Source organism: Podarcis filfolensis (assembly GCF_964270895.1).
Source record: "Podarcis filfolensis genome assembly, chromosome: 1".
NCBI lineage: Eukaryota > Metazoa > Chordata > Lepidosauria > Squamata > Lacertidae > Podarcis > Podarcis filfolensis.
The window spans coordinates 24822879-25705219 of record NC_139604.1 but is presented as its reverse complement, the minus strand read 5'-3'; the positions used below and the strand labels follow the sequence as shown (position 1 = coordinate 25705219).

The 882341-nt window shown below is 42.9% G+C and overlaps 7 protein-coding genes and 1 long non-coding RNA gene across 23 annotated transcripts; 4 read left to right on the top strand and 4 right to left on the bottom strand.

The window, feature by feature from the left end:
- The first annotated feature begins 1344 nt into the window (after window positions 1-1344).
- On the top strand, window positions 1345-604736 carry LOC310743828. Its single transcript, XR_014539256.1, has 3 exons — window positions 1345-1379; window positions 416180-416273; window positions 604669-604736. It is a non-coding gene; the product is annotated as an uncharacterized lncRNA (long non-coding RNA).
- NUP35 (nucleoporin 35) lies at window positions 458824-467164 on the bottom strand. 2 transcript variants are annotated; one of them, XM_083572100.1, is made up of 9 exons: window positions 467007-467164; window positions 465234-465404; window positions 463597-463724; window positions 462688-462748; window positions 461640-461781; window positions 460821-460890; window positions 460588-460716; window positions 459534-459698; window positions 458824-459423 (listed from the first exon to the last, which is right to left on the bottom strand). In XM_083572100.1, the coding sequence occupies exons 1-9, from the start codon at window positions 467038-467040 to the stop codon at window positions 459346-459348; spliced, it is 978 nt and encodes a 325-aa protein (XP_083428226.1). In that variant the 5' UTR covers window positions 467041-467164; the 3' UTR covers window positions 458824-459345. The 2 variants fall into 2 exon arrangements, with proteins under 2 accessions (XP_083428226.1, XP_083428225.1); XM_083572099.1 differs by lacking the exon at window positions 467007-467164 and adding an exon at window positions 466601-466783.
- DUSP19 (dual specificity phosphatase 19) lies at window positions 470232-483616 on the bottom strand. 2 transcript variants are annotated; one of them, XM_083573259.1, is made up of 5 exons: window positions 483517-483616; window positions 474186-474373; window positions 473869-473915; window positions 473015-473167; window positions 470232-470700 (listed from the first exon to the last, which is right to left on the bottom strand). In XM_083573259.1, the coding sequence occupies exons 2-5, from the start codon at window positions 474292-474294 to the stop codon at window positions 470494-470496; spliced, it is 516 nt and encodes a 171-aa protein (XP_083429385.1). In that variant the 5' UTR covers window positions 474295-474373; window positions 483517-483616; the 3' UTR covers window positions 470232-470493. The 2 variants fall into 2 exon arrangements, with proteins under 2 accessions (XP_083429385.1, XP_083429384.1); XM_083573258.1 differs by lacking the exon at window positions 483517-483616 and having other exon boundaries at window positions 474186-474663.
- Window positions 483498-531231, top strand: NCKAP1 (NCK associated protein 1). 4 transcript variants are annotated; one of them, XM_083627205.1, is made up of 32 exons: window positions 483498-483729; window positions 483900-484098; window positions 493675-493785; window positions 502125-502211; window positions 502473-502529; window positions 503180-503322; window positions 503418-503508; window positions 504717-504854; window positions 506179-506227; window positions 508309-508465; window positions 508978-509034; window positions 510314-510410; window positions 510542-510648; window positions 512497-512629; window positions 513940-514021; window positions 514693-514751; window positions 516292-516437; window positions 517212-517344; window positions 517963-518082; window positions 518542-518681; window positions 519556-519687; window positions 521253-521471; window positions 521957-522087; window positions 522432-522529; window positions 523979-524072; window positions 524995-525077; window positions 525962-526042; window positions 526784-526877; window positions 528049-528165; window positions 529355-529464; window positions 529913-530002; window positions 530290-531231. In XM_083627205.1, exons 2-32 carry the CDS (start codon window positions 483991-483993, stop codon window positions 530404-530406), a joined length of 3381 nt encoding a protein of 1126 aa, XP_083483331.1. In that variant the 5' UTR covers window positions 483498-483729; window positions 483900-483990; the 3' UTR covers window positions 530407-531231. The 4 variants fall into 4 exon arrangements, with proteins under 4 accessions (XP_083483331.1, XP_083483330.1, XP_083483329.1 ...); XM_083627204.1 differs by having other exon boundaries at window positions 483607-483729; window positions 502119-502211; XM_083627203.1 differs by lacking the exon at window positions 483498-483729 and adding an exon at window positions 492220-492237 and having other exon boundaries at window positions 483974-484098.
- Window positions 544680-578537, top strand: FRZB (frizzled related protein). Of its 2 annotated transcripts, XM_083572513.1 has the most exons (6): window positions 544680-545925; window positions 558077-558124; window positions 566066-566131; window positions 568414-568618; window positions 569472-569535; window positions 576639-578537. In XM_083572513.1, the coding sequence occupies exons 1-6, from the start codon at window positions 545457-545459 to the stop codon at window positions 576747-576749; spliced, it is 963 nt and encodes a 320-aa protein (XP_083428639.1). In that variant the 5' UTR covers window positions 544680-545456; the 3' UTR covers window positions 576750-578537. The 2 variants fall into 2 exon arrangements, with proteins under 2 accessions (XP_083428639.1, XP_083428640.1); XM_083572514.1 differs by lacking the exon at window positions 558077-558124 and having other exon boundaries at window positions 544681-545925.
- On the bottom strand, window positions 587300-618302 carry DNAJC10 (DnaJ heat shock protein family (Hsp40) member C10). 2 transcript variants are annotated; one of them, XM_083628581.1, is made up of 23 exons: window positions 617863-618302; window positions 614053-614411; window positions 613754-613919; window positions 611461-611511; window positions 608977-609059; window positions 608101-608232; window positions 607516-607609; window positions 607152-607229; window positions 605687-605730; window positions 605238-605375; window positions 603016-603105; window positions 601894-602007; window positions 601331-601445; window positions 599777-599904; window positions 597703-597819; window positions 596481-596582; window positions 595368-595523; window positions 595011-595144; window positions 593525-593578; window positions 592969-593116; window positions 592235-592354; window positions 591897-592010; window positions 587300-590440 (listed from the first exon to the last, which is right to left on the bottom strand). In XM_083628581.1, exons 2-23 carry the CDS (start codon window positions 614257-614259, stop codon window positions 590429-590431), a joined length of 2397 nt encoding a protein of 798 aa, XP_083484707.1. In that variant the 5' UTR covers window positions 614260-614411; window positions 617863-618302; the 3' UTR covers window positions 587300-590428. The 2 variants fall into 2 exon arrangements, with proteins under 2 accessions (XP_083484707.1, XP_083484708.1); XM_083628582.1 differs by lacking the exon at window positions 617863-618302 and adding an exon at window positions 615931-616009.
- A 55021-nt stretch (window positions 618303-673323) lies between these two features.
- PDE1A (phosphodiesterase 1A) lies at window positions 673324-818539 on the top strand. 8 transcript variants are annotated; one of them, XM_083629373.1, is made up of 16 exons: window positions 673324-674154; window positions 772000-772113; window positions 781020-781202; window positions 782226-782292; window positions 784441-784557; window positions 786303-786443; window positions 787805-787905; window positions 790072-790197; window positions 791749-791850; window positions 791975-792095; window positions 793141-793222; window positions 797238-797361; window positions 799213-799394; window positions 810687-810980; window positions 816770-816884; window positions 818378-818539. In XM_083629373.1, exons 1-15 carry the CDS (start codon window positions 674045-674047, stop codon window positions 816838-816840), a joined length of 1935 nt encoding a protein of 644 aa, XP_083485499.1. In that variant the 5' UTR covers window positions 673324-674044; the 3' UTR covers window positions 816841-816884; window positions 818378-818539. The 8 variants fall into 8 exon arrangements, with proteins under 8 accessions (XP_083485499.1, XP_083485503.1, XP_083485501.1 ...); XM_083629375.1 differs by lacking the exon at window positions 673324-674154 and adding an exon at window positions 716801-717502; XM_083629374.1 differs by lacking the exon at window positions 673324-674154 and adding an exon at window positions 758739-758863.
- A 15613-nt stretch (window positions 818540-834152) lies between these two features.
- PPP1R1C (protein phosphatase 1 regulatory inhibitor subunit 1C) lies at window positions 834153-873758 on the bottom strand. Of its 2 annotated transcripts, none has more exons than XM_083573456.1 (5): window positions 873241-873758; window positions 870025-870082; window positions 855322-855362; window positions 852349-852420; window positions 834153-835385 (listed from the first exon to the last, which is right to left on the bottom strand). In XM_083573456.1, the coding sequence occupies exons 1-5, from the start codon at window positions 873319-873321 to the stop codon at window positions 835371-835373; spliced, it is 267 nt and encodes an 88-aa protein (XP_083429582.1). In that variant the 5' UTR covers window positions 873322-873758; the 3' UTR covers window positions 834153-835370. The 2 variants fall into 2 exon arrangements, with proteins under 2 accessions (XP_083429582.1, XP_083429581.1); XM_083573455.1 differs by having other exon boundaries at window positions 852360-852420; window positions 873241-873749.
- Window positions 873759-882341: the final 8583 nt, after the last annotated feature.

Here is an 882341-nt window from a genome sequence, read left to right as displayed (position 1 = left end):
CTAGTTGAGACCAATCTAACCACCTTGCGACTTAGGACCTCCAAAATGTTGTCATTTGTGGACCTTAAGGTCCTCCGTGGAGCATACCAGGAGAGGCGGTCCCGTAGGTACATGGGTCCTAGGCCTCATAGGGCTTTAAAGGTCAAAACCAGAAGCTTAAACTTGACCCTGTACTCCACCGGGAGCCAGTGCAGCTGGTAAAGCACTGGATGAATGTGATCCCGCGGCAAGGACCCCATAAGGAGCCTCGCTGCAGCATTCTGCACCCGCTGGAGTTTCTGGGTCAGCTTCAAGGGCAGCCCTGCGTAGAGCGAGTTACTGTAATCAAGCCTGGAGGTGACCGTCTCTCTCTAGTTGTAAAAGCACAAAGTAAATCCATGGATACATACATAAACAATAATTTCCCGCCCTTTCATGACACTCAAAATAGGTGGCCTGAGGTGGCAGGCGCACATTACCTAAAGGTAGGGATGGACACTCCACCAGATTCAAGAGTAAACAAGGCAAAGGGAGGTTGCAGAGGCAAATAACTTTTCTGTAGAAGAAATGAGAAGGGTTTATATATTGCAAGAGAGAGAGAGAAAGCATGAGGACAGGCTGAAACATGAAGTAGTACCATCCAGAAGCATCTTCCCACATACAGAAGTTGGAATGATCAGGGTTTCTCAACAGTTAGAAATCCATATTTATAATTATTATATTGCCACCTGCCAGGAGTTTTAGACCCATTTAACCCCACTGTTAAATGTGCCTGGGAAGTACTAGTAGATATGCAAATAATAATTAAAGGTCCAAAGTCAATTGGTTTCTATCACAATTAATGGTTGTTTACGTTTCTGTTAAAAGCATTGCTTAGCTAAAAGCATTGTTAAAAGCCCTCTGCAATTTGCCAAGGAGACTCCATTAATACACTTGGTTTCTCGGCACACTCCCCAAGGCTTGCTTACCTTATATCACAACTTCTGACTCAGCGATACACCGCTCATCAGCCATATATGGTGGCCCAGCAAAGGGCAGATAAATATCTTCTTTTGTTTTTTCTGTCTGCCTTTGAGGACTGCAAGAGAGATGTTGTCAAGCAGCTAGAAGGTATATATTGCATTGACTAAGCACACCAATGTTCTGCTATATTGGTTTATAGCATAACCATAGCCAAGCATCTAATTCATGGGTAAGCAAGCTAAGGCCTTCTCAATCTGGCCTGCGGACGGTCCGGGAATCAGCGTGTTTTTACATGAGTAGAATGTGCCCTTTTATTAAAAATGCATCTCTGGGTTATTTGTGGGGCATAGGAATTCGTTCAGCCCCCCCCCAAAAAAAAATTTAGTCCAGCCCCCTACAAGGTCTGAGGGACAGTGGACTGGCCCCCTGCTGAAAAAGTTTGCTGACCCCTGATCTAATTAGACCTGATACACTTACCATACAACCAGTCATCTGAATTTAGGAGCTGCTGCTGTGGGTTAAACCACAGAGCCTAGGACTTGCCGATCAGAAGGTCGGCGGTTCTAATCCCCGCAACGGGGTGAGCTCCCATTGCTTGGTCCCTGCTCCTGCCAACCTAGCAGTTCAAAAGCACGTCAAAGTGCAAGTAGATAAATAGGTACCACTCTGGCGGGAAGGTAAACGGCGTTTCCATGCGCTGCTCTGGTTCGCCAGAAGTGGCTTAGTTATGCTGGCCACATGACCCGGAAGCTGTACGGCAGCTCCCTCGGCCAATAAAGCAAGATGAGCACCGCAACCCCAGAGTCGGTCATGACTGGACCTAATGGTCAGGGGTCCCTTTATTACCTTTAAGTCAGAACATTGGTCCATCTGCCTGCACTGATTGGAAGCAGCAATCCAGGATTTCAGGCAGGCGTTTCTCCCATCCCTACATAGAGATGCTGGAGACTGAACCTAAGACCTTCTCAATGAAAGGCAGATGTTCTACCCTGATCTAAAGCCCTTCTTCAGATACAAAACAGGTGAAAAGGGCATTCTCTGGGAAATATCCCCCACACCTTTGATGGCAAAGAATTCCATGGATTGGACTTCCTCAGGGAATACCTGCTTATCAGAATACATTGAATGGAAAAGAGTGGCACCTGCCCACATCAAAGAAAATCTCCAGCCCAGTAGTGGCCATAATGGACTCCAACTCTCATCAGCCCCAGCCAGCAGAGTCAAAGTTGTACCCCATTAAAACTCAGAGGGCCACAGATTCCTCATCATTGCTGTCTCTCAATGTATCGGTGGCAGACCTTAGGGTCTCAAATGTCTGTGGTGCCCTGTGTGACACCAAATTTTGGTGCCCCCACCTCTCACGCTCCACTCCAAATCATAGTTGTGGCATCCCCTACGTTCCCCCTGAGGCTCTGCACCCAGTGTGACCGAACCAATCGCGCTCCCCTAAATCTGTCTCTGAATCACGGGCCTCATCTCCAGGGGGCCCTGGGTACCCACAAAAATTGTGTTGTGGATGCCCAGCCTCCACCCCCTGCCGCTTCCCCCCTGCCACCACTGCCTGTCACTATCTGGCCTTCGCCTCCCCTCTGACCCCACTGCCTTACCTCTGGCGTTCAGGCCCCGCAGTAGTGACAGGGCCAGGGCCTGCGCTTCCTCCCTGGGGCCTCTTTTGGGGCCCACTGGGGCTGCAGACAGAGGCCCTGCGGTGGAGACACAGTCCCCTGTCCAGGTGCTACCAGAGCATCATGATGTCGCACTGTGATGCATGAGCACTGGGCGTGCACAATGTGGGGCCCAATTCAGTGCTATTGGTCTGAACCATGCCTAGGCTTTGTGGGAATGTTGAGGGTGGCAGGAGAGGATATATTGATTTTTAATATCCTTCCTAACTTGTGCTAGCAAGTTTCTTCACTTAGCAGAGTTCATTCCCCCTTTACACAGCAGAAAGCTGGTTGTAAACTCGTATGAGCCTCCTAAGACAATAAACAATTCAGTCTGGCTTGCCCAGATTGAGATATGTGCTATTATTCCTGGTAAGACCCATTTGATCCCTGGAGGAGACTCTTGAGGGTCCCATGGACTGCAAGAAGATCAAACCTATCCATTCTTAAGGAAATCAGCCCTGAGTGCTCACTGGAAGGACAGATCATGAAGCTGAGACTCCAATACTTTGGCCACCTCATGAGAAGAGAAGACTCCCTGGAAAAGACCCTGATGTTGGGAAAGATGGAGGGCACAAGGAGAAGGGGACGACAGAGGACGAGATGGTTGGACAGTGTTCTCAAAGCTACCAGCATGAGTTTGACCAAACTGCGGGAGGCAGTGGCAGACAGGAGTGCCTGGCGTGCTCTGATCCATGGGGTCACAAAGAGTCAGACATGACTAAACAACTAAACAACAAAAGAATAATGACACCACAGTCTTATTCATAGGTAACAAAAAGTAGTTTTACTTAGTGTGATCCCTGAAGGCAGGCTTTAGGCTTAAAGCTACAAATATGAACAAACAGGTTTACCCCATATGGAAGATAACCTGGGGGACTGCTTGGCTGGCAGGAATCAGGAAGTTTGCAGGACGAAAAAGAAGATTGAAGAGAGAGAGGTGGCTGCATGACTTGGCCTTTTACCAGGTCTGGAAAGGTCACGCCCACCTACTGGTCACATGCAAGGAAGGATGCTCCAGCCAGGTGTAACAGGAAGTTCGACTGGCTGGACCAACATCCCCTGCATGACCACTCTAGCAAAACAGGTGATGTTGTACTTGACTGCTCTAGTGGTTTACATCCCACAGGCTTCAGTCCTCTATCAAACCTTTCGATACAGCAGGTTTTCTTAGCTGCTTAAACTCAGGTAGGCATTGTCTCCTGCCTCTTTTAGAACCTAATAATATGTCTCCTTTATGCACATGCCATTCTCAAATGGATTCAAAAGCAGACAAAGATACTGCCTTCACCTACCAATCTGATAAAGCCTAAAAACCGAGCAGCTTGGATGTAGCCGGGATTCTTGCTTATGAGCTATTACAAAGATCTCTAACAATTTAATTTAGATGGCAAAAAAGTGGGGAAATGGCACGATTCTTGAAATGAAACCATCTTGCCCTGAAGGGCCACACAGCTTCTTAGCAGAGTTATAAATCATGAACATGGGGAGACAGCTATCGTTAAAGGATAAATACCAGGATTATGTTGTAATTTAAGTGTCTATTTCCCAAACCAATATCGGCAAGAATGAGACTGCTTCATAACTTCAGGAATAAAGAAGCAATTCACAGAAGGGAAGGACGTATTATTTCGTTTAATCATTATGCAGAGCAATACTTCACCCACCTTTCGTGAACCAACAGCTTTGCAGGGCACAAAACTCAATTAATATCTTCATCATCCCATTTTTTAAAAATAGATACATTCTTATACATTGGCTAGGATTACCATCTCTCCAGAGGCTGGAGTGTGGGGTGGGCAGGGGGAGAGACATGGCTATTTGCATATGTTACATGGACAGAAAGTTAAAATTATCTGGCCTTTTTTGTTTTTTAACACTTACATGCTATCTTTCTTTATTAGAGAAAAATCCAAAGCAATCCACATCAGCATTAAAAAAAAATTACAGTTCAGAGATCAGCATCCTCCACATACAGACTGAAAATAACAGAACATCTCCCAACATTTCCTATATTCAGGGCCAAACAAAATGTGATAGCAAGGTAGGCAAATATAGATATCTCCCCTGCAATTTAGGAATGGGGGAGAGATTGATGCAAATGTACCGGTTTTGCACTTTCTGAAACAATGCACAAACCAAATCACCATGATGCTTAGGAATCGTGCTTCTACAAACTTTATAATGTACTTGTCCAAATGAATAATGTGTACAAAAATGTGTTGGTTAGGGGAAAATGTGCATAAAAATGCACACATGAGTGAATGTGACATACAAAAAAGCATTATATTAGGAGAAACTGCTTGCAAATATGTGTATATTGAGTGAAATTTGAACTAAAACGCTGATGCAATTTCATAAGCATATTTTATATTATTACAAATGACACATAATTGTGGAGAGCCAAAGAGTGGAAGAAAACGCAAATGGAGCAAAACCAAATAGACAGTTTCGTACGTCCCTAGCTGTAATCAGGTAGAGCAGGGGTGCCAACTTGAATCAAATATTGTGGGGGCCCAGGTAAGCCTTGCCCTGCATAATCAATCACAAGGCACAGCACACGCACACCATTTGAATGACAATGCCTACCAACTCTAAGGGGGGCAGCCCCCTCAAATATTTTATTTGGGACAAGAGCGAAGGGACCTCAGCCCCTAGGAGTTGGCTCCTATGAGGTAGTGTCTAATTTTAGGAGCAAATGGGGTATTTGAGAAGAGCAGAACCTTTCCCACCCGTGGCTTCAGAGTGTCCTCTGATGTCATTTTTTTCTAGCTGGAAAATACCAGGTGTGAGCTCAGCTGGATTAAAGCCACTTGGGGAGAGGAGCTGCATGGAGGTAGTGGGAGATGAGAGAGGGTTCTATACTCCTCACCCACATACCTGTTTTGCTATTAAAACTGAACCAGCCACCCATCTATGCTTCTACAAGATTGGAAAAGAAACTGGTTTGAACGCATGACACTACTGCTGGCCCCCAGTCAACTTTGAAGCTTCAGAAAACCCATCCTCAAAAGTTCTAACTTCAGCATTGTGTGTGTGTGTGTGTGTCAGTGTGTGTACACATAGACTAGCTAATCCAGCCTTCTCCAGCCTTTGGTCCCTAGATATTGTTACTAGGACTACAACTCCCACCATTACCTACTATTGGTCATGTTGGTTGGGGATGATGGGAGTTTTATCTGGGGACTCAGTGTTGGGGAAGGCAAATGATGTAGTAAAATCAGTTCAGTGAAGCTTCCCTCTTCCTTCTTCCAGAAGGCAGAAAGCCCCTTTATAGCTCCAAGACTTTCTCATGATTGGAGAGTGGTGAGTGCGTCTGTCTGTTTGTAGTAGGAAGTTGACTGGGGGAGCTTCCCTCCTTTCAGTAGAGATTAACCCAGAGGTCAACTCAAATTAAAACCAGATAGGAGACAAAAGAGCCAAGCGGAGCTGGTTTCAAACTGGCCTATCCTTGGCTTGGGCGGGTAAGTTCTATTGAAGGAACTTAAATTATTAATTAACACTTATTGGCTTGCTGTTTGTTCTGGTTAATGAATGCTTTTCGGCACAGGCGTTTTTCATTTTCCTTTCTGCACTGTTTTCCGATGAAAGGCCGCTGATTACATTTCAATGCTTACACACACAAAGCCTGGGGGACCATGTGGAGAAATACATTGCGACAACCCAGGTGGGTCCGATGCTGCTTGCTGTGTGACTCTTTTCAAGCATGCAGATGGAGTCCTGGTAGCTGCTTGAACCATATATTGGAGACAGCTCCATAAAGCAAACTGCTTGTATCACACGAACTCACAAAGGTTGGGGGTTCTGTCTCTTAAGAAAAGAAGGGCTGAGCTGGCCTGGGAGCAGAGGACAGGGGTGCAGGCAGAACTCCCCAAATGACAGACACTGGCACCTTCGCACAAATGATCTGCAAGAGGGAGGTTACTTCTGTTTGGTTGCATGATGCTTCAGTTTCCACTAGCACTGCCAGGCCAGGAGCACCCCTGGCTCTGAGATTTCAGGGCCGAAACTTGAGACCTAGGGCTGGGCCCCTGGTGACATCACAGGAAGCAGGCCCTGGTGATGTCATTAAGTATGATATATTAATTATCAACCACAGCCACTGTGGGCATGTCATTCCAAAGACGAACATGAAGTCCAACAAATGTGCAAATATTTCGCTGGTGATATAGGTCCAGCTGAATTGAGGTGATCATGCCTTCCTACCTGTTTAGAGAGCTAGGTTAGGGAACATTTAATCTAGCCCACTTGCTTCAGTCCAGAAGCATTTGAGCACCCTCAGGCCACGCCAGGAGTTGCCATGGGTGGTTGAGGCAGCAGGGTTCATCTCCTGCAGCTTATCTTCATGTGCTCTGCTTGCATCTGCAACTCATCATCTCATGCCAGGCATCCCTGCGCACTCATAACCCCTTCCTTCTCTTGAGCTCAGCCCTATTCATTTTCTTCCTTTGCCACCACTGAGAAGAAGAAGAGGTGCTCAGTTACTTCAAATCAGGTTCCACACTGTTTCTCTAGCAGGGGAGGTGAACCTGTGGTCCCTTCAGATATTGTTGGACTCCCATAATCTCTAGTGAGCATTGTCAATGATCAGGGCTCATGGGAATTGTAGTCCAGAGGGCCACAACCTCCTCCCCTCTCCCAACTTTTGCTTGGCTGAAGCTTGCAAGTTGTGTTCACAGTCTTATAAATAATAATAAGAAAATTAAAGGGGCCATCCTCTGCCATCGTAAAGCAGAAAAGGTAGACCTGGACACTTCACACACATGGAAGGGACTCCTAAAATTGTTTGGTTACTCTAAAATCCTCTGTGTGGATGTATCCATGTGCAGGAAATAAAATCTCACCTGACATAACTTTGCACAGCAGCCTTTTCAAGGGTATTTTGCACAGGGAAGAGCAGCCTACAGAGACCAACAGATGGAACTGAACGGCCTGGTTATTTCCATTCAGCTGGAAACTGTGAAGTCATCCCCCTCCCCATCTGCTGATTCATTCCAGTTGTCAATTAAAGTAAGCTGAGAATCAAATATACAGAAGTTTCATATCTTTTCAGTGTTTCCCATAACTTTGTGCTGAATCCAAAGGGCTGTGCCTTGATGAAACCTGTGATGAGCAGATTGCTATAATAAGACCTCCTGAAGAACCACCTCTCCAGTGAATCTGTACAGAAACTCTGCTCCAGAGGCCTTCCTAAATTGCTGTATAAGGGAATGATAGTAGTAGCACTCAGGCTGTGGAAACAGCATATATAGTAGTAGTAGTAATAATAATAATAATAATAATAATAATAATAATAATAATAATTTATTTATACCCCGCCCATCTGGCTGGGCCTCCCCAGCCACTCTGGGTGGCTTCCAAAAGAATATTAAAGTACTGTGATACATCAATATACATATATAGGGACATACGTTTGCATTTGGCAGGTGGTGATGAGCTCTAGTGAGCTTTCTTCTCACTTTGGCCCCTTTGATATTCTTGACTGCTGGTTTTTACTGTGTTTTATTGCTCATTTCCATTTAAATTTATTTGGTATGGTATGGTATGTAGTTGTTTTGTTGTAGGCCTTCCTGAGCACACTTCAGTGTCGAAATGAACAAAACAATCTGTCATCCATCTCAAAGGCATGAGAATGCGCTTTCACACAGAGCAATTGATGGAGGGGTATTCACACCAATCGCATAATTCGTGCAATTCACAGAAAGCAAGTTTGGAGACATTCCCTCAAAAGTAAGGCATGCAACAAATTGCCAGTCTTGGACTTTCTCTTCATCCTTCATGGTGCTCAGTTACTTCAAATCAGGTTCCACACTGTTTCTCTAACAGGGGAGATGAACCTGTGGCCCCATCAGATGTTGTTGGACTCAAACTCCCATAATCTCCAGTGAGAATTGTCAATGATCAGGGCTCATGGGAATTGTAGTCCAATAAGGTCCAGAGGGCCACAAGTCACCACTCCTCCTTTCTGTGGGTTTTCAGCTTGGCGGCACATGCAATATGATGCTCCCAATTAGTGTTAGACCCTCATGAAGTCTTGCCATCTACTGAGGATGTTCTTATTGAGGCCGCATTTATGAAAATGATTTGAGATGGCAGTAGGGGGTTGCCCCACTGAATATTTCTCTGCACTATCCTGTGTCTGTGATCTGCCACTCCATGCCTCCTTGATGTCAGGATGCTGTCAGCAGCTCCCAACTGGTTGCCCAGTAAAGTATAAAGACAAGGAGAATTTTCTTGCAGTCCTTTTTTATTTACAGAGAGAGGCTATAGAACCCAGCCTCTTGGATAATGGCATTGTCCCAAGTGAATCTCCCACTTCCTAATTCGTCATCATCATCACCTCCTCTATAGATGCCACTAAGTGCCCTCTGTCTTTGAGCTCTTTGCTCTCCTACTTTTAAGGCTCGCCAGGTTCTGGGAGATGGAGGCTCTGGAATGCTTTCGAATGACAACATGTCAGCCAGCTGCTCTGGCTCTCCCATGATTTCCCAGCTTTCCTCACTCATCTGCCTCTGAGCTGCAACCTCCCTCAAACCCCTGTTGTAAATCTATACTGTCTTCCTCTTCCTCCTCCCTGGAAGGGTCAGGATGCGGAGGCGGCCTTCACCATTCCTCCTCTGCCCAGTCCCTGACACATGACCCATTACAGAACAATCCTGTTGAAACACTGCACAGGTTCCATCCTATGTAAAAGAACACCATCAGCAAAATTTGCCCCTCCTTCTGTTCCTTTCCATGCTCTGTTTTTCTTGGGACCAAATCAGTGAGGTCCAGAGGGAGGCCTTGTTGTCTGGGCAGCCAGAGACCTCCGTACACACTGCCAAGGCTTGCATCCCAGGGAGGTCACTTTGGTGCTGCCAACACAGCGGTTTGAATCCACCTCCAAATGCACACTCCATTGTCTCTCGAGACAAACAGATGCCAACAACTGTCACACACACCCATCTTCAGTTGAGAACAGCACTCCTAGAGCTTCTTAGAAATATCAGGAATAAGATTGTCCCTGCCTTTAGGCTTACAGTTTTAAAAACACAAAACTAAAGGGAGGAGGAAAAAAAGAAACTCGGGTATTAGAAAAAAAAGAAACTTGGGTACATAGTTCTTATAATGAAGAAGTTCAAGGGGAGGAGAAAGCCAAAATTGCTGGTCTCTCTGCTGAGCCAACAAAGAGTCCCTGTGTTGTAGTCTGGTGAGATGGCTACAGCTAGATGACAGGTTATTGTCGTTTTGCTATTTCTGTAATATATATATATATATATATATAAAGGAAGCTTGCATCTGTTTTTCCCCTCCACTTTGGGCAAAGTCTAAAATTAGAGAGTTGTATATGCTTCAAATGAATTTCTAAAAATGTCCTAGGGAGAACATTTTTTAAAAAATAATAATGGTGGGAGCACAGGATTTCCCACATCCTACCTCCTGTTTTTTTGCATTAATTTGTTGCATAAATCTGTAAAGCTGCTATGCATCTCATTCACGTACTGCCAAATCTATTTATGAATCTAGGGCTAAGGAAGCTCCGAGTGAAAATTTGCAGTCCCCCCTCCCTTCTGTGCTTTTCAAATACGTCATAACATGAAGCATGGGTTGTTGTTTTGCTTAAAATCTAATCTCTCCCCCCCCCCGAAATTGTGTGGGTCTGTGTAGTATACACACATATATCTCTACACACATATACCAGTACATCTTCTATACATTTCAAAATAGCAATAAAAAAGGTCTCATTGTAGCCCCCTCCTCCCAGTGTATTATTCTCCAGTGTTTCCTTTACGAACATAAAACAGTCGTCCATATAACAAAATGAATAAGCAAGCAGATTCATTTTTATAAGTGTCACCCAAAGCAAAATTCTTAGTCTAATTTAAATTAAATAATATTACATCCCAACAGGCATAATCTAAATGTTTGGAATAGGATATTTAGATAAAAGGAGTATCATTAAATTTTAATTTAATGGTTTTTCACCCCCTAAGAAGAAAATGTGCTGTGGCAGACTATCCCTTAGTACTCAGTACAGCTTCATGGACACAGCCCCCACCCCCCGGTGACTGAATTCCATAAGGTGTGTGGGAGGCTTTTAAAAATCCACATATTTTTTTCCTCATATCCCCCTCCTCACCCTCCCATGTTAAATTAATATCATCTGATGGGGTGGAAATTAAACCACTCTGAATGTGTTAAAAATCTCACTCTTCTTGACTCTCATTACCAAGTGCCAGCTATTGCTAAAATCATTCATTTTTGGAACAAGAACAACCTTGGTAGCATCAGACATGGGACAACACAAAAATAGAACATTGGCAAAATCTGTGAATTGATTTTGTGGTATTTTGGAACATGGCATAAGGCTTTCCTTTCGCAGATGCAATTCTCAACGTGCTTAAAGTCTCTTGCTGGCTATTGTTCTACTACGACTAGTGCTGTAGCTTTCCTTTGTTTCTGAACCACCTTGGTATTTATTCTTGAAATGAAAAGTGGTAAATAAGTGCTTTCCAGTCATCATCATCATCATCATCATCATCATCATGGCACTGGAATTCAGCACTAGAGGAGAGGGGTTAAGAAATTACTTCCCCCACTTGGAAGCCCTGCTTACACGAGAAACTCAAGCACCCTCTGCAGACTGGAGGTGGGCAAATGTTATCCCCATCTTCAAAAAAAAAGGGGGGGGGAGAAACTATTGACTGGTACCTTGACATCAATACCAGGATAGGTCCTAGAACAGATAAGTAAACAGTCATTCTGTGAGCAATTAGAAGAGGATGCTGTGATTACTAAGGCTCAGAATGGGTTTCTCAAAAACAAGTCATGTCTGACAAATCTTTTTTTCCTTTCTTTCTTTCTTTCATTCATTACAAGCTTGATGGATCACGGGAATGCTGTGGATGTGGTGTTTATTGATTTCAGTAAGGCTTTTGCCAAAGCCCCCCCCTCTTTGTGCTGTAGGGCATGGCAGTGTCACAGTTGGTTTCTCAGGAATAAGGATCCATGGGAGATGTAGTTCTCACTCCCTGGATCATCACCTCGTTGTGGTGAGTCAACTTCATTGGACTGGTCATGTTGTGCGGATGCCTGATTATCATCTTCCAAAGCAACTTCTCTATTCCAAACTTAAAAATGGAAAGTGCAATGCTGGTGGTCAACAAAAGAGGTTTAAAGATTGTCTCAAGGCAAATCCAAAAAAATGTAGTATAAACACCAACAATTGGGAAACACTTGCATGCAAGGGCTTCAATTGGAGAACAGCCTTTACCAGGGGTGTCACGGGCTTTGAAGGCAAGGGAGGAAAGTGCTAAGAGGAAGGCACGCTTGGCAAACCCTCACCATGATCAACTTCCGCCCGGAAACCAATGTCCCCACTGTGGAAGGACGTGTGGATCCAGAATTGGCCTCCTCAGTCACTTACGGGCTCATTGTTAAAACTGTGTTTATGGAACACAATCTTACTCGGCTATGAGTGATCGCCAAAGAAAGAAAGAAAGAAAGAAGAGTTCCAGAGGATTGATTACATAGTAGGGTGATCATGATCTATGGAAATTACATCTCCAATAAATTCCTTCTACCAGGAATGCCACTGAACTGCTAAGGGTCTGCTAGAAGCCTTGGTGGTGAAGCCTTCCCTGCCACCACTGCTAGGTATGTTTGGGGAAAATAAGAGAGAAATAGGGGGCTGGAGCAAACGGAACAATGCTGAAACCTAGGCAGATGCCTTCTACTGAGTCAAACTGTTGGCCCACCCAGTTCAATATTATCTACAGCAGGCACCCCCAAACTCGGCCCTCCAGATGTTTTGGGACTACAATTCCCATCATCCCTGACTACCGGTCCTGTTAGCTAGGGATGATGGGAGTTGTAGTCCCAAAACATCTGGAGGGCCGAGTTTGGGGATGCCTGATCTACAGTGACTGGCAATGACTCTCCAGGATTTCAGACAAGAGTCTTTTACCACCCTGCCCTAATAGGCAGTCTTTAAAAAATACCTTTAAATAAATAAAAAAGGGAAGGACAAAGAGAGGAGAGGAGGAGGGACCTGTTTTCTCCAAAACACTCAAGAACGAAGATCTGTGTTTCATTGGCAGTATCTTCATAGCTTCTTCTTGGGAAAATGTTCTCATTGTTTGTTCCTTTGCTGATAGCAGCTGCTAATGGGCCAAACCTATGCATGCCTATGTGCTTAATTTTAATTCAATAACTGAATGCAATTCAGTTTACTTGGAATTAAGCTTAATGGGGTTTATTCCCAGGTGAGTGGGTTGAGAGCTGCAGTCTAAATTACCGGTTTGGTTGCTGTCTCGTGATGCTACCATTTTCCTCTAATGGTCCACAGCATTACATGTGTATGCACACACCCAAGTGTGTGTGTGTGTGTGAAAAGCAAACATGCTACAAAAGATAAGAGGATTTGAAATGTTAAAAGTGACTCTGGGTCGATAGAAATTCTCAGATTTTTTCTTTATTAAAAAAAACACCCAATAGCCAGGTCTTGAATGTCAGAAAAAATCACAGAACAGGTCATAAATATCTGAGAGCCGTATAATTTTATACACCTTGTTCAGTTTGTAATCCTCTTATGATAACAGCAGTTTCCCGGGAGATCATTAGCTTCCTGTGTGACTAAGTGAAGCAAGCTACAGTTAAGCTATGGTAAATATGTCTCATTTTCCCAAAGGATGGTCAGCCGAAAGTGCTTAAAAGTTCAAGTGGCTGCTAAGTAAATAAGTAATAATAAGTTCATTTTCCCTCTTCATTTTGTACAACCTCTCATGAGACCTTTAAGAGCTATGATGCTATAGTGCTAGTATTCTTAGATCCATGACTAAGAATGACATAGCTCTGAGTATCCATTCTCAACCGTGGGTCCCCAGATATTGTTGGACTACAACTCCCATAACCCCTGACCAGTGGTCCTGCTATCTAGGGATAATGGGAGTTGTAGTCCAACAACATCTGGGGACCCAAGGCTGGCTTAGAGCAGGCATAGGCAAACTCAGCCCTCCAGATGTTTTGGGACTACAACTCCCACCATCCCTGACCACTGGTCCTGTTAGCTAGGGATGATGGGAGTTGTAGTCCCAAAACATCTGGAGGGCCGAGTTTGCCTATGCCTGGCTTAGAGCAGGGATAGTTGACTCACAGCCCAAGTGCCAAAAGTGGTTCAGATCATAGGGGTCAGTAACCCTCTTTGAACAAACATGAGGCCTATGAAGTCGTCTATCTTAGAGTTGCTGCAATGGATTCGTTGAACAGGACCTTGTTGCAGAGCAGAAACAAAAATGTTCTCCACCACAAGAATGAGTTTCAAAATGTTTGACTACAAAACTGTTTTCAACTAGTTACAAAATAAAACATTGCAAAAATACAAAGTAATCTCTTTAACAAACTAGCAATGGACTCCCTTATCTATATATACAGTGGTACCTCGGGTTAAGTACTTAATTCATTCCGGAGGTCTGTACTTAACCTGAAACTGTTCTTAACCTGAAGCACCACTTTAGCTAATGGGGCTTCCTGCTGCTGCTGCGCCGCCGGAGCACGATTTCTGTTCTCATCCTGAAGCAAAGTTCTTAACCTGAAGCACTATTTCTGGGTTAGCGGAGTCTGTAACCTGAAGCGTATGTAACCTGAAGCGTATGTAACCCGAGGTACCACTGTATATTTAGTCGTTAGGATTCAGTACAGGAAACTTCTTCTCTCTGGTCCCAGAGATAGATCCTAAGCATCTTGCTTGTTCATCATCGCAGACCTCAGCCACTACTGCCACTGCTAAGGACTCCATCACTGACAAAAATACCTGACTTCTTAGATTTCACTTCCCTGCTGTGCGAGCTCTGCAGCTCAGGTTTCTGGGATGAGCCATCAATTACCCTAAAGACTGAAAGAGAAACAGCCAGCCTTTTCTGCCACATTTGCCAGAGTGAAGCCTCCTGTGCCTAATGCCAACCTCGCAGCATAGCATTTTAAATACAGGGCATCCAAACCTTGCATTTTATGCATATTACACTTGTATCTTTAACAGGCTATATCTTTAACAGGGGTCAGCAAATTTTTTCAGCAGGGGGCCGCTCCACTGTCCCTCAGACCTTGTGAGGGGCCAGACTATACAGTGGTACCTCAGGTTCCATACGCTTCAGGTTCCATACGCTTCAGGTTACACACTCCGCTAACCCAGAAATAGTGCTTCAGGTTAAGAACTTTACTTCAGGATAAGAACAGAAATCGGGTTCCGGCAGTGCAGCGGCAGCAGGAGGCCCCATTAGCTAAAGTGGTGCTTCAGGTTAAGAACAGTTTCAGGTTAAGAACGGACCTCCGGAACGAATTAAGTACTTAACCCGAGGTACCACTGTATTTTGAAAAAGAAAATAATGAACCAATTCCTATGGCCCACAAATAACCCAGAGATGCATTTTAAATAAAAGCACACATTCTACTCATGTAAAAACACGCTGATTCCTAGACCATCCGCAGGCCGGATTTAGAAGGTGATTGGGCCAGATCCAGCCCCTGGGCCTTAGTTTGCCTACCCATAGGCTATACCATACAGCAGAGATGGGGCACCTGTGGATCTCTGGAAGTGTTTGGAATCCAACTCCCATTGCCCCTGTCTGTTGCCCATGCTGAGTGGAACCATTGAGGATGGTGTCTCACAACATATAAAGAGCCATAGGTTTCCTATTCCTGCCACGCAGTCAAGTCACAAATCTCTTTTGCAGATTGTAGGCAGAAGTGGATGCCATATTCCCAAAAGTGATAATCTGGACAAAGTTGAGCTTCTTTTTTTGAGGGGGGAGGGGTCAAAGTTGTTGGGCTTTTTTTTTTTTTTAAGGGCTCTGGGGCCTTTTCATATATTTATTTATTTTAGTTTTACAGTGGTACCTCGGGTTAAGAACTTAATTTCTTCTGGAGATCCGTTCTTAACCTGAAACTGTTCTTAACCTGAAGCACCACTTTAGCTAATGGGGCTTCCTGCTGCCAGGGCGCCGCTGCTGCGCAATTTCTGTTCTGAAGCAAAGTTCTTAACCCAAGGTACTATTTCTGGGTTAGCGGAGTCTGTAACCTGAAGTGTCTGTAACCCGAGGTACCACTGTACATGGGTTCTTTTTGCCATGTGTCCAGGTTTTCTCAGACATTTTTTTACCAATTTACCCAAAACCCACCTGAATGCCATTTCCTGCCCAATCGCCCACCCAATTTCCCAGACTTGCCCAGGAAAACCCGTACATATGGCAGCCCTAGGCAGATGGCATTATGCCGCCTGAGGCAACAAATAAAATGGCACGTTCTGCATTCAGAAACTGGACTGGCAGATGAATTTCACTTCAGTACCAGTAGTCTCCACTGTCACATCTGAGGCCAACAGGATAGTTATGGGGCCCTGGACAAGTGGCATGGCACGCACCCTTCTGCCCTCAAAAGAAGGGTGCAACCAGGGGACACAGAAGGGACAGGTGTAGAGTTGTCATCACTGCCTCCCCATCACCTGTCACTCCAGTTCAGGGATGTCCAACAAGTAGATCGCGATCTACTGGTAGATCATGGGGGGTCCATGGTAGATTCCTGGTAGAAGAAATTTACAGTCATACCTTGGGTTACAGACGCTTCAGGTTGCGTTTTTTCGGGTTAAGGATGCACCGAAACCCGGAAGTACCGGAATGGGTTACTTCCAGGTTTCAGCGGTCACGCATGCGCCAAAGTGCTATATTGCACTTTGCGCATGCGCAGAAGTGCCAAATCGCAACCCTCGTGTGTGCAGGCGTGGTGCTGTGGGTTGCGAATGCTGTGGGTTGCGAACTTGCCTCCCGCATGGATCGCGTTCGCAACCTGAGTGTCTACTGTATTGGAGATGTAATTTCCATAGATCATGATCACCCTACTAGGTAATCAATCCTCTGGAAGCTCAACAACTTTGGCTCTCCCCAAAAAGCTAAACAACTTTGGTAGATCACTGCCACTTATATATATATATATATATATATATATATATATATATACACACACACACACACACACACACACACACACATATACAGTGGTACCTCGGGTTAAGCACTTAATTCGTTCCGGAGGTCTGTACTTAACCTGAAACTGTTCTTAACCTGAAGCACCACTTTAGCTAATGGGCCTCCCACTGCCACCATGCCACCAGAGCATGATTTCTGTTCTCAACCTGAAGCAAAGTTCTTAACCTGAAGCACTATTTTTGGGTTAGCAACGTCTGTAACCTGAAGCGTATGTAACCTGAAGCCTATGTAACCTGAAGCGTATGTAACCTGAGGTACCATTGTATAGTGGGAGTAAATCTCAGTCTCTTGAAAGTTGGACATGCCTGCTCTAGGTGATTGCTTTACTTTGCTCCAAAAGTCCTCTTCCTCTTGGCTGCAAGCCTCATATTGCATTCAGTGAAATGTATGGGCAGGCCCATACATTTTTCTCCCCCATATTTGCCCCCCACCATTTCAGGGACCATCTACACCTTTGTTTGTCCCCCATGATTTTCATCAGGGGTGTGAGAGCTTTTAATTTTGTCCCACCGCATTGCTTGGGGAAACTTGCTGTTTACAGCTGAATTGGACCAAATGACAACCAGGGTTTTTTTTGTGGATTGACATTTGCTCCAGTTCAGCAGTAAAGAGTGAGTTTTCCCAGGGCAAGTGTTGGGACCATAAAGAGAGAACACTTCTTGGACCCATGACTTGAAATCACAGGGCAAATTAAAGAGCTGAAAGGCTGCTGTGCCTGTACTAGCTATGCATAGTACAAGAAGGAAGTTCAAGAAGTGTGACTTTTTTCCCCGGGGAAAGTTTTTCTAGTCATGTCACAAGCAGTGTCTCTGTTGAGGCAATCTCAGCTGATGGTAGGCTGCATTGTCACGACAGATACAGAGCACAGCCTCTCACTCTCCTCCGCAGCCTGCCTACATTTATTAGAACAATCAGGCTATTGCACAGCATCTATGCAATGTGCTAGTTACCACACTTGATGCAAGACTCATCCACTCTTTTAGAGCTTGAAAATTTCAGCCTCTTCTACTGTATATGATCCAAATTGCTAATTTTCACCAAAAAAGGCAGCTTGCATTGCTGCTGGCAACTGGAAACTCTGATATATTTTGAGTGCATTTTTCTCATAAATAGTATTTTAAATTGCTTTTTTTTTTCAAAAGCAAATTGAAGACATATAGTCATAACATTTTTTTTAAAAAAAATGCTCTTATCAAAATGAGAATCCAAGAAAAAAGAGGTTTTCCTAATATGGAAAAATCTACTTGCCAAATGGAGAAAGACTTAAGTGTTCCAAATATTTGGAAGAAAAGGAATCAAGCTGGGCATAAAATAGCTGGACATTTGGGATACACAAGTTTCCATTGTAGACAGGTGTTTTCAGTAGCCAAAATGTGCCATATTAATGGCAGACAATATGGGTCACATCCTTAATAAGAACACCAGTGGAAAAGATTTATAGCTTGTCATATCAGTATTTTCTCAGGTGGAAATAAGATGTATTGAATCAAGACAAATCCTACTGAAGAAACAACATTTCTATGCCATCCTGATTATAGTAAACTTTCCCTGTAAACTATATGATTTCAGATTTCCCTGTTAATTGTCAAGTTAGATCTTGATAATTAACTGGGGGGACGACGACTTTGTTGAGGCATCAAACAGTTTCATGCCCCTTCTCTGGTAGCACCCCATTAATAAAATTCACTGGGCAAACCTAAGCGAGTTGATTTTTTGACAGAAAACAGGCAGGCAGACATACAGAGCAAGGCAGGTAACGTGAAGGAAGGAATAGTCTGAGGAATGACAAATTAGTGGAAGCTGACCACAGACACAGAAGAGCATGACAATAAGTGAAGCTGCAGTATCCAGGCCTGGGAGACAATTAGAGGATTCCCCAAGTCACCTGACCCTAACTTAAAAACCGTCACTTGATACCCATGAAATGTTAGGTTCACTTTCAATGCTTTTCAACATTCACTCCCCTCCATGCCACAACTGTACCTTTTGTAATGCTGTCTCAGTTAAACAAGACTAGGTTGGCCCCTACCTCTCACTAAGGGACATGAGTGGCACTGAGGGTTAAACCACAGAGCCTAGGGCTTGCCGATCAGAAGGTTGGCGGTTCGAATCCCCACAACGGGGTGAACTTCAGTTGCTCGGTCCCTGCTCCTGCCAACCTAGCAGTTCGAAAGCACGTCAAAGTGCAAGTAGATAAATAGGTACCGCTCCGGCGGGAAGGTAAACGGTGTTTCCGTGCGCTGCTCTGGTTCGCCAGAAGTGGCTTAGTCATGCCAGCCACATGACCCAGAAGCTGTATGCTGGCTCCCTTGGCCAATAAAGTGAGATGAGCGCTGCAACCCCAGAGTCGGTCACGACTGGACCTAATGGTCAGGGGTCCCTTTACCTTTACCTTACCTCTCACTATCCAAACTGCTTTTTATTTGTCCTGATCAAAACTTCCAAGAGACACAACCACTCAACTGATTCCATCTCAGGTCTTCTACTGGGTTAGTAGGATGGTGGTAGGATCTACAACTCTTACACCGGGCACTAGTCCTGATGGGAGACCCTTGTTTCTCTTCCCAGCCTTGTCATCTGTGCATCTCCAGCTGTACCACATAAGGGACTGAATGTGTAGAAGCAGCCACAAATACCTTTTGTCTCTCACTGCATTGGGAGAGGAAAAGGTCTCCATTTGATGTAAGGACAAAGCTACATCCTTCATTAAAGGTAAAGGTAAAGGGATCCCTGACCATTAGGTCCAGTCATGACCGACTCTGGTGTTGCGGCGCTCATCTCGCTTTATTGGCCGAGGGAGCCGGCGTATAGCTTCCGGGTAATGTGGCCAGCATGACTAAGCCGCTTCTGGCGAGCCAGAGCAGCACACGGAAACACCGTTTACCTTCCCGCCGGAGCAGTACCTATTTATCTACTTGCACTTTGACATGCTTTCGAACTGCTAGGTTGGCAGGAGCAGGGACCGAGCAACGGGAGCTCACCCCGTTGCGGGGATTCGAACCGCCAACCTTCTGATCGGCAAGTTCTAGGCTCTGTGGTTTAACCCACAGCGCCACCTGCGTCTCTTACACCCTTACATCCTTACTGATGCTTTAAAAGGGTGGGGGGACACACACACTTAAGCCAACCACTTTTGTTTGGAAGAAAATGCAACTCTGGATCCCAAATGGGATCTGTGCCAGTTTCTTGGCAAATATTTCCCCAGCTTCTCTATGTCCCTGAAAGGTGTTGTTTGCAGAAAATGGCACCTTTGTTTGCACACAGTAGAGAGAGGGAGGGATTTCCAGCAGGAAACTAACTGGCACGGGGTCCAATGTAGAACCAAAGCAACTTTTGAAAAGTCAGTACCTTTCCATCAGAATAAAAATAGCCAGTTTAAGAACCCTTTTTAAACAGTGTGGGTAGCATAACAAGTAGCTTAGCCCTGTGAGCTATCTATCTTAAAAGAGAAAGCACTAAACGCAAGTGTATGCGGTAATGGAGCCAAGGATACTAAAACTGCAATCCTAAGCACACTTACCCATAGCTGTCAACGTTTCCCTTTTTAAAAGGGAAATTCCCTTATTCCGAGTAGGATTCCTCACAAGAAAAGGGAAAAGTTGACAGCTATGCACTTACCTGGGAACAACAGTTGTCTCCAACTCAATTTTTATCATAGTAGACACACTGAAATCAGCAGCATGAAGATAGCCATGTCCTTTTGTTTCAGTGGGTCTACTCTAAGTGGAACTAATATTGGCAACAGCCCTCTGCCTCAGTTAACCCAGTGGAACTCACTTCTGAGATATCACACCTTAGCTCTTTCTTCCCGAAAGCTTCAGTCCTTAGAGTATCTTATTTTGTGAGGGTACTGATGCAATCTGTTTTGCTTAATTCTGCAGCGTGGGGTTTTCTGTTTCCAACAAACGAGAGAGTCAGGTCTTAGAAACAATAGAAAGTGCATGAGAGGAGGCTAGAATGTGGATAATTCTGATTTCTAGCATGATCCGGTTTTGATTAAATAGGCCTGTATTGCTGTCACTCAGAGCACAACGTGGCCCCACAGTGTTCTCTCCAGTGGATTAAGCATTGTATGTTTCTTTTGTATTAAATGGTTTGGACATAATGGAGAAAATAGTTGATGAAATGTTATCCCAGTGGGCTGTTACCAACACATGCTTCACTCTGGTTTTCCAGTTGTTGCCGCAATTACAGGATTACCAATTTGTTTACAAATGAGCATTTCCCCCCACAAGGCATGTTTGTGATAAAAGATACTATTGGGGTAATATAGCATAAAAATGAGCTGATAAAAAATGCAAACCAATTTTTTTCACATAACAAAACAGTCATGGTTGATGGAATCAGGTCTAATGCAGATGCAGCATCACAACATTTCCCCTTTTTATATTACATTCTGTTAACATAATGCCTCTCTCAGAATATTCTAATAGAGAAACAAATGTTCTACTTGGGGTTTAATGAGTCTTATGTTTCTCAAGCCTTGCACGGGCCTGCCTGGTGCAAAAGATGGAACTGGCAAAAGATGGAATAAGGAGCTGAATGATTCTGAGTCTCCAGAATAGTACCATTCTGTTCTGCCCTGGTCACACCACAACTGGAATACTGTGTACAATTCTGGGCACCACAATTTATGAAGGATGTTGACAAGCTGGAACGTGTGCAGAGGAGGGCAACCAACATGATGAAGGGTCTGGAAACTAAGCCTTATGAGGGAGCTGGGGATGTTTAGCCTGGGAAAGAGGAGACTGAGAGGAGATATGATAGCAATGTTCAAATATTTCAAGGACCGTCACATGGAAGATGGAGGAAGCTTGTATTCTTCTGCTCCAGAGGGCAGGGCTGGGCTGGGCTTCAAGTTACAAGAAAGGAGATGCCAACAGGAAGAAAAGCTTTCTGACAATGAGAGCTGATCACAAGTGGAATGGTCTGCCTTGGGAGGTTGTGGACTCTCATTCTTTGGAGGTTTTTAAGCAGAGCTTGCATGGCTCTCTGTCATGGATGCTTTAACTAAGATTCCTGCATTGCAGGCGGTTGGATTAGATGACCCTTGGGGTCCCTTCAAACTCTACAATTCTATGATTCTAATATTATGCCATAGATCAGTGCTGGGAAACCGATGGCCCTCCAGATGTTGTTGGATTTCTGCACCCATTAACCCCAGCCAGCTTGGCCAGTCACCCAGTCACCAGTTTGTTTTAAATTTTATTTTTAAATAGTAGCAGCAACACTGCTGCAAGGCACACACTACACACCAGCCCAACAGCATCCCTCTTGTGCAGGGAAAGCTTCAGGTAGAAGTAAATACTATAAACACACACACACACAAACACACACACAAAAAATGCTTATATTGTGTGTGTGTGTGTGTGTGTGTGTGTGTGTGTGTCTATCTATCTAGCTTTTGGGGGGGGGGTCACTGCTGCCAATCGCTCTACAGGCTGCCCACCAGTACAAATCTCACGCATCGCCGCAGCCACCAATTGTCTGCATGCTAGCCACTAAAATACCCCCAGAACGCTTGAACCAACTACAGCTGATTGCACGCATGCCTTGCCAATGACGTAAAAAGCCTGCCCAATAGCCGCAGCCGCAGCCAATCGTCAGCAGGCCTTAACACGGCAACCAATCACACACCCTATCACTGCTGCCAATCTCCTGCTGGCTGCTGCCACCAATTGCCCGACCCCTCTCTGCTAACTGTGTATAAGACGACCCCCAATTTTGGCATATTATTTCTAGGGGGAAAATATTGTCTTATACACAGAAAAATATGGTATCTATCTATCTATCTATCTATCTATCTATCTATCTATCATCTATCTATCTATCTATCTATCTATCTATCTATCTATCTATCTATCATCTATCATCTATCTATCTATCAGCTATCTAAAAGCCAAAGCTAAATTTCAAAGCGAGACAGCATCCTTTGAATTTTAAATTTGGTACTTATCCTTTTCAATTGATACTGCTTCTAAATTGTCCCCCTCGCACCAGTTTCTTACTACTGGTGATTCATTTGAGATTAGCTTTTGTTTTTTAAGAGGAGCTATGCCTACTGTTCTAACTGCAGTGCCATTTATCCACTACAAAGTCTGATTCCAGGAATATAATTGCTCAGCAAGTGTGATAGCTGGATGTAGTTACTTCAACTTCTTAAGCTCTGGCTAGTCTTGCAGGAGAGACCATCTCAATCCAAGCACTTAAAACACATCAATTCCATGGTATGGGGAAGATTGTCATGTGCTTTCAGCATGTGTTAAATCTGTTGCATGGATGTAGCCACAGTCACTAGATCCAGCCTACGTTTGAAGAGGCTGTTGGCCACTAGAGGACACTTTCTCTTCTACCTTGACAGGCTCTCACTGCAGACAATGGTGGCACTCTAATAGATGGTGGACAGCTGGCAGCCATTTTAATTTCCCACAGTTCCCACACCTTTGCATCACTCTGGGATGCATTGGGGAATTTAAATGGTGGCTCCAAGGTTCTGTTAAAGGTGGGAGAGGGCACTCTGCTTGACAGCTGCCTAATGGTGCCATATGCTGATACCAGACCTGATGGCCAGCATTTCATATATCAATCCCAAGGCCTAACAAAGCTAATCTCTGAGCATGTACCTTTACAATATCTGACTGCTCATGGATAATTGGCGGTGACTACAACCTCCCTTGGGCATGCCGGAGATATTCTAATCCACAACTGGACAGGAGACAATAATTTATGTACATTAATAAATATCAATCATAGAATTCTAGCGTTGGAAGGAATCCTAGGGGTGATTCCCCCACAATGAAGGAATCACAATTATATGAATCTGATCTGTGATTGGTCTCAGGGCCGTTTTACCCATAGGTGCTAGGGGCGCCGGGCACCTGGGCGCCGGGCTCTCAGGTGCACCAGGCTGAGAGTCCGGGGCGCAAGAGTTGAGTCTGGCGAAGAGCCTGCCCATTGGTTGGAGCGCCGTGACGGACTCTCCTGCTGTGGGCGGCTCTGCGCCGCGAATTCAGGGGCGACCAAGCCAGTGAGATGCTGAAGCGGTTGGCCGGCTCCACCTTCCTGCGCGCCTGGGACTGGGCAACCTGGGGGGGGGGCGCTGGGTGGATCTTTGCACCCTGACGCCACATATGCTTAAGACAGCCCTGATTGGTCTCCTAAGAAACTGCAAAACCACAACATCCAATAAGACCAGAATCAACCAGCATTACAAATATTGGTTTGTTTATTAGCACAATAAATGCCTGTACCTGTATTTTATTGGGGGCAATTAATGCTCAGTGAATTTCTGCATTGTACACAACTATTTCTTAAGACAGGTGTCCAAGCGGGGGGGGGGGGGGGGAGAGAATGTTTCTGCTGTTATTCATTATTATAACTTTATAAAAGGAATTGTCAATATGGTGCCCTCCAGATGTTGGAGAACAGCTCCCATCAAAAAATGGGATGATGGAATCCAATAAGCCAATTGTGCAGATCTGAACAACCCATTTGTGATATAAAACCCCAGTATTCCACAAGAAACCCGTCATTCCTAAGGTGACCAGATGCAAAAGAGGACAAGGCTTCCGTATCATGGCTAGTTTTGGCAAAGAAGATATTTCTGTTTACAAGATGCAGGTTTTCTTGCCTCAGCTTCCGGTTGTCAAAATTAACCTTTCTACACATTTATTCAAGGTGCAAGGGGTCTTTCTGTTCCGTAAGAACATAAGGACATAGGAAGAGCCTGCTGGATCAGACCAATGGCCCATTTAGTCCAACATTTTGATTTCACAGTTGCCATCCAGATATACAAGTGTGTTATATGCAGAGTAGACCCATTGAAATTAATGGACCTGAGTTAATAGCTATCCTTTTCAACGGGTCTACTCTGAGTACAGCTAACTCAGATACAGCCCCCTGTCCTCTTTTTTGGCATTGACCAGCCTCCCATCAGAGGTGGGTCTTTCAGTTGCATTGTCATCAGCCCTTCCTCTTTACAATGTAAGGCAATAATTATATTTTGACTACTTTCTACCATATAGGAGATGAGATTTCAGTAGCTGAGGTGTGAGGAGGGAAAAAATACATGGACAAAATAGTTAGGAGGTGCAAAAAGAGCACCATTACTACTGCCGTTGAAAATAAGCACAGCATCTTTTTAAGAACACTTTGTAGTTTCCCCTAGAAAATAAGCTGCTATTTTTGGTAGTGATTCATAGCAGCTCGACTCACTGTATTTTATTTGTATCGAAACAACATGTGCTGCAAATCAACTGAGGGAATAAAGATTTTCTTCTGCTGCTCAGTGAGTAGGTCACAGCAAATCAGCTGTAAACCTTTACAGCCGGCAGTTCCCTCTAACTGAGCTGTGGCTTTGCGCTGTTAAAATATGGCCCGCCGTTGCCTGCTGTTGCCCACGTGGATTCCGCCCCCCCTCCCCAGTATGGAAACAATGACTTTCCTAAGGCAATAGAAGAAAGGTTGGGCAAATAGCTAGTCACCTGTGGTGAATAAGTATCACTTCCAGACAACCAGGAATAGAAGCCCTTGTAAAAACGGGAATTTTTACATAGTCATCTATGGCTACAGGGGAAAGCAGGTGAGCCAGTAAAAAGAAAAGAAATTGGCAAAACATTTGAGAAGTTTTGGGCTAAGGATTCAACTAGGACTGCAGAATTAAAGGGAAGTTCACTCTGGTCTCTGCCACCAGCCAGGGCACCAAAGGCCACTGGGAGACTGCTCTCCTGCCTCTCAAGAACATCATAGTGAGAAGAAGACCAGCCTGGCCCCATCCAACAGCTAGTGAAGCAGTAGCTCCTCCAATGCTTTCTTTCCTCAGTGAAGTAGGACTGGAGTCTGCTGGACCTAACTTAAGGTGATGGTGATGCAAGACACAGTGGATAGGTTACAAGGGTAGTCAACATGTCACCCTCTAGATATTGCTGGACTGCAATTCTCAATATCCTGCACCATGTTGGTTGGAGTGCGGTTATGATGATTATAGTCCAACAACATCTGGAGGGCACTGTTGGGTAATTTAGAAAAATGCATCAAATTGTACCAGGCCATGTCTTGAGCAGCCCATCACCCATGTCTGGATTCTGCTTAGAGAAAGACTCGGCTGCACTGGGTGGCTTAGAAATGGTCCAAGGCTAAAGACGTAAAGTGTAACTCATCCAGCTTCCTTTTCTCTAAGGAATGTATGTAGGTGCACTGGTGGGTATAAAGCCAAGGCTGGATTCAGCAGCTGTTTGCATGAATATGAGGCATTGACAGGAGTGTGAGGTCTTCACTGTGAGTGAGGTATTTGCTCAATGCAAGGTATCCGTGCTGAAGCTCAAAGTGGCATGCTATATGGTAAAGTCAAGCATGGTGAGCTAGAATGGTAAAGTGCTAGTGGGTCTCTCTGTAAATGTGTATCTTTGCAAGGTTTATTTCTTGGACCAAAGAACTGTATTATAGTAGAATAGTTCATGATGTACCAGTATCTCTAAAAGTTTGTGTAGCTAGTGTGTTTGTGCTTGTCTTGTGTCCTGAGGCAATAAGCACCTTATACTTTGAACTAAACTGAATGGGAAAGGTATTTCCCATGCCCTCCAATATTTCTCCGATGAAATTAGGGAGGTCCTATTCCATAATAGTAATAATTTTACTACTTATACCCCACCCGTCTGACTGGGTTGCTCCAGCCACTCTGAGCGGCTTCCGCCAGGTATAAAAACATAATAAAACATTAAACGTTCAAAAACATCCCTATACAGGGCTGCCTTCAGATAGCCTGGGGGTTGGGTAACTCCATACCCTCCAACATTTCTCTGATGAATATAGAGATGCCTGTACCCTCCAACAGTTCTTCACTGAAGATAGGGACATTCTAAGGAAAAGCGGAACATCAAATCAGAAACCGGGATGACTGTCCCTGGAAAATAAGGATGCTTGGAGGGTCTGCATTTTCTTACCGGGACCTTTGGAAAAGGCTGCCTGCTGGAAAGCAGGAAAATGCTGGTGTTCTGCTGGAAGATTCTGCTGGAACTGTGCATACTCTGCTGGTCAAAGTGTGATGTAGTATCAACAACAGATGGTAGGCCCAAATTTACAGGTTCTGGGCCAACTGACTTCTACAAGTATTGACTGCCCTGATATGGACAGTATTTCTTTCTTCTTGATTTATTTTGACAAATAGTTTTCACTTGATATACAAAGAGGGGACAGGGGCAGAAAAACCCAGAGACATTTATTTAATTTTAACATTCATTTCTGTTTGGTTCTAAATCAAATTACTAAGAGTCCTAAGAGACCTCGGAGTTTCCCAAATAGATGTGCATGTTGTACAATTGTGAGGGGTTTTTTGTGGGTTGGAGGCTTTTCTTCCTCTCTGCTCTGTGAATTCAATGAAACTATTCAATGTCCAAGTTCCCATGCCCAAAACCAAGCACAATTTAGCACTTCATACCACACTCTACTGCTACAGCAAGGCCATACCAAGAATAGATGTGGAGGAGAGAATAGCCAGTGTGGTGTAGTGGTTAAGAGCGGTAGATTCGTAATCTGAGGAACCGGGTTCATGTCCCCGCTCCTCCACATGCAGCTGCTGGGTGACCTTGGGCCAGTCACACTTCTCTGAAGTCCCTCAGCCTCACGCACCTCACAGAGTGTTTGTTGTGGGGGAGGAAGGGAAAGGAGAATGTTAGCCGCTTTGAGACTCCTTCAGGTAGTGAGAAAGCGGGATATCAAATCCAAACTCTTCTTCTTCTATTCGTTGCAATAACGCTCTTCCACGGCTGATAAATTGGTGCTCTACGTTGTCAGGTTCTTCTCAGCCAGAATTGTTTTCTACAAAGCCCTGTCTTGAAATACATTGCTCCAGTTTTAAATAATGCTTTCGCAGACTTTTCCCTTTGGCAATCAAAGTTAATGTCCTCCTCCTCATGGCTGGGATTCAAAAGAACCTATGCAAAGTGGAAGAAACACAAGCCCAGGCAGCAAGATCTTTCATGGTTTGAGTTGCAAGGGAAGAGGTGGTTGGTCTCACAAAATAAAAATGATTTTACTGATTTATTTTTTTAATACTCGACATAATAAATCAGTTTTATTACTGTATGAACCACTTTGTTATTTCTTCTGTAATTAAAAAAGGCACATAAATATTTTAATAATAAGTAGTCAAGCAAGCAAGCAAACAAACAAACAAACAAACAAACAAACAAACAAACTAGAAGTTGAAGCTTTCCCTCTTCTCTTGTCACACTTAGAGGAGAGGAGAGTGTGAAATCTGATGGCTCTTGGCTTCTTCACCTGAACCAGCCCACAATGTCTCTTACAACTTCCGCTACAATGCAGCAAAGCGCTGTCCATCTTAAAAGCCTGAATGCAGTGTTGTGGAAAAAGTTTCTTAGGAACAATGAGGCATCATCTGGAAGTTAATTTTAGAAATGAGCGATAGATCTGGAGGTAAAGGGTTGGGAGTACTGTGCCTCTGTATATCTCAGATTATATCAGTGGATGACTCACATGGAGGCAGAACTGTAGTTGCGTTCTGATGACTCAGATGATGGGTTGTGTGGAGTCTGGGCTTGTTATGCAGTTCTTGACCTCTGAACTCTAAATCATATTTTTGTTATGAAATTTAGTTCACATTACAGGGCACAAAGTTATCTGAAACTAAAATTAATTGGGAAAGGGGGTTAGGAAAAAATGCCTCCCTTATTAAACATGATAAATGACGCATGAATTACACAGTTCTCTCTTTTAATAAAGTACCCCAGAAGGTCAGCAGATATAAGCTGAAGTGATTCAGTCAGAATCACACAAATAATGAGAAATATTTATTGTCAAAATATGCAGCATGTTATATCAACTGCTGATTTTCTGAGGTATGGTGTGATCCAAGCACAGTGAAGTACTTTTAAATACATATTTAACTCTGTTATTGAAATAATTAGCAGCTGCAATTCTGGACACACTTTCCTGGGAGTAAACTCCAGAAAACTCAGTGAGACTTACTTCAGCATAAAAATGCATAGGACCATGGTATTCAAATCCTTTGACTAAGATTTGGCCCTAAACCCATTCATCCACAATTCCCTGCTTTGATACATAGTGTTGAAACTGAACTGTGGGTTGCTTTGCCTGCATATGGTATATCAAAAGTGCATTATTTCATTTTAGTAGACATGCTCTCATTTTGCAGACAAGAACATGTGTTGTGAGGCCTATTTCTGGTAACAAGACTGCCACCATCACTATTGACAAGAACAAAAAGTTGCAGGGATATTTTTGAGTGACATATGTCATTATTGTTATCCCCAGAATTAAAAACACACCATTTATCTCAGGGGAAAAAAACATGCATATGAAATAAGTGGAAGATCAGCCCAAATGATCTACTTCTAATTGACAGCCAGTGAAACAAATGAAATTCCTAGTTTAAATTTGTTTATGGTCCTATGAACCGCTTGATTGACCCCTTGTTAAGATGTCCAAAGCATGTATTCCACATGTTCCTTGTCCTATAAACCCCCGTGAAAGAGGGCACTTTGGTTCCTTTGTCTCTGTACTTGTATCTTGAGATGGAGGTGAAGATTGCTTCAGTTTGCATTCTAATGTATGCCTACCTAATTCCCAAAGGGTGTACAACATGTTTCTATTAATGAAAATACACTTAAAAACACATATGTGAATAACAAATAGCACCAAAAATGCAGTTAATATATGGGAAATTGCTTGCAAGAATGTGTATTTGAAGCAAAATTATATGCATATATGCATATATATATATATATATATATATATATATATATATATATATGGAGAAATGCACACTAAAAATTCTGGAAAGTTTTACTGAGAATTTTAAAAAAAGATATCTTGGGAGGAATTCAGTGTAGCGCTATGGCAATCGTTCCACTTGGACAAGAATTTCAGCTGGCTAGTCAAACCCCCTGTATCCTGGGGGTTCTCCTGACCTTCCAGAGATTAATTTTTGCTATTGATTTCAATAGGACAATAGGACCTGAAGTCAACTAACTAACTGAGGATGTTGTTTCTTTAGTTTTCCTACCCACCATTTCACTACAAAACCCTAGGGCAGGTTACAACAACATAATCCTAACCGTATCTGCTGCCTTGTGGTATACCATGGAGAAGTAGGGCCACTACTGCATCAACCAGGGCCTTTTTTCAGCTGGAACTTGCCAGAACTCGGTTCCGGCACCTCTCAGGTGGGCGCCATTGCCATTCTAAGAGAATGAGGGAGGTGTTCATGTTGCGTTCCAGCACCTCTTTTTCTAGAAACATACACTGGCATCAACAGACCTATTGTCCGTGCCAGGTGGGGCAGAATGTGGTGGGATAGGCAAATAGATGTGCCGGCCCAGAACTGGAACAGTGATAAGGCTCAGATCAGACCCAGCTGCTGTCACATGAGAGAGATAGGGGTGACTCAGAATCTATGGAACCCCAGCTAGCTCAGCCCATCCCTGCTCTCGGAGCAGTCCACTTCAGAGCTATTTCCTGACTGGCACTGATGGAGAGCCCAATTACAGACCTTCTACCTTCCCACACATTTGGTTGGTAGAATGGGGAGCTGTGTGCTGGTGGAAGCTGGGAGAGGCCCACAGACCTGGGCAGAGCGACGCTTCCACCTAATCCAATTTACCCAACCCAGCCCCACCCAGTTTGGTACAAAGGGAGCTTGGATTGCATATGAAGTCTGGCTGAAACCCAATGTGTGCCATCATTTCCCATGCCCACCAACATATCTCCAAAGAAAATTTGTATGTCCTCTTCTATAACAATGATGATGGTGATGATGGTGATGATTTTATTATTTATATCTGACTGGGTTCCCCAGCGACTCTGGGTAGCTTCCAACATATATAAAACACAATAAAACATTTTAAAACTTCCTTATTCAGGGCTGTCTTCAGATGTCTTCTAAAGGTTATATAACTATATCTCCTTGGTTTGAGGGTCATATAACTCCATACCCTCCAACATTTCTCTGGTGAAAATAGGGATTTCTAATGATCAAATCAGAAATTGGGATGGCTTCTGTAATCTGGGACCATCCCTGGAAAACAGGGACAGTTGGAGCATCTGTACTTTCTAATCTGTGCACTGTTGGTTACCGAGCATCTCTTTAATTAAAGAGAATTATTTAAGTTTAACAGAAGCAGTGGAAAGTTGGAAACATGTATAGAAAGTTGAACACTGCAGAAAAAAAATCAGGCTGTGAAGTGTGGTTTGTGGTGGTTGGGTGAGACTGACCAGGGTGTTTGTGGTCATGTTAGGGTTGTGTGTGTGTGTTTTTTTAAAAAAATAATACATACAGGCATGAAATTGTAAAAGTCTTTATCAAAGTAACGATGGGAAAGGAACAGAAAACTGTGATCCAGATTGCAATGGTGGCCTAGACAGTCATGAGCAACCTAAACAAACACTTGCCGTAAGGCAGCTCAGAAGCTGCCAGCACAAATGCTTAGAGAGTCAGGAAGAGGACAGATGCTGTCATTTTATTAATATTTTCACTAAACAATTCTTGCTATTCAAATGTAGGAAGGAAAACAAGGATTAATACAATATGAGAAATGTCATGGCTTTAAAACAATCATCTGGCAAAAATGAAAAGAGCCATCATATAAATTAGAAAAAAAGACCAAACTATGTTTGTTCATATATTGTTGGAGAATGTTGTGGAGAAGATAAGGTATAGAATAACTACAATATGCAGCAATTTTAGAAAATGTGGGGGGAACCATGGAGGGCTAGATGAATGTGAAATGAGGAAGTATGTATCACTAAAAGAATTACAACCATACTTTAAATCCATGTGATCCTTCTGCTCTTAAAATCATATTCCCACATCCAGCATCATGTAGTGGTTCGACCTGCAAGACCAGGGTTAAAATCCCTACTCAGCCATCTAACTCACTGCGTGACTTGGACCAGCCACTGTCTTTCAGCATGACCCACCTCACAGGGATATTGTGAGGATGAAATGGGCAGGGGGAGAACTATACAATCACCCTTAGCTCCTGTCATTAGGGAAGGAAGGGTTGTGATGAGACACACACAAACCTCCCCATCATATCAAGTTTGTCATGAGTAAAATATAAATCTCTATGACTCAAAGATAATTACAGAATGCTCATTCGTGTAGAATAGTGTAGGGAAAAAATATAAATACATCGGAATTTCTACATATGTATGTAGGATGGAGTAGGCAGTATGGAAAGGTTATAGAATTGTTTAGAACAAATTGATAGGTGTAAGGATTCAAGAATCATAGAAATATAATTAGAAAAGAGGAACTTAATGGTACACAGTAAAAAAAAAAATACTGTATACTGTTTTATGTTTCTATTTCTGCTTCTGCTTTCTTTTGTACTGTTTGTGGTTTGCCATCCAGCTCCTTTGGGAGGAAGGACAGGATATTGATTTAAAATAACAAAAACAGCAGCAGCAGCAGCAACTCTGAATGAGATTACCACTACTGATGTCTTCAATGTCAATATGTGGAAGTATGGACTGATAAAGCAGCATCTCAAGTTGCAATGGAGGATTCTATCAGTGTTCAAGTGAACATAAGCAGAAGCCCACTGAAGATCTTCCCTGCACAGGGAAGCTCAGGGCACTGAGTAGTGGAGGCATGGATAAGAACATTACAGTACAAGCAGAGCTCATATGGACACCCCTGCTCCCATCCACACTTTGGCATTCATGTGCTGCCTTAAAAAACAGGGAAGCTGTGGCCCTCCAGATGTTGCAGGACTCCTGTCCCACTAGCCTCATCATACATGGCCAGTGGTCAAGGATGATGAAAGCTTTTGTCCAATACTACTTTCCAAGGACTGCAGAGACGTACATCACAAACATCACAAACTAACTCTGTATGTGTCAGGCGGCTGCCAGCAACTCCCATGGCTGGTTGCCCAGGAAAGTACAAAGACAAGGAATGTTTCTTACCATACGCTTTTTATTCAATATTCACAGAGAGAGTCTTTGGAACACAGCCTCTTTGTTAATGGCGTTGTCCTGCTTGAATCTCCACCCCCTCCGTCTCTCCCACTCCCTCATGTGTCATCCCTACAGGTGCTGACAAGTACCCTCTGCCTTTGAGCTCTTTACTTTCCTACTTTCAAGGCTCTACAGGTTCTGGGAGAGGGGTGGGGTCTGGAATGCTTTCTAAAGACACTGTATCCATCAGCTGTCACTCCTCTGGTGCTGTTTCTTCTTCCTCCTCTCCCATTATTTCCCAACTTCCCCCCTCATCTGCCTCTGAGCTGTGACCTCCCTCAAACCCCTGTTGTAATTCTGAACTGTCTTCCTCTTCTCTGGAAGGGTCAGGCTGGAGAGGCAGTCTCCACCATTCCTCCTCTGCCCAGTCCCTGACAGTATGTGGTTTACAAAAAATCATTGACAGTAAAGTACAAAAGAAAGTTAACACCTTCTAATACTTAGAATCTTAAATGATATTTACAATGCCAAAATAATAATGGTGCACACAACTCAATATCTCAAATACAAACAGACCAAATATTCTTTCAATAAGCCTGAAAGAATAACTCTCCATGTGTTATTGATGTCAACCTCCAAAATGTATTTTGTATAGTTCAGTTTTTACCTCTATCTTCAGTACATTTTATTTTATTTTATTTTATTGCTAGTGGTTGATGCAAATCAAGATTCTTCTGATTCTAACTCTCTCTTTTTAAAAAAATAATTTTTATTAACTGGCCAATCACATCAAATTAAATCACATCACATAAATTCCAAATTACAAAGCCAAATTTTTAAATTTTGTTGGGGGAACCCATACTTCAAGATCCAAAGGGGGATTCAAATCATCTTCTTATTACTGCGTTAGTGTCCAAATCAGTCCCAATCAGTCCAGACAAAGTTCATAATTCTATCCAGTCTTATCTTGGTGTTTCCACATCATATCTTGTTCATATAATTTCTCTTTTTCTTTTACGATCTCTTCTGTTAGTCTCCTTAAGCCGATAAGCAAATATAATAATCCTGTGTGAATTTCCCGTTCTTCCAATCTAAGTCCAGATGGTTTCCATATATCTCCTTCATAAATAACATCGCTCTTTCCATCATAAATCAGGCATTTGTCGCTCTTAAGTCCCACAGAGGAGTTAATCCACGATATGTAAACAGCTCTATTTCTCTCTTTCTCCTCCCAGACCCAAGAGCTCCAACAATGCCTCCCAAGATGGCGACGGCATTTTTAACTGCGTCATTCCAAAACTCTTAACTTTCCAGCTTCGTCTTGAAACATTGCTTTGGTTCGAAAGTTTATCTCCACACAGCCTTAAATCCACAGCTTAAGTCCTTAAAGTGACATTCCTGACTCATTAGGGGAGGGGATTCTTGTTTAATCACATAAAAAAGGAAAGGGAGGTTTTTCCCTCCCTCCCCCCTCAGTCATTTGCTGTACCGTATCTTGACGTATCTTCTCATATTTTATTCTTGCCTTGTTATCAGAGATCTCTTCTGTCAGCAGTCTTTACTCCCCCTTTTTCCTTGAAGTATGTGCAGTTTATCTCGTCCAAATTGTTTCTTTTGAAGATTCTTGCAACTAGAGGCGCGGATCAGAGACAGCATCAAGGAGTGCCGGAATCCCACAGGAGGGCTTTGTGCCTAGTGCCCCCACCCCCACAAATTCGGGGGTGGTATAGGGCACAGCAGGCAAGGGCCGTCCCCCCCATAATCCTGGGGGGGTTAAGGAGGCTAATCACCCCCATCATAGCCTCCAAATTACCTCGTGTGGGTCGGAGAGATGTTATTGTCAGCCATCTTCTGATGCGCCACCTAGTGGCCCCCCCTTCTGATTCTAACTCTCCATGTGCATACTTGTTGCTGGTGCAATCCCAATGGAACTCCAACAACAAGATGACTGGACTTCAATCTCTGATTCATGAATCTTCTTCTGGTTGGTCCGAAAAGGAACTAGCAATGGCAATTCAGTGCTCAACAAAATAGGTCCGTTCCAACCTTCAAAAGGCACGTTGCTCTTTTCAAAAAGGCTGACTTGAAAAGGCATTGTAAATATCATTTAAGACTCTAAGTATTAGAGGGAGTTTTTGTCCAGCAATATCTGGGTGTCCATATGGATGCTAGCCCTTATCTTAAAGCAAGACTTGAGCACAGTCTGGACTTTGACAAAATAAAGTTGATGAGTTGTATCCAACAGAGTGCAAGTAGGAAGCATCTTAATTGGCAGAACACAAGATTCCTCCATCCAGTTTTGGCCGACTTCCTCCTCTTGTGGTTGCCTGCAGTGGTACAAGCCCACAATGTTTAGTACATTCCCCGAGCCTCTGGAGATGATTTTATTGGGGGGAATACAGAGTTCTGGAAGAGGATGGAGGTAGGGAACAATTCACTGTGCAAGCTTGCCTTTTATGCTCACACAGCATTGGATGCACTCACTATTTTTCAATGGTCCAGCATGGCCAGGGGATTTTTATTTATGGGAACTAATTGCTAGAAGGTGATTTCTCTGATACAGAGACCTCCCTGGATTGTCTAGAATGGGAAAGCCATCAGAGTTTGGAGAAGGTGGCACATCTATATGACAGCTGCCAGTTAGGGGGAGGTCAGTGATCTCTTGATCTCTCTCAATTTCTCTAGCAGCAGTTTTGGAAGGGAGGTAGAAACCGCAGGAGGAGATCTGTTAGTTATAAGGACCAAAGTACTTTCACCAGACTCTCTGGGAGTCTGATGTGAGGCTATGGATTTGCGGCAACCAGAATTGTTTCTGCTGGTTGCCTCCATTTATGCTCTAATTGTATAATTGCAATAATAAGCCGAATACAGGTCTTCTGTAGCCAATCCCAGGTCGCTAGAATGTCTCACTACTCTAGAAAGTGAAGAGCAGGTAACAATGTAATTCATTATGAATTATGCAGTTCATACTCCATTCACCATTCATACTGCATTCACCAAGACCCAGCAACTTGAAGTCCCTAGCTCCTCCCTCCCATTTGCTAACCTAGTGGCTTGAGCTTTGATTACAACAACGGCATTTTCTGGCAAACCACTTGCAAAGTGAATCCTAGACTCACTAATCCCTCCCCAAGATCCCCCTTTAAATTAGTCATCCAACAAAACTAATCTATGCAAGTTAAGTTTATCATTTATTTCATATATCTTGAGCTTTTGAAGTCATATGTGAATCAGAATTTTTAGCGAGCTTACTTGCTTATCTATCTACATTATGAAATCCTAGTAGCACACAGGATCACAATGAGATTTCTCATATTATAATGTTGTAATTTTAATTTTTATTTATTTATTTATTTGGCATGCAGAATTCTTTTCCTCTTTAACTTCATTGTAGTAAACCCTATCCAGATAACCCCATGGCTTTTTCTTCTCCTTCCTAAAAGACTTAAAGAGAGTCTCTTGATCTGCTGTGATAATCAAGTTAATGTTCACTTTTCTACATTACTATAAATCTATTTTCCCTGAAGACTCAAACACAATTACCTCATACTATAAACTCAAGACATTTCAACAACAAAATCATTAAATCAGACAATTGTCTGGGGAAGAATTCCTCTATCTACTCCAAAAACGTCTTTATCTCTTAGCAAATACCATTTCTGGTTAGATCGTTAAAATTATGACATCCCTTTTCTGTATTTTACAGTCTTGATGTGGCCCTGGACTTTTAAATAGGGATGGGGATCTATAGCCCATTGCCTCTGACCACCAAACTATATATGGTGGACCACAAGTTCCAAATTTCTGGCTTAAAACAACCAGAAGCAGAAGGAGAAAAATCACAGCTGGACCTAGAGCCTGGGTTTTGTACAACAATGCTTGCCCAGCCTGAGGCCATGGCTAAGGAGGCAGCTGCAAATCTGCATTGGCAGAACAAGGTGGTGCTACAGCCAGGGCCGGCTCAAGACATTTTGGCACCTGAGGCAAACCACAAAATTCCACCCCCTACTTCTTGACAGGGTGGAAGGGGTGAATGAAGATCTACATCAGGAACAAAGGGGGAAATAAAAATCTACATTGGGATCTGCTGTCCCTGTGCAATCTGCCACCTGAGGTGATCGCATCACTTTGCCTCATAGGTGGGCTGGCTCTGGCTGCAGCACATGTCTCACATAAAAGGGGCGTCACATGCTGTTTTCTATTAATCCACCTACTTCAGTTTTATCTGCAGTGACAGGCAGGCAGCTTTACAAAATTTCAGGTAGGTGCCTTTTCCAGCCCTGTGCTAGGGACCAACCCTGAACCTTCTGCATTCAAAGCATGTATTCTGTCACTGAATGGGAAGGACCCTGCATGCTGAAGGTCCCAGGTTCAATCCGTAGCTTCTCCAGTTTGGGTGGGGAGAGAACCCTGCCTGAAATCTTGAAGAGCCAGTGCCAGGAGGTGTAGATCGAATTGAGCTAAGTAGACCAATGGTCTGACGCAATACAAGGCAGCTTCCAATGTTCCTTATGGCACCTCATGATGCATAACTCCACAGGGCCATCACCTCTTGCTCATTCACCTGCTTGGGGTGAAAGGTCACCCTCTGTCTTGGCTAATCAAGAAGTCACTGAGCAGAAAGCCCTCCAGAATACATAATTGCTTAGTTATGGATAGCAAAAATTATGTTGTTGGACTATCTCCTATCAGATCCAACCAACACAGCCAATGGTTAGTGATGATGGTCCAACAACATCTAGCAGGTGCCTCTAGCTTTAGGCTACTTTCAAACCCACACCCACCAAAATGAATGCAGCCTCAATCCTTATATAAGGTGATCCGCAAAAAGCTCAATAGATCTCCCGTTGTCATTTTTGGGGTTGCAAAAGCAAGGGGGATTATGAAGCACTCAGCAGTTCACAATCCATGTCCGGTGGGTTTGTCTTTATTGGTGACTCGTTGCGAAAGCCTTTTTTTAACCTGGGTCTGTTTCATTGAAGATAACAAGGGGCTTTTAATCAGTCTATGGATTGGTCAAAGACGTAATGCAGGCAGTGTTCTTTTATGGAAACACAGTCTGAGTTTTATGGTCCAGATCCCCAGCTGTGGCAAATCCCTGTTGCTCTTTTGAAGACAATTATGCCAATTTACATACTGCCTTTGTAAATGGAAGACATAATTCTTTCCAAATTCAGCTGTAATTGCAACGGATGCTGCTTGTTGAGTTGTATCAAATACTCCCAACAGTTTCTGATACAAACTTAAGACAGTGCTTTTCTTTACTGCAGGTACAATGAAAACAGTAGGTGACTGGCTTAATTATGTTATTTCTTTAGGATGCTCTGTTAAAAGACTTTTTTCCCTTTGAACTGAAAAAATATATATAAAGAAGAATCGTGATTACCTTTGCAATGTTAGGTGTTGTTTTTTTAACTGTAAAGTCTTAAGTAGGTCAAATTAGTATCAAAGTATATTATTTGTAGCTCTGCCTTTACTAACAACTTCCAATGATTGCTTTAATCACTCTGACAGCCCAGTTTTTGTCATCACACTTTTTGCATTTATATGTATTAGTCTGGTTTTGCACATAAATAGAGCCCTACAATTTGACGGCTGCAGCTGTACCAATGCCTGGAGATATTTCATTATCTCTACTGTAAAATAAACATTTAAAATTACTGCCATTGCTTCTGATCGCATTATATCATTTAAACCCATTTAAAAAGTAAGACCTTTCTGCTTAGCTAGTAAAAGCTTGCATCAGGGATATTTACGGAATAAACCAGAGATTCTCAAACTGTGGTTCCTGAGTTTGTTCAATTGGTCAATGGAAAGGTATCTGAACTCTGCGTTTTACTGATTCCACCCCCCCCCCCAATGATGGAGATTGAGGATGTCTTGACCAGGGTTGCATTATCAAACAAGCTACTAAGACCCTGGTCTAGGGACCATGATGTTTATAATATGGTGCTAGTGGAGCCTAATATTTTCCCCATAAAAATTAAAGGCCCCTTCTCAGTAGCCTGGCCTAACACCCATGATTTTCATAATATTGCATCAGTTTTGAAGATATCTGGTGCATGTTTCCTTCCCCCACCCCCAATAACACCATAAAAACAAGTTATGAGTATATTTATGAGTATATTAAAAATATGTATTAAGAGTTCCTTTGAGAATCCCGCAAGGGACCCAGCATAACAAACCAAAATGAAAATGTATGCAGTAAAAATAGGTGAGGGCAATGGTAAAGACATTTCTTTACTAAACCAGGCAAATATTCAGTAAGATTGAATTATTCACAAGTGGTCCATCCTGGTGAATATTATAGGATTTGAAAAATCAGCAGTGATGTTGAACAATAGCAAAAATAAAAGTTTTCCCTTCCTAAATTAAATCTGCTTTGTGCCTTGATATTCATTCATCCAAGCAAAAGCTCATCACACTGTGTAGCCTGCCTCCAACAGTGATCAGTACCAAGCTGATTTTTAATGACTTTCTGATGAGTAGGAGAAGGCCATTTGTTTGTGTATGCATTTTTTACAATGGTCTGCTCTTAGAGACAGGAGAGAAATTTGATTCAGTTTGCATATAAAGGCAAACTTCCACTTTCCGAAACAACATGCAAACCCAAACACAGCCATCCTTTGAGATGTGCAATTATTCACATTTTGCAGTGAGGTTTTCAAGCCAGGTGACACATACAAGAATGCATACATTAAAGTGTCCATACCAATGCATAGATTAGTGAAAATAGCATACAATAATGCATGCTATCTGGGGAAAATGCATATAAAAATTGGCATAAATTTGCACAAAAATGTGGACAAATTTTCACAAGAACCCGTAAAACATTATATATATCACAGCCTGGTGCAGAAATGTGGAGAAGTGAAGGCTGGCCAAATGAGAAGCCAAAAATTGGCACATTTGTCCACCATGGGTGCACATGGTCATATAAGCAAGCCACATTATCTGTCAGCTCCATTTCTCTATGAGAGCTGAATAACCAACAGGGTCAGAAACAGAGAGAGAGAGAGAATGTTATGCCTTTCTGGCCTTCTTCCACAAACTATTAATGGCAAAGGAGTTAGAACATCTTGGTATTTGAAGCCACCCTTGCAGTTATTCAATGTTGATTATTAAGCACCCTTTTGTGTGCTTTTTGATAGGTATTATTCATGACATAATATTATTATGCTAAGTATTAGAGTGGTACCATCAGATACGGTGAGAAGACCTGTAGTTTAGTGGTAGATGATCTGAGATCAGAATTATCTGCACCTTGAAATATTTTGATCTCAGTAACTCATATTGACAATTTAAATGAGGAAAAACGCATGCTTAAAATGATGTGATGGACCCAAACCAGTAAAAAAATGTTAAAAATCTGGATGTGTGTGTGTGTGTATATATATATATATATGTATGTATATATGCAACTCTCCTGTAGCTCTTCAGAAAATAATATGACAGGAGAATTAAAGAGTTTCCTTCTTCTGAAATGCATCACTGGATTTTAATTTTGGCAGCTAAAAATGTTTGATAGTGTTGGGGCTATTCTTTCACAGTCAATGAATAGAATGGTAATTCTAACACTTTCTAACTTCAGCAGTGAGTCAGTGAGTTGGAACTCTTCCTTGAGACTTTAAACAGCCTTTTTGCATTTGGTTCTAAAAATAGGCCGTGCTCCTAAGAGGAATGGAGGTGGAGGTGACATTTTTACCAATATGATAAATCTATTGTTACTCAGATTTCCACTGTATGTAGAAGTACAAGCAAAGGGAGGAGGGAATGCCCATGGAACTGACTACGCAAGTCATTTCACACTCACAAAGAAGGACCATGACTCATTGGTGAAGCGTCTGTTTTGCATGTGGAAGTTCAATCACTGGCAATTCCAGGTATAGCCAAGAGAAGTCCAGTCCTGGAGAGCTGCACCCAATCAATGTAGACAATACTCAGCTAGGAGGACCAATGGTCAGACTTGAGGCAGATTCCTATGTTCCAAAATGCCTAGCTAGTCTGTCAGCTCTATGAGTGAAAACCTCACCTCATAAGATAAAGCAGCTCTTCAGAGACCTTCCTCATAAATGATACCATTACCAAACTCTGTCCATCTGAGACAGGAGTAACCGACTTGATGCCCCTCTAGATACTGCTGAATCACAGTTGTTATCATCGCTGACCACTGATCATGTGGGCTGGGACTGATGAGAAGTGTCGTTCAGTAACATCTGAAGGGCACCATGTTGAACTCGTAAGAGATCTTGATAAAGATTCTCAGGCACCAGGGATAACGAAGAAGACATCATTTTGTACACAGATCACACACAAATTTTTCCACGCAATAATGTTGACATCTAAATTACTATGATCAAGGATTCAGTCCAGCAAAGCTGTGACTCTGAAAGTATGCAAACAATATTTTCATGTCCCTGTAAGAACTTTTTGGCTGAGACAGGTAGCTGGCATGGTTCTATGCCCACCTCACAGAAATTTTATTATTGTGGTTTCTGATAAAATCTTAAACAACATCCTAAAGCCAGCTGTGATGCTATAATTTAACTCATTTAATTTGGAAAAAAATAATAATATCCATTTTTCTCCAACTGATTGTTATAAATCCCAGTATTACTTCTTTAATGACAGAGCACTTTATTTATAGGATCGACTCATAACTGGGGTTTTGAACTGGGGGAGAGTCTCAATATTGTCAATGGGGCTTTCATATTAATTCAAGCAACAAGTGCTTGGGAAGTCATATTGTAAATAAACGGATCCCAACTTGAGTTTCATGCAAAAGCTTCTGCTGAAAGATCAAATCTCCCTATGCATACACTAAAATGATGGACGGAGCCTTCAAGTGATACTCAGTCCTTCCTGCACAGACGGTGCTGGAGTCAATTTGTTCAAAAGCAGTTAGTGTGTCACCTTTATCTGTGTGCTGCTTTGCTCTTTCAGCTTGACTTGCATCCTGACTATTATGTACAAGAGACATGAATTGACGTGCACCGGATATGAATATGCTAACATGAAAGATTAACTTTTCCACCACAACATTTTTATCCAGGGCAATAATCTGTCTGAAGACAGATACAACAAGGAGTATTTACTCTGCCAAGACCATATGGTTGGCTTTAGGGGACTAACAGCTTTGCGCCTTTCAGATTTGAAATACTGCCACAAAATTGTTTAGTGAAATTACATGGAACCAGGAGGGAGGTGGCTTGGGGGGGGGGAGAGAGAAAATCTGTACTCTTTTTGGAGTGGAAAAAGAGCTTGCTGTATTAGAACTTCTGCCAGTAAATGAAAACTAAAAGCTAGAATATTGCCCTTTCTTTTGAAGTTCTGTATTCATTCCTTTAATATATACAATGTAACAAACAAACAAACAAACAAATGGGATTACATCTGTTTACGTATGAAGCGCATGCTAGTCTAACAAGCCAGTGTTTTGTGTGTGTGCATTGCTAAAATGCTAAAATGAGGAGGGAGCAATTTCCATAAACACATTTGTCCATATTAACAAAGCTTTATATAAGGCAACACAAGTAAACCTCATCCTACATAATCAATCACAAGTCATGGCGCGTACACACTATTTGAATGGAAATGCCCAGTAACTTGGGGGGGGTGGCTCCTCACATATTTTATTGGGGGGTCAAAAAGATCTTGACCCCTAGGAGTTTGCTCCTATGACACATACAAATATTTTTAAACCAGAGAAAATTATATGAAAGAACAATGACTAAGCAAAATATATAATAAAATGGTCATCAATGAATAAGTTAATTTTGTGACCCACCCCACAAAAAGATGAGTATCACCATAAAGGGCAACATTAATTAACTGCAGGTCTGCCTTAGCCTGGCAACTGAAACTGATTGAGATGACACCAGGCATGTATCCTCAAGGAGAGCACTTGAAAGATGTGGGGACACCAATGAAAAGTTAGCCACCTCTCAATGTTAATTATTAAAGTGAGAGCCAATCCCCACTGAACATTTCAACCAAATTCACCTGCCTGTCTCCACTTTTTGTGGCTGATTTCTTTTCACCCCTTCATAAATGGTTTGGGTGGGACAAGGCCTAGTTTGGTTATTTTCTAGTTCAAAAACTGAGCCACAACTCAGCCACGTTGGAAAACTAAAAAGGATGAGTAAGGAGGACTGTGCTTGAATGACTGCCATGCAGATGTCGGTGCTTGAACAATGAATATCTTAAATCACCTAACCGGTCAGATTCATTTTAGTGCCTCTTTTATACTCTATTAGAGGGCCCTCAAATGCCCTTGTTACCACATGGCTGCAATCCGAAGCACTTGCAAGTAAGGACCATTGATTTTAGCGATACCTCCACATGATGAAGTGCATTTGTGACGGGAGTCAATGTCATTGCCATTTCACATGTCACCTTTGTTTGCTACTGATCCATTTGACTGAATCGGTCATGGTGATTGGAGACTAGTGGCTGAGGTTTCATAGAGGGTGTGATTGTCAGTTATAGGCTTTTCAGCAGTGCCATTTTTCTAGAAAAAGAGGTGCTGGAACTCATCATAAACACCTTCCTCTTTCTTTTAGAGCCTTCCTCTTTCTTTTAGAACCTCCTTTTCAGAGCCATTTACAAATTCCAAAGGGAAAAAAAGGGATAGATTCTTTGCCATTGGTTGTGTCATCTGGAAATAATGAAGTGATGCATGTGTGTAATTAGATGGTGCACCTAGATTTAAAGGGTAAAGGACCCCTGGACGGTTAAGTCCAGTCAAAAGCGACTATGGGGTTGCGGTGCTCATCTCGCTTTCAGACCAAGGGAGCTGGCATTTGTCTACAGACAGTTTTCCGGGTCATGTGGCCAGCATGACAAAACTGCTTCTGGCACAACGGAACACCATGATGGAAACCAGAGAGCATGGAAATGCCATTTATCTTCCCGCTGCAGTGGTACCTATTTATCTACTTGCACTGGCATGCTTTCGAACTGCTAAGTTGGCAGGAGCTGGGACAGAGTCACAGAGGCTCACCTCATCACAGGGATTCGAACCGCCAACCTTCCAATCAGCAAGCCCAAGAGGCTCAGTGGTTTAGACCACAGCACCACCTGCATCCTCTATACCTAGATGTACAGAATGAGGCATTACCCAAAACATAGGACACGGGCAAAAACAGGGAACTTTGTGCCTAGTAGTTTTCTCCACTTCAGTTTTAACTTTTAGCAATGAAATCTGTAAAGTAAGATTCTCACATAGGAGAATAGGTGGCTGAATTCTATCATGTCAGACTGCTGGTACATCTACCTCAGTGTTGCTTACACGGGCTGGTGGTGGCTCTCCAGACTTTCAGGCAAGAATCTCTCCCAGTCTTACTTGGAAATGTTTGGGAATGAACCTGGGCCCCTCAACCTGCAAACAGATGCTGTGCCCCTGAAGCTATGGCCCATATCCTGTTTCCCCTTCACTCACAACAGCCAGCGACATGGAGCAAATGTGGAAAAACACATAAAACACACCACAAGTTTCATTGCCGTTCATTACTTCCCGGCATTCCTAATTATGCTGCTCCTTTTATTTGGCTTCTCATATGATAGGCTGCAAAACCAATGCTGGAAAATATATATTGATGTGGCCTTCTGGTTGTTGGGGGGGGGGGGAGAGAGAGAGAGAGAGAGAGACTTCTTTCTCTCCCTGAGGAAGATGGATCAGCTCATGCAAAAGAGAAGCCATTTCAGATGCTATCACACCTACAGTAAAAAAATAAATAAAGCTATTTATGGGAACTTTTCGCTGAACCAGTAGTACATTTCTGGTAACAAAAGGCCAGGTGCAAGGCAGAAAATAAGAGATTATTCATGTGAAGATATCAAGGCCAGGACGAGGATGACCATCAGCCAACTGGAAGAAAACAGGCTTTATTTTGTCAGGTAAAGGTTGCAGTGTGTGAAAGCATGCAGCTGCGTAGGTAACCAACCCAAAAAACCTGGCCTGTGAACCACTTAGGAGGAACTCCAGATTCAAACGACTTGACCTGATATTTAAAGTACTGAATCCTTAATTTGCAACTTTGTTCCAGAGGTGAGCACATGGAGTTCAATCAACAGCTGTGCATTGGTAACTATAGCAATCCCACCCAAGTTGATGTAAACTTACAGCTTATTAATAGAATTTATATAAATCCAAATGTTGTTTTTCTTATAGGTTACATCTATCAATAACCTTAGACAAATATATCTTGGTTATTTCATTTATCAGGGGTTTTCTTCTTTCTTTAAAATGTTACTCACCCATACTTTGTCATATTTAATGCCTCTCCTTATTTTATAGACGTGTTCTCCTCCTACTTATTTTGAATGTTACTTAAAAGAGTCGCGGCATAAGATTTCATGGTCAGAAGCAGGGCATCTCCTCATTTTATTTGCAATCAATCATTTCAAACCGAGCACAAATCGAGCTTTGTGATCTGCTCATTTAGAAATAGTAAAGCATTTCAATGCTGGAGGAGACACTTGAGAGTCCCATGGGCTGCAAGAAGATCAAACCTATCCATTCTTAAAGAAATCAGCCCTGAGTGCTCACTGGAAGGACAGATCCTGAAGCTGAGGCTCCAATACTTTGGCCACCTCATGAGAAGAGAAGACTCCCTGGAAAAGACCCTGATGTTGGGAAAGATGGAGGGCACAAGGAGAAGGGGACGACAGAGGACGAGATGGTTGGACAGTGTTCTCAAAGCTACCAGCATGAGCTTGACCAAACTGCGGGAGGCAGTGGAAGACAGGAGTGCCTGGCATACTCTGGTCCAGGGGTTCACGAAGAGTCGGACATGACTAAACGACTAAACAACAACAACAAAGCATTTCAAAACTTTCAGTGCTTTGTGACTTGGATGCATATGTCGAGAACTATTGATACACTCTGACATCCAGGGACACTCAGAAGCAACATCATCCCCTAACTCCCTGCACTGTGGATGTTTGGGGCTACAAAACATCAGCACCAGCCAGTATGGCCAGTGATCAAGGATGAGGGGACCTGTGGTCAAAAACCTCTGAACAGGATCAGGTTGGAGATGGCCAGTGCATGCAGAATATTCATAGATCATCTCCAAGCAAGATGGCAACTTGGCCCAATCTAGGCCTCCAATAAATGAAGGAGTTCTATGATGTGATCACTAGGCATGGCAGAGGGTTAACCCATGTGATCCAATCTACCCATATGAATTCTTTCAGTGTGTGAACTCACCTTGTGTTTTCTGCAGCAAACCATTTGGTACAATGTATTGTTCCATTCTCTGTGAGGTTTAGTAAACACACACAGAGAGACGACAACAACTGGATATTTACTAGCACCATTTTATTACTTGCCATTAGACTAAATGAGGCTTCAGGAGAAGCTGCACACAAGCACACACACACACACAGCGGAAGGATTCAGACATAGGAATTAACTGTGATACTTTTCCTGATTATAATGCTAGTTCTTCTCTCCTGTTTTCCTAATGTTCCTTTCACACAGCAGTATGCATTGTGTTATAAAATTAGCTATGAAACATGCCTTGCTAAATTACATTCAGACCAGTGGGTGTGGTATAATATAGAAGCATAGAATCATGGAATTGTAGTGTTGGAAGGCTATGTTAGTGGCTATTTATTAGTAGGAATTTATTTGACTAAGCATTTTATTTAAATGCCAAGCACATAGTATTTTGTTCCCATTTCTAAAGCTCTACTCATAATAGGCAGAAAAGGTATTATGGACAGACAGTTCACCTGCTTGTTTTATCATACATTATTTCTCATAAGCAAAATCCTTATGGATAACCTTAAAGAACTCACAAATGATAAATCTGCAAACTGTCATTGTGTGAGAAGGTGCAATAAATCATCCTTCCCCAACAGCAGGGCTGGCTGAGGATGATGAGGTCTGTGGTCCAAAACATCTCAAGGGAACCAAGTTGTGACAAACACACATACCAGGGACACCTTTAGTTTTTAAAGAGGGCTACTTCATATGAGGAATTTAAGTTTTGACTATATGAGCATATATTCAAACGCAGGCCTCCTCGACTGGCAAAAAACAAGTCATGGTCACATTCACTGAGTTAAGCTGTCAAAATTCTCTACTAATCTATTCAATTCTAAAAATGGGAAGTCTCTATGTATGAGCATTCCTTATGTTGCAAAAGCATCAATGCCAGTGTGATCCATCAGCTGATATTACTTTAGAATAATCCTCTTCTGACATTTTCAGAAACTATCCAACTTTATAAAAACGTCAAGTGAAAGATAATTTTTTTCTTTACGGCAGATACAGATTGCTAGGAGTGTAAAATATCATTTACATCTCATCCAGTGTTGGGCATACTTTTAGCCTAGTAAGTGTTTTGCTTTCTCTCTCTCAAGAAACCTTAAAAAAAAGAAGAAGGATAAAACCTCACACATAACTATTAATGGAACTTTAAGATTATTTAAATCTTTTTAAGCCGTATCATCAAAAAATGCTGAAGTAACTTTTGCTGAGTGCCCTCAAAAGTCCTTCCTTTTGTCTTCATGTAAAATAGTCTGCTAGGAAAATTATTGTGCCACTTTAGTTTGCCCAACAAAACACTTTAACCTCTTAGTCCTCTTCAGGCATTCAAAGGAGCATGTGAAGCTGAAACTGGGTAAGGCGCATGGGCACTAGCCCAACCTTCCTGCAACATCCCTGAGCATGCTGGCACTGTTGTGTGTGGATTCTGGCTGCATTTAGTTGAAACCACTTGGGATCCTTCCTGTGGTCAGGAATCCTGTGCAATCTGGAGGAAGAAGAAGCAGGTTTAATGCAAAGGTGGATTCACCAATGTACTGGCCACATTGATCCATGCAACGGTCATCTCCAGGCTAGACTACTGTAATTTGCTCTACGCGGGGCTGCCCTTGAAGCTGTCCCAGAAACTCCAGAGGGTGCAGAATGGTGCAGCGAGGCTCCTCACGGGGTCTCTGCCATGGGAGCATATTCACCCAGTGCTTTTCAAGCTGCACTGGCTCCCGGTAGAGTACAGGGTCAGATTTAAGGTGCTGCTTTTGACCTTTAAAGCCCTTCACGGCCTAGGACCCTCGTACCTACGGGACCGCCTCTCCCGGTATGCCCCACGGAGAGCCTCAAGGTCCATAAATAGCAACACCCTAGTGGTCCCGGGCCCTAAGGAAGTTAGATTGGCTTCAACCAGAGCCAGGGCCTTTTCAACTCTGGCTCCGGCCTGGTGGAACGCTCTGCCTCATGAGACCAGGGCCCTGCAGGATCTGATTTCTTTCTGCAGGGCCTGTAAGACAGAGTTGTTCCGCCTGGCCTTTGGCTTGGAGCCAATTTGATTCTCTCCCTCTCTTTCTTTTTCCTTTCCTTCTCCTCCTGCGATGAGGCTACATTTTTATATTTTAATGTTTCAATATTTTAATGTTGTATTTTAATTTTGTTTTTAAGTTGTAATCATTCAACTTGTTTTTATTATTGCTTGTAAGCCGCTCTGAGCGCGGCCTTGGCTGGGGGGGCGGGGTATAAATAAAAATTATTATTATTATTATTATTATTATTATTATTATTACTGTAACTGGTGAGTGGGGGAGCATTTTGCAGGTTGTAGAACTGATCTTGTCTAAACCTCATTATATTTATCACAGTGAGAAAGATTACCTAGAATTTTGGGAAAGGATGTGGAACTGTGTGATGGAGGGTTGGGAACCTAGACTCATCTCTCTTTCCTAAATATCTTCGCAGAAGCTTACGAAAAGCATGGCCTATCACTCAACATTCAAAAAACCAAAGTGCTGCACCAACAAGCGCAAAACAACCCCTCTGCAGTGCCACAAATCCAACTCAGTGGTGTAACATTGGAAAATCTTGGTTATCTTTCCACAAGGGCAGACATTGATGCCAAAATCTATCATTGCCTGAGCTTTGCGATTGCAGTTTTCTCCCGACTGAAGGCAGAGTGTTTGAGGACTGAGAGATTCGCTGGGGAACCAAAATGTTTGTTTACAAAACTATTGTACTACCAACCTTACTGTATGCTTGTGAAATGTGGACCACTTATAAACGCCATCTCCAACTCCTTGAAAGATTCCATAAACGGTGTCTCCAAAATTTTTTACATATCACCTGGGAAGACAGGTAAACTAATACCAGTGTATTGGAAGAAGCAGAGAGCACCAGTGTCGAAGCAATGATTCTTCAACATCAACTTTGTTGGACTGGTCATGTTGTGCAGATGCTGATGATCATCTTCTAAAGCAACTACTCTATTCCAAATTTAAAAATAGTAAGCGTAATGCTGGTGGTCAACAAAAGAGGTTCAAAGACTCTTTCAAGGCAAATCTAAAAAAATGTAGTATAAACACCGACAACTGGGAAACAACGGCCTGCGAGTGCTCCAGTTGGAGAACAGTCTTTACCAAATGTGTCATAGGTTTTGAAGACACTCGAACTCAGAACAAAAGGGAGAAATGCGCTAAGAGGAAGGCACGCTTGGCAAACCCTCACCATGATCACCTCCTGCCCAGAAACCTATGTCCCCACTGTGGAAGGACGTGTGGATCCAGAATTGGCCTCCACAGTCACTTACAGACTCACTTTTAAAAATGTGTTTATGAAAGACAATCTTACTTGGCTACATGTGATCACCAAAGAAGATGAAGTAGCAGTAGTAGTAGTAGTAGTAATAGTAGTAGTAGCAGTAGAAGAAGAAGAATAGGATGTCCCTATTTTCATCAGATAAATGTTGGAGAGTATGTATAGGATTACCATTCATTTTATATATCCATCTACCACTTTAATTGGAAGGAATCACAAAGCAGTTTTACTTCAACAAGTTAAGAGACCCCACCTCTAGTCTAGTCCCGAACCTGCAGTCTGTCCTCAATCAAAACAATGGAAAGGTGTGAGAACTTTGCCAGTCAAACCTGCTCCTCCAATCTGATGTGCAGCAATCCACAGCAAGCACCATTTATAGCCTCTGAGAGACCATCCTCTCCCCCTCATTTGTGGAGTGGTAATATTTGCACTGATGGAACATTTGCATTCTTACCACTCACCCCCTGTTCGAACTCCACAGCTAGGTACTGTGCACCAAGCACCAACCATTTTTTTCCTTTAAAAAACCTCTTGACCTTTATTACTGCTTCAGGGAGCAGCTGGGCCAGATGGGATGATAAAGGTCAGTAAAATAGACTATTATGTATTTCTATTGCTTTCCAAAGCAACAGGGGAAGTAACAACAATCAGGTTTTAAGATTAATTTTGAATGAAATGCTTACAGGCAAACAGATATAATTGCATTACAAGATAGCTGGACATGTACTGTATGTCTTTGATGAGAATGGCTGGAGGAGAAAGAGCAATGCCGTTTATATTTAAATCAATTTGCGAAGTATAGACTGAATTCTTCTGGGCAGAATTATTGCTCCACATGCAAAGACAACTGGCAAACAATTAATGATTGTTTATAGCAGGTCAATCTGTATTTCAATTTTAAGTGAGAATGCATATATATATGCTGTCTATTGGATTCAGCCAGGGCCTGAGACAAAATGGGTCTATGTATCAGTCTATGTATTGAACAAATTGGGTCTTTGGGGTATCGGTCAAGGTGGATTAAGGTAGTCATGGATTGCTGCAGGTTGGGTTTGATGGTCCAGGCTAGGGGGTGCCAGGGACTGGGGCCATAAAGAAGGAATCAGGCTGAAAACCCTCTAAAATGGCTGAGACCCACCTCACTTCTGGGTTGTCCTTCCAGGAGAAGGTAGGAGCCTGATGCCACCTGACTCTCCTTCCCACCATATGCCTTCCCCAGCACTGCTATCCTACAGGAGTGCTGCCTCCATTCAGGAATCCAGGTTTTCAAGCCGGGAGTGTTTCTCAGTCTACCTAGACAAACCAGAGACTGAAACTGGGTTGTTTTGCATACAAAGCTTGTGCTCTACCACTGATCTGTGGTCCTTCCTTATAAGTCTCTTTTCTGAGTAACAGTGGATAGGATTGGATTGCCCCTTTAAATAGAAAATCAATATTCTTAAGAAATAACAAAAAATGCAAAGGGGGGAAAAATCTGTACAAAAATCTGCTACTAATCAATATATAAAGTACAGTGATACATACGCTTCAGGTTACATACGCTTCAGGTTACAGACTCCGCTAACCCAGAAATATTACCTTGGGTTAAGAAATTTGCTACAGGATGAGAACAGAAATCGTGCAGCGGTGGCGCAGCAGCAGGAGGCCCCATTAGCTAAAGTGGTGCTTCAGGTTAAGAACAGTTTCAGGTTAAGAACAGACCTCCAGAACGAATTAAGTTCTTAACCCAAGGTACCACTGTACTAAGCTATATACACATGGTCTGATGCAGCAAAGGGCAACTTTCTATGCAAGATAGCTTCCTGCTATTGTCTTCCTAACCACCATGCTGCTGTCTCTTCTCAGCAAGAGCAACCTGTATTCAAGGGTTTGCCTAGACACAGGTAGCTGCATGACTTACTGAGCTATGAGGCAAGGGGAGGCTTTCACTGCTGTAAATAATCTTTTTGGATGCATCATCTTTCCTATTAACCAATAGTATTAGAGTCAGGTTTGTGTAGCACTCCATTTTGGCATTTATCTACATCCAATTAACGGCTCCTGTTTATAAACTCTGCCTATGAATTTATAGTCCAGTCAGAGGATTTGCTGTGCCAGCAAATAAGTGCTTAGGCTGTCTATGTCAATGCCTTTGCCAGTGCAATGTCACACGTAAAAATGTTATTGCAGTCTTGCTCGGTCATTACTCTGCTGCTGCATGCAGATAACACTGGCAAAAGTACTGAAGACCAGCCGAGAGGTAGAAGATCAGAGAAGAAAAGAAGAATGTGTCTGTTATGCAGCAACATGTGCCGTATTTTTTGCCCTATAGGAATGAAGGGGAAATCTGTGTGCGTCCTATGGGGCGAATACAGGCTTTTGCTGTGCACCGACCCCTCTCGCTCTCCAGGCTTCAGGAAGCTATCAGCAAGCCTGGGGAGCCCGCAGGAGTTCCCGCAAGGCTCCCTAGGCTGTGGATAGCAGCCTGCCACCCGGCGCGCGGTGCGCCCTGAAGCAGAGCGCCCCGCGCGCCGGGCAGACATCCGCAGCCTGGGGAGCCCTGCAGGAGTTCCCGCAGGGCTCTCTAGGCTGCGGATAGCAGCCTGCTGTCCGGTGCGCAGGCGCCCTGAAGCAGAGTGCCCCTCGCACCGGGCAGACATCGGCCAGCCCCACAAGCTCGGGTGACAGCGGGGAGGCGCAGCGCCACCATCCCGCTATTCCCCGACCTGGTTTTTTTGGGGGGGAAATAAAGGGGAAAAAAATCCTTTATTTCCCCCCAAAAAAACTAGGTGCGTCCTATGGGATGGAGCGTCCTGTGGGACGAAAAATACGGTATTTCATCTTAATAAACATGGAAATCCTTTTGAGCCACAAGATACCTTTTACAACCACTCTAAAGTTGTGCTTCTGTATGAAGATGGTTGGGTTCTTGCTTGCTTGAAAATTGGCTAGAGTTCATGTACAATAATTTTTCCATAGTTTTATCTAATATGCTCATCCATGTTAATTTGACAGTTCATGCTGCTGGTTGATAAACTGTCATTGCTTTTTGGGAACTGCTACAAACCAAGTTAACAATCCATAGTAAAGCTATTTTATTTACGACTTTGTATGATACTTGCCATAAGATTCTGAATGTTAATCACACATCTATTATGGGGTCTATTGAGAGAGTTTGGAGCTTATCTCTTCTGTAACTGGAGGAGAAACACTTTCACAAAACAAAGTTTAGATCATCATTATTTCAACAAAATTATGACTGTTATACTTATTGGGAATAACAAGCTATGTAATTTATTTTGTATACCTACCCACCCCCAATTTTTCCTAACAGCTTTTCTAACTTGTATTGAAGGCTCTGCATTATTTAAGTGTTTATTTAAAAATCAATAAAGAAATGAACTTTATGGTGAACAATAAACTTTAAATGTGCTGATAACAGCTTTTAATATGGCACATAGTCAGGGTCATGTAGCACCCCCAAAACATGTGCTGAGTCATCAGACTTTATCACAGTGTTAGAGGGGGGATGATTAAGGACACTAAGATTACAATTTGATTTATGCAGATCTGCACACATTGCTATTCTCCTGGGCACATGCACATTAATAAAGAAACATAATTTATACCAAACAGAACAAACAGACTGCCAACAATTGGGAGCTTCATCAAATCAATTTATCAACTCCCCCAATACTATCATAAAAGAACAAAGATAGTGGTTTTCCTGTGCCAACTTTCCCCAAATCATTCTTTAATTACTTTCTACAGTCAACAATTTTGATGGACTCGGTGTACTTCACATTCTGAATGAAGGTCACAGAATGAATCATGATGAGCAATGAAGGTTACCAAATTTGCAGAAGTTTCTATACCAAAAATTTGCTTCAGCTGGGAACTTAGGGTTCATCTAAATCCAAGGTACACCCTTGCTGTAAACGTGATTTTTCAACCAAACAAAATTAACCATTTAACCCAACTTTAATCAATTCATTTAATATCTCATACAGAAACACTGGTTTCTCCCTTTTTTGGCGGGGAAGAGTGTCCTGCAAATAAAGAAATGGCTACATCCTTCCAACAACTACATCCTCTTAATCTCTGGTAGAATCAGTGGATTGCATTGACGTAATTAAGGACCCAATTTCATCCAATGGTCTTAATCTGGATAGAGCATGCTACATCTGTTCGTCTTTCCCAGGACACCATTTCTGTTGTGCAGAAAAAACACTGATTGCATCTTTCAGCAAATTTCAGAGGGCAGACGTGGTTTTGGTAGCGAGGAGACATTTCCTCTAATTCTTTTGTAAACCTAACCAGTTAAGGTCAATGCAGCTCACAACTATTTTTTTTAATGAAACACTAACTTTATTTTTCATTGAAGATTGCATGGCATTCCAAGAAAGAGTACTGTAGGCACTAGAGGAACTGAAGCAGAGCCAAATGGCTATATGCATCTCTTTTTGTGAGCTCTCTCAGTGGGATGGACAAGTGAGACATCAGTCTAAGATGGTGTGTTTCTGGTACATTGCCAGGCATCATTCCCTGTGTCTTCTCCCATGTGGCTGGGTTGACACAGAACAACAGCACCTGGCAGCAATTCTCAAGATGCAGCATGGGCACACAGGACAAAGGGACTATTTTAGAAATTATAGTTAGGGCAGATTTGAACCCCCCTCATTGCTGGCCTCTCATTCATTCAAAAAATTGCCAGGCAAACTATGGTCTCTTTGAAAGAGACAGGAAAATATTATGTTGAACCTAAAAACTACTTTCTTAACCATTGAGAGTATTCCCCCCCCCCATTTATGTTTGATTTCCAAAGGGGAAATATACATGGGACTCATTTTTTCACTGTGTCCTGTTACTAGCTACAATCTGCTAAGGTATGTATTTATCGGACTGTTTTTCAGTTCCTTGACCTAATGCTTATTTGAATCAGCATTCTACCTAAATACAATCACTTGCTATTACTGTGAATGCCAATATACATATTCATCAAGTGGTCACTAATCTCTGCATACCCTGAACACAATATTGGCAGACTCTTAAACAATGATTTCCCAGTTTGCACTTCTGAGCCTGGCATTATCCGTCACACAAGTTAGTTGGTAACATTAACTAATTAGTTAAATGGATGAATAAATCTCGAAAGCTGAAGCCAAATTATCTCATCCATTCCTAACTCACTGATTCAGCATCACCAAGCCAGAATAACATTTTTCTTTCTGACTTAAATAAATAAATAAATGTTCCAATTCATAAATTGGGATAATTAAAATTAACATTTGTGGTCATTTTTGATCCTGTTGAACAAATTGTACAGAAACAGCAGTTTGTGACTTACTGGTTTGTGGCATCTGTTTCTCGAGAAATGGAGCAATTGGTTATTCTAAATATCACACAGTGGAAACTCCAGGTTTATTATCAAGTGTACATGCAAAAAGAGAACTATGGCCAATTGCAACTTTCCTACTGGTGTCTCTATATGACACACTTTTGATGGCATACACACATTTATAATTTTATGTGTTTCATTTTGTAAGTGTACACTGAAGTGACCATGAGACTGCCTGCTCTGATTAACGTGGCATTAAAAACACTCATTAATAAGATGGAAGGAAGATAAAGTACCTATCAGAGAAGAATGGCTAACAAAAATGATGGACTATGCTGAAATGACGAAAATGACCGGGAAGATCAGACACCAGGAAGATAACAAATTTAATAAAAAATGGGGGAAATTTATAAGTTTCTTAAAAGAACACTGTAAACAATTAAAAACATTGGCAGAATTTTAAAAACATTTGCAATGTGACAGGAACTATGGTAAAAATTGATTTTTCAGGAAATATGGAGAACATTATATGATGCAGTCGGCAAAGAATAACTACGGAACCCATGGAGGGAGTCTGGGGATTCAGAGAATCCTATTGTATATGATTATGATTTACGCAAATGTCAAATGGAAAAATGAATAAAAAATATTCAAAAAAAAATAAACACTCATTAATGCTGAGGAGCAGTAGGTTTTGAATGTGGTGCTCTCCAGGGGTTGTTGGACTACAATGCCCATCATCCCTGATCATTGGCTATGTTGGATGGGAGCTGATGGAAGTTATAGTCTAACAACATCAGGAGGACGCTACAACCTCTGCTATAGAAGCAGCTCATTGTCAGTCCTTGCCATCAGCTTTCCCATAGCTTAATCGAGAAATCAATTTTTTGCATAAAGTGGCTAAGATGTATAGGGGAAGGGAATTGGGAATGAGATGGAAACAACTATCACAGCACCAATATTTGACCATGGGCTGTTAGTAGAAGAGACCTCAGGTACAGCTTTGTTGCATTTGAGGGTGGCCTGAGGCAAAAACCATCTGAAAGCACAGGTTAAGACAAGTTTTCATCTGACTTTTCTGAGGAACTTTTAGATCATGTTGCATAGTTTCTCACATATGTAGGTGCATGTATGTATGATTTTGAAGTACACTGATGTAAATGTTTATTCATTTTTTTATATGCATCTTTTGTGAACTGCTTAGAGGTCAGTTAAATTAAGTGGTGCTTTAGCTATATAGATAATAAATAAATAAATAAATAACTCATATATTGCCAGCCACCATGACCAGAATTCTTAATTGCTTAGAGTAGTGAACAAAACTTGCTCAGAAGAATTCAAAGGCCCAAGAAGCATTAAACTGGCATGTTCTGGCCTATTGGGATCAGGAGGCTTCCTTTGTGGCTAGTCTTCCTTGAACCCAAACAAGGTGATGATACCACAGCTGATTTCTCATTGGACTTAACTCAGGGCAATAGCTCAAAATCAGCTTCATGGTCAAGTCCTGACATGGAACTAAGTGTTCCTGTGCTGTAAATTGCTGTCTCTGCACCATGGCTAAGAGCCAAACTCTACACAGTCTTTTCACATAATATGTTGCTGAAACAAACCTAACATGGTGGGACAAAGGTCTGAGCCTCAGCTTCCCCCCTGACATTCTAGGTTTGAAAGTACTGCATTTTTAAAGGGGCATTCAAATATGAAGTAGTATAGTCCAGCAACAAGCAACAGACACATCTCATGAGGGTGTTGACCATGCATTATAACATCAGCCTACCAAGATGCATATCATGTTCTGTATAAGGTTGCCATGAAAATACAAATGAAGGCCGGCATAAAACGTAACTTCCATCTGAAGAGGAATGCATCAGTTTGTTCAGCAGTCTCTAGCCTTCCTCTGCTCCAACAGCCTTAGGAACATAAGAGGATATAGTTTTAAAGTCTTCCCTGCCTCCTCTACTTTCCATTCTGAGCACTTGTAGGTTGACCTATAAGACATTATTTTTGTACAGTAGCCAACTCTGTGAACTATTCACTTGGCATCAGGCTAGTCTACTTTTGTTAATTCACTATTGATCCAGATCTGTGGATTTTTTTAAGTGCTATGGATATATAGTTTATAACTTAGAAGTGGATTAACATGCCACTGGAATATTTGCTAGGTATTTTGTAATTTCAATTTACTGTCTAGAGCATCTTAGATAAAATGCTACTTAATTATTGCTTTTTTTGGTGGGGGGTATGGCTATGGCAGTTTAGTTTGGTAAGTATCCAAAAAAATCATGAGAACATGCATAAGAAGCTTTAAAAGCAAACAAAAACAAAACTTACCAATATTAAACCCAATCCCCAAATTCTATCATACACTCTAGTACTGGGTACCCAATGTGGTACAATCCAAATGTTGTTTGACTTTTATTCCAAAAGCTAGTTTTATGACAGAGCAATTGCTTTCATTAAGATGCTGCAGAAGGAAATCAACCCTGAGTGCTCACTGGAAGGACAGATCGTGAAGCTGAGGCTCCAATACTTTGGCTACCTCATGAGAAGAGAAGACTCCCTGGAAAAGACCTGGATGTTGGGAAAGATGGAGGGCACATGGAGAAGGGGACAATAGAGGACGAGATGGCTAGACAGTGTTCTCGAAGCTACCAGCATGAGTTTGACCAAACTTCAGGAGGCAGTGGAAGACAGGAGTGCCTGGCATGCTCTGGTCCATGGGGTCACGAAGAGTCAGAAACGACTAAACAACTAAACAACAACAAAGGTGGGAATGCTCTGTGCCAAACACTCCGTTGAAGAAACTTGGAGAAGGCAGTTGTGTCTGCCCTGGTTCAATAATCCCAGTCACTATTTGGGGGGTTAAGAATGGTTTGCCAGAGTGACTTTAGGTCAAAACATTACTTCCTCCATATGCCCATGGCCATGGACCAAGAAAACACTCTCTAGTTAGCACCCCCTAGGTTGGCAGAAAGATCATTTTTCTTTTACTCCTAAATTATGAGTAAAGTCTCTTTTTTGCCAGTAAAGCCAATTTTGGTACCTTAAGAGTTCTGATTCCCCACCAAAAGTTTGGTGCTACACAATATATTTAGCTTCCTCCTCCTTACCTTTCCTGCCCTGACCTGGCCACAGTGATCCATGAGACAGTCATCTCCAGGCTTGACTACTGTAATTCGCTCTACGCGGGACTGCCCTTGAAGCTGTCCCAAAAACTCCAGCGGGTGCAGAATGCTGCAGCGAGGCTCCTCACGGGGTCTCTGCCATGGGAGCATATTCACCCAGTGCTTTTCAAGCTGCACTAGCTCTCGGTGGAGTACAGGGTCAGATTTAAGGTGCTGCTTTTGACCTTTAAAGCCCTTCACGGCCTAGGACCCTCGTACCTACGGAACCGCCTCTCCCGGTATGCTCCACGGAGAGCCTCAAGGTCCATAAATAGCAACACCCTAGTGGTCCCGGGCCCTAAGGAAGTTAGATTAGCCTCAACCAGAGCCAGGGCCTTTTCAACTCTGGCTCCGGCCTGGTGGAACGCTCTGCGTCATGAGACCAGGGTCTTGCAGGATCTGATTTCTTTCCGCAGGGCCTGTAAGACAGAGTTGTTCCGCCTGGCCTTTGGCTTGGAGCCAATTTGATTCCCTCCCTCTCTTTATTTTTTCTTTTCCTTCTCCTGCGATGAGGCTACATTTTAATATTTTAATGTTTCAATATTTTAATGTTGTATTTTAATTTTGTTTTTAAGCTGTAATCATTCAACTTGTTTTTATTATTGCTTGTAAACCGCTCTGAGCCCGGCCTTCGCTGGGGAGGGTGGGATATAAATAAAAATTACTATTATTATTATTATTATTATTATTATTATTATTATTATTACTGTATAATTCTTTTGGGGGGGTTCATGTCATTTAAAAGAGCCCCATGCAGGCACTTCTGCATTCTTTTTTTCTGTGTTGCTTGATTCGCTGTTGTGGTTCCAAGTGATGTCTTTTAAATCCTACTAGCACTCTCATACTCCAGGAAACTTTGTCTACTAACTATCCAAGGAGGGGATGTTAAAAATAATAATAATAGAGAACATTTTCACAAACTGAATGCTGCCTTTTCCCTATGATCTCTCTCTCCCTCCCTTCCTTTATATGATTCTACCATCAATGTTCTGCTGTTTCAGTTGCAATTGTAAAAGTCATCCAACATATTCTGCACTGCACTTTCAAAACCAGTGGATTTCTCCCTCCATTGTCAGTTGAGGGATGCCTCTAAATAACAGTTGCTGAGAATCATAAGTGAGGAGAAGTTTGGTAGACATAGCTGTGGATAATGGCACTTTGGTGGGAAGGGGAGAGAGCTGTCTCTGCAATGCAGCAGGGTGAAGCAATCTCCTTCATATAGTCCCCCTTCTGCCTTAGTGGCAGAAATAGATAGTGGCAGGACCTGAACCTGAATGGATTGGCAAGAATTTTAAAAGGTCTGTTCCTAGAAGGTGGGGCACCATATGTATTATACCAGAACAGCGCATGGAAACCTTCCCACCAGAGCGGTACCTATTTATCTACTTGCACTTTGACATGCTTTTGAACTGCTAGGTTGGCAAGAGCTGGGACCCAACAATGGGAGCTCACACCATCACCGGGATTGGGGGAGATCTATTGCACTTCTGTCTTGCTTATGGATGTGAGTGCTACTTGGAACTGTCCAAGGTTCTGACAGTTCTGAACTGATGCTGAAACCCCTGTTTAAGCTTGAACCAGCAGTGTCTGGAAAAGGACCTGAGTAAAGAAACATATACTGGTTGTCCCCCTTCCCCATTTCTCCAAGTCTTTGTATCTACTGCACCATATCTATTCTGCTCTGGAGTTCCTCCTCCCACTTCAATACTCGGTGGAAGCTTGCAACAGCAAGGGATCCAGAAGTACTGCCAAGCTACATACTGTTAGAATTCCTGCTCTGTGATTGCAGTCATGGGAATGGTGTCTTTCACATGACGGTATATGTTTTGACTCCACAGAGTGGGAAGTGACAGAGACAGGTTGTTTGTGTTACTGTGTTCCGTGAAGTGGGACTGTTGTCCTTTGTTCTCTCTCTTTGCTGTCTGATGCTAGAGAGAGAGGGAGCCATGTTGCAGTGCTCCATGTGTATTTATATGTAAATAAAGTAAATTAGCCAAAATGCTGAGTTGCTGGGGTTCTGTTACACAAACTGTGAACACTCTGTAGGTCCCTAAGCATGCTGATGTCTGTTGGCATCGGTTGCTGTGATGTTCGGGCAGAAGAAAGCTTTTGAAGCTCCCAAACGATCGACCAGGAGGGAGGGAACATGCCAGTCAGGCATGTGTCTCTACCAGGGTCCTACCCGAGTGTAGGACGAGCTCCTGACACATACCAACTCCTTCAGAGGGAGTGTAGCTCCTTCAAGAGCAGGCAATCTCCTATCCCTCCGCTAACAGCACCTCAGTCTTATCTGGATTGATCTTCAGTTTGCTGTCATCACATGGGTAGCTCAGTTGTTAGAACATGAGATTCTTAATCTCAAAGCCGTGGGTTCAAGCCCTACATTGGACGAAAGATTCCTGCATTGCAGAGGGTTGGATTAGATGACCCTTGGGGTCCTTTCCAACTCTACAATTCTACAGTTCTAACATCCAATTATTACTGAGGCAAGACAGCAGTTCAGCACATCCACTGCCGCACCTGCAGATGTAAAGGAGAAATAGAGATGTGTCATCAGCATATTGCTGACAATGTACTCCAAAACTCCGGATGACCTCACTCAGCAGTTTCATGTAGATGTTGAACAGTATATGGGATAAAATCAAACCCTGAGGAATCCCACATTTAACGCTCCATGGGGCCAAAGGGGAATCCTCAAGCATCACCCTCTGGAAATGATAATCCAAATAGGATTGGAACCACCACAAAGCAGTGTCACCCACCCCAAACTCGGGCAGCTGTTCCAGAAGGATACCATGGTCAATGGTATAGAAAGCTGCTGAGAGGTTGAAGAAAATTAACAGGGACACCTTTCCCTTGTCTCTCACCCAACAGAGAAGCACATTCATTTGGGAATGAATTTAAGTGGACTTACTCCCAAGTATGTTTTCATGGTATTACAGCAATGCAGTTTGTTTTGCTGTTCCCCACCTGCCCATGAACAGAAACAGATACCCATAGGATTCCCTCCTTCCCCACATCACACCTTCAGCCTGCCACAGGACATGATGTTCCAAAAAAAAAATAAAAAAAAAATTCAGAATTTCTGTTCAGCAGCAGCCATGGCTGGTGTGCCCCTATATGAAAATGAATAAAGCAGTCATCAGATGTTATGCATCAAGTTAAATTTGAAAAAGTGAGCACATTTATATGCTTTTCTTGTGGAGATCCTGGGTTGAATACCAGCCATTTGTAGTTCAAAAAGATCAAAGGGAAATAACTTCGAAAATGTTAGAAATATGTATTCCAATGGAACCTAAGATATTTCTGCTTGGCTGTACAAATAATGTTATGGTGGATAGTGATTTAGGAGGTGGTAATCAGTTTGATCACTGCAGCAAATATAATTATTGCAAAAAAAAATTGGGAAAAGTTAATCACACCTGCCACCACTGAATGAATTGGGGGGGGGAAATAGACTACGGTGATAATGATTAAACTAACCCACTATAGGTGAAGACAAGTAAACCAGCCCAACAAATTTGTGGGGAAATGGGTGGTGGTGGTATACTGGAATAGTAAATACCAGGACAATTTACAGCCAGATGTTGTTTTCAGATAATTGCAGAATTAATTTGTCACTTGCCATTTATTGTATTGCAATTTTGAAATACTGTAAAATGTTAAATGAAATAAAATAGCAAAAATAACAATAACAGTAATAATAATGACCAGGTAGCATGTGATGTGAAAAAGACCTTGGAAAGCCATTGCCAGTCAAAGGAAACAATACTGGGCTAGAAAGCCAAAAAAAGAATACATTTCACCTCAGTCAAAGCTGATACCTAGGCAAGACCTCATACTGATAAAATCAAGCTACACCCACTGCAACTAGCTGTTCAGTCTTGGCTCTAGATATGTACGCAGGAAAATAGAATGCATAGAGACTATTGTTTCCAGCTTCCAACACTTGTCTAAAAAGGGTAATAAAAGAGTGTTATTTATAGTCACACAGCAAAGTGATTTACCAAGACAGGATGCCATTTCACAAGCACTTCATCATCCTTTAGTCTCTCAAAAGAGGAACCATATTCAGCTTCCATTATCGTTTGCAAACACTCCGATTGTAATAAAAACTATTTAAACTCTGTTCACTCAAAAAGCCAAATATAACATGTGGCATTTAAAGCCTTAATAAGCATGACATTTTGCCTTCACATTGGCCGTGCTATGCACAAGGGAACCAGCTTTGGTTGAACTCTACTGCTTAGGCTTTCATTTTTTAATTAACATTTTGTTTTTCATTTTCACTTCACTTTTCCCAGTCTTTGGGAGAGGCTTTCTATGGCTAATTTACTTCCACCTATGAATTCTCATGGTCAGTAAATTAAAAAAGAAAACAGAAACCCACTGTAGCAAGGTTTATTAATTCTTGTCAGTAGATTGAAAAAAAATATTGGAATTTTTTTATCCCATTAAGATTATGCTTTCATTCAAGTTCCTCTGCTAATGCTATTATGGATTAATTTATATTGATGTGCTTATCTACAGCAAACACACATATGAGAGCAAAATCTGATCAGGTGTATTAATAAATAGGAAATGCATGTAATGAAGAACAATCAGACATGACTGTTCTGTGTATGAAACATGGCTCTCCACTGGAGACACCAAGGATAATGAAAGCATCATCTGCTAATCATCCATCTTTTTTTCCTTGTTGATAACAGGAAGTCAACTTGATCACTACCTGTGCAGTTAACTGAATATTAATATAGGAATAAACAGAGAATTTCACTGTAGTTTGAGGGCTAATTTCTAATCACCAGTGCTTTGTCTGTACACTACACAGCATCCTGCAATGAGCTGAGCATTGATAATATTGGTTTCTTTTCAGGGACAGATTCAGGAGTAAGTGCCTGGGGTCATGGGCTTGGGGTTATGGACTGGAAGACAACATGTCAGGAGTGCATGCAGGAGCCAGGCCCTGTGACTGGTAGGGCCTCGCAGGACTAGGGCCTTCCTGAGTTTGGCCTGGAAGGGCAAGGCAAGGCCACACAGGTGAGGCTTGACAAAAGACTTGTAGCACCTGGTGGCAAGGGCCAGGAGGGGTATATAAGACCAGCATTTCCCTCTGGCTCTTTGCCACAGCAACACGCTACCCACCTAGCTGTGCTTTGGCTTCCTGACTCCTGATTTCCTGACTCTTGGACCCTTGGCTTCCTGACTCCTGGTTTCCTGACTCTTGGACCCTTGGCTTCCTGACTCCTGGTTTCCTGACCCTTGGACCCTTGGCCTCCTGACTCCTGGTTTCCTGACCCTCGGACTCTTGGCTTCCTGACCCCTGGAATGCTGACCCTGGACTGATGATTCCTGCTTCCTGACCTCTACTCTGGTCCCGACGTACTGAGCCGGGACTCCAACTGCCGGACCGTGACACAACACAGTTTGTGATCCCCTGAGAAACTGGCAACATTGACCAGCATGGTCACCATTGCATGAACAATTTTGTTTGTGTTTTTTAATTTGAAGGGAATTATACACCATGAGTTCACATTCAGCAGAGGCTGTAGGTCTCCCTAGGTGTTCCTTGAAATGGGCAAGAATGGTGAAAGGGGTCAGAACTGTGGGGTTGCTCCTACCCCAACCTTTGTGACATTGGGGCATTACTTATGAAGGAGACTCCCCCACACAGTTCAGATTTAAGCACTTTATCTAATTCATTGCTCTCCATGGGACTGTACTGTGCCTAAATTCTCTGGATTACATCCCTAAACTCCTGTTCTTTATTGTCTCAATATTAGAACCTCAGGGCAGTGTTATTTCATTATACTCTCACAACAATTATGTGAGGAGGATTATCCCAAGAGTTAGTGACTGATTGGCTGATTGACTTTGTGGCTGATCAGGAATCTGGATTCATGTCTCTCTGGTTCATGTCAAACACACTTTCTACATTCTATTGCAGGGACAGGTAATGTGGGGGCAGGTACTGTTGGACTGTAACTCCTATTATTCCTAACCATTGGCTGTAATAGCTGGGGCTGGTGGGACAACCAAACATGTCTGGAGGGCGCCATGCATTATTGGTTCTTTGGAGAGGGGGAAAAGATTTGCAATTCACTATTTCTTTCAAAGTATATAACAAACATTCAACAGAGCTTATTCCCAAGCAGCGCAAATGTGGGAACATTTGATATTTTTGTGCTGTTGTTGCTGCTGTTTAGTCGTTTAGTCATGTCCAACTCTTCATGACCCCATGGACCAGAGCAAGCCGGGCACTTCTGTCTGCCACTGCCTCCCACAGTTTGGTCAAACTCATGATGGTAGCTTCGAGAACATTATCCAACCATCTCGTCCTCTGTCGTCCCCTTCTCCTTGTGCCCTCCATCTTTCCCAACATCAGGGTCTTTTCCAGGGAGTCTTCTCTTCTCATGAGGTGGCCAAAGTATTGGAGCCTCAGCTTCAGGATCTGTCCTTCCAGTGAGCACTCAGGGCTGATTTCCTTAAGTATGGACAGGTTTGATCTCCTTCAGTCCATGGGTCTCTCAAGAGTCTCCTCCACAGCACCATAATTCAAAAGCATCAATTCTTCGGCGATCAGCCTTCTTTATGGTCTAGCTCTCACTTCCATACATCACTACTAAGTGTGTTCAATTTTGGAATCCAGAAATAGCCATCAAACCCTGCTGGATCAGGCCAAAGTCCAGCATCCTGTTCTCACAGTGACCAATCGGATGACCGTGGGAACCCGCCAAGCAGAACCTGAGTGCAACAGTACTCTCCCAACTTGTGGTTCCCAGCAACTGCGATTCAGAGACATAGTATCCCCCCAAATGGAAGGAAACTGTTTCAGCGAACAAAAATTGCATGGAAGTAGGGGGTTTTTATAATAAAATGTGAACTCAACAACTGAGGCAAATATCATTAAATCATAGGCAGCTAATTCTGCAAAATATTGATGCCAAATACACATACACACACAAACATATATATATATATATATATATATATATATATATATATATATATATATATGCATATGGTTCATTAGTCAAGAGATATTTTCGTTAGTGTACACTAATCAAGCATATATAAAATAATTGAGTGAATATTTCTAATTACAAGCGCTACTTTAAATACATCAATTATAGAATTGTGAAAGTTTCATGATCATTTATCATGAAAAATGCTGTTTTCATTCCCAGGTACCTGATATTAATTTGACCATGCACATTGCATTCCTATGCACATTTAATTACAAATAAATCCAATTTGAGTTCAATGGGGCTCAGTTTAGGGCTGTGCCCTGGATTTGGCTCAGGCCCATTTGGAGGAACTGGGGTGTCAGCCAAGTTGGGCTAAGACTGCCACAGATCTCTGTGGGTCTGGTTGGATGGCTCATAGCAATCTGGAACTGTTAGAGGGTGGGGCATTAGATAGGAAGGAGAGGTTGGCATAGTGCATGAAAACCCTGTAATCACCAGCAGCATCTATCCAGGAGAATGTAGGAGCCTGACATCACTTGACTCTCCTTCCTGCTTAGAACCCGATTCATGAAGCAGGACCTCAAAGGATCTATGCCTCCAGGCAACAGCTGTTCAGTGGACGTATCAATCCTGCATAGTGAAGGATACTCCTTTACAAGGGGCTTCTCTGAATGAAGGCTACTTGTGAAGCAACACCCTACAGGATGAATACTACTACTACTAATTTGCTGCCCATCTAACTAGGTTGCCCCAGCCACTCTGGGTGGCTTCCAGCAAATTAAATCATCAACATTAAAACATCAAACATTAAAATTTTCCCTATGCCTCTGTGAAACAGCTGTGGGGTATAGAGTGCTCATTTTCAAGTGGCTTCCCTGTAGAGAAGTCACTTCTTAATAATAATAAAATAATAATAATAATAATAATAATAATAATAATAATAATAATAATAATTTATTTATACCCCGCCCATCTGGCTGGCATTCCCCAGCCACTCTGGGTGGCTTCCAAATGAATATTAAAAACAATACAGTGTCAGACATTAAAAAATTCCCTAAACAGGGCTGCCTTCAGTTGTCTTTTAAAAGTAAAATAGTTGTTTATTGCCTTGACATCTGCTGGGAGGGCGTTCCACAGGGCAGGCGCCACTACCAAGAAGGCCCTCTGCCTGGTTCCCTGTAACCTCACTTCTCACAGTGATGGAACCGCCAGAAGGTCCTCAGTGTCCGGGCTGGATGATGGGGGTGGAGACGCTCCTTCAGGTATACAGGACCGAGGCCGTTTAGGGCTTTAAAGGTCAGCACCAACACTTTGAATTGGGCTCGGAAACATACTGGGAGACAATGAAGATCTTTCAAGACCGGTGTTATATGGTCTCGGCGGCCACTCCCAGCCACCAGTCTAGCTGCTGCATTCTGGATTAATTGCAGTTTCCGAGTCACCTTCAAAGGTAGCCCCACGTAGAGTGCATTGCAGTAGTCCAAGCGGGAGATAACTAGAGCATGCACCACTCTGGCAAGAAGTCCTCTTGTTCTTGGTTGGGGCAGGAGAAGATGCAATGTCTCCTTCCCATGCCCTGTTACTGACTGTGTATTTAAGTAGTTGTTGTTGGGTGTGTTTTTTTACCAATTAAACATTAGCTCCTCCCTGGAAATAATTCAGGACTAGATCCAGGATGGAGCAGGTGGTCCCTGGATTGACCCTGGATGGGTTGGCCAAATTAGTTTCCCTGGGATCAGGGCCATGAGGTGAAATCAGCTGGGGCCTAGTTCCATTTAAATTGTATAGCTTATACCCTTATTGCTTCATTTGCAGTAGAACCTGTGGCCCTCTAGGTTTCATTGGACTTCAACGAGTTACAGTTCCCAGGATTCTTTTTCGACAATGGCGAGGCATCTTTCATGGTACAGTACACCACTCTACAGTGCAGCCACTGGGACAGCAGTGCAGAAGAATGTCTGTGGATATGCCATCCTAGGCATGCAGAATACTGCATATGGGAGGGCGAGGTGAGTGCCATTGTCTGGATATTAACATCAACTGCCTCTATTAACTCTGATGCAGGGTTTAATAATTTTTGTTGTTTCACTGTATATAGTTAGTTCACATTATTGTTGTTATTGTTACTATTAAAGGTAAAGGGACCCCTGACCATTAGGTTCAGTCGTGGCCGACTCTGGGGTTGCGGCGCTCATCTTGCTTTATTGGCCGAGGGAGCCGGCGTACAGCTTCCGAGTCATGTGGCCAGCATGACTAAGCCGCTTCTGGCGAACCAGAGCAGCACACAGATATGCCTTTTACCGTCCTGCCAGAGCGGTACCTATTTATCTACTTGCACTTTGACGTGCTTTCGAACTGCTAGGTTGGCAGGAGCAGGGACCGAGCAACGGGAGCTCACCCCATCTCAGGGATTTGAACCGCTGACCTTCTGATCGGCAAGTCCTAGGCTCTGTGGTTTAACCCACAGCGCCACCCGTGTCCCTGTCGTTACTATTATTTATCTCCATATTACCATCAAAACAACCTTGTTAGGTAGGCTACGTTGGGGGCTGGTGACTGGCCCAAGACTGTGAGCTTCATGGGCTGAGTGGGGCTTTGAACTCTGGTCTCCCTGGCTATAGGTGGGTTACAAAAAAATTAAATTGAAGTTTCTTTGAAAGGTGCTTCAGGTTTATAACATATTTCAACAGTAATGGACATGACAACATTCAACCGTATCATTTATTGGGGACTTTGCAAAGGCTTATTAGGAATCTTTTCTATTTTTTGTTCTCTCTCTCTCTTTCATTTTTCTGATTTTGTTTTCATAACAATAAAAGCATTAAAAAGTTTCAAAGTAAGAAATAAAAACTCCTACCTCCAAATACATACGCGCGGACACACAATCTCTAAATGTTTATAATCTAAACAATACTGGGGTTTGGTCCAATCCATATATCCTGGTAGAAGCATCATTTTATTGCTGTTTCTGTCTCTTCCCATCAAGAAACCTCACATTTATTTCCCTACAGGCTACATCTCAGAAGTTAGCTCTTCCCAAGCTCTAACTCAATATTTACCATGATTCTTTCAAACACTATGGTCCATTGACCCCACACCATGCTTGACTTAACAGCTTCCAACCCCCAGTCTTCATTACTGTAGGGGCTAAAGAAGGGAAGAGGGGAAATGAAGCTCGCTAGAGGGCTTTATCCTCTAGCTGCTGCCTCCAGTCTGCCGGCTGTTCCCAGACTGCATGATTGGGAACACCAGTGTGCTGTGAACTGTTAGCAGAACAGGAGAAATAATTAACCAGTCAAAAGCTTCTATGAATTGTCTACAGAGAAGGCTCTCACTGTGTCTCTGTTTGGTTAGGAATAGTGGCAGTGGCTCCTACCAAACAGCAGGTGAAATAACTTACACATTTTAAAACAGATCACCACCACCTTTATCATCAACACCATCAGAAAGCTGCACAAAAGGTTGTCCATAAAACAGAGATATGATTAATATAGAATTCTAACACTGAACAAGTCCAATAAATATTACAATAATTTGTATCTTCCAAGAAATAACTGCAAACATCTGCAACGAATCCCCCCCCCCTTTTCTATCCAAATCTAATACAAATCATATTTCATCAATATTTTTTATTCAAGAACTGCAACTCAGAATTCAGGAAAGTGTAAAATCCAGAGGATGACTGCATTCCAGTCCACAAATTAGTCCAGGAGGTAGAGATCAGGTCAGCTCATATTGGAATTCACAAAAAAATGAGCTCCTCAGGCATAGCTACTAGGCTGGCTTCCTCCTAATCAAAAGCCAGAGGTAGATCAGTACCTCATGCCAAAAGATTGAGGGCAGGTAATGTTTCTATCTACCTAGCCTAAGAGTAATCCTTTTTGAGGCAGGGGCAGTATGACTGACGCACACCTCAATTTTTAATACAGAAGATTTTAATTCAGGATATAGCATCTATAGCATTTGGCTATGGCATTGCAGAATGTTATTTAAAGCATCACCTAGGAAAACAGACTGGTGTACAGGCAGGAAGGGAAATTAAATATACCTTACCTACCAAACTCACCCTTTCTGCTGGACGTCAACACCTTTGGCTACTTGAAGAAAATGTATTTTTCATTTATAACTCAATCACAAGCTGCAAATCAAAAATAAAACTGCAAATCTAAGTGTGCTTACTTGAAATTTAACTCTTGTCAAAATCAGCAGAAATTACTTGAGGGTTTCTTTTTAAAAAAATGGGAAAGATGGGGAAAAGACAATTGCCAGTTGTCTAATAAATTCTGAATGATTGATTGATTGACTGACTGACTGATTGATTGATTAAAATACCATTGTTTCTCTTTCACTATTTCACTCAGCAATGTCATTTTCCAATATGCTTCATTTTATTTCCCCTCCCACCCTTTTCTTCTTCACTTAGTATTTAATGGCTGCTGAGAATGTTCAGTTGTCATTGGGCTGTTTGGGGGGCGTTTCCCCTGTAAAAGAATGAGATTTTAAGCTATTTTGTGCTTAGTTTTGAGTTGTAAGGCTATAAAAAAAGTTGAATTTGGGGTATGGTTAGAGGCTGCTCTGCACAGAAGGGGCAAAAGTTCACAGGGAGGTTAAAAGTACATAGGGGGGAGTTCTGCACAGGAGGATCAACAGTCTAATCTTGGATTCTGATTATTAAGGAGAAACTGAAACTCAGCGAGGAATCTACTCTCCTTCTGAATGACTAAGGATGGGAGCAGGATAGGAAATATTGCATATGAGTAAAGCTGGGTCGTTAGAGATTTGAAGAGGTATGCAAAAGGGCTGAAACACGTCAAAAGAGCTGAAACAGTGGGAAGTGTTGCAGAGCATCTTTGGGGCACCAAAGCAGAAAGGAGTGAGGAGCTGGCCACAAAGAGACAAAGAAGCTGAACTAAGAAAATCAGACTGATAAGAATTGGCTTGGTTAGAAAAAGACTCCATAAATAAGCAGTGGGATGTGTTTGCTTATTTTTACTTGCTCTTTTGAGTGACTACTCAAGCTTCAATATTAGGACTCTCCCTCCTAAAATCAATTTCTCAACAACTGTTCAACTCTGGCTTACTGACGCTCTAAAGAAATATGTAGCTTGGGAGAAACTTTAACTACCATTTTGATGCCCCATATCTAAGTGACATACCACTAGACCCAATGTAGGAAGGAGGTTGGACCATTTAGTCAAGAAGGTTAAAGGGCTGTTTAGCGGAGAGAGCCAGAAGAAGAAAATATATCCACTTGGTGGCAGTCATGAGAAGAAGCAGAGGTTTCTCTGTTTTACTTGCCTCCTTCTCATAGTGCAGGCTGCAGACAGTACAGTCACACATCCCTCTCAGCATTTTTCTCCTCTTCTGCTTCTGCAAACCTCTGCTCAGCTAGCCTTTATCTCCCTCTTGCATGTGGGTGGTCCCATTTGGGCTATATAAGCATTGATACTCATGTCCAAACATTGGGAATAGAAGGGAAAATAAAACACCCCATGTGGAGGCCAACAAAACAAGCTATTGTTGAAAAATATGGTGTAGAAGGAGCTGGAAAGTATGTTTTAAACATGGAGTCCAGATGCAGCTTGTAATGATTACTTTAACCTTTTAATTGTCAGTTGACTACATGTTTTAAATTCCAAATTGCTCCAGCTGACAATCTGTTCATTCTTACAATGCAGGTAAAACATTTCTTGCTATTCCGAGCGCCCACATACCTACTAGATTCTCCCTGGCTTTGCCTCCTCTGTTAGGCTGCACCCATGATCCACCCGATTCTGTCAAGCTGATTACTCCTGCTGGCCCACCCAGATGTCTTACTTGATTCCACCTTGTGGGAGGTAAGTATTTGAAAAGGGAAGAACTCTGCTTTTAAAAAGATAGAAGGAAAGGCACAAGCAAGTATCAGAAGACCAGAAAAGAGAAGGAAAGGAAACAAAAAATTGAGGTTGGCAGGAAAGAAACAACAGCAGCAAGGCATCCAGTATAATTGTTCAAACTCAGGACAAAAGGGAGAAACATGCCAAGAGGAAGGCATGCTTGGCAAACCCTCACCATGATCAACTCCTGCCTGGAAACCCGTGTCCTCACTGTGGAAGGACGTGTGGATCCAGAATTGGCCTCCACAGTCCCTTATGGACTCACTGTTAAGACCATGTTCATGGAAGACAATCTTACTCGGCTACGAGTGATTGCCAAAGAAGAAGAAGATAATCCTCATGGTCATCTCTTTCTAGCTGCTTCATGTATGCCCTTACATACCCCATAACATCCAGTAAAGGTGGGCGTCTTACTGTGCCAGGCAACTGGAATGCAAAGGAATATATCTCCATGAGATTAGATAGATGATAGATACAGCAACTCCTGAGTTTAGCTATGAGCAGTCATCTTCTGGAGTCCTCCTAAGGTCTGCAGTTCAAGACCAGCAGGGCTTCAGGCTTGTTTTGGTTAGCCTACATTGGGGTTGGCAAGGTTTACCTCACCTGGGCCGGTTCACTCCAGCAGAGATCCCTCTGTGAGCCAGATTGCGTGTGCGCTCACACCCACATGTGCACGATTTCTGGCGTCTCCGTTTGCGCAGATGTGATTTTCGGTGTCTGCGTCTGCACAGACACAATTTCTGGCGCCATGGAAGTGAGTCCCTGTGCCGCACTGCGCCAGTTTAGCACAGCGCATGGGGACTCGCTGAGTGGGCAGCACAGTTTGGGGGCAGTTTGGGGGCCAGCTAAACGGCCCCTGTGGGCCGTTTGTGGCCCACGGGCCCTAGGTTGCCTACCCCGGCTTACATCATCTACAGCAACTTTTCCCAACCTTGGGTTCCCAGATGATGTTGGACTACCATTTCCATCATTCCTGACTGCTGTCCCCTGCTGGCAATGGATGATAGGAGTTGTAGTCCCAAAACATGTAGGGATCCAAGGTTGGGAAAGGCTGGTGTACAGGATCATGAATTGCTGGTTTTGATCCTTTTGATATCAGAATCTTTGTTCCTGAAAAATGAAAGAAGGGGGGGGGGGAGAGAAACACAGCTTGACTCTCAGATCCCATGTTGAGTTTGCAATTCCAACTGCTTGAAAAATCATCTATTGACTTGTCAACTGAGCAAATTTGATCTGGAAGTCAGTGAAAAGGAGAGAGAAAGAAAGGGAGAGGGAAAAAATATGGAACCCCACAATGGCATTTTTACAGAGTCACTTTCCCTACTCTAAGCATGCTTTAATTTGTCAGTCAGAGTTTCAGTCATACATGGATATGGTTTCCCTGGAGACCAATCTTTCAAGCTGCAGTTCAAAACACCAACCAGACTAGAAGTGAAATTCAATTAAACAGCAAAAAAGAAAAAGAAAAAAAGATTGCTTTTTTAGCCTTATTCCGGTAAAGCCTTTGGGTACATAGATTTTTCTGGCTTCCTTCTTCCTTTCCTTAACTGCGAATTTCTTAATTTCCTGCTGCTTTCCTCATTTTTTGGTGTCCATGGCTGTGTGCAGGTTTTTCTCCCAGAAAACTAGAGGTTGTCAGATTGGGTGTTCATCATTTCCCCACAGAATCACCAATTATATTGCTTGCAATTTTCTTCAGTCCAGATGGAACTCTTAAGAATTAAAAATGGAAAGACTTTTTCACTGGTGAATTCAGAAGGAGAGCTTAGATTGTCAAAAGTGGGAAAGAGGTAAAAGATAGCTGAGGGGGGGGGAAATGATAGTATAATCTTCTACCACATGACTTCATCACTATTCTGTGCTGGCATTTATTTGTTAAACTTCTACCTCACCTTTCCATATATAATACCTTTCTATATAAAATCCCTAGAAACAACAAATTTTATTTTATTATTAATATTATTTATTAAATTTGTATACTACCCTTTATTCAAAGATCACAGGGCAGTTCTTGGCATAAACATACAATATGAAAACACAAAATACATAATAAAAACAAAAACAAACCAGTAACTTCCCTCCCACAAATACGTTTAAAAGAACATACCCTCCAATATTTCTCTGGTGAAAATAGGGACGTCCAATTCCATAATGATAATTTTACCATTTATACACCACACATCTTCCTGGGTTGACCCAGCCATTCTTGACAGCTTCCAACATATATAAAAGCATAATAAAACCTTAAACATTTTAAAACTTTCCTATACAGGATTCTCTTCAGACGGCTTGGGGGTTGGATAACTCCATACCCTCCAACGTTTCTCCAATGAAAATAGGGACATCCTAAGGAAAAGTGGGACATTCTGGGATCAAATCAGAAACCGGGATGACTTCTCTAAATAGGGATGTCCCTGGAAAATAGGGACACGTGGAGGGTCTGAAAGAACATAGAATGTCAGCCAGCCAAAAGCCTGTTTAAAGAGAAACGTTTTCACCTGGAATCTAAAGCTAAGTAATGAAGGTGTCAGGTAAGCCTGCCTGGAGGGTGCATTCAACAAATGGGCAGCCACCACAAAAAAAGGCCCAGTCTTATATTGCCACCCTCCGGATTCTCTCATGGAGAAAGCACCTCAGATGATAGCACAGTCATGCAACAGCAGCCAGTTAAAAACATGCTGAGATTAAGGCTATACACACACTGTGTATTTAAAGCATGTTTAAAGCACATAGCTCCCTCCCAAAAAATAATAATCATGGGAACTGTAGTTTGTTAATGGTGCTTGCTATTGTAGCCTTGTAGACAATAGTTCCAAGAACGCTTTGGGGCAGAGGTCGACAGCCTAAGGCCCATGGGCTGGAAGTGGCCCATGAGGGTCGCTTAACTGGCCCATGAGCCACCCCCAAACCGAGCCGCCCACTTGGTGAGTCCCCACACGCTGCACTAAACCTGTGCAGTGCGGCACAGGACTCTCTTCTGCAGCTCCAGAAATTGCTTCTGCACATGCCCAGATGCCGGAAATCGCTTCTGTGCAGGCATGGTTTTTGGCATCTGGACATGCGCAGAAGTGATTTCCGGCACCGTGAACATGTGCAGACGTGATTTCTGGCGTAGTGCTGCTCTGGCCCGGCCCACGGAAGATCTCCCCGGGAGTGATCCGGCCCATGCCCGGTAAGTCTTGCTGCCCCCTGCTTTGGGGAAAGCCGTTTGCTGTCAATGTATGGTGTGTGCATAGCCTTAGTTGCAGATTTTTTTAAAAAGGTCAAATGCAACTTTACAATCTTTCTTACCTGCTATTGCTTTTTATTCTCTTTGCCTGCAAAATCCATATTCTTAAGGCCATACCACACAAGTGTCACACTGTTTAGGTACCATCTGAGATGTCATCACTGAGACAGGGGTCTCCAAGTTGTCTCAGAAATGCAGTTTTTCCACATCTTCATGGGGTGTGGGTGGGGCTTTCAACACAGTCCTTTAGCACAAAACTTGAAGGATAGGAGAAAGACACTAGAAAATGAGACATGTTCTGCAGCACAGAGCTATGTGTTGATATCACGTTGTGAGTTGAGAAGACATGACATCGTCTTATGTATTAAGATAGTCTGTGATAGTCTGCTCTGGTTGATGGTGGCTGTCCATGGTCCTGTACGGACAATCATGCCAATATTGACCTTACAATTGTCATCATGTGTGGAGATCAGTGACGAACTGGAATTGGATAAGCTCAAGACGGGCTTGCTTTGAAGGGATCATGTGCTACTTCCTGCCTTTCTCTTACTACACGATAGATTTAGAATCTTTCACCACCCATCTTTGTAGCTTGACCTCCTCTTATACTCGCATTAGAAACTCCTGGGAGAGGGCTTTCTTTGTGGTTGCCCCTAACTTCTGGAACTCCCTCCCCACAGAAGCTTGCCTAGCATCTTCATTGTACAGGTTTTGCCATATGCTAAAGACACAACTCTTTAATCTGTGATAATTAAGGTACTTTCTTTTGTGAGAACCACAATTTATACTGCTTTGAATTTTTACTGCTCTGCTCTATTTTTGATAGCTTTACTTCTCTTATAATTATAATTGTTTTATCTAAATTTTATAACTGTATCCTGTTGTAACATTCCCTGGGACCTTATGGTGAAGGACAAGTAAGAAATTTATAGACTTTTCAGTAAATTTGTCTCTCAGTTAACATTCCCCATTTCTTGTGGGCTCCTCATCAGCCCTCATCCTTGCACAAGGTGATTTTTTCTCTCCACATATCGTTCTTTCATATTTCTTTTCTTTTTATATTTTTCATTAAAAAAAAATATTTCACAACACCTAAGACACTTTAGGTCCTTTGAGAACCATTTAATGATTATTATAATCAGGCACTTAATGGTTCACATTCATCCAGGGCTGAATCAAAACTACTCACATAATTTTGTGTGGGAGGAAGGTGTTAGAGTGCCGCCTCTTTTCAGGTTTTTTGAACATATTTGGTACTAATGTTTTTCAAGTATTAAGGAATGGTTTTAAAAGGTTAGGGTTGGGGGGGGGGTTATCAGAGTCTACCAAGCTCTGTTCTTTTAATCCCTGAATGGAATGGAAAGGAACAATGGCGAAGAAATTCAGCTACATTAATTTGCATTGCCTGAAACAGTCTGCAAACCAAAAGAGACCTATCTTTCAAAATGTACACTTTTCCAAACGTTGCAATTTGGGGAAAAAGATGATTCTCCAGACAGAACATGTATAGAAAGATGCATTTATTGGGAGAAAGTGTATGGAAAAACGTGTGTGTGTGCATGCGTGTGTGTGTGTGTGAAAACAATGTAGAAAATGTGTTATATTAACTGCCTACAAAATGTTCATATGAGAAGAAAATTCACAAAAACAACAATTTTTTGTGAGAACTTTTTTAAATAAATAAATACATAAATAATCCCAAACAAATATGGAAAGTTGGCAAAATAACTTGAGGTTGGTAAAATGAGAAATGAGAGGCACCACCACTGACAGATCTGTCCATGCCGTGTAATTCTACTCAATATTGATCCAGAGCAGAACTCCAATGTGTAGTTAGCAGAGTAAAAACTTAAACACGTTGCAGGATTCCCCCAAAATAGACCAGAGGTAATTATATTTCATCCAGCAGCACTTTACTGCTACTGAAGGCAAATGAGCAAAATGGTCACAAATCAAATACATTCAGGATTGGCACTGTCCATAAGAAGTCCAGTTGTGCATCGAAGTCCCCAAGACACCCCCCCAAAGAAAAACACAATTGACACTTAATTTTTGTTTAAAGTTTTTGGCATAATTTTGGCCACAACTTTATTCAAATTACAGCAATGTGAGTGGTTGCTTAGGCATTGGTAGCACTAACTGACCCCGCATGGGGACAGCTCTGACATTCGCCCACCCCGCAAAGTCAGCAAGGGTAAGTCACCTGGGGAGAGAGACGGGACTGGGAACCATGCCTCACCTCTCCCCAGAATACTCCCAGGGGCTTGCGTGGCCCTAGCCCCTTGCCAGGGGGTTTCGGACAAAAGCATGGGGAGCCCCTGGGTTCCTTTAACGGAAAACCCTTGAAGCAGCAGCAGCAGCATTTTGGAGGGGCAGGCACAGCCGAATCCACACCCCTCCACCAGCAGCAGCATTTTGGAGGGGCAGGCACAGCCGAATCCATACCCCTCCACCAACCAATTCCAAGACCAATGCCTAACCACAAACCTTACAAGTTGTGACGATTTGCTACGCAGTAGGCAAAAAACCAAGTGGCACACACTAATCAGCCAAATGGACAAAATTCCTACTGGGCCCCTGCCCCAAAGCAGACGACCCCATGACAGGCATAGCAAGGTCAAGCAAACAGCCTAAAATTAGGGAAGGGAGGGCGGGTGATCCAAAGTAAGCAGCAAAAGAGGAAGCTCGTCGCTGCGAGCTTTGTATTTAACAAATAGGGCTGTCAATCAACAAATGGCAACATCTAGATTTCCCCAGTAACAGCCCGCCCCTGCTTAAAGGATGGCCAAACCATTTGCCTGGTAACAGTGAGGTGTCTTGTCAGCCCCGCCCGCAACCCGTGCTCTCCATGAGGGAGAGCACACTTTGCAGCAGACTTAACTTAAATTTACAATAAGGTATAATAAAACTAAAGCTTAACACTAAGCTATCTGAAGAAGTGTGCATGCACACGAAAGCTCACACCAATAACAAACTTAGTTGGTCTCTAAGGTGCTACTGGAAGGAATTTCTTTATTTCCTTAACACTAAGCATACTATGTACAGAACACCACATCAGAAGGAAGAGAGAGAAACCTAGGCTCCTTCTGGCTTCACTATTATAGTCAGCATGACCTTGACCAGAAGAGATAACAGGACCAGTTTAAACCAGCTGTACTCAGCTTCTCTGAACGAATAACCCAAATATCATGAACCTTCTGCTTGTGTCTTTCACACAAAGAAGCTTCCAGAACCCTCTTGAATTAATTAGAATAGGAAAGCTCTCTACGCATCAGAGCAATACTTTCTGTACCAAGAAATGCAAACTGACAGTTCATCCCTGCAGAAGTAGTGCCCCGGTGAAATTTTGTTCCTTCCCTGTATTGGGTGAGACACATTTGCCACACCCTCCTCCACTGCAAGAAGAGGAGAGATGGGGAGGGGGCAGGGGAGAAGTGGGGATCAGGCTATTTAAGCCAACTCCACATTGCACTCTCCCCTCTTTTCACTGAGACACCAACAGTCCCACTTCCCCTCCAGTGTGGGCTCTGTGGGTTGCCTTCTTTGAGGGGACTGAGTAGGAATTCTTTGGGGAAAGGCTAATTGGCCCATGTCACATCTTTTTCACCCACTTCATAGTTGGGTGTCATCTGTGTGACTAGAGTAGTACAGTGGTACCTCAGGTTACATACGCTTCAGGTTACAGACTCCGCTAACCCAGAAATAGTGCTTCAGGTTAAGAGCTTTGCTTCAGGATGAGAACAGAAATCATGCTCCGGCAGCGCGGCAGCAGCAGGAGGCCCCATTAGCTTAAGTGGTGCTTCAGGTTAAGAACAGTTTCAGGTTAAGAACAGACCTCCGGAACAAATTAAGTACTTAACCCGAGGTACCACTGTATTTGGTTCAAATGTGGTTAATTGGCATTTGGTCTAGGCAGATGAGTGGATTTTGGAAAAAGTCTGACTAATATTGGAGCCAGAGTGGTGTTTGGGCACATCTGGCACATTGGGGTGACTGGGCCATGGTGCACATATCAGGTGCATATACCCAAAGAGCACACAGTGAGGGGGTAAGGATTTCCTAAGGCCTTGCTGTGTGATCACACTGTGCTGCTGGCAGCTGGCTTAGCAGACGCGAGAGTTGAAATCCTCCCATCACTCTTCTCTCACAACCTGGACCGCATAGGTTTAGATTAATTTGGTTGAATTATGTCATAAGACAAAGGTTCTTAAGAGCAGAAGCAATAAGGCAGTGAGGCCTACAAGGCCTACTCAATCATTTCAAGCCTGCTAGCTGTAACTCTTAGCAGTAAACTGCCAAGTCACTGTGACTCGTGACTCATCTTGGGTTCCCCATAAAAAGTAGCCATTTTCTCTCAGGGCCTCAGTCTGTAATACAGTCATACCTCGGGTTGAATGTGCTTCAGATTGAGTGTTTTCAAGTTATGCTCTGCAGCAACCCAGAAGTAACAGAGCACGTTACTTCCGGGTTTTGCCACTCGTGCATGTGCAGACGTTCAAAATGACGTCACACGCATGCGTGGAAGCGACAAAACATGACCTGCGCACACGCAGACGTGCAGTCACATCTTACGTTCTATTCAGGATGCGAACGGGGCTCCGGAACAGATGCCGTTCGCATCCAGAGGTACCACTGTATAGAACCTCTCTCTGTGCAGTCAGTGTCTGTGTGTCTCAGCCAGTGTGTGTATCTGTATTGTTGTTGCTATGTAAATCTATTGCAGACAGAGTGACTCCAGGACTCCAGTTAATCAGTAACCAAGATCTGTGCCTCTCTGAAGAATCAGATAGCTGCTATGAGCACTCTGTGTAGGCTCTTTAACTGTGCTGCTTCTGAACAGGTTTATTTTCTTCAGTAAACTTTTACTCTGTTTATGAAGAAGACTCTGCTTGATTAATTTACCACGACACGACAAATTATTCTCATTGCAGATTCTGTAGTTGTTATATTTTAATAAATATTACCTGTTACCCAACTTTCTTGTCTCAAGTCTTCTTGGATGTGTCGGAAATGGTTTCTTAACTTTTAAAAGGATGTTACAGTACTTTTAAAAATCCCACCTATGCTAACCTGGATTCTAAATAGGCTATGGAGGATTTTGATTCCACATTTTACTATGTTATGGTTCATTTTTTAAAAAAAATATATATTCAAAAAACCAAACGAAACAGGGATTTACCTTTTTCATGATTCATATTACATTTGAGCTGAGGGTAAAATGGGTGATATAATGAAGCAATTATCACTGCATCTTTTCTAATTGGGTCCCTTGACTTTGCATTAGTGGAGAATCAGGCTTTGTAGCAGAGAGCTCTGTGTGGATTAGTGTGCAGAAAGAGCATGTTTAGAATGTGATGCCCTATCTTTAAGGAAACGCAGGCCTGCACCGTAAATTGACAAGCCAAATTTGGTAGAAGGATGTTTGAAATCTGTATTCATTTCAAGAACCCAGGTATTAGAGGATGTCAAAACCCTAGCAGGAAGCCCTAAGCAAGACCAGATGATCAATACCAGAGAGGATGGGAGAGCGAGAGAGAACAAGAGCGACTTTTTTTGAAAGCACTGAAATATCTTTTTGGAACATCTTTTGTAGAACTGTTATACTTTTATAGGGAGAAAGAAGCAGAAGATCCAATGTGATCCAAACAAGGGATCCAGAGTCTTCCATACTCATAAAAGTGGGGTTTTCAGGTCTTCCTTCTGGCAGCAACATCCCTTCCTCTAAAGAGTTGTGTGTCATCTGTAACAGTACCCTATAAATTGTACTTTGTGATTCTCGAATGAAGGGAAGTATACAAATTTAATTATCATAAATTTAAAAGTGATGAGTGATAACCAGGGCTGTTAGCTGTGTTGGGATTCTGCAAAAGGAGACTCAGAACCCTACAGAAGCCTTTCTAATTGGGCTGTGGATATGAAATTGTGACCTGTGTTCTTGACGATCAATAAAGACTACTCATTCGTTCCATGTATGGCACTATGTCTGAATTGAAATAATAATGAAAGAGGATCCAATCATGTGCTGGGTGACAGTACCCTTCATGAGCTATATGCAAGAAGAAGTCTTCATCTTATTACTGAAGAGTAGAACTGCACTCATGGCTGAGCCCTTGCTATTACATGGTTTCTCCTGGACCATGTGCATGTATTAGTTGTGGACATTGGGAGACAAAAGCCTATGCACATGGATTTCTATGTGTATAGACTTCCCAGGGAATTGGAATGAGGAGCTGATCAGACAAGGTTCCAGCTCCCAGGAAAGGTCTCCCTCTCATCTGCTGCAGATGAGAGGGAGACCTTTGACTTGGTTTGCATTTTAATTCACACTTCTTGAACAAATACATAAGCTGCTGTACAACTATCCGTCATTCTGTGCACTTCTCCAAATTTGCTACATTCTCCAACTGAAAAAGTATACTAAAATGGGGAAAATGTGCATAAAAATGCATGTATTTGTGAAAATAACTTTAAAAATGCATTATATTAGTGGAAACAGCTTGCAGAGCTCTACCTTAGGAAAAATTCCATACAAAAAAAATTATATCTATTAGGAGAAATGTGCACTGAAATACTGGCATTTTTTTGTGATCTGTGTGTTCATGTGTGTTTAAATACACACTGGCATGGAAATGTGGAGAATGGAACTTATGACTGGAAAAATGTGAAACAGAGTCATCCAAAAGTGGCAGATTCACCCATCACTGCTATGTGTATAGGCTCCCGCCCCTACCTGCAAACATCCACATCCAACTTGTGAATATCAGAAGTGGGGCTGGGAGAAGGCACACCACCTTGGGGGGTGGACTCCTTTTGCAGAAATTACAAAATGGATGTGCATAAAGCACAAACATTGCTCCTGCAAATTAGTCCTTGGTGGAAAGAACTAAATTTTGTATTCATGTTATTCAAATATTAAACAACAGAAAGAACGAAATTCCTGCAGTGCACTAAATAATGCTTTGTACTTTTAATGGGCAACTTACTGAACGGGAACCAACTGCCAAAGGTAATGTTTGTTAACATACATACAGTACACACTCGACATATTCAGAAACACTTTCAGGACTGGCTTGGGACTTTTGTGAGGCCCTCTGGAAAGAGACTTGAGTGGCCCAAAAAAGGAAGAAAATACATCATTTTCCTTCTTCACTGACAGCGCTCACCTCTTGCATGTCTATGACCACTGTTTTCCCGTGCTAGCAAGGCTTTACCCTCAATGTAGTGGTTGCCATATTGGTCTCATAGAGTTGTAGGGTGGAAGGAATGTTTGGTCTCAGGGTGAAAGCAGGGTCCTTGTTTACTGAGATATGCTCAGGGCTTGCTTGAAGACTTCCACATGGCATCTGGTTAGCCAACATGGGAACAGGACGTAGAGGCAGTTTTAGGGTAGTGTGACCAGTCTGGCCACACTGCAGGTGACTGTAACAGTGCTGTCAAACAGAGTGTGAGCGGTAGGGCGTTGCTGAAATTTGAGAGCCCAAAGTGCAGGAAGCTGGACAATACAGATCTTTGGATTGATCCATCAGGCAGATTCCACTTTTGTTGTAATAATAATAATAATAATAATAATAATAATAATAATAATAAATTATTTACACCCTACCCATCTAGCTGGGTTTTCCTAGCCACTCTGGGCGGCTCCCAACAGAATATAAAAAACACGATAAAACATCAAACATTAAAAACTTTCCTAAAGAGGGTTGCCTTCAGATGCCTTCTAAAAGCCAGATAGTTGTTTATTTCCTTGACATCTGATGGGAGGGCGCTACACAGAGCGGGCACCACAACCGAGAAGGTCCTCTGCCTTCTTGCCTATGTTCTTATCTCACAGCTCTCTTGTTCCCAAGACCTGGGGGTGTGGTCAGGGACTTCATAGTTTCCTAGAGTCTTACAAATAACCTCCTAGAGCATTTGCACACCTATCTCCTAGTGGTGCTTGATGCACATCAAGGACATGGAAGAAAGGAAGAAAGGAAGAAAGACTTTCTTTAAGCAATTTTGTGTCATTTGCATACCTAGTTGACAAAAGATTTTTCCCTCTTCTTGAAAATGCAAATTTTGTCATGAAACGCAAACATCAGAAAGAAAAAACCCAGCTCAGCTCTTGAAGAGACACAAAATACATATTTAGGGTCATTAAACCACTCTGTATCACTTTGCTACTCAGTGCATTATTGCAAGGAGAGAGAAGGGGGAAAACATGTTATGCTACAATCAATCAGAAGTGACTACAATATTTGCATTCATAAACATTGTTTTGTAGATAGAGGTATGAGCAGCTATCTTTATATCTTGTCTGATTAAGAATCCCAAGCCTTGTGTACTCCGACGCAGAATGTAAGGATGCTCATTACAAGATCTCAATTTAGAATTTTGTATCAGTTTGGAAACAGGTAAAAGATAATTAGCTGAGGTAATAGTTTATTGTTGGATCTATCTTAACAACATTGGCCACAATACAGCACCAGCCTATTTAAAACACATTTATTTCAGTGAGATTTTGACCACAATCCTATACTCACTTACACGAGAGTAATTCACGCTGATGGAACTTACTTCTGCATAGACATGCATAGGGGTCTCAGTGAGCCTAAGAGAGGATGAGTGCATTAGATTGTGAACACTATATGTATTAGCATCTACTATGTTTCGATTATCTCCAACAGATACTGAGGAACAATCTCTCCCCACCAACTTTCACCCTTAAGCTACATCCAGGATGGACAAAGTTGATATGTGATATGCATTAATGGCTAAATAAATCCAATGGCATCTATTAGCAAGTGAGGGAATTAAAAACCTAATAAGCTGGCCATTCTACAAGAAGAATAGGGCTTATTAATCTTGTAGTGTGTAGCAGATAATGGTAATAACTTTGTCTGACTCTGACTCTTATTGTAAATTATGAAGGCTGCAGCCAAGTGAGGCTCAGTAATTTATCCTCAGTCACTCTCAGACTGGCCCCACCATCAGTGTCATGAGCAGAATCAATCTTGCCCAGGTCTATCTAAAACAGAGAAATCACTTCCATCTTCTGAGCCCTTCCTTCTCATCACTCCCTTCATAGCAAATGTAACCCTTCCTCAACAGCAAAGATGTCTCGGAAGATTTGCCCTCATAAAAGCCATAAGATGGTGACAAAAAGCCTGGAGATTAGGAGATGAAACACAGATGAAATTGGCAAGGGATATGGAAGAAATTCAACTCAGGTTGCATTTAAAGGTGAATCTACCTAATTCGTAAATTGTTTAAAAACCATATTGTCAGGAAAGCACTGTTTAATGTGTGGATAAGATATAAAGATTTGCTTGAGAACAAAACCCCAAGGTGGTTGTCACCAATGGAAGCTAAGGCTCTGAAAAAACTCAATATGGAGGCAAATTGGCCGAAGTATTGGGAAATTCTGGAACAAGAAGGAGATAGATTAAAACTGCAGAGCTTTGATAAATTAAAAAACAAAGTACGAGACTGGCTTCACTATTATCAAATAAGGGAGATATATAATTTGGACAAAAAATTTGGTTTCCAGGTGGAAAAATCAAAATTGGAAACAGAATTGTTAGAACCTAAAACTAAGAACCTGTCAAGAATGTATAACTTGCTGTTGAAATGGAATACACAGGATGAAACGGTTAAATCTGTTATGATTAAATGGGCACAGAATGTTGGACATAACATTATGTTTGCTGACTGGGAACAGTTATGGACCACAGGTATGAAGTTTACAGCATGTACTGCCTTAAGAGAGAATATTATGAAAATGATTTACAGGTGGTACATGACTCCAGTCAAGCTTGCAAAAAATTATCACCTGCCCGATAATAAATGTTGGAAATGTAAAGAATGTGAAGGTACCTTTTTTCACCTTTGGTGGACATGCCCAAAGATTAAGACCTTCTGGGAGATGATTTATAATGAAATGAAAAAGGTATTTAAATATACCTTCCAGAAGAAACCAGAGGCCTTTCTCTTGGGCATGGTCGGCCAGCTGGTGTTAAAGGAGGATAGAACTTTCTTTATGTATGCTACGACAGCAGCAAGAATACTTATCGCAAAGTACTGGAAAACACAAGATCTACCCACCCAGGAAGAATGGCAGATGAAGGTGATGGACTACATGGAACTGGCTGAGATGACTGGCAGAATCCGAGACCAAGGAGAAGAGTCGGTGGAAGAAGAGTGGAAGAAATTTAAAGTCTATCTACAGAAATATTGTAAAATTAAGGAATGTTAGAAAGATGTTGGAATTAAACTATGTGGTTTTAGCAGAAAAGATATAAAGGATTCAGTAAAGAGGAATTGATAATAGGTGAAAATGTAAAATTACAATATATTAAGATAAAATATTAAGATAAAAGCAAAAAGGGTAAGGATTTGCTGAAACAACTACTGAACTAGAATACAAAAAAGGGAGGTGAGAGGAGGTCAGGGAAATAAGTAAATGAAAGATAAGAGATGGAAAGACTGATTTGTTTTTAACTGTTTTTATTTTTCTGTATTTTGTATTTTTTGTTCTTTTTCTTATTTTTTTCTTTTCTTTTTTCTATTTTTGTAATTTCTTTGAAACTTTAATAAATATTCAAAAAAAGAGAGAAAAGAATCTACCTAATTCATGTAGTTAAAGCTATGGTTTTCCCAGTAGTGATGTATGGAAGTGAGAGCTGGACCATAAAGAAGGCTGATCGCCGAAGAATTGAAGCTTTTGAATTATGGCGCTGGAGGAGACTCTTGAGAGTCCCATGGACTGCAAGAAGATCAAACCTCTCCATTCTTAAGGAAATCAGCCCTGAGTGCTCACTGGAAGGACAGATCCTGAAGCTGAGGCTCCAATACCTTGGCCACCTCATGAGAAGAGAAGATTCCCTGGAAAAGACCCTGATGTTGGGAAAGATGGAGGGCACAAGGAGAAGGGGATGACAGAGGACAAGATGGTTGGACAGTGTTCTCGAAGCTACCAGCATGAGTTTGACCAAACTGCGGGAGGCAGTGGAAGACAGGAGTGCCTGGTGTGCTCTGGTCCATGGGGTCACAAAGAGTCAGACACGACTAAACAACTAAACAACAACAACATTCTTATGTTTTAATGTTCAGTGTATACAAACAAAAACACATCCATTCTTCAAAATGTGCACTTTTCTGAAATTGCCAGTGCAGTCCTCCAAACTAGTAAATCAAGTGATGTGTACAACAGTATATTTATTGGGGTGAAAATAACTTATAAAATAACTTCTAAAAATGAATTATATTAAGGAAAATTGTGTGTGTTTATTAGGCAAAACTGCATACAAAAAAGTTGCACAGGAGAAATTTCTACTAAAATGCTCACGATTTTCACGAGGATTTGTCTGTCTGTCTGTCTGTTTGTTTTTTAAACGGAGAACTGAAATCAAATGCGAGAAAATGAGAAACAGAGAGACTCTAAAGTTGGCAGATCTGCCCATTCCTATAGAAGCAGGTTCTACAGTATCAAACAGCAAATGTGGTCCGATCCACTTTGTTGCAGGCCTGTGAATATTTCTGCAGTACCATCATAGAAAGTAAAGGAAAAGCAGCTGCTGTGATAAATCTAAATAGAAATTTATAGATATTCTGCATTGACCTCAGTCAGCTGTCAAGAAAGACTGAGTACCAGTAGCTTCTAAAAAGTCAACAATATGCTGACTGTTTTTGATCTCCCAAGTATTTATTTTCTGATCCTGTTTCCTATCGCATTCAGGGTAGATTCATGCAGATTTTATTTTATTTTAAAGTAAGATCTCGTAGGATTGTCCAGAACCGGAATGACAAAATACCATCTTCATAATGGAACAATAACTAAACAATTGTAGCCAAAGCCGAAATAAAGCCAACAGATTGAGCCAGATAGCATTTTACCATGTGATATGTTGGTGGTGTGAAATGGCCACCAGACCTATGTGACAGAGTTTTGATACATTCAGTGCTGTGCAGAGGTAAGCACTCATAAGCCAATTAAAACCAATGGGCTCAAGCACAGGGCTGCCATATTTCCAGGACACCCCAAAGTTGTTGAGCTTTCTTTTTAGGAAACCACTGAAATAGTTGAGCCCCCAAAGGTGTTGAACTTTTTTTTTACAAAAATGCCAAGAAAATCACAGTTTTTCGGTTTACTTGCCAAAGTTCCAGGACAAACCCCCGCCTTCTGGAAATTCTCCCTTGGATGTCACTTCCACCTTTGAAATCCCATTAATGTCCAGACATATGGCAGCCCTACTCAAGCGCGCCTTAACTCTGTATAGAATGGTGCTGCTTAACCCATCAGTTTGGCTGCTGCTGGTAGAAACAAAATTATCAAGTGAGAAGCATATTATAGGGGTCAACACCTCCAGTTGATTTTGAATTTGCACCAAACCAAAAACTTACCTCCACTGTCACCTTGCTCTCTACTCCCCCTTCTCAGCTTCTCTGCTACCAGATCTATGACCGATAGGCCTGACATTTCTAAATAAATAAATAATCCTGCCTCTCCATCACCTCACTGATGCCCCAAGATCAAAGGCATTCTGAAATGAACTGCTAAATTCTGTAAGCAGCTGGACAGGCTCCAGATGTACCTAAGGCAGTGCAGGATTACAGGAAAGCTTTATGCAGGGGGTGGAATATAATGGACCATATTGTGCCATGTTCTGGAAATGCACAAGCATCAGGCTTCCTAGAAACTATGGCCTCATGATAGCATATCTAGATGTAGATATAGATAAAATCCCCCTTTCTAGAGGAGGGGCAGCTATTTAAGCACTTTTGCTTTAGACACAAATTTTAAAAGATTTGGCTTTTTTTCCCTAAGCTGACAAGAACATCAAGAGAGACGTCAAATACCTGGGCAAGCATCCCATTTATGGATTCACAAGCGGAATCTTGAAATCAGTGCACAAATCCCCAGTAGAAAAGCCCAACAGGGGGACGAAAATAATGGCCTTGGGTCTCCGAAGAACTGTAGCATGCTTTACAATATTTATGGAATGGGGTTGCATTGTTTTCAGCGTGCAAGCCAGAGAAATAATGTTGGGAATAATATTCCCATCTGAGAATAAAATGAAGACTGAAGTTTCTCCAGTTTGCATGGGGACTAAAGTTTCAAGATAGATAAATGGATAGATACATCAGAGGGTCAGTGTGGAAATGTAAAGAAATAAATCTCATTAGATTTATGCATGCTTCTCCCACTACTCTCCCCCCCCCCCCTTAATGTCTAGCTCAGGGAGCAACATGACGATGCGTAATGAGTTAGTGTGAGACGTGCATAAATAAATGTACTGTCAATTTGGAAGGTTGTTTATTTTACAGCTCCCTGTGTATTCCACACAGAGTGGTACATCCTGATGGAGAGACAGAAAAGGGAAAGGTGGTTAGGGAAAGAAATATAATCCCTTTTTACTTGTTTCCCCTCTATTTTTCTGTGCCTCTTCTTCCCTTTATCCCATTACCTCAGAATATATACAAAGGCAATGAAACATAAAACAGCATGGAGGCTTGTCTGGAAAGGGAAGAGGGTTGAGATGTTAATGTGTATGTTGATACTTGCACCTCCAGCACATCCAAACCGAGCTTGATCACTTTACACCATTCTCAGGATGCACAGAACGATGAGTGAGGCTAGTCCCATCCGATTGGTTCCATTCTCAATTTGGTAGCCTTCCTGGGTGCAAATGCTTCGGTCAAAGCCCAAGGGAAGCCACCATGAGGTAACTCTTCCAATAGCCTTTTTTTTCTAATCAGGAAATGCAGAGAGGCAAGGAGGCTGCACTGTTGGTTTCCTTGTAATGTCATATAGTGCATATTCATTATGTAAAATTAAAATAATAAAAATAAAAAGGGGAAAATAGGAGATATAAAATAACATCAACGACAAACAACAACACCCTTCCCTACAAAGGTTTATGCCCATTTCCCTCTGTAAATACACTTGTGCTTAAGGACATGAAGAGCGCAGACACTTCTCATAGTCCTACAAGCCCCTCTTCTTGACAAGAACAATGCTATTTTCCAGTTGATTTGCAGAGGCTTTTAATAAGCCTGTTCTGCTCTTATTCTTCTCCACACTCATGCACTACTGAAGAAAATCTGCCCCGTTAATTCTTTTTGAAACCACATATCGACCCAGATGGCATTTACTATGTTAGATGCGAATGCACATTTTTATCCCAGCGTATGGCTTTATACATGATGCTAAATATTCTTAATTGTCACATAAACATAGTGACATTTTGAATATGGAGCATGCAGATTGCTCAGGGAAGTCATGGGCTTTCATTGGCAAACCTAGAAGGGAAATGAATACCCAGCTCCTAACTGTGTAGCACGTTCCTAATTAGAAAACAGCTACCAGTTCAAGAAAGGCACCCGGACGTTGTTGAGATGAGCAGAGAGCCAGTAGAACCACAATACTTTTTCACGTACCACATTAATTATAAGAAAGGGTCCACAAATGCAAATATGAGGCTGCCAATTAGTAAGCTTGTCTTACTTTTTAAAAAGAGGTACAGCGGTACCTTGGGTTACATACGCTTCAGGTTGCAGATGCTTCAGGTTACAGACTCCGCTAACCCAGAAATAGTACCTCGGGTTAAGAACTTTGCTTCAGGATGAGAACAGAAATCATGCTCCGGTGGCACGGCAGCAGCGGGAGGCCCCATTAGCTAAAGTGGTGCTTCAGGTTAAGAACAGTTTTAGGTTAAGAACGGACCTCCAGAACGAATTAAGTACTTAACCCAAGGTACCACTGTACCAGAAATACAGGGATACGAACAGTGTCCCTTACAAAATGGTGCCATGCTAAATCTTGCACCAGGATATAGCATTGTAGTCATGTGATTAACAAGAGGAATTGTTGAGAGAGGGGTCATATTCACATGACTTATCTCAAAGAATTCTGGGAACTATAGTTTATTAAGTGTCTTGGGAATCACAGTTCTGTGGGGGGTAGCTTTTGGAGCAGGAAACTACGGTTCCCAGGGTTCTTTGGGGGGGAGCCATGTGCTTTAAACTTGCTTTTAGTGTATGGTGTGGCTGTGACCAGAGAGAGGACCTGTCTCTCCTCCCCTATAAAAACCCTCTCACCAGGGTAGAAGAGACAACTTAGTTTTGCAGAGACAGAAATAAGAAGCCAATCTTAGTGGTCTATTAGAAACAAGATTCATGCTATAAATTCTGTGCTGCTTGTTTGTGTACACAAGAATTAACATGACTGGAAATATGCTATCTATCCCATAACTGCTGCTAGTTTGCTGTTGTTTATTTTTATGCCCAAGAGCAGCCTTGAGTTCTCAAATGTTGTTTGACTTCGGCTCCAGTGAGCCCTAGCCAGCATGCTCAGTGAGAGCTGTGAGCAGGAGTCCAACAGCATACGAAGCTCCATGAATGGTAAATGATGCTGGAATCACCTTCTGTATCTGGTTGGGCTTATCACATGTATATTGGTATACAGTCATTCTAAATAGTTCCAGGTAGTCCAATTAAGTGCAAGGTAGTTGCACAATGGAACTCTCCTCTCTTCTCCCCATATGCCCCTTGCATTGCCTAGAGGGTTGGAGGAACCCCAAGAACATATTTAGGCATCTTAGAAAGGAGAAGAGAAGGCTGGGAAGTTTATTGGGTTGTTTCGCTTTATTTTTAATATGTATTTTGTGCTTTTATATTGTGCTTTTATGTTGTAACAGCCCTGAGACCTGTGGGTACAGGGTGGTATACAAATTTAATCATACCGCTAAAAGTCCCTGCATTAGTGGAACTATTTAGTTTGATGCCACCCTTTGAGTGCATGCAAAGTTAGTCCTACTCAAAGTAAACCCACTGAACTTAATGGGCATGACTAATTTTGCTCCATTGTTTTCAGTGTGTCTCCTCTATCTTCTTCAAATACAGTCCCCCATAAGCAAATGTAAAAGGACATTTTTAATTTTATTTTTTTGAAATACAGGCAGTTCCTGTTCCCACTAATTCATTAGCAAGTGTAGTTTTTAGGTGATGGAATGATTCACAGATTATCGCAGTCATCAACCAAAAGCAAACATCAGTTTCCTCTTCGTAAATAAACAGTTCTGCTTTGATTTGCTCTTTATCCCTAATTTTAATAAATCCTACCTCTGCCTATATTCATTTTCTGAGGAGGTGAAGACCATTACCCTGTGTCAGTATTCAGTCCTATTGACATTGTTATCCTTCCTGCTTTCTTTTGCTTTTCGCCTCTTGACTTCTTCTCTGTTTCCATGTTTGGACTGGGTCTTTTATCAAAGGATGCTGGAAATTACCAGTGTCTCAATTTTGTTTTTCATCTGATTCATGAAGCACTTCTCGTAATGTGAAAAGCAGTTCATGAATTGCTCGAGAGCTGGCAAAAGAATAGTTGTGTGCCCATTTCCATATAAATGGCCTCATTACTATGCAGGCCAGTGATAATTTATGAGGCTGGATTCTCATTTGCAAACAGGGGTCCTGCTGGCATTGTCCTTCTGTTTACAAGCAAGGAAAATATGATTTCAAAACTATTTAAGTAATATAGTTAGTTTTCGTGTTGTTTTACCAGTAAAGGTCCACCTAACTGAGACTCACAACAAAATGCTGATTAGATGTGGGAGTTTTCAGAAAATAACCACAAGCACACTGTTTCCTATCTTTTTAAAAAACAAACAAACCGTAAGCTCATGCTGTAGAGCACTTTTAGATAAAACAATGACAACTACCTAAAGGTCTCCACTAAATAGGTGATGTCTGGGAGAGGAAAGAATCAAAATTCAGGGTCCTGATTCAGCTCTGGTTGAAGGCCACTTGCAATTCATAAGCATCAGGCCAGCTCTACCATTAGGTGGTGGATGCTAGAAGACTGGGGAGCAGTGGTGATATGTCAAAGAACAGCATGTATGTCATGCTCTTTAACATCTACATGAAGCCATTGGGAATGGTCTTTGGGAGTTCTGGAGCATGATGATACTCCACTCTGTTTTTCTGTAACATCTGAATCAGGAATGGCTAAAGGGACCCTGGACCGGTGTCTGGATGCAGTGGTAGGGCTACTTAACTGAATCCTGGCAAGATGGAGGCTCTGGGGATGAGTCGTTCCCAGGTCTGTGAAGGCAGTAAACTGCCTGCCCTGGATGGGGTCACACTTTCCCTGAAGGAGCAGATACATCATTTATGGATGCTCCTGGATCCCACTCTGTAACTGGAGGTGACAGTGTCCTCAGTGGCTAGGAGTGCCTTTTATCAACTATGGTTGGTAAGACAGCTGTGGCTGTTCCTGGATTGGGTTAGCTTGGTCACAATTGCCCTCACGGTTGGAACACTGCAAAGCACTCTATGTGGGACTACCCTTGGGGTTGATCTGGAAGCTGGTACCGGTGCAGAACGTGGTAGCTAGCATGCTTATGGGATTTGCCCTGGCTGCCAGTTTGTTACTGGGCCAAGTTCAAGGTGTTAATACTAAAATATAATTTCCTATACAGTTTAAGGCCAGGATACTTGAGAGACTGCATTACCCCTTATGTATCCAGTAGTTCATGGCTGCAGTTTCTCCTTCGGGTTCCAAAAAAACCTCAGAAGCCCACTTCATAGTATCTGTGGTTACCCTTGTTCTGTGGAATATTATTCCCATCAAGAAACAATGAAAGAGATTTAGGCTGGAGAAATGCACCTTTAGCATGTCTATATACTTCTTAAGGTTTAAGTCTTGTTTTAAATGCATTGGTTATGTTTGAGTTGTTAACTGTAACCTTATGTATAAATAGCTTTGAGACTGTTGTTTATAACGTAATTATTAAATCAATAATAATAATAATAATAGTAATAGTAATAATAATTCCCGCATTGCAGGAGGTTGTGCTAGTTGACCCTCAACATCTCTTCCAACTCTACAATTCCATGAATCTGTTATTCTATCATACATCCTGCTATCATACAACCTGACCTCATATGTGGTAGAGGTTGTTGTCCCAATACCAATGATAAAGTAAGATTCAGCTGCTAGCCAGCTTGGGTTCTCTATGAGAATTTGGGGTGCAGTTCAGAGAACTTATCCTTAACAGCTTTCAGTTGGTGGTAGATTTGGTCCACCCAACCGAGGAAGGAATTTGCATTTCTTTCCTCTCCAGGGTAGGCAACAGCTCTCCATCATGCGGCTTGCAGTGGCTGTTGGGCTCGAGGTAAGAGCTTGCCTATAAAAGACTGCCCCCCCCCAAGTCTTTCTCCTCCTCCATTGTGGCATCCTGCCCTCTCTTTCAGCAGTATGGGCTTTGCCAGTAGCCAATTCAGGGCGGAATAGGACTTGTTCAGGGTGCACTACAACCAGCCTTCAGGGACACCTATTCTCACCTGCTTCATCATGCTCTTCATTTGATTGTCTTGTGGTTGTTCTGAGCTTGATATGGCTTTGGGATTTGTTTGACATTTTAGTGGAACCAGATAAGAGGCTTAGATAATGATCAGCACCCTGAGGCATGTCATGGGGACGGTACTCCACTAACCCAAAGGGAAGCGGGTGGTGCTGTGGTCTAAACCACTTGGGTTTGCCAATTGGAAGGTCGATGGTTTGAATCCATGCAATGGGGTGAACTCCTGTTGGTCTGTCCCAGCTTCTGCCAACCTTGCAGTTCAAAAGCATGTCAGTGCAAGAAGATAACTAGGTACTGCTGCAGCGGGAAGGTAAACAGCATTTTTGGGTGCTCTTGTTTCTGTCATGATGTTCTGTTGCACCAGAAGCAGCTTAGTCATCCTGGCCACACAACATGGAAAGTTGTCTGTGGACAAATGTTGGCTCCCTCGACCTGAAAGCAAGATGAGTGCTGTAACCCCATAGTCGCCTTTGACTGCACTTAACCACCCAGGGGTCCTTTACCTTTTTTTAAACCTTACTCTACTAACCACCCCCTGTTGCTGACCAGCTTGGGGAACTGCTTGGTGCAGTGTTGTTGGGAAGTTTTGTTTTTGTTTTTTCCTTCCATTTAAGCCAGCTTGGGTGAAGGAATTGCCCTGAGGTGGTTTGTCTCTCAGCAGCAGGCAGGAGACTTTCTGCCTGCCAGTACAGTGGTACCTCGGGTTAAGAAGTGAATTCATTCTGGAGGTCTGTTCTTACCCTGAAACTGTTCTTAACCTGAAGCACCACTTTAGCTAATGGGTCTTCCTGCTGCCACCGCGCCGGTACTGCACGACTTCCGTTCTCATCCTGAAGCAAATTTCTTAACCCGAGGTACTATTTCTGGGTAAGCAGAGTCTGTAACCTGAAGCGTATGTAACCTGAAGCGTATGTAACTCGGGGGACCACTGTACAGGTTATGCCAACATGCCCTTGTGATTTTGGATTGACACAAGTTCTCTGCGATATTTTAATAAATACAGGCATACCATGCTTTATTGAGCTTTGCAGATATTGATCCTCACAAGGAAGTGGGTGCAGCTACAGTCAGCCTGGTCACTTCCAGGGGAAGGAAATTCCCCGGCCCCGGGCCCCATCTTCTGGCCATGGGAGTGGAGCTGGTTGGGGCTGGAGCCAGGCTTTTCTCCTCCTGCCTCTACAGCCAGGGAGGCCTGGCTTAATAGACTACAGTCTAGTGCAAACATAACTTTTATATACACAGGGAAACAAAAAAAGTTTGTTTGACTCACTTCATTGCAATATTCAGTTGATCACAGTGGCCTGGAACTGAACCCACAATATGTCTGAGGTATGTCTGTATAATTTATTTTTTTTAGCAATATCTGTTGTCAAGTCTTCATACTGGATGTAAGGCAATGTCCTTTGTCTCAGGCAGAACATATCCTTAGGACAGTCCTGCACGAACAATGAATGTGCTGCCATCACATCCAGTTGCATTCAGTTAGTTCACAAGCATCATGCTGTAGATATAGACAGCAGGCACATCTGCAACTGTATCAGTTATTTTAAACACTTTCTGGATCAGGACTTCTAGAACATCTTAGGCAGTTACTTACCTTGGAGTAAATCTAACTGAATTCAATGAGGCCTCCTTCTGAGTAGACATGCATAGGCTTACACTGCAGGAGAAACTCAACTGTTTTTAAGTTTACAGAATGATGTCTTAATGAACAGGGCTAGTCAAAGACAACATTATGAGTCATCTGTCTCAAAGGCAGAACACTACATTTTTAATCCCAATTCTCTTTACAACACTTCTTTCATGTCTAACACATTGCTTTGTGTTATCTTGATGACACTGCAAAAAATAGCAAGAGAGACTTCTGCTAAAGTTTCTTGACAACTTTTCTCCCCACTTTAAACTACATCGTTTAGATGGAAAGATGCAATTCCTCCCATCTTCTTAGCTGTGCCAGTCCAATTAAATTCACCCTCTGCTGATGGATTCCTGTTTGCCTGCTCTAATTAAGTTGTTAGAAATGTTATGATAAGCATTTTTTTCCCTACACAGACTTTTGATGCCCTTCAGTGAAACGCCCCTCTCCACTTTTCAGGAGCTCAGTGGTTCATCTGATGCTATTGAAGTTTGCTTCATATCAATACCTTGTTGTGCTTAAAACAACAGGGAATGAGCTTGTGGGAAATGCTCTTGGTTAAGGATTCCTTTACCAAGACCAACCACTGTGCTGATACTCCTTTTTTTCTTTTTTTGAGGACCCCCCTCACAAATCATGGTGAGGGTGAAGGAAAAGGCCTCCTGGGAACGGATGGCTAATTTCAGCAGAAGTTTCACTGACTTTTCTTTTGAGGGAGTCAACCTTACAGTGGTAAGAAATGTCTTTTCCTTTCCCCTCTTATTTTTGGGCCCCTATTCAAGTGACACCAGTAGCACTCCTATGCATCCTTGTCTTCTGTAATGATGCCCCAGGAAGAAATCTGCAGGTCAGTGGAGGATTGTATATCCTCCACTCCCAGCAACATTCCTGGAATTATGCTATGTCATAGTGCAGTAGCATCACTCCAGGACAATTGTTGGTGGGGAAGGGTAGATGGTGAACAATTATATATATATAATATAGCGAGAAAAGTCATTCCTGCTAATTCTCCCTGCCCCCTGAAAATAAGTGAGAATTATCTCTCTTTCCTGGAGATATCACCATCTAGAAGCCCAACATTCTATGGATTGGGTTATGAAAGTGGGAGGACTTCCTTTGCCCAGACCTTTGATATAGTTTTGTTGCTCATCCATCCGGAGGCTCATCAGTGATCTATTAGACCAAGAGTAGACAACATGGTGTATTCCAGATGTTGCTGGACTGCAGTTCCCATCATCCCTGACTGCTGGCAATGCTGGCTGGGGCTAATGAGTTTTGGGGTCCAACACTACCATGTTGGCTATTTCTGTATTAGAGAAAGGGAAGCTGGTGGTGCTGTGGTCTAAACCACTGAGCCTCTTGGGCTTGCTGATCAGAAGGTCGGCAGTTCGAATCTGTGCAATGGGGTAAGTTCCTGTTGCTCTTTCCCAGCTTCTGCCAACCTAGCAGTTCAAAAGCATGCCATTGCAAGTAGATAAACAGGTACCGCTGTGGCGGGAAGGTAAATGGCATTTCCATGCTCTCTGGTTTCCATCACAGTGTTACGTTGCACTAGGAGCGGTTTAGTCATGCTGGCCACATATTCTGGAAAGCTGTCTGTGCACAAAAGCCAGCTCCCTTGGTCTGAAAGTGAGATAAGCACTACACCCCATAGTCGCCTTTGACTGGACTTAACTATCCAGAGGTCTTTACTTTTACCTTTTTACCTGTATGAGAGGGATGAACAATACACCACTAATAACAGTATGCAGATATACACCCCTGCACAAAGGGGGCATTGGTTACTTACTATATTTCCTCCCATAAATATAATTTAGGTTGGCAGAATCTACATTACTCCAAGTAATATATATAGTCGTACCTCTCGTTGCGAATGTGATCCGTGTGGGAGGTACGTTCTCAACCCGCAGCATTCGCAGCCTGAAGTGCCGCATCTGCGCATGTGCGTGATGTGATTCAGTGCTTCTGCGCATGCATGTGATGTCATTTTGTGCTTCTGCGCATGCGCGAGCACCGAAACCCCGAAGTAACCCATTCAAGTACTTCCGGGTTCGGCACGGTCTGCAACCCGAAAACACGCAACCCGCAGCATTCGTAACCCGGGGTATGACTGTATATTGTTACAAAAAGGGCAAAAGTGAAATAAGAAAGCTCTGGGCATGTACAATGGGCTGCATGAAACCTCCTCCTCCTCCTCCTCCTCCTCCTCCTCCAAACCCTGTAATTGTTTACAAAATGAAAATAAACACTCAGATAATTGCCTTTCGAATCATGCATTCCTTTCATGTCACATAAAATGTAACAAAAAGATCCCATTTACATACAGCACATATTAGGTTTTATGGGCTCTCATCAGCATAAAAAACCCACAATACTCGACCATGTGGAGATCTAGTGAACCCGATCAGCAGCAGGTGTGAGAGGCTCGAAGATGGACAAGTGGCTTACCAGAAACACCCTTGCAATAAAAGCACGTCAGAGTGGTGTGAGGAACAGAAGCAAGAGACGCAAGGAAAGTTCAAGCAGAGGTTTCTCTCCTCTGTCTTCCTTTGGTATTACTCTTCGGCTACTGCCTTCCAAGAAACAGTACCTCCTACTGAGGACCTCAGAGGGAAAAGAACAGAACTGAGCAGTCAGACCTCACTCATTTCTTAATGGAGGCTACATCCTGCATGCTCTCATGGATGGTCACAATGGGTGCTCAGGTCTTGCTTGTGGGCTTCCCTAAGTATCTGGTTAGCCACTGTGAGAACCAGATGCTAAATTAGATGGGCCTTTGACCTGATCAAGTAGGGATCTTCTTGTGCTTTTAAGAAAACAGGATGTTTATTCCTAGTCAAGCCAATTTGCTTTGCTTTATTCACATGCAATCTGTGTGACTTGCTAGCCTTGTGTATAAGGTTCAGCAGAGTGGCATTCTTAGACCTTCCCCCAACAACATCTACCCTACTGGTCCTTGACACCCGTGTACTGAGTGTGGGCATCTGTAAAGGGCTATATTCCAATCTGTGTCACTTGGTGGCCACTTCTATGTGGTCCAATTCAGCTCAGGAACCTCTGAAATGATAATCCTGTGAGTTGGGTGGGGGACCTTTCTGTCAACAAGGGGGGAAAGCTCATAGGTTCTGAGCAAGTCTCTCTCTGTGTGTTTTTTTTTGTGTTTGTGTGAGATCCACGGTTTGTCCAACATATCAAACTTTTTATTCAGAATATGAACTGAACTAAGATTGCGGAAAACTTCCATGATGGATTGGACTTCCAACAGAATAATTGCATTGTTCTAACAAGCTAAGTTGCAAGATATTTTACTGTTCAATTTTTTCTTTTAGTAATTAAACTTCTTTTTGGCAGGCTGAGAAAATTATGTTTATATTATCAATACTGTAATCAATCATCATAAATAACAGCACATTATTAGATTGGTATTTATTTCTGAATCTACAGTTAATTAGAAGCTAAAGCTATTACTGTTCTTCGGATTCAGTGGAATTCACTCCCTGTATTGGATGGTGTGGGAGGAGGGAGTGAATGGAAACACGCTATCAGAAAGAACATCTAGAGATGTGATCATGGAAAGAGCCTTAAATGCAAATATCCCATCATTCATTTCAAATGAAGGGTCATAATTCTATCGCCATTCATTTTGTTAAACCAAATGTAGTCATCTGCTTGTTGGTTTTAACTTTTCTTTTGTGTCAGTTCAGAACTATTGCATTCTTTTCACTCACGTTTTTGTCTATTGCAATCGTGTAAGTCTTTTTTTTTTAATATTCAGGAGGAAAATAATACATCATTAGCTCTAAGCACTCCTGCCATGTGAGTTCTGCAACTGGGAGTATTCTCTGAGAAAATATGAGTCAGAAATTTGATAAATAAATTAATTGGTGTGGATCCAAACTATACCTTATGTGGATGGAAATGTTTCTTCTATCCATGGGGAAGTTTTGATCCAACATAGTGATCCTGCTGGGGGTGGGTGGAGAGGGAGGAGAGGACAAGTGAGGTGAGGGGAGTTTCTCTCATCCCCACGGGTGGGGGAAACATCTAGATGCAACCCATTAAAAATAATAAGAAACAACTGCAAATCTCATTATATTCAATTTATAAGTAGACTACCTACCCACTGGGTTTATTTATTTTTTAATGCTGGTACAAAAGAAATTAAAAATGAATGCCAGTCTTGTATTTCCCATGTCTCCTCTGTAAAAAAAAAGAAAGGAAGGAAGGAAGGAAAGGAAAAGGAAAGGAAAGAATGAATGTTAGATAATGCTGTGTCCCAAAGTGGTGCCATAATGTGTAATAGGCAATAAAATTGTCCAGGCCTTTTGAAAACCAGTATAAATCTAACAGGCCAAAATAACAGCTTTTAAACATGTTATTTGTTACTCATAAATTTCTCACAAGCAGTTGGCCTCGAATCCCAAAGATTCATTTAGAAAGCATGTCAAAGGCTGAAGTCCTATGAAACACTATTTAATCCATACCCCTACTGCTGACAAAAAGGAATAATGTAGGTATTTTATCTACACTAGGACACAGTGATAAATAAGCACTAAAGAATTAGAACAAACAATATACTTGACAGGAGTTTAAGTCTACAAGTGGAAATGGAGAAAACCCTTCCAAAGCTTGGATTAGTGTGTGGACCAAAGACTAACTGGAATTTTACTAGCAGGAAAAGCACAGATCACCAAGGACAGAGTTCCTAAATCCAAATAAGTTTAGAGACTTCTCAAACGTCATAGGAGAGATGTACATTTTATGTCGGTATTAATCCATCAATTCTGTTTATTTATCCTGCAAAATACACACACACACACACATGGAGCAACAACCCTCACTGTGCTTTAGATTCTTGACATGACACTAAATAAAAATAAAGGCTAACTTCTGAAGGATAGCTGCTTTTGCAAAGAACCTTGACAGAATGGAATCAAAAGTGTCCTGGCCAGTCAAATATTGCACAGATGGGCAAATACCTGGAGGATACAGTGACAATAGGGTCTTAAAATTCCCACATCGCTACCTTTCTTTTTTGAGTGTGAATGTCTCTAAGGAATGGAAAATGTTCCAGCACATGGACAGTAAAAGCTAGAGGGTGTGCGTGGTGCCCAAGATATTGTTAGCCTTGTTACTATGCAGTTTTTTTAAAACTGTTCGGTGTTGCACTGGGCTCTCTCCCTTTTTATCTGTAATTTGGGTTCTGATCCACTCTGTATTAAATTAAGTGTTTATTGTCTCCAGACACAGGACAAAGCTAAACATGACTATCTGTTGGAACCGTGGGATGGAAAGCCAGCTGGCTTGGCCCCAGCCAGAGCGTCTAGTTAGCAGGAGCCAGTGGCGTAGCGTGGGGGGTGCAGGGGGGGCGGGCCGCACCGGGCGCAACATCTGGGGTTAGGGCAAATCCATGGGTTAGGGGGCGCAAATCCACGGGTTAGGGGGCGCAAATCTACGGGTTAGGGGGCGCAAATTACTTGCCTTGCCCCGGGTGCTGACAACCCACGCTACACCACTGGCAGGAGCACACCTTTCCTCAGCAGTGTAAACTACACAACAGATCAGGCTCAAGGCATGGATACTGTATTAAACTACGCATTTATTATACATAAATCAGGACAAAGAAAAACATGGCCTCTCTCCTTGTCGTTCGTCTAGGAGAGAGAAAAACAAAGGTAATACAGAGTGGATGTTCTGCTCACGGGACTCCAGTAATCTGTGCTGGAATGTAAACAGACATGTGACATGTAACAATCCCACATATCTGCAGCGTAATCCCAACACTATCTACTAAATACAGTTCTTCTGGCTTCTGAAGTCAAGATGCATAGGTACAGAAAAATCTACTAACACTCTCCCCATGGTAGCTAACACTGCTGTGTAAAACCCACAGCCTCTTTCCCTGACTCTCACAGATTCAGAGTCACACCCTGACAGGAAATAAGAGAGGGCACAAAATCAGCACACGACATAATGAAAGCAATGCCCTAGAGGCTATTATACCCATTTCTACATAGGTATATTTTTTTATCCAATGGGAGGGTGTATGACTCAGCAAGTCATACACTCAGCCTTGCTGGTGTTGCTATGGTAACTCAATGCACCTGGCACCCTTAACACAGAACATCCAGACTTGGGGTTTGGTGCTCCTCAAGACATAACCCAAGAACTGTATAATTACACAAGAGGGAAGCATTAGCAAGCTTAGGACAACCCTAAGGTTTGCAGAAGTGGAGGGGAAAAGCTTTCCAAAAGACCCAGAGCTCCCACCTCCCTAAAGAAAACGGTCCAATGAGAACGGAGATGTTCAGTGATCATTAAATGCTGACTGGATTGGAAAGAGAATGGAATGGAGTGTCCTAGAGAAGGGCATGTCTGGCTATTTAGAACACTACAGCAATGCCACACTACAATTTTTCGCTGCGGGTCCCATGTGTAATGCACTCATTGCCTTACTTTGCAGGATCAAGAGGCTCTTTCTCACCTGAGGTTTGCTTGCTGAGCCCAAGCCTACATGTGTATGTCACCAGTTCTCTTATGCACTGGGGGCCATTCACCAAGCAATCAAAAAGCTAGCATTCATTTCGCCGTGGCTTACAGCTACGCTCTGCACAGAGAATGTAAGATTACAATTGCGTCCAGTTTTTTTCTTTTTCCTTTTCTTTTTCAGGGGTGGGAATGCTCACCTAATCTCTGGCAAACAGCTTGCTGAATCTGTGCTCAGTACAGTGTGTGGAAACTAATTTTACTGTTGATTAGGTAGGTACATCTCTGAACTGATGATTTCCACCTCTTAGGCTAACAGAAGGTGAGTGGCTAGAAATCTTTGCTGTGTACCAACAATTCTCCTGCTGTAATCAAGGATATTTTTATGTAGGCAAAAAATGACACCCCATCATCATTATAGACTGCAGTATTAGAACCACTGCACCTAGGGAGAAGAGACTAGTAGCAGTCATCTGCAAATGAATGCTCACTTTAAAGAAACTAAAGTGCTGATAAATCACACTTCATAAAAAAAGAAGTTCTTTGAGGCAATAATGATCTGCTTCATGCCAGCTGCTTAAATATTTATTGCATTTGTAATACACTGACTATAGTGTGTGTGTGTGTGTGTGTGTGTGTGTTAGCAACATACCTTTTAATTTGCTCTCACGATTACAGCCTTTGAATTGAGGGTCGTCAACTGGTGTAGTGCTTTTACAGCATAATTGGAAAATAAGAGTGGATAATATATGAACTCTTAATGTGAGATAGGGAAAACAACCAGTACATCATAAAGAATCATAGAATCGGAAGGGTGATCTAGTACAACCCCATGCAATGAAGAATCCTATGGGATGTATAAGGACATTGTGTTTTGACTCAAGAAGCTGGGAAAGCAGTGGTGTAGCATGGGGGTGCCACAGGGGCAGTTTCTCCGGGAGCAAAATTATTAGGGGGCGCAAATGTTCAATACCCAGTGCTGTCTCAATACAGCTGTGTGCTTCCGTTGCTGGTCTCCACTGAAAACGGCTTTTCCATGCGAACCAGGAAATGACCGCTCCAGACAATGGAACAATTTTTCTTTTCTTATATCTGCAGCTGCAATTTCCTGGGTCATGCCGTTAGGCATTAAATGTGCATGCGTACTCCATCTGTTTCCCTCCCTCACATCTCTTCTCTGCATGGCCCCAGATGCTGGCAACCCATGATACACCCCTGGGGGGGAACACCCTCCCCCAAATCGATCTGGTTCATTTCCTTACTTTTCTTACACACTGATATGCCTGCTCAGATGGAATATTTGTAATAACACAAAGTTGAATTCCATCTTCTTTGTTCAGAATAACTTATCATTAAAAAAAACACTGAAATCACAACAGCAAACATTCAGAAAAACAAATGCCTTCTCTTGGAGGTCTTAAAAAAAAAAAGTCAGTGCCCCAAAGCAAATCCAAACAAACCAACAGCTCTAGTCAGCAAGCCTTGCCTTAACTACCAACCACTTTACTCAAAAGAGAGTAATCCAATTTACAGATTACTACAAGCAAAAGGTGGTTTCTGTCCCCTAAAGTGTACAACTTAGACAGTGAGGTCAGTGAAAAAGTAGTGGGGAAAGGTGTCAAAGAAACCGGGGATGAAGGTGAGGAAATCCAGTTGCTTGTACTTGACCTTGGTTTCAGTTGCAGATGAGGGCTAAGAGGCTAGTCCTTTTCTTCAGAAGAGCAGAATGCTAATTGTTGATGAGCAGCATCTGAAGTAAGATAGGAAATCTTAAATGTTCTCTAATCTGACAGACAGCATGAAGATGGGCTTATCTCCCAGCTACACAACCTTACAAATGGAATTACTGTACTGTAGTGTGTACAATAGATGGATTTATCCTGATGTTTGGCAGTGGGGGAGGGAGGGGAGGATTAATTCCATGACAACAAGTAATGGCACATCTCCTTAAATTACACAGTAGAGCGATTAGCTCTAAAATGGATCAATAAATCCAATAATCTAGGCTCCAGGATAAATGAAATCTGATGCTGGCAATATTGCTGTTAAAAACTTGGATAAGAAAGGAAACATCCAAGGTTGTACATTTTCATCATGGCAGAAGTTCGGCTTTGTGGCAGAGCAGAATTAAACTTGAAAGTTCTTAAAGTGAAGGGAATGGGACAATTGCAACCAGGGCCATCCCAATACCAAAATGGCACTGCCCCTTCTCTCCATGGAAGAAGCAGTGTAGGAGGATCTACTTCAAGAACAACTGGGGAAGAAAGATTGACATTGGGATCTGCTGCCTGAGGCAGTCACCTCACTTTGTCTCATGGGTGTGCTGGCCCAAATTACAATAAAATAGCAGCGAGCCATTTTTGCACTGATAAACATAGGGTATGTTTTGTGTAGATGTTTTGTGTACATTCCAACTGAAACCTCACTCCCAAAATGCCACTCTTTGGAAACTGAACTCAGCTACACTTTTAAATCTGGACTCTAATGCTGCATTTCAATACTGACTAATATTGCAAAAAGCAGATGAACTGAAAAGACGTTGCAAAATTCCAAGCAATAGGACCAGCTGCAATGTTCATCCCTTCCCATGGCTATGTAGAATTGCTGTTTGAATCCTAGTTTTGCATTGAGGATAGTCTCTTATTTTAAAAATACATTTTGACATGGGAAACCTATGCTGTGTATAACATAATGTCTTTCCATCTGATAATATCTAGGCATCTGATAATACTGTCACAAAAAGTGATTTGGCCTCTAGAGAGCTAAACAAACAAACAAACAAAAACTTGGTACCATTATAATAGGAGTGGAGAAGAGGAGGTTAAGGGGTGATATGATAGCCATGTTCAAATATATAAAAGGATGTCACATAGAGGAGGGAGAAAGGTTGTTTTCTGCTGCTCCAGAGAAGCGGACATGGAGCAATGGATCCAAACTACAAGAAAGAAGATTCCACCTAAACATTAGGAAGAACTTCCTGACAGTAAGAGCTGTTCGACAGTGGAATTTGCTGCCAAGGAGTGTGGTGGAGTCTCCTTCTTTGGAGGTCTTTAAGCAGAGGCTTGACAACCATATGTCAGGAGTGCTCTGATGGTGTTTCCTGCTTGGCAGGGGGTTGGACTCAATGGCCCTTGTGGTCTCTTCCAACTCTATGATTCTATGATTCTATGAATAGGCATCAGAAATTTAGAAGGGCAAACTGATGGGGTGTGGCTCAAAGACAAAAAGTGTAAGTGGATCTAAGATTGTACAAATCTGCAGAGGGGGCAAAAAACACAGAGAAATCCAGCTGCAAGGACTGATGACTTCCCTAATGTGTTTTGAAACTACCTTTATCACTGCCAAAGAAGAGTTGCTTTTCAAGGAACATGTCCGAAAGCTTACTGAGCACATGGAACTAGTTGGGAAGAGGGGTTTTTTGTATTCTAGGGCAAGCAGTACTCTATCGCACACTCTGACTGTCTATACTTTGTGGGCTTTGTTCAACTGAGGCCAATCGAATGAAGCCAGAATTTAGCACATACAACACTTAGCAGTTTAGGAAAGTCAACTTCCCTTACTCACTTACTTAATTTCTCTTTCAGTCTACCTCCCAAAGGAGACATTTAAAACAAACAAACAAACAAACCAAAACCCAGTCACATACCCTCACAGCCAATAATTTCAACGTTCCCAGGAAGAGTAGCTTTCAGCTACCGAAAACCTGGGTAAACAGGAATGTTTGTTAAAGTTAATAATGAGGGAGATAGATGCACCTCAGCAGAGAGGCATTCCACAGTTGGGAAACCACTATGGAGAAAACCATATTATATGGTAATAATTTCCACTTCTACTACAGTTAGTTGCCTATAGTCGACTAGCATGTCTCATTCCACAGCACTGTGGCTCCACAGCACTTGTAGGCTTTACCTTTCGTGTCTGCTTACTCCAGTGAAGTGGGAAATGATATGTGAGCCTCCCTTGCACCAAATCACTATCACCCTTGACACAAACCGTCAAGCCACTGAATGCAAGGGGAACCTCCTAAGAGTAAGGAGCAGTTGTCCCTTCAAGGGATAGCTGCCTTGGAAGACTACATGTTGTGCCCTGCATCTTTTTCTTGCCAACATTTGATATTTTGCAATATTGCACTTACCTTAAACAGAGGTACCTTCTAAGCCACTGTCTCTTCATGCCCCTCTCCATAAAAGCATCTCATGAAAACGGGGGACAGGATACATTTCACTCCAAAAATTGAATGACTTTATAAACACAATGCTAGTGATTCATCTTCTGGTAATTAAAAGTCCTGTCATCTTTGAGAGAAGCATTTTCTTTATGAGATTTACACCATGTTGGTTATACCCTCCTGTGAATCATGTTGTGGCACCTGTAGCAAAAAAGACATTAAAAGGGTTCTGTAAAGGAAACTCTACTTTTCTTCCATCCTTTCTATATTGCTTCAGATAATGTTGCTTTTGTGGCTTCCTCATACAACTTAAGAGACTAAATTTAAAAGAAAGGGCAACTTTTTTTTTAATTACAATTTAGATTTTTTAAAAAGCCTGGGAATTAAGGTTCTTATTGCCAGAAAAGTCAATAAGAAGCTATTATCATAGGGTTACTGTAGGTGGAACAGAAGGTTCTGCTGCACAGTGAGTACAAAGCACACACTTGCCCACACCTCTGTGACATTCCACATGACCAAATCTGAAGAATTAGGACTCTAAGCCATTTTGTGTTTGGTTTTGAGTTGTAAAATTGTTACCGTTCTGTACAGGAGGGACAAAAGTGCACAGGAAGGTTTAAAGTACAAAAAGAGAAGTTCTGCATAAGAGGGTCAAAAGTGTAAAGAGGGGTCAATGATTCAGCCCAGGAACATGGCAATTAAGCCAAAATAGTAACTCTACTGTCTTCTCTTCCGATTTGCTAAAACGTTAGAAGAAGTGAAAATATAGTATGTAGGTCAAAGTGGACAATAGGATAGCGATAAGTTAAGACTCGTACAGCTACAAGAGAGAGAAAGGTCTGGAACAGTTTAAGAGAGCTTGAAGACTGGAAAGTTTTAGAGAGAATGCTTGGGGCCCTGTAGCAGAAAGGAGCAAAGAGAAGTCCACAAAGGGCAGAATCCCTCCCTCCTGCCTTCAGGGCAAGGAAACTTTTTCAGAGGAGGTTCATTGAAAGATGTGGCCTGGGATAGTGGTGTGAGCTAAGTAGAGTCCTGGGAGCCATATAGAGAAGCCTAGAGGTTGTATCTGGTGCCTGGGTCTCAGGTTCCCTACCCATGCCTTACAGGAACCCTGCAAATTAAATTGCCCCCATGTTGCTGGTGGCCCTTGTGGCCCTTGTGGTCTCTTCCAACTCTATGATTCTATGATTCTATGATTCAAGGCAGAGACAATATTTCAGCCAAGGATCTAGCTACTGGTAGTTCAATATATGGAAAAGAAAGATGTATTTGCCACTTTTTTATTTCATTGGGCATATGACTAAGAAGCTACTATTCCTGTTGTGGGAGTCAACGTGGGTGAAACTATTCTGAGTCCCTTAGTTTTGACTCAGTGTTACAAATCAGTTGGGTTTTTTTAATGTACAGCATCTGCCTAATGTCCTCTCAAGAGATTGTTCTTTTTTTTTTTACAGAGTTTATACTTAGAAGCTGGAATTTTGAAAGGATTCTCTACCATGACATCCCTGTCCTAGGATGCCATAAATGCAGACTTCCTGCCTGCCTGTCCTCAAATTTTCCAGATGTGGTATTCCCCCGCATCCAGTATACGCCCAAAGACAAGGTCACCAAACATTTTTGGGGCCATGGTCACTTCTGAAAACTGGAGAAATGGTCATGGGCACCACAACCACATTGCAACTGGGCACACTCCATGACTGGAATGCCTTCCCATCAGATGTTAAAGAGATGAGTAATTATATAATATTTAGGAAACATCTGAGGGCAGTCCTGTATAAGGAAGCTTTTTAAGGTTTAATTTTAATTATGTCTTTATGCTGGAAGCCACCCAGAGTGGCTGGGGCAACCCACTCAGATGGGTGGGGTACAAATAAATTACTACTACTACTACTATTACTTCTACCATCATCTATTTAGTCCAACAATTTGTACAATTTGTATAAGAAGCTCAATATAATAAGACTAAAAATGAGTTAAAATTATAAAATCAGAGCTCAATTAAGTCTTCAGTAAGTGCCATCAGGGGGCCTTTCCAATCTGAACCAAAAGGGCATACCACAAAATTTGGCCCACAATAGTGAACACGTGTCTTTTTTGGGGGTATGAAATGTGCATCTGACTCATGGAGGATGACTAACAGTGGCTCCCCGAAAGACCTCAGTGATTGACCAGAGATATAAGGGAAATAAGGGACGCGGGTGGCACTGTGGGTTAAACCACAGAGCCTAGGACTTGCCGATCAGAAGGTCGGCGGTTCGAATCCCCGTGACGGGGGCTCCTGCCAACCTAGCAGTTCGAAAGAACATCAAAGTGCAAGTAGATAAATAGGTACCGCTCCGGCGGGAAGGTAAACGGTGTTTTCGTGCACTGCTCTGGTTCGGCCCCATGACCCGGAAGCTGTACTCCGGCTCCCTTGACCAATAAAGCAAGATGAGCACCGCAACCCCAGAGTCGTCCGCGACTGCACCTAATGGTCAGGGGGTCCCTTTACCTTTTTATAAGGGAAATAAGCAGTGGAAAAACAAAGAGCTTATTGGTTACAAGCTTCCAGTTGGTGACAAAATACAAGTGAAGAAAAAGACAGTGTGACTGTCTTCCATTGGGAGGGATTTCCAAAGGTCCCCTCCCATGTTGTCACCAGCTGCACTTATAAGGTGATGGCACACACAAGAAGGCCCCCATCAGACAGCATTAGCGGGTAAACTGGCTCAGAAGTTCCACACCACAAATTGAGGGCAGAGGTGGGCAGATGTATGAACTTGGTGAAAAAGACATATGATTAGAATTAAATAATTCTGAGTGCAATTCAGTGTAGTGCTAAGTGGGGTATAGGTGCAGGGAATGAGGTCTGCTTGCTCAGTGATACATTTCTATCCTCTCCTATCCCCCTCCACATGCCCTCTAAACATGTTCTGGGGTTTCCTCAACCCTCCAAAGCAGATTATGGGGGTATGCATGTTCAAAAGGAGGAGCAGAGGGGAAAGTCCCATTGCATGAGCAGACCTGAATCCCACCCTCTGAGGCCAGAAACTTGATCTAAGCACAAGAACAAAACTGAATTCACAGTTCTACAAAAAAATAACTCATGAGTTTTCCCAGCTTTATTCATTTCAAGAGTGTTTTATTAATTTACTTATTTGCACCTTGAGGGAGAGAGCTATTTTGTTGCTGTCAGTGCTTTCCCCCCCTAAAAAAATGTTTAGGGGTACTCTCATTTTCCTACTCATATTGAAATACTGCCCCTCAATGAGGCCAAACTTAGATTCACAAACTGTTTAGGGGTATGTGTACCCCTGTGTACCCCCAGAAAAAAAGCGCTGGTTGTTGTCATTGTTGAACAGTTGAGACTTAGCGATCCATGCTGATTTACTTCAAATCAATGGCAGATATTCCAATAGATCCTGAATTGTCTTCTGCCCACCCCTTACTAAGGCTTTAACCAGCACCTTTAATTGTGTTCAGAAATGAGATGCCAGTCAGTGCAGGTGATGTAACAAGGGAGTAAAATAATTGCTAAATTTAAGATTTTAGGAGTGGTAATCTGGGCTAAGTAAAGTTTCTGAACAGACTTAAAGAGCACCCCCAAACAAAGCACATTAAGTAATCCAACCTATGTGTAACAATGCATGTGACTTACAAGGCTGAGCACAGTTGGCACTCAAATCAAGCTGGCAAATCCTAGCTATAGCTGTCACTATGACCTCTAGGAGCAAAGCTGGGTTTAAGAGCACCACCCAGTTGTGAGCCTTATCTCTCAAGGGGGGTGGAGTGCATCTAAACTATGCTGACTTTCTATCTCTGGGCCAGGAGGCCTTTGACCAGGAGCACTCCTGTCATGTCCAGAATTTATTTGTCCAGTTTGTTTACCCACATCCAGTGACTACCATTGACCTCAAACACTGATGAAGGACTTCCTCAATCTCCTCAGACTCAGATGGTTAGGAGACACAGATCTGCATGCAATCTGCATATTGATATGCATACCCCCCGGTGAACTCCATGCCCTGCAGTGACCTCTCCTAGAGTTTCATGTAAATGTAGAAATGCATCTGCTTCTGTATTTAAAGATGTTTTAAAATATTGTGCTGACAATCACTGGTGTCAGAGGGACTCTGCCTCCGACCTTCACTATATTAACAATATCTCCCTCTACTTATAAAATCATTAAATTGGAAATAGAGCAACTAAATATAGCCATTAATGCCATTTTGTTTTTATTTTCCAAATTGCTAGGTTCTCAAGAATTGCTTAAAGAATCTTCCCCTAGAGAAACAAAAATGCAAAGCAGTTTTGATTTCTTGTGAATCTGGGACACTTCCTAATTACAGATATACATAACATCCTGCAAGGCTTGATTCAGGCACATCCAAATCATGGGGAAAATAATCTATGACAATCAATAAACCATCTTGTTGAAAAGCACATCTTGATTCTCCTCCCATTCACAGACACACACATATGGACAAAATAATGCTTCCAACAGCAAAACCCAATTTCTTTTACTCTTCTTTGTAGTTCCATGTACTTGCTCCATAAATCAATATAGATGCGAACATTCAAAGGGGACAGAAGTGTTTCTTACAAGAACACACCAGGGAGCCGATATAATTTCTTATTAGAATACTAAGTGGAATTTTGGGGAATATTAACTACTTGTCCTTAGTAGGTGTTTTGCTTCATTGAAATTAATTATTTCCTCCCATAACCAAACCTCACAGTGAATTTCTGCTGGGCAATGTTGTCCAGATCGTAACTGCTTTTGACAGCAGAGTATATTATAAATGTTGCTCACAAAAGGGGATTGTTCTTTCCGGTAGTGACTTCCTTTGGAAACAAAAAAAGGGTAAGTCGGAGCTGGATATCGGTAGAAGTATAGGGGATTTGTCCCATCCCACTCCTAAAGCAATAATGCTACAGCACTCAGAATCATGGCCAGAGCAGTCATTTCTAAATTGCCAGGGCTAGGCATGAAGAGGGTTGTGTCAAATCCCTCCTGTATAAGGCTAATTTCTAGGCTGTGTCTTTAGGGGGTTTTTTTTGGTCCATGAGCAGGAGCTGTAATCCTAGTTGCTCCTTGTACAACTCATTGCTAGAACTCTGCCCACAAGATGCATAGACTAGCTGGAGAGTTCATTTCCTACTTGCAAATCTAGGTGGATTTCCAGAAAAGATAGATTTGCATGAATTTTGCATATACTAGTTTATGTGTATAGATGCAAATTTCAAAACAATTACTATACTTTAAACAAAAATCAAAATACAACAACTCACCACAATGGGGAAGACTACAACCACATGATCTATTGGCCTTCTCTGTTTGGTCTTCTACTGGTGTGAGCTATTGACAGGCAACTTCAAGGCTCCTTTACTGTTAAACTGGACTTGGACTAGACAGACCTTCAACTGGAGGATGCCTTCAAATGGAAGGCTGTCCTCTGTAACATAGGACACATGGACATATAGAAGAAAAGGCCTCTCCTCCTTCCGGAGGGGAGGTGTTGTGGGCGGGAGTCGACTCCCGCATCACGCAGGGGACGTTACACCCCCTGCCCCATCCACATGGCTGGCGCCACGCCTCCCGGTTGGGCACCCAATCGGGCTGCTTGGTGGGGGCATGGTTTGCTGCTCAAGACGCAGCTGCGCCAGCCATTCAGCCCATTTGCTCACCTTCTCGTCGCGAGTCACCCACCCACCACTCCCTTAGGGTTTAGGGCTTAGCTTTTCTCTTGACCTTGCTATGGACCTATGGTTGGTCGCCCAGGTTGCCCAGGGGGCCTGGTAGGAATTTTTCCAACTGGCATTAGGCCTTTTGGTTTTTTCGCCTACCTTGTAGCAATCATCACAACTTTCTTGGTATTGGGCGGTTAGGCATTGGAATGTGTTGTTGGTGTGTGGAAGGGCAAGGTGTGGCCATCGCCTACCCTTCATTTTTGGGTATTCCGTTAAAGGAATCCGGCAGTCGTGAATCCTGTCCGATGCCTGTGTGGTGGGGGGCCATGGCACGACCCTTGGTGACATCAGGGGAGAGCTTATAGTTGTATTAGCATCAACAGGCTCCCCCTACTGGTGGTTAACCCCCTCTTCAGACTCACCCCTCTTCGAGTGGGTGGAGTAAAATTTTCCGTGGTCCAATGCCTAAGCCAATACCTTCTCACTTGCTGTAATCAATAAAGTTGTGGCCTTTTCTTGCCCATTAACCTTACATTCTGTGTCAACGTCTCTTTATTCCACCAAGCGGGGGTCTGGTCCTCGAACCACAACAGTCATTTCTATGCAACAGCCTAAGGATTTTTCTTTTTCTAGGACAAGAATTTGCAGATTTTCCAACAGAAGGAATAGTACTTCAACTCATCTTTTGATTTTTTTTGTAACTGTTTTTGTAGCTGTTTTATTGTATTTTGTACATCACCTTGATACATGTGTGCAAAAAGTGAAAACACAACAACAGCAATACAAAAACACTGAAATTAATATTGTAATGGAAACCATAAGTTTCCTTAACATTGACTTTCAAGAAGTTGTTCCTATTAAACTTCCCCATTTTGTTACATGTGGAAAGCTACTGTACTGAACAGCACACCATGTGAAAAGGGTTTTTAAAGCAGAAAGAGGCATAGAAAGCATGAAACATTTTCAGATGGAAGTCAAATTTTAGGCATAGGGAGCTGTATAAAAATCTAAATAGAGACCTGTGAAATGAAAACATTACCTTTAGTTTTTAATCCCGGAGTGCAAGAAATCATGGTTTCTTGACACAATGCACTAATGCACTCTGCATTAGAGCAAACTGTGGGACTTCTAAGCTTGCCAGCTTCAAATTCTTTATTCTTGACAGCAGGTGGCTCCAGGCATTACCATGTCCTCTCTTTTCCTAATTGGTGCATAAGAACTGAAGATTTTATTCACCTGAATGTTTCCCCCCATTGCCCATACACCCCCATTTTCTCTCCGGGTTGGTGCTCTCACTATGTGACTTTTCAAGAAAAAAAGCACACCATTTTGTCCATGCAGCTAACGCTGCAGCAGACAGGAAAGTGTTCTGTAGACAGCTGCCTTGGAAATTACAGAGTGGGTGGAAGAGAATCAGAGGTGGGGACAATTTTATGGCAGTCACTGAGAGCCCCTGCCATCACAGTCTCTTTGGTCTGCCTCCACTGTTCTTGTCCAGCTTTTTACAACTGAACTAGAAGGATCCCAAAGCATAGCTAGGGGCTCTGCATGCCAAACCTTCTACAATTCTGGAAGGCCCATAGCTTGGTGGTAGAACATCTGCCTTGCATGGAGAAGGTCCCAGGTTCAATCCTTGGCATCTCCCTGGAGAACCACTACCAGTCACTGTAGGAGACACTACTGTGAGCTAGATGGACTAATTGTCTGGCTCAGTATAAGGCAGCTTCCTATGTTCCTAGCTGATCAGCAGTGGTTGACCTATCACTGATCCATCACCACAGCAAACCATAATACAGTGGTACCTCGGGTTACATACGCTTCAGGTTACATACGCTTCAGGTTACAGACTCTGCTAACCCAGAAATAGTGCTTCAGGTTAAGAACTTTGATTCAGGATAAGAACAGAAATCATGCTCCGGCGGCGCATCAGCAGCAGGAGGCCTGATTAGCTAAAGTGGTGCTTCAGGTTAAGAACAGTTTCAGGTTAAGAACGGACCTCTGGAACGAATTAAGTACTTAACCCAAGGTACCACTGTATGTCTCTTTCTGATCCAAAGACAAAGGACCCTTAAGTGTTGTAATGCTCAAACCAGTTGAGTTGCATCTGGAGCTGTTTATGGGATTGGACTGGTTGCAATGACTAGGAGATATCTCCAGTGCTTTTTTTCAAGAAAAATAGGTGCTGGAATTCACCCATTCATGGAACTCACCATGAAGTTCTTACAATAAATCATTGGGTGACTCGGGCAGCTCTGAATAGATGCCACTTTGACAACAGCCATGTTCACTGCCCGCCCGTGGAGGTACTAGAAACTATGGCATGCTGTCTCCCAAGCTGCTGGGGAGATTGCCCCTGGTTCTGGTGCAGGTCAATCAAATGCACCCCAACCTCCTTCGTTCTCTTAGATTCAGGCAGGTGTCTAGGGCAGCTCAGAAGGGCCCTGATGCAAACATGTCTGTGTGCAACAGTAGAGGCCTAGCTGGAAAGCTTAAAGCCCACCACCGCTACAAGGGAGATGAAGAAAGGGAAATATGAGTTGGCCCTGTCCTGCAGCTTGACCAATCACGGCTACAAGCAGCTAGGAGCTAGGTGGAGTCATAGACCTTTTAAAAAGTGTAGACTTGTACACGCTAGCTTCTGTTTTGACTTGAGATGTTTGTTTTGGGCTTCTCAGAAGTACATAAAGGCAAGAAGCGGGCGGGAGAAGCACTGGCCCACAATGGCACCTGCCTGAGAGGTGCTGGAACTGTGCTCTGGCACACTCCTGCTGAAAAAAAAGCATTGGTCACCTCTGATCAGCTCTAAGGAAGGGAGGCCAGGAAGCAGTGGCGTAGCGTGGGGGGTGCAGGGGGGGCCGGCCGCACCGGGCACAACATCTGGGGGTTAGGGTTAGGGGGCGCAAATCCACAGGTTAGGAGGCGCAAATCCACGGGTTAGGGGGCGCAAATTACTTGCCTTGCCCCGGGTGCTGACAACCCACGCTACGCCACTGCCAGGAAGACTGCAATGGCGTTGTGATTAGGACCAGACTTTGGTTACCTTCAATTCTTGGCAAAGAAGGCAAGAGATGGTGACAGAATTTGAGGAAGACGGGGCTCAGCAGCAGAACGTTTGCTTTGCATGCACCTTCAGTTAAAAAGATCAGATAGTAAGTGGTGTCTGCAACCTGGGAGAGCCGCTGAAAATGAGAATGAACCATACCAAGCTGGGATGCACCAATGACTCGGTATAAGGCAGCTTTATGTGGGCATTGATCTGACCAAGACTGTGAGAATGCACTGGGTCTCAAATGAAAAGGGACATATATCTAAGGATTGCTGGAGAACTTGTTACATTGCATGTGCATGGCTATTATGACTACTCCAAACAGTTTCTCGCTAATAAATAATAATTTTGTTTAATTCGGTCTCGATGCTGCTGTCATTGCAATTATGATCCAGTGGCTTCTGTGAAGAATGATGGAGTCTCATCCTGTGAAAAAAAAAATCTAAGGAACATTATTTCATATAACCAATTTTCGGGGAGGAGAGAGAGTGGACTTTTTGCTGCTTCAAATTGTTTGCCAATTAAACATTGTTTATAAAGAGTATCAAGCATATAGTATTAACACTGTTGGAGTAGGGAACAGTTGGGATTGGAATATGAGGGCATCTTTCCAGTCTCCAAATAAACTACTGCACAAAGTCTCAATTTGAGTTGTTATGGTAACTTTCATTCTTGGTATATGCACAAATTATTGACACATGCACTGAATCCTGGAGTTCTAGGCCTCATGGACTTCATGGATTCCACAACGTACTGAAGGTTAGCCAATAGAAACAGGTGGGTTTTATGAAAATAGGTCTAGTACAAACTGGAGATGTAGCACGAGGTCTACTGGGATCTTTAATGGTTATTTCTTCAGTTCCAGTCTATAGAAAGAGACTGAGAACCAAACTAGATGGGACCCACAAGGAATGTCTCCTGTGGTTTTTGTTTGTTTGTTTTAAAGAGATATTAATAGTAGCTGCAGAGGTGATCCTTAAAGGGGGTGCAGTACATGTATCCTTCCCTCTTTACCAGTCAGTGCAGTCCCTGAACTGAAACTGGCTCTGGCCGTTGGCCACACTGGACTGATGGGAGTTGTAGTTCACAACAATGCTGGCTACCCTAGCTCTGTGCTGTTTTCCCAATTCACCCTCCTGCAGCTGCTATTTGCAAAACATGCAGGTATGGGTACTGTAAATTTTGCCTTGAGAGCCACATAACACCTGCTGTTAAATGCACTCACAAAACACTTGCAGAGTGATATCCTAGTTAACCACGTCAAGTCTACCTGTCATGCCATCCTCACAGACACCCATCTGAGGAAATGAATAAAAGAGATTTACAGCATTCCAAAGAAGCTGCAGTTTGATTCAGAAGCCAGTGATTGGCCTCACATAAATAAGAGCTGGGTAAAATATGTTCCAGTAAAATGGTGGTAGTCAGCTGTTGCTGCTAGTTTGCTTTGGGTTTCCCATTGTTGGGGGCCTAATATATATTTTCCTGCTGTCTTCAGAAATTTAGTAAACTTAACCATTCAGCAAAATAACTCATAGACAATCATATGTCCCTGAATGCATCGGCCACCTCTTCTACTCATTGAAACTACCTGAAGCCTGGAGACATAGGAAGATCATAGAGGAGGCTGGTCCCTTAGAGTGAATGGGGCACTGCCATACCACACTCAGCTTGCCCCCACCTATCCTTTTACTTATATCCAGTCTAGGGAGGTACTGCCTGGAGTGAGAAGTTAAAGGCTTACTTGGGGAAACCTAGATTCCTCTCTGAACTGGCTGCATCTTCTTAATTGCCTAACAGCTCACATTATTTGACCTTTAAAAACCCGCACCAGCTCTTCGTTTCAGCTGGCAGAGCAAAAGTGCTCGTTTGACTCCATCATTATACTGTAATATGGAGTAGAATGGAGTAGCATTCTTTCAATGCATATGGGAACGAGACATGGTTCTGTGTATGAGCACGTGCAAAGGAATGGCTAAGTCACTCAACTTTGGAGGCCTTGCTGATATCACTCTCCCCCCACCCCATCTCATGAGGCCCACCTGGCATCTGCAGTTGTGTTTATTGTGGTACAGCCTATGGTACTTACTGATAAAATGCTTATTAAGAAAGAAGCAGCATGGAGAAATACGAGGCATTAGGCAGACAACATATATCTTGCCAGATTAAGTTTGGCTGTAAGCCTGGCTTGTCTGGAACAAAACAATCCAAAGGAATCATGAGAGAAGAACTTCCTTATTGTGACTGCAGACCGCTCCCAGTTGTCTGGATAAATGTTTTGCGCATGGGTACCGAGTCCTTCCTCAAAGGTTCCCCACCCCCCAAAGCACATTTTCAAATTACTACTGAGATCATGCAGCAAAATGAAATTTGAACAAGGAGTAAAATTGAAAACAACAACAACCAACCCCCTCCCGGAACCAGCAAGCAATGTTCCCCAAAAAGAAATACACCATCTCTGTTGCAACAGAAGATGTGAAATGATTTGCCCTTCATTCTACAAATAAATTTTATTTGCTTCTTGCATGACACAAAAACCTCTCCTTTAATCCCTGCTTTCCCATCAAACATGAAGAAAGGATTGCTAGGGATGCTAACTCATGCTTTTTCATTATGGTTTTTCTAAAACACAAGATGCCTCGTCTTCAGTTTATATCAACTTACAGCACAATTCCATGCATGTCTACACAGAAGTAAATCTGACTATGTTCGAGGGGAGGTATAAGGATCAGATACCCAACCTATCTACACAGCTTTACAGCCTGTGGAGCCAAGTATGTTTCTAGCCTTGGTCCAAAACTTCACACACACAAAAATTCAGTTACATTTTTGGAGGTGACCCCACACCCCCGCTCTTAAAAAAAAAGTTCCTCTTGATCTATCGGTGAATTCAGTTCCCTCCCCACCTCAGAAAACCTTCACCAATATGACTTTCCCAATTTTGACACTCATGAACAGGGTGGAGAATATCAGGCACTACTGTTGATCCAACTTTAATTATCATTTAATATTATTCTAGTGTTTTTGAAGGAAGCAATGGCACGTGTGACAACCTTATCCTTCACCCACTGGTATAAACTACCAATATAGTTCAATTCAGTATTAAATGAACCAAACTTATCAGAAATTTTCTGAGAATTTCTGTTTGCAGAAATGGAAGGGCGCGTGTCAAAAAAATTCTGCCCCTCGCTGGACATAATTTGGCTAATGACCTCTCAATTTTCACCACCTGTGAATAGAAGAAAGAATTTAGGGAAGCTGTTTTTACTCAGCCCATTGGGGCATTATGCTACATTTGTTCATTTGCCCTGCCTTCCATTCCAGCAGTGCTCCCTTTCTCATCTTTTCCTTCCATTTTTTCACTTTTACCTCAGAAAGCTTTGTCAACAGGACAAAAATCAACAAACCATTTTATTCCCTGTCCTCCCACCCTCTTTCAGTTTACATGGGACTGAGATTGAGCCAAAGATACATGGTGGCATACATTATGCAGAAAGTTGGATTGATGAGCCTTGTCATTACACTAACTCTTAATGTCGTTTCAAGTCCCCTTTGAGAATTGCTGGAAAATGCTGTGGGAAGGAAGAGCCCCGCTTTGGCACCGCGCCACTTTCTGTGTACCACAGGAGTGCTATTTACTTTATGGCATTGTGTGCATTGCAGGGAGGGGAAATGACTAAAGGGGCATTAACTGTTAAAGTACCCAGGGAATAATCAACAGCCATTTAATAAAACATGAAACAACAGTGATGCACAATTTCACTTTGTGCCAAAAGCAGGACAAAAAAAAAGTGTTATTGGAAGCCTGCTATAGGGATACTCTTCATCTGGAACAGGCATTCGTTCAGTTCCTGTGGTTTTAATTCACACCTTCAAAAACTGTTTTCTTACTAGAGACGTGCTGCCAAATACCTGAGAAAATATGTGTGCGACACCAAACTCCTTCCCCCACACCAGCACTGCACTGCTGCTTCTTTCACTTCTGTTCCTCACAGTTCCTCAGCTTCCACAGCTCCTTTGGGTACACATTTCAGTCCCTCCTGTCCTTAAACTGTGTGGGTTTCCCTCCATCCCACTTTCATCTAATTCTCATTACTTGTGTCTTCCTTTATATAATGGCATCTGTCCCATTTCATTTCTTCAGCTCCATACTTCTTCCATCCCTCCGTTCCTCAGGTCCCTACTCTTCAGGGCTCCTTTTTACTACCTTCTGAATCCTTCAGCTACTCTGATTCCATTCAGGCACCTTTTCCTATTACATAGGAACACAAGAAGCAGACCACTGGTCCATGTACCTCAGTATTGTTGACAAAAACTGGCAGTGGCTCTCTGGGATTTCAGACAGGAAATAGTCCCAGTTCTCCTTGGAGATGCCATGGAGTGAACCTGGGACCTTCAGCATGCAAATACTAAGGTATTAACACAAGCAACCCATAATCCTCCCCATTTGACCAACATTTTTCATCGTCAACATTATACGCCTTCTGTGAGGCTTTCCCCATTCAACATTCTCATAATTCTCTCTTCATAAACTTCCTATCTCATCAGTTCCTTCTTTCCCAGTGGCTCCTTTCTCGCTCCATGGCCTACTCTTTCCTTCATCCATCCAGCCTCCAGATTCCCTGCCACTTTGTATTCCTGTAACAGTACTCTCTTCCCACTGTTTTCAGCCCTAGGGCTATGTGATTCTACCTCCTCCCCATGCCCGCAGCAGACACAAACTGTCCCATTGCTTCCATCAGAAACGGTGAATTATTTGCTCCCAGTCTGACTGGGTCTATGCATGCAGAAGTGTGAGCTGGGAAAGTGGTGCTAGATCCTAATTATATTTCCGACGTCATGCGGTTTGCCCATGTAGTTTAATTCAGTATTTTCTGATCGTGGTTCCCCAAATGTTGGATTATAACTCCCATCATATCCAGCCAACTTAACCAATGGTCAGGGATGACGGAGTTGTACCCCAACATCTGGAGGCCAAAGGTTGAAGAACCCTGGTCTAGCTGATTTGACCTGATACTCCTGTCCTAGCTGTTCATTTGACCAAGCAGTGCATCTGGGCAACTCTTATCCTAGAACATAAGAAGAGCGGGATTAGGCCATCCAGACTGGCATCCTGGTCTCACAGTGGCCAGACAGAGGCCTGTGGGAAACCTGCAAGCAGGATATGAGCACAAAGTCTTTTTTTCTGCTGCTTTTTCAGCAAATGGTGCAACATGTGTATTGGGGTCTAGGGGGCTTCACTTTATTCCTTCTTCACTATTACGTCTTTCTCATTTGCGTCTCCCTTCCTTAATAGTTTTGCAAGAGAATTACTAGTTTATGCAGTGGAGGGGATGGGGGGGAATCAATTTATTATTTAGATTCATAATATTCCATCCTAATAATAATCCATGCTGCTGTTGTGGCAGAAAGCATATCCAGTGCTTATTACTTAAAGCTGTACAAAACAGGCTTCCAAACTGGGTTAGGATTTACTCTTGAGACATTCCACAACTTGAAAAAAACACACGACGGTATAAATATATTGCCTCTTTTGTCTTTTTCCATATGGACATCGAATACTTTCCCACTTTCTTTGAGTTGCACATTGTATTTTCAAAAGAAATCCATTGCATATTCTAAGGGAGTCGAGTCCCCCCCCCTTCCCTGGCACTGTTTCTTGTACATCTGCAAATACATTTTCAGAAACAATTCCGCACGGCCAGTTTTTAATCATTTACAGATCCCAACACAGAATATTCTTATACTTTATATAATTGGCTTCACACAAGATGCCTGTGGGCAGCACATTCTTTAACACAGAGAGTAATACCCAAGTGGTGCTCGTGAGGCTTGTCAGCCAGGTATCTGTGGGGAACATTTTTTTTTAAGCAGACAGAATTATTGTTTATTTTATCCTCCTCTGCATTTCTAAAGGGGAGGGAGTGTTACATGAAAGTGGTTATTATTAATGTCTTATTGCGAGCACAGAGACTGCAATCTGCACCATGGAATATGACCAGATGACACCCAGGCTGTTTCCGAAGGACAACAACAAAGAATCAGAACGTGGGTAGGTGAGAGGATTGCTTGTATGTTTGCTTTTACTCATTGACTTGGGTCAATGTTATCCCATTATGTATTGTACACGGACACTTCAAAAGGCCTAAATGTGACAAGCATATGTTCCCAAGCACATATACTGTAACAAGTATGCTTGCCAGGGCAACCATGATTGATTGCAGTTCTTCTGCTTTTTTGGAGAAGGGACTTAGCTCAGTGGAACAGTATCTGCCTTGCATGCATATTATCCCAGGTTCAACATTTCTCTGATGGAAATAGGGATGTCCTATTCATCATCATCAAAATAGTAGTAGTAGTAGTAGTAGTAGTAGTAGTAGTAGTAGTAGTATTCCAGCCACTCTGGGCGGCTTCCAACATATACAGTATAAAAACATAATAAAACATTAAACGTTTAAAAACTTCCCTTTACAGGGCTGCCTTCAGATGTCCTCTAAAGGGGTTGCATGACTCCATACCCTCCAACATTTATCTGATGTAAATAGGGATGCCCTACCACACCCTCCAACATTTATTTGAGGAAAATAGGGACGTCCTAAGGGAGAATGGGAGAATCCGAGATCAAATCAGAAACCGGGATGACTTCTGTAAATCTGGAACTGTCCCTGGAAAATAGGGACACTTTCGGTGGGCGGGGGTCTGCAGTTCCTGACATCTCCAAGTAAGGCTGGGAATGTCTGTTGCATGAGTTCACACAACTAGAACAGAGCAATGGGAACAACCAACAATGATGCAACAATTTAGCTAACATGTTGCAAATGAAGTGTGTTTAATAGAAGCAGATTTCTACATCTCGGTCACATTCTGTCACACACAACGGAGAACAAGTAAAACTTGACCATTAAAGAAATTTTACATGATAAGCACAAAGGTGATTTCCCCTCTCTACCTTTTAATGAAGTTTGCCCTGAGCAGGCTCACGGAGAATGTGAATTTTGGCCAGAACAAACAAGTGAAGATTTCAGCAGCAGATCTCATCTAATCCATATTTTAATTGTTTTCTATTGTAAATCCATTCACTTTCATACCAGCCTTGTGGTATGCCTAGGCAGCTTACCATTATCATAATTTCAGCAAAAAACAGAAAGAAAGTGAGAATACAGAAAGAATTCTCCAGGGAGAGAGATAGCCGAGGCAGAACTGGAAGTAGCAGGAAAGTCTTTGAAAAGAAGCAGAAAGAAACAGATGAAGCAGAAGGGACAATCAACTCCTGCTATCCAAAAAAAAAAGTTGCAGCAAAATCACCAGATTGTCTGAACAGAAGGCTGGAGAGTCCCAAAAAGTGACACATATTTCATGTGAAATGCATCTTCACTTTCCAATACTTGTACCCAGCTGATTGGACGATAGCTGAAAGACAGCATCTCCATCCTTTTCGAAGTAAATAAATAAATGAAGATGGCCTGATTTCTGGTTTATTTATTGGGAAAGTTATGGTAACCTCTAGCAAGAAGGATTTCTCTGGGTGCTTATGCCACAATGAGATGGTAATGAACTGGCAACAGTGACAATCATGTTGGCTGCTCTCCCTTTAAAGAAAAAACCCAGCAACAGTTCATGTGGTTGTGCAAATAACACATCTCCTGAGGCCTTAAAGCACAAGGGAGGAACTTGCAGTTCTCTAGATATTGTTGGACTCCAAATCTCATCAGCCGCATCCAGCATGGCCAACAGTTATATGGGTGTTGTAGTCCGGCAGCATTTGGAAGGCCACGGGTTCCCTGCCCCCCCAGCCCTAAAATCTAAATAGGATGTGAATGCAGAAAAAAGGTAGATAAGGGAATAGACAAGGGAAGAGACTATTTTATTGGGTGAACCTCGGTGAGCTTTCTTGTTCTTGAGAACTACTGTATTCACCTACCTGGGAGTTAGCCCAAGTGAACATAGTATAAGATAGATTTCTTCTGCCTGGCTGCAGTCCTCTACACAGTTATTGAAGCTCTGTTGAACTCATTGGAGCTTAGAATGAGTCACCGTCTGAAAGAAGCCTAAAATTGCAGGCCATTATGTCATATAACTGGAACTAAAATATGAAGAAAATCGACCCACCCAGTTTGTAAAACGCCGCTCCCCTAGCAATACCATAGCCTCCAACATTTCTGCAATGAAAATAGGGACATCCCAACATTTCTCTGATGAAAATAGGGACGTCCTAAGGAAATGAAGCACATTCCAAGATCAAATCAGAAACTGGGATGGCTTCTGTAAATCCGGGACTGTCCCTGGAAAATAGGGACACTATTAGGGTCTGCAGTACACTGGGGATGGTATAGCTCCTGCCATGCCTGAGGACAAAATGTCTTTTAAAAGCTGGCCCTGAAGCTCAATTGCCTCTTTGCCATCAGTGTGGCTAACCATTCTGTGGTGCTATATTGCCGGTGATGGCTGGTCACCCTTTAGGGGAACAAGTATGATTTCTTTTTCAATGAGTTTTTGTTTATACTTCTCACTTTTATCTACCTAGAAGCTTTTTTGTTGCTTTGGCTGATTAACTGCAAATTATTGGTCACCTTACAGCAGGCAGAATGAGCACCAGGGAAGGGCTGAAGCTCAGGGTTAGAGCATCTGCCTTGCATGCCAAAGGTACCAGGCCCTTGACATCTCCTGGTAGGGCTTGGAGAACCTTGGAGAGCCACTGACAGTCTAAGCTGGATGGACCAATGGGCCTGACGCTGTTTAAACCAGTTTCCTATATGCCAGTGTATTCCCACAACTTAAATTTGCTTCTGATTTTACCATAAAGTCATACATAGAGATATCAAGCAATGGCAAATAAAACATTTTTTTTTATACATGCAGTGGGTTTAGCATTTAACAGAAGGTTTGATTCAAGTTCAAATTATTTTGTTTATTATGTCTGTCAGGTGCTGATGTGGTTGCTCGAGAGCAAACAGGCAAGACTGACCTGTGTTTTCCAGGCTTTATTATTAGTGCAAACTATTTACCGTGCAGAGAGTCGCAAGTTCATGTCTGGCTCAGTCGCTAGCAGAATCTGGGAGTGGGCAGTCCTTGTACCTCCCCCAGCATAACAGTCATGTGACCCCCAACCTTCTCCTCCCCTCCTTGCGCCGAAACCTACTGCGCAGAATGGGTGCTGGCAAAGGGGTACTTCCCTCCTCTCCAGTTTGCTCAGGCTCGGTGTTGAGGCTCTCCCTAGCATCCCCTGGTCCCACCACCTCCTCTCCACTGGAGGCGGGGTTTTCCTCCTCGCCGGAGGAGAAGCTGCTTCGCAAGATCTTCGGAGGTTCCCTATAATACAACTGCCCTTCCCCCTCTCGCCTCTGACCTGGTTGCAGTTCCCTGACAATGCCCTTTCTTAAAAAAAGAAAAGAGAAAGCCAAACAACTGTAGTTCAAGCTGAAGTCAAAATCAAAATAAATTGCACAGCAGACATGTACCAGAGGCAGCAAAGGTACCCCAGTCTCTGTTAACTACTTCCTCCAGTTAACAGTGAAACTCTATGAACAAATGCAGATACCTAGCTAACAAAGCATCAAAGTAACCATTAGGTTAGGCAGTTGTAGACCTTCCAAGTATTCCTGTTTTCCAGGCACAGTCCCGATTTACAGAAGCCATCCCGGTTTGTTTTGATCCCAGAATTTCCTGCTTTTCCTTAGGACGTCCCTATTTTCAACAGAAAATGTTGGAGGGTATGGAAGGATGCCTCAATTTTCATTGGAGAAATGTTGGAGGGTATTGAGTTATCCAATGCCCGAACCAAGGAGATATGCAAACCCATTAGAAGACATCTGAAAGCAGTCCTATATAGGGAAGTTTTAAAATGCTTAATGTTTTATTATGTTTTTACATACCGTATTTTTTGCCCTATAGGACGCACTTTTTCCCTTCCAAAAATGAAGGGGAAATGTGTGTGCGTCCTATGGGGCGAATGCAGGCTTTCGCTGAAGCCTGGAGAGCGAGAGGGGTTGGTGCACACTGACCCCTCTCGCTCTCCCGGCTTCAGGAAGCTATCCGCAAGCCTGGGGAGCCCGCGGGAGTTCCCACCGGGCTCCCACGGCTTGTGCAGAGCTGCCTCTATTCTGAAGCCGGGGCGCGCTGAACAGTCGTGCCCAGGCTTCGGGTAGCTCTGCGTAAGCCATGGGAGCCCTCCCACGGCTTGCACATAGCTGCCTCTATCCCGAAGCTTGGGCGCGCTGAGCAGTCATGCCTGAGCCTGAGGGCTCCCACAGCTTGCGGAGAGCAGCCTGTTCTGGGGGCTGGGGTCAGGGAAGCTCAGGCTTCCCCTGCCCCAGCCCTGCACCTGGGGGGGAAATAATTTTTTCCCCTTTATTTCCCCCCCCAAAAAAAACTAGGTGCGCCCTATGGGCTGGTGCGCCCTATGGGGCGAAAAATACGGTATGTTGGAAGCCGCCTAGAGTAGCTGGGACAAGCCAGTCAGATGGGTGAGTTATAATAACAACAACAACCCTATTTTCATCAGAGACATATTGGAGGGTATGCAGCTGTATGAGGAGGGGATAAGTACCACTTCTTTATTTCTTTGTCAAAGCATGTTAGTAAGCCTCAGCTCAAGTTTAATGTTTCAGTTTTAGGCTCATTTTTAAAAACAGTTAAAAACTAGATCACTTAGGTAGAGGAGTTAGAGGCTGAGCCCTTCAAGGACATGACAGAAGCATCAGGCAACAGCTTATTTGCTGTTGTGGAGGAGGAGAATGCCAGAGAAGGAAATGATTCGTTTACAAAGGGCCCCTGTGGAACAAACAGATATCCTCTCACACTGAGGATACTCCTCTGAGAGCAGGTAGTTGGCAATTGATAATTAGAGTCATAGATAGCTGGGTTTGTGATGGGTCTGCAGATTGCACAGTGATTTGCCTGCCTGGTGCATCATCTTAGACAGCCTGGACAGACAGGGGTAGGGAGGAGTCAGTGGTTGTCGTGCAAATAGAGTGCTCAGCATTGCAATAGATGTAGAGCCAAGGATATCTTAGAAAGATAAAGATTCAGAGAGCCAATGTGACATAATGGCTGCCATGTTGGATAGCCAGAGGAAACAATGCCATGAAGATCTCCAAATGACCAAAGTCTCTCTCTCTCTCTGCCTAACCCACCTCACCAGGTCATTTGACTCTAGGATATTGCTTGAGCTCCTTGGAAGAAGCTTGAGATATAAATATGATTTTATAAAAATCAGCACAGTATTTAGAAGTGACTTGCAAATCATAGTAACATGACAAAGTGATACATCAAGAGGCATCAACGGTGTATATATTTATCACACAAGAGCATATGTTGTGCTGCGCAACAATCTTACTGAGATTTCATAATGTTTACTATGGATGAAAAGTTGCAGTGCTGAATCATTTCTAACAAAGTAGGCAGCATACAATCACTGAACAAGGTGATGGTCTTTTTGTTTTTGAGAATGGACTTGCTCCACTACAGAGAGATTTAAGAATGGAAAATGTGCGATGTTTGTCTTAGAATCATAGAATCATAGAGTTGGAAGAGACCACAAGGGCCATCGAGTCCAACCCCCTGCCAAGCAGGAAACACCATCAGAGCACTCCTGACATATGGTTGTCAAGCCTCTGCTTAAAGACCTCCAAAGAAGGAGACTCCACCACACTCCTTGGCAGCAAATTCCACTGTCGAACAGCTCTTACTGTCAGGAAGTTCTTCCTAATGTTTAGGTGGAATCTTCTTTCTTGTAGTTTGGATCCATTGCTCCGTGTCCGCTTCTCTGGAGCAGCAGAAAACAACCTTTCTCCCTCCTCTATGTGACATCCTTTTATATATTTGAACATGGCTATCATATCACCCCTTAACCTCCTCTTCTCCAGGCTAAACATGCCCAGCTCCCTTAGCCGTTCCTCATAAGGCATCGTTTCCAGGCCTTTGATCATTTTGGTTGCCCTCCTCTGGACACATTCCAGTTTGTCAGTGTCCTTCTTGAACTGCGGTGCCCAGAACTGGACACAGTACTCCAGGTGAGGTCTGACCAGAGCAGAATACAGTGGCACTATTACTTCCCTTGATCTAGATGCTATACTCCTATTGATGCAGCCCAGAATTGCATTACACATCTTCCTGCCTAAGAATGTGTGACACTACACGATACAATTCAGCCAAGGTGAGAACGTGAAGTCTGTGATCCCACACATATTTATTTCATATTCTGATCCACATATAAGATCAGGAATGGTGAATTAGGTTGCTTCACTTTAAAATGTGGGCTGAACAAATTTCTCCTCCATTCCTCTATCAAAGTTATTTTCATTTCCCATAAAATCCCAACAGATGTTTCAGGCAAGCAGAACCCTCAAAATTCCTCTCCCATTTCAAATGGGTGAAACTTGAGAGCAATTCTATGTCAAACAATATGTCAACAATGAAAGCCAACCAGCATGAAGAAGAACTTGCAATCTGTGTGTACAGGTGGCCATTGTTAATCAAAGTTCTGCTAAAAATATTTCAGAGAGTGGCTTTCATTTATATATTATTCTGGGAGGAGTGGTAGTGGAAGAATCATATCTGCTCTTCAGAATTGCTTAGTGTGAGATCCCTCCCTAAAACTTCTATGGCTAGAAAATAACATACTATAGAAACGAGATCAGAATCTGTTAGAAAATCTCACCCAAAGAGTGCAAGTCAAGCTTTTTAATGTAAAGACTGGTCCTGGGTGATTCATCAACACCTCCCTTTGACCAACATGAGATATGGCTGCTTAGAGTGGGAGGGGGCTGGAGTGAGTTAGTACTCTGTGCTATGACATCTGTCACAGCGGGTCACCAGACTGATACATCTACATTTAAGCTTCTTTTAAGGTACTGTAATAATGGGGAAATTGTTGCCCTGAATGAAGTAAGTACCAGAATAATCATCCATCAAGAAGCTGTACATCAATTTTGTGTATAGCCTCATGTGTCAGTGAGCATTTCATCCCCAATTAAAAACACCACTGGCGCAGAGCAAGTGAGACATGCAGAGAAAAGGGGTCATGAGCACTTAACCTTCCACATAGTAACCCGTGTCTTAGCCATTGACAATTTCATTAGACACAATGTCTCTGGCAGGGGTAGAGTTACTTATATGTGTAATTAAAACTTGGCATGTCCTCTTTCAAAGAACTCTAAACCTCTACATTTTCCGGTAGCAATCTGGAGTGCTTGTAGCAAGCAAGTGCTAGGGAATGTGAGACAGGGAGAGGAGAGGGAGAGATTTATTCATCCCATCTGAGGTTAACCTCCACATTCATCTCTCTGGTCATTCGGACAAATGGCACACATATTTCATCTGGCCAGTGCCACTTCAGCCAATCATCCTCAAAGGCAGGGAGCTGGATTTCTGGATATCCAGATGTTGTTGGACTACAGCTTTCATCACCCCTGACCATTGTGGAGCCAGTGTGGTGTAGTGGTTAAGAGCGGTAGACTCGCAATCTGGTGAACCGGGTTCACGTCTCCACTCCTCCACCTGCAGCTGCTGGGTGACCTTGGGCTAGTCACACTTCTTTGAAGTCTCTCAGCCCCACTCACCCCACAGAGTGTTTGTTGTGGGGGAGGAAGGGAAAGGAGAATGTTAGCCGCTTTGAGACTCCTTCGGGTAGTGATAAAGCTCCTTAGGGTAGTGATAAAGCGGGATATCAAATCCAAACTCCATTGGTCATGCATGCTGAGGCTGATGGGAGTTGTAGTATAACAGCAGGCTTCTCACCCTGCCGAAAGGCAACAGCCCAAGATTCCTCTGCACGCCCACAAAACAAGATCTGAATCAAAGCAAGCTTTATTATCACCATTTCACAAACTGTTGGAGAATTACACAAACACGCACAACTTTTTAAAATATTCAGTGAATTTCACTGCCCCTAAGTAGTGTGGAGAATTACCAATACAAACTACAAACATGTGACACTATTACTAGGTAAGGGGACATATTAGATGTTCCTGTTGACTGCTTCCCAAAAAGTTGTAGTAGAAATGGAGAAATCTTCTAGCAAAGTCAGGGGTGGGGTGGGTGGGGAGTGCAGAAATTTTGCAATGCTTGTCAAAATGTCAGAGTCACTAATGGGGGCAGCCATCTTTTTAAAAATAAAATGTCCACGTATTGGGGAGAGGTGGGGGGAGGCGGCTGAACAATTTCCATACAATGGAAAGATACTGCATATCACTTGTCACGGTGTCCCGTTGCACCAGAAGCGATTTAGTCATGCTGGCCACATGACCCGGAGAGCTGTCTGTGGACAAACTCCAGCTCCCTTGGCCTGAAGCAAGATGAACACTACATCCCATAGTCACCTTTGACTGGACTTAACCATCCAAGGGTCATTCACCATTTAATGGAGATTATTTAGTGCACAGCTTAAAATATTTACACATTTAAAAGAGGCAACCACCTCATAACTTATTTTTCATCATCATCATCACCATCAAAACGGGCAGATATTTCAGGAATTTAAGGATTTTTCTTCAGCAAATCCACTGATAAGTGAAGCAATATTGAGCTGGTTTCGGGGGTAAATGAATCCATCTCAGGATGGAAATACAGTGGTACCTCGGTTTACAAACTTAATCCATTCTGGAAGTCTGTTCTTAAACTGAAACTGTTCTTAAACCGAGGCGCGCTTTCCCTAATGAGGCCTCCCACCTCCGATGCCCTTCCACCATTCAGATTCCGTTCTTAGACCAAGGTAAAGTTCTCAAACCAGGACACTACTTTCAGTTTTGCGGAGTTCATAAACCGAATACAGTGGTACCTCTGGTTATGAAATTAATTCGTTCTGGAGGTCCGTTCTTAACCTGAAACTGTTCTTAACCTGAGGTACCACTTTAGCTAATGGGGCCTCCAGCTGCCGCTGTGCCGCTGCCATGCAATTTCTGTTCTCATCCTGAGGTAAAGTTCTTAACCCAAGGTACTACTTCCAGGTTAGCAGAGTCTGTAACTGAAGTGTTTGTAACACGAGCTACCACTGTAGTTCGTAAACAGGGCTGTTCTTAAACTGAGGTACCACTGTAACCATCTATCCCTAGTCATAGGCCAATGAACAAACATGGTACAGGCATTGCTGGCATGCCCTGTCATCACCCAATTTTGAATCTTGCTGGGACTATTTCTTTTTCCCTCCAGGGCTTCTGCTGCATAAAGAAAATCTGCCATTGCTTTCTGTGTTCTGCCTCTACTTCAGTGTTCTTTTAAAGGATGACTTAAGAAATGGCATTTAGTATCAAAAGTCATTAGAAGAATCTTCTGAGCGTGCTGTCAATAAAACGACTTAGCAAAATGAAAGATGAAATCACGCTACTGATCCCAAACAACACAACAGCTAGTTATGGCTCTAATCATTATGTCACTGCCTGAGACATAATCACCCAGGAGGAGAAAAACTAAAGAGTAATCGGCAAAGAAAATCCAGATAATACCAGCAAAGCTGAAACAAATGAGGCTTTTCAAATCCCCAAATCAATATATGACAGACACACCTCTGGGCCACAAAGTAAGTTTTGGACAGAGAAGATATTTAAACTCTTCCCAGCTGAAATGCAACACCAATCCAGGTCAGACTATGTAGCATGAACTCTGCTGATGGACACATGGTTGAGGAGTTTGTGGTGGGAGTTTTTTCTTTGTCCCCTTGGGCGGATTTCAGCAGAACATAAAAAAAATGAGGTGCACATGAAACAATCCAGATTTAGTCAGTGGGCATTCCATTCTCTGTGGATCAATCCTTTTCTTGACAGCCTGATTTATTGAATGTGACCTCTGTGACCAAATGGACCATGACATTGTCAACTGATATTTTCAATGCTATCAAACCCACTTCTTCATACCAGTTTAGTGCACACAACAAATATTATTTATTTATTTATACATACCCCGCCTATCTGCCTGGGTTTCCCCAGCCACTCTGGGCGGCTCCCAATAGAATATTAAAAACACGATAAAACATCAAACATTAAAAACTTCCCTAAACAGGGTTGCCTTCAGATGTCTTCTAAAAGTCAGAGTTTTATCCAGCAAATCAAATGCGATTTCCCCTTCCTCTTCCCTCTCCGCACATCCCAAAAATCTGGGTCCTCCAACTATCTGGAGATTTTCAGGGTGCGTAGGAAGTTGCAGGGGAGCAGGGGAATGTTCCATGGCACCAATGGAAGTCTGTTGCACAAGCAGGCCAGCAGTATATTCTGTTCTTTTCTATTTTGGCTCCTCCTAAATCTAAGTGACAGAGGAGGTGCCTCTTCTTTCTGAGAGGTAGCTGGGACCAGTAGAACATCTGCCTCTGGAAAGGCAGAGCTACTCCCAGTATCTGATGGTACAGAAGTGGGTGGTGCAACAGACATTGTGGAAGTGACACAGAGAGGTTCTGAGAGCTGAGGAGAGAGAGGTGGGTCCCATTGCAGAGATGGATGAGATGAAAGAGCAGGTTGAGGGAATTCCCACACCTGGATCCTATCAGGATGCCTCCATCCCAGCAGAGGTCCCTACATCCTATGTCCTCAGCAAACCCCCTATCTGAATCATTCAGACTTGGGCTGTAGGCCCTCCAGATGTTTGAATCCGTCTCCCATCTGCCACTGCCAACATGACCAAAGGTCAGGGTGGGAGGGAGTTGTAGTCCAACCATACCTTGAGGTCCATTATTGACATAAACAATCCTAATTTGCATGTCTATTCAACCTCAGTGAACAGACTGCAGCAACCACTGTGTTTCTGTTTGCATTTGGTTGTTGCTTCATTGGCCATAGGCTTTTCTGTTTTTTTCAGAGCTCACCATTCTTCCCTTGCTGAAACATCACTATTAACAAGTTCCCCATTTCAGTTGTTGCAGCAGGATGAAAATAAGCATATTTTTGTCCGTATTTCATTAAGTTATGCTGCAACCAATATGCAATGCCTTGATGCGGTTTGAAAGGTGAACAGATGGGGTTTTATTTTTAGCTCCCATTAGCACAACCCATCAAACACTCATTTGCCTGATGTACAATCATATTATAACTTACTACTTAGGTTTTTAAACATGGCTTTCCCTGGTCTGGGGGTTCTGAAATGGCAGGCGAGAAGCAAGTGATTACAATCACAATGGTCAGTTTATCACTGAAAACTGATTATTGTAAGCAACTGAAAGATCTTTGGTGTGATCAAGTGCACTACAAGGGTATTCTCTAGTGAGGTGATTAATTTTCAGGTCAAGTTCTTTATTTATTTTTAAGTATTTTAAGATATCATATGCCTTATGAGATCATTGGGTTGGGAAAGGTTGTTTGTTTGCTTGTTTGTGGTGGCTGAGGGGAAGAAATCTGTTTTGAGATCAAAATGTGACAGCAGATAGCCCAATAACAAATGTTGGAAATGTAAGGAAACTGAAGGTACCTTTTACCACCTTTGGTGGACGTGCCCTAGGATTAAGGTCTTCTGGGAAATGATTTATAATGAAATGAAAAAGGTGCTTAAATGCACATTTGTGAAGAAACCAGAGGCCTTTCTCCTGGGCATGGTGGGCCAATTGGTGTCAAAGAAAGATAGGACGTTCTTTATGTATGCTACAACAGCAGCAAGAGTTCTTTTAGCAAAGTACTGGAAGACACAAGAACTACCCACGCTGGAAGAATGGCAGACAAAGGTGATAGACTACATGGGACTGGCTGAGATGACGGGCAGAATCCGCGACCAAGGGAAAGAGACGGTGGAAGAAGATTGGAAGAAATTTAAAGTTTATCTTAAGAACTGTTGCAAAATTAACAAGTGTTAAAATGTCATGGGTAAGGCAAAATAGAATTGCAGGGACAAACAATTGGATATGAGAAAAAGGATATAAAGAAAGTGCTATAAGAAATTGAAATTAGGGGTTGCTGGAAAGATTTAAAACAGGGATGCAGAAAATGGAGGTATGGGGAAGTCGCTGAAAGAAGGTTTAAAGAAAAAAAGGTTAAGAAATTATACGTGTTTATATGTTTATATGTTTGTTTGTTCATGTATTGTTTTGTATTGTCCTTTAATATGTGTTGAAAAACCAATAAAAATCTATATAAAAAAACAACAACAAAATGTGACAGCAGATATATTACAGAGAATAATCATCAATTAAAATTTACCCCTAGAATTGTTTGCCTTGAGGAAGCTGCTTTTCTTCCTCTCTTTCCCTCAGGCCCATGTGGCAGAATTTGGAGGAAGGAGGAGCCATCACTCAGGAAGTCCATCATTCAAAAACGCTCACAAACTATGTTACTGGTCATGCTGATTGGAGCTGATGGGAGTTAGAGTCCAACAATATCTGGAAGGCTACAGGTTTCCTACTTTTTTAACACGATGATATTATGAATGCTTCTCTGTAAAGGGATGGAGAGAAGATATTTATCAAAGTATCAAAGTAAGGTTCCACCAGTTTCTAAAGAGTATGCACACGAAAGCTTATACCAAGAACAAACTTAGTTGGTATCTATGGTGCTACTGGACAATTTTTATTTTTATTTTATATATATTTTGAGTACAAAGAAGGACATGCAAACTTCTAATACCTAATTGATATATCCTTCAGTTCTCACAGCATTCCTCATACTTATCGAACTATATCTCCACATGCATCACCTTACAGTTTTTTCTTCATTATTAAGAAGCATATTTCCAGAGTGACTTTCTGACAAGGTAACAGAGCAAATCAATGAACCTGGAGTGTGCACAATTCTTAACAGTATTGCTTGTGAGCTTATTCCATTGAAATAAATGCAAGCAGACCCTCCAAGTGTCGCTAATTTCCAGGGACAGTCCCAGATTTGCAGAAGCCGTCCCAGTTTCTGATTTGATCCTAGAATGTCCCACTTTTCCTTCCCTATTTTCATCTGAGAAATATTGGAGAGTATGGAGCCAAGGAGATAAGTAACTACAGTGGTACCTCAGGTTAAGTACTTAATTCGTTCCGGAGGTCTGTACTTAACCTGAAACTGTTCTTAACCTGAAGCACCACTTTAGCTAATGGGGCCTCCTGCTGCTGCCATGCCGCCGGAGCCCGATTTCTGTTCTCATCCTGAAGCAAAGTTCTTAACCTGAAGCACTATTTCTGGGTTAGGGGAGTCTGTAACCTGAAGCGTATGTAACCTGAAGCGTATGTAACCCGAGGTACCACTGTATATAACCTTTAGAAGAAATCTGAAGGCAGCGCTGTATAGAGAAGTTCTTTTTTTATGTTTAATGTTTATTATGTTTTTATATATGTTGGAAGTAGCTCAGAGTGACTGGGGCAACCCAGTTAGATGGGTGGGGTATAAACAATAAAAAAAATATTCTTACTACTACCTCTACTACTACTATGGTATAAAGGTAAAGGGACCCCTGACCATTAGGTCCAGTTGTGGCCGACTCTGGGGTTGCAGCGCTCATCTCGCTTTATTGGACGAGGGAGCCGGTGTACAGCTTCCGGGTCATGTGGCCAGCATGACTAAGCTGCTTCTGGCGAATCAGAGCAGTGCACGGAAACGCCGTTTACCTTCCCGCTGGAGCGGTACCTATTTATCTACTTGCACTTTGACGTGCTTTTGAACTGCTAGGTTGGCAGGAGCAGGGACCGAACAACGGGAACTCACCCCGTCGCGGGGATTCGAACCGCCAACCTTCTGATTGGCAAGTCTTAGGCTCTGTGGTTTAACCCACAGCACCACCCGCGTCCCTTGTGGTTAACGCTTACCTGGAATGAAATATTCAATGCAGCAATAGAGAAATTAAAATAATAATTTATTTGTCAGACAAATAAATGATAGGCACAGTGGTATATGGTTACCAAAGCTCTGCCCACTCTGATGGCCAGCACTTATATTTCCTCAGCCCAGCCCCCTTGCTCCTCCTTTGGATGCCTCTGTCCAATCAGCCTGGTTGAAATTCCTATTGGCTGTTTGCTAGAACCAATCATAAAAGATACACCCATTTCCTATTACCTTTTATGGGAGACAAAGAGCTATATTTCCTTCTATCCATAAATGGCAGACAAGTAGCCATATATCTTGCATTTGCCTCGACAAGGCACCTTAATTACCAGATCACCTTTTGCCCCTGTTGCCCCTGCATTCCAAAACAAATAGCTAAAACAAATGGCTCATGGTATTAAATTCTATCTAAACAGAGATCTTGGGTTCACATTCTCACACACCATCAATGAAATAAGAATCTAACATAAGAATCTAACATTTCTTACTTTCTAAATCCTTTGCATAATTACATTAAGCCAACAAATCTCATACATAACATAGATAGCTTTTTAGAAGAAAAGGCCTTTGCAAAGTAAAAAAGGAACTCAGTAAAAACAGCTTCAAAAGAAGCCTCTTCAGTTTACACCCCCCTTTCCCAGCCAGCTGCTTTCCCCATTAGCTCTTCCCAAAATTTATTGCCCTTTAACTCTCTCAGTATACCTTAAACCTTAGGAAAATATGGCTAGAGTCTGATGGGAGGCACATGGTATTATTTTCTGTTAAACAATAAATCTTACTATTTACCAACTCTTAATTAGTGTTTTTGCAGCTTGATTGTATTCTGTAATATGTAGGGTCAGTGTAACATTTGCTCCCAGCCTGTAATTCCCTTTTACAACTTTGAGAAACTTGTCTCCTGCTACTGCTATAAATCAGGGGGGCCCTTGTTCAGGAGAGCAGGAAGATAAACAACTGCCAAAGTACTTAGCCAGCTGGTTTCTGCCTGGCATGAAACATACAAACATTTGCAAATATATCTTTAAGCTCATTTTAAAATACAGGCCTTGATCAGATGCCTCACTATGGTATAGGATGTCCCTATTTTCATCAGAGAAATGTTGGAAGGTATGTGTGAGCAGTGTTTGAGCATTGCTCTGTGCATAACATCCAGGCTAGGTACAGGGCTCTTTTCCTTTGTTCAGTGCACTGTGCAGACCACATTCTGGAGCCCTTCTCCCCACAAACAGCCAGGTCAAAACCTGTCATTTCTCACCTGTTCGTCTGCCAGGCCCTGGTCTCAGTTCCACTGCTGCAGGTGAATTGCCCATCCAGGAAACTGTCACAGCTATTGAGAAATACCAACATTCTTTTGTCAAAACTCCCTTTGGCTTTCCTGCAAGGGCAGCTGTTAAATTTTCAGGGCAAGGAAAAATGGAATAACTTAATTTCCCATGGTGTTTTGTGTGTCAGTCAATCTCACAATTCTGCATTTGAACAAAGAAGAATACTCAGCTGTGCTTTGACCCAAACTTTTCATTTAAATTAAATATTCACTCTGGGACAGCTTTCCCGATTCTGGTGCCCTCTACTCATTTTGGACTTCAACTCCCATCAGTCTTGTCAGTAGAACTATGCTAGCTGGGGCTGATGGGAACCGTAGTCCAAAACACATAGAGGGCACCAGGTTAGGAAAGGCTGCTCTAGGATAATGACTGTATATTGAATACACTCCTCACACCATAGCAAAAAATAGTTTTTGCCAGCTAACATTTTGGAAACATTTAATGCAAGCACACTTGCATGACACAAAGTTACAGGCAGCCTATGCTGCAACATCAAAATGCTGTTATGAGAAGCCCTGAAATGCAGCAGCCTTTGAAAGGACAAATATGGTAGGGAAACAAAATTTAATTTTAATGATCCACGCTTGTTTCTCAGCTGGGACAGCCTGCCATCAATTGATATCGTGCTTTCTTAACTGACACAATGTGATGAATTGGTGTGGCAGGAATGTGATAAGTGTGTGTTATTCATGGGCTTGTGGTTTGGCAGGATTAAATACTGGTATCTAAATTGGCAGAAAATTGAATCTTGAGGTAATAAAACTTATAGCTGGAATATATTTTCTCAACATGTTACATCAGCCATGGTTCGTCCTCACACTGTGCTGCTTTTTTTTTATTAATTGATTTAAAGTGCTGTTAATGGGTTTCGGTGTGCAACTGTAGCTACAAAGAATTAACATGTTCAACCGCAACAAATAATGAGAAAAAAGCAAAATATTATTCTATAAGGGAAAATTTTAAATCCTTGATGAGAATTGTCAAGCAATGTGAAGGAAATTGAAAATCATTACTACAAAGTTCATAACATAAAGAAAGAGCAAAAGAATGAACATGCCTGCAATGTTCCATTTCTCATTTCAAAATGGATCCACGGTGTGTTTAATACTCAAGTTTGATTTTCTTCTTCTTCTTCTTCTTCTTCCTCCAGTGTTTCAAGGTATATCCTTTGCACTTAACTGAAGGCCGGAGCTAATATCTTAAACTGAGGCACATTTGGCTTCAGCTGGAAGTGTGATTCCAGCTTGCCTGATTCAATAACCAAACAGTCAAACTGTGTGTTATATTAAAGGCAAGCTTTATCATAGAATCAGAGAACTGTGGCATTGGAAGGGACTCTAAGGGTCATCTAGTCCAACCCCCTGCAATGCAGGAATCACAGCTAAAGAATCTCTACAGATAGCCATCCAACTTCTGTTTACAAACTTTTGATGAAGAAAAGCCCCCGCCTTCTATTAGTCCATTAAGGCACTGACTTACAACTACCCATTCTCTTTCCTTCGCAGAAAGCTGCTGGGGGCGGGGGCGGGTGCAGGGTGTCCCAATCCAGATTGGGAAAATGCTGTTGGGGGCAGAGATTAACCCTCTCTCCTGTGACATTTCCCCACTGAAAATCATGATTGGTATTCGTATCCCGCTTCTGTAGATTCCTATTTGAAGCAAATGGGCACATGAGTAGTTTGACTTTAAGAAGTAATTAATAAGGCCTCCTGCTTGGATCTTCAAACTCACTGGGTAATTTGGAATGGATTATTGCCTCCCAGCTTGCGTTCCTTACTAAGCTTGGTAAAATAAAATATAAAGAGAACAACTCACCTGTTGTCTTCCCCTAAAATCTCTACAACTGGTCTTCAGCCACGTTCCTCAAGGTATTAGATTCACCTGGAAGCCAAAATTAGGATAAATGCACTAGCCATCATGGCTCAGCTTTTAGATAAAAGAATTCAGGAATGTTGTGCTGTCGGTTTCTTACTCCCCTCACCTTAATATACCTCATTAGTTTCCTGAACCCACCAGCCTCATGAATGAGGGAGGCATAGGATATTCATGCAACAAACTTGCTCTGAGTGGCCATTAGGTCCTTCAGCTCTCAGGCTCTATGAAGCCAAGTGCCAGAACAGGACCAGCACAGGATATTATGTTGTCTGGAGTGAGTTGCTCCACCATTGCTTCCTCACTCTCCTCATTCACTGGGGAGGGGGCTGTTCACCTCTCCCTCCCTCTGCATCTTCTCCTCTCCCTGCCATACCCTGAGGAATGGGTCCTTCCTCAGAGTGTGCCAAGGCAGCTGACATGCAGCACAGTTTGCAGAGCAGAGAGAGACAAGGCAACACCAACGAACTTGCAGTTAGTCATTTCATTAAGGAATCAGAACAGAAAACATGCGGAGACTCCTGAGCAGTGGCGAAGCTGCATGCTCCGGCACCGGGGGCGGAGAGCAGGCGTGACGTGGCTGGCGTGTGTCCCAGGGGCATGGCACATGTCCGGGGGGCATGGTACATGTCCGGGGGGCATGGCACACTGCCCGCAGGGCACGGCATTCATCCTGGGGGTGTGGCACATGTCCAGGGGCGTGGCACATGTCCCAGGGTGTGGTGCGCCACCCGTTGGAGCATGGCACCTGGTGTGGTGGGGGGTGCATGTCGGGGGTGGCCACGATGGTACCCCCCTCCCCGATGGTGCCGGGGGTGGTGTGCTCCCCCCTGTCCCCCGTTCTTCCGCCAGTGCTCCTGAGATAAGCTCCACCTCCCACTTCACTCTTCCCTCTGCCCCAAGAGACCCTCTCTGATCCTACTTGACTCTATTATGTGTAGCAAATGCCATGTTCTGGGAATGGGAGAAGCTGGCAGGCTGTCAGCAGAAACACTGTTAGGGGGCTCTGTGGTGAAGCTGCCAAGTCTGACTCCTGTCTTTGCTCCATGCTGTGGCACTTGCTTGTTTCCCCTTTTCCTCATCCTCCGACCTCCCAGTCTCTAGTACATCCCAGCTCTTCCCCTCCTCTAGGGTGTGTCCAGGAGCCTGGCTCCAAATCCTCTTCCTCTGTGCTTTCCCTGGGGGGCTCTTGGTGAGGCAGTTTCCACCAGTCCTCCTCATCTAGCAAGTCCCTGACAGAGTGAGGCATTGTAGGTGAGGTGGCCCAGGAGAATACCTGTATCATAGTCACTTTACCACAGCAGCTAGAAATTCTACAAAATTTTTGCTAACAATTCAAAGCAAGAAAACATAAAGTTAGTTTAAAGTGATATTACACATGTTGCAGCTAATTTCCAGCCTTTGCCACAGTGGCACAGGTGATCTCCCAGGCCACCTCACCCACAATACATTGTTCTTAGGAAGGTCCTCTTCCTCTGAGTAAGTAATGAGGTGGGCATTTCAGAGAGCCCTGAAGGTGCATCACCGAGATTGGCAAGTGGCCAATCAGATAGCAGGAGGAGGTTTGGAGGGACTCATATTGCCTCATTCAAGTGGTGATCTCCAACAGAAGAAAGTGAATCATAGAATCATAGAATCATAGAGTTGGAAGAGACCACAAGGGCCATCAAGTCCAACCCCCTGCCAAGCAGGAAACACCATCAGAGCACTCCTGACATATGGTTGTCAAGCCTCTGCTTAAAGACCTCCAAAGAAGGAGACTCCACCACACTCCTTGGCAGCAAATTCCACTGTCGAACAGCTCTTACTGTCAGGAAGTTCTTCCTAATGTTTAGGTGGAATCTTCTTTCTTGTAGTTTGGATCCATTGCTCTGTGTCCGCTTCTCTGGAGCAGCAGAAAACAACCTTTCTCCCTCCTCTATGTGACATCCTTTTATATATTTGAACATGGCTATCATATCACCCCTTAACCTCCTCTTCTCCAGGCTAAACATGCCCAGCTCCCTTAGCCGTTCCTCATAAGGCATCGTTTCCAGGCCTTTGACCATTTTGGTTGCCCTCCTCTGGACACGTTCCAGTTTGTCAGTGTCCTTCTTGAACTGTGGTGCCCAGAACTGGACACAGTACTCCAGGTGAGGTCTGACCAGAGCAGAATATAGTGGCACTATTACTTCCCTTGATCTAGATGCTATACTCCTATTGATGCAGCCCAGAATTGCATTGGCTTTTTTAGCTGCCGTGTCATACTGTTGGCTCATGTCAAGTTTGTGGTCCACCAAGACTCCTAGATCCTTTTCACATGTACTGCTCTCAAGCCAGGTGTCACCCATCTTGTATTTGTGCCTCTCATTTTTTTTTGCCCAAGTGCAATACTTTACATTTCTCCCTGTTAAAATTCATCCTGTTTGTTTTGGCCCAGTTCTCTAATCTGTCAAGGTCGTTTTGAAGTGTGATCCTGTCCTCTGGGGTGTTAGTCACCCCTCCCAGTTTGGTGTCATCTGCAAATTTGATCAGGATGCCCTTGAGTCCATCATCCAAGTCGTTGATAAAGATGTTGAATAAGACCAGGCCCAAGACAGAACCCTGTGGCACCGCACTAGTCACTCTTCTCCAGGATGAAGAGGAACCATTGATGAGCACCCTTTGGGTTCGGTCAGTCAGCCAGTTACAAATCCACTGAGTGGTAGCATAGTCAAGACCGCATTTTACCAGCTTCTTTACAAGAATATCATGGGGCACCTTGTCAAATGCCTTGCTGAAATCAAGGCAGGCTACATCCACTGCGTTCCCTTCATCTACCAGGCTTGTAATTCTGTCAAAAAACGAGATCAGGTTAGTCTGACATGACTTATTTTTCAGAAATCCATGCTGACTATTGGTGATCACAGCATTCCTTTCTAGGTGCTCACAGACTGTGGTGATCTCCAACAGAAGGACATAAAAACCACTGTCATAAAACCACACATTCAGCCTTCTAAGGCTGAATGGTCTTACAATAAGAGTTTTGGCTCCCCTTCCGAAGCCATAGGGAAATGTGTTCAGCTGCATGCAGTTCTGTGAATACTCTCTTAGACAATGCTCTTGAATAATGCCAGCTTTAAAATTGGCAAATGCCAATTAAAAATGCTAACAGGCATTGCTTTGCTATATTTAAGACAATTAGATCCTGCAGATTTGCATTTTATAGTTGGTTTCGTTGTAATGAAATAAGTATATATTGCTGTCTGGAGCAGGTTCTCTGCCATAGCCGGTATTAATTTATAGATAAAGCAAGTAATCTAGTTGTTTCATTAACTATATTACATTCCAATACATTACTATATGTGTTTATTAACTCATTAGTCATTGTTTTCTTCCATGCTGGAATGCTCCTTTTGTGCTCCAGAGACACGGCATTTCGGTAATTAGCAGGAAGTGAATTTCTTTTTTTTTAAAAAAAAGGTTCCACACAGTGCTTTATCTAGCACTTCTCCATGGCAAAGACCACCTACACAAGATCTCGGTTCCAGGGGACCGTGCACATAGGTAAAATGGTGCAAAGTCAGGAACCCCTGGAGCTGTCTTCCCTAGGCTCTGGCAAAGAGGCATGAGAGATCTGAGAACATCTGAGGGCCCTGCCTTGGCCCAGTAGGGCTTTAAAATCTCTTTACATGTCAGAAAAACCCTCTGGGTGCCTGGGTGGAGGAAAAACAAATAAATGGAGTAGTTATTTGTTGTCCCTCACCCACATAAGGTTGCAATTGCTTAAGTAACATGAGCATAAGTTGCAGGCCCACTGTATATTTACTCACAGCAAGTCCTGTTCAGCAAAGATCTTTCCTAACATAAAAGAAAATTTGCCTTTATAAGGAAATATAAGTATTTTATATCTTACTGATAATCATGGATGAATTGCCTCTTAACTGCCTCTTGAAAGTTGTCTCTTAATTGCCCCATTGTCGATTTTGTCTCCCGGAAAGGGAGCGGGGAATCTTTAAACAGATTTTTTTTAAGTATAGCAAAATCATCCTATTTCAATAGGAAAATAGACAATGAGAGCAAAATGGCAATTAAAGTCTCCATTTCCACCTTCTCCCCCATAAGAACAGAAAGTGACATTAGAGCAATTAAGAGGCGGCTCTTCACTAATCCCCTTCACTAATCCCATGATAAGACAGGGCATTCTGGTTGCAGGGAGATTTCTAAGTGTGTTCAACCCAAAGCGTGTAGAACTCACCTGCATACCTTAGTGCTAAATGCACAAAGGTCTAAATAGGAGCCTGCACACCTAAGCATGCTAGCAGTGTGCCAAAATCCCATCCCCAATCCCGGAATCATTCTCCACCAACTCATGAGAAAATAAATTGCATTCCCAAATTACCAACAGGGAGAGAAAATTGTGGTGACATATGAAGGAGGGGAGGTCTTTGCTTTCAAGGTACCAGGTGAGCTTGTGACTGTTCCTTCTTTCCTTCAATTTATCACCTCTCTGGTGGTCTGAATTCTGAAGACTCCATGACATCCTCAGCTGTACTTTCTTGTAAGCTTGGGAACAAGGGGGGACTGACAGATGTTTGCCATTTTTATTTTAAAAAAGTGAAGTCTTTTTACCTTTAAATAAATATCTGAAATGTAATATATATAAAAGGGAAGATTTGCCTGAAAAACAAAATCGTCACCAATCCCAGGCAATCAATATCCAACTTCCCTGGCTTCTTGTGTTTCAGTTAGAGCTCAGAGGCAGACATCAGGATGTAACTTTTTACATGGAGTAATTTAAAATCAGAAAGCTCAGGCAGCCAAGAAGGCTGCAATGTGCTGGAGAATTTTTATGGGAAGTGTGTGCATGCACACACAGCTAACAACATAATGATATCATAAACTCAATCCAGCACTCAGGAGAATTCTTCAGTGCCTGAGAAAGAGTCAGAAAAACAAAAGCCTCTTTTGCAGGTGAAGGAAAGAATGCAGTACTAGTGCACAACTGAAAAGTGCTGTTAAGACCCTACAAATTGCATGTTCAAATTGCCTATCTTTAATACTGTAGGTATGCTTAGTTGCTTTCCAAAATTAGCAATGTTCTATGTTGCTGTTGGAGTGCTGCAGAACAGCAAAGCCATAACAAAAATTAATGGTGGCAAGCCCAAAACAAACACAAGATCTTTGCCCACAAATCTAGGAAAAGATTAGGTCTTAACTCAAGATAAAGTAATAAATCAGGACCAAGTAGACTTAAATTAAACTCAACCCTTTGACTTGCTTTGTTGCCTCCATCCTTACACGTTATCTGAACAATGAGCGTAGACCTATTTTTACAAAAGAACAAGAGAATCACTTCAGTAGTTTCCACCTAAACTTTCCCTTATAAAAAGTTTAAAACCAGAGATAGAAATCTTTTACAATTCAACATAGCCTAGTTTTTTTTAAAAGTTTGCTGACATTAATCCAATGTGTGTTCCAAAAGGATTGTCACTGTGTTGATTTTAAAAAGGGCAACATTCAGATCCAATGCCTTGTGCTTTTTCGGCATTGACAATGTAGTGCTCTCCACATGTTGTCAGACTACAGCTTCCACCACCACTGACCCTTGACCACACTGACTGGGACTGATGGGAGTTGTAGTCCAATAACATACAGAGGGCACCATGTTGACACTCTGTTATCTACCTACAGAACTGAGAAGTGCAGAAATGACTTGAAACTGAACTAGTGATGGGTTGAAGAATACATATAGCCATTTGCCAGTGGATAATTTAGCAGACTAGGTGTGTAATAAGCTAGGATTTGGAAGAATGTCATTCATGTATTGAGGGTGGAGTGTGGTTGCACCCAGGAGCCACAACCTCTGCCACTGAGTGTAGATCTCCTCCATTTGAGAAAGATTCTGGCCTTCACAAGTCCCTCCCAAAATGCTGTGTTGCCCTATGCTTTGTAAGTGCTTTGCAGGGACCGCTGATCAGCTGCAAACATGAGTTGAGCCCTGCCCTTACCTGCCCTATAGCTGATGCCATACATTATGTCTAGTATAGGTGTGGCATGGTTCAAATGGCCCCATGGGACAAATGGGAAGGTCTGGTGGGTCTGGTTAAGCCCTGGAGATTCCCAAGCCTTGGCATCGACCCACTATTCTTCCTTATATTGATTACGCACCGTAATATTAAGAACATTTCATGACATATTGGCAAATAGTTATCACACCCCGTACTAAATACTGTATTTTCTGGCGTATAAGACTACTTTTTAACCCAGGGAAATCTTCTCAAAAGTCGGGGGTCGTCTTATACGCCGGCTACAGCAGCAGCTCCTGCAGCAACTCCCCACCAGAGGACAAAACGACAGCAAATTAAATCAGAGGATACCAAGCTCTCTAGATGAAGCAGAAATACGCTTGAAAATTGGCCCCAGAAGCCCCCCAATCACCAGCAACAGAATGACCCTAACCGCTCCCCATAGTAGACCACGTGGTCCAAAATGGCGGCCTCGCGTTGCCCCAGCAACTAGACATGTGACCGCTGCCTCAGGCCAAGCAGCCCCTGCAGTAAAAGAAAAAGAAAGGCTCACAACAAAGGCAGGGAACCAACAACAGCATTAAGCGCACCCCCGGCCACTGGGAAGTGGAGCGGATTTCCGAGCCGGACTGGAGACTGGTTTATTATTATTATTTGGTGTGTGTTGGAAGAGGGGTAGTCTTATACGGCAAATATATCCCAAACTCTATATTTTAACTGGAAAAGTTGGAGGTCGTCTTATATGCCCAGTCATCTTATACGCCGGAAAATACGGTACTTGTTTGTTGGCCTGACAAAACTTTAGATCAGGAAAGTTACAAATGAGGTGGCAATAATCGCAAATCTTGCCTTTTATCCTGAATCTGATACTCATCTCATCAGTCCATTTTTCATTTAAAGCACACCATGCTTGGCTAATTAAAATTGTCCTGTAATATGGTGATTGGTGTCATTACAGATGCTGAGGTCATGGGTTTCTGCATTGTGGATGGTACCGATTATCAAGTTCTCATAACCTTGGAGAGTTCTGGTAATAAGAGAACAATTCTGAAATGGCAGAACATTAGTGTGAAGCAAAATGACCGCTCTGAACAGCATCTCCAAAAGTCTGTATTAAATGCAGAAACGCTGAACAGAAAATTCCCCCAGCAATGACTAGAAATTAAACTGTAAATGAACTGCATTTCTGTCATTAACACAATGAGTTCAGACTGCAAACTTTACTCGTGGGGTGGGGGTGGGGGAGTATAACAACTGCTTGGTAGCGCTCCAGCAGCTAATAATGATTTTCAAAAATTAAACAATTAAAGAAGCTATAAGATAGCAGTTAACAGCCACAGTTGCAATCTTTGCCGTAAATGGATGGAACAAGCAATATTCAAAGAGGGATGGTTCCTTTTCAAGATGCACATATACCATCCCGTGTTTCATTTTGGCTTTTGCTTCATGTACCTCTCAGTGCACAATTATATGTAATTATAAGTACAAAGACATATAACACACATTGGCTGAACTCAGAGTGAAATAAGGACAGCACAATGGCCAATTTGACCGGACCCAACTCTGGTCTTCTCTAGTTGTATAATTTACCAATGAAGTTTACATAGGCATTTATGATATGAGATGGCTGAACAAAACAGATGTAAGTCTGCAGTGCTAAACATATTCAGTAATAGGGAGTAGACATGCACAGGTATGCACATCAGCTGTGTTTTCTGGCCTGCGAGGTGAGTAGCAATCACCACCATAACTAGAGTCGTAGGATGGGGTTGCACCCTAGAGTAGGAGATGGGTATGTACTGCAATACGTGGCTGGTGAGTCACAACTTGTGCAAACTTGGTTTTTTGTCAGCAGCACAGTGCTGCAAGTTTCTGGAACAGCCATTTTTGCATGACAGGGAAATCTGCCTCCAGTCATGGCTTCTTTCCTAAGTCCACTTCAGTCCTTTTCCATTTAAAAATTTGTGGGGTTTTTGCTTTAATCTAAATGAAAATTCACATAAAAATATGTTATCAGATGGTCCAAATGCTGCCTTCAAATGTTTCCATTCTTAAAAACAACAACCATGCAACAGATACTTCCAAGTGACTAGAAGCCCTGGTTGCTGGTGTGGCTGTTACTATGAAGAACCAACCCTTGGTGGGTTCAGATAACTGCCAAATCAAGGTCCAGAGTAGGCATATCATTATTTTAGGAAGTGAGGATCGCATTGGTTTACATCAGAATGCAAATTCCTCAAGCATTCCTTCTATACTTTGTTGTCATTGAAATGACAAGACCATCTGATTGAGAAAATATTTATGTGTGTAGATTATTGACTCTGATGACAGATCAGGCAACAGCAGCATAAATAATAGATTCTGCACCAATATATGTTTTCAGGTTTATGGTTCCCTTTCATGCAAAGACTATATTGGTGAGTGTGGGGAATCTAATCAAAGAAATTAGGGTAATGCATAAACTTCCCAATGCACATGTTACAAAGCATACTGCTTCCCTGATAATAATTTTTCTGTTAAAAAACAACCAACGTATGAAATGTCATCCAAACAAATGGCGGACCTCGCATGTAGTGCAATATGCTTTCATAATATGAACACTGTCCCTCCTGTTTCATCTCCGCTCCCCAAGTATGTAATAGTGAAACATTCAGCAACCTGGTACCCTCTAGACTTTGTTGGACTCTGGTTCCCATGAGCCCCAGCTACACAGCCACTAGGAGCTGCCGGCGAGACCACATAACACTGGTCTTGAAAGTCCTGCATTGGCTCCCTGTACGTTTCTGAGCACAATTCAAAGTGTTGGTGCTGACCTTTAAAGCCCTAAATGGCCTCATTCCAGTATATCTGAAGGAGCCTCTCCACCCCCATCATCCAGCCCAGACACTGAGGTCCTGCGCCGAGGGCCTTCTGGCGGTTCCCTCACTGTGAGAAGCCAAGCTACAGGGAACCAGGCAGAGGGCCTTCTTGGTAGTGGCACCCGCCCTGTGGAACGCCCTCCCCCCAGATGTCAAAGAGAAAAACAACTACCAGACTTTTAGAAGACATCTGAAGGCAGCCCTGTTTGGGGATGCTTTTAAAGTTTGATGCATTACTGTATTTTAATATTTTGTTGGAAGCCGCCCAGAGTGGCTGGGGAAACCTAGCCAGATGGGTGGGGTATAAATAAATTATTATTATTATTATTATTATTATTATTATTATTATTATTATTATTATTGACGTGCACCAGCAGCTGGATGCCATCAATTTGGTGCACCATCAAATAATGGAACTACACATAAGGCCAAACATAGAGCTACCACTGAATATGATATCCTTTGTTTCCACCTACCCACCCCCCATGGATAGGGTCTCTTGGCTCATTTGTGATGATGTCATCACATTGTGCTTTTCTCCAGCCCTGCTCCACATAATTGGTTGTTGCTGTTGTGATGGGGGGAAAGGCACACTGATGTCATTACAGGAGAGAGGAGGGAAGCAAGGCTTGAGGGATGCTATTTTGTGCATTAGCCCAGGACTTACATGAAATTCTACACAAAATAGAACAGTAAACACCCATATCCCCCCCCCCAATTTCCTCCTAGTAACTGAGAAATAGGCCAGGTGATTTCCTACCCAAGGATTTGTACATGTGCATAGTACAGTCTCCCAATTTGAAGATCAATATGCCAATATGAAACACCACTCGCTCTGCTGAAAGTGCAGCAATGTCCTTGTGCCAAACAGCATAATGCTATAGCTTTAATCAAGGTAAGCCCTTGTTCAAACACTTATCAAATATCACAGTTAATTTTTTCAGTCAGGCCACAAACATACAAAACACACAATGATAAGATAATACAACTCATTTTGACATATCAAGAGAAAACACTGCTTGCTGCTTACTTCAAATGCCACAGAATCCCCTTAAGGCTACATTAATGTTCCAAGGCCTGAGGACTGATGATGTAGCCACTTTATGGATGCCACGCAAGGCAACCCCATGACAGCCACCTTGAGGTCCATGCATTGGATTCATATGCTTAACTCCTTTCCATTGACATCAATGGGCTATTATGCCCTGCTTCAACCGGCATGCTCTGACTTGCAAGTTTAGGAATTTCTCAAATGCGCAAACTCATAGCAAGCTGTTGACGATTACAATCTTACAGTACAGTCAAGCTGAAGATAAGCACTTCAGAGCACACACTTTCCTCTCCCCCATTGGAGTCAATGGGTTGGATCCAGACTCAGTTATGCTTAGAGTTAGATCCATTGAAATCTACCCATAGGATGCCTAAGTCTTGATCCATCACCTTGGGATGGTAAAAAAAAAAAGTTACTTTGGGTTTGATAATTTTGCTTCTATTTTATTTTAGTGGTGTAGAAAAGCTGTTGGAAACAAATGACTCCAAAGCAAAGAGACGTCAAGAGACAAATAAATATACATTCAATTTAACTGAGAGTGCTATTTTATTTTATTTTATTTTATGCTCATTCATTATTTTCAAACAGGCGCTATTTTCTGACACTGGACTTAAAACGCGCCCTACCCACTCCATCTGATTAAATATTTTAAACCCCCACATGCAGCTTTCCCAGTCTATCTGCATTTAATAAACTTTCTTATTTGTCACAGTTTGATGTATGCTTCTTATAAAAGGTACATTTAACCTTTCTTCTCTGAGCATGAAATTGCAGAAACGATACAAGGTTGAAACTGCAACTGCTGTGCTCTGAGTGAGCACCAGATGCCTAGAGCAGTGCTCTACAATGCAAACCATTAAAAGCTTGAATTTGTGGTCCTTTAAAGGTCAGAAAAGGAGGAGGAAGAATGACACGCATTCCTTCAAAGCCTCACATATGCTCGTTGGGGGAGCATTTCCCTGCTTTGTTTGGTGCCTGTTTAAAAGCAAATAGGCTGGTTGATGTTCATGACTACTTACTTAAAAGTCCAATGGGGCAGATGTGCAAACAGGATTATCCCACATTTTAATGAGCCTTGGAGTTCGCAACGCTTCTCTTCTGTAACTTTTAGCACAGCTACCCAAAACGAGAAATGGACCACTGCTGCAAACATGGAGGTGGGAACATGATGCAGAGTTTCACATGCAATGGCTTCCGAATCCTGAGCTATCCCTGCCATGCAGCATGGATATGTGTGTGGGAGACATGGCAGAGCCAGTGTGGTGCAGTGGTTTGAGGGTCAGACTAGGACCTGGGAAAGCAGTATTCGAGTCCCCACTTAGCCATGAAGCTCACTGGGTGACCTTGAGCCAGTCATTGCCTCTCAGCCTAAGCTATTTTACAGGCTTATTGTGGAGATTAAATGAGGAAGGGGAGGACCATATTTACCACCTTGAGTTCCTTGGAGGGTGTCAGGGAGTCTGGATAATGAAAGCGGTGGAGTTAATTTAAAGGAAGTTTTAATGCAAAAACTACAAAGTCCATCGGAACAGCAAGCACAGCCGTCTGTCCATAAATAAAAGATGTCCCTTCTGAGGCGGGTGTGGCTGGTGAGACCAGAAACAGCCAAACTTCCTCTTGCTATGTATTCTGTCTTGAAGACCCCCCATACGCCTAGACCTTGTGGAGATGGGGTCAGCTCCCACCTCTTCCTCATTCTCTGAGAGTTTACTTCCCTGGACCTTCCCCCTTTGTAAGTTGGTTTCATTTCTAACTCCTCTATTTTGCTCTTCACTAGCATGCTGGCAAGCTGCTGGCTGGCTCTCTAATACATTGCTATTAGTTGGCATTCCTATGGGCGGGGGAGTTGACTCACGGCTATAATCCTCTTGTCTTGTAGTTAACCCTCTCTCCTCCTGGCTCCTGCCTTCACTGGGAGCTAGCTGCAAACTTCTCTTGGGATCTGCCTCATTCATGACAGAGGGAAAGGTTGGATAGAAATGCAATCAATCAACCAACAAATCAATCAATCAATCAATCATTCAATCAAGGGATGTTTGTCTGGGCTTCAAGTGATATAGGGTTCTACATCAGGCAGAATAATGTCTTGGGGTGGCAGTTTCCAAGGTGTTCCCCTAGACTATTTCTAACCAGTCCTATTGATTCTTAGTAGGAGTCTGAATGTGTCTCAGGGCCAGCCCTACCTTTAGACACAGTGAGGTGACTGCCTCAGGCAGCAAATGCTGAGGGTCCACAGTGAGACTTTGGAGGAGAGAGCTCTGAAAGTGAGCCAAATGTCCTTGGGTGTGGTGGAGAAGGATGCCCCAGCCCCATCATTTTTTTTTGTACAGGGGATGAGTGCCTGCCCTTTATCACCTCAGACTACAACATGTTTTGAATCAGCACTGAAATTTCCCTATCCAGATCTGGATCTGGAGTGGATGATCTCCAGCTCAGATTAATTGCCCAGGACTGGAAGTTGTATACCTGGACAAATCACAAAATATTGGGTGCATTCAATAGAAGACCAGCACAATTGTCTTCCATTAGCAAGAGCTTTTCATTTATTTATTTTTCATATAAATGTATAACCCACCTTTCAACTTGTGCCAGACAAACAAGGCAATTCACAAAAATAAATAAATGATAATACAGTGTTTTCAATACTTAAAACAATTGGACACGATACGTAGCCAGATAATACATAACATTTGCCCAGGGGACATACTTTCCTGAGAACTTCACCTCTTACTTGTCAGCAGAGAAGCAAAAGGCCTCAGAATAGAAGGCCAATTGGCAAAACTGGCTGAAGCCTAAAACCAGTAGTTAGTGTTAGAATTCCTCCCAGCCCACAGAGAGTTTTCACATTCCCATTTTATATGTCCTGGTTCCCACCCCCCACCTAAGTATATCCATGTGATGCTTCTGCAGGTCCACTGACCTGACTGAGTTGTATCACACTCCAGTAGGTCAGCTATCCCATGTGATTTCACCACATCTGTCAAGTCTGTAAATTTATACTTCTGATAACCTGTACAGCTGGGAGGGAAATACATTAAAATCTAGGGTTGTCACACCCAGCAAAAATAAAAAGAACTGAGGTCTGACCTTCCTACAAGTTTTGGGTGGCAGGAGAATAGTATGATCTTAGGCTCATTTAGAATGGGCACCTGAGAAGGTTGGAGGCAGACTCAAGAGGCACTTAACCTTGAGTCCAGTACTTCCAAGTACTCAAAACAGAATGAAAGATTGTGCCACCCCGAATGAACTCTGGAGTGTGTAATATTGCTAAGGCAAGACACTGTCTGACCTAAATAAAGCATCATCAAACAGATGTCACCTGGGACACTGAAAGAAAGTTGTCACCTGACCTCTTCGGTGATATTTCAAACACCATGGAGAGTGGATGAGAATTGATGCCCAAATGATGACTGTAAGGTATCTGTATCCTTTGGTGATCAACAAACCCCACCTGTGCTTACTGGTGAAAGATGTTCAGCTTCTTATACACCTTGGACTTTGGTGAATTTATATTTATATTTAAAATGTCCCTAAATACTAATACTAATACTACTACTAATAAAAGTAATAATAATAATTATTATTTATTTATACCCCACCCATCTTGCTGGGTTTCCCCAGCCACTCTGGGCAGCTTCCAACAGAATATTAAAATACAATAACCTATTAAACATTAAAAGCTTATCTAAACAGGGAATATAAGCACAAACAATAATGCATGCCACTCTGTGACAAATAGGAAAATAATCTAAAGGGTGATGTTTTGTGGATCCATTCTCTGTTAGACAAATAGAGGTATGAGTGACGCACATCCTGATTGTCTCCAGGCACTGCAAGGCATTCCCACATGGCGGGCTTAATGTTGCCAGCCTTCATATCACGTTTGCAGACATCTTTGTAACACAGAGTCGGTTTGCCAATGGGCCTCATGCTTGAAGCCGGCTCCCCGTAGAGCACGCCCTTGGGGATCCTGCCATCTTCTGATTGGGTCTGAGAAATCCCACAAAATTTTCAGTGCCCTGCTGTGAGCATATTTCTGCCAGGCAGGAAGAAATGGTCAAGTAAGGCTGATGCAGTCAAACCAACCAACAAAAAAGAGAGAAATGTAATACCCAACTTCCAAAAAGTTTTATTTTATTATAACTGCAACTATAAGAAAATAAACTACAGGCAACTATGAGCAAAATGTGCTTCACTGCCTGATTAAAATTACCTTGGGTCACTGAAACCTGATCTTTGGGCTGCAAGTTGATTATCCCCTGGTATATACTAAATTCCTACAGCCAAATGATTATTTTTTATTAACAAAGGAGTAATAGGATATGTCCATTCAAGTAGAAATTTAAATAACTTCTAACAAAACCCCCACAACGAATTTGATTGAGCATGAAACATACTGTCTTTTAAAACAGTTTTACTCTTCAGTTTTGCCCTCTGCTTTGATCACTAGCTGGCTTCAACAGAGATCACAATTCTAGAGTGCATCATTTTCCCATCAGAGATCTTCTTGACATTTGGAGAAAAGGAGTCTGATCCTTTGTTTAAGCATTGTACATCTTCAAAGTGCATCCTTTACATGAAATACAATGACTGGCAATGGTGAAAAGATATTTTTCTACACATTGTAGACTCTATTAAGCCAAACCCTGTATCCATTTCAAAAGAAATGTAAGTTGCAATCTTCACATTACAAACCTTTCTAAATAAGATGTAATGTTGGAACATAACTAATTACTCTCAGTTGCAACTTAACCCTCTAAATTTTTTATTAATTAAAGGGATTTGGTTTTTCCTCACTATATTAAATCCAATAAATTTTGGAGGAGACACATGAGAGACATATTGGACCAGGTTCAACTAGTGAATCCTGATAGCAGAAACCTGTGCAAGGACTTCCACTAGTGCACTTGTTGTTGTTTAGTTGTTTAGTCGTGTCCTACTCTTCGTGATCCCATGGACCAGAGCACGCCAGGCACTCCTGTCTTCCACTGCCTCCCACAGTTTGGTCAAACTGCTTCCCCTGCCCACCCCAAATTGTCTCTGGGGGTCAGAAGAACCCTTGGAACAGTACACAGGGTGAGTAGAGGGGAGATCTTTCCATTAGACAAGTAGAAGTGTTTGCGATGATGGAGTGGTCACCTTAAAGTTACAAAGTTCATTAATTTCAATTAACAGTACAACTAATATTTGACATCATCCACAGGCATTAACGATTAACCAGATATGGGTAGGATAAATGTGAGAGGCAACAAATAAATTTTAAAAACGCAATAGATGGGGGCCATGAAACCAGTTTAAAATACCTGTAAAGCTGAAAATGCTTTGACCTGCCACCAGAAAGATTATCATATCATTGCCTGTCAAACATCCTCGTGTTAAGTTGCAGCTGAGAGTGCTTTATTATTATTGTCCAATGTGGAGATTTTCCTCATAACTGATCCAGCAAATGTAATAAACAGGGTGAAGCACTGTCATCTCCACATGGTTTGGGATGAGTGGTGTTCACTTGAAAGCAAGGATGAAAGCAAGAACAAAATGTAGCTCAGATTCTGGCTCCATTCATTCATTCATTCATTCATTTATAAACCCTGCTATGTGGTCTGAGTGCTTTCCAGGTGGCTCAAAGGCTATCTCTATGTCTCTTTCATGGTTGCCTTTAACAAGCCACTACCACAAATTCTAACTGACTAGCTAGTGCATGTGATACCTGTCACAGCCTCTGTGTATTTTCAATATGTTGTTCTATGGGGGGGGAAACATGGCTGCCCCCTTGGAGGAAGCCCTGTGGGTTTTTTCCCATACCCTGCCCTCGTCCACACACAGAACGACACCATTTCCAGATGCTCCTCAGGAGTGTCACTACTAAGTCATTTTGACTGTGGCCAGTGGCAGAAGGACCACATGCTAGCTAGCCATTTGTAGGCAGTTGCAATTGCCTTTTTAAAGCAACCAAGGAAACAGAGTAAGTGAGCCTTGCATGAAAATCTGCGTGTCAGCGAGTGGAGGAATCCATCAATGTGTAGATTAGACCTTTCCCATGATCCGGGAAGTTTTAATCAGTAGCAACCGCTTCAGAGTCCCAGCTCACCAGATCCATCTTCCACCCCTACTTGAAAATGTAATTATTTTTATTCATTTATTAAAATTAATATGTCATTTGCTTGTTGAAAAACGAAGCCCTCGGGTATGAAGTTGCAGTCTGCATGTCATTTCCTTCCTGTTTTTCCTGTTGTTGTATTTAAAACTGCACTGTAAAAAAAATCCAAGGGTGAAATGGCAAGGCAGGAACAAAGTTCACTCAAGTCATAAAATCATTATGTGCTACAATACAGCCACAGCTGTGTACACACCATACATTTAAAGCATACTCCCACCTACCAAAGAATCCTGGGAACTGTGTTTTGTTAAGTGTGCTGGAAATTATAGCTCTTTGAGGCTCTTTGAACTATAATTCCTTGGGATTTGGGATATGTGAGTGCGTGTACTTAAAATGTATGATAAGTACACAGCTCATGCCTACTCAGAAGCACATCCTATTGAATTCAATGGGGCTTACTCCCATGTAAGTGAGGTTAAGTAACTTCAATTGAAAGCGACTGGAAATATTTGAGTTTTATCCTTTCACTCCAACAGAATCACCCCTGGTGCAGCAATAGCAGAGTCACTGTTCTTTTTAAAACACCACTAAGTTGCCGTATCTGTGTGTAGGAATACGTGTGCAGAAGAGGCACAGATGATTCATCCTAGATAAAGATACTTTGGTCTCCCACAACCCCATCAAAGTCTGGCGTTATTGCTGTTTGCAGCATATAATGAATGTACACTGAATGATGTCTCGGTGATTAATAGGAATCATGAGCCCTAACAACAATAAATGAATTGCCTCCCAGATATGAATTTTTTTTTTTAATCCTCCTGAAAATTCTTCAGCACTTTTATTTGAGTTTCTACTAATATACACATTTCTGTGCAGTTTTAGCAAATGAACACATTTTTGTGAGCAATTTCTTCTAATTTGTGTCTATGTTATTTTCACCATCTTGATTTTCATGCATACGTTCACCCCAAACATGCATTTTAGAAAACTGCACTGCAAATTTCACACAAGTGTGAATTTCGAAGGATGCCTGTGTCTCAGAAAGTGTGATATTGATAAGACTTGTCTTTAAATGTGAATCAAATTTCTCCTCCATCCCTAGTTCAATGTGAATGTAACAGAAAGAAGAGAAGCAGAACACAATTGGGGGACGACGACCCAGAGAGAGTAGGTGAAGTGATACCTTTCATTAAACCAAATGTTGAAGAAATAGAAGGCAAATGTTCAAGCATTGTTAGACTCTTTCTCTTTCTCTTAAAGCTCAAAACGAGGGGCAAGCACTGTGAACTAGAGGAGTTCAGCTTTATGCCAATGCAGGTCAGAAATAATATAACGATTACAGTCATTTCATGTTGAGAATATCTTAACAACAGGTGTTTAGCACTTCAAAGAAGTACCAGCAGTGGTCTAAACGGAAAGAAATCTCATTACACAGAGAAGCGGCAAAGAAGCCAAGGACATCTTTCAATGCTGTTTTTGTATCCTATAGTATCTAGGACTTCAGCAAAAATTCTGGATTCACTGAGAGTGTTTGCCTAGGACCCTCGTACCTAGAGAACCGCCTCTCCTGGTATGCCCTGTGGAGGACCTTAAGGTCCATAAATAGCAACACTCTAGAGGTCCCGGGCCCTAAGGAAGTCAGATTAGCCTCAACCAGGGCCAGGGCCTTTTCAGCACTGGCTCCGGCCTGGTGGAACGCTCTGTCTCATGAGACCAGGGCCCTGTGAGATCTGATTTCTTTCTGCAGGGCCTGTAAGACAGAGTTGTTCTGCCTGGCCTTTGGCTTGGAATCAGCCTGATCCCCTCCCCCTCTTTCCTTTTCCTACTGTGATGGAACCCCTATTTGGGGACTTCCCTGGCTTTTTTCTGGCCCACGTAGGACCAGTCTGGATAGTTGGCCTTGGTGAAGATTTGATGTTTTCTCCCCCCAAAACAGTTTTTGATCTGGGCTTCCACTGAAAGGAGGCTGCATTTTAAGTTGTATTTTAATCCTGTTTTTAAGATGTATTTTAATCAATTGTTTTTATACTTGATGTTAGCTGCCCTGAGCCCGGTCTCAGCCAGGGAAGGTGGGATACACACACACACACACACACACACACACACACACACACACACATATATATAACATTGCCATTCATTTGGCATTAGACTGTCACGAGACTTTTCAAACCATAGTTTGATTCATGGTTTAAGCATGACACAGGTGATTTGGTAAATGATGGGACAGATTAGGGTTGCCTGATGTCAGGGATTGGAGGGTGGGAGAGAGGAGGTGGAACGGTGGAGATCACACACCCCCCTTCTCCTGACACTGCGGGAGAAGAGGAATGCAGCTTTGATTTACAGCAGGAGTTTGAGGAGCCTCAGGGAAGTCCCAGCTTCCAGATAGGTGAACAAAGGAGTTGGGCAGTGTTAGAAGAAAAGGGGGATGGGGAAACTATGGCAGGGCAGCCAGCCAGCTGCCACGTTGTCACTGGAAAGTATTTCTGACACACACACCCTTTCCCCAGAATGCGACGTTCGTTAAGAGTACAGGAACAAAAGACTCAAAGGCATTTGACCACAAGGTGCCACCATAACAGAAGGGAAGAGGGAGGAGGAGACCAGTTTGGAGCAATGCCATGTTGAGGCTTGTTGCATTCTTTTGTCTCTCACTATTAAGATTGAATAAAACTCATTTAAAAAAGACTCTCCTTGTTTTCTCTGCTATTGCTGCAACTGGGGGAAAGACTAGCTTTCCCGAAACCTTGGCAGAGCCTTGACACCATACATCTGGAATTCCCCAAACATTGCCAGGATTCGGCCATCAGAAACAGTGTCCAGGTGAAAACCACTTAAATGTCTAGGAAAATCTGGATGTATGGCAACCCATGTCAGAAGTGTAGATTTTGGCAAATTCCCTTAAAAATAACTCAAAAACTTCTTTTTTCTTTTTTTTGAGATCTTGCCAAAAAAAAAAAAAAAAGCTGAACAACTTTGGCCCTGGATTTTCACTTTTTGAAATATGGCAGCCCTAGGACAGATTTTAGGCAGAAGAGCAAGGCAAAATGAGAATGGCAGAATCCTGAGATAATAGAACGAACATGACCACTTCAAACTGCAGAGAGGAAATCCCACTTCTGAATGTTCCTCTGCATTAGACAAAGCTCCCTATAATAAGAAAACCAGCTCATCGGGGAGACAGGTGGGTTAAAATCTTTCCCCCTGATGTGGTGATCTTCTGCTAGCAGGGATTCCTTACATGGAACAGCAAAAGCAGCAGCCTGAAGTGGTGCCATCAGTTTTGCCAGCTAAGCATTCTGCCATCTCATTCTATTAAAGGAGGCCCAAATAAGCATTTTAAGCTCAACAAGCATTGGATGTTGAACTACATGGTGCCAGACTGTGAGACATCAAGATGCATAGCTGACACTTCACAGATGTAGCAGTGTCTGGCAATAGCAGCTCTTGTGATGGAATGGAGCTGTTAGTCTGGCACCTCTACTGATGCATCCATAAGCCCCCACCTTGCTGCTGCCCTGCCTCAACGTTGTCCAGGAGAGCAGCAGAGCAGAGTGGCTTCATTCCACCTAAAATCTGCTATTGGCAGGCCAGTGGTCAGAACCCACTGCAATGTGTTTCCTCTTCCCACCTAATATCCACCCACCCACCTTCTTCCATCCTCCTCCTGCCTTGGGACTCTCTGCAGCCTGAGCCATTCCTTTTTCAATCCTGCTGTGGTCCACTTCCCCAGCATATTCCCTGCAGGTAACACTCTGATGATGCAGAGGCCTGCCGCAATTGAGTGGTGAATTCAGTTCTGCTCACTTTGACAGGCACACACAGTCAACGTGCAGTGTTTGAGAGCACTCTTGAAGAGGCTTACTCACCTTCTTCCTCTTTGTACCCCAACCCTGAGAGCCCAAGATTGCCACAGGTGACCACCATCCAGGGGGTTGTCATGACCCGATGCAATTGAAGCCCAAATTAGCCTGATTTTGGTTGGGCTTCAGCTGAATCTGGCACACAGCCCTATTAGTTTCATAACAAATTTGGTTAAAGTAATTGCAGCTTTGAAAGGTTCAGTCCACCATCTTGATTCAAGATGGCAACTGGTAGTATCCAAATAGAGACCAAAACCCAAGGCTTCATTTCAGGGACTATTGTGCTAAATTGGGTGGCATTTCCTGAAGAGGAATCTAAATTGGTGTAGTTTAGAAGGGTTAAACTGGCCATCTTGGTTTAAAACCGCATACGAAATTACACAAACACAAACCAAAACCCACTCACTGTTGGGAATGGTTTCACCAAATTGGGTGATGATATTTTCAGGTCTGTCAACACTGGTGCACTTTGGAGTCATTTCACCCAAGCGGTTGACATCACACCAAATTGGGTAACAATATCTTCAGAGGCATCCAAACTAGCACAATTTGGAATGGTTCAGTCCACCTTCTTGATGCAAGACAGCATCTGACAGAATCCAATAATAGACCAAAATCCACTCATTGAGCAATCATATCTTCAGAGGCATCAAAATCCGGCAGTGTGGAAAAGTTTGGTCTAACATCTGGTGCTGTTTGGAACCATCATGCCAAACTGGCCAAAGTCACATTTGGGTCTACCATCTTGATTCAGTCTTTCATCTGGCATTGAAACATAAATGAAGATGGCGTCAACCATTTCAGAAATCCTCATACCAAATTAAGTGAAATTATCTCAAGAGGCATCCAAACCCTCATACAGCAGGCAAACCCTCATACTTGCCAAAATATATAGAAGAAGATAACGGCAGATCCCACCGTTCAATGAAAGGAGAGAGAGACAAAATCCATCACTTTTTGGAATATCCCATCAACCTTTGTGCCATTTTGTCAGCTATTATCTTTTGCTTACAAGGTAATGATAGCCTGCCACTGTTTGTGCCATCACTGCATCTTGCTTCGTGTTTCATGAACTCTTTATTTATTTCTTCACCAGAAAACTAGGAGGTTTTTGTGTGAGAGGGTGTGTTTTAAAAAAGAACATCCAAAAATGTCTTCAGCAGTGGCTCGCATGGAGCTATCTGCTGACCTTGTGAAACTCAGCTCTCACAAAAGATGTAAAACATATGTTAAAACCAAACTTATCGAGAAATCAGCAAGCTGCTATCACATTTCCTGAAAGACCCGCTCAAGCAAATTGTTTATCACTGTTATTAAAGGTGAGCTAAAGACTGACTCAATGTATAAACAGATTTTAAAAGAAGACTGCGCAGAAAGCACTGGGGTATGAGCACTGCACAATTCTCTTTTAACAACAACCTTCCTGGTTTTGCAAACCCAGGCAACTATCAAAAGGATGAGGCTGGATCGGCCTTGCAGAAGTGGGGTTCAGCTTCATGGGTCAGGCCTAATCTACAGTAGCCAAAGGGATCGTTTTAAACCCCTTTGTTTCCTGGGACCTGTTGTACATTGAAATTTACTATTATATATTAACGTATTTTAAATGAGGAAAGAGATTATAACCCATTTTGACAGCTGCTGTTATGCGTCTTGACCTTATCTGGAGGCACTGTGCTGTACAGTCTTGTGAGAATATCATAACAAAAGGAAGGCTGGGCTGACAAATAAACACCACACTCCTGTAATAGCTGCCTGGGGTCCCACATGCACCAATCATTTAGAGCACACTTGAACAGTTATGGCTTCGCCAAAGCATCCTGAGAAATGCAATTTGTTGAAGGTGCTGAGAGCAGTTCAGAGACCTCATCCCCGCTTCAAAGATCTGTAATTCCTAGAGCTCTCTAGAAGGAGGGGTTGATTGTTGAACTACTCAGGGAATTATAGTATGTATGTATGTAAATATGTGTTTCTTCTCAATGCATGTATTTCTAAATCCTACTGTACACAATTTCAACACATTTTTAGTGTTTATTTAGATTGAGAATTGTATCATAAGATTCAGAGTAGTGAGTAATCCAAAGGATTTCTCCAAATTCCATTCTGTGTGTGTCTTCATTCACAAATTAAGCTTGCTTTACTTAAAAATGCAGAGGCAAGAAATGTCTGCACCAAACCTTGCTCCTATTTTGAGGACTCTAGTTGGTTGCAGAGACAACTCAAACAAAGACAGTGAGGGCCCTTTTCCTTGTATTGCAAGACCTGGGTAGTTTCCTTAAACATCTTTAATGCCCCAGAGTCAATCATCTCCAGAAAGCAGTGCATCTGCTGGACAGGATACAATAGCCAGAGGAAGAAGTTACTTGCTAACACAAGAATGATAACAATTTGAGGGGGACAATAGCTACGACAGGGAGAGAAAGAAAAGGAAAGAGCAGAGCATAAAAACTTGAGTGGGAGTTTTTTTGCAAGGTGTTGCGGCAGAATTTTTCCTGACAACTTGCAGATTAATAGCATTTATATGTGATTGCTACATTACAGCCCTCAGCCAAGAAAATGTCATAAAATAGCAATGACATTTCTGAAATCATGGCAGCTTTCACGAGGAGAACGTTTTTAACACAGCAGCATGCCAAGGTTAGCAGGAAATAAGTTGAATTTCCTCCTCTCTTAGGGTAGTGGTTTAAAAATGTGTTCAGTCACTTCAAGGAAGCCTGAAGTGCCTCATTGAAAAGGTAGTCAATGGACCTCTGTGAAACACACTTTGCCCACCACAACCCATGCTCCTGTCCTGACAAAGCAGAGACCTTGGGTGAATTGAAGGGTACAAATCTGGAAAAAAATAGTCTGGATTGGATGAAGAGGACAGGCAAAGTTTCGCCAAGTTTAGCAGCAGTTGTTTCAGGACCCTGGACAGAACACAGGTTTCTAAGAAGAGCTCTTGTTATTAAATATATGAGCTTGAGTTTGTAATCTCTGTTAGAGTTTGTAATCTCTATTTGAGTTTGTAATCCTTGTCAGAATACATACTTTTGAATGGATCAGTTTTTGTTAACATTGATTATTTATTTGTGAGTAGGGACTACTCCCACTCTTGAAACTTACATTGGCCTGAGTTCTTGGTGTGCTTTTTTCTAAGAAGAGCTGCCTACATGAAGAGTCCAGAGCCTTAAAGGAGCAGCTCTTTGGGCCAATATTAGGACTCTCTTATCCCTCCATAAACTCATGTCGGGCCCACTGGCCCACTGGTTCCATGAAGGAAGCTGCAGGAAGCAAGTTGGCTATACTTTTGCTTGACCTGGGCTCAGGGGCTTCATACATTGGTTTTGGACATCTTGGTCCCTGGGGTTTCTAGTTCACTGGTAAGGTTCCGACCCAGGGCTTCTCTGTCAACATTACTGGCCCCTCAGCCTCTATGTCACTGATGAACTCTGGAGTCGTTGCACACATCTTCCCTTGCAATATGTTGCTGAAGAGGAGTGTTGGGTCTGATCTAGTTTCAGTTCCCATGGCTATAGGGTCCCATGTGTGAAGAAAGTGCACACACAGTCTAGAGTACAATGTTTCCCAACCTTGGGTCTCCAGCTGAATTTGGACTACTGGTCTTGTTAGCTAGGGATGATGGGAGTTGTCCAAAAACAGCTGGAGGTCCAAGATTGGGAAACATGGTTCTAGAATATACTCCATAATCTTCCTCAGAGTTCTATCCGGCAAGCTTGCTGGGGGACCTTAGCAGATAATTCAGAAACAAAAACAGTAGCACAATGCAATGATTTCTCCATTTCCCTGACCAGTTTCCATTTCAATTTATGAGGAAAGAAATTGCATACAAACAAACAAAAAAGATCAAAGGGGAGAGAAAATTAGTGGTGCTGTGGTCTAAACCACAGAGCCTAGGGCTTGCTGATCAGAAGGTCAGTGGTTCAAATCCCCGTGACGGGGTGAGCACCCATTGTTCGGTCCCAGCTCCTGCCCACCTAGCAGTTCGAAAGCATGTTAAAGTGCAAGTAGATAAATAGGTACTGCTCCGACAGGAAGGTAAACAGTGTTTCCGTGCACTGCTCTGGTTCGCCAGAAGCGGCTTAGTCATGCTGGCCACATGACCTGGAAGCTGTCTGCGCACAAATGCCGGCTCCCTCGGCCTATAGAGTAAGATGAGCATGCAATCCAGTCGTCCACGACTGGACCTAATGGTCAGGGGTACCTTTACCTAAGTTATTTACTTCCTGCCCTGTTTTGTTAAGAAATATAGTAGGTAGTTCAGTCAATGTGGAGGTAGGCATACATTCAGAATGCTAAGATTTCCATAGGTATGTTTTGATTATTTATGTTTAAATCCAGAAATTATAATTTTTTGAATGTATCCTAAACTTATGTGGCATTTCACTTTTGCAAGTGGGCAATTTCTTTCCTTTCCTTTTTAAAAGATGTTCTGTCATCTTCTGTACGGATATGCAGAAATAGCCTGGGTGTGTTTTTTTAAAGGATTTATGATGCATTAATAATTCCCTTAGAGTTAAAATAAGAAGACTGAGGCAGGCAAGGATGAAACCATCCCTCTGAAGTCACCTAAGAAGGCTTTATTCTTGAGACGTAAGTGATGGCATTGCCATATCAGATACATACTCAGAGGTGGAATAATCTGTAGGTGTCAGCAATCTGGACACTGACTCCAAAGGAACATTTGAATGCCTCTGTTTTCAAAGTTGGAAAGCTGAAGAGGAACAAGAGGCTGCAAGTTTACATATGGCAATGGACAACAGGGGGGCTAAAGGGAGGAGGAAGTTACCATGGTAACTAGGAGGGTGTGGGAGTTAAGATGCCACCCAAGGAGACTTAAAAACATTACTTCTTGTTCTGCACCCATGGCCACTACCATCTACACTGAAAAATTAAAATTTTTGGAATAACTTGAAAAGTAGCAGATGTTATTTGGATAATACACTGGCTTGATGTACCGGATTGCAATGGTTTATCCAAGAATCCCGAGTACTATGTGTTTTTGAATAGTTGGCACTGCCTGTAGTTGCAACAACAACAGCAACTAAATCTTATATAGGGATCAATGTATGTTATCTAATTGTAAACTATACTTTAAAGCAAGCTAGGGTTTTCCTGTAAGAATGAGAAGTCAGGAAGACTGCCTGCAATAGCAATGGGGCACCTCCAGCTCATGGGCATAAATAGGCATAATGAGTAGGGGGTCTTAATCTGTCCCACAAGTCATTGGTCAGGGAGAACTTGCCCTCTTGCCCCCCTGCCCCACATGCTGGATAAAGATCTGAGATGTGAGCAAAGACCTTCTATTCTATAGCCTAACAGCAAACTCATTCTCCAACGGTAGATCCTTCAGTAACCAAAATAGCCACATCCATGAATATGAAGACATTTTTACTGAGACAAATCCAAAGTTTGTGAAAGGAGGGGGGGAGCTAAAGGGGGGGCAAAAATAGCTCAAAAAGGAGTGTGCATGCTCAGTGGTTATGGGGTCCTGACTCTTGGTGGGGGTGGAGAGACAGAAAACCAAAGAGAGGGTGTCCCTTGAACAGGAACACTAAATAGTTTCAACATGTTTTTTCAGGGTTTACTTTCACACATACCTGTGTGCCAGTGACATGCAGTGAAATTTTTCATAGGGAAACAAATAAAGCCGGAGGCTTTCAAAGGGTGATGGGGGGGGCGATGTTGTGCATGTGACGTTGTGCTGTCCCGTGCACATTTGAGCATTGTGCCTGCCTCCCTAAGCCTGACAGAAGCCTCTTACAGGATGCTGGAGCGCCTCCTTCCCAAAGTCGGGCAGGCTTTGGGGAGGTGGTGGGAGGGCTCTTGGACCCTGTCAGCCATGCACCTCCCTCCTTAAGCCAGACAGAAGCTTACCAGGCTTTGAGAAGGAGATGTCAGCAGGGCCATCTTAACCATAGGTGCCAGGGGTGCGGAGCACAAGGGCACAGGCCTCTCAGGGACACCAGGCCGAAAGTCTGGGGCCTGAGAAGAGCCTGCCCATTAGTCAGAGCATTGCGGTGGGCGGCTCTGAGCCATGAGTTCGGGGGTGAGTGAGTTAGCGAGGTGCTGAGGCGGCCGGCTGGCTCCGCCCTCCTGCGTGCCTGGGATTGGTGTAGGGCCATCAAGAGGCCCACCCAGCGCACACTGCTTACACCACCAGGCACCCGGCTTTGTTCAGTTGCCGATGCCGACACCTCGGGCTCCTTATGTTTCCCATTTTCTTTTCCTGAGCAGAGATAAGTATGGTGTCAACTCCCTAAAACTTTGGGGTTTCCTCCTAAAAAAGGTCAACAACTCCAGGCGGATCTTTGCACCCCAGCACCGCATATGCTTAAGACGGCCCTGGATGTCAGGTTTTAATACTCTAATTTACCGGGAACATTTAGGGAACTTAGCTTAGTTGTCACCTTAGTCCACTGACTGCATGTCACTGCTGTGTGCACATGTTGACAGAAAGAGGAAAGGACAGGGCTCTGATAAGCCTAAGGGAGTCCTCCATACATGCTCATGAAAGGACTGGATTGTGCCCCAGCATGTTTTCAACTGTGTTACCTGCTTCAAGAGCTTCTTGACTGAACAGCAAGTGGATGAACCCTTTTCTAAAATAAATAAATAAAGCTGAAAGGGGAAAAAAAATAAGTTTTCAAAAACAGGGCATCTGAGTTAATGCATTTTCTATTACAGCTTTCAAAGCCTGTCCAATTAGCGATGGCCTAAACATGCTTAGATGAAGGAGTGTTTGAACAGCATCAGCTTTAAATAAAGTATCCTCATGCTCATCAAGCAGACTTATTAAACTATGGAATGCAGTTAAATTGCACAATTTGTTCCAAAAGAGATGCAGATGGAAGTTGCATAAGTGATCTCAAATGTCTGCATTTCTTTCATTTATCGCAGTGTTTATATACAGATCTTCAGTCACCACAAAGAAGCTCCCACATCAGCTTAAACCACACCAGAAAAACGCTTTAGAACATGAAGGATTTATAAATACAACACACACAGACACACACAGAAAGATCAGTAGCAGTAGCAGCAGCAGCAAAATCTTCCAAGCAAGAAACTAGAGAACATGAAGAGGACTGTTTTCAATGGCTTACTGAAGATAAATGATGGACTTTCTAGGAAACAGAATACTAGAGTTAAGGTGCCATCCCCAATAAGTCCTTACCTCAGGTTACTACCAATAACCTCAGAGGATGATGGGGCAAAGGTGAGAGTCTCCACTGATGATCTCACCAGGTAGGCAGAATAATGAATAAGCTAGAAGTTCTCAGCCAAAAAAATTGGGGCTCAGAATCGGAGGGAGAGAATGAAAGAATAGCAGACTTGCTCCCATCTAACGACATTTGGAGAGTGGAAACAAAATAATGGACATTTTCTGTCATACTCCCCTCCATTATGGACTGCTCTTCCCAGGGAACCTCACCTAGCACTGACATCAATATCTTTATGGTTCCTGACAAAGAGATTTTGATTCTCCCATCCTTGGTCTTGGATGTTGGTGAGCATTTTATGTCACTAGCAGATATTTCTTCTCTTTTCTTTTGGATGAACATTTTTAACATTTCTCTTTTTTTTTTTAAATGAATATTTATTAGATTTTCCAATTTTATATAAACACAAAAAAGAGAAAAAGAAAAATATTAAAAACAATTCAGTTTCAATAACAGTTTTTCAATCACATATCTTTGACTTCCTCATACCTCCCCTTCTTGTTCTCTAGTTCACCTTATTAATTCAGCAAATCCTAATCTCTTGACATTCCTTTTAAAATAAAACCTTATTTTCCATTCAGCTTTTTTTAAAAAATTTAATAACATAAACCATTATAATCCCCATTATCTTTATCATAACAGCTAGTCCCCACCAAAGTTCAAACCAACATCTTTTCAAAATTCATTAATTTTATAATATTTCTGTAGATAGTCCTTAAATTTCTTCCAATCTTCTTCTGCTGACTTTTCTCCCTGGTCGCGGATTCTGCCGGTCATTTCTGCCATTCCCATACAGTCGATCAACTTCATCTGCCATTCTTCCAGAGTGGGTAGATCCTGAGTCTTCCAGTGCTTTGCTATAAGTATTCTTGCTGCCGTTGTAGCGTACATAAAGAAAATTCTGTCTTTCTTTGGCACCAAATGGCCGACTATGCCCAAGAGAAAAGCCTCTGGTTTTTTCAGGAAGGTATACTTAAGTATCTTTTTCATTTCATTATAAATCATTTCCCAGAAGGCCTTAATCTTTGGGCACGTCCACCATAGGTGAAAGAACGTACCTTCAACTTCTTTACATTTCCAGCATTTATTATCGGGCAAGTGATATATTTTTGCAAGCTTGACTGGGGTTATGTACCACCTGTATATCATTTTCATAATATTCTCTCTTAAGGCATTACATGCCGTGAATTTCATACCTGTGGTCCATAACTGTTCCCAATCAGCAAACATGATGTTATGTCCAAGATCTTGTGCCCATTTAATCATAGCTGACTTAACCGTTTCATCCTGTGTATTCCATTTCAGCAGCAAGTTATACATTTTTGACATGATTTTAGTTTTAGGTTCTAGCACTTCTGTTTCTAATTTAGATTTTTCCACCTGGAAGCCAATTTTGCTGTCCAAATTGTATGCCTCCCTTATCTGAAAATAATGTAACCAGTCTCGGACTTTGTTTTTTAATTTCTCAAAACTCTGCAATTTCAGTCTATCTCCTTCTTGCTCCAAAATTTCCCAATATTTTGGCCAACTGGCCTCCATATTGAGTTTTTTCTGAGCTTTCGCTTCCATTGGTGACAACCACCTTGGGGTTTTGTTTTCCAGTAAATCCTTATATCTAGTCCAAACATTAAACAAAGATCTCCTAACAATGTGATTTTTAAACGCTTTGTGAGCTTTAACCTTGTCATACCACAAATATGCATGCCATCCAAAAACATTGTTAAAACCTTCTAAGTCCAAAATGTCTGTGTTTTCAAGAAGCAGCCAGTCTTTCAACCAGCAGAATGCTGCTGACTCATAATAGAGTCTGAAGTCTGGCAGGGCGAAGCCACCCCTTTCTTTTGCATCAGTTAAAATCTTATATTTTATCCTAGGCTTCTTGCCCTGCCAGACAAATTTAGAAATATCTTTCTGCCACTTCTTAAAACATTCCATCTTGTCCACAATTTGTAATGTTTGAAACAAAAACAACATTTTAGGCAATACATTCATCTTTATAGCTGCTATTCGACCCATCAAGGAAAGCTTCAAATTTGACCATATTTCGAGATCTTTTTTCACTTCTGACCAGCATTTCTCATAATTATTTTTAAATAAGTTCCCATTTTTAGATGTCATGTTAATCCCCAGATATTTCACCTTCCTCACCACAGACAGACCTGTTTCATTCTGAAATTTCTCTTTTTCAAACAATGTCATATTTTTCTCTAAAACCTTAGTTTTGGTCTTATTCAATTTAAATCCTGCCACCTGACCAAATTCTTGAATTAGTTCTAAAACTCTTTTAGTACTAGATTCTGGCTCCTGTAACATCAAAACTAGATCATCTGCAAATGCTCTCAATTTATACTGTTTAACTCCGACCTGTATACCTTTAACCAACCGGTCCCTTCTAATCATATTCAGCAAAACCTCCAGGACCGATATAAAAAGTAAAGGGGAAATTGGGCATCCTTGTCGTGTCCCTTTTTCAATCTTAAATTGTTCCGTAACCACATTATTTACAATTAATTTGGCCTTTTGTTCAGAGTATATTGCACCTATACCATTTTCAAAACCTTTGCCTACCCCCATACCCTGTAGATTCTTTTTCATAAAACTCCAAGAAATGTTGTCGAAGGCTTTCTCCGCGTCCACAAATATCAAAACAGCTTTAGTATTTATATCCACATCTAGCTTTTCCAAAATGTCGATTACATTCCTCAAATTGTCAGATATATGTCTTCCCGGCAGAAAGCCCGCTTGGTCCTTATGTATCTCTTCAATCAATACTCTTTTCAATCTCTTGGCTAAAATGTCAGCAAAAATTTTGTAATCCACATTTAATAAGGATATGGGACGGTAGTTTTTAAGTTGGGTCTTTTCAGTCTCTGTTTTCGGTATAAGTGTAATGTAGGCCTCTTTCCACGATTCTGGTGCCTTTTTCCCTTCCAAAATCTCATTGCAGACTTCCTTCAGAGGTTGTACTATCCAATCCTTCAAGGATCTATAGTATCTGGAAGTCAGTCCGTCCGGTCCCGGGGATTTGCCCAATTGCATATTTAAGATGGCACCTTCTATCTCCTGATCTGTTATTTTACAGTTCAACAATGCTTTACTTTCCTGTGAGATTTTTTGTAATCCATTTGTTTTCAAAAATCCATCGATGTCCCTTTCATTCTGTGGCCCTTGTGCGTATAATTGCTTAAAATACTTCTGGAAACAATTTCTTATCTCATTTGGATTATTTATGTCTTTTCCTTCTACTTCCAGGTTTGTAATTGTATTCAGTTTTTGTCTTTTCTTCAATTGCCATGCCAGTAATTTCCCACATTTATCCGCCGATTCAAATGTCTTCTGTCTCATTTGTTTAATTTTCCATTCTATTTCCTGATTCATCAATTCCATATATTGTGTTTGGTATATCTTTATTTCTCTCAGAATCTCTTGTGACTTCGGCTTGGCTCTCAATTTTTTCTCACCTTCTTTAATTTTCTCCAAAATTTTATCTTTTTTCTCATTTTGCCTTCTCTTTTTTAATGCATTCTGTTGTATCAAAAACCCTCTCATCACAGCTTTACTTGCGTCCCAGATTACTCTTTTCTCCACATTTGTTGGCAAATTTAATTCAAAATAGTCTTTTAAAGTCTTTTGGGCCTTGTTGTATACTTCTTCATCTCTAAATAGGGTGTCATTCATCCTCCATCTAAAGGTACCGGTTGTTGTTGACTTCATCTCCATCTTTACAGCGTTATGGTCGGAGCATGTTTTGGGGCAGATTTCCACTTTTTTTATCTTTGGAGCCATTCCTCTAGTAGTCCAGATTTGGTCAATTCTGGTCCATGTCATCTTGGCTTCAGAGAAGAATGTTCCTTCTCTCTCCAAGGGGTTCTTAGTTCTCCAAACATCGATCAAGTCCATGTTATCAGTCATTTCAAAAAAAGTTTTTGGTAGTCTACCATCTTTGGTAACTACCTGTTTTTGGGCCTTGTCCATATTGGTTGATACAACTCCATTCATGTCCCCCATCAAAATTATATTGTAGTCCATCAAGTCCATCAAAGTCTCATGCAGTTTCTTGAAAAATTCCGACTTCCCCTCATTTGGTGCATACACACCTACTATCAAAAATTTCTCCCCTTGAAACTGAATTTCAATGGCCAAATATCTTCCTTGCTCATCTTTGAGGATAAATTTCGGTGAGAGTTTCTCCTTAGCATAAATCACCACTCCTCTTTTTTTAACTTTGGCAGACGAAATAAATTCTTGCCCTAATCTTTTATTAACCAATATTTTCCTGTGTAGCCTCGTGACATGAGTCTCTTGTAAACAAATCAGGTCCAGATGTTCTTTCTTTAATATATGAAATATCTCTTTTCTCTTTCTAGGGGAGTTCAATCCATTACAATTCCAGCTTAAAAGTTGCAGAGACATGATTGATTAGTTAGTTTTCCCTCCTACTGCACCAAGTTGTTGTTCTTCTTCTGTCGGTGGCTTGTCTCTCCTTGGGCCGGAGCGTCCAGATATCAAATTTGCAATCTCCAAGAGTCCTTGTCCTGGCATCAATACGTCCTCAGCAGAGTCCACTTCCTTCTGCAGGTCCTCTTCGTGGTCTTTCAAAAACTTGTCCTTGTCGTTCACTGTCCTTATTCTTATTTTCTTTCCTCTATATTTAAAAGATAGGCCTTGGGGGAATTCCCACCTGAAAATTATTCTGTTTTTCCTCAGCAAGGCAACCAAGTCTCTGTAATGGGCCCTTACCTCCAAGATATGTTTGGGTATATCTTTGAAGATTTCCACATAGGTGTCCCCAATTTCCAGGGTTCTTTGGTAATGTAAGTTCAGTATCTTGTCTCTTTCTTCCTTAGTTTTCAAAATTATCAGACAGTCTCTTGCTTTGTTCTTTCCTTGTCTTCTGCCAAGTCTGAAAGCACTCACAATAGTGAATTCTTCCTCCCCCAGGTCCTTTTGCCAAAATTGTGTAAATTCTTTTGTAAGAAATTCTACCAGATTATCTTTTTCACTTTCTGGCACGCCTCTTATTCTTAAGTTTCTCGCTTTTCTTTCAAGATCTATCATCGACAACGTCAAGTCATACTCTTCAAATTTCTTATGTACCGGTGGAATCTGTTCCTGGGCAGCAGTTGCAATTTCCTTGGCTTCTTCAGCCAATTTTCTAGTTGACGCCGATTCTTCCAATAATTTTTCAATAGACTGCGTATTAGAGTTCACCTTTTTCCCTAGTTCATTTATACTTGAGGTATTCAAATTAATGCTTGCAGTGTTCGCTTCAATTTTTGCACAGGCCTCTGCTACTTGTTTATTTGTCTCTTCAACTCTGTTTGCCAGTTTCTCCAAAGATGCATCAATTTTACCCAGTGCTTGGGCTAACAGTTCATCAGTTGACATAACCTTTAATTTTGCCTGTGGGGCAACAGCTCCTGCTGTGCCCACTACACCCCCCGTTGAGGGCCTTCTAGTGGTATCTACTTTGTATTGTTTTCCGGATCTGGTAGTTTTCTCCTGTGTCAACTCTGCTTTGTCTGCCATAACACTCACATACACTCCCAAGGTCAGTCACACACTTGAGGAATTTGTTTTGATAGAATAGGGATTTTCCCACAGCAAAACTTGCAGTCTAAAGTGTCTTTGCAACGTAGTTACCACTAGGGGTCTCAAACCAACTTCTTGTTGCAACTTTATAACCAATAATGTTCAAAAAGTCCCCGTTTCTTAGTATCAAATTTTTAGTCCCAAAATGTTGCTTTCCTTTCCCAGCTACTGTATCCTTTGCAGAGCTAAATCAAACTTTAAACTCCATTCTCCATTTGACAGTTCCCTCTGATCGGCTTCTCTGTCATAGGCAGTCCGTTCCCAAGTTTTAAAGTCAGCAGATGTATTTTAAAAATTCTTTCCTTGCAGGTCTAAGATCTTTCAAATATCTCTCCACTGTTCCTGCTAACAGTGGAGTAGGTTTTCTCTTCAGATATTGGGTTTTAATCCTCCCGAAAACCCCTCTTTCCAAGTCCCAGCTTTGAAGTCTCTTCTTTGATCTGTTAACAGTCCGGGAAGGCAGACTTCCTGTTTTTACCTTCCCCCGTTTCGGCCGAATTCTTGATAATTTCTTCCCAATATATGTCAAATTCCTACTCACGGGTAGTTGTTTTTGAGTCCAGTTAACCAGAAAAGAAATCAGCGCTCTCCGACCCTGGCTGTGCGGCTTCACTTCGTGGAGACGGGTAGACAGCTCTCAGCTCCGCACCCCTCACCCCCGGTCCATTCCGGAGCCTTTAAAAAGGCTCCTTTGCAGCGAGGGGGGGCACAAATGGAGCCCGCCGAGCCTTCAGTTCACAGGCTTCCCCACCTGTGATTTTTTTCGGGTCCCCGCTTCGCCGTAGCGGTAGAACCCCAGCTCCACAAAGCCGATTTCCTCCGGTGTTCAGAGGAAATCCGCCATTACGGTCGCCGGCGCTGACCGGAAGTCAACATTTCTCTTTTTTTTCTTGGAAACCACTTTGAGACTCCTTTTGGGTGTGTATATAAATGTGATATATACGTAAATATATTAAACTCATTAAACTTGCGGGGGGGGGATCTTCTATTACATTCTTCATAAAAATCCCTGAGTGGCGAGCAAACATCAAAGAAAGCTAATAACAGTAATAATAAGAGACCATGCCAATTTAACATATGTGCATTCATAAGTCAGTTCCACCCCATTTCTGCATTTTTCTGGGGTGGCTTTTTGTATTAAATAATTGTACCAAAGTTGTATTTAAATACGCAGTTAAATGTGCAATTTATTAGAAAATGCCTATTTAAAAGAATATTTTATCTCAGCATGTGCAATAAATGCAGCGCAAATTTTGGGGAAATTTGAAATCTGAAATGTCAGTTTAGGGTCAGCTGGCTTTAAAATACTGACCATAGGAAATGGTTACCTGCTGAGGTAAAAGAAATATGAAATACAAGGTTTCAAACAAACCAGACAAGCTGAGTAAGTACACTGTTTGATTCAGGCAGTAATCCTATGCCCATTTGCCATGGGGTAATATCTACTGAATATAATCATGCTTACATCTGTGAAGACATATATAGAATTGTATTTTTAGCTGAATAAGGATGTACATTATGAACTTTAGAGGATCTAAGAAGTGGAATGGGTTCTATGAAACAGTGGCAATAAGAAAAAAATAAGGCTGTTTTTATGCAATAGTTAAGCAATGCTATTTTTTATCTTACAGACAGCATTTACTAGTTTACCATACTTCTTCCCCAGAACTGATCATTTATTGCTATGGAAAATTACTAATAAATGTTCTATTTTGTAATTAGGTTATAGATTGCTGACTAGTGGACACTTAAAACAGTCATCATGAAGCCATACCGTTAAAATATAATAGCAGAATACATTATTAACAATTATTACTTGGCCTGTAAAAGCACATATGTATGTGCATAATTGATTATCATGTGATACAAGAGAATGGATGAACACAAAGCAGTTTTCTTTCAGTACATCATGCCATTAATACACTTGAATAGCTATAATTTTAGCAGTACATGAGCTGCAGAAAGGTCTGAAATAGCTTGGTATGGAAGATAGCCTGACACTTTGTAGAGCATCTTGGCAAAATGCTAACTTGTGGATGAATCCTCATTTTCCTCTGCCAAAACTTTATATCCTTATCAGGAGCAATACTCATTCAGTAGTCATAAATAAAACACACACACACTCAAGCTGATGGAACGTGTATATGGCAGCCTGGTCTTTGTAGGGTTTCATTGGATTCTGGCTCCAGGCACTGATTTAGCATGTTCTGCACTGATTTAAATGTGATGGGCTACTACAAGATGAGAAGACCATCGTTTCAAAGCCAGGGGTTTTGAAAACCAAACAGCAGCCAAAAAATCAAGGTTGCCAGAAATAAACATTCCCTGTGTCCTAGGAGATCTCCATGCAAGGAGAGGACAGGGAGCATTTTCTAGATCACCAGACCTCAACTACACACACACGAGCTCATATATACAGAGACCATGGTATGGCAGTCCAAGTCTACAAAAGGCTTAAAGGATTTAATTACTAGGCACCCTTAAGTTGGCTCCGGGCCCAATTAGTGGTCCTGATCTAGTCCAGATTCAACCTGGACTGATCCAGCCTCCAAACTGAAACAGGGCAGATGCACAGTCCTGATGTTTAGTTAAGGTTTTAAACCCCCCAGGGATTATCTTTTACCTATAAAGGGGGAAAGTTCAAAATCAGATCAGTGGAAGACAAGGAAAAATTTTTGAGAGACCACGAAGAAGACCTACAAAAAGAAGCACTAGAAGAGTTAAGAGCCCTGAGATCAAGAGTTCTAGACACAGCACTACTACCTTCGGGACCGGACAAACCAAAAAAAGGGATACCACCGTCAGAACAAGAAGAGCTTTTGGGAGCAGTTGGAGGAAAATAGAATAAACACATCATGTCTCTGCAATTACTAAGTTGGAACATTCATGGTTTTAACTCCCCGGAGAAGAGGAAGAAAGTATTCCATTTACTGAAAAAAGAACAATTGGACTTAATTTGTTTACAGGAAACTCATGTGATAAGGCTCCATAGGAAAGTTCTAATTAATAAAAGACTGGGTCAAGAATTTATCTCATCGGACAAAGTTAAAAAGAGAGGAGTCGTTATCTATGCTAAAGAGAGTCTATCACCGAAATTTGTCTTTAAAGATGAACAAGGAAGAATTGTTGCAATCGAGATTCAATCACAAGGAGAAAAATTTTTGATTGTAGGAGTTTATGCACCAAATGAGGGGAAGTCTGAATTTTTTAAGAAATTGCATGAGACATTGTTGGACTATATGGACTATAACATCATTATGATGGGAGATATGAATGGAGTGGTATCCACAAATATGGATAAGTCGCAGAGACAGGTGGTAACTAAAGATGGCAGACTACCAAAAACCTTTTTTGAACTGACTGACAATATGGACTTGATTGACATTTGGAGAAATAAGAACCCCCTTGGAAGAGAGGGAACATTCTTCTCTGAAGCTAATATGACTTGGACAAGAATTGACCAAATATGGATAACTAGAGGACTGGCACCTAAGACTTGAAAAGTGGAAATTTGCCCAAAAACTTGCTCCGACCATAACGCGGTGAAGATGGAGATGAAATCAACACCAACTGGTTCCTTCAGATGGAGGATGAATGACACCTTATTCAGAGATCTAATTAAACGTGTGGTTGGCAATGAGGAGGGCAGGGGAGAAGGAGATATGCAGGCAGAGATTCTTGCCTTCATCATCTCCTCCCCACCTGCTCCTTGCTGTTCAACCCCCACCCTTTTGATAGCCCTAGATTGCTCTGGGAGAACGGGGGGGGGGGGAGAGAGACAAGTCAGAGATGGGGTGAGGAACTGAAATTGAAAAAGGCAACACACCATTCTTAACCATGGAAACTGGTAGAAGATCTGTACCAGAGTTACAAGATGACTAGTAAAGATTTTATGTAGAAGCAATCTCCTCCCTAATGTGTCTAAAAGATTAACTACAGGCTCTGTTTAAAAAACAACAACACTATGTGTGGCAGAGCAGCTATGGTTACTGAAGGAAAAAAATGAACTCTGTACATGCTCACATTTCTTTATTATTTTCACATGCTTCAGTGCTGATTTATTGCACCGAAAACAGATTTTCAGGCTCATGCTCTCACTGAAATGAAGTATATATTTTACTTCCTTTCTATCCAGTTGATTTTCCAATTATTTTTTTTTTTTCAAATAAGTAAAAAGGTTCCTTAAAGGACAATTCTTTATTCATTGAAATATTGCACCTGTCATTCAGAGTCTTTAAAAACACATTTTTGTATGATGAAAATAGGTCTTTATTCGTTCAGCATGCTCGGAGTGGGGTGTACAGTATGTTCAAAAAGTCCAATTAATTTTCCAATGGCTTGATTACAATTTTCCAACATGTACTTTTCATTTGGTTATATATGAACATACTGATTTTTAACAGGGCATCATTCTACAGCCATGCTGGCTGCAAACTTCTTCTTTTTACTGGTGCACCAAGCCATATGAACACATGAAATTGTCTTATACTCTTCACCTCATCATAATATTTGCTGTCTGCTGCTCCAGATGGCAGGAGTAATGAGTTTAAGTTACAGAAGGACTAATCTGAGTTGAGCACTGGGAGAAACATCTTAATAGTGAAGGTAGATCAACAATATAAGCCAACTTAGAGGGGTGGTAAATTTCCCTTTGTGAGAGGTCTTTAAACAACTCTTGAGGATTTGGTACCTGTGGGTTTTCTGCATCAGACAGGCATGTAAGATCATTTGGAATACTCACCTCACCTCCAAAGTAAGAAGTGATATGGTAGAAGTTTATAAATTTAGGTGGAGGGATATTTTAAAAATCATTTGTTCAAGCCTTTCTCTTGGGTATAATAGATGTAAGTGTATTGAAAGATCAGAAATCTATTTTCATGTACAGTGGTACCTCGGTTTAAGAACAGCCCTGTTTACGAACTATTCGGTTTACGAACTCCACAAAACCGGAAGTAGTGTCCTGGTTTGCAAACTTTACCTCAGTCTAAGAACGGAAGCCGAATGGTGGAAGGGCACCAGTAGCGGGAGGCCTCATTAGGGAAAGCGTGCCTCGGTTTAAGAACGGTTTCGGTTTAAGAACGGACTTTCAGAACAGATTAAGTTCGTAAACTGAAGTACCACTGTATGCAATTACAGCAGCTCGAATGGTATATGCCCTGTCAGGCGTGTAGAGTCCTCCTCCCCCTTCAGTAACTTCACAGATAAGAATTAATGAGCAGTTGAAGTATTTATAGTCCTTTTTTACAGCATCATGTTGCAAGCACAAATATACAGCTCTCCGCAAGGAGGGCAGTTGTCTACTCTAAATCCTCCTTCTGCAGCAGTTAAGGAGCTAATGGGAATTTCCTCCCTCCCCTTCTGCCTCCTTTGCTCTTTGGTATATTTGGACCTCCAAGTCCATGGTGAGGGGGGGTCCCCCACTCTCTCAAGTGATGTCTCAACTAGCTGCCCCCTCCCTTCTGTCTCCCTTGGCATTATCTTGTAACTGGGTAACTCCTCCCTAAGCTGTTCAGCTTCTGTCTCTCTCTGCTTCTGAACATGCTGTGGATGGGGGGGGGACTCTTCCCCCCCCCAGCTCTCCATCAGAGAGAAGCTGGTCTGCCATAGAATGCATTCCCCAGTCCTCATCTTCAGACCATTCCCTGACATGCCCCGAGGTGGAAAGAGGGTATAATACACACAAAGTTAGAATGGCAGGTGTAACTGATAGAATATGTAGAAATTGCAAGATTGACAAACAGAATAAGAGACCAAGATGAAAAAAAATATTGAAAGAAGATTGGAAATGTTTTGTGGAATATTTGGAAAATTATTGCAAGTCTATTAAAAATTTAACAGTAACAGAGTAAATTCGGCAGTCACAACTACTGAGATATAAAAATGAGAAAATGAAAAGATGGGGATTAATCAGAATACGTAGTGGGAAAGAAAATAATGAAGTGAACCATGAAAGGGGGGGAGTCAAAATTAAATGTGCATTTGATATTTGGACTATTATCTATTGCTGTAATTGTAAAATGAAAATGATAAATAAAAATGATTAAGAAATATAAAAAATTTCGCATGGTATGGAGGAAGCGGGAAGAGAAAAGTTTTCTCCCTTTTCATAACACTAAAATTCATGGCCCTCCAATGAAGCTGAATGCTGAAAGATTCGGGCAGATAAAACAAAGTACTCCTTTCACAGGGTGCATAAATAAACCATAGAACTTGATTGCATAAGAGGCAGTGAACACCACCAACTTGGATGACTTTAAAAGAGAATTAGATAGATTCATGGAGGAGCTACTAGGAATGATGTCTATGCTCTGCTGCATAGAATCCAACTCCCAGGGCCTTCGTTCCCCACAATAAATTATTTGAGGGGGCTGGGCCCCCACAAATGGCAACTGGTCCCATCACCTTCTGGCAAATAGAAGGGGAAGAAATGGAGGCAGTGAGAGATTTTACTTTCTTGGGCTCCATGATCACTACAGATGGTGACAGCAGCCACGAAATTAAAAGACGCCTGCTTCTTGGGAGGAAAGCAATGACAAATGACAGCATCTTAAAAAGTAGAGACATCACCTTGCCAGCAAAGGTCTGTATAGTAAAAGCTATGGTTTTCCCAGTAGTGATGTATGGAAGTGAAAGCTGGACCATAAAGAAGGCTGATCGCCAAAGAATTGATGCCTTTGAATTATGGTGCTGGAGGAGACTCTTGAGAGTCCCATGGACTGCAAGAAGATCAAACCTATCCATTCTTAAGGAAATCAGCCCTGAGTGCTCACTGGAAGGACAGATCCTGAAGCTGAGGCTCCAATACTCTGGCCACCTCATGAGAAGAGAAGACTCCCTGGAAAAGACCCTGATGTTGGGAAAGATGGAGAGCACAAGGAAAAGGGGATGACAGAGGATGAGATGGTTGGATAGTGTTCTCGAAGCTACCAGCATGAGTTTGACCAAACTGCAGGAGGCAGTGGAAGACAGAAGTGCCTGGCATGCTCTGGTCCATGGGGTCACAAAGAGTCCGACACGACTAAACGACTAAACAACAACAGGCTCTTCTTGTGTTATTATATTAAAATGCTGCATATATCATTTCCTACTTAGATCCTTGAGAGGGCTAGCACTGGTATTAAAAGAGTTACTGGGTGTAGAATGGACCTAAGGCTATAAACTGATTTCCTGTTCAGCTTGTCAAAACCCCAAACATTCCCATACTGTATGCCTTTGTTTTTTGTTTTTGTTTTTTTGCTCTGATCATCAGCTTTAGAAACATTGATTTTCTCGCCCTTTGTACACTGCCCAGTTCAAAGGACAAGTAAAGCAATGCCATGTGTTTCCACTCAACTATTTGTTAGATGCCCCAATGGGAAAAAGGTCACTCTCTCAACTGATGTAATAGGCATTCATCTTTATATTCTGCACACTTCGTTAATCATCAACTGAACAACACTCTGTCTGGAGCCAACCAATGGGAGTTTTAACCTGATTAAATGTCCCAGTATGCCTTAATACCTTTAAATGGAATTTTTATGGCCTCTTCTGCTCACATATTATTAATACAGCACCATCAAGAAAACCACAAGATACGAATAATAGCTCATCAATTGGTTGCTAAGCTCTTTTGACCTTGGAAAATCAGCTGTCTTTCAGATTAATAAAGCTACATTTCAGACAGAATAAGAAAGAAGCCGTAAAATTATCATGCTTATTTTTGTCACATGTAAGCACCAAAGTTCAAAATAAAGGCCACGTCATGGGCTTTTTCTACATAATGCTGTCAACCTTTGACATCTGAATTGGAATCTTCATGACCGATTTCTAATAAAAATCCACTTAACTATTTAAATTTCATCTCATGGAGACGGGACGTTGCACTGATAGGGAAGAAAATTGTATTGTGTGCCGGTTCCATGTGCTATTCAGATAAATATCCCAGTTCCCATTACCCAAGAAGGCTTTGAAGTACTTAAAAAAAAAACACTTTCCTACTAAGAAGGACTATGATGATATCCACTTACAGCAATCACCACAATCAATGTCGGGATAAAAAGTGATAGCCACATAGCAGCACAGAGGCAGGCATGGCTGAACTCAAAGCCTTAAGTTCATCTAACTCTGTGATGGAGTGTAGCCAAACAATGAAGCAAAGAATTGCTGGGAGGACGGCAAAAAATAAATATACTTTTCTCCATCCATCCATCCTAAGGTTCAAACCACAATTATTCAGTGCTGCTGAACAGATGACAAACAAAAGCAAGTATTCCTTCACACAGCACATAGTTAAACCATGAAATTCATTACCAGAGGATGTAGTCATGACCTTTGGTATCATCCAGTGGGTTTTATGAAATATCCAGCTTTTTCTATGGTAGCCAGCACTGAGAAGAAGGTTCAATTTTTCTCTCTCCAGAGAGAACTCAGGAGAGACTACATTACAGGAAACCAAGGGAGGATGTTCAAGCAAACTGAGTGGCAACAACACCTGGTAAATTCATTGCTGTGAATCACTGCCGTTCCTCCCTTATCACTTGTAAATTTAAAGTGAACAAAAGAGCACCAGCCTCCTAGAAGTGTCAAACCAAGATGTGATCATCTGCAGGTCACTCCTTCCTCTTCCTCCATCCCCTCACAATTCCCAATCAAGTAGTTCTCAGTGTCCTGAAGATCTTTCCAGAAGTGCCCAAAATATATGTTAATCTCCTTTCCTCATCTCACCTGGGCAGCAGAATAAGATGCATTCCTTGAAGGCACTTTACAAACTCTTCCTGGCTGACACCATTTTTAAACTTTCAACACCCATTCACTGTCAGGAAGACAGGATTTGCAGCCTTTGCGTTTACTTTTCAAATCCATTTGTACATAAGAGGAAATGCCTTTCACTTCAGTGATTAGGGATCCTTGGTCAACCTGACATGGCTCCAGGCCTCAAACTGAATCAGGATGCTTTGCACTGTGTTTGTCATGGATGCTTTAGCTGAGATTCCTGCATTACAGGGAGTTGGACTTGATGACCCTTGGGTCCCTTCCAGCTCTACAACTGTATGATTCTATGAATTATGGCTTTAAACCTCAATTAAACATGTAGTTGGAGTGAAGGAGACTCAGGCGGTGTTATGTACTGAGCTGAATTCTGGAACAATAGGATCCAGAATGCAGCAGTCTGATTGGTCTGCAAGGAGCCACCCAATACAGCTCCAGGTGGAAGTGAATCAGCGACCTGATTGGCCTGCAGGAGCAGCCAATCAGGCTCCTGGATGAAGTGAATCAGCGACCTGATTGGCCTGCAGGCACAGCCAATCAGGCTTATGGATGAAGTGAATCCACAACCTGTTTGGCCTGCAGGAGCAGCCCGGAATTAGCCAATCACACGGGGCCCATTGTGTAAATAATATATGTATAGCTAGACATTTGGGGAAAAGTTTCATTCATTGCTACTACAAGCTGAATAAAGAGCATGAAATTCACACTTGACTCTGAGTATATTTCAGACAGGCTTCCTGCATCTTCTCTCCCCCATCCCAGTGTTCCATGCTGCCTTACTGCCCTGTGTTTTGACAGCCTCCAATTGACCCAGGTGGGCCCATTTCAACCCAGAGTGTGATCTGGGACTGCCTCAACATGCTCCAGCTGAATCTCAGGCCAAACCAAATTGTCCTGATGTGGCTCAGGACAGAGGCAGATTTAGGGCAACACAACCAGTTCTGCTGCACTGGGCGCCGAGCCTAGGGGGTTCAATATGACATAGTGAAATGAGCAGCACTGAAGGCTAGAGGTGTAGGGATGCCAAATTCTGGCCTCACACATACCACTGAAATTTGAAAGACCAAATTCCATCCCTGTTCGGGATCTAGGATTCAGCCAGTCCTAGTATTCTTGACTGAATTTCCATGCTATTTTCATTTTATATTACTTTCATCCATCTGTTGTATGCACTCCACTTTTATTGTATATTTCTCTGTTAACATGCATTAATTCTGTTCACTGCTTTGACAGCCTTTCTGCCAAAAGCAGCATATAATAAATACACAGGGGGAAACTCAGTGTCATGGTCTTCCGATTGTTCCATCAGTGCAAGCACTTCAGCTTCCCAGATGGAACGATTCCCCACTCTCCGCCCCTCACATGCTCTTCTGGGGGAGCTTCTGATCCCCCAGAGTACATTTTGGGGAGGCGCAGGGGACACACAGGGAGAGAAGGGGAGAAAATCTCATTACACTAGTGGGAGCCTGTGCACTGGCTTCTACCAGGGGTCTGTTGACTATACTATACTACACTATACTAGAATTATTTTGTTTGACACCCCACTAATATGCTCCTTTGAGCCCAGTTCTCGTTAGGTACCTGGATGCTATATGGCAGTCTCAGGTAGAATGCATTACTGGGATACATTATCTAAAGCAAGCATTAAATCTGGGGTGGTATAGCAGGCATGTCCAAGACATCAATTACAATCGACTCAGAGATCCTGGGACTGATATTGGTCGATCACAGGCTCTTCCTCCTCCTCCTCCCTCCTTCCACAGCCAGCTTGCCTTTTGGGGGGTTAGAGCTCTGGTGGTGGGCTGAGGGGAATGTGGGGGGGGGGGAGGCAGGAAACGAAAATCTGTGCGCCTGCTTGCCCGCTAGTTCAAATGCAATTAAAGGAATAAAAAAGGACACACACCCCTAAACAGCGAGGAAGGCAAAGAACAAAACACAAAGGAGAAAGCCCCCTTAGCACTCCATCCGTTTAAGCAGGGAAAGGCTTTAACGCAACAGTAGGGGAAAGAGAGGGAGGAAGGGAGTAGGGATGCTGACACGAAGTCAGCTGTGATTTCAAGCAACAGTAGGGGAAAGACGGGACACGGGTGGCGCTGTGGGTTAAACCACAGAGCCTAGGACTTGCCGATCCGAAGGTCGGCGGTTCGAATCCCCGTGAAGGGGTGAGCTCCTGTTGCTCGGTCCCTGCTCCTGCCAACCTAGCAGTTCGAAAGCACCTCAAAGTGCAAGTAGATGAATAGGTACCGCTCCAGCGGGAAGGCAAACGGCGTTTTCATGCGCTGCTCGGGTTTGCCAGAAGCGGCTTAGTCCTGCTGGCCACATGACCCGGAAGCTGTACGCCGGCTCCCTCAGCCAATAAAGCGAGATGAGCACCGCAACCCCAGAGTCGGCCACAACTGGACCTAATGGTCAGCCCTTTACCTTTACCTTTAGGGGAAAGACGGAGAAGCCTGGAGCCCTCTGTCTGGCTCCTCAGATCTGTGTAAATTAATACAAAAATATAGTTTGACTTTTCTCCTCACTTGTTTAGTTACTTGTCCATCTAACAGCTATTTGGATCTCTCATGATGATATCCAAGCATAACTACTGTATCTATGAAATAAAGATCCATCCATTCATTCATTATTTATTTAGATGACTTCAGAGGGTCATAGATCACTGCCAGCTTTTTGATATTGGATTGTAGATCACACCCTAATCAAAGTTGGATGTGCCTGGCATAGCACATGAAGATCCCACTAACTCTGCCTTTGAAAATGGGAATGGATGCAAAAAACTTCCTTTTAAAAAGGAGTCGTGAGCATTCCAACCCCCCCCCCTCCCGTGATTAAAAAGCAAGCAAATACCTGTCCCCTAAACGCAGCAGATGAAACCTACACCCCCCACCACAGAACATATGGGTCATTCCCATTAAAGAGGAAAAGAACAAATAGTGATACACATGTATGTAGGAAAAAACACATTTCTCATGCAGGTATGCTCACTGGGCAATGTAACAGGTGAAGCTGGGGGAAGCTTTTTAAAACGTATCTCAACTTATCGAGCCATTTCCAATTTTCTTAAAACACACAGGAAAAAACATGGCGTTTTCCTTATCTTTTCCATTGATTTTTCTTGGGCTTTGCTGTTCTACCTTCACCCCTTATACCGCTGAGCCCAAACGATGGCCAGAATTTTGACTTTCAAAGCCTAGCAACCCAATGACATCGGAAGGCCCTGCCATGTGAAAACACCTCACCTCTTGAGTCCCACCAGGAGCTCTTTGTGGTAATTTGCAAATGATCAGGGAAAGGCACTACACCCCTACCCAGAAGGCACTCCCTTCTGCTGTGAATAACAACCTCTGAACATTAGGGGTTGTGTGCGTTAAAATTTCTTCTGTAGATGAAGGTGTTTTGGGAGGGGCAGCTTTCCTCAGCCTTCCTGAGAAGGTTCCCCTGTCAAAGCATTGTGCTTCTTTGCTTTGGGGGCACCCCACAGAGAGTAGAAAGAGGAAAATAAAACATAGGGTAGACTTTAAAAACAAAGTCCTATGTTAAAGATAGGTGGACCCTGAATCTGTAAAGCTTAAAGACTTGCCGGTCCAGTAAACCCCAGACCAAATTAAGACTTCAGCACATTCTTAACTCCCAGAGACTAATTTCCATTTTCCACCTAACAACTGGATACAATCTGGGGTTTAGCATTTCTTGAAGGTTTACATTCCCTGGCGTACCTGGAGAAGGATTAAATATTAAATCAGTTTTAGGGCATAATCCTACATGCATATATTGGGGGTGGGGAGAGAGCTTCATAGAAGTCACTGGGAGTAAACATGCATCAGTGCAATCCAGCTGCTAGTTTATAGGTAGAGAGAAATGCCCTGATGTGCCAATTCAGCTGCTTCAAACAGCTGCCTTGGACATTTCATGAATCCTTTGGCAAATTATAATGAGAACTTTGTACTGAGAATGCAGTTCTTGAATACAGAGAGTACATCTGTGACCCTTATTCATGTCACTGAAGGATCAGAACTTGGCTGAAATTAATTCACCTCTTCTGATTTCCAATATTACATGGAAGAAACTTTTTTAATTTGACAGGAATATAGTTATTATTTTTTAAAAGGAACACTTGTAACACTGCTTTAATATGATCCCATTATGCAATACTTCAGCATGTATGTCTTTCCCTATCTAATTCACACCTCTCTTGATTGCTGGATTTAATTTGGCTACAGCCATTTCTTGAAAATACACATACACCAGGCACAAAATGGAATTAATTATCATTCCTCTGTTCTTCCTGTTGTGAAAAGTTGTCCATGTTGAATCCAGTTTTGTCGCATCAGCTGTATAAACAGATCAGCCTCCCTGTGTTTGTGTTGTGGTGGCAGATCATAGTCTATTTGGCTCGGCACAAGGCTATACATTTTTAGCAGTTTTTATTTATTTTAAGGCAACCTTTTACACATTAATAAACTGTTATGTGGGTGGAAGCCTGAACAGGCACTGCAAATTGTTGTGGCTGGATGTGGAAAGCCAGTAGTCTGATGAATAATTATCTTAAAACAAATGTACATAGCTCTGTCTTGATGCAGGTAGCAAATTAAAAAAGGTGGGGTCTGGATTGCACATTTAGATAGATCTCCCATTTTTTTGCATCCCTGACCCAAAGATCCTCTCTTGGCACCATTGAGTTTTCAGATGCACTGCTGTAAGCAGCGATCAGTGCAGGTATAAGGAATAAACAGATAGCCATGTGGTCAACTTTTATTTCATTAATTTGGAGGGACAGACCTGCTTCATCCACCGAAGCCACCAGTTTCAGTAATAGGAGCCTAGTTCAGATTGCCTGCCCTTAATGGTCTGTTCTATGTATGTTTCTTTCCAAATACATTTATTATGGCTTGACTTCAACAGAGTCTAAGTAACCATTCTATCAGCCCCCAAAATTATGCGTGCATAAGGATGGCTTTCCCTGCTTTCCCACCCCTCACATGCCCTAAATCTGCTCCACAGGGTTGGGGGAAAACCCAGAACAGATTTTCAGGTGGGAGTGCAGTGGGAGGAGTGGTGGAAGCATAAAATCCTTGTGTTGATGGGATGGTGACTTAGTGATGCATTGCATACAGATAGAGCCGAAACTAACAAAATTCATTTCAGTAAGGACAAATGTAAGGTTCTGCACATAGGCAGGAAGAACCAGCTACACACATGTAACATGGGGGACACCTGGCTTGCTAGTAGTACAAATGAAAAGGAACTAGGGATCCTAGTAGACCACAAGCTTAACAGTGTGATCTAGCAGTCAAAAAAAGTGAATGTTATTCTAGGCTTTGTCGGCAGAAGTGTAGTGCCGTGTTGAAGGGAAGTTATAGTACCCCTCTATTCTGCCTTGGTAAGACCACACCTGTGTCTTGTACCGTGCCCAGTTCTAGGCACCACAATTTAAGCAGGGTATTGACAAGCTGGAATGTGTGCAGAAGACGGCGACCAAGGTGATCAAGGGTTTGGAGACCAAGCCTTATGAGGAACAGTTGAGGTAATTGGGTATGTTTAGCCTGGAGAAGAGGAAACTGATAGGAGATTTGGTAGGCATATTCAAATATCTTAAGGGGTGTCACATAGAAGACGGAGCAAGCTTGTTTTCTCCTGCTCCAGAGAGTGGGAACCAAACCAAGGAATTCAAGTTACAAGAAAGGAGATTCAGACTAAACATCAGGAAGAACTTTCTGATGGTAATAGCTGTTCAACAGTGGAATGGACTTCCTCAGAACCTGATGGGCTCTTTTCCTTGGAGATTTTAAAGCAGAGGTTGGGTGTCCATGTTGCATGGATACTTTAGTTGAGATTCCTGCAATGCAGGGGGTGTTGGACTAGATGACTTGCAGATCCCTTCCAACTCTACAATTCTATGATCCTATAAGAGGTATACAAATTGTTCAAACAAACGAAAACAAACTTTGCAGCTCCTGTGCAGTCATGGAAGTCTTGCTACTATTATTGAACTATTGAACCTTAACCTTTGTTCTCAGACCAGACTTATTGCTAACAAGATCAGAATTAACAATGTATATTCAATAAAAACCTGTAAACGTAATAAATATATTATTCCCAGCAGTGCATGTGGTTGAATAGTTCATTGTATCTTGTTATACATCACAAAATCACTCAATTTTTAAAAAGCAAATCTAACTTCAGTCTTCCAGTCAGCAGTGCCATATGAACCAGTTCCCATATCTATATTGTTCAGTCTTCTGATGCAGGATCCCCCCCCAATTATGACATATTGCTATATGAGCAGCTGTCAACAAATGTGTTGGCATTTCCATGTCTAATAATAAACCAGAATTATTAGCGATTCTGTTGGGAGTTTGCACCCTGTTGTAAGCTTTTTATTCTTTCTTAGTCTTGTTAATGACTTGTTACACAAAGGTCTCAGAGTGACTCGCAGCATATTTAAAACATAAATAAAAATACGTTATAACATCAACACATCCACACAACAGCAGATGTAATTAATCTAAAAATGCACACACAAAGCAACCCTTCACACATGAATATCAGTAGCGGAAAACTTTGGCAGTGCACAAACAGAAAAATAACAAACTCATAGTCCATTGCACTGAGAAGAGTGTTCCACAAATAGGGTGATACCACTGAAAAGGCCCTCTCACATGCCATCATCCTCCCTTGAAGAAGGTGCCCAGAGGAGGGCCTCAGACAAACATTTAAGGGTGCAAGCAGGTTTACAGAGAAATTTTCAGGAGATATTGGGGTTCTGAGTTGTAAAGAGCTTTATGGGTTCAAATCAGCACTTTCAATTGGGCCCAGACGCGTATAGGTAACCAGCGTAGCTATAACAGAATTTGTGTTATACTATCTGTTTGCCTTGAACCTGTCCACAGTTGGGTAGTTGCATATGGCACTTCTGAACTATTTTCAAAGATAGCCCCACATAAAGTGCATGACTGCTGACCAATCTTGAGGTTGCCAGAACACAAATTACCATAGCCATGCTCCAATAGGGTCATCCATGGTACTCTGCACCACTGAGGTGGTGCACCACTGAGGTCTGCACCACTATACTTCAAATCACAGCAACAGATGCACTATTAGGTTTATTTGAGGAAACAGAAGAGCATCTTAACTGATCATCCATTTACTTACAGCAACTAGAGCTCGACAGCACACTTCTGAAGAGACCTTGCCAGTGCTAATCTTACATACTGGCATTCTACAGTCTGAGAAATGGCACTTCTAGAAAAACATAAGCTAAGGGTCCTGAGGGGTTTAATTAAAAGAGATTCCTTGCTCTCTGGTACCATTTTATTATGCTGACAATGAGGAACATGGTCAATTGCCACCGATAGCTTTCTGAGGGTTTTGATTAACATAATAATTATTTGTTTCTTTGTCTCTCTCCCCTGAACATGCATACTCATATTGTATTATTTACATGTTGAAACATACACATACACACACTGTTATTAGGCCCATGCCTTTTGTACATCTATTGTTTTTAAGTCTCTGGATTGATCAACTTCACATTTTCATGTTTGTTTATTGTTTTCTAGACCCTCCATAGTCGGAGGTCTTGTCTGATATTCTGTATTGTACTATGCTATACCAGTGTAATATTTTTATTTTTGTCTGTCTTGCTCAAAATCAATATTTTATTTTATTTTATTTTATTTTTAAAAAGCAATGGATCCAGGAGAATCCCCCAGCTATGAACACACTCTTGCAAAGGGAGCATGAGGCCATCAACATAGATCAGGTTGCATGCCACTCAACAAGACAGAGCATTTCCCTATATCTTGTGTGAATTACATTCCAAGATATCTTACTGGAATGCTTCTGAAAGGAATTTAATATTATTGAGGAGATTATCTTTCATGGTCTTATCAATATTGAAACCCAACTGTTCGGAGTTTGGAAGACTCACTTTCTAACCTGATACTGCACTAAATTCCTTGATTGGGATTAGAGGTTTCCCACAAGCTTTTAGTGGATCACATGTATAAATACTACAATGCTATCTGCATACAACCAGGTCTACACATTTCTAACAATTCCAGAAATGGCAGGGTTGTTTGGTCTTACAGTGGATTACAGAACATAAACAAAAGGACAAAACAAAAATGTAGTCTCTGCCCAAGGGCACTTATCCTCTCCTAATTTTCCAAAACTTAATTGTCAGAGTTTCCTGCAGCTACTTGTATAGATACATAATTTGAGTTCCATCTGTGATAATCTCAGTTTCTTGTGGTTAGTTGCCTGTAAGAGGATATTAGTGCTATGCTAAGTAATTAAGATTCTCCTCTGAAACTTTATTGCTATTGGATCACAAAGACTATGGATTCAAAAACCAGCAGAGAAACAATAATAACTAACAGAAGAGATTTATGAGAGTTAATATGACTTGAATAAGAATTAATGAAGTGTTGCATTCAAAGGCCTACGTTGGAGATGCTTTTCTTCCAATTCTGCCAGTTTAAGCATCTTGGATTTGTGACTCAGGAACTTGCTTCCATCTGTCTTCCCTGAAAGTTCTCAGCCAGAGGCTCAGTGTGCAAACACTGTTTTGGAATAGTTGGTGGTATTCAAATAAGATATGCCATAATTTACAGTGAATTATATTTTATGGCTCTAGTTCTTCCAGATGTCTGAGAACTCCTGAAAAGACTCAACACCTAATCTAATATGGATTTGATTTAAAAGGTGTTCTGCTTTTGGCTATTCGATTGTCTATAGGTGCCCCCTGCCCAGTTCATCTGTTCTCCTAGATGTTTATATCTTTTTTATTTACACTGGCAAACCACTCTCAGAACCTTATTATTATTATTATCAAATAATCCTTGAGCGATCAGACTTGGAGGGAGTGAGGCTCTTCCAGATAATGCTTTCGTCCCACCCTGGTTAAAGGGATATAGGCCAATGTGGAGCTGCCTTAAATAGGGAAACCAGCTAAGAAAGAGGCCGGGACTCATACACCTTTAATAAATGTGTAGAAGAGGGAGTTTCCTCAGGTGTAGCTTGTACAAGGAGCTACACCTGCAGAAATCCTTCTTCTGCACAACTACTAAAGGTTCGGGAGACCTGCTTTCTTGTTCACCTGGCCACACTAGCCTTAAACCATTGGTTTCTGTGAGGAACATAGAATGCATGAGGGATGTTGTCAAGTTCAACAGGAAAACGATCCACTTCTTACTCCTCTGCTTCTAATAGTGGCAACTAATATTATGCAGCTAACATTCCTTCTCTTACACGCTGCCTTATGTAAACCCTACACAAATCCGAAGCGGAGTCCCTAAGATGGTAGGATAGCATCTTGTACACCTCCTTCCAGCAACTAAGCTGGTGCCAGATGTTTCGGTGCTCTGTTTTCCTTTGAACCACATCAGCAAGGCCGGGCAGGCGGGTCTTGTTGTCTGGGCAGCCCAGGACCTCCATACACACTTCCCAGGCTTGTGCCCCAGAGGGGTCACTTTGGTGCTACTAGAGTTACCGGTCTCTGCAGTTCAGCAAGTACTGTGATTCTCCAGTGGTTTGACTTCACCCTCAGAGGCCCATGCCAACGAATACATTCCTTCTCCTCCTCATTTAGACTGCACTATTTTAAAATATGTAGCGAAACTGTAGCCCCTGGCACCATTGATCAGAATAATCTATAGATAAATGACATTTTCACAATAAATCCAGCGTCGACTATTTCTGCAAAAGCATCCTTTGATGTTGCAGGCATCAAACTGCAAGCATGCAGCTGTAAACAAGCACTAAGCAGCAATGTTGGGTACCTCTTCCCTTCAGCAGCCTAAGCCACCGATTCATTCCCAGCCTGCACTCCAAAGCAGCCTTCAAAAGTTGCCTGCCAAAGGATTAATTTCTGGGAAATCTTCCTGCAGCATGACGTTCTGCTGAAAGAGAACCAACACAAATTTTGCTGAGGAGAGGGAAAGATTGCCATCTTGTTAATCAGCGAAAGGTGCTATAATTAAGAGCCTGGCACAATTTTCAGCTTGTTTGGTGATTGGGGAATACCACTGAAACTCCCCCCCCAAAAAAAAAAGATAAAAAGTGCTTGGCAAGCTTGGTAAATAATCCATGTCTTGCATACCAGCTGTGCCAGCAGTAGAAATATTTCATTGGTCAAGCTCCCCACCCCCCATCCCGTTATCCTTGGATATCATTTTAATCAACATTCTGGTCATTTAGGGAAATGCCTGAAATGTTCAGAGAAGAGCTATAGAAAACAATAGGAATGTTCTGGAATGTTCATGGTCTACTAAAGAACAGATTGAGTGAGCTTCACCGCCAACATCTAACGTGCATTTACCTGACAATTCACATCTTGGTGATCCCTTCCCAAACTATCTCCATTAAAAAGTGTGGCATCAAGTGATACAGGGCTGCATTGATTATTCTTGGATGTCAGGAAAGGAATCACTTAGTGCTACAGTCTCTGCCCACACACCCTTCTTTCCTAATACTCAAGATGCATAATGAAATTCTCTTATCACATTTTCTCTCTCCACACAAACTTTTAAAGTAGGCCATCACTATTCCCATTTCCTAGATGGAAAACCAAGGCTGCAAAACACACACCTTAGCACCTACTCTGTTTTCAACCAAGGGGGGAGTTGAACTGACACCTTCCACTACAGCCAAGTTGGGTTTTTACTATTGCTATCAAAACCACCAATATTGTCCATGATTCTCTACGATCACACTCCATTCAGTCAACCATTCTAGAATACAACATAGCTGCCAACACTCAAGAATGAACAGGTCACCATGTTTCCTGGCTGTTACCACATCTCTTGTTTACCCACACCTTTTTTATAGTTTGTCTCATTCTCCAATTCTATGGGCAGCCAGCTAACCCAATATAGGAGAACCCTGGCAAAGACATTCTGAGACTTTAGCACTCCATGTATTTTGAAACAGTACTGGGGGAAATAGATACACGCCCTTGAAAGCAGAGTGTGCACATAATCCATCATGTTCCTCACAGTGCTGCAATGAAGATGCACTGTGTTATTTTGTCACACGACACCACACAACTACTCCTCTGTTGTAGAGGAAGCCACAGAAATGCTACTGTATTCCTTTGAAACAGTTTTATTGTACAATATTGCATACCCTCCCCGCCCTATTCATCTGCATTGGCACAGAAATTGAAACAGTCTCTCCAGTAAAGTTCTGTGTAGTTCTGAGAGTTATAAAATATGCCTTTTCTGATTTCCACAATGCCAAGAAATTCTTGGATTTGAAACTGGCAGCTTCCCAGGAACAGGAAGCAGGTGATTTATGGAAGGAGGCAGCTATAAAAAGCTCTTATTTGCTTGAGTTTTAATTAACTGTCGTGGTATTGGCCTCCTCCGTGGAGGTACAGAAGGGGGTAGCTTTTCTTTTCATGACTGCAGATTAATAAGTTTAATGTATTTATTTTAACACTTTCCTCCTACGTAGCAATCTTGAGGATAGAGATTACACAAATATGGAAACAGGGTACTTATGCTTCCATTTAGCCATTCTTCCAGTAAGTGGGACTTTCTGCTGGAACAAAAAGTATTATTAAATATAGAAATATGGGGCCTTCCCAACTGATGGAGGAAGGGCTAGATTTCATATCCTTGCAGTGCCTTCTGTACATGTCTATTCAAAGTGGGTCTCACTGAGTTCAGTGGAAGACACTCCCAGATAAATGAATATAGGCTGGATCCAGTAGCAGCGTATCATATCCCTACACAGCAGAAGGGAAATTATTCACTGTAGAACAGATGTTGAGGGGGAGAGGGAAGGCTGGGTTCTACATTGTTTCGCTGCAAATCGATCACTGTAAATGTGCATTCAAGCTAGCATGCAATCTAGAACTAAAGAAAGAAATGGTTTGCAAAAACAGCACTATGGGAGAAGTGGGTGGTTTTGCTGGCGGTAGCTGAGATTTTGCTTTCCCCCCCCCCCCCTCAAACTTTGGAAGGCACGCCTGATGGGGAGTTAAAGGGATCCAGACTCATCTTTAGAAGTAAAAGAAAAAACAGAACTACTCTTCTTTTGGCAAGAGCATTGTTCACCTGTCCTGCCGTAGTCGTGAGCATCAGATTCAAATTGAGCAAAGAATAACTGGTGAATATTGAGGTGTGAACATATGGGCTCACTGCTTAGATAAATAGGAATCCTTCAACCTAACCAACCTCACTAGGCTGTTCCAAGGACAAAACAGGCTACCATATTAGGAGCGGAGAAGAAATTGGTGAAGTCTGCATTCTAAAATGAACTTACCTAGACATATAAAGCCTGTATAGTTAGGACAGCCCCTGTATAAGCTGTGCTTATCCCCCTCTGAAATCAGGAGGAAGGGACTCAACAAGACCCCTCTGACAAACAAAAGAAATAGGATTGGGACTCTGAGAACCCTCTTAGGCTCTGGCTGCTCAGCTAGGTAAACGTAAAGGACCCCTTACAGTTAAGTCCAGTCACGAATGACTCTGGGGTTGTGGCGCTCATCTCGCTTTACTGGCTGAGGGAGCCGACGTTTGTCTGCAGATGGTTTTTCCGGGTCATGTGGCCAGCATGGCTAAGCCACTTCTGGCGAAACCAGAGCAGCACATGGAAACACCATTTACCTTCCCACCGCAGCGGTACCTATTTATCTACTTGCACTTTGATGTGCTTTCGAACTGCTAGGTTAGCAGGAGCTGCGATCGAGCAACGGGAGCTCACCCCGTTGTGGGGATTCGAACCACCAACCTTCCAATTGGCAAGCCCTAGGCTCAGTGGTTTAGAGCACAGCGTCACCCGCGCCCCAGGCTGCTCAGCTATTGACAGGTAAACATTGGTGGGATGTTACAAAGGGATGGAACAGACTGCTATCTTCCAATCCCATCTTATCTTCTATCTTATTGTTTTATCTTGCATATTCCAGCAGTTACTGTAAACCACCATGAGCATTTTTAATGGAAACTCAGGGTATCAATCTTTGAAAGAAATAGATTGCATAAAGATGTTCTATCAAAACCCCAAGCTGACGAAGACACCAGCATTCTCTTCTTGGTGTCCCCAGTGTTGCATGCAGTTTTCTCGGCAACAGGGGTTGAAAAGGTTAATTTAATTTTTTTTTAATTAATCCAGAAATTTGCATCCACAAAAAAGATGCTAAAAACCAGTATTATAAAGAAACCAGCATTTAGAGTGCAGTTAACCGTGGGTAATAATATCAAAAGAAAAGTGAAATGAGATTTTGACCTGTTCTTCATAAATGATCAACCCACCTCAAGAGATGTACTTTTAAGGAAAACTTTTGACAGCTTTTTCCTATTTCAGTCTTGGATTCTTTCTGAGTTATATTCATTGAGCCTTGTTTACTTCTATGAATATAAAAAAAAGAGGGAGAGAGAGAGGATCAATGCAGTAATAATACAGCTCAGCCTTCTATTCATATAGCATCTGATGAAGGCATCCTACAGTTCTGAAATACAGACAGTAGCAGGGACAATATTTCATATCCTTTGAAGGACAAAAGCAGAATTGTTACAGGAACATCAGCAATAAAATAACATTTGAAGCAAACATGAAAGCATAAAGGGGGGAAAGGAGACATTACTGAGGCTAAGGTAACTTTCAGGCACTGTAAGATATGCTAACATGAGTTGGTTCCTTGCAAGAGAGGATCCTGGGCCATTTCAAGTGATGTCTCAAAGAATTTGCTATAGGTTGAAGTGGAGCATCTCAAAAGAGCAGTCCATGAGCAGCTAACCTGGATATTTTTCTCTATGCAGGTTCTTATCAGTGTGATGTAATCTGGTTGTTCTCGGTCCATAAATCTCATCCCAGTCTAATAATAAAGGGTCTGCACAACAGAACCAGCAGAACGCCACTCTCTCAGCCCAATCCTAATTTGCTTAGAAGAAAGTCACACTGAGTCCAAAGGGATTTACTTCCTACTCTTTACTTATTACTCTTGTAATATGTGTAAAAAGGGCTCATGTGGATGATACAATACATCATTCCTTCACACAACCATGTTGCTTCACTCTTGGGGAACAGGGAATACCAGTAGTGGAAGGAAGCACATAATTCAATAACAGGATTGCCAGATCGTTGGCATCCCCAAACCTGAAGCTTATGGGAATCATGAGTTGGAGTTTGATGGGGCTCCAAACTCCTTAAAAAAGGGGGGGGGGAGAAACCTAAGCAGGTATGAGGTCTGAGGCTTAGTGGTAACTATTAGAGATGTGAAGGGTCGGGAAAATGAAACAGGTAGCTGGGGGGGCAGTATACATGAAGGAGCGTCTTCACACACATTGTTCAGCCCGAACACTGAGGCCCAGCTCCAAGGGCCTTCTGGCAGTTCACTACCTGCAAAAAGTGAGGTTACAGGGAACCAGGCAGCGGGCCTTCTCAGTAGTGGCTTTTGCCCTGTGGAACGCCCTCCCATCAGATGCCAAGGAAATAAACAACTATCTGACTTTTAGAAGACATCTGAAGTCAGCCCTGTTTAGGGGAGTTTTTAATATCTGACATTTTATTGCTTTTTTATTATTATCATCATTAATTCTGCTGGGAGCCACCCAGAGAGGCTGGATGGGGATATAAAAATTATTATTATTATTATTATTATTATTATTATTATTATTATTAGAATTCCCTTGGCGTTTTTGGTTTAGTTTAGTTTACAGGATCACTGGGGAAATACACATATGATTTTTCTCTCTGTGTGTTCAGAATGATAAGTGATTTCTTTTAAAGTTGTGTTTTAAAATAATAATGCAGAAAAGCTCCTAGATCCATGATTCAAAGGTATTGATTTGAGACTAGCCGATAGCTGACCTGAGAATGGACCACAAAACTCTGAGTCTTAGTTGCTCTCAGAATGCCATTGGATCCAGCCACAGAAAAGGAGCAACTGTTGAGTTCTGGTAAAGGCCCCTCAGTACAGCAGTGGTAACAGATACTGTAATTGTTTACACACTTCACTACAATGAACTAGGAAATAATCCCAAATCACCTTCTTGTGTTGAGAAAATGCCCGGCAGTTGAGCCTTGCCGTGCTGCAAGCCTGCACAATTCATAGTTCACTGACTCAAATGCAACCCACAAGTCATGAATTCCAGCACTTGTCAAATGCCTGATTTATTTATTTATTTCTTCATCCTGCCCAGGGCAACCCAAAGTGATTTATAACCAAACAGACAGACAATAAACCAAACACAGATACATTAAAACGAAGAGGGGAGAAAAATACATTTAAAAACCATCCCATTCACAGACAGTTAAAGGCTAAAAGCCTGGTTCTAAAGGAAATTTTTGGCTGGCACCTGAAGATTTATAATGATGGCACCAGGCGAGCTTCCCTGGGGAGAGAATTCCACAAACGGGGAATGATCATACACCCCATCCTGCTTTTTCAACCCCAGGCAGCTGCAGGACTAGAGGTTGCAAGTGGCACCTGCAACAAAACGTTGCAGTGTGGAGGGTTGCAGCCAGCCATTCCTTCTTCCAGCATATGCCATTCCATCTCTTCACCCCAGTTTTCCAACTCTCCCCACAACAGACACATAGCATGTTCATTCTTCATTGAGTTTGGGGAGGGAGGCTTTCCCTCTGAAGTTTTGTTCTAGTTCTGCAAACACTGGGGTCCCCTCAAGCATCTCTCTCTATCTGGGTTACAGATTTGTCATAACTCAGCACCTAAGTTCATTATTAGTGTATATGATTTATTCCCCCAATGGGTCGCTGTCCATGGCTGGTGGAGTCACAAGTCATTCAAACCTGGCCTAGAAGATTACAATTACAATTTATAGAGTTGGAATGGACCACGAAGGAACTCTAGTCCAGCCCCCTGCAATGCAGGAATCTTTTGCCCAATAATGGGGTTCAAACCCACGACTCTGAGATTGGGTGTCTCACGCTCTGCCGACTGAGCTATCCCTCTGTATGCTCCTAATGTTGCCATTCACCAACCTGACTTCACTGCCTTGAAAACACAAACACATTTTCCCATTCAAATAATGCAAACACATAATGCAATTGGCAGAATGCACCCAGGATATATTGCTAGCAGCAATGCAGAAACTTTTCGACGTTAACATACATTAATAAGATAGCAGGAAACAGTGAGATGAAATACAGCGGTGCTTGGCTTCCTGGCTTTCTAATGTAAAATCTGTAATGCTAGCACATAAATACGGGGAACGGGAGCAGCGCTGTGTTGTGCATTATGAATCCTACCAAGTGCAAAAGCAGAAATAAAATGGATATAATGAAATATCTGTTATACTGCGATATAGATTCCCCCCCCCAATAAAAAACAGAACTTATAAATAAACACAAGGCTTATCCCTGTTCTTCCACATACCTAAATGTCCTCTGAAAATATAAATACCTGCTCACATATTCCCCCAGATGGTTTTAGGATTAGAAATAGTGATAAAGGTTGCTAAATTGTTTCAAATCATAGCATCAGGAGAAGTGGCAGAAAAATCTGACATGGATGATTAGAGATATTCTCCCACCTAGGAGGAGAATTAAGTTTTCTTTCCTGTACAGTGACTGAAACTCTCTTTGTTCATATTTCCAAAAGGCCAGGAAGGAACATCTAAACAGGAGAGCTGGGCTATTTCCATATTATCTCTGAACTGCCCACAGTTTTCAAGTTTCACATGTTTGTTACAGTGGCAACTGCAGCTAGGGGAAATTTCTGTTCCATATTTCTTCTACTACTGGGTGTTAATATGTTTCAAAAGAAAGACCGCCAGCAATGAAACTCAGCGCTCGCAGGAAAAGAAATATTTCATTGCCATGGGCCTCTCACCTGCAGCTGTTAATAATGGCACATGAAAATGGATGAAGAACCCAACAGGAAGTTCTACATACATCCCAAATTCAGACAACTGGTCCCAAAGCTACCTTTGAGGAAAGGTATATGCTGTTTGGGGATTCATCCTCAGTGGAGCTCCTCTTCAACTGGCTTCATTGCTCCTTTTTTATTGCTACAAATTCACAACAGCAATCTTTTTGCCCTTGCTTTTCTCCCTGGAGACACTGGTTTTCGTTAGAATGTCTGTAGAGAAGCAGCTTCTGAGGAGTTATTACCCTTGGATAGCTTGTGTGAGAGAGATTGAGGTTGAATCCTGACAAGACAGAAGTACTGTTTTGGGGGGACTGGAGGCAGGAAGGTGTGGAGGACTCCCTGGTCCTGAATGGGGTAACTGTGCCCCTGAAAGACCAGGTGTGCAGCCTGGGAGTCATTCTGGACGCACAGCTGTCCATGGAGGCGCAGGTAAATTCTGTGTCCAGGGCGCTGTTTACCAGCTCCATCTGGTATGTAGGCTGAGACCCTATCTGCCCACAGACTGTCTCACCAGAGTGGTGCACACTTCATCTCTCGCTTGGACTACTGCAATGCGCTCTATGTGGAGCTACCTTTGAAGGTCACCTCAAAACTACAACTAATCCAGAATGTGGCAGCTAGACTGGTGACTGGGAGCGGCCACCAAGACCACATAACACCAGTCTTGAAAGACCTACATTGGCTCCCAGTACATTTCCGAGCACAATTCAGAGTGTTGGTGCTGACCTTTAAAGCCCTAAACAGCCTTGGTCCAGTATACCTGAAGTAGAGTCTCCACCCCCAGCGTTCTGCCGGGACACTGAGGTCCAGTGCCGAGGGCCTTCTGGCAGTTCCCTCGCTGTGAGAAGCCAAATTACAGGGAACCAGGCAGAGGGCCTTCTCGGTAGTGGCACCCACCCCATGGAATGCCCTCCCACTAGATGTCAAAGAGAAAAACAACTACCAGACTTTTAGAAGACATCTGAAGGCAGCCCTATTTAGGGAAGCTTTTAATGTTTAATAGATTGTTGTATTTTAATATTCTGTTGGAAGCCACCCAGAGTGGCTGGGGAAACCCAAACAGATGGGCAGGGTATAAATAACAAATTATTATTATTATTATTATTATTATTATTATTATTATTATTATTATTATTATAAACTGGCCTTGCAACCCATGTGTGGGCTCAGATTGGGGATGGGTAAGAAATCAGTTTGATGTGAATCAATCCCATTCACATTTCTGAAATTATAAGGCAAACTGAAATGCAGTTGTCCTTTGAAATGGTCGCTTCTCTTATTTTTGTGATGCAGTTCTCACATCCCCACCCAGGAAAAAAGAGCATACAAGTCGCTGTCCTCAATAGATCTCTTGGGAGGATCAGTATGTGATCTCAATGTACGTCCCTGTTCCTGAGCCCAATAGTATTCCTGCTTAGGGTGTATGGAACCATAACCGACAGAAAGCCAAGCACCAGCCTGTTATGAATCACACTTTCTACCTGGGGTATATTTTTCTCCTCTCAGGCACTTACATCCCAACAGCCAGCTGGACCTCAGTAGGCAACTAATTGAAGCATCAAATTTTCTTCCCATGAATACTGCAGAAAGCTGACATTTGGAATAACAGAATTAATTTCAGTGGCATTTTCATTCCCCCTTCTGTAATAAAATAGTCCCCCAATGCATGGAAGGTATTTGAAACAATGAATATTTGGGTCTTATAAAAACAATATGATATGCATGCTGTTGCAGTGACAAGGTGCCAGAGAATTACAGTGGAAGTAATTTTTTTACTGCTCTGTTCAGTGTGTGTGGAAATCTCTATTGCAACCTCCAGCTGCTGTGCAAACTGATATTAATCCAGGCATGGAAATGAAAGATCGGGAGAGCAGCAGGCATCAACCACTGAGTGGCTTCGGCTTCAACCCTCAGGAGACCCAAGAACATTGAACATTGGAAACAGTGGTGGGCACAATAAGCCTGTCTAATTAATTGTTGAACCTTTGAATCATGACACTGTGAGGTTGAAGGACATTTTCAGACGTCAGTTGCCATGCACGGCATCCAGACTATGGGCAAATGAGTTTTGATCACACATTGCACCTCTACTGTGCCCAGTATGTGATACAATTCTCCTGGATGGGATGACAGAAACCCTTTGCGGGAGTTTGGTGTGAATGTGTGCAGGCTAAATGTGAGGAGGTCCATTGGGGTTGGTCCATTAGGAACATGGGCCAATACCCCACTGTCATAGTCTTGTTGCTGAGCCACAATGTGCAGAGCTCAGTGGAGTGGGAGACCAGCCAACCAGAAGAGTCTTTGATGTGTACTTACCTGAAGGCAGAGTCAATATCTGGAGTCAGGTCCAGTCCTAGAGTCAGGCAAACATATGGTCAGATGGTCCAGGGGTCAGGGAATCTGAAATATACTCGGAGTCGAGAGTGGATTTCATGCTCTTTATTCAGCTCATAGTGGTAAGGAGGAATGAAAGTTCCCCCAAAGTATCTGCTTTATATACATTATTTACACAATGGGCTGCACTTCAATGGCTAATTCCGGAATTCTCTTGTAGGCCAATCAGGTTGTGGATTCACTTCCATCTGGAGCTGGATTGGGTGGTTCCTGCCGACCAATCATACTGCTGCATTGTTCTAGGACCAATCAGACTGCTGCATTTTGGATCCTATTGTTCTGGGACCAATCAGACTGCTGCATTTTGGATCCTATTGTTCTAGGACCAATCAGACTGCTGCATTTTGGATCCTATTCAACTCAGTACATCCAATGAACAAAGGTCAAAACAAGCAAGAAGCAGCAAGGCAGAGTCAGGAACCACAAGCATTTTTCTAGCATCTGCTAGAAAGCTCTTCTTAAGAAGGCTAAAGCCAGCTGGTTCTCATCAGCACCTTCTCTGTGTCCTTGAAGACTGATCAGCTGCAGGTGGAGTCAGTCCACCTTCTCCCTCTTCAGGCTGCTGTTCAGCAGGAGAAGCTGACTCCTGGCCCATGACACCCACCAATCTCAATCTTCCCAAAGCCAGCCCCCGCCTGCCCGCCTTCTTGCATACCACCAGTCCATGCAGCGGACAGCTTCCTCCTCATTAGTCTCATTGTTACCCTTGTGTTGCTTCAATGTTAGGCTTGCCACATGTCCTCTTTTTCCAGGACACGTCCTCTTTTTAGGGGTAAAATTTCTCTCCTGGTGGATTTTTAAAATTTGCCAAAATGCCTCTGGCTATTCTTTCTGGATGAGACATAGACCTAACTGGTGGCTGAAGACTGGCTTTCCTCTTCTCTTCTCCTGCTCCCCTCAGCAATATATCACAGCTTCTAGAGTCTACATATACAGTAGCAGGGGTACTGAAAATGAGAGTCGTCATAGCATCCTCTTTTTTGCTCTTCAAAATATGGCGACCCAATTGTTGTCCAACATGCAGGAGGATGAGGACAAGCCTAGAATCAGTAGCTTCCACCTGTCATTGGCTCAGGCTTCACCTGCCATAGGCTTCTCCATGGAAACAGCCAGCAATGGACCCAATTTTCTAATCTCCATGACACCCTTACCGCCATTCATTTTAAAGCTTAGTGGTATTTATTTAGTACGTATAGTGGAACCTCGGAAGCCAAACACCTTTGAACTCAAATGTTTTGGCTCCTGAACAGTAAAAAAACAAAAATGACGGCTTCTGATTGGCTGCTAATTGGAAGCTGCGCCTTGGTTTTTTGAAGTGTTCTGGGAGTCAAACGAACTCCCGGAACGGATTACATTCGAAAACCAAGGTACGGCTATATACTATTTGAAATTCAAAAGGGAGGGACATCCCCCAGTTCTGCTTGGCTTGCTGTTGTTTATTATATTTATATATGAGAAAAGGCTTAAAATATACATATTTTGCTCTCTCTGCTTATTAACGTTTGAAAGGGTACCTGCAGAACATTTGCAAAACAATGATGTTTTACCCAATTTGTTATGTCTGATATATCACCGCCGTGTCAAAAACTACTAATTTCTGAATGAAATACCTATTCGGAATTGAAAACACAATCTTCCACATGCAAGGCAGAAAGTTACTTTGCATAGCATTAAAGTTAATCGCAGTATCTCTTGCTCAACTCACCCAAGAGGCAGACTGATAGGGTGACTTAGGCAGAACCAAATGTTAAGACTTAAGGAGTCTCATTTCCTATAGTCAGACGGAAATGGATAAGTTTGCACATATTTCTTTTACACACAGCCAGAACACTTCAAAAGTAGGAGCTATGCTTTGCTTCACATTTAAATGTTGGGAATGTCAGCACTTCTAGAACAGATTGCATGTTAAAACCCTAGGATCTCTAGTTGATACAAGAAGCACAGTTAAAGTCAAAGATGGGAAACATGTGAAACTTCATGTGCCATTGGAATGCTACCTTCCTTTATCCCCAGCCCAAGTGGCCCATGTCAGGGATCATGGGAAATATAAGTTGTGCTCACAATGCCAGCTTAAAAAACAACTATGTCATTCTTTTTCTCCATTTGGATCAAAGCTCATTGGGGGGCAGGGAGCAAAACACCATATTTCATCAGCAACATGATGTAAGATAGCTATGGACTGTGTGTACACTGATTCTTAAACCAGCAGTGGGAGCTTGCTGGATGAGGAGTACAGTGGTACCTCGGGTTAAGAACTTAATTCATTCTGGAGGTCCATTCTTAACCTGAAACTGTTCTTAACTTGAGGTACCCCTTTAGCAAATGGGGCCTCCCGCTGCCGCTGCGCAATTTCGGTTCTCATCCTGAAGCAAAGTTCTTAACCCAAGGCACTATTTCTGGGTTAGTGGAGTCTGTAACCTGAAGCATCTGTAACCTGAAGCATCTGTAAAACGCTGTACCACTGTAAATGGGTGTGTGTACACAGCTTTAGTTGCACAATACTGGAGTGGTGCTGTGCTGAACCCTTGCCTAATTTTGAGTGTGTGCAAAAACCTTCATTCTCTGTAAAATAAGTGTTCTTTCTTCCTACAGAACTATGTGACTCTTTTCATTTTCATGTTGTATTTTAATGCTGTGAACGACCCTGAGATCTACAGATGAAGGGTGGTATACAAATGTAATAAATGAAAATAATTAACTTTCAACATTTTTAAAAGGCTTATTCCTAGTGGCAGGTGGCTCTTTGAAGAGAATATTCCAACCCAGCAGAGCTTCTTGGAGGAGTAATAATAATAATAATAATAATAATAATAATAATAATAATAACAATAATAATAATAATTTATTATTTATACTCTGCCCATCTGACTGGGTTTCCACAGCCACTCTGGGCGGTTCCCAACAGAATATTAAAAACATGATAAAACAGCAAACATTAAAAACTTCCTTAAACACGGCTGCCTTCAGTTGTCTTCTAAAAGTCAGATAGTTGTTTATTTACTTGACATCTGATGGGAGGGTGTTCCTCAGGGAGGGTGCCACCACCGAGGGTGCCACCACCGAGAAGGCCCTCTGCCTGGTTCCCTGTAGCTTCACTTCTCGCAGTGAGGGAACCGCCATAAGGCCCTCAGAGCTGGACCTCAGTCTCTGGGCTGAATGATGGGGGGTGGAGAATATTGTGTGGTCCAAAAAATTTTTTTTAAGTAATAACATTTAAATGACATGTTTTTAAAGGGGTGGTAGTCTTGAAGGATCACAAAAAGACCACTAGAGGCCTGGTGACCACAGGTTAGCCACCCAGTCTCTAGACCACAGCACATTTTTATCATGCTTCGTCTGCGGTCCTTCAGAGGCCTTTTGGGACAAAATGCTCCACTCTCCCCAAAACATGACACTCCCCTACATTCTCCAATTCTACATTTCAACTTGGATTTATTTTATTCTTTCAGAATTCAGAAGTGTCAGTCGCAGTTGCCAGCTAGCACAGCAATCCCAATTCCTCGCTGCCACCTCCAAGGCCTTGTGGAGCAGCCCAGCAACCACTCATCCGCAAGCCAGTTGTTCATGGGAGAAGAAGCAGCAGGAGAAGGAGCTGAAGGGGGCTGGCAGATGAGAGCCGATTCCTGCATCAGCTCTGGGCTTAGCACAGCAGCCAGGCCTGGATCAGCCAGTTGTGAGACAGGCACCTAACAGATTCCAGGTCAGCTTAATCCATTTGCTGAAGACTTCATTTGGGGGCTCTCCATCGGGCTCTGTTGATAAGAACAGATCTCCCACCTGCATGTTTGGTGACCAGTCCAGATAGGAGAAGCAAGTGGATGGATACCTTCCTAAATCCAAACCCCCTACAAAAGGGGTTTTCAACTGCAGTGTAAAACATTGAAAGAGAAAAATAAAATACAGTGGTACCTCAGGTTACATACACTTCAGGTTAAATACAGTTCAGGTTACACACTCCGCTAACCCAGAAATAGTGCTTCAGGTTAAGAACTTTGCTTCAGGATGAGAACAGAAATCATGCTCCGGCAGCACGGCGGCAGCGGGAGGCCCCATTAGCTAAAGTGGTGCTTCAGGTTAAGAACAGTTTCAGGTTAAGAACGGACCTCCGGAACGAATTAAGTACTTAACCCAAGGTACCACTGTAATGATAAGATGAAGATATAAGATAAGATATAAGATATTACTTGGTGATCAAATGTATTCACTCTTGTTCCTGGTTGTACCTTGAAATAAAATCACTACACACACACACACACACACTTATTATAATATAATCAGCTACGGATATTTAAAGCTCTTTGGAAATGTTCCCTATAACAGCCCATAAGACAGCAGATGCTGTATATACGTTTAGCAGATGTGCAATATTGCCGTAATTATATTGCTATGGTCTAATGATCAATAAACATTCGTTCACGTATTTGTTGGAAGCCCACACTCCACATGTTACTTTTACACAGCCAGTATATAGGGCAAATAATATACGTGAGAGATTTGCTGAAAGGAAAACAGACTATCACCTGCTCTTTATAAGTTGGCAAAGCGGACTCGGAAAAACTCCCCCCTCTCAGAGACTCATAATCTGTTTTCTCACCAAGTTATCTGAATATAGATGCCCTTTGTCAAACACATTCCCAAACTTCCTCAGAAGCGTCAAATGTATTTTAATGTAATGGTTTTAATTTGAGAAATGAAATAAAGCATCTTTAAAAGCCCAGGTGAAGGAAAACGGGTTTGTCTGGTGCTGAAATGTACTGTCACTAGTAGGGCTCTCAGTGTTGGCCCCAGTGGTATGCCAATACTCGAAGGATTCCCATGAAACAGCATGAGTATTGAAATCTGCAGCATGACCCCAGCTGCCACTGAAAGCACTGAATATTCAAATATTGCTGCTGATGCCACAATAACCTTTTCTCATCCGTATTAAAATGGCCTTTTCCTTTTTGCTGTTCTTAAAGTTAGTCTAGATGTGATTATGAGAGAGCTAATAGATCTCCCGTGGTTCCCTGCCCCTCACTATTTATTTATTTATTTATTTATTTATTTATTTATTTATTTATTTGAAGCAAGCAAACATTTGTATCATGCAAATGATGGAGCACCCATTGACAACATATTCCTGCTTCACACACTTGGGACCCAGCTAAATTGGCAAAGAAAAAAGCACTTTATATGCATTGTTTATGCATTCTAATACTGTGACTCCAGATGGCGCTGCGGAGTTCCATCTTTGCCAACCCGATTTGCAACGCATTTAACTGAAACTCTTCTTTGATGTATCTAGACCCAGCCTTGGTTATAAGCTGGGGGTTTTCCTCTGAGTAATAACTAGAGACTGGCCAATTTTGGTTTCTCTCAGTTTTCCATGTTTCCGATCTTAATGTCAGTTCTCTACATAAGTTTCTGATATTTTCAAAACGTCCTCATGAAAATTCACCAGCATTTTTGTGCTAACGACAACAATCGTTATACCTTGCCCATCTGAATGGGTTGCCCCAGACATTCTTGGCAGCTTCCAACCTATATAAAAACATATGATAACATCAAATGTCAAAAACTTCCCGATACAGGGCTGCCTTCAGATGTCTCCCAGTATGTGCATTTTTGTATGCATTCTTTTTGTAATGTATATTTTTTTATTTATTTTTTTGCAAAGCAATTCCACACAAAGAATTTTAATGCTATTTTCCCTAACAGGTATGCCGGGTTCCAGCCAACATTGTGTGCCATCATGCATGTGTGACATCACACACAGCTCATGACATCACGTGTCACTGCTGCAGTTGGCGTGCCCGACAGAGTGCCCCTCCACAGAGGGAGGGGTGCATTTTATGCACACTTTATCCTAGCATATACATTTATGTACCCATTACATGGCTGGACGACTGCATGCCAAAACTCATCAAAGTGCAAATTAGGTAGGTATTCGGGTCATGGGTGGCGCTGTGGTCTAAACCACAGAGCCTAGGGCTTGCCAGTCAGAAGGTCAGCGGTTTGAATCCCCGCGACGGTGTGTGCTCCCATTGCTCGGTCCCTGCTCCTGCCAACCTAGCAGTTCAAAAGCACAAAGTGCAAGTAGATAAATAGGTATCGCTCTGGCGGGAAGGTAAACAGCGTTTCTGTGTGCTGCTCTGGTTCACCAGAAGCAGCTTAGTTATGCTGGCCACATGACCCGGAAGCTGTACGCCGGCTCCCTCGGCCAGTAAAGTGAGATGAGCGCCACAACCCCAGAGTTGTCTGCGACTGGACCTAACGGTCAGGGGTCCTTTTACCTTTAAATGGGGATAGAAATGCATTTCTCCTCCATCACTGGTGATGAGTGAAATGGACCTCAGCCATGGTTGGATAGCAGCGCTGGCACTTTTTCAAGTCTTCTGCTGTGATGCCAAAAGCACATGCATCTGTTGGTTAGAACATGGTGCTGATATTGCCAAGGTTGCAAGTTCAATCCCTTTATGGGACAGCTGCATATTCTGTTAGAATTCCTGCTCCATGATTGCAGTCATGGGATTTTTGTCTATCACATGACGGTGTGTGTTTTGACTCCACAGAGTGGAAAGGGACGGAGACATGATGTTTGTGTTACTGTGTTCCGTGAAGTGGGACTATTGTCCTTTGTTCTTTTTTTCTTTGCAGTCTGATGCTAGAGAGAGAGGGAGCCATGTTGCAGTGCTCCGTGTGTGTTTATATGTAAATAAAGTAGATTAGCCAAAATGCTGAGTTGCTGAGGTCTGTTACGCAAGCTGCGGAGACTCTGCAGATCCCTAAGTGTGCCGATGTCTGTTGGCATTGGTCGCTGTGATGTTCGGGCAGAACAAAGCTTTTGAGGCTCCCGAACGATGAACCAGGAGGGGGAGAACATGCCAGTTGGGCATGTGTCTCTGCCAGGGTCCTACTTGAGTGTAGGGTGAGCTCCTGACATTCCTGCATCGCAGGGGTTTGGACTAGATAATCCTCAGGGTCCAATTCTATTCTATTCTATTCATTCCAGAATGTGTCCTCTAAAAATAAAAATCAATTGGCCACGCACTTTTACACTATGTCCACACCTACCTTTACTGTTTGCCCCCTCTTCTATTATGTCTGCTTTTGATCTGAAATCTTAACAGCTGTCTCTTCTGAGTGCTCTCAGATTTCTTGGATTATTATTTTTATAACACACACACCCCTTTCAATAATTTCAGATTGAGTATTGGCATCTTGCTGCAGACAGCTATCATGCCTGCTGTGCAACGTAGCTGATTTATTTTCCCAATCCCTTATGATCGTATATTCAATTGCTGTCAAAATATACTTCACTCTGCCTCTTGGAACTTCATTGGAAATTTCGCAAACATGTATATTGATTTAAGCACAATATGGGGCTTTTTACTTAAAATGGAAGTGTGTCAATATTTATAGGATATTTTAAAATATATTGACCAGCATTAGAAATGCTACCTTAAATTTGAAAGGTGTGAGGTTAAAAACAAAAAAATGTACCTGATCTGCCACTTGCCTATTACACATACACGTGTGCACACGCACAAGATTATCATTGTTGCATAATGTAAATCGTTCTAACAGCTCGTGCTTTTATATTTGTGTTATTGTGCCTACTATTGCTCAGTCAGATTTATCTTTTCTTTCGAGATCTGTCAGGAATCTGTGACAGCAACCATCAATGTCTCTTTGCAAATCTGTAAACAACTTGTGACTTTGATCAGCCATTATTTCATTCTGCACTTGAGATCAAAATGCAAAAGCATGAATGGAGCCTAGAAACATTCCATTCATTTCTTCTTAACGATGCTAGAGACGCATCTTAACTTATACATATTAGAAAGCCTCTTTTAATGCATCAAGAATGGAAGACTGAATAATTGTGGTTCTTTCTCCTCATGCTCCCAATTGGAAAGTGACAAAACACACTTTCCCAATGCAAATAATGTCCTATTCTCCAGGGCAAAGACACAATGTGAATCTCCCTGTTTATATCATATTTTTGTCATATCCGTAATCTGAAAAATAGAGGTATGTGCCAGAAAAACACTGTTGTATATGATGGAATGAACTTGGAACAAGTTCTACCAAAAGATATGGTGTAGGGGTTTTTTGTTGTTGGGGGGGGGGTTGGGAAGAAAAACCTTCCAGGTACAGACAGAAATAGTTAGATCAAGAAAAAGAAAAGGAAACGTTTAAGAAAATGGTAGGTCCATTTCCTTTTTTTCTTTTGCATTCCACTTGGGTAAACGACTTACATCTACTTTCTAATTATCTTTTAAAGTTGAGAAGTCAGACATACTAATGAAATTTGAGATCCGGAAGGTAATTTGATCAATGCAGCAAGCAGCATGCATAATACCAGACCTCCTCAATTTAAGGTATCTCTTCTCTCTTTCTTTGCTATATCTTACTTTAAGGAGCAAGTTGGAAGCAGAGTATGATCTCGCAGGAATAGATGAATTAGTATCCAGAAATAAATTGCCAGACATCGTCTCTGATGAGAAAATTATTTGACCAAGAAAAGAAAGCTTCACTGCTTCATAGTACATGCTAAAGGGATGCTGCACTGATTTATTTTCAGTGTGCTTTTTTCCTCTGGGATTTGTCCCAACCCCGAAGTACACCAGAAATGCAGTGAAGACCTTGCCCCCAAATGTCAGTTATGTGTTTTATAATGCAGCAAGAGATTATCCATAATTCTGTGGATTTAAACGGTGCTGTCTTAAGTTACCAATATTTCATTTTTCCATTTAGTGGCACATTCAGAATCTAAGGATAGCTCAACAGCTTTGGTCGGCCTTCACGCATGTTAACTTCATCAAATCTGGCCCTCTTGGGAAAAAGTTTGGGCACCCCTGACCTACTGCATCCCATCAGTGCAAGGATTTCTGCTTCTGAAGAAGAACTTTCCCTCTCTCTTCCCTCCATATGCACATCCTTTGCTCCCCAGAATCTGCTCCAGAGGGTGGTGGGAAACTCCAAAGCAGATTTAGGGGAAACATGGCAGGGAGGAGAGGACAAGAATGTTCAGCTGTGAAAGCAGAAAACCTGGTGCCAATGATGAGGGTGGCGCTGTGGTCTAAACCACTGAGCCTCTTGGGCTTGCCAGTCAGAAGGTCAGCAGTTCAAATCCCCATGATGGGGTGAGCTCCTGTAGCTCTGTCCCAGCTCCTGCCAAGCTTGCAGCTCAAAAGCACACCAGTGCAAGTAGAAAAATAGGTACCACTGTGGCAGGAAAGTGGACAACGTTTCCATGCACTCTGGTTTCTGTCACAGTGTCAGAAGCAGTTTAGTCATGCTGGCCATATGGCCCAGAAAGTTTTCTGTGGGCAAATGCTGGCTCCCTCAGTCTGAAAGCGAGATGAGCACCGCAACCCCATAGTCGCCTTTGACTAGAATTAACCATCTAGGGGTCCTTTGCCTTTTTCTTTTTTTTACCTTCTCTTAGCAGTATGTTGGCTTTTACCCTCCCACACTGGAACTTGGGCTTTGGCATAAGAATTGGGACTTCAGATTGAGCATATACCCTCTGTTTATCTGTCTAGCATAAGAATCCCCCCATCTACATTTTAGAGTTTAGGAACATGGGAAGCTGCCTTACACTGGTCAGTTTAGCTCAGTATTATCAATAATGACTGGCAGTGGCTCTCTAGGTTTTCAAATATGGTTCTCTCCCAATTCTACCTGGAAATGCTTGGGATTGAGCCTGGAACATTCTCAGCAGATGCTGAGCATGTAAACACTACAGTGGTACTTTGGGTTAAATACTTAATTCGTTCTGGAGGTCCGTTCTTAACCTGAAACTATTCTTAACCTGAAGAACCACTTTAGCTAATGGGGCCTCCCGCTGCTGCCACGCCACCGGAGCATGATTTCTGTTCTCATCCTGAAGCAAAGTTCTTAACCCGAGGTAATATTTCTGGGTTAGCGGAGTCTGTAACCTGAAGCGTATGTAACATGAGGTACCACTGTATAAGACTGCAACTCTAAACATACTTACTAGGGAGTAAGTCCCATTGAACATCTGGGGAGTCCCCCCCCCCGATTAAGGAGTATGCATCTTATTGTGCAGCAGTGCCTGTTAAAATGACCCAAATACAGCCCTAAACTCAGGCTTGTCTCACACATGTGTCTTCATCACTCCATATGCCACCCAGGGATGACTTGCATGTGTGAATGGGCTGTGATATACCATCCCTGATTTATTTGCAGCATCACTGTGTTTCCCCTCAGCTGATGAAAGGTTCATATCACCTGAGACACTGCCTGGTCAATGATGTCAGTTCACACATGCAAGTTGTCGATGGCACAATCCTCACTGATAAATTAGCTGCTATGGAAGCTGTTTTGTTTCTTGTGTTAGAAAGTGGTGTCGAAATTACATGAACAAACAAACAAACAAAACAGATGGATGGACAAAAATATATGAAGCAGCCTTCACCTCCCAAACTCTGGTACCAGCTTCATAATGACAGAACGATGGCCTAAAACTGCTGCTATAGCACCCAGATAAGGGGAAATGGTTGTTCTCTTTTACCATAGGTTTCCATTCTTCCACAATCTTGAGGACTCAGCAAGTGAGATCTTAAATTTAATGTGGTCATATGGAGTGTCCTGATCAGGACCACTTACCTCAGGGCTCTGTGGGGGTGATTGTTTGCTGCCCGTTGCAAATTATGGCGCAGTAATAGCCGAGCTCAGGAGCCATCTTTCCTGTGTGGCCAGGGCAAGATGTGAAAACCTACCCTTCCAGTTGTACTTTTTGTTAGGAACTGAGCCCTTGAACGGGCCAATCAAGAAGAAGCAGGAGGGTCGGACCACAACCAGGTTGGACCCGGCCTCAACCAGGTCCACTTGTTCCCTTTAAATAAGAGGTGTGGCTGGGTCCTGGCCTGCTCCAATGCTGTGGGATTTCCTGCCCTCCTGCCCTGTAACTGGTCTCACCCGAAGCTGAGCACGCTGAGGACTTTGCTATCAAATATTCAGTCACCAAATTTGGGGAGAATATGACCTGTCTGCCTACCCTGTGGCAAACGTCATAACTTTGGCGGATAAGGCATTGAGTTGGACCCTTATAAATCAGATATCCCATTAAAAGGTTCTGGGAAGAGGTAACATTGTATGGGAGTCCACATGGGGGCTGGTGGGCCATAGCACCCTTCCAAGAGGCACCCCTGGAAAGAGTGTCACACATGATACATATCAAGGGGCAACCCAATTCATTGATCAACAAGCAGGCAGGCTGGTTGATCCTGGCTGCATTCCCCATGCCTTCACCTAAACCTACTTACATCTGTAATGAATAAAATTGTGGCCTATTGCATCCCAATATTCCGTGTCTTATTTAATGATAATTGATCCCTGTGCACTGTGGTGCATGTGCCATGAGCCTGGGCACGCAACTCAGACAGTGAGCTATACTTGCCTACATTCCCCCTTCCAGCTGGTACCCAGCTGTTATATTGTTTTGGTTTCTCCCCAAATAGAAAAATACATGTTTCTTTCTACTTCGGGGTCCCCTGGGTCTGTGATGCCAGCAAAATGCAGCTGTGTGGAGTGCTATTGTTGAGAGTTATTTCAGCATCCTCTGCTCCATCTCTCCCCCTCCAACACTCATTCAGCATCCCATGTCCACTAGGCATGCTCGGCTTGCATTGAGCTAAGGGGTCTTTCAACTGAATATATTTTGCATTTCTGCAAACCTTGATTGAGACTACTTTCTTATATAGATGGCAGTGGTGGAGGGAAAATTCAATTTCCTTTGCCTTTTAATGTGAAACTCCCAAGTCTGCACTCCTCAAACAAATACACAAACCAAATGCTGCTTTGTGTTTAGCTTTGAGGCAGTGGAAGCAAACTCCATTTTACTCTTGTAGTCGGGATGGCGCTATCATTAACGGGAGCTTAAATTGCAAAACTGCACACGCTCAGAATATTCATTTTGTTATCAGTTGGCAAACTGTTTTGGTTGCTTTGCTTTGCTCTAACATCTCAGGAATGTAGAAACAGTTGTAAAGTACGTGGCAGCAGAGAGAAACATCATTTGCATGCTTCACAACTGAAGCAGTATGTATGGAGGTCTAAAGGGTTGGGTCTCTTAAAACCATCAAGCCCAGGGTCTAAAATGAGGCAGTGTTCCTCTCAGCAGCCCTGTTCCATGTCATTGTTTGCATGGCTGGAATGTAGCCTGCTGTACAAAGGTAACAGTAACATCTCTTGCTCAGTGGCAGACCTAAAATTTGGTGGCCCTGAAGCTTGAACTGTCATGGGGGCCCTTTCACAACCAACGAGGTCTGGGAAACCACTGTTATCTTCTCCAATGGGGTTGTTCCATGACAGATCACCAAACCATTACATCTGTCCTACTGGCCCTCAAATGTTGGGATTGCTGAAATATATATACAGGCAAAAAAATAATCAGTTGGACTCAAATCAATGTGACTCAAATTGGGTCTACATTTTTAAGCCATGTGGATGAAAGTTGCTTCTGGGGCCTCCCTGGGATTAAGAGCACTGAAGCTGAAGCTTCATTAGTTTCATAGTCCCTGCTCACCCATTTTTTGCTTGTGGTCCTACCAACCATTCGCCTGTGGCATCACAAAGGTTGCCTGTTGGGGAGTGCATCCCACAAGCTGAAAATGGTTCCCCACCCCTACTCTAAAGTATTAGGGTGTGTGCAGAACCTGCAACTTTTATTTCTTCTGGTGTTTTCTGCTCTTCTTCCCCATGCATAGGCATAGAGTCTCTGGAAAAATTCTGCACACAGGCGTACTTTTCCCTCCTGAAATTGCTGGGTGCACACCTCGGTTTGTGCATCTAGCTGCCAGTACTGGGAAATTCAGTGCTAATAGCACATGTAATGCCCCTGCTGATAGCCATTTGGCTCCACCATGTGTATATTTCATAAACATTTTGTTGCATTGCTATCTTGCGTTTATTCCAGAAAGGCAAAGGACCATTGCCAATATGCCTCTTTGAGGGGTTCTTTTGGGAAGCACATTGATTCCTCAGCATTTAGAGAAATAAATAGCAGGCATAACAAGAGTGCATGCTCTCTGTGTCTTAAAAGCCCCTACCTATAGAAAGCACCAGCTTTATTGCAGAGCCTGGTTGTACATAATGAGGAGTTAGATTATGCAGGGAAAAGGGATGGGTGAGTGAATCAATCTACTTCCAGTCCACACCACTTTAACATGTGTTCACTCATAAGTCCATTCCTCCCATTTCTGCATGAATCTGTGATTTATTTCTCTATTTCTTTATTTAAAATCCAGGTGAAAGTTCACCTTTTGGAAAAACTGGTGGCTAATAGTTGGAGAAAATTCTTCAAAGGGGTCTTTTTCTTTCAAGGAGCAGAAAAAGGGGAAATCTCAGAAATTTTCTCAGAAAATGTCATCTGGGATGTTTCGGCTCAGCTGTAATTTAAATACCAGTTAACGCCTTTTCCTCAAAATAGGAACTTTAAAGGGATTCCCCCCCCTCCAAATACATACTTTAAGTTATTCTTTTTCCTCTTTTTTCCCTTTTTGAGTCCAGAATTGCATTGCTAGCCACCGTTTGAACTGTTTTCTAAATATTATATTTTTAAATGGTTGTAAACCACCCTGGGATCTCACAGTGAATAGTAGTAGTAGTAGTAATAATAATAATAATAATAATAATAATAATAGTTAAAGCTGGTGGACAACTATGTTCCAATCTACATGCTCATTCAGGAGGTATGGATTAGGCCACTTTGTTTCAGAATTCTCAAAAACTGTCTTCCTCAGGCCTTCCCTAGGCCACTGTCTGAAGACTAGAGCAGCCTTCAAGGATACAGTAGTTGACTTTCCCTGCCCTAGATAATTTCCTTTGCTTCACCTTCATCTTTGCAGTGGCAAATAAGTAGGCACCAGAAAATTAGCTTTTTGATAGCCCCTGACACCTTCTACTGATGTGATGAAGACAAATGGTCCTGTGGTGTCATGATTTATTTGCAGAATTATCATAAGAGCTTACATTAGTTATGTTGCATGAAAATGGGTCTTTAAAAAGGCATGATGGACTGACACATTAAGGTTTACCAAAAGGAGGGGGGAAGCCCTCAATGTCATTAGTTAATTTATACACCAAAATATGACTTTCCTCTGGACTTTTAAAATCCGGTTGGAATAATAGCCTCCACACTTGAAAGTAGGCCCAGTTACAATCTTCTCGAGTCCTCAGAATCATCAAATTGAACAGGACAGTTCTTACCCACTAATGAGTACCTTTGGCAGCTCTTGGTGCAGAAGAGTCTTTTTCTCCATGAGAAAATAGGTGCAGCTTCCCTTCTTGCTACTATGTACAGATGGAAAAGTGCTTCAGGGAGACATGGAAGGGAAGAGAAATAAAAGATCTGGCAACTGAGAGTCTGATTTAGGGCCAAACTGAAACAAATGTTTGTTTTGTGCCTGTCAATCAACATGGCTCATAAAAAAGTCCTGCCATTTCAATGCTGTTCTCCTCAGCAAACGTTCCTCTAGTTTTGATGCTGTTTGATACTCTTTTGTCCCCCTAGCTGATGCTTCTTTTGGAGACATTTTCTATGTCCTTGTTTCACTTCACAGTCCTCAGCTGCACTTGCCTACACTTACAAGTCATCCTATTTATTGCCTATGGGGAACCTTTTACAGATCGAGGGCCACATTCCATTCTGGGCAGCCTTCTGGGGGCCACATGTTGGTGGTGGGTGGAGCCAGAAACAAAAGTGGGTGGAGCAATGAAAATAAATATTGCATTTGCACAGTAGACTAGCTTTCCCCAGAGTGGCTGGGGAAACCCAGCCAGATGGACAGGGTATAAATAATAAAACTATTATAATTATTATTATGATTATAGCTCCTACTACATACACTCACACACCCCTCTCTGCAGGCAGACAAGAAGCATTACCAGAGTTGGTTTACCAAACCACCATGCTAATTCATATTTTCCCATATAATCCCCACTTCTTAAATTGCTGCACCTGGATGAAGCAGAGAGACAGAAGTAATAAGAATAAGAAAAATGAACAAGGGTTCAGAAAGAGCACCAGGTTCAAGATCTTATGCAGAGCCAAAGTGGGGTCAGACCTATCCCATCCCTACTAGACCATTACAGTGGTACCTCGGGTTACATACTTAATTCATTCCAGAGGTCTGTTTTTAACCTGAAACTGTTCTTAACCTGAAGCACCACTTTAGCTAATGGGACACCCACTGCTGCCGCTAGGCGATTTCTGTTCTCATCCTGAAGCAAAGTTCTTAACCAGAGGTGCTATTTCTGGGTTAGCGGAGTCTGTGGTAGGTGGCATTGCAGCCAGGCATCTAGGCCCTTGCGGTGACTCAGCTTGGGGGGGCGGGGGATTGACTCCCACCTCGCACCAGCCGCATCACCCCTGCCCAGCCAATCTATGCCGGCAGGGGGCGTGGCTGCAGGTGTTTTTAAACCACGGTGCAGCTGGTAGCTTCCCTCTCTCACCTTCTCACCAGATATCCCAACCCACCCACCTTCTTTTTAAGCTTTGTTATGGCACGACCTTGCTATGGACAAGTGTTGGCCGCCTTACTGTTGGGGCCGGGTAGGATTTTTTCCACTTGGCGAACTGGCACCTGACAATTGGTTTTTGCCTACCTTGTAGCAATCGGCACAACTTTGTAAGGTTAGGCACTGGGTAAGCCTTGGTTTAATGGAGGGGAGGTTGTAGCCTCTGCCTGCCCCTCCTCAGTAAGAGTATCCTGTTAAAGGGATCTGGGGATGTGGATCCTGTCTGAAGCCCAAACATGGGCTAGGGCCATGCCACTACCTCAATGGGGACCCCTCAGGGTGCCCCATTTGATGTAAGTCATAGGGCTCCCCTTCTGGTGGTTTACTCTTAGTTCAGCTCCCTGCAGACAGGCAGGAGTCAAGTTATAGCCTGGTTATACCTAATGCCTAAGCCAAACTGCTCATATCTGTAACCATAAAGTTGTGGTCTGTTTTAGCCCATAATCCTAAATACTTGTTTCTGTGTGTTTATTAATCAATGGGGAACTGCAGGGCATGGGGCCTTGGCAGGATGTGCATGCAAAATAAAAAATAAAAAATGTACAAAGCTGCCAAAAGTACCAATCAATCTGTCTCCTAAGAAAGTCAGTGGGGCTTACTCTCAGGTAAGTACTTACAGGGTTGCAACCTTAGTGAATCTATGCCTACAGAGAACTTTGATCAAGTCTTTCCCCCTAGCATCATCTCAAACAATTTGCACATTATGTTGTATCAGCTGGCTCAGTCAGCACTAGGTTTTATTGTAGCTGATTTATTTCCAGCAAAACAAGATATGAATGATGTTTTACAACTTCATCCTAGCTGTGTTAATTGTGTTAAATGGTGGGGGGATATACACTTGTAAATACTGAAACAATAAAATAAGATATTGCTTTATGCTGGTTTCTGTTTAAGATGTTCAACTAAAGCCCACCAGATGGCGTAAGAAAAGCCAAGGAAAAGCTATGGCTGTACAATTTGCTTACTGCGGTGAATTTGGTGAAGGCTGTGTTCCCGTTTTCCCTCTCCCTCTCTGATACACCAAGGTGCCATCACAGCACTAATTAAGGCTCAATCAATCACTATATTTACTATTATTTTTGCGTGCTGTGTCACTGATGTTATTAACTGTAGCTTGCTTCTTCTCTAGAAAGGAAGGAAGGAAGGAAGGAAGGAAGGAAGGAAGGAAGGAAGGAAGGAAGGACTGTTTAAACTTCTTGCAGTGTGCAGAAATGAGAACATACATTGGTACAAAGTTTGAGAGGATATTAAGCATAATTCTGCCATTTCTACTCAGCCACAAGTTCAGATTCCCGGGTGGCGCTGTGGTCTAAACCACTGAGCCTCTTGGGCTTGCCGATCAGGTCGGTGGTTCGAATCCCCACAACGGAGTGAGCTCCCATTGCTCTGTCCCAGCTCTTGCCAACCTAGCAGTTCAAAAGCACGCCAGTACAAGTAGATAAATAGGTACCGCTATGGCAGGAAGGTAAATGGTGTTTCAGTGCGCTCTGGTTTTCGTCACAGTGTTCCATTGTGCCAGAAGCAGTTTAGTCATGCTGGCCACATGACCCGGAAAGCTGTCTGTGAACAAACACCAGCTCCCTCGGCCTGGAAGCGAGATCAGTGTCGCAACCCAATAGTCACCTTTGACTGGACTTATCGTCCAGGGGTCCTTTACCTTTTACCCTTCAGATTCCCACACATCTGTTCAGATTGCCATGAGCAAAAGAGACATGGAGAAAGTGCTCTCAGAACTTGCTGATCAGGAATGATTCTATGTGACCTTCCAAGAAGCAGTAGCTGCAATGCTTACCTGACCTCCCAACAGCTGAGTTACTCTTACTCTTACTCCCAGTAGGGGTAGGAGGAATGGAGAGGCAACAGAGAGGTTGGCGCAGTGCAAACACACCTGCGGAGCCAAACTAGCACTCTTGTCAAATCAACCTCCGCACCACCATGATACTCCCACACCTGGTAAGCCACAGTAACTTAGCTGTTGGGAGGTCAGGTACAGTAAGTGCCACTGCCCCGCATTGCCTCTGCTGTTCTGAGGGAAATTATATGCTGACCAGGAGTGCACTGAAAGAAGAGCATTGTCTCCCCTGTTTTATGAAAAGAAAATCATGTATATGTTTTAAAGGCCATTTCTGGCTTTACAGAAGAAGAAGAGGAAAATGTCCACATTTGTATCGCTATTTGGGAATGCTCACTGAAGGTGAATCAATATATTCAATGGCAGCAGTTAGAGCAATAAACAGGGAATGAAAATGTCATTCTGTAATACTCAGGAAAAATACGTTTGTGTTTGCTATAATAGGAGCCTTGAAACTCTAAAATCAAATTGAAAATATTTGCTTAGCATTTTTAGGATGGGTACTTCACTTATTGCAGAAATGTTTGTAGACGGAAGGGGAGAAGGGGAGGTTTACAGACTTAATGAGTCTCTGGGGATATCTACAATTCAACTTAAGTAACAGTAAGACAGACGCGTTTGGTTTTCTCCCAGTAGATTCGCTGCAAAAGCTAGAAGCATCTGCATGCCATAAGTAGGCTGAAAGCTTTCAAAGACAAGACTGCAAAGAAGCGTTCTTTCCTCTTCATTAGCCATTTAAATGCATCTACAATCAATATTAAAATGTTTTTTAAAGTGTTCATTGCAACTGGCAAGCAAAGCATCTAAAGAACATCTTGCTCACGTTCTAGATCTAACTGAAGCAAGATGCAAAGTTGCCGGCGATGAAAACAAAACAAATAGCAAGAAAGCCAGGTTGTACTGAAAACCTCATTATCTAAGAGTAATATACAACCTAATGAAGAACTGAACAAATAAAGCCCTCACTAACTTCATTCCAGGTGTACAAAACCAGGTGTATCATAGTGGCCAAGATTGCGTGCTGTGAAGTCAAATCACCTTGTCAGTAGTCCCATTAGGGCCTTTTCCATTTGGTGCCTGCTTGTGGAATGCCCTCTCTTCTGTGATCCACCTGGGGCAAACTTGGCTTTCATTTCAGCACCAGGCATTTGAGAATTGTTAGTCTTACAGCTTAATATTGTAGTGACAAGCGTGAGTGTTTGGGGATTGTTTATTCTCCTGATCTGTGTCTGGAACTGTTGTTTTAATGACTTGTGTATCCCAACCTGACATCATCTGCAAGAAGATGAATTGTAGATATTTTAACAAAATAATAAGAATAAATAAAATAGGTGATACATGAAATGTGTGGTTGCATTCAACAACTTTGGTTTTGTGGGGAAAGTGAATAAATTTTAACCACTGAAAATACAATTAGGATCAGGACCATAGCACATGGGAATAGGATGTCATCCTTTCCTTCTAAACTTCATTCCTTTTTAAAAAAAAAAAAATATTAATCTAGATTTTCAAGATAGCCTGCAAAAGAGAACCATGAAACAAATATAAAACAGATAAAAACATCAGAAATGAAAGCAATTATTGTAGCAACAGTAAAAATACAAAAAGCAGTAGATATAAAATCAGTTAAAATCCTGGGCAATCTTTTGTTGTTGTTGTGGTTTAAAATGTCTAAAATGTGGCTCTCATGACAACTCAGTCACGTGGTGACTTATAAATGATAGTAATTGTTATTAAGAAAGCCTACAGAGCGGCAGGGTTATTTAGAGAAGGACCTCTGGTGCCTGACTTAACAAACAGGTAGGTTCATTTTTTAAGAAAAGTCGGAAGTAACATTTTCAATGAATATATCCCCTCTACATTTTCAATGAATATATCCCCTCTGTGGTGATGACGTTAAAATATCCTGTTCCTCTTCAATAAAAGAGAAAAAAGGAGAACAGATTGTATCAAAGGTATCTTTTCTGGAGATGCCCTTGATTCGTCGCCAGTGTGAGGTGTTGTGACAGAGCAATACAGTGGTACCTCAGGTTACAAACACTTTGGGTTACAGACTCTGCTAACCCAGAAATAGTACCTCAGGTTAAGAACTTTACCTCAGGATGAGAACAGAAATCTCGTGGCGGTGGCGCAAGGCCCCATTAGCTAAAGTGGTACCTCAGGTTAAGAACAGTTTCAGGTTAAGAACGGACCTCCAGAATGAATTAAGTTCTTAACCTGAGGTACCACTGTATCAGCAAGCTTGGAGAAACCCCAGTGCTTTGGCGGGGGGGGGGGGGGGACGGACTCCTCTCTGAAACTGGAAAACATCCAAGTAACTGAATGAGGATTGAGCATGCTTAGTGGTATCCTGACTCTTTTGAGGGCAAATGGAAACCGGGAGCAAGGGGCGGTAAATGAATGAAATAGGATGAGAAACGCCGCACAAAGAGCTTCCCCACCAACTGCAACATTTTGTTGCAGGCCTCGCTTTTTATAATGAGAAACCAACTGCAAAATGGTTAGCGCATAAGTGGTGTAGACCCTGAGTCGAATCTTACTGAGCAAGTCTTCGAGCCCTCTTAAAGGACTGTGCTCTGTGGTAGAGATGCCAGAGAAGTAATTGTTCTTTTCAGGGCACTGCTTCATTCATTTTTGTCCTGGGGAGATTTTCTGAGTGGAAAAGGGATTTCTGCAGCTTTGTTCCTTTCCCAGTGAGAAAGGTTCTTCACTTGCCAGGAGTGAGCATTTTGCTTAGCTCTTCACAATTGATTGGATCTGATCAGATTTGCAGCACAGCACTATGTATGTTTCCTTGGAAGTAACTCCACTGTGTTTGACGGGGTTTACTCCCAGGAAAGGTTGCATACGATGATAATCTAAGACCTAGCCTTTGATATTGGCTTCAGAGATGGGACACAATTATGAAATCTCTGTCCTGGAGATTTGCTGAGTTCCCCTCTTCACTGTTTTTCACCAACAGGTGAAAATGTTTCTTAAAAGCTGGCTTTTAAGATACAATCTTTGCTTTGTTGGAGGTTTATTCCACTTTCCCCCCCTTTCCCCAACTCATTTTAATTGAGTATGATTGGTATTTTGAAATGTTTTAAATTGACTTTGTGATTTTATTCTGTGAACTTCCCTGAGATCCTACGAAGAAGGGTGGTATATAAATTTAATATATTTTTTAAAAAAAATATATTTTGTATATCACAATTTCATACAAAAGAACAAAGAGGTTTACAACAATAAACATAGGAACAATACAAAAAATAAAACATATCATGAGCTGACTGTTAGGAAATACAATGGTACCTTGGGTTACAAACGCGTCAGGTTACATACGCTTCAGGTTACAGACTCCGCTAACCCAGAAATAGTACCTCGGGTTAAGAACTTTACTTCAGGATGAGAACAGAAATCGGTGGCAGCAGCAGGAGGCCCCATTAGCTAAAGTGGTACCTCAGGTTAAGAACAATTTCAGGTTAAGAACGGACCTCCAGAACAAATTAACTTCTTAACCAGAGGTACCACAGTACGTTTTTTTTTAATTATCAGCATAAGGCCAGGAGTAAGGAAAAGTCTTCAGCAAAAACTTGGAAGTCAACATTAGATTAGATTTGGAAAAATGTGTATATTAGGAAGAACTGCATACAAAAATTGCATCTTTTTGGAGAAATTTGCACTAAAACACTGACCAATGTTCATGAGTTTCTTTTTTAAAATGTAAACCGGTGTGGAATACTGAGAATTGAATTCAAGATTGGGAAAATATGAAACTTGGCATATTCAACCACCTCTAGATCCATGCCACTATGTATCTTCTATGGTATACTGCTATGGGAAGCGAGCCTGAAAATCGGCTAACAAAGGTCAACAAATAATCATTTCATCCCTCTGAAAAAGCCGCTACTTGTTACCAGTTGCTAGGACTGTTCCACTCTTGGTGTTTCACAATTACCCATAACCCACTTTGATTATCACTCATCCAGTACTTCTGTTCACATTAGAGGGATTTATAGTTCTTTCACATATGTTGTTTGACGGGAGAGAACGATATGAGTTGTCACAATTTCGTTTTCAGTCCCGTTTTATCTAATATTGTCTAGGCTTTCCCATGGCCCGATTCTCCATTTTCATTTGTGCTGTACAGTGCAGGTGGAAGGCAAAAGTTAAAAACTCCCCGCTAATCTTGTTTAGTGCTCCTCTGGAGACTTCCCAAACCCAAACAACACACTGACTGATGGTTTTTGTTTTGTTTTGTTTTGTTGAGTGTTTGAAGCTTGCCGATTCCAGTCCTATAATGGTATTTGAGGTGGCTTATTTATTTTATTGAGTTTCTGGGTTTATTCTGTTATTGGCTGGGAAATGTGTTTACTGTCATGGGCTGCGCCTGTTGGGAAGCTACAGAGGGAATGTACATTTTGTAAGATTACCTTCAAACTATCATGAGCTATTGGAAGATTGTAAATGTTTCTCCGGTGTGACTCACACAGCTTCAGTAGTGAGACATTTAACCCGCCTTCATGTCTGGGAAGTGGTAGTGGGTTATTAATTGGTTTATGGCTATAACAAAGTAAAGTATTCGAACACAAACGTATTTCTCTATATGTTCTCCTGATGGAACTAAATCTAATACTAAATTATGGCAAAAGCCTGTTCTATAACTCTGACTGAATGCACTGCCTCAGTAGTTTTTCCCTTCTGTTTTTAAACAAGCTCTGCTGATTCTGTTGCTGCTTAACTGATGGAAATGCTCTTTAGCCTGTGTGTGCTTTTCCTGCTCTGCTTGATTTAATAATATGTGTTTTAATGGTTGGATTATTGTCAATGTTTTTTCCCCTCCTCATTTGCTTTTCATTTGCTATGAGCAACTCCTCTTGTGGAGGGGAAAAGTGGGATAAAGGTTTTGTAAAACTGCAAAATAATCATGATTAAAATAAAATCTACCACCTATCTGTATTAGCTACAGATATGAAGACATTCCAAGAGCTGGTTCATATACCCAGTCCTTCCTTCCTTCCTTCCTTCCTTCCTTCCTTCCTTCCTTCCTTCCTTCCTTTCTGGTGCCAGTACTCACCATGAAGTTGTTACAGTAAGTGCCACACTTCTAACATTTTTGGGGGGAGAGGGGTTTGAGGTGTTGGTACTTCATATCCTTGACTACCCCCAGAAAAAAGGACTGCATATACCTGAGCTGAAGATGGCTTATGTGGTGGTGCAGCGAGTTGGGTGGGCCCTTCTTTCTGCTATGTAGACACTGTTGTCTGTCAACTAGGAGCTCCACACAATTGACTGTTCACACAAAGGTTGCACTTGTATAATTCCTTTGACTCAATATTTACTTACTTACTTGTGCAAGGCAACTCGAAATCACTTACAACCAACCAAGCAGACAATAAAACTATACCCCCCCAGTGTCTCAATTTGACTGGGAACTCCTGGAATTACAGAAGCCATCCCAGCTTCTGATTGAATGTTGCCACCCGCCAGACCTCTCATGGAGGAGGCACATGAAGAAGGGCCTCAAATGATGATCTCGGGGTCTGGGTAGGCTCATATGGGTAGAGGCAGTCCTTGAGGTATTGAGGTCCTGGGCCATTTAAGGCTTTATATGACAGGGCAGCAACTCTCTCTCTCTCTCTCTCTCTCTCTCTCTCTCTCTCTCTCTCTCTCTCTGTGTGTGTGTGTGTGTGTGTGATGAAATTGTGATGCCCAGTATTGACCCAGAATATTCGAATTGGGAATTGCCGGTAGTTGAATCACAAAGATGTTATCAACAACATATTGCTGCAGATGCCCCATTGAACCACCTCCTTCCTTCCCCCGTTTTCATGTGCCTACACACCCTTTGAGTGCCTTTCTGACTCTCAGTCATTGTTGTCAAAGCTGAACTTTTTGGACCAGTGGATTGATAAATATAGATTCCTATATTCCTTTTAGGCAAACTGAGTTGGCTGCCTCGGGTAGATACAGAGCAGAGCTGAAGTGATGGAGCCAAGCATTCTGCCCTGTATCCCCTAAGTTAGTCAGCTACCCTCAGTGGTAGAAGATACCATCCCATTACCAGCGCTGAAGTAAGATTCTACTCAAGCAGTCAGCCCCATGCATATGCATGCTTTTCTTTTGCATTTTTTAAACTGTGTGTGCACATGTGTGCATGCATGTGTGTATTATCTTAGTGTTGGGATGGATAGGTTGCTTTTGGAACAACTCAGCCTATCACTGCCTGCTTTCAGTGGCAACAAATCCAAGCCCAATAAAAATCAGCTGGAGGTGACTTTGACATTCTCTGCTGGGAAACAAATCTTGTCCTGATCCCTTAAGCACACAGGGATCTCTTTTCTTTTATTGTGATTCATACCTTTTTGATCAGCACTCACCTCTGAGTTTCAGAAATAGTAGGAATGATAGCATGAATGGATTATGAACAAGACCAAAGATCAAGACCCAAAAAATAAAATACTTAAGGAGAGAATTAGAATACATTATATTTTGAGAGAACAATGATGTTCTTCATCAGAAGGAAAAATTTATATGCTGATGAAATCCATGGAAACTTATGCCATAATAGAACGTGTTAAGTCTTGAAGATGCCACAAGACTCTTTGCTGTATTAAAGTGCCATCAGTACACCTAACATTTCCATGAAGCTAGATATTCATTACTGGAGGTTAAAAGTCATGGTTCTTTTCTAAGGTACACTATTGCTGTGTGCAGTTCAACTAAAGCTGGTTGCATGAAAGGACTGTGAACCTGCAGCAGAATCAAAAGAAAACCCAGTGGCGTAGCGTGGGGGGTGCAGGGGGGGCCGGCCGCACCGGGCGCAACATCTGGGGTTAGGGCAAATCCACGGGTTAGGGGGCGCAAATCCACGGGTTAGGGGGCGCAAATTACTTGCCTTGCCCCGGGTGCTGACAACCCACACTACGCCACTGAGAAAACCATTGACTTCTTGACATTAAGGTTAAGTCCCATGTAACTGATGGATGTTTCTGGGACAGACAGGATGGGAGCAGGATCCCAATGAGAACAGAATATATGCTAGATGTATCCTGTTTGTTCATCCATCATTAATTTTCACTGCCAGTGGGCTGATGGATTTTCTGGGAGATGTCCCAATTAAGTGCCATATGGTTTGTTATGGAATGGTCTTCTTCAGCACATTAATTGTCTGTGGCTTCAATTGTTTGGGGGAAAGAATAATGCAAAAGCCTTCTCGCCTTCATTTATTTCATTACTTTTCTTTATTTAATGAATGTTTTTGCTCAAGACTATTTTTAGATAATCTATCAAGTGAGGACATTGACTTTCCTGTGTACTTTCCTATTCACCATATTTTGCATCTTTGAGAGGAGTCTGAAAAATAATCAAAATGACTCAGGGCTATTTTTAATTTTCTGTATGGGGTTTGGAGTGAATCTTTAATCTTCCCTTGTTTCTATATGTCATACTGCTTCTGCAAACTGATGATTGCTCATATTAAACTATTAATATATAGAAATGCTCACTTTTTAGTCTATACATGCTGCGGCAAAGCTAGCCCAGTATAGTTGCTAAAGTTGCAGTTCTGTTCACTCTTACCTAAGAATTGGTTCCATGAAACTTTGGCCAGATTTTTTAAAAAGATGCCTTCCCCAGCGCTTCTAATACAGTGGTACCTCAGGTTAAGAACTTAATTCATTCTGGAGGTCCGTTCTCAACCTGAAACTGTTCTTAACCTGAGGTACCACTTTAGCTAATGGGGCCTCCCACTGCCGCTGCACAATTTCTGTTCTCATTCTGAAGCAAAGTTCTTAACCCGAGGTAATATTTCTGGGTTAGCGGAGTCTGTAACCTGAAGCGTCTGTAACCTGAGGTACCACTGTACTTCCCTCCTGTGCATGGATGATGCCTTTTTAAAGTTACATAAAGGAACTGCACTTGGAGAATCAATTTGCTAACAATTATATAGGGGTTTCCCCCCCCCCACACACACACCATGTTTTGTGTGGCTTTGATGAAACCAATTCTGCAATGGCAAAAGACCTTTAGATTGTGTTAGTGTTGCATATGTCATTTCCCCTATCACACCACAATCTCCTGTCTTTGCTCCGAATTGCCCTGCTGAATCATAACGAGGAATTATTTCCTCTCACTTCGGTAGTCAGAATACGAAATTTACGAGGCTTATCCAAAATCTTCTTCTTGACGTGGTGAGACTGTAGCTGCGGCTGATCTACAGTTATGGGGGCAATGACAAGTTACATAACATGCTAAATTCACAGCCCCAGCAATTCATCAATGCGACAAATGAATGACCATGGAGGAAAATATGTCAGTTATATGATTCTGTGGTGTTCTTTATGGCCCTATTTCCACTCTGTACGTGCAGAGATACAATTCCACTAATACAAGCTTCTTGATAGCTGGTCAAAATCTCCAACAGCCCCATCAGCCTTAACAACAGTTCCATGTCACATCAGTACTAAAGTTAACCATGGTTAACGTGAATGCAGTTCCCTCATAACTACAGAAGCAGTCTCAAATCCAAATATTAAATCTTACATAGGAGGGAACCTTGCTTAGAGCTGGCAGGAGAAATATGAGCCAAAGGGGAAAGGAAGTATATGGTCCAGTGAACCACTCCCAGCCTTTGATTCTGTGATCTGCTGCTTTAAAAACCCATTTGTTTTTAACTGTCATTTGTTTTGTTTTTAGGTAGATGTCTGATTTCATTGGAGACTGAATTCCACAGCTGTGGGGCTAACACAAAGAAGGCCCTATTCTTCATACTCACCAGCCTAATTGTGTTTGTAGGTGGGCACCTAAGCAAGGCCTCTGAGGTGGATCTTAAGGCATGGGGAGGTTCATAAATGAGGAAAGGTGGTCCTTAAGTCACCCTGTCTCAAACTATTCAGCACTTTCAAGGTCATCAACAGCACTTTAAACTGACGGATTAATATAATATGCGCTTTAAGTGTACCGCTGAAGCTTTCTGCTGTTGGGGAGGTGGAGTTGGTTTGTGTGTGTGTGTGTGTGTGTAAAATTGGGCCTGGAAACACAATGGTAGACAATGTAAGTGTTAAAACAGAAGTCTATCAACCCCTATATTAAGAGAACTACAATTCCCATCCTGGTTTAACAATCAATCTGTCTTCCCAGGAAACTCTGGGAGCTGTAGGTCTTTGAAGAGAATAGGCGTCTCCAAACAATTCCCAGCACTCATAGGTGGAATATGCACACATATGAAAAACATTCTGAAAATGCTTTTTAAAAAGTGTTTTAAAAAAATACATTGAATTTTCCATAAGGCTCGCCATCGCCATCTAATGTCGCATTGTATATTGCACTTAAAACACACTTAAAACATTTTATTTGCAGCTGTATAGCTGAGTCCTTAATAAACTACAGTTCCCAGGATTTGGGGGAGGAGCCACGACTGTTAAAATGGTGCGCTACTGCTTTGGAAGTATAGTGTAGATGTGGCTTTGCTAACTACATTTCTGTGTAATTTATGTGACACTGGCCTTTCCAACACCCTTGCAACACTTTCTTATAAATTGGCAAAAATTATTTATTAGCATTAAAAATCAGAAACACAACAATATGGGCTTCAAACCTGTCCGTTTCATACCTCTCTATTAATTTTAGATTTGATTTGCCTCCTCTTGTTTAACATTGATTTTTTTTTTAATCAAAGTTGGAGAAAAGATACTCTCAGTTGTTTGCTCTTGAATAGAATATAGGCTGCAAGATTCATCACGAAAAGAAGCACCTCAAAAGCTAGATAGAGGAGCGTGAGATACTTTATTGTGCTGATCTGTTGTGTGCAACTCTCAATAAGTGGTCTTTTAGATCTCTTTGCCAAGCATGCAGAGAATAAAGGGAAGGAGAAATGTCATCCTAGAAGACCTTGAGGAAAATATATAATTTAGATTTGTGCTTTCTGAATAAGAAACTCCAGATTGCGAGCACATTGTAAGCAATAAACTCACTTGGGGGAGAGAGGGGGGCCGAAATTGGCAGAAAGGTGTGAGCAAGCTATTCGAAAATACCACATTGATGGAAACGAGAAGAAGGATGAAGAGAGACATTAAAAAGAGACAGATCTCATCACACACTAGCTGGCTAAGACAATTCTGAAAATCACTCAGGAATAAGGAGGAGACACACATCAGCAGATTCAAGGTACTCTGGGGGTGGAGGGAAGAAAAAAGAAACATCAAGTTTTACAAGGATGTGAAGTGTGATGGGATAACAATAGTCATCCTGCATCAAGGAAGACGAGACAACAGTAATTAATGGCATGAATGCCATTTAGGGGAAATGCTACATTTGGCAGCACTTTTAAGAGGACACTTCACCAGCCACAAGAAGTGTCAGCGTGAAGGGAAGAGCAAATGAGTTTCCCCATTTACTGAAAGCTGCATCAGTGCAAACAGGTCTTGTGACAACCGTATCCAAAAATGAAGAAAAAACAAAGCTGTTGTGTGGAAGTAAAGCAAGAATGCTGTCTTGTGATATGTATGCCACAGCTCTTCTCTGTTCTGAAATAATTTAGAATTTAAGTTGGATTGAAATCGGGGGGCGGACGAGGGCAGAGTTGATGTAATATTAGGGGTTGCCAAGCTTTGGGGGCCTATGGGCCCATTTGGGATTTTGAGATAGTGTTGTGGGTGATGGTCACAAAATGGCTGTCATGGGGTCTGTGGCACAATGCAAAATGGCTGTCACGGCAATGTAGGTAAAGGTAAAGGGACCCCTGACCATTAGGTCCAGTCGTGGCTGACTCTGGGGCTGCGGCGCTCATCTCGCTTTATTGGCCGAGGAAGCCAGCATACAGCTTCCGGGTCATGTGGCCAGCATGACTAAGCCACTTCTGGCGAACCAGAGTGGCACACGGAAACGCCATTTACCTTCCCGCCGGAGCGGTACCTATTTATCTACTTGCACTTTGACGTGCTTTCAAACTGCTAGGTTGGCAGGAGCACGGACCGAGCAACAGGAGCTCACCCCATCACGGGGATTCGAACCGCCAACCTTCTGATCAGCAAGCCCTAGGCTCTGTGGTTTAACCCACAGCGCCACCTGGTCACAGCGATGTAGCACGACACAAAATGTCTATAACATCCGAAAGAGCAGAAAAAGAGACAGAGACACAAAATCTTTCCCGTCAGCCACCCCCGTCAATGGAGGAAAAGGCAGCTTCTTCAGCTGCCACCGCACTCACTCACAGAGAGAAACTCTTTGCACCTCTCCTCTGTTCAGAATATAAGGGAGGTGTATGCCCAATCTGGGGACGCGGGTGGCGCTGTGGGTTAAACCACAGAGCCTAGGACTTGCGCTGTACATAGCGGTGCCACTCCAGTGCCGTATGGACGGTGCCAGGATCCTTCCGTCGCCACTACAGCCGCAAACGGAGGATCGTCCGTTCGCAGCTACAGCCACAAGCAGAGGGTCCTGGCACCATCTATATGGGGCTGGAGCGCCGCCGCCGCCAAACCACTATGTACAGCGCATGTGCGGCATCGCTATGTACGGCGCATGCGTCGTACATAATGGCGCTGCACATGCGCCCTACATAGCGACACCCCATCCCGGGTGTCACAACGCCTTCGTTTGCCCCTGCAGGTGCGCACCCTGCTGCCCACAGGCACCTCGCTGGTGGCTCCTATGTCATATCATGCAATACGGAGAGGATCACATGCTTCATTTCAGAAAAGCCATTTTTGCCCATGGCATGTGCGTTATTTGTAATCCTCAATTCACAAAGTTCTCAGAATCAATGGATATTTGCTTCTTTAACTGAAAGACCCATATGGGACTCATAGCTACATAACAAGGGTGGAAAACCTATTCCAGCCTGGGAGCCACATGCCAATGGTGGGAGGGGCCAATGAGAAAAGTGGGTGGAGCAATGGATGTAAATCTTAACATTGTTCATGCAAAAGTCTGAGGTAAACCACAAAAGCACACATTGCTCCATCCTGGTAACACAAGAGGCATTGTTGCAGTTCAAGGCCATATTGTAGTCAAGAGAGTGTGGATTAGGACTGGTGACAGGTGTGGCTGGGGAGCTGAAATGCTTGGAGAGAGACCCATAGGTAGGTGTGTGTGTGTGTGTGTGTGTGCGTGCGTGTGTGTGTAAAACACTTTGTAGAACAAAAAGTCCCATCAAGAGCTGGAGATTCCAGTCTTATTAAAGCCTGTTCTGCACACACAGCAAAACAAAAATGGAAGAATCCTGGTGTGGTAGAATGAAGGGGTTCATTCCAAGCTGCAGATCAAGAGATCTCGTTTCTGAAATGCTCCTATTATTTGTTATTTTTTTAAATGCTTTAAATTTAACACAGAAAAGAGAGCAAACAGTGCAGGATAGAAGGAAACTTTTCCCTTTATGTGCTAGTGGTTCTATTTGCAGGAAGCTTCACTAATGTGAGAGCAATAAAATACAGTGGTATTTCTAGTTACGAACTTAATTCATTCCAGAGGTCCGTTCTTAACCTGGAACTGTTCTTAACTAGAGGTGTGCTTTCGCTAATGGAGCCTCTTGCTGCCACTGCGCTGCCGGCACACGATTTCCGTTCCCATCCTGGTAACTCGTCCAGGTTAGCGGAGTTTGTAACCTGAAGCGTTTGTAACCTGAGGCGTTTGTAACTCGAGGTACCACTGTATGGCAAAACACTACCTGCACTCGCAGGATTTTACTACCTTGCTCTATGGTATAAACAAGCTAGGTCTTAGACCAGGGTAGGCAACCTAAGGCCCGCCTGGAGGCCGGATGCGGCCCAATCACCTTCTCAATCCAGCCCACAGATGGTCTGGGAATCAGCGTGTTTTTACATGAGTAGAATGTGTGCTTTTATTTAAAATGCATCTCTGGGTTATTTGTGGGGCATAGGAATTCATTCATTATTTTTTTTCCAAAATATAGTCCAGCCCACCACATGGTCTGAGGGACGGTGGACCGGCCCACAGCTGAAAAAGGTTGCTGACCCCTGAAAAAGGTTGCTGACCCCTGCCTTAAACTGCCCAAAATGGTCAAGAATGCCTTGTTTATTTAGCTCCATCTGAGATGTTGTTGAACCAGAGATGCTTGGTTTTGAGAATGTCCTGAAAGTAATCAAAGGCCATTGAAACATCTAGGGCAAGCCGGGTCACGCTTTGCACCCCTTATCTCTCCAGACAGCTGTTACTAACTAGGGTGATCAAGGCAGTCTCAGTGTCATGTCTGGGCCTGAAGCCAGACTAAAATGGATCCACTTCACAGACCATTGGCCAATCATCATCATCATTTATTATTTATACCCCGTCCAACCAGCTGGGTTTCCCCAGCCACTCTGGGTGGCTCCCAACAGATTGAAAACAGAATAAAACATCAAATATTAAAAACATCAAATATTAAAAACAGGGCTTGCCTTCAGATGTCTCCTAAAAGTCTGATAGTTGTTTATTTCCATGACATCTGATGAGAGGGCATTCCACAGGACGGGTGCCACCACCGAGAAGGCCCTCTGCCTGGTTCCCTGTAACCTCACATCTCACATCTATCAGCTGCATAGATGCTGCAATATGGCTACTGTGGGATTGGAACTGGGTGGGCTTCTTTTCACTGTAGCTACTTTATTTGAATTCCCTGCTTTATTGTGCATGTGTTGTTGCAAACTGTCCTGGAGTCCTATTGATGAAGAAGGGAAGGCGGGCAGAGAAATATTTCAAATAAAAAATAGAAAGAACAGAAAAGAGTCTACTTAGCACATTGCTTTGCCATTTTACATAGGTTATAAATGAAAAGTGGTCGCTGAGCTTGTCCTACAGTGAATTGGGATAAAGAGTTGCTATTTATTGTTTCTGCTGACAACACAATGCATAGCACCATCATTACATTTCTGCGAGGACTGCATTTCTTGCGTGGCTCGCTGGTTTGTTTGGGGGGTTTTTTTGCAAGAGAATTAAGGGTCTTGTCAAGTTAATCCTCCAGAAATCATTGGAACAACAACCGTGCAACACCACAACCTTAAGTTGTCATTACTTACCTTGCTGACACCTCATTATGTAATAACAGGGACCTGTGCTTATATAAAATACCTCTGTCTTGCTTGCCTGTCGCTCATGGGGGGGGGGAGAATAGCATTATTCCCCTCAGCATCATTTGACAATGTTTTTATTTTGGCTGTCCTCTCTAAACACTCTGTCAGCGCTGATGAGCTAAACGAGTGTGAGCTGAAATGGTTCCTACCTTTTCCAATAGCAAGCGATGACCTCGGAAATCTGTTTTATTTATTTATCTTATTATTACTTTCTTATTATTTATTATCACTACGCTTGGATTTTCGCCACATGCAATTACCATACCTCAACCTGGCTGCAATGAAATGCTGCTGTCGCCTCAGCTTTAATATGGAGTGCCAGTCAATATGCATCTTAATAACTTTTCTCCCTCCCTTCTGGATTTCAAGCACTATAAATTGGCAACATATACAGCCTTTTCAATGGCCTCCTTTGAGGGAGAAGGTGATGAAAGTTAAGAAACGCCACTGCCTGTTTTTTGTCCTGAGTTTGTAACATTGGGCAGCTTTATGTTTGCCACTGATTAACAAAACTAATCTGTCCAGACATCAGAAATGTCAATAGGTTGAACTGCTTTTGCCTCAAGACAGCCAAAGCATCTCAAATATGCATCCTTTTTGGATAGGGTGTGTGGCGATCACACAGGGCCCCCGGATGTTTGACGGTCTATTGACCCTGTGCCACCACTGCGATTGCTTTTTCCGCTGCCACCATCCCATATCTCACGGGGACACACGGAGTCCAGTCAGTTGTTAACATTAACAAATAATCAAGTTTATTTTTAAATGCAGGAACAAGCTTACGGTTACAGTTAATTTTTCTTGGCAGTTTCTTAATCTTAGTTCCTAACAACTTCAAACTGATTATTCCCAACTATCCATCTGACTCCACCTAACAATTCCTCTCACTCTCTCACAATACAACTCTACCAACCCACACCTAATCCTCCCTTTTCCTTCTTCAACTCCCAAACCTCAACTAACTTTCAAAACCTCCCACTCTAACTTTTACTCCTCCCTTGCATTCCCACTGGCCAATCACATCACACTCATTTAACCCTTTCCTTATGACCCATCCTAGGAGGCAAACACCACAGGGTGTTATATAAAAACCTCATACATCTTCAATATGATTGCCATAGGCCAGTCTTAGTGGCCTGTAGGAAATCACTGGGGTTTCTGGCTCGATACCATATCTTTGAGATCTGATGGAGACTACACCTTTCAAGGTTACTTTGTGGGTGAAGAATGGTGGCAAGGAGCCCACCACTGTAGTTCCATTTCTGAAGCCAAAAAAGCCGTTCTATAGGAATAACAAGATAGTGACTTCCATACCTTTGGCAGATGCTTATTTCTTCTCACATGGTCACCAGGAGCATCCATTTGAATCATGGGAAAGGTATAAACTTTATTTATTGAACAACTAATGCGCCCGCACAAAAAATTATGTCTGCACAGTAGAACTGCCGTCCCTCCACTCCATATAAAAACCGTTTTTCCATAGTGTAAAATGCACTGACGATTTGAAATATGTGACCCTATCTATAGGGTTGAAACATGCAAATTGGTCATAACTCAGTGATGAAATGATCTTTATACAAATGACTATTGGGCTCCATATTTTATTAGTACACTCAACTGCATTTGAAGTTTCCTGTAATACCAACAGTTTGACTATTAAGAGCCATTCTCATTTTGAAGGCATCTCCCTGCTTTTCCAATGATGAGCATAAACCAGTCTGGTAACTACAGTGGTACCACGGGTTGCATACGGTTCAGGTTACATACGCTTCAGGTTACAGACTCTGCTAACCCAGAAATATTACCTCGGGTTAAGAACTTTGCTTCAGGATGAGAACAGAAATCGTGCTCTGGTAGCGCGGCAGCAGCAGGAGGCCCCATTAGCTAAAGTGGTGCTTCAGGTTAAGAACAGTTTCAGGTTAAGAACAGACCTCCAGAATGAATTAAGTTCTTAACCTGAGGTACCACTGTACTAATGTAGCCAACATGGTGCCATCCAGTGCTTGTTGGACTACAACTCCCATCACCCCAATCATTGGCTATGCTGGCTGAGGCTGATGGGAGTTGTAGTCTAACAACACATCGGCAGGATAGCATGGTAGCTGCCCTGCAACAGAATGTTTACTACTACCTAGTTTTTCTTTCTGGGGACTAAACCTGGTTTATTAAAAAAGAGGAGTTGAGTTAAAAAGTCCTATGTTGTTTGATAGCCATAATATAAAGGCCAGTTTACTAAGCAGGAGGGCCGCTACCCAATATTTTACAATTTTACTTTTTTATTCTACTGTTTGTTTTGTTCATCACTTTGGGGGCCTTTGGGCCCAAAAGACAAAAATCTGTATCACCTAAAAGGGGGGAGGATTCAGTTCAGGGCTCAGCTACGTTAATAAAGAAACAGTGATTTGAATGTGCTTTAAACATGTAACACCAGATTGTGCCAGAGAGTAGGAAAATTTAAAATGCGCTTTTCCATAGAGATTTTTTTCAATCTAATTTCTGTCTTATTTACAGCATTCCCCCCCCCCCCCCCCCGTGTTTAGAGCCACCCTCACTTTGCATTTAAAGTCGAACCTACTTTATCCACACTTTCTGAAACAATATGTGAACCAAAGCACAGACATTCATCAATGTTTCTCTTAATTTCTCAGTGCAATTTCTCTAGCAATGTGTACAGAAAATACGTATAGTAAGGTGAAGTGTGCATAAAAATCCATGCAATATTGAAAGTAACATTAAAATGCATTCAGTTAGGGGATGTCACTTCCAAAATTGTGTACTGTATATTGGGCAAAATTGCATATGAACCTGTATATTTGTTTTCTGAAAATTCTTCAGTGATTTTTTCCAGTCACAAAATGATGTGAAACTGAACTTAAGAAAAATGAGAAACCAGAATTGACAGAATCATTCATCACTAGCCCTAACATAACCTAATTTAATAAGGCACTCAACCTTTACCATTCATGGCAAAAAATTGGGGGGGGGGGGAGAGAATCACACCACATTTCCATTGATACAGATAACCTAAAAAAACTGTGGTTGAAAACAGTAAGTCTGAGCCTGTCCTCTACACTGAAGGATTTTCCTTGATCTTAAATGGGCCAGTCATCTGAACTGGCCCATTTAAGATCAAGGAAAACCCTTCAATGTTTAGCATAAAGGTTGCCAGTGGTTCCCTACTTCTTGAGGACCACAGCAAGCTAACTGAAGTGTAGGTGGGTTCCCACGAGGCAAGACACAGTGATAACAGCAAGAACAGTTATTGAACTAGCAGAACTTGACAACAGGGGCAAAGCAACTGCTTATATACATTTCTGAAGGCCTGGGCCACTCCCACCCCCAACATGATTGGCTGTCTAAACTTCCAAGCTGCGAATCATGACTCAGAGTTTAAGAGCCAATGGCAGAGCAACAATTCCTGAAAAGTTCTGTGATTGGATATCATGTATTGAATCAGAATGCAGGGCTCAGAATCCTTAGTCCAGACTCAAGCTTAGGCAAACACAGAATACTGAATACATAACCCCGACTATTCCCGTAAAAGGCATGAAGACTATTAGCCTGCATGTGGATTCTCTGAAGAGAAGCAGGACCTCTGTATGATTGCTGTCTTTTTCAGTTTTTGCAATAAACATGAAGAAAGGAAGAAAGTTCCTTTTTATATGGATATATGCAGCTGTATTTTTCCCCCAAAAGCAACAGCAAAAGACATCATATTTGCTGATGTTCCTTCTATCACTGAACTTTGTCACAAACAAACTCATGCCAATGCCTTAGAAACCATCTTGAAATAATGAGCTGGTGTTATCTGAGGACTTGTTAAAATACTTGCTTCAGTACTAGTGCTTCTTTGCGACATCCCATCTAGGCTGGATTTGTTCCTAAATTAGTGTGAACTAAAATGGCTTTTACTCATTTTAACTAATCGTTTAGAATGCTTCAGGGATATATGCAAATCAATTTGCTACTCGGGACTTAAAGTACTGCACTGTGTAAAACCATGAAATAATTGCCTGGCAAATAGTTATAACATTTGTTTATGTCTGATAATACATTTTACAAGGGAGAGAGAGAGAGCAAGGAGTAGGAAGAGACTTTACAACAGTATACTAAGAGGATTTACAAAAGATACTGTAAATCGTTTGGTGTGAAATAATCAAACCATGCTAAATTGTGTATGGAAGGATTTCTTATAAAATTGTGTGCTGGAAAAAGTCTCTTTTTGCTGTATTGATGTAAAACACCACTGGCATGTAGCAGCCCTCTGGAGATTTTTTTTTATGGAGTCAAGAGTTCATAGATATAGAAGTGCTAGAATTATCTCATGATCTTATAGAACATTTTCCTCTAGGGACTTTGAAGTAAGGTGTGGGGTTGTTGCATAACGACAGTATATGTGTGCATCTGTATATGTATGTCGATTGTAGGGTTTTTAATTTCAGTCACAAATGCATCCCTTTCCAGGAAAGGGATCGCTCAGGCTCCAGGGACTCGGCTCCCGCTCCCCCCCCCCCTTTGGCTGTAGATAAGCAGGATAAAGCAAAAAGAGTCCCTTACCATTTAAAAAGTCTTTAATGATCACAGCAAAAGAACAAAGCATCCATTCTTGGAATAAAGGTGTTCCCAATTAAGGATTCCACCCACTTCCCCCATAGTCACTTCCATCTTGCAACCTGATCTCGCATCCAACCTGATTTTTGTGTAGCTACCTTATCTGCTCTACGTGACCTTGGACTGATAGGCTGAATACTTTCCAGCGAGAGAGTCTGTTAGTTTTCTCTCGTCCTGTTCTTCTTCACTTTGCTATTCACCCCCCCAGTTCTTCCCAACTGTTGTTGTCAGAACTATGCCCCTCTGCAAACCACTGTTCCAAATCTATACTGCTCCACTGCTCCTGGTCAGCTTCAGGGTCCTGGTCGAGAGCAGGGGGAGGGAGGAGCTCCCACCATTCCTCATCAGAGCAGCATTCATCAGCCTGGTCTCTGGTAGGATCTCATGTTCAGGACTGAATATGAACCTCCAGGCCTTTACATGTGGCCCTCAGGACTTGTCTTAAGGCTCCTCCCCAAGCCACACCTGCTCACTGGCCCTGCTCTTGTACCCTCAGTGACTGCTTTTACCTCTTTGGGTTATCTCCTTGAACTCATGCCTGTGTGGATGGAGAGGTGTGTGAGCCCATGTATGTATAAATTTCTGACTTTTGAACAGCTTGAATGTAGCCCATCGTACAGAAGTAAGAGTGCCAATTTTTGCCTCTAGCTCTGCCCACCACTGCTATGTAGCCACTTGGGAGGTTGCTAACAAAGGAAAAGGTTCCCTAACCCTGCAATAACCATGGACAATCCCTTTTTATCATTTTATTTTTCATTTTATCATTTTACAAACTTCCAACAATATAAATTTACACATCCAAGTTAAGATACCAAATATTAATATCAAACCCCCTCCTCCCTTTCTGCAGTTTCTTGTGTCATATCTTTTATCACCGCATATCCAATTTAAATCTCTTTGTTATTAGTCCTTTATACTCAATTTAAATTATTTTACTGCTAGCTTTTAATACAACTCTGCTTGTGTTTTAAGCTGTTTACAATAAGTCTCTCTTCTTGATTTCTTATTCTTATTGTAAGTTTCGCAATCCCTGCATACCCCCAACAAACCACAGGCAATCCTACAGCAACCACATTTTGCTTTCAATATGTTTCATTTCCTTGTTGTGTTCTGATGCACCCATTTGATGCAAAGTACTTTGGGGTTTGTAAAACAAAAAACAAAAAAAGCTCAGCAATTTCCAGGTTTTCCTTTAAAAAAAGCTCAACAATTGTTGGGGTTGTCATAAAAAACAACAACACCAATACCCTGTGTATGTCCAGGTGTCCTGTTTTTTATTTTTTGAAATATGGCAACCCTACCCTGATCTCCATGCACTGGGTGGCTCTTCTGCACAGAGCCATGACATGTAGAAGCTGTAGGTGCCCTCTGCAGAATCTGTACCCTGCGTTATTTAAGAGTACAGAGTGCATGGATGGAGCCTCTGCCAATCACAATAGATACTATGGGGTTAGCTGAACAAATTGGCTGTCTTGGTACAAGGGAACTTCTTATTTTTGCACTTGGCCCATTGAAAGTTCAGGTGGGGTTAGCTTGAGGAAACTGTGCAGCAAGAAATAGCTTTTGAAAAACAACAACACCCTCCTCCCAGTGCTAGTGTTGTGGTAAAAGCTGCACCTGTTTTAAAGGTAACCACTACAACACGACAACCATAAGGAGATCTGGTCACAAGTCTCCTATATCATATGTCGTAACCCAACCTGGGACCTGCTGGTGAAGAACGGGTAATAAATTTGATGGTGGTTTGGCCGCCAAGAACAGCTTGGTAGAGGATCTGCAGACAGGGTGAACTAGCATGAACTCAAGTGGAAGTAAGAGCAGGCAGAATATCAGGGAGAAAACAAACAATTCAGGAAGCAAATGTTTGCCAGGTACTTTCCAATGATGCAGCAAAAAAGATTTGTTACTTAAAGCACTCTGAATTTTCCCATTCATCCAACATTTTGACACATCAGCTGCTGTGATAGCTTTCTTTTGGCCTTCACAAAAGCATTCAGGAGAACAGATATTTGATCCAATGAAAGAAAATCCATTCTGAAGAACAGAAAAAGTCACTTCTGAGAAAGTTTTAGAACTACTGAAAAGCAAAAGAGGAAGAATCAGAAGACAAAAGATTTACGTTAACAAGGTTTGAAAGGGGGGAGGAGACAGATTCCACTCTCCTTGAACACTTCATTGACGGATTTAGCATCCTTGTCAAAACCATCAAATGAAGGCAAAGTGGTATGATCAATAGCCTAAAGAATCTTCAGAGAACCTGAAGTCGATATTTCTGTTGCTTCCAAAAATCACAATACCCTGGAAAGACTTGATTAAGAAGTTCATGTTAATAAGTTGCTTAAACCAAGTTAAAGGGAGAAAACAACAACAACACTGTGGTTATTGTTAATGTGAGTAATTAAGTGGGAGTCCTGAGATACTTTATTCCTCAAGCTCTCAGCCAGAGATGTTTTCTTCCACATCATAAGGAGAGAGAGAGATGTGACCTAGCATCTGTATGTTCCATTGCGCATGTGGTCTTCCCTTCAAATGAAGAATAATGTGGCTTCCTCCATGTGCAAATGCTTTGTACATGCACTGCAGCATCTGCATCCCTAGCAAATCACTGGATTACTACATTTTGTCCGCAGATGTTCTCCAAACTGCTACCTCGACAGTGTTAACTGTGAATTGTTAGTTATATCCAAACAGGGTTTAAATGAGCTCTCCGATTCAAACCCTTGAAAGGAGAGCACTTTATATTCTACATCTGTCCTTAGTATTCATCATTGGGAAGAGGAATTTTGCTCTGACAATGCAATTAAGTAGGGACACTTCCATCTTAACATTAGATCAACACTTCTGCTTTGTTGTTCCAACATTAGCAGAGATACAAGATTTTGGCCTCTGGGAAATTGTGCAAAGTGAGCGCATCAGCTCACCCCAACCACGATTCTCTTCCTATGGCAGCCACAACAGGTTTTCTACCTGCTGCAGTAGCTGTCTAGGCACCCCAGGAAAACCATATTGAATGTCTGGTGTGATCATGTACAGAATTGATAATTTGCATGCTAAAAGTGCTAGATAAGGGACTCGGTTAATTGGTTGCATGTGCTTTCGGCCTGTCCACCAGCTGGCAGGTACAAATGCTTCCACTGCAGACAATAAATGAGGCTAGTGAGAGGAGCTGGAACTAGAGGACACTCAAGGAGAAAGCTAGGTTTGGTTCACAGCTGTGACTTCTCCAATTTTCAGACATACTGACACTAAGGTTAATTGCCATTTCTTACATGATTACATCCTCCCTTCCCCCTCGCCCCACAAACATCTCAAACACAAGCCGGGGAAGTTTTAGAAACTTTTAGCGGAGCAAAGTTTTTTAAACAACGGTGATCTCATGTTTTTATGAGCAGCGAGCCAAAATACTGGTGAGCAAATGATAAAATTGTCACAACCCATTATTGTCATGGACAGCTGGTAAGCAACCACAACAAAAACAAGACATAAAACATGGGCTCCACCGATTTGGAGTCAGGCTTCAGGGTGTCCACTGCCAGAAGAATCAACCAAATTCTTCTCTGAGTGCTTGGTGCACAGTCATTAAATGTCACATCATCTCACATAATTACTACCTTAATAATTCTCCCCTTGGGAGAGTCTTCACAGCCATGCCTCTAGAATGGGTTTGGACAGATTTTATTCCCCTAATAATTTTTTAATGCATTTTTAGTCTGTTGTTGTTTTTGTTTTAACTGTAACTATGGATCCGGGCCTGACCATGGCCATTTGTGCAGGCAGACTTTTACCGTTTCTTACATAAATTTTAAAAAAGTATCTAACTTTTCTCTATTTTCTTCCAGAATTGGATGCAAATTGTAGGCACCGTCACTTCTGCTGAGGGGATGAACAGCCTGCCAAATTTCAAAAAGGGGAGAAGTCACACTCCCTCCCCTAGTTTCTTTGTGAGAAATCAGTTTGGGTAAGAAATCAGGGGAGCACCCCGGGTAAGAAACCAGACAAAGTTCGGACAAATAGGTTTGGGGGCTATCATGCTAGGTGTTTTTACCTTTATTTTTAAAATTGAGAAAGTCACTCCCCCCCTCCGCACATCCACTTTCATCACCTTTTGTGATGAAAAAAGAGAATGCAGGCTCCTTTGTTTGTCATGAAGGAGAAGAACTGGGAAAGAAGCAGGCTACCTCAATAGTCTAAGCTCCACTGCTTATACCCACAACAAAAACATGTAAGAGAAGGAGAACCCATGTTTTTACTTAAACATATTTTCCCCAAATCACTGTGCCTGGGGAAAATAGTTTACTGTGACTGAGAGCTAGACTTAAAGATTCCCTTCAGATCTCCAACCGCTCGCCTCTCCAGTCCAATCTCTTCTCTCAAGCTCTGGACATTTCTCCAGCCAGCTTGGCTTTCGTTTCTCAGAAAAGAAAATGAGGAATGGCTTTATATTTCAATTTATGGAAAAACCGAGGTAACAGATCTCCTCAGAAGGTTGGGCCCTCCCTTATCTGCCTCAGCATGCTTTATTCATTATCATTTCTATCCCACTTTTCCCCCTAGGAGCTCGAGGTGGGGTACATGGTTCTTCTTCCCCGTTTTATCCTCACAACAACTTCTGAGGTAGGTTAGGCTGAGAGACTCTGGCTGCCCCAAGGTCACCCAGTGAGCTTCATGCCTGAGTGAGGATTTGAGCCCTGATCCTCCAGAACCTAGTCCAACACTCCAATGTGATTTGACTTGGTAAAGCAAAAGACTATCCTGAATCACCCCAATTTACCTCACACCTCACGTCACACACAGAGCCAATGCACACCTCTTGTTCTCTTGCTCTTAATCAGGGAGTGGGGATGAGAGAGATTTTTCTTAAGACCATGAACAAATTCAAGGGTGTGTGTTTTTTTGGGGGGGGCATCTAGTTCCAACAAGAGTGTCTGTATTATAATCTTCTCAAGTTGCCAGCTAGAATATATGAATATTTTTTGTCAGTCTGTGACAGGTTCCTTCTCATAAATGCACAGCGAGCAACAATTGTTGGATTGAAGGGCAGTTTGTAAAATCCACTGGAAGAAAGGCTTTGCTATAAATGTCCCACTGTTGGGTAGGCAGAGCTTGCGATTCCTTTGCCTTATTTCTTCGCCACCCACCTCTGTGCCTGCATGCATTTAAGCAAGCACAGACAAAGAACAGAACTGGGGAGGGAGAGAGCAATACAGTCAATGAGAAAAACTTATGAGTGCTATCAGCATGTTACAAAAGGTAGAACTAACAAAATAATTTCTGCCGTTGAACCATTTTGCAACTGGGATTTCAGTTTTGTGTGTGCACGCTTTCGCCTGGATTTTCTACAGTGAATCTTACACTGTAGAGTAAGGGCTGCAGCTTAGTGGTAGGGCATCCACTTTGCATACAGATGGTCTCAGGTGAAATCGCCAGCATCTCCAGATTAGGTAAGAGCAACCCCTGCAGTGCCGGATTTACGTATAAGATAAACTAGCTATAGCTTAGGGCCCTACTCTCTTGCCCCCCCCCCAAAAAAAGAAAAGAAAAAAACTGGATTTACATTTCCAAAATATAAGATAAAAAACACTATTAATACACTTCTTCTTAATTGTATTTCACTATTAATATACTTCTTATTTGTATTTCAGTTCAACAATTACTTTGCTAAAATACATATTTTGTTATGCGCAAATGGCTTCAGATACCTATTAGGTCCACAAATTACCATATAGCACATATTCAACACAAAAAACATCGACAGTTTGTTGTTGACAAAGGACAGGTGGACATAGAAAGGGCCCCATTACCTTCAGTAGGTTAGGGCCTCACCAAACTGAAATCTGGCCCTGAACCCCTGCATGAAATCCACGAGAGCCATGGCTGGTCAAGGTAGAAAATGCTAAGCTGGATGGACCAAGGAAGTCAGCTTCCTATGTTCCTTACTAAGCTCACTCCACACCTGTAGTGAAGATGCCATTTTAAGGCACTGCCCAATCCCTCTTTCATAGCTTGTCACACACAAGAAAGGAATGTTTGGTAGGATTTGAAATTAAGCAGAACTCTGTTTTTCCCATAAAATGCCTTGTATGCTGCTGGTACTCCATAAATGGTAAGCTCTCACAGAACCAGGTTTTTTTATTAGTCTTCTTTGGGTCTCTTCACAACAAGTGCCATTTTTCTAGAAAAAGAGGTGCCAGAACTCACCACGAACACCTCTCTTGTTCTTTTATAATAGCAATGGTGCCCACCTGAGAGGTGCTAGAACTGAGTCCCGGTGAATTCTGGCTGAAAAGAAGAAGCAGGGTGGACAAATCTGTTAATTTCAGCTCCTCACAGTTTCACATTTTTCCATGCTTAAGTTCTTCCCATTTTCACATCAGTTCATGAATTTTTCTTTTTAAAAATCCTCATGAAAATTCACCAGCAATTAAGTGCAAATTCCTTGAAATATACAGGGGGTTCTTGGTATACAATTTCCCCCTAATGCACATATTTTTGCAAGTAATCCCCCCCCAATATAGTGCACTTTGTATGCTCTTTTCACTAGTAGATGCATTTCTATGTATTTCTAAATGCACTTTTGTGCATATCACTTGGCTGGAGAACTGCACTGAAAATTCAGAGAACTGCGAATTTCAAAGGCTGGCTGAGTTTTGGTTTGCATATTGTTTCAGAAAGTGTGGGTTAGGTAGATTTTCCTTTAATTCTTACCCCCTCCCCCATTCCTAATGGCATCCTAACTCCACTTTATGAAAGGGGAGGGTGGTCTGCTTTATTTTATTGATCCCCCCCCCCATCTAGAAACTTTTGCCAGCAATACCGCAGCATGTGCATCACAGTGAATGCATCAAAAAGGTAGGAGCTGACACTAATCCTACAGGGATATTGGCAATCCCAAATACATTAGGTGAACGTCTGACCATCTTTTCACACACTGCACAGCAACCCACCCACTGAGTATATCTTCAGTCAACAGGGAATCAGGGAGAATCCCAGCTCTCATATATGAGGATAAAGGAGTTTTCAATAACACCTGCTTTTTACATTTATTTAGGTGTCCCCTTAAGAAATGTAAATGCACAGAGAGGAGCTGAAATGAAAGTTACTGAAGTGAAGGTTGAGAATGGCCAGAGACTGTGTGTCATTTCTACATTTTTAAGATATGTTGTGTGTTGGATTGCTGGAGATTTCTTTTCCTGAGTGCAAGCCACCATGAATGTCTCTTCTGAAGAAGACAGAAGGATGCATGGAAGAGGTATGGAAGCTCACCTGCGCACCTGTGCTGCATGTGTACATTTTCATTGTACTTGTGGAAGACGAGCTCACCATGGACTATGGTCCATTATTCTCCAAGAGAACAGTTCTGGGTAACAGACTAAGGAATGTAGAGATCAATTTAGGCTTCATTCCTATGCACACACACTATGATATCACTTTAAACAGCCATACCTCCCCCCTAAGAATGTAGCTTGTTAAGGGTGCTGAGCGCTGCTATTTTACTAGAAAAAGAGGTGCTGGAGCTCATCATGAATGCCTCCCTTCTTCTCCTATAATGGCAATGGCACCCACCTGAGAGAGGCATTAGTAAAGGTAAAAGGTAAGTCCTATATAACTCAATAGGACTTCCATCTAATAAAAATTATTATTAAAAAACATAGGACTTCCTTCTGAACAAATATGCGTGGAACTGCACTATTAGTAAGCATTTATATTTCTGCATTTTTGGAAGCGCTCTTCCGATACTTTGACTAGTTAGACCTTTCCTTTAAATCCAGTTAGTTTCCCAGAACACTTGTGGCAATCACACCTCCATTTTTCCTGTTGTTTTCTTTGAAGTTGCCCATTGCAACAAATAATAATAATAATAATAATAATAATAATAATAATAATAATAATGGAAATATAAGGAAGTGAATATGAGCTTGAATCTCTTTTACATTTAGCACCTGTCTCTTATAATAAGTGCCAATTGCATGGTTTGCTTTCATCTGTAACCCATGCTACTGACTCTGTGGCATAAATGAGTTTATTTTCTCTCTCTCTTTCTTTTTAAGGTATACAATGAGGCAAATATAATGAACAAGGAGTTAATAGAAAACTGGTTTCTATAGCAACCCCTGAGAAAGCTAAGAATACTTCTCTGCACAGGTCACAACTTACAAAGAAGTTATGTTCTATAAATATGGGTCTGAATAGAAACAATGGTTTTCTGTACCACTACAGGTGTTAATTTGCTCAATAATGCAGACTGCATTGCGAGCAACCATGGCTTTTTTGAAGGCTCACAGTGCTTATTTTACATATATTTAGGCTCAAATTGAATTGTCACAAGCTGAACTTCTTACACTTCACTGCCATTTCCATTTAACATTGAATTCTACATTTCCCCCCTTTACATCCATTTACCTGCCAACTGAGGATTACATTCGTGTAAATTCAGCTTGGTGGGACTGCTAGAAGCAGGATCCTTTGGCATGCTTAATTTTTTGAAGATGTAAAGGCTAACGTCTAATACTAATATGAAGGTCTGCCAGGCTTGCGTGTTGAGCACGCTGCTTTATGGAAGAGAGTCCTGGGCAATATACAATCTTTAGCCTCAGTGTCTTTCACATATGCGGCATCATTAAGATTTTGGGTGTCACATGGGACGGCAGAGATTGGTGGGTAAATGCATATCTGAAGCGATACTTGCATGACATATTAATAATATTAATTACTAAATTTATATACCGCCCTTCATCCATAGATCTCAGGGTGATTCACAACATAAAATAACAATATAAAAACCACAAAATACCTAATAAAACTAAGAAGAAGAACAAACCAATAACGCCCTCTCCCACAACACATTTAAAATGGCATCAGATGTCAATCAGCCGAAGACCAGGTTGAAGAGGAACATTTTCATCTAACGACTAAAGGTGTATAATGAAGTGCGATCCCATGTACAGTGGTACCTTGGTTCTCGAACAGAATGCATTCCAGGAGTCCGTTCAACTCCCAGAACCATTCAGAAACCAAGGCATGGCTTCCAATTAGCTGCAGGAGCGCCCTGCAGCCAATCAGAAGCCATGAGGGATGTTCCGCTTCCAAAAATTATTCGAAAACCAGAACACTCACTTCCAGGTTTCGATCGCTCGGGAGCCGATTTGTTCAGGAGCCAAGGCCTCATTTGAGGTCCAAGGTACGGCTGTACACTTACTCAGAGTCAAGTTCCACTCAGTTCACAGTTAAAGACATTGCATAGTGAAACTTCAGCTATTCCACCCTCCCCTGGAAAAGAGGCCATTTTATGGAAAAATATTGTCCATTTACTTATACAAATCAGTTTTAAAATATTTCACATTTATCTATGAGAACTTGGCAGGTTCTCATGGCATTCATGATTAGAGATGCAGGACTTCCTGCTGGTGCACAAAGGAAGGAGGGATACTTTTCTCTGTGATAGCACCATAATAATGCTTGCTGTCTTTCTGCACTTTAGGAGTTCCCAAATCACTCTGTTTCTGGAGGGTGTATTTGAGAATAACAGCAGCAAACCCCATGCTGTCTCCCCATGGTGCTCCAAATGGAAGCATGGCACCCAATTAGTCAATGGTTACTCACAGTGAAAATTAACTCACAGCTTTAAATGCCAAAGTGTCATTCTTTCATTTTAAATAGAACTATCTAATTAGATTAAAGCACTGAACATGCACCACTCAGTTCTAAAAGCTCAGACTATGGCAAAGTGTATGGATTAGTAAGGAATACTTTAATTTATGGTCATTAACTTCTGTTAAATTGGAGCGCCCAGTCGACTTAAATTGGCCAAGTGTGACAAGTGAGTAAGACTGCAGTTGTGTGTAAGTTTACCTGGGAGTAAGCCTCACTGAGTACAGCAGGCCTTACTTCTCTGTACAGATGCATCAGATTATTGTTCTGTAAAATCACTTTTTGAAACGTGTTTCCAACTTGGTGCTAGAGGCTCACAATGAGGGAGCGTTCATTTGCTCCCACTGGTCTCCTAAAGGATATATGTTTTGCCATAAGGAGGAAATATGAGCACCTGTGTGTCTTACACAGTGAGGGATCAGAGTTCAGCTGAGGGAGAATCCCACTAAAGCCACCATATTCTTTTTATCTGCTCAGAAGTCTAAACAGATTTTTAGTTTTCACTAAGGGGACAGCGTGAACAAGACCTTTATTCCCCCTTTCCTTCAAGTGCTCACACATACCAATGCAATATCAGCATTTCAATGTGTGGAAGGAACAGGCCGCCAACCTGTGTGGCACCTATGCCACACATATTGCAAAGGCAGCTAGAGTTTGCCATACTGATTGAAAGCCCACATTGTGAACAACCATTAATATCTACGTCTACTCAGAAACAAGTTCCACTGAATAAACAAGGGGAATATAGGACCATCTTGGCTGTGAGTCCAGGAAGACCTGCTCCTTGACTTGCATGCTTTTTTCCACCTGGTCTTGGAGATTGGAGCCCTGGCTGACTCCAGCTACAAAAGCTGAGGTTGCTGAACAAACTCTAAGGTTGGGGGATGGTTTAGGGAGTTTTGCTGCTGTGGTTGATATTAATTTTGGGAAATGCTTTTTTTGGGGGGGACACAGGGGTATGCATGCCCCTAAACATTTTGTGAATCTAAGTTGGGCCTCAATGAGGGGCAGTATTTCAATATGAGTAGGAAAATGAGAGAACCCCTAAACATTTTTTAAGAAAAAAGCACTGATTTTGGGTATCTTTATTTTTAGGCCTTACTATGATGTATGTATGTGGATATTGTTCTGTTTGGTTGTGTGCTTTTGATGTATTTTATTTATTGTTTATGACTATCTTTGTTACGTTAGCATTTACGTGAATTTTGTATGCTACAAGCTGTGTTGATCATCGTTTTAACTGTGGAAAGGTGGCGTACAAACAAGATGATGATGATGATGATGATGGGCAAAAGACACATAATTGGCTAAGGCATTGAGTTTTGCAGACAAACCATTCTGTGCCACTTCTTGTAATCCCGCAGCTCATTATACAAGCAGTAAACACACCCCAGGGAACACAAGACCCTCACCAAACATCCTCCCAACATCCACTGGCTCCACTTCAGACTTTCTAAGCTCAAGAGGGAAGTTTTGATGTGGAATTCTAAGTTCGCTTGGGTGAAAGAACTTCAAATCCCCTCAGGATCAGGAACGCCAATAAGGCAAGGTTTCCAGTCACAAGGAGGATTCTAAATACACTCAGCTGAATTCTCTTAGAATGTCCCTTCATACCAGTGGTTGTTGTTGCCCATTGTGACTGGTAGGGGGGAAGGCAGGAGGGAAACAGTAGGCAGAACCAGAGCCAGTGACAGACTGAGCCAACCAATGCCAGTTTTGCCCCATCTTCTCTTCTGCTGGGTTCTGAAAGGGGCAGCAATGAGAGCTCATCCACACTCCTGCTTGTTTCATGCCTAGAAAGAACGGGACTGAGAGGTTTACTGCTTGCCCCGTGCTTTCTAGGCATGAGTCCGAGTGGTTTTTCATTTGTCCCGCCACATTCCTCAGGAAAACCCACTGTTTACTGTGGAATCGAAACAAACGTCAGTCCACAGAAAGACCAATTGGCTTTTGTTTTGATTCGGTGGTAAACAGTGGGTTTTCTCAGCGGAAAATGGCGGGGCAAGTGGAAGTGTGGATGAGTCCTGAGACTGAGGAAGAGAAAAGCTGACAGGATGTAATTTTTGTAAGCAGGCAGGCAGGGACTGACTGAGGGCAGACTGAGGTATGTGGGGCAGTGCCCCATTTGCCCTAGGAGGTCAACCTCCACTGCTTCAGAATCTCCCTCTCAGTGTTATACATGGGGACATTGGGAGCAAACCTTTGTATATCCCTTGCACCCTCCTCACTTTAACCATAAATACACTCACACTCACGCACCAATGAACTCAAAAGGACTTCATGCACATAGGATTGCACTGCACATCCACCATCAAACTATTTTGAAGTGTTTGGCTCCCTTTTCAGATGTCTCCCTTGGGAAATGGATTGGCCTTTCAACTTCTGGTACTTTCATTGTATGCTTCATGTGTTCATACATACCTCTGGGGAAGAGAGATGCTTGTCAGTTAATCTCATTTCGAACTGATCTAGCAATGGGAAGCCAACAATCCCAATGCAGAGTTTTGAACTCTCATAATCAACTGTAATTGATTGTGCATTTTACACACACACACCCAGCTCACCCCAGGCAGTCCACTGAGGGGTGTTCATTAAAATGTGGAATTGATCTCCCATGTCAAACAATCAAGGCAAATATACTCTCCTAGATCAATGGCACCCACTGTGACGGAGGGGAATACAAACCAGCTATACAGCTTTATATAAATATATAATTTTTTTAAGCATAATACAATAAGGAGATGTGGCTTTTTCAGCAGATGCGTTGTATCAGATTTCCTTTAAAGAGTACTGTTTCCTATTGGGACAGCATTCAGAGAGAAAAGACCACTCTGGGAATCGTTCCTATTCTGTGAGTAGTGTCGTAAGCTGAACATAGGTGGCATGCTCAAAATAAATCTCCATTTATATCAAACAGTTAGTTTTGCAAGATCAGGATGTTGATGTCATAGTTTTGCAAGGGTAGCTTATTTAAATAAGTCATTACACATAGGAAACCCCATTAATGCAATAGACATAATTCAATATATTTTCCATGCAATCGCTTGCGCACCTCCCTAATATCTATACCCCAGACTCCAAGCAGGGTGAGAGTCCAGGGGTTCCAGGCACTTACCAGTTTCAAATGAGATTGTGGTGTCTTTATGATATATGGCTTATTTACACATATACATAATCTGAGCCTGTATTGGAGGGGCTCACAGCATCAACACCCCAAAAGAGGTTCAAAGAGAAATCAAACATTGCTCTCTGACCCTTTGCTTGCTGCTTTTCCCCCTCCAGCTTCTAGCTCACATAACAGCAAACTCTGCTCCCAAGCTCAGGTTTTGTTCTTTTAACTATCAGAGAGCTGGAGGAGGGACCGCCCACCCATTTGTCGTCAGGCACAGAGCCCACTTTCCCACTTTCCTTTGATCTTTTAATGACCCACCACCCAGTGTCAGACGGCAGAGGATCCAACCTCCACGGCAGGTTGCCAGGAACGGATAAGGCAAGGAAAAGCCCTTACCAACTGCTTTTTATTCAATATTCACAGAGAGAGGCTTGGGAATGCAGCCTCCTGGAATAATGGCATTGCCCCGAGTGAGTCTCCACCCCCTCCCTCTCTTCCTTCATGCGTCATCACTACAGGTGCTGAGAAGTGCCCTCTGCCTTTGAGCTTTTTGCTCTCCTATTTTCAATGCTTGCCAGGTTCTGAGAGGGGGGTCTGGAATGCTTTCTAAAGACAATGTGTCCATCAGCTGTCACCCCCCTGGTGCTTCTTCTTCCTCCTCTCCCATTATTTCCCAGCTTTCCCCCTCATCTGCCTCTGAGCTGTGATCTCCCTCAAACCACTGTTATAATTCTGAACTGTCTCCTTCTTCTCTGGAAGGCTCAGACTGGGGAGGCAGTCTCTACCATTCCTCCCTCTGCCCAGTCCCTGACACCCAGGCAGTTACCTCATCAGGAAGCTAGCCTGGCTTGATCTGCTTTGAACACTTGCTAGAATTATAAGGTCTCGTGCTCACAAACTCATAACAATATTTTTCTGGACATGGACCAACTGCATTAAAATGTGTGTGTGTGTGTAGCCTCCGGCACCTCTCAAAATGTAAATAATATAAACACAAAGCCTATGATTTGCATCCCCTACCATTTCAAAATGCTATAATGAAATGCATTTAAAGCTGGGGGAAAGAGCATTTTGTTTTGATTCAGCAATTTAAATTAAGTATCCTGTCTGGAAAGCAGAAGGGGAGAGATTTGTCTTTTAAACAAATTGCACTCCATCTCATTAAGAGAACTCTTGCTCCCAGTGCCCTGCACATCTCTTTTGCATGTGGAGCACAGTCGGATTTGTTATTAACAAGTTCTAAAACAAAAATAAATTGGAGTGTAGCATCCCACCCAACACATTTCATTTATCAAAAATTAAGAAAAAGAAATGTTGCATTGGCTTGTTACGAGCATAAATCAGGCGCTTCAAACCCAATCGGAAACTGTTCCTTAGTATGCCGCTCAGAGCTTGCTATGTACTCAGTAGTCACTTCTTCTTCTAAATCAGAGAACGGGGTTCCTCCAGGATCTGTGTCTGGTCTGTTAGGCTCTCTTCAGGCCATATCTCTCTCTCCAAACCACACACCCCTCCCTGGGTGTCTTTGTTTGTTAGGACCAGTGCTATTTTTTCTAGAAAAAGAGTTTTCACATGCTGGCCTCTGAAAAGGTGATCCTGATCTTCTCAGAAGTAGCTCCCTGATTAAGTTTGTGATTTTGCATTATTAATTTTGAAAAGTTCAAGCTTTGTAACAAAAGAGATAGACCTGGTATAAAAAAATACTGAAACAAAACACTGCTCTTTCATAAGCGAGAATACTCCACTAGCATGGTAAAAATTCATTTTCATCTTCTTTGACCTAATTATTGGAGCCAGCACATTATTAGTTCTAAAGGTTAATGCAGTAATGAAAGATGGCAATCTTTTCTAAGTGATTACAAAATGTCCAAACAGGTATTCCCAAATTAAATTAAAGACCCTCCATATAGCCTACGGAGACCGATTTCACCAAGCTGCCTATGTGTTAGTGGAACCTTGGCTGCCTTCAGCTATCACATGCAGGCCTCATGCCCTGTGAATAGTTGAATGTTCTCCAGAATCTCTGAGGAGTTGCCTTGATTCTAAGTGGCTCCCATTATTTTGTTTCTGTGTTGAATTTTAACCACCATCACCATCTCTCATTATATTCTGAACAGCCAACAGTGGTAAGTTAGGCTGAGAGGTGGTGGCCAACCCAAGGCCACCCAGGAAGCTTCATGACCAAATGGGGGACTTGAAAATTGGTTCTTCAAAATTCCCAATTGAGAGTCTAGCCACTGCACTGAATTCACCCCTGGGCATGTTCACTCCCTTGGTTAAGGATTGTCAAGAATGCGTTTTCTGACAATAGTCTTCAACAGACAAGACTGTCAAGTAGCAAACAAAATATTACCACACCAAAATAATATTCAGCTCCAATTCCAGTGTCAGCAGGCAGCTTCTGAGGGCTAACTGCTGCTTATCCTCCTTTCCTGGCACCCCAATGATGAGCACATAAACAGCTCCCCTGGGAACTGCATTACATCCAATTATAAAGAGACGTCAGCATCCTTCTCCTCCTTTGATGGAAGACCATAGCTCACTGGTAGAACCAAACGTTTTACATGCAGAAGAACTTAGGTCCCTGACATCTCCAATTAAATAACAGATCAGTGGTGGAGAAGACTTCAGCCTGAAGACCAGGAAACACATTTCTGATGAGAGGAGGCAATAATGGACTAGATGGAGAAATAGCCTGACCTGGTATAGGGGAATCTCCTTTCTTCCTCCTCCAGAAGTAAGCAGGTAGAATAAATTGGAGGAGAATGAGAGGGGATACATGCTGCTTGCCAGCATGTGAGGAACCCAGGAACAAAAGAGGATGCGTCTCAAGATGCTGGTGAGGGAAATTGGTTTGATTTTCAAAGCAGCCCAGTGCATTTCAGCAAATTTATATTTAAAGGCCTTCTTCGGGGGTTAAATTCAAAAACAGCCTGCAGAAATCCAAGCTGGATATATCTCCCAATAATGTTAACTTGTGATCTCTTCATTTGATCTTGTGTTGCTTTTGGATGCTCTCTGGTTTTTGCTATTCTTCTCCAGCAGAGGAGGGTGGCAACACGCAAGGTCACTCGAAAGTTCACACCGAAGGTATCTTCAAACTTGGAGCTAACCCTGGCCAACAGCATTCCTAGGAACATTCCTCACCTTCTCAAACAAACAAAAAACCCTAAAGAGTCATTATTCACTGGAATCACTAGAAGGAAAATTAAAGTCCTGCATCTGGACCACCATTACAGTGGTGACAAAACCTAACAATGGGTGGCACCCAATTGCACTCTATGCTCTTCCAGGTTCCATACAATGTACAGACTTTCTTTTCCTGCCTCATCCATTACAGTTTGCTACAAGAACTGAGAAACCATGTCATAAAATAGCACTGTCATGTGAAACCACAAAGGGATGCATTTGGGAGAAGGCGGAATTTCAGCAAGTGTAGCTTTACCAAGAGAAACAGTAGGAGCTCATGAAATTTTCCTTTCTATGAAGCTCATAATAGAAGTGGACCTTCTTAGAAGTCTGAACCTTTAACCCTATCCCACACCCACACCTAACAAGTGGCATTATTGTTTCTTGATAAACATTATGACCAGGTTTACACAATTTAAAAGATATCAGGTTCAACAATAGGCCATTGGAAGAAGAGTTTGGATTTGATATCCCGCTTTATCACTACCCAAAGGAGTCTCAAAGTGGCTAACATTCTCCTTTCCCTTCCTCCCCCACAACAAATACTCTGTGAGGTGGGTGGGGCTGAGAGACTTCAAAGAAGTGTGACTAGCCCAAGGTCACCCAGCAGCTGCATGTGGAGGAGCGGAGACGCGAACCCGGTTCCCCAGATTTTGAATCTACTGGTCTTAACCACTACACCACACTGGAATAGGCTGGGGAACCTGTGGGTCTCCAGATGTTCTTGGATGCCAAATTCCATCAGCCCCAACAAGCATGAATGATCACGGATTATGGGAGCTGTAGTCCATAAATATCTGGAGGGCCATGGATTCCCCACCCCAGGATTAGATTTTTCAAAAATAGTGCTGTACCCAAACCTGTCTTCCAATTTCTCCAGTTTTCTTCCTCTGTGAAAGAGGCTTCCATAATTCAGTCTCATTCACAGGGCACTTAAGAATTACTTCAGAACTTGAGCCAGTGAACTTATCATTTCATTGCAACGTGGCCAAGGGTGGCCTATATGTTTTCCAGTAAACATTTCTGCAGCCTCCCTAGCTGCCCACACTTCCTAATCTGAAGAAAGGCCCTATGAGGGGAGTTACCTCACAATGTCTTCCACGGGGTTTAAATTGAAGTGTGGGCACCTGGGAAGGCTGTAGTGTGCAGACCATTGAGGTGGTAGCTTGCAGGCTGAAATAAAGGATGCTCACAAACACCACTCAGTAGGTAAGGTAAGCATGACAAAAGTCTTGTACCCCTCCACCCACATTTTCTCTCCCCTCTGATAATTTTCAAATGCAATTTCTTTTCTTACTAACTGATGGAGAATGGCAGCAGGTGTGTGTGTGTGTGGCAGAAATGTTCTGCACACCACTAAAAAAAAATACAATTTTGCCTAGTCTGATAGACTCAAAAGTCTTCTGGAGGAGGAAAGTGTTGACCTTCTCATCAGGAGCTCTCAAGAGACCCCCTTTTCTAGCTTGTATTCCTTGTCATTAGGACCTGCAACTGAATGTGGTCTGGGGATACAGCCATGACTATTCTCAGCAGATGCCAATTAATCCATTAGAATGCCGGCACAGTGGGCGTGAAAGTGTCACATTCCTCGTCACTGACCTTGACCTTGCAGTAAATAGGCACAAAAGGCACTTGTTTTGTTTTTTCTAAAACCAATAGATTTGCGATACAAGTGAAAGTGTCTTTTCCAGACACGTTGTTTTTTTTTTAATAAGACGAAAAAGAGAAGGGAAAAAATTTTAATTTTGAAAGAAAAGAAGCCTTTCGTCTTGATTTAACACCAGCTTGAAACAACCTGTTTCCTTCATTCCATATACAGTCGTACCTTGGAAGTCGAACGGAATTCATTCTGGAAGTCCATTCAACTTCCAAAACATTCAGAAACCAAAGCACAGCTTCTGATTGGCTGCAGGAAGCTCCTGCAGCCAACTGGAAGCCACGGAAGCCCCGTCAGATGTTCGGGTTCCAAAGAACATTCGCAAACCGGAACACTCACTTCCAGCTTTGCGGTGTTTGGGAGCCAAAATATCCGAGTACCAAGACATTCGGGATCCAAGGTACGACTATTTTCGGTTTCTTTTGCTTAACAGTGATAGGAATTGACACTTGCATTTATTTGGATAGAAATGAGTGGATGGAATTGGGTTTGTGACCCAGTACTGGGAAGTAAATTTTTTTGGTTGCTCTCCTGGATGACTTGATCCTTGATCTGGTGCTACTTGACCATGTGGCACTGTTGATGAGGAGCTCTTTTACATGTAAACCAGATATGGGGCTTTTTTTCCATTCAGAAGTTGGACTGGCCATGATTATGACACTCCTACACTTATATGGGGGTGAATTTGCTACACTCCACCCCCCCCAAAAAAAAGATTTGATGGTTGATCCCAAGGGAAGAGTTTGAGATTGCCCACATACCTAGATGGGTCAATTGACAGAGGGAGATGAGTGGACTTTATAAACCAGCTCTCCACAAAACAAACAAACAACAGTACATTTTTTCTTTTTGTAGTGCTCTCCCTCCCTATTCAATTTTGACTTTTGCTAGTTGTCATTTTAGGAGATGCGTAGGAATTTTGGGGGAGCACCTAATTGGCTTTGGGAATCCCCCTTTCATTCGGTTCATTAACATGTACATTTTGGTGTGCTTTTCCTGGTTGGAGACCTGCCCTGCCGAATTTGGTGAAGTCTGGATTTTGAAGGATGTCATACATTTGTAGTTTGGTTCAGGAAATTTGAACTAGATAGATCTGCATTAAAATGTGAAATGAATTAATCTCACCCCCACCCCCAATCTCTATATGTAGTTAATTTAGACAAACATACAATCTTGTATCCTCCCCCCGCCCAACAGTCCATAAAAAAATTAAATTATTATTGCATGAAATCTGTCACTATTACAAACGGTTGGAAACTGATCTTGGCAACCACATGCCACAGCAACAAGAACATACTGTCTCCTTTACACCAGTCGTGGCAAGCTCTGCAGGGTGTTGCAAGCTGCACAAATATTGTAGATCTAAGTTCTCAGCAAACTAATTTTTCCCACTGCATCCAGGGACAGCAAGACCTCTCCTGATTACAGTGGCGTAGCGTGGGGGTGCAGGGGGGGCTGGCCGCACCGGGCGCAACATCTGGGGGGGCATGCGCTTGCACTCGCAGCTCTCTGCCCCCTGCTGAAATCCACGGGTTAGGGGGCGCAAATTACTTGCCTTGCCCCGGGTGCTGACAACCCACGCTACGCCACTGCCTGATTACAGTATAAGGGCTAAGGTGCAGTATTAGTTCCTAAGATATCAAAGATTTTTTGAGAGAAAAGTGATATGGTTTCGGGACCATTAAAAATACTAAAAGCATTAACAGTATAGGTGCAAGGTTTTAAGAGCACATAAGGTGCAAAGATGAAATGAAGAAAATGACTTCTCAATTAATAAAATGGCAGAATTATTAGGAATGTTTGAATCATTAGGAGTATTAAAAAGATGGCACAATGGTTAACAACACTCATAACAGCTACAACTTTTTGTTGGAGAGGAACTGGGTGCTGAACCTCTCTTGAAGGACAGGGAGGGGACACACCCAGCTCAGGCCATTGTCTCCTGCCCTGCCCACTAACAGACTAGCACTATGTCAACATTTTCCCCAGAAACAAACAAAAAAAGAAAAAGAAAAATGAGTCAGAGGGGCAGAGAGAGAAATAAAGCGCTTAGCTAATTAATTATTTTTGCACTTTTGAGTTCCTTACAGTTTTGCGAAGCTTATCGGCCTGATATTAATTAGCTCAACCTGAGTTATGTTAATTATGTTATGCTAATGAATCTACAGGCAAATTGAGTGCTTGCCTTAGGTGACTCAGGGACAGCCCCCAAGCTCCCTTTCCAGTCACTAAAGGAGGGCAACGCTGTTTTTCTTCTAAAAAGGGGTCACTGAACATCCAGGCCTCAGGGCCACATGTCACTCTGCACAAGATTTGGCAGCTAAAGTTCCTTTTTTTAAAAAAAAAAAGCAGCGGTAGTGCAAAGTGCTGACTGCCCCTATTTGTGAACTTATTTGATCAAAGCATTTGCCTGCAGCTCTTGAATGGATCTTCTAAATGTGAAGATTGAAAGCTCTGGCTCCATTCCAGAGGTATTCACACGAAAATGACTGATTTGTTGGTGGTTTTGTCAATGTTTTATATAGGCGAGCTTCTGATAAGTTAAATAATTTGAAAGCATTGCCAGTTGTGTGCAACTTTTAACGTTCATAATGTGCTTTTACCTTGTCTTTTCTTATTGCTTTATTTTTAATCATTTTATGCTGCTATATCGCTGAAACACTGCTCATATGTCCCTATGTTGTGTTTTGCCTTTTTTTTTACTGCATTCAAATTCTGCTGCCCGCCCCCCCTCCAGTGATATTTAAAGGGCAGTTAATAAAGGACACTGAGGGAGGGAGGAAGAATTAAAATGTAACACCAGAGGGCAGAGCAGAGCACCAAGCAACCAGCACCAAGGAGAGAAACAGTGGCTTTGAAAATGATATGGGTGGGTATAACTTTCATTTGTTGGGGGGGAAAACCAGGTAAAAAAATGTTTTAATTTACAAGTATACCCTGTGATGTTTTAGAATGACAGGTCTGATATCGTTCTAATAGGGGGAAATAACATTAAACAGGTCAGGGTAGATGCAGACCAGGAAGTCATTCAAAGAGAGGACTATTCTCTGTAACACAAGACAAGACATCCTAAATGGCCTCGGCCCAATATATCTGAAGGAGCGTCTCCACCCCCATCGTTCTGCCCGGACTGTGAGGTCCAGCTCCGAGGGCCTTCTGGCGCTTCCCTCGCTGCGAGAAACCAAGTTACAGGGAACCAGGCAGAGGGCCTTCTCAGTAGTGGCGCCCTCTCTGTGGAACGCCCTCCCATCAGATGTCAACGAGAACCACTACCAGACTTTTAGAAGACATCTGAAGGCAGCCCTGTTTAGGGAAGCTTTTAATGTTTGATGCATTACTGTATTTTGATATTTTGCTGGAAGCCACCCAGAGTGGCTGAGGAGGCCCGGCTAGATGGATGGGGTATAAATAATAAATTATTATTATTATTATTATTATTATAGCTTACATTGACTTTTAGATGCTATCCAAGCAGATTGCTGCCCCCCCCCCCCCCATCCTAAACCTGCTCTTGCTCCTAGGCAATGCCAATCCAAACTGAGACTGAACTTCCTGGCAAGTGAGTCACTCTTGCTTACCAGAAGTGCAAGGTACGAGGTGGGGGCTATAACTGATGGTTGGTCTCCTGTATCAGACCTGCTTTGCTCCTCAGCAGCACAATCCTATACATGTTTACTCAGATAAGTCCCTTCTTGTTTTCAACGGGGCTTAACCTCTGCAAACATATAGTACTGGAGCCCAAACCCTTTCCCTACAATTTAGGAAGGAAGGAAGCAACTGCTATAGAGAATTTATTGTAAAATGTACAATGCAGCACTGTGTGTATGTGTGTGTGTTCGTGTGTGCTTAAGGCATTTGATGGATTGTGATTGAAAGCAAGGTACTGAGTAGTTTCCATGCTAAAAATAATTAGAAAACTCAGCTCTGCTGGCCAAATTGGAGAGGATAACCCAATATTAAGGAATGGAAATAGGTTTAAGGGTTGCATTGTTCCCATTTAAATGAGCTGGTGCTGACATATTAATTAACTTGCACCTCCGAATTCTAAACACAATGATCCAGAAATAGAAACTAGGAATGAGGCTGGAAAGATTGAAATATGCTGCTGAACTCTTAAACCTCCCACTAGAATGAATGTATTAATAGACAACCAAGTTAAGAAAGAGATTGTATCATGGGACTAGGGGTGGGGGATGGAATGATGCCATGAATATCTATTCAGTGTCAGATCAATCTATGACCTGCCTCTACCTTGACATCTCACTGTGTCTGCTTAATAGGTACAGCACATTATGTATTAGTGTTTCTTCCAATTGTGTGTGTGTGTGTGTGTGTGTGTGTGTGTCTGTGTGAAACCTCTAGAACAGCTGCAATTCTTTTTTTTTTTTAAGTTCTTTTTATTAAGTTTCAGTTACAACATAAAAAACAAAAAAAAACAAAAAACATAAAGCACAAAAGACAAGACAACAATTTCAAAACGAAACAAGGAGAACAAGAAGACAAGAAAAAAAAAGTATTCGGATCTAACACCAAAAAGCAACAATCTCTGTTACAGTTCTATCTCTTATTCATTAAGATTTTATATAATTAGATATTTATATCTTTCTTCTACTCCCCTATTGACCTCCTTCCCTCCCGATTTCGGGCTTCTTGATGAAGTTTTCCATTTTCTGCAGCTAGTATTTGTTAACAATTTGCACATCATAAGTTTTATAACAGACCTGCTATAGTTTTTAGGTTTCTATGGTTTCCTTCAATGTATGCCATAAATTTATTCCAATCACTAATAAACTTTGTATTTTTTTGGTTTCTAATTTTTTGCGTCATTTTTGCTAATTCAACATATTCGAATAATCTTGTTTGCCATTCTCTAACCGTTGGTATATTTGTACTTTTCCAATTCTGTGCAATTAATATTCTGGCCGCTGTTGTCGAATACTGGAATAAAATCCTATCTTCCCTTTTAATTTCATCCCCAATTATACCTAATAAAAAGGCCTCCGGTCTCTTAGGAAAAGTATATTTAAATATTTTTTTTAACTCATTATAAATCAAGTCCCAGAACTTCTTCATTTCCTCGCAAGTCCACCACATATGGTAGAAATTGCCTTCTTTGATTTTACACTTCCAGCAGGCCTTATTTCCTGTTTTATACATTTTTCCTAATTTTGCTGGTGTGATATACCACCTATATATCATCTTCTCCAGATTTTCTCTAAGGGTAACACTTGCCGTAAATTTTATTCCATTATTCCACAATCTCGACCATTTTTCATAATCTATATTGTATCCCAAGTCCATTGACCATTTTGTCATAACCTCCTTTATTTCTTCGTCTTTGGTGTCCCATTCCAATAGTATATCATACATTCTAGATAATAATTTGGTTTTACCTTCAATTATTTCTATCTGAAATTTGGATTTTTTCTCACTTATCCCTACTTTTTAATCTTCTATCCACATTGCGTTTATTTGATGATATTGTAGCCAGCCTGTTAATTTTTCTTTCAGATCCTCATATGTTTTTAATTTCCAGCCGCTTTCTGATCTTATTACTAGGTCTTCGTACGTTAATCTTTTTCCTTCCGTATTTGTTTTCTTAATTATTAAAATGTCCAATGGCGACAACCACCAAGGTGTTTTCCATTCTAGGAGTTTTTTATTTTTCTCCCAAACTTCATATAGTGGTCCTCTAATGATGTGGCTTGAAAACCCCTTATGTACCTTTTCTTTATTTGACCATAAGTAGGCATGCCAGCCGAACCTATTGTTGAATCCTTCTAGGTCTAATAGGTCAGTATTTTCCAAAGTTATCCACTCTTTGATCCAACAAAGGCAGGCGGCCTCGAAATATAATTTCAAATTTGGGACCGAGAATCCCCCCCTTTCTTTTCGATCTGTAAGCAATTTAAATCTAATTCTCGGTCTTTTCCCTTGCCATATAAACTTCGAAAGGGTTTTCTGCCAATCCTTGAACATTTTGGAGCCTTTAATCACTGGTATACTTTGGAACAAGAACAACATTTTTGGAAGTACATTCATTTTTATTGCCGCCATCCTTCCCATCCACGAAAGCTTAACTCTATTCCATATATCTAGATCTTTTTTAATTTCCTTCCATGTTGTCAAATAGTTATCTTGAATTAAATTTATATTTTTTGTGGTTAGCCAGATTCCCAGATATTTTATTTTCTTAACCACCTTGATTCCATTTTGTTTCTCTAATTTTTCTCTTTCGTCCTTTCCCAGATTCTTAGTCATCATTTTTGTCTTTAGTTTATTCAATTTGAAACCGGATAGTTTACCGTATTCTTCTAATATTTCCAGCGCCTTGCTAACACTTTTTTGCGGCTCTTCTACGGATAGCATCAAATCGCCTGCGTAAGCTTTTAATTTATATTCTTTCGTTCCTACTTTAATCCCTCGAATCTCTGGTATTGCTCTTATTTTACTCGCGATGACCTCTAATACTATAATAAACAAAAGCGGGGAAAGAGGGCAACCCTGTCTTGTTCCTTTTTCTATTCTAAATGGATTTGTTAAGTTGTTATTTATAATCACTTTGGCAAACTGACTCGAATATACTGCCTTTATTCCTTTCATGAATTCGCCCTCTATCCCTGCTTTTTCCATACTTTTTATTAGGAACGACCATGAGACATTATCGAATGCCTTCTCCGCATCAATAAAAATCAGCGCCGCAGGTATCTCGTTCTTACACTCCAAATATTCAATAATGTTTATAGTATGCCTTACATTATCTTTAAGAAACCTGTTTGGGAGGAATCCTGCTTGATCTTTGTGAATTAGATTTACTAAACACTTTTTAAGTCTGTTTGCCATTACCTCTGCAAAAATTTTGTAGTCATTATTTAATAATGATATAGGCCTATAATTTTTGATGTTTAATTTATCTGTGTCCGGTTTGGGAATCATCGTGATATGGGCCTCTTTCCATGACTCTGGTATCTTTCCTCCCCCTAATATTTTATTCATAGTATCACATAGCACTGGCGTTAGTTGATCTTCTAATACTTTATAGTATTTTGCAGACAGTCCATCCGGTCCCGGGGCCTTCCCTAATTTCATTTTTCTTATCGCATTCTGGATCTCTTCTATTTTTATAGGTTTGTTTAATTGTAGTCTTTCTTCCTCTGTAATAATTTTCCCACTGCAGTCTTCTAGATATTTTTCTATTTGTTTTGAATCTTCATCTTCTTTTTTGTACAATTTCTCATAGAATTTGAGGAAATTTTCCTTTATTTCCTTTGGATCTTCTATCAATTGCTCCCCTATTTTTATCTTATTTATCACATTTTGTTTTTGCCTTCTTCGCAATTGCCAAGCTAGTAATTTACCTGTTTTATTAGCTGATTCGAAATATTTTTGCTTCATTAACTTAATTTTCCATTCGATTTCTTGGTTTGTCAGCATTGAGTATTGTGTTTGTAATATTTTTATTATTTGTATGTTTTGTTCATCTTTTGGGTTTATTGTTAGTTTTTTCTCACATTCTCTTAGTTGATTGAGAATTTCTTCTTTCTTTTGTTCCCTTATTTTCCTCTTGTAACTATTTTGCTGGATAAAGAAACCTCTTAAGACTGCCTTGCTAGCATCCCAGACTACCTCTATACTTGATTCTGTATTAAGGTTCAAATCAAAATATTCTTTTAAAGTGGCTTTAGCCTTTTCAATAATTTCCTCACTCTCCAATAAATATTCATTCATTCTCCATCTGAACCCCCCCTGTGATACACCTTTTACTTCCAACATTATCGAATTATGATCAGAGAGGGTTCTCGGTTGGATTTCACATTTTGAGGTTCTTAAGGTGAGTTCTCTTGAGATCCAGATTTGATCAATTCTACCCCAGCTTTTGTGCACTTCTGAAAAAAAGGTATATTGCTTCTCTATTGGGTGTTTGTGTCTCCAAATGTCTATTAAGTCTAAATTTTCTTCTAAGTTATTAAATGATCTTGGCAGCTTCCCTTGATTACGCTTTTTCTTTTCTGTTTGTCTGTCAATTTCTGGTACCGGTACTCCGTTGAAGTCTCCCAATAATATCGTCTTGTTATCCTCTAACTCTAATAATACTTGCTCCAATTTCTTAAAGAATTCCAATTTATCCGAATTCGGTGCATATATGTTTATCACATTAAGTTTTTCACCCTGGAAATTAATTTGCACCCCTAATATCCTTCCTTCATCGTCTTTGTATATCAGTTTAGGTTCCCATTTTTCGTTAACATATGTTACTACTCCTCTTTTTTTTCTGCAATGGAGTTTATGAATTCAACTCCCAATTTTTTATTTATCAAGATATGTTTATGCTTTTTGGTCACATGTGTCTCCTGCATACAGATTAAATCAAGGTTCTTTCTTTTCAAAACATTCACTATTTTATTCCTCTTGGTTTTCTCATTCACACCGTTCACATTCCATGACAGAATTTTCAGATTCATTGTTATTTTTACCTGCCGATATCCAAATACTTAACTTATATCCGAGTGGTTTTGTTTTCTATTCCCTCTTCCTCTTTTTCCACTTCCTCTTCCTCTACTCCTTCTTCCCCTCCTCCTCCTCTCCTCCTCCTTCCCCTCCCCTTTCCTCCTGTTCTCCCCCCTTCTCTCTTCTTCTACTTCTCTCTTGTAGATCACCATTTCTCCCTCCAAATCTCTCCTCCACTTTCCCAAGGTCTTTTTCATATCTGCGTAGAAATTTATCCACTTCCTGGCTTTCAGTAATCTTAAATCTTTTATCTTTATAGAAAAAGGAAATCCCTTCAGGGAATTCCCATCTGTGTTGTATCCCGTTCTTTTTTAGAACGCTTGTTAGCTGTTTGTACCCCTCTCTTTTGCGTAGGAGTCTGGTTGGTATTTCTTTAAAGATAATAATTGGTCTGCCTTCAATTATTAGTTTCTTTTGGTAGCTTTCTCTTAGGATTAAATTTCTCATCTCTATCGAATTAAATATAACTAAACAGTCTCCCAGTGTTTTTTTAGATTTTATTTGTTTAGACCTTATTTTTATTCTGAAAGCATTTTCTATCGTATATGCAATCTCTTCTTCCTTCAATTCTAACCACTTCGCTAATTCTTTAATCAGTTTCTCTTTAATATTCTCATTAGATTCTTCTCCTACTCCTCTAAACTTTAAATTTAGCTGTTTTTGTTTCATTTCCATCATCGCTAAATTGTCCAAAACTTGGTCTTGATTCCTGTTCAGTTCTCGAAGTTCCTCTTTTATCCTATCTATCTCCTTCCTTTGTTCCTTTATCTCTTTCTGTGCTTTTTTATTCGATTCTTCTAAAATCTTTGATCGAACCGTTAAGTCTTTTACTTTACTTGACAGTTCCCCTACTGCATCTTCTATCTTCTTATCAATCAACTCATGTATCTCTCCTAGCTTTTTCTCCATGTGAGTTTCATTCTGTTTAAATTCCTCCTTTATTTTTAACCAAAGAATGTCTAAATCTTTAATTTCTTCTTGTCGAGATGTTTTCCTGTCTGATGGGGTCCCTCCTATCTTTTTTCCATTTTTCCCGGACATTTTCTCCGTTTCCACTCTTTTTCCTTCCCCTCCCCTCTTCAAAGTATATATGTAAATATATATATACTATGAATTTCTTGTAATGTTTATTCTCTCCCCTAGAGGGCGCACAGTCTTAACAAGTTTTAGTTAGTATCAAGAAAAAATAATTACAACAACGTTCCCTTAAGCAATCTAATTCCAATTTTTACCAATTGCAATCAGGCAGAGAAAAATGGGGTAGTTCTTTAAACTTAGCCAATCAAGTTTTCCCCTGACCCTTTAATTTTCTCCTAATGCATCAAAATATTATTTATAATTTATATTTCTGGATTTTCCAAATCGAGATCTGTAATTCCAAGTATTCTCAAATCCTGTGTCTATTCAATTCATTTACCGTCCATATATTTCGTACCCTCTAAATGTGGATAAGTTCGAACTAAACTCCTAATCAAACAGTTTTGTCTGAGACTTATCAACTATGTAAGGATAAAGGCCCTCTAATAAGGCCCTTAAAGAAATATTAACCTTAAAGGGGACCTTTATGATAGGTGTACAAAGACAGAAGAAACGAAAGTTTAGCCTGTAACCAACTTTTGTTTTAAATGGGAGCAGTTTGTTCTTTCCTTTGTTCGGTCTTCAGCCACTTGGTTGGCTTAATCCAAATCAAAGGAGGGTAAGCAGTATTTGGGAAGCTGTCTCTATAGAGTCCCTTCTATATCAAAAGAAAAAAGGATAAAATAAAAAAAAGAGAAAAAGGAAAAAAAGAAAAAAGGCGGTCGAGGGTTCCAGCACTCCAAAGCAATCCTAAAACCTGCCGTGAAGGAAAGTGGGTTCTAAGTTCAAGGCTTTACATCCACTTGCTGGGTTATTCCAACATAGAACTGTGATTGGGAACAGATCCAGGAGACCAACAGTCCATTAAGTAGAAAGGGGGGGTGTGCCTTTTAGCTCACCCCTCTTTATCTCAGTTCACAAGTAATTCAAATCCAGGGAAGGAATTCCAAGTCTTTAAATATTCGAAATGTTCCAAAAATTAATCAGGAAAAAACAAACCAAAAAAAAGTAAAGAAAGTAAGTGTCCTACTGGGGATATATATATAAGACCCTATAAGCTCAGTTCGTATGAAATCCCCAACCATTCAACAAGAGGTGGTAAGGGGGAAATCCAAAAAACCAAGTTCTTTTAAGAGGGGGGAAGGTAAAGTCCAGAGTTAAAGGTTTGAGGGGGGAAAAACAAAAAAAGGGAATATTTACTTGCCCGGAGTATAATATAAGAAATCCAAAGTTTGAGGCAGACAAAGTAATAAATGGAGCGCCTTAGTCTCTTTAAAGCCTTTGAGTTTATTCCGTCTTTTCCTCCTCTCCCTTCTCCTTTAAAGTTCCGCCTTAAAGTTTAAGTCTTCAACATGTTCTTTTTCTTTATCACCACTCTGTTTAGTTCTTCCCTTTATTCTTTCGTACTTTCCCCAAAAGAAATACAAAGTCTCTAAGTGTCTTTTCTTTCTGCTACTTTCATTTTATTTTGTTTCCTTTGCCTCGCTTAGTTGCTGCTGAGGACTTTCACTTTTCTGGTTCTACAGTGGGTGCCTGGTCATTTCCTTTTTTCACTCTTATGACTTTATATCCTGCGCCATTTTGACTCCGAAAAAGCAGGTCGGGCTCCTCATTTAAATTCTTTTACATTCCGAGCTCACTTAGTGCATAGTCCATCTTTTTAGCCCAAGATTGTTCCCAAAACACTAAGGTTCCGCTCTTAAAGTTACGGAGGTTTGTCGCCTTTCCAGTGAGAGCTAGAGGCATTGCCACACGGGGTCCGCAGAGCTTACCATTCGTGTTTCTCAGTCCCGTCGTTCCCGAGTCTCTCAGAAAAAAACCCGAAAAAACTACGGAGCTACTCCAACGCTGCTGGTTAGCTTTTCCCTCAGGGGTACCCCTCCTGAGATTTTTGGGGGTCGCAGTGCCTTTGCGTTGCCCCCAAGCCCCCGTATGGCTCGGAAAAGCCCTTCAGCGGCTTTTCCGCGCTCCCTGCTGCTTGCGATCCAAACCGGAAGTCTGGGACATCGAACAGCTGCAATTCTTACTTTTTTTTGGACTTTATGGGTAAATGTCCACAAGAGTATTGTTCTCTATGCATAAATGCAAGTGCCTAACATAAAAAGCAGAGACATCATCTGGCCAACAAAGGTCCGTATAGTTAAAGCTATGGTTTTCCCAGTAGCGATGCATGGAAGTGAGAGCTGGACCATAAAGAAGGCTGATCGCCAAAGAATTGATGCTTTTGAATTATGGTGCTGGAGGAGACTCTTGAGAGTCCCATGGACTGCAAGAAGATCAAACCTATCCATTCTGAAGGAAATCAGCCCTGAGTGCTCACTGGAAGGACAGATCCTGAAGCTGAGGCTCCAATACTTTGGCCACCTCATGAGAAGAGAAGACTCCCTGGAAAAGACCCTGATGTTGGGAAAGATGGAGGGCACAAGGAGAAGGGGACGACAGAGGATGGTTGGACAGTGTTCTCGAAGCTACCAGCATGAGTTTGACCAAACTGCGGGAGGCAGTGGAAGACAGGAGTGCCTGGTGTGCTCTGGTCCATGGGGTCACGAAGAGTCGGACACGACTAAACGACTAAACAACAGCAACAAACAACATTGTGTAGCCAACATAGGTGCACTAAGGTCACATGAGACTGTAGAGTGCTTGGTGGGTGCTGTTGAACATAATGGAGTCAAAGGACCATTTGGACCAACTAGATGCTCGTAGCAAGCCTGCATACTACCACCTGAGTACAGCCACACTCTCCCCACTTGTGGTTCCAAGCAACTGGTATTCAGAGGCAGGCTCCCTCTGAAAGTGGAGGCAGAACAGAGACATCTTCCATGTGCAAAATCCCATGCAAGTCACATGACCCATGCGAGATCACAGACCCAAAACAGCACTTGGGGGGGGGCGAGATTTTGGCCTGAAATCCCGTGAGAGCAAGGTGCCCACAAATGGCTGTCTTGGGGGGGGAATGGGATGTCCCAGTTTTTCTGGGGCAGTTGACATGTATGCAGGTGTCAAAGGCTAGGATCAAGAACACAAACACACTAAAAGGCTGCAATCCTCGCCTCATTTACCTGGGAGCAAGCACTGTTGTATTCAAGAGGACTTACCGCTTCTGAGCAGACCTGGTTAGAAATCTTTTTTATTCTCAACCATCTCTAAGAATGTTCAGGGTGGGGAAACAGATCTATGTAGATGAACATCATTTTGCATTGGGAAAATGTCCCGGTGTAGATATTTTCGCCAGCCCTAGCATTTTCTTTCTGCATAGGCAAACTGCTATAAAAGCAAATTGCAGCCTGTGTTGAGTATCTGCCAGTGTGTGCTCCGGGTTGCATTTTAATCCACAGAATATTTCTAAGTGCACCTTGTTCATTTTTGTGTGGTTACGAGCTTTCTAATGACAACTATTACAGGGCCAAACTGCACAGCAGGAAGCATGAAACTCAAGAAAATTATGGATCATTTGAAGTTACCGAGGCAGGCTTGAGGGAGGGAAGGAAAATTAATCCAATATTCCTTGCTATGTGAAAGAAAGAAAAAATGCTAGCAAACAAAATATTTTGGTAATTTGGTAAAGCTAAAAGATTAGTACTCCAAAAGCCATTCCCCCCCCAAAGCAAAAGCAATGCTGAAGCCGAGTTCTTGAGCGCAAATATGTGCAGGATAAATGGAATCTTTCTCATATTTTGCCCACTCTGAAAATACACTTGCAAACTGTCAAAATAACACATTTGCTGTGAAATATTTTCCAGAAAATATTGCCGGAGGTCCTTTTCCTTGCTGGTTTGTGCATCAGATTGTAATAAAACAAGTACTCTGATGTCCCATGTATATGCTAAGCAGCTGCAAAATATCTGGTGCCTGTTAACTATTCACACTCAAAGCTCTCTTACTTCTTCTTCCTGCTCCTTGTTGCTCTCTGCGGATTGGTATGCTTAGCACTGTGAACTCACCACTGAAGTTGTTTGGATGGGATTTTTACATTCAAACTGAAGATACTTGTTGCTGCTGGTTTTTCTCCCCATCTTCAGAAAGCACCAGTGATGGACACTTCTGCACACTGACATCAATCTCGCTTGGATCATTTGATTACTGTGGTTGGCTGCTTGGTCACTGGGTGCCTCCTTCTATTCCTTTCCTCAGTATAATTTGTAGGGGGAAAGAATAGATGAGGATGCAGGTTCTCCAAGAGCAGACAAATAGTACCTTATCATACCTCATTTCCCAAGTGTGATTTTGCTAAGGGAGATCAAATCTCTCTTTACCAACTCATTGATATCAGTGATCTCAAACCAAGCCTAAATTCAAATGTTTATTTGGACTACTGAAATGCGCTCTGTGTTGGGCTTGGACTACTGCAATGCACTCTACATGGGACTACCTTTGAAGGTGACTTGGAAACTACAACTAATCCAGAATGCAGCAGCTAGATTGATGACTGGGAGTGCCACCGGGAGCATGTAACACAGGTCCTGAAAGACCTACACTGGCTCCCATCTCTTTTGGTTAGATGTGTTTCTCGAGTCAATGCTATATAGTTTGTTTGGGCAATCTTTTGGGTGCCATGAGACAGAACAGAGCACAATGTGGAGAGCTGCAAAGGTTTTCTAAAATGTTTCTGTGCTTGAAACAACAACAAAGCTGCAGGCATCAAGGCTACCAAGAAAGGTTCGAAACTGAGCACAGATTTGATTCTGGGATTCTGATGAAGAAGTCTAATCCTGTAGCCGCCATCCATTGATGGCGCTTTTAGTACAACTGACAAGGGTGATTAAAAATTCAGTATTCCAACTAGTACAGAACTGTGTATCTATTAAAAGAGTTTGTTGCCTTAGAAGTCTTTTAAAAGCTGTTGACATCACTATTTAGATTTACAATGAGCAGACTGTGAGCATATGTAGGGCTGGATTAATCAAAGGGAGAGCACAAGTGAATGCTTTTTGATGTTAATAAACAACTGAAGTTCTTATTTGTTATATGCTGGGCACACAATACTTTTCAAGTTTAAATATCTATTTCCAGAGGGAATTATCAGTGCAAGTGTTGGGTTTTTATAAAGTGGGAAATATTGGTAATTATCAACCAAAATCATTCCCGCAGAGAATTTTGAAAACTGAGGCTTTGCGTTTATCAAAGTTTCATTAGTAATATGCAGATTCAGATTCACCCTCCTCCTGCAAGTCATTATAAGACAGTAGCAAAGCAATGTGCTCCCTTTAAAATTTCGGTGAGAAATATAGTGCAAATGTAAGGTCTTGCACCATCATGGAGAGTGAATATTAGTTGCCGTAATGCTGCAAAATTAATGTATTGATTGAAAAGCCCATCTCAAGTGAGGAGACTATTGTGGTGAATACGTCAGGCCTTTTGACAGATGAGGGAAACAGCATGACCAGTTCTGTGTGGTGTTTCTCATCCATCGTATCACATATAGATATGTGGCCATTTAGTGTGTGATTTGAGTGCACAATCTTCTAAAAGACTTCTATTGATCCAAAATGAAGCAGCCAGATCTCTGGCTGAAGTTCTATTTAGATTTCTTATAGTCCTCATTTTTAAAACAGCTGCACAGGTTGCCAGTTTGTTTCTGGGGCCAGTTCAAGTTGCTCACATTTAGCGCTTAAAGCCCTAAATGGCTTAGGTCTCAAATATCTGAAAGACTGTTTCCTTCTCTACAGACCCACTTGAGTACTAAGATCAGCCAAGGGAGCCCTCTTGTTTGTACCTCCACCCTCAGAAGCTCAGTGGTGGTGGTGGTCTTGGAGAGGACATCCTCTGAAAGCCATAAGTTGTAGAACTGGCCCCCATCCTGAGAGGTATTTCTGGCATCTTCAGTGTTTAGTTTCTGGCAAATGCTGAAGATGCAAGTCCTTATCCTGTCTTTTGACACTTGAGATGCATACCCTCCAACATTTCTCCAATGAAAATAGGGACGTCCTATTCCATGCCCTCCAACATTTCTCCGATGAAAATAGGAACATCCTATTCCATGCCCTCCAACATTTCTCCGATGAAAATGTTGTCGTTTAGTTGTGTCCGACTCTTCGTGACCCCATGGACCAAAGCACACCAGGCACTCCTGTCTTCCACTGCCTCCTGCAGTTTGGTCAAACTCATGCTGGTAGCTTCAATAACACTGTCCAACCATCTCGTCCTCTGTCGTCCCCTTCTCCTTGTGCCCTCAATCTTTCCCAACATCAGGGTCTTTTCCGATGATAATAGGGACATCCTAAGGAAATGTGGGACATTCCGGGATCAAATCAGAAACCAGGACAGTTTTTATAAATCCGGGACTGTCCCTGGAAAATAGGGACATGTGGAGGGTCTGAAGATGTATATTGTTTAGGTCCCATCTTATTTTTGTGATTGTGTTAAGGGTGAAGGGCAGATAATTAATAATATCAATGACTCCTTCCTCAACCTGGTGCCTTCCAGATGTTTTGGATTGCAACTTCCATGATGGCCAATGGGCAGGGATAATGGGAATTATAGCCCGCAACATCTGCAGGATAAGAGGTTTAGGGAGGCTATGATTGCCCCAATCTAGAAATCATGGTGATTCTTCCAAATGCCACCCCCATAAATTATATGGGGCCCAGTTATTCAAGGGATAGCTGCTAGCACAACTACACCAGGTATCTTGTCCCATGACTAATTCAAGGGCATGAATCACCTTTTAAGCTGCTAGCTCAGCTGAACATCTCATTGGCGGAGATAAGCTTATTACTTTCCCCACACTGAACATTCCCCAACACCAGTGACTCAGAATCTTGCAACTGTGTGCATTGAACAAGTCCAGCCTTTCTTTCCCCCATTCTCTCTGAGAAATCTTGCTTTCTAACACGGAAGAGTTTTCTTTTTCATTCCTTTTGGCTTGAAATCCACTGTAATTAATTTTCCCTCTCCATCCCAACTCATTTATATCAATAATTTCTTCTGACAGGGTTTAAGAGTTCTCCCGCAATGTCTGACAAAGACAACACACAGTTTGGAAAGTTAATGGTGCTCACCAAGGCAGGAGGCAAATGAGCAATAACAGATTCATTTACAGGTCATTAAACAGGAAACAAGCAGGCAGAAGGTTTTCCTTGTAGAGAGGGCTATTGAAAAGTTATTAGCAATGCTGAGGTGGTTTATATGTCCCAATGAGATCCAGTGGCAATCCCTCAGAGGACAAAGCGGTTAAGCTCAGAATGGTCCAGATATTTTCAACCCTAGGCCAAGTATAATTAGAAACAAAATGGATACTTTGCTGATTTAGAGCCCATGCAGGCCTATCAATTTTTGCCCATATGGCTTTAAAAGCTTTATGGAGCAATGCAACCATAGCATCTGACAGCCTCTAATATTCTTGACTTGCTTTCAGCTCTGGAGAGAAACTTGAACCTACTCTAAAGGAAAATGAGGGGGAAGATGGCTTCTTTTCCAAGCTTTTCCCCCAACAACTGACTCACACTGTGCTGGAGTTGTTTCTGCTTTGGACTAAAGGCTTATTCACACTTAATTCTTTTGCCCAGCTCTTTCTAGGCACAACTTAAAAGCTCTGTATCCAAGAATTCTTCCACCACCACACCCACAAAACACTGCCACAAAACCAACACTCTCTTTAATTCTCAATTCAGGTTTGAAGCAGATTGCTGTTTTCCGATGGAGCTTTAATGGGGAAAACTCCAGAGCAAAAAAGGGGGCACTCGGACACGGAGCTTTAAAGCATGGAAAGAGTGGAGGAAAGGAAAGTGTGGATTAGGCCTAAGACCAGGGACATTAGGGTTTGAATCCCCACTCAGCCACAAAGCTCGCTGGGTGACCTTGGGTCACTTACACACTTTCAGTCGAACCTACCTCACAGTGTTGTTGTGCAGATAAAATGGGGAGTAGGAGAGCTAGGTATGCCATTTTGAGCTCCTTGGAGGAAAGGCGGGTTATAGATGTAATGAAATAAATAATAAATTTGAAGTTATCAAAAATGAAAGGAGGAATTATATGAAATAGGCAAGGGCCATGAAAAGATTCTCCTAATTACAGACACACACAACCCAATTATCCAGGGACAGTCCCGGATTTACAGAAGCCATCCCAGTTTCTGATTTGATCCTGGAATATCCCTCTTTTTCTTAGGATGCCGCTGTTTCCATCAGAGAAATGTTGGAGGGTATGGAGTTATCCGGCCGGCAAGCCATCTAAAGGCAGCCCTGTATAGGGTTTTGGGTTTTTTTAAAAAAAAAAGTTTAATGTTTTATTATATTTTTATATATGTTGGAAGCTGTCCAGAGTGACTGGGGCAACCCAGTCAGATGGGTGGGGTATAAATTGTAAAATTATTATTATGGAATAAAGGTAAAGGTAAAGGGACCCCTGACCATTAGGTCCAGTCGTGGCCGACTCTGAAGTTGCAGCGCTCAGCTCGCTTTATTGGCCAAAGGAGCCGGCGTACAGCTTCCGGGTCATGTGGCCAGCATGACTAAGCCGCTTCTGACAAACCAGAGCAGTGCACGGAAATGCTGTTTACCTTCCCGCCAGAGCGGTATCTATTTATCTACTTGCACTTTTGACGTGCTTTCGAACTGCTAGGTTGGCAGGAGCAGGGACCAAGCAACAGAAGCTCACCCCGTCGCGGGGATTCGAACTGCCGACCTTCTGATCGGCAATCCCTAGGCTCTGTGGTTTAACCCACAGTGCCACCCGCATCCCTTGTTATGGAATAGGATATCCCTATTTTCATTGGAGAAATGTTGGAGGGTATGTAATGAAGAATACCCACTTTTTAACAAACATGAGTGGTTCCATTTTTCAATCAGTTAGTTTGGCCTTGTTCAAAAGAGGAGTATTGAATTCCTGTCTGGGGCTGTCACTGTTCCCACCCCACAAACACCAGTCATAGAGAGAGCAATATTGCTTGAACATTTGACTTCTCCTTCTGAAAACCACTACAGGCAAAAGTCTACTGAGAGTCTCCTGATTCTGCTGCAGCTTCTGGTTTCCTATGCCTGTCCTCTCCAAGCAAAGGAGCAGTGACAGAAGCAAGGAAATGAAACAGCAGCCTCTCCACTCACCTTGCTCTCTCCTTCTGGGCGGTGGTGCAGACCAGGCCCAGGAGGAGCAGGCAAGCAAATGAGCAGCAGCAGCAGTGAAGAGGAGCTGGGGCTTGTTGCTTAAGTGTCCGACCCTCCCAGAAAGAAAGAAAAAACTTGACACCGATGCTGCCTCAAATGTTACGGAACTGGCAGCCTTAAATCTCCCTGCATATAAATATATTAACATATGAAAATCCACACAGTTAATGGTTTATTCCCTGGGGGGGAAAGAGGCCAGCCTGTTTGTCTCAAACAATTAATCCCTAAAAGGTTTAGCTTCTACCTTGCAAGCCAGGAGAATTATTATTGCGCCTTTTCAGCTGCACATTTTCGGGAGAATGGATTTACTTATTATTTTTGATGCCCAGGTGTCAGTTTGTGTTAATATGACTTTCTATAGCAAGCATATTCTCCTCTCCGCAGTGATGCCACCTGTATTTTAACGTGACATCTGAGTCCTTAGCTGCTGCTAAAGTTAGCTGAATTAAATCTCTTCAAATACAAATTGCAAGCTACTCTGCATGCACATCACTGACATTCAGGCAGGCTTTCATTCATGAGAGAATATTGACTTTAAAGGTTTGGGTTTCATTTAAAGAAACGATATCTCTCCTATAAACTAGGGCCCCCTTTCCTCAGCAAATATTAAATATTTTAGTATTTTGAAACTGAGATTATCATAATATCAAATGGATAAAGTCTTGTTTGCTTTTCCAACATTGGCTTTTGCCACAGGTTTGCGGAGAAATGTTTGATGTATGCACTATGTCAGGAAAGTGGTCATTGTCAATGAAGCATGGCTTTGACTAATTTGCAGCACAATCTCAGATATTTTGACTCATAAGTAAGAGTCATTTAGTTCAATAGTGACCTCTCCCAGGTACGGATGGGTGAGGGTTTTGTTTGGTCTGCATTTTAAAGCAAACCAAATTAATCCACATTTTGCGGATTTATACATGGATCCAGACAAAGTTATCAATCAGATTTTACATTTCTCTAAATTTAGCAATGTTGTTTCGTTTTTGTTTCAAAGATACCAAAAAACCCCCACAAAAAACATATACAGTATATAATCTCCGTGAGTGTGTATTGTAGGGGAAAGTGCATATAAAAATACAATCTGAATGCAAATACTGTGTACATTTTTTAAATCCACACAAATAGGAAAAGAACTGAAAAATGAATGCAAGACTAACATGCATTTGCTTCTTCAGAAAGGAGTAAAGGCCATCATTTGCTACCCAGCTGCTACACAAAAATGAAAATTACAATGTATTCAGTCCCTAGATACAATATCAACCAGAGTATTAACCAATGCTCCATGTGTGCTAGGTTATGTTTACAACTGATTTTTCCACAGTGAGACCCAGTGAAGTGAAATCATAAATCAGCCAGCTGAGCATAATTCTGCATTATCTCACAGTATGGGCAAAAACTGTATTGCCATATGAAGAAAGAACCTTGTGATATGAGGCACTGGGGAGGGGAAAACACAGAGCCAAAACTGGGTATTGCGAGGGTGGAGCAGACCCACATATGGGTCAGGTCACCACTGAATCCATATTCTGTATAGCGGACAGTAGTAGGGATTGAAAACCTTACTCTTACTACACTGTTCCTCTCAGAGCTACAAGTGAGAATGCCAAGATCTCAAGTAACACCAACACTGGTAGAAAAATAAGTGAGGGAAGTAGCTTCAGAAAGGAAACCAAAGAAGGAGGAGGAGCTTCAACTGCCCCTTCCTACCTGTGCATGTTGTGTTTATATGCTCCACTCAGTCCACTTCCTATGAATCCATCATGGCCTGAGCTGAGTTGTTTTATAGACTCATAGAATTGTAGAGTTGGAAAAGACCACAAGGGTCTTGAACCCATGAGACCATGAGAGTCTCATTGTCTGCCTATTGAGCTATCACAGCAGTTGATCAGGTCTTCTCCAATAGCACCATTCTATCACACTCTACTGGTGACAAAAGTGACTGATTCGGATCCAAAGGCACCAGTCAACTTTAGAATTCACTGGCGTTTGAAGCTGAATTTTGCAAGTCTCGTTTGCTTGTATTCATTTCAAGTGGTGCTGCTGATGGATTTCCTTACATGGCAAAAGCTAAACTACATTATTTCATTAATTACTTCCTACAATGAAACTCTGCTCACAAGGATAAATCATTCCTGCTACGACCTAAAACATGCAAGCAAAGAATTGGCCCTTGAACAAGCCATCAAATTCAATAGAAGTACAGAAGAATTTCCAGTGTATGTAATGTCAATTCAAGTGGTTTTTAAAATATATTTTAAATACATGTTTCTGAGTTGTATTATCCTTCTCTTTGCTGTCAGCAGAAGAGCAATCCCCGTATTGATCTAAAATTTCAATTGATTTTTGGGATAAACGGCCTTTTGTTATTATTGTTTAAAACTATCAACCAAAAGGCAGGGAGACGGAGGTTATGCATATCCTTAGGGCGATCTTCTGAAAAGTCAAAGCAAACTGCAGAGGAGATATCTAAATATATTTTTTATTTTTGCTGTGCTGTGGGCAAAATAGTACAAGCTGACTTTCAACAGATCAATGCAAGGCAAAATAAAATGAACAAGTTGTCTGACATGACAAAACCGAGCTTGAGCACCAGGCCTTCAGGACCAGAGAGCTGGCAAAGCTAATAACAGAATTTAATCTGCCATGGCCAATTTGTTGTGGCACTACAGAGATGGCCCTTTTTAAAAAAGAGAAAGCGAGGGAGACTGCTTAAACCATTTTTAGAAGAAATGCTCCATACCACTTTTGAGTCCCTAATACTGTTACTCCTGCAGCTGCTCCATTCTCTGTTTACCAAATGCACTCCTAGTCAAGGACTTACCTAAACTATATACGTGGTTTTTAAGTTACAGCCATAATAGGAAAGGAGATCTCAGAAATTAATATTCTACAGCCTTTTGCATGTGTCTGTGGGAAGGGCGGGCATTGTTTTGCTGTTTCGTTTTACTTGTTTACTTTTTTTTATCCTGTGAACTGCCCTGACATCTAAGGATGAAGCTCGGTATATAAACCTAATGAATAAATAAAAATAAATGCCAACCTATAGTGTTTATTATTATTTCAGCAATTTATATACCATTTAATTACTATAATCTCTAAGCAATGTACCTCGGGTTAAGAACTTAATTCGTTCTGGAGGTCCGTTCTTAATGTGAAACTGTTCTTAACCTGAGGTACCACTTTAGCTAATGGGGCCTCCTGCTGCCACTGTGCGATTTCTGTTCTCATCCTGAAGCAAAGTTCTTAACCCGAGGTACTATTTCTGGGTTAGCGGAGTCTGTAACCTGAAGCGTCTGTAACCTGGGGTGTCTGTAACCCGAGGTACCACTGTATGTGGTTTGCAACTGGCAAAAGATATTGAAGGAAGTGGCAGTTAACGAAACACTGTCGGCGAGACTAATTTAAAATGTTCATTGGTGACAGACCTCCGGTGCCCAAACATTGGGATGTGGATGAAGATGAGACACTCATATACTTCCACTTCATTTTCTAAACAAGAAGTGCTGTAATCACGGAATGGAAAGACAATTGGCAAACTTAATCTCAATCTCTCTCCCTCTCTCTCTCTCTCTCTCTCTCTCTCTCTCTCTCTCACACACACACACACACACACACACAGATCCCTCATTACTCTCAGTTCTTCCAAATTGAATGTGAGAGGCAAGCTCTTTGAAACTAATTCAGATGCTTGCCTATTGCTAATCCATCTTCCCGTAACTGAAGTCAAAGTTAGTTAATGGGCTGGCACGTTTCTAAGAGACAGCGGGCATGTTTTCTAGACACCTTTTTGTAGTGAATTTTGTCCACTGTCCCCCTAGAAGGTCAAAAACCATTTTGGGATTCAGGAACGGTGTCCTCAGATATAGTTAGGAGACAGTTTGCTAAGATCCTTGCAAGAATTTTGCTGGCTGCAGCTAATAAAGAGATGTATTGATAATTTCCGCAACCCGTTCTATCCCCTTTTTAAAGAAAGATTGATAATTTTGGCATCCCTAAAGTCTGCTGGGATCTCTTCTCTCTCCCAGATTTTTTCAATGAGCTTGTGAAGTTGTGTAAATTCAATTCTGCCCAGTTTGAAGACTTCGGCAGGTATCCCATCACGTCCGCTGACTTTGCTGTTTTTCATTTGGTTAAGAGCTGTGCACAACTCTCCCAGATTTGGAGATACTGCAAGCTCATCTCTAATTTGTTTTTGCAGGATTTGTGAGAGGACCTCGGCAGCTACGGGGGAGTTTCTGTTAAGGAGATGCTGGCAATGTTCTTTCCAGTGCAATGCAATAAATTCTAATAAAATAGAATAATAATTCTAATTGACTCATTAATCTGGGAGGTGTAGATCAGGTCACTATATATTTGAAACTGCAATGACTTCATCCCTCCAGAATCCTGAACTTCCACACCAATTCCTAAGGAAGCCTGCTAACCTTCTGCAAAGTTTATGAGGCAGCCAATTCTCTGCCAACAGCAGCTGCCATGCACAAATTCAATCTCCACTGAGTCTCTTCCACCACAGTGATGCCGCACCCAGTGATTTGTGGGGAAGTCTTCCCAAATGGACTGTTAAAGGCATAAAGAAGCACGCAAAGGTAAGGTGCCAAGTCAGAGGGTCAGGATAGAGAAATACCAGGCTTTCATAGCATCAGCAAGCAGAGTCACACTTCTAAATGTCATGCTGTCTCTTCTGTCATCCCGTATACAGTATTTTCCTGTCACTTGAGAGCTGAAGAAGTCAATACTGTTTTTGAAGGCATGCATGCCGACTCAGAAGTGAGTTTTATTATATTCAGTGGAACTGACTTCCAGGTAAATATTCATAGGACACATCTGTATTTAATGGCTGGTGACTTTATAGTCCTGTGCAAAGCAAATAAGCAGTAAGGACAATTCACTGAAAATGGGGTAGCGGGTTGATTTCTCACAAAAAATGGGGGGGGGGTTAAGAAGAAGAGTGCCTGTACATTTTGCCTCTTATCTCAGGGTCTACATATTAGAGCTGTGTATAGATCCCCTGATCCAGTTGGCGGGGCCTGATCTAGCACTTTGGAGTGGCTCCAATCTGTCCCAGGACCAATCCATACCCAGCGTGTAAACCAATCTGGAGACTTGCACAGTTATGTGGTCTGGAGAAGGAGACATCTGTCTCTTTTTCTTTCCCATCCACCCTTAATATATGTTTAATCAGGGTTTTGAACTTTAATTAAACACATGGTTGTGGGGGGAGAAGGAGACACATGTTTTAAACCCTGATTAAGCATGCAGTCAGGAGGAGGAGGAAAGAAGGAGCAAACATAGGCTGCTTGCCTCAAGTCTCTGACTTTTGACAGCCTCAGTTTGGCCACAATCCAAACTGGAACAGTCTGGAACTGCTTCAATCCCATCTAGGCAAATCCCAGTCATCCTGATTTGTCTCAGTTCAGTTCAGGATACAGGATCCAGCTGGCTCCAGTGCACAGCCCTACTTCAAATGCTATAAACTCAGGACTTCCGGGTTGGTGCCACTGTTTAATGGCGGATTCCCTCCGAGCTCCGGAGGGAATCGGCTCCATAGCGTCTGGGTCTGGCCGCTGCGGCGAAGCGGGGACCCTTAAAATCACAGGCGCGGATGCCTGTGAACACAGAGACTCGGCGGGCACCATTTGCGCCCCCCCAATCCGCGACGGAGCCTTTTTAAAGGCTTCGGAACGGAGGCAGGGTAAGGCGTGGTGCTGAGAGTACTCCCTCGTCTACGGAGTGAAGCCGCAAGCCATTGACAGAGAGCGCCAACTTCTTCTAAGAGTGATTGGATCCTAAAACATCAACCCGTGAGTAATACGGAGATTGGAACTTTAAAAAATTTCTTATCTTGGATTTGGAACGAGCGGGAAGGGGCTAAAAAGGAAGTCCACCCCCCCCCCTCTTTGTAAACAACTTAAAGCAAAGGACTGGGCAGCTAAGGTCGAGAGAATCTGTTTCTTGCTTTTTTTTTAAACTAAAGATCCTGACCTCACGGTTTGGACATTATAAGAGGATATTCTGGAGGATAAAAAGAATTTTGGGAGCTGAAACTACACCCCCCCTAGACCCGGGAACGTCCGATGAGAAAGCCTGTTACATGGAAGATTTTGACAGCTGTCAAGTGAGCTGCTAGTCAGCTAGTTGTCAGCTGGAAAAAGAGAACATTGTTTCTGCTGTTTTTGCTGGTTTATTCGGGATAACTTGTTGAAAATAAGGTTGATACAAAATAACTGGACTTTTGGTTTTTGAGCTGAAAGGAAGATCAAGGAATTAAATCCCCCTAGAGGGGTAACAAGGATACTACATTACAAAAATGGCTGGAGTGTCTAAATTCCAAGCAGAATTGGACAGAGCACTGGTTCTCTTGGGAAACTTACAAGATGAGTACGATGCTTTGTCTACAGAGGTAGCGCTATTACACTGGACAGTAAACAACAGCTTGGAGTCTGATAAGGATTTGAAACAGGAAGCCTATTCAACTGAACAAATAAATGAAACCGAAAGCGTAGACACGATGGAGCAATATGTTCTTTTTGAAGAAAACGAAGGAGGAGATGGAGGTTTGCAGGAGTCAAAGGAGAGCTACAATATGAGGCCTGACATGATGACAAAAAAGGACAATAAAAACTGGATGCGGAAAGCCTGGTTTGATTGGGAATTTGGAAAATGGAGAGATCCTCTTTTGAGGAGATCTGAAGACCTGAGGATTATAAATTTGTTGAAGGTGGAAGCTGGAGCTGTGGGGACATTTGGATTTGAAAGAAATTTGAAACAAGAGTTGGAATACCCCATAGGCTTTGCTTTTGCTTTTAAGTATGGAGGACTGGCTAGAAGCAACACCGATTCTGTTGGGCCAGAGCCCCTCCGAGACCTGGGGCTTAACATCAAGGTCTATCAAAGAGACCGGCAGAAAGGAACTGAGAGAGACATAAGGGCCTCGGACCTGAGATCTCCAGGCTAAATAAATAATATAAAGACTGATGGATATTGGTTGGGGACTGGAACCGGGAGAAGGGTGGGTGGAGGTTGGGAATCCAAAGGGTACATAAGGATAATTTGCATTGCTTTGTTTGTTTTATATTTTGTTAGTGGTAAGGAAATTGGGTAAACCGTGGAAGGGAAATTTTGGTCGACCTTAGGAAAAAGGTTCAAGAGTAAATTAATGAGGTATAAGTATTGATGTGTAATTTTAATAAGGTGAAATTGGTTTTTTTTTTCTTTTTTTTTTAACTAAGTGAGAATAAGGCTGTTAAAAAATAAATGGAGGAAATGGAAAAAAGAAGTAAAGTAAAATAACAGTATGTTAGAATAAATGTTTAAGTTAAGGTGAAGAAATAAGTTAAGGACTTGCTGAATTGACAATTTAAATTGGAATACAAGAAGGGGAGGTGTGAGGAGGTCTGAGAAATAAGGTTGAGGAAAATAAGTATCAGAAACTGTATGTGTTTTTTCTATTTTTTTTGTTTAGTTTCGAATATTTTGTTTATTTTTTTTGTTTTTGTTTGTTGTGTGTTTTCTGAAAATACCAATAAATATTTAGTTGAAAAAAAAAAAACAAATGCTATAAACTCTTTAAAAAAAAAAGCAAGTTGGGAATCTGAGGATTACATATCCTCCAACATTTCTCCAATGAAAATAGGGCCTTCCTATTCTGTAATAATACAGGGATGCAGGTGGCGCTGTGGGTTAAACCACTGTGCCATTTGGGCTTGCCAGTTGAAAGGTCAGCAGTTTGAATCCCCGTGACGGGGTGAGCTCCTGTTGTTCGGCCCCATTTCCTGCCCACCTAGCAGTTCAAAAGCACATCAAAGTGCAAGTAGATAAATAGATACCGCTCCAGCGGGAAGGTAAATGGCGTTTCTGTGCACTGCTCTGGTTTCGCCAGAAGCGGCTTAGTCATGCTGGCCACATGACCTGGAAGAACTGTCTGCGGAAGCAGACAAACACCGGCTCCCTCGGCCTTTGAAGCAATCTGGTACTGTACTTGGAAAATAGGGACACTTGGAGGGTCTGGGATTATGGTTCATTTATGGGGGATTGGCAACTGCCTCTACCTACCCCCCCCCCCGGATACCTATGGGCACACCTATATAAGGCCATACTGCCCTCCCATGACCTGTCCAGTTCAGCACAGAAGTCCACACACCCTTTCAGTCAGTGTGGGGTCTGTCAGTCATTCATTGGAGAGAAGAGTAGGAATGTTTTGAGTTCACATCAAAATTGGTCTTGGGGGTCATCTTTTTTCCAGTAGGACTTACTACTGAGTAAACATGGCTAGGATCGCTCTGATAGCCTTGACCTCAGTCTCAAAATGGAGGCTGAAGGTTTGATTGATTAGTCTGTCCTCAGTGCTTCAGGTCTCAGGTTACACCTCCAATTCTGAGACAAAGAATCAGTGGCAACCCCCATTTTCGGAAATATGAAGGCCATCAGTTCTGCAGATCTGTCTCCACAGTGGTATAATCATAAAAAAATATAACTCAGGCAGTGTCTGCAAGGGGATTTAAGGCCACTAAGAAAATTCATAGAAATGCAGGATTTTGCAAATCAAAGCTTTTTGCTTAAGCGGCACAGAGTGTGCCAGGAATAGAAGAAATGTGCCAAAACCTTAATAACAGGGCATGGTGACATTGGACCAGACGTTCTTCCAAAGAGACTGAACCTAGTAAACAAGTTAATCAATCATTTTAATGAGTGAAGATAGGAAAGGAAGTCAACCAAAACAGCTATTTCTTAAGACTAGCAAGAAATAAAATCCAATGAGTGTGTGGTTGCCAGATTCTAGCTTGCTAATAAATACTGTTGATTATTTCTGCATTGTTAAGCCTAAAATATTACAAACCCATGGTTAGTTTTGAAAAGTAGCAATGCTTGATGAGTCCAACATGCATCCACCCTCTGGTGTAAGCAAGCACACAGAATATCAATTTGTACAACCCCATTAATATTTATTGTATGCCACTTTGAACAGTGGACAGTGGAAAAGAATATGTTCTACAGTGTCTGGCACATTCTAATGACATCCTCAATGTCTATCATTCCTAAGGATGCTTAAATATCTGCCCTTAACAAAAGCTGAGGGGGAAACGTTCAGTCGGGCTATCATAAATGCGTTGGGCTGGAATTATTAACTTTGAGATATAAGTGGTCCTGTTATCGGTTGTATTTAAACCATAGAACTTGAGGGAGTAGATTTTATTTACAGCTGACTCAGTGTTTTGTTTTTCAATATCCCTTAATCTAATTTGGATATTGTGATAAATATATTGCTCAGTAGAATTATGCAATAATTCCAAGTCAATACCAATAGATCTAATTTTGCTGTATATGAGTTGGAGCAACCTGGATCTATAGGAGTCCTTAAGTAAATCAGAAAGCAGACTCAAAGGTTGGGAGCAAAAATGGCAATGCAGCCAGTATATTATAGTGCTAGTCCACGCCCAATATTCCATTATGTGTATACAGTGGTACCTCGGGTTACATACGCTTCAGGCTGCATACACTTCAGGTTACACACTCCCAGAAACAGTGCTTCAGGTTAAGAACTTTGCTTCAGGATAAGAACAGAAATCGGGCTCCGGCGGCGCGGCGGCAGCAGGAGGCCCCATTAGCTAAAGTGGTGCTTCAGGTTAAGAACCATTTCAGGTTAAGAACGGACCTCTGGAACAAATTAAGGACTTAACCCGAGGTACCACTGTACCTAATTCTGCACACGTCATCTCATATTTGATTGAATTGGGGAGCCTGAGGATACGTCTCAGGAAACATGAGTATATCTTATCTAAACCACTCTTATATCTTTGTATCCATATTGAGATCCCAAAAAGTAGCAAAGATGACAATGTAACTTGAAAAATCTGAATGGCAGCTGGTATAAATTGGTTATCTTTCTGAAAATAAAAGCGAGCTACTGCTGAGGAGGTACACTTTGCCTGATTTATAGCACTTGGGTGGTGGTTTGACCAACCTGAGTTGCTCTAGAATAAAATTCAGAGATATCTATGCATCTTTACTTGCTGGATTTCTTGTCCTCTTATTTTTCATTTCTCTAGTTTCTGAGAATTAGAGAAGACTAGAATCTTTGTCTTCTCATAATTAATAGAGAGTTTGTCTAATTTCGCAGCAAGAAACTGTGGAGAGTAAAAGACAGTTCAAACCTATCCTCATCAGTGATAATAACGTTGCATCATTTGCATACAGTAAAGGTGGGACCAGGCTTTGGTTGATTTGGGGGGCATGTGACTCTATTTTTTGGCTGTACTCTGGAAGATCTGATAAAAATAAATTAAAGAGAAAACGGAGCAAGAATACATCCTTGTTTTACACCTTTCGTGTTAGAGATATTAGAGGAGAGCTGACCTTTGATATTGAGTTTGATTTGGCAGGATGTTAAAAGATTATAAATTCTGTATTAAGATCAGCAAACATCAATCAATTCCTAACTCTGCAACCTTCTTCCACAATATCACACGATCAGCTTCTTTTTCAAGCATGCGAGGCATCACTCGTATTGTTTTCCCAAAACAAAGTATTTTGGGGGGTTTCTTCCATTGTATTTTTCAGGGTACCACATTCATATTCCCACAAAGGCTGTGAAACTCTTGACAGGTAGAATCAAACATGGGAAGATACTGTACGTTAAGAATGCCATAATTATATATTAAAAGCATCCAAGGTAAGCTTGCATTGGTCTGACATTCATTTTAACTTCGGACATTTCTGGTCTTGTTTTGTAAGAAAGCTATCAGAATCTTGCCCTCCTGGTGGGCATTTCTGAACAACATGGCCCCTTTTATCAGTCACAACCAACTTGAAGGCGAGTGGATTATCGTATTTTTTGCTCTATAAGACGCACCAGACCATAAGACGCACCTCATTTTTGGAGGAGGAAAACAAGGAAAAAAATATTCTGAATCTCAGAAGCCAGAACAACAAGAGGGATCACTGTGCAGCAAAAGCAGCAATCCCTCTTGCTGTTCTGGTTTCTCGGATAGCTGTGCAGCCTGCATTCGCTCCATAAGACGCACACACATTTCCCCTTACTTTTTAGGAGGGAAAAAGTGAGTCTTATAGAGCAAAAAATATGGTACCTAATATTCATTAGCAATCTTTGAAACAATACAGATTTGCAAGGGATTGATTCTTGTGCATTTTCTGCATAAGTTTGGAGAGACATTGAAAGGTGTGATCTGGGTTGTTTTGTTGTTGTTGTTGTTGTTTTAACATGGCAAAGGAAAGGAATGTGGGTTTTTTGGTGGTTTTTTTGGTCTACAATTAGCAGAGCTATGTTGAAGGAGAACTGAAACCAAGTCATTTTCGGTTTAGCTGCTGGTACAAAACAGCACTAAATCAATAGCAGTTGTTTTCAACTACAGACAGATTCCACTATCTGAATACAATACAATACAATAGCAATTGCAGCGTGACTATATACAGGATATTTTGGTAATTTAATGAAGGCAAGTGGTTCCTCGCAAAAGGCAACCTGATCCATAATACCAGCTTCAGATGAAATGACTTGCATCCATGATGTAGGGACATGATCTAACTCAAATAGCAGCAATATTGACTGCCACTGAGAGAGTTTAGCAGATTTTTTTCCAGGAATATGGAACTGCAAGAGAAAAATGGGGGGGGGAGCACAGGTGCAGAAGGTGACCAAGTTTTGAATCATATCCACTGCTATCACGGCGTGGGTTTTTACAAAAACAGAATAGTCAAATTGTGCTGAAGTTTTCCATTAGTTTCAGCGATGTCATGATTTTGTTTTTAAGAGGAATATCTGTCTGCAGCTTTAAACAGAGTTGATGGCTACACCAGTTGTGGTGGATTTGTAATATTCCTCAGCTCCAGAAGCCAAATATTATGATATTGCTTTCCCGAAAGACACTCTAGGGCAAGAGTACAGTTAATCAATTTTTTAAAAATTAATGTGGGTTTTTTTGTGTCACAGTACCCATGATTACTGATTGCTTATTCATTTTGTGTGATGGTAATAAACAGCTAGATACTAACATCTTAATTGTGCCAACTCCTGAGAGATTTCAGTGGGGATATAAAATGTGTTGGTACTATGCCAGAAATGTACTAATTTCTATTACCTTTAAAGGCACTGCTGAATAATCATAGGACACAATTCACAGTAAATTTTAGTGGTTCTTATTTTTTTAATCTGTAAGCTACCTCAAGTCCCATCAGAGAAAAAGGTGTGGAATAAATAAATAAATAAATTACATCTGAAGCGCTTTGAAACCACTTTCAACAGTCATAGCTTCTCTCAGAGAATCCTGGGAGCTGCAGTCTCTTAATTCAAGATACACTACATCCACAGCATTCCCCTGATCCAGCAAGCTTGTAACTCTATCCAAAAAAAAAAAAAGAAAGAAAAGAAATGAAATTCATCTCGCATAACTCCCCTCAGGATTCATTTTAAAGCTCTCCTGGACAGCTACTGTGAGGTGCAACCCATCTCTAGCCAGAAGTCCTTCATCAAGAAAGTGGAGACCATGATCCAAGAAACTACAGTGGTACCTCAGATTACATACGCTTCAGGTTACATAAGCTTCAGGTTACAGACACCGCTAACCCAGAAATAGTGCTTCAGGTTAAGAACTTTGCTTCAGGATGAGAACAGAAATTGTGCAGCGGCGGTGCGGCAGCAGCAGGAGGCCCCATTAGCTAAAGTGGTGCTTCAGGTTAAGAACAGTTTCAGGTTAAGAACGGACCCCCGTAACGAATTAAGTACTTAACCTGAGGTACCACTGTAAACCTTTTCTGACAACGCCACCAATGCAGCCCGTGGTTTACTTCCAGTATTTTCCTCTCTTTTCCTGGGCCATAACCTTCAACAGGAAGGAGGGATGAAAAAACCACCTGTGCCCCAAGGCCCTTCAACTTCCTGCCCTGACTCTCATAGTCCCTTGCTACATGCCAAAGGCTGTGTGTGGCAGTATTGCTTGTACCCACCTGAATCAGAAGGAAAGGGTTGTGGTCATTGGGCTTTATAAGTATTGGCTTTTTCAGTCATATTGTAAATCTTTGCACCTGGAAGACAGCACACCTCCTGGGACTTCCTGTTACCTCTGACCACTGCTACCTCTGAACACCGGTGCCGGGTATAGGGGGCACTAGGGGCTCCAGCTCCCTCAATTTTTTGAATCAGGGAGCCAAGCCCCCCCCCTGCCAATATTGAGGTGGGCAATATCTCCCACCACTGCCGAGAGCCCTCTGTGTGCCCTGGCCCCCATCCGGGAGCCAGGAGCGGTCTGGGATGCGTAAAGGAGAAGATCACCCTCTGCACATCTCATTCCCGCTGGGCGCATGCCACGGGGACAAGTGTGGGGCCACCCTCGGCCTCATTCTCCCCAGGCAGCATCAGGCAGGGAGGAGGAGGCGGCAGGGGTGGAGGAAGGGGGCTGTGGGGGCGGGCCGCCCCAGGTGTCACCACTGAGGGAGGTGACAAAATGGCGGCCGGCACTTATCATGGGGCCTGCAGCACACCCGAGCCACGCATTTCTCCTGGGAGTGACGCGGTGGCTTGGGTACCCACAGGCTCCACGCTGCCCCAAATGGTCCGCCCGCCGCCTCCCCTTCAGCTGTAGGGCAGCTGAGTGGGAGGAGGCAGGCAGACTCCTCGGAGGCCCTGCAGAGCATCCTGCCCCAGCTCGCCCTGCCCCATGGGCAGCTGGCCCCGCCCCATGGCACAGGGCACATGACCACCCCAGGCGCCCAATCGGCTTGCTCCGCCGCTGGGAACACGGCACTAGGCTCTGCGCTCAGCCTCCTTCTCCCTGTGTCATGTGACATCACGTGGGGGACAAGTTGGCGCCTCAGCCTCCAACCCACTGAGTAGGAAGTCGCCTACAACCACCACACATCTGGGGTATGGCAGGAATTGTTCTGCACACTATAGATTCCACAGCCATCTCCATGGGTTTTGGGGTCTGCAACTGCTATCCTTTCTCCTTTGGCCTCAAATCGGTGTCCAAGTTGGAGGCATGGAATCGATTTTGCAGCTCCAGTGACACGGCATGGCTCTTGACAGTCCTGCTTTTGCGGGTTATGTTCCTCCAGGGGTTCATCTCCTGCAATTGACCCCCTCCCCGTCTCTAGGGGGCACCTTGCCTATGTTGCTGTTTCAGGACAATCATTCTGCTCTATCGAGAAATAAGAAATAATAACAATTTTTTATTTATACCCCGCCCTTCCCAGTTCCGAAAACCGGGCTCAGGGTGGCTAACAACAAATTTAAAACACTTAATTGATGCAACAAAAAACAGCATAAAATACAGTCTAAAACGTGAATAACAATAAATTCAGAATTCAAAAATCAATTTAGGGGGGAAATCCATCCAATAAACATTAGATGATCACCAGGGCTAGCTGGCTAAATTAGTCCTATTTGGGCCAGCAAGGAGACCAGGGGAGAGTTAGCTGTGGGATCCCAGAGCGGGTAATCTTCATAAAAAGGGGAGAGGGAGGGAAGGAAGGGGAATAAAAGATCAGGCTAAGTTCAAATTGAAAGCCAGGCGGAATAGCTTAAATCCTGCAGGGCCCTGGTCTCATGGGACAGAGCATTCCACCAGGTCGGAGCCATCACTGAGAAGGCCCTGACCCTGGTGGAGGATAATCTGACTTCCTTAGGGCCCAGGACCTCTAAACTATGATTATTCATGGACCTTAAGGTCCTCTGCGGGGCATACCAGGAGAGACAGTCCCGTAAATGCCTCATCTTGCCCAGTAGCTCAATGTGTGGATAGGTGGGCCTCAAGTTGCTGTACCTTCTCTTCCAGCAAGGCAGCCAGCTTACACTGGCTGCAGGTTTAGTTTTGCACATTCTCAGGCAGGAAGACAAACATGGCACAGGTGTTGCAGGTCACCGCAACAGCTCCCTTGCCACCCATGTCTCTTGGGCCTACATACACCGTGAGGCAGCACTCTGGGCCTCCCCCTCCAAACACCCTCGGAAAAGCCCCTGTTTACAAGCCCTGGTAGAAGCCCAGAGGCTGCTACCCGCTAACTCCTCCCTCAACTCTCTTCCTTGTTCAGCATGACTCATTTCTGTCCCAAGCACTCCAGCAGACTAACTCGAAAAATGGGGGTCACGATAAGAATCACTCAAAGCCTAAGTTCACCTGGAATGGTAATAAGCTCCGATTCAGCACCTGGCTTTCTGTCGAGGTCTGCTTTTTAACTTTAAACCAATTTTTTTCTGGATTGACTGATCTACTCAAAGGTCAGATAACTTGCTGGAGGCCAATGGGTGGCCAAGCTCCCAATCTTCTTCCCAAATGGTTGGTCTCCAGTCCTTTCCAATCTTGTATGCCCGAGCATGTGTGTCTAATACTAAGAGAACTGAGGTGTGCTAATAATCTATCCAGGCTGTCTTTAAATCCCTTCGTTTAAGAGTTGACTACTGGAAAGGGTGGGGAGGGGAGAAGGAATTAAATAGTGAACCACTCCACTTCCAAAGCAGCTCCAGGCCATCGCACAAGGGGATAACAATTCCTGACCCCGCCACTACAATTTGTCAGTTGTCCATGGTATTCATTACCTTTCGTGCCCATGGGGGACAATCCTAAAGATGCTTCATAATGTTCTATAGAGTGGCAACATCAATCTGTCAATTACCGATTATAATGGACCTGAGAGCATTTCATACAAGATTACAGCTGAGGCAATGGGGGGGGGAGACAACATTCTTTTAAAACGGCATCTGGATCAGGACAGGAGGCTGTTTATAACTGAAGCTAAAAAGCCTACAGGGTTGCTGCTAAACCTGTGGAACAATTATGCGTCAAACAGGGTGGGAGGGGAGAGAAAGTGAGAAAGAAGACTTATTAACACTGCATCAACCTGGGCAGAAGTCTTGAGGAAAAAGTACCCTCCCATTCCAATCCCTACAATTCAAGGATATCTGTTTTAATCACTACATTTTGAACAGTTGTTACTATTTATTTCATTTTTTTTTAGTTGCTTTCTTAATTGCTAGAGACAGACCTCACACGGAAATGGTGCTGCAATCTCACGCGCAGTGTTGAACTCCACACTGCCAGTGTGGCTCTGCATTAGGTTGTTGGTGGCAAAAGCAGTTCTCTCTGGTCTCAAGTGAGACCATCAACTGATGAATTTTCACAGCATGCAACCTTTTTTCACTAAGCATACCTGACACTAAGGTACTCTGTGGCTTACAAGTCCAGATTTCCCTCTTCTGAGGTTGTTCCTCTTGGTTGTGAACTAGCAAGCAAGAAAGTGAGGGATGTGCCTGTGTTTGTGCCATGCCTGTTCAAGGGATATGTGGTCAAGCTCTCTAACTCTGAACTGGAAACAAGTGTTGTGGAAGATTAACACTTATGATGTGAGCCTTAAATAGCAGATTGCAAATAGATCAATCTTTATTTAGCTCTACATGTTTGATGCTTTGCTATGTTTTTATATATGCTGTATGCTGCCCAGAGTGGCTGGGGAAGCCCAGCCAGATAGGCGGGGTATTATTATTATTAGTAGTAGTATTTCTCTGAAGCATCTCAAAGCAATTTAACAACACAATAAAAACACATGAAAAACACATGCAGAACAATTGCACACACACACAGACACACACACACACACACCATAACATATATATATAAACACAGTTTCAAATCCAATACACTTATTAACTGAGATAGTTTACAAAATGTTCTTTTTATATAAAAATGCAAGCAACCATGTTGGCTCATTACAAGAAAATACTTCCCAATAGCATTGTAAGATCTTTATTCGGATCAGCTAAAAAAAATAAACAAAACACAAAACAGGGCACTTTTGAGTTCCATTTAAAATTTGTTTTAGGCTGACTTCCTGGGTCAAATACTCTCAAGGCACCTCTCAACTTGCAAATACACAACATTTCCAAACCAAGTTTAACCCTAAGCCACCATACAACAACACAATCAATAATACAATTCCAATAAAGCACCAATATCACTAGCAAAGACAGCACTTTCCTTCAGCTTAACAACAGTAAAGCCAAACAGGAGCACTAAAAACTATTTCAGCGTAATATCAAACAACAGAGCTTGGTTTGTTTTTCTTCCAGTCTGAGGAGAAACCCCATTGGAAAGCACCTCAGGACATCCTAAAATGACCCATTTCCTTTCTCTGCCTTTAATGCTACACTTTGGGACTTCATTAGAGAAAAATCAAGTAATCAGTGACATGATAGAGGTGTAGAAAATTATGCATGAAACTGGATTGAGAAACTAGAACTTGGGGACATCCAATGAATCAGAATGTTGGAAGATGCAGGACAAAATAAAGTATTTCATCATGCGGCGAATGATTAAACTAAGGTAATGGGCACCAACTCGGATGGCTTTAAAACAGGATTAAACAAATCCATGAAGAAGGAGGCTACCAATGACTTTATGGCTATGCTCTACCTCCACAGTTGGAGCTAGTATGCTTCTGAATACCAGTCACAGCAAACTGCAGGAGTGTTTTGCATATCAATACGTCCTGCACCGTGTCAGTTTTCATTTCTTAGTACAGAAAGTATTGATCTGATGTGTACCTATTCTAATTAATTCAAGAGTGTTCTGGAAGCTTCTCTGTGTGAAAGAAACAAGCAGAAGGTTCATGATGTTTGGGTTATTCCTTCAGAGAAGCTGAGTACAGCTGGCTTAAACTGGTCCTGTTATCTCTTCTTCAAGGTCATGCTTAAGAGACCAGAAGGAGCCTGGGTTTCACTTTCTCTTTCTTTCTTCCCACACTAGGTGTTCTGTATATAGTGTTAAGGTTTAGTCTTATTATAAGTTATTGTAAATTTAAGTTAAGTCTGCTGCAATCAGATTTCTTATGGACAGTGCCAATCCTGAATGTATTGGATTTGTGACCATTCTGCCTTCAGAAGCAGTAAAGCTCTGCTGGATGAAATACAATTGCCTCTGGTCTATTTTTTTGGGATCCTGCAATGTGTTTAAATTTTTACTCTGCTAACTATACGTCGGAGTTCTGCTCTGGATCAATATTGAGTAGGATTCCATGACAGGGAGAGTACTGTTGCACTCAGATGCTGCTTAGGGGCTGCCCCCAGGCATCTTGTTGGCCACTGTGAGAACAGGACGCTGGACTAGTTAGGCCACTGACTTGATCCAGTAGGGTCTTCTTATGTTCTTATTTTATTCCTGTTGCCCAGTCACAGCTACATTAAAGTCCTGGATTACTGTGTTGTACTGAACATAGCTCAGCTGTCAGCTCCATCCAAGGGGAAGTGGGAAGGGATGTAGAAGTTCCACCTACAGACCATGGAGTGAATCTCATATTTGTGTTGCTAAGGACACAGAGGCCCGGGCTAAAAAACAAAAGCACCTACAGTTCCCAGGGATCTTTGTGCTTCATTAATCACAAAGCTGGCTTTATAGTCTTCAGGAAGTCACAGTCCTTAGTTGTGATGATAAAATAAAATCAGAACAACAAACCACTTTTATATATTGGAAAATTGGTATTGACATTTAAAATGATGGGCCAAAGTCCAGTCAAAGTCCAACACATTTAAGTCTCATTCTTTTCACTGGGAGAACTAAACACACAATTGAAATCAATTGGGCCAGATCATGCCCAGTAATGATGATGATAAAACTTCTATTAATTCCCACAAAGATTATTGAGGAACAGCCTTTAGTGGATTTAGATAATGAGGCACCATAATTGCAGGAATATTTTGTTACCTGCAACCGTAGCTCAATAATAATAGTAATAATAATAAAGCAACGTTCAGAAGATTTTCATTTTTGCTGAGATGCCTTTTCAAACTCCTTTCCTATTGAAGTCAGCACAAAAACTTCAATTTCGATAATTAGGAGGAGCTGCAGACAGATCTTTCTTACTTTTATATACTAGTACAAAGGCAATTTAATAAATCCATTCCCTTTTTATTTTCTCTCAATTCTTTTACTTGAATATCATGGGCACAATCCTTCCCTGCTGGGTTTGTACATGGAACAATCTCTGTTCCTCCCCTACTCCAGAGCTTAGGTAACTTGGGAGTAAGGATGATATCTTTATTGAGATGGAGAAGAGATGCAGTCTCGGGATAGGCACTGACTCCCAGGGGCTGAGGCACTTTGGGGCCCCCAGTGTTTTCATGAGGAGGCCAGGTCTTCCCACAGTTCAGGGGGTGAACATGGAGCCGGGCACAGCCTGGCTCAGTGGTTGGTAGATTCTGCTGCTGCTGCCTTCACCACTGGTTTGTGGCAGCTTCCCCCTACCTTTCCCTTGCACTGCAGGGGGAGGAGGAAGAGGAGGCACCAGTCACTGGGACCATTCTGCTGCTGTGTTTTGCTCTGTGCGCACACACAACATGGGGACATTGTGCAACATTGTGCGCATGATGTCAGGGCATCACATTGGGCTCCTGCAATGTTTTTGAGAAGTTGGCACCTCTGAGTCTCAGCCACAGGTAATGAGTCACAGCAGCCGGAAAGCTGAGGCTAGCTGGGTTGGAGGCAGTAGTCCAAGTTTAAGGAGTCCAAGATCAGGCAAGGAGGTCAGACCTGCACAGAAGAAAAAGAGTTGACCCAATGAGGTGGCATGCCCACCTGCCCAGCTTTCAAGACAGGGCAAAACATGTTTGCGCTCAAGACTCTGCCAAGCATGCAGATGCTCACTGTGATGGAGATGATGCATCTGTTCTCAGTGGCAGGAGCACCATCAGGCAATCAGGCTATGCCCTCCCCTTCTAACTCCACTTCCTCTGCCCCTAGTAGCTGATGCCCTCCCTGGATTCCTCCCTGTGCTCCTTTCCCTGTTAGGGAAGAAAGGAGTTAAGAATCTTGTTTCCCCAGCTGGGATAGCTAGATCTAAGGAGGAGAGTAACCATGTCTTCCAGCCTCTGGCACATAGAGAATGGAGAGGAGAGGGATAGGAAGTTCTGTTGCATGAACGGAACTTGTTCTGCTAATGCAAGGACTTAGTTGAATAAAACCTCATCTCCCCAACCTATGAACTGCTATGTCAGCAAGAATTGGATCATGAATCTCTGTGGTCGGCTTTCAAAATTTTCAACTTGACTGTCTTCCTATTATTTACCAAGCTTACAACCATGCAGAGAAGCTTCCAGGGGTTGTAAAACGACTTTTGAAAGTGGTTTCCAGTTTGTTCAATGTGCAACAACAAACAATAGTCTAAGATAATATTCCAGTGCTGTAAAATGAAGAAAACCATCATGTGACAGCTCTTTGGAGTTCAGTAATGATCTTCTCTACCCCATCCAGTAATTATGATGTATCACCCGCAATGGAATTGCTGACAGTCCAGTGAATCTTTCTCCTAAATATCCTTCACAGGAGTATGACAGTAAAAGCGAAACAAACATTATTAATTTTGCTTTATTGGAGGGATGGAATAAACTGTAATAGATGAGATGATTAGATGCGCCAACCACTTGTACCTGACATTTATCTGAAAGGTAGCAAGTTCTCAGCTGAAGGAGCTTATTGCTCTTTGTTTGAGCAGATTCTTTGTTTATAGGAAGGCTCTCTTGAGCCTTGAACATCTGTTTGGAAGAAAAGAATCACATCAGCAAGGAAAAATAGGAGACTTTTCACATGAATATTGACAACAATGTTCCCCTCCTTTCAGTGATTCATTGCCATTATTTACATATGATTTTGTTTTTTCTTGTACAGTAATACCTCTGTGAATGTCCACCTCGTCTAGCGTCCATTCAGAATGGGTTACTTCCAGGTTTGCCGCTCGCGCATGTGCAGAAGTGCTAAATCACGCTTCGTGCATGCGCAGAAGCACAAACTGCTCCCTGCGTGTGTGCAGACGCGGCACTTTGCCCTGTGTCCTTTTTTGCTAGTGGCTGGGGCTCTGGAACGGATCCCGGCCACAAAACAAGGTACGACTGTATTTATTACAGTTATATCTGATCATTTCTCCAAGGAGCTCAAGATGGAATACATGGTTCTCCTATCCCCGTCCTGACCTACCATTTGTACCAATCCTGAGAGGTAGGTTAAGTCAATAGACAGAGTTTAGGCCCATGGTCACCTGGTGAGCTAGACAGCTGAGCTGGGATTTGGACCTGGGTCTGTCAAGTCATAGCCGGACGTTCTAACTCAGGCACAAGCTTTTTAAAAAGATGTCTTTTGCAAACTATATGTCGAGGAGCTGTCAGGCGAGCACAGGTCATACACAGGGCAGGAAAGAAGGTGAGGCACAAAATGCAATTAGCTTTTATTCACAACACAGCAGAGTTACTCAGCTCGAATCATTCAGCTTGAGACGTTGCTGAAACTGACTAGTGGCCCCACCTCCCCCCTCTAGCTTCTCACTCTGGATCCCTCCCAAGCAGACAGAGACTGTGACAAGGATGGTGGCCTCCCGCTCTGAGCCTGCCTGGACCGTTGCTCAGCAACGTTCAGGACTCTCCTTGAGGTGGGTGGCAGAGTCTGTCCTGCTACTGGGTAGCAAAGGTGACCCCTCTCTGCTTGAGTATGCACTGACACTGTGACTCTCAACCTCTAGCCTTGTCCTGGAAGGGCCTCTTTCTTCTGACCCTGCTTAATCACTCAAGCCTTCTGCTTCAAGAACCTCCCAGCTCGTCCCTTCGCCAGACTGCTCCCCAGTGTCCCACCACCACAATCCAGGGTTTAAGTCATATTCTGTGTCATCTTTGGCACCCACCACTCTTCCTCATCCAGCCAGTCCCTGACCACTATAAAGTCATACCCCTTTGATTATTTTTGAACATTTTCTCATTCAGAAGGGCGGGGGAGAAGAGAGAAGGAAGGAATTCCCAGGATGGCACTAATTGCTCTTTGGTCTGAAAGAACTAAGAGATAGCATCTTCTCTGTACAACAAGGGGCAGATGTGTGGTAAGGTGGCTGGAGTGTGGTGTGTGTGTGTGTGTGTGTGTGTGTGTGTGTGTGTGTGTGTTTGGCTGTTTACAAGCCATAATGCAAGTCAAGAGGAATTATCCAGCGTGATAATACAAAGCCAGTGGGAAACCTCCTCACTTCATTAAATAGCCCCACCAGAAATCTCCAAGCCATACAGAAAGCAAATTGGTTTACTGTAATCTGTACTATTTACTGTAGCTTCTGGTCTCCCATTTCTCACTGAAAGCCCTAAAACATGATGATAAAGCAGATACCATCCCTCCCCACCCTGTAAACGTTTAGCTGTATTTCCAAGCCTCCTTTTATCTGCCATTAGCAGGATTAAGGTTTATTACCATGGTTTTGACAAAACGTTGGGCCACTTTTCTTCCGAATGCCCCCTAATGTCTTGTGTTATTTATCTCGGTCTGGGACTGTCGAACACGGCATACGCACTGACAGCACAAATCACCTAGTAATCTGAAAGGTCAAGTTTTCTTCATAACCTGGTTCTTTCACACCAGTTACCCGTTGCAAAGCATCAGCAAATGCCATAACACTTAATATCAAACCAGTCTGTTCTCCCCTGGGGCTTGAAGCATCGAGGATTGAAGACAATGTGCAGAGGAAAAGGAAGGGGGAGCGGACACAACACGCTTGCATTTCTCTTCTCTTCTCTTTCTTTTTGAAGGAGATGAAAATGCTCTGCTACAAGACGTGTGCCAAGAATATCAAAACAGAAACTTATCAGATGTTTTAAGCAAAATTCTATTTAAAATAATTGCTAATCTGCAACTTTTTTTGGATAGTTCTCTGCAGCAGGAATAACTGACAGGAACTCTTTTCATGATTTGAACAGAACATACTGTTTTGTTCAGTGTCTTTATTTCCAGCTTCACGTCTTTGCAGATCCAATGCAGCATTACCTTAACTCAGTGGCGGCTGGTGCCCATTGGGAGTGGTAGGGTGGAAGAACAGGGAGCCCAACAGTAGGTGGCGCCAAATTGGGCGGCAGGCAGAGCCAATTAATTCTGGTTTTGTTCCTCCCTGAGTTCTACAAAAGCAACACTGAGACAAAAGGGGAGGAAGCTAACAGGCAGTGTTCACTTCTTCAACTGGTTGCAGGTAAGACGGCAGGCAGGCTGGGTCTGTCTAAAGTATGGTTACCAGACGTCCCCATTTCCCAGGGACAGTCCCCAGATTTACAAATCTGTCCTGGGACAAAATCCGTCCCCGGAATGTCCCTGGATTTCATTTACTGTCACCAAATTTATATTTTAAGTGTTGTAGATTTATTAGTAGGGAATGAATGTTGTGTGATTGGTTCAACGGCACAAGACACATCATATGGGGACTTCTGGCAAGGCAAAATGGCGGGTGCCACGGCAGCAGGCAGCTCCTGAAGCCAGCCAGAGCCAACCACTACCAGGCTGGCTACGGGCTGCTGATACTGCTGCTGCCACTGCTGAGGGGGAACCACTGACCCCAGCGCGTCAACTGGGGGAACCCAAATTGAGCCAGGGGTGAGAGCGCCAGGCCACCTGGCTGACTGCCCAGCGCGCTCTGGGGTCAGGAAAACCATGGAGCTGACGCAGGGAGAAGGAGGAGAGGAGAAGGAGAAAGAAGAGAGAGAAAGACGAAGGAGAAAAAAGAGGGGAGCCCCAACCTTGCCGCGCCACTGCCTCTGCCACCGCTGAGAAGGAGAGGTAGGAGAACACAGGGAGGGCAAGGACACGTGGCCGAGCCCAGGCCCAACCCGAGCCTACTCCATGGTGGCTAGTGCTCCAAGAGAGCAGGCCAGGGCCCAGAAGAAGGCCATGCAACAGAGGAGACCACAGAAGAGAAGGTATTACTTTTTTTCAAAAACTTTTTTTCTCTTTAAAAAAAAAAGTGTCCCTGGATTCTTTGAAAAAAAATCTGGTAACCTAAGTCTAAAGGCAGACTGAGTTTAGCAGGCTCTGCCCCATTCTCTTTAATGGAGCCATCTCCACTGCCTAAATTTCTGATAGCTGAGGACTAAGCTTCATGTGATATGTGAGAGTCACAACTGGTACTCACAGTTAGGAACGGGGGAGAATTCTCAAAATTATGCAAACTGAAACACAATTATCCTTTGCTATTTGCTCTTCCCTGAAGTTGGCAGTACAGTTCCCCAGGCAAACAAATAATAATAATAATAAATTGTACAGAAAATGTATGCATTAGAGGAATGCTTGCATACAAATGACATAGAAAAATGCACTACTTGAGGAGGGCATGCAAAAATGTGTATGTTAATCAAAACTGCACATCCACTAAAAATCTGGTGAATTCTGTTTTTTCATATTTAAAAAAAAAACCTCACAACTAAACACCTACAAATTTCTGCAGAAATGTGAATTGAAGTTAAACTTGGAACAATATGAAACTGAGACCAAGCAAAAATGGCAAATTTACCTATTCTTAGGACTCAGCTAGACTGGTAAAGAAAAGCATTTTATATCCGTTTTATATGACAGCTCACCAGTCCTGACGTGGATGGCTTTTGCAACCGGGGGCAGCTTCCCTGGCCCACAAGGTCATGCCTGCCCGCTGCTCCAACCCCTGGGCCATCCACTAGCCTGCAGGTCACCCATGTGACCTGCACCACCAGCCAATCAGCTGCGGTCCCAGGGTAGAGCGGGAGCCAGGTTTGCAGTATTCGGGAGCCAAAACGTCCGAGTACCAAGTCATTTGAGACCAAGGTACAACTGTAATAATGCTGATGGTGACGATGATGATGATGATGATAATGATAATGGAATTGTTGTTGTTTAGTCGTTTAGTCATGTCCGACTCTCCGTGACCCCATGGACCAGAGCACACCAGGCACTCCTGTCTTCCACTGCCTCCCGCAGTTTGGTCAAACTCATACTGATAGCTTCGCGAACACTATCCAACCATCTCGTCCTCTGTCGTCCCCTTCTCCTTGTGCCCTCCATCTTTCCCAACATCAGGGTCTTTTCCAGGGAGTTTTCTCTTCTCATGAGGTGGCCAAAGTATTGGAGCCTCAGCTTCAGGATCTGTTCTTCCAGTGAGCACTCAGGGCTGATTTCCTTCAGAATGGATAGGTTTGATCTTCTTCCAGTCCATGGGACTCTCAAGAGTCTCTTCCAGCACCATAATTCAAAAGCATCAATTCTTTGGCGATCAGCCTTCTTTATGGTCCAGCTTTCACTTCCATACATCACTGGAAATGTTGGAGGGCATGACAGAAAAGACTTATCCCTGAAACCCTGGAGATTGGCTGCCAGTCAGTGGAGACAATATGGAGCTACATTTGCCAAATGGTCTGACTTGGTTTGCTGCAGCTTCCTATGTTCCCCTTGGGAAATTTCCTTTGATGAGTCTGCCCTTGAGTCTCTTATCTTACCACAGAATGATCTATGGGCAATTGCACATGATTGTCAGGCGGTGCATTGCGAGGTAGTGTGTGTGGAGAAAAGGAGATGTGAATCAGGCTATAAACACAGCGAAACGGCAGCCATCTTTGCAACAATGGCTTCCCCTCAGACAGGAGCACAGAAATGCCTGCTGGGCCTGCTGGCTTTTCTCCCTGCAGTCACACACCTGTACACAATCATGGGGGGGCAGCAATGTTAGCAGTGTGAACGGGTCTCCTCCTGCCCCAGAAATTGTCCAGGCAAAGGGCAGATTAAAAGGAATTTAGGGACAAAAGCCATTGAGAAATGCCATTGCTTTTGCATTCATCATCATCAAGGACATCATCATTGTCATGATTAATCTGTCTCCTTACATTACGGCCACTTTATCGCAGTTAATGACCCATTCCCCCTGCTACCTTGCTTTAAATCTACGTCTTATTTTATTAAACATATACTAAGCAAAGAGAGATCGTTGCTGCCCCCACTGATTCTTTTGCCACGGCTCTTTGAAAGCCTTTATTTCAGCACTCGGGAGGAGCATTTGAATTTCTCCAGTGAACGAGGGAAGGTTATTTGTCTTCATGCCACATTATTTGATTGTGCAGGCACCCTGTCAAAAGTGAGGAGTGAATTGTCACACTTTTGCTCTTTAGAGGGGAGGCCTCACTTGGCCGTCACAACCAGAAAGGGAAAGAGTCAAAGATTAGCTTTTCTCTCCATTTCAAGAGAAGCAAGACAAGTTTCTTTTGTTGGCTGGTTTGAAATATGCAGGTATGTCAAAATCAGTGCTATTTTTCTAGAAAAAGAGGTGCCAAAACACACCACAAACACCTCCCTTGTTTCCTTAGAATGACAATGGTGCCCACCTAAAAGGTGCCGGGACTGAGTTCCAAAGAGTTCCAGCCGGGAAAAGTCCTGGATTACAGAAGAGAGAGATTCTTTGCACTTATAGAAAAATATGGGGTTCAAATGCCCTTGTGCCTCTTCCACCACCACCACCCCAAAAAAAGAAAAACCCTGATACAGTGGTACCTTGGGTTACAGACACTTCATGTTACAGATGCTTCAGGTTACAGACTCCGCTAACCCAGAAATAGTACCTTGAGTTAAGAACTTTGCTTCAGCATGAGAACAGAAATCGAGTGGCGGCAGCGGAACGCCCCATTAGCTAAAGTGGTGCTTCAGGTTAAGAACAGTTTCAGGTTAAGAACGGACCTCCAGAACGAATTAAGTTCTTAACCCAAGGTACCACTATACTACCCATAGGGTATATAAACATGGGCTGTAATCATACATCCCGGTCAGCAGAGGGTACTACACATGACCAACCCTGAGCCACATTCGGACGGAAATGTGTGTTGCTGAAGGGACCACCCTTCTTGGTCAGCTGACTTACTGATAGCAGAATCAGCTCTTGCCTCTGAAAGAGACAAAGTGAGTCCGTGGCCACTTAAACAGTTGTGAGGAGTGGGGAAATGGCATCTTCTATTCCATTAAATTACGCATGTTTGTGTATCCCAATCTGTACATTTCTGTTTCACTCTGAACTTGTCCACACTTAACTTTCCTCCTCTCTTTCCAGGCACAGTCTGTGCTATGAGACTCTGTGTCTATGCACCTCTCTCTCTCTCTCTCTCTTTCTCGCTTTTCCTGCAAAAATCAGCTCTTTAAAGCTCCATAGAACAAATGGCAATCAGTGGAAAGCCCAAATTGAAATTTGCTCCAGTTGAATGCTAAAGAGTGGATTTGCATGGGGAAAGTTCCAGAACAAAAAACAAAACAAAACAATGCACAGACATGGAGTTTTTAAGCACACAGACCTGTGCCTGGAAACAGCGGGGCAAATTCTAAGTGTGGATAAAGCCTTGAGCATTATTGTTAATGTGCTGCACTCTAAAAAATGCACAAAACAAATGTCTGCATACCTTCAGTAGCGAGTGGCTTGAGCAAGTAAAATGTTACTCTAGTGGATATCTGAAAAAGAAACAGGACATCTAGGATTGATGTATGGAGTCTGAAAAGCCAGGCAGTATAACATCCACCTGTTAAAACATTCACACAGCCTCACTCAGTTTCTTTGAGACTTCCTACGGTGATGTGATTTGTTATTTGACGCTGCTTCTCCAAGCCAAGTCATCAATCAAGCTGTTTAAAGTTTAGAAACATCGCTTGTGCATGGAGAAAAATTAATTCTGAAACTAAAGTCAAGAATACGCTAGCTCACCATATTCAGTGCATAAATGTAACCTTTAGATGAGAGATGTGACAAAGTTCATTAATAATATTGTTTATATGTTTTTAAAAAATAGGGCCGGTAATGAAGTTCACTTCACTCAACTGGTTGCGGCCTAGAGGCAATCAACTGGCGAATGACATCATTCATGGCAATAATTCATTCTCGGTTTGTTCACTTAAGTGTTCTTGTTCAACTTCAATATACATAATGATCGAAAGCTTCAAGTTCCAGTATGCTTTAAAGAAACAAAACCCCACCTTCCCCCAAACACTCTACAGAATTAATTACAGAACCACAATCACACTTCAAATTCCCATACTTTAAAAAGTACAATGGAGTGATCAAGGCACAAAGCAATGCGAAGTGCAGTCATTTCTCCAGAATGTCTCTGGACCTAGAACATGGCTGAAGAACATGGGCCAGGAGGCCTTCTCAGTGGTTCCTGATACCAAGAATGACTGCAAGTGTGTTCAGCTGAACTTTCTTAAAATGCCTCTCCAAACTCTACCAGTCAACATGAGAAGGTACAGCTGGAGCAGAAGGGCAAGGTCACCACATGTGGCTCTGTGGCCCCTACAGGAATAGTTTTAAGAGTACTAAAAGAGGGTTCATGTTTCCCTGTTTAAACCTCAATGGACGTCAGCCTGCTTGATTATGGAAGGCTGCAGCATAAGCTCATCTTCTGGCAGGACCCTGCCTCAAGAAGATGGGGGTGTTCATGGTATTGCCACACTTAGTAGGGGTGCTTGAGGGATTCCATCTTTCTGAATTCCAGTAGGAGTTGATTTGACCGGATCAACATCTCCTGGTCTGATGTGTGGTTCTGACCCTAATTATTCAATGGTTTTCACACAGCTCTAATATTTTAAATCTGGGGAAAGTATCAAACCATCATACTTCTACTGGGGGCAACTGCCTTGGAAGAAACTGAGCAATATCATTATAATTAGTAATATAAACAGAACCAGGGAGAATGTCACCCATCACTAATCTAGGTCTCCTTGGTTGAATCCATTACACTAGTGATGATGAGGCTGCAGCCCTCAATACGGTGGTACCTCGGGTTACATACGCGTCAGGTTACAGACTCCGCTAACCCAGAAATAGTACCTCGAGTTAAGAACGTTGCTTCAGGATGAGAACAGAAATCGTGCTCTGGCGGTGCTGTGGCAGCAGGAGGCACCATTAGCTAAAGTGGTGCTTCAGGTTAATAACAGTTTCAGGTTAAGAATGGACCTCTGGAACGAATTAAGTACTTAACCCGAGGTACCACTGTATGTTGTTGGACCACAACTCCCATCACCCATAATTATTGACCATGCTGGCTGGAGCTGATGGGAGTTGGACTCTAGCAACATCTGGGCGTCACAAGTTTCCCATCCCTACATTACACCACACTACATTTTTCCATTGCCATTGGTTTCAAGGATAGAAGATGCTTAAGCCTTCATATATCATCAGGCTCATTTTGCTCCATTGTCTGACAAATGAGGGATGGCCCTGGCATTTACTTGGAAAACAAATTTCCCTAACTGTGTCTTGACTGCCCACCTACAAATGTGTGTTCATAATGGATAATAATGCCATGGCTGAAGGCATGATTATGCAAAGAAACTCTTAACAGCTGGAAAATTATGCTAGCTACATCAAAACATTTTTAGCTGAGATAAAGAAGAAGAAGACTGAGCAGGAATGTGATAGGACTGTGCAAATTTATCAGAACTGATAACAAGTTAGAAGGGGAACGCTATTTAGGATAAAGACAGCTGTGGGTAAAAGAACTAATGACTACAAATTGGGCATTAACGAATTTGAACTGGGAATCAGGAGAAAATATCAGAGGAACAAAATTAAAGGAAAGGTAGGTCCTGGCATGGTGTTCAAAGAAGAATTGGATAAACCTAGCAAAGAATCTCTTGCAATTTTCTGCATTGATACTTGAGTTGTGGACCTTAAGTTACAGGATGTTTAACTCTCCTTCACATCATTTTGAAGCTGTTCCTTCTATATCAGTGATGGCCACTATTGGAGACACAGCACTGGACATGGTGGAATTTCCCAAAGACAATGCGTTGCCATAAGACCACCAGAGTACTAGATAAAGACCCAGCTGGGGAAACCCCAGCACCTCACAAACCAGTGGCAAATTCACTGATCAGATAACTGAACCCATTTCAATCTGTCCCCATGCGTTTAAAAAAAAAAAGCAATGAAGGCCCTTCTTATTTTTCCCACCACTTATTCAGGGCTTCCCAAACTTGGATCTCCAGCTGTTGCTGGACTACAACTCCCATCATCCCTTGCTTCCAGACTAGTGGGTGGACCGTTTGGGCAGCGTGGAGCCTGCGCACACCCAAGGCACCGCGTCTCTCCCAGGAGGCACGCATGGCGCGGGCACACTGCAGGCCCCGCAGTAAGTACCACCCAGCATTTTGTCGTCCCTCTCAGTGGTGACACCCGGGGCTGCCTGCCCCCACCACACACCCCTTCCTCCGCCCCTGAGCTTGGCAGGAGAGAAAGCTATATATTGAAATTGAGAGAGAGAGAGAGAGAGAGAGAGAGAATTTTCTGTGGTGGCCCTATGGCTCTGTAACGCATTGACAGCTGACCTCTGGAAGGCTACCACACTCCAGTCCTTTTGAAAGGCCTTGAAGAATTAACTTCACATGCTAGATATGGAGACTGAGGGGTGTTTCTCTTAATTTCTATGCTATGGAATTATGCTTTTCTGCACTGAGGTCTACTAATATTTTTTTTTTTTTTTTTTTTTTTTAAATATTTTTTATTGCTTTTTTTCCAGAATCTGAATCCATCATCAATAACACAACAAAAGCAGTTTTACAGGAAAAAAAGAGATTAAACAAGAAAAAATTCATCTTTCAACATCTTTTTCCATCATCCACTGGACTTCCCCATCCCCTCCATCCCTGCATTCTTTATAATAAATGTAAACAGCAAATTAGTACCTTGTTTCCTGTGTTTTTGTATTTTCGTCTAGTTATTCACTCTGAAATTAAAACTTTCTCAATCATTAACTTTGTTTCTATCGTCTCCGAATTTCAATACTGAAGCCTATTTACCTCAAACCTTAGCAAATTTTTAACATTCATATATCTTATAATGTTTTTGTAAATAGTCCTTAAATTTTTTCCAGTCCTCTTCCACAGCCTCTTCTCCCAGGTCTCGGATTCTGCCAGTCATTTCGGCTAGTTGCATATAGTCCATCAGTTGTGTGTGCCATTCTTCCAGTGTGGGTAGCTCCTGTGCCTTCCAGTATTTAGCTATGAGAATTCTTGCTGCGGTCGTTGCATATAAAAAGAAGGTTCTGTCTTTCTTGGGTATCCTCTGGCCCACAATGCCCAAGAGGAAGGCCTCTGGTTTCTTATGAAAGGTATACTTAAATACCTTTTTCAACTCGTTATAAATCAATTCCCAGAAGGCCTTCACCCTCGGGCATGTCCACCAGAGGTGGTAAAAGGTTCCTTCAGCCTCCTTACATTTCCAACATTTATTATCAGACAAATGATATATCTTTGCAAGTTTGACTGGGGTCATGTACCACCTGTACATCATTTTCATAATATTTTCCTTTAAGGCACTACATGCCGTAAATTTCAAACCGGTGGTCCATAACCTTTCCCAGTCCTCAAACATAATGTTGTATCCAATATCTTGAGCCCATTTTATCATGGCTGATTTGACTGTCTCATCTTGAGTATTCCATTTAAGCAACAAGTTGTACATTCTTGAAAGCACTTTCGTCTTAGGTTCAAGCAATTCTAGTTCTAATTTTGATTTTTCCACCTGGAAACCAATTTTTTTATCTTTTTTAAAAATCTCTAAAATTTGGGCATAATGAAACCAGTCTCGCACCTTCCCTTTCAATTTTTCGAAGCTCTGCAACTTCCAAGTGTCACCCACTCTTTCTATTATTTCACAGTATTTTGCCCAGCCACCCCCCATATTAAGTATTTTTATGGCTTTAGCCTCCATCGGTGATAACCACCTCGGAGTCTTATTTTCGAATAAGTCTTTGTATTTAGTCCAGACAGAAAACAGAGATTTCCTTACAATATGGTTTTTAAACAACTTATGAGACTTTACCTTGTCGTACCACAAATATGCATGCCACCCAAAAGCATTATTGAACCCTTCCAGATCTAGGACATCAGTGTTTTCTAGCAAAAACCAATCTTTCAGCCAGCAGAGGGATGCAGCTTCATAGTACAACCTTAAGTCCGGCAGGGCAAAACCCCCTCTTTCCTTTGCATCTGTTAATATTTTAAATTTTATTCGGGGCTTTTTGCCCTGCCAGACAAACTTCATAATGTCCCTCTGCCACTTTCCAAAACATTCCACTCTGTCCACGATCTGTAGGGTCTGAAACAGAAACAGCATTTTTGGCAATACATTCATCTTTACTGCTGCAATTCTTCCCAACAAGGAAAGTTTCAATCTTGACCAGATTTCTAGATCCTTTTTGATTTCAGACCAACATTTTTCATAGTTGTCTTTAAACAGATTCAAATTTTTCCCAGTCAAGTTAACCCCCAGGTATTTCACTTTATTAACAACATTTAGTTCTGTTTCCCTCTGAAACCCATCTATTTCTAAAGATGTCAAGTTTTTTGCCAAGACCTTAGTTTTTTGTTTGTTTAACTTAAATCCCGCCACCCGACCAAACTCAGAAATTAGTTCCAATACTCTTTTTGTACTGGACACCGGCTCCTGTAATGTCAAAACCAAGTCATCTGCAAAGGCCTTCAGTTTATATTGTTTTCCTCCGACCTGTATTCCTTCCACCCGCTGATCCTTCCTAATCAAATTTAGCAAAACCTCCAGGACAGAAATAAATAGCAAGGGTGATAGGGGGCACCCCTGTCGTGTTCCCTTTTCAATTTTAAACTCTTCTGTCACCACATTGTTTACTATCAATTTAGCCTTTTGTTCTGAATATATTGTATCTATACCATTTTGAAACGCCCTTCCCACTCCCATCCCTTCCAAATTCTTCTTCATAAATTTCCAAGATATATTGTCAAAGGCCTTCTCCGCGTCCACAAATATCAATACTGCTTTCGTATTCAAATTTGTCTGTAGAAGTTCCAGAACATCGACGATGTTCCTAGTATTGTCTGACAGATGCCTACCAGGGAGAAAGCCTGCTTGGTCTTTATGAATAACTCCATTTAAAACTTTTTTCAATCTATTTGCCAAAATGTCAGCAAAAATCTTGTAATCCACATTTAGGAGTGAGATGGGACGGTAATTCTTAAGTTGAGTCTTTTCAGACTCCAGTTTTGGTATCAAAGTGATGAATGTCTCTTTCCACGATTCTGGTGCCCCCTTCCCTTCCATGATTTGGTTGCATACCTCCATCAATGGCTGGGTCAGGTATTCCTTTAATGTCTTATAGTATTTGGAGGTAAGTCCATCTGGGCCCGGAGATTTGCCTAGTTGCATGTGCTGAATGGCATTTTCGATTTCCTGTTGGGTTATTTTATAATTCAGGTCAGTTTGTTTATCTTGTGTTAATTTTTGTAGGCCATAGCTTTTTAAAAAATTATTTATTTCAGTCTCCACTTGGGGTCCTTGGGAAAACAATTTTTTAAAATATCTCTGGAAACACTTTCTAATTTCCTCTGGTTTCTGAATACATTCTCCTTCAACCTCTAGATTGGTAACAAAGTTCAGTTTTTGTCTCTTTTTCAGCTGCCATGAAAGCAGCTTCCCACATTTATTTGCGGATTCAAATGATCTTTGTTTCATCTGTTTAATTTTCCATTCAACTTCTTGGTTTATCAATTTAGCATATTGTGCTTGATGGAATTTTATTTCTCTCAAAACTTCTTTTGATTTTGGATTTAGTCTCAACTTTTTCTCTCCGTCTTTTATCCTTTCCAAAATCTTGTCCTTTTTACCATTCCAGAGTTTTTTCTTAATAGAATTCTGCTGTATCAGAAACCCTCTCATGACAGCTTTACTTGCGTCCCAGATTGTTTTTTTTTCCACCGACGTGTTCATATTCAATTCGAAGTAGTCTTTCATCGTCTTTTGGGCCTTCTTCACTATCTCCTGGTCTCTAAACAATGCGTCATTCATTCTCCATCTGAAGGATCCAGCTGGTGTAAGTCTCAAGTCCATTTTCAAGGGGTTATGGTCGGAGCAAGTTTTAGGGCAGATCTCTACTTTTTTGGTCTTAGGTGCCAGTCCTCCAGATATCCAGATTTGGTCGATTCTTGTCCAGGATAGGTGGGCTTCAGAAAAGAATGTTCCCTCTCTACCTAAGGGGTTCTTTGTCCTCCAAATGTCAATCAAATCCATATTGTCTGTGAGTTCAAAAAAGGTCTTTGGTAGTCTGCCATCTTTAGTCACATTTTGGTTTTGTGACTTATCCATGTGTGTGGAGACAACCCCATTCATATCTCCCATCAGAATGATGTTGTTATAGTCCATGTGGTCCAGCATTGTCTCATGCAGCTTCCCATAAAATTCAGATTTCCCCTCATTTGGTGCATAAATTCCAATTATCAAAAATTTTTGTCCTTGTGATTGTATCTCAATCGCCAAAATTCTTCCTTGTTCATCTTTAAACACAAATTTTGGTGCTAGGCTCTCCTTTGCATATATCACGACTCCCCTTTTCTTTTCTTTAGCTGATGAAATAAATTCTTGGCCTAGTCGCTTGTTTATTAGCACTCTTCTGTGGAGCCTAGTCACGTGGGTTTCCTGGAGACAAATGACGTCTAGTTGTTCTTTCCTCAAAATATGGAAAATCCTTTTCCTTTTTTCAGGGGAATTTGCACCATGAATATTCCAACTAAAAAGCTGCAGAGACATCCTGGATCCACTTGTTAGCCAGTGGGATTGTCTCCCTTATCGTCTATGTCTGGAGGTGGATCTTTTGTGTCTGGCGTGGGGGGTGGCCAGGTACCTGCTGTCCCTTTTCGAAGGTCCTCCCCGTAGTCGTTTAGGAATTTTTCTTGCTCTTCTGCTGTTCTGATTCTCACCTTCTTCCCTTTCAAATTAAAAGATAGTCCTTGGGGAAATTCCCACCTGTAGGGGATTGTGTTGTTTCTTAATAATCTTGCCAGGTCCTTATATATAGTTCTTAAATCCAACAGTTGTTTTGGTATGTCTCTGAAGATTTCTGCTGTCTTCCCCTGTATCACCAATGGGTTTTTAAAATGTAGGCCAAGTATGTTATCTTTTTCTTGCTTGTATCTCAATATGATCAAGCAATCCCTTGGTTTGTCTTTCTTGGCCACTCTTCCCAATCTAAAAGCGGTGACGATTTTGAAGTCTTTCTCTTCTGCCAGACCCCAGAACTTGGATATTTCTGCTGTCAAAAAACCGGCCAAATCTTCCTTTTCTAGTTCTGGGATGTTTCTGATCCTAAGATTACTCTCCCGGTTTTTCAGCTCCGCCATAGACAGATAGGCCTGTTGTTCAGTAACCTGTCTGCTCAGTGGTCTTACTTCCCCTCTTAATTCCTCAATCCTTTTTTTATTTTGGTCTGCTTTCGTATTTGCGTCTTCAGCTAATTTTCGATTCTCTGATATAGTCTTTTCGAAATTTCCTATCGCCTGTGTATTTTGAGCAACTTGGTCTGTCAACTTATTAATTGTTGCTGTAACCTGGTCAAATTTAGCCGCTTGTTCGTCGGCTTTCTTATTTAATGCTGCCAGTTGTTCCAAAATTTCTTTAGAAATAGGGTCTAACCCTCCTGCAGCCATATCCTCCAAAGCTGGCTGTTTAAATTGTCCTTCTGGCAGATCTATCACTGTTGGAACAGATGATCTACGTGGCTGCACAGGCAAAGTTGATTGCAATAGCTCAGTTTGTTTTGCTTTCTTGGCAGCCCTTGTTTTTCCTGCCACACTCATTCCACAGCTGTCTAGGTTTCAAGGTCAAATTGTAAATCCCATGGGAAAAGTAATCATCCAGGCAAAAGAATTTCCAAAACAACCAGCAGTTCTCAGAGATTTATATTCCACAATCCAGCAGGGGGAGCTCCCCAAAAGTTAGGAAGAAGGATAGAAAATTTTCCACCATTTAAATCCCATATATAGTAAATTCCAAAATAGGGGGGGTGGAACCCTCTAAGATCACTTTACACTGCAGATAATGAAAGTTCTTTGCGAAGGTGTAAACAACAGTTCCTTTTTAGTGGCTGTAAAGTAGCCCAAGTAACTTTATGTCTCTATACACAATTGCCACAGTCTGATGTTACTTTGTATCCAGGCAGCCCGTGTGCTGGGGCTCATAACTTTGTAATCCACAAAATAAGGAGAGGTATAGCACAGTCTCAGTCCATTTATAATACAGTTTTGACTTTCCCTTTATTTTTAATCAGTCAAATTCAAACTTGCAGGGTAAATTCCAACTTCTTTTAAACTCTTTTCAACGCTTCCGCTTTAAAAGAAAACTTTGCTCAGTACTTTAAACAGGGACGGAAGACTGACTTCCTTTTTAGCGTCTCCCGTTTTCAGCCGAAATTCATCAATTTAGAGTCCAAATAAAGCCTCAAATTTCTTACTCACGAGTTTGTTGTTTCCGATCAAATGTTCAAAGAAGAAAGGTCAGCGCTCATCAGCAGCAGCCGCGCGGCTTCACTTCCGCGGAAAGAGCGATGGATTCACAGCACCGCTACCCCCTCCACGTTCCGGAGCCCCTTACGGGGTCCCTTCTGCGTTTCCGAGGTCGCTCCTGGTGCCCGCCGAATCCCACGGCCACGGGCTCACTCTACCCGTGGTTTTCCTGAACGGGTCGTCGCTGTGCCGCAGCGCACGACCCTTTTCCGCGGAGCCCCTCTTCAACAACTGAAGAGGACCGCCATTGCTGTTTCGCGCCGCCTCCGGAAGTCTGCACTGAGGTCTACTAATAGACCACAATCCTTGGCAGATTGAAAGAGAATTCTGAATAGCAGAGGTTTTTACACCACTCTGTTGTTTAACAACCTTTCTCCATATTGGCCCCTCATATTTTGAATGCTACAAGTTCACTAAGGGCTTTACGTTGTGTCAAAACACATTCTGCCCCTCCTCTGTGTTGTACTGTTAGATGTTAAAATTGTCTGATGTCTTTTTCACCACAGAGCTTTTAGACATTCCTGCTAAGGATCTGGGCTTGTGTTGCATGCGAACTGACAAGTTGTCATATTTGATACTTTTAAATGCCCTTTTCCTTATTCGATAAAGGCAGTTCCTCTCTAGGCCTCCCATTATCGCTTACAAATAAGGTGAAAAGGGCAGTCGCCAAGGGAGTCATATTTGGAAGTTTTATGACAAGCTTATGACAAAATGGGGCACTCCACTGTGCAAATATTTCTCACGTCAACTGTGGTTCAAAGTCACAGTCGGTACAATGAGCTCAGCAAAATATCTTTTACATCATCTACTACAAAATCTGCTTAGCCAACAATGGGTGCATAATTGAATGCATGGTTCAACTGTAGCCTTTGGGTGGAAATTAAGACACTCACTGGGTTCTTCTGGAACAATCGTTCTATAAAGTGCTGACTAAGACTCATTCAATTTCAGCAGTCAAGTGTTTGTTTTTTTAAAGGATTTATTTATTTTATTTAACAAGATTAATCAAGAAATCTTTAAGCAGTTTACAAAAAATACTATTAAAAAAAACACCATAAGAAAATAGTGATAAAATCAACAGGCTTTAATGAATGCATGCTGACATAATAAAACTATTTTTAAAAAAACCAGTATGCATAGGCTCATCTAAACAGAAATGGCATTAAAAGCAGTCCAGTGAATTGATTTGCCTAATATTAATTTCCTAACATTAAATGCCTAAAATTATACACTGTGGTAAGAAATTACTTACAATACTCCAACTGAAAGTTAATTTCAAACTCCCTTCTTCTAACAATGGCTAGAGGCAGCAGTGATCTTTATTTAGATCCAGTAGGGTAAATAAGTTTGGAATAGGGCAATATCTGGCTGAGCCTGGACTCAGGTGGGTATATATCAGCTGAAGCCCTTCACCTCAGCTCAGCCAGAGACACACGGGATGTGAGTGGTGCTGTTTTCTAAACCACTGAGCCTCTTGGGCTTGCCGATCAGAAGATCAGCGGTTCGAATCCACGCAATGGGGTGAGCTCCCGTCACTCTGTCCCAGCTCCTGTCAACCTACAGTTTGAAGCACACCAGTGCATGTAGGTAAATAGTTACTGCTGTGGCAGGAAGGTAAATGGCATTTCCACGTGCTCTGATTTCCGTCACAGTGTTCTGTTGTGCCAGAAGCAGTTTACTCATGCTGGCCACATGACCCGGAAAGCTGTCTGTGGACAAACACAGGCTCCCTCAGCCTGAAAGCGAGATGAATGCCGCAACCCCATATTCGACTTTGACTGGACTTAACCATCCAGGGGTCCTTTACCTTTTTGTTTTTTACACTGGTGTAAGTCCTCTGTCCCAGCTCAGCCATGGAGATTGAAGGCAGGCATCAATCCTGAAAAGGGGAAGTGGTGAAACGTGGACATGGGGGGACTTGCTTCCTTTCAAACTCTGTTCAGATCAAACCTATGACCTAGAAACCCAGTGGAACCAGGGATGGCTCACTCATGAGGTCAGATGTAGCTTATGTAAAGGTGAAGGACCCCTGGGCAGTTAAGTCCAGTCAAAGGCAACTATGGGGTGTGGCGCTCATCTCGCTTTCAGGCCAAGGGAGCCGGCGTTTGTCCGCAGACAGCTTTCCGGGTCACGTGGCCAGCATGACTGAACCATTTCTGGCACAACGGGACACTATGATGGAAGCCAGAGCGCACAGAAACGCCATTTACCATCCCATCACACCGGTGTCTATTTATCTACTTGCACTGGTGTGCTTTTTCACTTGTCCTTTATTCCTTGGTTGGGGGAATGCCATTTTCTGCTTCACCTCAAGTGCCAAAATGAATTGGACCAGCCCTGAGTGGAACTTTCATTAGCCAAAAGGGCGATGCAATTCAAACTGTATTTTAAAGGTCTGTTTTCCCTCTGCCAGAAGCAGATTGACTCAACACTTGAGCAGAATTTGGAATAAGGGTAATTTACTCCAGTTGAACATAAACCAATATAAGTTCTGCCAGCTACCCATAGTTGCTGTCTTAGTGTGTAAATTGGCTCTTATTCACACAGAGAAGTTTGCATCAACAAAGCTCAGGGCTATTTCACAAATGTGTGTTGACCACATGGTGACTATAATAGCAGCTGTTGACAGGCATGTGCCCATCAGCCATCACTACAGATATTTCATGTCTCCTTTTGAAACTTCAAATGCAATATTTTTCATTAAAGTCAGTTCACAAATTCAAGTATAGGAAAAGCATTTCTGTGTGTGTCTATGTGCAAACCAGGTCTCAGACATATATAAAAGCAAAACCATATAGAATCATCATCAGATGGTTAGTAAATCTATATTTCGTACTTAATAAAGTTGTGCTGAAAACAGTTCTCCGGCAAAAAAAAAGGGTTGTCTACCTGGAACTGGTAGGTCCCAGGGTATAGGTCACATTCACACCATACATTTAAAATCCATGGCTTCCACTGCAGTATTCTGGGAACTCCAGCCTATCCCATAACATAGCAATGATTCCCAGGAAGCTTAACAACCTAAAGTTCCAAAGTTTCTTTGGGGGAAGCAATATGATTTACATGTGCTTGAAGGCATGTGATGTCAGTGCCTTGCGGATGCTGAGCAGGTCTGGGTCTGATCAGTGTTAGGATGGGAGACCCTACATGGTTTTCATGATGGAAGGTTGGCTATAAATGTGATACTAAAAATATGTCAAAATGGGCATGGGTGGGTTGTTACGCACTCTCTGTAAGCCACAATTTGTGACTCCTAAGCTGTACTCAGCTTGGTGGATCACAAGCTGGGCAGACTTTTTTGAGTGCCATTTCCTTAATAACCTTTATGTCAACACTTGTTTTCCAACTGGGACAAAGACAATTCATTCTGAAATAATGCATTATAATCCAAACAATGGCTTTTAAAAACTGGTACTTAATTGATTTATATATTATTGGGGGGCACCTCCCCTCCAAGATGGCTACAAAAAAAAATAGTCACCTCTGCAGAGAATGTTCTCATTCACGCTACAAGTTAAAAATAAATAAAAGGTGACCCTAGATAAGAAGAAAAGTGAAAGATATGCATTTCCACCTGCCAAATCAATTGACTTCCTAGGTGGGATGATTTTTTTTTTTTTTTACAAAGTGGCTGTTGATGAAGAGATTTTTTTATTTAAAAAGAAAGAAAGAAAAGAAATCAAGCTTCAGTTTATCTTGTAATGATTGGAAATGCTGAAGTCTCTACATGCTGTTGTTGTGTAGAGAGCAGCTCAGAGACTTTTAAGAAGTGCTGAAGTATTGGATCAGCAAGCTGAGATAATGCAAGGCTATTTCCAAATGATGGTGCAGTCATCAAAACATTAGAGGGTGATTACTTCACTAGCACTTCTGCTGTGTGGGGCGGGGAAAGAAAAGCTGAATTGTCTATAAGAGGAGTGCCTTCTCCTTCAAAAACAACTGCTGATTCTACAACAGTCAGAGCCTACAGAATAACACGGCTGACAAAGACAAATAAAAGAGTTCTCTTTTCCAGCAACAGCTCATAACCTTCCCAACTGGAGATGGCAAAGACAATGTGGCCTCGTGGCAAGGGAGAAAGATCCTTCACAACAATCCCTGTGCCTAGATAGATGTGTGTTGTGTAAATGGTTCATTTACCTAATATCCCTCTTGACCAGGCTTTCCCAAACTCAGCCCTCACCTCCCGATTTTTTTGGCCTACAACTCCCATGGTCCCTAGCTAGGAGGACCAGTGGTCAGGGATGATGGGAATTGTAGGCCAAAAACATCTGGAGGGCCGAGTTTGAGGAAGCCTGTTCTTGACAATCCCATGTGATTGCATGGATGTATCTCTCACTGTTGACCATCCTATACAGTGGTACCTCGGGTTAAGTACTTAATTTGTTCCGGAGGTCCATTCTTAACCTGAAACTGTTCTTAACCTGAAGCACCACTTTAGCTAATGGGGCCTCCTGCTGCCACCATTCTGCCGGAGCACAATTTCTGTTCTCATCCTGAAGCAAAGTTCTTAACCCGAGGTACTATTTCTGGGTTAGCGGAGTCTGTAACCTGAAGCATATGTAACTCGAGGTACCACTGTAACAACAATTACACTTCTGTTTCAAAATGAGTTAGTTGCAATATATTGTTCTGCTCAAAAGCCAGTAGGTAGTTCAAGGCAGCTTATTGTTTCTTAACATCTTCTCACCAGAACTAGCCCAGCCCCTGCTCCTCAGAGGAAGAATCCACTTTTGATCCCAACACATACAGGGATCAATGGGAGTAAACAAACCTTGATAAATGCACTGATATTGCCTTTCCAGAAGTTGCCCCCACTCAAGGAGATTTAAGGGTCTGGTCCCACCCTTAAATCACTTCCCCACAAACCCCAGGAGCAGAGAATGCTATGAGCTAAACCAGGCAGCCAGATCAGAAGGCATTGTCTACATTGGGTATCTTCAGGCTTTCCAGTAAGCCCTACTCAAGAAGAGAAAGTAGGAATGTCAGAAGTGAAATGGGTGCCCTCGTTCAGAGCTCTGAATACCAGTTGCTGGAAACCAATGTAGGGGAGAGTGTGTGCTCGAATCCTGCTTGCTGCTTTGCCGTAGGCATCTGGTTGGCCACTGAGAGAACAGGGGGTTTATGGTCTTAAAGGGTAGCTTTGAAAACTGCTCAGTTGGTGCTAAGGCGCTACTGGTGCAAAACCTTGTTCTATGCAGCTTGTGGTGGGACAGCTCCCAGAGATCACTCCAAAAGGACCCCTACAAACTGAGTGAATGGGTGGTAAAATGGGAAATGCAGTTCAGTATAAACAAGTGTAAAGTGATGCATGTCGGGGCAAAATAAATCTCAATTTCACATATACTCTCGTGTGAGCTGAACTGGTGGTGAGAACAAGGACAAGACCTTGGGGTTATAATAGCTCGATGAAGATCTCTACTCAGTGTGCGGTGGCCATGAAAAAAAACAAATTCCATGCTAGGGATCATTAGGAAAGGAACTGAAAAGAAAACTGCTGACCTCATAATGCCATTATACAAATCTATGGTGAGGTTGCATTTGGAATACTGTGTACAGTTCTGGTTCCTTCACCTCAAAAAGGATTCTGCAGAGTTGGAAGAGGTTCGGGAAAGGGCAAGCAAAATGATCAAGGAGATGGAGCAACTCCCTTACAAATAAAAGTTACAGCATTTTCAGTTAGCAGAAAAGGCGAGGAAGAGGAGATACGATAGAAATTTATAAAATTATGCATGGCATGGAGAAAGTGGATAGAGAAAAGGTTCTCTCCCTCTGTTACATAGAAGACAACTCCTAGGGGCCACAGTCCCTTCAGCCACCCAATAAAATATTTGAGGGGGCTTGGGGGGGGAGCCAAAGTTGATAGGCATCACCATTCAAATGGTGTGTGCACTGCATCTTGTGATCAGTTATGTGATGTGAGGCTTACCTGAGCCCCCCCCCCCCATATTTTATTATTGCTCTCTTATAACACTAGAACACATGGACATTTGATGAAACGGAGTGTTGGAAGATTCGGGACACATAAAAGAAAGTACTTCTTCACTCGGTGCATAGTTGAACTATGGAACTCACTCCAAGTCAGATGGCTTTAAGAGAGGATTAGGCAAATTCATGGAGGACAAGTCTATTAAAGGTGGGAAGCAATGATGTTCTGTCTCCACTATCAGAGGCATTATGCTGGGAATCGCAGGTGGGCAGAGTGCTGTTTCCCACTGTGGCGTTCGTCTGGAGCCCCCAGTCGTTTCATGGACTGTTGACTCGTACACCACTAATCCATTGCCACCAACCAGGTTCTCCCCGGTAAAACACTTAGTCTCAGTCGGGTTCTCAAGTTAACAATGAAGATTGTAGTTTATTGCAAACACAAGTAAACTTTAAATGCATTCGAAACGCTGTTACCCTTTACCCTCTTAGTCTTATTTTATCCTGTCTCTAACTCTCCTACCTCCCCTCACACAAGAACCAACTGCACTAACTGTCTCTCTGTTTCCATCTATCTTCCATCTGCTTTTTCCCAACTGTCTAAACCTCTGGCTAAGCCTTTTAAAAACAGGTAGGCTCCGCCTCTGAGCTTTTCTATTGGTCTACCCTTTCTATCCCCCTGTACAGACATTTCCAAATGAACGGACAAACGCCACACCCACCAACATCTGGTTGGCCACTGTGAGGAGAAGATGCTGGACTAGATGGGCCACGGGCCTGATCCAGCAGGGCCCTTCTTATGTTCTTATGACCAGTGATCCCATTTGTCTAGTAAACTGCTAAATTACCAGATCCATCCACAAGGAAGAAATGAGATGTTTCCAAAAGCTACTCAACTTGCTTCTAAACTTTCAGAACAGCATTGTGTTCTGCCCAAGTGTTCCCTAATTGTGATCTATTGGGAAGAACTGGAGGTTTAATGGACCTGAAAACATACACATTCACCTACATGGTTCTGTATTTCTGTTAGCACAGAATGAAACAGTGTGAGAATATTAGCTGCCTAAAGATCTGTAAAGGCATTATTCTTTATGACATTGTGTTGTACTTTTGTATTGTTTTATTGTTGTTAGCCGCCCTGAGCCCAGCTTCGGCTGGGGAGGGCGGGATATAAATAAAATTTATTATTTATTATTATTATTATCTGTGCTCGTGTTACCTCACTTTCATTGGACATATTTCTAGTGACTAATCATGTTGGCAAACAGAAACAAATGTTTTATTAAAATGGGTATCAACAATCTTAAGAATTTTTTTTAAAAAATCATGAAAGAGCTTTATTTATGGATAGAAAGGAATGCAAACAAATTTTTAAAGTAGTTTTTAAAATAGATTTTATTAAAGTTTGGAAAAGGATACAAAAGTCAATATCAAATATCTTTTTATCAAAGGTAAAAAAAACCTAATCTAAACAAAACGCAAACCAAAAAGAAAGAAAGAAAGAAAGAAAGAAAGAAGAGACCTTCTGATTATTTGTCAGCTATATATAGAAAATTGCTCATAGTATCCACTCCAAGTTAACATCCAACAGTTACACTTGCTATAAACTAATATTAGCTTCAATCCTCAAACCCAGATATAAGTCCATTTTTTTTTCGTACGAAAAGTCTATAAGGAATTTCCAATCTTTAGTAAATGCTGACAATGATTTTTCTCTGATTAAACACATCAACTTCACCACCTTAGCTAAGTCCAATAATTTTAGCAATCATTCTTCCATGGTAGGTATGGATGAATCTTTCCATCTTTTTGCATATAAAATTAGGAAGATTAAGGTTTTTTTATGCATGTAAATCTGCTTTTTCTTCTTTCTTTTTTCTGTATTTTCTTCTTTTTTTTTTCTTAATTCTTTTTTCTTTAATTTTCTTTTTGTAGTCTGAGATTGCAAATTCTTTGTATATGTGTGTAATTTAAATTAATAAAGATTATTAGAAAAAGAGAAAAAGAAATAAAGTTCCATAGTCAACATTTAAAAGTAGTTTTGATATCAATATGATGCAATATCTATATGATGCAATTGTACAAATTATACAGACTGGCCATTTTTTATAATGAGCAGGACAAGAATATTGGAAGCTGGTTTATAGTGAGCCAGACCATTAGTTCCATTTTACTCTACCTTTGCATTCTCTCCACTGATTGGTAGAAGAGATCCAGTATCTCAGATAGGGGTGATTTATTTATTTTTTACAGTCCCCTGGGGATGCCAGGGTATGGTGTTGAGCTTATTTTATCATTTCAAGATGACTGTGTGTGGCGTGTGTTTTTCCAATAAGTATTTTCCCAGCACACTGCAGCCTCTCTAGCTGCTTGATCTTCCTGATCCAATATAACACAATGGGCACAGTTACCTCATGATGTCTTCCCCTGAGCTTTAACTGAAGCACAAGAAGTCACCGAGGTGGTGAGATCAGTGCTGTCACTGAGTTTGTTTTCAAGGAAAGTCCTTCCTTTACCGGGGGGGGTGGACTTTTCATACTGGTTTATTTAAAAGTCAAAAAGGCGTCATATGAAATAAAAACAGCAGAACACCTGTCAACTGCACAGTAGACAGCCTTCCAGTCAGCGCATGGATATGGGAAAACACTGCAAACGCCACAATCAGGAAATTCAGGAAGGAAAGGTGCAGACCACTGAAAAGACAATTTGTAGAATGGAAAAAAAGGCCCTTGCCAATAAGTTAAGTGCATCAAAATCTCTCCTCACCATCCACAAGAATTTCACCAAATCTTTCTCTCCCCTTTCATAATTTGCAATTTCTTTTCTCAGAGAATGATTGAGAATGAGGTTTTTTTTTTAATAAATAAGCAAGCAGAGGAGAAATTTTCAGTGTAGTACCACTTTGGATTGCTCTCTTTATTTGTGCTGAGTGATTATCTCACTGCTCATCCAAGGGCTCAAACATCAGACATAAGCACACCTATTATTAGTTCTAGAACCCATAAGAATAATGAACAGTTACCACTTTGGAGATATATATGTAGCCACACACCACACACACACACACACACACTTCTCAGCTAGTGATTAGGAACCATTCTGCTCGTGTCGGTCTTCCTTCTCCATTCTTCAGCCATTATGCCTTGGTAAATACTTACCATGGTAAGTATTAATAACTCTTCTGCTATCTTCCTGAATACTTGCTGATCAGATTCTTGCTCTTGCAAGTTTCTATTTCAATCTGTAATTACCGTTCCGTAATTGCGCCAAAGCAGCAACATCTGCTGTGGCTCATTACCATTTCTTCTCATTGCCTTAAAGCTTTTTTTATGCACTTTAAAAGAATCTTGGATTATGTTATCATTATGGGGTTTTTTTTCTGATGCCTTCAGCAAAAGCGAGGCAAAGGATGTCAAAAATAATTCAGAAAGCCCTGGTTTGTCAAGGAGTTTAGGAGAACAGTGGATAAAAATGTGCACACTTATTCCCATGGCATATAAAGGTTTCTATTTTCTATTTTATTTTATTTTATTAATTTCATACCACCCTTCATCCAAAGACCACAGGGCGGTTTACAGTATAAAACATAAAAGGCATAACATAACACCAACAGGAAACAATACCCCCTTCTAGTCTTTTAGTCTAAAATAGACATCATTCACTCACACAATTTATATAGCAAATCATGACAATGTCATTGCCATCCTGTTGCATTGAAATGTTTTCATATGTAAAAAATAATGATAATCTAACTTGTGATTATTTCTTTTCTTTTCTATTTTTGGGGGGTCCTTTTGTTTAAAATTGAATTGCAGTGCCCATGTACCCAATGAGGTAACAAACTATTCAGGCATTTCAATGTTAATGTCTCTTTAAATAATCGTTTCTTCCTTGTCCTACTTTAAAAAGAAAGAAAGAAAAGAAAAGTTTCTTCCTGTACAATTGCCATGGCTATCTCATTCCTGAATTGCCATTTGCTATCAGTTCTGTTTCATGTGCGTGGAAGCTCTAAGGACTGGTTTCTCTTTTATGGCCAGATTTAGGTCAGGGGTCAGCAAACTTTTTCAGTCCACTGTCCCTCAGACTTTGTGGGGGGCCGGACTATAGTTTGGGGAAAAAAATGAACAAATTCCTGTGCCCCACAAATAACCCAGAGATGCATTTTAAATAAAAACAGACATTCTACTAACATAAAAACACCAGGCAGGCCCCACAAATAACCCAGAGATGCATTTTAAATCAAAGCACACATTCTACTCATGTAAAAACACGCTGATTCCTGGACAGTCTATGGGCTAGATTTAGAAGGCGATTGGGCCGGATCCGGCCCCCGGGCCTTAGTTTGCCTACCCATGATTTAGGTGATCCCCCCAATGTTCTGAGCTTATTCTTTTTAATATAAAAACTGTGGGAGAGCTTTTCAAAGATCTCCGACGTCATGTCTGTCCTGTAATGATGGCAGTACAATAAAAAGTGGGTGTGATCCGACAAGAGGCATGGTTAGAAGTCCCCCACAGTTGCTTTGTTCATGGGACTCCTAAATAATGTCTTTGTAGGTTCTTCTGTAGGTCTGCCATGTCTTTCAACGGTGATGGGTCTAGAAGCATTGGATCCTATAGCACTGGTGAAGCCAATAGCAGATGGAGGAGGAGGATGTGTGGACAATCTATCGGGAAGATAATTGTATATAGAGGAGTCATGGTCATGGTTGCCCTCTTACTGCCTCTGTTCCTTACCCTTCTCCTTGTCTCTTAAGTTCTTAAGCCTATAATGTCCTAATCAGTTAGGAGGAAGAGATAGTGCTGAGTACCTTCTTTGATGCTGGGCATTGTTTTGAGAAAGTGAGGCATTAGGAGGGGGTGGCTAATGAATAATCTGCATGTAGCCAGTAATGAATGATCTGCACATAGTCAGTTGGGCAAGCCACACAGGCTAGCTATCTAGCTATCTATAAATTGGATGGTGTGGGCCAGAATTAGGAGAAGCTTGTGCATGGACTGATCAGCTGCGGGGCCATGCAAACTGAAGCTACCTGGGGGAGTCACTTCATCGCTTCTTGAGGGCTTCCAAGCGGCAGATTGAGGTGCTTGCTTGGTATGTACATATTGCTTGCTGTTTAGAATAAAATCTTCAATCTTCTCACTCATTTGTGTTTTGTATTGCTTCTGAATCTCATTTTAAAAGAACCACCTTGCATTGGGCAAGACAGAGGAAGAGGGGGAACAATCAGGAAACCTATTGATTTATATATTTACATTTATATGCTGCCAAGGAGCTCAAGGTGGTTCTCAGCCACATTTTACCATTGCAGCCACCCTGTGAGGAAGGTTAGGCTAAGAGATAGTAAATGCCCCAAGGTGACCAGTGAGCTTCATGGCTGAGTGAGGATTTGAACCCTGGTCTCCTAGTCTGGCTCTCTAGCCACCACACCATAGTGATGAACCAGCAGTTAGAATAATAGGTTTTGCCTCCATATGCTGGAGGTCTTTGGCTTTCTGACAGCTCAATGAAGCCAATTACTTTTGTACAATGTTTAATAATGCATTTCTATTTAAATCTGTAATCTGTTTTATACAGAGCCTAAAAACACATTCCAGGTTAATATTTGTTAGTAACATGAGCATTAGTTTTTGCCAGTGAATCAATATTTAATAATGAAACAGAAGCTTCTTTTTTTTTTTTTAACCACGGAGGTGTGTGTGTGGAGGATATCTAATGGAAATTATTCGTGATGATCTTTTTAGAGGAACAATTGCTGTCTTTCTTATCGCTTGCAATGATAAGGCTAACTTCAGCTTTCTTAGCAAATAACTCATCTCTTAAGCTGCACAGTCTTCTTTGAATGTGCTCCTAATTAAAGCATGATATGCAGCTCACAGTTTTCTCCTTGTCACAAAATTAGAAGGGTTATCATTAGATTTAACCCATCAACACTAATACAGATATTATCTTTGAAAACAGAGTGGCGTAAAAGAAGCAGTATGGTAGTGATCAGAGTGCAGAAAAGAGGTACTCTCATTTTGACTCAAGAAAATCACCATTTTATAGTTCGAATCAGGGAAACTAAATACAGTAAATGGACAAAAGTACAAAGAACATGGATTACACTGGGAAAGGAAATGAAGCCGCCATCAGAGGTGGTAACAACGAAACTGACCAATCACCATGCTAGATTCAAACTGCTACTTCACACATTAAACGCTCGTTTCCGTCTGAGACTTGGGAAACACTGTGACAGGAAATGAGGCCGCCATCAGGGGTAGCAACAGAACTGATGAGTAACTGTGCTAGAGAAGAAACTAAAAATGTTAATATTTTTAGTTTCTTCTCCCGTTCGATTCAAAAAATGTTTAGGGGTGTGCGTACTGGTTAAGTCTATGTCTTCTTTCATTTGGGGCATGGCCCATGCAATGTAAAAAACATCGTGTGACAGGAGTGGGGAGAAGCACAATTAATTGGGGGTCTTTTAGGTATCCATCACAGACATATTTGACTTTTACAACAGGGATGGGGGAACCCGATTTTGTTGGACTAACTCCCATCGTCCCTAATCATAGAATCATAGAATCATAGAGTTGGAAGAGACCACAAGGGCCATCGAGTCCAACCCCCTGCCAAGCAGGAAACACCATCAGAGCACTCCTGACATATGGTTGTCAAGCCTCTGCTTAAAGACCTCCAAAGAAGGAGACTCCACCACACTCCTTGGCAGCAAATTCCACTGTCGAACAGCTCTTACTGTCAGGAAGTTCTTCCTAATGTTTAGGTGGAATCTTCTTTCTTGTAGTTTGGATCCATTGCTCCGTGTCCGCTTCTCTGGAGCAGCAGAAAACAACCTTTCTCCCTCCTCTATGTGACATCCTTTTATATATTTGAACATGGCTATCATATCACCCCTTAACCTCCTCTTCTCCAGGCTAAACATGCCCAGCTCCCTTAGCCGTTCCTCATAAGGCATTGTTTCCAGGCCTTTGACCATTTTGGTTGCCCTCCTCTGGACACGTTCCAGTTTGTCAGTGTCCTTCTTGAACTGTGGTGCCCAGAACTGGACACAGTACTCCAGGTGAGGTCTGACCAGAGCATTGGCTGTACTAGCTTGGTTTATGGGAACTGAAATCCAACAAATTCCAGGGGGCCTCAGGTTCCTCACTCTTGCACTATAAGTTTTGCTTTTGAATTATTGTATTGAAGTGTGTTCTTTATATGTATTACTAGCAGCCTTGTACCAGCTGTTGCTTGGGAGTTCTAAGAAATGGTTCAGTGCAAGTTTGAAGGATGCAGTCCACCATTATGATTAAAAATATTGTCCAACTTTATCCAAATGTAGACAAAAAAATCTACTCCCTGATCTCAGGAAACATCATGCAAAATTTGGTTAAAATTTGTACAGGCTTCAAAGATTCAGTCTGCAATGTTGATTCAAAATGGCTTCCAAATGGAATAAAAACAGATCCTTCATCTCCAGAACTATATTGTGAAATTTGGTTGCCTAGAGAAAAGACAGGCAGACAAGCAACTTTCCAAAATATGGATACAGATTTAATTTGAATGTGAGCTACTTTGGAACATTTCTGTTAAATGATAGTATAGAAATGTAGTAAAACAACATATTGGGGGGGGGAGGTTCAGGCTCCTGGGTGCTGTTTTAAGCTTTGTTTTTGAAGATTAGGTCACTAACAGGGCATTTGGAAGACAGCGGAAATGGTTGTTTACAATATATAATTGTGAATTAAAAGGTGTGGCACAAAGAGAGTCATAGCATCCGAAAGGTCAGACCATGACCTACTCAAAAATCATTTCCGAAGTCATAATAAAAGTTCTCAAATAGGTACCACGGCAACTTCATTATGGCAATTCAGGCCCAATTATTCTGAATCTGGCTCTGTAACAGAAAAACACCTCTGGCCCAACAACTGAAGAAAGAAGTAGAATCTTGATTCTTGAGGGTAGGACTATCTCCATCAGCCCAGGCAATTACTGTGGGATGATGAGAAATGAAGAAAGGATGCACAGGGCTGGATCAACTTTAATACACTTCAGGGGGCAAAGGGTGAAAAGGGATGCATAGCTTTCTACATAGAAAAATGGGCTTCAAATAATGAACACTCAAATAAGGCAAACTTACTTCTGTAGAGAGACATAGGAAACTTCTTCCAAAGCTGCAGAAAGAGGGTGGAAATCCCCAGACCTGAAACCCCACACTGGGTTAAGCAGGTTGCTTAATGGTGGGAATGACTGGGATTTAAAAAGAGGCAACATACAACTGCAGCATCAGTTTCCTTTCACACCCATTTGTGCCTGAGGGTAGTGCTAGGGATCCAAAGGACTGCAAAGGACAGCAAGAACAAAACAGGTCTGCGCTCCAAGGCTTCTGAGCCACAAAGTCCAGCCACAGTCTGCTGAGAGAAGGGAAAGTGGGCCATTCCATTGGCTCTGCTGAGATGACAACAACAACAATAGCAGCAGCAGCAACAACAACAACCCTGCCCATCTGACTGGTTGCCCCAGCCACTCTGGGTGGCTTTGGGCTCCTTGGACGACAACTTTGGACTCTTCCACTCCTTGAACTGTTTCCGATCCAGCTGATCATTATAAGAAGTAGGAGCAATGGCATACCGGCCACCATTTTGGGAGGGACATAGCCACCCTCCACAATCCTGCTCCCACTTTGCTCACCTGCTCACACCCATCAAATGCCTTACAGCTGTCATATTTGCCCCACTTCTTTTCTTCAGGCATTGTCACCTTCCCCTACCCTCTGTTCCAAGCTTGTCATGTGTCATAGGATGGCGATGTTCAGAACTGGCTGCTTAGCTCTTTGCATTGTGAATCAGGTCCAGAAGCAGGAGTGCCAACTTGGCCCCGTGACCATGGGTGCCCGGGGGCTGTGGGTGCCATGCAGTGTGCATGGCCCTGGCACCCAGATTTGTGGGTGACAGGACCCTTCATGGGGAATTTTTGTGGGATGTATTACATCAGTACAGTCAATTACAACATGCTTTACTTCCTAGAGTGGACAGAGACAGGGGGATATGTAGTTTCCTGTTCCTCTTGTAAATGACTCAGCAGGTGAGTGGGACTTTATAAAAAGCAGAGTCACACAGCCATTTTGCCTTCTGTTCGATTTCACCTCTGTTTGATTCAGTTCAGTTAAGTTGCTGGCTCACAGCCAGCAGCACTTAGGCCCATCCTCACAAAGGATGTGAGCCTCTCAACAAATGAAACTGATCTGTAAAAAATGTTACTTGGAAAAAGAGAGAGAGAGAGAGAGACATTGCACATACTTTTGTAAACCAAGAAAATCTTTAATAAAAATACATTTTAAAAACAAACAAAGGATGTGAACCTTGTTACATCTTTGAAACCTGGAGCTTAAAGCCTGCCTTCTAGGATGTGCACTGTGAACAACTTGTGAGTAAACTTATTGTTACACTTTTAAAAACAGACTCGTGAGTCTTTATTGTATTTTAAGAGGGAGAAAAGGGGACACCAGGAGTAATCCACCTGGGCAAGCCAGATTGGATTAGTCATCCTGTAAAGATTCAAACAAATCTAATCAACTAGCTGCCCTGAATATAGAGGGGATTTGCTCTGCTACACTCACTAGAGTGAGTGAAGGAAGGATAACACTTAACAAATATTTCTTTGCCTATTATCCTAAACATCCCCACAATTTAGTGGGTGCTCAAGCACCCAGGGCCCCAGAGAGTTGGCACCTATTTTCAGAAGTGTCCTTGTCAGGTGTAAGTAAGCTTCCTAGCAGTTGGGTTGCTGGTTCTTAATGGTTGCCGACTCCCCCTTCCCCACCCCAAGCCATTTTTTGGGGGTAGGGAAAGGGGGAAATTCCCGTTGCACTAGTGGAAGTCATTGCACAGGCTTCCACTAGTGAGACTGGTCGACGCCTGCGACAGGAGCGCTTGAATGCCTGAGACAGGAGTGCTTCATGTGCCCCTCCTGGTTTGTCCGCTCTCTTGTGCCTCTGCTGGCAGAGGACGCTCTGGGTGCCACAGAGAATGGATGCCCTGGCTTCGTTCAGCTGGCCTGAGTGTTTATTCCAGGGTGCCACCAGGAGGACTAGGCACTTTGAGTGAAAACGCACAAGTAACGCAAGAGTCACAAAACCTTGGAACCGAGAATCATACGTACCAAGGAGGATGCAAACTATTCAGACTAGTCAGTTGAATCCCACCCTATAACTCAGTTTTCTGACTACATTTTACTGCTACTTTTTCTCATTGAAAGTTTGCTATCTGCAATAAGATACACAAATTTGAGGCAGTTTCCAGACATGGGGAAAAGAGTAAACTTTTGCATATTTAAAAGACCGAGTTCTGGAGCGCACAACAGTGTGCACATGAGGAATACCTTGCCTAAGCCACCCCCGTTCTCCCATTACCAACAGTATTCACAGAAGCCCCGCCATCCCTTCTATCCCTGAACAAACATATTGATATATCTTGCCTGACAATTTTACAGCCCCGGCAAGACTGTGGGATAATCGCGAGCTACACCAGCCCGATATATTTTGCTAAGGAGTAGGAATGTCATCTTGCTCTGAAATTATTTTTCTGCGAAAGGCAAGCGCAGGGTAACCAGTTTGATTTGCAGTGCTAAGGATCAAATGGGTTTTTGAGAAAAGCTGGCATTTGGCTACAAGCCACACTCTGGGTCATAAATTACACAGGCAGCTTGATCACGAGAAGCAAATCTGTTTGTTTTATGCCTTTGCTCCTGGTGATTGGGTTACATTTTTTTGCTTTGTATTATACCTAAGTGCCACTGTTCTTTCCATTCAGCCTTCAGAAAGATTCTGGTTTGTACATGCCTCTGCAGGGCCAGCCCAAGACATTTTGCTGCTTGAGAAGAAGGAAAAGACTGTGTGCACCCAACTGTATTGACAGTTGGATCTTTCTTCAGAACTGGGGCACATCATCCACAGCACTTGAGGGCAACAAAGAGTTCAGGGCAGGGTGCAGGTCACACGGCATTTGGGATTCTGTCCTTCAGCACCTCAGCATTGCTCTCCGCTGAAGGACTGAAGTTTACCTCACAACCTCCTTTTTCTGGAGGCCTCTGGTTGGGCTGAATGATTATAAGTTAATTACCAATCAATTGTCAATATCCTGTAAACAAAGGCTCCACCCTGGAATGAGGCTCTAGATCTTGTGAAAAGGTGATGATTGCTTTGCGCCTCAGGGAATCCCAGTCCACACAACAACGAAGGGTTTAAGACAGCTAAATCTGTGGTAGAAAAGAGAAGCTATAGCATGTTCATACTCACTCCATTTGAGAAATTGGAAATTGACAGAAAGGAAAAATGACTGGCTTGCCCATTCCTACCTGCGGGGGGGAGGGGGAGGAAGAACTGGGAGAAATCACATCCTCTCTTCCATTTGCAATAACTGAGAGGAACCCCATTTTGCGAGTGGAACTCCACTCACAGATCTCAGGATCCAACCCTTCACCAGCGCCACCTGTGTGCACTGGCATACAGTGTGCTGCAGGAAATCTACTTGACATTAACACACTTCCTAATAGCTTTGGTTTAACTGCTCAATTCGTATGGTTTGCCTACTCTTCTCATCTTCAATGATCCAATGAGCTCCTAATACACACTAGGCCTTTTGAGGAAATTGACAAATTCCCCAGTGACATTGTGGTTTAATGTTGCATTTCATCATTTCCTGTAAAACACACCACAGGAATAACTTGCCTTCAGCAGAAGAACAGAACGTTAGAGGGATCACACTAGCTACCCTGGTGTGCTATCATTCCCCCAGGATGCCTAACCATATATAGTTTTTTGCTAGGTTTCTCCCAGAGCTCCCTTCTGAATAAAAACTGAAGAAATGCATTTGCAGATGCCTTTTCTTCCACACTTGTGTAAACAATGGCAGGGCTACCAAATAAAGATGGTTTTCACAAACCAGTAAACAAACACAAAAATAAACACTGTTGCCTGTGAAGGCTTTAAGAACATAAGAAGAGCCCAACATCCTGTTCCAAGGGGAAGCCGTCAAGCAGAAACTCTCTTTACTGAGAGAGAGACATCCTCTGGGGGCAGTGAGGGGACTTTGGTGGTTTCGTACAGGCTATTTCTAATGTTACAACCATCATGTGATAGTCACTGGAACTCATTTCTGAAATGTAATGGAGCCTGACTGAAAAGACCCGATTCCTGTGCTTCACTGTGCAGTGTGGGAATCTGCAGTCAAAATAACTTTGTATGTTTTGCTAAATGTGGATATGAAGTGGCTATGACGCACAGAGTTCCTGATTGCTAGAGAGGGCACTGTGTGACATCATTTCCCTTGAGTTCTATGGCAGGAAGAAGACAAAAGGGTTTAATCCTTTCTACTTCCCTTGCCTCAGAACTCAACCCCTTTTTTCTGCCATGCTTATGAGGCAGACAGATGTCTAGTCTCCACTTCAAGCAGAGACTTCATCTTGAATTTGTAATCTAGAAGTAGAATCTGCCTGCCTTGTGTTTGTTACTATCACTACTGGAATCAAGTGCAAGACTTTATGTAAGTAAATGCTATTTCTATGCTTAATTTACAGTCTGTTGTGTGATTCTTGTAATTAAGAGGGAGAAGGGGGAAATCCAATCTGTTACCACAGCTTAGATAAATTGCAAAAAGGCTACACAACCTAGTCTCAAAGTTTCTTCTTTAAAGCCAACTGAACTGGCAGCTGCATCTTACGTCAATACTGGTACAGTGGTACCTCGGGTTAAGAACTTAATTCGTTCTGGAGGTCCGTTTTTAACCTGAAACTGTTCTTAACCTGAGGTACCACTTTAGCTAATGGGGCCTCCCACTGCTGCCGCTGCGCAATTTCTGTTCTCATCCTGAAGCAAAGTTCTTAACCCAAGGTACTATTTCTGGGTTAGCTGAGTCTGTAACCTGAAGCGTCTGTAACCCGAGGTACCACTGTAATGGTATGAAATCATCCACTGCACCAGAGGGCAGCAGACTTGTTTAGGGGACGTAAGACATGTCCTCTCTTTAAACAGTAAAGAATGACCCAGGAGGCTCAGGAACAACAACCAGAAGGTGGCCACTGCTGCCTTTCCCTGAGGCTACCACCCCACTCCACCTAACAGTAGGGGCGGTCCTGCCTCTAAACCATAAACAGTAGGACCAAAAGGAGGTATGACCAGCAGTAACTGCTCACATACCATTTTAAGAGCTTTGTAGAACAGCCCTACCTTCCCTGCATGGTCAAAAATGTAAACAGGGCATTTTGAAGATCGGTGGATCAGATGTTCTTTTTCCACCTTCTCTTATCAAAAGTTAACCCAAGGTGGGTAACTTTATACAATCATTAGAGCAAAGTAGCAATGAATCAAGCTTAAAGCGGGCAGGGAATTCAGGTACAGCACCTTAAAAGATCAAAGCTACCCTCCCCCCCAAAAAAAAATACCAAAGTATATGCATCAAAGACAGGATGCTCCTGTTAAATATAACCACCAGCCTTTCACAGCATATGACCACATAAATTGCTCTTAGTCATTGTTGAATCAAGGATGAAGAACAGTAAATCAAGGATGGAGATTTGTGGCCCCAGCCATGTTAACTGGAGCTGATGTGAGTTTGAGTCCTAACTACACCCAGAAGCCACAGGACCCCCCCCCATCCCTGTTTTAAATGGTGATGGAAAGAGACAGTCTGAGTTACAGGGGTGATTTCTACATATGCTCATTAAATCCCCCACTTGCAGACACACTTCTTCTGACAGTTGTTAATATTAAGCTTTTTTCATTCTTCATCCTTTTCCTACTTGACCATATTAAAAAAAAAATATGACTCAGCTTCTCTTTACTTATGATCACAACAGACGGTCTTCAAAAGATTAGTGTCTTTTAAAATTCCATGATGGCTGGGTTGTTTTTAAAGACTGCACTCTTGCAGAGTCTAATTGACTAGATCAAAGACAGAGCCACTGTGGGTTACAATTTTCATGTCTAACCTTCCTTAAATGTGCCAAAATCAACCCATGCCATGCAGCTCAGTTGGAATAATGTCACTCAATATTTACTCCCTATCTTAATTCTTAAGATGTTGTCAAAATAAGAGAGAGGGAGAAGGGGGGGGGAGAGGAAATATCCCTTGGCTTTTAACAAATGCATGACTGAGAAATGCATACTGAATGGGTCTGATACCAGCCTCAATAAAGAGCCAATTGTATTGGGTTGGATTCAGACTTAGGTATGCTTAGAGTAGACCCACTAAAATGAGTTTGTCATGAAGAGATTAGTTATTTCAATGTGAACTGAAACATGATGGGTAGAGCAATCCAAACTCGAGAGAGAGGGAGCATAACTGATACGGTGGTAAATTATGCAGTGAAATTTGCCCCATTCCAAACTCCATTCAAGAATGAGGTTACTGCCAGCCAAGCCTGAACCTGGCAGAGGGGAAACAAGCCTTCAAAACTGCATTTGACTTCCACCACCCTTTTCGTCAGTGTAATTTGCATTGGGTGGAAGTTCATGGGACTGAGCCGAACAGATTTTGTCTTGTTCAGATGCCACTGGATGCCATTTTTAATCAAGACAATGGATTGAAATGCTCCAAGCCACAGCGATGGGACACGTTTGGAGACATCGGCGCCCAATTTGGCATGACATTTCCTAAGATGGAGGAGTGAGTTTTGGTTTATGTTTTGACAGTTTCAGGTGCCATTTGGAATCAAGACGGTGGGCCATCTTCTCACATATCTCAAGATTTCTTTGTCCAATCTGGCATGCCAATTCCCAAGATCGAAGAGCAGACTTTGGTGTACATTTGGACACCACTGGATGCCATTTTGAATCAAGATGGCAAACCAAAGCATTCCAAGCTGCACCAATTTGGAGACCTTTTCCGATATCATGCACAATTTAATACAATGGTTCACAAGATGGAGAGGCCAGTTTTGTCTATGTTTGAATACTGTGCACCTTGATTAGGAGCACGGCATATCTGCTGTTCTACTTCAGGCAGCAAAATGTCTTGGGCCAGCCCAATTTGGGATCATTTCATTTTCATCATTTCCTCAGAGAAAGTTGCAAACACACACACACACGACACAAACACATCACAAGAGCTGGGCATTGGATACCATATTACCTAATCTAGATACTAAAGAAAATCTGAAAATCATACGACACTCTTCATCAAATACTTTAGGCTTAAAGCCATCCAAAGCATTTGCTCCCATGACTTTGTAACAAGAATGTCTGGAATATTGTTGCTTGTGTGCCAAGACCCCATGACCTGCAGTTCCCTAGTGATTAATAAACACACAGACACCAGTATTCAGGTTTATGGGTTCAAATAGGTTGCAACTTTATTGGTTACAGATGTGAGCGGTTTGGCTTAGACATTGGGTGAAGCCAGGCTATATCTCGACTCCTGCCCATCTGCAGGGAGTCCATCTAAGGGTAAACCACCAATAGGGGGACCCTATGACTTACATCAAATAAGGGCACCCCAAGGGGTCAGCAGACTTGTCCTCAGTGAATCCGCAATTGTCCTACATCTTATTTCAGACATCTTTAAGTATTTCAGCAATTACCATATTGCCCTTTAATCTTCCACTCCTCAAGCCATGACGTTGCAGCTGGTAGAGATAAAACATGCAATAAGTAAACATAGCCTTAGAATTATTTTTATATTATTATGATTATGATTATTATGATTATGATTATTATTTAATCCCTAACTGCAGGAAACCATGAATTATGGTAGGAATGTTTCTATATCAATGGGGAATATTACGGGAGCAGATCTAGATGTGCAGTTATATGCAATCTGAAACAGGGGTTGGGAATCTATGGCCCTTCAATTGTTTCTAACCTACAGGTCCCATCATCCTGGACCAATGGCCGTACCAGCTGAGGCAGAGTGACACTGGAATCTGACAGTATCTTCAGGGTACCAAGCCACCTCATGCTGCATCAATCCTCAGGGACATGTAAATGCTCTACAGCCAATGGTGTGTGTGCATATGTGTGAGCACATGTATACAGGTTGTGCATGGCAAATAACGTTTGTGGCTGACAAGCTGCAATGTATGCTAGAGATGCATTGGTGGGATATATAGCCTATAGTAGATGGTTGCAAAAATAGTCTTCATTCCCCAATGCAAGGATGCTTTTAATTTGGAGTCTCAGAACTTTGTTCAGCCTCAGGCAAGCCGTTGTTCCAGTTCCTCATCTCTATGTTTGCCATCTCCCTTAAATGACAGCTTCACTTTTCACTCCAGCAGCAAAAGAAACATAAGCCACGCTGCTCCAACTACTAAGGCAATTCTTGCACGTTACAAGGTAAGCATCCATTTGAAACAACTGCAGCCGCACTTCCTTTGTTTTAAGGGCTGCCCATTTCATTATGAATGGTTTGGAGAACTCTGCTAAATCATACTTAATGAAATGCAGTTGAGGTCTTAAATCCAAGGCAAAGGATCAGTGGTGGTATGTTTTGTTCCCCCTCTCTTCATAACTGTGATGTAATAAATAGAATATGACTTCAATATTATTTTATCCAATGTGCCTATCAATATGTTATATCTTTATAACTTATTAAAGCTAACACCTAATGGAAATATCTACAGGAGTCCCAAAAAGTATAATGAACAATACATTTCTAATACTTTGCTTTATCGCCATTGACGGAGAGAGCAAGGGAAAGGCTTATGTAGTATTCATATGCACAGCTTCAGAGAAGACAGCAGAGTTATAACTATAATTGTAAGGAACCACAATTCTTTGGCAGCATACATAAAATATGGATTTCCTCAATCTGGCCAGTAAATAATGGTGCTAATGAAAGCAGAGAATAGGAAGCACCCTAGGAAACTTTCAAATATACACTCCATTACATCCCTATTTTCATTGGAGAAATGTTAGAGGTTGTGGAGTTATCCAACCCCCCAAACAGTCTGAAGGCAATCCTGTATAGGGAAGTTTTTAAATGTTTAATGTTTTATTATGTTTTTATATATGTTGGAAGCTGCCCAGAGTGGCTGTGGCAACCCAATCAGATGGGCAGAGTATAAATAGTAAAAATAATGTTGTTGTTGTTGTCGTCGTCATTATCGTTATTTAATAGGATATCCCTATTTTCGTTGGAGAGATGTTGGAATGTATGCAATCTAGTATGTAGTTAGATGCTACAATTCACTGAGCTCCTTGGGAACAGGGATTGATTGTTAAAGTACTCTGGAAACTGTAGGCCTGTAAGGAGAATAAGGGTCTCCTAGCAACTCTCAGAAGCCTTATCAAACTATAGTTCTTAGGATTCTTTTGGGAAAACCATGGCTAGTTTCCATGTATGGTGTGGGTGTGGATCCTATCTATTTCCATGTAGGCCTCACAGTATACAACTTATTCAGTTTTAAGGATCCAACTTATTTTTTTTTCCAAAAGAGAGCCAAAATGTATTCTCCCAGCAAGAATGTCATGCTATTGAGTTTGAATGGAAATATGCAGGGTGACTATATAAATCATGGATGTGGAATCCATGGCCATCCTGATGCTGTTGGACTACAACTCCCATAATCCCTGACCATCATCCATGTTGCCTGGGGCCATTGAGAGTTGTAGTCCAACCACATCTGAAGGGCCAAGTTTCCTCATTCCCAGTAAAGGCTAAAATGGTATTGGGGCACTCATTCACCAACCATAACTCTTACTTATTGGAATAGGAAGGTGATTCAGACATACCAGTACCCCGGAAACATCATCATAGCTATTCTGCTCTTACAGTATGGGGATAATAATTAAACAGTGCCATGTTTTGCAAGGAAGGGCACAAGATAGGGTTAACTGGATTAGATTCTTAGTCATCCTCTTGTCTGTTAGATAATTGCAAAAGAAGAGGATTAACTCAGGAAGAGAATTAATTACCGTGTTTTGGTTACAGTGAATAGCTGAGGTCATTATGTGGTTTTTAATTAAACTGTTGATTGATTTTTCTTTAATTATTTTTGAATATGTTATATAGCTGCAATCCTTTATTGTTATTGTTGAGTATGTATGTGTCTTTTAAAAAAAAATGATTATGTGAAGAGCCCTTGTGGATTCTGACCCCAAAATGAATCATAACACCCATTTAATGACACTTTAAAACCAAGGTAGGTTTTAAACTCTGAAACAGACATGTCTCTTCATGGGTTTTTCTTAAGAGATCAGTTTACTAATGGGGCATATGCTGAAGATGTAGGTATATAGGAAACTGTCGTATAGTGTGTAAGACCATCAGATTCATCTAGTTTAGCAGTTTAGTTTAGCTTATCATCTAGACTTCCAGTGGCTCTCTAGGGTTTCAGACAGGGAAATCACATGGTAAATCACACAGTTCAATGCTGGAGTTAATGCTTTATTAGCAAAATAAAGTCTTCACAGACTTAGCTGAGTGTGAGACCTATTGTGCACAGCAGCTCATCCCCAGTAGGTCCCGTATGGCCCCCTGAATCAGCTGCCAAGACTGAAAGTCCCCGCCACCCAACAGCCGTCTAAGTCCTCTTCTCTCCTCTTCCAAGCAATCAGAGACTACACCTGCATGCAGCCCACCACTGCTCCACTCATTTCAGCTCTCTTCTGGTCTGGGAGACAAGCAGTGAAGTTGGGATGTCAGAATTAAAGCCTGGGCATACACTATGCACATAAAGCACAATGCAACACCCATATTAAGGTGGGTGGCGGCAAAACAATGTGCTTCACTGATATACTGGCCCTCCTCCCTCCAGTTACATTTCCAGACCGGGACCCATTGTGTCCCCCTCCCCCAAGCTAGGTCAAGTGCTTATATAATAGGAGTGTTGAGCTTTTTTTCATCCCAAGGGCCCAACTCCTTCTGGGGGAGCACATCCCACAAGAGGTGAGGATCAGAGGCAAAAGTGGGCTCAACCAGAAGCAACAGCAAGCAAAACAATGGACCTTTGAACCACAGGCAGCACATCAAAGACAAAAGTCTCTCTACACACACACACACACGCCTCCATCCTGCACATAGGCAAACATGCTGCATCATCACAATTCAGTAGAACAGCCAAACAAAAGCACTCTGAGGGATGCAGTTCAAGGCTATTAGGGATATGACTTAGGGAGGTGTGTGACCTGGTGGAAATCCTGAGGGCTAGATAGAAAAGCAACAAGGACTGAGGTTCCCAACCTTAAATACCCTGGAAATTGACTTTAAGAGACCATCTTGAAGTAACACCATGCTTCTCAACAATTTCTTTGTTGTCCCTTCAGGACCTGGTCAAGATGTGTGTGTATGGGTGTGAGAGAGAAATCCTTTGCCCTGATGCCTGTAAAATATTATTCGTCATTCAGGAGAGCAGTTCCATTTTGAAATCAAGTAAAGATGAAGTGAGTCTGATAGTGGAAGGTTTCATTTTTCCCCCCATTCTAAGAGATAAAACCCTGCGCTTTGTCCTCCCCTTTCTTACATCAGCTGTGATTTATGTAGTGTTTGAATTAACAGTAATGGGCAAATGGCAACAGCCCAGTAGCTCTTTGTACCCAACCACAAACATAAAGTAAGCAGTTGTGTGCCCCTGTCTTCGGGGCCTGATTGCAGAGCTTAACCTGATGTGCTCATTATGCCGCAGAGACAAGTCAAGCTTTAGGATAAATGCGAGCATCCCATCATCATCATCATAAATAACAATCATCTCACTGAGCAATGAAGTTAAGTGGGAGTTTATTTCCCATGGATTTCCACCCTCTTTAACTGCCCACACTTGCCAAGGAAACAGTGTATTTACAAGAATTTTTAAATGTCATGAATTAAGAATTGATGGCTCAGTGGGAAGTCTTCGATGCACCAGGTTCAGCAGACTACAATTAATTTTCAAGTTTATCTGTTGCTGTGATCTGCAGGGATGCCTCCACACGGAAGCAACTTGGAACTACAGCCACTCAGCTGCTTTTTCATACAGTACTTCTTTGGTTCATGATACAGATTGGGTCTGAGCTAAGTTGCAGGTGTATTTGATGGCAATATGAAATCTTGGGATGTGGCTGACATTCTCTGTTCTTGGGATTGGAAGCAACTTCAGGAGCCCATAAAAGCTCTCCTCAAAGGAGACATGAGATTTACATGCCCCAAAATTCTTCTCTGGCTTGGATCAGAATTTGAGGCTAAGAAGAATTTCTGGCTGACTCCATTCCCATCTCAGAAAGCCTTTTCCCCATCAACCCACCCAAGAAATTGCACACACCCCCTTTTCTCCACTTACCTTACAAAACTGGAACATAATAAGCTACCTTTATGAAGACAGATCATTGGTCCATCCAGCAATAAGGTATTGCCCTGAACCTGATATTTTCTGCCCCTGGATTTATTCTCCCTTTCTCTGGTTCTTTCTCCTCTTCTAGGGAAAGACATACCTTGGATGTCTTAGGATGCTCTGTGTAAAAGGAACACACATTTCCTTGGCTTTGGTTTGCCCCCTAATTACCCAAATATTTCCCCACGTTTATCTCCATACTGTTAGCTTCCCAGCATTTTAAAGCCCTGCAATACAATTGCAGTTTATAAGGGAAATAATGTGAGAAATTAGCTTCCTTCTTCTTGGCTCTATGAATGCCAACACTTTTACTTACTTGCTCCTCTTTAGCAACATAAAATGCACATCTGCATTAACCCTTACCTTAATAATCCAGGCCTTTTGTGTTTTAAGCTTTCATGAACATGAAAAGTACAATTAACACCTGACCTCCATAGCATATCTGCTGAGTTCTGCAGAAGAAAACCTGATAAGAAATACAATTGTGTTTATAATAGTAAAATTGTTCTTAGTTTTTTTCCCCTTCCCAAGTAATAGCATCTTGAATTTTCTAACAGATGAAAATTACTGTATTCTGTTTTAAAGTTTTAGCAAGTGTCACTCTGTTACCACACTTTTCAGCTATCTGTGTCTACTACCCATAGCACCACAGTTGTCTTGGGTGCACCAAACCTTTAACATGCATGAATTACAGTTTTATGAATGTTACCAAATTCAAAAAGAAGCCAGTGTGGTGTAGTGGTTAAGAGCGATAGACTCGTAATCTGGGGAACTGGGTTCGCATCTCTGCTCCTCCACATGCAGCTGCTGGGTGACCTTGGGACAGTCACACTTCTTTGAAGTCTCTCAGCCCCACTCACCTCACAGAGTGTTTGTTGTGGGGGAGGAAGGAAAAGGAGAATGTTAGTCGCTTTGAGACTCCTTTGGGTAGTGATAAAGCGGGATATCAAATCCAAACTCCTCTTCTGTGTACCAAAGGAAAGGTTACTGGATGCAAATAGTACATCACATCTAGAATCCACAGTTGGAGGGTCCTAGTACAGGGATGGTGAACCTGTGACCCTCCAGATAGTCTTGGACTCCAACTCCCATCAACCCCAGCCAGCATGGACAATAGTCAGTGATGATGGGAGTTGTAGTCCAGCAACCTCTCCCCATCCTGGAATGCCTTAGACATTTGAGGTTGCCGTGGTCCAGAAACAAATTTACAACAGAGATAAAGGATATTATGTTGTGTTGAAGTCTTCAGGTTTGGCCACATTTCTTGACAGCTTGGATTTATGAGTCAATTTGTACAGTAGAGATACATATCATCCAGAAGTGTACAAGATCTTAGGAGTCCTAGCGTTTTGCAACTTCTAAGTGAAGTGCAGCCATCAAGGAGATTATCAGGTCTTAACAAAGAGGTAAACCTGTATACCCAGTCTCTTCTGAAAGCTTACGAGCTAATCTCTTAATGGATGCAATGGGGCCACTCTTCGGGTGCCTTCAGCTCTGCAGTTCTCTGATCTCTTGTGAAATATAACTTTGCTTTTAGCATTTTGATTCTCATAGATTTTTCTAAGGATATCAACTTTGTTTCCAATTTAAAGAATGTGCAACATGCAGCATTGAGCATGCGGATATTTGGGCTCTTACATTTTTATTGTTTACCATAAAGAAGCACTTAGGAAAATTGGAACGCATTATGCTCATGTATTTACACTGCATGGAAAGCACTATTAGAAATGTCACTGTTTTTACATTGATGAAAAATAAGATTAACAACTTAAAGGAAGCACAGTGCACAAGGTCTGCTGTTCAAGATTTGTCATTGGGATTTTTATTCTGTTTAATTTTGCTGGGGGGGGGCGTTTCGGTGTCATTTGAACATTTTTAATTCTTTATTTATTTCCAATTAATCAAATAACCTTTATATATTTCCAAATAATCACAATCATACTCAAACCATATCAATTTCAATGAGAGAGTTAATGTTGAGTAAACCTTCCTAGGAACGTACTATGGACTCAGCTACATTAGTAAAGAAAAAGCATTTAAAAAGCGTTATAACACTGATACGCCAGATGGCACTGTGGAATTCCATCTTTTGGCAACGTGATTTCCCATTATGAGGTTTACAACACATTTTCCTTATTATGATTTTTTAATGTGCCTAAATCCAGCCTATATCTCAAGCCCTGTTCAGGTTTTGTACCCCACTCAATCACCATTCTCACAAGACTCCACATGAACTTGTGCAACAGGGAGTCTTTTCCATTCAAAGCATTTTTATATGACTTTAAAAGCCATGGTTTCTCTTCCGCCTTGAAGAATCCCAGGATCTGGTGAAGGGTGCTGAGAGCTATCATTAGGAGAACCTTATTCCCCTCACAAAGCTACAGTTTCCAGAGTTTCCTGAGAAGAGGGGTTGACTTTTAAACCATGTTGTGAATTGTAGCTCTGTGAGGGGAATAGGGGCCCACTAACAACTCCCAGCACTTTAAGCAAACTGGATTCTTTCAGATAGGGAACCACGACTGGTAAAGTGCTGAGATGAGAAGTCTGGAGATGATCCTCCAGACTTCTGAATTGTGTGAAGAGCCTTGCATGCCGCTATGTTTTACTCAGAGTAGAGCCACTGAAATTGATGACCCCGAGTTAGCCATGCCTGTTAATTGCAGTGGGTCTACTCTGAGTTGGACTTGCACTGAATGCAACTCTAAATGAGAGGTGCAAGCTCCCTGCTGCAGAAGAGCAACCCTCTCAGCATGTGGAGGGTGCAAAAGCAGTGGTGGTGGTGATAATAATAATAATAATAATAATAATAATAATAATTATTATTATTATTATTAATCATTTATACCCCACCCATCTGGCTGGGTTTCCCCAGCCACTCTGGGCGGCTCCCATTATTAAATATTAAAAACACGATAAAACATCAACATTTAAAAGCTTCCCTAAACAGGGCTGCCTTCAGATGTCTTCTCAAAGTCAGATAGTTGTATATTTCCTTGACATCTGATGGGAGGGCGTTCCACAGGGCGGGTACCACTACTGAGAAGGCCCTCTGCCTGGTTCCCTGTAACCTCGCAGGAAGGGAACCACCAGAAGGCCCTTGGAGCTGGACCTCAGTGTCTGGGCTGAATGATGGGGGTGGAGATGCTCCTTCAGATATACCGGGCCGAGGCTGCTGCTGATGCAGCACAGGGGTCTGGGCCAAATATCCCTCTCCCTCTCTCCCCCTATCTGATCGCAATGGTGCAGGGTGAAAAATAGGGTTTTTCTGACCGGAATCAATGGAAGTGGAAAGTGTTTATCTGCAGCTATATTGTGCACTATATTTTCTGATTAGCTTCATGTTGTGGTTTTTCTTTATTCATCAGGGGCTCATAATTCATAGGGAACTGCAACTGTAAATGCTATTTAGTTGAATGCAACTTGAACACCGAAACAATTTTAAAAGTGAAGTGCAAGACACAGTTCTGGGTAGACCCACGCCAGCACATTCAGCGCACATTTAAAGAACATGACTTCTCACAGTTAATGTGAGTTAAGGGTGCTGGGAATCACAGTTTTGTGGTGGGAAACTACACTTCCCAAGATTCTTTCGAGGAAGTCATGTGCTTTAAATGTTGGTTGGTTGTGCTTTAGATGTATGGTGTGGTTGGAGGCAGCAGAAGTTAATCTCACCTCCAGAACAGCACACATGGGAGGGAAGAAAGTGGTAAAACAGTAGATCAGGAGTAGCCAACAGGGTGTTCTCCATATACTGTTAGACTACAACTCCCATCAGCCCTTGTCAGCATGGCCAATGGTCATGGATGATGGGAACTAGAGTCCAACAACATCCAAAGGACACCACATTGGCTACCTCTGGACTAGCTTATCCACACAATTGGTCAGCGATGCTGTGGCATCCTTTTGGACAAAAGCTAATTAGAATTAGTATAATGGAGAAAATGGGGGGAAAGAGGCCAGAAGCTGCTTTGATATTTCCAATAATATCGCTTGGGGAAACTGAGATGAGAAGACAACAATTCAAATGTGATTAACACTGAGGGACATGGTGATGCAATATGAAGGAACATGCAGAGAGGATAGAGATTCGAAATATGAATCTAACTGGGAAGAAAGTCTTGCATTTCAATCTCAGAGTAGAGATGGACAGATCAATCAGTTTCCAGTCCATGACACTTTCACATGGCCCCATTCCTAATTCACAAGTCTTCTCTAAATTTATAAGTCCCTTGATGATTTGGGCCCAGGATCAGTGAGATCTTTGGGGGAGACTCTGTTAGTGGTCCTCCGTGGCTCAGATGCATAGCTCACAACCACCAGGAGCCATGCATTGAATACTGTGGGCCCAATCCTGTGGATAGGCCTCCACCCTCTTGAACTTCTGGCACTTGGTGAAGACCATTCTTATTTCACCAGGCATATTAAATAAGTTTTTTTTCTGATTGTGTGAGTTAATTTTAACTGCTCTGTCTTTATTGTATGTTTTGTTATTGTACATCCCTTAGAGGCTGTAGTGTTAAGTGATATATAAATTGCCAAAAATAATAACATTAACAATAAGAAATCCATTCCATCCCATTATGACATCAATTTGCCATTTTAAAAAAATATTCATGAGACTAGTCATTATTTAAACATGTATTTTTCCAAATATGCATTGTTGACTCGTGTATCTTATCATAAAGCATGCATTTCGAGTGTATCTTTTGAGCCAAAATCTGAAGAAATGTGGATTTTGTAGGATTAGTGCTTATTAGTGCAAAATCCTGAGGATAACTATGTTTCAATCCACACATTAGCCTGGGAGGTGTAGATTAAATCAGTTTGTATCAGAATTTGCAAAGTCCTCAAGCATCCCTATCTCAGAGTAACATGTTTTACAGATGCAAGACTGGCCCTGGAGAGTCTATGCATATTGTGTTGATAGAACATTGATAGAAGTTTTGTGTTAACACTGCTACATTCCACTTAAGATTTTTTCAATAAATAGTACCAGCACAGCTACTGCACATATAATCAAACAGAGACTGTCTTCATACTTATTTGGTGGTAGTATAAATATGCAGGATTCTTCTGGAAAGATATTTCTGGGAAATGTAAAAGAGATAATTGGATATGAAATCCCATTAAGACCCGCAGTAATTCACTGGGTATCTCTACCATTAGAATACTGTGGGGGAAATGCACAGGAATCTAGTTGGGGGTTAATTAAGTGCTGCCCAAAGCTTGCTCACAAAATACTGGAAGCAGAGAAAACTATCTGCCTTCAATGAAGGTATTGATTAAGAAACTGTTGCATAGCACAGTAGCATTTACACATTTTGAAGGCATCTGGGAAAGCTAAATTTACTCTGGTGAGTTCCTCTTGATTGTTCTAAGTCCTAATATTTATATGAATTTTGCCCTGCTTTCTACTGCATATGCATGACTCATGGTGGCTCACAAAAAAAAAAAAAAAACCAGATGGCAAATTTATAATAAAACCCCAATATCAAAACAAAATACAGTCAATTCAAAAAAATACACCAGAGTACCATAGTACAGCATAGAATAGAATACACATTAGAATACATACAAATAAGTGGAGAAAATCTGAGGAGGGATTGACAGTTGCCTTGGAGCCATGTTTTCTAGCTTTCATAGAGTCAGTGTGGAAATAGTTATACAGTATCAGGGACCTCTAGCGAGGGACAAAGGTAAATGGCATAAATTATTGAGTGTTTGTTCTTCTGAATAGCTTTTTTGCATACCGCCCCCTCCCCCTTGATTTTCCATGCCTTTCACTCTTCCCTCTTGGGCTGCTTTTGTTTTAATTTTGATTATGTATTTTGTATTTTTATATTGCAATTTTATCCTGTGAACTTCCCTGAGACCTGTGGGTATAGGGTGGTCTACAAATTTAAATAATAATAAGAATAATAGATGCAGGGCTGGAAGATAGCACTAGACAGACAATCAGTACTCACTATGATATGTGTGCTTCTGTGGTCGCTCAAGATTGCTTGCATTATTCTAATTACATATTAAAAAATCAATAAAGGTTAAATATTAAGATGTTGATTAATCTGAAGAAATAAGATTAGCTTCAGTTTACTAATCTGGTTTTAAGGATGACTGTTTAAGGGTGTGATCCTGTGCTAAAGATAAGCCGGCTGAGGATTCAGTTGAAGTCCTGCTGTACCAATGGAAAAGTAGCTATGCTGCTGCAGTGACTGAGATGCCAAAGAAACATGGTGCTGGTAAAGCCATTCTGCCAATCACTGGCGGAATGAATGAAATCGGGTGGAATCCTAGGCAGAACTTGGGTCCTGTGTGATTTATTGTAAACCACAATATTTTAAAATCTCTAAGTAGCAAAGAACAACAACCTACAGTAAAAGACATATAGATAGATAGATAGATAGATAGATAGATAGATAGATAGATAGATAGATGATAGATAGAGATATAGATATATTTGTCGGAATTCAAGCCTTAGTCAGAGGGAACTGGCCACTCTCCAGGTGCCCGGCTTGGATTCCTTGTTGATCTCCCCCGTCAGCAGCTCCCGGCAAGACAAGGCGAGATCTCGGCGATCCTCCTCAAACGTGAGAAGAACACACCATCCCTCCTCCCCACCCCATTCCCAGGGAGGGGAGAGAGACAGACAGAAATATATTTACATGCCTTTATTTCTGTCCTTCCAGCAGTACAGAGAAAACGTGTCTGCACTCTCTTTACATCAACAGCAGAGAGAGAATAACTCCACCCATGTACTTCCAGTACAGGGTCATGTGACACTCTGAGCTAACATCCGGTGCTCAGTGCACAGAATAGACTGTCCCTTGTTCCCACGGTACAGTCCCAAAACATCAACATCCTGTTTGGCTTTCCAGCCATCTGGAGCACTCAGCTGCAGCATTGCTCCTTTTTCGTAACAATATAGATATAATGAGAGAGAGAATTCGGTAATAACAGGGTGTAGTCCTATGTACAGAGTAAACCTGAACAAAAAATTATGTCCACAAGCAAATGATAGATGATGCTTCATGTACGGGAGTTGGAAGGGACAATTAAAAATTCCTGTTCCCAGGCCATCCACTACAGTTTAGGATGAGACAGTCGTTCATTGGCTGCTTATGTTTCCCTGGTCAGGTGTGTCAATTAGTGCCTGGTGGCTGTCCACTTCTTTCACACAAGGAATTTGGTCAAAACAGCAGAATGTGTGGAAAGTAACACAGCTAAGTAATAAGTAGGTGAGTGTTCTTGATGGTGATGGGGGAATCCTGAGGCTTGCCAATCAGAGGTGTGCAACACAGGGAATGGGATACATAACCCCTTTGAGACCAACTTGTCTCTCCCACCAAGAGTTATGGAAGAGAGAGAGACTCAGGAGGTCCTCACTCAACCCCTGAACAGGCATGTTCAGAAGGAAGGAAGCGTTTGAGAAGTAAATAACTACAAGATGGCTCCTGCGTAGTAAGTACCTCACACAGTGGGTGAGGAATGAGTTCCAATCAGCAGACCCCACACTAGGAATTCTACTTATGCAATGGGGCTTCCCCCCTCTCCTCCCCCCATGGACATGCCCTGAAATTGGATTGGGGGGGTGGAAGAACCCCCCCCAAAAAAAACAGCACATGGGTGGAGAGGGAAGGGCAATTCCATCTGACAAGCTGAAAAGCTTGCATTGATGGAACAATGGCCATAGACGTTCCTCCCAGCTTCAGGATTGTTGCTGATCCTGTAAAGTGAAATGCAGGTTTTTCCCTAGTTAAACCAATGGCATATATCATGTCTTGTCCTTCTGGTTGTGATCACAATCGTATAGTTCTGTCCTTCCATTGTTTAGGACTGCTGGAGAACCAGAAGACAAATAATCTTTGGATATCATTCATTAGTATCCACCATATCTCTTTCTACAGACAGTTGGCATTGAACTGGCACCCTGGGTTCACCTTGCTGAGTACTTTGCTCTTGGAAAGACTGTTCCAATTAATATGCATTGATATTGCTCCCACCCCCCCAAGCATTGTATTGGGCCTTAAAATGAAAGATAATGCAATTTTCCGTTACTTAATGTGACCCCTTTTGGGATGCATTGAAGATCTGATGGCAATTTTTCATTTTACTGCTCAAGTATAAGATGGCCATTCACATTTAATCATATCAACAGATTACCTCAATGAATACAAATGCGTTATATAATCTTTAAATAAATGAATATCAATATGTTCTAGAGTAACCAAGGTAATTGCATATTGATAACAGTTATTATCATATGTCATGGTTGCCAGCAGAAAATGCACTTGTATTTTTTTAATAAGGTGCAATAAGATGGTCTATTTTGAGCTGATAGAAAAGCTATTTCCCATACATAATATGGCATCATTTTAATATAGCCGCCAGACCCAGAGCATAGATAAAATGCAAAATGTAAACTTGTGAATTGCAAGATTTTATAGTCTTTTGAAACTGGGCTGGATATTACGAAGGCCTTAGCATAGCTAATATGTAGAGGAGTCATTATCTGAAGGAGGCTGCAGAAGTTTCCATTCCGCTCACCCACCATAGCTGATAACAGGAACAAGCCCATTACTATGAATTTATACAACAAGATATAGATCAGATTTGGTGTTGTACTTTATTACAGTTTGCAAAGTAATCTGAAAGACACTAGAGAAAGAAGAAGAAAATTCTACTCAAATATTCTCTCTCTCTCTCTCTCTCTCTCTCTCTCTCTCTCTCTCACACACACACACACACACACAAACACACAAACACCTACACATGTGTCTTATCCGTAACAATGAGCCACGAGTTCCATTCTGCAACAACACTTTCATGCTCTCTCTTCCTGCTGCAGCCCCTTGTGCCTTCCAAAAAGCCATTTTTAAGGATTAGGGACCTGCAACATGATGTGTGATGAAGGAAATTTGGTGGCATTGGGATTTGAATGAGCAGAAATTGAAGAGCTCTGCCTGCTTGCGCTTCTTCGTTTGATTGTGGAGGCTCTTTGGATACAAGCCAATGTGTTTGGCAATATCAAGTCCTAAAGCATAAAAGCTCTCCCAAAAGTGGGCCAGAATTCCTCTTTGATGCACACAAGAATCTCTGTGCAGGCAGCATGCCACATTCAATGAAAGCATACTGTGCCGTGTACGATTAGGCCCCTATCCACCACATGTTCATCCAACCTATTGAACACAACCTATGTACTTTGTTCAGAAGGTTGGGTGCAAGAACAGAGGTTCATTGAGAGGTCTGTGGCTGTGCTCCTCACATTCCGCATGTTCCTCTTTGCAACAAATCTCTCTCTTGTAATTATATATGAGTACAGCACATAAAACGGACACTGTACTTCATTTTCCTCTCCTTACCATTAATGGACAATTTGGCACTTTTTTCTTTTGCTTTAAAAAAAGCCCCTATAACACTTGTTATTCCTGCAACAAGATGTGAGGGCATGCTCACAGGCCAAATGTTGACAGCATAAATGCTGCACACATTTCTGATGCGGCAAAGGCAACATGAGATTCTTTCATCTCATTAGTTTTATACATTTGTCTTAAGCCTGATAGAGGTAAAACTCAGCAGGTTTCCTCCAGCCGCTGTCCTTGGTGAGATGAATGTACAGTAACTCCCCTGCCCAGCTAGGAATCTAGACACCTAGCCTTGGTTAGATTAACTTAGAGGAGTTGGAGAGCTGGGGAAAAATTCACATCTGGTAACCAATGCTCCCCTTGGGTTTCAGACAGTAAGTGGGTACATGAGTCTACAAAGCCTGCAATGGAAATTTTCATGGCCCTCTAGGGGCCATGGTGGCTAATGTAATGTATTTAGTCTTAACTCTGGACATGTATACTTGATTCTGACCAAACTAAGCCTCCTAGAGGCCATTGATGGTACTAGCCGGGGCTGATGGGAGTTGGAGCCCAATATTTGACTTGGCAGCACATTGACTATCCCTGATCTAAGACGGCTTTATAAATCTGTTTTTGGCACAGCATTATAAAGAAGAAATGAAAAAGAGGCATAGTGGAGCAAAATACCATGTATCGGAACAATGGTTCACCCACAATTCAGATCACACACTGAATAACTAGTATCAACTATGTAAGCAGTTCGATAAATACATTTTGGTTCACCCACAATTCATATCACACACTGGATAGCTAGTATCAGCTAGTTTATCAGTTTGATAAATACATTTTCCCAATAATTTCTCAATATGAGGCCTGTCCAAAACTCTATTTCAGTAAAACAACTTAATCAGGAACACTAGTGATATGAGAATGGGATGTGGGAATTTTCCTATTTCACAATGAAATGCAAGTGTATATTCTGAAAAATGGTGCCCTTATTATACAACATGATCGCAAGCATGTTTCTCCCGATGAAAATACCGCTGCGTTCAACTACCTATGTGTAAATGAGTGTAAGATGGAAACCATGGAGATATGTACATCTGTACTTTAAAAAAAATCATCCTAAACCCATTTTTAAAGTGTTCTGCTCTAATAATTTATTTTTAGTTTCTTTTTGTTGTTGTTGTTGGTAAATAACCCTCCATGCCTTATTTCACAGAGATGAAAAAGTCATTGATTAGCAACTACTTCTTGCAGTGATTCATATCAAATAATGTATGAATTTGAGTGCATGCAACTTTCAGCCTAGCCCTATAGACCGACTTCTGACAGGGCTGGGTGGGGCTCTTGTGCAATAAAAACTGGATCATGCTAAAGTCTGGCATGAAAATTTATTTATCTCCATGTGCTCAGCTGAGAAACACTGTTGACCTTAAACAGTGCAATCCTTTACATGTCTGCTGAAAAGATAGCTGAGTCCGTGGACGATTGTTCCCAGGTAAATGTTCATATGTGTGTGTGTAGGATTGTAGTCAAACAGTGCAAACGTAGGCATGTCTACTCAAAAGCAAACTTCACTAAATTAATTGGAACTTACTCCTAGTCAGTATGTGTAGAATTCTAGTAACTTGTGCATATGCATGCTTGCTCAAAATTAAGCCACACAATATTGAATAGGCTTTACTCCCAGGTAAATATGCACAAGACTACAACCCTAGGATTCAAGAAGATCCAACAATTCTGATCAACAAAATCCCCCACTCCCCCCCCCCGCAAGGCTTTTCCATTTGTTTCACTAGCATAAGAAAAGGATTTGTCATAATAACCTTCAAATGTTCACTCTTTCCATCTTTTACTAGTTTGTGCTGTCAGCACTCTCAAAATGCCTTTTCCCAACAAACCTTCCCATCCTTCACTTCTAATAAATCGGTATCTATCCTAATAATTAGCTGTTCAGGATTTTTCTGTGTTTTATGGTAGTGTCACTTTTCTGCATGAATGCTCTTGTCCAAATTGCGCCTGATGTTTGCATATATTCCAGCTTGATATGTTTTTCAGTATCTGTGTTTCTAACATCAGCTTATGCAATTGTGTAGCAAATAAATAGATGTATGTAGAATGAATTTGGAGGCTGTGTGGAATCAGTTATGAATTAATGAGATCAGGGATGATCTGGATTCGTATTAATAACTTCAGGATCAACACAAAGGGTGTGTGAAAACAAAACATAACAATGACATATGGATTTGGGGACTGAAGATAATGTTGGTTTATAGAAAGTGGGTTTTTGGGGTGTTATCTCGGAGTGGATGAAGCGACTATTGTTTATATATCGCAGACAGATGAAGAATCAGAAGTTCTTTAATTTCTGTATTTTATCTTTTCTATTTTCTCTTTCAAATTCTTTCTTCTTATCGTTTTCTCTCGGCGGGTTTCCTCTCTTCTTTTCTTTTCTCCTCCTTTCCTTTTCCTTTTCCTCTTTCCCTCTTATGTTTTTATTTTATTTAGATTAATGTTGGATAAAAAAGATAGCTGATAGTAAGTTTTGTATCTCTCTTTACAAGCGCTAATAAAATTTATTCAAAGAAAAAAAGGAGGATTGACACCATCTAGGTTCATTTCCCGACCAGCCAGTTTTATGCATATTTTTGGAGCGCTTCTATATTTACCTAGCAGATTACAGAACCAGTTAATAGTGATACTTTCCAATTTTTGGAGCACTTCTATATTCCACTAGCAGATTACAGAACCAGTTGATAGTGATACTTTCCAACTTGGATGGCTTTAAAAGAAGATTAGACAAGATACTAGTCACGATGACTTACAGTATGTACGACCTCCAGCATCAGAGCTGCCATGTGCATCTGATACCAGTTGTTGTGGTACCAAAGCGTTGCACTCAGGTCTTGCTTGTGAACTCCCCACAGGCATCTGCTTGGCTGTTGTGAGAACGGTATACTGGACAACTAGACTGGCCGTTGACCTGATCCAGAAGGGCTCTTCTTATATTCTCTATTAAATGAAGTGCACTCAGTTCAATCAAGGTGAGTGAAAAACAACTCAGACTGCAGGCATCCCATCAGCTGCAATTAAGCCTGCCTTTCAGAGACTGTGACCAAAAAAATGTGGGGGGGAATTAAACACAGCTATTTATATCCAGCTTACAATGGTAGCCTGGAGTAGAGATGTGAGGATCATCTTTTCTTCCCTTTGATAAATTTTGCTAGCATTACCAACTCTCAGTATGCTTCCATCAGAACTCCTCTGATGTTTATACCAAGTAGGCCCTTCCGAATTCATCTCTAGATTTCACGTTCAGTCAAAATTCCGCTACCAGAATTTATTCTATGTTCATTCTGTTAATAATAATAATAATAATAATAATAATAATAATAATAATAATAATTTATACCCTGCCCATCTGGGCAGCTCCCAACAGAATATTAAAAATATGATAAAACAAATAAACATTGAAAACTTCCCTAAACAGGGCTGCTTTCAGATATCTTCTAAAAGTCGGATAGTTGTTTGTTTCCTTGACATCTGATGGGAGGGCGTTCCACAGGGCGGGTGCCACTACCCAGAAGGCCCTCTGCCTCATTCCCTGTAACTTGGCTTCTCGCAATGAGGGAACCACCAGAAGGCACTTAGAGCTGGACCTTAGTGTCCAGGCCGAATGATGGGGGTGGAGATGCTCCTTCAGGTATACTGTTTGTTCAGAATGTATTCAATTTTCTACAAAATAGCACTAAAGCAATAGCTTAGGCCTCAAAATGGAGAGAAGACTAATCTCTTCCTCTTTAATACTTAAAAAAAAGAGAGTTATGGTTTATCTAAGTAATGATTTAAATGTGGAGCTAAAAAAAACCTCAGGAGCTCTTCATGTAGTGTGTGGATATATAACAGTCTGAATATATCCATACATAATTAGACAGGTGTATAAAGACAGGCAGGAGGCTTCATCCCATGATTAACAAGAAATGAGCTGTGATTATTTTATTTTACTTTTTTTAAAAAAGAAAAGTAAAGTAAAATGCCTTAAACATGAGAATTTATTTGCAGTCATTTAAGTCACCTAGTTCTAAATCCAAGACCTTTGATCATATTTAATCCTGTCGAAAGGCTGAATTGTAATCAGACCAAGATCCATTATATTGTGGGGCTGTAGTACCGGTGCATGACAGAATGCTATTTTCCATTAGTTCATTGTTGCAGGTAATACAAATGTTGGATGTGCTTAATAGCTCCCCCACCTCCTTCTATTGCATTTTAGGACTGGTCACTAATGTGAATTTTTGCTTGTTCTTAAATAAATTAATTAAAGTGCTCAGGTCCATCTCTTTTTAAAAAAAACATGAAAAAGCTTGACACTCATTTGCAGCATCAGCAAAATTCAACATTCAGGACATCATTCCAAATTACAACTTCTTAGTAACAGCAACCGCATGTCCTCTCTGTCTGATGAAAATGGATGTTTACAGGGTCTTTTGACTTGGGATTGATTTCCTTAATAGTTTTTATTGAGCTATGAAGAATTTCTCTCCGGCACCAGGATGCCTGTAAGAGTTTTACGAAAGGAGACTTAGAAGTTTTCTTTCGAAGGCCTCACTCGTGGAAAGCAGTTTTGCATGGCACCTAAGGTCAGCTCTCCAAATGGCATATTTATTTATTTATCTATTTGTCTATAAATGTATTTATAGGCTGCCTTTATGAGCACACCCTAATCCCATTGGCTTGATGCACTTTACTGAATATTATATCAGCAGCTTGGTGGAATAAGGGAGGGGCGTTGCTTAGAAAATTGCACTGGGACTGGACAGAATGGGTTCATATCTACTGTAGTGGCTGCATGGTGTAGCCTGAGGAAAATCACTATCTCTGAGCCTCAGTTTCCAATTTATAAAACGGAAGTAAGAGTGACCTCCTTCCATCGTAGGGTGATTCTTAGAAGAAGACGCAATAGAGATGGGAAAGTGATTTGCAGATTTCAAATGCCTGTGCAAATGCTAAGTGATAACACCAATATGCATAAGATTTGTTCTCATAATACATGAGATTTGTTCTTATAATACATGAATCCTCAGACATTGGGACTGAGGGCCATTCTTCAGGTCACATCTTGTCAGGATTTACCATCTCCCTCTCACACCAAGAGATGGGAGGCTGATGGTTTTATTACAGTCAGATTTATTAGTGTTTACACTTAGTTTCAGTCTGAGCACACAGCTCAATCTTCCGCACCCGATGAGTCAGTTGAGCCCACTGAAAGGCGGGCTTTCCACCAACAGGATATCCTCCATTGGCTGCCCCTCCTCCTGTAGGACTGACGCCAAGCCTGGACTCTACTCCTACTACTACTACGAGGAGATTCGGGAGCAGCTTGCCCAGTTTGTCCCTACTCCCCTGAGAACGTGTCTGAGAGCTGTGGCCCCCCTGTCTGCCTTATGCTGTCTTGGGTATTTACGACATGCATACCAGAACAGGAGGGCCTCTTTTAACTGTCCATATGGGAAGAAAGCAAGCCTCTGTCTCTTTCTACCTGCCACCCCCCCACCCCCGTCTTTGGAGCCCTCACTGTCACCCTGGGAAGGAACCTTCCTGACACATCTGATCTGTCTTTCAGCAAATCAAGACATAGAGTTCACACAGTAACTGAACCAAGGTAACCCAAGGGAACTTGCTCCCATGCACTGGGTGGTAAAGCATGCACGTTTTGAGTAAGCTAGAGGGGACAGAAAACAAGAGAGAAGGCTGCTGTATCCAATAGAGAAGACTGCTGCATGCAAATGACAACCCAAATTCATGCCAGGTAGCTTAGTCATCTGTAGCATCCTTCTGTATAGAGCGGCTTTCCACAATGCTGTCTGGAGCTGATGGTTTCTGTAGAATTTTACAGAATGTTAATTTTTTCTGTAGATTTTACCACATCTAAATAGGTTCACACAAATCTTAAACTATGGTCCTATAAACACTGATTTGGAAATAAATGTCTCTGAACTCTTTGACGCTTACTACTGGGTAATCATGAACTTTGAGCTGCCAACTTCTGTGAGCTGTGAATTTATGTGAACTGTGAACTTTTTGAGTTGCACACTTTTGCGCACTGTGAACCTTCGCAAACTTTGAGCTGCAATATTCTGGAAACTGAATTTTTGTGAAGAAGCCATGAACTCGTATGACCTACGGACATTTGCAAGTTGTGAACGTTTGTAAATTGTGAACTTTTGTGAACTCTTGAAAATATTGAGATGCAAGATTCTGGGAGCTTCGGGAATCTGTGAACTTTTGCAAACTTTGAGCTGCAAACTCTAAGAATTGCAAATTTATTTTAGTTGCGAACTTGAGAACCTTGTGCTGTGAAATTCTGGGAAATTTGGGAAGCTGCGTACTGTTTTGCACTGTGAACTTTAGTGAACTTTGGGGTCTGATATTCCGGAAACTGAACTTTTTGCGAACGTCTACTAGTTGCGAACTTCTGTGAGATGCGAATTTTGGTGATCTTTTGATAACCTTAAACTGTGAACTTCTGTGAGTTGCAAACTTCTGTGGGTTGTGAACTTTTGTGAGTTGAGAACTTTTGAGAACCCTGAACTGTGACATTCTAGGAGCTTCAGGGAACTGCAACCTTTTGTGAACCTTTGCGTACTGCAAACTTTTGCGGACTTTGAGGTGCACTATTCTGTATGTTATGAACTTTTGCAAGTTGTGAACTCCGAACTTTTGAGAACCTTGAACTGCAAAATTATGGGAACTTTGAGGAACGGAACTGCTACCTGCCACAGGTTCCTCCTGCTCACTAAACCCTGTTGTCCCTTCAGTATCCCACACCTCCTCCCAAACTTCCCCCTCTGACCTGTCCTCAGTGTCCCACCAACAATCCCCAGGCTCTAAGTCCTCCTCCTCTGGGATTTCCCTTGGAGATTCCCTGGCTGGCACCACTGCTCTTCACCCAGCCAGTCACTGACACCTTCCCCCACGTCATGCTTTCCTTATTTATTTTAAATGCAAAATTTGGTTTGGGGGGCAGATTACAACCAGTTTTGCCTGTTTGTACTTGTAGCATCTGTACATACAGCTTTCCTCCTCGCTTCCAGTCTCTGAGACCAGCTTAAGTAAATAGGAATCCTTGGGGTCTTCCAGGCTGTTGCTATTTAGGGGTGGGATTCAATTATATCCTCTCAAATTCTGGTTGTTCGGTGATGGTTGGTTGAGAGGTCTTGCACAGCAAACCTACTTCGACAAAATAATGGACTTCTTGTGTTAAGGAAAGCACTGCAAAATGTGGAATTACCCATGATGCAACACCATCTAGCCTCCCACAAACAAATTAGGATGAATGCTCACTAAACAGCCAACCTCATCAAACCTCAACTGTGTACATCCCATACATTTAAACACATGGCTTCCCCAAAGAATCTTGGGGACTGTAGTCCCCCCCCCCCACAGCTACAATTTCAAGAACCATTAACAAACTACATTTCCCAGGATTCTTTGGGGGATGTTTGTGCTCTAAATGTGCTTTAAATGTACAGTGTGTTTGCTGTTCTCTGTGGGAACAAATCACGATGAATAATCAATAAGTAGGTAACCTTTCTAATATCATGTGCATAGGGAAAATGAGATACACATCCACCCCACAGTGAGATGTCTACGAGAACCACATACATATAGAGCTGGCTACAGGAAAGATAGAAGACTCCCCCGCTGTCCTTTTTCATGTTACCCAGGAAGCAAGAATGTACTTTGTGTTATGAATAACTTAAGCTTCTCTCACATAAACTAGACTTGGCTCCTTCCCTGGACTTAGAGAGAAACAAGATTTCCTGCTGCAGAACTTTTCTTTCCTGCTTCAGTTGCAATTTTAAATAAGGACCAAAGTGTACATTTTGCACAGAAATGTGTAATGAAAAAGCCACTGACAAGTCCCCCCCCCATGGAAAACAAATCTGAGTGAAAGCAATTTAGAACAAAGAAGCTAGAGGATGTGTGTTTTATCTTTTCCCTCCCTGCCCTTCTATGGCTTAAATTGCCCCCCGAGCCTCAGTTTCCAACCATGTGTGCTCCACATGAAACACTCACACTATGCTGAATTTATAAACAATACAGAATATGTTCCTCAGGTGCCAAACTCTATTCTTGTACCTTATTTGAAAAGCAAGGGAAAGCACATGTGACTTGGATTTTAAACAAGTTCACTGGTTGCCAATTGTTTTCCAGGCCCAATTCAAGGCACTTATGCTGATGTGCCCAAATATCAAGGAGAACACCAACTGCCCATAGCTTAAGGGCAACAGACGACACCTGACTTGTGGTTTCTACTGAGGATGAAGTCTGTAGTACAGGGGCCTGTGGAAGTGCCTTTTCAGTGGTGGCTCCACATTTGTGAAATGCCAAGCCGCATCATTTGTTTATTTATTTATTTATTTATCATTGAGGAAATACGTGATGAGGCATGGATCTTTCAGTCGACTTTTTGTGGCTGAAGGCAGAGGGCCTTTTCAGTAGTGGTGCCCTCCCTCTGGTAGTGGCGACATCCCTCAGATGTCAAGGAAATAAACAGCTATCCGACTTTTAGAAAACATCTGAAGGCAGCCCTGTTTAGGGAAGTTTTTAAGGATTGATGTTTTCATTATCTTTTTAGATATGTTGTAAGCTGCCCAGAGCGGCTAGGGAAATCCAGCCAGATGGGTGGGGTATAAATAAAATTAATAGTAGTAGTAGTAGTAAAAATAATACAGTGGTACCTTGGTTTATAAACTTAATCCGTTCCGGAAGTCTGTTCTTAAACCAAAGCATTCTTAAACCAAGGTATATACATGTCTAAATAAACAAATAAATACAAAAGATGTTGCCCTAGTCTAGTTGCTAGTCATGTTATATCCTGACCATAAGTAAGAGTCCATGGTGTATGGCGGCTGACTGTTGGTATCTCAGGCAAGCAGGTAGAGTATGAAAACATGTGCACTAATTTTTACAGCTTTGATGCACATGAACACAACAGAAATTCATGTCAAATGTAATATCTGCATGGGCCCAGACCTATGGAAAGAAAGCAATGAGTTGCAGATTCAAGAGTTCTCATGTTGAATGGGGGGAAATGCAAATTAAGTTTTTAAAAGTTGCATCAAACTGAATTTTAAAGAAACAGCTAATCAACACTGATAATTATGCCCTTTCTTCCTGTTTCTATCATCATAAAGCCAATTGGGTTGCTCCTTTGTTCAGAGTGCATTCTCCAGTTTCCCACAACTCTATCTGGAAATGCAGATGAAAATGCCTGTTATCTACTGTGTGCCGAAATAATATCACTGCCATAATGGAATAATCTCTTCAGCTTTCCGCCATCGTATTTATAAGATAAATGTAAGTGCTGAGAGAGGGAGTTCTGTTGTTCCGATGTGGAAAATCAGCACAGCTACAGTGAAGGAAAAGAGAGAAGCTGGGTGAAAATGCGACACAGAGGGGTCAAGGGCAGGAGGAAGAATGTAGCCCAGAGGAGATGGAGAAGGTAGGGTGAACTGAAATGGGAGGCTGCTGAGGGTGAGGGAGCCAAGAAGCCATCCTGTTCTGTGTTACTCCAGAAGGCAAGGTGAGAAGCAGAGTATGGAAATTGCAGGGAAACAGAGTTTGGTTAAATATAAAGGTGAAACCACTGAATGGTGAGGCCTGTTACAGTCCAGAAGTAGCCAAAACCATGCCTTCTACATGTTGCTCAATTCCAGCTTTCATTGATCCTATCCATCATAGTCAATGATCAGGGTTGATAAGAGTTGGAATCCAGCAACATCTAGGGTGCTCCATGTTGGCTGCCCTTGTGTTAAGATGGTGGGACAGACTCCCTAGAGTGTTGGTGGACTATCCTTTGCTAGGAAGAGAATTAGAAAGAACAGTTTCCAATGCTATAATTCTAGGAGTACAAGAAAAATAGAGAAGGAAGGAAATATCATAGTAAGGCCTAGGTAAGGAGGTGTGTGTGGTGCTAGGATCAGAGAAGGAAATTTCCAAAGCACTTTCTGACCTGCCATTGGTGTGTGTGTGTGTGTGTGTGTGTGTGTGTGTGTGTGTGTGCGTGTGATCTGGGTGTGTGATCTATTCAATGGGAAAGGTCAAAATAATCTCATTCACCCAGCACAATACCTTTGCATGAGCCTAAGTAGTTTTTTGTTTGGGTTTTTTAAAACCCAGTCTGAGAAAATAACAGAAGCCAATGCTACTTGGCCAAAGAATACTTTGCAATTTCTTTCATTTACAAGGAAGGCATTTGAAAACTCAGGTGGTGAGGTCTGCTCTGATGACATCATTACGAAGCAAGGTCTTGTTAACATATGAAGCCATGTGATATTCCATTCATGCTACATCAGCTCAGAATGGCAATTATGAAGACCATCAAAATAATGGTGGTGGAGGTGGAGAAGCATCAGGAGGAGGGAAAGGGTCTAATTAAAATACTTAAAATCCTGAAGAAGAATTTATTGACCAAGGTCAATAAGATTTGTCATTTTCAGCCCAGCAAAAGTGATAGGGCAAGAGAGCATTTCATGTTAATTAAACAACAACCAAGAAGGAAAGGGGGGAAAACCACCAAATCTAGAGCAGATGTCGCTAAGCACTTTTTCATGCAGAGAATTATAATTATAAGGGCATAAAACAGCTTTACTAAATGAGGTTGCAGAGGTTAAAAGAAGTGCTGGATCAGCAAATGAAGGAAACAATGTAGGCTAGCCATAGATCATGAAAATGGGCAAGAGGGGAATTGCAGAGACGTATAATAAGAGACCTAATAGAAAGACCCATCAAGAGTTCTGGTCAATGTTTTATTGTGGTGAGGACTCAGTGGGCTTTGTGTATGCCCTGTGGTTAGAAAACAGTTGTTATCAAAGTGAACTTTTTACAGTGGGGGCCGGGAGGTTGGAGGCAGGGCAAATAGAATCAGGTTAGCATTTGGCTTTATCGGGAACTCAGCCAGAGTGGAATCTAGATGGTACAGAGTGGCAAGATCTAAGAGCTTTGGAATAGAGCCTTAAGAGCTTGGGTGTAACCTTCAACGACGCCCTTTCCATGGAGGCGCAGGTTTGCAGCCACAGGCAAAGGTGGCACTTTTCCATCTCCGCTGTATTAAGCAGTTGGTCCCTTACCTTTCTCGCCCTGATCTGAGCACAGTGATCCATGTGACGGTCACCTCCAGGCTTGATTATTGTAACTCACTCTACACGGGGCTGCCCTTGAAGCTGACCCAGAAACTCCAGCGGGTGCAGAATGCTGCAGCGAGGCTCCTTACAGGGTCCTTGCTGTGGGATCACATTCATCCAGTGCTTTACCAACTGCACTGGCTCCCGGTGGAGTACAGGGTCAGGTTTAAGGTGCTGGTTTTAACCTTTAAAGCCCTATGTGGCCTAGGACCCACGTACCTACGGGACCGCCTCTCCTGGCATGTGCCGCGGAGGACCTTAAGGTCCACAAATGACAACACTTTGGAGGTCCCAAGCTGCAAGGTGGTTAGATAGGTCTCAACTAGGGTCAGGGCCTTTTCAGTACTGGTCCCGACTTGGTGAAACGTTCTGTCACAAGAGACTAGGGCCCTGCGGGACTTGACATCTTTCCGCAGGGCCTGCAGGACAGAGCTGTTCCGCCTGGCCTTTGGTTTGGACTCAGTCTGACCCTTATGTTTCCCTCCCCTTATGGTTTTGATCTATGGGCTACTTTTAGAATGAGGCTGCATTTTAAATTGTATTTTAACCTGTATTTTAAATTGGTTTTTTTTCCTTTCTCCTATTATGTTTTTATTGTAATTTTACTGGTGTTAGCCACCCTGAGCCTGGGAGCTCCTCCTCTGGCCGGGGAGGGCGGGGTATAAATAAAATTTATCATTATTATTATCATTATTATGGCAGAATCTGGACTTTAAAAGCTTTTCACACCCCAGTACTACTTACTTGACAGAGCATTAAAAAATACCACAACTGGTTGGCAACACTTCAGTGGTGTTTCCATACCTGCCTCAGTGTTTTTGCAGTTTCCTGCACTGATCACAGCATGTATGAGGGGCTACTCTCAAGGTCTGTCGTGTCCCATCACCTCCATGTCTGGACTAGCTCAGAACCAGACAAAAACATATTAGAGGAGGAAGAGCCCAGCATTGATTGCAGCATCTCGTTCCACCCAGCTCCTGGTTGTTGTGTGAGCTCTGATCCTTTTGTTGTACAGCTCCTTAGCTGTGGGCATCTGCTAGACAGCTCCATACAATGTAGAAAGGCAAAGAAACATGAAGAGGAGCTAAGCTCCTTTTTCATCTGAAATAAATGTGAGCTATGATCCAGTCCTGGTGGATCAAGAAGGAACTTGCTCACTACAAAGGCAAGATGACAAGATCTTGCCACACATAATATCACCAAGACGCAAAATGTAGATGGTATTGTGGAGTCCATTCCAAGGTAAGTTCCAAGGATATTTGTCCAGCTTTCCCAGAATTATCCAGATAGGGTAGTTGTCTGTCCCAGGTAAGATCCCAGAGTATGAGCTAAGGGTAGATGATATAACAATTGTACTGAAGTGATGCAATTCTGGATCTTGTCAATGCCTGGATGGGGGGACCAGGTGGCAATTTCCTGTATGTTGCTTTGAGTTTCATGATGAAAGAAAAGTAAAATATGCATATAATTTTAAAAAATGCAAAACACATAGATTCTAAAGTGTTTTACATTAGTGTTTTTTCCTCAATTCTTTTTGATATTAATAATAAGGGGGAAATCATAATTAGCTAAGTATCGAGGACCCCCTGTTTTTCAAAAGCCAAGCCATGGACCTACTACTTTTGAAAAAATTTGATAACTCTATGGTGGTTTTTGTTGTGGGTCTGCGGACCACCGGTTGTGAACCACTGCTCTGTGGAAATCTTTCCTTCTATTTACTACTGCTTTAAAGATAAAGAAAATATAAAATATCTTGTCCATTTCCCCATAACACATAGGCCCTAGGTAGGTTCCAAACTAATAAAATAAAGCCTCCCCCAATGAAACTATAATGCTGATAATAAAATATAATGGACTGTATCCAAATTAAACCATACTCATTGAAATGGGTCTACTCTGAAGATGTTTTAGAATGTTGTTTTGCACGTTTTGCTTTCTAACTTTCTTTATTGACATCTAATTGGTTTACTTTTTTTTTAAGCAAAGCAGAGTCCAGCCTTTCTGCTATTGGTTGGGTGGGGAGGGGAGTTAAAACATGTGAAGATAAACAAGAAATCATTCAAAGTTCTACCCCACAATGAACATAAGTCACATATAGTTCACCCAGACGTTATGGGAACTACTTTTAGAGATATTTTGTTGAACGTCATTGAATTGACGTTCATTTTGTTGAACGTCATTTTGTTGAACGTTCATTTTGTTGAACGCTATTTTGTTGAACGTTCATTTTGTTGAACGTCATTTTGTTGAACGTCATTGAATTGAACCAGTCTATTCCAAGCATGAAGACAGAAGTGCCTGGCGTGCTCTGGTCCATGGGGTCACGAAAGTCGGACACGACTAAACGACTAAACAACAACAACATTCCAAAAACAACATTCCAAGCACTGCTCTGAACAAGGACATGTTTTCTTTTTCATATCATTCTGTAATGCATTGTGGACAAAGATTGTACTATATAACTAAACTATCGTGATAGAAAAGCCAATGAACCAAAGAGTCTAGGCAGAGTGGCTTTCATTTGCTCTTCGCTTCCCTGGGTTGTGTTTTTGCATCAATGCAAGGATAACAAAAGAGGTGAGTGATTATTATTTTTACTATCAGTGATGTAAAGCATAAAAGTGCACGACCAAAACCGCATCGTGAACAACCTTTCAGCTTCCCCCCTTCACATCCTTTCAACCCTAACTGCATTCTGGCTCTGGACCCTAGCTGAGCTTCACAAGTGTCCTTCGTTTCAGCAACAACTCAGCCAATCTCACACTTGTGTGAAATTGTTATCGACAAAGTGAGATGTCGCGCAGAATAACTGACTGGGGCTGACACCTTTTATTAGGAATGTAAAAGATGGTACATCAGCAAAAACTAAAATATAGATTATTATAGATTCACAGACAGAAAAGGAAATCCACCTTTCTTTCTGTCCAGAACATCACAGAATAACTGATGAATATATAGTAAAAGGAGTGAAAGAAAGCAATTACTGGTGCCATCTATTGGTGAAGTAATGAACTAAATCACTAGTGTAAGCATATAGAAAGCTTTAAAAAATAGGTCTCCTTAGATATTGTTGAACACAACCCCAGTCTGTGAGCAGTGCAGGATTCCAGGGGTTCCAGGCACTTATCAAGTGTTCAAGGTTTTTTTTGAATGCAGTACAGCAGAAACTGTGGTGCCTTTATGATTTTTTGTTTATTTACACATATATGCAACCTGAGTCTATGATGGAGGGGTTCATAAACACCCCCAAAAGGCCAATTCACACTTCTCTGAATTTTGCAAAATGCAGCTATCCAGTCAAGTAATATGTAAAAAAAATTTTTTTTAATGCATTTGCCAGGCTAGTGTTTGTGTGTGTGCAAATGCATATATTAATGAAAATAACGTATGAAAATTGATTACATTTGAGTCAATTGCTTTGCAAAACTGTACAATAGGCAAATTTGCAAAAAAAAATGTTATATTTGGAGAAATTTGCACTACATGCTGATGAATTTTCACATGGACTTCTTTTTCAAAAGACAATTGCAGAACGATGTGGAGGTGTGCTTTTGGAAAGACATCGGTGGCTTCCAGAAGTGCGGCTGCAGAAGCTCAGAGAGGTCATGTGAGCCAGGAATATGGTGTTTCTTCCTCTTTCTCCTGATACGAAGAGGAAGCAGTCCGCAGCCCATGGTAGTGCAAGGAGGAGGAGCCACAGACCATGGAAGCTGAGCTGCCACACAACACCTGGACATTGCATGCAATGTCAGTCCCCCCTAATCTCTAGCAGAGCCTAGCCAGACTCCCAATGCCTGAAGTTCCCAATCCCACCATTTCTGTATATCAACAAATGAGCAATTTAATTGATTTTGACAAATAGTAGAGATGCAATTTCAAAATCTAAAAACAATTAGTGAAATATGATACAGAGCCAGAAGAGGTTAAATGTTATGCAGTCATACCTCTTGCTGCGTTTGCTTCACATTGCAGCTTTTCAGGTTGCGAACACGGCAAACCTGGAAGTGTATACTTCTGGGTTTTGCCACGTTCTGCACACTTCACACATGTGCAGAAGCGTTCTGTGCGCTTTGCACATGCACAAAAGCGCTCTGTTGCACTCCACGCTTGTGCAGAAGTCCCGCCCTAGTTGCGGACTTTTCGGGTGCGAACAGCACCCCAGAACGGATTGTGTCCGCAACTAGAGGTACCACTGTGCGGTCAAATCGGTTCGGGGTGTAGGTGAAAACAGGATATAGGTATCTGAGGGGAAATGTGGAATAGTGCACATAAATTCTACTTGTAATAAAGAAAATAAACAAAAGTTACCCATTCACATGTTGCAAATGCCCCCCTCAAAAAAAAGAAGAAGAGGTGATCTTTGCCACATTGTGGGGATGTGAAGGGGAGAGAGAGAAATAATTCAAAATTGAATAATTCGTATTTTAATGAAACAATGGCATTCTACTATGTCTGGGATTTTCTCATGATTTAAGTGTAAGATCCAACAAGACAAGAGCTCCCAAGCTTTCTCTGTGTGTGAATATACACACAATTTCCTTTTCATACCAGCTTTGGAGACAAGTATGCTATAATCCTACCAGGGGCTGGGAGTGGGTCCCATCGAAGTCAATGAGACTAATTTTTGAGTGAATATGCTTTGGAATGTACTGTGAAGCTGCAGAATTATACTGGCAATTGTGGTCCTGTATTTCACAGGGTTGTGGTCCTTGAATTGTCCCTGGGGAAGGAGGGAGGAACACATCCAGGATTGGCGCTGAACTATGTATGAACACACAATGAATTTGATTATAATTTTATCCTTCTGATCAGGGCCTATTTTGAAAGATACAACTGAAATGCAAAAGCTCCAGGGTTGATGTATTACATTAGCATTTCATTCTTCATTCTAGGGAACTCAGAGCAGCTGGCATGATGGCTGGCACAGACCAGCACATTTCCATTCCATGATTGTTCTAGGATTCCAGCATCTGGTTGGTACTACCTCACTCTAATTACAGTGAGAAATCTGGATTTTGGAACCTAGGAGAATGAATTCTCTGCATGGGGCCTTTCCTTAAAACCAGAAAATTAGCTTCTTATTATTTTATTTCTATGTAATCGTTGCATTTTTATTTTCTAAAAGAAATACATTTTCACAATTGCAAAGTTCTTGTGATAGCTCTGCTGAAATTAATTGGGAAATAGAAAATGCCTAGTTGTAATGGGCAAGAGAGAGAAAAAACTGTCAGTGGTGGTACATCTCCATGTAGCATTTCTCTGATGGGGACATTCATGGAAGAAATGGTGATCACCAGTTTGCAGTTACTGGGAGGAGCTCTGGTGGTGGCGATGAGTTTCAGCCTACCTTTGAATTCCCATCCATTCCCCAAAAAAATCAATGAACTGACTGCTCCCCATGTTGCTACCCATGGATGAAACACCAAGGGAGGAGTGCTTTCTGAGAGCCAGCGTGGTGTAGTAGTTAAGAGCAGTAGACTCGTAATCTGGTGAACCGGGTTCGCGTCTCCGCTCCTCCACATGCAGCTGCTGGGTGACCTTGGGCTAGTCACACTTCTCTGAAGTCTCTCAGCCCCACTCACCTCACAGAGTGTTTGTTGTGGGGGAGGAAGGGAAAGGAGATTGTTAGCCGCTTTGAGACTCCTTTGGGTAGTGATACAGTGACATATCAAATCCAAACTCTTCTTCTTCTTCTGACGGGTGTTAATAGTCAGTGCAAGAGCTAGGCTTTCAAAGTCAAAACCCCCAGCCCTGTGAACTGAACCCAGAAACTAATTGGCAGCCAATGTGGTCATGTCAGAACTGGTGTTATATGTTCAGACCACCCTGCCCAGCCAACAATCTGGACTCCAAATTCTGTACTGGATACAGTTTCTGAACCATCTTCCAAGTCATCTGCACATGTAATGCATTGCATTATTCCAAGCTAGACCAAAGTACAGACAACAAAGGTTAGGCTGTCCCTTTCCAGAAAGTAGCTCAGGTAGGCTACCAGTCAAAGTTGATGGATGGTACTCCAAACCACTGAGACCACTTGAGCCTCAAGCTACAGTAACAGAGCCAGAAGCACTCCCACGTAAGGAATTTACTCCTGCATGGAGAGTGTAACCCCATCCAGTGTAGGCCACATCCCATCCATCCAGTCTAGAGAATGATCCACTAACAGCTAATCGATGAGAGTTATTTCTTCACTATTCTCATGAAACTCCTCTGCATCCAGAAAACTTTGGGTAGGTTTTCACAAGTAATCTATCCAAGAGCAAAATAGCACAGTTCTTAACTCATACAAACTTTAAATCAAAAGGTTAGAAAAGTGGCTATGAACTAGAAATGACCAGCCCTCAACAAGAAGGCCCAAGAACATGGTCGTTTCAAGAGGAGCAGAAACACTCAGAGATATGAAAGAGGCTTTCATTTCAGCAATTACACCGGAAAGAAAATTACTCTAGTTTGCTTTGGCCATGTAGGGGTTTGCAAATACCACAGCAATTGGGAAGATGATGATAGTGAAATATTTCCTTTGCATGATATCCTTATTTCATTTCACTTTTTATAGAGAAAATATTCACCTGGTTGAATTGCTGAGATGTGAGCAATACTGAGTATAGTTCTAACGTTCTCCCACCCAGATGTATCCATTACCATTTGTACTCTGTCATCATAGCAATCTTCATTCAAAGGAGGGAACTGGATGTATAAATGTCAATAAATGAAAATGATGGGGTTTGAATTCTAACGTGGTTTCAGATGTGCTGGCAAATAATCTGATTGAAGTTCACGAAGTTTTTTTTGCAGTATGAACTACTCTCCCCCCCAAAAAAAAAAATGTTTTGGCATTGGGCAATGTACCAGCTGAAATTCTCTGGGGGAAATGCTATTAATTCAAATGTGAGTAGAATCCTCTAACCTCTTGTTCCCCTGTAGGTAGACAGGCCTACACTTGCAGAATCTGTTTGAGGACTGAATGCCTCCTTAATGGCCTTTTAATAGAATCTTACATGTTGCTGCTACATTCTTTATTGACAGCTTAATAGAATCTTGATGAATCAGAAATTAAATTTATTCATAAAGTCTAGGTCCATCTCATGTAGCTAATAAACTAATTAATACTGAAGCCAGGACAGGCAGGAATCCTACAGCACGGGCAAAAAAAAAATCTCAGTTGTCAAATATCAAACACTGTAACCTGAGGGTTTAACCTGAAGGTGACAAGCTTCCAAATGACACCATTATAACAATTCAATTAAAACCTGCTACAAAGTGAAAGACTTCCAATTTTATTTACTGACCAAAGGGAGGAGTAGAAAAAACCCTAGCATGAATAGCCTCCCAAATGCCAGTGATTGGCAGCTAATTTGGCCAGAGGCCCAATCCTGAACAGGAACAAGGCATCAAGTTCCTTTCTCACTCTCTTCATGCTCACTTTTAATCACAGGAACTGGGACTGAAAGCTTCAAACCTGCCCTCGGCCTGTGTTTGAATATGGGGAAGGGGGGAATCACTAGAAATATTTGCCCACTAAAAGCCCCAATTCCTGAAGCCAGCTCAAAGAATACCATTCTCCAATGCCTCCTCACTCACTGAGCAGGTTAGATCCATTAGTCTGTGGTTTCATTCCCATAGGGACATTACATTCATTATTATTATTATTATTATTATTATTATTATTATTATTATTCCCCACTCATCTGACTGGGCTGCCCCAGCCACTTTGGGTGACTTCCAATATATATAAAAACATATATAAAAACCCAATAAAACATTAAACATTGAAAAACTTCTCTATACAGGGCTGCCTTCAGATGTCTTCTAAAGGTTATATAGTTACTTAACTCCTTGGCTCAGGGGTTGCATAACTCCATACCCTCCAACACTTCTCCAATGAAAATAGGGACACCCTAAGAAAAAAAGGGGCATTCCAGGATCAAATCAGAAACTGGGACGGCTTCTGAAAATCCAGGACTGTCCTTGGAAAATAGGGACACTTGAAGGGTCAAAATTTCACCATCTGGAAACTACTAAGCTCCTGCTTGTGGGTTTTCCACGGGCTTCTGGTTGACCACTGTGAGACCAAGATGTTAGACTGGATGGGCCACTGGCCTGATCCAACAGAGCTCTTGTTAGCTTCTTATTGTCTCTTCGTAGACAAGAGAGCCAGTGTGGTATAGTGGTTAAGAGTGGTGGACTCGTAATCTGGTGAACCGGGTTCGCATCTCCGCTCCTCCACATGCAGCTGCTGGGTGACCTTGGGCTAGTCATACTTCTTTGAAGTCTCTCAGCCTCACTCACCTCACAGAGTGTTTGTTGTGGGTGGAGGAAAGGAAAGGAGAATGTTAGCCGCTTTGAGGCTCCTTTGGGTAGTGATAAAGCGGGATATCAAATCCAAACTCTTCTTCTTCTCTTCTTCGTAGACAATAAGTCTCCCTGACCCTGGGCCACAAGTTTTCAGCAAGCGTTTTCTCCACTTGTTGTCATTGTTGTTGTCAGAGAACACTGAAAGGTTTCCTGTTTCTCATTTTGTCTGTGTTTCTTCTTTGGTTAAGCTGCTACTTTTTAATTGATCGATCCCTTTACTCTGGCAAATCCCCATCTTCTCTTCTTTCTCTGCCTTTTCTCTTTTGTCACGTCTGCCCTGTCAGTACTTTCCTGCTACTTTCCTAAAAGACTTGTTGAAAAAGGAAGGTATAATAGGCACCAAAAAGGCAGTAAAGGTGGGAGGATGTTCCAAAGGGCAGATTCCACCACACTAAAAGCCCGAGTCCTACATCGTATAGAGTGGACCGCCTGATGAGACGGCATTTGCACAAAGCTCTCTCTCCTCAGAGTGCGGTGATCAGTTGAGTACATAATGGGTGAGTTGAGGTGTTATTTTCTCCATTTCCATATGTTTACTATATAGCAACCAGCTGCTGAGGCACTTTATAGAATAATAACATATTATTTGCATTATTAGAACTCAAACTTATTTTGTACCCTATCAGTTTCTACCTCAATAGAAATGCCGCTGATTATCATGCAGCACCTGAGAGCAGGCTAAATGGACAAAATTTAGTGCATAATATAAAGTTGATGGGCCACAACACTGAGCTACACAAACAATTTTATCCATAAGCAACATCTTTTTTTAAAAAGAGCTTTTTCACACACTGTACATATTCTGCAACATTAACAAGAAGAGTCAAGGAAGCTGTTAGATACAAGGAGACTTCTTTTGGGGAAATGAAAGTCTTCCTCAAATAAGGAGGACAAAAAAAGAACACAAACTTTGGCAAAAGGAATGCAAGCAGATAATAAGGGATACAAAAGAGAGAGAAAGGGGTTAGAGGAACATGTCGATAAAAGCATTAAGATCAAGAATAAAAATATCCCTCGCCGAAGATTCCTGCGTAAGCTTAGCATTCATAGGATAGGAGGGCTGGATGAATAGCTGGTTAAAGAACAAGAAACAAGAGTCAGAATAAATGGACAATTCTCAAAACTGAATGGTTTAAGAAATGGATTCTGAAGGAACTGTATTAGGTATTGGGCTTTTTTCACTTGTTTATAAATGATCCTAACTTTGTCATAAATGAGATAGGGGTGAGCACTTAAGTGCAGGGTGACACAGAACATCATGAATCTGTGGGATTTGCTACCCAATGAGTTAGTGATGGCCGCCAACTTGGATGGCTTTAAAAGAGTATGTGACAAGTTCGTGGAGGGTAAGGCTATCAATGACCACTAGACGTGGTGGCTGTGTGCTACCTCCAATATCCAAGGCTGTATGTCTTTCTGAATACCAATTGCTGGGGTCTGAGCAGAGAACTGGTGTGTTCATGTCCCCCTTAGAGGTTTCCCATATGGATCTGGTAGATCTTTAATCTGATCTAGTTGAACCAGTACTGAAACTGTATTCTTTTGCATTAGATATCAGTTCCACTGAGAACTTTTGAACCCAAGTTACTTCAGCTGACAGGAATAATGTGAGTTAATACAATCATTGCTCTTCTTCTCTCAATATTTGAGTGTGTGGCCATGCCGGAGCCTAACATTTGTCATTTCCAGCAGCTTACAAACAGTGCAAATGTTTACCGCCATGTGTGGTGAATTAAAATGCAAATCCCTTTAGTACAAAATTGGAGCTGTGCATCTAATCCACTGCACGCCAAGCTGAAAATCTGCCCCGGTTTACAAAATAAGATAGCAAAGAGTTGCTCTCTCTCAGACATCTGACTAATATTCTAGTTCCGTCCTGATGTTGCCAAAGATATGAATTATTTCAAAATGATTTGGGTAGCCAACGCTATGAGGAAAGGGAAAAAATGCTCCTGGGAATTTACATTTTGCTAGCATATACATGATATACAACAACAGTGTGATTTTCAGGTATTTCTTTCTTTCTTTCTTTTGCACTGAAATTTGTAGCTCTTCTCCTTTGCTATTTCAATAACTCATCAAAGTTTCAGGAAAATAAAAACATCAAAAAACTCTATTGGTTCAGCCCAGAGATGTCCCTAGTATTGGCCAGGTAACTGTCCTCAAAATATAAGGCATGCTGCATAGGCCTAGCATCTGATACTCTAAGGCAGCGCTATTTTTCTTGCAAAATAGGTGTTGGAACTCACCATGACCACCTCCCTAGTTCTCTTAGAATGGAATAGCATTCACCTGAAAGTTGCCAGAACTGAGTTTCGGCTGGGGGGGGGCAGCCCTGGTCCAAGGTATCTTAGCTCTGAACCGTATATGGAGCTCTTGTGGCAAAAAGATACTGGCAAGAGGAACCAACAACATTTTGAGGAGAACCTCAGCAAAATGCTGGAGAGGGTGCACCCCCACAGGCACATACCTTCACATGGATTACATTTGGCCTAGAGGTCACAAGTAATGTTTAAAATAGCCTTGAACAACACAGTTTCCAAACTTGGAGATCTTTAAAAAAAAAAAGGAAAAAAGAGAGAGGCAAAATGGCAGGTCTCAAAAATACAGGCATTGTCAGCACCTGTGAACACTGGTATTGAATTAAAGGCGATGCTTTGCTCATAAAGTATCCCTACATAGCAGACATCCTGCAAGAGTCTTCCGTAAGTCAAAGAGAGTTATTTCATTCATGGCTGGGAATTCTGATGGGACTCGCCTTACAGGACGTGGTAGAGCTAATCCCCGTCCACTTCAAGTCATAAATCTTAGATTTCTAGCTCTCTTTTTTCCACACTTCTATTTTACTGCGGGAAAAGTGTGTTTGGGGGCAGTTGGGGAACACCAACACAATGCTACAAAGGCATCAATCTGCCAGCAGCTTTCTGCAGACTAAGCTTTGACACAATCTTTTTCAAGCCAACAGGGTTACTTTGAAGTAAAGGGCTCACAGGCTGCAATCAAAGACTTGCACAATAAAACACAACTACAGTGTACCTTGGCTTCAGGTTACAGACTCCGCTAACCCAGAAATAGTACCTCGGGTTAAGAACTTTGCTTCAGGATGAGAACGGAAATCGTGTGGTGGCGGCACGGCAGCAGCGGGAGGCCTCATTAGTTAAAGTTGTACCTCAGGTGAAGAACAGTTTCAGGCTAAGAACAGACCTCTGGAACGAATTAAGTTCTTAACCCGAGGTACCACTGTACCTTTAAAGAAGCCAGACACCTCCTTCATCCTTCTTTCCTATCACATATACCGTATTTTTTGCCCCATAGGACGCACCGCCCCATAGGACACACCTAGATTTTTGGGGGCGAAATAAAGGGAAAAAAATTATTTCCCCCCCCCCCAGGCGCGGGGCTGGTGCGGGGGAAGCCCGAGCTTCCCCCGACCCCAGCCCCCAGAACAGGCTGCTGCCTACAAGCCTTGCGAGCCCAGCAGGACCTCCCGCCAGGCGCGCAAGCCTTGCCGACATCTGCCCGAAGCACGGGGCGTGCTCCGCAGCGCGCCCCGTGCTCTGGGCTGCAGGCTGCCACCCCAAGCCTTGCGCGCCTGGCGGGACCTCCCGCCGGGGGCGCAAGGCTTGCGGATAGCTTCCTGAAGCCTGGAGAACGAGAGGGGTCAGTGCGCACCGACGCCTCTTGCTCTCCAGGCTTCAGCGAAAGCCTGCATTCGCCCCATAAGATGCACACACATTTCCCCTTCATTTTTGGAGGGGAAAAAGTGCGTCCTATAGGGCGAAAAATACGGTACTTTTTCACCAACGTAAGAAACACTCAACACCTATGAGGGTTCTCTTAGTCCATCTGCTGAAAAGAAGTGGGATCACATCCCACTTCAATCATTGAGAGGGACCTACCTCAGTGATGTTCAACACAAATGATGGGTTTATCCTTCCAAATAGGCTCCTTGAGTCGGGAGCTGGAAGCGCTGTGTTTTACTTGTTCCTTTTACACTTGCTGTTCAGCTGATGAGCTCTTTGACAGGCATGAAACCCCTCAACTATGGCAGCTTCACCATTTTCTGGCGCAATGATGGGGTTGATGAACTGCAACTCCCACCATCCCTAACCAGTGGTCCTGCGGGCTGATGGGAGTTGCAGTCCAATAATACCTGGAAGAAATTGCCTACGTCTAAACATGGCTCAAAAGATAACTCTGCCTTCTGATTTAATGCATCTATAAATAGGAATGGATATTTAAAATGTTTTTCTCCACCTCCACCAAAAACACATTTTATCCAAGATCCCTTGGCAATCTTATCTCCAGATAGTTTTAATGCTGACTTTTCATGTACAGTTGTAAAAAGTTATGGTGATTTAGGCAGTATTATCACTAAAGTATTTCTCCCCCATTGCACATTGTTTCCAGAAACAATTATATACGTAGGATTTCCTCTGATTATATCAAGATAACTTCCTACTGCTTTATTTTCCATGAAATCCTGATAAGACTTGACTTTTCAAGTAGGGCAGCAAGTCATGCATCGAAAACTAATCTTTTTTTTTACTAGCTTCTATATAGAGCTCTTCTCCCTTCTGCCTTAATTTGTAAGAGCAAATATTTGTTTCCAACTGTGTGACTGTGGAAGAGTCTGGAAAATATATAGAAATGAATTAATAATGTTTGACAAATTCTCATACTTTGTTTCCGATTTGATAAAAGTCACATCAACACCATACATTTAAAGCAGTTTTAAAGTGTATGGCTCCGCCCATTAGAATGCCAGGAACTACCATTTAACCCTTACAGAGCTACAATCAGCAGCACCCTTAAGAAACTACAGATTTCATTACTCTTTGGGGGAAGTCATGTGCTTTAAGCATGCTTTAAATGTATGGCATGGATATAAGCAAAACTGATGATAAAACTTGAAATATTACAATTTTTCCTCCATTTTTTATTTATTTTTGTTGATAAATTACCATGAGTGCATCTTTCATCATATTCGTTTCTTATACCTTGTGAAATAAATTAAATTTCTGATAAGTAGACAGTGGGTTGAACATAAAGAAAAAGGTGGAGCCTTGACGGATCAGACCAAAGACTCATCCAGTACAGTGTTCTGTTCCTACAGAGGCCAATCACAGATGTCAATAGGAAGACCATAAGCACAAAATAAGGACAATGGAACTGTTCCACTCACAATCTCATGCAACTGGTACTGAGATACATACTGAATGCAATCTATAGACCTCTTAACTAGTAGCTGCTGATAACCTTATGCTCCTCTCAGCTATGGAAGAAGTCTTCTACTCATAGAAGGTGTCTGTCCATTGCCTACTTCTTTTTTTTAAATGAGAATTGTCAGATTCAGGTCTGTTAGACAATTACACACTCTGTTCTGGAAGCCCTTGACCCTAGTGCCAGATTTGCATAGGCTGATCTATGTTTTCATTCGTATGGCAGGTTTTCTTGCTCTTTGACCATATAATTCATCACACAGTGAATTTTACAGCACACAAGGGGCAGGATTCACACAGCACAGTCCACTGACCAATATAGCTGAGGCACAGGACGGTTGCCACAGAGATACTTAAACGACGCTACACTCCGTTTCTACGATTCAGTGAAATATGGTTGTTCCTGCTTAAGTACTCATAAAAATAAAGGACTTCTAGCATAAATCTCAGCACATTAAACAGCAATAAATGTTACAAGTTAGAGACGAGGAAAATTATAGATTTATTCAGGGTTTCTCCACATTTCTGCTTGCCCCTTGCTGAGAAAGCATGGCTCTGAATGCTTTTCTGCTTAAACCATGCTTTCTCAGTGTGGGACCAAACAATTTTATCCTTGCCCCACCCCTTTCCCAAGGAAAACCCACTTGCAGCAAACGCCAATCCATGGTAGATTGTAAGAATCAGATTACTGAAGTCCCAAACCTAATAATAATAATAATAATAATAATAATAATAATAATAATAAATTTTTATTGATACCCCACCATTCCCAGTTCAAAACCAGCCTCAGGGCAGCTAACAACAAATTTAAAACACTTTAAAACACTTAATTATAAAAGCAGCATAAAATACGGTATAAAAACATGAATAACAATAAAATTCAAAAATCATTTTGATAATCCCCAGGGCTAGCTGGCTGAATTGGTCCTACTTGGGCCAGCGAGGAGGCCAGGGGAGAATCAGCTGGGGGGTCTCAGAGCGGGTGATCTTCATAAAAGGGGAGGGGGAGGGAAAAGAAGGGAAATAAAAGATCAGGCTGAATTCAAATTAAAGGCCAGGGAGAATAGCTCTGTCTTACAGGCCCGACGAAAGGAGGTTAAATCCTGAAGGGCCCTGGTCTCACGGGACAGAGCATTCCACCAGGTCGGAGCCATCACTGAAAAGGCCCTGGCCCTGGTGGAGGATAGTCTGACTTCCCTAGGGCCCGGGATCTCTAAACTATGGTTATTCATGGACCTTAAGGTCCTCTGTGGGGCATACTAGGAGAGGCAGTTCCATAGATACGAGGGTCCTAAGCCACAAAGGGCTTTAAAGGTCAAGACCAGCACCTTGAACCTGACCCTATACTCCACTGGGAGCCAGTGCAGCTGGTAAAGCACTGGGTGAATATTCTATATTCATCTGCTATTCCACCCAACAGATAACAGCAATTTCAACTCTATCTGTTCCACTGCCCAAGGGGCAAAAGGTAAAAAGGTAAAGGACCCCTGGACAGTTAGGTCCAGACTATGGGGCTGTGGCACTCCTCACATTTTCAGACCGAGGGAGCCAGTGTTTGTCCACAGACAGCTTTCCGGGTCACGTGGCCAGCATGACTAAACTGCTTCTGATGCAATGGAACACCATGATGGAAACCAGAGCGCATAGAAATGCTGTTTACCTTCCCGTCACAGTGGTACCTATTTATCTACTTGCGTTGGTATGTTTTTGAACTGCTAGCTTGGCAGGAGCAGGGACAGAGCAACAGGAGCTTACCCTGTCATGGGGATTCAAACCGCCAACCTTCTGATCGGCAAGCCCAAGAGGCTCAGTGGTTTAGACCACAGCGCCACCTGTGTCCCATTGCATTCTGCTCTTCTCCAACAAACAATGATCCCTGGAAGACTGTTCCTGCCAGCATTCCACACCCTTGGGCAGTAAATCTAAAACAATATGCAGCATCCTAATAGCCTTCATAACTAGAAATTACATAACTAGAAATTACATAACTTCCCATCTAATCATGCTGCCTCCTAAGGCCGATCTTATCTATCTGTGTGTCCTGGGCAGAAGTTCAGGTCTGAACTCCCATCCCAAATCCACCATCCCACACACTGATTGCATAGAGTATTCTAAGCAATCCACATTCTATTTATGAACCAGAAAGTTGCTGCTAGGAAGATGAAGCACAGCCTCATATGATATGAAGTTTAGAGAGGAGCCAAGAAGATGAAATTGCAGCACTCACTAGAGGCCCAGAAACATGGTCTTCAAGTTTCTATCTTGCCAAATAAGACAGTGTGGCAACACATAATTTGGGTTCCATTTATAAGAAAAATAAGATAGGGCCCCTGAAGCACAATTCCTTCATTTGCATGTTTGGTACTGGGAATCATGGACAAAAGATTGTGTCTTTTTCTTTCCTTTTAGAGTACTGTGAAGCTACCTGAAGTGTAAAAGTATAATTTAAACACCCCTTTGCTTCTTCTTCCCTACAAGAAAAAAACAACAACCTCCTGCAAGATACAAGCTCTTATTTGAAAGCTTTCCAACTTTAAATTCCACCGGCTCATGATACTATGTCTTCCGACTGTAGAATTGCAAAGCTCAAAGAGTTCAGTGGGAAATATATAGTCACACATCACTGAGTCGTGTGTCCCCCCCCCCCAAAAAAAGATCAAATATATTATAACTCATATAGAGGAACAACTTTCTGCTATATTATGATGAAAGCAGGGAAAATTTACACCAACATCAATGGAATTGCAAATGCTTGTGCCAAAAGATACTGGTAATACATTACAAACAAACACACACACAAAAAGTTCAAGGAGCTAATTCCCTTCCCAGTTAATCAACACAAAGGGTGGGATCCAGTTAGTTCTCTTGGAGTTAGAGAAGGGCCTTAGAGCCAGTGGAGGTGTCTAAAGTGGGCCTGTCCATACTTTTCACTTGACCTGTATTTTTCTTGGCTTGTGTGCTGCTTAATCCCCCCACGTCTGAGAGCTCTTTACACTGCTCTGCTTTTGTGCCATTGGTTTCTTGTGAAAATCTGATATTGCCAGATGTGTGGCGACTCCTGGTATCTTGTGGTTCCCTCTAGTGTCTGGTGGCTCCCTCATTCTGAGAGGTGAAGTTACAGGAAACCAGGCAAAGGGCCTTTTCGGTAGTTGCACCCGCCCTAGAGATCTGCAGGCAGAGGCAGTCGCCTCCCACCTCCTTGCTTTTCTTCCATGCTTCTCCACTCTTACTTACCATCCCAGGCCGCCCATCTGAGGCTACATTGTTCTTTCTTTTATCAGATCAAAATGCTCAGACAATAGCAAAGGTTGCTAGGTTTATTGAAGGTGCAATGAGATTAAGGGCCAATATCTGAACGATAAACTTGGCCATTTGATTGCCCTTTTTACCCATTGCTGTCTTTTTTATTTGTACATATTTTATTTGTATATATTGCTTGTTTTATGTTGCTATGGCCGTTGGCTAATGTGAATAAAGTTTATCTTATCTTCTCCAAATGATCAGCTTTCATTAGAGTTTCTGACCGGTGAACAGCACACATCCAATTCTTGCCTGACTGGAAACCAGGATTCCCTGTCATTTTCCAAATGACCCTATTACCCTCCCCTCCCCATGCTCAAAGCACTATTCTGATTGTGTCACATCACTGCATAATCATACAACCTTCCTTTTAAAAAAAAAAGGACCCGGCGTCTCCAGAGAATGGAGGAAGGAGGGACAGGGAGGAGGGAGGAGCAGCAACGCCTGGAAGACCAGAGAGTCCATAGCAGCTTCTCTTAACAACAGATAGGGAGAAGGTAAGGTAAAGGTAAAAGGACCCCTGACCATTAGGTCCAGTTGTGTCCGACTCTGGGGTTGCGGCGCTCATCTCGCTTTATTGGCCGAGGGAGCCAGCATACAGCTTCTGGGTCATGTGGCCAGCATGACTAAGCCGCTTCTGGCGAACCAGAGCAGCACATGGAAACACAGTTTACCTTCCCACCGGAGCAGTACCTATTTATCTGCTTGCCCTATGACGTGCTTTCGAACTGCTAGGTTGGCAGGAGCAGGGACCGAGGCAAGTCCTAGGCTCTGTGGTTTAACCCACAGCGCCACCCGTGTCCCTAGGGAGAAGATAGTCAACAACAAATCCAGGAAACCCAGTGTGTCCTTAGCAACCCATCTTACTAACAACAAATGCCCTGAGCTCCAGCAAACACGGAGGAAGATACACCCAGAAAAATCAGACTAAGATCAACTGAAGAGTGGACAAAGAAACACATGTTTTCTGGAGAGGGTTCCAGGGGGGAAATAGAAAGTGCATGAGTATGGACCCACAAATGGCAAAACAATGAAAGTCTGGCATTACCATCCCTAACAGAAAAGGAGGGGGGACATTTTTGCAAATTCTCCCTGCCATACCCAGCACTTCCAAAAAATAAATAAATCATCAGCTCTAGAGAATTGGGGGACCCTCCAGAACCAGGTGGAAGTTATCATAAGGGAATGCAGGAGAAATGAGAAATTGGCCCAATTTTTAAAAGAATCCTCTCCATCCCTCTTCCATTAGCAACTGCCTCAGCTCCACCCATCCCCTTGTTCTGCTCTTCTTCCCATTGGGCTCCACTTTCCCATCAGCCAGAATGCTCTTTCCCTGCCTCTTGACCATAGGAAAGCACACAACCTCCAAATCGATATGCATTAAAAAAATAAATAAGAAAAACCTTTCTCCTGTTGAAGAGTTTCTTCAAAGCATGAAATCCATTGAATATCGATTTCCCCGTATGAAAAAAGTAATTTCTGCATTATTTTTGGTTCATGGTCCCACTTTTCTACATTGGTTATTCCTGTATTTATTTGTTTATTATTACAATGCAGATGTCGATATGGATTTGTCCGATGCTTCTAATTCTGATGCATCACTCAAGACAGCTTCCAACAAATAAGATAACCATGTCAGATAGAATACAGGGCATTGGAGGGAGGAATGGGGGTTATTTAAAACAACAACACCACCCAACAACAACAGTTATTCAGATAAAAGCAATTACCTGCCTAGCAAGGCAAGAGCCTGCCAGAATAATAATAAAAAAAGCTCTTTACAGCTGCCCCACTTGCTGATCATATTCAGGGTCGACCAGAAGGTAGCATGAGTCTGACAATTACGCTGAATCAACTAAATCAGGCATTCATATGTATGAAAGCATATTTATTTATCTTTCTCTCTTGCATACACTGAATAGGAGGACTGATTGAGACAATCCATTTAAGGGTGTGTTGTTGTTGTTTTTTAAAAAAACAACCAGATACAGTCCGCAGTGTGCCATTTGCCAACTGAATCTTTGGAAACATTTATGTAACTTGAAGCCTTGTTTGCAGAAGGAGCAACATGAGATGGTGGATTCCTGAAGTGATAGAAAAGGCTGCACCACTTCAGACTGCCATTGAGGGAAAGACCATTTCTGAATGCTCCCCTGTGTTGTGTGTGTGTGTGTGTGTGTGTGTGTGTGTGTGTGTGTATTCACTGCATGTCGAAAAGTAGCACATCAAGATTCTAGTCCAGCCTGCTCCTTGCTACACTAGGTTTCTAATTGCGAGGGGCTTTTCTACATACAGGAGCATTTAAGTTTGTAATACACAACCTGAAGCGATACCATCTGTCATGCCTTCTCTGGATTCTATTGCCTTATTGTCCTGCGCATATACAGACCAGGATTTAACCACTGCTCACTATGCATTTATTGTCCCATGGTAAGCCTTAAAAATTTGCTCTTTTAAATGTCTACTCAGAAGTAAGCCTTGCAGAGTGATACCCAGGCATCGGCGCTGGCTTGCACCCATGATTGAGAGGGGTGACGTCGTATGGCGCGTGTTGTGACGTCACCGCTGGTGATGCAGATCTTCCCACGCCACCCCCCAAAAAATTGTGTACAGCAATACATAAATAGGGGAAAGTGCACCAAAAATGCATAAATGTCAGGGCATAACTCTCTCTCTCTCTCTCTCTCTCTCTCTCTCTCTCTCTCTCTCCCCCCCCCCCCACCTTTCTTGACAAAAAATCAAGGCTGGCAATGAACTGAAAGGTTGCTTTGAAGGACTTGCTTTGCTAGCCAGCAACAATTTCTTATGTTTATGGAGCATTCCCTTGGAACTATTTGTGGCACCTTGGTAGGAACTACAGTACTACCTTGCCAGAGATTATTATAGGAACATGTTTTAAGGAGGAGACTTTTTACTTTTTTTAAAAAAAATCTCTTTCAGAAGTCCCTTTACTTGTTAGAGCTATTGGGGGACTCGCCGAAAGAAAGACTGTGACAAACTGTTGTTATGTACTTTTTCCTTTTCTGCCGTTGAAAAAATAAGAATCACATACATTACCTCAGCAATCCTTACGACCACCTGGTGAGGTAGGGAAGTTGTCAGTACAGTCGGTCTCAAGAGACAATGGAGTGCGCCTCCGGGGGTCAAATTAAACCACTGCATTAGCAGCACTGAAGCGACTTTTCTGAGACGCAAGCCTAGGCAGTGTGCATGGAGGGCCTGAGCTGCCCAGGCGACAAGACCCCCCCCCCTCAGCCTTACTGATCTGGCCCAAAGTAAAGCAGAGAATAGGTTTGGCACGGGTTTGGCTGCAGGAGTTGCTGGAAGGAGGCGTACAAGGCACCATCCAACTGTCTTAGGGACTCCACTCCGGATTTGTGCAGGGTTGACTCCTTGGCCTTATCTTCTTCAGAAGATATCCCTCGAGGCAGCGTAGATTGAAGATCAGGGTTTTCCTTCTCCTTCCACCCACCATTGGTCTTGTTTGCTCAATCTGCCAGAGCCTGTCTTTACATGCAGGGGAAATCCAGATGTAGGGCAGTACAGTATAATTAACCTTGTATTGGAGTGTACGTGTGTGTGCCAGGGTTGATGCCGATGGCGGCTTAATAGAAAGTCCACCTAGTGTGTGAGTCATGTGATTCAGGCAAAACCTCAACCAGGAAATTTAATTAAGTGGCATGGGAGTCAACCATCATCATCATCAACATCATTTATTATTTACACCCCACCCATCTAGCTGGGTTTCCCCGGCTCCTCTGAGTATTACAGAATATTAATAATAATAAAAAGTGATAAAACATCAAACATTAAAAGCTTCCCTAAACAGGGCTGCCTTCAGATGTTTTCTAAAAGTCAGATATTTGTTTATTTCCTTGACATCTGATGGGAGGGGGTTCCACAGGGCAGGCACCACTACCGAGAAGACCCTCTGCCTGGTTCCCTGTAACCTCATTTCTCACAGTGAGGGAACTGCCAGAAGGCCCTCGGAGCTGGACCTCAGTGTCCAGGCTGAATGATGGGGGTGGAGACACTCCTTCAGATATACTGGGCCGAGGCCCTTTAGGGCTTTAAATTATCCTAAACTTTTACATTTTGGTTTTAAGAAATTAGAGCATGATTTTCATCTTTATGGAGTTGTATTTAATATCACACTTTTCTAATCATTCCGCTTTACAGGATGGAATGATGCCCCCTATACTTCCACCATGTGGTGACCTAAGAGTTTTCCTGGCCTGCTCCCATAAGCCAATTTAAGGTGAGCATGCGGGGGAAGGAGATGGGGGAAATCCCGTTGCACAAGCAGAAGTCTTTTCAAAGGTATTCTGCTGACAGAGCTGGTTAGGTGACTCCCACACTATGTCTCAGTTCATTCTGGGAGGAGCCCAACATATTCTGTTATTTTAGGAAATATTGGTATTCACTGCAAAGCCTTATTTTCTATGTGCTGAGCTGATTCTCACAAGGAGAAGCCAATCTGCTCTTGGAGCTGTTCTTACCTATTATATATTACGGAGAGTGTTCAAAAAGAAAAGTTGCCTGCATTACACAGTACTTGCCAATAATATTAATTTAGCCAGTATATTAGCACTGTTTGTACCAGTGAACAAGAAGTGTCAGCATCGGATAAAACACTTAAGAGATTACTGTAGAGGACAATCTTCCACACTTACTGCAAGTATATGGAGCCAATGACCCAAGATGTCCTTTTCAACCCTGTCAGCTGTGATTCTATGAGCATTATCTAATGTTCTGCTTTGTCTCCTGCATTAATTTCCTGTCACGAAGTCTACAGTGCAAAAACTGAGGGCATTAGTAATGGCTGAAGCTTATTTTGTGGGTGTACACTGGTGACTTAAGAACACCCACAAACCCACACACAGATGTGTCCTTTTCTGTGAATCATGGCAGTTCAGAATTACTGTGTATTAAAAAAGAATGTGAGTGCCAACTTGGCCCCACGGCCGTGTGTGTCCGGGGTCATGGGTGCCATGCAGTGTGCATGGCCCTGGCACTGAAATTTGTGGGTGCCCGGCTCTTTCATGTGAAATTTTGTGGGTGCTCAGGCACCCAGGGCCCCAGGGAGTTGGCACTTACGTGTATACACGTATATCTCAAACAAATTGAGGACCCACAATCCAGAAGGGCAGAGGTCAGTGTTGGGCCAGTGTTGAGACCTGGTTCCATACTGAAACACATTAACTTGAGGCTTGTTCACATGTTACACTGAACACAACTGCAATCCGCTTGTACACGTGTTTGTGTGAAAAGGAGTACGCATGTTGATTCGCACAGCTCAACTACTATATACACAAGTACACAGACTATGTGCTTGTTAAACATGTGCTGTGAACAACTGTACAACAATTTGTGTACACAGGTGCAGACTGTACACTCGTTGAATGTGACATGTGAACACCCCTGACTTCTTTTGGGCACAACTGCTACCCTTCAATCATGTTCAGATAGCCTGAAATCTGGGTTTGAGCAGATTTCAATTAATAACTCTATCAATTACCTTGATGCAGGGCTGTAGATGCAGGAGACATTGCTGAGGTCCTGACCTCCACAGCAATATTCCAGGAATTTTTCCTGATGGTTCCGCTTTCATTTCTAAAAAGTAAGTCTGCCACCACTTCTGGAACTAAAATAGAAAGTGTGGACACAACGTTCTCCCCAGTTGGTCAGTAAGCAGCAGACCTGCTCCGGAGCTCCAGTTTCCTGGCCACTGAGAACAAATAAGAGAGAAGCAGGGTCCAACATTTTGGGTCCAACATCAGGAGTTAGCAGCTGCCCAGACCTCTCTAAAGGGCTCGTTGCTAACCACTCACCCCACAAGCATCCTGGTCTTTAAATTCCTCCTTCCTGACCCTCATCCAACCTTTCTCCTCTGCCATGTAAGAAGCAATAAGACTGGTGGAAATGGAGCAGTCCACTCACCTTCCACTCTTAGAGAAGTCCTGGGGAAGCAGGAGGCTTATGAAAGCCCTTTCTGGCTGCCTCATACGTCAAGTGGGCTGAATCAGCTCAACAGGTCACAAGCAGAGCAACTCTGGATGTAACACTTTGTCCTTTGCTCTTAAATAGAACAGCACGGGGCAGGAAACAGAAGGGGAGAGAGAGAGAGAGAGAGAGAGAGAGAGAGAGAGAGAGAGAGAAGCACAATAATCATATACTTTTACAGGTGCCAGATTGAAAGCCCCAGCAAGGCAGCCAAGATCTTCGTGGGATGCCAGGATATTAAATTTAATACCATTTATTGCTCTTTTAAAGTTCTGTGCTTAAAGTTTTGCATTGACTACCTGATTAGTTCCAAGAGCACTGACGAGTCTGCTGATTTGTTATCGCAGCACCATTCAACCTTGAAGGGCTGGAAAGACACTTCATCATCAGATGGCATTTCGGAGAGCTACTGAAAGAATCACCTGACTTGGCATAATCGTAAAAATCTTGGCCAAGTTACAGAGGTCACTCAGCTTCAGCCTCCCCCACCCCCACCCCACACACACGCACACAAAAAAATGCTCATTTTGGGTTTGATGTTATGTTTTAGACACAAAAAGGGCTTATTCAAGAAATGCAAATGGATGGATCAAAATGTGAAAACTTCCAGAGGTTTAGGGTGGTCTGATCTCTGGGGAGCCAATGATGGGGTTACCATGGCTCTTCGAATGTTGTTGTAAAACAACTCCCATCATCCCTCACAGTTGCCAGTACTGGCTGAGTTTGATGGGATATAGTTTCCAACATTATCCAAAGGGACACAGGTTGCCTAATCCTGGTTTAAGGATTTGGCCCTGTTGTAGACCCAATCAGGTTCCCTAGGCCTGCAATAGAAGGAATGTTTCCACTAAGGCTGCATTCAGACAGCACATGACTCTGCTTTCTCAACATTTCCTTACCTGACAATTTCTGCATTTGGTTTAATCTTTCACAAGACGTGAAAGCCACTTCCAGAAATCTACTGGACAATAGTGGAAGTTTAGCATTCATTTCCATGTTAACAGCATCCAAAAAAGAAGAAGAAATCCATTTGCAACCCCAATAACCCAGAAAATTGTGGGGGTGAAGTGACAAAATTTGGAGTGTCCTGTCTATTCCTGCTGTTTTCATGGGAGAATCATTGGGGAATGGAAGTCCACGTTCATTGGAAGGGTGAGGAAGCAGTGACATGTCCAATCACACTTTTTGTTGCATCGCTCCACATCCATGAACTTTAGCACAACAAGGTGGTCTGTGGGTCAAAAAGCCGCTGTTTCAGAACACAACAGCTACTGCAGTGTGAGAGGAACATTAGAAATTAGGACAGAAGCACTGCCATTATAATCAGTAAAACTAACACCACTAACCCCATAGCTGAATGCAGCCACTAATATTTTATATATTCATTCATTTCTGCAGTTTGGGTCAATTTTCAGCAAAGCCCCAAAGCAGCAATCAGTAAAACAGTAATAAAACAGTATCACTGCCTTATGCCAGGTCAGACTGTTCATTCATCTAGCCCAGCACTGACAGTGGCTCTAAATGGTCACAGGCAGAGGTTTCCCCAAGCACCAAATATGTGGTCCTTTTAATTAGAGATGCCTGGGATTTAACCTCTACTGGGGCTTTCTGCCTCATGCCTGTAACATCAAATGAAATGAAATTTAAGACATTAGTAAATTCTGCAGGCAGCACACCTAACGCCCAGATTTAGGACATAGTGATCATCGATTAATATGGACTCCTATTTGAAAACTACCAAGCAAGCACTAAATTACTAAAAAAAAAAGACCCTGTACCAATTTTCATTTCAAAACTTCATAACCTTAATGATGGATATCTGTGGCCTTCTTCTGAAGGTCCAAAGGAAAGCTGCACGACAATACTTACTATTATTTGTGTTGCAGGTTTAAGGTTACCAGTGCTTAAATCATGGCAAAGTAACTGTTCCCTTCTTCCCTCTGTGAAAGCAACCACACAGCTCTTGCACAAACCCATACGTACACATGGATTAATTACTCAGAAAACTTCCTACTCTGTCTTCAGGAATTCAATAAAAGTCTAATCTGCTAGTGAATGGTCTGTAGACAGTTCTAATTTAGGGGACTAATTGGCTAATGCCCGTTCCATCTGCAAATGAAGATTGTGTGCAGGGTTGCAATTTAGAAAGGTGATTTTCCCCTTCATGCAACAGGTGTTATTGTCTTCTATAACAGGAAGATAAATGCAGTGACAAAACAGATCTCACTCGTGCACAAAATTCCCATGATTATAAAAGAAAACGGGTGATCGTCCTTATCACACATGCTGGGGACTCGAGATCAATGTGATGCAGTCAGATAATGTCATGACTTGTTGCATTGGCTTGGGATTGCACATGGATGGCTCTGTTCTACCTCTGAATACTAACTGCTGGGAATCACAGGAGAGTGTTGTTGCGCCCAGGTCCTGTTTGCCAACTTCCCACAGGCATCTGGTTGGCCACTGTGAGAACAGGATGCTGGACTAGATGGGCCATTGACCAGACCCAGTGGGCTTCTCCTGTGTTTCTCATGTTCTTATGCATAATTGCTGGAGAAAACTGGCAGGCCAGCCTTGCTAAACCAGAAACAACTGCTATAAATGGCTGAGTTGCTGTGACACCCCGGAAATCTATTCATCACAAATGTAGGTAAATGGAAGTAGAGTCTGCTGTGACTGGCTGAAATGTATTCAGGTCGCCACTTAGCCACTTAAGCACATTTACACAATTAGATGTGTTGCAACTGTCAAATCAATCCCAGCCATTAGGTAAGGGTGGATTTGCTCTACCCCAGTGAGAGGGACGTCTTGAGTGACTTTCTTCTAAGGCAGTGGGGGACTCTCACCTTCTCACCCTTAAGCAGTGTGGGCTTAGTCAATTACCAAACTGGGGCTGGATTTTAGGGGAGCACTCTGATTTGGGGGGGCTGTTCCTTTTTTAATCTACTTCAAACTGCTCTGAATCTGATTGGCTTGTGGGGGACCAGGGCTTAATTTGGCTTCTTTTACTTCAGTTGGTGGGCAGGTAAGAGATTTAGATAATGGCCAGCACCCTAAGGCAGGTTGGGATGAGGGCATTCCACTAACCACTCTCTAGTGTTGACCAGCTTGGGGATAGGGGCTGCTCAGTGTAGTGCTCTTGGGGCCTGGCAGGTCCCACCAACTGCATGCTCAGCAGTGGGGGTGGTTGCATCTGTTAGGCCACACACCTATTTGCTTCCCTCCATGACAGCTTGGGCGAAGGAGTTGCTCTGGGGTGGTTTGGTGGTTACCATCAGGCAGGAGATCTTCTGCCAGCCAGTGCAGGTTATTCCCGCCCAGACCTTGGTTTGGTTTGGCTCAACCAGGGGTCAGCAAACTTTTTCAGCAGGGGGCCGGTCCACTGTCCCTCAGACCTTGGGGGGGCGGACTATATTTTGGAAAAAAGCAGAACGAATTCCTATGCCCCACAAATAACCCAGAGGTGCATTTTAAATAAAAGCACACATTCTACTCATGTAAAAACATGCTGATTCCCGGACCGTCCATGGGCTGGATTGAGAAGGCAATTGGGCCGGATCCAGCCCCCAGGCCTTAGTTTGCCTACCCATGGCTCAAACCTTGCTTGTGATATTTCCATAAACATAACCCTGTCTCAAGTCTCTATTCCGAGTGTGGGGCAATGGGATTAGTATCAGGAGACCGCAGTTCCATTCCCTCCTTAAGCAATTGCAGTGAAGCTGCACCCATCTGTTGACATTCACTAGCACATGCATGTTTCACATCGGGGGGCATCTCTGTTGATTATTCATTAAGGCTTCCTTTGAAGGAGAGGAACAGAACTAGTCCTGTCGGGCAGTGGGGTGGGCAGATCCCCACATTTTGGATGCTCTCATCTAAGTGTGGACAAGCAGAGCTATTTCTTGGGGAGGGGAATAATTGGAACACTAGCATGCCTGCAGCCTCTGCTTTATTTGGTCCTGAATACAGGAAACTATATTCAGATCTTCCAATAATAGGCCCTACTGTGCACTCTCATCATAAGACCATCTCCAATACAAGATGCCTGTACCTTGAGCTTCGGTTCTATTAAAGTTTATAATAAACAACCCTGTATAACATCCCCTCTCACGGTGGGAAGAAAATTGCTAGGCTCCAAAGAACAGTTTTTCAGAGACGGTGTGCGTACTTAAACTGGCAGCGTTGAGCAGAATGCCTAATAAGTTTGATGTTCGTGGCCATTTCAAGGGTACTCCACAGGCTGCAGATGATCTTTCCCTACAATACATGGACAAAAGGAGAGATTTGTGTTTGCATCCCTTCCTCCTTCCCAGCTGGCATCAGAAAAACGAAGTGTCTGTATCACAGCCCTTCAGTTTTAACCCCCATCAGGTTCAACATAGCACGATACGCACCTCTAGTGCTGTAAAGTTTGATTGTGGTTATTCTTGAACGTGTATCACTTTTCTTCCTTTTCTTTCTAATATTAGCGAGACTACAAAAAGATGAAAATAATATTGGCAGGGGGGCAGATTTCAAGCAGGAAAAAAAATCTATAGCAGTCACAGAGCAGAAACAACACTCGTCTAAATGCAGTGATTTCCTTTTCAATAAACTCTCCTTAGGGATCACCTTAACCTTGTTTTTTATATATAAAAACCCAGCTATTCGGGGTCCAATTTTAATTCTATCAGGCTTTATGTGCTGGCCACCCAAATAGATTTTGTGCAGATCATCAATGGCATCAACATGGCAGAAGGAGGAAAGAGCTACGACAAAGAACAATGGCCATCACTGAGCTGACTAGACGTAAACACAGGGTAGTCAGGGTCGGCATCAGGCATCAGCTACAAGATGGTGATTAGACTCTCTTCTTCTTGCATAGTGCAAAAAAAGGGGGGGGGGAGAATGGATGGGGAGGACTAGCCCAGCTCAGAAGAGGCATAAGCTACATGTTTATCTGTACAGTGAAAAGGCAACCTCAAAGAGCAACAGGAACCAAAGGATGGCTGGTAGGGTTTTTTTTTTAAAGGGAGGACGAGGAAACCTGGAACTTTACTTGATATCTGGAGTGAACTCCCTGGATTGTTGAGGATAGGGCATATACAGAGTATTGAGTTACAGAGGAGAGATATGTAGATGTGTTGTACAAGCATGCAAGCAAACCCTAGGATGAAAGGAATCCTGAACTTCCTAGTGCAGGAAGTAGGGACACCATTCTGTTAATGTCAGTTAGGGCCTTGGTCCTCTGAAGGTCCTCTGGGCTAGGTGATGAGTGTGGAAAGGTAAAATAGGCTGGAACTTTGCAAACATGCTGGCCCAACCTCCTCTGACACTATCAGCATCCTCCTCCCATTTCTTCTCATCTAACACAACGCAGCCCAAATCTGGAATTCAATCTTCTGAGTCCTCATTCTTACACAAGTCACATGAGCCACGAGAGATTGCGGTCTCCCTCCCCCCCCAAAAAAGGTGATTTTTCAGACACAGTGCCCCCAAACATACAGCACCCCAAAACATGTGTTTTTGGGTGCAGCCCAAATTCACATGAGATCGTGGTGGCCGTTTTGGCCACTGTCCTCTCATGAGAAAAAACAGAATGTCCCGTTCATTCTGGAGGAGCTCACAGATATGCCCTCCATGAATTGGAGGGTGGTCGACTGCAGCAGGGGACCTGCTCAGCTCCTGTAGACTGTGCACAGGAAAAGCAGTGGGAGATGGGTAGGAGCAGTGTTATGGGATAAGCATATCAAGTGACCCGCTGACAATTATACGGATGGAGGTGGAATGGGGTCAGAGTGAACGCGTTCATTTCTAATTCATTTCTAATTCTTTCTCCCCCCCAATATCATTCACATGGTGAGGCAAGTGCCTGAAGAGGGATAAAGAAGACTAACCTGTAGCTACAAAGAAACTCCTACCCTGGGATGATCGCATCCCCCTGAAACCCTCCACATCACACACCACTCCAGCCACTTCCACATTAGCCCAAGGGAAAAGCTTCAAGAAAGGAAGCAGGGTTTGGTGTTGGTGCCAAGGAAGAGGCACCCATTTAGCTTATGCCAAGGCCAGTGCCCCTGGCAAAGGCAGATCTATGAGTGCTGCTGCTACATCCTGCATATGTCACTTTATGTGTGCATATTTTCATATTGCTACTGCTGCTGAGGATATGTTAGGTACAATACTGTTTTTATTATTAGTCAATCATTGTCTTGTATTTGTTGTATTCTTACTGTTCTACTGTTAGTTGATTGGGGGATGTTGTGATGTTTTATTTGTTTATTCATTCATTCATTTCTCTAACACAATGGAGTAGTTTAATTTACAGTGGTACCTCGGGTTACATACGCTTCAGGTTACATATGCTTCAGGTTACAGACTCCGCTAACCCAGAAATAGTACCTCAGGTTAAGAACTTTGCTTCAGGATCAGAACAGAAATTGTGCGGCAGCAGTGCGGCAGCAGCGGGAGGCCCCATTAGCTAAAGTGGTGCTTCAAGTTAAGAACAGTTTCAGGTTAAGAATGGACCTCCGGAACGAATTAAGTACTTAACCCGAGGTACCACTGTATATCTATTGGTCTCTGTCTGTCTCAGGAGACAATAGAAGCGTGTGCCTTTGGGAATTAAGTCAAACCTTTGGAGAGTTAGACTGAGGGAAGTAGAGAAGGAATGCTTTCATGAGGAAGCTGTAGATATTTTTATGCTCGCCAGGCATTTGTGTAATAGGATTGTATTAATCGATTTGTTGTTGCTGTTATTACTTTAAATAATGTGTTATTCTGCATAATAGCTTATCTGGTGGTTCTTAGCAGCCTTGAGCACCAGACTGAAGGGAAGGAGGGAGGGATATAAGACTCTTGAATAAGGAAATAAAATAAACATAGCAGCTACGGGTGTGAGTGGTCCCAACCTGTCACAGTTGGGTGGGGGGCAGTTAGTGACTAAGCCGGATTGAATTCCTTGCACACCAGCTGATACACAAGGAGTTCAATCCTGATTTCTTCAGCAATCAGCTGTGTGAGCAACCAATGCAGCCACATCTTTACCTAGCCCACACATGCTGTCACATGCAACATCAGGCGTTGGCATGGTTTGGGGGAAATGGCCTTGCAGGCCAACAGTGGAGGTATGGTGGGCCAAATTTGGCCCATGAGCTGGAGGTCCCCCAACTGGGTTCTAGCAGAAGCTATTCTCCCGTAAGCAGACAAATGGCAAAGTACAATCTCACCCTGCTGGTTATGAGCAACTGGGGGCACTGGGAAGCAAGGAAGAGAGTCCCTTCAATATCCCAGAGTAAGCAAGAAGCCACAGCTGGATAGGACCAGGCCTATGAAAGATGGGTGGCGTTAATGCCTCAAGGTTTTTAAAACCCTCGCATTTTGAGACAGAGAAAATGAAGATATTGCCTGTGCAGCAATCTCTTGGCTTATTTCTGTTGTTTATTATTATTTTTAAGCTCCCAACTCCAGATAGGGAATTAGGCTTGATACTGAAAATAGAAACATTGATATTCTCATGCCATTTACAGTTTGAGCTCGGCATTTATTAGCTCTAGATAGCATTACAAGAGTTGTCATGTTTCTGCTAATTTGCTGGAGTGACAAGAATTAAATGGTATTAGTTTCTACTCCACTCGATTCCGGAGACTAAAGACGATAGCGACAATAATGCTGGTGGTTGATCACTGCTGGCTTCTAATTATACAGCAACAGAAAATGACATGCATTGCTTTGGATGCACTTTCTCTTCAAAGAAGGCTGAAATTAAAGTCTTCTCTGTATCAGGCTCCTGTTTGTGTTCATTAAAAAGAACTCTTTGGGCCAGACTAGATGCAATGTGAAACAAATTCATTAAGTCATCTAGTGTGTATGTTTTTCCCCCTTCTAAAAACCAGTAGTGTTGAAGCAGGAAGATCAGGACCATGGCACCAGGAAAAGGGAGTGGCTGACCCTTCCCCCAACTCTGCAATCTTGCCCAGTGCATTTTGCACCCTGAAATATACTCGGAGTCAAGTGTGAATTTCATGCTCTTTATTCAGCTCGTAGTAGCAATGAATGAAACTTTCCCCAAAACGTCTAGCTAGATATACATTATTTATACAATGGGCCCCGTGTGATTAGCTAATTCCTGGCTGCTCCTGTAGGCCAATCAGGTTGCAGATTCACTTCCTCCAGAAGCCTGACTGGCTGCTCCTGCAGGCCAATCAGGTCGCTGATTCACTTCCACCTGGAGCTGGATTGGGTGGCTCCTGCAAACCAATCAATCAGACTGCTGCATTCGGGATCCTATTGTTCTAGGATTCAGGTCCGTACATAACACACCCCTTCCTGGAAGTTCACCTCCTGAAGCTGAAAGGAGCATCACAAGACCATGCTGTAGATGGAGGATTACACCTCCCCTCCCTTTGAGCCAAAATCCTGACCTAATCAGACCTTTCCCCACAACAGTTGTTTAGGGCTAAAAACCGCTAGACACATTAAGCGCATTACACCATGATTGAGTGTGTGGAAGCTGCAACCCTGTGACACACCTTTTTGCAAGCAGAGGGTGCCGTGTAGCAGTGTTGCTGAATGTTGAAACTTACTTGAGAAGCAAGGTCTGCCTGAGCTCCGTTGTGCCTTGGGTTTCTCATGGGGATCGATCTCCAGTCAAACTGTGTTTATAAAACATGCATATATCAGGAGAATGTGTGCATTAAACAGATCTGTTAGTGAAAAGAACATGCAAAAATGTGAAATTAGATGAAATTGCTTGCAAAAAAAAAATCAGTACATTGGTGAAATCTGCATACCAAAAATGTGTATATTGGGAGAATTTCATGCTAAAATGCTGATGAATTTTCATAATGGTATGATAATGATAATCTCATATTGCTGCAGATATATGTATGACTGAATTTAAGGTTGGGGAAAAATAAGAAACCAAGAGAACCAGAATAAGAAACTAAGAGAGCCTCTTCCCTAGTTTCTGGTCATGCTCTTTGGTCCTCATTTCTAGTCCTGCATTTTTGGTTCCTTTTTTACTGGCAACTGACTCCTAGCTCTTGACTCCTGATTCACTCCAGACAGCTGCCCTCAGCCCAGCCCTGACAGCCACAATTCAGCTTCAGGCCACAGACAAAATATGCAAAGATCAGTCCTTCTTATGCCCTTTGGACCCATTCATTATAGAAAACCCCCTACAGTGGTACCTCAGGTTAAGAACTTAATTCGTTCTGGAGGTCCGTTCTTAATCTGAAACTGTTCTTAACCTGAGGAACCACTTTAGCTAATGGAGCCTCCTGCTGCCACTGCACGATTTCTGTTCTCATTCTGAAGCAAAGTTCTTAACCCGAGGTACTATTTCTGGGTTAGTGGAGTCTGTAACGTGAAGCGTCTGTAACCCGAGGTACCACTGTATTTTGATTCCATGAGGAACTGACAAATTTTCATTGACAAAAGACGATGGGCCTGTGTATAACACAAAGGTAATCTCCCTTTACCATTTCAGCTTTAAGTAGGCTGTAATAATAAATGTAGATTTTAAGGTGCATACATACATGAGGATGAGGGATACACTGGGGAACAAACCAAACTAACAAGAGAATAACACCACTGTCAAATACAACTTAAACTAAGGTTGCTTCCCAATGACCTGTTTATAGAACACCCATCCTGTTGCACAAAGTTTTCAGCGAGGCTACACAATGCCAGCTGTTTGTTGTGTGTTAGGGTTCCAAGGGATTGCTCAAGAGCAAGCAGGCAAATGCCTCCCTGCTCGGCTGTGAAGCCTTGCTTTTGATGCCAAAATAAACTTTATCTGTCCAGAGCGCCACTCTCCCATGGCTGGCTCATACACTGGCAGAGTCCGTGAGTGGACGGTCCTTAAACCTTCCCCAGCAGAGTAGTTTCTTGACGCCCAGTCTGCGTCTCCCCTCTCGGTGCAAAAGCTTACTGCGCAAGGAGGGCATGGGTAACGGAGGACCTCTCTCCTCCCCGCCTTGCCCAGGCAAGGTGTCCTGGCACCGCCTCGCCTCCTCTGAGCCCTGAAGCTCCTCTCCACTGGAGGCGTGGTTACTCTCCTCCACTGAGGAGGAGTTGCTTCCCACGATCTTTGGGGGCTCTCTGTAATCCATCCGACTTTTCCCCTCTCCCCCCTGAGCCGATGGCAGTTCCCTGACATTGGGCATTTATTCCACTTTGCTCGCAGAGCGGTTAAACAGCATCACGTTAAGGAATTGCTATCCCACATTTTCCAGTGAACTTCCCCATCACTTTCCTTTTCCCCACAAAAGTTTAGAAGTTCATTGGGCAAGAGCACTAAATCCATGTTAATCGTGCAACCTGAATTTGCTAGCATGCCATTGAATCACACCTGTGGAACAGTGATGGTGTGGTCTAAGAGGTTTCCAAAGAAAACCTTATATTTATGTCCATCAGCAACAACAAAAATACTCCCAAATTGTTCTTCTTCTCATAGGTTAGACGAGCTGAAATTATGGCAGGAATCTAGCAAACAATACAAGAACTTAGCCATTTGGTGCCACAATAGAATAAATAGCATGTCTCATAAACATATAATTTCTATCTGTTCTTAGTGTAAGTGCCATTTTGAGGCACTTACACAAACTCAGAAATGCTTGGTGTGCATTGTTTGAAATCTGTTTATATTTTGGAGGGTGGAACAATACCAGGGCAGAGGCAGCAAATAAATACCTACCCCTAAATGCAACCACCTTGTATACTGAGGTAAGCACTGACTTTGAAAGGATGCACATGCTATCACAAATATGCAACCTTTCTTAATCCATATTATAAAAAAAAAATGGGACATTTACACTCAGTGGAAGCTGGTAGGACAGAAGGCAGGAAGACTGACAATAGGTTGAACCAGAGCCAACGTTAGATGGAAACAGAGTCAATGGTAGGCAAAGCCAACAGCTAATTCTGGATTTGTCTCCATCATCCTTCCAACTGAATTCCACAGAGGCAACACGGAGACTAAGGAGGAGGAAGCTAACAGGCCTCGGACTCGTAAGTAAGGAGGTGGGTTGAGGGTAGATTCAAGTTGGTGGGGCATTTGTCCTAATGGACCACAGTTTACGGTGGAAGCCTAAATCCTGTTTAGTCAGAAGTTCAGTTCCATTGGTGTCCTTTTCAGGCATTATCACCTAAAGATGTGTGTTTAGCGTTTAATATTTGTGAGGCGCCAGGTGCATTTTTCACCTTGTTATTGGACACTTGTGACGAAGTGAAGATGCCTGGGTTCCAGGATGGTGCCTGATGTCTCCACTATCAGGAGGTGCATGCCTGGGGATCCTTGGATCTTGACTAGCATCCTGTAGAATTCTATCCATTAAATTTTATCTGCACAATCGTAGTGAGTTTCAGGAACCAAAAGGTCATATTGAAAAATACGACTTTTGAGCCATCTGGCACAAAAATGACAACTGGGCATGCCATTTTGGTAACTGTAACCCTGGTTTAAGAAGCCATTTGGCCCCTAGCTTATATATCTGAGTTTCTAATACTGCTCCTGTAGCCCCTTTGCAAGTCTTCCAGAGCATTTTTGTAGAGGGGAGCTTTATGTATCAGCATCCTTGCTCACACAGAGAGCTTCCACAGATACACAAGGGGGGGCCCGCACTGCCAAGGTTGTGTAGTCATGTGGATCCAAGGGATGGGACTAAACATGCAGCCACACTTCACCTCTGTTTCCCCTTCTGAATAACACCTGAAGAGGGTTAACCCGAGATGTATTTCCTGATCAGTGTGCTAAAGATAGCAACCATGTAGTCCTTGCCTGTGCATGGATACGAGAAGTCCCGCTGAGGGGGGAAAAATGCTGCCCTGATTTTCCAAAAGGCTTCCTTGCTTTTTATGAGCAAAAAAGAAAAAAAAGAAAAATCTTGACCTCCTAAGACAGTGAAACTTTTTAGACTGTCTGCAATACTTTGTATTGAATTTGCTAAATCCACTTTCTCTCAACTGATTGGCTCGGCTGTTTCCCATCCATCCTGTGGGCTGTTGAAAATGATTTCCGATACTCTCAAAATAACAGGGCCTCTAGACCACAATCAAGGAGAAGGGCTGCAGTTTAACTCAATAACTGAGTTCCACTTGTGTGGTGCTTTTCTCCTGCCCCTGAGATGTTGGATTATCAATTAGGTTCAGCAATTGAGTTCTTTAAAGAAAAGAAATGGAAATAAGATGAATCTCTGTAGTTTAACATGGGGGCATGGGAAGTAGCAGTCACAACCGAAAGCAGATTTGGAGAAATGGAACAGGAGATAATTAACTCCCACTTCCAACCTGCCCTCACCCCCTTAAATCTAGCTGTGCCCTGTTGGGATCTTATAAATAGGCCTTATTTAAATTGTGCGATCACAGTAAGTTTCAAGATAAAACAAATATTTTCTTTGCTACGTTAGAACGAAGGCTACATTCACACTATACGTTTAAAACACTGTGTCACTTTACACAGTCATGTAAATTATTTCCCCCAATAATTCTGGGAGTTGTAGTTTATTAGGAGACCCCTATTCTCCTCATAGAGCTACCGCTTACAGAATGATATAACAATGAATCCCCCTCTTCAAGGAACTCTGGGAATGGTAGCTCTCTGTGAGGGGAACAGGGGGTCTCCTAGCAACTCCCAGCTACAGCTACAGCTCCCATAGTTCTTTGGAGAAAGACATGAGTGTTTAAAGTGGTATCATAGTACTTCAAATGTATTGTGTGAATGTGGTTCAAGGGTCTATAGTAACTTAGGGAGAAATCCTAACCAGGGCCAGATTTAGGTTTGATTGAGGCCCTAAGCTACTGAAGGTAATGGGGCCCTTTATATGTCCAGCTTTGTCACTGTTTTTTTCTGTTGAATATATGCTATATGGTAATTTATGGACCTAATAGGTATCTAAAGTGATTTTATTTGTTTTTTAACTTATATTTTGGAAATGTACACCCAGGTGTTTTTTCCTTTAAATTTTTTTGGGGGGCCCAAGAGAGTGGGGCCCTAAGCTATAGCTTATACATAAATCCGGCACTGATCCTAACCTCCAGTTTGCTATGCAGGGGGAGGTATAGTTGTAGAATTCAGCAGAAGTGTCTCTCTGTAGGGCTCTGGGATTGTTTGTTTGCTTGCTTGCTTGCTTGCTTATTAGTACTATATCCCATTCTGCCTCACATCATTTTTTAGGTTTTTGTAAAAATACAAAATTCACCTAACTGAAGTGATAATTGATTGAGTGTACAGGCAGTGACACCACCCTCAAAACACTGACAAAAACCACTATTGTCTCTCCCCATTCATTACGACTCTACTTTCCCTATATACAGTGTCAACTGACAGCACAGTCGTACCCATTTCAACTCAGAAGTAGGTCCTATTGAATTCAGTGGGGCTTACTCCCAAGTAAGTGGGTTGAAGATTGCAGTCTTACTCTACAAATATATTGTTCTATTATGCATCAGATTTGATTTCAAGCAGCCTATGCATGATGAGAGGAGCTTCCAGAGGAACTCAGAAAGGCAACGCTACGTAGAAGTCAGTCATGAAGAAAATGTAATATAGCATTTGCTGGAGCTGCAGGAAATGGTTTGCCAGTGGTGGGATTGCTAATAAAGCACAGCACATCAGGGAGTCAAGATTAAGAAGAAACATGAAAGAGAAACAATAGTCCATAAGTGGGAAGGGATAGAATTATGACAGGTCAGGAGAGTAAACAGCAAACTAGGAAATTAATTGAAGTGCAGCTGAACAAACTGGTTAACTGTGATGTATGGAGGAGTTTAATAAGGTAAGTCCCTCCTGTGTATCGATTCAAGAAAAGGACGTGCCAATCAAACAGAACAGCTAAGCAACCAAATAAGACAAATGAGCAAACTGTTCAGATTGCATTGCCTGACATAGCGTCATGTGGTTAGGTCAGGAGGTGTTATGTGATATCAACAGGGAACCAGCAACAAAGAGTCACAGACAGCACACACCACTCTATGCAGAGATGTGAATGAGCATACTTCAAAAAATGATTTTCCTATTTCAATCCATTCCGGTGATAGGAATGGCAAGCTGCTTCAAGGACTGGCAGAAGGCTATATCAAGATATATTTGGAATAGGAAAAAAACAACCCAGAATCAAACACAAATTGTTGATCGATATAAAAGAAAGAGGAGGATTTGCATTACCCGCCTTGAAATTATACTATGAAGCAGCTTGCCTTTCCTGGATATGAGAATGGATGACATTAAATAACACCAACCTGCTAGACTTGGAAGGGTTTGACAATAGATACGGTTGGCATGCCTATCTAGGTTATGAGAAGGCTAAGGTACACAAAGGTTTCCTAAACCACGTGATCAGGAGATCGTTATATAAAGTGTGGTCCAAATATAAGACTTTATCAGAGCCCCAAACACCGTGGTGGCTGTCCCCGACTGAAGCATTCTCAGTTAAAAAGAATACAAATATTTGCTGGAAGAAAAAGATGACAAGTTAAAAAAAATTAAAATTGAAGAAATTAGGTACCGTTTGACTGATTGGATGCAATATTTTCAATTGAATAAGACCCTCCAAAAAGACCAAAAAAAAAAAAAGGCTTTTCCACAGAACCTTCAAGACTCGATAAAGATCTGATTCAAAATAAATATAAACCACTCTCTAAAATGTATAGGTTACTCCTTGACTGGGAGGTCAAGGATGAAGAAGTCAAATCCGTAATAGTGCAGTGGGCTAAGGATTTTGGCTATAACATTCACATCGAATCTTGGGAGGGACTCTGGAGGGAAGACATTAAATTTACGGCGTGCTAGAACCTAAAAGAAAACTCTATGAAAATACTTTACAGCTGTCACCTAGCACCTGTTAAATTGGCTAAAATGTTTAGATCTAGGACAAGTATTTGTTGGAAATGCAGGGAGGCAGAAGGCACATGGATTGACATGTAGTGCAACTGTAAAAAGATCAGACGGTTTTGGGAAATGATTTATAATGAATTCAAGAAAATGTTTAAATGCTCTTTCCCTAAAAAGCCTGAAGCCTTCCTGCTAGGAATTATGGGTAACGTAATCTCAAAAAAGTTCAGGAGAGTCTTTATGTATGATACAGTAGCTATTAGAATTCTAATCGTAAAAGGTTGGAAGGGAGAAGTTATCCTATCCAAATCAGACTCGCAAAATAAACTAAGAGTTTGCTGAACTAGCGAGACTATCAGCAAGGCTACGAGACGTTACAGATGAAAAATTTACCAGAGAGTGGGACATTTACAGAGTTTATGTAAAAGAATACTGTCAAAATATTAATCCGTTGGCAGGTTTTGATTGAGTTTCTGTGTGTAATAGGAGAAGTAAGCATGGACCAATGGTACCAAATAGTATGGGAAACAGCCCTACTAGAAAAATTAACTAATAAACTGAAACTGACACGGGGGCAAACAGAAGAAGACGCCTTCACCCTGGTATGGCTCCCCTTTATCACATACACAGCCCAACAAGACAATGACAATAATCCACCAACAGCATACAAATCAATATGGCTAACCTGATCCAAAACACACACACACCCCACTCACACACAAAAACAAAGATCACCACAGCCAATCACAAACAAACAATCGCACCCTAGGCCAACCCCAACCTCTCTCACCACCAAAGGAACACAAGTGAACAACACAAGCAACGCTGACACCAAACTCTACATACATTAAGCATAATAGAAACATCGCCACCCGACCCCACCCCCATCCATCTTCCCTCCCTCCACCCCCCCTTTCTTTTTTCTTTCTTTCTTTTTTTCTTCTCCCCCTAATGCCTCAACAAATGAAACGGATTTCTAAAAATGTTACATGGGGGGGGGGGGGAAATACCAGGCATTACACTTACTTCTGTAAAACAAGAAAATCCTTAATAAAATATTTTTAAAAAATAAATAAATAAATTTAAATTAATTAGAACAACATGGAGAAAATAAAGTTAAGGAATCCAATTCGGGAGCATAATGGGAAGATCGGAGGTCATCCTAAATTCATTCACAAAATGATGTACAAAACAAGCATCAATTAAGGAATGAACATTTATTTATTTTTATTTTGTCGTTAACATCCGTGGATTATTTCTGTTATACAGCTTTTAAACCAATAAAGCATTTTTTTAAAAAAGAAGAATGTGTGTGTTCTTTTATGCAAGGTAATTCTTCCAGCCGTAATTTAGAATAATATTATCCAAAATAATGTGATGAGCCCCACAGCTCTGTCAGGACTGGGATGAGGTTGATAGAAGAAACCAAGGGAGCCTGATTGATGGGAAACAGAGTCGAACAAGGAGGGCTCTCCCTAGTGTATCTCGACTTCAACCACTCCTGGCAGAGCAGAGTCTCAGTAGAGGCTGGGAGGCCTGTGGGCAGCTGAGGGGGGAAGCGATTCAGGAGTCTGAATGGGAGGGTATGGCATTGGCACCTCCATGTTTGAGAGCCCCACCCCACCCCCAACGAGTGCTCATTTGCAATCCTGACATTCTTGCAAACGGGTCTCAAGAATGAGCCTCATCTTTGAAAGCTTGTTAAGTAGGGGTATGGAAGCTACTGGGACATCTCTATCCAGTCCTGAATGTCTTGCCTGCTTCTGAATCATGACTCCTGAACTCTTTTTCCACTGCCAAGATGGAACCATTACTTGTCTGAATAAAGATATCTTTGTTACTTACACATAAGAGACTCCGCGTATGTTGGGCGTGAGATCTGCTTCAAAGTGCAAAAGAAACACATGGAGAGCATGGCTGTGACCAGATAACTGGCAGATAGCTGAAGTTTCATCACAGATTAGGGAGCATGCATGACCCTTTAGCAATTCTCACAGAACCGCCTTTCCCTCTACAAAGAATGTTCTGTATTGCTTTCACACAAGTTTTCTGTGGAATGGGGATAATTTGGTCATGCTTGTTATAATCAATCCAGACAAAGTTGTTACCAAATAGTTGTTTTCAGTTTTTCTCCCTTTTTTCAGCTCTAATGTTTGGTTATGTTTGTCTTATAACACAATCACAGCACTAGGCTTTCCAGTGTGTATTGTTGTTGTTGTTTAGTCGTTTAGTCGTGTCCGACTCTTCGTGACCCCATGGACCAGAGCACACCAGGCACTCCTGTCTTCCACTGCCTCCCGCAGATTGGTCAAACTCATGCTGGTAGCTTCGAGAACACTATCCAACCATCTCGCCCTCTGTCGTCGCCTTCTCCTTGTGCCCTCCATCTTTCCCAACATCAGGGTCTTTTCCAGGGAGTCTTCTCTTCTCAATGAGGTGGCCAAAGTATTGGAGCCTCAGCTTCAGGATCTGTCCTTCCAGTGAGCACTCAGGGCTGATTTCCTTCAGAATGGATAGGTTTGATCTTCTTGCAGTCCATGGGACTCTCAAGAGTCTCCTCCAGCACCATAATTCAAAAGCATCAAATCAGCCTTCTTTATGGTGTGTATTAGGCAAGTGCTATTGAGGCTTTTCAGGGATACTGTCCTTTGAGTTAGTTGCTGCCTCCTCACTCCTGATAATTTGCACTCAGCTTCCGGGTCATGTGGCCAGCATGACTAAGCCACTTCTGGCGAACCAGAGCAGTGCACGGAAATGCCGTTTACCTTCCCGCCAGAGCAGTACCTATTTACCTACTTGCACTCTGATGTGCTTTCAAACTGCTAGATTGGCAGGAGCAGGGACCGAGCAACGGGAGCTCACCCCGTTGCGGGGATTCGAACCGCCGACCTTCTAATCGGCAAGTCCTAGGCTCTGTGGTTTAACCCACAGTACCACCAGCGTCCCTATTTTACAGTTACAAAGTCATAAGCAAGCAAAAAAGAAATGATAAGTTTTCAATTCTCAAATAAATATAATCTCAAAATATCATAAATACAATTTTCATAACAAGCAGGGCAAGGTACCATATTTTTCTCTCCATAAGACACACTTTTTTCCTCCTAAGGGGAAATGTCTGGCCGTCTTATGGAGCGAATGTTTGGTCCCTGGAGCCGTGCTCTTTTTTTTTTTAGAAAGAGGGAAGAGGGTGTTGAAACAAAGCCGCTGAGCAGCTGAGGAGTTAGGTGGCATGTCCCTTTCCCTTTAACATCCCCAGTTTGAGGTCTGCTGGATTCTTGTGTTTCACACACCTGGCGAGAGTTTCTTGGGTTCTTCTGTGTTGCAAGTGCTGGCAGGATGCCGCCTGCAGGTAGTGGGAGACTCTCAGCTGCTCTGTATTAATCATGAGCAATGCCAGGTGCACTTGATTACATCAAGGCAGGCTATAAAAGCCATAGGTGGGAGGGGCCCGGGTGAGCTTCTGCCCAGATCAAAGAACCTGATGCTGGGAGGCTGACGGTTGGTGTCTTCCTTCTGCTGCTCTACCTGGGGCTCCGGGCAGCTGAAGGGGAGATTGGGTAGCCCCTGTTGGGTATGTTTTATGTTATGCTTTGTATGTCTGTTGTTTATTTGTTAATAAAACTGTTTTGGCTCCCCTTCCACCTCCTCATTCCTTTTGTCCTGATATCCATGGAAAGAACCGCTGTATTTGGCAGCACAGAAGAACTCCCAAACGTGGTTAAATACATGAAGTTTGACGTCCTTTGATCCATCCTTGGGTTTTCCTCATTTGGGCTCTCATTTCTACACGCTTTCACTGCAGCTAGGCAACAATATAGGCACTCAAGCTTTGGGCTAAAACTCAGAGCAAAAGTAATTTTTAAAATTCATTTTGCAGGGCTGTTAAAAGGCTCGCTCACTTCCAAAACACAAAACGTTAGATGAATTGATTTTTGCTGGCAGATCTGACAGCCTTTCCATCTTAGCTAGAATTGGGGGAACAGAAATAAATCACATCTGGGGCCTACTCTGCAAGAACAGTTTTAAGTGAATATGTGGTAGATCAGAGAATTGGGTTACAGCAGAGTATGTCAGGTACGATTTTGTATTGTTTCATATTGTTTTGTGCTTTCCTCCCCCATTCATTGTTATTAAATCTGTTTTTGTTGTATGCTGTCACAACTGGGTTCTTTCACCCTGAGATTTCTGTCTCTGGCAATAAGAAGAAAAACAGATTAGGACGACATGTCTGGTTGCGATCCACAAGTCACTTAAGTCAGTGTACTTGCACTTCAGCTCTTTGGATCTCACAAATGTTCCAGATTAACTGGCATACACATACAGAACATGATTTAGTGGGCCTTTTCAAACTGCCTCTGCTGGATGTTGTGTCTCAGGTGTTTCCTCACTCAGATTTCTTCTCAATGAATCCACTGGGTTAAATCAAAACTTAGGTTTAGAGTAAACCCACTGAAATCAGTAGGTCTCAGATCAACTTATGTCCTGCTGATTTCAATGCGTCTATTTTAAGCACAACTCCATCTGAATCCAACTCATAGCTCTATGTTCAGAAAAAGGCTAGAGGTTAGGGAAACCCTAAAGTGTGGTCTATGCCATTGGGCCATCCTTTCCCAACTTGGCTCCCTTCATTCAAGATGGCCAATAGGCAGTGATGGTAGGAGTTCTAACCCAACATGATCTGAAGGACACCAGCTCACTTTGGTCAGTAGCCCTACAGATGGTCAAACAAGCACTGTCATGCAAGAACATAAGGAGATCTCTGCTGAATCAGACTGTGAGTGCACCAAATCCAGCATTCTGGTCTCACAGTGGCTAACTGGTGCCTATGGGAAACCCACAAGCAGAATCTGAGAGCAATAGTACTACTGAATTTGTCACAATGAATGGGCTCATTTGCTTCACACCTTTACTCCACACAATAATAATTATTCCGACAGTAGTGAAATTGTGATTTATACTGGCAGAGAAATAAAATTTGAAGTAACTCCACCCAAATCAGTGAAATCACAAATCAACAAAAACAAAGACAATTCACAGCAGCGTTTGCAATGTCACACGCAGCTGTTAAAAAAAAATCCCTAAAGGAAGACAATTTGAGCATAAACACAACAAATGAGATGTAAAATTTTAATATACAACGTGTCAATATATTTTAAAATCTTCGAAGAAGCTTAAAAGTACAGAGTTTAAATAACAGCATCTGGAAAGCTAACCGAGAGCACTTCATGCAGGTAATCATCAATATATGGTCACTGGAGCAAAACGGTAGAAATAATCTTAGAAAACAATTAGACAATACCGGGAGGGACAATGCAGAGGGGGTTTTCAATTTAAAAAATGAAAGATGCCATTGTGCCTGATATAATCAATGCTTCTCAGCAGGAAGGATTTCAGTGGAAGAGTTAAAAATGTGCTTGACTTTTTCCACATTAAATTTACCCTGGAATGTGATTGTGAGCGACATGACATTTCTGCCACTCCATGCCCCTTTGCTTTCTCCTCCTTTTGATGTAATGCAAAACAAAGTGTGATGCAGCATGCTCCGAGAGAGAGAGAGAGAGAGAGAGAGAGAGAGAGAGAGAGAGAGCACACAGAAAAAGGGATATGAAACAGAAACATCATGTCTCATATGGTATTTGGTTCTACTTAATCTTGGCTGAATTAAGCCTAGTTCTGTTTAGCTCCTTTTTAATTGTCTTCAAAGAAATACTTTTGAAAATCGGATCAGGAAATGAACTATTTTTTTTAAAATCTGTTTATGCCAATATCTGTGGACACTATGCATCCAGAATGGGAAACCTATAGTCCAGCTTCTGGTGGAATGCATCTCTCACTATCTCCAGCCTTTGGTCATTTTGGCTGGGGGTGATGGAAGTTGCCGTCAGATGTCATAGACCAGGCACGTCCAACCTAAAGTTGGCTGCAATCTACCAACAAGTATCAAAAACTAGCAGTGACCTACCACCTTCTTGAAGTCATTTGCAAATAAATAAATAAATAAATAAATGGATCTTTATTTCACAGATACAGTAGTTATGTTTGGATATCATTATGACAGAGCCAAATAGTTACTAGATGGACAAGTAACTAGAGAGCCAGTGTGGTGTAGTGGTTAAGAGCGATAGACTCGTAATCTGGGGAACTGGGTTCGCTTACCCGCTCCTCCACATGCAGCTGCTGGGTGACCTTGGGCCAGTCACACTTCTTTGAAGTCTCTCAGCCCCACTCACCTCACAGAGTGTTTGTTGTGGGGGAGGAAGGGAAAGGAGAATGTTAGCCGCTTTGAGAATCCCTCGGGTAGTGATAAAGCGGGATATCAAATCCAAACTCTTCTTCTTCTAACTAAACAAGTGAGAAAAGTCAAACTATATTTTTATATTAGTTTGCACAGATCTGAGGAGCCAGCTTCTCTCTCTCTCTCTCTCTCTCTCTCTCTCTCTCTCTCTCTCTCTCAACGCTTTACCTTCCAAGTTGCTTCCTTCCTTGCTCCGTGATTCTCCTTCCCTCCTTCTCTCTCTCTCTCCTGTCAAAGGAAGCCTTTCCACGCAGCTCCTCCTCGCACCTCCCTCCATCTCCAGCCACCCCCTTCCCCATTTGAGAAAGCCATGCTAAGCCTGCCTCCCCTCTTCCAGCAGCATCACGCAGACCTCTCCCCAGCTCCCTCGCGCCTCATGCTCGCTGCTCAGAGAAAGGCCCTGCGATCGACCAGAAACAACCCCGAGGTCCACCAGGTCCAAAGGCTCGCGATCGACGTGTTGTACATGGCTGTCATAGACCACTGTAAGCTTCCCATCCCTTCTTTGTGCCATACAACCAGAGAAAAAGGTTCGGATCTTCTGAGGGTTCTTGGGCACAAAGAACACTGGGTGAAAGACTTACATATAAATGTACAAATAATTCACTCTAAATTTATGCTTCACTGCATACATTATATTGTAAAGAGGGGTGCAGCAAAAGTGTTCGATCCTTCAGAGCAAGGGAAATCATGGAGCTTTGCTCTCACTCTCAACTGACTTTGTCTGATTCTCTACATGGCCTTGTAAGATCATCATGCTCACTATGTGATCTTCCGTTGGTCAATATTATATTCTAGGAAAACAAAACTGGAACTGGAACAGCAAGTAATCAAGGAATTGGATTGGATGGCAAGAAAAGTAAACAGGATAGGGGGAATACGGATAATCCTTCTTCCCTCAGTAAAAAATGACAACAACTCTTTTTGGCACCACCCCAGAAAAAATGGTCCTTCATCATCTGCCGAAGAAATCTAGTTGCCTACTCTTTCCCTACATCATTATATGAATTTGGTGAAGCATTTTCTCAATCTGCTAAACTTGCCTTAATACATTCTTTTAATTGGTCAAGAACTCTAATTTTTAACAGATTTCTAAAAAATGATGGTTGCATATGTCAGTCACTTTTCAGGCAGCATATTGACAACTTTCATGAAGCCAGAGAGAAGATGGTTTTAATCCTCGGAAAACTGCTTTTACCATATGACAAGACTCCAGCTGATTGTTATAGCCTAGTCATCTTCATGTTGATAGAATTGGCATCTCATTTGACAAGGGGGAAATCAAGTAGCATAAAGAAGATGTAGTTTTGCCTCAAGGCCATCCAAATTTACAATATTAGCTTTTGGTCTGCTCTAATTTCCAGAGAAAAGCAGAATAATAGATCCCTTTCCTTCTCATGATATTCATGAAATTATACTAAACAGATACACTTCACTTTCAACATTTCACTGTAATTCATACCTTCTCTTTGCACTTGTGTTTTGTATGCATTGTATACATTTGCAGATGGGAGTTTGGGCATTTTCTGTTACGGTAATTGAAATGTAGATCCACATCCTGCATTGTAAACTAGTTTTCAAAGTCTGCTCATCTTTGGAATTAGTTTGCTATGGGACAAACAAAACAAGATGCAATTGTGTTGATGATATTCGTCAAGTAAATAGCATATATGTATGAATGACACCAGTACAGACAACACATAGCCTCCATCCCCACCAAAGGTTTATTCAACTTAAGTAATTTTCCAAGAAGGAAGTTTGTTTTGAAACTGCGCCGTCAGTTATGATTAGGCCCCATTTATCTCCATCCTTACAGGTAAAGCAAATTAACACTCCACTCTTCTGCAACTATGTCCCTTCTCCAGATGTTTCAAATTAGATTTTAATTTTTGATGCAAAGAAATGCCTCCATACTTCAGTAATTCTCCTGCAAAGCCATGTATCCCAGGTGCTTTATTGTTCTTTTGAGTCATTATACTTTGCACAATTTCCTAGGATGTAGGTTCTGGTGTGTTTGGTTTCAGCTCTGTTTCTGACACCCAGCACACCCCATTATTCTGGATGCTGACATTTTAATGCTTTACTAAAACTATTTCAGCCTCTCTACAACTTATTTTCATTCCAACCAAGATGATCGCTTTCATGCTCAAATCCCGGTAGCGCTGCTTAGTAACCAGTCTTAACCATTCATATTTTTTATACCCTCATAAAATTCTTTTAGATTTCTCTTATAATTACATCTCATCTGCTCTGGTTGATGATCCATATATTTCTTGCCATATCACCACTGTGACTTTTCTTAATTTTCCTTCTTTGTCTCATTAACCATGCAAGGTAACGCAACTGTTTCTTCTTATTGTTCCTTGCCTGCTCCTCCATTTCACAGTCCTTTATTAAAACACTTACTTTTCTAATTGTGGACTTTGCCAATCACTTTCTTACACAGGACAGAGAAAATTGTTGAGCTAAACATTAATTTATTTGTACCGTTTAATTCTCCTGCCTTTCCTCCATCAGTGAATTCAAGGTAACATATATGAGGTGCCTTCACAGACTCCCATTCAGACATTTAACAGACCGAACCTGCTTAGCTTCAACTAGGGATGAATCTACACTCATGGCTTTTAATGTCAAGGAAGGGTTAAAGAAGGGTTTTGATAATGTATATGGACACATGATGTCCTACTTTTAATGTTCTTGATGTGTTATTAAAATGTGACACCAGAGGGCACTGCAGAGCATCCCACAACCACCAGCAGGGAGACAGCATTATGACAAAAATAAACCCAAGGTAAAAAAACACTTTAATTAACAAGTATGCCCTGTGATGTTTTAGAACAATATACAGTCGTACCTTGGATATCTAATGCCTTGGCTCCCAAACAAATCGGCTCCCGAACAATCGAAACCCGGAAGTGAGAGTTCCGGTTTTCAAACGTTCTTTTGGAAGCGGAATGTCCGCGGCTTCCACGGCTTCCGATTGGCTGCAGGAGCTTCCTGCAGCCAATCAGAAGCTGCGCTTTGGTTTTAAAACATTTTTGAAGTCGAACAGACTTCTGGAACAGATTCCGTTTGACTTTCAAGGTACAACTGTCTCTAATATCATTCTAATAACGTTAAACAGGTCATTGTAGATCCAGTCCTAGATGGCTGCATCAGGAAGCTTCAATCCATGCTGTGGATGAAACACCATTGTCTCAAGGTGTGAACACTTATCCCACTCTTGCCACAGATAAACAGGTTTTGCAGCATTTCTCCCATGCTTCAAAATACTGCAAAGCATAGTTGATCAATGCCTACAGTAGAGCCAAAAAATGACTGTGCATACCCTGGGTATGCCATATCATCGTTATTAAATCAACTCTTTTGAAAGACTTTTGTTCATATCCAATTCTCGCTGCCTCTTCAACATATTCAATACGATTCTTCCACTCCGTAAGTAATATATGGCAATCATAGGAATTAGCTAGGTAAAAAGTCAAAGAAATTACTAATTTAAACACCTATCAGGGATTTATGCCAATGAGATTTTGTAATTTAAAAAAAAAAAAAACCTCTTTCCGAATTCTAGGCATTTTTAGAGAGTGGTGTTTTCCCCCCTGAAACAATAATTTCATATTAAAAGACATGCATTACAAAATGTCTCTTCCTTGAAATGCAGCTATGTTTTTAAAATGTGTGTTAAAACTGCTTCTTTGCACGGCATGAGTTTCCTTTTGAGATGACCCTACCCCTAGTGGAAACATACCCTTAAAATGCCTCCGAGGGACTGTGGCCCACAACAGGAGAGGGGGCAATTTTCCAGCCCTGCCTTATCAGATTGGAACGCAAGTGGAGAATCAGGACCCCTGTCTGCCCTTTAGGAAAAGTGTCATAAGGAAAAAATGCCAAGGCACAGCCTAAGCCTTCTTTCACCCCATTCAAGCCACATACTTTTTGAATGCACACAAGGCCCGTTAAAAACCTATGTAATGTATTGCTGGATCCAATCAAAAACCCATCTAATTCAGCATCCTGTTCTCACAGTTGCCCATGGGAAGCCCAACAGCAGGACCAGAGTACAACAGGCCTTCCCCAGTTGTGATTCTCAGCTACTGGAAGAGGCACAACATTTGGGGGGCTCAGCATAGCTTCACACATGTGATGTCATGCGTGTGATGCCGGGAGGAGGCTGAGTGCCCAGCCCAGCGCAACGAGCCTGGCAGCGGACCAGGCGAGCCTCCTGCCAGCCGGGCTGCAGCATGGCTGCAGCTGGCACAAGCAGGGTGGAAGCTGTGGCTGCATCCGCCACAGCAGCCATGGTTGGTGGTAGTGGCAGGGGAAACAGTGGCAGCTCACATTATAGGGAAGAAGGCACAGTTCTTCTCCGTGCCCCATACCAAGACTCTGGAGAAACTGGGCCTAGCCAAGTACCTAACTTCACTCATTCCTCAACCTCACAGCTGTCAACCGTCCCTTATTTGGCGGAAAACTCCCTTATCCCAGCGCCATGTCCCGCTGCTGTCCCTTATTGATGATGTCCCTTAAATTTCCCGGGTTTCAAGGAAGCAGCTCCTCTCCCTCCCTCCCTGCCGGCCACGGAGGAAGGAGGCTCCAACTGTGTTGCTTGGCTGCCCGGCCCGCCCCCCTCCGGCCTCCTCTCACCAGCCTCAGCCCCCGGGAGCCCCTCCCCACCGGGACTGGTGGGAGTCTCGGGCCCTTCCACTGCCATCCTCCTCGTGGCCGCTGAACTTAGCGTCTCTGCCTGGGGCCTCTCCTCTGCCCATCGCCGCCGCCGCCGCCTGTCACACTAGGCCGTAGTTCAGCTGCACCGCCGAAGGACCCAGATGAGATGGGCAGCCTGGCGCAGCCTATGAATTGCTGAGGAGCCTTGAGAGGAGAGCGAGGGCAACCATAGAGAAAGCAGATCGGGGGGGGGAGGAGGCAGAGGCGGAGGCGTGGGCAGGTGTTCCAAGGGCTAACCATAGAGGGAGAAAGCAGAGGAAGGAATGGAAGCGCTTCTCCCATAGATTTGTAGTGGTAGACTAGCATAGATGGTCTGATCCGCGGGTTTACTTTGGGCGCTATTTTCCCCCCCCCTTCCTCCCACCCCGCCTGATGGAACTGAGAGCTTTAGATGGATCACGAGAGAAAAGATACAGAACTGCAGCAGCATCTTCGTAGCTTGGACTTCGTTTTGTGCAAAAAGTGGTTGCTGCTTGGAGCTATTTAATTGCAGTGTTTCATCAGCTGGTGTCTTGAGCAGCAACCTCTGGAAACAAAGGGCTAGAAACCAGTGCTGCTCTTCCAAATTATCTGGTCCCTTTTAACTTTGTATTTCAGTTGGTTGACTAAAATCCCTGATTTTGGCTACTGGTCCCTTATTTTCGAGGCTGCTGGTCCCTTATTTTCAAATCTGTAAGTTGACAGCTATGCTCAACCTCCTCCCCCACTCAATATTGCAGGGGACTGAGCCCTCTGCTAAACAATCTTGAGGGGGCTGAATACATCTCAGCCTTAAGGAGATGGCACCTATGGCAACTGGCATTCAGAGGTGTGCTGTCTCTGACAGCAGAGATCCAGCCATCATGGCTAGTAGCTTTTGATAGCCCAGATGCAGTGCCAGGCATTTCCAGTTAAGAAGGTTGTCAGGGCTGTCAGGGGTGGGGAAGATGTGGTCTTAGACCACATTTGCATGCCAACCGTTAAGTAATTATGTCTTGGCACAAATATGATGGCTTTCTCGCATAAAAAGAATATATGTAATATTGCAGCTGGGATAATAAAAAAAGAAGTAACAATTAGCAAGCTCTCATTTTCCCTTTCATGTATTCCTTTTTAATTTGAGCAGCGTGATTCATTGCAAGTCGCTCCTTGGGTTACCTAATTGACAGGGCAATTCAATACATGCCTACTCAAAGGAAAGGCCAATTACATTCAATGGGATTTTACTCCCAGGTAAAGGGTTGCAGGTGATAGGTTTGCAGCCTTAAGTCTCTATCGTTTCCATTTTTCAAAAGGAAAGGTATTAGATTCTCGGTGGCTGGGGATGAATTGCCTAAAATTAGACTGGCTTTCTTGTTCTTGGACCTGTTCCAATGCTAATATGTCCTTTCGTAAATCCAGGGACCAAAATCGTACACGCCAGTACAAAGGAGGCCTAACAAGAGCCTTCTGTAATGCAATCAGTAATCAATAGCTCCTTTCCTTGTGACTGATTCCTGGGCTTATGTAGGCTGACACCCTTGTTCTCCACAGAAGGATCACCGCCTTGCAGTTATTGTACCAGGTTTTCAGCTTATATAAATTTCAGCACTGCAAAAGTCAATAGGAGCTGGTCCTCTTTACACCAAGGGAGCATGCCAAACCATTATTTAAAGAGAACAGACCTCCTACAATGCAGGGGTAGATGGTGACCTCAATTGCTTGAACCTGTTTCATCATCTTATTCCTTTGACTTCTTTCCTAAATCACCAAAGGGATGGAGAGACTTGTGACTTTCTAGATGTTGTCGGACTACCATAATCTCTGACCATTGGCCATTCTTGCTGGAGCTGATGGGAGCTGAAGTCCTACAACATCTAGAAAGTTACAGTTCCTGCTATATAGTCTTTAGGGCAATAGTCCTCAAATAATTACCTCCAAATTGCCTGATGTCCTTTTCATATTAACTCTTTCAGCATAGTTTGCCTGACAATGAGCCTCTATAAACAGGAGGCCTGATGGTTCATTCTTTCAAAGAATCATAGAATCGTAGAGTTGGGAGGGACCCCAGGAGTCACCCAGTCCAATCCCCGGCAATTTAAATGGCAATCACACGACCCTGGGAAGTAAGTGTTACTGTTCCTTTTCTAGATAGGAGGGAGAGAGGATGGAAGTGTATGACCCAAACTACCTCAGCAAATTCCTCAACAGAAGCTGGAGTCCAATTAAAGGTATTTAGGTTTGTGCCTGGACCCTCTGCTAAGAACAATCTCAGTCCTCTTTTAAAATTTTGTGAATCACTAACTGCCTCCTAGGAAGGCCTTCATGACAAGGGAGAACCAACACATCCATCAGCCAGAGAAGAAACATCTGCTCCAGTGCTTGTTTCCCTCTTTCCTCCACATTCCTATTTTCCTTTTGTATCATGTCTATTAGATTGTGAGCTTGCAGGAAGGATCTGCCTCTTTGGCTGGAGGCAATATGCCTCTTAATACCAGTTGCCAAGAATTGCAGGCAGAGAGGTTGCTGTGATGCTCAGGTCCTGCTTGTGGACTTCTTATAAGCATCTGGTTGGCCACTGTTGTGGGATGTGAAACACAAGAGCAGTCAAGTACAACATTCCTAGAGTGAACATGTTTACACATGGGGAGGAATGTTTGTCCAGCCAGCAGGTAAACTTCCTGTTTCCTTCTGGGCTGGGACAGACTGCCTCTGCATGTGACTAGAGGTGGGCATGGCCTCACTTGTGCAGGTAATGACAAAAGCACAGGGCAGGGCAGCTATCTCTCCCTTCTTTGACTACATGCATCGAAGAATCAACATCTGCTTAGCCAAAGATGCCCTCTTGGATTCCAGCCAAGAGAGGACAAAGGGACTGTCTTCTTATGAGATAGTTTCCAGGTATATGTTACTTTTCTAAGCTAAGTCTGCCTTCTGGGATCCTATTGTGAACAGAATGATGTGTGAGTAAACCTTTTTATACTTTTATAGAAGACTCTGTCGTGTCTTATCTTTTATGAGGGAAAAAGGGGGAAATACCAGAACAGTTATTATAGAGGCTTTAGCGAGCCTGAGCAAATGCATCCGCTGCAAGTTTAAAAAGGGGAATGTTACTCTGCTAAATTGTGAACTTGTTAACACAAGTTGGAAAGGCTATTATCAGACAATATATCCTCTCCTGCATCCCTGAACATTCCCACAACTGTGAAAACAGGATTATGGATTATGGACTAGATGAGTCTTTGGCCTCATACAGTGCTTAGAAAAATGATGTCAGGGAGCCGACAAGGAGAGCAGGTTGTTCACAGGTCAGAGAAAGAGAGCAAAACACTTGGCTAACTTACAGCTAGCTTCTTTATTAAGGAAAGAGGGACAAAGAATACACAGAGACTTCTAAAGGTTGCTCCTGTCTTCAGGAAGTAGTTGTCCAGACTAGCTTGTAGCTCCTCCTTCATTCCCTATCCCTCTGTGTCAGGCCGCTTCCCTCTGTCTACGGTGAGCTCCAAGGGATCCTCTCTGTGTCTGCCTGACTTTCTGCTCAGCAAAATGCAATAAACACCTCATTCTGGGAGTAGTGGGGCCTGCAAGCTGTCAGCAGAGAAGCTGTCAGTGCGGCTCTGCGGGAGAACTGCCAAGTCTGACTCCTAGCCCTGCCCTGTTTGGGGGTACCTGCCTGTTTCTGCCTCTTCACTATCCCTCAGGCTCCCAGCCTCCAGCACTTCCCAGCTTTACCTTTCCTCTGGCCAGTTTCCCACCACCAGAAGCCAGGGTCCAAATCCTCTCCCTCTGTGCTTTCCCTGGGGGGCTCTTGGTCAGGCAGTTTCCACCACTCCTCCTCATCCAGCCAGTCCCTGACATCTTGTTAAATACGGTAATAAGAAGAAGAACAAAGTAGGTATAACTGTGCTCTTATTTATGTGAAACATAATTGACCCAAAACCCAGCTTTCAGAATGCATCATTTCCCATGAGCACATTGGCAATTTTTTTGGAGTGGGGTAAGGGACTTCCTGTTAGAGCTAGCTGTACCATTCAAAACCAATCCTCTTATCAGAATACTGAGATTTCTTCCATTACACAGTCTCAAGAAACTTTCCTTGGTGGCCTGTTATGCTTAGCAGGATAAATGTCATATGTTCCATGAACACTGGGGTAGCCGGATCAATTCAATTAAAGAATAATAGGATTGTGCACAGACCTCCCATTCCACGAGTCTTTGCAGCTCCAATGCTATTTCATAAAGCTCTGATTGTACGCATCAAGCAGGTAAAGAGTTTGCCTAATTATAATTATGAAGACTATAGCAGTGGCATTCATGTGAGAGATTAAAAGGAAGCTGGCTATTAATTTGAGATCTTTCGATTGCTATGTAAAGCAATCGCTAAGCAGCTCAGCTTGCGAAAACTCTGACTTGTTATTATCTTCCTAGCCAACCCAGCCCAAGCACACGCTGTGCCTTCTAGACATTTTCTCCATCGCGCATAAAAAGGGGCAGTTTATCTTGTCTCACTTCACTATGTGTGGAAACTAACACAGCATGAATAACAGAGGAGGCCGTAGACCTTCCGCTTTGCTGTGACGGCTGGGCCCACTCTGAATGTCTTGAGGAGCAACAAAGACCATGAATCCCAACAGGGTGGTGGTGTGAAAGTAGGGGTGGAGAGACTGGCTAAATTTTGTCCTGTTTCAGTTTTTCTGGTACTAGCTCATAGGTCCTTCCATCCCAGTTTGCATGTTTGTTTGTTTTTTAAAAAGGGACTCTTAACAGTCTGCATTTCAGTTGTGCATACGACCATACACAATCATAGTAGTATCTATTATACTTGTTCATATCAATTTTCGCATTCAGAAGAGTGCTCCAGGATGACTTTGAGCATAGAAAACAGCAACAGCAGCAGTGTTTTTTTCCTAGAAAAGGAGGTGCTGGAACTCATCATGAACACCTCCCTTCTTCTCTTATAAAAAGGTAAAAAAGATAAAGGACCCCGGACGGTTAAGTCCAGTCAAAGGTAACTATGAGGTTACAATGCTCATCTCACTTTTCAGGCCCAGGGAGCCAGTGTTTGTCCACAGACAGCTTTCTGGGTCATGTGGCCAGCATGACTAAACTGATTCTAGCACAACAGGACACCGTGACAGAAACCAGAGAAAACGAAAATGCTGTTTACCTTCCCACCGCAATGGTACCTCTTTATCTACTTGCACTGGTGTGCTTCCGAACTGCTAGGTTGGCAGAAGCTGGGACAGAGCAACGGGAGCTCATCCTGTCATGGGGATTCGAACCACCGACCTTCTGATCAGCAAGCCCAAGAGGTTCAGTAGTTTAGACCACAGCACCACCCGTGTCCTTTGTTCTCTTATAGTGGCAATGGGGCCCACCTCACCAGAAAGGTGCTGGAACTGAGGTCCGGTGAGTTCCAGCTAAGAAAAAGCCCTGAGCACAACCCAAGCCTGATATCTACTGGGTTGAGCATGTTTGGAATAGGCAGATATTGGACTGTCTTGGACCACACCAGTATAACTCTCTCATCCCTACTGAACTGGAGTTACACTGTCTCAGAAGAGGCTCAGCTTGTGGAGCTTAAGCCAGCAGAACTTACACCAGTGTAAGTCCCCCACACACACCCACACACACAAAAGGGGCATGGCAGGGGCAGAAGAGGGTAAGAAGGGAATTGCACCTATTCCAAACCCCTTCCAGCTCAGTCACATAACCTGGCAACCCAGTGGAACTTGCACCATCACCAGCAAAAAGGCTGGAGTAAGTCAAACTCTGTTTTAGATGCTTACTTTGTCAAACTCAGGCCAGCTCAGGCTACAATAGCCCTTATCTCAAATAGGGTTTGGAATATGGGCCGTGTACACCAGCTTCCTGTAAAACTCTGTTAGAAAACATTCATAAAACACGATGCCTCAAGCTGCTCATCCAAAAATATTGATAAAAGGACCAAGCCTACCCAGAGCAAGAAGCATAATTCACTAGCCTCCCAATTAACGATGACTGTACACAATTCTTATAGAATATCCATGCATTTTCATGTACACTTCTCATGCACAACATTGCAAAATCTGGAGATGTGTTTTGAGCCATAAGCCAGTTCAGGACAGTCCTGTTGAGTTGGTCCACTGCCAAAAGCAGACCGAATGAATTCCTCTTCCATGTCTAAGTGAAGGTCCAGGAGTAGGAACCTCGATAAAGAAAGAGAACAAGCTTCCCACCTCGCCTGCCCGCACAGCCGAGTTCCCTTCCATTAGGTTTCTATCGAGTTGGCAATGCTAGTAGCAAGGAAGCCGTTAGGAAGGAAATGGTTTCCTTTGGCCCTGCAGGAATAATTGTCTATACGTGACTCATGACAGCCAGTCCTTGTTTCCTTATTGTTAGAGACATTCGGATCAGCAATTTCCCATTCCTTTCTTTACTCACTTCCATTCTTAAGCCCTAGAGGGGGGGCGGGTAGGAACCAAACTCTGCAACAAATAGAATCCAGTTCTGAAGCTTCTTATGAAAAGCATCATGTCCTCTTAAGATAAAGCATGAAGCATACACTTCATCCCTTGGCCTCTCTCATTAAGGTGATGTCCTGCCAGGTACTGATGACTTGCTTATTTAATTCCCACTAAAGCCTATATTGGGGAAGGAGGAAATACAAGCATCTGCAGCTCTTTAGCAAGAAAGCAGCATTACCCAGACCCGGCATTTCTTTGTAACTTCAGATGCTGCTCAAAACTGCCCAGACACCATCACTCATCCTCCTCAAAAAGGCGTAATTTTACCACTTTCAAAATGGAAAAAAAGAGAAAACAAGACTGATCTAATTATCACAGCACCTTTCTCTTTTGTCCACCTAGGTACAATATTTACCTCTCCTTTTTTTCCTTTGTCGCAGGCTGCCGGTGCTTTGGGAAGCAATAGAAAACCACAATAGCTGTATTTACTCCCAGCTGTGCCACAATAAAGGCAAATCTTCGGGTTTGCTGTCTCAGTGAGCAAACATATGAATTCAGTTGCCTTGTATGCATTACACTTCTGGATATCAAGGTGATGCTCAGCTCTGTGGAGAGAGAATTGCTTTGACCGATCTCCTAATCTTCAGCTGTTCTTTGTGGAACTGTCTGAAGTCCAAACAGTGGTCACTTATGGTCTGACTTGTATATCTCACCGGGCAAGCAATACATTTTATGCAGTGCTGGTGTTCCATGCAGATGCTGCTACAAGTACGTACCTGGACTCACATGTGTACAGCCAATACTCAAGTATGTTTATACACACTGCTGAGAGGTTTGGGATCTTTTGCTGGAGTTATGACATGCATTTGTTATGGATGTTATGGATGTGTTACAGTAACTCTCCATCTTATGTCTTCAAGCAACTCTCACCCAAAGAAATAGAGACAGCTTGGTTTCTTATATAACACAAGAGTGGCAGAATATATGAAAATGCTGCTTTAGACAGCAAAGTTACAATCTAAGCAGGTAACAAATGACAATATATAGATCGTTTGATTAAAGAGTAAAAAAATTTCTAACCATTCTAAAGGCCTACAGAAACATGGGCATGACAATTTTGTCAAAAGCCCACACTAGAAGGTGGGGGGAGGGGTGTATACCTGTCCTTAAAGCGAACCTGTGTGAAGGAGCGTCTCCACCCCCATTGTTCAGCCCGGACACTGAGGTCGAGCTCCGAGGGCCTTCTGGCGGTTCCCTCACTGTGAGAAGTGAGGATACAGGGAAACAGGCAGAGGGTCTTCTCGGTAGTGGTGCCTGCCCTGTGGAACGCCCTCCCATCAGATGTCAAGGAGATGAATAACTATCTGACTTTTAGAAGAGGTCTGTAGGCATCTCTGTATGGGAAAGCTTTTGATGTTTGATGTTTTTAATATTCTGTTGGGAGCTGCCCAGAGTGGCTGGGGAAACCCAGCCAGATGGGTGGGGTATAATTTGTTGTTGTTGTCAGTATCACCGGGTTAAGCGCTGTCCTGTTGGAGCTGTGAGAGCCAACTAACCTTTGCACCTAATGGTTTTTTAATACCCTTTTTGCCAAGGCATGGCAGTGGAGAGGGGAAGGGGTCGTGAAATGAGTGGTTTCTATAATTTCCATAGTTATTTCTGGAATTTCCTGCCTAGTTCTCACCTTTGGTCATCCTGTTCCTGTCTGTTTAACAAAAAGGTGAAAGACTTGTGATAGTAAGCAATTACCTGAGCCTAGGCATCACTGTCTACAAGCTGCCTTTAAATCACCTTACCATTGTGTGGATGGATCTCACTGGGGAGCCCTGTACTTAGCAACTAAATTTGCATGTTTGGATCTTTTAGGTCAGATGTGGGTGAACTCAGGATATGCCTGGACACCTTTCAGCAGGGGGCTGGGATCTGGCTGGTTCCATAGTCACCAAAGCTCATCTTATTAGTTATGTCAATCTTATACTTATGTCCTGATCTACAGAGATAAACCATATCATAAATGCAGACTCCTTACAATGCCTGCTGACATGTACTCAGTTGGGTATGCGGGGTGTTGTTGTTTAGTCGTTTAGTCGTGCCCGACTCTTTGTGACCCCATGGACCAGAGCACGCCAGGCACTCTTGTCTTCCACTGCCTCCTGCAGTTTGGTCAAACTCATGCTGGTAGCTTCGAGAACACTGTCCAACCATCTCCTCCTCTGTCGTCCCCTTCTCCTTGTGCCCTCCATCTTTCCCAACATCAGGGTCTTTTCCAGGGAGTCTTCTCTTCTCATGAGGTGGCCAAAGTATTGGAGCCTCAGCTTCAGGATCTGTCCTTCCAGTGAGCACTCAGGGCTGATTTCCTTAAGAATAGATAGGTTTGATCTTCTTGCAGTCCATGGGACTCTCAAGAGTCTCCTCCAGCACCATAATTCAAAAGCATCAATTCTTCGGTGATCAGCCTTCTTTATGGTCCAGCTCTCACTTCTATACATCACTACTGGGAAAACCATAGCTTTAACTATACGGACCTTTGTTGGCAAGGTGATGTCTCTATGCGGGGTAGTGATGGAGATTTCATGGTGCACAAGGGAAAGAAGGGGCATGCTAATTCCCGTTTCATTCAAAGACTCTTTGTCGGTAGCCAAGAGAAGTTGCCCATCCACAACTTGAGTGAACTGTGCAATGCCGGAGGGGAAGTACTCACAAAAGATCACAGCGGCTACTTTAGTGCAAGGCTCACTGAGAACTAAAAGTCCCTTTTCATGGAAGAAGTTACCATGGACAGCCTTATCTTCTAAGAAATTGTCCGACCCTCTTTTAAAGCATCCAAGTTGATAGCCATCATTGTCTCTCGTGGGAGTGAATTCTGTAGTTCTGCAAGAAAAATTGCTTCCTTTTGTCTGTCCTGGATGGCACAACAGCCGTCATCCAATGCCATGAGTTAAGGCCTCCATCATTACAACGGTTTTTTCAGAGACTTAAGAAAAAGAAAAAGGAAAAAGAGGCAAGAGAACCCTCACTGCCTTTGGGTACATTTAACCATTTCTTTTCTGTCTATCATCTCTTTTCGAATTGGATGTGCGGGTTATGGGAAGTGCTTCAAGGACAAGTTTTCAGCTGCCCTGGCAGCATGGTCTCTCTTCATGAGGCTCTGCCATCCCACCTGTTATGTACTGAGTTGAATAGGATCCAAACTGCAGCAGTCTGATTGGTCCTAGAACAATAGGATCCAAAAGGCAGCAGTCTGATTGGTCCTAGAACAATAGGATTCAGAATGCAGCAGTCTGACTGGTCCTAGAACAATGCAGCAATATGATTGGTTGGCAGGAACCACCCAATCATGCTCCAGATAGAAGTGAATCCACAACCTGATTGGCTTACAGTAGAATTCCGGAATTAGCCAATCATGTGCAGCCCATTGTGTAAATAATGTATATAAAGCAGATACCTTGAGGGGACTTTCATTCATTCCTCCTCACCACTATGAGCTGAATAAAGAGCATGAAATCACTTTGCGACTCTGAGTATATTTCACTGGCGACGAAGGTGGGATCCCGCTGAGCTGACTGCCACACACAGCACCGCAGCACCGCCACCTGCCGCACCGCTGCCTCGCACCGTGTATCCAGGCTTCAGCTCCGGGACACAAGGAACTCAGAATGGCAACCGACAGCAGCTTCTCGCCGTTCAACCCAGCATCTGGAGACTGGGAAGCGTACGCCTCCCGTTTCACCTTCCTCCTAGAAGCCAAAGGGGTCACCGATGAAGAAGACGCCAAGAAGAGGGCAATATTCTTCAGCATCTGCGGAGAGGAGACGTTTGAAATTGCCCGGGCTCTCCTTGCACCCGAAGACGTCGCTACTGTTCCATACAAAACAATAATGGAACAGCTGAAGGGGCACTTTTCGCCACAGCCCTCTGTGGTGGCTCGTCGAAATGCCTTCTATGCAAAGCGGCAAGCCCCTGGGGAAACCATAACTGGGTTTGTGACCTCTCTCCGCCAAGCTGCCCGGTTCTGCAACTTCTCAGAGCTGGAGAACATGCTTCGTGACCGCCTCGTCGGTGGCCTGAAGGATGAGAAGCTGCAACGACGCCTCTACGCTAAGAAGGACCTAACGTTCCAGGTCGCTCTGGAGGAGGCCCTGGCAACGGAAGCTGCCGAGAGGTCGACGCAAGAGGCACGGCCGAGCCAGCCGTCCCAACCGAGGGTCCACCACGAAGACCTCACAGACGACTCAGGATCCAACAGGGAGGAGGTGCACCAAGTACAGCAGCGCACTCAAGCAGCCCACATACCACAGCTGCCTCGACGAGAAGCAGGGAACTGCGCAAGCTGTGGAGACAGTCACGAGAGGAGGACCTGCCGTTTCCGCAACGCAGAGTGCAGGCAGTGCAGAAAATTGGGACACATCGCCCGGGTGTGTCGAGCTCGGCCCACCCGACGCCAGGCATCAGATGACCAATCCAAGAGCCCCAGGTCCCGGGGCCCAACACACCAAGGCAACTCGACGGAGCTCACGGACTTCCAGGTATACCAGTTGCCCCACCCCAACGTAGAGAAAATTTATGTAGAGGTACAGATAGAGGGGGCCCCATGCCGCATGGAGCTTGACACGGGTTCAACTCTATCCATAATCTCGGCAAGGACCTTAAGGAAACTGTGTCCTACTGGGGGTCCCAAACTCAGGCCGGCCCCATTCACCCTCCGGGACTTCCAGAAACGTAAGGTCCCCACAATGGGGGTGGGGACCTTCAGGGTGCAATACCGAGGGCGGACGCGGCAACTGGACTTGCTTGTGGTCAAGGGCCCCTACATTAGCTTACTGGGATTGGCATGGTTTGGACCACTGGGGCTAGCCGTCACCGGGGTGAACCACACTACCTTACAAGTGGACGTGGACGCCATATGCAAGGAATTTCCGGGGGTTTTTGATGGGAAATTGGGACAGTATACGGGCCCCCCCATTGCTCTACAGCTTGACCCCGCAGTACGACCAGTCAGGCTCAAGGCCCGCCGGGTCCCGTTCGCCCTGAAACCCCGTATAGACGAGGAATTGGACCGACTCGTGGAGCAAGGAGTGCTGGAGCCGGTGCCTAATGCCCCCTGGGAAACCCCAATCGTCACACCCGTCAAGCCGAATGGTTCGGTCCGCATCTGCGCAGACTACAAATGTACCATAAACAAGGCCCTCACGGCCCATGCATACCCAGTGCCAGTGGTCAGCCATGTCCTTGCCACCCTGGCTGGGTCGAAAATTTTTGGCAAGCTGGACTTGGCCCAAGCATATCAACAACTGCCAGTAGATGAGGCCACAGCAGAGGCACAGACGATTGTGACGCACAGAGGAGCGTTCAGGGTAAAGCGGCTGCAATTCGGTGTCAGCGTGGCACCAGGCATATTCCAGAATCTAATGGACTCTCTCCTTAAAGGGATTCCTGGCGTCACCCCCTTCTTCGATGATGTGTTGATTGCCGGGCCCACACCAGAGGAGTTTGAGGACCGCCTCCGCACCGTTCTGCACCGTTTCCAGACGGCGGGTCTCAAGGTGAAGCGGGAAAAATGTCTACTAGGAGTGCCTCAGGTGGACTTTCTGGGATTTATGGTGGACGCAGAAGGGGTCCACCCGACTGGGGACAAGGTACGGGCCATTTGTGATGCCCCAGCGCCCAAGAACAAGACTGAACTTCAGGCCTTCTTGGGACTATTGAACTTTTACCATTCCTTCCTTCCCCACAAGGCGGCGGTAGCGGAGCCCCTACACAGACTCCTGGACAAGCGGGCCCCTTGGGTGTGGGGCCAGCGCCAGGAGGCCGCATTCCAGGCAGTCAAGGACTTGCTTGTCTCAAACTCGGTCTTGGCACACTTCGACGAGAGGCTGCCGGTGGTGCTAGCATGCGACGCCTCACCCTATGGCATTGGCGCTGTCCTGGGACACCAACTCCCGGATGGAAGAGAGGTACCGGTGGCATACTTTTCCCAGACACTCAACGCAACCGAGCGGAACTACTCGCAAATCGACAAGGAGGGTCTGGCAATCGTGAAGGGAGTAAAAAAATTCCATGATTTCTTGTACGGGCGGCCCTTCACCGTGGTGACTGACCACAAGCCCTTGCTTGGCTTGTTTGCCTCCGAAAAGCAGACCCCCCAAGTGCTGTCTCCTCGTGTCCTCAGGTGGTCAATTTTCCTTGCCAGCTACCAGTATGCACTGATTCACCGCCCTGGGAAGGCGATGGGCCATGCGGACGCCCTCAGCAGGCTACCACTACCGGAAACAGGCCCTGACCCAGCACCTGCACAAGAGGTTATGAGCCTGGAGCTGCTTCCCGACCGCCCCATTCAGGCACAAGAAGTTGCACACCATTCCAAGAAAGATAGGGTCATCTCCCGGGTCCTGGACTGGGTGTGGAGGGGATGGCCCAGCAGCAGCCCCGGGCCAGAATTCGCTGGCTACACAACCCGCAAACATGAACTGTCGGCCCACAAGGGGTGCCTGTTATGGGGAAGCAGGGTCGTTGTTCCCCAGCCCCTCCGCAAAAGGGTCCTCACAGCCCTACACGAGACACACCCAGGGGTAGTAAGAATGAAGGCCCTTGCCAGGAGTTATGTGTGGTGGCCGGGGATCGACGGAGAGATAGAGGCCTGGGTCAAACACTGCCAGGCCTGCCAAGAATCCCGCCCAGATCCCCCAAGGGCCCCAGTCCAGTCCTGGGAGTCCGCCCGAGCACCATGGTCACGCCTGCATGTGGACTTCGCTGGCCCCTTTCAGGGGAAAACATTCTTCATAGTGGTGGACTCCTACACCAAATGGCTGGAAGTCGCACTGGTACCGTCCACTTCTACGTCCGCAGCCATCCGGGTACTACGCAGGCTGTTTGCAACCCACGGGCTCCCTGACACTCTCGTCTCAGACAACGGGACTGCATTTACGTCAGGAGAATTCCAAACCTTCACAGCGCAGAACGCCATCCGCCACATCCGTTCGGCGCCATTCCACCCTGCCACCAATGGCCAAGCAGAACGCATGGTGCGGACCACCAAGGACACCCTTCGCCGCATGACGCAAGGGGATTGGGAGTACCGCCTTGCCACATTCCTCCTAGCACAACACAGCACCCCCAGCTCAACGACTGGCCGGAGCCCCGCTGAACTACTAATGGGTCGGCGCCTTGCAATCAGATTGGACCGCCTTCACCCCGATAGAGCTCAGGATGAGGTAGTGGTGGGGGAAGGCAGGAACCCCCGGACCTTCGAGGCCCAGGACCCAGTGTACGCAAAGAATTTTGGGGCAGGCCCAGCATGGGTACCCGCCACAGTCACCAGGGTCACTGGTCCCGTGTCGTACGAGGTGCTAACGGATGGGGGGCAATGCTGGCGCCGCCACTGCGACCAGATACGGCGACGATTCCCAGGAGAAAACCAGGAAAGGTCAGAGGAGTCCCAAGGGAACAGAGGGGCAGTGAGGCCCATAGAGCAGGAGGGGCCAGCAGGAGAGGCAGAATCAGTAAATACAGAGAGGACCCGTGAGGCCGAAAGGACACCGGAACCAGAACCACGACTGAGCGAGCCGGTTGCACCAGACCAAACAGGCCCATCACAGCCAGCATCCTTGGAACATGAGCCAGAACCTGAACCCCGGACTAGGGAACACCCCAGGCCGCAACGCACACGTAGGCCACCGGCGTACCTCAAGGACTATGAATGCGACCTCCCGGGCAGGACTGGAACTTAGAGGGGAGGGGTGTTATGTACTGAGTTGAATAGGATCCAAACTGCAGCAGTCTGATTGGTCCTAGAACAATAGGATCCAAAAGGCAGCAGTCTGATTGGTCCTAGAACAATAGGATTCAGAATGCAGCAGTCTGACTGGTCCTAGAACAATGCAGCAATATGATTGGTTGGCAGGAACCACCCAATCATGCTCCAGATAGAAGTGAATCCACAACCTGATTGGCTTACAGTAGAATTCCGGAATTAGCCAATCATGTGCAGCCCATTGTGTAAATAATGTATATAAAGCAGATACCTTGAGGGGACTTTCATTCATTCCTCCTCACCACTATGAGCTGAATAAAGAGCATGAAATCACTTTGCGACTCTGAGTATATTTCACTGGCGACGAAGGTGGGATCCCGCTGAGCTGACTGCCACACACAGCACCACCCCAACCAGCCTTATTATGAGTGAGTTCATTTAAAATGTGTGACTTGGTGACTCAATGCGGTTTACACAGCGCACACAATTAAAAGGAGCACAAGCTTCCTCAAGGCCTAGCTTGAGTCACACGCCACTCAATATTATTTGGGAGGGATATGCAACCCCCTACCCTCCCTCCCTCTCCTCCCCACCTCTGAAAAAATGGTCTGCCTCAAGCAAAAAAAAAAAAAAAACACCACCCCACAGACAACAACCAATATTTTCTGCCCCAAGGGTTGTGCACCTTCCTTTGCAATATCATGAAGCTACCGTTTCAACTTGGAACTTGAACATCTCTCCATTTTCAAAGGGGACGGGGAAGCGGAAACAAATCCGTGTGCAATGTAGCTCTGAAAATCAGCGGGGACAAGAGAGCACTGTGGGTATTAAACAGAGTCTGATTGCATTTCCTGATCTTCCCAGAAACACTTTGCCCACGTTAATGCTGCAGTCAGGAACCCACAGAGGAGAGAATTTGGAAAGAACAACAGTTTAAAAGGATTTAATAAAATATTTATAAACCGTGCATCCAGTCTTTCAGAGAGGAAAAGACTGCCCTTTGGATTGCAAAACAGATTCGGCTGCCCATTTGCTTGGTTCTAGTTTTTTTTATAAAATGTCATCAAGGGATTGGGTTATCTAATGGACCGTTTAAAAGCTGTGGCTCAGAGTCTGAGGTGAAATCGACAACATCTAGAAAGGGCATAAATTATATCGGCGTAGTTTTTCTTCCCCCACCCCTTTCCCCCTCTCTTTTGCCTGTGAAATGGGGCTTTATCAACAGAAAATGGCTAGAGGAGAACATGGCTTTGCTGCTGTGTCTTCTGATTTAGAGTTCTGTGTATCAACAGTGACCACGCAGATGCTTCATGGGAATTACCCATCCTTAGTGGTTAAATCCCCAGGGTACCAGCAGTCAAAAATAAGTCCTAGAAACCAAAGGTAGCATTTTTTTGTTTGTTTGTTTTCAAAACTATACCTATTAAGCAAATTCTGCTCAAAAGCCACCTAGGCAAACAACGACCACATTATTCTGGACTTACTGAGTGAACAGGGTATATTGATTGTGTGTTCTCAATCAGGCATTGATTATTTAGCTGGGGTAGCTCTGTCAGTAGAGCAGGAGACTCTGAATCTCAGGGTAGTGGGTTTGAGCCCCATGTTGGGCAGAAAATTCCTGCATTGCAGGGGGTTGGACTAGATGACCCTTGTGACCCCTTCCAACTCTACGATCCTATGATTCGATGATGGCACATTTTGCAAAAAGGCTCCTAGTTCCTTTCTGGTGCTGGTGCCTTACCTTGGGAGCTCTGTACAGCTTGGGATCAGCTACTTGAGGGATCTCATCTGCCTCCAAATCAGCCTGTCCATGAGTCAAGAGAGTGGTAGGAAAACCTTCTCCACCTGAGAAGCATATTCCCTTTTGGACAACCTGCAGGAGGTGATGTACCAGTGGTGGGCAGGACAAGAGTCAAAAGTGGATCGAACAATGGATGTGAATTCATTGGAATCTACACAGACCACTCTCTATCCTCCAGGCAAACACTAAATAGATACTGTGACTCTTCCTCAGACCCCTATGCTAGCACTTGGGTTCCTTTGGTTCAAACACCAGACAGTTCAGCTGTACACTCTTTGAAAATGGGCACAGGGGTCAAGCTGGAATCCAGATCTAAAGCTAAAATTGTGCCCCCAATGCACATACCAGATTTCATTCCAATGTTCAGTGGAGATACCTTGTTATGGCAGGAGGGACCAGACAGAACCCGAAATGGGGGAGTCGAAAGCTTCATATTTCTCAGCAATAAAACCCCTTTTTGCTCTTTCTAGTTACTAAAAGGAATCAGATTTGTTCAAATTGCTTAACTCCCCAGTCTATAGAATTGTACAGTTCAGAATTGTTGCAGGGGATGGCTTTTTGTCAAAAGTATCGCTTCTGAAACTTGCCACAACTTTCCAAGGGGAATAAAGTGGTACCTCGTGTTACATACACTTCAGGTTACATACGCTTCATGTTACAGACTCCACTAACCCATAAATAATACCTCGGGTTAAGAACTTTGCTTCAGGATGAGAACAGAAATCACACGGTGGCGGTGCGACATCAGTGGGAGGCCCCATTAGCTAAAGTGGTGCTTCAGGTTAAGAACAGTTTCAGGTTAAGAACGGACCTCCGGAACGAATTAAGTAGGTAACCAGAGGTACCACTGTATATGCTTTGAACATCCAATCTCATGCTTATATCTTACCACACATTCCTAGGCATTGTGACTTATAAATAAGTATTTTTATGGCTACATACACACTTTTCTTTCTGTAAACAGTGGATAGTTAGTAGTACTCGTTTTTTCTACATAGTCCACATACAACCTATTGCATATTTTCCACCCCTGAAAGGCGCTTTTTGAGAAACTAGAATCATTCAAAAAATGAAAGTTCATTGTACACTGATTCTGCCTTGCCCCACAGCGTGTCCATTAGAAAACAGATGCAGGTGGCTCTGCCAATGCAGGGGCCATATCCGCATCTGTCCAATGGTGTTGTGGATGGGTGTGTATCAAGATCGTGATCACCGCTTCATTTTTCATTCATCTGGGGCATGTGCAAGGAGAAAAATGTATGAATCAATGGGAGGGTTTTCAGACATGTCTCAAGTAACCACACATACCCTTGTAGACAGCAAGATCTAGAATCAATCTAGACCTGAATCCAGTGAGATGGGCATCATCATTGTCGTCATCATCATCATCATCATCATCATCATCACAACAACAGCGGCATGTTGAGGACAAGCATGAACCATTTCCGACTGACAAAAACTACTTTTTTGTCCTACAATCGGGTTAGTGCGTATGCAGCCTAAATCCAGTGTGGCTTACTCCATGGTACATTTAGGATTGCAGATTAAAAGCACAATTCTATATGTGTCTCCTCAGAAGTAAGCAGTGCTGGGGGGAAAGGGTCTTTCTCACAGGTGATTGACTGTGGGATCACAACCTGTGAATGGTTGGATACTCTACTGTGCATTTATTTAAAACACTTGTGCTGAATTATTAACAGACACCGAAAGGATCCGATTGTTACGGCAGAGAAATGTTAGCTTGTGGGGAAACTGAAACAAACCACTGCTGTTGTTCCATTATGCATACTTTGGGAATGGTCTTGCTCTGTGAAGAAATATTTAGGTGAAGATGGATAAAGAAAAGCAAATTGCACCATCTGCTGGCCAATTCTCATTCGACAGAGAGGAAATAAACGGAAAGTGCCAGAGGCCAAAAGGAAAAGGGGGGAAACCCTGGTGATGGTTTCTACATGGGTGATTCTGATTTTGGGCCAGACTCCTAGCTAAGGCTGCCTTTCTGCCAGTGCTGTAGATGCAAGCATAGAGAAAGCTTTCTGAGCAGATCAGACGTACCTTGATTTCAGGATGCAATACTTTCAAGACCACAACTTGAAATCGCGGGAGACAAACGATTGCTTTTACAGAGGCATTGGTTGCTGATATTTGAGCAAGGCAAAAATGCTTCACTCTGTTAACTGCTTTACTGCACATTGTGACTACTTAATACTGTGTGTGTGTGTGTGTGTACATACATACACGCAGGGCACGGGTGGCGCTGTGGGTTAAACCACAGAGCCTAGGGCTTGCCAATCAGAAGGTCGGCGGTTTGAATCCCTGTAACGGGGTGAGCTCCCGTTGCTCGGTCCCTGCTCCTGTCAACCTAGCAGTTCGAAAGCACGTCAAAGTGCAAGTAGATAAATAGGTACCGCCCTGGCGGGAAGGTGAATGGTGTTTCCGTGTGCTGCTCTGGTTCACCAGAAGCGGCTTAGTCATGCTGGCCACATGACCTGGAAGCTGTATGCCGGCTCCCTCGGCCAATAAAATGAGATGAGTGCCGCAACCTCAGAATTGGTCACGACTGGACCTGATGGTTGGGGTCCCTTTACCTTTACATACATACACACACACAGAGAGAGAGAGAGAGGGGGGGGGGTTCATTTATTTACACCAACTACAACTAGTTAAATGAAATCAGACAGAAAGCTAGATAGCCATGTGAGCCCATTCAAAACAATTTGGAAAAGGAACAGTAGGGTAACGTAGACCAACTAAACAGCTGACAGTGGGCAAACTGTCTAGCTCATCAATACTCTTTATCAGGCTAATTGTTTATGTGCTTCATCAAATCCACATTTTTTAAAATTCAATGCATTGTCAGAATATTATGAGGCGATGGGCTTTTGATTACATTCCAGTGATTGCCTGTATGATGACAACACTCCCATTTGTTGTATCAACTGTGCAACATATTTATTTACCAAATAATATTTTTTATATAAAAAAATGAGGAAACCTCCTAAATAAAGGAGAGGATCAGAAAATTTAATCATGCACTAGACATACTGACTTCATTAAAGAAAAGCTTAAAATTTATAAAGTGCTTGACTGAAAAAAATAAAACCAAAAAGACCTCAAAGTTGTTTACTAAGAGACTTCAACAATTCCTGCCACAGTGCCTTCTTCCAGTTACTTGTTCAGTAATCAGAATAATATTGCATGCCTGTCTTAGCTTACAAATCATTAGAGGCTTTTGTGCCTAGTTAAGAGAAAATAAACTAATTTATCAAAACAATCTCAACTTGGACATAACCTCTGACATACTGCAGACAGTGATAAAGTGCAAGGGACAATTGAGAACAAATGCATTTGTCAATTTATGCTGCCTAAAGATGTTTCATCTTCCAAGAGCTGGAACACTTTGAAGAGCTTTCTAATCCACAGGATGACTTTCTGACACTGGTGTTTCCACTGGTTACTTCTGACAACACGGATGTTCTGTTTTCTCTTCTATTGTGGGGTCTTTCCCAGACATCTTTTAAACAGACCGGCATGGAGAAAAATCCAGACCACCGTCAATTAAATGTGCAGGTGGCAACCGAGGACATCTATGTAACTATCTCCTTATATTTAAACATTCTGACCGCATTCACGGAGTCCCCATCTTCTGCAATGTGTTACCTTTCTGTAATCAGTTTCTAACTCTCAGCATTTTAACAGAAACATCCTGAATAAACACTGATAGGAGCTTCCCAGTGGAGTCGATCAATTGCTAATGCAAACACAAAACCTGGCAGCCTTCCCGCACACTTATGAATATTAGATTGAGGTCCTCCTCAGAAATGTTGAGCTTCTAATCTTCCAGCACAGCACTGCATCACCAAACATGAAGCAGAGGAGCTCCAGGAGATACACTCTTCACAAGAGCTGTTCCTCTTTGATGGTCCTTCCCCATTTGTGGGACGTTTTGTACACAGGACGTATTAACAGATATGCAGCTTAGCCACAGAGTAGTTGAGGGGAAGGGAGGCACAAATTTCTTGCTGTACAGTAAGATTTCATAATGGTATCTCCTGTGAGGATGCAGCTCTCTTTGGAATGCTAAAGCTGTGTGACAGAGGGCAGGCTCTGGGTTTTCCAGTCACTTTGTTCCCTAAAGCATATTTGTTAGTTTCTAAATTCTACATTCAGCAGATAAATACATCATCTTCCGACTGCATCTTACCTTTTCTCAACATATTCTGCAGCAGTTGGGTATCACATATTTGAATACTGCCCCCTCCATAAAAAGTCACCTTTCTGTGTTGCATTGTCAGGAAGAAAGTTATATTAGAACCTGTTCTGCCCGACTCGCTATCCTTTCTACAAGTTTTTAATGTTGGGAAGAAATTCTGCATGAGATCTCCACACTTGCCTCATGAAATGCACTTTCTTAATTGGTGGGTTGGTCCTTAGTAGTTACTGCAGTGTGAAATATGCATGGTGTTTGAAATCACATTAACTATTAAGAAGATATTCAAGTGCAACCGAGCATCATCTTCTAAATGCTTGCATTGTAATGGGAGTTTGAGAAGGAGCTGTTATGGGCTCACAGTTTGTGAGCTAATTTTCATCCCTTGAAATGAATACTAGGTAGCTTTACTATGAAAATGAGATTCTAAAAGGCAATGATACTGTAACCCCAGAGAAGAATGGCAGCAGATGGGGCTGACCAGTCCTTGTGGGCTATCATTCTGGGTGCTGTTCCTTAGCAATGGTACCCAGGGTGCTAATTTAAAAACTGCTCAACCTAAACAAGTTGTGTGGACCTACCATTAGCATACATCAATTACCGTATTTTTTGCTCTATAAGACTCACTTTTTCCCTCCCAAAAAGTAAGGGGAAATGTGTGTGCGTCTTATGGAGCGAATGCAGGCTGCACAGCTATCACAGAAGCCAGAACAGCAAGAGGGATTGCTGCTTTCACTGCGCAGCAATCCCTCTTGCTGTTCTGGCTTCTGAGATTCAGAATTTTTTTTTTCTTGTTTTCCTCCTCCAAAAACTAGGTGCGTCTTGTGGTCTGGTGCGTCTTATAGAGCGAAAAATACGGTGCCTTGTTCTGGTCACAGAGAGTGGGGGCAAGGTGGGTTAGGTGTTTCAGCACCAAGGAGAGCTCCTAGTGAGCAACTTGCTCCAACTAGAGATGCAAGTGAACTGAGACCATTTAGTCTCTGTCTTCAGGCCACCTCTCCTATGTTCCACTCCCTTTGTTGGAGTGCTGGAGTCTCTTAAAGGGCCAATCCCGCTGTCCTAAAAACTGGCACTTCTCCTACACTCTGTGTTCTCTACACTGTTTGACTGGCAAGGCACTCTGTTCTTTAGGCCTGTGGGAAGGAGTTCCTGAGGGTCCATCTGCCTCTGGCTCTGGTTTTACATGCCCCTGTGCTGTGAGACTCAGTTCAACAGTCCCCTTCTTTCCAGCCCCATGTTTATGGGGGTCCCTGATCACCAGTTGAACCAGGAACACTGTCTGATTCCTCACATGGTGTCATTGTAGCCTCTAACTCTGTGTCCTGGTCCCTGCTGGACTCCAGGGTCATTGAACCATAAGCAGTTAGAGGTGTATGATTTCTTGTTATAATTTCTTCTGATCTTCCAAATAACCAGTACCTCCAGTAATATAAACCCTTGCTATTTGGTCTGAGCTGTTGAAATAAAGTGATTTGCACTTTTCTTCCATCAGGCATCTGAGATATTCCCTACTATGCAGAAAATAAGCTTCACTTACATCCACCTGTGTATAATCAGATCAGCTCCACAACCACAGAAAGAAGTGGTTTTAAAAATCACAGCTTAGTTAGATGATCCAGAAGGCAAATCGGTGCAAACGTTCCTGGTAACTCCTCCCTGCTGTTCTCAAGGCCACAGTGACTTTAAAATATATACCATATGTATGATATACTGCTCCTCTTCTCCAATCTTTTGATCATTTTACCCAGCTGATGAGGATTTATGTCTCCATGCTCATATTTGACAACAGCCACCAAAATGCTAGTCTTCATTTGCATGAACATTTGCAAACTTTGGGCTGTACCCAATGTAGCGGTAACTTAAAGTCACTCTACAGTATGTTGGTTCTGCTGGCAAAATCACAGAATCATAGAATTGTGGAGTTGGAAGGGTCATGAGGGTCATCTAGTCCAAACCCCTGCAATGCAGAAATCTTTTGCCCAACATGGGGCTCAAACCCATGTCCCTGGGATTAACGGTCTCATGATTTACCAGTTGAGCTATCCCAGCCTTAATGTTTTATGCCAGTGGAATATTGTGGTGCGAGAGACTGCAAAGCAGGTTGCTGGGGACTTTGCTGCACATCAGAACAGCCAAGAAAGGTGTAAACTTACAACACAGCCTGCAAAGCCTCAGTGCCATTACAGACACTGCACTGGTCAGACACTGCAGCAGGGAGAGATTGTCATGGCTTGTCCAGAAAGTGGTAGTATGTTAAGCATTCCTTATACACGAAACAGAGTACGTCAGTTTGTTCAGAACCTCCTCTCAGACTACCTGACCAGTGAAGGCAGAGGTGGCAGACATTCAAACCTTACAGATAGCTCCCTTCTTTAGGCCAAGAGCCCAGCATCAAAGCCCACAGATAAGCATAACACCAAAGCAAGCCACGTAGACTGTACCAAAGGAAGTGCATAAACATTTGTGAGCTCATTGCTGCAGCAACTATCCCTTAGTCTTGGGGTTATCTTGACTACCAAGGTGGTGTCTGCAGGCCTTCCAGAACATTGGCACCATTTGGCTCTACACAGTAACCCATTCTGGGACCTTATAGTGAAAGACAGGTGAGAAATATAATTAAATAAATAAAACAATAACTTGTTTAAAATTGTCATCAAAGGTGCTCCCAGGCTGTTGCTATTCTGGGGTGGCAAATTCAGACTACATGATTATAGTTGATTGGGATGTCTCGTGCAACAAACTGCTTCCCCCAAAATATCAGACTTTTTGCAATACGGATTTGGGAATGCACCGGAAAGTGGGGGATAGCATTTGCTTGATGCAGTGTCATCTAACCTCCCCACAAACAAGGGGGGATGCTGTTCAGATAGACTTATTTTCCCTTCCAACAAATCAAGATGAAAGCTCGATAGACAGGTTGGTTGGAAGTATGCACTAAAATCCTGTCCCACCCCTCTAATCTCCAGAACTTCGAAAACATGTTATGAATGAACGCTTGTGTGTTTTCTTTCTTTAAAGGCAAATAATCTGCCTGAAGAATGGGGAGAAAGGAATGCCTGGTTGCCGAGCTAATGTTCAATATGCTGGCATGCACATGCTCCATTTCATCTGCAAAGCAACAATTTCAAATGGCTGTGCTTGGATCAGAGCCTTAACCTACAATCTTAAACATACCTAGAATCATACAATTGTAGAGCTCAAAGGGACCGCAAGTCAACCCTTTGCAATGCAGGAATCTTTTTGTTCAATGTGGGGTTTGAACCCACAATCCTGAGTTTTAAAATTTCGTACTCTACCCATTGAGCTATCCCTGATTTTTTACTGGGGAGTAAGCCACACTGAACGAATGGTGGTGATCTGTTAATTTCAGTTTCTCTCAGTGACTCATTTTCCAAATCTTAAAATTCACTTCTCCCCATTTGCACATCGGTTTGCAATTATTATGAGTCCTTGTGAATATTCAGCCACATTTTTCATGTGAATTTCTCCTAATGTACACATTTTTGCATTCAGTTTCCCCTTATGTACACATTCTCCCACCCCCTAATATAGTGCATGTTTGCAAGTTACTTTTTCCTAATATATGCATTTTATCCACACTTTACCTTGGAATGTGCATTTTTGTACACATTAGTATATTGCTAAATTTGGAAAAGTGCAAATTTCAGTAAGGACAGTTCATAGATGGTTCCAGAAAGTGTGGGGTAAGTTAAGATTTAGCCACACTTACATTTCCTCCACTTTTTCCAGAAACTGTCTGTGCTTTAAAGCTCCATGTCTGAGCACACACACCCTGAACTTTCCGCAAGAAAACTCACTCTCTAAATCTCAATCAGAGCAAACAACAATCCATGGAAGACTTGAATTGCTGTTTGCTCTGACTGAGTGCTAAAGAGCAGATTTTTCACAGGGAAGCTCCAGGGCAGAAAAACAAACAAACAAATGCTTGGATGCAGAGCTTTTAAGCATGCATCTGCACCTGGAAAGTGGAGAAGAAGGGGGGGAAATGTGGAAAAGCCCACCTTTAAATGCAAAGTGAATTTAATTTCTTCCCTATCTTTACACTGAACACAGTAGAACTTAATTCCAAATAAACATGCATCATTAGTTTGGACACAGAGCGTGGGGAGGAAACTTTCTTATACTTTAAAAACAAATGGATAACAAGCACACATTACCCAAGGAAGATACAGAATCTGTTTCCACGTAGGTGTTTTAAAGGGAGACCGCAGGGGGGAGATCCAGAACCATTAAACACCAATGGGAAGCTTATTGTTTACTTTGAGGAACACACATTGCATGTCTAGTTGAGCAGATAATGTGGGATGCAGTTTAAATGCCAGAATCACTGCTATTGCAAGTGGAAGAGCATATAAACTCCCTGATAATGCTATTGTGTTATGCTAAACGGGAAGCTGTTGAGATAAAACTGCGCTTCAGTTCTACTAAGGCAACACTGTGTTGTTCCTCACAGTAGCACTGTGACCTGCTGTTGGGAAACAGCTTCAAGAAAGCAATGGCAAGGAGCTGTTTCCACATTGCCTTGCAGTACAATCCCACTGTGAACCACACATCAACTGACAGAATGGACAATAGCAGCGATACTTACATGCAAGGTGTTGCACTGCTATTTTCCTGGCTGCTCCATTCTAGGCTGCCTGGCAGCAACTCATTTGGAAGCAAATGCAGCTGGGCTGTAACATAGGAAGCTGCTGAGTCAAGCTGTAGGTCCATTGAGGTGGGTATGGTCTACACCAGGGTTTCCCAAACGTAGGTCTCCAGCTTTTTTGGACTACAACTCCCATCATCCCTAGCTAGCAGGACCCAGTGGTCAGGTATGATGGGAATTGTGTGTTTTTTAGCTTTCTTTAAAATTAAAAATAAATAAATAAATTTTTCAAATTTTACAGAAATATATCAGACCTAAATCATAAAAACAAGATTCCAAGGAATCTCCTGAATTTCCATCCTCCCATTTGTGGGTCCTATTATTAATCATTTCCTCCAGCATCTTTTCTAATAATCCAAATCTTCTACATCTCCATTGTGTCCAGAATTGACCCTTCAACTACAAGTGATATTCCAATCCTACTGAGGATTTTAACGGTTTACAATGGTCTTTAAGATATGTCATAAATTTCCCCCATTCCTTATTAATATTTTGGTCTTCCTGATTTCTGATTCTTCCGACCATTTTAGCCATTTCAGCATAGTCCATCAACTTCATCCGCCATTCTTCTCTGGTAGGAACGTTATCTTCTTTCCATCTCTAGGGCAATAACATCCATGCAGCCATGGTCACATACATAAATAGTCTTTTCTGCTCCCTTGGAATTTCGGCACCTAGAATTCCTAAAAGGAAGGCTTCAGGTTTTTTTAGCAAAGTTTTTTCAACTCGTCATATATCATTTCCCAAAGTCCTTTTACTACCTTACAATTCCACCACGTATGATAAAAGGTACCTTCTTTTTCCTTACATTTCCAGCATACATTTGAGCATGTAGGTATGATGGGAATTGTACTCAGCTTGAGACCCAAGTTTGGGAAACCCTGGTCTACATTGACTGGTAGCTGCTCTCCAGGATTTCAGCTGTCTACCAGCCCAACAGAGATGGTGGGAATTGAACTTGTGACCTTCTGCATGCAAACCAGATGCTCTTCCACTGAGATACAGCCATGGTACAGCGACACAAGGACAGGCAGATTAACACCCTCCGCCAAGACTGCTCAGAGGCATCCTGGTGTAGAACATCTGGAATGGGCCAAGCCACTAGTGGTAAGGTGAACCCCTGGTGCTGCTGTGAACTGAGTACACAGGCCTTCAGCAACAGGAGCAGATGGTGAGCAAGATTAGTGCCCTCTAAGGCAGGGGGTTGGGGGATGAGTTAGGGTCAGAGTCACCGAGTTGCGCCCAACACTGGGGAGCCATAATGCATGTGTGATGTCACATGCATGGTGCACAATGTGCGTGCCACCACCCCCTAACCCACCCAGGACAACTCGGTCTACCTTCTCCCACCCACTGCCCGCCACCTTACCTTTGTTTGCTGCTGCTGCTGCCAGGCTGAGGTCACCTTGGCAAGACCCTGGTGATCGTCAAAGGGACAAGCCAGGATGAAGGACCCCTCAATGTTGAGGTGGCTGGGTCCGCTGCCAACAGATATTGAGGGGACCGAAGACACCTTGCCCCCTGGAGTTGGTCACCTGGTTAGGGCCCCCATATCAGCCAGACCTATAATTTCCCAGTCTGAAATTATTCTTGTCCTACATTTTTTCAACAAAAAACCAACTAAGGAAGAAAGCTGAATGAGAGATAAAGACTGAACAAGTGTCCCAAAAGTTATACTGTACCATAATTATCAAGGTGACCCAGTTTACACTGAGAAGACCTACAGGTTACCTGGAGGTGGAAATAAAAATAGGTATGCTGCATGCATATTTCCAGATACTCGCATAATTTAAGGACAAGGGCAGTTCAAATGAAAGAACAAGCAAGCAACGTATCACTACATCGTTGACATTCTCTCGCGCGCACAAACAGGACAACAAAGTTTGAGAGTTGCCTCACAAACATGGCAGCTCACGGAAGTGGGGGTTGGGGTCTCAGTATGGGCACCAGGGTAACACTGATACTGCTGCACCAGTGCTTTCCCCCTTCTCTTGCCCTAAAATAGCTTGCACTCAAAACTGCAGCTATGTGAGTTTATTTGGTGGGGTACAGAGTTCTTTGCCGCTCCTCTGATCTCTGGGCCTCTCATTCCTGGCTTATTTCACTCGTGCCTTCAGCTGTAGCTCATCCCACTAAAGGGCCTGTAAAAGCTTCACACTAAGGACCAGATCTAACAGTGACAGTGTGTTTAAAAATCACCTCACAATTCTTGTTATCAAAGCCACATGAACAAGTATGGAAGTTACATGGGTTTGGGGGAGAAGGCAGGGGAGAACATTAGCCTTTCCCTTGCACTTTTGGGTGTTTGTACACGTGGGTGTTTTTTGAGGGTGTGCATGAGAGAAAGGGGTGGCCTCACCACTTTTTGAATTATCCCCACCTACCACTGACAGGCACCCCTTCGAAGGTTAGTCATGAGGGGAATACAGTCCTTGGGTTGAGGAAGGTCCTCCACCTGCTGCTCTACAGTTCCAGTTAGAGAAATATTACTATAACAGGTTAGGAAATAGTCACTTCTGGTTTTTTATGTCTTTCTCCTTTCTCCTTTTGGGATTCCATTCTTAGGGTTCTGACTGACTGAACCTGAGACCTTTTACGTGCTCAGACCCTCCAAGTGTCCCTGTTTTCCAAAGATGGTCCGGTATATACAAGAAGCCGTCCCGCTTTCTGATTTGATCCCAGAATGCTCCTGTTTTCCTTAGGACATCCCTATTTTTATTGGAGGAATGTTGGAGGGTATGGAGTTACGTGACTCCCGAGCCAAGGAGATAAGTAACTATACAACGTTTACAGTAGAAGATCTGAAGGCAGCCCTATATAGAAGGTTTTTTTAATGTTTAATGTTTTATTATGTTTTTCTATATGTTGGAAGCAATCCAGTCAGATGGGTAGGGTAGTAATAATAATAATAATAATAATAATAATAATAATAATAATAATGGAATAGGATGTCCCTATTTTCATCAGATAAATGTTGGAAGGCATGCAGGCTGCATCGCTAACTCAGGGCTTTTCCTCTTAAGTGTTGAGGCACAAGATTGATCCTTCCACAACACTACAGGATGTACACAAAGTAAAACAGAATAAACAGACCTGCACGGATCTCATTTATTTATTTATATTTCACATCCAGAGCTAGTTAGTTCTCCCTACAAAGTGAAGAGGCCAAGTCGCAGGTGGCAGACTTCGGGGACCATTACAGGGCAGCAAATTGTCCATTGTTTATCTATTTACTCTCTACCTTGGGAGTACCATTTGGGATTTTTCTGCCTCGGGCATCAAAATGTCTTGGGCCACCTGCCTTATAATTGGAATTTATTCCCCACTCGGAAGGAACTCACATGACAATAGAGAGCAGCCACTTGTCTCTGCAATAAATAGGCTCTGACCAAAACAATAGCTTTATTATGTATCTTTCTCCTTAAATACACTCAGACAGGATAATAAATGGCCCCCTTGGCCAGTAATTGTCCTCTCTCCTAAAGAACTCTCAGCAAGTACTATGTCACATTCGAGAGAACGAGACAGAAGCTGCAGGCCCCTCTCCCATCAAACAACAAAAAACGATCCCAGTTGCTGTTGTTTCCCCGGGATTCAGCTACCAGGCTAACAAGACTTTCTCCATTTATGTCTCCTCATTGTAAGCACTCTTGAAAGTAAATCGTTGGCTACTGATTATCTCTACTAGCTGAGGAAGAGAGGGAGGTGTTTATGTAGTATTTCCCCCCCAACTTAAAAAAAAAGAAAACACTCTATCCCAAGATCTTCTTTAAACAAAAAAGAAATGGTGTGAAAATGCCCCCGTTTGCCCAAAAGGGCCCTTCTCTGGAAAGCTCCCTTCTCTTTGTTTTAACAGACTATACAGGCCACAGAGGCCTGTCGGCAAGAAGTGTCTCTCTCTCTTTCCGTCTTTGCCACGCGTTTCTAATAATTATTACACATGCTGTGTGAGAGGGTGACCTTCTGCTTCATACCCACTCCGACTTTAAGTATTTTTCATGCTAATTCGCATTGCTTCGAGTAGATATTTTCAAACGCCTGCTTTCAGTCTCTCTGCTGCCGCCGCCTCCCCACCCTCCACCTCTGAAGGAGCTCAGACGTTGCTGCTGGAAAATAATTATTCTTGCCAGAACACCTCATACTGCTCCAGGGTGCTCCTCTCTCTGTCTCTCTCTAATTTGACAGAGGCCTCAGGCTACAGGATGGCTGCCCCATAATAAATCCACAGCTCTCGGAACATTTTCCAAAGCTCTCTTTATTTGTCCAGATCACCGCAAGTATAATAAGTGCTATGAATAATCACTCTTTGAAACGTTGGCCTGGATCCACAGAGCTGCTTACACAAAGGCCTTCAGATAGTCCAACGGCATTCTCTCTCTCTCACACACACACACACACATAAACACACACACACAACTTCCTCCCGCTTTGAACATCTGGTTCCTTTGAACATCTGATCCCCATCCCCATATCACAAATTGCTTCTGAAACTTCTCATACCACCACCCCTCCAGCTTCAAGCACAGGTTGCAATGCAACATGGGGGTCAAGGACTGAGGAAAACAAGTGCAGGGCCCTGCTTGGGCTCACAGAACTCAATTCATAGATGAATTAGACCAATTCATGGAGGAGATGGCTATCAATGGTGATTGGCTATGATGGCTATGTTCTACCGCCACAGTTGGAGGCAGTAATACTTATGATGGTGGAAACCCCAGGAGGGGAGAGTGCTCTTATGCTCGAATCCTGCTTGCTGGTGTTATAAGAATCATAAGGTCGTAGACATGTAACAAATGTTTATAAATGTACCAAGCAAACACATACATAAATATATAAACCACATGTCTGGAACAGCACAGGAATACAACCCTGAAACCATTTTGACTCCCAAACTGACCAAATGTTTTCTCTGCAAGGAGGGAGGGGGTGAGGGAATCTTCCCATTGACTCTGGAATTGGGTAATCACCATTTCAAAGGAATGGGCAGACTACCAGGAAAGGCAATCAGATAAGGCATTATCAGATAACCTGGCAGACAGGAAAAACAACAACATTCAAATTTCTGTTGTCGACCATCTTTTCTGTGGTGTAGGTATGATGTTTGTGGGGGGTGGTCTTGGGTTATACCCCTTCTGTGATGTATGTATGATGTATGGAGGGGTGGTCTTGAGCTCCAGGGAAGGCAATTTAAAATGTCTATATAAGGGCAGGCACACCTTGGTTCTGGGTCCTCCTCCGTCCTCCTGCGTGTGAGGGGAGCACCCTGTTGCAACAGCTTTAATAAAGATCAGGCTTACTAGCTGCTTTGCTTCTCAATATTCTCTGGTTGGCCTGTGTTATTTTCTCCTACCAATAGGGAACCCACGTAAGGACTCTATGCAGGCTCTTGGATACCCCATAAGGGAAGAAGGTCAGATTTTGTTTACAACACTCGTTTCCCACAAGCATCTGGTTGGTAACTGGGCTAGATGGGCCATTGGCCTGATCCAGCAGGTTCTTCTTATGTTCACAGTTCTTTGGATCCTGGCCATTGTGTTGAAAACAACATACGGACTTATGGTTCTCCAAGGATTTAAAGTCCAAAAACAAAACCACACTTGGAGCTGAAAAGGTCAACTTTTGCCTCACACTCCTGTGTGTGTGTGTGTGTGTGTGTGTGTGATGAAGACCACTTCCCATGCCTTGTTGTTACTTTCCTATGTGGGACCATAATGGCTACACCTGCCATGACATTTAATCATAAATAGTCCTGTCCAGGAATTCACTTCCCCCAAAAAAGATTAGAACTATGTGAGGGAGAGGCAGGAGGCACTCAATAACTCTGCCCACTTTGCTGCATCCCATTGCCTGGGCCTGCCACCCTCCATGTGTCAGAGGGCAAATGTTTGCCCGGAGAGCTTCCTTGATTGTGCAGGGTTCCAAACTGGACCACAATAGCTGAACTACGTAAACAACAAGGATGTCACCCTTTCACGCAGACAGTTGCACATGTGTAGAGACAGCATGTACCTGTGTTTTGTGTATAGACTTATAGCGATCAGGACACTAAGAAGGGGAGCACAAGCGGGGGGGGCTTTGGAATTTTAAATTTCAGGAGTGCCCTGTGCAATGCCAAAATTTGGTGCTCCCCCCTTCCCCATTTCTCGCTTTCCATTCTAAGCCATTGTTGTGGGGGCCCATTGTCGGCTTGGTGCCCAGTGTGGGCAGACTGGTTGTGCTCCCCTAAATCCACCTCTGGTCCAAGGCCAGTTCTAAGATAGGGTTTGGGGAGCCTTTGGCCCTCCAGAAGTTGCGGAACTACAACTTCCATCACCCCCAGCAAGACTGACGGAGGGCCCAGGGGTGATGGGAGTTGTAGTACAGCAATATCTGGAGGACCAAAAGTACCCCCACACTTGATTTATATCCTTTTTCTACACCACTCTGAAGGTATAGGGAGCCCATCCTCCTTTTGCATCTGGGGATCCTAATAATGACTAGATGGCTTTGTGTGACCTGAAAGTCTCTTCCATACAAGACTGCTCTCAAGTCCAGCAGTTCTGGAGACATATTTTATACATCTAACAAGTGGAACCTGCAAAGGAAGAAACCTCATATTTCAGTTTAGAAAACCCAAGCCAGGTATGCCTTTGAAAGATGGTGCCCATGAAGCTAGTTGTTGGGGAACAGTTGAAACTCAGTGGCAGAGCTCATGTTTTGCATGCAAAAGGTCCCAGGTTCATGTCAGGAGCTCGTCCTACTCTCAAGTAGCACCCTGGCAGAAACACATGCCTGACTGGCATGCTCCCTTCCTCCTGGCCAATCATTTGGGAGCTTCAAAAGCTTTCTTCTGCCTGAACATCACAGCGACCGATGCCAACAGACATCAGCACACTTAGGGATCCGCAGAGTGTTCACAGTTTCCGTAACAGAACCCCAGCAACTCAGCATTTTGGCTAATCTACTTTATTGACATATAAATACACACAGAGCACTGCAACATGGCTCCTTCTCTCTCTAGTATCAGACAGCAAAGAGAAAGAGCAAAGGACAATAGTCCCACTTCACGGAACACAGTAACACAAACATCCTGTCTCCGTCACTTCCCACTTTGTGGAGTCAAAACGTACACCGTCATGTGATAGACAACAATCCCATGACTGCAATCATGGAGCAGGAATTCTAACAGTTCATTCCCTGGCATATCCAGGAAGATTGTGGAAGGACCCCTGCCTGAAATCCTGGGGGGCGTGATCTTGCACGAGTCACCTAGCTCCCGCAAGAGCATGGCCCCAAAAGACACGCATCCTGATTTCCCTCTGCAGCATGTTGGAAAGTGTTTTAGTATGAGGCATCTTTATATGTTATTGCCATATGCATTACCAGGTCTTTTTTTTCCAGCAGAACTCAGTTCCGGCACCTCTTGAGTAGGTGCCATTGCCATTCTAAGAGAACAAGGGAGGTTTTCGTGGTTAGTTCTGGCACCCCTTTTTCTAGAAAAATAGCACTGTGCATGACTTTGAGGCAAGGCCATTGGCCTGGAAAACTTTGCATGTTTCCTGTCATCTGGAATCAGTAAAGGAAGCCATCTATTATTATTTTATCCTAAGGACAGGACAAGGTAGGGGTGATGAGATTGAGATGGTACGGATGATCGCTCTGGAAGAAATGGCTTAACTTTGCATTTCCTGCCTTTGAAATGTTCTGTTGCAGGAGAACTTTTGCCTTAACTTTGCATTTATGACATTAAATGTCTCTCTGGGCTGCTGATAGAACTGAAGAGTTGGAATGGGGGAGGAATCCTCTCTCACTTATATCCATCAGATATCATAATTCTAGTTCCAAGCAATCTGACCCTTAAATCTTTATAATGCCTAACAACACAGCCGATGTCCCTTTTGTGTGTAGCAATTTTATCTTCCCTTCATTGTGCCAACAGCAAGCGTCTCTTTTTGCATGCTGGCACTATTCTTTCCTGCTCAAATGGCAAATTGGATTTTCTTGGCCAAAATATTCATATTTTTTTTGTACTTTAGCTCAGTTTCTTGTCCTTGAAATGGTCCTGTCTTCTTTGTCACTTTACACTGTAGATTAAAGATCTTTCTTTCTTTCCACAGGAAATCTGAAACGCTTAGGAAATGTGTTGCCAATTCAGTCTATTGCTAAAATGGTTCACAGTACTGACACACACCCTCAGCTTGAAATTGGCACTCATGCGTTTCCCCCCCCCCCCAAAAAAAAGGAGGGAGAAATTATCTTATGAACTAATATGCTGTAAAAATTCAGCTCACAATGTGACAAAAAAATGAAATTGGCATGGACATTTGCTTCTCCTCATCCCACAAAAATCACGTTAGTTTCAAGCCACAGTCAAAAGTATAATAAGATCGTTGCGCAGAAGTACTCACTGCAATAATTCAGCATTTTTGTGCCATCATTAGAGGTTCATAGTCACAAAGGCATGAATATTTTATTCTGCTGAGGATCTGTAGACAATATGAGTGAAAGCCATATGTGAGAAGAAAAACCCAATTACTCTGTTTAATTTTTAGTATATTGTTCAATTAGGTTTTAACTGTGACACCAAGAGAATGAAAAAGTTGGATTTTTATAAAGTTAACCAAAATAAATAAATAAACTGAATACTAAAAGTATACTGCTCTTCAGCAGAAAGTGCATCAAAATAGTTGTAACTATTCTGGTGCATGCAAACACATTTTATGCCCCAAACTGTTCATGTGCAATGGCTGGTATCAGACCTGTACATCAGGGATGGGGAACCTTTTTCAGTCTGTGGGCCACATTTCCTTCTGGGAAACTTTTTGGGGGCCACATGCTGATAATAGGCAGGTCCAGATGCAAAACTGGGCAGAGCAATGTATGTAGATTTTACCTTTGTACTATCATTAGCACAAATAGCTAATTTATTATTATCCATGTAAGAGATGGAGAACCCATAAACAGCAGAAGAGGAGCTAGCTGTCTGCGGTTGCCTGCTTGCTATTGGGACTCTTCGACTGCTCCTTGCAGGACTGAAGCCCTAACTGAGCAGAAACCAGCAATGCCTGCTGCTCCACCCCCAGCTGAACTGGGTCATCTAGCTAGCTGTGGAAGGGAATGACACTAAAGGCATTTGCCACATTCAAGTTGTTATGTATTCAGTAGTCTGTGTTTGCCTGAGCTTGAGTCTGGACTAAGGATTCTGAGCCCCTGTGTTCTGACCCAATACATGATATCCAAACACAGAACATTTCAGGACTTGGGCCACTGCCATTGGCCCTTAAACTCTGAGTTATGATTTGCAGCTTGGAAGTTTAGACAGCCAATCACGTTAGGAGTGGGAGTGGCCCAGGACTTCATAAGCGTATATAAGCAGTTGCTTTGTCCCTGTTGTCCAGTTCTGCTACTTCAATAAAGGTTATCGCTGTTATTACTGTGTCTTGCTTTGTGGGAACCCACCTACACTTCACAAGTGACATAAGTGGAAGGGCCTGTCCCCATGCTCAAGAGAACGGAGGAGAACTACCTGCACCTGGGATCAAATCTGCACTTAATTTTTCCTGCTACTGGTGAAGGTAGGTGAGATGTGTCTCCAAAGGAGGGGAGGGGATGTTGAGACCCTGGGAGCAGCCATCAGAGTTGTAGAGGACAGGGGGAGACAGTTTCATTATCATCAAAAGGGACACCACAGCAGATCCCTGGTTGTCCCCATACTCTCCCACTATTCAAACAGCCTAGATCATCTTGGAATTATTATGGCCAATATTTGTCACCAAAAGACCTATCATTCATGAAGCAACCTAATCCCAATTTTTGGACATCTAAAATTGTGGCCATCACCACAGCATGCAAGAAGCAAATTCCATGGGTTAATAGTTCTTGGTACCAAGAAATCCTTCTCTTGAATATACTGAATCTTTGGCCAATCAAGTCAACTGGGCGATTTCAAAAGGGGAAAGCTTTGAGGCTTGAGCACACAGAGACTCCGGTATCTCATTAGGCTGTGTTCCAGCTTACGGCTGTGAGGCTCTTGAGTCGAATGATGGGTGTCTCTGACACTGAATTAAATGTTCGCTCCAGACCATTTATTTCATCGTTCAGGTGTAGGAGAGCAACTATATGTCATGACTTGAGTCAGCAGCTTCTTCTTTTTCTGTTTGCTTTCTGCTTGAGGATCTCATCCAAAGAAGCATCCAAACATTTACACCCCGTGTTTTAAAGATTAGTCAGTCAGGAAAGACTTATTGTCTCATCTTAGCATTACTTCTTGGTTGGGGGGCAGTGGGAGTAACTGAGACAGCTACTAAACTTTGATCCACAGGCAAAAAGGCATGCTTTTAAATTATAGATTTCTTTTCTAAATGGTGCCTTCAACTTCATAGATGTCTGTTCAGATACATGCTCAGAGGCTCAGCTTTCATTATTACTTTGCATGTATACGGGGTGATGGGTGACAGTACTACATAAATACTATATAAGCCAGGCATAGGCAAACTCGGCCCTACAGATGTTTTGAGACTACAATTCCCATCATCCCTGACCACTGGTCCTGTTAGCTAGGGATGATGGGAGTTGTAGTCCCAAAGTATCTGGAGGGCCGAGTTTGCCTATGCCTAATATAAGCACTATATAAATAACTAGCAGAAAGGGGAGGTTTTTTATTTTACAAAAACGCAGCACAACTCACGTCATTAAGGCTCAGAATTTTCAGATTAAGGAAGAAGGATAAATTCATTTTGGGTTCACATTTTAATATGAACCTAGCTAATTTGTTCTTTCCCAAACAATACACAAACAAAAAATGCAGATAGCCTTCAAAATTCACACTTCTCTGAATTTTGCAGTAGAGTTCTCAAGCCTAGAAATGCCTACCAAAATGTGCATTGTTACAAAAGCTGGGTGCCTCCCCCTCTCTCTGCTGAGCGGTGGCAAAAGCCCATTGGGTTCTAAGCGCTCACCCAGGGTCTGTGGTCCTTTGGAAAATTGAGACATGGTGGAGACTGTCATAGCTTTAAGAAATACAGTTTATTCACCTATGTACACCTTCAATCTGCATAGAGGGAGTCCAGGTCTTACAGCATGATCATTTCAAGAGGGATTTGTCCTCCACAGCATTGCAGCCAGCCTGTAGCCAGCCTGCCCAAAATGGACCCCATCTCTTATTTTTCCTTCTCCTTCCCAGAACCTCTTGCAACCAGGAGGGAAGGACAGTTCTATTGCATTGCCAATGGCCCTCAATGGTCCTGTATTGTTTCTGAATGGCCTTAGCTTAGCCAGGTTGCATTACCATCGGCCAAGATATAGATAGCAGATTAATCAGCACTGTGGTGTGTTTAAAACCACTTAAATCAAGCAGATTAAGCATCCCTAACTCTGTGCTGGATATTAATGATGAGAATCATTGCTTGTTTTTATTTTTTAACTCCCCCCCCAAAAAAAAAAAAAATATCCACTTGTTTTAGAGATCTGCCTTTTCATTTTGTTGTTCTGGATTTTTTTCCAAAACAGAAATCAACAAACTTGTGTGGGGCAGGACAAAAAGTTTATTCCCCTACCCCTGTGTCCATCTTGAATTATATTAGAGAAAAACACATCAGTTGATGTTTTGAGAAGAATAACTTGCAAGATTTAGCTATATTACTCATAAATTAATCTGTGAAGTTTAAAGGAAGGGGAAGGAGGAGGCATTTTTCAATGGCTAAGTGGAAGAAAACCTCTGTGTTATATTCTATACTGGCCTGTTACATAATACAATTTATTCTTTGAATGGTTTTCAACCTTTCACCTACCACACATTAGAGATATTACTCCATATTTTTAAAAGGCTTTTCCTTGAAGATCAGTTTTCATTATGGCATCGTAAAAGAAGCCTGCCACTTTCCTAAGTGGCCAATTGTTGACAAGAACCATTTAAGCTGTCTTACGTTCTAATAAATAGCTATTCAGTCCGCAGGCTCACAGAAAATAGCAAGGAGAAGGGGAGGGGAGGCAGGGAGATTTATATTTTTTAAAAGCCTTTTAAGATATAGAAGAACCTGAGGTACCTTACCAGGTGTAGCTTTGGGGAAGCAGCGGGACAGATGTTCTAAATTAGAACACCAGCCCAGAAACACAGCAGCAGTGACAGGAGCAGCAACCATCGCAAAGTGCAGGGGTTGACCAGGAGTTCTGAACCAGCAACGGCGCTGCACTGCTACACCCATGCGCTGGCAGGCCTTGGGCATTGAAGCTGAGCAGTTTATATCAGTCTCTTAGTGGCCCATGTTGTGATAGATCCTCGCTCCATATATCTTTTCTGGAACGTTTGCCCATGTATAAAGCTCCCCACAAGTACAAAATTAACCTACTAAGGAGTCTACCCAGTCTCTCACACTCTCTAGATTTTTAAAAAATAATAATAAAATCTCCTTAAATGTCACCAAAAAAAAAAATTTACGTTGAAGAAAAAGGCTAATTTTGTACTCTCAGGTTGCTCTTAAAACAGTCAAGCATTCAAAAAAAGTTATGTGTAAAGTGGTACAGTCTTGATGGGGGGAAATAGCTGTCACTTTCTCACATGTATAGCCTGGTTCGCTCCATTCTTTCTCTGAATTGGCTGGTGCCCGCATCCCTGAAACCGTGAAGAAATTTAGCACTATGAACCAGCTCTGGCTCCCATTGAACCCACTCAGACTGTTTCGGTTTCATATATTTCAATAGGGTTTATGCACCGTTTCTTCTGAGGTAGATTCTCCCCACTGCCCCAGGTAATTCTTGTCTTTCCCTAGCATATATTGGAAACAGTCTAAAATTGATCCTTGGTATATTCTTATTCAATTCACCAGAGCTACCTTTCATCTATTCGTTATGCTGAATAGACGCCATTGACAAAAAAAACCCCCAATGGCAGTATTCTGGACTGCACCAGCTGAGAGTGCAGAGTGGGAGGGGATATTTGATTTTCCCCTCTCCACACAAAACCTCACTGCATGTTAAAATCTAGCACATTAGGGAGAAGAGATTGCTCATAACCTTTGGCACACTTGTTCCATAATTGCATGGAGCTTCTGTCATGGTCAAGCATTCAAAAAAGAAAAGAAAAAGGCAGGCCTACAGGTGAGATGAGAAGTGGTTCAGCCTAGATTTCTGTCCCTTTGGGCAAGCACCACCACTCCATTCTGTGCAAGTGTCAAAAGGCTCTCGGATTTACAGCTGCCTAGAGATGCCTTTGTCCATGGAGTTTTCTTGGCAGGGATACTGGAGTGGCTTGCTGGTTCCTGATCCAGGTGGATCACGTTTGGTCAAAACTCTCCACTATGACCTGTCCATCTTGGCCCTGCACGGCATAGCTCATAGCTCTATTGCATCTGCAGAAAACAGCAGCAGGAGACTTTTTCAGGTGGTTCACAATTTAGCGGAACCACCTGCGACATCGGGGCCCAGTACGGGCCACATGATCTCCTGCAATGATTTTGCAAAGTTTTTTGCAGATAAAATCGCTCAGATTCGGAAAGAAGTAGACTCCACCATGGGACTCCAGGGCGGGAGAGTGCTAGAGTCCTGTCTAGTCAAGTTGTGTGGGATCAATTCCAATCTGTTACCTCCGAGGGTGTGGACAGGCTGCTTGGACGAGTGAAGCCAACCACCTGTCTCCTGGATCCTTGCCCATCCTGGCTTATAAAAGCTAGCCGGGAAGGACTGGGCGATGGGCTTCGTGGGGTGGTGAATGCTTCCCTCCATGAGGGAGCCTTCCCAGACCCGCTGAAAGAGGCGGTTATTAAACCGCTTCTTTAAAAACCATCTTTAGATGCGGCCACGATGGCCAATTATCGCCCAGTCTCAAATCTTCCATTCTTGGGCAAGGTGATTGAGCGAGTGGTTGCTGAACAACTCCAGGCACGCCTGGAAGAAGCGGACCATTTGGATCCCTTCCAGTCGGGATTCAGGCCTCATCATGGGACTGGTGACTGGGAATGGCCGCCAAGACCATATAACACCGGTCTTGAAAGACCTACATTGGCTCCCAGTACGTTTCCGAGCACAATTCAAAGTGTTGGTGCTGACCTTTAAAGCCCTAAACGGCCTCGGTCCAGTATATCTGAAGGAGCGTCTCCTCCCCCATCGTTCTGCCCGGACACTGAGGTCCAGCTCCGAGGGCCTTCTGGCGGTTCCCTCACTGCGAGAGGCCAAGTTACAGGGAACCAGGCAGAGGGCCTTCTCGGTAGTGGCGCCCGCCCTGTAGAACGCCCTCCCATCAGATGTCAAAGTGATAAACAACTACCTGACATTCAGAAGACATCTGAAGGCAGCCCTGTTCAGAGAAGTTTTTAATATGTGACATTTTAGTGTATTTTTCATTTTTGTTGGAAGCCGCCCAGAGTGGCTGGGGAAACCCAGCCAGATGGGCGGGGTACAAATAATTTATTATTATTATTATTATTATTATTATTATTATTATCATAGCTTCTCAGAGTTATTCAAGCCCCTTCGCCACAGCAAGGCAGTGCTTCTTGGGAGAAAAGCAATGACAAACCTAAACAGGATCTTAAAAAGCAGAGACATCACCTTGCCAACAAAGGTCCGTATACTTAAAGCTATGGTTTTCCCAGTGGTGATGTATGGAAGTGAGAGCTGGACAATAAAGAATGCTGATCGCCGAAGAATTGATGCTTTTGAATTATGGTGCTGGAGGTGACTCTTGAGAGTCCCATGGACTGCAAGAAGATCAAACCTATCCATTCTTAAGGAAATCAGCCCTGAGTGCTCACTGGAAGGACAGATCCTGAAGCTGAGGCTCCAATACTTTGGCCACCTCATGAGAAGAGAAGACTCCTTGGAAAAGACCCTGATGTTGGGAAAGATTGAGGGCACAAGGAGAAGGGGACGACAGAGGACGAGATGGTTGGACAGTGTTCTTGAAGCTACCAACATGAGTTTGACCAAACTGTGGAAAGCAGTGGAAGACAGGAGTGCCTGGCGTGCTCTGGTCCATGGAGTCATGAAGAGTCAGACATGACTAAACGACTAAACAACAACAAAGAGATGCCTAGGGACGTGGGTGGCGCTGTGGTCTAAACCACAGAGCCTAGGGCTTGCCGATCAGAAGGTCGGCGGTTCGAATCCCCGCAACGGGGTGAGCTCCCATTGCTCGGACCCTGCTCCTGCCAACCTAGCAGTTCGAAAGCACATCAAAGTGCAAGTAAATAAATAGGTACCGCTCCGGCAGGAAGGTAAACGGCATTTCCATGCGCTGCTCTGGTTTTCCAGAAGCGGCTTAGTCATGCTGGCCACATGACCCGGAAGCTGTCTGCGGACAAACTCCGGCTCCCTCAGCCAGTAAACCAAGATGAGCGCCGCAACCCCAGAGTCATCCTTAACTGGACTTAACGGTCAGGGGTCCCTTTACCTTTAGTAGAGAATTATTATTATTATTATTATTATTATTATTATTATTATTTGTACTCCGCCCATCTCACTGGGTTGCCCCAGCCATTCTGGGCAGCTTCCAGCATATATAAAAACACAGTAAAACATTAAACCTTTAAAAGCTTCCCTATACAGGGCTGCCTTCAAATGTTTCCTTAACATCATATAATTATAATGATGTTCATCCCCTCTTTGTACAGCAACTGAGAAAGAGAGCATAACATGGGCACAGGAGGCATTCCAAGTCTGCATTTCTCTCTCAAGGACAGCCCGAACTCTGCTGACAAGAACTTTCTTTGCTCCGAAGCTTATTCTGCAAAACTGACCTGCTCAGGTTCTTTGGACAACTTTTAGTTACCGAAAACTTCCACTTGCTTTTATTGTTCGCTGCCTGCCAAGCCATGCATCAGCTCCAAATAAAACTGTCACGCACAACGGCGTCCTTCAGCTTACGTTTTCCCAACTTACCTGACGAGACAAGTAACGAGCAGCCTTCCCTGTCGTTGGCAAGGATTTCAATTTAAAGGGTTTTTTTATTATTATTTCAAAAATTCTGAAGTAAGGTTAAAGGTATATATATAAAAAAGACACTCTTCTTTATTTGGGGGCTTTTATGTTTGCTTAACCTCAAAACGCTTCTGAATGAGGAAGACAGCGATGGCTTTCATTTTCAATACCAACATTAGTTTTTGCTGCACCATTGGGTGAAATCCAAGGATTTAGTCAGGGTTGTTTCCCTTGCTGCCTGGCTTAGCACATGTAATGAAAAGTATGCCTTCCTCATCCATGCCAAGTGGAATACATTAGTTGCAAGAATAACAGAGTCAGCATTATATCAGGACAGACAGCACTGCAGAAAATCTGCTAATGCATTCGTATGCAGGTGGCATTCAACTTCCAAACGTTAGAACTGATGAACTACGATAAGCTAGAACAGGGAGCCTCAGATATGATGAGAGAGATATGATTTTTAAAAGAAGAAGAATAACAAACCCAAAACCTGCTCCACATCTTCCTAAAAATTATAAGGGTTAAGGTAGAGCAGATTATCTGTAGTGGTTACAGTGTCAGAGTGCATCCTAGAAGACATAGCTGTCAACTTACAGATTTGAAAATAAGGGACCAGCAGCCTCGAAAATAAGGGATCAGCAGCCAAAATAAGGGATTTTAGTCAACCAACTGAAATACAAAGTTAAAAGGGACCAGATAATTTGGGAGAGCAGTGCCGGTTTTTAGCCCTTTGTTTCCAGAGGTTGCTGCTCAAGACACCAGCTGCTGAAACACTGCAATTAAATAACTACAAGCAGCAACCACTTTTCATGCAAAACGAAGTCCAAGCTACGAAGATGCTGCTGCAGTTCTGTATCTTTTCTCTCATGCTCCATCTGCAGCTCTCAGTTCCATCAGACAGGGCGGGAGGAAGAGAGGGGGGGGAATAGCGCCCAAAGTAAACCCGCAGATCAGACCATCTATGCTAGTCTACCACTACAAATCTATGGGAGAAGCGCTTGGGGTCCTTCCTCCGCTTTCCCCCTCTATGGTTAGCCCTTGGAACACCTGCCCACGCCTCCACCTCTGCCTCCTCCTCCTCCTCTCTCTGAACTGCTTTCTCTATGGTTGCCCTCGCTCTCCTCTCAAGGCTCCTCAGTCCCGGCGGGGAGGGGCTCCTGGGGGCCGAGGCTGGTGAGAGGAGGCCGGAGGGGGCAGGCCGGGCAGCCAGGCAACACAGTTGGAGCCTCCTTCCTCCGTGGCCGGCAGGGAGGGAGGGAGAGGAGCTGCTTCCTTTGAAACCTGGGAAATTTAAGGGACATCATCAATAAGGGACAGCAGCGGGACACAGCGCTAGGGTAAGGGAGTTTCCCGCCAAATAAGTGACGGTTGACAGCTTTGCCTAGTAGAGTAGGGTTCAAATTTCCCCTCAGCCATGGTGGTCTTGGGCCACTGACTACCTCTCAACCTGACCTACCTCACAGGATTGTTGTGGGGATTAAGTGAGCAAGGGGAGAACCATGCACACCATGAGCTCCTTGGAGAAAAGGTGAAATATAAAGGCAATGCAACTAATTAAGCCCAGATGCAAAGGGAAACAAAGGAAACAGAAAGAAAGCTATGTTCAGGTAACTCCCTCTCATTCTCATATATCTATATTTTTTTTAATAAATATTTATTAAATTTTCCAATTTTATGCAAACACAAAAGAAAAAAGAAAAAGAAAAATATTAAAAACAAATCAATTTCAACCACAGTTTTTCAATAACATGTTTCTTTGACTTCCTCATACCTCCCCTTCTTGTTCTCTAGTTCAATTTGTTAATCCAGCAAATCCTAATCTCTTAACATTCCTTTTAACTAACACCTTATTTTCCAATCAACTTTTTAAGTTTTATGACTTAAACAATTTTAATCCCAATTATTTTTATCATAACAGCTAGAGACCACATAAGTTCGATCCAGCATCTTTCAAAGTTCGTTAATTTTATAGTATTTCTGTAAATAGTCCTTGAATTTCTTCCAATCTTCTTCTGCCGACTCTTCTCCCTGGTCGCGGATTCTGCCAGTCATTTCTGCCAGTCCCATACAGTCAATCAACTTCATCTGCCATTCTTCCAGAGTGGGTAGATCTTGCGTCTTCCAGTGCTTTGCTATGAGCTTTCTCATATATCTATACAATTTTTATTAGATTTTCTGTTTTACAATTTTGGATACTCATTTAAACATCCTTAAAATATCAGCGACTTCCCTTCTTCTCTTTCCATGGTTCATTTTGCATATCACAAATCCCTACATATTTTACATAAACTAAACCATTCAGTATTCCATTATTACATCCATCACAACTTATTTACACTGTTGAATTTATCTGAATGCTGCCAGTGTTTTCAAGTGTACATAATTCCCCCCCCCATATATTCAATAAACATTTTCCAATCTTCTCTAAACATATGTGCTTCTTGTTCTCTCATTCTATGTGTCAGGTCCGCAAGCTGTGCATATTCCATCAGCTTAAGCTGCCATTCTTCTTTAGTTGGGACCTCACTCGTTTTCCATTTTGGGGCTAACAAAACACGGGCCGCAGTAGTGGCATACCTAGATAACCTCTTTTGGGGTTGGGAATTTCCGTCTGAATTATCCCCAACAAAAAGGACTCTGGGTTTTTTTTGGAAAGGAACTTTTAAACATTTTTTTTTCAATTCATTATGTATCATTTCCCAATACTCTTTTACCCTTTTACAAGTCCACTCAAGAATTTAGGTCCCTGAGAGAGGCAACCTGCAGACCAAAAAGGCAATTGTGTGACCAATTGGGTTTTCATAATTGTCAAAAAGGCTTATTCCGCTGATGTTGTCTCTGCACATGTAGAAGTGCTTGTGTGAAAGAGTGTGCACTTGCTGATTTCCTGCGTTGCAGACCTAGATGACCTCTTCCAGCTCTGCAGTTCTATGATTTGTGCAGCTCAGCTACTGTGTACACAGATATACAGACTGTACACTCAGTGTAACTGGCTTGACTATTTGTATACACCACAAGGGAGGTTGTACATTCATTGAATGTAAATATGTGAACCGCCCCTCCCAATGACACACTTTAGTGGGGCAACATAGTCCACAGAACAGCACTGATCAGGTGGTGAAAAGAATGCGTCAGCTCCCTTCTTCTTGACACCTCTCTGCGGAAGTGGCTTTTTCCTTTTGTCTCATTGTGGCATGAACTGTGACGGGATATCAAACTGTCATTTGGATAAAAAGGTGATCTAAGGATCTCACACCCTTCCATTCAGCTGGGACCAGAAGTCCAGGCATGGGCTTGAGAGGTGAAAGAGAAGCAAAGAGAAATTGGAGTTGTTTTTTGTTTGTTTTGGAGCAAGCTGGCAAAAAGCCGTCCCAGGAGACTGCAAAGGCATACACTTGCTTAGGGGGACTGACACTCATGACCTTCCCATTTGCAGTAGTCACTTGAAGGCTCAATTTACTCTAATGTTTGCTCAATAGCCAAGAGAGCTCTCTGCACAGCTTCCAAACATTCAGGCCATGAGCTCATGCAATCCCCTGTGCCAGACATGCGGAATAGAAGTCTCCTTCTGGACATAAGGAGCTCTCCTTGGGGGAAGACAGAATGCAAAAAGTAACTTCTCCTTTCAGCAGATATGTCTTGTTTAAAACTTGAGTGGAAGGGAGAATGCAGAAGTCAATTAATTGTGGGGGACTGTTGGTAGACTAAATAGAGACTAGTACCTAGCATACCACTATGCTGTTTTTTCCAAGAGTGGGGGGTTGTCTGTCATTTCCATTATAAGTAAAAATGGATTGGTCAGATATATTGACTGAATCTATAATAGGGTGGGATCTAGAAACATATAAAAAACGTTGTGAAAATGCTTTTTTTAAAAAAAAAGTTTTGAAAAATATATTGAATTTGCCATACCTCACCATCGCCACCTAGTGTCACATTTGTATAATGCACTTTACAACACACTTAAAACTGAGTCCCAGGTCTCATAATTTCCTCTCTTCCTCAAGGGCAGGGTGTTGGGCTGGAAGGAGAGCTACTGCGTTGGGCTTATCTTCTCCCAGAAAGATGCAACTGCTGGTCAGGACCTTTCCCCAGTTTTCCTGCCCTGCCTGCCTCTCCTTTCTGACTGATGCCCCACCCCTGACCATCAGTCCATCCAACCCAATTTGCAAGGATATGTGGCTGTGGGTATCTTATTAGTCCGAGGTCCAAGACCTCCCGAATATGCCCTATTGGGATCGGTATTCAGGCCTCGGCAGTCTCTGTTGCACAGCCTTAGTAAGAAGGCGCTGATTTCTGTTTCACCCCGTATTAAATGCAAGCAGTGCTGCTTCCCTTCTACTGCAGTTCGGCTTCTGACAAAAACTTCACTGTTTGTCTCACTACCTGCTACGGAGACATTCTACGAAATGAATCACGTTATCCCACGCCATTCACTTCAAGGCAAAGGAAACGCAATAACAATGGAGGGGGAAGGACCTGTCATCAATCAATCACATATCGTTATGTGCCATTTGCAGACCGAAAACAGCAACAACAGCTCATGCCAATCACATCTGCTGGATTGATTTCAGTTCTGGAGATGTGAAGAATAAGTGAGCCTCACCCGTTTCTGCTCTTGTTTCTGTTTCTGTCAGAATTCTCTGACATCTCTAATTCTAGGAAGCCTGGAAAGAAGGGAAATGACAGCTTCACAAGGTTGCTTCACTGATACTATCTTGAGTGGGAGAAGCCACAAGAGCAAAATAACATGGGAAATCACCTTATACCAGGTCATTTCATCGGTCCACCTACCTCAGTACAGTGGTACCTCAGGTTACATACGCTTCAGGTTACATACACTTCAGGTTACAGACTCCGCTAACCCAGAAATAGTACCTTGAGTTAAGTACTTTGTTTCAGGATGAGAACAGAAATCGTGCTCCGGCGGTGCAGCGGCAGCGGGAGGCCCCATTAGCTAAAGTGGTGCTTCAGGTTAAGAACAGTTTCAGGTTAAGAACGGACCTCCGGAACGAATTAAGTACTTAACCTGAGGTACCACTGTAGTGTCAATACTGTCTGGCAGCAGCTATCCACAGTCTCAGGCAGAAATAGTTTCCTAGCCATACCTAGAATTGCCAGGGATCAAACCTGGGACCTTCCCCATGTGCTCCATCACTGATCTATAGCCCCTCACCATACACTATGTCTGAAGGCATATCTAGAGGGGAGCTGGTGTGGCAAGATGGCTAAGAGTGTGAACAGAAACCCAGGAAGCCCCTGGTTCAACTCTTAACTCTTAGAGAAGGCACCATTTTTGCAGCCTCAGAACCTGTCTACAATATGGCATAATGACTGTCCAACCCTACAGGGTTGTTGTGCGTATTAAGGTCATTTATGTGAAACAAAATGCTACAGTTAAACCTCGGCTGTCAAACGTAATCCGTTCCGGAAGACCGTTCGACTTCCAAAATGTTTGACAACCAAAAACTGAAAGCTGAAGCCTCAATACAATAGGGAAACTCAAAATGGAAGCCGCGTAGCACGTTCTGCTTCCAAAAATCGTTCGATAACCGGAACAGTTACTTCCGGGTTTTTGGCGTTCGGGAGCTGAAACATTCGAAAACAGAGCCATTTGAGAACCGAGGTTTGACTGTAGTACTATTATGCACCATGCCCCTGTCTCCCTGAAAAGAAATGGCATTCTAAGAAAGCCAAATTCCCACTTTCCTCACGTTGGCCAAACACAGCTGCCACATTGTTTTCAGCATTGCAGAGAATCTAGGCAGTGGCATAGTGTGTGGGGTGCCAGGGGGTCCGTTGCCTTGGGCACATAATTGGGGGAGAACCAGGCAGATATCTCCGCCGTTCCCACCCTGCCTAGCTCCAGCAGCGAGGGCTCAGGAACGCAGAGGGTAAAGAGTGCACTTGTCCCAGGCACTGGCAAATGTTGCTGTGCCCCTGAATCTATGCCATGATTCTTTCTAAATAAGCGGTTTTAGGGGGAGGGGTCAGTTTTGGTTTTAGTTTTGAATAGGGCTGCCATACGTCCGGGATTCATCCATTGAAAACAGCGTCTGGGTGGAATTTCCGAAAATACAGTTGTACCTCGGGTTAAGTACTTAATTCGTTCCGGAGGTCCGTTCTTAACCTGAAACTGTTCTTAACCTGAAGCACCACTTTAGCTAATGGGGCCTCCTGCTGCCGCTGCACCACCGGAGCACGATTTCTGTTCTCATCCTGAAGCAAAGTTCTTAACCTGAGGTACTATTTCTGGGTTAGCAGAGTCTGTAACCTGAAGCGTATGTAACCTGAAGCGTATGTAACCCGAGGTACCACTGTATGTCCTTGAAAACCCGGGTGTATGGCAACCTATGTTGGAAGGGTTGGTTTTAGCTCAAGAACGTCAAATCTTTGGGAGATTTTGCAGAAAAAAAGCTCCACAACTTTGCCCCACCCCCCAAAAGCTCTACAACTTTTGAAATATGGCAACCCTAGTTTTGAAGATCATACAGCTTCCGCCAGTGCCTGACCAGATATTGATCCCATCACTTACAAATGGCCCGTTCTTTATCGGGCAATGCTTAGCAGCACAGTGTGGACAGTTCACAATTGTAAGTGTTATGTACTGAAGTTCTCACCCTGGGCCAGCAGGGGGATACTGTAGATAGTTTTCACTCAGGTCCACATATGCAAATAAGGGATCGAAAGTGACGTTCAGTGATTGGATTGGAAAGTTGTTACAATTACATTGTTCTGGAGCTCTATATAAGCAGGCTGGCTGAACCCTTCAGTTCAGTTCTGTTCTGGCCTGTGAATAAACAAGAGCTGTTTGAAGAATCGCTGTGTCGTCTGATATGTTCACCCACAACTTAACAGTAAGCATAAGGAATGATCCCTCTGCATCTGCCGACACGTCACCCTTTTCTGCTCCACCAAGGTCAGCCAAACAGCGAAGTTTCTGCAAACACCCTGGCACGAGACAAAGGGGGAAAGTCTACAGGCACTTTGAAACAGCCTTGACAAAGGCCACGGAAAGGGCAGCCGCCGCCTCTGCGGGCGAATCTGATTCCAATGTGCAATTCAAAATCCTACCCTGAACGTTTTTATTCCAGCCCAGTGTGCATTTCGGCGTATCAATTTGTGGAAGGGCACCAAGGAAACCAGCCAGGGAAAATGCTGAGGGGTTAGTGAAGCAATTGCTTTGAACATCTTAGGGCTTGCCGCCTGCGCACTCAGAGAGCCTCGGAGCTTCGCTTCTTTCAAAGGAGCCTCGCTCCATTTCTACCTTTGCGATGCTAAACTGCCTCGGAGGGAAAGAGTTTGAGGGGAGCTTGAAAGGAGCATTTGGGAACTCGCTCATGGTTTCAAACGAGAGCTGCTGCTTTGGTTGGCCTGAGCCATTTTGCTACCTGAGGCGAAGGACAAGATGCCACTGCTATTCCTTGCCCTACCCCACCCCAAAAGATGACAGAGCTGAGAACTGATTTTTGCTACAATTCTGGCTATGAGATGATATCTTCTTTCTCCACGCCATGACGTGCAAAGTTTGGTCCTTTGACACTTTGCTGCTGCATTCCCACTCCCAGCATTGTAGTCATATAGGGCAGTTGCCTCATTGTGCCTAATGGTAGGGCCGGTGCTCCTAGAGCACAAATCCAACAAAGTCAACCCATTTGTGCAAGGGCTTTGGCCTGCACAATGCAACATCCCCTCCCTCTCCTCCCACCAGTCCAGCCCAGTTTTATTCTGGGATTTCCCCAACCCTCAGGAGCTCATTTCAGCCATCACAGAGAAAGGAAACAGCGCACAAGTGTGATTGCACAAGTGGAAGTCCTTGCATAAGCAGGGTGGCCTCACTGGGTGCAACCTGTAGACTTACATATATATAACGCAATGCCAGTATAACATTGCTGTAAACTGGGGTAACGACTCAGGACCGCAATACCTCAAAGACTGCCTCTTTCCATATGAACCCACCTGGAGCCTGAGATCATCTTCTGAGGCTCTTCTTGGTGTGCCTCCTCCTTGAGATGTCAGGAGAGTGGCAACATAAGAACGGGCCTTCACTGCAGTGGCTCCCCGTCTGTGGAATATTCTCCCCAGGGAAGTTCGCCAGGCGCCTTCATTGTACACCTTTAGGCACCAGGCAAAAATGTTCCTTTTTAACCAGGACTTTGGTTGATCTGATTTACATCCTATGCCCTTTCAAAATGTGTTTTTTGGGGGGACGATTGGGGTGTTGTTTTTATTTTTATTATGTATTTTGTGGTTTTATATCTTGATTTTATTCTGTGAACTGCCCTGAGACCCCCTGGTATAGGGCAGTTTATTAGCAACAACCACAACAACAACAACCAATGTGGTTCTACCCAAATTTTTATATTTGCACTGTTCCTGAGAGCTTGTACAACCCACGTTATCTGAACAAATCAAGACAATTTGCAAACTCTGCAATGTTGAACTACACGTTATGCAGGAGCCATGAACAGGGTCATCTCCAAGCGACCTGTTTCTTGAACATTCATCCTGCTTTGTTTGCAGAATTTGGCAGGGTGGTTAGACGGCTTCAATTGTTTACCAAGCATTCGTTCTGATTTGTTTGCAGGGAGGTTATATATTGTTGTGAAAAGGAAAGAGCACACTTTCGAGAGCATTTTCCTGTGACGTTTCCTATTGCAAAAAAAATCTGGGTTGCTGTTTTTTTTTGGGGGGTGCAGTTTTTATGTGCAAAAGTGCCAAATCAACTTTAGTTGTGCAACCCAAATTTGCAAGGATGTGATTGAATCCCATTCAAATATAGTGACCTAGATCATGACCTAGATCTTCCAGTTTGTTTATTTTCACATAAAAGCAGGCATTTTTAGAGTTTTCCTTTGCTTAGATCTCACATCAACCACAAACTCCTTTGGGGGTCCTTAAGCAACCCCCCCACCTATTTCTCAGAGATTTCCTTGGTTGCCATCGCCTACCTAAATGATTTTAATAGACTTTCACCCTATCATAATTCTGCATGATTTTGAGGAGACAGATAAATAAATACGATAAAGTTTCTATGACCAACCTTGGCATCAGTTTTAGAAGAATGCTGCAGGCTTGTTTTGTTTTGCTTTTTATTGCAATGAATTCACCTTCTGTGAGGGAAAGAAAAAAGAAATGGGTGGTGGGGGAATCAGGCCTCAGAGGTTGATGTTTCCTTAATCTAAATGAAAACAGCATTAGGAAAAGGCAGTAAAATCTGCAAGAAACATAAATGTGTACACAAGAATATCATAATGCTGAATTGGTTGTTCAAATAATTGTCAGACATCTAATTTAGGATGGGGAAGTGAAATCATACATCCTTTAAAATGCACACAAATTCTTTTTTTCTTTTTCTTTTTAATAATAGTCATTCATTCAGAAAACAATAGGAAAATTAATGTTTATTTCACTGTTCTCTGGTACTCATCGTAAATCTGACCCCACATGCTGCTTTCCCTTTATCGTCTCCATCCAGCAAATGAACACGTTATTATGTTTATGTGCGCAATTCAATTACAAAGAAATAGAAAATGGTACCTAGAATCAATAGCCTATTACAGTACTGCAATGATAGGTCATTTCAGCTCTATTTAGTCTATTGAAATATAAGCCTGCACTGTGTGGGCTTGGAAGTTCCAAAGTACCAAAGGAAAATTCCTGTTGACTTCACCGTTAGGCTTTCTAACGCCAAAGTCTGCGAAATGCTAAATTTTGGGGGCCTACAGGAAGAACTACAGGAAGAATGTATGGTCTGAAGCTCAACATCAAAAAAACGAAGATCATGGCCACTGGTCCCATCACCTCCTAGCAAATAGAGGGTGAAGAAATGGAGGCAGTGAGAGATTTTACTTTCTTGGGTTCCATGATTACTGCAGATGGTGACAGCAGCCATGAAATTAAAAGACGCCTGCTTCTTGGAAGAAAAGCAATGACAAACCTAGACAGCATCTTAAAAAGTAGAGACATCACCTTGCCAACAAAGGTCCGTATAGTAAAAGCTAAGGTTTTCCCAGTAGTGATGTATGGAAGTGAAAGCTGGACCATAAAGAAGGCTGATCGCCGAAGAATTGATGCTTTTGAATTATGGTGCTGGAGGAGACTCTTGAGAGTCCCATGGACTGCAAGAAGAACAAACCTCTCCGTTCTTAATGAAATCAGCCCAGAGTGCTCACTGGAAGGACAGATCGTGAAGCTGAGGCTCCAATACTTTGGCCACCTCATGAGAAGAGAAGACTCCCTGGAAAAGACCCTGATGTTGGGAAAGATGGAGGGCACAAGGAGAAGGGGACGACAGAGGACGAGATGGTTGGATAGTGTTCTCGAAGCTACTAGCATGAGTTTGACCAAACTGCGGGAGGCAGTGGAAGACAGAAGTGCCTGCCGTGCTTTGGTCCATGGGGTCACGAATAGTCGGACACGACTAAACGACTAAACAACAACAACACTGGAAGAACTGGGAAAACTCAGCTCACTGCTGGAACCAACAAGGCTAGCCAAACTCCAGCTCACAAGGCTTATGTGCTTTCCAAGAAATTCAGAAACAATAATGTTTATCCCTTTATCAGATAACCTATAGGCTGTGGGAAATCTTTTCTGCGTCGTGTGACCACGCTATCAACTTTAAACTGGTTAGGGAAACACTCACAGATGTAAGACCACACTAGGAATGGACGGAGCAGTCTGTTTCCGGTCTGGGTCAACGGGTTCATTCATAAATCTGATCACTGAAATACATCTGGGAATTAGAAAATAGAAATCCGCACAAAGGCTTGTCCAAAGTAGGACTTCATGAATGTCTTGTCCGTACAAAGATTCTGGCTTGCACAGTTGAGTGAATGTAAATTCTTACCATGAATTTCTATTACAAGATACTCTGGGAAGACACCCTTTATGCTGAGCTTGGCTTCTCCCACTGACTAGACAGGCAGGGTCACATGAACATCCTTGCTGGGGTAGGAGCCATCCCACAGTCCCCAGACCAGCCCTGCCTTTCAAGCTGGGCAGATGGGGTCCTTGTCACTGTAAAGTCCAGCGCCGCTCCACATGTTTTTAAACCTACTTTTCCTTGGATTTTAAGATTATTTTTCCTTGCTGTGGATTCCCTCTATTTCCCTGCCCTCCTCAATTCTTTTACCTTTAGTGGATTAGTGGATCCCTTTTCCTTGCTGCTTCCTGGTTCCTTCCTCAGTCAGCAATGGCAAGAAACCCCTTTGGAGCCTCAAATGTCCTTTGGAGATTCCCTTCCCTCTGGACCAGCTTCCAAATAGAGCGGTGGCCTGGATAAGGACCCACGTGCTGAGTCTGAATCCTGGCCTTGTGGCTAAGTATCCTTGTGTCTCAAAATAGAGGCCAATTATCTGTTCTGGATGGGATCGCACTTCTTCTGAAGGAGCAGCTATAGAGCTTGGGGGTACCCCAAGATACCTCTTTGTCATTAGCGGACCAAGTGACTTTTGTGCCTAGGAGGTGCCCATTTGAATAGCCTGATGACTGAAGCCCATGCATTGGTAAGCTTGAGACTTACCAACAATGTGCCCTATATCGAAGCTCCAGCAGAATGCAATGGTTAGACTCCTGGGCACTGACAGAGGAATGGGGGGAAGTGCACCGCCCCCTGCACCATCAGGGTACCATCGCGGCCGCCCCCCTGGACACGTGCCACACACACCCCGCACCACGCGCTTCGCCCCCTTGGGCACCATGCCCCCGGGACACGCACCAGCCACACCCCTACCTGCTCTCCGCCCCCGGTGCCAGAGCATGCAGCTTCGCCACTGCTCCTGGGTTCAACAGAGAGGCAGAAGGCTGTCCCTTTGCCAGGCTGCAGCCACTTAGAATTCCATGTACCCATTGACTAGTGCTTAAAAAGTGGTCCCTCGGGTTACAGACGCTTCAGGTTACGGACGCTTCAGGTTACAGACTCCGCTAACCCAGAAATAGTACCTCCGGTTAAGAACTTTGCTTCAGGATGAGAACAGAAATCGCGCGGCAGCAGCCGCAGGAGGCCCCATTAGCTAAAGTGGTACCTCAGGTTAAGAACAGACCTCCAGAACGAATTAAGTTCTTAACCCAAGGTACCACTGCACAAGGCTGCTACAGATTTTTAAACAGCAACGTCGATTTATTTGAGCTGCCACCGTAGGTCTTCCAAGGCTTCCGTTTACTTGCAAAGGATGTGCTCTATAGGGAGCGGGCACCAGGCCTGTTGGCAGACCAGCTCTGCGTTACAAAGATGTCTGCAGACGGGAGATGAAAGCTGGCAACGTTCACCCCACCATGTGGGAATCCCTTGCAAGACGACCGCGGTGCCTGGAGACAGACAGTCAGGTCGTGCATCCACAGCAGTAACGAGGAAGAATGACTGCTGGGAGGAACGCAAAGAGAAGGAATGCCATGGTGCACCTGCATCACAACGCCATGGGCACCTTCACCTGTTGCAGCTGCAGCAAACATGTCTCTCCTGTATCTTAAAAAGTAGAGACATCACCTTGCCAACAAAGGTCCGTATAGTAGTGATGTATGGAAGTGAAAGCTGGACCATAAAGAAGGCTGATCACCGAAGAATTGATGCTTTTGAATTATGGTGCTGGAGGAGACTCTTGAGAGTCCCATGGACTGCAAGAAGAACAAACCTCTCCGCTCTTAAGGAAATCAGCCCAGAGTGCTCACTGGAAGGACAGATCGTGAAGCTGAGGCTCCAATACTTTGGCCACCTCATGAGAAGAGAAGACTCCCTGGAAAAGACCCTGATGTTGGGAAAGATGGAGGGCACAAGGAGAAGGGGACGACAGAGGACGAGATGGTTGGATAGTGTTCTCGAAGCTACTAGCATGAGTTTGACCAAACTGCGGGAGGCAGTGGAAGACAGAAGTGCCTGGCGTGCTTTGGTCCATGGGGTCACGAAGAGTCGGACACGACTAAACGACTAAACAACAACAACACTGGAAGAACTGGGAAAACTCAGCTCACTGCTGGAACCAACAAGGCTAGCCAAACTCCAGCTCACAAGGCTTATGTGCTTTCCAAGAAATTCAGAAACAATAATGTTTATCCCTTTATCAGATAACCTATAGGCTGTGGGAAATCTTTTCTGCGTCGTGTGACCACGCTATCAACTTTAAACTGGTTAGGGAAACACTCACAGATGTAAGACCACACTAGGAATGGACGGAGCAGTCTGTTTCCGGTCTGGGTCAACGGGTTCATTCATAAATCTGATCACTGAAATACATCTGGGAATTAGAAAATAGAAATCCGCACAAAGGCTTGTCCAAAGTAGGACTTCATGAATGTCTTGTCCGTACAAAGATTCTGGCTTGCACAGTTGAGTGAATGTAAATTCTTACCATGAATTTCTATTACAAGATACTCTGGGAAGACACCCTTTATGCTGAGCTTGGCTTCTCCCACTGACTAGACAGGCAGGGTCACATGAACATCCTTGCTGGGGTAGGAGCCATCCCACAGTCCCCAGACCAGCCCTGCCTTTCAAGCTGGGCAGATGGGGTCCTTGTCACTGTAAAGTCCAGCGCCGCTCCACATGTTTTTAAACCTACTTTTCCTTGGATTTTAAGATTATTTTTCCTTGCTGTGGATTCCCTCTATTTCCCTGCCCTCCTCAATTCTTTTACCTTTAGTGGATTAGTGGATCCCTTTTCCTTGCTGCTTCCTGGTTCCTTCCTCAGTCAGCAATGGCAAGAAACCCCTTTGGAGCCTCAAATGTCCTTTGGAGATTCCCTTCCCTCTGGACCAGCTTCCAAATAGAGCGGTGGCCTGGATAAGGACCCACGTGCTGAGTCTGAATCCTGGCCTTGTGGCTAAGTATCCTTGTGTCTCAAAATAGAGGCCAATTATCTGTTCTGGATGGGATCGCACTTCTTCTGAAGGAGCAGCTATAGAGCTTGGGGGTACCCCAAGATACCTCTTTGTCATTAGCGGACCAAGTGACTTTTGTGCCTAGGAGGTGCCCATTTGAATAGCCTGATGACTGAAGCCCATGCATTGGTAAGCTTGAGACTTACCAACAATGTGCCCTATATCGAAGCTCCAGCAGAATGCAATGGTTAGACTCCTGGGCACTGACAGAGGAATGGGGGGAAGTGCACCGCCCCCTGCACCATCAGGGTACCATCGCGGCCGCCCCCCTGGACACGTGCCACACACACCCCGCACCACGCGCTTCGCCCCCTTGGGCACCATGCCCCCGGGACACGCACCAGCCACACCCCTACCTGCTCTCCGCCCCCGGTGCCAGAGCATGCAGCTTCGCCACTGCTCCTGGGTTCAACAGAGAGGCAGAAGGCTGTCCCTTTGCCAGGCTGCAGCCACTTAGAATTCCATGTACCCATTGACTAGTGCTTAAAAAGTGGTCCCTCGGGTTACAGACGCTTCAGGTTACGGACGCTTCAGGTTACAGACTCCGCTAACCCAGAAATAGTACCTCCGGTTAAGAACTTTGCTTCAGGATGAGAACAGAAATCGCGCGGCAGCAGCCGCAGGAGGCCCCATTAGCTAAAGTGGTACCTCAGGTTAAGAACAGACCTCCAGAACGAATTAAGTTCTTAACCCAAGGTACCACTGCACAAGGCTGCTACAGATTTTTAAACAGCAACGTCGATTTATTTGAGCTGCCACCGTAGGTCTTCCAAGGCTTCCGTTTACTTGCAAAGGATGTGCTCTATAGGGAGCGGGCACCAGGCCTGTTGGCAGACCAGCTCTGCGTTACAAAGATGTCTGCAGACGGGAGATGAAAGCTGGCAACGTTCACCCCACCATGTGGGAATCCCTTGCAAGACGACCGCGGTGCCTGGAGACAGACAGTCAGGTCGTGCATCCACAGCAGTAACGAGGAAGAATGACTGCTGGGAGGAACGCAAAGAGAAGGAATGCCATGGTGCACCTGCATCACAACGCCATGGGCACCTTCACCTGTTGCAGCTGCAGCAAACATGTCTCTCCTGTATTGGTCCCTACAGTCAAAGCAGAAGCTGCAACTTTCCAATGGTTTCAATTCACCTCTGAAGGCGCACTCTTCAATTGTCTCCCGAGACAGACGGATGCCAACCAGTTTACTTGCATAGCAGAACAGCTTCAGTTAGACACCACAAGGTGGCAGTCATCTATAAGTCAAATGTATGTGAAGAACCGATTTTCAGATATATATTTTTTTTAAAGTGTTTATTAAAGATTTTCTTTGAACCGTGTTTTTATCTCCCGCTCCTCCTGTGTCTACAAAAGGTTCAGAGGCACTTTCTGTCAAAATAGGATTTACAGCGCTTGAAACATTTACATCGCCTGCACAGGGAGCCTGGAATAGTGAGAGGGGTAGAATGGGATGCACAAATTAAAATGGCAGCTGTATAGGAAAAGAACTAAGCCATAAAAGGAATGAGTGAACGCAGAAAAGTACACATGCTTACTTTTCACAACATTGAACAGATGAGCACTACTAACTGTATGCTATTGTACTGGACAGGATTACTGAGCTGGCCTCTGAGGTGGTACCAAGGATGCCCAGGCTGACTGGCCCTGGAAGCAAGGCTGTAAAGCAAAGAGAATTTAACAGATGCAATTTATTTCATTGGAATATCTGTGCAATACCAAGTATCATCAATAATATTACATTTATCTGCCATTTTTCCAAGCTCATTTGTCTGAAATGCACTTCTAAGTTATCACTGTAGTATTGCATGTTATTTTCATGAAAACCTTGTTGTTTAGTCGTTTAGTCGTGTCCGACTCTTCGTGACCCCATGGACCAGAGCACGCCAGGCACTTCTGTCTTCCACTGCCTCCCGCAGTTTGGTCAAACTCATGCTGGTAGCTTCGAGAACACTGTCCAACCATCTCGTCCTCTGCCGTCCCCTTCTTCTTGTGCCCTCAATCTTTCCCAACATCAGGGTCTTTTCCAGGGAGTCTTCTCTTCTCATGAGGTGGCCAAAGTATTGGAGCCTCAGCTTCACGATCTGTCCTTCCAGTGAGCCATGAAAACCTACAGGTACTAGATCTCTGTGCTTTTTTCTGGGGGTACACATACCCCTAAACATTTTGTGAATCTTTGTACTTTTGTCCATTTGCTGAAATTCCCCCCCCCCAATTGAACTATAAAATGGTGATATTTTTGAGTCAAACTTTTTTTTAGAAAAAAAGCACTGCTAAAACTTAAGTGGAAAAAGTCAGATGAAGCCTCTGTGCAAAGCTGGTATATTTTTACATGCTTTCTTATTACTAATGAATCAGTATTTCTGCAATCATCTTAAGTTTCAGTTCAAGAATACAAGGCTTTACAGGTGTCTTAACCCAAAGCTATCTTAGGCCTGCATGTTACACGCAGCTTTGACAAAAATGAGTTGAACAGAAGATCTAGTACATGTAATTATTGCGACTCTGTGGATCCGTGCAATTTATTCTGAAGTGAAAGGGTTTTTAAACAGCATGCTAACACTCTGGAAAGGCTGCCAGTAAATGGGCAGATGAGACACAACTCAACAAAATGGTTCATTAACAATGCAGAGTGTTACTATTACATTTTATGAAAGCTTTAAATATTGATGATTTTTCTTCAAGTGAAGTGCTTATCTGATGCCTTTCAGTCGGCACACAGGTTCCTAAGTCTACATAGATAAAATGCGACATACATTTTCACTGTTCTCAAGAACTAGAGATGTCAAGTAGCAATTACAGAGCTATGTGACTCCACCTTCACTCCCACATCATCCATCTTAAAACGCCAAGATACCAGAGGATTAATAATTCCAGAGGGGTACCTGTATGCCAGCTGGGAGCACCCATGAAGTAGAGAAGCCAAATAAAAAAGGAAATCTTGTTGCACTTCAAAGATGAATAAACTCCTTTTAGGTGTTCATGGACTGATCTGTGTTCACGCTATTGCATAGAGAATAACCTCTTTGCCCCAGTAGCTAGCTCATGTTAAGAACTCCATATAATGTAGTTTTAGGTATCTGCCATGATAGAAAAGTGAGAAAATAAAGTCTACTTCATTTGCACAATTTTCCAATTGCAGGGCTGCAGGCAGATAAATTAATGAAGCAGCAGCATTTAAGCCATATTGTCACAGTGTCTGGAGGGGGAATTTGTTGTCAGGACTAAATTCTAGGCACCCCTGCTGGTTGGCACATTCCTGCAAAGTATTAGACAAGGTTGCTTTGTATTCTTGCCGTTATTCATTTCGTTGTACACCGCTCAAAAATATGTATGTGATTTAGCGAGCAAACCTTTATTCCCTGACAAGGGTAAGAGAGAAAGATCTATCCTGGGCCCTGCAATTATACTGCTGCCAAGACAGGAGAGAAGCAGCATCAACCTTTTCCCCTCTTATTGACTGCAATGTGAGGGAATTTACATTCATAGCCCGAGGGCTGCTATAGCGTTAATGGGCATGGCCAGGGGAACAGAGGCACTCTGGATACAGTGGCATGGCATCCTACCAGTCCTCCCTCTCAGCTGGCATTTAGCCAGCTTAAGTCTCTAGGTGAACCTAGGATTGCTCCCCAAGTTACCTAGAAGGTTTTGTAGTGACATTTGTACAGATCTGATGTTTATTTGAATTGAATGACTTATATAAACCAGAGGCAGCTCACAAATCAATAGCACCACAATTTTTTTTATTAAGAAAGATAAAAAAAGGTTTGACACTTGCAGATTAAGAAACAACCTGTCCAATCAAGTTTATATAAACACGATTGTGTTTGGAACAACATTCAAATTAAAGTATTTGGTTTAAAACTAGCAAAATCTATGCCAGCATTTTATGCAGCAACCTCTAGAGAGTTTATACCACATTTCCAGGCGAGAAATAAAACCATGAGAAATTACAAACAGTGTTACCACGTCCTGAAACCAAGACTTGCTTGTCAGGTAAAAGTTCATTTTTACTTGAACCATGCGTTCACTATAGAAGGTAAGACTATTAAACACTGGTTTCAACAGTTTAACATCTTAAGAATAAAGTGTAAATCCAGCTGCCGGTTAAAGTGCAAATTACATGTGTGCCGAGTTCTTTTTCAGAAGGCAGAGGTGATGTTGAAATGCTGCCATTAATGGTTATACAACTAACCAGAGGCACTGACAGCCTATTACAAGCTCCAGCTAAGTTTAGTTCCTTTTGCTACCAGCCAAACATGTATTCCAGAGCTTTGGAGACAATGCTTTCATCTTTCCTTGGAGTCTGTCTGTCAGAAACCACCTAAAAAAGAAACACACACAAAGTAGCAGATTCGTATATTCTAAATGAACAAATACTAATTCCTTTAATCCAGCACTAAAGGTGACTTTTTCACAGTATTCCCTAAATACCTGGTAGTCACTGGTTGATGCTTTATAAGCTGTAGCAAGAGGTCTCATAGTAGAGATTCTTTGAGCGCTTGAAGGCTGCACTGGTGTGCCCAGTGTTTTCATTGGTGGCGTAAAGGCTGAAGATGGGGACGATACAGTGCATCTGTCTGTGCTTTCCATCACATTCTGCAAACAGAGATCAAGTAGTCCATTCAGACAAAGTAGTTATCAGAGTCCAAGCATTTTTGGAAGCCTAAGAAAGTAAGGTTTCATCACTAGAACTAGTCGGAGACTCTCCCTTCTCACTGAAGAGACAGTACAGAAGAGTTCACTTACTGGAACTTGTCTGATTACCAAACTGTGCTAGTATATGTCAACAGTGATTTAACAAGACATGAAGGCATGATACCAAACACAGACATGGCTGAGGAATACAGGATCATTAGAAGCTAGAATTCTAATGATCCTTTTGATGTAGGCTGACATGCTAAAGGTTAGAGTTTGCGTTCTTGAAATATGATATATATTGACATTGAAAAGCTAGCTGTGCTGCTGGCTCCATCTGTTTTACTCCAAAAATTATGTTTGGCACTCAATCTATAAAGAAGATTTTCCTTTAATATAGCGGCCTCCAGATATGGAATATGACTATTAGTTAACCACTCTTATCATTCTGGAATGGAAGCAAAATACTAAATACAGTACCCAAAACATTGTAGTCAGCTTATCTACCCAATTCTCCACATTGTTATTCCTATAATGTCCTGTATTGGTAGTTCCTCATGTTATCACATCAGGCCAAACTTCAAATTCAGATCATTGAGGGGCTCTGCTAAAGTGCACTGAGGCGCTCGGCTAAAGTGTATTGACATACAGAAATTGCCAATCTGTGCAAGACAAAAATGGTGGTCACGGGATTAAGAGTCATCCACACTTTGTGACAAAGTCCAGAATTTTTATACAGGCATCTTATGCTTCTTTAACTTACACAATCACAACTTTGCACAGGCGGTGGTGAGTAAATAAATAAGTAAGCAAGCAAGTAAGTAAATGAATGAATATTAAATGAACTTACTTTATCTATACAAGGCTTCACTCCAATCATGATGGATTCACCAAAAATTCTTCCGTCCTTGCTCAAGGCTTTCCGGGCTTGCAATTTCGACTGATAGTGAATATGCATCCAGTTTCCTGTGTTAGACATCTGTAAAGTTTAGTAGGAAGCAGTAAGGTTTAGACAGTAAGCTAAGCATAATGGCTGAGCTTCATATTTATATATATAAAAAAGAGGTACTAATCTAGACTTACAACATGCTTTAAAATGTTTCCATACTGTGCAAACTGTAGTAGGATGTACGAAGCAGATGCCTGAGGAAACCTGAAATATTGACAGGAAAGAGTTGCATCACCAATTAAAAAACAGAAATAAAATTTAACCACTCAAAATTCAGTCAACATTAAACCACTGGCAGTGTATCCAGAAAGGCAGATCAGTGTCACCTGTATCTCCAAACACTGCCAAACCTGCTACCTATTTCCCATCCCTACATTTTAGTTTGTCTCATGGAGTAAGATGGGAAAAGGGGGGAGAGAGGGAGGGGGTAGAGAGGGGGAGAGGGAGAGGGAGAGGGAGAGGGAGAGGGAGGGGGGGGGAGAGAGAGATAGAGGGGTCAAAACAAGCACAGTTTAACCCAAGTATAGTACTAGAATATTGAAGTCCAAATACTTCTGTTTAGCATTGATTGTAGACCAGGATGTGTTTCAGTGTACAAATAGTAGAGTAAAGATGAAGAATTAAGATGTTTAGAATGTTTCAATTGTCCTATTTTATAAACTTTACTATGTTAATAAACAATGAATCTCCTAAATTAATAAAACATGAATAGCCAAGACCAAACACCAAATATAAGAGGAATCTGAACACACATCATCCAAGTTGTATGATCTGCAGAAATCCTCATGCCTCATCTCTTATATTTTTTATCATCATCCTATGCCCCAACATAACTTGAATCCCAGACCCTGAAAAGCTTAGGCAAGCCTGTTAAGACCCATGTTTAAATGAGTACATGCTCATCCCTGGCAACATAACCACCTCTCAGTCTTACAGAATTGCAGCTCACTTACCCAAACACTGTTACCCAAGTGTCATCTAGATGATCATCTGATGTTAGGGCATCACCTTGAGTATAGAATGGATCTAGTTGAGCTGGAGACATTGTGCTCTTCCTGGGTTGTGCAAGAGTCGCTGGACTGAACACACTGGCACCTGTCAAATTGTGGTAAGATGCACCTCAACTATCACTATAGTTAAAACTGAACTAGGCATTTTAATTTGAAACAAAGAGCAAACACCATGCATTAACACTAGAACTCAAGTAACAAGAATCATACTGTTGTTAACATGTTAGAATAGTAGGAAAAAGTTGCTAGTGTTGACAATGGCATCTCAAAAAGCCAGTAAAATAGCTCAACCTCCCTCTATAACTAACGTTCTATACAAGAACGGTTCTAGGAGCAAGCTATCCCATCTGCCATTAAGCAGATCATATATACTCTGGATCCTGTTCGCATCCAGAGGTACCACTGTAGCAGAATCTCAGACCAATATTTTCACTTCTGAAGACAAACTGTATCTGGCATCATGACAACAACTTTGCTACTATCTCTCTGCCTACTTCATAACAGAAGCCAAGGCTCAGTTAATGTGCACCAGGCTGTCAGGCCTACAGGAACATTTTACACTGCAAACCTATACATATTCTCTCATAAGTACCGTATTTTTTGCTCTATAAGACTCACTTTTTCCCTCCTAAAAAGTAAGGGGAAATGTGTGCGCGTCTTATGGAGCGAATTCAGGCTGCAGTTATCCCAGAAGCCAGAACAGCAAGAGGGTTCGCTGCGCAGCGATCCCTCTTGTTGTTCTGGCTTCTGAGATTCAGAATTTTTTTTTCTTGTTTTCCTCCTCCAAAAACTAGGTGCATCTTATGGTCTGGTGCGTCTTATAGAGCGGAAAATACGGTGAGTCTTACTGATTTTAATGAGGTTTACTACCAGGAAAATTGGTATAGGATTGCAGCCTTTGTCAGTGCCACATGCAGATGTCTGGTTTGCCTATAGAAAAAGCATATGATTAGCATGCTAGACCACTATATGAAGCAGTATGATGTCCTACCTGTTCCAGGAGTCACTGGCATAGATCCAACAAGTGGACTCTGCGTCACCGAAAAGCTGACCTGCATTAAAGTGCAGAACTTGGTTTGAAGCTGTTTTGAAAGTCAGAAAATTAACTATTCTGCACCACTTAGATAACACTTCCACAGTAAAAATCAGACAATATTAGAGATTAAAAACTTGAACAGGCATGCATGTATCTACTGAACTGCTGTGAAAGGGGTATCTTCTATGTCCTTTTTAGAACTAACAAAACTGAATTGACTACTAAAAGTATAAAGTTAAATGGTACATGGTATTGGGACGTCTTTTACACACGTCCTCCAAATCCCCATTTTGCATCCTGGCTACCATATTTAGCCCCAGTTGATATACTACTCTTCCGCAGTACTGAGATGCAGACAAGGTTCATCATCAGCCACAGAGGATAAAGTTAGGCAAAACTAATAGATGGAAATTTCAGCCTACATCTTTTCCAGCAACATAGCAATTATAGTGTGAACTCATCTCTCTACATCTCAGCTACCAGGCTGACCCTAGTAACAAGCTGACAGTACCATTCCAAATGCCATATATACGTATACATGTACGCACGCACACGCACGCACACACACACACACACACACACACAGAGACAGAGAGAGAGCAATTGCTTGTGCACCTTTATTTGCCTTTAGAACTGATGTATAGCCCACTAAAAATTAACATAATTATGAAAGCAACTTTTAAAATATTTTCCACACTGAACACACAAGATGACACATAATCTAAACTGGAAGCACTTAGTTACTAGTTTTTCCCACCCACAGCAAATGTCTCCAACAGCTGAAATGTCTATCAAGCTAGAGAAGAATGAGAATTAGTTACCACAAACAGGTTTAACTTTGCAACGTTATTAATGGTCACTTACGGGCCTTCTTGAAGTCAGGGGTGTTGATCCAAGACCTGGGCTGGCTACTTCATCGTATATACTTCTAACTGGTGGAGCACCACCTTTATCTTTGTGTGTTGGAACTACTGGCTGTGGAGGAGATCCACCTATATGAAATACAGCACAACATTACAAGCTGCTGGTGTGTCCTCCTTTCTGATCCTAAACATCTTGTTACACCCAAACCAGGTATACAATTCTTCCAAATCTAGGCTTTATTAGGAACGGACATGCATTATGATTTAAATGAATGAAACCTTGGTAATGTAATCAACTGCTGGCATAGTATTAAAGTAATTCCTGCCATTTATTGGGAATTAAAACACAAATCCATTTTGTTTATATCAGGGGTGTCCAACAGGTCGATTGCAATCTACCAGTCAATTGTGGGGTTTCCCTGGTCGATCCTAACAATCACGGGACCCCGGTTCCCCCCCCTAATAATTCCTCCATCTTTGCTCAAGGCTTTCTGGGCTTGCAATTTTGACTGACAGTGAATATGCATCCATTTTCCTGTGTTAAGACATCTGTAAAGTTTAGTGGGAAGCAGTGGTCCCTCAAAAAGCTCAACTTCGAAGGGTAGATCACTGCCAGTTTTTTTTATAGTGGGAGTAGATCGCAGTCTCTTGGAAGTTGGATACCCCTGGTTTATATGATGCAACATCTCCAGCAGCACCATCAGATTACCTGAGGAGGAGCACTTTGAGAAGGGAGGGAAATTCTCTCTCTCTCTTTCACACACACACAGAGAGAGAGAGAGAGAGCAAGGGGAAAAACATGGCTGGCACTTGCAAATAGGAAAGCCCTAGTTTTCAATGCCTCAATTTTTAAAAATTAAAATTCTAACAATGAGGAAGAATTCTTCTGTCTGAAAAATATTCACAAGTATTCCAATAAAATTCCAATGAAATAATTTCCAATTACAGTTTGAAATTAAGGTCAGGGCATTTTACTGTGCGTCGTCCCCATCCCCCCATCAAGTAGTTCACTTTGGATTATTGGGGGAATGCAATATTTATACGGCGTATGAAATTAATGTGACATACTTCTAAGGCTTTACTTATGAAATGCAAGTAAAACACAATGAATCTAATCCAAATACAGTGGAACTTCGTGTTACGTACCATCCTCTTTGTGAACACGTTGGGTTACGAGCTTCGCTAACCTGGAAGTAGATGCTCCGCTAACTCGGAACTTTGCCCCGGGATGCGAGCGGAAGCCGTACGCCGGCAGACGCCATTAGTGAAAGCGCGCCTCATGTTACGAGTGGTTTCGGCTTAAGAGCGAACCTCCAGAACAAACTAAGTTTGTAACCGGAGGTACCACTATACATGGACTCTTGATAAGGCAGGAGTACATCCAAATAATGAATGGGATCTAATTGGTTTTGACAGCAGCCTCCCTTCTTTGCAAGTGCTTTTTGGGTCTGCCAGCAAATAAAGGAGGTGTCAATCGCTGTGCTTAAAACATGCAGCAATGGCACTATATTTAGCCTCTGATCCTTGGAGCTAAGGCAAGAGGTACCGGTATATTTGAACTGTAGCACACCAAAATGGATAGGCACACTCTTCCCCTACCACCCCAATACTAGAGGTTTCAGTTCAGAACCAACTTACCAGCATGCAATGGTGACCTCACTTCCATCACACCAACGGAAGGGCCACTGAAGGATCGAGGCTGTGGTGTCACAGGAGTTGGTAAATCCCCCATCAAAAATCCAGGCAGGAATTGAGCACCAGCACCAGGCTTGGGAGAGGTAGGGGAACCCAGTGTCATTGGCTCAGTACCTGCATTGGGAAAGGGTGTGCATAAGAATGGCTTACTAAGTCTCCACAGACTGAATGATCTAGTTATCCCCAAACACAACTTTAGAGAAACACTGTAAAAGGTGATCCAAAACAGTTAGCTAACCTACTCATTTAAATGTCTAGTCATTTAAAGAAGTCAACACATAAAGAAAAACAAGGAGCAGGCAATACCTTTAACAAAATACAAAATGGCAGTATCAATGTAGCTGCCCCATTTTATCTAACAATGCTCTGAGGGTAATTGACAGAACAGTGAACTAGCCTGAAGATCTTATTTTAACTTTTCAGAAGTTTCAAGATTACTGTGGCTAGTTTTTCTTAACGATAATTATATTGCTTTTTATTGCTTTGAGAGTTTGTTTCTAGTAAAAGCAAGCAATGCTTAATTTTCATGAAATAAACACAGGTGACTCCTCATTTACGCAGGGGTTACATTCCAAACCCCCATGCGTGCCATTGTACCTTCAGGTCAAGAGGAGACCCTCCCTGAGCCCGAAGATGTTGCCCCCTTCAACCTCTGGGGTCTCCTCACAAGCTAGAGGTGCAGCAGGGGTTTGCTGAGGCTCATCAAGCCTCTCTCTCCCCCCCCCCACTTATTGATTTCCAGAGCCGCTCATATGCACGGTTTCACGTGAATTGAACATGTGTAAATGGGGGAAATGGGGGACGCAGGTGGCACTATGGGTTAAACCACAGAGCCTAGGGCTTGCCGATCAGAAGGTCGGCGGTTTGAATCCCTGCGACAGGGTGAGCTCCCGTTGCTCGGTCCCTGCTCCTGCCAACCTAGCAGTTCAAAAGCATGTCAAACTGCAAGTAGATAAATAGGTACCGCTCTGGGGGGAAGGTAAAATGCATTTCCGTGCGCTGCTCTGGTTCGCCAGAAGCGGCTTAGTCCTGCTGGCCACATGACCCGGAAACTGCTCCCTCGGCCAATAAAGCGAGATGAGTGCCACAACCCCAGAGTCGGCCACGACTGGACCTAATAGTCAGGGGTCCCATTTACCATTTAAATGGGGGAATCCCTTCAAACAACATCACTCATGTGCTTCACAAGGAAACAGGAATTATTATTATTATTATTAAATTTGTATGCCACCCTTTAACTACAGATCTCAGGGCAGTTCACAAGATAAAAATCCACAGGGTCCAAATATTACTTCCCCTGCAGGACGCACCTGAGCCAACAGGCCTAAAGGTCAACGTAACTTCCCGACCAGGGGCCAAGGTAGTCGTCTGAACGCGCATGAAGACATCTTGGGGTTTCATGGCTCCCGGCGATGGGCTGGAGAACAGGGCGCTTATCTCCCCCCGCCACCCACTCGCCCCAAAGAAGTCAAGGAATCCCGCGTTCCGACGCCAAAGTGACGTCACAGCCACCGGTCGCCAGGAAGAGGCCCCGCCCCTCCCCACCCGAGGCAGAACTGAGCCACGCCCCCTCCCACGCCACGCCCCCGCGCCGAGGCTTCAGGGCTGCCGTTAAACGGCCACAAACTTCTCAGGCGGGGAGAGGAGCGGCAGGAGCCGGGAAGCGAACCCGCCGAGAGACACACCCTCAAGGCTCGGCCCAGAGGCTAAACTCACCCACGGAAGAGGAGGAAGGCAGAGACAGCTCCATGGCGAAAGCAGCCGCGCGACCCACTACACACACCCGACTCCTGCCCTCAGCTTGCCGCTTTCAAATGCAGCGCAAGCGCAGCGGCGTGGTCGGGAAAACGTCACTTCCCTTCCGAGAGCGAGCGAGCGCCTTCACTTCCGCCATAGAGAGTGGAGCGACAAGGTCTTTTCTACGCATTTGTTCTCTATGGTCCATCCGTGTCTCTCTGTCTCTCTGTCTCTCTGTCTCTCTCTCTCTCTCCCCCCCCCCCCAACCTTCCGAAACACACATTCTCACTGCGATGTCAATACACTTCCCATTTTAAGGCTTAGCAAGGGGGTGCTAATAGGAGGACAAGAAGGATTTTTTAACGAGGATGCGAACTGTGTGTGTTCTTCTGCCCCACAAGAGGAAGAAAAGAGAACTCAGGATGCAGCTCTGCACCCCCTCACTTGGAAGGAAGCCTTACTGAAACCAGTTTAGACATTTGCTAAATTGCCTTGCCGTGTTCTTTCAAACTCAGGTCTTTAAACATGTTCAGTTTAAGTTCTTGAATGCTTTCTGCCCTAATGATGGTGTAATTAAATTGTTGTCGCCCTCCTATTGCAAATGCAATATGAGTTGGGTTGAGGAAAGGGAGGCTGATGCTGAGAAACAGGAGCATTACTCACAAGTAAAAGTGCCTGAACTGGCGGTGACTGACCAGGGACAAGACCTTGGTTTGGGGTCCAAGTGGACGGCTCAATCAAGATTTCAGTGTGTGTGTGAAAAAGACAGATTCAATGCTAGGGGTCTTTGGTGAAGGAACTGAAAATAAAACTTCCAACATCGTGCTGTTATACAAATCAATGGTGTTACTGCGTTCGGAATGATGTGTTCCAGTGGTCTCAGCTCAAAAAAGGCAACCAAAATGATTGAGGAGATGGAGCAGTTCTTGTATGCAAAGCTGCAAAGGTTAGATAGGTTTGTTTGTAAAACAACCAGTGGAGAGACCATTCAAAAAGAGGGAAATGACACTTTTGGATTCCCATTCTTCACAGCCAGAAGGAAATAAAATGCATAGGTTTCAGACTGGCATCCAGCTCCAGACCTGAGACTTCTAGCACTTTTCCTCCCCAGCCTTTTCCCGAAAGACCTGAATGCAACTCCCACTTCGAAGCTGTTTTGAACCAGAGCATTTATGTAGAATGGAAACACACTGCAGCATTTTGTTGCAAGTCTCACTCATAATGTCTTATCGAACAGTTTGTCTCTAGAACATCCCTCATGTCTTCTTTCTAGCTTACGTAGAAGCAAAGGCCAGGTTGCCAGGGCAACCCACGAATTCACTGAACAAATCCTGTGATGTGGATGTTTAAAAATAAAGATCATTTTGTTGAATCCGGTCAAATCTGACTGCTGATTGTGTGGGGATCTGCTGTTAGTGCACAAGGGGTTAGCTAGTGTATAATAGAACATGAACAACAGAGGTTATAGGAGCCAACTCCTAGGGGCCAAGGTCCCTTCGCCCTCTCCCATAAAATATTTAACAGAGCCAGGCCCCGCCCAAAGTTGATGGGCATTGCCATTCAAATGGGGAGGGGGGAGTGTCATGTCATATCATGAGATCGACTATGTGAGCGTGTCATGTCGTGATCAGTTGCCTCCCTCCTGCCCCATATTTTATTCAAGTGGGCAGCCCTGAGAGAGGTTCTGTGGAAGGCCAAGGAAAGATGCTAAGCAGGACAAATCATGATGCGGATACATCATTCACTGGATTGTCGTCATTTTAAGATGTACTAATAGCAAACCTATGTGCTGAGTTATACCCATGCAGCTAAAGCAACAATACTGAAAAACAGATATTGGGGGTTTTTTAGAGCTATTGGACCCTGCTCTTCAGCCAAAAAGGCTCCTTGACCGGTTTACAATCCAAACAGGACAGTCCCTACCTGTAGACTTACAATATAGTTGAATCTTGGATACCGAAAGCCCTGGAACTCGGACATTTTGGCTGCCAAATGCTGCAAACCCAGAAGTGATTGTTCTGGTTTGCGAATGTTCTTTTGGAACCTGAACGTCTGATGAGGCTTCCGCGGCTTCTGATTGGCTGCAGGAGCTTTCTGCAACCAATCAGAAGCCGTGATTTGGTTTTGGAAGTCGAACAGACTTCCAGAACGGATTCTGTTCAACTTCCGAGGTACGACTGTAAAATAAAATGATGCACAAGGGAAAAGCAATAGGGAGGGAAGAGCAAAATCAAAACTCACTCATCCCTTTCTAAACAGTTGTGCCTATAATGACCAGCTGGTACAGCTTATGGGCAGGATGTGCCTGATGGGAGCTTGGCCTCCAGCAAAGCTGATGAAATAAGCCCCGATTCCTACCTCTCCCACTGAGGCCCCTGCTTTTGACTATGCAATTGCTGCTGGTCCCGCAAATCCTTATTTGCCTGCTCTGGAATCTGGTCACTGCCTGTTTTGAACCACAGGTCCATCTCTACCTTACTCTGACTGACTGCCAGACTCACCTTGGGTTCTGGAGCCCAACAATCTACTGCCTGATCCCACTGAGTTCTAACACACCCACATTCTGATAAGAATTGGCTCTTGAGATAAAACTGGTCCTGAACAGAATGCCTTACTAAGGAGGCTGAATTATTTTATAAACAGGTATTACAGGTGAAATGGGCTGGGAACAGGTCACATGAAAAATTGACTCCTATCTATGCCTACCTGAGCTATAAGAGTCTTTTTGGAGGCCCTGATCCAGGTGCTCCCAGAAAAGTGAAGTGAGGCTGGTGGCTACAAAAGAGAAGGCCTTTTTGGTAGTGGCACGTTGGCAATGGTGTAGCCTCCCAGAGGGGCTTCTCTTGGTATCTCCTCTATGGCACCAGGTGAAGGCCTGTTTACTCACCCAAGCTTTTAATTGGGTTTTAAACATAGGCTTCTTTCTTTTATTGTTTTTATTGTTTTAAATGATTTTTGCATTGTTTTGCTAATAGCCTGCCCCAAAAATAATTATTGCTGGTCAGCTATAATATTATAATACAAATACTAATGTGAAAGCTTTAATTCTGTTATCCTAAGCAAACTTTTATCAGTAGAAAAACATTACAAGTAATGTAACCTTGCTGGTGCTTTTGTTACTGTTCTATATTACTTGTAGATTTCCGTGGTTCTAATTAAACAAATACTTTTTAAAAAGGGATGAAACAACCACCAAACCAATGAGGCTTTGCAAATCCATTTTGATTCTTTATTGCTCTATCCCCTTTTTTTGAAAATTAAAAAAAAACACAGAATATTTATTTTGAAGTGCTGTGAACTTAAAATTATACACGAATAGAGTGAAGCTAACTTTATAACAACAGTTTTAGAGGTGTAATTCAGGGCATCTCATTACAACGCAGTAAAAAAAGAAAAACCAACAGCTTCTCTCAGTACAGTGCAAGCACAAAGGCTATTTTTTCCTCTTTCATAATTATATATTGTTTTAGGTTTCCATGCTTTTATTATTGCACTGATGGTATTTGTGGAGTTGCTCCATGAAGCCAGGATTTGGACAGATAGCAGGTCTTGCATTTTTCACCAAAGTAAAGGCCCTGGAAAAATTGAGTCCTTCTGAGTGCATTAGGAAGCCTATGATGATAGCTGCTGCGCGAGAGACTCCTGCATTACAGTGAACTAGTACCACACCATCCTCCAAAAGAAACAAAGAAAGAGAGAGAGAGCACATTTAGAAAACAACTATCAATAACAACTGATTTCATGCCATTTTCTCTACTGGTAAAGCATTCTAAAAGCCAATCCAATAGCAACCCAAATATATATATAATAGCATCATCAAATGTAGATCTTACAATATTACACACGTTTGCCTTCTGTTTCATATACTGATCTTGAATTTCTAGTAAGCGGCATGCACTCAAAGATCCTTCCACTGAATAGATAAGTGAGTACTATCAGTCTTGCCTGTACTGATCACTTGCTAGGAGAAGTTGGTTAAAGGGAGGATCAATTCCAGTCATCCTATCTCCCAAATAGGTGCCTGATATCTAATCAGCTTTTGCTGATTGTATAGAAACTAACAGGATAATTTCCCGTTCTGCCATCTGTGTTAAATTAAGTATCCACTTCCAAGTTTAAACTAACTACCGTTTGTCATTATGTCCAAACTGGAAACTGTGGTTAGTTTCAACTGTGATTCATTGGAACAAGTCAAGACCAGAAAGCATGGTTTCTGTATCAATAAATCATAGTTTAAACTAACCACAGTTTGCCCTTTTGCAAAGTATCCACAAAACTGCAGTTGGTTTTAACCAACTTCCTCTGATCTCTTCCTCAGATACACACCAAAGGATGAGAAGGGAGAGCCTGTCTCTGAGACCAGAGTGGACTTGTTCACAATCTAATGCTTTATTAATTTGTCCTGCTTTATTTGGTGGAGAGTTTTAATCAGAAGTGAATAAATTATGTTATTTTTCCTACGGTAACAAAAGCATCTTGTATTATGAAGCATTAGTATCGTTAGAAAAGATTTTATGGGTATTCTTGAGTATAAAGGACTAATCAAACAATTAAACCTCCGAGGTAGAACAGTGACACTAAGCTACTTTGAATGGCAAATCTAATTTAGAAGGGAAGTGGAAACCGTAACTTGAAACCTCAAGGAGGGCATGAAATGAACACACGTTTCAGGTAACTTGTAAACAATATGCTGTGTTCCTTCCTTCTAAAATAACACAAAGCTTGATGGAGCAGTATTATCTTCCTCAATTCCAGACTATGTAAATAATGAAAATCTCACGGAATCACCTGGAGTTAGATTTGAAAAGCCAAGATATTGTCAGCTTTTAGCATCAAACATGCTGATTATGGGAAATGGATCAAGCTTTGTTTTCCTTGAACAAGTGGTTATGTACAAGAAGTGCCTTTCAAAAATAATTATTCTAATACAGTGGTACCTCGGGTTAAGAACTTAATTCGTTCTGGAGGCCCATTCTTAACCTGAAACTGTTCTTAACTTGAGGTACCACTTTAGCTAATGGGGCCTTCTCACTGCCGCTGCGCCACTGCCATGCGATTTCTGTTCTCATCTTGAAGCAAAGTTCTTATCCCAAGGTACTATTTCTGGGTTAGCGGATTCTGTAACCTGAAGCGTCTGTAACCTGAAGCGTCTGTAATCTGAGGTACCAGAATTCTGAGGTATCTGAGGTTCAGAATTCTACCTTTCCTTATCAAAACGTATGTGGGGGAAATTATATTTCTGTTTGCACACCAAAACTTCCTCTCTCTCTCCTCTCTCCACCTGCCCTCTCCAAATCTGCTTCAAAGGGTTGCAGAAAAACTTAAAACAGATTATGGGGAGTTGTGGTGGTGGACAGGGAGATGAGAAAGAAGGGCATTTCTACTGCGTGGCCAGAAGTCTTTGTGCTAACGAAACTACCTCACAGGTGTTGGCATCTCTAGTAATGATTGTTATGTCCAACACAGTGTGGTCAGATTTATCAATAAATGCTATGGAGATGTCAGCAGATCCAACAACATCAGCAAAAAGGGGAAACTTCTGGATTTACATGCTGGATTTCAGTCTGGAGGAGAGCATCACTTAGCTTCAGCGACTGAAGGCTTTCTGAGCCTTCCATCCTCAAAGTTCTGTAACGGCATCATTTCATTTTGATGGACCAGCTAGTTCCATCTAGTTCCATTTGGAGTTCCATCCAGCTAATTCCATCCAGCTAGTTCCATTTGGAGAATCCAAAACATTTTGCAATATAAATTTAAAATACCCTGTTTTGTTAATCACAGTATTCATTTAGTGATTAACAAGTCCTTAAAGGGATCCGGAGCGAGCTTGTGTGAAGTACAATTTGATGTTTCTATAACAGTATTTAAGAGTGGAAGGTCAAAGAATTTTAATTTATCTTAAGAATGCGTGCAGTGTAAAATATGTACATTTGCTCACACACACCCTGCCTCCAAGCACTCATTAATGACTCACAGCAACAATTTACCTTTAATTTGACTTGCTCAATGAATTCAAAACATTCAGGGAAATAGGAGGCAATGTCAGTCTCTGGCAGGTCAAGAATAGGAATGGTCTTATATATGTAGTCATTGGGGAAGGCATTTGCAACTCCATAGGCTACGTTGAGAACGTGGGTAACCTAAAATACAAAAGAGAAATCAAGACAGAGGCAGCTTTGCAACCTCTACATTCTGGCATGGCTGAGGACCTCAGTCAACAACAGCTGAGCAATCTTTCACAAAGGCTATCTGCTATACACAAATATTAAACCAGGCCCTACAAAGCTTAATGAATGTGACCTAATGGAGCTGAAGAATAATGTAAGACTAAGAGAAGCCCACTTTAACCCGCACTTGCAGACACAGTCACCTCAATGCTAAACATATTAGTTGAAGACTATAGGGGCAATTAAAGCATCGGAACTAAATCCCAGTGAGTTCAGTACTGCCTACTTTAGAGTGTAACTATGCATAGGATTGCAGTTTAACATTTAAGTAGAACTTACTGCCATCTAAGTGTGCGTAGGATCCATTTCAGTTATCTCCCGTCTTGTATAAGGAGTCATATAGTCTTAGATTTTGCAATTCCTTCAAATGCTGAGCAGCGTAAGTTTCAAAGAAACTAAAAACAACAACACCCTACTGCCAGATATCCAACATTCACCCCCCACAAGGCCATTGAAATCAATGGGTGTAAGTCACTTAAGTCCATTTATTCCAAGGGCTCTACTCCAAGTATGACTTAGCTGACGATGCCCCTTTGAAAAGTTCGATCTCTTTAACACGAAACAGCTTTTTAATAATGGTGATTACGTTTTAAAAACCCACATAGCTTCATTACCCTGTATTTTTGCATTGTCTCCAGGTCATGGGCAGCATCTTGTGACCCTGTGAGGAGAGAACAACATTTTATTCGGTAACCTGGGCAAGGAGTAAGATACAGAGCGCAAGACCACCCAGCCTATTTCGGATGAAGCCACGGGCTTGTTTCAAATAACACTAAAAGGTGAGTGGCAGAGGCCATAACATTTTACAAGAGCTAGGAAAGATGAAACCCTTAAATGTCTTGCAAGTCTATTAAAGCAGGCAGATCAATATATAAATACAAGCTACCTAATAATACCCATATGCATCCGTTTCTTGGCTCCACCTACGTACCAAGCAACAGCCAGGGCTTCACCACACCAACTTGAAGATCCAGACTCAGGTCTTGCACATAACCACAGCCATCCCCATCGTTACCATCCGCTACTTCCACCACGTGCATCCGAGCATCCTTCCAGGTCTCTATGATTCTCTTCCCACTTAGAGTAGTCACTCTGGTGCATTGTTTCTTCAGATTAGTCCTGGAGAAAGATTTGATTTCCTGGGTGAGCGAGTGCATTACATGGGCAAAGAAGCCTTCAAGCTAGTAGTAGCAAAGGAGGAGAAAACAGGGGGTGTGTGGGGAAAGAAAGCCTCTTTGCCTACGGCTCTTTCTTTCCGTGGTGGTGCGTAGATCTTTTCCAGCCTTTCACACAGTGTGTGCCCTGAACGCAGTGGCACCCTGCCTAGGAGAGTCAGTCTGCTAGAAGCAGGCTGGCAGGCAAAGAGAAAGAAAGCTTGTGTACTCTATTCAGCTTCCTTTTTCTAAGACCTTTGTGTAAGGCGGCTTCCGATTGGCCACAGGGAAGTGCTTATGGATTGGTTCAGAGCCCTTTTGTGCCGAAGCAGAGAGAAATCTCTCCCGGCTGCCGGATGAAATAACACACAGCCAGCCGCGCACACTGAGATCTGCTCACACTTCTTCTAGTTTTCCATATCCCTTTATGGCTGGCAAACCACAGTGTACAGACACCTTTCAAAATGCAAAGTTGAAACGTGCGCTGAAATATTGGAGAGAGGGCATGTTCCTCTTTCTTATCTGTTTACTGGATTTACAAACGGCCCTTCATCGCAAGATCTCAGGGTGGTTCGCATAATATAATACAAAATAAAAACAAGTCAATAAGTAAAACAAAACAGCAAAACAATACCCCCCCCTTTCCCACAGACACATTTAAAAGGCTGTAGGATAATAAACAAGAAATGGAGGCAGTGAGAGATTTTACTTTCTTGGGCTCCATGACCACTGCAGATGGTGACAGCAGTCATGAAATTAAAAGACGCCTGCTTCTTGGGAGAACAGTGATGACAAACCTAGACAGCACCTTAAAAAGCAGAGACATCACCTTGCCAGCAAAGGTCCTTATATTGAAAGCTATGGTTTTCCCAGTACTGATGTATGGAAGTGAGAGCTAGACCATAAAGAAGGCTGATCGCCGAAGAATTGATGCTTTTGAATTATGGTGCTGGAGGAGACTCTTGAGAGTCCTGTGGACTGCAAGAAGATCAAACCTCTCCATTCTGAAGGAAATCAGCCCTGAGTGCTCACTGGAAGGACAGATTCTGAAGCTGAGGCTCCAATACTTTGGCCACCTCATGAGAAGAGAAGACTCCCTGGAAAAGACCCTGGTGTTGGGAAAGATGGAGGGCACAAGGAGAAGAGGACGACAGAGGACGAGATGGTTGGACAGTGTTCTCGAAGCTACCAGCATGAATTTGACCAAACTGCGGGAGGCAGTGGAAGACAGGAGTGCCTGGCGTGCTCTGGTCCATGGGGTCACAAAGAGTCGGAGACGACTAAACAACAACAGGATAATAATCAGTCAAAGGCCTGGTTGAAGAGGAACGCTTTTGCCTGGCGCCTAAAAGTATATAATGAAGGCAGCAGGCAATCCTCCCTGGGGAGAGCATTCCACAAACTGGGAGCCACTACAGAAAATACCCCGTTCTTGTGTTGTCACCCTTTTGATCTCACGCAGAGGAGGCACACAAAGAAGGGCCTCAGAACGCAGAGTCTGGGACGGTTTATATGGGAAGAAGCAGTCCTTGAGGTATTGCAGCCCTGACACATAAGGGAAAGAGAAAGGGGAGGGGAGCATTGTGGATGGAATTCCCACTGAACAAAATGTTTACTGAATGTTTAGAAAGGTTAGGTGGTGGTCGTGGCTACTCTGAGGAGCCTGATGCTACTGGGGAATAAGAGTTGGGTTGTAGCGTAGCAGCGCTGAAGAGAAGAAGAAGAAGAAGAAGAAGAAGAAGAAGAAGAAGAAGAGGAAGAAGACCATCTTGAGCCCAGAGGAAAAGTGTGTGCAGTGGTGGCTGGTGCCCATTGGGACTGATAGAGCAGAAGGCGGGGAGCTGAACAGTAGGTGGAGCCAGAGAAAACTGATACTAGTTTTGTCCCCATCCTCCTCCCTCCTGAGTTCTACAAGGGCAACATTGAGACTAAGGAGGAGAAAGCTGGCAGGCAGTGACAGATGAACTGGTTGCAAGCAGGAAGGTAGGCAAATGGCTGATGGAGGGCAGGATGATGTTGGTGGGCCAATGTCCCATTCATCCTAATGGACCAGCCTCCATTTATTTGTATTTATAGTTCTACCAGTGGATTCCAGTGATTGATGCCCTTGGGAAGTGCTTATGAGTTATTGAACACCAGTCGCTTTAATTTGTGACAACTTTAATTTGAGACAACCTTAATTAGTGACAAAAAATTATTTTTATATTGTTGTAATCTTCCCCCTCCAATTCCCCGGTGTGCTCTGAGCTATAATAATAATAATAATAATAATAATAATAATAATAATAAATCATCCCACACATATGCCTGTATGGCTTCTGATCGAATGAGATTTTGCTGCTTAAGTGGACTAAATTCTTACTCATCGGCTGATCTTTCTTTTGCACTTACAGCCCATCTTTCACCCAATGGTCTTAGGGTGGGTTACAAAAACATCAAAATTAAAACAAGTGCAAATTGAGGGAGCAAGGGGGTGGGGGTGTCCCAAACAAGGAGACTAGTGCCTCTATGTTTTCTCCTCCATCGCTAATAGGAGCTCCGGAGGGTTGAGGAAATTTCCTTTGGGGCAGTGGCATAGCGTGGGTTGTCAGCACCCGGGGCAAGGCAAGTAATTTGCGCCCCCTAATCCGTGGATTTGCGCCCCCTAACCCGTGGATTTGCGCCCCCTAACCCATGGATTTGCCCTAACCCCAGATGTTGCACCCGGTGCGGCCGGCCCCCCCTGCACCCCCCACGCTACGCCACTGCTTTGGGGAATCACTGTGGGGGGGGCCCAATCCAAATCATGTCCCTCCATGATTGCTTTTAGGAGATCTGCAGTCAGATTGTTTACATTTTTATTTTAAAGTAATTTCCATTGACCTCAGTGTGCTTACTCCAAAGTAAGTGGTGCATAACATTGCAGTCTCTGTTGTGAATCTCTCATGTAACTTTTGTTTGGCCCTGAGGAAGTTTTATTCCTTGAAAAAAAGAAACCTTTGCATGCTATTTAAGCATACTACTCAGAGATCCATTACTAAAGAATTAAAACATAACTGAAAAATGAAAAATCAGGGCAAATGTTTCTCCTGTGAAGCATAATGTAAACTGATTTGGAAAAGCCCTTAAGCATATACTTGACTTCAAACACATTAGCAGTTTGCTTTGACTATAGCATAAGAGACTACTCACATTATTAATTTTTGGTGCTTTATTACATCAAGTTTTAGCAATGATGCCTTGGTGGGAGTATATCAAGTCCTATGTGAGAACTATCTATGTATGTAAGAGAAGAAATCTGTTCTGTGTTAGATTCCCCTCCCCATGGTATTTTTCAGGATCCTATATTTGCTTAATTAAAAAACAAATTATTATAAATACCATCTGTTGTTATCACCTGCAGCCATTTTTCATTAACCAACAAACATTTATTCATTTTTAATTTTATGTGAAAAGCAAATGAAAAATAAATAAATAAAAAGCTCACAGGTGTAGATTTTCCTCAAAGTGTTAAATCTTGACATAAGTGCTGTTTCCACTGTAATACTAATAATAACCACAACGTAACCGTAATTATAACAACCCTAACACATACCTGGCAACATCAAAGAAAATACCGTTCTATATTTGCATACATTTATACATGACTACAACATTATAATATAATGATAGGGGTTTTCTATGAAATGATATATGGTAGAGTTATGGAAACCAGCAAACCATTGCATAAATCAGAAGATTTAAGACCAGAAAAATTTAAAGAAATGTTGGAATGAAATCCTATGATTATGAGACCTTCTCTTCTGACTTTAGGAGAGTTATTATAAAAGTGTGTTCCAGATTTTGCATGTGACTGGTAGCTGACTGCAATAATTTATTAAAAACCAGCCGTCAAGATGCATACAGCTCTAGCCTTCATTTATATTTATGACTATGGCTTTAGATTTAGGTTTTCAAATCTAGTTAGCATGCGACGTATGTGTTCTTATTATCTTACTGTAGGGGACAAGAGGAGATAACTTACAAAAAATTAAAATTATAAGCTGTAGTATGCAACAGCACTGCAGGGGCTGGCTTTCATTATCCCCCAAGACACTCAAGCTTATTTAACTAGGGACATGTGTTTTATTTGTTTATCCATTTCTCAGTCACCTTTCCAACATAACTTATGCAGATTGCTTTTGTGCATTTCCTGCCTTTGTAGGCTGAATTCAATACCAAAACTGCCTTATTTTCTGTATTAGAAGCACTTGTAGGCGACATATTCCAAAGCTAGGGAGCTATGCATCAGCTGATGCAGCAAAAGCGCCCCCTATGCTGCTGCAACACCTGATATGTTGCATAATTCATGGGGTATGCCAATGGACTCCTCCATGGCCACAATGCTCGTGCCAGTGAAAATATGCCAAAATGGCTAAAATCGGATAGTTTCCTGAGTGGGATGGGGACAGCACAGGGGGACACATACCATATTCCATATTCGGGCTACAACCTGAGTTGTTCCTGTCAGTGGTGCAACTTAACACAGACTAGCATCATTGTATTTAAGAGTTGGAGGGGACCCCAGGGGTCATCTAGTCTAACTCCCTGCAATGCAGGAATCTCAGCTAAAGCATCCATGACAGATGTGCATACAACCTCTGCTTAAAATCCTCCAAGGAAGGAGAGTCCACCATCTCTCGTGGGAGTCTGTTCCACTGCTGAACAGCTCTTACTGTCAGAAAGCTTTTTTCTGAATGTTTAGTCGGAATCTCCTTTCTTGTAACTTGGAGCCACTGCCTCGAGTCCTACCCTCAAGAGCAGGTGTGCCCCATCTTATACTGGTGCAGCTAGTTATTCCTGCATAAGTGTAGAACCTGACATTTGCCCCTATTTAAATTCATTTTGTTCGTTTAGGCCAGGCATGTCCAAAGTCCGTTTCGTGAGTCTAATCCGGCTGGTTCAATCCAGCCCCTGTGGCAGTTTAATTCCTGGGATAAAATCCCCCCAAAAGTTCAACAACTTCAATTCTCAAAAAAAGCTCAACAACTTTGGTTGGCCCTCACGCATGTTCATTTCATGAAATCTGGCCCTCTTTGAAAAACGTTTGGGCCCCCCTGGTTTAGGCCCTGCTCTCCAATCCGTTAAGGTCACATTGAATCCCAATTCTGTCTTCTGCGGCATAGGCTACCCCTCCCAGTTTGGTGTCACCTGAAAATTTGATAAATTTGCCTAACAAAGAAACTGACTCAACCAGTTCAGCAGGTTCCCTCTATTACAAACTCCAATCTTGCAGATACCAAATTACACGTTTGGTTAGATCCATGAGCATCATCCAAACTAACCCCCACCCCCATCCTAAACAATAATGTTATAAGTATAAGAAAGGTGTGCTGGAGAGGATGAGGACAAAGGCCAGTCCTCCATGAGCTTCTGGGCAAGGCCCCAGCTCCATACAGGAGACCTGAGCAGTGTGTGGACCCAAACTCGTTATCTAACCATCTGCACCCATGCTATCCTACCCATATCTTAAGATCTGCTCTCCTGTTCTGCCCATCCCCATGACTGGTAAATTGGGCGCTCATATATTAAACCCTGCTAGTGTGTTTATGGAGGTCATAATTGCAATGTTCAAGTTTGCAGTAAAATCGCCCCCTGCTATCATGGGCACGGCCATGAAATTCAGACAGTTGTTTGAAAGCAGGTGTGTGGGTTATGATTGACAGTAAGCAGGTGGAAATGAATGTCAAGAGTGTCTGTCGAGGGATGACAATTGAGAGTGGAGAGCATGGCTGCGACCAGCAGAAAGACTGAGGGGGAAATGAGATGAGGGAGATACTGAAGTAGCTTTAAAAAAAGTTAGGGTGGCTATTATGAAACTTAAAATGGTTCTTTTAGGAAACGAAATAACTGAGAGAAATTTAATTTGACAGATTCGCCCATCCCTGCTCAGAAGTTTGATGACCATAACGTACACAAGTGAGGCCCTCTGACTTTAATGGGATTTACTCTCAAGAAATATGCATGCACAGGATCACAACTTCAAAGTGTTAGGAAGAGGGTCTCTGGGAGTAGAACGCAATCTGCAAGTTCTATCGTATGAAAACAGGGCAAGTAATAAGGACACTTTAAAACTTCCAAACCCAGACCAGTTAATGCTATATGACTGGAATGCTATCTTTTACCGGCTTAAATTTACGACACAGCCAGATTATGTGCAAATGAAAAGTATGCAACAACTTCTCAAAGATACACAACCTGTCCCAAACCTAAGATCTCATGTGGAAGTCCTCCTCTGGCTGCTCTGGCTTACGAAAGCGAGATGGGTAATGACTGGGATGAGAGCCTTTTCAGTGGTGGACCCAGTTATGGAATACCCTACCCAGGCAGGTTCAGAAAGGGCCAACTCTTTTATCATTTAAATGGCAAATTAAGACTTTTTATTTCTCCAAGGTTTCTCATAGATGATCTATGGCAGCTGTTTTTGTTGTTGTTTGATTTTATCATGATCACAGACTGCTTTTCCTTGCCGCGGCTTCAATTGTTTTGTTTTTTAAATGAAGGGTTTCTTGCAAACGGCTTTGATGCTTGGATGGTGTAGCCCATGTAAGATTTTAAATACTACTTGCTTCCTCAGTGACACTGGTTTGAATTTTGTTCTGCCTTTTGTGTTTTGATTTCACCACTCCTATGGAAGTTATTTTGATACTGCCTGGTCTTGTATTTCCACTCTTTCTATGTAAATTGCTAGACTCATCTACACAGTTTCATTGCCCAGCTACACCCAGAGGAGAAGAACAGAAGCAAGCAGGAGCAACATTCCTGGCACCTTCTCAGATTTTTCTTAAGTCAATTTCCTGATCCTCAGCCATATCCCCCCAAGCAAAAGGTGGTACTTAAACAGATAGCATTTGCTTTTTCAGAAATTTTAATTATTTTTATTTGTTCTTCCAGTAGCCTTTCATGCAATCTTAGATTACTCCACCCGCACCCTCCGCTACTCCCCCCCCCATTCTGAGCACGTACACAGGTATTAAAAAAAAACCACCCAGGGATTACTGGAAGTGCGGATCTTCTCACTACCGCTTTATTCCACTTTTAAACTTTTATCCAGTTCCATATTTTCTTATAATGCAGGTAGGGATGCCAGTGGCACTGTGGTCTAAACCACTGAGCCCCTTGGGCTTGCCAATCGGAAGGTTGGCGGTTTGAATCCCCGAGACGGAGTGAGCTCCCATTGCTCTGTCCCAGCTCCTGCCAACTTAGCAGTTCGAAAGCAGACCAGTGCAAGTAGATAAATAGGTACCGCTGTGGCGGGAAAGTAAACTGTGTTTCCGTACGCTCTGGCTTTCGTCACAGTGTCCCGCTGCACCAGAAGCAGTTTAGTCATGCTGGCCACATGACCCAGAAAGCTGTCTGTGGACAAACACCGGCTCCCTTGACATGAAAGCGAGATGAGTGCCACAACTCCATAGTCGCCTTTGACCGGACTTAACCATCCAGGGGTCCTTTACCTTTACCTTTTTATAATGCTGGTTCTGTTTTCTTTCTCTGTGGCATTCCAAGGGTAACTAGGAATGCAACCAAACTTACAGCTACAGAATCTCCATCATCCTACAACTTTTGCCAATTTATTACAAGTCTTCAAGCAACTGCAGAAGCAGAACGACCAGTCCAGATACCAACCATATTAAAGAATCTCCAAAGTGATCTGACTTGAAAACATAGATGCTTCAGATTCCCAAGCTAGGCAGGATGATGGATATTTCTATAGCCAAAGTAATTTACTGAATGGCCTATCATAGTTCAGTTGGTTAGAGTGTGGTGCTGATAATGCTAAGGTTGTAGGTTCAAACTCTACAATTCTGTGATTCTGTGAACAGAACGCATATCCTCTAAGCGTCCCTATTTTCCAGGCACAGTTCCAGATTTACAGAAGCTGTCCCAGTTTCTGATTTGATCCCAGAATGCCCACCGTTTCCTTAGGACGTCCCTATTTTCATCGGAGAAATGTTGGAGGGTAGGGAGTTACTATTGGACCCCTGAGCCATCGGAAGGCAGCCCTTTATAGGGAAGTTTTAAAATATTTTTTTTTCTGTTTATACCAGCCACTCTGGGCGGCTTCTGACATATATAAAAACATAACAAAGCATTAAACATTCATGATTCAATGATGTTGTATAGGGTTTATACTGTGTGTGTGTGTGTGCATACACTTTTTTTGTTTTTACCATTTATTTATTTTTTACTATTTTTTGTTTTCACTTTTTTTGGTTTTTATATATTTGTTTTATATATCAGCCACTCTGGGCAGCATCTAACATACATAAAAACACATTAAAACGTTCATGATTTAGTGACACTGTATTGGGTTTTTACTAGTGTGTGTGTTCATACACACACACACACACACATATAATGTGTATGTATATATATATAATTTTTACCATTTTTTGTTTTTACCATTTTTTTACAACTGTTTCTATACAGTATATTTGATTTAATGTTGTTGTATTGGGTTTTTATATTTTTAATTTATAAAATTTAAAATATAAAAACCCAATACGTCATTAAATCAAATATACTGTATGTATATATATATATATATATATGCCAGAAGTCGCCCAGAGTGTCTAGAGCATGGGTAGGCAAACTAAAGCTCGGGGGCCAGATGCGGCCCAATCGCCTTCTCAATCCGGCCAGCAGGCGGTCCGGGAATCAGTGTGTTTTCCCATGAGTAGAATGTCTCATTTTATTTAAAATGCATCTCTGGGTTATTTGTGGGGCATAGGAATTTGTTCACACCCCCCCCCAAATAGTCCGGCCCCCCACAAGGTCTGAGGGACAGTGGACCAGCCCCCTGCTGAAAAAGTTTGCTGACCCCTGGTCTAGAGTCTAGAAGACCAACCTGGTCAGATAGGTGGGGTATAGAAAAAACCATAACAAGAACGATGATGATGGAATAGGACATCCCTATTTTCACCAGAGAAATGTCGGGAGGGCGTGCAACATGCCGGATTCCCCAAAAACCGAAAGGAACACGAGGGAGATCTTCCCCTGCTGCGCGCGTCCCTCCGCACCTGGGCCCCGGCTGCCTTCCACAGCCCCCGCCACTTCCCCGTTTCCCACGTGACAGCGAGAGCGCCTCACCTTGGAGGGGCAGCAGAGAGGCGCCCGGTCACGTGGGGCGCCGGAGCCCAGCCTCTCTGTGGGCAGCGGCCGGGTGGAGGAGGAGAGGGAGGGGGCGAGAGAGAGAGAGAGAGAGAGAGAGAGAGAGAGAGAGAGCGCCTCCGCTGCTGCCTCCGCCGCCACGCCTAGCGAAGCCCGAGATTGGCGGTGGCTGAGAGGAGGGCGACGACGAAGGTGGCGGCGGCGACGGCTGGCCAAGCCGGGCCGCGGCTGCTGCGGCGGCGCTGTGAGCGCGGCTGAGGGGGCCGGGCGGGCGGGGGAGGCGCGTCGGCTTGGCGGAGGCGAGTGCGCAAGCGAGGAGCAGCCGTCTTCCCCTCAGCCGCCGCCGCCGCCGCCGCCTTCAGCGCGAGCGACGCGGCCCAGCGTCCGCTCGCTCTTCCTCGGCTGCCGCCGTAGCCGCGCGCGCAGAAAGAGCCTAACCGCCCTCGCGTCAGGATGTCGCGCTCGGTGCTGCAGCCCAGCCAGCAGAAGCTGGCCGAGAAGCTGACCATCCTCAACGACCGCGGCGTCGGCATGCTCACCCGCCTCTACAACATCAAGAAGGTGCGCGGGCCCGGCTGCGGGGCTGGGGAGGAAATGGCCGGGGGATGCGGGGCGGCTGAGGGGAGGCCTAAACTGCCTCTCTCGCGCCTTTCCCCGAGAGCGAGGGGAAGGAAAAAAGGAGGCCGCCGCCGCCGTCGTAGTAGTGGCATCTTAGTCAGCGAGGCCTTCTGGGTGTGGGGACTTGTTCGGCTCCGGGGCGGAGGCGCTTTCCTTTGCGCCAAGGCCCTGTGGGGAGGAAGGAGGGGTGGAAAATGTGGGATCGGGCCGCCGGATGCACCATCTGGTTTGATCCATCTGGTCTTCCTCTCTCCCTTCCCCACATACCCCATGGAAAAGGAGGATGTATCGGGAAGGGGGAGGTGGTTTTTTTGGGGGGAAGGACCTCCTCTGCCCTCCCCCCCCCAAAAAAAATCTCGGCCAGGTCAATTTTTTTCAGTACCAACCTCTCTCTCTCCCCCCCCCGCGCGCCTTTTCAGAAAATGGGTTCAGAGGAGGGTCGCCGCCACAATTCCCTGTCGAGTACTGTATGTGATTTAAAATGACTTGGGCGCACAAATCGAGGGAAGGTAGTAGATGGAGCCTGCACTGTGTGTGTGAGTCATGCAACGGGGGGGGGGGCAGGATTAACCTCTTCTTATACTGGAGGTCCAAATAATGACAAAGCGGGTAGGGTGGGGGAAATACGATTTGGACCCTTTCTCATTGGCAGCGAAACTGGATTTGGAACATTCAGGTGGTTCCAGTGAACCTTAGTGCGGAAGGTTTAAATAGCAGGTGCTTGCTTTGGTTGGTTGGATTAGCCAAAAAGAAAAGGTACATTTTGGAAAGTTAAGATATTGCTGACAGGCTATGCTTCTGGTAGTTTTGGCACGCTCTGTAAGCAACCCACAGTATTGATGTCCTGCACAAAATCAATGCACTGTTCTCCCCCTGCCCCTCACAGAGTGCTTTAACAATCGTGCAGTGTTGTGAGAGTTGTCAGTTGCAAAATATTAAGACAGAATGTTCAAAAATAACAATTGGTTGTTTTTCTGGTCATGATTTCATCTGCTGCAACTGTACAGTACAATGAAAATTATAAAATATTTCTAAAATACTCATTTTTCTTAAGTGAGGTTAAAAATTCCACCCCTGATATATTAAGCAGGTCAAAGTTAGGCAGATTATTGAAAATTAAGCCCTATTGAGTTTAATATGAATGTTCCTAGGGTCACTACAAGGTTTGATTTAAAAAAAGAGAGAATTCACTGTCAATTTTCTTGACACTGCATAGTGTTATTTTTATATATTATGTATTGCCAGGGTCTTTAAATTTTCAAGCTGCATAAATCTGATTGATTTAAAGACTTCAACTCTACAGAAAGAGGGGTAGACAGAGATGGTGTTCTTTTTTCATGGGCAGCAAAAAACTTTTTGCGTATTACATACTGCCTGTTGACTGCTGGAATTGTTGCAAGCAATTGGGATTGGTGAACTTTATATTCTGCAAGTTACATATATTCTGAAGTACATAGGATTACTTAACACAGGTTATAGAATCCTAGAAACATATATTTGCAAAGTTGGAAGGCATCCCTGAGGGCCATCTAGTCCAACCCCCTGCAATGCAGAAATTTCAGCTAAAGCATCCATGACAGATGGTCATCCAACTCTGCTTAAAAACCTTCAAGGAAGGGGACTGCACCACCTTCCGAAAGAGTCCATTCCAATCAGCAAACAGCTCTTACCAACAGAAAGTTCTTCTTGATGTTTAGTCAGAATGTACTTTCTTGTAATTTGAAGCTTTTGGTTTAGGTCCTACCCTCTGGAGCAGGAGGAAAAAAACTTGCTCCATCTTCAAAGTGACAGCCTTTAGATATTTGAAGATGACTATTGTAATGGCTATCGGATTACCATATTTTTCGCACCATAGGACGCACCGGATAATAGGACTCACCTTGTTTTAGAGGGGGGAGAACAAGAAAAAAAAATCTCCCCCTCTCTGCCCAGTGCCCCTTCAGCGAAGCGGCAGAAGGCGCTGCGCAGAGAGGGGAAGAATTTTCCCCCTCTTGTTTTCCCCCTCTAAAACAAGGTGCCATTTAAGGTGCGTTCAGTCGCCTTCAGGCGGCTACCTTGGAAGCCTGGGGAGCGAGAGGGGTCGGTGCGCACCGACCCCTCTCGCTCTCCAGGCTTCAGGTTCCTTTCAACCTGCTCTCAACCTGGTGGGTGGAAGCCCACCGCCAGCCCCAAAGAGCAGGTCGAGGAGCAGCGGAAAGGCACGCAGCGGAGAGGCTGCTGCCATAGTCACACGTCACCTCTCCAGCTGGGAGAGGGTCACGGGGCTATGGCTTCTTTAGCCCCGCATGCGCTCTCCTAGCTGGAGAGGTGGCGCGCGGCTAAAGAGGCTCTTGCCATAGCCACGCGTCACCTCTCCAGCCAGGAGAGGGTCGCGGGGCTATGGCGTCTTCGCTCCATAGGACGCACACACATTTCCCCTTCATTTTTGAAGGGGAAAAAGTGCGTCCTATAGAGCGAAAAATACGGTAATTGATCAGAGGGACTCTAGTTTTTAAAAAGAAGACAGGATGTACAAGACTGAAGTCAGTTCATTCCGGATTTTTAAAAAGTTATATGGCGTTTAGTGTGCTTTTAACAAAAGTTAAAGGTGCCTTAATGAAAAAGTTTCTGCTAATGATACTTGGTTAGCATGGAAATGTTGCTCTGTAGGCTTGTAAATAATAGCAACATGACAGGTCATCTGGCAAGTGAGAATGCAGGAGACTAAGCATGTAAACACTGCAAAATATTCTCTCACTTTTTGCCTTCAACATACTCCATATCAAAGTCTCATTAAGCACAGTGGTGCTTACTTCTGAGTAGAGATTTATTGGATTGGATTTAGTAACTCTTGTAAGCTTATTTGTAAGGGAGTATCAGAGGGAGTGAACTTTTTTTTTTTAAAAAAGCCTAATATCAAAGCAGCTTGTATAGTATGTACTCAAAGCTCATATGTTTTTGTTCTAAATCATGTGTGTGTTGTTGAAATTTTGTACTATCTTATCTTTCTTCCTGTAGTGTAGACTCAAAGCCTGAATATTTTCTTTTTTTGAAAAATGAAAAAGGATACATGACTTAAAGGTGTCAACCCTGGTAGCATAGCATGACTTTGAATGTCTCTCCTTTTCAACTTCCAGCTATAGTTAGTTAATAACTTAATTATAACATTCACCAGAATTACAGGTCCCTCATCTCACCCCACTGTCACAAAGTGTTGAGTAGAAAATAAAGCCCATCATAAACAGCTGGGCTTGAAACAGTTATTTTTATAGCAGATCAGAAATTCGTTTTGTACTTAATGTGGATTGCATTTTTGTATCTGAATTTTTATGAAATTGCTGTGGTAATGAAGGGTCAGTGTTTAAAGCAGTGGCTTTTCAGGTGTCTTGCTAATGTGGTCTAGTAGTAGATGGAGCAAAAAGAATGGCATTCATGGGATTCTTAATAGTGCAGTCTTGTTATTTCTCATGCTGTTGCAAAGCCCTTTTTTAGTTTTTCTTTATTTGCTATATAGATATAGATATAGATATAGATATAGATATACAGTGATGCTTACACAGCTGATTGTTTTGTTTACAACCCCCCCCCAAGCACTGAATGTCTATTTAATTATATTTAGCTTAAAAGTCATTTCAGATTTTAAGCAAAAGTGTCATCCCATAAATCTACATGTGTTCTTGGAGGCCTAGAACCATGTTGCATATGTAATATAACTATGCCAGGTTGATGGAAAAGTAGTGATTTTCTTGTCTGTTCAACTCTCTTGGGCATGGGTTGTCACTCAGTTTGTCCATTAATATTACATTCTAGAGTAGTGAGATCCAGATCTCAAACAAGCTTGCACTAGAGTCTTCCACTACCTTGCAAAAGCCCTCTAAAAGCAAGGAGAGAACTTTTCTAAGTATCCTTTCTGCTTGCCACGCAGCTAGTTTACTGCAGGAGGGAAGGACGTATCTCCACTACCACTGAGTATTTTTGTTTTGTAGGGGTTTTTTTAACAAGAAAGGTTTACTACGCAATATGTGGTATTGCGGTTAGATAAATTGGTTAAGATTTTTTTCTTCATTTAGAAAAGAGGAAGTAATTGCTGCTGAGAGTTGGCCTGTTCTGGCCAAAGTTAAGTTTTGAAACCCCATTGATTTTCAGTTTTTCTGCTCCCTATTGTATAATTTAAAAAACCTGACTGGATTGTTGTTTTTTAATTCACACCTAATTTATATGTGTATATTATTACCTCTCCTGACTTCAAATGAAACTGTTCCCCACCCAGCCCATTCAATTCCTGCCTCAAGTTGTTAATTTTATTCTAACTAGAGCAGTAGGGTTTGGGAATGTGCTAGCTGCAATAGCTCAGGCTCACAGTCTTTTTGTTTAATGTAATCTCTTTAGCCAAGAAGAGTTAATTTATCTGTATTTTCGGGGTAATATAAAGTACAGTGTTGATGAAATAAAACCACCTATTTTATGTTAACACTTTTCACTTAAAAAACAGCAGCAGCAAGAATACTCATGAAAACCCTCTAGTGCACTGACTTGTGATAGCTTGTAAATCAACCTTTTTGAGAAGAGGGAGATGCTATGGCTGTCTCTGGATTATCATCCAGGGCTTTATAAACCATGGTTATTCAAGCTGTGGCTGTGCACTTCTCCCTTGCTTCTCCTTTTCCACTGTTGCACACCAGCCAAGTTCATTATTTCTTCTGAAACAGAACTCTTGGCTAATGTCAGTTAACAAGCTAGGTGAATGAAACAGGGTCACATACTGGTTTATTAACAGATATGAACAGAGCAATCCTAACAGGCAGCTATGTCATCGAACAGATAAGATAGCATAATTAAACTGCATTCTAACTGTTTTTTACCAGAATGGCAGGAATTCTTTTTTGGGGAAGAGCAGTGTAAACCAGAGGTCAGTGAACTTTTCGGTCCACTGTCCCTCAGACCTTGGGGGGGCAGACTATATTTTAGGGGGGAAATGAACGAATTCCTATGCCCCACAAATAACCCAGAGATGCATTTTAAATAAAAGGACATATTTTACTCATGTAAAAACAGGCTGATTCCCAGAACGTCCGCGGGCCAGATTGAGAAGGCGATTGGGCTGGATCCAGCCCCCAGGCCTTAGTTTGCCTACCTCTGTGTAAACCCTTATTTTCTTCCTGTCCATTGGCTTGTAGAGGGTAAATTTAGTTGCACCACCAAAAATGCAGGTGTAAGTTTAACCAAGCTTTGCGAGCAGGACCAGTGAATGAAGGGAGTTAATAACATGCAGTATGACTTTGTTTTATATTTCTCCCTCCCTCTGCTACGAACATTCCCACTCTTGACAATGTCTTTCCCCCCTCGCCACACTGGCACAACTTATGCCAGCAGAGCTTTGCCTCGGATACACCCAGCTGAGTTATTTTGGTGTTTTAAAGCTAGCTCAACCAGGGCATGGGGAAATATGCAGTATTCTAACTTCCCCAGTCATATCAAGGTGTTAGGTTTGCATCTGGCTCAGACAAAATGAGAAACTGGCTTTTTTCAGCCTGCTGAAAAGGGTTCTTCACCACTGCTCTAAGCAGTGATTTGGGGTGATTTTTTTCTCAACACTTTTTTCCCCTTTGGAGAATTTTCCATTTCATAATTTCATTACTAGCAAAGAATAGGTACCAATTGCAAATATTAAACAAGCATGGCAGTTCTAAAAAAGACAAGTAGAATGAATGTTAAATTAGGGAGTTAGAAAGTTTTCTGATGCAAACTGAAAATTTTTGCAGTGCAGATTACGCTTATTTGTATAAGAAACTTTTCAGGAAAATCCACATCGCTGGCTAATGGAAGAGCTAATTGTTAGTATAGAAGAAGGAAATATATTTACTTGGAAATACCAAGACATTCATAGTTTACTAGTGAATGCATTTTTTCTTCATAGCACAATGCACAAATTATTTTTCAAAGTAATATTCTGATTTTCCAGATGAAGTCTTTCTCCATGCCTATTTTCTCATGGGAATAAATTGTTTCTAAGCCACAGCTCTTGTTGTTCTTCATTGGATATACTGTGGCAGTTGTAATCATCTTCTCAAACTTGGGCCTTTAAAAAAAAATAGTAGCCTTTGTCATCAACCTCAGCCTACCAGGATCTGCTTTAGGTGTAGCTAGAGGAATGAATGTGTTAGTCTTCTGTTTTTTGATTTTTAAGAAAAAAGCTGCAGTATCCATGTTACTAACCTCAAATTTATTTTGAAATTCCCCTGAATTTAATTAGTTGTTGGCTACATGATGTGTGGGCTTTGTAGCGAGTTGAAAATACCAATGGAGATGTAAAGTCAGGTGTTTGCTTATCTGGATTGTCGACATAGTTCAAAGGCAACTAGTTTAAGAGCAAATGTTGCTCTTTTATATAAACTAAGGATTGTAATGAATCATTGTATACTCTAAGGTTACCAGATGTCCCTATTTCCTGGGGACAGTCCCTGGATTTACAAATCAGTCCCTTGACAAATCCACTGAATTCAACTGAAGTTGAAAAGTGTCCCCGGATTCATTGAAAAAAAATCTGGTAACCCTAGTATACTCCTCTTTCAAAGTTTTCATGCTGCAGCCCCCCCTACAATTACTAGCCCCCTCATACACTTTTTTTTACCAGTGTGCCTGAATGTATTGTAGATAAGGGCCCAACTCTGTTCTTAGTTACAAAAGCTTCTCTGGTTACTGTTGAGATCTGTCGACTGACTGACCTCTTTTTATGACAGTTGGAATTGTTGGTATTGGGAAGTTGCTGACTAAAGAATTCTTCTGCGTTTACAACAAAACTAGTGTGTGCTATAATATGGCCTTGCTGCTGTTGTACCCAAACACTTCAATCTACCTCCTACTTGGCTACAATTCTAATTCATCACAGGCAGCTACTTGAATATCTGACAACTGAAGCCATTAGTTCAGGGGTGGCCCTCTACATGTTGTTGGATTTGAACTCCCATCTGTCTTAGCCAGCTTGACCAATATTAGAAATTAGAGAAGCCAAGCAAATGGTGCTCCATCTCACTTTTGAGGGACACTGTAGACCAGGCATAGGCAAACTCGGCCCTCCAGATGTTTTAGGACTACAACTCCCATCATCCCTAGCTAACAGGACCAGTGGTCAGGGACGATGGGAATTGTAGTCTCAAAACATCTGGAGGGCCGAGTTTGCCTATGCCTGCTATAGACTAAACATTAGCCAAACTGAAATATTAAACTACATATAAAATCATAGTTTTTGATTTTATTTTATGGTTCTCTGTATGGCATACCAGTGCACATGACATTGTTGTAATTTCAGGTTTTAAAAAAATATGTAAATATATTACTTGGTTGGTTTAAGAATGGTAGCCAGTGTGTTTTTTCTGTACTGTATAGGAAACAGGCATGTTAACTAACTCATTTGAAAACCATCCTATGTAAATGTCAGACATATTTTTGAAGATCATAGCTGTACAGTATTTCGTATAAAGGTAGCATTAGGATTCCACTATAATGACTGTTTGTTTTTTCATTCTTGGCTACCGTTTCTATTTCAGGTATGTAATATTTCACTGATAGTTGCTCTCCTAAAAATTGCATGTGCTGTTTGCTCTAAACTTTGTTTCTTTCCAACCTATCCCTCTTGCTCAGAACAAATATATTGGAAGCTGATGTGATACAACATTTTGTGCACTGGAAATTGTTGTACACACATTTTGAGCACCAAATATGTAATAGAAATAGTGCCTTTTAGAATGCTGCCTGTAAGTAGAAATATTTAATTATGCCAGCACTTGACTTTAACTTTGTTGAATAGAAGTACCGTATTTACTCGAGTCTAATACGCCATTGAATCTAATGCACACCTCAATTTTCAGAACCTTGAAACCAAAAAAAGTATTTTCTGGTGAATGTAAATGTGCCATTGAATCTAATGCACATCTTAATTTTTGCAACATAATTTGGCCAAAAAAGGTGAGCATTTGAATTGGGTAATTATGGTAGTTTGCTTTTCTGGACATGATGCTTGTGGGAATCCAAGAAATTTTTTGTTTATGTGTAATCTTCTCTCTTTTCATTGCAATGCTTCCCCAGCAAGGACAAGTATGGAAGGTTTGCAAAGCTTTTTCACCTTCCCTCTGCCCGCTTTCAGATCAGTCTCATACTTCATGACTTCTGTTTCAATAATTCACAACACAACTGTAGAAAAGTTAATAAGTGGCCATCTTGGCATTTCACTATGTTGTGTAAAAATGCATAGCATGTTATAATTTGCATGAGCCACAAATTCTCTATTAAATTAGAATTTTGTATCTAGGAAGGGATTTTGGAACAGAAACGGGATTGCTGCACAGCGTTCTTCCTGAGTATGTAACAGTGGTGTGTTAATTACACAGTTCAACTGTTCACCATTTTCTGTCCCAGCTTGTCTTAACTATATGTTAGAATGTAGCACTTTTTAAAAGAGTTCTACTTTAGAATGTAGCACTTTTTAAAAAAGAGTTCTACTGTTAAAAGGGATCACAAATTTATTATGTAAACAGCTAGCCAGCTGTGTAGGAACAGAATTGTGTGACAGGTGATTTAGAGAGTAATGTCTTTTTTGAGATCACTGAAAGAGTAGATAAAATTTAAAATGTCCAAATTAATGTACAGATGGAGTCACCATTCAGTCTGGGGTGCAATCTGTTTTATACATGCACATTAGTTACAGTCTACCAGCAGTCGAATTACAGTCCTTCAGCAAATATATGCAGCCACTCTATACAAATTAAATTCATGCCCTAGGAAGCAAGCTGATAAGAAAATAACATGTGGCAATGAAACTTGCCTGCTGTTTGTGCCATTAATAGTCAACTTTTTTCTTGCCACACACCTCACTAACAGTAGACTTCAGTGGGGAATGACAATACCAAATCCACATAAATACTTGCTTTTTGTGATGGAAGTAACTCTTTGTGGGGCTGTGGCATGTTTGTAGGCCTAAATATAGTGAATGTGGCTCTAGGTTCAGAAGCTGTGCCTAATGATAAGCTTGTTAAAATAGTTCTACTCCATTTGAACTACTCCAAGTTGTTTAGCGTATTAGAGAGAAATCGCAGGTGAACTACTGTTAACTACATATTGCTTGGTTCTTTATTTCAGATAAATTATACTAATAATGCAATAAGCGCAGCACTGCCCTGTATAGGTGGTGACAGCTAGAGTTTTCTACCAGTTGATTAGCATCACTAAATACATGGTGAACCTACCTCATGCTTTACTTCTAGCCAAAGTTTCCATTTCTTCTTTTAAGACTGAACTTCCCCTTCACTGCTGTTCTGCACTAACTGCTTTGAATTTTCATGCATTTTTTCCAGTAGAAGAGCATCTCTGTACTGTGTCACATTACATAGTCCAGCTGTGAGAATCCCCACTCATTTTTTTCACCTGCTCACTAAAAAGCTAAAGAAGTCTATCTAGTTTCTAATTGGAGATCAGCTAAAAGTATATAGTATTTAGTGAAAAGAATATATGTTTAGGTTTTTTTCTTCTCATTTTCTTCCATAGGCATGTGGAGACCCAAAAGCAAAACCATCATATCTTATTGACAAAAATCTTGAATCGGCCGTCAAATTCATTGTCAGAAAATTTCCAGCTGTCGAAACACGCAACAACAATGTAAGTAATGATACAACATTGTAAATATTTGGATTTGCTTGATAATTATTACCTGGCAGTTCTTCTAATGGCATTGCCCATTGGGTGGGATGAGGGAAGCACCGAATGATATTGACACTGGTTAAATCGCAGTGGTGTTGATAATATGCCAAAAGAACCAGTACTGTATAAAAGGCAGATGTTCCACAGCTCCAGCTTTTTCTGTTGACGGAATTATGGGGAAAGAGTCCTGGATTGAGTTTTAAGATTTACAGTTCTTATAAAGGGACAGAAGCCTTGTGAAATTTGGAATATACTAATCCTAGACAGTGCAGGGCAGTTTTTCTGTAATCAGAATTGCAGTATGAGTATTTGTAAGATGATGAATTGATGGCAGAAATTCATATAAGGCTTTCAGTTGCATGCTACATTCCTTGGAGTGAGTGCTGTCAGTTTATTCTACGGACAGTGCATTGAAAGTCTACGTGTATACAGCTCAGTATATTAACAAACACATCGTGGAATAAAGCTCTGAGGTTTTTCTTAAGAATGTAAAGTGCTGCGTATCTTCACAGAAGATGGAAATGGCTTACTACTGGAAAACAGTTGACCAGGAGGCTTCCAGTTTAGGTAATCCTCCAAACTGAAATAGTTCCAGTTCTTGTGGAGTCAGTCTTAGAACTAGATGACTCTGCATGTCTCAGGAAAGTTGGAACAAGGGCATTACTTGACTTAAAGCAATCCATAACCTGTGGCCTTCCATAAGTTGCTGTACTCCAGCTTGCATCATTCTTTACTACTGGCCATGCTGGTTGGGGCTGATAGGAGTTGGAATCCAACAACTTTTTGGAGGTCTACAGGTTTCTCATCCCTGCCTTGTTCAGTTTCCTTGCTTGTCCCCAGATAATTTGGTTTTGCTGTTGCCGTGTTGTTCCTTTTATATTGACTTTCATGTCTTGAATTAAAATGGGATCAAAGCAATTTAAGACTGTTTACAACATTAATTGAATTATGGTTGTAATGCAGTAAACTCTTCATAAACTAACTGTGATTTCTTTATAATGAGAATTGAGAGGAAGATATTTTTACATGTTTGTTTTCTTCTCAGAGGTGGAAAGGGGAGGCAAGTAATGGGTTTGCATGTTCTCTGCATGCAATAGTTTGCATGAGTGCTTGAGAATTCAAGTTTCCAATACAGTTACTAAGCACTGGTAATTTTAAGTGTTCTTCCCTCTCTTATGGTCATTTATTAGGTAATGTTAAAATACATCTAGTACTTTTTATTTCAGTGATACTGATTGCCAAATGTCAAACAGTGCCAGTTACTAAGCAGAGATATTTTGCCAACCCACAATTTCATATGTAACATCATATATTTAAACATAATGGCTTAGATCCAAAAGTGTTCTGCTAGCAGAGAGTATTATGTGCTCATGGAAGGGTTGTTTCTGATTTAGTGGAAGAATAATGTGAGAAAAGTGAGCTCCAATCCAGAGAAGTCCTTCCTTTTTGTGTAAGTTCTTATGTAAGACTTTACACAAGCACTTTCAATACTTTTTTTATAACCCACTGGAGCCTGTATCTTCCTCATTCACCTTGTTTCTCATACAGTAATGCAATGCAACTGTGATACTGTTCTATGAGAAGTCTTGCACAAGAGTTCACAGAATAGCAATAATACATTTCCTCTTTTTGCTCGGAGTTCTTTGGATCAGAAGGATGCAGTGGGTGGTATCCAATGAAGTCTGTTGGCACAAGGACTTCTGTCTGCACAACATAATTCCCCCTCCCTCCCTGTCCTCTTCTGCCCCTGCCCAGTCTTTCTGGGGTTTACGTCAACCCTCCAGAGCAGACTTGAGCAGGTGTGGGAGGTATTGCAGAAAGAGGAGAGGGAGGGAAAATGCTGTTGCACAAACTGAAATCCTTCCGCTAACAGAACTACTTTGTTGGATACCTCTCAGTATAAATATATATTTGACAGTTGAAGTTCTACTGATTTGTGTAGCAATTTTCTGTTCCACACATGGATCTTTAGTTGTTGTTTTTTTAGCAATGGGCATTATTAACTTAGTTTCCAGTTTGCATAAAAAATATTTACTTGTAACAAAAACATGAAAAATGGATATCTAAAGAAAGTATTCAACTAGGGTAAATTTAAAGAAAGTGGCTGTATCCTTTAGAACAGAGCTAATAATGCTTATTTTAGGACTATGTTAGACAAGTTGTACCTGTTTAATATTGTGTATCAGACACGAATGCTATGAAGATTGTTAACAAGATTAACAAGAATTAACAAGAAAAGCATCATTTTCAAAGGTGGAAGAGCTTGAGTTAGCGCAGGCATCACCAACCTGCGGCCCTCCAGATGTTTTGGCCTACAACTCCCATGATCCCTAGCTAACAGGACCAGTGGTCAGGAATGATGGGAATTGTAATCCAAAACATCTGGAGGGCTGAAGGTTGGGGATGCCTGAGTTAACGCCTCCTAAGTATTCAAAACTTTGTTTTGAAGTGTGAGAAATTGAGTGAAAGTGTCTTTTCCTTTGGAAATTTGTGGGGAAACGTGTTGGTAGATGCTGTCAGTTCCCCTTTTGTGTGTGTCAGGATCTTCCTGTAGTTCTTAAAATACTGACTTTCTCCCATGAGGTATAGAACTCCCATAGTTGAATATCAGGATCTAGAGTACAATTAAAACCAAAAAAGGTATTTGCTGGCGAATGTAAATGTGCCATCAAATCTAATGCGCACCTTAATGTAGCTTGATTGTAGGTGAATTAAAGTTTTTTCTTTGGATAGAAATAATAGAAAGTTGAAACTTTCTAAAGGAAAATGAGAAATAGGGTTTGGACTGTGAAACTGTTTTTTGAGTTATGGTACCAACTGCAGAAAGGAATTTGCAGTAGTTATTGTTATTATTTATTACCCACACTTCACCCCAAGTTCCGAGGGTGGGTTACAGCAATTAGAACATTGCCTAATGAGATAAGAATAATTTGGAGAGTGGGGTAAAGGGAAGAAATGTTAAAGGACAGGTATTTAAGGACTCTTAGTAGTATGGGAATAAGCAGTTCATCCAGAGTTCATCCCAAGGTATGGTTCTGGCCTCATGTTCACCTTTGGCCAGTCTCTGTCGGGCCACCAAGGCATCCTCTTCCCAGGCCCCTGAGGAGACAGCTCTCTCTGGGGCAGGTGGTTCAGAGACTGGGGGCAGTGGCAACAGCTGCTTGAAGCACTCCCAAGGAGTGGGGATAGGAGAGGAGGCTGAGGGAACACTCCACAAGGAAGGGTGTTTGCAAAGGAGTGAGGGGCTGCCAGCTCTGCAGGCAAGGGGTGACATAACTGGGTTCCAGAGCCCCACAGGGATGCTGCAGAAAGAATGTAGGTGATCAACGGAGCCGTGGACTCAAAGGGGTTGAAAAGCTCTGCTCTAGGATATCCTGGAATCAAACTGTAGTAAATGTGCCATTGTAATATTTACATTGGGTGGTATGCATATTTCTGGTATGCCATCTGTCTTATCTATAAGAAGACAATTGAAAGGCTAAAACCCGTGGTGCTGTAAAGAGTTGAGGTACACTTCCCCCTGTTCTGATTTTCTCAGGTTTTTTTATTGAGCTATTTTGGGTTCCTGATACTTTCTGTACTCCAGCTCTTTTAAAAGCAAAACCTCTGAAATCTTCCCCTTTTTGAACTCTCTCTTGAAGGATTGTGTTAAATAAGTTTAAACAATCAGTTGCTTTTTAACTAGGAGCAAGCTGGGATGGTACTTTAATAGGGTTTATATCTGTATTTAAAGAGAAGCCCTCAGGCTAAGCATGCAAATGAGCCATTCTGGAATACTTTCTGTAACACTAAAGATCCAAGCTTTATTTTAATATTAGATTGAAATCCTGTAGACAAGATCTTGAATGAATAATTTAAAACATTTGCATTTTTTCTGGCAGTGTAACTTGCAGAACAATACTGATATTATTTGATGGAATATTGGACAACTAGCCTACTTAGGCAATTTTTAGAAATCTATCTGAAATCCCACATGTAGAATAACTAATCCGCCTTGACCCTCAACCCCCCCCCCCAATCTCGGTGCTGAGACCAAAAAGATGTGTTGAATCACAAGGCCCAGTGGAATTTTAGATAGGGATAGAAAATAACCAAACAACCCATTGAATATTGTCCACTTTTTGACTTGGCTTGCTTCTTTAAAGCAATTTTGCCCTGTTCTTTAACTGGAAAAGCTCTCTGAGGGGCTTACAAAGATTAGTAGTAAGAGAATCCCTGCGCTCAGGCTTACAATATGAAAGATATAACACTCAGTGAAAAAGGGATGGGGAAGGAGGAGGAAAAAAACAAACTCGGGCAACAGTTTTTAAAGTTTTAGTCAGCTGTATTGTAGAACCAGCTAAAATGGAAATAGTTCAGGTAGCCCGAGAGAATGGCTACCACCAGGGGACAGTGGACCAAAAGCAGCTGGTTCTCAGCAATGGTAACAGAATAGTACAGTGGTGCCTCGCAAGACAAAATTAATTCGTTCCGCGAGTCTTTTCGTCTTGCGCGGTTTTTCGTCTTGCGAAGCACGGTCGGTCGCAACTGCACCTCTTCAAGCGGTTTTAAGAAAAAAGGAAACAAACTTGCAAGACGTTTTCGTCTTGCGAAGCAAGCCCATAGGGAAAATCGTCTTGCGAAGCAACTCAAAAAACGAAAAACTCTTTCGTCTTGCGAGTTTTTCGTCTTCCGAGGCATTCGTCTTGCGAGGTACCACTGTAGTCAGATATCTGATTCTATTAGAACTGTAAAAAAAGAACAGGGTTAATTATACTAATTACAATAATTTGTATTAACCTTTGTTCTTGAGGACTTGTGACTTGTGCTGTTCACATACAGTCCTAGGTTATAGGTTATATCTACAGTAGGTCGAGTCCACTGTACATATAACGTTCACACGCTCACTCATTTCTGGTATGCTATCTGTCTGATATATAAGGCCAGGGACAGATCCCAGCCCTGCTTTAAACTTGCAGTTGGAAAAGTGGGAGGGGAGATGCTGGTGGGGTGCTCCAGGCTCTGTAGCAGTTCAGCAGCCAACCAGTTGCAAGTTTTTCTCCTAATGTTGGGGAAAAGGTGGTCATCATTCAACTCCCAAGTGATCACACACCTCTGCAGCTCTAACATTGGTGGGATGACTCATACCTGTCATCACACATGTTGTGGTAAGTGAAATTCCTGTTGCACTGGAATTTCCAGCTAATTCCCACCTCCCCCCCCCCAAACTACTATTGAAGTCCTCCTCCCTTTCAAAAGCAGTGTGTCATGCAGTGTTTGGGAGGCCAGAGAGGTTAAAAAGAAAAAGGGTGTGTGTGAGTCTAAAGCTCTCTTGGGATCACAGGACTGGTTTTGTGGTTCTTTGAATCTTGGCATATGTTTCAGGTGGGCTGGCATAGTTTATAGATCTAATTGGACAAAATTTCCTGGAAAAAATCATTACAAGTAGTCTGAGATGGGGTTTAATATTTTCATCAGCCCCCTATCTGAAGGCATGTAATGACTAGCATCAGTAACATTAATTTGGGAAAGGTATAAGTAAATACTGTTTAAAGTTGAATTAATTACCAGTCTTGCTTTTTGACTACAGAAAACATAAAAAGCATAAAACATTTAAAACTGTGGTAAAAGCCTAAATGGTTAGATAGCTTTGGTGAAATAAATATTTTTTCACTAAGTGATAAATATTTTCAGAAAACAACCTTAATTTTTGATACTTTTCTGTATAAATATTCTACTATAATATATAAGGATATAGCCATAAGATTGAATAATGTACAGTGGTGCCCCGTAAAACGAATGCCTCGCAAAACGAAAAACGCGCAAGACGAAAGGGTTTTTCGGTTTTTGCGTTGCTTCGCTAGACGAAAACATCTTGCGAGTTTGTTCGCTTTTTTCTTAAAGCCGCTTGAAGAGACGCAGTTGCGACGGACCGTGCTTCGCAAGACGAAAAACATCGCAAGACGAAAAGACTCGCGGAACGAATTAATTTCGTCTTGCGAGGCACCACTGTACATTGATACACTTAACTGCTCTTTGTTTCATTACCAGTCTAAAAGTGTGTACATTTTAATGTGGTTACGCTACTGTCTTATGCTGTATAATGCTCAGCGTGGTCTTTCAGAGTCTTTTTCTTGACACCCCCCCCCCCCGGTTCTTATTTATGCCTAGCCAGTACGATGTCGTATGATGTTATCCAATTGCAGAATGTGTGTGTATGATTGAGATATAAGTAATGTATATATGTCAAGGGAGAGTTATTTAGCTAGATGCATATGAAAGAAGGTGACTGTGGAAAGGCCCTTAATCATATTAGACTTTTTATGTGTTCATGAGTTGGAGAGCCATACAGACCCTCCTGAATTTGGGCCCACAGTATTTACCTTTCATTTTTCTCAAAAGATAAACTTTTATCAAGATTCTGTTGCTGATGCCACCCTCTTTTAATATTTTGATTATTCTATGGTATCAGAGTAGTTGAACTGGTCTTTCATTTCTTCCTTACATAGACCCAGATACGAGCAATGACAGCATTTCCTGTACAAAATACACAAGTCTAATTGGCTCTACATACTATTTAAACATAGATTATGCTGAATGTACTTTTACATGCAAAATATGTAAATTTTATTTTACATAATTATGCTGCCTGCAGGCTCCATTAGACTTCAGTCTATTTTGTACTGGAAATGTTCTTATTGCTTTTTGACTTTGATATATGATGTCTATGTAAAGACAAAGTAGAAATGGATGGCCACAGTGACCTAGATACACAAAAAACTAGAGTGGGCAGGATTTTCAATATTGCAGTGGCCAGGAGTCATGAGATGCCAACCTTCAATTTCATAGTTCTGTTGACTGTGAGAACCAGCTTTTTTATGAAACAGGGAATGCTTTCCATTTTTGTGATCCATATGTGTATAATGAAAATTGAATTTGGGTAAAAGTTTTCCCCCCTCTATTAATGTCAAATGGAAGAATGTAATTTTAAAGTGTGATATTTATCAATGAAAATAAGTGAAAATCCCTGTGCAACTTTGTGGAAGACATTGTCTATCTAGTTTATGCTTACAACTGTGTGGCATAGATGTGTGTTTTTAAATGCTCTCTATACATTTGAAGGGCATGAAATTATTTTTTAAAAAATTAATATAGGAAGCTGAAAGAAGATGTTCTAATTCCTCGCTAGTCTTTTGTGTAACTTTATTCTTTCCCTTTCTACTGATTAGTTTGTATCCTGCAGGAATAACACATTTGATCACTGCTGAAAAATACTGTGTGAAAATCTACTTTTACAACTACTGAATATCCTTGTATTCATAGTCTCTCTTCCATTTCCTCACCAGTGTCTAACACGCTATCCTCTTGCTTCTTTTTCATCTTTGTTTCTTTTGTTGCTTGTGTTTTAATGTATATTGTGTTATATGGGACTGCTTAAAGAACCGTGACTGTATTTTATGTTTGTATCTACATTTTATTTTGCATGCTTAACGTGGCTTTGCCTGGATATTCTTTTTGGTAAGTTCTGAATTTAAAGCGTATTGTTTTCTCCGTAGTAAAATCTGTAAACTCTGCTGTCACCTCTTTTCCCACCTCAAGAAATCTGTCCTTATTTTCTTTCATGCTGATTTGTGCTCATTAATGGTTTTGCTTTGGCTAATTACTCGTATAACCAATTCCTTTTTAACACTCTCTAATCTCTAGTAGTTATAGTTAATAATTTTGGTACTAATGTGTACTAATTAGCTGGTAGTTGGCGCTTATTAGAAGAAGCATTTAGTTGCAGAATGTGGGCACCATCACTTTCTTAACATGCTTGGAAGGATTGCATATAGCCCAAAGGTGTATCCTTGCTTCTACATTCTGCCCCTTGGCCCATGTGGATAGGGAGGTTTGCATGTGCAGCAGTGTGCTGCCAGTTCCTGGAATGGGAAGCTAGCTTGTTTGCTACTTGCCCATCTAGCCCTCCCTCTCCAGGTCAGAGTCTGGCTTGGACAGAGGTCAGGAAGGGGAAGCAGTCACTGGCTTCCTGTTTTCTTGACAATTGCCAGCAGAATGGTAGATGCTTACATCAATGGGAGGGAGAGTGACTTATTGAGCTTAAGGCAGGAGGAATTGTGCCCCTTAGTTTGTTCATATATTAAAATCACAACCATGAAGACCTTGCTATTGGAGAAATGCACTAAACATTTAATCCCTGTAAAAAATTGTGTACCTGCTTCTTGCAAGTATGATTCCTTGGCTTTCTTAAAATTATGCATTTGTTTCCAAGAACTGTTTAGTTTATATGTGTGTGTGTGTTTGATTTGTAGCAACAGCTTGCTCAGCTGCAGAAAGAGAAATCAGAGATTCTGAAGAATCTGGCTTTATATTACTTCACGTTTGTTGATGTTATGGAATTTAAGGTAAGGCACCTGAAGTACAGTTCAGCTGCTCTTGCAGGTCTTGATAGAATTTCACATCCATCGAGTGCAGATAAAATAATTTATTATGAATTGCTTTTTTAAAATGCTTTCTATGTTAAAGTAATGGATATTTTAAAAATAGTTTTTTAAAAAACGTATTGCTGTTATTGGCTGAGGGTGTGTTTTTGGTTTTTTTTCCAAAGTCAGGAAAAAATGTCCAGTAATAATTTCAGATTTTTCCTTTCTCTTTTTGTTTTCAAGGACCATGTCTGTGAATTGCTGAACACTATTGATGTTTGCCAAGTCTTCTTTGATATTGTAAGTCCACGAAAGTTTTTAAAAATTCAATTGAACTGCAATTCTTAATACATTTACTAGGGAGCGAGCACAAGTGAACACATTGGGAAATTACTTCCAAGTAAACATGCATAGGATTACACTGCGCAGCTGAGATAAAAATGACCTGAGTCCTAAATAGTTTAGGCCTTTAAATCAATACAAATAATACGAAATTGTGCCTGGAAATGGACTGGGAGTTGAAGTGGCTGTTCAAACATTGGTCTTGACCTATTCCTCTAATTGCAGTAAAGGTGGAAAATGGTCAAATGATGCTGTAGCTCACTTCCAATGTATTAGTTTTGTCTGGGAGTTTTGGTCCTTTATGTATGCACTGCTTTCTAACATAGTTCTTGGAAATATCTGAAAAGGCCATTCAGCCTGGAGTCCTCTAAGAGTGAGTCCATTGAGTTGTGCTAACCTATTACACATTTTAGTGTTTAGCATGTGCTACAGTAAATAAAGATAATATATTTAAGGTGCTTCTCTATGTTTAATAGGTGCTAATAGGTGCTAATTTTAAGTTGTGTGAGACGTTTCAAATGCATATGAAATGTATGAAGGATTAGAACTTGAAGATGATATGAGTAATCTGTTACAATACAAAACCTTTTTTTGTATTTCATTTCTAGACTGTAAATTTTGATTTAACAAAGAACTACCTAGATTTAATCATAACCTACACAACACTAATGATATTGCTGTCTCGGATTGAAGAGCGGAAGGCCATCATAGGGTTGTACAACTATGCTCATGAGATGACACATGGAGCAAGGTAAAAATGCATAGCACACTGAATGTCTTTTTTGTGATGATTGGGAGCATGTTATACAATGCATTTTCCTTAATCTCGTTTGTTGCTTTTTTTAGTGATAGGGAATACCCACGTCTTGGCCAGATGATTGTGGATTATGAGAACCCTTTGAAGAAGATGATGGAGGAATTTGTACCACATAGTAAAGTATGTATAAGCCTTTTTTCTCTTTCTGACCATTCGTCTGACTGTCTCTCCCCTCTTTTTTCTGAAAATAAATGTGTATAGGTTTTTTTAAAAAATAGAAAATTGAGGATAAGCAGTTTTTAATAAAATTGACAAGCTTTCCCCTCTTTCTGTGTGCATTTAAAAGAATTAAATAGTTCATTTAGCACTATAATGGAAAAGTCTTCAGGATATTTCCATATAGGGTCCTTTTTACAACCCAAACCCATGATAGTTTGTGAGGTTAATGGCAGTTCTGAAGATGTCTACTTAGAAGAGGAAAGTTCCATTGAATCCATTGGGGCTTATTCCCAGGAAAGTGAGCATAGGATTGCAGGCTTAAGTGTGGGAATAAGGTACCAGCACACCGAACCACCTCTTCAGACACAAGTGTGGGCCTGAAAAGGTCAAGTTGGGGGTGTGCATGCACAATCCCTGCTGCAGTGTTTCCCTGCACACCGATACTACTTCAAACCTTCCCATATTTAGAAAGAAGGTCTGAAGGGGGATTCTAAGCACATTCAGGTGAATGCACTTAGAATTCCCCTTCAGACCCTCTCAAAATTAGAACACCTGAAAAGGGGACCGTGCATATAAACTTTCCACTTTTAGCCCATGTACATTCTCCGCAAAATCCTGAGGTCTGTTATTTTCACTTCTTTCCAGTGTTGCTCCTTTCTGTCCTACTCTGCTGTGGCTATTCCCATCCTTGCAAAAAAAGCAGAGTAGGAAATAAATATGCCGTGCCCATGACAGTTTGAAGCAAGCTTCGAGTCTTTGAGAAATGATCAAATTGGTTCTTCATTTACGTATATTTAGCTAAAGGGGGGTTTTCTGTCTGATAGATACATTGGTTCAGCTTAGAAATTGACTGTAGGGATAACATGCTTATACTGTATCCAAATTCTCTAATATCAACCTAGTTATTTAAGAACTTACAATTTGCACTTTAAAATAATATTTTAAATTTTAAAATCCTTTGGCAAAGGTTGCAAGTATGTGAGGCAAGGAAAAAATATATCAAGCCCCAGCATTTGTCTCATACAGCTTTGGATAGACATGAAATACATGACCATTAGATGCTTGAGAGTACTGTAATAATGGAATAGATTAGAAAAATGTTAAATTGTATTTATTGCACTTAACTGCTAATCGTTCAAAACAATATGTTTGTATTTACTCTGTTCTAGGCTCTTTCAGATGCCCTAATCTCACTCCAGATGGTCTATCCTCGACGAAACCTCTCAGCTGACCAATGGAGAAACGCACAACTCTTGAGCCTCATCAGCGCTCCCAGCACAATGCTTAATCCTGCACAGTCAGACACAGTACGATACTTTACTTTGATTCAATTCTGTAGAACTTAAAGTTTGTGAGGTTTGCTTTTGAAAATTCCCAGCTGAGGTTATTCTCTCTCTCTCTCTCTCTCTCTCTCTCTCTCTCTCTCTCTCTCTGTGTGTGTGTGTGTGTGTGTGTGTGTGTAATGAGGTTAGACTCCCCCCGAAGGAACAAGTGTGCATTTTGGGGGTACTTATGGATATACTGTTACTCAAGGCACAAGTGGCCTCAATGGCACACAGTGCCTTCCATCAGCATCAGCTGGTGGCCCAGATATGACCCTAACTTTTGCTGTTTGCACTCTAGTAACCTTTAGATTAATTACTGCCATGCGTGTTATATGTGGGGCAGCTGATGAAGATGGTTTAGAAACTGCAGCTAGTACAGAATTTGGCAGACAGATTTCTGACTCTGATCTGAGTGTGTAGCACTAATTCTGTCACAACTGTGCCAGTTACAATTATTTTCCAAACTCAATTCAGAGTTATGTTTTTGATATATAAAACCTTATGCAGCTCAGGACCCCAATACCCCAGGGGTTACCTCTGCTCATATGAACCTACCTGAACTTCATTCACCATCAGAGACCCTTCTCCATTTGCCTTCTCTGAGGGACGTGTGGAAGGTGACAGGACAAGATGTGGAGTCATAAGTCATAATGGATATGGGCAACTTTGTCCTCAAAGTGTCTTACAAATGTGTTGCAGCATTATACCAAAAGGTTCTGTTGCATCTGCCCCTGGCAGATTTCCAAAGCTCTGCTGAATGACACCGAGAAGATGCAGAAGGATAGTTTCTTCACCACAGAGTAGGCCCAGTAATAGTCTCTTGCTAGTGTTTGAATAACCTTCCCATGAGTTTTACTCTACCTGTCCTCCAGCTGTCTTCCCACTGCCTCAAAGCCGGAGTGAGTAACAAGTGGATCTCAGATCATTTAAGATAATTTTGATCTGTGTGCCTCATCAGGCTGCTAGGTCATAGCATAGATTGTCCATTTGTTCCTGGAACCAAAAAGATGTACCATAAGCTCCTAGAGTTAGAACTGTGCCCAGCATATGGACCGTGCCTTTCCAGGGTGTGCCCACACAAAGGATCAGGAAGAGTTGGTTTAGAGCAAACATGGAGAAGCCCTGAAAGTGTATTTTAAACCCTTTAGGGAACCATTTAGGGAAGCAGCCCTTCCCTAAATAAATGATTTCACTTAGAGAGCTGTGATTATTTCATCAGCCTTGTTTAAAGTATTGTACCCAGAGCTCATGTATTAACTAGATTGCAATGTGTCATTTTCTGATGACAGCTTGTTTTTACAAACAGATGCCATGCGAATACCTGTCTCTGGATACAATGGAGAAGTGGATCATATGTAAGTTTGAAGTGCTTCCTGTTTCTTTACAGCTGTTTTCATGTATAATGGAGCCACGAGGTCAGTTCAGATGTAACAGTGCCCACCTCTTAGCCATGGTTAAGGGAGCAGGAGCATTCATTCTGTCTCCCAAGGCCCAGTCTTCATATGTGCAAAATGCACTCGTAGCTTAAACCATTGCTAACCAACATAATTGTAACCAAGTTTTGGTCTTTATCAGGATTCTTTAACAATTTTCAAAATTTTCAAATTTTAAAACAAACTGTGCTTAGCAATGGCTAGCATTGGTATTGACTTAGCTATTAGCTTAGTGAAGACACTGGGCGGGAGTGTGCAGGGAGCTCATATACGGGAGCTAGGCTGAGGCTATTCTGATCTCATCATCCCATTAATAAAAGGCAATGTTACAATTGTGTAACCTCTAAGTTCTGAGGTATTGGAATTTTGTAAGCATGTTCCAGAGCTAAGCACTTCTAATTCCATTGGTATCAACGGGGAAGTAATAGAACTTTAAACTGCTTAACTTTGGCTGGGTTGTGTCCTATGGGTGAGATCAAACATCACATCAGCAGGTGCAATTGGACTTGTCCCTTCTCTTTTCCCACCCATCAGATATGTTCTGACAAGTTCTCCTAAATCTCCAGAGGAGTTTTTGAAGGGTGGGAGCAGGAGCTGCAGGGTGGAGAAGAGAAAGACTCCTTTGCATGTGATAAAGTTCTTTGTGCAAGTTGACACCATTGGCTGTTTTGTTACTGTATTTGGCCTGTTCAAGAGTACTTATACATGCTGTAGAATTTCATTTTGCAGCATGAATAAATGCAGATGATATGCTAGAAAAAAGATATACTATTTATGGGTAAAATGCACAAACATTGTTTTGCTATCGTATCCAGTAGGGCTGGACCTGAGCCTCTCTTTCAAAAATTGCTTCCCATGTTGATGTTGCAAATTTATAATCAGATTTATCAGCATTTCTTTCTACTGTGCATTTTCTATATTAAGCCTTTATTCCTAAATTGATTATTGTGAGCTTTGGACTTACGTTAGGATACTTGGGCAGCATCCAAACATTTCCACTGGCACAAGCACTTTTGGCCACACAATGGAGCTTCCTTTACTCATACATCCCTCATGTGTCCCCTTCCTAATATGTTCTGGGTTCCCTCACCCCCCACCCTCTGGAGCAGATTCAGATAGTGGGGAAAGGAGAGGGCAGGGAAATTCCGCTGCACAGCCAAAAGCTCTTGTTTTAATGGAACTGTTTAGCTGACTACAGTCCATTGACTGTTAATGACAAATAGGTTGAGGATTTACCTGTTAGTTGCAGTAAAATAAATCTATGGGGAAGACCACACATGTGACAGAGCAATCTCACTTGCATGCAGAAGCTCCTTTCTGTCTCCTGCCAGTCACCTTGTTGGGCTAGATGGACCAATGGTTTAACTCATTATAAGCTTCCCATGTTCCTATAAAACGGTGGTTCCCAAACCTTCCCCCCCCCATGGACCCCTTGAAAATTGCTGAGGATCTTAGTGGAGCACTTAATGATTTTTCAGCTTGTTATAGCAATTGTAATGCACTGTGCTAGATGCTGTATGATTTTTAATTGTGTTTTTAGTGCTGCTTAATTCTTCTTACATTAGATTTTATTGCATTCCATGGAATTGTAGTACAGGGGAATCCCCACTTACATGGGGGTTCCATTTTGGGCCAGCCATGTGCATCACCAGGATGTGCGAAAGTGAGGATTACCCTGTTTCACTTCTGGCCCTGTTCCACCCCCTTTTTGAACCTTTTTTCGTGTGTGTCAGCTGGAACACACATGCTGATTGCATTCAAGTGGGGAGACACCTATACAGTTAAATGCAATATAAGAAATAGGACAAAGAATTAAAATACCATTAAAAATCAATATGAATATTTAATACAATGGATGTGTCATCTCCTATCTTCAACTACAAATCCACTGAATGCTGCAGACCACCTTAATGAAGCTTGTGGACCACTGGTGGTACAGACAACAGTTTGAATTTGTCACCATGACTTTTACATAATGCTGATTTTTCTTTCTCTTTTCAAAGTTGGGTTTATTTTGTGCCATGGAGTCCTGAACAGTGATGCAACTGCTTTGACCCTTTGGAAGCTTGCTCTTCAAAGCAGTTCTTGCTTGGCTTTGTTTCGGGATGAAGTTTTCCATATTCACAAAGCTGCAGAAGACTTGTTTGTAAACATAAGAGGGTACGGTTTTTAAAATATAGATATAGATTAGATTTTATTGCATTTGCTATATATGTGCATATAGTAGCAAATGAGAGATAGATGAACAAGAGAAGTCTTGTGGAATTCAGTGATATCTAGGATTGAGATTGAGAAAGCAGCAGCATCTTGCATATGCTCTCCCTCCTTTTACTTTCCTCCACATAAAATACCCCACTTTCCTTTACCCAGGTTCTTCATTGTGCTTGAATTGGGGGTTTTTACACCTAATTCTTGGAGTTGCTTTAAATGTAAACTTTGCTTTTGGTTGCATGCCTTTTAACTTTGGTCAGAAATTGAAGCCTAGCTCCACGTTCACTTATTCCTAAGTCTGAGATGGCATTTGATCTAAATACAGGACCTTAACTGACCCGTTGGGAAGCCTTTTTCCAGGAACTGGTTAGTTAAAGGCAAGTTGCTCTTTCTGATGCAATTGTAGAGAGACGGGAAGTCTTTATCACCAATATGTTTATACATTTTGTTTACACTTGCAGCTATAACAAACGTATTAACGACATAAGAGAGTGCAAGGAAGCAGCTGTATCACATGCGTAAGTGTACTGTAAAATGTGTTTTTATAAAATACTACTAATTACGTGTTTCAGTATTTAGCCAAATTATACAACTGTATCAGCAATGCTGAAAGATAGTTGCTTAAAAGTACCTCATGGCAAACAGAAGAATCTCCTGCTTGTTTTGGGTAGAGAGTTGCCAGTTTCTCTTTCCTCATCTGCTGCTCCTACATATTTGGAAGGTCCATCTCTCTGTAGCTGGTTTTGCTTCCTGTTCACCAGCTGGATCTTTCAATCCAAGCCTATATTTTATATGATGAATTCCACTCTGTGTTCCCTTACATTGGGAATGGAGACCTTCAGGGCCAGGGGCCAAATGTGTCTCTCCAGACCCCTATCTGGCCCTTTGGTCTCTCTCAAGGTCACCCCCCCCACAGGCCACATCCCTTATAGCTCTGCTTTGCACTCTTCTTGCCTGACTGGAACATGTCCTTGAACTCTGATAATGCTGCTTGGATGGAGGGCAGAGTGGTTGCTGTGTGTAGCCTACTGTACGATGGTAAAATTCATATTAAGTACTCTGCCCGCTTTGACCTCTGGCCCCATCCACTATGGGCATGTGGCTCATGGAAGATTGCCCAGAAAAGAATTCAACCCTGGGATGAAAATCATTTCCTACCTTTGCCTTACATAGAGTTGTAGAGCTGGAAGGGACGCTAAGGATCATCAAGTCCAACCCACCGCAATGCAGGAATATTCAGTTGTCCCATACAGGGATCGAACCTGCAAGCTTGGTGTTATCAGCACCACCTTCTAACCAACTGAGCTCTCCAGGCATGGCTGGTCTGATCTTGGATATTATTATTTAGTACAGGGGTGGCAAATATGTGACCATCCAGGTACTACTGGACTACAACTCCCATTATCCATGACTGTGGGTCATGCTGTCTGGGGCTGCTAAGAGCTGGAGTCCCCCAAAAATCTGGAGAGCCACATGCTTCCTACCTCTTTTCTCAGACCAGTTTCCTGCATACTTTACATAAAAGTCAGAGGCAGTGTTCCAGCCAATATAAAAAAACTGTCAAAAACAGATTTTACATAACTGTTTTCTTTAAATCTTTATTTCCACTGGTAACATGAAAACGTAATGGCCTCACAAATGTATTAAAACTTGATCTTAAGGAGCAATATGAGAGGTGGTTTTTAAACACCATTTTTAATTGAGAATGCACTGCCATGGACTCTAAGCACAACTTGAAATGATTTTTGAAGTACAGTATATTGGTGATTAATTGCAGTATTTGTATTCTGAAAACAGTGGTTCAATGCACAGAGAAAGACGCAAATTTTTACGGTCTGCACTGAAAGAACTAGCTACTGTCCTGTCAGATCAGCCAGGACTGTTGGGTCCCAAGGTAAGTAAGCTTAGTAAATAGGAGGGAAATTATTTACGGGCGCAATCCACAGAGTTCATTTCCATTTGCTGTACATTCACTTATAATATCTGCAAAGGAAAACATTTTAATGTGTGTTTGGTTTTTTCCAGGCACTTTTCGTCTTTATGGCATTATCGTTTGCTCGTGATGAAATTATTTGGCTTCTACGACATGCAGATAACATGCCAAAGAAGAGTGCAGATGATTTCATAGATAAGTACGTTTCATATCTGGTATATTTTAAAATTCAGATTTCTTGCATGATATGGAACCCACTGTTGCCAAAGCACTTTGGTATAGTGTACTACTACTTGTTTTTCTTCTTATTCTTCAGGCATATTGTGGTCTTGATTGCATTGATATATGGAGGTTTTTTCCTTGACTTGGTTGATCACCGTTATTCCTAGATATGTTAAAATAATGTTTCCCTTCGCTACTGTGGGGTGTGAAAACATACGATACATTTGTGAGTGTAATGAATGCAAAGCCATTCAGTTCAGAATAATGTGCTGGAATTCATATAGCAAAGGTCTCGTGTCTATCTAGCCATGTCCCCAAACTCAGCTCCTTTAAATAGTCAGCATGCATTGGGCAGGGTAGTGGTGAAAAATGCCACATTGGCCTTAATCCAGAGAGTTTATGTAGAAGCTTCCCTAAAAAGATTTCAAACATTTTCTTTGATTCTTCACACACCTGCTGCTACACTGTAGTCCTGCCTTGAAATGACATTAAAAGTGCAATCCTATACATGTCTACTTAAAAGTAAGCCCCATTTAATTCAGTGGTATTTACTCTCAGAAATGTGTGTATGAGTGCAGGCTAAGTCTTAAAAGCAGCTTATCATTCCTGTGTGTTTGTGTTTGCAGATTACAAACAAAAGCTGCGCTGAGCTTGCAACAGTTAGTTGCATAACTCTCTAGTCTAGATTGTAACCATTTCCAAAGGGATAACTCTTAGTCTGTTTCAGCAAAAGCAGCAGAGTCTTGTGACTCCCCAAAGTACATCCAATAATTGGGGGATAGTTTCCTGGTGTAAATATGAAGCCCTATATAGCAAGTTGTACAGTCACTTTTTCTAAATAAATTAAAAAATTGTCCAGTAGCACATTAGAGACCAACTAAGTTTGTTCTGGGTGTAAGCTTTCGTATGCATGCACACTTCTTCAGATACTTACCTGAATCTAGATTCATTTTTTCTGTCTTTGCAAATTGTGTCTGTATTGAAACTTCACTTTTATGTATAAACAAATAGTTGAATGCCTTTTTTCCCAATCGGCATGTGGTTCTTCACATACATAAAGTTCCATAACTGATTTACGTTTACAAAATGTAGAAAATCCTGATATCACAACAAAATAAACGAGTAGTGGCAGGCCTTTAATAGTTGTCCAAGCTTGGTCTGCTAAGATAATACCTTCAGGATCAGTTTGGCGATAGTAGTCCAGGATCCTGGAGGAATGTTGCCTTCTCTTGTGGCTGTTCAGCACCCAGCAATCTGCTCCCCAAAACAACACATACTTTTCTAATCAGAGCAATGTAAGAGGATGTGTGCCATGCACTTTTATTGATTGTCAGTTCTAGAGGATCAACAGGAACATTTGTCCCATAGGTTGTTTTCAGAAGTGTTTCTTTTGAACTTCAAAGCATGTTGTGACCCAGCCCTTAACATTTTCTGCAAGTAGCTTCCCACTGGGCTTGGAAACAAGAGTGGTGATGTCAGCAAAACCATCCCTCTTTGTTTTCTTAATTCCACCGCTTCGCCCCCCCTCTTCCAAATATATCTTTTAATAGCTGTTTTCTTTAATTATGTGGGCTCACTGGGGCAAAGCTAGAGAGCTTTTTCAGTAATAAAGCAAATGTGTTTATTTACTTAATTATGGCTTTCCACATGTAGTTTCCCTGCTAGCGTTCTCTCTATCTCACTGAAAACTTGGATATACTTAAGTAGCAAATAACCATGATTTAAGGACCAATAAATAGCCTGAAAATGAGAATTTCACACCACTTGACATTTTTCACACATGCTTACATTAGTCAATATTCTTTGTTTCTCTTTCGTTCCTAAGGCACATAGCAGAGCTGATTTTCTACATGGAAGAGCTCAGGGCACATGTACGAAAATATGGCCCAGTTATGCAAAGATACTATGTGCAGTACCTATCGGGCTTTGATGCAGTTGTCTTAAATGAACTTGTGCAGGTAAGTGGTGAGGATATTGCTATAAAAAGATTACAAGTACTGAATTAAGTACTGACTTGTTGATTTTCATCCTGAGTGAAGAAATGCTAAGAAGTTAAAATACCCTTTAAAGTATCCTGTAAGGTGTGAACTTCTATTAGGCAACCCAAAGACTAAAACAGGATATACAGGTTCCATAGAAACTACATATTTTGTACAGACACCAGTCAATCACAGATACATAGTTACTATCAATCACTGAAAAATGACTATTTTACTTTTTCATTGCCCACTAGATGGAGCTCAGATTTTATACTACACAACACATCCGCGTAGATGTTCAGCATTTAAACTAGTAGTCATCCTGTAGAGATAAAGCTGCTTGTATTGGGGAGGAAATAATCTTTTTGTTAATTTTCAATAGCATGTAGTTAAGATGACATTGTAATGAGGGAAGGCTGTTTGAAAACAAAATGGAGTCAATCAGCAACCAGTGTCTCTTCTCTGTAGTTCTCAGCCCCTTTAATTGTGTACATTATAGCATTTGTTTATTACATCTGAATGGGCAGGGGAGCTCTTTAAAATGGTCTTGCTTTCACAAATAAATATTCAGGATCCTATTATACAGCGCTCATAACTTCCATTATTTTGGACTACTGCTAAAAATGTGCCAGATTCTTGATTCCCTATATTGAGAAACAAATTACAAGCATCATAGACTTGGTGGATTAAGTGACATTAGGTGGATTAAGTGACATTGGCACCCGTGAAATAATACTAACCCCACTTCGCAACCCTATGTCAGAAAAACAGTTTCCATACTTTAATTGCCCAAGTGGAAGTCTGAAAGTTTGTGGGGTGATTTTGAGGTGGTGCAGGGAGAAGAAGCAGGCTCTCTGTATACAGCTGCCCTTCTTCTCATGTACTTCACACACAGTCCTTCACACACAGTCCTCTCTCATACATAAACTATGTGCACCTTAGTCCTACATGTGCTCCACTGGCACCACTCACTATTTATCCCGCTACTTTTAAAATTTATGTCCTTATATTTATATCCCACGCTTCTTTCATTGTGGAGCCTGTGTGCTATTCAGGCAGCGATAAGGCCCAGACCTACTTAAGTGGTGGCCTCACATGCCTTCATACCATAACCTGTGATCTCATACAAAGACAAGCACCAGGCTGAGGTCCAGATGGAGCTGCACAGGAGTTTCCTGCCAGCCACATATCCGTTGATGTGTTCTCCGCTTTATTGTGATGCAGTGATAATTGTGTAGCTGGAAAAATAACTGCTATAACACAGTAGTGTCCTGGTTTCTGATTTTTAGAATCTTTCGGTATGCCCTGAAGATGAGTCCATCATTATGTCCTCTTTTGTAAACACCATGACCTCCTTAAGTGTGAAGCAAGGTAAGTTATGTATATGTAAGCCATGAACTTAAACTATGTCTGCCATAGCAAAAGTGGAAATAGTGTGTCTTAAGTGGGTAACATGAGGTCCTGCAGATTTTGTTGGGTCGACTCTCAGCACCTCCCTAGAGCTTGGGCAATAGCAGGGAAGGTGGAACTTACAGTCCAAGACAATCTGCTGCCTTAGAGAGTACTAATTCCTGTACATATTGTGGATAGATATGTAACATTCAGATCCTCTGTGCATTTCTACATATAGAGGACACTGCCATGTTCATGAGAGGAGCATACAAGCCTTGTGAATTGCTGCCTTCTTCTGATGACCTTTGGAAACCCTACATTTGCTATCCATTGGCTTGTGAAAAACTAAGGTTGCAATCCTATATATACTTGCATGGGAGTTAATCCCATTAAGTTCAGAATGGACTGGACTGTAAGGCATGTATACTTTTGAGACCGTAATCCTACACATGCTTACCTTGGGAATAAATTATACTAAAAAGCGTGGGTATTTCTTCTGAGTAAATACACATAAGACTGCTCTGTAAATAAGATACACATGCCAGCTCTCCCCACCCCTCCATTTTTTGTTGACTTTAAATATGTGTATTAAGTGGGTGAAACATTTGTCCAAATGGTTTTTTCATATTTTATTTTTCCACATGATGCAGTTGAAGATGGGGAGGTATTTGACTTCAGAGGAATGAGGCTCGATTGGTTTAGATTACAGGTAAGAATTACTTTTGTGCACTCTTCAAAGCAATATTGCTTTCCCTGTGTTAAAGAGTAGATCAGTTTTAAATCAAAGTGATTTAAAATAATTGATTTAAATATTTGAGTTCACATTTTGAAATTCATGTATTTCCCAAACAGGCATTCAGGAAGGGAATGGTTCACAGTATGAGCAGGGTGTTTTTCACAAACAAACAAACAAACAAACAAAACAGCTAAAAGGAGGATAAAGCCAAGATCGTGGTGGAGAAAAATATGTAGGCTGACTAGTTTTGAGTAAATTCAGTAGTAGACTACCACTGCTTTTGCTGCTGCCCATAATATGAACGATGCAAAATTGTAAAGAAAGATAGATTAATTCATATGTGTTGTTCAGAAAAGGCAGGCATTGTGAAAAGGAGATGAAATATTAAAAAAAAGCTGTGCTGCATTTACTTTTTAAAGTAGAATGGCACATGAAATACCTGAAGTAGCATATATCAATGTACAAATTTAATCTGAATTGAAAACTTTTTCATAGGATAAACTTCAGCAGACGTTTTCACACACACACCCATTGTTCAAAGCAGGAGCACAGAATTACATCAAACAGTTTCAGGAAGCGTGAAATAGAGTGATAAGGATAGAAGAGAAGTCTGTAATAACAAAGCTGTACGGCCAAATCAGAGTTGAGAAGGTTAGGTCCTGTTCTTCAACACTTTATTACACATACTCAAAGAGAACCTTTGTAGAAAGGTCACATTGCCAGACACTAAGCCAGTCATTTTTCTTAGAAGTTGGTTAGGAGATAATGTAAAAGGCCTGGTTTTCCTCAGTTGTTCAAAGAAGTTGTAAAGGCAAACAAGAGTTGGAAGAACATACATTCCTTTTTATGCAATGCTGAATTTAGGTTTGTTTTTAAAACAAAAAACAAAAAAACCCACCTTCCAAAAATAAGACAATATGGTATATGCTTCAAGTGCTGTTTTTTTGAAATTGGGCCCAGTAAATCTTTGGCTACAAACTAAGAGGAATTTTTGAACAGCCAGCCCTTTTCAAGTAACATCTGCAGCAGTAGCAAAATAGTATGGCATTACTATGCCCTGATATTGTTTTGATCCTAGTAGGGTGCCACTATGAAAATATTTACCTTTTCTTCAACAAATATTATAAGCAGGTTTTGTCTATAAATATGAATTTGACTCTTAAGTATAAGTAAAGCAACTGAAAAATAAGGCTTGCTTAGTGAATCCTCAAATAACCTCTTTTGTGGATCTGTACATTTTTTAAAGTCCCAGTTTCAAGAACGAGCAAACCCTCAGCATGTTCCAAAAGTAGATATGGAGGAGTAAGGCAGCTTAGAATGGGTTGTATTATAAACTTGACTTGCCCCAAGCAAATTAGAGCAAGCTACAGTGCTACCGTGTGTGTGTGTGTGTGTAGATTTTGCTCATTTTTTTAAAAAACTGATGCTTGCATTCAAATGAAGGCAGATTTTTAGATGAGATGAGAATTAGAACCTGGATAATGTGAATTGTTACTTTTTTATGTGCCAACAGGCCTATACTAGTGTATCTAAAGCTTCACTTGGCCTCGCAGACCACAGAGAACTTGGAAAGATGATGAACACAATCATTTTCCATACAAAAATGGTAGATTCCTTGGTGGAGATGTTGGTGGAAACATCTGATCTTTCTATATTTTGGTATGTTGTTTAATTTCATTATAAAGCTTTCTCGTGGTTGTGATTTTTGTTTTGTTTTGCTCTTGGGGAAGAGCCAATGTGCTGTCAGCTGGAGACTGTCTTGTTTTCTCGGGTCTCCTTCTACAGCAGCAGCAAGATAACATATTCTGTACAAAAGAAAATTACAAATACCTGTCTCTAGGATTTCTGTGAAGGGAAGGTGCAAATTATGAAGTGCTGTGAATGTTTAAAATGCAGTGGGAGTAAGCTTAATGGAACTCAGTTGGGACTTCTGAGTAGATGTGTTTAGGATTGCCTGGTTAGTAAGTTCTACATGCTGTAGAGGGTGGAAGTGAGTAATCCTAACCTATGCTGGGTCTTTACTAGTCCTTTTGGAAATTTTAGAAGCAGCTTATACTACCTCTAAGGGTAACTTGGGGGTAGCATAATCCAACACCTTGCACCCCCCCATTAATTTCACCGCCCCCCATCAAGTCATTGCTTTTGCTGTGCTACAGTACGTGTAGTGGGAGGTTTAAATAATACATTCTTTCCCCCCTGCTTTCAGTTCCCTTGGTAATGTAAAGTACCATGAGTGCAACTCTTTTATTATTAGGATCTGGTACAAGTGCATGTAATTGCTCAAGTTCAGTGATTGTGTGGACATGGGATAAAATGGCTGGCATTTGAAATTTTTCATATGCTTAGTTGCATCTGTTAAATGGTTTTTTGTTTTGTTTTTTTGTAATTACTTTCTCCCAGTGGAATGAAAACTTAACCTGTGTTTCTGAACAGTTTCTATAGCCGTGCTTTTGAGAAGATGTTTCAGCAGTGTTTGGAACTGCCCTCTCAGTCCAGATACTCCATTGCATTCCCACTGCTTTGCACTCACTTTATGAGCTGCACCCACGAGCTGTGCCCAGAAGAGGTAAAGAACCCATAATCTTCTCTTTGATATTGGTTTTCACAAGAAGAGAGTAAGGTAGAGAAACATAAGTAAATTGGGAACATGGGATAGAGAAGTGTGGCAAGTAAGTTGAAATTTACACCTACAAAAACTTGTTTCTTAACTCTGGTTTTTTAGGGAGCCACATTTGATTAAGTGGACATTTTAAGTTGTATACACAATGAACAGTATCCAGTGCTCCTGTTCTGCTAGTGCAAGGGATGTGCAGATACAGAAGTGAAAGTTTCCCTTTCACCTTTCCCCTGCAGCCCCCTGTGCACCTTCAAAATCAGCTCCAGAAGGACCTTCCAGAAAAAGGGGCACAGGGGGAGAAGAAGAAACTGAAGTCCTGTGGTGCCATCAAAGCTCTGCTAAAGCAGCTTTGGATACATTTATTTTTTTTAAAGCAAGCTTTTTGGATCTTCAGCAAATAGATTTAGATAACTTCTGGTTGTGAGGCTTGATTTATTGCTGTTCCATGGTTCATTGTTTAAATGAACTTAGTGCAAGCATGTTTCACTGATAATGATTTTTTTAAAATGTTTTTAAGCACTATGGCAACAATTTGGAAAAACAAGGTTTCTGTTTTTATCTTGATAGAGACATCACATTGGGGACCGTAGTCTTTCCCTTTGTAACATGTTCCTGGATGAAATGGCTAAGCAGGCTCGGAACCTTATCACAGATATTTGCACTGAGCAATGTACTCTAAGTGACCAGGTGAGAATTTTATTTTAGTCCCATTACCCTGCTGTGGCAAAGCTTCTGTATGAGTTACTGAAATAATGCACATTCTTTGTTTAGTCCCTGCTTCCATTTCCCTCCCTTTTTTATTTTCCTTGGGTTTATTTTTAGTTTGCAAGCCCCTTGGTGTAGAGTCATCACATAAATGTGCCATCTCCTTTGTTCTTAAAATATGATAAAGTTTTCCGTAAGGTTCTAATAAAGTTTTGCTTATAATATTTGTAATAGAAGGTTGTTCTTCTCCTGTTCTTAACTAGAAGGAATAGTAACTACATTGAAATCACTTGAGTTGGTATCGAGTAGTTTGCAAGTATTTGGTATATTGGAAACAAAACGAACAGTTTAAAATCGAAATGCGAAGTTTGATCTATTTAATGGTGATTGGTTTTTGTGAACTGCAGCTCTATTTTGAAACTAACTGCATTTTTTTTTAAGTTGCTGCCAAAGCATTGTGCCAAAACCATCAGTCAAGCAGTGAATAAAAAGTCAAAAAAACAGACGGGTAAGAAAGGAGAACCAGAAAGAGAAAAACCAGGAGTAGAAAGCATGAGAAAAAACAGGCTGGTGGTGACCAAGTGAGTCTTTTTCATCCTTATCTTCTCTTTTAAATGTTGCTTAACAGGCAGTCTAACTTCTTGAACCAATTCACTGGCATTTTGTAGATGTATTTAAAAAAATGCTCTTGTGGGTCATATCCAGTTGATGTCATCTGCTGACAAGAAGGCATCAGGCAGTGGAACAGTAAGAGAGGAGGTTTCCATCAATGGCTTCCTCTGAATCTGCTGCAGACTGGGAATTCCTAGAAAATATATCCCTCCCAATTTCACTGACTGGTACCTTCTATCAGTAGAGAAACACCAATGGATGCCATCCTATGTGTTTATATAAAAATATGTCATGCATTCCTATCCTGCAAAACAGACTTACCTTTATGAACAGTAATCTTTTTCTGCATTCCCATTCAGCATGCTAAAAAAAAAAAAGAGGGGGGTGAGGTATAATAATCCTGTCTTGTACAGTGGTACCTCGGGTTAAGTACTTAATTTGTTCCAGAGGTCCGTTCTTAAGCTGAAACTGTTCTTAACCTGAAGCACCACTTTAGCTAATGGGCCCTCCTGCTGCTGCCGCGCCGCCAGAGCCCGATTTCTGTTCTTATCCTGAAGCAAAGTTCTTAACCTGAAGCACTATTTCTGGGTTAGCGGAGTGTGTAACCTGAAGTGTATGTAACCTGAAGCATATGTAACCTGAGGTACCACTGTACGTATATGACCTATGCCATTGTTTTTAGCACAGGCAAGGGTACTATATGGCTCTGCTTTAAAATAGCTTATATATCCTTGCCCATCTTTAATGTTTTTTGGGTTGAGGTGGAAGGGGGCTGTAATAGTTACGGCTTTGCTTATGTGGCTTACATGTTTGTGTGCATATTTTTTGTTTTGTCTTTTGCAGTCTAGACAAACTGCACACGGCACTTTCTGAGCTCTGCTTCTCAATCAATTACGTTCCAAACATGATTGTGTGGGAACACACCTTTACCCCAAGGGAATACTTAACATCACACCTGGAAATCCGTTTTACCAAGTAAGTGGCACCAACTTGCACATTTGATACTTAGTTGTCTTGAGTACTTTTAAGAATACTTTAACCTGCTTTTCATCATATAATCCTATTAACACAAAATTTCCCCAGTGATAGAGGAGGTGGAACAATGTAGCCCTAAAATCAGTTAAAAACCTCATGAAGTCACCCAGAGCTCCTCATTGCAGCTGCAAACTTAAAATGAATGTCTGGTCTGAGCAAAGTTATATATTGTACTAATATCAAACTCCACAGTCTCTGTGTGTCGTCTGATAGTTATCAACCACACAACAAAAGGTTTATTCTGGCACTTCCTTTGTACCATGGCAGATGCTTTTTTAGTGTTCCTCCTTCCACAGTGTCAAGATCATATGAGGGACTACCATGTTATGGCCTAGTGCTTGTGATGTTGCTCAAATGGTGTGGGAGCAGATGCCACACTGCAAAGGGAGCTCTGTGCGATTCAAGTATTTAAAAAGCAATTGTGCACTAAAGAGTCAGCAGTGCTGGATTCCCAAAAACAGACCATTCTGCCATTAAAAATATGGTTAGTTTAGTAGCCCATATAAACATGTCTTTGCTATTTATATCATGACTATTTCTCAGTGTGGGTGGGTTGGTTGCTGCTGTGCCATTTTTATTTTTGTTATGTGACAGTTTCTGATAGAAATCTCTGAAAGCATGCTTGTGTCAGGGGCAAGCTTGTAAAAATAACTAGCAATGTTCTTTCAGCATTGAGACTTATTTGCTAGAACTTAATAAAAGCATTCATTTTAAAAAATTTATTCTCGTCCAACATAACCAAATAATTAATCTTGAGCTGACATTGCCCTTCTTTTTCTTTTGCTCCAACTTCCATCCAGCCTAGTGGTTGCCCATACATAACAGTTTCAACCTGCTAGTTTCAAAATCCCCAAAATTGAAGGAATCAATCCTATTTTACAAAAAGAAAAATTGTGCGTGCAGAATTCAAATTATGTACATGCAAAGTTGGTGAGTGGGAGATGGAAAATGAAAGATTCATATCCTGCTTGTATGTGGGAGCTTTTCATATATTGCCCTTGCCATTATCTGATTTAATAAGCAAATAGTAGACTTGCATCTCAAGAAGAGGAACAGATAGGAAATAAGAATTTTAAAATTTCTCACAGCTGTAACTGTTAGGACTAAATTGGTACAAATTTCAAACAGCAAATCTGACTTTTATACAGGGGTCAAATAGATAGCAATACTGTAGTTCAATATAAGGTTTCTGAATTTCCCTCCATACATCTTTCTGTACTATGGCTGTGGGGAGTAGCTTTCTTCAGCTCCAGTTTGCAGCTTTCTAACACCCTGCTGCAGTGTGCTTTCACTCTATGTTGGCAATATTCAGCAAAGTCAGAGTAGACAACAGGTAATGTCAGAAAAGTACAGGTGCCTCTTGGTGCAAATTTATCCCAAATTTATCCCAAATGGTCAGTTAACACTACATGCCAGTGGAGTGATGGCTCACCTTGATATTAGGCAGGACATAGCGCTCATGGTTCACTTCAGTAGCATGCTAATAACTTTCTTTCTTTTCGAAGGTCAATTGTTGGCATGACTATGTATAATCAAGCAACACAAGAGATCGCAAAACCTTCTGAGTTGTTAACAAGTGTGAGAGCCTACATGACAGTACTCCAATCAATAGAAAATTATGTACAGATTGACATCACAAGAGTGTTTAATAACGTCCTCCTTCAACAAACCCAGCACTTAGATAGTCATGGGGAGCCAACCATTACCAGTCTGTACACAAATTGGTAAGAATCTGAGATTTCATCCTATACCCCTTTTGCTTTGTGAGATAAAAGTTTTCATGCAGAAAAGAAAAAAATCTGGGAGGAGGAGAGTGCCAAGGTGAAAGTGAGGCAAATTGCAGCTTTTAATCTGAGCTGTGCCCCGCTTCCCCATGCAACTTGAAATTGAGATAATGTCCAAAAAAAACCTGAATCGCATGCCACTTGAACAATGGATGCCAATAAGTAACAGCGTTTAGCTTTCTATTGCAAACTAAAAGCAAACTACACTTTTATTTAAAATGAAGTCGCTGACTATTCAAGGGAAACATCATTGAGGACAATGCAATTCTTAATACATGTGTGTCGATGTGGCTTTATGTGGACTTTCAAGATCAACTCTCAGTGACAAATTCAGTGTCAGTGCAGCTTTCATCAAAGTTAAGGTGGTAAATGAAATTAACAGTAAGGAATGTTTGTAGTCTACTGTAATTGTTTCTTTCGTGAAGGTATCTGGAAACCTTGCTGAGGCAAGTCAGTAATGGCCACATAGCCTATTTCCCAGCGATGAAAGCATTTGTGAACTTGCCTACTGAAAACGAACTGACATTTAATGCAGAAGAATATTCAGACATATCAGGTGAGTTTTCCCAAGGCTCAGGGTGGGTGGAAAAGCCAAGTCTCATTTTTATACCAAACTTTGGAGACAGTAAGCAGCACTACAAGTCCCCCTTGCTGCTTCTGACCCTCACTAATATCTAGGGAGAACTAAGGCTCTTATCAGGCCTCTTGACCTCTGGTAGTACAGGCTAAGCTAGTTAAGATGGAGGGTTTGCATCCTGAGCATTTGAAATAGGATGCTGGAAATTTAAAATGTGTGAAATGCTATAGCCCTTATAGAATGAATGAATAAAATATAATGTGTTCATTAAATTAAGACAATATAATTGGTTTGCAGCAGAATAAATGCTTTTTCTTCCTCAGAAATGAGAGCCCTGTCAGAACTCCTTGGTCCATATGGCATGAAGTTCTTGAGTGAAAGCCTTATGTGGCACATTTCCTCACAGGTTGCTGAACTCAAGGTAACTTCCATTGCTTCTCTTTGGTCATTGCTTTTATAATTAAAAGCAGAAGTCGCTTTATAGCAAGAAGACATGGCCTGAATCCAAAGAACTACTTTAGACTAGTCCAAGCATTTGTACTTGCTCATCAGAGTTTTGACCCTTTCCCTTTGAATGAGGAACACTCACGCCATACTGCAAACAGGCGTTTCAATTCTCACACAAAAAAGTCTTTTGTTATGATGTGCCATTGGTTGGAGTGACTTTTTAAACAATATATATGTCTAAACACTGCACAGAAATACTGGGGAAGATCTTTGGATCTGCTCATATGCATTCTATTTCTTTGACCTTTTTTTTTAATGTGCATGAGCCTCATAGCAGCACATAGTTTGTTCCTTGCTGTCCTGGTGCAAAACTTCAGTCATTACTTGTGTTCCTGCATGCTGCTTCTCCAGAAGAGATGACCTTGGTTTGGGGGTCTCTGAATTAGCTTATAGTTTAGCTTCTACTAACAGAAAGTATCAGGAAATGGGGAAGTGTCTCTAGCTTTGGTCAGCAGGGATAATAAACATGTGCTCCCTGGCCTAATTTTATGTGGTATGGGGAGTCCAGCAAAAAGGATAGGGAGTTGGGGGAAGGATAGGGGAAGAAGCCAAAACAAATGGAGTGAGTAGGGAGAGGAATGCACTTGGCAAGTGATTAATTCAGGTATTCAGCCAGAGCAAGCTGTCCATCCTCCATGAGCCTGTTGGACAAGGAGGGAGAGATACAGAGAAGAGGGTAGTAGAATGGGAGGGAGAAAGAAGGGGTGACCCACCTATCACCAGCTTGCAGCTCTTGAAAGGGAAGAGAAATCCCTTTGGGATGGGCCAGACTGAAAAACTCCTAAATGCTGCATTGAACTCAGGGGCTTTCAGTTGTCTCCCCTTAGTTTACAGTGAATAAATGTAAACTCGCTCGGGGTGGAGGGAGAGAAGGTTTTAATTATAGAGTTGAGACAATGATTAGGAGATTGGTCTAGACCAGTCACAGAAAGTGTGTGCCCCTTCTTTACCTTGTGAGAGATAATCATCCACATGAAAACATATGGAAGGGAAATCCTAAAGAGGAACTAAGAATGGCAAATCGTATGCAAATTGTGTCTCACCCCCATGTTGTTTTCATTGCACATTGTGCAAAAGACATTCAAACTGTAATAATTCCATTATTCTACAGCAGCCCTGCTCAAGTTTAATGAGTTGACTGGAGCTATAAGTGCTTTGTGGAACAGAAGAGAGCCTTTATTATCACACTGTATGCTTTTTGTTTGGTGCATAGCTGGGCCTTACTTAGTATAACTAGTCAGATAATGGGAACATCTGGATTTCATGAGCTCTGCTTCCTGCTTGCCACGCTGAAATGTCCTAAAGCACCCGCTTGTTACTATACTCAGATCTATGCCTGACCTGAGATCTTGCTTCGTCTTAGAAACTTGTGGTAGAGAACGTTGAAGTGCTAACGCAAATGAGGACCAGTTTTGATAAACCAGATCAGATGGCAGCACTCTTCAAAAGATTGTCGTGTAAGTAACTAGCAAGTAGTGCTGTTTTAGTTTATGCTCCTAACTGGGAATCTGCATATAGCTTGAAGCACTGGAATTGATGCGGGAGCATCTGCTACAGCCCCCAAAAGTGCATGCTGTCTTTTGTATAAATGTCTCCATTTTAAGGCTGTAACGTACATACATGACACAAACCTACAGATGCATATATATAAAAATGCATATATATAAAGCTACCCACATACATATACATCCCCACTCGTGTATGCATGCATATATATATATATATATATATATATATATATATATATATATATTGGTAGTCACATTAGTAGCCTTTTTCATCTATTTATGCCTTATAATGTACGGTCTGCCTCAGAGAACCTTTTGATTTTGGAAAGATAACCTAAATGTTTTAAAACTGATACGTTGCCTACTGAGGAGCTCCTTTCGGCTGGTCGCCACATTCTCCCAGATTCTCATAATGCTCAGCCAGCAAGGAGTGAATTGGTGGATGAACAAACTATTCAATAGCTTTTGGAGCACTTTTGTAAAGGAATTAAAACTGCCTTTTGGTGCCACATGAGAAACATTATTGTGAGTCTGGTGTGCCTTTGGTACTTAACGATGCTCTCTCTCTCCCCCCCCCCCTTATGATGAGTAATGTGCCAAAAAAGTTGCTTCATCAGCAGTGGTCACTTTAATTTGCTGTTAATATTAGTCTGTCTGTGGCAGATGCCATGACTGGGTGATGCCGTGACTCAGGCAGAGACACACACACACACAGAGAGAGAGAGAGAGAGAGAGAGAGAGAGAGAGAGAGAGAGAGACTGAAGCTGGTGGAGAGGCAACTATGCATGGCCTCAATCTCCCACAGACATCAAACAGGGAGGGGCAGGGAGAAAGCATTCTTGTTCCTGACATTTTCTCCTCCCCCCCCCAGCTGTTGATAGTGTTTTGAAGAGGATGACCATTATCGGTGTTATCTTATCTTTCCGGTCATTGGCACAAGAAGCTCTTAGAGATGTAAGTATTGCACTTGGCATTATAACTTTTGTGTTACACATTTAAGCACATGTAAGCCTAAGAATAGATAAGTAAAAGTAAAAAGTGATTAAATCGCTAAATACTAGCACATTCCAAGGCATTTAAGATTCTGTATCTGTGGGGTAGGTAGAAGCTCTTCCCCATTACATACTCCATTCTCAGATCTATCAAAACCCCAGAATTTTTGGAACAGATGTTGGCACCGCTACAGATACAGAACCCCAAAGTGAAAATACGTTGGCTGTTACCTGACTGCAACCCACTTGTCCCATATAAAACAGCTTTATTTGCAAAAGCCGCTAAAAGTATTCATGCTAGCCACATAAAAGACAACGCTGTAGATTGTGCAGGGGATTCATTAATTTAATTTATTGTAAATGGTTGCTTACTTTGGATCTTTCTTAATTAGGTTTTATTAGATTTGCTGGTTTTGTAAATGTATTTGTAATGGCTTTTAGTCAGATACAATAAATGATCAATTGATTGAATAAAACACAGATTGCTTGTGCTGTGGTGAAAGGATTGCAACACTAAATACGAATAATCAAATCTTAATTGAAATTAAGTGTGTTGCATATGTATGCTGAAAGAATCAAACCTTTACCATTTCACTTTTTATTTTTTTAAAAATTAAAGGAAATTGACGTACAGCTGTTTTAGACCCAAAGCAATACAGTATTCAAAACTCTTGTTAGCCGGTGTTTTTCCACTCCTGCTGCAAGATTCTGGCATGATGCTTCCAGGCTTCTTAATGCATAAACTGAGGGGAGAGGGTAGAATAAATGCAACAAAGTCATAACATGCTGTCTTAGGAGATACAATAGCCAAAAGTAACAATTTTGTTGCATGCCTCTTTGTCTTAGGTCTTATCATATCACATTCCTTTCCTTGTAAGTTCAATTGAAGACTTTAAGGATCACATTCCAAGAGAGACAGATATGAAGGTAATTGCTTGTGAGAATAATGGGGTTTGTTTGTTTTTAGTTCTTTCTAAAATTGTATATTATGCCAAAAGCAGGAATGTATAGACAGATGTAGCACTTGTATATATTTCTGTAAACCTCATTAAAATGAAATTAATACAGTTTCATACTTCTGTGGTTAGTTATGATTCCAGTATTTCTCTTTTGCAAACTGCTGGGAGTCACTGGTTTATACTAAAGGAGCAAGTCATAAAATAAAAAGGACACAGCATTTCAGAGGGGGTGATTCAAAAAGTGTTTCTAACAATTTAGTTTTTGAGTTGATCAGCATCCATTCTCCTAATGGATTATGAAACCCTTTTGCACTTTAGGCCTCAGAACCTAGTCTTGGTAGACACGGTATGGCAGCATTAATTTAATGCATTATATGCTTTGGCTTAACATAGTTTTCTGTTTGTCCAGTTTGAGAACTTGTTGGAATCTTAAAAAGTTGCTGTTGAATATGGTTTCGGAGAGTATACAAGTTTTTGGCAGAAGGGCATGTGAGAGAGATGACAGCCAGCTAGCAAAAGTGACATTAATGGGGCTTTTCCCTATAAGCTAGGTGTATTCCTGCCACCAAAGGTGCTTCTGTTCTTCCATGGTTCCATTCTCACGTGTAACTTAATGTGGACACTGAAAAGATTTTACAATGTCTGCTCTGACAAATTCCACAAAATTATTCTGGCCTTTTTCACTCTGCAGTACCTTTCTCTCTCTCAGGTTGCAATGAATGTATATGAGCTCTCATCAGCTGCGGGACTGCCTTGTGAGATAGATCCTGCTCTGGTTGTAGCACTTTCTTCCCAAAAATCAGGTATGCTGCTGCATAACGTTTTTGGATATTGGCTGTGTTTGCATGTAATGCTAAGCCATGATATCGTTTTAAATTGAGAAACCTGAAGGATGTCAAAGAAACTATACTTGCGCACATTGAGTACCAAATATGCATGTATTCTGCAGAACACTTGGATCACTTCACATAATTTAACCAAGATGCCAAAACTGAGGGTTTGTCAGCTTAAATATATGACAGTTACATTTGTATTTGACTGAACATTCAGTATTTGACTGAATGTTGCAGCTCTGATCTCTAGTTACATTTCCTTAGTATATATAATAGTGATAATACTACATTGAAATCGCTGCAAATGCTTTTGTTATTGATGAGTGACTTTTTATGGCTCCTAGGGGCCGAGGTCCCTTTGCCCCCCCAAAAAAATACCAGTGGTATGCATGTGCCATGTCATGTGATCAGTTATGTGGGGTGGGGCTTAAACCCCCCCCCCCAATATTTTATTCAAGTTGGCCCAGGAATGTGAAATAAAATTTATTATTATTATTATTATTAATATTAAATACTGGTATAGAAACTACTTTAGAGGAGTAGCACTCATTTATGAATAGCTCTCAGTTGGTGGCCATGCTGAGCTAGTTCCTATGTGCAGACATTCTGAGCATCTTTCAAAAGGAAGCCTGAAATAACCTTGCTGACCACTGGAGTTAAGAGGAAAGAAATCTCTTGCAATTGCAATTTGTCATTAGGTTACTTTTGATTGAGCTATAAAATCTTTGAATAGCTGTTAGATAAATTTTCTTCTAGGAATTAAAAAAATGCATCCTATTTTTCTTAAGTTACGTTTTCCTTCCCTGAAAATGTGTTGGGGTATGCTACCAAGATACTCTTGGTTTATACAAAGTGATAGCTGTCACAGAAGAGTATTGGTTATGCCACACTTGGTGGAATTGGATAATAATAATAATAATAATAATAATAATAATAATAATAATAATAAAAAATTTCTACCCTGCCCATCAGGCTGGGTTTCCCCAGCTACTCTAAAGTACTGGTCTTTGTTAGCTCAAACCAATTAACACAGAATTTGGCTCAGAAACATTACCAATGCTGTGAATGGATGAAGTATTAGTTTAGGAGTTTTGAACCCACCCAGTTATAATGGATCTCCTAAATTTGTATTTATTTTCAGAAAACATTAGTCCAGAGGAAGAATATAAAATTGCCTGCCTTCTGATGGTCTTTGTGGCTGTCTCCTTACCAACTTTGGCCAGTAATGTGATGTCTCAATACAGTCCTGCCATTGAAGGTAATATTCAGACAAACTGGTGTGAAAATTTGTTCTGGGGGGAGGGGGAAAATTATATTAATGTTTATTTGCTTTCATTTTATGATATTGGTGTTTGGTCCTTTTTGGTGTTGAATAGTACATCAATTTTATATCTCACAATGGTTGCTTTGAAAGAGGAAATAAAAATCTCTCACCTCAAGTCATACTTTGGTTCTAGGGATCCTTACCAAGAATGTGTTCTACCCGTTGCACATAAATGTCCTATTGATTAGGAAATGTTAAAACTTGACTGGAGGCTTTTGGGGGCACAGGAACAATGCTGAGTACTATTTGGAAGACGTATTGAAACTAGTTTTCATACTAGATATTTGCATTAGAAGCATTCATAATTCTCATATTCCTGTGCTAGTTACCATGTTGCCCCGTCTTTACTCGAATACACACACCATTCTATTTGCACCTGGCAGGATTCAGGTCTTCAGAACAGAACTTTGGAACTGATAAATTAAGAAGAAAACCAGAAATCAGTCTTTGAAACAGATTTTGGAATAAATGTAGCCCCGCTTTATGAGTTCCCTGGAAATTGTTTGTTATGCAATTGTTGGTATAATGATTCCACGATTCCCATTGTTTCCTATGGAAACATTTCTAATACAAGATTAGTCCCCTCTGTTTCCTCCCCCTCTCCATGGTTTCTTCTTGAAACGGCTGCAGCCAATCAGCAAAAGAGAGGCATGGGGGGGGGAATGATTTGCCCAATCTCTCCTGTCCCTGATATGTTTCATTTTTCCTGCTTTCTGAGTCATCTGATCTCACTCCCTCCGTGTTTCCGTGGTTTCTGCCTAAAGATGGCTGCCACCAATAAAAACACACAAAAAGGAAGTAAGAAAGTTGGCTGTTCGAATAAGTGCATCTGTGGAGCATATAGTGAGGTTTGGGCATAATTCTTTCAAGTTTGGATAAGTGAATTTTTGGATGTTGAGCATGCAGATAGCAGGACCTGTGTGTAATGTCTTTTACTGTATTCAAAAGGTTCTTAGAGATCTTTACTTCCTCCTTGTTAAATGAAGATTATCCATATTATATTTGAAAGTTAATCCCTTGCTAAACTTAACTCTGCTCCTATTCAAACGACACGTTCTATTCAGCTAAAATGTTCAGAGTGTGAGTGAAGCAAAAGTAATATCACAAATGTGTTTTTGTTTAGGTCACTGCAACAATATCCATTGCCTGGCCAAAGCAATCAACCAGATTGCTGCAGCTTTATTTACCATTCACAAGGGAAGCATTGAAGACCGTCTCAAAGAATTCTTGGCTGTATGTACAGTTTTTATTTTGGGCTGACCTGCTCCAGAAATCATTCATTTCCACCAAGGCTTTCAGCTGTACTGCGATTAACATTTACAACCTTAAGTTTTGATTTCAAGCCAACAACATTATGGTGGCTTTTCCTATATGGTAGTGATTGCAACAATGACTGTAAAGGATTTGAGTCAATATTGCAAGCATGTGTGAACTTTGTCTTGTAGAATAACTGGTCTGATCAGGGATTCCAGTACACAAATTGAGCTATACAATTGGTCTGTCCTGTTAATTTCATTGTTGTGGAATGCTCCACATCCATAACCCCATTGCATTATCTAACATTACAGATCACGTCATGTTAAATCTTATATCTGAAATTGCATGTGTCGTGAAATTAAAATGATTTTTAAAGTGGCTTTAGATGAGTAGAAAACTTACTTGCTATTTGTGATTTTTTTAGCTTGCATCCTCTAGTCTACTGAAAATCGGTCAGGAGACAGACAAAACCACTACAAGGAACAGAGAATCTGTTTACCTACTGCTAGACATGGTAAGCTCTCATTCCAGTGATTGTTCCAAAAGTTTTATCCTAGGTAAAAGAGACTTTGACAAGCACTCTGTGTGGAATTCAACAAATGGTCAAAATACTGTTGGCCAGCATAGCAGAAAAATTACTTTAAAAAACAAAAATCATGAAACGCTTTTGAACCCTACTCCTTTGAGCCTCTCTGCATTTCCTTCTCCTCCCCCGTTCCTTGCTGGTAGCTTGTCATTTTAGCAGCATCGGGATTTCCACTCCTTACCAGGTTTCTGAAGTGATCTCTCCTCTCACTTTAGATCGTCCAGGAGTCTCCATTCCTGACCATGGATCTTCTGGAGTCTTGCTTTCCATATGTCTTGCTCCGAAATGCATACCATGCTGTGTACAAACAAAGTGTCACATCATCTGCCTGAATATATGCTTTAACTGGAGACAACCTAAGCACGCATCTATGTTGCCTCAGTTTTACTTGTGTAAACTGTGGAGCTGTTTTACTTTATGGCCTGGCAAAGAGTTTTGTGGATTATAAACTTTTTCCCAATGCAGTTGTATTTCTGACCAGTGGTTTCTTAATATGGTTGTACTACAATATAAGCTTGGCTGATTTTAGGTTGCACATTTTGCTGATTTGTTTCCCTTTTTATTTTAGAATAATCATAATTATGTTTAAAAAGAGAAATACTATTTCAACTATGTTTTTTTTCATATCCAATCGTGCAGGAATCATAATGGCTTGTTTATTTCCAGGAAGAACTCTATTTAGTGATTATTTTAGTGTTCCTAGCTTTCATCTGTGTGTAAATTATTTCATATAGGGAGAGTTACAATCTGTACCTATTGTTCTTATCAGAAACAAGACTTGGATGTGCATTTCTGTGAATGACAATTTCTACTTTTTTTTTTCTTTTTGAAACACTCACCCAAATTAATGACTGATGCTATCTAATATTAAAAATTGTTGTAAGACTGCTTAGACAGCAGTCTCCTCCATACAATCTTAAACAGCAGCAAGTGGTTTTGTTTGTATAAAGCTTACATAGTGGAATTTTTTAAAGACTAATTTCCATGGTGCCCCGTTGGCATTAACACTACATTGTACCCTGCTGTATAATAAACGTTCTTAATGCATTTATCAAATGTTGATAAAATGTTAGCCCTTTAACCACTTTTTATATGTTTTAAATTTTTGAAATTCAAGTGTACCTTCCATTACATACAATAAACACTACACTGTATTATGTGCTGGTGACTTTCCTTGGGTTTTTTGCTAAGTTGACTGTTGAAAATTCAGTGTTCTAAGCATCAAGCAACGTGTGTTGACTTAGTCTACAGATTGTTAAATGTGCGTGTTTGACCAATTTTTGGATCTTCATCAGTACTGTCTAACCACATTAAAATTTGCTTTACCTTAATGGCCGTCACCTAACCGACTTAAAAATCAATAGGCTTATAAACATCTCATTACTGGCTTGTTATCTATGTCTTTCCATAGTTTTTCAACTTAGTGATGGAGGGCTGAGACATCACTTTGACATGACTTCGCCCATTTTTTGGCATAGGTTCATCCAGCTATTGTCACCAAACTTGGCATGAGGGTTCCTGAGGGTGTCTGGTGTATCAGGTGCAAACTCACAAATTACACTATCGATTTAAAAAACACAATATATTTTTTGGCTTCTGAAGATTCCTGGGCAGTGCTAGGCACTCTCTGCTAACATGTTATTAAAGGGAAAGGCATACCTTCTGACTCCTGCAGAATGTAATGATACTGTAGTGTCTAAATCCACTCAGATTAACTCACTTTACTGCATATTACAGAAACTGAGAGCATACAAACATGATCTGTGAATAAAGGTGAAATGACTCACTGGAAAAAAAAATCAGGTCAACATTCCTTAGGAACTAGTAGTTTGGTGGTTGTGGTTAACACACTGTCCCATAATATCTATTCCGTTCCTTCTGCCTATTCATGGTCTCACACCATCTTACCTCTCACCCCCTTTTCCAATTTGCCACCACCCCAGTTCTTGTGGGGGCAAAAAAGAAAAGAAAAAAAGTTTGACGGGTAGATAGGAATTCAGGTTTAGATTATATTTGAGAGACTAATGGTTTACCCAAGCAGAAATGTTAGCAATGCAGTTGGAGATGTTAGACCATGTGGAATGGGAAGTGGAAACTGTAGAATTTGTATTGAAAGATGTAACAGTTTGAGATTTTCCTGGGGAAGAGTTCAAAGACAATAGAAAATAACATCCTGTTTCCAAAAAAAAAAAAATATTCTGTATCCAACTCACTCTATAGTTCTTCTAGAACATTGCCTGGTCAGGATGACCCACTCAGTAGATGCAGTGTCAGTGGATAAATTTATAAACTGACATTAATAGTGAAATGGCAGGATATGAAAAGGGATTTGGAACTGCTGCTGAAGAACTGGCTCTGATTATGGTCATAAATTAAGAATTGTGCTCCCAAGTGAAGCCCATCTCAGCCTTTTCCTTGTGGTGATTCAGTAAATATGTGAGCTGTTTTGTATTTCATTGAGAATGGATGTTGCCAACGTCGTTGAATCAGTGGTATGTTTGTTAAGATTCCAGTTTTATTATGGTGGTGGCTTCAATGTATTTTGTAAATCATCATGGGTGTAGAGACAAGGAGTTTCTCTCTTTCAAAAATGCAATGGATATTCTCCCTCAGTAGGGATTATCTATTCAGAACATGTGAGATTCAGGTCCAGAGGGTAGCGAGGTTCTTAAAATTTATGCTCTCCTCACACACACTTCATTCCAGCCACTGTTAAGGTGCTTTAAACATCAACACCAACTTGAGTGCAGCATTGACTCTTTTTCTAGGGGACTCATTTAGGGCAAGATGGAACAAGAACTGACCCAAATAAGAACGGACACTGCCATTCCACATAGGAATTTTAAGTGCCCAAGCAATTCTTGATAAATCCTGGAGAATCCTTCTAAAAGGAATTTCTAAATCTTAACGGTTATGGAGAAAGCCTGTCCTGAAACCTCAGAAATGTGCTCCAGATGGTTTCCTGAAAATGAGGGACTGCAAACAGGCTCAGTGGCTTACACAACATCACTGAAGTATTGTACATTTACCATCACTGACCTGGCGTATTGCCTGTTATTAATTACCTGCCCTTCACCCTCAAGTCCCCAGGCAGGTTGCAACAATTAAAACAAATTCTCATGCAATTTTTTTTTAAAGTAAAAACCCTATCCATTCACAAATGTTGCAGATCTACTCATTTAAAAGCTATAATCTATATATTGTGATATAATCTTTTTCTGGACTGCAATTTAACACACACTAACCATGACACTGATGATGGTTTGTATGTTCTCTTCTCCCCAGTTGATGTGATGTCATTCTCCTCTGTCTCTGTCATTGGTTATGACTTGAGTATTGACACAAAGGGGTTCAGTTAAGTTTGAATTAATAACGAAGGCATTATTCGCTTCCTCTGAAGGAGAGTGGAGTTGGACTTACTGTGATAGCTACTGGCCATGATGGCTACAAACATCTTTTGCGTTCAGAGGCAGTAGGTCTCAATTAGCAGAGGGGTGGGAATGGGAAGAAGTCATTTGCCTTCACGTCTTGTGGGCTTCCTGTAGGCATTTTGTTGGCCACTCTGGAAAATCCTGCAAGGCCTCTCTTTATGTTCTTCATTTTGATGAGAGTTATGAGGTGCAAGTCTGGGGTGTAGGGTAGCCATGGAACAAGTGGAGAACAATGGAGAAGATTTGGGGACATCAGATGAGCTAGTCGGCACCCTATTCTCCATACAACTTGCAGATAATTTAACATCCCTCAAGTTTTTCCACACGTTGCACAGCCCCCTTAACTTACTTGCACCAGTCCAATAATAATAATAATAATAATAAAATTTTATTTATATCCCACCCTCCCCAGCCGAAGCCGGGCTCAGAGCGGCAAACAGCAGTAAAGTAATACAACATTCTAAAATCATTTCATTATAAAATCATTTCAAATCAAATTAATGGCAACCATTGGGCTAGAGTTCTGTGAGGATTGCCAAAGGAGCGGGTCAGGCTGTGCCCTGGCCAAAGGCCTGGTGGAACAGCTCTGTCTTGCAGCCCCTGCGGAAAGATGTCAAGTCCCGCAGGGCCCTAGTCTCTTGTGACAGAGCGTTCCACCAGATTGGAGCCACAGCCGAAAAAGCCCTGGCTCTGGTTGAGGCCAGCCTAACTTCCCTGTGGCCCGGGACCTCCAAGATTTTTGTTTGAAGACCGTAAGGTCCTCCGTGGGACATACCAGGAGAGGCGGTCCCGTAGGTACGAGGGTCCTAGGCCGTATAGGGCTTTAAAGGTTAAAACCAGCACCTTAAACCTGATCCTGTACTCCACCGGGAGCCAGTGCAGCTGGTATAGCACTGGGTGAATGTGATCCCACAGCAAGGAGCCCGTAAGGAGTCTCGCATTTGCACCCGCTGGAGTTTCTGGGTCAGTCTCAAGGGCAGCCCCACATAGAGTGAGTTACAATAATCCAGTCTGGAGGTGACGGTCGCGTGGATCACAGTGGCTAGGTCAGGGCGAGAGAGATGTCCCATGCTGTTTCCTATCATAACTGAAATCCTTAGTGGCACAGAGAAGTTACATAGCTTCTCCATGCCACTAAGCTTGGCTGGGGACTTGAAAGCTTCTAATCTATTGTGTTGAAGCACCTGGTGTCCCAAGATGACATCAGATGACACGGTAGGGCACTCCCAGTCCTGGCACATGGCAGCAACCAGGTGACAGCAACCATCACATAACAGACCCTCCCAAGTGTCCCTATTTTCCAGGGATGGTCCTGGGTTTACAGAAGCCAGCCCAGTTTCTGACCTGATCCCGGAACCATCCCGCTTTTCCTTAGGACATCCCTATTTCCATTGGAGAAATGTTGGAGGGTATGCATAAATAAAGGGACGCGGGTGGCGCTGTGGGTTAAACCACAGAGCCTAGGACTTGCCGACCAGAAGGTGGCGGTTCGAATCCCTACGATGGGATGAGCTCCCGTTGCTCGGTCCCTGCTCCTGCCAACCTAGCAGTTTGAAAGCACGTCAAAGTGCAAGTAGATAAATAGATACCATTCTGGCGGGAAGGTAAACGGCGTTTCCATGCGCTGCTCTGGTTCGCCAGAAGCGGCTTAGTCATGCTGGCCACATGACCCGGAAGCTGTACGCCGGCTCCCTCGGCCAATAAAGCGAGCTGAGCACCGCAACCCCAGAGTCGGCCATGACTGGACCTAATGGTCAGAGGTCCCTTTACCTTTACCTATGCATAAATAACACAGAAACTTAAAGCTCACTTGCAGAAGGCCCCAGGTTCCATTAAGAACATTTCAAAGTAGGGCTAGGAATGTCCCCTGGCCAAAACAATGGAGAGCCTCTGCCAGTTAGTAAGCAATACTCAGCTAGATGAACCAATGGAGTCTAACTTTTATTAGTCAGCTTTGTGTCATGACATGGCATTGATGTCAGACACAGCTATTCAAAGGGGGGTGGGAGGGAGAAGAAACCTTTTAAATTCCACATGGAAGCCAAGAGGAGAAGCTGACAAAAACCACAGAAGGCAACTGGAGAAATGCAGTAATAAAAAAAGAGAACTCTGCGGAGTCAGGATTTATAGCGAAGGAGAAAACGTTTTTCCCCAAGGTCTGTATATGTAATAATTCTTGTAGATCTTTAATTGACAGCATTGTGAGTGGAGAAACACTGGGGCTGATTTTGTTTTTATTTTGATAATTATGTCAAACATCATAACAAGTACCAAGACAGCCAATTTCCACCTGGCAAATGTTTTTAGTAGGTGGTGGGAGTTCTGGCAGGGAGGAAGGGTGGTTAAAAGGGGGCAGGGTGTTCTTCCTCGTTTACTGAACAAAAAATCTGGTTTATTTTAAAAATACGTACACAGAGATGATTACTACCCCCAAAATTACAAGCCAAAAATCACTTGTCCGAGGAACGAATCAAGTGGTCCTCTAATGAAAACTCCAGGGAAGAATTATCATCATCATTTTATTTTATTACCCCAGCTTTTTCCCTGATGGAACTCAAGGTAGCTTACAGATAGAAACAAGAATTGCTAAAAACATTAAACATTAAAATGCGATCAAACAATGATAGAATTAAAACTATATACATACAGTATATGAAACCTACTTAAAACATGAAAATAATTACAATAAAAAACAGCATGGCACCAGCCATTTCATTAAATGCAGTTAATTTCCAAAATTAACAAGAAGGTCTTCACCTGCCAGCAGAGCAACAAGGAGAGAGCCAGTCTAGCCTCTCCAGGAAGGCAGGTCCAGAGTCTTATATGTAACACACATACACACACATAATCAATGCACTTATTTAAAAGGATTTGTGGACTGTGGAAGCCTACAATCATATTTTTCTCGATTTAAGTCAGTAAGTGCTGACACACACACCCTGCCCCTGCTCATGTGTCTAAGAGTCTGAGTTCATGACCTGTTCCAGGTCTGCCTATATCACTGGCCTACACGACAAAGTTGAACTTTTAAATATAAACTTTCACTTTTATTCTGAATTCATATTAACTGGCGGAGATGACTGGCAGAATCCGAGACCAAGGTGAAGAGTTGGTGGAAGAAGATGGGAGAAAATTTAAAGTTTATCTACAGAAACATTGTAAAATCAGGAATGTTAGAAGGATGTTGGAATGAAGTAATGTGGTATTAGCAGAAATGATACAAAAGATTAGGTAAAAATTGATTTTTTAACTGTTGAAAGACAAGAATGTAAAATTATACTACATTAGGATAAACTATTAGGATATAAACCAAGCTGGAAAGGATTTGCTGGAATATTTAATTGAACTAGAATACAAAAAAGGGAGGTGTGAGGAGGTCAGGGAAATAAGTAAATGAGAGATAAGACATGGAAAGAGGGAAATGTTTTTAATTGCTTTTATTTTTCTGTATTTTGTATTCTTTGTTTTTTTTCTTTTCTTTTTTTTCATTTTTTCTTTCTCATTTTTGTAACTTTTTTGAAACTTTAATAAATATTATTAAAAAAAATTTCATATTAAAAGTACACATGCCATTGTACAAACACATACTAGAGGTAAAACCAGGGCGAGGCAGCATAGTAGTTGGGATGAGAAGGCATAGTGATGAAAATTGGAAAAAAAGTCCTAAAATAAGATTTCAAATTGGTTGGCATTGGTCATTGACACTCTTTGTTTGTCGGTTTTCAAGCAGGTGCGGGGCTTATTGAATGCCATCCCCTCCACATTATATTTTTAAAAGTATTATGGTCTGGACTTAACCTTCTAAAAGTCACATTTGATGTGTCAGGTTCCCCCCACGCCCGTAACTACAATAATCATTAAAGGAAAAGAAATATGGCAGTTGCTAAATATTTCTCCCCATCACCAGGAGGATTATGACCAGAGTTTAGCAGTCTCTCTTAGAATTTGCAACAAGGGATGCTTGTTCACAATGGCTGGATGCTCTCTCTTCACTTCTGTCTGCGAAACACAGAAAGCAGCTGCCTGTATGGATTTGTCAAAAACATTATGCCAGATCAAATTTATAGCCTTGTTTGCATATGTTATTACTTGAATGTATGCAGGATACAATAAATGTGTAGCCAGATGTTAGACTTTAACTGTTTAACTAGCAGAGAGAGTATGGTCCAGGATGGGGAATCTGTGATTCCCCCAGATGTGGCTGGATGACAGCTCTCAAAAATCCGTAAGCACTGGCCATGCCGATTGGGGTGGATGGGAGCTGGAGTCCCAACAGCATCTGGAAGGCCCCTGATCTAGCGTTCAGAGCAGTAAGCGTAGACCTGGGAGTTAAAATTCCCACTTTGACTTTGGACTCAGCTACATTAGTCAAAAAACAGTGTTTTTAATGCATTATAAACACGCAACACCAGAGGGTGCTGGAGAGCAAACATTTGCGATTTTCCAGAGGTTTTTTTTTCTTTTGTTATAACGATTTAATTTCTGACTTATTTATAGTGTTTTTTCCTGTGTGCAGCTCTACCCCTGATGTGCATTGCGCACACTCTCTGTCTAACCTATGTTCACAGAGTTGTTGGGTTTAAGGAAGACAACAGCAGCAAGAAGCATGCCATCTTCAGTCCCTTGGAGGGAATGATAATACCTCCAGGATTCTCCAATGGTTTGCTTAGGGCTGGGGAAACTGTGGTTCTCCAAATGTTGAACTACATCATTCCTGGCCATCAATCATTCTGGCTGGAGTTTATGGTAATTGGAGTCCAATAACTTCACTGAGGCGGAGGGGCGACAAGATGGGGAAGGCTGGTGTGTGTTCACTGTAACTTTCCTATCTTTCATGGCACAAACCTATCAGGAACAAGGTTTGCCCCTTAAGAAGGAATTATTATTTCAGATATTCTGTTGTAAATGTAAGTGTTAAGGGGATTGTGCTATCTTCTTCTGAATTTGCAACCTACAACTGCCTATGTCCTGTTCTCAAGGTCTGATTGTCTCAATTACGTAATGAAAGTTGAATGCATTATTGTTGCCTCTTTTTGTTTCAGAAAATTTGAAGAAGGAAAGAATTTGAAATCGGTGTCTGTTAAGTTAAATGTAGTTTTAAGGCACCAGAGGCTATTCTGCGGGAATAACAGAAAGGAGGGCACTATGGAAGCGTTGTGTGGATGCAAATGAAAACCATTGCAGGGAAAGTAGTTTCTGGGAAATGACTGCTGTCTAGACTCTCAAGTGTGTGGTGTCTGTGAATATTTTCCTTGGTTACCGGAGACAAGAGTGATAACATAAAGCAATCAGACTTTCAGATGACGCAAGTTGGAATTTACTTCAGAAACATTGGAAACACTGAAAAGGCCCAGATGTAACTTGAGAGAAAAGCACAGAGATCTATATAGTGCCCCCCCCCCCCAGATATCAGGGCATGGTCTAAAGCAGGGGCTGCCAGCATGGTCCACTGAGGCTTTTTCTGGCATCCACAGTGTCCTGTCTCTGACCCCTTGGAAGAAGAATCCTGATGCAACCAATAGAACAGGTTGTGGTATGTGCTTGGTTGCATTGTGTGAGTTTGTTTAGTGGCCAGTACAGTTTCCTCTGGCTTGCAAATGTTACCTGTGGACCCAGAAAGGTTGTCCAAGGTCAAATGATGCTGCCACCTAGTGGAAACAAAGCAGGTCTCAGGGCTTGAGTCAGGCGTACGTCAGCAACAAAAGCAGGGGTCAGCAAGGTTTATCCATAGGTCAGATCACACACGTGTGTGAGCGAGCGAGCATGCGATTTTCAGCGCACGCGCCAGTTTAGTGCAACGTGAGCAGGCGGCACAGTTCGGGGGCGGGGCGGGGGCTGGTCAAATGACCTCCACGGGCTGCTTCCGGCCCATGGGCCTTAGGTTGCTGACCGCTGATCACCCGAGGCTAGTGAAATTAAATCAGTGGCCTAGCGTGGGTTGCCAGCACATGGGGCAAGGCAAGTATTGTGCCTCCTTAACCCATGGACTGTTAGCACAGGTGCCAAGAGGTTGTGCCACGGAACAAACGCCATGGAGACAGCTCTACATGTGTGCTTGCTGTTTTCCCCCTGAGAGAGGTGTTCACAAATGCCAACACAATTGCTTAAAAACACGGAAACAAAACTAGATATGTCATACCTTCCAACATTTCCCTGATGAAAACAGGGACATCACGTTCCATGGTAATAATTTTGCCATTTATACTCCACACATCTTGCTGGGTTGCCCCAGCCACTCTGGGCAGCTTCCAACATATATAAAAACATAATAAAACATTAAACTTAAAAAAAACCCCTTCCCTATGCAAGATTGCCTTCAGACGGCTTTGGGGGGTCGGATAATTCCACACCCTCCAACATTATTCCAATGAAAATAGGGACATCCTAAGGAAAAGTGCGACATTCCAGGATCAAATCAGAAACCAGAACAGCTCCCCTAAATCAGGGATGTCCCTAGAAAATAGGGACACTTGGAGGGTCTGCATATGTATTTAAATACAGTTATTCTGGGCCTTAGGTCGGTGACTGTGAAGAGCCTACATATTACAGTGGTACCTCGGGTTACATACGCTTCAGGTTACATACACTTCAGGTTACAGACTCCGCTAACCCAGAAATATTACTTTGGGTTCAGAACTTTGCTTCAGGATGAGAACAGAAATCGTGCAGCGGCAGCAGGAGGCCCCATTAGCTAAAGTGGTACCTCAGGTTAAGAACAGTTTCGGGTTAAGAACAGACCTCCAGAACGAATTAAGTTCTTAACCCGAGGTACCACTGTACTGGAAATGGAGAAATGCAATTCTACAAATAGACATACTGCAAAATTTTGCTCAGTTCTCACTTTGGGTTGAATTATTGACAAATTGAGAAAAGGGATTTTTACTGCTGTATCAGGGCAGACAGATAACCATCTGGTGAAGTCGAATTAATTATCCTGCTGTACTAGCCACAGATAATTAAGGTGAGCTGAAGTTTGTTTAGAAACTGCTGAGGTGTTAGCCAGAGTACAAATTGACACTGTCCCTAAGCTGTGTTGACTCGGCCCTGCTAGTAGAAAGCACTTACTGTGGGGCTAAGGTAAACAGATTGGTTAAGTATACACAAGGAGCTGATCTACATGGTGAAAAGAGCCATTTAACCACAATTTAGAAGCCAATATACTTTCTTCTTTTTTTTTGTAAGGCTGAGGAATTTCATCTGGTGTAGGTGCAACTCCAGAGTAAGTTTTAAGGACATAACCATATACCAGGAATGGAGAACATTTTCCAGCCAACATTCTCCCATGGGCAATGCTTCAAGGGCCAAATGCAATTTTGTGGTGTGGGGCCACAGGCAAAAGTTGGGGAAACAAGGGATCTAAGTCTTACCTTTATACAGTAGGCCACACATTCCAGACATGCAAAGTTTGGAAGTTTGCAAACACACTCACTTGCACCTACCTCTGTCTCCACCTTGTTGGGGCATGCACACACCTAACTGAGGTGTCCATGCATGGTGGTGGAAGGATGTGGAAGGCAGGGCCTAATCACTGATGGTGGTTGTAGATCAGACACAACAACAACAACAACAACAACAACAACATATTATTTATACCCCACCCATCTGGCTGGGTTTCCCCAGCCACTCTGGGTGGCTCCCAACAGAATATTAAAAACAATGCAACATCAAACTTTAAAAACTTCCCTAAAGAGGGCTGTCTTCAGATGTCTTCTCAAAGTCAGGTAGTTGTATATTTCCTTGACATCTGATGGGAGGGCGTTCCACAGGGCGGGTGCCACTACCGAGAAGGCCCTCTGCCTGGTTCCTTGTAACCTCACTTCTCACAGTGAGAGAACCACCGGAAGGCTCTCGGAACTGGACCTTAGTGTCCAGGCTGAACAATGGGGGTGGAGACGCTCCTTCAGGTATACTGGGCTGCAGCCGTTAGGGCTTTAAAGGTCAGCACCAACACTTAATTGTGCTCAGAAACATCCTGGGAGCCAATGTAGGTCTTTCAGGACCAGTGTTATATGGGCTCGGCAGCCACTCCCAGTCACCAGTCTAGTTGCCACATTCTGGATTAATTGTAGTTTCTGGGTCACCTTCAAAGGTAGCCCCACAAAGAGCGCATCGCAGTAGTCCAAGTGGGAGATAACTAGGTATCTCACATCTGCTCTATGGCCATTCCCTTCATATTCAAATATGTAAAAACACTTTGTAAATATGGCAACACTGTTACTGCACTGCAAAGCAGAAAAGCTTTACTAGCTAACATCCAGAGCCTGATAAAAATCCTGGAGCAACCATGAACTTGATGGCAGTGAACTTGCATCTCCTCAAAAACAACCTTGGATAAAATCAAACTATAATATGCCCATCTGATTTGCTGTTGATGTGGGATGGGATGGCTGTTTGGTTTTCGCACACGCACACACACAAAATCAACAGATGTTTGTGGAAGTTGAATCCCAGTAAAACATTCTCTTCGGGGCTGTGATTTAAACATTCCTGCCAAGTGTCAGCCTGGGATGAGTTTTTACAACCATTGTATTAGCAGATCTGTAATGGATTCGCAGACAGATTTCTTGCAGTCCTGTCTTCCTCCTACTTGCCGTAAGTTCTCTGCAAAACACACGGTAAGTCTCTAATTGGAAACCAGGTTTGCAGTTTGAGTCTGGGCAGATAGAGAGGTGGAATACAGAAAGCAACACAGAAAGCTTGTGAAGGGAAGATGAAGCCAACCTCATCCCTTCAAAACAAGACTGAAAAATACCAGATCCATGCCCATAATAAGCATGCCACCACCTGGGTCCCACTACTGACACTTGCTCAAAGATATTCCCACAATGCACTGGTGTGACACCACTTGGGGGCATTATGGAAAATTTAAATAGCAGCTTCCAGACCCTGCTGTCCTGTGCTGTTCAGAGCACCGGTGTTGTCTGCTACCTCTAAGAAATCTGACAAAGACTCACCTGCAAAAGGGGGAAGGGGAACACACGCCAAAGCTTATTTTACCAAGGGTCTCTGCAAACTGAAAGCTAGCCATGATTAGATCAACTAGGTCCATTTAAAGCAATATAATAACTCCCTCAACGTAAAGCATCTTTAAGGCTCCTGATATCTGTGGGCTTGAATGCTGCTTCACTCTCTGATTTATATAAAATGGTTTCAGAATGTGTAAATGATAGGGCTGGTGCTTTTTTTAGTTGATTAAGAGGTGAAATCACTCAAGAAAGCATTCTGATCAGCTAAAGAAGTGCTTTGGATTAATTGGGACATACATTTTAAAAACAGTTATTATTAATATTTTAAAAAAATATTAGCACATAGTAAAAACTATGGATTGCAAGAGGCTCCTTGTCTCTCACACAGGAGATTGTCGGTATGCTTCTTCAAAGATGGTTCTTGACGCAGTGCCTACCTGAGTCTTCTCTTAAAAAACAACAGCATGCCTTAAACAACAACAAAAACCTTGTCTTATTTGTGCCCAAATTTATGCAATTTAATATATCAATAGCACAGTAATTTAATTCAATATATTAAAGGCCACATCTGCCCAAACTTTTAAAGCACTATTGTGCTACTTTAACACCCATGTCATGGGAATTGTAGGAGAGCCCTATTCCCGTTAACAGAGCTACAGTTTTTGGAATGGCTTAAAACTCAGTCTTGTGAACTCTGGGAATTGTAGCTCTGACACGGGAAGAGGGGATCTCCTAACTGTACTCTTTAACAAGCTACAGTCCCCTTGATGCTTTGGGGGAAGCCATGACTGTTAAAGTGGTGTAACAGAGCTTTCAATGTAGGGTGCAGCTTAATGTTCCTTGTCCCTGTTAATGATCTTCCCCACCAGCAGTCATGGGCGTAGCCAGGATTTATTTTAGGGGGGTGGCTGGTTTTATGTTGGGGGACAGAACTGAGTTACCTGCAATGCAAATAGACAGTTTGTTAAGTATTTTTATTTATTCCAGTTCCAGTTCATCAATATCAGGCCTGGAACTGGAAGAAGAAAGAAATGATCTCCTTGAATCAGTGGATGGATAATATGATAACATAATAAAGAATGTATGGGTTAGGATATTTTTTATATATAGTCATATATATTTTTCCCCCTTTACACACTCTTTGTATCACTTTATAATTGAAAATTTCTCAATAAAATATCAATAACAAAACGCATTTTTATTTATTTACTTGATTTAGGGGGGCAGCTGCCCGCCCCCGCTATGCCTATGCCAGCAGCTAGGAACTCCTCTTGCACATCTCAAGGGAAGCAGAACTATCTACATTTTTCTATCTATCCATCCTTCCATCCCCTTCTAACTTTTTCCTGCAAGTCAAATCAATGAGCACTGTGTATTATCGTGGGCGCTTTGGGAAAGACGCAGCAGAGGGAGAGCAGAGGGTATCAGTTTCCTCTGGGCCGGATCAGCTGGGAGAGAAAGAACCGGCAGAAAACAAAGGCATATTTTAAGGGGAGAGAGAGCAAAGGTGATTTCCTGTTATGTTGTCTCTCCCGGAGAGTTCTGCCGCCCTCCGATGAATAGTTTCAAACTGCTCCCCCAACCGCTCCGCCTCGGTGTGTGTGTGTGTGTGTGTGTATCTCTGCCATGGAGCGGGACACTGGTGCCCCCCTAGGTCATTGCATACTCTGCCATGCCCTGAAAAGGAGATTAGCTGGAAGCTGGAAAGAAGGGTGGGGGGTGGGCTGGGGTGAATTGCTGCTGGTGAGCGAAGATCTGCTTTCTATTTTCTCCCCTAGATTAAATGCATCTGGATCCACGTGGAAAGAGCTTCCTTTGGCCACTGCGGAGCAAGTTTTCCCAGAGATATTTATGGGGGTGGGGGTGGAGAAGCGGGGATACAGCCAGGACAATGAAAAGCCTCTTTTCTTGCAGAGAAGGCAGCTGCGGCAGACTTAAGCCAGAGAAAGAGAGAGAGAGAGAGCTCCCTTTATTTCAGTTGCTGGAGAAAGAAAACAGAAAGTTCAAACAGGATTGTTTAAGCAGAGATGGAGATCAACACCTCGCCGTCGTTATTTTTCATTAGGGATATTTATGGGGAAAGGAAAGCGCGCGCGAGCACGCGCTGCTGCTTTTTAAAGTAAAAAAAATGTTTTTTGGAAATCCAGCCTGTTCTCTGCCCCCTGCCTTTTAGATTTATGCTCCTTCGACGGTGTGGGTGTCCCGTCCGCCACCTCGGAGAGCCAATCCCTTCACAAGGATCACCTTTATTTTATTTTCTGGCAGCCGGAGGCAGAAACGAGAAAGCAACAGATGGAGAGGAGCGCGCGCCTGCAACTTTCCAAGGGGATAAGCTGAAGAGCCAGGGGTGGGAGACGACAAACAGTGACTTATAACTGATGGGAGTGGATGCGAGCCTCAGGTCATGCAGTTTCTCGCTCCTTCTCGTCTTCCACCCCCCCAGCAACCTCTTCCCTCCCTTGCAAAGGAACAGAGAGGCGGCGGAGAGGGGTGGGACCAGGAGCGCGCGGCGCAGAAAGAGGAGGAGCCGGGGCTCCTTGGCTAGGAGGTGGAAAGTGAAAAGGGGGCTGATTCCACCAGCCGCACACAAGCGAAGCCGGTCTCGCCTGTGCAGCCAGCAGCCCGAGCCGAGATCGACAAGCAGCGCGATTTCTCTCTCCTCCAAAACTTTTTCTTTGGCGACGTCTCCAAGTCCCTCGGCGCGCCTCTCCAAAGTCGCCTTCCTTCCCGATGTAGAGAAGAGGAGCGCCCACCCCCTGTACCAGCCAGTTCCCTCCGATTTCCACAGCCCCCCTTTCCTCAACCCGGACTTTTGCAAGAGGGGTCGACCTGGTCCCCGAGGGAGAGAAGGGGGCGGACCCCGGAGGAGTCCCTCCGCCGCGCGGGGTCAGGAAGGAGAGCTCTCTCGGCGGCGCGAGGGTCTTGCCCCGGAGGGGGGCGCCGCCGCGGACGTCTCCGCCGTCGGGCTCCTCCTCGGCGAGGGCGATGGTGGCGCTGCTGCTGCCGGCGCCCGCCTTGCTGGCCGCTCTGGGCGGGCTGTTGGCGAGCTGGGCGCCGCCGCCGGCCGCGGGCGCGTCGTGCGAGCCGGTGCGCATCCCGCTGTGCAAGTCGTTGCCCTGGAACATGACCAAGATGCCCAACCACCTGCACCACAGCACGCAGGCCAACGCCATCCTGGCCATGGAGCAGTTCGAGGGCTTGCTGGGCATCCACTGCAGCGCCGACCTGCTCTTCTTCCTGTGCGCCATGTACGCGCCCATCTGCACCATCGACTTCCAGCACGAGCCCATCAAGCCCTGCAAATCCGTGTGCGAGAGGGCCCGCGCCGGCTGCGAGCCCGTGCTCGTCAAGTACGGCCACGCGTGGCCCGAGAGCCTGGCCTGCGAAGAGCTCCCCGTCTACGACCGAGGCGTCTGCATCTCCCCGGAGGCCATCGTCACGGCCGAGGGATCCGGTGAGTGACGCGCCCGACGCCACTGCCATTTCCGCCCCGCCGGCCTGACCTCCCCCCCCACATCCACCCCACCTCCCATAACACACACTTCCAAGACGCCCCCATGATCTCTGCCCCCTACCCTAACCTTAAACCTTCTGGCACTCCCCTCCCCAGCAACTCCCATCAGAGGCGCCCTCCAAAATTGTGCACTCCAACTCCTATCAGCCCCAACCAGCGTGGCCAGTGGTCCAGGAGGATGGGAGTTGGCATTCCAGCACGAATCTGGAAGAGAAACAGGATCCCTTGTGCTGCATGATCCTGCAGCAGATCTTGAAGTTTCTGAAGCCCACTAATCTTCTCCTAGGATCATCTAATCAATACCACCTTGAGTATTGTAAGACAGAAAGGCAGTATACAAATTAAAAGTGATGATGATGATACGCTCTGGGTCCACCAATGGGCAGAAGCTTGTCTTACTGCATCCTTCCAGCATCCACTATTCACATATTTCCCCCTCTCCACTTAGCCATCACTCTCCTTCATTCAAAGTAAGCCGGGCCAATCCTTCCAGTTTCCATGTCCACTTACCCAAAATTTAAACAGCTTGTTGCGCAATTCCAGCAACAAAAAATCTCAGTGAGGCCTGCTAACCATGCCCATTTCAGATTCTCCCCCCCCTTCAGTAATCCAATTTGATCCCCGAAAACTCAAGACAAAAGCACTGTGGAATCAACCATCTTTCCTCACCTGCTCCCCCAGTCAGTGGCGTAGCGTGGGGGGTGCAGGGGGGGCCGGCCGCACCGGGCGCAACATCTGGGGTTAGGGCAAATCCATGGGTTAGGGGGCGCAAATCCACGGGTTAGGGGGCGCAAATCCACGGGTTAGGGGGCGCAAATTACTTGCCTTGCCCCGGGTGCTGACAACCCACGCTACGCCACTGCCCCCAGTGCTCTTGCTCTTCTTCTGGTCCCCTGGAATGTGTAGCTTCCTGTTCTTAGATGGCTGCATCATAGATGTCCACCTCCTGCTTATAACCATTGCTGCTCACCTTACCTGATTTTGGCAAACCACAGCTCTCAATATTTCTGAAACCCTCCAGCTTTCATCACCTGAGACAGTCCTCGCTCATACCGTTCCATACTCATTCCCCCTCTGCAGTGGAGGCTGGTCCATCTGTGCTGGTGGGGCACTGCCCCACCAACTTCTCAGCCTGCCTCACCCAGCCTGCACCTTCCTGCTGGCAGGGTAGTGGCCCTGGTTGTCAGATTCCCTTCCTCCCTAATCTCAGTGTTGCCCTTGTAGAACTCAGCAGGGAGGAGGATGGGGACAGTTGACTCTGGCGCCACCTACTGTTAGGTTCCCAGCCTTTTGACCTACCACTCCCAATGGGCACTAGCCAACAATGCAGCCTCTGTGGTTTCAAATGATTAAGAAGTCAGCCAGCCTCCTTTAGTTCCTCAGGTTCTCTCCTTCCATCTGTGTTATCACCGAAGGTTGTTATTCACGAGTGTCACTTATTCATTCTAAAGATTGAAAGCTTGCTTCTTTAAGCGGTTGATTTGTTCAGTTTTGAAAGAGGTGGTTTACAAAAGGTGATTAAAAACAACACGTCCAGCAAAAGCCATTTAAAACCTCAGCTGTTGCTTTAAAACAGTATTGCAACCATCATGCCAATACAGTTCACCTGTTCCTAAAACATATCAGCCTCTCCCCAAAGCCTTGAGTGAAAAGAAGTGTCTGAAGATGCTGCTGGAAACTGAGTTAGGGCTGGCAACAACCACGCCTCCAGGGGGAGGGAATTTCACAGGTAGAAGGAAACGGGGCCATCACAAAGAAGGCCCTGCCCTTGTGTCACCATGCAATGGGCTTCTGCTGTTGGTGGGGCCAGGAGCAGGCCTCCCCAGTGAATCTCAAATCCTGGGCCAGCAGGGGCAAATCTTTTCAGGTGTGGGGTTTCCATTATATTCTGTGGAAATAACTTTTGGGGTTAGATCAAGGGGCCATATAGCACAGCATCCTGTTTTCAACAGTGGCCAGCCTGCTGTTTTGCCCTCCAAAACCAGCATTTAAGGGAATACTTCTGAATCTGAAGGATGCGTTTCACTATCCTGGTTAATATGCCTTTATATGATATGATTAGACAAATGTCTAATCCAAAGTTAAAACCATCTAAGCCTGTGGCCATCACCTCCTCTTGTTGCAGAGAATTCATAGACCAATTATTTCTTGGGCGAGGAACTAAGTACAGTCGTACCTTGGAAGTCGAACGCCTTGCGAGACGAATTTTTTGACTCCCGAACGCCGCAAACCTGGAAGTGATTGTTCCAGTTTGTGAATGTTCTTTGGAACCCAAACATCCATGGCGGCTTCTGATTGGCTGCAGGAGCTTCCTGCAGCCAATCGGAAGCCACACCTTGGTTCCCAAATGTTTTGAAAGTCGAACAGACTTCTGGAACGGATTCCATTCGACTTCTGAGGTACGACTGTATGTTAGTCTGCCCTTACTCTCCTGCTAGTCAGTTTCATTGGATAAACCCAGATTTTTAGTATTATGAGACTGGAGGGTAGCGGGGTGGGGTGGCAACACCTTTCTAATTTTCTCCATGCTCTCAGTCATGAGCTAAATTTCTCTTATAAAAGCCCTTCTGCATAGGGAATATGCTCTAACTAACCCCTTGATCATTTTCACTACCCTTTCCTGCATGTTTTCCAGCTCTAAATGTCCTGTCTAATACTATATAGCCAGACAATGGATGTTCCTTAGAATAAAGAACACCTAGCAATCTTCATCGCTTGTAGTCAATGTTCAGTCTCATTCCTTTTGATGGCCATACATTCCTTGTACTTTCTCGCTAGGATCGAGTTGACAGAAATCACATGGCAAAATTGTTCTTAGACTGACTCACTTCAGGCCACATCACGGGGATCATATAACTGAATGCCCTCTCATAGCGAAGAGCAAACAATTTCCCTTCGTATATAATACTAGATGCCAAGGGGAGAAAGTGCTAGACTTTTCATTGTGCAGCTTTTTCTATGTGTGGGTTTGTTTGTATGTTCTACGTCAGGTATAGGAAATTGGATCTGGCTGGTGGGCCAGATCCTGACACGTCCCCCCATCTTTGGGCCACTTTTGACATATGGGCCGGGCTGTCAGTCACCTGGCTTTAGCATGACATTAGATCAGGCATAGGCAAACTCAGCCCTCCAGATGTTTTGAGACTACAATTCCCATCATCCCTGACCATTGGTCCTGTTAGCTAGAGATGATGGGAGTTGTAGTCCCAAAACATCTGGAGGGCCGAGTTTGCCTATGCCTGCATTAGATTAAGACAGAGGGTTTCAACCTTTTTGAGCCCATGGCGCTTTGACCAACTACTTTCTTTCTCTGGCAGCCCTGTGGGGCTCAGGAGCCCAGTTACGTCAGCTCTTGCCTGCAGAACCAGCAGCTCCTCACCCCTTTGAACACCCTCCCTTGCGGAGCATTCCCTCAGGCTCCTCTCCTCTCCTTAAGAGTCCTCTGGGCAGCTGCTACCACTGTCCCTGGTCTCTGAGCTGCAGCCTCACCCCAAAGAGAGGTGCCTCCTCATGCCAAGGGGCCTGGGAAGATGATGCCCCCCAGCCTTAGTGGCCTGATGGAAAAAGAAGCATGAGAGGGCATCAGAGGAGGGAGGGAAGGAAAGAAAGAGGGACAGAGGCCAGTGTTCCTCACAGCACCCCTGACCATCACTCAAGGCACCCCAGGGTGCCATGGCACACTGGTTGAAAACCACTGGATTAAGTGTTTCTTTTTGCAGCCCACCTTGAATGCAAGACCCACTACAGAGGAAGATCCCTGTAGCTGGACCCAGCAGCTGCTGGTCAGCTGATGACAACGCCTGCTTTTCACAGCGACCAGTTCCACTTGGGCCAAACCAGTCCCAGTGGGACTTGCATTTAGCACCAAGTTTAAAAGGTGCCAAAGGAAAAGTTTGGAGCACACTCTGAATCTCCCGGTTGCTTCTTTGCAGCCATTGCCTTTTACCTGCCCCACACCTGACATCACACGTTATTTGGGGGGGAAACAGACTCCTGGGCCAAATTAGATGTTCCCTTACCTTTGCTTTACATTGTGGGGGATCCTTAACAAATGTGACTCTCTAGCCCTCTTCAGGAGTTTTTATTTCTGATCAGGGAATTCCTCGTGTTGTCTTGGTGGGGTCCTTGCTGTCCTCCAGGAGTTTGAGACATGCGAAGCCTCCTCTGCTCCTGGAGGTGTCGCAAGTGCTGCAGAACTTGCAGAAATCAGGGTTTTGCACCATGTGGTGAGTCTACATGGGTAGAAGCAGACTCCTCACTTCTAATGGTGGACCTTCAACTCACAGTGGTGGCAGAGCTGGGGGTTGGAGCTGATGGGCTCATTCCTGCACCAGCCCCACCACACATGTCTAAAATTCCCAGATTACAAGAATTCCCAAAGACTGCTTCTGTTTGCAGGTTGAAGTGGTTGCACCCAAGAAGTCACAGCACTTCCATATTTTGTCACGTTCCATTCCCAGCTCGCCCCTTCCTGCTGTTTTCTCTAGTCTCAAATCCTTTCCTAAACTCAGGAAATCATTGAGGATCTAAGCTCACAGACTGTTAAGGTAAAGGTAAAGGTACCCCTGCCCGTACGGGCCAGTCTTGCCAGACTCTAGGGTTGTGCGCTCATCTCACTCTATAGGCCGAGAGCCAGCGCTGTCCGCAGACACTTCCAGGTCACGTGGCCAGTGTGACAAGCTGCATCTGGCGAGCCAGCGCAGCACATGGAACGCCGTTTACCTTCCCGCTGGTAAGCGGTACCTATTTATCTACTTGCACTTGGGGGTGCTTTTGAACTGGTGGGTTGGCAGGCGCTGGGACCGAACGACGGGAGCGCACCCCGCCGCGGGGATTCGAACCGCCGACCATGCGATCGGCAAGTCCTAGGCGCTGAGGTTTTACCCACAGCGCCACCCGCGTCCCTCACAGACTGTTAGATAGACTCAAAACAGAATGTCTATGGAATCCAAAGGTGGCTTTTCACCACCAATTATTAACCTACTGCTTAGAGGGCTGAAATGGATGTTAACTATAAATACATATAATGCTCCCCAGAAGCCTTTTCGAACCCCGCCAGGGGCAAAACAAACAAACAAAAAACAGTTTGGGGAGGGGTAATTTGAAACAGAAATATGGTGAGGGTGTGCAGGAAGGGGTTAAGTACTCTCCCTCCCCCCTTGTGATTTCTCTGCTTCTCACCATTCCAAGCAGGGCTGATTGTAAAGAAAAAGAAAAGGTGGCTGGGGTTGAATTGTGCAAGTTCCATGCAACATCTTGTTTGACCCTTGAGCTAATGGTGGCAAAATCCTAGAATAGTTTATTTTTGTTAGCGTCTCACTGGCATGAAACCCCATCCCCTTTTTATACATTGTGGGGAGAGACCTGTAGCCTTACTTCAGGGGGAAATTATTATTATTATTATTATTATTATTATTATTAATTTTATTAAAGACCAGTGCTGGAAATGGGGAAGTAATTTGCAGAATTAAGCAAAGAAACAAAACAGGGGAAATGGTGTTGTTTTAAAGAGGTCAAACATTGCTATAGGGGAGAGGAGTAAGTGCTATTTTGTGGAACAAAGAGTTGCGCTGCATATAAGAAATTGCGCTATGAGTACTATCAAACAAGTAGGCATCAAATAAACCTATGCAACCTCCCCTGCTGAGAGCCAGTATGGTGAAATGGTTAGAGTGTCAGATTAGGACTGCTCAACCACGTGGTGTCCATGGACCAATCACTATCTTTCAGCTATCTTCTTACAGGGTTGTTGTGATTCTAAAAGGGGCACTGTGCTGAGCTCCTTGGAAAAATAGCTTGATAGGAATTCAACAATTAAGTAAAGTAAAATCTAGTATTGCCATTGATGTGCTAGCTGAGAGGGAAGTCCTGTTGGATTTCTAGGGGAAATCACGTAAATTTCCTGTAACCAAAGTGCTAAACTCAAGGATGTATCTGCGCAGTTAATTTGGGGAGCAAATCACCTGGGAAGGTTCTAATCTCCATCCTCCCACAACTGCTGCGTAAATCGAGATGCCTTTATTTCCCACTAGCACTATGTGGCTCAGGGCAGAAGCCCTGTGGGTTGCACTGTGAAGACCCAGAGACAGGATTGTCCCAAAGGAAGGAAACCTCTTCTTCATGCAACCCAGTCTCACTTTTCTGTATAACTTCCTGCACTTGGTGGCTGTGATATTGATGCCGCAAGAGCAGACATTGACAGGCATGACCGTTGCATTACTATGGCAGGAACAGTAGCAATGGGATGGGCAAGAATTCTCGGTTCCCTCTGATCTCTTGCAGAATTCTCACTTCTCTCACACAGAATTCTCGGTTCCCTCTGATCTCTTGCAGAATTCTCACTTCTCTCACACAGAATTCTCGGTTCCCTCTGGTCTCTTGCAGAATGCTCACTTCTCTCATGCAGAATTCTCACTTCCCTCTGATCTCTTGCAGAATGCTCACTTCTCTCATGCAGAATTCTCACTTCCCTCTGATCTCTTGCAGAATTCTCACTTCTCTCACACAGAATTCTCGCTTCCCTCTGATCTCCTGCAGAATGCTCACTTCTCTCATGCAGAATTCTCGCTTCCCTCTGATCTCTTGCAGAATGCTCACTTCTCTCACACAGAATTCTCGGTTCCCTCTGATCTCCTGCAGAATGCTCACTTCTCTCATGCAGAATTCTCACTTCCCTCTGATCTCTTGCAGAATGCTCACTTCTCTCATGCAGAATTCTCACTTCCCTCTGATCTCTTGCAGAATGCTCACTTCTCTCACACAGAATTCTCGCTTCCCTCTGATCTCCTGCAGAATGCTCACTTCTCTCACACAGAATTCTCGCTTCCCTCTGATCTCTTGCAGAATGCTCACTTCTCTCACACAGAATTCTCGCTTCCCTCTGATCTCTTGCAGAATGCTCACTTCTCTCATGCAGAATTCTCGCTTCCCTCTGATCTCTCACAGCAGAGCAGTCTCCTAAGATCTTGCCATCAGATGCAATTCAATCGGATTAACCATCTTGATGTCCCTCTCTATCAAAGGAATGGCATCTACCCTCTGCTTCCTTGTCTTTTGGTGGTGGCAGCATTGGCATCCTTTGATTTCACTGGCTCTTCCAGCAAACAGGTTCTCCCTAGATGGTGGAAGGATGGCACCGGAAAAAAAAGCACTGGGATTAAATTACAAAAGTGGGCAATAAAAATTTATGGGGTTGAAGACATGCAGATTAATTTGACCAAGCTTTGTTGTGGTGGAAAGATTATCAACCTTTTTAATTGCCAAAGCAATAATGGGATTGTATATTTATGATGGTGATTGTCACTGCAAGGCTTTGATAAATCTGCTCAGTTTTGCAGGCTCAGTCCAGTGTATCTGGCCTTTTTCATAGCTAGTAAAGAAGGCTGTTAACTATTTTGGGCCCACCTTCAGATATTCAGCTTTTCCATTTTCCAAACCTGTACATGGTGTTTTGTTTTTGTTTTTTTAAACAGGCTTCTTAATTCAACAGGGATGAGGGATCTTCTGAATCAAGGGGGGGGGGGAGGACCTTCCAGATTGCATGCAGATCTTGCAAATACGGGGCTCTGAAAGGCCCCAGGGACATGTGGAATAGACACATGAAGGTATATGGGATGAGCACATATAATGCGGGCATTCATATGGTCAGGTGATGAAAAGGAGCAGCACAGATGGGAAGAGTCAAAAAAAGCAGAAGTTGTGGATGAGAGTTGTCCTTTTACAGCTGGTCCTTTTACAGCTCATGCCTTCATTGTGATAGTTCGTTCTCTGACCTCTCAAAGTGCAAAACGCCTGTTGGATCCACGCTAGTTTGCTCTTGCATAGCTTATATCAGGGATAACCAGCTAGGTGTCCTCTGGATGTTGTTCAACACCAATTCATAGCTGTCAACTTTTTCCTTTTCTTGTGAGGAATCCTATTTGGAATAAGGGAATTTTCCTTAATAAAAGGGAAATGTTGACAGCTATGCACCAATTTCCCTGAGCCCCAGCCAACCTGTCTATTGGTTAAAGATGATTTTATGTATTTATTTTAAACTCATTTATAAACCTCAAAATCACCAAGTAGTGTGCATGAATACAAACATGGAAATAATAGAACAGAGCCATAAAAACAGCAACAGTCAGAGGGCCACCATGTTTGCTACCCCTGATATCCTGCAGTATTGGATTCAGACCCATTTAAAACATCAGTCATTGCTGATTTGTCAAAACGTCCACCGGTTCTCTGCCTTTGGCTCAGCAGAGCAGCTTTACTTGGTCCCCATCTCCCTCCTCAGTCCAATTCCAACTCCTCCTCCTCTCTTTGCCTTGTACTTTGACATCTGCTCTTCAAGCTCCAGCCATTCTAAACCTAACTCCCTGGGTCTGTCTGTAGACAGAGTACAGACTGTTGTTGCAGCTGTCTTGGGCTGATACCTGCTGGGAAGTTTTCAGCGCAAGTGGTTTTGAGTGCCCAAGCAAGGAAGGAGCTAGTGAATGTCTCATATTGAGGTTTTTGCAAACATCTTCCTCCCGTCATGTGGAGATGCTTCCCAGCGCTCCTGAAAAACAAGGATCTGCACTGAAACCAGCCTTGGCAGAGCCTGCAGCCATTTAAGAGCAGTCGCATTCAAAAGCGCAGAGAAGTCTTTTTCTGTCAAATTGCCCCAAAGTTACCTATTACGAAGGACCAGAAGGAGCACAATAGTTTCATTGAATGATTCCAGCCTGAAATCCATGAAGACTTTCTTTCACTGAATGGGAACATGATGACATTCTAAATTCTGATTAAAAAAATTAAACAAACACGCCAGCCACTATGTAGAAGTCATCTCTCTCTCTGTCTCCCACTCCACCCACTTCCCCCCAAGGAATATAATTCTGCCTTCTAAAAGTAGAATAAAACATTTCTATTCTAGTTAGTTGCTAATTTGGATCTGGTTTCTGGAGTTGAGAATGTTGTCTGCACAGAGTAACCAGGGGTGTCAAGGTGAAAGGTAAAGGTATAGGACCCCTGGATGGTTACGTCCAGTCAAAGGGGACTATGGGGTGCGGTGCTCATTTCGCTTTCAGACTAAGGGAGCTGGCGTTTGTCCACAGACAGCTTTCTGGGTCATGTGGCCAGCATGACTAAACTGCTTCTGGTGCAACAGGACACCGTGACAGAAACCAGAGTGCACGGAAACGCCGTTTACCTTCCCGTCGCAGCAGTACCTAATTATCTACTTGCACTGGCGTGCTTTCGAACTGCTAGGTTGGCAGGAGCTGGGACAAAGCAATGGGAGCTCACTCCATCATGGGGATTCGAACCGCCGACCTTCTGATCGGCAAGCCCAAGAGGCTCAATGGTTTAGACCACAGTGACACCCGCATTCCACTTGAGATGTAGGCTGAAGTGCCTAGAGGAAGGAGATCAGTGTATAAGCATTTTTGGCCACAAATCCTGGTCAGCCTGATGGGCACATCCGATGTATCATTCAGCATTGGCAGAATCTGGGGGAGCAGTGTGTGATGCCAGATGAGGCCACCGTCCCAGGGGCTCATTACATGAGTCTGGCATTTACTGCTACATTATGAGGTAAAGGACTGGAGGAAGAAAAATAATAATCATACAGCTTACATTGGTTAGGGGCCACCATATCGTTGGTTCATGAGTTTCCTGAGGAGGGCACAGCTCAGCATCATGGCGCATGTTTTGTGTGCAAAAAGGTCCTTGGTTCAAACCCTGCCAGCCCCAGGTGGGGCTGGGCAAGACCTGAAACCCTTGAGCAGGGGCATAGCGTGAGGAGGGCCAGGGGGGCCATAGCCTTGGGTGCTCAATTTTTAGGGGGCACAAGCTAGGTGCCCCTATGCAGGGATCTCTGTTCCACCCTGCCTGTTCCAAGTCACTGGGCCCCAGAGCCTGGCCTAGCCTCACCGCCCTGTCTCCAGCTCCCTCGCTGAATGACTGCCCATTGGGGATGGGGGGGGGATTCACCTACCAAGAGCCACATTGGCCAGCTGCACTCCTCCCTGTGTGGGTGGGTGGGCCAGCAGGCTGTGCAGCACAGTCCCACTTGGCTCCAGTGGGTGAGGGCTGGGCTGGAGCACAGGCTCCCTGAGGACTCAGCACCCCACATGAGTGCACCCGGCAGTGTTGACGGCGAGGACTGGGCTAGCAGACGCTCGAAAAGGATGCAGTGCCGCTGCCCTTGAGAACCACTTGAGACTTCTGAATCCGGTGATGCTTTTGTTTTTCTCTCTACTTTTTTCTTTTCTCATGCTCAGTCTTTACTAATGTAGCAGTTAATGCTCTGGCTGCTGATTCCGAGTTTTAGGCAAAGTGCAATATACACGCATACACATGTTCAACCAGCCTCATTGCTTGGGAATTCTACGAAAAATCAGTGCATTTTTGAAAAGTCAGGGGCAGATTTAAGGGAGTATGACCCGTTCGGTCACGCTGGGTGCAGAGCTTCGGGGGCACCACAACTATGATGTGGAATGGAAGGCGGGAGGCAAGGGGGCATCACTTAAATTTGAGACCCCAAGGTCCGCCACTGGAAAAGTTCAGTCAATTCTTTTCTTTCAATTGTATCCAAGCTTAGATGGAAACTTGCTCCTTGATCTCAGGAACCAGTGTACACATTTGGGTGATGAGCTCTTTAGGTGTCCAAATGCATAGTGAACAAACAAGTTTCCAAAACATCTAGGGCAAAATTCAACTAACAAGTCCGTCAGCCGAAGTCCTGTGCAAGGACCTCTGCTTGCGCAATTGGGTTTCCCCCCTCTCAACCCTTTGTGCCCCCACAAATGGCTTGGGGGAGTTCAGGAGAACCCCTAGAATAGTGCATGGGGGAGAGTAGGAGAGGGGTTGTTCTTGCTGGCAATTTGAAATTCTTGTCCTGATAGACTGATCGCCATTGCACAATACTGAATTCCTCCCTTAGTAGATATAATAGTAAAAATATATATCTATATCTCACATGCTGAAACACTGTAAACAGTGGCTGCATTGTAAATGTGGAATACATTAAGTAGCATACTTTTTCCTAAGCAGAATACTTCCTGAAATACTTTAGGGAAAAAATTGAAATGTGGCATTGTGTCTTCTACCCATTTATATCAGATAATCTGCAACAAGTTAACACATTTGTTACGTGCGGCTTCAACATTTAATTCACTGACCAACAGACAGTGCAATAAAAGCTTTATTTGATTAACTGGTGTGCAATTTTAATCGTAAATGAACATTTCAACTAATAGGGTATCAAAGTTTGTTTTTTGGTCTATTTTGGTTCTGATGTACTGTTGTCATAGGGAAGGAAACTGAAAATATCAAGAATGGTCCTTTCTTCTAGCAATGAGAGGAAACCTTTGCCTAATTGTGCTGCACACGGCAACTTAGACTTCAGGATCTCAAAGAAGACGCTTGTATTTTTGTGATATGCAGATATATTTAAACTTACTTGATGGGTTGATTTACCATTTAAATGAAAGTTGATTAATGAACATGTTTTAGCTGGCTGATAGCCCTAGGTTGGTTGGTTTTGAATACTGTTTTGTGATTTTTTTGTCACTGGTGTTGAGAGCCAAAGCTCACCTGTGTAAATTCCGAAATAAACAGGCCCTGGTCACCTGCTTCCAAAAAGGAGTAGACAGACTGCTGGAACTGACCTTACCTACATAAGCATTTCTCCATGTGTGTGGTGGGAGATAGAGGGCATGCTCACCGCTGCCATAAGTCATGGATACGTGTTTAAAAACAAATAGGTTTGCTTCAGCTTTTTAACACCTCATCTTTTTCTTGCTTCTGTTAAAAAGAATGGCTCTGATCCAGCTCTGCACACAAGCTAGGCTGCCCAGTTGTCAATAGCAGCACTCAAAAGTGCTCTGAGTGTGCAGCCAACTCCATTGGCCACCAGGAGACCTGGGATCATATGCTTGGTCCCTGATTTTAAGCCATTGTCTACATATAGGGAGCCCCCTCCATCCCCCCCCACATTAATATAGTCTTCGTTATTTTCTAATATTTAGTGTATTAAAATTGGAGCGTTTTGATGTGGCTGTGTTGACATAATCCAATATTAAAAATACTAACATTTCTTTACATATTTAACAATTCATGCCAGATTTCCCTATGGAGTCTAATAATGGCAACTGTAGAGGCGCCGGCAATGGTGAGTACATTTTATCTAATCATTTCTTCTTTTTCTTATAGAATCATAGAATGGTAGAGTTGGGAGCCGGTGTGGTGTAGTGGTTAAGAGTGGTAGACTCGTAATCTGGTGAACCGGGTTCGATTCCCCGCTCCTCCACATGCAGCTGCTGGGTGACCTTGGGCTAGTCACACTTCTCTGAAGTCTCTCAGCCCCACTCACCTCACAGAATGTTTGTTGTGGGGGAGGAAGGGAAAGGAGATTGGTAGCCACTTTGAGACTCCTTAAAGGGAGTGAAAAGCGGGATATCAAATCCAAACTCCTCCTCCTCCTCCTTGGAAGGCGTCGCAAGGGTCCAACCCCCTACAATGCAGGAATCTTTCACCCAATGTGGCACTCGAACCCACAACCCTGAGATTAAGGGGTCTCATGCTCAACCAATTGAGCTATCTGTCTTGAGAGCAGATCTTAACAATGCAGTGATGCAATAGCGTCTTGATGTGTCACGACAGTGACGTGTTAATGCCATGATGTGTCGTGATCATGTCATGACAGCAACATGATGGCTGGAAGGGTGGGGATGGTCCTTTGATTGTTTCTGCCCACAGAGCCAGACAGGCAACAGGAAAGAAATCTGGAGATTTAAGAAAACAGGAAAACTTTAGAGGCACTGAATGCAAGTGAACTCTATCCTTCATGTGTCATAGACCCAGTGCATTAATGAAATGCAGCTGCTGAATGGAGGTTTATGGGTAGTTCTTGCTTTATCAGGGTCCTGCAAATCTACTGTCCACACGGCTAATCTCCATGTCTCTCCCGACACAAAATCCCTTTCCCCATCAACTTGAGAGCACTCTTGGGGAGTGAGGGTTATTTGTACAGATGTGCAGAAGGACAACTTCCACTTCTGTTCAGTGTAATGTGTGAAAAAGCCTCAATGTGACGTTGAAATGTGGGAGGGAAGACATGGGTGGTGTCTACAAATCATGGCTCTCTGTTCAGTTGAGCCTACATGTGTGCTGTGATACTTTCCCTGGGTGGGACAGTGGAAGTGCTTGATACTGAGTCCATCTTAATCAGTATCTTCTACACCTCTGGAGGCTTGGAGGGCAATAGATGGCAGAGGACTTGCATGGATACAAACAGGCCCCATGGCAATTGATGCACAGATAGTTATTTCTTGCCTGGGATGATGAGCAGTTCCATTATTCCTCACAGAAGTTACACCTGTGCATCGTTTGCAGATGAAAGCCCTGTGGGACCTCTTAGAGGACCATGGAAGTCCCCTCACCCTGCAGGCCAAGGTGGAGGTCGAATGCAAGTATGAGTTAAAGTTGGGTTCTGCTCAACTTTGGGCTAGGGGTTGCTGTATTACGTACACTATCCTTTACTGAAATGGCATCAGGACTCCCTTGAAAGTTGTATTTTATGCTATGTGCCTTGCCCCGTCTAAGAGTAAAATTATACAAATTGCTTTCTGTGACGGAAGTGATGTAAAGAAGCTTCTAAAACCTTGTAGTTGAAGTGTTTTTCCTGAGGTTCATTTTTTAGAAATTAGGTTCTTTCTTGGACAAAGCTGGGTTTTAGCCTGTCTGTGGATCTATTGTAAAGGAGAGTAGTGATAGTATCCAGTATGGGATTCCCTAAAGCTAATCTCCATCGGCAAGTTCATCTTGAAATATCAGTGTCTCAAGTTTTTGAAGCCATTCTCTCTCCAGCACCTACCAGCGCTCACCCTCAATTTCCCTGCCAGTAAATCCTCCTCTTATCTTCCTTGTTCCATCATGCCTGAGTGGCTGTGGGCCAAAGTCCAGTGCCCCTTCCCCAAACCAGGATATATTCTACTGTCCTGATTGTATAAAAAACATACAACATTGGAAAATATGGAAACAACGAGGAGAAGTAGGACTGAGATGTGGAGATCCAGACCATGGGGAGCATCAAAAAATCAATAATTATAATTTGGACTATAATTTGGTCTTTTTTATTTTAGTTTTTTAATTTAAATTGGAGTATTATGGTTGGGTATATTAACTGGATGTTTTTTATTGGAAAATCAATAAAAATGATTAAAAAAACAACAACAACCATGTTTTATAAAGGTTTTATAAAGTTGGTAGTCCTGTGGCTCTTTGGGGCTGCAACTCAAGCACTGTGTTTATTCAGTAGTGTGTGACGGAATGCCCCTCTGCAAAGTGGATGGCCGCCTTCCTTTTTGCACCCGCTATTTAATTGCTTCTTTTTTTGCCTAGCTTACTTTTCTGGCAGCCTGCCCCTTTTTGCAGTGATTTTGGACACGGTATCCCCCCACATCAAGAGCACTGCAGGGAGAAATGTATAAATTTGCCTTTTACTTAGTTTAGTGGCAGCGCAGGTGCTTGGTGTGCAAAATGTTCCCAGTTCAATCCCTGGCACCTCCAGGTAAATGAATCACAGAATTGTAGAGTTGGAAGGGACCCCAAGGGCCATCTAGTCCAACCCCCTGCAGTGCAGAAATCACTGGCCTGGATTCAGCGTTGTCTTATCACCAGCGTAAGGGCCATTGTGCTAGCGTAAGGGTAAGAATGGGACACGGGTGGCGCTGTGGGTTAAACCACTGACTCTAGGACTTGCCAATCAGAAGGTTGGCGGCTCGAATCCCCACGACGGGGTGAGCTCCCGTTGCTCGGTCCCTGCTCCTGCCAACCTAGCAGTTCGAAAGCACGTCAAAGTGCAAATAGATAAATAGGTACCACTCAGGCGAGATGCTAAACGGTGTTTCTGTGCGCTGCTCTGGTTCACCAGAAGCAGCTTAGTCATGCTGGCCACATGACCCGGAAGCTGTACGCCGGCTCCCTCGGCCAATAAAGTGAGATGAGCGCCGCAACCCCAGAGTCAGCCACGGCTGGACCTAATGGTCAGGGCTCCCTTTACCTAAGGGTAAGAATAATGGTTGTGCAGTGTGAAATCTGATGCAACCATTGCACTAGCAGAAGCTTGTTGTGCAACAGGAAGTACTAGGATTACAGTAATCTGTTGCACACTGGCCATGAGCACCATGCTAGTTTCCTGCCCTTCTTTTGCACAATAGAACACAATTAGAAAACTGCATTTTAAAAAGCACATGGTAAAGTCTTGGTTTATTTAATTCCTTGTTTATTTGCAGTTGCGGGGCGCGTTACTTCACGACTTCCCCTCGTGGTGAAGTTGTGAAGTAACACATCCTGCACCTGCAAATAAACAAGGAATCAAACAAGCCAAGACTTTACCATGTGTGTATGTATTTAATGCAGTTTTGAATTGTGTTCTATAGTGAATACTGCATTTAACTTCTTCCACACAAGCTCAGCTAGTGCCCTGCTCATGTACTTTTACTTAGCGTGACATTGAATGCCTTGGCAGGGCTGGGAAGGGTCTCTGCCGGAGTCATATAACTGTTAATAGTATACAGTAGTGGACCTTCAAGATGGGGGAAGCAGTTCATTTCTTGTTTGTGTTACTTTCTTATATGTTCACCCACAAATCAGTACAGTCAGGTTACATACGCTTCAGGTTATAGACTCCGCTAACCCAGAAATAGTGCTTCAGGTTCAGAACTTTGCTTCAGGATGAGAACAGAAATCGTGCTCCGGCGGTGCGGCGGCAGCGGGAGGCCTCATTAGCTAAAGTGGTGCTTCAGGTTAAGAACAGTTTCAGGTTAAGAATGGACCTCCGGAACGAATTAAGTACTTAACCCGAGGTACCATTGTACTGTCCTGTTCCTATGTTAATCTGTCAATTAAAAAAAATCTGCATACAAATTCAAAAACATATTTCTAATGCATCTTCTCTCAAACTGTGAAGTGTATTTCAATGCTTTTTTAAAAATCTGAGAACTGTATTCAGAACAGTTGGGAAGGGCAAATTCTGGTGGAGAATCAAGTTCTGACCCACACATTAGGATGGGGCCCATTTGTATAGGAACTTACAGAAGTTGGAATTCCTCAAGCAACACTCATGGTCAGCACAGTCGTACCTTGGAAGTCGAACGGAATCTGTTCCGGGAGTCGGTTTGACTTCCAAAACATTCGAAAATCAAATCACGGCTTCTGATTGGCTGCAGAAAGCTCCTGCAGCCAATCAGAAGCCTCGCAACCCGTCAGACATCCGGGTTCCAAAAGAACACTTGCAAATTGGAACAATCACTTCTGGGTCTGCGGCGTTCGGGAGCCAAAACGTTTGAGTACCAAGGCATTCGGGATCCAAGGTACGACTCTACTGGGTTAGAGAGATCAATAGCCTGACAGCTTATTTTTATCTGATTTGGAAGTGAATAAAGATATGCAAGGACACTTGAGGTTAGGGTCAAAGGATGCTGCTGCCTTTTACCGAATCAGACCACTGGTCCACCCAGCTCATTATCATCTGCACCAGGAACAGGAAACCTGTGGCCCTCCAGTTGTTATTGCACGGCAACTCCCATCATCCTTGACATTGAACCATGCTGGCGGAGGCTGATAGCATCGGAATCCAACAATATCTGGATGACCACAGGTTCCCCAGAACTGAAATTCGCCTGCCATGCAGGGTTTTCATAAGGCACAGATGGGGTACCTGGTGTCCTCCAGACGTTCTTGGGACTCCAGCTCCCGTCAGCCCCAGACAGCATGGCCAGTGGTGAGGAAGGATGAGAGTTGTAGTCCAACCGCATCTTGAAGGCCCCAGATTCCCCATCCTGGGGATATAAGAATTAACAATAAGAAAAATGTATGTGCAGCACTTTGAGCTATTCTAAGAAGTGCTGTAGGAACACAAGAGTATTATTACTTCTGCGTTTTAAGCACTGCCCTCCAGTGAGGATTAAAGAAAAAAACCCTGGGCTGAGCATTTCAAAAGAAAGTTGGAGGTTCTCTTTGGTGTGTTATTTTCGCTGGTGAATAATGTCTCTGTGCAAAATCTAATCAAGTCAAGTCTCATCCCTGGCAACGTCAGCTGGCAAAACCTTATGTATAAATATTACCCCTCTTCCTTTGGCTAGGAAATGACATTTTTGTCTGTTTCATAAGCCTTTCTTTTTTTAAAAAAAGTTGCTTAAAAGATTCTCCAGATTTCTGTTTTTTAAAAATAATATTTTAGATGGGTGTAAATACTTCCATCGCCCGAGTTTTATGCAGCCAAAGAGCTATTATATTCTTAGGAGTATTTATAGTGATCTTTTCCATTCCTTCTCTGCCACTCAGAGGTCCCCTGCTCTCTCACGTGACTCTACCGATCATTCCTTGCTGTACCTTACGCCTAGAGACACTCCCCCCCCCGTCCCAAGCACCCCCATGATGGGGCCTAGCCCCAAACCCATCTTTTCAGTGAAGTTTGGGGCTGACCTTTCAGCTGGTGGTTAAATGGAAGGGCAGTCAGAAAGGGTGGAATGCAGCTGCCCCCTTGCCTCTTTCGATTTGAGATACAAATTTTTGAAGATTCATGCGAAAAACACAGTGGGCATTCTTATCCTCTCACTAGTTACAATATTCCCTGATACTCGCTTCCAGTTGGCCATTCTCCCCCCGCCACATTCCTGCAAATGTATGTGTGTTTGTTGTGCTTGCTTTTCACATTTAAAAAAATGCATGTATTTCCCACCTTTTCTGAGGCCCTTTGCTTCCTCTCTTCTTCCTTACTTTGACCCATTGTCCCCATTTTCTGCCTTAACACATAGCCCAACTCCTCCTGCCTCTTGGGGACGTCTCCCTCCCTCAGCAATCCTGCTTGCTCCATAGTTTATTCTTTCTTCTCTGCTAGACTTGCTCCTGCCTCCAGCCTTCAGCCACTCTCTACTTCCTCAGGGTCCTTCCTCTTCCCTCTCTTCCCTGCTATTTTCTGGTATAGACCACCAGTTGGCTGACCGGGGGGAGATTTGCCTGCTGGGCAGCCTTACCAGCAACCATTTGATAGTTGAAAGTGAAAATTTCTAAGCAGCTAGAGGGAGGCTTTTGGTCCGATGGCTGCCTATGTTACAGAGCCAATCAATCCTTGGTTTCACTTTTCTCCACCGTTGGTATTTGGTCGGAGGCAGTGGCGGACTTTGGGCTTTCAAATTTCAGCGGTGCCCTGTGCGGTGCCAAAATTTGGTGCCCCCTGCCCCTTGCCTTCCATTCTACATCATTGTTTTGGCACCCCAGCAACACCCTCTTGGCTCAGCCTCCAATACGGGTCAACTGGTCACACTCTTCTAAATCTGCTAAATCAGTTTGGGGGTGGGGGTGGGAGTAGATATTAGGTGATCACCAGTGTAGGTTTTCCCTATCTGCATGTTTCCTTTCCCTAAACTAGGGATTATAGAATTGTAGAGTCACTCCAACTCCCTGAAATGCAGGAATATTTATTTATTTGTTATTTGTTTATTATTAAGTTTACATACTGCCCTATACTGGTTCACAGGTATAAAATCACAGTATAAAAAACACAAAATACACAAACGAAATAAAAACAGGAACAACCCAATAGCCCCTTGCAAAAGATAAAACAGAATTTAAAACACACACATGCAATATTTGTAATAAAACATGTAAAAATAAGCACCCACCAGGTATCACCAAAGAGTAGATTAAAAGATCAATTTAACTGTCTTTCAAATCAAAACATTTTAGCCATCTCCCCCAATTGTAACCATTCATAGAAGCTCTTTGATCTATTAATATGCAGCTGTCCCATAAGGGAATCGAACTTGCAACCTTGGCATCATCAGCACCACACTCTAACCAACTGAGCTATCCAACCCCTTTCTTGTGCCAGTGGTGGGCAGGGCCTGCGGCAAATGTAGGCCCAGAAACCAATGTGCCCCATTCCTTTGTAGCAGGCTATGTCAACCCCTCTCATTCCTCCATCCAGGAAAACAAGAAGCATTATCAGAATTCAAGAACACCCTCCAGCCAGGCAAAAAGCCCTAAAGGATGTGTGTGTTTAGCAGGGGCAGTGAGGAATGTGGCCTGGGGGTTGGGTAGCCCAGAGGGCCAGCTACAAAGTGTCTCCATACCTGTATCCTAACCTGCCAGCTGTTTGATGACACCCCTCTTCCCCTACACTGGTCAAGTGCTCCAGAAATAAAAGGTGGGACAGATACAAGGCACCTGTAGCGTTATGTAGATTGATGCCCAGCTTTTTCAACTTTCAAATTCCCAAAGTGACAGGTGCTAAAAAGTTATAGCATGACCTGGGAATTCAAAATATATTTTGGTTAAATTAACATAATTTAGTGAAATGTGTGTAAAATCGAAAAATTGCATAGCAATCATTAAGAACGATTGTCAACCATTTGCAGGTATATTTATATACTCATATTATGTTTACTAATTATTATGTAGGAAGCGGGAGGAGTTGTCTTGTTGTTTTGGTTTAAATATTTACTTTTGTTTAATCCTGTATTTTATTTTGTGAGATCTTTTGATGAAGGGTGTTATATACGTTTAATATATACATAATAAAATAAATAAACCATTGTCGTTTAGCATTACCTGACATTTCCAGAAGGTAAAATTGAGATTCTGTGGTTTTCCAGTTTATGTGTACTTTCATCAAGCATAGACTTACCAAGCTAAATGTTGTCCAGTCACAAAAATAATAGCAGATTCCAGTTCCTCACACCCAAAAACATATTTTTAAGACTCCCCAGTGAACAAAATTTGCAAAAATTAAGTTTCACTCTCTAAAATGACATGCCCCAGCCTGCTTTGGTTTTATTAACTTCAGGCTCAGGAATAAATTGGCTTTTTGTTTGTACTTTTTTTTGGGGGGGGATACTGAACCTTTAATAGTTTTCTCGAAGAGGGAATGTTAGCTGTTGTTGCTGGCACTCACACAATCCAACAGGGCCTGGGCTTCCACTACAACTGACTTGCTACCATTTCAGCATATATGAATAAGTTCTGGAAAGATTGAATAGTGCGGCTTACAGCTTTTGAGTGTTTATTTCCTCTGATGCAAGGAATTTCTGTTGTGTTTCTCCCCCAGAGCGCTGCAAATGCAAGCCAATAAAAGCAACCCAGAAGACTTATCTTCGGAACAATTACAACTACGGTAAGCACAGCAGCCTTCAGCTACCTTTGAAGTAGGGCAGAAGGTTCAGTGGAAGCAGGAAACGGTTGATAGAAGCGGTTTCCTTGGCATTTGCCCTTGCCACTCCACACCCTCACGAGGCAAGTGATCTCAGCCAGAGCTGCTGGGGAAAATGAATTAATTTTAAGTGCCTGTCAAATGGCTCCTCTTCCCCACACCCTTCCATTTCCATGCATAGAATAGAACAGGGGTAGGCAAACTAAGGCCCGGGGGCCAGATGTGGCCCAATCGCCTTCTCAGTCTGGCCCACGGATGGTCCGGGAATCAGCGTGCTTTTACTTGAGTAGAATGTGTCCTTTTATTTTAAAATGCATCTCTGGGTTATTTGTGGGGGGCTGCCTGGTGTTTTTACATGAGTAGAATGTGTGCTTTTATTTAAAATGCATCTCTGGATTATTTGTGGGGCATAGGAATTTGTTCATTTCCCCCCCCAAATATAGTCCGGCCCACCACATGGTCTGAGGGACAGTGGACTGTCCCTCTGCTAAAAAAGTTTGCTGACGCTTGGAATAGAATGTGAAGATTAGATTATTGTTTTAACTAGTAGATTCTTTCTTTCTTTCTTTCTTTCTTTCTTTCTTTCTTTCTTTCTTTCTCTCTCTCTCTCTCTCTCTCTCTCTCTCTCTCTCTCATTATATCATACCTTTCTTCTCCAAGCAGCTTAAGGTGGCAAATGTGGTTCTCCAAGCACAACAACCCTGTGAGGTAGGTTAGGCTGAGAGGCAGTGACTGGTATGAGGTCACCCAGTGACTGGCTTCATGGCCGAATGAGGATTTGAGCCCTGTTCTCCTAGGACCTTAGGTAAAGGTAAAGGGACCCCTGACCATTAGGTCCAGTCGTGACCGACTCTGGGGTTGCGGCGCTCATCTCGCTTTATTCTAATCGCTACACTACATTGCCTATAGGATTATAAAGATGGTTCTTGATGGAAATATGGGAGAGATGCATTCCCACCCTCTCCTAGCTGCTGTGTTAGCTCAAGGCATTTCAGAGGCAGCAACAGGGAAGGTTGATGGAGAGCTGACTTTCTTAGCTTCTGCCTCTCCTATTGGGGCGTCATAGCTTTTGTTTAATAGTAGAAGCCGTGATGGAAGGCTGGGGACTTTGCCCCGGACTTTGTGCTTTCCTTCAAAGAAAGCCCTTCTGGAAAGAAAGTTAGGAAGCATAAAGTGTGGTCCTAACTAACCCCACTCAGAGAGTCCAAACACACAGGGACAGTCCCTCTCCCTCACTGAGTCACATCCCCACCTGACCATTCAACTCTCAGTTTCCAGCTTAAACTCCACACTCTCCTGATGGACCGAGCATCTCTCACTGGTTGCTGGCTTGATCTCTGAGTCAGAGGAGGGCAGCGGGATGTCTTAGGCCAGAAACACTACGGGTTTTGCTTGTGGAAATGCTTCCAGTTGATTGGATGCTTCTGGGCCTGAGTGCTATTCCCTCAGTCCTGTTCTAGACCCCTGGCCTCATCCTTTGAAGAAGGGGAGTCTGACCCCAGGCCATGACAGGATTGGGCACAAGTGCATCCATTCCTCCAAAATGGAGGGCAGAAACCCCTAAAGGACTAACAAGGATGGATTACTAGGCACAGAATGGGGAGAGGAGGAGAGAAACTGGTGAAAGCAAGCATGGAATAGAGTGGTTAGAACATTGCCACATGTTCTCGTTGCAACGGGGGGGCGGGTGGTTTTTCCACAGGTAGCACTGGGGTTATTGGCATGCACGTCCTGCTGAAACACGAGAAGCTCCACTTGTATTGCCGATCCACCAGCTTTTGGAGACATTCCCTCGATCTCTCAACCTCTTTTTTTAATGGTGTTTTCATTTTAATGAGGCTGATTTATTGTGTGTTTTGATTATGGGTGTTTATCCATTTCAGCGTTTCAATTGGTTTGTTTGATAGTGTAACTACGGATGGTTATATTTTGTGTAACCGGTTGTTGTTTTTAGACTTCATAAAAGTATACAAAGTAGAAGCTGCCATAGAAGCCAATTTGGACATGAAGAAGTATATAGACAAACAAACAAGCCGCTGTGTTGCAGGGCCCCCGCGTGGAATAATAATTAGCACGATAACAAAATAAATAGCACCATAACATGACGATAAGACTTCCATTTAAAACGAACAAGCAGACACGATATTGGGCTCAGGAGGAGAAGCATATAAATATTCAAAAAGCTTTAGGCTGATGCAGCTCTGGCTGCCGTAACCTTAACCCCTCTTTCTGTTATTTTTCTCCAGTCATTCGAGCTAAAGTGAAGGAGGTGAAGACCAAATGTCACGATGTCACTGCAGTAGTGGAAGTGAAGGAGATACTAAAATCTTCCTTGGTGAACATTCCTAGGGACACTGTAAACCTGTACACAAACTCTGGCTGCCTCTGCCCACCTCTCAGTGCTAACGAAGAATACATCATCATGGGTTACGAAGACGAAGAGCGCTCGAGGTAACTGTTCTTTCTCCCCCACTTCCTATGGGGGGACTTCCTGAAGAGGGATGCTACATCGGTTTGTACCACTACATAAAAGGTCCCATTGCACATTGGGAACTAGCCTTCCAAAGGTCTTTTAAGTATGCTGCACAAGGCCTCATCTGAAGATGTATCAGTAATCAGGCTGATGCATATGGAAGAAGATGCACCCTGACGCATTGGTCCACACTGCGCAAGGCTTTAAAGTGTGGGAATGAAAGTAACATAAGTACCTTCCCCTCAGCGAGTAATGGAGCTGCCAGAAAACATTTCTAGGGATGTAGCGGTATGGGGTAAGGGTGGGGGTGGCAATTACCAGGGAAGAAGAGTTTGAAGAAGAAGAAGAGTTTGGATTTGATATCCCGCTTTATCACTACATTAAGGAGTCTCAAAGCAGCTAACAATCTCCTTTCCCTTCCTCCCCCACAACAAACACTCTGTGAGGTGAGTGAGGTTGAGAGACTTCAGAGAAGTGTGACTAGCCCAAGGTCACCCAGCAGCTGCATGTGGAGGAGCGAGGAATCGAACCCAGTTTACCAGATTACGAGACTACCGCTCTTAACCACTACACCAGAAGTTGAGTGGTAGTCCATAGTTGGCCACAACTGCTATCATTCCTTACCATTGGTCATGCTGGCAGGGATAGATGGGAAGGCATCATATTGGTGACCTCTGTCTTCATAGGTTGCTTTTTCCCCTTCTTGAACATGAAGCATTCCCTTTCTCCCTTGTGTGTGTGTGTATCACATCACATCACATCACGTCATCATATCATATCATATCATATATTACGATGCATTGTTGACATTGTTTTCCTGTAAATGTGTAGGTTGCTCTTGGTAGAAGGCTCCATAGCTGAGAAATGGAAGGATCGACTTGGTAAAAAAGTCAAGGTAAGACAAAAGTTTCATGACTTGTTTGATCATGTTTGACCTAAGCTTGCAGAGGGATCCAGCCTTTGGTGTCGCTCATCAACACACGGGGAAGACTTCCAGAGCAAATGAAGTTCTCCTTCTCAGTGATCCCAAATCTCATACCATACTCTTTATTCTGAAAAGTATAAATGAACATGTAAACATTCCCAAGATTGCTGTAAAGAGATTCCACCCCCAAATATATTAATATTTAGTCATGTGCCATAAAACGAAATATGACTTAAGACTAAACTGAGGCCCAAAAGCCATGTCAACATTCAAAATAAATGTGAAAATCATCAAATTAGTACCAGTGTTTTGTGATTACACCTGCTATGATGATGATAAAAAAATGCACATTACTACTTGTTTATATAATAAAGCAGTTTGAATATAAGCCTGACAATCGCCTTTAAACTCTAAATGGCTTAGAAATAGGATGCTTAAAAGACAACACACACCCCTCCTACCCCAAAACAACTCTGCCCATCCCCTGAGGTCAGCCGGAGAAGTCTCTGTTTGCTTGGGAACTAGACAAATAAAAGATTTCACAAGGCAAAAGGATCCTGGAGCAAATATATCCTTTTGCCGGCATCGGAATGCCATCAAGATAACAGACAGGCACTTTTGCAGCCTGGAATCTGCAACAGAAAACATTCGCCTTCCAACAGCACCTTGGAAGGTAGCAGGGTGCACAAATATCTCTCTGATCATAATCCAGCCTTTATTTATTTAAAGCTTTTAAAACTTTTTATACCACCCTTTTATTGCTGGGTGGTTTACAAGATTTAAATATGACACTCCCCCAAAAAACACACCACTAATGCATTTTTATATATAAAAAGAGAGCGAGAGAGAAAAAGAGAGATATGAGGTCAGCAGATAAAGGTTTAGTCAATGAAACTTAAAAGAATGTGAAAAGCATTTTATAAGCCCAGACACATAAATAGCTGTTTGCCTGGTGCTTAAAAGAAAAACAATATTAGTGCCAGGCAAGGCCCCCTCACCCGGAAGGGCATACATTCCATAACCAGGGTGTCACAGCTGAAAAAGCCCACGCCTTATGCTTCGCTTTGGAAGTGAAGGTGTCCAGGGGAAGGGCTTCTGCAGATGATGTTAGAATATGGTTAAGTTGATATTGAAGAATCAGCTTGACACCCAGTCATTTAGGGCTTTAGAAGTAAAACACCAGCACTCAGAACTGGGCCAGGAAGCAGCCAGGTGACCAGAGAAGCTCTTTTGAAAGTAACGAAATGATGCCTGTGATGCTGTATCCAGTGCAAGTTCCGTGCACACAATATTGGAACTTCCTGTCCCCTCCAGTCCCCTCCATGCTCTCAGCTCTGTGGGAGACTTTGTATGCTTCTTTGCATGCAAGAAAGCCTCTGGACCCTTCAAATAGCCAATTGGGTCTAATATCCAATGCAGCAGCTCGACTGGTGATTGGGAGTGGCCATTGAGACCATATAACACCGGTCCTGAAAGACCTACATTGGCTTCCAGTACGTTTCTGAGCAGAATTCAAAGTGTTGGTGCTGACCTTTAAAGCCCTAAACGGCCTTGGCCCAGTATACCTGAAGGAGCGTCTCCATCCCCATCGTTCAGCCCGGACACTGAGGTCCAGCTCTGAGGGCCTTCTGGCGGTTCCCTCACTGCGAGAAGCCAAGTTACAGGGAACCAGTCAGAGGGCCTTTTCGGTGGTGGCGCCTGCCCTGTGGAATGCCCTCCCATCAGATGTCAAGGAAATAATCAACTATCTGACTTTCAGAAGACATCTGAAGGCAGCCCTGTTTAGGGAAGTTTTTAATGTTTTATCGTGTTTTTAATATTCTATTGGGAGCTCCCCAGAGTGGCTGGGGAGACTCAGCCAGATGGGTGGGGTATAAGTAATAAATTGTTATTATTATTACAAATTTCTTTAAAGAGGACAAGTCTCTGGTTACTGTCAGCAGTAAACCCACTGCTGCTTTTGGCCAGGTGGATTAATAGCCAATACCACCCCAGTTAACTCCATTTGAAAGTGGATACAACACCAGTGAACAGGTTACCAGTGGTTTCTATCCATTGCTGCTAGTTATATCTGACCATGTAGAGATCCTTTTGCTGCCTCCATTCAAGTTGTCACTGTTCTTTAACCCCCATATCGGTTTCTCTCAATTGTGTTTGCTCTTCTGTTTCTTTTGCCGCTGCCAAGAATATGAAACAATAGTTCATTGAGTTTACTCAGTTTGTCCCTTCAGTGGTTTGGAGAGCATTAAGTCGGGAACTTCAAGTCCCCGTTTTTTGAATGACTTAGCAACATGAATAAAATGATATGAGCTCTGTAGCTCAAACTTTGTGTGTTAAAGCACATCCAAAGTACCTCAAGGTTCATTCACCACAAACAGAATATATACATTGCACAACCCTGCTTTGACACTTTTCTTTTAAAATGCATTAGTGTCTGCACCCATTGCTTCTCTAAAGCCAAACTGATCTGGAACCTTGAAAATATTATTCAAACTTACTGGCTTTTCATATGCATTTTGTATTTAATGTCATATTCTCCAAATCCTCGCTCTGAAGCCAACTGTTCAGCATCCTGACCCCAGCATGTGGGATTAGCAAATTCTTAAAACAAACAATCTCAGCTATGAATCTGTAGTGTTGCATTTGCCTTTTAGCGAGGGCCAACAGATTCAAAAAAAGGTTTCTGGAATGATGAGCTTACAGGGAGGCAACCAGCACTAGGTGAAAAACAATGAGTCTCGACTGCTCTCCTGACAACTAGCAAATGTATAGATTAGAAGATATAGGTCCAAAGAGGAGAGGATAATGTTGTTGTTTGTTGTTCTCCCCCCCCCCCCGCAAATGAGGCCCAAAGGTCAATGAGTGCAAAAGGCTACTGTCTGCGTGTCAAAGAGATATGTGGACCACAAGGGAATACAGAGTCCAGTCCAATAAAATAAGAGTCCTGTCAGCCTGGGTGTGGCCTTCTCCTGACTAGCAGCTGGAGATGGAGTGCAAATAAACTTTTAATGACAGTCCTGTCATTTTCATCAGGTAGATTCTCAGGAGGTGGAGAAACTGGAATTTGCAATAAAATATACTTTAAAGTTTGCTCAGCAGCGGAGACTGATAGCACCCTCCATTTGGGCTGACAGGATTACACCATCATCACTTAGTTTCTTCATCCATTGTTGACCACTCTGCCTGACAGATATAGCTGGAATCTCCCCCCCCCTTTTTTGACACCTGTGCTGTCAACTGATAAATATATAAATAAAGGAGCTACTCACATGACTCTGACACAAAAACCCTGCGCAAACACTAAATCATCCCTCACAGATGGCCATCCAGCCTCTGCTTATAAACCTCTAAGGAAGGAGAGTCCACACCTTCCCAGGGAGACCACTCCACTGTCGAATAATAATAATAATAATAATAATAATAATAATAATAATAATGATAATAATGTTTTATTATTTATACCCCGCCCATCTGGTGGCTCCCAACAGAATATTAAAAACATGATAAAACATCAAACATGAAATTAAACTTCCCTAAACAGGGCTGCCTTCAGATGTCTTCTAAAAGTCAGATAGTTGTTTATTTCCTTGACATCTGATGGGACAGCGTTCCACAGGGCGGGCGCCACTACCGAGAAGACCCTCTGCCTGGTTCCCTGTAACCTCATTTCTCACAGTGAGGGAATTGCCAGAAGGCCCTCGGAACTGGAGCTCAGTGTCTGGGCTGAACGATGGGGGTGGAGACACTCCTTCAGGTATACTGGGCAGAAAGATTTTCCGAATGTTTAGTCTGAATCTCCTTTCTTGTAACTTGAATCCATTGGTTTGGGTCCTGCCTTCCAGAGCAGGAGAAAACAAGCTCATGGTGAAGGATAGAATATATATATATATATATATATATATATATATATATGGGGGGAGAGATTAAAATTTGAAGGAATCCAGGAAGACAGAAAATGCATGAAGAGAAACCCACAGTGACAGTTACTGGAAGGGCAAGTGTGAACATGAGATGGGTCAAAACATATAGTCTTGGCCCCCAGCCCTAGAAGCCACAAGTTGTGGTTTGTCCCTCATACTATGGTCGCTGTCTTGCCCGGCTGTTGCACTCACATCACTTGACGGCTTTCTCTGCTCTTTTTTCTCAAATGGTTCCACAGGTGGCTTCACTTAGGCTTCATTTTTTTTTTAAATAAATAAAACTAAAGGCCCTTTTCTGGCTGAGTCATCACGTTGGTGTTGGCCAGTTCATTTGCACAGTTAATACGATCGCTAAGGTGGCCTGGGATTGCTTGATTAAAAGCATGCTGGAGGGGGAGAGGGCAATGTTTAAGAATCGTGTGTCTATGCACCGTTCGTTCATATAGATGTATCCTATTTCTTGTTTTCTTGTGTTTCTAATAACACCCCTGGGGCTAATCTTACAAACATTCTTGTGTGTACAAATCATGCAACGACCTCAGTCCGAGCTGGACCACTTGCTGTGGTTTAAATAGGCTGGTGCATATAACGAAAACTGAATTGCTACCTCTTCCACCACCCCCTACCCCTGAAATAGATTTGGAGCAGGGTTTGGGGTTTAAACACAGTAGTTAGCCAAACAAAGAGGTAATACTCAAAGGTGTCGTTGTGTTAGGCTGTTGCATCGAAAAGAACAAGGAGCCTTGTAGCACCCTAATGACAGACATTTATTTATTTATTTAGATTATAGTTTAGTAATTATGCATTGTAATTGTTAAGAGTGAATTTCTATTTCATCATTATTTGCTGATATTTAATTTTATTGTATTCTAATGGATTGGGTCTTTTTTTAAATACTACTTTAATTGATATAAGTTGTTTATTTTAAAGTTACATTTTTATTATGACTCGTCTTGTATTGGGTCAGATTGTGATAAGGTGCGTGGTCTTCACTGCACATTTTGTTGCTTCTTCTTCGTCAGATGCAGACTGAAGCATACAGTACAAAATACTGCCTCTGTTTTTGCATCTCAAACTGTCATCCTCTTCAATTATTAGAAGCCACCTTTGGTTCAAAATAGTGGGAACCAACTTGATGCAGTTAATTAAAACTGCAGCTGTTGCTGTTGTTTTGCATTACATCAGAGGCGGGAACGGACTCCAGCTCCTCTATCCCTGTGCTAGCTAGGGGCTGATGGAAGCTGGAGTCCACTCACATCTGGAGGCCATGGAGAGCATGGCCAAACCAAGTGAAGATGAGTTCCAATTTAGAGTGAAAATAAAACAAAAGGCTGAATGTATATCTATCTATCTATAATATCTATAATATCTATATCTATTACATATCTATAATATTGTCACTTTGGCATGTTTTATGGTGCATTTGACTGCAGCTGCATTTAAATTATTTTGTTGCTAATTTTATGGTTATCTCTTGAATACATTGCTGTTTTTATTATGTAAGCCACCTTATACTGAATAGGTAATGGACACATATTTCAAATACAGTGGTACCTCAGGTTACATACGCTTCAGGTTAAAGACTCCGCTAACCCAGAAATAGTGCTTCAGGTTAAGAACTTTGCTTCAGGATGAGAACAGAAATCGTGCTCCGGCGGCGCAGCAGCAGCAGGAGGCCCCATTAGCTAAAGTGGTGCTTCAGGTTAATAACAGTTTCAGGTTAAGTACAGACCTCCGGAACAAATTAAGTATTTAACCTGAGGTACCACTGTAACTCAAACAACTGCCCTTTCAGCCTGACAGTATCCCACCTCAAAGGATGTTTATACTATAAAAAAATCCAGGGGCAGTTTTAGCACAAACTTTTTCCAAACTAAGATTCCAACAAAACATTACACTCACCATGGTGATAAATATCTTCATGGTGTTTCCTCACCCACTCAGTATAACAAGGCACAGTTCTCAGTGCATGATTTGTCCCAGAAACTGCAACACAAGGCAAACCCTGGCTCATTTCTCCCCAGTTTGTTTTGTTTTTCAGGGGCTCTTGCCTCATTCCTTTGCAGTTGTGGAGAGCATCTGAGGTGAGGTTTTCAACAATGATTAAGGAAGGGTGCTATGTTCACCCAGAACACCAAGCCATAGTTGAAGTAAACCGAGGTTTATAAAGTCAACAACAAATCATGATTTCAGATTGTGGCTTCTTGGTAGCAAATAAAGCATAGTGAAACATACTAAGCCAGTTTAACAAAGCATAGCTTAATAACTTATGGTTTAGTGTTATGTGCAAACCCAGAACATTATGTGATGGTCGCTAATTACCGTAACCAATTGCTTGGTGGAGAATCATTCTGGGCAGATTTTCAGCAAAAGATGAATGTGACGCCCACCCATCTGCAACTATAAAAATATACACTCTTATTATGTTTATATAAGCAAAAGTATAGGTGAGATCTATTCGCAGTTTTTAAAACAGTTGTTTCAGTACTAAGAACCCACAGGGCTGCTCTTCCACTTTTACAATGTGGATCCAGAACTTCATGTGCTAGACCAGAAATGTCAGGAGCTTGTCCTACTCGAGAGTAGGAATTCTAACAAGAAATGGAGGAGAGACACTAGATAGACATATTCTCACTGAGATGTCCCTTTTAATAAAAAATGAAATATGAAAGCAGTTCACCTTCACACAGAGATATAAAAGGTTTTTTGTTAGCATTTAAGCATAGTCTGAATTGTTTTTATTCAAAAGATGAGAAGCAGCACATATTTTTTTGAGAGGAGAGGGCAAATGCAGCTACAGTTGTTTTGGCAAGGAATTATTCCTCTTTTGTTTTACTATAGAATTTTGATTTTAAAGGGAAAGTCGGACATTATTTGGTAGAACTAGTATTGACGTAAATGCTGACATAGCAATACATGGAGGCGGCCAACATTTCTAAAAATAGGCATGTATGTTTCCTTGGAGATCAAAATATTAATAGGAATGATACGCCATTGTAAAGGATACAGCAATAAAACAGAGTTTATTGAAAAAGAGGGAGGGGTCAAGCTCGAGCAAACTCTTAGAAGGAGGCGAAACCTGCATCAGGACCTCCTCCATGAGCTTTGTAGCGATGTTTTTAAAATAGATGTTTGTTTGTTATTATTTTTCAGCGCTGGGATCAGAAACTCCGCCATCCTGGGAAGGGCAGAAACGAACCTGGACAAAGCGATTCTGCTCAAAAATCCAGCAGAAGCACCAACCCGCGGCAAAGGCACAACTAGATGCAAAAATGTCACGTGTCAGGAAAAAAATAATAACAGTCCATGGACTTCTATAAATTAAAAGACTTGCCTTGTTGGAGCAGCAAAGAAGAAATTGCACTATTGCACGTTGTATTCTATTGTTTACTATGAGATCATGTTGTAGTCCAGATTAGTTTTATCTTCTTCTTGTGTTTTCTGGCCCCTTGTATTTGTAGGATTATAGACACGCAGAATTTTTTATTTTATTTTTTGATATATTATCCTCACAAATATCTGTGGACCATTTCTATGAGAGTGGTGTTTTTTTTCTTTTTTGAAAAAAAAGGCAAATGTGACACGGTTAGCAGGTGCCAGAGCCACCGTTTGTCCATAGTCAACTGAATCTGTTTATGTGCTCTGAACCCATGCAATATTCAAGTTGCCCCATTCTTTTCAGCAGAGGGACTTGATGCGTTCATGCATTGTCTTCTATGCGTAAACCAAGGGTAGGTCACCGCAGAGGTCTGGAATGGAAACAGTGACACAGGGTTGGGTCAGACTACCTTCTCTGTAGTGCAGTAAAGGAGTGAGATTGTGCCTTATATGCCCTCTCACCAGGCACACTGGTGAGATGCCCCAGCTTGCTGCAAATTATTTACATAGGGCTTATGCATCTGAATTTCAGCATGTGCAGGCCCCAAGTGTATATCATTCCAGGCTGGGGAGAAACTGTGTGATTCAGTCCTTTGTGCCACTGAGATCTGGGCCGTAGGGTGCATTTTAGTTCCCCTACTGCGCTCGGCACCTATATTTGGGAGTCGGCGAAATCATCTGAACTGGGTCACAGTCACACAGACACGCAGATCCTGAAATTTCCTGGGTTTGAAAAACAAAAGGGCCAAATGTATACATGACTTGGGAACTGTGAGGGTTAACAGTCAAAATTTCAAAAGGGAAGACAAGATGATTTGCAAGTTTAGCCAAGTGGGCAAAAGAACGTTGGACCAAACATGGCATAACAATGTAATTAATCTGAGCAAGGGGGAGGTTCTCTTACCCATTAAGAGTTCACCCTCCCACCCCCTCAGCCTGTTAAAACCCTTGTTGGCAGTATGGAAAAGAAGGATTATACAAAGAGATTATACCAAGAGCTACCCGTACCTATTGGAGTAGGCCTGATAAATGTCGATTCCTCTTCAATAAACCACTCACATTAAGTCTAGCTTTAAAACGTTAACCATGACAAATGCCGCACAGAGGACTCGTTTCTGAATGTCTTAATCCTTGTGGGAAAGGTTTATAGAATTGTGAAGTCTTGCCAGAAGTTATGTTAAGCTTGCTCCCCCTGCCCCTTCTTTTGTTGTGAAGCCACAGGAGTAGACTATCTTCACCAGGCCTCCTTTTGGGCAGAAACCTGCACTGTGTCAATTCCACATTGTAGTTCTGATTGTGTTTCAGTGGCTCCATTCAACAGCAGCGTTCGATGGTCAGCACTGGAGATGCATAACTGAATAACGGCTGCTGCTATGAAAATTACGGCCAAGCACCATGCCACGTTTCTCAGTGAACAGAGACTTTATCCTGACTTTCGTTCCCTACCCACTTGCAGGAAACATACATTTTAATAGCTTTTTGACATATTTCAGTTCCGATCGTCGCATCCTTTAAGCTTTCCGTAATGGTGCCAATAGCTGGGGAAAAAGTAATTCTGCCTCTTCCTATTATTATTATTATTATTTTTATATTAAAGTACAGAAATATCAGTAGAATACTGAACTAAAACAAAACAAATATTTTAGCAGAAAATAAAAACATTTATGTTACAAACTGTCAGCCTTCTCACTAATAGCGACGGTGCCTTCTGCTGGAAATGAATTTCCTGAAGCGTACTTGAAGTGGCATAGGAACCCCCACCGATGCCTGGTGCGGACCAAAGTTGAGCTTTATTTAGAGGAGCTGCCAAAATTCTGTAGCTGGCTTTTTGAGAGGTGGGCAGTGGCTCCACCTCCTGCAATGACCAACATGCCCAGCGCTGACCTCCAGCTTCCCTGCTGCTTGAAAGCCCACCCCACAATGCCCAGCAGTCACAGTGCTGCCTAACAGCCCGCCAAGCACCCAGTGTGTCCCACCCCCCAGCTAGCTACGCTAGTTGTGCTGCTTTGTTGCAGCAAGAAACAAGCCAACCCCAAGGAGCCTTGTGGCATCACAGGCCTCTCTGCCCCTCGAGACTCTTCTGAGGCCACACCCACTTCTCATGGGCCACGCCCCTCACCAGCATTGCTTTGTGCTCTCCTTGAATGTTTACGCCTGGCTGGAACATGTCCACAAAGTCTTCATAATTCGTTTCGCTTGCCAGGACTCATTATTTGCCAGTGGAATAACAGCAGGCGATAGACCCTGGAAAGGCCACATCCAAGATCTAGCCATTCAGAACAGACCCAACTCGGTTAGGGCTCTTCAGGTGGTGGTGGGTGGGGGAGAATGAGCATGTTCAAGCATCTTTGGGATGCTACTGAAACAGAAATGAGAGGAGAGGAAACTCTTCTTCTCTAGTCCTGTTATCTGTCTTTTACTTGCTGCCAAACCCTTCTGGGGACCATCACACCACAGCTGATGAAGGAGGACAGTGGATAATGGCACTCTATAGAGCAGTGGTTCTCAACCTGTGGGTCCCCAGATGTTGGACTACAACTCCCATCATCCCTGAGCTCTGGCCTTGCTAGCTAGGGGTGATAGCAGTTGTAGTTCAACAACATCTGGGGACACACAGGTTGAGAACCACAGCTGCTTTCCCATCAGACTTTGAAAGAGTAATAAGTTAGGTGTCCCGGACAAGAAGATTTATTGCCTTACATGTCTAACCCAATTTTCTCCCATCATGGAACCCAAATGATGGTTCCTCGAGGGCTGCTGATACTCCGTGGCACATTGCCTCTAACATGGAGCTTGCACATAATACACCTGCCGGATCAGGTGATGTCTCCACCTAGCAAGGCTCATGCAGGCCTCAATACTGAGAAGACTCGCTGAGGATTTTTCAGAACATATGCTACTGTCCTATTCTATGGCTTTCAGTTCAGGGCTTCTTTCAGACATGGGTTCCTTTTCTCTATAAAACAGGTCTGGGAGCACATTGTTCATATGTGGACACCCCCAGCCCCCGATATATCTTAAAACTCGTGTGGCTGGAAAAAAAAAAAATGTTACGACAAATGCAGATGGGCTGAAATCAGCTGATAAAAATGCATGTGACAGCCAACTTGGACCATACGTCAGTGAACTGTGGAAACAGTGATATTTTGTCATATAGCACAGACACAGAGACATGGGTGTGATTGGGTCCAGGGGGACACAGAAGATGCCTGATTAAAACCACAACCTTTCCCCACATCTGGTTACGATTACTTCAGGGAGCAAATATGCAACGAGAGTCTCTGCGGATAACGAGCAGGATGCTGCTTTTGCATAAACGATAAATTCCTATTACCGTCTATCCCTTCGGGTAAAATAGCACGAGGACTAAGCCCTTTACGGTTGACATCCCAAATCATGGCCTTATTATTGGGTTTGCAACATCCAGAGAGACTGCCCTGCAGCTTGCCCATCTCGGAGTCCCATATGCCTAGACCACCCATTTGTATTCAGACCTCCTGTGCTTGGGTGAGTGGGAACAGCAGCATATGTTTCAAAGGTTGTGCATACACCATACTTTTAAAAGCCATTCTCCACCCTTGAAAGAATCTTGGGAGCTGTAGCCACCTCCTCACAAAGCAGTGTGCCAAACAGATTCTGGGCACTGGGCTTTATAAAGGAAAAACGCGGAGACTACAGATGTTGCATTCTTAAGGAAATCAGCCCTGAGTGCTCACTGGAAGGACAGATTGTGAAGCTGAGACTCCAATACTTTGGCCACCTCATGAGAAGAGAAGACTCCCTGGAAAAGACCCTGATCTTGGGAAAGATGGAGGGCACAAGGAGAAGGGGACGACAGAGGACGAGATGGTTGGACAGTGTTCTCAAAGCTACCAGCATGAGTTTGACTAAACTGCGGAAGGCAGTGGAAGACAGGAGTGCCTGGAGTGCTCTGGTCCATGGGGTCACGAAGAGTTGGACACGACTAAACGACTAAACAACAACAACAAGTTCAGCAACATCTGGAAGGCTGGAGGTTTCCCACACACAGCATAATGACTTTGGCCATGGTCTTCCCTTCCTCATACAGAATTCTCACTTTTTTTCAGTTTAGCACAAGATGGCTGTTTTCATTTCACAGGGAGATTTTTATGTTGTTCCAAATGCAGATCTCTTCATTGTAGTGCTCTTTGTTTTCCAGCAAGCGAAAACCCCGATCCCAAGGAGATTGGACTCTTTCCTGCAGTCTGCTAGTGTTTTTTGTCCCCCCCCATTTTTTTTTGTAATTCAGGGATATATCCTTTGAAATGCCTGGTGGAAACAGTCTCTATCGTGAAGCAGCCAATTAGTCCCAAATGCCTTCAAGTTGCACTTTTGGAACCCCATGATCAGGGCGGGAAATGACTCCTAATAATGAGGATTACTCCAAGATTGAAAGTTTATACATACCACTCTCATCAAGCCACAGCATCTGGATTTTAACTATGTTTGGAGCATGCCTTAAACGTTTAGAGAGCCGTCTATTTTTAAAACAATGTTCCTATTGTTGGCTTGGGCAGGCATAAGTTAGGCTGCCATTTCTGCAAGCCTGTAAAAAGGGAAATGGATAAGGGAATGATGACATGGCTGGGGCTGCTCCTATATAGGCCTTTATGCCTATATAGCTAATTTATGCCATGAAATGGGGAACTTGTGTCTCTTCAGAAGTTGTTGGACACCAGCTCTTATCAGCCCCAATGACCAGGGATGATGGGGTTTTGTAATCTATCATCTGGATGACTATTTATGTCAAAAAGTGTAGGGGCTAGTATGCAGCCTTGTTTCACACCTTTTGATGTCTTGAACGCTTCCAACAGGCATCCTCTCGCACCCGCTCTAACTCTTGCTTCAGTGCCACGATATACTTCCCGAATTAATAATAATCGTCTATATTGGCATTTGAGAGTTTCTCCCACAATCTGTTGTGGTTAATTGAGTCGAAAGCTGCTGATAGGTCAAGGAAGGCAGCAAAAAGTGTGCATTTCTTTTGACTGGTATATTTGTTCATAATGTGAGGCAACATAAAGCATTGGTCAGTGCTGCTATATCCAGCTCTAAACTATTGGATGCGAAAAGACTTTGACCATTCAAAAAAGCACTATACAAATGTTTTCCTCACTTTATAATATCCCACCTGTCCTCCGAGGTCCTCAGGTTGGCATACGTGGATGGATAGAACCCATCCCATTGTATCATCCCAATGACCTGAGGTGAAAAAGAGAACAAGAGGGGGGGGTGGTTTAAGGTCACCCAGTGTCAAGGCTGTCAAGGCTTCGGGAAAGCTTATCCTGCTCTGGCTGCAGCAAAAGCAGAGAAAACAAGGTAGAGTCCTTTTTAATGAGTTTTATTCAATCCTAATAAGCGAGAGACAAAAGAACGCAACAAGCCTTAACAATGGCGTTGCTCCAATCTGGGCTCCTCCTGCCTCCCTAGCAACAGCATCTTCCCTTACCGTGGCCACTCCTGGTCAAATGTCTTTGAGTCCTTCATTCCTGAATTCTTAACAAACGTCACATTCTGGGAGAAGGGGGATCAGAAATACTTTCCAGTGACAACATGTCATGTGGCTGCCCAACCACAGTTCTCCCCCCTTTCTTCTAACACTTCTCAACTTTTCTGTTCATCTCTCTCTCTGAGAGAGCTCTCTGAGCTGTGACTTTCCTCAACCCTCCCGAAGCCCTGCTGTCAATCAAGGCTGTCTCCCTCTTCTCCTGCAGCGCCAGGAGAAGTGTGTGGGTGATCTCCACCATTCCTCCTCCTCCATCTCGCCCTCTTGAACCCAATCCCTGACACTCAGTGACTGTCGTGGTCCAATCAAGGATTTGAACTGGGGTCTCTACAGTCTGTGGCTGGTCCTCCAACCATTATGTCACACTTGCTCTGCAGTAAATACTAAATGTTGTTATATGCCAAATTTGTTACTAAAATTGCACCTAGCCCCTTCCAAGTCCTATTACCTCTAAGTTTCTTGGAACCACAGGATCTGTTTAACTTTACAAAGCTAATGGGTTACTCCCATCAATAACCATATTCAGAAGAGACTTACTGATTTCAGTAGGTCTACTCTTAGTATAGCTTAGCTATTGCTAAGAGACTCACTGATTTCAGTAGGTCTACTCTAAGTATGACTTAGCTATTGCTAAGAGACTCACTGATTTCAGTAGGTCTACTCTAAGTATGACTTAGCTATTGCCTTATGAAAATGTACTGTGCTCTGGTACCCAAGTCTCTTCCTCTGGATCACAACGGGAACTGCAGTCTCAAAGCCCAAAAACATTCAAGAGGAGAGCAAGGGGGAAACGGTCAGCAGCGGAAAACTGCACCTAAAACCTCGCTGCTAATTAAGGTTCTTGTCCAAGGCTGAACAAGCAAAGCAGCTGCTGGAGTTCAGGTTGCCTGCCATTAAGTGCTACCAGCTGAGACTAATTATGAGGCCTCCCAAAGGTAAGTTAAAACCACATAGAAATCATGTTAATTTGGGTAAAATTTATCTAAAGTGGCAGGAGCAGAATTTACTGACTGCAACAGCACTGACGATATCAGTTTACATTATAATGGTAGGTCCGTACTGATGAAGTTCAGTGTGCTCAGAGCTTTCTGTTATGCTTGGAGTACAATTTAAGAGTCTCTAATCTCAGGTCTGTAAAAAGTAAGAATTTGTCTAAATTGCAAACATTTCCTCAGTGCTGTGTCATGCTAAATGCCAAATGTTGTATTTTAATAAGCCTTCAGGAATTGGTTGACTCTTATGTAATCTCTTTTTTATTCTATACAGCAAAGAGGTTTATCCTCGTAGCCCTGTTTAGCTTCCAGCTATACCTATCTGCAAATGTTTTCGATATCTGCAAATGACTCACTCTGGAGCCGTGCCATGAGCTTCTATGGAACTTCAGGAAAGCTATTCTGTACGTAGTAAATGCTTGAAGATTACATCCGTAGATGGCAAGGGCTTGTCTGTCTTTTAGATATACTGTGTGTGTGTGTGTCTGTGTGTGTGTGTGTGTGTGTGTGTGTGTGTGTGTGTGTGTATTGCTCTCCAGATATAAGGATTTATTATTCCCTGTCACAGCAGCAATAATAGAGCTTGCAAAGATAAAAATATAGAAATCTCATTATGCAATCCCTGGTTGTACAAAATGTGGGTTCTCTGTGTTATGGAGACACATTTCCATCAGATCAAAGAAACCACGGGCCTTGCTTATCCTGAAGACTTCCTTCCAAATGGGAAAACTAGATAATAATGATTATTTATTCAATTTATATGTCCCGGATGGCATCCGTCTTCCCAGCTGGTCTGTCATGGTAATTAAACTTTAGTTGTTTCCATGCAGGAAACCCATCAGAACACTTGCTTAGCAAATCAACCATGGTTAGTAAACTAAGGACAAACCTTGGCTACAGATTGTATGTGTGGGGGTTTGAAGTGGAAAAAGCCATGATCTCTGCTTCAGGTGTAATGCTAAGGCAAGAATTGTGTTGCCTCTGTTGGGAGGGGCAATGAAGGCAGGTGTGCCAAGTGGTGGGGGCTGAGGGGTCTTCAGCCCCCCAAACTTTTTCAAGAAAGGGGCTGGGTTCCCCCAAAATCCTGTGGCTCCACTCCGCCTTCTCCTCCCAGCCTGATGTCCCCATTCCCCACCTGGTGCATGAGCACCGGCATCATGGCAGTGGGACGCCCGCACATCCCAGTCCAGCACACAAGAGACACATGGGGGTGGGACGCATAACAAGACATCTAATGTGATGCATCATGTGATGTGCCCCTGCAGTATGGGGGGCAGGTCAGTGCCCTTGAATGCAGGTACGCACAGATCTTACACAGCAAACTGTGGTTTGTAGCTTACTGTGATATGCAGACATAGCCAATATAGTAAATGCATGATCACTTTTCCATATCTCAGAGCTCAGTCTCTTCTACACTGAACATGCTCACATTTATTTGGTGCCAGGACTGGAAACCTACCCTTCCCTCTGCTTTAAACAGAGGAGAGGGGCAAACAGTTCTCCATAACCAAGCTTGGCAGTGGCTGATGTTGGTGCTTCCCTAGGACTGCTGAAAGGTGGTGCTGGATATTAGGCAAGTCCTGGTTTTAACTTTTTGAAATATGGCAACCTTATTTGCCATAAGTGGCGCTGTGGGTAAAACCTCAGTGCCTAGGACTTGCCGATCGCATGGTCGGTGGTTCGAATCCCTGCGGCAGGGTGAGATCCCGTCTTTCGGTCCCAGCTCCTGCCCACCTAGCAGTTCGAAAGCACCCCTAAGTGCAAGTAGATAAATAGGTACCGCTTTATAGCGGGAAGGTAAACGGCGTTTCCGTGTGCTGCGCTGGTGCTGGCTCGCCAGAGCAGCTTTGTCACACTGGCCATGTGACCCGGAAGTGTCTCCGGCAGCGCTGGCCCCCGGCCTCTTAAGTGAGATGGGCACACAACCCTAGAGTCGGACACAACTGGCCTCTATGGGCAGGGGTACATTTACCTTTTATGCTTCCCCCTCACCTTGGTGGGACAATTGATAGAGGGGGCATGCCCACACAGCCTTGTCGCCCTGCCTCATATTCTGCTTTTCGAGATGTGGCAGCCATTTTGTGTTACACCACACCCTGAAGCAGCCATTTTGAGACGGTGCTCACGGCGCTTCCTTAAAATTTCAAATATCTTTGCCGGTCCCGAAAGGTTGGCTATGCACTGTAGGTGCAGTCATAACGGCAAGAAGTAAAAAAAACACAATTTGTAACACATTCAAAATGGGGGGGGGGGGGAGTCTCACAGTCGTCTTGCTCCGTTAATGCGCCATGTGGTTTGGTGAATGCTTATGTAGCAAAAGGAGGGTTTTAACACACCTGACCCAGGGCAGCAAATGAAAACCTTTGAGCCAGCCTATGTCACATACAGTGATATAGCAATTTCTGTCCATGCTGCGTCTTTCTCCTTCAAAGTGTTGGTGCACTTACAAGCCAGGATTCAAAAAGCCTGACTTCTATGCCCTCAAAGTATCACAAGATGAGCTTTCTAATTCGGGTGACCACAGATACATCGCCAAGAAATAGGACAAAGATTTGCATGAAATTTGCATATCCTAATTTACATGTATAGATGTCCATTTAGAAAAGATTATTGTTCTGGAAACAAAAGTACATCTTACCCTAGTGGAGAAGAAAGGGAGGAGACCTGTGTGCCTGCTCAGGTATTAACACCAAGGCCCCTAACTCACCGGACTTTGACCAGACAACCCTTCTGTAAGGTAGGACACCCTAGTTTTATTTGCACTAGCAAGTTATGCTGGCATACTAATTTCATTAATTGCGGGTGACTAAAGGGTTTTAAATAAGGAATTAAAACCTGATTTTGGTGAAGAAGGTCAACACAACTTAGAATAGAATTATTTGGTGAAGAAAGTCAACACAACTGTGCTATTTAAAGCTTCAGTGGTCCACATGATGCTGGCAAACCATTTCAAAACCAGCCTTTGCACTGCATTGTTGCAACCAAGGCAAAACGTGATGAACAAATGTAATAAAAACTGTCCTCCTGTACCTGTTTTTGTTGGAAATGCATCAGATGCCTGACTTCAGCAGCACATCTGACTAGAACATCTGCCCCAGGAGTTTGGCTTTGGAGAGCATTTGTCCTTGCACAGAAGGAAGCCTTGGATTTCTTTGGCTGGGAAGCCTGTTGGAGAGGATTGCATTCATTCCTGGATTTCTGCACAGTCTTTGCCTTGAAACGAGCTTCTAAGACAACAGCAATTGCAATGTTTTGGTTGGTTATCTTAACTCTAGAGGAAGGATCAAACACCTCAGTCAGTTCTTTTTAAAGAACATTTTGCTTCTGCTTCCTTAGCAGAATATTTGTGTTTATTTTCATGTTTCCGCTGCCACAGGGATCTGTTTTGGATCTGGATAACTTATGATTCTCTCTCTCTGTGATATGGGAGCAATGGCATTCAGGTTTGCTGGTGTGTTTAATCTGCACCCCCCCCCATGCTTAACCCATATGCTTGTAAATAGACTCAAATATGACAAAATGCCAAAGTCCTGCAGTAACCACCTTTTGAAGGAAACCCAACCGAGATAATTGTTATCTTATCTGGAGAAGTTGGCTGAGCATAACAGTACAGCATTTATTATTATTTCTCCTTCTTGCACATTCCCATGTTGACTATAGGAGCTATTATAAACGAATATAGTTCTGGTCCAGTTCCCAAGAGACGACTGCTCCATTTGAAAGTGACTTGTCTCTTCAGCTAGGGAAACTAAAAAGAAAATATTGAATGGAAATCTAATGTAGACATCATTTAACATTGGTTTGCTTTTTTTTTGGATGCTAGTTGCTTGTTTACAGTTTGTTTAGAGGTTCGGAAAACGGAATTTAAAGGTCTTGAACCCAGAACCACAACATGAAAGCTGAAGAGGAGGACAATGTACTGGATGAAACCATTTATTACCGTAGTATAAAAGTTCAAGACGTAATTAGACTGCAGTTGAAACTGACACAGCAGCATCTACAGCTGTGATATTTTCAAAAGGAATACTATGTTCCGATCCTATCCACTCCAGTGTTCTTGCATCTGCTAACGGGAAGAACCAGAAGGTTTAGTAACTCCCTGTGTTACTAAATTGTAATTCTGATGTTCTTAACTTTAGGGGGGGGGGGAAACAGCTGGTGATTCAGTAACAGAAATGTATTCATAGCTGAGCTAATTACTCTGGGCACTTGAACATGCAGGCTTCACCAAATAATTGTGGTTTATGGAAGTGTCTTTCTGCTGAAAAATAAAACCTGTTCTCCGCAGGTGCAGAATAATTCTTACATAAACACACAGGAAAAAACTGTAGCCACTCATAAAAGTGAGCGGTTGCAAAGAATATCCACCTTAAAAAAACCCCAAAACAATATTCTAGATGCCCAGTCTTTAGGGAGAGGAAGGTTATTATTCCAAATTCCCAGCATGAGATTTTCCAATAAAAATTGGGGGCAGTACAGTACAGATACAGGGTGAGTCCTGATGCCCCGTGGATACAGAGTACACATGTTCTGAAAAGACTCACCCTTTACTAATACAGAAAAACAATATAAGACATTGGCAAGCGCCAACATTGGTGGGCGTGTGTGTGTGTTACATTAGGTTGACTCCTAGAGATGATATATAATGAAGGCATACTCAGGAGTAGACCCATTGAAATCAATGAAATAGGAGCGAATGTCTGCTCAGAAGTGCTCCCTTATTTTTTCCAGAATCTGCCGTATCTCGCCCTAGCCCATCCTTGGTTTGCACTGGAGGGTTGGCACAGTCCCTGGAACTGCATGGCTCTCTGTCCTTTCTGCAAACAGAAAGGTAATTCTAGATCCACTCCAATGTATTTGTTACTTATTAAGGTGACTGCCTCAAGGCCCCCCCCCACGCCAACCTCATATGGACAATCTAGTGAGAAAACTTAGAAGACTAGCATGTTTTTCATGGCGCAAACTTTTCACAGGCACAGTCATTAAATGCACTGTGAAAACTTCTGCCAGTCTTTAATTTGCTTTGGCGCTTTCATCACTGAGCAGAACAATGTTCAGAAGGCACTTGGAATACTGAAAATAGAAAAGAAAAAAGAAGAAGAAAGCCAGTAGTTACGTTTTACAACTCTGTTCAAAGGGCTGGGAGCAGGCTGGCATCCAAAGAGATGAAGCCGGTTGCTCAAAACTGCAGGAGCATCATCTGGTTGGCCACTGTGAGAAGAGGATGCTAAACCAGCTGGGCTCTCTGACTGCATCCAGCAGTTTCTCCTTACGTTTATGCCTCCAACAGTGACTCAAGTGCCCTGCTTTAAAATCAAACAACATTTCCTGTGACTCAAATAAAAATAAAAATTGTACTTTTAATTCTGTGGAAAATCGCGATGGTGCAACTCAGCGTCTTATCTGCTTGGATGTGGGAGAAGGTTCGCCTGCATTTTACAATCATGTTTACTAGGAAGTGAGTCCGACTGAAATCAACTTAGGTAGTGGGGTAGAAAAGCTGGAGGGGAAAAAAAAAGCTCATTTACCAGAAGTAAAGTATTGAGCGTCAACTCTGGGAGTGCAGATTTGATTCTGTCCAAACTAAGCCCATTAGAACAAAATATACATCAGGAAGTTTAGTTTGGTCAGAATCAAGAGCACACTTCCAGAGTTAACGCTAAATACCGTACTTTTCCGTGTATAACACGCCCCCTATTTTGGGGGACTCAAAATTAAGAAAATGGGGGGGGGGAGAGATTCCCCAAAATTATTGAGCTTTATTGGGGGAGGATTGCCAAAAGTTGTTGAGCTTTTTTTGGGGGGGGCAGAGTTTTTGAGCTTTTTTTAATTACCGGAAAAAGCAGCAAATCACCCGCCCAATTGCCACAGCAACAGCCAATCAACAACAGCCCTTGCAGCAGCCACCAATAACGATCTTCAACTCACGGCAGCAACCAATCCCATTGCCCCACAATGCACTACCCATGTATAAGACAACCCCTAATTCTGAACGTTATTTTTTAATTTAAAAAACCCCATAGTCTTAAACACCGAAAAGTGTGGTACGTCAATTCTCATAAATAAGCCGCCATAGCTGCTAGAGGGCCATGAAAATTTGTGTCTCGGGCTTTTGAGACTCATCTGCCCACGTACTATCTGAAACCAAAGGGCATTGGTTGCCAGGTGTGACATATATTGGAGTTATTTTCAGCTCTCCTACCCCACTAAGGTGGCTAGTGAAGAAAGTCTTCCTTGGGTCGGCTCTCAGCTGCTGCAGTCCATAGCAAGCAATCTTGTGCAAGCACTGCCACCTTCTGGTTACAGTTACCTGTACTTCACAAAATACAAACAGCAGCGCATTGCTCTTCTGAGCATTTGCAGGGTGTTTCCAAAGTCAAAACATGCGCATGACAGCTTAGCACACGCAACTGGCGGACCGCAAGTGGGGAGCCAACGCAGACACGGCCCATTCCATCCTTTGACTGCCAAACACTGAAGCGATCGTGCTTGCTCACGACCATTTGAGCGCTCTTCAAAAGTGGCTTAGAAACCGGGACGTAATGCGGAACATTCTAGAATGTAGGTGGGCTATGTTAACACCCAGTGAATTCTGGATAAAGCTCACTAACTACAATAACCAGAAGTAAAATAGTTCTTCAGACCACAATTTTTCTTCTGTGCTGCTGAGTAGTCTATATACCTTCAGTTCCACAGGTGGAAATTATAGTGTTCTTTTTCAGCGCAAGAAAAGACTGTTTTGTAGACAAAGGTTGGGAGGATTGAATGGGAGAAGGGGTAGGGGGGAAACCTACAGTTCCTCCACTACTGATCAAGTCTCAAATCCAAAACCAGAAAAGAAAAGCTCCCAGTGAACATGTCACTCATGAAACAAGCGTCTCTTCCCCTGTTCCAAATGAGCACTTGGGAAGCTTCGTAACATTCTTGCAGCATTCGAGGAGATAAAAGCTGTGTCCACAAAGTCTGATGTTCTCCTTTTCCCTCTTCAAGGAGGCATTATCTAATACTTCCATTGTCACTGCTTCAGTTTGAATTCATTCTGCGGCTCAGAGTTCATCCTGATTGTTGGGAAGGAGCAAAGAGAGGGAGGAAAATAGATAAAAATGACGCAGTAAACCACGAAGAAATCTTCCTTTTATGTTTGTGCGAAGCAGCTTTTGCCAACCCAAGAGTCTTGGACTACAATTCCTATCATCCCTGACCACCAGCTGTGCAGGATGAGAGTCATAGCCCAACAAAATCTAGACAGCACCAGCTTGGGAGAAGCTGTCATAAAGGATGGTCTTCGGAATATTAGAATAATTTGCCTCCACTGCCATGCAGTGCCAGATAAGCAAGATATTTAATATATTTTCTTGAAGAAGGTCTGAACTTTTTACAGTGGTACCTCGTGTTGCGTAACCTCCAGGTTATGGAATCTTCGGGTTATGGCTGCGGCAAACCCGGAAGTGTATACGTCCAGGTTTCGCTGCTCGTGCATGCGCAGAAGCGCTCTATCGTGCCGCACATGTGTGCAGAAGCGGTGCTTTTAGTTACGGATTTTTTGGGGTGCGCATGGCACCTCAAAACAAATTAAATCCGTAACAAGAGGTACCACTGTACACCCATAAAGTAAAAGAACCCACCAGTACGGGTATCTCCAAATTCATTTTACTCCTTTGGATCCAATACCATGACATTGATTCCACCTTTCCTCAAGATGTTGCGGGTGATACTATACTACCAACCATGGAAGGGAGGAGTCAGCTACCAAATACAGTCGTACCTCAGAATTCGAACGCCTTGCGAGACAAACGTTTTGGCTCCGGAACACTGCAAACCCGGAAGTGAGTGTTCCGGTTTGCAAACATTCTTTGGAACTCGAACATCCGTTGTGGCTTCTGTGGCTTCCGATTGGCTGCAGGAGCTTCCTGGAGCCAATCGGAAGCTGCGCCTTGGTACCCAAATGTTTTGGAAGTTGAATGGACTTCCGGAATGGATTCCGTTTGACTTCAGAGTTACGACTGTACCGATATTGCAATTTAGCTACTTGGCTACCGCAGCACATTGTCATTTGGCATCAAAACATCTCTTGTCAATTGCAGTGGATCCTTAGAAGCATTTGAAATGCTTCTGTCCCAGCAAACACAAATGCAAGAGAAGGGGTGGTATAGCTGCTGCACACCGAATTTCAGGGGTTGTCTCTGACAGTAGCTTTGTATTTTCATTCTGATAAGGCAGAGGCAACTGACAGTCACTGATTCCCCCTCCCAACCTATTGCCCCCTTCATCCCATATCCCACATACTGTTCCAGATAGTCTCCTTAGTTCTCAGGATCATCTTTTGGGGAGGTGGCACAGAGGGTCACAGTGGGTAGGAGACTTTTTTTTTTAATCAGGTGCCCCTGCGTAGCATGATCAGATCCAATCGCAACAAATCCACTGTTGGGTGCAACCCACGAACACAAATAGCCAGAGGAGAAAGATATTAAAATATCTGTGTCAAATTCAACTGTGGGTTGGGGGGGGAATTACCTTGTTTCTGGAAGATTTTTTCCTCTTTTTCTTAATATCCTCTACTTTCTCCATCAGGAGTTCGGCTATGGCTTTTGCATCATGGCTGTCTATGTGCTCCCCAAATGCATTTTTCTTAAAATGAAACAAAAACAAACACAGAGGTAAGGTCTCAGCCGGTGTACCAGATCGAGCTGGTAGACAGTCGCCCAGGACACAAAATTGACCTGCACCTCCATGGACAGCTGTGAGTCCAAAATGACTCCCCAAATACACCCCTTCTTGCGTGCATAGCATGTGCTCCATGACAGAACTACACCCCTCCCCGCCTCACACGATGGAGATTTCTGTGCCTTTACCTTTGCTCCTTGGTAAGGATAAAACTTCACTGTTGGATAGGCTCTGATGCCAGCAGATTGACACGTCTGCGCGTAAGCCTGGCAGTCAACTTTCCCAGCTTTCACTTTCCCTTTAACAGCCTTAAAAATTGAGGAGGAGGAGGAGACAGGAGTTAAAACTTATTGCTAAAAAAAAAAGGAGGTCCCCACTGACATCTGCTTCCACAATTGGCAACTAGTTTTACTAGTGAGATGCTCTGAATAAGTGGATGTGAAATCCACAAGGCAGGGGCTGTCAAGGTTTTGGGGCCCATGAACCCGTGCACAAACTGGAGACAATGACCCGGGCACCAAAGGCCGCAACCAAGCACACACAACTTCTTCTATGGGCTACAGTAGAATGTTCCTCACAAGGCTTAATTTCAGTGGAGGGAGAAAACCCTTCAGGTGACACAGAAGGCCTCACTGGGCATGTGTAGGGCTGGCATACAACCGAGTTTTCCCAGATACATCCAGGAATCAGGCAGCCATTTTGTGTCTGGGCAGATTTTTGGCGAATCATTCAGAAAATGCTAATCCAAGAGGAAGAAAAAAGCTCAACAACTTTGCCCAGATTTTCACTTTGGGGAATAGGGCAACCCTAGGCATGTATGCAGGGGCCACCATGGCTGCAATGCATCGAAAATAGCTTGGGAGGAAAAGGAGAGCACTGAACCGACAGTGACTTGCCATTGCAGGGAGATCAGGCTGTTTACCTTAGCTAGGATCTCAAATTCCGGAGCAAAATTTTGGCAAGGGCCGCACCAGGGAGCATAAAAGTCGACGACCCAATGCTCTTTCCCGTTCAAAACTTTGTCGGTGAAGCTCTGAGGTGTCAGATCCAGAGACACCCGAGGTAAATACCTTTGAAAAGGGAAAAAGAAAACAAGGAACTTGGGATTGCAGAGTCACACAAACTACTCCTCCCAAAACTAGCGGCCTGTCACCAGGAAAGGTCCTGTTTGTGCCTTCTATTCACTTGTTGGCATCAACACCTGAGTGGAGGAAGACCTATTGAATAGGTTCTCCCCTGGTGTCCAAAAATAGGACTGCAAAGGTCTGAAGAGCATTTTTTGGGAGGGCTTCATGCATACAGCCTTCAACACAATCGGAAAGTGAGGCAGTCAGTACAACAGCATAGATGGTGGGGATGGCGATGGTGGGGCTCACCTTCATGGCCCTACAGCCCCCTCCATTGATTATTCTATGTGAGTCAGTCCCACCCCCCTGGAAAAAGTACGCTGTGAATAATGTTTTGAGGCAAGCACTCACCCTAGCGCCCATCTTCTCAGCGAATGTGCATCTCTGTTCCAGCCGTTGTAACTACTGTTAAAAACAGAAGCATAAAATCAAAAAATAAATAAAAAAATCAAAATGGGCAGAAAGAGGCAACACCTCTGTAGCACACTTTCTGTTCACTGGGTTCACACAGTGCCCACCCAAAGATCATGATATTTAGCTGGGCACTGGATTCTCTATTTCAGCCAACAGATTTTCCCCACACAGGGCAGGATTCATCTCATGGGAACTGCCAGGGGAAGCCCCACGCAAGGACTTCCACTTGCACGATGCCATTTCCCACCCCACGTAACACCCCCCCCCAAATAGACTCTGGGTCTGGCGTCTGGGGAACCCCCAGGACAGTGCATAGGCGGAGGAGGAAGAGGAGAGGAGACTATCTGGCAAGGTGAAATGCTTGCTCAGGTGGAACACCCAAAACCCTGCTGGGTGACACACCAATATTAGAAGAAATAAAGATAATAGGATATCAATTATCAAATGAGCCCATTGACTATACAGTCGCACCTTGGATCCCGAACGCCTTGGTATTCAGACGTTTTGGCTCCCGAACGCCGCAAACCCGGAATTGATTGTTCCGGTTTGCGAACGTTCTTTGGAACCTGAACATGCAACGGGGCTTCCGTGGCTTCCAATTGGCTGTAGGAGCTTCCTGCAGCCAATCAGAAGCCACACTTTGGTTTCTAAACATTTTGGAAGTCGAACGGACTTCCGGAACAGTTTCTGTTTGACTTCCAAGGTATGACTGTATAGAGAACTACGGTTAATAAGTGGTGGTTCTAAATACTCCTAAACACATATATTATTTGGGTAAACTGAAGACGCAATTGCCCCAGGAGATCAAGAAATGGTTACCCATCTTTTAACTGTAGCCTACACATGATTATAGCGTGGAAATGGAAATACTTGGAAACATCTACGTTAAAAAATGGGTTCTAAGAATTGGGATATTGCTTTACGGGTCAGATGAACAAGTATCCTTAGCATCAGGCAAGCTAGAAAGGGTGGCAATACTTCTGTTGCTTATTGTAATAACTGGAATGCAAGACAATATTAATTCATACATGCTTTTGGAAGAAATCTAACATTTGTATCGATAACGCTCTCGGGTAAAATGTAATGGCAAATTATTAAATGTAATTGAAAATCTAACAATTCTGGCTATAAATAAAAAAATATAAAATCAGGTGAGTAAAAGGACAATTTTAAATAAATAAGTAAAGAACACCTTATGATAATAAAAAACACACCTCTCTAGGTTATAACTTGTACTTTCTAATAGATTAAACCTTAAAAAGGGGAGGGGGGAGAATGATATTTAATTGTCAGATTGTGGCACCAAGGGAACTCCTGATTTAGTCTAGTCTGATTATCAGATCTATAGCACTAGTAAGTCACATAATACGCATGGTTTTCAGTAAGTATTTAAGAACAAATCTAAGCAACTTGCATTACTCACTAGTACTGATAAGATGACGCTGATTTTTGCGGGAAAAGTCTTATTTCAGGATAACCTTGAATGTTTTCTTGATGACAAAGGGAGAAATATTTTTGGCAGTCCACACTACCAACTGAAACCAGTCCATTCAGCAACTGAAACAGAGAAACAATTATTCATTTAAATCTGCAAAACTTGGTGAAATATAAGACCCCTCCACTTTTAAAATAAACATCCTGTACTGATCATTGGTATGCATGCTAGGGGTATGTGTGTCTCAATATCTCAAAATGAAAATGAACAAGGAACTAAGCATTTAGTGATCAGATGAGCATGATTGACACTGGGCACTGAAAAGAACTGATTGCTTGGTTTTACCCTGGCCATCCTCTTCCATTCAGGCATTAAGGCTTGGCAAGGACCACACCACGGAGCATAGAAATCAACCATCCAGATTTCGTTAGCCTTCTTTTTCTTCACCAACTCACTGAAGGTCTCGGGTGTGAGAGAAACTACTGACGGGTTCATGAGATCCTAAGGCACAGAAAGGAGGAAGGCTCACTTCGTCTGCTCTCAGAATTTATAGAAGGAACAGCTCAAGTTGTGTAAAGTCATTTGCAATTTGTTTATAGTACGCGCGCGCGCGCGCACACACACACACACACACGATTGCCGTATTTCTGTAACTGCCATCTGTTTTAACTGAGTTGAGAATTTTAAATTGTTGAAACCCAGCGTTCGACCTGCTGATGAAGAACTCCACTTTTGGCTTCAGCTCCAACTACTTTTTGACCCTGTCCATCACCGGCATGTACCCTCCCCAAAGCTCTTGGACAGGGGAAAAAAGGTTCCCCACCCCTGGCTGAAGGCAAGCACTGGGAAAACAAATCACATACCAAGAATGGCTTACAAAATCATGGGATATGAACAAGTTGACTGAGGTTACGTGACCCAGCTTCTGGAAAGAACCTTTTTCAACTCTACACTATCCTTTCTGAAGTGAGGCGGCCAGAACTTTTCACAGTATTCCAATGTTTTCTTTCCAATTCCTTTCCTGATGTTCCCTAGCATGTAATTTGAAGAAGAAGAAGAGGAGGAGTTTGGATTTGATATCCCGCTTTATCACAACCCGAAGGAGTCTCAAAGCGGCTAACATTCTCCTTTCCCTTCCTCCCCCACAACAAACACTCTGTGAGGTGAGTGGGGCTGAGAGACTTCAGAGAAGTATGACTAGCCCAAGGTCAGCCAGCAGCTGCATATGGAGGAGTGGAGATGCGAACCTGGTTCACCAGATTATGAGTCTACCGCTCTTAACCACTACACCACACTGGCTCTCTTTTTCACAGCTACCACATACAGGGTTGAAACCTTCTTCGAGCTATCCGCTATGGTCAGTATGGTAGGTTTCCTTCAACCTTCCATTCAGGAACTCAAACACCAAACAACAACTTTTAGTGAAGCAACAGAAAATTCACAAAATTCAACAATTACCTCAATAAACTCCAGGATCTGCTCAGAAGAGTGATGCCCCTCGTATTCGTGAGTGTGAGACTGGTTGAATACCACCGTTGTTGGGTAAGCTCTAATGTTGTGCTGCGAAAGATCAAGATGAAAACATCTTCAGAAATCATAGGGAGAGATCCCCTTTTAAGCCTCAACTGATTTCTGCCTTTTCATTCAGTACCTGGGCAGGTGAAGTTCTCAGGGCTGAAACCTGAGGGCAGATCCATAGCCCACATACAAAGCACATCCAAGGCACATTTCAGGTTTTCATGACTTCCCACCCGCTGGAAAGAATTTTGAGAACCATAGCTCCAATACACAGCTCCCTTAACAAACTACAGTTCACAGGATTTTTTGATGGAAGCCATGTGTGTTCAATGCGCTTTAAATGTATTGTGTGGATCTGCCCTTCAAAGGAAACCTCCGTTACTCCAATAATTGCAAAAAACCCCACAAACCTCTGCGGTATAGAGAAGGCCTGTGCAGCATAACAATGAGAGGGATGTTGGCTAGTGTTTTTAAGTTAAAAGTTGTACAGATTTCTGTTTCCTGTAATACAGTGATAATGGGCTGTATCTAATGTTAGTCATACTCAGAGTAGGTCCACTGAAATTAATAGGCAGGACTAATTTTAGGCCCATTAATTTCAATTATTCTGATCCGAGCAAAACTTAGTTGGATAGCATCCTATAGTTTTTAATTCTTCTAAAGTGCCTTGCACTCATTTTTTTATAGGTATAAAGAGGTGAAATATAATATCATGCAAGGAAGGAATCTTCTCAGCTTTTTAGATCTCAAAACTCAGGCCTTTACTTTAAAAATAAGTCAGGTTTCTGGTAGGCTTTCCATACAATGGTGTCTGAAAATCTAGTTCTTTTTGTGTCTCTTTAAATAGTGTCTTGCCAGTCTTCTAAGTCAGCTCAAATTCCATGCCTTCTTCCTATTCTATGAACTTTTATTTGCAAGACTCCCAAGTTCATGGAGTTTCATGTCTGTGAGAGCTGAAAAGTATGCAGGAGTTAAAGAGGCTTACAAAAAAAGTTAGCGTGACTTACAGGTGCCATAAGCCGGCGCACACAGTGGGGATTTTGTATGAATTGCGGTCCAATTAATTTTCATCACTTTGACTGCAAAACAATTGGGCTATCACTTTTCAAAACTGGAACAAAGCTATGTTTATGTGGGGGAAATATTTAAATTTGCAGTTTACCATGTTGCAAATCCCTTCATGAACTGTACAGTCTAGTGTGCCAAATTTCAGTTGACCATAGAGTTGCTTTGATGCTTTCCTCAGTTCCGGCAGCAAAGCTCGACAAGGGGGGCACCACTGAAGAGAGAGAGAGGAAAAACAACAACCACCAAATATAAATTTCTCACCAAATACAGTAAATTATTTCTTACTCTCAGATATTAGACACTGATAGAACATTTCCTATGGTTCCCAGAAGGGTGTCCTGGGATCTCCCTCTTCATCCCCAGAGAAGGAAGCACCAAAAGAGGTTTGCCCTTGCTAATTTCCCCCACTGTGGGGGCAGACACCTCCAATCCCTTGCCACTCAGCTGGTGATCTGACAGTGGTATTGTCAAAAGGGGTGTGTGCTAGGGGCTGGATCCAAAAACAGGGGTAAGGGGAAGTATACCAGCCCTGGAGATGACATAGTGATTTCCCTTCCTACTGGGACCAATAGGAGGAAAAGTTTGGGTGGGAAACACATCAGCCCACAAAAGAAGATGAAAAGCCCACAGATGTGAGCCTAGCAGATTGAGGGGGGGGGCTGGGTGGTTCCTGCACTTCCAAGATTCTCCCCACAATCCTGGTAGGAGAGCTATATATTATCTTCTCCCCAAAACAAATGATAAACCATTTTCTGACTAAAATGATATGACGAATGACAACTGTTCACAAGCTTATGCTGCAGACAGATGTAGGGTAAATGCCAACGTGGCCTTCCTAATTACGTGAGCAGTTTGGAATTTCCCGAAGAGGCTGTGAGCTCTTTCCATTGAGTTTTTCTAAAGAGATGGAACAGGTGGCTCTTGGGGATGCCTTAGATACAGGACACATGGTCTTGAGGCAAGGCGCTGATGATATTCAAATATTTAAAGGGCTTTCAAGAGGGAGAGGGCTTGCTTTCTCTTGTCCGGACTGGAGGAGCCAAATCAATTGCTTCAAGTTACAAGAAAGGAGATTCCAACTAAAGATTAGGAAGAACTTTCTGATGGCAAGAGCTGTTCCAACAGGGGAACAGACTCCACTGTCTGTTGTGGACTCTCCTTCCTTGGAGTTTTTTAAGCAGAGGTTGGATGGCCATGCATCATGGATGCTTTAGTTGAGAGTCCTGCAATACAGGTGGGGTTTTTTGGACTAGATGACCCTCACTCCAACTCTACAATTCTATGGTTCTATGGTTGGTGATGTCTTCCATTGTATCCCTTCCTCCTCCAATTCTAAGTGCCCTCTGCTAACCAGGTTAAAGCCGAAAACACTGCTGTTGCAAAAAACTGTGGAATGAAATTTCTACATGCCAGCCTAGAATTGGACTGGTCATGTTGTCCAGATGCCTGATTATCGTCTACCAAAGCAACTACTCTATTCCAAACTTAGAAGTGGAAAGCATAATGTTGGTGGTCAACAAGAGAGGTTTAAAGACTCTCTCAAGGCAAATCTTTAAAAAATGTAGTATAAACACAGACAACTGGGAAACACTGGCCTGCAGGCACTCCAATTGGAGAGCAGCCTTTACCAAAGGCGTCATGGACTTTGAAGATGCTCAAACTCAGGACGCAAGGGAGAAATGTGCTAAGAGGAAGGCATGCTTGGCAAACCCTCACCATTATCAACTCCCTCCCGGAAACCTATGTCCCCACTGTGGAAGGACGTGTGGATCTAGAATTGGCCTCCACAGTCACTTACAGACTCACTGTTAAGGCCATGTTCATGGAAGACAATCTCACTCGGCTACGAGTGATCGCCAAAGAAAAAGAAGCTTTGAAAATTCTTTCACGGTTATAATAACACAGTGGGAGGAACCACTACATTGTGAGGATGGACTTCCACTCAAGCAACAGGACTTCTCCGTCTCTCTCCCCTCAGCCCATTCTCTCCCCCCCAATCTGCTCCAGAACGTCCCCCAACCCTTTGGAACAAATTCTGAAGGTGCACTGGAGATTGCAAGGCAAGGAAAGAAGGAAGGTGAAGTCCTTTTGTTCCATTCACTGCCAAATAGTTTTGGATGCAACACAGCCTACATCTCTATGGGAGAACGAGGTGCTGCAATAGTTACAGGTGCAAAGAAGTCAACAAGCCATGGTTCCTTCTCCTTGCCAGGAAAATTCTGAGGCCCAAGAGTGACGACATGGGAATTCACGCTTTCCTTGGCAAAAGCCACTATGTCGTACAGAATCTTCTTTCCTTCAAAAGAAAAAGAAAACAAAGCATTCGCGAGGATTAGCTCCCTATTATTTGCTAAAGTAGAATGGAAAATAAGGGGAGGGAAAGAACCAAAAAATGTATTTATTTTTCAGTCCAGTTTAATAGGCAATAGGGTTGTTGCATCCAACTAAGTCATCCTTGGACTTAGACCCATTGAACTCACCACAGATTTCAGTAGGATGACTTTGCTGGGATTCAACCCAAAGGGCTGACTGAGTTTTACAAGATCCTTCCCCTCCCAAATGAGGCTTGGTATGTTTAAGTGGCAGTCAGCCATGTCAGATATTAATCACTCATACTTCAGAAATTCACAAGGATGATCACAATAGAAATCAGCGCTCTTTGTGAAAGGCAGAGGAGGATTTATTTTTTTACGAATTCATGAGCCACTCTGCATTTAAAGAACACCCAAGCAGTGTATAAAAACAGACTGCAAATCACAAAGCAATGTTAAAAACGTGAAGCCAGCAAGTATCAAAATTCTAGCAGCAAAGGAGGGAGGAAAATAGAGGGAATATTGGGGGCAGGAAGTCAGCTTTGAAATTTATATAACATTTGTATTAATTTGTATCAATTTGGTCATAATTTGTTTTTTAACTATGGAAAATCAATAAAAATAACTGGCCAAAACCCCCACCAAAATTCTGGCTCTGGAAAAATTAAAGAGCCAAACTCCCAACAGCATAACACAGGGCAAAGCGAGGTAATTTCTTAGAAATTGATCAGAGTTGTACAGTGGTACCTCGGTTCTCAAACAAAATCCTTTCCGGAAGTCCGTTCACCTTCCAAAATGTTCAAAAACTGAGGTACAGCTTCCCATTGGTTGCAAGAGCTTCTTGCACTCAGCAGAAGCCGCTTCACACGTTCGGGTTCCGAAAAATGTTCGAAAACGGAAGCATTTACTTCTGGGTTTTCGGCGTTCAGGAGCTAAACTCTACAATAACGGAGGCGTTCGGGAACTGAGGTTCCACTGTGTAAGCAAGCATCCTTCAGACTAAAAGTGTATCTAAGGGGCAGACATTACATGGGGATGTTTGTAACAAACTCTCCATTCCTAAAATAAAATAAATAAAATAAATAAAATAAAGGGAGGCTTGGGAAGCTAGGATTTTGAGTGGTTTCTCTGCCTCAAAATGTAACTTTCCAAGCTGTTTTGGTGGGAGGGAAGGGTTGGGAAGAAGGAGTGCTTGGGGGTTTAAAAATGACTGGTGTGTGTGTGTGGGGGTGGTCAGCCCTTCCGCTCCCATTCCTCTGTTGACACAGCCACTTGGCGCTGCTTTTCATGTATGTGTGTGCGACTTAGATGCAGATGTTTGAAACTTGTAGCAACTCCGTAAGGAAGATGCATTTACAGACACTAGAAGATTGTTACAATCTGTAACTTTTCTACGCAAGAGTCGCTTACCGTGGTGAATTTCATAGTCATTTATTCCCCTTCCTTTAAAGACTACGACGCACGGCTGATAAACGTACAAATCATTACAAACGTTTGGGGCAGAAAGGCAGTCAAACTTGCCAACCTGTGAAATGAAAAGCCATTTGTTTGTTATGACCCTAGGATAATTTATCCATTAAATATCACAAATACACACTTCTCGCATTGCATTTAAGGGGTTCATGAATGCTATTAAGTCTGTCTATTTTCCCCCATTGAAACAAAAATATAGCAACGTGGGTTAGGTCAGTGATGTGATACTTGTGGCCCTCCAGAGGTTGCTGGACTCCAGACTCCCATCAGCACCATCCAGCACTGCTGTATTCCAGCATCTGCATTCCAACATCTGTAATGCCACAAGTGTCCCAACAATGGCCTAGCCAGAAGGATGAGGTCTCAAGTGAAAGGAGACTACGTAACTCTGCAGGTTGGGGGAGGGGGAGAGATATTGAGCCTAATAATATTCTTTTGAGGCAAGTTCCCAGCTCCACCCCACCCATATCCATCGATTTCACAGGTTCTCCTTATCTCACCTGAATATTTTCTGCTTTAAGGAGGTAACTTAGTTTTTTAAGGCCATGGTCATCTGACTTGCCAGTCTCACCAAACTGAAAGAAGATCAGCCATCGGTGATGGGCAAGGTGATCCTTAAAAAGGGAGGAGAAAAAGAAATTAAGAGGTAAAGACAAATCCATTCATCTGTTAGAAGAATAAGAAACTGGCTTGCTCAAAGCTCTATAGAACTGCAGATTTTAGTCAAAATCAAGCAAGAAAAGAGAGAGGGGTCAAATGGATTCTTTGATTTTGCCCCAATTCAAGTTGCTGAACTTCAGAATACAGTTGTACCTCGGAACGGAATCCGTTCCAGAAGTCAAACAGACTTCCAAAATGTCCAGGAACCAAGCCATGGCTTCCGATTGGCTGCAGAAGCTTCCTGTAGCCAATCAGAAGCTGTGGAAGCCGCAACGGATGTTCGGGTTCCAAAGAACGTTTACAAACTGGGACAATCACTTCTGGGTTTGCAGCGTTCGGGAGCCAAAACGTTCGCCTCACAAGGCGTTCCGACTTACGAGGTACGACTGTACTTGGGATGGCACAAAGCAACACTGACGTTTTGCTAAAGAATTCTGTGTTATATCCCAGAAGACACTCATGGCAAGATTGTGGTGAAATCAGAAACTAAAATGTAATATATATGTATACACACACACACACACACACACACACACACACACACTGTGCCTTGTGGGACATAAGAAAAGGCTGAGGAGTAAACCCTACACAAATCCAGAGTGGAGTCCCTAATATGATTGGATGGCACCTTGCACACTTCCTTCTGGTAGCTCCTGCAGCCAAGCTGGTGCCAAATGTATTGCTCTGCTTTCTTTTGGACCACATCAGTGAGGCCAGGGTGTGTGTGTGTGTGTGTGTTTTGTACTCTGGACAGCCCAGCACCTCCACACCCACTGCCCACGCTTATGCCCCGGAGAGGTCACTTTGGTGCTGCTAATGCAGCCAAAACAATGTGGGAGGCAGCAGTTGCGAGTTACCAGTCTTTTGCAGCTATATTTGGAGGACTATGGTTTCCCTTCTCCTGTTCTGAACCAAGGTTCAGCATGACACCCAAATGCAGTCAAGATGAGAACACTCTTTACCTGTAATGAAGATGCTGAGATCATTTGAAAATCTGGAAGGTGCTGCATGACTTCCAAATATATCTCTCTTGTGTCCAAAGTGTTCAGGAACTAGAGGGACAGGGAAATTGCCTTGTGAGTTTTATCCTTTCTTGTGTTGTATTTATAATACACTGCTTTATCACCTACATACCCAACAGATCAGCGCATTCTGTAGGAGATGGAATCCTGCAGAGACCATCTTACCAGGAGCTCTGTTTTGCCTGATGTTAGAATCAGGCCTTTAGTGCAGTGGCACATACCCTTTGGAACTGCCTCCCACTGCACATCAAACAAGCGTCTTCGCTTTCATCTTTTTAGTGCCTGCGAAAGAGATTCCTCTTTCCACAAGCCTTCTGAAATCTTTCCCCCAATTGGATCTGGGATTTGAACCGATTCCATTCACGTCGGCACTGTTTGTTGCTCTAAACTGTTTCTCTATTTCTGATTGTTTTGCAAATGAATGTTTTATCTGTGCAGTTGTTTTAGCTGTATATAAACTGCTTCATATATGCCGTTATATTGTACATCACTTCGGGTTGCTTCAAGGGGAAGTGATCAATAAATGAAATAAATAACATAATTCCAGAAGCTTATCTCTGGGCTACCGTGGATGGCTTTGGAGGACGGCTTAAAAAGACGGAAGGAGTGCACAGACAAGGAGCAGGAGGATTATATCCCCATCTAACCCAGTCTATTTCCGTCACTCTCCTATCCCTAAAGCATCTCGTGCACTGCCTGAAATGACCCTGGGTAGGAGGGAAGTCTAGAAACAGCAGAACTGCTGCCAGCCACATGTTCCTCCTCATCTGCACCTTCAAAAGGTTTCAGTACTAGACAGGCAGAACAACCAGCACCGCTCAAGATCTCCCCTGGAAGATGCCTGTTGCTGGCTCCTAGAAGAGGAAGGTGTCTTTTCCCATTCGCTTTATGAGTTAACTTGGGTTATTCAGAGCCTTCTTGCTTATTCAGAGCTCCTTTTGGTGACCTGGAGCAGTCCGGAGTTGGCCAACTTTGAACCCAAAAGGCAGAACAAGACTCCCTCTACGGCTGTGAGCCTCCAAGCATCTTAAACTCAAAAGCACCATACTGACAGTCCTGAAAATGTACCACTGCAGAAACTACGCCTAGTGTTTGTAACAGGTCTACTACTCTCGAAGAAGCATTAATTTATGATGGAGTTCGCACCTAACCCTTAAATATACGGCTTCCTCAGTTTGCTTTGGGATGTTTGGAATATTTAACAAAGCATGCTTTTAAGGACATCGTGTAATATTCTTTCCCTGTAAAGAACCAAGTGGTTGTTTGCTTTGGGCACGACCCAGTCAGTGCTTAATTCTGACTGGTTCCGATCGGATTTCAGAATTGGTTTGCCCTTCTTTTTTTAGGTTCGCTTTAAATAAAAATACAAGCATGAGAAGAAGCCCGGTTTCGTGTACCAATCAAGATCGCAGCACACTCCTGCACAAGAAAAAGAGTCTTGCCTTATAACAAGAGACACCAATACAACTTGTATTGTAGGCAACAGCAGTAACCTTAGCTGGTGCTCTATATGGCAGATAGCTATGGCTCAGGGGATGCTCTGAAGACACACAAGGCCATGACTTTTCTGAAACCAAGCAGGTCTGGGTCTAGTCCAGCCTTTCTCAACCTGTGGGTCCCCAGATGTTGTTGAACTACAACTCCCATCACCCCTAGCTAGCAAGGCCAGAGCTCAGGGATGATGGGAGTTGTAGTCCAACAACATCTGGGGACCCACAGGTTGAGAACCACTGGAGTCGGTGCCTGGATGGGTGGCCTCCTGGGAACCAGCTTGGGTTCCACGAAGGAAGAAGGTGGCACATAAATTAAGGAAATAAATGAACAAACTGCCCTGTCCAGTATCAGCAGCTGTCTATATTAAGTATAAACGTGTAAGCATGCAGGTGCGTAGGGTGAATTCTGGTGCTTTCAGGACAGCATCAAAATGTTTCGGTGATAAGAGAACACAGAGAAAGTACAATTAAGCATCTAGAGATACAGATAAAGCGTGGATGTTTTCTAAGACGCATAATTCAATTTCTCTTCTGGGGGCCAGCAACATATGAGGAATTAAAATATAAATCAACTTCTTTTTTTGGGGGGGGGGGCGCGACACTTTTCCCTTCACCACCGCCGCCACCTCACCGCACAGATATGCAAACCAATCGTAAAGCGACTCATACCAAAACACCTCCTCTCTCTTTATTAGTTAAAGTGGCTCCGGGTGGAAAGAATGCGGTAGTGCTAGTTGAGATATCCAAATTATCACAAAGCTCACCCTGGGTGGCACAGTCCATCCAGCCTACATTAACAAGGCCTTCCTGTAGCAAGACAAGCGAGACAACACGAGATCAGATAGATGGAGGCAGGTTAGCTTTCTTTGCACAGGCACCCAGAGGGCATCAAAGAACAACAGACATCCCACCATTCAGTTCACGCTTTGCATTTTTTGTTTTGTGAATCCCAGCCTAATTAAAACAAAAAAACGGCACGTCCCAATGTTAAGCACTTTCAACGTTTGGTGGAATAATTATTATGCCTCTCCACTGGAAGTCAATGAGACTCAGCAGCATTGAACTTCGCCTGACTCACGCGCGCCATTTGAGAATTCTTGAAATCTAACGCCGCTTACCAACATGCCAGCCAGTTTGAGGCGTGTTCGGGAAGTCAGACAATCTAGAAAATAATAATAATAGATGTCTGAGAAACAAGATTTTTCATCAGGTTCATGTTTATCTACGTATATGCAACTATGCACAAACAAATAGAGGCTTTTGGTAAAAAACAACAACTCTGGTGCTTCCAAAGACTTTTTACTTAAGGGCAAAGCTGGGATAGCTCAGTTGGTAGAGAATGAGACTCTTAATCTCAAGGTTTTGGGTTTGAGCCCCACGTTGGGCAACAGGTTCCTGCAATGCAGGGGTTTGGACTAGATGACTCTCATGGTCTACAATACTGTGATTCTATAAAGAGGTTAAATTTGGCACATGCTGTCACAGAGAAGCTGCCTTAGGTGCAGAATTCTGCCCCCCCCGGAGAGTTTTACTGATCTCCTCCCTCCCCCCCCCACTCTCCAAAAATCTGCACTGGAGAGTTTGGGGACTGGGGGCTGTGAGAGAATTGGAAAAAGCTGCCTCCTTTTCCATTAGGGAGAATCAAACGCCATCCGTAGATGGAAAAAAATAACCTTCCATTTGCAGAGGGCATAGTCTGGATCTAACCCAGAAAAATCTGGAGAGTACAGTGGTACCTCAGGTTAAGAACTTAATTCGTTCTGGAGGTCCGTTCTTAACCTGAAACTGTTCTTAACCTGAGGTACCACTTTAGCTAATGCGGCCTCCAGCTGCCGCCGCGCGATTTCTGTTCTCATCTTGAAGCAAAGTTCTTAACCTGAGGTACTATTTCTGGGTTAGCGGAGTCTGTAACATGAAGCATCTGTAACCCAAGGTGCCACTGTATTTGTATGTCACTTCCTCTGTCTTTCTCTTGAAACAAGGAACATGAACTTTAACTCTTAAGACATCAACACACACACACCTCTGCCCGTTAGGGGAGTTTCATTTCCCCTTCACATCTGCAGAGAGGGGCAGAGTAGAATTTTGCACTGGAGGTCTGAAAACGGCACAGGCATTTGCTTAAAAAACAAACTTCAGAGCCTGTTGAATACATTTTGCTGCCTGAGGCAAATGACAAGATGACGGCTCCCTAATTACACCAGCCAAACAGACAGACAGATGACTCTCACTTTGAGCCTGACAAAGGGGCAGCATCCTGCATGGCACCTGAGGGCACCAAGATAGGTGAGCTGTAAGGCATAGACACCTCCCTCCCCAACACTTTGTTGCTACCCCTGCCTTGCAACATCTGCTGCTTGCTCGAGTCTGCCTAATGGTAGGGCAGGTCCTGATGAGACTTAGGGAACCTCCAGAGGCAGCCAAGAACATATCTATGCTTCTGAAAGATAAGCTCTATCAACTAGCATAGAGAAAAGAGGATGTGTTTTAACAATCTCAGTAGGAAATGGGGCCCAGCAGGCTAGCAACCAAGCATAAATTTAGGTATTAATAGTTGAAAAAAGTACACATGTATATATTCACCTCCTTGCTCAGCACAAAAAGTTATTAACCAGCCAATGCCAGAAGCAAATGCAGTTTGAACAGCACTGACAAAATTTCCTGAAAAACAGAAAACAAATAATTCCATATTTTAATTCAATTTTTTATACCCCGCCCATCTGGCTGGATTGCCTCAGCCATTTAGGGGATATGCACCTGTTTTCATTCATTCAAAAACTTTACTTAGCATTAACTACTTGTTGCATGACATTGATCCTTTCTACACTTTTCTTAAGATCTGATTGAGAGAGGTTTAGGTTAACTTATCTGTTGCCCACTACTGGCATTACAGGGTTTGAAATATGCGCAAAATTAAAAATAATTTGTCATTAAAGCAGCAGCTTACCTGCCCATAATTCTGTCACTGTGCTTGTGACAAACTGCATGGCAAAACTCATTAAGCTCTCCTTGGACCTGTCTCCAAAATATTTCACTGGGTTCTGCAAGAGAAACACATCTCATTTTAAACCAATAATGCAATTTATGTATTAGCCAATACTTAACACACTGAATTACATCATGCATCCATCCATCCAGCCAACCAACCAACCAGAGTCCGATTGTCCTTCATGTTATACTTTGAAAATCCGGGAATCTAACCTTAGCTCTTGGGTGTAAAAATGTATGTAATATCTACAAAGCATCCCTGCCCCCCCCCCGCAACAAAAACACCATAATTATTAAAAGGATTCAGAAAGCATACTGCCCTAGAGCCATTCCTGTCCAGGTTTTTGGTGCTAACATTTTCTCTGGGCAACGTTGCTTTCTAGGGTCGCCCTATTAGAACTTACTACATTTGGCCTCATGGGTGGCTGTCCCTAAATCTGAAATAAGTTGGGGTTCTCAAAAAAAAAAAAAATCCTCACTGGACCAGGACTCCTGTACCTGCCCAGGATGGGTGCTGGAGGAGTACAAATATTTGCTTGCTTACCATTCCAGTTTTAAACACATACAGGCTTGGGTAGCTATTGATTCCTTTATTCCGGCAAAGCATCCTGTTATCGCCACAGTTGACGGCTCCGATACGTATTAATCCATCCATTTCTTTAGCAAATTCTCTCCACTTCCAAGTTGATTTGGGGGGTGGGGGGAAGAAAGCGAGAGCCTAGGTTATTTTTTCTACCAAAAAAACGTGATTTGTTTTTGAAATGCTCCCAAGAGAATTTTAAAATGCTTGTTTACCAGCATGCATATAATTCTATCACAACAGTTAAGAACCCAACCCAAGTTGAAGGTCAATGCCATTCTGCCCACCATTCTGATTATCCCTGTAGGATCTCATTCTTTCTACCCACATGTTTTCCATGTCGGTGGGGAACCTCTGGTTCAACTCCTTGCAGAGCTTGTTGAAAAGGGCTGTAGCTCAGTGGTAGAAACATCTGCTTTGCATGCAGAAGGCCCCAGACTCAATCCCCAACATCTCCAGGTAGGACTGAGAATCCTGTCCCCTGTCTGAAACCCTGGAGAGCCTCTACCAGTCAATATAGACAATACTAAGGTAGACAGACCCATGGTTTGGTTGAGTACAAGGCAGGTTCCGATGACCCCAAGGATGGCCAATGTGGATGCCAATGTCCAGTAGTCTTGCCAAATGATGTGTCTATGCTTGTACAGAATGGGAGACCAGGCTGCAACCATTAGTGATAGAGCCACAGATTGGTCAATGGCAAGAAAATAATGCAACTCTCGCATACCCTTCAACTCTCATGCTGTGGTAAGAGTCTTCCCCTTTCCCCACCAAGGTCTCTGCCTAAGGAAACTAGGGAATGCATTCAAAAGCAGCATGCATGGGCTGACCTATACCTACCGTCGGTGCTAAATCATGGCAATGGGAGCATCGAGGGGAATAGAAATTGATAAACCACAATTCTCCCGAAGTAACAGCAGCATCTAGAACAACAATATTTAAAAGGGTCAAAATTCTGCCCAATAATTTTCATTAGTTTTCCATTTTTTAAAAAACAAATTAACAACAAATTAATTCCAATTTAACACAAATTTTAAAATTGACTTTCCACCTCCCTTCAAGGTGCTTCTTTTCCCTCCCTCATTTGCTGCTTACAGAAAAGTATTTTTTCTTAATTTCTAATACTTTCCCATCCATTCCCATTTCCATCGACTGTGCTTGTTCAATTCCTGTCCAGACGTTTACCTATTTTCCCAATTAATCAAATGAAATTACGTAATCTTCCTTTATCAATGCATATAAATCATTAAGCATAATCTTAAATCATATTTCCCCCGTTACAATACATTTTGTGTGACAGTCATAAAATGGCTGCTGTAGGGCTATGGCATAATGTAAAATGGCTGCCATGGAGGCATGCAGCAGGGGCCAAGCCAGTGCAAACAGGAACTGAGAAGAAAGAGCCAAGAGTCTCTCACTAATTTTTGAGGGGCGAGTCCCTGATACCGTTCATAGGTGCAAGAGCAGACTGTGGTGGACACAATGGGACACACATGGGCATCATTTGGGCACCCCTTGAGCTAGCTACTTGTAAACCCAGACTTTTGATGTTTTTTTACGTAACATGAATGCTGGCGGAAAACTCTGCCTGAAGAGGGCATCTCAAAAAAAAAGGCAAGAGCACCCAACATTTCAAAGGGGTGGACATTGTGGAAAGGGCTCCTCTCCCTACCTCTAAAAGGGGCATAACAAAACTGCCTCTGCGTAAAACTGAGGGGAACTTGGGAATGTGAGGAATCCTGGTCCTTAAAACCGCAGAGAGCTGAGTAAGTCATGCACAGGGAAATGACTGCCGTACTCAGTTTCCAGTTGCCCGGCAACGAAGGAACAGTTCCGCCACATATAACTGTGCCAATTTAACCCATCTTTCGAGTGTGCATGTACTTGTGCCTTAAAATCCATTTCACCAAATGCATAGCATGGTCTGTTTGTGGCAGAGATGAACAGAAGTAAGGAAGGGGGGAAAAGACGCAGCATTGATATTGTCAACGAACACGTACATTTCACCCCCTAAGCCCACCTCAAATGACCCCCATGCTGCTGAATTCCCTTACCCCTTCCACTGCCGAGAGGAAAGCTGCTGAGGCTGGTGGAGGGGTGTGTGTGTGAGAGGGGAGAGAGTATAATGAATGGATGGGGAGAGAGGTTGGGGGTAAGTTCAGTCTGGAGGTCCCAGAGAGAGACAGACTGGGAAGGAGGTGTGTGTGTGAGAGAATGGTTGATTGGACGGATAGAAAAAGGGGAACCGCCACCCACTTTTGGCTTGGGCCACACTCCCTTTTTGGGTTGAGCCCTGACCACTGCTGGCATGCAACCCCCAACTTCTTTCCCCTGAGAGAATGTGGCCCTTAAAAGGCTCCTCATCCCTGTTTTAGTGCAACGAGCTAGAGCGATGTAGGCTGCCGTAAGGAAAGGGTGAAACTGGGCTGCCTGGATTCCTTGGAGAAAGGGCAGGGCAAAATGATAATAACTGAATGAACGAAGGAATGAAAGACCAGCTAAAAGCCGCTTTTAGCAAAAAAATTGCCACTACTATTGTTAGTTATAAAAAAGGGCCTATTCGGTTTCAACATTATCACTTAGGCCAGATCAGATGCTGGATGACCGTGAAATACAGAGAATATAAAAAGTATAAAATCTGTCTACTGCTCAAATACCAGGGGTGGGGAAACTCTCACTGTGTGCACAAGTGTGTTGTTATCATGCTAGGCAAACACATTCAATTCTGCAAATAACCCTGGTCAAACACGAACAGGAAATGTAAACACGTAACCGATGTTTAGTTATCTGTGAGTTGTTTCCTGAGGAGGAGAACTAAGTTATCAAAGTCCGATTTTTCTCTTTAAAAAAACAACCACCAAATGTAGGATCATGATACAGTTAACCCTCAACCCCAAATTAGTAAAGTGGTCTCCACTGAGAAAACCTATTCAAAATATATCTTAAGTAAGAAAAGCAGAACAACTGGTAAGTGGAAATAACTCAAGTGCTTTGTTTGGACCACTAATCTTTCTTAAAGGAAATTTCTGTAAAGACGGCAGAGCGGAACTTCAGAAAAAAAGGAGGAATAATTTTCCTTTTTCGTCAAGGTGTTGCTCGCTTTCCACAGAGACTGAGGCAATGAGTGCTGTAAAGTTTCTACAGACAAATGACTCACAGGGAAGAAATAAAATGCTGCCTTTGAACACTGAGCTCTCATAGTCACTCTGGCTGACATTTTGCAATCCACGTAACGTTTTCTCCCAGGAAAGGATGAGGTGGCGCAATTATGCACTCTGAATAAATTAAAAAGTGCCTGGAAACCACGTGAACATAATGACTTACCAAATTCTCCTCTGTCCAGCGTTATAATTTCAGGATCATCATCATAAATACCTGGCAAAGAAACACCCCATGAGCATTCAAAAACAACACCAAGGGCATTTGAATAATAAAATGGCATTTGCTATGTCATTGTACATATACTTGGATTGCGCCAGATAGCAAATGGTGAGAAGGAATTTCGTGCTGGCGAGTGAAGGGGCTTTCACAGCATAAAACTATACAAAAAGGTGCAGTATTCAGAATAAGACCCTCTTATTCTGGTCACAACTGCTCAGCAATTGATTCAGCTAAATTCATTTTTCTTGAAGCCTACCTACGTGAGGTGGCTGCAAGACTATATTTACTAATTTTGGGGAGAAAGTGTGGGATTGTATAATTATGACTGTCCAGAAAAAGCTAAAATTTTCAGCAGAGAACATTCTTCTGAACGATATATCTATTGCATGGGAGTTAACAACGGGACAACGAAAATGGATTCTATGCACTCTAATGGTAGCCAAGAGACTGATATTGATGAACTGGAAGAATAAAGGTATGGTCCCCTTTAATAAATGGATTGACTACATGATAACACTTGCAGCTTATGAACGGACTGCTTGCAGACATAGACTTTGTTTGGATAAATATGACAATATTTGAAATGAGTTTATACAAAATGTAGTAGGCCATTAATAGTTCCATATGTGTTAGGACAGAGGTTTTCAACCTTTTTGGGTCCACGGCTCCCTTGACCAACTACACTCTTTCTGCGGCACCCCTGTAGGGCTCAGGAGCCGAGTTATGTCACCCCTTGCCTGCAGAGGTGGTAGCCCCTCACCCCTACCTTGTGGAGGGTGCCCTCAGCCTCCTTTCTTCTCCTCTCTCCTTGGGAGTCCTCTGGGCAGCTGCAGCTGCCCCCCCTGGTCTCTAAGCTGCACCCCCTGCCCCAAAGAGAGGTGCCTCCTCACACTGCCCCACGGGGGCCTGGAGAGCACCTCCTGGCCAACCCCAGAGACAGCATTCGTCTGGGGAGCTTGTAGCCAGGGCTGCTGCAACAAACAGCTGTGCAAGCCTTTGGGAGGCAGAGATGCAAGAGGGCATCAGAAGAGGGAGGGAAGGAAAGAGGAACAGAGACCAGTGTTGCCCGTGGTACCCCTGGATATCATTCAACACACCCCAGAGTGCAACGGCACACTGATTGAAAACTACTGTATAATAACATCAGGATAATAACATCAAATTTATATAAGAATGTATGGGTTAGGGTATTTTTCATATATTTTCATATATTCATAGGTTGCTTCTTTCTACACATTTTTGGGCCTTTTTCTGCTCTTTCCCCCCTTTGCATCACTTTATTTCTTTATATTTGAAAGCAATAAAATATTAATACAGTGGTATCTCTGGTTACATACTTAATTCGTTCCAGAGGTCCGTTCTTAACCTGAAACTATTCCTAACCTGAAGCACCACTTTAGCTAATGGTGCCTCCTGCTGCCGCCGGAGCACGATTTCTGTTCTCATCCTGAAGCAAAGTTCTTAACCCGAGGTTCTATTTCTGGGTTAGAGGAGTCTGTAACCTGAAGCGTATGTAACCTGAAGCGTATGTAACCCGAGGTACCACTGTACCCTATTCCTGCAGGCTGGCTAGTGCCCAAGGGTTGCCAGCTGACTAGCCATGACAGCTTCAAAACATTAAAAATCAATTTTAAGCGAGTGGGAGGAGAACTACCGTATTTTTTGCTCTATAAGACTAAAATTTTCCCTCCTAAAAAGTAAGGGGAAATGTGTGTACATCTTATGGAGCGAATGCAGGCTGCACAGCTATCCCAGAAGTCAGAACAGCAAGAGGGATCACTGCTTTCACTGCACAACGATCCCTCTTGTTGTTCTGGCTTCTGAAATTCAGAATATTTTTTTTCTCCTCCAAAAACTAGGTGCGTCTTATGGTTTGGCGCGTCTTATAGAGCAAAAAATACAGTAGTTACAGTTTCCTGCTCTGAGAAGCTGTTGAGTAAAAAAGGTGTTGGTTGAGTCTTGTTAAGGGGTAGGAACAAGAACCGACTCTAAAGGGCACTTAGCAAAAGAATGAAATAAAGGCTGTCCTGTCCCTAAGAATCAGACTAATTAAGAAAGCCAAGGACACACTGTGTACCTCCTTGCAGCGGTCACAGGCCCACACAGAGTTAAGTCCTCGTTGGCTCTTTTAACTGTGTGCCAGCCTGGCTACCGTGTACTTTCAAAGCTACGCTAATTCTGGGCAGAGAAAACAGCACGTAACAATTGCGCCCCACTCACAAGCGTGTTAGCTTACCAAAATCGTAGCGATAGTAGTGCCAGCTCTCATATCTGCCTCCTTGCTGCTGGTCGTCCAGACCTTTCTCGCCGTATTTGTCATATTTCTTTCGCAGATCTTCGTCTTTTAGCACTTCGTACGCCCTGTTTATTTTCAGGAAGTTTTCGTGGGCCTCCGGATCATTCTGCAAGAGAGAAAAACTTCCTAGCGTTCACCAAACAAACAAACAAACAAACAAACATTGCAACTCAACACATTTCAGTCTTGAAATGTTCTTGGCTAATTGAAAAAAGCCTTTCCATGACCAGGCAACCTACCTGATTCTTATCAGGATGCAACTTCAATGCTAATTTTTTGAAAGCCTGCCTTATTTCTCTACTTGTTGCTTCTTTGGATATTCCGAGTAAACCGTAGTAGTCTTGATCCGGAGAAACCAAAGCTATCAGATACACTAACACTAGTGACAGCAAAAAGAGTCTTTTCAAGTCTGTGAGGCGCTTTCCTCTGGGTAACAATGTCTCCATGTTGAGTACTTGAGTGAGGCAAGCGTCGGAAACCAATACAATTCACAGTGCCGTAGCCAAATAACTGAATATATTTCTGAAAAAGCTTCTCATAGGATGTTTGCTGTCATGGTCCAGAGGCAGCCCACTTGGGTTCTTCAAAGAGATAGTGCCTAAAAGGAAGACAGATGTTTTCAGATGGTCTGTGCTATACGGTAAATGCAGAGTCCTAGTCACTTCACAGCGACACTTGCAGATGAACGCAGTTTCGTTTTGTGAAATCTCATTTCCTAGGAAGTAAATAGCCTTTCGTTTACAAAGGACTCATTTCGTATACTGCTATTAAAGGCATAGGGGCATGTGCTGGGAACTGGTGGCATTCCTACTCACTGGTAATCACTAAATGTTTCTTGGATTTCCACAAATGTAGTCTTATGATCGTCACCTTTTGTTCCACATATTTATATCTTGAAATCAGCGTGACCTTAATCTTTAACTACGTAACAAATATCCTACTCCCGTTACAAGGCCACTTCCAGAGTAATAAATTGTTTCTGGGAGGGAAGGAAATGGGGTAGAAGACTGTCGACATTTTACATTAAGAGTTTTTAAAGCACATTAAATTCATTTTGTATTTAAGTACTAGCCTGGTAGTTTGGTCAAGCATTAATTTGATTCAGTGTTGGGCATTACTTCTATATTATACAGTTTTATAGCTTTATTACATTTAGGTGATTTTACTGTGCACTGCCTTGGTACTTTGTTAAAGAGTGGGCAGTTTATAAATATTATTGGAATTAAAAATGCATAAACAGGTGGCAAGGATATTGCATGCAGGCGAATGAACTACGGTAGTAACATTGTGGAGCTATTTAAAAGGCTGCCTTAACTTCACAGTGTTGTTGCCTACAACCTAGAAAATACGCAACATTTGCCTTTGGCAATTGTTACTTTCTTGCTACAGATGTAGGCATCTGTCAACAATGAGCAACTTGGATGGCTTTATAAGAGGATCGGAAATCCATAGAGAGTACAGTGGTGCCTCGCAAGATGAATGCCTCGCAAAATGAAAAACGCGCAAGACGAAAGGTTTTTCGGTTTTTGCGTTGCTTCACTAGACGATTTTCCCTATGGCCTTGCTTCGCAAGACGAAAACGTCTTGCGAGTTTGTTCGCTTTTTTCTTAAAGCCGCTTGAAGAGGCGCAATTGCGACGGACCGTGCTTCGCAAGACGAAAAACATCGCAAGACGAAAAGACTCGCGGAACGAATTAATTTCGTCTTGCGAGGCACCACTGTAAAGCTATCAGTGGCTACAAGCTATGATGTTTATGCTTTGTCTCCTTGGTCAGAGGCAGTAATACTCTCAATACCAGTTGCTGGAAACTACAGTGGGGGAGAGTTGTCCTGTGTTCGAATCCTGCTTGCAGCTTTCCCACCTGATTGGTTTCTGTAAGAATAGGATGCTCTACTTAGACAGGCCATTGGCCTGATGCAGCAGGCTCTTCTCATGTTCTTCCCCAATACAATCCCCTTGGGAACATCTGTGCTGGCCAGATTTATACTTCAGACAGGACAACATAAAAAGCGAAGCTTTTCCAAGGGTGGAATCCGAAAACAACCACGACCACCACCACCACTTGTTGATTTCTGCTATTAAAAAGCACAGCCAATAGTAAAGACGGTAATCCTACCATTTTAAGCCCAGAGGAGGAGGTGATTGCAAGGAAATGACCATTTAGGCTTGGGTCATTTGGGGGTGAAAAGAAAATACTGGGGAGGGAAAAAGAAGGAGTAGAAAGAAGCAGGTACTGAAGGAACCTGAGAGAGCAATATGAAATAATAATAATGATGATGATGATGATGATGATGACAGGAAGAATACAGGAGCAATAACAGAACCATGGTAAAACTATCCACTCCCAGATTATGGTGTGGGAGGCCACCTGAGCACTTTGTGAGTGCCACCTTGAATTCTATTATGGGAAGGCAGGTGAGGTATAAGTGAAGCAAAATAACTGAAAATAAGCTCAAAGGGCATGCCTTTGGGGATGGGGAAGATAATTCTACAGCCCCAACTGCGTTTGATCTAAGGAGGGAAGGGGGATCGCTGGGTGAGCTGAAAGAACGCATGAGAGGGTCACACTCAATGCCCAGCCTGCTGCTGGCTGCACATTCAACAGCTGTGCAAAGGGGTTCTATGCACAACAGCCAGTGTGGTGCAGCGGGCAGAGTCTTGCCCTAGGACCTGGGTTCAAATCCCCACTCGAGTCCTAAAGCTCACTGACTTGGTGACCCTGGACCAGCCCCCCCCCCCACCTCTCAGCTTCAGAGGGTTGTTATCCTCACAGAATTATAGAATTGTAGAACTGAATGGGACCACAAGAAGAAGAAGAAGAAGAGTTTGGATTTGATATCCCGCTTTATCACTACCCTAAGGAGTCTCAAAGTCTCCTTTCCCTTCCTCCCCCACAGCAAACACTCTGTGAGGTGAGTGGGGCTGAGAGACTTCAGAGAAGTGTGACTAGCCCAAGGTCACCCAGCAGCTGCATGTGGAGGAGCGGAGATGCGAACCCGGTTCACCAGATTACGAGTCTACTGCTCTTAACCACTACACCACACTGGCTCTGACTGCCTGCAACGCAGGGATCTTTTGACTCAAACCCACAACCCTGAGATTTTAATCAGAGTCTCGCGCTCTACCAACTGAGCCAGTCTAACCCAGGCCTTCTCCAGCTCCTTGGAGGAACGGCAGAGCAGGTTCTGCACAGTCTGAAATGAAAGCTGCAGCTATCGGATGAACTTGGCCGGACGCAACACCCTCTGAAAAACTATGTCAGGAGCTGCTGTGAGGTTTCAAAGTGAAGAAGGCTGCAGGCTTGATATACAACCTTTAAAAGACATCTGAAGTTTAAAAAAAAATGTTTAATGTTTTATTATATGTGGGAAGCCGCCCAGAGCGGCTGGAGCAACCCAGTCTGATGGATGGGGTACAAATAATAATAATAATAGTAATAATAATAAAACAACAAACAACATCACCTTCATGACAGTTTTCCAGTGCAACGGTCTCTCCTTCCTTGGAGGTTTTCAAGCAGAGGTCGGATGGCCATCTGCCGTGGTTGCTTTGGCATTGCAGGGGGCTGGACTACAGGACCCTCAAAATCCCTTCCAACTCTAGAATTCTATGGTTGGTGATGTCCTCCATTGTATCCCTTTCTCCTCCATTTCTAAGTGCCCTCTGCTTACCAGGTAACTATTTTAAAGCAGGAAACACACTGGGGTCCGGGGAGAAGAGGCAGAGGAAAGGGAGTCCACTGAGCGAGGGAGAGAAAGAAAGAAAAGAAAAGAGGGAGGGAGAAAGAGAACGGGACTACAGATTGGGGGTGGGTAGGTAGCCAAATATGTGCGGCCATGAGAACCCAGAGGATACCCCGGGTGACAAAGGAAAAGGTGCCTACATAAGGAATGCAATCCCTGAAGTTCTGGGGCGGCGCAGCAAGCTCTTGGAACACCAATGGGATGTTGCTTGGGAGAGAAGGACGGAAGGAAGGAGGCGTCGAGAAAAGCGCTTCCTTCCCAGCCCCTGGTCCTCCGTCCGCTTCCTCTGCGCTGGGGGCCCTTACCGGGTGGCGGAGCTGGGGATCCTTCCCTCCGCTGGCCGGCGCGGAGCAGGAGCCGCCAAAGGAGCAGGAGCCGTGGAGCAGGCAGGCAGGCAAGCAAGGCAGGCAGGCAGGCCTGCGCCGGAGGAAGAGGGAAGCGAGAGAGGCGCGGAGGATCCGGCTCGCAACCGGAGGCGGCGGGCGGGGCGCAAGGCTGACGTGGCCGCAGCTCCGGCAGCCCCGGCGCCCCGGGGGAAGCGCTCAGCCGCCTGGCCGGGGGTGGAGGCGCCTTGGCGGGACTAGAGGTGACGCCGCGTTCCGGGCGCGCGCTCTTGGCGCGCCTCTTCTAGGCCTGCCCTGAAACAGATCGGGCAGACGGGGGGTGGGAGGGGGTAGCCTCGTCTTCCACCCTCCCGGCGCTTCTTAACGTTGGCTTGCTCAAGAGTAAGCCCGCGGGCCTCAGCCAGGCGCAGCTGCAGACGCTGTGCGCGGGGATTAAACCTTTGAGCGCTCCCCCCCCCAATGTCATATAGGGACCACAAGGGTCATCTAGTCCAACCCCCTGCAATGCAGGATTTTTTTCTGCCCAACATGGGGATTCGAACCCACGACCCTGAGATTCAGAGTCTGGTGCTCTACAACAGAGTTATCTCCTTGAACTCTGGCTCCCCTTGACAGAGCCATGCAGTCCAGGAGCATCCCATAAGTTCCCCATCCCTTATAAGACACACTCGCTTTGGATTAAGCCCCACTGAACTTTGTGGGACCGACTTTCCATTTCAGCAGTTGTTTCGGGAAGCCTGTGTATTGAAATGTCTAAAAAGAGTGTCACCAGCAGGAAAGGTTTGGAAAGCTCTGCTGTGGAGGTTTCCTGCTTTTCTCCCGAGCGGTGCAGTGAGGCAAAGGATTCGTGAAATAGCTTTTGATACCAGAAGTTGCTGGAAACTATGGGGTGTTGCTGCCTTTAAACATTTCAAGTTCCTTCTCTCCCACAAGTTGGATACAGTTGTACCTTGGAAGTCGAATGGAATCTGTTCTGGAAGTACGTTCAATTTCCAAAATGTTTGGAAACCAAAGTGCGGCTTCTGAATGGCTGCAGGAAGCTCCTGCAGCCAATCGGAAGCTGCAGAAGCCCCGTTGGATGTTCGAATTCCAAAACTGATTCGCAAACTGGAACACTCACTTCTGGGTTGTGGTGTTCGGGAGCCAAAATGCCCGAGTACCAAGGCATTCAAGAAACAAGATATGACTGTATTTATTATTCTGTGTTGTATGGTCACTTCCAGAAGAGCTGTTTGTCAAGCATTCATCCTGATTTGTTTGCACAAAGTTTGAAGGGAGGTCATGGGATGTTGACTGTTCATTGTGTATTGTTTGCAGGGGTGGTTATACAATGTTGCATCAAGCAGTTGCTATCCCACACTTTCCAATGCATTTCCTTGCTGCAAAAAGTTGATATTTTTTTCATAGGTGAGGTTGTTTCACATGAGCACCAAGCCCCCTTTAACTGTGCAACCTGAATTTGCTGGCGTGCAGTTGAGTCCCAGTGTGCAAAATAACAAGTTTAGAAAAGCCCCGTGGAAAAGATTCAGCAAAGAAGGATGATCTGTTTTCATTTGGTGCATAGATAAAAAGGTAAAGGTACCCCTGCCCGTACGGGACAGTCTTGACAGACTCTAGGGTTGTGTGCTCATCTCACTCTAGAGGCCGGGAGCCAGCGCTGTCCGCAGACACTTCCGGGTCACGTGGCCAGCATGACAAGCTGCATCTGGCGAGCCAGCACAGCACACGGAACGCCGTTTACCTTCCCGCTATTAAGCGGTCCCTATTTATCTACTTGCACCCGGGAGTGCTTTCGAACTGCTAGGTTGGCAGGCGCTGGGACCGAGCGATGGGAGCGCACCCCGCCGCGGGGATTCGAACCGCCGACCTTTCGATCGGCAAGTCCTAGGCGCTGAGGCTTTTACCCACAGCGCCACCCGCGGTGCATAGATACTTCCTATTAAAATGAGTTTTGCATACAAGAGACCTTTGAGAAAAATACATTCCTTGTTAATGATCTGTTAATGTGTCTTGCATGCTTATAGGAGCATTTTAAGCTATAATAATTATAGCCAGTCCCAGAGAATTTGAAGACCCAGGAGCTCCTTCTGTTTTCTGAAGACCCATCTGTTTTTCTCTTGCCATTTGGATTTATGTGTTTCTTCTGAAGTGATAATTGTAGGGTGTTCTTTTGCAAAGCATGAGAGATTTCTCTCTCTCTCTCTCTACAGAGGTATACCAGACATTAAGCAAGCAAACAAAAAGGTTATTCTGCATCTCCCTCCACCCCCACCCTTCTCTTTCTCTTGAAATAAAGATGATAAATACATTTTGCGGATGTCAGCTAAGAGTTTATCTTAGCTGTTGCATCTTGCTGGAAGATGCATCTTCTATATTACATAGTACCAGTGACAGGACACCAGAGGGTGCTCTGCTCACATCATTTTCCACTGAAGAAAGAAAACAATTTTTGTGTAATACAGTATGGATCAAATGAATAATTTTATCAAATTCATGGGATGCGTCCAAGCTACTGATGAATCATATATTTTATTGTAAATATATCCCCATACACCACCTTGTTATATTGTATGACTTGGTCAGGGTTCCAAACTCCCAATGTTCTAGGCACATTTTGCGACAGAGAATTTCATCAGTGCGAACACTTTCTGAGCTCTGGGCGCAATACTGCGCCTGAGAATTCAGATTAAAACTGCAGAGTGGAAGGAAAGGAGGACCTTTTTCTGCCTCTCCACTTCCAGCTACTCTCTGCAGACTAGAGAAGAGACCTTCTTAAGAATATTAGGGGGGTGGGCAGGGAAAGGACTAGGCCATGTGAAAAATGAACATAATATTTTAGCTGCAGTTCATTCATTTTCAGCTTTGTATTCTGGTTATTAAAAAAGTGCACCTAGACATTCCATTGCTGCGCCCATAATCTAGGTTTAAGGTGCCATTTAGCTCCTAGTTTTCACATCTCAGTTTCTAACACTGGAATTGGTGGCATATAAATACAGAACTAAAACAAACAAGTCTTGCTGCAACTGAAGAATACAGCAGACTCAAGAGTTTTAGAGAACGATGGGATTCTGAATGCATGCTAACATGAAAAAACAAACCACATGCAATTCTGTTAGACTTATCAGTTGTCATCACTCTTAGGATTACATTGTGTGGGGGTTAAAACTGTCTGGTGCTAGAGCCTTTAGAATATGCATCAAGCTCAGATGCAATATTTAGGATGGTTCTGGTGAGAGTTCTTCAATCAGAATTTGATAGGTTGATTCAACTCAAGATGTGAAATTCACTTCATTTTTGACTACTTTCCATTGTCCACTGTATTCCCGATAACAGCTCTTTATCACAGACCGCTTACAATATACTATACTTTACAGTGTTTAAGACTAGGTTTGTTTGTTTATTTATTTATTTATTATTTTATTTAAAAATTACGTTCAAAATTGTGGATCATCTTATACATGGATAGAATCTCCCTCCATTTTCTCAGTTTGGAGTCGCCAAAAATAGGGGGCGTGTTATTCACAGAAAAATACAGTATATATGTATTTTTACTATGCCACAGTTTTACTACACAGTTTTACACAGTATTTTTACTTTGCCACATGCCTGATGCATGTCTAGCTCTTCACCCCAACTCCAGGTCTCGGCTTCTTCCTCTTATTCTGCCCTCAAGTCCACTGGTTATTTTTTCCCTCACAATGTTGTGCATGTCTACTCAGAATTAGGGATGTGTGGCTATGTTTGGCTTCTTTCATTTTTCCATATTTCTTCCCCCTTCACACTCTCTCTCTGGTGAAGGAGAAGTGTTGGAGAATTCTGTAGAACCGTATAGAATAAATTACGTGTTGCAGAGCAAAAATCCCTGAGCACCATCTTCTGGAAACAACCTGCCAGGCAGGTTTGGAACTGCTGTGGTAATGATGTTGTGGAGAATGTGGCAAGATTTTTGAGTGACGCCATGAAATCACCATACGTCCCAAGAGCCATTTTTGTACCTCACAATGTCTGGACAGTTTTACCCTAAGAGTATCTGCTACTATGTTTCGTTAACTGCGTTGTGATCCATGTATACGATGCACTTTTTCTGTGCCAATAAAGGAGATTGCTTGATTGAACTGCCAGAGTGTCGTGTTCCAAATAATGTCAGCAAAGAAGGTTTTGTTTTGTTTCTTAAGGCAACCATTCTCACAATTAGTGTGTTGGGTGCAAAGAGTCGCCATCCCAAAGCACTACCTGTGACTAAAAAATTTAAATGGGAGAACATTTGGTGCAGCTGTACCTATAAAGATTCATATCGCAGTATAGGAAGGTATTCAGGGAGCAATAACATATAGTTCTTGGCTCGGATTGCCAAGTCATATTCCTTCTCTGAGAGAAGACTTGGCTTTAGTTTAGATAAATACAGATCAGCAGAAAAACCCGTTGTTTTGACACGCTTTTATTTGCAGTCTATTTATCCACTCAGGGTGAATTGGTCATTTCTATGTTTCATGCAGTTATCCAAGAGGGATTTATCACAGAAGGAATTTATTTTGCTAGCCTGAATGTTTAGTCTCTGGATGTACAAAACTGTATTGCAAGATCTGTCAAAAAAATCACTTATTGTGCCATGATTCAGTTAAAACAACAACACTTTGACAGATTCATTTATTGATGCACATAGTTCATTAGGTCTTTTTTTTTTTTAAGGTAGCTTCTGAAATAATGTTGGCAAGTATCTTATAATAGACTCCTTGAATGGGCTGGAGGTGCCTAGTGTACTTCTGCCTTTGAAGTCGAGGCGAGGAAATCTGTCAATTTCAGTTTCTTAGCCTTCCAATCATCAGTTCTCCATGTTTTCATATAAGTTCTTTTTTTTTGGGGGGGGAAGCCCTGAAAATCCAGCATTTTGGTGTGAATTTCTCCTGATACATATTTCTCTCTCTATGCAATATAACATAACACATCTTGAAATTTTCACTAATATGCACATTTATATGCAGGTTCTATGCTAGTGTATGCATTTTTCTACACATTACTTGGCTAAAGAACTCCTTTGCAAAACTTGGAGAAGTGCCACTTCCAAAGGACGGCTGTGTTTCAGTTCTCATACACATTTTGGAAAGTGTAAATTTTGCAAGTTAACATTTAAATGTGAACGGGATCAAATTTCTTCCCCCCATCCCTAGTTTGAACTTACGCTTTTTTGGGCCTGGCCCATTCGAAAGGGGAATCTGCCAGAGAATCTCATGCATGCATTTTTTAGTTCCTTGGAGGGTGGGTGGGATACAAGTTCTGTTTGTGCTCTTAAGTCTTTTTCTACTCTTAGATCTGCATCAGCTCTAGCTTGCAGGGTGGGTTCTGTTCTCATTTCATGTTTCCAAATTATGCTGGAGAATAGACACTTGCCCGATGTGCTCATGAAAGCCAGAAAAACTTGAAAAAAAGGACGAAAACAGCTGCAGCCTCTGAAACATTCTTAACCAAAGGCTGAGTTGTTATAGCAGGAAAGTCTGTTGGTCACAGAAACTTGATTTTGGAGCCATGGGCTGAGTTGCTCTGGTGTCATGGCATGCATATACAGTGGACACTTGGGTTGCGAACATGATCCGTGCGGGAGGCACGTTCGCAACCCGCAGCACCGCGTCTGCACACGTGCGGGTTGCGATTTGGTGCTTCTGCGCATGTGCAAAGCATGATTTCACGCTTCTGCGCATGTGCGACCGCCGAAACCCGGAAGTAACCTGTTCCAGTACTTCCGGATTTTGGCGCATCCGTAACCCAAAAAAATGCAACCTGAAGCGTCTGTAACCCGAGGTATGACTGCACACTGGTGGAGGAAGAGGAGTGCGGGGGGAGTGCACTGCCATCGGCAGCGCTATCCAGGTGGGGTGTCATCGCGGCTGTTCCCCCACCTGCACTGGGCGGCACACCACGCCCCCAGGACATGCATCATGCCCCTTTGGGTGGCATGCCATGCCCTTGGGATGCGCACCAGCTCTGCCCCCGCCTGCTCTCTGCCCCCGCCCCCGGTACTGGAGCATCAAGCTTCGCCACTGTGTATATGAGCATTCTAACTGCTAAAAGACTGTTGGTACAAAAGATCTGGGGTCAGAACTGACTGTGAGATGTCGGGACGGGGAGTGGGGGTGGGAACAGAGAAGCAAGAAAGTAACACAAATTATCTCCACTTACCCTGGGGTTTTTTTTGGGGGGGGGGTGTATTCAAAACAACAAAGTTTGGCTTGCTAAAGCGAGATGAGCGCCGCAACCCCAGAGTCGTCAGTGACTGGACCTAATGGTCAGGGGTCCCTTTACCTTTACCTTTACTGAAGACCTAACATACAGCTTTATACATGAAATACACAGCGCAGTTGTTTTCAGTTTCCTGAAGGTTTCATGTAGAATGCCTCTGTTTCAGTTTTTAAAAAGAATTGTTTGTTACTTGTTATATTGCTGTACACTCTTTTCCTAGGAGTAAGCCCACTGAATTCAACAGACTTCATAGTAGACCTGCATGGGAATTTGCAGCACAGTCCTGGTCACTTCTGTTTGCAAGTAGGTTCTATTGAATTCAACAGGGATTACTCCCAGGCAAATGGGGTTAGGATTGGAGCCTTAATCTGGATCCATTCCAATGTTTTTAATTCAAGCTCCCTTCTCAAAATCATAGCCGAGCTTGTTCCTAGGTAACAAATTAATAGATTAATGTCTTCTGACAAAGAGGGGAAATGTAATAATAGTGCCATATGTTGATAAAGATTCCTTTTTTCTCATATGCCAATCAAAAGCCAAGATGCAAAACTTTAAAAATGCAGCATATATAACCTTTCAAATGTTGAATCTTCCTTCTTGCAAAAATAATAATTCAGAACTGTTATGAGCTCATTGTGATTGCACCACAAATGAAAGTCTCAGCAGTATATTGGTAAAAATGTGATCTTTTTATGATGAGAGGTGGGGTGCATTTTTTTTTGAGTTTGTGTGCCAGACATCTGAGATCACAGATTGGTCATCCCAAATCATGACCCTGATCCAGAAGGAAAATAGTATGCCTGTTGCTACATTTGCAAAAACCTCCTTCCACTTCTGCCTAAGAACTGTGTCACACATAAGTACACATAATTAGACTAGGCAATGTTTGATGAGGCCCAGATGATCATGTGAACTTTTTTTACTGCCAAGTAATCCAATCTGGCAAATAGGAAAGGTCTACCAATGGTGATTAATCTTCTGAGCACACATTCACGTGTGCTGTGCAATTTACCACCCATACAGATGGGCAAATGTGTCAATTTTCAGTCCTTGTTTTCCCCACTTTCAAGTCCAGTTCTCCACATTTGCAGCCCTACCTGGAGATACCTGGGAGTGGAGATAACCTGAGACATGCTCTACCGCTGAACGATGGCCCTGTCCAGGCTACCAAAACAGAGATACGTGCAGTGGCGGCTTCTCACTTCTCCCTCTGCCTCTTCCGATGGCAAAGTGACGTTTCTTTGTGCATATGCTCATGCCTAATGTCACGCCTTGAACTCTGAGACCTAGCACAGTTCAGCGAAGTTGAGAGAGAGAGAGACAAAGTCACACAATGAACTTGTAGTTAACCGTTTTATTATAAAATCAGAACAGGAATATATGGAAATTCATGAGATATGCTCTCATGTAAGCTGTTGCTCATCGAGTGGCTAGTTCCTCCTCTTCTAGACTATTTTCTAGGTGTCCGATCCCTCCCTCTGCCTACAGGTAGCCCTGAGGGACATTTCCTGTCTCTTGTTCTCTGTTCTATGGAGCAAACACCTTGTTTGGGGAGTGAGAGGAAGAGCTAGCAGGCTTTCAGCAGACACATTGTCATCTGGTGCCAAGTCTGACTTCTGTCTTTGTGAGGGGCTGGGGCATCTGCTTGGTCACCCCTCTTCCTCACCCTCCAGTATCTCCCAGCTCCTCTCCTCCTCTGGGCTGTATCCAGTTGTCCACCAGTCTGAACCTGTGTCCAGACTGTCCTCTCCTGCATTTTCCCTGGAGGCATCTTGGTTGGGTGGCTTCCAACACTCCTCATCTAGCCAGTCCCTGACATCCAGCCAACTGCTACCACTTAAATCAGCCCATTGCTTCTGGTTGAACCAGCACTTCTGGTTGGAGGTTGTACATCGCCGCAGAAGTTTGAGTGAAACTGAACCAGAACAGCTCAAAACAAGTGCCATCATGGAAACACCAGTGGCCATCAATACATTTTCCGAGTTAGAAGGTGCCAATTCACTTTTTGCATGAGTTTTGTTCAGCTGCAGCTCTGAGTTCCTCTGGGGCATTTATTGGGTGGGTTGAGGTTGGAGGAGGCAGCAATGTCACTTGCTAACAGGGCCAACATTGGATTCTAACGTTCCTCGGTCGTTGCTGTAGGACTGGTGAGGAATACGCATACAGGCACATTTAGTAGACAAAAGAGTGAAAGGGAAAAGCTTGCGGCACAGAAACGCTGTTTAAAAAGGAATTATGGCCCAATTATCTTCAGCTGGGCCACAGATTTACAGGGCCCCCACCCTAATTCAAGGCAACTGGCTAGATTTATAGATCCTCATAATGGCTGCTATTTAATTTTAATAAAAAACCAGTTTATTATGAACAGTTTTATGAGATGCTTTCCTTCTGGGTAGCGAGGAGTCCATTCAGGACAAAGAAATGTGATTATGCCAATAGGCTCTTCAGATTCCAAAAGTACTTTGCAATGATGAAAATTTCTGTAATGAGAATTTTTGAGAAGTCAGCTGAAAGTAGCTGACTTTGCTCCATCTGTTCCAGAATTTGTTGCTTGCTCAATGCACTATGCTTTCTCTAAGCAGCTCCACCTCCCAACATGAAAGAAGTGATGCAGGTATTTCATGCAGCTCCTTGATGGTTTATGCGTCAAACCAATGCATTCTTCTCCCCACCCTCCCAATTTCTCAGCCGCCGCCTCCATCTTGAAACCAAAATCATGTGCCACCATCTTATAGGGAGGTTCATGTTTGTTTGCTAATGATTCCCAGCATGAAATTTACCTTTTCCCACAACTGTTGTGAAGATCATATGCTGTTATTTAAAGAGCAGTGAAATCAAAGTTTGAAATCAATTTGATCCCATGGTTTGTGTAATGTTTCCTTCTGAAATTATAGGCTTTGTCTTCTAGAAGAATCGTTTTTAAAAGGACCTGTCTTTTAGGTGATCACAAAATTCTCTTTAAAAAAGAGGGGGAAAGAAAGCAAAGGTATCTTAGGAATGATACTTGGAAATAAACACATACACATATAGGTTAAAGGTTTAAGCTGTAATAAACTAGCGCTCTGCTAATGGTGATGGAAAGATAATAGTACAGTTGAACTATTTCTGAAGGATATAACAGCACATTAATCCCCAGTACTTGTGAGTATCCGGAATACGTAATGGTTGAGAAATCTCAGGTATTCTGGAATTTAACTGTCGGTTATAATATAGCCATACGTGCGTAAGTTTGTAATTAAAAAAGCATTAGATGAGATGCTTTTAAAGCAGCAAGAATCCACCAAGCAGAAATAAAATCAGGCTGGCTCTTATTTGGCCGTATAGTGCCAAAACCACAATGTAATTAAATGATAACAATCTGAAGACCTTTTCATTTTGGTACTTCATATATTGTGAAAGGTTCCCCACTAATTGATTCCATGGCTTCCCATGATTCATCGCGTAGCAAATCCACCAACTGCTTTAACAATCCGAAACATTTAAAGGACTGACTGCAAAGAAACTCATTTCCCCACCCTTAGGAGAACATGCAGCACACTAAATAAAAGTATATTTCACTATCATTAGAAGATAATGTGATTCAATTTTGCCCATCCAAGGGGGGGGGGGGAGAGATGATGGGATGTATAAACAGAAAAGAGATGCCCCAAAGGCCCTTTTGAGCCAATCACACATATTTATAAGTATGTGTAGAAATCAGCTAGTGCTGAACAGTATCTGAAATTCAATTTATTAATGGCACTTACAAGGTCCAAGGTTTGTGTTGTCAAGCAAGTTTGCCTTTCTGCGCAAGCCATTGAGATAATTTGGCCATGTGCACACAAGTTTGCAAACAAACAAACAAACAAGGTCCTTTTAAAGCAATCCCTCAAGCAGAAACCAAACCAAACTGGGGTCCCATCCACATTATACATGGAAAGCACTTGGCTGCCGCCCAAAGATTCCTGGGAGTTGCAGTTTGTTAAAGGTGCTGGGAACTATAACTGAGGGGTAATGACTTCCCCCTTCCTTCCTGGACTGAGCACATATAACTACTGATAATTTTATATAACTCAATTACTCTCACTAGTTTTAATCCAGTTTTTTTAAAAAAATATATTATTGTAAGTCATTCTGGAACCTTACGGTGAAGAGTGTGAAAGAGATCTAATTAATACTACTACTACTACTACTAATATTAGCAAGATAGGATATGGCAGCTGTTTTGCTAGCCCAGTGGTGGTTGTTGTTGTTTAGTCGTTTAGTCATGTCCTACTCTTCGTGACCCCATGGACCAGAGCACTCCAGGCACTCCTGTCTTCCACTGCCTCCCGCAGTTTGGTCAAGTTCATGCTGGTAGTTTTGAGAACACTGTCCAACCATCTTGTCCTCTGTCGTCCCCTTCTCCTTGTGCCCTCCATCTTTCCCAACATCAGGGTATTTTCCAGGGAGTCTTCTCTTCTCATGAGGTGGCCAAAGTATTGGAGCCTCAGCTTCAGGATCTGTCCTTCCAGTGAGCACTCAGGGCTGATTTCCTTAAGAATGGATGCGTTTGATCTTCTTGCAGTCCATGGGACTCTCAAGAGTCTCCTCCAGCACCATAATTCAAAAGCATCAATTCTTCGGCGGTCAGCCTTCTTTATGGTCCAGCTCTCACTTCCATACACCACTACTGGGAAAACCATAGCTTTAACTATACGGGCCTTTGTTGCCAGTGGTGGTACATCTCCCATATTCCCCAAGTAGGGGATTGCTCCATAAAATTTGCCCACACTCCATCTTTATAGATGGCGGCCTCTGGGTATTCTCTGCAATTGGTGGCTTTTTCTCTCTTCCCACCTCCCAACAACATCTAGAGAGCAACGTATTGGCTGCTCCCGGGCTAAGGGCTGTAATGGGTGAGGGGCGTGTCCAAGTCTGCATCATGTGTGGGGTTCCCCCTTCTTTTCCTTCCTCCACGTGCCTCACCAGATCTGCTCTGAAGCGTCCTGAAACCACCTGGAGCAGATTTTGAGAGTATACAGGTGAAAGAAAAAGGACGGCGAAGTTCCACTGTGCAGGCGAAAAATGTGCTTCAAATGCAGCGATAGTGTGCGTTTTCACTTATTTTTAGTGATCTTTTAGTATTCTTGTGTGCAGTTCTGCCTGTATTTTCAACTTCATTTCAGAATGAAATGTCATGTACAAAAATAATAATAATGGAAAATGATATGAGTGGTTGTTAGTATGGAGCCAAGTAGATTTTGGAGGGTTTAAACTGCCCCTTGCAAGCCTATTGGGGTGGGGGCTGTTTTCCAACAACAATCTTTCCTTTTTCATCTCGTATGTTGTAAAAGACACAGAGCACTCGGAACACCTAAGGTGTCCTGCTGTTGATAATGACTCACATCCTGTATTAAAAAAAGGAAAAAAAATGTACAAGACATTGAGTTCCTGCTATTTCTGGCAGAGACCATTAAAAAAATCCTTTTCATGAAGAGAAATGCAGTCACTTGCTCTTCAGAAGCTGATGTGGGAAGGCAGCTAGCAGGCTGCAGAAATTATTGAGCGAAGAACACAATAATCGCACAACAAGGGAGAGGGGAAGAAATCCTTCCCTGATGAGACAAACATCTTGTTTAGAAATGCCAAACAAACAGTAACTTACTCCTCAGCGAGGATTCTCTTATACAAAATTGGCTCCCTGCATAGAGAATGAAGTCCACTCTCAAAAACTACCAACTATGCAGCAGATGACCTTCTGCATGAGATTAGCAAAGAAAAAAAAGGGGGGAAGCTCTGTGGTCAGAGTATTTCTGGGGCTTTCAACGCCCCTCTGTTACAGGTGTTTTTTTTCTGAAAAGAAAAGAAAAATAAGCAGAACATGATAGGACTAATCAGTGGAAAGGAACACAATTTGCCAAGTGTTCCTCAGTATTATCTTTAAGATTGCTTTCAAAAGGAAACCGCTAGTCTTTCTGGGGTCACAAAAGCTATATTTTACTGGGAATGCTCACACATGTTCTATAATGTTCTGTCCTACAGATAAATCCCATAAGGGAGATTACATTACAGGCAGGGCTGGATTTAGGTTTGATGAGGCCGTAAGCTACTGAAGGCAATGGGGCCCTTTATACTGTATGTCTAGCTGTCCTTTATCAACAATAAATTGTCGCTTTTTTGTGTTGAATATATGCTATATGGTAATTTATGGACCTAATAGAAGAAGAAGAGTTTGGATTTGATATCCCGCCTTTCACTCCCTTTCAGGAGTCTCAAAGCGGCTAACATTCTCCTTTCCCTTCCTCCCCCACAACAAACACTCTGTGAGGTGAGTGGGGCTGAGAGACTTCAGAGAAGTGTGACTGGCCCAAGGTCACCCAGCAGCTGCATGTGGAGGAGCGGAGACGCAAACCCGGTTCCCCAGATTACGAGACTACCGCTCTTAACCACTACACCACACTGGCTCTCTTAGATAATAGGTATCTAAAGCCATTTGCACATAACAAAATATGTATTTTATCAAAGTTGGGGGCCCCCAAGAGAGTGGGGCCCTAAGATGTAGCTTATTTAGCTTATACGTATATCCGGCACTGATTACAGGGGAATCACATGTTGTATAACGTGTTTCTGCTCTGTTAGTTCACATCAGGAGGGGTGTTTGCAGCTTTAAGAAACGTTCCAGAAAACAAATACTGTAAAGGGAGGCAGGATCAGGATTTGTGGGCAATTGTGCTGCAAATGAACATTTTATGCCAGAGATCACTAGGAAAGGGGTTGAAATGAAGACTGTTTATCTTCAAGTCTTATCTCAAATCTATGGTGCAGCTGCATTTAGAATACTGCACACAGATTTGGCCACATGGTATGGAAAAGGATATTGCAGAGCAGGAAAAAGGTGCAGAAAAGTGCTACTAAGAAGCAGAGATCTAGTCAAAGAAAACAAAGAAATCCCACTAAGCCTCTTAAGACAACAGAGGGAGGGGGGATGATAAAAGTTAATAAAAATTATGTATAATGTGGAGACAGTGAATAGAGAGAGGGGTTTTTTTTTTTTGATGCCTCATTTGTAATACTAGTGCTCAGGACCATCCAATTAAAGTGATTGGCAGGAGATTCAGAGCAGACAAAAGATGTTTTATATACAACATGTTGTATGTACAACATATATAAAAACACAACGAAGCATCAAACATTAAAAAACAAGATACTCTATAGGAGCAACAAAGAAATAAATCAATAGAAACCCATAACAACAACAACAACAACAACAATAATAAACATTCTACAGTTATATCCTAATTAAAATAACCGCCACCCCCAACTAAACATTTCACCAACACCATCCTGACAAAAACAAAACAGAGGAACCAAAATTAGAACCCTTTAAAACATTTTAAAACATTTTAGCCAGTTACTCCAACCCAAGAGTTGCTCCAGCAAAGCCCCTTTGGCCTTCCAGGAGCCTCTTTTAGGAAGGAGACAGAATTGTTTTCTATGAAAGTGAGAGACACTACCCCCCCCAAAAAAACTTGAAAAACTAAAACACAGACAATTTAATCTCCTTCCTTCCCCTGTACATTTCCTGATTGATTCATTGCAGCCATATGCTGAAACATTGTTTATATTCTGTGGCAATTTGAGATGCACAGCCTTACTTCATTTAAAAGTTGCTTCAAACTAACACATAGTTCACAAGCCCTTTTCAGACAACTGACAGGAACTCAAGGTTTTAAATGATGTGCCACATTCCTGCAGAAAACGCAGATCACTGGTACTGTTGTTATAACACTTTTAAGTTTGAAGATCTCAAAAGCAGCTTCCATACATATAGTTCCCAGTCGGTTTTTGATCCAAAAGGCTTATGGGCCTAGATCTGCTTAATTTCAGAAGCAGAACTATGTCACACAGCCACAAATTATTCTGTTGGGTGGTTGATCTAAGTTATTAGAAATCTAGTCTGTCATAATTCTGCAGGCCCTCTTGATCTAGACCAGTGCAGGTGCACCCCATCATGTCAGGAGTTCAGGATAGAGGTCCAAGGCCCAGCTCATTCCCAGTATTGTCATATTTATCCAAACAAAGTCTACGTCTGTAAGCAGTTCATTCATAAGTTGAAAGTGTTTTATTGTCGATCCACTTATTAAAGGGGATCATATGTTAATTCTCCTAGTTCATCAATACTGTATCAGAATTTTTTACGAGCATAAATTGGACTCTACAGTCTCTTTCCATGTTACACAGGCTGTAACATATCCCAAACCTTTCAGTTGCCATTTGTGGTTGGGTTTTTTTTAGGGGTTGGTTGTCTTTTCCAAGTGCCCAGCATCCATTATTTGAGCAGAAACTTACACATTCAAAACCACAATCTAGTACCTGCCAAGTCCACAGTGTTTCATAAAGTTAAAAAAAGACAGCATAAGCATATAAGAGCACATGGTTATAGGAAGCAGTCTTATGCGGATATAAGATAGCCGTTGGTCCACCCAGCTCAGCATTGTCTACTCTGGAGCCGACTGCTGCTTCACAGGTAAGAGTCACCTTCTGTTGTGTGGGTAGGACGGTCCCTCCCCTTACCTGGCCAATCCCCTGGCAACGCCTTCCCAGGTGGGATTGGGCAATTGGCAGAGGTAGGTGGAGACCTCCAGGTATCCCGCCTGGGGATGATGAAGCCAGCCCGAACTATCAGGGGCCACACTGGGATCCGGGGGGCTGCGTGCGATCATGCAAAAGGCGCCCCCATTTGATGTGGGAGCGGTCATTGTCTACATGGACTGACAGCAGTTCTACATCTGGCTGCTCCCTTAAATAGGAAAGGGCCAGGTTGAGTGCCGCCACCAAGCCCCTGCCTCTGATTGGCTTTGTGGGCATTGCCTGCCCTTACCTGGCAGCCCGATGCAGCTGGAAATGGGAGGTGTCAGGTGGCAATCCCTTCCCCTGGCTGGAAGATGGTGGTCCCCCTCAGACCCTAGTTTATATTCTTTATTGAAAAATAAAAAGTACAAAATTACAAGTGCACAGAGTGTAAGATAAGTCACAAAAAAGAAGCAGAAACAAGAAATAGTACCCATGGAGAAAACAAAACAAAACAACAACAACAACAACAACAACAACAAAGTATTATGTACATTACAAAAAGGGGTGAAATGTTGTTGTCGTTAACCAGACCTTATAACCTAATATGGTATTTATAAAAATGAATTCCAAATCTCCTTAAATGTTTCTACGTTTGTGTAAAGTTGTGGGTGAACATATCAGACGGCACAGCAATTCTTCAAACAGCTCTTGTTTATTCACAGGCCAGAACAGAACTGAACTGAAGGGTTCGGCTAGCCTGCTTATATAGAGCTCCACTACAACGCAACAGTAACCACTTTCTGTAACTATCCAATCACTGAACGTCACTTTCAATCCCTTATTTGCATATGTGGACCTGAGTGAAAACTATCTACAGTATCCCCCTGCTGGCCTAGGGTGAGAACTTCAGTACATAACAGTTTGTGCACAACTTGTTCATGGGGAGTGAGTTTATATGTATCTTCAATCCAAACGTTAAAGCCAGCTGCATTTTTCTTTTTCCAGTTTATCAATACCAGTCTTTTTGCCTTAGTAAGGGCATGGAGAGACCTTTCATATAGTCCCTTTGTTAGATTCCTTGTATCGGGTACCCCCTGGACCCACTGTGGCCGTGCCATGCAGCAAAGACTGCCCACCCAGAGCCCCAGGTGAGCGGGTATTTATCTCTTATAACAATATTCATTGCAGAATACACTCTACTGTTTAATGCCAACCCTTGATGGCACTAATAGTGCCACAAAGGCACTATTTTAATCATAGAATTATAGAGTTGGATGGGAGTACGAGGGTCATCTAGTCCAACCCCCTGTGATGCAGGAATCTCCACTAAATCATACATGATTTCGAGGTTGGCCATGCAACCTCTGCTTAAAACTCCTCCAAGGAAGGTGTGTCAAAGGAAGGATGACATTTCCTAGAGTCTAGACCAGCGGTTCTCAACCTGTGGGTGCCCAGATGTTGGACTGCAACTCTCATCATCCCTGAGCTCTGGCCTTGCTAGTTAGGGATGATGGGAGTTGTAGTCCAACAACATCTTGGGACCCACAGGTTGAGAACCGCTGGTCTAGACCAAAGGTAGCACTGGAACACATCTAGAAATAGGACCTGTTGTTCTTTATTCCTAATCTCTTAGTTTCTGAACAACTAGTCTACATTTTGGCTTAGCTCATGAATGGCAGCTTTCCATAATAACATTAAGAAAGAAACCAACTGTCTGCATTTCAAACATCTTTTGGACGCAAATTTCTGTCAGCCTGGAGGCATGGCGTTTGTCACACACAGCACCAAAATGTTTCGCCCTATGGCACAATTAACATAAAGGTTCTGAGAAGCTCACTTAATTGTATCTGGCAGCTCAGTGAATGCGCCAGTCCGACAAAATACGTTGAGCTTTGCTGATATACACCGAATGTCAGTGCGGAAGGATTAAGAATATCGGCTCTGAAGGATGTTTATCCTGTCATCATTTCTGAAAAAAGGAGGATCTGCCAATCAAATTCGTGCCATAAAGTGGCAAAGCTTCCACTTGCTTTTCAACTTCCATTCCCTTATTTTTGTCACCATAATTGTAGGGCTGTCAATCATTCGCATGAAAAGAGCTTATATCTTATGCAATGAATACACAGCTGCCGACAGCCGAAATTTCAAATCAACCTTGTCTTAAAAAGCACCAAAGAGCTTCTTTTCCAACAAACCTTAACACAAAAGTTTTAGGAAAGCTTTTACAAAAATTAATGCTTGATTGTAATTTCTTTATTGAGCTTGGCAGAAGGTTTCTAATGAGGTTTTACACAGCTCCAGGCTGAAAAGGAGAGTTGTTGACGGCTTTTCTTCATTTTCAAGATGTCACGTTTTCCGGTAAATTTGTCAGAATTTGCAGTGCCTATGCTAGGGTGGCAGAGGGCCAAGTCTGCTTTGGATTCCTGGCACCAGTTTTTCTTCATTGTTGATCCTCGCCAGGAAAGCAAATAGGAGACTGGGGCTTTATTTGACTTGCTGCAGATGGAGTGGTGTGTGTGTGTGTGTGTGTGTGAATTTTCAAGAAGTATATGTAAGGATGATGTCTAATAAGAACTCTACACAAACTCCTTCTGTCCAATACAGTGGTTCCTCAGGTTAAGTACTTAATTCATTCCGGAGGTCTGTTCTTAACCTGAAACTGTTCTTAACCTGAAGCACCACTTTAGCTAATGGGGCCTCCTGCTGCCGCTGCGCCACTGGAGCACAATTTCTGTTCTCATCCTGAAGCAAAGTTCTTAACCCGAGGTACTATTTCTGGGTTAGCGGAGTCTGTAACCTGAAGCATATATAACCTGAAGTGTCTGTAACCCGAGGTACCACTGTATCCACTTATTTTTGAAGCCACTCCTCTCTTCCATCCTGCAGCCCCTCTTTGCACCCATTTTCACCTTTACCCCATGCCCATGCCTGTCCCAACTTTTGTGCACCCCCTTGCACACAGCCTAGCACCACGGTGACCTCCTGCATCATCAGTAAGTTGGCAAGGAATTTTTTTTTGCTTGCAAGTAAAGGTAAAGGTAAAGGTACCCCTGCCCATACGGGCCAGTCGTGTCCGACTCTAGGGTTGCGCGCTCATCTCGCTCAAGAGGCCGGAAGCCAGCGCTGTCCGAAGACACTTCCAGGTCACGTGGCCAGCGTGACAAAGCTGCAGCTGGTGAGCCGGCACCAGCGCAGCACACGGAAACGCCGTTTACCTTCCCGCTATAAAGCGGTACCTATTTATCTACTTGCACTTGGGGTGCTTTCAAACTGCTAGGTGGGCAGGAGCTGGGACCGAAAGACAGGAGCTCACCCCGCCGTGGGGATTCGAACCGCCGACCATACGATCGGATAGTCCTAGGCACTGAGGTTTTACCCACAGCGCCACCCGCGTACTTGCTTGCAAGTATGTTATGATAAAACATCAAGGAATCACAACCGGTGCTTCTAAATCTCCTTTTCGCCATCATTGATGCATTTTCTGAAAGCCAAGGAATGAGTGCCTGGAAAATGGCCAACTTGGCTCTGCTTAGGGAAAAGCAGAGGGGGCTGCATATAATAGAAACATTGTTCGTTAAATCATGCTTGTGCTGAAACAATGAAGTGCAGAGTGTGTTGGATAAGAGAGCTAGGATCAAATCTGCTTTCAGATATAAAATTTACTGGATGACCTTTGATCTGGGCCTCCGTCAAATCAGGTGTACAGTCCCAAACAGACTATACGATGACAGTAGTCAACAGAGAACTATTTAAACCAGAGCTTTTCAAGCTTTTTGACTCCATGGCTCCCTTGATTAACTACACTGGTACCTCTGGTTACTTACTTAATTCATTCCGGAGGTCCGTTCTTAACCTGAAACTGTTCTTAACCTGAAGCACCACTTTAGCTAATGGGGCCTCCCGTTGCGATTTCTGTTCTCATCCTGAAGCAAAGTTCTTAACCCGAGGTAATATTTCTGGGTTAGCGGAGTCTGTAACCTGAAGCGCATGTAACCTGAAGCATATGTAACCCGAGGTACCACTGTACATTCTTTCTGCGGCACCCCAGTGGGGCTCAGGAGCCCAGTTATGTCACCCTTTGCTTGCAGAGCACCTTCCAGAGAATCCACAGCTTGATTTCAGCACAGAGCAGATATGCCTCTGTGTTTCCAGCTTCCAGCACCGGTCAAAACTCATTCTCATTCCCCCCCCAAACCCTATTCCCCCCCCTCCATTTTAGGATGATGTGGCATCCAGTCTGATGAAGTGGGAAAAGTCTCACCTATATGTCTCTGCACCAACAGAGCTCAGTCTTTTAAAATGTGCACGGCACATACTTAGATGAGCAGCTAAGACCATTTTTATTTTATTTATTACATTTATTTATTAAAATTACATGCCACCCTTCATCAAAAGATCTCAGGGTGCTTCACATAATAAAATACAGGATAAAGCACAGTAAAAAATTAAACCAAAACAACAAAACAATAACTCCCCTTCCAGCAGATACATTTTAAAGGCTGTAGGATATTAATCAGCCAAAGGCCTGGTTGAAGAGGAATATTTTTGCCTGGTGCTTAAAAATATATAACAAAGGTGCTAAGCGAACCTCCCTGGGGAGAGCTTTCCAGAAATGGGGAGCCACCACAGAGAAGACCCGTTATTGTGTTGCCACCCTCCAGGCCTCATGTGGAGGAGGCACACGAAGAGGGGCCTCAGATGATCAACGCAGAACCATTACCATGACAGAGGAACTGTCCAGGCTGGTTCAGCAAGATTTCTGCTTTTGATTAGGACCTCAAATGATGCATAACCACAGGTCTGGAAAGGATCTACAGAGACAATTCTGCCTGACCCCTTTCCCCTACAAACCTGCAGTAGTATCAGCACACCTAGTTTAGAGAAATAAGCATTGAATAGAAAATATGCTTTAGCGGTGGAGGTGCATTAATACTAGGGATGTGAGTGGCGCTGTGGTCTAAACCACTGAGCCTCTTGGGCTTGCCGATCAGAAGGTCGGCAGTTCAAATCCCTGTGACGGGGTGAGCTCCTGTCACTCTGTCCCAGCTCCTGCCAACCTAGCAGTTCGAAAGCATGCCAGTGCAAGTAGATAAATAGGTTCCGCTGCGGCAGGCAGGTAAACGGCATTTCTGTGCGCTCTGGTTTCTGTCACAGTGTTTTGTTGCACCAGAAGCGGTTTAGTCATTGTGGCCACATGACCCAGAAAGCTGCCTGTGGACAAACGCCGGCTCCCTCATCCTGAGGCGAGATGAGCGCCACAACCCCATAGTCGCCTTTGACTGGACTTAACCTTCCAGGGGTCCTTTACCTTTACTTTACCTTTTACATTAGTATACTGAAATAGATTTCATGGCTCAGTAGAAAAGAAGTCATAGAGTCCTTTTTGTACATTCTGATTAAGATGGGAGATAGCTGTGGTTGATTCCCTCATATGGAGATCGAGTGCCAACAGACAGGGCTTTAATGAGAGTACCAGAGAAGCCCTGTGTCCTTATAAAATCTGAAGGTACTGATTGTACTCAAAGCAAGGATGTATAACTTGCTGTTGAAATGGAATACACAGGATGAAACGGTGAAATCTGCTATGATTAAATGGGCACAAGATGTTGGACATAACATTATGTTTGCTGACTGGGAACAGTTGTGGACCACAGGTATGAAATTTACGGCATGTAATGCCTTAAGAGAGAATATTATGAAAATGATATACAGGTGGTACATGACTCCAGTCAAGCTTGCAAAAATATATCATTTGCCCGGTAATAAATGTTGGAAATGTAAAGAAACGGAAGGTACATTCTTTCACCTTTGGTGGCCGTGCCCAAGAATCAAGGCTTTCTGGGAGATGATATATAATGAAATGAAAAAGGTATTTAAATATACCTTCCTGAAGAAACCAGAGGCCTTCCTTCTGGGCATTGTCGGCCAATTGGTGCCAAAGAAGGACAGAACTTTTTTTATGTACGCTATAACAGCAGCAAGAATACTTATTGCAAAGTATTGGAAGACACAAGACTTACCCACTTTGGAAGAATGGCAGATGAAGGTGATGGACTATATGGGATTGGCAGAAATGACTGGCAGAATCCGAGACCAGGGAGAAGAGTCGGTGGAAGAAGATTGGAAGAAATTTAAAGACTATCTACAGAAATATTGTAAAATTAAGGAATGTTAGAATGATGTTGGATAGAAATTAAGTGGTTTCCAGCTGTAATGCTTTAAGAGAATATGAAAAAAGGGTTATAAATAGGTAAAAACATAATTAAAATGATGTTGGATTGGAAATAAGTGGTATTAGCAACAAAGTTAATAAGAATATGCAAAAATGAATTGATAATGGATGAAAATATAGAGTTATAAAATGTTAAGATATAGAGTTAAGATAAATGAAAGAGGGTAAGGATTTGCTGATTTGATTATTTAAATGGGAATACAAGAAGGGGAGGTGTGAGGAGGTCAAAGAAACAAGCAAATGAGTTTTAAGTTATGAAAAATGGAATTGTTTTTAATTTTTCTTATTTTTTCTGTGCTTTTATATGTTGTATCTTTATTTTTCTTTTTTTATTATGTGTTCTTGTATATTTGTTTTTGTAAAACTTTAATAAATATTTCTTTAAAAAAATAATGATTGTACTCAAAGCAAACTAGCCAATTAAACCAAAGCTGGCTGGGGACTTGACCACCTGCATTCCTTCTGACGAGAAATGTTTTGAAGTCTCCTTCCAAATGGCTGTGTAAATCTGGGTTTTCAAAGCAGGAATGGATGACTCTCAGAAAAGAGTGGGCATTTACCCTTTGGTTAGAATATGGGTTAGGGCAGCCATCAACACTTTGAAGGAGTGTGGGGATGGGTGGGAGAGGAAACACATATCCAAAAAAAGAGATCACAGATCTGTATGGAATTTGCATGGGCTAATTTATATTTATAGAAGCAAACTTAGATATAATCAAGTCTTTCCCCAACTCTGGCTTTGGGGATTGAGCTTAGGACTTTTTTCATTCAATGTACTGATGGCCCTTTCCAGGAGTGCCAACTTGAATAAAATATAGGGGGGCTCAGGTAAGCCCCGCCCTGCAGAATTTATTACATGACACTATTTGAATGACAATGCCCATCAACTCTGAGTGCCCCCGGCCCCCTCAAATATCTTAGGGGGGATTAAGATCCCCTCAGCCCCCTAAGAGCTGGCTTCTATGACACTTTCCTCTAACCTTGCGTAGTTACTTCATGGAGTATTGTAATACAGTGGTACCTCGGGTTAAGTACTTAATTCGTTCTGGAGGTGCGTTCTTAACCTGAAACTGTTCTTAACCTGAAGCACCACTTTAGCTAATGGGGCCTCCTGCTGCTGTTGCGCCGCCAAAGCATGATTTCTGTTCTCATCCTGAAGCAAAGTTCTTAACCTGAAGCACTATTTCTGGGTTAGCGGAGTCTGTAACCTGAAGTGTATGTAACCTGAAGCGTATGTGACCCAAGGTACCACTGTATTATTTGCTTTTCCAAATAATTTTTATATAAATTTATATAAAAATTTAAGACAAGATAGAAAGAAATGTTAGCCCAGCGGATTTGATGATACAGAATTAAGCTTGATTTCCTTCCGTTTGGATTCGGGGGAGCAAGTGCATTTATGCAGGTGAAGCCTGACACGGTGCCATGAAGCAGAACCACACATCCACCGTTCAACCTTTTATTCAAGGGGCAATCTCAAGATATCTATATCTGCAAAAAGAATGTGTTGTAGTGAAATATCATTTTGTAATTCAGTCTGACTGTCATCCTGCTGCCTGGCGTTCTCAAAGGCTTACATGAGAATTGACAGAGGTGAATCGACCTCTTGAAGATAAAAGCAGTACATCAGATTCTGAAATAAGCGTGGAGAGGATGGTTTTTATAACAGTCAAAGAGATAGTAACATATTCTCACATATCTGGCCCTCTGCTGTTATGTGTCCCTAACACAGAAAGATAAAAACGCCTGTGTATTACAAATCATGCAAAAATAGACCAATAATAACAATGATTACTACACATTCAAAGGGTGTTCAACTAAGTTATACTCAGAGTAGACCCATTGAAATTAACAGATTGAAGTCACTTAAATTCATTTATTTCAATAGGTCTACTCTGACAAGTGTTGGCTATCACTCAGGAAGGGAACGGAAGAAATGGACTCATAGCACCTGGCTTGTGTAAACCATTGAGACAATTTTGCAAGATCCAGGACTAACAAGACTATGACTATCCTTCTTTTGGATGGTCATCTGTTTACAATTATTTATTTATTAGATTTATACCCTACCCTTCCTCCCAAAGGAACCCACTTTGGTGAGAATGTTATGAGTCCTTGAGTCCTGCCAGGGAAAAAGGTGGCGTATGTATAAGGGACGCAAGTGGCGCTGCCGATCAGAAGGTCGGTGGTTTGAATCCCCGCAACGGGGTGAGCTCCCGTTTCTCAGTCCCTGCTCCTGCCAACCTAGCAGTTTGAAAGCACGTCAAAGTGCAAGTAGATAAATAGGTACCGCTCCGGCAGGAAGGTAAATGGTGTTTCCGTGCGCTGCTCAGATTCGCCAGAAGTGGCTTAGTCATGCTGGCCACATGACCCGGAAGCTGTATGCCGGCTCCCTCGGCCAGTAAAGCAAGATAAGCGCCACAACCCCAGAGTCGTCTGCGACTGGACCTAATGGTCAGGGGTCCCTTTACCTTTTATGTACAAGTAAGTAAGTAAGTAAGATGATTTATTGGTAGAAACTAATGCAGCTTTATGCCTGAACTGGCTTCTCAGTGGCGTAGCGTGGGGGGTGCAGGGGGGCCGGCCGCACCGGGCGCAACATCTGGGGGTTAGGGTTAGGGGGCGCAAATCCACGGGTTAGGGGGCACAAATCCATGGGTTAGGGGGCGCAAATTACTTGCCTTGCCCCGGGTGCTGACAACCCACGCTACGCCACTGTGGCTTCTAAGCACTTTATCAAAGATAAAACCATCTTGGCTGTGTGCTATGTATGCATAACATTGCAGGCCTCTAGACCTTAATGCCTCCTGGTGCTCAGGAGCTTCATCCGCATAACAAAAGACAGAGAGGATTCTAAAACCCTCCAATGACATTTGCCGGTAGCTGGCAGACAGTCAATCCCTGCTGAGTTAGGGCCAGTGTTATGATTCGCCAGTCACAGCAGAAGGCAACCTATCACAGGCGGGGAGGTGTGATTCCTGGGCCGCCTTAAAGTATATATACTGGGCCAAGTGCCCCTGTTTGTCATTCTTGTTCCTGATGTTCCTTGGCTCATGCCTGAACCCAGCTACGCTTCACTGTGAGTCCTGGAAGACCTGCTCCCTGCTTTGCAGGCCTTTTCCCACCTGGCCTGGGAGGGTGGGGCCCTGACTGACTCCAGCTACAAAAGCTGGGGCTGCTGAAGAGACCAGGGATCATCTTGGCTGTCTCTCAGTGCAGACCCAGGTCACTGAGCCTGAGCTTCCATTGCAGTCGCCCACTATGAACCACCATAGGCAGGAATGGCGGCAACGGCAGCAGACACATTCTATGCTTATGGTAATATTTTATTCCCTTGCAAATTATGCTGTTTTAATGTGCATTTTATACCAGACTTCCTTTAGTAATGTTTTCTTTTGAAATGGTCCAGATAATTGTTTTGGTTAACTTTGCTGTGTGTTCCGTAGCTTACCTCCTTTGTAATGTTTTATTTTGAAATCTTTAAGATAATATTTTTGTTTCCCGTTATTTATGTTGCTTTGCATGTATAACTTATATTTGACGTTCTTCGGTAACGTTTTATTCTGGATTGCTTTCTTTTGATGTTTTGATGTAGGTTGTAAACTGCTTTGAGGTTTCCCCCCCTTAAAAATGCAAAGCGGTACAGAAATGAAATGAATAATAAGAAAAATAAGCCAAAAGAAACAAAATCAACTTAGAAAGCATGGCTGAAACATGCAATAAAACAGAGTCATAAAAATAATAACTTTTTTTTTTAAAAAAAGAAAATCCAAATTCAGTTTAAGGGATCAGGAAAATGCTTATGTAAAGAGGGGTATCTAAAAAAATATGTGATTTTATTAAAGCTTTTTAAAGATATAATACAAGAAGATAAAAGAAACTAATTTAAATTAATACAAAAACAGAGAAAGATAAAAGAAAATACAGAGTGCTCTCTCGAAGGTAGTCCTTAATCCTTGTCACTCTTCAAGAGCCAGACATGGAATGCCATTGCAGGTGTAGCTGCTTGAATTTCAGCTGGGAAGGCATTCCACAAAAAGGGTTAAAGGTAAAGGACCCCTGGACGGTAAAGTCCAGTCAAAGGCGATGATGGAGTTGCGGCGCTCATCTCGCTTTCAGGCCAAGGGAGCCAGCTTTTGTCCAGACAGTTTTCCAAGTCATGTGGCCAGCATGACTAAACTGCTTCTGGCACAACGGAACACCATGACGGAAACCAGAGTGCATAGAAATGCTGTTTACCTTCCCGCCATGGGGGTATCTATTTATCTACCGTACTTGCACTGGCGTTGCTTTCAAACTGCTAGGTTGGCAGGAGCTGGGACAGAGCAACGGGAGCTCACTCCATTGCGGGGATTCGAACTGCCGACCTTCCGATCGGCAAGCCCAAGAGTCTCAGTGGTTTAGCCCCAGCGCTACCTGCGTCCCTTTGGCATTCCACAGACCCAGTACAATCCATGAAAAAGCCTGCCTCCATCTAACCACAAGCCAATAACAATTGCCCTTGCGAAAAGGTTAGTCAGGTTCTTGTTAACACCTGATGCCTGTTACAGAGGAATTGGGTAGTCGGCCTCAATGATCACACAACCAAGCCTATGCATGGACAATTTCCGTGCACATAGGTTTTTAATTTCACAAATGCTGTCAAATTTGTTTAGGCAATCACCAGGTCCTGCGCGATGTGTTGGTAGCTCCTGTATCCTCACTTTCCAAACCTCAAGGGAGTGAAGGAGCTCCCGGTGTAGAAGGAAGAAGGGAAATGGTGAGCGCCAGAGACGTCAACGCAGCGCAGCACTTTTGCGAGCCTCTATTCAGATTATTAAAAGACTGTGGCTGTATCTATGGAAACATAAAGAGGGAAGCTTTGGCTTTTCAAAAACGTTCAAGGATTTTAAAAAAATACATTTTGTGTCATATTCTTTTTAATTAACAATAATAAAAAACCAGCACTGATGTCATAGTAGGTGACCTTGTAGTATGAGCTGGAAGGAGAAGGGATGGCAGATGGAACCAGATCCATATAAAACGTGACTCTCATACCAGTTGAACATATTGCATAAGGCAGTTGGTGTGTCTGCCATATGACAGCCTCTAGTGGGAGTGGTATGTGCAGTGTAAGGCTGTCCCCGAAACCCAAAATTGTTCTAGACACCCGAGGACTTTAAATGTGGTGTGTCACTCTCTTCGTTGCTGCTGTCATCAACCGTTTTCTCTCCTGCCAGCTAACCCTTGATCCATTCCCGCTCACTCCCATCTGTCTTATGTGGCTTGGCGACCTGCTTCAGCTGCTCAGCCAGGCAGATTATTTCACAGCAATGACAGAGATCAAGTATGGAGGACATCAAAAGTTTCATTTATCAGCCAGGGATCAGAAGAACTCAGTCTAACTCTCTTTGTGCTCTTATCATTGCAGCCACAGTTTGGTGCCATGGGAGTTGCTCTGTTGGGTTCTGAAACTGCTGGGAGCTGTTATCGGCAGATTTGGGGAGAATTGTCACCGGGGTGCCAACTTGAATAAAATATTGTGGGGGTAAGCCCTGCCCCACATAATTGATCACAAGAAGCAATGCACACACACCAGTTGAATGGCAATGCCCATTAAAAAGATTTTTTTGGGGGGCTGGCCCCTTCAAATATTTTATTGGGGGGCTGAAGCAACCTTGGCCCCCAGGAGTTGACTCCTATGATTGTAACCAATATATATATAATTTTCTGTTTCACAATTTAAAGTACTCATTTTTACATCCTTAAACTATCAATGACTTCCCTTCTTCTCTTTCCATGGTTCATTTTACATATCATCAATCACTGCATATTTTACAGAAACCATACCATTCAGTATTCCATTATTGCATCCATCAAAACTTTCTTACACTGTTAAATTTATCTTAATGCTGCCAGCATTCTCAGCTGTATACAATTATTTCCCATATATTCAATAAACGTTTTCCAATCCTCTCTAAATGTATGTTCTTCTTGTTCTCTTATTCCATATGTTAGGTCTGCAAGTTGTGCATATTCTGTCAACTTAAGCTGCCATTCTTCTTTGGATGGGACCTCACTCGTTTTCCATTTTTGGGCTAACAAAACACGGGCCACAGTAGTAGCATACATACAGTGGTACCTCAGGTTACAGACACTTCAGGTTACAGACTCCTCTAACCCAGAAATAGTACGTCGGGTTAGGAACTTTGCTTCAGGATGAGAACAGAAATTGCATGGCGGCGCAGCAGCGGGAGGCCCTATTAGCTAAAGTACCTCAGGTTAAGAACAGTTTCAGGTTAAGAACGGACCCCCAGAACGAATTAAGTTCTTAACCCAAGCTACCACTGTAACCCTTTTTGACAACTGGGAATTTCAGTCTGAATTATCCCCAACAGAAAGGACTCTAGGTAGTTTTTTTTTGGGGGGGGTAGTACTTTTAAATGTTTTTTCAATTTATTATGGATCATTTCCCAATACTCTTTTACCCTTTTACAAGTCCACCACATATGAGAGCTTGAGCCTTCAGCCTGCCTGTCAAAGTTAACATATGGACTGAGCCGATCACTTGGTCACAGTCTTTCCTATTATGGAGAGAGATATTTCTCTTTAAATTACAGCAATTGCTTCCAGATACCTAGCTAGCTAGTGATCATCTAACTATCTCTTAGCTTGCTCTCATGCTCTTAAGAGCTGTTTATTGGCCCGAGATTTAGGAATTGATACACTGCACTATTATGTCTGCAATAGATATGGATATTTATCTTTGTTCAGTGTAACTTGGTTTTGGTTAAACATCATAAAAAGCAATCCCATGATACCTTTCAAAGCTCTATGTTTGCCGCTCTTCCATTTAATAGTTGACGAGCTCTCTTGCTAAACAGCTTGGAGAATATTTAGCTGTAAAGTGGGCAGTTAATCTGTCAACAATTCATCGGCCTGCTTTCCTCTACTGGGCGCTGGCACATTAGAAAACATGCATAGTGATTTAGCAAGGAATGTAAGTAAATGCCTAAGCCCTATTGATTTCCTGTTAATCCCACTGTACTAGCCTAAGTGGGAGATGTGCTTACATTTAAAAATAAAATAAAAACCACTCTGTTACAAACACTCCCCGCTTAATAATGGAGGTGTTTTAAAATGACGACTTATTAGAAATAGGAATAGCTGCACTTGTAGAACCTCCCGCTATACAGGGGATGCAATGCCCGGATGGGAGTGGTGCTAACATGCTCACCCACACATGATAATTTGACCAGATTTTGAATTTTTGATGAGAGCTTAAAGCATGTCAAAAGTAATGGGAAGCCAGTTTGCCCTGTTTAGCTGTTCCAAAGAGCTTCCTCAATAAATAAAGCCCTGCAACTCTGGACATTTACAAGGGGGTTATCCCTGCAGAATCAGGATATTAGTACAGTGGTACCTCGGGTTAAGTACTTAATTCGTTCCGGAGGTCCGTTCTTAACCTGAAACTGTTCTTAACCTGAGGTACCACTTTAGCTAATGGGGCCTCCTGCTGCCGCTGCGCTGCTGGAGCACGATTTCTGTTCTCATCCTGAAGCAAAGTTCTTAACCCGAGGTACTATTTCTGGGTTAGCAGAGTCTGTAACCTGAAGCGTATGTAAACTGAGGTACCACTGTATCTTAATGTAAAAACATCTGACATTATCATGTGAGTTAGGCAACAGTTTCTCCAGAATGGGAACTTTAACACAATGGGAACAATCTCTCTGTTCTGCAGGAGAGGGCATCCTGCAGATAACTATCTGGTCAGGAGATCAGTTCCACTTGATGTTACAATTGGATCTTTTGTAGCAAGGGTGTTTGTGGTAGGTGTGGTCCACCCCGGGTGTCCCCACTGAGGGGGGTGTTGACAAAATGGTGGGTGGCACTCACTGTGGGGCCTGCAGCACACCTGCGTCACGTGCCTCGGGCGCCTGTAGGCTCCACGCTGTCCGCCCGCTGCCTCCCTCCCAGCTGCAGGGAGGCTGAGGCCCCATGGCGCCCCCTGTCCCTATGTGTGCTGCGCCCCCGTCCCGTCCCTGTGGGCACTGTGCGCCAAGTCCCTATGAGTGGTTCGCCCCACCCCTGGGCAGGCCGCCCCAGGTGCCCGAGAGGTTTCCTCCGCCGCTGTTCGCTTGTTGGCACCTTCACTGGAACTCCCCCCTATAATATATCCAAGAGGGAACTATATTGTCTTTGGCACCAGTTAAAGATGCTCCTCTTTCAAGAAGATTTCCCAGTTGGAATCTGTACTGAACTTGGTTTATGTGTGTGCTTTGGATCCCTCCCCCCCTCTCTCTCCCTCCCTCCCTCCCTATCTATCCAATACTCTCCAACATTTCTCTGATGAAAATAGGGATGTCATATTCCATCATAATCATCATTTTATTATTTATACCCTGCCCATTTGACTGGATTGCCCCAGCCACTCTGGGTGTGTTCCAACATATATAAAAACATTATAAAATATTAAAATTTAAAACCCCCCTCCATATTCAGGGCTGCCTTCAAATGTCTTCTAAATGCTGCATAGTTACGGTACTTTTCTCTTTGGCTGGGGGGTGTGTGTCTCATGACTCCATACCCTCCAATGTTTCTCCAATTAAAATAGGGATGTCCTAAGGAAAAGCGGGACATTCCAGGATCAAATCAGAAACTAGGACGGCTTCTATAAATCTGGGACTGTCCCTGGAAAATAGGAACACTTGGAGGGTCTGCTGTCTTATCTAGAATTGCTTTGTTATTTGTTTTAACTGTTTCTGTAGACAATTCCATTTATGCAATAAGGAGTCCCTTCAGCCATTCCTTTTATTTGCACAGTGATGATGATTTGTGCTCTTAATGCTTTCAGGGTGGTCACATGCAGTCCCGGCTTCAATACGGCAAATGTTTAGCTTCCACTCAGTGCATATCCCATAGCTTCCAGCTGAAGCTCCACAACTTTTAATACTGCCAATGTCCTAGTTTGTTCTTGTCCTGCTTTTGTTGCGTTAGAACCCCTCTGGGCTGCGTTAATCTGGTAGCACTGGGAAAACATCGCAGAGCAAACTGAAGCAGAATCAATCTACCATTAGCACACTTATAATGTCACAGAATGCACCTACAATAAAACACCAGCCTGGAGAGCTCTATGTGAAATTGCATTTATAAATTGCTTTAACTGCTTTTATACATGTATGTAAATGTTTTATGTCTTTTTATCATATTTGGGATGCCTCACGGGACATGATTCATAGATTCAATAATAATAATATTTCAAGGGAAATACAAATAAGGCACTAGAAAGAAAACAAATGCATTTCTAAGCTCATTATCAGTGGCAGACATACGAGTTGGGTGTTCCTGGTTTGCTGCCATGGTAGTACTTTCCTTTTTTCCAAACATGATTTTAAATTGCTTCAGATCACGGCCCATTTCTGATCCCAGCAATCTCATGCGCAGTGAGGATGAATGACACATAATTGGGTCCCTTAATAATGCAAACGTGAAGACACCTAAGTACCATTACCTTTGGTTGTGAAATGCTACTTGGCAAACTGAGAAGACTGGCAACAGGAATCAGGCATGACGCAGGCCCAGTCCCAAGCATTTCCCCCATGGTATCAAAAGACTTAATTAAACCTTTAGTCATAGCCAATCCACAGCACTCATTTGAATTTCTCCATTCCACAGGGAATTGCAATTAATATACAAATATCTCAGGAAGAGGAAAGAGATCTGATTAGAACACTTAGTTCCTGTCTGCATGGTATAGGAACCCAGCTGGAGGAAACGTGGGGAAAACAACTTCATCAACGGGGAAAAGTTTGTTAACAGTGGCTAAGTGCTTTTAATTATTAAGCGGTTTCATGAGTGTTTTTGTAATATCTTGCTTTGACACAAGGTTTTAACTAAGGTGAAGTTTTAAGGTAAGTAATACAGTTGTACCTTGGATCCCGAATGCCTTGCAACTTGACGTTTTGGCTCCCGAACAGAAGTGAGTGTTCCGGTTTGCGAATGTTCTTTGTAACGTTCTTTGGAAGCCGAACATCTGACACGGCTTCCGCAGTTTCCAACTGAGTGCAGGAAGCTCCTGCAGCCAATTGGAAGCCGCGCCTTGGTTGTCGAATGTTTTTGGAAGTCAAACAGACTTCTGGAACAGATTCTGTTCAACAACCAAGGTACGTCTGTTTGTGATAATACTAGTGGAATTTGTAATATATATTATGCATATGATGATTACGTCAAAGTTGGTCAGAAATGATATGAAAACTTCTTTTTGCATGACAGACTTTCACAAGATACTGAGAAGCGTTAAAAGCTAGAGAAATGCTGTCACTGATTGGCACGGAGTTTAGATGAGATGCTCTGCAGGGCTGGCCCTACTATTTGGCAGAGTGAATAAATCGCCTCAGGTGGCAAATGCTGGAGGGAAGGGATATTCGTTCTGCTGGAAGGCAGAGCCAGGTGAGCTATGTAGTCAGTCTTGCACCCCCCTACCTATCTTGCTGCCCTCAGATGCAATGGAAGACCCTATTTGGTGGCCGCCACCACTGCCATTTGACAACCAATCTAATCAGCTTCTTTATGTGAAAAGGGGAGAACACCACTTCGTCCTTCGCCTCAGGCAGCAAAATGGCTTGGGCTGGCCCTTAACAATACCTTTCCCATATAATTTTATTTTTAAAAAACGAGTCAGGCTGAAATTCTGTACCCACACATATTGCCATTATCATTTTGTCATACTGTGCTCTTGTGCACTGCTAGCTGCAGCACAGTGAAGTTATGTGAAACAGTTATGGCAGAGGGTCCTGTTCTGGGAACAATTTCTCCTAGATGGTATCCAGTGGTGCCCATTGGGACTGAAGAAGCATAAAGCACGAGGCCAGCAGTAGATGGACCCAGAGCAAAAGGCACACACAACCACAGCCAATGCCAGGCAGAGCCAATTAATTCTAGGTTTGTCCCCATTCTTCTCCCTGCGGAGTTCTACAAGGACAATGCTGAGAGTAACCAGGAGGGAGGTGACAGCCAGTGCCCCCACCCCAGACAAACTGGGGTTGGTGGAACAGTGTCCCATTTGCCTTAATGGACTAGCATCCACTGAGGGTATCCTGTTTTGACTGGGCTAGCTCTCCTGGCACAAGACCTCCCATCGTAAACAACTTTGTTGAATCCACGAGACTGCTGTTTCCAACAGGATGTGAATCGCACCCACAATAACACTGGCAATAATTTTGATAATGGGGAACTGCAAATGACAGGAGGCATGGCAGATGGACTTGACAACTATAGAATGCTGCTTTTGCTAAGCTCGCATGAGCAAGTCAGCCGCAGCTATGCCTGTGTATAGAATTGGGGTGTTAAAGAGGTACAGATTGCGAGCAAGAGATACGGGCGTGCAGATCGAAAAGCTCCGTGAGCTATTCTAAGTTCTGTCTTTGGCTTTGTTTGTGGATATTTTTAATGACTTTTCTGGCAACAGAAATTCACACAGGAGTCAAATAAACACAGGACTTTTTTCTACCTTGAAGGGCTATCTTTTTTTTGTTTTTTTTAGTGCTCTCTCTCTCTCTCTTTCGTTAAGACATGGATGATCAAAATTCTAACACTTCATCTTTATAAACAGGCTGGCAGAAATTGTGGAGCTGATAAGAGTTATAGCTTGCTTCCATTTTCAGCAGGATAGAATATATGAGGCACAAGTCTCACTATATATTTTACATGTTTTTTCAGTAACTCCAGTTGAGAGTGGTAAATGGTGCTACTGGACAATTTTTTAATTTATTTTGACTGCATCAGACCAACACGGCTACCTACCTGAATCTAAAATCATGGAAGGCACCACACTGAGCTACATGAAATGGAAGTCCATCAACCTCACAAAAAAACTTGCACAGGTACAGACTGATATCTCCTTTCTGACTTAATGCAAGAACCTGGACATTATACCTAAGGGTCTTAGAATTAAGAACCCTCTACAGTCCACCTATCCTACTGAATATGCAAAGAAACTATGCCATACTTTCTCCAAGAAGCTGCTCAAACATCTGATCAGCGTTTTGTACTCTAAACAGAAGCAAATAAAGGAGGAACTCTCTGTACTGGACAACACTACAAGGAATCACCCAGCTTGGCAAGAGTTCCACAAGGAAAGACAAATCATTTATATATTTTACATGTATGTAATATGCTGAAAAAATGGCAGGGCAGTGGGATTGTGTCTTTCTGCCACATCCTGGAGCGCTTTTTATGCATAGATACTGCATCAATGCAAAGCATGCACATTTCTTCCAGTGTGCACTTGTCATAAAGGCAAATCCATTTTCCTAACCAAGTACTGATGGGCGAATGTTCGCCGAAATGCCATGTAATGAAATATTTACATGGCACATTAGCAACATTACAGACGTACCTTGGATCCCAAACATCCTGGAACTCGGACGTTTTGGCTCCCAAATGCCGCAGACCAAGAAGTGACTGTTCTGGTTTGCAAACACTCATTTGGAACCTGTATGTCCGACAGGGCTTCTGTGGCTTCTGCTTCCTGCAGCCAATCAGAAGCAGCGATTTGGTTTCCGAACGTTTTGGAAGTTGAACGGACTTCTGGAACGGATTCCGTTTGACTTCCAAGGTACAACTGTATATGGGATCACTTATATGTGAAGGCAAGTCATTCCAGAGGTGGGGTTCAGGAAGGGTCATGTTTCTGCTGTCCCATCTTGTATCCAGTAAATAGAGATATTTTGCATGTACCTGTATGTGTGAATAGCCATTCTTGGTATTCTAAGATGTAAGTCTCCCTTTTCCATCAAGCATTATTCAAAACCTTTAAAAAGGAAGAATGTTAGTGAGTCTAGCAAAAAATTCTCTTTTCTGTACATTTCTTTTCTGCCTGGGACACACATTAAAGCAGGTTTAGTCAAGCTGTGTTTGGTCATCACCTGACTTCCTGAAGTCCAGAACTGGTATAGAAAAATTCTAAGCAGTGAGGAAAACCAGTAAGATCTGGGGAAAAGATACTCTACCAAATTTTGCCTGGAGTAAAATTTTGAGTCAAATTTAGCGGTTCCTTCTTTGGAGAAACATTTGAGGGTTTGTTTGTTTTTAGGAAAGAACACATAGATTTGATTAAGACTAGTAAAATTTCTCTGGGAGAGCCCTCACATCTTTTATACTTGCCTGAATGCTACCCTGCATCAGAGGAACCCAATGCGATGTCATATTGAATACCAGTTCCCCCATCATCACCAGCTAGCATGGCAAATGGACGGGAATGATGGGAGTTGTAGTTCAGCAATATCGGGAGGGCTCAGCATTGGCTTCTCTTCTATGTGCCCAAATGAGGGACGCGGGTGGCGCTGTGGTCTAAAGCACTGAGCCTCTTGGGCTTGCCGATCAGAATGTCAGCGGTTCGAATCCGCACAACAGGGTGAGCTCCCATTGCTCTGTCCCAGCTCCTGCCAACTTAGCAGTTCAAAAGCACGCCAGTGCAAGTAGATAAATAGGTACCACTGCAATGGGAAGATAAATGGCATTTCTGTATGCTCTGGTTTCCATCACGGAGTCCCTTTGCTCCACATGACCTAGAAAGCTATCTAACCTCGGCCTGAAAAGTGAGATGAGCGCCGCACCCCATGGTTGCTTTTGACTGGACCTAACCATCCAGGGGTCCTTTACCTTTACCTTTTTCGTACCCAAATACTGCATACCATTGGGGAGAGGGGTGGTAACCAGCATTGAGTGTCCAGGGCTGTATGTAAGTCTGCTGAAATAACCAGTGGTCTCAGAACATGTGCCTGGCAGGTGGTGGCTCAGGCTTCCTTCCAAATAGCAGTATGACGTCAACGTGTGGATATTTTTAGCTGAGGAATCTAGATGCCCTGGTTACACGGTCCCTTACCTATTAATCACACTCACGCATCTCTTCCAACAGGATTAATCAGAAGCATTGCAAATGGTGCTGCGTTCCCCAAACCCTCAATTTAGACATGGCTCACAAAATGTAACATCTCTTTCGAGTTCCTGTACAGTCACCCGTTTTGATCTTTGAAACTTTGTTCTTGTTTTTCGGATGCCTCTCGTTGCAGCCGTGTCTTCGGAACTCTTTCTTCAACCATGAATTTAATTAATGAATGGGGGACGGATCTGTGAATTAGCCTCGTTGCCAATATGATTCTATACTGCTAATATTTAAGGGCAACTTCATAGGGTGCAGTTGCACTTACTCTGATATGGAAGGAATCCATTTTGCAGCTCCTCTCCAGGCCAGTTACCCCTTAGTTTCAGAAAGGGATCACGCTGGCATCACATGAAACTATGGTCTGTGGCCTAGTCATGTGCACCAGGGTTTCTAATGTAGCCACCGTGTGTTGTGGAGGAGCTGTGCTGCAGAGACTGCCAAAAGGCAGTGGTGGCTAGTGGCCATTAGGATGGTGGGAGAGAGGGCAGAAAGCAGGGAGGTCAACATTAGGTGGCGCCAGAGGCAATGATAGTAAGAGCCAACTAAGTTGAGCTTGGTCCCCACCCTCTTTCCTGCTGGGTTCTACAGGCTGGCCACAGCCTGGACTGGATGTGAGTAAGAAGGCGAACGGGCTTATAGGAATGAAGACTGAGGTTGGTGGGGCCCCACTGTGGAAGGACGTGTGGATCCAGAACCTCCACAGTCACTTACAGACTCATTGTTAAGATCTTGGTCATGGAAGACAATCTTACTCGGCTACGAGTGATCGCCAAAGAAGCAGAAGCAGCAACAGCCCCATTTGCCCTGACGGATCAGCCTCTACTGATGAAAAGGATGCTGTAGAATGTGATGTAAAATATGGAATCTGCTTTAAGGTAAAGGTCAAGGACACCTGGATGATTAAGTCTAGTCAAATTCAACTACGGGGTGCGGCACTCATCTCCGCTTTCAGGCCGAGAGAGCCAGCGTTTGTCCACAGACAGCTTTTCCGAGTCATGTGGTCAGCATAACTAAACTGCTTCTGGTTTAAACAGAATGAGGTGACAATCCCAGGTGGTGGAAATCTGGGCTGCACCATTTCAGATTGCCATTGGGAAGTTTTCATAATTTTGAGTGGAGGGGGGATGCCATGCATATCAGGAAGTGAGGTTTACTGTGATGCTTCTCTCTGACATGCTAATCTACTGAAAGCATAGGAACGCACGCACACACCTTTCTCTCACTTATTAACATTTTCACCTCCATTCTTATTACTCCAAACTCTTGGGCGGTGTTGGATAGCTCTATTTATGCCGCTATGAAGTAATTCTTTTGCAGTCTGAACCACTTGGAGTGACCTAGGAGAAGGCTCTTTTGAGCACTGGATGAAGATGTCAAAACAAGTTTACTGGACTCTTCTTATGACTCATGTGAACATGGGATCGCAGCAGAACTAGTCATATACACCCTCCTCTTCACACCCAACAAGTGATCTGAGGCGTGATGCTGCTGCCGTTCACCTCTGTGATTCCTTAGCTTTTAAATCTTATGCCTGCTTTAAAAATTGCCTTTCTGTTCACCCTCATCAGTTCTCCAGTTTCTATCTCCACCAATTATTTTTGCATCTCCTAACATTCTGTGCACAGATCAGTTGACCCTGGTGTGTGTGTGTGTGTGTGTTTGTTTGTTTAATAGAACTCTTATTAAAGACTCTATAGTATTGGGTTTCCCAACAAGGTATACATGGGCCTCAAACTCTCCACTGGCACATGCCAAGGCTCTCTGCCATTCCCAATTTTGGGCAGTAGGGTTGGTTGGGTAGGGAATGCCTGTTTCTTTGTTGGTGTTGCCTACTTTATTTGTCTGTGCTTTATTTGCTTTTGTAGTGTAGATGTTTTGCCTCTCTTTTTTTGGAGGGTGTGCAGGATCGGAGCATTGCTTATTTATCTTCTGTGAGATGGGTGTTTTGTGGTGCCCACACCTGATTTCCAAACATTTCCCTGGGCCCCCAAAGCCCTGCTACAGGGCATGGTCAAAGAAGGAACACAATGCAGCAGTGTTCACATGAAGCTAAGCAACCCTGGGTCAGATTATTGTCAAGATGGAGCACTGGAACTCTTGTCTAAGCCCCACTGTGCTGCATGATGGACAAAGGATGAAATATAAATGTTATGGAATGAAGGAAGAATGAATGAATGAGCAGTTGAACACTTTTGTGTGCCAGTGTGCCATTGTTAGTAAGAGATAGTGATGGAAAGTCATGCTATGAATGGGAATTATGTAATACACTTCCCTAACTTGCTGCTCTGATGGTGGCCTAACATGCACATATGATTTTGGATTAATGGAAGGAACACCTCTGTTGCTAGACTTGCCCATATATGGCTTGCTATTCTATCCCTTTGGCTCGGCCCCAAGATTTCCTTATTTGTTATGAAAATGTAGTAAAACTCTTATTTGTAGGCTGGGGGAGAGTAAAGTCTGGCAGACGTTTTAAAGGGGATATGAGAATCTTAAAAATCGATGGATAAACACTGCTAGAGCCCCTCTCACTTGATGTTGAACGTGGCATGTTAGGTATAAAAAGGGATTAGAGGGAATCTTTGTCTTTCATCCATGAATTCAATTAAAAATAACAAACAGGAAGATCAGGTTTCTATCAGAGGTTGAGTCCAAGATTAACACCAGTATCTTCCCATTTAAAAAGCCTTTCTTTTTAAATGGGAAACATAATAAAATACATATTTTAATAGAGCAGCTCATTAGTGCTTCTGGCTAAAGTCATGAAAAAAGATATTTTCTCTTTGGTGTGCGATGCCAAAGTCAAGGGAGCTGTGAAGAAATACAATATAAAACAAGTATTTGAACAGAGATGGGAAGCAGAGAAACAAGCCTTTTGTATGAATGGTGCTTTAATCTTTCCAACAAGCTCTTATAAGCTTCAGGGGGGAAAAACACCCTACTCAGATATGCATTTTGGAAAAGCAAATGGAAAAGCATTCAGATAAAGATCAAACGATTGTGTCGCATTAAAAAAATCTGCTCTTTCCTGAAAATGTGCTGAATGCGGCCAAAAGCTACAACTTTCTGCCCTGGTCTTTAAAGTGCACAGAGTGGGCTATGGCCTAAGGTTACTAGATTTTTTTCAATGAATCTGGGGACACTTTTCAACATCAATGGATTTTGTCAGGGGACTGATTTGTAAATCCAGGGACTATCCCCGCGAAGCGGGGACATCTGGTAACCTTAGGATATGCCAAAAGAAGGAAAAGTCAAATAGGATATCAGCAAAAATAAAAGGGTTGCGGCAACTCCCTAGCCCTGAAAAAAAAAGTGGGAGGAGGGTTGTGGGAGGCCATGTGGTCTGGCCACACCCTCCCTCCACTCTCATCTTTGGAGCTGAAATATACTCGGAGTCGAGAATGGATTTCATGCTCTTTATTCAGCTCATAGTGGTGAGGAGGAATAGGAGTTCCCCCAGAATGTCTGCTTTATATACATTATTTACACAATGGGCCCCATGTGATTGGCTAATTCCGGGATTCACCTGTAGGCCAATCAGGTTGCGGATTCACTTCCACCTGGAGCTGGATTGGGTGGCTCCTGTGGACCAATCAGACTGCTGCATTCTGGATCCTATTGTTCTAGGACCAATCAGACTGCTGCATTCTGAATCCTATTGTTCTAGGGCCAATCAGACTGCTGCATTCGCATTCTGGATCCTATTGTTCTAGGACCAATCAGACTGCTGCATTCTGAATCCTATTGTTCTAGGGCCAATCAGACTGCTGCATTCTGAATCCTACTGAACTCAGTACATAACAGGAGCTCACAGCAGGGGTTGTACACGTGTACCAACGTATGCATATACAGAACCTCCACACAAGGGGAATGCAGGCCCAAGCAGGATTCCTTATGGAGGGGCTCTACATGGATACATTGGTATGTGCAGAGGGGTCCTGAGTGCGAGACAGAGACTATCTGAGTGACAGCTGCAGTGGTTCTCCTGTAAGGACAGACCTTGCTATTTTGGAGTGGGTACAAGATGATTCACTGGGGGAGTGGAGATGTCAGGGAAGAAGCATGGAACCCCAAGAAAGACTAGCCTGAGGCAATTATCCCAAGGATAACCCCAGGATAAATGATGGGGTTCAGCTTCTTCCCTGCCCAAGGATTTCTGGAGATATAGCTTCGTCTCTCTGGGAGAGAGTGATCTCTCTCTCCATTGACTTGTACAGTGGTACCTCGGGTTACAGACGCTTCAGGTTACAGACACTTCAGGTTACAGACTCCACTAAGCCAGAAATAGTACCTCGGGTTAAGAACTTTTCTTCAGGATGAGAACAGAAATCGCGTGGTGGCGGCAGGGGTAGGCCCCATTAGCTAAAGTGGTGCCTCAGGTTAAGAACAGTTTCAGGTTAAGAACGGACCTCCAGAACGAATTACGTTCGTAACCCGAGGTACCACTGTATAGGAGAAGGGCAGGTAGGAAAATGGCATTATATATATCTTTGAAGCCACCCAGAGTGGCTGGGGCAGCCCAGTCATATGGGTGGGGTATAAATAACAAATTTGTTGTTGTTATTAATTAAAGAGGACATCCCTATTTTCGTTGAAGAAATGTTAGAGGGTCTGCTCCATTGAACCTCCTAAAGTATAATGAACCTGCATACCTACAACCCCATCCCCCATGTAAGCCAGAAGCGGTTTAGTCATGCTGGCTACATGACCTGGAAAGCTGTCTGTGGACAAATGCCGGCTCCCTCAGCCTGAAAGCGAGAAGAGCGCCGCAACCCCATAGTCGCCTTTGACTGGACTTAACCGTCCGGGGTCCTTTATTTTTACTTTTACTATATAGGAACAAATGAAGAAGAAGGAAGGTGAAGCATTTTTTATTTTAAAAATGTACTCGAATAGCTCTTGTTTTGTTAGTCACCGTAGTTATATGTAACTTCTACAAATCTCTACAATATTCCCTTGAGCACACTGATACCTTCTTGTTTTTTAATAGCCCCATTTTGGCTCCATTTCTGTTGACGTTGCCTGAATTTCCTATAAGAGGGAGCAGTGGGGTGTGTGAGAGAAATCAAGAGTTTGTGTGTGTGACTGACCTGTGTGCCCACCCCCCATTAGAATCCAGGAGAGGTCTGAGATGGTCTTTTCTGTTTGAATATTGTCAAATGTTTTGGAATATAATGCTAGGCCAGATCTATTCATGATGAAGAATCACCTTAGCTTATAACCTACCACCTGGGATAGCTTTTTAATGCTGTACAGTGGTACCTCAGGTTACATACGCTTCAGGTTACATACGCTTCAGCTTATAGACTCCACTAACCCAGAAATATTACCTCGAGTTAAGAACTTTGCTTCAGGATGAGAACAGAAATCGTGCAGCGGCGGCGCAGCGGCAGCAGGAGGCCCCATTAGCTAAAGTGGTGCTTCAGGTTCAGAACAGTTTCAAGTTAAGAACAGACCTCCAGAACGAATTACATTCTTAACCTGAGGTACCACTTTATCAGCAAATAGAGTCAGGGGGTAAAAAATGAAAAACACTCCCCCGTACTTTTCTAGGCCTCAACATTCATTTGTTGGTTAAAAAATAGCAGGAGAATAAAGAATTGGAATCCTTAAAAATTATATTAGTAATAATAATAATAATAATAATAATAATAATAATAATAACAATTATTTATTTGTACCCCACCCATCTGACTGGGTTGCACTCTACTCTAGAGCAGTCATAGGCAAACTCCAGTCCTCCAGATGTTTGGGACTACAATTCCCATCATCCCTAGTTAACAGGACCAGTGGTCAGGGATGATGGGAATTGTAGTCCAAAACATCTGGAGGGCTGGAGTTTGCCTGTGCCTACTCTAGAGAGAGAATCTAGCCCTGGTATGAGGAAGTGGTGCAAAACCCCAGCTTGCGGTTCCACTCCTTCCTCTTGCCACTCCTTCCCTGACTACAGCTGCTCTTCTCGGCCACTGGCACCATCTTGCTTGCACTGCTGGCTGCCATGGACCTCTTTTGTTTTGAACTCGTGATACACATAAGGTCTAAGCTGTGCCATGAAGCGAAACACAAAATATCACCAATGGTGACAGAGGAAGGAAGGAATGAAGGGGTGAAGCAAAGAGTCAGGAAAGCCCCAACGAGATCTGCCATCTACCTCCACTGCTACCATTGTATGCTGGTTTTGTTGATGCTATTTGTTTGCTAATTGGTTCTGCGTCTCTTCCCTCTATGTAGATGTGTCCTTTGTGCAACAGACCCAGCCTCGTGGGGCTCCCATTATCTGCTCTCCCTCTCTCTCCCTCTCTCCCTCTTTTGCTTCAGTCCATATGAAGTGGTAGACTTTTGAGTTTTCCTGAAGACACAGGAAACATTTCTCGCCGTCACCAGTCTTTTGTCTGAAGTGACTCACGTAGACTGTTTTTTGTTCTCTACCCATTAAATTTAGAAATAATGTCATGGTGCTAATTTGAAGGCAGGTATAATTTGTATCATATTTCCACCTGTTTTTTAGTAAAAGTTCAAAGTTCCTATGTAATATTTCCTTGGCTTTGGGAGTACCACTTTCAGGCGGATTTAGGGGAGCATGACTGGTTTGTGCCATATTTCAAAAAGTGAAAATCCAGACCCAAAAGCGTGCAGATTTTCTTCTTCAGTTTTTCACAGAAAAATTGAAATTACGGTATATGGAACACTGAAGTTAAAAAAACCCTCCTTATATATCCATATATATATCTATGGAATGCAGCCGAGTCTGATACATGTGTACTATTAAGCAATTTCTACTGAATTCACTTGAACTAACATGCATTAGATCAATGCATATTACAGCATATTCCTGTGTATAGGTATTTGTAAATAAGCCTCATTGTGTTCAGTTAGGCTTATTTCTCCAGTGTTTAAATGTTCATTTTAGGGGGGGCCACTAGGTGGCGCATCGGAAGATGGCTGACAATAGCATCTCTCCGACCCACACGAGGTAATTTGGAGGCTATGATGGAGGTAATTAGCCTCCTTAACCCCCCCAGAATTGTGTGGGGGGGGGACGGCCCTTGCCTGCTGTGCCCTATACCACCCCCGAATTTGTGGGGGTGGGGGCACTAGGCACAAAGCCCTCCTGTGGGATTCCGGCACTCCTGGACGCCGTCCCTGATTCGCGCCGCTAGTTGCAAGCATCTTCAAAAGAAACAATTTGGACGAGATAAATTGCACATGCTTCAAGGAAAAAGGGGAGTAAAGACTGCTGACAGAAGAGATCTCTGATACCAAGACAAGAATAAAATATGAGAAGATACGTCAAGATACGGTATGACTGAGGGGGGAGGGGGGGAAAAACCTGCCTTCCTTTTTTTTATGTGATTTAACAAGAATCCCCTCCCCTAATGAGTCAGAAACTAAGGACTTAAGCTGTGGATTTAAGGCTGTGTGGAGATAAACTTTTGAACCAAAGCAATGTTTCAAGATGAAGCTGGAAAGCTAAGAGTTTTGGAATGACGCAGTTAAAAATGCCGTCGCCATTTTGGGAGGCATTGTTGGAGCTCTTGGGTCTGGGAGGAGAAAGAGAGAAATAGAGTTGTTTACATATCGTGGATCAACTTCTCGGTGGGACTTAAGAGTGACAAATGCCAAATTTATGATGGAAAGAGTGATGCTATCTACGAAGGAGATATATGGAAACCATCTGGACTTAGTGGAGGAACGGGAAATCCACACAGGATTATTATTTTGCTTATCGGCTTAAGGAGACTAACAGAAGAGATCGTAAAAGAAAAATAGAAATTATATGAACAAGATATGATGTGGAAACACCAAGATAAGACTGGATAGAATTATGAATTTTGTTTGGACTGATTGGGACTGATTTGGACATTAACGCAGTAATAAGAAGATGATCTGAATCCCCCTTTGGATCTTGAAGTATGGGTTCCCCCAACAAAATTTAAAAATTTGGCTTTGTAATTTGGAATTTATGTGATGCGATTTAATTTGATGTGATTGGCCAGTTAATAAAAATTATTTTTTAAAAAAATAAATAAATGTTCATTTTAGTTTCTGCTGGAAGTTCTCTAGAACATTAGAAGGGATGAGAAGAGTTAATTTCCACAACCCCTTTGAGTTTAAAAATCAGTGATGTCTCGGCTGACAGCATATTGGTAGCACTACTGGCAGGTAAATCATGAATGAAGACTAGTTTCCATTGGTAGCTCCATATTTCAATACGTTTGGCAACCGTAGCATTGGCTTATAATAATATAACAGTGCCTGAGAGTACAGTTTAATAGAACATAGACTTAATGAAGTGGAAAATCTATAAAATGGACAGGAGAGAGTTTGAGGGGATTTAAAATAAATAATGAAACAAAACACAATTTATAGATTTTCTTTGGCCGCATGAGGTTAAAGACTGTTCTTCAGTGCAACCACTCTTAAACGCAAGTGGAGTGTGACTCAGCTCAAGTTTTTATACCATAAAGTTAACCTGTATTCTATGAGCATAGCCTCTTGGCCAGTTTAAGAGTATATTTATTCAGTGAAAAAGAATAAAGTCTTGAGCATGTCTATTGGAACATACATTAAAAGCTGATCTGGTTGGAATATGGCTTCCCCAGTGTCACATTCCCTCTGGGCTTCTTTCCATAACACTGTAGTAAATATTCTGCCAGTATTTTCAACAGTTCCCCGAAGAACAACTCACACAGTGCTCTGCTGTGCTGAGGAAGCTGCCTCCTACTTGACAAAGAGGAGGAGAAAAAAACAACAACCACCCTGACATTGAGGGTGATTTGGTGGGTGGAACAGAAACCCAACGTACATAGAACAAAGAAAGCATCTCAGCATCGGAAATGCATAAACATATGAAAAGAACATTCCAAACCCCATCCTTGGGCTGTGTTGGCAGAAAATAATATAAAAAGGAGAAGGATCCCTGGATACCAAGATCCAAGTTTGGGGCAAGTACTCTTTGGTGAGAGAACCCCAGCAGAGATTTAAGAATCCCTGCAATGGGGTGAGCTCCCATTGCTCGGTCCCAGCTCCTGCCAACCTAGCAGTTCGAAAGCACACCAGTGCAAGTAGATAAATAGGTACCGCTACGGCGGGAAGGTAAACGACATTTCCGTGAGCTGCTCTGGTTTCATCAGAAAGCGGCTTAGTCATGCTGGCCACATGACCCGGAAAAACTGTCTGCGGACAAACGCCGGCTCCCTCGGCCAGTAAAGTGAGATGAGCGCCGCAACCCCAGAGTCGTTCGCGACTGGACTTAACTGCCAGGGGTCCTTTACCTTTACCTTTTTAATATGCAGCAAAATAATGTACGGAAATATAGGTTGTAAAACCTTTAACATGTCTCTCTGAGTGAGTTCTAAAATGTCTTCCCCCAGCATAGGAAAACACCATGTGTTTGGTAACTTTAAAAATTGGTTTATTTACAAGCTCTTCAAAGGTTTGGTTCATGTGATTTCCCATACATCAGTCAGAATAGTTGCACAGGCAGGAAAACCTAGCTTAGTTGCAAAGTGGTAAAAGTTCCTAGATTATTGGTATAGGAACTCAAGAGAGGCTTGTAAGAGCCGTTGGTCTCAGCTGGAGCAACCAGCTCAAACCTCTTTACATGCTGATGTTCACATGTAGACTGGGGAAAACCAAAGGCTTGATTCCTAATTCCTCCGAAGGTGAGGGGAAGTGGACATAGCTAAGCCTGGCAGGACAGCTTACTCTATGGTATTAACCCCTTCATGTGTTCATTAGACTTAAACATGTTGGTTATATGTAGTTATCTCAAAAGTTGGTGGAGGGGTTGAGATGGCTTAGGTGGAGGTGTCCCTCCATTCAGCACTCTCAGTTAAGCCAGCCTCCTATCAGAAAGTGGCATGCATCTCCACTTTCCACCCACCCAATGGGTGGGCTGGAGTATCATTGGTGGGCTGCCCACCAGGGATAGCCAGTGTCTCCTCAAAAACTTCTCTGGTGGGTTGGAGGGAGAATTCACAACAATGTGGGATAGGGGATGGGGAAGGGGATGCTGGAAGGAGAGGCACAGCACCCCAAATTAGGTAGTAGGAACTTCTGGTCATGGATCTTAGAAACCATTTCCAGCAATTCCACCTTTATTCATCAGCTTCCCCTTCCCATATTGTTGGGAAGTCCTGACCTTCCTTCCAGGAAGTTTTCAGAGTCAATCCCAGTGCTTCTGATTAAATATGTTGATGATTGCTGATGGGGTTCCTTCTCTGTACATTGATAAGAGGTCGTGGTTGGCTTAAAAACCAATAACAAACAAAACTATTAGTTAATGTCCCCATGTCTCTTTTATTCCATAGTTGCTCTCCAGGCTGATGAGTGCTTAACTATGTTCCTAATGACACTCGGAATTGAGGACTGTTCCTGCCTCTTGCACAAAGAACATAAAGAGTGCCAGGGGCCCACTGAGTCCAGCACCCTGTCCTCACATTGGCCAAAATCTGTTTACATGCAGAAGTCAAATTCAGTTCCTGGCATCTCCAGGTTGGGCTGGGAAAATACCTCTGTCTGAAACCCTGGAAAGCCACTGCCAGCCAGTGCAGAAAAATACTGAGCTAGATAAGCCAAAGGCCTGACTCTGCATGAGGTGGTGTCGCGTGTTCCTCTTTTGCTAACTGCCAAGCAACGGATTACATCCCTTTGCTCCTGCTGAGAACTGCAACCGGAGACCAGAATGAAGTTGGAGAAACTCTCTGCAGTTCCTTTCAGCTTGCCAAGGAGGCAGTTTCGAGTGGAAGAAGAAGAGGAAGAGGAAGAGGAAGAGGAAGAGGAAGAAAGCTTGACCCTCTCTTAATTCCAACCTTTCATGGATGCTTTTCATTTACAATATGCCTTGGAAAGATAAATTGCAGATAAATCCATGTAATTTGGCCCTCGCAGCCACCATTTCACACATATGAAAGCAACAATGTGGGTTTGCCGCTCTGATGAGTGTGCCTGTATGATTCATGTTTCTTTCGCCCTCGAGTAGCTGAATGCATTTCATAATTTTAAAAGTAGACTAACCAATTCAACTGTACACACCTGTGTGTATATGTAAAAAGAAGCTCTAACTGCTCCTTCGGCATATTTTCTCTATAGCATGGTGCTGCTATGGTAACATCCTTACCTTTCCTTGTGCTGGCTTGCAGAGATTTGGCTACATCATACAATCAGGGGTATGCAGGTAGGAGCAAAAAAACAGAGATGTGGAAAGCAGCAGCAGCAGCTTGCATGCTGAGGTAAAGAGGCTCCCAGGCCTGAACACTGCTAAGGGTGGAAAAGTGTGGTACCTTGATGAGCTTGTGTGGAAAAGTTCATATTTGCTGAAGTGACCTCAGTATGGAGTTGAGAGACACTGAAAAGGAGAATGGGACAATGAGAGGAGAGGGGTTAACCATTATGTGACCTTTAATTAACCCCTGAACCCCAAGACCCCAGGTCCCCAATTCTGGAACCTGGCTGCAGAAACACAATTTTGAATTGGCCATAAGGTGCATTTGTAAAGTTGGGTTGCGCTCCCTATTGCTCTCTGCTTCTCCCCCTCCGCAAATGCCCTCTATCCCCTATCTATCCTGTGAGACATGTAACCCAAAGAATGTCCTCTGGCCTGCCTTCAACATTATTCAGTCCCTTTTATTATTTATTATTATTTCATCATGCCCTGATATAATATGTGCAGTTAAGACAAGCAGCACCTTTAAAGAAACCCCCAGTTTGTGGCAACCACGAACCAGATATCCAAACAAACCAACATAATAAAAAATATGTGGTGCCTATGAGAATCCCCATAGTGCAAATTTTAAAACAACGTAAGAGTTGTGTAGTGCAGTGCAATACATTTACTCCAAAATAAATCCCCTAGTGCTCAGTGGGGCTTACTCCCAGGAAAGTGTGTACAACACTGGTAAGGATCTGCGCTTGGGTACCTGTCGGTCACTGAGTCTAATTCAATCTGGTTTTGACATACAAAGCCTTGAAAGGCTTGGGCCCAGGCTATCTGGAGGAGCGCTGTCCGTATGCTCCTTCAAGAGGCCCATCACTGAGTGAAGTGTGAGGTACTGGGACTCACAAGAGAGCCTTCTTTGCACTGGCACCCCAAAACACTCTCTCCCTTGAGGCGTGTCCAGTGCCAGCATTGTCCATCTTTCAGCACCAGTTCAAAACCTTCCTCTTCTTCCAGGCAATGAGAGCATCAGAGTGTAGCAGCTAAAAAGGCAAAGGACCCCTGGACGCTAAAGTCCAGTCAAAGGCGACTATGGGGTGCAGCACTCATCTCGCTTTTCAGGCTGAGAGAGTCAGTGTTTGCTCGCAGACAGCTTACCGGGTCATGACTAAACCACTTCTGGCACACGGAGGACCATGAAGAGGGCCAGAGTGCATGGAAACGCCATTTACCTTGTTGCTGCAGCAGTACCTTTTTATCTACTTGTACTGGTATGGTTTCAAACTGCTAGGTTGGCAGAAGCTGGGACAGAGCAACGGGAGCTCAGCCCATCATGTGGATTCGAACCGCCGACCTTCTGATCAACAAGCCCAAGAGGCTCAGTGGTTTAGACCACAGCGCCACCCGTGACCCCCATCAGTCCTGCATAGTCCTACCGTGACAGATGGACCGAGCGGCAGTTTTGGTGGGAGAGAATGGTCAGCTCTGCTTTATGCTCTTATAGGTTTGTTATGAAGTTATTTTTTGGTCTGTAGCTCAAAAAAATATTGCGACCCACCTTGTGTCCATTTCATGCTGAAGGGCAGGACATAAACTCTACCAAAGAAATAAAGAAAAGAAAGAAATTACAGAAAGATTGTAGCCCAAACGTGTGTTCCAGGAGTGGAACTTTTGGATCTCTCCGTGGATCAGCCTGAGAGCAGAACGCTTCCCTGCAGTCTTGAAGGTGATTGCAGAGATGATGTAATCTATATTTCTCCGTCAAAAGGCTGTATAGAATTTTTCTTTCTTTCTTTCTTTTTGTGGCATCTGTTGTGTTTGTGGCTTATATATATATATAAATACCAGGCAGCTTTTTCTTGTTGCTATGGTCCTTGTGGAAATGTAATAAGCTAGAGGGAACATTTTCTTGTTTCCTTTGTTGAGCAGTGCAAAGGGAGTATTTGAAATGACTACGTTATAAACTGCTAGCTAAGAGAGGGAGGGAGAGAAAGCTTCTGTATACAAGGCCTCTGTGTTTATGTTTCATGCTGTATGATGTAACCTCAGATTGGTTTAGTGGGGAAATTGGCAAACAATTCCTTCAGCAATTTGTTCTTCTGTATTCTTCCCTGGTTGCCAACAAAGGTCCGTATAGTTAAAGCCATGGTTTTCCCGGGAGTGATGTATGGAAGTGAGAGTTGGACCATAAAGAAGGCTGATCGGCAAAGAATTGATGCTTTTGAATTATGGTGCTGGAGGAGACTCTTGAGAGTCCCATGGACTGCTAGAAGATCAAACCTCTCCATTCTGAAGGAAATCAGCCCTGAGTGCTCACTGGAAGGACAGATCGTGAAGCTGAGGCTCCAATACTTTGGCCACCTCATGAGAAGAGAAGACTCCCTGGAAAAGACCCTGATGTTGGGAAAGATTGAGGGCACAAGTAGAAGGGAATGACAGAGGACGAGATGGTTGGACAGTGTTCTCGAAGCTACAAACATGAGTCTGACCAAACTGCGGGAGGCAGTGGAAGATAGGAGTGCCTGGTCCATGGGGTCACAAAGAGTCGGACACGACTAAACGACTAAATAACAACAATTCTTCCCTGGGGGAAAAGCCTCAAATATTGTGGTATTTCTCCTGTAGAGGTTGTTGTTGTTTAGTAGAGAAAAATAATTCAAGGGGGCCAATTTCCAAAGGGCAAACAGCCAGAAGAAAAAGGGTTAAGCAACCCCTACCCTGATGGCCCTCAGGGGAAAGTTACATGGAACTCCATGTTAAACGTGTAGTTTGGCCCCAATAGTTATGAGGATCTCATTCTTTCACTGACTAAAAGTACAATTTTCAAGTTCTCATGACTGAGGACCAGCCTCAGAAAATTGGGGGTTCATTTAGGCTAAAGGCCTAAGTGCCCAATCGACAAAGAATACAAAGAAGATGAAATTATGTTCTTACTGCCTCTTAAAAAAAGAAGATAGATTCATTGCCATCCTTTATTTAATTCGTTGGGATAGTGCCATTTGAATTGGCAGCATGTATCACACTTAGCACTTAGTTAATCTAATCATTGTCAATCTAAACACTGATATGTCTGCCTACATCCCTCACTTTGCTAAACTTTAATCACAGTGTTATCACCATGCACTGCACAAATTGCAAGCGGTCTGTTAAATTCCAGACTATGTTAACGTTATTTGACATGCACAGTTTTTCTCTGCTCCATTAGGGATTCCCATGGAACAGAACCTCTCCAAGGCAAAAGGATAAGGTCCTGTGGTCCAGTTATTAACATTATTAAATTTTGTACCCAGTTCCAGATTTGAGAGATCTACTTAATTAATCCTCTGGTCATAATGGGTTCATTTATCCTGATATAGTCTTCAGAAGTTTATCTTGCCTCCCCCCCCCCAAGATGAGAACTAGGGGTGTGTAAGGGGAAATATTTCAGAGAATCATAGAACTGTAAAGGACCTCATCCAGCCCGTTGCATGCAGGAATCTCAACTAAAGCATCCATGACAGATGGCCATCCAACCTCCGCTTAAAAACTACTAAGGAAGGAGAGTCCGCCATCTTCCATTCCACTGCTGTTCCACATATATTTATTGACTATTTTGTGTACATGACTTAGAGCGCACCCTTCTTTGTCTTTAAAGTTTCCCACTTGGTAGGAAGGGGCAATGACAACTTCGTCCAGCACAACTAGCTTCTTCTCTTTCCAGTTATAATCACCAATAGTCTTCATTCCCCTACTTGTTTCCCTTTCAAACGTTTGATTCATTCCATTCGCCAAAACGTATGGCTGAAGTTCCTCCAAATGAGAGTGTCACCGAGAGTCGGGAAGTTTAACAATAGAAAATGCCTAAAACATTTGACCTTTGACCCAAGGCATCCATGTTCCTTCCTGCTTTTCTTCCTCTCTCTTATTTTCCTTCCTTCTTTCCTAAGTGGGCAACCACGGTTGACCTTTGTGGATTCTGTTTCACTGCTGCCAATGTTAGTCAATGCTTAGTCAAGTCCTGTACTAGGTGTCTTCAGTTGGAGTTAGCTGGTGAAACGCCACAAAGTCCACACTGTTCATCTGCCAGGAGGATAGAGGGACTGGCCACTCAATTCCAGGTTCATCTAGCCCTGCATCATTTAAGAGAAGTTATCTGCCTATCTTAGTACTTAGGGCAAGTTCAGAAGTTAGACCAACCTTTTATGGTTTTTTAAGACTGACCACGTTCTGTGTCTTTTGTTACCCACACCATGGTGTGGTTTGATCTATGGGGAGTCTGAACAACATATAATATTTCATCCTTGCCATCAGCCTAGTAAACTGATCTTCCTAGCAATCCCCAGGGCTGCCAGGGTACAGAAAGGGGTAACAGCTGTCTTAAGGACCCCCAGAGATTGTTTTCATGCAGATGCTGAGCACTGTGATATAGTGGGTATCTTTGAAATCCTGGATCCCCAAAATAGGGAATATATTTGAGAGCCTGGGTTCCAATCCTAGAAGAGGTTCTGTTACTGGCAAGGCCTGGTGGGTAGATTCATGCTGCTGTTCCCCAGATCCCCACACTTATTTACTTAGTCAATTTTAATACAGCTCCATGTTTCAAAGAAATTGCTTACTACATCGTAAAAAATATCACGAAGGAATACAAAACATACCATTCAAACCCCACATTTTGGAGCGGGACAGAACAATTAGATAAGCCATCCTCTTAAAACATCAACATAAAGCAAAACAGTCGACATATGGGGAGCATAACAACTACTAGCAGATTCAAAATATAGAAATATATGAGAAAGACAAACATCCTCACTCACCAAATATGCCAGCATGTATTTATAGGTAGCACTCTGGCTTCTGCTGCTATCTCTCTGACTTAAGCTTGTGGGATGTGATACATAAGTAGCAGTCAAGTACAACATTCCTTGTTTTCCTAGAGTGGACATGCAAGGGGATGTTTAGTCCAGCCAGTTGGAACTTCCTGTTTCCTTCTGGGCTGGGACATACTTCCTTTTCATGTGACTAAAGGTGAGCGTGACTTTACCTGTGCAGGTAACAAACCACAAGGCACGCAGCCCTCCTCTCTCTTTTCCATCTTCCTTTCGTCATGTGAACTGCAGTGACTGCCAGTCTGCACTCACTGGGATTAACCCCCCACATGGGGTAGATCCACATGTATATACTTTGTAACTTCAGGGATTCATCTGTGAACTGAATGTGTGAGTAAACTTTTTAAAATATACTTTACACAAGATTGTGGTGTGTTTATTCTTTTAAGAGGGATACAAGGGGACTTACCAGGAATCTAATATTAAGAGGCTTAAACAAGCCTGTAACCAGCTACCCACTATATGTTTAAAAGGGGAATGTAAAACTCTGCTAAGTTATAGAACTTGCTAGTGGAAGTTAGGAAGGATATTAGTAAACAATATATCCTCTCCTGCCTCCCTGAACATTCCTAGAAAGCTTACACCAAAAAGTTGGGGGGAAATTACACATTCCTCAATCCTGGAGCTCAGGGTGTTCCATGGATTACTGTTCGCTCTGATTCAGTGGTCAGAAGGTTTTCACGGAGAATGCTCTGGATCGAGAGAGAGAGCACTCAGACATGGAGCTTTAAAGCATGGACTGTGACACAGTGAAATAGTAAGTGTGGATAAGCCTTCAGGTAAGCCGATAAGCATGGCTGGCTGTGAATTTCCTGTCCCTTTCTGCCTCATACTGTTCATTCCTTTGCTTATAAACTTATAAACACATTCCCTTTTCCTTGCATCAGGAAAAATGACTACGAGGGTTTACATGTTCATTTTATTGGTTGTACATCTATACACACAGAGTGTTTTAGGTAGTCTAGGGAACGAAGATCACAGACAGGTCCTTGCATGCAGAAGAAGTGAGGAAATACTACAGATGAAATAATGTGCATTTATCTTGCTTCTTCAGAGAGATTCCTAGACATACGCGCTAATATATTATGGCATAACTAACCTAAAATGATGAGTTTTTAAAGTTAAACCTGTCCCTCTATTTCTTTCAATTTCTTGAGTAGCTTCAATCTAAATGACCTCAGCAAACAGGTTCTGATAGGCTTTTGCAGCTTGTCAATCATTTCTTCCCACCCTGCTTCAATCTACCTCCTCGGCAAAACAATGCAAATGTAAGTGTGAAGCAATGTGGGTGGGTGATAGCTAACACAGTTTGGGCTTTAAAAACATCTCTGTGGTGCTCCCTCTTAACAGCACTTGTGAAATGCTGTGATTCGCTTGTGATCACAAAGTTAAATCCCAAAGACAGAATTAGTTCTCCTATTCTAAAGGGGAATGAGAAATTGATCACAGTCATAACTGTATGGGCAAACCCCATCAATGAAACATCCCATTTGTCAATGAGACCCAAGGGTAGGAATAGGAGGCAGGGAGGACACTACTGAAACAGTGATAATAAAAATAATAAGAAATAACAGCAGCAACAACAACAACAACACAACAACAATAGAAAAAGAATAAAGTAATAGCTGTAATAACAATAACAATGATGCAATATATACTTTATCTGCTGTAACAGGTATCTTATACAATAATTCTCAGCAGTTGGCAGCAATGAACTGATAACATTTCCACAAAAGACCACAGTTCATATATGCTGATGTTCTCTTTTCCTAAAATAAACTCTAAAATATGTTCAGTTTCTTGAGCATATCTTTAAAAACAGATGCGGCAGTGCATTGCTGACTCCAGCCACTTTGCAGGCTGAGAACGTGACCTCCACATTCTTAGAATAAAATACTTCCCCATTTGTGAAACTTCTAAATTTGCAAACAGCAGATCTACACCACTGGTGGAGAAACTGTGGCTATGGGCCTAACCAGGCCTCACAAGCCTTCCCCTTTGGCCTATGGGGCCAAGGCATACCCACCTGCCCTACATCTTAATGCCATATGACCTCAAAATGGGGTTGCAGTCACCACCATTCAAAGGCCTGTGCAAAGCGCTGTCTAGTGCGCTTGGCAAGCTGATTGTCAGTGTGTGGCAGGCTGTGCTGTTGCCCTTATGGCTTGATTTCAAATTGTGCAGGCAAAACGCCGCCACCTGATGTCACTGGAATGTCCTGTTCAGGCCTCTCTTTGTTGAAGGATGCTCTGAGGTACAACCCTGATACCTGACGCCACGGATTGGGTTCCAACCATGTAGCTACCCGACTTGTTTATCTGTGCTGCCCCATGGATTCCCAATCTGATGCAGTTGACCTGCCCATAGATGCAAAGACAGAACGGACCATGGAGGCCGGAGGGGCTAGAGAGGAAAAGGACTTCATGGAGTGCTGGCCCTACCATTTAACAGTAGACACAATCTTTCTTTTCTTTCCCGGGTGGAATATAGACACATATTAAAAACGCTATGAAGATGCTTTTTTAAAAAAATAGTTTTAAAAATATACATTGAATTTGCCATTAGCTCACCATCGCCATCTAGTGTCACATTTGTATAAAGCACTTAAAACGTTATATTTGCAGCTGTGGAGCTGAGTCACTAGGGTGCTGAAGTAGACAGCTGAATGGCATTGTGGGCCTTCAGATTATTCCCTGAATATTGTTCCTACCCATTCAAAAGCATAACAAATTGCCTAGTGCAGAAATATACTGATCATATTTGGTAATCACCACAGGGCTGGTTGTCAAGTGCCCACCTGCCAATCACCTGATGTCACAATGATCCAGGCAAAGGGACACTTTTACCTCCAACTGGTATCTCTGGGAGAGTAACGCACCTATGAACTGAAACCAGACACACACCTACAATCCTGATATTTTGCTGCTTGCTGGAAAAGTACTGGTATTTGTTTCACCAAGAGTTTTTCAAGAATTAATTGTACGTGGCTGTGGTAGCTTAATGAGCTGGTGGTTTTAAAATGCCCTTATAAACCGATAAAACATTTATATAATAAATAAACAATGTATAAAATAAATAAAATACACCTGTTGAAATCAATAGGATCGAGAAATGCTTAATTTTTAACATGCTCCATATACGGATTCTGGATAGCTGGTAAAATGAAAGGCATAGCAGGTTTTGCGTTGATTGTGAATCAAGATTGAAAAATATGATCCAAATTTCATTCAGTTCTGAACTGACTTCAGAGCCTCTTTTCTCTCAGCCTCTTTTCTTCACCCCCCACCACACTGCAATACGGGGAAAAATAATACTGGGCTACTTTATGAGGATTTCCAAAGTACTGTAAGTAGCAGTGGGCAAATGGTTTTGCAGTTTCTCATTTTTCCAGTCGTAAATTCAGTTCTCTACATTTCCATGTTGGTTTGCATCATGAAAATTCACTAGAATTTTAGTGAGAATTTCTCCTAATATGTGTCATTTCCTACAAGGTTTTGCCCAGTGTGAATTCTTGCAATGCAAATTTTGCTGTTATAATGCATTTTTGTATGTTATTTTCACTAATAAATGCCTTTTTAATGCACACTTTATGGTAGGGTATCCATTTTTGTATGTCTTCCTTGGCTGGAGAACTGCCCTGCAAAATTTGGAGAAGTGCAAATTTCAAGGCACAGAAAGTGCAAACTACCTAGGTTTGCTTTCAGATGAGAATTGACTCTAATCTCTTCCCATCCCTAACTGCAAATTATGCAATTATCCTCTATAAATGAAGTAGGATGTTGTAAATAATCTTAACTGGTAGAAGCATCTTAATTTATGAAAACATAAGGATTCCTTGAATTCCACTTATGATTTTCCCAAATGATAAATTTTCTGACTTTCCCCAAACCTTCAGCTGAAGCAAATGGTTGTTCCCTGTGCTTGTGTTCTGATAAAATAGCACTTGCCACTATTTGTTCCAAAATCAAGTCCAGCCAGACCACTAGTCTAACGCTGAGCCTCCAGCGATGCTCAAGTATACGTTTGAGCAAAGAAGGTGATGGGTAGCAGATCTGCAATCTTTCCTCTTCCAGCAGCTTCACAGCGCTGGCTGTGCAGCCAGAAGCCCAGAGCTGGCTTAGAAAAATAGGCTTGGTGCTCTGCTTCAGGACTGGCAGAAGAATTCGCTCTCAGTCACTTGGCTTTTTATTTGCAGACTTAATAATACTGTCCCCCCCCAGCCCCGTGCCCCAGCAAGCGGGTACTAAAACTCAGCACCCAAGGTTTCTTTCCCACTCCCCCCTTTGAAACTGCACATGCTGCTGTCCCAATGGAGTCACTGAGGGGACTGTGTTGCAGCTGCTGCTTTTTCAACGGGTTAATTTGACAGTAATCTACTGTGCGGAGTTGCTAGGAGAAGCCGAATAGTCACAATTAAGAGCCTACTCCTTCAGTGGCAACCTGTGGAGCGCTCTCTCTCTCTCATTCCCTTTTATGCAGGAGCGCCGTGCACACCAACCATGCCTGCTCTGCTTATTCATTCTGAGAGGTGCTTTTGTTGGCAGAGAAGCAATTCGGGATCAACGCAGAGAAGGGGAAGCAGTGACGCTTAAGCAGATGCTCCCCCTTGATTAAGGAGGGTGCGGACTTCAGATTGGCTCCAGCCACCTGCTTCCTGATTGCACCCTGCTTTGTGAACTGCAGAGAGAAAAAGAGAGCGAGCAAGCAAGCAAGCAAGTGAGCGCACAAATCGTTCCCTCTCCTGGACCACTCTAGATGCTCACATTGATTCCGGCGTGGCCAGAGATTCCTGCACATTTTGAATGAGACAGCTGCGCTTCTGTGCGCAGGACTCCAGCAGTTGAACCGAACCAGAGACAAGTGCGGGGAGAGCATTAACAGTCGGCGGTACATTTGCTGCCTCACTGGCATGGATTAATCTGTGTTGAGGTCAGGAGAGCTGTGTGCTTAAGGGACTGAGTTGGCACGGAGGGAAGGGGGCAGGCAGCCCAGAGTGTGGATTTGGCCAGCCGAGTGAATCAGCAATTGAGGCAGAAGCTCCCCTCCGCTCTGCAATCCTGATAGGTTTCGAGAGAGATGAGAGCAGCTGCTGCCTAACATGTGCAGATCTTCTGGTCTGTGTGCCAAACTGAAGAAGACTCTTCCTCCTCGCCTCTGAGATTGACTCTAATTCTGTCACTGCTGGCTGGACATTGATGGCCATGGGCTCCACGGGTACCGAGACGACTCCGGGCATGGAGAGCGCTCCTTTAAAGTATCCGATAGGAGGCCACACGGAGAAGATGTGGCAACGGCTCAAAGGAATGTGAGTATTCCACCTCTTCTCTTTCCCTTGCCCTGTCTCACTGAATGTTGTCTCTGAGAACATGCATTGCCATTGGGTGCATTGGCAAGCCACTTGTCTCAAATACAATCAATTTGGTGGTTGATTTTGAGGACTGATTAATTTGATGGAATCGACAGGGTTGCATAGGGTGTCTCGGAGTGGTTTGCTTTGCATCGGCCAAGGCAACAAGGGAAGCTGCCACTGGCATCGTAACACATGCAGCTTCCGAAGAGTTGGGTGTGACTGTCCAACCTCCCCAAAAGAAACTTGCTGTCTAGCTTGGGGTTGGATGGGTAGCAGCAATGTGACCAGGAGAAAAAAGTCGTCCCGTAGTGAGCATGGGTGTCCTGGGGCATGCAGATATAGCTAGGAAAGTATACTCAAGTAGAAAAGCACTGAAAGTGGCAGTTTTTAATGCACAGTGCAAGAGAGGCATGTTCAGTGTTTAATGACTCTATCATCTCTATCTATCATTATCTATCTATCTATCATCTATCTATCTATCATCTATCTATCTATCATCTATCTATCATCTATCTATCTATCTATCTATCTATCTATCTATCTATCTATCATCTATCTATCTATCTATCATCATCTATATCTATCTATCTATCTATCTATCTATCTATCTATCTATCTATCATCTATCTATTTATCTATCTATCTATCTATCATCTATCTATCTATCATCTATCTATCTATCTATCTATCTATCTATCTATCTATCTATCTATATCTATCTATCTATCATCTATCTATCATCTATCTATCATCTATCTATCTATCTATCTATCTATCATCTATCATCTATCATCTTCATCCATCCATCCATCATCTTTATTTATCCATCTAATTTGGCACATGATAATTTCAGAAGATGGTCCATGGTTCCTACTTGCAGCCACACAACCATGGGCAAAAAAGTGGATGGGCAGAAGAGAACATGGCAACTTGGAAGCAACAGACCAAACTGAACATTTTTAACTCAACTGGATGTGGGCATGGTCCTCCTGGATGGAAGGATGCTCATAGAGAAACTGTACCTTTCAGAGGAAGCTTGTCGGGCCCAAAGGTTTTGCTCTATAGAATGAACCTCCCATTGAAGAGGTGCACCCATTTCTGTATTATCATTGGCTGTCTGATGGCCTGTTTTCAGCATGATGACAAAGACTTAATTCACAGGTGCAGGTTCATCAGCATCCAGTGACGACTTGCAGTGTGTGAACAGGACATCAGTGGCTACAACACCCCAAACAGAAAGCCCTGTCCTTGCATCCCCTTGAACTCAATACTTTTCAATAGAGGCCATTCATGTTTTGAGTCACCAGATGCACAGACATGATTGTGACTTAAGCCACAGTCTGGAGTCCTGAAACTACAAAATCGAATAGCTCATGGAGGAACATTGTTGTGACAAAGATTTGAGGTTTAAGTCAAAAGGTGTTGTCATCATTTGCATACGCTGTTTTGAGTTAGTTGTAGGAAGGGGGTGATTTCAAACACTGGGAATGATAGACTGGCATTGATCCTATCCACACGGTTAACAGCAGGAAAAAGAAAATACATACTTGAAAGGAAACAAGGGAATTTCAGATTCAGTGAAAGCAGCTTGGGAAAGTATAGATTAAACTTGTGCTTCCTACCCCCTCCTAGTCTACTATTCTTGGACATTCTTTTATGTTGCTCCCTATACAACAGGTCCCAGCGGGAACTGGGCTATTTATCCATAAAAAGTGCCATTTCTGGACTTCCTGCGCAAAATCAGGTGAATAATGTTAGGCGGATGAAAGACAAGTTACTGAACTTGGTGTTTTTTTTAAAAAAAATGGAGGCAGAAGAGAGTCTTTGAAATCTGGTGTTGGGAACATGTGTGATACACCAAGGCATCCCTTACTGCTACCAAACCCAGGTTTATCCATGTGATATGGGCTCAAGGTAGATAAGGATATTTTCTCTTATTAGCATTGCAAGTTGATTCTAAGGGGTGTTGTTGTTATTACTAAAACCGTGATTGCAATCTGTGTGTCATAACACCTGCAAAATATCGGGTCTGAACTACATGTTGACCACCCCATCATATCACCAAGCTTGAGCTTCAGGCTTAGTGACTCTGAAAGTCTGACGACCCTGTACATCAGGGGTCACCCATATGATGGCTGAAGGTTCCAATGTACCCCTCAGCCATTCCTATGGCACTTGTGAATAGTCTCAACTGGCTTGGTTCGACTCGCCTACATTGAACTTACACACCCTTGAACATGGCTTTGTTTCATTGGATGCCAAGATTGAGCACCCATTTTCCTTTTCATTTCGAACAGAAGAGAGATGTAAAAAGTTTATTTTGGTGAGCAAGCAAAGTAGTGGTTGATATAGTTGCCTTCCAAACCATAACCAGCATTGTCGGGGCAGCTGGTGTGTGTGTAGGGGGGCATTCTGTTTTTTTTCTTGCTTTTTTAGATGTGGTAGCCATTTTGCGTTACGCCACACACACACATCCCCCACAGCAGCCATTTTAAGTTATGCCACACATCCACAAGCTGAACCCACAGCTTGTAGCTACAGCAGCCATGATGTGACTGATGCCCATGGCACTTTCTCAGCGTTCCAAATGCCCCTCCCAAAGTTGGCAGTCTTCCAAGTTAAAGAGATCCCTGAAGAGCTCATCCTTTTGGCTGGCTTCTAGGGAATCTTGTTCATGATATTTTATTGTTGTTCAGTTATATCCAGTGTATTTTTTTTTAAAATATATAATTTTGTATTAAATTTTCTGTTTTACTATTTGGAATGCTCATTTAAACATCCTAAAATATCAGTGACTTCCCTTCTTCTCTTTCCATGGTTCATTTTGCATACCATAAAACCCTGCATATTTTACATAAACTAAACCATTCAGTATTCCATTATTACATCCATCAAAACTTATTTACACTGTTGAATTTATCTTAACGCAGCCAACGTCTTCAAGTGTACACAATTTCCCCCCATATATTCAATAAACATTTCCCAGTCTTCTCTAAATGTATGTTCTTTTTGTTCTCTTATTCTGTGTTAGGTCTGCAAGCTGCACATATTCCATCAGCTTAAGTTGCCATTCTTCGTGAGTTGGGACCTCGCTTGGTTTCCATTTTGGGGCTAACAAAACAGGGGCTGCAGTAGTGGCATACATAAATAACCTTTTTTGACACCTGGGAAATATATCCAGTGTAATTTAACCAGATTCTCTTGGTAGTTCTGCCATTGTTGGAAGTGTGGGGAACGGTGTTCCGGGATTGGGCTTTATCTATGGCAGCCTCTAAATTGTGAAATTCCTTCCTCACAAAGGTGCATCTAGCATCTTCATTGAACATCCCTTTACTCTGGCCTTTGCCTGCTAAGGTGGGTTTTTTTTGGGTGGAACCCATTTCTTTTACCGAATCTATACTGTTCTGTTCTGGTTGGAACAGCATTACTTGTTTTCATAACTGTAACTGTTTTATTTGTTTTAATCACACACACACACCAGTTGCAGTCTTCCCCCGGGACTTTACAAGAAAGCACGGTCAAGAAATCTCACATAGAAATAAAAAAAAAATCTTATTGGCCAGCACCCGGTTTCTATTTTATAAACATCAATAATGTGATGTTAAGATGGTACAGCATCTGATTGGCCGCTGTGAGAATAGCGCATGGGACTTAGATGGGCTGCTGATCTGATTCAGCAAGATTCTTCTTCAGTATAACAACAACTAGAACATACAGCATCATCCATTACACAGAGTAGTGCTTTGGGTAAACACGGTTGTTGGTAGTCCACCATGTGTAAAGGGATTCAAGTGAAGTTCTATTTCAATATTCCAAGAAAGAAAAGGGAAAGAGACATGGGTGTGTTTGGCAGAAATGAAATCTGATGATGTCCACTTCCATCCCTAAATGACCACTGATAATTCAATTACTTGTGCTTTTTTCCAAGGACTCCACTTTGATGGGTGGGTGGGCATTCTTCATTTGGTTGTTTTTTGTTGTTGTTGTTTAAATTGTCAATTTTAAAATCACATAAAGGGAATACTGGACAGGTCAGACATGTTGTTGTTGTTTAGTCATTTGTCCGACTCTTCATGACCCCATGGACCAGAGCACGCCAGGCACTCCTGTCTTCTACTGCCTCCCGCAGTTTGGTCAAACTCATGTTGGTAGCTTCAAGAACACTGTCCAACCATCTCATCCTCTGTCGTCCCCTTCTCCTTGTGCCCTCAATCTTTCCCAACATCAGGGTCTTTTGCAGGGAGTCTTCTCTTCTCATGAGGTGGCCAAAGTATTGGAGCCTCAGCTTCAGGTCAGACATATGGCAGCATATTGATTGGTTTTATGAAATATCAGGAAGGAAGCGTCAGAACAAGAGAAGGAAGCGTCAGTTGGGGCTATTGTCCCAGCTCATGGAGTTATCTGCATGAGTGACATATAAAGGAAAAATTAATAGGACATATCTTCTCTCATAAAGAGAGCTCACATCCATTTCAGAATTGAACAGGACCTCAAAATGTGCACAGCACATAGGCGTTCCTTTGAACAGGGCTTGCTGTTTTGTTTTGTTTTTCTCGCGTAGCATGAGCCCAGCCTGCACAAAGTGCACTGACCAGAGATTGAAGCAATGATTTCAGTCATCTCCGCTTCAATTCCCTCCATGGTCTTCGGATGGGCTATCCATGTAATTGTTTAAAAAGTGCAGCACGAACATTTGTCATTTAAAAAAACTGTTGCCACATTTCTCTGCAGGTGGGATGTGGGTTTCTGATGTTGCAAGTACTAGCCAATCAGTGGTGTGCACAGCTGGTTTCTACTGAAAACTTGTAGCAGCTGTCCTTTGAGTTAGCTGGCAAAGTGCATCTGAAATGGTTAAACCATTAAAACAATGTGCATCCATGTGCACTGAAAGCCAGAGCTCACCACTGCATATATCTCCAAAGAACTCTTAACAGGACAGCAAATGGCAGCCACAAATGTGCACTATGATGCTAACAGCAGCTCTTTTCAAATTACACTTTTCACCCAGGAGTTTTGAAGTTCCGAAATATCAGTGGCAATCTTTTACACCTACATTTCAGGAGGTGAGAATGTACAGATTTCTCTGGCCTGCAAATTGCTTTCAATCCACCTTTCAACATCACAGGTCAGCAGTTTATTTTACAGAGCTAAGGAATAAAAGTGCTTCTATATAATGTTGGCATGTTTCCTTTATGCTAATTAGCTGCTACGCTTTTCTTCCAGATTTAAACATTTTTCATTTAAGCTTACCTGTTATTTCATAACAGATGCCTTGGGTTTCTTTTCATTGGAAAACCAGGCAGCATTTGAACACACCAGGGACATATGTTTTACATCAAGGATGGAGAATCTGGGGCTGCCCAGATGTTTCTGGAGTCCAGCTTCCATCAGCTTCAGCCAGCAAAGTCAATCATCAAGGGATGTTGGGAAGTGGCGTGCAATCCTGCTCTTCATACTTTTGATGGCACAAGCAGATAACATGTGGAAGGTGTGGGTCTGTCAGGTAGCTTGATCCCAAGCTGTTTAGCAGGTCAAAGGCTGCACCAACAATTTTAACAGAGCCAGGAATGGACTGGGAGCCAATGCAGCTGACAAAGCCCAGGCATAAAATGGTCAAAATGCTTCGTCCCATTCTGGCTCACACTCTTTATAAAGATTTCAGGAGGGAGGTTATTATTATCTATTACTGTCCATGCTGGGTTGCTCAACCATTGCTACTGTGTCCTTTCTTTTAGCAGATCAAGATAATCAGGTGACAGCAAAAACTGCAAGGTTTTTAGCGGGGGCAATTAGAATAAGATCTATTATTTGATTATTGATATAAACCCCCAAAATGTATTTTCTATAGTTAAGTTTGCTATGGCTAGTGGCTGATGCAAATAAAGAGTCTATCATCTATCATCTATCTACCTATCTATCATCTATCTATCTATCTTCTATCTAATCTATCTATCATCTATCTATCTATCTATCTATCTATCTATCTATCATCTATCTATCTATCTATCTATCATCTATCTATCTATCTATCTATCTATCTATCTATCTATCTATCATCTATCTATCTAATCTATCTATCTATCTATCTATCATCTATCTATCTAATCTATCTATCTATCATCTATCTATCTATCTATCTATCTATCTATCTATCATCTATCTATATCTACCTATATCTATCTATCTATCTATCTATCATCAATCATCTATCTATCATCTTCATCCCAGTCTTGCAAAGTGTCTTGCATCCTTGTTCTGGACCAACTGCAGTTTCCAGACCATTTTCAAAGGCAGCCCTGCACAGAGCATCATATGCAGTAAGTCATGCTTGTATCTCCAACTATCAGGCTGTGTCTTCCACAAGTGTCTATCTGCAACAGCTGCGCAGAAGGGAGAAAAAGTCAAACCTCTAACCCAAGCAGCCGCGGGTAAACAGGGAAGCTTACAAAGGACTCGCACTCCTACTTGACCCTGTCAATATCCATTTGTTAAGTTTCTGCAGTGAAACAGCATTGGTTTTCCTGCCAAGGAGTTGCACTCACACTTGATGCTACAGCCAAATGTGTTGATGATTTCATTGCTGCCCATCATTCAGTCATTGCCATTCTCTTTCCAGAGATCAGTTAGAGCAGTTCAGCAAGCCATGAGCAGCTGCCTGCTGGGCGTCTTTGCATGTAGCAAGGAGTGGTGACAAAATATTGTTTCAGGAGGTAGGCCTGGAGGTGAAATGTGGCTTGTTTTGCATTTTGATGTGCAAAATAGGCACTATTTTGTGCCTATTTTCCACCTCCCAATACAATATGTCGCCCAATAATCCTTCTATATTTGCACTTTTCAGAATTTTGCAATTCAGTTCTCCAGCCAAACAGTGCACACAGAGATTCATGTATTAGGGGAAAGGGTGGATAAAAATGCATATGTTGGTGCAAATAACACACGAGAATGCATGAAGCACAGGGAAACTGCTTGCAAAGATGTGCACATTAGGCAAAATTGCATACAGAAATGAGCAATAAAAGGTGGGTGAATATTCATAAGGACTTTTTCTTTTCAAAGAATCCACAAACCCATGGGAAAATATGAGACTGGAAAAATGAGAAATGTGAGAGAAGACAAAACTGACAGATTCATCCAACCCTAGTTAAAGGTCAAAACAGAAACCAGGCAATTTTGCTACCATTCAGTGGAGCAAATGAAGAAGCCTGTAATTTAAATGAATTGAATTGACTTTTCTGGTTAAGGCATTTAAAACATAAACGTATAAGCCTCTGAAAATTCACAGGAGTCTTTTGCAGCTGTTAGGTGAGGACTACACTGTTTTGTCTGTGTGCATTCTTGGAATATATCACTTCTTCAAGGTGTCTCAGCTAGAGCAATAAGTACAAATAGGCAGCAGCATCATGAACGAAATGAGTCTCATCAGCAGAAACGTACACAAAGACTCATGTTTCCCTCCCCCTTATCCCCCTGTGCTCCCTCTGCACCCCCAAAATTGGTTCATGAGGGAAGAGGTCAGGAGAACCCCTAGAACATAATGTAGGGTAGATTGTTCCACCTGGCAATGCTTTGCCCTGATGGAATGATGGACATAATGTGATGTTGAATTCTTTCCCGTGTTTTTAATTGTCCATGCCTTTATATGCAATTGGCAGTAGAAATGCCACACAAAAATTATATTATGAATACGGGGGGGGGGGGGAGAGCTAGATTTGAAGCTGTTTTCTGGGGTTCGGGTGGGACAAAGGCACACATTATTCCATCTAAAGGGTGGTAGCCAACTAACAGGTAAATGTAAAGGGTCCCTGGACAGTGAAGTCCAGTCAAATTTGACTATGGGGTTGTGTCTCGCTTTCAGGTTGAGGGAGCCGGCGTTGGTTTGCAGACAGTTTTTCTGGATCATGTGCAATGAGACACTGTGACGGAAGCCAGAGCGCATGGAAATGCCATTTACCTACCTATTTATCTATTCACACTGGTATGCTTTTGAACTGCTAGGTTGGCAGGAGCTGGCACAAGGCAACGGGAGCTCACTCCATCACACACTTGAACTGCTGACCTTACGACTGGCAAGCCTGAGAGGCTCAGTGGTTTATAGGACCACAGCGCCACCCAAGTCCCCAGCCAACTAATACATCCCATCAGCACAAGGATTCCTGCTTGCATAATGGAATTCCCAACCCTATGTCTCCCCCTTAAATCTGCTCTAGGGGTTCTCCCAACCCTCTGGAGCAGATTTGGAGATATCATGGGGTGTGTGTGATGGAGGAAAGGGGGAAAGTTCTGTTGCACAAGTGCAAATCCATGCACTGATGGGACTCATTAGTTGGATACCATTGAACACTCCTGATCCAAGTGTCCAGGGCAGACCGGCTGAACACTGATGTTCACCCTGTTGCTGTATACATCCTTTCATAGAATTATAAAATTGTAGAGTTGGGATGGACCCTGTGGGCAATCTAGTCCAACCCCCTTGCAATACAGGAATCTCATATTTTTGAGCCACCAACAGTGCAAGTGTTCAAGTGTTATTTTTCCCCCATAGATGGTAGCAGTGTGACAGCAGAGACCAGGGGCATGGGCTCTTTGCTACCTGATCTTTTCTCACTGGAGATGTTAGGAATCAAACCTTGACCTTCTGCATTGAAAGCATGTGATGTGCTACTGAGCTACATAACCACTGAGAAGGGATCCGCAATACGTCCCTCGTATGTGATAGGACACCCAGCAAACTGCTTTCTTGCTGGTTTATTGTAGCCCTCTGTATGCTCAGAGGCATAAAGGAAGGGGAGTACATCTCTATCCAGGGTTTTTCTGCTAGAGCAGGAGCGATGATGTCATCTGCCGGAACGCCAGGGTAACCGATGGCATTCTCCTTGCTCTGGCAAGTGAATGTGATGACAATGAGACTCTCGAGTTTGTTGATAATGGATTAGCTTAGAGGAAGTCGGAGAATGAGGAAAAAAATCAAGCAGGGGCTGTATACTTTCCTTTGACAGTGTTCCTCCTTCGTACTGGCAGCCGAAATGGCAACACCTCTTTGCAAGATTGCATTTCTAATTTAAAAAGCCTGCATTTCTAATTAAAAGCTAAAAGGTTATGCTTCGACTGGCTGAAGATCTCTTGCTAGAGCTGAATGTGCAGAATTCAACGTTGTCTTGTTACAAACGTTCTGTATGCTTGCCACATGGAATGTTATTCCCCCTCTTCTTGTGCAATAACCCCAATCCTACCCAGCCAAGTTTGGGGGGGGCACGGGGAGAGGAGAGTGGGGAAGCCCCATTATGCAAGCAGAAGCCCTTGCCCAATGCCTTTTGAACCCAGGCAGGCAGCGGTAAATGGAGCCAGGAAGTGCTGGTGCTTCCTTCCGGGAAGCTTTGCACAGGAATGCAATCTTGCTACTCCCAAGAAATAGGGTGTTGTGCTTTGTACTGCGGCTTTTTGGTGTGTGTAAATAATAATGGACCCACACAGTGACTTGCATTTTTGGATTCTTCATGAGAGCGTAGCTATGGGACTCACATTGTGGGCGGATGCTTGTGGTGGCTGTCATGGTGAGCTTCGGCACTTCGAAATTCACCACCATATAACTGGGTATGCTGTTGTTGCTTCTATGCTCAATTACTGATTTCTACTCTGCATCGGTCAGGTCCTTGCTTCGTCCCTGAGCAAAGCCAAAGGAGAACTGAGAGCCCTAGGACAGGGTGCTGTCTAAACACCAGAGGATAAAGGTTGCAGTCAGCTATTAGGACAACCCAGAAATACAGGGTCTTTTTTATAATAAATTTTTATTAGTTTTCAATACAATCATACAATTTTATCCAAATTTTAACTGATTTTAACAAAGTACAAATTTTGGTCTTCCTTCAACTTCTCTGGTAATCATCCATTTTTACCCTTCAGTACGCATTCCTTTAATTGCATTGCCATTTGTCTTTCCTCCCTTTTCTATTTTCTTTCAGCAATACCTCTTAAAATTTTACAGTGCTTCTTGAAACCCCACTAGCGTTGTTTGCACCTCACATATCTTTTTCAGATAATCTACAAATTTTCCCCAATCCTCGATGAACTTTTGGTTTCGGGCATATCTTATTTTCCCAGTCAGTTTGTCCAGTTCCACGTAGTCAGTCAATTTCATTCTCCATTCTTGAATCGAAATACAGGGTCTTAAGGAGCAGCTGAAAGGGACGTGGGTGGCGCTGTGGGTTAAACCACAGAGCCTAGGACTTGCCGATCAGAAGGTCAGCGATTTGAATCCCCGCAATGGGGTGAGCTCCCATTGCTCGGTCCCAGCTCCTGACAACCTAGCAGTTGGAAAGCACGTCAAAGTGCAAGTAGATAAATAGGTACCACTCCGGTGGGAAGGTAAATGGCATTTCTGTGCGCTGCTCTGGTTCGCCAGAAGCGGCTTAGTCATGCTGGCCACATGACCTGGAAGCTGTACGCCAGCTCCCTCGGCCAATAAAGCGAGATGAGCGCTGCAACCCCAGAGTCGGTCACGACTGGACCTAACAGTCAGGGGTCCCTTTACCTTTTTAAGGAGCAGTTGAGGTCCAAAGGTAGGTGCGGTCATAAGGCAAGTGTGACATGCACATGAAGCAATGTAGAACTAGGTAGGTTTTCAAGAGCAAAATATTAGCAGGGGTCAGTAGCACAGGATCAGTCAGGGGAGGAAGCCAGAAGAAGAAACTGGGTTGTTAAAGACCTGGGTTGTTCCAGCAGCTAATACTCTTCAGCTAGCTGAGAGGAGCTTATGCAACCTGGTTGCCTGGATTCAGCCTTCAAGGTTTCTTCATTCTGAAGAGGCCTCTTATTCCCAAAGAGCCTGGTTCTTCTGGACCTTGAGACATACGAAGTCTTCTGACCCGGGCATTCCCTAAGAAGTCAACCTCCTCCATCTGTTCTGCAGGTGTGAGAGCCACTGTGGTCCACTCAGGATCCTCCTCCATGGGTCTCCTGCTGCGGATGGGCCTGCTGTCACTTCTCTGGATATGCTGGCTATGCCTGGCATAGTGCTGGAATCAGGAGGCCCCATAAAGTCTTGGTCATTTTTGTCATTGGGGAATTATCATTAGGGTTTTCATCTAAGGAGGAGTCATCCTGGCTCAGGCGTGTCAAATCAGCCAGAAAAGCAGAGAGAGAGAGAGAGAGAGAGAGAGAGAGAGAGAGAGAGAGAGAGAGAAAGAGAGAGAGAGAAATCATCTACAATTTAGTCCTGGCAATTGTCAGCCATAATAAGCACTGCCTGATAATTTCACTGCATCCACAAACAGAAGAGCTAAAACGAACAGTGAGCTTCACCACCCCAGTTGTTACTTAATAGCCTGTTTATTTGTTACAAAAGGCCTTATTAGTGCAGAGTTTCCCAAAGCATTAATAAAAACAACATACCGCACAGCCTCTTCTGCATACATTGACTCATTTGTTTGAACGGGGAAACTTTCAGGTCTACTACTTTTCTTTTCTTTTTTTTAAAAAAGGTGCCTTCATTAGCATCTTTTAACATTAATATTCAGGTTAGGTTGATGATACCATTTGTCAGGCATGGCTTATTTATCTTCATGAAGACAGGCCAAATAAGAAATAAAGTGCTTTGAAATAACGCACATGGATGAGCGTGAAGTTTGTTAATAATGTGGGATACTCAAGTGACCCTTTCACTGAAGAAATGGTGCACATATTCCAGTCAAGTCTTTAGCAGGAACCCCTGGTCTAATACAGTGACAAAGCAGAAGGGAAAGTAGAAGTATATTTGCATTTAATGCACAGGTTCTTCTTTAAATGAAAATTGCATCAGCTGTGTGTGCACGCACAAAGATTCATAGAATTGTAGAGTTTGATGGGACCATGAGGGTCGTCTAATCCAACCCCCTACAATGCAGGAATATGTAGTTGTCCCATATGAGGATTGCACCTGCACACGTAATAATAATAATTTTTTATTTATTTATATGTCACCCATCTGACTGGGTTGCCCCAGCCACTCTGGGCAGATCCCAAAAGACTATTAAAAACACAATGTGATAATTATCTGAATTTAATTTAACCCTTTATTCCCTTGCTATGGTCCTAATGCATAGATCCCTTCTCTGAAGGTGGTATTAGCCTTGGGAGGGACATCTCCCATTTCTGTCAGTGGGAGACTCTTTCTTCCACTACAGCAGCTTCTGAGGACAGATTTTCCTCAAGACTACAGCAGGGAAAGGGAAGGTTTAACTTATCTCTCTCACCCATGTGAGAAATGCATGTGGCATTTCTGAGGGTTTTATTTATGTAGTTGTACACTCCGCTCTTCCATAAGTGAAATCCCAGCACGAGAATTGTGATCTATATCATGAGCTCAGATTTAGCAGGGTTTGTTATTCTGTCAGGAGGCTGCCAGGAACTCCCACAGCCAGTTGCCCAGGAACGTACAAAGACAAGGAAATGCTTCTTAACGTCCGCTTTTTATTCAGTATTTACAGAGAGAGGCTTTAGAACCCAGCTTTTTGAATAATGGCATTGTCCCGAGTGTCTGTCCCCCCGTCTCTCCCACTTCCTTATTAGTCATTCTCATCTGCTCTATGGGTGCGGACAAGCGCCCTCTGCCTTTGAGCTATTTGCTCTTCTACTTTCAAGGCTCACCAGGTTCTGGGAGAGGGGTGGGGTCTGGAATGCTTTCTAAAGACACTGTGTCTGCCAGCTGTCACCCCCTGGTGCTTCCTCTTCCTCCTCCTCTCCCATTATTTCTCAACTTTCCCCCTCATCTTCCTCTGAGCTGTGACCTCCCTCAACCCCCTGCTGTAATTCTGAACTGTCTTCCTCTTCTCTAGAAGGGTCAGGCTGGGGAGGCGGTCTCCACCATTCCTCCTCTGCCCAGTCCCTGACATATTCTAGGGCAATAATGCACTGCTTTTCCACCCACAATCCCAGATGTCAGTGTCAGATTTAGGGTGGTGCAGGAGGTTCCCTGCACAGGGCACTGAGCTGAATGGGTGGAAAATTGAGAAGATCCATAACTGAGAAGATCCATTTGGAGGTGCCAAATTTGGGCTTTGCACAGGGTGTCAAATTTTGAAAGACAACCCAAGTCCAACCCTGTAAATGTCCCTGAAACCTGTTTCCCCCTCCTGTTCTCCTTAAGCTCCTCAAAACACCTTATACAAGTCGGAGAGCTTTTCTTTCTTTTTTTAAAGATGCGGGCTGTTCCTTTTTAAACAAACAACAACAAAAGCCACCTTACTCGACTGCAATTTAGAAGAATGGACCACAGATGCTGGCATTCTTTTACACACACTTGGCAGCATGTTGACTTTGCTCGGGATTCATTTCCCTCTCATGCAAGTGGAACAAGAAGACAATCTGGTCCCACTCCCAGAAGATGAGTCACAGACTGAGAGCAATGCAGGAACGGTACTCTTCCCCCCACTTTGGCTGCTGCCGTCTAATTCCGCAAAAGAAGCTCATCCTTCTTTTCAACATTGTGCCCAGTACTTTTGATTTCAACCATGATTTAGTTATTTACTTATTAGTTCTTTGTACTTATAGCTCACCCTTCATTAAATGGTCCCTGGGCAAATTGCAAAAAATAAAATAAAAAATGCCACAGTTGTAAGAAATTCAATGTACAGTGGTACCTCGGGTTAAGTACTTAATTCGTTCTGGAGGTCCGTTCTTAACCTGAAACTGTTCTTAACCTGATGCACCACTTTAGCTAATGGGGCCTCCTGCTGCCGCCGCGCCACCGGAGCACGATTTCTGTTCTCATCCTGAAGCAAAGTTCTTAACCCGAGGTACTATTTCTGGGTTAGCGGAGTGTGTAACCTGAAGCGTATGTAACCTGAAGTGTATGTAACCAGAGGTACCACTGTACAATTAATTTTTTTAAAAAAACACACCCACGCCCCTGATATCAGAGTAACAAAACAGTAGCACATAACTGTTGACAGTGTTCTCGAAGCTACAAACATGAGCCTGACCAAACTGCGGGAGGCGGTGGAAGACAGGAGTGCCTGGCGTGCTCTGGTCCATGGGGTCACGAAGAGTCGGACACGACTAAACGACTAAACAACAACAGCACATAACTGCTGTGTGCAGCAATGTAAGAGGAGGGGAGATACCCATTCAAGCAAAGGTCTGGGTAAAGAGGTGCATCTTGACCAATTATTGAAAAGCATACAGCGGCGGCAGCCAAGAAACAGTTTTGGACCAAGGCCATTCCACAACCTGAGGGCCACCACAGAGAAGGTCCTTTCACATGCTGCCACCTTTCAAACCACAGAAGGTGGGGGTATAGCTCAGTGGTAGAGCATTTGACTGCAAACCACAGAAGGTGGCGTCACTACGAAGAGATTGTAAGAACTGGGCAGGTCAGCATGGAAGGGCCCTCATAAAGACAACTTTCCTGTCTGGGAGCATCTCTCTCTCTCTCTCTCTCCCTCCCTCCCTCCCTCCCCCCCTCTCTCTGGGAGATCCCAAAACATCCTATAGGGATGCCATCTCAGGGTCTGTAGGACTGCAGCCTTAGTCATTTAAGATGAGTAGAAAGAAAATTAGTATTGAACGTGCTAATTCCCTTCTGCATTTTTCAGATTGTTTGGTACTATGCTTAAAAAAATTGCCCTTCTTCATTGATGTGAATAGGTAAATCTACTGCAGATAGAGCTCTATTAAGTGTGTATGGCAGGCTTCCTCAAACTTGGCCCTCCAGATGTTTTTGACCTACATCTCCCATGATCCCTAGCTAGCAGGACCAGTGGTCAGGGATGATGGGAATAGTAGTCTCAAAACATCTGGAGGACTGATTTTGAGGAAGCCTGGTGTATGGTTTAAGAACAAGATAAAGTAGGCACAGTGTTGTGCAACCATTGCTTCTGTCATCCAAGTAGCCACCTGTCAATGGTCAGGGTTGATGAAAGTTGTAGTATAATCACCTCTGGATCCCTGGGCTATTAAAGTTTCACTAAACAGAGAGATGATTACATGTCCTTGAATATGCTAACAGTTCTAGGAACCATGTGATTGATTAATTACTGTCATTTAGGAAGTTGGTTCTCATTTCAGTAAAGTGAGGGAGATACAGAGCAAGGCTTCAGATCGTATCATGGTTTCAACACAGCATCCACAACTGTAGGGCTTTTCATAGGATTGTGTGTGAAGCTGTCTCAAAATGGCTTCTTTATTTGGCAACAGTCAAGCCACTAGAACATTGCCTTTCATATGCTGGATTGGCTCTGATTTGCATAACAATACAACGGAATCACAATTGGATTCATAATGACGGCAAATGAAGAAAAAAATAAAGGAGAGGTATGAAGATTAATCCTTATTAAATGGCTTTGCTACAATGTGCTTTATAACTTTGGGATTTCATCTAAATTTACCCGAGCGTAAAATACAGCATGCCATTGTTTGGATAAAATCATTACTTACAAAGGCTCTCAAGGAATATGTTAAAGATAACACGCAACATTGACTATAGTATATCTAGATTGCGCAATTCCTCTTCCGTTCCTGGTTTGAGTTTCTGATGGGCCAATTCATCTGAATTATGACAATTCAGAAATGTTTCTTTGGGCTGAAATAAGAACAGAAAAGCCCGGTATCTTATTATCTTTTTAAAATGTTCATAGCCACCTTTTTGTTTGAAGAAATATCTAAGGTGAATAAATAACATCGGCAAATTAATAGCGTGACATGAGAATTAAAAGCTTAAAACAGGAGTCAGCAACCTTTTTCAGCCGTGGGACAGTCCACCGTCCCTCAGAACATGTGGTGGGCTGGACTATATTTTTTTGGGAGAAATGAATGAATTCTTATCCCACAAATAACCCAGAGATGCATTTTAAATAAAAGGACACATTCTACTCATGTAAAAACATGCTGATTCCTGGACTGTCTGCGGGCCAGATTGAGAAGGCGATTGGGCCACATCCAGCCCATGCACCTTAGGTTGCCTACCCCTGGCTTAAAACAAAGCAAAATGTATCAGAAATTGATCAGTAGCAAACAAACAAGAAATAACCCAGCAATTTAAAAATGGTCTATGTTAAAGCCCTTCAAAGGACTGATAATTAAAACCACTGTTGTCTACAGGATGTTAAAGTTAGTGCCTTTGACTTGGATCTAGCAGTGAGGTTCTTATGATGTTCTTAATACAAGCAAATACGTGTGATTTCAGATTTCAGGTGAGGAATCTTGGTATTACAAAAGCCTTCCTGCTAACAGATAATTTGCACGCAAGGGATGAATGTTTTTGCCTAGCCTTCTTCCTGATCTGATACATGTCTATGTGCAGAAATATATATATTTATGTAGGAGCGTGTGTAAACTTGTGTGATTCCCTAGGCATGAAGTACAGCTCAGGAAGACCTGAACCACATGAGTCTCCAGGCTTGGGTAGCTTGTTCTCTAATACTTCAAGTATTAAATAATTGCTTCGGCAGGAAAGTGTGAAAGAACGTTGTCAGCTAATTAGTACATCTTAATTGCGTGTTTCATCCGGGTGAACTTTTTATAATGAGAGAGGAAATGGTGGGCAACTATGGTTTGTTTTTCTTTAGGACCAGATAGACCATTGATCATCTAGAATCGCACCGGTATCTGCAGTGGTTTTGATGGTGTTGTGATTTAACTTCTAAACATCAAGGAGTTTAAGGTGGGAGGGAAGAGAGGGAGGAGACTGATGTCGGAGGAGTGCTAATTATCCCCTTGGGAAGTGGTACTTGCTCATTGTGGGAGGCTGGGGAGGAACAATTTTCCTGCAATCAAGATTTCCCTCCAGAGAGCCTAATAAAAGGGATGAGATTATTTTGGGAGCAATCATCCTCTTGAATATGTAATACCGATTTTGATTCCGCCTTGTACATCCTACAACTGTTTTGTGGATTCTGTTAATGAGAAGATTATATTTCCATACAGGCCTTGATTGAAGTGCATTTTCATAAGTTAGGGGTTGTTGTTGTTTTTTTAGAGAAGATGGGCAAGGACGGAGAAAATGAGGTAAAACAAGAAGTTTTTAAAAAGTTTCCATAAGTTGATATTTAATTTGAATCAATAACAGCTTTGTAGCTTTGTATGTTAGCCACAACATTGTGAAGCACAGGATTAAATCCCTTGCACAGTGCTGTTTTTAAAAAGAAAAAGCACCCCTCCAATTATTATTATTATTTTATATATATATATATATATATATATATATATATATATATATATATATTCATGTGAAACTCTTCACTTCCAGTTGCAGTTAAGCATATGTTCCAGATTAGAAAAGCTTCCTATCTGCTCTTTGAAAACGCTTTCCCCATCCCTCATCCTGTCCTTTGAAGATGTTTGCTAAATCTGAGGAAGTCAACATTTTCCACATTTTTACTAAGATAAGCTTAGATGCTTTGCGTGTGACCTGAGCAAATTACAGAGAAGCCAAGCAACACCAGGTGAATATGTGCATTGTTCGGGGGGGGGGGGGACTAACCCTGTGCGTGTGTAGAAACTGAATATTTTATCTTTTGCAAGTTGTAATAATAATAAAAATAATAAACGTTTGCCTAACTTTTGCCCACTCAGTAGGATGGATACTACACAATTCTTATTTTTGCTTCCCCTTTATTTATTTCCCCTCCCCCTTATCTTATAAGGAGAAAACACATGTAGAGCTGGAGATAAGAAATGCTATTTCGTTCATAATTGGTAATATTTGACTCTGCCTCTCTCCCCTCCGCCCTGGGCCATGGCTCAGTGGTGCAGCATCTACCTTGGATATAACACTGCTTTGATCTTAAAGGAAGAGTAATGGAAAGAAATGTCTTTAGTACTGAAAATGAAGAGAATATCAAAATGATGAAAACATCTCTTCTACCCCAATGTCACTACATATGCACTGTACAGTGGATAATCGGGTTGCGAATGTGATCTGTGCGGGATGCACGTTCACAACCTGCAGCGTTCGCAACCCGCAGAGGCGCATCTGTGCACGCGCGGGTTGCGATTTGGTGCTTCTGCACATGCGCAAAGTGCGATTTAGCACTTCTGCACATGCGTGACCCCCCAAACCCGACAGTAACCCGTTCTGGTACTTCTGGGTTTTGGAGGGTCCGTAACCCAAAAAAACACAACCTGAAGCGTCTGTAACCCGAGGTATGACTGTACATTTAAAGCAGTATGATACCACTTTAAGCCAAAATGGTTTCCCCTGAAGAATCCTGAGAGCTGTAGTTTGTTAAGGGTGCAATGAGTTGTTAGGAGATCCCTGTTACCCCCCCCCCCCAGAGATACGGTTCTCAGAGTTGTTTAACAATAAATTCCTCTTCCCAGGGGACTCTGGCTAACTGTAGCTCTGAGAGGAATCATGGCCTGTGAAGAATTCTTAGCAGCCCTATCAAATCAGGATTATTTTGTGAGGAAACCATTTCTGAGGTATGATACTGCCTCAAATGCATAGTGCAGCTGGGACACCGCAGTGGCAATGAGTGGAACAAATTAGTCGCCCACCAGCAAACCACTGCATGAGTCGGTTTCTAATAGGAGAGATGAAAGTTGTATCCTACCACCTGCCAGGGGGCAGGGTGGAGACAATAGCAAGACTGCCACATCATTCATCATTGCCACCTGGTTAAAAGTCCCTCATAGGAGCGCCAGCAATGGGAGGATGAGGGTGCACAGCAACTCCTAAAGAATGTCATATAATTCGGAAAATGAAAAAAAAGTGCTGCCTGCAGTACTAACTATCTAGAAAGGCATGAGGGGAAATGAAGTGGTTTGTGAAGGGGATAAAACATGAGCCTAACTTCTCGCAGCTCTGAACTGAAAAGGATTTCATCCTATTCAAACTAATGCTGTGCTGGAGATTTCTGCCAGGCCAACCCTTCACCATGGCCTCAACCATTCTCCATCAATTAATGAGAAAAGAAACTCCATTTGAAAATAATGAAAGGGGAGGGAAATGTTTGGAGAAATTCAAGAGGGAAGGACGCCGGGTTTTTGTCATGTTTACCTCGCTCTCGAAGTTGCTGGGGAGTGTTTGTGCTTGACATGTCTTTGTCTACAAATCATCTCACCAGTGGTCTCTGTTGTAAACAAAAATTGCCCTTTTCCCTTATGGGGTATCCAAGAGCCCATATAGAGTCCTTACATAGGTTCTCTATTGGTAGGAGAGAATAACAGAGGCCAACCAGAGAATATTGAGAAGCAAAGCAGCTAGTAAGCTTGATCTTTATTGATCTGTTGCAACAGGGTGCTCCCCTCACCAGCAGGAGAGGAGGAGGAACCCAGAACAATGGTGTGCAAGGCCTTATAAAGACTTTTGAAATTGCCACCCTGTAGATCAAGACCACCCCCAGAAACATCATACATACATCACAGAAGGGGTGTAACCTAAGACCACCCCTCAGATACATCATACCTACATCACAGAAAAGGCGGTCTAAAACAGAAATTTGAATGTTGTTTTTCTCCTGTCGTTGTTTATCTCCTGTCTGGCAGGTTACTTGATTGGATTGCCTGGGGAGCCTGGCCAGTCTTTTGTAATAACAAATACTTAGTTCCTGGGCCAGGACACAGGCTCACACCCTATTCAAACACAGACATACCCTTAAGACAGGATTTGTGAGGAAAGAGACAATGGGGAGGTTTCCCACTTTGACCTCACAGAGAAAACATTTGCTCAGTTTAGGAATCAAAATGGTTCCAGGTTGGTCTTCCTGTGCTGATCTATGTACGTGCTTGGTTGGTACACTTATGAACATTACCATATATCTAAGACCATAAAATTCCTATCACATCTGCACTCTGTGGTCTTCCCAGGTGCCCAGACTTCAGTTTAAGCCCAGGGCAAAATGTCATGAGGCTGCTGTTTCCATGGGGCGTTTTCAGATTGCAAAAGACGGGCATCCAGGGAGGCTGCAGGGTGCTGGAGAAGTGTTTACTGGAAAGGAAAAACACACTTACACTACCGTTAGGCACCTCACAACAATAAGGTAAGCCTGAAACATCACACCCACCTGAGTTCTAAAGTGCTCTACGGAAGGGTCAGAAAAATGGAAACCTCTTTTACAGGGGTGGGGGAGTCTGAGAAACTGGAGGACAGACTTCAGCAGATCACTTGCTGCACTGGCTTCCTGGCAGAGGAGTTGCTGTTGCTTATCAGAAGGGAGAGCAGGTGGTCAGTACAGTGCAAACAAACTGGTGCAGGCATCTTTGGTATTTCTGCTTCTGTGTTTGCACTACGCTGACCTTCCTGCCATCTCACTCCTCTCACTCCTGGTAAACAACACCAACACAACTGCAGGAACCTAATGTATTATCTCAACCCCACTCAGTGAGATGCTTCTGTTCAACCTCTTCTCCAGTCCTGTCCAGAATGCTTAGTCAGATGTAGTTCACTAAGTTCAGCAGAGCTTACTCTCACATAGGTGAGCGTAAGATCACAGTCCATCAAACCCCTTCCTTTCCACCATTCTGGGAATTTCTTCGAAAAGATGCCCAAAGAAGAAGTAGTCATGATAGGTTATATCTAGGAATTAATATATTAACATAAAGGAAATGGTCAAGGGAGAATGTTATTTAAAATAGCGCTCAGAGCACATTGGCTCAGATGTCCAAACTACCTCAAAAAGGTTAATTAGCCGTCCTGAATTAAACAAAATATTTTAGTTGTTGTTATTGTTAGCCTGGTAGAAAGAAAATCTGTTCCTTAGTGGGAGAGCAAGTGTGTTTGTGTTTGGAGCATTCTGAAGGAAAAGAAAATATCTGAATTTATGCTGGAGAAGTGTGAAAACTGTAGGAGGGGATGGAAAAAGGAGAGTATTCAGAGATATTTTGGCTAAAGAGGCATTAATAACCCAATAACAGAACACTCTTCATGGTAGGAAAAAGGTAAATCTGAGAGAACTTGCATATAGGCAAATGGGTGGGGTATAAATAACATTTTTATTATTATTATCTGTAGAAATGAACTCCTATGCATATTTAAAAACAACTGCAATGGGCAGGAGGGACCTGGCAGCAGTGGGGCAGGACAAAAAGCAGGCCAGGGTGGAAGCTGGTGGTGGGACAAGTGAAATCTTGCTTCATGCTATGTCCACCACAAGCTGCCATAGCAATTGGGCTTGATGGCATCAAGTGATGGCAGTAGGTTGGGATCAGGATCCAGTGGAGATTTCTTGAGGGCTTTCTGTGGATTACTGCCAGTGGCAATTCCACGGGCATGACTTCCACCTACACTTCAATGGGTGGAGCAGAGAGTTATTCAAGAGGAGGGAAACTGGGGTGGAAGCCAGCTGGACTGTTTTGGGATGAATGGACAGAAACATCTGCCTGCTCAGCCCTCCTGCTTCCCAAGCATGGTGGATTGATGGTTTGGGTTGAGACCTTAATCTATTTGAAGACCCCCCCCCCAAAGAATACATTAACAGACTTGATTAGCGGACATTACATGGAGCACTCGATTCCAACATAGCCACCAATTTTTGACTTCCATATTCATGTCAGTGATCAAGTTCCTTGAAAGCATAGCACATAATATATCTACAATCATTTTGGAGCACTCTGTCCTCTCCAGGCTATGAGCAAATCCTCAAAGGAACTGAAAAAGGAAAGGTTTCGAACCAGGATAACCACCCTCATGTAAGTTAGAAAAGAGGAGCTATAACTTTGTCTTGAATTTATTTTTTTTAAAAAGTGGGGGCACTGGCAATAATAATAATAATAACAATCATGAATGACCTGGAACATTTCATATGTTAAATTGGTATTTCTCAAAATTAGCTTTCCTGAAGGCAGCAATATATTAACGTAATGAATGGGTGGTAAGAGGGAAGACAATTATTTTAATGGGAGAGTAGGATGAAGAGAGAGAAATCTTTTACTGAATAAGATCCTTCAGGGAATGATGCACATATTATGGAGAGAATTAGAACAGATACAGATGAATACATTTCCCACTGTGCCATCTTACGCAATCATTGCACAGTGGGAATGTTTTCCTGTACAAAAAATAAAATAAAATCCTGGCACATAGAAAGGTGGATGTCAAATGAGAAAGGTTCTAATCTAGCTTCCTCCATGACACACTAGTTTTCTGTTCAGAGGGACTTTTCCCCCATGGGGGGAGCACTGTGTATTATGAAAGAGCACAATCTAGGAATCATTGTATCGTGATCAATTATGGTTGGTCCAGAAGAGAACTGAATTGCATGAGCAGACCTAATGCATGATGATTCAAGAGCTCAGGAGGGCTTGTCACCCACCTGACCTGCCGCTCACTCACTACTGGGCCTGAAGGTTGTGTGACCTTCCATGCTTGGCTCCCATGAACGGCAGTTGGCTACTTGCTTGCCTCCACCAACTGCCTCCCTATCTTGCCTGGGCTATGAAAAAGGGCCATGGGTATCCTCTTCTGAGCTAGGCATTTTGAACAAGGTGGCCAGAAAAATGCCCTGGTGGTTAGAAAGGTTTTTTAATCTTACATTTTAAAAATATATATTAAAAATCTCTTTTTTAAAAAAAAACTAAGTTTTTAAAAATCCACAGCAATTCACTACAGTGGCATAGGCATTCTCCTGGCCCTCTCACCCAGAATGTCTGACTTTGAAGGAAGACATCTTTGGCCTTTCCTCAGAGCCCATGTGCCATAAGCAGTGGGGAAGCTGGCAGCATTATGACGGCTATCACAGCACAGGTATATGTTGTTGTTTAATCGTTTAGTCGTTTCCGACTCTTCGTGACCCCATGGACCAGAGCACGCCAGGCACTCCTGTCTTCCACTGCCTCCCGCAGTTTGGTCAGACTCATGCTGGTAGCTTCGAGAACACTGTCCAACCATCTCGTCCTCTGTCGTCTTCTTCTCCTTATGCCCTCCATCTTTCCCAATATCAGGGTCTTTTCCATGGAGTCTTCTCTTCTCATGAGGTGGCCAAAGTATTGGAGCCTCAGCTTCATGATCTGTCCTTCCAGTGAGCACTCAGGGCTGATTTCCTTCAGAATGGATAGGTTTGATCTTCTTGCAGTCCATGGGACTCTCAAGAGTCTCCTCCAGCACCATAATTCAAAAGCATCAATTCTTCGGCGATCAGCCTTCTTTATGGTCCAGCTCTCACTTCCATACATCACTACTGGGAAAACCATAGCTTTAACTATACGGACCTTTGTTGGCAAGGTGATGTCTCTGCTTTCTAAGATGCTGTCTTTTTAAGATGCTGTCATTGCACAGGTATATGCCTATTGAAATAAGAAAAAGGGCAGGGAGGAATAGGAAGGTGATGCCCCTGCTGCTGCCTTCATTATGGTGACCTTGTATCCTACTTAATAGATGCCAGTCTTCTGTGTGAAGGGCTGTTAGAAGTTGGAGGAAGTCCTCTTTTTGAAGGGCTGGGTCTGGTCAAAGTCTGGGAAAGATAAAGAAGACGACTAATAATAGTACCAATACCCATCATCTGAAGATCACAGTTTACAACATAAAAATACAAATCCTAAGAGGGGAGAGCAGGAGGGACCTTGAAGTCGCCAATCGACTGTCGGCACCAGCCAGCAGCAAGCTGTCAGTTTCAGTTTCTCTGTTTCTCATCCCCCCCCCAAATCGTTTGTCCTCCCACGTTGGTTTGCGACGGAAACAAAAACCCTTGCGAAAATTTGTCAGCGTTTTTGTGTGAATTTTTCCTACCCTACACATTTTTTGTATGCCGTAGCATAATGTGTTTTGTATGACACATTTAATCAATATATGCATTTTAAATATATAAGATATATTAATATATGCATTTTTTTGGAAATGTCACTGGGCAACTTTCAAAGGACTGCTGTGCTCCTCTTTGCATATTGCTTTGGAGAGTGAGAATTAGGTAATTTCGCTTTTAGATGAAAGGTGATGCAAATGCCTCCACCATCTACCTGAAGCACATTTTTTTTTTTTTGAGAAAAGAAAAGCATGTTCAATGTGCCATGCAGTTTGGCCTTCAGCGATCAGTGCCAATGATGCAAAATTATACAACAGAGCTAGAAGAATTTCAGACCCTTTGAGGCCTTGCCCTGTTCATTAATCAACACTGCACTTGCTTTCCTTTGCTAATAATGCGTAGGAAATTCATTTTTATTAGCCATCTGCCTTGTCTTGCACTCCCAGCAGTATTTTCTTCAGATTTTTAACTTTAAAAACACTCCCACCCTACACATCCTGGTGTTTCACTTGTCTGGATGCTGCAGAAATCTTATATTGATCACTATCCAGGGAAGTGTAAGGCTGGGGTTTTTGTTTGTTTGTTTATTATTTCTTTACTTAATATTTCGTATATAAAAATTAATTTCTGCAACTAAAAACCAGGACACCTGGAAAGTTATTGAGCTTTTTTTAAATATAAAAATGCCCAAAAAACCTAGATTTTTTTTTTATTGTCTTGCCAGGGCAAAGTGCCACAATTTGGAAATCCCCCAGACGTCAATTCTACCTTTGAAATCCCTGTAATGTCAAGGAAAATCTGGACATATCGCAACCCTAGCAACATGCTTTGTGCCTGCACTTCTCCCTTTCCTGCAGCAGCCAGCTACGGATCCTGACATATCCCTTAAAAGAGTTCAGAATTGGGGAGTCAGGTGCTTGGCACAGCTGCAAGGAACACTCTGAACCCCATCTAATACTTGGAATCGTGTTCTAGCTGAGTTAACAATCAATAAGATTTGAATAGATCCCCCGCTGAACATCGAACGCGCAGTCTCCTTAAAAAATGCACCAGTGGCTTGTTCTCAGAGCATCTCTCATGTACTTTCTGAGTGCTGTATGTGGGCGGATTTTAATTCCAAGCTGTTGTAATTATATACTTGTCTGTGTATGTAGCAGATAGTCTATTCCAAACCTTATTGGCTGGATCTGTGCTCTAATTTGATTGAAATTTCACAAAGTCAGGGTTGACATCCTTTGGACTTTTAGAAGACATATTCTGCAGAGGGGGACCACAAATTGGTTTTCTTCCTTCTCTCTCATCTCAGCAGGAGTTGCTTGTCCTGGCCCCTGGAATGTTAACTGAACTTCCCGGTGCCCTCTAATGTCAAATAATTGCAGAAGCCATGTCCACTGTCAGAGATTAGGTATACACTAAGGTGTTACTGGATGTGTGGATCAGTGTTTCCTGGTGCACATTTGTGCACCTTTAACGCCACACGTGTGCTTTCAATTTTATGCCTTTGAAATCTTTCTTGGCGTTTCCCATCCACACAAGTAAAAAAAAGGTAAAGGTAAAGGACCCGGGGACAGTTAAGTCCAGTCAAAGGTGACTATGTGGCTGCGGCGCTCATCTCGCTTTCAGCATCAACACCCTGAGAGGGTCTTGTTTCTCCCATAGCCACAGCCTTGGACACCACCAGAAATTAGGCATGGTTCTGTCTCTCCCAGCTGCCCAGTCTGCAGCCTTCCAGCTCACATAAGTCAACTCCCAACTCTAGTACAGTGGTACCTCTGGTTACGTACTTAATTCATTCTGGAGGTCCGTTCTTAGCCTGAAACTGTTCTTAACCTGAAGCACCACTTTAGCTAATGGGGCTTCCCGCTGCCGCCGCGCCGCCACTGCATGATTTCTGTTCTCATCCTGAAGCAAAGTTCTTAACCCGAGGTACTATTTCTGGGTTAGTGGAGTTTGTAACCTGAAGCGTATGTAACCTGAAGCGTATGTAACCTGAAGCGTATGTAACCCAAGGTACCACTGTATTTGTCTTTTTAACTACCAGCAAACTGAGGAAGACCCACCGGTTTTCTGTCTGGTGCACAGAGCCATTTCTTTTGTTACCTTAATGGCCCGTACTTAAAGGGTCATTACCAAGAAAAATGTCTGGTGATTTCAAAACTTTGCATCCTTGCTTAGATTTTAACACTAGCTGGATCCGGGTATTTGAAGGTACTCGGGCACACAACCTACCCTGCTCCCCAAAATCATATCATTATAAAATAGTTTATATCCATGACATGAAACTGAAATTCAGCTGTGGTGCTCCAGCTGATTTAATGGTCAGACTTGCTGAATATTAAAGAGCTGCTCTTGCCTTTGTTGACAAAGCGTGATAGGCAGTTTGTCCCATGAAGTACAGTCGTCCCTTGGTTCTCAAACAGAATCTGCTTGAAAACCAAGGCACAGTTTCCAATTGGCTGCAGGAGCTTCCTGCACTTGACCGGAAGCCGTGGAAGCCGTGTCGGATGTTCGGCTTCCAAAAAACATTCACAAACCAGAACACTCTCTTCCGGGTTTGCGGTGTTCGGGAGCCAAAACATTTGAGTTGCAAGGCGAACCAAGGTATGACTGTACAGAATTTAGGCAAAACAAAGTCACACTTTTGAAATGGAGGGTCTGTTCTGCTGCAGAATTCTTCTTTGTTATTATCCTATATTTGATTTGTGCTTTCTGAATGACTGGATCAGTCCCAGATGTAACCAACCCCATCCTCATCCTTGAAGTCCCTCCATGGGGAATAATGCATCCAATTAATCTGTGAATAATCAGCTAGACTGAAATCGAAAGGGTACCAGCAGCCTACAGCATGTGCATGGGGTAAGAGGGACTTTTATGGAGAGAACTAATATTTCACCAGAGAGGCACCATAGCTCAGTTCTGCTCTGCATCCAGTCCCAGGTTCAATTCCCGGCATATCCAGTTAAAAGGATTAGGTAGCAGCCTAGCAGATGGCAAGAAAGAGACTCCAGAGAGCCGCCGATGGTCTGATTAAATAAATCTGACCTGGTATAAGGAGGCTTCCTATGTTCCACTAAATAAAATCTTTTTTATGTGCAAGTCATCAAAACCAAGCATGTACCTCCCCACCCCCCACCAATTTCTTTATTTGGAAATCCTTCATCTTTACTGAACACACGTCATATTTCTTCCCAGGGCAGTTAGTTATTTGACAGATTCCAAGTCCGTAAAAAACCACTGCATGGTAATGACATTGTGTCAAGTTTAATAGATAATCCATGAAAACAGATTGTGTCGAAACACACTGTCTCTGTTCACATTTCAGCTTTAAGCCTTAGGGGAAGTTTTAAGATTCATTATCAGTGTTATTCTTGCTTAAAGGAAGTTGAATTAACTGATATCCGTTCATCTCTTTATGCTAATAGGGTAGAGCACAATTGTATGGATAATTCCTCCAGGTCATCCTGTTGTGTTCAGTGGTGCTTACTCCCAAGTAAACGTACATAGGGTTGCAGCCTGAGGGTGTGTTATTGTGAATCTCATTACAACCGAAATTATAGTGAAGGAAATTACTGGGTTTTCATTAGTTCTGCATTATAGTAAGCATATGTGTGGGAAGAACTTTGACCAAAAGTTCCTCCCGATGATCCATTTATTAAGCCTTCATCCTGATTTGCTGCACAAAGCTTATGGGAAAGTTAGACAATATTGGGTCTTTGCAAAGCATTTATTCTGATTTGATTTGGGAGGGATTATATGACAATGAGCATTCATCCTACATTCATCTTGATTTGCTTCTGTGATGTTCAAATGTCTTCCTATTAATCTTTTCTTCATTGTGTATTTTCCAGTGCATTTCCCAATCAGTTTCCTAGCCACATTTGATGTGCCAGTACCACAGAGCTAAACTAAGAATCCTGTACAGTATCTGCTTGGCTCCTTCCTGAAAAATACTGACAGACTAGAGGCCCCAGATCCCCACATATGTTCAAGCATGAAGAAGAAAGTATTCTTGTAATTTCTGAGACGCTGACATGAGTGTTCTTGGGTGTTCAGTTTTACAAATGAAATTTGCAGCTTAAAAACACTTGACCTTCCAAGGGTTGCGATATTTACTCACATCCCAAACTTATTCTGACATGATGAATGCACTGCACTTGGAGTGGATATTGGGCAGGGGAGAGAAGCAGAAAGCAAAAGTGAAGCAGGGAAATGAGCCTGGATTTCTGAATGTGACAAGCAGAAGATTTTATTCAGTGTACAGTCGTACCTTGGATCCCAAATGCCTTGCGAGTTGAATTTTTGAACGCCACAAACCGGTTTGCGAATGTTCTTTGAAACCTGAACGTCTGATGCGGCTTCTGATTGGCTGCAGGAGCTTCCTTCAGCCAATTGGAAGCTGCACCTTGGTTTCTGAATGTTTTGGAAGTCGAACGGATTTCGTTTGACTTCCGAGGTACGGCTGTATTGTTTTTTTAAAAAATAAAGAAATTAAAGGCTCTGGAAACTAGAATATAAATGGTACACATCTGAGGCTGCAGTGCATGCCATAACAGTCAGTTGTTGTTGTTGTTGTTGTTGTTGTTGTTGTTGTTGTTGTTGTTGTTGTTGTTGTTGTTATCTTTCTCCTGAATGATGACGATGATGGGGGGGGGGAAATCTGCCTGGGGCGGCTACACGTTTAAGAAGAGAAGTAATAGGAGGAGGAACCTCTAAACCCCCCACTCTCTGGGCATTTTCCTACTCATACATCCTCTCCCCCTCACCTCTGCAGGGAAAGATACAGTGCAAATGTTTTGTTAATTTCCATTGAAATTACCGCAAATAGGGACAGTTTGACACAGGTTTAAGGTAGGAGGGGAGCAGTTTCGCTCCATTTAGAAGAGTCAAATGGTTAGTGGAGAAGGTGGGGGATTCAGAACTTGTGATATTCCCTTTGTTCCTAATTATTAATTATGTAGCGTGACTCACTTTACATAACTTGCCTGGCAACGATTTTGCTGTCTAATAGATCACTGAAGAAATTTGACTTCTTTTTTTCTTCAACGTTCATTGGGGAAAAGAGTACAACAGTCATCTTCTTTTCTGTAGCTTTCATGCCCGTACAAGGCACAGTCAGAATTTCGCTTTGATATTCTCCAAGGCAGGACAGCAGGGCTTCCATCTTTCTATGTGTGAGAAGCTGAAATGTCTTCCTTTTGAACACACAATGACCCCAGCATCCCTAGAAACTAGGCAGCTGCTAAGTGAGCCGATGGGTTGGCCGGGAGGATGCATCCTAGTTTGCTGCCTGCAACCCGTTTTGCTTGCCCTGCCGCTGCCGCTGCCGCTGCCGCTGCCGCCACCACCACAGTCACACCTGCTGCCACTGCCTGCATGGACCCTACCTGCCTGCAGACTGCCTCACCAGAGTGGTGCATGCTCTAGTTATCTCCCGCTTGGACTACTGCAATGTGCTCTGTGTGGGGCTACCTTTGAAAGTGACCAGGAAACTACAACTAATCCAGAATGCGGCAGCTAGACTGGTGACTGGGGGCGGCCACTGAGACCACATAACACCGGTCTTGAAAGACCTACATTGGCTTCCAGTACGTTTCCGAGCACAATTCAAAGTGTTGGTGTTGAACTTTAAAGCCCTAAACAGCCTCGGCCCAGTATACCTGTAGGAGCGTCTCCACCCCCATCGTTCTGCCCGGATGCTGAGGTCCAGCGCCGAGGGCCTTCTGGTGGTTCCCTTATTACGAGAAGCAAAGTTACAGGGAACCAGGCAGAGGGCCTTCTCGGTAGTGGCGCCTGCCCTGTGGAACACCCTCCCATCAGATGTCAAAGAGATAAACAACTACCTGACATTCAGAAGACATCTGAAGGCAACCCTGTTCAGGGACGTTTTTAATGTGTGATATTTTAGTGTATTTTTGGTCTTTGTTGGAAGCCGCCGTCTTTGTTGGAAGCCGCCCAGAGTGGCTGGGGAAACCCAGCCAGATGGGCGGGATACAAATTATTATTATTATTATTATTATTATTATTATTATTATTATTATGCTCCCTGCAGCTTCTGCAGCTGGCTGCGAAGCAGTTTCCACCATCAGCATCAATTTCAGGTGAGACTGCGCTGATTTCAGGTGAGATCTTGCCCCCAGTGGCCACTATCTCACATGAAATCAGCACTGATGCTGGCGCCACTTCACTGCTGGCAGAGCAGCAGGGCGGGAGGGGCACCCGTGGAGGGGAGGTCATCCCAGAGGCTTCTGCCACCCGAGGCAGCGGTCTCACTCTGCCTAATGGCTGGGCTTCCAAACACAAGCTAAGTGTTGAGTATAAAGTACATGATTTCATTCTTAAGAGCATTGTTTCTGAAGGATGTTATTGCCTTTTATCGGTGGAGTACAGAATCAGGTTTAAGGTGCTGGTTTCAACCTTTAAAGCCCTATACCACCTAGGACCCTCGTACCTACGGGACTGCCTCTCCTGGTGTGTCCCATGGAGGACCTTACGGTCTTCAAATAAAAACATCTTGGAGATCCCGGGCCACAGGGAGGTTAGGCTGGCCTCAACCAGAGCCAGGGCTTTTTCAGCCATGGCCCCAGTCATGGTGGAACGCTCTGTCACAAGAGACTAGGGCCCTGCAGGACTTGACATCTTTCCGCAGGGCCTGCAAGACAGAGCTATTCCACCAGGCCTTTGGCCAAGGCACAGTCTGACCCCCTCCTTCTGTAATCCTCATAGAATTCTAGCCCAATGGTTGCCATTAATTTGACTCTGAATTGATTTTAGAATGAAGAAGAGAGAAGAAGAGTTTGGATTTGATATCCCGCTTTATCACTACCCTAAGGAGTCTCAAAGTGGCTAACAATCCCCTTTCTCTTCCTCCCCCACAACAAACACTCTGTGAGGTGAGTGGGGCTGAGAGACTTCAGAGAAGTGTGACTAGCCCAAGGTCACCCAGCAGCTGCATGTGGAGGAGCAGAGACGCGAACCCGGTTCACCAGAGTACGAGTCCACCGCTCTTAACCACTGCACCACACTGGCTAAAATGAATTGATTTTAGAATGTATTTCAATTAATTGATTGTGATTTTATGCAAACTGTGTTATTTTTTACTGTTGTTAGCCGCTCTGAGTCCGGCTTTGGCTGGGGAGGGCGGGATATAAATAAATTATTATTATTATTATTATTATTATTATTATTATTATTATTATTATTTCCCCTTTAAACAAAGGAAGGGTGGGCAGAAGGTAGATCCCTAGATTGACAAGGGCTTCTGACTCCTTAGAACAGCAACAGCAAAACATATTTTAAGCTGCGGACATGAAGACCAGTTACCAATTGCTGGAAACCACAGGCGAGGAGAGTACTCTTATTCTCAAATCCTGCTTACAGGTTTTCCTCGGGCATCTAGCTGGCCACTGTGAAAACAGGATGCTGGACCAGATAAGACATTGGCCTGGTCCAGCAGGCTAATCTTATGTTCTTATGCTACACAGCCAATCATGAGCAGACTTTTGTGTGAAGGACTGCTGAACCCCATTCATTTCTGGTACTGAAAAAATAATAATCCTAGGCTCAGAATATAGTTGGCTGAGAGGCCCCTTCTTCTTGAATTATAGCTATATGTATTTTGCACCTAGCCCTGGTTGGTACATGTTAGGGGGCAGTAGCTATGAGTGAAATGAAACTAACCCTCCAATGTTCCTAACAATTGCTGAAAGTGCAAACAGGTAGATAGATCTTTTTTTTAATATGTGGTGGATCTGCAAGGAAGCGAGCGTATTTTGGGAAATGATACATGGCGAGATTAAAAAAAAAATGTTTAAAATGAGTATTCCAAAACACACACGCCCTGAAATGTTTCTGTTAGTGATTATAGGGGCAGAAATCCCCCCCATGTTGTTTATGTATGTAGCAACAGCAGCTAGGATTCTTTATGCGCAGAAGTGGAAGGAGGAAGTTGTTCGCAACCAGATAAGAATGAATAAGTAAGATAATGGACTGTGCAGAACTGGCAAAAAATAAGAGAGTCTAACGATGAGTGTTTTATGTATGAATGGAAGCCTTTTTCGGACTACTTAAATGACTATTATTGTATGATGAACTCACGAGCAGGATACGAGCTATGAGCAACAGAAGTAATTAGATTATAATATTGTGGTTATGATTTAATAGATAGAAGATAGGATGCATCAAAAAGGGAGAAACAGCAACTCCATGGGAAGTTGACAAAAATAAGAGAAAAGGTGTAATAGTGTTTTGATTGTATATGTTAAAAATGTTGGAACTTAATGAAATATAATTGAACACAAGGGAACTAACCCTCCAACACTGGTATCATCACAGCTTACTTGGACAGAAACAGGGCAGGACAGCCATGAGGTCAGGGCTGCACAAGGCACATCAGCAGAACCAAGCTGGTACTCCTGGCAGCACATCTGCACAGCCCTGACCTCACCACTGCCTTGCTCTGTGCTCCATCAACCTGTCCAAGCCAGGGTGTCCCCATCTCTCTGCCCACCACACCAGCTGCTACTGCTTACGAACCTCTTTTAAAAAACCCAGACATCTGCTCACGCTTATTAAAAGTGACTCTGCTGTAGCATTCTTAGCTTAGTCTATTATACCAATTGGGGAGTAAGTGTTTCCAGAGCTTTATGGGAAGGTTAAAAACAACAGCCCAGCAAACCAAAGCAAGAAGAAATCTGCCATAAACATAAACATCTTGTACGAGTGAATTGGACTGGATTCTAACCAACTCTTAATTTGATCTTGCTGCAAAAGGTTTTAATTTCCTTGATGTTGTTGTTTATTTCAAGTAAAAACACTACCCCGGTTTGTCAGTAGGGCATGTTATTTTTCCTGCCTTGAGCCAAAAAATGCATGTTCATGTAGGTATTTTCTTGTCTCTTGCCCACCCTTCGCCTCCCGGCTAACAGATGCTGATTGGGACAAAGCAGTAAAATGTCCAAGCTTCAGGGGAAAGTTCTCCAGATGGTTCTCACATGTGGAACTTTGCCAACGAACTATTGCCTCTTTGGCTTTGACTCGATCCCAGAGTGGGTCTATTGCTTTGCATCTAATGAACTCTCAACATTCAACTGACTGTCCAATGTCAGAGTCAGGGTGACAGATGTAGGGATAAGGAGAACATTTTATGAACATGTGACTGGGACCAGAGCTCTAAACAGAAGCATGAACAATTTGCTTTGGATCTGAGCTCTTCCTTTCATTCTCCTCCCTTTTTCTTTTTGCAAAAAGCAAACTTTGGAAGCTGATTCTAAGAGTCATTGCTAATAATAATAATAATAATAATAATATACTACTCGCATGCCAAAATGGCTTCTAAGTGGTTCATAAGTGGAACATCAGTTATAAAATAGCCACGCAGGATTAAAATACACAATAAAGCAATTCCCTCAAAACATTTGAACACATCCATAATTAAAATGTACGACAACATGAGCCCATTCAAAAGCAGAACAATTAAAACAGCTAAAGTAGCAAGGAAGACAATTAGATCAGGAAGTTTGGGTTCAGAGGAATGCTTGTCTAAACAGCTGTGTCTTCAAGAGCTGGTGGAATACCAACACTGATGGGGCCTCTCGCATTTTAGCAGGCAGGGCTTTCCACATCTTGGGTGCCACCAGTAAAAATGCCCAACTCTGTGTTAGTACAAGCTGATAATATTATATTGAAATGTCTCTGAGCCCTCAGTGTAGCATCCCTCATTGAGCAGGGGTGGATGAATTTGTCAGTTTTGGTTTCTCCCAAACTGCTGCTAAGATAGGGGGAGGAAGAGGACCCAACCACACATGAGTGGCATCAAAGTCTCAAGCAACCCTGGCAGCAGCCTCGTGTTTTTCTGCCAAAACTGGTTCCCAAACTGACTATGTACACACAAGAAATTACCATCGTTCAGCTGGGAGCTGACATAAAGCAATGAGGAAGCAGACATAAAACAGAATTCCTAAAAAAAAAAAAAGTTCAATAAATAAACCCTGTCACTTGGTTGGCTACCACAGATTTAGATCAGTGGATAAATAAAACAACATCATCTGTTTTCCCAAATACACTTAATTTGTCTCGTAATAACTTACAGCCGGCTTCTATGCATGGTTAACACATATCAAATGTTTAAGACCTGCCCCCTCTAGAGTTTGTCATGGTGACATCCTCAATCATGGCAATGTCACTGCGATGTCGCCTGTCAAACTCTAGAGTGGGCAGGCTTAAGCATTTCATATAAGGTAGTCTACATATACTACTAATGGGAGTTACTTCCAAGGAAATGTGGATACAGTCTGAGCTGCTTCACACCTCCAATCCTTCCCATAGTCTGTTGTTAATAACTTGCACTACCATGTGCACTTCTTCCTGTTTTTATTGCATTCACATCTTTTTTTAATTGATAACCCAGTCATTACAGGGACTGGATAGTAGACTAGTTCCTTCCTTGATCTTTTTTTGTCAATGCACAACTACAGCCTAATTGCATTCTTATGGCCAGTTCAGATGGTGGGAAACCATTGTTTGCAAATGTCCTCTACAAAACAGCTGGTGTTTCTGGTTTGTTTGTTTGTGTTTTACATTTTTATTCTAACATTCCTCAAAGGAGATCAGGGTGATGTCGTGGTCTCTCCTCTCCCCCATTCCCCAAAGCAAAATCTTATTAAATCCAAACTTGGGGCGCAAAACTGTTTTTTTTAAAAACCTTATTTCATTTATGGCAACGCAAGCATGAATGGTTTCATGCTGTTTTAACTGTTAGTAATCACACGATGGTCAGCAAAGCGCAGCAATTAGAGGATTCGTTTGCAAAATGCATGCAAAAACAATCACAATGTATTCAAAGGAAGAGCCAAGGTTCCATCTCCTCTGGCCAATAACAATATTGCACTGGCTCCAGACCAAGGAATCCCATGTTTTGACTCGTGTGTATCCCAGAACAAATATAGCATTCTAACTCCCAAGGGAATATGTTTCTTTACTCTGCTCCCCACCCTTCCACCCCTGTATCTTTTCTGCCATTTCCCTGTTCATCCTCGCTGCAGATACTAAACACAAAATGCTGGTAAGAAAATTAAAGGTTAGCTCATACAAGGAGAGGGCATCTGCCTCACTGCTCAAGCCCATGTTTCGCATGCAGAAAGACCCAAGTTCAATCTTTGGCAATATCCTGTGACTGAGCTCAGAGCGACCCCTCTTGGAAACCCTGGAGAGTTTCTTGCAGTCTCTATCTCTTGTATGCTAGAAATGGGATGCAGATTGTATTATTATTTTTTAAGTACAATTCCCACTGAGAACAATGGCACATCGCCAAGGCCCATTGATCCCATGCATGTTTTGAACATGCATTAGTGGCAGGAACCCCTAGCTAGCCACCTGTAGGCAGCTGTAACTATTTTTAAAAAACCCAGGGATGATAAACTTATAGCCCTCCAGATGTTGTTGTACTCCAGCTTGCATCAGCCCCAGCCAGCATGGCCATTGGCCAGAGATGATGGGTTTTGTAGTGCAGCAACATCTGCAGCTCCAAAGGCTCTTGGGGCACTTTATTACTCTTCTTTGTAGCATTAATGCAGAACCACACCTTAAAATAAAATTCAGTGGATCTCTTTAAGGATTTGAGCAGATTTTTCCTACTAAAAAGCTATACAGTGTCAGAACAGGGTGAGATTGACTTTAATCCTGAACAGAAGCTAGAATTTTGCCCATCCCTACTGATTCCACCCCCCTTTCAGAGTATGGAGGAGATTCGCAAACCATAAGGGATATCAATGAAAACACCTTTGGGAAGGCATAGCTCACATCTTCCTGAGGCCAAGGGCAAAAAACCCCTTTGATTTCAACTAAAGTTGTTGATCTGCAACCTCACCTGCAGGTTGTGAGAAGCCTGGTAGAAGGCTGCCTTTGAAATGCTAAAGAAATAAGGAAGAGCGGAAGGATATCCCATCTTTGACATAGTTCCTCTGGGAACAACAAGCTGGGTAATGATAGTGTCTGATAAGTTTATAAAGCTTATCCACTTTGTTCTGGAGAGAAACATATGAGGGAAGATTAGGAAGCACTAACTAGAGTAGCGCACAGAGGGATGCTCTCAGATTGTTTGCATTCAGACTGTTTGGTCTGATGGGGGCCACCTCTATGCCCAGAGCCTTCTGGGGGGAAAGAAAACAAGAGAAGCTGCTTCAACTCATGATCAGGCCACGCGAGAGACAATAAAAATGCCACCCCTGAATGAGAACTTTACTCAAGGTGGGAAAGGTGACAAATCACCTCAAACGTACTCCTGGGGGTGGACCAAGCCTGCTACTGCTGGATTTTACTTTGTTACGCGGGAATTCCCTGTTCCAAAGTCTCTGTGTGTTTCTTTCTCCCATCCCTCCTCAGTGTATTAAATACAGTTTGTACCTCATCAAGCTGTTGGGGAAGGAAGGTGGTAAACACGAGTCTTATTACTACATTTAGCAGATGGAACCTCACGGCTGAGGGGATCTTGGGAGAAGGCACTGTGCCGAATTAGAATTGAGGCCTCCTTGTTCCAGTTCCTTTCCAACTGAGGAAAGGGGAGGGAGTCAGGCATCTCCCCCCCCCCCATTTACCTGGTGGTCAGGGGGTTATGATTCAGTTAGTTTTTAAGTAGCAAATGCCTTTTGCGTGGCTGTAAGCTTTCATTTCAGGGGGGAGGGGAAATTGTGCAAATCTGTCAGGCAAGTTCAGATTTCAGGGGGCTGTGGAAGTGAATAAGAGACCAAAACAGCCTGGGTTTCAGCCAGCAAGCAGGAAAGTCTTAGCGAGGAAATTAATCTCCCTGCAACATGACGTTGCTGGTCTCCCGTGCATGTTGTGTACACAGAGAAAGAGAGGGAGAGATTAAATCAGTTTTACAAATACTCCTATTTGCTATAGGCGAAAAAGGAAATCGGAGCTTAAAGGTCTTTACAATTGTTTGCTCATGGCTTTACCACATGAACTAGAGTAGAACTGGTCAATAGCCCGCTAGGGCATTTATTTTTTTTAACTGCCTTCTCCTGAGTGCCTGAATGAGTCATCATGCTTATGTTCAGTACTTTCTAGTTTTGCAAGCTTGGAGAAGTCATTAGGTTAAGTTTCAGAGCGTCTTTTTCCATTTGCTGACGTCAAGGCAAGGGAATAAATTGAGGTTGCCCTACACATTTGTGTGCTTCCATTGCCGGGCGCTGAATGTAAGCTCGTGCAGCAGTTATTGGGTGGGCTTTGTTTTGCTTTCGTTAATCTGATCTGTAACGTAAGGAATCGTGCTGAGGAATGCCCGCGAAGGAAATATATTCGCATCCAAAGAACCTGGCTGTTGCTGGTTCAAGGCTGCAGTCCTATGAGAGATGGGCACATGTGACAACTTCAGTTTCTCTGAGTTTCTCGTTTTGTCCAATTCCTGTTCATCACATTTCCACCTCAGTTTGCCGCTTTAAAAATAATAATATTATTATTATAATTTATTATTTATATCCCGCCCATCGGGCTGGGTTCTCTGGGAGAAAAAATAGTTCCCATGAAAATTCACCAGCATTTTAGTACAAACTTATCTTAATATATTTACCCATTATACACAGATCTGGATCTCACAACGCTATGAATTAATATTAATGGCCAAACCATGTACAAGATAGTCAAATAGACAAGAAGACCACTACTTTCCCATCAACCTGGCATAGGTTTATTACATTTGCAACCTTAATAGAACATGGCTATTACGCCTCTGAGAACACATGACAACTTATGGAATGATACACATGTTTAAAAACTGAAATGACTGGAAAGTTAAATGTAATTTAAAAGAAACGTGCTGCTTCTGTGGGGTATGTGGAGTGGCTGAATATGATTTGTTGCTTCTTGAATAAATATGTGAACATAATAAAATATTTTGGAGGGAAATGCACATTTTTGCAAGGCAGTCTTGCCTAATATAAACATCATTACAAAGTCATTTCCCCAAATATAATGGACTTTTGTATGTTATTTTTTTTAATCAACAAATGCATTAATATACACACTTTACCCCAGTAAGTGCATTTTTGAGCACATTACTTGGCTGGGGAATTGCATTGCAAAATGTGGCAATGTGTGAATTCTGAAGGATGGCTGTGTTTTGCTTCTCATATTGTAATCTTATGAGTCTCTATCTCTTTTTTCCCATTGGCTAAAATAATGGGGCATATTTCCAGGCAACCATCCCATTGTGATGAAGAGACATTCTTTTCCAGGAGTGGTTCAAGTGCGAGAATTTTCTGGAAGTGCCTCATTGCATCAGGGTTTCCCCTCCCTTCTGTTCTGGGCTTAAATTGGAAGGGAGTTGTGCCTTCATCTAAAGGGAAAGGAAGGAAGCAGGGTGGTTCATTTGTATTTAAAATTTACATTTAAAATTTACAGCCTGGCAGAGCTAAGGCCCAAAATACAATTATAAAGAATAGGGTTGGGTGACATCTGGTTTTCAACATCACGATATATCACCAGCCAAATATCACAATATATCAATATATCACATTGTTTGAAATAAGGATGGAGCTATATAGAGGCATTGGCTGGCTTCGCGGGTTTTCCTGCATTGTGATTTTTGCATAGGCAACATGCACACACATCATGATTAGCAATGTATTGCCAGGTAAAAAAATATGAAGCAGATATTGCAATATGGGCTTCAAAGCAGTGTGGGATGATATATCGATATATAGCCCAGACCTAATGAAGAGTAAGGTGCTGTCCAAGGCTGCTGATCTTTATTTTTTAATTTTTTAATGTTTGGCTTTAATTAGCAAAAGAATAAAATTATTCTCTGGATTTGGAGCAAGTGCTCTATGATGAGAGAGCCTCAGCAGAGATTTAAAATCACAAAACAAGCAGCAAGGTAAAGCATGGAAATATATAGGCTGTTAGATCTTTAAAATAGCCCCTTCTAAATTCCTTTCAAAGTTCCCCTTACTCCCATAGAAAAAGAGACTACACATTTAGTAAGTTTAAAAATGGTTTAGTTACAAACTCTTCAAAGGTCCGATTCATGCACCTTTACATACAGCAGCAAGAAAACACAGGCAGTTTAACTTAGTTTCAAAAGGGTAACATATTCCAAATTATTTGTATAGAAACACAAAGACAGCTTGCTAAAGCTATGGGGCCCAAGCTTGGAACATCTTGCTCAGACATCCTTTCTGGTTGGGTTCACATGATGGAAGAAAATGAACTGAGGCTTCAGTAATCCTTCTTCCCAAGGCGAGGGGATGTGACCCAAGAGGAACTTGGGGAAGAAGGGAAGAAGCAAGATGCTCCAAGCTTAGACCCCATAGCTTCAGCAAACCATCCTTGTGACCTAGCTAAGCCTGGAAGGCAGCTTATTCTACGGTCTTTACCTTTCTAGACTCAAGCAGATAGTGAACATAAGGGTGATGAGGTGAATCGATTTGTTATTCGCTTTCTCAGGCAACGTGGTATCGTTATCTCTGATATTGCAGATGGGGTGGGCATGGAGTCAGAGAGAAATGGAAGAGAGAGTGAGAGCAATTTTTGCCATCTAGTTAGTTCATGACATGATATAAATTGGGTACTTTCTGATTTGTAGTTCAGTCCATTTGCCACTACACTTACGCCAGCTCTCACCTGGGGGTGAGGGGAAGAGACTTTAAGTACATTGGTTGTACAAAATTCTACAAAACTAGCCCACAGCTATACAGTCATTCTCTTCCCTTGGGAAAATAAGCAGCGAAGGAATGGGAGTAGTTTGGCAGGGGCTTCAGAGGCAACTATTCTCTACACTGCTAGATGCTTTCCTTATCCGTGTTTTGTGATGCATGCTTCCCTCAGCTAATGTCCCTGCAGTTGGCTGACATGAACTTGGGGGAATCAAGGTGCTACGTCCTTCATTGTGCTTGTGCTCAGCTCTATACAAGGCAACAGAAGTTGTTGAAATAGTTCAGATGGCCTGCCTGTCTGGGCCATGGGCAATAATTTGGTTCTCATGTTTTTCATTCTTCTTAATATTGACATTTTAGGCAGCACTTATTTCCTGCAGAGGTGTATATCGGCATTTGCCCTTCACAGTTGACATCAATTGTAGTTTGAGAATGTGAGACTCTTGTGGGAATATAAGGGCAGATTCACACAACCATTTTTAATGTGGAGGACTCACCATGAGGTAATTCCCCCATAATTATTTACATGGTCAGGTAAAGTAGTCTTGTGAAGGCGCTTTCTTGTGTTTTGACTGGCCAAGGAGTTCGAAGGAAAACTCAGCTGAACTCTCACCTCAGGAAAAGAATATGGCTGGTAGCTGTGTGATGACCACCAGCGTCTCAGTATCTCTTGCCTCCTGAAGAGGATGTCAGGGCAATCTGTGACCTGCATGAGGTAAGGTTTTTGCCACATGTTGTTCCCAGAAGCCATGACAGGAATCACGAGCAATCCATGAGGTCTCCATGAGGGAAATATCAAATTACAGTCCAAAATCAAAGTGCAGCTTGCCAAGTATTTGGGTTTCTTTGTTGCTGTTTACTGCATCTCTAGGAAAACCATCAGTTTTGTGGGTTTACATAACAGGTCAAAAATGTCAGGTTTCAATCGCAAGACCACATTCTCTAGGAATGTTTTACAGACCCATTTAGACAGGTTCAGTGTTCAAAACTCCCATTGTTCTAGGTGCATTTTGAGACAGGGAATTTTATTAGAGCAAGCAGTTTCTGAGCTCTGGGTGCAGTACTGCACCTATGATTTCAGATTAAAACTGCAGAGTGGAAGGAAAGGAGGGCCTTTTTTCTGCCTCCCCACCTCCAGCTACTTTCTGAAGACTGGAGAAGAGACCCTCTTAAGAATATTAGGGGGGTGGGCAGGGGAAGGACTAGACCATGTGAAAAGGAACATAGTATTTTAGCTGCAGTTCATTCATTTTCAGCTTTGTATTCTTGTTATTAAAAAAGTGCACCTAGACATTCCATTGTTGCACCCATAACCTAGTTTTAAGGTGCCATTTAGCTCCCAGCTTTCATATCTCACTTTCTAACCCTGGGCAGGTTGTAGTCACATTTTCTCTAGTTTTGCCACAGATGACCTAAGACCCTATTCCTATGTTTATTCTGTGGGAGCAATGGCTCTTGGCCACAGCTTGGTAAAGGTAATATCAACATCAGGCATCTTAGGACTTGTGGGGGAATTTGTCGCCTCAGGGGGTTTTTTGGGAGGGGGGAAGTGACGTGAGGAAATAAGAAGAGCCAATCTACACTGAGCTTGTGCAATGAGCTGATAGAATTGTACCATATCAGAGATGGGGGAGATATTTTAGAATGCTCCCCTTTGTAAAGCACACACACAAACACTGTCCCTGCATACAGTAAATTACCACACAAGGGAGAGAGCTGCCCTAAACACTGATCTCTGATATGTTTGTTTACTCCATGCGGGAAGGGTTTGTTTGCTTTTTAGGCGGGGAATCTCCTCCTGCGGCAGTGAAACACTGCGCACACAGGGTCCTGATTGTGGCAACAACAGCAATTGTCCACAGCAGTGCCAGTGAGTTCTCTGATCACTGCCATGCAGGAGGCACCATTTACATTTCCCACAATGCCCTGTAACACCGGACAAAGCATTTCATACCCTCCAACGTTTCTCTGATGAAAATAGTGATGTCCTATTCTGTTGTTGTTGTTGTTGTTTTTCTTATACCCCACCCATCTGACTGGGTTGCCCCAGCCACTTTGGGTGGCTTCCAACACATATAAAAAACATAAAAAAATTAAAAAATCATTAAAAAACTTCCCTATCCAGGGCTGGCCTCAGATGTCTTCTAAAGGTTGTATAGTTACTTATCTCCTTGGATCAGGGGTTGCATAACTCCATACCCACATTTCTCTGATGAAAACAGGGACATCCTCAGGAAAAGCAGGACATTCCAGGATCAAATCAGAAACCAGGACAGCTGTAAATCTGGGACTGTCCCTGGAAAATAGGGGCATTCCTCTGGAGGGTCTGGCATTCCTCTGGGGTACTGTGGGGAATAAAAATGGCAGTTGCTACCTTGTATGGGGCCCAGGGTGTGCCTCAGCAATGATGACCCCTCTCTTCAGTACAGTCAAAGCGTGCCAGCTGCTGATGGGGCAGGGAGATACAATCATAGAAATGTAGAGTTGGAAGGGAATATGAAGATCATCTAGTCCAACTTCCTGCAATTCAGGAATATGCAGTTGTCCCTGATAGGGATCAAACCTGTAACCATGGCATTATCAGCATCATGGTCTAACCAACTGAGCTATCCAGGCTGGGCATTGACCAGGGGTCAGCAAACCTTTTCAGCAGGGGGCTGTTCCACTGTCCCTCAGACCTTGTGGGGGGCCGGACTATATTTTGAAAAAAAAGAACAAATTCCTATGCCCCACCGATAACCCAGAGATGCATTTTAAATGAAAGCACACATCCTACTTATGTAAAAACACCCTGATTCCCGCACCGTCCGCAGGCTGAGTTTAGAAGGCGATTGGGCTGGATCCGGCCCCCGGGCCTTAGTTTGCCTACTCATGGCATTGACTAATGTAAGTTTGAAGTTCCAGAGTCTGGAATCTTTCCTAGTGCCTCAATCTGTAATAGATAGATGGATTATCTCAGTCGATTAACTATGGTAGTATTAATTCTGCTCCATGCTGACATACTTCTGCTTATGTTTAACATGCCCCATATTTCACATCATGGCCAGACTGAAATGCAGGGTTCAGTTTTGTTGATGAAGAAATCTGGTTTGTTTTTCCCTTTCGCCCCTTCCCTGATGCAAGTATAGTTGCTCCATTCTGTGTCATTATGATCCCCCAGCAGCTGCAAGCTCTGCATCCTACTGTGGGCTGTTAGGCTGTGTAAGTGCCAGAAATTATGAGCGGTGGTTTAATATGCATAGTTACAGCTACACATCAGCCAAAGTGAATAATAGCCAGACTGTAAAATAATTACAACAACGTCTTGAAGAGAAGCCAGGCACAGAGACCAGAGCCATTCGTCTCCTTTAATTTGTATACAGTTCTGTACAACGGCACACAAAAAAAAAAGGGAAAGGGAAAAAAACTTTCTGAAGGCACTTGCAAAGGGGTGTGTGTGTGTGTGCTTGCTGAAACAGCTGGACAACTTTTATTTTGAAGAAAGAGGAGAAGAAGGAGGGGAAAAGAAGAAGTGAAGTCTCTGAACTAACGAGCTTGTTTTACAGTGCAAGGGAGCCTCTGCATCAAAGACTTTGCCCCGTGTGTGTAAGACGTGTTCTCATGACTGGAATAATCGTAGCACTTTTTCTTCTCCCCGAGTTAACTGGCTGGCGAAGTTTTGCATTTTTCTCAAGCACCTGAGAAGATTCCAAGGCACTTCCCCACTTCGATCGACTTGACTCCAGCGCTGTTGTTAACAGCCTGCATGGTTTGGTCTTGCTCAGACGTTATGTGGTCTCTATGGCCTCACTTTGCTCAACTGTCAGAGAGAGGGAGGGAGGCTTTCCCCAGCACCAAAAAAAAATCCAGTGTGTTCTCTTCAGCACAGTAGCTAAGTACAGGTCCCCTGGTTGCTCCCAGGTTCTCGCTGGAACTATTTTCAGGCCAAAGAGATTCCCCCACCTTCATTTAAATGGCTGATTGTGTTACAATTAGGAAAAAGCACCTCCAGAGACCAATCTTTAGGTAAGTAGTGCCATGATCGTTTCTTGGGATCAGTGTAATTCTTCTGAACTTTTCCTCTTGCATCTCTTCTTGCTAACTTGGATTTCAGATGTGAAAGCAAATAAGAGGCTCTCCACAGCAGGAGTCTAAAGTTTAACTCGCTCTGCGTGCCAGCAATGTCCTCCCCCCCATAATGATATAGTCATTTTCGTGGAAGTCGGAGTAAATGTTCTGAGACATTTGTTGCAGAAGCTTAAGAGGGAGGAAAACAACAGCAGCAACTGAAAAGAGGCTGAAACTTTCTACGAAGTTTTCTGTAGCATTTCCATGCTTGCAAAAGATGCACAGAAACCTTTCTTTTCCTAACGCTTCGCTGTTGCTCGGACCCATTCTGGAACGGTAGAGCCCTCTAAATGTTGTACATTGTTCAAATTTGGCTAGCTGATTATGTTTGTGTGCCAGAAATGTAATGCCCACTAATGACACATGATTTGCAACTTCTGCAGCTCAATGCTACATGTACCTACTTGAAAACAAGTTGCAATGAGTTCAGTTGCACTTGCTCACTGGTAAACATGCTTAAGGCTGCAGCCTTAATAGCATGTTTGAAGTAACATGGAAACTAAATGCAATTACTTTTCCTTTTTCTCAAAGGAACTATGCAACCAACAAGACCTGATGCACATTTATTCAGTGATAAATAGCTCCCATTCATGTGGATGGGACATACTCCATAGGAAGGAAGAGGGAGATACTTGGTTTGGTTTGCAGTTTAGTGTGAACTAACCTAATTTATGTCCAGAAACAGTATGAAACCGAAATGTAGCTATCCTTAGAATTTCACACTTCTCCAAATTCTGCAGAGCAGTTCTACAAATAATGTATAAAACTTTGGATATATTCAGGAAAGTGTGCATTTTTGTATGTACATTATATTAGGGGAAATGGCATGCAAAAATGTGTGTACTGAGATCAATGGCACACTGAACTGCTGACAAATTTTCACAAGGACCTTTTCTTTTAAAGTAAAATCACAAACTGTTGCGGAAACCTCGTGAATTGAATTAAAACTGGAAAAATGGGAAACAGAGATAAATGGAAATTGAAAGATTCATCAGTCCCTACTCCATAGTAAGTGTATGTAGGATTGCTGCCAAAATATATAATGGGGTTTTTATAGTGAAAAAATAAAAATCATGAGACAGAAGTAAATTAGGTTATAACTCTGATTCTGCTGTGTAAGTTTAGATTGCAAGAAAACCCACTGAAGTCCATTAAATTATGACTACAATGCTATACGCAGTTACTTGGGAATAATCCTCATTGAGTTCAATGGGATTCCTTCTATGCAGGTATTTATCGGAATGGGATGAACACAACCGTTGACCATTAGTTTCCACCCAAAATCAGGCGCGACTGAAGGACATTTGCATATAGTGCAATCCAAATCAAAACACTAGTATATATTCTGAGTACATTTTGACGTGTAAAACTAGGCCAGGGCGGGGGGCGGGGAGGGGAGGAAATCTTATGAATGGCAATTATGTTTTTATTGTATGAGTTTCATCTCATTTGTTTATTTTATGGCAAACGTCTTTACACCTTTGCTTTAGGCTTAGCCTGATAAAGTGAGGAATTACATAGCTATATAATAAATATAAAGCAGAACAATCACAGCTAGTTCTGCTGCCTCCTTTAAAACACCTCTGGGAAGAACACGATGACAACAACGAGATCTTGTTGCCAAAGTGTTGATAAGCTACATGAATGCCAAGTTCCAATGGGCCTCAGAAGGGCAAATGGGGCCGCAGTTTGATAAGGTGTGGATATCTGCCCAGAAGTTAAATTCCAAAGATAAGATCCTTTGCCTTCTGTGTGGACTCAGATAGAGTGTCACAGTCAGTTTGACTCACTGCGAAAGACAAGTGTCCAGTGTTGGCATCCAAGTGTCCCTATTTTCCAGGGACGACTCTGATTTAGAGCAGCCATCCCAGTTTCTGATTCAATCCTGGAATGTCCCACTTTTCATTAGGATGTCCCTGTTTTCATTGGAGATGTTGGAGGGTATAGAGTTATCTGACCCCCGAGCCATGTGAAGGCAATCCTGTATAGGAAAGGTTTTTTTAAATTTTTAAAATGTTTTTTATATATGTTGGAAGGTGCCCAGAGTGCCTGGGGCCAAACAATAAGATGTCCAGGGTATAAAGAGTAAAATTGTCATTATGGAATGGGACGTCCCTATATTCATCAGAGAAATGTTGAAGGGTTGTCAGGGCTGGATTTAGGCTTGATGAAGCCCTAAGCTACTGAAGATAATGGGGCCCTTTTTATGTCCAGCTGTCCTTTGTCAACAACAAATTGTTGCTGTTTTTTGTGTTGAATATATGCTATATGGTAATTTATGGGCCCAATAGGTATCTAAAGTCATTTGCACATAACAAATAGGAGCCTGCACAACACAAAACACTGTTGCTGTATGTAGGTTTTATTTTATTTGTTTTTTATCTTGTATTTTGGAAATGTACATCCAGTTTATTTTTCTTTTAAAAATTTTGGGGCCCCCAAGAGAGTGGGGCCCTAAGCTATAGCTTGTTTAGCTGATAAGTAAATCCAGCGCTGGGCATTGTGCAGCTGCAAGTCACATTTTCAACCAACATTTGTTGCAATTTAGGATTTCATGCTGGCACAGAAGTTCCCCATTTCACAAGGCCTTTCCCTCAATCGCTTCAGGCAAGGAAAGGGCATTCTGCTGCATGCAGGGTGTGGTTCAGCCCATTGAAGAGACTGCGGAATCCCCTTACACAGCATTCCTGTACTAGTATCCAACTCTTCCTCCAAGGAGCTGAGGTTGTCATGCAAGGTGATCCTCATAACAGTCCCATGAGGTAGGTTATGCTTAAAAATAGAACCACAGAACCGTAAAACTGTAGAGTTGGAACCCTGAGGATCTTCTCATCCAACCCGCTGCAGTGCAGGAATATGCAACCGTCCTATACAGGGATTGAACCTGCAACCTTGGCATTATCAGCACCACACTCTAACCAACTGAGCTGACAAGCCCAGGTCACCCACTGAGTTCCATGAGTGGAGATTGGAACCTGAGTCTCTGTCCCACTCCAAGTCCATGCACTATGGAGCGACTATGGAGTTGCGGCGCTCATCTTGCTTTCAGGCCGAGGGAGCCAGCGTTTGTCCACAGACAGGTTTCCGGGTCATGTGGCCAGCAGGACTATACCGCTTCTGGTGCAATGGAACACCGTGACAGAAACCAGAGCGCACGGAAATACTGTTTACCTTCGTGCCACAGCAGTACAGCAGTACCTCGGGTTACAGGTGCTTCAGGTTACAGACTCTGCTAACCCAGAAATATTACCTCGGGTTAAGAACTTTGCTTCAGGATGAGAACAGAAATCGTGCAATGGCAGCAGTGGGAGGCCCCATTAGCTAAAATGGTACCTCAGGTTAAAAACAGTTTCAGGTTAAGAACGGACCTCCAGAATGAATTAAGTTCTTAACCTGAGATACCACTTTACCTATTTATCTACATGCACTGGTGTGCTTTTGAATTGCTAGGTTGGCAGGAACTGGAACAGAGCAACAGAAACTCACTCTCATAGGGATTTGAACCGCTGACCTTCCGACTGGCAAGCCCAAGAGGCTCAGTGGTTTAGACCACAGCGCCACCTGCTAACCACTGTGTGCACTGAAGTGTAGGCAGAGTCCTGGGCTTCTTCAGTTTGAAGATCTGAATTTCACAGGCTTTAGAAGCCAAAAGGAAAAACAGTGTCATTTTTTTATGCTGTCGTAAAAACTTTCCGGCCACAATGCATTTCCCTTGGAAGTAAGTTCAAGCGGAACATTTTAGTGGCCCTTACCTCCAGGTAAATAAAGACTGCAATCCTGCGCACTCTTTCCTGGGAGTTAGCCCAACTGAACTCGGTTGAACTATGTAACAATGAACATGGAACTATAAGAGTATGGTAGAGCATGAGACACTTAATCTCAGGGTCATGGGTTCAAATCCCACACTGGGCAAAATGTTCCTGTATTGCAGGGGGTTAGACTACATGACCCTCATGGTCCCTTCCAGCTCTATGATTCTATGATCACAGCTCTTGGTCACATATAGGCTTGAACTCTAATATACTTGAGAATGTGTAATTAAACTGTACAGGAAAATAATAATAATAATAATAATAATAATAATAATAATAATAATAATACATTTAGAATTTTCCAGTCACCCTATACACAGGCCTTTTAAATCCCATTGGCAGTAAGGGTTTTCAGCAGCCGTGCCATTTGCAGAGTTGCGGCAGCCTTTGTAGGCTGTATTAATTTACTTTTTAAAACATCTATCCTGTAAAGGTATCCAAAGTTTGACATGGTTTACAGACGCTTCAAACAAAAAACCTGCACAAAATGACAATTAAATCATAGTCAAATATAAACAGAGCAAAACTCTACTGTGTGTCAGCTCCAGTCATAAAAACCCAGTTCAAAAGTGACGCTCTCCTGAAGGTTTAGTTTGGGGCCAGTTTTCAAGGGAAGCGAGTCCCGTTGTTTTTTGGGGGAGCAGGCAGTGGGGTTGCTTGTTCTTACTCTACGGCTTGGTCCACACATGCAGCAGTAGGAGGTGAGAAGGAGATAAGAGAGTCCTGGCTCCTGAGGCTGTTGTGGAATGGACAGTACCCAGTGCCGGATTTGCGTATAAGCTAAACAAACTATAGCTTAGGCCTCACTCTCTTGCCCCCCCCCCAAATTAAAGGAAAATAAACTAGATGTACATTTCTGAAATATAATATAAAAAACAAATAAAATAAAACCTGCGTACAGCAACAGTGTTTTGTGTTGCGCAGGCTCCTGTGATGTAAGTCATGGGCCCCGCCTGCTAGCCTGCTCCCTGGAATATCACTGGTTTGCTCATTTCTATATATAGGGTGCCTACATTCTGCATGTGCAAATGGCTTTAGATACCTATTAGGTCCATAAATTACCATATAGCATATATTCAACACAAAAAACAGCGACAATTTGTTGTTGACAAAGGACAGCTGGATATATAAAGGGCCCCATTACCTTCAGTAGCTTAGGGCTTCATCAAACCTAAATCTGGCCCTGACTGTACCACTTCAGAGAGCAGGTAGAGGAAACATTTTTGAATGCTCCTTGCTTTGAGGGGATAAACAAACAAACAAACAAACAAACCCGCAATCCTGTAAGTAGTATTGTTGGAAGTGGGCTGGGCTAGAACCTTGATTTGCTAGCTTTTTACATGCAGGGAGTCCACTCGACCATCTCAGGATCCTTCTGAATTTGTCACTCAAACCTATTTGCCCTTAATACTGGAAACACTGTGTCTCAAACATGGATGGAAAACCTACATTGGCTGGGATCATAGGAGCCGTCTCCTAGGTCCCTTCAGCACCCGGCAACAGGGCCCCCCAAAGTTGTTGAGCATTGCCATTTGAATGGTGTGCATGTGCTGCTTCTTGTGATAAGTTATGCAAGGCTGGGCTCCCGCGATATTTTACTCAAGCTGGCACCCTTGGCTGGGATTGTGCATTCAGATGAAATGTTGGCTCTCATCTATTTTAGCAAATTCACACAAACGCATGAAAGGCTTACAGAACACGGCTGTGCAAATCTACTCAGGGCAAATTAGTTTGGCATGGCAGTACCTAATTCACCCTGATGAACTAGTCCCCAAGCATTCCAACATGTTTTATAGCAGGTTTCAGGTGTATGGCTTCCCCTGAATTTTACAGACTGGACAGATCTGCTGACTGATGCATCTAAAACAGGGATAGCCAATATTGTGCCCTGCAGATGCTGCAGGACAATGGCTCCTATCACCTCTGAGCATTGGCCATGCTGGGTGGGGCTTACGAAATATGTAGCCCAAAGCATAAAGGCAGCACCACATTGACTATCCCTGACCCACAGTATTGCATGGTACTTTTATTGAGTTTTATTGCATTCGCTTTAATTGTTTTAAACTGGAAGCTACCAACTTAAACAGAAGTGCATCTTACAAATTCACTTAATACTGATATTGTTGTCAATGACAATAATTATGACCAGGGATGTGTTGTGAGTCTGGGGCTACTGCATAAGACAGAAAGTGGTTGGGCAGAGGAAACAGGCGGTGCAGATTCTCCCTTGCAAGAGTTACCAAAGGAAAACAGTCTTGAAATAGAACCACTAAGCTAGATGGGGTTTGGGGAATTCTAGAAAATAAAACTACAGCACAGATACTGTAGTTATTTCCCTCTTGTGTCTTTTGTGGAGTGGTGCAGCTCAGTTGCTTCTGGGCTGTGGTTTGAGAAAGGCAATTCTCAAGTTCCCCAAAGAGGATCTGGGTGCTATTTCATAGTAAAGGTAAAGGGACCCCTGACCATTAGGTCCAGTCGTGGCCGACTCTGGGGTTGCTGCGCTCATCTCGCTTTATTGGCCGAGGGAGCCGGCGTACAGCTTCCGGGTCATGTGGCCAGCATGACTAAGCCGCTTCTGGCAAACCAGAGCAGCGCACGGAAATGCTGTTTACCTTCCCGCTGGAGCAGTACCTATTTATTTACTTGCACTTTGACGTGCTTTCAAACTGCTAGGTTGGCAGGAGCAGGGACCGAGCAACAGGAGCTCACCCCGTCACGGGGATTTGAATCGCCGACCTTCTGATCGGCAAGTCCTAGGCTCTGTGGTTTAACCCACAGCGCCACCCGTGTAGGGGCATCAACAGCACAGAACATTTAACCATCACTTCTGCAACAGTGCCAGAACGTCACTTATGTCACTGCAAGGCACACCTGTCCTAACTTCTCCCACTCGTTGGATACTGTTATCACCAGAGATGTACCCAGGGGTTGGGGAAACCGGCCCCCTATCTATGTGTTTCATGACAAGATCAAACATGGGAGAAGCTTCCTGTTCTTCTCTCACCACAGCACAAGTTTTGCATTTATTTATTTTTTCCTTCCTCCTTGCCTTGCCCTCACTAAGGATATTTTGAGTACTTGGTCCACATAAAACCTATAATTTCTAATGTGGCTATTAAGGGAAAGTGATTTTTCCCCGAGGCGGAGGGGCGATGGTGATACAGCTCCTTGAGGTCAGGGTTCAGGGGACCCCAGGAACGCCTCTGGTTATCACACACTTCAGCTGCAATATGACAAGCCAGTCTTTGCAAATAAATGAAAAGCCATTTCAAAAGTACCTCTCTCTGTTTGCCACAGTTATGGCTCACTTTAACCAAATCCCATCTTTGCCACTCTTTTGCTGCACTGTGGACTCAGCTACATTAGTCCCAAAACAGCGTTTTGAATGCGTTATAAACATGCAACACCAGATGGTGCTGAAGAACAAAAAACCCCCACAATGCGATATTCCATAGTGCGTTTTTTTTCTTTTGTTATAACAACTTAATTTCTGACTTATTTATAGTGGTTCCCTCCCCCCTTGTGTAAATCCACCCTGTCTCTTCAGCTGATACATGATGTACTTTATTGATGGTCTCTCTGCTGAGTCTAGCAAGTGTGGTGTAGGCACAGATTAGCTTTGGCCAAACTGTAGTCCAATGTTTTGGACTACAACTCCCATCATTCCCGGTCAGCACTAGTTGGGGTGGATGGGAGTTGTAGTTCAAAACCTCTAGAAGGCACTAGGTTGGGGAAGACTGAAATGTAAGGTGTTGGACTGCAAAGATTAGTGCTGAAGTCCCCACTCAGCCATGAAATTCACCTGGTGATCTTAGGATTCTTGTTCTCTCTCACACACTAAGATACTGCGCCAAGTTGTGAGGACAAACTGAGCACAGGGGAGGCCCATGGAGACAAGGTCTTTGGAGGAAGGGGAAATTTTAACGTGTAATGAAATCACCTGAGGGTACTGTAGAAAGGTTTCAGAGGAGGAAGTACTTGAAATGGAGCCACCTGCAAACTATTTTGTACACAATAGACTGAGGAATACACTTGTGCTGCATGTAGATTGATCGGAGACTGAGATAAGAACAGCTGAAAAGTAAAGGAGAAGTTTGTTTTGGCACCTTAAGAAAAAATTCAGATGCAATTGAACAGCTGCCCAAACATTTGCATTTCAACCTATTAATTGTTCTGCTGCAAGGTGAATGGCAGGATGAGCCCCGAAAATATGTTGAGGGAAAACCAACTTTAATAGAATGGGATTTAGAACAGATTTGCAAAACAGGGAAGCACAACACACTTCTCTATCCCCCCCCCCCCGCATATGGTTTGAAAGGGCAGCGTTAATAGCTGTCAAACACAAGATTAGCTCAGTATCAGGTGTTCCATTGTTTACTGTTAGGGACTGAACTTTCGAAGTGGCCTGAAATGGCAAAAGCAGGCAATGTTCTGATGAAGCTGAATGTTGTACTTAGTGGGCAGCTATTGCTTTTTCAAAAGACACTGGGCCTGAGTCTAGGCAGTGGAGCAGGTTGAGTTGTTATAAGTTGATTTCTCTCTCAGATGTAAAAGTATTGTATACATTCAACAGCAGGGGTAGAACTTGCCTGCTCTCAGTGATTTTTATTATATATGGGGGAGATTAACTGTATGAATGAATCCAGTTCACTTATACACCCCATATTCGCGTGTAGCACTGGAATTCAAGGGGAGAGAGTGTGTGTAACATTTCTGTCCCAAAAGGAATGTATGAACAATTCTGACATCAAGAGATGGATGGGGGCCGATCCTCCAATTTAAATGTTAGCTATATGTGTGAATACAGGGAATGCACATAGAGCAGACAGATAGGGACAGCAGCATGTGTAATTTGGAGCGGGGGTTTGCGGCCAGTGGAGTTGTCCTGCTTCCCCTTCCCCCATGTGTGCCCTATATGTGTGGAGAATCACAGAATTGCAGAAACAGGGTCCTTCCACCTACATACCCCACAAGTGTCCCGGAAAAACTGAGACATCCCATTTCCCCCCACGAGAGCACGGCAGCCATTTAAGTCGCTGTGATCTCGTGCAAGCTGGTGCCGTGATCTCACCCTGAAAAAGCACATTGGTTTCCGCAATTTTCTACAGCACCCTAAATGCGTGTTCTTTGGCACCGTGAGAGTATGGCCCCGAAAACAAGCGTGTCTTTTGTGCTCCATGATCACGTGTGGGCCATGTGACTTCTGCGGGAGCATGGATGGGAAGACGCACGTGCCGGTTTGGGGAATCAACTTGCTGAAGGGTATTGCACCAACACAGGTGGCATATGAACTTCTTCAGGGACTATTAGGCATGGTGGGACCAATGCGTCCCCCAGCAGCATGCCACTGTGTGCCAGTTGTTTGGGAGTGATGATGGAAGAAAACAATTGCCTTTAAGGCCTGCTTGTGGGTTTCCTGGGAGCACCTGCCTGGCCACTGCAGTGAGAAGCTGGATGCTGGACCAGATGGACCTTGGATCAGAATCATCCAGGTTATTCTCATGTTCACCTAATGGCACAGTTTCACGAAGAAAGGATCTTTGTGTGGATTCTCCTCACTGAAGTGAAAATGAAGCTCCTGTTCCCATGTGTGCATTTCTGTACCTTACCCACAAATGACTGCTGGATCAGAATATGCTCAGCAACTCATCAAAGAATTCAGTTGACAGCAAGCCTAATCCTCAAAGTGGTTAGTGAATGCATATCCCATTCAGTCCACTATGAACAGTGCTTTTAAGTCATCACAAGAGAACAATAAACGGAGGGTCAAGGCAGTGCTAAACGCTATTTGGAGTTCACAGTGCTGCTTCTAAAATGTTGTATATTTTTCCCACTAAACTAGCTCGTACTGTAGCATGCTTTATTTAATTCTTGAAAGTTTTCTTCTCCTTTTATGTACATTTTAAAATGTTAATAATGGAAAAAATGACACAAGCTGTCTAGTCACCTAAGAATGATTATGTTAAATTTACCATTTTGAAAGCAAGTTAAGCTATAAATAGCGCAGGGCATGAATAGAAACTCAAATGCTACTAAATTGGTGCCCACTGAGGATCCAAACAACAACAAAAAGATTTTGCAACCCACAAAGAACCCAGGAAAAAAAACCCCTATTTGTAGAGAAAATATTGTCCATTATTGTCACAACAGGAAAAAAAAATCAAATGGAGCTGTTCTGGTTTTTCCATAGAGTATAGAATTCCTCCCAAAGCTCTGATTCGAAAAATAACTTGGCCTGGAATGGCTAGGCAATTGCATATGCTAAGGCTGACATTTAATAGCACAGAACACTGGTATGACCTTTCAAATGCTGAGCTTAATACATGTTAAATATGCCTTCTTTATTGTGATTGGAAAGAGATGTGGGATTCTGCATTGGCTGTCTTTCTTTGCTAGTATGCAAAACAGAATGAAAGAAAGCGGGTCTTTCAAGTGCTTGAGAAACAATGGAAATAATAATCTTTCCTTTCATCCCTACAAGATTAATGATGAAAAACCATTTACCCAGGAAGGCATCCTAGATATTCAAAGTGCTGCAGCTGCTACTTATTTTTTAACAAATGTGCCATAATTTTTTTAAAGCATTCACAGAGCATATAAATGTTTTCCATTAACTGAACTAATTATTTTGACATTATTAGTACAAAAGGGTGATGAAAGGGCAGGCAAGAAGGAGCCTCCACACTGAAATGGAGAGGATATATGCAAACTCCATAGCAAACCCAAGTAAATATATTGAAATGCTGTCCATTTGAGCTGTGAATCAAGGAAAATGTCCATTCTGATGGGGAAGAGAATCAGACGGACTGAAAACGGATTTCCTTCTCCTGCTTTCCATTGATTGTCATGATCTGAAGATATTGGCAGATGAATTGTGGTTGAATTTTCATTGAGAGGGAGTAGGATGTTGAGGATCGTAAATGATAAAGAGATGATCGAGAGAACCATTTAATTTAACCATTGCATCATATTACCAGTGGACATTTTCCAGGGAAAGTTATATATTCATGAGATACATGAAATGGTTCAATATAGCTTCTAGTGTTCTAATGAGTTTAGAAAGAGAACATAGCATTTTATGGTACCAATAGGGAAATTTTCATTTTGGTGTGCAGTTAGCAGAGATAGAAGAGCTGTCTGGGTAATTCTGATCGCTGTAGCATTGCAGTGAAAATAGATGAAATTCAGCACTGGCTCCCCATCAGCAGACATTCGCTGGCGTGCCAAAAGTTTGTAAGATGAATGGGTACAGTTTAGAGCTGAAAAATGCATTAACAAAAAAGCTGGATTCTGACAGTGTTATGGCTACGTCTTCTTAAAAGTGAAAAAAATAAGACGTTTCAGGACATAATATTGGGGGAAACAGGGAAGAGTACAAATATATACAAAAGGGTATATATGGAACTTTGAAAAATACATTTTTCAGTCAGAGTAGCGTACAACATGTCAAGATAAAATTTCGCTTAGATATATGCAGGGCTGGCCTGCCCATGAAGCAGAGTGAGGTGGCAGATCTGGACCTGAGGAGCATGCTGTTCACCTCCTCCTTCTACATGGGTAGGCCTCACCATGTCCTCCCCCTCCTCTGCCCCTCAAACCACCACCCTGCTCTGCTTTCCCCTCCTCTTCTGCCACAGACAGGCCACACCACTGCCACTGTCATGCTGCCACTGCTGCATCTGCTGTTGCGGGCGTGCGGGCTTGGCGCACCCATAGCAAGGGCATGGGGCACCCATGGCGGGGTGGCAGCAGAGCACGCCCATGGTGGGGTGGGTGGCACTAGCAGAGCATTTTGCCTCAAGTGGCAAAACATGCCAGGCTGGCCCTGTATAGATGCATTTTTCACAAGAGGGAGCCAGTGAAATAACATGTTATTGGGGAGATGCATGTTGGAGTGATATATTAGGTTCGAGATTCTGAACAAAAGGGACAGGAAGAAGAGTGAATTTTGTAAAAGTGTGAGGAAGTTACAGAAACAGGATGTGAAGGATTTGGAGCAGGTGGGGAATAATGACTCCTGGAAAATAGAACCTATCAAAACAGCTTTCTTTCCTTATTTTTAATAGGCAGCTGGGCAACAGAAAGGAGAACAAGGACATTATTTATCAGTAGCATCCCACACAGAGAAAAAATTAGAATATCTGCCGGTACATCATGCATTAAGCATCTCATATTGTTGCCATGTCATTTCCTAGTGTTTTGCCAAAACAAAGCAGGCGTTGTAATGTTTGCCCCTCTTGACTTCTGTGTCAATCTGTCTGGCATGACAATTTTGATGAATGTTAAGTGTGAGTGTGACTCTTCCACTGAAGGAAGACTGATCCATTCTCATAGTCTAGAAGATCCTCCTTCCTGTTCTGTACAAAACTTGTACTTTATCTGCATAATGCCATGTGCTTAGAAAATCACGCTATTGAGAAAATATGCAATAGGAAGTGCTGATTTGAATCAAGCTCAAGGACAATTGGCAAAATTTCCCCCTTGATTGGCTGAGATCCAACACCCCTTGTCTCCTGTCCACTCCAATCAATTTTGGGGGGTTGGGAGAACTCCTAGGACAGATTGGGGGGTGCATGGGGGGAGGAGAGGGAAGGGAAATTCCCTATGCATGCAGAAATCCTTGACAGACAGAACAACGTCATTAAATACAACCTGTTAATGTAACTTTTAAAAATAGTGAATATAGTTTTTTATATTTTCAGATTTCATAGCCCGCTGCAATGCACGTTCTGTTAAATAAGTATACACATGTATTAGCAGCTATTCTTTCATTGTGATTCAGGCCTCGTTTCTTGGTAGAGCCGAGGGTGAACACCACTGAACTTGTTATTTGCTCACTTCATTATTCATCTCTGTGCCTTGGAAAACCTTGCCGTAAGCTCTAAACAGTGAAGAATTACTTGACCTGTTGACCTCTCCACCATAATGAATCCTGTGTTTTGCTCAGGTTTTGCATGTAGTATTGGTTGTTGCAACAATCTATGAAAGGCATGTAGACACATTACCAGTGGGACAGCATATTCCAATTACCCCTGCCATAAACAGAGAGGCACTCTATTAAATATAGTCTGAATTCAGCAAGGATAGATACATTCTGGCAGCCAGTGCAAATTTCCCTCTCAGACTCAATCCAACAGCCCATTCAGGTATCCTTAATATGATTTACCACCAGGACATCTTAACCAACCTCTATGGACATTCATAGTGATCTGAAATCTCCTGAGGAATCCCTGCTCAAAGTGTACCCATATTCTGAAATGAGGTTGGTGTGTACAAAAAACAGGATCTCCTCAGTGATTACTCCTCATTGTATCACTCCTGTTCAAATAAATTTACCAGGTTCATTAAAAGAAAAGAAAAAACTATTTTGAGAGAACTTACAAAATAGGGTAAGGCATTCAGATGGGTGAGGTTCTAGCAGTGGATTGCAAGCTAGTGTTGTCAATCAGCAAAATCCAGTGCCTCTTCTCCCTCTTCGCTTCCTGGCATTCTCCTTATATGGTACTGTTTTGCAATGTTGGATCATTTTGTAGTCAGTCTATCTGTCGGTTTAGAGCTTCATATCTGTTCAAATGAGTCCCAATTGATTTGGATTGATCTGATTTAATTCGGACCGATTCAGAACTGATTTCAATCAGATTTGATTTGGGATTAGGCTGAATTGGTTGCCTAACCCTAATAATTATGTGTTGGCAATCACATTCTCCCAAACCCATGGGAAAGGGACATACTACCCTGTCCTGGCCACAACTGGGAGTCAGCAGGTGTCATGATGGGTACCTGTGAGTAGCACCAGGCAGCCAGAGTATCAGGACCTTGGATAGCTCCAAGGAGGCAACTTGTTGTGGTGGAGTTTGGAGGCTTAGAGCCAAACACTCTACAATCTCTGCCTTGTGTGTTAGTCATCATTGGGCTCAATTCAAGGTGCTCACAGTGATGTTTAAAGCCCTACGTGACTTAGGCTCCAAATATCTGAAACACCACCTCCTTCTCTGCAGATCTCCTCAGCAAAGGAGGCCCTCTTGGTAGTTCCACCACCCTCAGAATGTGGTTGTGGTAGCCTGGGAGAGGGCATCTGTGGCAATTCCTTGGTTGTGGAATTCCCTCTCTAAAGAGATACTTTCAATATACAGTTTTCATTGTATGCTAATGATGCAACTCCTTACCCGGACCTTTGATATGTGAGGTAGACATTATGTTATGTGAAGGGCAAGCAAGATGCACTACAAAATAGTTAACCCAAAATGCCAGTCCTTTAACACACACAACCCTTTAAAAGTTAAGTTACAATATTTGTATGTCTCCGCTTGAAGTCAGATTTAATCTGTTTTTCGTTTCAATCCAAGATTTTCCAGCACAGCACATAAATTAGCATTCTTCCAGGGGGTTTTCTGCAAATTTACCTCAGGATTCACACTTTCATAGCCAAACAAATGTCACCTGTGGTATCTAAGTTTCCACATGGCTTTCAGATGGAAGTTGTGTTTATTTTATTAGATTTGAAAGCTTTATTGCATCATTTGGCTGAAGTGTTCCTTCCCTATGCTGCAAAAGCAGATTTGGCTGGCATTTCTCAATATCACAGCTTTTTATGCGAGAAGCTGAAGGCTAGCATCTGTACATTGTACAAAACACATGGTCTGAATTATGTGCATGTGCCACCATTTCTGGTGCACCAGATGATGTGCTTGGTTAAAATGGTGTGTGTGTGTGGAATGGAAGAAGTTTTGAAGGCTCTCCCAGACATCTGAAGAACAGAAAGTAGCGATTCTGTCATTGAATGCATTCCAAATCATATTAAAACATGTCAGAAAATAGTTAAGGAAGGGGGGGGGGCATAGGAGACTCCACTGGTAATGTGGCTTCCAAAATTGTTATTTAAAAAAATACATCCATCCCAATCCAATGGCTTTGGAATTCAATCCAATTCCAATGGAATGCCATTGCAGAGAAACTTTGGCCTTCTTGATACTGCTGAACTAAAACTCTCCTTAGCTCCAGTAAATATGGTCAATGGCTAACCCTGCATTACACAAACAGCACTCCATCCCCTAATGAGGGCTTCTCCCTTCACTTCATTATTAGAGACTCCCAACTCCCATCTAGGTAAGCAGCAGAGACACTGTTGTTGGAAGGGTGTGCTTCCACACCACCGTAGGCACCGCTACTGGAAATGCGTTAACATTTCATACTCAGATTCAGCTTGGAGGGCCTTCTGGCAAGAAGGGAAGTTACAGGGAACCAGGCAGAGGGCCTTCTTAGTAGTGGTGTCCTCCCTGTGGAATGCCCTCCCATCAGATGTCAAGGAGATCAATATACAACTTTTAGAAGACATCTGAAGGCAGCCCTGTACAGGGAAGTTTTTTAATGTTTGATGTTTTATTATGCTATGATATTTGTTGGAAGCTGCCCAGAGTGGCAGGGGCAACCCGGTCAGGTGGGTGGGGTACAAATAAAATTATGATTATGGCCATTTGTGGCAGGTGACTAGATGCATTGTCTATCCTGTTATTTATTCAGTGCCTATTTCTCCCCTCCCCTAGGCAATATGATTATATTTGACATGTTAGCTAGAAAAGTATTTCAGGGTAGCTAAGCATGCTTTTTTTTTGGCATAAATATATATCTTAGTACAAGTATATTACATGTCCCTTTTTCTGGTCACAGTCCAGAAGGATAAGAGATAACATGTGAAGCTGAATGCCGTTTGCTGCTATGGAGACCTGATGTAAGGCTCTCCATAGTGAGTCAAACTGGTTAATTATTGGAATGCCGATAACTGCCTTTTGTATTCTGTGGTCTGTATCTTAATCTGTGCTTGTTGCTGTTCTATATTATCTGCAAACCACTTCTCAGCCAAGATTTGTGTGTTCCTGGCATTGGGCAACCGGGACAGATTAAGGGATTCTGCTGGTTTATTGCCTGCCTTGCTACCCAGCAGTCTCCCTGCTGGAACTGACAGAGCCAGTCTCGGAGGTGGTGTTGAAGACTTCCAGACCAGTGGTGCTGGGGGATTTCAACATCCATGCCAAGGTGACTGGCTCTGAGGTGGCTCAGGAATTCATGGTTGTGATGGCAACCATGGGGCTGCCCCAACCTGTCATTGGCCTACGCTTGTGGCAGGCCACAGCCTGGACTTTGTTTACTCAACTGGACTGGAAGAGGGTAATCTGAAAGTGGGGGCTATTGACATGGTCAGATCACTTCCTGTTCCGATTTAGGCTTTCAGCACCTTTCCTCCTCTGCAGAGGCAGGGGACCTACTAAGATGGTCCACCCTTGGAGGCTGATGGATCCCATCAGTTTCCAGATGGCTCTGAGGGATTTTCCAGCTGATATGACTGCCTGACCTCTGGAGCAACTGAACAGCTCAGGCCGTTGACACGACTGCCCCTCTCCTACTTTGTGGAGCCCATTTGTCTCCCTAGTATACTCCAGAGATTAGGGTGAGAAAACAAGCTGGGAGACAGCTCAAACGTGAGTGGTGGAAAACTCCAGTTGAATGCAATTGAGGGTTCATCATTGAGCCTACCTAGTGGCAGTGAAGGCAGCAAAGAAAACATACTTTGCTGCCTCCATTGCATCCTCATTGTGCCGTCCAACAGAGCTTTTCCAGGTAGTGTGTGGCCTGTGACAGTCTAATCTGAAGGTAGAACCAATGCTAGCTTGCTGTGAATTGTTTACAAAACATTTTGAGGATAAAATTGCTTGCATCCACCAGGACCTTGACTCTCCTGTTACAGCAGAGAGGTGCCCAGAGCACTGCCTAGACCTGTTATGTTGGATGAGTTTCAGTTAGCAAGGCTTGAAAATGTGGACAAGGTGCTTGGCTTGTTTAGGGTGACCACTTGCACTCTGAACCCTTGCCCCTCTGAACCCTTGCCCCTTGGCTGATAAAAACTAGAAGGGAGGGAACAACTGACTAGGGCAGGGAGGTGATCAATGCCTCCTTGCTAGAGGGGGTCGTCTCTGCCTGCTTGAATGAAGCAGTGGTAAACCAATCCTCAAGAAACCCTCCTTAGATTGGGAAAATCTAAGTAACAACCAGCCAACCTTGCTTCTTGGGCAAGATTCTTCAGCAGGTGGTTGCAGACCAGATCTAGTCACTTTTGGAAGAAACTGCTTTTCTAGATCCATTTCAGTTGGGGTTTAGGCATGGGTTTGGCACAGAAACGGCTTTGATCACCATGTATGATAACCTATGTCAGGAGACAGACAGGGAAAAGGTGTCATTGTTAAGTATCCTTGACATCTCAGCAGCTTTCAATACTGTCAAGTATGATATCCTTCTCCTTCTTGGAACAACTTTCCATTGCATTTTATAAACAAGGATCACAGGAATTATAACCGATATGTGTAAATCTTCTCATGCCATTTGCAGTACATTTGCAGTAATATCTACAACACATGCTTTATTATTAGTGTTCAGTGTAGAAGTTCTTAGTTCACAAACTGGTCTAAACAAAAACAAGGGGAAACAGGATAGAACAGAGTTAACAGACAATGTTCAACATAGCTAAGCATCTAACGAGGAGCCTTTGTGGCTGTGTTTAGATTAAGTTTGAGTAATAGTAATTTTCCCTCTTATGTTACCAATGAAACAATATAAAAGGTTGGTCTATTGATGAATATGGGGCTCCAGACTTGGCATGTTCCAGCCTCCTTCCACTGCGGGGAGGTATAGGAGTCTGGGTCTTTTGAGGGGGGGGGAGTAAATGAATTACATTTTTTCTGCCACTTTCATACCTGGTTGAGCGGGATCCAATTTGGCAGTAATTGGAATAGAAACAGCAGTTTCAGTAGGATCATCACTTTTACCATTGCTAATCTGTATGAGAGAGTAAAATAGAGTCTGTTAAAGTTTCTTGTTATAATTATTCCTAAGTATCTAAGCTTTTTGTGGCAGAGTCTATTGAGTCTAAAGAGTTCTGTGAGTGCTTTTTGGATCTTGAGTGGTACACTGAAGCATAACGCTTCAGATTTTGAGAAGTTAACCTGCAGGCCTGATAGGGTTGCAAAGTTGTTAAGATCTCAGAATATTGCTGCTCCCGTGTTCAGTGGGTCAGGTGTAACGATCATTAAATTCTCAACGAATTGCCCTTTTGTACAGTACTGTTTTCCAGTTTGGACTCCCTTTCTGTCTGGTCTTGTTCTGAAGCATATATCTAATGGTCCCAGGGATCTCCTTCCCCTGGGAAAGAGGTGCTGCGTGTGTGTTTTTAAGCCTGTGTGTTTGTATGTGAGAGACAACACTCTCAGGAAAAGGCATCAGAAAATTAATTTCTGAAAAATTCTGGCCACAAGACAAAATTGAGCGAAACTTCCTGATATAATGCCAAAGCAAGAAGCCAAAGCTGTCTAGTGTCTCCTCAATGATTTCTGAATCTGCAAGATAATAATAATATTCGTTATTAGCAAGCAGATTCCTGCTCTTTACAGCACTTGTTTTCAATACACACATTTTCTAGCGTCGCATAAAATATCATTTTTATCCCATCTTTCACACCCGTATGGAGAAACCTGTAGCTCTGTGCCGCCATCAGGGGAAATGGACTATATATAAACAAGGATTGTTGCTTGTTCCAACCCTACCCCCATTTCCTTGTGGGATGAAATGACCCATCTGAGTTTTCTCACATGAGGAGAAGGTTTACAGAATGCAGGAGACGAGAAGCGCATGGGAAAATGCCTTCAGTAACCTTTTCCCTGTTCCTTTTCTCAACTGCGTAAAATGTGTCTGCCTTGGCCTATGATTATTAATTACTCTTGTTGCTATCTTGACAGGGACATACAGCAGAGAGTTGCTTCACTAAGTGACATTCGTAAAGTTTCCAATAAAAAAAAGAGAGAGAGCAACATATGAAAAGAACTTTAAAACAAACATCCCATTCCCACTAAGAGGAAAGAGAGTGAGATGTAGCCATTTCAGTCCTGCAATCTGGGAACTTGCTGTGACCAGACTCGTACTGTTTTACATGCATCACCAACAAGCTGCTTAAAGTTTATTTAAGGCCCCGTTGCAGTGAACTCTCTTAAAATATATCTCCCAGAAAAGTAGTCGTAAGTCTTATGTTGAGCTGCTTCCTGAAAGTTCAGACAATATACTTTTTAATGTAACCAGAAACTGGGCTATGAATAGATTTAGGATACTATATCATGGGTCTGGGTTGTTTCCTGTGAACTAGCTGGTACTTGTGAATCCATAGCCAACGGGGTCAGCCATCTCTTCTTCCCAGGAATGCCCTTGGTAACAACTCTACATCATGGCAGAGCATCATTCCCACGAGATATTCCATTGAACATTACAAATGAAATGCCTCTGGATTGTTAAGGGCAGAGTGAAGTGGTGCCAAAAGTCTTTTCTCTGTTAAAAAATGAAAACATTGTCCATTTTGCCTTTAAAGGTAAACCCACCCCCATATAAAAGTTCTTCAACTCCACCTTGACATTGGCTGAAGGAGGTGTCATTGGACCACCTGTCTAGCATGCTGAATGTCCCAGGTTTCCATCCCTGCTAGGGCTAGGAATGTCCCCTGCCTGGAAGGTCTCTGCCAGATGGGCCTGTGAACTGGATGCACCAATCGTTTGACTCAGTATAAGGACTTATCCATACTTACCTTTCCCCCGCTCTTTCCAGGCCCAGGGCTGTGCTTTAATGCTCCAAGTACAAGCACTCTTTTAAAATTTTGCCCTGGAATTCCCACCGCAAAAACCCATTCTTTAAAACACAACAAACGGCAATTCAGGTTTTCCATGGAATGCCATTTGCTCCGATTCAGCAGTAAAGAGTGCTTTTTTGCAGGGAAAGCTCCAGAGTAGAACAACAACACTACTCGGTTGGTTAGAGCAGGTGATGAGGATGCCAAGGTTGCAGGTTCAATCCCCATCAGGGACAGCTGCATATTCCTGCATTGCAGGGGATTGGACTAGAAGATACTCAGGGTCCTTTGCAACTCTACAATTCTATGAATGTGGAGGATAGGTAAGCATGGATAAGTTCCTATAACATTCCTGACCTTACTTTCAGGGAGAGGATGAATGGTCCAGCAAAAGTCGGGGTGGCAGGAGCATAGAACGCTGCCTTGTGCTGCATCAGATGACTGGTCCATCCGACTCACTGACAGCAGCTCTTCAGGGTTTCAGACAAGATTCTGCCGCCAGACTTTCCTGGAGATGCTGGGGATTGAGTCTGGGGAAGCCTGGATAGCTCAGTTGGCTAGAGTGTGGTGCTGATAATGCCAAGGTTGCAGGTTTGATTCCTGTATGGGACAGCTGAACCTCAGGGTCCCAATTCTACAGTTCTATGATTCTGCATGGGATGCAGGTGCCGCTGTGGGTTAAACCACAGAGCCTAGGACTTGCCAATCAGAAGGTCGGTGGTTCGAATCCCCGCAACAGGGTGAGCTCCCTTCTCCTGCCAACCTAGCAGTTCAAAAGCACATCAAAGTGCAAGTAGATAAATAGGTACCGCTCTGGCGGGAAGGTAAATGGTGTTTCTGTGCGCTGCTCTGGTTCACCAAAAGCAGCTTAGTCATGCCGGCCACATGACCCGGAAGCTGTGCGCCGGCTCCCTCGGCCAATAAAGCGAGATGAGTGCTGCAACCCCAGAGTCGGTCACAACTGGACCTAATGGTCAGGGGTCCCTTTACCTTTTCCTTTACCTATTATTCTGCATGCAAAGCAGATGCTGTACCGCAGAACTATGACCCTTCAAGTTTCTCTTATGGTTCTGATGCACCTTTTGGTCCTGTCTTACTGATTTGTCCCACTTCTGCTTCTGCAATAGCCAAGTCAGATTGGTCATAGGGAATGCAAGGCACCTCCGAGTTGGAGAAGCTTTTTATATTATCTTTTTTATATATATAAAATATTTATTAAAGTTTTTAAAGGTACAAAAAGAAAAATCAAGAAAAACATCATTTTAAACAAAAAAGAGATGAAATACAAAAAGGAAAAAAGAAAGATCAAAAAGAAAGAACAAAGAATTAAAATCCATTAAACAAAAAAATAAATAAAAAAAAATACAGCAAATCTTCCCATTTGTTTTCTTTCATTAGCTTATTTCCCTGACCTCCTCACACCTCCCTTTTTTGTATTCTAAGTCAGTTATCCATTTCAGCAAATCCTTTCCCTCTTTTCAAATTTTTGTCCTGTAAATTTATCTTGATATTAATATAAATTTACTTTCCCTCCTTTCACCAATTAACAGTCTGTTTTTTCTAAATCTTTGTAACATTTCTGCTAAAATCACATGAATTCATTCCAACATCATTCTAACATTCATTAATCTTACAATGCTTCTGTAAATAATCTTTGAATTTCTTCCAATCTTCCTCCACCGACTCTTCTCCCTGGTCTCGGATTCTGCCAGTCATTTCCGCCAATTCCATATAGTCCATCACCTTCATCTGCCATTCTTCCAGAGTGGGTAAATCTTGTGTCTTCCAATGCTTTGCAATAAGTATTCTTGCTGCTGTTGTAGCATACATAAAGAAAGTTCTGTCCTTCTTTAGCACCAATTGGCCGACCATGCCCAGCAGAAAGGCCTCTGGTTTCTTCAGAAAGGTATATTTAAATACCTTTTTCATTTCATTATAGATCATCTCCCAGAAAGCCTTGATCCTTGGGCATGTCCACCAAAGGTGAAAGAATGTACCTTCAGTCTCTTTACATTTCCAACATTTATTATCGGGCAAATGATAGATTTTCGCAAGCTTGACCGGTGTCATGTACCACCTGTATATCATTTTCATTATATTCTCTCTTAAGGCATTACATGCCGTGAACTTCATACCTGTGGTCCATAACTGTCTCCAGTCAGCCTAGCTTTTTATATTATCAATATTTGTACAATAAGGGCAAACACTATGCCTGCCTTCCATTCTCAGGGTCCAGCATGAGCATGCAGCTCCAAGCCTTCATTAACTGAAAGCCAGCTTGGCCAAACAGATAAAAGTGTTGGACCTGGGAGACCCAATACATGGCCTCAGAGAAGCTGTAAACTTTCACCTTCAATTCTTATCTCCCCCCCCCCCCCGAAATGTGTTTATTTGAAAGGTTTGGCCTCAAGCCCAGCCATTCTCGCCTTTGCACTGGTATCTTCTAACCCCAACTCTATTAACTGTGAGCTGACATTTGCTGTTAAAAGATTGCGATTGCTTTGAAATGGGAGGGTCATATAGCACAGCTTAAATAACCTTGTCAAACTGCTTATGGCTGCATCCAGTCATCCTTAAAGGAACCCTGCGAATGGTTCATGCAGTACTATCACTGGGGCATGCACGCATGGAATCCGGTCAGGCGAAAAGCCTATTAAAAAGGAACTGGGTTGTTTTTCCATCAAGGCTGTCAGCAAAATGTGTCTGAGATAGATTGGATAGATTGTACCTACATAGGTTTGCGGGGTTGGGGAGTGGACAGGACGATAAGAGACAACGGCAAGTGGTTTGAGATTACTGCATCCTCTATGCAGTAATCTCAAACCACTTGCTGTTGTATCTTATCGCACAGGACTGGGAACCTTGTAGCCCTTCAGGTGGTTGATGAAATATAGCTCCAATTCTTCCTGACCTGGGGCTGTTTGGAATTAAATTCCAAGAATCATCAGATTCCCCATTCCTGCATTGTCAGATGCGATGCCAAGTGGTTTGGCATCAATGCATCCCATGAGCCCACATGCTCCCTTCTGATGTGTTAATCTTTCCGGAGGACCACAGAGTCCCTTTCCCTGTGATAATATTACCCTTTTATAAGGATGGATTGCATTTTAGCCCCTTGGCACCGAGCTTGATAAAGAAAAGCCCTTATGTTCACACACCAGAACAGAAAACAAACACAACAACTTCTCAAACAAAAAGACGTTAATTTGGAGCACAATCGAGTCAAGGTAAAGAGGTTTTAAGCTCAGCTGATTTTAATGGGATAGATGGCATGTTCTTCCCATGAAATCAGTAGGACTTAAAAGTACGTACTTCGCTTTGAATGGGTCAGGACTTGCTCCAACTAAAACAGGGCTAGAGAACTTGTGTGGCCCTCCAGATATTATTGAACACTTCAACTCCCATCAGCCCCAGCCAACATGACCAATGGCCAGGAATGGTGGAAACATCCACAGCAACATCTGGAGGGCCTTGGGTCCCCCAGCCCTGAACAAAAGTGACCAATCTAATTCACCTTCTGAGATTTCAGCCTGTACTTGCCTCTCCCATCAAAATAAATGGGCCTTGAAAGTTCATAGCCTGGATTGGACTGTGCCCTTTCTATTCCTAATGAATTCTGAATAGCTTTTCAAAAGCACCAGCCATTTGCTTGAAGCACGTAATACCAAAGAAAGGCATAATTTCTTAGGTTTCTGGTTTAATTTCCAGAGATGGCCTTGTGTAATTTCCTTACTGCAATTACTGTCAGAATGTTGCAGAGTTGCAAATGTGGTTTTGTCTTGTTTTTGTTTTTTTAAAAAAACCATTGTTTCACTTTTTAGTTATTCCAAAGTTCTAGCCCATTTATACTAGTCTCTTTTTTAAATTATTGATTATCTTATTAAGCCACAGACTTATTTGCATCAAGGACCAAGCCACCTTACAAAATCATTTGTGGAAAAGGTGTGCTTAATGTGCCTTCATGGTCATGGTCAAGGAAGGAGAAATACTTCCTTGCTCCAGAACTCTGCTTTTCTCTTGTAGCTGGTGGGCCTTGATGCTGGATCTTCTAACTGGGTGCAATTTGGATTTGAAAAGGAACTGTGCAGGGCTGGCTTTGGGGCTGGGTGAGCTGGCGGTCAGCCAGGACACTGAACTGAGGAAGACACAAGGCTGTGCTCAGTGGCTGTGTTTTTTGGGGGGACAGTGCTGTCAGCATTGCCATACCCTCCAACATTTCTCCGATGAAAATAGGGAGATCCTATTCCATACCCTCCAACATTTCTCCAGTGAAAATAGGGATGTCTTAAGGAAAAGTGGGACATTCTAGGATTAAATCAGAAACTGGGACAGCTTCTGTAAATCTGGGATTGTCCCTAGCAAATGGGGACACTTTGAGGGTCTGCTGAGCTTGGTTGGCCAAAAACAATTATTTTAAGAACCCCCCCAAAACAACAACAACAACAACAACAACAACAACAACAACAACAACAACACCCTGGTTCTATATCTTGTTTGGGCACCAACTATAAAAATGGTCTTCCTTTAACTAGTTTTAAAGTATGTTTCGTCTTCAATTTCCACCTGGATGTCATTTGTGCTAGATAAAAATCAGTGGGACACAGCTTTCCTTTGAGGCAACTTTGCCAAGCACTTAGCACTTCAAATGCTATAAACACTGTAAGCACTATATAAATAATAGCAGAAAAAAGCTGTAATCTCTAAGAGGTCAGCTGGATATCTTATTTATTTTTTAAAAAATAAAAATAATGGATGTTCTAAAATAAAGAATGCTTACCAAAAGAAAGGAACTGCTTCAAAACAAAGTAAACGAGAACCCTTTGATAGCCCTGCTGCACTGAATTAGTTCACTGCCACTAATGGCTTTTTGAGCTTTGGCTTGTGCTAACAGTGGAACAGTCTCCCTTGGGAGGTTGTGGGCTCTCCTTCCTTGGAGGTTTTTAATCAGAGGTTGGATGGCCACCTGTCATGGATGCTGTAGCTGAGATTCCTGCATTGCAGGGGGTTGGACTAGATAGCCCCTAGGGGTCCCTTCCAACTCTACAATTCTTTGATTCTTTAATACTAACTGTGGCACAACAGCTGAGAGATCCAGGTTTTGAGCCATGTGGTTCTTGATGGATAGGATTGCAAGGGACGAAAAACCTCATCTACCAGATTCGCAAGGACATTTTTATGAGTTTCATTTCTTTCTTTCTTTTTTATAAATTTATAAATTTTATTTAACGTAATTGTTGCAAAATATAAGCAAAACACTGCAAATACATACATGCATATATACTTCAAATAACCACATATACATGAAAAAAGAAACAAAAGAGGAAAAAAGAAGAAAAGAAGAAGAAAAAGAGAAAAGAAGAAGAAGAAAACAGATACAATCTTGCTTAAAATGTATATAGGAAGTGCAGTGTAAGTGATGGAAGTCAATCAATGAAATTTTATTATTATTTTCATATTGAGATATTTGTAGAATGAGTTTCATTTCTGAGAAGCCGTGCTCGCCACTGGTAACTGGATGTTAATATGTAATTGTAACATAACGGGGACGTCTCCCTGGCTACGATGAAGTAAATATTTTACGTAGTTGTGTGTGAAACTGAACAGATGCTAATTTGAGAGTTAAGCAATTGTTTAGGCCATTGGTGTGTGTGCAGGCTGGTTGAAAAACACAAACAAGCAACCCAGCAACATTAAATGAATTATTTTTGCTTCTTTGGTCAAATTTAAGCCGGCTGTCAAATGTATCCTAGGGAGCCTGGCAGAGAGGGCTTGCTTATTAACTAGAATGTCTGAACCAATCGCAGTAAGGTAAAAAACTTACAGTGGTACCTCGGGTCAAGAACTTAATTCATTCCAGAGGTCCGTTCTTAACCTGAAACTGTTCTTAACCTGAGGCACCACTTGAGCTAATGGGGCCTCCCGCTGCTGCTGCGCAATTTCTGTTTTCATCCTGAAGCAAAGTTCTTAACCCGAGGGACTATTTGTGGGTTAGCAGAATCTGTAACCTGAAGTGTCTGTAACCTGAGGTACCACTGTACTTTATGTCTAGGCATCAGTAAAGATTGGTCAGGCAGGTTTATGATTCACCAGGCCAAGTAGCCCCAATTACAATTTGTTGTAAGGGGGGGAGCAACACAGAAGGCTTTAAGGAGGGTTTCTGTGGAAAAGCAGGATGCCTGTTGTTAGTACAGAAAGGACTCCAGGGCTGCTGAAAAAAAAAGAGAGTTTGAGATGTCAGTGAGTGAATTCTCTGATTCGCAAGCCTGGGCAGTGTGTTTGGGGGTCCTGGGCTGCCCAGAAGACACAACCCCCCTCTCAGCCTCACTGATGTGGTTCAAAGGAAAGCAGAGCAATACATTTGGCACCAGCTTGGCTGCAGGAGTTGCTGGAAGGAGGCATACAAAGCACCATCCAACTGTCTTAGGGACTCCATTCTGGATTTGTGTGGCGTTGACCCCCCCTAACACCCACCTACCAAGGAGGAGCAAAACCTTTTGCTAACAAGCCACATGCCCTGTACTAGCTGTGCCTGTGTGTGGATGAAAACCAAGAAAGCTGACTGGAACAAACTTCCATTTATTGGGAAATAAAAGACATAAAAGCACATAAAACAGACAGTGCAATTTTGTGACTAATTTATGCTGGCAGCACAGGTTTATATATATAAACTTGCGGGAACCTTTGACCGTTGTTCCAACATCTATTCTAAGCGAAAGAATTTTAAGGTTTAAGATGTGGTAGAGGTCAAAACGACCGATTGGCAATTAAAAGCGTACTACTTAAATGCACTTTTACCTCTCACAGCTGTGTATAAATAAGGGAGGGCTTTATAGTGATGCAAGTGAAAGGTGATTTATGGTATAAGAACATTTTTCTTACCTTCCTGGGAAAGTGGTGAGGGACCGAGTTTATGACTAATTCTCCATCTCATCCGGTGATGGTGCAGCCTGGTTTCAACTGTCTTACCACCTTTTCGATAAACAACCTCTTGATCTACTGCTACCCTTGCTGTTCATAATGTATAACGGGGAGAAATTACCCAGTAGAATAAATCTGCCAACAGGATTAGGTAAAAATCCTCAAGGCCTACATCAGGGAACACTCTTTTTAGTTTGCCAGTGTTGTTATTCCCCGTTAAAGCTAGGACTCCAAATGGATCAGCACTGGCTCCCAGTATGTTTCTGAGCACAATTCTTGGTGCTGACCTTTAAAGCCCTAAATGGCATCAGCCCAGTATACCCAAAGGAGTGTCTCCACTCCCATCGTTCAGCTCCGAGGGCCTTCTGGTGGTTCCCCCCTGCAGGAAGTGAGGTTACAGGGAACCAGGCAGAGGGCCTTTTTGGTAGTAGCACCCTCCCTGTGGAACGCCCTCCCTTCAGATGTCAAGGAGATAAACAACTATCTGACTTTTATAAGACATCTGAACGCAGCCTTGTTCAGGGAAGTTTTTTAATGTTTGAGGTTTAATTGTGTTTTTAGTATTTTGTTGAGAGCCACCCAGAGTGGCTGGGGCAATCCAGTCAGATGGGAATAATAATAATAATAATAATAATAATAATAATAATAATAATAATGTCAGGGCAAGGCAGGGGTCAGAGCAAGGGATGAGAATATACTCCAGGGTTCACATGGCTTGTACCAGGCAGGCGGCACTGTGGTGTAAACCACTAAGCCTCTTGGGCTTGCTGATCAGAAGGTCGGTGGTTCGAATCCCCGTGATGGGGTGAGTTCCTGTTGCTCAGTCCCTGCTCCTGCCAACCTAGCAGTTCGAAAGCACACCAGTGCAAGTAGATGAATAGGTACCACTGTGGTGGGGAGATAAACGGTGTTTCTGTGCACTTTGGTTTCCGTCATGGTGTCCCATTGCGTCAGAAGCGGTTTAGTCATGCTGGTCCCATGACCCGGAAAGCTGTCTGTGGACAAACGCCAGCTCCCTCGGCCTGAAAAGCGAGATGAGTAACCCCATAGTCAACTTTGACAGGACTTAACCACCCAGGGATCCTTTACCTTTTTACCTACCAGGCTCCAATTCATTGAGATGAACTAGATTCTGGTGCCCTGTGCCACCCTTATAATTTGATTTTGATGTGCACTTCCACATTCCAGAGCTATATCTGCCCAGCCTCCTGATACCAAGTATGAACATATTTTCTTGCAATGGGGTGCTTTCCGCTGATCTGAACGTGAGTGACCACCAGGATTTAGTGGGCCAGGGCAGTTCTGCATTTGGGGGGTCGATAGTGACTGTGAATTAAACAGATGGTGGCCAGAGGGCTCAATTGTCAGGGACTAGACTGAACAGGAGGAATGGGAAATGATCCCTCGGTCTGATCGGCCCCTCTCAGAAGAGGAGGAGGAGTGGGAAGTTTCGCCCTCCCTGTCTCCAGCAGTTTCAGGAGGAGAGGGAGACAGGGATGATGTACAGCTGAAGAAGGAAATCCCAAGTTAGGAGATAGTGGAGGATGAGGAGGGGGACGTTAGAGTGCAGTAAGCAGAGACCTCCCTGGAGAATATGGGAGACCCTCCTAGTTCTAAGGCTCAAAGTTCCCTCTGCATTCAAGAACAGAGGATGCGAAGGGACGTGACTCCTGTGACTTTCCGTAGGTTTCCAGAATATTGTGGGAGATGGAAGAGGAGGGACTCAGAGAAGCTAACATCTCCTATGCGTGGAGACATGGATCTTTTGTCTTGCATCCAGACGTCTGAATAAAAAGCCATAAAATACTATCTGTTTCTTCTTCTTGACTCTGAGGCTACCAGGAGAGGGGAGAATACTCCACGACTGACATCAATAATAGAAGATTGCTATGAAATAATAATAATAAAAGTATGCATGGGCATGAGAAGAGCCTGATGGATGAAGCCATTCAGTCCAGCATTCTGGTCACACCCCTTCCCCAGCACTTCCCCCCAAAGAAAATGTTTTCCCCCTCCTCTGATACATGGCTGGTGCTCTCAGAGTTAACAGATCCAAAGCAGGTCCTTGAATAAAGCTTGAAATGTTGTAGGAAACTTGACCACAAATAGCATGTGCCCCTGGCAACTCTTCCCACCCTTTAATAGTCATATTCTCCATGGAATACAGAACTATAGAGTTGAAAGGGACCCCCGAGAATCTTCTAGTGCAGGGGTCACAGCCTAAGGCTATCTGATCTCTGTTTAGAAACCTCCAGTGCAGGACCTTCCGAGGTTGTAATCAACACATCTGAGAAAAATGGTTAATGATTTAATTGCAATAAAGTTTGGGGTATTATACCCCACCAGTGGAGTTTGCCTAGGGCAAAATTTGGCATTAAACATGCCATGCTCTGTTGTTAAAGTAAACAATGTTTGCAGAATGGAATGAATGTAAAGATGCTTCAAGAGCATGGCTGGGAAAATCTAACTTTAAAAGCTTCCTAATTGCCCTTTCAATAACAAAAGCGCCCCACATTTTACCCACGGGTTCTGCTCTTTAAGCACATTCATTATGAAATTTAGTTAATGCTGGTTAACCATATATCAGCTGAGGTATGAGGTTAGCAAAGAACGCTTCAAAGCCACTATAACATCAATGCCGTCATGCGGTAGAATCAGGTTTTATTTTGCGTCTAATTTTTTCAGGCAGCAGTATTAAACTCCTTCTACCAAGGAGCCTATCTGGCCCCCGCCATTTATCTTTGGGTTGCCACATTTTTAAAAGTTGGCAAAGTTGTTGAGCTTCTTCTGCAAAATCTAAAATAATAATAATGAAGCTTTTGAGCTTTTTATAAAGGAAATCCACCAAAATCTACACTTGCACACCCCAGAGCTGATTGGAGGGGACGTGAAGAAGGAGTAGGGAGGAAGAAAGCCCTGTTCTACTAGCAGGACTTGTTGCATTGGCTCCCACTAGTGCAACTACTTAAGTTGGATCCTGCCCAAACGTCGGAATGAGATGGAACAGATTTATGAATGACTACAGTATATGGACCTTTCAGAACCACTTGACTTTTAGCTTTCCATTCCAGCTTCAGCTTCCTTGTGTCTTTATGACTTTAGCATCATCAGAAAAATGCCAATCGGAGTTCTTCATTGTGTGTTATCGTTAGGCGATGAAAAAGGAAGCCCTTTGAAAGTAGCACAGAGGGAAGAATTGTTATCGTGGTGCGGCTTATTTCCTGCATGCAGAAAATCTGTTGTGATTTTGTGGCCTACTCCTGCCCACAATGTTTGTGTGTGCTCATTTGGCTGGGGTGGTGATAGAAATCAGGCTAGGAATCGCTCTTTGATTTGTGTTACATTAAGCCCAGTTAATCATTTATTCGGCCGCTGCTAATAAAAACCAAATACTTCTCTTTGAAGAAGGGTTCTAGAGAATGTTAAGTGCTTGCAATATAAAGTAAGCAGTGGTGCTGGCAAATCATCTCAGCAGCTGGGGGTACATTTAGGACCATATTCTGCCTTAAAGAGAATAATTGCTACTTTAGTTAATGAAGGCCGCCCACTTAGGTTAAAGGTTGGAATCTGACCAAGAACTTGACATTGTCGAAGTAGCAATTCATGGTCGCCTTCTTTTTATTTCTGCAACTTCCTCCTAAAAATCTGGCCACATCTTCCACCCTTGGATCAAAGGGAACAAGGTCCCAGTGTTAAATAGATTTAAAGAGGAGGAGACATGGACATGTTTAATTTTCTCCTATTCATTTTAAATGTGTGGAACTTTGATGATGGGGCAGGGAGAGCAACAACTGGTACCAGGCGCTATTTTTGGGTGGGATTCAGTCACATTCTGGCAAATTCAGTTGGTGCAGGTGAAACTGGTTTGGATTTCTCACTCAACAAACTCGTTCCCCCCAAATATCAGACTTTTAGTCATAAGGAAAGTGATGAGGAGCATGCACTGGAATGTTTGCAGACCCTCCAAGTGTCCCTATTTTCCAAGGACAATGCTGGATTTACAGAAGCCGTCCCGGTTTCTGATTTGATCCCCAAATGTCCTGCTTTTCCTTTGTACATCCCTATTTCCACTGGAAAATTTTTTGGAGGGTTTAGAATAGGATATCCTTATTTTCACTGGCGAAATATTAGAGGGGTACATGTGTGGGATAACACTTGCTTTGATGTAACCCACAGTTTGGCAGTCTTTCCATTCTTCTGAATTCAGATAAGTGTTCAGAGGGTTGGGGCAAATGAAAAGCCAAGGTCAGATTGTGAGGGCTGCAAGATCGGCCCATAACTCAGGTGAAGCATTGAATGGTGGAATGAGGAGATGTCCACGTGGCAACTTTCACACTGTCTGTTTCAGGGTTGGGGAGACTTTCTCAAACTGTAGGCCACATTTCCTTTTGGGCGTTGTTCTGAGGACCAGAGGCCAGTGGCAGCAGGCAGGAAGGCTGAGGGAAAAGCCGGAAAAGCAACAAGTGTGAAGTTCACCTTTTTACAGTAGGCAAGTTTCTGCATACACTCACACAACTCTTCTATCCTTCAAGGAGGCATGCAAGAAGCATTATTAGAGTTCAGGGACACTTTCCAGCCAGGCAGAAATACTCAAGGGTCAGTACGGGGTGTGGCTAAGGAAGAGATATGCTCTATGGAGAGTCATATCTGAGGGCCAGATAGAGAGACATGGAAGGCCACATTGGACCTCTGGTCCCGAGGCTCCCCATCCCTGGTTCATTTAGCACTGCAGTTAGCTTGAATGCACCACAAATGCAAAGGCTGTGTCCTTTGGTTAAGAGAAGGCCGTCCTTTCTCACTCCGAGCCTGTAAAGCTGGTTAAACAGACTACATGCAAGGTTAATTGCTTCTTCTTCTTTGGCAATCACTTGTAGCCAAGTAAGATTGTCTTCCATGAACACAGTTTTAACAGTGAGTCTGTAAGTGACTGTGGAGGCCAATTCTGGATCCACACATCCTTCCACAGTGGGGACATTGGTTTCCTGGTGGGAGTTGATCACGGTGTGGATTTGCCAAGTGTGCCTTCCTCTTAGCACGTTTCTCCCTTGCATCCTGAGTTCAAGTATCTCCAAAACCCATTACACCTTAGGTAAAGGTTGTTCTCCAATTGGAGCGCTTGTAGGCCAGTGTTTCCCAGTTGTCAGTGTTTATACTACATTTTTTAAAATTTGCATTGAGAGAGCCTTTAAACCTCTTTTGTTGACCACCAGCATTACACTTTCCATTTTTAAGTTGGGAATAGAGTAGTTTCTATGGAAGATGATAACCAGGAATCTGCACAACAGTCCAACGAAGTTGATGTTGAAGAATCATTGCTTTGACCCTGGTGATCTTTGCTTCTTCTGGTACACTGGCATTAGTTCACCTGTCTTCCCAAGTGATGTGTTAAAATTTTCTGGAGACACCGTTGATGGAATCTTTTTTTTTTTTTTTAAAAAAAAGGTTAATTGCACGCTGTTAATCACAAAGCTGCAGAAATGGTTTTATTGTTCTATTAGAATTTGTACACAGAGGGGGTTGTCATTTTTTTAAGTTTGTCAAAAGGGTTTTATTGCTTTTAGAGCATGCGTTTCTGCTTTCTTCTATTTTTATGCCTCTTTGATGGCTTCATCCTACAAAGTGGTTAATTAATGCATTTGTTAAGTAAGTAAATGCAATGGTACCAAACCAATCATCATCAGTGGCTTGGAATCCCAGCGGCGGCAACAAAAAAAGAGAGAAAGGATCAGTAGGATGATGAAGCCAAATGAGACAAGACACAATTCATGATGGTGAACAGCTACATGGCTGGCTTTTTTAAAAATGAAATTGGATACACTAGGGCCCTTAATCTGCACCAGATGGTGGGTGGAGTGAGGGCTGTAAAATGTTGTCTACCCTGTTGAATCCCAAGTCTGGATCACAGAGCCCACACCTGCCATTTCCTCTCTTTTTAAAAATGCCCTTCACAAGTTTGCTAAATAGGGTTGCCATGTGTCCTCATTTTCGAGGACACCTCATTTTTCAGAGGTAAAATTTGATAAAATAAAATTGTGTTTATTTGCTTTGAATGGCCACCCTTCCGTCCTCTTTTTCGCTCTTCAAAATATGGCAACCCTAAAATGTTGCGTATTGTCTTGTTTGGCCCTCACCGTCTTTCTTTATGTGTACTGCAGGACTCGGGAGCACACTAGATTCTTACCTAAATTATTCCAAAAGCTCACGTATTTGGCAGGGGACAGGGGCGGGGACGTGCTGCCTTGAGTCATTGGATGTGCATGTATCCATCTGCACAAAAAACAGCTAAGCTAGTGTTGTGAGGGGGAAGTTCAGGACTGTTTATGAATGAGCATGAGACAAAAGAAAGATGATGATGCATGATTTCCAAAACCAACTTTCCGCAAGATGTGCTGAGGGCTGTTGGTTTCAGGTGCTTTAAAAGTGGATCAGACAAGTTCGTGAAGGGCAGAGCTGTCTGTAGCTCTTAGTCGTGAAAGCTAAATAAAAGTTCCATGGCTAGCATGTCACTAAATGCCAGTTATTTTGGAGGGGGGTATCATTAGGGGATGAAGGATTTTCAGAGTTACTGGAAACCAAGATGCCATACTAAATGGATCCCACTTGGTGTGTCAAAGTTCTTGTTATGTACTTAAATGTGTCTAAGCAATCCGAGACAGGAGAGACATGGTTTATTGCAGGGAGGGCAGATGAATGCATCCGGTTTTGCTGCTACAGGTACACCATGACATTTCTTTTCCCTGTGGTCATACCTCCTCTAGTCACTGCCGTGGATACACGACCTGACTGCCTGTCTCTAAGCACTAAGTCTCGTCTGCATGACATTCCCACGCGGCAGGGTTAATGCTGCCAGCCTTCATGTCACATTTGCAGACATCTTTGTAACACAGAATAGGGACTCAGCTACATTAGTCAAAAAACAGTGTTTTGAATGCGTTATAAACATGAAACACCAGATGGCGCTGGAGAGCAAAACAAATCATTGCAATTTTCCATAGCGTTTTCTCTCTCTTTTGTTATAACAATTTAATTTCTGAGTTATTTATAGCTCCACACACCCCCGTGTGTAGATCTACCTTTGGTCCGACAGTAGACCTAGTGCCTGAAGCCAGCTCCCTGTAGAGGTTGTTGAAAGATACAGTTGGAAACTGATAATCTCCAGCTGTATCACTGAATGAAGAAATAGCTAGGTCCCTAATGCCACCACATAAAGAAAAAGAAAGGTTTGGTATACTAGCTGTTATCTATATATCTATAGATATAGGATTTTAACATCTATGATTTAGTTAGCACCAATAGTAAAACAGCAATGTGTTCCAATGCAACATAATCCCAGCATCCTTTTCCCATATTTTTTTTCCTCGCTTTTATGGCAGTGTATCAAACATGGCCAGTTTCCCAGAACCTTTCAAGATAATTTTATGTCTAGTCAACAGATTGGATGCTTGCAGTATAGGAAGCCGCGTCTTGGCTCAGAAAACACATCTGAACAAAGTTGCCTAAAATATGACAAAGTATTTATGAACTTACTAGGGCTGCACCCCAGCTTGCTCTGCTCAACAACCTCTCTAACATTCTCCCTCCCTCCACCTCATGCAACTATTAAGTTTGCTTTTCACCTTCCCAACCCCTTTTCTGAAGCTACTTCTCTCTTCTCTTCCGCAGTCCTACTTTGTGCCAGTTTTCACCCCATGTCCATGCCTCCCCCTCCTTTTGTGCGACGCCCCCCTATTACACACAAACCACCCACATGGTAACCTCCTGCATCTTCCTCCCCCCCACCTATTGCAAATTCTAAGCACTGTCTTCCACCCCAGGGTTATTTTCCCCCAGCTGTAACTTCCCAGAACTCAGTTCTCACACCTCTCAGATGGGCACCATTGCCATTATAAGAGGACAAGGGAGGTGTTATGTACTGAAGTTTTCACCCTGGGACAGCAGGGGGATACTGTAGATAGTTTTCACTCAGGTCCACATATGCAAATAAGGGATTGAAAGTAACGTTCAGTGATTGGATAGTTACAGAAAATAGTTACTGTTGCGTTCTAGTGGAGCTCTATATAAGCAGGCTGGCTGAACCCTTCAGTTCAGTTCTGTTCTGGCCTGTGAATAAACAAGAGCTGATTGAAGAATCGCGGTGTCGTCTGATATGTTCACCCACAACTTAACAGGAGGTGTTCCTGGTGAGTTCTGGCCCCTCTTTTTCTAGAAAAATACCACTGTTCCTAGAAGAAATAACCCTTCAGATATTATGTAGATAGAAATGTACCCCCTCACAATCCCTCTTTCAAAGAAATATGAACAGCTCTGTGAAGACACATTTTAGCCAGAAGTGATTTCCAGGACATTCTGCAAGTGATTTGTTCTCAAATATTTAGAAAGGCTTTTTTCAGCAAGGTTTTTCCAATAGCGTGAAGAGCAATAGGTTAGGAAAGGTTAGATAAACAGTGTTACATCCATTACATATGTTTTAGACATTCAGAAGCCTTTCCCTATTGCAAAAATAATAAAAAAAGTAGAGTGCTGTTTTATAAGAGATATTTTGGCCCATGGCTCAGTTGTAAATCTAGCCAAATATTATATTGGATTTAATCTGCAAAGCTCAGGGGATGTCAGTAGCACTTTGAAGGGAGTTGTGGGTGGGGAATCAGATATAACGCTGGTCACATGGAAGTGTGTATAGGGTTGTTATTTTTACACACACAGCTGCCGCTGCATCAGATCTCTTGTTAGCAGCACAGTCTTACCTGCAAAACATTTAAATGGCGCAATTATGCCTTTAAATTGCTCCCTGGATAAACAAGGCACTTGTCTTAAGTGCCTTGGCACACATATCACCCAGGGTTCCCATATGATGAGACAAGCAAAGAAAACTTAACCATGCCTTGGATTGCCTGCCTGTTTTCCATGTGCAGCTATAATAAGCCTTGAAGGCACTGCAACTAACCTTGCTGCTGTAGTCAATTAACCTTACAGTTAACATATGCTAAGCCATGCATCTTTCCCTCTGCCTATATATTTTTGCTCGTGATACATTGATTGGGTGTGTTTGTTTTTAAGAGTCTGAAAAGCATTATATATCAGAAGAAGGTCAAAAACAGTCTGTGTACCAAGATTATTCATGTGCCTAGTGGTTTACTTCGTAAAATGTTTACTGATTTCATTGCTATTGTGGTTCTGCTTAACTAAGCTTAAATATAAGGGTCAATTAAAATTTTTACATTATTATGTCTCATGGATAGCTCAGTTGGTTATAGAGCATGGTGCTGATCAAAGTTGCAGGTTCAGTCCCCATATGGGGCAGTTGCATGTATCTGCATTGAACTAGATGATCCTCAGGGTTCAACTCTAGGGTTGATTGATTGATTGATTTCCTGCCCTGTCCCATAAGATCCCAGGGTGGGTTACAAATATGTAAAAATTCAATATCAAAACCAAGTATTCCTGCTTGCTTTGAACTCTTGCTTCCCGTTGTACCAACATATCCCAAAGCACAATAAATGCCTAGGTTTGCACACTTAAGAATGTAAGAGGAGCCTTGATGGTTCTGACCAATGACCCATCTAGTCCAGCATCCTGTTCTCACAGTGGCCAACCAATGGGGGAAGCTTAAAAGCAGATCCCAAATGCAATAGACCTCTCCCCAGCTGAACCCTCCTGTTTTTTCATCTCTAGCTTAAACGGAGCCCAAGTTCCTTAACTGATGGCTAATGTATTGAGAATGATTTGTATGATCCATTTCCATGGCTTGCATTCTTAAATTTCATATATCATTTATGGATCTTTGACTTGTACCATTCCCGTTATTGTAAGTCCGCTCGCCTTCTGGGTGCGGCGGCATTGGGGGCCAGAGGCTGCTCCCCACAGGACCTGATGAGGAGTTTCTGGTCACTGGGAACCCATCTGAGCTGGTGAGGAGGGCATAACACCCCTTTCGCCTATCAGGTCCTGGATCCAAGCCTGCCTGCCATCGCGCAGGCAGGCTTGGATGCAGGGCTGACCTCAGGGGGTAGGCCTGATGGAGCAGGTAGGCTTACTTCAGGTCCACCTCCAGGGCATTTAAGGACCTTGCCCCTGGACCCGTTACCTGGTCTATTCTTGTGATTTGTGGCTTGCATTCTTCAATTTTAGATATAATTTATGGATATTTGACTTCTATCATTCCTGTCGTCGTAAATTACCTTGAGGCTTTTTTGTATAAGATGCTTAACAAGTGAAACAACAAGATTACGATACTGCATTTATGTCAGTTCATCTCCTTTTACTCTTGTCTCCATCTTTACTCACTGCCCTTCTCAATTTCTGCTATCTGAAAGCCAGTGTGGTATAGTGGTTAAGAGTGGTAGATTCGTAATCTGGGGAACCGGGTTCGCTTCCTCACTCCTCCACATGCAGCTGCTGGGTGACCTTGGGCTAGTCACACTTCTCTGAAGTCTCTCAGCCCCACTCACCTCACAGAGTGTTTGTTGTGGGGGAGGAAGGGAAGGGAGAATGTTAGCCGCTTTGAGACTCCTTCGGGTAGTGATGCCCGAAGCGGGATATCAAATCCAAACTCTTCTTCTTCTTCTATCTCTCCTCTGCAGAATTTCTGTGCGGTAGCCGTCCACCATCCAATTAGAAAGGGGGTATAGCAAATCGATTTAAAAAGTAGCTGTTCAGTCATAAGCGTTCCTTTGAATGCCACACAACATTCCCCAAGCAGAAAGGATTTACAGTGAAGTGAGGAAGAACCAGTAAAGGAAAATAGATATCATCTCTCCCACCCGTATCCACCCCGAGCTAAGATTTATACTTGTTGTGCCAGAGTGACAGCAAGCAAATCCAGTTCTTCCTGCAAAGGCAGCTTCCAGCTCCCCAGCTTTCTATCTTTAAATGACAAACACTGCTTGGAAAGAAATTTCCACGCACCTGAAGCTTGACCCCAAACCACAAATAATGGGACAGGAAATGACTTCCCAAATACTTTTTATATATACAGTTTTTCCATGGTACATGATTTGCAACACAGCATTACTGGTGTGTGCTGACTTCTCGAAAAGGTCATAATTCTTTCACTAGGTTAATTCGTTCCAAACACGTACACACATAGAAGATGTGGGAGAGGAATCCCTTTCGGGATCATTCGGTGTATATTCAATCCATTGGAAATATTCTGATCTGAATAGTTCATTTGTCCTGAAGAGTTCTCACAGGGTTTTCATAGTCTACAGCAGGCTTCCTCAACCTCGGCCCTCCAGATGTTTTGAGACTACAATTCCCATCATCCCTGACCACTGGTCCTGCTAGCTAGGGATCATGGGAGTTGTAGGCCAAAAACATCTGGAGGGCCGAGGCTGAGGAAGCCTGTTCTACAGGCCATTTTGCAGTCTAAAGCTTTTGCAAAAGATGAGAATCCAAGCCCTCCTCTGCCATTTGCATACTTATAGTTATCTAGAAAATGTAATGGTGTGTCCACCGATATAATCACAGTTTTATCCTGTCAAGACTGTTGCCATAAAGGGGGAAAGTGCTTGTCAGGGAACTGTGGATTGATACAGAGGCAGCGTCACAATGGACTTTGGTGCTTGGAAAGTGATTTAGTTTTCATCAGTACCACAATTGCTAATGTAGCACTGGGGAGAAATGAGCTTGTTTCTGAGGTAAACTTTTGTTTTTAAAACGATTAATGGTATGTGTGCGTGTGCACACATACACAAAATTCATTTAGTTCAGTTTATAAGCATACATAAGTTCCTAGAAAAGGCACTTTATTTGCACACACATTATAAGAAAAATACATTGATGCTAAATAATAATAATAATAATTTTATTTTATGTTATGTTATTTTATTTTATTTATTCCCCACCCATCTGGGTTGCCCCAGCCATTCCAATAAAGCAATATTCAATAATTTGTTAAAATAATAAACAGTAAAAATAAACAACAGCAAATAATAATGAAACAGTTTACACTTATCAATTACAATAAATAATTGCTATATAATAAAACCAGTGCATGCTCACAGCTTGATTACTTTAACCCCTTCCTTTCAAGTGAAATTCTATGTGATTGGCGAAAACTGACTTGAAATCTTATAATGGGAATTCATTACAGAACCATATCTGTACAACCAGTTAGCTAGGGAGTGCAATGTACTCTGTGGGTTTGGCCAGAGTTTGTGGTGTGTGATGCATTGCTGTTGCCTCTCGTCCTGTGGATTTACACCTTTCCTTTAAAACAAAAGCTTGCCAAGTAGAGTCTTCTTTTTCTTCAGTTGTAAAGCTGGCTGCAAAACAGCTGGGATTATTTGTACTGTACTGAGAATTCTGCGCTAAAATGTCTGTTGGTAAAGGAGAGTGCTTCTCCCATGCTGTGATCCGATTCCTGACCGGCCTCCCAAAGCAGGATTGCAAACGAACAATGAACGCTGCAGAAAGAACGACATCTGACCTTCACGGTTTCTATCATTTCTCCTTACTCCCCTGCCCTTCCAAGTATTTGAGACTTTCTGCCATCCCACATTGTTGTATGTTGAAAGCATTAAAGAGACATAATGGAGTAGCTTCTCTGCTGGTATAAATTGGGCTCCAGCTCTGCAGCCCTGAATGGGTCTCTGTCTAGCTTTTGAAGCACCTGGGGATACAACTCAGTGTTTTCAATTTTCTCTTCCTTTCTGTGCTTGAAAGGATACGGAAAGACTGAACTTTTTCTTCTTCCAGGGCAAGGCCAACACAGCATTGCATCCCATTTCTACATGAAAGCACCTCTTTTTTCCCCAACATGAAAAACTAAAAGCTTTTATACTAAAGTGTATTGAGCAGCTTTCATTATAAAGACACCTTTCGGGGGACTAAAATGGTCGCTTCTGCACTTGGTACAAAAATTTGATATTCACATGCAGTTCACTCCCTTAAAAGTGGAGTCATTACATAGTTCTGTTGCAGCAATCTCATATGCTATGGGAGGGGAAACCTCAAAATACATAGAGGGATGCAGAATGCCCTTGAAAATGCTATTTCCACATCTTTGTGGCTTCTTACCATCCCTTTAGTTCCACCATCCAGTGTCTTATTTAATGAAGCTTTGGCATATATGTGTGGAACCTGTAGTCTTCCAGATATTGTTGGACTACAATTCCCATCATCCTTCATCCGTGCTATGCTGGCTGGGGATAATGGGAGTTGGAGTTCATCTGAGAGGCACAGGTTTCACACTCCGGCCCTGTACGTTCAGGATTCATCCTCATATCCTTTGGTACATATTGAAGACAACATAAATGTACCGTACTTCCCCCAATCTTATAAGAAGGTTACTATGTATCCTTGGAAAAATACATCTCCACCCTCTCCCATTTCAAGACATGTTGTGTTGTGATCTAGACACACATTAAACTATATCTGAGCTGAAATTTTTTAAGAAGATTTTCTGATGAAGTGCCGAAGAAATGATAGGTAAAGGTAAAGGGTCCCCTGACCATTAGGTTCAGTCGTGACCGACTCTGGGGTTGTGGCTCTCATCTCGCTTTATTGGCCGAGGGAGCTGGCGTACAGCTTCCGGGTCATGTGGCCAGCATGACTAAGCCACTTCTGGCGAACCAGAGCAGCGCACGGAAACGCCATTTACCTTCCCGCCAGAGCGGTACCTATTTCTCTACTTGCACTTTGACGTGCTTTCGAACTGCTAGGTTGGCAGGAGCAGGGACCGAGCAACTGGAGCTCACCCCGTCGCTGGGATTCGAACTGCCAACCTTCTGATCAGCAAGTCCTAGGCTCTGTGGTTTAACCCACAGCGCCACCCACGTCCCTTTGAAGAAATGTTGGTTGGGGCTAAATGGCATGCTGAAGTAGGGTAATTCTGATGGAAGAAGAAATAGACAATGTTGCAAGAGTGTCAAAACTCACTGAAATGGTATGATTAAGAGAAGGCAGGCAAAGCAAAGAATGATTTGAGAGATTATGGTCCCCTTTTATTAATTACATGAAAGAGGAGTACAATTCGGAACCATTTAAAAGTTTTTCACTGCTGCTATAATTTATGTATATTTCGTATATAAGTTTGTACTGTTTTATTCCTGGCAGCCAACTGATGAGGGAGAAAGAAAGAAGCCATCACATGTCCTCAGATGCTTTGGTGGTGTATGATTTAACCTGGCTGAGTAGAGGGAAAACTTGCATTTGATGTGTGGAGAGAGAGAGAGAGAGAGAGAGAGAGAGAGAGAGAGAGAGAAGAAGATTTCATTTCACTTTTAATTTGAATATCGCCTCTCTATACGTATTATTATACACAAGGCGATGTACAGCAACAAAGAACGTGTGCCTTAAAATAACCTGAACCAATACAAAAAATCATAATAAAACGTAACTTTAAAACATAATGACATATCAAATAAAGTAATGTTAGAATATAACAGTACACAATAAAATTAACTCTCAAAACAACAGCAAATAAGCAGAAATTCACTCTTAACAAATACAATAAATAATTACTAAACTATGATCAATAAAAATAACTGCAAGTTACAGACACCCCTATCTGCTGTGGGTTGAAAGCAGCATCTTTCTCGTAGTCAATAAGGGCACAGGGTGTCTTTTTCTCTTTCTGGCAGGTGATCAGCATCTGTGGGAAGGAAGGCACGATGGCCAATTTCTCCTTTAAGTTGGCCATTATGAGTCTGAGGCTTATACGCCTGTCGGTCTTCAGGCAGAAAGCATCAGTATGACATCACAATGGCCAGCCATTCTTTTGCAGCTGCATCAGCCTTGGGGGTGGCGGGTGGGCAGGGGCAACACTGATCAGCCTCTTTTCACACTGAATCCAGCCACCGCCTGTGGCAGCATGTATCTCCCTCTCAGGCAGAAGCAGGGAAATTCAGACAATTACTCTTTCTCATTGAGGTGAGTTTCTGCAGGAACAGATGGGAACCAGCGGCAGAGCATATGCACGTGCTGCTCAGGGTGGACGCGCTCCCTAGGGGGGCATGGCGCGGAGGGTGCCCTCCTAGGTGCAGGATAGTCGCTTGGGTGCCCGGAGCGGTGCATGTGTCCTGCAGCTGGGGCAGAGCAAGCCGCCCATGGCGGACATTTGGCACACCACCTGCCCGCGACTCCCAAGCCTCCCCCAAGCTGTCAAAACAAAGGGGAAGGGGGAAATGCTGCAGCCAAAGTGGCGCAGCTCCCCCCTTACCCCGACAGCTCAGGTAGGCTTGCAAGTTGTGGGTGGGTGGCACGCCGAATGTCACCCCCCTCAGTGAGGGTTGTTGGGATACTGCCGGGGAGACGGGGGCACTTGGCAGGCCCCCAGCTGGCAGCCGGGCGATCTCCGGTATAAATCAGCGACACGAGCCTCAGATACGTTTAGAGACTCAGCACGCTCTTATCAGCAGAGGGAATAAATCTTCACAACGGAAGTGCCGGACAGAGACATGTGTAAGTGTATTTGCAAGCGTTTATTCAGCATAGTTCAGGAACAAAGGAAAAAACATGTCTGCTTCCCTTTGTGTCCAAGCAAACAGGAGTAATGCAAAAGCAATAGACAAACGTAAGTTCCCAGCAGACTGTGCTGGAAGTAAACAGGCATGTGACACACAACAGTCATGCCTGTCCCTCTTAAGGTGGAACGGAACTATATCCAAACAAGGGCACCCGGGGCGGTCCGCCCCCACTGCCCCCCTTCCTACGCCCCTGATGGGAACAGCCTCTTTCTCAATGAAGTGGGCACAGTTGCTGCAAGTCTCAGATCACACCCGCACCATGCACTTAAAGCTCATTTAAACCACCTAGCCTCCTCCCAAATGCTGGGAACCATAATTTATTAAGTGTGCTTGGATGTTATAGCTCTGAGAAGGAAGTTGCAGTTCCCAGGATTCTTTGGGAGAAGTTGTGGGCTTCAAATGTACGGAGTGACTTGACCTTGCTTTTTGAGATGTGGAGAGAGAAGCAGCAGGTAGAAAAGGGGGGAAGTGGTTTGGTAAAGGTAGCCTAGGCTGGTGAATCAAATATGGATGGCAAAGACACACAAGAAGGCCTTATTACTATCTACTGTCTCTCTAGAACTGCATTTTCCTTCCTATAATGTCTTTAAAAGTCAGACTGCCTTCCAGAAGTAATGCAAGTCTTTTTAAAGCAGGAATTAGTAATTGGAAATAATTATGGGACAACTTTAATGGGGTCGTTAGAGGAAGAGGGGTCTCTTAGACCCATGTAATGATGTTCCGTGCGTCCAAATAATTATGACTCTTATGTATTGCTGATGGAATACTTTGTCATAAAGGAACACTGCTCACATTTTCTCTTTACTGTATGTGGGAATGTGCCTTAGGGCTGAAAAACCTCAAATTCTTAAAGAAGCCAGTTCTTTTTCCGATTCATTTCAGATGCTTTTGATTTTTATAGTTTATGTTGTGTTTCCCTTGTGCGAACAGTGCAGCCTCTGGCAACAAATGGATTCCTGAACATTCCAACTGCTCAGAGAACATAGCTCTTGGAATATTTGCAGTCCAGCTTCTATTAGAGAAGGAAACGTCACTTTGACTGGGATTAAAGCCTCACAAAGGCTAGGCACAGTAGTTGCTGTGTGGGATTGTCTTGCTGGGAACAGGTCAGAAAGTAGGGGAGCTGAGGGGTGGATGTGGATGATTCATTGGAAAATTAATTCAGACAAGATAGAAGTACTTTTGGCATGAGATTGTCTGAGATGGGGCCTTTTCTAAAGTGGTACTAAGACTCTGAGACTCCCCGCATTTGGTCCCTTTGCTGCCAGTTTTCCCAATTTGCTGCCATTTTAATTCAGAGGGCATTTATGGAGCCCTCTGGAGAGCAAGGGTCTTGGTTTTTCTACCGACTGGGTAAGAAGAGTTTGGATTTGATATCCCACCTTTCACTCCCTTTAAGGAGTCTCAAAGCGGCTAACATTCTCCTTTCCCTTCCTCCCCCACAACAAACACTCTGTGAGGTGAGTGGGGCTGAGAGACTTCAGAGAAGTGTGACTGGCCCAAGGTCACCCAGCAGCTGCATGTGGAGGAGCGGGGAAGCGAACCCGGTTCCCCAGATTACGAGGCTACCGCTCTTAACCACTACACCACACTGGCTCTTATTGAGTATGGGTATGCTTATTGCTGCTTTTTGACCCCCCCTTTTGCTTTAGTCCTGTATTTGAGGCTCTTCGTTGTGAGCTTGTCAACATGCTCTTGCAAGAAAGGTGGGATACGAATATTTCAGTGAGTCATCAAACTAAAGGTGACCGAAGAACGTTTGTAGAATAGGCAGTGGATTGAGAAATGTGAACTTTGGGGAAGCCTAAATTGAAAAGGCAGTTGAAAACGGAGCCAGCATGGTGTAGTGGTTAAGAGCGGTGGACTCGTAATCTGGTGAACCGGGTTCACTTCCCCACTCCTCCACATGCAGCTGCTGGGTGACCTTGGGCTAGTCACACTTCTCTGAAGTCTCTCAGTCCCACTCACCTCACAGTGTTTGTTGTGGGGGAGGAAGGGAAAGGAGATTGTTAGCTGCTTTGAGACTCCTTAGGGTAGTGATAAAGCGGGATATCAAATCCAAACTCCTCTTCTTGAGAAAGGCAGAGGAAGCTAGGGAAAAGCCGAGAGAGGAGGCTCTGAAGAAACACCCGCAGAACTTCAGCTCAGGAGGGGGTGGGTGGGGTCATACTGTTCAGGCAGAGGCCAGGAAGGGACAGGGGTACTAGGGAGACTGACAGGGAGGGTGGCTAAAGGATGGAGGCCAAAGCAGGTCATGGGTTGAAAAGCACAAACTTGAGAAAGAATAGGCAATGCAGACATTGCAGGGAGGAAGTACTATGCAGAAATTACGATGCGCAAGAAGTCTTGCTATCATCAAGAAGAAAGAGAGGGATGGAGAGTAGGGATGCAGAGTTGCTTCATCAAGACTTCAGATTCTAGAGTCACTTTTGCACCTGACAGGCTTCTTGTAACTTTAAAGCAGGTCTGGGGAACCTGTGGCTTGCCACATATTGATGAATTCCAGCTCCCACCATCCCTGACCATTAATTGTGCTGGCTGGGGCTGAAGGGACTGCGAGCCCAACAACTTCTGGAGGGCCTCAGGTTCCTGGCTTTAAAGGGTTGCATTGGAAAGGGAGCAGTGGCCACAAAGGTTCAGTACTGTTAGTGAAACTTAATAACCTTGCAAACATAAGGGGAGGACTGAGAAGAATCAGTTGGCAGGAATGAAACATGGATACTGAATTTTACATTTTGAATTGAACAGACCAGTCAAAAAAAAATTTTATTTTTATCTTTTTACTACTATTTTTTATTATTATTCGAACACACCAGAGACAGCAGGATAGCTGAAAAAGCTGAAAAATGTCTTAGTAAATATGAATAATCTGAGCTTTACTGTTCAGTCAGGTGGGCCCCTGGCACTGCATCTGCTAAGCGCCCCATCAGCGCTGCAGAAACCTTTGCCACAGAAGCAAAAATAGCAGAGCTTGTTTTCATTTCGCCTGTGTGATCACACGGGCTATGGTTCTTAAGATCTCAGCACCAGACTAGATCTCTTTAAATCGGATGGGGGGAACAACCCCCCCCCAAATGTTATGGTACTGGTCAGTATTATGTTTCTGCTTTATGTAATCCAAATGGTCATTTCCAAACAGAAACGTCTAAACAAAGAATATTGACACATATGTGAGGGTTAGGAAAGCAAAATGTAGCTTCCAAGGGGTATGTGTGTAGGGAATGTCAGGTGAGTAATTTGGAATTATCCTGCATTATTTGTAGCCCAACATGCTGAGAACAACTCTGTAATACATTTGTGTCCTCCCGGAGCCTCAACCTTTTTTTTTGGGTGGGTGAGTAGGTGGAGCACAACCCTCCATCCCTGATGGGCTGCATTAAGTGTGATGAGTCACAAGTTGTACAAGCCAAGTTTTAATAGATGTTTTAGAACAAATGGCAGTTTTGTTTGGAAGAGGTTCCTGAGGCTTATGACCCTTGAACCCTCGGTGACGGTTCATTTAAAATTGTTGTTTTACAGCAGGAGCCGCCCGCCGATTCTTGGGAATCGTGGGCACATTTGCAAACAGGAGAAACCACAATCGCACATCCGCAAGTGCTCATACACACATCTGGGCCACTAGCAGTGGCATAACGTGGTGATGGGGGCACAGGGACAGCTGCCCTGGGTGCAAATTTGTTAGGGGCGCAAAATTTCAACACCTGGTGCTGCCCCAATACAACCGTGTGCTTCTGTTACTGGGCTCTGTTGAAAAGGGCTTCTCCATGCGAAACAGGAAGTGGCACCCCCAGACAACAGAACAACTCTTCTTTTCTTTTTCTTTATAATCTTTATCTCTTTTTTAAAGTTTACAAAAAACAGAAAATAAATAAATTCTTTCACCCACATATACCAAAAAGAAAAATATACATAGAAGAAAACATGAAAAGAAAAAGAAAAGAAAAAAAGGGGGGGGGAAGAAAAAGAAAAATATATTTGTCAAATACACAAAATTATTTAAGGAGTGCAAACCATATTGAATATTCTATACCCAAAATTCCTAGAAAGACATTACCTTCATATTCCATCTTTTCTTTTTTTCTTTACCATCACATTCTTTCTATTTCACTAAACTGGTTTGAATCCCTTATATGTTAATTGACTTCCCCCTATCTCTTTGCAGTTTCCACATTTCTCTTACATTTAAATAATCTGCATTCCATTATTAAAAAAGAAAATTCCCTTATATCTGTGAAGTTAGTCTAGGCACAGACAAGTGTTGTTGTTGGAAACATATTTTGTCATAATTTTTAAAGCAATCCCATTCTTTTTTAACCCTGTCGCCTGAGTGACTTCTTATTAATTCCGTCATTTTGGCTAGTTCAAGGTACTCACACAACTTTAATTGCCTTTCGTCTTTTGTTGGTGTTAACTCATTTTTCCAGTATTTTGCTATTAACATTCTGGCTGCTGTTGTCGCATAAAGAAACACGCTTTTATTTTCATTTGGAATGCTTATCGTTAAAATACCTAATAAAAAAGTTTCGGGTTTCTTTAAGAATGTATATTTTAGCATATATATTTTTGTTCCTCATAAATCATGTCCCATTTTTTAAATTTGGGGACAAGTCCACCACATGTGGAATAAGGTTCCTTCATTTTGTTTGCATCTCCAACACTTGTTGCTATTATTTTTATTTATTTTAGCTAATTTGGATGGGGTCAGGTACCATCTGTAAGTCATTTTCATAAAGTTTTCTTTAACCAGATGGCACACAGTAAATTTTAAGTCTTTTTTCTATAATTCTTCCCATTCAACTCTTCTTTTCTTATCTGTGCTGCTGTGATCTCCTGGGTGATGTGGATACCGTTAGGCAGTTGAATGTGCATGCCTAGTTGGTCCGTTTCCCCTTCCTCTCACCCCCTGCGTAGCCCCGGGGGCTGCCAACCTACGCTACACCACTGGCCATGAGACATTAGCCTTATAAAAAGCATTTTCACTTTCTACAAGTCTAATTTGGGAGGACAATTTTCCTGGGGGTTAATCTCTCCTTCCTAGCTGCAATGCCCAGAAAGATTACATACCCCAGCTGCGATGGTGCGTATTTTCAGGTGTGTAGGGAAGCAACACAGCTGGGGAGTAGAGGGGTATTTCTTACCTCCTCTGCTACATCCCACCCACCAAAATGGCCCCTCCTCCATTGTAATTGTAGCAGAAGGCTTCTTTGCACACATGACCACCTTAGCACATGGCTGAAGTGGGTGCCACGTGCTGAAAGAGTCGTGAATTCTTCCTGCATGTCCATTGGAACAAGTGTCAAAGGTTACTTTTCATTTCTTTCTTTGTGCATTTCCCACAAATGAAAGTTAACAGAGGTGTCAACCAGTGTCAACACCACAGTACAAAGGGAGCAAGGCTCTCAAAAACGCGCATATGTATGGTTTCCTAAGATGTCTGGCCTGCAAATCTGACAGCTCTTTCTTTTTAAATGTTGCAGGTGAGTTTTCTTTTCTGTAACAGTGAGCTGCTGACCCCCTGAACTGAAGCGGCATTTCTGCCAGCTTAATTAGCTGTGCTGATAAGAGGAATCATTATGAAACCTTAAAGATGTTCTTGGTGATACTCAGCACACAGATGCTCCCCATGGACTGGCCTTAACCGGCTCCACATGCTGTTCTCGCTGATATGTCAGCTACATTTATTAGCTCAGGAAATGAAAAACACCACCAATGCCCACTTATTTAACCGTACATCTTTTGCCCTTCTGTGATTTTTTTGACCTATTCTTAACTGCTCTGAGTTTGGTTTTCTTTTCTTTTCAGCGTTACACTGTGCATTCAGATTATGTCCAGCTCTACTTCATAACGCATTATTGGATAAATATGACGTGCAGCGTAAATTAGTAATGCAGAGTCTTCTTCAGTAAAAGAATAAAAGCTTTACTGAGTTAAAATAAACTCATTTGCAAATACAGTGGTACCTCTGGTTACGAACTTAACTCATTCCAGAGGTCCATTCTTAACCTGAAACCGTTCTTAACCTGAGGTACCACTTTAGCTAATGGGGCCTCCGACTGCCTCCATGCCACTAGAGTGCGATTTTTGTTCTCATCCTGAGGTAAAGTTCTTAACCTGAGGTACTACTTCCGTGTTAGCGGAGTCTGTAACCCGAAGTGTTTGTAACCCGAGGTGTTTGTAACCCGAGGTACCACTGTAACAGCATGGCGAACAGAAGATTAAACTAGCTTCAGAGCATACACAGAGTTACTGAGTCACACAGAGTCTCCATTGAGCACAGGCTTCACAGAGTACAGACTCCACCTTACACACACAGAGACATAGACTGAGAGAGACACTGAGTCTGCCTGCAAGCAGATACAATACTTATACAGTGGTACCTTGGGTTACATACACTTCAGGTTACATACTCTTCAGGTTACGGACTCCGCTAATCCAGAAATAGTACCTCGGGTTAAGAACTTTACTTCAGGATGAGAACAGAAATCGTGCTCCGGCGGCGCGGCGGCAGCAGGAGACCCCATTAGCTAAAGTGGTGCTTCAGGTTAAGAACAGTTTCAGGTTAAGAACGGACCTCTGGAACGAATTAAGTACTTAACCCGAGGTACCACTGTACAGGGAATGAGTCATCCTCAAGATGAGTCACAGTGATTCAGCATGCTAAATGATTCTGCAGCTTTTCAGCATTTCACAACATTTCTAGACTCCTTTACTGCTTCCTTTACTGCTTCTGCTCTCAAATACCTTTGTCACATGACAAAATATGTTTTATGGTCCCTTTTTGGAAGTGGAACAGTCACCTTGCACCACAGCCTCAGAACTGGGACTCTATAGCTTCCGTCCTGAGATAACTCAGTCAGTAGAGCATGAGCCTTTTAATCTCAGGGTTGGACTAGGTAACTCTAGTGATCCCTTCTAATTCTACAACCATGAGTCCCATGGCTGAATGCTTCTCCACCTATCCAAAACTTTCAAGACCTGGCAGGTCAAGATGAGTCCCCTGTTCCTCCCTATCTAATTCCTGCCACCTTCATCTTCACATCTCATCTCTTAGGCATACTCAAAATCTTAAGTAATCATTTGTCTCTGTGTGGTTTCTATTTTAACATCAACGGTAACCTTGGGAATAAATTTCGCTCTTCACATCAGCTCGTCCAGTTATCTGATTGGTTGCTCTCACTTGGCAACATTGTGATCTAATGCATGAGCTCAATAGTCAAGATGGTTTAAAACCTTAGAACCTCACTCATATTGAAAAGTGGGGATGAGACATTCTTTGAGGAGGGAGAGATGCAATTTTTTGCCAATCTCCCACCTTTCCCGCTTACTCACTCACTACTATTGCCGCCACCACCTCTAGATGGGTGAAATATGCAAAGCACAATGCGTGAGGGTGCCTGAGCTGGATTCAACCATTAGATGACAAATCAGGTTGAAACTGGCTAGTTTTGTGTCCTGATTAGTAATTTATAAAATGTCTTTTCGTACATGCAATGCTCAAAGTATTTATCATAGCTCTACTCTTGTTGGGAAGACATAATGGATTTCATAAAAGGTTTGGTATTTTTGTCCAAGAGGTATTTTTCACTGGTAAAATCTTCAATGTCTGTGTGTGTGTGTGTGCGCGCGCAAGCCACCCACTCAAGCTATTGAAAATGCACATTCAAAGAAAGATAATTTGTGTCTTCCAGCCAAATGCAAGTGAAAGGCGTTTGTGTACAATTTACCTTGGTGTGATAGATGCAGATATAATGAAATAAGCAGCTCATAAAGAACTTTGTCAGGACATCCATTACTCAAATGGAACTTGAAATCTCAAAGGAACCAAAGAAGCACCACACACATAATGGACTGTCAACATACTTTATCACAGGCAAGATCAGCATTAAGAAAAGTTAGCTGCATTTTCTGAGCAGATTTTTTTTTTAAACTTCCCTGAAGATTCCATCGCAGGGTAAATCAAGGGTAATAACTTGGTCTGCTACTGCATAGATCAGTTAAATTACCATTTTTTTTAAAAAAAAAGAGCATGCAATTTTAAAAACTTTTCAAAACACAACTTTTTCCAAACTAAAAACAACAGCCAAATTTACCTGGGGCTAGAAACGGGTGGTATGTACTACTGCCACTCAAGTCTGAAAAGACATGTTGGAGGCAGAATTGTAAAAGTGTTTTCTCATAAATGGATCTACAGTAAAAACCAGTATGGTCCTAAAAGAAGGATGGAGATGTAATGCTTATCTTGTACCAACTTCGCAAACGAGCCCTTGGAATCTGGTTGACAATACAGCTGGGCAGGGCTTTGCAATGGGTATCCAGGGCACCACTTGGCAGAATGAACAGAACACAACAGGGCTGCTTTATCACATGTTGAAGTAAGTGAAGTAATACTTCCAATGAGATCTCAGAAGGTCATCAAAAGCAGAATCTAAAACTGTCCAGCTGCTCCAGTGGGTTGAAACAAACTTACCTCTGGATGAGGACTGCAGTGCTCTCAGTCAGTGTTTTGCATGTACGAACCCATTGCAGTGCAAAGCATTACAGTGGTACCTCGGGTTAAGAACTTAATTCGTTCTGGAGGACCGTTCTTAACCTGAAATTGTTCTTAACCTGAAGCACCACTTTAGCTAATGGGGCCTCCAGCTGCCACTGCGCCGCCGGAGCACGATTTCTGTTCTCATCCTGAAGCAAAATTCTTAACCCGAAGCACTATTTCTGGGTTAGTGCAGTCTGTAACCTGAGTATGTAACCCGAGGTACCACTGTATACATCACCCAGAGTTGAGCAATCGGATATCAAGTGTACAGGAATGTGGGAACTGGCTCAGTCCATAAATTGCAAGTCCGAGCACAATTCAAAGTGTTGGTGCTGACCTTTAAAGCCCTAAATGGCCTCGGTCCAGTATACTTGAAGGAGCGTCTCCACCTCCATTGTTCTGCCTGGACACTGAGGTCCAGCGCTGAGAGCCTTCTGGCAGTTCCCTCGCTACAAGAAGCCAAGTTACAGGGAACCAGGCAGTGGTTAGTGGCACCCACCCTGTGGAACGCCCTCCCACCAGATGTCAAACAGAAAAATAACTACCAAACTTTTAGAAGACATCTGAAGGCAGCCCTGTTTAGGGAAACTATTAATGTTTAATAGGTTACTGTATTTTAGTGTTTTATTGGAAGCCGCCCAGAGTGGCTGGGGAAACCCAGCCAGATGGGCGGGGTATAAATAATAAATTATTATTATAATTATTATTATTATTATTCCAAAGAATAAAACGAAATTGGGATTAAGGGGTTTTATCAGGGCAGTGGAGGGCATATGTCATAGGTGCCAATTCCTTGGGGTTCTGGGTGCTCAAGAACCCACAAAATTCCCCATGTAGGTGCTGGGCACCCACAAATTTTGGACCCGGGCTCCCATGGTCGCAGGGCTAAACTGGCACTCTTGGCACTGTGTGCTGTGTCCTGCACAGGGTGGGGCACAACAATGGGGGGGTCCAAGGAGGGTCAGTTGTAGAAGAGTGAGAAATGTCCCTATTTTCATCTGTGGAATGTCAGAGGGCATGGAATAGGGCCGGGCTGATCTTATTATTGCTTCAATATTCCTTGGGTGTTCGAAAGTGTATAACCCATAGCTGTCAACCGTCCCTTATTTGGCGGGAAAGTCCCTTATCCCAGCGCCATGTCCGATTGCTGTCCCTTATTGATGATGTCCCTTAAATTTCCAGGGTTTCAAAGGAAGCAGCTCCTCTCCCTCCCTCCCTGCCAGCCAGGGAGGAGGGAGGCTCCAACTGTGTTGCTTGGCTGCGTTGCTCACCCAATAAGGAGTCTAAGAATGACCGGGGGGGTGGAGCTTGCATGCCTTGTGCCGATCAAATCGGCCGCGTTGCCTGGGGACTCGCCTTTGCTCAGCGCTTCCCAGCGGAGAGGTGACGGTGGTTTTCCTTGCTGCATCCCCTTTGCCGGGTTGCTGCGCTTGGGAACCACCGCTTGAGGCTTCGTTTGACTGCTGGCTGGGCTTCCTGCCTTTGGCTCGGAGGGGCTCAGAAGTTGAACATACCTGTGCTTGCAAAATCCCTTATTTTGGCTGCTGATCCCTTATTTTCGAGGCTTCTGGTCCCTTATTTTCAAATCTGTAAGTTGACAGCTATGGTAAAACCCCTAATGGCAACCTCCATTTGCCACTCTCTGTCTTTAAGTAAATGCGAAGAGCCAGAATGAATCGATGTTGTTTTGCAAGCAGCCTTCAAAAGGGCAGTTGCTCTAGAAGTACTAGCCTTTGGCCTTTGCACTAATCAACAGGCAGAAAATGACACCAGGGCACCTCAGTGCTGCGGTACTTCAAACATTCAGCAGAAGTTGGGAAAGGTTTGCGTAGCTTTTTCGTATTGCATTTATTAAGTGTAATCGAGCTTGATCAAATATTGAGCACAGGTCTAACGAAATCCTAGAGGATGTGCCTTGGGGCCTCATTATTTTCAATTAATTATCATTTTATAGGTAGGCTCTGAACTATGCCTAGGGGAGTGCACCAGCACAGCTTAATTCTTCACACAGGAGGAAGAAATGTGTAAAACTAATTTTCTCAAAGGAAATTAAATGGCCACTAAAGCTGAATCTCATTTAAAATGTATCTCTTTTGCCCAGAGCTTGTACACGATTAGAAGTTGAGCACGATCACAGATGTAGTCTTACGAGTATTAACGAAATCATATTAAAAGTGATACTGGCCTTTTTCTTTCTTTTACTCTGAAAACCATTCCTCCCTTGCCCCGTTGTGCTTTAAAGCAAAAATCTTGGACTGCATTTCAGTTTGGGAGAGTGGGAAATGAAGAAGAAAAACCTTTATGGGTTAGGAATCATGTTAGTTCTAGAGGTTAGCATAAACAGCTTAGTACAGGGTTCCCCGAACTTAGGTCTCCAGCTGTTTTTGGACTATGATTCCCATCATCCCTCACCACTGGTCCTGCTAGCTAGGAATGATGGGAGGTGTAGTCCAAAAACAGCTGGAGACCCAAGTTTAGAAAACCTGGTTTAGTAAAAGGAAACTATGGTTGGTGGATATTACCACTGTTTAATGTGAACTTTAATTTGTATTACTGTTTGCATGGTGATATTTTTCTCCTGTATAAATGCAACATCACTTTCACTTTTGTCTGTGTGATTTATGATCGAGCATATCCTTTTCTGTTTCCACTAGTTCAGTCACAAGGTATCCTGCCCTGCCCACACCATGACACATGATTATTCCTCAAAAGCAGGATGAGAAATTTGTCTCTTTCTGGATGTCATTGGACTACAACTCCCATAATGCCTGACTGCTGCTGGCAATGCTAGCTGAGATTGATGAGAGTTGTGGTCAAACAGCATTTGGAAGGCCACAAATTCCCTCTTCCTAATTAAGTGCATGCATTGTTTATATCTAGCTACTTGGAGGGGCAAAAACTAATGATCACAAATAGCCTGAAAACGTGCTGCTTTATTTCAATTTCATATTGACTACATCCTAAGCCTTTGAATTCTACCAGGTAAATAGAGTTGTCAGACACTGACAGCAGCAGCAGGGGTTGGAGGGTGGGAAAAACCCCTTCAAGAATTGATGGCACACTTCATTTATTTATGATAATTTATGGACCAAAACCAAAAAGGTTCCAAGTGTTTTTCACTAGTGCAAAGTAAATTGCAAGCGCACATGAATTCATATATCCCATGTGGTGCAGTTTGACTTGTGGCGAGGATCAAGGGTGAGAATTGAAGTCTAAAAAACCCCAAATTTGATATCCACAAGTCTAATGATGCCTTCCAAAGCACAGGTAGGAGTTCCCATAACTTCAGATATAGTCTCTGTGCATTTTCACTGAAATGAATGAAGTCTTCATACATGTAGTGGAGCTCCAGGTGTACAATGGAGTATACTTGGGGCCTGCATTCTGGGTAAAATTATGTCAGCCTGGATAGCTCAGTTGGTTAGAGCATGGTGCTGATAATGCCAAGGTTGCAGGTTCGATTCCCCATATGGGACAGTTGCATATTCTGGCATTGCAGGGTGTTGGACTAGGACTGGGTGATCCTTAGGGTCCCTTCCAGCTTTATGTCTAGGATTTTGGTATATGAGGTAGTATTGAACTAGGTTTTACTCACAGTAGACCCACTGAAATTAATGGACCTAAGCTATGTTCATTATTATTTTTCACCTGCTTCCGATTTGACACACACCACTTCTCTGCTGCCCCTGTGTGTTTCCCATACATCATATAAATATTGGAGACCTCACATTTCTTTTCCCTTTGGGGTCAAGCTTCTTTGTTGTGGTTCTCCTGTATCGAGCTGTCAGATCGATGACTGCAGAGGCCCTTGGAGCACTGCTTGATAGCACTGGATGTCTGAACCACTCATCACTAAAGTTCAATAATTTTAATGGGTGTAAAACTTAGTCAAATAACACCCATTGTCAGAAACCACCTTCCACAGAAGTTGAAGAAATATACTGTTTGGAAAGGACAACTAGTTTTGCCTTGAATAATCCCAGTTTTTTGTTTTTGTTTTTTTACAGATTAAGATGTTTGGTGAAGCAGCTGGAGAAAGGTGACGTTAATGTGGTCGATTTGAAGAAGAATATTGAATATGCTGCATCTGTCCTGGAGGCTGTATACATTGACGAAACAAGGTAGGTCTACAGAACTTGGGGCAATTGACTGAATCTGGCTGGATATATTTGTCTAGCTCTCCATTCATCCTACCACCTGTCTGTTGGAAGAAGGACTTCTCTGAGTTACATCACATCTGCACAAGTCACGACTAAAATAAGATGGTAATGTAACCCTTAGGCCAGCATCCATTTTGGAGATAATGTAGATGCATTGCTTTGAACACTAAAAAGGAGGTCAGTTCTAAATATTTGAATTATTTTTTTGAGTTCAGAATCCAGAATGTCCTTAACCATGTTGAATGCTGCCTTTTTGTGATCTTTATTCTCAGTTCAATAGAATCAGATGTTTTTGGGAACAGAAGGTGCTCAATGTTGTTCAATTACTCTGACCGTTAGAACTTGTCTCTCAGTACATCTGTGATTAATTAGCTTTTTGTATGGCTACACATGCAGAAAGTCTTTTCTTTTTTCATCGCAAGCCTTGTACATACTTGACTTCTATTGAAATGGTTTTACAGCTGATTTCATGCGTCTCATTTTTACTGTTAGAAATAATGTTTAGGGTAGCCATGTCAATGAAACTGTATCTAGTGTAAGACCAATTTCCAGCGTGTTTACCTAAGTTTTACATTTCACAGTCTTGACTTTCTCAACATTTTTGTATCGAATGGAATGTTCTCCCAAGTGTGGCTGCCAAAACGTCTTTAGGATCACTTGGATTTGGAGTCTGTGTTTGGTCCTATTTCCTTATTAAATTTAAGGTCTGGTGTTTTCATAATTCCAGGAAGCCAGCCAACCTTGTTATATAGTAAGTGTGATACGTGTAATTTGTATGACTTTCTTGTTTATTATATGCGCACACTAAACACGATACATTTGGAGTTAATAAATAAGAGAACAAGAGGAACAACCTGCCTGTGATTTCCTGTTACCTCTGCTGAGAAATGAAAATTAATAGAAAAGGAGCAGAAGCCATTATCCAACAATTCTGCATCATACACAGATTTCTGTGCTCTTGTCCAAGTCAAATTTTTGTCATAGCCTATAACTATTCTGTTTGCACCAGTGTTGCTGTTGTTGCTGTTGTGACATTATGAGTTGGGGGGGGGTCAGTCTGGATGGACCCTGAGTCCCCTCTTAACCTTCCATCCTGTACCTTCAGTCTACCAGCCTTTCTCAACCTGTGGGTCCCCAGATGTTGTTGAACTACAACTTCCATCACCCCTAGCTAGCAAGGCCAGAGCTCAGGGATGATGGGAGTTGTAGTCCAACAACATCTGGGGACCCACAGGTTGAGAACCACTGGCTCTAGTCCCATTGTCAAAGTTAGGCTTTAGCTGGCCAGTTAACTGCTCATCAGCATCTCAAAGAATGAGATTAGTGATGGCGCTTTCTAGGAAAGGGAATAAGCTCCCCTCCTTTCCTTCATTGAGCTGCTAGCTGCTATGTAGGAGAACAATAGCCAGAATGGTGCATGAGAGCTGGAAGGAGACAGAGACATCCTCTGTGCTGGATCTAAAGCTGTTGCGAATCGAGGAACAAGACCTCGTGGGGTGTTAATGTCATGAGCTCCCTTCCCATCCTATGCTATATGTGTAAATAAAACCATATTGACTCTAAAAACACCACAGTTTTCAACTGTCCTTCACTCAAAGAAAACTGAACCCTGGAAAAGCACTTAGAACCAAGGGTGCCAACTTGAATAAAATATTAGAGGGGGGGCATGCAGAATTAATCACATGACATGGCACACAAACATGATTTGAATGAGAATTGCCCTCAACTTTGGGGGGCCCTGGCACCCTCAAATATTTGGGGGCGGCGACAAAGGGACCTCGGCTCCTAAGATTTTGTTCCTGTGCTTGGAACCCCTGGAGTCTCTCACCACTCAGAGATTGGAGCGGCGTGTAACATAACTATTTCTATTAGATAAAGGGACCTCTGACCATTAGGTCCAGTTGTGGCCGACTCTGGGGTTGCGGCGCTCATCTCGCTTTATTGGCTGAGGGAGCCGGCGTACAGTGACTAAGCCGCTTCTGGCGAACCAGAGCAGTGCATGGAAATGCCGTTTACCTTCCTGCAGGAGCGGTACCTATTTATCTACTTGCACTTTGACGTGCTTTCAAACTGCTAGGTTGGCAGGAGCAGGGACTGAGCAACGGGAGCTCACCCCGTCACGGGGATTCGAACCTCCGACCTTCTGATTGGCAAGTTCTAGGCTCTATGGTTTAACCCACAGTGTCACCCGAGTCCCCAACTATTACTAGTAACTATTAATGGTAACTATTACTATTACTGTTATTTATATTCATATTATTACATCTAGATCTTACCTTTCATTCGAGGAGTTCCCGGTGACATATAAGCTCGGGCTCTCCCCCTTCCTGTTTATCCCTGTGAGGTAGATTAGGTTGAGAGACTGTGACAGGCCCAAGGTGATCCTCATGGCCGAGTACGTATTTGATCCTTGGTTTCCCAAATCCTGGCCCATTATTCTAATATACCTGTGGGAGGGGCACATGGGGCCGCTCCTCCTTTAGGTGGGCAGAATCAGCTGTAGGGGACATGATCCTGTCATTCTTCTGGCAGGCAGGGTCAACATGAGGTCACAATGGCCAGCCTTTCTTCTTCATCAGCATGGGGACAACACCGGTTGGCCCCCTCACCCCAACTGATTCAAGCAGCCACCTGTGTGTACTATGTGCCTTTCTGTAAGATACTGCCGCAAGCTGAAAAATGAAGCCATTGCCAAAATAAGTTTCTTACTGAGGTGAGTATATGTAGCGGCATGTTGTAGCTTCATGACAGAGTAGAGATTTAAACCTGGGTCTCCCAGATCCCAGTTGAGCACTCTGCACAATATAGTTATTTCTAGGCAGAAACTCCAGTGCATGAAATGGCTTCACTGATTCTCCCCGAGAAACATCCATCTTCTAAATATTAAAATACTTCTGAATTTATTTAAGAATTGAGGGAGCATGGAAGAATGACAGATTTCTCACCTCATAGAAACATTCCCTATGAAATAACTGGCTTTGCAAAGTCACATTCATGCATTTTCTGCTCGGAACAGGGGCCCTACATTGAGCTAAAGTAGATCATTCACGCTGCACTTCTGAAACTTTTAGTCTCAAAGATGTGCTTCCAGAGCATGTGGTTCAGAATGCTCAGAATGTACTTTGATTAAGCAGCACCCCAGATCTTTTTTAATATAGCCGGATACCAAAATGGATCATTCAGACTGGCTTGCAAAGTCCCCACTGTCCTTCCTCTGCTTCTTCATTCTTCTAAAGCATCTGCTGTATTACCACAAATGGGAACTGTTAAAATATTCCCAAAAATTCAAGGAGAACGTTCAAATGAAACATTTTACACAGTTCCGCCAGCCTATTACTTCGATGCATTTGGGGAGCACTTGCCTACGTAAATCCCTGGCCTGTGTCACAAGAGTTAAATTTTCAGGAGTCCCCAGCTAGCAAAATAAGAATGGGTAACAATTGGCTAGTCCAGACCCCATTATGTGTTTAATATGTGTGTTTCCCACTTGCCTAGAAAGTAATAGCTTTTAGTGGAAAAATCAATAAGGCCTGATTGTATTTTTCCTGTTGCTGAAGGTTGGGGGAGGGAGGAGATATGAAATGCATTTGATTCAAAGTAATTCCAAACTTTAAATTAAGTTTCTTTGATCGGAAACTTTACATTTAAAATTTGAAACTGTAGCATACCGTCCAACATTTCTCTGATGAAAATGGGGACATCCTATTCAGTAGTAGTAGTAGTAGTAGTAGTAGTAGTAGTAGTATACCCCACCCATTTGACTGGGTTGCCCCAGCCGCTCTGGGCGGCTTCCAACATATATAAAAACATAATAAAACATTAAACATTTTTTAAAAAAACTTCCTTATACAGGGCTGCCTTCAAATGTCTTCTGAATGTTGTACAGTTACTTATCTCCTTGGCTTGGAGGTCGCATAACTCCATACCCTCCAATAGTTCTCCAATGAAATTAGGAACATCTCACCACATGCTCCAACATTGCTCTGGTGAAAATAGGGACGTCCTAAGGGAAAGCAGGATATTCTGTTTAGGGAAGCTTTTAATGTTTGATGCATTACTGTATTTTAATATTTTGTTGGAAGCTGCCCAGAGTGGCTGGGGAAGCCCAGCCAGATGGGTGGGGTATAAATAAATTATTATTATTATTATTATTATTATTATTATTATTATTATTATTTAGAAACCAGGATGGCATCTGTAATCCAGGACTGTCCCTGGAAAATAGGGACACTTGGAGGGTCTGTGCTGTAGCCATCATTTGTGGTTCGAGGACCCGACCCCCGCAATGTGGAAAGAATACACAAGGACACGTTATATAAGGTTAATGGGCAAGGAAAGGCCACAACTTTATTGATTACAGCAGTGAAAAGGTATTGGCTTAGGCATTGGATCTCTCAAGCAAGTGGGTTTATTCACCAGTAGGTGGAGCCTGTTGATGCTAATCCAACTATAGGCTCTCCCCTGATGTCACCAAGGGTTGTGCCATGGCCTCCCGCCAAGCAGGCATGGGACAGAAATACACGACCGCCAGATTCCTTTAACGGAATACCCCTAAATTGAAGGCATAGGCGATGGCCACACCTAGCTCTTCGACACACCACAACACATTATTCCAATGCCTAACCTACCCACCAATACCACAAAAGTTGTGACGATTGCTACGAGGTAGGCGAAAAAACCAAAAAGCCTAATGCCAAATGGAAAAACTCCTACCAGGCCCCCTAGACAACCAGGGCGACCAACCTAAGGTCCATAGCAAGGCCAATGACCTAAGCCCTAACTCAAAGGGAGTGGAGGGTGGGTGACTCTCGGCGAGACGACGAAGAAAGAGGCCGGGGAGAGGCTGGCGCCGCAGCAAAAGGCTGCTGAACACGCCCCTTCCAGGCACCTGGTTGGATGCCTGCCGAGGGGGCGTGGGCGCCAGCCAGGGGAGGGGGAGGCAGGGGGCTAATGCCCCCTGCTAGGGGCTGTGCTCAGCTCCCGCCCACAACCACTCCCCTCTCTTGCAGGGAGGAGAGTTTTTGTATCTTAATGCTGCATGGGAGGTTATTCTGACCAGCTTCATACAAGAAGAACACAGATCTGGAGCTGAGAATGTTGCTGGCCTGGAGCTGCTGGGCACCTGCATATCCCAAAGTGTGGGATTTTAACACATTCCCCCATAAAGAATGAGAGAAGCCTATCTTGAAACCCCCTAAAAGCAGGGGTGGCAAACCTGTGGACCTCCCACAGGTTGCAGGACTGCAACTCCCATCAGCCCCAGCCAGCACAACCCAATGGCCTGAGGTTATGGGTGTTGTAGTCGATCAACCTCTGCAAAAGCCACAGGGTTCCTACTCCCCACTGCATTACTATAGTAAAGAAAAAGCGTTTTGAATTCGTTGTAAACATGCAGCACCAGATAGCACTGCAGAGCAAAAAAAAAAATTATTTGTGATATTCCATAGCATTTTTTCTCCTTCTGTTATAATCAGTGGCGGAGCTTCATGCTCCAGCACTGGGGGCAGAGAGCAGGTGGGGGCGGGGCATGGTGCGCATTCTGGGGGTGTGACGCACTGCCTGCGGGGGTGTGGCGCCCAGCGTGGGTGGGGGGACAGCCGCAATGGAACCCCACCGGGATCGCGCTGCCCCACCCCCCTCTTCTTCTGCCAGCGGTTATAATGATTTAATTTCTGACTTATTTATATTTTAATAAATGTTTATTAGGATTTTACAACACATAAAAATCAAACAAATACATATCAACACAAAAAACAAAAAATACACACTTAGTAAAAAACAAGAAAAAGAAAAAGAATCCACTTTTAAATTTCAAGGTTCTATATCCCTCTTTCCTGACCTCCTCACATCTCCCTTTTTTGTGTTCCTCTTTATTCCGTCAAATTCAGCAAATTCTAACCCTCTTTCACATCTCATTTATAATTGTGTACTCCCACTTGTTATATCTCTAATTTCCCCTCTTTTTTAGATCCTTTTTTTTTCATACCTCTTTTAACCATATCCCAAATGCCGTGTTACCTTTACATCCCACATCATTCTAACATTCAAACAATTTACTATATTTCTGTAGATAATCCTTGAACTTTTTCCAGTCCTCTTCCATCAACTCTTCTCCCAGGTCTCGGATTCTGCCGGTCATTTCTGCCATCTCCATATAGTCTATCACTTGCATCTGCCATTCTTCCACGGTGGGCATTCTGACTTATTTATAGGGTCCCCCCCACACCCCGGTGTGTAGATCCATACAAAATCGTGTTTATTAGGAGAAATTGACACTGAAATTCTAAAGAATTTTCATGAGGATGTCCTGCCCCCCCCCCCCGAATTGCTGCAGAAATGTAGAAAATGTAGAATTTAAGATTAGAAAAAGGAGAAACTGAGAGAACTGAAACGGACAAATCTTCTGGTTAAGAGCCAGCTAGGTTTGGAGTCAGACAAGTCAACTACTGTGGCTTGTTGAGGATATGCAGAGATGGGCCAAGATGTTTTGATGCCTGGTGAAAAATTGTGTCCCTAATCATTTGTGTGCACACTGATGCATAACAATTAAATACATTAATGATATGTTGCCTGCTATTTGCATTTTACCATGTGCCACCTGAGGCCAGCTGCTTCACCAGTCTGCCTCCACGGGCAAGGCCCTGCCATAATTAGCAATAATAGAGTGGTTGCCTGCAGTGTCCGCTGAAGAGAAGGCAGAGGTCTTTCAGTCACTTCCAGCACCTCACAGCATGCATTTGATGTAACTGAATTTCCAGGAAACAAATAACACCTTGGAATTAGATTTTCTCTTAACCTTTCGCTTGAATTACTACTGAGGTCTCATTAGACACAAATTTGTCACAAAGAGAAGAGGAAGATCACAAACAGAAAAAGAGGAGGATGAAAAAGAAGAAGACGAATAAGCTAACAGAAGTTCTTCCCCTTTTTATGCTCAGACATTTCCATGACAGCCTCTGCCAACCAGGTGCCCTCCAGATGTTTAGGACTATGGCGAGATCCTCACCATATATTGAAACATTTAAAACACATGACTTCACTCAAGGAATCTTGGGAACTGCTGTTTCCACCACACAGAGCTACAGTCCACAGCAGTGAAATATACTCGGAGTAGAGAGTGGATTTCATGCTCTTTATTCAGCTCATAGTGTTGAAGAGGAATGAATGTTCCCCCAGAATGTCTGCTTTCTATACATTATTTACACAATGGTCCCCACGTGATTGGCTAATTCCGGGATTCTCCTGTAGGCCAATCAGGTTGCGGATTCACTTCCTCCTGGAGCTGGATTGGGAGGCTCCTGTGGACCAATCAGACTGCTGCATTCTGGATCCTATTGTTCTAGGACCAATCAGACTGCTGCATTCTGAATCCTATTGTTCTAGGACCAATCAGACTGCTGCATTTTGGATCCTAATCAACTCAGTACATAACAGCACCCTTAACAAACTGTGATTCCTAGGATTCTTGGGGGTGGAGGGAGTCGCCCCCAAGAGTGCCTTAAAGGGTGGCCTTTAAATGTATGGTGTGGGTGAGCACTATGACCCTCTTAACTCCCTGCCAGTATAGACATGCTGGGTGAAGTATGGTGAAGTATGTTCCACCACAGGTAGAAAGTCTCTCTCTCTCCCCCCCCCCCAATATATGGGCAAGATACTCATAAAAGTAGCCCTCAAAAACACAACTGAAGTAGTCTTAATTTGGTTGTGATCCTCTGACCAGTGCCTTAGATTATTTCCTCCTTGCCCGCCTCCTATTTTGTAACCGATCATTCCATTATCATAACAGCAAAGTCCTTCAAATATTATTTCCCATTTGCTAGCTGAAGTGCTACTGAGCTGCTTCTTCTCCCAAGCAGAAGTGGGCCTTCGAGAGCAAACAATGTTGGAGAAAGGCAAGGTAATCAGTTCTTCAAGCTGAGAAGAGAGTCAGGGCAGCTCTTCAAGCCCACTTCATTATTCGTTTCCTGGAGTAGATGATGGAACATCAGCAAAGTATATAATGGAACCGAATATAACAGAATACCAAAGGAAACCATCTTGAAACATAAAATGAATATGCAAGATTATCAACGAGGATTGTAATGTTTGCTATTTATCGGGCTGAAGATGGTCTGGGGTGCTGATAAAGTTGTTTTTGATATTTGGGGATACGCTGCTGATAAGATTTCGATCTTCATCAGTCAGCTGCTTAAATTTTCCATTTAATTATGGCCTAGGTCATAATGATGGTGATCTTATTTTATTCTATTAAGCCCCTTTAAGGCATTCTTAAGTGGGGATGCACTGTTGTGCTGAGGTGTTTCTTGCAGGGTTCCCATAAACTGACCAGCCTGGGAGAGACTATTCTGAGGAAGGAAGAGACTCCCAAAACCCAGTTAAGGGAGGGGGTTGTGAGCCTTAAGACTATTACTGAAAGTTACCTCAGGAGTTGGATTTGTTAAAGGGGCGGGTACCTGAAGGAAAGTGCCGCCTCAGAAAGGGAACAAACTAAAAAGCCGAAAAACCTCTGTGAAACGAATTCAGCAAACTAGCTTATTAATTCTGAAATAACCTAAGTTTCTCCACTTGTATTATAATACTGTACCTCGTTTTAAAATAAATATTGTCATTTAAAAAACAAAATAAAAAACTGACCAGTCTGAAAACAGGATATGGGACTAGTGGCCTGATCCACTAGACGTCTTTTTATGTTCTTTTCTGCACCACAATCCAGAATTATGGAATACTGCATTTAACTGCTGCGGGCTGGGTTTAGCTAAGGTTGGGTTGAGCTAAGAGCTTTGAGCGCCTGGTCCATATTTCCCCCTTCCTATTCTGAAGTCTGCAGATCTTCTATACTGATTCATGCACCCGATATATATTTACAGGAGACTCTTGGATACAGAGGATGAGCTGTCGGATATCCAGTCAGATGCAGTCCCACTGGAAGTACGGGATTGGTTGGCGTCCACCTTCACGAGGAAAATGGGGATGACCAAAAGGAGGCCAGAGGAGAAACCAAAGTTTCGAAGCATTGTGCATGCTGTACAAGCAGGGATTTTTGTAGAAAGGTGAGTTCTGGATTTATAAGAACAAGGAGGACGTGGCATAGCTCAGTGGTAGAGCATCTGTCTTGAGTATGAAAGACCCCTTTGGCATCTCTGAGCAGACTAGTAAAGTCTTCCCCGAGAAACCCTTAAGAGAGTCTGCCAGCAGACAACACTGAGCTTGATTGATCAGTGGTCTGTCTTATGTTCCTAAACCGTAATAAGCCATAGTTTGGCTTACCATGATATGCAAGCCAGGCCATTGTTAAGCTTGTAGCATCTTACATTTCTTTTCTTCATGGGTGGGTTAGTTCATTTGTTTTAGTCCTCTTTGTAATGATCTTTTGAAGACAGGTCTGAAATCTTGATAAGTGCTAAGACGGAACATTAAAATTCTTTATATAGACTAGAAACTGAATGTTAATGTTCCGCCTTTGCACTTAGCAAGATTTCAGATCTGTCTTCAAAAGTTGTTTCCCATATGCGAAGACCACAGCAGGGTTTGAAGTGTAAGAAAACATATAATATATTAAGAAACTTGTTAGAGAGGGTGGAATTGGATAAAACGAAACCTTAAAATGTAATTGTATATAAATTGAGTTATAAACATTGATGTTGGGTGAGTGGGAATTGTTTTGCTGAATAGGAATAAAATTGTTCAGTAATAAATGTAACTTATGAAAAATGTTTTTTGTTTTTTGTTTTTTTAAAAGACAGAACATTAAAATTCTGTTTCATCTCCCATTGGCCAAGAAAGTGTTATCTTAAAAACAGAAAAGCATGTGGCACTATTGAAAGGGCATTGGCATAAAATGCAGAGATCAGATATAAATATCAACAAATTCTATTGTAAGTTGGCTTATGCCTTCCCTTGCTTTCGGGAGCAAACATTTTTGGCTCCCATCTATCACAAGATTTTAAGGGTCTTTTTATATCGAATTTCAAACTTCAAATTGCAAGGGGAACTTTTCCAGAACTGCTCCCAAAGCATAAACACATCACCATTAGTTTTCAGGTGCTGTTTCATTTATGCTTCTTTTCTTCTAGAATGTATCGAAAGACCTCTAGCATGGTCGGCTTGGCCTATCCAGCTGAAGTGATGTTAGCTTTTAAGGTGAGATCAGTTTGTGGACTTTACTACAAAGTAGGGATTTGGGAGAAATTCAGTGCAGTTTCAGAAAGTGCAAATTTGGTCAGTTTGCCTTTAAATGCACGCGTACCAAAACAACCACGTGCCAAAATGCACACTTCTCCAAATTTTGCAATGCATTTCTACAGCCAGATAATATGTACCAAAAAATATACTAGCACAAACTGTGATTGCAACTGCAGGTGTAAGTGAAAGCAACATACAAATATTTGCTATAAGAGAAAATGTTGCTTTGGGCAGTGCAAGCAATTTGGCCACCCCACACGTGCTGTCAGGAGCTCGTTCTACACTCGAGTAGGACCCTGGCAGAGAGATACATGCCTGACTGGCATGTTCTCTCCCTCCTTGTCTTTCGTTCGGGAGCTTCAAAAGCTTTATCCAGCCCGAACATCACAGCGACTGATGCCAACAGACACCGGCACACTTAGGGATCCACAGAGCCTTTGCAGCTTGCGTAACAGACCTCAGCAACTGAGCATTTTGGCTAATCTACTTTATTTACATATAAACACACACGGAGCACTGCAACATGGCTCCCTCTCTCTCTAGCATCAGACAGCAAAGAGAAAAAACAAAGGACAATAGTCCCACTTCATGGAACACAGTAACACAAACATCCTGTCTCCATCACTTCCCACTCTGTGGAGTCAAAACATACACCGCCATGTGATAGACAAAAATCCCATGACTACAATCATGGAGCAGGAATTCTAACACGTGCTTTTTGGGAAGCCCCATTGCTCAAACAGAAGTCCTTGTGATGGGGCTCGAGGAGCTGGATCCCACCCATATATTCTAGCTACTGGAATATAGTACAACCAGCCCCAACCTGGCGTCCTCCAGGTGTTGTTGCGCTACAGTTTCCCACATTACTGACCAATGGCCATGCTGCCTTGAGCTTGACCCCTTGCTTGAGTGAACCATTTCCTAAGCGTTTCAGTATCAAATACACACGCAAGGAAATGTTTTTCCGCTTTCACAAAAGGTTTGTGATTGTATGGCTTCTTCTGCTTAGTTGTGATGAAATTTAGGTATTATTGGAATGGTAAGATGTATCTGTTTTGAGAGGTGTTGCTCAAAAAGGTAATCATTGCTATTGTTTCAGTAATAATAATAATAATTTATTTATACCCCCATCCATCTGGCTGGGTTTCCCCAGCCGCTCTGGGCAGCTCCCAGCAGAATATTAAAAACACAATAAAGCATCAAACATTGAAAAGTTCCCTAAACAGGGCTGCCTTCAGATGTCTTCTAAAAGTCAGATAGTTGTTTATTTCCTTGACATCTGATGGGAGGGTGTTCCAAAAGGTGGGCGCCACCACCGAGAAGGCCCTCTACCTAGTTCCCTTTAACCTCACTTCTTGCAGTGAGGGAACTGCCAGAAGACCCTCAGAGCTGGACCTCAGTGTCTGGGCTGAACAATGAGGGTGAAGACGCTCCTTTAGGTGTTCTTTTTCAGCAAGGCTACCCCCACCCTGTGATTCCTTCTAACTTGAAGTGGTAGCTTATATGCAGAAAGGTTTCGAGATGAGGGTGTTTTTCAAATAAACAGTCCCAAAATCTATATTATGAGGAATCACAGTCTAGCAAGAGTCCTTTGCCATACGCATTTTGGTTTTCAGCCCAGAGCAAGTTGGGGACTGCAAGAGACTAAAGACCTGTGGTAAGAACATTTCTGGTGCCAATATGACTCCCTGACAATTATGGGATGTCAGGGTAACAGGTTATTGAGTGCAAATTACTTCATAAACAATGTTGAACATGATCCAGCCAGATCTGAGCACGTTTAAGACCGAGCACTCAAAACTCAAAACCTCAGTGCCATTGGCCATGTCTAGGAAGGAAGAGTATTACATAAATGGGGTGCCAGGACTGAGTAGGTCCTTGCACATGTTGTTGTGGCATACTAGTTTTCAGGTAACTGTGGCAAAATAACCTCCTTCACGGGTATAGATAGGTCTATAGATACACCATACCTTATTCTCAAATGGTGCTTGTTGCTTGAATGAAACAGAGTTTAATTGCTGCCCCTCCCCTGAATTTTCTGTCTCCTATCGATGGAGAATGTATGCAAATCCTTAATTATCCCCCTTCCTCAAAATTCTTTTACAGGATGTTGATAAATGGTCGTTTGACGTGTTTGCCCTAAATGATGCAAGTGGGGGACACAGCCTGAAATTTATGATGTATGAATTATTTACCAGATATGATCTATTGAACCGTTTCAAGGTAAGAGGCTTTCCCTTAAAGAACTACCACATCTACCCACACCTAAACATACGCCAGAGAAGGGAAAACAGGCATATGATTTCTTTACAGAGAACTGGAGAATATTTATTCTATTCATTACTGGAATGACAAAGGACAAGATGAAATTCAATGGCATGTTAAGTAATTTGAGTAAGATAATTATATTATCATTTCTCTCTCTTTTTCTTTCTCCTTGTCTTTTCACTTCTCTTCTCGTTTTTCTTTTTTGCTTTTTCTTTCTCTTTTCTTCCCTTTCCTATAGGGTCTTTTTTATCCTTATCTACGGAGAATCTGAAAGGCGTGGTGATTACGTACAGCCATATTGTTTTGTTATTGAATATGCAGGCCAAATATATATATATATATATATATATATATATATATATATATATATATATATATATATATTTGTGTTGATTCCTTTGTTATATACAACTGCTATAAAATACCAGATATGGGAATTATGGCATATTGTTAACTTGCAAAGAAACATTTTGCACACAGACACACCCAAAGGAAGTTATTTCATGTCATTTATTTGTTTATTTGTTGCTAAATACTCTGTGTTAACACATGTGTATTGTAATTAAATTATCATAAAATTTATATGCCGCTTGATTGTAAAAACAAAAACAAAAAAACCAACAACCTCAAGGTGGTTTACAACAGGACAAAAGAATAAAAGCAAGAAAAATATCACAACCATCGTTTAAAACATACAAAAGTTAAAATACTAAAACAGATTAAAATTGCCCCAACTTTCTAAGGATCTGGGTACACTTGTCTAAACAGGATTATTTTTAAGCAGGTGCCAAAAAGAGTACATTGAAGGCTCCTGCTTGATCTCAATAGGCAGGGAGTTCCAGAGTGCAGATGCCATCACACTAAATCATAATTATAATTAAATTTTATAATTACAATTATATAATTATATTAAAAACACGATCAAACATTAAAAACTTCCCTAAATAGGGTTGCCTTCAGATGTCTTCTAAAAGTCAGATAATTGTTTATTTCCTTGGCATCTGATGGGAGGGCATTCCACAGGGCCACTACCGAGAAGGCCCTCTGCCTGGTTCCCTGTAACCTCATTTCTCTCAGTGAGGGAACCACCAGAAGGCCCTTGGAGCTGGACCTCGGAGTCCAGGCTGAATGATGGGGGATGGAGACGCTCCTTCAGGTATATACTGAGCCGAGGCCGTTTAAGGCTTTAAAGGTCAGCACCAACACTTCGAATTGTGCTGGGAAATGTACTGAGTCCTTACAAAAAATAATAATAAGCAACGTGTACAGAGATGACTTGAAGTGGGCTGGCAATCAAGGGCTCAGGCCAAAAGAAGGGCAAGCATCTTAGGCAGGAGCTGGGCTGAATAAATGCAGGAGACCGAAGGCCAGGAAACTAGTGCATCAGTTTGGCAGTGACAGAAAACAGGTGCCACCCACCCAAGTGACTATTTGCCTAGACTGAGTGAAGCTTCAGTAGCTTCAGTTCCAAGCAATCCCACAAGATGGGCTCTGCAATGACACCTGTTGTCCGTCTCAGCACAGGAGGATTATGGGTTGTTGCTAAATGTCCTATCGGCAGGTACCAGTTTGCATACATGCTGGCTGATTTCTAGCTGGCGCCATCCCCAAAACTCAGGATGGAAGATGGCATGGCAAAATTAGCACCCTCAAATCTGCTGGTGACCCTGGTGATTATTACTTGTGCTTGCCTCTTGCAGATCCCTGTTCCTAGCCTTATTTTGTTTGGAGAAGCTTTGGAAACTGGCTACAGCAAACACCGAAACCCTTACCACAACTTAATCCACGCAGCTGATGTCACCCACACGGTGCATTGCATCATGCTTCTTACGGGGATCATGGTAAGAAATAATGAGCTGGTCTGAGCCCAGAGGATCGGGACATGGTGACATAATGCAACCTATTAGTGAACACTGGCGGGAGACATACTGCAAATATATATGTTTTTTTGGGGGGTAGGCAAACCAGAGGCCACAATCCAAAGAGCACCTTTAAAGGTAAAGGGTAAAGGGACCCCTGACTATTAGGTTCAGTCGTGGCCAACTCTGGGGTTGCGGCGCTCATCTGGCTTTATTGGCCGAGGGAGCCAGCGTACAGCTTCCGGGTCATGTGGCCAGCATGACAAAGCCACTTCTGGCGAACCAGAGCAGCGCACGGAAATGCCGTTTACCTTCCCACCGGAGTGGTACCTATTTATCTACTTGCACTTTGACGCGCTTTTGAACTGCTAGGTTGGCAGGAGCAGGGACCAAGCAATGGGACATCACCTTGTCGTGGGGACTCGAACTGCCGGCCTTCTGATTGGCAAGTCCTAGGCTCTGTGGTTTAACCCACGGCACCTTTAGGGATGCTCAAAGGCAGCCTGCTTCTAGGCACTGTCAGCATTTGACTCAGCATTTGACTATGACTTTGGAGTCACTAAAATAAAGCTTTTGATGGTAGCCAACTCTCTCACGGTCCATGCATTTTTTTTTAAGCTCTCTCTCTGCCCAGAGATTAACAGAATGCCAGCCTGAACCTTTTATCCTTGGCTATTTATAAGTATCCTGATGGCAGAAATGAATGAGGAGCAAGATGCTAGGAAAGCTATATGGTGTCTTGAGGTATATGTGGCTTGAGGTTTAAGACAACATTGATAAGTGCAAAGGTAATGGACCACTTCCTGCAACCTTTCTTGCCGTATGGGAGTATGATAGCACAAAGGCTAAGCCGGTAGTGGGGAACCTGTGACCCTCCAAATCTTCTTGGACTGCAGCTCCCCTTGGCCCCAACCAGCATAGCCATTGGTCAGGGACTGGGGCGGCCCAAGATGTCTCAGAACCTGAGGCAAAACGCTCCCACGATGGGGGCGCCAACTCTGTAAGGAGTCTTCCTCATTGGGTGGAAGGGGAGTTTTCCACAGAGCTTTGCTACCAGTTCCTCTCTGCCCCTAGAGGCCAGGGAGACAAGCTGCAAGGCTGGGTGGCAGAGCCGGGTGATGCCCCTTAAGTGGTGCTGCTTGAAGCAGCCACCTCACCCAATCTCACGGGTAGGCCGGCTCTGTCATGAACAATGGGAGTTGTAGTCCAGCAACATCTGGAGGACATCCCCATCCCTGCTCTGTATTAAGAAAGGGTAGGATTCTATAAGACAAGACAACTTAGCCAGAGATGAACTATTTGTACTTCATATGATGGAAGGTTTTGTTGTTGTTGTTGACTAGCACTGGCTCACCGAACTGGAAATATTAGCAATGATCTTTGCAGCTACAATCCATGACTACGAGCACACTGGGACTACGAACAACTTTCACATCCAGACCAGGTAAGCTGGTGGTATAAGAACAAACACATAAAGCTGGGAAAGAGAAAATCTTTGAGCAGGCTTTCAGGCATTGCCTTCCCGCAAGATCCCATGGCAGACTCCCAAGCCGGTATTGCGCATGATACAATGCAGAAATTTCCATCAGTGCGATAATTTCAGTGCTTCCAGAAGGCACGGACAGAAGAGAAGCAAAGTCACGAGTGAAGGGTTCCCAGCCCTCGCTTGAAGCTGGTATTGGCACTTCAAAGTTTATTTATATCCCCTCAATTTTGGCAGGAGCTCTGGTGCTAGATATCATCCAGGCTGGGCACTGGTCAAGATCCGAGAGGCTTAGAAGGGGCCCCTCGTTGGCTCAGCCCACCAGTGTGTAGCTAGGTTATCAGATGTGGCATTGATATAACACTATGGCGCCTGTCAGTCATGTATAAGGGTGCCAAGAAATCAGCCCACTTCTCCCTAGCAATTCTTTTTTTCATACAATTGCAGTGAAGACTTGTTGAGCAGGATTCATCTAAACAGTCCTGCCAGCGGGAACCATTGCAATGGGTCCTGGTAGCAGAATGAGACCCCCTTCCCACTCTCCTTCCCACCTTCTCCCCTCCAAATTGGCTCTTGGGGGTCAGAATAACCCCCCAAACAGTGCATGGTGGGAGGAGAGGAGGGATCTTCCCACCTGGCAAACAGAACTGCTTCCACGGATGGAATGATTGCCTCAATGCTATTTTGAATTCCACCCATTGTGATTTGATATTCATATTGCACCGTTTAATGAAGAAATGGAGACCCACCAAAAGTGACCCACCAAGCCTCTCAGGACTCTTCCCCAGTCCATATCCCTTTGAGTGTTTTTGTCTGACTGGACTGCGTCCTTGAACTCTTGCTTCCCTGGATGGTGGGTAGTGTCCGGGAACATGCTGAGGGGGGCTGCACTGAGGAAGAACGGTGGGAGCCTCCCCCTGCTCCTGATAAGGATCCTGAATCTTCCCAGGAGCAGGATGACAGTATAGATTTGGAACAGTGGTTTGCAGAGGGGCATAGTTCAGAAGGCAGAAGCTGGGAAATACTGGATGGGGAACAGCTAGGAGAAGAAGTACTGGGAGAGAGAGAGTTAACAGATCCACTGTCTCTGGAAAGCTTTCATCCGCCCAGCCCAAGGTCAAGAAGAGCTGATAAGGTGGCAGCGCAGAAAGCACAGTGGTTATGAGCTCAGGGTACAAGACGCGGTAGTGACGTGGGTGACTAGGCAGGAAGTGAGTGGAACCCTTAACTGGGAGCACCACCATTCCTTGGAAATGGATTTTTTGGTCTCTTGCTGTGATCATTCAAGTTTCTAACTGGTAGGAAGACTCCTTTTCCTTTGTTCTGCTTATCTACTGCTAGAGGGGGGAGGAAGTCAATTCCCTGAAGCCTGGCAGGTAGAGAGGTCTGCGTGTGAACATGTGTAAAACAATTGCATCAATTGCTCCTCCCACTTTTGTCTCTGGCCCTGCTCAGCACTGGCATGTGGCCCCTGGAAGTTTGCCTGACAATGAATAGAACCCTCGGACTGTCAAAGGTTCTCCATTCATGATTTAATGATACAATGAAGGGGTGTTTTCTTCTTCATTCTCCCACAAATTGCTATGACCCCCCAACCAAAAATGAAGACTCGTTTCCCCTCACCCTATTGTGCTGTGTGTCCTAGGACACTGCTCTTGCCAGACATGTTACTCAGTTCATAAACTTTACAGACTTAGAATGCATGTGTTGATTTATTTATCCAGCGTCATATCTGCTCCCATGGCGACAGTGTCAAGCCAAGGCTTGCAAGCTATAACTAAAAATAACTTTTTACCACTCAGTCCAGTAATTCCAAATTTAAACCACTTTTCTATTTTGATCTTAAATTATGGGGCCATTAAAAAAAACACTGAATAAAAACTCAGCCCTTCTCATTTCAGATTTCAAAAGCAAAGATAAAATTGAGATAGTTCTAGTTTTGAAAGGATTTCATGCCCTGATGGGACAGAATGGGCTGCAACATATTGAATTGGAGGTTCCGCACCACTGTCATAAGGTGTTTTCTTGTGCCTCAGCTGGATGCAGCTCTCCTGACTCACCTGACAGGTAGATAAACCTGCCAAGGTGTTGTGAACTCAAGCTTAATATCCCACTCTTTGCATCTAGGTCAGATGTTGCCATTTTGTACAACGATCGCTCCGTTCTTGAAAACCATCATGTAAGTGCTGCTTATAAGATTATGCAAGAAGAAGAAATGAACATTCTGGTGAACCTTACCAAAGATGAGTGGAGGTAAGACAGCTGGGCTTGTTGAGAGTGACACGCATCATAGGCCCGGCTCATAGTATTCCAGCTACCACAAAAGCTCTTCCAGTTGGTTGGCTACCATGTTGCCAGAGTCATATGTCAAAACTTTCTCCAGTGTGAGTGGTCTGTGTCATGTGGATTTTGCCCATTCCAGAGACCCCCGGGTATAAGGTGGTATATAAATTCAATAAATAATATAGAATAAATAAAAATAACTCTTCGGGGTTTCAGACAGGGAGCCTCTCTCAGCCCTAACCTGGAGATGTCAGGGATTGAACCAGGAAACTTCCATATGCAAGGCAGATGCTCTACCTCCTGAGCTATGGCTCTTTCACATCAGCTTTCTGTGCAGGATAGGGGTGTTGCTAAGTACTAAGAAGACTCAGGGGTACAGGCTTATGACCCCAATCTGTGCAAAGTTTGCATATGCAAAGATATCCCTGAGATAGTCCCAACATTGCCCTTGGCACATGGGTTCTTTTAAAGGCTCACGTGTGCAGTTTATTTTCCCTTCCCAAGATGTGGAGAAATAGCCCTCAGAAAGCATCCCCACAGGGTAACAAAGGTATGCTGCAAAATGCCCTTCCTTTCTGGGATGTTATCCAATGGAGGTGCTGTCCTACCAGGCGCATGCTGAGATGGCTGCAAGTCACCACCTGGTAGCTTTTCTGTCACCAAAGTAGTCACCTACCCCAGCTACCGCACACCACAGCATGAGTAGCGCTGTGGTTTAAACCACTGAGCCTCTTGGGCCTGCCGATTAGAAGGTTGGCAGTTCGAGTCCCCACGACGGGGTGAGGTCTCGTTGCTCTTTCCCTGCTCCTGCCAACCTAGCAGTTCGAAAGCACACCAGTGCAAGTAGATAAATAGGTACCACTGTGGCGGGAAGGTCAATGACATTTCCATATGCTCTGGCTTTCGTCACGGTGTCCTGTTGTGCCAGAAGCAGTTTGGTCATGCTGGTCACATGACCTGGAAAGCTGTTTGCGGGCAAATGCCGTCTCCCTCGACCTGAAAGTGAGATGAGCGCCACAACCCCATAGTCACCTTTGACTGGACTTAACCATCCAGGGGTCCTTTACCTCCTGGTGAACCTCCTTCTTTAAGGAAATCCTCCCGAGATCTAGTTGGCTTCTCTTCCCCTTCTGAGTTCTCAAGCGAAAGTTTAGTGCTGGTGGTAAAGTCTTAACCCTCTCCACGTTCTGCTGATTGCAGTTATGTGGAAATCAGGCAAAGCATCCCACCCAGAGCCCCAGAATGTAATTACAGTTCATGGTTCTGAAATGAGGGATAACAAAACAGCAGGACCGATGAAGTAATAGCAGGGTTGCGTTGTCGTATTTTTTAAGTACCCAAATCCCATCAACTCTCAGGAGGCTGGAGGTTTCCAGATAATAATAATTTGAAGTGCTTTTCTCATTTTAAAAAATAATGTTCACGCTCATCCCAAGAGATAAATTAACCATCGCTTTGTGAGCAAAACGTCTCATTAGAGAATAAATACGATTGTAATTTAGTAATGCTGACTGTCTGCAGGGAGCTGCGCACCCTCGTCATCGAGATGGTCTTATCAACTGACATGTCAGGCCATTTCCAGCAGATCAAAACAATGAGGCACAGTCTGCAGCAGACCGAGGGGTAAGTGCCTCCCCCCATTCTCTCTCCAGTGCTGTGTGTTAACATACAGTTCATATTTGAATGGGAGGGAGGGGGAGACTTGCTGTTGCGGTAAGATAATGTGAGAAAATCTTTGAATGGGCAGGATAGACAAAGCCAAAGCCATGTCCCTGATTCTTCATGCGGCCGACATCAGTCATCCATCAAAAATCTGGAAGCTGCATTACCGGTGGACGATGGCACTGATGGAAGAATTTTTTCGACAGGTAATATCCGTCTCCCATGTCCAAACCTGTTCATAAAGATCCCTTATACAGTGGTACCTCGGGTTAAGTACTTAATTCGTTCCGGAGGTCCGTTCTTAACCTGAAGCACCACTTTAGCTAATGGGGCCTCCTGCTGCCGCCGTGCCACCGGAGCACAATTTCTGTTCTTATCCTGAAGCAAAGTTCTTAACCTGAAGCACTATTTCTGGGTTAGCGGAGTCTGTAACCTGAGGTACCACTGTATTTGTTAGTAGATTTGGTTGTAATATTCCTTTTTCTTTCTACTTACTACTTGTAAGAAAGGGTGAAGGAAGAATTCGTTTCAGTTCACATTTCAAGGTGAACAGTCCAACCCGGAAGCAATAGGAGAACCGAAGCCCAACTATCCTTTGAAATTTGCACTTATCTGAATTTTGCAAATTAGCTTTCCAGCCAAGCTGTGCTTACAAAAAACACACGTCTGTTATGGGAAAGCATGTGTACAGTGGTGAAAACCACACACAAAGCTGGATTCTGTTTGGGGAAACTGTTTGCGAGAACGTGTGCATCAGGCAACATTGTGTGCAGAAATGCACGTGTTAGCTGAAATTTGGACAAAAACCAGAATTTTCATGAGAACTCTTAAAAATGAATGAAGAGTTGCAAAACTGACATGGAAATGTAGAGAGCTGAACGTAAGATTTTAAAAATGAGAAATGGAAAGAAACTGAGGTTGTCCATCTCTAGATGGTGTGGGTGCATCTGAGTATGCATGGAAATGTTTGTAGCTCATAGGGAGAGAGAAATAAGCAGGCACTGCTAAAAACCCTCTGTCTGGAAGCAACCATTTTCTCTATCCTCATTCATCATAAGTACATGTTTAATATACAGTATTTTTCTTTTTTTAAGCCACACATTGCAGAAATTGGATGTGAAAGGGACACCCCTTGGTTTAGTTAAATAGTTGGGCTTGTGTTCAGATGCAGTCCATAAATTCTTAGTCTTGCTTTCATTAGTACCTGTAAACTTACACATTTCAATGTGTCACCTTTTTTTAACCCTTCAGGGAGACAAAGAGGCAGAACTGGGGCTACCGTTTTCTCCTCTCTGTGACCGCAAATCCACCATGGTGGCACAGTCCCAAATAGGTAATGCTTGGCTTTTTTATTTTTTACTTTGGAGAAATGATCTCGTAACAGAAAGGAACAGTGTTGTAACCATCACAAAATAGGAGCAACCAGCATTCTAAGGCTGGCAAGTCACTAGCTTCTGCTTCCTCCTGCTACCGTGTGTTCATTATGCACACCGTCGCTTATGGAAGAGGACTCTCATAACATCTGGAAGAAGAGAAGAGGATCCTTACCTTTCAAGAGCCCAGCACTCTGAGGACAGGCAGAGGTTTGGGGATGGATTGTTGCTGCAGGATGGGAATGAGACTATGGCTACGTGAACACTGTACATTTAAAGCACATGACTTCCCCAAGGAATCCTGGGAAATGCAGTTTACCCCTCAGAGGGCCACAATTCCCAGGACTCTTTGGGGAAAGTCATGTGCTTTAAATGCATAGTGTGTCTGCAGCCGATGAAGAAAGAATCTGTGTGCAAGTGTGTGTGTGTACAGGCCCATGATATAGGAAGATGGCTGAAACTAAGCAGGTCTGCCTCTGGTCAGGTTTTGGATGGGAAACCACATACAGAGTGCTACATATTCAGCCTTGTGTCCCATGACAAAAGGTGGAATATAAATGTTTATTTCAGAGAAGAGAGAATATGTTGATTGTTAGGAACACGGCGTCTCTTGCCTTTCCATTGCCTACTGAAGACCTTCCTCTTTCAACAAGCCCTCACATATGTTGTTTGCCATCCTGGGCTCCATTGGAAGGAAGGGGTAAACTTGTAGTAAACAAGCAAATGAATGGCTGCAGGACCATTGGCTGGGGAAGAAGCATCACCACCTACTGTGAAGGTAGATTTCCCACTCCCAGCACCAAATAGCTATAGTCCAGCTGGTTCTGGGGGAATCCCAGCAGGTCAACAGCCAACATGTCTCCAGCCCAGGTGCCATTGCACAGGTATGGGTAAAAAGGGCGATTCAGCTTGCACCTTTTACGTTTGCAGTAGGAGGAGCTGCAGTCTTGTCCTAGCTCACTTTCCTGGCCTCACCTTGCTTGTTGTAGCTGGCTTGTTGTGGGTGGTAGTTTTAGGTGCAAGTATCACAGGAACTGGCCATGGCTCTGAGCCACAGGTACATGGCAGCCGGCTGTGCTGATGCTAGACGAGTCTCCCTGCACACACCTAGATGGATCCTTTGCTGTAGCAGGGATGGGGAACTGGTGGCCCTCCAAATGTTGGAAGCTCAACAGCCCTCGATCCTGCATGGCCAATAGGTATGGATGATAGGCATTGGATCCATCAACACCCAGAGGACCACTTCTGCTCTTGAGGGTCTTCAAGTCAGCCAATGTTCTTAGCTAACGCAAGATATGGGCCATACAGATTTTCAGATTCAGTGCCACAACATTCCACGCATTGGTGTCGTTTCTAAGTCTGAAAATGCCCGTTTTCAGTAAGGTAATGGGGTACCGCTCTCCTTTATGCCCAGAGCATTTATTTAGCATATTGAGACCATGTGAAATCTGTTGTTGTTCCATGTAGTATCGGGCGTTTCTCTTTTTTCACCTGTTCAGTTCTCAGCGGGGGATAATGCTTTGTTCTCTGCATAATTTCTTGCCTCGACAAGCATTTTTCAAGAAGACATTGTTCGATACTGACATCTCAGAGCTGTGGGTTGAGTTCTGTCTCCCAGGGATATTGCTTGTTCCATTCACTGATTTGACAGAACGCTGCTAACGCATTGTGAAATAACACTCGCGCAGAATAATAAACAGTAATTTGGAATATCAACTCAGACTCATAAAGACCCTGCTCCAAGATCGATCCCCTGTAGGCGGAAGTGTAAAAGTTGCAGCACGCAAGGGCTTCTTCTGCCAAAGAGATGAGATGTTTCTGAGCTCCATCTTGGCTCGCACAAGACTATGCCCAGAAGGTCACACAGGTGCTTGTTTCCATACATGGATTTCCTGTGCTAGATGAAAGGAGGACTCCCTGTCAAGAGACAGGATGATGATCTGGCTCAAGGACTCTGTCGTAGGCGAGGGAACTTCAGGTTTATATTCCCACCCACACCCCTATGGCAAAGTTCACTTTGTGATTTTGGGCCAATGACTCCAGGCACACCTTCCTCTTAGAAGCTAGTGTTATTGTTGATGATATATTTATGTATTTATTTGAAATATTTCTTAACTGTCCTTCATCAGAAGATTCCAGGCAATATACAAAAGTGTGGAAACAATTCATGTAGCATAAATGCAATAGGTTATTGAAGTGTAGGTGGGTTCCCATGAGACAAGACACGGTGATAACAGCAAGAACCTGTATTGAACTAACAGAACTGGACAACAGGGGCAAAGCAACTGCTTATCTACATTTCTGAAGGCCTAGGCCACTCCCACTCCCAACATGATTGGCTGTCTAAACTTCCAAGCTGCGAATCATGACTCAGAGTTTAAGAGCCAATGGCAGATGCCCAAATCCTGAAATGTTCTGTGATTAGATATCATGTATCGAATCAGAACACAGGGGCTCAGAATCCTTAGTCCAGACTCAAGCTCAGGCAAACACAGACCACTGAATACATAACATCTATACTCAACTGAGTTCCAGTCAGAGTAGGCCCATCAAAAACACTGGATCGTGCCCATTAATTGGATGTAACCCAATTTTTAAAGGAAACAGAAAGAAGAAGGCTAATCTTGTTGCACTCCAATAAACACTTATTTGGGTTTTAGTGCCATGAAACTCAGTGGCACTTCTGAGTAAACGCAGGATTTTGCTGCGTAAACCCAGCCTGAGTTTCTGGACGTAAGGGTAGGAGGTAAATGTTAACACCTGACATAAAATAAATAGTGATCCTTTTTGCTCAGCAATTGGACCATGGGAGTATTTCCTTTTTATTCCAACAGTTAGCTGCACAAGTCTAATCATGTCTACTCAGAAGTAAGTCCTATTAAATTCAATGAGGCTTTCTCCTAGGAAAATGAGATTAGGATTCCATCTTAAGGGCGCCTTAAAAGAGAGGTTTATAGAATACTGGCTTGACTATAGAATTGAAAGCTGTAAATATTAAATGTCAACCTTTTTTATCCTTGCCTTCACCTTGTGGGCAACATAGGACATGTGTGTGTGTGTGTGTGTGTGTTTGTGTACTCCTATGGTCTTGCATCTCTAATGCATTAGATTCAGGGTGTGATAGCTTTGCAACATTTATTTTATTGCACACCTGTCCCTTGCCCATATAAACTGGACCTTACATAAACTGGACCTCATATTGTTTATGTAGTTGCTCTAAATATATATCTGTACAGAAAGCCAGTGGTGGAACATTGTGTCTAAGCCTATCACGGCCAATGGACATTGTACTTTACTGTGCAATCCAATGTATGCATGTTCAGAAGTAAATCCTGTTGCTTTCAGTGAGAGTTTCTCCTAGGTAACTGCAGGCAGAGAACTGCAGACCGAATTTCACCTCTGTCACGGGTTAACCACGTAGTCTTCAGCAAACCACTATACCTCAGCCTCGCCCTCTGGAATAAGAAGAGTGTGGGAATACAACTGATCCTGCCTTGCTGTTTATGCCCAAAATACAAGTGTTGTGAACACTTGCACACTACACAGATGCTTTCATGTGCAGAGCTTGTGCTGTTACCAAATGCCACATAATGTCCATTGTGCATTTGTGAGAAATTCATCTTTTAGTGTGGCAGCGCATCTGTTAGGCTAGCACACTTGTCATATACAATTGTAGGCACTTGCTGAAACCGTTATTCCAGCAAGTCTATCCGGTCACATAATTAAGTCATGCATTCTTGTATCTCGATTATGTTTATTTTATCTCTGTGTTGATGGTAATTATTTTACTGTTTTATGTACACTTATTGGATTTTATTTTTAATTAAGCTGTTTGTTAAAACTCTTAAATTTGCCTTCAGCAAAGCTCTATTCGCATTTACTTACTAACTGTACAAAGAATGGACAGGCACTCAATGTTTTATTCCGTCTCTCTCTCTCTTTCTCTCCACACCCCACTCCCAAATTGCTCTGCAGGTTTCATAGATTTCATAGTAAAGCCAACATTTGCTCTTCTTACTGACTCCATGGAGAAAATAGTTTTTCCTCTTATAGAGGAAGCGTCAAAATCTGAAAGCCCTTCCTTCTCGACAGCACTAAGGTTTGAGAAGCACCCCCCCCCATTTATATTATTATTGAAAATCGAAATTACTCTAATATAACATTGCCACCTAGTGGCAAGAGTTGCAACTGTGTTACATGACAGCATATAAATCCTGTTCAGGAAATGACTGTGTATATGTAAGGCAAAGACATAGCAGAATACAAATCATTATATTTGAAGGAGCTGGTGCTCAAAATATTATTCAGGAAATTTTGTGGAGGGATGATTTGCTTGGAGGTGTGTACATATGATTTCAAGGCTCTTTCCTCTCTGCCCTAAAGCAAAATATGAATTTAGCTTTTAGCCATTAAGCTTGTTATGCTAGCAAAATACTGTACGTTTTTGTTTCATAATAGCTTTGTGGCATCTCACAGTCACAAGATCCAAAGCAGAAATAGGAAGATTCGAGGTCATATAATGGAGGGCATATAAATAAAAATAAACCAGCACCCCTTTTGGCAAGGAACAGAGGTCTACAAGTTAATTCTCCAAGTCCAACTAGTGTCCTTTATTTAATTTAGGCTGCATTCTTATACTGAGTTTCCTGGGAATAAGCTCTATGGGACTCAGTGGGACTTCTAAGCAGGCATACATAGGATTGTATTACCATGGCAAAGAACAATAGAGTTGCGTTCTGCACATGGGCATAGACTGGAGAGGAACAGGCGGCAGCTGCCCTCCCCTAAATCAAGTAAACAAACAAAAACTCTTAACTATAAAAGTAGAAATTGTAGAAAGATTTTGACGGATTTCTCTGAGCACTTGGAGTCAAAGGAAAGGAATTTAAAACAACTGTTGTTGAGACATTTCATTCTGAATCTGCTAGGCAGAGCCAGACAGAGGAGGATGACAGATGAGTGTCCTCCCCCCCCAAAAAAAAACCTGGCTATGCCCATTAGGGTGGTTCATTTTTTAAAAAAATGCCTGCTCCAATGGTCTTATCTTACTACACTAGGGATTATATAGCTATATCTGAAATTTCATGCATATCAGTTAATATCTTGACCCTCCTCCACTGAATTGAAATTTCAGCCTTCATGACATAGGGAAATGACCAAGTAAACAGCTCTTTGTGGCTTAGGGCCCTCGTATTTACAGAACCGACTCTCCTGGTCTGCCCCGCAGAGGACCTTAAGGTGCATGAATAATCATAGTTTAGAGGTCTCGGGTCCTAAGGAAGTCAGATTATCCTCCACCAGGGCCAGGGCCTTCTCAGTGATGGCTCCGACCTGGTGGAATGCTCTGTCCCATGAGACCAGGGCCCTGCAGGATTTAACTTCCTTCCACAGGGCCTGTAAGACAGAGCTATTCCGCCTGGCTTTCAATTTGAACTTAACCTGATCTTTTATTCCCCTTCCTTCCCTCCCTCTCCCCTTTTTATGAAGATTACCCTCTCTGGGATCCCACAGCTAATTCTCCCTGGGTCTCCTCGCTGGCCCAAATAGGACTAATTTAGCCAGCTAGCCCTGGTGATCATCTAATGTTTTCCCCTAAATTGATTTTTTGAATTCAATTAGCTAGTGTAGTAAGAGAAGACCTTTGGAGCAGGCATTTTCGAAAAAGGTTTTTTATGAACCGCCCTAATGCCCATGTCTCGTTGCCCTTTCCACCCTCCTCCATGTAGGGGATATTCCTGCATCAGTTATGGGAGCCTTTTACAACCTGGCATCCTTTAGACTGTTGACTTCAACCCCATCCAGAACTGATGCAAGCTGTAGTCAAAAGCCTCTGGAGAACCCCAGGCTGAGTTACGGGCTACAGTGTATTACTGTCCTTTCTCCTTGTCTGTGCCCCTGAAGTGTCTTGCTCTGCCTTTAATCTAGTTCTTTAATCCACCCCCTCTTCTAGTGACATCGCTGGAGGATCCAGTGTGGAGGTACACAGAAGGATACATGTTAAAAATGCCGGGTGTGTTGGCGGGTCTTGCTCAGAAAACTCTTTGACCACCGTGGACTTAAGAAGCTTTAAAGACTCCCTGTTTCAGATCATACAAGAGAACAAAGACAGGTGGAAAGAGTTAGCAGAAAAAGGTACGTTTTCCATTTGTCAGAGTTCCATTTCCACCCCATTGGCTGGTTCACTCGTGAGCAGCAAAGTATCTCTGTTCATCTGCGCTCAAAAACAGTTTCCTTGCAAAACTACTACACATTAAAAACACCGTGAACACACAAATGGACGTGTGCATGCGAGAAAGACAAAGATACAGTGATCACCTTTTTTTGTGCATGGTATTTATGAGTATTTTTCTTTCTAAAGTTGTAGACAACCTACTGTTCCCTTGATGGACACTTGCAGCATTCACACCACTAGGTGGCAGATGTCCACGCCATCTCTCACAGTGCTGTCCTTTACATACTCGTGTCTTGATAGACCATTGCATATGAGAGATGAGAACCTGAAGTTTCATTTTGACTGATAGCATGCAGTTAGCAAAGTCCAAGTGAAAAGCTTGCTTGCTTTCAAAAGGATAAAACGTTAACGAAAGAACGTAAGCAGAGGCATGCTGGGACGGATCAAAAAGGCCCGTCCAGTGCAACGTTCTGCCTGCTACAACTTTGGTAGAGCATGAGACTTTTAATCTCAAGGTTGTGGGTTCATGCCCCACGCTGGGTGAAAGATTCCTGCATTGCAGGTGTTTGGACTAGATGATCCTTGTGGTCCCTTCAACCTCTACAATTCTATGATTCTGTGTTTATGGGAAGCCGACAAGCAGAATGTGAAGGCGATCGCCCTTCCCTACTGTTTTTGTCCCTGCCTCCAGTAGCAACTGGTATTCTGAGAAACATCGGGGGTCGGCTTGAACTGAACTGAATTGCAAAATTTGGAAAACAGTTTAATCCAATTGTAAGAGGTATCCCAATCAGTCTGGAAACTACAAATTACAGCATTTTTCGCTCCATAAGAAGCACCTGACCATAAGACGCACCTAGTTTTTAGAGTGGGAATGCAAGAAAAAGAATATTCTTTAAAGGGAGCGCTGAGCAGAGCCTGTATGCATCCCAGGCTCTGCTCAGCGCTCCCTTTTACGAGCCGCGAGGAGCATGTGTGCGGCGCTTGCAGGCTTTTCCCCAAGGAGGGAGAAGGGCAGCCCGTCACTGCCAGGCTGCCCTTCTCCCTTCTTGGGGAAAAGCCCCCAAGAGCCACACACACGCTCCGCGCAGCTCGTAAAAGGGAGCGCGGCTCTTGCGGTATTTTCCAGGAGGTGGGGGAAGGGACAGAGGGGCTGCCCTCTGTCCCTTCCCCCACCTCCCCCAAAGCCAGGTAAAGCCACATGAAACCTCCTCAGGGCAGCGGGATGAAGGCTCCCCATGCCCTGAAGAGGCTTCGCGTGGCTAAGCCAGAAGCTAGAACAGCAAGAGGGAGCACTGCGCAGTGCTCCCTCTCACTGTTCTGGCTTCTGGGATAGCTGTGCAGCCTGCATTCGCTCCATAAGACACACATACATTTCCCCTTACTTTTTAAGAGGGGGAAAAGTGTGTCTTATAGAGCGAAAAATATGGTAGGTGAGATCCCTTGAAAATGAACAAAACTCTTGTGACCCACCAAGCAAAATGCAGCCTACTAGCCATGTATCGAGGCCTGCCAAGTTTTGACAAACCTTGCCCCCATGTTTTTGCCGTCCTAAGTAGGAAGGGAAGCATTAATAGGTCTCTGACATGTGTGCCAGCTTGCCTCCGCGATTGAGGGGGCCGGCGCTGAGTGACATGGGACACACAACGCATAGTGCACTGATGACACGCATGCACGCAATGTGCTGATGTGTCGTGTGCCTGTCGTGCACCTTGTGCATGTGATGCAAGCAGGCTGTGCGCATGCACAAGTGACGTGAGTATGCTACACAGTGTGCACACATGGCATGTGCATGGTCATTGTGAAATTTTGAGGGGGGGAGGCCCCCACTTGAAAATTTTGGAGGGGGGCCTTGGGGCCCCTTAGTTGGCACCACTGGTCTTTGATGGGCTCCCACATAGAGCTGCTTGGGCTGTATTTGGATTGGTCAGTCAGATTGTGTGGCCCCCACCCTGGGAAAATCTCACTCTGTGACGTAAAACCTTCTCTGTCTGTCTGTCTGTCTCTGTGTGTTTTGTTACTTTAAAAAAAAATCTTTATTACATTTAAAAAGTTTACAAAGAAAGCATGAAGTAAGCATTACGTCCAAATATTCAAAATTAAAAAGGAAAAATAGAAAAGAAAGTACTGTAAAAATATAAGAAGAAAAGAAAAAGATAAAGAAAAAAAAAAGAAAAAAATGAGAAAAAAAGAAAAATGATGAATAATAAAAAAAGGGGGGAGAATTAATCAAATACACAAAATTGTTCAAAGGATACAAACAGTAATTTAAATTCAGGTTCCCAGAAAGAAATTACATTTGTCATCCTTCTTTTCTTTCTTTCTTTACTGTCACTTTCTTTCTGTTCCGGAATGTTAGTTGACTTCCCTCTATCTCTTAGCGGCTTCAACACTTTTCTTAAATAACAAGTATTTTTTTTTTTTGGCAGTATCCAAGAGATTTATATTGGAGTGATTTAGTTTTTTTAAAAAAAGGATCGCAGAGTTTTTATTTGTTTATATTTGAAGGAACACATTAGTAATAGTAATAGCAATAAAACAACAAAAATAATAATTCATAGTTGGAGAACAGGCATTTCAAATTCCTCGGATTCTTCTACAATCCGCTTGGTTTGTTTTCCTTCATTTCAGGGGATGAGATCTGAAAAACACATTTGCTTAGGACTGGTCGCAATGGGGTAGTCCTACTCCGAGTAGATTGATTTGTTGTTGTTTTTTATAAAATATTTATTAGGATTTTACAAAAAAACAAAGATTTACAGAATAAAAAGAAAGCATATAAAAAGGAAAAGATAAAAAGAAATACAAAAATACATAAAAAAGGAAAAAAAATAAATAAAAAAAATACAAAATACAAAAAGCAGATAAGTAAGAAAAAATTAAAAACAAATTCATTTTTTGATAACTTTCGACTCATTTGCTTGTTTCCTTGACCTCCTCACACCTCCCCTTTTTGTATTCCCATTTACATAATCAATTCAGCAAATCCTTACCCTCTTTCATTTATCTTAACTATATCTTAACATATTATAACTATATATTTTCATCCCTTATCCATCACTTTTTGCATATTCTTATTAACTTTGTTGCTAATGCCACTTATTTTCAATCCAGCATCATTTTAAGATTCATTAATTTTACAGTATTTCTGCAGATAGTCTTTAAATTTCTTCCAATCTTCTTCCACCAACTCTTCTCCCAGGTCTCGGATTCTGCCAGTCATTTCCGCCAATTCCATATAGTCCATCACCTTCATCTGCCACTCTTCCAGGGTGGGTAAATCTTGTGTCTTCCAGTACTTTGCAATAAGTATTCTTGCTGCTGTTGTTGCATACATGAAGAAAGTTCTATCCTTCTTTGGCACCAATTGGCCGACTATGCCCAGGAGAAAGGCCTCTGGTTTCTTCAGAAAGGTATATTTAAGTACCTTTTTCATTTCATTATAGATCATCTCCCAGAAAGCCTTAATCTTTGGGCATGTCCACCAAAGGTGAAAGAATGTACCTTCATTTTGTTTACATTTCCAACATTTATTATCGGGCAAATGATATATTTTTGCAAGCTTGACTGGTGTCATGTACCACCTGTATATCATTTTCATAATATTCTCTCTTAAGGCATTACATGCCGTAAATTTCATACCAGTGGTCCACAACTGTTCCCAGTCAGCAAACATAATGTTATGTCCAACATCTTGTGCCCATTTAATCATAGCAGATTTAACCGTTTCATCCTGCGTGTTCCATTTTAACAGCAAGTTATACATTCTTGAAAGTATCTCAGTTTTAGGATCTAACAGTTCTGTTTCCAATTTTGATTTTTCCACCTGGAAGCCATTTTTTTTTGTCCAAATTATAGGCCTCTCTTATTTGATAATAATGAAGCCAGTCTCGCACTTTATCTTTTAATTTCTCAAAACTCTGCAATTTCAATTTGTCTCCTTCTTGTTCCAAAATTTCCCAATATTTCGGCCATTTGGCCTCCATATTAAGCTTTTTCTGAGCCTTTGCTTCCATTGGTGACAACCACCTTGGGGTTTTAATTTCAAGTAAGTCTTTATATCTTATCCAGACATTGAACAATGCTTTCCTGACAATATGGTTTTTAAATGCTTTATGTGCTTTAACCTTGTCGTACCACAAATATGCATGCCACCCAAAGACGTTATTAAAACCTTCTAAGTCCAAAATGTCTGTGTTCTCAAGAAGCAGCCAATCTTTCAACCAGCAGAATGCTGCTGATTCATAGTAAAGTTTAAGGTCTGGCAGGGCAAATCCGCCTCTTTCCTTTGTGTCAGTTAATATTTTAAATTTTATTCTGGGCTTCTTGCCCTGCCAGACAAATCTAGAAATGTCTCTCTGCCACTTCTTGAAACAGTCCATTTTGTCTAAAATTTGCAATGATTGAAACAAAAATAACATTCTTGGCAATACATTCATCTTTATAGCTGCAATTCGACACAACAAGGAAAGCTTCAAATTTGACCATATTTCTAAGTCTTTTTTCACTTCTGTCCAACATTTCTCATAGTTATCTTTAAATAAGTTTAAGTTCTTAGCAGTCATATTAACCCCCAGGTATTTTACTTTCTTAACTAATGTTAAACCTGTCTCCTTCTGAAACCTCTCTTTCTCAATCGGTGTTAAGTTTTTCTCAAGAACCTTAGTTTTTGACTTGTTCATCTTAAATCCTGCCACATGACCAAATTCTTGAATCAGTTCTAATACTCTTTTCGTACTAGATTCTGGCTCCTGTAACGTCAAAACTAGGTCATCTGCAAAAGCTTTCAGTTTATATTGTTTGGCTCCGACCTGTATACCTTTAATCAGACGGTCCCTTCTAATCATATTTAGCAAAACCTCCAGGACCGAAATAAAAAGCAATGGGGAAATTGGGCAGCCTTGTCGTGTCCCTTTCTCTATCTTAAATTCCTCTGTCATCACATTATTAACTATTAATTTAGCCTTTTGTTCTGAGTAAATTGCACTTATACCATTTTCAAACCCTTGACCAACCCCCATCCCCTGGAGATTTTTCTTCATGAAATTCCAAGAAATATTGTCAAAGGCTTTCTCCGCATCTATGAAAATTAAAACTGCTTTAGTATTGATGTTCACTTGCAACTTCTCCAAAATGTTAATTATATTCCTCGTGTTGTCAAGTGTCTACCTGGGAGAAAGCCGGCTTGGTCCTTATGTATCTCTTCCACTAATACTTTTTTTAATCTATTAGCCAAAATATCAGCAAATATTTTGTAATCCACATTGAGCAGGGATATGGGGCGGTAGTTCTTAAGTTGTGTCTTTTCAGACTCAGTTTTCGGTATAAGCGTAATATAGGCTTCCTTCCACGACTCTGGCGCTTTTCCCCCCTCCAAAATTTCATTACAGACCTCCTTTAGAGGTTGAGTTAACCAATCTTTCAAAGATCTATAATATTTTGAGGTTAGACCATCCGGCCCTGGAGATTTGCCCAACTGCATATTCTGAATGGCACCTTCTACCTCCTGTTCTGTAATTTTTTGGTTCAGCATTATCTTATTTTCTTGAGAATTTTTTTGTAATCCATTTGTTTTTAAAAATTGGTCTATATCAAACTCTTTCTGTGGCCCTTGTGTATATAACTGTTTAAAATACCTCTGGAAGCATTTTCTAATTTCCACTGGATTCTGAATGTTCTTTCCTTCCACTTCCAAATTAGTAATAGTATTAAGCTTTTGTCTTTTTTTCATTTGCCAAGCTAACAATTTTCCACATTTATTAGCCGATTCAAATGTCCTTTGTCTCATTTGTTTGATTTTCCATTCAATTTCCTGATTCGTCATCTTCATATATTGCACTTGGTATAACTTTATGTCTCTCAGAATCTCTTGTGACTTTGGTTTCGCTCTTAGTTTCTTCTCACCCTCTTTTATTTTTTCCAAAATTTTATCTTTTTTCTCATTTTGGGCTCTCTTCTTTATTGCATTCTGTTGAATCAGAAACCCCCTCATAACTGCTTTACTTGCGTCCCAGATTGTTCTTTTTTCAGTATTGGTGTTCAAATTTATCTCAAAGTAGTCTCTCAAAGTTTTTTGGGCCTTCTTGATAACTTCTTGATCTCTAAACAAGGTGTCATTCATCCTCCATCTGGAGGAACCGGTTGGTGTTAGTTTCATCTCCATTTTCACAGCATTATGGTCGGAGCAAGTTTTTGGGCAAATTTCCACTTTTCGAGTCTTAGGTGCCAGTCCTCTAGTTATCCATATTTGGTCAATTCTTGTCCATGTCATTTTGGCTTCAGAAAAGAATGTTCCCTCTCTTCCTGAGGGATTCTTAGTTCTCCAAATGTCAATCAAATCCATATTGTCAGTCAGTTCAAAAAAGGTTTTTGGTAGTCTGCCATCTTTGGTTACAACCTGTCTCTGCGACTTGTCCATATTTGTAGATACCACTCCATTCATGTCTCCCATCATAATAATGTTGTAATCCATATAGTCTAACAATGTCTCATGCAATTTCTTAAAAAATTCAGATTTCCCCTCATTTGGTGCATAAACTACTATTAAGAATTTTTCTCCTTGTGATTGAATTTCAATTGCCACAAATCTTCCTTGCTCATCTTTAAAAACGAATTTCGGTGATAGGCTCTCTTTTACATAAATAACTACTCCTCTCTTTTTAACCTTGTCCGATGAAATAAACTCTTGACCCAATCTTTTATTAATCAATACTTTCCTGTGTAGCCTTATCACATGTGTTTCCTGTAAACAAATCAGGTCCAATTGTTCCTTTTTCAATAAATGAAAAACTTTCCTCCTTTTCTCCGGGGAGTTCAATCCATAAATGTTCCAACTTAATAATTGCAGAGACATGGTGTATTTATTCTACTTTCCTCCAACTGCTCCCGATAATTCCTCTTGTTCTGACGGTGGTATCACTTTTTCTAACTTGTCCAAACCCAAAGGTGGTGGTACTATGTCTAGTACTCCTGGTTTTAAAGCTCTTAGCTCTTCTACAGCTTCTTTTTGCAGGTCTTCTCCGTGTTCTCTCAAAAAATTTTCTTTATCTTCCACTGATCTTATTTTAAACTTTTTAAAAGTAAAAGATAGGCCTTGGGGGAATTCCCACCTAAAAATGGTTCTATTTCCTCTCAACAGGGCCACCAAATCTCCGTAGTTAGACCTAAGGTCCAAAAGATATTTCGGAATGTCCTTAAATATCTCCACTCTTGAATCGTTTATTTCCAAGGTCTACTGGAAGTGCAGACTCAGTATTTTGTCTCTCTCCTCTTTTGATCGGAGGGTAATCAAACAGTCTCTCGACCTGTTCTTTCTCCCTCCTCTTCCAAGTCTAAAGGCACTTACTATCTTAAAGTCTTGCTTATCATCCAAGTTCCAAAAGTCTGCAAATTCCTGTGTAAGAAAATCACTGAGGCTGTCTTTTTCAAGTTCAGGTACCGCCCTAATCCTCAGATTAGTCTGTTTCTCCCTCAGTTCAATCATAGACAAAAGCGACTGATGGTCCCCAAGCTGTTTGCATATCGGTGTTATTTTTTCCTCTACAGCCGCTGCTTTTTCCCTTGCTTCCTCAGCTATCTTTCGATTAGAAGTAGATTCTTGCAGCAGTTTTTCAATGGATTCTGTATTAGAGTTCACCTTCTGCCCCACGTTGTTAATGCTAGTAGTATTCTGGTCAATTTTAATTGTTGCTTCAGTAACTTGTTTGCTTAATTTTTCCAATGTCTCATAAATTTTGCTTAATACTGAAGTAAATCCCTCCTCAGAGGCCATTCCTTTTGACCCAGCTTGTACAGGATCCTCCCCCTGTGGTACAGGAGGGCCGGAAGCAGATGCTCTACGCTGCTGGGATACTGCACTGGTCTGCTGCAATCTGACCTTGCCCAATCTTGTTACTTTTTCTTCCATCACACTTTGTCTGAGAATCAAGGTCAGTCCCATGGCCAAAGCTTGTTTTACAGTGGAAATTCCCAAGCTAGTTGAGAATGGAAAATTCCCCAGGTAGTTGTAACAATTTCAGTGTTCCCCTAGGGGGACACAGTAGCAGTCAATAATATTGCAATAGAATATCTTTTCCAACTTTTCCAAAGTCCCCCATCAACAAAATAGGCAACAGTTTCAAGTCCAAAGAAGCCCTTTAACAAGTATTTCCCTTGCAGAGCTAGCTGTCAAAAGGTTACCTTGTCCATAAATAGTGCGGCTCTCAGTACAACAGTTCTAACGATCCTGGCAATCCGTTCCCAGGGATTAAGTGGTGGTCTTTGTTCCCTTTTCTCTCCTTCTTATCTTTTTTTTTTTTTTTGCAGGCAAAAAAATTACTTTCCCCTCTTCCCTCCCCTCTCCTGCAATTCAGGGAGGGAATTCTTGTGCTTTGACGTTCGGATTTAAGGCTTTTAAACACAACTCTTCAGGTCTTAGCTTAAACAGTCTTTGCTTTGATCTGTATACAGAAAGCGGAAGGCGGACTTCCTGTTTACACCTTCCCGCTTCAATGCCAAATTAGTCCCTTCCCCCCCTTTAATCCCAATCTTTAAAGCTTCACCTACTCACGGGTAGTTGTTTAGTAACCGAATTGTCACAGGAAAAAGGTCAGCGCTCTCCGGCAACAGCTGCGCGGCTTCACTCCACGGAAAGAGCAATTGACTCTCAGCACCGCGCCAAACTCCCCGTTATGCTCCGGAGCCCCTCGCAGGGTTCCCTCACGATTTGGGGGGGGGGCGCTGAAGGTGCCCGCCGAGTCCCACGGTCACAGGCTTCACCCGCCTGTGATTTTCAAGAGGGTCCCCGCTTCGCCGTAGTGGCAAGACCCGATTTCCGCGGAGCTTCTCCCTCCAAACTAGAGGGAATCCGCCATTGCCGATGGCGCCGCCTCCGGAAGTCAAATAACAAGTATTCTTTATTGATTTATTTAAATCTGTTTTTCCCCAATATGTCTGTGAAATTAATCTAAGGACAACCTTAGAAATTAATCTAAGGACAACCAAGTATTATTTTTGGAACCATATTTTATCAGGTAGTTTCTGAAGCAACCCCATTCCTTTTTTACCTTATCGCCTGAGTGATCTCTTATTAGTTCTGTCATTTTGGCTAATTTGAGGTACTTGCACAACTTTAATTGCCACTTGTCTTTGGTTGGTATTAAATCACTTTTCCAGTATTTTGCAATTAGCATTCTAGCCACTGTTGTTGCATAAAGAAACATACTTTTGTTTTCGTTTTGTGTAATAAGGTTCCTTCGCTTTGTTTACATCTCCAACACATATTGTTGTTATTTATATATATATTTTTGCTAATTTGGATGGAGTCAGGCACCATCTGTAAATCATTTTCATAAAGTTTTCTTTTATCAGATAGCACAAGGTGAATTTTAAGTCTTTTTTCCATCATTTTTCCATCTCAGTTGGATAACCAAAATCTTGTGCCCACTTCACCATCACTTCCTTGAACTCCTCGTCTTTAAGGTTCCAGTCCAGTAATAATCTGTATCTTTTTGATAATATATTTTTATTATTTAATAAAAGTTCTTTTTCTAAATCCAATATCTTTGTTTCAAATACATTAATATTTTTGGTCTGATTTAAAAATTTCATTTCACTGGATATATTGTAGCCAGTTCACACCTACCTGCTTTAATTCTTCATATTTTTAAATTTAATTGGTTATTTTCTTTTTCTAAAATTTCCTTATATGTTAGCCAATTAATGTCCATAGCTTTCTTTTTTTACTGCTATTGCTTCTATCGGTGACAACCACCAAGGTGTTTTGGGTGCCAATAATTTTTTGTTTCTTTCCCATACAGTAAATAGAGATTTCCTAATTATGTGACTGAGGAATCCTCTGTGGATTTTAACTTTATTACAGTGGTACCTCTGGTTACAAACTTAATTCATTCTGGGGGTCCGTTCTTAACCTGAAACCATTCTTAACCTGAGGAACCGTTTTAGCTAATGGGGCCTCCCGCTGCTGTTGTGCTGCCGCCGTGCAATTTCTGTTCTCATCCTGAAGTAAAGTTCTTAACCCGAGGTACTACTTCCGGGTTAGCAGAGTTTGTAACCTGAAGTGTTTGTAACCCGAGGTGTTTGTAACCCAAGGTACCACTGTATATCCCAGATAACTGTGCCAGCCGAACCTATTTTTTAGCCTTCGAAGTCTAAAATATAGGCTTTTTAAAAAATCATCCATTCTTTAAGCCATACTAAACATGCTGCCTCATAATACAATTTGAGGTCTGGTAATGCAAACCCTCCTCTGTCTTTTATTTCCTTTAGCAGTTTGTACTTTATCCTTGGTTTTTTTTGCCCTGCCATATAAATCTTGCCAAATCTCTCTGCCATTCCTTAAAGCAATTTAGTCAGCTTATTATTGGGATTGTTTGAAAAAGAAACCACATTTTCGGTAGCACAGTCATCTTTATTGTAGCTATCCTTCCCCATAGTGACAAATTTAGCCTATTCCAAATTTCCAAGTCTTTTATTTTTTCTTTCCATGTTTTGGCATAGTCATCATTATATAAATTTACGCTTTTTACCGTGATCCAGATTCCTACGTATTTAACTTTGTTTGTTATAATTAGCCTGGTCTTATTTACTAGCTCTAATTTTTCTTGTTCATTGATATTTTTCACTAATAATTTTGTTTTATCTTTATTCAATTTAAAGCCTGAAACCATTCATTTTTTCCATTGCTTCTGTTATACTTTCTGTTGGGTTTTCTATCGTAATGATGAAGTTGTCTGCAAATGCTTTTAAATTGTAATATCTATTTCCCAATTTGATCCCTTTTATTCTTGGTTCTTCCCTTATTGCCTTTAATAATGTTTCCAATGTTGTTATAAAGAAAAGTGGTGATAGCGGGCAGCCTTGTCTGATGCCTTTAGAAATATTAAACGTTTCTGATAAATCATTTATTATCAATTTGGCTTTTTGATTTTTATATATCGCTTTTATGCTACATCCAATTTTCTCTCCTAATTCCATTACATCAATAGTTTTCTCCATAAATCTCCAAGACACATTATCAAAAGCCTTTTCGGCATCCACCAGCATCAGTGCAGCTTTTTTATCAGGCCTCATATCCAAATATTCCTAATGTATTGATCACCATTCTTGTGTTATAATACATTTGCTTCCCTGGAAGGAAGCCTGCTTGATCATCGCTGATAATTCTCTTCAAAATCTTTTTTAATCTATTAGCCAATATTCCTGCAAATAATTTATAATCTGAATTTAGTAAAGAAATTGTTACTGTTCTGTAGAAGAACAAGTGCCAAAAGTTGGTGGGGAGAGAAAGGAACAGAAAGGCCAAAGCCGACGTGCCACAGACCCGTTGCTAGAGGAGGTGGCAACGGAGACACCAAATGAGAAGAGCAAGGAAAGCGGTGGTGAAAGGCCATCTGTGGACTTGTCCCATACCTCTGTCGTCCTTCAAGTGCACTCTCTCAATTCCCTGCTCAAACCATCTGACTCTGAAATCTCACCAAAGGATTCTTTGAATGGAAAAGAGACTGCGGATGTACAGCAAGACACAAAACCTTGTGCTCCGCTAAATGGTAAGAGGACATCAGCAAGCATGCCTCGGATGGGTTTTGTTCAGGTTTTGTTTTTAATCTCTAATTTTCCATTACAGATTCTCACATTCAAATCAATATAACCACACAGTAATCATCAACTTCCCTCTCCCCCCCCCCCACTCCATGGTTCGTTTTCGTTATCCATTACCACTGCATATCCCAATTACTCCAAATATTTTCTTTTATTCCCATTCTCATTATATCTTCACTTAATTCAAACTGCTGAATTTGCTGTAACCCTGCTAATGTTTTATCCTGCTTACAATGATTCTTCAGCTATTCTACAAACATTTTCCAATCTTCCTTGAAGGCTCCTTCTTCTCATTCTCTCATTCTATTCGTTAAATTTTCTAATTCTGCATATTCCATCAGTTTCGTCTGCCACTTCTCCTTTTATTGGCGTCGTTCCCTCTCTCCATTTCTGAGCATATATCGTTCAGGGCTGCTGAATAAGGTATTCAACCCTGCAGTTAACAGATCGCACCTTATGCAAGCATGCACAGACTAATAGGTCTCTATGTAAAAGAAATTAGCCAGTACAAAAATGTAGCCAGATTCAGCTATCAGCAACGAGTTATAGTGTTGCTTGGGAATTCTAAAATACCCCCCACCAAAAATCAGAGATTTATAAATCACTAATGGCAGTTTGTTAGTATCTAGATGTTAATAAACTCTGGTCAACCTGGAAAACGCCTGTCCCAGATCCATCCCCAAATTAATGTGAGGGACAGGCTAGTGTTTAATCAGAGGTTAAGAGCGGTAGATTCGCAATCTGGGGAACCGGGTTCGCGTCTCCGCTCCTCCACATGCAGCTGCTGGGTGACCTTGGGCCAGTCACACTTCTCTGAAGTCTCTCAGCCCCACTCACCTCACAGAGTGTTTGTTGTGGGGGAGGAAGGGAAAGGAGAATGTTAGCCACTTTGAGACTCCTTCAGGTAGTGATAAAGCGGGATATCAAATCCAAACTCCTCCTCCTCTTCTTCTTCTTCTTCTTCTTCTTCTTCTTTGCAGTTTGGAGAGGCAGGGAAGGAGATGCTGCGTCTCCCCGCCTCCCAACAACCAGGGACGGATGGAAGGGGGTGTGGCAGGCACAGGCCACCCTAGGTGTTACCACTGAGGGGAGTGACAAAATGCCGGGTGGCACTCACTGCAGGGCCTGCAGCACGCCCAAGTCGCGTGTCTCTCCTGGAAGAGACGTGGTGGATTGGGAATGCGCAGGCTCCGCACTGCCCAAACGGTCCACCTGCTGCCTCCCCCCCAGCTGTAGGGCGGCTGAGTGGGAGGAGGTAGGCGGACTCCAGAGGCCCTGCAGTGTGCTCCGCCTCATGGGTGGCTCACCCTGCCCCTGGGCGCACCGCCCCGGGCGACTGAGCGGCTTCCTCCGCCGCTGCCTGCAACCACACCGCAGAGAGTAGGAGAGTTCTGTCCTGCTGGGTGTTCCCTGCACAGATCCCTGCAGGCAGTAGGATTGTTTAGGGAATCTTTTAATGTTTGATGTATTACGGTATTTTAATATTTTGGGGGAAGCCGCCCAGAGTGGCTGGGGAAGCCCAGCCAGATGGGCGGGGTATAAATAAATTACTATTATTATTATTATTATTATTATTACCCATTTGGTGGGCCTCCCATGTACCGCAGCTTCATGTGCTGTGTCTGCTTGGCCTCCCGCCTCTGGCATCATTGCCCCCCCCCCCCGTGTCTTGGCTTGGTGTGGTTCAGGTCCCAGCCACTCCCACTGATGGCAACACCACCTGCCCCTGCTCCATGGCTGCCTTGCTTATCCTTCACCGCTGCCGCTGCTGCATTATGGGAAACAGCTCTCCCTGAATCAGCCACAGCTCACTCACTGCTGCCTCTCAGGCTGACATTTCAGAATAGGAAGCAGATCTTCATCAATGCACGCAAGTCCACTTTCCTCTGTTGAAGGGATGTAGCCCTCCATACACTGTTGGATCACAACACCCATGATCCATGACTGTCGGTCATGCTGTCTGAGGCTGATGGGAACTGGAGACACTAACATCCAGAGGGGCACAGGTTTCCTACCCCCTTTGCTCTATTGAAGCAGCCAGATGTCCAACACCTTCATTTGTGCATCTGAGCATATACAGGGTTTGGGAGATATCCTTTTTGCATACTGTGCTACAGCCTTCCATTGGTTTCAGTAGGAGTTACCGCCTCCTTCCTTGGAGGTTTTTAAGCAGAGGTTGGATGGTCATGGATGCTTTAGCTGAGATTCCTGCATTGCAGGTAGTTGGGCCAGATGACCCTTAGGGTCCTATCCAATTCTACACTCCTATGATTCTATGATATAGCTGCAGAGTGAAAGATCCAGCATTGGAGATCAGATTTATATAGGCATCTGGATTCACATTTCCCTATACTTTCCTTGCAATGCCTTTCTGGGCTCCACTGAAATAGCTGAGCGCATATTTTGATATGGGTTGGAATCCACACATTCCCATCCAGGGCTATCAGTTATTACATGTGATCATGAACACTTTGGGGTGGGGCCTTGGTTTTTAAATCTCCGATAAAAAGTTTGGTGAAGCATCCAAAAGAAAAGGAAAAAGCTCAGTCTATATTAATAGACGCTATTAAACTTCTATTAAACTTGTTATTTATTTGCTAAATGCCAAGGTTGCTGGGAAAGTAATGCTCACCTTTTCTAAGTAAATAGTGAGGGCTGGTTTCTTTTTCTGGCTGAGCAAATCCTCCGCCTGTTATTACAGCACGTCCCGCTAATTGTAGGCACTTAATATCATTGGAATCCCATGGGCCAAGTCATTTGTACTGAAAAATAAAGAACAGGTTCCATTGCTAATTTTACATGATTTTAATGTGATGCACTCCAAAACGGAAAGTCGATGTAGAAGCTTTCATTTCATTAATATAGAACATTCCTTTGCTAGTACGGAATGGGAAAAGGGAATAGCTAGAAAGCCCTTCATCATACACTGTGATAATTAACTTGGATTAAAACTAATGAAACCAACTGCAGCCAACATTCTGATGGGGATGGAATTTGTCTATGTTATCTGTAGGAAAAGCATTGCTGTAAATAGAATTCTACGGCTTATGTTTTATGTTAACATTATAGTGATATTAAGTGTGAGTTTGGAAAGGGAGATTGAGTTGCTGGGGGAAAATGGCTGTGATCTTCCCCACTTTTTGATTGGGAAAGTGGTTCAAAGTGGGTCATGACAGGGGCCCTACCATCATGCAAATATATGGTAATAAGTTAAGAAATGGAGCCCCCAATGAATGCATGTTTGGGTTAAAAGTGGGTCCTGGGTCTGGAAAGGTTGAAAACTGATTAGCCAATCTGCACACATACAAAATATTACTGATTTCAGTGGGAGAAAGCGAAGGATTCATCATCAACGAGAACTGAAGCTGCGATCCTGTACAACTAGATCGGCTGATTGCTGGGTCTGGTGAAGCCCATTGCAAAGCATTCTTCAGGACCCCATTGCAGAGCCACTTTGCAAGGCGCTTCTCAAAACCTGCCATTCAACTGATCATCAGGATTTGCAAATTCTTTTTCACAGGGCTTTGCAGGCATCAGAAATCAGTGTTTAGGAAGAAATCTAATTCTGTTCTTGTTTAAAGGCAAACATGTTGACACTTTCTGAAATAGTATGTGAACTGAAGCACAGCTATCCATCAAAATCTGAACTTCTCTAGATTTTGCAATGCAGTTCTCTAGCCAACTTCTGTGGGGGGGGGAGAGAATATGCCAGAGAAACATGCATAAAATGCACACAATAGTGAAACTAACAAAATAAAAGAGCATTATATTACAGGCAGGGGCGTCTTTACCCAGGGGTGGAAGGGGTGCGGGGCACCCAGGTGCCAAATTCTTGCCCGCCACTGAAGCTCTTAACTATCTACCTGTTATGAAATAATTAATAATTTTGATCAAGCTAGAACAACAGAATACATATATACCTAGGTATTACCAAAATGTATACCTACTGTTTCACAAGCAGTGTCGCTTGTCATTCACAACAGTGCTGTGCACACGAAATTAACTCTTACATCAAAATATTATGTTATGTATTGTATTGAGCTGCTATGAGGCAGCGGGGTCAGCGGCACCTTTGACACAACTGATGTTTCTCTTAAGTGGGTGCCTAAACAATACTTATAATTTAAGTGTGGTGGTGGGGTATACTTAAGGTATTGTAAATAAATGAGCAAATAAATTTTTTTTGTTTCTTTTTCCTCCCTTCTTTCGTAAACAAGAGATAAGATGTAAGCGTGGTGTCTGACATAAGCATAATAAAAGTTAATTTGGAGGCTAAACTAAATTTGGGGGCGCTGGGCGGATCTTTGCACCCCGGCGGCACATATGCTAAAGACAGCGTTGATTACAGGAAATTGCTTTGCAAAGATTTCTATGTTAGGCAAAATTGCATATATAAATGTGTCTATTAGGATAAATTTGAACTAAAATGCTGGTGGGTTTTCAGGAGGACTTTTTAAATTAAAGAAATTTCAAATTGGTGTGGGATTGTGGAGAACTGAATTTAAGATTGGAAAAATGAGAATTGGGGAGAACCTAAAACTGGCAGATTCTCCCATCCCTCTTGGTGGCACCTGAAAATCTCTTTTAGCTGGGCCAGGCTTTTGCCTATTCCACACCTGATGTCATATATCTGTGGTTTTCAACCAGTGTGCAGTGGCACCCTGGGGTGCCTTGAATGATGGTCAGGGGTGCTGTGGGCAACACTGGCCTCCGTCCCTCCTTCCTTCCCTCCCTCTGATGCCCTCTCATGTCTCTGCCTCTCAAAGGCTTGCACAGCTGTTTGTTGCAGCAGCCTTGGCTGTAAGCTCCCCAGGCGAATGGTGCCTCTGTGGCTGGTCAGGGGGTGCTGGTTGCCAGGAGCTGAGGTAGTCTTGGAGTAAACAAGCAAGCGGGCGAGGGAGCCCAGCCAGCCAGTCCACCAGCCCTTGATGTTGGGAATGGACAGACAAGTCCCAGGTCCCTGTGGGGCAGTGTGAGGAGGCAACTCTCTTTGGGGCAGGGAGAGGGCAGCTCAGAGACTGGGGGCAGCAGTGACGGCTGCTCAGAGGACTTCCAAGGAGAGGAGAGAGGAGACTGAGGGAACACTCCACAAGGGAGGGTGTTCAAAAAAGGGTGAGAGCCTGTCAGTTCTATAGGCGAGGAGTAACATAAATGGACTCCTGAGCCCCACAGGGGTGTTGCAGGAAGAATGTAGTAGGTTAAGGGAGCCGTGCACTCAGAAAGGTTGAAAACCTCTGTCATATATGATAGCAGGTAGGCATGGCTTGGCCAATATGGCCTATAGGCCAAATGGGGAGGTCTGCTGGACCTTAACAGGCCTGCGGACCAGAGGTTCCCCACCCCGATTTGCCCACTTATCTGGGAGTCACCCCCAATGTGCTCAAGCGGGACTTACTTCTCAGTAGATGTGTATAGAATTGTGCCATAGATGTGCTTAACTGTGTCTGCATCTCCTGGTTCTCAAAGCTAATGCAGAATTTAAGTGGCATATACAGTTCTGCACCCACCACCACCATTTGCAGCCATCTTGTGAGGTGCATTAGGCTGCGAGGCCCTAGGTCAGCCAAGAAGTTTCATGATTGATTGGGAATTTGAACCAACCCAGGCTTTCCTGGACATAGTCCAGAACTTCAACTGCTAGGCCAGACTTAGACAGTCAAGGCCACATAATAGCTGGCTCACGTGACCTATGTGGAGACTTTTTTGTTTTTAAAAAAAGCTTTGTTTTTCTTTCCAGGTGAGCCTAACCTCAATAAGACCCCAGAAGTGACCCCTGAAGAACAGAAGCAGAAGCTGCTCCGCAACTAGATGAGCTGCATCCTCAAATGTTTCTGCTGTTTTGAGAAGGATAGGTAATTGTTTTCCTACCTGGTCTTCCCCTTGCAACAGAGCCCTGAGAATTAAGTTGCCACGGGGTCGCGAAATGGCTCCAAGTCACGTTACAGGGTTTGCATCCCATCACTCTGTTTTCTGTATCTGGGTGATTGTTTTATCTGAACAGTTAAAAGAAGAAGCCTCATAAAGTTGTAATGGGATGGAGCGTGTCCAAGAGAAGGAAGTCTGGTTGCAGGAGAGACATGTATCTCAATTGCTTGGGATCCAAGTATCCCCATGAGGCAAGTTAGCGTTGACCGTGGGGGCCAGTTTTGCCAATGCAGTGGCTTGAATTATCAGGAGGAGACAACCGACGACACTGTGTGGAGTTGTTGCTCATGTGTGCTGAGGCTGGGAGTGAAGAGGGAGAGGTGGTGCTAGGGTACTTTTTTTGGTATTACAATTCATCACTGCAACTTTCACATTTTCAAAACTTTGGAGAAAAACAGGAAATAGGGCGCTGCTCGCCTATCGTGCCCCCTTAGTGGAAGGATTTCTGCTTCTGCCATGGGACTTTCTCCCCTCTCTTCCCTCTGTGTGTGCACCTCTCACCCTCCCCGAATCTGCTCTGCAGGGTTAGTGGAACCTGTGGAACAGATTTAGGGGGTACACCGGGGGAGGAGAGGTGGGGAAGACCACTCTGTTGCACAAGCATAAATCCTTCCACTGATGGAAAGTTCACTCGGTGCTATGTTGGATTCTGCCCATAGCCAGTCGTGCTGCCTTTGTTGGAATGAAGCCACAGAGTTTCCCTTCTGATACCAGTGTTGCTGCTGCTTACCTGGATAGAACTGGGACAGGGCACAGTGGTGATGGTGAGGTTGTTCCCATGGTACTGCCTTCTTCAGCACCCTGCTTGGCTTAGCTCTGCCCAGGTAAACAGCATCAATACTAACCTTGGGAGGGGGACCTCCATAGCTCCACACACACACCCTTCACCACACCTGGAAATAACCCACTGTGCTTTCATGTCCTTATTGTTGTAGCATGTGGCATACCTTTCGATTTTTAAAAATCCACTCTTCAGTCAGTGTGGTGTAGTGGTTAAGAGCGGTAGTCTCGTAATCTGGTGAACTGGGTTCGCATCTCCGCTCCTCCACATGCAGCTGCTGGGTGACCTTGGGCTAGTCACACTTCTTTGAAGTCTCTCAGCCCCACTCACCTCACAGAGTGTTTGTTGTGGGGGAGGAAGGGAAAGGAGAATGTTAGCTGCTTTGAGACTCCTGAAGGGGAGTGAAAGGCGGGATATCAAATCCAAACTCTTCTTCTTCTTCTTCTTCTTCATCATCATCATCATCATCATCAAGCAGGTGCTACTTAATGACACTGGGAGAATCAGCATCCTTCAGTGTGTAGTCCATTCTCCTTTGTAACCTTCAAAATGTTCAGTTTCATTACTCCACAGTTAAATGCCTTGAGTTTCGCACAACAGCAAATCTCAGCCTCCTCCCTCCTCCATTTTTGTTTGCAGGATGAACAGTGCAGCACTAAGACATCTCCATCCCCCACGAGGCTGTTACCTTCTGTGCCAAATCATCCTTGGACCATCCTATCTATAGACGCAAAACTGATGGATACTGAAACATTAAACACTACAAAGCCCTGAGCTGGTAACTCAAGGCACTTAATAGCAGCGCTGGATATGTGGAGTTATTTTGTTCCTTCTTCTGGTCCTGCTACCCCTCAGCTTTGCTGGAATGCATTTCCAGCCAATTTCCTTTGAAATCCATGAACGAATGTTGCCATGTGCAATGTGGGCTGAAGACTGACTGGCTAGCAGAGACTTCTGGACAGCCTGCTTGGGACAGAAAGCACAACCACGGCTTGTAGATGACCGAGGGGTGCAGTGGGTGGGTGGCATACCAAGCTGAAGTCGCTACAGACAGCTGCAGCCTTTCCTTCTCACAGCCCTGTTGCATAATGACGCTCGTGTCTGCATTTATGCGGGTCCTTTTCTTTTTCAAAGCGCGGGAGAGAGATTCCGAAAAGCTGTACCGAAAAATTCAGGAGTCGCGGGAAAGCCTCTTGAATGAGCAGTGAATGTATTGTTGACACCATTCTGTGTTTAGGTGGTGGGAGCAGGTGTTTTATTTAACCAGCTTTTTTAAGAGAGAGAGAGAGAGAGAGAGAGAGAGAGAGAGAGAGAGAGAGAGAGAGAGAAATGATCTGTTTAAAGGTAGTGAAATAACAGTAGGTCACAAGTTCAAAGTGTTGCCCTTCTTCTTGGGCTCTAGCAGACGAGGCATTGCCTGCTGGTGAAGCATGTGCTATGCATGCAGAAGTTCCCAGATCTAATTCCCTGGCACTTCCAGTTTAAAAATGAGCTGTGCAAGGCCTCTGGCTACAGTCTTGGAGAGCTGCTGCCAGCCTGAGTAAACATTACTAGGCTAGATAGGCCAATTGCCTCCTTAAGGCTGCTTTATATGTCTGTTGTTCAAAACTATCTTGATAGATATGCCATGAAATTGCATTGTGTTTTTTTTAAATATATACATATACAGAGAGAGAGAGACAAAAGAACTACCAATGATTGGGGTACGTGGTCTTAACTTGCTCATAAACCCCAGGCAAATGGTCTGTGGGCACCACTGAGGAGATAATCCAGTCAAAACCTGTCTGTTGTACTGAGGACAGCACAGTGACTCTGCATGCTATAGCAGTTCCTCTTCTTCTTTTCAGGCCTCTCTCACATTTTGAACTGGGTACATTCCAAAATATCAGGGATGGTATAAGATAATACCAAGAAGTCATAACAGATGCCAGTTGCCATGGAAGCCATAGCAGATCTGCGCAGTTTTAGTACGGATTATTTAATTTGGGGTGGGAGTGATGCAAAAGATTTGGGGGTGGGGTGGGTGGGGTGGGAGAGAGAAGCATTTTAAGATATTTTATAAGGGCCAGAGCTTGCCTTCAGCATGGACTTTTGTGTACAGTACCGTAAACAAACAACATTTCAAAGAATAAAAACGTATGATATACTGTATAATGCAACTTGCGGTTTGGCTTCTCTCACTTTCTCTGTGGGTGCGCATGGGAGCATGTGCACATGCACAAACTATGGCTGCCAGGTGACTCCCAAGAGTCTGTGCCCTCATGTCCTCTTGCAGAATTGCTTCTCCATTCAAATAACTGTCACCGTGAATCATCTGCTTTAAAATGGGATGCGAGAGGTGTATCCAACATGTGTATGTATATATAATTGGGCTAGTCTTAAGGAATTACTCAGGAAAAACACCAGAAGCATTCGAGTCCAGAGCCCGGGGTGCAAATAGAAGCCATGATTTATCTGCACTGAAGTGAGTGATATGGACTTTACAGCAATGAGAACTCAGTGAGGACAAAGTACCCCAGCCTGCCTACAACAAACCATAAATCTGTGGGACACTGATTTTCCAGTGTGTTAAAGATCTAGGAGGAATCCCTTACACCATCTCTTTCTGCAAAAGTACGCCAGCTTTGTGCTTGCATTCGGCACGCCTACAGATGAAACTCTGCAGTCTGTGAGTCTAGCCACCAGCCAGAGATCTTTGGGCTGAGATTGCCAAGACTTTGGGCTGAGATTGCCTCTTGTCAGTGCTAGGAACTTGGCTCTGGTGGGTGGAAAGCAGGGTTTGCTAATGCCTTTTTGTGAAGCAGCAGACATAGTATATGGACTGTAGATTTTGGAACTGGTTGTTTGAAAATGGAAGGAATTCAATATCGTGCTAAGGCGATCGTTCTGCAAGTCAAGTATTTCAGCTTCCGGTCAGAACAGCCTTCCTCCTCTCCCCTGCTTGGGCTGTTCCATGGGTTCTCCTGGGTGGGGGTCATATCGGGCGGAGAGGAGGGGAAAGCCCTATTGGGCAGCTGGAAGTCCTTGCGCAGGATTTCCACCGACAGGGCTCCTCGTTTGAAACCCACCCAATGAGGCCAGGCGGCATTTTCAAGAGGTTTAAGCACCCAAAGCAGCTTCGAAGGTGGAAAATTGCATGAGAACCTGTCAGCTCATGCAAAAAATGAAGCCAGTGGAGGACAATTGTGCATCCTCCTTTTACACTACTTGTTTAGTATTCACTGCTAGAAGTGGTGGCAGAAGTGGGTTTAAAACTCCTAACAATCACTGGCCCAACTGAGGACAAACGCAGGTGAGGACAGCTCTGGGACATTTTCCACAACAGGAGGGATAACATCATCTACCAAGGCAATTTGCAGGCCATCTTCGCCCTAGCAAGCAAATGAGGTGATAACTAGCCTTCAAGTTTTGCTATGGTTTGTGACATGAAGTCATAGAATCTGTTGAGGTTGCTCTGAAAAATAAAATCCCTGAAAGCATGCCTATTGGGGGGGCCTCCTGTTGAGCTCAATCCTATAACTACGTACAGTGGTACCTCTGGATACAAACGGGATCCGTTCTGGATCCCCATTCGCATCCTGAAGCGAACGTAACCCACGCCTGCGCTGGTCGCAATTCGCCACTTCCGCGCATGCGTGTGACATCATTTTGACCATCTGCGCATGCGCGAGCAGTGAAAAATCCAGAAGTAACATGTTCCATTACTTCTGGGTCGCCATGGAGCACAACCCAAATGCGCTCAACCTGAAGCATATTTAACCCGAGGTATGACTGTACTTCAGAATAAGCCCCACCAAAATCAATGGGACTTTCTTCTGAGTAGAGAGGCATACATTTGCCCTGTGTACTCACAGTACAATAGAACTATTTGGCCATTTCTGGTGCAGGGAATGCCATTTGACTTTAAGGACTGAGTAAAACTATGTTCATGCGATACATAGTTTTCATGTTTTGTGTGTGTGTGTGTGTTGAAAAAAACCCTAACCAGTTTTAACTACTTGCATTACGATTCTAAGCACTGTGGAAGGTTTCAATCTGATGGTCTAGAGAAGCAGGCCTTTCTTCTGCATGTCTTCTCCCTCCCTCTCACAGAGAGAGCAACTGAGACTGGGAACACATAGACACCAATCACTTGGCTTTGCAATGCTTGGCAGCAGGGCTGGGGAACCTGGTGCCCTCCCTAGATACCAGCCTTGCATACTGGCCATGCTGGCTGTGGCTGAAGGAAGTCTAACAATATGGAGGCCACAGGTTCCCCAGCCCGACTTCACAGAGCATTGCCTTGCCTGCTCTTTCCCATGCACACACATTCCTCACGCACAGCCACCTACAGGGGCGGCCTTGCAATGAGGTGAGGCGAAGCCATTTGCCTCGGCAGCAGATCCAACCCACTCCCACCCTCACCACTGAACCATTGCCCTCACCTCTGTGCCCATTGCGGCTTTGCTGCTTCCTCTGTGTCACAGCAGCAATGCAGGCCCAACCGCAGGCGAAGTTGCAGTAGTAGGGTTGCTGGCAGCGCAAGAACAATGGCAAGGGCGTGGAGGGGAAAAAACACACCAAGAACTCAGGCCAACGTAAGTTTCAGTAGTGGGAGTGGTCCCTACTCACAAGTCAATAGTCAGTAGTAACAAAAACTAATCCATTCAAAAGTATGTATTCTGACAAGAATTACAAACTCAAGTAGAGATTACAAACTCAAACTCATAAAGATATGTATAACAAAATAATTCATTACAAAGATTTTCTCTTTTTCACTCGACAATAATGTTGATCCTTATAATTTATCAGCTTGCAGACGGAGACTCAGTTTCAGTCACAGGGCCCTGTTTTGATGTATTCACCTTCATCAGCTGGAAGTATCAAATATTACATGAAAATACATTTAGATTCTAAATTAACATAAATTATAAAACAATATTATATACCATTTGGTTCCTTACCTAATTTTTAAAGGGTTGTGTTACTATTTTTGTTACTATTGACTATCGACTTGTGCGTAGGGACCACTCCCACTATTGAAACCTACATTGGTCTGAGTTCTTGGTGTGTTTTTTTCTCTTGGTATATTTAATAACAAGAACTCCAACTTATTTAAGGGCGTGGAGGGAGCCTGGTTCTGTAGAGGGAGAGGTTGTGGGGGCGGGAGTGGCATCAGCATGCTGGAAACCAACAACGAACATTGAGATCTTGCTCATCTCCCTGCTTTGTTGTTGTCCGTAGGGATTATGGGGAGCTGAGCAGCAGCATTGCAGAACTACAACAGCAAAGTGCTGGGTAGCGCTCATCTCTTGAGTGAGTAGAGGCATCTCTTCCTTAAGAGACATCCTGCTTTACTCTGTGTCTGAGGGAGAAGCCAGCTGGAAGGACCTTTGATTCCCAAGAGATTTGAGTGCAGATCAGATAATAACAATCAATAATAATTTTATTCTTTGTGCCCCATCCGTCTGACTGGGTGCTCCTAGCCGCTCTGGGCTGCTTCCAACATATCTAAAAACATAATAAAACATTCCACATGGAAAAGCTTCCCTCTACAGAGCAGCCTTCAGATGTCTTCGAAAGGTCATATAGTTACTCATCTCCTTGACATCTGAAGGGAGGGCATTTCAAAGGGTGGACGCCACTATCGAGAAGCCCCTCTGTCTGGTTCCCTCTACAGATGTGTATTGCAGATGGCTCAGAGCAACCACACGCTCAGACACAATAAACAGCCAATACAGATCAGGCCTTGGTTTAGCAATCCAAGTTTATATGTCAAATGCAAACTAAGTGGGGATCACCAACAGAACTGTTAACTACAACTCCCAGAATCCTTTGGAGGAAACAAGGACAAGTCACAGTTGTATAAACACAACATACATTTGTAATATATCTAGGGCCTTATAAGGATGCATATGTCCATAATGTCCCAAGGGTCTGTTGAAAATACCGTCCAACAATTATTTTGTATATTTATCTTGGGAGAGCTGGTGTTCCCTGTAATTTAATAATGGGTTATGATTTCTGGATGTTTTGAATTTTCAATTTTCAATGTGGCAAGCATCGTGGGATGATCAGGGTTATTTTTTTCTGCTGTACTTGCCTGCGATAAGAAGGCGAAATAAATTATATTGGAAAGTAACGTTTGTAAAATGTTGACATGCCTTTGAGATATATAATGCAAAGCCTTTGATCACTGCCTATAACTTTGTTTGGCAAAAACTGATGCACCATAAAAAAAAATGCCATTGATTTCTATAGCTTGTGATTCTGTAGTTTCTGGTGTTTCCCCCTTTCTTCTCCTTGCCTCCCAGTGAGGAAAGCAAACACACCTTGTGCTATGTCTCTTTTTTCTCCTGGATTCTTTCCCTCCCCAAAAGAGACTGCAGTATAGATAGGTAGGATGATCACTTAGGCCTTGCCAAAATATACATTACAAATAAAGTAGATTAAAGAGAAGCCCAGTTTGCATACAATGTGCACGTGCAAATTTATATTTCTAGATCCATATTTAAGAAACAGTAATAGGATAATATTAACAGAAACTATAAGCTCAGTTGAGTTTTGGGTCCTGAGATGCTACTTTCAAGACATGTTGCTGCCTGAATCTGAGCCCCAGTGGTCCCTCCTGCTAGGGCCAATATTTGAAGAAGTCTTGCTGTACCTTAAGACATTGGTTTCTGCCTTCATCTATCTCCTGACCTCCCCCGGTCCTGCCTGAAGCAGGTTACTTGGACTTGATGCACAACAGAATCCTAGCAACTCTAGAAAATGCCCCCTTTATGAGAGAGAGAGGTAGAGATCTTGTTTTCTGGGTCTGGTCCCTATGGGGAAGCACTGGAAATTACTTTAAAAAAATATTCAAGAGGTGGATGTATCCTGTCTCTCTAGAGTATGTGTATGTCTGTTAGGGTGGAAATCGCTGAATGTCTGGACCAGGCATAGGCAAACTCAGCCCTCCAGATGTTTTGGGACTACAATTCCCACCATCCCTGACCACTGGTCCTGTTAGGGATCATGGGAGTTGTAGTCCCAAAACATCTGGTGGGCTGAGTTTGCCTATGCCTGGTCTGGATGTATGGCAACAACTTTGCCTGAAAAGCTCAACAGCTTTTGTGTCCCCTTTCTGAAATGTGGCAACCCTGTGTCAATGCACGTACAAGACCAGTGGCAGATCCAGGGTTTGGAGGGGTTTTGACTGCCCCCAATCATCTTTGATGAGCCTGCCTCCTCTCCAGCAGAATCCTTAGCTCTTCCTCTTCTGCCTCACCATTGCTGCCACCTGCCTTCACACCAGGCAGAGAGCCAATGAGCAAGCAGGCATTGGCAACGACTGCTTCTCCTCTCTCCACCATCATTGTCCAGGGCTGGATCTATACTGATTTTTTTTATATAAAAAAAAAAACGCTATAGAAGAAAACGCCGTAAAAGCTCTCAATGCAAAATCCCATCGGTGACGGAACCACTGCTCTACATTGTCATCTGGTGCCGCATGTTTATAACACAGTTTGTTGTTTAGTCGTGTCTGACTTTTCGTGACCCCATGTACCAGAGCACACCAGGCACTCCTGTCTTCCACTACTTCCCGCAGTTTGGTCAAACTCATGCTGGTAGCTTCGAGAACACTATCCAACCATCTCGTTCTCTGTTGTCCCCTTCTCCTTGTGCCCTCCATCTTTCCCAACATCAGGGTCTTTTCCAGGCAGTCTTCTCTTCTCATGAGGTGGCCAAAGTATTGGAGCCTCAGCTTAACGATCTGTCCTTCCAGTGAGCACTCAGGGCTGATTTCCTTAAGAATGGAGAGGTTTGATCTTCTTGCAGTCCATGGGACTCTCAAGTGTCTCCTCCAGCACCATAATTCAAAGCATCAATTCTTCTGCAATCAGCCTTCTTTATGGTCCAGCTCTCACTTCCATACATCACTACTGGGAAAACCATAGCTTTAACTATACGGACCTTTCTTGGCAAGGTGATGTCTCTGCTTTTTAGGACAATTCATGTAGCTGAGTCTCAGGGCAGATTAAGAGGCAGATGAACAAGCAATTTGTTTCTTGGGGTCGCAGTGGCTTCCAGTGAGCACCAGGGGCAGGTGGGACGCCATCCCATAGGACTGTGCCACCCAAGGTGGCTGTTGCAGTCTGCCTCATGACCAGGCCAGCCCTTCCTATCAGAACAGTCTAGAAAGAGGCTACAGATTTCTAAGCTAACTGAAAGCCACTTCCCAGAACATGTGCACACTTTTTCTGTTGCCACACAGTAATCTCTGCACAAACAGGGTGGTGTTTTTTAAGGCTCTGTGAAACCAAGCAAACCCAGTGAACAGAGATGGCAGGAGGATTTATCTATACATAATGAACAACGGAGGCTCTTACTATACAGCTCTTAGCATTCTGAACTGGGTGGGCTGAGAAGTGTCAGTCTCCAGTTTCATTTTCGCTTCCTGCAGCAAAAACTTGGCACCCCTAAAACTGTTTACACTCTGTGACTTATCTCAAGACTGAATGCGATTAGCTGCTCCAAATATCTAAGAAGATACTTAGCAAAGAGATACAGAACTTCCTGTTCTCTCGAAGATGACAGAAGTCTGCATTGTTCATTTGCATGAAATGAACATTTTGTTTCTCACTCGCCAGAGAACTTCAGCTTAGCATCTGCAAACTGATGAGCAACTCTCTCTCTCTCTCTTTTTTGCTCCCTCTTAATGGTAAATGACATTCTGAGAGATGATTGACATCCTGAGCAAAGTAACTGGATCACTGAGAAGCCACTACAGTATTAGCTTATTCTCAGGTTCATTTTGCAAATAAACTGGCATTATAAAGAGAAACGAACATTGTGACTCTTGACTGCCCCCGTCTGTTCAATTGCCAACTTGCGGAATGTAAACTGCATAGTAACACAAGAAGTAATCTCATTTAAGGCCATTATTACAGCAATCACGACAAACACTGGGCTGGGAATCTCAGCTGTTGCTTCTCAACAGCTAAAGGTGGGGGGGGAGTGGAATAATTTGCAGAGTGGTTTGGTGCATAGGAGAAGGGATGCTTAATCCTTCCTTTGCTGCTGTTTTTCCCCTCCCTCAACTAGGATTTACAGATACATATTTGACATTTTAAAGGGGGGGGGGAGCTGCACAGAGATAGCAACAAAGGGTTAATTCCTAACTCTCCTGTTGCTGTTTCTCTGATGCAAAATAATTCACTTCTTCCAGTTTACTGGGCGGGGGGACTGTCTGTGCTACATTAAAGAATACACTCCCCGCCTCCAAATATTTACACTGATATAAAGCCTCTAGCTTCTGTGTTGTGATCAGAATACATTTTATTAGACTTAGCACTGACATACTGCTCTACAGCACCATCTTGTACACATTTACTTAGGGATGAGTTCCACTGAATTCAATGAGGCTTCCTCCTAAGTAAAGTTTCACAGGTTTCAAAGTCTTAAAAGTGATATTTGCCAACTAGGTGCTCTTTGAGATTTGTCCGGACTGCAACATCCATCATCCTAGGGCCACTGGCTAGTTGGGACAGAGCGAATGAATCTCTACAGCTGGGGAAGGCTACCTTAGAAGGTTAAATCTATCATATTATATATCCATGCAGGTCTATCAATTTTTTTATTTAATACCTTTAAATTTTGATTTCTTTTAAAAGAGGAAGTGTCTATATAACATTTTGGGCAAGTGCAGATGATATTTGCAGACATGGCTACTCCTTCTGGAGCAGGGGAGAAATCCTTCCAAATTTCAAATGATTCCCTGTGGGCATGACTTGGGGAAATCCAGGGCTTTCTTGACCCAACTCAACACAAATCCAGATTCTCCCAAATCAGTCTGATTCAGTTCAGGCTTCGGCCAAATCTGGAGCACAACCCTACAAATTATGTGCATAATTATGAAGTGCAATAAATCCAAAAAGTGAGTCCTCACCAGCATTCTGACAGAGAGAGAGAGAGAGAGAGAGAGAGAGTACACACACATACAAGAGGAAAACATGAATGAGCCTTTCAGCATAGTTAAAATAGAAATTTAGATGGACTCTCACCTCATCTAGCAAGGGAATTTTGTATGGCAGAGATACGTTACTGTAGTTAAATGATAACTCTACTGTTATCAAAGTGAAGAAGAATTGGTGTGTTTTCATTTAGCTCAGAGTAATCTCTGGAAGTTTTATCTGCTCCAGAGCCAGAATAAGGAGGCATACAAACAACCCCATCACAAACGAGTCATAACAACATAATGATTCCAATTGCATTTATTAGATACCGTGTGTGTGTGTGTTGTTCTTGTTTAGTCATTTAGTCGTGTCCGACTCTTCGTGACCCCATGGACTAGAGCACGCCAGGCACTTCTGTCTTCCATTGCCTCCTGCAGCTTGGTCAAACTCATGCTGGTAGCTTTGAGAACACTGTCCAACCATCTCGTCCTCTGTCGTCCCCTTCTCCTTGTGCCCTCCATCTTTCCCAACGTCAGGGTCCTTTCCAGGGAGTCTTCTCTTCTCATGAGGTGGCCAAAGTATTGGAGTCTCAGCTTCAGGATATATATATATATATATATATATATATATATACACACACACACACACACACACACATATTGACCTCCCCTTTAACAAATAGTGAAAGCAGATATCAGCTACTCTTTTGTGCTGAGAAGAATAACGGCTACATATCCTGTTCCAAAGACATGAGCCACCCATTAGATTGTTGCAGAGGTCAGATCAATGAGTGACTAAGTATGCATTACCTCATTAGCCAATCTGGCCATCTGTCGGCTGAGGATCCCACCTCAGTTCCTAAATTCTGCCTGTTGATTTTTGAACCATAAGCTTTGGACCTGCATTGACTGTGGGGTTTAACAGTAGTTTGCTAATGAAGTGTGCTAATGATGTCATGTAGCCTGTAGACATATGTTGGCATCCCTCACCAGAGATGAAAGCCATAATGATAAAGAATTTTCAGGCGCAAGGGAATGGATCAATTTCACATATAGTCACATGCACAAACCCCTTTCTCAGTGGTGTCAAAATTTAGCATTTGAGACACAAGGAGATGCAAGCCCATTGGACAGGGAAGCAAGGTGTGCAGGCAAGAATGCATTTCCCCCCTCTCATCTAAAGATCTGAGAGGACAATATAATCAAGAATATTATGTATAAGTGCATCCATTCATTTCTGGGGGGTTTTCTTTTCAAAGCTAAGCAACTACTGGCAATAAGGAATCTATCATCATTTGGCATTGCTGATTAAGTTCTGCCTCTGACAATAATGAAAAAAGTATAAAGGTAAGGGGTCTGAGCATAAAAAAATAGACTTGATTGTTGGACACACAGACCTACCACTGAAAACAGCAACAGCAGGTCAAGTTCTTCCTCATCTCCCTATAACAAGCCAACATGCGTGTGCTATGGCATCATCACACAATGTTTTTCCCTGGCTGGGCCCACAGAGTGGCTAACAAAGGCGACGCCAGGAAATGTGTGGGGAAACTCCTGAGCCCAGTAAAGCCTTCTGCTTGTATCAGCTTCTCTGAACCTGGGCCCCTGCGGATGTTTTGGATCTGAATACCCACCACTCTTGACTACTGGCCATTCTGGCTGGGGCTGAGGGAAGCTGCCACCCTATACATCTGCAGTTTAGGGAAGACTGGCTTCTACAGCACACTGTCCAAATTTTCTAGGTCAAAAACTGGGACCCATGTCTTTCAGGATGCATTCCCAGGTGTGTCAGGTGCCCCACGTTACCATCTCACCCCAAAAAAAGCACTTGGGGGGGAGTGTGATCACAGTTTTTTTCAGTGTGAGAACATGTCAGATTGTGGCACCCAAAATGGCCCATTTCACCCAACAGTGTCCCTTTTCCCCCCCAGGATACTTGGTGGGTATGATACAGCTGATAGTACCGAGTTGCGCAGTGGGCTGTTTTGTGCAGTGTTGCCTTGCATCTCGTCTCACAGCCCATGATGGCAAACCATGTGGATTTGTGCTGATTTGGTTTATATCGGTAGCAATAAGATGAAATTGGCTTTAGTCCCCAGCCTTGTGGCTTAATATGGATGGGTGAGCCTGATTATCCCGCCACTATGTCATGTTTTACCTAAATGTTTTCTGTTCAGGCTCTCGCTGGCAGCTAATGACATTCTCTGTGTCGTTCCTAACTTTGATGAGCCCTTTAAAATGTAAAAGACATTGTTCATTACTGACATCTCTGGGCTGTGGGATGAATTTCGTCTCCCAGGGATATTGCTTGTTCTGTTCGCTGGTTTGACAGAACGCTCCCACGCAATATAAAATAACACTTTGCTTCCGCAGAATAATAAACAGTAATTTGGAATATCAGCTCCACGCTTCACGGCTCACAAAGCAATATGACGTTGTCCGCGGGCCTAAACAGTGGCTTTTCATTTTATTCAGTAATTAATCGCAGCACAAAAGAGGACATTTGTTGCAGATAATATCTTATAGTTATAAGTCAAGTAATAAAAATGCTGTCAATAATGGAGAGGGGGGAAATATCTGGAATGTATTTGTCAAATATGCTCCTGAGGAAATTGCAATGATAATAATAAGAAAAACTTCTGCTCTAAGCAAAATGAGATACAAGCTTAACAAATAAATAAATACTTAGGATACAATCTAGTCCCACTTTGGGTGCAGTGCTTACATCTAGACTATTTCCATAGGCTAAATAAATACAGGAACCCCCAAGTCACATCAGGACCATACATTTAAACCAGTATCATACCATTTTAAACAGTCACGGCTTCCTATAAAGAATTATGGGAGTTGTTAGAAGCCCCTATCCCCTTCACAGAGCTACAATTCTCAGAGTTGTTTAACAATCATCCCATCTCCACAGGGAACCCTGAGAACTGTAGCTTTGTGAGGGAAATAGGGGTCTCCTCACAACTCCCAGAACCCTCAACAAACTTGGAAGGATTATTGGTTATTAAAAATGGTATCGTGGTACTTTAAATGCATGGTGTGAATGAGGCCTTGTAGTACACAAGGGCAACATACCCCACAAGTGTCCCAGATAAAATGAGACTTCCCATTTTCTTGTGTGATAGCGTGGCAGCCATTTTGGTTGCCGTGATTTGGCAACAAGATTTCGCCCCCCCCAAAAGCCGTGATCTTGTACAGTACCTCAAAATGCATGTTTTTGACCCACTTATGCCTTTCCCCTCCTGCATAGGGCAAGTTTCATGGGTGTACAAGTTGACAGCTTTTTTTTTCTGAATTTCAGCAGTTTTTGAAGGAGGGAACATCCCCAGCCCTACCTAAAAATTGAACCTAGAACTTCCCCTACGGAGCCAAGGAAATTGTAGTTTGTTGAGATCTGTGTTGACCCAGTGTGCTATGGCCATGAAAAAGACAAATTCCATGCTAGGGATCATTAGGAAAGGAATTGAAAATAAAGCTGCCAGTATCATGGTGCCTTTATACAGATATTTGGGGTGCAGAATAGGAGAGAGGAGGAGTATGAAAATAATGGTGGTCTTTGTGCAAGGGAGAGTGGAAAAAAGATGGAGGAGGGAAGAAAAAGGGAACGGGGGTATGCAGGGCTTTTTCCCCTGGCCAGAACTCACTGGAACTCAGTTCCAGCACCTCTGAGGTGGGTTCTGGCATCTCTAGGGTGGGTGCCATTGCCATTCTAAGAGAACAAGGTGAATTCCAGCACCTCTTCTTCTAGAAAAATAACACTGAGGATATGTGCATATGCAAAGGTGACTGCAGAAGAGGTGAGAGGATAAGGCATGGAAATGGGGTGTGCAAGGGAGAGTGAAGAAAAGTAAGGACAGCGGAGGAAAAAAAGAGAGCAAAGGTAAAAATGGAGGTGCAAAGGGAGCTGCAAAAAAGGAGGGAGCAGGTGGCATGGGAACGGGGTTGAACATGAAAGCAGGTGTCTGAAGAGCGGATGGTGGCTTAGTACTGCAGTTGCAAAGTGTGGGCAAGGAAGATGCAGGGGGGTTGCCATGTGGGTGGTTTGTGCGCAAGGGAATTCGGCCAGAAGGATCACAGAATTGCAAGGTTGGAAGGGGGCACTGAGGATCATCTAGTCCAACCCGCTGCAATGCAGGAATATGCAGCTGCCCCATACAGGGATCGAACCTGCAACCTTGGCGTTATCAGCACCACACTCTAACCAACTGAGCTATCCAGGTTGCTGTGTTGCGCAAAAGGAGGGGTGGGGAGAGGCATGGACACACTGTAAAGGTGAAAGCAGGGGTGCAAAGCATAGTAAAGAGGTGGCTTCAGGTACCGGGTTCGAAAAGCAAGCTTACTAGTTCCATGGGGTGGGAAGGGGAAACTCTAGGGGTTTAATGTGGGGGGAATGCCGTGGGTTGGTGAGTGGAGAGAGCAGCAGCAAAGCTCCATGTATTATATTGTAGCCCTCACATGGATATATTAGAATAAGCTTCAAGTTTGGGGGCGGGCGACAGCAACCAAACACCCATCTGCAATCCAAATGTTATTTATATTTATGATTGGTTGTTGACCTCCATGTCAGTTTCTTAATAGTAAGTCTGCCAAGAGTTTCGAGAAGCAATTAAAAGGCCCATATAATGCTGAAGCCCTTGATAAATGCAATAAACAAATGACATATTCAAAGGGTGGAATCAGTGTCCCATTAGAACCGGAGGAGAAATATGAGAGAGACATATGGCAGTATAATTAGCATGATTAGAGAGACACAGGAGAGAAGAGTTTATGCCACAGGGAGCATGTAAGAAGAAACCAAGATATCTAGTTCACTGCTAAGAAAACTATAAAACCACACTTAAAAAAAAAAGAGGTCAAAAAGGTGAAAATACACCAACCAGCCCAGTGAAACACTTCAAAGTTCCATTGATTTCAGTGGGAGAGACTTAAGCAGATATTTAACGTTCCACGGAAACAATGGAAACATATTTCCTAAATCTCTACTGCAGCCCTTACCCCATCCATCCTTAATATCTGCTGAGCCCAACCATTTCTTCCAAGAGCTCTGTGTGACCAGGAGCCCTGAGTGTGTATGCTGCCCAGTTGTGTGATCAGCTCACATGAATACAGCTGTATGCACATAGGCTTTCGTTGCAGATGTCATCGCTGAATGCATAGATGTTGGGAAGCAGGGCCAGGAGGTGCAGAGATGTCTGTTTCAAACCAGCAGAAGAAAGGTGAGACATCAACAGCCCCTCTCTCCATCAGTCTGTCTGGAATAAGTTGCCTCCTCCTCTCCCAGAACTGACTCCAACATCAACCAATGTGTCTTCATCACACACACACACACACACACACACACACACACACACACAGTGTTCAAACGTGACTCTGAACAGATGTGTTTCACTCCTATCTTATTAATCTCTTATCACTTAGCAATCTCTTACCTATCCCTAAATTCTCTCTAATCAGTCTCTTATCTCTGATCTCTTATCAATCTTGTATCTCCTATCAATCTCCTATCTCTTATCTAAACTCTTATCAATCTATTATCTAGGGTTGCCACACATCCAGAATTTCCCATACATAGCTGGAATACCGCAGTAGGGAGCAGTGTCTGGGTGGAAATTGCTAAAAATGTCTGGGGAAATCCAGACATGTTGGCAGTGTCATTTTTGGTGATTTCCCTTAAAAATAGCTGAAAAACTTCAATTTTTTGCTCGACAACTTTGGTTAAAAACAAAAAAACCTCAACAACTTTTGTGTCCAAATTTTCAGTTTTTGAAATATGTATATCTTAACTCTTTTCTCTCATCAATCTCTTACCTCTTAACAACCTCTAATCTTATCTCTTAACAATCACTAATCTTATCTCTTATCAATCTACCATCTCTTATCTATCTCTTATGTCATATCAAAAATAGCTGGAGACCCAAGTTTGGGAATCCCTGCTCTACTGCATCCAGCTAGTAACCATGGATAGTCCTCTCCTCCTCAAATTTGTCTAATCCCCTTTTAAAGCCCTCTAAGATTAGTAGCTATCACTTCCATATGTGCTGCGTGAATCATCTGTCCTGAATCTTCCAGCGTTCAGCTTCATGAGGCCTGTGCTTCATCTCCTCTGTCAGAGGCAGTCTGTCTCTGAACGCCAGCTGCTGGGAAGCACAAGTAGGGAAAGTGCTGCTGTGTACAGATCCTGCTTGCATATTCCCCATAAGACATCTGCTTGGCCCATGTGAGAACAGATTGCTGGACTAGATGGGCCACTGGTCTGATCCGGCAGACAGGCTCTTCTGGTGTTCCTTTGTGGATGGTCCTGGACTGTGGCTGCTGATGCTTCATTTCCTTCAGAACGAAAAGGCTGAGAAGCTGTCCAGGAAATAGCCATTTATGGAGGACAGATGGACCAGATACTGTGTTGAGAGTCAGTGTGGTATAATGGTGAGAGAGTCAGACTAGAACTTGGGTCGGCCAGGGTTCAAATCCCCACTCAGCCATAAAGCTCACAGATTATTTGTTAATTATTTTTATTTGATTTATGCTGCATTTATGCGACGTTCTATTATGTTACTGTTATTTATTGTTTGCAAGCCGCTTTGAGATTCATCGGAATGAAAAACGGCATAGAAATACAATAACTCAAACCAAATCGCTTGGTGTGACCTTGGGCCAGTCACTGCCTCTCAGCATAACCTACCTCACAAGGTTGTTGTGGGGATTAAAGGAGGAGCAGAAAAACTATGTGCACCATGGTGAGCTTCTTGGAGAGAAGGTGTGATATAAATGCAATAAATAAATAACAAATATTTGGGCGTGGCCACTTATGGAACCCCCAAATTCAATGACAATGGAATATGTACCTCTCCATTTCCCCTAAAAAAATAATGCCAGATGTCTCAATGCCTACAAGATCAGAAAAGTGGCAACAAAAGCATCCCGTTATTAATAAGCCACAGATCAATTAAAACAGCATGAAAACAGTGAGGCAAAACACATAACCTAAAAGCGTATTCATAAAGGCCCAGTCCATAATAGTATCCTCAAACAGAAGACCACTGACATTGTTGCCAGACAGGATTCAAATGGAAGGCTGTGCCAGATTAAATCCTGTGGAGGGCCCAGGTAGTCGAAATCTCGGGTGGCCCCCTGTGAGCACACCTTAGTGGGCTAATATTGACCTAAGAAGGCTTGGTTGTAATTTTCTTTCAAGATCAAATCAATATTATTTTGATTGGGTGTCATGGGGCCCTTAAAAGGCACGGTCTGCCTATTTAGCACAGTTTTGTAGCATTCAAATTTATACTATTTACAGCTGATCTTCTAGACTGCAGCTCACATTCAGAAATTAAGCAACGGCAGCACTAAAGGACTCAACATGTTTGCAAACGACGAATTTGAAGTCATTAAAAACAAATGCAAGGGGGAAATGGCTAGAAAAGAAATGGAAGAAACCGTTATCTTCAGTTATGAACTACCACAAGGCTGATTCTGCAAATTGCTGTAAATTCCACCACGAAATCCTCCTGCTGTTGGGTACTGAGGTGAAGACTGGTTTGGGTCAGGAAGACAAGCAATAGAGTTCCACGTTAAGTACAGAAAGTTTAGCAGTTCAGTTATTGACAATTAGGGCTTTCCCACAGATGCTCGGAGCCAGTTACGGGCTCCACTCCTCATCTCTTTCATTGACTCCTTCATCCTCCTCCGGGAAGGCCGCGTCATTCTGGTTTTTTAGATGCTTAATCCCTGTAAATATAAAAGAACCACATTTAAGGCCACATGCAGTCAAATCTGAAATCTTGCCTGTTGTGCTGAAGGAAGAAATCAATCAGTGACAATGTTGCTGTTTTATTAACAACTGTTAAGGATGACAGCTTACAAAAACATGAACGGTGGGTTTTCATTACATCAGCAAAATAAGGGTCAAACGAAATATGTTGCTCACCAACCCTGCCCACCCCACACACCCTTGCCAAACCCCCATTCTTTACACCCCATGCAAACCCCCCAACACTCCTTCCATCCCATGAGGGTGAAAGCCTTTCTCCTCCTGATTCCCCTTTCCTCTGCTACTGGCAAAGGGATATATGAGATTGCAGGGAGCTGTGAAGGGATGGGGGCAGTTTGGGGTGAATTGTGGACAGTGGAGACCATGGTGATGGGGAGTGCATGAACACCTGCAGGTCTGCCTGGGCCAGCAGCCTTGGGCCTCCTGCCTGTTTGAATCCCAGGTTTCCCTGTTGTGCACACATGCAAACTGGCAGGCAGCTGGTGGCAGTGGTGACACAGAACATGTGAATGCTGCCTGGGCCACACAGCTGCCCACTCGCTTGCTCTGCCCACATGTGATGCTGGCCTGCCTGCTTTTATTGCTCCTTCCAACCATGATTTTTGTTTAGAGCTTAATTTTTTTTGGGGGGGGGGAGAGGACATTATGGGGGGAAAGCTTTTGTTGTGGGGGGAGGCTTCTGCTGGGGGAGGCAGAACCTCAGTTAACTGGCCCATCACCTCCTGGCAAATAGAAGGGGAAGAAATGGAGGCAGTGAGAGATTTTACTTTCTTGGGCTCCGTGATCATTGCAGATGGTGACAGCAGTCACAAAATTAAAAGACGCCTGCTCCTTGGGAGAAAGGCAATTGCAAACCTAGACAGCATCTTAAAAAGCAGAGACATCACCTTGCCAACAAAGGTCCGTATAGTTAAAGCCATGGTTTTCCCAGTAGTGACGTATGGAAGTGAGTTGTTTAGTCGTTTAGCCGTGTCTGACTCTTCGTGACCCCATGGACCAGAGCACGCCAGGCACTTCTGTCCTCCACTGCCTCCCGCAGTTTGATCAAACTCATGCTGGTAGCTTCAAGAACACCATAAAGAAGGCTGATCGCTGAAGAATTGATGCTTTTGAATTATGGTGCTGGAGGAGACTCTTGAGAGTCCCATGGACTGCAAGAAGATCAAACCTATCCATTCTGAAGGAAATCAGCCTTGAGTGCTCACTGGAAGGACAGATTGTGAAGCTGAGGCTCCAATACTTTGGCCACCTCATGAGAAGAGAAAACTCCCTGGAAAAGACCCTGATGTTGGGAAAGATGGAGGGCACAAGGAGAAGGAGACGACAGAGGACGAGATGGTTGGACAGTGTTCTCAAAGCTACCAGCATGAGTTTGACAAAACTGCGGGAGGCAGTGGAAGACAGAAGTGCCTGGCGTGCTCTGGTCCATGGGGTCACGAAGAGTTGGACACGACTAAACGACTAAACAACAACAACAATGCTTTTCAATACTTTTTGAGGATTTGGAGGGCAACTGCCCCCCCCCCTTGGCAATGCCCATGCTTCCACCTGTTGCTGTCATGCTGCAGTTTGCATGGCTGCCTATATCGAAAGCTACACACACAGATATGGGTTACATGATATCATTCTATTCCTACGTTGCCTCCACCCTCCCATTCATTTCCCTGCTATAATTTGAAATGGTCCTCGGGTTGCTGGCTCCGAGGGTGTTGTGTTCTGCTCACACCCTTTGTCTGCTTTCAAGTCACTCTCTTCATGCTTGGCTACACCTTTTGTGTTCAACTAAGCTTGCCTTCCTCATTACTGAGTTGAGATCTCTATGCCCAGGCTGAGCTCCCCCCTCTGAATCTCTGCTTTTGTCTGCCGGTGTTTCTCCTCTCTTGCCATCTGTCTGATAGTAAGGCTCATCTATTTCTCCTCACAATGTAGCAGTGATTTCCCTGGGTCTGTATTTCTTTTTTTACCCGACAGAAATCAGTTTGTACCCTTCAGTTCACCTGCTCCAGAGTTGCCTTGCGTCCCTTGATGTCACAATGCGAGGAAACATGCATACATATTTGACTCTTATTTTTGTCTTCCTTCTAAAGTTTGCTGTTTTCTCCTTTCTCCTTTCTCCTTTCCCTCAAAGGCTCTGATTTCACTGCAGGTAATTTAATTCAATTAATGTTGACGAAGAATGCCTGAATGCCAAGCCATTTTCAGTAAGCATGTACTAATACGCTTTGAACTGGTAATGCATTTTAGATTAAATCATCGCCTCAAAGCTTATTTGCAGATTCAGGATAAATTATCTGTGCAAATGAGGCAACTTTCTGACATTTCCACAGTCACATCATGAAAATCTCCTGTGGGGAAATGAAAACTTGACATCTGGTTTAATCCATCCAAGCACAGTAGAAGAAATTTGAAAGCAGATACGTATTCAACAAGGTTCCTCAACTTTGCAAAATACTTGTGGGGGATTCAAACATTTAACATGCATCCATGTCATGGGTCAATTTAATAAATTCAAGTTGTCCATTTAGAATAATAGAATTGCAGAGTTGGCAGGGACTTCAAAAAGACCATCTACTCCAACTCTAATGGTGCAGGAAATCCAGTTCTGCAATATCCCTGATAGGTTGCTATCCATTTAATGCACTCTAAAGAATACGTCCACCTTCTTCTAAGCTTGTATCACTAAGGAAATCTTCCTTCTGTTTAGTCAAAATCCCTCTTTTTGTCTGTGATAAGCCTTTCACCTATGTGAAGATGGCTACAGTACTGCATCTATTCTGCAGGCTAAATGTACCCAACTCCTTCAACCTTTCCTCATGAATTTAGTTTTCAAGCCCTTCACCTTCTTTACTGACCTTCTCCTGACACTGTCCATACGATACACCTCTTGTCAGATGCAGACGATCTGATCTAAAGATTTATTATTGGTTGCCAGAGTTCTAATACACATATGGAGCTACCCTGCTTATCATTCATTTCAATGGAAGAAGTGTGCGCATTGCATTGCATATGGGGGTCTACTCCCTCCCTCAAAATGAATGGGACAAGCCACACCTACAAGAGCACATAGAAAGCTCTAAGTTGTGATATATATAATGCTGAAGGTCATGGCTAAAGTTAACTCAGATTCTGCCTTATTGTAGATGTTGCATTTCCTTTTGATGATGCAGTTTCTAGCGCAGGTGTAGATAAAGGTGAATGGGTACTGGTGATGAGAGATATGTTCCTGCCCTTTTGGTCTATGAGCTGATCTTCAAAATCACAAGAATCCCACTGATCCTGGGATTGCACAACACCAACATGAACCCGGGCGATTTCATGCTCTCCACATTTCAAAAGCTTTCCACATCTAGAATCCTAGTTAATTGGTGGTGAGACTACAGCTGATGCATGAGTATGTAAACACTGTGGATGGGGCACAGCCATCCTAAGAGATTGAACTGTACTTGTGCTATATTTATACGTTATGCATATAAAGGTACCATTCAACTGGTAAATTGGAGCAAGTTTCTGATGCTGGTGCCTCATAGACAACAGATCCCAAGGCTGCTGGCTGAAAGCCAATGGGACATGCCTCTGGTTGCCCCGAGTTAGCAAAACCTGAGGCAGGGACCCTCACAGGTGTTGTTCCCTAAACTTGACTCACCAGAGGAATTGAGTGGTTTCCATGCTACTGCACCTGCCCAATAGTAAAGGAAGCGTGACAAACAGGATTCCACAGAAAAACAAGGAAGTGCTTTTTTATGCAGGCCATGGGGCTGGCCCTCACCTTTAGGCCAAGGGGTTCAAGCCTGGGGAAATGGACAGGAAGAAGAGGCTTATGAGACAGCAATTCACCTCCAGCCTTTGTTCACTTGGAGCTATCCGTGGTGCTGTAAAACCGCTGAACTGGCTTGCCCCCTCATGAGTACCTGGTGCAGATAAGGCGAGAAGAGTACCCTCCAGGGACAACCCTGATTTAGAGAAGCCGTCCCAGTTTCTGATTTGATCCCAGAATGTCCCGCTTTGCCTTATGATGTTCCTATTTTCATTGGAGAAATGTTGGAGGATATGGAGTTATCCGACCCCCGAGCCGTCTGAAGGCAATCCTGTATAGGAAAGCTTTTTTAATGTTTAATGTTTTATTGTGTTTTTATATATGTTGGAAGCCGCCCAGAGCGGCTGGGGCAACCCAATAAGATGTGCGGGATGTAATTATCACGATGGAATGGGACATCCCTGTTTTCATCGGAGAAATGTTAGAGGGTATGTGAGAACAAAGCATGAATGTACAGAGACATTACCTACATTAATGAGCAAAAGTGGGGGACTTTTTAGGGGAATCGGGTCAAGGCTATATGGTAATCAGAGCTGATTGTGGGCCAGGCTCATATATGCAAGTGTTAATTTTATCATGTACAAAAGCACTTCTGTTCTGCATACATAGGGTTGGATCCAGAGCACCACTGGTTTGAGGGAGGTGACTTTTTCCAATTCCTTCTCCCCTTGCAGCCCCCCAGGGCTAACTTGCACTCTAGCCATCTTCAGGCATTGTTTTGTAGAGTTATTTAAAGTGGGGTAGATGGGCCAAGTGCAATAGCTCCATTTCACCATTGTCAGGATGGAAGGTGCCTGAAATAGTGACAGAGAGAAAATAGAGGCAGTGTGCCTCATCCCTGCCTCCATGTTAATTAATGCTTTTTTAATGTTAATTAATGTTAATTAACGTTAATTAATGCCTGAGGGCCCCAGTCCTGCCACTCAACACTTGGCCCAGGGCGGGGCCTGACAGGCCTATAAGAACTGTTGTTGTTGCTGCTGCTGCTGGCCAGAGAGGGCTCCGTTTTCTTTTCTTTTTTGTTTAAATTGCTGTTATTTTTTACCTATGTCATTTCAAACTGTGATATTAATGCTGTGTTCTTAGTTTTAGATTTTGATTTATGTGGAAATTGTTTCCCATTTGGTTGTGTATTTTTTTGATGAGGTTTATTTATTGTTTATGACTTTTGTAATTATGTAAATTTTGTTATGCTGTAAGCTGCCTTGAGTATTTTTTTTTAACTGCGGAAAGGCGGCATACAAATAAAAAAATGATGAAATGGTGATGATAATGCCAACATGCTAAACAGAGGTATCCTGTTCCAGAGAGCTGGGGGTGGGTATCTTGTGTGGCAATGTGGGAGGTGGTGCTGGAAACACCGGAGGGGGGGGGATAATCAAGTGCAGCTTCCCTTTTCTTCCACCAGCAGGATTCCCCCACTGGATCAGATGTCTTTCCATGGACACAAGGAGCCTTTTTGTCCATGCAAGGTGATGTCTGGATCCAACCCATTGTCTAAAAACAGATGGCAAAGTTCTTGCTGTTTTGCTCTCCAGAGTGTTGAATGTGAGATGAGATGGGTGCTCATGATCTTAGTTGTTTCAGTGTTTGTAGACGGTCCTAAGTGTTTCAAAAATAAGAGTCGATAGTTGGGTGGATAGTTGTGTGTTTGTGTGTGGTGGCGCTGTGGTCTAAACCACTGAGCCTCTTGAGGTTGCTCAAAAAAGACATCCAGCTAGCACATGCTTCTGTTACCTACCATACTTAAAAACTTTAGGCCTCCTCAAACCTATTCAGGCCTTTGGTATCAATTAAGAGTATGCTATTCACAGTGGTGAAGCTGCATGCTCCAGCTCTGGGAGCAGAGAGCAGACAGGGGCGTGACGTGTGTCCCAGGGGCGTGGCATGCCACCCATGGGGGTGTGCTGCCTGCACAGTGAGGGTGTGTGGCGGGTGTCCAGGGGGCAGCCGTGATGGTACCCCCCTCCCCGATGGTGCCGGGGGCGCTGTGCTCCCCCTGCCCCCCTTTCCTCTGCCAGTGGCTATTCATTAAAGCTTATGTGAAGCCCATCTGTGAGTAACACTGTTGCTGAGAAATAATATAATATAGAAGGAGAAAGACATCTTTACTTAAAATATCAAGTGGGAGGGGGGAAAATCAAACCCTAATTTCTTGTTCTTTACAATTTGACATACAAATGTCAAAGAAGTCCATCTGTCCAGATTCATGTCCTATTTATGCTGCTTTGTTCAGATACTATTATGGGATGCACATTCCCAGCTCTGTACAGAGAGACGGACATCTCCATCTGCTTATGGGAATGTTATATCTATGCTTATGCACACAATGGAAAAAACATAGCCTGGGACATTGGCCCTGATTAATCAAATCTCCTTAGATAAAGCATTTTAAAATTTCAACCTTGCTATATTAAGGTTTGCCATGAAACAGTTTAAAGGGTCAGGCAGTGCCGGGTCAGTAAGTCAAGCAAGAGAAAGGAAAATGTTGATCTCTCAAGGGTCTATTTTTATCCATTTTCTTGATTTCTTCTTAAAATAATCATCCTTGTCTATATGTGCAACTTATTCTGGGAGGGCCAAGTTTCTGCAGCAGGCTAGGTGGGTGGTAGGTTTCTGCATTACTGCTTCAGAGCAAAACTGATCAGTGTTTATATCTGTCATTCTTCCAGATCTGCATTGCTTAGTTTAAAATATATATTTTTTATTACAAATAAAGGTAATACACATACATATTAGATGATACTGAAAGAGTCTTAAGTAGCTTTTAAAAAGACCTATGTATTTTCTTATCTATTTGTAATTGCACTTTTGAAGCAAGAGAACGGGAACCCAGAAAAAAATTTCAGCATTTGAAACTCTCGGTTGTTTAGGTTACCTGGGGAACTACGAGCTCATTTGGGTGTATCAGTTTCTTGTTATCAAAATGAGCTTAGCTGATAACTGGGTTTGTGCTTTCTCCCTCCTTCAGTGCTGATGTTGTTCACTGTTTCCTCCAAACCCAAGCAAATTAAGGTTTGCCTTAGCTACAGTTCAGAAGAGCAAGCCAGCTTCAAACCTTGGTATATGAAGCTGGTTTGTTTTAACTAGACATAGATATATTTAGCCACAGTTTAGGGTTTGGGTGTAAAGCTTAGGGTTTAGGGTTTAAGGTTTGGTTAATCAGAAACAGAAGCAAAAGCTCATGGCTGCTCTGGAGGAGTGGGAGGGAGGGAGAAGTGTGTGAGGGAAAGGTTTGACCAGGCTTGTTCCTGTAACAATAAACCCTACATCAGAAGGCAGCCTGTGCAAAACCCCTTCGACTCCATAGAGAGAAAAGCCAAGAAATAAATTAGTAGCAATGAACTAATCATTGCCCTCCAATTTTCCTACTTTCCTACTGAAAGCACAGATACGGAGTTACAACTCAGAGTCAATGAGCCACTGTTTACACTGTCACCGCTCATCAGCCATGAAAACAGTAAAAGGCTGTGTTCAAAATAGTTGGCTGCTTTCCAGTTTATTATTTCATATCACACGACTTCCATTCCCTTTTCCCTTCTCCACATTTAAAAGTTGCAAACAACAGCATTGGCTCAAGATCAGTGCAGAGAGATGTTTCCTCCACACAACTGTGCTGTCACATCACTGCCTCCCCCCACCCTCGACTGAACAAAGCATGCTTTGAATGGGAGGCTGATTTCGCTAGTGTAGAATCGCACCCTGTAGAAATCTTTTGCTGACAGCATCTCCCCAAAATGTAAGCAGCTTTTGTAGCTCCAGGCAAGCCTCACTAGCATGTAAACATTTCAGATTTGCTGATTCCTTAAGTCTCTCCCTAGTCTCCGACTAGAACTTGTCAGCCAAATCAAAAGACTTCAGATGAAGAGCAGAAGCCCCTAGAGGTCAATTCAAGGACCACAGTTTCGGTCTCCAATCATCTCAGTTTATCATCTTCTTTTGTAAAATAGCAAAATAATAAAATAAAATAATGGTTTATATACTGAAAGGAAGGTGGTGTTTCTGAAGGGAATGTTTCAGGTTCTGCAAAAGCTTTGGGTGGGCTTCTCTTAGCAAGGGAAGGGAGAGGGAGAGGGAGAGAAAACCTAGTTTATGTGTAATTAAGTTTGGCACAGTTGCGTCAGGGACTGGCTGGATGTGAAAGAATGGTGGGAGCCACCCACCCAAGAACCCACCGTGGAGGACACAGAAGATGACGACTTAGATCCCAGATCATGGTGGTGGTGGTGGGATGCTGAAGAGCAGTCTGGGGAAGGAATGAGCTGGGAGGCGCTAGAAACAGGGGATTCAAGGAATCAAGGTGGGGATCAGGAGAAGGAAGGCCTTCCAGAACAGGTTAGAGGCTGAGAGTCACAGTGGGAGTGCAGACTCAGACACAGAGGAATCAGAGGTTACTTTTTCTACCCAGCAGCAGGGAAGTCTCGGTCCTGCTGGCTCTCCTCCCCCTCTTAAACCCCGCTCGAGGAGAGTCCTGTACGTAGCTGAGCAATAGGGCAGGCAGGTCCAGAGGAGGAGGAGACCACCCCCTCAATGCAGGCTTTGTCTGCTTTGGGAGGGATCCAGAGCGAGAGGCTAGAGGGGGAAGGGCGGGGCTAGTGGTCAGTTTCAGCAATGTCTTAGCTGGTTTAAGATGAACCAGAGGACTGTGGCGATCACACAGGGTCCCCGGACGTTTCACCATCTATTGATCTCTATGCCACCACTTTATTTCTCACTGCCACCACCCAGGCCCTACCTGGGAAATTCCTGAGTCCAGTCAGGGTTAAATTGGAACATAAACTTCTGTGTATTTATTGCAGTTTAACAAGTGTGTGGTTTCATAAACGGTCTCAGTCAATTACAATCATGGGCTACCTGCTCTCACTCACTAAACCACCTCTCAGATATTTACTTGTCTTCCTAGTTCCTAACTGTTCCTGACTCAGCTTATTTCGCTACACTAACTCAACCTACCCACAGACTCTATCCCAATTCACTCCCGCTCCAACCAACCAACCACCCAACTCCCAACGAACTCTCCCTCATCCCCTACCAGAGTTGGTTTTATAGTCCCTCTGCCTCCACCCCCTGGGTTCTGATTGGGTAACCTGTTTAACTATTTCACCTCCAGCACTCTCATATGTTAACGTCACAAACACAAAGCTAATTACATTCCATGCCTCCTGTGTTTCCCTGTCCTGTGGTTCACATGTTGTCACATAAGAACGTAAGGAGCTGCCCGATAGCTCCTTCAGGCTATTTGGTCAATCTATTCCAGGACTGATTATTCTGACTGGCTGTAGCTCTCCGGAATCCACAACTATCATACTAACAATGTAATAATAATTTTATTATTTATATGCTGCCCATCTGACTGGGTTGTCCCAGTCACTCTGGATGGCTCCCACCAAAATATAAAAAACACATGGCTTGCTTCAACCTGAAGAGTGGAAGGGGATAGTTTAGTGCCTACCAGAAGATGAGTGCAACGACAAACTTCTTATGCAACTGTTGAGGTGGAAAAGAAAGAGATGAGAAAAGGGCTGAGGACTGGAAAAACGAAGGTACTAAAAAATAACTAATGTTGTGATCCTATTGACCCTGGGAGGGCATCCTAGAACCATAAAGGTAAAGGGACCCTGACCATTAGGTCCAGTCGCGGACGACTCTGGGGTTGCAGCACTCATCTCGCTTTATTGGCCGAGGGAGCCGGAGTACAGCTTCCGGGTCATGTGGCCAGCATGACTAAGCCGCTTCTGGTGAACCAGACCAGCGCACGAAAACGCCGTTTACCTTCCCGCTGGAGCGGTACCTATTTATCTACTTGCACTTTGAGGTGCTTTCGAACTGCTAGGTTGGCAGGAGCAGGGACCGAGCAATGGGAGCTCACCCCGTCACAGGGATTCGAACCGCCAACCTTCTGATTGGCAAGTCCTAGGCTCTGTGGTTTAACCCACAGTGCCACCAGATCAGGAGAGAGAACACTCCAAACTTGGTGAGGGAGATCTGATGTTGCAATACCCCTCCTTGCCACCATGGGAATGTCTAGGTTCCTGGCCCTATGGATCTTGGAGCCCCAATGTTTGTAGAGTAAAAGAGGGCGTATGCTGGTGTCTATTGGAAAAGAACCAGAAAAAAGGTTGGAGTCAAAGAATTCAATGACCCGGGAAAATCACACCCTAAATATGGTTTGCAGGTGAATGAAGAGAGTTGAATGCAGAAAACAACATTGTTTCGTAGATTTGTTTGTTCCCTTAAAAGGTACCAGGGGAATCAAATGATATAAATCAAGGCTGACAGATCTCAGAAATCACCCTGCGAGTGCAGTAAAACAACCCTCTGCCTTTCTTACCAACCTGCCAAAAATAACAGCCACCATTGTTCTCTTTTATTTCTCCCTATAAAGCGTCCTTCCCGAAGATATATTTGCAGAGCCACTTGCAATAAACAGCAATGTCAAAAAATAAATGTATACAGTCAACATAAATAAAGTGAGGATCATTCCATTCCCGTGGTGGAAACCAAATATTTATCTCAACCCATGCTTGTATATCTGCCTGGGTTTGGGTGGGAAGGGAGGCATGAAAAAAATCCCACGTACATTTATGGAAGAGGACTTATTTTAAAAACATGGGATTTGGGGTTTTGCTATGTTTGTACTCAACACAATAGGGCAACAGAGGGTGATTAAATTAATTCCCATGTGAGTCAGAGGAGGAAATGTCGTGGAAATCTCTCTCTCTCTCTATGTGTGTGTGTCCATGCGCATGGGGGACATTTCTGTCTGGACATTTCAGTGAATACTGTAACATGTAGGGAAGCCTGGACAACAAGCCAGAAGCTGCCCTGATTTATCCCACATACACGTCATAAATTGCAAAGGTGTCGAGTCCATGGCAAATCATATCTTGGGTGGGGTTTTTTTTGCATATCTTTTTTATTAAATCTTTTTAATGATGCAACAAGATAAAAAAACTAATCTGTATAAAAACAAAAGAAGAAAAACCCACACAGAGAGAAAGGGGATGATGACCCTTCTGTTGTGCTACTGTGTACCCTGTGCTTTTCTTGTGGAGACCATTTTTTAATTTTTGAGGGGTGGGGCAAAGTGTCCCTTAAGTGCAGTGGAAGCTCTTTTTAAAGTTTTTTATTGATACTTTTCAAATTTATACATTTCATGAATTTTGCAATCCCTTTAACATTTCAAAATCTGACTTCCTTCCCCCTCGTTCAGCGGTTCCCTAAATTTATTTTTTCATATCTTCTGCATATCCAAATTCATTTACCTTACTCATTTAATTATCTACTGTAAATGTATACTCTTATAAAACTGCAGGTTATTGCAACAATCCTGCTAATGTTTTTATTTGTTTACAATTTATCTGTAGATATTCGATAAACCATTTGCGTTCTTTTATAAAGAGTTTGTTATCTTGATTTCTCATTCTTCCAGTAAGTTTCGCCATTTCTGCATATTCCATAAGTTTTTGTATCCATTCTTCCTTTACTTGGGACTTTTGCTTCTTTCCATTTTGGGGCAAGTTCAGCGGAAGTTCGACTTGTGTTATCTTTAGTGTTTTTTTTAAAATGTCCACAGGCACATGTCGCTCACATTTAAAGCAGATCTGATGAAAGATCCATCAGTCAACAAGGGTTTGGATTCTTTTTGTGTTGGGGGCGGGAAGGAGAGCAGAAATCATACTTCCTGTGCAATCCCCCTGTCAATCAATGTAATATACTTGGGATATGGGCTGCAATCTTAAACCTCGCATAAGCAGAAAGCAAATTCACATATGAGCTCTCAGTTGCTGCCATGTTGCTTCCACGTGGCCACTCTGCTACTGGGCTGAGCAGCACTATAGAGCGCTGGGCTTGCAGGAGGAGTGGCAGATTAAATTAATGGACTATGCTGAAATGGCAAAACTTACTGGAGCAATAAGAAGCCAAGCGGAAAAGTACTTTATTAAATAATGGGGGGATATATGTGGAAAATCTGAAAAGTTCTTGTCCACGTATAAGTTCGTTAGCAGGATTAACTTAAAGCCAAGCAGTTAAAATTAATGTTAAAGGAAAACCAGGGAGTAATTAATAATTGGAATAATGAGGGAAATGCAGTGCTAAGAATTAAAAAATACAAGAAACCACAAAACGGGTGTGATGGGGAAGTCTAAATATATATGTTTGTTGGGAAAATATTGGATTTGTATGTTTTTAAAAAGAATAAGAAACTGAAAAATTATATATATATATATATATATATATATATATATATATATATATATATATGTGTGTGTGTGTGTGTGTGTGTGTGTGTGTGCTGGACTTGCATCTGGGGAAACCGAAAATGCCACTTCGACTCTCAAGGAAGTCAAAGCTCTCATGTCTGTCTCTTTCTCTAGTCCATTGGGCTATCGAGAGGCAGGAACTGGAAGTGCAAAAACACACCTCTCAGATCCACTAGAGGGAGCCTTGTTACTAATAACAAGTTGCTTCGAAACCAAGCAGAGAGAATCCATTTTAAGAGTACTTGAGTGCTGTCATATTGATAGCAATGAAACAGAAAGTAATCTTGAAGCCTGAGCGCCTATATTTAACAAAACATTTTATCAGCTGTGTAAGTATCCTCTCTGCTCAGAGTACATCCACACAGAGCATAGAACTGGGGCAACTGCTGAATTTCCTACACCTAATAAGCAATCGGTGAAAACGCCGCATATTGATAAAAACAGTAACTTTTCAGTTGACATTAAATAGCAGCTGATAAACCTTTCAATTACTTCAGACTTTCCCACCCACTATTTGAAACACAAAGTTTCTCGCTGGCTTTATTTTGTCAGCTTAAATCAGCAATCCAGTTCAAACCCGACAGAATGAATTCAGTCCAAAGATCTTATTTCACTCACGGAGGTGTCCCTCCGTTCAGGAAGAGAAATGATTAAATTCAACTCAGTGTATGTTATCTCCGCAATATCCCCCGAGTTAGCTTTAATCCACAGATTTGTGAATTTTTGTATCTACTGCTAGAATTACACCCGGTTCTTTATCAATTCAAGAACACACTGCCAAGGTGACCTCTGCTTCTGAAGGGAATCCTTTTGTTATCTGATGATGGCTGTAACTGACGTAAATTATTTCCTGGTCGGACAGAAGGCAACATGTTTGGGATTGTGCAAGCATCCTGCTAACCTAAGCCCATTGGTCCATCTAACTCATTATTGTCTCCACTGACTGACAGAAGCTCTTCAGAGTTTCAGACAAGAACTATTCTCAGCCCTACCTAGAGAGACCATGAATTGAACCTGGTGCCTGCAAAGCATGGGCTCAACCATAGAGTTATTTCCCTTGCTTTCTTTGAAGTAAAACCAGGGCACAATTAAGGGACAGGTAATAATTGTTCCTATTTTCTAAAGCATAATGTCACAAGGTAAAGGTAAAGGGACCCCTGACCATTAGGTCCAGTCGTGGCCGACTCTGGGGTTGCAGCGCTCATCTCGCTTTATTGGCTGAGGGAGCCGGTGTACAGCTTCCAGGTTATGTGGCCAGCACGACTAAGCCACTTCTGGCAAACCAGAGCAGTGCACGGAAACGCCATTTACCTTCCCGGCGCAGCGGTTCCTATTTATCTACTTGCACTTTGAGGTGCTTTCAAACTGCTAGGTTGGCAGGAGCAGGGACCGAGCAATGGGAGTTCACCCCATCGTGGCGATTCGAACCGCCAACCTTCTGATCGGCAAGCCCTAGGCTCTGTGGTTTAACCCACAGTGCCACCCGCGTTCCATAATGTCACAAGGATGCTCTTTAATAACTTTGAGAGACTAAGCTGCTGTGGAGGATGACAAATGAAGAGATAGATGAATGAAGCAAGATGGCATTCCTCTGCCATCTCCCTAATCTGAGCTTGTATAAGGGAGGAAAGGCTTGCAAAAATGCATATATAAGCTAAAATGCATACAGAGAGAAAAACAGAACATGACAGATTTGTGCCTCCTTTAGTTTTTAGTGAATGCTGGCTTTGCAACACTTTGTCCCTTTAGCCACTAAATGTGGCTAAAAAGCCAACGACTGCAGCCACTGACAAATCATGTTGACTCTACATGACAGTCCAATTAGAATCTCCCGCTTTAAACTTTAGTGTTGCCATAGCCAATCCAGCTCAAATATTTAAATGGATAACCCAACAAACAGGCTTAAACACTGAATAATTTCACCATGAGTAAAACCAGTATCGTCCCAGCACACTCCTCAGGGGTAAAGGAATCCCCACTAAGGAGTGGCAGCCAACAATGCTATTGCCCTACCGCCTTGACTGCTTTTCCCCCTGGGTAAATCTGGGAACCTCAGGCCCAGCAGCCAAGTGTGGCCCTCAAGGGCCTTGGGATCTCTTCCCCAGGCCAGGCCCCCTTCCCAGCCATGTTTTGCACCTTTGCTTGAGTGTTTCTGCCTGGCTGGCATGTGTCTTTGAGCTCTGTTTGTGCTTCTTGCTTGACGAGATGGAGGATAAAGAGTAACGTGTGTGGAAACTGGCCTACTGCACAAAAGGTAAGATTCACATAAATATATGTGAATCTTACATTTTGTACAGTAGGCCCATGATTGCCAATCTTCCACTGCCTTGTGGGTTATCTTCTGGAGAAGAAAAGGCTAAGGAGTACAGTGGCATAGCGTGGGTTGCCAGAGCTTGTAGCAAGGCAAGTATTGTGCCCCCTCTACAGTGGAAACCCCCCCCCAAACACACAAATGTATACCCCATGCATTCCTCCATACGGGGGGCGGGTTGGCCAGTGGAGCTGGCGTTCTGCTGTCCAAGCTATGGGTGCTTTCTGAGGTGCAGCAGTGGCTCAGCAGCTTTGAGGGCTCAGGGCTTTTGTGCCCGGGGCAACCATCCCTGTGCCCTCCCCACGCGATGCCACTGATGGAGTAAACCCTACACAAAATGGAGTGGAGTCTCTAAGACAATTGGATGGCATCTTGTACGCCTCCTTCCAGCAACTCCTGCAGCCAAGCTGGTGTCAAACCCGGGGTGCCACCTTGAATAAAACATTTGGGGGGGGCTGTGACGTTAACATATGAGAGTGCTGGAGGTGAAATAGTTAAACAGGTTACCCAATCAGAACCCAGGGGGGTGGAGTCAGAGGGACTATAAAACCAGCTCTGGGAGGGGCAAAGGGAGGAGTTAGTTGGGAGTTGGGTGGTTGGAGTGGGAGTGAATTGGATAGAGTCTGTGGGTAGGTTGAGTTAGTGTAGCGAAATAAGCTGAGTCAGGAACAGTTAGGAGCTAGGAAGACAAGTAAATATCTGAGAGGTGGTTTAGTGAATGAGAGCAGGTAGCGGAAGTTATAGGTCTGGATAGGCACCCCATGATTGTAATTGACTGAGACCGTTTATGAAACCACACACTTGTTAAACTGCAATAAATAAACAGAAGTTTATGTTCCAACTTAACCCTGACTGGACTCAGTATTTTACCAGATAGGGCCTGGGTGGTGGCAGCGAGAAATAAAGTGGTGGCACAGGGATCAATAGACGGTGAAACGTCCAGGGACCCTGTGTGATCGCCACAGGGACAAGTAAACCCTGCCCTGCATAATCAATCACTTGACATGGTGCATGGACACCATTTGAATGGCAATGCTCATCAACTTGGAGGGGCAGCCCTCTCAAATATTTTATTGGGGGGGAACGGAGACCCCTTGGCCCCTTCGAGCTGGCTCCTATGTGCCAAACGTATTGCTCTGCTTTCCTTTGGACCACATATGTGAGGCTGGTGTGTGTGTGTGTGTGTCTTGTCATCTGGGCAGCCCAGGATCTCCATACAGACTGCCCAGGCTTGCGCCCCAGGCAGGTCACCTTGGTGTTGCTAACGCAGCAGTTTGACTTCACCCCTGGATGCACACTCCATTGTCTCTCAAGACAGACAGATGCCAACAGTGTTGCCTCTGGTCCCTCCCCTGCTGGAAGAATGCCCAGAAGGGAAAGTGCTGAGAAACGTTTCTCTCCTGCCTTAGTTCATGAACAAATCTTCAGCTCCCTCTGGGGTTAATGTAGGGAAGCTTGTGCATTGCCTAAGACTACCAGATCTTCCCAGCATGCTGTTCCACATCAATCCATTCAGGTGCATTTCAAACATCTGAGACAGTGCTGGAAAGTGCATCCCTGATCGATTCCCCTTGGCCAAGCTCAGGTGATCTGGAGGTGCTTTACGGACAGCAGGTTTTATCCCTGGCTCTGCACCAACGCATCACAGTTTGCTCGTACAATTGGCCCCATGTCTGTGTTTAATGGAGGGTTATCTGATAAGTGACCAGAACACAGGGGAAATGCTCCTGTGATGAGCAAATCCAAATCAAGAAGCGTCAGGATTCCCAATCTGCGATTTTGCTTACCACACAAGTGCGTGTAGGCATCACTCGGGAGATGAGAACGACAGAGGCTATTCAAATGGGGAGAGTGTCTCCCAACATCCATTAAGCACAGAAACATAAGCCTCACAAGGATCCTGTGCCAAACGGCTCTCTCGGCTGCTGTCTGCCTTGTTCTGGAGATAGCTCTGCAATCAATAGCACTTGCATTGATTTTTCCAGTGTGCTGCATTCCAGTAAAACACACATACATAGCTGAGTAAGCCATTTCCTGCTAGAAGGGCGAGTGGATGATGCCTTGGAAAAAGTGCACAGGAAGGAAATTTGCTTTTGGGGGGAGAGGGAATTTATGCTGTCAGTCCCACACTAGCATGATATTGATGTTGTAGAAAAGCTATATTGCAATATTTAAGCAGAGAGGAAACATTGCATAGAGTCTGGAGGGTCCATTTTTTAGTGGCAGAGGATTTAGAATAGGGATTGGGTGCTGAATATGGCCCCCAGGTCTTCCTTTACGGCCCTCAGAACTCTCCTCAAGTAATCCCACCTCCTGCAGATACAAGTGAAAGAGCAGTGTGCTGACAGTCTTTCAAAGGAGTTAGAGAAGCTGCAAGGTGTGTGGATCATGGCCATGTGTCTTTTCCACTCCATGTCATTATAAAGTTATCCTGTTAATGAGAGCCCAAGCTGGGAGTTACTGTTTAGTTTTGGGGTTTTGAGAGATGTCATGAACAAAATAGACATTATTAGCATGGCAAGAAACAGTACCTGCACAGTACCTTTCATGGCAGGAGGGGTATAGACGCTCTGCTTCCTCTGTTTGGGAGAAGCATTCTGTGTCTAAGGATAGAAAAGAATGACGTTTCAACAAAACTAAGAGCAAAGCAATAAAGTCAGACAATAAACTAGAGACATTTCTTCCTATTTGCAGTTTTCTCATGGTACCCTGAATGCTTTATATTTATGGCTTAGTTACTAATATTGTTTGTTGACACCCCTTATTGATCCTGTATAGACAATTATATTAGGTCTGAGCTCTTTAATTAAAAGGGTACATTTGAAGCAAAAAGTACACACACACACACACACACACACACAGAGAGAGAGAGAGAGAGAGAGAGAGAGAGAGAGATTTTGTGGGGACTGCTCTGAAATAGGATGATAGGATGATCACCCATTCAAAGTGAGAGTGCTGTTGATCTAAGAAGCATGTTTCACTCTCGATTGACTTGGTGCTGTCATCATCACATAGTCAACTATGATAGGGTTGTGACGACATCATATTTTTTGTGTGATCTCCAGTTGGCTAGGATCATTCTTCCCAGGAAAAAGAAGACCAAGTTTAAATAAATTTTATGGGCTAGACATTTTCAAACTACAGCTGTTCCACCTGTTTCTGAATGGTTAAGGAAAATAACGGATATTACTCAAAAGGGAAAAAAAGAAGAATGAAATTATATGAAGATGAAACGTGGAGCCTAAAATATAGCTTGGGATTTTGAAGGGAAATGGATTCTTTTCAACTCTTGATTATGTACCACATTTTATAGTCCATTACTTATTTTTTATGTTGCAGATAATCATTAATTTAAAAAGCCTGACTACACTAGAAAAACATGCCATTGAATGATGTCAGTCTTGGAGCATTCTAAAAGGTCTGCAGAGTTCACCCTCCTGTACTCCAACACAGTGAAATTGTAGAAGTTAGTACTATATTTAAATCTTCACTTAAAAAGCTTTACTCCATTTCCCTAGGGGCTTAGATCTAGTACGTAAGAAGTATATTTTTAACATACCTAGTCTAATCAATGAAGATTCAGTAGCTATGTAAGTTGGCCTATAATATTTAAAGTGGTTCATAATAGTTTAAGGTAATGGATGGAAAGATGATATTTATGAATAAATTATTGGGTACATTCAGAGAGTGCTAATTATATTTATTGCATGATGGGATGTTGATGCTCTTCACTGAATGCTTTTAAATGTTTGGAGCTAAATCTGAAGGGGGAAAAATCAATAGTGTTCATTGCTATTTAAAGCAATGCTGGTTTGTCTGAAACTCCAGCGAAAATGAGAGAGATTCAGGTCATGGAGAAGGAGCACACAAAGGTGGAAAAAAATCTCATCTCTGATTATGTTGGATGTAATTTCCCTTATTTCCAAAGTTCAGATGCAAATGTAGATAGGAAGCCAAAAATGGCACCATAAGAGGGAGATATCAGAAGCCTTGAGGAAACACCAAGGTTTGTGCAAATGAAATAAATCTATTTTCCCCCCCAATCTAATAGGAGGGATGCTAAAAATAGCCCAGTGAGGACTGGGCATGCAGAGAGGCCATAACACTGACTGATGGAGGAGGGGAATGGAAAACTGTTGGAAAAACACTGCAAGGGAGCCCTCCATGCTGCAACATATGGTTGCAGTTCCCTCTTGCTTTAAGTCTGAGTTTACACATTTAATATGAAACAAGTGATACTGAGCTTAGAGGGACTCATAGTGTTAGAAAATACAATTAAGAGCACAGCTTTCCCACATATCTGATGGTTGTATTAAGAATTGGGGAATGCTTCACTCTTACATCCAAAAAGGTATGAATGTGTAATAATCCTCTGCTGACAAAGAGCCCACAGCTCCATGTTTTGCTATTCTGAGTGTGCCATGTGAATGCAAGTTCAAGGCAAGAACTCATGCAGAGATGCAGCAGGCAGCCTTCTTTGAAGATAGGCATCTGCATCAGACTCCTGCCAACCTAGCAGTTCGAAAGGACATCAAAGGGCAAGTAGATAAATAGGTACCGCTCTGGCGGGAAGGTAAACGGCGTTTCCATGCACTGCTCTGGTTCGCCAGAAGCGGCTTAGTCATGCTGGCCACATGACCCGGAAGCTGTACGTCAGCTCCCTCGCCCAATAAAGTGAGATGAGCGCCGCAACCCCAGAGTCGGTCACGACTGGACCTAATGGTCAGGGGTTCCTTTACCTATCTGCATCAGGAGTGAGTGAATGGGCCAGTCACCAGGTGAAATGAATCATTCCCGAAGGAGACTGAAGGAGCTAGTTTAAGAGCAGTGAGTTGTTAATGCTGCAATCCTATACACACTTACTTGAGAGTAAGTTCCACTGAATTTAATAGGCCTTACTTCTTGTAGATTGCTCTGTCACAGACTTAATGCATAGCATTTTGGACCAGTGCCTGCAATTATTTTAATTAATATATTTTTGATTCACTTTCATAGTTCTCTCTCTACACACCAGTTCATCCCTGAAGGAGCATCTTCACTCCCATCATTCAACCCAGACACTGAGGTCCCGCTCCGAGGGCCTTCTAGCGGGTCCCTCACTGCAAGATGTGAGGTTACAGGGAACCAGGCAGAGGGCCTTCTCAGTGGTGGCGCCCATCCTGTGGAACTCCCTCCCATCAGATGTCAAGGAAATAAACAACTATCTGACTTTTAGAAGACATCTGAAGGCCGCCCTGTTTAGGGAAGTTTTTAATGTTTGATGTTTTATCGTGTTTTTAGTATTCTGTTGGGAGCTGCCCAGAGTGACTGGGGAAAACTGCCAGATGGGCAGGGTGTAAATAATAAAATAATTGTTGTTGTTGTTGTTGTTACTACACAATTTAGGAAGTCTTGCTCAAGTCCACTGCAGCATAATCATAAGAATAAAATAACATGTTTCTGAATGATTGTTAGACAGCAATTTATCAGCAATTTATCAATTTCTTAAAGCATAATGAACTTACATCATCTTGGGAGTTGTTGTTCATTCTCTTCTCATCTATTTCTATAAGACAGAAAAATACAATTAGGAGACTGCCAAGCTCCTATTTTCTAGACATAGCCCAACATGATAAGATACAGGAATTTAATACTGACATAATCATTGTTGGCTGTGGTCTGCCAAAAGAGCCTTTAGTTATACTGCTTGGGTATCTTAAACGAGCTGTACCTCAAAAATATATTGAGATGAACACTCATTTATTAATGGCAGCCTGCCAGGAATGGGGTGGTGGGAGAGAGTGGGGAGCTGACCTTCCCAGAATAGGGGGGGGGAAGGATACAGCCTATATGGCTAAACTGATAAATATAGTAAGGACCAAAGAAGGCAGTCGATAAGATAACAGGTTTGTCAAGAAATGGAGTTTATTGATAGTTGCTTACTACAGAAAAAGTCTTGAAGTGAATTATAAAAAAATTAAGAGACAAAAATTAAAAGTAAAAAATTACAGTAAAACCACTGCCATCAGCCACAACATAGAAAAGAAAGCCTCTTCCCCCACCCCAAATGAGTGACAAATTGATATGAAGGTGTAGAAATGTGAGAGACCAAAAAACCCCCACCCCTGCTTCATTGCTCGAGATGTAAGTTTCACAATGAATGAAAACTGAAATGAATGGGCCCTGTTCACGTCAAGTTTCCATTGGTTCAGAAATGAATGCAACTCTCCATCCCACCCCCTACAAATAATTATGAATGGTCATCATTGGCAATTTTTATGAAATGCTGCTTATTATATTATGCAAAATGTTTTAACCTGGAATACTCATTAATTTACAGTAAAAGTAGCCATATCTGCCACCTCAGAAGAATCCCTGACCATCACCACGACTCTTGCTCTGAGCAGACTTAGAAGGTCTCGGCGAAACAGGATACAGTAAATGTGAGACCAATACTCTTTCTCTCTTACTCTCTCTCTCTCACACACAAACACACAGCCTTAAGTGAAAATATTCATCTCATTAAACATTGGCTCAGTAGTTTATCACACTCTCTTCTCAAATTATTGAGTGTGTCTTCTTTTGTTTTCACCTATCAAAGGAAACTTTGCCACAGAGGTGAATGTAATTACATATAATCACCAATGAAAAAGGTCAGGATTGGGCCTACAGAGCATTAGCAAGGGGTCCCTGTAAACCATAAAAGATCCTCTTATTGCAAAGGGGTAGCTAGAGGCTTTTTTTCATTATTACCCCTGTGCTGAGAAGGGACGAAGAACCTGATATTTCCGCAGCTTTTTACATACTAATCCAGATCTAAATCATTGGTTAATCCTTTAGGGAACTTTAATGATGAGAACAGAAGAAGAAGTATGATTAATAACAGCAAAACATACACACACAGCACTGTAATATAAGAGGGAAAATGCTATCTCTCTGCCCATTCTTCCCCACCAGCCCCAATATTATGGCTCAGTATTGGGTCTAATGTCTAGCTGAGACTTGGCACACCAACATAAGTTGATGGCATTGATTTATGGAGGAAACAATCACATCTCAAATCTTCTCACCCATGCTGGATTTTTTTATTTCATTTCTTAAGGCCCCACATATAATAGAATGATTTTCCTTTCCTTTCCTTTTCTCATAGTAGCTTTCAAAAATGGCTTTGATTCTGTTTTGGAACTAGGCTGATACCTCAAACGTTGCCTCTTTTAAATTGTTTGGAAGGAAATCTGAAAAAGTTGAATGCCCTTTTTAAACAAAAGGTTACTAAAAAGACCTCAAAGTATAGCCAGCAAGTTTTCAGTTGATAAGCCTGGGAGTGAGGGAGGGGAACCAATCAAATCATCATCATAAACAACAACAACAACAAAAGAGATAACAGTATAACCACATGGATTTCTATGCTTTTCTCTTTTTTTACATAGGCAATAATCTAAAAAAAGAGCCTTAATTAAACCATGGACATGAAAGCTGTGGCTCTCCAGGTGCTATTGGACAACACTGCCACCAACTCTACAGGGCCGAGTCCTCGGCTCCTTCAATATTTGTGGGGAGTGGGCCCAGCCCCCTCAATGTTGAGGGGGTGGAGGAGGCCGAGCACGGTGTGGCTTCCGTGGTCGGATCCTTCTGAGCGCAAGAAGAAGAAGAAGAGTTTGGATTTGATATTCTGCTTTATCACTACCCGAAGGAGTCTCAAAGCGGCTAACATTCTCCTTTCCCTTCCTCCCCCACAACAAACACTCTGTGAGGTGAGTGAGGCTGAGAGACTTCAGAGAAGCGTGACTAGCCCAAGGTCACCCAGCAGCTGCATGCGGAGGAGCAGGGATGCGAACCCGGTTCACCAGATTACGAGTCTACCGCTCTTAACCACTATACCACACTGGCAAGAGAGGAGGAGCTGCTGGCCACTGAGATCATGACATGCTGGGCTCCACGCTTGGCCTCCTCCTGGTGATGCAACATGTGTATGACATCACACACACACAGTGCGCTCCAGGCCCCCTCAATCTTGGGCACGAGTCGGCGCCTCTGTTGGACAACCGCCTCCATCTTCCCTGACAATTTGCCGCGAGGGCTGAGCCTGATGGGAACTGGAGTCAAGCAATATCTGGAAGGCCACAAGTTCTCCATCCCTGATCTGAGTCAGTACCAGACCGAAGGCATCACCAGGGTCTATTAGTGAACCACTGGCTACATTCAAAAGAACCAACTGATGCCTCCTGGTCAGGGCTGGTCCCCTCATAAAGCAAGGTGAGGTGACTGCCTCAGGCAGCAGGATTACAGGAGCAGCAGAACTGGCATTGTTGGCCACCCTAGGCTCCCTTCCATCTGGCCAATTTTCCTTGTCACCTTTGAAAAGAGAGAAGCTGGGGTTGTCTGGAGACCATTCCTCCAAAAGCTACATTTTCCTGAATTCCTGGTGAAGGGGGATTGATTGTTAAAACACTCTGGGAATCGATTGTAGCTTTCTAAGGGAAGCAGAGGTCTGCTAACAAGTCTCAGCACTCCTGACGCGATCACACCTGGTAGGAAATTCTTACCTATCTATATTAAAAAGTCCTATAGCATTCTGCAAAAATAAGCAAGAATATTGATTTTGGTAAACGAGTCACTCTCTTCTCAACAGCATTCCGTATTTGTGGAGCTACTCTGTGCCTCTGTAGAGATATTGCTTTACCTCATGATAAGAGGGACTCAGAAGATAACAGAAGCAGTCTAGGTGCTTATCAGTCCCTGGCACCAAAGCCTTTAGGACTATTGTAACAGGAAGCTATCTGTATTGAAAATGATGTGTAAATAATTCCCTGGAATAGAGGAAGCTTGTTTCTATGGCGCTGCTCTGAATGGAGCGACGATCAGAGAAAGGATACAAGGTTCAGTTATGAAATTATTGAGCGCACTTTCAGATTTCTCCATTTGCAAAAGAACTCTGACACCCCCAGAGAGAATCAAAACCAATCTGTTGTTTAGAGGCTGCAACACTGCAGCCTGTGGGAGAGATTTATGCCAGAGATGAATACACTGAAAGTATGAATTTCACCCGTTTTTGAACCAATGCACTGAGTCAGATGCAAAGTGCAGAACTATGAGATTGATTTTCATCACAGAAAAACAAATAAAACAAAGCAGGCTGCAATCCTACAGCCTGCAGAGGTTCAACAAAATGTCCCTGAGGCCTAAGTGCTAATAGGAGATGTTGTTCCTTGAACACATCTCTCTCACACAAACAGTGACACCTCAATAGGATACAAGATGCATGTTGTTTGGAGCATTTCCTTGTTGAAAACGGAATTCATAATTTTTTAGAAATAAATAAATACAGTGGTACCTCAGGTTAAAAACTTAATTCGTTCTGGAGGTCTGTTCACCTGAAACTGTTTTTAACCTGAGGTAACACTTTAGCTAATGGGGCCTCCTGCTGCTGCTGGTGCACAATTTCTGTTCTCATCCTGAGGTAAAGTTCTTAACCCAAGGTACTATTTCTGGGTTAGCGGTGTCTGTAACCTGAAGCGTCGGTAACCTGAAGCATCTGTAACCCAAGGTACCACTGTAAATAAATACATATTTCATACAGAACAGCAGAATTTGTCCTTTTGACCCCATGCCCCCCAGGCTGCAAGGCAGGACCATTACATATTTTAAACCTGTAGATTCTATCCGAATTTTTATCCATCCAAAGGGACCATTCAGACGTCTCTCCCCATATGCAGGGCCAACCCTACCATTAGGGCTGAGTGAGGCAGTTCCTTCGGGCAGCAGCTGCTGAGGGGTGGCAGCAAAGTGTTGGAAAGCACAGAGGCGAAACTGTGTGTGAGGAAGGTGAGCCTGCGACCTGGATTCAGGAACTAAAGTATTTACCATCACAGAAGAATGGCCAGACTGCCCAGGTAATGCAAGCAGTGACCATTATCCGGTATCCTGGCAGACAGGATTTCTGCTGTAGACCACCTCCTTCTGTGATGTATGTATGACGTTTTGAGGTGGTGGTCTTGGGCTACAGGGTGGGCAATTTCAAAAGTCTGTCTAAGGGCTTGCACACCATTGTTCAGAGTTCTCCTCCCTCCTGCGTGTGGTGAGCGGGGACCCTGTAGCAACAGTTCCTTAAATAAAGATCAGGCTTACTAGCCGCTTTGCTTCTCAATATACTCCGGTTGGCCTCTGTTATTTTCTCCTACCAATAGGGAACCCACTTAAGGACTTTATATGGGCTATAGAATACCCCATAAGGGAAAGGGAGCAGTTTTTCTTATAGCAATACCATGATGCGCCCAGCCTAGCTTCATTTTAACACACCAAGCAGTGACCTGATCAAGTTTGCATATAAATGGTGTCAGGTTCAATCCTAGTGAAAAGACTTCAGGAAACAAGACTGGGAGAATTCTTTGCCTGAGACTTAGGGGAGCCAGTGTCTGGCCTCAGTGGTTTGTCTCAGCAACGGAGACTCCCTTATCTTCTTTCTTCTATAAACACCCTTTTAATAACATTTGCTTTATAAATGAAAGGAAATGTGTTAACTAGTAGCTAAATATTAATGCCTCGGGTGGACATTTCCATTGTGCTTTATTTCATGTCGATGACGTCATGGGATAATGTCCCCACAACTGATCTTATCTTCTGCAAAGTCTCGTAAAGATAAAGAAGTTATAGGGAGTGTAAATTGCAGCTAACGCGCCAATTAGAAGCGCTCCGGCTTCCACGATCAATAAACCACCCACTGGGTAATTAAATTTAACAAAATAAATCAGCTAGCCAGAGAAAGGGAAAACAAAGTGAGATCGCTGAGATGAAGCTCTGATGTTGAGATGTGAGATACATCCCCTCCCTGCTCTGTTTTGGAATCAACAACTCCCAAATACAAACCACATTCAGACCTTACAAGTTTCTGCTTCTGATAGTGCCTTCTTTCCTACATTAACCCCTGCAAGAGCAAAGCCTTCAAAATGATATTCCTGACAAATTAAATCTACTAGTACATCTTGAATGAAAACACCCACATACTGTTCTCTGTTGCTATAGCTAGTAAGAACTATTCTAGCCTCTCCTAGGAAATATTGACATTACAGGGACTCAAGGAAGTGATTTTCTACTGTCGTCATACACGCAAAGGATACATGATTGATGATCCATTTACAAAGACCACGTGTACAGGGGTTTTTTTGTAGGAGGGGGGAGGGGAAATGGAGCAGAAAATGGGCAGAACCACTATTGCCCCTGATGACTGCCTTGGAGTTTTTAAGAAAATGGTGGTGTTTGTTTCTATGGGTCCTGGAAGGGAAATGGTATGTATAGGTTTCTTGATTTACTTTCTAATGGAGCTTATATATCCATGAATGGTCTAAACTTAAATTCTAAACTAGGGATGAGGGAACCTCAGGTTGGGTTGGGGGCAAATGCAGCTCACCAAGTCTCCAAGGACCCTAATGTCACAGACTGGTTGGACGCAGAGGAATGATGGAAGGAAACAGCTAGGGAGCCCCCAAGGGAAGAAGGCTCAGAGCCAGGGGATTGGTGATGGAACAACAACAAGTGGTCAGGAGAAGAGGAAGAAGACTGGGAAGAGGAGGTGTCAGAAGCTGAAGAGGGAACAGGGCTTGGTGGGCAGGAACAGTCTGTGGCAGACAGCAGTCCAGAATCAGAGGCAGAAGCTGAAGCAGGAGATGAGGGAGGCCGAGAGGCAGAGATCAGGCCAGCTGGGGAAGAGGCACAGTTGTCTCTCATTCCTGCTGCAATAAGCTGCCCTCCCCCTGGTCTCCAAGAACCAGGAGAGGCATGAAGAGGGCGAAAGAGAAATTAGCTTCACACAGGTGCAGTCTCAGATTGCTTGAGGAAAACCCTGGAAAGGAGACTTAGGCAGCTGTGGGGAGCCGGGGACTTCTGTCTTAGCAACTAATCCATAGGAACAAGACCTGCTGGAGATGAGCTGCTGTGCTCATTCAGCCTGACACTCCTTTGCAGACCCTGCTTTTGCTACTATAGAGTTACCTCCAACTTGCTTGGTGTGATTTGCTGTTGGTTTGCTCCTTTCAGCTTCCCACAACACACCCTTTCCCCAGCTACATCCCCTGCTGACCTTGCACCAAGCCCTCCTTGAGTGTTTTTACCTGACTGGAATGTGTCCTAGAACTCTGATAATGCCTCTTGTCTGCCTCAACGGATAGAGAGGGTTGTGTAGAAACTAGCCCACCGTACAGAGATAACATTTGCATCTCTTGCTCTGCCTAATTTTCCCTGTCCACCGCAAGGCACGTTGCTCCCCAGAAAGTTGCTCAGAAGGGAATGTGACTGTCAGGGTGAAAAAGGTTCCTGGCTTCTAGTCTAAATGAACTGAATGGTGTAGAATCGCCTTGGTAACAATATCTGCAACTTTGGCATTTTGTACATGCACCACACATGTCAGCAAGAATTAGAAGACCGTCAACAGAGCGTGGGAACTTATCAACAGACTGTGACTGGAGAAAGTAGGAAGGGTTGCTAATCACATCAGAAGCCTTACAGATATGCTGAGAAAGGGGGTTAAAAGTGAAAATTGAAAGTGTTGTCAAGCTGGCATGATGAAGTCTGTAAATATTAAAATGCAGGAAGTACTGCATAAGGAGTCTGCAACCAGCATAAATTCAGAATTTGTTTTTATTTTTTAAAAAGCAACTATCTCTGGTGGAAAAGATGCTGTGTGTCAGATTCCCTGCACCAGAGATTTTCAACCTTTTTGAGTCCACGGCTCCCTTAATCAACTATATTCTTTCTGCGGCACCCCTGTGGGGCTCAGGAGCCCAGTTATGTCAGCCCTTGCCTGCAGAGCTGGCAGCCTCTCACCCTTTTTCGAATACCCTCCCTTGTGGAGTGTTCCCTCAGCCTCCTCTCCTCTCCTTAGGAGTTTTTCGGGCAGCTCCTGCTGCCGTCCCTGGTCTCTGAGCTGCTCCCCTTTGCCCCAAAGAGAGGTGCCTCCCAGCTGCATCATCCGCCTGCGGAGCTTATAGCAAGGGCTGCTGCAACAAACAGCCATGCAAGCCTCTGGGAGGCAGAGATGCAAGAGGGCATCAAAGGAGGGAGGGAAAGAAAGAGGGACAGAGACCAGTGTTGCCCACAGCACTCCTGACCATCACTGAAGGCACCCCAGGGTGCCACGGTACACTGGTTGAAAACCACTGCCTTGCATCATATACAGTGGGAGTGTCACAAAACAGACACAAACTGCTGTTAGCAGCAAGAATGGCAACAACTACGCACTGGCACTGCCCACTGAAAGGATTGGCTGCAACCTGGTATGATAAAATTTGGAATCAACTCATAACAGACAAGTTAAGATGTGTCTGAGGACACACGGAGTATCAGATCAGCTTAAAAATACTTGGGAGTGGTTCTTGAACTCTGCAGATATGATAACGTCTGCTACATTATAACACTGTTGAATTATTAGCCTATTGTACTGTAAATGGTAAAATATATTGTTTGTTGGATTCTTGCCTCCCCACCCCACTGCTGTTTCTGCCATAGATTTTGCCCCCCCCACCAGCCAGCACAGATATGTGATATTTGACAGATGCCAATCAATGCTGGATGCTGCTACCATAAAATGAGGAACATACATGCGTGAATCAGCCCAGGGGGTTGTGCACATCCATCCTTCACAATAAACAAATCTGTACCAGCGTTTCCAGGTGTGCATTCTGATTCAGTGCCATATCATTTAATCAAATATTTCCCACACAGAGAGAGATATGATAGATTATAAGCCCTGAAATCAAGTTAAAATTAAACTTAAAAGTCAAATAAACAAACAGTGAACTGCAAAAATTGTATAGTACTGTAACAGAGAGAGAAATAGCCATGTAGTTTTCTTCACCTACAACCAGTATGTGGCTGTTGTTTTTAACTGATGTGTGGCTTTGCCCAGAGATTTTATGTCTAAGCCATAAGTACAAATTTGAAACTGAAAGCATCTGCTTTTGGTTTTCGCTAGCGACCGCCCTGCTCTGCCAAAAGATGCAGCTCTGCTCTCTTGAAAATGAAGCTTGAAGTTACGTGATACATCTTTCTAAATAACAACCCTCGCCACCATCCAGGGTTCTAAGAGTGCTTTTCAGAAATGCCACATAGGAAAGATTTTAAATATCACAGCCAGATGGTGATATTAAGACATAATTTAGAAAAGACTTTCCTCCCATTCTTTCTATGCCATTGTCCTCTGTGGTTGCAGCTGACCAGTTTGGGACCTGATCATGACTGTAGCCAAGTGCAGGGCAGGGAGGGGCAACTGCTCCCCCCCCCCAAATCCATAAAAATCAATAAAAATACATAGCTAACTGAGGTTCTGCCTCCCCTAACAAAAGGCCTGTCCCGCCCCCCCCCAAAAAAAAATCCTGGCTACGCCCATGGACCTTATTGCTTCCCAGATGAGCCAAAATGCATCTAGGCTCCCTGCTGCTCTCTGGCTTCCTTTGACTACAATCCCAGCTGCTTGCTACAGAGGATCCCAACAAGCTGGATTTCAGTGACCTGAATATAAGTGGCCTGTAGAAAGGACTTTATGAACTGAAAATAGAGATGATGTACATACTTTTGTAACCCAAGAAAATCTTCAATTAAAATTATATGTGTGTGTGTGTGTTTTCCATCTGCAAATCTTCTATTGTAAAATAAAATGCACTTGTGTGTGTGTATAAGTATAAATGTGAGTGTTCTTAACATTCCAGAACGAACATCTTCCTTGTGCTTGTTTCTAAGATTGCCGTATAGTGAGCCTTAGAAAAAAGTGTCAACACAAACAGATTAGTCATCAACTCTGCCTGTGTTGCAATGCTTCTTCCACATCTGTTCTCGATAAAAATTTGCTTCAGCACAGAAAAACTTTCCTAACAATGGAAATAATATTTTGGGGAAGAACCAAGGGGATATCCAGAAACCACCTGTTATATTTCAGACAGCTGATCTTTGGGATTTCTTGGAATTGTCTTAGGTGCTATTTTTGAAATTCCATTCCTTGGAGCAGGGAGGGGACGAACAAATAGTTTCCTGTGGGATCAAGGAGTCCTGGTCTTTCCTTGTCCCTGGAAATGGAATAAGCATTGCTAGATGGAAACGATCCCTTTTTAAATGATTTGTCTCTTTTACACAGGGAGGCTTGGGCACTCATTTTTTCATTGTGGCAACCTCACTCTTAACATTGTGGTATAGGCTGCATTCCTAACCCCCATGTGTACCTAGGAGTAAAGTCCCATTGAATTCAACAGGACTGACTTTTGAGTAGACATGATTCAGATAGCACTGTTAGAGGCTAACTAAAGCTCCAATAGCAGAAGTGTCCCATGAGCAAAGTTCTGTTGGAATGCTCCAGAAGCCGAAGGGGAGGTGGCATTTTCCCCTTGTCCCTGCAGCCCTGTTGCCCATCAGGAATGTTCTAGGATGCTAGGGGCTGCAGGGGAAAGGGGAGATCAAATGTTGCTCCACTGTTGTCCTCCAGTGGGAACCTAGTTCTTCCCACCTTTCCTCTGTGCCCATCATAGAAATGAAGTGGACTGCTAAAGGAAGAAAGCCCCCTTCCACCATAGAAAGGAATGGGCCATAGCTTAATGGTAGCGCATCTGCTTTGCATGCAGGAGGTCCCTGGTTCAATCCTCAACATCCCTAGGTAGGACTGCGAATGTATCCCTTGTCTGAAACCCTGGACAGATGCTGCTAGTCAATAGGCACAGTATTGAGCTGAATGTAATAATGGTCTGACTCAGTACAAGGCAGCTTCCTATGATCCTAGGAATGCAGCTCTTCTGCCAGGCCCCAGCAGCAGGCTAATAAAATTCAAGGGAGGCTAGGAACTTTGAGTGACCTTGTTCTCAAATCTGGGAGAAAATACTACAGTTATACCTTTCGTTACGTTAGCTTCAGGTTGCATCCCGCGCTGACCTGGAAGTACCGGAAAGGGTAGCTTCCGGGTTTCGCCTCATGCGCAGATGCGCAAAATGACATCATGCGCATGTGCAGAAGCGGCAAATCGCAACCTGCGCGTGCGCAGACACGGGTTGCGTTCTCTTCAGGTTGCGAATGGGGCTCCGGAACGGATCCCATTCGCAGCCAGAGGTACAACTGTATTCCTCTTCATCAGGCCAACAGCCAAACACACACAACACACGCACACACACAGAGAGAGAGAGAGAGAGGGGAGAGAGAGAGGGGAGAGAGAGAGAGAGAGAGAGAGAGAGAGAGAGAGAGAGAGAGAGAGATGAGGCATAGTAGAAAAAAAATAAATAACAAGACTTCCCAATATTGTTTGACAGCCATGTATCTCGGGGTGAGGGAACTGTTTTAGATGGGGGACCACATTCCACATTCCACTTGGAAGGTCCCCTGAGGCTCTAAAGAGAGATACAAGTACTCAAAATAAAAATAAAAAAGCCATTCTCAGCTAGGTGAGTGAGTGGTCTGACTCAGTCTGAAACCACTCATTGTATCCTACAATCAGCAGTACTCAGTTGTACCAAGGTGACGCCAGACTGTCCCTATTTTGCGGAAGGGATCCAAGTGCATACCAAAACGTCTGGTTCCTGCAATTCAAGTGGATTAAAATGCTCTGCTGTGCTAGTCCAAAGAACCCATTCAAAAAGAACCTGAACTTTTTGGAGTTAGGAAAGGGGGGGGGAATGCACTGAAAATTGTTGGAAGGACGAATGAAAGGCATGCAAACACCAGCAAGCAAAACAGAATGAATGCTGGAAGAGAATGCTCATGGCCATATAAGTTCCCCTCAAACTAATCAAACTGAATGCTCAATAAAGATGAGACCACTAAGGTTTGCACAAACAAATGAGGATGAATGCTCAATAAGTAGGTCTTCTGGAGGAACCCTCCCTTCCCCACTTTTGCAGGGAAGGGAAGCCGCCAATTGCAAAGTTCCGATATGGGCAGCATCACTGCAGATGCTTTTCCCCTGAATATTTAACTCTTTCTTTACACTCATTCCCTCCTATAAATATTTCCACTTAGAAAGCGCCACAGCTGATTGCATATTCCATGGCAAATAATTGGGCCCATCATGCCTTGTCATTTAGCCATTTTTAAAGTGCAGAGGGAAACCTTCCAATCAATGTTTCGCCAGCACACTGAGCACATTTCTCGAAGCCAAATCCACTGGCGGTCTCTAAATCATTTAGTGCGCTCTGATGTTGGGCGACTCCTTGGAAGCAAAGGTGGAGGAAATCAGGCAGGCTGCTCTGATCACTTCTGAGAAACTGCCATTAGATAAAAGATTATTTAGCTGGGGGCAACTGCTCTGCTTTCCATGCAGCCTTGGAAGAGCTTGCTGCTGCTGCTGCTGATGTCAAGAATAATAGATTCCTATTACTCTTGGGATGAATGAAGTGCCTCTGGACACAACTCCCCAAATTCAAACATTTAACAGAGCATGTGTGGTCTGTTGGGGGGCAGAGCTTCTTCTGGAAGGGAAGAGAGGGTCAAATGTGATATTCTGCTTGCGCCTCTGCTTCTATCCTCCTTCCAGACAAACAGTGAAGCAGAGCCCCATCCACTCCTCCTACAGGAAAACTTTGCTTTAGATGGCCCTAAAGTTATATGGCTCCCCAGCAGTTTTTCAGAGCTCACTGGGAATCCCCTACACATGTGCACACTTCAAAAATTCTCATAAGGGATGGGGCACGTAGATGGAAGGCAAAATGCTTCTGAAAATATTTGCTGGGGGGGGGGTGATAAATACTTGAGAGAAAGAATTGGCAAAAACCAGAGAGGCACTTTCCATCAGAACTTATGGTCCAAATGAGTCATGCCGGTCATTGTTCTGAACCTGAGTTGATCAGAACAAACTTCTGCTGTAATGTTGAAGCCACAAACTCACAAACTCCTCTTTTCTTCCATACATAAACTGGGCAATTTCAAAAATTGCAGTCTTCCACTTTGGCGAAGAGCAAGATGCAATCTCACATTACTTGGTCTGATGTCATGTGAGTACACCACTCATGTGAGCAGAGTTTATGCATCTGAGAATTTATGTCCTATCTGGCTGATGTGTATGCATTAAGCAGGGCATCTTGGGGGAATCAGCCACCACTCAGGGCAATGTGGTTGCATACTGAGTTGTGTGCACACCAATGCAGCTGTGCATCCTTTCTCTCTCTCTCTTCATATCACCCCCCTGTTAAAGCAGAGAAGCAGCCTCACTTGTATAAATAAGATTTCTTCTGGCAAATGAAGACCATTTGTTTCGAAGTGAAGACAATTAAAATGCCCTGTTGTTGTGTTGTTCACCTAATATGAAACATTGCTTACTGCCTATGCAAGAACAACTGGGCGGGGTGGGGGAGGAACCCCTCTGTAGTCTAATATTGCTTAATGGATATGAAATGCTGCAATGCTTTTACAGAAAATGGAAAAGGAGCATCAGTAACAGAGAGGGGGTGGGTACTTTTCAAATGGCTTTTAAATGGTCAGCGGTGGACATTGATTGGGAAACCTGTCGATGGCATTACTTTGAGCGCCCATTAACAGTGTGTGGAACTAAATTTGGATTGTCCACAAGCTGCTGCATGCCACAGATGGAAAGTGCCATGCAGTAACACATTAAAGGCCGCTCTACATTATAGCTTCAGGCAGAGCTATCAGCAGATGCAGACATCAAACTCCCAAATAGAAAGCTAGAATGCCCTGAAGCATGAGCCTGTTTGTTTTGTAAAGTCTCATTTGTTCATCTTTAGATACGTGATACTTCATCATATGCTCCAGCAATGTTTTCAGGGCTTCATCCGTAGGTGGGCATTTTTGAAATGAGCTGCAGTATTCCGTCATTACTGTTATTTTCCAGCTTTAGGGGTGAGTGAGATTGGAATGGAGTACCTTGGAAAAGGGCATGGCTGGCAGGCAGGCTGGCTGACTGACTGGCTAGAACCCAGAAGGGGAGCCCTCTACACTACAACAACTCCTTGCAGGTCTCACTTGTACCACCATCCTTTTTATAGCGCAGCATCTGAATAGCATTTGAAATGCTTCACATACTTTATCCGGTTGTAATCCTTACATAAAATAATGTAAAAAAAAACCAAGAGCAGTAAAAGCAGGAGTGGTGGTGGAGGAGAGTTCGGCCAAAGACATGATGTAAGTGGATAGTTTGACTTCCTCTCTGGAAGTTTGGCAAAAAGAGCCAGCTCCTCTATCCCATTGGTAGCCAATGTAGCACCCACTTCCAGATGTTTTGGACTACAAGGCTCATCACACAACTTCCTGACCATTGACAATGCTGCCTGAGGCTGATGGGAGTTACAATCCAAATCATCTGCATGGCTCCATGGTTTGCTACCCTGATCTAAGGCTTCCGTGGTTTTGAGCCTCAGTTGCTAGCCATTACCTGTCCTTCCCTGCTGTAAGCTTCAGCCACTGAGTGGTCACATGGAGCAAGGCAGCCTTGAAGGTATGAGATCCCAAGCCATGCAAGACTTTTTATATGGCACCACCAGCACCCTAAATTGTGTCGAAAGATGAAGTGCTAATCAAAGTAACAGGTTAGCTAGTTAATTTAAGTAACAGCGGAACAGGTTGAATTCATACATGTCTCTCTCAGCCCTTGTTAGGAGACATGCATTCCAGGGAGTTGGATTCCTTTGGGTCCTTTCCAACTCTGCAGTTCCATGTTGCCATGTGTTAGTCTTCTGCTGCTGTTGATGCTTTTGAGTCCTCTTCATACGATGGAAAGAGCCTGGCAAGACTGCTCCTCTGATGTTCAGGTGCCAGGCTAGGATCCATGGACAACCCTGTCCCCACTTGGAGCAAACACATTGCATTGTGTGACTCCTCTGCAAAAATGCCCATGGGATCGGGATTTGGAGAGCCCTCAGGCATGGCACCTTCAGTGCATCCTTCCAACCTTGTAGAATCTGCACATGGAAACCAAGATCTTCTTAGGTACTCTGTGCAAAGTGGACATGGTGGCATTGTTATGTAGGTCCTCTGCAGGTTCTGGAAAATGCCCAACTTTGCACCTCCCTGGAACCAGCCCTGTGTAGGACCTCAGAGTCGATTTCCCTCTGGTGTCCACAAGCAGTGGGGTGGAGAAGCACAAGAGAGGTGCTGCTTTTCATGCCCCCCTTGGTGAGCTCATCTTGAGCCCATAGTTTGCCATAGTGCTGTAATTGTTCTTCAGTTTCTAACGCCCACCCAATAGAATTATTCAATATAGTCATATTGTGCTGATACCCCAGGACTTAGAAGCTGCAGGATTCACTTACCAGGAGGCGAATCAGTCATAATTACTAATGATGCTGGCGTGGGCCTTCTTTTCCTGATCTGCGGAAAATATAGGTTCAAGCAGATTTATTAAATGATGGCCACATCCCTCAATCTAGAATACTAGCACAAACTGCCAAACTATTTGTACCCAACATAGGGAAGCCAAAAATCATTCAAACTATTGGGTTGCAGATGATCAAAAATAGAACACTTCCCATGTCTGGTCATTCTTTCCATTTCTGAAAGCTAATACGCCCATTTTGAATTTGCATTGATGCAGTTACCAGCAAATTGCTAAGTTTCCCCCTCTTTATGCCTTTTTCCATTTGCTTCATTAGGCTGGATTTGAAATCTGTAAAGACTGCAATGGGCATGGTCCAATGACCAGGCTGCTTTAATCAAAGAGGATATAGGTCAAGGATCTCTGGAAGCAGTATGAAAATCTGGAGTCTTGTGCTGCTTCCAGCACAGCCAGTTCCTCATCCTAAGTATGTACCCCAGAATCCTCAGGAAATCCTAAGGTGCCCTTTCAGTTTGTGCTTCTGCCTCACCTATGGAACAACAAGGCTTGAGTCAGGCCTGTCCATTAAATCTCAGCCTAATGATAACAGACCTTCCAAGTGTCCCTATTTTCCAGGGACAGTCCCGGATTTACAGAAGCGGTCCCAGTTTCTGATTTGATCCCAGAATGTTCCACCTTTCCTTAGGATGTCCCTATTTTCATCGGAGAAATGTTGGAGGTTATGGAGTTATGCAACGTCTGAGTCAAGGAGATAAGTAATGACACAACCTTTAGAAGATGTCCGAAGGCAGCCCTGTATAGGGAAGTTTATTTAATGTTTAATGTTTTATTATGTTTATTATAGGGAAGTTTATTTAATGTTTGATGTTTTATTATGTTTTTATATATGTTGGAAGCAGCCCAGAGTGGCTGGGGCAACCCAGTCAGGTGGGCAAGGTTTGATGATGATCATGATGGAATAGGATGTCTCTATTTTCATCAGAGAAATGTTGGAGGATATGCAATAATGGCTGTTCCACAAACCCAAACATTGATATTGGTACAATAGAAAATGTTGAAATATTTTATTTTATATTGAATGACATAAAGCTCTTATATAATGGGACAAGATGTGTACTTGGAGCTTATCTCTGGAAACAGAATACAATTATAGGCATTTCTTACACAGAAATGCGATGTGAGGATTTTAAAAGCCTGTTCCATGAGCACAACAGGGAGTGGAAACAAGAAAGTGTATCAGACTTTTCTTCGTCCCTCATCCTGTGTGACAAACTGCTTTTGATACGGAGGGATGTTTCAAAAGCAGTTTGCGATTGTGGCATGGGAGGTCCAGAGTTTTTTAAAAGGTGGGCGGGGGGGGGGGTGATGTCAGAATTCTACTGGTCAAGGATGAATCCCTTGCAGCTTGGGATTCCAGCCTGCAATGACACTGGAACAGGGAACCAGCATGCTGTTCCACTAGCATCCGCATGGCCTCTTATCTTCAGCATTCCTTTGCCACTGGAGAAAGGCTATTGGTAGGTAATGAAGATAGTGCTTTATTTCATCATCTCTTCTGCTATCAGAGACCATTGGGGGATGCTTTACAGCAGGGTTTCCCAAACCTGGGTCTCCAGCTGTTTTGGGACTACATCTCCCATCATCCTTAGCTAGCAGGACCAGTGGGGATGATGGGAGTTGTAGTTCAAAAACAGGTGGAGACCCGAGTTTGAGAAATCCTGCTTTAAACTCAGGCCCTTGGCCTACTTTCTTGCCTGCAGCCTGCAAAGATGGATGACTAGTAAGCACACACAGAGTGTTCGGGTGGCAAAGAGAGAATGCACTATATAAAATCCTGCCATCACCCATTTTTGGCTTTTGGCTCCACCCAACATTGCTTACAGCCCCTAAATATATTTTCCCATGGGTCAGTAGGAAAAAGTTCCCCACTTCTGCTATATGGGATGTGTACACCGGACAGCACAGGGAGATGGCGCGGTAATATATTGCCTAGGTTCTAGCAATATCCTTGTCCAGAAACAGTGAGATAAATCAAGCAATCACGGGAATGGGATATTTAACATTTGTAATGGAATTAAATGAAGGGCACAGTCCTTTATCTGTAGCAGCCATGACCCACGTTGATTCAATGGGAAATGTCGCTCAGATAATGACTTCAGATTTTCACCTTCAGCACAATATAATATTCTCAATGTTATACATTAGTCATGATCACGAACAGCTACATTGCATTTTTTGGAAGGTCTTGCTCTTGATAATGTCTTTGCCAGTGATGAGGAGACAGCGCACTCTAAGCAGCCAGAGAGATGAACTTCATCAAACTGTCAATTCAATTCACTATTTCTTTATTTTCTAATGTTTTGCATTGTTACAGAGGGCCAAAGGTCAGCTCAGAGAACAGCTTACTAGAATGATGAATTCCAAAATATAAGTAAATCCTTGCCTGTTCCCTCTGCACATGTACGCACGTGCATATACCCAGTGCTTTTTTTCTATACAAAATAAATAAATGTTTAGGGGTACTCTCATTTTCCTACTCATATTGAAATATTGTCCCTCAGTGAGGCCAAGCTTAGGTTCACAAAATATCTAGGGGTATGCCTGTGTCCCCCCCAGAAAAAGCACTGCATATATCTAAGTATTTTAAGTGTGTGTGTATACACATATGAACACACACTCGGAAAGAGTTGTATTTTAAAGCAGGAGTTGTTGTTTTTTAATCCTTATTTTGTCAAGATTGAAGAGACCTTTTTTTAAAAGATCTTTTTAAAAAGCCTTTCAACTTCCTTACTTGAATAGCTATCTACATGATCTGCTGACATCTCTCTATTTCAACATCCACCCAGCTATGTTTGTTTAACAGAGATAGATACCATTTTAAGTAATTCCATCTGTCCATCCATCCATCTGTCTATCTAGTGACACAGAAACACTGATAAAAGGCACACTATTGCTACTGGAAAGCATCTGTTCTTAAGGAATGAAGACAGCAAATGTTTGCTCTGAAAAAATGGGTGTGAATGTCACCCAGAACATCCCAAAGGACAAACCCTCCTCCGTCCTGTCAGTGCTTGGGACACTTTGTGGAATTCCCTAGCTGAAGCTGAGTTGCAGTTACATTTTCTGATCTGGCAGCAACGCCCTCTCAGCCCCTTCCCCCACCACCCAGGGAGAGAAGATGAAACTAGCTTACCTGTTCAGCTGCTTCAGGGTCTATTTGACTCTGAAATAACGGCACAGCAAACTGTATCTTTTTGGGGCTGTTTGGCTCCATGGCAGCAATCAGGATGCAGAAGAGAAAAGAGCCCCGAACTGCCTGAGAGGAGAAGCAGACAGTTGTTCCCGCGATTATCCTCTGGCACGCTCCCTGAAGCTGCGCCAAGCAGACCTTAATAACAGCAGTTAATTCCCCGAGTTAGCAAGCAGAGCTGCCTGGGCTGAGAAACTCCCCGATTCCACATCCACAGCAATGCCTCTGGCTGGAGCCACTACTGTATTCCTCCTCCGGCCCTTCAAATCTTCGCCGCACGGAGCTGGAAGGAACAATAAGCTAATTGTGCACCGATTCCCTTCTGCATATGCCAAGCGTTCACTCAGAAGCTAATTGAAAATGCAATACTAGCCTGGCTTGGCCTGGTGCCCTGGGATTTGAAAGAGAGGATCTCTCCGCTGTACATTACTAGCTGGCTGCACCAAAGTGCCGGGTAAGCACCCTTCGGAGTCTTGCTGATGGCTCGTGAATTATTGATAGGCACAGAGATCAGGATGTTTTCAGGTCGGAGGTGTGGAGGTGGCCGGCCCTGGGAGCAGGTGGGGTGTAGTCAGCCGGCCCCCTAAGAAGTGTTCACAGAACACTTCCTCACCTAGTTGGACTGCCAGTTCTTCTGGGCTGAATTTTACTGCTTGCACCTCCGAATTCCAGTTCCCAAATGACAGAGCAACAAAGAAAACTTTTGACCAGAGATGTCTTTTTGGTTATTTCCCTACTTTTATAGATAGATAGGGACGCAGGTGGCACTGTGGGTTAAACCACAGAAGGTCAGCGGGTCGAATCCCCGTGACGGGGTGAGCTCCCGTTGCTCGGTCCCTGCTCCTGCCAACCTAGCAGTTCGAAAGCATTTCAAAGTGCAAGTAGATAAATAGGTACCACTCCAGCAGGAAGGTAAACAGCGTTTCCGTGCGCTGCTCTGGTTCGCCAGAAGCAGCTTAGGCATGCTGGCCACATGACCCGGAAGCTGTACGCCGGCTCCCTCAGCCAGTAAAGCGAGATGAGCGCCGCAACCCCAGAGTCGTCCGCGACTGGACCTAACAGTCAGGGGTCCCTTTACCTTTATATATAGATGGGGCTCCTCGACCTGGGAAGGTAGCCCATCTAGGAGAACTGTGATCCTAAACCTCTGCTGTCTTGCAGGATATCTTTGGGAGAGGAAAAGGCTAAGGAGTAAACCCTACACAAATCCCTAAGATGGTGGGATGGTGCCTTGTACGCCACCTTCCAGCAACTCCTGCAGCCAAGCTGGTGTCAAACTTATTGCTCTGCTTTCCTTTGGACTCTACAGTGAGTCTGAGAGGGGGGCGTCTTATCATCTCAGCAGCCCAGGACCTTTGCTGTATCTAGACTGGTGACTGGGAGTGGCCGCCGAGACCATATAACACCAGTCCTGAAAGACCTACATTGGCTCCCAGTACATTTCCGAGCACAATTCAAAGTGTTGGTGCTGACTTTTAAAGCCCTAAACAGCCTCGGCCTGGTATACCTGAAGGAGCGTCTCCATCCCCATCGTTCAGCCCGGACTCTGAGGTCCAGCACCGAGGGCCTTCTGGAGGTTCCCTCACTGTGAGAAGCAAAGCTACAGGGAACCAGGCAGAGGACCTTCTTGGTAGTGGCACCCACCCTGTGGAATGCCCTTCCATCAGATGTCAAGGAAACAAGCAACTATCTGACTTTTAGAAGACATCTGAAGGCAGCCCTGTTTAGGGAAGTTTTTAATGTTTGATGTTTTATCGTGTTTTTAATATTCTGTTGGGAGCCGCCCAGAGTGGCTGGAGAAACCCAGCCAGATGGGCAGGGTATAAGTAATAATTTTTTATTATTATTATTATTATTATTATTATTATTATTATTATTATTTATACACATTGCCCAGGGTTGTGCCCCGGGGAGGTCACTTAGGTGCTGCTAATGCAGTGATTTGACTTCAGCCAGGAGACACATTCCCTTGTCTCTTGAGACAGATGTATACCAACAACAATATATTTAAAGCATGCATTGCTTTTGTTGTTGCTGTTGTTTCAGCTGTCATTTAAAGGTGGGCACTCTGCTCAGAGACACCATGTCACAATCCATCCACTTGCCTCTTGACAAGGTGTCACTAGGGTGCAGTAACACCCTAGTCTCCTTGCACCCATATTGCTTACTGGTGTCCAAAACCTGCTCCTGCATCTGTTCTCCCACTCAACACGCACACAAGTGCCCCATCAACATCACTTCACAACGGGTTATTTATTCAGAAATACTCACCGCCTCCTTTGAGATAGCAAGGAAGGTGGTTAGAAAATGGCAAAACAATAGACTCCCCCATTGCTGAAAGTTCAATATGCTTCAATGATTATTTTTTTAAAAATCATTTTTATTTGATTTTACAAATATAAGTTTATAACAATACCAAATACATATCCATATAAAGAGATTTCTCTGAAACTTTCGACTTTCCCCCATCCCTTCCATGGGTCCTAATGTGAACATTTTCACCTACATATTATTTCATAATCTATATTTTATATTCATTCATATTATCTATAGTACCTGTTGCATTACAAGTGATATTAAAATCCTGCTAATGTTTTCCTCTGCTTACAGTGGTCTAAGTAAATTATAAAATTTTCCCATTCTTTTTTAAAGTTTTTGTTCGCTTGGTTCCTGAGCTTTCCAGTCAGCTTTGCCATTTTAGTGTAGTCCTTCAGCTTAGTTTGCCATTCCTCTCTGGTAGGGACTCTTCTTTTCATCTCTGGGCTAGTAGCATCCGTGCCGCTGTTGTCGTGTACATGAAAAGTATTTTCTGTTCCTTTGGTATGTCGGTACCTAAAATTCCTAATAGAAGAGCTTCTGGTTTTTTAACAAAAGTTATTTTCAACATTTTTTTCAATTCATTATACATCTCCCAGAAAGCTTTAATTATCTTACACGACCACCGCATACGATAAAAGGTACCTTCTATCACTTTACCAGCTTCCTGTGTTTCTATCCTGGTCTGCTTAAAGGCTAGGGATGGGGAAATCTGTTCATTTCAGTTTCTCTCAGACCCCAGCTGCACTGTACCACATTAAATAGTCATGGCTTACACCAAAGAATCCTGGAGTTCGTTAAGGGTGCTGAGAGTTGTTTAGAGACCCCTACTTACCTCACTGTTGCCGGAAATATCCGAGGGCTCCCTTGGACAAAAAGTAAAGACACCAACCAGGATAACTTGGAGCAAAACAGCAGCCTGTAGGCTTGGCCTTTATTGAACTGTTGCAACAGGGTGTTCCCCTCACTTGCAAGAGAGAGGAAAGACCCAGAAAAATAGTGTGCAAGGTCTTATAAAAACTTTTTGAAATTCCCCTCCTCTAGGTCAAGCCCACCCCCAGAAACATCATGCATACATTACAGAAAGGAGGGGTTGAGGGAGGAGTTGGTGGTAACCTGAGTGTCTTGTCACCTGGCTAGTTCCTCCTTTCCCCCCTCCCCATGAGTCACTTCCAGGAGACAAAGGGGAGTTTGCAGTTTCCTGCCCCCAGAGGGAAGATCTGATCATTGTCCTTTGTTTCAGTCCATGCTGAATCCACTTCCATATGCAACTTCTTTGTGATCTTGATTGTCTTCTGTCTGGGATCATCAGGGTTGGCATAGCAACTGGGCAGGGCTCCTGTGGATGTGCTGAGACGGTGAAGGGATTATGGCTGACCAGGACCAAGCCACCCCCCTTTGATAGTTCTTGTCATATGGAGTAAAATAAAATGGAACAGTGCAAATCCGATGTATGGTTGATTTTCTATGAATCTATAACAGAAATGTGGCGAATGTAGTGTGTGAGTGTGTGTGTGTGAAGTTTGTACAAACAGAGTGATTGGGGTGGGGGGGTTCCTGCTACATCACAGAGCTACAATTCCCAGAATTCTGTGCGAAGAGGGACTGACTGTTAAACCACTCTGAGAAATGCATAATTATTATTTTTTGCATGCAACTTTATTTTTGCCAGCCGTTTCCCCTAATATAATGCATTTTTGTAGGAATGCAAAATTATTTTCAGGAATGCATGCATTCTTCTTTGTATCTCCCCAAGATATGCATTTTGTGTGTGGGGGGGTGACTATGTTGCAAAATTTGGAGGTGGATCTGAAGAATACTTGTGTCGGTTTGGGAAGAGTGACTTCGGTAGGTTCTCATTAAAATGCAAAACAATTTTATTCCCTATCTATATTTAATGTTGGCTGATTCCTACCTGATTGACGCCTACATCTGCTCTCCTCCAGTGAGCTCTGTGTTTACAAAGTTCATCACAAATCGTTTGTGGGATGCTTTTACAGCCTGAGAAGTTGCTTTTCTAGAGAGGCAAAAAAGAGAGAGGCTTCTTCCAATCCAAATCCAAAGGCTTGTTGTATGTAATTTAGAAGGAATTAAAAGGGGATTAGAAAATTCATGGAGGGCAAAGCTATTAAAGGCATCACTACCTCCAGAATTCAATGAGGCATGTTTCTGAATACTGGTCATTTGGGGGCTGGGAGTGACAATGGGAGCAGGCTGTTGCCCTTGTGTCTGCTTGCTGGTTTCCAAGAGGCATGTGGTTGGCAACTACAGCGAACATGTTGCTGGCCTAGAGAAGCCATTGGTCTTGCAAGGGACTTCTTATGTTTAAGCACAAAATATTGGAGGAATTTCGAGGAGAGGAAAGAAGAGTTTTGTTGGGACATTCTTGCACTCAGCATTGCTCACCATAGCTGCCAACTCCTTGGGGGCCTGAGCACCCACAAAATTCTGCATGAAGGGTCTGGGCACCCACAAATTTTGTTGCCAGGGCCATGCATGGTGCATGGCACCCATGGCCCTGGGCACCCACAGCCATGAGGCAAAGCTGCTACTCCTGCTGCCCACTCATTGTTGGCAAGTAGGGTCATTCCGGTGGCAACAGAACTGGTGAGATGGGGTGTCTCAGGTGGAAATGCTGCAAGTCTATTAGAAACCATGTGAAGGCTTGTGATGTAAATTTAGTACAACAACAAAAGCCAGACTGTTGGGGTTTTTTTTTAAAGTCTGCCCTTGTTTAGTAGTTGTACCTTGATCTTCCTTTTTGCAGCTCTTCATTTGCTTGACTTGTGTCATTATATTTCACCTGAGTTTGATAAATCAGGCATCCATCTATAGATTTCACTTTAAGGAGTAGGATGTGTGCCAGAACCAGGGGTGGATTTCAGAGGGCAGGGAGGATAAAGGAAAAGAAGCATGGCCAGGTGTGTCTGCCTGCCTGTTTATCTATGTCTAGATATCTAGCTATATCTACAGACAGACAGATGTATTCCTTAATATAAAAGTGCAAAAATTAAATATCCATCGTTCCATGGCAATTCTCCTTAGGTGCAATCCCCTCTTGCACACAAGACCAGCTTCCTCCTCACACCTTTTCCACCCTGCACCCAGTTATAAAGCCACCATCCCCTCTGATTCAGCAGCCCCTTTTGTACCCATGCTTTCATCTTCATCTTTCTGGTCCAAATGGCATCCCAAAATCCAGCCCTAGCAACAGCTTTCAGCATTGAGGTTCCTCAAATGAAGCAGGGGTAGCTGTGGTGCCTTCAGATGTTGATGGACTTCCAAGTCCCATCAACCCCAGCCAGGAGGGCCAAAGGGCAAGGTTGATGGGACGTCTTTTGGAATACATGTGGACTACAGCATCAGGAGGGCACGATGCTGACTATCCCTAAAGTTGAGGCACAACAAAGAACTGAAAAGAGCCTTTCCTTTCCTTTCCCAGCGAGAAGCCCCAGCTTGGCCTCGGAGTTAAAAGGCAAATTTTCAAGACTGAAGACCCTGAGAAGCTCTAATGGCCTTCACAATCTGTTCTGCACATATAACGTGAACATTTAAATTAAAAATTGGTTTCTCTTGATACTTTACCCATGAGAGAGGCAATATGTAAACATTTGATTTACAGATAGGCATTTCTTTCTGCTCTTCGTAGAAATTGCAAAGCCTGCTTATAGGAAATGAGATAGATTAAAGATGCATAACCTTATTATAAATTGCAAACACTGCTGTCTTCTTAAAGCTACATACGGTTCAATAGAAGAGATAAATGTTTGGCTAGCTAACACCCAGTTCATAAACACAATTACGTGGAAGGAAGCTCAATTGATTTCATTGAGCTTAGATCAGAATTCTGCTCTAGTGTATTTAATCAGGAAATCAAGTATTTAGGGCTGCTGCAATGATTGAAAATCAGTTGAGTTTCCAGGAACCTGCATTTGTGATATGAAGATTTAGCAACATTAAAAAGAATAAAAATGTGGGTCATCTTTTTGTCAGCCATGGTGTAAAAAATAACCATTATAATGGGGATAGAAATTGACTTTTAAACTATATTAATTTTGCAGGAATATTTAGAAAGGATTTACAAATACAACAAGAAATGAAAAGTTAGCATTTCCTCCACTTTAACAGCATGTTTTTTTTTTAAAATGAGCTTTGAGTTTATAATAAACAGAAAGGACAGAATCTCTTTTTAGATTGGGAAAAAGAGCAATTGTTTCAAAATATTCGGATCCTAGATTTAAATGTGCTTAATTCTGAGCTCAGCAGCGTGACAGCATTTTTATTCAACTATTTCAATACTAAAAAAAGAATAAGTCAAACATTAACCCTACCTCCCAAACATTACACGAGTACCACTACTCTTTTAGTGTGGGAAGTAGAAAAGTACAGAATCATACAGATTAAAATTGGATAAAGTATTAGTGATTGATAATAAAATATTAAAGACACTTAAAAGTGTCAAGTGGAAAAACAAAAGTGAAGACGAGAACCCATATTCCAATCCGGGCTTAAATAGTTTACATGTGAAATACAAAAGTTGTTAAGAAAGTGATTATTGACAAAGATACGTAAAGGTAAAGGGACCCCTGACCATTAGGTCCAGTCGTGGCTGACTCTGGGATTGTGGCACTCATTTTGCTTTATTGGCCGAGGGAGCCGGCGTACAGCTTCCGGGTCATGTGGCCAGCATGACTAAGCCGCTTCTGGCGAACCAGAGCAGCGCACGGAAACACCGTTTACCTTCCCGCCGAAGTGGTACCTATTTATCTACTTGCACTTTGATGTGCTCTTGAGCTGCTAGGTTGGCAGGAGCAGGGACTGAGCAACGGGAGCTCACCCCGTCGCGGGGATTCAAACTGCCAACCTTCTGATCGGCAAGTCCTAGGCTCTGTGGTTTAACCCACAGCGCCACCCACGTCCCTATTGACAAAGATAGAGTGGCTTAAAACAGACGTCACTTGGCAACTTCAGTAAAGATACTAAAATTTCTGGAGGCCACCTACTACTTCCTGTGTTTCAATAATAGTTCTTAGTATCGTCCATGTCTATGAACATGGTTTAGAAAACTGCAAAACAAGTAGCTCAGGAGTGATGAACCTGTTGCCTTCTAAAAGTTGGCCTGTAACTCCCATCATCTCTGAACGTTGGCAATGCAGGCTGATGGGGGACAGAAATTTTTGAGCTATTTTTATGGCAACCGAAATGGGTTGCCATATGTTTGGATTTCCCTGGACGTTTGAGCATTTTCTACCCAGACACTGCTTCTGACTGCTGTATTCTGGCTATGTCCAGGAAGTTCTGGACATATGGCAACCTACCCTAGGGTCTCTGGCGGCGGTGTAGATGAGCAAAACTTGGTATCTAGAACAAGTGACTCTGTTTTATTCACTACTGGAGAACATAAAAGCTCTTTTGGAGAGACACAATGAGACCGTGAAGAATTAAAGAGACACATTGCACAGAAGGCCGCTGTCTGAAACCCATGTAGGCATGTGCAATTAGTCGCGTGGTGCTTGGGATCCTGGCCAGCAAGCCCAATAAATTGCTTACATTCATTGCCATCATAATGTCAGCCTGAAGGATTGTTTGTGTAGGTGTCGTCCTCCTCAGTGCAATGAAAGTCATTTTTAAGGCCAGTTTGAGTAGGTTTGCTTCAGTGATGGTTGTTGCATGTGGCAGGAAGCTGCAAAAAAACAACAACCACCCTATACTATATGGGGGGAAAATCATGCTATTTCCTATATACATTGACAACTTCTGGATCTATGCATCAACCAAATTACCGGTACACCTGAGGCTATGTTAAGTATCCAGGAGCACGGAGTCATAACTGTGGTGACAGTGAGTTGCTATGGACATGGGTAGCGCTGTGGTCTAAAACACTGAGCCTCTTGGGCTTGCCAATCAGAAGGTCGGTGGTTCGAATCCCTGTGACAGGGTGAGCTCCCATTGCTCTGTCCTAGCTAGCAGTTGAAAAGCACACCAGTGCAAGTAGATAAATAGGTACCACTGCGATGGGAAGGTAAATGGTGTTTCTGTGTGCTCTGGCTTCCATGACGGTCTTCTGTTGCGCCAGAAGTGGTTTAGTCATGCTGGCCACAAGACCCGGAAAGCTGTCTGTGGACAAACGCCAGATCCTTCAGCCTGAAAAGCAAGATGAACACTGCAACCCCATAGTTGCCTTTGACTAGACGTAACCAGTCCAAGGGTCCTTTACCTTTACCTTTTATGCAGCTTTTAAAATGGTAGCAAGAAACCAGGAAGAGTCTGTTCCATTGACACTGAACATTAATCCATAGGTAAATAAGAACAGAAGAATAGCTTTGCTGGATCAGATCAAAGGTCCATCTAACCCAGAAGTGTTCTCACACTAGCTAACTAGATACCTACAGGAAGCTCTTAAGCAAGACATAAGCCCAATCGCTCCCTTCAGCAGTAAATTCCTTGAATCCAGCCTTTTCTTTAGGTCAGGTATGGGGAACATTTGGCCCCACAGATGATTACTGAACTAAAACTCCCATAATCTCTGGTCTGAAAGAGTGTCTCCACCCCCATTGTTCAGCCCAGACACTGAGATCCAGGTCTGAGGGCCTTCTGGTGGTTCCCTCATTGTGAGAGGTGAGCTTACAGGGAACCAGGCAAAGGGCCTTTTTGGTAGTGGCGCCCACCCTGTGGAACACCCTCCCAGCAGATGTCAAACAGCTATGTGATTTTTAAAAGATATGTGA

What these genes read in the sequence shown, in the direction of transcription:
- DNAJC10 (XM_083628581.1), bottom strand. Translation starts at nt 614,259, where the DNA reads ATGGAGACATTGTTACCCAGAGGAAAGCGCCTCACAGACTTGAAAAGA. An exon ending in TCTCAGCATCTTCATTACAG is followed by an intron (nt 602,008 to 603,015) that starts GTAAAGAGTGTT and finishes TCCCTTTTTAAG; the next exon opens with GATCACCTTGCCCATCACCG. An exon ending in TGACTATGAAATTCACCACG is followed by an intron (nt 599,905 to 601,330) that starts GTAAGCGACTCT and finishes TTTCTTTTGAAG; the next exon opens with GAAAGAAGATTCTGTACGAC.
- DUSP19 (XM_083573258.1), bottom strand. Translation starts at nt 474,411, where the DNA reads ATGCACTCGCTCACCCAGGAAATCAAATCTTTCTCCAGGACTAATCTG. An exon ending in AGACAATGCAAAAATACAGG is followed by an intron (nt 473,168 to 473,868) that starts GTAATGAAGCTA and finishes TTTGTATTTTAG; the next exon opens with GTTACCCACGTTCTCAACGT. An exon ending in TTGAGCAAGTCAAATTAAAG is followed by an intron (nt 470,701 to 473,014) that starts GTAAATTGTTGC and finishes TTTCTTTTGGAG; the next exon opens with GATGGTGTGGTACTAGTTCA.
- PPP1R1C (XM_083573455.1), bottom strand. Translation starts at nt 873,321, where the DNA reads ATGGAGCCAAACAGCCCCAAAAAGATACAGTTTGCTGTGCCGTTATTT. An exon ending in ACCCTGAAGCAGCTGAACAG is followed by an intron (nt 870,083 to 873,240) that starts GTAAGCTAGTTT and finishes TATTTTCCGCAG; the next exon opens with ATCAGGAAAAGAAGGCCCAC. An exon ending in TACCCCTCCTGCCATGAAAG is followed by an intron (nt 835,386 to 852,359) that starts GTACTGTGCAGG and finishes TTATATTTACAG; the next exon opens with GGATTAAGCATCTAAAAAAC.
- NCKAP1 (XM_083627202.1), top strand. Translation starts at nt 483,991, where the DNA reads ATGTCGCGCTCGGTGCTGCAGCCCAGCCAGCAGAAGCTGGCCGAGAAG. An exon ending in AATGTACTCTAAGTGACCAG is followed by an intron (nt 518,083 to 518,541) that starts GTGAGAATTTTA and finishes TTTTTTTTTAAG; the next exon opens with TTGCTGCCAAAGCATTGTGC. An exon ending in AACAGGCTGGTGGTGACCAA is followed by an intron (nt 518,682 to 519,555) that starts GTGAGTCTTTTT and finishes TGTCTTTTGCAG; the next exon opens with TCTAGACAAACTGCACACGG.
- FRZB (XM_083572513.1), top strand. Translation starts at nt 545,457, where the DNA reads ATGGTGGCGCTGCTGCTGCCGGCGCCCGCCTTGCTGGCCGCTCTGGGC. An exon ending in CTGTAGAGGCGCCGGCAATG is followed by an intron (nt 558,125 to 566,065) that starts GTGAGTACATTT and finishes TTTCTCCCCCAG; the next exon opens with AGCGCTGCAAATGCAAGCCA. An exon ending in TCGGAACAATTACAACTACG is followed by an intron (nt 566,132 to 568,413) that starts GTAAGCACAGCA and finishes ATTTTTCTCCAG; the next exon opens with TCATTCGAGCTAAAGTGAAG.
- NUP35 (XM_083572099.1), bottom strand. Translation starts at nt 466,691, where the DNA reads ATGAAACCCCAAGATGTCTTCATGCGCGTTCAGACGACTACCTTGGCC. An exon ending in ACTTGGGTAACAGTGTTTGG is followed by an intron (nt 460,891 to 461,639) that starts GTAAGTGAGCTG and finishes TCAATATTTCAG; the next exon opens with GTTTCCTCAGGCATCTGCTT. An exon ending in TGAAGCCTTGTATAGATAAA is followed by an intron (nt 459,699 to 460,587) that starts GTAAGTTCATTT and finishes CTCTGTTTGCAG; the next exon opens with AATGTGATGGAAAGCACAGA.
- PDE1A (XM_083629373.1), top strand. Translation starts at nt 674,045, where the DNA reads ATGGCCATGGGCTCCACGGGTACCGAGACGACTCCGGGCATGGAGAGC. An exon ending in CTTACCAAAGATGAGTGGAG is followed by an intron (nt 790,198 to 791,748) that starts GTAAGACAGCTG and finishes GACTGTCTGCAG; the next exon opens with GGAGCTGCGCACCCTCGTCA. An exon ending in ACCTTGTGCTCCGCTAAATG is followed by an intron (nt 810,981 to 816,769) that starts GTAAGAGGACAT and finishes TTTTCTTTCCAG; the next exon opens with GTGAGCCTAACCTCAATAAG.